General features: G+C 46.1%; 1 protein-coding gene across 4 annotated transcripts; it reads left to right on the top strand.

Moving 5' to 3' along the window:
- Window positions 1-210,641: 210,641 nt before the first annotated feature.
- On the top strand, window positions 210,642-1,137,413 carry SLC37A2 (solute carrier family 37 member 2). 4 transcript variants are annotated; one of them, XM_086957320.1, is made up of 21 exons: window positions 210,642-210,719; window positions 211,214-211,305; window positions 248,876-248,957; window positions 288,653-288,743; window positions 395,038-395,116; window positions 512,254-512,389; window positions 602,259-602,335; window positions 647,937-648,103; window positions 740,486-740,523; window positions 781,286-781,303; window positions 781,830-781,997; window positions 791,721-791,811; window positions 840,698-840,760; window positions 859,504-859,589; window positions 860,515-860,563; window positions 914,646-914,719; window positions 974,899-974,977; window positions 1,004,001-1,004,098; window positions 1,065,058-1,065,122; window positions 1,066,222-1,066,296; window positions 1,137,040-1,137,413. In XM_086957320.1, the coding sequence occupies exons 2-20, from the start codon at window positions 211,247-211,249 to the stop codon at window positions 1,066,268-1,066,270; spliced, it is 1,569 nt and encodes a 522-aa protein (XP_086813446.1). In that variant the 5' UTR covers window positions 210,642-210,719; window positions 211,214-211,246; the 3' UTR covers window positions 1,066,271-1,066,296; window positions 1,137,040-1,137,413. The 4 variants fall into 4 exon arrangements, with proteins under 4 accessions (XP_086813446.1, XP_086813449.1, XP_086813450.1 ...); XM_086957323.1 differs by lacking the exon at window positions 1,066,222-1,066,296; XM_086957324.1 differs by lacking the exons at window positions 781,286-781,303; window positions 1,066,222-1,066,296.
- Window positions 1,137,414-1,153,433: the final 16,020 nt, after the last annotated feature.

Genomic DNA, 1,153,433 nt, shown 5'->3' with positions numbered 1-1,153,433 from the left:
GTACCCCAAAACCCAAACCTTGCCCTGAAGCCTAAAAATACCCCTGTACCCCATAACCCAAGCCTGGCCCTGAACCCTAAAAATACCCCTGTACCCCATAACCCAAACCTTGCCCTGAAGCCTAAAAATACCCCTGTACCCCATAACCCAAACCTAGCCCTGAACCCTAAAAATACCCCTGTACCCCATAACCCAAACCCAGCCCTGAACCCTAAAAATACCCCTGTACCCCATAACCCAAACCTACCCCTGAACCCTAAAAATACCCCTGTACCCAATAACCCAAACCCAGCCCTGAACCCTTAAAATACCCCTGTACCCCATAACCCAAACCCAGCCCTGAACCCTAAAAATACCTCTGTACCCCATAACCCAAACCTAGCCCTGAACCCTAAAAATACCCCTGTACCCCATAACCCAAACCCAGCCCTGAACCCTAATAATACCCCTGTACCCCATAACGCAAAACTATATATATAAAATTACTTAAATTAATTTATTTAATTTATTTTGTTTAAATAAAATGATATACTTACCTATACTTATGTTGTAATGGCATGCGTTGTAATAGCATCTGCTATGTAATGTCTTGCGTTGTAAAGGCATTCGTTGTAAAGGATCCTGCGTTGTAATGGTGTGCGTTGAAAACGTATGCGTTGTAAAAGTTGCGTTGAAACGGTTGTATACCGCTGATACAGATGTGCCATTCCCAGCTCAATAAATATATTCTTATGTTACTACAGGAAGACACCCAAAATCATAACAAGAGTGTACCTACATTCAAAAAATCAGGTCAACTCTCCATTATTGATAATCCCATCATCTCAATGGAGTTGACATCCTCTTTCTACGATTATCAAGTGATTCCCAGAATAGAAAGCGACCATAATCCACAAACAATTTCCCTGGTATTATCAATTGCCCACCTGCCCGAAGCAAGATCTATGATAACCAGGTCAACAGCCTTTAGCCTGCAAAGGCTAGTGTAGAAATTGAGAAACCAAAAGGAAATATTGGAATTTCTAGAACCTGCAATTGCTAAGGCGCTAACTGAGAAAAAACAAGGGAAGTCTAAGGGTGATATTTGGCCTTGTTTGTGGACTTCACTTTTGAATCGTTTACTTCCTTCTACTACATCAAAAGGATCCATTATGAGGCCTAAAAAGTCAGGATGGTATACAAATAGGCTGCTTCATCAAAAAAGAGAACTTAATAGAGCAATAAGGGCGACTTCTAGAAAACCGAATGGAGTACTAAAAACCTCTGAACTTCAAAAACTAAAAAGGCTCAGAAGGCTCTATAAAAACGAAATGTGGAAAGCCAAACATATGTACTATGTAAGGAATATGGACTAAGCTGCATTTCTCTTGCAAAACGAAAAATTTGAAGTATTCTGGGGCAAAATAATTACAAATCTTGAAAATGGCAGCAAAAGAGCGAATAGCGCTAATATAGCCAAATCCAGCAGGGCGTTTTTTATTTTCAATCTCTATGGTTCATCCCCGGATATAATGCTTAACAATAATGCTGTTCATCAAAAGTCAAGCCCGTCGAGGAGAGAAGACGGTGGAACCCCTAGGAATGTTGTGTATCGCATTCAAGCCGAGCAACAAGTTAATGGGACATGGCAAACGGAACAAGTAAAAATGGCAATAAGCAGGATTCGACCAAATGGTACGCCAGGCCCTAACAGAATCCCAAACTCAAATTTTAAAGCAAAGCGTGACCTTTGGTCCGAGATTTTAACAACCTTGTTTAATGATGTCATTAAAGCTAAAATGGTCCCAGAGTCATGGCAGGGAAGCATAATACAGCCAATTTACAAAAGTAGTCCACAAGACAATCATGCAAATTATAGGCTACTCACCCTAACCAAAGTGGAGGCAAGAATCTTCTCAAGCTGTTTGCTGAATGACTTGGAAGAATGGGCCGCAAAAGAAGATCTAATTCCAACATTCCAAACTGGCTTTCGAAGGGGTGAGTCAATGACTACAAACTTGTCCTTATTGACTTTATTGGCCGAAAGAGAAAAGTATAGAAAGCAAACGCTATATATTTGTTTTGTCGAACTTAAGGCCACTTTTGATTCCATCCCTTGCAATTTACTATGTACTAAGCTATCTGAATGGGGCATCCCAAATCAATGCTCAACATGATTAAATTGCTATATACTAACATATGGGTCCAGGTTATGCAGACAATACCATACTGTTAAGCCACGGTGCCATAGGTTTCAGAAGACTAGTTGATTCATTCAATAAGTATATATCTGCTAATGGTTTACAAATAAGTACCAAGAAGACATAAATAATGACGATTTGTGGTACAAGATAAGACAAGAAAGTATGGAAGATTAATGGGTTACATATTGAAACTGAAATTCTATAAATATTTGGGAATCACATTCGACTATAAATTGTCTTTTAAACAGCATTTTATTAACCTCAAAGGAAAAGCTACAGCCTTGTCCTTTGCTTTCAGAAAGTTGAGAGATATGTTGGCATGTTCAAACCATGAGAATTTACTTAAGGTTATGAAAGCAAAGCTGATTCTTTCTTTGGCCTACAGTTCAATGACTTTTCGAGGGAAAGACACGAAAATCCTTGATTACCTACCAATAAAAGTTTTTAAATCTGTTTTTAGGGTTCCAAGGTATACGAGGCATTCCATTGTCAGATTGGAATTTGGTTTGAAAAGACAAACTCTGTTAATGCAATCTGCCTTTTTAAAATCGTTATATTTTTTTTTCCGGTCAGACCAGGGCACCCTCGCAAACCAATTTTGGCAGGAATAATGAGATATGAGCATGCTAGGAGCTGGAGAGCTTATCTAATGGAGCGTTTAAATAATTTTAAGTCTCCACCCTTTGAAGACGAAGTCAGGAGCAAAGCAGTGTACATTCAGACAATAAATCGATTCTCTTAGACAAGGATGAGCTCGCTAAAAAGAGTCACTCCTGGTCAGTTATCAACTCATTCACTAAATTAGAACCTCAATCATATCTCACAACCCATTTAAAATCATGTTGAAGGGACAGATTTATGTTGTTATGATTTAGGAGATATCCCACAAAGTATGGAACCCCTACATGGGAACGAAATTGGTCCTCAAAGAGCTGTAGGTTATGTGGCTTTTATAAATAATCTTTTATGCATTTTGTAACTACTTGCCCTCAGCTGTTAGAACAGAGGAAAGCTTTGTTGAAATCCATCTTCGAATTAGAAATGAGAACATGTCGACAAGCTATCTCACAACCTGTCTCACTGGGAATACTCCCGCCTGATCCCGCAATTTGTAAAGTTTGTCCTCTTCGCTGAAAAAAAGCTACTCTTTGAGTGTGATACCTAACAACAGTCACATGCCTAGATTATCAATGATTGGTTGTGCATGATAATGTTGTTAATCTAATCAATGTTAAATGAAAATTTGTAATCCCAAAAAATTGTTCCTGAAATTCTGTGTATGGCCCCAAATCCGAACTTCTAAATATTTTAATTGTGTACACTAACTGGGAAAAAAAACCTGAGGTTTTTAAAAAGATTTTAATATCCCGTAGTAACTGGTAAAATCCTAATACTAAATCAATTTTTTACATAGTGTGGGCCCGTTCTGACGAGGAGAAACTATCCATTTTAATTAACTGTTCAGAACGTTTTTAGTTGTTAGACACTGCACAATTGCACTTTAATTATCGCTGCTAAATGTAAGACTCACAAGTGCTTCTTAACCATTGCTGCTAGCTGTAAGATATTGCACAGGTACACTTTATCTATTACATATTAATGTTGGAACTCCTACGTATATATTTCAAATTTGGGGGTAGGGCAGGTGGTTTCATTGAGAAGGTTTTTATCATCCATTTGGAGAAATGTTTTTCGTGATAGGTGCGAAATATAAAACCATTTTAAAATGTACCTCGAAATTACTTGCGTTATATTGTATTATATGTGCTTTTGTTTTTTATAGTTGCGATATTAGACCGTTCAAATTGGTATATTTAAGTGCACTCTCACTATTGCTGTTAGATGCAAGACACTGCACAAGTGCACTTTACCTATTGCACCTCAACTATGGTATTTTGAAATGTGAATAAAAAAAATTGGGGGTAGTGTGGGCGTCTCAATGTGAACATTTTAGATTTAATTTGAAGGGATATCTTCTGTGACTGGTGCAAAATATGGTATAGATTACAATCTATCATGATATTTCTTAAGACAATGTAGTGTATGTGCTCTGTCGGCTAAAGATGCGAAACTAGTTAGATCTAATTGGTATAATAATGCTCTGTGGGAGGGCAGGCCGGATAAATAGACGTGGAGGATGTAAATAGTGGGCCAGTAGTATGGTTTTTATTCACCAAGAAACAATGACAGGTAAAGGTAGTGATCTTTTCAAAGTTCAGGCGGAAAATCACACTTCGTCTGGGGCCTTGGATAATCTTCGCCTTGATCCAGGGTTTTTTGCTCCAGCGGTTGGTCCTTCCAAGGTCCAGGGTTTTCTGCTCCAGTGGTTGGTCCTTCCCAGGAGGCTCAGAATAGGAGAAACAAGAGGGAGCCGTCAGTGAGTGCAGGGATAATGATAGTATTTAGTAGACCCCAAGGTCTCCGCCACCACACCCAGTTGGTGCAACTAATACTCGGGTCAAAACATGAGTGAGGGAGGTAGGTTGACACTTGTGACAATGGAGGCCTTAATATAGAGCCACTGTCAGGTGGGTCGTGCTGGGGAACAGACCTAGGAGAGGGTACACTACAAATATTCAGAGGTATCTCAAAAAAGGATAGTGCTCAGAATACACTTGGGCCCAATGTCTAGGGTTTCTTCCACAACCCCTAATTATGCGTTTGGAATCGCTTTTAGCAAAAGAGAGACTACTAACAACGGAAAAATTACTCAGGCTTCCTCGCCCTTAACGGTTTCCTTGTTCTTAAGGCCTTTGCCTCCCGCTCCCCTCCAATACTCTTTCGAACCTCCCGCCGCCCTCCTGTACACCTCCCAACCCCCTGCTTGGTTCTAGAGACTCATCGGCTCTGCCGTAACTCAGGAGAGTTACGGCCGCTCCTCAGCCACCTCCTGTGGAGTCCACCACTCCTCGTACCATTTCTCGCTCTCGTCCTGGTCTCCCGCGTAGGCTTATCCGGATTCGGTCCGTCTTCTGGCGTCTTCTTCTTTTCTTTCGTCTTCTCCTCGTACTTCCATTTGGTGTTAGGCTGTATTGCGCTCTCCGTTCGCTTCTCTGCCCCTTTTCACCTCCTGTGGGATTCTTCTTCCGGGGTTATCCCCGCCCTCTTCCGGTTGTGTGTACTGCTGTGTGGGAAGAGGACAAGGAGGGGGAGTTACGTTGTGAGCCTGTTTGATGCAGGGCTGTGGTCGTTCTGTCTTCGCTTTAACAGGTACGTGTTTGGGGGTTTGAGGCGGGTCATAGGTCACCCTCGGGCCTGTCGGATATGGTTTCTCCTCACATGCTCCTGTCACAACCCAATGTGTTTTTATTCTTATTTGTAATGATTTTTATTAATCAACAAATAAAGCATTTCTTCTTCTTCCACTGGTAAATATTAGCATTATATCACAAATGTACGTTGACATATGCCGTTATTTAAAGACATTTCATTCTGTTTTTTAACTTCCCATGCTGTCCATCTGCCCAGCTATTGGGCTATAATTCATGAAAGGCAGCGCAGAGAATCACTTAAAAGAAGAAGACTTTTCAGTATTAACCACTTTTAAAAACAAATGCAGACAGAAAACACATTGCTTTCTGTCTATATTTATTGTAAAAATCTGTAAAAATGGAAAACCGGCAGCCTTAATTGTTATCAACATTATGGTCACCATTTTCTGCACAAATCCAGTAACCTTAGGAATTATTTCACATATCACCACTGGGAACATTGCCCTACACCACCGAAAAGTAGTTCGAAAATGTTTGCACAGAAATTTCCATATTTTTCAGGGTTTAACGTTTCAGACCCTGCCTCATATTAGGTTGCATAGACACCCGCACAGAAAAATATGTTAACCAACACCAAACAGATATACTCTGCTTCATTTATTACCCAACTGTCTGAACAGGGTTTCGACTTATTGAAAGGCACTATAGACTCAAAATCAGTCTGAGGTCCTGGATATTGGCAAGTCCAGCTCCATTTAGAGCATGCCTCATTCCTCAGCAGATGATATGTGTACATAAAACTGTGCAAAAGACTTCCTGTCTCGGGATAGCCAAGAACAAGGACTTGAACACGCCTCAGATTCCAACACCATCACATACCGAGGAAAATTTGACAACAAAAGAAGGTGCTACAATAGATGACATTTTACAATACAATAGATCAGACCCCGATTGGAAGGGATGGTTGGTTTGGCTCACAGACACTAACAGACGTCAGGAAAGATTCAGGGGTACCACCGAAGGGTTCAGTATCCATAGGCCAGACCCATGTAATGTACAAAGAGAACATCCAGGGGTGGTAACATCATACAGTGTTGGGAAGTCATGCCTCGATTGGCTAAAGAACTCAACACTACCACAGATAAAACAACACTATTCTTCACTTACAGAGGATGTGGACCGACAGGATTTTTGGCAGCCGCTCTCTGCAGAGCCTCCCGGGCTGCTGAGCTGCTCCCAAGGACACAGACCCCACCAACCTAGTCGTCCTTGTCCCTCTTGGCCACGGTTGAAGACTGCCCCGGGTCTCCACAAAACTGGGGACCCCACCACAGGCCGTGTCTCCTCACGCCACCGAGTGCCAACGGGTCAGAGAAATCTGCAGTCCCCAGGCTTTCAAACCACTGGCCCTCTCAAGGTAGGATCGCCAGGGTTCCCCTACGCTGTGGTTACATGCTACCTGGGTTCTTGCACCCCAGAAGGTCTTTTATAAGTAAGATAATTCAGGATGTTGGGGTCTTTAGGGGCCCGGTTGGGGGAGAGCTCGGGTTTACTTCAAAGGCCTCTCTTTGAAGTCTCCCACACTTCAAAGGCACAACTTTGTATAAGTATTGGACCCCTGACACTGTAGTATCGGGTTCCCAAGGTCTACATGTTCCGAAGATAACCCACTTACATTGAAAGAACTGTTGGCACGGAAACTGAAAAGTACAAAGAACAAGTTTATTAAGACCCCATGGGGTGGTGGTAGATTCCTACAGCACCCTTCGGTAATGCAAGAAGTATCACACCGAACATCGGTGTGACCCGTTCTTTTATACAATATGCAGGTAATAAAAGATAGGCGGTACAGAGTTACAGAGCGTTATGTACATATATGGTCATTTTTGGAACACAGCCAGCTCATTGGAGGGGTTACAACCCCGCTGGTCAGTTTGGCGGCACATTCCTGAGGGGTGACTGGTCAGTTGGGACTGCGCATGTACAGGCTTGACCGTTACTAAAAATAGCCTGTTGCTGGGCAAACTCGAGTGGTCAGTGGTACGGACAACGGACTAAAGGACACGCTGGCCACGAGGCCGCTCATGATCTAAGATGGCCGCCGTAACAAACAAGATGGCGTTTCCAAGTATAGCCAAGTTAATCGGGAAAACGTGTAGCACAGCTAAGCGCTAACCCGGCCATTGTCAAATTACGACAGACGACCCTTTTAGCGTTTAGCTGAAGCTACCTCATAGTGAACATAGTCAGGGTGTTCATCTTCAATATCAATTAGCATTATTTGGGCTACTTCTTTATGAAGCATCATTTTGTTGTGAGCAAGAGCTCGTCTTGATGGTATGCAAGCCGATAAACACATGGAACATAAAGCTGGGCCACATTGTATACATAAACATACAAAAAACAATATCCCAACAATGATACATAAAATCGTTAGCAGTTTCCAACCCCAAGTGGTAAGCATTGACCAGAACCATCCTGAAAGAGTCCAAGTTCCATTGTCCGGGTGTATTTCGGCAGCTATCTTGTGCAATTTTGAAATAGCATCATAAACAGATGGTGAATTATCAGGTACGTATACACAGCAGCTACTTCCGATGATTCTACATGCCCCCCACGGTCAGCTAGAACCACATCTAAAACCATTCTGTTCTGGAGCGTGACAATCCTGGAAATCTGGAGTCCTTCAGTAATATTTCCTAGTGCAATAGCAGTATCATTGGCTACAGCCTCAACAACACGGGTCAATCGTCGTATTTTCCGGCTATTCAGAGCAGCCCCCACAAAGGAAAACAGTCCCAAATTAAAGTCCACATATTGTTGTAAAGCAGTATCGGTCTGATCGATGTCATCCAAAACAACAGTACGTTTAACACGATTCAACACGAAATCGTGATAAAGGACATAATCATTATGATACATTGGTGGGGCAATGAATACAGGGGGTAACACAAACGATACATAACATGAGCCTAACCATCCTAAAGGGAGCTGGTGGTAACCTTTATTGCCACAAATAAAGTATGTGTTTCGAGATGCCACAAACGATATACCGTTCGGACTGTCAAATGTAATTGTAGTATTACATTCACTCTTTCCCACCGGGATTGTGCCTTTATTACGAATGCAAAGGTCGGCTTTAGTACTGATAACATTAATAACATGTGTACTGGTCATATTAATGTTCCTTTGATTGCTGTAAACACACGGTGCAGACACATTGTCGGGGCGGTACTCTTCCCATTCAAATCGAGTACCCTCAGCTCTTGGATACCCATCCCGATCATGGTAGCATATTTTATTCAAACGAAAAAGCACCCCCCCTTTCATTGGCCATCGTAAGGTGAAGAGAAGAGTGTACCAGGTGTTACAGGAACCATTATGCGAAAATGGGAGAGGAATGAGTGGAGTGCCCCCTTTCTTCTGATGCCCAGGCAACATCCCACACACCCAACAATTAGACGTATTTGTCATGTTATGCGTATGATGCAGGATCTGAATAAAGCTATTGTTCAAATAAGTCTGTCAGTGCCGTTCTTCATGGTAGGGCAAGGTGAAGTGAAAATGTTCAGATGGAGCCGGGGTAGTCGGCAGCAAATGTTCACGTGCAGGCACCACGAGTTCAACTACCCAAGCTATCACTGCTATTACCACAATCGTCAAGACGAAAAGGATGGCACCAAGTATTCTTTTGTCTCGTGATGCTGAAGACGCCATAGTTCAAAAAGTTCTGAATGTCTCAAATAGTTCAAAAGTTCACAAAGTCTCAAATGTACATGTGTATACACCTAAAAAAGAAAAATACGGTGCTGAGCTCCGAGGTAGCCGTTGTTTTCTTCTCCGGGGTCAAGACGGGTGTCGCTACTCTTGGCAGAACTGATCCCCCCCCCCTTGAGATTCCCGGTTTCCGTTTCACAAACCCCAGAGCGGTCACCAACCAGTCTCGAAAAACACAAAAATCTTCTTTTTATCTTGGCCGCAGGTTATAGCGCTGTCGTCCAGAAACAGTGTGGTCCGGGAAGGCTCCCTCGACTTCGGCCGATGTTACAGCTGGGCTCTTTTCCTTATCCAGAATCTCCTTGTAGTCGGTCAGCACAGCAGGATTCACCAGGTCCGGAGAAACACGACGGCAGTGAGTTGAGTGCACCCACCGCTTTCTGTTGGTAACTCGTACAGCTGTTCGAGTAGCCAGGAGGACCTGCTCGGGGCCACGCCACCTCGGTTCCAAGCTGTTTGTCCTCTCGAACGACCGGACCATGACAAAATCCCCTGGACGGAGATTATGAGCCTCTCCAGTAGAATTGTCAGGGAGCGCTTCTCGAACCTGTTGATGAATAGAAAGTAAATCATTTGTTAATCGTGCCAAATAGTCATTCATCATTATACAAGGCACATCATGTATCAATCGCGGCTTAGGCACTCCCCAGATGTTCATGGGCCTTCCAAACACCACTTCATATGGTGTGAGGCCAGTCCGAGAATGGGGCACTGATCTGAGAGAGAGTAATGCTAGCGGTAAAGCATCCGGCCACTTCAATGACGTGGACGCCACAATCTTAGCCAATTTTAGTTTCAACGTGGCATTGTACCGCTCAACAAGACCTGCTGACTGAGGGTGGAACACAGCGTGAAACTTCTGCTGGATTCCCAACCCCTTCAGCACATACTCCACAATTTTCCCGACAAAATGAGGCCCATTGTCGCTCCACAAAAATTTGCAAACTCCAAATCGAGGGAAGTACTCCTTGAGCAACACCTTAGCTGTTGTCAAAGCTGTATTGTCTTTCGTGGGGAAAGCCTCAACCCATTTGCTAAAAGCACATACCACCACTAAGACATACTTCAGGTTGTTGCAACGCTCAAGCTGGATATAATCCATTTGGAGTACCTCGAACGGTGCAGAAGGTGGAACGAACCCTCCTTTCGGAGTATGGGTCCCCTTTGCAGGATTGTGCTGTAAACATATCAGGCAGGTTTGCACTACTCTCTTGGCAGTATTGGCGATCTCGGGATGCTCCCAAACTCGTGATAACAATCGAGTGATCGCAAGAGCTCCCACATGTGCTAGTCCATGAGTCATCTGAACCATTGCTTGCAAGTAAGCTGCAGGCAATTTCCATTTCTCCATGTCTTTGCTTCTCCAACAACCCTCATCATCTAGCACCCCATCTGCTGCCCATGCCGCAAGTTCTGCTTCAGTCGCTGATTTCTGGATGTCTAGTATCTCTGCTCTAGCATCATACCATCGCTCAGCTCGTGATTTTGTTACGTACATAGGGGAGTCAGTTTGGGACATAGCTGTTTGTCTCGCTATGCTATCTGCAAAGGCATTTCCTTGGCCCACTTTATCAGTGATCTTTTTATGGGCACTGCATTTAATTATCGCTACTTTCTTTGGACAAAGCAACGCGTTTAGGAGATCACGCACTAGTTCTCCATGCATAATGTGTACTCCGTGAGAAGTCAAAAACCCACGTTCTCTCCAGAGTAGCCCGAAGTCATGTGCTACTCCGAAGGCGTACCGGCTGTCTGTGTAGATGTTCACACATAGGCCAGCACTCAATTCGCAGGCTCGTGTTAACGCTATCAGTTCTGCTGCCTGAGCCGATTTCTGTGGTATTCGTGCTGTTTCTACCACCGTCTTAAGTGTCGTGATCGCGTATGCTGCGGAAGTCGTACCATCTGGCAGCCTCAAACACGATCCATCAACCCACAGTTCCCCATCCACATCTGGAAGTGGCATATCCTGTAAGTCGACACGACCCTTTGTCTGTTCCTCGGTCAGGAAAACACAATCATGATGTTTTTCTTCCTGACCCTCCTCAACCGGATAGGGCAATAAAGTGGCAGGGTTCAGGGTAGCACATCTTTTCAGGGTGATATGTGGCGCCAAAAGTGTAAGCTCATATCCTGTCAACCGTGCACTCGTGAGATACTGGGTTTTCGTTTGATTCAACAGGGCATCGACTGCATGGGGAACTAAAACCAACAATTTGTGCGATAACACTATTCCCTCACTCTGTCGTATAGCTACTGCTGTTGCTGCAACTGCTCGGAAACACCCAGGTAATCATCGTGCTACAGGATCGAGAATAGCTGAAAAGTATGCGCATGGCCTCTGCTTATCCCCGTGTACTTGCACTAACACTGAAAACGCGCACCCATCTTTCTCATGCACGTACAATGTAAAAATCTTTGAATAGTCTGGTGTACCTAACACGGGTGCAGAGCAAAGAGCCTGTCTCAATTGTTCGAAAGCATTTTGACATTCCTCTGTCCATTCAAGGGGCATTGGTGTAGTTTTGGACAGCAACGCTAACAAAGGTTTGATAATATGCAAAAACCCCATGATCCACTGTCTACAAAAGGATGTTAACCCTATAAAAGCACGTACATCTCTCTGTGTGCGGGGGACTGGTGTATCTAGAATCGCCTGAATTCGATCAGATGTTAATGCACGCCCCTCCTTAGACAAAAGATGACCGAGGTAGGTCACCTTGGGTCTACAGTATTGGAGCTTTTTCTTAGACACTTTGTGGTTGTTCTGAGCTAAAAAGGACAGTAGGGCAAGTGTACTTTCCTCACATTGTACATAAGAATCTGCAGCCAACAAAATGTCATCCACATACTGGATAAGGGCTACTCCAGGTTGCAGTTCAAAAGAATCAAGCTGTCGTTTTAAAGCCTGGCTATAAATGCTAGGACTTTCTGTGTAACCTTGGGGAACACGACAAAATCTATACGACTTATTATTTAACGTGAAACCAAATAAATATCTGCTATCAGGATGGATGGGAATGGAAAAGAACGCATTTTTCAGGTCGATGACACTAAATGTCATCGCCGTCGGGGGAACCAATGTGAGCAATGTCGTGATGTCGGACGCCACCGGATATTGGGGAATGACAATTTTGTTAATTTCTCTCAAATCAATAATAAATCGATAGACTTTGTCGTCAGTATCTTTCTTAAGGATCGGGAGAATAGGGCTATTGCAAACATTATAGGGGACTTCCTCCACTACCCCTGCAATGATCAAATCTTGAACAATGTGTGTCAGAGCAATTTCACCTTCTTTAGAGATCTTATATTGCGGGACACGTGGCAAAGAGGCTCCCTCTTTGACAGTAATCCGAATAGGTGGAATAAGTATCTGTCCCACATCCGTATCCGAGGTCGCCCATAACGTGTGAGGGAGAGAGGCTAATGCTTCAATGTCTTTAATCGTGAAAAATCTGTGCGGATCTGGGTAGTTGTCATTTAAAATAACCCGCACCCCTTCGGGAGCACAGCGTATCGTTGCTCGAAAATATTTAAGCAAATCAATGCCCAGAATATTATCTGGGGTATAAGGTGACAACAAAAATTGGCCAAAACTGAAAAATTTATCGAGACAAAGTGCAAGAGGCTTTGATAATGGGCTAGGAGTGGGTGTGCCATCAAACCCTATACATGTTATCATATCGCCAGACAGGGGAGCCCTCGGAACCAAGTTTTTAGACAAAGCGCTACGGGTAGATCCTGTGTCGACTAGAAACTGATCAGTAGAACCCAAGATGCCCGCTGATACATATGGACCACTCTGATCTACTGGCACTTCAACTGATTCCGTACCCCATCATACGCAATCCTATGCATGTACATAATCCTGATGTTCCACATTCTCACCCTCTGATATCTGATACTGGTTCCGTCTATCGAACGTATTACGTTCATCCTGGCCACGGCCCCTCTCTTCAAACCTGCTACGATCACCTCCACTACCTCTCGCCCCCGAGTAACTACCTCTCGACCTTCCACCTCCTCGACCACGCTGACTACGCTGCTCACGAAGCACCGGACAATCATCGGCCCAATGTCCAAACTCTTTACAATAGGCACATTGATCCTCCGCTATATCCGTACGCCCGTACAACGTATTACCCCCTCCTCGTCTGCCTCTATCGTTCCCTCTAGATTGCGTTCCACGAACCTGTGCCAGCATCACCTTCGTTTTCAACTCCTTCGCTTTCTTATCAACACTTTCTTTAGCCTCCAATTCCTGCCGCTCATAATACTGAGCCATAGTTAACAAAGACGCAGGGGTCGCCGTGGCCCAGGAACTTTCACTCGACTTCAATCTTTTCGCAATCTCCGGTAGGAGATTAGCCACATACTTATCTACAAACAAATGCCTGCCCGTATCGTCTGTTAACGATTGACCACTGTAATCATGAAACGCTTCCTCGAAGCGTGTAAAGAAATCTGAAACCGTTTCATCTGGCTTTTGTTTGCACGAAGCTAACATGGTCCAATCGATCTTTTTAGATGGGACGAGCGTTTTTAATTTAACCAAAATAGCCGCCGGGAGGTCCAAAATCAACTGACATGGCTTACATGCCGGTTCCCTATCTAAATCAGCTGCATTTATTTCTTTCCATGTTCCCCCAAGTATTGTTTCATCATTATTTTTACGAATTAGTCTCCACATGTCAGGCGGAAGAATTAACCCAAAAAACAGATCTATATCAACAAGAGTCATAACACAGGACGAAATAGCCCCTTCCACCCCTTCATAAAATGCGGCCGGATTTTTCCTAAGATCAGGCAAAGAATTTTTAAGCGCCATGACATCTGCTCTATTCCAAGGCGTATACACCCAATTATATATTAAGTACCCCTTCGCATCCTTCGACGTTTTATCCTCATCTGTACCATCTCCCTTAGGGGGAACATACAAAGGTGCAGCTTCACGCATAGGCATAACATGCACGCTAGAATTCTTATCTGAACCCCGTAGAGAACACTCCTTCGACTGGGCATCGGACCCCGGCACGGACTCCTTATTCTTTCTCTGGTCTTCCCGTAGCTTGGACGTATCATCCCGCAGCTGGATCAATTGCTTGAAAAAGGTATCGACATCTGCAAGGACAAATAAACCTTTATCCAAATTCTCACGATGAACCGACACAGCCTTAGGTTCTAAATTCTCTGAATATTTACGAAATGTACTAACAACTTCATCAGCCAGAGTGGTCAGAAAACACAACAATTCACGTTCTGTCCATTTACCCCTCTCGGCAACAACGTCAGACACAGTTACAAAATTCGTATTCAATTTACGGGCCCAACTACGCAAATCCGCGGATCTTTCTGCAGGTAACCTGACACTCGACTTGCTCCCTTTTCCCGACTTATCCTGTTCGTCATCATCCGAGTCCGCAGTCGGAGCCGTGGGTGGAACGTACGGAGGCGGTGATCGATCTAGTAACGAAAAATCATCAACTTCATTATTAAGGACAGGATAAAGCGGTCGACGAATAGGGAATTGACCAGTCGTTTGCAATTTACGTTCCCGTTCCTCTCTCTCTCTCTTTTCCTGAGCCTCCTTTTCCTCAAGCTGTAAAGCCTTATCCCGAGCAGCCTTGCGCTGCTCTTTATCCGCCAAGGCAACCTCACGCTTCATTCGCTCACGCACCGCTTTCTCCCACATTCGCACACAATCAAACATATTTTGTCTAGACCTTCGTTGAAACAAACATTGCTCCACAAACTGAACCTTACGCAAATCGAACGACCCATGTAGTGGCCATTGCAATTCAGGATCTGATTTGGTGTATTTATGCCATAGTTTACTGTACATAATAGGGGGGAGGCCGAATTTAATGTACATTTCACGGTTTGGTGTTCCTTCTGGGGGAGCCGGCTGTGATTCCGCTAACCTAATTGAGGTACCATTTCCAAGACAGCACATCCCTCGGAGTGTGCTTAAAACAGGCATGTTCAAAAAGTATCACGAAAGCGTGATACCGTATAAAATGGCACTTACAGTACTTCACACAAATGTGCCGCTCAGAGGAAAAAAAACAAAATTAGAGAAACATCTCTACATGCCTGCCTATGTGAAGTGCACTACACATATAAATTCAAAGTTCACAAATTCACAAATGTTAGCTAACTCAAATCAAAGTCACAAGTCATAGAACTTCGGCAAGCGTCCGAGGACTACCTTACCGATCACAAATCATAGAACTTCAGTAAGCGTCCGCAGACTACCTTACCGATCACAAATCTTACCCAAAGTCTCAAAGGTCCAGATTCCAACTGCCAAGGTCTTTTAATCGAATCAGCCAAACGGCACTTATCCAGCAACGCAGACGATCAAGAACTCAGTCGGAGACCGGCGCCACCTGAAAGGTCAGATCAGAAGGAAAGGAAGAAACACCGCGGGTGCCAATACTCGGGTCACTCGGTGGCAGCGTACGCGTCCATGGCGAGTTTCCAAACCTTCGTCACGACCTCTCCTTCGGGCATCCGAGTCGCCGATGAGTCCCTTCGTGGTCGCCAATTTGTAGTATCGGGTTCCCAAGGCCTACATGTTCCGAAGATAACCCACTTACATTGAAAGAACTGTTGGCACGGAAACTGAAAAGTACAAAGAACAAGTTTATTAAGACCCCATGGGGTGGTGGTACATTCCTACAGCACCCTTCGGTAATGCAAGAAGTATCACACCGAACATCGGTGTGACCCGTTCTTTTATACAATATGCAGGTAATAAAAGATAGGCGGTACAGAGTTACAGAGCGTTATGTACATATATGGTCATTTTTGGAACACAGCCAGCTCATTGAAGGGGTTACAACCCCGCTGGTCAGTTTGGCGGCACATTCCTGAGGGGTGACTGGTCAGTTGGGACTGCGCATGCACAGGCTTGACCGTTACTAAAAATAGCCTGTTGCTGGGCAAACTCGAGTGGTCAGTGGTACGGACAACGGACTAAGGGGCACGCTGGCCACGAGGCCACTCATGATCTAAGATGGCCGCCGTAACAAACAAGATGGCGTTTCCAAGTATAGCCAAGTTAATCGGGAAAACGTGTAGCACAGCTTAGCGCTAACCCGGCCATTGTCAAATTACGACAACACCACCAACTCAGTACATTTCTGGACCTGTGGATACTCTGCCAGTCGAGGGTAGCATTATGGAATATATCTGGGCTACAATCTAAGATTAATAATCCCATTTGGGTAGACTTTATTAGAAATGTTGACATCTTATGCCTTCAGGAGACATGGTCTTTGGAGGAAATACATCTTGATGGTTTTAAAACGTTCCATGTTTCAGCTGGTTATTCAAGTCATGGGAGCATGGGAGGCACAAAGGGGGGGATCTGTGTGTATGTTACTAATCTTTAGGGATAAAAATGGTGAAATCGTGCAGGTCCTACCAAAATATTATCATCTAGTTGTCCTCACTGGTTGAGCGAATAATCGTTAACAATAACTTGGATAAGGGCCTAGTTTGTGATATGTTATATGACCTTAATGAGGATCTTAAGACTGTAAGCGATAACTTAGGGAAGGACTCCATCCTCATATGGGCGGGCGATTTTAATCACAACCTCTGCCAACAGTTCTCGCGCGGATGTGGCAACAGTGACGTCGGTGATGATGATAGCCAGCCCCATTTCACCCACTCCAATGGGGTTGACAGTTTTAACGAAGTTATGGCAACTCACAACCTAGGTTTTGCTAACTTGCTGTGCTCGCCGATTGTTGATTTTAGCTCCACATTTGTAGGAAGAGGACATAGTACCCTGATTGACTTTATTGTTTTTTCCAATAGCCACGCAACCTGGGTAGCGGATTTTGTCACACATACAGTTGGGATTAGTGACCACCTGCAGCTTAGTATTAACATCTCATTTCCCATCAAAAAGGCAAATTCGCTGGTAGAGAGCCTAGACTGGACCCAAGGGTGAGTTCTAGAAAGACTAAATGGGTATTCCCTTCGATGGGCCAGGAACGATCCTGAGGTGACCAATAAGAAAATAATTAGGCAGGCAATAACCCCTATCTTAAAGTGCCTGCAGGAAGAGGTATCACACATAGACATATTGGGTTCCTTTGCAAACATCACAAGGATAATCCCAAAAAGTCTGCACCGTCCCAACAGAGATTTTAAACCCCACAAAAATGCCTGGTTTGACTCTAATTGTACAAAGGCCTACTCCCAATTAAAAAAGGCCCTACAAAGTGCTAGGAGGGATCCTGATGATGTCAGGAGGTACAGGAAGGAATACAATTTAGCAAGAAATAGACGCAAGCGGGAAATTAAAGATCAGGCCTGGACCAATTTATTTGAAGCCTCGCAAAAGAGGGACAGCTCACTCTTCTGGGGAGCTGTCAAGGCACCGTTTTTTAGCTCGTGGGACGGAACAAGAATTGAGGTGGCCATAACAGAAGATTCCTGGATAAACTTCTTCTCAGATGTATATAATCCTGGGGAGACAGATAAATTAGCAGATATGGGGACTGAAATCCAGGAGGGACTTGAAAAATGTGTACAAATTAAAATTAACATCAGTAACGAAGAAGTAGTCGCAGCCATAAAACAGAGTAAGGGAGGCAAAGCGCCGGGTCTCGATGGCACCCCGATCAACTTATTTAAATACTCAGTCGATCTTTGGTCCCCATTATTAACCCGAGTTCTTGAAACCAGCTGCGAGAAGGGCTTTATCAAAACTTGGTCCGAGTCGGTAATTATCCCTATATTTAAAAAAGGGGACTGGGATAACCCTTCCTGCTATCGCCCAATATCCCTGCTTGATTCTTTTATGAAAGTCACAGGCAGGGTCATCTTGAATCGCCTCCAACTATGGGCGGAAGATAACAACGTATTAAGTCAAGTACAATATGGGTTCAGGGAGGGGTGGGGCACCGTAGAGCAGGTGCTAAATTTTTCCATCTTACATGGAAAATATATTCAGGCCAAGGGAGGTAAATTATATGCCGCGTTCCTCGATTTAAGCGCAGCTATCGACTGCGTAATTCATAGCCGGATGTCAGATTTTATCAGACTTAAAGGTAGATGAGGTAATTATATCATTCCTAAGACAACTCTACGCGGGTGCCACAGCCAAGGTGAGATACGGTCTAAAAGGTGAATGCTCCAAGCCTTTTCATGTAAGGAGAGGAGTCAGACAAGGCTGCGTCCTTACACCATTTCTTTTTACTTTATACACTAATGATTTGGAAAAGGAATTGGTGGCTAGAGTAAGAGACTCACCCCAAGCCAACCACAATCAGATTGTATCGCTCCTGTATGCCGACGATGCCGTCTTAATGGCGAGAACACAAATTTATCTTCAGACGGCACTTGATACTTACCTAAATTTTATGGGGGAAACATCCTTTACAACGCAACTTTTACCACGCAGTGCTTTTACATCGCAACTTTTACAACGCAAACCATTACAACGCATTGCGCTGGGGGGCGCTCTAGGATAGGGAATAGATTTAATTTACTATCCAACACCTTCCCTACTATCCACGGGGACTGGAGTTGGAATAGTAAATTAAACTATTCACTATCCAGCACCCCTCAACACTATGCGTTGTAAAGGCATGCGTTGTAAAAGTTGCGGTGTAAAAGCATGCGATGTAAAAGCATGCGTTGTGATGTCATACATCCATTTTATGGACAAAAGGGGCCTGAAACTTAATGTTAAAAAAAACGTACGTTATGACCTGTGGGAAAGGTAAGAACAGATCTTGTCCCCTGTTTGCTGGGAATGAGAAAATTGCACCCACCAAAACAATCTCCTATTTAGGCATTGTCTTAGAAGAATCAGGATCCTGGGGACCAGCTATAAAAAGTAGGACATTAATGTTTAAAAGAGCTACGGCAGCACTAATGATATTTGCCCAATAAATGGGGAAAAGCCCGCTAGACATCATGCTAAAAATGTATCAGGCAAAGTGTATAAGTACAGCTATTTACGGAGCAGGCGTCTGGGGAGCTTATGATACTTCATCTATTCAAAAGGTAGAAAATGCTTTTTTAAGATTTATTTTAGCCAATTCTCAAAGTACTTCTGTTTCTAACTATCACTCTGAATTGGGCATTTGCTACATAAGTGATCTGATAAGCATGCAACCTTTACTGCTATGGCACAGAGTCTGGACCTCACCTGACTTAGTTTTAAATAGAGAAATAATCAAAGAATCTTTGGGACTGGATCAGGCTGCCAAGATCCCATGGCTGAGTTATATATGCAATTTTACAAAGGATTTGGGGAGACCAGAGCTTTATCATAAGCCAGACTCCCTGCATAACAGAACGAGAAAAGAATTAAAGTCACTCTGCTGGAATCATCTTGAAACACTAAGACTAGGAGTGGAACTAAACAAAACAAATGTATTACAACATCAACTTACTCTGGTCTCAGCCTCAATCCAACCTTACTTGCTCTGGTGTCGGGAGGGGTATGATAGGTACATTCTGACTTTTCAGATTTGATTACTTTTTTCGCCTAACTACCTTTCCTAAAGTAAATGACTGGTCCAGAATGCTCTGTAAATGTCCGTGCGATAATCTATAGCAGATCAATCTACACTGCATGTAATATTTTTCTGTAAATTTTATTTAGCAGAGAGAAACAGATGGATTAGACCATTTTCAAGAAAGGTTAATGGTGTCAATATCGCCCGGCTTTACTCTTCCTACAATTCTTAAATGATGTATACTGTGTTGGTATAATGACAGGCTTTTTAAAAAGTATCTTGAAGAAAAGGAAAAGTTTAATCTGTTTTTAAAAATGTTATGGACGTAGTAATTGTTCTCAAATGTAATTCACTGGATTGTATGAATTTATGAATTTATATATTTGTGAAATCGAATAAAGCTTTTCTACTACTACTACTAGTACTCTGCCAGTCAAAAGGACTGCTGGGCTGCTACAAGGACTGTCACTTTGCTGGACTGCTACTCTGCCGGAATCCTGCTGCGCTGTGCTGCCTGGTGCTTTCTTGCCTAGGAGTGAGAAGGACTGGACCAGAATCTCTCCAACTCAGAACTAGCATGACTCAAAGGGCTTCTCTGCTTGCCTCCTTTTGGAAGTCTCATGGACATCAAATACTTAATTTCACTCCTTATCATCATCACATGGGCTCTGTCTTCTGAGAACTATGCCCTGCCAAGTTATGCAAATCCAGTTCTGGGCTTTAAAGTGCTGCAACTTCTAAAATCCATGCATCACCATTGTTGCATGGTTCAGAACCGGCACATCGCTCTCAATGCTGACGCTTCGCCGCTGCTACACGTACCAAGGATATTACATTGCCGACTGCAGGGTTCTTCGTCTCCAGTTCCAGAGGCATCCTTGACCTGCAATGTTTGACAACAATACATTGCTTCCCTCCTGGGGTTTGCCGACGATGCATCTGACTTCGGTGTCCCACAACTGATGCATTGGCTATATTCAAAACGATCTACGCCAATACATCGCCTCCTCTGCGCCATTCATTGGGTCTTTGATGACGCAACAAAATACTTTTCAGCGGGACAAGGTTGGTCCCTATTTCCGACCAGTAGGCTAAACGTTTGGATTTGACCAGATAGCCCTGGTTGGTGCTTTATGCTTTTAAGCACTACATTTCAGTTTAACTCTTTTAAAATTCAAAACTTCAAGCCTACTTATTGGAGTTTTGTCGGTTTTGTTTTGTTTTATTCAATAAATTAATCTTTATTTTACTAAGCAGGTGTGGTATCTCTTTGTGTGCTGTTTTCACAGTTTTACTGTTTGAAGTGTTGCACAAATGCTTTACACATTGATTCTTAAGACCCTGCTTGCTCTGTGCCAAGCTGCCAGATGGTGAGCACAGGTTAATTTAAGGTGTGTATCTGACTTACAAAGACTAGGATTATGATTTCTGCTTGGACAGGGTGTATACCTCTGAAACCAGAAACCTAATTTCTATAATTGGTGATCAGCGGTGAGAATAGGACTTCTATTTGTGCAGTGACATATAGAAACTGGGTATACACTACCAGTCCATGCCTAAGACCAATTTGAGTCAATTCTCCCTGACTGGCATTTTTATTTATTCTATTCTCTCTGACTGGTATTTTTTTTAATACTTTTTGTTGAAACATCAGGAGTGTTAGCAGACAACATTTCCACAGAACATTCTTGACAGTACACATCATGCAGCAAATTATACATTTTGGAACATATTATCTTTTCCGATTGGACTTGACTCCAGGCAAGCTGTCCCCGCATCAATCGTGATCTCCCACCCCCTCCCACCACTGCCTCCTGACTTCCTTCACATTCCTGTACATTTCCCACTGATTCCATACCTTTTCCCATTTCTTCGGGCAACCAGAGCTCTCATATATCATTTTCTCTACAGCGCAGCACCAGTCCATGTCCGTTTTCCAAAGCGCCACTGTTGGTGGCTGGCTGGCACCCCAAGCCCCTGCAATATTTTTCTTGGCCACTATTGCAGCCACTAGTAGCCAGATTCTTTGATATATGGGCAATGGTTGCTCCCTGGCTACACATAGAACATGCCACAGTGCCTCCATAGGTATTACAGTTCAGAGTACTTCTGACATTACTCGGGTCACCCTCCCCCAAAATTGTTGTATAATCGGCAGTCACACAATATACGGAAGAAAGTGCCCTACTGTTTACAACCTCTCTGTGGGGATGCTGTACATGAGTGTGCTGGTGAAGTAGGACCTATGTAGGATCTGATTCTTGTATGTAAAAGACAGTGCTTTTTCGGGTATCGGGTCCAATAACAATCTATCTTCCAGTGGGCTGTATTCAGGGAGATGTACCTCTTCCTTGATATGTCTGTGTATCGCATGCCCCATCTGTAGGTATCTATACTGCTCTGTTTCTGTTAGTTGAAACTCCTTTTGCAGTGTAGCAAATGGGAACAGGGCCTGTCCCCGCCATACATCTCCTAAACGCATAACATCAATCATTTTCCACTTACTAAACCCCTGCAACCTACCTACTTCTTTGAGCATATCACTATCCCACAGTGGGGTCTGCTCCGTCAACGTATTATCCCACCCAAGATATCTAATGGCTTAGCCCACACGCTGATCACTGTATGTGTATGAGGTGGCATATACAGCACAGGAGTATAACGCCCTCATGTACCCTCTTGCACCCATTGCCTAATGGTCCACTCAATATGCTGGGTAATTTCTGTCCATGAACACCCAGTCGTTAATGACCATCAACTGTGAGGACCTATAGTATTTTCGGATGTCTGGTATGGCCAGACCACCATCATGTACGCCTCTCTGCAGCTTAGCTAATGCATTTCTTGCCCCCACCGCCATCCTATAGTAACGTTTGTCGTTCCCTCTCCACTTCCTTGAAGAATTTATCTGGGACTGGACACAGCGTATTCTGTAGAATATATAATAGTCTGGGAAGGGTCATCATCTTAAAAAGAACCGCTCTTCCCATAAGGGAGATTGGCAGGGTCCTCCAGTGGGCCAAGTCATGTTTTAACCTGTCTAGTTGTGGCTGTAGGTTCTCTCCGAGAAAGTCAGTGTCTGTCTTTGTAATTTGTATGCCCAAATGTTTAAAGTTATCCTTAATCTGCAGTTGGGTTCCTCCCCCTAATAGTGGTGGGGGACCATCTGACAGCATACAAAAACAATGATTTGTCCCAATTAATTTGGTATCCTGAGTAGCTACCGAATAATTTAAAGATCTGTAGGAGCCGGCTCACCTTGAATCTTGGCCGTGTTGAGTACAGGAAGACATCATCGGTGTAGAGCGAAATGTTCTCTTCCCATTGGTCCGCCCCATAAATACCGGATATCACAGGACCCACTCTCACCCAGGCTGCCAACAGCTCCAGTGCTAGTACGAATATTATTGGGGACAGAGGGCACCCTTGTCTGGTGGCCTTGTAGAGGGCAAAAGAACAAGACCCCAAACCGTTCACTCTGACCCTGGCCAAGGGGGCTGTGTATAACAACTTAACCCAAGATTGGAAATGGGGGCCAAACCTGAATCGCTTCAGAACCTGACTGGTATTTTTAATGTTTCCCCCCCAAATCATGTTTCTCTCCCAAGGTTCTACAGCTGCAGCTTTTGCACCTGTAAAAGTGGACTTTGAGCTAGCTAACCTAGAGGGTTACACTGTGTCCCAGCTCATGAATTTATGCATGGGAGTTGGGCTCCTGTAAATACTGCACCAGGAAGGTGGAGCTGCACAAAGCACAGAGAGACTGGACAGAAGCTCCTGCTGCTTTGAATGCAACCTGCTACGGGGAGTAGGGACCATGAGTAGTTCCTGGCAGTTTATTTTTTCCTAGACGTTAAGTAGATGGAGGCAATGCGGCAGATGTCGCAGTGCCTCCATCTACTTAACGTCTATCGTCCCTTGTTTTCCTGTTTATGATGAATGATGATGTATTATTATGTAACTATCTATGAAATATAAAACAAACAAAAAATATAATATCACTTGAAAAAAGAAAAAAGAAACTGAAAATGATGAATTAATGTATGAGTTTATAGCCATTTATGTTTGAATAAGGTGGTTTGTTAATTTATAGTCCATTGTGACTGCAGACTTCAGAAAGGTATTTCTTTTTTGACATATTGTCTAGCTAAACTTTCTTCCCTGATGTGGCCTTTTATGCCACCCTGAGGGATGGTGTGTCCCCAGTCATGGGAGTGGACACATTTTGGGTGGGTGACTTCAACAGCATCATGGATGGGAGGCTAGAACGCCACCTGTGCCAACGGCTCACGAAGCCAAGGATGATGACCAGCATGTCAGAAGATATGTCAAATTTGGGGACGTTTGGCAGGATACGCATCCCAGGATCCAGGAATACACCTGCCACACATGGGACATATAGTAGGTTAGACTGGGTTTTGGTGCCACACCAGACCGCTATGAAAATACAAGAGGTCACGAACCTGGCAAGATACCTGTCTGACCATGCACCAGTGGTGTGTGTTTCAGTGGGGAATGAGGCCTTAGACCCTCTATTAATGGAGGTTTCCTATAGAGATATTGCAGGACCAAGTGGGAAAGGACACTATTGCAAAAGCCCTGGGGAACTATATCAAATTCAACTGGACCACTACAGATAGCCGAGCGCTGGAGTGGGCAGTGCTCAAAACAGTCCTGAGAGGCAGGTGGGTGGGTCTCATGTGTGGAGCGAGGCGCTCCAGGTGGAACGCCTCATGAAGGAGCAGGATATAGCATCCCTGCAGGGGAGAACGAGTGGGAAGGAACAACTGCAGGAAACTGAAAAATAACTATTGCGAAAAGTTATGGACTCAAGAACAGATTAGAAAAATATACCCTGAAGTCATACTGCCAGCTACTCCTTCAGGAAGGGGAAAAATCAGGATTATTCCTGGTCTGGCTCCTCAACCGGGACTTGCCCCGCACAGAGGTGCTCCCCCTCGTGGACCCCAGGGGAGGAGAGGAGTGTAAAGATCCTCTTGAGGCCAAAGTGAGAATATATAGTTCATTATTTAAGTTGAAGGTAACACCCCAGCCTGCTAGTACAACCTTCAGAGCAGGCACCAAAATAACTGCTTCACTAAGTGAAAGAAATACATTCCATAGTGAAGCTTGGTAATTCAAGGTTCCAGAAATCTATGATATCAGAGCAGAGTCAGGGAATAAATTACGATGTCTGACAATGTAAATAACAAAGTAAATGAAAAGTACAAGGAAATACTTAGTACAGAATATCACAAGACGCATACCCAGAGTAATATAGCGGAGGTATTCAGGGGATATCTGGAGCAGGCATACACCAACCCGGGAAACCCTACCCGGGGGCATCTAGCTGAGTACTTAAGGGACCTGCTGGTCCCACAGCTGGAGGAGGAGTGGAAGCAGACTCTGGACGAATCACTTACAGAGGGGAATATACAGGCCACTATTAAATCTCTCCCATACGAGAAGACACCAGGCATCGATGGGTATACTGCAGAGTTTTATCAGGCATTCCCCACTGTGGTAGCCCCCCATGTGCATGAGGTATACGTAGAGGCATTCCAGAAGCATGCCAAACTGTACACACGATACATTGATGACCTTTTCTTTCTGTGGTCAGACACCAAGGAAACCCTACATGACCTCATGACTGAAATCAATGATAAAGATCCACGCATCAAACTGACATGGCTCATCAGCGATACAGATATCGCATTTCTGGATGTACATATCAAAAATACCTCACAAGGATTGGTCACCGACCTTTATAGGAAAAGTACTGATCGAAACAATGCCCTACACTATTCTAGTTTTCATCAAGGCTCCCTCAAAAAACACCTCCCATTCTCCCAGATGCTACGCGTCAAACGCATAGTGTCTGATGAACAGCTGGCCGAAGAACGCATCACAGAAATGGAAAACAGATTCCTCGAACGAGGATACCCTCACAACGTTCTGAAACAAGCACGCGATCGTGTCACCACCATCTCAAGAACAGAAAGTACGACCAAGTCTCAAAAGGATTCAAAACAACGTATGGTGCTTGTATCCAAGTATTCAACAGCTAGTTACAAATATAAAAAGATCATCTGCAAACATTGGCCTGTGTTAAAAAATGAACCCGATTTTATGGGAATTTTCGAGCAACCTCCAATCTTCGCTCATACCAGAAGTAACAACTTGAAAGAAATCCTGACTAAACCCATTGAGCCACTAAAACACCATCGCGGCACCCAACCATGCCGTAATTGTAGTCACTGTAACAGTGCAATCAAAGGAAATACCATACAGCATCCTATGAAAGGTCATGACGTAAAACTCAAGGTGGACGCGACATGTGATACTGCCAATGTAATCTATGCATTGAAATGCCCGTGTGGCAAACTGTACATTGGCAAGACAGAACGGAAAATGAAAGTACGCCTCAACGAACACAAGTCTAACATTAGACTAAGATCTGAAAAATCTAACCTTGCCATGCATTTCATTGAGGCTAGCCACACCATCGCTCAAATGAAATTCATCATTCTTGAAACGGTTTTGAAAAGAGAAGGAACTGATAACACCAAGCTCCTACTTAAGAGAGAACTTGAATGGATTTACATGCTACAGACTCTTAAGCCGAACGGGCTTAATGATCGTACTGAATTAAGTTGTTTTTTATAATTTTGTATACAGTGTTTATAACTCTGCCATGTATATTCTGATATCGCTCACACATTGAATGTACCTTGTTCCTATTTTCATCATAACTTCACCATTCCAATATGGCTGCCACACTTTTCCAGCTTCACTGTTATACGTTAGTCCACCTTCACTTTTTATTTTTATTTTCCTAAGCATTTATCTACCCGTTTTTTTCCTGACACGACAGACAACCGGCTGCTACTCGAATGAGCACGCGTTTATACGCCGCTATGTTTTTCATCCAGAAGTAAGTGCATGCTAACGCGCAATTTCGCAAGCCTTAAACCCACACGCAACCGTTTGTTCACGGAGCACGCCCACGCCGGCTTAAATACTTTTCTTTAGACCTGCATGTTACCTTTCAGCTTGAATCTCAGCATCTGACGCTATGAGTTAGCCGTGCCCGCATCGTTTTGTTAATATTATTTTATCCTTTCTGGTCACAACTACCTCACGCCACCCACAGTAGAATATCCGTTTAAATAGCACTATGAGCACTTTGTACATATTATTCACGTTAAACTCTAGAGCATTATCCCTTACACCCCCCCTTTTTTACTCTTCCTCCTCAGCTTATCCGTGACCAAGGGCTAAACAGCCCGAAATGCATAGGATATTACAGTTCGGATGCACAATGATGTTGTCTTTTGATATGCTTTAAATATCAGCAAATAACAAACAATTCACAAATGAAGTAACTTTAAAGAAAATAAACGTGATAAATTCAAGGAATTCACGAAGCACTTTTGTGTGATCATTTTCGGTGTGCCTCATTGGGGATGTACCTGCGGTTCCCGCAAACACAACTTTCAGTAGTATACGTAGAGGCTCCAGACAAGCAGACCCCCGTCGTTATTGTGAGGACATCATAACAAGAATGACGAAACTGGGTGCTGAGCCCTCGGACCTGGCCTCCAATCACCCAATCACAATGATCAATCAAGACATGAAAATCTTGTGTAAGACCCTGGCCCTGGGACTAGGACCTGAGATGGGGAGGCTAGTCAACCCAGACCAATGTGAGTTTATACCTGATTGAAATACCACTATGAATATCAGGCGGCTTATGCATGTCATGCACAAGGTGGAAGATAGGGACCAGGACCTTGCCTTGGTTTCTATTGACATAGCCAAGGTGTCTGACACTGTAAACTGGTGCTACCTTTAGGTGGTTGTAAAGAGGATGGGGTCTGGACCCCAATTCAGGACCTGGGTGAACTTACTCTATAACAAGCCCACCGCCAGAGTCCGGCTGGGGGGCTGACCTCCGCGCCCTTCGGGATCCATATGGGCACGCAGCAGTGATGCTCGCTTTGCCCCTCTTATTTGCGTTGGCATTGGAGCACTTGGACATCAGAATCAGGAGGGATATGGGACACTATGGGATACGGATTGGCGAGAGGGAGCATCTTATTTCGTTATATTCCGATGACACCTTATTTTACCTGGCAGCGCGGAAAGTCTTGCTTCCATGCTTGTTGGCGCATTTTGACGCTTTCAGCAACATCTCCAAACTGCGTATAAATATGGCCAAGTCCTTGATATTCCCACTGGGTGGCCTGAGATGTTGAGACCCTACCGTACCTCCCCCGTATCCTTGTGCTGGGAAACTTACCAATTCCGGTACTTAGGAATTATGGTCATCCATACCGCTCAAAAAAGGAAGCAACGTAACATAGACCGAGTGCCGGAGGTGCTTGCTAGGTCATTCACCTTTTGGAATACACTCCCCTTATTTCTTATGGGGTGTGTGGCAGCGGCAAAAATTGTGTTTCTGCCACAATGCCTTTATGCCCTCCAGCACTCCTTGGACATGCTCCCAAGATCATTTTTGAAACAACTTCACTCCCTGTGAATAAAATTGGTGTGGGCAGGAGGTAGAAACAGTGAGCCGAGAGACCCTTCAGCTGCCCATGGAGGATAGGGGGGTGAGGCTCCCCAACATGGAATTGGATTACTCGTAGAACCAGCAGGTTGCACACTGGCTCACTGAAGAGAAAAACTAGGAGAAAGATCTCCTGGCAGATGGCAGTAGAGTAAAAACCTAACCACAGCTGCTGCATGGAGGTAGACGGGGTAAAGAAGCGGTCCCCTATTTGATTCAACACTCAGCTACACTGTGGGAGAGGCCTAGTGAGGGGGGTCCTGAGACAAGCCCCCTTGGCCAGAGAGTTTGTGTTCTGGGACCTCCCGCATTCCTCCGCCTGATGACAGAGGTGAATGTTACTAGTTGGAGAGACAACGGGGTGTTTGACATTAGCAAACCTTTACTCTACTGATACATTGAAAACATTTGAGGTGGCACAAGAAAACTCCGAATTAGGGGGGGCCAGTTCCTTGTATATGCGAGCAGCGCGGACATAATCCGGCGCTTCTGGCCCACTATGACAGATGCCTCAGATTCCTCAGCTTTGTTCTGGAAGCTCTGGAATTTGGAGGGGGGAGACATTTGATATCCCACTTATACAGGGCCATGATTATGGACCCACCTAGACCGGTGTCACAAGCGAGGGCAGCATGGGGGGAGGAATTGGGTGCCCGATAGAAGATACGAGGTGGAAGGAGGCCTGCAGACTGGTTAAATCATGCTCATGTAACGCTCGGTTTAAACTGGCCCATTTTAATTACCTACTTTGTACATATGTCACTCCAGTGTTACTGCACTGCATGGACCCTACAAAATCAGACTAAGGTCCTAGATGTCAAGCCGCCCGGTGACCTTTCTCTAGTTAGTTTGGCACTGCCCAGTGGTGTATGCCTACTGGGATTGCGTGATCAGGACTCTGCGGGGTGTGGGTGGGGTGACACTTAGACTGGAATCCACCACTTGTTTGTTGGGGATGCTCAAACAGCGTATGGGTGAAAAAATGCAATGGAAGTTCATACAACTGGCCCTCTTGCTGGCAAAACGACGAGTGGCTATAGCATAGATTAGCAAACCACATGATAATATTAATGCCCTTATTGCAACCTCATTTTACATATTCATTACATTAACAGTAGTAATTTGCTTGGACAGCAATGTATGAAAAATATATGATTATTTTATTTTTCTTGTTATTTGTTTCATTTTTATGTCTTTTTTACCATTTTGAGCAATAAATGTATTTTACTTTTTCCATAAAATGTATATTCATTAAATTCATAGAACAATTATAGTTAATACAAACAACAATAAATGACATGCAATATCTATTGTAAACAAAGACACACAACAATATACATGTAAGTACAAGAACAGTGCTGTACGATATGTTCGGTCGCTGGAAAATGTTATGAAGGCAAATGCGGTAGAATAGAACACAACGCGTTTCGGCCTGAGGCCTTCATCAGGTGACCGTCATTTCGTTTTTAACAGAGACAGGTGTACAACAAATTCTGAAATTAATTATCCTGTGGGGTGGATTCCAGTTATTTCATAAACCAGAAGTTCTGTGATTTTTTATCTCATGGAGGTTTCAGCAGGAATTATGTAGCACTGATATTTGCTGTTTCCACTTCTTATTTTGAGTCAAGTTACTCGTAGGTGTATTTTTAAGTAGAATGATGATTCATAGGCATGACTTAGTTCGCTCCAAATTAGTTCCACAGAAATAATCTTCAAAAATGGCTACGGTGAAGGAAGGATAATTTCCTAATGGTTATGTCTTCATTTTGTATAGCTTCATACACACCATTTCTTGTTATAACTGGTGGGAAGGATTGGTCTCACTAAATAGCCTCTTCAAAGTTTTGGTATCTTGCGTATGTATGCGCTTCTCCGTAGTCAGGGGAGTCTGCTGGTGTGCACTGCCAAGCATGCCGGCACAAGCTATACAAAATGAAGACATAACCATTAGGAAATTATCCTTCCTTCACCGTAGCCATTTTTGAAGATTATTTCTGTGGAACTAATTTGGAGCGAACTAAGTCATGCCTATGAATCATCATTCTACTTAAAAATACACCTACGAGTAACTTGACTCAAAATAAGAAGTGGAAACAGCAAATATCAGTGCTACATAATTCCTGCTGAAACCTCCATGAGATAAAAAATCACAGAACTTCTGGTTTATGAAATAACTGGAATCCACCCCACAGGATAATTAATTTCAGAATTTGTTGTACACCTGTCTCTGTTAAAAACGAAATGACGGTCACCTGATGAAGGCCTCAGGCCGAAACGCGTTGTGTTCTATTCTACCGCATTTGCCTTCATAACATTTTCCAGCGACCGAACATATCGTACAGCACTGTTCTTGTACTTACATGTATATTGTTGTGTGTCTTTGTTTACAATAGATATTGCATGTCATTTATTGTTGTTTGTATTAACTATAATTGTTCTATGAATTTAATGAATATACATTTTATGGAAAAAGTAAAATACATTTATTGCTCAAAATGGTACAAAAGACATAAAAATGAAACAAATAACAAGAAAAATAAAATAATCATATATTTTTCATACATTGCTGTCCAAGCAAATTACTACTGTTAATGTAATGAATATGTAAAATGAGGTTGCAATAAGGGCATTAATATTATCATGTGGTTTGCTATTTTTCTTCTCAACTCATGTCTGTCGCTTTCCCTACGATTAGCAAGCCACTAGTTTGTAGGGGTCCCCTCTCTTTCCAATTTGTATAGCATAGATTAGCCCAATGAGTCCCAAAGCACAAGGATGATGTATAGATGTGAAAGAATGGCAGAGGAGGTCAGGCTGTGTAGATGTAGGGCAGATGAACATGTGAAGAAGAACTGTTGACTCGGGGGGTTACCCTTACTGAACATACAGTCCGCATTACAGTGTGCCTTTGGTATTTTGGAAGCTTGTCTGAAAAATGCATGTGTGGGGCAGGATCGTTACAATATCTGTTTTTTATGTACACTTGTTCACAACATAAAACTGTGAATACACTTGAGCAATTGTGAGATTGAAAAATAAATACATTCTTTAAAAAGACAACGATGTAATAAGGTAATCACAATGTTAACCTATGAAAAGAATAGGCATTGCAGTAGTGAAAAACAAATGTAAGCGTTTTTCAATACTAGGACATGTAAAAATTAAAATGACATGTCCTACTTTTTAAGTACACTGCACCTTGCCCTTGGGCTGTCCAGGGCCTGCCTATGGTCACTTATATGTATTAAAAAGGAAGGTTTGGGCCTGGCAAGAAGGTTAACTTGCCAGGTTTACATGGCAGTGTAAAACGGCACACACAGGCTTTGCAATGGAAACCCGAGACGTGTTTAAAGGGCTACTGGAGTGGGTGGCACAATCAGTGCTGCAGGCCCACAAGTAGCATATAATTTACAGGCCCTGAGCATCTATGGTGCACTTTACTAGGGACTCATAAATAAATATGCCAATTGTGGATAAACCAATGCTACTATGTTTTAAGTACAGAGCACATGGACTTTAGTACTGGTTAACAGTGGTAAAGTGCTCAGAGTCTTAAGCCAGCAAAAATGAAGTCGGCAAAACAGGAAGTCAGAAGGGAAAATGTCATGGGAGACCACGCCAAGGATGCCCGGTCTAACAGTTATATATTTATTTTGCATCAAGAAATTCCTATGTTCATTGATTTCAGTATTAATCTCCGCTAGTTTAGACTTATGAGCTTAAATCTGTATTCCTGTTTTTAGGGCATTTTCAGCAATATTTATTTTGATTATCAGGGCCTTGGAGAGGCATTTGACAGTATTGATTATCAAAATCAGCCAGTCTCTGCACTTCCAAGCAATCTAGGATCACGGATGTCTGAAGATCCACCTTGAATAAGGCGCCTAATAAATCTCAAGCCCTGTTCAAAATTGTCAGGGACTTGTCTCACCCAGTGTGTGTGGCCAACACGGTCGTGGCGTCGCAGGCCCTGTGCGACGCACTGGGGGGTGCCTTTGAGGAGAAGACTGCAAAGATCTTAGAGGGCTTAAAAAACCCTCTGCCCGCGGCCCTTGGTCTGGGAGCTCCGGTTAGCCCGCTCAGTCGACCCCGGTCAGTCGGGCTTTGTCCTGGCGCGGGAGCTCCGAACGGGTCACCCAGTCGACCCCAGCCGATTGGTGCAGCTCTTATACAGGGTACTCTTGGAGTGGGAGCTCCGGGTGGTCCGTCCAGTCGACCCCAGATGGCCCCATTCTGGGAGCTCCGGACGGAACACCCAGTCGACCCCAGCCGAGTGACCCAGGTCTTTGCTTGGGAGCTCCGGAGATCTTATCCAGTCGACCCCAACTAAGACGGTTTCCCTGTCCCTCTTATGAGGAATTTTGCAGCTTGGCACACACGGTCGCCTCGGGCTCTCCGCTCGACCCATTACCTCCCAAATTTTGGAAGGTCTTCCACGCAGAACTCTTTCCGCCTTTGCATGCCATCTGCCTCCAGTCTCTGGAGTTGGCCTGGGTTCCTGACTGCTGGAAGTTAGCAGTAGTGTCACCACTGCTTAAGAAGCCAACGTTAGACCCTGCCTGTCTCTCCAACTACAGGCCAATCTCCTTGCTCCCATTTCCTATTAAGATCATGGAAAAATGGGTGACCCGCTCGCTCTCAGGCTTTCTAGAGAACATCGGTTGGTTTGATGAGACACAGTTTGGCTTCCGCCCCGGGCACGGGACGGAGTCAGCACTGGTTACCGTACTGGACAACCTTCGGACGCGTGTCGACAGTGGTCGGGCAGCCTTTTTAGTGCTGCTCGACATGTCGGCCGCGTTCGATACGGTCTGCCATCAAACCCTCATCAGAAGACTGGAGGAGTGCGGGGTCACAGAGAGTGCAAGAGATTGGCTGGCTTCTTATTTGAGTAGCCGGCAACAGCTGGTTTCGCATCCTCCATTCCGCTCTGAGCCAAGGAAAGTGGGACAGGGGGTTCCACAGGGCTCGGCCATCAGCCCTATACTTTTTAACCTGTATCTTTGCCCCCTGGTCCAGCTTATAAAATCTTTTGGTGTCTCGGCTTTTAATTACGCCGACGACACCCAGCTGGTCTTTTCTCTGGAAGGAAACAACGCGGTCTCGCTGGAGACATTTCATCGCTGTATGGCAGCTACAGCGGATTGGCTACGGGCCAACTCCCTCCAATATAACAGCTCTAAGACGGAGGTGCTCCACTGCTCCAGTGATCGAATTCCGCGGGCTCTTCCAGAGAACTTCTGGCCCACCACCTTTCCTGAACCAGTAGCGGCGGCGAAATCAGCTCGCAACTTGGGGGTAATCTTCGGCCCTAATCTACAGCTTGACTTGCACGTAAATAAAACCATCTCTACGTGCATGATGCTGTTACGCATGTTGCGTAAAGTTCTGCCCCTTCTCCCCGCCCAGGCCAGGCCATAGGTAGTTCGCAGCACTATTCTAAGTCGTTTAGATTACTGCAATGCGCTACTTCTGGAGGCCCCAAAAAATCTGGTGGGGAAGCTACAACGGGTGCAGAACATGGCCGCCAGGTTGGCTCTCTCGCGTTCCAGGTCTAGCTCTTCCACTCTTGCTTTAAGAGACCTGCACTGGCTCCCGGTGCATCTGCGAGTGGTGTATAAGGCCGCGCGTCTGGTGTTTAAGGCAGTACACCAACAGGGCCCAGTGCCACTTCGTGACATGTTTGCTTGGTACTCTGCCTTGCGGCCCCTTCGCTCATCTTCGGCCAACTTGTTGGTGGTCCCGAGGTTCCAGAGAGTTAGGATGGGTGGCCGCTCATTTAGTGTTGCGGCGGCCAGACTTTGGAACTCCCTGCCTCTCTCTCTGAGAAGCCACAAGGATTACCTACCATTTAGGAAAGCGCTGAAAACGCATCTGTTTCCGAAAATTGCCTGAGCAGCGAGTAGTGTTTCCGCCCGAAGTTCAAAGCGCCAGGATGCCCTCTGGGTGACAGGCTGCGCTCTACAAGTATACAAATAAATAAATATAAATAAATAAGATGATGTCCTTTAGAAGGGGGCCCATTGGGCATTGCATAACCGGCCAATGAGGAGCTGCCCAAGGAAGAAGTATGAAACCCATTTGGTGTGTGAGGGCTCTTGCTATTGAGCAATCGGATTCCCCCAATCTGCTTGTCCAACCTGTTCTGACTTTTAACTCTGCTCTCCTTTTTTTGAGACTATATACAATCTTTATTCAGCAAAGCATACAGCCATAAAATATTCAATACATTAGAATAGCAAAGTCATAAAAGGGATAATTCATTTTTTCAACACTACTAAAATAACAACACAATATGCACTCCTCTTACAAGACCATTAAATATACATAGATCTCAGAGCTAACGGGTTTTTCTGAGAACCTATTTAAACATATCGCAATTCGTAAAAACACCCCTCTATCTTAATCATTCCTCGATTTCCTTGATCTCACCATTGCTCTTAAAAAGTGTGTGACCATGAATAATGTGCGTTAATTCTGAAAAAGGTTGAATGTGCAAAAGCGCAATTCGAGCCAGTCTAATACCCATGTTTTTTAAATATGGTTTACGATACCGTAGCCGGGGATGCGTAAAATATTTGCATAAAAAGACAAAATGTAAAATATCCTGTGGAGACCTATTGTCGGAGCCAAAGGGTCCTCTATCGTCAGTTCACAATATGCATCCAATAGGGGAGGCCACTAAGTGATGAAACATATTAGATCTAAAATGGATAATTAAAAAACGATCATAGGCACTGGTTAAAATAGTAAGATAATGTTCTATTCCCTTCAGTGATTTCACTAAGGCATGTGCTCTAACTGCCGGTTTTAATAATTACTTTTCTTCTCGTTCCGGGCTTACCCTTTTTAAAAAAAGATAATTGATTAGTATTTTATCCCCTTTCTTCACTGACCTAAAATTTGCAAACATATTTGATCTCCCAAGGCTATGGAGTGCTTCTTTAAAGTATCTTAGCCACTGTATTTTAAGGGTGTGCTCCAATGAGAGGCAATCCAAAATTATCTCTTGATTAAAGGAGGCCTCCTACTTTGATTAAATATTCAACCAACAGTGCAGAGGCTTAACTACAATTAAATCCAATACATGCCTCACCCTGTGTTCTTAGTGGACTGAGTAGGTGGAGGTACCTTGAGGGACCTTTAATAGCCCCAAATTTCACTCCCATACACGACCTTGGAAATGCAAATTGATTGATATAATTTTAAAATCACCCCTGGTGATCATGTGCCTAATCTATGTGCAAAGTTCGCTATAGTACCCATTGATTTCTTCGTGTCCATCACCTTCTCTTCTTTCAGGGTATTCCAGTTTAATTTGGCATCAAATAAAACTGCACAATATTTAAAAGCTGGAACGTTGGCTATAAGAGCCTGCCTTGTAAGATGTTTTACTCTTTCCTCGACAGCCCACTTCTATTACAAACGACTTTGCATAATTGGGAGACAAGTCCAGTCTCTTCGTTAAAATTTGCAATGCTCTTGGGGTGTGTGCTCTCTGCATGCAACAGAACTGGTACTGGTCTAGTACCTATTCTGGTGGTACCCACATGCAGAGATATCATGGCAGATTACAGCCCATTGATACACAGCGTGAATAAAAAAGGGGCTAGAATACAGCCTTGGCGCACCACTCTTGAGCATTTGAAAGTATCAGTGAGATCCCCATCTTGGGTAAAACATACTGCAGCTGAGGTACGGGCATATAAAGACATCGGGGCATTTAATATTGAGCGTCTACTCCCAAATCTTCTAAAAGGGCCCATCATTTACTACGGTTCACCCTGTCAAACACTGCAGTGAGATCCATAAAACCTAAATAAATGGATCATGCTTTAGCAATTGTATATTTAGCTATCACTAGGTAGAGGTCCAGGCACTGACCCACTGTAGATTTGCCTGCTCGTATGCCGTATTGGACCTCCAAGATAATTAGATTTTTATCTGCCCATTCCACTAGCCTCTTAAGTATGACCTGCCACATGACCTTAATGGTCAAGTCTATCAGCGAAATGTGTCTATATCAGTTGGGATTATCCCTATCCCTCTTCTTGTAGATTGAGACGATAGTGGCTGTTGAACAAGACTGAGGCATGACCGTTCACAACGCCGCATTCAGAACAGTGGTTAAAATTGGAGCCCACACCTTGATGTTACTTCTAAACAGGTCTGGAGGAATCCCATCTGGGCCCGGCGCCTTGTTATTGGTCAATTACTCTATACCTGTTATTACCTCATGGAGCTGAAATTCAATATAAGAATCACGTGGGAGAAGCTCCCAGGGATTATTACAATAAGATTCCTCCCCGTAATTATAGACTGACTGGAAGTGACTCTTCCAATGACCTTGTGTGATGTGGTGACATATGGATGGTTAGTCAGGTTCGGAGAAGCAGGGTCTATTAATAACTCTCCAAAATAAGGAACTATCTTTCAAGTCACTGGCCTCGACCAGTTCGTCCCAAGCTGTGGGGCAGAACTCTGTTCCTTTAAAACATTTTTATAAGTGCTACGACAATTAGCTACCCTAGATCTACTACGGGGAGTCTCTTTCAGAGCCGCTTTAAATAACCTCAGTGCTTTGGAGCATTCCCTGTAAAACCACCTTGGGCTATCTGATTTGAAAAAGACAACTGGGACAGTTAGGAGTGCTCTCACTGACTCTGCCATAGTGTCAAAAGATCTGAGTACATCTTTTTCTGAGGGTGAGATATCTAGACACTTCAGAATCTCCTGTTGCCTCTTTTTGAAAAGCGATAAATAAAAAACATTACTATCATGTGCCTCACCATATACTTCTAGAAAGTGGGGGGTTAGGATCTCAGAGCATTCTTTATAGAATTCTGCTGTGAGGGCATCTGACCCTGGCGTTTTTTTATTCTGTAAGGAGCGTATAGCGGCCTGAATATCCGATGCTTCAATCGGCTGACTTAAGTAGTCACGATGGCCATCCGACAGCCATGCGCATGCAACGTCGGAGAGACACTCAGCCAGAGCCATAGAGCTTGCACTCCCACGCGTCGCGTACATGATGGTATAGCCACAGCAAAACTGCTCAACTATGGCCTGTGGTGTATAGTGTTCCTCACATTTCTTATCTACAATTTTGGTGATGTGTTGGTGTTCGGTTCGAAATTTGAGTTTAGCAGCTAAATCCCCGACCTGGTCTACCACCTTCCCCATATGCCCTGGTAATGTATCTTCTTGAGAGGTATCATGCTTAAGTTTCAGCCATTTTGTCATATTCCAAGATTAGCTTGTGAATACGAGACAGTGTGGTGGTGCACTGTGTAATATTTTTTAAGCTGCCATAGTGCCTGCTCTATCCTCGTAAGCGGACCTCTGATGATATAAGAACACCCGCTGTGGTGCTAATGCCGGATCCTTATAGTGACATTAAAGGCCTCCCACAAGGTAGCAACGCTATCCACAGTGCCCACCGTCACATCAAATAGTGAACAATTTCTTTCCTGATAGTGTCCGCATAGTTGATGTTTAGTAAGGCCTCTGATCTGAATCTCCAGGTGAATGGACGATGAGTGTCAGTAGGAATAGTGGCATCAAGCCTTACAGTTTTGTGATTGGACAATGTGCGAGGAAGACCCTCTACCTTCGTGATCCAAGCATTCACCCCCTTTGCTTAGCAGCCAGTAGTCCAACCTGGACCAGCTTCCATGCCCCGGAGAGGCATGTGTGCCCTCATGCGTGTCACAGTTATGGAGTTGCCAGACATTGAGCAACCCGAACTCCAGCATAGCATCGTCCTCCCTGTTGACTGGATTTATCTCAGGTCAGATCTAAGTGTGTGTTGAGATCGCCCCCCTCATAGGATCTCAGCCTCTGGCCAATCTCATAGGACGTTAAAAATATGCACAAATACCTCAGGTTCATCCACATTAGGACCATACACATTAACAATAGTGAGAAGTGAGACCCCCAGTTTGCCTTGCACCATAGCACAGCGCCCTTCATCATCTATGTACGTTTTTATTGGTGTGAATAAGAGACCACATTTAAGCAGAATAAGAACCCCTCTGGCATAGGAGGAATACGACGAGGCAAGTTTATATCCCACCCATCGGAGAGCAATCTTGGTCTCAGCCATCTTGTGTCTCTTGTAGGAGAACAATTTGAACATCATGCATATCTAGATAGGCTAAAACCTGTCTTATTTGTTTGGGGGAGTTGTGCCCTCTGACATTCCACGTTAAGCATGTAAATTTATCGCCTGCTATCGCCATGTAGTGTGATGAGTATGAACACACCGCATACCCAGCTGTATAAAAACATGTCATGATATATCTTCCATGACCAGAGCAGCAGACCAATCACATTGAACAAACCCTCTCATTAAACAATCAAACCCCCCACCCACTTTAGCATGCCCAACTTGCCAAGGTCATCCCTTAAAAAAACAGATACCCCAACAGTATTAAACATAAAGGAAATTTTATATGGGGTATACCCATTTGGGAACGCTGTGCACAACCTTCTCCCTAGGTGAGAAGGGAGGTGGCCGACTAGTATAACGCATGCCCCCCCGATCAATCATCATAAAACATCATCTTATTTACTGCATATCAGCCACACTATTGCGGAGAGGCATTGAATACGTAGACCAATAGGTGTAAGTACGTGAGCATAAAGCTGCCAGGGCAATCTAAATCCTTACAAGAAACATGGTAACAGAGAACAAATATTTCCCAACAGAGCAAATAGTCAAAACGCAATGCAACACGTTTGGAACCTTAACTTTCATCATCAGTATCGTTGGAAGCATTCTTTTTCTTATGGCGTAGAGATTTTGCATAGTCCATAGCCTGTTTGGGTTTTTAAAAAAGTTTTGCTTTATTATCTGTTCCAATCCACAGGCGAGTGGGGTATAACATGGCGTACTGTACATTTTCTGCAATCAATATCCTTTTTACGGCCTGGTACTTCTTTCTTGCCGCCTGAACAGCAGCCGTGAAATCAGGATAGAACGCTACTGTGTTACCCTGGTAGGTGATTGTGCCCCTCTGCTGAGATATGCGTAATACCGAGTCGCGATCCCTAAAGTTCAGCAGTCTCTCAATTATTGGTCTGGGTGGAGCCCCAGGAGGCGAGCGGACCGACAAGGAGCGGTGAGCTCTTGCCACAATTAGTAGTTGAGAGAGATTCTCTGCCCCACAAATGTTGCAAAGCATGTTTTCTACATAGATCTCCAGCTTACCCACGTTGGTCGATTCAGGCAGGCCTGTGATGCCCAAGTTGCTGTGCCGGGATCACGCTTCAAGGTTCTCATTCTTGGCCTGAATTATGGCAAGAACTTTCTCCATATCCAACCCTTTAGAGGTCACCTGCTGGAGGCCATCTTCTGATCTAATATACGTTGTTCAGCTTTACCAAGTCTTGTGGGCTGTTTGTTTAGTTTAGCTGACATGTGGTCCATGCAACGCTGAGGGCCTCAATTTTCCCGTTTATAGATTGAAGACTGGCTTGTATCGCCGATAGTGTCTTTTCCAATGCAGAGAGGGATACGGTAGGAGCGTCCAGTTCTGAGTCTGATGTGGCCTCCCGCGTATATTTGCTAGGTTTTGGTTGTTTGAACGTGAGACGCGACTGCGCCGTATCAGTTTTCCCCATAATGAGATTGCCACGGTGACCCCAAGCAGGGCAAGTACAGCTCAACTTGTATATGCAGCAATTAGCAGCCGTCTAGTGAACCTCAGCATGCAGTTGTCGTTATGCCTTGCAGTCCGTGATGAGGTCCAATGGTAGAATGCAGCAATCCCCTCAACACACGTTCCTCCCACTACTATGGTGCTGACCGTCAGCCCAGGGTAGGTAGGTCGGGAATTGGCACCTGTAGTCAGAAGTGGCTCAACCACCCACTGGGTCACCCCAGCGTGGCACGACCGAACAGCCCCCCTATTTCAAAGAGTGTGGCAGCATTCCATGCCCCCTCCAACAGTCTCAGCACGGCCCTGAGTCCACACAGCGCTGGAATCCTCCAGGAGCCGGTAACGATCTGCAGGGAAGCCGTCAGCGCACTAGATCCGGGCGCGGTATCTCCCAATATCCCACAATAAGAGAGGGGGATGGACGGGTGAGGCCCAGCGTTCGATCACCGCCACCAGCTGAACAGCGCCAAGGATGAGTGTTGTGCTGCAGCAATATATGAAGTCTTAATCTTGTGTGCATTTCTTTGACCGCAGCAGCCCCTCACCTCTGTTTAGCAGCCGTGAACGTTGCCCCGCATAAAGGTACTCTCTCCTCGGTGTCTTATCCGGCCTCTAAGTCGTGGGAAAGGCCGGGATATGGCAGGGCAGCACCACCATGTCACCATAAACGTTGTCTCGGGGCCCACAGCAGTCACACAACAGCCACCAGGGCCTTAACAGATCAGGGGCGCAGGCTACACCCCAATCCCCCGCTGTGCGCACCACTCCACTTGGCAACAGGCCTCAACAGGTTTCAGCAGTTGGAGGGGATCGTGGCAGTCGTAGGATGACCCAGATTCCGGTAGCGGCAATGACGTCCGCTACGATGTCTTCCTCAGCAGGTAATTGGGTGCGTGCTGATCCCAGGGCCTCAGAGTTAGTTTGTAGGCCTCACCTTGTTTGTGCAGACAGCTGAGGTTTATGGTCGTCCACAAGTAGGCCACCATGGTCGCAGTTGTAGGCCTCACACCCCGATCCCAGCACGCTCCAGGCACAGAGAGCCGTAGCAGGCCCATGGGTAGCAGTGCCGGTCCACGTGACTCACCGCCGGGATGCACGGCCAGCCCCAGGCGCACTCCACGCCACCCGTGCTTCCCCAGCCCCAGTCACCTCTTAAAGGCCTCCAGGCAGATTCTGGATCCTGCAACAGCACGAGCGAGCCCAGTAGCCGGGTTCGGCAATGCGGTGTCTCTGCCCCAGACAGCCGCTGGATCGCAGGGGCCATGGGCCTCTACCATATCCGCCATTTTCTGTCAGCGCTGCCTGGGTATTCACAAGATCCTAGCAACGCAGGGGCAGTGATCTCCTCACAACAAGGCCGCCAATGAGTGCAGCGTAATGCAAGGACCCAGCGCCACCCGGTTTCAATCTGGGATGACGACTGGGGAGCAGGATAATGTTGGATTGAGAAAGTGGGCCAGCAGAGCAGCACTACAGTGCAACCATCTTGACGTGCATCAAGCCACGCCCCTCTCAGTGTTTGACTTTCAGACAAGATGTTGTGGAAGTTTCACCTAAACAAGATGTTATAAGGCCGCACGCGAGTAAAGGGGTCCCTAGGGAAGAAACACCGCTCTTCACACAGTAGACTGGTAGCTCCAGCTCTTCAGGTCTATGATTCAAAAGCAGTTAGCACAGCTCTGTACGGAGCAGAGTTGTGGGGATTCAATAATATTCCTGATCTCTGCAGATTTGAGCACAAATTCCTAAGGGACCTTGTGATGCTACCACAAAGCACTCTGCTTACTCCCCTAATGCTCAATATGGGTAGGCGCTCCATTGGTAATATAGTGAGGCTTTGCCCTTTGCTCTTTTGGGATCACATAGGGCGGACTCTCGAGCTCCTACTCTATGCGGAAGCCTTATCTGAGGTTATCCGGATAGACATAAGAAATAAGGTAGGCTGGAACACCAATACCAGGAAATTGATGTTTGCACTAAGGCTTCAAGCCAATTGGGCCAAGTAAGATCCACCCCGGAAAGAGGTGTGTTGTAAGGTCTTTCCTTCTCTTTCTCCTTTCCACCCTGGCTTCCCTCCTTGTTCAGTCTGGGGACATTTAGAATGTTCAAGAATCTGATGTGACTCATGTAAGTGAGTTGACTCCTGGCTGAGCTTAAGGAAACAGCTCCTGGTGGGGCCTTCATACCATCTATCATCTTGGCCTACCTAATACCCTGACCTACCTACTGTTCACCTCTGTACTTAAACCTGAATAAAGATTCTTACTTGGAACTACCACCTGGACTACCTACTTTTCACCTCTGTACTTCAACCTGAATAAAGATTCTTACTTGGAACTACCACCTGGACTCCTGAGAGGTATTTACTTTCAACATTTTGGCGACGATCTGGTCTTCCCGGCGTGATGTCAAATTTATTGGATTTACTCTTCAAAGAAATTTTTCTACTTCTATTAAAAAACCTTCAATACATCAACCAAGGATTCTACATTTTTGCAACTCCATCCATGAACCCAAGCTTGTAACATCTTCGCAATACCTTCTGGCAGCCCCAGCCCCACCAGTGACAAAAGACACCGTCAGCCTCAACTCGGGCACGCCAGTCTTCCACCTCACTTAAGCTTGGTGAGTTATGGACTTTCTTTCCTGTATACAGTTTTGCTGTGATCTCCAACCACTGCCTCAACATTTACTGATCACTTACATGGTATCTTTCTTGGTTGTCAGTTACTTCAAATCGACTCTGTCTATCAACTTGGATGTGTATTTGGCAAGTGCACATTTTTGTTTTGACTTCGCCTACAGATCCTGGTTGTGTATTTCCACACGCTCCCCTTACTGAGACAGACTCTGTGCTTATTATTTATCGCCTGTGTGCTTAATATTTATTGCCTATCCAATCTTACTTCGTCTTGGCGCTATTATATCTGTGTTGGACAACCCGTTTTGGAGGAGTCAGTGGTGGCATTTATTTCACACTGTTTACAGTGGTGAGCGTCTTTTGAGAATCGTAGCAAAGTTCGGCAAAAGAGAGCTGCAAGCTTAAGTTTCTGTACTATATTTTTCAAGGTGTACAAATGCTGGAAGGAAAAACACAGTACCTTGACCATAGATGAAATATATATCGAAGTGTAGTAATTCTGCAAACACCAAAAAATCGAGAAAAAAATTAAAGGTGGTCTGAAATACTGGTGGTATGACATTTGTACTCTGGAAGCTGAAATCTGCTTCATCCTTGGACAGAAGTACAGTAGGTGTGTTTTCTTAGGAGCGGACGAACAAACCTCTTTCTTCTGGGATGATACCTGAAGTGTTGAATATCTTTTGCCAGTCAGACGTCTCCATAACGTAAAGAACAGAGAACAGCACCACAAAATAGTGGCAGGCACGGTGACGCTACGCCGGGTGGCTCCTGGCATCATCGTGCAGTGATTGTTGACGAGCAGCAGCAATGAAGTTTCACCGAGGCTAGAAGAACAGAAGAAGATGCGCGAGGCCACTTTCAAATGGCAAGGCTCGCGAAAGTGACCGTTTTCTATGGCGCAGTAGAATAATATGGAAACAATAGAAATGTACCTCGAAAATGAATTTCCCCAGAAGAAAATAAAAGAATGATGGCAGTCCCGCAATAAATTAACAACGCTGCGGAGGTATAATACTGACTAAGGTGACTACTTTTCTTATTTTATATTTTCATGTTCATGGGACATTATTTGTTTTCGGGTGAGAAATCGCTCACCAGCGTCATTCAGACCACGGTGTCTACTTTATTTATTTTAGTCTGTTATTTTCTAGTTACATTTTCTTTTTCTCATTATTCATTTAATTTTAATGTTTGAATATTTATTCTTCATTTTAATAGGGTTAAGGTTCTTATACTCTTTATATGTAAGAATTTCATTTTGCTTTGGATATTTCCTTCAAGCATGTTCGTTATCGTTGTTGGTGTATACCAAGTATGTTTTTACTCTTAGGCGATATTTTACTTCAAGTGATATTGATATAATTTTTATGAATGTATTTAATATTACATTGCAGTTCTTGTTTTTTTGCTAGGGGAGTTTGTTCTCATTTATATTTAGTGGAGGTTACTTTTACCTGTGCTGTATTCTTTACTTACCTCCTTTTCATATTTATGCACCCCGCTATTATTCTTCGACTTCTGTTATCTTGGGGTTTACTTTCTTGAATTCATATTTGCGTTCTTTCTCCGTGTATTGTTTACACTCTTCTACTCTTCTACTAGGCCTAGTTTCTTATATTCTGATATTCAGGTTGTATTCCGTGGATTTACATGAGACGTCAGGTGTACATTTATTATATGTTTGATTCTATTTCTTCTGCGATGGGTAGGCGTACATTACAGTTGTTCTGATGTTCTTTTAGGATTGGCTACGTTCAACATTTCACATACTTACTTTTCTTCTGGTTTTGCGTTATGTTTTTTTTTGTTTGCAGCGCTGGCTCGCTGTTTTCGCCATTTCACTTTACACTGTGTTGCCTTGACGTCAGGTGGACAAGTATGGTATGTGTTTTGTTATTTCTGGTTTTCGGCACATGTTTTCTTGATTTTGCTGTTCCCTTGGAAAATGGGGGATGGTGTTCGAGCCTATTTTTGCTACATTCTCCTTGATTGTAGTAGTCCTAGCTATTGCATTTTTGCAATTATGCATTCTATGTAATATTTATGGTTATGTTTATACATTGTTTTTACCTAATACTTTGACCTTATTTCTTCTTCTTTTCTTTCCCTCTGTAAAGTAAGATGCCTTAAGCTCAGCCAGGAGTCAACTGACATACATGAGTCACATCAGATTCTATGACATCATTGAACATTCTAAATGTCCCTAGACTAAACAAGGAGGAAAGACTGGGTGGAAAGGAGAAAGAGAAGGCAAGACCTGACAACAAAGGGCCATATGTATGAAGCTAATTTTCTGTCGCAAACAATGCGAATCGGTAAAAAATAGCGTTTGCGACAGAAACATAGCAATTTCCAATGTATCAATGAAAAATGCTCGCAAAACAAGGAATCGCTATTTAGCGAGTTCCAAAAAGTGCGAGAACCCGAAATCTGCGAATTCCATTGCGATTCCCAAATTTGCGATGAAACCGCTTAGCGAAAATCACAAATCTAGAAATCGCAATTAAGGAATTCGCAATGATATGTATCAAACATTCGCAAATTGCGAATTCTGGAAAATCGCTCTTTAGGGAATCGCAATTACCACCAAGTGGGAGCAGGTGGTAACCAGGTGCAAAGTATATTAGGAATCCCAGAATGCAACACATCCTTTTCCACAATGTCTGGGCTCTACATGATAGTGAGGAGGCGAAAACTGAGAGCTGTGGCACAGAGGAGGAGGTGGCAGGAGAGGATATTCCGTGCGCGCACCACCATCTTCCAGCACACTGAGGAGGACATCTACACCCACTTCAGACTGGAGGAAGAGAGCATACTTGATTTAATAGAGGAACTCAGACCCTACCTAGAACACCCCACCCGCAGGACACAAGCCATACTCACACACATCCAGGTCCTGTGTTCACTACACCTGCTGGACTCAGGTAGTTTTCAGGGGGTTATAGCCTCAGCAGGAGGGGTGTCACAAAGTGCCCTGTCGTGCTTCTTCCATGCGTTCCTTGATGCCATGACACATAGGATACAACACCACATACACTTCCGCAGCACCCCACAGGAACTAGCACAGACCAAGCAGGAGATTTACAACATTGCCCAATTCCCCCACGTCATAGGATGCATCGATGGGACACATGTTGCAATATCCCCCCCTCAAACGTCAAGTACGTATTCAGGAACAGTAAATGCTACCACTCACTTAATATACAGGTGGTGTGTGATGCCAAAAACATCATCACAGACATAGTGGCAAAGTATCGGGAAGCACACATGACGCCTTTATCTTTCGTCACAGTGGGCTATACCGTAGACTCTCGAGGCGATTTTGGCGAGGGATACCTACTAGGTAAATGCTCACATACATAGGCCACATTTCCCCTGACTAGCATGTGCTTTACAGTGACTAACCGTTAACATTTCCAACCACAGGTGACAGTGCTTATGCAGTCCGGGATTTCACCCTGACACCCTACCTCAATCCTGCTACTGCTGGGGAGCGACGCTACAACCGGGCACACATTTCAACAAGAGGCACCATCGAGAGAACATTTGGCATATTGAAGAGCAGATTCAGGTGCATTCATAAAACTGGAGGAGCACTCCAATACAGCCCCGAAACGTGCTGCAAAATTGTTGTAGCTTGTGCCATGCTGCACAACATTGCTACCAGGAAAGGGACACCAATGGAGTTGAGTGATTCTGAATCCTCCGACGTGGAGGGACCTGGACCTGTAGGCATGGAAGCTGGCGTAGCTGGTGCTGCAGCTGGGGGAAAGAGGCGTGATGAGATCATGCGCAACTACTTCTAGGTGAGTAATAATGACACAATGACAACTTCAATCTTAGCAAATGTGTTTTAATTGCTACAGCAACAATGGCACACATTCTCATAGGCAACATCAAACACTCTCAATGTGATGCACATGTTCAAATCACAGTGCAACAATTTGACTGGAATGACTGCACAGTCAACACTGTAGTGGGCCATATTTTGCCCCTGTAAGTCATTGTCATTTGGCTGCACATCCTACTGGTGTGTAGCAGGCCTGTTACTTCTGCCACTACGGCGCCTCTCAACAGTGGGTGGTGGGGTGGTGGAGCCCCGCACGGATTGGGAGTCCTCCTCACTTGGAGTCAGCACTCCTGGTCCTGCGGTACGTAGGGCACGCAGTTCATCCAGGGCAGAAGTGGACTGCACGACAACTGTGCGAATGTCCTGAATGCCGTGAGAGAACTCACGCTGGGTTTCTATGGTACGCCTGGACAGTATATTGGTAGAAGAGGCCAGGCGGTTTATTGCCCATGTGTAGCGGTCCATGCGGGCCAGCTCTTTGCGCCTGGCTGCGCGTTCTGAAGGCAAATTGGCAGTTAGCTCTTGCACAGCACACCTAACTTCTTCACACATACCCCTGAACCCAGCCCTCATCTCACGCTGTATTGCCTTCATGTGTTTTGCCTGTAGGCGGTGTACTTGGAGCATGTGCAATTTCAGCCCAGCAAAAACCGATTCGTCCTGATGATCAATGGAGCTGTGGCCCGTGCGGGGTCTACACCTGCCTGTGACCTGTGGACCCTGGCTGTGTTGTGGCCTTGACTCCTGCTGCTGGGAACCTGGGGCATCAGACTGCACAATGTAATTGTTGTCCTTATCATCGTCCTCCATGACTGGTAATGGTCTCACGATCCTCCTCCTGTGACCCTTTGGTGGAATGCCAGGACTGTCCTCCCCATCTGTGTCCTTAGCCTGGCTAGCATCTCCAGAGGCTTGGGGTCCTGTGTCTCTTCCACTTCCTGTGGGCTTATTAGTTGCAGGTGCTGTGGATAGAACAGCACACATTAATTTTTTTTGATAAAGTATGATGTGAAAATAAATTATTTCACAGTTTTCCCTTACTTTACTTTTGTCATTCCCCTTTCCTGACCTGCACATGTGAAAATTGCATGAGATGGATGCTACTTCAAACATTACTTTCTATTGTGACTACATCTCCCACAATGCATTGCTGTGACTGCCTGTGTACTTGCTCTAGCGTGACATGTGGTTCCCCTAATCCCTAGGTTGCTGCAGAGGGGTGGGGGGGGGGGGGTTTAGGGTGGAAAGGCATGCTTCTTATCTGGTCTTGCAGCTGGTTGGTTGGAGCTGTCTAGCACGGACACGCCTGCAACACTCTCTGGAGCCAGTGTGCCCTCTACCAGTTCCTCAAGCGGTGTTGATTCAGGCACATTGGAGGTTCCCCCACCGGTGAGTTGAGACTGCTCCAGCCTGGCTGCCAGTTTTTCTTTGGAGCGCTGGCGCAGGTCATACCAGCGTTGCGCAACACTTCAACACTCCAATGTGTTACTCCAAGGGCATTGACTTTTGCCTGTATGCCTTCCCAGATGTGTCTTTTTCTTGCTTCAGGCACCTTGTGTGAACTCCTCCCAAATAACAAGTCATGGTTTGGCACCATCTCTGTGATTAGTGTTTCAAGTTCTGCTTCTAAGAACTTCTGCTTTCTCTTCCTAGATGTTTCCCCTTCTTGCTGCTCCTGCTGGGTTGCAGGCAAATCCTTGTTCCCACTCTCAGCCATGGCTCCTCAGTAGCAATCCATACTCTCACACTCTCTCACAATCAATGCTGTTGCACCATGGGTAAGCAGTCACTTCCGGGATGGTGATGTCATCAAACTGCATCAGAATTGCGATTGGATGATTCTGGATAATCGCGATTTTTCCAGCGGGAACTCGCAATTTAGCGATTTTTTTCCGGTCGGAAATTGCAATTTTGCAAAATTTTACCATTAAGGAATCGCTATTGATTTTCTCGCAATTATTTAGCGATTTTGGGCGAATCGCGAAATATTTGCGATTGTGTTGATACATTCCGATTTGCGATTCAGAATCTGCGATTCGGTAAACATCGCTGATTCCGAATCGCAAATCGACTTCTTCATACATATGGCCCAAAGTGCTTAAACGATATTACTGGGAATGGGTGGAACAGCAAGAATCCAACAAACCAAACCTGGGGAGACTCACCACAGAATTTCATCTCCACAAACAGACCAGCTATCTGGTGCCCTACCTAAACATAATTCAGGTATCCCGAGACAGGATGTTATACATCCACAGCTAACTGGCATCCTTTTAACCCAACATCAAAAGATTGCCCATGCTGCAAGGACCTACTGGAATCCGTTGCCCATGTTATGTTAGCTTGCCAGGCTTACGTCAAACCGAGGTCTGAATGGCTAAAACCGATCTGTCAGCAATTTAAGATCAGATTCTAGACCACTTTTTGCTTGTGGATTGGCCAAGTTGCTAAGTCATGCATGGCTTATAAGAAGGAAGGCCCAGATAGGAACGTCACAGTACCAAGCAGGATGAGGTTCACACACACAGCTGCTTAAGGGCTCATGGAGGGAAATTTATGTCTCATCAAAATGCTATGCACATGCACTTTATTGTTAATAATCAGTCTGCAATTTTCTCTTGAGAGGGTTGGAAAAGCCATTAAAAGGACTTGTGGGTATTACGAACTAGGTCCAACCGAAGAGGTACTAAATGTGAAAACATCTTTACGCTCCTCCTTCCTGTTCCATACTGTTTTAAGTACGTGTTAGTATTGTAATGCTGTACCAATTGTTTGTATTACTAACCTGTTGAATTTGATATTGCTCTTTTGCCGTAGCTGTGAATCGTGATGACTAATTTGTTTGTTTTTAACTGTAATAAGTTGTTGCACAAACTGTCTATTTTTACATATCTTCTTTATCATAATTGCCATTTTCTGAAGCTTTTGTGGAACGAGTTGTCAAAATAACGCTTATACAAAAAGATATATTGACACAAACATATAACCTCGCTACACATGCAAGATGAAGAGAAATCAAGCTGAAGTTACTGAATAGGTGGCACTTCACCTCCGCGAGGCTGCCGAAAATGGACCAGTGAGGGAAAGTGAGTGCCGTATTTCGAGAGGAGTGAGGAGTGTTTGTTACTAGTTGCTGCTTTGGGAGAGATCTTTTCGCCACGGCTTGCTGCACCCGCTTAGAGGGTGCCGCTTTGCCGTTCTGAGCCAGGGGAGAGCACCTACCTGGGCTTTTGTTGCTGCCTGTGACCTGGGGCGGTTCTGCAAGGAAGGAGATCACGCTCTGAACGCCAGCAGGGACTCGATGTACCAGGAGTCCCTGCTTCACTAATAACACCTGGTTCCGCGTTCTGCTGCAAGCCCCGCCCACAGGACACCACTTGCATTTAAAACTCCTTGATACAACCACTCTCTGGGTGCCGTATTTCGAGAGGAGTGAGGAGTGTTTGTTACTGGTTGCTGCTTTGGGAGAGATCTTTTCGCCACGGCTTGCCGCACCCGCATTGCGGGTGCAGCTTCCCGGGTGCTGCTGCTTCGCCTGCGGCCGTCATAGGCCGGAGTAGGCCGGGCTGGGCCACCCCTCTAACGTGTTCCACACCCAGGCAAGATTGTTTGTTTTTCTGGGTGACCAAGACTGATTACTCTGCTTGCTGCACTTCCACTGTGGACACTGGTGTTTGCCCTGCGCCTTTTGTGTAAGTTTTAACTGACGATCTTGGCCCTTTTATCTGGGAAGACGAGGAAGATGGCATCCAGCACAATAGGGGGCAGCGTTACAGGTACATTAGACAATTTCATTACTAGAGCAGCAGGTGTGCTAGAGCGGGAGATAGCCCTTACAGCGAAGAGGCTATCCCTGGAATTCTTAGACCCAAGGCGGTCTTCTTTGGGTAAAATTAAACATGCCGTAACGCCAGACCATTTTGACACCCGAGACATAATGGGACTAGCCCGAGAAATTTGAGTATAGGAGCAGATGGTTGTAATACGATTACCTCTTCGAACACCTCAGAGTGCACCTCTCACTTGAGGATAGTCAGCCCGTTATAACAAATATTAAGAAGGCCAATGTCGCCGATACCCAGAAAATAACAGCCTTGTGCCCTAAACAACCGGGGAAAAGGAAAAGGGGTGGGGGTCGACAATCAGGTAAAAGATCTAAAGTACCCAAGATCATAAATAAACCTGTTAAATTATTTCCCCCCAAAGAGCCCTCTCCAGCTACCACACATATCTTTCCTACTACAGTATTGCCACAAATTGTATCTACTGCCACTTCTCTGCCTACCATACACGTCACCCCTGTTCCTAGCGATGTCGTAGGTTTTATTGCTCAAGTGGAACCGCTGTTAAAATCATTTATGCTCCCACTTATAGAAAGGCTGAAAATAATAAATCAGAATATGGGAAAGTTACAACAGGCAACTAGTGAAAATAGCCAGATGCTGGAAAGTTTATCAGCAAGCTTCCAAGTGGGTGGTCCCCTGATACATCCCTGTAAACAGACTATAAATCTACCACCAATGCCTCGCCCAGCCCCAATCATCGTAGATGATGAGCAGCGGTGCGTCCATTGGGGCGTAGGGGCGTAGCCCCACTAAGCTGCCCTGGACGCACCTAAACATTTTTGGGGAATTGCCTGCAAACAAACAATATTATAAAGCGCTGCAGCGCAGCGCTTCAATCCGGGATACACCCGATTGAATCAGGAGACAGCGGAGAGTGCGCATGGGCAGGGGGTGGGGCTGTGAGAGTCTGCAGGCCAGCAGCAGCAGTACTGCGCATGAGGATTCCAGGCTTGCACCTAGCCTGAGCATGCGCGCTGCTAACCTGACAGTAGAGGGACCAAGGGGGTGCTGCTTTTACAGCCCCGGGGTTTCAAAGGCGGCCCAGGGCGAGCAGCAGCGTGCCCCCCTAGCCGCCAGGATTGGCTGGTCCCACCGAGGCTATCCATTATTGGATGCCGCAGGTGGGTGGTGGCACACTGCCTCACTGCACTGCATATGGCCAATCACTGTGACTTCAGCATGTGAAGTCATGCAGTGATTGGCCATTCGAGTCGGGACCTGCGCGCGCCATGACGTTTGTTTCTGTACTGTGGGCCATGGCAGTCATTCGTGTAGCGTCTCAGGAGCGGCAAGCCAAGGACTGGTCGGTGCCCGATCGTGCAGCCTGCTTCTGTTGCAGAGGTGCCAGTGCCAGTGTATTAACTTAAGGTAGGGTTCATTTAATTTCCGAAATGTCTGTAGTGTTCCCCAGACCGGGCTTCCACTTTTCCTGAGCTGCTGCTGTCAGCTGTCCCGTCTCTTCTCTTTCTGTCTCACTCGCTGAAACGGAGCTTCGTTGTGCTGTGAGTGAGGATATACTAACAGGAATGTGTGCTCTGTGCCGCACCACCCACAGCAGCACAGATGCTCACTGTGCCACAGCACCCGCAGCCCTGAGAAGCGTGGGTGGTTTCTGTGCGACTGCCTTCAGAAGCGTGGGTGCTGCCCTCAGCACCCGCAACCTTCAGCGGTTTGGAATGTCGCACTGGACCTGGTGTTCTCTTGCCATCCAAAACACAAGGTATGATGGCACCTACCTAGGCACAGACCACGCCAACAGTTCCCATCTCTCCAGAGGACAGGATCACTGGGCCTGAGTGTACCTTCCCTGTGCCAGGCATCATGGGTACGTTGGGCTGGTCATCCTGCACAGCTTGTATGGGCCTTCGCTAGATCTGTAGGGTGAAAGACAAGAAGGGCATGTTCCTGTGGGGCCCGTGCAGGTCTGGCATGGATAGGTAATAAAAACCCTTTCTCACTTGCCAAAGAGGCAGAGAGGGCTCCTTCAGTGGAGGAGCGAGGCCTAAATAGGAATCTTTCACAGGCTGCAGAGCAGAGGTGAGCATTCCCCGAGAGGGGAATATTAGGGACACAAGACCACCACATACCGGATTCCAACCCTAAAAGGAAAGGCCAGGTCACACAGTGTACGGCGGTGCAGCTAGTGCACTGCAGGAGTAGGTATCCAAGTAGGGTTTGGAGAATGAACTGAACCAGGGCTCGACTGTGTAGAGCTTCATAAATCAGACATTCCCTCAGGGCCGGGCAGGGTGTCAATGCACACTATGGAGCCCTTGAGATACGTGCTGTGGGTCAGAACCACCACTACACCTCCAATGTGGCGCGGCATGTAGAGGGTGCCTCCAGAATTCACACGTCCTCACAAGGAAGTGGTTAGCAGGTGGGAGTAAGTCTGCAGAAGTCGACATTTAACCGTGTGGGTTTGTGGAAACCTTGTGATGGTCTGTAGAGTAGGCGGCATGCAGCACTCTGCAGATCCACAGAGTAGGCGGACATGCACCCTGTAGGTGTGTGGTACATAGGCATTATGTGTCCAGATGGGTTTGTGCAGAGTAGACCGCTATGCACTCCTGTGGGTTGTGCATTCCTTGTGCTGCATCGCAGAGAAGGTGAGATGTGCCCTTTGCGGGTTTCTAGAGAGTAGCCAGACACTCTAGGGAGCTTGCACAAGCACTAAAGGCTCATCAGTGACCCGACGCACCATCCTGCTGAATAATGTGGACACGGATACTCATGCTGCGTCATTTCCTGAAGGGTAACCCCACCAGGGGAACCCTCAGTCACTTAACCGCTCGATGCAGCCTAAAAATAGAGCCCAGAAAGCAGAAGTAGCAGAGGGATCAGATGGAGAGACAGCCGCAGTGAGAAAGCAACGGAGGGATAGCAGTAAAGAGATTGAAGAGTGAAGATGGGTGGCAGAGAATGATGGTCCTGTGCGCTGCCCTTCTGGTCAATATTTTTCAAGTTTAGTGGCGCTGAAGCACATTTACTTTGTCACAGTAAACGTAATTATTTTTTATTACTGGGAATTGGGGTGTCTCCCTCCACAGGAAATTTGTGAAACCATTGCAAATATGCTGTGTTTTACAAAACAATGTTTTTATTATAGAACCGTGTCCAATCATCCAATGTCTGTGTAGAGGTTGAAGACTTGGCGGAAGGGCTCAATGAATTAATAGTTTGATGGGTGAGAAGTGGGTGGTTGATTAGTTCAACAAGTTTCAATCCATTTGTTTTTCCCCGTTTGTCAGAAGCGCTGCTGGCCAGAAACATGGTCAGCCCGGCCCCCAGCGACAAAACCGGTCCAAACAGCAGTAAAAAAAACACCGCCCACTCTGCCAGCCTGCAGGGAAAACACTCAGTGCCAGGCATGTCATTCCAGGTCTGCCTACCGAACTTCACCTCTTATGTTATATCCACTGATATAGCGCACAAATCATATCTCACTAATAGTAATGGATAAAAACGTTACATAATATATTGACTTGCGGAATGCTCTCTTTTTACCTCGGCTCATGCAGCGAAGAGTTTCCCTGATGACTACAATAGGTTCCAGCTAACTTCCAACCTCTTATGTCAAACATTTTTGAGTTTAATTAAAGTTGCAGCTCTCCTGGGTAACACGTAATGTTTGCAGGAAATAAGATGCCAGGATTTCAAACTCGTTTTTATTCCGTTTTTTTTCTTATTTACGTGACCTGTTTTTCTCCTCAACCACCAGTCATCAGGAAATAGATTCTAAATAAATGTGCCACCTTCACCCTGGTGCCTTTTGTTGTGTTGTATGCGGAGTGATCGTGTCGGATTTTAAACTCATACTCGCATTTTTCAATAGAAAAGATGAAAAATATTCACTTACCGAGTCAGACTTTTGGCCTTCCCAGAGCCGCACGAAAGAGCGCTGGGTTAGAAAATGTGCTGCGATACCTTATCCTTGGCACTATACAAACACAAAGAAACTAACACAGTTCTCCGTAAAATTACTGCAGACCAGCTCAGTGCCGATCAAAGGCAAGGGAGGATGTGATGTAAAGAAAGGAAGAGCTGGTTAAATGTGAGCTGTCTCAGCCTTACGTTCACAATCAGTTGAAGTGACCATTACCTTTAACCAGTTTCTGGTGTGGTTCTTTTGTAACAATTTTTTTGCATTTCTTTGTCTCTTTTTCCATACTTTTGCTCCTGGTAAGATGTTTTAGTGCTGTTTGACTCCTTACTGCCACAGTAACTAGTAAGTGATATGCTGTATTTAGGCCTTCCCCAGCGAAGCGATGACTTCCTCCGAGGTACTGGGAAGCTAAGTGAGTCCAGTGTTGGACCTAGAAGGTAGGCAGGGTTCTTCTTCAAAGTTGTTCTTCAATAGTTAATTATCTATAGATAACTGACCTTGTCCATCTTTGCTACTAGTTTTCAATCATTAGTCCAAGCTCAGTATTACTCTTTTCTTCCTCTCTGCAGTTTGGACTCTGGCTGTCTTGGAGTCATTATTTTCTTATTTTTGCCCCGTCTCTTCTCTTTCTGTCTCACTCGCTTAAACGGTGCTTCGTTCCCAGGTGAAATGGATCCAAAAAAGAAAGAAAAACTTTTGTTGGAAGTGTTTCTGACATTTTCCAAAGTGCAGCCTTGGGCCTCTTGCTCCTCCTGCCTTCATGAACAGTCCACCAGACCACTCTCCTGAGGGAGCACATTCCCATGGTAGACCTTAGAAGCCCCAGCTAGACCTTTGGAAGCCCAGGCCCAGCCCCACAGCACAGCCCGACGGCGGCACGTGACAGTGAGAGTCACGACGCCGCAGCCGCACTACAGTGAGTGAGTGAGCTCAGCTGACTGACTGAGTCCGAACTCCGGCGGTACCTCTCCTCGACCTCAGGTAAGTGGGTCTGGGTTACGGACGGTCCCGGGCGATATTAACTTAAAACTGCCCACAAACTTCTCCCACCCTCAGCTGCCACCTGCCAGCCTGGCCTGTAGACGTTGCTGATTTGGCCTGTCTGGTATCCTATCCGTCTCCATTCACACAATGTTTTTGCTCTTCTTGTGGTATTTGTGCTTGCTGTATGGAGTGTTTGTGGTAATATCAGGGAAATCCATAGCAAAAGTTGGCCCACCAGACCATAAAACGGGCCCGCAAAACAGAAAACACGTCTGCATACTGATTTTTCAGACCAGTCCTTCTGGCACTGCTAGATGCACTGTAGGCCAGCCTCCCTGGAAAATGGTAACGAAGAATTGATGCAATTGTATTTAGTGATAATGTTATTTTTAGGGGCAGTATTCCTTTAACAGTTTTCCCTGAATTCCGTGCATGCCTCCTGCCAATAACTGAACATGGTCTCGCGCTAAAACAGGGAGAGTGGAAATTAAAGAAATGAGGTACACTTTCTCAGAGACTCAGGAACAGCGGTCCACAATTTGACTTTGACAAGGATGTTTTTAGGTCTTGTGGTAGCCAAGACATTTTGATTTTCCTAAATTGTATACAATATACTTACCTATTGGGGCTTTCAGCCAACCGAATTGGTCTGTTGTTGACACATGTGCACCCTTGACTTGTGCCTGATTTCAAAGCCATGTACTTCAACATGGCTAATGTCCATCTCGGTGGCCATGTTCAGGTCACCAACTACTTCATAAGTACCTGAGTATGAGAGACAGTGGAGGATGTGGGGCTATTTAATACATGTCCTGGGGCCCAGTTCCACTTTTCAGGTATTGGGTGACCTGGGAACTGAGAGGTTAAATCACAGGAGGGGATGGGAAAGATTGGAAATCATTGGAAGGAAGGCACATTTATCATGTGGAGGACAAAAGAAAAGTAACTGAGACCTCGAAACAATAAGGGAGTGGAAGGATGAAAAATAATGAAACCGGAAAAAAAAAGAAAAACAAGCAGTGGCTCTGTGTTGAGTAATGTGGTCTTTTTAAACCATACTGCTCACGGTTCACAGGATATAAGCAATACACCGTGATACTGGTCCCCCCAGGGATCTGTAGTGGTGCTTAAAGTTTCAGTAAAAAACACTCTTGATTTCTGAATAATAAGTATAAAAGTGTTAAGGTAGCCATGTTGTTCTACTTACATTTCATATGCTTTACTTAATCTTGCATCCATATGAGGGTTTGCTTTTTCCAGGGAGGTACTTTTTTTCCAGGCAGCATATCACTCTAGTGCGTAATTTAAATTGAGCCGCAACCAGGTATTTGTAGCAGGGCACAACTGGGTTGTAGCTGAAGGCAGTGTGGGTGTCTCAGTGGGATAGTATGGTGTTCATTGGGGGATGTGGCACTACGCCAGAGCTGCTGAATTTCGTTCTGGGGAACCAGGTTCAGCCTTCATGAACAGTCCACCAGACCACTCTCCTGGATTCCTGGAGTGCCTCTGACTTCGTTCTGTTTCTTTACTTTTTGTGACTGTTGGTCCTGCTGGGAAACATTTTCAATTTATGTTGTCTTGTTTACTGGGAGCATTGCTTTTATTTTCCTTTAGTGTAATAGGCTGGATGGTGAAGTGCACTTCCCATAGTGTGCAGTCACTTCGATTTGCCTTTAGGTGACTACCTGGCTTGATGGTGGTTTTCTATTTGATTTCATGTAACTCCTTGTCTTGATGAGTGCATTGGTTTTAGTTTGTTTGAGGTAACTGCTTCACATGCTGGTTTCATCACACAGCTGACACCCACCCTGAGAGAGCCAGAGCTGCCCTGTTATTGGTATCAACACCAGTGCGCTTAGGTTCCTTACAGCTCCTTCACTTGAAGTGGGTTACCACCTACTCGTTTACTTTTTGTATCCTGCTCGTACCAAGTCAGATCCAGACCCAGACCAGTCATTTTTCTTTCATTAAACTGTTTGACTTGCTTGGTGCTTTTATGTTGGTGCCTGCATGCTGAGGTGTACTCTTCTTCAGTTTAAATGTATGTGACTGGCCTGTTGACTAGCACTCTGCTTTCAAAGTGAAGGTTCACAGGTTCACACTTGCTTTAGTTTACTTTTGTATGGTTGACTGCATGCACTGTTTTGCTGGATGCATTGCTTTAAGTTACTACTTGATGCATTGCTTTCAGTTTGCTTTCAAGTAATTGCCTCTCATTTTCCTAATGCTTTGTGAAGGCTGTTTCCCAACTGCTGTGCAACTTCTTCTACTCTTAGAGCTGAGATTTTCATGAAAGTTTTATAGTCTGAATTCAGCACCTGAGCGTAATAGGACGGAATGAATGAAGCTCTGTGGTTATACTGAATAAGCAGCTACCTATGTTATGCCATCTATTAATGTAATAACTGCACTTTCACAATTGCTTTATTAACCTTCCTGCTTTCTCAAATTTGCTTGAAAATGCACGATTTTTCGTCTTTTTTTTCAAAATTTTCGGGGGGGGGATTATCCCCCCAAACCCCCCTTTTGGGGTTCGGGCTCGCTCGCTCCGCTCGCTCGCTACGGTGCTGTATGCAAATTACTTGGCGCCCCACCACTTTGAAATGTCACCCACCGCCCCTGTGAGGGGATGAACACTAATGATAAGGAGCATGGGATTGAAGAAGATAAAACGAACTCACTGGGGGTCACAGACAAAATAGAAGCAGTAGGTGATAACAGTAAGCAGTATAAACCTAAAATTCCATCAATAACACAGGTTGAGGGAAATAGATTTACTGATAAGTCATCTAGAAATGTCGACAAACTCCCCGTCATTGACCTACCCTTGCAATCAACACCATTGTTGCTGGTTTTGGGTAATGTATCACTCCTCCCTGAGGGAAACAAAGAGGAATACAGTCAACTGAAAAACAAGGTTACCTATTGGCTGTCCTTAATACCGTGGAGGGTCTAACGGTAGGACATAATGTAATTATGGTCCGACGTGTGTCCTGGATAGGCAGTTTAAGAAAAACTTGAAATGGTGACTGCATTGTGGTAAATTTTGACAGTCCAACAATAGTAGAAAGAATATTCAGGGATGTGGAGTTTGGGGGGGGGGGAGTTTAAGGGTCAGGGCATCGAAATACTGCTCTTAGGCTTCTTTTACAGGTCAAAGATCCAAGCCCGATCTGATATCCCGAATGGGGGATATTATGACAGGATATCTTACCACAGAGGTCAATGGGGAGTGGGCCCAACACCCTTGAAGTCATCACTGGTATCTCTTTAGGGTGGATACAGGTTTCCCCCGACCTTTGTGGGATTTAACTGATACGCAGCTCTTTCCGGTCTTAATGACTGTGATTGACGGCATGGGAAACACTTAACCCCAACTCTCTCCATCAAGAACACTTCTCCAAAAACTAGTCTGCCCCCAGCAGTTAGCTTAGGGTCTGAACATGTAATAGTTATGGCCAAACCAAATAAATCAGGGTCTATCTTAGTTGACGGGCCCAACGAGGAAACGCCCCTGTATCAATACTGCCTGACCCCCCACGAGGGATCATCTTGGGTATTAAGGAGTATCAGCAAGTTCACAATGTACTCTCATGGAACATCGCAGGATTGGGCCCCTTATGGGTGCAGTTTGTCAGCAACTATTCGCTCATTTGTCTCCAAGAGACGTGGCTTGTCAACTGTAACACTGTGCTGGAGGGGTTTAGAGCCTTCTTTGTCCCAGCCACTAGAGCAACCAGTGGTAGAGCCATGGGAGGTTTGGCAATTTTAGTATCATTGGCCCTAAGATGCAGTATTAGGGCTATCCCCACTGATAACAGAAATATACAGGCTATCACCCTGGGCCAAAAAGAAAGCACCCTTCATGTGATTAACTTCTATAATGCTAAACGCAACGAAGAAGGTTGTGGGATTGCGGAGTTAAATAATTATGTTAAACAGAGATGTGGTCCCCTCACGAAGAATATGGTCATTGTAGGAGATTTCAATGTCCACCCATGCGGTGACCCCAAATTAAATGCCTTGGAGACATTGGGTTGCCCGTTGATATCGGGACTCCACTTTGGACACACCAAACAGGGCAACGCCCTAAACAATATGCTTGACGAGCAAGACTTAACCTCTGCACTGAGTTTCGCCCCGCCATTTAGCAAACAAAGGGAACCCACCTTTAAGGGCAGAGGCTCTAGTTCTTTTATAGATCATATATTGTTATCCAGAACCAGCCTAGCTCTTCTTCAGGGCTTTTCAATAATTCCAAGTGCACACAGCGACCATAACCCTGTCTGTGTGACTGCAGGAGGGAGTATCATGAAGAAAAAGGGCAAAGTACAGGGCAGTAATAATTTACAACCCATTAATGGAGGGCGGCGGATTAAATGGAGTCAAGTAATCCCGTCCCTCTTCCAAGATACTCTTAAAGTCGCTTGTGAGGTAGAATTTTCCTGTTGTCTTAATGAAGAATCATTAGCCACAGGAATTTTAAAATCCTTTGAAGGGATTGCTTCTAAAGTGGGGGGTTTGCTACATGCCAGAGGGAGAAGTAACACGTCCAGTGATCCCAAATGGTTCTGCTGTCTTTGCTCAAAAGCTGCAGGAGAACTCAAGGCAGGCTTGAAATTATCACCTAGGGATAGATCCTCGATCAGCAATCTTAGAAAAACTTACAAAAATGTTCTGGCTAAACGCAAGGCGAAAATGAAAGAAGCGTTATGGAGGGAACTTTTGGATCCCAAGACTTTATCCAGTAGTTCCAGATTTTGGAGCACTATCAACCGATCACCTTTTTTAACGGAAGGGGTCAGAGAAGTGGGCTCCAACATCACAGAGGAAGAATGGGTGTCCCATTTTATCAGTATATTTCAAAAGGGGTCCATTATGATAATTCTACCTGACAAGATTGTAGACAAAGAAGCAGTGGTGTTTTCTGTTAATGAAATAGAGGAGGGTATTAACAACCTTAGAAAGGGGACCTTTTTAAATCAAACCCCTCATTCTGGGCTCGCATCCTCACCGCAGTAGGGAATGCTGCGGCTAAGGAAGGTTGTCCAGTATCATGGGGAGTCTCAACTATCGTACCGGTCCACAAAAAGGGAGATCGTAACTGTACGATGAACTATAGGCCAATCTCTCTGATTGACTCTGTTGTAAAGGTTATTGGGGGAGTCATTTTAAAGAGGCTGTGTACCTGGGCGGAGGAGAATAAGATCATCTCGGACATCCAGTGTGGGTTCCGCCCAGGACACTCGACCATGGCTCAGTGCCTAAACCTTTACCTGATCTTGGGAAAGAACACCATCGCTCGCCCCGGGACTATTTATATGGCCTTCATGGACCTTTTCTCGGCTTTTGACTGTGTCAGCCTCGGAAAGTTGTGGCAGTCCATGGAGGCCATGGGAGTAGAACGATCTCTGGTGGACTTCCTGAAAGATCTCCACAGAGATACCAAGGCCAATATTAGATATACTACAGATTTGAAGGTCTCCAGGAAGTTTGACATTGAAAGGGGGGTTCAGCAGGGGTGCATATTAGCCCCCTTCCTTTTTAACCTTTATATTAACAATCTAGAAGGTTCATTGCTATACACAGGGGCCGACTTTCCATACGTGGGGCGGCGAGGACTGCCGGTCCTGCTATATGCGGACGACGCAGTCCTCTTGGCCCGAACCCCAAAAGGGTTACAAACCCTACTTAATGCATTTTATGGTTTTATGGCTAAGCGTGACCTGTCCATAAACAACACTAAATCTTACGTGCTGCAAGTAGGGCCGCGTTCGAAAAGACAGTACCCTTTTATGGTGAATGGAGTCATGGTACCAAACTGTACAACTTTTTCCTACTTGGATGTCCTATTAGATCACCGGCTCAACTGGGTTGAACTCTTAAAAAAAAAAAGGGATGAGGTCATTAGGGCAAACAGCGCGTTATTTAGTTTTGCAGCTAAAATGGGCAACCGACCTGTGGCAGCTATGTTAACAAGCATTTGCAATGCAATAGGTCTCGCATTAGGAAAGTTTGAGCTATTGATATTGTAAATGACAAATTTTGTATTTATGTGTTGGTTTTGAAAATAGCAAAATTGATAGCTTTGTCATTTACAATGCCAATAATTTTAACTTTCGCAAATGTGACACCTATAGCATTTGTAATGCAATATGTGTTGTATTTACGTGACTTAGATGTATTGATATTACAAATAACAATGGCTTTTACTTTTTTTAATAATTAATACTTAAATAAAAGTTATTTTAATTTATAATGGCAATACCTTAAACTTTTGTAAATAACTTTTGTGAAGATTATGTTCAGTTTGAACTGGTGGAGTACACGAGGGAGGAGGGAGGGGACATGAGGGAGGGAGCGGGTGGGTAAAACAATTGACAGTATGAGGTGAAAGTTAAAAGTTGCGCATGGGGTGGTGCACGGAGAGGTGCACTGTTGTGTGCACAGTGATATCCTGCTATATCCCATATCTGTGCTGAATCTGTTCCTGCTGCTGCTGCTTAGTGTGCCCCCTTCAGAGTCGACAAAGCCATGATCCAGGGGTGGGGGCGCACCCACCGGAAAAAAAGGAGGCCGTGGGGGCGAAAGCTCGCATCGTTGGGGAAAAGAGGGGTGGCTTTGAGGGGGCGGGGCGTCAGGATCCCGGTGAGGGGGGAGAGCCGGGAACAACTGGGAAGTGCTGCAGCTCTATATAACAAGTTCTATCATCGTGAACAGCAGGAGAAGGTGATTGCGAGATAGGAGAAGAACAAGCTGCTGTGGGGGTTCGGAAAAGAAATAAATTGCTTTGCGAATGTGAAAAATGAAAATAAAAGCGCTTAAAGTGAATGCTAGCTAAGCATGGCTTCTGCTTATTGTAACATTTATTAACAAAACCAAAAGCACAAAGAGCAGCTAAAGCATAGAGAGCAGTTGTCCCAATTAAGGAGAAAAATTAATGTCTATTTTACATGTTCATCCTCATAAAACATACCTTGTTGGTTTTCATAAAACCGGCAGATTGTAATGCGGCTAAATGAACACTTTTGGGGCAAATGATGAGCTGCACCAACCCCTCGGCTTTAAGGGTACTCCCCAGATTTTTGTTTTGTTTTTTAAATTGCATCAATAACAAATATAAAAGTTAAATACAGATCAGTGTTTCACTTTGAGAAGGGTTGAAGCTTCTTGCTTAGTTACGCTGTTAATGTCTGGATGCGTATGCGGCTTTAACGCATTTAAATACCGAATCCCTAGATGTACTTTAAAAACACCTAATGAAGGTTTCCAGCAAACTAACAAGCGAAAACATAGATATGGAGCTTGTTAGAAGTTGCCTGATGTGTGCCGTTTGCATACAGGATTACACAAGTATAGTGAGGCAATAGCTAGGAGTTAATTAAACCAACTAACAATTTACGGAGGGAAAGGTAAGAAAGGTAAGCAGATAGCCTGCGTGCACCGTTGATCCCAAATTCACTGCGGTGAACTTAAGAAATGCAAATGAAAGGCACGGCATGGGGCGGGAATGGCAGCAAAGCAGCTTCAGAAAGAAGGGGAGTCATGGTAAGAGAGAGCGCGAGGGTTGGTGCAGTCATGATGAGAGCCACCATTGTCCCGGCTTTGAAAGTGAAAGCGGGCATGGCATGTTGAGTCCGTGAATGGGAGAAACTACTCATAAAGCAAAGCGGTTTCACAAGAAACTAGTGGTGTGTGTGCATGCTGGAAGCGTGCACTAACAACTGGTGGTGATGGCATGTTGTGTGTGTGCCTGTTGGAAACGTGCACTGATGGCTGGTGGTGTGTATGGCTGGTTGAAGCATGCACTGACGGTTGGTGGTGTGTGCCTAATGAAAGTGTGCACTGATGGCTAGTGGTGTGTGTGTATGGTGGAAGCGTGCACTGATGGCTGTTGGTGTGTATGCCTGGTGAAAGTGTGCACTGACGGATGGTGGTGTGTATGCCTGGTGAAAGTTTGCACTGACGGCTGGTGATGTGTGTGCCTGGTGGGCGCATGCACTGACGGCTGGTGGTATGTGTGCCCGGTGAAAGCGTGCACTAACGGCTAGTGGTGTGTGTGCATTATGAAAGCATGCACTAACTGTTGATGATAGCTTGTGGTGTGTGTCTAGAGGAAACGTGCAGTAATGGCTAGTGGTGTGTGTGTCTGGTAGAAGCGTGCACTGATGGCTGGTGATGTGTGTGTGTCTGTTGGAAACGTGCACTGATGGATGTTGGTGTGTATGCCTGGTTGAAGTGTACACTGACGGTTGGTGGTGTGTGCCTGGTGAAAGTGTGCACTGATGGCTAGTGGTGTGTGTGTGTCTGGTGGAAGCGTGCACTGATGGCTGTTGGTATGTATGACTGGTGAAAGTGTACACTGACGGCTGGTGATGTGTGTGCCTGGTGGAAGCATGCACTGATGGCTGGTGGTGTGTGCTTGGTGAAAGCGTGCACTGATGGCTGGTGGTGTGTATGCCTAGTAAAAGTGGGCACTGACTTTTTTGGTGTGTGCCAGGTGGAAGCGTGCACTGACAACTGCTGGTGTTTGTGCCTAGTGGAAGCGTGCAATTATGTCTGATGGTGTCTATACCTGGTGAAAGCGTGCACTGAAGGCTAGTGGTGTGCGTGCATGATGGAAGCATGCACTGACTGGTGATAATGGCTTGTGGTATGTGTGTCTAGAGGAAGCGTGCACTAATGGCTAGTGGTGTGTGTGCCTAGTGTAAGCATGCACTGGCAACTGGTGGTGTGTATGCCTGGTGAAAGTGTGCACTGACGTCTGGAGGAGTCTGCCTGCTGAAAACGTGCACTAACAACTGTTGATGTCTGTGTGCCTGGTGAAAGCGCAGATGGCATTCATTTGGCTAGTAATGTAAACAAATCTGTGAGAGCAATTTTAATCTCCATTCAAGATACATAATGGAAAGTTATATACGTTTTGCGTAAATGTGACAGAAAAAAATACATAATCATCTACTGTACTGTGTAAACTTTAAATGTAGTACAAATATCGTGTAAGCAAAACAATACAAAAAATCCTTTACGTTGTATATGTCTAACAAATAAAGTATTTCTGAAAAGAAAAAAACCTTACATTGGCTAAAATCCCTAACATAATGCTAACAGGGGGAAATACTTAGATGAGCCGTTCCAATTTTACTACGAACACATTAGTGTTTAAGATACTATATATTTCTAAATAAAAATACAACCTTTGTATGTTAGGAGTTAAGCGTAAACTAACTCGGCTCACAGAGGAAATAATGCCAATGTCTGGATGTCTCTGTGTGGTTTGGGCTCTGCTGGCGCCTGGGGCATGTTTACTGCTTTCACGTGCAAATGCAAATCCATTAATGAAGCAGGATGGCTCTGTCTGGTTCCAGACCCATTGGCGACTCCTGTCTGTTTGAAGGGCTAGTTAAACAAGGGAGATGTTGGCAATCAAGGTCCCAGAGGCATTTGAAACTGGTAGTTAGGGGCTTCTTCAAGACAGAACCACTGTCCATATACGGTATCTAGCCCCAGGTTCTGCACTTTACTGGGTCTCCCCATTGTTATTATTTATTTTTTAAGTTTCTGTTGTTTCTGCCTTCCTGTTGGGGTTTGTGTATATGCTGGGCCCAACAGTCCATTCATATAGGAAGAGTGAGGATAGTCACTACTGCACACTTGTTACTTAAATACTGCTGCGTGCATTACCTCATACATGTATCCTGACATAACGCTAAGGGAACTTACTAATAGACTAAACATAGTTAACTATGCGCATGCGCATTGTGACTTACTCTTGCTACTTCAAACATGCATTTCTATGCTATTATGAATCAGCCCATTTGAGTGTAATGTGCGAGATAGCGCTAATTATAAAAGATCGTTTGTAGCCATTTTCATTCATGAAATAGCACATTAAATGCGATTACATTGAACCGTCGAATAAAACCTTCTGCAAGCAATGTTCTGAATTCACATGGTGGTTTGACGCGACGGAGACATTGTACACACCTTTCACTATTCTGCTGGGATGGTAGAATAAACTGCTGCCTCTGTGCCCATTTGTCATTCAGCTTATGTCTGCATTTTTTTGTTTACACTGTGAGCACAATGGGAACTATAGTCCTCCTAACATCATTTATACGTGATTTCTACCTCTGAATGTACAGAGTGAGTGGGGCTCTGGTACTTTTAACCTTTGTTTCCTTTATACTACACTGCATTCTCTGTTTCAAATGTAGCTGCTTCCATTATACTGACGCATTAAATAAACCACTCCATTCGAAAAGAGGCTTGGCAAGGCAGATCTTCCCGCCACAATGTGCACTGGGAACTTGAACTAAAATTAATGCACGCAGTCCCACGAAAGGCAGGTTTTAAGCTAACTTTATGTAATCGATGTTCAAAAAAGAACTTTGACATTTGAGTTGTTTAGTTGGCGAACGTATTATACCACCAGAAGACACTGAAGAAGGAAGAAGGTGCTTGGTGTAAGAACCTGTCGGGTAAGTGTGGTTTTTCAGAAACATAAATACTCTTCTAGGAGCTGGAATGCGGGAGTTGACAAGCAAATGGGAAACATACTTGTGACAGTCCCCACAAGGAAATAGCCTCAGAATTTACTTTTGGACGCGGGTTGTGTTTTGTCATGTGTCTAAAGCGTTTTTTTTTAAATGTGAAGTTTATCGCTTCTAGGCATGTAGAACCATTGCGTGCCTGCAATTTGTAGGGATTTGCGGCGGGATGAGTTTGATTTTTAATTCAGCTTACTGATTAGAAGGGGGTAAGACGTGCTATGATTTGAATTAATGAAAACATGGTGCCCGTAGGTCCGGGTGTGTCACGCAAAGATATATCGCAATAATTTTCAAATAAAAAACGGCTTAAAATATTTCCAGGTTCCTGCGCTCTTCTCTTTATAAGGCTTTTTCCCCCAGTAGAAATGCACACAGTAGCTGTCTTTGAGCTATACACGCTTTTCAAGCTGTAAGCAAATAAAACTCATTAACTAGTTTAGGCAGGCCAATTCAAACATGTTTATTTTGCGTGTTCGATGTAATTAATAATGTTAAATGGTGCATTTTGATTTTGAAAAGGAGACAATCGTATGAGAAGGAACTCTATGACGTTGCTAACAAACATCCGTATCATCCCGCCTGCTCTAAAGTGAAAGCGCATATGGCGCGCTCAAAGTATGTCGCTGTGCTTAAGTAGAATGAGGCGGGGGCGGGGCAGCTGAAGCCTTTGATGTGGCAAATGCTGCTGGCAGGGGGAAGCCTGTGGATAGAATAAGAAACAAGCTATCGGCATTGCTGGGGGGGGGGAGGGGGCAGACGGGGAGCAGCAACCTTTGATGTATTTTTATTGATTTATGCGATTTTATATAGCGCAGACTTTACCCCCCGAAGGTGTCAGAGCGCTTCACAATAGGACCAGTAATGATACAAGATTAAACAATTACAAATGAACAAGTTACAAAAACCAAACGTTAAGTTACATGGATCAAAAATGACAATAGTGAGCAACCAAAATACATGAGGTAGCAATCGGTACATTAATTTGTAGCGTGACTTCTGTTTCAAAAGTGGCTGTAAGCACCAGAGCAAAGAAAGAAACGCTGAAGCTGTTGCTGTGAAAATCCATGTTTGTAGAAGCGAGGCACGGCCTGCGGCCGTGAATAAATGATGGCGGGGGGGGCGGGGCAGCTGAAGCCTTTGATGTGGCAAATGCTGCTGGCAGGGGGAAGCCTGTGGGGAAATGCGCGTGCTTGTTCAGTCACTGTCGTTTATCGTGAACTGTTGGAAATCCTCATCTTAAAAAGTCAGCTTTGTGGATGGGCGGCAATAGGTCTCTCTATGAGACCTAAAAATCTATTGGGCAAAACGTTTATCAATAGCAAGCTACGGGAGTGACAGTTGGGGCTATTCTGGCCTCGATGGTCTCCAGGTGACAGAAAACAATTTCTTAAAACAATTATTGAGCGTCCCAAAGGGGACTGCAAATCTGTTAGTACATGAAGAAACTGGTATGCCTTTTTTAAGTGACACCTTGGCCTTGCGTGCCCCTACTTTTTGGTTACAATGCTGGCTTAACTAGGATTTAGGTCTCACACACAATATCTTAAAAGAGGTTCTTAGTTTAGACCACATGATCAATATCCACTGGATCAAATATTTAAAAACCTGTTTTAGCAAGCTGGGATGTCCAGACTTGTTTTTAAAACCTCAGGGGATCACCAAAAAGGATTTTGCGCTCGTAAAGCACTCTTTCGTTCTAATTAAATCAATGAAAAGAGAAGAGAAAGAGTTGCTGAAGCCTAGTGTGAGGTCACATTTGATGCTTAAAACCTCCCCAGACATGGAACCATATTTATTATGGCCTCTTCCAGTGTACGAGCGATTTTTATTAATTAGGTTTAGACTGAATCTTTTTCATATTTTAATAGCTGTGCCAAGGGGCAGTTACAAAGGGAAAGTGTTAGCACCCTGTGGTTGCGACAACATGTCTCCTCAGGATTTGCTTCACTTTATGTTCTTCTGTAAATACTATGAAATGCCCAGGATCCTCTATTTAAAACCTATTTAAAAAAAGTTAAACTTTGTGCAAGTACGTCCCGCTCTCTTATTTGCAACTACTAAACCCTGATTGTATCCCTTTTGTGGCCGGGTTTTTGAAATGTGCAATGAAATGTAGAAAATGTCTGGATTTTTAATTGGTTATTATGTTTTTATGGCATTTATTCTGTATTTTTAAATCTTTTTAGCGGCCGCCAATTCTCCCTATTTCTTATGACATCATTACTAAATATTCACTACTGTCTCTTTACCATGGTATTGTGCATGTTGTATTTTTATACTGTGATTGTGTGCATCTTGTACTGTGTAACTTTTATGGTTTCTTAATAGTAAACCGAATAAAGTATTTTGAATTTGAGTGCTGAAGGGTTTATGGTGAGGTGGGGGAACCCTGACACACAGATACTTGGTCCTTCTCATGGATTCTATCTTTCTGGGGAAAAAAATATCACAAATGATCAAGGAGGTCAAGAGTCTGATCAGCAGCTTGCCCGGAGGTGATGATCTTGGGCAGGTGGGTGACAGAGGCGTATCTCCTCTATGGGAGGAAGTGACAGCTTATTTCCCACCTGTTATTAGCAGCAAAACAAACAGCTCTATGGGGCTAACAACTCCCTTCAAAATGCCTGATTGACTAAGACATGGTGGGTGCTTGACATGGAGTCTGCTCAGGTCAACGAGAGAGACTTTAAAAACCTATGGGGTTCTCTAACCCCTTCGATGCTCATGACGAGCTCAGCTCGTCATGAGGTACACCTCTCGTACGCTCATGACGAGCTGAGCTCGTCATGATTGCATTGTTTTCTGAGTTCTTCAGCACAGCAGGGAAATTGCTGCAGCAATGATGGTGTTAATGGACTGCAAATAACTAACTTGCCTAAAGACTCAGAGCCCTTCACATTCTGGGGGAATCGTATTTGCATGACTTCTAGAAGGTGGTTAGAGACCCCATGAGCACTGGAACCAACCTCAAACTGAGAGCCTGATAAAGCAAAATACCAATCACTTACAGCACGACAGATCAAGTACTCTGTCTAGAGGGAGGCTGGGGAGGATGCATATACAATAGGATATTGTTGTAAAGGTATTCCTCTTTTCTTTAATGTATTTATTTAAATGTATTTATCTAAGGTCATAGCTTCCTTCCCAGTTGGTAATGCTCTTCCCTACCACCCCAGCACAATTAGACTTCCCTAGGGTTGATGTCAAAGTCTGACTTGGGATGTTGGTAAGATTCCATCTGGTCAGAGTAGTGAGTGCAGATGGTGGTAGATGAGACGATGAATAAAGACATCTTATATTTAATGACTGCGTTGGTCATTACTACAAATGTTGTGGGAAGGAGTGGCGGGGTTGGATGGTGGTGTGAGAACACTTATGTATTGCCTCGATCGGCACATAGTACATGGTAATAAGCACAATATAAATCTATTGGCAATAAAAAAAGAATACTTTTCTCAGCTACAGATTATTCAAAATAAAACATCTAGATTGCTACTAAAACCTACCAAATTCTGTACAGTCATACCTACCTTTGTTATGACAAACATATGTAATGCACAGCACCACTCCATTCTCTCTGAGGAAGATGCTAAAGAGGTATATATTCTCGGCCTCACTCCTCCTTGCTTGCCTTCTGCTCCTCAGAGTTGTGCGACCAGAAAAGGCAGGCTTCTCCTTCCTATCCCACCTCCAGGAGGTGGAATAAGTCCCCTTTCAATGTTCATGTTCTGCATATTTCGCAAACAGCTGAAGTCTTGGCTTTTCAAGAAAAACCTCAATGGAGATTAAGTCATCGTCACACTCCTGATTTCCCTTGAGGTCTTTTTTCAGACATCAAGGTCGGATGAAGTATATATCAACATAATGAAAATACTAAAATATAATTCATGTCGAAATTAATAATGGCTAAACCAAACACTTTCTAAACGTAACATTCTGAAAAAATTTAAGCAGAAATGGTACAGTATAAAATTGAAATATGATCCAGTACAAAAAGGTCTCTACTCCAAGGGTGATTGTTAGTCCTGGCATCCCATAGCATAACGTGTATTTGTAAAGTGCATGTTCACCCTCATCAACCTCAGATGGATGGAAGGCTAAGTGGACCAGCTTGGATTTGAACCTGTGACCATGAGGTCGAACACAGGCCCCTGCAGTGGACGCATTAGTCCACTGAGCCACAAGACCCGGCATGGTTTTCCCCCTAATTTTTTGCCTTCAGACTTTCTGTTTTGCAGACCTCGTACTCTGCACATATTACCACTGCTAACCAGAAGTAAAGTGCTCTCTTCTTAAAACAAAATTGACATATTAAATGTACTTGTAAGTCCCTAGTAAAGTAGCACTATCTGTGTGCAGGGCCTGTAAAGTAAATACTACAAGTGGGCATGCTGCACTGATTGTGCCATCCACTGATGTACCAATCTAAACATGTCTCAGGCATGTCATTTGAGCCTGTGTGTGTGCAGTTTTAAACTGTCATGACGACCTGGCAAATTAGGCTTTTGCCAGGCCCAAACTTTCCTTTTCAATATAGATTAGTAACCCATAGTTTAAACCTAGGACAGCCCAGGGGGCAGGGTGCAATGTATTTAAAAAGTAGGAACTGTACCCTTACGTTTTACATGTACTAGTAGTGAAAAACTCTTAATGTAATTTTTCAGTACTACAAGGCCTACCTCTCCAATAAGCTGTAATTCCAAAATGGGAACAGGTGACCAGTTCATGGTTGGTATCTTTGGAATTGTAATTAATAATCCTAACTTATCATGAAATAGGTTTTTGAAAATGGCACTTTAAAAAGTTGGCATTTTCTTGCCTTAGCCATTTGGTGCCTGCAGCCTGAGTCACATGACTGGGTGTGGGTGGTAGTTGGGCTTTGTGTATTCCTCCTAGACAGCTACAGAAAATAGAGAGATTAGGTGTGCCTGGATGGGCCATCCCTGGTAACATGGAAGGGAGGAGCTGGAACTATTACCACTTACACCTACATGTGCAGTGTCCTACCTCCACACAAAGGGCTGCATACCCCCTGTAGTTAGTCTGGAGCCAGGGCCATGGAGGCATGGCACCTGTGCTCTAAAAGGACTGCATCTCGAAGCTTCTACCCACTTCAACAGAAACACTGGGTATAAATACTGGACCTCAGACACCAAGGCTTCAGTACACTTCTAAAACTGTGCGTTCTCTGCCAGGAGGAAGCACTACTGTGCTGGTGAAAGGACTGCCACTATGCTGGACTGAATGACTGCTGTCCTGCTGTGCTGACGCTGCATCTCTTGAACCCAGAACCCCAGAGTGACTCCAAGGGCTAGTTCACTGGCCTCCTGATCTGAAGCCTTAAGGACACAATAGGTTTCTAACAACCTTGCACCTGCACCTGGACTCTGCTATTTGTGACTCCACCTTGCCAAATGGTGCCATCACAGTTAAGAGTCAATTCTATGCTGCACAACCCCGAGCAGAATGGACAAACCTCTTCTGCATGGATTGGAACAGTCGTGAAGACCTGCATTGCCGCCTCAGCCTGCAGCCTCTTTAGAAGCATCGCTGTGCTACACATCCTCAGCACAGGCCCTCACATCTCGCGTTGATGGTAGCCTCGATGACCATAACGGACTCTGATTGGCAGCCTCATAGCTCAGAAGAACCTAAGCATTGCCCCAGCTGCACAACGCATCCTTGACTTTGGACTGTGCAATGCAAGCCCTTGACGACCGGCTCCTCAAAGACGACACTGGACCTCGCTGCGCAGCTTCCTTGCACCTCGGAACGGATGCATCACCTCGGATGCACAACGCATCTTTGACGCAGATCCTCGCAACGCTCCGCAAACCAGGATTTAAGGTACTTTGATCAGCTGGCCTAGCTGTGTCCCTGTAGTCAGCGTGCATTCTATCGCGGTCAGCCTGAGACTTCGTTTCAGTCCAGAGCAACTAAATATCCAGTCGGCACTTTGTTCTTTTGGGGGTATTTTCACTAAAATATTTAAACTGCATGTTTCTGGTTCTACTGATTGGAATTTTCTCATTTTGGTCTGGTCTTGTTGCTGAAAGAACTCTAATTTTATAACTCGGTGTGGGATCCTTGTTGTATGGTGTTTTTACTTTATTACTGTTTGAAGTGTTGCACACATACTTTACACATTGCCTCCAAGTTAAGCCTGCCAACTCTGTACCAAGTTACCAGAGGGTTGAGCACAGGTTAATTTAGGGTTGGCTTGTGCCTCACCCTGACAAGGACTGAAACAGGATTGTACGGCCGAAGCACATACCGCGTCAAGCCTGAATTACAAAAGACTTCAAAATTTGCGAAAATAGGTGTCAAGAATTTTCAATTCTATTAAGGACACTGAGGCGAGGATTATGCTTTTTCATTTCTTTACTAGGAAATGCTCGGCAGCCAATCAGAAAACAGTAAAGAAAACCAATACTACAATACCCATGAACACTCTGGGGATCACCTGACAAACCATAAAGCAACCACTATAAAATGTCCAATAGAGAATATCATATCCTTTTTCTTTGTTAACTTAAAACAGTTCAAGTGAAGAAATTGTCAGTCCAACATGAAGAACGTGGAAGAAAGGAAAAAACAGCAATAAACAGCAGTCCACTAGGATGGAAAACGTGATGCTTGCATCTGTAGAAAAAACTGGAATCTGTAGATAGCCATCAGACAGGCCAAAAAGGCCGGAGAGGAAACTTCATTTAGGATCAGAACCTGAAAAAAGACATAGAGCCATAATATACCATTCCTCCATGGTAGAAAGATGCAGTGAAAAAGGGGGGGGGGGGTGACGACAAGGAGTAGATCTAAACAATAGACAATATGCTACCACAAGGAAAGTTCGCCGAGCAAGATGGGGTGGATGTTAATTTTCTTGGAATGCTTCCACTTTCTGGAACTCTTTGCAGCCCACTCTATGCAGCGAACCTAATCTACAGACTTTCCGCAGACTCATTTCATTTCAGTTGTGATAAATGGCAACAATGTCGACCCATCTGAAATGCAGAAATATGGGTGGGATAATCCTCGCCTCCGTGTCCTTAATAGAATTGAAAATTCTTGTCACGTATGTTCGCAAATTTTGAATTCTATGTCGGGACCGGAGGCTCCGATTATGCTTGTTTAAAGCTGTGCCACCACAACAAATGCAATATCTACAAGTGGTTTATAATAAAAAGTTTTGAACATAGAATCAGACGACCAATCTGTGGCCTTCATAATGTCAAGTAAACTCACCCCCATAGAAAAAGCTTTGGAAGCCATAGCCCCACGTGCAGAATGTGCACCAAATTTGGAAACATCAATACCAGCTTCATTCACGAGCCATCTTACCCATCTTGCCAACGTATCTGGGGTCACAGGACGAAAAAGCTTCTGCAGAGCAATCAACAATTGACCATGCATATCTTGTCGAAAAGGAGCAGTACTTACCTCATAATCCTTAATACATTGAACTACACAAAGTTTCGGATTATTGGGAAAAGATGGGTAAGCAACCAAAGACGTATTACACTTAGTACGTCTGGAGATAGCAAAAGTAACACCTTCAGGTGAAAAACTACGACCTGCAAGATCCAGAGCACTAACATCTGAAACGCGTTTGCACGAAACCAGACACAATAACATAGTTAGTTTTGCTGACAGTTGTTTGCGGATAAAGAAGTATTGTACGGCCAAGCCTCCAAGAATCGCAAAACAATGGAAACATCCCATAAACCAACATACTTTGGACAAGGCGGTTTTACCAGCCGGATACCCTTGGGTAACTTAGAAATCAAAGGATGCTCACCAGCAGGTTTGCCATCGATAGTAATATGGCCTGCAGAAATGGCAGAACGAAAAGTATTAACTGTCCTATAAGCGAAACCTAACGAAGCAATAGATGCCAGAAAATTCACAATCAAAGAGACATCCGCTGAAGCGGGATCCACCTCCCGTTGATTACACCACCCACACCATCGTTTCCAAGCTGCTGAATAACGTTTGTGTGTGTTGTGAGACCAAGTCTCGCTGATAAATCTGGTAGCGTCTCGCGAAAGGCCTGGGATTTGCCAGCTATCCTCGAAACCCGCCATGCAACTAGGAGGAGTTGACCCAACTCTATTAGGGGATGCCGGTGGTTGAGAAGGTCCAGCAATAGATTCCACCGCCAGGGAAGAAGGAGCGGCACTGCACAACTCAGTTCAAGAAGTCTTTATTCGATTAATTCATCATAAAAGACATAAATACAAAATACACAATAACATATATAAAATCAGTATTAAATCATCGACATCGAATTGACTTCATGCAGAACTATACAAGAATTTAAAAGGTGTCAAAGATAACCATATTACCACAGTATATAGAAGATTTAGCATTCTCTGCTAATTTTGTTTAATAAACCTACATTTGATCACCCAAGCCCAACCAAGGAACTTGGCAACCCCCACAACAATAAGCGGATCCAGATTGGTTTTTAACAATCTCAAGGCCTCAGCAGCCTAGCGAGTGCCTAGTTGACTACATACTGGTTTGAGCCACTTAGTTCTGGGGGCAGAGTATAAGGGGCACACAAACAAAAGGTGAGACAGACTTTCCCCTGAACCCTGACAGTTTGCACAAAACCCCAAACTATCATTTCCCCACTTATTGGTGAAGTCCCCTATAGGGAGTGAACCACATCTGAATTGAAAGAAGAGTTTGCGGTCCAGAGGTTTGGTAATGATTTCCCAGTACCTTTCTAACCTGGGTAGATCTTTGTGTACCATAAATAGACCTGAAAGACTACTTGGGCTCGTTTTTGAGAAAGTATTGTGCATCACCCAGTCCCAATAACATTTTTTAAGCTCATTTTTAGATGGAAATATGGCTGTCTCGGGCGATGACCACAACTCAGTAAGGCCCATAGATAGAAGAGAGGCCTTAAGATCTCTAAACCATCCGATTTTTGAGGCTCCAGGAGAATTTTTTACCTCCAGACATGCTTCTGCATAATGGTGTAGATCTGGCGTTGTCCACAGGCGTCGCCAGAATGAAAGCGGTCGGTATTTGGCATAATCGACCACCGAGTGGCACCCCAAGTCGAATAGTAGGGGGATTAAAGGAGTCGACTGAGGCAGACCAGTTACCATCCTTAGAAACTTGTTTTGGGCGTGTTTCAAGGATTCCAAGTTGCTTCCACCCCATAGCTCTGCGCCATATAACACCGCTGATAAAACTTTTCCACCATAGATCTTCATCAGTGGCGACATAGGCTTCGTAAATGAGCATTTATGTTCCTTGATCAAGACTCCGCCCAACTGTTGGTGTTTCAGGGTCATGAGCTCGATCTGGTGGGTCCAGCTTAATGTGTCACTGAAAGTAACTCCCAAATAGGTAAAGTGCTTGGTCTGCTCTAAGGGGGTATTCCCCATTGTAACCCAAACCTTGACCTGTTTGTGCCCCCTCATAACCATATATTTGGTCTTGGCAACGTTCACCTCCAGCTCATGCTCGCTACAGAAACTCTCAAACCTCGACAGTGCTAGCTGTAATCCCTGTCTGGTTCTCGAAATCAGGAGAGTGTCGTCAGCGAACATGAGCAGAGGGATTTTCATGCCAGCCAAACTTGGAGCATCTGTGGGATAGCCTTCAAAGTACCTGGTGACTCTATTAATGTACAGAGAAAACAGGGTTGGTGCCAAAACACATCCCTGTCTGACACCTTTCGACACAGGGAAGTTCTTAGTCACCTCTCCAGGTTTGCCCCATCTTACAAAGGCATAAGTCTCTGCGTGAAGGTTAACTATGATGCGGACCAAAGAGGGAGGCATACCCATTTCCAGGAGGCAGTTCCAGAGCCCAGCCCTCGGAACAAGGTCAAACGCAGACCGAAGGTCTACGAATGCCGCAAATAAGTTACCTTTGCCTAGGGTGACCGTCTTCCAGTGTAATAACATAAACCGGAAAGCCTGGTCCAGGGTACTTACATGGGGTCTAAACCCTGCTTGGAGAGGGGTAAGTATATTATATTCTTCAATCCAAGCCTGGACCCTGGAGAGGACAAGACGAGACACTATCTTTTGCACAGCATCAATAAGGCTGATCGGTCGGTAGTTGGATGGAACCGACCGATCACCCTTCTTGAAGATGGGCAGAATCTCGGCACCAGCCCATGAATCAGGCACCTTTGCTCCCCTGGCCAACGTGTTTGCCAAGTGCAATAGATATGGTACCCATAGGTCTTGGTCCTGTTGAAAAATGTCTGCTGGAATGCAGTCCGGGCCGGGTGCTTTGCCCCTAGGGATAGTATTCAGGACGTTTTCAACCTCTTTGGCCGAAAACACAAGGGTATCAAAGGACAGCGGCCAACCAATGGGAGCTTCCCCCTCCCTGAGACACCTAAACTGTTCCTCGAAGTGGGACACCCATTTTTGTTGATCGACTGAAGCAGGGCTAGGACGATCATCCTGGGACTTACCCCATTTGAGGAGATGCCAAAATTGCGTGAGGTTACTAGAGCCACAGGCCTCAACAAGAAGAGCCCAACGCTCTTCATCCCAGGCGGCTTTAGCCCGCCGTTTGGCTACATTGTAAGCCTTCCTGCAAGATTTAATAAGGGCTGGGTTCCTAGATTTTAATGCTTTGAACAGGTTTGAATGGGATTTATCACACTCATCATCAAACCAGTTCGCAGGCTTCCTCGGCTTTCCAGAGCCCTTTTTGGCTACTACTTTAATGAATAAAGTCTTTAGGGATACAAACAAGCTGGCATGAATGTCAGAAATTTTGGGGGATATTTGGTTCAGGTCGTCACATTTCTCAAGTACTCTTAGGGAGTCAGAAACCAGAGATCTTATTTTAATACGTGCATTCACGTCCACGGCAACCTTTGGCCAACGAACCCTCCTCATATCGTTAGTTATTACCAAGGCCTCTTGTACGACATTGGAGTGACGCACAGAGGGCCCGGCAAAACTGAAATCCTTCAGTTCTGCTATGAGAGGTTCATGATCACTTTCGGGCCGTGGTTTGATTGTCATATCCGATACTAGGGGCCACATAGTTGCATCGACTAAGATATAATCGATACAACTACTATGCCTTCCATTGAAGAATGTTGGATTGCCCAATCTGTCCGATCTAGTACGACCGTTTAGGGCACGCAGTCCCCAATTCAGACATAGGCCTTTGATGAAAGTGGCACTGTGGGACCACTTAGTAATCGGAGGTAGCTCAAGTTGTGGAATGCCCCATGTCATGTCCTCGACCTCAGTTAACATCCCATCCTCCCCGCTTAGAGGTTCGAAGCAGGTATTAAAATCGCCCATAACCACCACATGGCCCCCTTGTTGTATGGAGCCAAGAAATTCATCTAAAAGTGTTAGGGTAGATGATACACGACCACCCGATATTCCTCTGGCATAAACATTAAACAACAAAATATCCAACCCACTATTAAATTTCATGCTAACTATGAGGATATCAGGACAGTCGATATAAATTTCCATTACAGAAACCCCCACTGTTTGGCGAACCCAAACAGTGAGACCCCCCATGGCCCTGCCTCTTTGACCTCTAACTGCAGGTTTGTTAAAACTCAGAAAACCTGGAAAAAAAACCGGAAGGATTGACCATGTCTCCTGAAAGGACCAAACGTCACCTTGGCGGATGAAGTCAGCCCAGTCAGGTATACATATGCAGGATTCTATACCCGCCACATTCCAACATCCCAGAGTGGTACCCTTAAGACAAGCTTGAACACGCAGGACAATTACATCTACGGGAGGGAAATCACCGGGATCAGGGAAACATGCTTCAGAAGGGGATACCTCAACAAGCACCCCTTCCCTTGTCTTGCTAAATAACCCAACCTGAGTTGCCTGTACTGAAAATGAGCCTGTGGGAGAAGCAGCATTAGAATGCAGTGTGTCATGAAACGGTGGTGATATGACCCGCTCGCTTAGATAAACTGGGCTTCCTTCCTCACAACACTCGAGTGGAACTATGAAACTTGCAGCGTTATGTGGGAGGATACACGGGACCGCTCCCACACATGAATTAAACTGGGCGACGTTGCTTTTCTCTCTTGTTTGTCAATCATTAGAAGACAGCCCAGAGAGAGGGTCATATAAGTTTCTCAGTGGAATGTTCCACAGATCTTTAGGATGGGAGGGCCTATTAGAATAAGAATACACTGGAAATAAGCTGGAAGGCTGCTGTGACTGTGTAAAAGCTGGTGTTAAGGGAATCAAGGGATACGGGGGATTATTTGAAAAAGGCATTCCCAGAGGTGTAGGAGGACCAGGGGGCTGGATGAATGGCTTAGCCCAGCCCGGCGTTTGTACAGGACAGTTGTAAGTAGATTGGATGTACGAGCGATAAAGCGCTTCAGGGTTAAAATGGGGTACATGGAAACTTGATGTGAAGTTAGACCATTTGTTTTTTTTTTTAGATTTGTTAGTTCTACCAGGGGGACGTCTGTTTGAGTTGATCAAAGTTTCGGGATAGAAATAACTTAGATTCCTTGAGGAAATCCCTCCCTCGTTGTTCCCACATACCAGTCAGTGAGGTGGGATACAACCCTATGGTCCCTAAAATTGATGATCACAATGTCCCCCTCAATATCCTTAGGGCGCACCCCAACCCACTGACATCTTCTAACCGTGACGATATCCCCGTTAAGGTTCGGAGGAAGGGGTCTGTTTGTTTTTAGCCAGAAGATGACTTTGTTTTTTAAACTATCGTCATTTTCTCTGTCCCCTTCCTGAACTGGTGGCACACCTGTCATAACAATAACAAAATTTAATGAGTCGGGCGGCAAGTCTACATTTCTTTTTGACGGTAAGAGATTCTTCTTTTTACAGTTTACGTCAGCGGATTTACCCATCCCTTTCTTTGACGGTGGTGCTGCTCCCTTAGCCATTGATTTGCTAGCTACCACACTTGGGTTAACTGTCACGGGGGGTTGTGTTAATGAGGATTTCGCAACCACTGACGGTGCATTGTTTGAAATGGTAACTGATTTGGTGGTATTGGTGGTGAGTGCTTTAGTGGTAGTGGAGGTAGGATGGCTGGTAGCTTTGGATAATTTGCCAGCAGCAAGAGATGAGCTTACTGGGTTAGAGGAGGGGCCTTTGTTCTTATCTAGGCCTGTGGTATGTGATGATTCAATGGTCGCCACAAGGCGATCCAATTTTTCACCCATAGACCTTACACGTTCTAGCAGGGGGAGCATGTATGATTTGATAAGCTTCTCCAAAATATCAAGAGTCACTTCACTTACCCCTGTGGTAACTAACTCAGGAGTTACTAACTCAGGGGCTACATGCTCACCAGCATCTAAGGGGAGAGGCTCTACTGTAAGAGGTGGACCTGACTCACTATTTGGGTTGGGTTTCGGTGGTGGTGGAGTCTGGCAATTACGCCCTTTCCTTTTTACCCCCCCCTTTCTCCTTTTCTTCCTTGGTGGGGAGTGAACTACCCTTGTAGCTAAGTCGGACGTAGGTCCAGGCTTTAACCCACTCGCCTCTGGAATGGTCTCTCCTGGGACAATACAGACCAGAGACAAGTTGGACAGCATAGGGGATGGATCTACTTCCCTGCTGTGTGACTCAGGGATGTTTGTTTCAATTATACTTGAGTGATTGATAGGGGGACAGACCAGCTGACCTCCGCAAGTAGCACTACTACAGGGCGGGGAGATAGCAGGAAACCTGAATATACTAGGGGTAAGATTAAGATCGGTCATGTCAGCATCAATAATGCTCAAACCTTGGGCGGGGAGATCCTTAGAGATATTGAGGACTGGCAGTGGGATATTCTTTAACTGCTCAATTGAGCGTCTGCGCTCAGCTCTCCTTTCGGCAAGAAGTAAGTCCATATCAACCTCCTTTGCGGATTTCTTAAAAAATTTATCTAGGGGACCTAAAACAGAGACACTCACACCTGGTGGAGCAGAATGACTCATGTTAGCGATGGACAAATCAGGATAGTGGAGTTTGAGGTAATGGCAAGAAAACAGTGCTAGCAATCCCAAATATCAAAGAACTTAGTCACTGCTAACAGCGAGTAAAGTGAAAATATCCTGGCCCAGCCCGGCCTCCAGCGGCCCCGGACGGCCACAGACGGTCCCGCCCTTGTCCCGGGCTTCTCCCGGCGCCCTCCCGCGCGCTCCCGCGCAGCGGGAATGACCGCTCCTCTTAAAGATATACAAGGGTGACCTAGGGGGCGGGGCCGGCAGGGAGAGGAGCCCAGCTGGAAACGGGCGCGCGGGGACTCCTGGAACGTGGAGTCCACCCGCTCTACCCTCGCAGCCCTGCCGGTGTCCAGGTGAAGCCCCTTGCAATCAATCCACAGCCGCTTGAGACCGCGCAGCGGGTCCGGCGAGCAGCAGCGGCTCAGCAGGCTGGATGAGGAAAAGCTGAAGTGCGTGGCGTGGCGTGGATTCCAGGTGAGATTACCGCACAACTCATTTCCATAAGAACTGGGAACCAAGCCTGAGCCCTCCATAGAGGAGTGATCAGAATAAGTTCCGACTGATAATGGTTAGTGCGAGCCAAAACCCTGGGGAGCATCACAAACGGACGAAAGGCATAACACAGGAGAGACGGCCAGACCTGCAGAAATACATCCAGGGCTTCCGGATCCGGGCGCCAACTGAAAAACAGGGGAAGCTGAGTGTTGAGGCGAGAGGCGAACAGATCGATCTGGCACTGACCCCAAAACCGGGAAAGAGATCGGAATATTCGAGGATGAAGCCTCCAATTGCTGAAATCTCGGAGGTGACGAGAGTTCCAGTCTGCAATCAGATTGTTGTGACCCGGGAGATACTCTGCAATAACGGATATCTTCCTCTGAAGACAAAAATGCCCAAAATCCTTGGTGATTTCTGCCAAAATCTTGGACCTCGTCCCCCCTAATTTATTGACATACCGAACCGCTAACACATTGTCCATGCGGAGGAGCATGCAACAGTTCGTCATGCACGGAGATAGACAACGAATCGCAAAAGACCCTGCCAGAAGCTCTAGACAATTTATATGGAGAGACAATTCCTCCTGAGACCACCGGCCTCCCGTCGACATTTGACCCCAATGGGCTCCCCATCCCCACAGATTGGCATCAGATTCTATCACCACTTCCGGGGACACTCCGAACAGGGCTCGCCCATTCCAAGACTCCATGTGCTCCAACCACCATAACATCGTCCACCTCGGTTCCTCTGAAAGAGGAATATGATCTGAATAGTGGAGGCCTTTCTGGAGATGGCAGATTTTGAGACGCTAAAGTGCCCGGTAATGAAGAGGACCCGGGAAGATTGCTTGTATTGAGGAAGCTACAGACCTCAATGATACACTGTTTGGACAAAACCAATCTCAACTCCCTCTTGATAGATCTGATCTTCTGATTGGGCAAGAGGAGTTGGCAAGAGAGGGAATTGACGAGGAAACTGAGGAATTCTATCGACTGGGAGGGAATGAAAACAGACTTCTGAGGATTCACCAAAAACCCGAGTGACCGTAAAAGATCTATTGACCATTCCAAATGAGTCATCAACAGTCGAGGGCAATGTGCCATGATGAGAATGTCGTCCAGATATATTATCAGACGAACACCCCAAGCTCATAGAGACTCTACAACAGGTCTCAGAAGTTTTGTGAAGCACCAAGGTGCCGACAAGAGGCCGAAAGGGAGAACTTTGTACCTGAACCAAATCCCCTACCACTGGAACTGCAGGGACAGACGATGAGGACCGTAAATGGGGATCAACAAGTACGCATCCTTCAGATCGAGACGGACCATCCAGTCCCCTTGCTGTAGAAGATCTCTCAGAAGATGGATGCCCTCCATTTTGAAGTGGTGGTAAACTATCCCTCCGTTAAAATCCCTGAAATTGAGAACCAACCAATACCCGCCCCCTTTTTCTGGACCCTGAGGATGGCGAGAAGTCCAAATTATGGCCCCTTTTGTCAGAAGAGAATTGATTTCTGCAGAAATGACCTCTTGATCCAGGAGGGAAAAAAACAGATAACTGTAGAACTCTATCTTGTAACCCAGGGCAGTCTCCAACACCCATGCATCGCTCAAGATCAGATGCCAATTTGGAAGAAAAAATTGAATCCTACCCCCCAACACGACCTCTGAGGCCGGGATCCAACTCACCTGAATTCGAGGAATCGCGATGTCCTCCTTGGTTTCCATTATAGTGGCCTTTTTTTAATTGACCTCTCCCCTTGCGGGAGGGGTAGAAGGAAGACTTGTTATTGTTGTAACCAGAATCTTGACCTCCTTCTCGCTGGGACTGATATCCAGGCTGGGTATTCTGACTAAACCCACGGCCAAACAATCGTCCGGCCCTTCTAAAAACTAGGCGAAAAGCCTGCCGAAGAGAAGATTGAGCTTTATCAAGTCCACTAAAGGTAGCCACAAGTTTTGTCAAATCCTTAAGGAATGGCTGACCAATTAACAAGCCCTGAGCCAAAGGGCCAGACTCAGACGCAGACAATTCAGCCAATTTGGGTTCCAATTTCAACAGAATAGAGAGTCGAGGCTCACAGGACATTGCACAGTTGGCATTCCCTAATTGACAAATGGCCCTCTGGGACCACCCCATCAATTCGCCCGGATCAACGACAGATGAAGACTCTTTGGCCTGAAAGCCTAAGTTTAAAATCTTTATTAGAGGACCCAGTAAATCCAATATTTTATTCTGACATGTGCACCATGCCGTGTCAATACCCTTTTTAGGATCCTTGGCATATTTCTTAAGCTATGTCACCATTGTTGGATCCACCTCAGGAGTTTCAGCCAAATTGTCTGCCAAATCAGGGCGCGGACACTCCGACCGAAGACGGGTCCGCACGTCCTTCTCAAAGGGCTGGCGAATATGCATCTGGACATACTCCGCCACCTCCAGGGATGGAAGCCAAGAGGAGGAGTTAGGGTGCACAATATCAGCAGGATCAAATGTAGGATGCGACGGCGCATCAACAAAATGCTCCTTACGACCTTTCTTAGAAGGAGGAGGAACATCATGTTCAGAAGATGAGGTAGAAGATGTGTCACCATCCTCCGTCTGGTGAGCCTGAGAGGCCAGAGCCTCCTTGGACGATTTACCAGAAGAATGCTCAGTTGAAAGAGCCTTGGCCAGCTTAACAAAGTCAGACTTATGAGGATTTTTTGGAGACTTTGAAGAAGAAGAAGAACACCCTGAAAATGAAGGCAACCAGCCCTGTTGCAAGGTATAAGTGGACAGATGGCGCTTCAAGGGCTCAATAGAACGAACTAGTGCCTTATTGACGGAATGCTGAACACTTTGGACCAGAGCTCAATTAAATCCTGCTCCATGGAGCCAGAAGCACCATCCTCATAGTAGTATTCATCTACCTCATAATATTCCTCCATAATTACACCAAGTGTAAAAATAATGCCCACAAGAGGAAGGAATAAGTGAAATGCCGAAGGCAAATATAAAGGGGAGTGGCAAAAACCCCTAAAGCAAGCCAATGATAAACAGGTTGTAACCTGGTTGTAAGTGTATAAAAAGTGGATGGAGGGCTTGCTCAAAATAGGCCACTCTAGGCAAGGCCTATGCAGAATTCTACAGCCCAAAAGAATATCGTTTGCAATATGGGCCTAAACGGGGGCTGTAAATGCAGACTGTGGGCAAAGAGCCGGAAATGCGCTGCTCCGGTGCGAATTCTCCGTGGCTGACCAGAGATGAACAAACAAAATGGCCGCCGCCTGCAACAAAAGAAAGAGAGGACTATACGAGCAGCGCGCGTAGCCTCTCAGCCCCCAAAACTCCAGCTCCACCAAAAACAGGCACGGGCGCAAAGCGCCCGAACCAGGGGGGTGAACACACGCGCCCCGCAACCGAAAGGAACACAAAAACGGAACCCAAACCAGAAAAATGAGAGGAGCGCAAAGGCACACAAGCGACAATGCCGGGCTGCCAGAAACACAGCAGCGTCAAAGCGTGAATAGAGCGTAAGCACAGGCAGCACACCACAGTAAGTACAGGGCAAAACACGAGCCACAAGTAGTACGATAATACAATAAATCAAGAATAATGCCGTAATGAGGCAAAAGCACTTAACTGGCAGCGGAGCAGCAAAGAAAGACGATTTGTATTCACTATTGGACATTTCATAGTGGTTACTCTATGGTTTGTCAGGTGATACCCAGAGTGTTCATGGGTATTGTAGTATTGTTTTTCTTTGATGTTTTCTGATCGGCTGCTGAGCATTTCCTAGTAAAGAAATGAGAAAGCATGTGGACTCTTAGGTGGATCCCTCGTTGCCCTTTCTCATGGCTACTTTGTAAATAACTTGCTACATCACTACATTGTTGCCTTTCTACTCACGGTAGTTTGTGGCAGCTCACAGCTGCTTCCCTGCCTTATCAAGCGGCTTGGTGGCAGGAAATTGAATTCAATCAGCTACAACGAGAGCCGACTGAGGGAAACGCCCGTTCAGCAGGGGCTCGGTGCTCTGGGACCGGAGCTCTAACGCTCGTCATTGGATTCGTTCTGCCTGCGGTTTGTGGCATGTGAGGGAGCGAGCAAAGGGTAGGAAGTCGCTGGACAGTTTGTTTGGGCCTCAGTTGTTCTCTGGCCATCTGCTGTATTTTTTGGGAGACTTGGAACTCTGACGCAAAGTGCTGAAAACGGGGCAGAAAGATTTCTATGATGCCTCTAAAGGAGCATGTGGCAGACCTCGCGCACCTGACACTGATATGGTGAATATAGTTGGTACCAGTGCCAAATTGTAGGTGAGAGACAATATAGGAGAAGGCTCTGTCATTCTCCTAAACGCTAGTTGCTCTTACCATTTTTTAACTGGATCTGGACTCCTGGAGGCCCCGGGGATCTTGGGCAGAGCGCGGGACTGCGAGGACGAGCAGTAATAGCGCGAGACGAACGGGCGCAGCTGGGGACTCTTCCCGCCCACTCCTGCCTGTATTTAGCCCCAACCTCTTGCACGCATCGCGGGACGCGCGCGGGAGAAGCCCGGGCCGCAAGAGGCCACCCCCCTTAAATCAAGATTGTCACAGTGAGACTTTAAATGTTAACCCCATCACTGTCTTAAAGTGCATGTTTTAAACGTAGATCTGGTGATTTGCAAACTTTGTTGTACTCCCTCTTTCCCTGCTCTAATTATTTTTTTTTACATTGTCTATCCAGAGTATTTATTTACATGGCGCTACGCTCTGGGAAAGGAAGAAAGGTTACAGCCTCTACTATTGGGGGCTCAGTAACTGGAACGCTTGACCAGTTTATCACTAAGGCCGCTGTAGTACTTGAAAAAGAGATTGCCATAATCGAGAAACGACTCTCCTTTGACCTCCTACTTGCCAAACGTTCATCCTTGGGCAATATTAGGACCGCAGTCACACCTGAGTTATTACGTGAAAATGCAGTCACGGGGGACCCCAGCCTGAACAGCAGTCTGATGTTTGAAGGTTCTGGAGGATCCGCGGCTGGCTCACCACCAAACACAACTATTGGCAGTTCTCCTCCAATAGTATCTAAACAAGGGGAACTAAATTCGCTTTCTGCAAATAGCCAGCCTGGCACATATTTAACTTCTGATCCACCTGTTAGCAAAGGTACCAAGGCAAATCACCTGCCAGCCAAAAGAAAGAGAGATGGGGGTCCCCAAAAGGGAAGAAAGGCCAAAGTATCTAAAACCACTAGGCCAATCCCCGCTCAAATCTCCACTGAACATCCCCCTACCTCCCCTATTAACAACCTTCATTTAATTCACCAGCCTCTACATTGTGCTGTAAAAGATACTAATGTTTTTTTTTGGAACAAATGGAACAACTAGTAAAATCATTGATGTTGCCACTCCTGGAGAGAACTAAATTAATTAATGCTAATCTGGAGAAATTTGAAAAAATTGTGACTACAAACTCCAGATTATTGGAATAGGTAGTGACAGGCTTCGTGGGTCCCAACCCCCCCCCCCCGCTTCCTATAGCCAGGAAGCTGGAAATAGGAGTAACTCTAAACCCTCCCCTGTAGAAGTAATTAATAGTGACAAAGATCGGAATACTCTGTCCTGTACTGAGGGGCGCGCAGATCGGAGTAAAGCACCCTGTTACTTGAGGGAGGGTCGAAAAGGGGTTGGGAATGGACATAGGAAGTTGTTCGGTAACACACGACCAGGGAGGTGATAGGCCTTTACAAAGGAAAATCACACTGAGCAAAGAGGGCGATAATAAGCGGTGGCCCCGTATTGATCTTCCCCCAGAGTCAGTACCGTATACCGTAACCTTGGCGGGAGTACTCGGGATTGGTAATGAAAAATTGGAGAACCATAGAGAGCTGAAAAAAAAGGTCTCCTACTGGCTGAATAAGAACAGGACGCTCCCAGTCTGTACTCATGTAGAAATTTTAAATGTTAGAAGGGTGAGTTGGGTGGGTCACAGACAAAAAAACATTGAGGGCGATTGTATCATCGTAAATTTTAGAGATCCTAGGGTGGTCAGGTATATATGTTCAGGGATAGGAGGTGTGGGAGAAATTCAATCACTTGATCTTAATTATTTCTACGATTATGTTTTTCCACGCCCAACAATCTATCCCCGTAACGGCTTACCAAAGAGACCATATAGTCTTAATAGGGGCGAGCCACATCTAACCCTGTCAAATGGCTATGAGGTTTTCTCGGGTCTAGAGGGGGTGGATTGACTTGAGAACAATATTAGCGGTCCCGTAGTGGACGGGCTATTGGTTGAGGAAAAAGAGGGAGCTGGCAAAAGCAGGTTAGTGGAACAGGATGGTGGAGCAAAGTTTGTAGATAGTGATTCTCCTGGGATTAGATTACGTTTTAGCCATTCTCTAGGACTATATCCAGTGTACCCCGGGGTGACCAGTGAGGCGAATGTTATGGGAGGTGGGAGGAATACCCATAGTCCAGAGACATTAATAATTGGGCCCCCCGATTGTGGGACCTTGATCGAGGGTGGGACGGATTATATGACCAACTCACCGGGTTTGGCTTATAACCAGATTACTACGAAGGACGACTTCCATAAGGTGAAAATGGTCTCCAGGAATATAGCAGGGTTAAAAAGTAAAATATCTGTTGCTGAATGGTCGAATTGGGTGGACTATCAAGATATTTTGATCTTCCAGGAGACCTGGGCAGTGGATCCTATTCATTGCCCTGGGTATTTAAATTTTCACAAACCGGCGATAAGAGGTAAGAAAGGTAGCCCGTACGGTGGTCTAACATTCTGGGTTAGGCAGTCATTAAACTATAGGCCCCTTGAGGTAGAGGTAGACAGCCCGGATATACTTGTTTTGAAGTGGAAACTTCCGAATCAATTAGAGATTCTTATTGTAAATGCCCCAATGAGTTGGATTCCTTTTTTAATGCTGTGGGGTTGGATGGCTATGTGATTGTGGCTGGGGATTTCAATTGTACGTTTGAGCCCCTAACCTATGGGGGGGAAACTATCTTGGCTGAGGAGGATGCCCAATGGAATATCCCCCACCTTGACTTAAGTCCAATTAAGAAGTGGACAGAAGCAGCCCTGCAGTGGATGGGCTTCTGTCTGGAGTGGGGTTTGAGAGCAGTAAATGGGCGTTCGATGTCAGATAAAACTGGCAAGGCAACCTTTGATAATGGTATTAGTGCAAGTCGAATCGACTATATCCTGATCAAGGTTCAGTATTGGTTTATTCTGGAGGACATGATAATCCCTGATCGTCCAGAGAGCGACCACAATCCGCTCTCACTGAGTCTGTTATTAGATGGGGAAACCAAGAGAAAAGAACCTACTGAGTTTGTCACGGCGGAGGCTCTGATCACTAATGACATGCGTAGGGTTTAGTGGGCCAGGGTAATTGATGATCCCTCAACCCTAGATAAGATTCCTGTTGATGTCTCGAGCACACTATGTGCCCTGCAAGCATTTGATACCCAAGATGACATAAAGGAGAATATTATTCCACTACACGAACAGCTTTTTAGGGGGTTGAAAACAAATTTTATAAAAAGTGGTAAATCGACCAAGATGCCCCTCCAACTACCAGGGAAATCATGGTATAATAAACCTTGCCGTGAAGCCTATAGCGTGCTGGTGTCAGCACTAAAATCTCAAAATACCTTGGATATTAGGAAGGCTAGGCAAGCCTATCGTAACACCCAAAGAAAGGCTAAAAAAGACTGGGAAGACCAGCATTGGCAGGAGCTTCTTGAGCCTAGCAAGTTGAAAAACCAAACTAAGTTTTGGCACATAGTTAAATGGGGGAATTCTGCTAACTCAATAGTACCCGTAAACCATGTGTCACCTGCAGATTGGGTTGAGTATTTCCAGTTTCAATTTAAGGGACTGGAACCAGAAAAAGACATCCCTAATGATGACATTTCTCCCAGTCCATTGCCTCCCTGTCAACCCCTATTATTTGACAAGTAAGATGTGGAGGATGCATTAAGAAAGGTACAAGGTGGTTAAGCCCTAGGCATGGACTGTATCCCGGCAGATTTGTTTAGACATGACTTAACAAACTGGGTGCCGTATATTAATCTTCTAGCTAATGCCATTTCGAGAGGGGCTTGTATTCTGGATTCTTGGCATGGTGCTGAGATCTTGCCTATATATAAAAAGGGGAACCGCTCTGCCCCAGGGAACTATCGCCCTATAAGTTTGATAGACGCTATTCAAAAAATCGTTGCTGGGATGGTGCTTGCAAAGATCCAGAGTTGGATGGGATCAGAGGATGTTTTATCTCCCCTACAAGTGGGGTTTAGATCCTGTATTTGCACGATTGAACAGGTTTGTAGGTTTATACTAATTTATTGGAAGATTGTTACTTTGGGAGGTGGCACTATTTATGCCGCCTTTGTAGATCTTAAGTCGGCTTTCGACTTAGTTCCCAGAGCCAAACTTTGGGATGTTTTAAGAAACTCGGGGATGCCCCAGGATCTTTTGAAACTAGTAATTAAGTTATATGAAGCAAACTTTGCACAGGTCAGATGGGGCAAACAAGGACAGGTCACGGAGCGATTTTCAGTGTCTCGCGGTGTACGTCAAGGGTGTGTACTTACACCAACCCTGTTTTTGTTGTTCATTAACAGGGTTGTACAGCACTTTGCAGCATATCCAACTGACGCACCATCCTTGGGGGGCACCAAGTTTCCGCTACTTATGTTCGCGGACGACACCTTAATTATGTCAAAAACTCAGAAGGGTCTCCAGGCTGCTCTAACTAGATTTGAAGAATTTTGCCACCAGAATGACCTAGAGGTTAATGTAACAAAAACAAAATGTATGGTTTTAACAAAAAATAGACCTTTGGTGGCCCATGTTTCCATGAATGGCTCATAATTAGAGCAGGTAAACGTTATTACATATCTAGAGGTCATCTTGGAAAGTAGGCTATGTTGGAAACCACAGATTGATACCCTCTGCCTTAAGTTTGCGCAGTTATCAGGGTGCTTAATTAAGGAACAGAGATCCTCGCTAACTAAAAGGATAGGTCCTGCTTTGAAAATATACAAAGCCAAGATAAGTTCAGGGATCTTGTACGGCGCCGACATCTGGGCTTTTGCGGACCTTTCCCGGATAGTTGGTCTACAAAACAAAATTCATTAGAAATATATTTTCCGCCTCCCCCAGTCGAGTCCTTTGAAGCCCTTGCTACTGGACCTCGGCTGTCACGAAATAGATGATGAGACACGTTTTAAACCATTGGCCCTATGGAGGAGAATCTGGACCACGCCAGAATTGGCACTTTTTGCCAAAGAAATTTTGGATGTCAGATCCATGGTTGGCTCGGGTAACATCCCCTGGTTTAACAGAGTAAGATTGCTCTTAGAGAACATGGGTTTGAGCAATCTTTGGTCAGACCCTGCTTCCTCCAAAAAAGGCTTTCAAGGCATTATACTGGTTGACAGTACGACAGAAACACATTAACTTGACAAACACCTCCTCCCGGAGTGGAAGATTCCTGGAACATAAATTCGATCCATCCTTAGAAGATTATTGGGATAGAATTACTAAGAGCAATGACAGGAAGCTTTACCACCAATTTAGGGTAGGCTCACTACCAATGAGATCGTTTACAAGTAAACGGAAGGGGCAGGTGAATGAGTGCTGTCCCGTTTGTAAGGACCAGAAGGAGTCTCTTGGTCCTATATTGTTCGCTTGCCCGGCATATCTGGTACCCCGAACCAAATGGCTTAAACCGATTTGTAGAAATATGGGTACGAGGGTGGGGCTGGAGGCTCTTAGGATTTTGAGGACAGATACTAGGGAATCAGTGCTAATTGTAGTAGCAAAATTCCTGGTCTGGACATGGGTAATCAGGGCTAAGCTTTTATAATAAAAGCCAAATTGTAGCCATTTGATTTGTTGGTTCAGATTATGCTCTGAGTGCGTTATTATTATTATTATTTGTTTAACTAAATTATCTGCTGCTCTACGGTGGTACCTGCACCACTCGTTTGTATTTGTTAACTTTGCACTGAAAAATAGTTTTTATTATTACCTACTGCCATGCCTATTTATTCATTGTGAGGCTTAGATGTCTTTTAAAATCTTTGTGTAATAATCGAAAGGTAGTTGTTTATGTATATTTTTATGTCTGTCTTTTATGACAGGGTGGCCTTAGGCATGTGCAAGCTGTGCACCTGCACATGGCCACCAAACCCCAGGGGCCACCACGCCAATATATATCCTTAATATAATAATCCTCTGAGGATGGATTCATATTTACGTGGCGGCCCCTGGCAGGGATTTGGCGGCCTCTGGCTCTGTTCCACTTCAAACACCCTGACTACCCAACCCCCTCTTCACTGCACTGGCCTCCGCGCTCCGCCCCGCCCGGACCCCCTTTTCCGGGGCCCCCTACCTACGCTCCCTGCCCAAGGCCGCCATGAGCCTAGAGCCGCCCCTGTTTATGATGAACCAATCGATATAAAGACGTATGAACTAAACTGAGAAAGCATAATTGGAGGTTACGGTCCTGACATAAAATTAATTTCCCATGATGCAAACAGCCTGAGTGCCATGGGTATTTAAGGACATTCAAGCACGTCGGTCAACGTGCGTAATTCTCAATCAGGTTTTCGTTCTGAGACCCGTATCGGCTGATTGGGTTAGGCTTCACAAATCTTCACGTCGAGAAACAAATCGTTCCAGCGACTTCTGGGGTAATCAGTGTGTGGCAGCTGAGCTTTATTCACACGTGCAGTAAGTCGAGGAGTCTTCTTGCGCTGATTACCGGTGTCCTTGAGGGATTGGCCACAGGTATTTCAAACACTCGGATTACATAGCGCGGGAATACAGGTTTGCAACCCACTTTGTGGAGAGGTTCCGTTTCTCGTTTCAGACAGTTCGAATCACTCAACTTCCAGGCTGGGAGTCTTTCTGATGATTAACTGTAACTTGGTATTTGGAGTGGAACAGAATTAAGTTACCACTTGCATCCTGTTGTTTTTTGTGGCGATCTTTTGCTTTTATTGCGCTCTTGGCCAATTAAGGATTAACATTCCTTGTGAATGTGAATACGTGGTATTTAGCACAAAAAGGAACATATTTATGGTTTACTTTCTACATTAAATGTGAGAACCAGGGTCTACAACCATATTAGATCTACATTCATTACAGTGCCTAAAGGAGTAAAATACAGAAGGGCATGACTTTTAAAATCAAGAAAGTATCTACTCAGTATTGTTTACAACTCCTAACTACATTCTTTCTTTCTTTTAAGTGGTATGTATGTCATATGGTGATTCCACATTTATTATCTCAGTCTTATTAGGTTCATGGAGGGAGAAATATACAGATGGTTCTATCTCAGAATTTCTGTCAATTATTAGAACGTTTCTAAGGTATTTATGGATTCTTAGTGAGACACACAGACGGTAGACTTGTATTGTGTACTCTACTTATTTCTTATTTTGTTTTCCACAGGTTCAAAATCTCTGCAGTTCCTTTCCTACACCCCCATCTCTAGCTTGACAACTTCAGTACTCTGTGTATCTAATAAAGCTACAGAGTTTGGGATGTCAGGAGGTGGAGCAGTTCGCGCATCATTTCGGTTCTGAGGAGTTACATTTTGCGGGACTGACAGATTGTGGTTGCTGGTTGACAAGGGCTCATACATCAGTTAATCAACAGCTCAATTTCTTACAGTGATCAACATAGGAACCCAGCCCACTTGGCCAGATCCATGCCAGTTATCGAAATTAAGTTTTAATTTTAATTAGTTAAAGTTACCAAGGTATCATAATTAGATTTGTTTACACATAAGTGTCTCTTGTGTAAATTAAATGAAAAACACAATAATGCCCATGATAAGAAAACAAAAATAAAATGCATTGTTTGCAGTGGACCTCCTGACTAGTGCTGCTCTCCTAAACACCAAGAATATATGTGCAGGTCACTTTTCATCCCTGTTGACCCTGAAAGAATGCAAAATAGTATTTTCTGCCTTACGGAATTTGCTATCCCTGTGCATTGCTTCCATATATCACCAATCATTAAGAATTTTAAATACTGTCATGGTTTAGGAAGCAGGGACAGCTTTCAGTTGCAGGAAGTCTAGCTTACATGATGGTGCACACCTGTTAAGTTGTAAAACATAATGTTTGTACAGGCCTCCTCTCATGGGCAACCTGATGACCACTGACCGTGGAGAATTCTATATATACTGGTTGCACTGTCTCTCTCGCGAGGAGTCTGGTGGTTCTCCATCGATCAACTCACTATCTCGGCAAGTTTAAATAAACGCGTATTCTGGTATTACTTGAGTAAAGTGTTTTTTCCCTCCACAGACTTTGGTGCCATGTACTTGGAGCACCATGCACTGGCAATTTAAGGGCTGCAAAGCAGATGATTCTTCCCTGAACAACCAAATATGATCATCTTGAAAAGTTAAAAGGACCTTATTAAAAATCCCTGGTCCATCATTTCTGGAGAGACCTTAGCTGTGTCGGCTCTTTGTGCCCACGTCCTACGACTGCAGGGGACTCAGGTTGCCAGAATACACATGGGGAAGAAGGTAAGGACATGTAAGGGTAGGACGTTTTGTAAATACAAAGAGTTCCAGGTTTTACGTGCTAGATTTAAAGTGATATATTCAAAGTGCTAAGTTCAAAACACTAGGTTCAAAGTGCTAAGTGCAAAGCTCAACATTTAAAGTGCTAAGTTCAAACAACTAAGTTCAAATCGCTATGCTTAAAATGCTAGGTTCGCAATGCTAGGTTCAAAGCTCTAAGTTCAGGAGTGAATATAGATGCTAGAAGGTATGAGTATGAGCTACAGGGTGCTGGGAATTGATTCTAAGTTATGAAATTGTATGCATCTGGCACAAATTGAGCTATGACTGTGGCCAAGTGGATTAAAAGGCGAGATCATGAAGATAAAACTGCCAACTGTAAAAAAACCAGACCTGATGATAGCCATAACGAAGAATCCGAACGTAGGAGCACCTTTATATTTCAAAACGCAAACCCAAGATGGCACCTAACGTCCTACCTGTCCAAAGCCCTGCCTTGATGAAGACCTTCATTTGAAATGTTGCGCTTGGTCCTACCCACTGAAGGTCGAAACGCGTTGGCTATTTCCAAAGAGAGGTTTAGAGCAAACAAATTAAATAATTTTGCTCCAAAATAGGTGCACTTGAACCGAATGGTTGACCCTCTTAACTAGAGTTTGTAAATAATTCTCTGACCTCTCTAGGACCTGCAAAATAAACTTACTTGTGGGCAAAATAAGATAAGTTCCAATCCAACTACAAAACAGTAGGACTTTCTCATGTCGAAAATGATATGCTTGTAAAGATTTTCACAATCAGGATTGTTGTTATTTGTATGTACCAATGTCTTATGGTTTCCAGTCATATCTATGTTTGTTATGTAAATATTGTTCATGTCCTTTCTAGTTGTGTTAAAAGTCGTTGATGTACAAAAATACAAAAAGAGAGGTGTATGTCTTAAAGTGCAAAGCGATGGGTACCTCTTCTTTGCTCAATTAAAAAAAATGATGAATGAATCCATAAATAAATGAAGCCTAAGGGTAATTAAAAGAACCATTAAGGCATTAGTGAAAACGGATTGATGGCGTCAGAGGTATTTTGTTTTTGTTGATGTAAATTTGATTCCAACCTCTGAACTTCCTGAACTGAATCACTCCCCTTTTTTAATGTGGCCAAGTCTGAGCACCAAGTTCAGCTGCCCTGAGGTTCTCACGAAGTTGAGTTCCTTGATTGCAAGGGGGCTTGGTGAGATTGTGACCCAAAGGAGAATATTTGTATCTATCTCCTGTGTTCCGCTACTGTTCATTTATTTCATCTTGGCATTCCCACAATGAACCATGTCTGTACCTTAAGTCTAAAGCGATTCCTTGCTTGTGACTCGGTCCTAGAATGATACCTAATGTACTGTCCTTTAGGAAGAATCATCACAGAAAAAGTAAGATAATATAAGCACTACACCACCCTGGTCATTTTTGTGTTTATTTTGTGTGTCTGGTAGAAATAAATGAGTTATTGGGAGTTCAAGATCAAGGGAACGTTACCCCAACAAAACAGGCCCCAGCGCCTCATATATATGTGCAATTTGGGCACAGGACATGGAAGTATTTGGTTACATTGCACACAGAAACAGAACCCCTGCAAACGATTTCTGGTTGTGGGAATGTTTGATTTGGCAAAAATAGTGCATTAAAGAATGTTTTGAAGGCAAGGAAAAGTGGGACAACAGAAGTTTAATGGAATGCTTAGCTTGAATGGTATGAACAGAAGTCTAGGAGACTCCACTAGTCTCAGGTGCAGTCTTAAAGACTCCTAGAAACAAATGTAAAGGAACAAGTGAAGGAATTAAAAGAAAAATGCAACAAAGATTGACTAATAACAAGGTGACCGAGAACAATTACAAAGACTAGATGGTTAGGCCTAGTGCCCTGATGTATCCCTGGCTTTAAAAAACCCTTGCTCATAATGAAGACACTCCTGAAGACATTGCATATTTCCACACAGGGATATCTCCTCCTCCTTCATCCATTCTTTTCACCTTTACACACACTCAGGTAACCTCAGCGCCCCAAAGGAGTCCTCCTATGCCCCCTTCATCTTATAAACCTGAGTACCCCAGAAATAGTATGAGGACAGCGTCTCGCAATGAAGAGCCAGTTTATAAGTCACAAATGTCCCATGTTGTGTCTCCAGTTGCTGCTCACACTCACAGTCATGTGACCCAAGAGGGGGATAGTCTCTAGTCTCCACTAAGACTATTCCCTGGAGCCAATAGGGCCTTAGTGATGGTCCATGCTCCGTGGACATCAAGGATACACAAAATTTAGTTAAAGAAGTTTCCTATATGAGGGAAGAACCCCATAGGTTCAGAGAGGAACTAGCGATCATCTTTGATTGTGCAATAGTGTCACTTTTCTGACCTCCAAAATCCAACCTTTTCTACTGCTCAACTCACCCAATATGAGGTCCTATGGTTATCCACAGGTCACATTACTTTAAATAGATGCCCAATCCTGAACCCTGCGTCCATCTTACATAGCTCTCAGAAAAGTGAGCAGCATGATTGCCTCACCGTCATAGCTCCCTTGATGATGCCATCCCCTAGAAGAGGGTGAGCTGGCCCTCAGGCCCTGGATGTCCAAGCACCACCCTACCTACCGTTGACGGATATAGACACCAGTGTAGAATCCATAGGTAGTGACAGGTTTTGGGGTTGAGGGGGAAGGAGTGTGTTGTTGAGGAAGGTCCAGATGAGATAAGTATTCTATTAACCATAAGTGCAATGCTTTAAACTTGTGTTAGCTTATATGGGGGCGCACAGAAAAGAAGTCCAAGAAAAATGTCGAATTTAGTGTATGAAAGAGTCCTTTATTTAATATTGTTCATTCTTTTAAAAGCAGTCATAGTGCAATTAGCGGAAAAGTCAGCCAACGCGTTTCACTCCCTACCAGGGAGTTTCTTCAGGGCTGAAACCAAAATAGATAAAAAAAAACCCTCATGAGTTTTACATTTTATAAACAGATCTTATTCATAGTCACTGTTACCAGAAATAAACATTTGACATTTTTTTTAAAAAACACATTACAAAAGTACACACTACAAGAAATAATACAGAAACCAATACAAAAAGAAACACATACAACCTCAATGCAGAATTCGTTACCATAGACATTTTGCTCTCTATTTCTCAGTGTATTCCATTGAGAAACCAGTTACAAGGGGTCTCAAGTTGTAGATTTAACATTTGTCCTGGACTCATGTCACCCATGATGTACCCACATGGGTGCAGTCCTTATCTTACTCCAATCACTCAGAGCTTGTTTCCTTTCTTGTCATAAACATATAAGATCATATAACCATATTTATCCTCCTATTCCACCCTGTGATGCAGCAGAGGAGGGGAAGAAAAGAAGGGGCAACACAAGGGTGGAAAAACCGGGGGACAAATTAGCCAGAATAATCGTACATATCAATCAGACCGTGGTCGTAAGAAATCGTCAGAAGAATCACATCCTAATGTAAGCTAACACTTGTTTGTGTAGGGTATGAGATAAGGTAGACAGACCTTGGTCAATATGGTCATATATTTTCATCTTAATACTTTAACTGAAATCACCATTGTTGTAAAATTTGTGAGAGGGCGAAAGGCACCGAAGAAAAAGAAACAGAGTAGAGTCATAAGTAACAAGCATTTGAAATGCAATAGGGCTCGCATTAGGAAAGTTTGAGCTATTGGTCTTATAAATGAATTTTTTTTATTTATGTGTTTTTTTAAAATAGCTAAATTAATAGCTTTGTCATGTACAATGCTAATAGTTATAACTTTCGCAAATGTGACACCTATAGCATTTGTAATGCAACATGTTTTGTATTTACCTGACTTAGATGTATTGATATTACAAATAACAATGGCTTTTAATTTTTTTAAAATAATTAATACTTAAATAAGTTATTTAATTTGTAATGGCAATAGCTTAAACTTTTGTAAATAACTTTTGTGAAGATTATGTTCAGTGTTTTTTATTGTGACGAAAATCCAAGAACAGAAGTGAAATATTAACAACTTTTTATGATTTGTAATAAAGCGTGAAAGCTTGAAACCAGCTTGAAACATTGAAACAACATATTTGTACCAGTGATGCTGTGATTGCGCTGAGTGATGCTGTGGTTGCGCTGAGTGATGCTGTGGTTGCGCTGAGTGATGCTGTGGTTGCGCTGAGTGATGCTGTGGTTGCGCTGAGGTAATGCTGTGGTGCTGCTGAGTGATGCTGTGGTTGCACTGAGTGATGCTGTAGTTGCGCTGAGTGGTGTGTGCATCGGTGGAGCTTAGTGGGTGCATTGGTGGAGCTGTTTGGTGGGTGCATTGGTGAAGCTTAGTTGGAGCATCGGTGTATGGTGGGTGCCTCTGTGGAGCTGTGTGGTGGGTGCATCGGTGGAGCTGTGTGGTGGGTGCATAGGTGGAGCTGTGTCGGTGGAGCTGTGTGGTGGGTGCATCGGTGGAGCTGGGTGGTGGGTGCATCGGGGGAGCTGTGTCGATGGAGCTGTGTGGTGGCTGTATCGGTGGAGCTGTGTGGTGGGTGCATCGGTGGAGCTGTGTGGTGGATGCATCGGTGGAGCTGTGTGGTGGGTGCATCGGTGGAGCTGTGTGGTGGGTGCCTCGGTGGAGCTGTGTGGTGGGTGCATTGGTGGAGCTGTGTGGTGGGTGCATCAGTGGAGCTGTGTAGATGGAGCTGTGTGGTGGGTGCATTGGTGGAGCTGTGTGGTGGGTGCAGTGGTGGAGCTGTGTGGTGGGTGCATCGTTGGAGCTGTGTGGTGGGTGCCTCGGTGGAGCTCTGTGGTGGGTGCATCGGTAAAGCTGTGTGGTGGGTACATCGGTGGAGCTTAGTGGGTGCATTGATGGAGCTTAGTGGGTGCATTGGTGGAGCTGTGTGGTGGGTGCATTGGTGGAGCTTAGTTGGAGCATCGGTGGAGCTGTGTGGTGGGTGCATCGGTGGAGCTCTGTGGTGGGTGCATCAGTGGAGCTGCGTGGTTGGTGCATCGGTGGAGTTGTGTCGGTGGAGCTGTGTGGTGGGGGCATCGGTGGAGCTGGGTGGTGGGTGCATCGGTGGAGCTGTGTGGTGGGTGCATCGGTGGAGCTGGGTGGTGGGTGCATCAGTGGAGCTGCGTGGTGGGTGCATCAGTGGAGCTGTGTGGTGGGTGCATCGGTGGAGCTTAGTGGGTGCATTGGTGGAGCTGTGTGGTGGGTGCATCGGTGGAGCTTAGTTGGTGCATCAGTGGAGCTGTGTAGTGGGTGCATCGGTGGAGGTGTGTGGTGGGTGCCGCGGCAGAGCTGTGTGGTGGGTGCATCGGTGGAGCTGTGTCGGTGGAGCTGTGTGGTGGGTGCATCGGTGGAGCTGGGTGGTGGGTGCATCTGTGGAGCTGTGTGGTGGGTGCCTCGGTGGAGCTGTGTCTTGGGTGTATCAGTGGAGCTGTGTGGTGGGGTCATCTGTGGAGCTCTGTCGTGGGTGCATTGTTGGAGCTGTGTCGGTGGAGCTGTGTGGTGGTTGCATCAGTGGAGCTGTGTTGTGGGTGCATCGGTGGAGCTGTGTCGGTGAAGCTGTGTGGTGGTTGCATAAGTGGAGCTGTGTAGTGGGTGCATCGGTGGAGCTGTGTCGGTGGAGCTGTGTGGTGGGTGCATCGGTGGGGCTGGGTGCATCAGTGGAGCTGTGTGGTGGGTGCATCGGTAGAGCTGGGGGGTGGGTGCATCTGTGGAGCTGTGTGGTGGGTGCATCTGTGGAGCTGTGTGGTGGGTGCATCAGTGGAGCTGGGTGGTGGGTGCATTGATGGAGCTGGGTGGTGAGTGCATCGGTGGGGCTGTGTGGTGGGTGCATCTGTGGAGCTGTGTGGTGGGTTCCTCTGTGGAGCTGTGTGGTGGGTGCATCTGTGGAGCTGTGTGGTGGGTGCCTCGGTGGAGCTGTGTGGTGGGTGCATCAGTGGAGCTGTGTGGTGGGTGGATCGGTGGAAATGTGTGGCGGGTGCATCGGTGGAGCTGTGTGCATCGGTGTAGCTGTGTCGGTGTAGCTGTGTGGTGGCTGCGTCGCTGGAGCTGTGTGGTGGCTGCGTCGCTAGAGCTGTGTGGTGGGTGCATCGGTGGAGCTGTGTGGTGGGTGCATCGGTGGAGCTGTGTGGTGGGTGCATCGGTGGAGCTGTGTGGTGGGTGCCTCAGTGGAGCTGTGTGGTGGGTGCCTCAGTGGAGCTGTGTGGTGGGTGCATCGGTGGAGCTGTGTGGTGGGTGCATCGGTGGAGCTGTGTGGTGGGTGCATCGGTGGAGGTGTGTGGTGGGTGCATCGGTGGAGGTGTGTGGTGGGTGCATCTGTGGAGCTGTGTGGTGGGTGCATCGGTGGAGCTGTGTGGTGGGTGCCTCGGAGGAGCTGTGTGATGGGTGCCTCGGTGGAGCTGTGTGGTGGGTAGATCGGTGGAGCTGTGTGGTGGGGGCATCGGTGGAGCTGTGTTGGTGGAGCTGTGTGGTGGTTGCATCAGTGGAGCTGTGTGGTGGGTGCATCGGTGGAGCTGTGTGGTGGTTGCATCAGTGGAGCTATGTGGTGGGTGCATTGGTGGAGCTGTGTCGGTGGAGCTGTGTGGTGGGTGCATCGGTGGAGCTGGGTGGTGGGTGCCTCGGTGGAGCTGTGTGGTGGGTGCCTCGGTGGAGCTGTGTGGTGGGTGCCTCGGTGGAGCTGTGTGGTGGGTGCATCGGTGGAGCTGTGTGGTGGGTGCATCGGTGGAGCTGTGTGGTGGGTGCATCGGTGGAGCTGTGTGGTGGGGCATCTGTGGAGCTGTGTGGTGGGTGCATCTGTGGAGCTGTGCAGTGGGTGCATCAATGGAGCTGTGTGGTGGGTGCCTCGGTGAAGCTGTGTGGTGGGTGCATCGCTGGAGCTGGATGGTGGGTGCCTCGGTGGAGCTGTGTTGTGGGTGGTGAGTGCATCGGTGGAGCTGTGTGGTGGGTGCATCTGTGGAGCTGTGTGGTGGGTGCATCTGTGGAGCTGTGTGGTGGGTGCATCTGTGGAGCTGTGTGGTGGGTGCCTCGGTGGAGCTGTGTGGTGGGTGCATCAGTGGAGCTGTGTGGTGGGTGGATCGGTGGAGCTGTGTGGTGGGTGCATCGGTGGAGCTGTGTGCATCGGTGGAGCTGTGTCGGTGTAGCTGTGTGGTGGCTGCGTCGCTGGAGCTGTGTGGTGGGTGCATCAGTGGAGCTGTGTGGTGGGTGCATCGGTGGAGCTGTGTGGTGGGTGCATCGGTGGAGCTGTGTGGTGGGTGCCTCAGTGGAGCTGTGTGGTGGGTGCATCGGTGGAGCTGTGTGGTAGGTGCATCGGTGGAGCTGTGTGGTGGGTGCATCGGTGGAGGTGTGTGGTGGGTGCATCTGTGGAGCTGTGTGGTGGGTGCATCGGTGGAGCTGTGTGGTAGGTGCCTCGGAGGAGCTGTGTGGTGGGTGCCTCGGTGGAGCTGTGTGGTGGGTACATCGGTGGAGCTGTGTGGTGGGGGCATCTGTGGAGCTCTGTGGTGGGTGCATCGGTGGAGCTGTGTCGGTGGAGCTGTGTGGTGGTTGCATCAGTGGAGCTGTGTGGTGGGTGCGTCGGTGGAGCTGTGTGGTGGTTGCATCAGTGGAGCTGTGTGGTGGGTGCATTGGTGGAGCTGTGTCCGTGGAGCTGTGTGGTGGGTGCATCGGTGGAGCTGTGTGGTGGGTGCCTCGGTGGAGCTGTGTGGTGGGTGCATCGGTGGAGCTGTGTGGTGGGTGCATCGGTGGAGCTGAGTAGTGGGTGCATCGGTGGAGCTGTGTGGTGGGGGCATCTGTGGAGCTGTGTGGTGGGTGCATCTGTGGAGCTGTGCGGTGGGTGCATCAATGGAGCTGTGTGGTGGGTGCCTCGGTGGAGCTGTGTGGTGGGTGCATCGGTGGAGCTGTGTGGTGGGTGCATCGGTGGAGCTGGGTGGTGGGTGCATCAGTGGAGCTGCGTGGTGGGTGCATCAGTGGAGCTGTGTGGTGGGTGCATCGGTGGAGCTTAGTGGGTGCATTGGTGGAGCTGTGTGGTGGGTGCATCAGTGGAGCTTAGTTGGTGCATCAGTGGAGCTGTGTAGTGGGTGCATCTGTGAAGGTGTGTGGTGGGTGCCGCGGCAGAGCTGTGTGGTGGGTGCATCGGTGGAGCTGTGTCGGTGGAGCTGTGTGGTGGGTGCATCGGTGGAGCTGGGTGGTGGGTGCATCTGTGGAGCTGTGTGGTGGGTGCCTCGGTGGAGCTGTGTCTTGGGTGTATCAGTGGAGCTGTGTGGTGGGGTCATCTGTGGAGCTCTGTCGTGGGTGCATTGTTGGAGCTGTGTCGGTGGAGCTGTGTGGTAGTTGCATCAGTGGAGCTGTGTTGTGGGTGCATCGGTGGAGCTGTGTCGGTGAAGCTGTGTGGTGGTTGCATAAGTGGAGCTGTGTGGTGGGTGCATCAGTGGAGCTGTGTCGGTGGAGCTGTGTGGTGGGTGCATCGGTGGGGCTGGGTGGTGGGTGCATCAGTGGAGCTGTGTGGTGGGTGCATCGGTAGAGCTGGGGGGTGGGTGCATCTGTGGAGCTGTGTGGTGGGTGCATCTGTGGAGCTGTGTGGTGGGTGCATCAGTGGAGCTGGGTGGTGGGTGCATTGATGGAGCTGGGTGGTGAGTGCATCGGTGGGGCTGTGTGGTGGGTGCATCTGTGGAGCTGTGTGGTGGGTGCCTCTGTGGAGCTGTGTGGTGGGTGCATCTGTGGAGCTGTGTGGTGGGTGCCTCGGTGGAGCTGTGTGGTGGGTGCATCAGTGGAGGTGTGTGGTGGGTGGATCGGTGGAACTGTGTGGCGGGTGCATCGGTGGAGCTGTGTGCATCGGTGTAGCTGTGTCGGTGTAGCTGTGTGGTGGCTGCGTCGCTGGAGCTGTGTGGTGGCTGCGTCGCTGGAGCTGTGTGGTGGGTGCATCGGTGGAGCTGTGTGGTGGGTGCATCGGTGGAGCTGTGTGGTGGGTGCATCGGTGGAGCTGTGTGGTGGGTGCCTCAGTGGAGCTGTTTGGTGGGTGCCTCAGTGGAGGTGTGTGGTGGGTGCATCGGTGGAGCTGTGTGGTAGGTGCATCGGTGGAGCTGTGTGGTGGGTGCATCGGTGGAGGTGTGTGGTGGGTGCATCGGTGGAGGTGTGTGGTGGGTGCATCTGTGGAGCTGTGTGGTGGGTGCATCGGTGGAGCTGTGTGGTGGGTGCCTCGGAGGAGCTGTGTGGTGGGTGCCTCGGTGGAGCTGTGTGGTGGGTACATGGGTGGAGCTGTGTGGTGGGGCATCTGTGGAGCTCTGTGGTGGGTGCATCGGTGGAGCTGTGTCGGTGGAGCTGTGTGGTGGTTGCATCAGTGGAGCTGTGTGGTGGGTGCATCGGTGGAGCTGTGTGGTGGTTGCATCAGTGGAGCTGTGTGGTGGGTGCATTGGTGGAGCTGTGTCGGTGGAGCTGTGTGGTGGGTGCATCGGTGGAGCTGTGTGGTGGGTGCCTCGGTGGAGCTGTGTGGTGGGTGCCTCGGTGGAGCTGTGTGGTGGGTGCCTCGGTGGAGCTGTGTGGTGGGTGCATCGGTGGAGCTGTGTGGTGGGTGCATCGGTGGAGCTGTGTGGTGGGTGCATCGGTGGAGCTGTGTGGTGGGGGCATCTGTGGAGTTGTGCGGTGGGTGCATCTGTGGAGCTGTGCAGTGGGTGCATCAATGGAGCTGTGTGGTGGGTGCCTCGGTGAAGCTGTGTGGTGGGTGCATCGGTGGAGCTGTATGGTGGGTGCCTCGGTGGAGCTGTGTTGTGGGTGGTGAGTGCATCGGTGGAGCTGTGTGGTGGGTGCATCTGTGGAGCTGTGTGGTGGGTGCATCTGTGGAGCTGTGTGGTGGGTGCATCTGTGGAGCTGTGTGGTGGGGCCCTCGGTAGAGCTGTGTGGTGGGTGCATCAGTGGAGCTGTGTGGTGGGTGGATCGGTGGAGCTGTGTGGTGGGTGCATCGGTGGAGCTGTGTGCATCGGTGGAGCTGTGTCGGTGTAGCTGTCTGGTGGCTGCGTCGCTGGAGCTGTGTGGTGGGTGCATCGGTGGAGCTGTGTGGTGGGTGCATCGGTGGAGCTGTGTGGTGGGTGCATCGGTGGAGCTGTGTGGTGGGTGCCTCAGTGGAGCTGTGTGGTGGGTGCATCGGTGGAGCTGTGTGGTAGGTGCATCGGTGGAGCTGTGTGGTGGGTGCATCGGTGGAGGTGTGTGGTGGGTGCATCTGTGGAGCTGTGTGGTGGGTGCATCGGTGGAGCTGTGTGGTAGGTGCCTCGGAGGAGCTGTGTGGTGGGTGCCTCGGTGGAGCTGTGTGGTGGGTACATCGGTGGAGCTGTGTGGTGGGGGCATCTGTGGAGCTCTGTGGTGGGTGCATCGGTGGAGCTGTGTCGGTGGAGCTGTGTGGTGGGTGCCTCGGTGGAGCTGTGTGGTGGGTGCCTCGGTGGAGCTGTATGGTGGGTGCGTCGGTGGAGCTGTGTCGGTGGAGCTGTGTGGTGGTTGCATCAGTGGAGCTGTGTGGTGGGTGCATTGGTGGAGCTGTGTCCGTGGAGCTGTGTGGTGGGTGCATCGGTGGAGCTGTGTGGTGGGTGCCTCGGTGGAGCTGTGTGGTGGGTGCATCGGTGGAGCTGTGTGGTGGGTGCATCGGTGGAGCTGTGTAGTGGGTGCATCGGTGGAGCTGTGTGGTGGGGGCATCTGTGGAGCTGTGTGGTGGGTGCATCTGTGGAGCTGTGCGGTGGGTGCATCAATGGAGCTGTGTGGTGGGTGCCTCGGTGGAGCTGTGTGGTGGGTGCATCGGTGGAGCTGTATGGTGGGTGCCTCGGTGGAGCTGTGTTGTGGGTGCATCGGTGGAGCTGTGTGGTAGGTGTCTCAGTGGAGCTGTGTGGTGGGTGCATCGGTGGAGCTGTGTCGGTGGAGCTGTGTGGTGGCTGCATCGCTGGAGCTGTGTGGTGGGTGCATCGGTGGAGCTGTGTGGTGGGTGCATCGGTGGAGCTGTGTGGTGGGTGCCTCGGTGGAGCTGTGTGGTGGGTGCATCGGTGGAGCTGTGTGGTGGGTGCATCGGTGGAGCTGTGTGGTGGGTGCATCTGTGGAGCTGTGTGGTGGGTGCCTCTGTGGAGCTGTGTGGTGGGTGCCTCTGTGGAGCTGTGTGGTGGGTGCATCTGTTGAGCTGTGTGGTGGGTGCCTCGTGGAGCTGTGTGGCGGGTGCCTCAGTGGAGCTGTGTGGTGGGTGTATCAGTGGAGCTGTGTGGTAGGTGCCTCGGTGGAGCTGTGGGGTGGGTGCCTCGGTGGAGCTGTGTCTTGGGTGCATCAGTGGAGCTGTGTGGTGGGGTCATCTGTGGAGGTCTGTGGTGGGTGCATCAGTGGAGCTGTGTGGTAGGTGCCTCAGCGGAGCTGTGTGGTGGGTGCATCGGTGGAGCTTTGTGGGTGCATTGGTGGAGCTGTGTGGTGGGTGCATCGGTGGAGCCTAGTTGGTGCATCAGTGGAGCTGTGTGGTGGGTGCATCGTGGAGCTGTGTGGTGGGTGCCTCGGCGGAGCTGTGTGGTGGGTGCATCGGTGGAGCTGTGTCGGTGGAGCTGTGTGGTGGGTGCATCGGTGGAGCTGGCTGGTGGGTGCATCTGTGGAGCTGTGTGGTGGGTGCCTCGGTGGAGCTGTGTCTTGGGTGCATCAGTGGAGCTGTGTGGTGGGGTAATCTGTGGAGCTCTGTGGTGGGTGCATCGTTGGAGCTGTGTCTGTGGAGCTGTGTGGTGGTTGCATCAGTGGAGCTGTGTGGTGGGTGCATAGGTGGAGCTGTGTCGGTGGAGCTGTGTGGTGGGTGCATCGGTGGAGCTGTGTGGTGGGTGCATCAGTGGAGCTGTGTGGTGGGTGCATCAGTGGAGCTGTGTGGTGGGTGCATCAGTGGAGCTGTGTGGTGGGTGCATCGGTAGAGCTGGGTGGTGGGTGCATCGGTAGAGCTGGGTGGTGGGTGCATCGGTGGAGCTGTGTGGTGGGTGCATCGGTGGAGCTATATGGTGGGTGCATCGGTGGAGCTGTGTGGTGGGTGCATCTGTGGAGCTGTGTGGTGGGTGCATCTGTGGAGCTGTGTCGGTGTGTGCCTCTGTGGAGCTGTGTGGTGGGTGCATCTGTTGAGCTGTGTGGTGGGTGCCTCGTGGAGCTGTGTGTGGGTGCATAGGTGGAGCTGTGTGGTGGGTGCACCGGTGGAGCTGTGTGGTAGGTGCCTCAGTGGAGCTGTGTGGTGGGTGCCTCGGTGGAGCTGTGTGGTGGGTGCATCGGTGGAGGTGTATGGTGGTTGCATCAGTGGAGCTTTGTGGTGGGTGCATCGGTGGAGCTGTGTCGGCGGCGCTGTGTGGTGGTTGCATCGGTGGAGCTGGGTGGTGGGTGCCTCGGTGGAGCTGTGTGGTGGGTGCATCGGTGGAGCTGTGTGGTGGGTGCATCGGTGGAGCTGTGTCGGTGGAGCTGTGTGTTGGATGCATCGGTGGAGCTAGGTGGTGGGTGCCTCGGTGGAGCTGTGTGGTGGGTGCATCGGTGGAGCTGTGTGGTGGGTGCATCGGTGGAGCTGTGTCGGTGGAGCTGTGTGTTGGGTGCATCGGTGGAGCTAGGTGGTGGGTGCCTGGGTGGAGCTGTGTGGTGGGTGCATCGGTGGAGCTGTGTGGTGGGTGCATCGGTGGAGCTGTGTGGTGGGGGCATCTGTGGAGCTGTGTGGTGGGTGCATCTGTGGAGCTGTGTGGTGGGTGCATCTGTGGAGCTGTGTGGTGGGTGCATCTGTGGAGCTGTGTGGTGGGTGCATCGGTGGAGCTGTGTGGTGGGTGCATCGGTGGAGCTGTGTGGTGGGTGCCTCGGTGGAGCTGTGTGGTGGGTGCATCGGTGGAGCTGTGTGGTGGGTGCATCGGTGGAGCTGTATGGTGGGTGCCTCGGTGGAGCTGTGTGGTGGGTGCCTCGGTGGAGCTGTGTGGTGGGTGCCTCGGTGGAGCTGTGTGGTGGGTGCATCGGTGGAGCTGTGTGGTGGGTGCATCGGTGGAGCTGTGTGGTGGCTGCATCGCTGGAGCTGTGTGGTGGGTGCATCGGTGAAGCTGTGTGGTGGGTGCATCGGTGGAGCTGTGTGGTGGGTGCATCGGTAGAGCTGTGTGGTGGGTGCTTCGTTGGAGCTGTGTGGTGGGTGCATCTGTGGAGCTGTGTGGTGGGTGCCTCTGTGGAGCTGTGTGGTGGGTGCATCTGTTGAGCTGTGTGGTGGGTGCCTCGGTGGAGCTGTGTGGTGGGTGCATAGGTGGAGCTGTGTGGTGGGTGCATAGGTGGAGCTGTGTGGTGGGTGTATCGGTGGAGCTGTGTGGTAGGTGCCTCGGTGGAGCTCTGTGGTGGGTGCCTCGGTGGAGCTGTGTGGTGGGGTCATCTGTGGTGGGTGCATCGGTGGAGCTGTGTCGGTGGAGCTGTGTGGTAGCTGCATTAGTGGATCTGTGAGGTGGGTGCATCGGTAGAGCTGTGTCGGTGGAGCTGTGTGGTGGTTGCATCAGTGGAGCTGTGTGGTGGGTGCATCGGTGGAGCTGTGTCGGTGGAGCTGTGTGGTGGGTGCATCGGTGGAGCTGGGTGGTGGGTGCATCAGTGGAGCTGTGTGGTGGGTGCATCAGTGGAGCTGTGTGGTGGGTGCATCTGTGGAGCTGTGTGGTGGGTGCATCTGTGGAGCTGTGTCGGTGTGTGCCTCTGTGGAGCTGTGTGGTGGGTGCATCTGTTGAGCTGTGTGGTGGGTGCCTCGTGGAGCTGTGTGTGGGTGCATAGGTGGAACTGTGTGGTGGGTGCATCGGTGGAGCTGTGTGGTAGGTGCCTCGGTGGAGCTGTGTGGTGGGTGCCTTGGTGAAGCTGTGTGGTGGGTGCATCGGTGGAGCTGTGTGGTGGGGGCATCTGTGGAGCTTTGTGGTGGGTGCATCGGTGGAGCTGTGTCGGTGGAGGTGTATGGTGCTTGCATCGGTGGAGCTGTGTGGTGGGTGCATCGGTGGAGCTGTGTCGGTGGCGCTGTGTGGTGGTTGCATCGGTGGAGCTGGGTGGTGGGTGCCTCGGTGGAGCTGTGTGGTGGGTGCATCGGTGGAGCTGTGTGGTGGGTGCATCGGAGGAGCTGTGTGGTGGGTGCCTCGGTGGAGCTGTGTGGTGGGTACATCGGTGGAGCTGTGTGGTGGGGGCATCTGTGGAGCTCTGTGGTGGGTGCATCGGTGGAGCTGTGTCGGTGGAGCTGTGTGGTGGTTGCATCAGTGGAGCTGTGTGGTGGGTGCGTTGGTGGAGCTGTGTGGTGGTTGCATCAGTGGAGCTGTGTGGTGGGTGCATTGGTGGAGCTGTGTCCGTGGAGCTGTGTGGTGGGTGCATCGGTGGAGCTGTGTGGTGGGTGCCTCGGTGGACCTGTGTGGTGGGTGCATCGGTGGAGCTGTGTGGTGGGTGCATCGGTGGAGCTGAGTAGTGGGTGCATCGGTGGAGCTGTGTGGTGGGGGCATCTGTGGAGCTGTGTGGTGGGTGCATCTGTGGAGCTGTGCGGTGGGTGCATCAATGGAGCTGTGTGGTGGGTGCCTCGGTGGAGCTGTGTGGTGGGTGCATCGGTGGAGCTGTGTGGTGGGTGCATCGGTGGAGCTGGGTGGTGGGTGCATCAGTGGAGCTGCGTGGTGGGTGCATCAGTGGAGCTGTGTGGTGGGTGCATCGGTGGAGCTTAGTGGGTGCATTGGTGGAGCTGTGTGGTGGGTGCATCAGTGGAGCTTAGTTGGTGCATCAGTGGAGCTGTGTAGTGGGTGCATCTGTGGAGGTGTGTGGTGGGTGCCGCGGCAGAGCTGTGTGGTGGGTGCATCGGTGGAGCTGTGTCGGTGGAGCTGTGTGGTGGGTGCATCGGTGGAGCTGTGTCTTGGGTGTATCAGTGGAGCTGTGTGGTGGGGTCATCTGTGGAGCTCTGTCGTGGGTGCATTGTTGGAGCTGTGTCGGTGGAGCTGTGTGGTAGTTGCATCAGTGGAGCTGTGTTGTGGGTGCATCGGTGGAGCTGTGTCGGTGAAGCTGTGTGGTGGTTGCATAAGTGGAGCTGTGTGGTGGGTGCATCAGTGGAGCTGTGTCGGTGGAGCTGTGTGGTGGGTGCATCGGTGGGGCTGGGTGGTGGGTGCATCAGTGGAGCTGTGTGGTGGGTGCATCGGTAGAGCTGGGGGGTGGGTGCATCTGTGGAGCTGTGTGGTGGGTGCATCTGTGGAGCTGTGTGGTGGGTGCATCAGTGGAGCTGGGTGGTGGGTGCATTGATGGAGCTGGGTGGTGAGTGCATCGGTGGGGCTGTGTGGTGGGTGCGTCTGTGGAGCTGTGTGGTGGGTGCCTCTGTGGAGCTGTGTGGTGGGTGCATCTGTGGAGCTGTGTGGTGGGTGCCTCGGTGGAGCTGTGTGGTGGGTGCATCAGTGGAGGTGTGTGGTGGGTGGATCGGTGGAACTGTGTGGCGGGTGCATCGGTGGAGCTGTGTGCATCGGTGTAGCTGTGTCGGTGTAGCTGTGTGGTGGCTGCGTCGCTGGAGCTGTGTGGTGGCTGCGTCGCTGGAGCTGTGTGGTGGGTGCATCGGTGGAGCTGTGTGGTGGGTGCATCGGTGGAGCTGTGTGGTGGGTGCATCGGTGGAGCTGTGTGGTGGGTGCCTCAGTGGAGCTGTTTGGTGGGTGCCTCAGTGGAGCTGTGTGGTGGGTGCATCGGTGGAGCTGTGTGGTAGGTGCATCGGTGGAGCTGTGTGGTGGGTGCATCGGTGGAGGTGTGTGGTGGGTGCATCGGTGGAGGTGTGTGGTGGGTGCATCTGTGGAGCTGTGTGGTGGGTGCATCGGTGGAGCTGTGTGGTGGGTGCCTCGGAGGAGCTGTGTGGTGGGTGCCTCGGTGGAGCTGTGTGGTGGGTACATGGGTGGAGCTGTGTGGTGGGGCATCTGTGGAGCTCTGTGGTGGGTGCATCGGTGGAGCTGTGTCGGTGGAGCTGTGTGGTGGTTGCATCAGTGGAGCTGTGTGGTGGGTGCATCGGTGGAGCTGTGTGGTGGTTGCATCAGTGGAGCTGTGTGGTGGGTGCATTGGTGGAGCTGTGTCGGTGGAGCTGTGTGGTGGGTGCATCGGTGGAGCTGTGTGGTGGGTGCCTCGGTGGAGCTGTGTGGTGGGTGCCTCGGTGGAGCTGTGTGGTGGGTGCCTCGGTGGAGCTGTGTGGTGGGTGCATCGGTGGAGCTGTGTGGTGGGTGCATCGGTGGAGCTGTGTGGTGGGTGCATCGGTGGAGCTGTGTGGTGGGGGCATCTGTGGAGTTGTGTGGTGGGTGCATCTGTGGAGCTGTGCAGTGGGTGCATCAATGGAGCTGTGTGGTGGGTGCCTCGGTGAAGCTGTGTGGTGGGTGCATCGGTGGAGCTGTATGGTGGGTGCCTCGGTGGAGCTGTGTTGTGGGTGGTGAGTGCATCGGTGGAGCTGTGTGGTGGGTGCATCTGTGGAGCTGTGTGGTGGGTGCATCTGTGGAGCTGTGTGGTGGGTGCATCTGTGGAGCTGTGTGGTGGGGCCCTCGGTGGAGCTGTGTGGTGGGTGCATCAGTGGAGCTGTGTGGTGGGTGGATCGGTGGAGCTGTGTGGTGGGTGCATCGGTGGAGCTGTGTGCATCGGTGGAGCTGTGTCGGTGTAGCTGTGTGGTGGCTGCGTCGCTGGAGCTGTGTGGTGGGTGCATCGGTGGAGCTGTGTGGTGGGTGCATCGGTGGAGCTGTGTGGTGGGTGCATCGGTGGAGCTGTGTGGTGGGTGCCTCAGTGGAGCTGTGTGGTGGGTGCATCGGTGGAGCTGTGTGGTAGGTGCATCGGTGGAGCTGTGTGGTGGGTGCATCGGTGGAGGTGTGTGGTGGGTGCATCTGTGGAGCTGTGTGGTGGGTGCATCGGTGGAGCTGTGTGGTAGGTGCCTCGGAGGAGCTGTGTGGTGGGTGCCTCGGTGGAGCTGTGTGGTGGGTACATCGGTGGAGCTGTGTGGTGGGGGCATCTGTGGAGCTCTGTGGTGGGTGCATCGGTGGAGCTGTGTCGGTGGAGCTGTGTGGTGGGTGCCTCGGTGGAGCTGTGTGGTGGGTGCCTCGGTGGAACTGTATGGTGGGTGCGTCGGTGGAGCTGTGTCGGTGGAGCTGTGTGGTGGTTGCATCAGTGGAGCTGTGTGGTGGGTGCATCGGTGGAGCTGTGTGGTGGTTGCATCAGTGGAGCTGTGTGGTGGGTGCATCAGTGGAGCTGTGTCCGTGGAGCTGTGTGGTGGGTGCATCGGTGGAGCTGTGTGGTGGGTGCCTCGGTGGAGCTGTGTGGTGGGTGCATCGGTGGAGCTGTGTGGTGGGTGCATCGGTGGAGCTGTGTAGTGGGTGCATCGGTGGAGCTGTGTGGTGGGGGCATCTGTGGAGCTGTGTGGTGGGTGCATCTGTGGAGCTGTGCGGTGGGTGCATCAATGGAGCTGTGTGGTGGGTGCCTCGGTGGAGCTGTGTGGTGGGTGCATCGGTGGAGCTGTATGGTGGGTGCCTCGGTGGAGCTCTGTTGTGGGTGCATCGGTGGAGCTGTGTGGTAGGTGTCTCAGTGGAGCTGTGTGGTGGGTGCATCGGTGGAGCTGTGTCGGTGGAGCTGTGTGGTGGCTGCATCGCTGGAGCTGTGTGGTGGGTGCATCGGTGGAGCTGTGTGGTGGGTGCATCGGTGGAGCTGTGTGGTGGGTGCCTCGGTGGAGCTGTGTGGTGGGTGCATCGGTGGAGCTGTGTGGTGGGTGCATCGGTGGAGCTGTGTGGTGGGTGCATCTGTGGAGCTGTGTGGTGGGTGCCTCTGTGGAGCTGTGTGGTGGGTGCCTCTGTGGAGCTGTGTGGTGGGTGCATCTGTTGAGCTGTGTGGTGGGTGCCTCGTGGAGCTGTGTGGTGGGTGCCTCAGTGGAGCTGTGTGGTGGGTGTATCAGTGGAGCTGTGTGGTGGGTGTATCAGTGGAGCTGTGTGGTAGGTGCCTCGGTGGAGCTGTGGGGTGGGTGCCTCGGTGGAGCTGTGTCTTGGGTGCATCAGTGGAGCTGTGTGGTGGGGTCATCTGTGGAGGTCTGTGGTGGGTGCATCAGTGGAGCTGTGTGGTAGGTGCCTCAGCGGAGCTGTGTGGTGGGTGCATCGGTGGAGCTTTGTGGGTGCATTGGTGGAGCTGTGTGGTGGGTGCATCGGTGGAGCCTAGTTGGTGCATCAGTGGAGCTGTGTGGTGGGTGCATCGTGGAGCTGTGTGGTGGGTGCCTCGGCGGAGCTGTGTGGTGGGTGCATCGGTGGAGCTGTGTCGGTGGAGCTGTGTGGTGGGTGCATCGGTGGAGCTGGCTGGTGGGTGCATCTGTGGAGCTGTGTGGTGGGTGCCTCGGTGGAGCTGTGTCTTGGGTGCATCAGTGGAGCTGTGTGGTGGGGTAATCTGTGGAGCTCTGTGGTGGGTGCATCGTTGGAGCTGTGTCTGTGGAGCTGTGTGGTGGTTGCATCAGTGGAGCTGTGTGGTGGGTGCATAGGTGGAGCTGTGTCGGTGGAGCTGTGTGGTGGGTGCCTCGGTGGAGCTGTGTGGTGGGTGCATCGGTGGAGCTGTGTGGTGGGTGCATCGGTGGAGCTGTGTGGTGGGTGCATCGGTGGAGCTGTGTGGTGGGGGCATCTGTGGAGTTGTGTGGTGGGTGCATCTGTGGAGCTGTGCAGTGGGTGCATCAATGGAGCTGTGTGGTGGGTGCCTCGGTGAAGCTGTGTGGTGGGTGCATCGGTGGAGCTGTATGGTGGGTGCCTCGGTGGAGCTGTGTTGTGGGTGGTGAGTGCATCGGTGGAGCTGTGTGGTGGGTGCATCTGTGGAGCTGTGTGGTGGGTGCATCTGTGGAGCTGTGTGGTGGGTGCATCTGTGGAGCTGTGTGGTGGGGCCCTCGGTGGAGCTGTGTGGTGGGTGCATCAGTGGAGCTGTGTGGTGGGTGGATCGGTGGAGCTGTGTGGTGGGTGCATCGGTGGAGCTGTGTGCATCGGTGGAGCTGTGTCGGTGTAGCTGTGTGGTGGCTGCGTCGCTGGAGCTGTGTGGTGGGTGCATCGGTGGAGCTGTGTGGTGGGTGCATCGGTGGAGCTGTGTGGTGGGTGCATCGGTGGAGCTGTGTGGTGGGTGCCTCAGTGGAGCTGTGTGGTGGGTGCATCGGTGGAGCTGTGTGGTAGGTGCATCGGTGGAGCTGTGTGGTGGGTGCATCAGTGGAGCTGTGTGGTGGGTGCATCAGTGGAGCTGTGTGGTGGGTGCATCAGTGGAGCTGTGTGGTGGGTGCATCGGTAGAGCTGGGTGGTGGGTGCATCGGTAGAGCTGGGTGGTGGGTGCATCGGTGGAGCTGTGTGGTGGGTGCATCGGTGGAGCTATATGGTGGGTGCATCGGTGGAGCTGTGTGGTGGGTGCATCTGTGGAGCTGTGTGGTGGGTGCATCTGTGGAGCTGTGTCGGTGTGTGCCTCTGTGGAGCTGTGTGGTGGGTGCATCTGTTGAGCTGTGTGGTGGGTGCCTCGTGGAGCTGTGTGTGGGTGCATAGGTGGAGCTGTGTGGTGGGTGCACCGGTGGAGCTGTGTGGTAGGTGCCTCAGTGGAGCTGTGTGGTGGGTGCCTCGGTGGAGCTGTGTGGTGGGTGCATCGGTGGAGGTGTATGGTGGTTGCATCAGTGGAGCTTTGTGGTGGGTGCATCGGTGGAGCTGTGTCGGCGGCGCTGTGTGGTGGTTGCATCGGTGGAGCTGGGTGGTGGGTGCCTCGGTGGAGCTGTGTGGTGGGTGCATCGGTGGAGCTGTGTGGTGGGTGCATCGGTGGAGCTGTGTCGGTGGAGCTGTGTGTTGGATGCATCGGTGGAGCTAGGTGGTGGGTGCCTCGGTGGAGCTGTGTGGTGGGTGCATCGGTGGAGCTGTGTGGTGGGTGCATCGGTGGAGCTGTGTCGGTGGAGCTGTGTGTTGGGTGCATCGGTGGAGCTAGGTGGTGGGTGCCTGGGTGGAGCTGTGTGGTGGGTGCATCGGTGGAGCTGTGTGGTGGGTGCATCGGTGGAGCTGTGTGGTGGGGGCATCTGTGGAGCTGTGTGGTGGGTGCATCTGTGGAGCTGTGTGGTGGGTGCATCTGTGGAGCTGTGTGGTGGGTGCATCGGTGGAGCTGTGTGGTGGGTGCATCGGTGGAGCTGTGTGGTGGGTGCCTCGGTGGAGCTGTGTGGTGGGTGCATCGGTGGAGCTGTGTGGTGGGTGCATCGGTGGAGCTGTATGGTGGGTGCCTCGGTGGAGCTGTGTGGTGGGTGCCTCGGTGGAGCTGTGTGGTGGGTGCCTCGGTGGAGCTGTGTGGTGGGTGCATCGGTGGAGCTGTGTGGTGGGTGCATCGGTGGAGCTGTGTGGTGGCTGCATCGCTGGAGCTGTGTGGTGGGTGCATCGGTGAAGCTGTGTGGTGGGTGCATCGGTGGAGCTGTGTGGTGGGTGCATCGGTAGAGCTGTGTGGTGGGTGCTTCGTTGGAGCTGTGTGGTGGGTGCATCTGTGGAGCTGTGTGGTGGGTGCCTCTGTGGAGCTGTGTGGTGGGTGCATCTGTTGAGCTGTGTGGTGGGTGCCTCGGTGGAGCAGTGTGGTGGGTGCCTCGGTGGAGCTGTGTGGTGGGTGCATAGGTGGAGCTGTGTGGTGGGTGCATAGGTGGAGCTGTGTGGTGGGTGTATCGGTGGAGCTGTTTGGTAGGTGCCTCGGTGGAGCTCTGTGGTGGGTGCCTCGGTGGAGCTGTGTGGTGGGGTCATCTGTGGTGGGTGCATCGGTGGAGCTGTGTCGGTGGAGCTGTGTGGTAGCTGCATTAGTGGATCTGTGAGGTGGGTGCATCGGTGGAGCTGTGTCGGTGGAGCTGTATGGTGGTTGCATCAGTGGAGCTGTGTGGTGGGTGCATCGGTGGAGCTGTGTCGGTGGAGCTGTGTGGTGGGTGCATCGGTGGAGCTGGGTGGTGGGTGCATCAGTGGAGCTGTGTGGTGGGTGCATCAGTGGAGCTGTGTGGTGGGTGCATCTGTGGAGCTGTGTGGTGGGTGCATCTGTGGAGCTGTGTCGGTGTGTGCCTCTGTGGAGCTGTGTGGTGGGTGCATCTGTTGAGCTGTGTGGTGGGTGCCTCGTGGAGCTGTGTGTGGGTGCATAGGTGGAGCTGTGTGGTGGGTGCATCGGTGGAGCTGTGTGGTAGGTGCCTCGGTGGAGCTGTGTGGTGGGTGCCTTGGTGAAGCTGTGTGGTGGGTGCATCGGTGGAGCTGTGTGGTGGGGGCATCTGTGGAGCTTTGTGGTGGGTGCATCGGTGGAGCTGTGTCGGTGGAGGTGTATGGTGCTTGCATCGGTGGAGCTGTGTGGTGGGTGCATCGGTGGAGCTGTGTCGGTGGCGCTGTGTGGTGGTTGCATCGGTGGAGCTGGGTGGTGGGTGCCTCGGTGGAGCTGTGTGGTGGGTGCATCGGTGGAGCTGTGTGGTGGGTGCATCGGTGGAGCTGTGTCGTGGAGCTGTGTGTTGGGTGCATCGGTGGAGCTAGGTGGTGGGTGCCTTGGTGGAGCTGTGTGGTGGGTGCATCGGTGGAGCTGTGTGGTGGGTGCATCGGTGGAGCTGTGTCGGTGGAGCTGTGTGTTGGGTGCATCGGTGGAGCTAGGTGGTGGGTGCCTCGGTGGAGCTGTGTGGTGGGTGCATCGGTGGAGCTGTGTGGTGGGTGCATCTGCGGAGCTGTGTGGTGGGGGCATCTGTGGAGCTGTGTGGTGGGTGCATCGGTGGAGCTGTGTGGTGGGTGCATTGGTGGAGCTGTATGGTGGGTGCCTTGTTGGAGCTGTGTGGTGGGTGCATCGGTGGAGCTGTGTGGTGGGTGCATCGGTGGAGCTGTATGGTGGGTGCCTCGGTGGAGCTGTGTGGTGGGTGCATCGGTGGAGCTGTGTGGTGGGTGCCTCGGTGGAGCTGTGTGGTGGGTGCATCGGTGGAGCTGTGTGGTGGGTGCATCGGTGGAGCTGTGTGGTGGCTGCATCGCTGGAGCTGTGTGGTGGGTGCATCGGTAAAGCTGTGTGGTGGGTGCATCGGTGGAGCTGTGTGGTGGGTGCATCGGTCGAGCTGTGTGGTGGGTGCTTCGTTGGAGCTGTGTGGTGGGTGCATCTGTGGAGCTGTGTGGTGGGTGCCTCTGTGGAGCTGTGTGGTGGGTGCATCTGTTGAGCTGTGTGGTGGGTGCCTCGGTGGAGCAGTGTGGTGGGTGCCTCGGTGGAGCTGTGTGGTGGGTGCATAGGTGGAGCTGTGTGGTGGGTGTATCGGTGGAGCTGTGTGGTAGGTGCCTCGGTGGAGCTCTGTGGTGGGTGCCTCGGTGGAGCTGTGTGGTGGGGTCATCTGTGGTGGGTGCATCGGTGGAGCTGTGTCGGTGGAGCTGTGTGGTAGCTGCATTAGTGGAGCTGTGAGGTGGGTGCATTGGTGGAGCTGTGTCGGTGGAGCTGTGTGGTGGTTGCATCAGTGGAGCTGTGTGGTGGGTGCATCGGTGGAGCTGTGTGGTGGGTGCATCGGTGGAACTGTGTGGTGGGTGCATCGGTGGAGCTGTGTGGTGGGTGAATCGGTGGAGCTGTGTAGGTGGAGCTGTGTGGTGGGTGGCACTTTTTATAAATCATTAGTAAAAGAGATCAATGAAATTCAACTAAAACCCATATATAGCAGAAGAGGAGAAAGCCGTACTAAGAGGATTCAGGATGAATGCATTCCTTTGAAGCAAATCGCCAGCATGTGAAAGGTGTAAAATAGCAATCAGCATAAAACGAAAATGGCAGCAAAAGACTTTATAAAATTCTGTGTGGCCCTGATAAAATAATTAGAGCGTTTAATTATATCATGACCAACAACGGTTATTGTTTCAAGAGCAGCGTGCGAGATGGTTAGGCTGCAATATAAACAAGCCCTCTGCATTGCTGTGGTGGGAAGGGGGCGCGGGGAGAGGCAAGAAGAGAAGAATAGGGGCCGGGAGCCTGCAGCCTTTGATGTGAACAATTAGGGGAGGAGAAATGCCGGCTGGGGGAAGCTTGAGATGCCTGAGGAGGCTAGTGGCTTTGATGTGCACGCGCTCTCCGGCACTGCAAAAAATCGCCGAGATGGTTAAGCTCTGTTTAAGCCACAATATAGCTCGCCAGCTATGCGCTTGAGCGCATCAGCAGGCGAGCCCTAAAAAGGAGAAAGGAAAAGAGGAAAAAGTGAGATAGAGAGACACGTGAACCAAAAGAGAGGGGAGAGAAACCGAGAAGCAGAATACCTGCAACACAGGCACCAACTGTTCTCTTCTGTGATAATATAGAAAAAGGACACTCAGTGAAATAAAACATTTGCATAGGATCACACAGTTTGAGTATGCTTTATGGTTCAAGTTGCATTATGTTAGGTTGAGTAGATTATTCAAGTCAATAGACGTGCCGGTCTGGTAAACAATTTATGATTTTTTGAGTCCTGCTACGCACAGCTATGAAAGCAATGGACCCTCCTCAGTTCTAGCGGGGTGCAAATCAAAAATGGTCCCGATATACTCAACCTCTTAGACACCCTTCAACTCCTCTATGAACTTGCTGTAATAAAGTGTGCAGCCCACCAGTCCGCCCATGATGAAGTTATTCATGGAAATGCCCTGGCTCAGTCAACTGCAGCTCTTTCACTCCCTCAGGTTACTCGGGCTACTCAGAGTTTTCCCGCCACGCCCCATACAAGTCCTCAATTGCAAGCTTTTAAGAAGTAGCTAAGCTACAAAATCACGCATCAGAAGGGGAGAAACAGCATTGCAAGGCGGAGGGGAGGTAGGTTACATTCAGACCACTTATGGCGTTCCCAAGAATGCTACTTGGCAGCGCTAAGGATCCTAGGGGCATATGTATCAAAATCTGTTAATGCGATTCTCAAATAGCTATTTTTTGAGAATCACTATTTGAGAATCGCAAAACGGGATGTATTTAAAAATTCGCAAATATTTTGCGATTTCTTGGTATTCCTTAATTGCGATTAGCAAATGGCGAAATCACAATTAAGGAATACCTTCCCATTGAGCCCATAGGAATGAATGGGAAGTCAGTCTCAATTTGCGATTCGCAATTTGAGAATCACAAATTGAGAATAATTTCAAGGGTGCAAGGGTGTCATAAGGACACTGATGCACCCCTGAAATGAGCATGTGCGCTCATATGGCTCACATACATGCCTTAAGGGCATGTATGTGCGCTACATGGCACCTTGAAAAATGCCAAAAAGTGCATTTTTGAAAGAACTTCAAGTTGGTGGTAATTTGCGATTTCTCCTTAAGAAATCGCACAACTTGGGTGATTGTTACCTATCATTTAAGGAATCGCAATTTGCGATTCCTTAAATGCTTACACAAAATTGAGAATCGCGAAATTAGCGATTCTCTATTAATGCGATGCGAAAATGTCTCATACATCGCGTTTTGCGATTTTTTACTTGCAAAAGCTGTTTTATTTGCGATTTGCAGCGTTTGCGAATAAAAAATCGTTTATACATATGCCTCCTATGCCTCGCTCGCGCGCATCATGGCATGGCACGTCAGCAAGGGGGGCATGATTGCTGTTGTGAAAATAAGAATTATAGTGCGTTGGATTATTGCTGGGCTTTAATAGGCTGAGTAAAAACCACTGCTGCTCGATAGAAAGGGCCCTTATTGATACTACTCATCATCAATTCAGCAGTGAAGTATCAAGGCCTCCCATAATGGACGCACAGGTCCAACTGTAAAAAGACTTGTTCTCTGGCTGAAAGATTGAGGACATCTGAGGGGCACGTGCTTGAAATCTCCCCCATGAAAAGAGTATGCGTAGCACCAAATGAAAGTGCTGTGCAACACCCCCACTACCCCATACCACCTCCGATTGAAGTGTGTGAGGTAGGGCAAGCATGGGGCTGGCTAGAATGGCTGTTCTTTGCTACATCAGGAATGGCCCTGTTCATACTATGGTGATACCCTAAGGGGGGCTTGGGGGAGGGCAGCCGACCCCTGGGAGGTCTCCTCCCCGGGCTGTTTGGGAGGTCTGGGTGGGGGCGCTTCTTCGAGCAGTTTCCATTTGGGCTTCTTTTGGGCTATTTTTGGTTGTTTTTGGAGCCCAGCCTATAAATGGGCGGGGCTCCTCCTCCCGGGCACCATTTTGGGCTTAGGTGACCTGGTGGCCGGTTGTTTACTCAGCTAGTTTTTGTCCCTCCCTCCCTCCCTTATTTCTGGGTTCTTCTTTTTTCTTCTTTTCTTTTCATTTATTATTTATTTGGCGGCTGGTTGCAACAGGTGGACATAGGGTTTTTTCTGTGTTATCTTTGTCGCTTGGGACAGGTGCGTGGCGGATTATTTTGGATTGTCAGTTGTTGGGCCAGGATTGGACCCGTTAGTTGTGAAGTTGGATTTTGTTGGGGGAATTTTGTACAGGTTGAGGTGGTGTTCGGAGATATGGGTTGGGGGATCGGGATGGTTTGTAATTGGGGTTTGGAGTTATGGTTTGGGTAATGTTGATGCTATAATGTTGTTGGGGTTTTTGGTATGGTTTATTATGTGATTGGGTATGTACGGGTGGGGGCGGGTTTGATGGAGGGTGAGGGGTGGGGGCGGGGTTTGGGGATTTGAAAATATACAAACAAAATTGGTAAAGTTTTAGATTGTTAGGCTGTTGCCGAGGTTTTGTGTTTTTGTAAATGTGCACCTGTTCCATTAAAGCGGCCTTTTTCACACTCTTTTGGTTTCATGGTCTGCTCACTCTCCCCCACCCCTCCCTCCCAAATGGCTCTTTTCCGGCCTGGCCCACAGCCAAAGAGAAATACATTCACAAGTATAAAAGGCAGCTAAAATTAAAACTGAATAATAGCTACCTGTAATTTTCATCCTCGGAATTTTGGGGATTTTGTATGAAGTATCTTCAACCCCGTCCAGAATCCAAATTCGCCTGTAGCATTGAATGTTTCTGTAATAACAGCAGAATGTTGCATTGTAAACAGCTGGATAAAGACAGGTTGGGCACAGTATATATGTGCAAGTAATAATACTTCTGATAATTGCTCTCTCATTGTCTTACATGATAATATCTGTCTTCCTAAAAGTAGTGATGATGTAAGTAAGTCAAGATTGAAAGTAGATGTAAAAGATATAATAAATGCTGCAGTATTGCTATGGTGCATTCAATCCCAAAACACTTCATGCAGGGATCAAGAGGGGCGGAGAAAAGATGGTTCCCTGGACACACAATATCTGTAAAGTAACTCCTCCACCCTGGAGCAACAAGGAAAAAACATACTTGCCTGTCTGTCAGAGGGGCAAGTATGGTTTGACAGCCTACCCATCTCCAAGTGCAGAACATAGATTTACTGTGCAACAAAACAGCCATGCACCTGGTGGTCTACATTGATAAGCAAAGGTATATTTTGCATTGTGCCCATCAAGCAGATTTAATAGCCTGGGTACAAAAGAGACTAAAGGGGTCTCTAGAAGAAGTGAACACTAACTAGCACCATGGAGTGCGAAGAAGTGTAATGGAAGATGTGAGAGGATTTTTTGGCAGTGCAAATTCACTTGTTAACACCACTTCATTGGACGAGGAAGTGGATAAACGCCATAGGAACAAAGACAAGCTGGCCGAGGGAGAAATTTATGGTGGGAAGGTACTCCAGGAACAAGCTTCCTGGATCTGGAAGCCACAACAGCTTTCCTATGGGAATTAGGAAATGGCCCATTGTGTGGGAATGCACATGAGAGGTGAGGTCCCAGAAGATTTCTGCCTGGAGCCCCAGATCCCATTTATGTGGGATGCTCTTTTGTACTTAGTCAGCAGGTAAAGGCAGTGATCACATGGCAAATTCCCATAGACCACATGCTATACAATGATAGCGAAATAATAACACAAAGAACAGAGTTAGGGAAAAGGTAGAAAGGATGTGGACTAAATTAGGTACCAATATGAAATCCATGATCCTTATTCACCACTCTACGAATACCTCACTAAAGTCTGCGAAAGAGCACTTTTCAGAGCAATATAAAGAAGGGCAGATGGTCATTAATACATTTTAGAAGGAAAGGTAGTGGGATTCCTTCTTCTCCTGGTGGGACTATTGTGTTTTAGTAAACTGGAACCATTTCTAATTGCAGGAAGCCTTCTTTAAAATATGTTGAACACCTGTTAAGCTGTACAGCATTATGTTTGTAGACGTCTCCTCTTAGATGACCTCTGACCATGGAGATATCTATATATACTGTCTGTGTTTTCAGTCTAAGGAGGGGTCTGGTGGCTGATGTCCCCCATTGGTGAAGAGAATACCTCGGTGTGTCTGAATAAATGTGTATTCTGGTATTAGCTAAATTAAGTGATTTTATTCTTATAGACACTAAAATGAAGGTATCAATACTCATAAATTATCCTAATAATCTGTCATATTGGCCTTCCCGATTCACCTGCCATGCAACTAATTCAGCACCATCACATGCTGATAAGTTTTATGTTATGTGAGAGGCATGCAGCATAACAAAATGTTCCAGACAAATAGAGTATTATTGGAAATTGATAACCTTCAGGTTTCTAATAATTCCCTGCACAAAACATCGTAATCTGTTTTCTGAAAGAGGTACACATTCTGGGTCTGTCTCAGTTCAGGCAGTTTTACAAATTGCACTCTCCACGTTGCAGAACTCTAAGTTCACTAAAGAGAAATTGGGTTCCTGATTACGCAGGTGATAATCCTACTGAAGCAACAACCACAATCCTTGTCAGGGTGAATCACAAAAGTCAACTAACCTGTGCTTAACCCTCTTGTAGCTTGGCACAAAAGCAGTCAGTCAATTAACTTGGGGGCAATGTGTTAAGTATTTAAGCAGTAACCAAACAGTAATAAAGTGAAAATACAAAACACAAAAAACCCCACACCAATTTAGATAACTAGAGAAGATTTGAATAAATAAGATAATACCAGAAAAAACAGAAATCCAAGTAGTAGAACAGGATTAGGGTAAATATAGCACATAAAAGCACAAAGAACCAACTGAGGTTGTCTGTTGCACTGTACCAGGACAACGTCACAAGCTCAGGTTGACCACGATGGAGCATAGGCTGGGACCTTTTGAGAATTGTTCCATATGACCTTGGGGTGAGGTCTGCGAGGTGCTGCTGTGCGAAGCTGTGCATTATTCATCAGTTCCAATGAAGCTTTCAGCTCTGTGGCGAGGCTGTGTGCCCCCTGGCACTGGTTCCGATGAATCTTTCAGCTGTACAGCGAGGCTTTTCAGGCATTAATGTCACTTTCAGATGGAACCTTCAGTTAGGCAAGAGAAAGTTCTCTCTGATGCCAGCAATCGGGAAAGGGCCTGGGGAGGCACCTCTAGGGGATTATGGTCTCACTCTAACAGAGGTCATAATGGCTCAGGGAGTCCATTTGCAGATGCAGGCAGGCCCAGTGCAGCAGGTCAGCTAGGCATTTACAGGGAGGCTGCTGGAACTTGTTGTGTACTTGTAGCCAAGAAAAGATGGTCAGCTAACTGACACTTAGAGTGACTCAGGATAGCCTGCAATAAAGGGAACAGGTGGGGTCTTCCTTCGCACAGAGCAAGGCAGGTCTCAAGCTGCAGGGCAGTACTTTGACTAACAAGGCAGACCTCAAGCAGCAGGACATACCTCTGGGGAGCGAAGCAGGCATCAAGCAACAGGGCAGCTCTCTGGTAATATTAGGGCAATCCTCCTAGGAACAAGACATGCCTAAATCAGCAGAGCAGCCCTCAAAGGAACAAGGCAGACCTCAGACAGCAGGTCAGTCCTCTGGTAGCAACAGGGCAGCACTTATGGGAACAGGGCAGGTCTCAAGCAACAGGGCAGCCCTCTGGGGAACAATACAGTCTTTCTTCTGTTATGTCCACAGGTAATGAGTACTGAAGAGGTGGTTCAGGAGGTCCAATATTTATACCTAGTGCCAGCCTTTGAAGTGAGCGTGACATCTTGGCTACCCCCACATCTGATTATAGAAAGCTCTTTGTTTTCCCTGTCAAGGCTACAAATAGTCTGAGTGACAAAACAATGGTGTCAGGTCATTTTGTGTATTTGCTGGAGGTAGCCCTTTGAAATCTAAGTAGGGTAGGGAACAGCTCCACACCACCCATCCTGGTATGATGGCCCATCCTGCCAACACCTTATCCCCTTTTGTCTCACTGTCTAGAAATAATATACAACGGCCACCTGCCAAGCTATTCATAGTCATATGACCCAGGATACAGACAGCAGGGAACCAAGGGGTTACGACAAGAAAATGCTAACTTTCAAATAGTAAAAAGAACAACTGATGGACAGAATAGTGAGCAATGTCAAACATTCACCCCAGTACAGAGACCTGGACCTACATCCATAGTTGTTTTTGCTCCCCATGCCATTCCAGTTTAAACCCAGCCATATGCAAATCAGTCTTGATCCTGTTCCTATGGGAACAGTCCAGCCCAAACTGCAAAGCCAGGTTCTACCTGGACTGGAAAACAAGCATCCTAGGACCGGTTTCAGGGTTTCACCCTTCATCAGCCAGGCTAGCTTGACTCCAGTGGCATTGAGAGCACGGGACCACAACGGGGCATACCAGTCCCACTTGTGGTGACAAATGCAAAAAGAACAATTGATGGACAGAATGTTGAGCAATGTCAAACATTCAAGCAAAAGAACAATGGATTAAACCCAGATCTTTGTGACTGGGGGTGAATGTTTGCATTGTTCAGCATTCCGTCCATCATTTATTCCTTTTTACAACTTTCAAAAAGCGGCATTTTCAGAATTCCAACTTAAAATTCTAATTTACCATTAAAGATGTTTTAAATCACAATTCATTTGTGTCCAAACTTGACATTCCTAACTGTTCCTGAACAAACGTTAGCACTTATTAAATGTAATAAGGTAACCCAATGTTATCCAATGAGAGAGTGTGAGATATTCTGTGGTTAATTGAGGGGGTGTGAGCACTTCTCGAACAACCATCACAATCTCTTTCAGGGTGAAATACTAAAAGTCACTAAATTAACCTGTGCTCAACCTTCTGGTAGTTTGGCAGAAAAGCGGTCTGGCTTATCTTAGAGGCAATGTGTAATGTATTAATGCTGCCCTTAAACAGCAATAAAGTGGAAATGCAACACAAGAAAAATCCCACACCAATTTAGAAAAATAGAGTACAATTTAATAAAGTGACACCAAACCAACAAAAATCCAATTAGTAAAACCAGAAATATGCAATTTTAAAGATTTAGATCAAAATTGTGCCTAGAAGCATAACGCGCTAACCGTGGTTCTCTGGCCTGCTGGACCAGAAGGAAGTCACAAGTTTCGATAGAGCATGGGCCGGATACAAGAGCCAGGTTAGGCCTATTGAAAATTGTACCTAATGGCCTGGATGTGGGGTGTCGCACCGAGGATTAGCGGTTCTGAGAAACGATGCGGGATTGTGAGTCAAATTGTGTTGTGCTACATTGGTTTCGATGAGGAGCTGTGAGAGCTGCATCAGATTGTGTCAGTTCTGCAGGGACTGCAGCTGGGATGGCAAAGCACATTTACCCCCCTTTCCAAGGGTGGCACCACTTGCAGGGGTTTAGGACAGAGTCCAGGTGCAGGGTTCAAGGATGTTAGAGCCCTTGGAGTCACTCTGGTGGTCCTAGGTTCAAATTGCTAGTCCGGGTATTCTTCCCCAGGCAGGAGGGCAACAGAGCAGCCCTTCTTACAGGCAGAACAGGTGGGTAGTCCTTGAAGCTGGGCAGCCCATCTTGCAGACGTTACTGGAGTTTTCCCCCTACAGCGATGTCTGAAATGTACTGCTTTCCTGCCCTGCTCCCAGTCTGCCTAAAAGCACAATAATGGCACAATGGGTAAGGGTAAAGTCCTTTGTGGGCATGCTGGACCAGTGTCTTTGAAGTAGAAGTTTGGTAGGTGATAGTTACTTCCCCTCATTAACCAGGATGGTCCATCCTGCCAAACCCAGGCCCTCTATTGTGATACTGTCTAGGAGGAATGCACAAAGGCCAACTGCCAACTACACATAGTCATGTGTCCCAGGAACAGGCTGCAGGCACCAATTAGGACATAAAAATGCCAATTCCTCAGACATCAAACAAGACTTTCCTCCCTGCACCAAATCAAGAGATATCATGCATTAAACATAATAAGGTAACCCAAAGTTGGTAGAAGTTGCAGTAGTGAAATACGCACGTAAGAGGTTTTTTTTACAATCAGGACATATAAACCTTAAATGTACATCTCCAACTTTTTTTATTACAATGCACACTACCATATGGGCAGTTTCAGTGTAGTAATCAGGGTTCCCAAGGCCTACATGCTCCGTAGATAACCCACTTACAATAAAGAACAGTTGGCACGGAAGCTGTAAAAGGCAAAGAACAAGTTTATTAAGACCCCATGGGGTGGTGGTACACTCATACAGCACCCTTCGGTAATGCAAGAGGTATCACACCAAACACCGGTGTGACCCTGTCTTATATACAGGTTTGGGGCAATAAAAAGATAGACGGCACAAGTTACAACACATTTATGTACATATATGGTCATGTTTTGGAACACAGCCAGCTCATTGGAGGGGGCACAACCCCGCTGGTCAGTTGGGCACACATTCCTGAGGGGTAACTGGTCAGTGGGGACTGCGCATGTGCAAGCTTGACCAGTACTAAAAATAGCCTGTTGCTGGGCAGACTCAAGTGGTCAGTGGTACGGACAACGGACTAAAGGGCACGCCAGCCACGAGGCCGCTTATGGTCTAAGATGGCCGCCGCAACATTCAAAATGGCGTTTTCATATATAGCCAAGTTAAGGAGGAAAACGTGTAGGTTCAGCTAATCGCTAACGCGGCCATGCCAATTACGACAGACGACCCTTTTAGCGCTTAGCTGAATCTACCTCATAGTGAACATAATCAGAATGTTCATCCTCGATGTCTATTAACATTATTTGGGTCACTTCTTTATGAAGCATCATTCTGTCATGGGCAAGAGCTCGTCTTGATGGTATACAAGCTGAGAGGCACATAGAACACAAGGCTGGACCACATTGGATACATAGACATACAAAAAATAGTGCCCCCACAATTATACATAGGATCGTTAACAGTTTCCAGCCCCAAGCAGTAAGCATTGACCAGAACCATCCTGAAAGTGTCCAAGTTCCATTGTCTGGGTGTATCTCAGCTGCGATTTTATGGAGTTTCGATATGGCATCATAAACAGATGGAGAATTGTCCGGTATGTACACACAGCAGCTACTTCCGATAATTCTGCATGCCCCCCCACGGTCAGCTAGAACTACATCCAACACCATCCTATTTTGGAGCGTAACTATTCTAGAAATCTGGAGTTCCTCAGTGATATTTCCTAGGGCAATGGCAGTGTCATTCGCTACAGCCTCGACAACACGTGTCAGTCGTCTTATTTTCCGGCTGTTCAATGCGGCCCCCACGAAGGAAAATAGTCCCAAATTGAAGTCCACATACTGTTGTAAGGCAGTATCAGTCTGATCTATGTCATCCAGAACAACAGTCCGTTTGACTCTATTCAGGACAAAATCGTGGTACAAGATGTAGTCATTGTGATACATTGGAGGGGCAATGAATACAGGGGGTAGCACAAACGATACATAACACGTGCCCAACCATCCCAATGGAAGCTGATGATAACCCTTCGTTCCACAAATGAAATACGTGTTTCGAGATGCTACAAACGATATGCCATTCGGGCTATCAAAAGTAAGTGTGGTGTTACATTCACTTTTCCCCACCGCAATCGAACCTTTATTTCTGATACACAAATCGGCTTTAGTAGCAATGACATTAATAACATGTGAGCTGGATACATTGATATTGCGTTGATTGCTGTACACACGCGGGGCAGATACGTTGTCGGGCCTGTACTCTTCCCATTCAAATCGAGTACCCTCGGCCCGTGGAAACCCATCCTTGTCATGGGAACATATTTTATTCAAACGGAAAAGCACCCCCCCTTTTGTTGGCCATCTCAAAGTAAAGAGGAGGGTGTACCAGGCGTTGCAGGATCCATTATGCGAGAACGGGAGTGGAATGAGTGGGGTGCCCCCTCTCTTCTGGTGCCCCGGTAACATCCCACACACCCAACAATTAGAAGTATTAGTCATATTATGCGTGTGATGAAGAATCTGAATAAAGATGTTATTCAGATAAGTTTGCCGATGTCGTTCTTCATGGTAGGGTAAGGTAAAGTGAAAATGTTCAGATGGAGCCGGGGTAGTCGGCAGCAAATGTTCACGTGCAGGTACCACCAGTTCAACTACCCAGGCTATTACAGCTATCACCACAATAGTCAGGACAAAGAGAATGGCACCTAATATTCGTTTATCTCGTGATGCTGATGATGCCATAATTCAGAGAAAGTTCTTACAAAGTCTCAAATAGTTCGAATTCTCACAAAGTCTCAAATACACATGTATGTATACCTAAAAAAAAAAGAAAAATACGGTGCTGAACTCCGAGGTAGCCGTTGTTTTCTTCTCCGGGCCAAGACGGGTGTCGCTACACTGGCAGAACTGATCCCCCCCCCTTGGAATTCCCGGTCTCCGTTTCACAAACCTGGAGCGGTAACCAACCAGTCACACACAAAAAATCAAAAATTCTTCTTATCGGGGACGCAGGTTGTAGTGCTCTCGTCCAGCAACAGCGTGGTCCGGGAAGGCTCCCTCAACTTCGGCCGACGTCACAGCTGGGCTCTTTTCTTTCTCCAAAATCTCTTTGTAATCAGTCAGCACAGCAGGAGTCACCAGATCCGGAGAGACACGGCGGCAGTGTGTCGAGTGCACCCACCGCTTCCTGTTGGTCACTCGTACAGCGGTCCGGGTTGCTAGGAGGACCTGTTCGGGGCCCTTCCACCTTGGCTCTAAACTGCTCGCTCTCTCAAACGACCGGATCATCACGTGGTCACCAGGACGAAGATCATGGCCCTCTCCAGTAGAGTTGTCAGGGAGCGCTTCTCGAACCTGTTGATGAATAGAAAGCAAATCATTTGTTAATCGTGCCAAATAGTCGTTCATCATAACACAAGGCACATCATGTATTAATCGCGGCTTAGGCACCCCCCAGATATTCATGGGGCGCCCAAACACCACCTCATATGGTGTGAGGCCAGTTCGTGAATGGGGTACTGATCTAAGAGAGAGCAGTGCTAGCGGCAAAGCATCCGGCCACTTCAACGACGTGGATGCCACAATTTTGGCCAGTTTAAGTTTCAATGTAGCATTGTACCGCTCAACCAGACCTGCCGACTGAGGGTGGAATACAGCGTGGAACTTCTGCTGAATCCCTAACCCCTTCAGTACATATTCCACAATCTTCCCAACAAAATGAGGCCCATTATCGCTCCACAAAAATTTGCAAACTCCAAAGCGAGGAAAGAATTCCTTAAGCAACACCTTAGCCGTTATTAGGGCTGTATTGTCTTTCGTGGGGAAGGCCTCAACCCATTTGCTAAAGGCACATACCACCACTAAGACATACTTCAGGTTGTTGCAGCGCTCGAGTTGGATGTAATCCATTTGGAGTACCTCAAATGGTGCAGAAGGTGGAACGAACCCTCCTTTTGGAGTATGGGTCCCCTTTCCAGGATTGTGTTGCAAACATACCAGGCAGGTCTGCACTACTCTCTTGGCTGTATTAGCAATCTCGGGATGTTCCCAGACTCGTGTTAACAGTCGAGTGATTGCAAGAGCTCCGACATGCGCCAGTCCATGTGTCATCTGGACCATCGCCTGCAAGTAAGCCGCAGGCAATTTCCATTTCTTCATGTCTTTGCTTCTCCAACAACCCTCATCATCTAGTACCCCATCTGCTGCCCATGCCGCAAGTTCTGATTCAGTGGCCGATTTTTGAATATCCAATATTTCTACTCTAGCATCGCTCCATCGCTCAGCCTGCGATTGCGTCACATACATGGGGGAACTAGTCCGAGACATAGCCGTTTGTCTCGCTATGCTGTCTGCGAAAGCATTTCCTTGGCCCACTTTATCCGTAATCTTTTTATGGGCACTGCATTTTACTATCGCTACTTTCTTTGGGCAAAGCAACGCGTTTAGGAGATCACGCACTAGTTCTCCGTGCATAATGTGTTCTCCGTGAGACGTCAAAAACCCACGCTCTCTCCAGAGTAGCCCGAAGTCATGTGCTACTCCGAAGGCGTACCGGCTGTCTGTGTATATGTTCACACATAGGCCAGCACTCAATTCGCAGGCTCTTGTTACGGCTATCAGCTCTGCTGCCTGAGCCGATTTCTGTGGTATCCTAGCTGTTTCTACTACTGTCTTAAGTGTCGTGATCGCATAGGCTGCGGAAGTCGTACCATCTGGCAGCCTCAAACACGATCCATCAACCCACAGTTCCCCATCCACATCTGGAAGTGGCACATCCTGTAAGTCAACAGGACCCTTTGTCTGTTCCTCGGTCAGGAAAACACAGTTGTGATGTTTTTCTTCCTGACCCTCTTCGACCGGATAGGGCAATAAAGTGGCAGGGTTCAGGGTAGCGCATCTTTTCAGTGTAATATGTGGCGCCAAAAGTGTCAACTCATATCCTGTTAGCCGCGCACTCGTAAGGTATTGGGTCTTTGTTTGATTTAGCAGAGCATCTACTGCGTGAGGAACTAACACCAGCAGTTTATGTGATAACACTATTCCCTCACTCTGCCGTATGGCTACTGCTGTTGCTGCTACCGCTCGAAAACACCCAGGCAACCCTCGTGCTACAGGATCAAGAATGGCAGAGAAGTATGCACATGGTCTCTGCTTATCCCCGTGTACCTGCACTAATACTGACAACGCGCACCCATCATTCTCCTGCACGTACAATGTGAAAAGTTTCGTGTAGTCTGGTGTGCCTAACACGGGTGCAGAACAAAGGGCCTGTCTCAACTGTTCAAAAGCCTTCTGGCATTCATCTGTCCATTCAAGGGGCATTGGTGTAGCTTTGGACAATAACGCTAGCAAAGGTTTTATAATGTGTGAAAAACCCATGATCCACTGTCTGCAAAAGGACGTCAACCCTATGAAGGCACGTACATCTCTCTGCGTGCGGGGGACTGGTGTGTCTAAAATTGCTTGAATTCGATCAGATGTTAATGCACGCCCCTCCTTAGACAACAGATGACCGAGGTAGGTCACCTGAGGTCTACAGTATTGGAGCTTTTTCTTCGAAACCTTGTGATTGTTCTGTGCCAAAAAGGAAAGCAACGCAAACGTACTTTCTTCACATTGAGCGTAAGAGTCTGCAGCAAGCAGAAGGTCATACACATACTTGATGAGGACAACGCCAGACTGTAAGTCAAAGGAATCAAGCTGTCTTTTCAAAGCCTGGCTATAGATACTCGGGCTCTCAGTATAACCTTGGGGAACACGACAAAATCTATACGATTTATTATTTAACGTGAAGCCAAACAAATATCTGCTATCAGGATGGACAGGGATGGAAAAGAACGCGTTTTTCAAATCAATAACACTAAATGTTGTGGCCGTCGGTGGTACCAATGTAAGCAAGGTCGTAATGTCGGACACCACCGGGTATTGGGGAATGACAATTTTGTTAATCTCTCTCAAGTCAATAATAAACCGATAGACTTTGTCGTCAGTATCTCTCTTAAGGATCGGAAGAATAGGGCTGTTACAAACATTATAAGGAACCTCTTCCACTACTCCTGCGGAGATCAAATCCTGAACAATATGTGTCAATGCAATTTCACCTTCTCTCGAAATCTTATACTGTGGCACTCGTGGTAGAGGGGCCCCCTCCTTAACAGTAATGTGTATTGGTGGAATACGCATCTCTCCCACATCCGTATCTGAAGTCGCCCATAGCGTGTGCGGTAGAGAGGCCAAAACTGGAATGTCTAAGATAGTGCAAAACCTATTTGGGTCGGGGTAATTATCATTCAGGATAACCCGCACTCCCTCAGGAGCGCACCGTATCGTTGCTCGAAAATATTTAAGCAAATCAATGCCCAGAATATTATCTGGTGTGTCGGGCGATAACAAAAATTGACCAAAACTGAAAAATGTATCAAGACAGAGTGCAAGGGGTTTTGATAATGGGCTAGGGGAGGGTGTGCCATCGAACCCTATACATGTTATTATATCGCCAGACAGGGGAGCCCTCGGAACCAAGTTTTTCGACAAAGCGCTACGAGTAGCCCCTGTGTCGACTAGAAATTGATCAGTAGAACCCAGAATACCCGCTGTTACATATGGACCCTTCTGATCTACCGGCACTTCAATTGATTCCTTACCCCATCCTACGCAGTCCTATGCATGCACATAATCCTGATGCTCCACATTCTCACCCTCCGATATTTGATATTGATTCCGTCTATCAAACGTGTTTCGTTCATCCTGGCCACGGCCCCTGTCCTCAACCCTTCCACGATCACTTCCACCACCTCTCGCTCCTGTGTAACCTCCTCTCGACCTACCACCTCCTCGACCACGCTGACTACGCTGCTCACGAAGTACCGGGCAATCATCAGCCCAATGCCCAAACTCCTTACAGTAGGCACATTGATCCTCCGCTATATCCGTACGACCGTACGACCATACGACGTATTTCCTCCACCTCGTCTACCTCTATCATTCCCTCTGCCCTGTGTTCCCCGAACCTGCGCCAACATCACCTTCGTTTTCAATTCTTTCGCCTTTTTATCAACACTTTCTTTAGCCTCCAATTCCTGCCGCTCATAATACTGAGCCATAGTTAACAAAGACGCATGGGTCGCCGTGGCCCAGGAACTTTCACTCGATTTCAATCGTTTTGCAATCTCCGGTAGGAGATTAGCCACATACTTATCAACGAACAAATGCCTACCCGTATCGTCTGTTAAAGATTGACCACTGTAATCGTGAAACGCCTCCTCGAAGCATGTAAAGAAATCTGAAACCGTTTCATCAGGCTTTTGTTTGCACGAGGCTAACATAGTCCAATCAATCTTTTTAGAAGGAACAAGCGTTTTTAATTTAATCAAGATAGCCGCCGGAAGGTCTAAAATCAACTGACAAGGCTTACATGCCGGTTCCCTATCTAAATCGGCAGCATTTATTTCTTTCCATGTCCCCCCCAGTATTGTTTCATCATTATTTTTACGAATTTGCCTCCACATATCAGGTGGAAGGATTAACCCAAAAAACAAATCTATGTCAACCAGAGTCATCACACAAGACGAAATAGCCCCTTCCACCCCTTCATAAAATGCTGCCGGATTTTTCCGGAGGTCAGGTAAAGAATTTTTCAATGCCATAACATCTGCTCTATTCCAAGGCGTATACACCCAGTTATATATAAAATATCCTTTCGCATCCTTTGACAATTTGTCCTCATCTGTACCTTGCCCTTTAGGAGGGACATACAAAGGTGCGGCTTCACGCATAGGCATAACATGCAATGCAGAATTCTTATCTGAACCCCGGAGAGAACACTCCTTAATCTGTCCGTCAGGTCCCGGCTCGGACTCCTTTTGTCTCCTTTTCCGCTCCTCCCGCAATCTGGTCGTTTCATCCCGCAGCTGAATCAGTTGCTTGAAAAGGTCTTCAACATCTGCAAGATCAAATACACCTTTATCCAAATTCTCACGATGAACTGACACAACTTTAGGTTCTAACGTATCTGAAAGTTGACGATATGCGACAACAACTTCATCCACTAAAGTAGACAAAAAATACAGTAATTCCTGATCCGTCCAACCAGCCCTTTCCGCTAACACCTCATTCTGAGTAACACAGTTCTTATTCACTTTACGGGCCCAACTACGTAAATGCGCGGACCTCTCCGCAGTAAACCTGAGAGCGGATATACCCTTCTTTTCCGACTTATCCTGCCCTTCATCTCCCGAATCTTCAGCTGGAGCCGTCGGCGAAACGTACGGAGGCGGTGACCGATCTAGCAATGAAAAATCATCAATTTCATTATTAAGGACAGGATAAAGTGGCCGACGAATAGGGTATTGACCAGTCGTTTGCAATTTACGTTCCCGTTCCTCCCTCTCTTTCTTCTCCTGAGCCTCCTTTTCCTCAAGCTGTAAAGCCTTATCACGAGCAGCCTTGCGCTGCTCTTTGTCCGCCAAGGCAACTTCACGTTTCATTCGCTCACGCACCGCTTTCTCCCACATTCGCACACAATCAAACATGTTTTGTCTAGACCTGCGTTGAAACAAACATTGCTCCACAAACTGTACTTTACGTAAATCGAACGACCCATGTAGAGGCCATTGCAATTCAGGGTCCGTTTTTGTATACTTATGCCATAATTTGCTGTACATAATGGGGGGAAGGCCAAATTTAATGTACATCTCCCTGTTCGGTGTTCCTTCTGGGGGAGCCGGCTGTGCTTCTGCTAACCTAATTGTGGTACCATTTCCAAGACAGCACATCCCTCGGAGTGTGCTAAAAACAGGCATGTTCAAAAAGTATCACGAAAGCGTGACACCGTATAAAATGGCACTTACAGTACTTCACACAAACGTGCCGCTCAGAGGAAAAAAACAAAGTTAGAGAAACATCTCTACATGCCTGCCTATGTGAAGTGCACTACACATATAGATTCAAAGATCACAAATTCACAAACGTTAGCTAACTCACATCAAATCATAGATCATAGGACTTCGGCAAGCGTCCGAAGACTACCTTACCGATCACAAATCATAGAACTTCAGTAAGCGTCCGAAGACTACCTTACCGAACACAAATCATAGAACTTCAGTAAGCGTCCGAAGACTACCTTACCGAACACAAATCTTACCCAAATTCTCAAATGACCAGATTCCAACTGCCAAGGTCTTGTGATCAAATCAGCCAAACGGCACTTTCCCAGCAACGCAGACACTCGAAAACTCAGTCGGAGACCGGCGCCACCTGGAAGGTCAGATCGGAAGGAAAGGAAAAAACACCGTGGGAGCCAAGACTCGGGTCACTCAGTGGCAGCGCGCGTCCATGGCGAGTTTCCAAACCTTCGTCACGACCTCTCCTTCGGGCATCCGAGTCGCCGATGAGTCCCTGGTCATGGTCGCCAATTTGTAGTAATCAGGGTTCCCAAGGCCTACATGCTCCGTAGATAACCCACTTACAATAAAGAACAGTTGGCACGGAAGCTGTAAAAGGCAAAGAACAAGTTTATTAAGACCCCATGGGGTGGTGGTACACTCATACAGCTCCTTTCGGTAATGCAAGAGGTATCACACCGAACACCGGTGTGACCCTGTCTTATATACAGGTTTGGGGCAATAAAAAGATAGGCGGCACAAGTTACAACACATTTATGTACATATATGGTCATGTTTTGGAACACAGCCAGCTCATTGGAGGGGGCACAACCCCGCTGGTCAGTTGGGCACACATTCCTGAGGGGTAACTGGTCAGTGGGGACTGCGCATGTGCAAGCTTGACCAGTACTAAAAATAGCCTGTTGCTGGGCAGACTGAAGTGGTCAGTGGTACGGACAACGGACTAAAGGGCACGCCAGCCACGAGGCCGCTTATGGTCTAAGATGGCCGCCGCAACATTCAAAATGGCGTTTTCATATATAGCCAAGTTAAGGAGGAAAACGTGTAGGTTCAGCTAATCGCTAACGCGGCCATGCCAATTACGACATCAGGACTACCCAATGGGTGACTCATGTAATAAAAAAGGTTTAGGACTGACAAAAAGATTTGTTTTTTTATGTTGTTTTATTTTTCCAGGTTGAAATGGCAGTTAGTGCTGAATGCCCTCTAGTAGCATTTTATTTGAAGGCCCTTTGTCCACTTTACTAGAGACTTACAAGTAAATTAAATGTGTCAATGGAATGTTACGCAATTTGAACATGTTTAAAGGAGAAAGCACAAAGGAGTGGCCAAGATAGTGGGCGGCTAGGATGTGTCTGTCCTGGTCTCTGGGTCAACGCCACCCACCGTGATCACAGATGGCCCAGCGATCGCCTTGGTGAACCCCATATAGTCACAGTGGGGAAGACACCCTGACCGACTAGCCAGGATTGAGATGGATCGAGTCGGTGGGAGTGGCAGAAACACAGAGAAAGGCAAGGCCAGCCTGGAGGTAATGGCAGCCGCTGTGCAACTCTCTTGGCACCACCCAGAAGAGACCACCCAGCGAATGCGCATTCTGCAAGACCCCGGCTGGTGAAAGTGTTCCACTGGAGAAGCATGGCTGGAGACCTGCTCTTTGGCCCTAACAAGAGCACGAAGTGAAGAGAGAGTGCAGAAGGGACCTCAGAGCAGTGGCACTCCCAGGAACCGGGTGCTGCATCGAGCACAGAGGGAGCGAGAGGCTCCGATGGGGGCCGTAACTGGACCCGGTCGGACGTTGGAGAGTGGCGGTCCTCGGGACTTGACGCCCATAGGTGCCCACGTTGAATGGGAAGCTGGGACCTGGGGGAAGCCCTGAAGGGGAGAAAGGAGGAGAGACCTGAAAAGGCCTGCTTGCCCCATAATGCATGCCATAAGCCACTCACTGCCCCAACAATTCTGGGCCCAAGCGAAGACGACCCCTGGGGCAACCTAGAACACGCCTCACAACCAGACGGATCTCGACGCGGTCAATAGGGGTCTGAGTGGACTGAAGTGAGCGTGGGACTCCCCTATTCAATGTACCCTTATCTGCAGGCAGAAGAGAGCCTACCTAATAACGGATCAGTGGTCAAGGCAAGGAGGCATTTGGGTGGCTGGCGGGTGCCTGGGCCCACTGGAAGAGCAGGGGCAATCAGACACCAAAGGGGTATGAGGAGTTCAGAAATTCAGAAAATAGGTGGGTAGAGACAAAATGTTTGGAGGCCCTATGAAGAATAACAGGTCAAATAATCACGTTTAGGGGGCGAGCCTTGGTGAGCCATCATGGCGGACGTAGCCTGATCGGGCTCCGTACACCCACGCCAAAATCCACCTAATATCCTTCACTGATCCTACCCAGAGAAGACTCACCTTGTCGCAGCAGATGCCCCCAATTCCAAAGAGTGCGGGGACCCCTTCATATTGGCTGTAGCTGTGCCTTAGCGGTGGTTCGGGGCCCTACAGGCGACCAAACAGCAAATTACTGGGCACTGTAATTGTTTAAAGACTATATTTGTATTATTTTCTCTGGGCAGGCATGGGGGCTAGGTCCTGGACTGCTAGGCCACAGACTTCTTGCACCCCAAGTGTTAATTGGGTTATATGGTGGGAAGGGTACCATTGGTGTGGGAGCTAGGGGACCCCCTGTTGGGGGTCTCTTGTTCCACGCATCGCAACAGACGCTCCTTGTTTTTGGCAGTGTCGGGTGGGGGTGTTTTTTTCCCGGGGATCATAGATTTAGTGTGTTATGTGTTTCAGTTGCATTCAGACAGAGTATTTTGATGATGATTTCCTCGCTCTAATCATTTTTCACTTAATGGTACCCGGTGATGTGACCCCCTTTTGGTGACCTAACAGTGGTCTCGTGGAATGTCCGGAGTCTACTAAATAAGGTGAAACAAGGTGCAGTTTTACGTCCGGCAAAGAGGTACGGGTGGATATCCTGCTTTTACAAGAGACCCATTTATTTGGTACAAAAGTTGCTTGCCTTGTCGGATTTGACTTTCATCATGTTTATCATGCGGGGTTTACTAGGGGTTCCAGGGGAGTGACTGCTCTTATTCACCGCAGGGTTCAATTTGAACATATTGTACATAAGGCGGATGCAGGGGGCTGTTTTCTCTTTGTCACAGGGAGGCTGTATGGGGAACAGGTTACCATTGGCAGTATCTATGCTCCTCCCCTGTTAGGGACTACATTTATCGTTAAACTCTTGGGTGTCTGGGGAGCTATTCCTACGAGCCTGACCCTGTTAGGGGGCGACTGGAACAACACTATGGGGCCATTAGACCAATAACGCAGCCCAGACAGTCCACTGTTATCGGGTCCATCTAAATTACATACATTAGCATTGACCCTGGGATGGGCTGACATATGGCACGTATTTCACACCACAGAACGTAATTACACATATTTTGCAGCCGGACATGGGTCACAGTCACCCCAGATTATTTCTTTGCCCTTCTGGAGTTCCTACATAGATTCTCACTGGTGACACATAAACCCCGTGGACTCTCTGAGCATTCCCGGGTCACCATGCAACTTCATGCATGCTCCCGCAAGCCCCCTTTCTGTTGGCGAATGTCCCCATGGCACCTTCGTAGCCCTGTCTATCAAGACATGCTCACTACGACGATCACTACTTACCTAGCAGACAACTGTCCCTCTGCCCCCTCTAGGAGCATCCTTGGGGATGGCCATTAAGCTGAACATCACGGCAGCAAAATTAGCTACCGCACCAAAGAGAAACGTGCACGCCAGGAGCAGCTTGAGGCCCTAGAGGCGCGCCAGGTGACCCAGGCTTTCCAACTCAACTCAGCCCCTAGCCCCATTATTCGTCGTAACCGGATACTTGCACAGCAGGAGCTGCATCAGTACCTGCTGAGCGAAGCCAAAGAGATCTGGGAGGCGTCACAGCACGGGATCTATCAGTGGGGTGATAAATCCAACAAAATGCTCCACAGACTATGCCAAGCAGGTAACTCCCCGGCTATCACACCCACTATTCGGGGTCTAGATGGGTCATTGTATACGTGACCGGAGGGTGTTGCTGGAGAGTTTGCGAGGCACTTCACATCCCTGTATGCCCGAAAGGAGCAAATCTCAGCTGATCTCATTGTGGAGTTCCTCGTGGACATTCCGCCTCAACGGCTCCCCAACTCTCTTCGAGAACAATTAGAGACCCCAATCACGTTGGATGAACTGACTGGGGCCCTCAACACGCTCCACCCAGGCCGTGCCCCGGGCTCCCAACGAGTTCCCTATGGAATTCCTGCGGCCGAACATGCACTTCCTAGGGCCTCATATATTGGCGACCATCAAGGAAGCCACAGAACTGGCTATTCTGCCAGAGGACTGGCGATACGCAGAAATTGTGCATTTTCTCAAGCCCGGCCGTCCTCCGGATGACACCTCCTCTTATTGCCCCATATCCCTTATTAATTTCGAACCCAAACGGTTAGGGAAAGTCCTGGCAGATCGCCTTCGAAAGTGTGTCATGGACTTGATTCACCTCGACCAGTCGGGCTTTATGCCACAGAGAGCCATCCGACACAATATCCAGCGAGTCCATAACGCTATAGCTGCTGCTCCTGCGTTGGTCGGCCTGCCACCCTTCTCTTAGCTGATATTGATAAAGCATTTGACTCCTTGAGCTGGGTATATCTCTTTCAATTGCTTGAAGCAATCAATTTTGGGCCCGCTTCCTGACATATATACGCCTGCTGTATACCGACTTGACGGCATTGGTTCGTATCGGGGGGGCATCGATCATGCTCTTTCCCAATCCAGAGAGGTACCCGACAGGGCTGCCCTCTGTCCCCATTGTTGTTTGCCCTTGAGGTCGAGCCTCTGGCGGCATGGGTCACAAGCGACCCGGTGCTTAGGGGGGTTCGATTAGTCTCGGTCACGGTCAGATAGTATAGCGTTATACGCAGATGACGTTCTCTTTTTCATGACAGACCCCTGGTACTCTGGGCCCCGTATACTGGAAATTCTCAGGGTGTTTGGAGGCACCACTGGCCTCCACGCTAATCCTGCCAAATCCATTTCATTCCCAGTGTGTGGTCACCAACGCCACGATTCATGGGCCTCGCAGCTCTCCCGAGCCACAGATGGTTTCAAATATCTCGGGATATATGTTTCTCCATGCCCCAAGGTTTCCTGGGCACACAATATCACCCTACTGTTAACAGGCCTTAAGAATGAAACGGCGATATGGTCCTCTCTCCCCCTCTCCCTCTACGGGCATTCAGCCATCTTCAAGATGGTTTCCCTGCCTCGGATCTTATACCGCCTCCAAAATTTCCCATACCCTCTCCCTTGCTCATGGTTTGCACAAGTCACTGCCATACAAAACAAATTCTTCTGGAACGGCAGGGCAGTTTGTGTTGCACTCCGCACCTGTGCACAATCTAGGTACTGTGGGGGATAGCAGCAGCTGATGTATAATCCTACTATGTAGCGTTTCATATCCTCGTAGTAAACGAATGGTGGTGTAACTCCCCCACAGATCCGACCTATGCCATAGAACACCCTGCAATGGAGCAGGTCCCTTTTCTTTATTTATTATATATTTCTGTATGTTTAGAGCATTTACCGCTGGCATGCAGAGTGGCTAATACCAGACAGATGGGATGGAAGGGGAAACTTACCCAGCAAACTCCCCTATGGCAGGGTACACACCTATGATCAGTGGCCGCCTTGGGCGTGTTCAGGGGGTGAGACCTGGTGGGGATCTCGACCCTCTGGATGTGCTATGGTGCACCACACTAAAATCATTCCAGCAACTACAGGCCGACTTTGACCTACATAAGTCACAATGCTACAAATTTCTCCAGCTCCGCCATGCACTCACCCCCCAGATCCTCACTTTGGAGACTCCCCTAGTTCCAACCCTTGGAGGGCCGACTACTAATGGGTAATCTAGGTCTCCACAAGATTAGACAAATATACCAGACATTGATGACACACACACCCACCATCCTTGACAAGACCCGACTTGCCTGGCAGGCTGACATTCCAGAATTGACCGATGACATCTGGGCCGAGGTAATCGACAGCCGAAGGGGTGCGGCAGTCTTCACACGCTATCGGCTCATCCAGTTCAAATATCTACATAGGGTGTGCTATACTATGGTGCGGCTATGGCGAATGGGTGTCATCCAATCCCCTACCTGTTTGAGGTGTGGCCGAGAGGAAGGGTTGTTTATACACACAGTTTGGAGCTGCACAGCTTTGCAACCCTTTTGGTGTGGGGTTCGGTCATATCGTAATGAAGTGCTGGCATGGGCGCTTCCCCTTGACCCACGGCTTTTCTTGTTACATTCCACCGATGATATTAGGGGGAACCGGTATAAACAGCATCTGTTGCTCTTGGCCCTTACTATCGCCAAAAGGGACATTGTGCAAGGGTGGAAGGCGACATCTCCCCCAACCATAGGCAAATGGAAGACTGAGCTTGATAAATGCATGGGAGCCGAGATTGCTGTCTTCGAGGCCTGGGGTTGCCCCATGAAACATCGTAAGATCTGGACCCGGTGGGCGACATATCGAGGAATAGACCTGCCTCCTTCACCTGAGGTGGATCCATGAGTGGCACCCCTTAATCCCTGCTATGTATCACCCTATGTTATATCATTACGGACCATTGCTGCCCTGCTATGATGTATACTTTGAGTCCGGTGTGCCATGTGTCCTACTGTGGACATCAAAAACTGTCTGCATAATGTTCATATTGTTTCACCTGCATGTTTGGCAGGTGCTGTTTATCAACATAAATGTGGTTATCGGTGCAAATAATATCCTTTCATCCATACAGGCCGCTGCGGGGCTTGTGCCCCTCATAATGCAAAATAACCAAATAAAATTTCTTATTAAAAAAAAAAAAAATTCACGTTTATGCAGTGGATTGGACCAGTGAGGGAACAGGAGGTTTTTTCAAATCACCTCCGAGTGTTTCATTTGATTTGGACCGAGTCTGCCTTTGGAGAATGCCAAAAAAGACAATAATTCACAGGTATATACTTTGAGACTGCATTCCCCAATAGATTCATGATAACTTCAGTGACACTCCAAAAGACACCATTATGGGGAGAACTATAAGACCATCACCTACTAAGTGAAGCACAGTTAATGTGCCTCTCAAAGGAATCTTTACCCGTGCTCCCAAATCATTTTAATGACAAATGAGTGAAATGCCCTCAGGACTGTGCACTTGTGAAATATGTGCCTACCCAATGAGCATTACAAAAAAAGCCACAGGAGCGAGCGCGGACCTTTCTACAACAAGGGCAACAGGTGGATGTATATGCCCACAGCATCTCTGGGACACCCTGTTTTGCAGCCCCCAATCAACCGGTGATAACTGTGTGTGAAGTTCAGTGGTGCTTTGACTTGGCATTTAAAACCACTTGTCAAGCCTTAAACTCCCCTTTTATTACATATAGATCTGAAGAAGATGTACTTTGTTCCTCCTTAGCTATACTACTGGATTACAATTTCATAACTTTACCTTGTACTTAGGATTGGTTTTGTGACAGTTTCTTTCCTGCTTCTGAATGGACACTACCTCACAGAACGCTCTTCTGTACAAATGGTGAACTTTGTTCTAACACCTTATCTTATTCTTCATCACACAAAGTGAAACAAGACCTTTCCCTGATGAACATTTCTGCTGTTCAGGTTTCTGATGGAATTGTTAGGGACAGGGTAGGGTATCATATGAGATATTTAGACCACCTGAACTTTTGTAAATTCCATATGTATTCCACATTTCTTTAAATAACATTATCACCCCTAATACTGTCTCAAATGTTTAGGTCATTGATACAGTGCATGGAATGCTAGAAGATCTAGTGTATTCCACTGTTTGTCACTCCGAGGACATATTTATGATTAAATGTTCTGTTTTCAACATTATGGTCACCATTTCTTGCATAAAGCAAGTACTTCACTTGCATATTTAAGTACATACAACGGGAACACTGCCCTACACCACCACAGGGTAGCTCACAAACATTAGCACAGAAGTTTGCATATTTCTCTGGTCACAGTGCAGGTGACCCACTATCTTATTATCATAGGCTCACACTATCAACAGCAAACAAAAATATGCTCACTGATACAAAGCTGATATTTTCTGAATCTTTTCTTTTCCAGCTGTCCACACAAGGGTTTGACTTTTGGAGATACACTGTTGATCTAAAATCTATTTAGGAAACTAAAGAATGGCAGGTTCAGGGGAACAAGACATTATTTATTTAGAGTATGCCAGATACCACATCAACCCACTTTCCTTAACAAAACTGTTCAGCAAATATTGTGTCTTAGCCTGGGTAAGATAAAGGATATAAAGGATATAAATACACGAAACATTCCAGCATTTGCATGTTTTGCGAAATGGCAACGGTCCACAGATTACATGGAGCAAACATAAGACACCATGCTTTGCAACGGAACATACAATTCTTCAAGGAAAATCAAAGATGGTTAGTGTGGCTGTTAGATACTAACAGATATCATGCACGTTTCCTGGGTTATACCCAAGTGTTTAAGATCACCAGGCCCAACCTACGTTTTGCGCAGACACAAAACTCAGGGGTAGTAACAATTAACTGTGTTGGGAAGTTGTGCCTTGATTGGCTAAAAAACTCAACATTGTCCCAGGTGAAACAACACTTGTCCCTTCTTTCTGATGACATCGAACTAAAGGACTTCCTATTACGTCCTCGAAAACCACATCAAAAGTACTTCTTGTATGCAATATACAATGAAGTGTGGAAAGTTATCCAGCAGGAGGCTGCTGAGAGAGTGCGTGAAATTGACAGGGCAAATTTAGAAAGGGCTCTAGCCGTAGTTGATAATGGTATGACTACTTCGCCCACTAGGATATACACTCAAGGTAACATTGTGTCATCTGCAATAGACATCATACAGAATGACATGTCCTCTTTACAACATAGGCAGTCACAGTTTAGATGAATAATGTTAATGAGCTGGACTCTTCAGACACTTTGTGCTGGTCACATACTATGGTGACTCCTTAATGCCACTAGCTTGTTTGTACTGTACAATCTCACAAAACAGCAAAGCATCATGGCAATGAAAGGCATGACATACACTATGTTACATATAGAGAAGTTGGAAAACAACCATTTAATGTTGCAGAAATACCTTACTGGGAATGGATAATGCACAGGTTTATTCCCTTGCAAATTTTAACATTTCACTTCCAACACTGTTTACAACACCATCAATGTAGGCAGACACGAAGCGCTAGAAGGATATGTGCGTGAGACATGGGTATTACCTTATAGATATCACTGTAGGAATAGCGACATTGAAGGTTTCTTAGCAGGACTGACTGCGAAAATACCTTAGGGCATTCCTTGGTGTGCAGGGAGAGTTTGCTTCATGGTGCTTGTAATGTGTCCTTGGCAAATTTGTCCTGCTATCTGAAGGGTTACCTAGTTGCAGTGATCCGCCCGGCTTTCAGATTACTCTTGAATGGGATTTATTTGATGTTGAATGATCAGACCTGCTGCAGCATGAAATTAGCCATCTCCTATCTGGTTATGGTTTCTGCAGTCGTGACCTGTTGCACACAAGTACTGTTGCCACCGCCCTGCACACTTAGGGAGATGGCGCTTTGGCCTTCGATAAAACATTCGATTCTGCACTTTGATGCTTTGAGCAGACTGAAAGCCTTAATATTTCAGAAGGTTGTATGACGTTACAACACATGCCATTGCCCCGCATGCCGTTGCAATGCAAATCTTTATCCCGACTTGCTGTCGGAGTGTCCTGGAAGTTGGAATAGTATGATTTACTATTCCAACTCCAGTGTGTGCAACAGTAGAGAAGGTGTTGGTGCCGCACTCCAAAGGCACTCCGTATTTTAATTTCAGGTTTCGTCCTTTTTATGGCCGATTTAGGCCTGACAACTATTTTTAAAAAATCCCTGATCATGAGTTGTGGTCCTAAAAATTACAAAATCCCCGAGATCAAATCAGGGTCAAATGTCTTAAAAAGCACCAGCACTTTCCCCTACCTAGGGTTGCTATTCTCAAACAGCGGTACGTGGCATGCACATGTATCTTATGCCAGGAACAAGTTGGGTAAGGCCATTAACTGTGTAACTTCTTTGAGACAACCCAACCACGCTGATGTAATAACACCCCTGGTTAAAATCTATCAAACCCAATGTATGCCAACCGGCACTTATGGCGCCGAAGTCTGGGGTTATACTAACTGCTCCCATATCCAAATAGAAGAAAATAGATTTTGCCGGAAGGTGCTGGGTGGGGTTATTTGTTCCCCCAACTATGTATGTCACAATGAATTAAATATTCCATACATAGAAGATTTCGTGAGATCTAGACCAGCACTCTTCTGGATAAAGATATGGAACAACACGGCTGCTACTTTGACCCGTGAAATTATTTTGGATTGCCTAAAATGCGATAGGGGACACCATATACCATGGTTGAAAGCGGTAAAAGATTGCCTTGTAAGCGTGGGGCTGGGCTCTCTGTTTACTACACCAAACTCAATAAATCGCTCCCACAAGACCACTATTCTTAGGGCATTGTACGATTTGTACAGCGAAGAGCGTGAAAGAAAGAACTTGACTAAATGCACTGTTGTAAAATATTTGGCTTATTCTGAACCACACACTAAAAATCCTGGTCCACCATACAGATATTTACGTCTGCATCTCGGCAGATGGGTTAGGGGTTTACTGTTTCGCTTCCGAGATGGGAGTATAGTAAATCTACTGAACTTCCCGATGGGATACAATAAACACCTTGAAACTTTAAATTGTCCATGCAACCCTAACATGAAACAAAGCCTCATGCATTTTTTGTTCTTCTGTGGTTTCTATAAAAAGCTCTCCGGACATTATTTAATGCCTTACTGTAGAAAAAATGATTTGACTAATTTTAAATCAGCCTTGAGGTCTTTTCTATTATTGGGATCAGATGAAGTTACTTTTAGGGTGAGCTGTTTTCTCAAAGCTGCCGTCAGATTACGAACCACTCTTTACACTGAGGTATAATCATCGCACACTGCACTTTTTATTATGCACTTTAGAGAATATTTTACCTGCACGCTCTACCTTTTTGTAATAGCTTTTTATGTAGATATAATTATGATGTTGTCCCAGCCATCCTTTTTAACTATGGTCGTTAAAACTGTGTGTTTTTAAACTGTGCTTTAAAAAAAAAAAATTCTTTTAAAAACCCCTTTTGGATTATGAAGGGACAAACTGTGCTTAGATGTGAAATTGTAAATGAAATTTGATTATGCTTGATTGTTCTCTGATTCATTTTTCAGATGTCATTACTGAACAGAATGTTTTAATTGTATTTTGCCTGTACTTTTATGGATGTTTTTATTCCGAATAAAGATCTTTTGACTTGAGAAGGTGTTGGAGTTAAATCCAATACCTTCTACCCCCTGCAACAAGCCTTTTGTGTTGCAACGGCATGCGGGGTAATGGCATGCGTTGTAATTCATCCTCTGTAAAGACTGTTTCCCATTCCATAAGGATGTGGCCTGAACATCTGCAAAGGAGATATTTGATCTTTAAGTTGCAAGGTATTCTACTGGGATACAAATGAAACTTTGCACTAATTTCCTGTTACATTTTAGGGACCTTGTGCACCACATTTTTAACATCTCTAGTACTGCGGGAGTGGCGCACTTGAAGAAAATTGGCTGCGACTTGGTTAGTACCTTCCAGACAGTCTTCTGAGGTATTCCATTATTCATTCACTCCGTCCTTGGAAGCATTTTTGGAGGTTATCCGCTGGTCCTGTTCCTTATGTCTAGACTTTGCTTTTACCTTTTCTGCTCTGCAATGTATTCCCCATCAAGAGGCCGAATGGAACTGGAACTTCCACATGTGATCCTGTGTCATGGATGCATGATGCATGTTTTGGCGCACCCTTGCTTCAAGAACTAAATGAACACTGGTTCTTGTCCTTTCTGCCTGTGAGGCTACACTGTGTGCAACTTGTATTCTGCTGTCTTATGTGCACTTTTCACATATCACTTGGAACCCAACTGGTTTGGTCTCAGGATGTTGACCTACCAGTGAGCCCTAAAACGGCCCACTTGTACTGTTGTCCCTTGCACTTGCTTCTAAACACATTTCATGAGCCCTCCTGAGGTGCATCTGCTCCTAGTGATCTGGATCTTGTGTATCTTACACTGGTTGCTCCTTCTTCGGTGTCTGCAGAGGGGGATGGATGGGTATATGTTTGCTCCATAGTTCTGATCCGATGGGTGCCTGTTGGGAACATTGTGTTCGATTCACAAAGGCAATCTGACTTTTGGTATTCAGAGAAGTCTTTTACAAGTCATATTTTTACATCCCAAGTAAGGTCATACTCCTTGTACCAGGGCTGTACCCCCTGGTTCAGGCCATACTCTACGGTTTGGGCCGGATGAATTGCAATCAATGCGTCGGAATGCAATTTTTACAAAAAAAAACATTAGGAATGCGTGGTAAATGGTAGAGGAGGTCATAAAGATCAGTTTGAGCAGGGAAAAGGGTGTGGCCAGACATTGCAGCAGATCCTAGAAAGGTTTGCTCCTTTGCATCATGGTACAGTCCACAATTTGCACTCCCTGCAGTGCGTGTTTGTTTATTTATTTATATTTATTTATGTTGGAGTTTTATATAGTGCTTACAAGACCCGGAGGTATCAGAGCACTTTACAGCATACATGAATAGAAACAAACATTAGACTACAGTGAGTAGCATCTAGAGTACTGGAGGTCAAAAAGATCAAGGCCATTGGCCAGATGCACAGAGATGACGGTTGAGGAGAAATTCTTTTAGTTGTCTCTTGAAGATCGTGAAGGAGGGATTAGTCGTGATGTGGGTAGGGAGAGAGTTCCAGATTTTTGGGGCATTCCCAAAGAAAGAACGGGAGAGGGCTTTTTGTTTATTTCTTTTTGGGGGGATTAAGAGGAGCCCGTTGGAGCTTCTTAGGTTTCTTGATTGTCCAGCTTTTGTGAGTTTGGCAGCAAGGTAGTCCGGTTTGCGTGTGTGTAAGGCTTTATGGGTGAGACATGCAGTTTTGAAGGCGCAGTGTGCTTCAATGGGTGTAAGGAATTGCTTTGTACAAAGAGCTTGCCCGTTATTTTCACATTAATGCAGCTCAGTATTTTGTCAGCAATTATTTGTTAATCTGTTGTGTTTATGAAAAACGTCTGCATTTGCCAAAGCTTGTTGATTGTAATATTGTGCCACACCCTGGTTATAGGAAACAAACTCTTGCACATGTCTTTAAGCTGATGGAACATTATTCATGAAGCGCTGCACATGTTTAAACTGCTTTCGGTAAAACGTGCAGCGAATGTGAGCCCCGCCCGCAGCTTCACTATAAAAGGAAACACTGAGCACTCTCAGTTGCTTGTGCTCGTTTCAGATTTTCTGGCACCTGAGCATCTCGCGCATCTCACCTCTCCCATACTTACCTTCTCCTTCTCAGATTCATTCCATGCCCGGCCCGCTTTCATTCTTACCTTTGCCTTCAGAGTTCCACGTCCTGCATCGGTCTTGGAGTCTTGGCAGCCTTCTTCTATCTTCGGAGGCCTTCCTGATTTCCGGTCCGCTTCAGTTCTTTCTCCCCAGCGTTTCCAGTCCCTCGGCAGCTCCGAGTCCCTCATTCTTTGTGGCACCACCTGCAACAAGAAGAAAACACAAGGTTAGATCGTGAAAAGCCTTATTGAACAAAGTGCATTGTCTGTTAAATTAAGGATTAAAGGAAGCGTCAAAGCATCGAAACCAAATAGACAGTATAAACATTTCTCCTGATGGCAAAAGACTTTCATAAGTAAAGACTGAACTTTGGACACATTTCTTGTGTATATTACTATTTCTTGGCAACAATTTCACAGAGTGTATAAGGACATTATGTTAGCTGAGATTTAACAGAGTGTTGGAATTAACTTTGATTCTAAGGAATACATTTGCTTCGCATAATTCAAAGGCGATGACAGTGAGTTGAGTCAGATGTTCTCTAATATAGTTATGCTACTCTTGAGTTCCTACTTTACAAGACGTTAATTTGTGCATTTATTTCCTTAGCTTCTCAAAGAAGATCACTCCTATTATTTCTTGTACATATGCAAGGCCTTTCTCTGATAACAGATAAATACCAGATCTTGAAGAGGTATAAAGAGTTTTAAAGGCAGTAAATAATGACACTAATGTAATATATTCCTAAGAACTCTAAAGTAATGATCTGCATTGTTTATTTCTTTGATATATAAAAAGACACAAGCTGTTCATAGTGCCAAAGAACCTGAAGACGTCACTAGAAGCAGACTTGAGCAGTGCTTATCTCTCTTTTGTTATTTTATCCACTTCCCCCTTCCCTTGGGTTTCTTTTCTTTAAACACTGTTTAATTCAGTGCTTGAGGAACAGAGATTTAAGGGTGGGTTCGAACTGTCTTCACTTCTCAGAACTATCGGGGTGTTCACAGGTGAGCAAGAAAGTTAACAATGGGTAGCCATTTTAGGGCCTGTAATGCAGGGGTGATGTGGTCGTATTTCTTGGTATCTGTGACCATTCTTGCTGCTGCGTTTAGGGTGGCTCTCATGTGGGCTGTGTGTGTTTTAGCTGTCCCAATTAGTGTGGCATAACCATAGTCAAGTCTGGACAGAACTAGAGATTGGGTTGCGATTTTTAGGTCATTGGGTGGTATGACAGGTTTGATTTTATTGAGGAGTTTTAGGTTGTAGAGGGTGCCTTTTGCTGTGGAGTTGATGTGGGAGCTCATGTTGAGACTTGGGTCTAGAGAGATCCCTAGTGATTTAGCTGAGTTTGCTGGAGGATGTTTGCAGTTTAGGGAATCAAGGTTCTTCATCCATTCTTGGATCTGAGGGGGTTGTTCGTGATTAGAGAAGATAAGGATTTCGTTTTTTTCTTGGTTGAGTTTGAGGTGGTTGAGTGTTAGACAGTTTTCTACTTTTGAAAGAGTGGAGTTGAGACAGAGGATGTCATTAAGGGAGGAGATCTCGAGGTACAGCTGAGTGTCGTCAGCATAGAGGTGGTAGGCGATACTTGCTTGTTTTAGAATGGTAGTGAGCGGTTCCATGTATATGTTGAAGACTGTGCGGGAGAGGCCTGAGCCTTAAGGAGCACCTCGAGTTGAGGGGGAGGTGTCGGACATTGAGTTTTTGATTTTTATGAGTTGGGAGCAGTTATATAGAAATGAGGAGAACCATTTTAGGACATTGCCATCTGCTCCGACACGCTTTTGTAGGGCGACTAGGGGTAGGCTTGTGATCAACAGTGTCAAAAGCAGCTGATAGGTCGAGGAGGACAAGTAGGCAGCATCTGTTGGAGTCAACGGAGTTGTGAATGTTGTTGGTAATGCTCAGTATAGCGGTTTCTGTGCTGCATCCCTTCCTGACCCCGGATTGGTGTGAGTCAAGTAGGTTTTTAGATTCCAGGTGTTTGTTCAGTTGGGAGAGAACACATTTTTCCAGGATTTTGGCTAGGAAAGGAAGGTTGGTGATGGGCCTGAAGTTTTTGAGGTCATTCAGGTCAGTATCAGATTTTTTAGAAGGGGTGTGACTTGGCCTTGTTTGAGGCAGTTGGGCATCAGTCCATTGATTAGGGAGCTGTTGATAATCGTTGTCCACAGTAGGTTTAGGGTAAGGTTGAGGTTCTTTAGCTAAGGAGGCGGGTAAAGAAACTGCGTAGTGGTTGGAGGGTTTGGAGTTGGTAATCACATTGGAAATGTCCTCTTCGGAGAGAGGTTTGAAGTACTTCCACTGCTTAGGGGAAGATGGGGGACTGGGGTGAGGGCTGATTTTGGGGGTAGACAGAGGAGGGGTCTCAGCTTCCTGGAGCATGTTGTGAGCTGGGGATGGGTTGGATTTCATTAAGGGTGAGGATTTGCCGTGTTGGGATTGAGGGTGGGGGTCTAGGGAGATCTCGATATTGGCGATTTTATCATTGAAAAATTTGGCCAGTTTGTTACACTGAAGTTTGGAGGCAGGGGGGTTAGCTTTGATGGGCTAGGAGGTCTGTTTCTGGATGATGTTGAAAAGTTCTCTGGGGCGGTTTTTGGCTTTTGTCAAGTTCGCTCCAGAAGAAGGAGGCTTTCTCATTGATTATGTGTTTTTTTTAGTTAATGCATTCTCTCCAGAGTCTCTTAGCGGCTCTTACTTTTCTTCTTTCGGAGTTGAGGTCATTATTGAACCAGGCTCGGGAGGGGATGTCTATGACTCTTTTCAGTTTCAGGGGGCTAGTTGGTCAAGAACAGTTGTCATTGTCCTGTTGTACAGTGTAGTGAACTCGACCGTGTTGAGGTTGTCTGTACAGGTTGGGAGCAGTGATGTTATGGTTTTTTCAAGGGCAGGGAGGGGGATGTCCTTGAGGTTTCTGCCTTAGTGGGTAATTTGTATTTTGATTGGTGGCACTTCTGTTTGATTGATGCTGAATATAATGATGTGGTGGTCTGACCAGTCGGTTGGGAGAATGTTATTGATGGTTATAGTTTCGCTTTTGGCTATGATTGCATCTAAGGTAGAGCCCTTGTTGTGGGTTTGACCCTTGCAGTGTTGGGTGAGCTAATTTGTGAGAATGAGTTCATTTAGTGACTCTATAAAATGTGTCCTTTTATTTATTCCAGGGGAGGTTGAAGTCACCCAGGATGATGTTGTCAGAGTTGGCTAGGGTTGACTGTGGTGTTACACCACACTCAGTGTTGACTTTGGAGTAAAACTACAGTCAACACTGGGGGGAGCGCAAATTGTGTCACAAATTCTGTCACTGCATGCTGGTATTCCAGCTCAGTTGATTCAAGTTCAACGACATGAGGAATGTCCAGCTCTACACCAAGACGGACAGCCTGATGACACTTGCCCGCAGGTAATGGGGAAATTAGACCACCTGGCAGGAATTTGAGAGATCACCCAACCTAGGCAAAACTAGGTTAGGGAGCGCTAGGCAGGACTACACTATACATAGTATTTATATGCCAACATATATTTACTGCTTTAGAACAATGGTGGAATTGTTCATATTTTTCACTATTCTCATAAAGCTAATTAAGCTACTTGGTTTAGTTCTATTGATTATTGTAAAGCACACATTTCATACAAGAATCACAATGCTTCAATACATATTGACAGTGGAACCAAAGGAGGCTTCGGTCTGGTTACTACCTGGCCTAGACCACTCTAACTTGATAAACAACAAAAGTGGCCAGATCGAGTCATTTAGCAATTTAGCACCACACCTAGCCAATAATCCTAAGCGGGCAAAGTTTTTCATTTAATCATTTTTACTTATTTACATGTATTATTTTCAAAGCATTTCAATATGTCCAAAAGCAAAACACTCTTATCAAAACATTTTTACACCATCAAAACAGACAAATAATACAGACAATAAAATGGGGGGATGCATCCAATGATATATCTTTTATGCGGTCTCTTTGTAGCAATAATTGCACTGCGATAAGATGTTAGTTGCGCTCTGAACTTGTAGCTGGGGCGAGTTCAGGATGTAACGGTAAAGTATGCAGAGTCCTAAGGCCAGCAAAAACAAAGTCAGCAGAAATAGAAGATGTGAAGGGAAAAAGTTAGAGAAAGCCAAGTCTGTGATGCCAGGTCTAACAAAGGGCTAAACCCATGAGTTAGAGTTTGCTTGCAGCTCCTTAAGGTTGGTAAATAGATAACTGTGATATATTGGAAGGCTTTCAACTTAGGGACTGAAAGTACCAAAATGATCTCGCGGCCAAACGCAGTAGCCCACTTACCTAGCTAAGAAAATACAAATCTGTGATCTGCAGGTTACACAATGTACTTTGCTTTAGGCAAACTAACCCTCTATGCTACTTTATGAGTAAAAACTATGACTGGACAAAGTGCAGAACTCTCCTAGAACTGTTAGCCAGTAGAGTTATATTACCACTATTATAATCCCCTTTGATCCTCGAGCCCAAAAGAAGCTGAGCTCCCTTATGGCTTCTGCCTGCCACCTTGATTCTACCTTATGCACTAAGAAGTAAACACATGGCATTATTTTTGATGTAAAACAAGCAAGAGTCGAGCTATCCCTATATAGAGGCTAAATGCCACAATATGCTATAATATGGAACCAGAAAACATGGGATCAATTTCAGCTTCAGCACTTCACCAAATTGTGTAAACCTGGACAAATGTTTTACTTTACCAAGCCTTTTTTTCCTCTTGTATCTTAAAAAGAAAACCTTCAAATATGTGACTTAGGGATGTACAGTCTACAAAAACCTTGTGTTTGATTAAATACCCTATATTGTTGCTGCATGAGAATTAGAATCTAGGTTACATACAGGGAACAAAAGACAATTTACTTGCCTTTTAGTGTACTAGTGGCATTGTAACCAGGATAGGGATATGAATATTTTTACGTACATATTTTAAAACTATCACTTTTACTATTTTCTGTCAATGTAGTGATATAATCTTATGTGGTAAAGTGAAAATCTTCCACGTGTTGATGAAATGGAGTTGTTTGAATTGTGAAGTGACTATCATATTTGTGTACAACATTTGTTGTAGAGATACATACCAAATGAATTCAGGGCTCGGCTTGTGCACAAGCACTTAGAGCCAAGCTAGACCCTTGGCTTGGTTCTCCCTGTTAATTTATTGGCTTGATCACCTCTATATATAACATGACTTATGAAGGATAGGTAGGACAGTGTGGTTTTGGAGTGGTGGGAAGAATGTACAACCCCCTGGAATTTTCAGGCTGGCGGTATGGTTCAGGGACTCCAAAATTAGTTTGGGGGTGCGAGGTAGGGTTCTCTCAACATTTTAGTGGTAGGTAAATTTGGTTAGGGTGCCATTTTAGAGTTGGGTAAAACCCGGCTGGTTGGGACCAACCTTAGATTTTTGGGGTTTTAGGCAGTTTGTTAGGTAGGCGAGTTGTTTACTGATCATTACCATGGCTTTATCCTCGAGTGTTAAGCAAGCATTACAGGTTTTGCAGGATGCCGGTAGGGTCAACTTGTTGCCGGAGTGGGCCCTGAAAGAGGCAGGCGGCCCCACTGTGGAACACCCAAAGAGGAGATCTGCTGGTGGAGTGGCAGCGGCTGTTATGGCCTGCTTCCCTCCTCCGCTTAAGTTAACAAAAAGCGAAATAGGAGCTGGTTGGGTTTGGGACCACACGTAAGCATGGCTGTCTAGAGCCGTGATGCCCCACAAGGCTGTTGAGGGCAGGTGGGGCAAGTAAATGGGAAGGGGTTGAGAGGCAGTCGAAGCTCCTCGGGTGAGGGGATATGGGTGAATGCGGCAAGAGGCAAGTAGGCCATGAAGCCGGGGCAGCTGCGATATCTTGCACTGCAGTGGCCCGCCTGGGCAGACGGCGCATGTCGCCTCTAATTTAAAATTACCTGGGCCACTGGTGAGTGCCAAGCGGGAACAGCAGCCCGATGGCCATCTTCTCCCCTCAGCAGGAGTATCTGTGGGAGAGCGGGGGTGGCCTGAGAGTGTGGTAACGACTCTCAGCCACGTGGTGTCTCCAAACCATGTGACATCGGGTACTGGGACCGAGTTTTCCAGGGCCTGCCTCTGGACCTACTGAGTCTGCGAAAGCAGACTCTGATGTAGAGTGGAGGGAAGGATATGAAAAATGTCATGAGAGATGGTGAGGTGACCTCATTGGGGCAAGGGGCACAATGAACGAGTTTCTGAGCAGGAGAGAGGAGTGTGGCAACAGCAAGGAAATTGTTTGGTGGTAGTGATTTGAGCCCTGATGTATTTCTACCCAGGTAGCAGGAGGCACTTATGTGAACCCAGAGATACAATTTAATGTCAGTTCACAGGTGTCACAAGAGTCAGGTGGGACACAGGGTGTTATGATCAGGCAATCGGGAATGGGTACGTCCCAGGGTTATGAACTTGTGATGCCATCACAGGCGCCAATGGCGTGTTCTGTTGACTGGTTAGAGCAGCAAGCTTTTCAGGATGGAGGCCCAAGCAGGTGGGTATGGTACTATATGGGACCCAGAGTTATAAGGGGGAGGCAGTGCAGGGGCCATTTAGCGCCTGTCAGGGGTTTCAGGCAGGGTCATTGTAGGCGGCAGTATCCAGTAAGCCAGTAGAGTATGGTGGGACCTGGCAACCCTAGTCTAAAGGCAGAGTAAGTGTCTGTGTAGCCGGCTCTGGAACGGTGTTGGACCCAACATTGGAGCGGCACGGACAGGGATTTGAGCCTACCTTGCAGGACTCTGACTCTTTGCAAGATTTGAACGATGCGCGGTTTGGTGATTTGGGTGTGGGAGATGGTGAGGTCCCTGGCACAAGTGAGGATGTTGATGGAAGGTGTGAGGAGACAGAATGGGAGATGGAATAAGGAGATGATGAAATGGAGATTACCAAGATTGATGGGGGTGAAGATGAGTGGTGGGAGGTGCCCCAGGAGATGCAGCGGGCGCAGGGTACTACTTATTATTAGTAGGCAAGTGATACTTTAGCAAGAACAGTCTCCGCTCACAAAGTGACCTCGGCGTCAGGAAGGGCTTTGATGTGGGCCCCTATCTTGAGGCCAGGTAAGGTGTCTGGCGTGGCAGGCACTGGGGTGGGGGCGGTGGTGGGGGTCCAGGCCATGGAAACGGTCATTCAAAGTCCAGGAGAAACTGGGCTTCATTTTAATGAAGGGCAGGTCTGTACAGGATGAAGGCACAGATACAGAAGTAGTCAAGCATGCAGAGAAGTTAATGAGTGGGGTGACTAGCAAAGCTCAGGAGTCTGGGGTATCAATCGCTGTAGGGCTAAGCAAGGTTCTAAAGAAGAGGAGTGTGAGAGTTGTCACGCAGACCCAAGGTACCAGTCAACATAGAGAACTGGACTCCTCAGCTACGCGAGCGTTTACAGCAAAAAATACCCAGAGAGAAGTGTGGCTTTGTTTAAATACCTTGATGTGGTGCATAAGGCACAGGTTACCTTTGGGGGTTGGACCTGGGTGATTTAAGACGAGGAATTCAGGGCTCGCCTCGCTGAGTAGGATGGGTACAATTGGATAATAAGTTATACTTATAGATTATGACACATCGAAAGGCCAGCCCCATCGACTTATACAGTGAAGGGCTGGCCGGTCATATACATGCCCTTGCATGGGCACACCACCAGGGGTGGGGGCAGCAGTAATGGGCCAGTTGGGGAGCAGAGGGGCATGTTGCTCTTTCAACAGGGATCAATGTTTGTGTGAATACTGCAAATATAGGCATGAGTGCTTGACGTGCGTCAGGAAGCATGCCCTCACTCAGTGTGGTCCTCAGTGTGGAACTTTTGGACAACTGGGTAAAAATGTGTAGCAGTGGTCGGGTTCCAGCGACCAAGGTAGGCATAGGGGACAGAATCCCATGTGAAAAGGCATGTATACCAGTTAGAGCGAACAGGTTGTATTATTGGCTTGGGCTGTTGGGTATGGAAAAGAAAAGGAATTGTTATTGGCAGATTTTCAGTTTGGTTTCCGTTGTGCGACAAGTGTCCCAGGGGCTGGGGGAAACATGGCGGCAGCTAGCTGAGCGGCCACTGTACTCGGAACCGGGCTCCCATGGTGTCCTCTCGCACCTTGACTTGATGCCCAGCTTTGCCGATGCCGATTTCTGAACATTTGTTCAGTTTTCGTTGATTTGCTGGTGGTGTTTTCGGCTTGGGGATGTAGATTCCCTCCGGGCATTTGTTGCTTCTCGCGGTGTTGTGGCGGCGCTTGGTTCCTGATCGCCGTTGGAGTAGGAGTCGGAAAGTGGTGGGAAGCATCGGATTATTTTTCTGGCGTGCTGTTTTTTCTGCGCAGGAGTGTTTTTTGCCATTTATGTGTTTGCTGGTTGCTGCTCCCTCCCCCCCCCGTTGAATGGGCTGTCGCGGTGGGGCACGGCCGCGCTGGAGCACCTGAGGGAGCGCAGGATTCGGAGCCTACTCCTCCGGGGTGCTCAGGGCGGCGGCTGCACCGGTGCTTCTGGGTTCTCCAAGGGTGGTGGTGTCTGGGGTGAGACGAAGGAGGATTACACCAGCACTCGAGGAGGTAATCAGGATATAGGAGATCCTACACGATATCAGGTGAGGGGAGATTCACCCGAAAACATTGTGGCCCAGGCATCACAGGTGAGATCAGCCGCTGTAGACTCTGGTGTTTCAAAAAAGGGCAAGAAGCGAGGGACTAAGATTCAAAACTCTTGTAAGGATTACAACGGTGTATGTCCCTCGCTTGAGTCGAGTAAGGGAACAAAGTGTCAGGGTCCCCCTACTGACAATAATAAAAGTAATACTTCTACTTTCTTGTGCGGTGAAGTCAAGGCAAAACGGGCAAAAACATGTAAATCTGTTGAGGCTGCTCTGGCTCTTGGTACAAAAGTAACACCTTCACTAAGGTCATATTTTAAAGTCTTGCCACAAGTCTTAGACTTGGTAAAAGAGGGGACTTCTTGTAGAGCAGCGCCCGGGGTGGTCTCACTCCCTTCTGCCCCAGAAAAGGAAGAGGTGGCAGGGGATTCACTGGTGGCTGATAATCTAGATAATTTACATATCTATATCAATAGAGGGGCTTCAAACGCTATTTCGGAGGAAATGTGTGACATAGTGGTGTCTGCTGAGGCTGCTCCGGCATTACAACATCTGACAGAGGTAACAGCTGCGCTTCAGGAGGATACAGCTGTAGTGCCAAGTACCTCTCAGGTTGTGGCAGGGCCTGTAGCCTGTCTCCTTGGAATCCATGTTTTCAGCTCTGACCTTGGATATAAAAAGGGGGTTTATAGTCTCCACAGCAAACCAGACAGAAATTAGACACTTGTGTGAGTCACTGGAAAGAAAAACTGATGTACTTTATGCTAGAACGGTGGCCCTAGAAGATACTGTGGCGGGTCTTTCTGTCCATCTTGGGAAGGCTGAATCAGACATCATCAATCTTAAAAAGGAAGATCTTGTCCTCTCTGAGAGAATGGAAGTCTTGGAGAATAATGCACGACGCAATAATCTCCGCATTCTTAATATTCCCGAGGGGAGTGAGGGAACTGACACTAAGCAGAATGTGATTGCACTTTTAAAGGAAACCTTGGGACTTGAACAGTCAGTAGAAGATCTGGGAACAGATATTCTAAGAATACACAGGGACCCTTTTAGGAGGAACCCACAGCGATCCAAACTTAGGAAGATCTTGGATAACTTCCACACCTATTCTCTCAAGGAAATGATTCTTAATCAAGCTTTAAAACAGAAAACTGAGTGTCAGAGGCTCCACTTTCCAGATAAGATCGGACCTATCCAGGGTAACCTTGGACAGGCAGTGGGAATTGGGAAGGAGGTTGGAGGCTTTCAGGAAACTTGGGACGGTTGCACAACTTAAGTTTCCAGCTGCCTTAAAAATAATGCATAATAACAAAATGTATAATGTTAGATCTGTACAGGCAGCCGATGAATTGTTGCTGGGTTTGGGTGAGAGGAAGGTCTGTCAGGGTAGTTTTGGGACTTGGTTCCAGCTCCTGGAAGTGTTATTATTTCTTCCCTTGGGTACACTCCACTTGGGTCCATTTTGTTCTCATGCTTCGTTTACACTTAGTACAGGGGTATAATCTTAAAAATCTTTAAATTATTTCTTAAATGATTTTCCCCTGGTTCTTATTTATTAATAATTTTTTACAAAGGCTGGGGCTTACGTGTAGATACGAAATTGGCACTTAGCATATCTCAATCTCACTTAACTCTAAAGTAAAAGTCGGCATCTTCGTTTTTTCTTTTTCTTTTTTTTAAGGGAGCGAGGGGTTAGTGGGAGCCCTGCGGGGTGCAACTTTGGGGACTTGGTCCGGATAGTTAGGGCAAGGGTTTCCCGGGGTGTGGGTTAGGTTTGGGCACTGGGTACAGGGGTGGGTGTTGCAAGGTGAAAAAAAAATCATCATTCTCTCCTTTATCATTCTCTTTTTGTTTGGAGCAACCTACGGTGCAAATATGGCTAGATTAGATAGGCCTAGGGGGTTCTTGAGCCAAAAATGGTCTTGGTGCAGGGGAGGCTACCTTATTTATGAATAGTCTACAAATTCTCTCCTGGAACGTCAATGGCCTGCGCACCAGAGCTAGAAAGGATAAGATCTTGCAATATCTTTGGGATTCTGGTGTGCGGGTTATTGTGCTCCAGGAGACGCACTTAACAGAGTCAGAGATGATTCTACTTGTTCAGAAAAATAAATGGATAGATTTTCATGTTTCCACAACTCAGACTACGAATATCAGGGGGGTTTCGATACTTTTTAAGAGATCAGCTAAGGCCCACCTTATATCAAAGTTAGTAGACCTAGGTGGCAGATGGGTCACTGTAACCGTTAATATTTCAGGGGCGCAAATATTCATTGTTGGATATTATGGCCTGACCCTTCAGTTCTTAAATCTATTTTTTCTCATTTATTATTGTTTCCAGAACCAACTGTATTGGCAGGCGATTTTAATATAGTTTTAGACCCTCATCTCGATAAGTCACCAAATAGTCGTGCCTCAGTCCCCTCTAAAATTAGGACTTTCTTACTTGATGCCATGAAATAATATGCTTATTTTGATATCTGGAGGCTAAGGCCAGGGCAACATTTAGGTTTTTCATTTCGTAATTACAGATATCGGCATCAATCGAGGATCGATCTTATTTTGGTCAGTCAGGCTTTAAAGGGTGCTGTTAAAACATCTTATAGCTTCCTTCACATCTGTCTGACCACTCTGCTGTGTGGTTGGAACTGGAAGGCATTGTCTCTGTTTCCCCCAGATCGTGGTCATTTGATCGCTCACTACTCCTGGAAGATTAGGAGATTTCTTCCTTGACTACGGAGACAGAGTGGTTCATGGAAATGAACATAGGTTCGCCCTCAATAGGGTGTGTATGGGACACATATAAGGCCTTTTTAAGGGGCCAAATAACCAGCAGGGCCTCCTACAGGAGAAAAATATACAGAGAGGAGGTCTCTACTATTGAGTCCGGAATTGTAAAATTGCAAGTAGAAATAGACCCATATACTAGCATCTCTGTCGAAACTTCACAGGAGCTACAAAACAAGTTAACAAGGCTAAAGGGACAGCTGGAAATAGTATTGAATATGCGTTTGCTTCACAGGTGGGAAGTAAGCAAAATTTCCCATTTTGAGTATGGGGAAGGCGCAGGCAGGCTCCTCATCTGGAAAGCCAAGACTGACCAAGTACAAAACAACATCGGATCCATTACTCAAGGTAACGTCATAGTTACATCGGATGACGATATTCAGAGGGCTTATCAATTGTTTTTCAAGACATCTATAAAGAAGATAAATGTATTTACCCTTCCTGTATTGAGGCTTGGCTAAGTGAGGTCTCATTACCTTAATTGACAGAACAACGGTGCCACCTCGATCAAGTGATCACGCAGTAAGAGGTTAATGCAGTCATTATGAGTTGTAAAAAGGGCAAGGCGGCTGGCCCAGATGGCCTTCCCTCCGAAATGTATAGGGTCTTGGGAGGTAATTGTTTCTATTTTGACTGCCCTGTTTAATCAGATACTTCAGGAAGGGGTATCTCCTCCAGCCTCATGGGATAATGCATCCATAACCCTGATCTTAAAATCTGGCAAAGCTGCATCTAACTGCGGGTCCTATAGGCCAATATCTATCCTTAATGTTGATTATAACATTTTTACTTCTGTGATGGCCAAAAGACTGGGGCTGGTTGTAGGTGACATCTTGCATCAGGACCAGAGGGGATTTGTTAGGGGCAGACAGCTTTCTGACTTGACTTATGATCTGATTGGGGCTATTGACATCGTGTCTACTGAATCCCTTTGGCTGTTCTGACACTCGACGCTACTAAGGCCTTCAATAGGGTTCATTGGATATACCTGTCAGGGGTCTGTAACGGTAGCGGTAGGGAAGGGCAAGAGACGGGTCTTTGTTTTAGGTGGCTTTATTCGAGACAACAGATAATCTATGCAAGTTTTACGAGTGGACACACTCCATGGGGAACGGCTTCTATCCGTCTGTATTCTCCTCCTCGGGACGCCTTCTGCCTTGGGTACTCTGGTTGGATTTCTCCTGGGTCTCGTCTCCTTTGGTTCCGTGATGCAGGGTCACACCCAAGGCAGGGAAAAAGGAGAGGACAAGAATCAGTCCAAGTGCTCGTATTTACTATGTGTAGGGGGAGGGAGTGAGGGAGACACCAATCGTGAACCAGCTCATCTTCGGGTGCACGGAGGGGGGGGGGGGGGGGGGGGGGGTAGGTCAGTGAAGGGAAGGGAGCACCGGGAAAACACACAAGGGAAATGGTCACATTACGGACCCGCCCTTGCGTCCCACCCAACCCGCTATGCGACCCCGTACCTCGCGGAGCCACACACCTCCTGGCGTGCGGCTGGGCGGCTCGCGTTGCAGTTGGCCTCCTGGCTCCCGTACCTCCGACGGTTCCTCTCTCTCCATCCAGACTCCAGTGGATATTCCTTCGGTCTGCACCTCTGCTCTCAACGCTCCTCCAGTCGTTCCGTCCTCCTGCAACTCTTCACACGCCTTCGTTCCTCCTCGCCTCCAACCTCCTCCGGTGTACAAGCACACCTGATCCTGCCTCTCCTCGGCTTTTGACATCACGTCGGGCTCCGCCCACTCTCCCGACTCCAACCAGTTAAAGGGGCCGTTTTCCTCATCATCGTCCGGTACAGACCAAGGCTCGCCTGTTGGCGTCCATTCAGACTGCTGTTCAGGCTGCTGTGGAGAAAAGAGGGGTGGGTCATGGGATGAGTCCCCGATCGGGGTTCTAGAGGACCTAATCCGCTGAGGCAGCGGGCTCCCCTGGTTACAGGGTCTTAGGCAAGTTTAATATCAGGGAAGAATGTTGTCGAGCCGTGAGGTTGTTATATTAGACTCCTTCTGCATGCCTTTTGGTGAATGGAGCTCTTTCAGACCCCTTCAAGATCACAAGAGGCACGAGTCAGGGCTGCCCACTCTCCCCTCTCCAAAACGGAGATTATGGCCTGGAATATGGGGAAGACCCAGATAGGAGTGCAGCTTAGTTCAAAAATGAGATATCATGTAATTAGCATCCTTCAGGATGTTAGTAAAATAGCCGAAACCAACCTTTCAGTGGTGGCGAAGGAGAGTCGGAAACTTATGCGGGCATGGTCTTCATTACCCCGTCTATTTTTGGAAGGGTAAATTTAATAAAAATGTCAATCTTACCCAGAATTACTTTTCTTTTCAATACTATTCCTCTTTATTTTGAGGTTGCTTCTTTACTTAAGTTACAGAGTGATATCAATTCATTTAGTTGGGCCTACCATACACCTAGAATTGCTTGGAAAAAACGTAGGCGGCGTAGAGAAAAGGGAGGCCTAGCCGCGCCGGATCTTCAGTTGTATGCATGGGCATTCCAACTCTCCCATTCTCGCATGCTACTGAAAATGCCTAACAACACAGGGGTGGGTTGTATGTTTCGGGCTATGCTTAGTGGGGCCAGGTTACCATATGAGGGCTTTCTGTTCAAATTTGGTGATCCCAATTTTTTTTAAAAGATAAAGTTAAAGGTTTTACAGGGCCTAGCTAGAACATGGGCTAAGTTGAGAAGCTCGGTATCGTTAGGATATTTTTCTAGTATGGCTCCTTTGTGGGATACACCAGGGGGCCCGGGATGGCTTAAAGATAGACTGGCTTTACCCTTTTGAGAAGCAGGTGTGGAGGTTTGAGGGGGATCTGTTTGTGGAAGGGGTCCTTATCCCGTGGGAATCTCTCAGAGATAGGGTTGGTTCTGGCCTCTCTAGTTTAAATACTTACAGATGGCTAGTTGGCCCCAGTCGCAAATAGCCACCCAGAGCAAATATCAAGTTAGAGGAGGTAACCATCTAGAGTTCCAGCTAGTTAATCAAGTTCCAGTAAAAAAGGAAGTCTCCTTTTGGTACCGTTCAATATTAGATGAGGGAGATGGCAAATTTCAACTGGCCAATAAGCTTTGGGGCCGCTCCCTTTTGAACCAAGATATTGAACATCTGTGGTTAAACTCCTGTAAGACACTGTGGGAGGTAGTTAAACCAGCATGGCTTCGAAGAAATCACCTCTTCACCCTACATAGGGCTTATTATTCACCACAGAGACTTTCAAAATTCTCAAAGGGTCCTCCAGTATCATGCATGAGGTGTGGGACAGTAGCTGCTTCCGATATTCATATGTTTTTCGACTGCCCAGCCCTGTCCTCTTTTTGGGACCCTATAAGCAAATTATTGACAACATCTCTTGACTGCCCCATTATAATGAATCCTTTGTTGGTTATATTTGGTTTATCGGAGGGCGTGACAGGCCCCGCTAAACAACTTCTTTTCTATGCTATCCTGTTGGCCAGAAGAGAAATTTGCAAAAAATGGAAGGAATCTTCATCACCCTCTTTTCTCGACTGGCAGGCATTAGTATTGCAGGTTTCCAGATTGGATCTTAGGAAATCAGGCAATCAAAATAAAAGAGCTTTTTGGAATCTTTTGAAATGGGGGCAATATTGAGACGACGGATGGTTTTTTTTCCCCCGTGTCCTATGATTATGATGCCCTACTTTTCCGCAGATACATCCAGTGGCATTAGGTGGCGCCCTGAAGTGGATGGTCTGGTTAAGTTCAGTAAGGTGGCTCCCCATAGGTCTCCTCAAAAGCCTTTTGAGTATCTGACAACATTGGTAGGCGAAGGCTAAAAATTCCAGATGCCTAAATATCCAGTATGCTGATGCAGTGTGTCGATATCTCTAAGGTAGAATGGAGCTAGTTGGGTGGAGAATGAGGACAAAAAAAAAAACAACAAAAAAAGTGTCCCAGGGCGAGGCACTGGGCAGACAATTTCGAGTCAGTAAAGAGGCGGAAGGCGTTGGTTTGGAGTAAGCTTTTGAAGGAGGTGAATGAAGGGAGGATGGAAGGACCGCTTTCGGACTTTACTTTGGAGAATTTGAGGGTATCCTCAAGAGGGGTGGTTCCCAAGAAGGAAGCTGTTAGAGTTTCACTCGATTCACCATCTGTCCTGGCCAGAAGGCTCATTGTTGAACGATTACATTTCTGAGGAGTGTAGAAAAAGTGCACCAAACATCAGTGGATCCGGCGGGGCATTTGGTGACTGTCATGGGTCAGGATGCACTGATGGCGAAATGTGACGTCAAATCTGCTTTCAATTTACTGCAGGTCCAATCTGAGGATTATGAGTTGTGGGGCATACAGTTTGGGGGCATGTTTTTTGTGCAAAAGGCTCTCATTATGGGCTTTCCGTTTCTTTGATTGAGGCATTTAGTACTTTTTACAGAAGGTTTTTACACATATGGCAGGGAAAGAGCTTATGACCTACTATTTGGTTGAATTTTCATAGTAGGAGCAATGCAGACCAGTAAATGTCAGGAAAGTTTGTTGTTGTTTCAGGAGTTGATGGCGGACCTGGATGTTCCTTTAACACCAGAAAAAACTGTTGGACCAGTCCAGGTGCTTAATTTTTGGGTACTGACTTGGATTCTGTCAAGATCGAGATTAGGCTGCTGGAGGAAAATAAGCAGTGTTGTTTAGAGTTGCTGGACAAGGTGTAGGACAGAAAAAAGGGTTGGTGAAATATATTTAGGTTTTGTTGGGTCATTTGAATGTCGCTTGTACGTCAGTGATAACTGAGTAGGACCTTCTGCAGGAGATTGGGTCGGGCTTTGTTTGGCACATCCCTCCCACACCACTGTGTGTGCCTCAAAGTAGGTGGTCAAAGAGAATCTGAGCCTCTGAAGAATGTCACTCTGGGAATGCAATGGTAGTCCCATGGTGGTACTGGGGTAGCAGATGGAATTGTCAGTCAAGATGTTTTCTGACACAAAAGGCGGCCAGGATTTTGCCATTCTTTGGTAGGAACGGTGGTGTGCGGGGGAATTGGCCAGATGCATGGAAGAAAGAGCTTAGTGGCCCAGAGGCAAGTCATGCTTGGTTTCCAGCATGAGGATGATTCGCCTTTTACTGCATCACAAGTGTTGGGGGTTTTGAGAAAAGAGCTGGCAGTACTCTGGGACTGTGCTTAGGAATTTGCGACTCATTCTTTCAGGATTGGGAGGACAATGGAGGCAGAAAGCTGTGGTTGGGCTGTGGCAGACATCAGGCATGCAGGGTGCTGGCAATCAAATTGTTATCAGCGATTTAGCGACCAGGCTGGTAAAAGGGCAGGGCCCATCAGTTCTGGATCTACAGTAGAATCACAATTCAATGGTTCTTTTTAGCAGCATGTAAGATTAGAGGGGAGATACAATTGTTATTATTTCCAAACAATTCAACAAGAGTTCCTCTAGACACATAGTAACCACAGACAACTATGTACGGTTAGTTGATTTATTACAAAGCCAAAAATAACTGAACATAAAGACACCTCAAGATGAGAATGTAGAAATACTTCTAAGTCAGCATAAAGCCAAATATGTGTATTTCAACTAAGACGATGTAGCATAAGCAAAACAATCAGTTCAAGAAATAGGATGCAGAGGATCAGAAATCATGGATCCAAGTTTCCCTGCATCGTGTGATGATGAATAGAAATCATTAATCAATCCTTGCACTGACACTAAGATCACATCCCCACTTAAGCAACTTGAGGAAAAGGAATAAAAGGTGACAGAATGTGGAGACTTACCAAGACGTCTTTCTCGTATCGATGGGTCAGGTAGCATAAACCTATTGAGACAGAGCTTGTTCTAAGATGCTATCTCTGAAGGCAAAGGAAGAAGTGGGCAAGTTCCCTACTCCCACCATTGCACTATTGCAGATATCTTTCCCAAGAGTGTTTGCAGGTTATGCAATCAGCTCTGGGAAGAGTCCTAAAGGTAGTTTTCCATGGGACAATAGTGTTCTTCTTTTTGCACCTGTTTGTCCTAGGTTTCCAGGCCTTCTCCTGTGAGAAGCAAAGCGGCCTTCCATTATCGACTCCAACTGTACAATGTAACTTCTTCTCTCCTTGCCTGACTAATAAAACAAAGGCATTACTCGAACTAACAAGAAGGCTTCTTTCACCAGCAACACAAAAGGTGATAAAGAACAAACTCCAAAATACACATGAAATTCAGCTATTAATTCAATAGCAAGAATTTCCAGGGAAATGCATTTCAGGCCTACAACATCCTGCTAACATAAGAAACAAGCATATGAGCTTTCCGAATTTGCATAGAAAAATGAGACAGATTCGATTAATACATTTATCTACATGTAAAACAATATGATTAATAAGCATTTTTAATACATGAATAATTGTCAGTTTCACTACAAGAATTCTTCACATGTCTTCTGCTAGTTACATTCACTTTCTACGTTAATTCTCCATGTTACTTTTCAATGGCCATATCACGTTTCAATTTAATACATTTCACAATACTAATACTTTATTTTATGTTAAAATTTCTTTCTTGTTTTTTTAAGTTAACATAGGACATTTTGTATGCACGTACATATTTCACAGGCATTGAGGAGTACATAGCTATTACAAGAGCATTACAATCAACAATTAGTACTGTAGTTGTGGTGTATTCTAAACTGTTGCATCTCACCTGTTGCTTAGGATCTCTATGACTAATTATGGTTGCCTGTTGTGGTGATCTTTGCGTTCATGTACGGCATATGTGGGACAGGTGGGATTGGGTGGATGAGGAAGGAGGGGAGAAGAATAGGGGGCGGAAGGGATTGTGTTAAGGGTCCCCCTCGAGAGAGGAGGATGTTCGTCCACAGGAGCAAAGATGACTGTCCCACACACTTCCAGACAACAACTACCAAAGCGAGAAGGTATAACTTCGCTATAAGGCAGCTTCTACCAAAAAGTGTGGGGGGAATTTTCCCAGGGAGTATACCACTCTCCCCCAGCCAGGTGACGTAGCTGCAGTCTTGATGGCAGGAGACTGGAAAATAAATATACAACAATACTAACCTCACCAGTACTTTACAGGGCTGATATACAAGTGTTCAACATACCATTCCACTTACCTCACAGGTGAGAGACAGGGCTTTAAGCTAGAAGTCCAGACAAGAACCAGGAGATACAGCAGAGAACCTGGGGGACAACTAGCAAGGAAATCTCCAAAGTAGAATGCACCAATTCCCGTCCTACTCATAAACTGAAGACAGAGCAGGACTGGGGGCCACAAGTGCAGCTGATAACACTAGTATCACTTATAGAGCTAAAGACAAAGTGATACAGAAATTCTCACTTCCAGCGCATAAACTAAAGACAGCGTGGAGCGAGTAACAAACATATAACACAGACAATCCCCTCTTCCAGCTCATAAGCTTAAGACAGAGCGGAGGAAGGGAACAAACAACATAAAACACGGACAATAGACACACCCCGTCTGACTAGAAACTGAAGAGCAGAACGGAGTGGGCGTAGCTACAATAAGACGCGTTAGAACAGACACACTCCACTCGTAACTCAAGACGGAGTAGAGCGCAAACACAAACATACACAAAAACCCCTTCGATCACAAGAATGACCGCGGAGTCTACACACTGTGATGAATTGCCAGTTCGGAACTGACCCCAAAGATGAGAGAAAGGAAGGCGGGGAATCCTAGGCGGAAGGGGACGCTAGGCACCGGGGAAGGGCGTGCCGAGAAGAGAAAAGGTAACGGAGCAGGGCGGGAGGAAAAACAGCAGGCAGGACACAGAACAGGAACAGAAAATACCGTGACCCAAAGGCAGAAATCTCAGGAGCTGGAAAAGAGCACAAACGGGATCAATAGGAATCAGCAGGATCTCAGAACACTACGGGAACCTCACGGAGCAGGACGCTGAGTAGAGGGGGCGTGGTCACTAACCAAACAGTAAGCCAAGCAATGATTCGCGGGTGAGCTTCCCTTTTCAGCTACCTAGGGAGCGTCTCAAAATACCATGACTACTCAGTAAGAGGTTTTTAGGGAAAGGTACAAAAGTCTCACAGGGACACAAGAAGGTTTGTATAACTGAGCATTCTACACAGCCCTGTGGAATCTATATTGAACACTTATGGATGAGGTCAAATCCGGCCACCCCTAACAGATTGAAGGAGAAGCTAACAGGGTATTAACTGTGTGAACTTGCCCAACGTAAGACCCTGGTATTTCAAATCTCTGCCATCCAGCCACTGTTCTGCATTGCCAGCATTTACCCCACCAGTTTGAGTAGTTCACCTGGTCCTGTGTGAAGGGAACTAGGATTTGGAATGCAAATTTGTGAGTTGGTCTCTGTATCTTGTAAGCATGTCTACTGCGTACTGTCGCCACTGCCTCCAGAGCACTCCCAGATCCTGCGTGTGGAGTTTGGGGCCTTTGTCAGGCATTTCGGAGGTCCAGAAATATAGCATCTCATGCGCTCGCTATCAGGGGTTTCCGTAGCCCCAGGACATCTTCATGTCGCAAAGACACACACTTTGCTTGCGCCCAGTTTGCGATCGAGCGGTAGCTTGCTTCCGAAGGCGGGGTTTCAGGACATCTCCATCATCTAGTGATCAGGCGTTTAGGGGTGATGAGTCCTAGATCTATGAACTGGGATGTCACTTGGTGTTTTTTTTACATCTGCAATAGAGACCCAAGAGGCATAACTCCCATTTGTTTTCCACTGTGCGTTCGGGGCAATCCATCCGTCGGATGAGTGGTGACTGCTAGCCACTAGGCAGATAGGGCAGTGCAGCCCCAGAGCGTATGGATTAGGTCTACGTTCAGCATTTTTCAGCGAGGGCAGTGAGCGTCAGTTCATTGAAAGTATCTGTTTATTTTTTCTGGTGTGAGGTATGCTCTATGAATTATCTAAAGTTGTAAGAGGCAAAATCTGGCATTCCTAGGTATTGGTACGGGTCCCTCCAGGATGATTGCCCATTCTTTATCAGTACTAGGGCGGTGGGGACCAGCCTTTTTGTTTTGTGTGTTTGTATGAATTCAGCAAACCATCTCACGAGGTGTCTCCCTGTGCCCATAATGTAAATATATTGAATAGTGTAGTGCGTCGCAGGTTCCTGTGACACGTAGAAAAATCTGTCCTGGGGATGCTGCCTCGCCCTCTTGGCGTGACCAGTATGGGCAAAGCAGGTGCATATAGGGTGTGGTTGTTAGTAAGAGATAAGGGCTTTTCAACTATTTGTAGGCCACTGCCAGCATCAACTGTTCAGGCGCCGTGCCCCTTTTCCCAGGATGGGATAGTTGCAGGATGGATGAGCAGGTCCAGACCTGCTGGTGTGTGGCTGTGTATCACAAGTGTTGCCCGCTATCCCATTTGGCTACCCATTACAGTAGTGCTGCCAAATAGGAGTGTTCCATGTTGGGCACTGCAAGTCGTCCTGGTCCTCCGGTAGGTACAACTCAGCAGCGTGTGGCATTCCAGGTGAAATCCCTTGTTGTGCGCTCGAAGGAGCAGAAGACCGGGGGAGCAGAGCTATTCGGCCGACAGTTGTTAGTGGTAGGGTCTGCCAGAAGGCCATATGTGACTTTATGGCGCTCATTGCACGTGTAATATTACCATCCATTAAGCCGTCGGGCTGATGGTAGATCCTCAAGCCGCGAGTAGCGAAACGCAGCGGGTTGCCTCTGAACACTCTCCGTTGATAGTCAATTCTGGATCTGGGGCAGTAGGGTCAAATGGATACAGGCATGATTTTGCCCAATTAACACATAGGCTGGACAGGGATGCAAAATTAGTGCGTATTTTTGCAACATCATCTCGTGACACCCTGATGTCCCTACCATAGAGAAGGGGGTCATCCGCCTAGAGCTAGGCCGAGTGCATCTCGTCCCCTATTGGGATCCCTCATTCAGCTCCCCCTTGCAGAGACCTGCCACCAGTGATTTTATGGCAAGTGAGAACACAAGTGGGGATAGCGGGCATCCCTGTACGGTGCAGCGACCGATGACCATGGGTCCCGACAGATATGGACCCATCATCACTCTTGCTGTGGGGAGGGGGTATAAATGTCTGATCAGTTGAAGAAAGTGATCACCCACGCCACATCGAGACAGGGTCAGCTTGCACCAACATGGGGACCCAGGTGCTTTACCAGTATTTTAGCCAAGATTTTGTAGTCAGTGTTGAGGAATTCCAAAAGGCGGTAGGAGCCTAGCAGCTCAGGGTCTCTATCTGGCTTAGGTAAGGAGACAAGCAGGGATTCCCGCAACATTTTTGGGAGTGATGATGTCTCCATCAATGCCTCATATGGGGTCAGTTGGTGATGAGCTAGCTCTGAGACGTATGCTTTGTAGTACTCCGCAGGCACGCCATCTGGACTGGGTGGTTTCCCAGTGGCCAGCACTCATATGGCCTCCTGGATCTGAAAGAGTGCAATTGGTTCTTCCAGCTCTACCAGTTGTTGTGCTGTGAGTATGGGTAGTAGAGAGGGGATAGGAACCCTTCTAGAGTGAGCGGGTCAAGAGTGATGAGTGAGCCGTACAAAGCAGTGTAATGCTTAATGAACTCATTGTGGATCTCCCGCTGAGTGTGTAGCAGGAGACCTAACTCTAAGCGCAATGAGAGAACCGGCCATCACGTCTGCTCTCAACTGATCAACCATGCCAGCAGGCGACCTGCTCAATCCACGGAGGCATGGGTGCGAGCAGAATGAGCGGCATCGTTTAAGTAGCACAGCCGCTCTAGTAATTTTGCATGTTCGTGGCTCGCCTCGGTGTTCTGTGCTGTCAGGGTCCGTCACCGCAGCGGTTTCAAGTTGGAGAAGCGCCTGCTCGAGGGGTGTCACATCTCCGTCCAGATGCTTACGGATACCCTAGCTCAGGCCCAGGCACTGACCACGGATCATCGCTTTCTGTGCTTCCCACTCCGTCCCCGCATCTGTACCCAAACCTGTGTTTGTGTCGAAGAAGGTATGTATAGCAGTCCTCAGAACTGCACAAAAGGATGGATCCTCAAGCGCTGCTGGCTGGAGGCACCAGACACGAGGGATCTGGCCAGCGTCTGGCCACTTGACCCGGAGGAGATGAGGATTATGGTCTGAATGAGTCTGCCCCAGATAGTCTGTGTGGGTGCATACAGAGAGCAAATCTGTTGAACCTTTAAAAAGGTTGAGGCCCACATGGTGGTCATGCGGTGGTGAGTAAAAGGAGTAGAATGTAATCTCTGGGTGTTGCACTCACCAAAGGTCTGTTAAATGCCAGTAGTGTAACCAGTCACTCAGTGTCGGAGCATTAGATTTTGCTGCCGTGTGCGAGAGAGGAGGGAAGGATCTGTCCAATGAAGTGTCCTGCACTGCATTAAAATACCCCCCTATTAGCCAGGGAAGCGTGCTCCAGCATGCCAGTATACCTGACAGGAAGTTCCAGAAGGTTGCCATATCGGAGTTGGGGGCATATACAGTCCCAAGTAATATGTGCCTTCTGTCCAATCGGCCTCTTACGAAGACATGGGACGAGTCTGTGTCTGCCACAGATTCTTCAACAGCAAACGGGGCACCTGGCCGCACCTATATAAGCGTGCCCCTGGCATGTGAGGAGTAACCACTGGCATAGACTTGTCAGCGTTGTCGGAGTCTGTGAACTTCTGATAGTGTGCGGTGTGTATCCTGCAACAACACTATGTGTGCTTGAGATAGGCGTAAGTGTCATAGCGACGCCCAGGCGTGTGCATTCCCCTCACAAGTGATTAGTTTAATGGACAACATATTTCATTTGGGTGGGTGTACGCATGTGCACAGCTTTTGTAGGGAAAGGGACAGAGGTCTTGGCCAGGGGCTGCAGGATGGGGGCCGCACCTGCTTGTACTTGCATCGCCTAACTATTGGAGAAGTCATATTTATTTTTTTGAACAAAAGTTATAAAGAAGGAAGAAGTAAAAGAAGAGAGTAAAAATCAAAACAATTATAAACTGTATCAGAGCCTAGGGACAACAGATGTTCACCCAACACACAGCTAACGGCTGATGTTGCCAAGGTTCTAAGCAACGTGGTTCCTTTAGGGTTCAGGGAGGTTTCTTTCTGTGAGCTCAATAATGGACAGTAGTGAGCTCACAATGCCTTATGTCCAATACAAGGATAAGTCAGAGGAAGGACGACTAACTAGCCAGATATTGCTTCAACGAATATTTAACTAAGTTGGCATCTGCTGAATGCCATAGGGTGAACAGGAGTACACTGAACAAATTATTTCAGTATGCGGTAGTCAGCGGGCCCATGGCTTAAAACAGTTCATCTGCCGTTCGAAGCGTTATACTAGGAGGCAGCTGCAACTAATTGCCAGAAGGCCATATTATCAACGAGTTGTCCTCGCTGGGGGAAGTTCAGGTGAGGCGTCCAGATCTGTGTCAGTGCTGTGGCTGCCCAGCACTGCCGCAGACTGTAGAGCCTCTCTTCATTCCTGTATCACCTGCTCCTAGGTTTGGCACAGGATTGGGGGTTGTGTGCGTTTGGTACATTGTCTTTTTCCCTCACGATTACTCGTGCGCTTGAGCGTGACCTTCCTGTCTGGTGAACGCCCTTTGGTGGCTAGTAGACTCCAACCAAACCCAGGCTTCCGCCGTCTTGTCAAAGAAATGAGCAGTGCCACCGGCTGCAACTCGGAGGCGAGCCAGGAAGAGGCAAGAGCATTGAATGTTCAGTTGGTGCAACTGTCTCTTAACTCCCAGGAATCATCCTCTCTTCCTCTGCACTCCCCTGGCGTTGTTGGGGAAAAAGAGCACTGCAGTGTTGTCTACCCCACACTTCTGCTATTTTGCGAATCTCTCGGAGGACTATATCTCGATCCTTGAAATTCAAAAGGCGGAAAAGAAAGGGTCTAGGCCTCGCCCCTGGTGGCGGGCGAGTCGCTGGTAGGCGATGTGCCCTCTCAACTTCGAAGAAAGGGGATAGTGATCCGGGTGGGAGAAGGCTCTGTAGCAAATGCTCAGTATATGCTAATGCATCAGTGCCTTCTGTACCTTTGGGCAGCACCACAACGCAGGTGTTGTTCCGATGGGAGTGCTCCTCTGCCTCTTAGGCTTGTCGTTCCAGTAGGTAGACACGCTTTGACAAGTCCTGCATCATAGCGGCTGCATTTTTGGCGGCAGGACGGTCTTCTGTTAACACAAGTTCCATGTTGCATACTTTGTGAGTTTATGGAGATCGGCATGCAAAAGGGTGAAATCCACAGTAATTTTGTCTATGTGCTCTTGAGTGAGGTGCAGGTTTGCGCTAGGAAGGCTCCCTATCTTTCCAGTGCCTTGAGCAGAGTCCAGTACAAGGGACGACCCTGCACCTGGCGGCCTCCTGTCATAGTCTGGGTGAGAGACGATGATGTCTGCCTGTGAAGGGGCTGATGATGCCCCCCTCTTGCCATAGCATTTCTTGGTGACATGTCTAGGTGTGTGCAAAAGGAGGCGTTTTTATATATTGATGTCTTGACAGTTTCACCTTTCATGCCACCCCTGTCTCTGTTGTATTAATGGTTGAGGCGCCACTTATGTTTGGAGGAGCCTATTGCATGGTCTGTTACCCACAGCAGCGCTTCCTGCGGTGGTGACTCGCTCCTACTCGCTCTATTGTTGTAGGTGTTGCCGAGAACCTATAGGACTTGGTAGGATATGACCCCCATGCCTCTGGCACTGTCTGTCGCTTATAATTAGGGCTCCCGGTTTTATGGTATTTATTTTTTGGCCATTTCCATCTGTATTTATCCATATTTATTTTTTGGCCATTTTATTTGTATTTTTCCATATTTATTTTGTGTTTTGCGTATAAATGAAGTAGTAAAACTGTACATTTCCATATCTATTTAACTGATAGACGCACACTCATACTTTGATGTCTGTTGTGTTTTAGCTATTTAAGCTGCCAAATATTACATACAAATACATCCACTGGTAAATACTAGCATTATACCATGAATGTATGTTGACATATGTCTTTAGTTAAAGAAATTCCATCCTGTTTCTGAATTTCCAATGCTGTCCATCTGCTTAGCTACTGGCCTATAATTCATGAAAGATAACACGGAGAGTCGCTTAAAAGAACCACAATTATCTGTATTCATCCACTTTAAAAAAATAAATGCAGACAGAAAACACATTGTTTTCGGTCTGTATTTTTCTGTAAAAATCCGTAAAAACGGAAAACATGGAGCCTTACTCATAATTGTACCTTGTGGATGATTCAGACCTGTTTGCTGTTGGTGGTCTGGCACCATGCATATGGGGAAATTGAGAGGGGTTCAGGTGATGCTCAATCGGTATCGGAGAGATAGCTGGCGTAAGAGGGTGCCCCCCAGCTAGTTGCGCACTGTCACCACCTTATGCGGGCCAGTTTTTGTAATCATAGGGCGCTCCATCCACCCTTCAGAGTAAACAGAACAAGGTGGCTGGACAGGAAAAATTAATATCACAAGTACCAGAAATGCAGTCAATATGTACTACGTGACCGCGGGATTTATGTACCAAAACAAATTTATTTTCTTTTTTATCCAGTTTATCAAGATTTCAAAAACACAGGGGCAAACCAAAGACTGTCACGACAGTGAATTCATGAGTACAATATCTACAAATATACAAGTTTACAAATATACAATACTTACAAGGTGAATGAAGCAGAACAAATAAGAACAGATAAGAATGACACACCAATAAACAATTAAATAATTCAGTATCCAAAAATCAATTGCATTTATATACAGTGCAAGGTTCGTGCAAAAAGCAAAGGTACAACCAGTCCATAGGACTATGAAACCAAGCGATAGGCGGGGGCAGATGGAATGGGACGCCTGCCTGCCTAACAGAACCTGTGGTTCAATGTTTGTATTGGGTTGCACGGCTAGGATCCAAAGTAGTGGAAAAATTCTTATCCTAGATGCACCCTTTTGAGTAACCACAGGGTGGAGGTGTTGACGCGTTTCGAACCAGAGTGTTAGAGGTTCTTTTCAGGACGGGGACTGGGAACAGCGAGTCTGTAACAATATACAGAGTAGGTGTCAGAACTGTATAACATAGTATTGTAACAAATAGCTCTGACTCCACACAGTGAAAAGGACATTTACCTGCACAAAGGCAAGGAGTATGCAGTGGTGTCGGTAATTCACAAAGGATGATTGTTTCTGAAAAGACATATACAAAGAGGACTTAGCACGGTGGTACATTGGGAAAATGGGAAGTCTGGACTAGTGCAGGTACAGGTCAAAAGGCCATAGGGAATGATGAATCATACCTGTAGTTCGCAAAGTGTTAATGTCGTAGATGTGTTGCCCGCCACGTGGTGCACACTCGGAAGAGGGAACGGCTCACATTTTAACTGTATGTCTTTTGAAGGCTGGGGAGGACACACTAAAAAAAATGGATTTTCAAGGTTAACCGGACTTCCTTGAATGAACCGGCCATGAAAGACCCATTTAATCAGAATTACGGGACACAGTGAAAAATTCCTACCTTAGTGCGCGGCTTTTGCGAATTAGGGCGTCTGGTCACAGAGGCCAATTTTGAGCCGGCGGGCGGTTTCTGATTGAACCGGGACCTGTTTTAAACAAAACGAGTGTTTTTTCAAAAAAACATTCCCGTTGAACGGGGGCCAAGGCGCTGGAGCCCTTTGCAGGGGCGCGTTATGTGTGCGAAACACTTACTTGTATTCGAGGAGTCAATCTATCGCTTTCGAGGGAACAATCAGTCTGTCGGTGCTACGCGATGCTCAGCCCGAGTGTTTTGAAACCACCGGGTCGGTGGGCTAATGGGAGTGTCTAAAGGCGGGGTTACTAGAGCATGATGGTACATGTAGTTTGGGCCATATTCGAAACCGGTGAGCAAATCAGAATCCCAGAGCAAGTGCCACAATCTACAAGATAATTCACGACAAATACAAGGAGACAGAAGCAACTGTAATCCACTGCTTGGTCTCTACCCTGACATAACTCTTTGCATACAAGGTTGGTGTCACTGTCATCTGTACCACATCGTTACGGAGCACTGAGCATTAACACAATCATTGCATGGTACATTCAACAAACTGTGGTCCCATCCCCAAGGAAAACAACGTGCCAAGAAGGGTTGAAAAACAGCGGGGGGTAGAAGAAAGAGGGTTCAAGGCAGCAACACAGCCAAGCTCAGCCGGACAATTGGAATTCAGTTCATAGGCTAGAAATTTCAGACATTTCATTCAAACCGGTATTGGATGTGTCAAACTTCAAGATGAGGTACGCTTCTTTTTGGGACAGGCGGAGATCGGGGTCTCCACTGCCACCCCTGATGACTGCAAGAACCGTCCATCTAATGTCTTGACTGGAGTGTTTCTTTTGTAAAAAGTGAGACACAAGTGGAGCTGTCATGTTTTTGTTGTTAATTCTTAAGCGGTGTTGAATGATTCGCTGGCGGACCTCCTGCGTGGTTTTGCCAATGTACAGCATGTTGCACGGGCATTGAATGGCATACACAGCGTATTTGGTCTTGCAGTTTGTGTGTTCTTTGTGACGCCAGAATTTGTTCCCATCTGTGAAGAGTGACCCTTCTATTGTAAGTTCGCAGACGGAGCATGTCCCGCATTTGCGATGCCCTGTGACTGGATTTGCTCCAAAGATTGTGCTTTGAGGATCCCTTCTTGGGGGTGGTCTGGTGGATGTTATCATCTGCCCGATGCTCCTGTTCTTCTTAAGAGCAAAGAGAGGGGCACCTATGTCCGGGAGGATTTCTTCGACCAAATGCCAACTTCTTTTAATGATTTTTTGCAGTTGGTTGGTGTGGGGGCCAAAGGTGGAAACACATACCATCCTCTCAGTAACGGGCTTGGTTCTTTTTTCAAGGAGATGTTCCCTGGGTGTCCATCTAGCCCTCTTCATGGAGTGTTTCAAGAGTTTCTGGGGATAACCCCGTTCTTGTAGCTTCGAGGTAAGACCTTGACCATGCAGCTCAAACTGCTCGATGGTGGTGCAGTTACGTCTCACTCGGAGGTATTGGCCATAAGGGAGATTGTCCCTTAGGCTCCGCGGATGGTAGCTCTTGTAATGAAGAGCGTTGTTCTTGTCCGTCTTTTTCTGGTACAGAGAGCATGACAGCACATTGTCTTTGACTGAAATTTCAACATCCAGGAAAGGGAGAGTTCTTTCATGGTAGCTCAAACTGAATTTTATATCCGAGCTTCTATTGTTCAGCCATACGTGGAATTCTCCCAATTGTATAGATGTACCGTTCCACACGCACCACACGTCATCTATAAATCGGAGCCATTGTCCAATGAAGCCTCTGTAGGACAATGGCTCAGATTTATAGATTGACTGCGTTTCTGGTACTTGTGATATTAATTTTTCCTGTCCAGCCACCTTGTTCTGTTTACTCTGTTGTTGAGATCCGGGCTGGGCAGACGTAGGATCCAAAACCTTCACTGCTTCACACCATCCACCCTTCAGGCACCGCAGGCCTAGGCCTAACACTGCCCTCGGGCCTGACAGCTTCCTTCTCCCCTCTCTTCTCACCTGGGCCTCCGAGCGGGAGAGCTAGTCGATCATCTGGGCCATCCCAGCTCAGATTTGTGTGGCAGTAAGCGCCAACCTCTGCGGCTGCCCAAGGTCCTGTGATCCTCCTCATTCGTGTTACGTACGCTGCAGGGATGACGAGGTGAGACCGCCGCTCAATGTCGCAGGGACCGGGCGCCCTCCCAGCCGGTCTCCGCCACTTCCTTGGTGCAGCAGGTCAGTCTCGTTCCGGGGGTGTGCGCCAACAGCTCTCACTCTCTGTGTGGCGCAACCAGAAGCAGATCATCCGAGTTGTGGGGGCAGCTTGCTCTCTGCTTTGTTGCAGCTCTGTCTTCATTTCACCCTCTAACGGCGTTGTTGCCTGTAGCGTTTACAGACCTGGCCACTCAGTACTAGTAGCCGCATCATGATTCCTTCTATTTCCTGTGATGGCAGTGTGAGTATATCAATGTCATCAGATAATGGGGCCAAGACGGGGAGCTTCCTTAGAACGCATCTGCCATTTTAGCCGGCTTGCCACATCCCCACAATTCTAATACTTCATGTTAATACGACAAAAGATTATATGCGGGTGCGCTGTGCACGTATGATTATATTGCACCCCTACACACAAAATGCAATTTCTGCTACATCACTGAGTTTTTTCATGTTTCACACTAACATCAATTATTTTCTCCTACAATGCATTGTGGGCCAGGCAGAGGGCACATTCAGGTTTGGATCAGAAGGTACTCCTTTGTGAAGTGGTAAGTGAAACATGCAGACAACAGGAGAAGAGGTCGTCAATTGGGGCTGCCTGATACGGAGGTCCAATTAAAATGGTTTGGCACAGGAGGAATGAGGTGGTACGAAATATTCCCAAACTAAATTGTTTGGTAAAGGGATGTCCCTACCCCAACGTCCTTCCTGATTGTGCACCCGGGGGAAACGATTTAGTGAAGTTAAAAGGATTGGCCTTGGTGAGGTCCAAGAAACAGGATTTACTGTTTAAGGTGATCTTGGTATGGCACGACAGTGGTTTTGACGGAATAAATGCCAAGAAGAGTTTGGACAGGGGCAAAGAAACCTGGGGAAATAGACAGAGCTTGCAGGATAGGTAATACAGAGTTGATGACATTTTTGTAAAGTGAAAGGCTTCATGTTTTTGGAACATTGTGATATTAAATTTGAGATATTAGAGTTTTTCATTGATGATGGTGTACATCTGTCTATTTTAGGTATTGAGTTGTACCTGAGGCAGAGACTGGGTGTTTTGGCACAGATGCTCCATTAACTAGTAGGGATGTAAGTTTTCAATTGAATAGCAAGGGGTAGTAGAGGGAGGACAGAAAAACCTTTTCTGGTGGCGGTTCGGTACACAACTTTAAAAGTTATTGCAAGAAATGTTGGTCATGTTCAGACCAGCTGAACTTTTGGGGGGGAGAGTTTATGAATGGAACAAGATGGCAACAATCAGATTTTGTTTTAGGCGGGTGGGCAAAATGCCCTGCCCCCATGGAATTTTCAGGCGGGTGGTAGGATCCATGGGGCGAGGGGGTTCCAGGATTGGCTCTAGAGCCTTCACTTCCAGACCCATTAACATTGAACACCTAAGAGCATAGCGAACTCTTCTTCTTTATACTCGGGTATTGTTGCTATTCCTCCCACTCTCTCAGGTTGGAAGCAGAAATTACACACTTACCTAACTCCTGGACTGAATTGAGCAAAAATGTGACTCTCTAAATAATGACATCTTGCATCTAAGACAGGACCTTGCAAGCCAGGCCAAGTTAACCCACTCGTGCAATCCAGGTATTTATAAATTGTCTCCTCACACAGATTCTCCTACAGCTAAACAAAGCACCCTATGGCCCTCTACCTTGTACCGTCAGTCCCAAAGAACACGTTGAGCTCTCAGCCCCATATCAGCACTGGAAGCTGATGCGATCAGCGACTCTTAAATCACAAATAACCAGAATATGGTTCATAAACCCCCCTCCACAAGCCGGTAATAGTGGAATTTGATGCTATCAGTGACTCTTACCTCACTAACAACCAGAATATGGTTCATAAGCCTCCCTCCACAATCCCAGTAATAGTGGGCACAAAAGGAACCTCTAGAATGATCTACTCGCCCAGACCACCTGCTCAATACACTACCATTTAAACACCACATGCTACCAATGATAATCCCTGCCCTCTTTCATGCATGCTCCTTACCTGTAGATCAGCAGTTCAACATGCTACAGATATTGCTGAAACTATACTCAGTGAAGAAATAGATATCACTTTCCTCACTGAATCATGGCTTACTGGCCACTCTAACCCATTCTAGATCTGCTTACTTCACCTGCATACATCATCACTAGTCATGACAGACGTAAAGGAACAGGTGGTGGACTAACTATCAATTACAAAGAAGGAATACAACTTCCCATCTTAAAAACTTCGGAATACTCAACTTTAGAATGCCTTGGAGTTGAGCTTACAGTCAAAGGCTCCTCTTCTATCAAACTACACACCATCTATCACCATCCTGGTGATCGCGCCCTCTTTGCAGAAGAGTTTATTGAACTAGTAACACTGTTCTCCCTATGACATGAAGGACGTGTTCTTGGGCAACTTCAATATTCACTGGAATAACTCAGAAGACACCACAATCCAGAACCTCACCAACCTTCTTGAAATAAATGAACGTAAACAACTCTGCAATGAACCAACACATATTAAAGGCTTCACTTTAGATGAGATTATCACCACAAATGAGCTGGTCTCACTTAGATCCATCTCACCCATTGACTGGTCCAACCACCATCTCATACTGTTTCTTATAGATACTCACCTCAGATCCCACCCAGCCTTAATTGATAAACCTAAGCACTGCATTAGGAACATCAAACAAGTCCCAATAACTGAACTGGAATCCAGGATTTTTCCCCAACTACAACGTCACCATCTCAATCATAACTTTGATGACCTTACTGCACACTATAACACAGCGATGATTGAGGTTCTCCACCAAGTGGCTCTACTCAAACTCAAACCATTGAGAATAATTGTTGAGAATGTATTTAGTATATTAAGTCACTGTCAACCACAGTGACTTTTCCCTTTCTACTGTTGCGCGTGCTGTGCATTCCACCTTAGAATGTTATGTGTAGGTATTTATATGACGTCACAGTATCCAACCGGCACTTGCCGTTCTCCCCAGCCTTATTAGGACGTATTCCCTGTGACTCCTTGTGAGTCTTCGTTATATTGAATAAACTTAATTTCACCTACCTGCTTGTCTGGTGATCTTTCTACAACAGTTGGCGACCAGGGAAACAAAGAAGACGAGGGCTCACGGATAAAAAGGAAGAATCGGAGGAATCAGTAAGGGAACTTCAAGTGAAGGGCTGCCGAAAATCGTAATGATTTAAAAAAAGGACTTTTACGTGAACGAGTGAAAGGCGCCTGTGCAAAGTAAGTGCTAAATCGGATAAGCGCATGTTATCCGGCGAGAGAGCGGCTGTGCAGAGGAATCCAGTCAGCAAGCACGCGTAAGGCATGCTGGGAACGTCGTGAGTCTGAAAGCTAAAAAGTGATTGCCTGAGAGCTCGTAACGTCATCAGCATCGACGTGCAGGCAGCCATATTGGATATGATTTATTATGTCTGAAAAGACCGGCAGCCAGTTAAACTAAGCAAAATAGCACCTAATTGACGAAATTGACAGCGTTTTGGCAAATGACTGAAAATAAAAGCATTCATAGCAAAAGTGAAGGATTCTACTTGGAAAGGGAAGGAAAAGCATATAATATTCAAGAGTATAACAATACTAAACTGATATCAGAATAAGAATACAATAAAGTGAGGTGCATTAAGAAACTTATAAAAGAAGAGTAAAATAAAAGGAGCAATTATCATGGCACAAAGTAATAATATATGTGTGCCACCAAAGTTCAAAGTTCAAAAGACCTTTATTCGAATTCCTTAAAATTCATAAAAGTACCGAACATAATTCATCAACAAAAATAAAGTAATTAAACATACAAATAGTAATTAAAAATCAATATACATATGACGTACCCTTTTATGCAGTGACAATACAATGTGTTTTAAAAACAATATGCTAATTTCCATAGTAATGTTAACAAAGCTGATTTATCATACTCATGGGTTTTCCATCGTTTTGCGTGCTCGTATAGCCAGTCTTAAAAAAGAACTGACACGAAAAGTCAGTTCATCACTATCCAAGGCAATTAACATGTTATATGAGTCTTGAAGGGTCAGTGGTCTGGATTTTTTAAAATACGGAGTTAAAAACCATTTGATATACACAGAATAAAATTTACAGAAAAATAAAAAGTGCAAATCATCCTGAGTGCTCACGCCATCACAGGGACATGAGGTAGAATCAACACTGTGACAATGTCCTAGTGGAAATGACAACATAAATTTTACTGTTCCTGCCCTTAAACGAAACAACAATGATCTCTCCCAGCTAGTCATAGGCAGCGAGAGATAGGGCGGCAAAGTCGGTCCACACAAACCATTGCCTATATATTTCGTTACAGTTGATTTTTGTGATTCGCTTCTGAGCCTTTCATTGTTGTAAAGTGCGTATTGTGCGTTCTTAACCTGAACTTTGTCCTGCAGTTCTATAGTTGTGGGATCATTAAACAAAGTTCCTCTGCCAACTTCATTCAAAGATTTTAAAACTTCAGACAACCATGGAATTCTCATTCCATGGTCGCTACTTAGACAGTCCTTTATAATATTCTGAGTAAGAGCAGCAGCTTCATTCTGCCAGATTCTGATCCAAAAGAGTGCCGGTCTTGCTCTAATAAAATCACTAATATATGGAGTGTTTAGTTCACTATGACAGATGAAGGTTGATGAGGAGATTGGTACACCCAACACTTTCCTGCAGAAGCGATTCTCCTCACTTTGGATGCATGGACTGTTTCTTGATCCCCATACCTCCGCTCCATACGTGGCAACAGGTGCGCACTGTAATTTAAAAATCTTTAAAATAGCCCTAGTGGCACCTATTTTCTTTGGGCGCGGGAGACTTAGAACAGAGTTGTTGGCTTTCGAGAACTTGCTCGTGGCGTGGGCCATATGCCCACTCCACGAGCCGTTCGCAGCGAAAACCAACCCTAAATATGGGAATTTAGGGACAGATATCAATTTATCTGTGCCTAACTGGATGGTATTAAGTTTCTTTTTGCCAGGGCCACAGGACATAATAAAAGATTTTTTAAAATTGACCTTTAAATCCAGATCCTCCATGAACTTAACAAAACTATGTACAAGCAGACGAAGGGCATTAGGAGTGCGGGCCATTAACACCGCATCGTCTGCATATAAAAGTACTGGAAGTGGTTTCCCTGAAACAAATGGGACATCTGTGGTAACTTTTTTCAGACAGGTGGATAAGCCATTAATATAAATGATGAACAACAGGGGTGCTAAAACGCACCCCTGTCTCACCCCCCTTCCTATCTCAATGGCTCCTGATACCTCTCCGCCCATCCCGATACGTACCCGTGCTTTCAGGTCCGTATGGAGATAGGCTAGGAAATTTACCAGAGTGTCATCAAGACCATTAGTTGAGAGAATGGACCAAAGCTTTGATCTATTAACAAGATCAAAGGCGGACGAGAGGTCCATAAATGCAAGGTAAGTGGGGGAGGAGCGGGCAACACTATATTTGTCAATTATCAATTTTAAGTTTAGGCATTGCTCCACTGTTCCTACCCCACTACGGAACCCCATCTGACATGGATCTAAAAAGTCAGTGTCATTCACCCAGTCCAGTATTCTATGAAAGATTATACGACCCAATACTTTCAAAGTATTATCCAAAAGGGAGATAGGGCGATAGTTTGCTGGATCAGACCTATCTCCCTTTTTGTGGCTGTTTTTGGTAAACTGTTAAAAACATTAAGAAATATGGGTGTCCACAAATCAACATCATGTTTAATGATGTCAATAGGGAGACCATCTGGTCCGGGTGCTTTATTTCCCAGACTCTCTTTTATGGCTATTCTAATTTCATGCTCTAAAATTAATAGACCCCCTGATTGGTCAGAAATAGATGGAGAATACTCCTCTTTAGGGGCTGCATAGATGTTAGAAAAATGGGTCTCCCATGCAGCACTTGTTATGTTACAACTGATTTGGGTGAGTTTCTTTCCCATTTCCCGTGTTTTTCTAACAGATGACCAGAATGGGCCGCTACCACCCAAGTTTGCGCTGATTACCAAAGAGTCCCATTGGTCGGAAAGTAAATTAGCCTTCCGTTCTGATATTGTAGCTTTGTACTGTTTCCTAGCTAACTGAACGGTTGTTTTACACCTAGGTTTCATGGAGAGAGCCTTTCTTAGTTCTCTATTTGCCAGGGAACATGCTGAATCGAACCATCTTGGCTCTTTACCTTCTATGGGTAGTGGAACAGACAAAAGGGTTTTGATGGCTGAACACAAGGATTCAAAATCAGCAATTAATTGATCATAATTATTACTTAAAACTTTACAAGAGTCAATCAAATGTGGAAATAGCAATTGTACATTTGTTAAAATAGCCTCACAATTCACCCCCCTCCATTTTAACCGCAGGCCATCAATTGATGGGGTAATGTCCCTTGCACCATTTAAATTTTCGAAAATCGGGCTTGGGGCAAGATCCAAAATTACAACCAATGGATTGTGATCGCTAAAGGGTGTTTGTAAAACAGAAGTTTCCACTATACAATCTATTAACAGTGGTGACATAAAAACGTAATCAATAGTGGAACTACTGTTCCCACCAATATATGTAGGAGCGTGATGGGAGTCATAATTATGTCCTACACTCAAAGCATCATCTAAGTCAAATTCAGTGAGTAGTTTGGATAGTTCAAAACCCCTACGCTCTGCTGGGTCAAAATAAACGTGATTAACAGATCCAGCACTCCCTGCTAATTTTGCGTTAAAATCACCCCCTATTAATATACATGACTTTTTGTCTACTGCAAGGGAACATTCCAGATTTCTTAAAACATTAGATAATGCCAAAAGGTTCTTGTTTGGTACATAATAAAAATCATTGTTATAAAAATTTATTAAATAGATTGTGGTCTTTGACTTCAATTTATACTCAAGAATCTGGATGTTGGGGTTTGCCGGACCATCATATTGCAGGTTTCCAATTGTACCACCTGCAAGAATCTTGATCCCGATGAAAAGACCACCCACCGCTCGGCCAAAACATGGTTTCGGCGATGTTAAACTAAAGCAGTGATAGCCCTCAATATACAAGTTACCAACAGCCCATGTTTCCTGAAACATAACAATATCCGCATCATTAATTATCTTAATCCATGCAGGATCCAATAATTTGGATTCTAATCCTGCAACATTCCAACTTAAGATTGTTAGCCCATGAGTATTGCGACGGTTACTTGGCCTAACCCTAGTACAGCTACTCCCTGTTTTTTCAGAAATGATATTAACAACTGCAGGTTGATTGTCGTCAACAGGCATTAGGTCCAGGATTTCTTCAGTATCACCCATAGCCTGAGCATGTACAACCGGAACCTCTGGTATATTAACTGTAGTTAGGCTATCAGTATCTTTTGTTGGCATTATATACAGTCAGTCCTGTTCATCTAGGTTGGAAAAATAGTCAAAACGATTATAGGTAGGGATGTTAAATGTTGACCTCGCTTCGAATGATGGTTGGAATAGATGAAGGTCAGGGGCAGGATAGGATCTATCTCTATAATGGTTAGCTTGCTGCATGTTTGGGAATTGAAAGTGGTGCGGAGGGTAACTAGGGGATACTAACATTGGCATCTGGTTTGGCATTTGGTTCCGCCAATTATTATGGCCATTCAAATGACCAAAATCCTGATTTTGTAAGAAGAGCGGCGATTTGAATCTTGCACCAAAATTCAAATCTTGAAAGGTGGTGATGGGATTGCTCTCCATGACTTGGTTCTGGGGTATCAAATGTCTATAGAAATACCCTAAGGGAAGGAGTGTAGTATTGAATTCCCGAGTTGAGGGTGGTGGGGCGCTTGCTAGTGTTTTCTCTGCCCACTGTGGGTTTTTAAAATTAATTATAACACAGTCACCCTCAAACTTTTTCCTGAGTGGGCCTATCCAGCCCACCCGCTGAGTATTGATAATTTCTCTTGCACCTTCTATTGGGAAATTGCAATTTGCAATTAACCAATGTAGGGTTTTGTTTTTAAGAGATGTGGGAATTTCTTCTTGGTCCTTCCTTAGTTTGGATACATTAACTAGAACAAGGACATAGGCCCCGCATTCAGGTGGTAAATTAATGCGGGAAGGAGCATGTCTAGATGTTTTTTGTAGTGGTTGGGCCTGGATGGAACCACCTCCAGAATTTGGGGGCTGGCCCATCATAGGGACATTTACATGTTTTGTGATATTATCCTTCCTTATTACAGGGGCTGCCTTGTTACATTTCGCTGTTGGTTGGCTGACACTTATCCCCTTCGGTGGTGCTAGGGCAGGTTTGGGTGGGTTAACTGTATTTGTAAATAATACCTGAGAGACATTCGAATCGGGACCCACTGCTGGATTAGGAGTGGGTTGACTTGTGTCTTTTGCAACGGTTACTTTAGCTAAGCTCTTAGTTGGCCTGGTTAGTTCTGCTAGATGCTTTTCTATCCGGGTGAGCCTACTTTCGATAGGGGATAGATAAATACCAAGAAGTTCACCCAGTTTTGCCAATATATAGTCATTCATTAATTCAGTAGGGTCGATCAATCTACCATCCTTTACTGCTAACCCTTCCAGGTGTTCCGTTTCTTTTCCTTTCCCAGCCTCATACTCATGGCGATTGTTAGCTGTGTCCACAGTCCTGCTTATATTTGAGTTGGGGTTGGTACTAGTTTCTTCCCCTTGGTGTTTACTGACCCTAGGGGCTTTTGACGTGGGTGCGCTTTGGTTATGTTGTAATTTTTGAATAGCGCCCTCACGTCTGCCCCTTACTTCCCTAACATTCTCTGCTGATATAATTTCAGGTGAGGGAGTCATATGTAGGTCAGGGGTCTTCTCCAAGTCTAGGCTAGTGTCTGTATCGGAATCAATCAGGGGAATGGAAGCAGATAGATTTACTTCATTGGGTATGGTATGAACATCAACACACATGTTCAGTAAAGATCTATTGTTATTAACAGCTAGAACCTGAATGGGAGTAGTAGCAGAAGCAATAAGTCCCAAGGAAGAGCGTCTTGCATGAGCAAGATCTTGTGAGACCCTACGTTCCAAAAGGGATATACCTTGATTTATGGCATCATTGGCCTTGATTATAAAATTGTCAATAGGACCTGTTTTGCTAACTTTACTACTGCCCCCGGCAGCTGCAGTTCTGCTGCGACTTCCCCGTGGAGACATACTTATTTGCGGTAGGTAGGAGAAAGTAGTAACTGTAGTTGTTATCACCTCATAAATCGAAGTGTAAGAACTACATCAATCAATTTATAAGTTAGCAAGTACCTGGTACCTAAGATAAAATATACGTGGTCCCACAGTCTGTGAAGCAACAGCAACAATAGCTGATAGTAACAGTCTGGTTTTCTCCCGATCCAATAGTCTTTAGAATGGTTGGCAAAACACAAAGTCACTCGGAGAGGACTACCAAATACCTTATGTTGATGGCAACGTTAGGGGACTGGACCCGTCCCGTCCACCTCCGGCCGCTGACGGCCTAAGACGGCCCGCCCTCTGCCCGGGCTCCGCCCGGCGCCGCCCGCGCGCGTCCCGCGGGGCGGGAGGCTCTCGGTGCTTTTGTAGCGCCTTCGGGCGCGAGGAGAAGTGTCACGCCCTCTCCGGGGCTGCTGGGAGCGGTAGTCCGCAGGTCCGCAGGTAAGTTTGCCTGGAGCCGTTTCCCTCACGGCGGCGTCAAGCTGTCCAAATGCCCCCCAGGAGCTCTCGGCGCTCGGAGCTTTTGTAGCGCCTCCGGGCGCGAGGAGAAGTGTCACGCCCTCTCCGGGGCTGCTGGGAGCGGTAGTCCGCAGGTCCGCAGGTAAGTTTGCCTGGAGCCGTTTCCCTCACGGCGGCGTCAAGCTGTCCAAATGCCCCCCAGGAGCTCTCGGCGCTCGGAGCTTTTGTAGCGCCTCCGGGCGCGAGGAGAAGTGTCACGCCCTCTCCGGGGCTGCTGGGAGCGGTAGTCCGCAGGTCCGCAGGTAAGTTTGCCTGGAGCCGTTTCCCTCACGGCGGCGTCAAGCTGTCCAAATGCCCCCCAGGAGCTCTCGGCGCTCGGAGCTTTTGTAGCGCCTCCGGGCGCGAGGAGAAGTGTCACGCCCTCTCCGGGGCTGCTGGGAGCGGTAGTCCGCAGGTCCGCAGGTAAGTTTGCCTGGAGCCGTTTCCCTCACGGCGGCGTCAAGCTGTCCAAATGCCCCCCAGGAGCTCTCGGCGCTCGGAGCTTTTGTAGCGCCTCCGGGCGCGAGGAGAAGTGTCACGCCCTCTCCGGGGCTGCTGGGAGCGGTAGTCCGCAGGTCCGCAGGTAAGTTTGCCTGGAGCCGTTTCCCTCACGGCGGCGTCAAGCTGTCCAAATGCCCCCCAGGAGCTCTCGGCGCTCGGAGCTTTTGTAGCGCCTCCGGGCGCGAGGAGAAGTGTCACGCCCTCTCCGGGGCTGCTGGGAGCGGTAGTCCGCAGGTCCGCAGGTAAGTTTGCCTGGAGCCGTTTCCCTCACGGCGGCGTCAAGCTGTCCAAATGCCCCCCAGGAGCTCTCGGCGCTCGGAGCTTTTGTAGCGCCTCCGGGCGCGAGGAGAAGTGTCACGCCCTCTCCGGGGCTGCTGGGAGCGGTAGTCCGCAGGTCCGCAGGTAAGTTTGCCTGGAGCCGTTTCCCTCACGGCGGCGTCAAGCTGTCCAAATGCCCCCCAGGAGCTCTCGGCGCTCGGAGCTTTTGTAGCGCCTCCGGGCGCGAGGAGAAGTGTCACGCCCTCTCCGGGGCTGCTGGGAGCGGTAGTCCGCAGGTCCGCAGGTAAGTTTGCCTGGAGCCGTTTCCCTCACGGCGGCGTCAAGCTGTCCAAATGCCCCCCAGGAGCTCTCGGCGCTCGGAGCTTTTGTAGCGCCTCCGGGCGCGAGGAGAAGTGTCACGCCCTCTCCGGGGCTGCTGGGAGCGGTAGTCCGCAGGTCCGCAGGTAAGTTTGCCTGGAGCCGTTTCCCTCACGGCGGCGTCAAGCTGTCCAAATGCCCCCCAGGAGCTCTCGGCGCTCGGAGCTTTTGTAGCGCCTCCGGGCGCGAGGAGAAGTGTCACGCCCTCCCTGGGGCTGCTGGGAGCGGTAGTCCGCAGGTAAGTTTGCCTGGAGCCGTTTCCCTCACGGCGGCGTCAAGCTGTCCAAATGCCCCCCAGGAGCTCTCGGCGCTCGGAGCTTTTGTAGCGCCTCCGGGCGCGAGGAGAAGTGTCACGCCCTCTCCGGGGCTGCTGGGAGCGGTAGTCCGCAGGTCCGCAGGTAAGTTTGCCTGGAGCCGTTTCCCTCACGGCGGCGTCAAGCTGTCCAAATGCCCCCCAGGAGCTCTCGGCGCTCGGAGCTTTTGTAGCGCCTCCGGGCGCGAGGAGAAGTGTCACGCCCTCTCCGGGGCTGCTGGGAGCGGTAGTCCGCAGGTCCGCAGGTAAGTTTGCCTGGAGCCGTTTCCCTCACGGCGGCGTCAAGCTGTCCAAATGCCCCCCAGGAGCTCTCGGCGCTCGGAGCTTTTGTAGCGCCTCCGGGCGCGAGGAGAAGTGTCACGCCCTCTCCGGGGCTGCTGGGAGCGGTAGTCCGCAGGTCCGCAGGTAAGTTTGCCTGGAGCCGTTTCCCTCACGGCGGCGTCAAGCTGTCCAAATGCCCCCCAGGAGCTCTCGGCGCTCGGAGCTTTTGTAGCGCCTCCGGGCGCGAGGAGAAGTGTCACGCCCTCTCCGGGGCTGCTGGGAGCGGTAGTCCGCAGGTCCGCAGGTAAGTTTGCCTGGAGCCGTTTCCCTCACGGCGGCGTCAAGCTGTCCAAATGCCCCCCAGGAGCTCTCGGCGCTCGGAGCTTTTGTAGCGCCTCCGGGCGCGAGGAGAAGTGTCACGCCCTCTCCGGGGCTGCTGGGAGCGGTAGTCCGCAGGTCCGCAGGTAAGTTTGCCTGGAGCCGTTTCCCTCACGGCGGCGTCAAGCTGTCCAAATGCCCACCACATTTTCTAGAGGAGCCAGGAAAACCAAGTATGAAGTGGAAGAATTGGCTTAGGGCATTTGAGAATTATATTGTGACATGAGATGGAAAAAGATATGATGCAGAAAGAAAAAAGTCATTATTATTCGGGCTGTTAGGAAAAGTAGGGCAGGAGATCTTTGACAACCTGCCAGAATTTGAGTACCCACCCGGTGTCTTCATTCCAATGAATGAATATCAAGAAGCTTTAAAGAGACTAGAAAAACAATTTGCAGAGGAAAGCAACATTATGGTGGGAAGGCATAAATTTGCTTTAAGAAAGCAAGAAGAAGGTGAAACAATTGAAGAATATATAGCGTGCTTAAGAGTGTTAGCAAGAGACTGTGAATATGAGGTATTAACTGACACGTACATAAGAGATCAGGTGGTGTTTTATTGCTATTCCAAGAAGGTACAAGAAAGGTTACTAGCATGCAGGAAACCCACTTTGGAATAAGTAATAGATATAGCCAAAGGAATAGAAAGGTCTCTTATATCAACAAAAGAGCTAGCAAGTACTAGTAGTAATTCAAATGTATTCTATTTACAGGATAAAAGAAAAGGAGAGAACAAAGGTAGTGAAAGATAGTGGAGTGAAAAAAAAGGTAGGAGGAAAAAATATAAGTTGTTTTAGATGTGGCTCTCAAGAACATTTAGCAGACTGCAAGACATGTCCAGCACTTGGGAAAAGATGTATGAAATGTAAAAAGTATGGTCACTACACGGTTTTATGTAAGACAAAGAGATTGTCAGGGAATGTGAAAATTAATGCAGTGGGTGATTATGATGAAGAAATATGTGCTAACATTGTACTATATGTTGAAGTAGTTGATGGAAAAATAAAAGGTCCGATAGATGAAATAAAAATAGGAAATGTAGAATTACAATTTACTGCTGACTCAGGGTCCCCAATAACGATTATATCTGATAAGTTATTTGAGGAAAAATGGCAAAATATAGATTTAAATGAGACTGACGTAAACCCAAAGGCATACGGTGAACAAGATATCAAAATGGTTGGATTTTTTTGGGACACACTGACATTTAAGGGAAGAGAAATTAACACAAAAATGTATGTTGCTAAAAGAGGTAGGATTCTAGTAGGCTGGAAGGACTTAGCGAAGTTGGGTGTAATTCTCCAACCAGGATCAAAAAATCTGATAATGTTGAAAAAAGAATTCTTGAACAGCATAGAATTGAGAGAAAGTCAAGATGAAGTTGAGAAAATAATAAGTGAAAACAAGGAAGTGTTCAGAAATGAAATAGGTTGTGTGAAAGGGTTCACTTATGAAATAAAATGAAAAGGAGCAATTCCAACCAAACATAAAGTAAGATCTGTACCACCATCAGTAAAAGGTGAATTGAAAAAAGTTCTGGAAAAACTAAACAAAGAAGGGGTGATTGAAGAAACAGATGCTTCAGAGTGGGTATCGACTATAGTAGTTTCCAAAAAGAAGAAAACGAGTGAAATCAGGTTGTGTGTAGACCTCAGATCTCCTGACAAGAATATTCTAGTGAACTGCCATCCCCTTCCAAAAATACAGGAAATATTACGATCTGTAGCAGGATCAAAATATTTCACTTTAATTGATCTTAAAGCTGCCTATCATCAGGTTTGTTTGACAGAAAGTTCTAAAAAACTAACAACATTTATAACCCCGTTTGGCGCCTACAGGTATGTAAGACTAGCTTCACCGTCAGGAGTGTTCCAAAAGTTGATGGACATTTTGTTTGGTGAAATAAAAGGAGTTGAGGCGTTTCAAGACGATATTTTGATTCACTCCAAGGAAAAAGAAGAACATCTTGAGATTTTAAATAAGGTGTTAAGCATCATGAAAAAAGGGGAATGACAGTGTCTCGAGACAAGTGTAAGTTCTTGGAGAACAAGATTGAGTATCTAGGGCATGTACTAACATCTGAAGGAATAACCCCAAAAGATGATTTGGTGGAAGCCATCAGAGACGCACCACCACCAAAAGATAAAGAGACATTAAAATCCTTCCTTGGGCTAAGTGAATATTATTCGAAATTCATTCAGGCCTATGCAGACAAGGTTGGACCTCTAAGGAAGCTCTTAAGGAAAAATGTAAGTTACAAATGGACAGATGAACAGAGTAAAGCATTTAAAACGATAAAGGAGGAAATTTCTGAAGTACCGCGCTCAAACCTTACGATCCGGAACTGGAAAATGTCATCACCTTAGATGCCAGTGCAAAAGGAATAGGAGCAGTGTTTTGTCAGAAAAGAGGAAAAGAAGAAAACACGATAGCGTTCATATCTAAAAGACTAAGCGAAACAGAAGTTAACTATAGTACAATTGAACATGAAACCCTGGCATGTGTTTGGGCGGTACAGAAACTGAGAAATTATTTATGGGGGAAGAGTCTTGAGATCATCACAGATCACAAACCCTTAGTGTATATGATGGATGGAGAAGGGCGTGGAAATGGTAGAGCAAGCTTACGGTTAATAAGACTTTTGTCCAAATTACAGGAGTACACATTCAGCATAAAGCACATAAAAGGTGGAAAAAACTGCAGAGCTGATTGCCTATCATGCCTGCCTGTAAGTGAGGCAACAGAAAATTCACTAGATGATACAGAATGTGTTGTGGCTTGGATAGATGCTACAGAAATGTGAAGCGGATCTATAACTGAGGAAGAGTGGCTAAGATGTCAGAAGGAAGATATGATAATGGAAAAAGTAATGCATCATGTGAGAGGTTCATGGCCACCCATCAAGAATCTGCAAAATGAGTTGAAGAGCTATCAGCAAATTGGAGAAGAATTAACAATAGAGAGTGGATTTTTGAAACGATGAGATCAATTCATACTACCAGCAAAATTAAGATCTAAATTGATAAGTCTGGCTCACAAAGGACATCCAGGAAGCAGCGCAACAAAAAACATCCTGAGAATGTACTATTGATGGCCTGGAATAGATGGTGATGTAAATAATGTTGTGGATAAATGCAAAAAGTGTCTAAGAGCAGACAAGCACTGGAAAATCAGCAAATGTGAATTACAAAGGGTAGAGATACCGAATGGGCCATGGGCAAAAGTGGCAATAGATTTTGCAGGACCGTTCAGTGCGCTTGAAGAAGACTGCAGGTACATCATTGTAATAAAAGACTACTACTCAAAGTGGGTCCTTTACGAATTCGTCCATGCAATTACAACCAATACGGTAATTGAATTTCTCAAAAAAACCTTTGCCATGGAGGGGCAACCCAAAATTATTGTTTCCGACAATGGAACACAACTGGTATCAAAACAAATGACAGAGTTTTTAGGAAAAGTTGGTATCCGACAAGAGAAAACACCACTATATAGCCCTAAAAGTAATGATCAAGTGGAGAGGATGAATAAATTCATAAAGGAGGGCATCCAGTTAGCAACTGCATCTAATCTGAATGTAAAGGAATCTATCAGAAACAAAATAACCACGTATAACAACACGCCTAATGAGGCAACCAAACATACTCCCTTTTTCTTAATGAGAGGAAGAAGGTGCAACAACGAACTTCTAAGTTTCTCGGGTGGTACAAAAATGAAGTGGAATATGAAGCAATAAGAGAGCATATTTGCTAAACAAGAGAAAACAAAGAGGTATGCCGATTTATCAAACAAGGCCAAAGAGAAGGTAATTGGGAAAGGCGATTGGGTATTACTGAAAAAACCATTCAAAGGGTGAATCAATATTCAGTGATCCTGTGCAAATAAGCAATACGTCAAAAGGAGCTGTGTGGGTTGAAGGAAGTGGATGGCGCAGCAAGGATGACATAGTCAACTTAAAAAAAGGACAAGAAAAAAAATCATTATGAGAGGAACGAGTAGAAAGGAAGATGATCTTGATGATAGTGTGCTGGAGTGGGAAGATGTTCCTATCAGTCAGAACAATCGTAGTGGAAATGAAAGTTTAAGCACATCAGTTTTGGAAGACTCAAGCAATATGGAGGGCATGGTAGAAGGAGTCAAGGCTAAAGATGTGCACAATGACTGTAGCCAACACCAGCTCAGAAATAGAAATGTTAATTCTGAGAGTGTTGAGGTTAAAGGTGTGTAGGAGAGTAGGGTCTGCTATCCTATGGTCACCCCAATTTTCGCTTTTTGCTTCACTGGTTTTCTTACTTACTGAGACTGTGGGCCTGCTAATCAGACCCCCAGCCTGCTGTTCTCTCTCTAAATTCATAATACATGTGCTATAGGTACATACCACAATTGGAAATTGACTCCTTGTCAGCCCCTGTACCATGCACTATAGGTGCTCAGGGCATAGGTGCAACCAAGGCCTACCAGGAGCTGAAGCATAGCTTTTGCCACCCCTGGCTGGTTCTTAAATTGACACAACTGGCTGATCACTCAGCTGGGGCAAGTGGGTGTAATCACCCCTTGCTTAGATATAGTATACCTATATCTGGACACACATAAACCTGTGAGTCACTCCTATGGAAGGCCTTATCAATCCTGGAGGCAGAGTGCGTGGTTTAATGTGAGATGGAGCTGGGGGGCGTGGCTTAGCAAGCCACGATGGCGGCTGTGTCCTGCTGAGGCTCCGCGATCGGGCTAGCATCTTGCCCAGTTCCCGAGATCGCCGGGAGCCTCAACTTACCCGAAACAACACCCGGGATGCCCCTGCACACTGGGGCACCCCTCGAGTGACCAGCAACTACTGCAGACGGACAGCGCAAGCCGGACTGTCTCCTGCCGGGACCGAGGGACGCCGACCCTGGAAAATGGCGGACGCTACCTAACCCTGCGGACCTGTGAGCCACCGAAGCCCGGCTTCCTGGACGGCGGCCCCAGAAGACGCTACCAGCGATAGCTACGGGAGAGCCTGCAAGAGGGACGACATGAGCCCACGGGGGTATATGCTGCACAGCGCCTCTCTACGCTCCGGAGCCCCGACACACAAGATGGCGGCCGCCGCCCCGGGGCTCCGATACACCGAAGCTGAATCCCCACCAGAAGCCTGATCAGCTCCCAGACTTGGACAGCCTGCCGCCACAGACCGCGAGGGGCCGGCGAGCGCACCACCGGCACGGAGCTGACCACCCTGGATGCCCGACACCCTCATCGTGGGCGGTGAGTGTTGGTCTCTCCCATCCCCCCCCCGGAGATCTTAACTGCGGCGCCCCAGCCTCGGACCCTTGAGCCCCCGGACACTGGATCCCTAAACAGCGGCCCCGGTGGACACGGCCGACCGACGACTGGGAGACATCCTGCGAAGGCGGTGACACCGAGCGGCGCCCTCCTCCATCCCGGAGCCCTGGCTCACAAGATGGCGGCAGCCACCCCGGGGCTCCGGCACCTCAGAGCTACCTGATCGGCCCCCAAAACCGGACAGCTTGCCACCGCGGACTGCAAGGAGCGCGCCGCCTACACGGAGCTGGCACTTCAGAAGCCCGCCACCATTGTCGAGGGCGGTGAGTGCTGTTCTGTCCCACCCCCTCCCCGAAGATCTCACGCCGGCGCCCCGGTGGCCCCCTTCTCACGTCCGACCTCGTGGAAAGCCACTGAGCACGCCGCCACCCGGCCAGGGTGCCCGAGACGCATTCACCTCTACAAACTGTCCGGTGGACCCGAGTGCCTGACCCTAACATGGCGCCCATGAAGACCTAAAGCCGGGGACAGCCGCGAACCTCGCTCTGAGGACAGGAGCGCCCTACTTGCACTGAAGACAATACCAACGGCCCCCTGGCCCACGCCACCCGACCTTGCCCTGCCGGTCAACGCGGGTACTGGGCCCCACCCCACGGAGAAGAGAGGACCCCCACGCAGTCGGAACCGCCGGCCCTGGCAACCGCAAACCACCCCTGACACCCCTGGTAGAGGCCCCCCGAGGTGGAACGAGCCTCGCCTTGGACCCGGAGGGGACCGAAGGAGCTGACCGGCACTCAACTGCCGCTCACCCGGCGATACTGCGTGGCGACGACCTACCGCCCTCGAGACACACGACGACCAGGAGGAAACCCCCCTCTTCCTTCTAGCAGCACCCATGGGGAAACCGAGGGCCACCCAGACGACGGCAGTCCCGGAAACAGCTGTCGAGAAGATGCCACAGACAAGGGCATGGACACAGACCAATGCGTCGCAAGCCGACCCTGCGCTATCAGCAAAGCTGGACCAGGTGTTGGCGGCAATAGAAATGTCTCGCCTCTCGATGGAAGAGAGATTGGGCACCCTGACGACAGAAATTAGCCTAATTCGAGATGAACACCGTAAACTGGCGGACAGGGTGAAGGAGGGTGAGCGGATCGTGACTGAATTACAACCAGCGGTGAAATCGCAGGAAGCAGATATGCAGGAGATCCTGCGCCGCGTGACGACCCTGGAGGAACGCACAGTGGATTTGGAGGTACGCTCGAGATGCTGTAAAATTCGTGTACTGGGCCTGCCGGAGGGGATTGAAAACTCGGACCCTCTGACCTACATGGAATCCTGGACTAAATCGTTCACCCCAGACTGCGACCGGTCGCCGTACTTCTCCATCGAAAGGGCCCACAGGGTCCCGGCCCGGGCACCCAAGCCTGGTCTTCCCCCACGGCCCATGCTAGCCAAGTTCCTACACTTCCGAGACCGGGATGCGGTACTTCGCGCGGACGCCCGGACGGCGGGCCCCCTGCGGGTGGAAGACCAACACGTTATGGTGTTCCCGGACTATGCCCGAGAGGTCCAACAGCGACGATCCACGTTTCTGGAAGTCAAGCGGCGCCTCCGCGCAAACGATCTTCAATATTCCCTGCTGTTCCCTGCCCGCCTTAAGGTGATCCACAAAGGGAAAGCCCTCTTCTTCGACACGGCGGCGGACGCGCAGGATTGGACCGAATTTCATTGCCCGCTGATCCCTAAACCCGGACCCCAGAAGACACACAACAATGACTCCAGACGATCCAGGAGACGGGGCGCAAGCCATGTGCGATCTGGCCACCCCAAGAGCCAGGCGTCCTCCCCGGCGGGCTCACCCGATCTCACACAAATCATGCAGGAACGACGAGACGCCCTACGGGCGGCCACCGGACTACATTCGTCACCCCCAGCTTCAGACCTGGAAGGTCAGCCACACCTGTTCACCCCAGAGAAAGACCGGGACAGTGATGGAACTATGTCGGGATTTGGCCCAATCTCCTCCCCCCTTGTTGTGGCACACACATTGGACGCTGCCCTGGCCAGCCAGCCTGCCACCTCCTCGTGAACAGCTGAACTGTCAACTGACATATCCTTTTTTTTTATGATTGCCTGTTGTAGTGCGCGACGTCTAGAAGCCTAGACTACTCTACCGGATAACTGTAAGCGCCAGCGAGCGATAGACACTTCTCCTACTAGAGCCCGACCCGCACACAGGCCCAGCAGCGACACATGCTGCCACCCCCGCAAATTTCTGTTGATTTTCTCCCCTAGTGGGACACTAGTTTGGATATGCCACCCCCAGTGACGTATCCTCAGTATTGGGACAGTTGCCCACCCGAAGTTCTAGTTGCTGTTAACTCCCCCAGGCCCCCCCCCCCACGTTTGAGGAAGCTTGGCGCGCAGGAACACATACGACACACACACACGGGCGGCCCACGGGAACTGTAGAGGAGCCCCTTCCCCAACCACATCACCCTAGGAATGGCAGTCCCCCACTCAGACATTAATATCCTTACACTAAACGTACGGGGCCTACACACACCCAGCAAGCGCTACTCTGTGTACTCCTACATACAGCGCATGGCAGCCGGTATAGCGTTTCTACAAGAGACGCACATTAACGCTGCTGAACTCAATCGCCTACAAGCCAAATGGCGAGGGACCATCTGTGCCACACAATATTCAGCGTTCGCGCGCGGCGCATTAATCTGGGTGAGGCCAGGTACTCCCTTCCGGGCGCTCCGGCGCGTAGTAGACAGAGAGGGCAGATACGCGCTTCTGGAGGGAATTCTTGATGGGCAAGGGGTACTCCTTGGCAGCATTTACACCCCTAATACGGATCAGGACCAGTTCTGGGATCACCTTACGGGCGTACTGGCCCAGTTCACCACAGTCCCGTGGGTGTTAGGAGGCGACTTTAACTGCACACTAGACCCCTCGCTGGACCGCTCACACCCTCCCCCCACACACTCCCCGGCCCCCCGGCAGGCAGCCCTCTTCAGGACATGGACCACACACTGGGCGCTCACTGACGCATGGCGACACCTACACCCACTGGCTCGCATCAACTCCTTCCACTCGATTCCACACAACCTTCGAGTCCGCCTAGACCGTTTCCTCTGCTCTGCTCCGATCCTCCCTAAGATTACATCTACGGATTATCTGGGACGGATCCTCTCAGATCACGATGCCCACATTATACGTCTTACCTGGCGCCCCCCGCATCCACCGGTCCCCACCTGGTGCCTCCCCAGAGACTGTCTAACGGACCCGGTTTTCAGGGACGCACACAAAACCAGCATACGCGATTACTTTACGCACAACGAGAACACAGCGTCATCGGTACTAGTGGAGTGAGAAGCGTATAAGGTGGTGGCGAGGGGGGAATGCATCAAACAGATAGTGGGGGTCCGCCGCGCCTTAGAACGGACGCTCTTAACAGCGGAGCAAGCTCTAGCTGCTCTCACTAAACGGCCTGACGACTCGGAGGAACACGCCGTGCTCACGGCAGAGGCTAAAACGGAATATCAGACTGCCTGCGCTGACCTCCGAAAGTACAATTTCAGGGCATACGCCTCCAGGGTACACAAAGACAGAGACAAAACCGGGGCGCTTCTGGCCTGGATGGCGAAGCAGGACACCGAAATCAAGCCAATCACAGACATTATCAACCCGGAGGGTGTATTAGTGCAATCACAAGCCGAGATTCTCCTGGCTTTCCAACGCCATTATACGCGAGTGTACGAAGCCCCGGCCTACTGTTCCCCGCGGATCATTTTTTAGACCCTCTGACGCTGCCCACGATATCGGATGACGACAAGCGCACACTGGACGCCAGGATAATTCCCTCTGACATCACCCAAGCGATACGCGCCATGTCCCGGAATAAAGCACCGGGACTGGACGGCTTCCCACTAGAATACTACTCAACATTCTCTCCCCTGGTGGTCCCCCGTCTGTCACGGATGTTCGGGGCGTCACTCCATTCAGGGAGGTTGCCCCAGTCGCTACGGGAGTCCGTGATTGTCACCTTTCTCAAGCCTCAGAGAGATCCGCTCCTCATGGGGTCATACCGACCCATCACACTCCTGTCGGCTGATTGTAAGATTCTAGGGAAGATCCTGGCTGATCGATATGCACAGATCATACGCCCGCTGGTCCACCCCGACCAATGCGGCTTCGTCCCAGGGAGAAATACCTCCCAGAACCTCCGCCGGGTCTTCCATATCCAAGATCAAGTACGCAACAGATTTCCCCGCGCCGCCTGCCTCATTATGGACCTGGAGAAGGCGTTCGACACCCTCACCTGGCCCTACCTGTTCTCGGTCTGCGGCGCCTCAATATCGGCCCGACGCTCATGGCATATACCCGCCTCCTATACACCGATCTCACCACTCGAGTTTGTATCGGGAGACGTATCTCACCAGCGTTTGAAGTTCGACGAGGCACAAGACAAGGATGCCCCTTGTCGCCCCTCTTATTCGCGCTGGCGGTCGAGCCGCTGGCGGTTCGACTACGTCAGGAAGGTGTAGACTGGGGCGTACCACTTGCAGACGGAACCCATTGTGTGTCCATGTACGCGGATGATCTTCTCATATATGTCCGAGACATTGAAACGGACCTGACCCCTATAGGGGCCACATTGGCGGAATTTGCAGCTGCCTCGGGCCTACAAGTAAACTGGGACAAGTCCACAGTCTACCCTCTACACCCGGACCTACCCCCCCGAGACATCGAACTCGGACCGCATAAGCTCTCATGGTCCGCGGAAGCTCCCCGGTACCTCGGCGTCCGCTTGTACCATTCTCCAGCAGACATCTTTGAAGGCAATCACCGCAAGGTACTAGCTAGTCTGCGCCCGATGGTCGCCTTCTGGAATAAACTACCGCTGGCCCCGATAGGGCGGATAGCCCTTGCTAAAATGGTGATGCTCCCCCGGCTCCTTTAAAATTTCACAAACCTACCGGTGATACCGCCCAGATCCTTCTTTCGTGACGTTGATTCCCTCTTAGGAACTCTCATCTGGGGAGCGGGCCGCCACAGGGTCGCCCTGAAAACTCTTCAACTCCCCACGACGCAGGGGGGACTCGGAGCACCGTCCTTCGAGGCATATTTCCTCGCGGCACAGCTCCAGTGGCTGTCCTACTGGACGGCGGACCGTTACCCTCAGGAGACGGTTACCCCTACTGGCAGAATCGCGACTCCGGAGCTCACTCGTCTACTCCTCCAGGGCACCAAGCCACGGCGCACATACCCCCTCCATGTGGAGATAGCGCGCCGATGCATGATGCGGGTACACCGGCTGTCCCCCGATAGGCCCCCATACTCCCCGCTGCTACCATGAATAGGCAGCCCCAGGCAGGATTCCTACTTCACGGCTCCGCTGTTCGCCGACTGGTCCCACTGTGGCATCACAGACCTGGAATCGCTCTTCGAGGAGGGTCAGTTGAAGCCGCTTGACCGCTTGATCGCAGAATACGGGCTCCCCCCAGGCCAATTCCTTAGATATAGGCAACTGCTCGATGGATACCGGCCCCATTTCAATCTCCAAACTGGCGAGCCAGACACGCATCCAGTAATACATACTATCCTACATATGGGGGTGGGTCGCCACCTGGTCACATGGCTATATAAATCCATCCGGGAACTCTCATACGCTCCCCTGACGACCCTGCGAGCCACTTGGGAAGAGGACATAGGCCGCGCTCTACACGACTCGGAGTGGACTAAAGCGCTCGAGGCCCCTAAACGCGTCTCTAGGAACGCCCGCTTCAAAAACATTCAATACTATATACTACACAGGGCATATCTCACCCCAGCGCGATTACAGAAGTTCTACCCCTCCACACCATTCCTATGCCCCAGATGCTGTTCCCCTGCTGCAAATTTCCGTCATATGTTTTGGGACTGTCCCAACCTTCAGCCCTTCTGGCGGGCAGTACACAACACACTACTGGAACTCACGGGTCTCACTACACTAGCCACCTGGGACTCCAGTGCACTAGGTATCCTCCACATCTCTAAGCAGGAACCGGTGCATAGACGCTTCGTGTCCTTAGCGCTCCTGTTGTCCAATAGATGTATAACCATGCGCTGGCGATCCCCAGAGGGCCCCCCCATAGCACAATGGAAGGGGGCGGTTAGTAAATGGGCGGCAGCGGAGGAAGACGCCTTAAGGGAAGAAGAAGCCAAGGGCGCGCGTAAATTTCCCATCTCCATGGAATGGGCCATGCTCCTTCACAGCTTCCGACAGTCCACGCAGGCAGGAGACCCGCCTAACCCTTCCCCTCCTCCCCCCACCCGAGAAGACCGGTAGCCTTTACCGGATGTGAGCCACCCCAGGGTCGAATCCCGATAACCCCCAGCATCTTAAGCGGCCTCTCGTATGTCCGGCCACCCGACCCCCGCCTCGCTGGCCGAGATACAGCAACCCCCCCTGCCAATCCCCTCCCCCCCCCCCCCCACACTTTGGAACGTAGGGTGCGTGGCCCCGTGGGTTCCCCCCCCCCTCGACACCCGCCGCCAATATCTCCCTGTTTGGACCCTGCTAGCGCCTACATGCTTACCTCCCACAGTTCCGTTACCCCCCTGTTCACTGGTAACACTGTTATATGCACAGTACAGACCCAGATCCTGCGCTGTTATGGCAAGAAAGTGCCCGCCTGTTCTTATTCATCGTCCCCACGGCGATACCGTTCCATCGCTTCCCAGCCTGCAGGCGCCTTTACACGATCATACTGCACTGATTAACCGAAGTCATGTTTATGTGTACCAGTTCTATAAAATGAGAAAATGTTGCACACATAGCTGTTTGTGGCTGAATGTTGATTGTTTACTCTGTACTGATATACTTTACTGCAACAATAAAAACAAATTTAAATAAAAATAATGTGAGATGGAGCTCTGGCATGAGCTGAGCCTGTCTGCAGCTGTCGGGAACAACTCCCTAAGCTGATCCGGGATAATGCCATACCATATACTATTAAGTGCCTTATAATCCTCGCGGTTATATAGCAACTTTGGTTTGGCTTTATAAAAACATGTCATGTAAGGTGTCATACGAATTGGAATACTACCCCCTCGCCAGTTCTGGCGACGGGGGTAGCATTCCACCCTTCTAGAGGGAGAAGACATGTTACTTTACTGAAACGCGGTTGATTTTAAAAGAGCCTCAGATCCACAAAATGGATGCCTCTGCCACAGACACGGGTCTGGCCTCCTGCTGCTGACGGAAACTCAGCAGATGGTGGCCTGGAGAAAGGGTTTCCTGTCGCAGGGCGGTGTTACACCACCCCAGACAGGAGATAGTGGATTGCAGCAGGGAGGTTTCAAAGAAACCAGACACTGCCTGGGGAGCACAAGGCTGCCCCTTGCATAATCCGGCGAAACCGGTTCTGAGGCACACCAGCCCCAGTCCCAGCGCGGCCTGGATCAAATGAAAGGGGTGTATCCACCCCCTTCCTGGGTCCCACCCATAGGAGGGGACCTAGCAGGTAATCCAGCCCACCAGATTCGAATAAGAGTGGGAGCAGTGCCAATGCAACTCAGATTATCCTAAAGAAACATAAGAAACGAAACTCTGGACCCTTCGACATCCTACTCAACGTAGAAGACTGAAGAATCTCCCTTATGGCCAAGGAGTGACCACCCTGTGCAAACAGGCACCATCCAGCACCTCGACCCTTGCTTTGTTGCAGTTCCCGCTGGAACTCGAGCGACAGAGATCGATGAGATCAAGCTTGCCTGCCTTCCTCCAGCCCGATCCACAGTCCCTGCAGAGCTAAGACCCGTGGAGGCGACCGGAAGCGTGGGGCACGCCATCTTGAAACGGCCACGAGACGCTGACCGTGCAGCCCACGAGTGACCCTCGAAGCTGTACACCGGGGTTTGAGAAGCCCCAACCCTGAGCTGCTCTTGCACCGAAGCTACCCCCTCCACACTCGATGAGTGCTGCGTGGGGCCCTTCTGCTTGTGTTGGCTCGACGCGTTGGCCCGGTCACTTGCCAGCTGGCTTGTGGCCCCTGTGCCGACGAAAACCTTAAACCGACTTGCTTTTCTGGTTGCTCCAGATTTGCACCAGCTCCTGTGAAAAGGAGCCCGCGCTCTGACCCTCCTGGTCTGAGTGAGAAGCAATCTCCTGGTTCCGCGTGGATTGCTTTTGCCAAGTGCTGTTTGCTCCAATCTCGAAGCCGACAGCGCTGACGGCGAGAGCCTGCGTGGGACAGATCGTGACCTGCTCCTGGACGTCGCAGATGCCCCAGAGCCCACGTGACAGTGGAGAGAAGCTCCTCGACAACGATCTGATTGCGCCCAACATTGCCTGGTTCCGTCCTGGTTCCACCCTGGTCACTGCTGAGTGACCCAGACTCTGCCCCTATGCTTTCAGATACTTCTCGACTTCAATCCACCCTTGGATCACACCGGACACTTCTGCTTCCCATCGCCTGCAGCATCTTCAGCTCCAAGCACCAAGAGCCTGCGTGTCAAAACCCGACGCCACTTCGACCCTGTGCACCTGCTTCCTGTGGGTGAGGTAACATTGCAACGCCGGTGTTCCCACACTGGTACACACCTCTAGGGTCTGTGTCTTAAGTTTTGTTCCTCTAGGTTCAGCAGAAGTATCTTTTAACTCACTTTGTGTAACTTTTACGCACCATTGACATTGCATTGGTGCAAGCCGCACTTTACGTGCTGCACCCGAATCCCGCGGGCTTTTCCCGACTTCAGCATTGCTAGTCCTGACTGCTCCCAGCGATTCCCTAGGCCTAACCGCTGTTCGATTGGTATCTCTTATACCACTTTTTTAATATATGGTTTGAGTGGCCACCCGCCCACATCCATAATTGTGCAACTTTGTATGTTATACTGTGCTTTTGATTTAACGCTTGTGCCCCTTTGCTCATAAGAGTACTGGGGATTATTTTAGAAATAAACACATTTTTATAATATATACTTGTGTGGTGTCCTTTCATTTGATATTACAGGATTGTATGTGGTAAAACAGCTCGCTTAACACGACCTCGAGTTAAGCCTTTAAGGCTGCTTAGTCCATGCTACCCCTAGGATAGCTTGTCTAACAAGGTTGACTTACAACCAGACACCATAAGGGATTGTTTGGACTGATACAAGGTGGTTCGAGAATTGGAAACATCACATATCAGGCCAACTTCTCACAAGGTAACAGTCAAGAATGTTCCGTGTGCCAGGTCAAGATATGGGAGAGCAATACACTTACCAAAACATTTTGACAGTTATGTATTGGAATGATATTGTTTTTCTCTTTGTGTAGGAAAGGGAGATGTTGAGAATGTATTTAGTATATTAAGTCACTGTCAACCGCAGTGACTTTTCCCTTTCTACTGTTGCGCGTGCTGTGCATTCCACCTTAGAATGTTATGTGTAGGTATTTATATGACGTCACACTATCCAACCGGCACTTGCCGTTCTCCCCTGCCTTATTAGGACGTTTTCCCTGTGACTCCTTGTGAGTCTTCGTTAGATTGAATAAACTTAATTTCACCTACCTGCTTGTCTGGTGATCTTTCTACAACAATCCAATCAAAATCTTGCTTTAACTCAGATCTAGACAACGAGAGGAGACAACTCAGTACGGCAGAAAAGACATGGAGACAGAACCCCTCGACAAAGCAGCTAGCACTACTTAGAACTGTACGGCTTTCATATAAGAAGCAAATTTTTAGAGAAAAGGCCTCTTTTTTTCGCAATCAACTTGACCGGGCTAAGAATAGACCCAGGGAGCTCTTCAACATTGTTAAATGACAACCCACCCTCACATCACTACACGAAATAACAGCCACCAAAGAACGCTGTGAAGAAATTGCCAGCTTCTTCAATGACAAAGTTGCAGAAATTGATTAATCTTTTGCCGAAGTCTCAAATCTGCCACACCTCCTAACCTTCCCCATTGAGCTTACTAATGACCAAATGGATCTAAATAAAACTAATGTCAACCATGATTTCACGCAACTGAAAAATGATGCCAATTGGTCTGACTTCAAACTCATGAAAGAAAACAAAGTATTCAATATAATTGTAAACTTAAAGCTTACTTCCCACACAACCGATCCCTTCCCATCCACGATAGTACAAAATCTCAACCACATCATTGTCCCGTTCTGGACAAAAATCATCGGCACATCCCTCGCTTCTCCAGTGTATCTTACTACCTCCAACGAGGACAAATCACACCCCTACTCAAAAAACTTGAGTCTGACCCTAATGATCTCAAAACCTCAGACCTATCGCCAACATCCTGTTCCTTGCCAAAACTATGGAAAAGTGCATTCTTCAAAGACTTAATCAACATATAGGTGAATTCAGCCTCCATGACACCTTCTGATCAGGATTCAGACAAGGCTGTAGCACAGAAACTGCCATTCTCAATATACCAGATGACATCCACAGATCCTTAGATGAAGGTAACACATGCTTATTCATCCTACTTGACCTATAAGCGGCCTTTGACACTGTAAATCACCCGGCATTACTTAAGACACTTAAGAACCGCTCTGGTATTAACTGCAAAGTCCTAAATCGGTTCACTTCTTACCTTCAACACTGATTACAACAAATTAAAATCAACTCATATCTTACACATAAAAACCTTTTTTAAAGCCCTGGACACCTTGTACATTAAAGGGAAAGTTCAATCAAACTTCAACTATTTCAAACTTCAACTCCTACAGCTCCCGGGGGCTGCTTATACTTTTGCACAGCTTAAATAACCAGTCACTCGTAACCGGGACTGCTAAAGCCGCATCGTGGTGGACATCTAACGTCCAACATCTTACATCTAGCTTCTTACCTCTTACATCTCACCTCTAACCTTTATTCTCTCTTTCCTTTTTCTCCTTCTTCCTCTTTCTACTCCGTTCCTTTCCTTTCCATCTTCAATTCATTTGTATTGTAGCCCCTCAGGAACCCAGCCTTGAAAGGCTGCTTGATGGTTTCCCATATTGTCTTCAAGATCGTCCCGAATTACCACCACCATGGGTCCTAAGGCATTCCTATGCTGAATGATGTGTATTTACAAGCATCGATTGTATGTACATTGCAATTTATGATTTGTATGATGTATAACCCTGAAACGTCCAATAAAAAACTTTTGAAATAAAAAAAAAACTTCAACTATTTCCTTCAACTGCTGTGCTGTTGCCCCCACCTTGTCAACGATTGACGCCGTCCTCTGCTTCCACTTTGCTGGGGCAAGTTCCTTAGACGCTTCAGGGAAGCATCAGACTTGTGCTTCACTTACAACACAGCTCAAATTGTAGTGAGGGCAGGGAAGTTCATCAACATCATTTTAACCTCATTGCACACAGCTCAGTTCCAAGAACTCTGCTAAAGACTACATGTGGGCTCTAAATGTGTGCACTCCCATCACGTAATGATTTTAGTGATTGAATATGAACAATGTCAGCACAGCAGTAAACAGCTACAGTCTGGAGCAACACAAAGCACAGTAGCTGAAACCTATCAAAATGATACCTAGACCCCAAAAATGCATTTCAGTATCCCACCATATTATCCTTAACGTAGCCTTTTACAATTACTGTTTTATGTCACTCTTCATGTAAAGTTTTTTAAACACTGGCACATCGTGCAAATGTTTTAATTAACTGTGCACTTAATAATAACAAACCCGCACCAGTTCATCTTGGTTTACACCAAGGCTCAAATCTCTTCCTCTCCCTTTTCAATCTCTTCATGGAACCCCTTACAATCATCCTGAAGCAAGCAGGGGTCAAATATCACCTGTATGCCAGTGCCGACCAACTCTACTACAAAATCAAATCACCCAGTGACATCCGAGACCTTAACACCACTCTGATCAAGATAAAAACTTGGTTTGAATCGAACCATTTAAGTTGAACCCCAACAAAACTGAATTAATACTGTTCTCCCCTATAAGTAACCCCCTACCAATCCAAGACTGGCTCAAAGACCTGGATGCCCTCAACTGCTCTCTCACCCTGGCCAACTCCCTAAAGTCCTTAAGCATCATCCTGGATAACATGTCAATGAAGGATCACATCAAAAACTCAGCCAAAGGATCACTCTACACACTAAACACCTCAAGAACATGAAACCATTCATTCCACTGATGGTTTCAAGATGGTAGTACAGTCTCTAGTCCTCACTAAACTGGACTAGAAGAACACCATCTTCACAGGGATGCCGAAAATTCACCTCACCCCCCTAAGATCAGTTCTACACATGGTGGCCCGACTCATAACAGGTGTTAAAAACGGTTTGAACATATCACACCAGCCATCAATTCAATTCAATTCAAAAATCTTTATTCGATTGTACATTTTACAATCATAAAAGTACAATTTTTAAGTACGCATTTAAAAACATTACAAACAATTCATTTCATATGGCAAATAATGACACAGTATACAGTACGAAGAAAAGGGTGGTACATCAGACACTATGAGCATGAGCAGTATTTGGTTAAAAGTATAAATAACTGTATTCTTAAAAAGCACCTAAAACGTTTGCAGCGTAATTAACCATCCATACTTTTCCTAAAACAGATGGCTTTTTTAAAAAAGTTACAGACAAATAGTGTACAATCGCTATTCAATAGTTGTAAATAGTAAAGTGCAGGTTTAATTTGTGCAAAACTCAATTTTTTAAGGCACGGTTTAAGATATAATTTCCGTGGGATGGAATAATAGGGGCAGATAAAAAGAAAGTGTGCCAGATCTTGAGGAGACTTTCCGTCGCAGCCACAAGCTGGCAACACTTCACCCCGTTGGGGCCCACTTGGTACTGCCAGTAGAAGATGATATAGATCAAAACGGAACCTTATTAGCAGAAACCGTTCATAGCTAGTCATGGGCTATGTCAGGTAAGGTTCCATTTGTGGACATGTTTTTAATAGTAAGTGTTTCCTTACACTGACCTTCTGTATCTCAACCTCTTCTCTGTCAGTACATCTTAACAATAATATAGCGTTCTTGACAGAAATAACATCAGATTTTATAATTGAGTTTGGAGCATAAAACAGGTCCGGCCGACCGATTGCCGTAAAACAATCCTTTATGTACTTCACCCATGGTACTTTGAACCTCCCGTCTAGCTGTAACGCTTCTTTCAATAGGGCATGTGTTAGTGGAATGTCAGTGTTAAGCCAACAATTCAGCCAGCACAAAACAGGATTTACTGCTATTCTATCGCCTAAATAGGGGATCCCCAACTCCTCATGTACAGAGTAGTTCCCAATACCCCTTGGCAGCCTCAGAGTCTTTTTTAGGAAGTTATTTTCTGTGACCTCTAGGTCTTTGATCTTGCGATAGCCCCAGAGCTCGCTCCCGTAGCAGGCGACAGCAACACTTTTTGCCTGGTACAGTTTAAGCAATGCGGCCGTAGGGCAATTGCCGATTTTTTTTGCAAAGCCAAGAATGGCCGCATTAACCCTTGTTGTTTCGCCCTTCTTTTTAGAGACTGCTGGGCCCCACGATAGTTTATGATCTAGCAGGACCCCAAGGTATGAGAAGGAGTTAGTTGATGGGATTTTCTCCCCATTTATGCTAAAGGAGTCAGTTTTCCGGGTACCCTTTCCTGTTTTCATGATGTAGGACTTGGAATTATTTATACTTAGGCCACGTGACTCCATAAATTTATAAAAGGAATTTAATAATTTCTGGAGACCGATTGCTGTTCTCGATATGAGAACAGCATCGTCAGCATAGAGTAATACAGGAAGCCCTTTGCGCTCAACTAAGGGGTAATCTGCTTCTGCGTTTAAGAGAAATTCCTCCAATTCATTTATGTACAGGTTAAAGAGGAATGGGGCCAGAATACAGCATTGTCGAACACCCCGGTTTATTTTAAATTCGTCCGTTACTTTAAGATCTTGAGTGTAACGGACGTTTGCTCTTGTATCTGAGTGCAGATCGGCATGGAAGTTGACAAGATTCCTCTCTACACCCATTCTCAGCAGGGTAGCCCATAGTAAGCTTCTGTCCACACAGTCAAAAGCGGACGACAGGTCCATAAATGCCATGTAGACAGTGCCTTGTCTCGCCAGGGTATATTTGCTTAGAATCAGGTATAGGTTCAGGCACTGCGTAATAGTCGAATGGCCTGGTCTGAACCCATATTGTATAGGTGAGAGGATGTTATTATCTTTAGCCCATGTGGATAACCTATTAAGAATTACACCCCCTACCACTTTAGCTACTGAATTTATTAAGGAAATTGGCCTGTAACATAACGGGCTGCTGCGATCGCCCTTTTTAAAAACGGGGACTATAGTCGATAGACCCCATGATTTTGGGCACCCCGTTATCACCGCTGCATTTATTACAGCCGTGAGAACTGGAGCCCAAAAGGGGATGCTAGACTTGAACAGGTCCGGCGGTAATCCATCCGGGCCCGGGGCCTTGTTGCTGGTTAGACCCTGTATTCCCCTAACGATCTCATTTACTGTGAAACATAATGGAATCACAGTTGGTGTTAAAAAATCATGATCTTCCCAATGCTCATTGCTCTTAAAAATTGTGCTGAAGTGAGTCAAACACTCCCCCTCTGGGATGTTTGTACCAAGAGCTGTGTCATTTGGATTATCAAACAAAGGTTTGTTGATTATTTGCCAAAACTTGCTACTGTTCCCCAACACTGATGGGTCTAAAAGGGATTCAATAATGTTGACCTTAATTTCCTTTTTTCTAACAGCTATTGCTTTCCTATAAGCCAAGCGAAGATTTTTTATCAGGTCAGAATCTCTAGGTTTAATTTTTAGAGCATGTTTCAGATCCCTACTTGCCTTTGAACAGTTATGATCAAACCATTTGGAATTTTTCCCACTTTGCCCCTTTGTTGGCGCTGTGAGCATGGAGCCAATTTTGGTGACCAGCCCCTCAAACCTGGTCAGAATATTCGAGGGGGTTGAGTCAGAAGATAAACATGCAAACAGCTCCTCTTCACATGCACTGGTTATTTTGGAGTATAAAGTGTCTTGGTTTATCATTGTCCATTTGATGCGACGTCTGCCATTTACGCAACTCAGCGTGCCATGATCAATGCGCGACTGTCGCTTTATAAGTAAAGGCACGCCCAAATTAATGACGAGGGGATTATGATCACTGTATACACTGGTATGGATAGTAAAGTGCGAGACCCATTGTACAAGATCCGAGGATACTAATATATGATCAATAAAGGATCCCTGCCCATGTCCTTTAAAGGTTGGGGTGTCAAAAATTTTTGTGTCAGGAACCAACGACATAGCTACAGTCAAATTATTTTCATTCACTAAGTCATTTAAGTTCTTGCCACCCCTAGTGTGAGAGAAGTGAAAACCTTCAACATTATTACACCCTAAGGAGCCCATTGGGGTACTTCCTGGATTACCACATGGTTGGACATTAAAATCACCTACTATCAACAGGTGCCGTGATACAGTGTAAACATTCTTGCTCAATAATTCTGTTAAGGAAGCAATATTACATACATCATTACTGCTATTAGCATTATAAAAGTTAACCAGGGTCAACACATTCCTGCCATTTTTTAGGTCAATCATCTGAATGTTCAAATTATCGTTGTGACAGTTACTTATTTTGCAGAGCAAACCCAGGTTAATAAAGGTGGCCAGGCCACCCTTGGCTCTGCCCCTAATCGAGGCGACCGCTGGGATAATGAAACTTAGAAAACCATCAATATGAACGTTTTTATCCTCCAACCAAGTCTCTTGAAGACACACAATACTAATTTTTTTAATGAATGATAACCATACTGAATCTCGTAACTTATTGGCCAAGCCAGCTATATTCCATGAGATTAGGCTTACACAATCATCGGATACAGAGCAGGTAACAGTCTCTCTGATAATTAGAGCGGATGTTGGAGTGGGCATCACTGCGTTTGTGTCCACCAAACCCGCGGTGCTCACTGCAACCGGCTCTGGATGCTCAAAAATAAGATCAGGAGCCCCGTACCGAACAAAAGAGTTCTCGGTTTTAGGTGGAGAATCCACAGTTAACAGTGATGTACTAGGGTGGTTTTTGTGGTATCCTACCGTACTTACACCCTTATCGACACCACTTTCAGTGTCGCTATTTACTGGCCTTGTAGCGGGTAAGAGCATTGGAGTCACCTCATTTTCCCCAGAAAACACTGTGGGTAATACTGCAGGGAATCTGCTATTTTTTCCAGCATGTGTTAAAGCAGTATGTGTCTCTTTTTCATTGTAACAGCTACCCATCTTATCATGTGACCTTATGGTGCATGAGACGCTTTCACCCCCCCCCCATGACCACTACACTCCTTAAACATCAGTCGCATTCCTCCAGGCCACTGAAGGCCTCGAACCTGTTAGAGAGCTCTAGGGGGGTAAATGGTATCAAATTTGACATATTACCATTAAATCCTATTTTATGGTTAAATGGTATAGTATTCCACCCTTGTATAACTGGTGGTGGAGCTAAGTGGTGCATATATACAGGATTCAAGGCAGACTCAATGTTGAGGAATTGGGAGGTAGAAAAGGTATTATTATTTTGGTATTGTGGGGGGAAGACAGTGGATCTGGGGTAAAAGTACGTCAGGGGACGTGGTACTATGCAGTTCTTTTCATTGCCGTATGGCCAATTCAGGATATGGTGTACTGCTTTTCTGTCTCTAAAATTTATAACCACAACGTCACCACCTATGTCCTTCGCTCTGCCCCCCAACCAAGACAGGCGACGAACATGGACTATTTCGCCATTTACCGTGATGGGTTTTGGTCTATATAGAGAGAGCCAATGCATTATTTAGTTTTTTAGTTGAGAGTATCCCTCTCTTTTTCCATTTGGCAGTTCGGGGACCCGGTGAGTACAACCACGTACGGTAGTGCTTCCGGTGGGAGTTCCATAGGCGGTGTCCTAGACTGACCCCCTCTTCCCCGGGTATTCTCCTTCCCTTCGGGTCTAGGGAGTCTATCCAGGAGAATGCTAGGTTCCCTGGTTAGAATATTGGCTGAAGTAACTGTATTGCTAATTGATGTTGTGGTAGTTGATCTAACCTGGGCAGCTATTGAGACTGTTGATGAAGAATTATTACAAGTATTGCCGCCATGTATTTTCGAGGCCACATGCAAGGGATTAGGGGCAGCTAAGGTTACTACTGCTGTCTGGCTATTGCCTGTAGTGGATGTAGGTGGTGTGGGACCCACAACATTTTTTAAAAGGGATTGTGTTGTTGTGATAACTTTTTGTTGTTGCACTTTAGATTGACCTTGTGAACGTACAAAATTCCCTAGTGCAGTCAAATACCCCTCTATTTTACCTAGCCTTGACTCCATCCCCTTAAATCTTTCTGCTAGTGCAAGCATGTAACTACGTACAATCAACTCAATATTGTCCAAAAGTGACTTGGGAGTGGCCAATTGTGAGCCATCCATCAAGATCATCTACTGGCTTCCCACAGAAGGAAGATGTATTTACAAGACTGCCTGCATCACCCACAAAGCCCTTCACACATATACCCCCAACTATTTGACAACAAACATACAAAAGCGGGTAGAACGAGAACTCTGAGACGTTCCAACTCACTTCTTCTCATACCTCGCAAACTCATGGGGAAATCCACCCAGACTCGCTCTTTTTCTGGAAATACACCCAGGATATGGAACTCACTTCCTAGAGATCTCCGATACAACTCCTCCCTCCCCTGCTTCAAAGGGACCCTGAGACTCCTTCTCCCCAACAAATTAATTAACACACACAACCCAACTGATCTTTGTCCCAAAGCTCACTCCCTCTATGACTTGACCATTTGTGATGGTTGGTTTGTTTCAACTTGTTTCGATTTGTTTTTTACTCCTTTCATTTTTGCTGTTGCAATTGTTCCACATAACTGTAACCACCCTTTTAGCCTAATGATTCTCTTTCTCTCCATGTATACTTGCTCTTGAATTGTAGTGGCTAGCATCATATGTAAAGCTTTGTTATTTTATTTTCACTTTACGTGAAGCGCTCTAATACATTTGGGTCTAGCTAGCGCTATACAAAATGTATTAATAAATAATAAAATGGGGCGTGGACTAGGTTTTCTTGACTTTTTTTGCGGTAGGTAAATTAGGTTAGGGTGCCATTTTAGAGTTGGGTACACCCCGGCTGGTAGGGACCGTCCTTAAATTCTTTCCCCCTCTCTCCTTGTTTCCTTAAGTTTGTGTTGTCACTGTATGAGCAGGTGCTGGCTGTTGGTACAAATTTTTTAAAGTTATTGCAAGAAATGTTGGTCATGTTCAGACCCAGTTGAACTTTCGGAGGGGGGGTTGAGAGTGGTTTATGAATGGAATGAGATGGCGATAGTTCTGCGTGTACGAGATTTGGTTGTAAAGGAGTTAGAGTGAGGAGAATTGCGATTGGATTTTAGTAAGTTTTGTTAGGAAGGGTTGGGTGGGGCGGGGATTTTTGAATAGTCTTGAAGATGTATAGCGAGGCCGCATTAAAGTTGGCCCCCTGTTGCATTAAAGCGCCTTTTTTTTCCTTAGTCGTTCTTGGAAACGCCATCCCGCCGGATGAGATCCCAGAAGGGTTGGTTGTCGTGCACTTTCGATTATCCTACTCACGCACCTACATTACTCTGGTGTCTCGTGCCCCTTGCTCATTCGGTTCTGTGGGATCCATACGGGTCTCCAGCTCACTTAGTCAGCCCGCGTGAGTCCCCGTCGGCTGATTGATTCATGTTACTTCCCCACGCAGCTCCCGTGCCTCTATTCAGCCCCGCCCCTTACGGTGCCCCGGCCCTCCTCCCTTGAATCACATGTTTGGTCTGGGCGCTGCTCTCTTCTCCCAGGTCAGGTCCTCCTCCTCTGTGTACATCAGCCGCTTGGGGCGGACGGTATTCATGGGACGCTTTAAAAGAGACTGCCGATAACAGGCGGGTGAGACGAGAGGCAGTTGGGCAGCGTAGGCGCAAAGCAGGGCACAAAGGCAGCGTAGGAGTAGTGCTGAGTTAAGTTTAGGAAAACCCTGGGCATGCGGCGTGCAGTCCTGATCGCCGCAGGTTCCCGGGTTGAAACACAGCTGATTCACTCCAGAGCACCTCAGTTATGAATGACCGACAACTGGAGTCATTTTATCTTCTATAAATTAGAGGACAGACTGACCAGTCGGGACAGGTTCCATGCTATTGTAAAGCGTATTTAAACAGTTAGAGCTTCTATCAAGGGCATTACTCCACTAGCTGCTAGTTCAGATATTTTTAATCTTACCATTGAAGATTTGGACCACGTAGTTATTTTATACATTTTTTTAACGTTAGGTTTTACTGCCCCCCCCCCCCCATCTTTTGTTTTGTAGGCTAGATTTTTAGTAGCTATTATTTTACACATTTACCTCTTTAAGGCGTTTCGCTGATTACTTCCCATTTCTTTAGCGGCGCCCTAGGTGTTTATATCAGTCAAGAAGAATGAGGTCTTCTTTAGCCCCCGGTATCCGGCTCATCCGATCCATTTCCACAGGCGACTGGTAAGTGAACAGTGAAGTAGAAACATTCGTCTGTCATCTGTGTGTGCCGCTTGGCTGCTTCTTTGGAACCATCGTGCATGTCTGAGTTGAGCGTGCTTTTTTTTAAGTATGTGACATTCCTTCTGCTATTCAGTATTTACAAATCCCAGTTCACTTATACAGGGGACAGCCCATGCTGCTGATCAACTTGTTTTTGCTCAACTTTGTTTTATATCTTGTTTAGCTTTAATCTGTTTTTATCCTACTTGTGTGTAAAGCGCTCTGATATCTGCAAGGATCTTGTTCGCGCTCTATAAAACTTTCAAATAAATAAATATCCTTTTCGGTCAAAGCCGCTGCCCTCTGGAATTCCCTCCCATTTACTCTCAGTGACACCAGAGACCTTGGCTGCTTTAAGAAGCTCCTTAAGACACATCTTTTTAATATAGCCTATTAAAGTTGTTATGTTCTGTTGTTCAGCTCTCGACTTCTCTGTGGTTATGCTTCGCGCCAGGATACTCATGAGTAATTGTGCGTGCAATAAATATCCATATAACATAACATATATATATAATAAACAGCCAGGGCCACTGGAATCCTGCGATTCCGCGCCCGCTTCGTTTTCGCGGCCACTTCGTTTTCTGCATACGTATGAATTTACTGCATGTGCCACATAATCCATCTTCTGCTGCCTGATCTGCAGGTTTTAACAAACAAGTTTGTTTCTTGAGGTGTTGCTACACAGTGGTCGCGAAGGTAGACTGGTCACCTATTAGTTGGATGTTGCTTCATTTACTGGTACTGATGAGGTGAAACCTTTGAACGGGCAGTGTTAACATGAAAAAATGGCTAAATAATGAAGCAATACTATAACAAAATGTGCCCAGTGAGCCGCATTATTTGACTTTTCTTGCTTCGTAATTTAGTGAACCTGTCAACATAATTTGGTCCTCATTTTAAACATAATTCCAGTTACATTGCTTAAAGCCTGTTCTGCGAGTGCCATTTCATATTTTAATTCCCCGTAAAAACATAGTGGACGGACAGTAAATGTATGCGAACTTAATTTTATGTGTTTCATTGCCTACTGTAAACCTATGTCGTGTGCATTTGCAAATCTTTCCTAATAGACATTCCTCACGGCTGCTCGGTATTTGCCTTTGCACATATCTATATTTAATCTGGAAATGTTATCCTCTTTCAAATATTAATGTATATTTTACCGTCTATACGGTGCCCTTGGAAATAGTTTACCTTCCATCCTGCTGTATGGGCGGTGAGAACTTTTAAATCCACCTTTTATATAACGCATACAGTGCTACTATTCTGAGCCAACCTTTCAATAAGTTCATTTAATGTATTGGTTACAGCACAATGTTCGCTTCTCTATGTATGTGTTTCTAAATCTTTACCGGTTACCGCCACTGTTGCTGATCTGTGTGTTCTGCACTTTTATCCACAAACTATGCTTAAATGCTGTGCCATTTTTGCAGAATAAGTTTCAAGTAGCAACCGATTTGAGCAGACCACCTCAGGTCTTATATTTATTTAGAACGCATTTCTCTTTTATAGGATAGTCACTCCTTTCTTGATTATTTATGTAAGTAAGCATGTGACACTTGTGAGCCGCACACATAGTTGAAAAGAAGCAGAGTTCTGTACTGGGTCAAAGATAAAGATAAGTCGTGTGATTGAAAAGGTAGCTAGCTTTTAAGAATGAAAGTGGATTGTTAACTGCATTATTATATAGTGTTCTTTAAAGAGGCATGCCTTAAGCTCTTTCCGAGCTTGAAGCTGTATTGATGGATTGGAGGATGTTCCAGAGCCTACGTGCATGGATGGGAAGGTCAGTTTAGTTGATTTTTCTCATTTGCCCTTCTTTGTTTCCATTCTTAGTGTCTTGGCTGTAGTCATGCTGAGAACCACCAGAGATGGTGTCATTGTCAGCCAGATATGCAGGGTGCATAGTTTGAGAAGGCCTGTTTCCTTGTTTTTTTCTTTTTTGCATTTTTTTTTCTATTCTGATGGTGTCCTGGCTGTGTGTGTGTGCTGAGCACCGCCAGTGATGGTGTGCTTGTCAGCCAGATATGCAGGGTTGCTGGTGGTGATGGCTTTGTAGACGATGCTGCTGCTTTTGAGGGTGGTTAAGGTCAGCAAGAGGAACCTATGGAGTTTCATGAGGGTCAGGTTGATGTGGGCATATTTCTTCAGGCCCCTGATGGGACGTACTGCGGCATGTAGGATGCCTTTAAGGAGAGTCAGTGTGGCGTCTGAAAGGCTGTGGAGCAGGGCCCCATCCAGTTTCAAGAGTACAAGGGTTCAAACAGCTGTTTTGAATTCTAGGAGGAACAGTATCACTTACTAAAGAGGTTTCTTTTTGGTTGCAGTTTACTACAGCGCAAACTCGACCAGAAGGTATCAGAGCGCTTTACATGAGAACCAGTTGCATTACAGATGAACACATTCATTTTTTTTTTTAGGCACAGGGGGATTAAGTGATTTGCCCAGAATCCCAGGATGCCTAAGGCTTCAGCTGGACTCTAACCTGGTTCCCCAGCTTCAAGGTTGCCTGCTCTAGCCCTTAAGCCACATTGATACCCAGTCATCTTGGTTTCTTCGCAGTGTATTCTTTGTGACTGAAGTCGGTCCCCAGGGTGTATCGAGTGACTTGACATTGTAGAAAGTTTGGGTTGGAATCCATCTAGGTTCGTCTGTGAGCCAAGGTTGGACTAGTTCTTGATTTTTATTCTTGGAGAATAGCTAGAATTCTGTTTTGGTGGAGCTAAGCTTTGGGAAGTGCTGGATATCCAGCTGTGGAGGGGATCCCTTCAGTTTTTGTAGATTGGATGGCTGTAGCTGAAGAGAGATACAGCCTATACTTTTTTGTAGTAGAAAATGTTGATGGTAATGCACTTGTCTATGCAGAGTGAAGCATGAGGAAGCAACGGCTCCTTCGCTAAGGGGGAGGATCATCGCCCCACTTCTTTGCAGCAGGGAAGTACAGGAAACCTACAATGATAATCACTCGAGGTTATTATCATTTTATGTTTTCCTGCTGCTGCAGGTTTGCAAGTGGGGCTGCACCTATGACAGAGAAGCAGTGGTAGGAGTGGTTGGCCCACTCCAAGAGCGCATGAATGTTTGGTTGGCCCTCTCAGGCCGGCCAAACCGTCATGCGCAAGTCGCATGTTGTCCACGCATGCTGCATTATAACCTGCGTGGAGCACATGCCCAGGCTCCCATTCCTGACTGAGCGCCGAACCACAGCACTCAGACCAATCACAACGACACATTGCAGCATTGTGATTGGCTCAGGGGAGCCTGGGGGCTTCCTCTTCTGACCCTAGGGGAGAGGCGGTTACAGAGAGACGGAAGAGAGATTCAGTGATCAGTTAAGTTAAAAAAAAAAAAAAAATATATATATATATATATATATATATATATATATATATATATATATATATATATATATATATATATATATATATATATATATATATTTATTTATTTAAAGTTTTATTTCTTTTTAATGTAATTTTTTTTTTTAAAGCCGTCGATCTGTGCCGCCCGCCACCTGCATGAGAGATTGATGCTATACTTGATTGTCTTGGGCAGTGTTCTGCTTTTATTGATGTTGCTTTCCTACTTGGTTCATGCTAATCTGATGAGCAGTCTGTGGTAGTAGGGGGGTTTTAGTAGTTTGAGGACGTTGGTATTCATTTTTTCATCTGTTTTCTTACCTGTATGCAGATGGTGCATTTGTTGTCCGTGAAGTCTTTGTAATACCAAGGTACAGAAGGGTTCAGTTTGCATTTGCAAGTTTTGGTTGGAGCGTAGATTCAAATGATTTTCTAGAAATGTATTTGTCATTTAGAAGGATGTTTTTTTTCAGCCATGAAGGGGGAAGAGCAGGAGATGGGTTTGAGCTTTAGTTTGTTGGGGGAGAATTCTTTTAATGATCTGAGGATTTTTTTAAATCTAATTTGGGTTGATCTTGGTGTCTTGGTTGGATGTAGAGTTAGGTTGGCTTGGTGGTCAGTCAGTCCAGAGATATGGGAGTATGCATTGACCAGTAGCTCACATTGAGAAAAGTAAGTCAAGAATTTGATCACTTGAGTGTGTTAGTTGGGTGACATCCTGTACCACGGTGAGGAAGCTGTCTTCTATCTTTGTCATGCTTGCGTTGTCTGGGAGGTAGACGTAGCCAAGGATGGTGGTGTGGGAATGTCAGATATAAAAGTGGTGAGATCTGAGCATTCATTTGAGGTCCTTGTTCTGTCCTGGAGGACGCAACAAGACTGGTTGAGGTGGAACGTAGGAGACTGAGTTGCGGAGAGAGTGGAACTGACATCTGAGGAGCTCGATGGAGTTGAGTGTAGCATGCAAGCCTATGCTGCAGCACCAGGTGGATCTCAAGAGAACGTTCCATCATATTAGTTACAAACATGTCAATTTCAATACTTTTATCCGGATTATAAGTGCAGAATTGCTGGGCACGTCATATGTGGCCAGCTCCACCATCTTTCGCCAGTAATATATTTAAAGCAAGCCTGTTCTGCAAAACCATTGCATGTATAGCCTTGAGTTCTGCATTTACTGTGGTAAAAGCACCAGTCATGTTAGTAGTAAAATGTAACTACCAGGATAAGACTGCTTACTGATCGTCAGATTATTCAAAATTATACCTACAGAAAGAATCATAGCATAAATATATCACCTTCTACTTGTGAAATACTACGCTTATCTTTTTCATCAGTCACTATACCTTTATCATCTGTCATCTACATGATACACTTTAGGAAATATTAAAGCTAGGTAGCAACTACCAATCCAGTTTGTCAGAAGATGAAAATAATCATTTTTTCCTCACACAGAATAAACGCCCCTTATAATAGGATCCTCTCCTTCACAATCACTCCACACCACCATTTCCATATTTTGAACCTGATCCTTCTCTCCTATAGTACAGTCTTAATTTCCTTTTCAAATCAAAACTGAGTTTTGGATGTTATCCTTGTTCCTTTACTGCTGTTTCCTTCTCACAAGCACTTATTTCTCATTTCTTCACTCCCTTCCCAGTTCATCCTCCTCTCATTCAGTCATTTTATAAAATCTTTCTCAGGACCGCTCGACTTACATGAAGCCTTAATGTTAGCTAAATCAGTAAACTTGTTTTGTGTAATAGGTTTCATTTAATGAAGCATTTACCTTAACCTTAACCCTTGATTGTGCATTTACATTTTTAATCATGGGCACATCCTCTAAAGGCATGTCATAATTTGAGAAATAATACTGTAAATGTCTTGACGATCAAACCAATTCATGAATATACCCAGAGGCACTTGACTTATGTGATGCTGAGCGTTCTTTGCACATAATTATGGATTTGCTGCATTTGCCACATAATCCAGTGTCTGCTGCATAATCTGGGAATTTTAACAAAAAGTAATTTTGCTTCTAGCTCTAACGTTTCAAAAGCTACTAAAAACACATCAACATTTGCTGCCATGCAGTGGAAGGCCCTGTTGAAGGCTGACTGGTTACTTTCCTGTTCCTTATTGTTATATTAGTCTGTTACTCTGGTATTCATGAGGTGCAACTTGTGCCCAACAGTGTTAGGAAGTGTAGAAATAGCAAAATAGTGAAGTCATACTATCACAAAATGTGCCACACTATGCCGCATAATTTACCTTTTCTTGCCGCATAATTTAGTTAACACTGCCACATAATTTGGCTCTCCTCTGTCGCGTAATTCCTGTAGAACTGAATATACTGCAGGACAGAGTGTAAGGGAGGGGCAAGTGATAAGTAACACAACCTGCCTTAGAAGAAGGAAGGTATATACATATGCCACAGTTCTTAGCTGTGGGATACTCGTGCAGTAATTTAAAATACACATTTTCCGAAAAGTTTCCCTCAAGCCATCTCTATGCAGTATCTTCATGTTTAACCTATATTGCTCGTCTAAAGAAAATTGATCCGTTTTAGTTAAAACATGCACGACAGGAGAGTAAAGAGTCACAAGTAAGCCAATCGTTAGTATAACTGGCAAATACTGCGTCTACTACTAGAACTCTACAACTTTTCTTTGCACTTAGCACAACGGTTTCTATTAAATCCGATCGGAAAGAAAAATCAAAAATCTACTCTTTGTTTCTACCTATCTCTCTCCTCTGCCCTCTTCTGGCCGTAGTGCTTGCACTTTCTTCTAGCTCCTTTTATATACTCTTGTTTTCGGCTGCTTGGTTCACTGTGGTTTCTCTGTCTCATTTCCCACAGGCAGTGCATTTGTCTTGACTTCACTTTGAGACTCCATAGCAAAGTCCGTTGGAAATGGGCATCTTTGCTAAGTCCACCTGAATGCAGTTAAAGGGACCACCTGATCTTCCTATGTGACTCATGGTCTTTACTTTCCTCCTGCCCTCCTTTACATGCTGGAAAAAAAGCACATGTGATGCAAAGTCCCTGCAATTACACAAAAGTGGGAATTATACCAGTAATTTTTAAAGAGTCAGACCACAGCATTTCTCCCGATATGGGTAGGATCATAGAAATTCCTGGCTATAGGTGAAACCATGGCATCAGGTAAAACGGGTCTCTCATCTATTATACTGATTCTTTGCACATTAAGACCTCACCCACTTTTCCTTCATTTCTGGGGCTTTATCCTGCAGTTTTTTAAATTCCTCCCACAAGTTAATTGTGTTCAACATTGGCACACTGGTTAGTGGAGGAGGACACTTGAGAGATATTGCTTTTAAAGGACGTGGGGAGGTGCTGTTCCCTCGCTCAACTCCTGATGTTGGGGAGGTGGGATATAACCTCGGTCCCGTATCTTATTCGGCACACTGCCTCCCTGTGGAAGCGGACAGTTAGTGTGGTCCTAGCTAGGGCCCCTTTAGCCAGGGAATTCATCTTTTGGGACCTTCCAGCTTTTAGAGCGCTGAGGGAATCTGTGGACCTTTCAGCCTGGAGGGGGAGAGACTGAGATGTTGGGGGACTTGTCCCCCATTTAAGAGTTTATCACTTTTGAGGCTGCACAGGAAAGCTTCCATGTAGGGCCAATTCTTGCAGCACGCTTGTATTGCAGCCATAGTCTGGACTATATGACCCACATTCCCAGTAGCCTCTGCTACGTCACTCACCTTTTGAAGCCTGTTGGAGTTTGGTGGGGGCTACCATATGGTCTCCCTCATATACAGGGCCTTAACAGTAGATCGTAGGTGGGGTCTGTTCCCCTGCACTGGAGGCTTGAGAGGGTGACCTAGGGGTGCAGTTCGAAAATGCCCAATGGAAGAGAATATGTGCATTGGTTAAGAATGTGTCAAGCAATGCAAGATTTAAATGTATACACCATCAAGGAAGGTATCCGCTTCTTAGAGCGGCTCCATCTCCCATCCGCATTATCCCTCAATATCCACACATGATTCTGTCTTCCAGCTGCAATATAATCGCTTTGGATTGGTTGTTAGCTTGAGGGGAACCCATTGAGCCTGGTGATATGTGCGAGAAGAATCATTTGGGGAGCCAGAGACGCGGCAGCCCGGTGAAAGAAATGAAGCACTGGTCTAGATTTGGGCCGTCATTGCCGACCAGCCACCGTGATGATGTTGACAACGGATGCCGATGGCCTCTGAGTCCGAGAGCCCCTGCAATGGCTGAGGGAGGCGACCCAGGTGGAGCAGCCGCGTGGGGTGCATGCACTATGCTCATGCACAGTTGAGACCTGGAGAGTCAAACTGCAAATCCAGATTGCGGCATAGCAGCGATCTAATATGACGCTGGTCTCCTTTTGGGTAGCCTCAACAAAGCACAATCTGCAGCAAGTTTAAATAGGCCACCAGGTGAACGGAAGAGATGTGAGGACGTATCTCTGTGGGGAGACATTGTGTTCCCAGAGCGTGATATTGAAACTGTATACAGTGCTCATTTGAGACCCAAGCTAGAACTCTCCACTGGCTCTCCTTGTCTCCACCACACCGGCCATCTGTCGGCCCCACGCTGATATGGCGGCTGATCCTCACTCATCCGGGGCGGGGCTGTTCCCTTGGTGGCCCCATCTACCTGTGGCATCCAATTATCACCAGATACTATATATGGAGGTGCGCTTCTAATCATTTACGAGGAGTCATGGATGTGTGCCCTTGAGATTTATGGGAGTGGTGCCTGCTTGGTGAGAAAGCGGACAGGCCGCATGGGGTGTACTCTTTCACCCACAGGCAAGTGGCGATGAGTACCCCTGCAGCCCCAGTGTCCCTCCTTCCTAACTGTCCCCCTCCCCCACACAGTGGCAGCATGACAGGCATAACGGTATGCGAGGCGCCCATCAGACAAAGCTAGATAAATTTGTATTCTCAGAAAACTCTGGACCACAGGTTAGGCCCAAGAGCTGGCTTAGCCTGTGGTTTGAACTGCCCCATGTGGCGAACCCTTGACACTACAAGATATTATGGCGGCGATCCAAGGGATGTGATTTTATTATTATTATTTTTTTTTTATGGAGGCGCGTGATTTTTGTTGGAGGCCCGTATGATTTGGTCCCTAATGAGGGATCACTGTTGAGGGCGGATCTTCATGCCATGAGTTTACTAGTAAAAGAGATGGAAGCATCTATGACCACCCTCCACCTAGACACAAGCCCTCAAGACCCTAGTCCATAACCTTCAGACATCCAATACAATCATGGAGGCCCGACTGTAGGATTATGAAGGTAGGGCCCGTCATTAAGTGCGCATATTGGGAGGGGCCAGGAGTGGACCTCTTTGTTGAAGACCTCATACTTAAAGAATAGGATGCCCTAGTCCAGTGGCCCTTCCCAGACCTATAATTGCCTTATAGCCCTCGTCTAGTGACCTGTGAAAACACACAAATAACCACCTTCCCTGACTTTCACTCAAGGTTCAGAGACAACGCCGTCGCTTTTTGGAAGTTAAAAAGGCACTGAGAGACAGTCGACATGATCTGGTGTAGTTTATGTAGATTTAATGAAGTGCTCCTAGCTGGTATAAACCCACATTGATCCATATGGATCAACTTGTGGAGGTATGGCTGAGTTCTGTTGGGCAATACTTTGCTTAATATTTTGTATTCCGTACATAGCAAGGACAAGGGGCGATAGCCGGACATGTCTTCCGGATCCCTACCTAGCTTAGGCAATGACACCACCAGCGCCTGTGCGGCGGTGCAAGGGAGGCGCCCGTCTCGAGCAATTTTTTTTTTTTTTTTTTTTTTTTTTTTTTTTATATAACTCCTCCCAATTCGGTATTAATATCTCAGAGTATGTTGCAAAGAATTCCACTGGCAGCCCATCCGGGCCCGGGGTTTTGTTGCTTGCAAGTCCACCTATGGCTACTTTTTATCTCTGCCTTGGTAAGAGGTCCCTCCAAACACTTCTGCATACCTGTCGGGGGTTGTGGGTATAGTAAGACTGCGAGAAAGTAGTCAATGGAAGACTCCCCCAAAAAGTGTGGTGCCCTGTATAGTTCTCCATAGTAGTCACTGAAGGCATCACTAATTTCACACTGTGTGGTTGCAGTCGCTCCCCCAGGTAGCGTAATGCAGCTAATAACAGTAGTGGGAGGGTAATTTCTAATCAGTTTGGCTAAGAGGATACCTGAGTTATCGGCCTCCGAATGATGTCTTTGCATGTAGGACCTATAATCTATCAGCCTCAGCGTCTCGAAGTTCTGCATGTTGGATGCGTGTCTCTTGTAGGGGTGCCTGTTTCGTAGGGTCTTGCGTTGCCTCTTGCTCTAGTCGTGACATATCTGTCTCAGTGTCTTGTAGTTTTCTGTGTACCTCCTGTCTCGCTCCCACCGTAGCGGTAATTGCTGCGCCCCTAATGACTGCCTTCATCCTTCATAGTATCCCACTGAACCAGAATTGTGGAGGCAGTATTGTAATTTTCTGTAAAGTAGTTTTGTAGTGCAGTGGAGAGCACGCTGCGAAATGCAGAATCCTCCAGCGTTTAAGGCCATAGCCGCCATGTGGGGGGGACTGGAGAGGGTAGTCTGCCCCAGCTAAAAACCGTCTCCAGTGGGTTTTGGTCCGAAAATGTCTTTGTTAAGTGCGTGGTGTCTGTAATTTGGTCCGCTATGGACGCAAACACATAATCCTATCTATCCTGGTGTACCGGGAAAAGGAATATTCCCTGCGTGTGATTTAACAGCTTAACAATGACGGGCCCTGGGTTTTCTCCAGGAGGCGGTTGCCCCTCACATAGCTTTAACCAAATTTACACAAGACTGGTATAATAGAGGAAATGGTTCTGCCAGATATCTAAAAAAAATATTGGGTGGCACAGTTGACCATTATTACTCAAAGGGTGCATCGACCCATATATGAACCAGCGTACTGTATAAACCGGTATACCATTGAAAAGTAACAACCTAGGCAATTATACACTTTGAGTCACACATAGATCAAGAATATATAGCAGTAGACTACAGCTGGCTAAAACACAAGTATGAGACTGAATTTTCATGCCACCCACCCTCATTTTTTATTGTTTGTTTAATTGTTAATATGTGAATGTCAATTATACATTGTGATTTTTGTACTGCTATTTTTATGTCATATAAATGAACTCTTTTAATTTGTGTCAATTGATTAATAAATACTTGTGTTTTAGCCAGCTGTAGTCTACTGCTATATATTCTTGATCTATGTGTGACTCAAAGTGTATAATTGCCTAGGTTGTTACTTTTCAATTGTACTTGTTTCCCTGACCTAGGAATTACAATATTCGTTAATTCAGGGGGTCCTTGTTACATACACCTTTGTTAAACCTGTATACCATACAGCCTGGCGGTTATTCGTGAGAACTGAACACTTCTCTGAAACACTATGCCCTTACAGGACCTACAGTACTCACAATCCAGCTTTGGCATACCACACTCAAAACACTGAGTTGAGGAGGAAGGATGACCTGGGGTTCTCCGTTGTGGGACTGTAAAAGACTGGGCAGGTTGAGACAGAGGCCAGGTTTTGATAAATGGGACCTGATCGGCATCTCTAAGGTAGAGAATCTATGGTCTAATGGTGCAGTACTGCCGTTCTCTGAATTGCTGAGAAAGTATGACCTAATCGTTACAGAAACCTTTCATTACTTACAGGTCCGTCATGCTCTACAGGTTTTGTTACTGCCCAAACCACTGGCACTCGCATAAATGGGTCAGCAGGGTATTGTGTTGAGCTGTGTGGAGGCGGATGTGGCTGAGGGGGCAGTGGCTGAGGTCGTGAAGATAAGGCTGAGGAGGACCTAGGGTGTGGGCGGGACTCCTGGCCAGATGTATGGACCCTGAGGGTACTTGATCATCCTCCTCAATGGATGATGAGTGTTGTTTGCCACAGATGATGACTGACTTGGTCAGATGTTGTGATCATTGTCGAAGGTTATGGGGGCTACTCTATTATTGTTGAGGATGATTATGCAAATGTGTGTTTTGGACATGTTCTTATTGTAACAAAGAATGCTCCTACTGTATGAACCTACCTTCTCTGTGACGTGGTTGATGATGGCATTTAGTTTTGTAACAGTTGGCTTTCATTTGTACCAGTGACTATAGAGCACATCACAGTTTTCGCTGGAAATTGGAACCCGAAAAGAAACTACCTATCCTCATGCAAGGATATGGATAAGAATTCCTGACACTGATCATTGATAGCAAACCAGTGCTTCACATGGAATTTGGAAAATATCATGGTAAAATTCAGTACGACAGGACAACAATATGATTGAACTTTCCCAGGTCCTGAACTATCCTCCACTTTTTTAGGTTGAGCCTAAGCAAGAACGCATGCACTGTATGCAAGACCTGCTGTAATCAGTGCTGGGTGTGTAATCCCACCTGCCCTTTATAATTGGTTCCTTACTGCTGTCGGTCTCCTTTGGTGGCTCTTCATTGCTTAGTGCTCCCGATACATCACTTGCTTTTTTCAATCAGGAGCATCTGTAAGTACAGTTTCCTTACACTGTACATGTTCATTTGGGGACTACTTCAACAAACCAAACATGTTTGTGTTGAAGTTTTCAATTACAACTTCAGTGAATTAGAAACGCACCTCAGACCACTTGTTTTCCTGTCGGAATGGCTTTATCTCAACAATGACGCAGCTCGCCCAATTTGAACAATCAGTTTTTAGGTCTCGCACCTGCGATACAGGGCAAAGCCCTGTCGCAGCGAGACCTATAGTAAGCGGCTCTGCTTACAAGGAGACAAGAGATGGGCACGCGCAGCATGCCGGAATCGGATCAGGTCGCTGTTCCCAGTCACAATGGATCAGAACGCATAGACACACACACGCATTACCTGGCACACGTGGGGCTTCCCTCACTTATGGGAGCCCCGCACTTGCATCGACGGCCTCATCCGATGCCATTTCTGACTCGGGGCTTCTTCTGCAGCCACAGCGCGGCTCTCCCCTTAGGCATGGGAGCCCCGCAGTGCTATCCGCTGGTCTTCAGCCGGGCCCCCTCCTGTGACCCGGGACTTCAGCTTTGGCGCCAGGGCTCGCTCCTCATAACGAAAGTGGAATGGTGCGCATGCGCGGGCAGCCCCCGCCCTCCCAGGTCTCCTCACAACTGTCCCGGCGCATGTCCACTTTGAAGAGCAATCTTGGAAAACAGTGTCGGACTGGCAATGTCGCGAGCACGGCTGTGACCTGCAGTCGGCTTCAGCCTGATCCTCTCTTGCTCTGTAAACCGGGGCAGGAGCCTCATGGGTAGCTCACCCTCGTTCTTGGCTGCTCAGAGGGATTCAGACCATGGCTTTACCAGCTCCTCCTTACCGGGGCCCCCAGCTGTGGCCTGGTATAGGACAAGCACAGGTGCTCCAATTTGGCCAGGTGCCCTCATAACCCAGCAAGAGCAACACATTTATCACCGGATGCGGAGGTCAGAAGAGTGTGAAAGTGGCTGTGCACGTACGCAGACCTTGATCCCAAAGCTTTTGAGCCATTAAATTATTATGCTTGGTTTGCGTTTATACTTGCACCGTCATCTTTTAATGTAGGTGTTACCGCTAACGTCCTGCCTTGGGAAAGTTGCGTAGATTCATTCGACCATGCTCTGAGTGTTAACTTGGGTTTTGTTTGACTTCACTGCTCCTACAGTCATATGACCCCCCACTCTGTCTCCACTTGCTCCCCAGTACTCACTTTAACTGCCCTGTCCTAGCCTAGTATTCTGCTGTGATCGTGTTACTCAAAAGTCCTAGCCCCCCGGTGCCACACATTGTGTATTGGGTGGTATGCTATACAGTCACTTCTTCTTGCAAAGAATGCCCTCGAATTATAGTGAATGGTGACTATTCTGTACTCTTTGAATACACTTTCTATGTGCCCCTGTCCTGTGTTATAACACTGTGAATTAAATGGTGCTTGAAGTTCATTCAGTAGATAAGGACATCTTTGGCAATCAACGCAACTGCAGTTACATCCCCCTTAGAATACCCAAAATGTGAACAAGTTGAATGTGAGTAGAGGAATGTTGTACCTAGCCCTGCTAGTGCATTCTAAGATGATACTCATTGTATATTGATAGGTCACATGTTATACTCTTTGCATTGTGATAAATCAATCTTTATACACTCTGCACATTGATAGGTCACTTTTTTTCTGCTCCAGTCACTGCTCCTACAATACATCAAAATGATTTTCTGTACCCAAAGCTGAAGTTGGAGTAGTTTTATTTTTTACTTTAAAAAGTACGGGCTAAAATGTAATCAGTTGTTTGCACCTGCCTTTTCCATTGTATATGTTCTTTGGTAAATACAAAACATATTGCATTACAAATGCTATAGTTGTCACATTTGGCAAAGTTAAAACTATTGACATTGTAAATGATAAAGCTATTAATTTAGCTATTTTCAAAACCAACACATAAATAAAAAATATGTCCTTTACAATACCAAGAGCTCACAGTGCCCAATGCGAGACCTATTGCATTGCAAATGCTTGTTGTGTTTTTTTTTTTGCCGCGGGCAGCCGTGCCTTTTTCCCCCCTCTCTAGTGGTAGGAGCATCCGGGAGGGGGGAGGAACAAGGCATCTGACAGCGGGTGGATTGTACGGCATCCACACCGACTGCAACAACTGTGGTAACTGAGCCTTGCAGGGGGCTTGCCAAAGGGGCTGCTAAGGTTTCAGCTTCTGCAGTCCTCTCGATCCGGACATCGTGACACCCCCTTGCCATTAATCTCACCTGCCTCACTTTACTGCACAGTTTGGAAACGAACCCAGCTGCAGAGTGGATGTTGGTAGAGCGGCACTAGTAGAATCCACTGGAAGCAGCTGGCAATACAGATGATTTTTGCTACGTCTTGGAGACTTCTGTTTTTTTTTTTTTTACATTTTCAGGAATACTAAGCACCATATAAATGCATTTATGACACAATAACAAGAATATTCACTAAAATAAAATTGCTATTCTGCATTGTTGTAGAAGACTTGGCCAAGAACATTACAAGATGGCTACAAATTTGTCAGATCAACGTGCGGGTATTAACTAGCCCACACTCCCTCAGCTGACTTTAATCTAAGCTAGAGCGCTCCTGAGACACGGAGTTGCAGCTGAAAGAAGCACTGGTGACGTATGTGCTCAAAGCCACACCCTACGAAGGTGGTAGCTGCATCAGCCAGGGTTGGAGCTACGACACGGACCACAGGCGAGTCTTCGTAAAGTTCAGTCACAAGCCCAAGGTGAAGTGGTTGCTAACCATAACCTCACACAACATACTTGTGGCGACATTCCCCTAAAAAAATATGAAGGAGGCACAGTAAAATGGGCAAGACTAGGCAGTTGTAATAATTGTTTAGCTGTTTTCGGGGCTTTGTAAGGGGTTGGTGGGGGGGGCAGCTTGAGGTTAACCAGTCAGCTGCTTTCAGGTAATTGCAGAACCCATGCGGGGAGAGACAGGCAATCCCTGCTTGTAATGTGAAAAGGGCAACTACAAGGCGCATTACGTTTAGCCTTCTGTTGCTGCTGCTGATAGCTTTTGTGCTCCCAGCAATTTGGAGGGGGTTATTCTAGTGGTAAGATAACTCCAAACATTTGAACGTATACATGCCTCTTTGACCCTAAACCCTCCACCGCAAGACTGGCAAAGCCTGCATATAAGGGGAAGGAATCTACAGGATTGAACCGATTTATTGTCTACACCTGTACTTCACTGATTTTATCTGTTTTTTAATTGCTCCGTTCGGAAAAAATTATATTTGATAGTTTTAGTAAGATATGACATATCACAACTTCCTCGGTACGAACGAATTGAAATGAAGTACGTGAGATTTTATTTGAAATTTTGTAACAATTTTTATTAATTGACACAATAAACATTGACTGACTGATAACTCCAATGTTTAATACAGTTCAAGGAGAGTTCTGTTTTGTGTTCCATTACAGTTGGCTAATAAAGTAGCATAGAGTGTTAATGTTCCTGCTGTGAAGTACATTGGGTAGCATGCAGAACCCAGATGTATTTTATGTAGATAAGTAGGCCATGCTTTTGATACTGAGATCATTTTGTTACTTCCAGTTCATAAGTTGCAGTTCTTCTAAAATAGAACAATGATCAAGGAGCTGCATGCAAACCTTAAGTCACAGGTTTAGATCCTTTCTGTTTTCTCTCAATCTGTTGTTCCCCTGATTGTAAGAAATAGGCTCCTCTGAGAATTACTAGAGTTTGGCATACAGTCAACTCCAATCACTGTTTTGCATTATATTTCCTGACTGTTTGTGTTTCCTGACTATTCACACTTAACATTTAATGTCTACAACTAAGGATGGTATGTGAATCCCACACCGCTTAACCTTCATTGTCTTATGTAACATTTCCTGTATATTGATTTTCACACATGTATGATTTATTGTCTGTGTGTGATGGAAAGTGCTCCGACACCCTATACTGGGATGAGTGGCGCTATTAAAGAACTAAAAATAAATTAAATTAGGAGGTGTCATTAAAAAACCTTTTATGTAATTGCTCATGCACACAGATACATTTTGCATTCCTACAGTGCAAGCTCATCTCTTACATAGGGGGTGAATGGTTGAACAAAGTCAAAACTCTGCTCCCAAGTCATAGTTCCTCTAAAGTACTTGTGAAGTGATAAACTATCGGCTTTCATTTCATTCCACTGCATTGGCATTTAGGTGTTCGACTCCAGATGACTCCCATCCAGTATAATACTTGAATAAAATAAGGGCAAATGGCACTTTAAATCAATCAGTTGTTTGCACCTGACTGGAAGTGAAAATAAGAAAGCCCCTGCGCTGCCTTCAGGTTGCTACACTAAATGCGATGCAAGTAACATGAGAATGTGCTGAACTGAATTGTGTCGAAAAAGGATACCAGGACAAATTTAGCATATTTACTTTGGTCACCTGAATCCCAAATCAGGCCCAGATAGAGTTCCCAGAACCAGGATCCGGCGTGATTCCCCTACTTTCCAGCACAGGTCTGAGAAAATGTGAGTCCAGGTCTCCGGTTCATATGCCTGAGAAGGCCTTAGTCTTTTTAGGTCTCGCCTAGCGAAAGCAGCACATGCGATGCTCTCGCTATTGGAGTACCTTTTGGAATCGATTCTGCCGAGAGCTTCATACACGCGTCTGCATGGACAAACATGGCTGCTCTTGCCATTTGTCCGTAGCAAACAGCATGTGCGTGTCCGTAGGGATTGTGGGCAGTCCGACGCCATTTTGGTGTCATAGCAACGTAAATGTTGTTTCCTGTACGGAGCTCTTGTCGGAGTTTGATGAGTTTGTATTTATTATGTTGAAACGCACGGCGTGGAACTTGGTGCGTATTCTTGTGTGTTTTTGTTACTTATTCTTACTGTTGACGGCACGTTACACAATAATGCCGCTTTCAGTACGCAGCTTGCTTTAATAAGAATGCCGCTTTCAGTACGCAGCTTGTATTCTTGTGTGTTTTTGTTGTTACTTATTCTTGCGGTTACTGGCACATTTCACAATAATGCCGCTTTCAGTCTGCAGCTTGCTTTCACAAAATTGCTGCTTCTCTTGTTAAGAGTCTCTAGTCATAACTAACTGTACACTTCCTTGTTAAAAGCGGTTGCAGGGCTCTAGAGATTCCCTTTATTTGTCCATATGCTGCCGTAAAACAGGGACCCGCTGTGTGAGTTCTATGACAGCTGCTCTGACCTAGCAAAAGTATAGGTTACTATCTCCAGAAAAAAACATAGAACCTCTCCTTGGGAGTTTGCTCTGTCTAATCATATGAGAAGAGCCTCTGCTTTATCGTCCGAATTGGATTTCTTGTATGGGGTTGCCATTATACACTACTGATGCAAGATAAAAACCTTTTCCATTGATGTTCCTCCCTATGATGCCTAGGTCTTTTATATTGTTCCCTCTTGTGTCTAGGCCAAAGAAGTGGACTTCAAGGGTCATTAGGCTTACCTCCTGTTCAAGCTACGGGATACAACCAGCTGCAAGATTCCTTTGTTGGCAGTACCCATCTGAACAGTGGAAGCTAGATCAAGACAGGACTCTTGCCTGACATGCTGTGAAGCTCTTAGTGTCCTCTCTGTGGTTGTGGGAGGCTTTAGGGGTGAACTCCTGTGGTAGATTGGGACTTAAAAAAACAAATTCATAAGGTAGAATCTTTAACCAGGACATCCTGATGTGTGTGTCTGACCTGTACTCATTGTGGTCCGCCTCAAATTGCATACATAGCAAAACCAAAGGGGATGATGGACGGAGTGTTGAACATTGCAAGCATTCACCCCCAGTCAACTGATCTGGGTTTAATCCATCATCATTCTTTAGCTCACTCCACCACCCCAGTTCAGACATGGCCATATGCAAATCAGTTTGACCCTGTGCCTCATGGTAACAGTCCGGCCCGAACTGCCAAGCCATGTCTTCCCTGGACCGGAAACAAGCATCCTGGGACCGGTTTCTGTCCATCAATTTTGTGTCTTTTGCTTTCTCCCCCTAAGTGCGCCAGGTATACCCAGACGTGGGTCCTGGGCTCACTGTGCCACTGGAATCAAGCTATCCTGGCTGAAGAGAGGTGAAACCTCGAAACCGGTCCTAGGATGCTTGTTTCTGGTCCAGGGAGGACCTGGCTTGGCAGTTCGGGCTGGACTGTTCCCATGAGGCACAGAGTCAAGACTGATTTGCATATGGCCAGGTCTAAACTAGGGTGGCATGGTGAGCAAAAGAATGATGGATTTAACCCACATCTCTTGACTGGGGGTGAATGTTTTGATTTGTTCTGCATTCCGTCCATCAATTGTGTGTCAATTGCATACATGTCCCACTTACCGCAACCATTTCCTATCATTTGTGCTTAGTGTTTTTTTTTGTGTTATTTTTCTTATGATTTGATGTTTGTCATTTCGTTCATTGTACTCTATTTTGTTAATTTTGCGTTTTTAATTTATTACTGTTTTGGTACTGCATACATTCTTTACACATTGGCTTAAGTTAAGCCTATCTGCTCTCTACTACAGCTAGAATCTATTTGAGCACATGTTAATTTAGTGACTTGGAGGGTTCAACCTGATGAGGATTTGAATGATTGCTTGAGGTGGGCAGGTCATCTAGGCCAAATAATCCAGTTTCTTACAACAGGGAGCATCTTATTGGGTTTTGCCCTTCACTGTGCTTGTGCTGTGTGTGAGAAGTTGGCCTGGTATATGCTGTCCACTAAATAAAATGAGCACCTTGCACCAGTCCAAACAACCCTTATGGTGATTTAAGAGGTCAAAGATAACCTTAGAAAGCTATCCAAGTGGTATCTGTGGAAAGCAGCCTTCAGGCTTAGTCTTGAAGGAATGTTAAGCAGCTTGTTTTACCAGAATCCAATCTTATAATATTAGTTACATGAAAGGAGAGCCACACAGTAGTTATAAGAATATGTATTTATTAATATAACACTCTCTAGTATGACACAGTATTTCCGACACATAGATAATTACAAAGCACAGAAATGACAGTAAATAGCACTAATACACGGTGGGCTCCATGGGGGTACCAAACCATATACTAAAATAGTGGTATAAGAACCACAACTCTAGTCAGGACAGGTTGTAGAATCTCTGGGACCCCAAGAAACCACCCAAGGTGAGTAAGTAGGGAGCCCAAGGAGGACGAGTGCAGTGTGGGAACACGACCGCGTGCTCCTTACAAATCTATGGGCAAGTTGCGATTGAAGTTTTAGAGTTTAGGGACCTTTCCCAGTGAATTTCTAAGAAACTCCAGGTACTATAGGAGGTTGGAGTGCCACCCCACCCGTGGATACCGAGGTACCCAAGTTACCTATCTCAGGGAAGCCGGGTGCATAGGTCTGAAGTGGTGTCGGAAACCGCTGTAGAACCCAATGGAGGACTTTGAAGAAGAGCTGTTGCTGAAAGGAAGAAAAGTGTCCGTTTTAATCCAACAGTGGATTCTTGCCAAAGAGTACCTGAAAGCTGAGGGGACAGAGTCTGGGTCACTCAGGTGTGACCAGGAGTTCTGTTGACCAATGCCCACCGAAGTCTGGTGCTTCATGTGGGTTGATGGAGTTCTTGACTCTGCAGCTATGGGGACCAGGAGATGTCGAGGATGACCAGGAGCCCGATACGAGCTGTCCCACGAAGGATGTTGTGTACTGAAGGGTCTGTGTCCAGCGGAAGCACCTACAAGCCTTGGCAACAACAACCCATGCAGAAGGTCAAGGATGGATACGGTTCGGACTAGCAAGGTCCAGGAGACTCACCACAGCAAGAGGAGTTAGGGCAGGCCTGTAGCAACCAAAGGAGCCTAATAAAAGCAAAGGTGACCCTCAAGTGGACCCACAGGCGGGAGGCACAGGAGTCGGTTGGGAACCTCGAGCGATTTATCGAAACAGCAGCCCACAGAGCACTTGGTGCAAGGAAGCAGGAGTTCTTGGTGAAATGCTACCAGAGGTCAGGGCTACTCAGAGTCCAATGCACTTTTTCGGGAAACGCCAACAAGCATCTGCAAGTGTATTCAGTGCACAGTAGTTCGATATTGCAGCCCCCACCAGGAGTTCTGACCTCAAACTTGGTGAGAGGGCAGCTCTGACCTCGAGGGACGTAGAAAGCCACCTCTTGTGTTGCTGAAGCCTTCGGAGTCCGTAGGAGCTCCAGGTCAGCAGACCGGACAGCAGTGTTGTGATCCAGCGGGTCGGAAGAAATTCAGTCTAATATGTACAACTCTACACCACAAAACTCACCATTATTTATAAGTATAACACTAGGCCCATATTTGACTGAGACATGAATTATGACCAACTGAATCTTATGACTTAATTAAAGTGATTTGCTATGTCAGAATAATTAAGTCACATATATAGGCAATGGATTAACTAATGGTAACTCAAGGAAACAAACAAGACCAGCTTGTCATTTCAAAATCTATTTATTAACTTTATTTTTAAAGCAAATGCATTTTAAGAAAACTCTTTTATTAGCAATTTTTATTTGGCAGATTAATTCATTATAGACACAACAATATTAGCAAGTTCGAACCAAAATCAGCATGAGTAAATGCTCAAACACATTGATTATTTCTCCATAGCCTATTTCCCTATTTCCCTAACTTAGCTAAAGAAAACCTGTAAAGAAAAAGTAAAGTCTCTAAAGATCTTACGTGAAAGTAAAATCTGGCAGTGTCTCTGGAGCACAGGAACGAACGAACAGTGCTCTTAGCAAAGGGGCAATTCTTATAGTATTTTCCTATCTAAAACTAACTAAAAGAATACAAATATTCAAGCAGGACAAAACATGATTGGTCAAAGGATGTCTCCTGATGCGGTCATCCGACTCGCATAGCCAGAGTCACGTTATTTCAAGAGCGGCATTGTTCATTATTTAATGTCACTAGCAGCTTCCGAAGGTGGTTACATTTGACAAAAGTTAATATCATTTCCTTCGTCCGCTCAAGCTTTTCCGCCACTGAACGACAAATGCAGCCTTGACCATGAAGAAATCTGAACCAAATGTCCTAAGCTTCCACACAGCCTTGTTTGCAAGCCATTCTCCAAGAATTAATGTAGAAAAACATTTTTACATTCCATCGTAGCTGTGCAAGGCCCACTTTTGGTAAAGCTTTTTCGGACATCCATTTTAGAAGTAGGCCACAGGCCTTTTTAGCGTGAGTCTAGTATGCAAGGAAACACAAGACCATAATTAATTCAAGAAATGATAATTATTCTGTTACCCACCCCTTTAGTAAAAATTAACCCATTAACTATATTACCTAGTTTTGCATACGAACAAATAAACAAACAAACACATGAGACGACATTACATAAACAGAAGCACATTTTAAAGAAGGCACATGCTATTATTTTTAAACAGCCGCAGTTAATATATGACAAAACAAAGAACAAAGTAAATATATTATTCAAAGCAAAATGACAAACAAAACTGCACAAATGATTAAACCCGCATGTTGGTGTTGGTGCATACTATTCTAGGTTGAGTCAGTAAACGTGCAAATCCTGCAACACTCATTAGTCAAAATAAAAATCATGAGTTTCATTTGTCACGAACAATCATTCAGAAATAATTCTGAAAGTCCGCTCCATCAGTTGCGGTGCCTGTGAATGCAGGGGAGTGACTCCTTCACTCCAAGGGAGATATCTTCAGTTGTCCTTGATGCTTCACAAGTCCTGCATGGATCCTGTATGGTGCACCGGCACAGATGATGCTTCAGACTGAGAGGGAGACAAAGTTGGGCTCTAAAGCAGTCCAGCGAAGTTCAGAGTGTCCAGACAGTCGAAGTTCAATAGTTTCTGGTTCAGAATCTTGTCCACAGCGGATCTAAGGTCTTACAGCCAGGTAAACCCTTGTGTGTCCACAGGAGAGGGCTGGACAGATTCGGGGGACCCTCCCAGGGGAGGGTCTGGACAGTGGGGAGGTTACTCCCATGTCCTTTGTCCAGTTTTGCACCAGAACAGGAGCCAATGACTCCCAGGACCAGTTTGAACTGGACTATGCACAGGGACACCAAATGTGCCCCTCATGCAGACTTTCAGTTGCTGGCAAGTGCACCCACCAAGCCCTAATACACTAAATCCTGTCATGGAGGTGATCACACCTCCCTATGATAGGTTGCCTTTTGTTCTGTCTTCCCCTGCTCAAGCTTGGCTCATCAGCAGGTGGGCAGAAATGTTTCTCTGGTCGGCAGCAGCCATTTTGTGCTGCCCGGGACTAGAAGATTGGTGCCCTGAACACCAGGGACCCAACGAAGGTTGCTTCTGAGGGGTGGAATCATACCTCCCACACCCGCTACCAGTGTGGGGGTATGATTCCAACATATTTGTCACTAAACACGATATGGTTAGTTTCAGCCTTTTTGGAGTTGGTCATCACCCGGTCGCATAATGGCACTCTATATGTCATAAATGGCTGCCTCACTGACAACCCACGAGAATGGATTCAGTAGGCTGTAGGGGTGTTCTGCTCATGCAGTGGCATCCTCTCAATTAGAACTAAGCACCCTGCCCTCCGGATTGTAAAGGACTACTAGAGGGGTGACTTATAGGTTTTAAAGGGTTTAAAGGGAGACTTATCAGTTCCCACGACCGAAGTACTGTGTTCATGCTTTTGTGTGCAACTTTTTTCTGCGAGGCAGTCTGTGACTGCATGTTTTTCCCTCTCCTTCACCACCCCCCCCCCCCTCCTCTTGCTATTACTATGTCTGTTAGCACTGCTGTAGCTTTAAGGGGGGATACTTCTAGGTTAACTACCTACTGTGATTTAATTTCAGCTTGCATGATTATGGCAGTCTTGGGAGGACTTTATACTAGTCGCTTTCAGTTAGAGAAATCGCCTTTTCAGAAGTATAATTTACTAAGTAGGTGTTGAAAGGAGTGCTATTTTAGTTTTTGTACATAGCGCCATCTTGATTTTTTGTTTCCCATGTGATTTCAAATGTTTGTTGTTTTTTCATATGGAATGGAATTCTCACAAACTAGGCAAACGCTTCATGGAAGCCGCACTTTATCATTTAGTGTTGTGGCTGTTTTGAAGGGTGCTTTCATGTTTGGAAGACGAATTAACATATTTTACAAACACCAATAGTTTTGGGTTTGTTTCTGGGAGCCACTACAGTAGCACAGCTTTCAAAATAGGGTACATTGGTGCATGAGTACTTTAAGTTTTGTATTTTAAAGTAAGAGAACCCTTATTTCAAATTCGCCGATGCTTAATTTTAATCTACATGACTACTAGTTGTGTAACTGTGGACAAATGATGTACATTTTTCGGAAGTGTTCGTACTGGTGGGAGAATCGTTAGTTTTACACCGACCACAGTATTGTGTTTTGAGTGGAAAGGAGCGCCATTGACTTTTCAGGTTTGGAAATAGCGGCTGCTTTATTTCTTTTCTGTGTAATTACATTTGAAATTTGAACAACACTTCATCAACTATGGATATAGGGTCTCTTGGGGGATATGGGGAGCAGCACAGACCACTTGACAACGGAATAGTGTAAAAAAAAAAAAGGCTGCTTTTATTGATACAAATGCACATCACTATTAAAAGCCCTTGGTCTTATGCCTTACAAATGCACATCACTATTAAAAGCCCTTGGTCTTATGCCTTACAAAACTACAACTTCACTATACAAGATGTTACCTATGTTAAACCAGCCCCACCCCAAAAGTTCCCCCACACAACATTTTAAACCTGCAGTTCAGTACCCCCTACTGTGAACTTTAACCTGTACCTAACCTAACTTCCTAATGCACCTTGAAGATCTTACCTCATCCAGGCGTGAACTTGTCTACTCTTTTAGCCTGGATTGCCTCTGTCAACAATGAATAGATTTGGCTAAAACATGCCAACTTGTCTGCTAACCGCCACTCCGAAAACGGGATACTACCCCTTTTTCTTCCCCCTCCAATCTAAGACACCTTCAGAGCCTTCGCAAGGGAATCCTGAAACTGAAAAAATTATGACCATGCAAAAAATTAAAAAAGAAAAACTCCAAACCCCTAAAGACTCCGCAGCGTAATATTTGAAAGGCAACCCATAGACTCTTCAAAAAGACGTCCTGACTCCATTGACCCTTTCCTTGCTTTCCTATTGCCTCCATCTTCACAGCCCCATGCCACTTTTTGCTGGGAATAAACTCATTCCACCTAGCAAGCCACTTGGCCATTGGCGTAAACCGCCTGCAAGTCCTCCTACATTGCTTTGAGCAAAATTCCCCTGGTATATCATTGACATTCTGGTGTAATAGTAAATTTATGACATCTACCCTTCCCACCCCCACTAATAACCTATTACAGGAGGGTAGCAGTTGCTTCCACTCCAGGCCCCCTTTGACCGTACGATTGGATGTGAAAGCGATAAGCGGCAGATCCCAAAGGGACCCAGAGTCTGCACCTCTTTGCCTGCTGTTCATCCCATTGTACTAATAAATGCTCAGTTATCCAAACAGACACACCGGTGACCTCCAAATGTGGAGCTGAACCTGAAAAACAAAGATAAAAATTGAAAATAGGAAATATCTTAGCAAACATCTGCTTCGACCTGTGCATATCGCTAACAGCAGTTCGATGCCCCTCTCCCCAAGCCCATCATGTCTGCCATGCTCCGTCCCCATTGGCATGCCTCTGGGATCCTGTGTATACAACAGGCATGCATCCCAAGACCTTGTGTGTCAGCAGCTCCCCAGAAGTACAGGCAATATACAGATCTTCCTGGGTTTGTGCTGCTCCCTCAAATAGCCTATTGTTCACAAATCTAATCCTAGACTGCTCAACCATCAAAATGGGTGTATATATAAGGGCCCTGGAAGTGGAAGTAGTAATGGCACACTGCTCCGAGTAAAAGCTAAGGAACTGCCCCCAAAATTAGTAAGGAATGATGCCCCCGAATACAGTGATCTGCGCCCAGGCAGGGTCATTAATATGGCAGCAGTTCTCATAATTTTGCAGCTGTTCTCCTCACAATCCCCCAAGCTTTCCAAAGCAGCACACCCTACAACAGTTACCTCAGATTTTAAACTAAGTAATCACGACTCCTAGAAACCAGACTTGCCGCTATACAGTAATAGTTTGCCTCCCTTGCCAGTGTGTGAAAATAATTCAAGCAATCGGTATGAGGCATATGAGGCCTTTCACCCTCCTAATGTCCTGCCCTCCGCTTGCACCCACTCGCTAATTTCCGGTCTCTGAGGGGGGCAGCTTTTCGCACCCTGCTCCCCTCTGACTCCCAAACGAGAAAATTCCCCCTCATCCCCCCAGATCCAGTGGGGCTCCTAAACCACATTCAGACGCTTCCGCTAAAGGCCTGTGCCTGGTTCACACCCCCTCAGGATCACTCTCCGAAGTCAAGAGCGGGCAGATCCTCACCCCCCTGCCAATATACATACCGCGGGGGTCTGGAATGGCAGCGAGCACTCTAAGACTGCCCCCACGACCCCCCTGAGGTTCTCCTCAATGGGTGGACTTCTTTTGCCCCTAATCTCCCCCTGACTAGGACTGGACACCTGGCTGGAGCAGAGGCAGGGATAACAAAAGGCACGTACAGCGGGTGAGTGCCGTGACACAAGATGAGGAAAAAACGAATCCGTTACTTCCCTGTAAAAAGCTCTGCTATACCCATGACCATCCCGTGTATACCACAAAATGGTGGCTGGTCCAACAAAATGGGGGCCTAAATATTCGTTGGGCCATAACCTAGCCCAAAGGGGGAGGAGCAGTCGCCCGGGCCATTCCCATCCCCCAAATAACCTTGGGGGCAGACCTCCCTACGTTTGGCTGCCCCCCACGACTCCTTCTGCTTTTCTGCCACTTTCAGGGGGTCTTCCGGCTATGCTGCTTTTGCTTCTCCCATCTAGAGCCACGCTATTTTTAAGGTGAAACCCAGACAGCAGTTCTTTTTGGGGTGGATATGTGTGTTTGCATTATCTCTTCCTGTTATTTCTGCTGTCCTGAGCCTTTTACTGGGTTTCAAAAGTACCGTTTTCATAACATACATAACAGAGGTACTAGCTGTGGTACCAGATAGCAACCAAAGGATCCAAATTCCTTTTACGTACATGAGGAGCTCTACAAAGACATTTTTTATTTAAACTTTCTAAAATGACAAGCTTTGTATGTTGTTAGTGAGGAGGCCTTTTATTGTAAATAGATTCTCTTTTTCGGTGCCCTACTAACTATTTAACCCTCTCCTGCCACTGCTAGACACCTTGGTGTCAATGTACTGTTATTCAAAATTAAAAAAAACACTTGCAGCAAATTGCTTAAAAGCTTTAAAGTGTTCTTTTTATATGCCTTTAGGCTATCTTTACCATGGAAACCAATTGCCATGCACTCATATCTGTTTTGAAAGCCCATACCTACACTACATGCTCACACTTGCAAATGTGAATTTTGCTGTAAACATGGAATGAATTGCCCTGAATCACTGGCTGTGAACCTTCATGTAGAGGCTTTAACCAAGTTGACAACCTCCCAAATTATTTGACGTACATATTAAGCTACGTTTGCTGTGCCTTTTGTGTTTCTAGCGCTTTCGCAAAAATAATCTGTCTTAAATTAAATAGCTACCAGTCCCATGTTTAGCCGCAAAACATGGGTATTTTTAAGTCTCGCCTGAGCCAGCGCATGCGCTGACCTGGCGAGACATTTAGTAAGCGGGCTTTAAGAAGTCATACCGCACACTTTTGCTTGTGGCCTAAAGCTTGAGGTTACGGGCGCGGTTACGCGCACAGCCGCCATCCGTCTTTCCTTCATGACTCATTAAGCCCATTTCCATGCTCCTCCACCCCCTGCTCTCTGCTCTCACTACCCCCTCCCTTCTCCCCCTCCCTCCTCGTCAGTAACTGGGCTACAGCTTGTTCTCTTTACTTCTACCTTTTCTTCCTGTACTCTTTCACCAATCCCAATACTTGCACATTTGCTCTGAGTATTTCATGTTGGCCTGGACTCGCTGCCTTATTTCCGCTTATTTGTGCTCGTGAATTTGTGTTATTGTGTGCTTATTTAGGCAGAAGGTCATACGATATATTTAAGCCGTTCTATCTTTTGTGAACGTCTGCCCTGCTAAAATCAGTGTGGATCTACTGCCCCCTAGTGTTTCCTCCAGCACGTGTTCCAAAGTCACCGTTTTGAACAATTGTGCTGTCCAAAAACTCTCTATTTGTTTTAGCATCATTAAATTGTATTGCAAATTTATCTTAAACCTCTGACCGGTGACGTTTTCACATGGCCAATGCTTGTTCAAGTTGCCAGGTACGCTACCACAAGGTCATTTAGGGTAAATCCACACCTTGCCGTGGAATTTGATATTCTTCAGCGCCACCACAGCATCCCTCAACGCCACCACAGCATCCCTCAACGCCACCACAGCATCCCTCAACGCCACCACAGCATCCCTCAACGCCACCACAGCATCCCTCAACGCCACCACAGCATCCGCCACCACAGCATCCCTCAGCGCCACCACAGCATCCCTCAGCGCCACCACAGCATCCCTCGGCGCCACCACAGTATCCCTCGGTGCCACCACAGTATCCCTCGGTGCCACCACAGCATCCCTCGGCCACCACAGTATCCCTCGGCGCCACCACAGTATCCCTCGGCGCCACCACAGTATCCCTCGGTGCCACCACAGTATCCCTCGGTGCCACCACAGCATCCCTCGGCGCCACCACAGCATCCCTCGGCGCCACCACAGCATCCCTCGGCGCCACCACAGCATCCCTCGGCGCCACCACAGCATCCCTCGGCGCCACCACAGCATCCCTCGGCGCCACCACAGCATCCCTCGGCGCCACCACAGCATCCCTCGGCGCCACCACAGCATCCCTCGGCGCCACCACAGCATCCCTCAGCATCACCGAGAGCTACAGCAGCATCCCTCGGCGCCACCACAGCATCCCTCGGCGCCACCACAGCATCCCTCGGCACCACCACAGCGTCCCTTGGGGTCACCACAGCAGCATCACTCAACACCAGCACAGCATCCCTCCGCACCACCACAGCATCCATCTGCGCAAGCACAGCATCCCTCCGCACCACCCTGGCATCACTCGGCGCCACCCTGGCATCACTCGGCGCCACCCTGGCATCACTCGGCGCCACCCTGGCATCACTCGGCGCCACCCTGGCATCACTCGCCGCCACCTCAGCCTCACTCGCCGCCACCTCAGCCTCACTCGCCGCCACCTCAGCCTCACTCGCCGCCACCTCAGCCTCACTCGGGCTCACCACAGCATCACTCGGGGCCACCACAGCATCACTCGGGCCACCACATCTTTACTCAGGGCCAACTTCTCTACAGCACAGCTTGAAGACATTGGCAAAGTCAATAGCTCTGGTTAAACACTTATAAGGCCCCAAAGGCGAGACCTATTGGCTATGCCAATGCTTGTTAAACTTGCTCTCTGTTCACTTTACTCTGCCACGTTTTTTTTTCTGCATGATTTATTTTTTGGGTGGTTAGGTACGGTAAAAAAGACTTCTGCCAAAATACGGAACCGTCGTGCTCCCCAACCTTTAAAGAAGGGACAATTCCACAGTCATGTCCGGACTTCAAATGTTACTACTGTGGCTGTTTTGGAATGGGCTTTCATTGCTGGCAGCAGGAATAACATATTTTGAACAAACAACAATTCCAAGTTTGCTTACGGACAACATCACAGTAGCACAGCTTTTTTAGAGGGAATTTCTGTAATTGGTTACTATATAAAAGGGAAGTTAAAGTGAGAGAACCTGTATGAAGGTTGCCTTTGTCACTTTTTATGACTGTGAACGCATTTTTACACATTGCTTCGCTGCCACACTTATACATCACATCAGTGAAGTACACATATCTGTTGAGTGTGAAACACTCATATACATCGCTTCAATGCCATACTTAAACATCACTCCCTGCTGTACATACACACACCTCTTCGGTATGAAACACAGACACATCGCTTCACTGCCACACTTGCACATCACTCACTGCTGTACACATACACCTCTTCAGTATGAAACACAGACACATTGCTTCACTGCCACACTTACACATCACTCGCACACATTGTTTAATTGCCACACTTGCACAGGGGATGGGTGGTGCATACTGCAATGGCCTTCTGAGAGGGGGTCTGGCACTTCATTTCTTACAAATTAAGCACTGCCTAGAGGCTAAATATCTTCTGGTGGGTCAGTTAGAGAAGCTACAATGTTATGACTACCAGGAGGACATGATTCAGAAACATGCCGAATAAGACAAGTCTGGGTCTCTGCAAGATTGGCTGGCCAACCTTAATAAGAAAGGCTCCATGATTTTGGAGCTTGAGACAGAGCAGGGCAGAGGCTTTATAGAAAGGATTAAATAAATAACTGTTTTCAGAAGCATTACACCTCCCTTTATGAGTGCACGTGGCCAATCGGTGCACAGGATTGAGGTCTTTCTGGGTCCACTCGCTCTATCAGCACTCATCCTGGAGGAAGCTGCAGCGTTTGGGAGGGGAGATATTACGATGTCGGGTTTACGAGCTGCAGTAAAAAAATATGGTCCGGAAGAAAGCATCAGGGAAGGATGGGCTTGCAGTAGAATGTTATGCTACATACACAGATGTGCTGGCTCCCAAGCTAGTGAAGGTTCATTAGGCAGCTCCAGATCTTGGCCAGTTACCGGCTTCCACATGTGAGGCGTTAGTGATCCCACTGTTGAAGCCTGCCTGCATTCCCTTGATGGTAAAGCCTATAGAGCACTATTAACGCTTAACATTGACTATACGATTCTGAGCCGGGTACTGGCTATTCTGGGCTGCAACAAAGTGCTAACATTTGATGGCTATTAGCACTCATGGGCGATGATACTTGTGATCAGCAGAAAGCAGTGGTCTTAGTGGTGGATATCGAGAAGGTCTTTGGTCGCCTGGAATGGGGTTTCCCCTACACAGTGCTGGAGAAGATGGGATTGGGGAGCAGTTTCGTAAAATGGACCAGGCTTTTATACACCACCCCACTGCCCGGATTAAATTTGGTAGGGTGAAATCGGAGGAGTATGTGGGGGTATGGAGTTCCCGGCAAAGATTCCTGTTATCTCCACTGTTCTTCAAGCTTCCGGTGGACCCCCTGAGTTGCAACGTCTGGAATCCCCTATAGGGGCTTGGAGGTCCAAGGCTTGTTGCATTACATCGCTTTATACACTGAAGATTTGCTATTGTTCCTACATGATGCCACTACAGAGATGATGGGAGCAATTGACTTACTGGATTGTTTTGGGTCACTATCAGGCTTTGGTGTTAATTGGCAGAAGTCTCGGTTGCTCCCTATGTGTGTGGGACCGCGTCGGACTTTGACCCGAGGCGGTGGTGTGGAAGCCCACCTGCTTGCAATACCTGGGGGTTAAAATATACCAGGACACCCGACACCTTAGATGGAAATGTGGGTGCAGCTATCCAGATCCTCCAGTCTGGCATAGTCTAGTAGAAGTCACTGCTTGTCTTGGTGGCCAGCCGAGTTGCAATCACCAACATGATGGTACTTCCCTGTATACTATTGTTTTGCCACTACTGGTATCTGTTAGTATATTTAAGGAGCTTGATTCACTCGTAATTGCCTTCATATGGGGATCGGGCAATGGAAGGGTTGTGCTGGCTAAGTTACAAACCTCTGTCACATGGGTGGTTGGTGGTCCTGGACTTCAAGGCTTACCTTCTGGCGGCACAGATGCAGTGGTTTACGGAAATGGTGGATTGTAGGCAGGTGCGAGAAAGAGTGGTAGGACCGGTTGTTCCCACGCTTCATCATTTGTTCCAGTTTCTCCTTAGTCCCCTTCGGCTTCCCCAAAGGGGGGTTCTGGGGTGCTCAGGATTATGAGGCAGTGTTGGCTGAGATGTTGATTAAAGACTCATACGTGGCTCCCATACTCCCCTGATAAACCATTGTAGATGCTGGCCAATGGGGGCAGTGGATTGGCAAGGATTGACCGAGTGGGAGACGCTAGGGGGCCTGCGGACAAGATGGCTGCACTATAATGCGGCTCCGTCAGCCCCGGGGCCACAATCCAGCAATTATTTTATAATCCCAAGGCAATCTCACTATGTGACCCTCGCACACTGAAACGGAAGGTCATCAGAAGCGGCACGTCTGCTTGGAGGCCAGACACCGGCCACAGAAGACCATCAGAGCGCTGGGTGCAGCTCGCGGCCTATGCAACGAGGCGTGGCAGGCTGGGCCGCGTGATGTGAGGCCCAGCCACCTGCCATGCGGATCAGGCGCGTCCGTCCGCCCGCAGGGATTCTCTACCCCCCCCACCACACGACACCTGACTGCGACGGGCGTGCCTTGGGTTGAGGTGATTGCTGCGCATTGGGGAAATCAAGGGAAGCGGCCAGGGCCTGCATGTCGGGCCGCGATCACCCAGGCCGCGTAAGGAGAGGGCCCACCACTGTGAGCTCGGGCTGGGCTGATATAACTGCGAGGGCCCATCCCTCTTGCCACAAGAAACCTAAGAGCCACCAAGTGCATTCCTAAAAGGTGAGACAGCGAGGCCGGGGGAAAGTTAAGCTGCGCGACGGACACTGAGTGCAGCTGCCACGGACTGCCTCAGCGGCACCCCCCCACCCGTGACACCTGCACGCCGGGCCGGGGGTTCGGGCCTACCGCTACGTCTCCTTGCACGCGAGTTGCTGCCTCTTGTCCAGGCGCCCAAGGAGAAGCGCGCCCTGTCAGGCACCCACTGGCCCTAGCCAGAGCTGCGGGCTGTGTAGGTGCATCAAACACTACTGGCTGGCAGACTGGAGCCCGGGACTGGCACGGGGGCCACGTTCTCGGTGCGCTGTGATAACAACTAGCGCGGCGGCGGGTTGAGCCTTGTAGTGACTCCAATCACATCAGGAACAGAAGAATGAGGAAAGTAGAATTATATAAAATAGGACGTTTATTCTCAGGGTGAAGAATAACATGTAGCTCCAGTAAAGATACATCAAGAATGACACCAGAGCCCCAGTTACCGTTGCTCAGCCACTGGACATTCCTATTACATACACACAAGCCTCTAACGCCCTACACACGCCCCGGCGCGGAATCGGGAGACTGTGGCCTTGTTGTTTGTGCCCCGGCATCCCAAGCCCCTCGCAAGCTGGCCTGATCGACTCACGCTGCATGCTTCTGGCACATCGGGCCCCAGATGCTATTGGTTGGATCCCCCTGACTCCTGACACCGGTGCGGCGGGAAGGAGTGCAATTACTGAAAATTGGACCGGGGCACCGCTGCGCCCAGAACTCTAAATCAAAGGCTTGTGTGCCATGTGACTGATTTGGCAAAAATGTGCATGAGTGTGAGAGGCCCATCACATGATGGGGAAGTGAGGTGTTATGACTCATTTGTTTCTATGGGCTCATCCACCTTCTCTTAAAACTGATACCTCTGTATGTAACAAGGGTGACTCATTAGTCATTATATTCATCCTCTTTTCCAGTGTGTCAAATACAACCTTCTAGACTGTAATTTACTTATGGGCAGTCCACTTCCAGAAATGAATGCTCCGGGCTCCACTCGGTACCCCAGCTATTTCCCATTGATGGATTTTGAACTTAAGTAAAATCTACACTTTGATTAAGAGTGGAATACTTTGTGTTACTAATAGGCGAGTATAAAAAATGGATTTAATAAAAAGTGTTATGAGGCAAATCTATATCATGTCTAAAAAAAAAAAAAAAAAAAAAAAAAGCCGGAACTTCGGAGTGGCAAGTGATGCTCCTGTTTACTGCGGCACATGATGTCTAGCATTATGTGAAACAAATGGCAAATGTTTTTGTTAAATATTTCTTAAAATTCTGTAATGTAAAGTATTCAATAATCAATGGTCACGAACCATATTGTTCTCATCAGCTTTGCTGTCTGGATTCGTGTGGCGTTGCCCATCTCAGCCTTACCCAATTGTAATGTTGGTTATTGGGTTTTTAATATGTTTTCTTAACATCTAGTCGATAGTTGCCCTGGGATAGGTTTGCTAACCGGATTTAAAGCACGTGGTGTGATAGTATCAGACAGCTCAGCTTTGCTCCATGGTAAAATGGGGAAAAAAAGAAGAAACCGGGAAGTAGTGGTGAGTTAAAGATCATTTGATAGCTGTTCTGGAAAACTTCGAGGCTGGAAAATGTATACATGGCCTGGGGACTCATTTCCTTCTGTCATGAGAGGTACACTGTTCGTTTAGGACAAAGTGACTGTGCAACTGGTCTTGCCTACCATTTTGTCACTGCTTACACCAATCATGAATAATCTTAACTTTAGCCCGGCAGAAGATAAAACCTCCTGTCATGTGTGGTCATTAGAGGTCTGTGTAAGAGTGGGAGAACTTTTTGTTGCAGCAGGAATCAAGCCCTGTGGAATGTTGCATACTGGAAGCAGAAAGAAAACACTACTATCAGAGGGGGAACATCCTTTACAACGCGGATGTTACACCGCAGTTCCCTCACGACGCAACTTTTACAACGCAAGTTGTAACAACGAATTGCGCTGGGGGGCGCTCCAGGATAGTAAATAGTTTAATTTACTATCCAACTCCTTCCCTACTATCCAAGGGGACTGGAGTTGGAATAGTAAATTAAACTATTCACTATCCAGCCCCCAACAACGCAAGTCGTGGTAACGACTTGTGTTGTAAAACATGCGTCGTAAAGTACTGCGATGTAAAACATCGCGTTGTAACAACATACATCCCTATCAGAGAAGACATTGGCCTCTACTCCAGTCAATTAGAAGACACACCAATAGACACAACAACATTTGAGAAACGGCTGTGATGGAGGAACTGGACTAAACCTTTAGATACTAGTTCCCGAAATATATAAGCACCCATACAGTAGAGCTTTCAACAGGGCAAAAACATTTTGAGAATTAAATGGGACAAACTACCAGAAGAAGGTATTGAGAAGGTCTATTCATTAGGACAACTAACAGTTGCAACAGGAAGGGAAGCAAAGCCAAAAATAGTTCCATCTTAGTACTATACACTCACTTTATTACATCTTATGTCAGTACTACACATTACTAGAGTATTGGACAGTGTTCCTAGACCTAGTAAATGCATTAGTTCTTTGTCCTCCTCCCAGTCCATTATTTTGAGGTCGCAGTCCACCTCCCGATTTAGGAAAGCTGCGTAGGATGTCCCTCCCACCCATGCTGGGCGCCAGAGGTTTAGCCAGAAACCAGAGGTGGAACATGGACATGATTCAAGTGGATCCTGTTTGGCCCAGGAGGTCGTGATTCCTTCGACTGAGATACCTTGCAGTTCCGCCTCATTTGATTCTTTCTGCCACCTCCCCCTGGAGCGAGATATACACTATGTAATTTAAAATAAATAAATCAGCTACTTGCGTGGTAATGTAATGCGTTACAAAGGTACCTTTGAAAGAGGCTGCGTGATACTTACCTGAGTGGCAAACACCACGTGGTAATTGTGCTAGGTGGTGAAAGATGCGTTGCAAAGGTGACATCGCCCTCCGAAGGAGACCTGGCATTGGTTGGCTTTCGAGGGGGCTTTAACTATCTGCCTGCTACCCTTTAAGAATTCATAGTTTGCTTGTCACTTTTGATGGCCAGGTTAGAGCGAAGTGTCTGCAGGGTCACAAGATGCACACACGCTTTGGCCTATTCTTTATCAGAAGCCCCTCTCCAGGCTCGGGTTCAGGGACTCTATTCTTCGGGGATGGCACCTTCTTGGGCTCAAGGTTAATGAATTCTGTTGAGTGTAATTTGCAAAGCGGTCACTTGGGACTTCCCAAATTCCTTTATACAGCATTACAGACTGCGACGGGTTTGAGTGTTGCTGTTCTGTATTCAGTACTGTCATGAACATTTGAAGTTTGCAGTAGCATGTAAAATTACTTTGGCGTTGCATGTCATTGGCTTTCGGAAATGAATTATATTAATTAATTAACATGTTTGTGTTTTCTTTGGTATTACTCAAAAATAATAACTGGGAAGAGGATTGAAAGGGGGGGGGGGGGGGGGGAGTTTCAGTTACTTACCGGTATTGTACAAAAGTAATTATTGGAACATGGACGAAAACCGCCAGAAGTAAAGATTTTCCCTGTTTGTAACCCGATTTCATAGACATTATGTGTGTAATCCAAATTATCGCTGCCCCATAAGGCTCGAATTTGCACTGCAAGAGAAAGGCGAAATAGGTTGTTTAGTATTCTGGGAATGGGGAAATATTGCAACACTAGAAAGCCAAGCCAGGGATACTGAGAATAATACACAAATGTATCACTTTTAGACCTATGAACAGCTATCCAGTAGATACAAGCTAAGGTTGAACGATGCAAGTAATATTAACATTCGAACATTAAATTGACTGTTTTTCACTGAGGATGGTGGTTTGTGGATGTGAGGGGGACTCGTACTAAGAGAAGTTACTACTGTTTTATGTTTTTTTACGCTTATATAAAGATTTATACATGCTTATTTTTCGCTGTGCTGTAGAGGCGAAAGTAACTATCACCTAAAATACAAATAAAAAGAGTTAAGAAAAAAAAATATCCTACTTAAAAGATAATCAAAATTTCTAGCAAACAGCCTTTCCTACTGATACAGATGGGCAGTAATTAATTTAATGCCAGTGTCACGTAAAACATTTATGCAATTTCTAATGATTGCTAAATTTATTCTGAATTGTTTGCAGTAAAGTTGATTAATAGGTCCTGGGTATGGCACCAGTTGCACAGCAGAGTCTTTGAAAATAATTGTTTTAGAAAGTGAATATGGAACGAAAACTGATCATTTCTGTGATAAACTACTGCATGAACTGACTAATGCCATTCCAATCCCTTCCCTCCATCGATTTATTTAAAAAATGTGGGCTCTCTGCATCGATGACCTACATTTCTGGATGAGCTAAGTGGATCAGACTCCTTAGTTTGAAACAAGAGTGTGGGCGTTAATCCAGGAAGATTGGCGTGGTTGTTGGTTACTGCCTCGCTAGAATGACTCTAAAGAAAAATATCATGGCCAGCGAGGAGCAGCACAAAAAATAAGTTGCCTTAATTATTCCAAACTTGTATAATGGTAATACCTAGGTGAACTCGATGTTTTTCTCTTCCCCAGCAGTTGTACATGGCAGAGATGGTCTACTCTGGATCACATGTATGCATCCCAGTATAGTGATGGCATTGGCTGTGTTAACAGAGGATTTGAGCATCAAAAAGATGCTCAAGATGCCCCCACCATTACAATCTGCATGTCCCCTTTTGTACCACATTGTCTCAGACCAGAAACACGAGATTTCTTGGTGCTATAAATTATGTATTTATTCTTTTCTTCACATTTAACTTCGAGCCGATTTCTTTAAGAGGCCACATAAGATGTTGCCATACTTTTTGCAGGAGGTCACTTGAGAGGTCAAAAGCAAACCTGAATCCTACTTAGTGTTGAGAGAGTGCATGCTCTCACCATGTCAATCCGGCAATGAGTTATGCAGAAAGAAGATATAATTTGCCAATTTCTTGTCTCAACTCTTGGCCATTTTTATTGATAAATCTCCATTGTGTTTAGTTAGTAAATATTTGCGTTGAGATTTTCCACACGGTACCATACATATATCAAAATGTTTCACATTTTTACGCCCACATAGCTTGTTCCAGGACTTACTTTTTGATGGATAGGAAGAGGGAAATAACGGCATTTTGAGAGGAAGGACTGTGGTTTTGGATGTATGTAGGCGCATTAGCAGACTAAAGTGGCCGCATCAATTCTCAGTTTGGGAGTATCTCTGGAAGTTAACTATATTCAACCACTCATATGCTGACAGCAAGAAGAGTCCCTGAAACTGCTAGCATGGCAAAAAGCTAAGCTATTGGGGGTTGTTACAACACACTCGAAGTTGCTTACCCTGCAGACTGGAATTTTAGTGGCTATTGAGCCTTCCCTTTTTACATCCTCATTTTGCTAGCACTCTGCCAAAAAGATTTCTTAATTTATCACATCATTGACTGAAGTGTTGTATACCTGCTATCTTCCCCATAGCTAAATGCTATCGATTCTAAGAAGTTTGTTTTTATTGAGAGGCAAAATCACTTGTTCCTTACATGAAGAGTCTGGCACTGAAAACCTTGAGTACAGTTCAAAGGGACTCTCGGGTGAAACGCCCATTTCTTAAACCAGGCGGAATGGTTTAGTAGCTTGTTGCTCCTTCACAGTCCAAGCTCTAATATAGTTCAGCAGCTGGACCAGGCCAGACTCTGGTTCTTCAATTCATCTGTCACGATTCACATTTCAAAGAAGTGAATTAAAGGAAGCTCTTATGAGTAAAGCCTCACTGCCATGTGGGTGGTCTAACTGAAGCCTTTTGTGGCAGAAACTCTTAATTTTTAAGACTTGATCAGGATAGCAAAAGTGTGTGACTTCCTACCTTTATAATTTTGTTTCAAGGTGTTCTAAATTCTCATAGGGTAGTCTTTGGACTGCAATGTCCACTTGACGTATGCAGGTAAGTATAACAATTTAAGCAAAGAATACTTTTTAATTATATGTAAGTTGCCCAAATCAATAGCAGTAGCATGAATTTTCACAGGTGATTGTAACGTCTGAATTTCTCCTTTCTGGTATTATATGCTAATCGATGTATCTTATGTTTTCATCTCTTGTAGGTATCGTGGCCTTATCCTCGTGCTGACATTCTTGTTTTACACTGCTTTTCACCTCTCACGAAAGCCAATTAGCATTGTTAAGGTATGTGTTAAATGTTCTTGATGTGGGTCTCCAGAGACGTTCATCTAAGTTTGACTCTCATTTTATAATAAAATAAAAATGTGGCTGAGTAATCTTATTTATGCGAGAGTAATACAATAACACTAATGTATAAATATGTGCATGGGTTGTTTTTGTGTAAGCCATCTACAAAAGTGCTGGCATTTTCAATTTGTGTCCAGATTATTTCACTAAAATTGCATATAACTGGTTTCCTATGTGTACCCACTGTAGCATTTATTCAAGATCTCCTACAAAGGGCTACAGTTTTTTGTTTTTTTTTCCAATGTAGGAATTTCTATTATCAGCTTTTTAATTAAGTTCTGAGTCAACAGCACTGCTAGCAAGACCGGTTGTGTATAGTACGCACAGCGAGCTTCTGCGTCCTTGAACCACTATATCATTTTTGAAAGGCTCTTTCAGTGATTAATTTGAGGCATTCAATCATATGCTATATGAGTTAGAAAAGTGTTTTTTTTGCCTCCTATAGTGTGCTCACGTTGCTGAAGTAGTGACTTTGTAATCTTGAAGTAGTCCTCTTTGGAAAGAAAACATCCACTTGGGACTCTACCTTGTTGCCCACTAATCTCGAACCCATACCCAGCCCCACCACCAAAGCAAGAAACCAGGAGAATCATTATAGACTACAAGTTCAACATGACAGCCCAAGTTCAATTTAATACATCTTTATCAAGTTAATCAATTGTACATAATACTTAGAATCTATAAAATACATAAAAATACAATATGCATAAAAAGGAAGGAAAATGACATGTCGAATGTGCACATATATTAATTATTGCCACTCATTTATAACCATAATTTGTGGGAACATGCTAAGAATCAACCATCATTCTTCACCCATGGAAATGCATGCACAAACAGCTTCTTTCAAAAAGTAACTTACTCGGATAACCAAAGCATCTTCTTCTAATCTAAGAATTTTAGTGTAAGCTACTTTATGGTCAAATCAAATCATGTTTATTTGGTTTCCATAATTCGTAGAAAAACCATAAGTACAGATAAAACACATTTTTTTTTTTGCAAAATAAAATGCAAATACAATTTAAAATTTTCGTAGTTTGATATATACATAATACCAGCATTTATTAAGATTAAGATTGAGACGGTGATTAACACAGAATTTCAAAAAACAAGCTATGGACTTGGCATATAGTTCATTATCCAAAAATTGGAGTGCTAAAAAAGTGGGACGACAGGCGCGAAGCCCCATAGTTCTCAATATTGGGACAATCCAGCGTCTGCGTGGAGTTTCATAGAATCCCCAAAACAACAATATATGGATTGAGGATTGTAGGGAGATGGAATCACATGGACAGAGCGATAGGTTCCTTGACCAATCGTTCTGTTGAGGGAAGGAAATCAACCGATGGAAAATATATAATCTGAATCGAGTCAACAACATTTTTTCATGCTGATTCAGGTTATATATTAGGTAAGGTTGCATGGAGAAGGTAGTTTATACTGCTAGCTAGTACTGCACTGAGCTTTTCCCTAGTAAGTCGTAACTCGCCCAAATGCAAAAGACACAGTTTTTAAAACTTCTTCCTGGGCGTCTCGGAGATAGTAAGCGGATGAGTAAAATATCTCTGGAGGCCTAGGTCCTCAAAGAAGGACTTTACATAAGCTAGCCATCTTATCTTATGCATATTATCGAGTGTCATGCATTCCTGAACACGACTACGTGTTAGCTCACACTGTTCAGTGGTCCAGATGCGCCGCCATAACATAATTGGTTGAATCTTGAAAATATCTGAGATGTAATCCAGCCCTAATTCTAGATGGCATCCATATCAGCCCATATCGCTTTTAGATTCCCTCGGTAAAGTCGCTGGACGAATCCTTTTAGATCGTCTCCAGGATTGGGCAAGCGACAATAGTATAATATCAGACCTGCCATACGGGTTTCGCGAGGGTTTGGGCACAGTGGACCAGGCTCTGAACCTTTCACTCTTAATGGGGAAGTATGTTCTAGCGAAAGGAGGGTCCCTGCACATGGTCTATGTTGACCTGACAGCAGCCTTCGACTGCGTCAGTCATTCCAAATTGTGGGCAATTATATTCGCTATGGGGGTGGACCCTCCATCAGTGAATTTTCTACGGGAGCTTTATTCGGAGGCATCGGCAAGAGTTAGGCATGGAGCAGGGGGAGAACTCACTGAGCCCTTTAGGATAGAGAGGGGGGTCAGACAAGATTGTGTTCTGGCCCCTTCCTATTCACACTATATACAAATGGGCTGGAATCAGAGATGTTGAAAGGGAGCCAGGACCTACCAACAATATGTCGTCGGCCATTTCCAGCATTACTGTATGCTGACGCGCAGTGACCCTCCTTTTGCTAGAACATACTTCCCCATTAAGAGTGAAAGGTTCAGAGCCTGGACCACTGTGCCCAAACCCTCGCGAAACCCGTATGGCAGGTCTGATATTATACTATTGTCGCTTGCCCAATCCTGGAGACGATCTAAAAGGATCGTCCAGCGACTTTACCGAGGGAATCTAAATGCGATATGGGCTGATAGCAGGTGGGACTATGGCGATCGCCTTTTTTAAAAATCGGGACCAAGATTGATGTGGACCAGGAATCAACTAAACCAACCTTGGTTGCAGCTTCCAAAACTCTCGTCAAAATTGGGGACCATAGGTCTACTTTGTATTTAAAGAGGTCCACAGGAACCCTATCGGGACCTGGTGCTTTTCCTGACTTTGATGTTTTTAGGGCATTTATTACCTCCTTGTGGGCAAAGCTTAGCTGGATAGGGTAACATATTTGAGATGCAGCCTCCACTTGGTCTGGAATGATATCTTCCTCTTGTGTGAACTTTTTTGAAAAGTGTTGGACCCAAGAATGAGCATCTGACGCTACATCTAGTTTCGGAGAGTCACTTACCTCTAAAAAAAAAAAAAATGGAGTTTTAACTATTCTCCAAAAAGTGATACTGTCCTTCATGGAGCAACTTGCGTGCAATTGTGTCCATAAACTATTTTTAATCTGAGATTTACGTTTTTTTAACGCAATTTTATAAGCTTTTCTCAGTCTAACAACTTCTTCCCTGTCCCTTTCTTCCTTACTCAGTGCGATTTTTAATGTTGAATACGTTTTTCTACAGTCAGTAGTGAACCATCCTTTCCTAACAGTCCCTTTTGATTTCTTTTTACAAAGTAGTTCTTCTTTAATAGTTTTAGTGATGGTGATATAACTAAGCAGTATTTTTTCCGGGGTGGAATTAAGATCTAGACAGATATCAAATGAAGGCAAGGCTCGCTTTATAACATTGGCCAATACTAGCTCTTGGTCTACTTTACCCCATTTTAGGGAAAAGCCATTAAGTATATCCAGATTCAGGCATTGTGATCCAAGAGACTCCAATAATCTGTCTAGACCGAAACAGAGTGACTGTTTATAATTACACTATTAGGAAAGTGGTCACTTACTGCGTTCGTGATTGTCTCAAACTTATACATTATTGGTGCAAATCAATGGGAAACAAGTATGAAATCAATTATGCTTGTAAGCCCTCTCCCATTGAAAGTAGAGGAAAAAGGGACCGGGGGATTGACTAATTCATTTGCAAACCCAAGATCCATAGCAACCATTATTTCATTCATGCGGTCACCTGCATTCGTGTGTGCAAAGTGCGTTGAGTTATTCCCGCCCTCATCCTGGATACCACAAATGTTAGTACTGCTCCTTTTACACAATGACAGGTTAAAATCACGGCCCCAAATCAATGCTAACGATTTATTAATGTACTTTGAACGCAAATCTTGCAATAAAAAGAAAACCTTATTTAAAACATCAATTGGGTTCAGGTTGTTATAAAAATTTACCATAAAGTAAATTGGCGCCTTGTTTGCAAATATCAAAAGTACCTGGTAGTTGCTTTCTAGCCTCAGAACTTCTATTTTGTCAACTGATAAAACATTTGATATATACATTATTAAACCCCCTTTTGGCCTCCCAAAGGGAGACTGGATGGCCTCTGAAAAATAAGTCTTATATCCCACCAGATGGACAGGGGTACAGAGCCATGTTTCCTGCAGACCTATGATGCTGTGTTTCATTACTAATGTCAACCAATTATCATTTGTTATTTTGGAAAGCAAACTAGCAACGTTCCAAAAGACCATGTCCAACTTTAAACCTTTCGTTTTGGAATACAGGCTAGTTTCCTGCAGGGAGTGCTCTCTATGTGGTATAAGGCCTGGAATAGACCTTTCTGCTTCGCCCTTTGTGGGGGAGAAAACCTGATCTTCACATGATGTTATCAAATCCCCCCTGTTTGTACATTAGAAACTAGGAATATCTAGTAATAATGCGTCTTGTGTGAACTCGGGAGTTATTAAGTCCCGTTGAGTTGGTGGCACCATAAGACTCACTGATGTTGTTTCTGCCGCCACCAAGTCCAGTCACTCGATGTCTTCTAAGCCTGATAGGGCGCTGAATCTGTTGTGAGTTGGGATCGCCTGTGGAGGCCACTGAACCTTGTACAAATTTCGAGTGTGTGCAGGGGGAAAGTTCGTTCTTTTTGGAGGATAGAAAAAACCCAATGGCAATATGTTAATCCCTGCGGTGTTAACAACGTGATTTCTCCCTAGGCTCAAAATTTCCTTTACCAGCCGGGGGGTGCCAAATGTCATGACTACACAATCCCCCATCAGAGCCTTTTCCTACCCATTGAACTCGTCTAACCATCTTAAAGTCTTAAAATAGTTGACTATACAGCCCTATCCTATTGCTCAACCAATGTAGCGACTTGTTCTTGAGGGCTGTTCATGTTTCCTCATTTGAAGATTGGTTAGGGAGTACATTGCCTAAGATGAAAACATAGGGGGTAGCTTCTGGTGGGGGGTCCAGATGGGGATCTGCGGCCGTGTGGTCAGCAGGTAAAGGGATGGAGGGATAGCTTTGGCAGTGTTGCTGGGAACAAAGAGGCATTTGTGCTTGAGATGTTATTGCCTGTGAGATCGAATTGATGTTTGTGTTATTGTGCCTTAGCGACGTATGCGATACCCCTTTTTCTGCTTGGTTATTATGCGTCATCTCAGTCCAAACCATAGGAATATCTAGAGGAGCTATCCTCTTCGTTATAAGCCCCTCACTTCTCTGAGTTTTTTGGTTCCCTGCCTGAATATTTAAAGCCATGTTTAGACCTGAATCAGAAGTTGGGGGTAGATTTGTTGGATTGGATTTAGTCAGTAGAATATTTTCCACATAAGTCATTCTAGTTGACATCTTATCTAACCTGACTCTTATGTACGAATCCAATCTTTACACTAAAGCTATTAACTTCTGTATCTCGGTTTGAGACTGGTTAATTGTTTTACCAGGCAAACAGGCTCTTTGTTTTGATTGAATTTTAGTCTGACCTACTTGTTTCTTCTTGGGGGCGGGGGGCGCTTTTCTGTTGTTTTGACACATGAAGGGAGGGAATGGACAACGACTGGGTCCGGATCTTTATGAACATCATGGCCACCGCCGACTCTTAATCTTGTTTTTTTTGCTTTTTGTTTAGGGGGTTGTGTGGGGGACTCGCTGTCAAAAGACTGGATATTGTCAGTGCATGGTTGAATACAGCCGTCTGCTACACTGAGAACTATTCCTCCTAGATTTGAGTGGGTTGATTCTTCACTAAGGGGTAACTGTTTGCTTGACCCAGAAGATGACCCCACGATGGACTCCTCCACTGAGGGAATCTGTTTATCCAGCACGTCAACCGCCCAGGTTAAATACCTCAATAGAGTTTGCTGTTTATCAGAATTAGGCCTATTTCCCCTATGACTCACTAGTTTCCTTTTACCCATTATTCAATGTAATTGCCCACACTGTCCAAACTATTAGTCTGTTACTATCAGCAATTTAACAGATAGAAAAGTCCCAACAGTGTAATCGGGAAAAACCAAAAGCCCGGGCCCAGCCCAGCCTCTTCCGGCCGATGACGGCCAAGGACGGGCCTACCCTTGATGAGGGAGCCCGCGTTTGTATTTAAAGGTCCCGGGGGGGCGGGGCAACTGCTACGCGCCTCTCGCGAGACCGATCTCAAAGAACGCGACCAGCAGGCAGGCACCCCCTCGCACAGACAAACAATCCCCCTGGAGTGGCGAGACAAAAGGCGGCAGCCGATTAGAGCACAGGTAGGTCACAAGGTAAAGCTTCCAAGTATTCAAAGTTCCGTTGTAGGCATCCCCACTTTATGGTCAATAATGGCAGTTTCCTTAAAAAACTGAATTAAAAACAGTTTTGTGTACATTTGGTAAAAATTACAAAAGAATAAAGTGTGCCATGATTTGTTTACTATGGTTATCACATGGGCACGTCATTTGATCAAGTTTAGTACTATACCCTAACGAAAAACAGAGCATGTATTTCATAGTGTCTGCTCTTAGGCAAAACAATAATCCCCTTTCCCATCGATCAATGTTCTTCAAGAGATAACCTGATGGCAAGTTGGATGGCATATTCTCTATTGACGTATACATTGCTACTGACGATTTAGACAACTCTTCATCGTGTCTTAACGTGTTATACTTTTCATACAACATCCCCTGAAGTGATTGTTTAGTTACATTACCCAAATCACTTGGGTTTAAAAAGAGGTGTTCGAGATTTACACTAGACAGACTTTCTCGTACAGCAGAAAGCCATGGTATATCCATCCCCTTATCGCAATTGAGGCAATCAGAAATTATACTTCTTGTTAGTGTTGCTGCTGGGTTCTTCCATACTTTAAGCCAAAAAATTGCTGGCCGGGCTCTGATGAAATCCTCAAAATATGTCAAATTTAACTCCCAGTGACAGATGTACTTTGATGCAGTGATCGGGGCTCCCAGCAATTTCCTGCAGAATCTATTTTCCTCGCTTTGAATACCCTTGCAGCCTGAAAAACCCCAAACCTCTGCCCCATAAGTTGCAACCGGGATGCATTGTAGTTTAAAACATTTAGTGATGGGTAGTACTGCCTCAACTTTTTTAGGTTGGGGTAGTGACCATACTGAGTTAATAGCTTTAGCTTTAGCGAATTTACCTCTGCTGTGAGACACATGAGTCATCCACAAACCGTTAGCTGCAAATACCAAACCCAAGTATGGAAAAGTGCTGGTGCTTTGTAAACGTTCATTTCCTATAGCAAATGATTTAATAAGGTGCTTCTTTGGGCCACATGCCATTAAAAAAGATTTATTAAAATTAGTACGAAGATCTAAAACCGCCATAAAATCAACAAAGCCCTTTATTAAAGTGCGTAATGCATTTTGGGTGCGGCCCATCAGGATGGCATCATCTGCATATAATAGAGCGGGGAGAATGCTACCATTAACAATAGGGACATCATTGGTGAGCTTAGACAGTGAATTCTGCAAATCATTAATGTATAGAATAAATAACAGTGGGGTCAATACGCACCCCTGCCTGACCCCTCTGCCAATAATAATGTAATCTGACACCTCCCCGTTTTTACCAATCCGCAACCAGGGCTTTAAGTCCCTGTGTAGATACGCTAAAAAGTGAACTAAAACTTCGTCCAACCCATATTTTAAAAGAATAGACCAAAGATGTGACCTGTTTACAAAATCAAAGGTGGATGTTAAATCCATGAACGCCAAATAAATAGGAGATTTTCGTGCCACACTATATTTACCAATAATTAAATTGAGGTTTAGGCACTGTTCAACAGTGCCTAGTTTACTTCTGAAACCTAGTTGGCAGGAATTTAGGGCATGTTTGTCCTCAGCCCAGGTCCTAATCCTATTAAACAGGATTCTCCCAAGGATTTTTAGTGTATTATCAATCAGGGAGATTGGTCTGTAACAACTCGGGTTGGTACGGTCACCTTTATTAAAAATAGGGACTATAATACTAGTAGACCATGTGCAAGGAATTGAAGCAGCAGTTAGGTTAATAAAATCGTTAAGTAAAAGGGTTGCCCAGAATTTTGGTTCATGTTTTATAAGGTCTATTGGTAGCCCGTCGGGACCGGGCGCTTTATTACCCAGACTCTGCTGTATGGCTTCCTCAACTTCAGATGCAGTTATCTCAATCTTAGATGGTCTTTGGTAGTTATGTGGATCCTCATTCCCTGTTGTAGCTTGATAGATCTTGGAGAAATGGGATACCCATGCCTCACTCGAAATTGTACAGCTTATAGAAGTTAATGTGAGGCCCGCTGATCTCCTGTCCTTCGCTGCTAGCCAAAAGCTATTCCCATTGTTGAGTTTGGCATCACATGCAAGGTTATCCCATCCCTCTTTTAAGACAACATGTTTCTGTTGTTTTGTAATAAGCTTATATTGGTATCTGAATAATTTTATAAGCATCTGATCCCTTGGTTCCATCACAAGAGCCTTACGAAGATCTCTATTGGCTCTAGAACAAGTACTGTCAAACCAGCGTGGGCCCCGATTTGCGCTAGATTGTTGGTTTTGATAACATTTGCTTGATGCCCCAACACAGTTGGACAAATGAGTCCACTACCTCAGGGTTATGATCTCCTGGAGTCAGACATCTATCTATAAGTGTTTTTATCATTCTAGACTCTAGAGAATAGATCATTGCTATTAACACCTCTCCAGACCACTTTTAAATTATCAGTTGCAGGCACTAAATTACTAGCCCCACATTGTTTCTCAAAGTCTGGCCTGGAAGCAACTCTTAACGTGGTAGAAATGGGGCTATGGTCACCTAAAGACGTTTGTATAACCTCAGCTTCACCAGGCAGTCTACCAATAAAGAGAAAATAAACACACAATCGATTGTGGAGGCACAGCCTCGCCCTCTGTATGTTGGTACAATGTGATGGTCTTTATGGGGTACCGCCACGATTTCCATTATATTTGTTAAATTAAAATTACACAGGTGGGCCAGCAATTCGGTCTCCCTATTGCACGGACATTTATTTGCAGATAGTTCCTTGTCTAACATGTCATTATTTGAAATCTTTGCATTAAAATCACCACCTAAACATATACCAACTAATTGTCGGACAGCCTTTGTCTTTGTAAATTCGAGAGAAAATTAAACAAATTAATAACATTTGCATTTGGTACAGTGTGAAAATCATTATTATAAAAATTAATAAAGCAAATGGATACACCCTTAGTATAAATCAACGCCTGAAAATTGTCATTATCAGTTGGTAGCACTTTGGCACTACCGCCTGCAGAAATATTAATCCAAATCGAAAGCCCGCCTGACGGGCGACCCTGATCTGAAATATGAACAATTCTGTTAAAACATTCAAACCCCTCTTGGTATAATTCCCGTGTTGCCCAGGTTTCTTGCAACATTAAGATGTCATATCTTTGGGCTGTTGTTACCCATTTATCTGGTTCGATTTTAGAAGCCAAAGGGGGAATGTTCCAGCTAAGGATGTTTAAATTGGACTCTCTTTCGGCGGTTTTGACAATAGTTTGATGAGCCGTGCCTGGTCATATGGGCCCAACTAGAAGCAAAGTGATAGGTCAGGTAGAGGGGAAACATCCAGTCAATCCTGGTCATCAAGAGCAGACAGGGTAGAAAACCTATTAAGTGTGGTCATTTAGGCTGCCTCCCGGGATGCCCTATTTGGCATATTTAAAACAGGCTTATAGAAATACCCCAATGGGAGTAAACAAATAAGAGTGGGGTGCACTGTGTTGTTCTCTTCCATGTTTGATAACCAGCTTTTTACCAAAAAAGGTTTTTAAAAATTAATAACTATACAATCGCCCTTGATAATCTTTTGGAAGGTACCTCCTTGCCCATAGTCCTGAAGAGGTCTGAATAATTCGGACTGTCTGCAGTTTCACGGACGGTGGACTGGCTGGACGACCGTTGAGTGCATCTCTTGTTGAATGTTGATCTGGGGATCTGTAGGCGTTGAGGTTTTCCCGCGATTCAGCTGAGGGTGTGTGAAACGCCCATGTGTGTGTTTAGATACATGCCTCTGGAAATTATACTTTGTTGACCCAGAATCGTTAATTTGGAGTATTAAGGAGAGCCCGAACTGTATTTCCTTGAAGAGGAGGTTGGCTGTACCCCCAGGGTTGTGTCCCCTGCTTGGGGGGGGGGGGACCACGTGAGCCTTTAAAGTACCCTTGTCCTGATGATGCCACAAGAAACTGTTGGCGGAAACGCGACCGCGACTGCGTCGACATCTGCTTAAGGAGTCCTACCACATTGTATATTCTGTGATTAATATTAGGCGCCTTGAATAATCATTACTTCGTTTGTGATTATAAGGAATAATAACTTACGCGCTATAAGGACTACCTTGATTGTGATACTCCTCTCAAATTGAGGAGTGGGTATTTACAGAAAATTGATTGTGTTCTTCTTTTTTCTTTTTGTTTAGGGTACACACTGTTGTGTATATATAATGTATATATTGCATTTATAGGTCTTTTGTCTTTTTGTATATTGTATATATTTTGGCCACCTTGTCTTATGACTCATAACATTGTCCTTCTTAAATTATATCATTTAATGACGAAATAACTGTAAAAAACAGGATAATAAACTGTATCTTGTTCTGAAGTAGCCCATGCTTTATTGATTCCTCAGTACCACTTTTTCTACTTTTTCATCTCTATGATGCTCCTTGCCCAGGTATGGGAGGGTAATTTGGGCAGAACCCCTGTTTATTACATAGCTGAATAATTCATAGGCTAAAACGCGTCGACTGTTTTTGATTCTGAAACCACACAAAATGTTGAATTTTGGCTAAAATGATGTTGTTGTGAGCCTTGATGAAAGGAAGTATAATGTTATTTGCTGCTTCCCAGGCTCGTTTGATATAGGAAGTGGTGACCAAGAGAAAGGAATTAGGTCGCATAATTAGGGACCACATTTTCCCTGTACAAATAATAGGGCATTCGACTGAAAAACTGTCCAAGAGATAGTTTTGTTTATTTTGATATAATTAAGTGTATGTATATATTTTAAATAGTGTATATATTGACATGATAAATATAATGAATATGTGTATGAAAAAAAGAAAATAAGTCACAAAAAAAGATTTACAAATTTTGGAAATTAATTTTCTTTATGAGAAAAAAAACATGATTTACTAAAAAAGTTATGTAAACCAGTCTCTGTCTGAGTTGTTGAATTGGTTAGACAGCAATTAGATGAGCATATATGAAAACAATTGTTTGAAGATTGAGTTGTAGAAGTGTTAATTGAATAACACAGGACATATAATTGTTGGTATCTGTCCTAGTTTATTCTTGATTGAGAATATTACCATAGGCAACATTGTAAAGTGTACATTCAGTCCGGTATGAAACAACACTAATAAGTGACTTCCGGTGCAGTACCCATTACATCCCCCACCCCAACATAACCTACCCACAACAATACCCCAACCTACCCACAACAATACCCCAACGAAACCGGTAACTAAAGCGCCGCTACAGTGACCACACACCGTGTTGATGTTCCTACGTCCAGCGTGTTGTAGGTCTGAGAACCCCCGGATGGGGGTGAGTACCAAGAGGAGGGGAGGGGGAGGAGATAGGGGGGAGGGAGCAGAGGAAAGGAGCAGGGGAAAGGAGAGACCAATGAGAGGGAAGGACCAAGCAACAGAAAAGGGAGGGACAGGGAAACACCCAGACAGAGCATGGGCAGGCTGGAGTCCATCAGCGCCTAGACCACAACACCACTGTCCAGCATGCCATCCTGCGATATCCTGGGCTCAGCTTCCTCCACAGCCTTAAATTGCTCCACCAAGTGCGCCCAGTCCAGCGAAATCGGTTGCTTTCCTACCCCCCTGTACTCCTCACGGTGTAATGCCTCCCTTTCAGCAACCGCCCATGTGCCCTCTAACTCGCACCAAACGCCCACCCTTGGCGCTAGAGTAGACTTCCAACGTTATGTTATCATACGTTTTGCCAACATCAGAGCCAGCCCTGTAAATCTGCGTAGTAATTTCTCCTTCTTAGGGAGGGGGAATAATCCCAGAAGGCTGGCCTCAATGGTGCCCCACTGATTGCCCTCCGTCAACACCTCCAACCCCGGACAACCTCCGACCAAAATCCCCGCAGCATCCGACAGTACCACATCATATGAAGGAAATCTGCCTCAGGCGTCTTGCACTGCGGACACGCTGTAGACCATGTGGGAAAGATTTTTCTTATACTTGCCGGGGCAAGGTATGCTTTGTTTAATATAAATAACTGGATGGTTTTCAAACGGCAATTCCGAGAGACTCGCAGGGGATGCTCTAGCATTTGAGTCCACTCTCTACCCTCCAATTTCTGTCCCAAGATCAAGTCCCATTTCTGCCTAAGATGTAGTAGTGGAAATGTTGTCTCAAACCTCAGTAAAGCCAGCGCACCAAGTGTCGACCATGCCCCATTATGTGTAGCGATCTCAGCAATTGGAAAGTTGAGGGTTCTGCATGATACGCACACCAAAAGGTCCGAATAAAACGCACCAGAGCAGCATGAGTGAGGAACAATGTGGCAGGCACCAAGTGAGCGCGAGTGAACTCGTCATGGGGCATTAGTTGGCCCTCAAAAAAGAAATCACTGATTGTCCCTGCCCCCTCCTGAGTTCACCCCTGTATCTGGACTGTCGATAATACCCCACGTCTAGCAGGCAATCTGCCTAAAGGAATATTCAGGGCATACGGATTAGGCAATCTGGCCAACTTCTTCGCCTGTGCCCAATAATGTAATGCAACCTGCAGTAAGTAAGGAGGATCACACAACTTCTGTGCACCTGGACAGAGCTGCGATTTGAAGGAGCCCGCGCTTTAAAAAGTCCAAGGAGTACCCAATTTTGAATAAATTCTTACCTGTCAACCAATATGCCAACCACTGTAACTGGCCCACTGTACAATGTCTTAAAATAAGGCTCCCCCATGCTTCCCGCTGTACTAGGTAGCTGTAGCTTAGACAGCGCCAAACGATGCCTGCCTGTTCGCCATATCAAGGATGTTAATAGCATATCAAGCACCTTAAAAGTCCAAGGCGGCAAGAGCACTGGTAGATTTACAAAGTAATAAAGGAGGCGGGGCAGCATAACCATTTTCGACACCGCTACGCGTCCCTCAACTTCCATGGTAACGGATTCCAAAAGGCAACCTGGGAGCGCAGCGAATTAATGTTGCGAACTACATTGCCGTCTACGGAATCGGCGATGGATCTATAAATATTAGTCCCCAGGTATTTAAAAGTGACAGGCTCAACTCTGCAGTGCATTGAACCAAATTGTAGAGTGGGAGACGCATAAGTATCATAAAAAGCAACAGCAACAGATTTAGAAGCATTAAGACCTAAGCCAGATATTTCCCCAAATCTAGAAAAGGCGGCAGCTATTGTGCGTTTATCAACATTCGGGTCACGGAAATATAACATGTCATCAGCGTATAAAGACACTGAATAAACCACCCCCTGTAATGGGATGCCATAAGGAATCCTAATCTGTCGCAGGTGCTGTGCAAGAGGCTCAAGGGCTAACACAAAAAGCATGGGGACAAGGGACAGCCCTGGCATGTACCCCGGGAAATTAAATAAAAAGAAGAGATGGTCTTACCCATCTTAGCGTGCGCCGTAGGACTAGTATACAGCAAGTTAATCCATGCACAATAGGACTGGGGTAGGCTGAATTTAGAAAACACTACTGGCATAAACGGCCAGCTGAGAGTATCCAAAGACTGACACACGTCTGGTGACATGCAACCAGCAAGAGGGGAAGAGTCAGACACTGCCGGTGGATATTCAACGAGGTACTGCGTTGGGGTATGAATCCACATTGGTCCGTATGAATAAAACTGGGAAGGAGTGGAAGGAGACGCAATGCCAAGACCTTACTGAGTATCCTATATTCTTTGTTCAGAATAGAAAGTGGCCTATAAGAGAGAAGCTCAGTGGGTACCTGGTCTGGTTTCAATAGGGCAGTGACTATCGCTTCTCTGGTAGAGGGAGGTAAGATCCTGTGCTCTAGGGAAGTAGTATAGAGTTGTAACAACCTTGGAATTAACCTATCTGCGAATGTGGAATAAAACTCCATAGGGAGACCATCAGAGCCCGGCGTCTTGTTGCGGGCCAACGCCTTTATCACCATCCGGATTTCCGCTACAGTAATCGGAGCAGCCAAGTCTTTGGCCATCGAATCAAAAACTGTGGGAAGCTGAACCTCGGATGAGAAAGAAAGAGTGGGGGCTAAGATATCAACGCCTGCGGTGGCATACAAACGAGTATAATAATCTCGAAACGCAGCATTGATCTCATTCTGAGACGTAACCAGTACATTAGTGACCGTATTCACAGCCAAAACAGGAGTGGGACTCATCGCAGGCCGGATCAGTCTCACCAATAGCGTACCCGCCCTATCCCCCTCAGAGTGTGTTCGCAGCGTGTAAGCATCAAAGTCCAACAAACGTAAGCGCTCTAACAACTACGCATACTTAATTCTAGCAGACTGAAGCGGTCCTACACCGTCTACACTCTCCTGAGCCGCCACTTTCAGGGGCTGTAGTTCACCCTCTAGGTCAGTAATGTCCCTAATCATTTCCCTATGGGATCCTGCCAAAGTCCCCATGGCAACCCCACGTGCAGTCACTTTAAAGGCTTCCCACTCAATAGCCCTGGACGAGGCAGTACCCGCATTCTCCACAAAAAACGTGTCAATAGCCGTAGCCAATGCCGCCCGATAAACCTGGTCTTCTAAGTGTAAAGGCTGCATCCTCCACGTTGGGATTGGAGCAGGAGAATGGCCCCAATTCAACCGCAATTCTATGTGATTATGGTCAGTGATAGCCTTACCCAGAAACTCACAGTGGGTAACAGAAGAGGCGAGACCCGGGGAACAGAGAAAATGATCCAGACGTGTGTGCAACTTATGGGGGAAAGAATGAAAGGAATATTTCCGCATGTTCGAGGTAAGGTCACGGCCTGTGTCCTCGCTGCCGTATTAAATAAAGGAGGATGAGAACGATCCAGGTCAATGTCGAATACTGCATTTAGGTCACCCCCCCCCCCCCCCCCCCCCCCCACCGGAAGCCACAGGACATGGGACCCCGCGTAAAGAAGGCCTCTTGGTCCACATTTGGTGCATAGAGGGACCCCAGCACAACCCGTCTGCCATCCGGAGTACCCAACAAAAGGACAAACCGGCCCTGATCATCTATCTTGCACTCTGTAAGAGAGAAGGGGATGCCCGCCCAGACCCAAATAGCAGCCCCCCTGGAAAAGGCAGAATAAGCTGTCGCAAAAACCTGCCCACGCCATCTCCTCTGTAATTTCACAGTCTCAGTAGGGATCAAATGAGTCTCCTGCAAACAAATTATGTGTGCCTTACAATGATATTCTGTTTATATATACAGGCCTATCACACCAACATAAATTATCAAGCAAGACAATTTTTCTGCATATATTGAGTTACAAAACAATACAAGTCTGTTAGAAATTGGAATTCATTTAATCTTTGAGGCTTTCCCCAAGTCCAGCCAACACGTGTTTCGTCGATTGGGCAGGAACCCACGACTTCATCAGGGCTGGGAAAAGATACAATACAGGGAATATTGTAAATATGAGCAACATTGTACCATGCTCATCAAATGTACATTGAATTATTGTATTTACATGAGAGCGAGTAAGAAATATCTTTAGAAGTACAAGAACATGCGTTTGGAGAGAGAAAGAAAGGAGGTTTGGAGATTATAATTGGTCTCCTCTCGAAAGGGTGAAAATCTCTCCTTTTTGAGAGATAATAGAAATACCCCACAGTTCGTGCAAAGCTATATTGTGTATACAGTGCTATACTATGATATCATGTTTGGTCCTGTGCTCACCACAATGTTCCTTATTCCGTATTGTGCTACAATCCGTGAGTGCTGGTGCCGGGTCTAATGGAAACGTCAAATATGGTGTATATAACTTGGTGATCTATAAGACTTATTAAAATGCTGAGTACATGTAACTCAGGCTTACCTGCTATTCGAAGCTTGTCAACATATTCTACCTAGAATAGTCAAGTTATAATCGAATTTTAGATATTCTACTTTGGCGCAAATTGCATGACATTATTATCAAGTATGAGCCCACCAACAAAGTAAACATACCTTCTGGCTGGTTATATTTCCGACCCAGCCTTAAGCGGCATGGGTAAAGATTTCTTGTTTGATCTTGGTCTTAGTCTCTCAGCGCGTTCTAAAATTCAAGAATGGAACTTATATGTAATGCACTGCTACTGGGAGATGCATACATGTCTTAATATTGTCAAATGTTACTATGTAACCGAGCTTACCTTCTTCATTACGAAATATCCACTTTCTTGTAGATCTGTATATATTATTTTTCAGGTCCCAAGATTATATATCAAATTAGCCTTCCTCCAATCTTATTCTTGAAGAGAAGTAAGTCCCCGCTGTTAAATTTAGAAACACGGGCTCATTAGTAATGGCAAGTATTATTATGCATTAAGAGATCATGAACGTATTGCTAATTGTCCCTGTAGGACTCGTCTATTCCGGGGCTCTTACCTTCTATTGTGGTGAAGTCCTGAGACAGCGAACCGCCGTTCTGTATGCAGCGCGTCCTTCCGTGTTTGGGAAGTCGGCGTCTGCGACCCGGAAGTGCCTAATATACTTCCGGTTGATTATTGGTTCACGCTTAAGTTCTGATGGATATCTAGGTCATCTCCATCCGCCATTGTTGAGTGGTGTACGTCGCGTGATAGCTATGGGCATTATCTATTATTCCTAATCGTGAAAATGGTGCTCTTAATACTGCCTTAATATAAGTGCGACGAAAGTGTGATTAAGCAGTATTCCTGTCAGAATATCAGGAAAATAAAGAAAACGTGAATTTCCTGCAGTGCTCGTTGCCTCAGGATACCGAATTTTGAACTGTGGGGTCAAGATCATGTAGTCCATATAACGCAGACAATATCCATTCACATATATCATCCAAATTGTAGATTATTATAGGGGCCATTATAGCTAAAATTACAATATTGGTATTGCTGGCATTCTTCTCCAATGTCAATGTTATTACACAATATGGCCAGATTCACATTAAAGGGTACATTTGCATATATGATGGTTGTAAATCCTGTACAATACAATTACTTAATGTGCTAACATTATACAGCAACCTCAATATTAGATTCATACATTATGTGTCAATCACCTAGAAAATAGTGCAGTTCCTGATCAGAGTTCATGCCGTGCTCTACTGCACGCATGGTCAATGTCCATGACGCTTCCCTACGTCTCAAGGCCAATTCTCTATTGCCCCCTCTTGGATCATTTTTTACCTGATCTATTGCACAGAAGCTGATTGTTTTGCTCTTGCCTTGTTTAGGACATTGATTGACGTGTGTGGCAGTGTTATATCTTGTGTCATTATGTTTAATAGCTCTTATGTGTTCAAAAATCCTGTCCTTAAGAGATCTTTTTGTGCTGCCTATATAAAAACTGCCACATTTACATTGAATCATGTACACTACAAAGCAGCTATTGCAGTTGAGTAATTGTTTGATCACAAATTCTCTCCGCATGTAATTGCGAAATGTTTTGGTCTTATTCATCGCCATGGGACATAGTTTACATATTCCACATTTGTGGAAACCGATACTTTTTTGGGTCAGCCAGTCAGGAACTGTTTTAGATTTTGCCGGATAGGTAGGGCTTATCCACGATTTTATACTTCTCCCTTTTCTGTATGTAATCAGGGGATTTGTAGTGATGTGTTGCTTTAAGGATTTGTCATTAGTTAATATCTACCAATGTTTTCTCATGCTGTTTCTCAATGTGATCGCAGCATCATCATAGTTTGTGATCAATCTAATCTTGTCAGTCCCGCTATCCTCTCTCCGTGTGTTTTGGAGGGTTGCTTCTCTCGTGGTTTTGGCTATTCTCTGTTCTGCCTTTGTAATCATGTCTGTGTTGTACCCCCTAGATATGAACCCTCTTTTCATGTTATTTTTGCACTTTAAGAAGTCGTCATCCTTACTGCAATTTCTTCTTGCTCGGGTAAATTCTCCAAAGGGAATGGATTGAATCTGATGTCTTGGGTGTGAGCTCCCAGCATGTAAAAGAGAGTTACATGATGTCGGTTTTCTGAAAAGTCTACTTTGTATTTTGTTGTCCTCAATAAAAAGTGCTAAGTCTAGAAATTCTATTTGGGTAGTACTTATAGAGTGGGTGAAGTGTATGCCCATCGGATTTGAGTTTAAGTATTCACAAAATTGTGAGAGACTCGTCATGTCTCCAACCCAAATTAACAGACAGTCGTCTATATAGCGACCCCAGTAAATGATGTGATCACTCCACTTGGCGCCACGAGTACCCCAGATCCACTCCTCCTCGAACCTGCCCATAAACAAGTTCGCATACGAAGGAGAGAACCTGGAGCCCATGGCTACTCCCTGTTTTTGGCGATACCATTTGGTATCGAATAGAAAGACATTATTCTGTAGTATCAGATCCATCATGTCTATTAGCATCTCCGTATGTGCCCACTGTGATGCTGGTCTTTTTTCGAGAAATTTCCTGGCTGCCAGGAGACCCAAATCTGTTCTAATGTTGGTGTATAGTGAGGTGACATCTAGACTAGCCATGATCATGCCATCCTCCCATGTCACATCTGACAAAATACTAAGGAAATGCTTGGTATCCTTAATATAAGCTGGAAAATTCCGTACTAGTGGATGTAGGAAGTTATCTACATATTGTGAGAGTCTCTCTGTGGGACCCCCTATACTAGAGATGATCGGTCTACCGGGTGGGTGTAGGGCGTTCTTATGTATCTTGGGTAAGGTATAGATGCAGGGGAACCTTGGTTTGTCTATTTTTAGATATAATAGTTTCTTCCCTGCTGCAGCAGCAGCACAAAAAGATCTCTTAAGGACAGGATTTTTGAACACATAAGAGCTATTAAACATAATGACACAAGATATAACACTGCCACACACGTCAATCAATGTCCTAAACAAGGCAAGAGCAAAACAATCAGCTTCTGTGCAATAGATCAGGTAAAAAATGATCCAAGAGGGGGCAATAGAGAATTGGCCTTGAGACGTAGGGAAGCGTCATGGATATTGACCATGCGTGCAGTAGAGCACGGCATGAACTCTGATCAGGAACTGCACTATTTTCTAGGTGATTGACACATAATGTATGAATCTAATATTGAGGTTGCTGTATAATGTTAGCACATTAAGTAATTGTATTGTACAGGATTTACAACCATCATATATGCAAATGTACCCTTTAATGTGAATCTGGCCATATTGTGTAATAACATTGAAATTGGAGAAGAATGCCAGCAATACCAATATTGTAATTTTAGCTATAATGGCCCCTATAATAATCTACAATTTGGATGATATATGTGAATGGATATTGTCTGCGTTATATGGACTACATGATCTTGACCCCACAGTTCAAAATTCGGTATCCTGAGGCAACGAGCACTGCAGGAAATTCACGTTTTCTTTATTTTCCTGATATTCTGACAGGAATACTGCTTAATCACACTTTCGTCGCACTTATATTAAGGTAGTATTAAGAGCACCATTTTCACGATTAGGAATAATAGATAATGCCCATAGCTATCACGCGACGTACACCACTCAACAATGGCGGATGGAGATGACCTAGATATCCATCAGAACTTAAGCGCGAACCAATAATCAACCGGAAGTATATTAGGCACTTCCGGGTCTCAGACGCCGACTTCCCAAACACGGAAGGACGCGCTGCATACAGAACGGCGGTTCGCTGTCTCAGGACTTCACCACAATAGAAGGTAAGAGCCCCGTAATAGACTAGTCCTACAGGGACAATTAGCAATACGTTCATGATCTCTTAATGCATAATATTACTTGCCATTACTAATGAGCCCGTGTTTCTAAATTTAACAGCGGGGACTTACTTCTCTTCAAGAATAAGATTGGAGGAAGGCTAATTTGATATATAATCTTGGGACCTGAAAAATAATATATACAGATCTACAAGAAAGTGGATATTTCGTAATGAAGAAGGTAAGCTCGGTTACATAGTAACATTTGACAATATTAAGGCATGTATGCATCTCCCAGTAGCAGTGCATTACATATAAGTTCCATTCTTGAATTTTAGAACGCGCTGAGAGACTAAGACCAAGATCAAACAAGAAATCTTTACCCATGCCGCTTAAGGCTGGGTCGGAAATATAACCAGCCAGAAGGTATGTTTACTTTGTTGGTGGGCTCATACTTGATAATAATGTCATGCAATTTGCGCCAAAGTAGAATATCTAAAATTCGATTATAACTTGACTATTCTAGGTAGAATATGTTGACAAGCTTCGAATAGCAGGTAAGCCTGAGTTACATGTACTCAGCATTTTAATAAGTCTTATAGATCACCAAGTTATATACACCATATTTGACGTTTCCATTAGACCCGGCACCAGCACTCACGGATTGTAGCACAATACGGAATAAGGAACATTGTGGTGAGCACAAGACCAAACATGATATCATAGTATAGCACTGTATACACAATATAGCTTTGCACGAACTGTGGGGTATTTCTATTATCTCTCAAAAAGGAGAGATTTTCACCCTTTCGAGAGGAGACCAATTATAATCTCCAAACCTCCTTTCTTTCTCTCTCCAAACGCATGTTCTTGTACTTCTAAAGATATACATGACTAAACGGTATTTCTTACTCGCTCTCATGTAAATACAATAATTCAATGTACATTTGATGAGCATGGTACAATGTTGCTCATATTTACAATATTCCCTGTATTGTATCTTTTCCCAGCCCTGATGAAGTCGTGGGTTCCTGCCCAATCGACGAAACACGTGTTGGCTGGACTTGGGGAAAGCCTCAAAGATTAAATGAATTCCAATTTCTAACAGACTTGTATTGTTTTGTAACTCAATATATGCAGAAAAATTGTCTTGCTTGATAATTTATGTTGGTGTGATAGGCCTGTATATATAAACTTTAATCTGTTGATTATCAGTGGGTAAGGATGATAACCCATACCTAGGCACCCAACGACCCAAATAAACTACTGGTGTAGGTGAGGATAGTAGCCCACACTCCGTGAAGCGCCTTGCAACACCAAGATCTATCATCCTCGCATATCTGTATAAAATGATATTCTGTCGTTTGGCCCGGAACCCATACCCCGCACATTCCACAAGACAAAGGTATAAAAATTAACAGCAGGCAACTTCAAGTCGAAAGCCCCCTCCGGATCCTAACCGGGGGTATAAAAAAAACACGGAACGCTGGTCATGGAGGATTTTCAGTATAGCGGGGAACAATAAGGCAAACGTCAGGCCCGCTGCTCGAGTACATGCCTTCACCTCCATAAAAGAAAATCTCCTGCATTGGACTTGGACTACCAGTGTGTAATACGGAAAGATTTAAATCTTGACATTATCAACCTTCAGAGTGCCATTATCTCTTGCCGCCTGCAGCAGATGGTCCCGATCCCTGTAATTTAAAATCCTGGCCAGTATGGGACGCGGGTTAGCACCTGGAATTGGACGCCGTGCGGGGACCCGATGCGCCCTCTATACCGTGAAATGGGCAGACAGTTCGGTGGGAGCCACAATAGTCTTTAGCCAGTTCTCGATGTATTTCGTCGGCGTAGATCCTTCCGTCCCCTCCGGCAGCCCCACGATTTGGAGGTTGTTCCGGCGCGCCCGGCCTTCTGCATCATCTGCTTGCGCCTGGAGGGAGTCAATCTGTTGACGCATAAGTTGTAATTGCTCCTCGTGGGCCCGTACCTGTGGAACCATAGTGTCTACTTTCTGCTCAGTCGATCGGGCCTTCTCAGCCAATTTGTTATGATCGTCTTTCAACAAGTTGAGATTCACCGAAATGATTCCCAGCTGCGCCTCCAATACAGACCGGGAGTCGCGAATCTCTCGTAAAATCATGTCCAGCTTGTCCCCCGATGTATTGGCCTCCAGAGCCCCCTCGGTCTGGTGGGACAGGGTGGAAGAATGAGCCGAAGTCTGAGAGAGAGATCCTGCTCTCCCGGACCTTGTTGGTACCCTAGGCCTTCCTTTGCCCATAGCCGGCGGTGTGGTAGGGCCGGGTGTAGCAAGCACCAGCAACCGCAAGTGTCAACCACACCTCAGTCAACGGAGCGCCACACCAGGAAGCATGCGGTCACCACCACCAGACAGCAGCATTAGGCAATAAGAGAGAATCCACTCAGGTCAATCGTAAGGGGCACCCATGTATCCCAGCAGGGTATGGCAGCTGCAACACTGTGTGACCGCAGACCCCTCTCGCTCACCGGACCAAGAATAGTAGAAAGGCACCCTTAAGTTTGTCACGCAGCTCTCGTCTCGTGCCACCAAGACCAAGCTGCTCAGGTGGGCCTCTGCGTCGCCGAATGTTTCCCCAGTCCATACATGAATGCAGGGCAGCAATCGCATTCACAGCCCCAGCTCACCCCTGATCTCCACCTCGCGTCCAGCACCACCAATCCGGACAAGGCACTGTTGCAGGCCCCGTGGTTCAGCAAGGCTCACTCGGGTTTCGAGTCATTGTCCTTCCACATTACCCAGCTTATGGGGCAGGATAAGGGGGGGGGGGGCACACCGACAGACTGCACCACCGCAGCTTCACCTGTAGGAATCCCAAAGACCACCTTGCATGGGGGGTGCAGGATAGACGACCCAGTGCGACCTCCAGGGTTACACCCCAACACGCCCAGGCCGATCGCCACCCTAAGAGCCTCAGCCGCCAGACTCGGGAACGCTAATGGTACAGTTTCAGGCGGTTCCACAGATGAAGGAGTCCTGCCGCTGTGACTCAGCGCAGCTCCGTGCTCGCAAGAGCGGGCGGTCACAACAGCAGATGTTTTCTCACTGTCGCAGTTGAGGTGCAGGTCCTGGGGCAGCGTGGGCAGCGTGGAAGAGGTCCCCAGGTATTTGGAACAGATAGGGGTAGGTGTCGTACCCTAGGAGCCTCAGCAGGCAGCAGTGACGGGCAGACGGTGAAAGGATCCAGTTCAGTAAAATCCAAGTCGGGGTAACAGACGGGCCCAACGGCGTTCCACATGCTCCAGAGGGCAGGCAGGGCCACATGCAGTCAGCCCCCCACTCCACGATCCAGTCCTATGGCACATCAGGATCTCACCCCGTCCGCGGCCAGAGTCCGAAAAAGTACCAGCCAGGAATGTTCAGGCCGATGACACCCTGGGGAAAGCAGCCTTGCAGAGCAATGGGAGACGGCGCGGAGGGGGTCCACAGCACCCCCGGAGGGCAGGGAGATGCATGCGCCCCCACCGGGGTCCTCCGATCAGCCTTGTGTCTCGGGTGTCCGGAGGTAGGCCTCAGTCCGAGGGCTGGAGTCAAGGGGCCAGCCAGGTGCAAGTGCAGAATGAACAGCCGGAGAAGTAGGCAAGGCCGTGGATGTGCAGGCCCTCAGCCACAAGTAGGCCCAGCAGCGCTCCAGAATCTCCCACAGCCCACTGCTCGGATCTGTGTGCCCCCGGGAGGAACAGGATCGCGTGTAGTGCTCCGCAAGCAGGAGACGGCAGTGTCCTGCGTGGTTTGAAGTCTGCAGGTAGGACAGAACAGGTTGGATTGTGTCCGGATAAAATGCCCCGGCCCGGAGCTCGTCGCTTAAGCGACCACCATCTTGTGCTGCAGACCACACCCCCCTACAGGGTAGCAGTAACGCAGTACAGTATCGGCGTGCCTACCACAATATAACAGTGAGTCGAAGACTCAGCCTTCGTTAACAGTACTCTTCAAGCGCAGAGGAGGGCATATCTCCATCATCTCCCATATCTATGTCATAGTGTTTGAGTCAGGGACCCAACATTTTATAGAACTTCTTCGGGCATCCTTCTGCCTTATAGGTAGCACATGGAGGCACATCCATACTCTCCATTCTCTAAGGGTGGGTGGTTCTGGGGTAGTGTTTGGTCACATCAGGGGCGGCTTCCCCATTTGGGCCCTCTGAAATTCCTAAACATTTACATAAAAACATATGAAATAGATAGATTTATTTAGAGATCCGGTCGTATCTCTAAGTAAATTGATGTATTCAAGTTTGGGTTGTCTGTTTCAGGCTGCCTGCCCTATCTCGCTCTGAAGGAGGAGATGGAAGCCAGGCAATAACTCAACTTTCTGAACTGTGATGCATGAAGCAGGGCTTTCTGTTTTAAAGACCTTCATTGCCATTGTGGTCTATGGTTGTTTCTACTCTGTAGGCTAGTGACGCAATCAGTGTCATGGTTTAGGGCATTGGAGACCCCATCCCTCCATTATATCAGATATGCGTCATTCAAAGGCATCGATCCCACCCTTTCGTCATACGTGAGAGTGGATGCAAACATGTCTGATCTCATGCCTTGTTCTCGGTAATGGTAAGTGTTTGCAAGCCAATGTTGTGTTATTTATATTGTGCTGAGACCCCTCATCATGCCAAGCTCCCCCACTGTGACACTCCAGGCCTTCGCTGCAGATTGCTTGCTCCGTTAGGAGTGGAGCTGCTGTATTTGTTCCTCCACAAGATGGGTCCAGATAACAAGCAGGGTTCTTGTTCCCTTGCGAAGTTGATCAAAATATCTGAGTCCAGCAACGCAAGAAGTATGTGCTCACAGTGGACAGTTCTCTGATGTATGACATTAAAACTGGCAGTGTCTTCATGCCCCTAAGTTAACACTGATGCCAAAAACATGGATTGACTGGCAAACAATGAATGCTAAAAACGTTAAGGGAATACATTTCAGCGATTTAGTTCCTTTCTCATTTTATATGCTTTACTTAAAATTATAAAAAGCCAACTCTTGGGGAGTGCAAGATTGTTGTTTATCTGTATTGTTTTGTGTGAATACTTTGAGGCTTGTACCATGACAGGTGTTTATGAGAGGCTTTGATTAAGCGTGCAGGCGCTAAGGCTGAAGCCACACAAAGTTCATGTCAGTGGGTTGGCCTCTCTGCAGAGCACACAGAACAATGTTTATATATTCCATTTGCAATTGGAATTCTGCGGATATGTCTGTGAAGGGAGTTCGCAGGTGTTAAAATATTTATAAGGCAAAAGTAAAAGAAATTTGACAGCTTACATTTGAGGGAGTGCAGAGCATGTTTGTGAGTAGTGAAGTGACAGAGATGCAAAGAAGTGCTTTCAGGGAAGAGTGAAAAGAGGATGCTAATGAGGAAAGAGAGGTGGTTAAAGATGTGCAGATGGACAACATATGCAAAAAAAAGAACAATACATATCTAACAGAAAGAGCACATAATTGAAGGCCTAAATTCCTTCCATGGGCCTCGATGCAATTAAAGTCACATACTTAGTTTCAGAATTGAAACATTAACAATGTTAATTATTTATAACAAATCATTGTTGTTACTCATTTATCTCAAACAGGTAACACCCATTGACAAAACCAATCATACTGACAGGCTTTAGGTGTATGTCAATTGTTGTGTCATTTATCTGGATACAATTACTTCTCAGAGAAATCAAAATTCCGGTCAGGTGGCACACTATGAGAATATCAGAAATTTATTTGACATGTTCAATTTTAGAGAGACCCCACTTTTTTCATCTCACTTAAGACCTGTCTGTACATATTTCTATATGACTGGTTGCAGTCAGCAGCTGTGGGTGCTTCTTGAATTATGGTTGGAGCATATTTTCCAAGGTTAATGCAGCATGCAATGCAAGACCCTGGCCAAGCATACATTTTAAAGGGCTAAAGTTGTCATGCTGTTGAATTTACACATTACAGTAACTGTTGAACATAATGCAGGAAGATATGGGACAGTTTTTAATGTGTTTAATATTTCAGGACTATACATTCCCAGTGCTTTATGAGCCCTGCTTTATAGCTACATTAATTTGCTTTAAAATGCACCATTTGCCAATCTTCTTTTCATTTCTTTCTCTGGAGAGGACTCTCCCTGTTTTCAGGTTGGTCCATTGAACTTGTTCACATCACTCGCTACATAAAAGTTATGCTCAACGTTTACGCCTCACTACTTTCAAATGTCACCACCTGTCACTAGGCCACATCTCGCTTTGACACCACGAGACCCAGATTGCTGAAGAGAAGTTAGCTTCTTGTTACCTCCACCTCCTTGGGTATTCCCAACAGGACAAATTTGGGAGTCTGTTGGCAGGCATTCACCCAGTATCTTATGGCTCCCAAATTATTGCGACCTATAGAAGTATATACTTCAGATTGGCTGGTGCAACCTGCACGAGACACTGGCGTATAACCAAAGATGCTGCTTCATCTTTAATGTTTGGCAGAATCATTGAGAAGACCACAGGAAAGTTTCCCATTGATTTCAGCCCAAATCCAGGGCGTCAGCTGCCCCGCGTTTGTTATGTATTTGTTTTAACACCTCCCCAAAGACTGACATAGATAACATACCATACATGATGGTATAGACCGCAGAAAAGTCTGTGCCCCAAGTGTTAGTCACCTATTTAGGGAACCATTCCATGGGATAAGCACATACTCAATATTCTGTGCTCGTCTTGTAGTCCCGTATGGAGAAACACTGCTTCAATTGGATCACTATTTTGGTCTATGCAAAAAATAATTTCCTCACAGTTTGTGGGAATTTATTTAATTAATAATTGCAAGACTTATTGTTGGTACTGCAGGCAACTGAGGTTGCCCTGCCAAAGCTGCCCTTGCTGGGACAGCCATCAAGGTGTGCAAAATAAATTGGGTTTAGCATCTATATAGTCTAACTAGACCATTGTACACCTGTACTAGCTCATTAGCATTGAGATTTTATAAATTATGGAAAGGTGTGTATTGTCCTGTGCCCGAGGTAGGCCCGGAAGGAATTAGATGCCATTTCTACATGTACACAGTCCTTTCCTAAAGTTACCTTCTCTTTGCCAAATAGACCTTTTGCATTCATGACTCTTGTACTAGTTTCTTGGAAACACTGACCTTGCTGACATGGAACACTTGATGAGAACACTATCGTACTGCTTTGGCATTAGAGGCAAGGTCTCACGTGTGTGACACAAATGTGTTTTCTTATTACGTCCATATTACTATGCAGCTATCTGTAGAATGCAAACAATGGCAGCCCAATCACAATCTCGGCCCAAGGTAAGGATACCGTTTTCTATATGTAACCTTTTTGTTTCCTAACATAATCAGAAGAGACACTTCTGCAGACTTCGAGGGGTTGCTGCATGCCAAAGCTTTCACCTAGCAGCTAACCGACATCTCCGTGAGAGGTGTCTAGTTTGCCACCAAGACGGGGTCTTACACTCTAACCCATTAGGTAATGGGGTAAGATCATCCAGGTGGAAGTTTCTTGGCAAAACCTACATCTGCACCCTAAAACACGTAGGTTAGGGTTCTGTATCAAAGTAGTATGATACATATTTATAATATTCTATATGTATGCATGTATAAGTTGTCTTGATAAAATGGTGGGGCTATTTATTTAGCTCACTGTTCTGACATTTAGTATAACTGTTGTCTACTTCTATCTATCAATCATTGCAGCCAACTTTTTCTATGCAAGATTCACTATGGGTCAATAAAAATTGAAAACACGCCTCTGTGTATTCTTTGTATATTTTTCTGAGCAAAAGAAGGCACATGTGACTGAGCAACACGTTTGAAGTCTGTCACCACAGTTCCTGGAGGAACAGAGTTTTCATGTTCAGTGGTTGCCAGAACTGTTTGCTCCCTGTTTAGGTTTGGGGATTTACAGTGGCACTGCGAGCTAGCTGGTCCAAGGGACAACGTACACTGTGAGGGCACATGAAATCAGTCTGGCACCATCCCATGTTTGTCGTCCAAAATGTGCAGTTCCTACTAATTAGTGGAAACTACACAACAGTATAACCAGCTAACGCTGACTAGATGACACCTTTATTAATAAGGGGATCTGTGCGTACATGAAGAAGTACGTATAGTAGGGCACTACAGAACCAATTATGATGTTCCCAATGTGAAAGTGGAATTTCTAAGAGCTAATAAGCTCTGTATTGTTGTGGTGGTGCAACATTAGTGTATTCATGAAGTGTTCCTGTATTAGCATCCACAGCTGAAAAATTTACAGAAAAAAAAGACTTCCAAGCAATAGGCATCGTTGGCTTCAATCACGAAGAATGTCACCGCCTACAGTGCCAAGGCCATGTAAAATTAAATGTGCATGGAGAGCAGGTCTGCAATTGTCAGCAATAGGTGTAGGCTGGGGCTGCACCAATAATAAAACAGTAATGGAAACAAAGTGCAAACACTAATATGGCTAATCCTTTTAAAGTTTCAAGCTTGAACAACCCACAGAAAAATTAGGTGCTTCCTAAAATATTGTGAAGAATTGATCCCTAATGCCACAGACGGTTCTGTAGGTATGCACAATTACTACTCATGAGACCAGTTAAATAAGTAGTACTTAACCAATCATTGATGGCGCTATGTTGCAGGGATGCTGCTGGTAAGCAGAACTGGGCCTTGGGATGACAGGACGTCCAAATGTAGGGACTGAGTCTCTGTACAACAACTGTAACTGTCAGCCCAAGTTCTGGCTAGCTCACAGTGCCTCACCAGAACTCCTTATCTTCTGAGAGTAAGAAGGGATTTAGGCAAACCTAGAATATGACCCTCTAGTCTCCAAGGGAACTGTGGAAACAGAAAATCACATTTCGTTTCTCATTCATGCATGCCCTTGGTAAACAAAAGAAAGACGCAAAGGAAGTTTACAATAAATGTATGGAAACTATCGTAGTTTATTATAAAGCAAATGTGCTACAATCACTAAGCAGATTAAACTAAAAATGATTAGCATTACTATCAACCTCTATAAAATAAACATCCACTTCATGGCAAATTATCTATCTGTCTAAGCCAACCCCTACTTTGAGAATACAGGGATATAGAAATGATCTCTGGGATTGGCAATAGACCCCATACCTTATGTATATAGTTGGGTGGTCCGCATCATGAGTATAAACTCTGTTTACACAAGGCTGCATGTCAGGCTTTGCTTTCATTCGTTCCAGGGCAGGTCTCTCTGCTGGAATTTTCCTCTCTGCCCTCAAGGGGGCGAGATAAAGTTTATATGATAAAACTACTGTCTTGGAAAGCTGCAGCTGTGCTGCCGTGTTATGTCTAAAACATTAGGAGCTGTTGCTGGCTTTAACAAAGAAAACACTACATTATGTTGGTATTTTATCCAGGCAACCTAGTACAAAATGTGCAGACTGACTCACAAGAAGAATCACTGACTAACAGACACCATGTACAGCGTATTCCTAAAACAATTGGCATGAAAGCAAATGTGTTGTGTAGCTGTACAAATCAAAGGCAGTGTTAAAAATCTAATACGCTAAACTAAGGCAGAACCAAAGTAGGCCTTGAAGGGTAATCGCTACACTAGCATATTGCTCTCTTCAGTCTGAAAGCAAGTTTAACTGCATCTCCTCCCAATCAAATGAAGCGACTCTCGCATGATACCTTCTGTAAAATCTTGTGTGCCAGATAGAGCAGCGAAAGGTGTCATGCACCACACTCATACAGGTTCTGCCATGATGCCAGGAGCTAAGATCTCAGATGAGGAGCAGCAGTTTACTTGTTCAAATATACAGCTCCTCGATGAGAACTGAAAATGGATAGCAGCTCCAGGACACCAGGCAACTTTCATGGAAGGACTTAATGAAACTAGTCTCGTCAGCCCATGGATGTCTGAATCATCTCCCTACATGCTGGTCGTGAGAGGGAGTAGGTAATAACGGCCTGGGTAAGCACTTAGTCAAGGCTGCAAAATCGATATCACAGTCCCTAATCTTTCAGCCCATTGCCGCATATGTATCTTAAGACCTGGATCATACCTCTCATCAACATATCCTGGGAAATGCTGCTACACTAAACCAAAGTTGCCAACTTACTTTATGTTCCCCTCCTCTGGACCCAAATGATCAGTGAGGGAGGAGATAGATGAAGTAGCTAGCCAGAACAAGACTTTGGGCCTGTATGGGGGAATGGTTAGCCCAGACAATTTGTGTGCTACTACTGAAGTTTTATCATACCCTCTGAAAAGAACAATTCTATAAAAGACAGCAGCAGTCTTCTCTAGGAGAAGCGAATCCTCCTTTTGGGTCTGACCACTCCTCAGGCCCAGCTAACCTCAATGGACCAATTGCACCTGCCAGCCCAGCTCGAACTCCTCCAATTGAAGAAATATTGCAGCAAATACTAGGTGAAACCAGGCTGATGAAAATCTCACAGGAAAAGGCTCATAAAAAAACAAACAACCAAATTAAGTCAAATATCCAGGTACTCCGCCCACATATCACTCAAGTGGAGCAAGGAGTTTCCGACTTAGATGACTTTAAGGCCTTAAGGCATGTGAGTGACGGGAGGCGTCTATGGGCCAAGGAAATGTAAACTCTGGGGAAGAGGCTTCAAGGAGATCACCAGGTGAAACCACATGGAAATAATGTGATCTCCTGGAATATTGCCGGACTGGGCACTAAGATGTTAGATTGTAATTGGGTCAGCTACATTAAGCAGTTTCAGATCATCTGTCTCCAGGAGACCTGGCTAGTGAACTGTGACTGTTTTCTTGAGGGGTATGAAGCTTTTTATGTCCCTGTGGTAGCATCTAGCAGAGGTAGACCTAAGGGGGGCATGGTAATGTTTATTTCGGTGGCACTCTCCTGTAAAATACGTAGAGTTTTAACAGATAACTCTGGTATAATTGGTTTAGTACTAAGTAGAGATAATTGTCAGGTTGGTCTGGTGAATTTTTATAATGCAGTTAATTCTTGTCTAGCTCCTAGTTCTATATTGGCACTGAATGTATTTATTAGTACTTCGCTGAAGGAATGTCTCCATAACCTTATGATAATGGGTGATTTCAATGTTCACCCATGTGGGGATCCCTTGTTTAAAAATGTATCAGATTTGCACTGTGAACGTACAGAGGGATTGCATCTGGAACATACATCGGAGGGGGGAGCCTTCAATGACCTGTTGACCAATCTGGACTTATTACCGACAATGGCTCTAAGGGATCCTTCGAAGCCCTTTGAGATTCCCACTTTTAAGGGCCATGGGAAGGGTACCTTCATTGACTCAGTCCTGCTTTCAGTATCAATGCAGACCTTCGTGGACTCTTTTATTATTGAACACAGTGACTTCAGTGATCACAATCCATTGACTGTACTTTTGAGGGGCCCCTGGGTGGCCAAGGAGGGACGGAACTTTACCACTGGTAGGCTGAGCACTACTGACGGGAGAAGGCGCCTGAAATGGTCCATGATCTCTCCAGACAGTTTGTATAAAGATATCAAGGAACATTGTTCTGAGGAAATTGTAAAATGTACTCAAGATGGGCCGGAACCTTGTCAGGTCCTATGTGCTTTCCAAAGAATTTCTGAAAAGGTGTCTCAGTTGATGTCAGCTCCAGTAAAGCCCACAGAGACCAGGGGACCAAGATGATTTAATCAGGATTGTTCTAGGGCCTCACATAACTTAAGGGCAGCACTGACAACAAAACCCAGAATAAAAGAGAGTATCCAACAGTGCAGAAAAGAATATAAGTCCGTAATTAATAGACGTAAGGAGTCTTTAAGGGAAGAGGCATGGAATGAGATTCTCAAACCCTCTACTCTGAAGTGTAGTTCTAGATTCTGGGCGTTAGTAAAAAGACCTTTTTTGACCCAGGATCCAGGGGATGGACTAGAATGTTGTATAACAAAGGAGGAATGGGTCACACATTTTACCCAACTGTATGGTGGCACGTTGAGTGTTAATCCCAATCCTTCCTCCCCTAATAGTAGTGATCTTATTAGGTTTGACAGAGGTGAGGTTATTGAGGGAATAATGGGTCTCACAGCCGGGAAAGCTCCAGGTCCTGATGGGATTCCGCCAGACTTATATAAGTCTGACCCCAGCTTTTGGGCACCAATATTAGAATCGGTCTTTAACGCTGCGGCCAAAATGGGCTGCCCAAAGTCATGGGGGGTGTCAACGATTGTCCCAGTCTTGAAGAAGGGGGACAAGGGTAGCCCTCTTTGTTATAGACCCATCTCATTAATTGATTCTATGGTCAAAATAGTGGAAAGAATCCTACTGAGGAGGCTCTGACTGGGCGCTGGAAAACAGCATCATGTCCATCTCTCAGTATGGCTTCTGCAGTGGACGTTCTACCATTACACAGTGCCTTAACCTCTTTCTAATCTTAAGTAAGTACACGGTTGCCCAAAAGGGCACTGTCCTCCTTGCCTTCATGGATCTGTCCTCAGCTTTCGACTGTGTCAACAGGGGAAAGCTGTGGCAGTCCATGAGGGATAAGGGTGTTGACAGTGGGATTGTAAATTTACTTGTTAATTTACACAACAATACCAGTGCTGATGTTAGGTACTCTCAAGAGCTATGTGTAACTGATAATTTTAACATCGGGAAGGGTGTACGTCAAGGTTGCATCCTTGCCCCTTTTCTTTTAAATTTTTATATCAATGAACTAGACAGCATATTGCAGGATGTAAAGGCCGACTGTCCTAGAGTCGGCAGGCGTGGTATTCCCGTCCTTTTATACGCTGATGATGCAGTCTTAATCTCTAGAACAGAGAGAGGTCTCCAAGCTTTATTAAATGCTTTTAATAATTTTATGATGGATAGGGACCTCCTTGTCAACAACTCTAAATCTTTTATTATGCAAGTTGGCCAACAACCAAGAAGGAACTTCTCATTTAAAATAAATAATATAGCAATTCCTATCTCGAAGACATTCACTTATCTGGGGGTCTCTTTTGACTCAAAACTTAGCTGGGGCCCACACCTTGACAAAAAGAAAAAGGAATTGGTAAGGGTGAACGCTACTATTTTAAAATTTGCATCCAAACTAGGGAAAAAACACAACAATGCCATGCTGAAACTCTACAACGCAAAATCAGTGGCATCTGCCGTCTATGGCAGTGAAATATGTGGTTATGTGGCTGGTGAGCAAGTACAGATTGTAGAAAATTCTTTTATGAAACGTCTCTTGTGTGTCCCAGTAGGCACATCCAATTTTGTGGTGCACGAAGAGCTAGGGGCGCAATATCTCTGTGATATTTTTTCATTACGCCCGTTGACTTGCTGGCTAAAACTGTGGTTGAATCAAGATATTCCATTGACCCACCTGATTAAGAGAGCTTATTTGTCACAGGATAAGGCAATAGGTACACCCTGGTTAAAGTACTTGAAATCGAACTTTTCCAGGCTTGGCCGCCTGGATTTGTTCGAACACCCGAGTGGGATTGTGATGGGTGATGTGGATGCAGTTAAGCGAGCCTTCTTTTTGGACAAAAAGCTTAAAAGGGAAGGTGATGAGCTCCTGAAACCAAGTGTAAGAAGATTTGCTATGTTAAAAACAGGTGATATGATGGAGCCCTACTTGATGGGTTTGCTGTCTTCTCATGAGAAGTTCCTGCTAACGAGGTTTAGATTTAATATTTTCCACCATTTGCTGTTCAGACCTAAAAATGCTGCTTTTTTTAAACCTGCAGCTCCCTGTGGCTGCGACGGTGTGTCTCCACAGGATATGCTGCATTTTATATTCTTATGTAAATTTTATGAATACCCCCGCAAACGCTATTTGGTAGACCTTTTAAAGAAACTTAATTTTAATCGTATCAGACCAGCTTTATTGTATCTGCAACTTTTGCACAGTGACAGTATCCTTCAAGTAATTGAATTTTTAAAACTGTCTATCAGGATGAGAAATTGTTTGGACCAATGATGGAATCTTTGTTAATTTGATTACACCTACTAATGAATTTGTTATGTATGAAAATTTGCTGTACCCTGCACTTTGCACTTTCTGCTCAGGTTTTATAATTTTGTGTTTCAATGTTTTAAATTGTCTATAATGTTAATGCACTTTTATGGTTTGAATTAAAACCGAATAAAGTCTTTTTGACTTGACATCACTTTAAGACTAAAGTAGACCGTACAACTCTCAAGTTTCAATTGGAATTAGCTGATTGACAGTTAAAGCTTGAAGATGTTGAAAACTGATCTCGCCATTCCAATTTGCTTTTCGTTGAGATCCCAGAGGGTCTAGAGAATGGCAGATGGTCACCTAAATATTTACAGATCTAATTAATGATTATGTGACCCCGGAGCTAGCAGTTAAGGACATCTTCCAGGTACATGGGTGTGTTGTTACAATTCTACCTTCCAATTCAAAATATCCATGAATTATCTTGGTGAACTTTAGAGGCTTCTGTATAAAAAAGCAGATATTGACCAGCTCAATTAGGGATGAAACATATCAAATCTCAGAAAATGATTCTTTTAGGATGTTTTCAGATATGTCACTATCTGCTGCACAACAGACAAAAGAGTTCAAAGTAAAGATTGACAACTTCAAGTGTCATGGGGCACCAGCAGGGATTGTTCACTAGTTGAAACTGAAAGTCATTTATGTGGCAATCGCTGATCTTCCTGTGAGTGGATCAGGCTAAAAATGTCCAACAATCTTTTCAAATTTCTGATGCAGGGCGGAGTAAGTGTTCGGTGCAAGGGTACCCTAATATGATGTTCAGACTCATTTAAACTATTATGCTCTGTCCCTGAAATAGCACACTTTTATTTTGAATGAATGTTTTACACATTTTATTATTTTTAAGGGTCATCACCTGTAGAAGCTGTTGTGTGTGCATTGTCAGGGCACTCGCCTAAAGTAAGGGGGTGAGGGAAGGGGAGGGTGTGCACTTAAGGGTGAGTGGTGGGGTATCCCCCAGATTCCCTAGCTAAATCACACTGGGTCTCCCTAACTCATTGACCTACCCCCTCAGGTCATGTCAGGGGAGAGCGATCACCCTGGCACTGGGCGCCGCCAGGCAAGTGCTGCTTTCTAAATTGGGAATGGATGGGATCACGACCAAATTAGAGTGGCTGCATAGGTTGTGGGAGATGGTGGGCATAGAGAGAATTAGGTCACACACAACCTTCCCCGCTTTAACAAAACCTGGGACACTACTATAGAATTTCTATCAACAGAATTCACAGAACTCACTTGCCCGAGATATCTTTGGGTCCTTCAACTCACCAAACCAAGCCCCACCACTGGGAACCATGCACACACAAGATCACCTCACTCCCCTGAGAGTTCTGGACCGCATCAATGGAACAAGACTACCTTAACTAACCAGTCTCCTTTCTACTTTCTCTTCTCCCCTCTGTTTTCGTTCTTTTCACTCCACCAACAAATGATTCTCACCATATTATTTCCCCACCGGCCAGTAGATGTAGGTGGTAGCTATTGTTATTACTGCAACCTATAAAATGTACAATAAAAAGATTTAAACCATAAATTAATACTGTACTACACCCCCTATTGTTTTCAGAAAATGTACTCCCCTAGCTGAGCAGCATATTTTAGATCTGGCAACAGTAACAGAGACTGGTTACACATTTGCTTTGCCTATCCTGCTTTTTGCAGCTTTTGGGAAAAGATCTTTCAATTCATTAATAATAATGATAAACTGCAGGTTCGCATTAGTCCCAACCTCTTTGCTGTCCCCTTTGTTATGTGTACTTCTCATAGTCAATCAATCAAAAATCTTTATTTGGAAAATTACTTCTCCATAAAAGCAACTTTAAAATATATAGCATAGAAGAATACTCCTAAATGCATTGTAAAAAGTAATATAAAAACAGTATAGTTTATCATTTACGGTGCTCATGACGGCTCCCGGCCGTCATGAGTGACAGTAGGCATGTGCTCATGACGGCCTGGAGCCGTCAGAATGTTGCTGCTCCTCCCACACGCTGTGAATTCCCCGCTGGTGCGGGAGAATTAATCAATGGGCGGAGCTCGGACGGCCCACGGCCGTCATGAGCACACGCCCACCATGATTTATGACGGCCGAGAGCCGCCATGAGCACTGCAGCACCACCCCTCCCCCACACCGCAACAGAATTCGCGCTGCGGCGAAGGGGTTATACAATTTATACAGTCAATGTCTTAGTCGAATTTATACTCCAAATTACGCTATGCCTAAATATATACGCTAAAATACAGATAAAATCCATTAAATAAGTACCCATTTCTTAAGAACAGCTGTACCAAAATATTATCAAGAGTTCAAGGTGCTGTAGACTCTAGTCTACATATTTCAGATCATCCAGTTTTGTTAATAGTTTCCTTATTGAAATAACACATGTAATATATGTTGAAACAGTGTAACATACTAGTTAATTCTCCAGTTTATATAACAAGTTAAACACATCCTGGTACGAAAAGAGCTTCTGAAGGAGAAAAAGTGAGTGTAACAAACTAGTCCTAGTCAAATCACGGCAGCTACAATTTCTTTTCATTGCCACACTGTTTGCAAACTCTAATTCTGCAAAAATTGATATCCCCACCTTTAATCATTGGCTTTGTAAAATGAAGCGGGTCAAGCAGTTGGAAGAGCTGTATGCAAAAAGAATTGGCACTTGTAAAAAGTTCAGGGAAATTTAGGCCATGACAGATTGAGCTAGATCACAATGCTTTTGATTATTCCTTTAGAGACTGTACTGCACACCATCATCTTCTGGGTGATTTCGGTTGGGGAGGTCTGCATTTCTTTTTCAGTTGTGTTGATGTACAATCTCTTTTGTAAAGTATAAGATCAACTTTTCATGGGGTGTTACTTTCCTTTTTGAGTATGTCTGTTTAATATAATGCAAACTCTTGTTCTATATGTGTACATATTTTGAATAAGGAAATCATGTTGGAGATTCGTAACAAACTTTTTCTGCCTGATTAACAAAAAGAAAGTAAAGCAATGTTAAAAAAAGGATATTGCCAGTCACCTTGGAGTTCCACGACCTCATATAGGAATTCGGCCTTCGGTCTTGTTCCTCTATATGGTTGTGAGACTCCACGGTGACTTGCAATATCCTTATAATGTACGCAAAGGGGTACTTTATCCCATATGTATTGGTATCTGTGTCACAGTGTGCATGGATGTTGGCTGTGTGTATGCAGTATACAAATGTTTGACCGAGTAGCTTTATCAACTCTAGTTTCTCATTTTTGACACGGTCTTCTGAGTACCACAAACATTTTCCATTTTTTTCACAAAATTAGACTCCACAAAATGTAAAAATAAATGTCCAGAGAAAAATAAACATTGTCAAATTTCATGACATGCACGTTCTCCACCACAGTAAAACGACCAGGTACTAAAAATATAAAATTACTAAGCACAATATAAGGCCGTACATTATATTGTTAAAGTCCTCCTCCTAATGTGTTTCCCTTGCTTCGCTAAGCCTTTGTTTTCATGCACTCTTAATGAAATGGTCCACTATCTCAAATGTGGTCAAATTCCCTATGTCGGGTGGCAAGGCCATAGCCTCTCTTGCAGACTTCATTCGATTCTAATAAGAGCGGCTTTAGTCAACAATACTCGGGTGTTTAAGCCTTCTGAGTCTCTCCTCTAAACGGTAGAAGCTTTTCTGAAGATTTGTTGATTTGAATTCAGAAGCCATAGCTGCCATTGCAGATGTGTTCTGTCTTGCCTACAGGCTGCTTTAGACCTCATGCCTTCATTACACTCCAGCTCCTATTCTTGTCCTTGTAACATTTCTTTTTTACATTGTTGTTGATTGAATCAACTTTATTGTTCCATTGATAATGTTTTCTTGCAGCATCCAATATCAGTGCATCACATTTCTTGCTGACTTCCCCACTTTATTGATATTTATTTTTGTTAGGACCAGACAGTAGCACACTGCTATCTGGCTGCTCGGTTTAAGAGAAATCATTCAAAGTGGACCACCGCCAGTGTGTGCATGCATGGAGGCCGTTTTAAAATGATTTTTCTTAATTCATATCGAGAATCATTACAAGACGGGCACTTTGCCTGTGCGTAAGCTAGCACATTGACCATCTAAGAAAAACATAAGTACTGGCAGATATAGGTATGTTTAAAGGTTTTTCCAGATCCTCTAAGTTTACAAACACGTTTTGGAAGTGAGAGAGCGGAGTCCCCGATAAGCCCTTGTTGTATTTTTTAATATTGGGTAACTCTGAAGACAAGAATGCAGTCGTTGACATAAGAGACGGAAGTGTTGCATACTGCAAAATACCACCAAGCACTTATCTCTGAAATTAGTAATGTGCTTCAAGTATATTATACATCATTGTCCCACAACTGTCAGGACAATTTACAAAGGATGTCGCTCTGATTCAATTACATTTCTAATCTAAAATCCGTCCCATCACTATTTCTACAAACTCAGTGGCACACAGCAATATCTGGCAATATACCATCAAGAACTCGCGACAAATCACCCATTCCGGCGATCAAACATATTCACTACTTTGTTTCCACTGTAACCACACACTATTATTAGAAATGCATAAATCTCAATGCAGTCTCTACTAACTGCAACTTCTACCAGACCAGCAAGAACATCAACTGCACAGTAATTTTATACCAAGCTGCATGGAAACCTAGACCGGAAATTACACAAAACCACCCAGGAACCCGAATACAATGAAACGCATAAATTACAACAGCATACATTGGCGAAGACACTCAACCTGTGACTCTCAGAGAATATCCACCTTTCTTCTCAGATACGTTGCAGAAAGGTAAAAAAAAATACAAGATTACAAGACAAAATTATAGTAGTGCCGGGAGAACATGCAAACAGTTATTGTTGTGGAAACTTGCGAGAGTACCCTTGATACAAGCGTCACAAATTCACAGGGGTTTAGAAATCCTTCATTTGCCAATTTACCATATGGAATAATATTGAGGTGAAACTCAGACTAGACCATTAGGTGTCTATGCTCATGGATGTCTTTTTCATGTTGCCACCAACCTGTTGACATTTGAAACGGGTGGATTGAGTTAAACTAAACATTCAAGTTTTCTTTTGAGTGTTGGAATTTGCGTGTGCTTTTGCATATTGAAATAGATGTTGCCTTTTAGTAATGTGCACCTGGATGGAGTAGTTTTAGTATGGGTTGTACTGCTTGCTGTACAAAAGGTTCGATCACCTCCGGGGAATTTCTGTTTGAGTGCTCAGTTAGAGCTGTCCAACAAGTTCAAAAGAGTGGCAAGCTGTTCCTTGTTTCACGCCTTTACCTGTGGTGCTCAGTATTCCAATACATGGCGAGCGCCAGTGTGACCCCAATTGGGGTCTAGCTTTGTAGGATTGATTGAATTACAAAGTGGCAACAATGAACTGAAGGGAGCTGACAAAAATAGCTTCATTCACCCTTCAACTACTTCACACACATATGCGGCTGATCATATTTGGAAAGGTTGGTGGAAGGTCAGAAGAGTGGACACCCTCAGGAGTGTAGCCTCCGTTGGTGCAGGAGGTGCAATGGCACCAAGTCCCGCTGAAGCTGCATTATTGGTGTATTTTATCATTCTAACAGCCACTGGACACCCAATGGTGACATTAATAGTGCAACTTGGAGGTAATAGGGAGCGCACTGTGAATGAGAGCAAGAGCCTATGGTCTTCTTATGAAGATGCAATAATGGGATGTAAGGAAACTCCTTAAAATGTAACATGGGGAAACCACTGTAAAGTAACATTAAGCTAACTTCTAATTGGAGAAAGAACACAGACATAGATTGGGAAGGAATGTTGGAAGACAGCCTGCAAAATGACCTAGTTTGGAAGACCCAAATAAGGTTGCATTTTAGAAACATTATTGATGAAGACATTGAAATGTGATGATTTCTTTTATTTCTCTTTCTTTAGAGTCAGTTGCACATGAACTGTTCTAATGTCCCAGGGCCACACAGGAACACCTCTATCAATGATACGACCTGGTGTGATTGGGCTCCTTTCGGTAAGATAATGAATACTGATGATTATATTTTATTTGAACATTTTCTGTGCTGATGCTCTGCTTATCCTTTCAATGGCTAGAAGAGCTCTTAAGCTATATCATTGGAAAACAAATGCACCATTAAAAATCGGAATGGCTATGCAAAAATAGGAAGGTCCACAGAACCTGCAAACTGGAAAATCTTTCTATTTTTGTACATATTACATTGTGGCAGGATTTAATTAAAATTAATCAAGCTCTTGAGTGTCCCCATGCTGACAGTTCAGGAAACGACATTTCAAAACAATTGGTACTGATGACATTGCAAATTAGTTTTTTTTTTTTTTTTTTTTGTAAGACCTTTATTGGTAAATGCGCTCACGTACACAGCAATTTGCCTACAACCCATAAAGGGCCGGCTGCTAACACAACAACAGTGCAGATTTGTAAGCACATAGCAAGGATAACAGGTAGGGACAAGTCAAGTCTGTAGAGAGCAGCAAATGTCCATAGGCCAGATAGAGATGAGCCTCTACAAGCGTTCCCCACTTAAGTCCTGTAGGTCTTATTTTGCATTTTTTTCAAGAACAGTAACAAACCCCCCACCCCCAACTAAACCATCCCGGTCTCAGATCATGTAAAGTGCTTATTAGTGGTGCAGAAGTAGAAAATAGTGCAAAAAGGTACGCATGTGACTGCTCAGAAGCAGATAGGAGGTATCATTTCAGAGGCACGAGGAATCTCACGCCACTAGGCGGCGTGCAGGATAGGGGAGACTGGAAACTCAAACCGCCCCCCAGAAGCACATTGAATCAGATCCAGACATCCCGTTGCAACACTCATCAAACAATCAAGCATACAGGCTAACCTTCAGGCATTCCGTCCACAAGCAAGCACCCCCCATCCCCATCCTCAGAGCTGTCAGTGTCTTCCAATCCAAGCATATAGGCAGAGTACGAGGCCCAGATATCCCGAGGTCGGGACTTCTCCGGTAGCATTTCTGCATAGCACGTCAACTGGTCCCTGCAATAAGCCATATCTTTCAACCACAATTGTGCATCAGGCGCCCTCCTACCTCCCCATCCCATAGCCACTCTCCGCTTAGCGAGTTGTAAAGCCAGCACAATCAGTTTCCGGTCCTTACTCGGCACACTCGAAGCAATTCCCAGTAAACAGACGCACATCCATCAGCACCGTTGTGGCCGTCATTTTAGTGAGGGCATCTGTCACAGCCAGCCAGAAATCATACACTTTGGGACAGCCCCATGCTAAGTGTACAAAGTCCGCATCATCCGCACCGCACCGAACACATGTCGCAGCATCTCTGAGGCCGTACCGAACCAACTGTTTGGGAGTGTAATACCACTGATGGAGAAATTTATAATGAAGCAGGCGAAAATTGCCGTTAGCTACATAACTGCCGGTCATGGAGCAAGATTCGGACCACTCCTCGTCCGTCAGAGGTTCAGGTAAGTCCTGATCCCATCTGGCCTTGGCCAGCAAAGCCCCCCCCCCTTCGTCTTCCTGGGCAGCTTTGTACAGTCTGGAGAGCAACTTTACCCTGTCCGTCGTGGTGTAGAGCAGCTGTAATGCACTCAATGTTGGGGGTTCATCCGGGAATGTAGGGTATAAGGAGCGTATGGCCGCACGGAGCCGAACATAAAGGAAGGTGGCCATGGCCTCGTTGGTGGACGGGTCCGTCAGTGCACGGAGCGGCAAGAACTGGGCCCCCGGAAATAGAGTCCCCATAGTGTGGAGCCCGGCTCCCTGGAGTACTTGTAGGCCTCCGATTTCGCCCGTCACTGAGATATCGGAGTGATACAGCAGCGGCATGTCGGGAGCATAGAGCGGCAGTCTATCGGCCCTCCTGCCCAGTTCATGCCATGCCTCCGCCGTAGAGCGAACGGTGTCCACTTCCCCTTTCTCAAAGATCGAGTGGGTATTGCCCATCATGGCCCGCAAAGGAAAAGGTAGAACGGCACTGGCCTCAAGCGCTACATGAGGGGTGTACGGGGGGGCAGATATCCAATAGGCAGCGAAATGTGCTTGTGCACAGAGGTAGTACAATTTCATATCCGGGACAGCATAACCGCCAAGAGCATAAGGCTTAGTCAACACCTCCCACGCCACCCTAGGCTTCTTTCCCGCCCAGACCAGGGAGATCAGCAACGAGCGCAGTTGTGCAAAAAAGTGAGAGGTCAGCCGAAGGGGAACGTTTACAAAAAGATATAAAAATTTCGGTAGTACAACCATTTTGATTAAAGACTCGCGATCCGCTAGTGTAAGAGGGAGCCTGACCCACCGGGCCACTTGGTCCTCCAGCTTAGATACAGCTACCCCGTAGTTGGCTCTGATAACTTCCTGACTGCTTCGGTGGACCTGGATTCCAAGATACCGTACCGAGTCCTCAGCCCACTCCAGAGGAAACTCCAGAGGGAACGGCACAGTGATATCCGTGAGGGGCAGTAGGATAGATTTGTCCCAGTTAATGGTTAATCCGGAATGCCGCCCGAACCGAATAAATTCCCGCAGGATAGGTTCTAGATGTAGGGCAGGTTCACGCACATACAGCACCATATCGTCTGCATACATAGAGACAGCCAATGAGCGGAGGGGAAATTTCAGGGCAGCCGCAGCGTACCTCTGCCTCAAGACGCAAGCCAGTGGCTCCATAACAAGTGCAAATAGTAGAGGGGAGAGAGGGCAGCCCTGTCGGGTGCCCCTCCTCACCGGGAACGCGGCAGAAACATGGCCGTTAACTCTGACCCGCGCCATAGGGTCAGTGTACAGCAGAGTCACCAGCGAAGTGAAAAAAAAGGGAACACCCATGCGATGCAGGATAGCTATCATGTACCTCCATGCCACCGAGTCAAACGCTTTTGCAGCATCTAACAACACAGCCACTGCAGCCAGGTCCGGTTTGAGGAGATGTAACACAGCGAATAAGGCTCTGAGATTGTGTGTGGTCGAGCGAAGTGGTATAAACCCCGACTGGTCTGGTAAGACCATCACCGGAAGCAGCAGCCGTAGCCGAGTGGCCAGCACCTTAGCTATAATTTTAACGTCAGTATTCATGAGCGAAAGGGGACGATAGGACTCACAGCGATCCGGAGGTTTCCCAGGTTTCGGTAACGCCACCAACAAAGCCTCCCTCATTGTGGGCGGGAACCGGCCCCGTTCCACAGATCCCTCCAGCACCATCGCCAACTGCGGGAGTAGAATGTCAATATATGCTTTATAGAATTCAGCCGGTAGACCGTCAGTGCCGGCTGCCTTCCCGTTAGGTAAAGCCGCAATCTCCTCCCTCAATTCCGCCTCAGTGATATGGTGCATCAAGAATTCCTGCTGCCCCCGCGAGAGCCACACTAAAGCTATGTCAGCAAAGTAGTCAGCAATTTCAGCCTCCGACGCCGTCTCGGCATATCCGTACATGCCTTCATAATACCTGGTAAAGCATTGCAAGATGCCAGGAGTGTCCGTGACGACCTCACCGTCCTCCACAATCTCCTGGACAGAACAGTGTTTGGCCCATGGCTGTCGTATGCGGTCCGCAAGTCCCTTGCCCGGTCGACCCCCCTCGCCATAGTAGCGCGCCCTGGTATGCTTAGATAAGAATTTAACCTCTTGGTCAGCCAATTCATTATATTCAGTCACTTTTGATCGTATATCGGCCAGGAGTGAGTCCTCAGAGCATTCTTCCAAGCGCCTTTCCAACCCATTCAACTCTCTCTCCAACCGGGACATGGAGTCACGCAAAGATGTTAGCACCCCAGAGCGCAGTCCAATACACGCCCCTCGAACAGTCACCTTGAAGGCCTCCCATACTGTGCATGCATCATCAACCGAGCCGACATTTTTATCAAAAAACTCCTCGACAATCGTCCTGAGCCTTTCACAGAGCACTGGATCAGTCAGAGTGCCCGGCGACAATCGCCAAGTGAACGGAGCAGGCGTGCACAGCGGCATCTGCAACAGCAAGCGGACCGGAGCATGGTCAGACAGTGTACGCGGTAGATGCGCAACATCCAACACCCAGCCACACACATCCCGTGTCACCAGCCAGTAGTCCAGGCGCGACCAAGTGTCGTGAGCAGAAGTGTAACAAGTACCCTCCTTCCTCCCGGGGTTTTTCATACGCCACACGTCAACCAGTCCCAATTCACGCATACCCCCCACAATCTCAGTAGCCGCCCTCTTTCGCACACATGGTCTGTCCCGCTTCCTATCCAACTCCCCATCCAGGACCACATTGAAATCACCCCCGCAAATCACAGCCGACTGAGGTAAACAATGCACCTTATTCCAGAGCGTGATATAGAAATCTGGGTCATCAATATTAGGTCCATACACATTTATGAGCGTAATCGGTGAGCCACACAAAGTACCATGCACAACAATATATCTTCCTCCCACGTCCACTTCTGCATGTTGAACAAGAAAAGGCACAGATTTTTTAACCAGAATCATTACCCCGCGTGCATATGAGGAATAACTGGATGCAAGTCGAACTCCCGCCCACTTCTTACCCACAGTGTCCGCTGCTGTACCCCACAAGTGCGTTTTCTGTAGAAAGGCAACGTGCGCGCCATGTCTGTTAAGAAAGGCCAACACCTGTCGTGATTTTTGTGGGCGATTCAAGCCCCTGACATTCCACGTAACACAAACGAGTTTACCCCCCCCTGTCATTCAACCTTCCCAGGAACCTAAGCTGACAGATAGTAGTCCACCCTCCAATTGCAGAGCGAGTTCCACGTGCAAAACCTACCAGCGCAATCCAAACAGCGTACCCCTTAGGAAAACACCAGGCCTTACCCACCCCCCACCAAGGCCTATGCCACACATACCCCCCAGCACATTGAATGTAATACCATGACCGAACCCAGGACAAAAACTCCCCTTCCATTCCCCCACCACCCACTTCAGCATCCCCAACCCGCCAAAGCCGACCCCCTCCCCCGTCCCCCAACAAGCCCAACTGCGAATTCAAAACTGTGTGGGGATCTCCCATACTCGGGGACGAAGCGGCGCACTTCTCCCGCCAGAAATCTGACGAGAGAGCGGACCGTACAAGTGATAGGCGCAATCCCCGTCCCCCCCCCCCCTCCCCCAACAGCAAAGCAATAATCATTCTTGTGAAATATGTCCACCCTGTGGTTCCAGTCAAGCAATTGTTCCTCTTGGCTAGAGGTTTGCAAGGTCCCACGCAGAGCCTCCGCACTGTGCAGTACAAATATAACTAAAGAGAAATAGTGCAAACAGTTACCTAGAAGGGCCAAGTTCGCCATTCCAGCAGCAGTGTATGTCACAGATGGCCCCTCTTCCCATCAACTGCAGGGAGAAAGCAGCAGCCGTTACTGTCTCATGAACCTATTTTTCATATCGACTCCAGTCAACACAGCTAACCTCCTCGGACTGCACACAGCTATTCGACATCCTCCATGACGTCCTCCTCCGGGTCTGGTTGCACATTAGCGTCTCTCTTGCGTTTCTTTTGTTTCTTCGCGTAGTCCATGGCCGCCTTGGGAGTAGCAAAAATTTTGTTATCCATGGGTGGCCCTATCCGCAGGCGCGCCGGGTACAACATGGCGTAGGGAATGTTCTCGTCCCGCAGCAGTTGTTTCACCTGAGCGAATTCTTTGCGCGTGGTTTGGACCGCCATAGTAAAGTCGTGGAAGAACTCCAGGCGGTTGCCTTGGTAGTCAATGGTGCCCTTCTCCCTGGCGAGACGTAGCACTAGGTCCCGGTCTCTGTAGTTAAGGAGCCGAGCTATAATTGGGCGCGGGGCAGCGCCCGTTGCCGGTCGCTTAGCTAGCGATCTGTGTGAGCGCTCCACTATGAAAACTTTCGAGAACTTCTCAGCGCCAAAAATGTCCACCAGCATCCTCTCCATGAAGTCTTCCATGCGGCCCACGTTCGTGGTCTCCGGAAGGCCCGTAACGCGGATGTTGTTGCGCCTGGACCTCCCCTCCAAGTCCTCGTTCTTAGCCTGGATGACCGCTAGCACCCTCTCCATATTAAATACCTTGGTGGACATAGTGGCCAGTCCATCCTCCGTCGCCGATACCCTCTGCTCCACCTCTCCCATCCGCTCATTCTGGCGATCGAACTGCGAGGCCAGATGATCGAGTCTGTGATTGACCGCCTCCATGGTGCATTCTATGGATTGCAATGTTTTCTGCATGGCAACCAATGTATTTTCCAGGGTCGGGACCCCGCCAACGGCCCCAGAGGTCCCGGCGTCCGGTGGCGATTGCGATAGAGAGGTCGCCGTTTTCTTCGTTTCGAAGTTGATCTTGGGTTGGTACGATCCTGTCTGCCCATGTTGCGGTTCTGCAGCTATAGCAGCCCTCCGGTTGTAGGATCCACCGCCCACGTGGCCACGGGTTCCCTCAAACTGCCGTCGGATAAGCAGGGCGCGATGGAGCCGCCGCGGGGTGAGTCTGCTAGATGCGAAAATGTCGAGTGGTCAACCAGCCAACAGTCGCCGCTGCTCGCCGTACTCTCGCCTCCCGTCCGCCTCCCAGCCGAGGGCAGCTTGCCGGAGAAACCCCGCGAGGCCTAGCACCCCTTCCGCAGCCCCGGCCTCGCGTCGGTCTGCTTCCCGCTCACCACCGCTCGCCGGACAGTGGCTTCACCTCTTCAGTTCCCAGCACCAGAGAGCCGTCCAGTAGGCGTCGGCCTCGCACCCAGACTCCGAGCAGCTCCGAGGTCGATAGAGAGGCAGGAAGGCAGTGGCAGATGTAGATCGGGGGGCTCCCACCGGCGTGCAAGCAGCGCCGCCAGTCCGCGCAGCTCCGGACGGCAAACCGCCAGCCGACTATTAGACCAATATCTCCTCCGCACAGTCGTCCAGGCGGGTGAAAATTCACCAGTCGTGCCCCCGGAGTCTTAGAAGTGCCTCGCCGTCGAGTCGGGGGGAGTAGGCAACGGGAAATGCAGGATTTTAGTGCAAATTTTAGACGGTCCCGGCAGAGCCTCACATACGTGCGGCCATCTTGCTCAGCGCCCTCTAGCGCCCCCGACATTGCAAATTAGTTAATTACATTACAAACCAAATTGCCTGGTTATGAATCTTAGTATTTATAAAGAGTGCCTCTTAATCAATTTGATAGATTATTGGTAGATGCACAGCTTGATTATTCAGATTTTTTGTCTTTGATTAGTTCAACTTTGTTGTGCTCAATGAGGAGACGTCGAGGGCCCACGACGTCTAAATAACAAATTTATAAGTGAAACCAGAGGAACTCTGGTGTCATCCCTTATCGGCACACACTTTCTCGTGTCTCTTTATTGAAAGAAAACACTTTCAAACCATTTTCATCGTTTCTTTCATTTATTTCATGATTTTCATTGTTTTGTTATCAGTTTTCATCGTAATTGTGATCATTCATACATCAGGCGATATCAAAAAACGTGTCCAATGCATTTCGGGCATTTAAAGTGGCATGCCCTTCATCAGGGAATTGATAAAGCCTGTAGTGAACGTTGTCGAGATAATCTGATTTCGAAATACGAGCCCCGGACAAGACGCGAGACGTATAAACTTCAGATTATCTCGACAACGTTCACTACAGGCTTTATCAATTCCCTGATGAAGGGCATGCCACTTTAAATGCCCGAAATGCATTGGACACGTTTTTTGATATCGCCTGATGTATGAATGATCCCAATTACGATGAAAACTGATAACAAAACAATGAAAATCATGAAATAAATGAAAGAAACGATGAAAATGGTTTGAAAGTGTTTTCTTTCAATAAAGAGACACGAGAAAGTGTGTGCCGATAAGGGATGACACCAGAGTTCCTCTGGTTTCACTTATAAATTTCTTAATCAAATTGGACTTTAATCACTTAGTGTTAGCTAATACTCCTTTGTGACTTTGTTCATGTACTGTTCCTGTTAAGCTCTGCAATTCGCTGATACCTCTTGAGTCCAGGAGACGTCCTCACCCTTAAGCTTCCTACCAGACCTCCGAGAGTACGAGAAGTCCAGCCTTAAATAAATAATCTTGAATGTGGTCAGAGTTTACTACTGCCAGCTGGTTAGAGCTGTTGGCCATAACTGTGAAGTATCTCGTTTGTAGCTCTGAGTGGTAAGAAAACATTCCACTGTGTTAATCTGTTGCTCTAAAGAGGATGTTCTCTCCCCAGAAGCCAGGCCAGCGTTACCCCTGATGTATCTCCTTCCCTGGGTAGCGTCTGTCTGAGTGATGTGCACGAGTATTTATCTAGTCTGTCATACAAGCTCCATAATTTACACTTTTTATCAGCAGTATCTATTTGTATTATTTGAGAGCCTAGAGGGCCTTCCTCAACTCAGACAATTTCTGTTTTTAAGACCTTTATGTCCATCCTAGGGCCGCCGTATTAGATTAAGTGCCCTAGGGCCGCGACAGGCATTTGCGCCAGCTTTGTGCACCCCTGGGGCACTTTGGTATTACAGAATGGGGTGCAGACACTTGTGTGTCCCCTTCAGTAAAACCGATAGCACTGGTGCACTTAAAGCAACAAAGCTACCTTCAAGTGGCGTTCCCTCATTTGCTTAGGGGCATGCCTTATGCAAATGAAGAAATTATTTCACCTGTGCACCTGGACCATATTACAGACACTGGCGCCACCAAGCTCTCGGGGGGCTCACTCACAGTGTACCCCTTAAGAGCAGCCCCCAGGATGGGGGAAAATGAGTACTATGGACCCCCCAGCCTCCCCATCAGGCGAGTGCAGTCAGTCACTGACTACACCCACGTGCAAGGGAATCTCTAACCCCCTTCAAAAGTGCAGGGGAGTTGCTACCTGCACTGTGGAATTAAGGAGCGGCTGCCTTGGGGCAATGCATTCATTGTAATAGGGCGCATTTTCTTTGTTTGTGCCATCGCACCTTTTAAAAGGTGCGCCTAGCGCATACTATGAAAATGCGTAATAGGGCCCTTGATCTGTGCTGTAGTTCTCTGTTTTACACAGTCATGTTCTTAAGATAACTACCTTCATTGCATCACCATCTATACCTCTTGCTGATGAGGCGTGTCCATTATCCTCAAAGTATGTGGGATATATTAAAGTTCATTGTGCTTCTGAGTTCAGGGTTTCTGCTGTCAACCTCCAGGGGCCTTATCCTGGTAAATGCGCATTTTCATTGTTTGCGTTGGGCGCGAACAGTGGAAATGCATCCTATTACCATGAATGCACTGTCTCCAGGGCAGTTGCGAACTCATGCTGCCCTTGGGCCAGAGCATTCCTCTGAAAAACGGAGCAGCAGCTTTACAGCCGCTCTGTGTTTTCACAGTTCAGGCAGCAACCCAACTGCACTTTTAAAGGGGTTTAGAGATCCCCTTGCAGCTGGGTGCAGTCAGTGACTGCACCCACCTGCAAGATGTCTGGGGAGTCCATGAGACCCCCTTTGCCCCCTCCAGAGGGCTGCCATCAGGGGACACAGTGATCGTGCGCCACCTTCTAGATGGCACACTCTCGGTGTGCCTCCTGAGTGCTTGTTTGCCTTTGTGTCTGTAATATGACGCGGGTGCAGAGGCAAAGAGATTCCATAATTTGCATGAGGCAAGCCCCGGTGCAAATGTAGGAAGGCTCCGGTTTTGTCTTTATGGTGGTTTCACAATATATCTACCAAATGAAGCCTGTTCATTGTGTTAGAATCTGTCCTTGGTTCCTGACATTACATAATTAAGTCCCCTGTCCACTTCATGGAGATATTCAATGGGACTCTGGTCACTAATAAGCTCGGGTTAACTTATAAATCAGGACTATTGGGAGAAAATACATTCATGTGGCCTTTATCTATATCGATGCTTTAGCCTATGGTTTTTACCTATCTAATTTGCCATTCACCATTAAATACCACCGTCCCTGCCTATGGCGGTTGGTGTAAATGATTACCGCGTTTTACTAGTATAATTTTGTTTTTGATAGAGACTTCTAATTGACCATTAGGGAATTTTCAAAAGATGAAAAATGTGCAGACTGGAACTGGAAACTTTTTCAGTAATACACCTGTGTGCCGGTAGGTAGGTTTATGTGGCTCCGTGTTGACACTGTTATGCTCTGGCATGCAGGAGTGGTGCCTTTATAGGCTCGGCATGTCATCAGTTTCTGCCTTTTCACACCACCAGATGCGGATCTATAGCTATCTCTTCTCTCTTTGGGACTTGTTTAACTCATGAACTTACAGTGTACAAGGGGAATGTCCCCATTTCAAAACAACAGATTTTAAACCTTGTAATGACTGTGATGAACAAATGTTTGTGACGGATCCTCATCAGAAATGCTAGGAGTCAATATGGAGGTCGCTTGTTGTGCTCCAAGACTTTTAGTAAGACCATAAAAAAATCAATGTGGGACTTGTTCCACTCCCCTCACTTTCGTACTCCTGATAAGGTGCAAGGGCATTGACATACCTTTTGAGAGAGCTCCAGAAGCTAGTCAACTTAACCCCTTCCATGCTCATGACGAGCTCAGCTCGTCATGAGGCACAGTTGAGCTGTGCTGATGACGAGCTGAGCTCGTCATGAATAAAACCAAACAGCAATTTCCAGCACAGGGGAAAAATAACCACAGCAGCGATGTGGTTAAGAGCCAATCCTGCAACTTGTCCTGGCACAACTAGAGTTTCCAGGGCTCTTTGCGATACCAGGGTAAATCAAAGAGTTCCACAAAGCCTTACTCCGACTTGTCAGATCCCTCCCAGCTCCATCGGGTGGAAACTTCCACCAGGCCTCCCCAACTCCTGGAGCGACTCCTATAGTGAATGCAGCTCCATTATACACAATAGCTCCCTGACCACTGACGCTGACAGACCACATCGACGCTGGAGGACAAGGTGCTCATTGAGCTATCTGACTGAGTTGGCTCTCCTACTACCTCAACCCAAGCCGTGTTCAGTTTCCATTGAACTACAACCTGCATTGCTTGACATCGCATACACTGTATTTTCTTGTTTGACACAGATTTTGACAACCATTATTATGCAGGAGAAGAAATTGGCCAATCCTACCACGAAGAGAATTAGTATGATGATCCCCATGAGGCCATCATACCACCCCACCTTACAGGTAAAAATCGATGTCTTAACCAAAGCTCTCCAGCCAGGGCAAAACACTACTGTGCTCGTATTACCTTAAGAAGGCACTCTTAGTGATACTCTCCTAGGGGCCTGGGCCAAACCTTGCTGTGGCTCCCAGTCAATTGGCCTATTGCAAGACGTCATCGACCAGCCCTGGGTGACCTGCATTTGTATCTCAGTACCCATCTCCTGAAAGCTTAGTTATGCAAGCTTCTATCAGTCGGACAAACCCAAATATTTTTCTGAACCCTTACCCCAATAGAGAGTACAAAAATGTGGGAAGAGGTTATTTTTTTCCATCAGCTTGGCTCTCCGGTCCGTCAATACATACCAGTTTTATGTTTGGCAGATATTTTCACGCTCTTTGGGATTCGTTGGCTCAAGTCCTTCCAGGTGTCCCAGAAGAACTTCGACCAGTCCTGATCCAAGCTATACAAGACAGTTGTGAAGTGGCCAATTTCACAGTTTGTTGTGGCTTAGATACCACCAGTAAGTATACAAAACAGTGATGGATGGAATGCTTGAATTATTCTTAGCCACTGGTAATCACACACTTCACATCCAAATCCATTGTTATTTTGCACATCATATCACCTCCGTCTGGACCCAGCCATATGCAAATCAGGCTTGACTATGCTCCATTAGCAACAATCCAGCCTGAACTGCCAAGCCACGTCCTCTCTGAACCGGAAAACAAACAACCCAGGACTGGTTGTGCCCTAGTTGCAAGTCCACTAACCTTTGTGGAGTTGCTCCTTCCACACCGCAGCGCCGTCTGGTAGCTGCTGCTGCTGTCCCCATCTGCTGCTACTGACCCAGAGGTCAGGAGTTCAAGGCCCTCCTCCACCCACAGGCTTCTGCCTGCGCCTCATCCCTGGTGGTTCAGTGGTAGAGCCTCATTGCTCTGTTGCTTTACTGCCCTTCTTTCTGTCTCTCTTTCTGCTGTTTCTGTCCGTCTGTCTGCTTTTCTCTTTCGCTTTTCTGGCTCTGCCTTTCGGCTTTGCTTTTTTCATTTAATTTTCTTAATTTTTCCTGCCCTTTCCCTCGTTGCCCCTAAAGCTGCGATCCCTGCAAGTGTGTACATTCCCTCTCCTGCGTTTCCCAGCAGTCCAGACCCCCGCAGAACTACTTGATGGCAGCCGCTGCGGCTGTTCAGCGGGTGCGCCACTGGCGTACCGAACCCGCCTGCGCTGTCCATGCCTGGACCACGCCCAGCCCCAGCGACCCTGCTTCTTGGACATAATATCAACGCTACTACTCCAGCACCCTCCTCGCCCTCAATCCGGGATGCCACGCTGCCTGCCATCTAGCATCCTTGAGGAAGACCCTTGGACCCTTCGCCTGCTATATCTGCAAACACACCTTTAGCCACACCAACCCGCCAGCTCATCTCGCTACCCAGCCGACCAGCAGCACACCCGTCCTGCTCAACTGCATCCTCCTCAACGTGCAGTCTCTCCACAAACATGCTACAGAATTCTGGAACCTCCCCGATGCCATCTTTCCTGACATTGCCTTCTTCACGGAAACCTGAACTAACCCATGTTCTGGACTAGACATTGCCTTCACCATCCCCAACGGCTACAAAATCATCCGCAAGGACCACCTTGACCGCCCAGGGCGAGGCATTGCTATCGTCCACAAAAGCCCACTCCGACTGACCACCCACTCTAACCACAAAAACGACGACTATGGATCACCTCCACTTCCAGACCAGTACCAACCCCCAATACCACCCTCTGCGGCACCCTCTTCTACAGGCCCCCCACAGCTAAATCTGCAAACACACCTTTAGCCACACCAACCCGCCAGCTCATCTCGCTGACCAGCAGCGCACCCGTCCTGCTCAACTGCATCCTCCTCAACGTGCAGTCTCTCCACAAACATGCTACAGAATTCTGGAACCTCCTCGATGCCATCTTTCCTGACATTGCCTTCTTCACGGAAACCTGAACTAACCCATGTTCTGGACCAGACATTGCCTTCACCATCCCCAACGGCTACAAAATCATCCGCAAGGACCACCTTGACCGCCAAAGGCGAGGCATTGCTATCGTCCACAAAAGCCCACTCCGACTGACCACCCACTCTAACCACAAAAACGACGACTATCGATCACCTCCACTTCCAGATCAGTACCAACCCCCAATACCACCCTCTGCGGCACCCTCTTCTACAGGCCCCCCGCACCCAACGCCCCCCTTCACCGACTCCATCATAGACCTCGTACCCCAGGCTCTCACATCCACCGACTACATTCTACTCGGAGACCATAACTTCCACATGGACAACCCCAGTGACCAGAACAGCGCCCCTCTTCTGGATACCCTTGCTAACATCAGACTCCAGCAGCTAGTCACTGCACTGACCCACGCAGCCGGACACTAGCTCAACCGAGTGTTCTCCGCCAGCGGGAACATCAGCTACAGCCACACCACCGAACTCTCCTGGACCGACCATCGCTGCATGAATCTCGCATTTGCCACGCCCACCGTACACCACCGTCATCATCACCCCCACACCCCCACCGGCGCAGCTGGATCAAGGCCACCAAATAACTTCTCTTTAACTCCCTCAGCACAACCCCTCTGCCAAAGGATGCCAACATTGCAGCACACAACCTCCACCAATGGATCTCCAACTGTGCTGACACCCTGGCACCCCTCAAGGAAAGACCAGGTTAGCAACACTGGTTGCAAAGCTGGTTCACTACAGCCCTCCACAAGTCCAGACGCCCCTGCAGATGACTTGAGACAAGCTGAAGGACCAACAAAACCCTGGAAACTCACCTAAACTTCAAATCCGCTGTCAACATACACCACCTCCCCCTGAAAATCACAAAGATAACGTTCCTCCAAGACAGAATCAACGCCAATGCACACAACAGCAAAGAACTCTTTACCATTGTCAAGGAATTCTCCAGACCCAACAGCTAGACCACAGACGTTCCACCCTCTCAAGACCTTTGCAAGAAACTTGGCACCTTCTTCCACCATAAGATGAGTAAGATCTATGGCAGCTTCGACACCCTGGATCCGGCCAACACGCCTGCCACTATGGACCGTGCTCTGCTGGACCCCGCTCTCAATAGAGGACACACTCAAGACCATGAAGAGCATCCACTCAGAAGCCCCAACAGATCCTTGCCCGTACCACATCTTCCACAGAGCTTCCGCCACCATCGTCCTTCAGCTTTGCTGCACCATCAACTGCTCCAACGAAACCTACACCTTTTTTGATGACTGGAAACACGCTGAGATCAATCTCCTGCTGAAGAAGCAGACCTCAAGAACTTCAGACCCATCTTCCTCCTTCGCTTCCCAGCCAAAGTCATCAAGAAGGCCATCAATGCCCAACTTTCCATGTTCATCGAAGTGAAACATGTCTTGTACACCTCCCAATCCGGCTTCCGAAGCAACCACAGCACAGAGATCGCACTCCCTGCAGCTAGAGACGACATTTGCTCTCTCCTCGACGAGGATGAGACCACAGCCTTCTTCCTACTAGACCACTTGGCCACCTTTTGCAACGTCTCCCACCACACCCTAATTATGAGACTCCACGACGCTGGCGTCCGTGACAAGGCTCTGGAATGGATCCACTCCTTCCTCACCGGCCGGACCCAGGGAGTCAGACTACCACCATTCCTCAGACCCCACGGAGATCGGCTGTGGAGTGTCCCTGGGTTCCTCCCTGAGCCCCCCCCCCTTTTCAACATCTGCATGGTCCCCCACGCAGCCATCGTCAGAAGCCACAGACTCGACATTGTCTCCTACGCCGACTACACGCAGCTGATTCTCTCTCTCGCCAACAAACACTCACCACACACTCTGCTTGCTTTAAAAGACATTCAGATGGATACCCACAGAATCCAGAAAGATGGTAACCCATGCACTCAACACCAGCAGATTCAACTACAGCAACGCACTCTATGCCCATGTAACCCAGAAACCGCTCAAACTACAGAAGGTCCAAAACGCCACAGTCAGACTGGTCCTCAACCTCCCGCGCCGCAGCCACATCATGCAACACCTCCGACAACTTCACTGGCTCCCAGTCAACAGGAGAATCACTTTCAAACTCCTTAATCACCCCTACAAAGCTCTACATGACGAAGGACCAGCATACCTGAAACACTGCCTCACATTCCACGTATCCGCCAGACAACTCCGATCCTCCCAACTCGCCCGTGCCTCCGTCCCAAAGATCCATAAGACCAGAACCGAAGGAAGGTCATTCTCCGACCTCACCACCAAGACCTGGAACACCCTACCCCTCCACCTCCGGCAATCCGCATCGCTGTCTTAATTCAGGAAGGACCTCAAGATCTGGCTCTTTGAATGATCCTCCACCTAGTGCTACCAGCAGCCCCCCTCCCACAGTGCTTTGAGATCCTCACGTATGAGTAGCCACACTACACAAGACCATGAGTGATTGATTGATTGGTTGAGTTGTGGGCTCATCAGCCGGGTACATCTTGGTGTTAGTGACCTTGTGCACGCGACCCCGACAGTTCATACCCATCCCAATTAAGGCAACACAATAAGTATGGGGAGAGGAGTTGGCCTAATGGCTAGGGTGGTCGCATCTGGGGAACTGGGTTTGAGTCTCAGCATTAATGCTAAACATCCTGTGATTCTGGACAAATCACTTAATCTCCCCGTGCCTAACAAAAATGTATGTGTGTCCTCATGTAACACAACTGGTGCTATGTAAAGTGCTCTGATGCCCAATACCAGGTCATGTTTTGGCTATATAAAACTCTGTAAAAAAATAATAATAAGTATACAAAACAGTGATAGATGGAATGATAGAATTAAACCCGGCCACTGGTAACCCCTTGTTCCGCACCCCAATCCATTGTTGTTTTGCACACCATGCCACCTTAATCTGGACCTAGCCATATGCAAATCAGTCTTGACCCAGCTCCAACAGGAACAATCCAGCCCGAACTGCCAAGTCAGGTTCTTCCTTAACTGAAACACAAGCAAAACAGGAGCAGCTTGGTTTCAGTGACATTGTGCATGGGACCCACGTCTTGGCATACTTGTCCCACTTAGGGCGACAAAATAGGTGTACCGTCAGTGGCACCAGTGTTGCCATTCGTCACCACTCCTGGCTGCTGTCTTTGGGTGTTTCAGGCAGTGTTCATTCACCCTTTATGGACATGCTTTTTGATGGGACTCACCTCTTTGGGAACAAGGCAGGTTTCACTCTGGGGCAGACCTGCCTCTACAACCACATCAACCCTACCATTTCTTTCTCTGTTTCTGCAGAGGAGCCCCATATGGGCAGCCAATTCAACCACAGCAGTGTGCCCAGCAGTTTTGAAGCTGAGGACACAGTGCCCAGCCAACATGCGGTCAGGGTCAACGAGCCACTCAGCCTTCTGCCCAATGACCCTACCTGTCAAACCTCTTTAGTGTGCCCTTAGTGGAGCACCGTCACCTTTTGGGAGGCAGGATCCAACAATACATGTCACATGGCAGGCCATAACATCAAAGGAGTGGATCCTGCAGATTGTCCAGAAGAAATGCACTTTACGCTTCATAGCTACTCTGCTGCACCTTCTATTGATAACTGACGGAGTACCACTTGTCTATCTTCTAGCAGGAAGTGCAAGTCTGTTTGGCAGAAGGGTTACTGAAAAGGTGCCTGCGATGGAAGTGTGTCGTTGTTATTCCCAACACTTTCTGGTCTCAAAGGAGGTCGGAGGCCTTTGTTCTGTTTTAGACCTGCGCCTTCTAAACACCTCCCTTTGCAAGGATACATTTGCATTGCTCACCCTGGCCCAAATATCGGCTGCCCTTGACCCTGGAGACTGAATAGTGGCGTGAGATCTGCAGGGTGCATTTTTCCACATCCCCATCCTGAAAAGCCCATCTGCATTACCTGCAGTTCTTGGTGGAACAGGAGAATTTTCAGTTTGATGTGCTCCTCTTTAGTCTCAGAAGTGTCCCTGAGTGTTCACAAAAGTGATGGCGGCTGTAGCAGCAAATCTTTGGAATGCTGGAGTCCCAGTCTATCCCTACATCGAAAACTGGCTGTTGAAAGCTGGCTCTCCCAGGCAGACATTAACCACCTCCAGACTGTGGCGAATCTCCTGTTATCTTTGTGGTTCGCTTTCAACATGCCAAAGTCACACCTTACTCCTTCTCAGATGTTCCCCTTCATCAGAGCTTTCTGGAATCTGTTCAGTTTTTTTCCTTTCCCCAGAAAGAGTCCAGAAAAGTCAGGCTATGGTACCTTTCTTTCAGTCTTTGTACTAGATATTGGTATGGTTGACTCTTAAGGCTGCTGCGATTGATGGTCTCCTGCATCCTGCTGGCCAAACATACCAAATGGCTTATGTGGGCTCTGCAGTGGAACCTGATGTTTTAGTGGGCCTAACATCACAATGACATCTCTGACCACTTCCAGAATTTGGAATAGACTGCAAAACACCTGCTGTGGTGGCTACTGGACTGGGTCTGTGGTAGACCCATCTCCTTACCCCACACAGCGCTGACGGGGGTGACTAACGCTTCACTCCTGGGGTGGGATGATTACCTGGGAGGGATGGAGATTAGAGGTATTTGATCTACGGTGGAACCCCCTGATCCATGTCAACCTCCTGGACCTGCGAGCTATCCACTTGGCATTAAACTCCTTAATTCTGTCAATCAAGGGGAGGCGGATATGTGTTATGGGTAGCACCAGCAAAATATGGTATTGCAAAAAACAGGGTGTTTGGGGTCACGGAACCTGTGCTAGGAGGCCGTGCACCCCTGGAAATGGCTGGACCATCAGGGACTTTTCCTGGTAGCTAACCACAGAGTAGGATCCTTTTTGCCAGTTTAAGCTGCGAGTAAGGTGAACCAGTAACTGATGTATTTGCCACCACTTAGAATGTGCAACGTGAGCAGTTCTGAGCATTGGAGTTTCCTAGGCATCTCTCGCTTGGAGACATGCTCCATCTAACATGGAACTCTGGACTTATATGCCTTTCTGCTGATAACTCTTCTGCCCCAAGTTCTGAAGAACTGACCATGCCCAAGCCATCCTAGTGGCCCAAGATTGGGCATGGAGAGCTCTTGGGCTTTAGCATCTGCTCTCCAATTTGTCTGCCTCTCTGGGAGAATCTGCTATTGAGGGAACAGGCAGGGTTCTGCACACGGTGACAGCTGAACACCTTTGACCTTGATAAAAACTGTATATGCCTGTTGTTGGGACAATTTTGGTTTTGTATTGCACACAACAGATTTACTCCCTCCAGCCAAAGTTGTCTGACGTTTTGTTCTTTGTTGTGTCTTACTCGGCAAGACTTAGCTCTCTGCATAGTTAAAGGATATATTTTTGCTTGTTATGCCTTTTTACAGTTGCTGGACAAGCCCTCAATATTAAAATCACCTGTTGTGATTTGTTTTTTGAATGATTTGCAACATTTATTTCCTTGCTATCCTTTCTCATACCACAGTGGGAGCTTAAGTAGATCCTCACATATTTGATATGCACTCCCTTTGAGCCACTTCACAGCTGTCCTCTGCGGCTTCTCATCCTCAAGACAGTGTTCCTTGTCACAACAACATGATGGGCAGAGTGAGTGAGCTTCAGGATCTCTGTGTTAATCCTCTGAATACCACAGGCAAACTTGTTCCTGAGACTTGAACATTCTTTTTGCTGAAAGTTGTGACGCTGTTCCACGTTGGTCTCAATATCACCTTACCAGTGTTCTTTGCTCTGCATTACCCGTCTGAAGACAGACTCCATTGCTTGTACATGAAAAGAGCACTGAGCTTTTTATGTTGATCCTACCTGAGAACATCAAGTTGACGATCAGCTCAATCACAAACCCACTTTCAAATCTGGGTACTGCTTTGGTGTCAGGGCTCTGGGTTCCCTCAGCTGCCCCCGTTTATGTTATGTTATGTTACGTTACAAAAAGTTTATATAGCGCTCAGCTGCCCCAGCAAAGGGGCGTCCCGGCGCTTTGTAGCAGAAAAGTGACCGACTCCAGTGAGAAAAAGCAGAGCGTAAAACCAGACAGGCTTAATTTGGGGGGAAAAGGTGGGTTTTGACAGATTAGTGTGCATCCTGGGTTTTAATGCCATCAATAATGTTGACATTATTGCACCTGAGGCCTTCCTGCCATCGCCCTTATGTCTCATTATCTGGGGTCTTCCCTTTGGTCAGTTTTTACCTTCATCCAGTATGCCCTGGGGCCCGTTTCCTATCCTTTTGACCATTATCTCCGGGGCCATTTTAACCTTCTTGCTACTTGTCCCCTGGGATCTGTTTTTCATTCTTTTCTGTTGGCCAATATCCCCAGAGCTTCTCCAGGAGTTGATTAAACACATCTGTCACGTGCACTCAGCAGCCATCTTGTTTCTGCTCACTATAAATACCACACCCAAACCCTGAAGCCCAGCTTGACTCTGCTCAAGATGGAGAGCGCTTCCTCTCTCCATTTGCCCTCACATGGACCCAACGCATTGATCAGTGAGTTCCCACTTCAATCTTACAAGGCCGCTCAAATTCCTTTTGGTACTTACCAGATGCAAGTTTCCTCTGTGACGAGTTCTACGATGGAAGCAGATGTCCTGAAAAGTTAGTGCACTTAATGTCCCCATACTGAAGCCAGGGAAAACAGCATCTGACCCTACAGCATGTAGACCACTTTCAATGCTGAATATTGACTATAAAATTTTTTGTCGGATACTGGGGACTAGACTGCTTCCTTTTATGACTAGACTAATACATCCGGAACAGGCAAAATGTATACCTCGGTGCAACACTGCCACTAATATCAGAAGGTTCCTGGCTATACCAGGAGCTGAGGGTTATTACCGTGGGAGAGCGGAGGTCTTTGCTGTTGATATCAAAAGCGTTCAATAGCCTAGATTGGCAGTACTTGTATGAGGTGATGTCGCATTTAGTGCTGGGCGAAGGATTTCAGGTCTGGGCAAAACTGCTCTATATGAACCCATATGCTAGGTTCCGCACGGGAAAGGTCATTTCAGAGAGCTATTTAGTGGACCACAGTACTAGACAAGGTTGCCCACTTTCTCCCCTGCTCATTGAGTTGGCAGTGGGGCCCTTGGCCATCTACACAAGAGTGTGCATGCGTACCAGGAACTCTTCATTCAGGACCACCGTCACCGCATAGGGCTGTATGCGGATGATCTGTTAATCATTCTCCGTGATGCTGAGGAGAACCTAAATGGAGCAGGACCACTTTGGACTCCTGTCTGCTTTAATGTAAACTGGCGGAAAACTAGGCTCTTCCCGGCCGCATCGCAGGAGACTCCACTGGAGGGACTACAGCACCTGCAGTGGTAGCCCCATTGCCTGACCTACCTGGGGGTCAAGTTATACCACAATTGCCAGGATTCCCTAGAGGTAACGTGAGGTTGCACTATCCGATATCTTCAATCATCCATAGAGTTTTGGAGGACGTTGCTGCTTTCAGTGCCGGGCCGCGTAGCCCTTCTAAAAATGGTGGCACTACCTCGCCTCTTGTACTACTTTTGCACGCTCCCACAAGCACTATTTAAGGACTTTGAAACCTTAACAACTACCTTCATTTGGGGAACAGGCCGGAGATGCATTGCACTAGTCACAATGCAGTGCTCAACAGAAACTGGGGGCATGGCGGTCTCTGACTTCGAAGTGGTTGGCATGTAGACTGGATCCGACAAGGACCCAAAATCCGTTTGTGCTTGACCTCACTGACCTCACCCAAGTGTTGCTTGGAGTGAAGCGTGCCTCTCCTGATGCCACACAAGAGCCGCAGGTGATTTCTATAGATGCTGGAGCCGATGCTTGAAAAAAAACGTATAGCGGGGTCCCTTACTCGCCAGATATACCTACTAGGAGTACTGTCCCATGGCGGATACCTGGGGAGGGGGGCTGGACTCCTGGGTGGAGGCGGGGGCAACAAAGGTAGGAGACTTATTTCGGGACTCTGTGATGCTTCGGTTTGAGGATTTCCGAGCAGAATTCAATCTCTCTCACTGCCATTTCCTATTACACAGAGGGCTAACGTCTTCTCTGCGGAAACACTGGGGTGCTGCCACCACGGAGCTGAGGGCAATACGTACCTGCCATTACATGACTCTCTCCACTGGCATCATATAGGCGGTATCCTGTTTCTATAAGGCCATACGGGAGGACCTCCAGCAGCCGTTGGAGCACCTGCGCTTGCGATGGGAGGAGGGCCTGGGAACCCCGATTGAGACTGACTTAGACCTGTGACACCATACTAGAGAGAACTTTGAAGGTGTCCAGGAACACACATTTTTAACTTATCAACTTTGTCCTTCAAAAATCGTACTTAACCCCAGAGCGCATCATGAGATACTTCCACTTGGCTGATGTAGCCTGTTCCCAATGTGGAGAATTCGGTGCACAATTTTTACATATGTTCTGGTCGTGTCCCTCGATTGTGGCTTACTGGCGGGGGGATAGCCCCTGTTGCAGATGTTACGGGGAGGGAGATTCCTGATTCCTCAGGCCATTGCCTCCTAGGATGGCTTCTACACACAGCCAAAATCAAAGCCATGAGTACATTTCAGGATTTGCCGTTTATTTTAGCCAAACAATAAATCTCAAGGATTTGGAAGTCACAGGGAGGGCCCCAAATAGCAACATGGAGGGAAAAAAAAAGGGTGGGGTGCAAAGGGAGGTTGCTCCTATGAGAAGCCAGGCATGGAGTGAGCACTTTAGACATGGCTAAAGCTTGGGTTAACCTAGTGGACACCTTCACATCCCCTGAATCTGACGCTCTTATACCCTCCCCAATGGGACCCACTATTGCCGGTTCACACGGAGACCCTATGGTAGTAGAGCGATTTGTTGGAATGCCCAGGATACTGAGGGGACCTAGCAAGTCTGGCGCCCAGACAGGCCCTTCCTGCTTCTTAAATACCTGCCTTGTGACACCCAGACAAAGCCACACATTGGCACAATCTATATATGATTTAGTACTGACTCTGAGGGAGGGAATGTGTGGAGCTGTTTTTATTTCTTTAAGGCTTATTTCTTCTTGATGAGGAGATTGTACACAGATCAAGTGCTAACGCATTAAGATCCTTATCATAACCTTACTGTTGGTATGTAATTGTACTGAGCACTTAACAAAAACCTCAATAAAATCTGTTTGCAAAAACAAAAGTTACAGGGTACAGCAGAATTCCCCTCAGCTGGTGTTATAGGAGTATCTAGTATAGCATTCTATTTATTTGTGCAGAGCTTCTGGCCTCCAGCTGCACACGCTGAGCAGCATTGTATAACTTCATGATGAGTTCCGTGCAGGCAGCACCCGTGAGGAGGGACTGCAAGGACTCTAGGATTGCCGGTTCTTGCTAAAAGGAGGGATAAAGGGTTCTCATGGCCATCCTTAGCTGTTGATAGGTGAACATGTGTAGAGGGGTGTGGTTTTGCGAGCCCAGGAAGTCGTCAAGTATAATAAACATTCTGCCTGGAAATGCATCACTCTTTGTCTTCTGGCTTGCCTCCTTTAATATAGATAATGCTATTAGATCATGAGTACCTGACAACGCCGGATGGTGTAATAGCATCATCGCAAGGGGCGTACAGTGGGTTCTTACCAGTTCTTACCAGCCCGTGTGCCAAGGGCCTGCCAGGATCTTGTTGTGCTGCGGATTGAATGTATTTAAATTGAAAAGACGTCTGTGTAAGTGTAAGACAATATAGCTCTGAGGAGGAGAGAGTGAGCAGCATCATTTTTAATGGCTGTGTGTATCAGTGGGGATGATACCAATAGTGTGCAAAGTGCGCTTGTGCACACAGATAATATCGGTAAAAGTCAGGTGCGCCAAACCCCCCTTGTGCATCTGGGCACATGAGCGTTTGCCAGTGAATCCAAGGCTGCTTCTCAACCCAGGCACGGGTTATCATACACTAGTTAAGAGCCTTGAAGAAGGCCTGGGTCAAAGGGATGGGGATATAGATGAACCAGTACAAGAACCTGGGTAATGCGACCATCTTTGTAATGGCCAACCTGTCAGCCAGGAATAGAGATATTCGAATTTTATCCTCTAGATCAGGGGTCCCCAAACCGGTCCTGGAGGGCCGGATCTATGCCAGATTTTTTGGATATCCCCATTGAGATACATGTAGTAATTTTAAAAATCTGGCATGGATCCGGCCCTCCAGGACCGGTTTGGAGACCCCTGCGCTAGATGGCAGTACCATCGGATGACTTGAAGCTCAATATCTAATGTCTTGTTTTTAGGGTGGCAAATTTTGGGTGAAAGATTGGTCTTTACCGTGAGCTGCTTTATAACGAAAACATAACATTTTAAACTTTTTACGACTGCCAGACAGCTCCTGTCAGTCTAAAACCATACTGTGAATCCACAAGTAGCAGAGGCACTCAAGATGGTTAAGCAAGAAAATGCCTAATTCTAAAAAGTAATAAAAGAAGGGGGGGGGGGGATTTCTGTGTTTGTCCTCCTCAACACACCAAAAAGGGAACCCAGCGGGGAATTACTTCAATAGCTCTCCATAAGAAAGAAAATCTTGGTTTTTCTTATAAAACCCTCACCCACCAGGGTTACCCCTTGGTGGCATGCTTCATCATTGGGGTTTTTCACTGTGTGCTGCGGATAGGGGCGTGCTGCGAGCTACGATTACGCGGGAGCACTCAGTGATATTAAATAATGATAAAGATGTGGGGTTTGTGTGCCTCTTTTTTGCCATCACTTGTGTCTGCTTCTTGGGAAATGTACATAGTGTAATCCTTCTGCCGTCAGTAAGTTCACCTCTTTGGATACCCCATAGTCCTTTGCAGACTCTAGGCACCATTCATCGTTGGCGGATTCTACTTCTTTTGTCTTGTCTGGCGCCTGCCAGCCCCAGGTGCCGGAAGCCTTGTGCTTCTTGTCTGTGATGTGCAGGGCCCCGGTCCTCTAGCTGTGATGCTGCCCTCTGCAGCAGTGCCAGTGTACTCCCTAAAAGGTCAAATGTAATGTGAAACAGGAATTTACATCTATGCTGTGCATTGGGGTCTTAAACTCCCTTTGTGCAGCACATTTGAGTTTTAGGATTTGTAATCCACTTTTTTTTATTTTCAGCTGTTTTTTTTCGGTATTTCCCTTGCAGTGCAGTCTCTCGGGGTTTAGGGTTCCTCGGATATCTTCTGTCCACCACTGCCAGACTCATTCCTGCCCGGCCTCGCCTGGTACCTGCCGTACAGTTTCTCAGCATTCTGCACAGATGCTCCAGTTGAAGCAGTCTTCCTCCCTCTGGTGGAGTCCATGAGGCTCTGCCAATGACCCCCAATTCCCTGCATACATGAATTGTTCCTTCTCTACTGAAACAGCGCTCACCACTGTGGCAGCTGTTAGGCCTCCACATCCGGTTTTGAATGGCTGTTAATCATAGTTGAACTGGCTATGGCGCCAGCTTCCACTATGGCACCAAGGGGCTCAAACCCGCCTCTGTTTTCGACACCAGGCCACGTCCCTTTGAATTCCCCTCTTAGCAGGCCAAGTTCTCTGCATTATTTGATTGGGAATCGTGTGGAGCTCCTTAGGGAAAGTGAATGAAATTCAGGTGATGTGTAGAGGCGTATAGCACATAGTGAGGAATTCTGTGTGGAGATTTCAGGCTGCAGAATTCCTGATACCCACCAAAACCGCCTCCGAGAATATCTGCAATTACGAGTTGGACCCCTTGGAATGGGGAATAATTGTGCAGACCCAGAATTACTAGGGGGCAATTCTGCTCGTAATTAACGCTTCTTTAGAGAGAGTAGGGGATGTAGGATTGCATTCTTTACTCCACCCATTATTTGGCAGAGGTTTGAGGGGGGAGCGGAGAATGGGGCTTGGCTGTAGCCCTTTCCCAAGATTTTAGCAGATGCATTGAGGCCCGTAAATTTGGTTCTGAAGTTCATGCAACCATAGAATCCAGGTGTGGGGTCGAATCAGCCAAGTTAAAATTGTGTGGAACAGAATTTCACCCAGGAAATGTATTCCGCAGAAGTTGTAATTGGGGGCTTAATGGAGCTGACGCAGGGCCTTGTCCTTTGAACATGTTTTGTTCGTGTTATCTCATTAAATGAGAGATGATGTTTCTGCCCTTCGCTACTTGTGCCCTTCAGGAGAAAATTATATTCTTGTGCCTTCATCATAATTCTATTTTTGAACCCTGAAGTAAATTCCGGGTGTGCTGCCTTCGTGACCCTGCAGTCTATTTCTCAAATAATGGCCAGTTACTCTCAAAGACCCCGTGTGTTTCCTTGCCCGTGTTCTGTTATCTCACACTTTTCAGATCGTCTCTCCTTTCTCCTCTGCTTTGGTCCCTGCTTCAGCTTTTGTACAGTTTTTGGAGACGGTTACGTCATTGGCATGTGCGCTAAATACATTTCTCCTTTCCAATCCTCATTACACACCAAGACCCTTGCAATATATGTAAGGTTGAATTCCTACATTGTAGATCGAGTTAGACTTGCTTTGTCACACCAGTGACAGTTCCTTCTGCCCGGGGATCGTAATCTGTGGCTTAGACCTCAGCATTGAGAATCGGGCAATCCATGTCGACCAAGTGGAGCGAGGACTCGGTCACTTGTATCACGCACCCAGTTTATCTTGGGTGCTTAATTAACGAGGTATTACATTTATTCTGTACTTTTCCCCGTATGCTGAACTGATGTTATGTGCTCCTGACCGAGGGCCACAATTAACCTGAAAACGGCGCGAATATGTCGAAAGCCTTGGGCAATCCTACTGTTTTTGTTCCATCGATTGATTCTTCACACTGAATACGGCATTGCTCAGTTGGAGTTGAAACCAGGAGATATCTGTTCATGTTCGGATCAATCTCAGCCCTCTGGAGACACTCCAAGCAATAGTGCTGCAAATGTTTCACAAGTGACCCCACTTTCCAGCCAGCAGTGCCTATTGTGAAGAGAAAGCGTGCCAATCCCTTATCTCGATTTAGGACATGTGTAACCGGTGGCCTCCGGAACCTATGGGCGGCAAACAATCTTTTACAACGTGCTCCTTCCTCATTAGCTGCTGACTGCAGTGCTCAGTCAGGCTAAATATACATGCCAATTAGTTATTAATGCAACCGGCTACAATTCCCAGCATACATTTAAAATTACTAATGAGCTGATCATTTGGGGTCAAGCAGTTTCTGTGGAATCCTGAAATGAGATAAGGTGCTTGCTGACAGGCAATTCTACTGTAAATACTTGATCTGTCAGCGCTCTCTTCACCTACAAAAGTATTAATCAGGCAGGAAGGAGAAACTGACCGTCTTATTTATTAATTATTCTTCATAGAACTGTTGTTAAAACTCTGTCTCTATTTGATTCTCCGATTTAAGTCTTAACAGCAGTTTCTATTTGCACTGATTAAACATTAACATGTGTGACCATCTGCGCGCAATCTTGAAATCCCTCCTCGCCCTTGCACTGCTTATTTCGCCTCTTTTTTTTTAATCGTTTCATGCTCACCTTTGTGTTCCAAAGTCCACCTTACTTTGTACCTCTTTCATAAGATCCAGTGTCCGTTCCGCGCTCCTGTGAGAGCCACTTTACAATGTGAAGGATAGTCGCAGTGGACAGGAGGTGCTCAATGTGATGATGGGATGCACTGTGTAAGAAGGATGCAATGGGTTGAACATGGACTCTACTCACAGATCATTTGGCTGCTCATCAACTCAATGGATACTTATTCGGTCTGAAGGGAGTAGCCAGAATCCCTTGTTTTCCTATGAAGGGTAGTCTCCACTCCCTTGCACACATAGACCCCAGGCTTCCATTGTGACTTATGAGCTCAGTTCTCCCAGGAAGTTCCCTACTCTCTGCAACAGTACTCCAAATTATGCCCATCCACTTGGGCTTCTTTGTGTTCGAACCCCTCGCCCAACATCTGCTCTGTTCTCTTTTCGCTGCTTGTCCAGGGTTGTCTCACAGCCACAAATGCTCCTTTCCTACACGCAAATGCATGTTTTCAGCTTCAAACACAAATGTGTTCAAACAAATGCTTCTAAGGCTGTGTGTAGAATTTATGGGATTTTCTCAGCTTACAGGACTGAAAGAACTCATCTGATGGGAATCGTTTCCTGCTTTTCTGTCCCCACACTCCCATCTTGAGGTTCTATACCTTAGAAGTGGGCAAGCCAAACAATGTCAGTGGTCCATCTTGCCTCTAAGAGCCCTAAAAAGAGCCAAGTCCACCATTAAAAAATTAACATGCGAACCATGAAAATATTTTTTTGTAACTCACATTATGTTCTGCTGAAAATACCGATTTATAAAGAGTAGAAACAAACACAGGAACCACTCCCAGCTTAAAAACTGAACAATATAAGTGCCAACACACTGCAAGAAGCCAGGATCGTAAAAGACAAATAAATTAACTACAAAGAAAATTAACAAAAAAAGCAGGTAGCAGGTCTCGATCTACACGTGCATTATGTAGAACAGCCTAATTCCCACACCTTTTGAAAAACATTTTATTTAGTTTTGGGACAGAATAATAGCAAAGCAGAATTACATACACGCATTACACGGAGATTGAACGTTCGTCATCTGGCATGCGAAATATAGAAACAAAAAGCAATATGTTTTAAATCATTCCCACACTTTTATTCCTGTCCTGTGTTTCCTGTGTACAGTCTCTATTCCTCTACAGCTAGGTTTGTTCTAAATAAAGTATCAGCACGCCATGGACGTCGATTTACCTAAACGCCAGGGGTTGCAGAAGTGACATCACACACCCTTGACCTTAATAACATCACCGGAAGTGGCATCATCATGACCGTAGATTGTTAAAGGAAGTGAGGCTACAAACTTTAGGGTACTTATTTGGTAGTTTTAGAGAACTCTACTCATTCCTCTTGTTATTATATTAAAAAGTATGTGTTTGAAGAGAATGTAGTGCTATAGAACACTAAAAAGCACTGGTAGCCTAACTTATTCACACCACAAAGGGTCATAGCTAAATGGTTCCCCCGGTGTAAAGCACTATGGTATATCTATTAATAGATCGTAGGAAGTATTTGAGTTCAAATGCATAAATTGATATACACCTTATATTGAATATGAATATATTATTCCTGATTGCAAATACAATTTGATTACTGATCATGTGCAAGGCATTATCAGTTGTTCAACTTACAGAGGTTAAGGTTTTTTCACACGCACAATTTTTCATGTATTCACAATATTAAAACAAAGCAGTAACTTGTGCACAAATTTGTTTGCTTACTTATAAGAATATGCATTGCATTGCCGAAATTATGTATTTTACAAAACCTAAATGTAAAGCCCTGGTCCTAGGGAAAGCTGCATAAAGGAATCTGCGCTCATTAAGATGCCCCGGCCCCCATATGCAATGGGTGCCTTCTTAAACCAAAAACTCCATACAGTAGGCCAGTGACACATTTTTCAGGTCTCGAGTGTAGCATTGCAGCCCAACGTGCTGCTCACTCTGCGAGAACTCTTGTGATGAAGGAGATTTCAGAAGGGGGCTTTAATCCCCGCCCCTCATTTCCATTGGCTGGCGTCACCGTTTATGCTAAACGGTGGCCTGCCATTGGTAATGAGCTGTTTGCGTTGCCTCCCTTTCGCCTTTTGGTCTGGCACATCCAGACTGGATCGCCTGCTTCACGGCTGTCGTGAAGCAGGTTCTTATCTTTATGAGGCTGTGATATAAAAAAGCCCTGAGATCCAGTCCGGATGGGCTGTCCCAAAAGGAGGCCGGGCGCTGCATGTTTATTTTTGCATTGCGCTTTCACTATTGAAAGCACGATGCAAAAATAAACAGCTGGAATGGCGAGCGCTTGTTTTAGAAGTGACCAGTCCAAACAGGAGCAGTCCTTGCGCACCCAGAGAGGTCCCCCAAGCTCGTGCTGTGTAACTCGCATGAGCTAGCCGCTCATCTGTTTTGGGAGCCCACTGGGCGGGGTGATGCCCTATGACGACAAGCAGCTCTAACTTTAGCAGTAGTGCAGCTAAAAAAGATTTTGAGTAACTTGGGAAAGGTATTTGCATACCAGGGGCACCCTGAGTTCTTGAAGGCCCGTGCAGAGGGTGCTAGTTTGGGGGCGGCAGAGTGGGGACGCTACATCACCTCTACCCAGGAGTAAATGAATCCGCTTTCAAGATACAGACCACACAAGTGCTACAACCATATCATTAGGCGCTACAGTATATCGCAAACTAATGCGCACCGCATTTCTCCAGGTCCACAGGCTGGATGACCTTAAAGACAGTGTAGAAGGCCAGTAGTGTCAGCGGCTCAGAATTGTATGGCATGTTTCTTGCGACTGGATATAGCGCTTAAGTGTCCGTAGAGAGGCCTCTTTGCACATCTACGACAGGCCACCAAGAGGGAGGCTGGCACCCTATGTGATGGGAGAAGTGCGACCCTACCGGCGTCTAGCGCCCAATGGCTCACCATGCATGACCGCCACTCTTCAGCAAGGAGATCTGGGACAGAGCGGGGATCGGCACTAACCCTGTCCCAAGCTGGTGGGTGTCGGATCCATCCTACATGAAGGAGCTCTGGGACAGAGTGGGGATTGGCGCTGACCCTGTCCCAAGCACGTAGCCGTCGGAGCCATCCTGCATGAAGGAACTCTGGGACAGAGCGGGGATCGGACAGAGCTGGGATAGGCGCTGACCTGTCCCAAGCGCATGGCTGTCAGAGCCATCCTGCATGAAGGAACTCTGGGACAGAGCGGGGATCGACGCTGACCCTGTCCCAAGCACGTGGCCGTCGGAGCCATCCTGCATGAAGGAGCTCTGGGACAGAGTGGAGATCGGACAGAACAGGGATCGGTGCTGACCATGTCCCAAGCGCGTGGCCGTAGGAGCCATCCAGCAAGAAGGAGCTCTGGGACCGAGCGGAGATCGGCGCTAAGCATTCATTCATGCCTCTTGCCGGAGCTCCTGATATCAGGTGTGATTTAACCTGGCTACATCCTGCCCCCCCCGCACCCCCCCTGCAGTCACTGACACAGTGAGTGACTCCGCCCATTGCAGTGGGAAATCGTCACATCTTTGTGGGGTCGGCAGCTAATTTTCCTGTAGGAGAATAACACCACTGTTAAATGGACACATAGTTCCCACATTGCTTGTCATAAGAACCAACACTGCTGTCGAAACTACCATTCTAAAGTTTGCCTCCTGGAGGAATGTCATCGATTGGAGAAGGTGGGCCAGGTACACTGTGCCAACTTTAGGGGCAGCGTTGTATAATGGAATGTACCACTCCAAACACTGCCATTGCAAAAGCCACAGTGCTCCGCAACATGCAACCATTCCATCTGTTGGTGGTGTCGGCACTACTTGGTCGAGACTGCATACCTGCCAACTAAATCAAGAAGCATTAAAAATGAAATAGGTCTCGCCTTTGGCTAAGTTAAAGCCATTTGCTTTGCTATCAATACTATTAGAAAAGCAAATGGCTTTAACTTAATCAGAGAAGAGACCTATGGCATTTTCAATGCTTGTTCTATTAGTGCTGTCCACATATCATGGGTGACCCTTTTGTCGAATATTACCTCTTGTATGATAGGACCGGAATTTGGCCATGGTTGCTCTCTCATAGTATGCCACGGCTGTCCTCTAAGTCCTTAAGTAAGGAATTACCATTAGCCAGTCCTAGCATTTTACAATGTGTACCACTATGCCAAGAATTTCTTCCAGTACTCCAGTGACCGCATTTTTCCATGACTGACCCCATATGCCAGGTATAACTCTAGCATGTTAATCCCAGTATCATGATAAGAATTGTCAGTAGTATGTTAGCACAAACATTTTGCCTGGGGGTAGCTCTATAAACCAAGAATGACCTTCAAACAGCCAGGTCCAACTGCGGACTTGCAACCATAACATCACATCCTCTCTCATCCTGCCTTAAATTAGCTCACTCATTCACTCTCACTCAGATACACTCATAAATGATCACACACTCACTTGGACTCACTCATTCTTTCTCACTTAGCCCTACATATTCTCAAATTTACAAGCTTGTTCTTGTACTTATGCACTCATTCCTACTCGCATTTAGTCTTACTCATATTTTCTTACTCCCTCAAACTCACTTTCATGCAGTCTTACTTCCATTTATTTATTCAGACTTATTCCCGCCCACTATGAAGCATTCATTCTCACTGTAACTCCCTCGCATATTAATGTCCATTAACACTGCCTCACACTTGAACAGTCTGTACTCTCATTCCTATTCATTCTCACTAATTCACACTCACTTCCAGCACCCCTCTTTCACTCACTCTTTCTCACTTTAACATACACATGCTCACACATGCTCTATCCCACACAAACGCACTCTCACATACACACATGGACACTACATACATTTAAATGCATTTACCTTCCCTTAGCTATCAGTGAATGTCTTGTTCCAGCTCTTTGCGCCACATTTTTTGTTACACTAACAGAAAACAAAAGGCTATTCATTATTAGCATACTAAAAATGCACAAAAAACAGGGAGGTGGAGCCCGATACCCATGAGGAAGACAGTAGATGTGTACCCGCCCGGACAGGCGATGTGCACTTGTCTCTTCCGAAGGGGGACAAGAGATGTGCACAGGTCTCTCACGGCGACAGCTTGTTACTGGAGTTCTGGGTCTCGCAGTGAAAGGAGCAGGCACAGGCACAAAGGGGACTCGCCAGCGCCTCTCGTGGGCAATGTACGTCATGTCATTGCAGGAGGCTCAAACCTCTTGCTTTCTATATACGTGGAGGTGTAGATGAGTTTGACAGGTGCGCATCCAAAAACCGATTACTGCAGATTTACAAAAAGAAACACTAATTATAGTTCTGTTGTTTTTTCCAACTTTCTTGTGTCACGATAAAGTCCGTTGGGATGGAGGAAAGGGGGGCAAGCATCACCGACAACCATTTGTGTGTGTAAACGGTATACAACCGTTACAACAAAACTTTTACAACTACCTACCATTACAACACAACTTTTACAACGCAAACTATTACAACGCATTGCGCTGGGGGGCGCTCTAGGATAGGGAATAGGTTAATTTACTATCCAATAACCTTCCCTACTATCCACGGGGACTGGAGTTGGAATAGTAAATTAAACTATTCACTATCCAGCGCCTAAAAGCATTATGCGTTGTAATGGTATGCGTTGTAAAAACCGCGTTGTAAAGGTAGGCGTTGTAAAAGTATGCGTTGTAACGTCATACATCCGTGTAAACGGCCACTTTATTGAAACAGGTGCACATCACAGTTTATTAAAACTGTTAATTTGCCTTACAAAACTAAAACCTCTCTAAACATCGAATTACCTGACCCCTTGACATTTCCTCTCCCCACCCCTACAATCCCCACATGATAAAAAACCCCACCCTGCAACAAACAATACATAACTTGCAATACATTAAATAATACACAATCTTATCACCTAACATTAGAACTCCTACACTCCCAAGACCTACAATCCGATTTGCCTTCCTGCAACTGTAACTAACGACCCTCTAATCTAAACTTCCAAACCACTCAACCTTTCCCCACTCCTGTTCACCAACTCCCCAAACTTAACGATAAACTACCAAACTCCAGCCAAACTTGGCCAACTTCAAAAACAACCCCTTATGCACCTGTTCCAACAAAAGCCCCTATCCAAAAAACAAACCTCCTAAAACAAAATCCTCCCCCGAAAACCTAAGCCCAGGGAGGGTGGGTTGGGACAGACAAAAACCCTGTCTACAGCGCTCCCAGCCACCAGGTCACCAGAACCTAAAATGGTGGCTGGGCAAGCGCAAAACCACTACTCATAACCTTTGGGCTGCTAATTCAAATTGGGCTGCCTTTGGGCTATTCCCCAGGCAGCCCAAAAGCAGAAAAATGGCTGCTCCCTGCTTGCCCCCCTCCCAAATCTGCCCGGGGGGCAGACCTTGCGTTGCTCCGCTCCCCCCCCCCAAACCCTCCTTTTTAGTTCCTCCCAATTGTGACAGATATAGTGGGGAGGCACAGTGGTCTATAGGGGTTTCTGTCGCCCTGTGCCGCCAAAGGCTCCAACGTATGTTTGATTACCTCTGAAAGTCTCCTGTTGCACTGTTCCTTTTTCCTCTCTTGCAACAGGGCCGATGTCTGCCAACTTTGCCTCTCCACTGGCCACCGCAGGCCGGGGTCGGTGCAGGGCTGGACCATGCACCGGTTCTGAAGGCAGCTGGGGCGGATCCACAGTGTGAAGATCTGCTCTGTGCGCATCTGTTGGGAAGAAGGCTGAACGTGTTATCTACTGGTCGATGTGCCCCAGAAGAACGGGATACTGTCCAAGTTCAGTCAAGAGCTCCTGCCCTATCACCTCGATGAGTTGCATTGCCTGGTACCCCGTGCGTTATAATTACGCCATAGCAACACCAACACCACGGGACCCCCAGCAAGCGCAGTGATGTCTTCAAGCAAATAATGTGAAATTAAATCTCCCTTGTAAAGATTATCATGTCATGGACCGATGGAGGGGCTTAAGAAATGCTGAGTCCCCACGTTCTCCTGGGCATCGGACTGACCTACATTCTTAACATTTCCAATGTTTATATGCTTTCGTCATCACAACATGTGATCGCTTGGAAATGTTAGATAAGGCTTGTGCATAGCCTTCTAGGTTTATGGATGTGAGTAACACCAGTGGCATGGCAGGGGTGCCATACCCACCACCCACTGAGCTTCTGGTTGTGTAGTAACGCCCATGGGGCGTGGGGCATGCAGTGCAGTGCAACAGAACAGACAGCGTTGTTTGTGAAAACAATAGGAAGCCACAGACATTCACATGTGGCCATAACCTTCAGGCAAACACTAAATCCCTGTGGTTGTTAAGAAGATATAGTTCGGTAACCAGTTTTAAGCTTCTATGCTTCACCAAAGCAAAGAGCCTGTTTCAACAGCTATTTTAACCCATTGCCTTTTTTTTTTACTTAAGGGGAGGTAGGATATGCCCAAATATTCATATTTCATTATTGATACTGATATTTTATTATTCACACTTATTCATACTCATAATATGCATATTCAGCAGCATGTTAGTAATTTTTTTTAATATTCCTTTTTTTATTGGTCCTATAATGGCAGCCGCTAAATATGAGCGTGTTTGTATATGTACTATAGACTAAATTACTTAGCTTGCATTTTTTTTACATTCGTCAATATGTTTAAAAGGTATTTGTTCATCAAACGACTGAGCTCATGCTGAAGAAAAGAGTAGGAAGATCATTCTGCAAGATGTCCTCTTAAGCCACACGGGGTAAAGAAGATAGGCTGCATTCACTGGCCATTGGCTGCATCAAAGTTTGAATCTGGCTCAGATTCCAGAGCATATTGGGTCACAAGATGTACCTTTTGGGCTTGCAGGGATTAGATACCTTTCGTAAAGAGAAAATACTAGAAATATCACTTCAAACCAACTTGAAACAAGCCATTATATAACTATTACAAGAAACACAGGTCCTTTTATAGGTCGAGCCTGGGCAGCGCATGTGCTGATCTGCAAGGCATGCTGTATTGAGGTATGGAATAGAAGCTCCGCCCATCTTTTCAATTGGCTCCTCTTACTGTCCTTTCAAAATTGTTGCTTTTGATTGATAAATAGGCTTAGTAGTCCCTCCTTGGTACCGCCTGGTCTACAGTTGTAACCTCGCATAAGGAATGGACTTTTTACTTATGTTGTCACATGGTCTCCTTTATCTACTCTGTGAGCACTATTTTCTTTAATGACCTTCAACTATTCCACCCACGACGTGCTTTCCTGCAAAGCACCGTGCCGCCCGCTTTTATATTTTTAATAGTAATGGCTGCAGGTCCGCTTTAACTATAGAGGCCTCACTTATTTATTTATTTAATTTGCAGTGCGGTCCGTTTAAACTAGAACAGCTGCACTTATTTATTTATTTTTCAGTGCGGTCTGCTGTAACTATAGTCGAGCACTTTTTTATGTTTTTTTCCAGCGCAGTCCGCTCTAACCTTTATTTATTTTTGGGTGAAAGCACCACATACTGTGCTTTCACTTAAATGTCGGCCTCGCCCCTTTCTTTAGACGCTGCTCACTGTAACCTGAATATGGCAAGCATCGTCTAAAGAAAGAGGCGCGGCCACCATTAAAGTGGTCTCCCATTTGCGAGAGTTTGAGCTATTGGCATTATAAATAACAATTCCTTTATGTGTTTTAGTTTTAAAAACACATAAATAAAAGGCCTATTGCATTGAAAATGCTTGTTGCCTTTTGCTGTTATTTCTCATCTGTCTATTTGGAGTCTCCTCTTCCTCTCTACTAGTCTCTATACCTCCCGTAGTCTTCTATTAACTCTTTCCTTTCCCTCCCTCTCATCTCAAATGCATGAGAGAGTGAGAGTTATTTAGACTCCTTTTATGCGGCCCTCTCAGCTAGCAGCAATAAATCAATAATTTTGCAACTGCTATTTTCGGTTTAGGGTCACCCCTCCACAACAGGCTGCAAAGACAGCTCATAATAGGGCCCCCAATTCACGAATTGTGGTAACTTTTTGTTTCATTGCAGTGTCCGTTTCACTGCTGCTGAGTTCATTCCTGTCCTGTTTGAGGCAGGATATGAAAGTTTAAGAAGGGTATAGTATCTGGCTCTGCTTTAAGGACGCGTTATGCCAGGGGTCGCAAGGGAAAATATAGGGGTCGCAGTTGCTAATCCTGGTGATCCCTAAATGACGTCCATGCAGTATGCGCATTTACACTGGAGGCAGGTAGCTGAACATGTATGCTATTTTAGTATTCTAACCGAAAGGCAATCACTTAATTTGCATAAAATGTGAGAGACAGCCCATTCAGGACCCTGTTCATTTTTCTGTCAGAATGCTTGCTTCTGGAACCGTTCTTCGCTTTGTTCACCTCACCCCAAACCAAACCCACCACCCTATGTTGTCTGCCGGTCTCAGGTCAAGTCAAATGTACTGATGAACCCAAATGCGTCTTGGTCTTAGAAACCAGCTCAGATACTGATGTCTGGTTTTGTGACTACCATGCTGATGCCATTGGCCAAATTTGAGCTGCATAACATGCACTCAAAGTTCAGATATGGAAAAGAGAGAAGGCAGTACATTTTTTTGAGAACCATACCATGGTAGCTAGAATCTGCATTAATTTTGAGGAGGCTAGGCCCAGTTTCTTGGAAAGAATTAATCAATATGCTTGTACATCTTTCTAATAACCAGAAAACAGTCACAGCTTGCAGAATTGATTTGCTAGATGCAAATACTTTACCTGCTCAACCTGTATCTCCCATACACTCTCCTCCACAATCTCCTAGATTGTCTCCAAGCTCACCCTTATCACCATAGCATGAGGATGATTTAGGGGATGGGGACGAACATGGTAATTATCCCTTAAATGACCCTAATGATAACACTACCCCTCCACAGGATACATGGGATGATTATGACGATCCTGCTGATCCGCCAGACATCCCTGACCCAGATGCATACCCATCTAAACCATCACCCCCAGACGACAATGTAGGTTTTAGCCAACCTATTAACAGGGCTGCTCAATACCATGGCATGTCACTACATTCGGACCCCATGGAGGAAGAATTTTTAATGGACACTTTTGCTTAGTCATACACACATTGCCCATGCTTAAAGGGGTAATTAAACACACACCAGACCTATTTAAAGACCCCTTCAGGGCTAGGATTCTCAATCCTCGTAGTGAGAAAAAATTTAGACCTGCCCCTAAAGATCCCATCTACATCAAGCCTCCCTCCCACTAGACTCCTTGGTAGTCTCCAATGCTAGAAAACAAGCTAATTCACAAACTTCTGGCAATGAACCACCCCAGATAAGGAATCAAAACTGCTGGACGCGTCAGGCAAACGTGTTGCTTCCTAAGCAGCTAATCATTGGAGGATAGCCAATGCACAAGCTCTACTGGCCAGCTATGACAGGGCTCACTACGATGAGCTAGAACCCCTTATTCAACACTTACCTGACCAATACAAAGCCAAGGTAAATGATCTGGACCAGGAGGGCAAGTTAATTATAAATGCTTCCATTAAATGTGCCCCTGATGCAGCAGACACTGCGGCTAGATCTGTTAACTCCAGTGTCTTACTCCGTAGACATGCATGGTTATGCATTTCCTGATTTAAACAGGCAGTTCAAACAACTATTTTAAATCAATCGTTTGATCAGGAACAATGAAAAAGGACACTGACACTGCTAAATCTATGGGAGCATTACAGTTTCTGACTACACAGGGGTCCTTTTGTCGCTCCTTCTATAGGGGCGGATCCAAAAATATTACCACAGTGGCTACAACTTCCTCCTATAAAACCCCTACTCAAACATCCCCCAACAGAGGATATTTTAGGGTGGGTACAGAGGAAATAATAACAATGGGAGAGCTCTGGGTAACTACAACCGAACCTCCCCCACTACCAAACAATGACTTATCTCCGCTTACTCCAGACCATTCCACTCCGGTCGGAGGAAGACTATCACAGTTCCTAACTGTTTGGAACAACATCACCACAGACAGGTGGGTGAGACAAATTATCCAGTGTGGTTACTGCCTGGAACTCACCTCTACCCCTCCTCACATACCATCCAGACAAAGGCCAATGCCCACAGAACATCTGAACCTTCTAAAGCAGGAGGTTCTATCTCTTACAAAAATAGGCAATAGAACCAGTACCTTTTCATCCTCAAGGTACAGTGGTTTATTCCCTTTACTTTCTCATTCCAAAGAAGGACGGTACTCTCAGGCCAATACTAGACCTGAGGCCCTTCAACCTGTACATACAATCCGACCACTTCCACATGGTCACTCTGCAACAGGTTCTTCCACTGCTCCAACAAGGCGGTTTCCTTGCCACTTTAGATTTCAAGGACGCCTACTTTCACATTCCTAATCACCCTGCTCACAGGAAATATCTACGTTTGTAGTGGACGTTCAACACTACCAGCTCAAAGTCCTTCAATTCAGAGTGACAACAGCGCTCAGAGTATTCACAAAATGCCTCGCAGTGGTAGCAGCCCACTTAAAGAAGACCACATATTCATGTGTTTCCTTACCTCGACGACAGGCTTATAAAAGCAAGTCACACATAGATTGTCTACAACAAACGCACAAAACAATCCAGCTGCTGCACGACTTAGGGTTTACAATAAAGATTGCCAAGTCCCATCTTCAACCATCCCACATCCAACAGTATTTAGGAGCAACAATAAATACTTCCAAAGCACTAGCATTTCTCAATCCTGTCAGGATAGACACTATGCTAGCTCTCATAACAAAATTTCAACCGCAAAAATCCCTACCAGCTAGAGTTTTTATGCAGCTCATAGGGATGATGGCCTCTTGCATTTTAATTGTCCCTTACGCAAGACTCAAAATGCGTCCATTACAGGAATGCTTAGCACAGCAGTGGAATCAGGCCCAAGGACAACTCACATATCTGTCGTTGGTGGACAGCCGCACACATCGCTCTCTGCAGTGGTGGAACACACAAAATCTTTCCAGAGGGCGGCCGTTTCTGGATCCAGTTCCACAGATAGTGCTAACAGCAGACTCATTCCTCACCGGCTGGGGAGCTAATCTCTTAACCCATACCATTCAGGGTCTATGGACCCCTCAACAGAAACTCCTCCACATCAATCATCTGGAGTTACTGGCCATATTTCCCGCTCTCAAGTCCTTTCAGGTACACCTCGTATGCAAATCTGTCTTCAGAAGTGTGGCTCACTGGTTAGAGGAGGCAGACCTGGAAGCAGAGGTCAGCCCGGGACCAGGGTTCAATTCTTGGCTCGGCGGGGTATTGAGTCCTAAAAAAAATGTCCATGGACTCGACAATTCTCGCTCCGGTGCCTACTCGATTCACTGGTTCACACTCTGCGACTCTGGGCAATAGCTTGCTTAATCTCCACAACGCCCCTCGCGGCGGTATGCCTGGCTTTCACCTTGCGGATTCCCTGCCGGGGTTATCTCACAGGGGAATACCAGGACGGGGTTCCCTAAGCAAGCGCTTAGAAACCGCTCGGTGATTTGCGCTATATAAATTCCTGCACATTTACATCCAGACGGACAACATGACAGCAACGTACTACATACAAAAACAGGAGGGGGACACACTCCCTACATCTTTCACAGCTAGCACAAAGCAAATGGAGATAGGCCATTCCTCAAAAAATATACCTCTTAGCAGAGCATCTACCTGGGACACACAATCAGATAGCGGATCTGCTCAGTCGTCAGCTACAACAGATTCACGAGTGGGAACTTCATCCAAAAGTTCTTCATCCCTTCTTTCAAATGTTGGGCCATCCAGACATAGATCTGTTTGCCACAGACTTAAACACAAAATGCCCAAACTTTGCCTCCAGGTATCCACACCCACTATCCAAGAGCAATGCGATATGTATGAACTGGTCAGGCAGATTTGCGTATGCTTTTTAACCGCTCCCACTCATTCCGCTACTAGTCCGCAAGCTGAAACAGTCCCTCACAATGATCCTGGTTGCTCTAATCTGGGCCCGCCAATGGGCACACTGCTAGAACTCTCAGTAGTCCCACACCTAAAGTTATACCTTTCTCCAAAGCTTCTCACGCAGAACCATGGAGTAATAAGGCATCCAGATCCAGCTCAACTGAACCTAGCGATCTGGCTCCTGAAGTCTTAGAGTTTGGATATCTCAACCTCCCATCAGACAGCATGAATGTAATCAAGGAGGCTAGATGTCCTACTACTAGAGCTTGCTATGCAGCTAAATGGAAAAGATTTGTCATTTACTGCAATAACATAATCAATCAGATGCTTCCATTCAAAACATTATTTGTTATCTCCTACATCTACAAAGATGCAATCTGGCGTACACCTCCATAATATTACATCTTGCTGCCATAGCAGCTTACCTGCAAAAACAGGCAACAATTGTCATTGTTTAGGGTTCCTTCCATTAAAGCATTTATGGAAGGTCTTAAAAAAAGGATAATTGCTCCCAGAATTCTGCTCTCTCCAATCTGGAATCTAAACATTGTCCTTACAAGGCTCATGGTTCTCCCATTTGAACCTTTACATAAATGTGAGTTGCAATTTCTCACATGGAAAGTAGCTTTTCTTGTGGCCATCACATCTCTCAGGAGAGTGAGTGAACTCCAGGCATTAACCATACAAGAACCATTTTTACAAATCCATCACAACAAAGTGGTTCTTAGGACAAACCCTAAATTCCTACCTAAAGTAGTCTCTCCCTTTCACTTTAACCAGTCAGTTGATCTACCAGTCTTTTTTCCTCAGCCTGACTCAGTAGCAGAACAGGCTCTTCATTCGCTTGACGTTAAAAGAGCTATTCTTTACTACATTGACAAAACAAAAAGTTTCAGGAGAACTAAACAACTTCTTGTAGCTTTCTCACCACCACATAAAGGCAATCCTATATCAAAACCAGGAATTGCCAGATGGATTGTTAAAACCATTCAAATCTGCTATCAAAAAGCAAAACGCACTTTATCAATTCCCCTTAAGGCGCATTCTACACCCAAAATAGGGGCATCTATGGCATTCTTAGGAAATATCCCCATGGGTGACATTTGTAAAGCAGCAACATGGTCTACACCACACACTTTCAATACAAATTACTGTGTAGATGTGCAAGCAAAACCACAAGCTAGTGTGGGCCAGGCTGTACTGAAAACACTGTTTCAAACTGTTGCAACCGATACAGGTGGCCACCGCGAAGGCAACACTGCTGTATAGTCTATGCTACAGTATACAATCTACAGCTCATATACCTTGAACGGAAAATGCTACTTACCAGTATGCATCTGTTCTTGGCATGATGAGCTGTAGATGTGTATACACCCACCCGCCTCCCTGGATACCTGTATCTGTTGCTGTAATATCTTCCTTAGATACATTACACATGGACATCTTTCTATTTCTAACTAACTCCATCATCACCCTTTATGGTGAAAACAATCTGGAGATGGAGTCGATGCCAATGCGCACTACTAACCAAAGGAGGAGTCACCTATTTTGTGACTACAAAACTTCTACAATAACAAAGGGCAAACATCCAAGCCCAACACCAGATGGCGATCTATGCTATAGTATACAAATCTACAACTCTACATGCCAAGAACAGATGCATACTGGTAAGTAGCATTTTCCTTACACCACAAAAAGGCCCTATTCTGAGTTCAAGAAGCATGCCATGGTTGGTGTAATTAGGTCAAACTGCTTTGCTGTGAAAGACAGCAAAACATTCTAGGGGACTTTGAATGGTAAACTCAATCTGTTTGACCCAGCCTTCCTCAGTGGCTTCCTGATGGATCTGTATGAAAATTGGCATGACGATACTTGGATACCTATGGTAATTGTTTTTCCAGATTTTGGTACATTTGCCAGATATCCTGAAAGTGTTATTAGCAAACAAATCTTCTCAGACAACTTTTTCTTCCCACATAGTTTTCACTTCATGAATACTCCTTCCAGCAGTCCTGCCAAGTACCACGCATCAGGTGTGAGACTAACGCATTTCAGAGTAGTACTCCGCATTAACGCACTGAAATGCATTGTCACGCATTACTGTTGTATCTGTCACTGATTGACAGCCGCTCAAGTCAACAGCTGCCAGCGCACCACCCGTGGTGTGCACTGCACGCACGCACTGTGCTCCCATAGGCTTTGGGGATCCCACTGTGAATTAAGGCTATGCTGGCAGGCTAACACTCAACTGCAGACCAGTGCAACAAGTGTATCATTCATAAGTGTGATCATTCCCCGCACCGCACTCTGACTAGCAGCCTGATGGTGATGTCATCATCAGGTAGTACTGAGACAACCGGTCCAGTCAGATACCCAGCCAGCAGGGAGGGGGGCCCACCACATAGGCTGGCAATCTGTTTTTTGTTTTTCTGGTGTCCCGCCCACCCGGCAACAGTAGGCACCGGAGGAGTGTGTTGCTGGGACCTCGCATATCCTGTTAGGGCTGTGTCACACGTGGCAGAGAGACCCTTGATAGACTGATCCTCTAAACAACATCATTAATTACATGGATGGAGCCAGGGGACCCAGTACGAGTCTCCAAAGGCAAGAAGACCGGATTCTACAGGCCTGCCCAGCAACACAGATGTCCAGGCAGGTCCATGATGTTTTCCTGCCCCAGTTGGGGCCTCACACATCCTGTTTGGGCTGGGGCCCACGTTATTTTATATGTTTTCCTTGCTTCATTGCTTGATTTTGCTTATGAGAAAGGGTCACTCATAGTCGTTGAAATGTCACTCATAATTACACTGAATTATGAAAATGTCACACATAGCAATTTGAAACCTTGGCAGCTATGTTCCAGACTTCAGAATGGTCTGGAAAACATGTATCCCTATCACTGCCGATGGTGGTACATCGCTCGAGCCATGACTACCCCTCCTTTCGTGATATCACTAGTGGTGGAGTCTGGGCCTGGACACAACACTCCCACCTGTAACTTCTATGCCTCCATCCTCCCTATTGCCATCGGGGAGGGGGTGGTCAAGCTGTTTTTGGCAAAAGCCCACAGGAAGACCCCCAAGGGGACTCCCTCTTCCACAGCAAGTCATCTTCTAGGGAAGGTACTACTACGAAATCCCCCACAAAGAAACACAAAAAGCACCATATGAAGTAAAAGTCCTCTTCTTACTTGAGAAAGTGATCAAGTTTGCCAGTTCCAAACTCTAACTCGATGTTTGGTCAAACCCCTAGGCCCATGGAATTGATGGGTAAAAATAACACCCATGTGGCAAAGGAGAAAGTTGTGGTTAATTTCAACACTGAACTATTATGTGAGCACCTTCCCATGGCTCAAATGTTGACCTCCTTGGAGGACGTTTTTGGTTCTGATTCAGCTGGTTTGGCTATGGAATAAAAGAATTACAGATCCATGGAAAATGGTGACCCGGGAGCTACCTTCTTATAGTAGTAATGCAAGCCTTTATATAACAGTGACCTAGGAATTGCTCCAAAAGAGGACATTTTCAACCCTGTTGGCTGTGCCTCCAAGGAGTTATAGTTAACAATATTTGTTTCAAAGCCAGTGGCGGCCTTGGCTGTGACTTTGTCTTCTGTGTAAATTAAGTCTTACATTCTGATGGAAATCTTGCAACCCTCCACATTCTCGGCATATCTCTTGCTCCCACTGAACAAGTCTCACCTTGTTCCTATAATGGCTGCATGAGAGAAACCCTTCTTCTGCCCACAAGTGGATAGGCAGGTCACTAGACTCCATAAGCCAGACCTAGGCAACCCATACTTAACTGTCCTCCCACCTGTCCCCTGAGAGTCTGATATTTCAGACATTGTCTTCAAAACAGATCCCAAAGAGTTTCCCTATTGTGTTTCTGGACAGAAAGGCCAAGAACCTTGACACCTTGGGTCACAGAGTTTTGCCTCTAAACATGTTGTTTGTACACAAACTAATTTCACATGCCTTTTAGGTTGTTATGTCCATGTGAACTGGTGACCATCAGCCTGCCAGAGCACATGAAAAAGCGATTTGCTGTCCTAGTGAGTGATGCCCTGGATGCAATAAAATTGGGGTTGATCTCAAATCTGGGGAATCAGGTTAGAGTCTCGGCAATGACGCTCGACATCCTGTGATTCTGGGCAAATCACTTAATCTCCCCGTGCGTAACAAACAAATTTGTCCTTGTGTAACGCAACTGGTGCTCATGTAAAGTGGTCTGATACCGGATACCTTTGGGTCAAGATTGTGCTATATATAAAAAAATCTCTGAACTCTCTGGAATGTGGTTTTGACTCTGTGGAAACCTTTGCTTAGTCTATGGGTGTGATTGTAATGCTGTGGGGACATGATTGGTTGCTTTCCACTGGCTTTACAGGGATGTCTAGGCTATGTTTATTGACATGCCCATTGACAGAAAATGTTTATTCAGAGACGAAGCAGACTCTTCCTTGGAATGCTTCAAGAACAGCAGGGCTATGACCTGAGCTCTGTGAATGGTCTCCCATGCAAACCAATTTGACCAACAATCACACAAGTTACCCGGTTACTCCAGAGCTTTGCAGGCTCAGCATTTCAGACTGTCCAGACTCCTAATTAGATTTATTGTTCCTTTCGAGGCACAGGCCAATATAGGAAGAAGCAGTAAATCCAGTCCCCACTATCCTCTGAACTGCTCGGACTACACCCCCACACATTTCCATCTTCCTGTAAGAGGGATGGAGGAAGGGCCTCATATTTTATAACCAATTGGGAAGAAGTGGTGTTTCTTGAAGAGGGACAAAGGATATTATTTCCCAAGAAGGACAGACATAAATCCTGTTCTGTATTTCTGCATTGTGAACCTGCTTATCCAGCAAGGACTGTTTCAAAATGCTGTCCCTCAGCCAGGTCCTGTTAGCGTTGAATTTGAGAGAATGAATGGTGTCTCTGAATCTTCAGGACACCTATTTTCATCTTCAAGTACTTCCCGTTCATAGGTGTTACTTTGAGATCCACAATGCAGTTCAACGTTTTCAGTTTAATGTCCTCCTGTTCGGTCACATGGCAGTCCACTACCCTTTTTTATTTTTTTTTTAACATTTCTTTATTGGAAGTGGTACATCACAATCCGGCCAGTCTAGCAAGTCTGCTTACATTATGATCATTAATACAACATATGTCAACAGGCTGTCTATTAAATAATGTAAAAAAACGGGTAGGGTAACCTCGCACAATGGAGGTTAACGAATTGACACAAGCCTCACCTCATCTGGCACATATTTACACATACTCGAGGCAGGATCCAGCTAGCAGCCTGCTAGTCCAAAGCTATATCCTACGATATATTGTAAAGAAAGCAAAATGGCCTCCATTGAATCAACAATAGAAAGCAGAAGCGTCCACCCACAGCAGGAGTCTCTTTCCATGACCTTACTAACTACAGGAAGGGAACTGGTCTATTTGGTGTGATAGAAAGACCAACAAAAAAAGAGCAACTACAGTTCACCAATAATACATAACTCGCACAATCTCAGGCTTGAGTATGGTTTCCTCCAGCCCACCCATTTGGCGGAACTTCGTCATCTGGAAAACCATGAGAGCGGGGTCACCTATAGCCAAAGATGGTACTTAGGCGGAAGTGCTGGGCCTCCTGCTCTCAAACCAGTCTCAGCCTCTTTGTTTGTTCAAGGTATGTAAGGACTGATGGAGTGCAGTGCAAGTGAAAAATGCGTGTGCAATAAAAATGACTAAAAGGACAAAAAATATGTTTATTAGGAATTGTCCTGATGCCATATGTTAAAAACCACCTGATAGTAAAGGATAATTGGAACTATCTATAGGCTACAAGTGGGGTCGACATGTTTCAGCCGTAAATCTCATTGGCTCGGCTTTCTTCAGGAACTTGTGTATAAAAGTGCTAGTGCAAAAAAACCTTAAGTGAACAAAATATTGTGTTAATACATTATAACCAAAACGAAAAAGATATCAGTGGTTTATTACCACCCTTCCAGACATGTATCTCATGTGTGGGTAGTTTACGAGCTACTTCTTCATCCCTAAAAAAGAAAAGCATATTGTCAAAAATAAAGTCAAAAATAAAGTAGCTGGATGAAAAAGGTGAACAGAAACCCTTTTTAATTTTTTTTTTAACATTTCTTTATTGGAAGTGGTACATCACAATCCGGCCAGTGTAGCAAGTCTGCTTACATTATGCTCAATAATACAACATATGTCAACAGACGGTCTATTAAATAATGTAAAAAAAAGGGTAGGGTAACCTCGCACAATGGGGGTTAACGAATTGACACAAGCCTCACCTCATCTGGCACATATTTACACAAAAGCTATATCCTACGATATATTGTAAAGAAAGCAAAATGACCTCCATTGAATCAACAATAGAAAGCAGTAGCGTCCACCCACAGCAGGAGTCTCTTTCCATGACCCCACAACTGTCACAATAAAAGGGGGAGGAAGAGGTGGAAATGGGGGACTGGTGGTAGTGCACCTAGAGAGGGGGGAGAAACAGCAGTAATATATATAAAAACACCAGGGCCTTCATTCTTGGCACTCTGCTCAATCAAGCGACATCCAACCACTTGGATGGGCTCACACATTAAGACTCTGAGGTCTGGGTCCTACACCTCTGTAGCAGGCGATTGTGTCTGAACTTTGCGGGTCTCTGGGAGATGCATTTGGGGACAAGTGGTCCGCAGCATCCAGCCGCTCCAACATATCACCCCATTTTTCCAAATCTCTCTCAGCATTCTAAATGGTGCATACAAGTCCCAACCTTCACTCCTCTGCTACCCCCATTCACGCATATCCGATAACCACAGGCATTCCTCAGGCTGTGTCCAATGAATGGTGATGGGCTGCTTGGCTAATATTAATCCTAATAGGGCGAATCTGTGGCATATCGTAGCCCCCACTTTGGGATTAGGAGGGCACCCAATAGACTTTGTTTAATTTAGTCTGCCAGTCGGGCATGAGTAGCTCCCTGTAGCGTCTGCAATATCTTCTCCCAATACCTCTGCAATCTGCAGCACTCCTACGTCATGTGCAAGAAAGCCGCTGGCTCCAACCTGCATCTAGGACTTGCGGCGGACCATGCTACATTAAATTTGTTTAATCACTGGGGTGATAAATAGGTGCAGTGCTGATTGTGAAACCAGATGAGTTTAAATCATGTGTTGCTGGTCACTCCCTGGACTTATGCATAGGCTCCCCACCACTCTATCTATATGAAGGGCTCAGGCAGATCATCCTCCCATCTGGCATGGACACTAGACATATCTTTCTAGCAGTCAGCCTTCAGAGCCGTAGACAAACAGGATATCATGCACTTTGAGGAGCCCAGGTCCAACAACAGCCGCAACTTTTGCTACTCCGCCGGCTCCACAGTGACGTTGATCCAGACTCCGTGTGCCGTGCGAGACACTTTGGCGTATTGTAAAGGTCCAATCAAAGCTCATGTGCTTCTCCGAACGTGAGGAAGATGCCATTGAGGTACAAATCGCCAGCTCTGGAACAGGCCCCTCTCATACTATTTCATCAGGTCCAATGCAGTATGGATATGGTGGAAGCATAAACTGCCTCTTTAGGGGCAGCATAAAGCCCTTCTTCATACATATGCAACCGCCTGCTCCCAGACTTCTGCCACCTTCTGAACAATAAAGGGACATCCTTCTTGGACTCTAGCCCATCGCATAAGTACGCAGGGAGGCACGTGGGAGCCCCCCACACCACCAACGGCGCCCTTTCCCCATTCAGGCCTTTTGCTCACCACTGTTCAGCATACTGTAACAGTCCAGCATCGTAGTCCATCCGGAGTTCCTGTAGACCCAATCCCCCAAGCTCGCTGTCCAGTTTCTGGATCGCCAGCTTCACTCTATTACTTTTACCAGCCCACACCAGGGACACTAGGATGCTATGGAGCTTATTAAAGGTGGACTTCAGCATATGACAGTGAGTTCTGCAGTACGTAGAGGCAGCATGGTAATACCACCATCCACTCAGGGCCACCCTGCCTATCACAGACTAAGGCAGGCAGTCCCAGAAATGAATAGATGTCTCCAAGCTTCCGAGCACCCTACCTATGTCAAGACGATGGTTGGCCTCTGAAGTATGGGCCACTGGAATGCCCAAGTAATTAAAGTGATCACACTCCCTCCTGAGCCTCCTTGTAGGGTGAGCAACAGGGTCCTCCTGAACCAACCCAGCCAGGAGGAGGCATACTGATTTATGATGGTTAACCTGCATGTCGGAGGTCAGCCCAAATTCAGCCTTGATGTCCAACAACACACTCTCTGACCTCTCTGGGTGGGCGACGTAAAGCAGTGCATAGTCTGTGTACAAGGCAATGGACCATATTGTGACACAACCAAACAGCAAGTGAATTTTACCAAGCCATGCGCTCTAACTGATGGTTTTTAGCAATTCCTTATCTTCTCGTTCTATGCTAACCTATTTGAAAAAAAGATAATTACTTCGTTTTTTATCACCTTTCTTCACTGATCTAAAATTTGTAAACATATCTGGTCTTCCAAGGCTATCCAACATGTCTTTAATATATCTTAGCCATGGTATTTTGAGGGCGTGCTCCAATGTGAGGCAATCCAGAATTATCTCATGGTGAAGAGAAGCCTCCTCCTTTGCCCAAATGTTCATCCAATAGTGAAGGGGTTTAACTGCTACTGAATCCCCCACATGCCTCACCCAGAGTTCTACATGGGCTGAATAGGCAGGGGTACCTTGAGGAACCTATAATAACAGTCTTGGGTATTTATTGTTTGTTGTCTGAAGCTCCCCCATACCCTTATAGCCCCAAATTCCGCTCCCATAAACCGCTTTAGAAACACAAATTGATTGATATAATTTTAAAATCACCCCCGGAGACCATGTGCCTAGTCTATGTGAAAAGTTTGCAATTGCACCCATTGACTTCTTCATATCTATCTTCTCTTCTTTCAGTGTGTTCCAGTTTAATTTGGCATCAAACGAGACCCATAGATATTTAAAAGCTGGGACTTTGGCTATGCTATGGGAACCTGCCGGGGTAGGTGTATTACACTTCCCTCGACCAACCACTTCCATCATATACGACTTCACGTAATTGGGAACAAGTCCAGTCCCTTCATAAAGGAGACAAATCCATCAATTAACATTTGCAATGCTCTTGGTGTGCGTGCGATAAGCACGGCATCATCTGCGTAAAGCAGAAATAGTACTGATCTAGTACCTAAACTCGGAGCATCAGCATGCAGAGATATCATGGCAGACTAGCCCATTATTGTATAACAGGAATAAAAAAAAGGTCAAGAATACAGCCTTGCCGCACCCCTCTTGAGCATTTAAAACTGTGGGATCACCCCCTTGAGTAAAATGTACTGCAGCTGTGGTATGGGCATATAAAGACATCAGGGCATTTATAATCAAGCGATCTACTCCCAGATCATCTAACAGGGCCCATAATTTACTACGGTTCACCCTGTCAAATGCTGCAGTGAGGTCCATAAAACCTAAGTAAATGGATCCCTCTTTGGCATTGTTTATTTGGCTATCACTAGGTAGAGGTTCAGGCACTGGTCCACTGTGGATTTGCCTTCTCTGAAGCCATATTGGACCTCCGAGATAACTTGATGTTTGTCTGCCCATTCCACTAGTCTGTTAAGGATGATGCGCCTCATGACCTTAACGGTAGAGTCTTACAATGAAATGGATCTGTAGCAATTAGGGGTTTCCCTGTCTCCCTTCTTATAGATTGGGACAATAATGGCTGTTGACCAAGATCGGGGCATGGCCGTTGATACCGCTGCATTCAAAACCCTTGTTAAAATAGGGGCCCACACCTCGATTTTACTTCTACACAGGTCAGGGGGAACTCGTCTCGGCCTGGTGCCTTATTGTTGGTCAGTCCCCCTATGCCTGTTATTAACTTGTGTAACTGAAAAAGCATATAGGAATCACATGGGAGAGGCTCCCATGCACTATTACAATCCGCTTCCTCCCCAACATTATCAACCGATTGGAATTGACTCTCCCATTAGTCTTGTGTAATGTGATGACATATTGATGATTTGTCAGGTCAAAGAGAGCGATCTTTCAACTCACTGGCCTCGACCAGTATGTCCCAAACCTGTTTTTGTTGGATTGACCTCCTTTCCTTTAAACCTTTTTTTTATAAATAGTACGACACTTAGCAATCTTACATCTGCTATGGAGTGTCTCTTTCAGCTCCACTTTAAGAGACCCCTTCCTTGGGAACATTCCTTATCAAACCACCTTGGAATATCTGTCTGAGACGTAACTACTGGGACAGTTAGCAGAATCCTCACCAACTTTGCTATGGTGTCAAAAGATCCAAGTACATCTTCCTCTGAAGGTAGGATATCTAGGCACTTCAGAATCTCCTGTTGCCTTCTTTAAAAAGGGATGAATAAAAAGCATTGCTATTCACCAGTGACCATCTCAAACGTCTCCCCTGGTCCATTGACTTTAATGTCCTTCCCAGCCTCCATCTATTGATAAATTTCAGTCGCTGGGTCCACATCCCCATAGTCAGACGGTTATGATCACTGAAAGGACATTCTATAGTCCTAAAAGATGTTATAGTATGTATCAGGGCTGACAACACAAAGATTTAGTCAGTGGTGGATGCACAACCCCTACCTTTATAGGTAGGTGGATAAGAGTAATGGGTGGAATAACTTGTCTTTTGAAGTGTAAACATTTTATCATAATTATTTAAGAGAGCATTTATCTCCTGACCCTCCCCAGAGTGTTTCATGTGCCATTCTTCTGCTTTCATACATGTGGGAGTAACCCCAGTGTTTTGCCCAATATTGGAACATAAATGGCTATTAAAATCCCCAAGCACAATCATGTTACCAAATGAAAAATCATCTCCATGCAATTAGTCTAAGAGCCCGGCTAGTTCCTTCACACTCGGCGCACTCAAATTCTTATTTCTGGCATTATAACAATTAATTATTGTAAATCTTTTTGTTCTACCTACTACCAGTTTTAATCCTAGCGCCACAGTCGAGTTCCAGTTTGGTCGATTCATTGACCCACCCAGCTCAAGAGCAATGAAAATAATTAGACCACCCTTCGCTCTCCCATATCTCGAACCTTCCGCTGGGAGAAAGAAGGACCTTACCCTCCACAAAAAATGTTTTACACCTCTCATGTCTCTTGTAAACAAAGGATCTTATACTCGGTTATGGTTTGAATCAATTTTTCATCCTTAAATTGTGACGTAGCCAATATAATCTTGTCGCCTTGGAGTTCACTTTGATAATTCTGATTAGGGTGACTTATGTGAAGGTCATCACTCTCTCTCTGCCTTACTCCTGATGACAAAGCTAACTGATTTTGTGAGTCTGTCACTATTGACTGTGCTAGGGTATGTTCGATGCCCACTCCCTGTCAATCCAGATCATTATGGTCCGACAGAGGGGCATAAGTGTTTGACCGACCAGCCCTCCTCTCCTCAGTAAAAGTTACTTCCTCCGTCTGCCTCCCAATACTGACTCCTCTGGCAATGGAAGCTGGCCTGTAAAAGAAACCTAATGGGAGAGGTTTAATCTCTGAGGCATAAAAGGGAAACTCAGCAGAGTGTCTCAATATATTGTGGTCTAGTTCAGCGAAGCGGAAGGTGATGATCACTGCGTTACCTTTGAAAAACTTTCTTGATTTCCCTATCCAGGCAACCCTTCTAGCCATCAGAATATACGGGTGATCCTCTATATTAAATATGCTATATTTCCCTAGCCAGTGGGATACTTTGTTGATAAGAGTATCTGTGGAGTCTTCTGAGCCCACTCCCAGACTGTACACCCCTACCAGCACTGTGGTATAAGGGCAACACGCCGGGTGGAGATCAATCACCGGCAGCCCTGTACTATAAGTATTCTTGGGGCTTGCCTCTCCTTGTGCCTGCACATATTGTGGAGAATATCTGTATTTCAAACCCCTGCCTCCTCTCCCATCACCCTGTTTATGGGGAATAGGCCTATTAGTCATCTCACTCGCCTGATCCCCCTGCCCATTTCAGGACCCAACCACCCTGGGCCTGTTCGGGTTCGGTGGATTGATTCCTGACTCTCAATTCCCTTGTTTACTAGGATACACTGCCTGTGAATGTGCCCTACTCTGGGACGGAGCATTGGAGACAGTTTCCAGCCTATTTTCCACTTTCCCCGATGACTCTCTGGTGTCTGATAGCCCTTTTTCCAACTTGTCCCAGAGCTTCGATAATAGATTGGTCATCAATCTTGCAATCGTGCCCCTCAGCTGTGGCTTTACTAGACTCCCGCACTGCGGGAGCCCCAAATGCTCTTATGCGCCTCCGGGCACGGTTGCTTGCATGGGCGTAGGCGCCTCCTGGCGCTAGGGATCTTAGTGGTTGTAGTCCTCCAATATGGCAAGGATCGCAGTGGCTTTACCGGGCTTCCGCGCTGCGGTAGCCCCAAATGCTCTTATGTGCCTCCGGGCACGGTTGCTGGCGTGAGCGTAGGCACCTCCTGGTGCTAGGGTAGTGGTTTTAGTCCCCCAACGTGGCAAGGTTCGCGGTGGCTTTACCGAGCTCCACGAACAGTAGCTGAAGTCGGAATTAATGGCTCTTGATTTGTTTGTCCTGATCTCGGGTCTCTAGGGGTAGGAACAGAGGCACTCATTCCAGTAGGGATGACCAAAGTATTTGTGTTTTGTCCCCTACCCCCAGATTGGTATAACGGAACTGGAGGACCTATTGTTACAGGCATCTGGAGCATTCAGCATAGTCTGTTTATTTGTTTCAGATCTCCTTGCAATATCATTTACAGGTAAGAAATAATTATGTGGATTCGGATAAATCAGCCTGTGAGGTACGTTAGGAATTTTCCCACCATAGGAATTTGCTATATTCTGCGGTTGAACCTCACAATAGGGTGGTGGACGATTTAACAATAATTCCTTTAAGAATTCATCATCACTTTTATCCTCACAATCATCAGTCTGTGTAAGTGTCTGTAAATTCTCAGAGTGTTTTTTTTTCCTTTTCCTTTTCTTCTTCTCTCTCACTAACCAATACAAGATACATTAGAATCCCTCAGCTATATCCATTCTCCAAGCTTTCTGTTGTGCATCCTATCTATCCTCAACATATTGATTTAAAGTGTTTTATATTCTTCCCTGAAATTTTGTTATTCTTTCTGATGAGCTATGTGTTCCCATTCACTAAGGGCTTCAAATTCCATGGGTCTTGGAGGTGGTTTGTTTTTATACAAATGCCTTTAATTATTTGCAAGAATTAGAATGTTCCTTACTGTGGAAAAGCTAAAGATCCATCTTTCTCAGTATATTTAATCCAGTTCTCAAGCAATGTGCACATGTGATATCCTCTCTCCTATATAATGTATACAGTTGCCGTACCAACGGATGGTATTGGTATCCTTTCTCTAGTGGGCAAAGGCAAATCTCTCTGCATCAAACTCTTTAAGTTTTTCAAAATCTTCATGTTTCTCAAAATCTAATTTTGTCTTTCACAAATAATTCACTTGACATCGCTGGTGTACACTTTCTTGTTTAGCTTCAACCAACCAATACCAGTGCAGAGTTATACCAACAGACCAATACCAGTGCGGCACCTTGTGATGTCACCTCACTCCTTGCAGCAACTACCCCTTCTTCACAATTCCCTGTGCTCATTCTCTTCCAAGCAATACTCGCAAAATGCAAGCAGAAAAATCCCTGTCTGCTCCACTAAAATAAAGTATAGATTCCACTCACTGTAAAAATTCAATAAACACACTAATTTACCTCCTATCTAACACATTCTCTAGGAGAAATCTCGAACAGCGCGACCTCACTCTAATCGTTACAACTGTTCCCTGTGCACTGAGAACAATTGTAATGATCATGATTCTGCAACCCCACTAATATAAGTTCCTTTCACTTAGTGGTACTGCCAATGACGTCTCACTCACAGTACCTTCAAGAGCACAGCAGACAGTGTTACTCACTATAGGCCACACTGAGACCACCCGTGGCTGTATATACCAGGATCTTAGGCCACTTCAGACCCAATAACAACTTCAATTTTACCCACACAAAGCACATCAATCAAACATAAATTTTAAACACTTTGCATAACCTCACACATCGATATTACTTCAATCTAAGCTTTAAGCAATAGCAACGCACAACCCTATTAAGACTTACGCCACTGTCTTGGTGTCTTCGTTGTACTCCTCTAAAACTGGCACTTGGTCATCTTCAACTGACCATAGAAGGAGCTTTGGAAGTAGGCAAATTTTAATCGGGGTCTCAATAGGGGTCCCAGTAGCGATTCCCCCTATATACATACTTCATCAGAAAGATAACCATCCAACACACCACAAGAATAACTGCGATAGCGTTGCTGGGCCCATAATTTTGTTCTCCTTTCTTTTATAATTATTTGTGCCACTCCCTTGGACCTCCGACGGACCTTGTTTGTGCTAAGAGGGGTAGGACATAAAGGATCCTGACCGTCATCCAATAAGGACCAGGAATTTGATAACTGGACTACAAACTAGAAATCTGATTCATGTAAATTACTCTCAGGACACTGCTATAAAGGTATAGGATTATCACTGCAAGCCCAAATGTCCTGAAGAAACGTAGGCAAGCCAAAATCAATCACACCAAGCGCTCAGTTAAAGCTATTGTTGGAAATGGCCCTTTTTGCAGAGTTATCCCCAAACATTTTACTTCTTCCTGATATTTTCTCCAGACCTGTTGTTGGCTATAGAATTCTGGGCACCATACCACTGCTGATCAGTACTAAAGTGCATATGCTTTCTGTGTAAATTGGTATTGTGATTGGTTATCCATGATTGGCGTATTTGATTTACCAGTAGGTCCCCAGTAAAGTGCGCTGAGTGTGCCAGGGCTGGTAAATCAAATGCTACTAGTGGGCTTGCAGCACTAATTGTGCCACCCACGAGTAGTCAAGAAAAGATGTATCGGGCCTGCCAACGTGGTGCCTGCGGGCAGTTTAACTGGCATGTCGACTTGGCAAGTGCACCCACTTGCCAGGCCCTAACTTTCCCTTTTCTTACACATAGTTTTTATTTATTTATTTATGGTCTTGTAGCGCGCCTGAATCAGCCCCGAAGGGGTATCTCCGCGCGTAGCTTCTGCAAGAGTGGGCCAAATTGTAGTGATGGTGAGATAGAGAGAGTGGCCGGATTATTATTGTGCGAACAAGTGAGTCTTTAGTTTTTTCCTGAAGGAAAAGAGGTTAGTGATCAGCCTCAATTGAGGTGGAAGAGAGTTCCACAGCATGGGGCCTTTGAAGGAGGGTGCACGCCCCCCCTGCCTGGCTTTAGTGACTTTGGGTACTTGCAGCAGCATAGTGTTGCTGGAGCGCAGAGCACGTCCAGGGGAATAGGGAAGAAAGATCTCTTTTAGGTATTTGGGACCCGACCCATATATGCACTTGTGCATAATACAGCAGATTTTGAAGTCTATTCGTTGTTGCACCGGGAGCCAATGAAGGTGGGAGAGAAGGGGACGAGAAGGGGTGCGGGGAGGGGCATTCAGGATGAGTCTTGCTGCAGTGTTCTGCACTACCTGCAGTTTGTGTAGTTGTTCCTGGTTGGCGGAAGTGAGTAGACTATTACAATAGTCCACTCGTCCAAGAACTAATGCCTGTACCAGTGTCTTCCTATGGGTGTTGGGTAGGAAAGGGAAGATACGCCGTAGAAGACCTATTGTACGGAAGCATGTTCCCGTAACCTGACTGACATGATCTTTCATGATCAGGGCTTGGTCCAGGCGCACTCCCAGATTTTTAATGGTTAGTTTGGGCACTGGGACAGGTCCTAGCTCGAGTGGCCACCAATCTGGCGACCAGAGCCTGGTGGCCCCTCCAAACAACATGACTTCCGTCTTGGACACATTGCATTGGAGGAAGTTCCGGGCCATCCAACCCGCCACCGCTCTCATTCCATCTTGGAAGGATTTCAAGACTGCAGGTGTTATGGTCTGAAAGGGGAACAACAGCTGAGTGTCATCAGCGTAGGAGATTGGAAAGAACCCATATGATCTAATAATCTCTGCCAAAGGGGCCACATATACGTTGAATAACGTGGGGCTCAGACATGAGCCCTGTGGTACACCCTTGGTAAGCTTCCTGCAGACAGATTTATGGGAGCCCAGTTTGACCCCTTGCTGTCTGTCTGTAAGAAAGCTTTTAAGCCACGCAAGGGCGGTCCCTTTTACTCCTACTGCCTTCAGACGGTCAAGGAGAATTTTGTGCGACACCGTGTCGAAGGCAGCCGACAAATCCAATAGCACCAGAATCACTGAGCTCCCCCTGTCAAGTGACATTCTGATGTTATCTGTCACTGAGAGGAGGGCTGATTCGGTGCTATGGTTGGGCCTGAAACCAGATTGCGAGTGGTCCAGGCCGCCCGCTGCCTCGATGTAGCTAGACAGGTGTGTATTAACATGCTTCTCGGCCATCTTGCTGTAATAAGGCAGAAGGGAGATGGGACGGAGGTTGGAGAGCTCCGTCCACGGGAGCGCCGCATTCTTGCGGATGGGGTTCACTACTGCGTTTTTCCACTCAGCTGGTACATTTCCCTCTTTTAGAGACTGATTGATTACATCCTGAATGTGGGGGGCTAGCAGGGTACGGAGGGAAGTTAGAGTCTTAACAGGAATAAGGTCATGCGGTGATCCTGATTTTACTTGGGTCATTATTGTGTAAAGCTCTTCAGTATTGACAGGAGGGAATGTAATTAGTGTGGAATTGGTGTTTTTATTTGGGGAGGAGACATTCAGGATATCACTGTTTGGTTGGGATACAAGAATTTTTTCGTAGATGGCTTCTATTTTGTTCTCGAAATATGATGAAACTTCTTCACATAGACTTTGTGAGAAGTCATCTGGGCTTATACAAGCCATGGGTTTTGTAAAAGTTTCAAGGATCCTATACAATTCTTTAGGAGAATTACCGGCTTCTATGAGTTGTTGAGCGATACTGTTTTTACGGGCAGCTTTGATATGTTTGTAATAGTTGTTTTGCGCTGCACGATGTGCCTTTTTGTTCTCCTCAGAGTGTGATTTCCTCCATCTTTTCTCTATCCTCCTGCATTCTTGCTTCTCTTTCCTAAGAGCCTCGGTGTACCATTTTTCCTGTTTGGCTACGGGGTGCTGTTTGAAAGTTTTCAGAGGGGCAATTTTATCCATGGCTACGGTGAGAGATTGCTGGAGCCTAGTAAGCTTGTGTTCTACTTCTTCAGCATCACTGATCTCAGGTTTTTCCCACACCTTTTGTAGCATCTCCAGTGTAAGTTTGTGCCACTGTCTGCGTGTGGTGGGGGGTAGAAGTTTCTTATGGGGACCTACGTTAGCTTTAAAAATAGTAAATTTTAATAAAAAATGATCTGACCAGTTGACTTGGGCGGGTTTATGACACAGTATGTTATCAAAGTTGGTGTAAATCAGGTCAATACAATGTCCACCTTCATGAGTGGGGTCCTGATTTTTTTGTGTCAGACCGATGGTATTCATGTCAATAGACAGGCTTTTTGCTCCTATGGAGTCAGGTTGGTCAGTATGAATATTAAAATCTCCAAGAAGGAGAAAGTCCTCATTGGCCCGTAAATGAGGGCCTAACATCTCTAACAGAGATGTGGAAAAGGTGGGACCTGGAAGGGGTGGTCTGTATACGAGTGCGCCTTTACTGGTCTTTCTGTTTGAGGAAATAATTCGAAAAACCATTATTTCCATTTCCTTGCAGCATTGTTTGTCCAGAATGTCTAGTTTAAGGGACTCTTTATAAATTATGGCGATACCGCCACCAGTTTTATCAGGGCGGTCAGAGTGGTAAAATTTATATCCCAAAGGTATTCCCAGTGTAATGGCTGATACCGTGTGGGGCTTCAACCAAGTTTCAGTAATGAAACAGAGATCTGGGCTCAGAGAGTGTATTAAATCCCAGATTTCGATTTGGTGCTTGGGCATGGAGCGAACGTTAATAAGGATACAGTGCAAATCATGTGCTGACTTGCTGGGGTCATGAGAGTCAGTGAAAGGTATGGAGGAGTAGTGGCATTTTTTGCAAGAAAACGGTCCTTCGAAGCAAGGTCTACTATCCTCAGAGTGACATGGGGCAGTGTGTTGCTTTAAGGATTTCAAATATGAAGCCTCATACCTGAACTTTTTATCAGCACGAAGGAGCGGCATGATGAAAGTGTCGCGCCCCGTCGCCTCGTCCTGCCGCGGACGGGCGCAGACGGGCAGCTCTTTGGACACCCCTATGATGGTCCCAAGGTACCCTCCTGGGCAGGGTGCAGTGTATGGGAAAGGTAGGACATGTACTGGTATATGTAACATTTCCTGATAGTAAAATACAGCCAATTTCGTTTTTCAGTATTGAAAGGCTATCTTGCCCAGCCCCAACCCCCTTCCCCGGTCATCCTTCCCCACCAGGTGGCGCAAATACCCACTCCCCTGGTGAGACCATTCAGCCCCCGCTAGAAGCCTCTCCCACTCCTCCGTTCCTACTAACGCGACCGTCCATCTTTCAATGTAGATCTGACCCCCTCAGAACCCTCAGACTTGCCCACCCTCACACCCCATCACCATTCCACGAGCTTGGTCTATTGACCCATTTTTAAATCCTGTAGAACCACTGAGGAAGAGCTCTCGTCTCGACCCCCTACTGAGGGTCGTGGACAGTTGAAGTCTGGGCGACCCAATTAGCAATGGACCCCACAATTCGATCTTGCCCCCCACCTCAAGGGCTGTCCCTATCCACAACTGCATGCCCCCTGCCCCGGAAAACATAATTCACCGGCTGACCCTAATAGAGAGTCCGCTAGAAATAATATTCAGAGGTCTTGACGAAATCCTAATCAACCTAGACAATGCTCGAATCCAATCCCATACCAGGCCTAATCCCCAGCAATCCTATACCAGGCCCTCCTCCCACCAACTTTAACCTCCTAAAACCCCATTCCGGGCCCTCTTCCGCTCTTGAAAACCGGCTCCAGAGGCCCAGAAAAACCGACTCTGAGATCCCGTTACCAACCCTCACTAGAATCAAATCATCCATGGCCAGGGTCATGAGTCCCCCAATTAAGGATGATTTAACCCAGACGCAAAGACCTTCTAGGACCAAAGCAGCAATGTCCGCGGAAGAAGCAGCAGACTCAGCCTCTACATACGACTCGCCTCCCCTAAATCCAATATCCAAGTGATCACAGGCTTCAGAAGAGAATACCCCCCTCAAAAGCCACAAGACCCCCTCCCTCTCTTCCATACCCAGGGCCCCATCAGGAAAGTGTCCTAGCAAAAAGAAACTATCCACTAGTTGCCTGCTCATTAACTGTAGATCAGCTCCCAAACATGCACCTGAATTAGCAGAAGCCATCCTCTCTCATGATCTAGACATTACCTTCGTCACGGAGACATGGCTAAATGAGATCTCCCCTCCTTGTTTAGATATGCTTGTGCCCCCAGCTTTCACCATCGTCAACCAAGATAGAAAGGATCAACGTGGTGGGTGTGTAGCCATCATCCATAGGATCAGAGCAACAACAAGGGTTTTGGCTAAAGCACAGTAAGGCTGCGCCAGTAAATGAGTTAACAAGAAGGTTGCCAATACTGTGCGATGAATCAATATTTAAAGGGCCCCGAGCTGCAAATCGCTCATTGCCACAGACCACTCTTTCAGTCAAAATTTTTTAAACAAAGTTCAATGATTTTATTTATTATTTCTCTTTTTGAGAAAAGGTTTTTTTTCAAATATATATAAAAAATTGTTATATATAGTAAACAACAGAATGTATAGTTTTAGCTTCAGTCTAATACATTCATTGTAAACAATATAGGAGGAACAATGGCAAATATTTTGGGAAGGGAAACGGGTTTAAGAAAAAGGACAAGAATGCCAGGGAGTGAGGGAGAAAAATTGAACATTTAACACATTTCACTCTTGGACATCATTTGACGACAGACAACACAAATTGGTGGTGAAACAAGGGGAGGTTTTTTCAACCAGGGATTCATTTTCTATTATAGGCCCTGCACAAGTACTATTTATATTGGCAGGTGAAACCTATTCCCCTCATTGGAAGGATGCACGCTTACAATTATATTCACAAAATAGACCATCAATCATTGTTATATTTACACAACATATTTGAAAACGATTGGTCTAAACAAACGAAGAATATGACAAAAGGTCGACGCGTTTCGAATCCCTAACAATCGGGGGATTCTCTTCAGGACCAAACAACACAATCTGAAAGACACAAGTTCAAAACATACTGTCAGTCATCTATATGGGCAACTCTCAACTTGCCTTCGGTTCTGCATATACTCAGATCATACCTGGGCTACTATGTAATGTCTTCACATCCGTGAAGCTAAAAAAGAAAATGGAAAATGTTTGTCTAACGCTGTTTCGAATGAGGCTTCTTATGAGGAGGGCAGTTAGTAATTACACTTACTTGAAGGTTGGTCGAGTGATTCCTATTTCATCTGCTGGGTTTTAAGATCCCAAATCCATTGTATCTTTTTATGTTTTGTTTTAAATTGTTTATGTCTCTAAAAAAGAAAAAAGATGGTTTCTTGTGAAATCTGAAGTTGAAAAATGAACTGGATTGGTATAAGAGGGGACATGAATCTCTATGCGCTGTGCTCATCTTTTTAATATAATTGCTGGCGGTGCTAGTTTTCTGCTCTCATAAGGAGTAACCATTTCAGGATGTCTGAAACGTATTATCTCATATCTGATTTACGGGATTTATACATGATTGCCGGTTGTGATCCGCTTTGTTTATTAAACCTTCACTCGGCGATTCGTATTTAAATTTATTTGGGCAGCACTATGTCGTATACATCATTTATATCATTGCTGGCGGCGCTAGTGGTTACTCTCGTTTAAAGGTGTCGGCATAATGTTATCGTATGAGAGGTTTTAAGGATTTACGCACGAATGCCCATTGTTGTCCATTTATAGTAGTTACAAATTAACCAAGCGATACGCGATTAAATAATTCTTGGCGAGTCTGTCGCGTACATCGTTTATAAGATTGCCTAGCAAAGATGTTTGGTCAACGATTAGGGCTAAGTTTTGCGGATTTACCTTCAGTCTTTTTCGATATCCTCCTTAGCGCATCTCCGCCATCAATGCAGACGCCATTAACCAGTTCCGGGTCGTCTTGTTTAAAAGGAAGTCTAGCTTCCGGGTTAGCGTGGGCGCGTTGCCGGGAATTGTAGTTTAATCAGGTTGTATGTGCCGTCATTTAAAGTGTATTTATTAAAGATGAATGTATCCACAGAAAGGTCGACTGATTCTTTCAATGGTATTCTCCCTCTTGGTTAAATTAAATTATATTATAGCATGTACACTTCGCGCATCCGATAAATAAATGTAAAGGTGACTCGGTAGGGTAGTATGCCACACTGTCAAACTTGGAAATTGCGAATTCGTCGAACATTGTGTTATTTGTTTTATGGAGACTTTTTAAAAAAAAAAAGTGGAATGCTTCTAGATTATTGTGTAACATTATGTGTGAAGCAGGAGTGCTCCATCTATATTGTCTAATTATTGTGTGGTGAAGGTGGGGATCACATTGGTAATTGCTTCAATGTTTGAAGGAAAAGAACATAAGTTCTTTTCGATTTCAGTAGGATTCACTAGATGTATTACGACATTCTTCAAGGACGGCTCGTTCGAAGAAGTTTAAAGGTTGTACAGTTCAGACATCTCATTTAAGCCTCGAATGGTGGTGTTGAATTTGAGAATAAGCATTGCTTCTCGCTGTCTGTTTGGTCTCTACCTCACCACCTCTTGGGTCTGGCTCGATCTTTGATATTACTGTCCATCTTAAATCGTTTTCCCCATGGGATTCTTCAATCCAATGTTGGACCAGAGGAGCTGTGAGTGTCTTATTCTTTATCCTGGATTTGTGCTGTGACATCCTTTGTCTGGCTTCCTGATTCGTTTTCCCAATATACTGCTTATTGCATAGGCAGATTATACCGTAAACCAGGTTCCTCGTTTTACAGTTTGTAAATTGGTCATGTTTCCATGATATGCCTTCATGTTGGAACAGATTCCCTTCGATGGTGGAGGAACAGTACAAACAGGTGCCACATTTTCGGTGGCCAGTGATTGGGGGGAGATTCACGTAGTCCCGTAGTGTGGGGGCTTTTGCTTTGGGTACAGCTGCTCGGACAATTTGATTGGCAATACTTTTGTCCTTTTTAAAGGCAAAGAGCGGTACTGCTTCAAATTGGTCATCAAGATCCTGTAATAAATGCCAGTTTTGACGGATTGTTTTCTTAAAAAAATTGGATGAGGGACAGAAAGTTGAAACGCAAACTGTGCGTTTTAGTTGTTTCTTTTCTTTCTTTTTAAGCAGTTCTTCCCGTGGGGTCCACCACGCTCGTTTAATGGCTTGCTTCAATAATTTTGCTGGATACCCGCGATCCATTAGTCTTTCTTTCAAGGAGTTGGCATGGTTCATATACTCATCCTTGAAGGAACAGTTCCTCCGGATACAGAGGAACTGTCCCACAGGTAAGTTCTGTTTTAGGCTCCTCGGGTGATTACTTGTGTAGTCTAGTCACTAGTTGACCATTGGAGCAATATACTTCAACATTCAAGAAGGACAGTCGGGTCTTTGATGCTTGAAGGCTGAATTGAATGTCTCTCGTCCTATTAAGCCATTCGTGAAATTCCGAGAGCTGTGAATGGCAAAAAATCTGATCGAAACAAAGCACTAGAAAGAAAGAAAAGAAACAACTAAAAGGCACAGTTTGCGTTTCAACTTTCTGTCCATCATCCAATTTTTTAAAGAAAACAATCCGTCAAAACTGGCATTTATTACAGGATCTTGATGACCAATTTGAAGCAGTACCGCTCTTTGCCTTTAAAAAGGACAAAAGTATTGCCAATCAAATTGTCCGAGCAGCCGTACCCAAAGCAAAAGCCCCCACACTACGGGGCTACGTGAATCTCCCCCCAATTACTGGCCACCGAAAATGTGGCACCTGTTTGTACTGTTCCTCCACCATCGAAGAGAATCTGTTCCAGCATGAAGGCATATCATGGAAACATGACCAATTTACAAACTGTAAAACGAGGAACCTGGTTTACGGTATAATCTGCCCATGCAATAAGCTGTATATTGGGAAAACTAATCAGGAAGCCAGACAAAGGATGTCACAGCACAAATCCAGGATAAAGAATAAGACACTCGCAGCTCCTCTGGTCCAACATTGGATTGAAGAATCCCATGGGGAAAACGATTTAAGATGGACAGTAATATCAAAGATCGAACCAGACCCAAGAGGTGGTGATGTAGAGGCCAAACTGAGACAGCGAGAAGCAATGCTTATTCTTAAATTCAACACCATCATTCGAGGCTTAAATGAGATGTCTGAACTGTACAACCTTTAAACTTCTTCGAACGAGCCGTCCTTGAAGAATGTCGTAATACATCTAGTGAATCCTACTGAAATCGAAAAGAACTTATGTTCTTTTCCTTCAAACATTGAAGCAATTACCAATGTGATCCCCACCTTCACCACACAATAATTAGACAATATAGATGGGGCACTCCTGTTTCACACATCATGTTACACAATAATCTAGAAGCATTCCGCTTTTTAAAAAAAAGTCTCCATAAAACAAATAACACAATGTTCGACGAATTCGCAATTTCCAAGTTTGACAGTGTGGCATACTACCCTACCGAGTCACCTTTACATTTATTTATCGGATGCGCGAAGTGTACATTCTATAATATAATTTAATTTAACCAAGAGGGAGAATACCATTGAAAGAATCAGCCTACCTTTCTGTGGATATATTCATCTTTAATAAATACACTTTAAATGCCGGCACATACAACCTGATTAAACTACAATTCCCGGCAACGCGCCCACGCCTAACCCGGAAGCTAGACTTCCTTTTAAACAAGACGACCCGGAACTGGTTAATGGCATCTGCATTGATGGCGGAGATGCGCTAAGGAGGATATCGAAAAAGACTGAAGGTAAATCCGCAAAACTTAGCCCTAATCGTTGACCAAACATCTTTGCTAGGCAATCTTATAAACGATGTACGCGACAGAGACTTGCCAAGAATTATTTAATCCGTATCGCTTGGTTAATTTGTAACTACTATAAATGGACAACAATGGGCATTCGTGCGTAAATCCTTAAAACCTTTCATATGATAACATTATGCTGACACCTTTAAACAAGAGTAACCACTAGCGCCGCCAGCAATGATATAAATGATGTATACGACATAGTACTGCCCAAATAAATTTAAATACGAATCGCCGAGTGAATGTTTAATTAACAAAGGGGATCACAACCGTCAATCATGTATAAATCCCGTAAATCAGATATGAGACAATACGTTTCCGACATCCTGAAAGGGTTACTCCTTATGAGAGCAGAAAACTAGCACCGCCATCTATTATATTAAAAAGATGAGCACAGCGCATATAGAATCATGTCCCCTCTTTTACCAATCCAGTTCATTTTTCAACTTCGGATTTCACAAGAAACCATCTTTTTTCTTTTTTAGAGACATAAATATTTTAAAACAAAACATAAAAAGATACGATGGATTTGGGATCTTAAAACCCAGCAGATGAAGTAGGAATCACTCGACCGACCTTCAAGTAAGTGTAATTACTAACTGCCCTCCTCATAAGAAGCTTCATTCGAAACAACGTTAGACAAAACTTTTCCATTTTATTTTTTAGCTTCACGGATGTGAAGATATTACATAGAAGCCCAGGTATGATCTGAGTATATGCACAACCGAATGCAAGTTGAGAGTTGCCCATATAGATGACTGACAGTATGTTTTTGAACTTGTGTCTTTCAGATTGTGTTTGGTCCTGAAGAGAATCCCCCGATTGTTAGGGATTCAAAACGCGTCGACCTTTTGTCATATTCTTCGTTTGTTTAGACCAATCGTTTTCAAATATGTTGTGTAAATATAACAATGATTGATTGGTCTATTTTGTGAATATAATTGTAAGCGTGCATACTTCCATTGAGTGGAATAGGTTTCACCTGCCAATATAAATAGTACTTGTGCAGGGCCTATAATAGAAAATGAATCCCTGGTTGAAAAAACCTCCCCTTGCTTCACCACCTATTTGTGTTGTCTGTCGTCAAATGATGTCCAAGAGTGAAATGTGTTAAATATTCAATTTTTCTCCCTCACTCCCTGGCATTCTTGTCCTTTTTCTTAAACCCGTTTCCCTTCCCAAAAAATTTGCCATTGTTCCTCCTATATTGTTTACAATGAATGTATTAGACTGAAGCTAAAACTATACATTCTGTTGTTTACTATATATAACAATTTTTTATATATATTTGAAAAAAAACCTTTCCTCAAAAAGAGAAATAATAAATAAAATCATTGAACTTTGTTTAAAAAATTTTGACTGAAAGAGTGGTCTGTGGCAATGAGCGATTTGCAGCTCAGGGCCCTTTAAATATTGATTCATCGCACAGTATCATCCATAGGATGGCCTAGACATCACTGTAACTGACTCTTGCAAGTACAGCTCCTTTGAATGTCTCTCTCTCATCATTAAGACTAAGGACAACAGCCCTTTAGTCTGTCACCTTCTCTATCACCCTCCAGGCAACACCCCCACATTTGGGGAACACTTATCCAACCTGATTGCCCATTGCGCACTTAAAGACACTAACTACCTAATCCTGGGTAATCTCAACCTATGCTGGAATGAAACCAACAACTCTCTAATTCAATCTCAATAATCTTCTCTGCGACAATGTTTCCCAACACTGTTAGGAAGAAACTCACAACAAAGGAGCAGCCTTAGATGCCATCATTGCCCAACTGGAAGCAATCACGATCGACAACATTCTTCCAGTTGACTGGTCTGATCACCACATGATCTTATTCCACATCAACCAAAAAGTCTTAATCCTTCCTCCTGCTCATGACCCAACAAATGATCCAGAAATATCACCCAGATTCCCCTGGATGTCATGGAAGAGAGGCTAAATTTACTCCTTCCAAGCGACAATGAGCTCTTCACAACTGATCTCACCTCGCTTTATAACTCGAATATGGTAACTTTGCTTGACCAACTTGCACCCCTGAAACTAAAAAAAAAATCCTATTCCGTTCAGATCATGGTTCGATTCATACATCAATGATGAAAGGAGACAAATAAGAGAAACAGAAAGACGCTGGAGGACCATGCCCACTACCATTCATCGCGACCAACTTAGAACTGGCCGGAAGACATACAACAGTCATATCAAGAACAAAAAATCCATGTATATTCGCTCCGCACTGGATAGCGCAAAGAATAGACCCAATGAGCTCTTTAATATCATCAGACGCCAAACCTCCAAACCCAATACGTCCCTACGGCCGGCATCTAAAGAATGGTGCGACAACTTTGCTAACTTCTTCAATGATAAGATCTCCAAGATCGAGTGATCTCTCGAGACCAACTGCGCCCCCATTTCCGATAGCAGCCTGGATGGGGTGTTTGGTAGCGCTCTCTCTATCACTACTAAACCCTGGTCACTCTTCCAACCAATCCCTGGAGAAGAGATAGTCAAACTTATCTCCACCTCCAAACCCTCATCTCATGTCCTAGCCCCTCTACCTGCTCAACTCACTAAAAAGCTGAAACTCTCCCTAGCCCCACTCTGGTGCCGGATAATTAATAGTTCCCTAAAAATCTGAATTGTTCCAGACTGTCTGAAAGTGGGACATGTAACCCCTCTGCTGAAAAAACAAGGCCTAGACATTAATGACTTAAACAACTTCAGACCCGTCTCCAACCTTCCTCTTCTCTCCAAAATCCTAGAAAAATGTGTACTCCAACAACTAACCCAACACCTGGACAACACCAACCTTCTAGACTCCCATCAGTCGGGATTCAGGAAAGGTTGCAGCACTGAAACCGCGATACTCAACATAATATATGGCATCCTCAAATCTTTGGACTCAGACCAATGCTGCCTCCTCATTCTCCTAGACCGATCGACAGCATTCAACACAGTTGACCACAAACTTCTCCTCAAGGCTCTTGAAGATAGGGCCGGTCTAGACGAGGTGGTCCTCAAATGGTTCTCCTCATTCCTCCACAACTGCTCGCAGAGAAGCAAAATCAAAACCTTTGAGTCCGGCCCCCACCCCGTCAACAGGGGAGTCCCCCCCTCCCTCCCCCCAAGGATCAGTGCTCTCCCCTCATCTCTTCAACATTTACATGGAACCCCCTCAACACCCTACTCAGAAAAGCCAACATCCCTTTCCACCTTTATGCTGACGATACTCACATTTTTGGGGAAATCTCCTCGGCCAAAGACTCAATGAAACACTAAGAGAAGTGCAACTTTGGCTGACAAGTAACCACTTAAAACTGAAACCAGACAAAACTGAACTACTCCTCATTTCAAACAAAGAAGAGAACCCACAAATGGCAGAGTGGTTAAAAGCTATCGATGCGCTCAATGGGAACCTCACCCTGGCTGATTCTGTTAAATTTTTAGTCATTACCCTAGACTCAAAACTGGACATGACTAAACACATTAAGATCTCGGCGAAGAGCGCCTTCCTCAACTTGAAGCTACTGAACAAAATTAAACCTTTTATTCCGCCCAAAGATCTTAAACAAGCTACCCAAGCATTGGTGCTGTCAAGACTAGACTATGGAAACGCAGTCCTCTCTCGAATAGCTAAAACACATCTTGCTCCTCTGAAAACACGGCTGCCAGATGGTCACGGGAATAAAGAAATTTGAGCACATCTCTCCTGCACTCAAAGATCTCAAGTGGCTACCAATAGAATTGTGGGCGAACTTCAGAACAGCCTGCCTCACCCACAAAGCCCTTCACACAGGCAAACCTGAATATCTGGCGGCCAAACTTAAAAAAGCGGGCCTGAACAGAACCCTCAGAAGCTCTAACACCCTACTTCTCATCCTGCTAAAATCACGAAAACAAAAAACCACGGCCCGGTCCTTCGCTGGTAACGCGCCCAAAATCTGGAACTCTGTTCCCCCTTGCATCAGAACTATTCCTTCCTTCGCTAAATTAAAAAGCAGCTCAAAACCCTCTTCCTCGATCGAGCCCTAGCGAACCGATAGGAGCAGCTGGAGTCTTGAGATTGACACCTCACCCCTCTCGGATGCGGTGTCAACAAGTCCTTGAAATGGATCTCTTCATCACTGTCATTACGATTACTATTGGCTGGAGTGTCTTGCTTTATTGTATTATGTTCTGCTCTCTTTTCCTCTGCTCTGTAACTGATATGAAGTGCTCCGATACCCTCCGGTCAGGCTAGCGCTATATAAAACTTCTTAAATAAAAAAAATATATATCTTCCCATATGGATTAGATGGGGAAAATGGAGATTAGTATCCCTGAACTCAAGATTTAATAACACATCTTTTAGTAAAGATGATTTTTAAATTATGTGTTTGAAAATACCACTTTTTAGAAAGTGGCTATTTTCTTGTTCAACCATCCTGTGTGCCTCTGCCTGGTTGTGGATTGACTGGCTATAGAATGTCAGGTACTGGGGAGATGCAGTGGCTTCAGGAGTCTGGATGAGTCAGCACTAGGGTGAATAGGCCTGATGTGCATTTGAAGTGGTGGGAGGAGTAGCACCTGTATCTAAATAGGGCTGTGCCTGCCTTCCACAATGCTGGGTCTGCCCCCCTGTGGTGTGGCTGGAGCAAAGGCTCACACTGACAATGGATGTTGTTGTGCACTTGCGGAGTGCCCCCCAAAACTGGTTTGAACTGGGCTCAGAGCCCCTTACACCAAGCGAACAAAGACCTCTTGGAGTATAAATATCAGACCCAAAACCCCAGACTCTAGATCATTCCTGGAATTCAAGAAGAACCTTTGCCAAGGAGAAGAGCTAGAGAGATTGAGGAGAAGCACCCCCCTTGCTGTGTGTCTAGGGTTGGCCCGCAGTTGCTGTTTCTGCCAAGGAAAGGAGAAGGACTTTGCTGTGTGCTGTGTCCCCTGCTTGAAGGAGATCTCCAAGGGCCTGAAGTGTGCTGGTCTCCTGTTCTGGAGTCTCGGGGACTCAAAAGACTTCTTGCAAATCGGCTGGTGCTGCTGGACTCTGCCATCTGTGAGTCCTACCCTTGCCTGAGGTGCCTCCTTCCTGTTACAGGACCTCAGAGGTGGGTTTTGCAGCTAATCTCTGGAAGAACCAACATGAAGCATTGCAAAGCTGTCCAAATTCTCTCAAAACTGGCGCTGGATGACACGAAGCCTCACTGAGTCTTGTCGAATGACACGAAGTCTCGCCGGCAGCCCCCGGCACCAACGCCGGATAGCGCAAAGCAACACATCACCTCCGGTGTGCCACGCACCGTACCTGTGCACCAAGTTTTTCCACTCATCAACCGCAGACCAGAATCCTCTTGGATTTCGAAGCCTCACTTAACCTACAGTCCTGATTTGACGCATCACTTCTCCTGTGTGCAGCAGAACTGTCGCCTCGCCTTCCAAAGGACTCAGGAACTGACGCATTGCTGTGTTTTCTGAAGCTTCCTTTCCCTGCGGCTGTTTGGCCTTGTGAATTTTGACGCATCTTCAGGTACTTTGTGTAAAAGTCACGCATCCATAGTTTTCTATGGTACAAGTTCTTGAAACCTTTCTAAAGACATATTTTTAACTGTGTATGTTGGATTTTTATAGTTTTGGTTTTGTTTAGTTTAGATAAAGATACTTTGATTATCTGAACTGGTGTGGTGTCCTTTTATGGTGTTTTCACAGTGTAACTGTGAGTTGGTATAAAAACTTTACAGATTGCCTTTGGGATAAGCATGTATGCTTGTGCCATGCTACCAAGGGGGTGAGCAGGGGTTATCTAAAGTGTGTATCCCCCTTACCCTGACTAGAAGCAAGGGTCCCTATTTAGACAATGGTACCTTCTTTCTGCTAAATAGAGAACCTAATTTCTAACATTGGTAGGCCACAGTGAGGATTTGAACCTGCATGTGTACTTGACCCACAGTGATTAGTGTACACCACTAGTTTAGTGCAGACCACCACGCAACCACATACTATTTGTTTTCTGTTTCCTGCTGTTCTCCTGGAAGTATTTTTTGATACTGGGACTCTAGTTAGTGTTGCGCCTGTGAAGTCTTGGCAAAATTAAAGTCCACTTTTGTCACCTGTATATCTGCATAATGGAGGAGATAAAAGCTTTTTGCAAAGAGAAGGGGCTGCTTGTGGAGAGAGGGTCCACAAGGAGGGATCTTGAGTGCACGCCTGCATACCTATGAACACTACCAGATGATACTGAAGAAGAGGAAGTCTCTGACAGTGAAGGAGAAACAGAGAAAAGTGAGTGGCTTCTGGCTGTTCATCAGAGGCTGATTGAGTTCGACCGGGAGTTCAAGAGGGCTGAAACCAAGAGGGCCTTATCCCAAGGAAAGAAAGTGTGCAGCTCACAAAGTGAGCTTGGCTGGGTTGGAGGTGGAGTCCAGCTCAGATGGTGGCAGCAAAAATGTGTCTAGTGCTGAAAGAGAAGTACAGACGCCCAGAGATGTGGCACCTGACTTGAAGGAGGAGGTTGACATACACCAAGGGCTTCAGAGTTATGAGGTAGCTCCAGTGGTGTTCAGTGTCCCTGAGATGGATTGTGGAATTGACACAGGGGATCATATTCTTTGTTGTGGGAAGGATACTCTACTGGATACTCTACTGACTCTAGATGAGAGGTGCAGGCAGAGGGGTTCCCCCATGGTAAGAGTCCTGGGGTGTGAGTGTGGAGATCCCCAGAAGAGTGTGGGTTGAGTGACAGAGGCAGTCAGACACTGTCTTCCCAACCTCAGGAGAGTGGTGTGAGGTACTTGTGTGATGCACTGGATGGTTGGGCAAAGGGTAGCTTGGTTAACAACTGTGGGGGGCTGTGTGATTCATTTGTTGGAGAGCATATTTTACGTGCCTGTTTTCCAGAGCTATTACAACACCAGGTGGAGTGTGGGTTCTCTGATTCCAGTGAGTTTGGGCTCAAGGCAGACCTTTTGGCTGACTCCAGAGGGTCTGAAGAAGCTTTTGGGAGTGATCCTGAAGGGGGTGGCTCAGGTTTTCTTCAACCAAGTGAGTTAGGGGAGGTTTTATGGTAGCCCAGATAGGTCCTACTGTAGAGGGAGGGGTGTAGGGTCCCACGTCCTGTCTCAGAGGAGAAGGAGTGGGAGTTGGCTGTGTCCCAGGGTGCCCTAAACCCAGTCCCAGGGCCTGTTTGGTTCCATTAGTGAACACCAGGAGGAGGGCCTAGTCTGTACCGGGAGGTCATTTTCTGAGGGGGTCCCAAATTGTCTGGTAGACTAGGGGAGACTTCTGTAACAAGCATCCCACCAGTTCTGATGTCTGGTGTATGTGTCCGGAGGAAAGGGTAAGGGGCACACGCAATACCCAGTGGAAGGACCAGTGGGTCAGGTGTTGCCAGCTCTGAGGTCAGAGCACCCCAGGACTGACCCCAGTTAGGCCACTTCTGGCCTGGGGGGGTTTTCATGCTCTGTCAAGTGGACAGGAGGCTGGAGACCTGCGCCAAGCAGACTCTTGTACAACTCATGAGCAGTGTGTTTCCTTTGGGGTGGGTTGGTGTACTCCCTGGAAGTCCTGGGTTGCCAGGTACAGGTCCAGCCTAAGGGTACAGACCCTGGGTTGGAGGACCGGGTTCAGGGTGTTCCTCCTGACCTGGAGGAAAGGGCGACTGCTAACAGTGCCCCTACCAACTTGTCTTCTGGGGACAGCGCTCCAGGTGGGAGGGAGCAGAGCCCCAGGGAGCAGGACTGGGTGTGGAAGAGCCCACACCAGTCTCCTGTCCAGTCGCAGGGTACAGACCCTGAGCTGGTGGGCCAGTGTCCGATGCCATGCCTGACTTGGCAGGAGGGGAGTGTAGAAAAGGTGCCAGGCACCTGGGGCTACTGCCCCCACTCTCTGACGCCGCAGAGTTTACAGAGGCCTGAAGGGCATGAGGCCTGGCTGCCATCACTGAAAGCTGTCGGTGGCCACTGTGGCTGGCTGTCCTGGTGGAAAGAGTTGCCCCTGGGAGGGGGGCGGGAGTCACACCCCGGGGGTGGACTGGGTCACAACGCCCACAACAGCAAGGAATTATTCAACATCGTCAAGGAATTTACCAACCCCTCAGCCAACTCCAACGACATCACCCCCTCTCAAGCCCTCTGCAACTCCCTAGCTTCATTCTTCCACAACAAGATCGCAGACATCCACAACAGCTTCGACAACCGACCCGAAGACCAACCCACCCAACCCTCTGCAGGACCTCCACCCCCCTTAAACATCCTCAATGACTGGAACCCAATCTCCACTGAGGACACCATCCGCCTGATGAACTCTATCCACTCAGGATCCCCCACAGACCCATGCCCTCACCACATCTTCAACAAAGCAGACTCCATCATAGCACCGCACCTCCGAGACGTCATCAACTTCTCCCTCAACTCCGCCACCTTCCCGGAAAGTTGGAAACATGCCGAACTCAGCGCCCTTCTGAAGAAACCCACAGCTGACCCCACCGAACTCAAAAACTACCGCCCCATCTCGCTCCTTCATTCCCGGCCAAAGTCATCGAGAAAGCTGTCAACAACCAGCTCGCCGCCTTCCTCGAAACCAACAAATCCCTCGACTCCTCACAGTCCGGCTTCCGAGCCAAACACAGCACTGAGACTGCACTCATCGCAGCAACAGACGACATTCGAACTCTGCTAGACAATGGAGACACAGTCGCCCTCATCCTCCTCGACCTCTCCGCAGCCTTTGACACAGTTTGTCATAGCACCTTAATACAACGCCTCAGAAACATCGGAATCCAAGGATCAATCAATCAATCAAAGACATTTATAGAGCGCACTACCTACCCATAGGGTCTCAAGGCGCTTGGGGGGGGGGGGGGGGCGTTACTGCTCGAACAGCCAGGTCTTGAGCTTCTTCCTGAAGGAGAGGTGGTCTTGGGTAAGGCGCAGGTCGGCCGGGAGGGAGTTCCAGGTCTTGGCGGCCAGGTAGGAGAAGGACCTTCCTCCTGTTGTCGCTCTCCGGATGCGTGGGACGGCGGCGAGGGCATGGCTGGCTGATCGGAGGTGGCGTTTGGGAGTGTAGAAGTTGATACGGTTGTTGAGGTAGCTCGGGCCTTGATCGTGTAGGGCTTTGTGTGCATGGGTGAGGAGCCGGAAGGTGATTCTTTTGTTGACGGGGAGCCAGTGCAGGTCTCTCAGGTGTCCGGAGATGTGGCTGTTTCGTGGGATGTCGAGGATGAGTCTGGCTGAGGTGTTCTGGATCCACTGGAGTCTCTTCTGGAGCTTGGCGGTGGTTCCGGCGTAGAGGGCGTTGCCGTAGTCCAGTCGGCTGGTGACGAGGGCCTGGGTGACGGTCTTCCTGGTCTCCGCGGGGATCCACCAGAAGATCTTCCGAAGCATGCGCAGGATGTTGAAGCATGACGAGGAGACGGCGTTGACTTGCCTGGTCATGGAGAGGGAGGAGTCCAGGATGAAGCCCAGGTTGCGTGCGTGGTTCGTCGGTTTGGGTGCGGTGCCCAGGGCGGGGGGCCACCAGGAGTCGTCCCAGGCGGAGGGCGAGGAGCCCAGGATGAGGACCTCCGTCTTGTCTGAGTTCAGTTTCAGGCGGCTGGTCGTCATCCACTCGGCTACCTCTTTCATCCCTTCGTGCAGGTTGGCTCTGGCGGCGGCGGGGTCGTTGGTCAGGGAGAGGATCAGCTGGGTGTCGTCGGCGTAGGAGATTATGTTGAGGTTGTGTTGACGTGCGATGGCCGCGAGGGGGCACATGTAGACATTGAAGAGGGTAGGGCTCAGCGAGGATCCTTGAGGGACGCCGCAGATGACTTCGGTTGCCTCTGACTTGTACGGTGGTAGGCGGACTCTCTGCGTTCTTCCGTCGAGGAAGGAGACGATCCATTCCAGTGCCTTCTCCTGGATTCCGACGTTGCCGAGGCGCTGCACTAGGGTGCGGTGGCAGACCGTGTCGAAAGCTGCGGAGAGGTCTAGGAGGATGAGGGCCGCTGTCTCTCCGTTGTCCATCAGGGCTCGGATGTCGTCGGTGGCGGCGATGAGGGCGGTCTCGGTGCTGTGGTTGGCTCGGAAGCCGGACTGTGAGGGGTCGAGGGATCCGTTCGTCTCGAGGAAGGCGGCCAGCTGTTTGTTGACGGTATTCTCGATGACTTTGGCTGGAAACGGGAGTAGCGAGATGGGGCGGTAATTCTTGAGTTCGGTGGGGTCTGCTGTGGGTTTCTTGAGTAGAGCGCTGAGTTCGGCGTGCTTCCAGCTCTCGGGGAAGGTGGCGGTGTCAAAGGAGGTGTTGATGATGTCCCGCAGGTGGGGTGCGATGACAGCGTCGGCTTTGTTGAAGACGTGGTGAGGGCAGGGGTCGGTTGGAGATCCGGAGTGGACGGAGTTCATCATGCGGATGGTGTCTTCGGTGCTGATCGGAGTCCAGGCTCGGAGGGTGGTGGTGGGCGGCGTTGCTGTGGTCGTGGCGTGGGTCAGTTGAGTGCTGAAGCTGTTGTGTATGTCCGTGATATTGTTGTGGAAGTAGGAGGCGAGGGAGTTGCAGAGGTCTTGCGATGGGGTGATGTCGTTGTTTCCGGCGTTGGGGTTGGAGAGCTCTTTCACGATGTTGAAGAGTTCCTTGCAGTTGTGTGCATTGTTGTCCAGTCGGTTCTTGAAAGCCATTTTCTTGGCGGCGCGGATCAGTTGGTGGTGCTTCCGGGTGGCGAGCTTGAGGATGGTCCTGTTGTCCGGTGTGGGTTCCTTTCTCCAGACTTTCTCGAGGGCTCGGCAGTTCTTCTTGGAGCTCTTGAGTTCGTCGGTAAACCATGGGGCTTTCTTGCTGCCGGGTCTGCTGGGCGGGGTCCTCATAGGGGCGAGTACGTCTGCGCAGTTGCTGATCCACTTCGTGAGGTTGTCGGCGGCCTGGCTGGGGTTCGCTGAGCTGGCCGGAGAGGGTGCTGGCTCAGGGAGGCGGCGAGCTGGTCGGCGGTGATCTTGTTCCAGCTTCTACGGGCGACCTGTTGCTGGTGGTGGTGGATCGTCGTTCTTTCGAAGGTGAAGTGGACACAGCTGTGGTCCGTCCAGTGGAGTTCTGTGGCGTGGTTGAAAGCGATGTCTTTGCTGGATGAGAAGATGGCGTAGAGTGTGTGTCCGGCGAGGTGGGTGGGGGTGCTCACCAGTTGCTTGAGTCCAAGGTTGGCGAGGTTGTCGAGCAGGGTGCTGGTGTTGCGGTCATTGTTGTTCTCCAGGTGGAAGTTGAGGTCCCCCAGGAGGATGTAGTCAGCGGAGGGGAGGGCGTGCGGGCTGATGAATTCGGCGATGTCCTCGCTGAATTGAGTGCGTGGCCCCGGGGGTCTGTAGATCAGGGTGCCTCTGAGGGTGGTCTTCGGGTCGGTGTGGATCTGGAAATGCAGGTGTTCGGCGGTGGTTAGGGTGTTGTCGGTGCTGGTCGTGACACGGATGGTGTTCCTGTGGATGATGGCGATGCCTCCTCCCACCTGGTTGACGGTGCGGTCCCTCCGGGTGATCTTGTAGCCCTCTGGGATGGCGATGGAGATGTCGGGCGCTGAGGAGGCGTTCATCCAGGTCTCCGTGAGGAAGGCGACGTCAGGGGCTGTGGTGTCTAGGAGGTTCCAGAGTTTGATGGCGTGTCTGTGGACGGAGCGGGTGTTGAGCAGGATGCACTTGAGGTGGTTGCTGCTGGTGTTCGGCTTGGCGGGTGCTGGTGCAGGGCAGGTCCGGATGCAGGTGAACTTGCATGCGTGACAGCTGAAGGGTCCATGGGAGCGACGTGGGGTGGCTCTGTAGCATCCTGGGGTTCGGCCGGTGTTGAGAGCGATGAGGGTGGCGGCGGTGTACGTCAGGCGGGTCGGTCGGGGTCCTCGTGGGCCAGGGGTCCTGGCACTGGGCGCGGTCCAGCCGCGGACGGGCGTAGACGGGCTTACCTTTGGCGCGCCTTCGGCGCACAATCGGCGCTCCCGCTGCGCGTGACCGCTGCGCGTGACCGCTGCGCGTTCGCACGGTCGCCATATATGGCGAAGTGCGCGGGGGGCGGAGCAGCTGGGAGGCGGGAGCGGGGAGGGTACACAAAGAAAGGGGCGGGGCTAGCGGCGATGGCTGGAAGCGGGGAGGGATGAGACGGGGACGGCAAAAAACGAAGGCAAAACAGGCACAAATGGGGGAATAAAACAATTCAACAGAACAGCTTACAAGTCAATACAAATCGAATGACAACAACAGAGACAGGTACACAGGCCAGGAAGCTAGCACAGACCACGCCGCTCGGTGGCAGGGGGCGTGATCACGCGGCGGAGCCGGGGCAGCGAGGCAGAAGGCGGGGAGGCACACGCAGCAGCTGGTGGCCGTGCGGCGCGGGGGTGTCCTAGAACTAGGTAAGGAAAAGCACTGGAATGGATCACCTCATTCCTTGCCGGAAGAACTCAGAGAGTCCGCCTTCCACCATTCAAATCAGAAGCTACCGAAGTCATCTGCGGCGTTCCACAAGGATCTTCACTCAGCCCCACCCTCTTCAACGTATACATGAGCCCCCTCGCGGCCATCGCACGCCAACACAACCTCAACATCATCTCCTACGCTGATGACACTCAACTGATACTATCACTCACCAAAGACCCTAACACCGCTAAAAACCAACCTACATGAAGGAATGAAAGAAGTAGCCGAGTGGATGAAGCACAGCCGTCTAAAACTGAACTCAGACAAAACAGAAGTCCTTATCCTAGGTACCTCCCCCTCCGCCTGGGATGACTCTTGGTGGCCAGAGGCCCTTGGAAAAGCACCCATCCCGACGGACCACGCACGGAACTTAGGTGTCATCCTGGACTCCTCACTCTCTATGAACAGACAAGTCAACGCCGTCTCATCATCTTGCTTCAATATTCTTCGCATGCTCAAAAAAACATTTCGCTGGATCCCCACCAAAACTAGAAAAACGGTCACCCACGCACTGGTCACGAGCCGCCTGGACTACGAAAACACCCTATACGCCGGTACCACCGCAAAACTCCAGAAAAAACTCCAACGCATCCAGAACGCTTCAGCCAGACTCATACTAGACATCCCGCGTAAAGACCACATCTCTGGACACCTGAAAAACCTCCACTGGCTCCCCGTTAACAAGAGGATTACTTTCCGCCTCCTAACCCACGCACACAAAGCACTTTACGAACTTGGACCCGAATGCCTCAACTCACGACTTTCCTTCTACACTCCCTCCCGCCAGCTACGATCCTCCAACCAAGCCCTTGCAACTGTACCTCGCATCAACAAAACCACCATGGGAGGCAGATCCTTCTCCTACCTGGCAGCTAAAACTGGAACTCACTTCCCACTCACCTTCACCTCACTCAGAACCACCTAACATTCAGAAAGCAACTTAAAACCTGGATATTCGACAAGTAATTCCCCACCCTTCCTCAAGCGCCTTGAGACCCTCTGGGTATGTAGCGCGCTATATAAATCACTTGACTTGACTCACACCATTGTGTTGGCCAGGTTGGTATTGTCTGCCTGTTGGGACACATCTGTGAGCAAAGTAAGTTTAGGCGCTGCACAGATGGGGTCCCGAGGTAAGGAGAAGGGTTCCCCATGTGTCAGCTTAGTGGGCCCTGTGAGCATGGATGGAGGGATTCAACTAGGTTCAGGAAGGCGTAGAGCTGGAATAGACACCTGCTGTTGTGGGCCAGGTTCCATGTTCTGTCGCCACAGGCCTGGAAGCCCATTGAGGTACTGATTGGTCTACCCTGGCTTTAGGCTTGAAGGGGGTTATGTTGGAAATGGCCCATTTTGCAGGGTTATCCCCAAACGTTTTGCTTCTTTCTGCTATTTTGTGCTGACCTGTTGTTGTTGGCTATTTGATTCTGGGCACTATACCACTGCTGATCAGTGCTAAAGTGCATATGCTCTTTGTGTATATTGTGATTGGTTATCCATGATTGGCATATTTGATTTACCAGTAGTTCCCTAGTGAAGTGCACTGAGTGTGCCAGGGCTGATAAATCAAATGCTACTAGTTGGCTTGCAACATTGATTCTGCCACCCACGTGAGTAGTCCTGAAACTATTTCTCAGGCCTGCCACTGCGGTGCCTGCGTGCAGTTTAATGGCCATGTCGACTTGGCAAGTGCACCCACTTGCCAGGCCCTAAACTTCCCTTTTCTTACACATAGGACACCCCTATGGTAGGCCCAAGGTACCCCCCTGGGCAGGGTGCATTGTATGTGAAAGGTTGGACATGTACTGGTGTATGTCACATGTCCTGATAGTGAAATACAGCCAATTTCGTGTTTTCACTATTGAAAGGCACAGGAAGCAGTAGTTGACATGGCATAGCATTATTTATTTTGCTTACCTGTAAGTTTTTCTTTTCCAAATCAATTGCAATTTGTGACAAGACGACTCACATGGAGGCACATCATTACATTAGGAACTGCCTTGTGATCAAATCCACACTTAGGAGGATCAGACCTGGGCATTGGCTATGGTTCGCCCTCCTGAGGATTCGGGCTGCTGGAGTTTGCCTTGTGGAGCTGTTGTTGGGCACTCCCACTGAAGCTTATGTAATGCAACTGGTGCTATGTAAATCGCTCTGATACCCGATTCGGGTCAAGTTTGCGCTATATAAAGCTCTATAAACATTTTTTTTGTAAAGGCTATCTTGCCTCATAGGACAGAATGGGGAATGCTTTGTATCATTTTACAAGCATATCTTCTCATAGGGATAAGATTGAAAAATTTAATTTAGTATCCCTGAACTCGGGATTTAATAACACATCTTTTAGTAAAGATGTTTTTTAAATTATGTGTTTGAAAATACCACTTTTTAGAAAGTGGCTATTTTCTTGTTCAACCATCCTGTGTACCTCTTCCAGGTTGTGGATTGACTGTCTGGCTTTGGAGTGACTGGGGCTGGGGAGGTGCAGTGGCTCTAGGAGTCTGGATGAGTCAGCACTAGGCTGAATAGGCGTGATCTGCATTTGAAGTGGTGGGAGGAGTAGCACCTGTACCAGAATAAGGGCTGTTGCCCTTCCACAATGCTGGCTCTGCCCCCCTGTGGTGTGTCCGGAACCAAGGCTCACACTGACAATGGATGTTGTTGTGCACTTGAAGAGTGCCCCCCAGCACTGGTTTGAACTGGGCTCATAGCCCCTTGTACGAAGAGAACAAAGACATTTTGGGGTATGAATATCAGACCCAAAACCCCAGACTTTAGATCATTCCTGGACTTCAAGAGGAACCTTTGCCAAGGAGAAGAGCTGGCGAGACTAAGGAGAAGTACTGTCCTTGCTGTGTCTAGGATTGCCCCGCAGTAGCTGTTTCTGCCAAGAAAAGGAGAAGGACTTTGCTGTGTGCTGTGTCCCCTGCTTGAAGGACATCTCCAAGGGCCTGAAGTGTGCTGGCCTCTGTGTTACTGTGAGTGTTGGTACAAATACTTTACACATTGCCTTTGTGATAAGCCTGTCTGCTTGTGCCATGCTGCCAGGGGGTGAGCAGGGGTTATCTAAAGTGTGTATCCCCCTTACCCTGACTAGAAGCAAGGGTTCCTATTTGGACAAAGGTACCTACCTCTGCTAACTAGAGACCACCATTTCTAACAGCAATGCTGAATAATGGCATTAGTATTTATTACTCTGAGATCTCTCTAATATGATCTCTCCTCATCATTGGTAAACCCAAATTAAGAATGCACATTCGATTGGAAGGAAATAAATCATGACAGGTGAGTCAATATGGTCATTTTAGTCTGGCTTATCACATTTTAAAGAGAAACAAATGCATCAGCAAATTTGCATCAGGTTATAAGACAAATTGGTCAAATTCTACTAATATACTAAAGCTCAAGGGTTCAAGCAGTCTCCAAAAAAGGAAGAAACCACTGGGTGCATATACGTCAGTTTGGAAAGTAAGCCATGTAAGTCTGCATCGGGCAAGTCAAGATTGCCAAGGAAGTTCTGCAAAGTCTCCACTATGCGATATGTTTGTGTCAGCAGAACGTTGAGAGTAAGGACATGACCAGCAGCCTATCCATCAGAATTCAGACAGAGCCACTGTCTTTTAAATTGGCAACATAAAATGTCTTAAAGTTCCGGGGTGACAACTCCTGAATCACCTCATTGGATCAGAGCACTCAGTACATTGGTCATTTTGTATAGGACGAGTTTCAGGCAACATAAAGAAGACACAAATAGTAGAGAAAAAGGTGGGGCAATTATGCAGTCCTTAAGCAATCCAATATGAGAAACGTCTGAAGAATGCTCCTTTAGCAAGAGCACATAAACAAGTTCAAGAGGACAGCTTCCCAGGCAGATGGTCCGGACTGTAACGAAAAATGTAGCAAAGTATCTTGTAGAGCAGTGTTCCCCAAACTGTGGTCCGCTGACCCCCAGGGGTCTGTGACACATTCCCAGGTAGTCCGCAGGCCACAATTTTAAAAGCACTGCAAAGTTCCTTCTGTAATTAGCAGTTTTCAAGCAACAATAAACATGTCAAAATAATACCAATGATTAATGTACCTGTTGGAGAGAGATGAGTTTTGTCCAGAGGCAGCTTTGAGTTATCTAATGTATCACAGAGGGTTAATATGCCTACTGCAAAGACCGTGTACCATGCATTTTAAAAAACAGTATTTTATGTGCATAGGTGAGTGGGTTACTGCTTTTGTCACAGATATTTTTTTGTTACTGTGCAGTTCATAAGTGACACCCGTAATCTAGCACATTGGCCTATAAACTTTCATCAAAGAGCTGCTTGCAAACTGCATGGTACAAGTTAGTATCTTATGTTATCCAGTATTTGGGTGTCTTTCATAGATTCACATGCCTGAATCATTCCCCGTCGCCGAGACGGGAGCCTCCGGTACATAAAAAAGTAATGTCCTAAGGACATACATAGAGAATATAGGCCGAAGGGCCTCCCCTTTGGGGCCTTTCCACGTCCTTATGTAAAAAGGACCGAACTCTCATCGTTAGCCAATCAGCTCCGACCTCCCTCTAGAACCTTCCCGGGAGGAGCCTCAGTCCCTCAGATTTTCTACCGCACGTTGTGCTAGGGAGTCTCCAACCTGAGCTCTTCAGGTTTTTCTTGCTTCGAAGTCTCAAACTTCGCTGGAAGTACACTTTGTACAAACAGAATACTTATCCTATCTTCGACTACTGTCTCCCATGTCGGAATCCAATAAGAAGGCTTCATCCATGGCGGACTCGCAAAAGAAAGCCCTTCTCAGGGCCTGTTCCTCCTGCGGCAAGCAGCGGATTCAAGCGGAGGATAAGCACGATCTGTGCTTATATTGCCTGTACCCTGACCACGTCCCTGACAAGTGTAGGGTGTGTAGAGCCTTCCCAAAGAAGACTGTTAAGGAAAGAGAGGCTCGCCTTCTCGAATGGCTCGACAGGCTTAAGGTCCGAGACACTCTGGAATCTTCCGAGGGTAGTGTCTCCGTGATCTCCAAGAAGAGACCCAGGGTGCAGTCCCCTGGAGAGACAGACACTCCTCCTAAGAAGGCGCACAGGAAACCTTCGGAGGCACGTTCCACCACCTCCTCCGTGTCTGTTAAAGACGGCCAGAGGTTCAAGAAACCCGCTCCATCTACTAAGCGGACCACCTCGGTCTCGACCACTGTGTCGACCACTACGGCCTCATCGCCCTCCGCGACGGCCACAACGACCACCACTGCGTCTTCAGGCGCACCGGTCTCCTCTACCATTCCTCCGAAGCCTTCGTCCAAGACTAATACAGGACCATCGACGGTGTCCCCACTATCTGCGTCATCGTCACCTAAGAGGTCCAAATCTAAAGGTACGCCTTCGCCGAAGAAATCTCATACCGAAGGATCGTCACCTAAACGGTCGAGGTCAAGTTCAAAGGGTCCGCCTTCACCCAAGAAATCTCAAGTCGAAGGCTCTACCACCAGTAAGTCGGCGATTCACTTATCCCCGCAGAATTTGGTGCCATCGACACTAACGGAGGCGTTCAAGTCACCAACACACACGGCGGGCGCGCCATCTTCACGCACGTCGTCGGAAGACACCCCGGCGCCATCTTGGAAAGAATCTAGATTGGTCGAAGTCTCCATTCACTCGATTCCAACTTCCTCGGTTCCCCCAACGGTAGGGTTGGCACCCGAGCAGGAGCAGGTGACACTGCAGAGTGAGGAGTCCGACGAGGAAAACCAGGACGTTCACGAGGACCAGGACAAAGTTATGTATCAGGAACGCTCCATGAACGTCAACACGGAGAACACCCCGATGATCTGTTTGCCCCTGTCTCTGGTCAACGATTTGCGCTCCCTGGTGCAGGACTATAAACAACGGTTCCCGGATGCCGACAGCGGAACCCAGGTGCCGGTCACCCAAGCGCAACCGTCGGCCTCGCGCCCTTCCGCTCTCCAGGCCCGTCCTCGGAACCAACCCCAGCCTCGCACTCGGCCCCAGCCTCAGGTGGAGGACTCCTCGGAAGACGAGGAGGAGGAGACGGACTTGGAGGAAGGCGAAGTGCAAGACGTTGACTCGGACCACAGAGACGACGATGCCGATGCTGCGTCATCACACCATTCGTCTACCCCGGCATCCCCGCGACCGCGCCAATCTGAGACGGCGGACGTTGGGGGTTTCCACAAACTGGTGGACAGGGCAGCAAAGAGGTTTCACATGGCGGTGGAATCCACGGAAACGGAATGCTTCCTCCATGATTTCAAGGAGCACAGCCAGAAATTGGCCAAGTCTATTCCACTTATAGACTTTCTGTGGGAACAGGGCAAGAAGCTGATGCTTACGCCTGCCTCGGTGCCTGCGGTGGTTCCGTGCCTAGACAAAAAATATAAGGCCCCGATCACCGCGCCAGCCTGCCTGACCGGCCACCCCAAACCGGACTCGGTTGTGACTCAGGCGGCCCAGAAGCAATCCCGCAACCCATCCTCGCCGCTGTCCGCACCCCCAGACAAGGAAGGAAGGAAATTGGACACCATAGGCAAACGGTTCTCTACCACGTCCGCCATGACCATCAAGGTAGCGAATTCCATCGCCCTACTAGGGCGCTACAACCGCCAGCTATGGGAAGACATAACCCCCTATCTGCAAGGTCTGCCATCCACGGTCCAGGACGAAGTGAAAGCTCTCCTAGCGGAAGGACAAAACTCTGCGGCAGAAATCATCGACTGCGCCATCGACGCAGCCATGACGGGATTCCGCCAGTTGGCCGGGGCTGCCGTGCTCCGCCGCCAAGGCTGGCTCAAAGCAACGTCCTTTCGACAAGAGGTCCAATCTAAGGTGCTGGACATGCCTTTCGATGGTCAGTTTCTCTTTGGGGAGAAGATAGACGAAGCACTCCAGGCCATCAAGAAAGATACCGATACGGCGAGGGCTCTGGGCTCCCTCCAGTCCCGGAACCAGTCCTTTCGGGGGGGCCGCTCCAGAGGTCAGTACTCCTACAGAGGTTCCTACCAAAATCGGTCGTCTTACTCCTACGGCAACAGGAACCAGCCCCAGCACAAACAACAGACCCGACAGTCGTCCTATGGGAGGTCGTCCTTCAGAGGCAAATCCGCCAAGAAGGGCACTGGCGGCCGCCAGTGACCATTTACTCCAGCCAGTCCCACCACCGTCTCAATCCTTTCGAATTGGGGGAAAACTGACCCACTTCCTCCAAAATTGGCGAAAAATCACTACGGATCGGTGGGTACTACAAATAATTCAATTTGGACATTCCCTCGAAATGGTCAACACCCCTCCCAACACTCCTCCGCTGAAGCGTGCTCACAAACACCTGCACCTCCTTCTCAAAGAAGTATCCGCCATGTTGGTCAAAGGAGCCATCGAAAGAGTCCCAGAGTCCCAGAAGGGGAAGGGTTTTTATTCCCACTTCTTCCTAGTCCAACAGAAAGGGGACAAATGGAGGCCGATCTTAGACCTCCGGGCGCTCAACGCCTTCCTGCGGAGTCAATCCTTCCGGATGGTCACAATCCAGGAGATCCTGGGGGCGCTGGAAAGAGGAGACTCGATGGTCTCCCTGGACTTACAGGACGCCTACTACCATATCCCCATCCTCATACGGCACAGGAGGTACCTACGGTTCGAAATAGCAGGCAGACATTACCAGTTCAAGGTCTTGCCATTCGGCCTCAAATCTGCACCACGTATCTTCACGAAGTGCTTGGCGCCGGTGGCAGCCTTCCTGCGACAAAGGGGTCACCAGGTATTCCCCTACCTGGACGACTGGCTGGTGAAGGCGCCTTCCCCGGAGGGCGCGACTGCTTCCTCCAACGCCTGCAGCGCTCTTTTTCAACAGCTGGGTCTGACGATCAACCTCAAAAAATCCTGCACTACTCCATCAACGAGGATCACCTTCCTAGGGGCTACCTTGGACACGAAGCGCGCAAAGGCTTTCCCCTCGGAGGACAGGACCACCAAAATACTGTCTCTGGCCGCGGCTGTGGCCAAGAAGTCTCGCATCAAAGTCCGGACATTCACCTCCTTGCTAGGGATGATGTCCTCCTGCATTCTCCTCATACCACACTGCAGGCTCCGCATGCGTCCCCTGCAGGAGGCGCTGGCGAGACAATGGAAACAGAGTTCCGGCTCCTTCGAGGACATTATCACAATCACACCGGCCATCACAAAGGCCCTTCTGTGGTGGAGAAACCGGACACACCTGACGGCCGGCTTGCAGTTCCTCCTGCCGCCGGCACCTCTGGTCATCACGACAGATGCCTCACTGGAAGGCTGGGGGGCGGTTCTGTTGGACCTTCGAGTCAGCGGCAAATGGGACGCCCAAGAGAAACAACTACACATCAACCTCTTGGAACTGAGGGCAGTGTATCTGGCTCTGCAGGCATTCCTGCCACGTATCGGAACTTCCCCGGTGCTCGTCAAAACGGACAACACCACGACGATGCACTACCTGAACAAACAAGGGGGAACGCGATCTCTCTCTCTCTCAAGAGAATCGCAAAAAATCTGGAACTGGTTGGTGGCACACGGGCTCTCCCTCAAAGCGGAGTACGTTCCCGGGAAGGACAACACTATCGCGGACGCCCTCAGCAGACAGACCTCTCTCTCCCACGAATGGGAGCTGAACGGCGACACGGTGGCCCACGTCTTCTCGCAATGGGGGACCCCGAGGATCGATCTCTTCGCGACGGCGGGGAACGCCAAATGCCCAAGCTACGCAAGCTGGCATCCCCAACGGGGGTCGCTGGGAAATGCTTTTTCCATCGGCTGGTTCAGCGTGTTTGCGTACGCTTTTCCTCCGTTCCCGATGATGCCTAGGCTCCTCCGGAAGATGAAGACGGAGCCGTGCACCCTGATCCTGATTGCTCCGTACTGGCCGAGACAACACTGGTTCTCGGACCTGCTTCGCCTTTCCATCAAGCCCCCGATTCACCTGCGACAACACCCGAACCTCTTAACGATGTCCGGAGGCCAGGTACACCACCCGAACCTCCGTTCGCTCAAATTATCGGCCTGGCTCCTGAGCACCGAGAGTTCGGAGACCTAGAGATCCCGCAGGACTGCAGGGCCGTACTAGCCAAAGCGAGGGCGGGCAGCACGAACAAGACCTACTCGCTGAAGTGGAAGAGGTTCTGCTTGTGGTGTTCGGAACAAGGCTTACACCCTCTCCGGGTCACCCCAGTACAGCTGCTACCATACCTCCTCCACCTGGCTCAATCGGGGCTGGCTCACGCCTTCATTAAGGTTCATCTGGCTGCGATTTCTAGATTCACCAGGACCTCATCAGGACCTTCCCTATGGTCCAGTCGACTGATAAAGCAATTTCTGAAAGGGCTCTACAGATCGTTTCCGAGGCCTCGGAAAGTCCCTCCGACCTGGCAATTGAACTTGGTGCTCAACCAACTAATGAAACACCCTTTCGAGCCCATACACCGGGCCACTCTCAAACATCTCTCATGGAAGACGGCACTCCTGCTCGCCCTGACGTCGGCCAGACGAGTCAGCGAACTTCAGGCGCTGTCTATTCAGGAACCGTATCTCCAATTCAGGCACGACCGAGTGGTACTCGGGCCCAACCCTAAATTCATTCCTAAAGTGCCGTCAGACTTTCATCTGAACGAACCAATTGTCCTCAAGTCATTTTTTGCGAACCCTTCCACAGCGGCAGAAAGGGCGCTGCATTCCTTGGACCTTAAAAGGTGTCTCAAATTCTACTTGGACAGGACCAAAGAGGTCAGGAAGTCTTCTCAACTCTTTGTAGCCTACAGCAACCCGCGCATGGGTTTGCCCCTGACAAAACAGAGCATCTCCCGCTGGATTTCTTCAGCGATTGCTTTCTGCCATGATCAGGCCGGACGGCCTTTGACGGACCGAGTGGCTGCCCACTCTACCAGAGCGATGTCAACGTCAGCGGCGCTCTTCGCTGGAGTGACGATCCTGGACATCTGCCGAGCGGCGACCTGGAAGGCCCCGCACACCTTTTCCAGGCACTACTGCCTGGACATCGAACTGCAGAAGGACGCTGCAGTGGGACAAGCGGTGCTGCGCCATCTCTTCCAATAAGGTGAGCCTTACCTCGTCCCGCCATCCAGGTATGCACATTCTTCATGGGTTTTTTCTGCTATATGCATGACTGTATATTGCCATGTTTCTCTCACGTTGTCTGTAATTTATGCAGGCCTGCTGGTTGTGAGAATGTGCTTTACCACTATGCATGTATAACTGCTGGCTACTCTGATTCAGGCATGTGAATCTATGAAAGACACCCAAATACTGGATAAGAAATGCGTTACTTACCTGTAACAGCAGTTATCCAGTATTGGTGTCTTTCATAGATTCACATGCAACCCTCCCGCCTCCCCGGTAAGGACTCACGTACCTCTATGTCTACATTGCGACACCCTATCTGGGTGCGTACGAAAATCTGAGGGACTGAGGCTCCTCCCGGGAAGGTTCTAGAGGGAGGTCGGAGCTGATTGGCTAACGATGAGAGTTCGGTCCTTTTTACAGAAGGACGTGGAAAGGCCCCAAAGGGGAGGCCCTTCGGCCTATATTCTCTATGTATGTCCTTAGGACATTACTTTTTTATGTACCGGAGGCTCCCGTCTCGGCGACGGGGAATGATTCAGGCATGTGAATCTATGAAAGACACCAATACTGGATAACTGCTGTTACAGGTAAGTAACGCATTTCTTTTTTCCCAGTCTTTCATTATCCTAATGCTGCTAAAACGGTTTATTTGGGTGGAAATACATTTTAATTGTTAGTCAATGCTAACCACTGTGTTATGTTCTGAATTCCAAGTTTGTGCTTCTCCAGACCAAGCACTCTTTAAAAATTCCTACCAGTATGAATGGCATGTGAATCCTACACCTTGTAGTCTCCTTTGCCGTACGTAACATTTTCTATACACTGATTTACACATATGATTCATTGCCTCTATATGTGTGTGATGTAACGTGCTCTGACATCCTACAATGGTACGAGAGATGCTATAAAAAAAGGAAATACATGTGACACCCATGGCTATGGAGAAATGAGAGGCACTGTTGGAGGGTGATAATAAGGGAACCATTGAAGAACCCCAACAAAGACTGTTGTATCCTGATGCATAGTAAGGTCTTCATTTACTATTCGTCAAAAGCTAATACAATTCAATATATAATGATGAATGTGTTTTAGACTGCACCATTGTTTCCTAACTTTCTTGGGGGAGATTCACCCAAAGCCCCCTTTGTAGTAGTCCGGCTCACTCACTGCATTTGGTGTGCACTGTATGGGAACAAGTCTGAAAACATTTGCTAGGGCTGCTTTCAGTTTCCAGTCTGGCCCTGGCAAGAGCAGGAGCCTCGTATTATGAAATAAAACCCTTAGTAATTTGAGTATTTGTTTTATGTGGACATGTATGTTTATCTTTTTTTGAATTACTGTTTTAATGTTTAAAATTTAAATCCTACAAATTGCTTGGGGGTCCCCGGCTTCTAGTGGTGATTCAATGGGGGTCCTCAGGAGTCAAAGGTTTGGGAACCACTGTTGTAGAGTACATGAGAACTCAGGAAAAAAAACACTGTTTCACGTTATTGGTTACATTGGGAAATTCTCTCCCGAGTAGTGGATTCAGCAAGTCAAGAAACTTCACGTATGCAGTCAGGCCTACATTAATTTGAGGTAAAATAACGTAATACATAAAATTATTAAACATATATTCATAGGCAATGTACAGACGTCATGATTCTAGTATAACTCTGATGCACTTGAAATGATTTATTATCGTTACAAATAGCATATATCAGTATGGTCCACTACTGCTTTTTGAATGTACCAACATGTAAATATATTTCAAAACATATATTCAGAATATCGTTTGAGCTGGATAACATTAGCACACATTTGAAGTACAAACTCTTAAAGTTTCACAGATGCATCATTAATAAGGGATGTGTAACACCTACTTTTCTTTTGTCATTTCGATGCACACTTTACCCACACAAAAGATACATTTTACTTTAATTCATCATCATATTCAGGTTTAATCATAATATTGGATTCATTCTCATTAGTTATAAATACGTATAGATGATAATAAAGAATGATTTGAAGTAAACTCCATACCGTGAGAGTTTACCATTTACACATTTCTAGCACGCGTTGATGAAATAGTAATTTGCCATTTAGTAAATCACTATGTATATTATTTACACGAATTATATCATCTAGGCTACATCTTTTCTGCATGCTTTTACCATGCAGTAACAAAAAATTCTCTAGTCTTGTCATGTTTTCTTGAACATGTAGTTGGTGTGCATTGTTATTTTCCTTTCAGAAGTGTCATAATTAGTTATTCGTGTCATTAAAAGTTTAAATCTTGTGCACTCTCCAACATTAGTCTTAGAAGTTTTCGATTTAAAATCAGCAAATGCGTGCTAATTCTGAAACAGGAAGGGAGTAGATTGCACTGATGAACCTCAAGACTCCTTTAGAAAAGAGGCGCTTGGCCTTTAATGGGTCAGGGCGACCATACGTTCAGATTATAAAAGATACTAAAATGATACACTGTTGGACATGTTTTCAACTTGGGCAAACTTTGAGATCTGATTCTTCCAGTTCTTCAGTCAGTCCTATGGAAGCTGTAGTTTAGTTCGCGTTCTCGGTGGAGCCGCCCACCTATAAATTATTGTTAATGGCACCTTAGAATTCAGCATCAGCTCCTTCCTATGGTACAGTAGTACCTTACTGTTGCAGCACAGCGGCCGCACGTGCTTAGAATGAAGGTACATATCAGTTCAACAGAAGTGTCGCAGATTTCTTCATTGATAAGGTGCGTAGATTTACAAGGTGTGGCGGGGATGCTTGAGCAATACCGTATAAAAAGGTCGGTCGGTAGTGAGGCCAGGTGGAAGGATATTAGCTAGACATAGGCAGGTCATGTGAGCTCTTGTCGTATTCCTTCTTAAATAGAGTTTGATAGGACCTGCCGGTTGTGTGTTTTGTACACATGGAATTGTTCCAGGAAGCCTGAAGAAACGCTTCATTTGTAGTCAGCGGCTGTGAAAATCGCATCTGACTCTTGAAACCTGAAACTTGCATGAACAGGATTAAGGAACCGTGTAAACAAAACGAGGTTGGCCCGTAAAGTAAATGTTTGAAGATACCGATTATGCCAAGGTCTGTTTCAATCCGCTAGACGGAACTAATGTTATAATTGTCATGTGGTGTGAATAGTAACAGAAATGTTCTCTTGATGCTAGCCCCTGCTTTTTGGAAATGCGGGAGATGCCGGAAGACAGCATTTTATGCCTTACTTTTGATAGACAGTCGAGCATACATTTAAAAGCGTTACTGACGCATGGACCGAACATTTTACTGTCTTGTTTCGTTTACTGTCGCCAGCACTAGGAAGTGGTCAAAAAGGGGCTGGGAAACTGCTTAGAAAAAACATCGGCAGAGCCTATAGGTCTGACCTTGGCAAGCTAGTTTATCGGTCATGTTTTTTTTTTTTTTATTGAAAGCACATGCCATAAAATACAAAGGAAATAAAAACACATGCTCCTACTAAACGAACGTGGCAGCACTGCTTGAAATGAAAGAAAAGTAAATTAACTGCCTCGTGCATTTTTAGATTTCAATAGTATTTATTGAGACAATAAAAACGAGGAAAAGCTCAATCTGCAAATAGATCTCAGACACGTTCAATAAAGGAACGCTGCTGGTCCCTCATAGGGTCAATGGAGATTTACATAACTCGAATAGTGAAATGAAATGAAATTTGATTTGTAGAGCGCATGGCTGCCCGAAAGCGTCCCAGCGCTTGCTTAGGGAACCCGTCCTGGTATTCCCCTGCGAGATAACCCATTACTGGGCATCCCCAAGGTGAAAGCCAGGCATCCCGCTGCGAGGGGCCATTGTGGAGATTAAGCAAGCTATTGCCCAGAGTTACAGAGTGGGACTCCATGATTGGAATAGGCACCGAGGCGAGAATTGTCAGGTCCGGGGAAATTTTGAGCCCAAGACCCGCCGAGGCGGGGAATTGAACCCTGGTCCGGGCCAGACCTCTGCATCAGGGTCTGCTGCTCCAACCACTTGAGCCACACAGTATTTTTGATGTTTTGATATCCAAAGTATAAAACACACACCAGCTAATTGTACAGTACCTTTAAGGCCAACATGCCAGGGCACGAGAGAGTGGGTAAGGGGGCGTTGGGAGGGGGGTTGGGGAATGGGGAATACATGCGGGTGGACGGCGTCCGCCCACTTTTTTCACAGGGTGGACGCAGTCCACCCTGCTAAGGAGTTGAGCCCCACTGAAAAAGATGCTGATTTAGTCCCAGTGTAATTTCCAAACACCAGGACACTCAGCAGCGCCAGCACGTTCTTGTCTGCTTTCAATCCACAACAACGTGCAGGCGGGACGGGGCTTTCTTATTTCAGCCTCCTGCTGGGCCCATAACAAAGGCCGAATCTGAGGAGTCATCAGGCCTCCTTTTGTTGGAGTCTCCTGGCTAGCAGCAGTCGTGAGCCTCACACCTAGAAGCAAATGCAGTGGAGGGGAGACAAAGGCTCACGCCTTATCACTTCACACATGCTTAAGAGAGGCAGGTTTTCACTATTTTCAGGCTCTGTTTAGGAGATATGCATGCACTGTAAGAAATTTAGATGTGGTGATCTTTACCACAAAATAAATTGCAGGGGCCTTATTTATGAAGGCCTTGCGCCACCGGTGCGTCACTTTTAAAATGGGAAAAAGTGACGCACCGGTGGCGCATGGCCTTCATAAATAAGGCCCCATGTATATAGAGCTTACTACCCCTTGGGAGGCGTAGTAATAAGTTAAACATCACTATTTTTTCTTTTAAAATACTATGGCTAGAGGAAGCTTTACGTTGACAAAAGGCCCCATTGTTTTATGTGTAGCGTACAAAATTGTGAATCTTCTGCCTAAATCAGGAGGGTTTGCAAGTATACTCGAAATGTGCTCAAATGTACTCATGATAGACCTTCAAAAGTTATATGTGAGGGCTTAAGATCTGATGTCACTACTTGTGATGCAACTTCCTGTGATGTCACACGCCTCACGAGCCACGATGCCGTCACGGTCTGTGATGTTACGCGCTGTGATGCCACTTGCATACTGATTAACTAGGTTAGTCCCCCCACTTCTTTCTTTAGGGCTTGTGCCCTGTTTACACATGATGATGGAATCGTTCCATGTGCATGATATGGGTGGGTTGCTCAGTCCTGTAGTATCTGCGTGAGGTACGGTGTTCGGGTGTCTTCGGATGGGCTCGGCCGGCTTGGAGCTGTGCTTGGTGGGGAAGCAGCCTGGGCTTCGCTGGCTAGGTAGCTGGCCAGGGTTAGGGAGTTCTGCTGTGATGTGCCGCTGTCAGTGAGCCGAGGACTACCTCCAGGACGGAGCTCATGGATGGCAGGGGTGCTTACTGGTACTACCCTGACGGAGGTGGAGTTTGACATGAGGGAGGATGATGCACCAGCGGGAACTGCATATGGGTGAGTGTTATGTTATGTTATTTATTTTCTTCTATAGCGCACGGCTACTCACAAGAGCATCCCGGCGCTTTGGCGAAGAGAACTAGATACAGAGAAACACAACAGCTAAAAACTGAGGAAAAATAAGGTTACTATTGAACAAAAAGCCAAGTCTTTAATGCCTTCCTAAAAGCGAGAAGGCTGCTTGCCTGTCTCAAAGGCAGGGGTAACTCATTCCAGCCCTTAGGGGCGAGATAACGGAAGGATCGGCCCCCAATTCTGGAGCGCTTGATGGCAGGCACCGCCGCTTTGGCCAGAGAAGCAGACCGCAGAGCCCTGTTGGGCACGTAAAAAGAGAGGCGTTTCCCAATATATTTGGGACCCACGCCATGCAAGGCTTTAAAAGCTAAAGTCAGACTTTTAAATAAAATTCTCTTAGAAATGGGCAGCCAGTGCAGAGTTTTGAGCAACTCCGTGGCACTGGCCCGTCTCTGAAGCCCGAAGATGGCACGAGCCGCCGAGTTCTGCACCACCTGCAGGCGGGTCAACAGATATTTAGGTAGGCCCAAATATAGGGCATTCGCGTAATCCAAACGCGACCCTATAAGGGCCTGCACAATGGTTTTTTTGTGATGAAGCGACAACAAAGGAAGAAACTTCCTGAGCATCCTCAAAATGCCGAAGCATTTCCCTGAAAGCCCAATGATTTGGGGACGAAAGGATAAGTCGCAGTCAACCACAATTCCAAGGTTTTTAGCCTTGGAAGAGACATTGTCTGGGGGGAACATGTCAAGTGGCCACCAATCCCTCCAACTGGGGTCTGGTGTGCAGCCGAAAAAGAGCAGCTCCGATTTATCGGAGTTGCATTTTAGGCCATGCTGCCGGAACCACTCAAAGACAGCATCGAGACAGTCTCTAATCCGTATGCCATCGAAACCCCCCCCTCTGTCACACGTGAACAGAAGCTGGTTGTCGTCAGCATAGGATGTAATCTGGGCGCCAAAGGATTCCGCCACATCCGCCAGAGGGGCCATAAAGATGTTAAAGAGCGTGGGGCTAAGAATGGAACCCTGAGGGACCCCTACCTCTAGCGGCAACATATCAGCGGAAAAAGGAGGCGCCCAGATCGTTTGCCGGCGGCCGGTAAGAAAGGATTGAAACCAGTTCAGCACCGTCCCACGTAGGCCTATTTCCCAGAGTCGTAAAAGGAGGCCATCGTGGGGGACGGTGTTGAACGCCGCCGACAAATCAAGCATCACCAACATGGCCTTGCCTCCAGAGTCTAAGACTTCCCTGATGGCGTTGGTGACCTCGAGCAAGGCAGCCTCCGTGCTAAAATTAGCATGGAAGCCAGATTGAGACATGTGTAGAAGGTTGTTCTCCTCGATGAAATTGGAGAGCGACCGATGCACATGCTTCTCGGTCACCTTCGCCAGAGCAGGGAGGAGAGAGATCGGCCTATAGTTGGCATGCATAAGGGGATCCAGATTTGGTTTTTTGATCAGCGGTAGGATCAAGGCACATTTCCAGGCCTGAGGGACCACACCAGTAGATAATGAGGAGTTAAGGAGTGGGTTCAGTAAGATGTTAAGAGCAGAAGCCACTTTCCTCAGGCACTTCGCCGGACAAGGATCCAACGGCGATCCGGATTTCAGCCGTGATAAGAGGTCCAAAGAGGTGTCAAGAGACATGGGGGGAAATTCACACAGAAGCGGTCTGGTACCGTACAGGGATGGCGAGGAAGTCGAACCACTGAAATCCGGCAAAAGACAGGCAGAAGGAAAGGAATCCTGGATGGTCTTAATTTTATTGACAAAAAAGTCAGCTAGTTGGTTAATCCAGAGCTCTGAATGAGTGTGGAGAGGGGTATTTAAAGAGGGAGAGGTGAAATCCTTTACAATCCTAAAGATCTCTTTGCTGGCATTTTCAGCCTCCTCAATTCTACGTTCCAAATGAGCTTTTTTCCCTTCCCAAATCTGCCTGTGGTAGGAGCTAATCGCCGTTCTGTATTTCAGTTTCTCAACTGGAGTGCAGAAAGAAGAGGAGAGTGCAAGCTACTGATAGCCATTTGTGCGGTCCCATGGGGAGGATGAAGCAAATGGGATCCGAGTCCTCTCCATGAAAGAAGAATCAGGACGTAGAGCTAGGGAGGAGTCGAAGGTTCCAGTCCTTCTACTCCATTGTGATGGTTAGGAAGAGTTAAGAGCAGACTTTTTTCACAACTTTTGAAGAAATATGCATGATAACTGACCATGTACGTCACTGATACCAAACTCGCCTAAAAGTGATAAAATGCACCTGTCTGATATAGCTGCTGTGCTGCAAATGTATCTATCGCATACCAAGGATGCATGGTAGTGTTGATGGGAACTTGGTGACATAAAGGCCTACACAATAAAGAGCGAATTGCAGGGAAAGGTGATGAGAATTTTATAATGTAGCCCAAAGTAGCTGAGTTGGAAACATTCTCCAATGCAGCTGAATTGGAGAATTTTCCCCACTTGGTAACTTTTGCCTTAAGTTTGAAATTCCTGTCTCAATTCCCTGCAATTCTCTCTCTGTCGAGTAGACCAATAATCTGCAGTGGAGCAACGGCGGACCACTTGTTCCGCACCTCACGCCAGTTCCAGTTAGTGAGTTCGCCATGCAACCTACCCCAACGCCTTCTGTTGCGTGACATCACTGTGCTCCAGATCAAGGAATCGTTTTTATGTCCAATGGGGGTGCGCAGCTCACAAAGTCCAGTAGTCAAATGTAGGTGAAAAAATTGTTTCTTTATTTCAGATTGTGTTAAAATCATCAAACATAGACACTCCAGCCAACGCGTTTCATTCCCATACTGGGAACTTCATCAGGGCAAATGAAAAAGGTATGAAAGCTTGCATCTACCGCCTCACACTGGCAAGTTTTCGCGTACCACAATCTTAAGTGAGGTAAATTCTCCCACTGTGAATGTGCGTCTTTAGTATTAAATCTTTTTATTGAACAAAAGACTCTCATGCATTGCAGCAAGCATACAGCAAACAGTGTATATGCGACAAGTGCTTGATATGAAACCGGGTCATCAGGGTAAAGCGTATCAAAAAACATACATGGCAAAATGAGCCCCTGTGCTATACCGAAATGCGACTGAATAAGATACTGAAGTGGAAATGCCGGAAGAGAGAGCAAACCCCACCAACCCCACCCCCGTACCCCGACCCCCTCTCAACCTACCCACCCACCACCCTCGTTCCAGGTCCAGTTCCTCACCCCACACACGCATCCAGTCACTCAACCTTAGTTCCAGCATCAAGCTAAGAATGCCGCAGCAGCCGTAAGTAATGGGGGCAGGTCACCTCCCTGAATTCTGTGGCCAACAGGGACAAAAAGGGTTGCCATAACTCTGCATATTTAGCCCCTTCTCCCGCTTTCACCAGGGACAGCTTCTCCATTCCCAAGACTGACCAAAGTCTGCCTAGCCAGCCCTGCATGGTGGGCATATGTGCCGTGCGCCATAAGGCCAGAATAGTCTGAACGGCGGAGCCCAGCGCTATTGTGATCAACCGCCCTCTTTTAGCTCTCAGGGGAAAAGTAATGGCGTTGGGAAGCCCCAAGAGGACATAGGCCGGGAATCTCGGAATCTCCGTGTCAAAGTGGGCATCAATTTCATCTAGAACCACCTTCCAGTATCCCTGAATGTGTGTGCAATCCCACAAAAGGTGTGTTAGTGTGCCTGTCTCTGCACAGCCCCTCCAGCAGGTCGCGTCCCGGGAAGAATCCATCTCGTGCAACCTTTCGGGCGTGTAGTACCAGTATGACACCAGCTTGGTAAAAGTGTCAGTCAGGCCCATGTGGTAAGCAGAGTGTCGGGCCCGATAGCAAATGTCCTCCCATTCCTTATTGCTCAGGTCCCTTCCCAGCTCCCTCTCCCAGCATGCCCTCCCCGCATTATAAACTCGAGAGTATCGCTCCAGGAGCAATCGGTAGAGGTCCGATATAAGTTGTTTGTCCGTCATCCGGGAAAGCAGCCAGTACTCGTATTGGTTGAGCTTCCGGTCAGCTCCCTCTCGCACTCGGGGGTCAAGCGCCCAATGACGCACCTGGAGATAACGGATGCGCTCCAATTCCGGTAGGCCATACTCTTGACGTAGATGCTCAAAAGGTGTCACCCCTCCGTCGGAGTACATGTGAAATAAAACCCAACAGCGTGCCAGGCGCCAACGAGCGAACGCCCGCACGTCCCTACTGGGCCCAAAATCTGGATTTTCCAACAGCGGCGTCAAGGGCGACGGGAACGTCGTTAGACCATGTCGGGCATTAGTCTGGTCCCACACCTCCAGAGGCACTCTGGTGATGAAAGAGGCGTAAAGATTAGGTGGTTTGTGTTGTCTACGAAGGAAGGAGACCTCCTGCAGGGGGCGGCCGGCCACCACCTGATCCTGAAAGAGCCAATGCCGCTCCGACTCCCACCTACTCCACTCCACCAGGGTGCGGAGTTGCGTCGCCTGGTAGTATAGCGTCCGATCAGGCAGTCCCAGACCTCCCTTCTCTGGAGGGAGCATCGTCAACCGCAGTTTCATCCTCTGACGCCTTCCGTTCCATATAAACTGCGCAAGTTCCGATTGAGTTTGGCGAATCCAACCCTCAGGCTGTCGGAGCGGGATAGCCCGAAAGATTTACAAAATCTGTGGCAAGATGGTCATCTTTACCGCCGCCACCCATCCTAGACATGAGAGAGGCAAACGCCGCCAACGTCCCATCTCCGCGCGGATAGTACTGCGGAGGGTGGCATAGTTAATACGCACCGTGTCCTGCAAAGTTGCCGCCAGGGAAATCCCCAGGTAGGGGACCGCCTCCGAGGACCAGTGGAAGGGAAAGCGCTCCTCCAGAAAGGCACGGGTCTGGTGTTCCAGGGAGAGATCCAGAGCCAGCGATTTTCCCATATTTACCTTAAAGCCCGAGGCCCTTGCAAATGCGTCTAGAATCTCGACACTGGCCGCCAGGGATTCCCTCGGGGTGGCCAAAGAAAGGAGCACGTTATCAGCATAGAAACTGATTGTGTGGATGTAGGCTCCAAATTTCTTCCCTTTAGCTCTGGGATCCGTCCTCGGGGCCTGCGCCAGCGGTTCCATGTATAGTGCAAAAAGTAGGGGGGATAGTGGCACCCCTGCCGGGTCCCGCGTTCAATAGGGAAACGGGCTGATGAGCAACCATTGATGCGTACAGTCGCTGTGGGGAAGGTATGACAATTCAGCACTAAGCATGGGCGGAAAATCCGTTTCGCTCGCGGATTTTGCGGATTTTCGGTAAATTCGCAATCCGCGAGATTCGCGAATCTCCCGCAAAATCCGCGAGCAGCGGATTTTGCTCGCACTGTTCGCGTGAGTTCGCGGCTTCCCAGTACAACTTCGCGCCCCGCGAATAAGTGCAAAATTGCAGAAATACGATCTTAGCAAAACTGAAACTACTTACCAGGTTCAAAAGTTCAGGCTCATCATTAGTAGCCATTTCCTGTAGTGCTTCCTGAGGGGCCCCTCCAGAGTTCAGTTGCCAGTTGCAACTATTATGTGACCCTGCTCTGAACCTCAGAATAGTTACACATATGCCACAAAGGTCCTGAATTACAGCTAAGGGAGACAAGCAGGAGCCAGGCTGGAAGTTCAAATCCATTAATCAGCCCCTAATTCATTATTGTCAGTTGGGGCAGGGCAGGTGTTGTAACTAATTTTGCAACAAAAGTACACTAATCAGGAAGCACTAAGGAAGCAGGTGCCAGCTAAAAAAATATTCTGTGACACATTAATCAGCCCCAAATTAATTCAGGTCACTTGAGGCAGGGAAGGTGTGCTTGCGTTGCCACAATAATGTACACTGACTGGACAACCAGAGGGTGCTGTGATGAAACAGAGGGTGGCATGGGTGGGCCAGAGGGTGGCATGAGTAGTCAGAGAGTGGCAGTGGTGACAGAGAGTGGCAGTGATGAAGAAGAGTGTCCCAAACAGGCTGGACACGTAGAAACAACAAGTTCGCGAAACTTGCGACCCGACAGGTAAGTTCGCAATTTGCGAAAGTGTACAAAACCCTCGCGAACTGGCAGAAACCCGCGCAAACACACAAAAATAAAAATCCGCAAATTCGCGAGAATTCGCGGATTTTGCGGATTGCGAGTTCGCAAATCCGCAAAATTCGCGAACGCGAGATTCGCTAAATTCGCCCATGCTTATTCAGCACCCAAGTGCGGAATTTGGCACCCAATCCCGCCCTTATCAGCACCTGCTCCAAATACGGCCAATGGACCCGATCGAGCGCCTTTTCGGCGTCAATCGCCAGCATCATGAACTCGCCGGGCATTCTTGTGGCCCGTTCGATCAGGTGGAGCGCCCTCTTAGTGTTGTCGGCCGTCTGTCGTATGAGGATAAATCCCGTCTGATCCGGGTCAACCAACCCCTGCATCAGGGGCGCTAGCCGGGAAGCGAGGATGCTAGTATAGAGCTTGAGATTAACGTTGAGGAGGGAGATGGGTCTATAGGCTCCACATCGCGTGCGGTCCTTCCCAGGCTTGGGAATGACCAAGATGGTGGCCTCCATCAGATCCCTCGGAATAGCACCTGATTCTGAAAATGAGTTAAAAAGAGTGGTGAGCAGCGGAGCTAGTTGGAGGCAGAAGGTCTTGTAAAAGATGGCGGTGTAGCCATCAAGGCCCGGAGCCTTAGCTAATTTAAGGCGTGAGATCGCTGAAATCACCTCCTCCGGTCGTATCGCCCCCTCCAGTGCCTCTGACTGCTCAGGTGAAATAGTGGGCAGCGCAACATCCCGTAAGAACGCTTCACTGTCTGCGGGGTCAAGACCGGCTCCAGCATACAATGCGGAATAGAAATCGCTGAAGGTATTCGCTATTTCCCTATCCCCTGTAACACTATTCCCCGCCTGTGTGGTTAGCTCTTGCACCGCGTGGCGCTGAAACCGTTCCCTGAGTGCCCTTTCCAGCAGCCGCCCGCCGCGGTCCCCGCCTGTGTAATACATATGATGGACCCTCAAAGCCGCGTTTCGGCGCCATCTTGGTCAAGAGCTGCTAGCTGTTGACGTGCTATACGGAGCTGCCTCCAGATTCTCGGCGCCCCTGTCCGCTGATGGATCCTCTCTAGCTCGCGCGTAGTCGCCGACAGCTCCTCCCTTTTTCACGCCCGCTCTGCATTTTCCGCCGCCGATATCGCTATGAACTCGCCTCTTAGCACCGCCTTAAGCGCCGCCCAGTGTGTGGCCTGTGAGGTGTCAGAAGGCTGATTATGTGTCATGTACTCCGTTATGGCCCCTTTGATTTTGGCTATAACCTCTTTCCAATGAAGTAACGTGTCGCGCAGTCTCCAGCAACGTGGAGCGTGGGCAAGGGGCGGGAAAGAGAACACTGCCATGAGCGGCGCATGATCTGACGGCGCCATCGCCCCAATGTCAGTCTGGGATGCCAGCGCTGTAAGTGAGGTGGATGTCAATAGGTAGTCCAAACGAGCATAGGTCTTGTGAGCATTGGAGTAGTATGTGTAATCCCTGGTACCCGGGTGGAAGCTCCGCCAAAGATCAGTCAACCCCAACTCTCTCAACCTGCAATGTCCCCCCTCCGACAGAGTGCCTGTTTGTGAATAGCGCTGCCCTGATCTGTCCTGGAGGTTGTCAAAGACCAAATTAAAGTCCCCCCCCCCCCCCATCACAATATGTCTATCCGGGGATGTGGCTGTCTCACTAAGAACCTGGTGAAAAAACTTTTCTTGTCCCTCGTTAGGTGCATATACTGAACTGGCCGTGAAAGTGACCTCGCCCATAGAAAATCTGTAGGATAGCAGCCGCCCCTTTATTTCAGCACTTTTCTGCAGAACCTTCCCTCTAAAGCGGTGGGACACCAAAATAGCAACCCCTGCGTTCTTCGTGGATGCCGAAGAGAAAAACTGCGCTGGGAAATGGCGCGATTTCATCCTATAACAATCTTTGTGTAAGAGGTGCGTCTCCTGTAGGAGGCAGATATCAGCCTTCGAGTTCTCCAGGAGAGACAAGACCGCCCTACGCTTTACCGGGTTATTCAAGCCTCGGACATTTAAAGTGAGGAGGCACATATCAGTCGCCGACATAAGCAACCTTCAAGCCTTCAAGCTGCATCCCCTGAAGCGAAGCCCTAACCGAAGCCAGACCCTCTTCCATTCCTCTCTCCGTCACCTCTATCACCCCTTCCTCCGCTCCCCTGTCAACCTCCTGCACACCAGCGTCTCCACACACATCTATTCTTACTTGAACCTGGAACCCCCCCATCCTACCTTGAACCCACCACTAGTGCCGAACACCCCCCGATCTACAACCTCTCCCCCCCCCCCGCCCCCCTGGAGCCCTCCCTAACCCCAACCATAATCCCCCAAACAGTCAAAAGAGTCCCGGGCTGGTCATGTCCTTGTTCAGGACCCCGGAATGAAGCAGTAGTGGGAAACGTGGCAATGGCAACCCCAGCGGCCCCCACCCAGCCCCAATCAAGCCCACATGATATCAGTGCAAAGAGGAGAACACCCCCCCCCACTGCACATGAGGAAGAGGCTCAGTCCTGTGTTGCTGTATCCTTAGACACCTCCTCGATAGCCGCTGCCTGCTGCTGAGCCACCGTCGCTGGGTCTGGCCTACGGGCAGTCCTGGGCGCTCGCCGACGCCGCACGCTCTGCCAACCCTCCCCCGTGGAGCGGGGGGAGCCTCCCTTGCGATAGGTCGCCTGCGTAGTCTCCGGCCGTCGAGGCCTCCTCCATTTCTATACCCAACAGGGCGCACGCATCCTTCAGAGATCGGAGCTGGTGTAGGGCGCCGTTCCAATTGAAAACCAGGCAAAAGGGGTGACCCCAAGAGTAAGGGACCCCCTTCTCGTGGAGGAACGTGGTGACAACCTTGAAGGCCCTCCTTTTCTGTAATGTAATAGCGGAAAGGTCCTGATAGTGCGACCTGCTGACCTTGATAGCGTAGAGGCTGCTTTCGGCGCCCTCCTGCATTATCCTCTCCTTCAATGGAAAATCCGGCAAAAAGGCCAAAATGTCTGGCAGAGGAGCGGGCGCTCTGCGCACCAAGCCCACTCTGTGCACCCTGTCAATGCGTATCACAAAGTCTTCCCCTTCCCCCCAGGATGTCCCAAAAAAGGCCTTGCAGGAACAGGGTGACATCACCCCCCTCCGCCTTGGATGGTACACCTCGGACGCGTATATTGTTCCTCCGGGAACGATTTCCTAAATCTTCTTCATGGGCCTGTAAATCCAATTGTTGTTCCTGCAGGCACAGCACCTCCTGCTGTTGTTGCTCTACTTCCTCACTCCGCGTTTGATCAGCATCTTCGACAGCGGCCACCCTGTCTCCCAGACCGTCGACGTCGCGGCGGAGCTCCCAGTACTCTCCTGCCATATACTGCTTTAGGGTCTGGAAATCCTCCCGCAATGAATTGAACAGGGACTCCAGGAACCCTTTGGTGATCAGGGCCCCATCTTCTTCTCGCCCCGCAGAGTCTTTGGCCGCCGATGGGCTTTTCGTCCCCTTAGCCGCTCCCTTCGTTAACATGTCTGTGATGGTGCGTCCTCCTTTGCGTGACCCCCGGACATGGCGGGTCCCGCCGCGCACGTGCTGCTAGGAGCTCCCCGTCGTGGCACGAGGCCGCACTCCCTCTGTCTCCACCACCGACTCTCGGGCCCACCAGGGCCACCCGTCCAGCGGCTCCCCCAGCTGGGAGGCCAGTTAACCTAGCCGGCGGTGTCCACAAAGCTCCAGGTCCCAGGAAGGGCCCCCACAGTCCAGTCCCGGCCCGCTCACCGCTGGACCCCTGGGGAGCACGCCTCTGCAACACTCCAGGCGCCCACGTGTTCAGGGGTCCCCTCGCGTAGGCTGCTTCCCGCCAACCGACCAAGGCTTCAAAGAGGGGGCCCCCTCCCAACAAGGCTCCAGGGCCAAGTCCCACGCCACGGGCAGGCCGCACTTCCTCGATGGGCCCCCACTCTCACTCTAGGGGTGCTCCGGGGCCCTCCTAAGCCGCCATTCAACCTCGTGGCCAACACCGAGTCCCCACGTTGTGCGACGGCAGGCTCCACGACAGCAGGGGCCCCACTCCTGGTATCGCCCTCAGGCCTCAGAGTCCCGGTCTCGCCTGAAGCAAGACCTCCACACACTCCCAGCACCTCCAATCACACTTCCAGACATAGGCCTCCAAGCCTGGACCTCAATTTTTGCCGCCCCTGCCGGGCCTCAAGTTATCTGCGCCAGCCCTCGCTGCCACTCCAGTGCGCCTCGCCGTCCTCCACTGTCCGCTGCTCTCTGGGGGGGTCCGCTGGTACACTCCTCTGCCGCCCCCGGTATGTAGGCTGTTCATCCGGGAGTAGGCCTCTGAGCCCAGACCTCGATTTTCACGCTCCCAGGGCGCGCGCGCTCACAGCCCTAGGGTGCCTCACACCTCGGTCTCAGCCGTAACTGTCACTGCTGCGGGGCCTCTGATAACCGGACCGCCGCCCACCGCTCACGGCCAGCGGCCCAGTTTGCTACCTCCAGCCCCGGCTCGCCTCTGCCCGGGGGCGCACGGCTCGCGATCCGCGGCCGCACCGCTGTGGCAGGATCTCCGCTAATGAGTGCCGCCGCGACCCCAGCCGCTCCGGCGAGGGAAGCAACGCAGTCTCTGCGTCAGGGGCCTCAAAGGGAGATGCTAGGGGGGGGGGGGGGGGGGGGGGGGGGGGGTTAACGCTATGGGTCGGGCATTAATCGGGGCCGGGACCGGGAGCCTCGCTAGCACACGTCCGCTGCGGTCGCCTACTTGGCCACGCCCCCAATGTGCATCTTTAAATGTGCCTAGTTGGTCACTTATTGATAGTGATGGTCTTAGTAGACGTGATGAGTTGTAAGTTGTGACCCAACCAATAAAAAGCAAATAACCAGACTAAATCTTATAACATGTCAAATTCCTTAGGTAATATTCTTATGTTTCTATATAACTTAGTCCTGTGAATTGCACTGGGCCCCAGCACAGTGATCACAAAGCAAAGAATTAAATGAGGCTTTCTTTAACCTTTCCAGCAACTAAATAGAAAAGGCTCAGAGGGTACTTGCAGTAAATTATGCTAAGCAATCTCCCTTTCACATGGAAAGAGAAACATTGCTTTGCTTATTTCGAAGGTCAACTGAAGCTTTCGGAGCAAGACTTGCATCACGAGCTGTTTGTGTTCCTACATTTTAAAATGTGTGTTAATTCTAATAAAGTTTATATTCTACTACTGCACGCATTTAACATTTTTACAAATTAAAATCGCATTTCCATAGTGAGGACAAAAATCTAAACTAAACACATTTAAGTCAAGCTATGAATTACTTGTACATGATTTACATAATTTATTAAGGGGAAAGCGTCTGACTAAAGTCTGTGAATATCAAAGACTCATGTTTTCACTTTGCAGCACCAAATGTCTGTGTGTCACTTTTTTAAATGCAGTTTCATTTCTGAAGCTCAAGGCAGGTTTGTCATGAGTAATGCTATATTCTGAAGAAATGTTTATGCTCTATCACGGCGATTTAAAAAATGTATCAGAAAACAAAACTACAATTCCCAGAATGCCTAGCACTGTTAGTTTACATGTCAGGCTTTTCTGTAGATAAATCCATCCGCCTCACCCCTCACTTGCACCTCCCCCTCCAGAAGTGACAGCGTGTTGAAAGCAACGTTAAAGGTTTTGAGACCACCTTTCTATTTATTTTCAATTGAATAATGCCTGCTTCATGAGAACAAAAGCTCCTATTTGTTTGCATACAGCAAGCAAAGCTGCCAAATTCACCTCATGTCATGTTTCACTCTTTCTGCTTAGACGCCTTCACCACCAGCACACTGAATTCTGGGACATGTAGTGTTTCTTTAACATTGTGAGCATGAGCTCTTAATTTCCCTACATGTGCGTGGCTGATGGATAAAAAGCTTAATGGAGTTAAGCGGAGTTTGCTTGTGCATCTGTCTTAATTGAATTTGGGATCTGTAGGATACCAATGGGCACACGGGCAAAACACATTCATCCACTTCCAGATTCATGAAACTTAATTGCGCTCGCAAAGGGCCAGATTCTCAGAATCTGGCCCTTTGCGAGCGCAATTTTTGCATTTGGGATTCATCATCCCAAATGCAAAAATCGGTAAATGCGATTTCGCTAAATTGCGAGGAATTACATTTAAGGAATCTCTATTTGAGATTCCTTAAATGCAATTCATTAACCATTTATAAATTGCGAATTCGCAATTTCGGGCCGCTATTTACTGCGAGGTCAAACCTTTTGGTAAATAGCGAAAACTTAGAGAAATGCTTTTAAATGCATTTCTCTAAGTTGCATGTTGCACACACACATGTCCTTTGGACATGTGTGTGCGCAACACCAATGTAGATGACATTTCAGGGGTGCTACAGGGTCTCCTTTGGACACCCCTGGCACCCTTGAAATCGCATCCTTATTTGCGATTAGCAAATTGCTAATCGCAAATAAGGAATAACTCCCCATTCATTCCTATGGGCCTTTAGGCCCATAGGAATGAATGGGGAGTTATTCCTTATTTGCGATTAGCAATTTGCCTTTAGGCCCATAGGAATGAATGGGGAGTTATTCCTTATTTGCGAATAGCAATTTGCTAATCGCAAATAAGGAATGTGTAGGAATCTTATTTTATTTTGGGATTCCTACATGAATCCCGTTTTGCGAGTCTGTAATAGCGATTCCTTATGAATCGCTATTAAAGACTCGCAAAACGGGTCTTTGATGAATCTGGCAGTATGTCTCTAAGGCTCTGCATATTCACTCTTATGGTTAGCTACCAATGAATCAGAATGTAGTGATCCCAAGTGATTCATCAATACTTAGAAGGCTTTTCGACCTATAGTGTCTGAACGACATTATTTTCCATGACCTTTTTAAAATCGTTTTACAGACCTTTTATTTCAGCTTATGTTCTAAATACCACCAATTCATGCTTGTGGTGCCCTTTTTTTCCCAGAGGTGGATCTGTGGAAATCTCTGATTTGAATGTGTTCTTAAAATAAACATGTCATTTAAGACCGTTCTGATGCGCTGTTATTACATAGTGCAGCTACTTCTGCCTTGATGCACGTTCACTATGTATGTACAACACGCAGAAACCCTACACACCGTATTTGATATAGTTTCATTAAGAAGGTATTTATGAAGATAGCAGATTTTGTATTGATTTACTGAGCAAACTCCTTAACATGCTAAATTGTCAGAATAAATATTAATTTTGAAGGTCTAAGACTGATTGATTTAAGTGGCTTGCTTCTATGTTGTATTCTAAAAGTATATATCAACAAGCTTTGCCAAAGCCAATTGGATTTGCCAATGCGAGAGCTATTGGCTTGAGAATAACTCCTAGCCATGTGGTGCAGCACTGCGACTACAGTGCAGCATGGCTGGAAGTAAAGAAAAAAAAAGTGCTAACGCATTCATCGCCGGACGAATCATAGCATTTTTTTCCTTTCAGTTATGCTTCACAGCTTTACGATTTATATAAAGAAAAGCCGTAGTTTAGACATAAATACTCTTATTTGATTTGTTAAAATCATAAAAGGGTGGAACTTACCACCATGTGATAAACATCAACATCTCGAAACAGCGTAAAACAGCATAAAACATGTCGTGTCCTGGGCGACTTTGCACAGATATACATGATAAGTAAAAACAGGGAGAGCGTTTTTAAATATACAAAGATATACAAAGATAGAAGGAAACAGGGGTAGCACTTTTATAAGGCGGTGGCCGTAGCTTAGTGTAGGTGAGAGCTATTGGCTTTGCTAATGCTTGTTTCTTATGTAGTCTTGTATAATGGCTATTATAGCACTTTTCAGAGGGCAGGAGCACACATGTACATTTAATGCTGATATATTAGGAAAATTACAAACATTAAAATATTACAGAAAATATAAGTTCATCCAAAAGGTACCCAGATACAGTCCTGCAGGTGAACTTAAAATTCATTTTTTGGCCATGCAGTACGTTTTTTTACCACTCCAAACTATTGCATGCTCTGCTTGACCGGGCTTTTGTCTATGTTGTATATCACTTTAGGTTCTGTATGATGGCCTCAGAAGAACGGTGGGTCTCTAAAACCAGCTGATTAAAGCCAAATGTCCGTCTGGTGATTTTATTTTATTCCCATATCCATAATTTGTCTTCCTCGTGGGACTAGTTCATGCTTCCTTCTGTTTTGTGAAAATTGAGTTTTCTGGATGTTTCCTACAGAAGTGCCTCAAATAGTGAGTGTGTTGTCAAAAAGATAGGTGTAAAAGCCTGCATTTTATTGTCTTGGAAATGGTATTTATAATTTAAGTTAATGTTACTTTATAAAGATTCCCTTTTGACCTTTGACGGTTTCGTTTTTCCTTTAGCACTGACATGAGGCCAACTCTCTTCTTTCAAAACATAACTGGTCTTGGGTGTCGGAGCTAAATTGTCCTAATTGCAGTGAGTCTGAAGGACTCATTTTATTTAGCCAATCTGCCAACATCTTTATAATATGTAATTATTTAAACCCTCAAGCATGGATGTATTCATTAACTGTGTATACCAGTAAAACACTGAAATGTCGCTTTACACTTTGTTTTGAATTCAATCATATGGAAAATGGTACAGATTGGCATTACAGCTAGTGTATTGAGAAATAATGCCGACATGAACATTAGAAATGGATTATTCATGTACTCTAAATGCAGTTATCAAGTCTGTGGATGAGATATTTTAACAATGTGTCTTCCATTGGCATTTTCAGAAAATTCTAACTACAAGGAACTCTTTGGTGCCCTAGACAATGCTTTCCTTGTTGCCTACGCCATCGGCATGTTTATCAGGTAAGAGTTCAAATCGCAAGGAAAGTTGACTCCAAATGTGAATCTTTGATATAGTTAACACCAACCCACTGTTGTGGTTGTGAGATCTACAATTCACCATTTTATGCATCATGAAAGGGGTATACAACGTTTACAACGAAGTTTTTACCACGCACTACCACTACAACGCAGGCATTACCACGCATACCATTACAACGCATTGCGCTGGGGGGCGCTCTAGGATAGGGAATAAGTATAATTTTATATCCAACACCTTCCCTAGTGTCCACGGGGACTGGAGTTGGAATATAAAATTATACTTGCCACTATCCAGCACCTCTAAGCGCTATGCGTTGTAACGGTATGCGTTGTAAATACCGCGTTGTAATGGTATGCGTGGTAAAAGTATGCGTTGTAACGTCATACATCCCATGAAAGGAGGTGTAGGGATAGAAGAATGAACTGATAATGCTGTTGTCAAACTAGGTAGCGTACATTTTAGAACATTATCAGTGTCTGTTTTTATTTTAAATCACTCTATGAAAGGATTAAACAGAATTCGTTCTTTGAGGTGGGCAAGTACATGCATGTTGCCGTCACCATGTACCTAAATACTTTAATTTCTTTTGTTGCAACAAAGTGAATCATGAACCCATTGGCCCTTTGCTAGTCAGTGTTGTGAAGTTTACAGCATTTTCATTTCAGGAGCTCCTTCCCTCTTTGTTGCTGCCTGTCTTACCTTATCTTAAAAACTGTATTGATCACACATAATTTCACAACTATAGGCTGTATAGATGTAACATCTTTGCACAACTGCAAATAGGTGTCCTATAGACGCAGTTACATGAGTGAATCAACTTGTCTTCACCACATCATTATTTTATAAATTTTATTTTAACTTTAATTTATGCATGCCAGAAACCCTCTCAGAGGAAAGTGAGGCAAGCAGAAGCTACTGAGCTTCTCTTCAGGTGAAGTAGTAGATACAGCGGAGTGAACACAGGCTCACTCCTTAAAATACATTTAATAGCACCAATAACTGATTGTCCAGTCAGATACTTGCTTTTATGATAAAAGGAGTATTTATATACAATAATAAAGTGAAATACAGCATCCACAATGAAAATACTCAGATCCCTCTGGTCAGGGCTCTAGCGTTCGACAGACAGGCATGTCCCACCTCCCTTTCCCATGCTGATAGGGGTAAATCCTCAATCTCTATAGGGAAATTCAGGTTAGGCACCACAAGTAGTCTGAGTCGCTGGAGTCCCACTCCGATTCTTTTGAAAAGTCAAGTGTTTGAGTGCTTGAGGCGCTATATGGCAGGACAAGTTCCACCAGGGCGTTCCAGCCCTATGATCAATCTTCTTCAGGTATCATACAACTGGAGTCAATAAGAGCACTCCACTCATTGGGCAGCCTGGAGAGCTTCAGCGATTGTTGTTGGTAAGCGGCACTCGTGGCTCTGCAGGTTGCACAACTCTTCCTCTGGCAAGGCAGTAAGTTCCTCTGATTCTTCTGACTGGTGGGGGGGTTTTGTCTACTGCAGTTCCAATCCTCAGCTGGGGACTCGGTACTGCACTGGCCACCACAGAAGCCTCTTTTCTCAGCTATAGCTTGAGCTAGGCAACAGTACTTGTCCTTTCCTGTCTCCCCCGCTGGGATACGTAGGTCCCCGATGTTGTTCTGTACACTGCAACGACAGGACAGCATCTTCCTCTTCATGGCGGTCCCCTTTGACTTATGGATTGCAAACTTTACTCCACACACAGACTATGGCCTGGCCCGATTGGCAGAACAGTGATGCCAGCCACAGCTACTTAACCCTCTGGCAAATGGGGTCGCTGACTTGAGCCTGCACATGGGCCGTGCAGCAGTCATCTCCTCACACCTCGCCGCAGGGATCCACTCTCCAGGATCCCCCACTAGACCTCGCTATTTCCAGTGTCCTCCTCTCCCTCACAGGGTGCACCAGTTATGGTGAGTAAACAGTTAGGCGCTCTAGGGGCAGGTGGTCTTGGATTTCCCTGGGTGATGTCCCCTCACCCAGCTGGGATACTGGCAGGCCTTGGCCCCCTTCTCTGATCACATGCGGAAGTCTTGCAGATTTTCTCCTCCTTGCACATCCTGACTGGCTGTTTGGCAGTTAACAATTTTGGGGGACTCGAGATCCCCTTCTATTCAACTTCCAGACACAAAATGTGATTTATGGTCTGAGTCATTGAAGTTTGTGTTGAGGGTCTGCTACCATTTGAAGTGTACACTCCTCTACCCTGCAGTTTCTCCAGAGAGCATTCTGTCACAGCAGGAGCAACTCCAAATCCACAACACCAGCCATGGGAGTGACTAGAGGTTCACAGCTGGTTGTAAACCATAGTGAAGTGTATCAAAAGCCCTTCTCTATTTGAATCTCTTATCAGCCCCCATTATCCTTTCTGAGATGTGCATAGGCCCCTTTCCAGTGACCTCCCTATGAATCAAAGAGCACCCTTTGAAGAGTACTGAAGAGCCTGACTCTTCTTCCTCCTTTGTCTATGTCCCACCCAGCTCTCAAGAATGCAGCCATCCACAAATCTGCCTAGGGGGTTCATCTTCCTCCATATTCTCCTCCTGTGAACCCTGGGTTTCCCAAAAGGGATCCCAGAGACCTCAATGTATTGTAAATTTAACATGCACACATACATCCAGCACATCCTCAGAACTCCAAGGTTTCTCAAGCCTGTTATTTTAAATGCTGTATGTTTTTTAAAAATACTATTTAATACGATGTGAAATGAACTGTGATATTTACTGTTTCTCTTTATTGCTTTTCGGGGAACTTGGTGGAGGGAATATTTCATTTTGTTGACCACTTTTGCTCGGCCTCTATCTTGGTGCAATTAGCGCTCTAGCACGCCGCATCCTCCTTTCTGCTCCACACCAGCGTTTTTTAATTTTTTTATTGGCTTTTGTAAGCTTTACAATGACAACCGTAAATAAACATACATACCAGTGCACAACAACATCCATTGTCCAGTATTGTTCATATTACATTATACTTCATATATACATATTTTATAATATAGCTCGGACATGTACTTCGTTAATTTGTTATAGTCTTTAAGTATTCAATTAAATATTTCCAATAATCTCTTGGTCGTGAGCCCACAGGCAATTCTTCTTAGTTAATCGAGTTAGTACAGTGTTTTTACAACACGTTAGGTCTAGGAGCCATTGTTTGGTATTCGGAGCTCGTCTGCTTTTCCAGCCAATTAATATTCTTCTCTTAGCCAGAAGCAGTGCAATCACACAAAATGTATGTTTCGTGGCATGAACGTCAGGCAGCAGACCCAACAGACCTGTGTGAGCAGTACATTTAATGGGAACACCTACCATGGCGCTCAACATTTCTATCACCTGTACCCAGTATCTTGCCACCTTTGGACAATGCAATGCGAGGTGTATGAAATCTGCTGCTTTGGCATTACATCTAGTACATTTTGAATCTGCCCGTGAACCGTGTCTATGGCGCAGTGCCAGTGTATGGTAAGTCTGGTGCAGGTATTTGTAATGTAGGATACGGAGGTTCCCATTAGGTGTCAGTAATCCTGTGAGTGTGCAGGTCATGGCCCATTCCTCTGTCGTTAGTGGGGTATCTAAATTGGCATTCCATTTTTCTAGTACGCACAGCGCATTGTTTACTATGTCCTCTTGCAATTGAATATACAATCTGGATACTATGTGTTTCGTTGTGGGAGTAGTGAGCAAGAGTTTTAGGGAGGACAACTGTTGTGGTTCCGTTGGGTAGGATGGATACAACTGTTTTATTGCCCCTTGCAGCCTATGATACGTGAATCTAAAAAGCAGTGTCTGATTGTTTATGAAAGAGAGGTCATCCAGAGACTTAAACTTGCCGTCATGAAATAGGTCACCCATGGAATCTATACCAACTTGCTTGAGTAGTCCCATTCCCACCTTTTCCTGAGTGACCGATAATTTCGGATGAAGGTGTAGTGGTAGCACGGCAGCGTATAGTGGTAGTTTATGTGCCTTACGTCCCATTGTGTACCAGGCATTATTGGTCGTGTCTATGGTGTTGATATCCCGGTTATGTTGCGGAGGTCGACGATGTGTAATGATAGCTGTCAGTGGTATAGAAAGGGCATCACCTTCTTCTATGGCAACATGTGTGAGTTAAGGGACCTTATGATACCAAGTGTGCGTATTGTGCTTGTGCACATAGATAATACAGCATAAAATCTGGTACTTTAAATCTCCCTTGTGAATAGGGTAGTGTTAGAGCTCGCATTGTAATCCTTGCTTGCCTTCCTGCCCATATTAGGTTCAGCAGCATGGTAGAAATCCCTATGAAACACCACAGTCAGTGGCTTTATTGGAATGTTATTAAACAAATATAGAAACTTTGGTAGGATTACCATTTTTACTATGGCTAATCGGTCGGCCAGCGACAGCGGTAAGCAGTTCCACCTCTTAATTTTGTCCTCCATGGCACTAACCGCCCTACCATAATTTGTGCAGATTACAATTTCCGGGTCACGATGAAACCAGACCCCCAAATATTTTACTGGTTCCACCTGCCATTCTAACGGATAGTCTATAGAGTGCGGAAATGTGGTATCAGTCAATGGTATGAACACGGATTTGGACCCGTTTATTTTAAGTCCCGATTGCTGTCCAAATTTTATATATTCCCTCAATAGAGGATTCAAGTTTTGTGCAGGATCGCGGACATATAACATCATGTTGTCTGCATACAGTGAGATATGCAGTGGCTTTTGTGGAAATTGGAGTGCTGAGTAATGATGCCTCTGTCTTATTTTGCACACCAGCGGTTTAATCGCTAGTGCAAATAATAAAGGAGATAGAGGACATCCCTGTCGCGTCCCTCTTGTGATTTGTATTGTGTCAGATATAGATTTGTTGATTTTAATGCGTACTACTGGGGCAGTGTAGAGCATATTGACCCATTGTAAAAATATAGGGGGTAAACCCATTCTCTGTAGGACCGTGTGTAAGTACGACCATTCAATGGAGTCAAAAGCCTTAGCTGCATCGAATAATACAGCTGGGGCCTTGGTATTGGGGACTAAATAATGTGATAGCGCAAACAATGTCCTGGTATTTTGGGCTGTTGAGCGTGATGGAATGAACCCCGATTGGTCCGGCAGGATTAAGTTGGTCATCAATGGTTGCAGGCGTGTAGCGATCAATTTGGCAATAATTTTCATATCTACATTTATAAGGGATAAGGGCCTGTAAGATTCGCAACGCTCTGGGTCCTTGTTTGGTTTTAAAAGGGCAATTAGCATGGTTTCCCTCAACGTTGGTGGGAGTAGCTGTTTGTCGTGGGCATCTCCATACATCTCAACTAGGTGTGGGGCTAGTTGATCCGCAAACGCTTGATAAAATTCGCACATGAAGCCATCAGGGCCAGGCGCTTTACCATTTGGTAATGATTTAATAACGGTAGTGACCTCTTCAACGGTGACGGGTAATGAGAGATATTCCCTCTGCGTATCAGACAGCCATGCTATCGACACATCCGCAAGATACGCCATGATTTCCTCTGTAGTGGCAGTTGCCTGCGAAGTGTATAAGTTACCATAGGTTGACATGAATTCTCATAGTATACCCTGTGTGTCAAATCTTTATATGTCCATATTATACTTAATCGCCGGAACTATCTGTGGGGCACGACCTGTACATATTTTAGCCGCCTGACTCCTACCGGGTCTACCCCTTCCCCGTAGGATTGTGTTATTTAATGTTTCGTGATATACTTTAGTTCGTCATCAGCGTATGTTTGATATTCCGCTAAAACCTCTCTGATTTCACCTAGCAGTCTAGTATCTTGCGTACGTTCATAGTCGCGCTCCAACGTTCTCAGTTTTTCTTCCCTTGTGGCAAGCTGTTGCCTTATATCCTTAAGAATACCAGCAGTAGTGCTGATACAGATCCCTCTGATTGTTGCTTTAAAAGCCTCCCACAGTAGGCCGAGGTCATCAGTTGTAGGAGCATTCAGTTCAAAGTATTCTGTTATGGCGTTGTGAATGGTATTAGTGTTCACTGTGTTTAATAATGCTTTTGCATTAAACCTCCAGCTGAAGGGTGGCGGTGAATAGTGTGGTATGACCAATGAGAGCAGTACTGGATTCTGATCGGATAATGTCCGGGGCATGTGTTTGATCGTCGTAGTCCAGAGTGATAAGTCATCTGTGCCTAACCAGTAGTCTATACGGGACCAAATGTTGTGTGTTGCAGTAGTGTGCGTGGCCTCCTTATGTGTGGGGTTACGTACCCTCCATATGTCAGGGAAGTACATATCAGCCATTATATCCTTTAGTGTAGCTAATGCCTGTTTGTGAGGTTATGACGAGCCCCCCAGATCTATCCAGGCCGTCCTGCAGAGCAACATTAAAATCACCACCCCAAAGTATTGGAACGTCTCGCAAATCATGAAGTCTAGCCCACACTCTATAATAGAATTCAGGGTCATCTATATTCGGGCCGTACCTATTTATGATAGACAATTTTTGACCTCTGAGGACCCCTATTATCACATACTGCCCCTCGTCATTTCCTAATGACCTCCGTGACGTTGAAGTTCAGACCCTTCCTTACCAATATGAGGACCCCTCTGGAATAAGAGGAGTAGGTCGAGCTATGTATTGATTCCACCAATCTATGACCTATATTGTTGGTTGTGTGAGAGGCTATGTGCGTCTCCTAGAGGAGAGCAATGTCAATTATTAGCCTGTCAAAATATGCGAATATTTGGCGACTCTTCTTCGAGTTGTTTAAACCCCTAATGTTCTAAGTTAAGAAATTCAAATGTTTTGACTGCAGTTTCTTAGTGGACATCATTGAGCCTTATTGCCTTATACCATGTAGAATAACAGTTAAAGTGTTCATATCTCTTATGCGTTCCTGAAAAGAAGTAACAACGTCATATATGGGAATATAGGACTGGATTTCTGCGATGTCTCTTAAGTGCGTTGGTCCATGAAACAAAACCCTACTTCGTCCCCCCATCCCCCACCCATTTCAGCATCCTAATTATGCCAAAGACAAACCCTTACAATATAAAACTGTAGAAATAAACATTTGTTGGGGAATTCCCACGTGGGGGGTCCGCCCGGTGCACATATCTGCATCCAACATAGTGGATGTGGCCAGGTGTCAATTAGGTATGCGGGCTGAACATGGTTTGGACGTACTTGGTAGCAGTAAGATCGGTAACAGCACATATGTAGTATAAATGAAACACAGTCGTTCAAATGTATACATATCTCCCCGGCAAAGCACCCAGTTAACAGTAACCGTAGTTTCGTAGGTAAAAAAAAAAAAGTAGAAGATTCCCAAACCTTAGAACTGTGATCAGGTAACACCGACAGTGCTACGTCTCATTTCTATAGGCCCCGTATAATATGAGTGAATACCCTCTTGTATAGCGCATGACTACTCTCGAGCATCCCAGCTCTGTAAGACCAGAGGACATAGAAAGACACTATGAGAACAAGAGTGTCTTTAATCGCTTCCTGAAAGCAAGATGGTTAGACTCGTGCCTGATGTCATCTGGGAGTTTGTTCCATTCTTTGGCTGCGTGAACAGAGAGCCGACGGCCACCCATCCGAGCCAACTTCACCCTGGGGCTACCAGCAAGTTCCGCTGGTTAGATCTCAGAGATCTCACTGATTGATGGCGACGAAACAGGGGATCAAGAATGGACGGGCCAGCATTATGGATGGACTTATGCGCCAAGCACAGGGTTTTAAATATAATCCTTCCCTGGATGGGTAGCCAATGGAGAGATTGAAGTGCGGCCTTCGCTGAGCATCTTTTGGGGATTTTCATGAGCAGCCGAGCTGCACAATTCTGTACAGATTGCAGAATTTTTATGGTGCCGCCTGGGGCCCCCATATAGACGGCATTTGAATAATCCAGCCGCGACAAGATCAGCGACTGGACCAGCAATCGTCTAGCTTCAAATGGCAGAAGATCTAAAACTTATTTTAAGACTCTCAGCAGTCCATAGCAGGTCACGGCTACCTTCTTAGCCTGGTAGTGAAATCCTAGCGAGGAGTCTAACCAGATCCCCAGGCTTTTTATTTGGGTCTTTAGTACCGGAAGGGGTCCTAGACAGTGCGGCCACCAAGGGTCCAGGTTAATTGGGGCTTTGTAACCCAGAAGCATAATGTCCGTTTTGGCCCCATTTAGCTTTAAAAAAGAGGAGGTCATCCATTCCAGGACCTTGGTGAGACACGGGGTCAGATTATTGATCCCCTGATCTAAAGCATTGTCCCTCACCAAAGACACAACCAGCTGCGTGTCATCGGCGTAGGTAACAAGTTGGATTCCCCAGGGAAGAACCACCTCAGCCAAAGGTCTCATGTAAATATTAAACAAAGTAGGGCTGAGGGATGATCCCTGGGGAACGCCGTGATTCAGTTGCAGCTGGCTGGATGACACCTCTCCCTCAAAGACGGAGAAGCTTCTGTCTGATAGAAAAGAATAGAGCCATTTGATGGCCAATCCAGAGACCCCTGTGAGATGCAGCCGATGCAGCAAGAGAGAGTGGTTCACAGTATTGAAGGCTGCGCTGAGGTCCAACAGGACCACAGCAGCACAGCCTCCTGCATCCACAATACCCCTAGCTGCCTCCACTACCACCACCAGAGCTGTCTCTGTTCCTTGTTTTGCTCTGAACCCTGTCTGAGTGGAGTGTAATCAGTCAGTGGATTCAATAAAGGAAGAAAGAGCCTGGTTCACATGTTTTTCAGCTATTTTGCTGATGGCTGGTAGTAATGAAATAGGCCTGTAATTGGCCAGGTCTTCAGGGTCCAAGCTGGGTTTTTTCAGCAGGGCTCTGACCGTAGCCTTCTTCCAGTTGGGGGGCACTACACCCGAGGCCAGAGACGCGTTAATGACCTGCATTATCACTGGGCATACTGTCCCTGATACCTGTTTAAGGACTGCCGGGGGAGCAGCATCTAACGGGGAGCCCGATTTAAGATTGCCAAGGAGACTATCTACTCAAGCCAGATCCAATGGCGGGAAGACTTTGAGACCTCCAGATGGGTTTGGGTCTGCTTCCAGGTCCCCCTCTTTTCCACTCTCCCTATTATCTGGAGTATCTGCCACTGGCGAAAAGCTGGAATAGATGTTAGACACCTTGGACGCGAAAAAGACAGCTAACTCCTCGCAATGTTTCTGTGGGTTCAGAGCAGGACTAATAGTCCTGGGGTGGTGACCAGAGATTGAAAGATTTTAAAAATGTCCCTGGGGGCGTTAGCTGCTTCCACAATTTTACTCTGATAGTATGCGGCTTGTGTGGTTTTTAGTAACATTTTGTAGGATCTCAGGGATGATCTATATTCGTTTTTCGCAGCAGCTGCATATTATCCAGTATTTGGGTGTCTTTCATAGATTCACATGCCTGAATCATTCCCCGTCGTCGAGACGGGAGCCTCCGGTATATAAAAAAGTAATGTCCTAAGACATACATAAAGAGATTAGGTCTAAGGGTCTCACCTTAGTAACCTATCTAGGTCCTTATGCAGGAAGGACCAAACAGAGTAGGCTCCAGGGTCCCACCTTGGTAGCCTATCTGAGTCCTTTTGTAAAAAAGGACCAAAGTAAAAGAAACAACCAATCAGCTACCACCTCCCTCTAGAACCTTCCTGTGAGGAGCCTCAGTCTCTCAGATTTTCTACCGCACGTTGTGCTAGGGAGTCTCCACCTGAGTTCTCCTCAGGAATATTGGATTTTCTTCTAACTTCACAGTTTTTTCGACTTTCTTGCTATGGCTGATGTCAAGAAGAGAGCACTTTTCCGTCCCTGTGCCTCCTGTGGTAAACTGAGGCTTCACGTGGACGACGAACATGAGGAATGCCTATATTGCCTCTATCCTCACCACCAGTCCATAGACTGCAGGATTTGCCGTAAGTTCTCCGTCAAGACCCAGAAAGACCGGGAAGGGAGACTTCTAATTTGGCTAAACAGGCTTAAGGACAAACCGGAAGGCGACCTCATTTCCGAAGGTGAGAGCATGTCTGGCGCCTCACAGTTTTCCCTGAAGAGGCCTAGGGCTTCCTCGCCTGGCCACTCAGCAACCCCTCCTAAGAAGTCCAAAAGGTCTTCAGAGGGCAAGCCTACCGTGTCTAGCAAGGACCTTCCTGTCCCCAGGAAGCAACCACTGCTTACGGTGACGACGGCGCAATCGGCGACCACCTCATCGCTAAAGACCGTCTCTACATCGACAACGACGGTATCGACGACGATGGCATCGTCGGCGTCCTCCTCATCGACGACTCTAACTCACTCGTCGTCAGCAGGAAGACCGCTTTCATCCTCCGCTCCGTCGACGACGGCACCGTCGACGAGGACGTCGACGACGGCACCGTCGACGAGGACGTCGACGACGGCACCGTCGACGAAAGTCACACCGTCGACGAGGCCGTCGACGAAGGGCACTCCGTCGACGAAGGGCGCTCCGTCGACGACGGCGCCGACGACGAAGCAGTCGACAGCGGAAAAGTTACCTAAGGCACCGTCGACGAGAGCGTCGTCGACGGACGCACCGTCGACGAAGACCATATCGACGGCTGCTGGTACCTGGAAAGAATCCGAGCTCCTATCACATGCGATGGACGCTCAGACATCCGATGTCTCCATCAGAATCACCAAAATACCGATTACTCCGGAGATGACATCGCCTAGTAAGGTCCAACAGCTGACGCCATCCTGCTTCTTACAGGACCAAGAACCGGAGGAGGAGATGTTTACCCAGGCCACTAGCCCCTCAGACTTGATTGTCAAGTGCCAGAGTACGGACGAAGAGCAGGAGGTTGAAGAATCAGTTCCTCCAGTTGTGCCTACCCAAGTTCACACCCAGGTGACCCCAATGGTGTGCTTGCCAGCCTCCTTAGTTTCAGACTTGCGCTTCCTCGTTCAGGACTACAAAGAGCGGTTTCCACAGAAAGCCACCCCTGCTGTTCCGCCAACTCCGCAGCCAGCTGTGACCGTTCCTGCGCAGGTGCCAAGACATAAGCCCCCTCCACTGGTTCTTCCTAGGACACAGGACCCTGCTCAAGACCCCGTCTCGTCCGAGGAAGAGGAAAGGGAACATGAAGAAGGGGAAGTCCGAGATGATGATACGGACGTGGATGCAGACCAAGACTATGTCACTCACTCTCCAGCCTCTCCGGAGCCGCAATCCTCTGAGTCTCCACCGGCAGATATTGGAGGTTTCCATAACCTCATGGAAAGGGCAGCCAAAAGGTTCCATATGTCCATGGAATCTCAGGAAACTGAATGTTTCCTCTATGACTTTAAAGAACAATCAAAGAAAACTACAAGATCGATCCCGATCATCGATTATCTACTTAAACAGGGCAAGCAGCTCATGCAGTCTCCAGCCTCCCTGCAGGTAATCGTACCCAGGCTGGACAAAAAATACAGAGCTACGTCGTCAGCTCCAGCATGCCTTACGGGTCACCCCAAGGCGGACTCTGTGGTCACCCAGGCGGCGCAGAAGAACTCGCGTAACCCTGCATCACCTTTATCGACACCACCAGATAAAGAAGGCAGGAAGTTGGATGCAGTTGGGAAACGTTTTTCCACTACCTCTGCGACAACGGTGAAGATCGCCAATTCCATCGCCCTTCTCGGGCGTTACAACCGCCAACTCTGGGCGGACATCGCGCCCTACATTGCCGACCTGCCAGAAGATCTTAAAGCGGAGGCACACTCGCTCCTCCTCGAGGGCCAAACATCGGCTTCAGAACTGATCGACTGCGCCATTGACGTGGCCATGACTGGATTCAGGCAGCTGGCAGGCGCCGCTGTCCTAAGGCGCCAAGGCTGGCTTAAGGCCACCTCTTTCAGACAGGAGGTCCAGACCAAAATTCTAGATATGCCTTATGATGGTGATCATCTGTTTGGCGAGAAGATTGACGAAGCCCTCACCGCAATCAAAAAGGACACCGACACAGCCAGAGCCCTAGGCACTCTGCAATCTCGCAATCAGTCCTTTCGTACCAACAGGGGGAGGGGACAATCCTCCTATAGAGGCTCTTATCAAAATAAGTCCTCTTACTCATACTCACAGGGTAAGACGCAGTTTCAACAGCGCCAAAAACCAGTCGGGACGTCAGTCCTCCTTCAACAAATCATCCTACAGAGGAAAAGGACAGAAGAGACCCGCAGGCAATCACCAATGACTCTACCAATTGGCCAGCCCCTCCACCATCGCCTTCTTTGCGACTTGGAGGAAAACTTTCTTTTTACCTTCAAAATTGGCGGCAAATAACAACGGACCGGTGGGTTCTACAGCTTCTTCAATTCGGCCACTCTCTGGAATTCCTCTCAACCCCCCCACGGACACCACCCGTCAAGCGCCCTCACAGACACCTGCGGCTGCTTCTCCAGGAACTGGCTTCCATGCTCCAGAAGGGCGCAATAGAAAGAGTTCCCCACGCCCAGAAGGGGGAGGGATTTTATTCCCACTTCTTCCTCATCCACAAAAAGGGGAAGAAATGGCGTCCGATCCTCGACTTGAGGGCTCTCAATGGGTTCTTAAAGAAGCAGTCGTTCCGGATGGTCACGCTACAAGAGATCCTGGGACTCCTGGAAAAAGGCGACTATATGACATCACTAGACCTACAGGATGCCTACTACCACATCCCTATCCTCAAGGGACACAGGAAGTTCCTAAGGTTTGCAGTCGCAGGGGTACACTACCAATTCCGCGTCCTCCCCTTCGGCCTCAAATCTGCTCCAAGGATCTTTACGAAATGCCTTTCTCCTGTCGCAGCCTTTCTCCGCCAGCAAGGACACCAGGTCTTCCCTTACCTGGACGACTGGCTGGTAAAGGCTCCGTCGAGAGCAGCCGCAGCCGCATCTTCCAGCGCCTGTCTGCATCTTTTCCGCCGCCTCGGCTTGACCCTCAACAAGGAAAAGTCATCCCTAACACCAACCCAAGTCATCACCTTTCTGGGAGCGACCCTGGACACGGAATGCACCAAAGCCTTTCCATCACAGGAGAGAAAGTCGAAACTCATCTCCTTGGCCAGGTCAGTGGCATCCAAAAAGACTCTGATCGTCCGTATCTTCAAGTCGCTCCTCGGCATGATGTCGTCATGTATCCTGCTCATCCCGCATTGCCGCCTAAAAATGCGCCCCCTGCAGGAAGAACTGTCAAAACAGTGGACACAAACGGCGGGATCCTTCGAGGACCGCATTCGAGTCACACAACCTATGATCAACAGTCTCCAATGGTGGAGATCAGCCAAACACCTGTCGCAAGGACTACCGTTCCTGCTTCCGGCGCAACCACATATCATCCCCACGGACGCATCCTTGGAGGGCTGGGGTGCAGTCCTGCAAGAACTACAGACCAACGGAAAATGGACGCCACAGGAATCCAAACTCCACATCAACATTTTAGAGCTACGAGCAGTCTTCCTGGCGCTCCAATCGTTCCTCCCGCGCATCCGAAACTCCCCAGTGCTAGTCAGGACAGACAACACCACGACGATGCACTACCTGAACAAACAGGGAGGGACGCGAGAATCTCAGAGAGTTTGGAACTGGCTTCTACAACATGGCATCACCCTCAAAGCCGAATACGTTCCGGGCAAAGACAACGTCCTGGCGGACGCCCTCAGCAGAGAACAGTCCCTATCCCACAAATGGGAGTTAGACGAGAGTGCATTGGACTACATCTTCGCGAAGTGGGGGACACCACAGATAGACCTCTTCGCCACCAGGGAGAACGCCAGATGCCCAAGCTTCGCAAGCAGGCTTCCCCAACCAGGAACACTAGGGAATGCATTTTCCATAGCTTGGCAGAACGTGTTTGCTTACGCCTTTCCGCCATTCCCACTGATACCCAGGGTAATCAGGAAAATGAAATCGGAGCCCTGCACCCTGATCCTCATCGCCCCATCCTGGCCGAGGCAGCTCTGGTACACGGAGCTCCATCGTCTATCGGTCCATCCACCTCTTCCCCTACACAGTTACCCGACGCTACTCACGATGTCTCACGGACAGGTTCTCCACCCGAACCTGGGCCCTCTGAAATTGTCAGCCTGGCTCCTGAATACCGCGAGTTCAGTCATCTAAACATACCGCAAGAGTGCAAAGACGTCCTGTCCAACGCTAGAGCTGACAGCACAAAAAAGACTTATACTCTCAAGTGGAAACGCTTCTGCGTCTGGTGTGAGAAGGAAGGTCTACATCCCTTCCAGGTCACTCCCCAACAACTCCTGCCATACCTCCTACAACTGGCGCACTCAGGCCTTGCCCATGCGTCCATCAAGGTCCACCTGGCAGCAATTTCTAGGTTCACTCGAACTTCTAGGGGTCCCTCCCTGTGGGCGGACAGGCTCATCAAACAATTCCTAAAGGGCCTTTTTAGGTCCTTCCCTAGACCAAAACCAGTCCCTCCAACGTGGCAACTCAACGTAGTTCTTCACCAGTTGATGAAGCATCCCTTTGAGCCTATCCACAAATCGGATATCAAATTCCTGTCGTGGAAGACAGCCCTCCTACTGGCACTAACCTCGGCCAGAAGAGTGGGCGAATTGCAAGCCCTATCCATCCAGGACCCTTTCTTACAATTCAAAGAGGACAGAGTCATCCTGCGTACTAACCCACGATTCATACCCAAAGTCCCATCGGACTTCCATCTTAATGAGCCCGTGGTTCTTAAATCATTCTTTCCGAACCCATCTACTCCGGCTGAGAGATCACTGCACTCTTTAGACCTTCAGAGATGCCTCAAATTTTATCTTGATAGAACAAGACACTACAGGAAGTCATCCCAACTCTTCGTCGCATTCAGCAGACCTAGGAAGGGCATGCCCCTATCAAAGCAAAGTATAACAAGATGGATCTCTTCAGCTATAACTCTCTGCCACGAACAGGCAGGACGACCTCTGGACTCACGGGCCAAAGCCCACTCCACCAGAGCCATGTCTACGTCTGCGGCACTGTTTCCTGGGGTGCCACTCCTGGACATCTGTAGAGCGGCTACCTGGAAGTCCCCGCATACATTTACCAGGCATTACTGCTTGGATGCTGAGCTGACGAAAGACGCAGCAGTGGGCAGAGCGGTGCTTCGACATCTATTCCAGTGAGGTGAGCCCTCCTACTTCCCACCATCCTGGACTGGTATGCACATTTCTTTATTACTAGATTCTGCATGACATTGTATGCTGTTGTTTATACAGTCACAAATGTTCCTTATTTGCAGGTGTATATGTTCTGTATCAACACAGGATGTGCATATTGTATTGCTTGCTACTCTGATTCAGGCATGTGAATCTATGAAAGACACCCAAATACTGGATAAGAAATGCGTTACTTACCTGTAACTGCAGTTATCCAGTATTGGTGTCTTTCATAGATTCACATGCACCCTCCCGCCTCCCCTGGCAGGACTCACCTCTCTCTAACAGGTTTAGACCTAACCAACTTGGTGCGTACGAAAATCTGAGAGACTGAGGCTCCTCACAGGAAGGTTCTAGAGGGAGGTGGTAGCTGATTGGTTGTTTCTTTTACTTTGGTCCTTTTTTACAAAAGGACTCAGATAGGCTACCAAGGTGGGACCCTGGAGCCTACTCTGTTTGGTCCTTCCTGCATAAGGACCTAGATAGGTTACTAAGGTGAGACCCTTAGACCTAATCTCTTTATGTATGTCTCAGGACATTACTTTTTTATATACCGGAGGCTCCCGTCTCGACGACGGGGAATGATTCAGGCATGTGAACCTATGAAAGACACCAATACTGGATAACTGCAGTTACAGGTAAGTAACGCATTTCGTTCTTTCTATGCATATCGGAGTTAACAATGATAGTAACACATGAGATATATAACAGTTTATTCACACATCTCTGTTATTGTCTGTGTCTAGACCAGTGTCAAAACTCCGGGCCTGGCGTGAGGTGTTGGGCCTTAACAGCCAATGTGGGTGCTGACTCCTTGTATGTATGCCATCCCTCGGACCATGAAAGCACCCCCACAACAGGCCCAATGCATTTCAGTGCATACTGGCGGTTGGGTTATAACTACTAGAGTGGCATAACTGAGCACCCGAACACAATTGCGTATATATAGTTTGAGCCTGCAGTGTGAATTTAAAGTGTCAATAGTGCACTGGTCCAGCTGTGTGTTACCCATGCATCTTACCAGACTTGGATTTCAGGAATACCGTGCTTTCTGCCGTGTCTGTGATTATTCATTCCGAATCTTGGTTCTGCTCATCACGGGTCCTTTCCTTGCGCCTGCGGTGAAGTTGTTTCAGAATGTCTTGTGCTGCTTTCGGTGTTCGGAGGATTGTGGAGCGGCCGTCATGCCTCACCTTCAAACATGCTGGGTAGAACATGGCATATTCAATCCCCAGTTCGCGCAGCTTCTGCTTTGCCGGGTTGTACTCTTTGCGCACCAGTTGGACCGCTGCGGTGAAGTCCGGGTAAAATTCCAATGTGTTGCCTTGATAGCTTCTCTCTCGCCAGCCTCAAGATGGTGTTGAGATCCCTGTAATTAAGTATGCGGGCCACAATTGGTTGCGGAGTTGCTCCAGGTTTCGGCCTCGGGGCTAATGATCTGTGCGCTCTTTCTACTATGAGAACTGTGGAGAAGGGCTCAGTACCAAACACGCTGCGGATTATTTCCTCCACGTATGTTTCCTTCCTCCCGGTGGTGGTAGATTCTGGAACACCTGTAATGCGGACGTTATTGCGGCGGGATCTCGCTTTTTTTTTATTGACGTCCAATATCTTCTCGATGTCTGAGCATTTTTTGGTCGTGGTATGGGACCTCCTTTATTATCGTAGCCTGAGAATGGAATGTGAAAACAAAAAAAGACTGTAGTATTGTACTGGACTTGGCCCTTTTTGCAGGGTCATCCCTGAACTTTTTGCCTTCCTTCTAGCCTTTTTTCTGACCTGGTGTTGGTGGTTTTAGAACTCTGGGCACTTTAGCACTGCTGTCCAGTGTAGAGTGTGTGTGCTCTCTGTGGTAAACATGGTAAGATTGGCCTACAACTGTTCGGCATATTTAATTTACCTGCAGGTCCCTAGTAATGCGGTATCTCATATACCCGGGGCCGGTAAATTAAATGCTACTGGTGGGCTTGCAGCGCTGCTTGCATCACCCACCAAAGTAGCCTTTCAAACCTGTCTCAGGCCTCTGCAATTGCAGGGCCTGTGTGTGCAGTGTTAGTGCCACATCTGTGACCCCCCTTTTACTGCATGGTAGTCACCCCTAATGTAGGCCCTAGCTTACCCTATGGGCAGGGTGCATTGTAGGTAAAAGGTAGAACATGTACCTTAAGTGTGTGACATGTCCTTGTAGTAACAGCCATTTTGGTTTCTCGCTGCTGTGAGGCTGCCCTCTCATAGGAATGCATTGGGAGTTCCCTGATAAGTGTTTCAGTGGTAATTCCTCATATGAGAGGAGCAGCGTGGTCAATATTGGTATGTTTGGGATAGTGATAATGCTGCATAATGGTGTGCACAGATTTATTATCACTATTTTAGAAATGGCACTTTTAGAAGTTGACATTTCTGTGTACTATGTGTCTGCCTGCCTGATGTGTATTGCATGTCTGGCTCTTGAGTGACGGGCTGGTGAGGTGTGTGGCTCCAGGGAGGGATGGGTGAGTCAGCGCTAGGCTGAATAGGAGATCTGCATTTGGAGTAGTGGGAGTAGTAGTCCCCTGTCCCTGAATAGGCCTGTGCCTGCCTGGGTGAATGCTGGCTCCGCCACCCTGGGGCGTGTCTGATGACCGAGCCCACACCTGACAAAGGGGAGTAGAAGCACTATACACAAAGTGCTCCAGTACCCCCCAGAACCAGCGGAGACTGGTTCCCCAAGCTCTGTGCCAGGGCAGAACAAAGGGAAAATGTACAATAAATATTGGGGCTGTGACCCATGTTTTTTGTGCTGTTTTGGGTGCTTGAACTAGTGGGCTCAAGGAGGAACCGCCACAAGGTACTGCCCCTCTGCTGGAGGGCCCTGTGAGCTGGACTGCCTGGGCCCAGCTATGCTTTCTGGACTCTAGCGCCTTGTGAGCGCTATACCTTTAAAACTTTCATAGCTTAAGCCCCTGAGAGGGGGACCCCAACATTGCCTCGACAGGAGCGCTTGTGGCCTGCAGTGCTGGGCTGCGAAGTATCCTGGAGGGGATCCCTGCGTGGGGACTCCCCCGTGGTCCTTGGAAGCAGAGCGGGAGCCTACCCTGTGCTTTCAGTGCCCGGAGATAAAGCGGGAGCCCACCCCGCATTCCTGTGCCCTTAAGCCCCTGAGGTGGGCATGTGTTGTGGCAGCTCGTGACGGGCGCTGTTTGCAGTGCAGAAGTGAAGTGGGAGTCAACCCCGCACTTCTGGGTCGCAGAGAGGAGCAGCTGAGCTGCGAAAACCTGAAGTCAGGCGCACTGCTTGACCGAGGGTGGAGCATAGCCCCCAGAAAGCCTTGTGGTCGGATGCCAAACGCTGTGACAGAAGTCAGGTATTGTGGATGCCTGATTGTGGGAGGAGTCACAGAGTGGGAGCCTCCAGGGCTCCCGTGGCCATAGGAGAGACCGGGCAGATCTGGAGAGGTCCTGTGAGAAGGGCCTACCGAGGCATATTGTTGGTGCCTTCCCCTTTCCAAACAGACCGGAGGAGTCCAGAAGAGACACAGTGAGTGGGGGCTGAGTGTGGAGCAGTGTTGGTGCTCCCAAAGCACAGTTGGTGCCAAGTGAATGGTGCCGGGAGGAGCCCAGTGAACGGGGCTACCAAAGGCACTATTAGTGCCAGTGCTTGTTTAATCGTCACAACTGCACCGTGTGAGCGCGGGCAGCTGCAACTGCAGGGTGATTCCTTTTTGAGCCAGTTGGGAGGCCTCATTTGCTAAGGCAGCCGTCTGGGAGAGGAACCCCGGGAAAGAGGGGCTCCCAAGGCACTTTTGGTGCTGGTCTTACCAGCTGCACCGCGAGAGCGTGGGCAGCTGTAACGTGGGGGCAGCTGTTATTTTCATGATTAGGAAGGGGTGAGATGCACCCCTGCATTGTGCACATATTTTCTGCTGCTTTGGCAGACGGAGGGCCTGGTGGAAGGTCCAGTGATTATCGCTTCCTGACTTTTGGGACAGAGGGCATTTGGGCCCCAGAGGAAGGCCAGTTGGCCTGTGCTCATTTTTATGGTGTTGGCAGGGCGCAAGGCCCCAAGGTGATGCCTGATGCTATTGCAAAATCAGTTTATGCCAAATGTAATGCATAATGTGTTTATGCCTCTGGTGATGCATAATGTGTTTATGCATAACATGATGCTCAGTACAGTATTTCGCCAATAGTTATTGGTTGTGTTTTATATTTGCTGCTTGTGCTTTCTAATGGTTCTGACAGTGGCCCGATTGGCCCTGTCATGTATATAATCCCCTGTAAATTACTACCTGGTGCCAGTTGGCACAGTGTATATGTGTGGTTATGATCAAATGTGTTTATGATGATACAAAGGCTATTTTTTATATAACCTTGTGTGGAGTTTCTTTTGTGGTGTGACTAGTGTGCCGCTGTTGTGTGTGTGTTGGGCAAATGCTTTACATATTGCCTCTGGGATAAGCCTAACTGCTCATGCCAAGCTATTGAGGGGGTGAGCATGGGTTATCTCCAGCGTGTAACTCGCTTGCCCTGACTAGATGACTAGAGTGGTGGTTTCTACCTGGCTTAGGCGCAAGCCCTAGCCAACCAGAAATCCCATTTCTAACATATTTTCATTATTGCTAAAGAACATTTTGTGTGTAAAATGGATAAATCGTTAATCCCTGACTATGAAGCTCTTTTTTCCCCCCACTATCACTAGCCTATAACTTGCCTTTTGTACCGCTTTGTTCGCCATAGGTTAGCAGGGTATTCTCAGACGTGAGTCCCTTGCTCACTTTGACACTGGATTCAAGCAAGCCTGGCTGAAGACGGCTGTAATGCCAGAAACCGGTCCTAGGAAGCTTGTTTCCGGTCCAGGGAAGGCATGGCTTGGCAGTTCGGGCTGGACTGTTCCCATGAGGCACAGGGTCAGACTGATTTGCATATGGCCATGTCTGAACTGGGGTGGCAGAGTGGGCTGAAGAACGGTGATGGATTAAACCCAGATCTGTTGACTGGGTGTGAGTGTTTGATTGGTTCAGATGCTCCGTCCATCACCACCCCCTTTTGTACCGCTTTGTTCACCATAAGTTGGCAGGGTATGCTCAGACGTGAGTCCCTTGCTCACTTTGCCACTGGATTCAAGCAAGCCTGGCTGAAGACGGCTGTAATTCCAGAAACCGGACCTAGGAAGCTTGTTTAAGGTCCAGGGAAGGCATGGCTTGGCAGTTCGGGCTGTACTGTTCCCATGAGGTACAGGGTCAGACTGATTTGCATATGGCCATGTCTGAACTGGGGTGGCAGAGTGGGCTAAAGAACGGTGATGGATTAAACCCCGATCTGTTGACTGGGTGTGAGTGTTTGATTGGTTCTGATGATCCGTCCATCACCACCCCCTTTTGTACCACTTGTATATCTCCCAGCTGGCAATGCCGCTAACTTTTACTATCTTGGGTGACCTCAACATCCATTTTCATAATACTGCCTGTTAATGGGCTATATCTGTGATAGAGGATCTTGCTGCGCTTTAAATTCCGCTTATTTCCAAGTCTTCCACTCATTTCTACAGTCATTTGTGGATCCTATTTTCACGAATATCAGTAATATTCACACTGGCCAGCCTCTTCCCCTGCCATGGTCTGGCCACTTCGCAGTCCTGTTTCTTTCTCCTTGCCCTTACAGGTGCTTGTACTTGGGACTGCCAGATGAGTGCCACTGGCAGGAACTGGTAGAAGCTGTATCTCCCTGCCTTTAACTCATCACTTTAGGTTAATCGCCCTGACTGAGACACTCTGTTGAAGTGAACTCTTGCAGCTTAGATGCATGGATCAGATCTTCATTGGAGGTTTTAGACCCTACTACATGTAGGAAACATCATAGAATACTCCTCCCTGCCCCGTGGTACAATGACTCACTGCATCAATTGAAAAAACTACGTAAAGGCCTTGAAAAACATGCCATAAACCTTCAATATTGAGGATAAACAGTTATTCAATGGCCATAAAGGACTATCAGTAAAAATGTTGCACTATTAGAGCTAATCATTATTCAGATGAAATTGCTGTTGCAAATAACTGACTTAAATCTCTTGTTTTGGCTAAGATCCTTTCTGTATAATCGCACTTTTCAGGTGCATTCACATCACTACAGGTCCAAATCACAAAATCTAGCCTTGGGGGTGCCGCAGTGTTCTACCCTTAGCCCACTTCTGTTCAAGCTATATGTAAGGCCTTTTGCAGATATTGTGGAATTCCATTGTGCTTTCACTATTCATGTGCGCTGATGACACTCACATTGTGGTATCCTTATCACCAAAGTGTAACTGCAATGCAGAAGCCCTGAATACCTGGGTTACTCAAGTTTCAGCCTGATTGTACATCAATACGCTTAAACTTAACTGAGACAAGGCAGAGGTTCTGCTAGTGGGCAGTCAACCCCACCTTTGGGGTCCTAGTCTTTGACCATCTACTATGGGTATGACCCCTCCAAAGTTCAGTTGGTAAAACGTTTGGGAGTCTGTCTAGATGACAAGTGGTCCCATGAGTCACCAGATAAACAAAGTGGCTGCCACTTGCTTCAGCATCCTTAAATGGCTAAAGACAATTATGGCATGCTTTCCGGTCCCTGCTCAACGAACAGTGGTCCAAGCTCTGGTGATTTCCAGAGTGAGCTAAGGCAAAGTTTTGTATCTATGTGTAGCAAAATCCATGCTCCAATGTCCCCATATTGTCCAAAACGCAACAACTCCTTCACTTCACCCACGCTGGATCCCACCAGCTTGCTACATACTCTGCAGTGGTTGGTTGTTGAGCAGCAAGTCCAATTTAAGACCTCCTGCTACATGCACAAGTGCATTGCTAATATAGGGCCAGTGTATCTGAGACCATTGGTGTCTGGAAACTTCCCAAATCGTGCACTCTGATCTAGCCATAAGGATCTGGCAATGGTTCCTAGGATTAAAAAGTCCCACCTGGGTGGCCGGGTATTTGTGTATCATGACCCTAAGCTTTGGAATGATCTAACACATTCGCTTAGAGCCTGCAAATCGCTCACAGTTTATCAAAAGCAGCTCAAAACTTGGCTATTGCCACCTCTATAATTGCAAGCCTAACTCTCTGATTGTTCTAGGTTTAGTGAGGAGGCTAGCGCTGGGAAACTATTTCTAGGTAACCATGCGCTCTGCAAGTCACTAATAAGCATTCACACGTGCCCTACACAGCGCCACCTACTAACTTGATGTAGGTTAAGGGTGAGTTAAGGAAACTGCAACTGAACTTTACATGAGTAAGCCTGTAAGCCTCACTCCAGTGAAACAGGTAAAAAGACTTCTTCACTTCTACTGATCACTGCACTGTATGCTGCCACCACTGCGCCTGTACTACTTAACTCCGGGTAAAGACAGTAAGTAACCTTTCATCATCACGAGGATAGCGCTTTGTGCGTCCCTCCCGGTCCAAAAAGACCACAATCTCTAAGACAGGACTAAGTCGTATAACACATGCATGATCCATGTTCGCTCATGACACCTAAAATCAACACTAGGGATCCAGACAATATTGCAGCTGGGGCATTCACGGCAGGGTTGTATGTCCATCACCATGCAAGGGACTTTTCCTTCCCTACAATGCATTAACCAGATGGGTCGAGAGGCTTCATGGAACAGATGGCAAATCAGACCCACTTGGCATTGAATACAGTAGCCTGAAAAGAGACATTTCCTGAATAGGTGATTGTTCGGTCGCGGTTGAGATTACTCCAACTAGAATATCCACAAAGTTCAAATCGGTAATGTAACTAGCTGACAAGTAGGCACATAAGGGACGATAAAAACAAGGATGGCCCCAGCGTTTTTCTTGCCTTAGGCTAAATTGTAGGAAAGTGCCACTTTTGACATGGTCACTTCCATTTTTCGCTCACTAGTACTGATGTTGATTGGTAGTGCACTGGGTCCCTTGTATCCCGGCCCCAGCGCCAATGTTCTTTCCCTAAAATCAACACAAATACTAAATTGAAACCCAAATGGCAAGGGCTTCTGCACCCTTGTAAGTCCCTGGTAAAGGGTACCGCTGGTACCCAGGGCATGGTTACCAAAGAGGATCCCTGAGGGCTGCAGCATGTATTATGAGAGGCAAAGGGAATCACTCACAAACTGCATTCGGACTGCCATTGCAGGTTGCGTGAAATGGTGCAAGCCATTCTAAAAACACGACATTGCCCACTCCCTGTGTGCAATGCCCAAGTACACTGCATGTACTATATATATATATATATATATATATATATATATATATATATATATATATATATATATATATATATATATATATATATATATATATATATATATATATATATATATAATACACAAATGAACTTCTTATAGATGAAAGAATCCACTCGAGCCCAGTAACGGGATGCAGCGTGTTGATTTATTTAACACATGCAGCAAGTCAAATACCCGACGCGTTTCGGTGCCCGAAGCACCTAGATCACAGGTCAGCAAATGTTTGTGCAATCGGCATACAAATAGTGCAATAGTGAATAGTAAAGTAGGACTACAAGTTCCTGCAAATCCGTTTTGGCAGCCATATTGGAATGGTTTTGTAGAACTATGACATATATTAGATAGTAAAGTATGTTTAAAGTTCATTTAGTGAAATCAGAAAATTCCCTTGGCGAAATTGCTGAGAAATTAAGCCCAAATGTTAGTAATGGACACTACTACTAAACAATTATAAACAATTTTTTTATATATATAAAGTATTTGAAATGTATTTGTATGTTAAAAACAAAGACAGTAAAACATTTAAAAAGAAATTATCATTCCATAAACCTCTTATACAATATCATCACAGTCACAGTTCATCTAAAATTCCTCTGCAGTTCGCAAGTTCTCATGCTACACCTGGTGTTGCAAACACAGTCTCAACTAAATTAAAACAATAACATGAAAAAGTTTTGTAATTAGAAAGGGGAGAGAGACAAACCTAGACAATACAATTTGTCATGAAAGTTTGCACATCAAGACCATAATTCAAAACTCAATCCTAGACTCGCTTGGTTTGTGTTGTTCATAGGATGAGCTTGATTACTCGATTGTGCGGTTTTTGGCCGTCAACGCGTATTGATAAAACAGCATATCATAAATGACGCTTTTCTTTGGCGTATTTAAACTGATCACATTTTATCAATCCTATTGTACTTGATCATTTGTTATATACATATATACATGTTTACAATTCAGCCCCAGTGGGCGGGTAAAATCTCACGGAGTTAAAGACCCTAACCAATGAATAATGCCCCAGTGGGCTACATCAAAATCCATTTCTCCAAAGTTACTGAAAGAAAAAGGGAATCGATAATGGGTTTAAAGTAAACCTGAAAATAACATACAAACAACATGGTTCAAGAGAGCCTATATCTTAATACATCGTTATAACTTCCCTGATCAAGTATAATCAATCGTAGATGGTATTTAGTCCAATCATTCTAAAATCATAGTCTCGATGTAGATGTAAAGAAGGATGCCAATTCTTCCTCATAAATTGGAGATAACATAGCCTCCTACAAATGATAGAAAGTGCCATAAATGTATTAAAAATGTTAAAAACAAACAAAGCTTGAAGTTTCTATAAAATGTCATTCAACTGCCTATTTATTTATTAAGAGGATACAAAATATAAATGTAATTATCCCAGATGTACCCACATTTTCATCTTTATTCAATCCTCTCGGGAAAACTGTGTCAAATTTAATGATGAACCTTGACTCCAAGCGTCTCAGTTCTTTAACTCTATTCCCTCCTCGCTCAGATTTGGGAATTCTATCCAGCGCACAGTACTTCAAAAGACTTATGTATTTTCCATGCATTTCTTTAAAGTGCCTGGCTACTGAATAGTGCTTGTCTTCATTAGCTATCGCTCTGGTATGTTCCAATATTCTTTTATGTACAGGCTTAATAGTACTTCCTATGTATACCAATGGACATGGGCAGCTCAAAGCATAAACGCAGTAATCTGATTTACACGTTAGATGTTTCATTATTTTGAAAGGTTTATGATCAGTTGATAAAGGCATTTCTTAGCATTTAGTACTATGTTTGCAAGCTTTACATGATTGACAGGGATGAAAGCCTAGTATTGGATTCAAGATAGGTTCATCTGGTAATATATTGCATCCAAAAAATGCCACCCACACTCTAGTAATCCCTGAGGAGACAAGGCTGTCAGACAGATTGTTTGTTGGGTTTACACAGCATGCATATCTGACACACATTTTGCAAAATAAATATTCCTCCGTTTGGAATTCCAAATAGCGAACTTTTAGGTGATACTTCCTCACAAAAAATTCTTTGCACAAGCAGGGAAAGCAGCCTAAAGCGGGCACGCCTTTCAGTTGCGCTGCTTATATGCTCTTTCCTAGGGCTTAATTCGAGATTAATGATGTACTGGGGCCCTTATAACACGTAACATTATTTATAGTATCCGTTTGTTATATGTGGAAGTTCAGAACGTAGGAAGCACGCCAGTAAACATTCACATGAACTTCACATACAGATAACGATTATTACACCAACTCCATGCATTTCTAAAACACCACAGCCCACCCTCCTTTTATTGCTAGCCTTTATGGCCTGCTCCTCTACTTAAGCACACACACAAGCAAGCATTTGCAAACATTTGTTCCAAGGGAGACCCTTCAGTGAATTGGAAAGCTGAAAGCCTTGCTATATTTAGTACGTAAATATACGGTAAGGTACTTTTAATATTATAATTTAAGAACTTCCTTAACGTTTTTTAAAATATATTTGTATATTTATCAAAAGTACACTAAAAAGTATGTCTATCATTGAGATGTGGGAATTGTTACAGTACTTAGCCGCAACCCTCCAAATAGAGGTGTCCTCAAGGCAGTTAAATACTGCTTTTTTATTGTGCCCATTGAAATGGTGGCCTCTCAGCTGATGCTCCTATTCTGCGGGAGTCAAGCAGCACGGAATGTGTAAATACGCCCCTAATGCAACTTTAGAACATAGTGCTACATAAAACTGTAATAAATAATGCACCACAGACACTTTTATCGATAGATAAAAAACAATGCCATTTACAATACCAACAACTTCAAACTTTGCTAATGCAAGACCTATTGCATTGCAAATGCTTGTTTTTCATTAGGTGTGATGAGTTATCTTGAAACAAGCCAAGACTGTGTGTCCCAGACAGTGCATGTCTAGTAAATGACCGCCTAGGATTAGTAAGGTTATGTCCTTCTAATACAAACTCATATGGTATATCTAGCCACCTTCTGGATTTTGGGAACAGGGACCAGTAGAAATGACGACCTCCATGGCCTGACCAGGTTAATTTTGTTAGATTTAGAGTCAACCAAGCAAGGATCGGGTGAGGTGTCAGTATTACAAAGACGTTTATGGGAAGGGAATGCTGCTTTTACAGTGGCACCTTTGTGTTCTGCCAAGCTCTGCGGGCTACATACCTCAAATGTCAGAGTAAACTACTTTAAAACAAATTTAAAAATGAAGAAAGAGTAGATAATGGTGAAAAGTGGGTTTCACAAAGGTTTGTTAGCATGCAAATATGAAAAATTGCTTATTTAACAATAAATGTATTATTTGTGTAACATTTTTGCTTACTGATTAAAACACGAAGATAAGTAACAGGTAGGTCTTCTGATATAAGTCCCTCAAATCATTTGTTCCCCGAATGATGTCCAGAATCAACAACCATACGAACCTATCAATGCAGGCACTGAAGGAAAATGAACTGCCATCTCAAAGAAGTATGTAAATGCTCCGCAGCAGTGTTGGAGGTGACGTAGAAGAGGAGCAACAAGGAGGAGAGATGAGACACAATCAGTAAGAGTGGAAGATCTGGGTTGGGAACTGAATAAAGCACGCTAGTGAACCCTAACCTCTCTAGAAGAGCTCCTTTGTTTCCAACATCTCTCGATTCATCCTTTCACCCTTCCATCTATGTGTTTCATGTACCCATTTTATCTTTGCATTGTCATTTATACATTCTTTTATCCATCATTCAATATTTCACCAATCCATCCATCGGCCATTCTATCTAACCATCCATAGTCTCTGCATGCATCCATCCATACATCCATCCACCCATACATCAAGCATTTGACTTTCTCATCCATTAATAATGCCTTTCATCCATCAATTGGTCCTTTTGTCCATCCATTTAGTGACCCATCCTCTCAGGTTTCCATTTACTTTGCCATCCATCCACCCTTGCAGGTTTCCATTTACTCTGCCATCTTTTCACCCACACATCAATCAATCCTCTCAAATGTCTATTTACTCTGTCATCCTTTTACACGCCGATTCATCCATCCCCTCAGATTTCTATTTACTCTCAATCCACCTATCCATATTTACATTTACTAGGCCATCCTTTCACCCATCCATCTGTACAGATTTCCATGTACTCTGCCATTCATCCATCCATCCTACCATATTGCCATCTACGGTTATCCTTCCACCCATCCATCCACCCTCTCACTGACTTCTCCGCCTATCATTTTACCCACCCACCTTCTTACTCACCCATTATTTCTCCCATTCATCCACCCATCTTTTTACCCACTCATCCTTTCACCCACTCAAACTTCTATCCCTCCATCCATCCATCCTTTCATCCATCCTTTTTAACGCCAATCCATTTTAAGCATCCATCCTTTCACCCACTCCTCCATCCATCCTTTCACTCATCATCCATCCTTTCACACATCCATCCTTTCACCAACTAATTCTTCCATCCTTTATCCCTCCCATCCTTTCACCCACTCATCCCTCTATCCTTTCACCCACCATCCATCCTTTCACCCACCATCCATCCTTTCACCCACCATCCATCCTTTCACCCACCATCCATCCTTTCACCCACCATCCATCCTTTCACCCACCCATCCATCCTTTCACCCACCCATCCATCCTTTCACCCACCCATCCATCCTTTCACCCACCCATCCATCCTTTCACCCACCCATCCATCCTTTCACCCACCCATCCATCCTTTCACCCACCCATCCATCCTTTCACACACCCATCCATCCTTTCACACACCCATCCATCCTTTCACACACCCATCCATCCTTTCACCCACCCACCCATCCATCCTTTTACCCACCCACCCATCCATCCTTTCACCCACCCATCCATCCTTTCACCCACCCACCCATCCATCCTTTCACCCACCCACCCATCCATCCTTTCACCCACCCTTCCATCCTTTTCACCCACCCTTCCATCCTTTTCACCCACCCATCCATCCTTTTCACCCACCCATCCATCCTTTTCACCCACCCATCCATCCTTTTCACCCACCCATCCATCCTTTCACCCACCCACCCATCCATCCTTTCACCCACCCACCCATCCATCCTTTCCACCCACCCTTCCGTCCTTTCACCCACCCACCCATCCGTCCTTTTACCCAACCTTCCATCCTTTTACCCAACCTTCCATCCTTTTACCCAACCTTCCATCCTTTTACCCAACCTTCCATCCATTCACCCACCCTTCCATCCTTTCACCCACCTTTTCATCCTTTCACCCACCCTTTCATCCACCATTATTTCGCTCTCATCCATCTATCATTTCATCCACCCACTTATACATCCATTATTTCACCCACTCATGCATCCATTCGTTCATCCTTTTCCTTTTCTAACCAACCTATCTTCCATTTTGCATTAATTATGACATTTATCTACCAGGTTGCAGATAAAATTGGCCCATAAAGACCCAGCCCCCTGCTGTAGCTGCTAAAGCGAGGGATGGCAGTAGGGGGAACTGAGCACAGTGGCAGGACCCGTCCTTTAGTGATAAAGGGTGGACAGTTGCCAGCAGAAGACGGAATCTGGGCAAAGAGGACCTGAAAAACAAAGTCATACGGAAAGCTACATTTTAACTAGTTTACCCTCATTGTTCAATTTACCTATTTCAAATGCATCTATTTTTTTAATTTTTTGTGGAACATGTTTTGAAGTTAGGCATACAAATCCTCATTAAATCTTAGATCATTGACCACGTACAGCGCTCTGTTGCCTTTTTGCTAGGTTCGTGCTGTAGAAATACCATACACATGTATACATACATACATACATGGATCCACCTCACTCCACGAGTGGGCATACATGGACATAGTCATTTTGTGTCCCCAGCCTGTGTAACTTCATGATCATTTCTAAGTAACATCTTCAACTAATCCCCACAACAATCAGGTAACACATTTGAGTGTGAGAGGGGATTTGTTTGTTTGTGGCTCTCGTCTAGATACTTTGTGAGGTATTGTTCCACAGGATCAGATGCACCCAGTGAGAGGAAAGGGGAAGTCACGGTTAATGTGTTTTTTTCAAAACTGTTTTCCTGTGGCTCTTTTTTTTTTTTTACATGATTCAGCATGCGTCTGCATGGGAAGGTTTGCATTTATGGCAGTGCTGGATTTAGTCATCTGTTAGAGTTCAAAAAACATATTGAACTCCTTTGTAAAGCCAGCGTCAGATTAATCTGAGGTCAAAGTGTTAAATAAGTAAGGGGGACAGTTGCAGTAACTTTAAGTAATTCAGGTATCTTTAATGAAAAAAATTCAGCCTTCTTGTATTCTATAATTTGACTAAAAAGTTACTCAATAAAAGCTGTGACAGTAGCTGAGCCATTTTTGCACTGGGCAAAACTTACTATCTCTGGTACAATACCGAGCACAGTCATTCCACGTGCATCCTACATGCTACAAGCCAATGGCATCAGCATATAGGACACAGATGATGGACTAAGGGAGACCAGACACAAAACACCTAATTTGTTCCAAAACAATCTTTGAAACAGCAAAGTCAATCTGCCAAGACATTCCTGCTCAAAAACAACTGGAATGTTCATCCCACCAAAGGAACTAAACATGTTCCTCCTACGTGCACAGTATTGAATTGTGGAATAATCCTACAACTACAGAGACCAGAATATCTGGAGAGGCTCACGTCTGTGCCCAGTCCTAGAGGAGTGATGAGGGAGAGTGCTATCACAACATGGTGTATTTAAAGTTAATAGTTGCTGGAGCTCGTAGTCAACCCCTTGCTTCTATTTGCCCTATAATTGATGACAGGAGCCGCATGGTCAGTACCTTGGAACCTGAAATATTCCAAGAAGTATGACGTGTGGATGGAGAAGCTGTCCAGAAGTTTCTGAGCATTTAGACTACAAAACTTGCAAACACTCCCAAGCGAACACTTACATCTCTTCAGTCCATAGACAATGCTCCTGCATCAATTATATTTTTTGTTAGTTTGTTAGTCAGTTATTGGCAGAAATCTCTAATATGTTTTCATCTAAAATGTTCTCAGAACATGCTCCTCTTACTCTTTGTGGATGTAGTAGTGCACAAATACTACTAGCTTGAACATTTGGGTGTACTTTACGCACGTTTTGCTTTGACGTAATAAAATAATGTCACTTACTTCGTAGATTTTAATTATCGATCATTCCTCAGGTCACTTTTTAAGAAGAGTGCACCCTCTTTAGCAAATTTGGGGTTTTAAAAAAAAGACATACTCTTTTAATCCAGACCAAGAGTGCTTTACTATAGCCAATTTTAATTGAGATGATCTGTCCTTTTCCCTACTTGATTTCTGTCCTTGTGACTCCAAATTAAGCCAGTCATGCTGTATTTTATCTTTATTTGTAAATTATATTCTGTTCCCAGGAAATAATTTCTATTTCCGTTATTTAGATTTTTGAACATTTGAAGTTTGTAGACCTGCCCTATTTTACTTACAGCTTCTGCAGACAGAATATACTTGTTTGATGGTCTATACATATGTTTCAGCTGTTGTACGTATGAGCAATTTAGTGGGGAAATAGCGTTTAAAAAAATGGTTATCTGATATGTGATATCATGATGGTATTTTGTTTTACACATGTACATGACACTTTAGATGGGTGTAATGATATTTTCGTTATGGAATGCACAGTCAGTTAAATATTTATGATAGCATGCTGGTATTTTGTTTCTCATATGCACTAAACACTTTAACGGTTTAATTAATTAACGGTTTTATATTTTTTGCTCTTCAGTATATAAAGTTAGCAGGATATCTACAGTTTTAGCAAAAATATTCAATAGAATGTATACCTTCTTATTGTGGGATATTACCACAGAATACTTGTTTACATGTGTACAAGTCACTTTAGGTTTCTAACGGATGTAGTGATATGTTTGTATAAAACCACCATTATACTAAACGATTACCTGGTTGAGTTTTTTATTAATGCTCCAGAGATCTTTTTTGTAAGGAGCTCTGTTGAACAGTTCATTGGTCTGATAAATGTGAGGTCAAGCCTCTGATTCAAATCTGATAAATACATAGTCCGCATTTGAATCTGGCTTTTTATGACTTTTGTTTATAGACGGGGTGTTTGATGCGAAAGCCTTTTCTGAATGCTGTTGAGACCTCATGAACTGTGGATTTACATGAGCCAGGTTCCTTTTTGTGCCTATCTATTGTAACAGGCGGATAATATTGTGTTGCATTTCATTATTGTCAGGTGTTTTTATCTGTATTTATCTTTTGTGGTCTGTGTTTGACCGAGTAAAGATTGTTGAAGATCTCATATTTCTCCCATTCATGTGAAAGGTATTGCCAACAAATTTAATTCTCTAGATTTCATTAGTTCGAACATGGACACAAAACAGGAGCGGTGTGGCTCATCACATTCTCCGAATTTAATTTGAGAGATCCTGGACAAAGCAGATATTTCCCATTCCATCCCTCCAGGTACTACAGCAGTATTTGCAGAGTACAACCAACATGTCCATGTGCAGAGGTTATTGGATGAGTCTTTCCAAAGTAATAGCGAACATTTTAAATTACATTTTACTTCTGTCCTTGGCTGAACTTCAGATATCTACACTTTAGCTCCTGTTCCACTATTGGTGATTTCTCTGCTATAAAAATAAATTGCCCCTTTAAGCAAGATGCAGTGCAGAGTGAACAATAACCACTTATGAAGTCGATTCTTCCATATTTATTGTTGAACTTGTAACATTAATGAGGGCTGCAGCGCGAAATGCACCATCTGAATAAAGATTTATTTTTTTAATATTTCCCGAAATTAGGATCATGTAGCCCAATCTCTATTCTATGTTTAGACAATAAAATTATACCAGAAAAATGCCTGATTGACTATTAAATATAATCTTCTACTTGGTGTCTACATTGCAACACAGCCTCTTCCCTGGCAGAGACCACATTAGCCAAACAAATTTCGCTGAAGCTTTGATGGATTGGGTTGAACAAGGATCAGACAGACCTGCTTTTATAATTTTGGGTTCCAAAAAACTGTCAATCAGTTGAGTGGCCGTTTCTTTGTAATAGTTTTAATTCCCCATCAGTTCATGGGTTAGATTTATGTGCTGTGCCAGTCGCTACAGGCCACCTTAACATCATTAGCATCACAAGCTTTATTTCGACATAAAGTCATAAAAGCATCATAGAGCAAAGATAACATAGCCAATAAAATAAGTATAGGTAAAAGAAGATCCAATAAAAAATATGCACTTGATCATCCTAAATCTGGTCAAAAAACAGACAGTATTTCATCTTTTTGTTTAAACACAGTGCAATACATGGGGAGACTTTTCATTTACTTGCGCTAGTTATCAAGAATTAAAAAAAAATGAAGTGCTTGTGCAAGGTGATATTGACAGGAATGCTGTTAAGGCTTTGAGGTCTTAGCTATTGTCTGTGCAATGGAAGCTATGTCTTACTTGCAAGCGCTTTCCACCGTATCATCCAAGCTTGCCCCAGGTACTTTGCCACGCAGCAGGATAAAAAAGGGCTAGAATCTGATTTAAGAATACGGAGTGCAACATGGTGCGCCTGTGTACTATGTTGCCTGCAGAGCGGGCTCAGCCATGAGGTTTTGTACGCCGGGCAGACGAACAGTAAGTGGGCAATACTTTCCACAGGGGCTTTGCAACTAGAGCAGTGTTTTCCGTTATTTATTATTGAATTTGAATTTAAAATATTTATATAGCGCAACATTCACCGTGCGGTTTCTTGGCGCTGGAATAGACCATTTTGCTATCACTTCACCCACTGGAAGGGAGCCATACCTAAAATGCATGTAGAGCATTCTGTCTCTAGGTACTTTGATTAAATCAAGGTAAGGCTCGTAGTATCTGCTTTGTTTCTGGGAATAGAACTCAGTTGTCAACTTACCCACATTGGGTCTACTGATCCGGTCTCTCGCTGGTCCAACTATTCCCAGTACAGGCGTTTAAGAACTTCTTCACTTGGGGGCTCTTGGCTAGCCCAACAGCCACAAAGCCCAATTGCAGTTAACATTTTCTTAATGTCACGTATCCAGCCTATTTTCCCCACAGTGTCGAGGCTAATAACCTCAGTGAGGGCCTCTGCGTAGGGAGAAAGCTCAGGGGTCCTCCTAATACGGCCCAGAAGACCAGGGGACGCAACCTAGCTACATCACTTATTGATCGCCTGCCCATATCCATTATTAGTGGCGTGAGGGGGATGTATATTGGTGCTGTTATTAGATCTCTTAAAAATTTGTATTCCCATCTCTGGAGCTCGTCAAGATTATCGAATCCCCAGACTTCAGCTCCATGGAGGGAAGCGCTAGGAGCCTTGGTGTCGTATATCTGGAGGGCTGGAGCTACGGGCCTAGTATGGGAAAGACTATGTTCTCTTGCTAGTGCCCCTGCCGTACGCTTGTGGGCCATCAACATCTTACCTAGGTGGGGTTTCCATGAAATTTAATCAGAGAATCTTACACCTAGATAATCAAAATTGACAACCTTTTCAAGGGGAGTTCCACCTAGGAGAGGGCCTTTCCTACCTGTCCTATGGGGATTAAAAGCTATAAATTTGGTTTTGTTGGCATTTATAATCAAACCCTGGTTCTCACAGAAAAGATGGAATCTATCAATAAGACGCTGTAGCCCAGCTGGGGTCTTAGATATCAACAACATGTTGTCTGCAAACAACAAAGTTGGTATTCCCCCCCCCCCCCCCCCCCCCCTCCCCAAGAACAGGTGAGTCAGCCGGCTCTTCCAGAAGGAAGCCCACTACTCTGTTCACATATAGGGAAAAGAGGGTTGGAGCCTCTGTAAGTTGACCCTGCTCACCCCATCTGACCAGGGCAAAGTTCCCCTCATGCAGCCGGACTAGTACGTTAAGAACAAAAGGGGGTATGCCCATCTCGCCAAGCGTCTCCCATAGCCTGGACCTGGGAACCAGGTCAAACCAGGTCAAAGGCAGTCTTCAGATCAATTACTACTAAATAAAGACTGCCTCTGCCTAGCACCACAACCATCTAGTAAATTAGAAGTAATCTGAATACTTGGTCCAGTGTCCCTGTCTTTGTTCTGAAGCCTGCCAGGCCACCTTAACATTCCAGGCTACCCATCCTCCTATTTGACATCTTACCCAGCAGCGTTGTCTACTTTTTCTATTTCTTTCTGCCCTGTACATGGAGCAGTTTTCAGTGCTTCTGTAAAACACCTTTGCGATTCAATCAGTACTGCTGCTCTATGGGGAATTCAAAGGACAAACTACTTATCATCACTTAGGGGCTGCTACACACATTACCAAAAATAGAGGCCGCAGCTGAGCATGTTGGCTCCATTTTCGGCTTTAAACTTAAAAGAAAAAAATACATTCTTAAAATGGGATGCATAAAGCCAAGCAACAAGACCCTCAACCCCCATTTAGTTAATCAACTAATGTCTCTGGGAGAAATACAAGAATCTTGAACGTTCTATGAAGCAATGCTCAGGGATACTTCCGTCTAAAAACAAGCATTTGCAATGCAATAGGTCTCGTATTAGGAAAGTTTGAGCTATTGGTATTGTAAATGACAAATATTTTATTTATGTGTTGGTTTTTAAAATAGCGAAATTAATAGCTTTGTCATTTACAATGCCAATAGTTATAACTTTCGCAAACTTGACACCTATAGCATTTGTAAATGCAATATGTGTTGTATTTACATGACTTAGATGTATTAAATATTACAAATAAGAATGGCTTTTTAAAAAAATAATTAATACTTAAATAAGTTATTTTAATTCATAATCCAGTAAGTCCTACAGACCCTTAATTTATGGCATTATAGCATTTGTAATGCAATATGTGTTGTATATACATTAATAAGATGTATTAATATTACAAATAACAATGGCTTTTTTAAAAATAATTAATACTTAAATAAAAGTTATTTTAATGTATAATTCAAACGCGCGGCATGTGATGCAGAAGAGGGGCGTGGACAGATGGGAGAGGGTGGAGGCGGAGAGCAACAAAGAGATGAACGAAAGAGGCTTTGGGGGCAGAGACGAGGCGAGAAGGAACGAAACAGCGAAGGGGGTCACAGAGAAGGGACACGGAGGGAAGAGGGACGGAGGAAGGAATTCATAGTCTGGTGGTGAAAAACGAGGGAAGGGGAAGACCGAACAAGGACAACTGAGAGAAGGAGTGAAAGGAAACACTGGCAAATTAAGCTGAGGGGACGGAAAGAACAGTGAGCGCCAAAAGAGAACTAAAGAAAGAGAGAGGGCACACCGGTAATGGAAACTGAGGGCAAGAAAGAAACAGGGAGAGAGAATGAAGAAGATGGGGACAAAAGAGAGTATAACCTGATCGATGGAGGAAGAAGATGCGATAGAGGTTGGAGAAGCAAATGAGGAGGGAGGAGATGGGCAGGGGGGCATAACTGGAGAAGAGAACATATATGAAAACAGAAATAAAGGTATAATTAAGGGGACCTGTAAGGGCTGTCTGCCGCTGAGACACAACGACAGGGTGTGGTGTTCTTCCGCATTCAAAGCAGCAAAGGATCCGCCACTCACCTGCCTCCCAGACACCTAAACAACTTGTGTCAAATACCCACAGACACCTGTACCCCCGTGTTCACGCAACCTTAAGATGTCACAGGTCAACAGGGCCAGCTTTAATGCCAGTGCTTATATTGGGGGTCAGCTATCCACATGACATATAGATCTGTTCTTCGCAGCAGGCATATTAACCGTCTGCGCTACTATGGCTAGTCAAAACTGCCACTAGCCAAAACTCTGACCTCCCTCTCTCTGGCAAGAACATGTATCACAAGAGTTATCTCAACATTTATATTGCTGCCTGGAAGCTTGATGCACAAGGACCTCTGCAGCAGGTGCTTTTTTAAATCTTACGCGCTGACTGGTCACCTTTACGCTGCGTATTGCTATGTTTGGTTGTTAAACTGGTAGTAATGAGGTGCAAACAATGCCCAGATAGCTGTAACAAATGTACAAATGACAAAATAATAAAGTAATCTATTGGCAGGTTATTTTGCAGTCAATATGGACACCCAATAAAAAGGCCCGACAAAATCCCTGCTACCACCCTTGAGGTGAACACACGTATACAAATCCGGCACATTCCTCCCATCAGGCTTCATAGTTTGCCTGTCACCTCTCACAAAGATTCACAGACTCTGGGCCTGCTAGTGCCACCCCTAAACTAACACCCAGACACTGTCCCGTTCACATGCGTGACACTGGCGCCCCAAAGTAGCCCTGTTACGCCACTGACAGACAGACAGTCGCCGAGACTGCGCACTCCTGTCACAGACCCTCAAACAATGAGGCGGGTCGCTCTTTTGCCAGGGGGGCTTACAAACTAGGTTTGTTACTCTACGCCACCCGAATACCCTGTCCGGAGCACTGGAAGAGTAACACTCTTGCCGTGCCCTGGCCAAGGCTCCCACACCCTGGGAATGGTCACAAACCTGACCCTGCTGACCGTGACACCCAGTCACTGGGATGGAGTGCACATTTCCCGCCACTCCTAACACATGCACACAACCACCCCTGCTACAAATACCAAAAATAATGGGACAGGCCACTATAGTACCGCCCCACGCAACGCCCAGACACCTAGCCTGCCACCCAAACCCAGGGCAGTTCACACAGATGCTAATCCAGACCCCAACACCACTCCACTGGCCCCACCCACTCACGCATCCTCGGGAAAGAGACAATAGATCTGGGCGTGTTGCGTCCCTGCTCCTGGTGCGGCGCCAGCTAGTGTGTGGCGACACCTGCAACAGCCTCATTTGCATTGTTGGCAAAAAGTGCCTCGAAATGATGTCTCCTGCTGGCAGAGTGGGACATTGCCAGAATAGCACCCAGGCTGCTTAGAAGGCGAAGACTGTAATAACAGGAAGCAGTGATATTCTTAATATTGTCTTTCATGGTCAGTTTGTAATCCAATTGTATTCCTAGGCTTTTTACTGAAAAGGGAGGACTGAGGGCCACAACCAACTGGGATGTTATCACAAAAAAAGACCCAAACCACCAAGACACTTAGAAATTCATTATTTTCATGTTATACCATTTGTTACAAAGCTTTTGCAACTGACTCCTCTATTTTAATTATTGAGGTAGGAGGTATAACCATGTTGTGTCATATTAAAAAATTGCCCAAGCCCTTAATATAAAATAAAAACAGTTGTGAGACGACGAATATCACACAGCTTAGTGTCAGAATCAGACCAACATAAGAAAATGTCTGTGAATGCGAGATGGCGCCTCATGGGCGCACCACCAAACGGGAACCTGGCAGGTACTCACCAGGATTGCCCTGATCTCATCATTGGCACCATCAAGCTCAAAAGAAGAAATGTGTCCAGATAACAAACAAAACAATGTGTTTGTGAAAAGTGTGCAGTGAAAATAAACCACAGACAACACATATAGTGTCAAAACAACATATAACCCACAAACAACACAGATATATGCCTTTATTCTGTCTCTTTCATGTTGGTTGTGGAATCTAAAAAGTGGGTATGGCTACTCCTTATCCAAACATACTCTACTTGCCGACATGACTGTAGTATTGGATGTTTAAAGGGATTATTCATGTCCACAAACCTTTCTTCATACTGCGCCATGAAGAGCACCGCCATTTCTGGGGCATAAGGACATCCCATGGCGGTGCCCTTCACTTGCATCAAATACTACAGTGGTACAGGTACATAGATGACGTCTGGCTCCTGTGGCAGGGGAGCCAGACCGATCTAATAGCCTTTCACGGATGGCTTAATACTAGGCACAGAGATATAAAATTCTCGATAGAAAATAGCCCTAGCCGGATGACTTTTTTGGATATTGAAATGAGGTGTGTGGACGGTCGGTTGGTTTCATCATTGTTCAGGAAAGACACCGACAGAAACACGATTTTACACCACAGGAGTGCACATCCCCGCAGTCTAAAAGCTAACTTACCCTATGGGCAATTATTAAGAATAAGACGGAATTGCTCAGAAATACAAGACTATGAGCTGCATGCCTAAGCATTTTGCTGTGATATGCAAGAGCGTGGTTATCCGCGGAAGCTCCTAAAACATTCTCGTAAGCGTGCCAAATATACGCCTAGAGAATGTTTACTACAAACCAAACAGCGCGCACCTTTGGAGAAAGTCGTGTGCGTCACCACCTTCTGCCCGGATACACACAAACTAAGACAGGCTGTATTAAGGAATTGGCATTTGTTGGAGGGGTTGAGCTGCCCATTCCCCAAACCCATTTTTGCCTACAGAAAAAACCGCAGCATTGGCCAGGAACTCATCCGAGCTGATGTGGTTATTCCCAAGCCCAAAAGCGACTTATTGGCGCAATGGAATCTCAAGCCTATCGAGGGCCACCACAAGTGTGGCAACTGCGTCGCCTGCTCCAGCACAATAGAAGGCGACGAGTTTGTACATCATGCGATCAAGTGGAAGCACAAAGAATTTTCTAATTGCAGAACCAAGAACGTTGTGTACATGATTCTATGTCCGTGCCAATTAATTTACATTGGAAAAACCAGTCAGCAAGTCAACCAAAGAATAAGCCAGCATCGATCGCGAATTAAGAAAAAGGTGATGTCTGCTCCAATGGTGGAGCATTTCTGTGAAAAGTCCCACAATGAACAAGAATTCAAATTGTCTGTTCTGTACACTATGAATTCCAGGTCAAAATGCCACGACGTCGAGCGCGTTCTGTTACAAAAAGAAGCGTATCTGATTTTAAAATTTAACAGTGCACAGACTGGTTTGAATAACCTGTCTGAGATAGCGCATATTTAATTACATCTGTCCTGATTTGCACCGGTTAGACATCCCTGGTTTTGCCCGCTGGTCTTGGTCCTCCATCTCATGAGTATAGGCCCCTGGCCCCGAGAAGCCACCCAAAACGCTAGCACATCCTAGCAGAGTCATTCTTTGCCTTAAAACAAACAATGCATCAAATATTTGGGAGTGATGTACCCATTACTTCCAAACTACGATAAGGTGTTGACGATAATATGCCCAGCACCCACTCATGATTTTTCTGACAATAACAACATTTTTTTTAAATTAATTGTGTTTATGGGACTACATGCCCCACAATGCATCAGCACATTTTCTGCATATATAACAAACAGGAAACAGCGGCGGCCATCTTTATTGAGAGAAATTGGAATCCAGCAGTACAGAGCAGCGGCTCCGGCTACAGGTATTTGCCCCATCTGCACTAACACGCGCTCGCCTAGCGCTGAACTAGCAAGAACAAAGGTCGCGCTTTGTTTTTCCCTTTAGAACGCTGACATCAACAACCCCTTTCATGTGCAAATGAGAGATCGAATCAAGGTAGGCAACCTTTCCTCGAATTCTCCAAGCGAGTGTGAAACATCATTTGCACGCCGCTAAGCCTCTTATTGTCAATCTCTCCCATATCTCAGAATCCAAATTGATGGTTATGCCGCCCCTAATGGATCCTGCCACCACTCGGCATTACCCAAAGTAAAAGGTACGCTTTCACTTCCCCAAACTGACTCAGCCACTAGCAAAATGAATAAATCAATGATGTAATTAAAAAACATCCTTAAAATCTTTCTAGGCTTCTCTGTCCGGCCACGCTATTCATTTAAACGGACCTCCAAAAGACCTCCTCTGAAATTCCACATTGAGCAGCCTTGGTATGTAGCGCACACCGTCATTATAGCTACTTCATGGTAATAAGGAGCCCACACACTAGACCAAGGAAAACCATGCTTTTGTATCCTACAGATACAAGACACATACAGCCCTGATGACAGACCAGTGACTTCAGTCTGGTCTAGAAACGCGTCAGCAGTGTTGTTTGGGAGATACAAAGTATCATTGTTGTACAAAAGCTAGGACCGGCTGGTCCAGCATTAATATACATAGAAGTCATTTATTTACTTCTATTCTGTCCTCCCAACCCTTAGTTTCTCTCATTCAGTGTTTGCAATATTTTTGTTGTTTGTGATAAAAATGTTTGTATTATTTTTCCAATAATTGTTTTATTAAATGTCTGATGTGAGAATACTTTCTAATGTGTGACATAATGGTTTCTAAATGTGTAAATAGTCTTTGCCTTTAATGTTTGTTTAGAGTTTGTTTAGCCTTGTAAATATTTGGAATCAATGTCTTTTTCTGTCAGCAATTCTTTGAAAATATAAAAAATACAAAATGATTGACACAAAATAATGGTGTCTAGGGAAGCGACAATAAATTGGTTTCTTACCCTGTATCAAAAAAATGTATTGAGTCACTGTGGTTTGGGTACTTTGTGTTGTTCACTATTGATATTAGGTCTAGCCCTCACCACATAAAGGACCTAACCCCTTTTATTCCCAATTGATCTTCTTCAAAGGCAGCTTGTAACCCGAGCTGCCCTCTGCCTTTGCATTCTGAACTCTTTCTTGGATTTCACACAGTCCATAGAGCTTCCTTCTACCTTTCACCAGGCACACACACACACACACACCACCAGCCATCAGTGCACGCTTTCACCAGGCATACACGCCACCGGTCGTCTGTGCACGCTTTCACCAGGCACACACACACACACCACCAGCCATCAGTGCACGCTTTCACTAGGCATACACACCACCGACCGTCAGTGCATACTCTCACCAGACCCAGACACCATCAGTCATCAGTGCACGCTTTCACAGGGCACAAACACCACCAGCCATCAGTGCACGCTTCCACCAGGCACACACCAGCAAACAGCAGTGCACGCTTTCACCAGGCACACACACCACCAGCTGTCAGTGCACGCTTTCACCAGGCACACACACCACCAGCTGTCAGTGCACGCTTTCACCAGGCACACACCACCAGCTGTCAATGCACACTTTCACCAGAGACACACACTACAAGCCATCAGTGCACGCTTCCACCAGACACACACACCACCAGCCGGCCAGGCACACACACACCACCAGCCATCATTGCATGCTTTTAACAGGCACACACATCACCAGTGCACGCTTTCACCAGGCATACACACCACCGGCCATCAATGCACACTTTCACCGGGCACAGACACCATCAGTTGTCAGTGCACGCTTCCACCAGGCACACACAACACGCCGTCAAGGCACGCTTTCACAAGGCACACACACACACCGCCAGCCATCAGTGCATGCTTTCACCAGGCATACACACCACCAGCCGTCAATGCACACTTTCACCAGGCACACACACACACACACACACACACACCACCAGCCATCAGTGCACGCTTTCACCAGGCATACACACCACTGGCCGTCAGTGCACGCTTTCACCAGGCACACACACACACACACCACCAGCCATCAGTGCACGCTTTCACCAGGCATACACACCACCGGCCGTCAGTTCACGCTTTCACCAGGCACACGCACACACCACCAGGCATCAGTGCATGCTTTCACCAGTCATACACACCACCGGCCGTCAGTGCACACTCTCACCAGGCACAAACACCATCAGTCATCAGTGCACGCTTTCACCAGGCACACACACACACACCACCTGCCATCAGTGCACGCTTTCACCAGGCATACACACCACCGGCCGTCAGTGCATACTCTCACCAGACCCAGACACCATCAGTCATCAGTGCACGCTTTCACAGGGCACAAACACCACCAGCCATCAGTGCACGCTTCCACCAGGCACACACCAGCAAACGGCAGTGCACGCTTTCACCAGGCACACACACCACCAGCTGTCAGTGCACGCTTTCACCAGCCACACACCACCAGCTGTCAATGCACACTTTCACCAGAGACACACACTACAAGCCATCAGTGCACGCTTCCACCAGACACACACACACCACCAGTCGGCCAGGCACACACACACCACCAGCCATCATTGCATGCTTTCAACAGGCACACACACACCACCAGTGCACGCTTTCACCAGGCATACACACCACCGGCCATCAATGCACACTTTCACCGGGCACAGACACCATCAGTCGTCAGTGCACGCTTCCACCAGGCACACACAACCAGCCGTCAGTGCATGCTTTCACAAGGCACACACACACACACCGCCAGCCATCAGTGCATGCTTTCACCAGGCACACACACGCACCACCAGCCATCAGTGCACGCTTTCACCAGGCATACACACCACCGGCCGTCAGTTCACGCTTTCACCAGGCACACACACACACCACCAGGCATCAGTGCATGCTTTCACCAGTCATACACACCACCGGCCGTCAGTTCACACTCTCACCAGGCACAAACACCATCAGTCATCAGTGCACGCTTTCACCAGGCACACACCACCAGCCGTCAGTGCACGCTTTCACCAGGCACACACACCGCCAGCCATCAGTGCACGCTTTCACCAGGCACAAACACCACCAGCCGTCAGTGCACAATTCCTCCAGGCACACACCACCGGCCATCAGTGCATGCTTTCACCAGGCACAAACACCACCAGCCGTCAGTGCACGCTTTAAGCAGGCACACACACAACCAGCCGTCAGTGCGCGCTTTCACCAGGCACACACACCACCAGCCATCAGTGCATGCTTTCACCAGGCGCACACAGCACCAGCCGGCCAGGCACACACACAGCACCAGCCATCAGTGCATGCTTTCAAAAGGCACACACACACCACCAGCCATCAGTGCACGTTCTCACCAGGCATACACACCACCAGCCGTCAGTTCACACTTTCACCGGGCACAGACACCATCAGTCGTCCGGGCACGCTAACACCAGGCACACACCACCAGCAGTCAGTGCACACTTTCACCAGGCACACACACACACACACCGCCAGCCATCAGTGCACGCTTTTACCAGGAACACACCACCAGCCGTCAGTGCACGCTTTCACCAGGCACACGCACCACCAGCCATCAGTGCACTCTTCCACCAGGCACACACACACCACCAGCCGGCCAGGCCCACACACACCACCAGCCGTCAGTGCACGCTTTCACCAGGCACACACACCACCAGCCATCAGTGCACACATCAATTGTTAACGCATCCACAATTAATTATTGTAGCAATCGCAGTATGGCGCACTTTACTTTTAAACATGTTCATCTAAAGCGCAGCATGCCACCATTCCCTCACACTCAGCACCCTCACACACTCTGCAATGGAACATACACTCCAAATACCACTCAGTGCCACATAATTGCACACCACATAATTAAACTGCACTCAATGCAACATACACTTCAAATACCACTCAGTACCACATAATTTCACTCCACATAATTACACAGTACTCAATGCAACATACACTCCAAATACCACTCAGTACCACATAATTACACGCCACATAATTACACTCTACTGAATGCAACACACACTCCACACAATACCACTCAGTGCCACATAATTATATGCTACATAATTACACTGCACTCAATGCAACATACACTCCAAATTCCACTCAGTGCCACATAATTACACGCCACATAATTACAGTGCACTCAATGCAACACACACTCCACACAATACCACTCAGTGCCACATAATTATATGCTACATGATTACACATCACTCAATGCAACATACACTCCAAATACCTCTGTGTCCCATAGTTATATGCAACATAATTACACTGCACACAATGCAACATACACTCCAAATACCACTCAGTGCCACATAATTACACACCACATAATTGCACTCTACTGAATACAACATACACTCCACACAATACCACTCAGTGCCACATAATTATATGCTACATAATTACACTGCACTCAACTGAACATACACTCCAAATACCACTCAGTGCCACATAATTACACGCCACATAATTACACTGCACTCAATGCAACATACAGTCCAAATACCACTCAGTGCCACATAATTAAACTCCACATAATTACTCTGCACTCAATGCAACGTACATTCCAAATACCACTCAGTGCCACATAATTTCATGCCACATATTTACACTGCACTCAATGCAACATACACTCCAAATACCTCTCAGTGCCACATAATTACACGCCACATAATTACACTGCACTCAATGCAACACACACTCCACACAATACCACTCAGTGCCACATAATTATATGTTACATGATTACACAGCACTCAATGCAACATACACTCCAAATACCTCTGTGTCACATAGTTATATGCAACATAATTACACTGCACACAATGCAACATACACTCCAAATACCACTCAGTGCCACATAATTACACACCACATAATTGCACTCTACTGAATACAACATACACTCCACACAATACCACTCAGTGCCACATAATTATATGCTACATAATTACACTGCACTCAACGCAACATACACCCCAAATACCACTCAGTGCCACATAATTACACGCCACATAATTACACTGCACTCAATGTAACATACACTCCAAATACCACTCAGTGCCACATAATTAAACTCCACATAATTACTCTGCACTCAATGCAACGTACATTCCAAATACCACTCAGTGCCACATAATTCATGCCACATATTTACACTGCACTCAATGCAATATACACTCCAAATACCTCTCAGTGCCACATAATTACACGCCACATAATTACACTGCACTCAATGCAACACACACTCCACACAATACCACTCAGTGCCACATAATTATATGTTACATGATTACACAGCACTCAATGCAACATACACTCCAAATACCTCTGTGTCACATAGTTATATGCAACATAATTACACTGCACACAATGCAACATACACTCCAAATACCACTCAGTGCCACATAATTACACACCACTTAATTGTACTCTACTGAATACAACATACACTCCACACAATACCACTCAGTGCCACATAATTATATGCTACATAATTACACTGCACTCAACGCAACATACACCCCAAATACCACTCAGTGCCACATAATTACACGCCACATAATTACACTGCACTCAATGTAACATACACTCCAAATACCACTCAGTGCCACATAATTAAACTCCACATAATTACTCTGCACTCAATGCAACGTACATTCCAAATACCACTCAGTGCCACATAATTCATGCCACATATTTACACTGCACTCAATGCAACATACACTCCAAATACCACTCAGTGCCACATAATTACACGCCACATAATTACACTGCACTCAATGCAACTGACACTCCACACAATACCACTCAGTGCCACATAATTATATGCTTCATAATTACACTGCGCTCAACGCAACATACACACCAAATACCACTCAGTACCACATAATTACACGCCACATAATTACACTGCACTCAATGCAATATACACTCCAAATAACACTCAGTGCCACATAGTTACGCGCCACATAATTACACTGCACTCAATGCAACATACACTCCAAATACCACTCAGTACCACATAATTAAACACAACATAATTACACTCTACTGAATGCAACACGCACTCCACACAATACCATTCAGTGCCACATAATTACACAGCACTCAATGCAACATACACTCCAAATACCTCTCAGTGCCACATAGTTCTATGCAACATAATTACACTGCACACAATGCAACATACACTCCAAATACCACTCAGTGCCACATAATTACACTCTACTGAATACAACATACACTCCACACAATACCACTCCGTGCCACATAATTATATGCTACATAATTACACTGCGCTCAATGCAACGTACATTCCAAATACCACTTTGTGCCACATAATTACACGCCACATATTTACACTGCACTAATACTTAAATAAAAGTTATTTTAATTCATAATCCAGTAAGTCCTACAGACCCTTAATTTATGGCATTATAGCATTTGTAATGCAATATGTGTTGTATTTACATTAATAAGATGTATTAATATTACAAATAACAATGGCTTTTTTAAAAATAATTAATACTTAAATAAAAGTTATTTTAATGTATAATTCAAACGCGCGGCATGTGATGCAGAAGAGGGGCGTGGACAGATGGGAGAGGGTGGAGGCGGAGAGCAACAAAGAGATGAACGAAAGAGGCTTTGTGGGCAGAGACGAGGCGAGAAGGAACGAAACAGCGAAGGGGGTCACAGAGAAGGGACACGGAGGGAAGAGGGACGGAGGAAGGAATTCATAGTCTGGTGGTGAAAAACGAGGGAAGGGGAAGACCGAACAAGGACAACTGAGAGAAGGAGTGAAAGGAAACACTGGCAAATTAAGCTGAGGGGACGGAAAGAACAGTGAGCGCCAAAAGAGAACTAAAGAAAGAGAGAGGGCACACCGGTAATGGAAACTGAGGGCAAGAAAGAAACAGGGAGAGAGAATGAAGAAGATGGGGACAAAAGAGAGTATAACCTGATCGATGGAGGAAGAAGATGCGATAGAGGTTGGAGAAGCAAATGAGGAGGGAGGAGATGGGCAGGGGGGCATAACTGGAGAAGAGAACATATATGAAAACAGAAATAAAGGTATAATTAAGGGGACCTGTAAGGGCTGTCTGCCGCTGAGACACAACGACAGGGTGTGGTGTTCTTCCGCATTCAAAGCAGCAAAGGATCCGCCACTCACCTGCCTCCCAGACACCTAAACAACTTGTGTCAAATACCCACAGACACCTGTACCCCCGTGTTCACGCAACCTTAAGATGTCACAGGTCAACAGGGCCAGCTTTAATGCCAGTGCTTATATTGGGGGTCAGCTATCCACATGACATATAGATCTGTTCTTCGCAGCAGGCATATTAACCGTCTGCGCTACTATGGCTAGTCAAAACTGCCACTAGCCAAAACTCTGACCTCCCTCTCTCTGGCAAGAACATGTATCACAAGAGTTATCTCAACATTTATATTGCTGCCTGGAAGCTTGATGCACAAGGACCTCTGCAGCAGGTGCTTTTTTAAATCTTACGCGCTGACTGGTCACCTTTACGCTGCGTATTGCTATGTTTGGTTGTTAAACTGGTAGTAATGAGGTGCAAACAATGCCCAGATAGCTGTAACAAGTGTACAAATGACAAAATAATAAAGTAATCTATTGGCAGGTTATTTTGCAGTCAATATGGACACCCAATAAAAAGGCCCGACAAAATCCCTGCTACCACCCTTGAGGTGAACACACGTATACAAATCCGGCACATTCCTCCCATCAGGCTTCATAGTTTGCCTGTCACCTCTCACAAAGATTCACAGACTCTGGGCCTGCTAGTGCCACCCCTAAACTAACACCCAGACACTGTCCCGTTCACATGCGTGACACTGGCGCCCCAAAGTAGCCCTGTTACGCCACTGACAGACAGACAGTCGCCGAGACTGCGCACTCCTGTCACAGACCCTCAAACAATGAGGCGGGTCTCTCTTTTGCCAGGGGGGCTTACAAACTAGGTTTGTTACTCTACGCCACCCGAATACCCTGTCCGGAGCACTGGAAGAGTAACACTCTTGCCGTGCCCTGGCCAAGGCTCCCACACCCTGGGAATGGTCACAAACCTGACCCTGCTGACCGTGACACCCAGTCACTGGGATGGAGTGCACATTTCCCGCCACTCCTAACACATGCACACAACCACCCCTGCTACAAATACCAAAAATAATGGGACAGGCCACTATAGTACCGCCCCACGCAACGCCCAGACACCTAGCCTGCCACCCAAACCCAGGGCAGTTCACACAGATGCTAATCCAGACCCCAACACCACTCCACTGGCCCCACCCACTCACGCATCCTCGGGAAAGAGACAATAGATCTGGGCGTGTTGCGTCCCTGCTCCTGGTGCGGCGCCAGCTAGTGTGTGGCGACACCTGCAACAGCCTCATTTGCATTGTTGGCAAAAAGTGCCTCGAAATAATGTCTCCTGCTGGCAGAGTGGGACATTGCCAGAATAGCACCCAGGCTGCTTAGAAGGCGAAGACTGTAATAACAGGAAGCAGTGATATTCTTAATATTGTCTTTCATGGTCAGTTTGTAATCCAATTGTATTCCTAGGCTTTTTACTGAAAAGGGAGGACTGAGGGCCACAACCAACTGGGATGTTATCACAAAAAAAGACCCAAACCACCAAGACACTTAGAAATTCATTATTTTCATGTTATACCATTTGTTACAAAGCTTTTGCAACTGACTCCTCTATTTTAATTATTGAGGTAGGAGGTATAACCATGTTGTGTCATATTAAAAAATTGCCCAAGCCCTTAATATAAAAAAAAAACAGTTGTGAGACGACGAATATCACACAGCTTAGTGTCAGAATCAGACCAACATAAGAAAATGTCTGTGAATGCGAGATGGCGCCTCATGGGCGCACCACCAAACGGGAACCTGGCAGGTACTCACCAGGATTGCCCTGATCTCATCATTGGCACCATCAAGCTCAAAAGAAGAAATGTGTCCAGATAACAAACAAAACAATGTGTTTGTGAAAAGTGTGCAGTGAAAATAAACCACAGACAACACATATAGTGTCAAAACAACATATAACCCACAAACAACACAGATATATGCCTTTATTCTGTCTCTTTCATGTTGGTTGTGGAATCTAAAAAGTGGGTATGGCTACTCCTTATCCAAACATACTCTACTTGCCGACATGACTGTAGTATTGGATGTTTAAAGGGATTATTCATGTCCACAAACCTTTCTTCATACTGCGCCATGAAGAGCACCGCCATTTCTGGGGCATAAGGACATCCCATGGCGGTGCCCTTCACTTGCATCAAATACTACAGTGGTACAGGTACATAGATGACGTCTGGCTCCTGTGGCAGGGGAGCCAGACCGATCTAATAGCCTTTCACGGATGGCTTAATACTAGGCACAGAGATATAAAATTCTCGATAGAAAATAGCCCTAGCCGGATGACTTTTTTGGATATTGAAATGAGGTGTGTGGACGGTCGGTTGGTTTCATCATTGTTCAGGAAAGACACCGACAGAAACACGATTTTACACCACAGGAGTGCACATCCCCGCAGTCTAAAAGCTAACTTACCCTATGGGCAATTATTAAGAATAAGACGGAATTGCTCAGAAATACAAGACTATGAGCTGCATGCCTAAGCATTTTGCTGTGATATGCAAGAGCGTGGTTATCCGCGGAAGCTCCTAAAACATTCTCGTAAGCGTGCCAAATATACGCCTAGAGAATGTTTACTACAAACCAAACAGCGCGCACCTTTGGAGAAAGTCGTGTGCGTCACCACCTTCTGCCCGGATACACACAAACTAAGACAGGCTGTATTAAGTAATTGGCATTTGTTGGAGGGGTTGAGCTGCCCATTCCCCAAACCCATTTTTGCCTACAGAAAAAACCGCAGCATTGGCCAGGAACTCATCCGAGCTGATGTGGTTATTCCCAAGCCCAAAAGCGACTTATTGGCGCAATGGAATCTCAAGCCTATCGAGGGCCACCACAAGTGTGGCAACTGCGTCGCCTGCTCCAGCACAATAGAAGGCGACGAGTTTGTACATCATGCGATCAAGTGGAAGCACAAAGAATTTTCTAATTGCAGAACCAAGAACGTTGTGTACATGATTCTATGTCCGTGCCAATTAATTTACATTGGAAAAACCAGTCAGCAAGTCAACCAAAGAATAAGCCAGCATCGATCGCGAATTAAGAAAAAGGTGATGTCTGCTCCAATGGTGGAGCATTTCTGTGAAAAGTCCCACAATGAACAAGAATTCAAATTGTCTGTTCTGTACACTATGAATTCCAGGTCAAAATGCCACGACGTCGAGCGCGTTCTGTTACAAAAAGAAGCGTATCTGATTTTAAAATTTAACAGTGCACAGACTGGTTTGAATAACCTGTCTGAGATAGCGCATATTTAATTACATCTGTCCTGATTTGCACCGGTTAGACATCCCTGGTTTTGCCCGCTGGTCTTGGTCCTCCATCTCATGAGTATAGGTCCCTGGCCCCGAGAAGCCACCCAAAACGCTAGCACATCCTAGCAGAGTCATTCTTTGCCTTAAAACAAACAATGCATCAAATATTTGGGAGTGATGTACCCATTACTTCCAAACTACGATAAGGTGTTGACGATAATATGCCCAGCACCCACTCATGATTTTTCTGACAATAACAACATTTTTTTTAAATTAATTGTGTTTATGGGACTACATGCCCCACAATGCATCAGCACATTTTCTGCATATATAACAAACAGGAAACAGCGGCGGCCATCTTTATTGAGAGAAATTGGAATCCAGCAGTACAGAGCAGCGGCTCCGGCTACAGGTATTTGCCCCATCTGCACTAACACGCGCTCGCCTAGCGCTGAACTAGCAAGAACAAAGGTCGCGCTTTGTTTTTCCCTTTAGAACGCTGACATCAACAACCCCTTTCATGTGCAAATGAGAGATCGAATCAAGGTAGGCAACCTTTCCTCGAATTCTCCAAGCGAGTGTGAAACATCATTTGCACGCCGCTAAGCCTCTTATTGTCAATCTCTCCCATATCTCAGAATCCAAATTGATGGTTATGCCGCCCCTAATGGATCCTGCCACCACTCGGCATTACCCAAAGTAAAAGGTACGCTTTCACTTCCCCAAACTGACTCAGCCACTAGCAAAATGAATAAATCAATGATGTAATTAAAAAACATCCTTAAAATCTTTCTAGGCTTCTCTGTCCGGCCACGCTATTCATTTAAACGGACCTCCAAAAGACCTCCTCTGAAATTCCACATTGAGCAGCCTTGGTATGTAGCGCACACCGTCATTATAGCTACTTCATGGTAATAAGGAGCCCACACACTAGACCAAGGAAAACCATGCTTTTGTATCCTACAGATACAAGACACATACAGCCCTGATGACAGACCAGTGACTTCAGTCTGGTCTAGAAACGCGTCAGCAGTGTTGTTTGGGAGATACAAAGTATCATTGTTGTACAAAAGCTAGGACCGGCTGGTCCAGCATTAATATACATAGAAGTCATTTATTTACTTCTATTCTGTCCTCCCAACCCTTAGTTTCTCTCATTCAGTGTTTGCAATATTTTTGTTGTTTGTGATAAAAATGTTTGTATTATTTTTCCAATAATTGTTTTATTAAATGTCTGATGTGAGAATACTTTCTAATGTGTGACATAATGGTTTCTAAATGTGTAAATAGTCTTTGCCTTTAATGTTTGTTTAGAGTTTGTTTAGCCTTGTAAATATTTGGAATCAATGTCTTTTTCTGTCAGCAATTCTTTGAAAATATAAAAAATACAAAATGATTGACACAAAATAATGGTGTCTAGGGAAGCGACAATAAATTGGTTTCTTACCCTGTATCAAAAAAATGTATTGAATCACTGTGGTTTGGGTACTTTGTGTTGTTCACTATTGATATTAGGTCTAGCCCTCACCACATAAAGGACCTAACCCCTTTTATTCCCAATTGATCTTCTTCAAAGGCAGCTTGTAACCCGAGCTGCCCTCTGCCTTTGCATTCTGAACTCTTTCTTGGATTTCACACAGTCCATAGAGCTTCCTTCTACCTTTCACCAGGCACACACACACACACACACCACCAGCCATCAGTGCACGCTTTCACCAGGCATACACGCCACCGGTCGTCTGTGCACGCTTTCACCAGGCACACACACACACACCACCAGCCATCAGTGCACGCTTTCACTAGGCATACACACCACCGACCGTCAGTGCATACTCTCACCAGACCCAGACACCATCAGTCATCAGTGCACGCTTTCACAGGGCACAAACACCACCAGCCATCAGTGCACGCTTCCACCAGGCACACACCAGCAAACAGCAGTGCACGCTTTCACCAGGCACACACACCACCAGCTGTCAGTGCACGCTTTCACCAGGCACACACACCACCAGCTGTCAGTGCACGCTTTCACCAGGCACACACCACCAGCTGTCAATGCACACTTTCACCAGAGACACACACTACAAGCCATCAGTGCACGCTTCCACCAGACACACACACCACCAGCCGGCCAGGCACACACACACCACCAGCCATCATTGCATGCTTTTAACAGGCACACACATCACCAGTGCACGCTTTCACCAGGCATACACACCACCGGCCATCAATGCACACTTTCACCGGGCACAAACACCATCAGTTGTCAGTGCACGCTTCCACCAGGCACACACAACCAGCCGTCAGTGCACGCTTTCACAAGGCACACACACACACCGCCAGCCATCAGTGCATGCTTTCACCAGGCATACACACCACCAGCCGTCAATGCACACTTTCACCAGGCACACACACACACACACACCACCAGCCATCAGTGCACGCTTTCACCAGGCATACACACCACTGGCCGTCAGTGCACGCTTTCACCAGGCACACACACACACACACCACCAGCCATCAGTGCACGCTTTCACCAGGCATACACACCACCGGCCGTCAGTTCACGCTTTCACCAGGCACACGCACACACCACCAGGCATCAGTGCATGCTTTCACCAGTCATACACACCACCGGCCGTCAGTGCACACTCTCACCAGGCACAAACACCATCAGTCATCAGTGCACGCTTTCACCAGGCACACACACACACCACCTGCCATCAGTGCACGCTTTCACCAGGCATACACACCACCGGCCGTCAGTGCATACTCTCACCAGACCCAGACACCATCAGTCATCAGTGCACGCTTTCACAGGGCACAAACACCACCAGCCATCAGTGCACGCTTCCACCAGGCACACACCAGCAAACGGCAGTGCACGCTTTCACCAGGCACACACACCACCAGCTGTCAGTGCACGCTTTCACCAGCCACACACCACCAGCTGTCAATGCACACTTTCACCAGAGACACACACTACAAGCCATCAGTGCACGCTTCCACCAGACACACACACACCACCAGTCGGCCAGGCACACACACACCACCAGCCATCATTGCATGCTTTCAACAGGCACACACACACCACCAGTGCACGCTTTCACCAGGCATACACACCACCGGCCATCAATGCACACTTTCACCGGGCACAGACACCATCAGTCGTCAGTGCACGCTTCCACCAGGCACACACAACCAGCCGTCAGTGCATGCTTTCACAAGGCACACACACACACACCGCCAGCCATCAGTGCATGCTTTCACCAGGCACACACACGCACCACCAGCCATCAGTGCACGCTTTCACCAGGCATACACACCACCGGCCGTCAGTTCACGCTTTCACCAGGCACACACACACACCACCAGGCATCAGTGCATGCTTTCACCAGTCATACACACCACCGGCCGTCAGTTCACACTCTCACCAGGCACAAACACCATCAGTCATCAGTGCACGCTTTCACCAGGCACACACCACCAGCCGTCAGTGCACGCTTTCACCAGGCACACACACCGCCAGCCATCAGTGCACGCTTTCACCAGGCACAAACACCACCAGCCGTCAGTGCACGATTCCTCCAGGCACACACCACCGGCCATCAGTGCATGCTTTCACCAGGCACAAACACCACCAGCCGTCAGTGCACGCTTTAAGCAGGCACACACACCACCAGCCGTCAGTGCGCGCTTTCACCAGGCACACACACCACCAGCCATCAGTGCATGCTTTCACCAGGCGCACACAGCACCAGCCGGCCAGGCACACACACAGCACCAGCCATCAGTGCATGCTTTCAAAAGGCACACACACACCACCAGCCATCAGTGCACGTTCTCACCAGGCATACACACCACCAGCCGTCAGTTCACACTTTCACCGGGCACAGACACCATCAGTCGTCCGGGCACGCTAACACCAGGCACACACCACCAGCAGTCAGTGCACACTTTCACCAGGCACACACACACACACACCGCCAGCCATCAGTGCACGCTTTTACCAGGAACACACCACCAGCCGTCAGTGCACGCTTTCACCAGGCACACGCACCACCAGCCATCAGTGCACTCTTCCACCAGGCACACACACACCACCAGCCGGCCAGGCCCACACACACCACCAGCCGTCAGTGCACGCTTTCACCAGGCACACACACCACCAGCCATCAGTGCACACATCAATTGTTAACGCATCCACAATTAATTATTGTAGCAATCGCAGTATGGCGCACTTTACTTTTAAACATGTTCATCTAAAGCGCAGCATGCCACCATTCCCTCACACTCAGCACCCTCACACACTCTGCAATGGAACATACACTCCAAATACCACTCAGTGCCACATAATTGCACACCACATAATTAAACTGCACTCAATGCAACATACACTTCAAATACCACTCAGTACCACATAATTTCACTCCACATAATTACACAGTACTCAATGCAACATACACTCCAAATACCACTCAGTACCACATAATTACACGCCACATAATTACACTCTACTGAATGCAACACACACTCCACACAATACCACTCAGTGCCACATAATTATATGCTACATAATTACACTGCACTCAATGCAACATACACTCCAAATTCCACTCAGTGCCACATAATTACACGCCACATAATTACAGTGCACTCAATGCAACACACACTCCACACAATACCACTCAGTGCCACATAATTATATGCTACATGATTACACATCACTCAATGCAACATACACTCCAAATACCTCTGTGTCCCATAGTTATATGCAACATAATTACACTGCACACAATGCAACATACACTCCAAATACCACTCAGTGCCACATAGTTACACACCACATAATTGCACTCTACTGAATACAACATACACTCCACACAATACCACTCAGTGCCACATAATTATATGCTACATAATTACACTGCACTCAACTGAACATACACTCCAAATACCACTCAGTGCCACATAATTACACGCCACATAATTACACTGCACTCAATGCAACATACAGTCCAAATACCACTCAGTGCCACATAATTAAACTCCACATAATTACTCTGCACTCAATGCAACGTACATTCCAAATACCACTCAGTGCCACATAATTTCATGCCACATATTTACACTGCACTCAATGCAACATACACTCCAAATACCTCTCAGTGCCACATAATTACACGCCACATAATTACACTGCACTCAATGCAACACACACTCCACACAATACCACTCAGTGCCACATAATTATATGTTACATGATTACACAGCACTCAATGCAACATACACTCCAAATACCTCTGTGTCACATAGTTATATGCAACATAATTACACTGCACACAATGCAACATACACTCCAAATACCACTCAGTGCCACATAATTACACACCACTTAATTGTACTCTACTGAATACAACATACACTCCACACAATACCACTCAGTGCCACATAATTATATGCTACATGATTACACTGCACTCAACGCAACATACACCCCAAATACCACTCAGTGCCACATAATTACACGCCACATAATTACACTGCACTCAATGTAACATACACTCCAAATACCACTCAGTGCCACATAATTAAACTCCACATAATTACTCTGCACTCAATGCAACGTACATTCCAAATACCACTCAGTGCCACATAATTCATGCCACATATTTACACTGCACTCAATGCAACATACACTCCAAATACCACTCAGTGCCACATAATTACACGCCACATAATTACACTGCACTCAATGCAACTGACACTCCACACAATACCACTCAGTGCCACATAATTATATGCTTCATAATTACACTGCGCTCAACGCAACATACACACCAAATACCACTCAGTACCACATAATTACACGCCACATAATTACACTGCACTCAATGCAATATACACCCCAAATAACACTCAGTGCCACATAGTTACGCGCCACATAATTACACTGCACTCAATGCAACATACACTCCAAATACCACTCAGTACCACATAATTAAACACAACATAATTACACTCTACTGAATGCAACACGCACTCCACACAATACCATTCAGTGCCACATAATTACACAGCACTCAATGCAACATACACTCCAAATACCTCTCAGTGCCACATAGTTCTATGCAACATAATTACACTGCACACAATGCAACATACACTCCAAATACCACTCAGTGCCACATAATTACACTCTACTGAATACAACATACACTCCACACAATACCACTCCGTGCCACATAATTATATGCTACATAATTACACTGCGCTCAATGCAACGTACATTCCAAATACCACTTTGTGCCACATAATTACACGCCACATATTTACACTGCACTAATACTTAAATAAAAGTTATTTTAATTCATAATCCAGTAAGTCCTACAGACCCTTAATTTATGGCATTATAGCATTTGTAATGCAATATGTGTTGTATTTACATTAATAAGATGTATTAATATTACAAATAACAATGGCTTTTTTAAAAATAATTAATACTTAAATAAAAGTTATTTTAATGTATAATTCAAACGCGCGGCATGTGATGCAGAAGAGGGGCGTGGACAGATGGGAGAGGGTGGAGGCGGAGAGCAACAAAGAGATGAACGAAAGAGGCTTTGGGGGCAGAGACGAGGCGAGAAGGAACGAAACAGCGAAGGGGGTCACAGAGAAGGGACACGGAGGGAAGAGGGACGGAGGAAGGAATTCATAGTCTGGTGGTGAAAAACGAGGGAAGGGGAAGACCGAACAAGGACAACTGAGAGAAGGAGTGAAAGGAAACACTGGCAAATTAAGCTGAGGGGACGGAAAGAACAGTGAGCGCCAAAAGAGAACTAAAGAAAGAGAGAGGGCACACCGGTAATGGAAACTGAGGGCAAGAAAGAAACAGGGAGAGAGAATGAAGAAGATGGGGACAAAAGAGAGTATAACCTGATCGATGGAGGAAGAAGATGCGATAGAGGTTGGAGAAGCAAATGAGGAGGGAGGAGATGGGCAGGGGGGCATAACTGGAGAAGAGAACATATATGAAAACAGAAATAAAGGTATAATTAAGGGGACCTGTAAGGGCTGTCTGCCGCTGAGACACAACGACAGGGTGTGGTGTTCTTCCGCATTCAAAGCAGCAAAGGATCCGCCACTCACCTGCCTCCCAGACACCTAAACAACTTGTGTCAAATACCCACAGACACCTGTACCCCCGTGTTCACGCAACCTTAAGATGTCACAGGTCAACAGGGCCAGCTTTAATGCCAGTGCTTATATTGGGGGTCAGCTATCCACATGACATATAGATCTGTTCTTCGCAGCAGGCATATTAACCGTCTGCGCTACTATGGCTAGTCAAAACTGCCACTAGCCAAAACTCTGACCTCCCTCTCTCTGGCAAGAACATGTATCACAAGAGTTATCTCAACATTTATATTGCTGCCTGGAAGCTTGATGCACAAGGACCTCTGCAGCAGGTGCTTTTTTAAATCTTACGCGCTGACTGGTCACCTTTACGCTGCGTATTGCTATGTTTGGTTGTTAAACTGGTAGTAATGAGGTGCAAACAATGCCCAGATAGCTGTAACAAGTGTACAAATGACAAAATAATAAAGTAATCTATTGGCAGGTTATTTTGCAGTCAATATGGACACCCAATAAAAAGGCCCGACAAAATCCCTGCTACCACCCTTGAGGTGAACACACGTATACAAATCCGGCACATTCCTCCCATCAGGCTTCATAGTTTGCCTGTCACCTCTCACAAAGATTCACAGACTCTGGGCCTGCTAGTGCCACCCCTAAACTAACACCCAGACACTGTCCCGTTCACATGCGTGACACTGGCGCCCCAAAGTAGCCCTGTTACGCCACTGACAGACAGACAGTCGCCGAGACTGCGCACTCCTGTCACAGACCCTCAAACAATGAGGCGGGTCGCTCTTTTGCCAGGGGGGCTTACAAACTAGGTTTGTTACTCTACGCCACCCGAATACCCTGTCCGGAGCACTGGAAGAGTAACACTCTTGCCGTGCCCTGGCCAAGGCTCCCACACCCTGGGAATGGTCACAAACCTGACCCTGCTGACCGTGACACCCAGTCACTGGGATGGAGTGCACATTTCCCGCCACTCCTAACACATGCACACAACCACCCCTGCTACAAATACCAAAAATAATGGGACAGGCCACTATAGTACCGCCCCACGCAACGCCCAGACACCTAGCCTGCCACCCAAACCCAGGGCAGTTCACACAGATGCTAATCCAGACCCCAACACCACTCCACTGGCCCCACCCACTCACGCATCCTCGGGAAAGAGACAATAGATCTGGGCGTGTTGCGTCCCTGCTCCTGGTGCGGCGCCAGCTAGTGTGTGGCGACACCTGCAACAGCCTCATTTGCATTGTTGGCAAAAAGTGCCTCGAAATAATGTCTCCTGCTGGCAGAGTGGGACATTGCCAGAATAGCACCCAGGCTGCTTAGAAGGCGAAGACTGTAATAACAGGAAGCAGTGATATTCTTAATATTGTCTTTCATGGTCAGTTTGTAATCCAATTGTATTCCTAGGCTTTTTACTGAAAAGGGAGGACTGAGGGCCACAACCAACTGGGATGTTATCACAAAAAAAGACCCAAACCACCAAGACACTTAGAAATTCATTATTTTCATGTTATACCATTTGTTACAAAGCTTTTGCAACTGACTCCTCTATTTTAATTATTGAGGTAGGAGGTATAACCATGTTGTGTCATATTAAAAAATTGCCCAAGCCCTTAATATAAAAAAAAAACAGTTGTGAGACGACGAATATCACACAGCTTAGTGTCAGAATCAGACCAACATAAGAAAATGTCTGTGAATGCGAGATGGCGCCTCATGGGCGCACCACCAAACGGGAACCTGGCAGGTACTCACCAGGATTGCCCTGATCTCATCATTGGCACCATCAAGCTCAAAAGAAGAAATGTGTCCAGATAACAAACAAAACAATGTGTTTGTGAAAAGTGTGCAGTGAAAATAAACCACAGACAACACATATAGTGTCAAAACAACATATAACCCACAAACAACACAGATATATGCCTTTATTCTGTCTCTTTCATGTTGGTTGTGGAATCTAAAAAGTGGGTATGGCTACTCCTTATCCAAACATACTCTACTTGCCGACATGACTGTAGTATTGGATGTTTAAAGGGATTATTCATGTCCACAAACCTTTCTTCATACTGCGCCATGAAGAGCACCGCCATTTCTGGGGCATAAGGACATCCCATGGCGGTGCCCTTCACTTGCATCAAATACTACAGTGGTACAGGTACATAGATGACGTCTGGCTCCTGTGGCAGGGGAGCCAGACCGATCTAATAGCCTTTCACGGATGGCTTAATACTAGGCACAGAGATATAAAATTCTCGATAGAAAATAGCCCTAGCCGGATGACTTTTTTGGATATTGAAATGAGGTGTGTGGACGGTCGGTTGGTTTCATCATTGTTCAGGAAAGACACCGACAGAAACACGATTTTACACCACAGGAGTGCACATCCCCGCAGTCTAAAAGCTAACTTACCCTATGGGCAATTATTAAGAATAAGACGGAATTGCTCAGAAATACAAGACTATGAGCTGCATGCCTAAGCATTTTGCTGTGATATGCAAGAGCGTGGTTATCCGCGGAAGCTCCTAAAACATTCTCGTAAGCGTGCCAAATATACGCCTAGAGAATGTTTACTACAAACCAAACAGCGCGCACCTTTGGAGAAAGTCGTGTGCGTCACCACCTTCTGCCCGGATACACACAAACTAAGACAGGCTGTATTAAGGAATTGGCATTTGTTGGAGGGGTTGAGCTGCCCATTCCCCAAACCCATTTTTGCCTACAGAAAAAACCGCAGCATTGGCCAGGAACTCATCCGAGCTGATGTGGTTATTCCCAAGCCCAAAAGCGACTTATTGGCGCAATGGAATCTCAAGCCTATCGAGGGCCACCACAAGTGTGGCAACTGCGTCGCCTGCTCCAGCACAATAGAAGGCGACGAGTTTGTACATCATGCGATCAAGTGGAAGCACAAAGAATTTTCTAATTGCAGAACCAAGAACGTTGTGTACATGATTCTATGTCCGTGCCAATTAATTTACATTGGAAAAACCAGTCAGCAAGTCAACCAAAGAATAAGCCAGCATCGATCGCGAATTAAGAAAAAGGTGATGTCTGCTCCAATGGTGGAGCATTTCTGTGAAAAGTCCCACAATGAACAAGAATTCAAATTGTCTGTTCTGTACACTATGAATTCCAGGTCAAAATGCCACGACGTCGAGCGCGTTCTGTTACAAAAAGAAGCGTATCTGATTTTAAAATTTAACAGTGCACAGACTGGTTTGAATAACCTGTCTGAGATAGCGCATATTTAATTACATCTGTCCTGATTTGCACCGGTTAGACATCCCTGGTTTTGCCCGCTGGTCTTGGTCCTCCATCTCATGAGTATAGGTCCCTGGCCCCGAGAAGCCACCCAAAACGCTAGCACATCCTAGCAGAGTCATTCTTTGCCTTAAAACAAACAATGCATCAAATATTTGGGAGTGATGTACCCATTACTTCCAAACTACGATAAGGTGTTGACGATAATATGCCCAGCACCCACTCATGATTTTTCTGACAATAACAACATTTTTTTTAAATTAATTGTGTTTATGGGACTACATGCCCCACAATGCATCAGCACATTTTCTGCATATATAACAAACAGGAAACAGCGGCGGCCATCTTTATTGAGAGAAATTGGAATCCAGCAGTACAGAGCAGCGGCTCCGGCTACAGGTATTTGCCCCATCTGCACTAACACGCGCTCGCCTAGCGCTGAACTAGCAAGAACAAAGGTCGCGCTTTGTTTTTCCCTTTAGAACGCTGACATCAACAACCCCTTTCATGTGCAAATGAGAGATCGAATCAAGGTAGGCAACCTTTCCTCGAATTCTCCAAGCGAGTGTGAAACATCATTTGCACGCCGCTAAGCCTCTTATTGTCAATCTCTCCCATATCTCAGAATCCAAATTGATGGTTATGCCGCCCCTAATGGATCCTGCCACCACTCGGCATTACCCAAAGTAAAAGGTACGCTTTCACTTCCCCAAACTGACTCAGCCACTAGCAAAATGAATAAATCAATGATGTAATTAAAAAACATCCTTAAAATCTTTCTAGGCTTCTCTGTCCGGCCACGCTATTCATTTAAACGGACCTCCAAAAGACCTCCTCTGAAATTCCACATTGAGCAGCCTTGGTATGTAGCGCACACCGTCATTATAGCTACTTCATGGTAATAAGGAGCCCACACACTAGACCAAGGAAAACCATGCTTTTGTATCCTACAGATACAAGACACATACAGCCCTGATGACAGACCAGTGACTTCAGTCTGGTCTAGAAACGCGTCAGCAGTGTTGTTTGGGAGATACAAAGTATCATTGTTGTACAAAAGCTAGGACCGGCTGGTCCAGCATTAATATACATAGAAGTCATTTATTTACTTCTATTCTGTCCTCCCAACCCTTAGTTTCTCTCATTCAGTGTTTGCAATATTTTTGTTGTTTGTGATAAAAATGTTTGTATTATTTTTCCAATATTTGTTTTATTAAATGTCTGATGTGAGAATACTTTCTAATGTGTGACATAATGGTTTCTAAATGTGTAAATAGTCTTTGCCTTTAATGTTTGTTTAGAGTTTGTTTAGCCTTGTAAATATTTGGAATCAATGTCTTTTTCTGTCAGCAATTCTTTGAAAATATAAAAAATACAAAATGATTGACACAAAATAATGGTGTCTAGGGAAGCGACAATAAATTGGTTTCTTACCCTGTATCAAAAAAATGTATTGAATCACTGTGGTTTGGGTACTTTGTGTTGTTCACTATTGATATTAGGTCTAGCCCTCACCACATAAAGGACCTAACCCCTTTTATTCCCAATTGATCTTCTTCAAAGGCAGCTTGTAACCCGAGCTGCGTTCTGCCTTTGCATTCTGAACTCTTTCTTGGATTTCACACAGTCCATAGCGCTTCCTTCTACCTTTCACCAGGCACACACACACACACACCACCAGCCATCAGTGCACGCTTTCACCAGGCATACACGCCACCGGTCGTCTGTGCACGCTTTCACCAGGCACACACACACACACCACCAGCCATCAGTGCACGCTTTCACTAGGCATACACACACACACCACCAGCCATCAGTGCACGCTTTCACTAGGCATACACACCACCGGCCGTCAGTGCATACTCTCACCAGACCCAGACACCATCAGTCATCAGTGCACGCTTTCACAGGGCACAAACACTACCAGCCATCAGTGCACGCTTCCACCAGGCACACACCAACAAACGGCAGTGCACGCTTTCACCAGGCACACACACCACCAGCTGTCAGTGCACGCTTTCACCAGGCACACACCACCAGCTGTCAATGCACACTTTCACCAGAGACACACACTACAAGCCATCAGTGCACGCTTCCACCAGACACACACACCACCAGCCGGCCAGGCACACACACACCACCAGCCATCATTGCATGCTTTTAACAGGCACACACATCACCAGTGCACGCTTTCACCAGGCATACACACCACCGGCCATCAATGCACACTTTCACCGGGCACAGACACCATCAGTCGTCAGTGCAAGCTTCCACCAGGCACACACAACCAGCCGTCAGTGCACGCTTTCACAAGGCACACACACACACCGCCAGCCATCAGTGCATGCTTTCACCAGGCATACACACCACCAGCCGTCAATGCACACTTTCACCAGGCACACACACACACACACACACACACCACCAGCCATCAGTGCACGCTTTCACCAGGCATACACACCACTGGCCGTCAGTGCACGCTTTCACCAGGCACACACACACACACACCACCAGCCATCAGTGCACGCTTTCACCAGGCATACACACCACCGGCCATCAGTTCACGCTTTCACCAGGCACACGCACACACCACCAGGCATCAGTGCATGCTTTCACCAGTCATACACACCACCGGCCGTCAGTGCACACTCTCACCAGGCACAAACACCATCAGTCATCAGTGCACGCTTTCACCAGGCACACACACACACCACCTGCCATCAGTGCACGCTTTCACCAGGCATACACACCACCGGCCGTCAGTGCATACTCTCACCAGACCCAGACACCATCAGTCATCAGTGCACGCTTTCACAGGGCACAAACACCACCAGCCATCAGTGCACGCTTCCACCAGGCACACACCAGCAAATGGCAGTGCACGCTTTCACCAGGCACACACACCACCAGCTGTCAATGCACGCTTTCACCAGCCACACACCACCAGCTGTCAATGCACACTTTCACCAGAGACACACACTACAAGCCATCAGTGCACGCTTCCACCAGACACACACACACCACCAGTCGGCCAGGCACACAAACACCACCAGCCATCATTGCATGCTTTCAACAGGCACACACACACCACCAGTGCACGCTTTCACCAGGCATACACACCACCGGCCATCAATGCACACTTTCACCGGGCACAGACACCATCAGTCGTCAGTGCACGCTTCCACCAGGCACACACAACCAGCCGTCAGTGCATGCTTTCACAAGGCACACACACACACACCGCCAGCCATCAGTGCATGCTTTCACCAGGCACACACACACACCACCAGCCATCAGTGCACGCTTTCACCAGGCATACACACCACCGGCCGTCAGTTCACGCTTTCACCAGGCACACACACACACACACACACCACCAGGCATCAGTGCATGCTTTCACCAGTCATACACACCACCGGCTGTCAGTTCACACTCTCACCAGGCACAAACACCATCAGTCATCAGTGCACGCTTTCACCAGGCACACACCACCAGCTGTCAGTGCACGCTTTAACCAGGCACACACACCGCCAGCCATCAGTGCACGCTTTCACCAGGCACAAACACCACCAGCCGTCAGTGCACGATTCCTCCAGGCACACACCACCGGCCATCAGTGCATGCTTTCACCAGGCACAAACACCACCAGCCGTCAGTGCACGCTTTAAGCAGGCACACACACCACCAGCCGTCAGTGCGCGCTTTCACCAGGCACACACACCACCAGCCATCAGTGCATGCTTTCACCAGGCGCACACAGCACCAGCCGGCCAGGCACACACACAGCACCAGCCATCAGTGCATGCTTTCAAAAGGCACACACACACCACCAGCCATCAGTGCACGTTCTCACCAGGCATACACACCACCAGCCGTCAGTTCACACTTTCACCGGGCACAGACACCATCAGTCGTCTGGGCACGCTAACACCAGGCACACACCACCAGCAGTCAGTGCACACTTTCACCAGGCACACACACACACACACCGCCAGCCATCAGTGCACGCTTTTACCAGGAACACACCACCAGCCGTCAGTGCACGCTTTCACCAGGCACACGCACCACCAGCCATCAGTGCACTCTTCCACCAGGCACACACACACCACCAGCCGGCCAGGCCCACACACACCACCAGCCGTCAGTGCACGCTTTCACCAGGCACACACACCACCAGCCATCAGTGCACACATCAATTGTTAACGCATCCACAATTAATTATTGTAGCAATCGCAGTATGGCGCACTTTACTTTTAAACATGTTCATCTAAAGCGCAGCATGCCACCATTCCCTCACACTCAGCACCCTCACACACTCTGCAATGGAACATACACTCCAAATACCACTCAGTGCCACATAATTGCACACCACATAATTAAACTGTACTCAATGCAACATACACTTCAAATACCACTCAGTACCACATAATTTCACTCCACATAATTACACAGTACTCAATGCAACATACACTCCAAATACCACTCAGTACCACATAATTACACGCCACATAATTACACTCTACTGAATGCAACACACACTCCACACAATACCACTCAGTGCCACATAATTATATGCTACATAATTACACTGCACTCAATGCAACATACACTCCAAATTCCACTCAGTGCCACATAATTACACGCCACATAATTACAGTGCACTCAATGCAACACACACTCCACACAATACCACTCAGTGCCACATAATTATATGCTACATGATTACACAGCACTCAATGCAACATACACTCCAAATACCTCTGTGTCCCATAGTTATATGCAACATAATTACACTGCACACAATGCAACATACACTCCAAATACCACTCAGTGCCACATAATTACACACCACATAATTGCACTCTACTGAATACAACATACACTCCACACAATACCACTCAGTGCCACATAATTATATGCTACATAATTACACTGCACTCAACTGAACATACACTCCAAATACCACTCAGTGCCACATAATTACACGCCACATAATTACTCTGCACTCAATGCAACGTACAGTCCAAATACCACTCAGTGCCACATAATTAAACTCCACATAATTACTCTGCACTCAATGCAACGTACATTCCAAATACCACTCAGGGCCACATAATTTCATGCCACATATTTACACTGCACTCAATGCAACATACACTCCAAATACCACTCAGTGCCACATAATTACACGCCACATAATTACACTGCACTCAATGCAACACACACTCCACACAATACCACTCAGTGCCACATAATTATATGCTACATGATTACACAGCACTCAATGCAACATACACTCCAAATACCTCTCAGTGTCACAGTTATATGCAACATAATTACACTGCACACAATGCAACATACACTCCAAATACCACTCAGTGCCACATAATTACACACCACATAATTGCACTCTACTGAATACAACATACACTCCACACAATACCACTCAGTGCCACATAATTATATGCTACATAATTACACTGCACTCAACGCAACATACACCCCAAATACCACTCAGTGCCACATAATTACACGCCACATAATTACACTGCACTCAATGTAACATACACTCCAAATACCACTCAGTGCCACATAATTAAACTCCACATAATTACTCTGCACTCAATGCAACGTACATTCCAAATACCACTCAGTGCCACATAATTCATGCCACATATTTACACTGCACTCAATGCAACATACACTCCAAATACCACTCAGTGCCACATAATTACACGCCACATAATTACACTGCACTCAATGCAACTGACACTCCACACAATACCACTCAGTGCCACATAATTATATGCTTCATAATTACACTGCGCTCAACGCAACATACACACCAAATACCACTCAGTACCACATAATTACACACCACATAATTACACTGCACTCAATGCAATATACACTCCAAATAACACTCAGTGCCACATAGTTACGCGCCACATAATTACACTGCACTCAATGCAACATACACTCCAAATACCACTCAATACCACATAATTAAACACAACATAATTACACTCTACTGAATGCAACACGCACTCCACACAATACCATTCAGTGCCACATAATTACACAGCACTCAATGCAACATACACTCCAAATACCTCTCAGTGCCACATAGTTCTATGCAACATAATTACACTGCACACAATGCAACATACACTCCAAATACCACTCAGTGCCACATAATTACACTCTACTGAATACAACATACACTCCACACAATACCACTCCGTGCCTCATAATTATATGCTACATAATTACACTGCGCTCAATGCAACGTACATTCCAAATACCACTTTGTGCCACATAATTACACGCCACATATTTACACTGCACTCAATGCAACATACACTCCAAATACCACTCAATGCCACATAATTACACGCCACATAATTACACTCTACTGAATGCAACACACACTCCACACAATACCACTCAGTGCCACATAATTATATGCTTCATAATTACACTGCGCTCAACGCAACATACACTCAAAATACCACTTAGTGCCACATAATTACACGCCACATAATTACACTGCACTCAATGCAACATACACTCCAAATACCACTCAGTGCCACATAATTACACAGCACTAAATGCAAAATACATTCCAAATACCGCTCAGTGCCACATAATTACACGCCATATAATTACACTGCACCCAATGCAACATACACTCCAAATACCACTCAGTGCCACATAATTACACAGCACTAAATGCAAAATACATTCCAAATACCACTCAGTGCCACATAATTACACGCCACATAATTACACTGCACTCAATGCAACATACACTCCAAATACCACTCAGTGCCTCTTAATTACACAGCACTAAATGCAACATACACTCCAAATACCACTGAGTGCCACATAATTACACGCCACATAATTACAATGCACTCAATGCAACATACACTCTAAATACCACTCAGTGCCACATAGTTATATGCAGAAAGGTATAGGTGCCTTCAAGGGGATTTGTTTAACAAAATCTAATTAAACGTGATTCAACTAACTCTTTAGGACAAGTCAATGGTCCTTTCAAGAATAAGGACCATTGACCTGTCCTAAAGAGTTAGTTGAATCACGTTTAATTATATTTTGTTAAACAAATCCCCTTGAAGGCACCTATACCTTTCTACTTACTCACCCAAGCCCTCAAGGGTATTTTGGGTTGCTCACTGTTCCTTAATCACATACTTATATGCAACATACACTCCAAATACCACTCAGTGCCACATAATTATACACGACATAATTAAACTCTACTGAATGCAACACACACTCCACACAATACCACTCAGTGCCACATAATTACACTCCACATAATTACACTCTACTGAATGCAACACACACTCCCCATATTACCACTCAGTGCCACATAATTACACGCTACATAATTACACTGCACTCAATGCAACATACACTCCAAATACCACTCAGTTCCACATAATTACACAGCAAACAATTACACTCTACTGAATACAATATACACTCCCCATATTACCACTCAGTGCCATATAATTTCATGCCTCATACTTACATTCTACTCAATGCAACATAAATACACTTTATCTATCTGTCTATCTCTCTATCACACTCACTCTATCTATCTATCGCCCCCACTCTATCTATCGCCCCCACTCTACCTATCGCCCTCACTCTACCTATCGCCCTCACTCTACCTATCGCCCTCACTCTACCTATCGCCCTCACTCTACCTATCGCCCTCACTCTACCTATCGCCCTCACTCTACCTATCGCCCTCACTCTACCTATCGCCCTCACTCTACCTATCGCCCTCACTCTACCTATCGCCCTCACTCTACCTATCGCCCTCCCTCTATCTATCTAGCTATCGCATCACCACAGCATCACTCAGCACCACCAGAGCATCACTCAGGGGTACCACAACATCACTATGCGCTACCACAGCATCACTGAACGCCACAGCATCACTTGTCGCCACCACAACATCACTCCGCGCCACCACAGCATCAATCTTTGCAACCATTCAACAACTGGTTCAAATATGTTCTCTCAATGTTTCAAGCTTCATTACAAATGTCACAAAAATATGTTAATAGTTCACTTCTGTTCTTGGTTTTTCATCACAATAAAATACAATGAACATAATCTTCACAAAAGTTATTTACAAAAGCTATTGCCATTATAAATTACAATAACTTTTAAGTATTAATTATTAAAAAAATAAAAGCCATTTTTATTTGTAATATCAATACATCTAAGTCACGTAAATACAACACATATTGCATTACAAATGCTATAGGTGTCACATTTGCGAAAGTTAAAACTATTGGCATTGTAAATGACAAAGCTATTCAATTCACTATTTTCCAAACCAACACATAAATAAAAAAATGTGTCATTTACAATACCAATAGCTCAAACTTTCCTATTGCGAGACCTATTGCATTGCAAATGCTTGTTATTGTAAGGGCCGCATTGCTCTGTAGACTTTTCACCGCTTCCCAATCCAATCTGGACATATTTTTATAGTTGGTGCTCCTCTTTTGTTTCAAGTTGTTCAATGTCCTGCAGTACTTTCGATTCGAACACCGCAATCTCAGGACCCAGTTGTCCACTGGGAGGAATGAAGGTAGAGGGTCTCCTTAAGTTAGTATTGAACCCTGCTTGCTCCTCATGTGGTTGATATGCAAAGAACTTTTTAGTTTGATTTTACGGACTGTCTCGAAAAACTCAACTCTACACGTAAAAGAGTAGTGAGTGGGTGTGGGGACAAAGCCTAGTCCCTTATTTAGAACTCTTTCCTCATTTTCTGACAAAGTATAGTCTGACAAATTTACCACTATATTATTTATAGGGGTTGTCTGCCTCTGCTCCGGGTCTGTCGGAGGGAGTAGGTCTGCCATTGAGGGGGAGGGCGATTGCTCCGTCCTTTTCCTCTTCCTGTTTGTCCTGTTCCTCTGTTTGCCCCTTGGCCATGCCCTAAAAAAGGGCGTAACAGTACACCAATATCGGCGTTACTTTGTTCCTGAGGGTTGAATCTAACTCTACTAGTTTGAGGCCTTTCCTGCTCGTCCTCACTGGGTTCTATTCTTACAAGGAGACTTGCTGGTGATGCTCCCGCTGTGTAATATTCGGACATTAATGCCCCATGTAGGGCTATCCTCACTTGCTTTTTCTTGAGATTACGAAGTTTCTCCCACTTCTCTCTAGCTGTAGTATTCCCTAATAATGGGGAGTCTGACAGGAGTGAGGGTCCTGCTAGGATTGCGGCTATCTGCTCATCTGTGAAAGCTAGACGATTCTTATCCGTAATATGGATCGGTTAGATCCTAGTATTGTGTACACAAGGGTTCACTCAAAAAAACAGGTGCAAGGACAGTGTTAAGTGTGCTACAAATATTATAAAATAAAAGCAGGGACAATGAATGGGCAAACAAAATGCTCTCACGGCTGAGCCGACGTTCACACTAAATTAACCATCAAGGAGACAAGAGGGAGAAAGGGTATGACCCAAACCACCAAGACACTTAGAAATTCATTATTTTCATGTTATACCATTTGTTACAAAGCTTTTGCAACTGACTCCTCTATTTTAATTATTGAGGTAGGAGGTATAACCATGTTGTGTCATATTAAAAAATTGCCCAAGCCCTTAATATAAAACAAACAAACAGTTGGCACATGGCCACCAATCAACCAGGCAGATGTTAGTGGCTTTTCCAAGGAGCATAAGCTTGCTTTTTTTCAGGATTGAGTTGGAGGCAACATTCTGTCATCCATTTTGAAATGGCAAGCATTCCCGCAGGAAAGCGCAATCTCTCATCAGTAAGATTAGAGCCAATTGGGAATATCAACTGGGTATCATCAGCATATGATACTATCTCGAATCCAAATGGTTGGACAATCTTAGCCAAGGGAGCCATATACACATTGAAGAGAGTAGGGCTCAGGCATGAGCCCTGCGGTACTCCTTTGTCACGCAAACATTTTTGAGATCTAAACGACCCAAGGTAATCGTTTGTCCTCTGTCTGATAAGAAATTTTTGAGCCATTCCAGTGCTATACCATCGATACTGCCCTCCCATAACCTCTCCACAAGCAGTTGATGAGAAAAAGTATTGAATGCTGCTGAGAGGTCCAGGACAATAAGTATCGTAGACCCTCCTGCATCAAAGGTTTGTCTTATTGAGTCCGTGACCGCCAATAAGGCTGTCTCAGTGCTAAAACCCGGGCGAAAGCCCGACTGCGAAGGGTCAAGAATGCCATTAGATTCTAGATAATGGCTGAGTTGTTTATTTATTAGGGTATCCAGTGTTTTTCCCAGCAGAGGCAGCAACAATATCGGTCTATATTTGCTCACAACTTGAGTATCGGCCGTGAGTTTCTTAAGGATAGATCGGACATAAGCTTCTTTCCAAGCAACAGGAATTAAGCCAGTTAAGATGAAAGAATTACATTTTGTTTGAATTTTCGTAAACAGACTGGGGAAAGAAGGGCCATAATGTTGGGGGAACATACGTCACCCGGTGAACCCGCTTTAGCTGCCAATAGCAGACTGCTTATATCCTCCAACGAAATAGTTTCAAATTGTTTAAGATGACAAGCAGGAGCTATAGTAGGAGTATCCTGATCTGTAATGGATCTAATGTTGCTGGTGCTCGTAGTGGAAAAATTAGCATAGATCAGTGAAATTCTATTTTGAAAAAATTCGCTAAAGAATCACAGAGCTCCTGAGATTCTGATGGCAACTGTTTGCTTGCTTGGGGTGATGCAAAGTCCTTGACGATATTAAACAATACTTTAAAAGAGTTACTGGCTTGTTCTATTTGGCTACGAATATACATACATCTTAAATTCTTTGATGATAGTTGCATAGAGCTAATTTGTAGCTTTGTTTATCGGCAATGTTTTTGGAGCTTCTCCAACGTCTCTCCAAAACCTTACACAGTGACTTATTAGTTTTTGTCAAACAGATTTTATTGTTGTTCACATGTAAAAAAATATCACAGGGCACAACCCGCCACCATGCCCACGCAGGGGCCCATAAGTCAAGAAGCGTCTTATTCCCAGCATACCTAAGGGGAGGGGTCGTTACGTCCCCGCGACGGTAGCCGCCTCTGGCCCATGCACTGTAGGTCTATAACAATCCATGCGTGAGCCGCCAGGGCCGAGGCTCAGCAGAGTCCAGAAGGAAGAAAGTCCAGGTGCCCAGGTGCAGCACCGTACCTCTGTGCATGGCAGGTACTCACGGCCTCCAAGCCACCCCCCCACCCTGAGAGGGCCTCCGTTAGGGTCGAGTCCCCAGTGTTCCAGGACAGCTGATGGTGAACATTTTATACATATGAACAGCAACAAAGAAACTCCAACACCCCCCCTCCCCACCCCCCGAACTTCCTGTCCCCGCCCCCCAGTGGTGAAAGTGCCATTAATAGTATAGCAGTCCTCGAGGCCTACCTAGAGCTGGAATAAGTGCAGGGCTCTGACAGTAGAGGGGCATACCGCAGATGGCAGGCTCTTAGAGAGGAACAAGACCAGCGGTTCCCAGCGGAACTCAAAGTTCTTAAAGTCCTCACGGGAGATGTCGGACATGCGCTCTAGGCTGAGCAGCTGCCACAGGCGGGCGTGCCACAGTGACATCGCCGGTGCCGCCCTCTGTTTCCAAGCGTTAGCTATTGCCAGTTTAGCAGCCCCCAAGCATAACCACATGATCCTTTTATCGGCTCTGGTTTGGTGCTCCAACTGGGGGTCCCGGAGGCCTAAGAGGGCTTCAGCCATCGTAATCGGGACCGGGTATCCTAGGATGGATTTTATCTGAGCAAGAATCTCCTCCCAAAAAGGCCTAATGGAGAGGCAGTCCCACCAAATGTGTTGGAAGTCTCCTAGAAGACCACACCCACTCCAGCACCTATCCGAGGCCCCTGGGAAGATCCTAGCCAGTCTAGCTGGGTACAGGTACCAGTCTGCCATTACCTTCAAGTGTGCCTCCCTCAATTTTGTTTAACGGTTGAAGCGAAAGATGTCAGCCCATAAGTGTTTCCATTCCTCCTCCCCAATGTCCCTCTGGACCAACCCCTCCCACCAAGACATAAAGCGTGGCCGTGGTGCAGTGTCTGTGGAGAGCAGCAGCTTACACAGTGTCGAGATGGCCCCCTTCATGGATTTAGCCTTGAGCAGGAATAGCTCAAAAGCGGTAAGGGGTCTAGTGGCTCCCTCCCTGATCCGTGGGTTCAGTGCCCAGTGGAGGAGTTGTGCATGATGGTAGCGCTCCCGGTCTCCCACCCCATATTCCCTCTTGCAAGTGTCAAAAGTAAGTGGATCGTAATTGTGGAACAGGTGTTTGAGTGCGAGACATCCGCCCGCCCTCCAGGCGTCGAACGGCCCCTCTCGGAGCGCTGGAGGGAAGGAAGAGGTGAAGTGGATTGGGGTGAGAGGCGACGGGAAAGACGTCCAGCCCTTCCTCTCAGCCACAGTATCCCACACTTTAAGGGTGGTCCGTGTCAGGGTGCTGATGTATGCATTGAGGGGCCTGTCTTTCTTGGCGCGCCATATGAGGTCCCAGATAGTCCTACCTGCCACGCTGCGGTCCATGTGGAGCCAGTGCTTTTCCGACTCCATCTGTGCCCACTCGACTAGGATGCGCAATTGAGCCGCTTTATAATAGAGGCGAAGGTCCGGGAGTCCCGCCCCCCCCCTCGCGCTGTGGACGCCTTAGCATGTGGAAGGAGAAATGAGCCCTCCGCCCCTGCCACACAAACTTCAGGATCATGGTCTTGAGACGCACAAAGAAGGCTTCCTCCAGTTCGATAGGGAGCGCTTGAAATAGATAGAGGAGTTTGGGTAGGAGAGACATTTTGATGGCATGTATGCGTCCCAACCAGGAGAGGAAAAGCGGCTTCCAGCGGGAAAGTTCTCGTTGGAGGCGGGTGAGGAGATCGGGGAAATTAGCCGCATATAACTGATCGATCTTGGGAGTCAGGTGGACCCCTAGATACAGCAAGGAGGAGGGAGCCCAGTCCAGCGGGGAGAGTGCCCGGAGCTGCGAGGCCTCAGCACTGGAGAGAGTTAGGTTAAGTATGGAGGATTTGATCAGGTTAACTTTGAAGCCCGCTACACCCTCGAAGGCGGCGAGCACTTCTTGCAAGTGTGGGAGGGAGCTTATCGGATTGGACAAGGAGAGGAGGACATCATCCGCAAAGAGCGAGATTTTGTGGGACTCACCAGTGAAGGGGAGTCCCTCTATCTCTTGGTGTTCCCTAATCGCTATGGCCAGGGGTTCTATGCAAAGGGCGAAGAGTAAGGGGGATAGGGGACAACCCTGTCTCGTCCCCCTGGTGTGTTCGAAGGGGGCCGATTGCACCCCATTGACCGAGAACCTAGAGCACGGGCGCCTATAGTTGGCCTGGAGCATTGTGATGAACTGGGTGGAAAACCCAAACCTCCCTAGGCTAGCCCACAGGAAGCTCCAGTCCACCCGGTCGAACGCTTTTTCGGCGTCAAGACCGATTAGCACTGCAGGCATTTTAAATTTGTTGGCCTCATCTATTAAATGAACTATGCGCCTGGTGTTGTCGTGAGTTTTCCTCCCCTTGATAAAGCCCGACTGGTCGGGATGGATGAGAAGCGGCATAAGGTCGCCCAATCTCTTGGCCAGAATAGAGGAGTAAAGTTTGGCATCTATGTTAAGGAGGGCAATGAGTCTATATGAGGCGCAGAAGGAGGGATCCTTGCCCGGTTTGGGGATTACCGAGATCACCGCCTCGGTCATGGAGGCCGCTGCGTCGCCCTCCGTGGCCATACGATTGAAGAGGCTAACCAGGCGGGGTGCAATCTCGGAGGCAAAGGTCTTATAGAAGACAGCGGTGTATCCGTCCATCCCCGGTGCCTTATGGGCCTTGAGTGACGAGATAGCCGCCAAGACTTCTTCAATGGTGACAGGGGCCATGAGAATTTCGGTCCACTCTGCGGGCACCTGTGGGACGGGCAGGTCCCGCAGAAAGGCGCCATGGCGTCCAGCGTCATAAGAATCCGCTGTGTACAGTGATGCATAAAACCTCCCAAATATGGCAGCTTTGTCCTCGTCCCTGTGCTGAAGAGTCCCCACCCCATCACGTATGCCCCCGATGTATTCCCTCTCCTGTCCTTCAACTGCCTGGCCAAGTGCTTCCACACCTTGTCCCCTTGAGTGTATGCTAGGCTGCGCAGTTTGAGAAGGGTAAATTCCGCTCTATTGTTGTAGATGGCGCGCAATTTGCCTCGAAGGGCCGTGAGTGCTCGCATCGTTTGTCTGGTGGGCTTCTGCTTGTGGGCCTGTTCAATCACCAAGAGCTCCTGTTCTAGGTCTTGCGCACTGTTTGTTAAGGGCCGAGTTAAGCGCTATGCATTTACCCCTAAGAACCGCCTTGAACGAGTCCCAGGTGTTATATTCGGAGGTCTCCTCCGGGTTATTGAGAGAGAAAAACTCCCCAATCGCCTCCCTCAGCTGTGTGCAGGATTCCTTGTCCCGTACTAATGCTTCCGGGAAGTACCATCGCGCCACTGTCGGGGCACCCCCCAGCCAGGTTAAACAGATAGTGTACATCCCATGGTCAGAAACGGAAACGGAAATGGGGAGGATCTTTGCATCTAGTAGGGCGCCCTGTAGGGACTGACTAAAAAAAATGTAATCGAGGTGGGAGTAGGTGTGGTGCACATGGGAATAGAATGAGAAGTCCCGAGTGTCCGGGTGTGCCACTCGCCAGCTATCAAGAAGCCTCATGTCCCCGATCTGTGTCTGGATAGAGTCCGGGAAGAGGCCCATGTCAGATCTTCTAGTGTGAGTACTGTCTAGTGTCGGATGCCAAACTAGGTTAAAGTCCCCCAAAAGGAAAACAGGGCCCTCAGCAAAATCAGTCACCTTGCCCAGAAGTGTAAGGAGAAAACTCTTCTGACCTGCATTGGGGGCATAAACGGACACCAGGGTGCACACTTTACCCTTTAAGCGGCCCTTGACCATTAACCACCTTCCGTCTTTGTCACTCTGTGTGCACATCGGTTCAAATTGCGCTGCCGGGCCGAACAATAACGCAACCCCTTTTTGCTTAGTGGACGCAGAGGCTTTATATATAAGGGGGTACTTCTTGTGCTTGAGCCGGTGATCTTCCGACTTCAAGAGGTGCGTTTCCTGCAAAGCGACTACATCCAAGTGTCGATCTAGTATATACTTCCACACCTTCTGGCGCTTCTGCGGGGAGTTTAGGCCCTTAACGTTCCAGGTCCCGATAGTTATAGGCATTTAGGACCGGGATTGGACCAGCGCTTCATGCATGCCATTCCCCGTCCCACCCTCCCAAGCCGGGACCTCTCCGTACCCCTCCCGTCTTCCCTGCACACCCCACCCGGTCTGGCAAAGGCTCTAAGAAAGTTCCCTCGGGTCAACCCGTCTCCACCGCCTCGGCGAGGCCTCCTTCCCGCCCCCCTATTCTCACCCAGTGGAAGGCCCCGAGGGTCACATTGCAACAGCACATCACCACCCATCCCTCCCCCCTCCCCAACAAAGTAACAGAACAACATTCCCCAACTGGAGATCATGAGTTCGGACAATGACTGCTGTCCCCCTCCTGTCACTCTACAACAGCAGTCAAAGAGTACTTGTAGTGGGTAATTGTCAGTGGCGGCTCGACGGTTCGAGACTCTCCGTCCCATTCCCCACCCCTCGCTCTACTGGTCGCTGTGGAGAACCCCCTTACCGGACCTCAAGGAGCGACACCTGTGTCTTTGGAGACTTCTTGGATCGCCGCCGCTTTTTCTCGTTCCATTGTCTTTAGGTCAGGTTTGAGTGTCTTTCTCGATGACCTGCCGCGCCGAACTTTCTGCCAGCCGTCACTTGTCGATTGAGAGGATGAAGGCGGAGACCCCCCTGTGCCACCACCGCCTCCAAAGCTTGGTTGGGGCTCCTCGTATGGAATCCCGAGCACTGAACAGGTGTCTCTCAGGGAGCGCAGCTGGTGAAGAGTCCCGTTCCAGCGGAAGATCAGTCTAAAGGGGTGACCCCAGGAATATTGGACCCCCTCATTGCGCAGGAAAGAAGTCGCGGGTTTGAAGGATCTCCTCTTCTGCAGTGTGATCACTGAGAGGTCCTGAAAGAGTTCCAGAGCATGGCCTTGGTATTGCATGGGCTGTTTGGGTCGCGCCGCCTTCAGGATGCGTTCCTTTAGAGTGTAGTCGGGCAGAAAGGCAAGGATTTCTGGGGGAGGCCTGTGGGACCTGCGCGCCGGGCACACTCAGTGCGCTCGATCGATGCGGATCTCAAAGTAATCTCCCACCTCGAGGACCGCCCGGAACAGGCCTTGTAAATAGCTAGTAACATCGCCCCCCCTCAGCCGAGGAGGGCACGTTCCGGACCCTGATGTTGTTCCGTCTGGAACGATTTTCTAGGTCCTCCGTGTGGGATTGGAGGTCAGTCTGTTGATCATTAAGGCGGACAATTTCCTGTCGGAGAAATTCCACCTCTTCGCTCCTAGCTTGACTGGAAAGCTCGTTGGCCGCCACTCGCTCCCCTAGGTCATCAACATCGCGGCGGAGTTCTTTGTATTCCCCTGCCATGTCCTGGCGAAGGGATTGTATGTCCTCCTTAAGAGAGTTGAAGAGTGACTCCATGAAGGCTTTGGTCGCCGGGCCCTCGCCCCCATCCCGGTCAGTCCCCTTAGCCGGGGGTCCCTGGGTTTGCTTGTCTGGGCTTTTTTCGGGCTTGGGGTTCCCTTTCGCCAGCAAGTCAGTGATGGTGCGGTTCCCCTTGCGATTGGTGGTCGCCATTTCCCTGCTCTCCGGCTACTCCACCACGCTAGAGCTTCGCGTCCGGCTGCCAAGGTAGCAAACAGGTCGTCGTGGCCGGTGGTCGCACCAGGAGCCCAGTGTGGTCAGACTACACAGCGCCCCGTCAGCAGTCCAGCTCCTCCAGGCTTCGCACTGTTCCCCAGCGGCTTCCAGCCGCTCCAGGCACTTCACGCCCTTCGGTCGCTACATTACCCCCACTTTCGAGGGCTCCTCGCTCTCAGTCCGCCGCAGGGGGGCTGGCCGCCTTGAGCCGTGAGATCACCGCAGGCCCCACTCCCCAACCGATAGGCCTCCGCTCCTGTCCCGGGCTGCAGGCTCGCTTATCGGGGGACGGACCTAGCCCCCTGATCTCTCGTTACCCTGCGGGGCCCCCCTCACCTCCACCTCAGCCTCCTGGCCGCAGAATGTTCCAAGTGCTGTGCTCCCAATGCAGGGCGGTCAATGCCTCCGGTATGGACCCCACCAGAGCTCGGCGCTGACAGAGCCCCCTTCAGGACAGCCTGCGTTCCTTCTCTGGGGCGAGGGGCCCCACGTGGCCGACAGTGGGCTCCTGCCCAGAACCCCTGGCTGGGCTGCCCCCTGGTGGTTCACTGCACACCTCCAGTGGCGCTGTCCTGTCCAGCTCCCCTGTCTGTGCCTCTATTTTAGCTCGGGAGGTGTCGGCCCCTTCTCACTCCCGGCCCTTCTCACTCCCGGCCCTTCTCACTCCCGGTCGGTGTGGCCTCACTATCAGGCTCCACGCTGCTACACTGCGGCCTTTTTCCGGGCTTGTGCCTCCCAGCTGGACCCCCCGCTCACCAGCAGAATCCGTGTGGGGGGTCGGCCAGACAGTCCCGGTCCGATCTAGTCGCGCACTCTCTGGGGCCGCAGACTCCCTAGGCCGGCGGGCCGGGATCTTAACTCCCGTCCACTAGGCCGCAGCCGGGGCCTCGCGTAGCTCCTCACGCCCGGGCGCCCCGGCGGCCTCTTCTCCACGTCGTACCCGCGGACCTCGGTCACCAGGCGGGTCCAAACTGGCAGCGGGTCCCAACAAGTGCCCAAGGACGCCTCGACGGCCCCCTCAGGCAGCGTTACTCCTCCGCAGACCCCCCAGCCTCGTGTGTAGTGCGGGGGTCGGGTCGCTCTCAGCCGCGGACTGGCCGCCTCTGCTAGTCGGCAGCGAGGAGCGCTTCCCTTCGCTCGCCGGTGGCCAAGGTGTCGCCCCAGCCCCTTCTCCTCCTCTCAGCGGGGAAGCCCTGGCTCCGGCGGTAGGGTGATTAGCGGGATAAGTAGGGCTTGGGAGTCCGGTACGGGGAGCCTCCGAAAGACCCGTCCACTCAAGCCGCCATCTTGGCCACGCCCCGACTTATTAGTTTTTAACTCGCCTGAATACCAGGGGGCCGATTGCCGCTGGGAAGCAGAGTTCTTCTTACACTATCAGATGTGTCCTGGTGATTTTGCTCGAGATCCTCATTATAAAGAGGGAAAGTCTCATTAAAAGCTTCCAAAGTGAGTTTGTGCCAAGGCCTACGCCACTGTTTCTTTGTAAGAATTGAGAGACTCCTATTGGTAGTGTCAGATTGCGGCAAAAGAGTAAATACGATCATACAGTTGTGGTGGTGAGCTTTAGAAAGGCCTACCAGTGCTAGGGGTTCTCCCTTCTCTGCACAGAGTCCTCAGACCATAGAATAGAAGTTGGCACAGAAACTGGAATAGAAAATCCAAGATTTATTAAACCTCATGAGGTAGAACTACATTCACACAACACCCTTTGGTAATGTATGAAGTAGCACCCTGAATGGAAGGAGCTTGGTCCTTTTATACCCACACAGGGGCTCAAAAGAAGGCGGTACAAGTACAAAATGCTGGTTTTAGGTACATATATGGTCATACAGAAAATGCGGTCAACAAGAGGGAGGAGCTAACAGTTGCTAATTCTGGTGAACACATCCTGACAGTTACAGACTGGGGACAGCTGCAAGTTCAACTGAGCATGTGCAAAGCAGAAAAGGCTAAATATATCTCGTCTCTAGGCAGATTTCAAGAGCAGTTACCAGGAAGGTAGGACAGAGCACATGGCGAGCACATGGTAGCACATGGCAAACAAAATGGCTGACAGAAATACAAAATGGATTCCACAAAACGGACAAGATAGTCTCTAAATACAGGATGGCTTCTGCTAATGCTAGCCTAATCGCTGCCAAATTACAACAGACAACCCTTTTAGCATTAGCTGAAGATATTGGTTCAACTGGGGTAATCTAGATATGCATCCTGCACATTGATGCTCATAATCTCAATGATCTCTTTATTTAGCATTTGTTGTTCTTTTATTTCTGCAATATTTCTCTTGGCAGGTGTACAAGCAGTGATGCACATGGAGCAAAGCATAGGACCACATTGTATACATGTACAGCGTGTAAATATTATCACCAACAGTATACATAAAATAGTCAGTAGTTTCCAGCCCCAAGTAGCAAATGGTGTCCAGAACCAGGTAAAAAAGTCCATGTACCAGTCTCTGGGTGAATCTCTGCAGCAATCTTATGCAGTTTTGATATTGCGTCGTATACTGAAGGTGAGTGATCTGGTATAAATACACAGCAACTGAACACATGGAACATCATGTGTGGGGCGTGGCTTAGGAACTCCCAAAATGTTCATTGGTCTCCCAAAGACCACTTCATATGTGGTAAGGCCAGATCATAAATGTGGCACTGATCTTATGGACAAAAATGCCAAGGGTAGTGCATCTGGCCACTTCAAAGACGTGGAAGCCAGTATTTTCACCAACTTCAACTTCAAAGTAGCGTTGTACCTCTCCACTAATGGAATTTCTGCCTGATCCCTAATCCTTTAAGGACATGCTCAACAACTTGCCCAATAAAATGAGGTCCGTTGTCACTCCACAAAAGTTTACAAACACCATATCTAGGGAAAAACTCCTTTAGAAGCACCTTCGCTGTGGTGAGAGCAGTATTATCCTTTGTAGGGTATGCCTCTATCCATTTACTGAAGGCACATACCACCACTAGGACGTATTTCAGATTATTGCAGCGTTCAAGTTGGATGTAATCCATCTGCAAAACTTTAAAAGGTGTAGTTGGTGTAGCAAACTCTCCTGTAGGAGTCCGTGTCCCTTTACCAGGATTATACTGCCAACAGATCAAACAGGACTGTACTACTCTTTTAGCTGTGCTGGCAATTTCAGGATGCTTCCAAACTTGCGTAAGCAATTTAGTCATTGCTAGAGCTCCAACATGTACCAGCCCATGTGCCATTTGAACCATAGATTGTAAGTAGGCTGCAGGCAATTTCCATTTATCCATGTCTTTGTTGCACCAACAATCCTCATCGTCCAATATTCCTTCTTTAGCCCATTGCTCAAGCTCTGCTACAGAAGCAGATCTCTGTACATCTAACACTTCCTGTCTAGCATCATGCCATTGCTCAGCTTGAGACTTCACTACAAACATAGACGTAGTGCTTCGTTGCATTGCAGTCTCACGAGCTACGCGATCTGCAAAGGCATTACCTTGTCCTATCTTATCAGTCACTTTTTTGTGTGCACTACACTTCACAATCACTATCTTCTTCGGATATGTCAGTGCAGTCAAAAGGTTATGTACTAATTCTCCATGAATTATCTGCATCCCGTGGGATCTAAGAAAGCCTCTTTCCTTCCAAAGCAGGCCAAAATCATGGGCCACTCCAAAAGCATAGCGGCTATCTGTATAGATGTTCACACACAAGTCAGTGCTAAGCTCACACGCTCGTGTCAAAGCTATTAACTCAGCTGCTTGAACCAACTTCTGAGGTATGCGAGCTGTTTCCACTACTGTCTGAAGTGTCGTAATTGCGTATGCAGCTGAGGTCGTGCCATCTGGTAACTTCAAACAGGACCCATCAACCCACAGTTCCCCATCTACATCTGGAAGGGGCGTATCCTGCAAATCGATGCGACCCTTTGTTCCTCAGTAAGGAATATACAATCGTGAGGCTCATTTGACTGAGACTGAGTCGATGGATATGGAAACAAAGTGGCTGGGTTCAGTGTTGCGCATCTCTTCAAGGTAATATGAGGTGCTAACCGTGTCAATTCATATCCTGTCAGGCGAGCACTAGTTAAGTGTTGTGTCTTAGTCTGATTCAAAAGGGCATCTACTACATGGGGTACTAGCACCAACAGTTTGTGTGACAAAACTATCCCTTCTCTCTGACGTACGGACACAGCAGTTGCTGCAACTGAATGAAAATACCCAGGCAATGCACGAGCAACAGGATCAAGGACGGCTGAAAAATATGCACAGGGATGCTGCTTGTCACCGTGTGTTTGTACTAGAACTGACAATGAACATCCATATTTTTCGTGTACATAGAGTGTAAAAGACTTTGTGTAATCTGGAGTGCCTAACACTGGTGCAGAACAAAGAGCTTGATGTAACTGTTGAAAAGCTTTCTCACATTAATCTGTCCATGGAAGGGGCATTGGAGTATCTTTCGTCAAAAGTGCTAGCAAGGGTTTGACAATGTAAGAAAGCCCTAATATCCATTGCCTACAAAACGAGGTCAGACCAATGAATGCACGGACATCTTTCTGAGTGGAAGGTAATGGTGTGTCTAGAATGCGATCTGATGTAAGTGCACTGCCCTCCTTAGACAGAAGGTGACCCTAAGTTGGTTACCTTCGGTCTACAATATTGCAATTTCTTCCGTGACACTTTATGATGGTGTGTAGAAAGAAAAGAAAGCAAAGACAAAGTACACTCTTCACATAGTTCAGGCGTATCGGCTGCCAACAAGATGTCATCGACATATTGAATGAGAGCCACCCCTTTAGGTAAGACGAAAGAATCAAGTTGTCTTTTCAGTGCTTGGCTATATATACTAGGACTCTCTGTGTACCCTTGAGGAATTCTAGAAAATCTGTATGATTGATTATTTAAAGTGAAACCAAACAAATATCTGCTATCAGGATGAATAGGGATCGAGAAGAAAGCATTCTTCAAATCAATCATGCTTAATGTAGTCGCTGTCGGGGGAACCAAAGAAAGTAGTGTTGTTATATCAGAAACCACTGGGTATTGTGGTACTACAATCTTATTAACTTCACGCAAATCAATAATGAATCTCTAAATCCTAGTATCAGTATCCTTTTTCAAAATGGGCAGAACAGGACTGTTACAAACATTGTAAGGGACCTCCTCCACACCCCCCACTTTAATCAAATCATGAACAATGCGAATGAGTGCTTCTCCATCTTCCTGAGAAATTTTATATTGAGGCAAGCACGGCAATGAAGCGCCCTCCTTGACACTAATATGCACTGGTGGAATAACCATTTGACCTACATCAGCATCTGAAGTAGCCCACAAAGCACTAGGGAGTGAAGCTAATGCAGTATCTTCTTTAACCAAACAAGATCTCTCAGTCATGGGGTAGTTGTCATTCAAAATAACACGCACTCCTTCTGGAGAACTTCGCATCGTAGCCCTGAAATACTTGAGCATATCAAGACCCACAATATTGTCTGGTGTGTTCGGAGAGAGCAAAAATGGACATGGAGCAGTAAACGTATCAACATGGAATGCGAGTGGTTGTGACAATGGGCTAAGGGAAGGCGTTCCATCGAACCCTATCGATGTAATGGTTGAGCCAGACAGGGGAGCCCTTGGAACCAATTGTTTGGATAAGGTGCTACGAGTAGCTCCCGTATCAACCAGAAACTGATCAGTAGAACCCAAAACATGTGCTGTAACATAGGGCCCCCTCTGATCTACTGGAACTTAAACTGATTCTATACCCCATCCTAGGCAATCCTATGCATAAGCAGAATCTTGAAAATCAGATGGCACATAGTCTCACATGTGATATTGGTTCCTTCTATCAAAAGTGTTAAAACCATCCTGCCCATGTGTATTAACATCAAACCTAGCGCGATCATTCGTGCTTCCTCTAGGCCCTGAATATCCTGAATGACTTCTCATTTGTCCCCGACCACGTGGACACTGCTGAGCACGCAGCACTGGACAATCAGAAATCCAATGTCCAAATTTCTTGCAGTACACACACTGGTCAACAGACAAATTCGAACGAGTATAGGAAGGAAAGGACAAACCATAAGATCCACGTCCACATTTATCATTACCTCTAGAAGGTGGACCATAAGCCTGAGCCAACATAACCTTTGTTTTCAACTCTTTAGTCTTTTTATCTTCATTACCCTTCACTTCTAATCCTTGGCGTTCATATTACTGAGCCATAGTCAAAAGAGAAACCGGAGAAGAGGTAGTCCATGAACTCTCACTGGCCTTTAGGTGACTAGCTATTCCTGGCAAAAGGTTTGCGACATATTTATCGACAAACAGATGCCTACCCATGTCATCTGTCAATGACTGGCCATTAAAATCGTGGAATGCCTCCTCAAAGCGTGTAAAAAATCTGGAACTGAATTATCTGCCTTTTGCTTACACAACGCTAATACAGTCCAATCTATCTTTTTAGGGGGAATAATCGTCTTTAACTTAACTAATATAGCTGTAGGGAGATCTAAAAGCAATTTACACGGTTTCGGTGCAGGCTCCCGCTCTACATCCATTTGTTCTTACTCTTTCCATAATGCCCCAAAAGTTGCACGATCATCAACTTTACGCACAGTTCTCCACATGTCAGGCGGCAATATCAACCCGAAAAACAAATCCATATCAGACAAAGTCATGGTACAAGAGCTAATAGCACCCTCAACTTCCTCATAAAAAGCTGCTCGATTTGTGCGCGGATCAGGCAATGCATTTTAAGGGCCATAACATCCGCTCTATTCCAAAGAGTATAGACCCAATTATAAATAAAGTAACCCTTCGAATCGGCAGAACTTTTATCATCTATTCCCTCGCCTCTAGGAGGAACATACAAAGGCGCGGCTTCCAGCATAGGTTATGCATGAACTATCATAGTCTTATCTGTTCTGAAGATAGAAGCTTGTGCCACGCCGGTCTGAGATGTTTGTGCAGCTGCATCTGCTGCCTTTTTCTCCTCTCGCAAACGGACTGCCTCAACACGTAACTTAACCAAACGCCTGATAGTCAGCCACCTGAGAAAAGAGAAAAAGACCATCACGCATTTGCTTACAATCATTTGGTATATCAACAGGCTCCAATTCCTCAGAATGTTTCCTAAGCCATTCAACTACTTCTGCGGCAAACACCTCTGTAAAATATACTTGCTCCCTTTCCTGCCAATTCTTCATGTCATCTAAAAGTTCAGAGGCAGAAGCAGTATTACGGGCGGCTTTGCGAGCAGCAGATCTAAGCTCAGCAGAATGCCCAGTGGGCAACATAGAACAAGTTTCTCACGCTTTATCCTGATCTGTAGAAGATTCCTCATCGGACTTATGAGGAGCGGAAGGGAAAATATACAGAGGTGGAGAACTATCTAATAACAAGAAATCATCTTGCGGTTTATTAAGGATAGGATAAAGGGGTTGCCTAACAGCGTATTTTCCAGTTACCTGTGAATGGCGCTCCCTATTCTCTCTCTCTTTTAGTTCTTTCGTTTCCTTGTTTGTTAACTCTAATGCTTTTGCATAAATGTTCTTTCGCTGTTCTTTTTAAATCAAGGTTTGCTCATGCTTCCTTCGTTCACGCACTTCTTTCTCCCACATTCGCACACAGTCAAACATATCTTGCCTATTCTTTCACTTAAACATACATTGTTCCACATACTGAATCTTTCGCAGATCAAATGACCCATGCATAGGCCAACGCAGCTCAGGATCCTTACAAGTGTATTTATTCCATAACGTGCTGTACATTATAGAAGAAATACAATACTTAATATACATGTCCCTATTAGGCGTCCCCTCCGGGTTGGCCGGTTGTGCTTCATCGAGCCTTAAACTGGTACCTCTACAAAAGCAACAAATCCTACGAAGTGTGCTAGAAACAGGCGTGCAAAATATGCAGTATTATAATCAAAGTAGCGCTTAAGGTGCTCTCCGTACGTTGCGCCGTTCAAACAAATTCAAATAGAGAAAAATCTCCTCATTACCTGCCTATATAAATTGCAATTTATATATACCTTACAAACAAATACTAATATTGGCCAATCCTTCAAATCAAAAGCCACAGTAAGTGTTACTAAACTACCTTACCAATCCAAGGCATCAAAAACCAACAGCAAGTGCCGCAGAACGACTCTTACCAATCAAATGGTGTCCAGGTTCCAACTGCCAAGTTCTCAAATCGACCAAATGGTCACAGCACGGCGAATCAACAGAATAGATCTCAGTCGAGGACCGGCACCACCTGGGTGGTCAGATCAGAGAGAAAGGAAAAACTCCTTGGTTGCCATGACTCGGGTCTCCTCAGGCAGCGATCGTGCCCAAAGCGAGATTCCAATCCTTTGTTTCGACCAGTCCTTCGGGCATCCGAGTCGCTGATGAGCCCTGCGTTGGAGCACCAATTTGTGGTGGTGAGCCTCAGCCAGGCCTACCAGTGCTAGGGGTTCTCCTTGCTCTGCACAGAGTCCTCAGACCATAGAATAGAAGTTGCCACAGAAACTGGAATAGAAAATACAAGATTTATTAAACCTCATGAGGTGGAACTACATTCACACAACACCTTTCGGTAATGTATGAAGTAGCACCCTGAATGGAAGGAGCTTGGTCCTTTTATACCCACACAGGGGCTTAACAGAAGGCGGTACAAGTATAAAAATGCTGGTTTTAGGTACATATATGGTCATACAGAAAATGCACAGTCAACAAGTGGGAGGAGCTAACAGTTGCTAATTCTGGTGAATACATCCTGACAGTTACAGACTGTGGACAGCTGCAAGGACAGCTGCAAGCTCAACTGAGCATGTGTGAAGCAGAAAAGGCTAAATATATCTCGTCTTTAGTCAGATTTAAAGAGCAGTTAACAGGAAGATAGCACAGGGCACATGGCAAACAAAATGGCTGACAGAAATACAAAATGGATTCCACAAAACGGACAAGATAGTCTCTAAATACAGGATGGCTTTTGCTAATGCTAACCTAATCGCTGCCAAATTACCACACAGTGATCAGTCCAGGTAAGAGTGAGCAGGGGGAAGGATCTTTAACTGCTCCATATTTGTAAAAATGAGATCTAGCGTATGACCTACACAATGGGTAGGCCCAAACACCCGTTGTGATAAACCCATATCGTTCAGGCTGGAAATAAGCTTTATTACATCGGAATTCGTTGGATCCTCTCCATGAAAGTTAAAATCTCCCGGCAAAATAAATTTACTGGAAGCCAAAGCCTGCATGGCGATAAATTCCGTCACATGATTAACAATATTTGTTTTAGGTCCCGGTGGCTGATAAAGTAATGCTCTATGCCAGGTCTCCAAAGGAGACATGGTAACTTTAAAAATTCCAAATTCCATTGCGTCATTACAGATTGAAGACAGCCATTGAGCTTAAAGATGGTCCTTAAAGGCTATCCCAATGCCTCCTCCTGACTTCCTCCCTCTATCTAAATGGATACATTTATAATTGTCAGGTATTGCTAAGTTGATCGATGGACGATTGGGGGAGTTAGCCATGTTTCAGTTATGAAACATAACTCTGGGGAATATGTAGAGATCATATCCCAGATCTCAATAGAGGGTTTCACAAGAGATCTGGCATTGCATAAGATGTAATTTGGGCTCTTAGGAGCCTGAAAACATTCTTTAGTAAGCTCATTGGAACAGATCGAGCCCGATGTACTCTGAAACCTACATGTCTTGCTGGTAACAGGGCCTTCTAATGCAACAGGAAGCTTTGTGAGACACTTATTCGCCAGCTCTTCCCTGCTATATGCGGTTGATCTTATCTCATGTATGCTTCTTCCGTATATGTAAGAAGGGCAGCGGATGAATCCTCGTATGCAAATTGGACAGCATTTCCCGCCTACCGGCGCGGTCTGGCGCGGACAGGCGCAAACTGGCTTGCCTTCCGCGCGCCGGCGGCGCGCCCGCTGTGCGTCCGAGCCGGTGAGGTCATTTTATGCTGATAGTACAAGTGTGACAACAACTAGCCTGCCAACAAAGATTCCCCCCAAGATGGCGGCTTGAGTAGTGAGCCGGGAGTTCCTTCCTCAATCCCCAAGCAGCACCTAATCGGCTGCCGGGATGAGTGTGGAGTCGTGCAAGCAAAATAAGCAAAGGTACAATGAAGTTTAAAAACAGTTATAGGTAAAACACAAGTAAGCTATGATTCCCGGCTTTCCGCCTCAGGAATCTTTTTTGGTATGAGCGCAAGCGTTTTGACCCGGTTGTTATGCTTTGAGGGCAAGTGTGGCAACAACAAGTAGCCTGCCAACAGAGATTCTCCCCAAGATGGCGGCTGGAGTTGTGAGCTGGGAGTTCCTTCCTCAATCCCCAAGCAGCACCTAATTGGCTGCTGGGATGAGCGTGAAGTCGTGCAAACAAAATAAGCAAAGGTGCAATGAAGTTTAAAAACAGTTACAGGTAAAACACAAGTAAGCTATGATTCCCGGCTTTCCACCTCAGGAATCTTTTTAGGTATGAGCGCAAGCGTTTTGACCTTGTTTTTATGCTGTGAGGGCAAGTGTGGCAACAACAACTAGCCTGCCAACAGAGATTCCCCCCAAGATGGCGGCTGGAGTAGTGAGCTGGGAGTTCCTTCCTCAATCCCCGAGCAGCACCTAATTGGCTGCCGGGATGAGCGTGAAGTCGTGCAAACAAAATAAGCAAAGCTACAATGAAGTTTAAAAACAGTTACAGGTAAAACACAAGTAAGCTGTGATTCCCGGCTTTCTGCCTCAGGAATCTTTTATGGTAGGGAGTTCTTTGCACTTTTTATTTGCAAGCCTTGCTCCGAAAGGTTTCCTAAGATACACTCTGTGTAATCTGCCTGTTCATTTTTATATAAAGCATTGAAAGGACAAACCTTGTCTTTTATTCTTAGGAGAATGTTTATCACCTGCTACTGTATTTAAATTTATTTAATAGAAGTGACGGCTTCAGTCTGGGAGCACCAAAGTCTGTATTGGGACTGCTCATGGTCCTAGTAGTTGGTGCACCTCATGAGAGGATCTTAGTACAATTGTGTGTGGTGACAGGTGCACTTTTGCAACTTTCTCATTTAAACTGTTCTCTCCCTTGGCTTCACTATGAGTGACAGCATTCTGCACTTTCACAAGGAGCATATCGGCACACAAAGTAGTTTTGTTCAGTGCTAGGAACTACTGTGGCAATGTGTGGTTTTTGAGACCAAGACATAGTTTTGCTTTTTGCCAATGTTGTTATAATGGTGAGGGGCAGACAGCTCCCACAAAAATAAAGTTTAAACCATGTCAAAACAAAGACACACGTCGGGCCAATTGGCCTTGCCAATGCTTGTTTATTTTCATGTTGCCCATAATCTTGTTTTCAATTATGATTTTCGTTTTTAATACTATCATGCATTAACACAGTCTACTAAATGATGCTTCAAAGAAATGATAGCTTAAATGTTGCAGTAGTTTAGCAATGCGTTTTTCTTCTTAGTTGCATTTACTGTGTGTGTGTTTTTTCAGGAAGAAACTTTCCGTCCAACTGTGCCCTTTTACTATTGAGCATGGCGTGGAATACTACTGTTTCAATCCTACAGCAGGCTGAGCTGTTCCATCGGTATACATGATACATTCATATCGATCTGGAGGCATTATTTCATTCAGCAGAGGATGTTTTTGTTCCTACTGCAGGAATGCTTCTGGTTGCAATGTAGCATCAAATTGGAGTCCACATCTGTTGCAATGAGCAAGTTAGGCAATTGAATCCATCTTGATGTAGAGCCTTATCATTTGGAATGCTTGCTTTAGTAACGGACTCTAGAGTTGGTACTGGGGTTACAACAATTATGTGTTTTCTCTGAGCTAGCATACTCTCTCTCATTACAGTAGTCTGTACAACTGTGTGAAAAATTTCAGTTGGTGCATAACTAATTTCAGCGTTTGTGTACAAATGTGAATTGTATGCTATAGGTACCTATCACCTTATTTGAAAGTGATGTAGGTGTACCCGATTGGTCTAGTGACTATGCGGATCACCAAGTTAGTCGTGTTGACATGTGTGTGTAAATGCCTGGAAGCTAGCGTGTCCCCTTATTGGGAACGCAAAAATGTCAGTATGTTTTGTGTCAAGTGTTGCACTGAAAAATCAGGTGAAAATAAGTCGTAGAATGGTTTTACCCTTTCTGCTTCATCCAAAATGTAAGTTCTGCCAAAATCTAAAAATCTCAAAAAATGGATTGGAGTCTTTTCAGAGCAGTTGGAGGTTGGAGCAGAGCACATTTTTCTAAATAATGTGTCACCAGTCTTTTGCTTTCACTTGATAACTCGTATCCCAAAAATAGGATACTGAGGTGGGCTGTTTTAGATTATATTTTAATTAAATTTGTAGCCCAGGTAAGCAAATCCCACTTTTATTTTGTACACTCTAGCCAAATGTTCTATAAATTCATCGTCCGTCAGATAAATATCATCTAAATAGAACACAGCCTCCTCATCAATACTTTGAAGTAACTCTGTTACTCTGGTTGAAAACAGCCCACGGCGATACTTAAATCCATGTGATAAATGACAAAATTGCCGCTTAGTCCGTAGCGCAGAGAATGTGGTCAAATATCTACATCCAGACGCTATATTCTGGCAGAAAACCCATTTGAGATGTCTAGTGTTTTGTATTTCTTCTGCACAATGTTATTCATCAATGCATCACTGTGTGTATTCTGTACTGCAAATGTGCATGTGGATGAATTTAAATATCTGTAGTCTAAGACTAAACTATCTGAGTTGTCGGGTTTCATTACGGGAAACAAAGGATTATTCATAGATGAGGTGCAATTCTCTATTACTCCCTGGTATTCAAGTTGATCTAAGATCTCTTTGGCTAGTTTCTTTGCTTCAAGTTTAGTTAGGTACTGTCTCTGAGGTTGATGGATCGTTCTTAATGGAATCTCATGACGAGGAGACTCATCATCCCACCGAACATGATTGCAGTGCAGAGCAGGCGCTAAAGCTGACACCCACTCCTGCCTGTATACATTTTTAACTGATTCTGCTAGGAGGTCAAAGAAAGCAGGTAAAATTACTTCTCCATTGGGTAATTTATTACCAACTCAGGTGGCCAATTCTTTTAAGACAAAAGAATGTCTATACCATATATCAGATCCTTAACATGTCTTTGTATGTCTCCCTCTATTTGGAGCGTTCTTTTGTGTAAACAATGTGTGACAATTATTCTTGTATCAGCTGTTTACATTGTGATATACTCATTCAGCACTACTACTTCCAGAAAATCCAACCAGTTCTGGTGAGTGATTGTGACTTCTGCCATGCTGTTCAGCATTGTCAATGCCCATTCCCCATTTAGAAGCAGTGTCCTCAGCAGCATGGGCATTTCTGATCTTAATCCCTAAATAGCTTTTCATTTTTAATTGAGGTTTTGTGGATTTTTGTTTATCTTCTTGTTTGATGATGTAGGTGAAGTGCGATGTCTTCCTTTTCGGTTTGTCTCGCTCGTCTGATCTCTGCTCTGACTGTCCTCACTCCAAGCATTTCTCAGATTGATCCTGAAAGGAACGAGAGTAACGTGTATCAGTATCCTGATATCTGTCAAGTTTTCTAATATTATCATGGTTTCTGAGATTGTATCTCTTTTCAGTGCGCTCCTGTTGAGGAGACCCACTCCGTGTTTGTTGTTTATTTTGTTTATTATTTTTTTGTTTACTGTCCCATTTTGTTTTGGGAAGAATCGGGTGCTTGCGTAGAGTTATCCTTTTCAGAATTACCCTTAAACACTGGTTTGCCAGGTCTTGCTCCCATATTATCTCTTCCCATAGAAACGTATGTTTCTACGATAATCTTAGGTAACTTTCTCTCCTGTTGTGTAGGAGTGAATTCCCTCTGGCTTTGGCGTATGGCCATCGCGGCTGCTCCCATTGTAGGTTGCTTTGCAGAAATTTGGGCAAAATTGCCTATTTTCATCTTTAATTCTGGGGTGATTCTGCCCTGTATTCATTATGTATTTGTTACAATACATCTGGTATTACCGCTATTAAAGGGATACCATGAGTTCTGTTGTAAACTGCAGTGAAAACTGTACCTCAAGTGGCACAATCTTCTATCTGGGGAGCCTTTCACATTCGCAACTGTTAAAATCCTGTGTTTTTCCTGTGGGCCAATATGGGGAAAAAACGCTTCAAGCTGTGCTGTTTTTTGTGCTATTCAGAACGGCACTTGCACCCGACTGGCGGGAATCTTTCACATTACATTATTCAGCGTTTGAGGGCTGAATACCCGTGGTAGCCAATTGAGGTTGGGCAGTCTGAACAGCCCTCACAGGTTGAACTTTGTGTTCGCATTATGAACTGTGTAAGATTTCTGTAAATTCTCACTTAATCTTGGTATAGTGTGCACATTTCTGCTGCTGGTTGTGGTGTATAGGAAGCTAAGACCGGCCACGTCGCTCCTTCTTTACTGAGAGGACAGAATCTCACATTTTCTACAGTGAGGGGGAGGGCACCTTTAAATCATTTTATATGCTCTTGGCAAGGGAATGGGACTTCTATGTCCACACATGAAAAGTATTCATCTGGTGTCTCATCTTCAGTGTGAAACAATTCTGTGCGTGCATCTGCAGCTGGGCATCTAACCCAAGAAAAGAATACCTCAGTCCTAAATGCTTTGTGTGCCTCAACCACGAAGTTAACCTCTCCACCTGTTGCCGGGAGGCCATGTTATAATAATTTCATTGTAAATGCCTGTCTGCAGCAATTTTCTGAAATATTTAGAGTAGCTAATTGTTCTTTAACATCATCAGCTTGGTCTGTGCTTTTATGAAAATTAATTTATTGAGATTTTGTTTGTATAATAATCTTCCGAGCTTGATAAAACCTACATCCAATACATAGGACCTACCTACTCAGTTGAGGCAAATTCCCTTCCCCACTGCAGACGTTTCTGGTTTATTGTGAGTAGGGGTCTCTGAGAAAGCATGACTGAACTACTATTTATTGTTTTTTTATCTGAACTATTTATTTTCTTTTGTATGCTTTTTATTATTCCCTGTGTGTGATATCGAATAAAGCTCATCTTGACTTGACTGAACTACTCAGATCTTACCATTAAATAAGTGCCTAACCAACTTTGGAGGTGCCATGTTGTGTAGTTAATACTAATCAGTAGGATCTGTGCATTGTTTGGACAACATCAATTAAGGTCTTGGTGCCTAGACTGGTTCTGTACACCCCCACAGGATATGTTGGCCTATAGGCCAGCTATCTCACAGTGCAGCTTAAAGCCCCCCCAACTTACCAGGGAGGGAATAGTTTCTGGCAACCACTGAACATGATACCCTGATCACTCGGGATTGTGGAAACAGTACAGAATCTTTTGCTAAGTCACTTGTGCTTCCTGTCTCCCAGAGAAATATACAGAATAAACAGTGGGAGTTTTTCAATATGTTTATTGAACCAATGCTAACCTTGTATAAAATACATGTGCTGCAATGATTGAGGCAGAGCAAATAAAGGAGATTATAAGCACCAAGAGAGTGAACAGTAGATCCATTTCTACCTTTGTGCTGAATCAATGAATATATGTAGGCATATATGCAGTATGATAATCTAAGGTACGCCTTGTAGTTCCAGAGGCACTCCCATATATTGGGACCCCTTGATGACCTTTGACTACCATTGTTTTAATTGACTTTTGGTGTTTTACTTTACCCTAGCCTGAACGTTCAACATCCGGTTTCCTGCATGTGCACTTTTTTTCCTAGAAGATTTCTTTCATGTCTCCTTGTAGCTTCAGAGTGAGAGAGGTTTCACAGAGTAGAACAGCCTTGCCAGGAACAGAACGTGTGGGATGTGCATTTGAAAGCATGAGAGAGAGAAAGGTGTGAAATGTACTTCTATGTCTCAACTTGATATGCAGTATAGTGTTCTATGCAGTAATGCTCAAACGTGCATTATGTTGTACATTGGGAGATGAAGTGTGTAGTGTTATAGGTAGTGGTGCACAAATGTGCATTGTGTTGGACACTGGGCAGTATTATGAAGTTCTTATAATTGGCTTAGACGTGCCCTTATGCCATCTTGAATTCTGACTTTGCCTGGCTTGAGCTTTGCGCACACAGGCAGGCCCCCAGATCACTCAAGTTGTTTAGGCTATATACGTTCAAGGTTGTTTTCTGTACTTTTGGAGAATTTTTCTTTGCTAGGATAAGGGCTTGGAACATGTTGGACTGAGAAGAATACATGAGAATTCCTTTGCCTTTGTAATGCGTGCATGGAGAGTGGCCAACTCCAGTAAGTTTCCTTGGCGCAGTGGAGGTCCTCTCGGAAACTTCTAGTGCTTTGAGATTATAAAACTGGGGTTTGTGGATTTGGGAAGCAGGATTATGGATCACAATGGATGCGGACGCATCTACATCAGTGTAGGAGTTCTCAGCTTGCTGAATCTTTTGATCCCAGCTGTGAATCCCCCAGTCTGGAGTGGGCTAAGATGCAGTGTTTGCAGCCAGTGACGTTTTATTTTTTGATTATTGGCAGTTGATGTGCACGTGTGTCTGCGTGCACATTCAAGTCTCCAGTGGTTATAATCATCTGGATGTATTTAGTGTATATATCTTTCTGATTACTTGCATTTAACAGTGCTTATTTCTTGCAGTGGACATCCAGTATTATCTGCTTGTATTTTTTTCCATGCATTTAAAAGTTGTATTTGCTTACTTAGAAGTGTTATTATTGCCTGTGTGTGTGTGTGTATATATATATATATATATATATATATATATATATATATATATATATATATATATATATATATATATACACACATACATAATATATATGTCCCTCATTCTTTCTGAGAGGAGGCGAGTGTACTTGGATATGTTTTGCGAGGCCACAGCGCAATGGAGGTGATCCCCCCCCCCCCTTACGAGCCAAGCACCTTTGTGGCACAACGGCGGTTGATCGAGGTATCGATGGTGTGCTTGGAGCGCTGCGGCCACAGGAGGGCGAATTACGGCCTTGATGGACCGTAATTTCACGGTGAGGCACGGAGTATTGCCACAGCGCTTCCCGGACACCCCCGCAACGGAGGCTGCAGAAGGCGTTGGGCAGTGGGGGACATTTGTTTCAGCCCCAAGAGAAACTTTTCTGGGTCCTGGCAGCCTCTTCTGACATCGTACTTGTTGCTTCTGTTCGTCTTACGGGAGGCCCACTTGTGTCAAGATCGAACACCGATATTGCAGCCTCCTCCCTCTCCTTGATTTCTTCAGCCGACATTTTATGTGTATATTGCTTAAACTGGGAAGAAAATAACAACTTTTTTCCTTCCCGCAGAAACCGCCAGGCTTTTAACCGCGTGATGCAGCGAAAAGTTTAGATGTAACACCTGGCTTCCTCTTCTCCCCTTGACAAAGTATAAACCAATTTTCATGCGCTCACCTCGATTTTCCAGTGTTCATCCGTGGGTCCTCCGACTCGTGGAATCCTTCCTTAATCCTCGGGTTTTAGCAATGTGAGTTTTACTCGTGGAACACCTCTGCCTTCGGTATTCACTCCAACGGGGGGGGGCGGCGGTTTGTAGATATACGGCTCCAATCGCCGAGTCACCAACCACTGCAGCTCCTGAACGAAGAGTGCGTCGTCAAACAAGGACTGACTCGACCACGTCCTTAATTTATTCAACAATCCTCTACTTGAAAGCACAGGAAGACGACGCCATGTTCTGCTTTTTAAGAGATTTATTTACACAAGTCGGCTGCTGGGACACGTTTCACCTGTTCACCAGGCTTGTTCACCACAGTGGAAATAAAGTTTGCCATATTTAAAGCCCATCAACACCATGTCACATGAATGAAACTACCTAACGGTCTATATTCAGAACGGTAAACTACAAACATCACTCTACCGGAAGCCAACAGCGGGCAACACGTTGTTGTACGCGAAATGTTTCCATCCACAGAACCTGATTCGCAGTATCCCGTATGGGGAGAGTTTACGAACCATACGGAATTGCAGTAATAAAAGCACATGTGATGATGCCCTTGACAATCTGAGTAAACGCTTCAAAGCGAGAGGATACACCACAGAGTGTGTCACCTCAGCAGTTACAAAAGCGAAGAGAAAACCTAGAAAGGAAATTCTTTTTGGAAAAAGCAACAGTAAGAAAAGAGAATGAGAATAAACGTATTTGCAGAATGATAACTACTTATAATACCCAACACAATCAGGCTAGAGGTATTTTAAACAAACATTGGCACCTTATACGAAGTGACCCAATTCTGGGGAAAATTGTCACTAAAAAACCTCAATTGACATTTCATAAAGCTAGGTGCTTTAAGCAGATGATGGTAAGCAATACTTTGAAAACTCCACTTCCTAAAATACCAGCGAAGTTGTGGCTTACTAAAAAAGAGGGTTTTGTGAAGTGCCAGAAGTGCAAGGCATGCATTCATGGCAAAAACACCTCTACTTACTCGTCAAACCTCTCAAGTAGGAAATTTCAAATCAAACGGCATTTTCACTGCAAAACTGACCATGCTGTCTACGTGCTCCAATGCCCATGTGGCTTGAAGTACGTAGGCAGCACTACCCTCCCTGTACACATGAGAATCCTGCAGCATCTGGGTGCCATAAAAAATGGAGATAAGACATATCCTGTCGCAAGACACTTTGATAAAAAACATCAGAGAAATATTGCAGGATTGTCTTACTTTGTGGTAGATGCGGTCAAGCAAAATGTAAGAGGTGGGAATTATGAGAAAAAGTTGCGTAAACTGGAGTCAATGTACATAATTAAATTGAATAGTAAGTCCCCGGGAGGTCTCAACATGGAAGATCTTCACAGACATTTGTAACTATTAAGCAGTAAAAAAAAACCTCAGATGTTTGCAGTAGTTTTAAAATATTTTTATTTTTATTTTAGGGTCACATTTAGTCTATATGTTTAAAGTCCAGAGCAGAATGATAGACACGAAATGTATGTTGCTTAATGGAAATGCCCACTTGGGCTACACACGTAAAACTTAGCGGCAAAAAAAAAACCGCAGCGGAATGGTCTATTCGAGCACTTGCTCGATATTGATTTTATACGATGAATTGTAGCATGGATTTGAATTGCACAATGTCACTTTATAGAAATGTTGTTCAACCATAATACATTTTAATGCATAACATAGAAAGGGGACTTCAGCATACATGCAAAAAGGTCGCGCCATTTTGGAATGTGCAATTAAAACCAGTTTGTTTACCTACAATGCATATATCATTGACATTGTACATGGGCTTTGCACTACTGATTGAAAATAATGCCGTGTATCGGCTTGTCATCCCGATTGTTGGTATCCCATCAAACAATCTCAAATATTTACAATAAAAACATAACATGAGATACTGGTAATTCACAGTGTATCCACATATGTGGGTCTCGTTGTTTCGCCGTGGATCGGCAAGTAACCCCTAGCTACATATAAATAAATAAATATATATATATATATATATATATATATATATATATATATATATATATATATATATATATATATATATATATATATATATATATATATATATATATATATATATATATATATATATAATACATATATAATACATTTGAATTTTAACGTTCCGAGGGAAAAACTATGGGCCAAAATGCAAAGTTGGGGGGTGCCCAGAAAACGACTAGAAGCCGTAATCAACTTGTACTTGCACACGTGGGTCCAAATAAAAATAGGTGACGGGCGTACTCTAACAAAAAACATGTATACATCAAATGGATTAAAACAGGGGTGCGTTCTGGCTCCCTGCCTATTTAACATCTATACTGCAGACCTTGAGAAGTACCTCCAACTTACACAAACCGACCCCCAAAACTGGGCAAAACATCGATACCTAGTCTCCAATACGCGGATGACATAGTCCTCCTAGCCCAAACACCTGTAGGCCTACAGAGATCGATAACTCAATTAGGTGCCTACATTACTTCCACCCAACTTTCAATTAATCATCAAAAAACAAAGGTGCCATGCTTTTCAAAACACCGGAAAAATAGGAAAAAAGGTACATTTACTTGGAATTTAGATGCGAACCCAAAATCCCAGGTGGATTCGTATAAATACCTGGGGTTTCATCTTCATAATCTAAATTTTAAGCCACACCTGGAACAAGGCAAATGAAAGTGAAACCACTCCTCTTCGCCTTTAAAACTGTTCAGAAGAAGCTAACCGGCTGCTCAACAGGCCATCTCCTTAAAGTAATTGCTGCTAAATTCCTCCCCTCCATATCCTACGGGTCAGAAATTTTGAAAACAAAAGATGCCACAGTGCTAAATCTAGCACAGTCCAGTCTCTTTAAGAGACTGTTTTCAATTCCCCAACATATCTTTCAGGCTCAAATTCGATTGGAATATGGCCTCAAAAACCAGATACCAGCTAGACAAGGGGCAATGGCTAAATATTATTGGCGGATGAGGGAAGCCGATGATACCACCCTGGCCCGCTTCTGTTGGGAAGAGATTTAAAAACCAGCCAGGCTAAAGAATTCAATTGTTCCCATCTTAAAACAGTCACTTCTGGCCCTTCAACTAGAGGAAGCATGGCTCTCAATTCCCACATACTCTGGATTCAAAACAGCAGCGAATAACGCAATTAAACAGGTCTCTTTGCTAATGAACAAAACTACCTTTGCCATGAAAAGTCATGCATGGGGCGTGATACAATCATATCAGTTGCTGAAGCCCAAAGCATACCTATCTGAACACTTTTCACATCATAAAAAGCACTTTTTGACATTACTGCTGTTGGACTCTTTTCCCACAAAAGACTTAACTCCGAAGTGGATATGCAGCTGGCCGACCAAAGAATGCCGCCTCTGTGGACAAGGAGAACATTCACTGCTACACCTGCTATGTATTTGCCCCTCATTACTAGAAATGAGAAAAACATTACTCCGCGAGTTGCTGACAAAGGCACAATCAAGGACATGCAGAGGGGCAGTCATACTATGTCTCGGAGGCTTGTCAATTCAACTATCTTGCAGAGCCATAACCTTCTGGCAAATGGCGCCAAAGGAACTGGATAAAAAAGCAAATGAAATAACTGGAGCAGTGCAGAACTGAACGGCCTGCTCAATTTTTAATAAGCCTTGCCATCTTGCATTTTATTGTTTGTAAAAATGTTTAGAATAATATTTTATTTCACAATCAGATACTTTTAAAGCTATTGTTCGTCGCATCTTAAGCATGCGATTTCCTTACGTACGTACTTTGAGCACTATCAAACATTCCCCAAGTTGTATTTTCAATGTATTATAGTGGTTTGTATACCCTTATATGATTTTAATTAAATCAAATAAAAGTATTATGACTGACTGACTGACATTTGAATGTTGTTCATTTGACATCTTGGGACGCCTTTCTGCCCTGATCACAGACCATGACGCTGATCTTATGTTTCTAACAGAAACCTGGGCATCTGATACCTCTGGACCGGACTGGAATGACGCAGTTCCTGTAGGCTATCATGTAGAATTTGTTAACAGACAAGAAGCAGTGGGAGGTGGTATTGGGATTATTTATAAATCCCATTTAAAAGTTTTCTCATTACCCGAGCTTGGTCTAGAAGCAGAAGCCATGAGCTTTAAAATTAAAGAAAATAATTGCATTATATTTTCGGGCCTACTCGTGTATCGCCCCCCTGGTCTGAGAACACCTTTTATCAGAGCACTGCACACCTTTCTTGAATCTACATCTAACTCCGTCACATATACCGTTCTGGGTGATTTTAATTTTCACTTAGAAGCAAATAATGACTCTGACTCAACTACCTTAATTGACAATTTTTTAAGTTTTGACATGACTCAACTAGTCTCAAACCCCACTCATATCGCAGGACACACCCTTGACGGCATTTTCACTAGCAATAACCATATCAAAGCTGTCTCTACCAAAGCAGTCCCTTGGTCTGATCACTATGCTATCTTTTTTAATATGTCTCTGACTAAACGTACACATCATCGAAGAGGCCTTATGCTTCCCGAAAAGACACGTCCTTGGAACAAGCTTGAACCCGCCCTTCTGGCACAGTCACTTGCAAAAGATCCCCCTGCTCTCGAAACCGGCAACACCAACTTAGGAGCGGCCAAATTCCAAGATTGGATTCAGCAGACAGTTGACGAACTAGCCCCTGTAGAAATAAAAAAAGCCAGAAGACGCTATGCCACTGCACCTTGGTATTCCTTGGAGGTGAAACACATAAAACAAAAATGCCGACGACTTGAGCGGTCGTGGCGCTCGGATTATAGTGTTCAAAACAAACAAATTTACATTAAAGCCCTGCAGGAATACAAAACAGCAATAGTGCAGGCTAAATCGGCCTATTTTACAAATAAAATCCAGGCAGCCTCCAATACTTCAAAAGAACTATTTAAAACTGTCACGCATCTCACTAGGACCCCCCGCGACACTGTTTTTAGCCCTGACCAAAACTTCGTGACTAATATTGCTACCTTTTTCCAACATAAGGTTCAGACAGTTTATGACGACCTTAGCTCATCGGCATCAATCTCATCTAAAGAGAACAATGACACTGTCCCCCGGTCTGGTCCTAGTTATCCCTCCTTTCCCTTATTAGAGGAGTCACAGGTGGCAGACCTCATCACACAGATGAAGTCAGGGTCTCCATTAGATCCCTGTCCACCGCGTATATTACATATGGTTCCGCTGACAGTGGCAGCTGTTCTGACCCCCTTGATTAACAACATTATAATCTCAGGTGTCTTCCCTATCAGCTGGAAAAAAGCATGTATTCGACCAATCCTGAAAAAGGATTCATTGAACCCAGCCGAATCAAAGAATTATCGACCAATATCCTGCCTGCCGCTACCTGCCAAGATTCTCGAAAAAGCCATCAACCTAGAAATGATGCGCTATGTTGATCATAACAAACTTCTAGATCCTTCCCAACATGGATTCCGCCCTTCCCATTCAACAGAGTCGGCCCTGATTATGGCGACGGAAAATATTCGAAGAACTATGGATGAGGGCGGCAGAACTGCCCTGATTTTACTTGACCTCACAGCGGCTTTCGATACCGTGAACCATTCAATCCTGTTAAACAGACTAAAAACACTTGGCTTCACGGACGCGGCCCTAGCCCTTTTAACATCCTTTTTGGACTCTCGAATCCAACAAGTGCACTGGGAAGGTCTTACATCTGACGAATTCTCCCTTCCATGTGGGGTCCCTCAAGGATCGGCACTATCTCCCACTCTGTTTAATTTATATGTCACCCCCTTAGCTGCCTTAGTTCAATCCCATGGTCTGCAATTAGTATCCTACGCTGATGACACTCAAATAGTAGTCTCAGTGTCCCAGTCCATCCAAGCCACTGCGGAGCGCTTTAAGAACTGTCTTCTCAGTGTAAAAAACTGGATGAGCCTTAACTTTTTAAAACTAAATGCAGACAAGACCGAGATAATTGAGTTCGGTCAGAAACCATCGATCTGGAACAACCTCTGGTGGCCCCCAGAGGCGGGCTCCTGCCCAAGTCCAGCAGAAAAGGTCAGGAACCTTGGCTTTCTGGTTGATAAAGATCTATCTTGTAAGGCTCAGATTAACCAGGTACCGTCTACCTGCTTCCATACCATCAAGATCCTCAGGAAAGTTCTACCTTATATCCCCCCCACATTGCAAAAAACTGTTATGGGTGCCCTGGTAATGTCCCGAGTGGACTATTGCAACTCTCTCTACTTGGGCACAGGAGAAAAACAATTGAATAAGCTGCAGGCAATTCAAAATGCCGCAGCCAGGGTTCTGATGAATTTACCCTATCGTCACCCAACGTCTAAAGTCATTAGGAAACTTCACTGGCTACCAGTCAGGTGTAGAATTCAATTTAAAGCCCTCTGTCTGGCCCACAGATCTGTGCACGGTTCGGGATCTGACGATCTTGCCAAGCTACTTCCTCGGGTGTGTTACCGCTACAACGCATCTTTTACAACGTAATGCTGTTACAACGCAGCTATTACATCGCAAATACCATTACAATGCATGCCATTACAACGCATGGCATTACATAGCAGATGGTATTACAACGCATACCATTACATCGTAAGTATTGGTAAGTATTTTTTTTTATTTTATTTTATTTAATATGTTATTATTGATTTAATTATTATTAATTATAAAAAAATATTTATTTCGTTTTTAAATATTATAAATTAAATATATTAATTTAAGTATTTTTTTAAATAAGTATGAGTATAGGAGTATATGTTTTGGGGTACTGATGTATATGTTTTGGGGTGTTTGGGTATTTTTAGGTTTTAGGGCAGTGTTTGGGTTTTGGGGTACAGGGGTGTTTTTAGGTTTTAGGGCAGGGTTTGGGTTTTGGGGTACAGGGGTGTTTTTAGGTTTTAGGGTAGGGTTTGGGTTTTGGGGTTCAGGGGTGTTTTTAGGTTTTAGGGCAGTGTTTGGGTTTTGGGGTACAGGGGTGTTTTTAGGTTTTAGGGCAGGGTTTGGGTTTTGTGGTACAGGGGTGTTTTTAGGTTTTAGGGTAGGGTTTGGGTTTTGGGGTACAGGGGTGTTTTTAGGTTTTAGGGTAGTGTTTGGGTTTTGGGGTACAGGGGTGTTTTTAGGTTTTAGGGCAGGGTTTGGGTTTTGGGGTACAGGGGTGTTTTTAGGTTTTAGGGCAGGGTTTGGGTTTTGGGGTACAGGGGTGTTTTTAGGTTTTAGGGTAGGGTTTGGGTTTTGGGGTACAGGGGTGTTTTTAGGTTTTAGGGCAGGGTTTGGGTTTTGGGGTACAGGGGTGTTTTTAGGTTTTAGGGCAGGGTTTGGGTTTTGGGGTACAGGGGTGTTTTTAGGTTTTAGGGTAGGGTTTGGGTTTTGGGGTACAGGGGTGTTTTTAGGTTTTAGGGTAGGGTTTGTGTTTTGGGGTACAGGGGTGTTTTTAGGTTTTAGGGCAGGGTTTGGGTTTTGGGGTACAGGGGTGTTTTTAGGTTTTAGGGCAGTGTATGGGTTTTGGGGTACAGGGGTGTTTTTAGGTTTTAGGGCAGGGTTTGGGTTTTGGGGTACAGGGGTGTTTTTAGGTTTTAGGGCAGTGTATGGGTTTTGGGGTACAGGGGTATTACGACTTTATATAAATTAAATTAATTAAATTAATTTTATTTAATTTAATTAAATTAATAACAATATTTACAATTATTAATTTAATTGTATTAATAAACGATTACAATTAAATTATATTATTTAAAAATGTTTAATTAATTAAATTCTTTTAATTTTATTAAATATAATTATATTATGTATTATTTATAACTTAATTAAATTATAATTATATTTATTGTAATTAATTGCATTATATTATTTTCTTTTTATAAATGTTTTATATATCATTAATTATATTATTTTAAATATATTAAATTAATATATTATTAATTTAATTGTATTAATAAACGATTATAATTAAATTATATTATTTAAAAATGTTTAATTAATTAAATACTTTTAATTTTATTAATTATAATTATATTATGTATTATTTATAACTTAATTAAATTATAATTATATTTATTGTAATTAATTACATTATATTATTTTCTATTTATAAATTTTTTATATATCATTAATTATATTATTTTAAATTACTATAATTAAATTAATTACTGTTTTAAAAATGTTATATTATTTTTATTATTTTAAATTAATTTAATTAACTTTATTACATTTTTAAAAAAAAAGATATACTTACCAATACTTACGATGTAATGGTATGCGTTGTAATACCATCTGCTATGTAATGCCATGCGTTGTAATGGCATGCATTGTAATGGTATTTGCGATGTAAAAATCGCGTTGTAACGGAACGCGTTGTAAAACATCGCGTTGTACTGACACCAATCCCTTCCTCGATATGTGCCATCACGTGCGCTGAGATCAGCCGGTCTTGATCTTATCTGCCAACCCAAAATAAGAAGACAACGCTGGGGTGGCAGATCTTTCTCTTACCAGGCTTCCAGACTGTGGAACTCTCTACCCCCTGCACTGCGCTCACAAAAATCTAAACTTTGTTTCAGAAAAGCACTGAAAACCTGGCTTTTCTCCTCGTATTAAGACTGGCTCACACTGCTCTCTAGTCACTCAGCGCCAAGACGCCGCGGCATTCGAGCGCTTTACAAGTACTTCAGTCAGTCAGTCAGAGTGTTGCACAAATAAAACCCCATGCTTTATTCTGAAAACTGTCTTTTGATGTGCCTAATTTTATAAGAGTGAAATCCCTTTCCAGGGGTTTTTATTGCTTCTCCATGTTTGTGCCTCCAAGTAGGAGTGCAGTATCTTCTATTATTTGGGAGGGTGAAGCAATACACCCCTACAATGCGGACCCTTCTCTAAGTACCTAGAGGGTGTATGGGTGTAGAGCCAACAATCCCTGCAAGGGATGATCCAACCCCATTATCTGATCAGTTAGAATGAGGGACCCGTCTTCGTCTCGAGTTGGTCACCCCTCACGGATTGTCAGACAAGTGCGTGGTGGATTCACAGCATGCACGGACCTTCAGTGTCAGCAGAAGTGCCTCCTCTGAACATCTATCGGGATACCTATTAGTTATAATAAAAGCAGCCTTCGCCATGTGCACGCTATAGTAGTGATGTTATGTATATATAGCTAGCGCTGTTGCCCCATGGATAAAGATAGGACGACGTTTGCACCTATTACGTAGAGAGGCCTAGTACATGATGTTCAAGCCACCGTGATAATGTTGTGCGAAGCTGGATGTGTAAACATAGTAGTTTCAGAGAAACTAATCCTACATTGTCTTGCATGGAAATGTGTGCAAAGGTTCACCACTGAAATGTTAATTTCGAGGACAATGTAAGGAATAAGCTGCATTGCTACATGGGCCTAACTCGGGCATATAACACTATCACCGATTTTGTGTACCATCTTTTTAGCAGGCCTATCCATATCATTAAAAACAGCCTTTGCTCACCCTCCAAGAATTGGGATCCTTTTTATCAGCAGTCTTTGCTATGTGGACGATGTTCTATTATTGAGATATACAAGAATCGCCCCCCAACTCCTTCTGAACGCCTTATATGCATATTCGAAGAATCTCAAACTGAATCTTAAGTAAACTAAAATCTTGATTATGGGAATTAGATCAAGAAAAACAGTCCTCGTTTCTGAACGGTAACCAAATTAAGAGTAAATTGGAATACAAATACCAAGGAGTGCTTGGCAACTGAGGCTCCTTCTTTTCCCACAAGCAATATATAAAGAACAGAGCCCTCACTCTCCTCCGTGCATTTTGCTCCTTGTTGAACCAACTTAAGGGTCGGACCATGACACCTATTATATATATAAACATTCATTTGAGCAAAACTAATTCCAACTATTTCGTACGGTTCTTATGTTCTACTGGGAAGAGATGCAAAATATCTGAAAAATCTCATCTCCACCACACGTAGCATGATTTTCTAGCTACCGCGTCATACTTCCTAGCTCAAATATATCTCGAATTTGGTTTTGTGATCCAAACAATTGCCTATCAGGGGGCATTTTTGAGGATGTGCTTTGAATTCTGGCAAGCACAACCTGCCACTTTAGATCATCTGCTGTTGCAAGTAATCAAGACCGCAGGCAATAAAACTCCAGTTCGACAATTCTTGGGTAAAGTCTTGTTAGTTTTGCTATTAAGGAATCCCTGGAAAACACTGGTGGGCTTTGGGTCTTGAGACTCCTCACGAAGAACAGTTGAGCCCTTCTGGAGCACAATACTTTTTCTAAGCGGGCCAACACCTGTACTATCATCAACAGGTAATCCTTGCTTAGTGTGCAACCCTACTTGAACCTAAGTTACTATAGGGTTAAAGAAGAGACTCATGCTGTTTTGATATGGTGAGCTCCCATTATCCTATTTCTCCTCGAAATTACTTAAGTATTTTACCTAAATTGTGTATTTTTACTTCATGACACATTTTATATTGAATATACCATCATTTATATGCTTTTATGATTTGCTTGCCAAATCGAATAGAGTTTATGATTGAATGACTTAACAGTAACCTAGGAATGTGATGCAGGCTCTGTGATTACACTAGAGTCTATTCACCATATTGTATGCTCCTGTCAAGTATTGTTAAATAACAGAAGGAACTGATTAAAAAGGCTGTTTATTACACTGAGCATTCAGTCATAAAGAAATGCTGTGTTGGTATCAATGTAAGGAACCAATGCCATGCCCAGTGCCCACTTTGTGAAATTTCTGATCATCGCGGAAAAGAAATTGAAAAGGACAGGGATATATCCAGAGAGCTCTATAGCATCATCAGGCAACAAACCTCCAAGCCCGTGACCTCAATTCAGGCGTCCAATGAACTTAGTGATAACTTCGCCAAATTCTTTAACGACAAAATCACTATGGTCGAACACTCTTTGTACACCATTAACACTCAACCCTCTAAGAGCCCCACGCCCGGGACGGTCGTTGTCGCTCCTTGCCCCTTCTCCAATTCTTGGCTAAGGTTCCGCCCCCTTCAGGAACATGAGATGATCACGCTGACCTCCACCTCCAACCTCTTCCCAAGTCCTTGACCCCATTCCACCCCTACTAACCAAAAAGCTGAAGCACTCCCTAGCACCGCTTTAGTGCTTGATAATAAACAGTTACATTAGAAATGGAGGTGTTCCAGACTGCCTTAAAGTAGGTCAAGTCACACCCCTATTGAAAAAACCTGGCCTTGACATGACTGATTTGAATACCTTTATACCTGTATCTAACCTTCCCCTTCTGTCCAAAATCCTAGAAAAGTGCGTACTCCAAAAGCTAACCCAACACCTGGATAACATCAATCTCTTGGACTCCCACCAATGTGGCATCAGAAAAGGATGTAGCACAGAAACCATGATCATCAACATCATCGACGATATCCACCACTCACTAGACTCTGATCAATGCTGCCTTCTCATTCTTCTTGACCTATTGGCAGCATTCAACACAGTTGACCACAAACTCCTCATTAGGGTTCTCCAGGAAAGAGCCAGTCTTGGTGAGGCGGTCCTCCAATGGTTTTCCTCATTCCTACACAATCGCACTCCAAAAATAAAAATTAAAAACTTTGCCTCTGACTCTCACCTTCTCAACAAAGGAGTCCCTCAAGTCTCAGTGCTCTCCCCGCAACTCTTTAACATCTACATGGAACCTCTCAACAGACTACTCAGAGCAACCAACATCCGCTTCCATCTTTACGCAGACGATATTCCGATATATCTGGAAACCACCTCCCTCAGTGACATTCAAAGACTCTATGACGTACTGAGTGATGTCCAACACTGGCTGTCTACGAACCACCTTAAACTAAACCCTGACAAAACCGAGATACTTCTCATTTCGAACAAGGGGGAGAACCCTCAAATTGCTGAATGGCTAAAGTCCGTAGATGCGCTCAACTGGAATCTCACCCTAGCTGACTGTCAAATCACTAGGCATCACACTAGACCCGAAACTAAACATGACTAGACACATCAAGAATTCGGCCAACAGCGCTTTCCTTAACCTTACATTTCTGAATAAAATAAAACCCTCCATTCGGCCTGGTGATCTCAAACAGGGCACTCAAACACTGGTACTGTCAAGACTGGACTATGGGAACACAGTCCTCTCAGGAATTGCAAAGTCACACCTAGCTCCCATCAAAACAAATTTAAATGCAGCAGCCAGAATGGTCACCGGAATCAAGAAATTTGACCACGTCTCTCCTGCACTCAGTGAACTTAAGTGGCTCCCAGTTGAAATGAGGATCAGCTTCAGAACAGCATGCCTCACTCATAAAGCCCTACATACCTGCAAACCTGAGTACCTGGCGGTCAAACTCAAAGAAGCCTGTCAGGCCAGGAACCTCAGAAGCTCAAACTCCATCTTTCTCATCCCGCCAGCAACTAAAAAACTAAAAACTGTGGCTCGTTCCTTCGCCGAAAGTGCCCAAAATCTGGAACTCCATTCCCCCTCACATCAGAACCACTACCTCCTTTGTAAAATTCGAAAGCCAACTCCAAAAACCTGTTCCTTAATTGTGCCCTAGGGAGTCGTTAGGAGCACTCTGAGTGGGGTAACAGTCACCCCGCCCCCCTCCATCATCATGTCCGCGAGACTACGAAACAGATGTTCCCTTGACTATGAAGCTGACCCCTCAACAACGCCCTGCATTATTATTGTGTCGTTCTCTTGTCTAGTTTGTTGCCTCTGGAATGTATCCTCTGTAAATCGCTCCAATACTCTTGGGTCAGGCCAGCGCTATATAAAACTTCTAAAATAAATAAATATCAAGTATGAAATTACTTCTATCATTATACTCTAGATTTGTATTTTTTTTACTGTCTAATGAATTTCCTTGGTCTGGTGTGTAAGCCGGGTTTCATATGCAGAATTTTTAATTAAATAAGCCTTATTATTAAATGTGTTACCTATTTCTCCCTACAGACCTCAGCAGCGGGCCATAGTATGTGTAACTAGTTTAGTATCACTTTAAGAAGCTGGTTGGACAGTGCTAGGGGATTTAAAGGTTACAGAGAATTCAGAGCTCCTGTTATGGAAACTACAGTTGTTACCACTGGTATCTTGGGGCAGCTGCAATTTTGGACCCCAAACTGGATTCCCAGGTACTCCAATTTAGCCCCTAATTCTCTGGAAAGGAAATATATGGCTTACTCCAGGAGGTGGTGTTGGCTAGAAGCTCCACATGCAGTAAAACGTTGAACATCAAAAAGTATTTAGGGGAGTGGGAGTGAAGGAAGAGTATGGGTAACGCTTCCACACCGTTGCCACAGGACACCTTAGCCCCTTACAATAATCACATATGAAAAGGGAAAGGAAATGTATGGTGCAGTCTCTGTTGTCAGCCGAGAGTTGGGCAGCCTTGCACTAAGTCCTCCACCATTTGTGTTGCCCACAAAGAGATAGCTAAAATGGATTCCTTGGTCCACCTTATAATTCATGCGCACAGCTCCATGCTCATTCTGCACTGTGCCTTCTACATACATACACATTCTAACAATGTGCCACACAAAATATTATGAGAGTGGCAGAACCTTCTATATACAGGAGGTTACTAGGTATCCCAGCCTGAAGGAGACACAAAAGAAGGCCTGTCCCTTCAACTACAAATAAAACTTCCACCACCTTCAGTGGTGCCCCAAGCTCTGTGTGCAAGGGCAGAGTCACTCTCTTGAGTAGGAGGCACATTGGGTGTCTTCTCATTCTCAGAGCAGTGCCCTGGGGTCTCAGTCCATGTAACAGGAAGGTTACATGCTGGGTTTAAATGATTGTGAGGGTCTGAGATAAAAATCAGAAACAGCACTTCAGAAAGAGGGACACAACAAAGGGCTGTGTGAGCACATTGTCCCGAGGGATTCACAGGACATGAGGACTCAATTCTCACTTTGAATGGTTTCCAACGGGTGTAGTAGGGGCAGCAAAGTCACAGTGCCCCACAGCCTGTCCCAGCGCAGCCAAACCCCAGTGGAAAAAGCAGTAAGAGCTGGGGTTGCTCACCCAGAGCCCCGTGTATTAGAACCCATGGGGCAGAGTTTGAGGCAGAGGCTACCAATTTTAGACCTTCCCCAGGAATCCTCTCCATGCATATTGGTACTTGGCATTGTTCCTGTGCTCCCCCTGGGTGCTGTTGAGGAATTTGAGCAATTCAAGGACAAGGTCCTGCATTAGTTGGATCGTAACATGTCTCTTGGACTTAGGCTGGAGAAACATATTAATATGGTGCAAAGAGTATCCTGGGTGGGTAGGTCAACCAAATACCTGGCAGAAGACTGGTAATTGTCAACTTCAACAGACCCCATCTAGTAGAGAGAACTTCACACTTGGTGTTACAGAATAACTTGGGTGGGTCGGCTTCAACTATTATGGCCTTCTACTTAGGGTATTTCTACAGATCCTTTACCTGTGCTCCGATGAAAAATAGGGTAGGCATCTGGAGACTCCCAGTTTATCCTGGACGTCCCGAGCAGGATCGTCAGGTGGTAACCCAAGACATTCCCCTTTTTAACTCTTTTGACCACTGGAATCGTTGGACGCCTGCGGTTGACTCACGGATAAAGATGCTGTAGAGATAGCATCCTCACATGGAGAGATATAGGGTCTCCCTCTTTAGGGTCTGGTGACGGTAAAGCGTATAAATGTATTTCATGGAACATTGCTGGGCTAGCAAACAAGATAAACAACCCCAAATGGACTACTTTTATAAAAGGATTTAACGTCATCTGCCTTCAGGAGACGTGGCCTACTACCAACAGTTTCTTTCTCGAGGGCATCAAAACCTTTTTCATACCGACTATTCCTTCACTGGCAGGTAGACCTATGGGCGGTCGGTTAATTTACTTCTCCCTGGACATACAATGCCGCTTGAAATAATTACCAACTGATAATGTTTGCTAGCAGGCTATATCGTTCTCCCAGGGGCCGGTAAACTTGTTGTTGTTAAACTTTTATAATGCTAATCCCGTTCATCCAGCGGTTTGTAATATCAGCAGGATGGACACTTTTCTGAAGAATGTTGCCATTAAGGCTTCCCTGAAAGGCTATCTCATGATTGCAGGAGATTTTAATATTCATCTTTGCGGGGACCTAGATACAGGCGCTATAACCAGCATAGGACGCCCTCAGATGGTGGGCCTGCATGTTGAACACACCCTACAGGGAGATAGACTTAATGCCCTTGCCGATGAGTTTGATTTAATCATGTCAAGGACCAGGGATGCCCATGGCAGGAACCACTTACACCCGACATTCACTGGAAGGGGGAGCTCAACGCTGATTGATTTTAACCTTGTTTCCAGACCCGTCTTTCAATTTGTACTATATTTTTCTGTTGAAGACTGTATTTATAGCGACTGTAACCTGCTGTGCATCTCGTCCATCTGGCCTAAGTATCGGAATTCCCATAGGGTAGTTCCCAGACTAACACCAAGGGCAACGGATCCGGGCAGAAGGCTAAGGTGGGTTCCTATATCCCCGGATTCCTTCTATGAGTCCCTTTTGGCTAAGTGCAAGAGGGAAATTGACATCTGTACACCTAGATGTGAGGAGGCAGGGGCTGCACTGGAGGCATTCTCTGCCATTTCACGTAAAATTGGATACTTACTTGAGGCACCACCTACGTCCTCGAAGGGTCGAGCCGCAAGTTGGTTTGACCATGGCTGTTCCCGTGTGGCCAGGAACCTGAGGGGTGCATTAGACACCATCCCAAGGGACCCTGCTGTGGTAAAGATGTGCAAATGGATATATAAAGCTGAATTAGCAAGGCTTAAGGCCGAGCTAAAGGAGGATTCTTGGAACAAGCTCAGTGAGGCCTGTAGCCTGAAAAATAGTAACCAGTTCTAGAGTATTGTCAACTGTCCTTTTCTGACAGGTGAAAACTCTAAGGCCTTAGATGCACATACCACAAAGGAGGAATTGGGTTGGCCATTTCCAGGAAATGTTCAGCAGCTCAGCAGACGTATATCAAGCTGAAGTTGGAGGGAAGTCCTCCTTTACTATCACAGCTGAGTAAGTCAGCAAGGGTATAATAGGGTTGTCTATGAACAAAGCGCCTGGACCCAATGACATCCCTCTGGATTTTTATCTATCTAATCCACAGCTATGGGTGCCAATCCTTATCACAGTTATAAATGCTACAATTAGCGAGAACTTCCCTAGTACCTGGTCCCTTTCCACCATAGTCCCGTTTTAAAAAAAGGAAATAAGGACAGTACCCTTTGTTGCAGGCCCATATCCCTATTGGATTCATCTGTTAAGGTGTTGGCACGTGTCTTGTTGTACAGGCTGTCCACATGGGCGGATGATAACATCTTAACGGATATACAATATGGTTTATACCAAGTGGGGTCTACAATCGATCAATGTCTGAACCAGTATATGATCGTTAGTAAATATACTATTGCTTGACCTGATACATATATCTCGCCTTCATGGACTTGCCCTCCGCTTTTGATTGTGTAAATAGAAATAAACGATGAGAAGCTTATTGTGTTGGGGTGTGGACAACGAGATCGCCCTTTTTCTCCGTGAGCTCGATAGGGACACAAAAGCAGTGGTACAGTTCACGAAAGATGGTCAGGTTAGCCAGCATTTTCGAATCCAGAGAGGGGTGCGAAGGGCTGTATCCTGGCCCCTTTCTTATTTAACATATATATCAACAATCTGGAGAAGGTACTGGTCGATGATCAGGTGGACAACCTCCCCTCCCCCCCTCCAGGTGTATGGGGTGGTCTGTCAGTACTACTGTATGCCGACAACGTCGTCCTTATGGCTAGGACAGCAAGGGGTCTGCAAAACCTACTCCACTCCTTTGTGAATTTTATGGAGGACCGAGACTTGTTAGTCAACAACTCTAAATCATACGTGATGGAGGTGGGGCCAGGTGCAAGGAAGTCCTTCAAATTCAAGGTAGGGTCTACACTGTCCCTAAGACCTGTGCCTTCTCTTACTTGGGGGTCATGCTGGATGCTAAACTAAATTGGGGCCCCCTAAGAAGCAAAAAGAAAAGGGAATTCCAAAGGACCAATGCAGCAATTTTTAACTCTGCTTTGCGGTTGGATAGAAAACCAGTAGGTGCAATACTGGAGATTTATAGAGCTGGGGGCTAGATGTATCAAGCCATTTGCGATTCTCAAAGGCCGGGATTCGCAGAATTCTGGCGTTTGCGAATCGCAAACAGTCTTTTTGCATGTTTTGGCATGTAACAAAAATTCGCAAAATAAGGAATCGCAAAAATTTGCGATTCCTTATTTTGCTTAAGCATTTAAAGAATCGCAATTTTGCGATTCCTTAAATGGTATGAATTTAGCATTTTGGAATTGCAAACTTAGGTTAAGAAATCGCAAATTACCACCAACTTGTAGTTGGTGGTAATTTGCAAATTCTTTTAAAAATGCACAATTTGGCATTTGTGAAGGTGGCATGTGACGCACATACATGCCCATAGGGCATGTATGTGCTCCATATGCACAACCATGTACATTTCAGGGGGGCAGCAGGGTGTCCATGAGACACCCCTGCACCCTTGCAATTATTCTCAATTTGCGATTTGCAAATTGCGACTCGCAAATTGAGAATTATTTCACAAGTATTCCTATGGGCCTCCTGGCCCATAGGAATGAATGGGAAATTATTCCTTAATTGCGAATTCGCAAATTGCGAATTCGCAAATAAGGAAGATTAAGAAATCGCTAAAAAATAGCGATTTTCTACATACATCCCATTTTGCGATTTCTAAATAGCGGTTCCTTTAAAATCGCTATTTAGAAATCGCAAAAGGGTATGTTGATACATCTACCCCCAAGTGTCTAACTCGGGTAACTTACGGTAGCAAAATGTGGAATCTACCTTGGGTGATGAGTTACAAAGATTGAAAATGGGTTCCTGAGACAACTCCTGTGTGTACCACAGGGAACCCCTACCTTCTCTGTACAAGAATAATTGGGCATGCCCTAAATGTCAGACCTATAGTCGTTTCGCCCATTATCTTACTGGCTCAAAGTGTGGGGGAACAAGAGGACTGCCTTACATAAAGACATCATAAGGGATTGTATGGCCCTTAATTATGCCTACCATATCCCCTGATTAAAATATATCGAAAAAGGGTTTAGGACTCTTGGAAGGGCAGGCCTCTTTAGAGACTCCGGGGAGTAAAAAGGGAGGAGTATGAGTTAATGAAACCCAGTGTACGGAAATACATTATTTTGAAAACTGTACAATCAACGGAACCGTATCTCCTAGGTCTTTCTAACACATATGACCACTTTTTATTGACAAGTTTCCGTTTTGACTTAATTTATCTCCTCCTTGCCCACCAAGACGGAGCACCAAAGATCAGACTTTGCCTTCATGTGACTGGTACAACAAGTCCCTGCAGGACATGATACATTTTTTATGTTTTGCAGTTATTATGAGGTACCGAGGAAGACCTACATAATCGCAATTTTAAAAACATTACATTTTAATCAAGTACGTGCCGCTTTTACTTTTCTAGCTTTGCTCTCAGGGCCTACGTTATGGTATGTCCTTTGTTTAGGTCGAGCAGACCTATATTCAATGCGTAAGCATTGATTGTGTCTGCTTTATACCTATTGTTACCTGTATTTAGGAATGCAGACACGAGTCAGACGCGCGCTTTTGCAGTCTCCGTTTTGACCGCGGGAGCGCGCGTCTGAGCCGCGCTTGCGCAGACGAACTCCCAGCCCCTGCTTTCGCTTCGCTCGCATGCATTAACGGTGCACACACACAGACACAGCCAGCCCCCACCCCTCTGCATGCACCCACACACACACACAGGCGCGCGTATGCACACGCAGGCACACACATACAGGCACACAGCCCCCCCCCCCCCCCCTAAACCTCACCGGAGTCGCACTCTGGCTCGCACCATCTGCCAAGGGAGTCCCGCAGAGCACTCGAGCTCCTCTGCCACTCTACCAAGAAGCGGAGCTCTCCCCATAGGCATGGGGGCCCGCAGTTTCTCCGCTGGTCTTCACCCGGGCCCCCTCTTGGGACCCGGGACTTCATGCAGCACTTCTCTTCTCCGGGCTCACGCTCGTCAAAACGAAACTGAAGAGTGGCGCGCATGCGCAGGCAGCCCCCGCCCTCCCACTCCTCACAGGCCGGTGTTCTAACTATATTTCTACCCCCTGTCGTTTTGTACACCCCCCACATCAGAGGGGTGTCGATTCATGCAGGTTCTGCTTGTGTATTCGTACTTCCCCGTCTGGCTGCACACCCTATGAGTGTCACTCACTGTGCGCATGCGTGCTTCGGTTTATTGATTTTATTTATGCGTTTTTCTCTCGTGACATTATTCCCATTTGTGCGGGGAAAAAATAACCCAATCTGGCAACACTGGTTGCGGCGGAATTTATAATTTATTTGGGGTCAGTGACACTACTGTCACTGAGTGTCACCAAATAAATGATAAATGCCGCCGCAACAGACCTAGAGTGCAGCGCGTCCGCCCCCCCTAGCTACGCTGCTGAGAGGATTGTTGTGGTAGCAGCGGGTGTGGTGAGGCAGTGCTCCTTGTAATGTCTTCATGTTTTATGGGGCCACAGAGGGTAACACAGTCACGTTTTGGGAATAACAGGCAGAAGTCACCTGCACCAGGTGTTCACTACAATCCAATGAGTCTCAGTAACTGAGTGTTTACAAGACTGATGCAACAAGATGAGGCATTAAGTATGTTCACACAGAGAGCACGTGTGCAGAGATGTCAGGTGGTGAATGCAGCTGAGAGCCACAGTCCTGCATCCTGAGATCCCCGAGACCCCCTCTATCACTCCTGCAGACCTGGTGTGCAGGGCTCACTTAACCAATACTTCACAATAGGAAAAGAACTGAAGCATGAGGAGAAGATTACACGCCAGCATGTTACAAAAGCAAACGTTACATTACATGAGACAAAAGTGACTATTGTGAGCAAACAAAATACATGAGGAGCAAACGGTGCACAGGAGGAGAAAGTGACTTGTGCAGCGAACACAGTGCAAGCAAAGGCATAATACTGCACCGGAAACCGACGGCTCGACCGCTGTTGTCCACACATACTGAAGTGCTCGGTCAGTGACACAGGGTGGCATCTGCTCATGTATCTAAACATAGCTCACTCAATCCTGACCCTCACTCAATCCTGACCCCCACTCAGTCCTGACTCTCACCCCTTACCTGGCACTCACTCACTCCTGACCTGGCACTCACTCAATCCTGACTCTCACTCCTGACCCTCACTCAAGCCTGACCCTCACTCAATCCTGACTCTCACTCCTGACCTGGCCCTCACTCACTCCTGACCCTCACTCAATCCTGACTCTCACTCCTGACCTGGCCCTCCCTCACTCCTGACCTGGCCCTCACTCACTCCTGACCTGGCCCTCACTCACTCCTGACCTGGCCCTCACTCACTCCTGACCTGGCCCTCACTCACTCCTGACCTGGCCCTCACTCACTCCTGACCTGGCCCTCACTCACTCCTGACCTGGCCCTCACTCATTTCTGACCCTCACTCAATCCTGACTCTCACTCAATACTGACTCTCACTCCTGACCTGGCCCTCACTCACTCCTGACCCTCACTCAATCCTGACTCTCACTCTTGACCTTGCCCTCACTCACTCCTGACCTGACCTGGCCCTCACTCACTCCTGACCCTCACTCAATCCTGACCCTCACTCCTGACCTGGCCCTCACTCAATCCTGACCCTCACTCAATCCTGACTCTCGCTCCTGACCTGGCCCTCACTCACTCCTGACCCTCACTCAATCCTGACATTCACTCCTGACCTGGCCCTCACTCACTCCTGACCTGGCCCTCACTCCCTCCTGACCTGGCCCTCACTCAGTGCTGACCTGGCCCTCACTCACTCCTGACAAGTTTAAAGTATTGCCATTATAAATTACCAAAACTTTTATTTAAGTATTAATTATTAAAAAAATGAAAAGCCATTGTTATTTGTAATATCAATACATCTAAGTCACGTAAATACATCACATATCGCATTACAAATGCTATAGGTGTCACATTTGCAAAAGTTGAAACTATTGGCATTGTAAATAACAAAGCTATTCATTTAGCTATTTTCAAAACCAACACATAAATAAAAACATTGTCATTTACAATACCAAAAGCTCAAAATTGCCTAATGCGAGACCTATTGCATTGCAAATGCTTGTTTTTAAAGGCCGCCAAAAGGCTAAAATCTAGCTGTGACTACCACCCTGCGTTTATTAGGCCTTCTGATTTTTCTCACTTATTTATCTTTAAAAAAATGTGTCTGATAATTGTATAGGTTTCTTGACGACTGCTGATATTAATTGGTTGGGAGTTTTTTGTATTGTCGTATTTGTGACTTCTGTGGTGTTTATGAGAAAAGCCGAATAAAGTTTATTAATATATGGTTGATGTAATGCATTTTTAAAGTACTTTGCTGGAAATTGTGAATACAGAATTATGTTTGCGAATGCTGAAATAATTCTGTTCATTAAGTAAAATATTGCTGTAGGATGTCTGATTGAAGTTCAGCTACCCACAGCAAAACACCCAGGCCCGCATTCCCTGATGTGGGGTAATATTATATTAGGTGCAAACAGGGTTTTGAAAAATGTATTACAAATACCGTTCAAATTTACCACTCACTTGGAACATTTTCCCTGCTTCTAATATACCTGGTAAAAGGCCTGGTGAAATTTGAGACAGAAAATAAGATTTCAATTTTGTAGCTCAGAATTGGGGGAAACGTGTGCTGCATTATTTCCCATTTTGCCCCATGGAATTTGTAATGATGAGGTAATACCGCACCAGGAAAAAAGTTTCTCACAATGTCGGTCTTTCATCAAGTTGTAGTACCTTCCCATATTTCACCACAAAGAGGAATGTATGTGAGCATCAGTAGCTGCAATTCCTCCGAACTCCAGCTGTGTGTTCTAACCAACAGCAGCCAACTATACACCAGTAGGCCACCACAAACATATTACCCACCACATTCAGCATCATCATTCTTTAGTTGAGCATAACATAGGGTCACCATACGCTATAATGCATCACGCTTCTTATAGTAGTACAGGGCTCAGCACTGTTGAAAAATCCTCCACGATTAACTTCTGTTTTCTTTGTTTTCCCACAGTGGTATTTTTGGTGAGCGCCTTCCTTTGCGATACTACCTGTCCTGCGGAATGGTGCTAAGTGGACTTTTCACTTCTCTCTTTGGCTTGGGCTACTTCTGGAACATTCACTCCTTATGGTATTATGTCATTATTCAGGTGAGATGGCTCATGTTCTGTCGAGCATCTGCTGCAGTTTTTTCAATGTAGATTTTTCTTCTGTTATACCGACCATTTATTGGCTGCTTTAAACAGAAGTGTTCCACCTAAAATAAAGTTACATTTTGGATTGTCCTCTACCAAAATGTCTCTGTGTACGGCACTGCCTGAGTGAGGTTCGTTAATATATCCCCGGAAAACCTAACTACAAACACAAACATTGGAGAATGCATGTGCACACGTTAACAAAAGAAAAGAGACTGGAGAAGACCGAGACCAAAAAAGAAACTAATAGAAATGGAAGAAAAAGAGGGGCTGAGCCATATCTAAAAAAACGAATGAGAGAGATCATCATGGAGGTTGGGAGAGGGGATGCATTGAAACATATACATGAAGGGATGACCCTACCATTGGATGGAGAGAGAGAAGGAAAGAGATCAAGAAAGAGATCCACAACAAAGAGAACGATAGTGAGATTGAGCAAAAAATAAGGAGGAAAAAAGCGATAGGAGAGAGAAGCAGTGGGTGAGAACGATTGTACACACAACCACTTTTGAGAGCGTGCAGAGATGAGGATGCAGACTGCAAATGCAGAAGAGAGCTGAGGATACTACGCTAGTAGGGAAAAACCGACCGAGCGCTGGAATGTATAAATTTTGATCATTGCACCAGAACGAGATTGGGTAGAAACATCCGTTACAGAAGCGGTTGAAAGAGTGATCACGGCAGCTGAAGAAGTGAAGGAAAGGGTTCTTGGATATAAGTAGCTGCTGTTTCAGTTTGAAAGAAACTGGCTTGCACTCTTCTTATAATGGAATTAATGACAAATAATATAGGCCTCAACAAAACAGAATTGCCTCTTGCAAGTGTCTATATTCCTCAGTGTACTGAAGGAAGTGACCCCGATTAGGGCCACCCGGGTCACTAGCGACCACCTCCCAGCCTTCCAAACAAACGAAGAAACAGTCAGGCAGTAGAGAATACAAGCCAAGTATATGTATTCAGGGACACTCAAGCAGAGTTCAGTCTGACCAACCTCCTGGGATTGCTGCAGAGGGACTGACTTCAGCAAGCATGGTGATACCTTAAGTATAGTTTAGAACCAATGATGACACACCCAAACTGGACATTTCCAGCTCATACCAGCTACACAAAGAAGGTACAGAAGGATAAGTTTGGATCCTGAGACCGAGCACACATTATCTCTGTGTCAAGGTCGTTCTGCCTCCGCCTATCGCTGGACCAGTGGGAAAGGTATGCATAACAAGACAGGGTATTCATTAGTACAGCGAGGACCAACCTTGAAGAAAACAAAATTCACTGTGGCTGTTTCTAGCAGAGATGGAGAAAAGTTAGTTTTGATTATGGGTCAAAATGGCGGCTGAACATAAAATGGTGCTGTAAATGCTAACTTATCAAAGCAACATGTAGCAACACAACAACGGCATTTTATTTTATTCCAACAGTACTCATGAGGTCGACATCTGAAGGATATAATTCCTAGTTTCTTAGGCATAGGACCAAACTTGTGACTTTGTGAAACCTTCATAGCCTTGAATCTGTACACATTCAGCGACACGACCCTGAGTGCCCAACTGGCTTTGGCTGTCCCTGGGTCTAAGGCAAGGTGGAATTAGTTAACTGAACCTTAAAGACCTGGGTGTTATTGCCCGCTGTCTCCACCTTCTCGATGTCCAATAAGATGGGGGTCTCAGTCCTTTTGCCTCTATGCTCTTGATGTGGTTTGGCTCATCCAAAGAGATGGAGTGTCTGCAAAGGTTGGAGACTTAAAAAGTCCTTCTGGCCTATTCGAGTGCCCATTGGCCGGCCTGAAGTGACCTGCGCTGCCACATCATGCACTGATGATGGGATGGCGGAGTGGGAAGGGGTGGGTGTTTTAGTCAGTTGTCACTTGGTGATCCTGTAGTGAACAATACATTTCTGTTGCTCATACTAAAGAATGTCCGCCGTCATTACACAATTCTTTTCTATGGCGAGGATGAACAATTCAAGCTGAAGTTACAAAATCAATGTAAGGCACCAAAGCTGTGCTACAAATCTTTAGATGAGCAGCACAGGAGGTGACAATCACATGCCGCTGTCTCTTTCTTTGCTTTTGTAATCAATCAGGAAGTGGAGGTGCATGTATACATTCAATCAATATCCTAGCAATTTCTATGACGTAATGTAAGAGTGTACCCATTGGAGAACGATTATGATCGAGCCATATATTGCCACGTCCTTATTGAATGATTAATATTAAGGCTTGCATGAGTTTTTAAGGCGATGCGATGTTTTGAGGACAGACAAGCCACAACAAAGGTTTATGGGCCAACAGGAGAAATGTGCAATAGTTATTGTTGATAAACAAGTGAGAAAGCAAGGGAGGCGAGTAGTCGGACTGAGTTTATGGGCAGAGGAAGAGAAATTAGGGAATGTAGCTATGAGTCCCAGTTGTAGTTTTGGCAGCCTGCATTGTTCTCCTTTAAAAAAGAAAACAATTGCATACATACTATAGGTCCTGAAGGCCAAGAATATTTAATTAAATAGAAAAAAATCAGACAAAAAAACTGATGTGTAAAGAACAAAAAGAAAGCAGGAACAGTATTGGTTGATAGGGTTAGTCTCAAGTTACTTTCCATTCACCAATGTGTTCAATACAGTTCCTGTATTCTTCAAAAGAATAATTAGCGAAAGATACTTTTGGGCACATTTCTTGGATAAATTGGATGTCGAGGCATGTTGCTATTCTGTTGGATTTCTTTTCTAATTGGCATGAGATTTGGTGGTGAAGAATACTTTTTCACTGCAATCCTGGAGTCCCAAATTCCTGATGACCCCAAGTACATCCTGTTAGCAAGGCACAAGTGGGGGCGGGGGAGGTCCATGCAGGTGGACGGCGTCCACCCACTATTTTCACAAGGTGGACGCCGTCCACCCTGCCAAGAATTGGGGCTGTACTGAAAAATATGCTGAATTCGTCCAGGTGTCATTTTCAAACACCGGACACATTCAGCAGCGCCTGCATGTTGTTGTCTGCTTTCGATCGCAACAACGTGCAGGCGAGGAGGGAGCCTTCTTAATTAAGACTCCTGCTGGGCCGATTACAAAGGGCGAATTTGAGGGGTGATCAGACCTCCTTTTGTCCAAGTTTCTTGGCTGGGAGCGGTCAGGAGCTTCACATGTGATGCAAATTAAGCTGAGGGGAAAGAAAGGCTCACACCTTGTTAGCACTTAACACATACTCAAGAGTGGCAGCTTTTCTCTTTGTTCAGTCCAAGTTTAGGAGATATACATGCACTGTAAGAACATCAGATGTGTTGGTCGTTCCCTGTATTTACACAAAATAAATGTTATTTATATAGTGGGTACTACCCCTGAGGAGGCATTGAAATAATTTAAGTTCCACTATTTTTTCTTGTAAAGCACTATGGGTAGATGAAATTTACGCTGACAAAAGGCAAGATTGTTTTATGTGTAGATTTCAAAAGTGTGAATCTTCTGCCAAAATCAGGAGGGTTTCCCTGTGTACTCAAAATGTGCTCCAATGTACTCATGATAGACCTGCTAAACATATATGTGAGGCCTCAGGATCTGATGTCACTTTATATGATGCCACTTCCTGTGATGTCACTTGCTGTGATGTCACACACTGTAATATCACGCTCCGCAATGTCACACACCATGATCTCACGTGCTGTGATGCCATTGTATTAACTAGGTTAGTCCCCCCACTTCTTTTTTTAGGACTTGTGCCCTGCCTGTTGGGCATACCTAGCAATGTGACCTACCACGCATGAAACTACCATTGTGCAAGTTGGGATTGGTGGGATTTGGCCAGAAAATGGGGGTCTCCAGTGACGCCGGATGTCACAGAATAGAAGAGAGGGATGGATTTATTTATTGCTGCGGGAAGAGTGGCATAGAAGTGTCGGGGCTGCCTGCGTAAATTCTGAAAGATATGGGGGTGGTAGATAGATTACTATGGGGAAGGGAATTCGAGTTGCTCCTGGTCACAACAAGTTCGTTGGTTCCTGTTGCGGCCCTGGAGTCTGTTGCCTTCGATCCCATTGTGAGAAACTGTTGGATGCATTTTTGTTCTTATGGTGCCTGCTCCACTTCTCAAGTCCTTCGTTGTTAAGCAACTGGGCCACTTGGCCCTTGAGGCCTTTTGGGCCACTGCATTCTCCAGACCACCTTTGGAGAATGAAGATGCACTCGAGGTGTTGGAATGACTTCTGAGGATCCCCGCAGTGCTATTCTAAATTTCCCTTGGGCCAACCTCTATCCCGTCCTTAATCCCTGCTTCTAGGCGGAGCACGATAAGATCCGGTGTGACTCTTGCTGGGCGTTCCTACCAAGGAAACCCTGCTACACTGACAAGACAGATGGATGGCCCACAGCAGAATGTCCAAATCTTCTTTGGAAATACCAGACATCTTTGGCGACAGTGATCCACTCAATGCGAAAAAGAGAAATCCGGTCAGTCACCTGACCTTCTGGCATGCCAACCCAGATCCAAAATATTTGACTCTGACGTCTCGGAGTCCGAGTAATAATAACTTCTGGAAGAAGAGACAACCGAGGATGCTCCATCCTCCTCGGTCAACCCGAGTCCTCATTTGAAACCATGCCCTTTGTGAGTACTTTTTGTTGTGTGTCGATTTAGATACCGTATATAGGTTTCCCGATGTATGCCCTTATATAGGCACAATTCGCATTGCCCGTATTTAGGCATAGAAATCCAACACTTAGACATTATCCATGCTAACCAAATACAGGCATGGCCACCTACATCCATCCATCCACCTCACGAGTTCTTGGAAAACCAGACTCTTAAGCCTTTAGGACTTCCCCTTGCTTTGATTATTGATTCTCCAAGAACTCATTTATTATGCATTAACATCTATTCTCCAGGGATTCATTCATGACGTTCCTCTGCCCGACTTTTACCGCAATACTGACATTCGTAAACACCTTCGAGGTATAAATAAACCTTCACTTGCCATGGCAAACTACGGCTCGGCTACACAGCTCGACATGGCTCGCCATGGCAAGTACGGAAGGAATTAGAGTCCTCGCCTGAAGCACTGACCAGACGCTGTCATCCTCCTCGCAGAGAATCCAGTTCCAGTGTTTCAGACTCCCCTTGCGGTGGGTTAAAGATCGCGACCCGGAAAGAGATTCCAACCTCTCTCATTCTAAGGTATGGAGCATACGAGAACCTTGATGGACTTTTGGCAAATCTTGGCAACACCAATCTAAACTTCAGCCCAACTAGACTACAGAAAAACAGCACCTACTTCTTACCTCGTACGACACTTCAGTTAGGTACACTGGGGTAGAACTAGCTAGAAGCACCAGAGGAGTATTCACATTTTAGCCTGTGTTATTTATGTATGTATTTTTATAAATATTCTGAGACTGTTCCAATTCTAAGGGATACAAAGTTGTCATGTTTATGCAGTTGTCAGAAACTAATCCCTTCTTGTTTATTCGCGAAGTTTCTAGTAACCTCTGAGTTAGCAAGCACACACAACTAATTAAGTTTAATGTACTCGATAGAGGCATACTGACCTCGTTAATATGCCACAACTATAGTGTAGATTATTCCAATGTGCACCACCTATTAGGGATATATGAACTACACTGCATCTTGACAATCAGGCCTCTTTCAGAGCCCAGAAACAGCTATCCATTCTAGCTGAGCACCGCACCCTCCATGGGCCGACTGACTAGCCCTGTACCAGAGTCGCCAGCACCTTCAGGTGCGCCACTGCCTTTGGGCCTGATTGACACTGAAGCAAGGCCTCGGAGGTGAGGAAAGATCTTTCTAAGAACCTTGACCCCCAGCAAGACTCAAAAATTCACATCTTCTCTGAAATCTCAAAGCTGGCTCCTCCATCGAGGCCAAAAGCGCCATTGGCGCCGAAGCACCTGGCGTCCTAACTGAATTTGCCTTTGCCTCTGAAGCCGTCTATTTCTGAAACTGAGGAAAGGCTACTTCTCGAAAGGAGCTTGATGAGAGGAAAAGGTGGATTATCATCCATCTGCGCATAGGCAAGATGTCTGCCTCAGAAAAGACCCTGCTAGAAACCAGCAGACTTGCCTTCAAAGACGTCATGCCACTAGACACTGTGCCTCTTCTTCCTTCCAAGAGGGCTAAGAACAAAGCTTCTGCTACTCCTTCACCTTCTCCCCTCCTCCCCTTACCACCATCAACTCCTCCACTTTCCCCTCCACTACCAACACCTCCCTCACCTCCTCTAACCTTCCCTCAGGGATCACTGGGATTATACTACAATGCGGCCAGTCATAGCCCCTACTTCCCAGCTGTAGACTTTGCTCCGGTCTACACTGATCCCTCAGATGATCCTTGGGAGGATTATGACGTGGATCCTCAGGCAGACTCCGATTTTGAATATGCCCAGTCCAGACCTCCCTGCCACATGACTCCAAGATGTACCACATGCTGATACAACACACGGCCTCCTAGCATATGGTGGAGATGTAAGTCACCCCTGGATTTTTAGGTTAGACACTGAATTGTTCCTTACAATACCTCCCTATGCTCATGGGGATGATAAAATTAGCCCCTAAGATCTTTAAGGACCTGCCATATCTGGGTTATAACACCACATATTGAAAAGAAATATACACCAGTGCCCTCTGATGCTTCCTATATCAAGGGTCATGTCCCAACAGATTCTCTGGTTGTCACCACCTCCACGAAAAGTGCAGCAGCCCAGGCCACAGATGATACTCTGCTTCCTAACAGGGAGAGCAAGTGAATTGATGCTGCTGGGAAGAGAGTAGCAGTGGGTTCAACCACCCACTGATGCATCGCCAATTCAGTAGCCCCCTTTCCCAGTATGACAGAGCTCAGTAGGAGGAGATAGAGGGGCTCCTCTAGCACCTTCCTGACCAATATTAATAATGAGGGAGAGAACTTGGTGGTGTTGGAGATAGATTTCCCCTTCTCAACATCAGGTGTGCCTCTTATTTGGTGGATAGATCAGCCAGAGAGGTGAACTTTTCCTCCGACACCATTCCTGGCTTCATGTCTCCAGTTTTAAGCTGGAGGTTCAACAGCACCTTGTCAAGCTGCCATTCGACGGGGAACACCTGTTCAGATCGCAGCTTGAAACGATACTTGGAAAATTAAGGATTCAGAAATCGATAATGCCCTCCAGGTTCCTTCTGGCAGGAGCTCCTTTCCGAAGCAGCAAGCAAGAGGTGGGTCCTAAGCCACTTCCCTAGAACCAATCTAGTCCTATCATCAGCAGCATCAGGGTTCTCGACAACAGGGAGGCAGAGGTTTCGCTTGGGGTTCCTTTTGGGGGGAAATGGCTGCTGAGGCAAAATCACTCCTGGCAAGGAAGCCTCTACTTGCCGGGAGGCTGTAGCAGTGCTCAGTGATAGTTAGAACCTATTGATCTGGGGAGATTTCCTCCCAACAGGGAAGAAACCCCTAAAGTTTCCCCCCAACCGGTGTGGTGTGATTAGGGGGGATGCGAGGCTAGTCGGGTATAAATGCTTGCCAATAGTTTAACCACTGGCAATCACTCGGGGTACTATTCCAACCCATTATTGTTTTTACCCACTATGCCACTGTCGACAGAGGGCCTGATTTATGGTTTGGTAGAGAAAGTAAAGGCAGATAAGTTGTCTGATTTAGAGAAGCCTGCCTGCTTTGGCAGGAACCACCGTCATTGCGGTTCTGGTCAATGTTGGTAAAGTTTGACGAAAACATAAATGTGAAGGCTACCCATCAAAACTTGCAATGTTTATTTTTGTTTTTTTACAATAAACTTCCAAAGCTGGAGTTTTTTTAATAAAAATCCATAAAAGCAGTTTAAGGCAGCTTAAAAATCACATAACATGTCCACATACATTGGTTTAAATAAAACCAATAATACAGTGCACAGCACTACAATGCAAGTATTTACATTTAAAAGTAGTTAAAAGACAGCGACCGGATCATTCAATTCAAGGTTGTAGTACAAAAGAATAAGGTAAATATTGCAATATAATCACGGATTTGGTTTGTACTATTTGAGGGTCATTTTTTAGGTCGAAGCCTACCAGACTGAAAGACTTCTTGTATTCCGCTCATTGCTTACCATTGGTGGAACCTGCGTACCATCTCTTTCACTGGCTCCTTCTATACGTCAATGAGTGCTCTCTATCTGGGAACATTTTCTTTTTGGGAAACACTTTAGAAGAATACATATGTTTTCAGGTATCTCCTGATAGCATAAAGTAAATATTTCTCTTGATCAATTTCGTGCCTATGCTCTAGCCACTAAAAGGAGGGCATGGGACATGCTGAAACACCCCGAAAATAACCATGCTGTCGTGAATGAGCAAAGAACCAGCCTTTACATTTTATTTTTACCTTGTCACATTTGCTTTGCATTCAGACATCTGTTTTCTAGGGAGCTTACTGTTTACTTTTCTTTCTCTGACTGCAAAGTGGGAGGGGTTATGTGACTATCTTGCTGGGTATGGGAATGTAAATGTGCTTTCTAACAATAGAGGAGGGACTGCAGGCTATATTTATCCAGGTCCAGCATACAAACCCTTGAGTACAACAAAAACAGAAAGGTATAAAGGTTTGGCTCTCCTCCTTTCTGAGGGACCGCACCCAGGCAGTGCGGCTAGGCGGCTTCACTACCACCCCTCTCCCTGTCACTTGTGGTGTTCCCCAGGGATCCTCTCTCTCTCCCCTCCTTTTCAACCTTTATATCTTCCCTCTTATCTTCGCGCTCCAGCAGCTGGAGGTCACCGTGTTCAACTACGCGGACGATCTCCAGCTCATCTTCGACCTGTCCTCCTCTCCCCTCTCTGTCTCTAACTTCCAGTCTACAATGACGTTCATCAGGGACTGGATGAACCACAACCATCTTAAACTGAACCCGGATAAAACCGAATTGGTTCTCAACGGTGGTTCATCCAGCCCCTGGAACTCCCTCTTTTGGCCCCCCTCTCTTGGCCCCGCACCTTCCCCCTCCACCACGGTCAAAACACTGGGTGTCAAAATGAACAATCAGCTCACCCTCCATTCACAAATCAGCTCCGTGGTTTCCTCTGGTTTCCTCACTCTCCGTACCATCCGTTCTGTTTCCCGCTTCTTTTCCCCTCAGGCACTTAAGATTATCATGGCCGCCTTGGTGATATCAAGGCTGGATTATGCCAACACCCTTTATCATGGCATACCAGCATACAGCCTGCGAAGACTCCAGTCGATCCAGAACCAGGCGGCCCGGCTGGTCTATGGCCTCCCACGCTATCACCACTCCACCCCCCTTCTGAGGGAGCTTCACTGGCTCCCCGTGAAAGAACGCTCCCTCTTTAAGACCGGCTGCATGGTCTTCCAGGCCCGGCAAGGCACTGCCCCCGCCTTCATCTCCTCACTAATAAAACCTTATGTTCCCACAAGAGAGCTCCGGTCTTCCTCTAAGTCTCTTCTTCAGATCCCACGTTTTACACGTAAAAAGTGGGGCGGGCCAACTTTTCCACCTTGGCCCCAACATTTTGGAACTCCCTCCCTGATCATCTTCGTTCTGCTACCCAGTACCTCTCCTTTCGCAAAGATTTAAAAACTTTCCTCTTCAATCAGGCCTTCCCCGCTTAGCTCTTCATCCCTTTCCTTCTTGTTTTCTTTCCCTCAGTTGCCGATCCACCCACTAGCGCCAAGAAACCGCATGGTGTATGCTGCGCTTTATAAATATTTTAAATTAGAAATTAGAAATTATGCAGTACCTAGTGAACACTGTCGGTTGATGTGCAAATAGTGTGTTGAGAAGTATACACTAGAGGCAGGAGGAGGTTTCCTCATTTTGGAAAAGGACCCTCACATTCCCCCTCCCACCCCCAATCAGTGGGGTGTCTTGCTTCATCATCGGGTCTGTTCCTTATCGAGTCGGATGCAATACCCTATCAGCGTCCTTGCCTGGCCTTTTGCAAAGATCTTTTTTCCTTATGCCGTAAGGTGCAGTGCGTGTGAGGGCCCTAGTGAGTGTAGATGTAGTAAGTAAAGAAGTGAGGCTAAAACAGGAGGTAGTGGTCCACCCAGAACTATTTTAATGATTGTGGCCACTTTCCTGGTTAAAAACGTGAATGTTGCGCACCCCTGTTATAAGGTCACGGGGACGTGCGCTATCGGGGTCAACATGTTTCTTGCTATTGTTTCTATTTGTAGGCAATTCTTCAGGACCAATGCAAGATCTATCTACACTTTTTGGTAGTGGTCCCTAATCAATTAATTAAGTGACCACCCATATCAAATCAAAAAGTCTTTATTAAGTAGCTGTACAAGTTAACCATTAAAGCACAGAACGCAGGGTAATACAATAAAAATCACCTGTAGATGTAACAGACCACAGTTCTTAAAATTATATCAACATTGATTTGCGATATTTAAAAAAAAAAAAATTTAAAAGCTGTAATGGAGGCAATAGTAAATTCATTGTCTAGCAATTTCATAATCATAAATGCGGGCGACATTGTCTCAGACTGTATCTTTTTAAAACCGGGATAATCCATCTTCTTCTAGGGATTGAATAAAATTGACAGAAGAACAATGTATGCATCGTGGAATGTTCAGCAGCAGCGTCACACAGGCATTTACCTAAAACTCTCGACCAATCAGTTAGTACGGGAAAACTTAAAGATCTATGAAGAATATTCAATCTAAAATGTGTTAACAAGAACCTCTCATAGACTTTAATTACTAATACAATATATTGTTGTATGAGTGGAGCAGCCAAGACTATATAGTGAGCTTGAACCTTTGGGTTTCATTAATTCTATTGTCATTCTAATTTCGCCCAAATAACACATGCAGGTTGCTTTAAGGTCTTTCCTAGACACGTTACACATGGTGTCTGGATTATTATAATATTCAGAATGGCCTAGTTTAAACAGGAACATTTTAACATATGCTAACCACCTTATGTTATTGACCCTATCCATCGCCAATGCGTCTTTCAGAATGAGGCGATTAAAATCTGTTTCCTCTGAAGTCCAGACTCTTTGCCAAAGGAGGACTGGCTGAATCTTAATAACGTCCTCCAGGTAAGGCATACCTAGTTCTTGGTGGCATATATAGGTAGAAGTACTGCCTGGTACTGCCAAGAGGGTCCTGAAAAACTTGTTTTCTGCAGATTGTAGTGAGTTTACCCCTTCGTAAGGTGACAATTGCCACTCATTTTGCCCTATAACCCTGTAACAATTCTGCAGAGGGACGTCTTCCTATTTTTCTGATGAAATTTAGTAAGGCCATCAGATTTAATAAAAAGCAACCTTCTCGCTTTTATCGCTTGACACCATGTGCCAGTTTGGTCGAAATAATATCCCTAAATAAGAGAACGTTTTAGTGTGCTCTATTGCCTTTGAATAAATAAAAAGCGTATTGGGCTTCTGTAATGGCAGGGTTTTTGGCTCTATTTAGCAGTGATATAGACTTTAATCTTGCTCACATCTAGGATAGGTATTCTTAGCTTGTGTTGGCCCTTTTAAGCCCTTTCTTCCAGATCTAGAGGAGGCCATCTATTGCCTATTGGCTTTGGCCTGTCATTATTTCTTATAGTAGAGGTTGGATCCTGTGGTCCTGACTTTAGATTACACATTGGTATGGTTTATGTAGGTATTCTGACAGAGCTAAGGGGTATTTCATCCCTTTCAGGCCTACAGGCCTAGAACTAGAGGGACTCCATCTTGATGGAGCTGAGAGGCTTCAGGGGGAAAGGTAAAGTTTACAGTAAGGCTGTTTGTGTGCTAGAGGAAGACCGGTTAGGACTGCTTCTTATCCGAGGAATGTGTTTTTCTCTTGGGCCCAGACGTAACATGCAGATGCGCACTGCGGTTGCGTGGAAGCCTGGGAGCTGGCACAGGAATTCGGTAGGAGGCAGCCCTCTGGTGGAAATTTCCATGAGGGGAGAGGAATCCATATTAGCGAGCTACAGGAGAGGAGGAGGGTTCATTCCAGCTTGTGTGCAGTTCAGCCTGGAGCTCAGTTCAGCTTGGAGCTCAGTTCAGCTTGGAGAGAGAACAGGATGTCTGCTGGAGCTGCAGAATAGAGTGCAGTTCTGGAATGGAGAAAGAAGGCAGACGATTGCTGAAGATGAAGAGAGATAGAGCAGTGCAGAGAGCATCAAAGAAGGCTGTCAGCTTGAGCAATTGAACCAGAGGCGTGGTGATGTGGTGAAGGAGGGAGAGACAGAGAGAGCCCTAATCCCACCAGAGGCAGAGAGAAATCTTCCTTCTAATAGGTGAGGTAGTCTGAACTAGTCCCCTTTACACTTGCATCTTAATCTTGTCTTTATTCCCTAGGCTATTGTATTGCTAATCCTTTTCTTTGCAGCGGTGTGTTCTATCTACAGTCTTTGTCAGTTACATGTTGATGTGTCCAGTATAATACAGATCTGTGTATGTGTTTATATTGTTAAAATAAATATAACCCCAGTTCATAGTGAACTGCAATGTGCCTTGTATTCTTGTTCAATCTGGGTAAATGGAGTTCCTAGTTGATGATTGTTTATATGAACGGATGTGTAATCCCGATCAGGTAAGTGGTGATCAAATAAATAGGGAGCGAGTGGACCTTTGATGCCAGGAGCAGAAGGCACATATTATTAATTGGCTAACTCCTAATATTGTAGTAGCAAGCCCTTAGTGAATCGGGAGAGAGAGACTTCCCAACATATAACTGAAGGTGTTCATAGGAATGTGGTTGTCATTGATATACGGCGTTAATGAGAGCGTTGGGGAGGATTACCAGCGTGGAGGGCTGCCGGATTGCGGCCCGTGTGTAAATGAGAGCGTTGGGGGGGATTACCAACGTGGAGATCTGCCGGATTGTAGATCATTTGGAAAAGAGAGCATTGGGTTCTGCAGGCCCGTGTGTAGACACACCGGATTGTGTGTCATATCTGCCCTGGGGTAGATCAGTCTGGGTCTGAGTGGCCGCGAGACTAACTGATGTATGAGTGTGGTGGTGGGCATGGATATCCTTAGTAATCAGTGAGTATTCTTAGTATCCCTGGGGCAGTGAGATAAATAACGGTGATGGATCAAGCCCTGATCTTTGGACTGGGTAAGAGTGGTCTGTTTAACTCAGACACTCTGTTCATCACCACCCCCTTTTCTAAATCGTTTTTGGCCACTATAGGTGTGGCAGGGTATACTCAGACATGAGTCCCTTTCTCACTGCTCCATCAGGATTCAAGCAAGCCGGGCCGAAGAAGGCTGAAATGCCAGAAACCGGTCCCCGGTAGCTTGTCTCCTTTCTGGTGAAGAATTGGCTTGGTAGTTTAGTCTGCCCTGTTCCCATGATGCACTGGGCCAGGGACAGACTGATTTGCATATAGCCAGGTTCTGAGCTGGGATGGGGCAGTGAGATAAATAACGGTGATGGATCAAGCCCTGATCTTTGGACTGGGTAAGAGTGGTCTGTTTAACTCAGACACTCTGTTCATCACCACCCCCTTTTCTAAATCGTTTTTGGCCACTATAGGTGTGGCAGGGTATACTCAGACATGAGTCCCTTTCTCACTGCTCCATCAGGATTCAAGCAAGCCGGGCCGAAGAAGGCTGAAATGCCAGAAACCGGTCCCCGGTAGCTTGTCTCCTTTCTGGTGAAGAATTGGCTTGGTAGTTTAGTCTGCCCTGTTCCCATGATGCACTGGGCCAGGGACAGACTGATTTGCATATAGCCAGGTTCTGAGCTGGGATGGGGCAGTGAGATAAATAACGGTGATGGATCAAGCCCTGATCTTTGCACTGGGTAAGATTGGTCTGTTTAACTCAGACACTCTGTTCATTACCACCCCCTTTTCTAAATCGTTTTTGGCCACTATAGGTGTGGCAGGGTATACTCAGACATGAGTCCCTTTCTCACTGCTCCATCAGGATTCAAGCAAGCCGGGCCGAAGAAGGCTGAAATGCCAGAAACCGGTCCCCGGTAGCTTGTCTCCTTTCTGGTGAAGAATTGGCTTGGTAGTTTAGTATGCCCTGTTCCCATGATGCACTGGGCCAGGGACAGACTGATTTGCATATAGCCAGGTTCTGAGCTGAGATGGGGCAGTGAGATAAATAACGGTGATGGATCAAGCCCTGATCTTTGGACTGGGTAAGAGTGGTCTGTTTAACTCAGACACTCTGTTCATCACCACCCCCTTTTCTAAATCGTTTTTGGCCACTAAAGGTGTGGCAGGGTATACTCAGACATGAGTCCCTTTCTCACTGCTCCATCAGGATTCAAGCAAGCCGGGCCGAAGAAGGCTGAAATGCCAGAAACCGGTCCCCGGTAGCTTGTCTTCTTTCTGGTGAAGAATTGGCTTGGTAGTTTAGTCTGCCCTGTTCCCATGATGCACTGGGCCAGGGACAGACTGATTTGCATATAGCCAGGTTCTGAGCTGGGATGGGGCAGTGAGATAAATAACGGTGATGGATCAAGCCCTGATCTTTGGACTGGGTAAGAGTGGTCTGTTTAACTCAGACACTCTGTTCATCACCACCCCCTTTTCTAAATCGTTTCTGATAATATGAGCTTGTATATTGCGAGTTCCCCATCCTCAGGTAGGTACCCAGGTGCCTGGATAGATGGTCCTGAGGAGGGATGTGGTTACGTTCTGGCTGGGTTAGAGGGGCCCCTAGGGGCTGATCCCATCTAATCAGAAAATCCGGCCATAACAGCTTCTTTCTCGATCCTGCTCCACAATTCATTGCAAATGTTTTCGAGCAGTTCACAGTAAGTCCCAAGTTAGACAGAACATTTATAAAAACATTTACAACCTTTTGGAGACCGATCGGTGTGTGGGCCATCAAGAAAGCATTGTACGCATACATGAGTGCCGGGATTGGGCGTGTCACTGCGGCTGGTAAATCCTTGCACTCCGGGACCAGGACAGATTCCAGTTCATTTATATAAAATGTAAAAAGAAAGAGGGCAAGGATGCACCCTTGTCTAGCTCCTCTCATTACTTTAAAGTGGTTAGTGCATTCGCCCCCTCCCATAACGTATCCTGGCCCTTGCCCCTGAGTATAGTTTTCTTAAAAACGCCTACTCCCATCCCCTCTAAAACCGACCACAGCTTTCCATGAATCACGGAGTCAAAAGCTGCTGTTAAATCAATAAAAGTCAGGTATAGCCTCTCCCGTTTTGCACTGGTGTATTTATCTAATAAAATATGTAAATTCAAACCCTCCGTATGGCCGGCCGCCTTCAAACCCCCCCCCCCGCACCCCCCCCCCCCCCCCAGACTTTAGGTAATTGCTGTGTTGACTTCACTTAAGGTGATATTTAAAGGTAAACCTGTATGCCTTACACAGTTCTCTATTTCGGCCTCAATTGATAATGATCCTTGTCTGTGAGTTATTATATAACTTAGCAAAGTGTAGTTTCCATTCATGTTCAGGGATGGCAATCTCTACGGTTGCTTTGTGACCTTCGGCTAAAAACTGTGCGCTAACTGCCTTCCAAAAGGAGGAGGAATCGTGATTAACTGAAGCTTCATGTAAGGCCTGCCAAGCTTCCTCTTTTAGGGCCTTCTTCCTTGCTTTTATTGCCCTCTTATAATCACTTCTTGCCAATCTAATCTGTTCCCGTTTTTTTTCTGTTGCATGTAGAGAACTTTTTAAGCTTAGAATATGCTTTTGTGCAATTTTTGTCAAACCACCCTTGCTTAGGTTTAGGATTGGGAACCATAGAGCAGGGACTGAACTTGGCTTTAATCATAGACAAATACACCAAGGTAAAGAGGCGGAAACTTTTTCTTACTTTTATAGATTTGAGTTCAGCGTTCGATTGTGTTGACCATGGCATGTTATGGAACATTTTAGAAGAGCTTAAGATGGACCCGGTTTTATTATTGTTTATAAGGGAAATGTATAAGAATGCCAAATTCCCTATTGAAAAGGGTGTCAGACAGGGGTGTATACTGGCCCTTTTTCTTTTTAATCTTTATATAAACAGTTTGGGCCAACACCTCAGTAGAGATCAAAATGACTACCCGTCTGTAGGGGGTGCCCCCGTCCCTCTTCTATTATACGCTGACGATGCAGTGATCATGTCATGGGCCCAATGGGGCTTTCAAAGGGCAGTGAACAGTTTTGTCATTTACATGAAAGATAGGGGCCTAAGAGTGAATACAACTAAGACATTCACCATGGGTTATGGGGAGAATAGAGGCACAACATGTAACATCTTCATTGATAATAGTTAGGTAGAAACCACTGATCCTTTGACAAGAAAGGCACCTGGAAATCGGCAATTAAGGCCAGAAAGTTGACTTTTACTAGAGCTGTGGAAGCAGTTTTACATTTTGCTAAAAAGGTAGGAGATAGACCGGTAAAAGAGCTGCTGCAAGTTTATAAGATGAAATGCATTTCCACTGGGTCATACGGGGCAGGCCTATGGGGCATTGAAGGAGCGGACATAATGCAAGTTTGTGAAAATGGCTCTATCCGTTTCCTTCTGGGCGTCCCCACTTCTTTCTCTACTTATAGCTGCCACCAGGAACTGGGCAACCCTTATATATTAGACACCATCAAGATAGCCCTGTTGCTATTGTGGCATAAGGTCTGGGTAACGGATGAAACGGGCTTCAATAGGGATGTAATCCGGGATTGCCTTAAACTAGACGGGGTTAAAAACATGGCATGGTTCAATTATATTAAAAAGATTACTAACGCCATTGGCCATCCCGAATATTTCATGGAACCTAGTAGTCTGGAGGACATCTCCAATAAAGATTTGATAGATCGTTGCCTGAAATATTTTGAGGAACAAAGATGTTGTAAAGAGAGAGTAAAACATACAGTAATGGCAAACCAACTGATCATGAGTGGTAAGGGCACTCTACAATATTTATTGATGGTACAGAATAGCTTTAGCCGTATGATTCTGGCCCGTTTCCGACTTGGCTCTTTTTTTATAATGGTTTTATTTCCAATGGCAAATGTCTGGTCAGCTGATACACTCACCTGCCCTTGTGACGATGTTTCACTACAATCAACCCTGCACTGTACTCTGTTCTGTACATTTTTCACGGTACCCAGAAAGAAATATCTTAGACCAATTCTTAGAGTCTGGAATATTAGATACTGTAGGGCAGCATTTCTAAGATTACAACTGCTAGAAACACCAGCAACTATTCTGGCTGTAACTACATATTTAAAGGCGATTATCAGGTCCAGGGCAAAAATGCAATGTTTTTAGCTATAGTTGGATTTTTTAACTTTTCAATACTTTTTGCTAAAATTTTGTATCACCACTACATTACACTTTTTTTTAATTTCAGACTATGCTTTTAAAGAATAGACTGTGGCACCGTATAAATTAATTCTGACCTCCTCTATGAAATGCTTTTTGTGTAACCCCATGAGATCTGTCCCTCTCCCCGGTTACACATCTTGTATTTGTCTATTTTTATAACAATATATATATATTTGATCGTGCACATGTATTTATATAATCTTTTTCTGCTCTTATACTTTTATGATTTTCCATGCAATGAAATCGAATAAAGTTTTAAATTGATGTTTCGGATTGTTTCTTGCTTTCACATGCAATGTTTCCTCAATAACGCTTGTGATGGGGGCGTGGCCAAGCACCATGGCCAACAGGACGTGAGCTCCACCAGCTCCCGGCCTGAGGACCTCAAAATCCTGTATATTTATCCTGCCTGGGCTCAAACTTTGAAATCGGGGGTCGTGGACTCCCCTCACACCGGTGCCCCTGAATCGAGTGGAGGACGACGGGTCCACGTGAGTGAGGAATTGCTGGCGACGTGATACCCCGGGACTCTGTCCATGCAAGGCCGGGGTCTGCGGCCTGGTCCGGAGGGACGACGGTGCTGGGCCCCAGAGGCTACTGGGAGGCGCAGCGCTGGCCTCTGGAGGACGGAGCCCACTGTCAGCCGGGGCTCCGCTTTGAAGGACTCTCCGGCATACCGCTGCGGACATCACAGGCGAGCTGGTCCCCAGGCCTCGATGTCGGGGTCTGAGGCCTAGTCTGGAAGAGAGGCAGAGAGGAGCTGCGGACTGCTGAGGGGTTCCGTTGCTTCCTGGACTGCGTAGCCCACTGTCCATCGGGGCTCCGTGATTGAGGGACCGGGGAGACCCCGGCGGGTCCAACTGCGGAACTATCCTGGTGGGCGTCGGCCCTGCTGCAGAGGGGGTGAGTGCAGCGGCCGACTCTCCTCCCTGATGGCTCTTCACCCGAAGCGTGGGAGAGCCTGAGCCCGACAACCACCACCTGTAGAAACAGACCCTCTTTGTCCCAGGGGTCCCGACGGCGGTGTCTTTATCCTGCCCCTGAAGCCATTGCAGTGGCGGTCCCGGGAGGCCCTGAGTGTTTGGGCTATACATGATCCTGCCAGCACTGGTGCCCCGGGGTCCCCTTGAGACGGTCCCCCTCCCCGGTGTATGGCCTGAGAACTGGCCGGGGTGGGGACCCCTGCTTCACGCTGCGGAGAGGACGGGAACGATTGGACCGCCTGGTGGCTCTCCTGGGCTGTCCCCCCCACTGTATCCACGCATCGGCAGTGTTGAGGGTTCGGTGGGGGAGAGTAGACTCTACAGACCCTTATTAGAGACACGCAGCCTGGATTGGGACGCCTCATTTACTCTAGTGGCCCCCTTCTGGCGACGTCCATCTTAAGGAGGACTGGAGATTGCAGGCTGAGAGGTACTGTGCACGGTATTTCCGAGCTGGGCGGACATCTTGCGCCGCATATCAAGGCGGCGGTGGCTGTGGGGGCCCTTGTTGGTCCACTGAAGTGCTGGTTGAGGCTCTTGGAATTTGGCAATGCGTAAAGATAGGATGTCGCGCTCCACCCAGCCCAACACAATCACGCAATATACGACTCAGCGGCTGCCTTTGCAGCGGATTGCGCGACAGTCAGGTCAGGAAGAGGGGGCGGACGGGCCACTGGAGCGTTCCAGGGCGGAACTTTTGAATGCCATACAGGGCTCACACACTGCGTTGGAGCGGCAGATTGAGACGGTCTCGATGGACGTCAACCTTTTGCGGACAGATCTCCGGAAGGTTGCGGACAAGTTTTCGGACGCCGAGGGCAACATTACACAATTGCAAGGTGAGGTGGCCTCCCTCAAGAAGACGGACATGCACCTCATGGCCACGACACATGCCTTGGAGCGTAGAGAGCTGAGGACGCGGAGGGAAGAGCGCGTCGCAGCAACATACGGGTCCTGGGAGTGCCGGAACCGTTGGAGGAGGGTAATGCTGAGCGCTTTCTGGAGACTTGGATCTGAACCCAACTGTGTCCGCGGTGCCTGTCGGATGTCTTCGTCATCGAGTGGGCCCATCTGGCTTTGCTCCCACCACCGCGATCGGGAGCACCTCCGAGGGCACTAATCGCCAAGATCCTGAACTATAGAGATCGGGATTGCATCCAAAGAGCGGCGAGGGAAACGGCGAATCTCACCATTGAAAACAGTCAGGTGTCCATCTATCCCGACTACACCCAGCAAGTTCAGGAGCAACGGAAGTCCTACCTGGGGGTTAAACAAAAGCTCTGGGAGGTGAAGTTGCAATACATGCTGTTATACCCGGCCAAACTCAAGGTGATTTCACAAGGCAGGGCACACGTCTTTGAATCCCCGGCGAAGGTGTGGGAGTGGCTGGAGATCAGGGGCGATTACCTTCCCCCGAGAGAACGTGGAGGGCCCCATGAGTCATGGGGGACCCGACCTCCGAGGAGCCGCCGTGGCAGGCGGAGGCGCCGGTCTGAGTCGGCGGTCTCCGAGAAACCTAGAGTCATGGTGGGTGAAGATGGTGCTCTCCTCCTGGAACCTTTGCCGGCGGAGACTGGGCCGGGAACTCTCAGCTCGTCCTTCCCTGGGGACGTCCTGGTTCTGGACACATTGCAGGATACAGTGCAGGGCACGGTCTTCATGGCTCCGGTGATCCTGGAAACTGGAGGTGCCGTGTCCATGGTCGAGACGGTCCCGTCGTGAGGTACTCTCTGGTTTACACTTTGTTTCATTCTGCCCTGAGTGGCCTTTGACATGTTCTGAGCTCGCTGTGGATGTCTGTGGCCCGAGACGTTTGCCCTTGGGTTGATGGGTGGGGCGGAGGACTTGCATCCTGCTGAATGGGGACTGTATGGTGGGGGCAGATATGCCTGTTTGGGGCGGAGCCCGACCTAGGACTGCTCCTTTTGGTTGAGCCTATTGACCTTCCTGTAGGGCTAGGGTCCCGCGAGGAGCTGGGGGGGGGGGTTCTGGTTTTGTTGTTTTGTGAGTGAGTGTTGTGTGGGGTGAATGGGGTGGCTGTGTACGTCCTGGCACCAGCAGGGGGAGGGCAGGGTAGCATATTTGGTTGTTACTGTCATCTTGCTCGTGGGTGGGGGGATGTATTCTACGGGGTTTGAGGGGTTGTGGAATCTGGGGGGGGTGGGGGGTACTGTTGCAGGCATCAAGTGTGCTACTGTTCAGGCTCATGGGTGGCAGATCATAGAGGATTAAACTGGCGGCCCAGATGGGCGGAACCACCGATCATGGGATATAAGTTTTTGACCTGGAACGTGCGGGGGCTGGGCACTAGTACCAAGAGACACAGGGTCCTGTCCTTCCTCCGACGCCATGGAGTTTCCAATGCGTGTCTGTAGGAGACTCATTTGAATGAGGAGGCCGCTCAAAAGTTGTCCAAAAAATGGAGAGGCCAGGTGTTTCATTCCTCCTTTTCTACCTCTCGAGCCGAGTGGTCGCTCCCCTGTGATTGGTATCGTTGTGCTTTCATTGCCTGCATTCTGCCTCGCCTGCCGCTTTTCACTTTGCTGATTTTAAACGCGCCTCTTTTGCTCTGTTTAGATTTCATTGTATTGTACCTGTGTAACTTTGTCAGTGTTAGCGCGTTAGCCCCCAGCGCTCCGCTGCCATTTTGTTTGTTGTTGTGCTGCTCTTTGTAAACCCGCCCCGCCTCCCAGCTGAGCCGCCCTCGCCCCTCCCCCTCCACTATCCATATATGACAGTTGCTCCCGCGCGCAGCGTTCACGCGCAGCGTCCGCGCCCAACCCGCGCCGAAGGTGCGCCAAAGGTAAGCCCGTCTACGCCCGTCCGCGCCTGGACCGCGCCCAGCGCCAGACCCCCTGCCCCTCGCGCTGCCCAGCCCTCCCGCATCACCTACGATGCCGACACCCTCCTAGCCCTCAACCCCGGTCGCGCCCCCAACTGCGTCCAAGCCGCTCCTGGACACACCCATGGACCTTTCTCCTGCTACTCCTGCAAATTCAGCGGCACCGACAACATCTCCGCTACGACCACACCACAGATTCCCGACCCCAACCACCTACAATGCATCCTTCTCAACACCCGCTCGGTGCACAGGCACGCCATTGACCTATGGAACCTACTAGACACCATCTCTCCAGACGTCGCCTTCCTAACGGAAACATGGATGAACGCTTCCTCCGCCCCAGACATCACCATTGCCATCCCTGAAGATTATAAGATCACACTCAAGGACCGTACCAGCCACACAGGAGGAGGTATCGCGATCGTCCATAAGAAATCAATCCGCATCTCAACCAGCTCTGACACCAACCTCGCCAACTCCGAACACCTTCACTTCCAAATACACATCGACCCCAAGACCACACTCAGAGGCACCCTCCTCTACAGACCACCAGGACCCCGCGCAAAATTCAGTGAAGACATCACGGACTTCATCACTCCACACGCGCTCCCCTCCAAAGACTACATCCTTCTGGGAGACCTCAACTTTCACCTCGAAAAGATCAACGACCGCAACACCACCACCCTCTTGGACAACCTCGCCAACCTCGGACTTAAACAACTAGTCACTTCCCCCACCCACATCGCAGGTCACACACTCGACCCCATCTTCACCTCCAGCAATCATGTCTCCTTCAGCCACACTACAGATCTCCTCTGGACTGACCACAGCTGCGTTCACTTCACCTACAACAAGCCAAAACCCACTAACCACCTCCAACCAACTCTGCAAAGAAACTGGAACAAGATCACCACCGACCAGATCTCCGCATCGCTCCTTCTAAACACCCCAGCCCACTCTTCTAACCCAAACCAAGCCGCCGCCAACCTCTCCCTATGGCTATCCAACACCGCCGACACCTTAGCACCACTGAAAATACGTCAAAGCAAACCTGGCAGCAAGAAGGCCTCATGGTTCAACGATGATCTTAAGAAGTCCAAGAAACTCTGCCGCTCCCTTGAAAAGGCCTGGAAAAAAGACCCAACCACTAGCACCAAGGACGCCTTCAAAAACGCCACCCGCACTCACCACCAACTAATCCGAAAGGCCAAGAAAACAGCATTCAAGGATCGACTTGACGACAACGCCCACAACAGCAAGGAACTTTTCAACATCGTCAAGGAATTTTTCAACCCCTCAGCCAACTCCAACGACATCACCCCCTCTCAAGCCCTCTGCGACTCCCTAGCCTCATTCTTCCACAACAAGATTGCAGACATCCACAACAGCTTCGACAACCAACCCGGAGACCAACCCACCCAACCATTGCTGAACACTCTCCCCCCGTGAACACCCTCAACGACTGGAACCCAATCTCTACTGAGGACACAATCCGCCTGATGAATTCCATCCACTCAGGTTCCCCCACAGACCCATGTCCTCATCACATCTTCAACAAAGCAGACTCCGTCATAGCACCGCACCTCCGAGACGTCATCAACTGCTCCTTCAACTCCGCCACCTTCCCGGAAAGCTGGAAACACGCTGAACTCACCGCCCTTCTGAAAAAACCCACAGCGGACCCCACCGAACTCAAAAATTACCGCCCCATTTCGCTCCTTCCATTCCCGGCCAAAGTCATCGAGAAAGCCGTCAACAACCAGCTCGCCGCTTTCCTCGAAGCCAACAAATCCCTCGACTCCTCACAGTCCGGCTTCCGAGCAAAACACAGCACTGAGACCGCCCTCATCGCAGCAACAGACGACATTCGAACTCTATTGGACAATGGAGACACAGTCGCCCTCATCCTCCTCGACCTCTCGGCAGCATTCGACACAGTTTGCCACAGCACCCTGTTACAACGCCTCAATAACATCGGAATACAAGGAAAAGCACTCGAATGGATCACCTCATTCCTCACCGGAAGAACCCAGAGAGTCCGCCTCCCACCATTCAAGTCCGAGCCCACTGAAGTCATCTGTGGCGTACCTCAAGGATCCTCACTCAGCCCCACCCTCTTCAACGTTTACATGAGCCCCCTCGCGGCCATCGCCCGCCAACACAACCTCAACATCATCTCTTATGCGGATGACACTCAACTAATCCTTTCTCTCACCAATGACCCCAGCACCGCCAAAACTAACCTACACGAAGGAATGAAAGAAGTTGCCGAATGGATGAAACAAAGCCGTCTGAAACTGAACTCAGACAAAACAGAATTCCTCATCTTAGGTACATCCCCCTCTGCATGGGACGACTCTTGGTGGCCGGAATCCCTTGGAAAAGCACCCATCCCGACAGACCACGCACGGAACCTAGGCGTCATCCTGGATTCTTCACTCTCAATGAACAGACAAGTCAGCGCCGTTTCCTCATCCTGCTTCAACATTCTTCGCATGCTCAGAAAAACATTTCGCTGGATCCCCACCGAAACAAGGAAAACAGTCACCCATGCTCTAGTCACGAGCCGACTGGACTACGGAAATACCCTCTACGCAGGTACATCCGCTAAACTCCAGAAGAAACTCCAACGAATCCAAAACGCCTCAGCCAGGATCATATTAGACATCCCGCGCAACGAACACATCTCTGGTCACCTGAAAGACCTCCACTGGCTACCCGTCAATAAGAGAGTCACCTTCCGACTGCTAACCCACGCACACAAATCACTCTACGACATCGGACCGGAATGCCTCAACTCACGACTATCCTTCTACACCCCCTCCCGCAAACTTCGCTCTTCCAGCCAAGCCCTCGCCACTGTACCTCGCATCAACAAGACCACCATGGGAGGCAGATCCTTCTCATACCTGGCTGCTAAAACATGGAACTCACTCCCCGCTTACCTTCGCCTCACCCAGAACCACCTAGCATTCAGAAAGCAACTTAAAACGTGGATATTTGACAAGTAATCCTCCTCCCATTTCTAAGCGCCTTGAGACCCTCTGGGTAGGTAGTGCGCTATATAAATTATCTGACTTGACTTGACTTGACTATGCCAGGGGGGTTCTGGTCTGGGTGGCACCTGGAGTTCCCTTTGCCGTCCAGTATGCTGAGGCAGACATTGAGGGCAGATACCTGCTACTGTGGGTGAAGCTGGGTGGGAGGGATTTCTCAATATTGAATTTATATGCACCTAATGTCGATGACCCCGATTTCTTCTCCCGTCTCCAGTAGGTCCTTGTTTCGGACCTCGACGCCCCCCTCCTCTGGCTTGGAGTCTTTAATTGTGTGTTGGACCTGGATTTGGATAGACACCCCCCCCCACGTATGATGGCGAGACTCAGGGAAATGATGTACAACCTGGGGGTCGCTGATGTGTGGCGACAGGGAAATCCCCTACAGAAATTGTACACCTGTTACACCCCGACGCACAACACTCATAGTAGGTTGGATAGGGTCCCCGCCGCTAATATCGACGCGTCCTTTAACGGTCACTCATCAGGCCCGTTTCTTGCCGGACCACTCACCGGTGATGTGCGTTGCGCAATGGCTCGCCCAGCCCTCCCGTCCCCGGACCTGGAGGATGCCGATGGACCTCTTGCAGGACCAAGTGGGGAGAGACCATGTGGCGACGGCCCTGACTAACTATTTGGACTTGAATTGGGAGGGGGGTGACGTGCCCTACTCGGTTAAATGGGATGCCCTGAAAGCGGTGGTGCAAGGCGAATGTATGGGCCTGACCTATGGGGTGCGGAAGCAGTTGCTCCGTGACTTCGAGAAGCGGAGGATCGCCTTTGGCATTGTCAGACTATGTCGGATCCCGATGACTCGGATCTGGAGTCGGACCGGACGGCCCCTGTGTGCGTCCACGACATATTGACCCGACTGGATATATACACTTTGGGCCAGTACCGACAGCGCCTCCATCGAGAAGGGGACAAGTCTGGGCAATTATTGGCATGGATTCTCAAGAGGGAGTTCGCCCCGGCGTGGATAGTTGCCCTGTGGGATCCTGCGGGGGACATGGTGCACTCGGAAGCGGGTCTTCTCGGAGTCCTCCAGTCTCATTTGCAGACGTATATGCTGCGGACCCCTCGGTGGCAGAGACCTCCTATCAGCCTTATCTCCGGGGACTGCCTCTCCAGGCCCTCTCGAGGAAGGCCGCGGAGGAATTGGATGTGGCGTTGTCGCTTCGAGAGGTCATGGTGGCAATGGCCAGTCTATCGAGGGCTAAGACCCCTGGGAGTGATGGGCTTCCGCTTGAATTTTACCAGGCGTTTGAGGAGGTGCTGGCCCCCCTCCTCCTGCAGGTTTACTGTGAGGCGCTGGAGTGTGGCGCTCTCCCGCCTACCATGAATCAGGGTGAAGTTGGCATGATCCTGAAATCCGGTGGGGACAGTTGCGATTCCGCGGCATTCCGGCCCATTACTCTGATTAATACGGACGTGAAAATCCTAACCAAATTATTAGCCACTCGCTTAGCGCCGCACATGGCGCACTTGGTGCATCAGGATCAGTGCGGGTTTATCCCAGGCCGCAACACTGCAATGAATTTACGGCGCTTGAACCATATCCTGCATGAGGGGAAAGATAGGGAGGACGCCCAGGTCCTAGTGTCCATTGACCTGGCCAAAGCGTTCGACACGGTTAACTGGGGGTACTTGCTGGAGGTGCTCCGGTTGGTGGGACTGGGGCCCATCTTTTGCATCTGGATCCGGATCCTATATGGGGCGCCTCGCGCCCGAGTTAGGCTTGGATCGGCGCGTTCTGAGGATTGGCCTTTGGGCAGGGGCACTCGGCAGGGGTGTCCCCTCTCACCGCTACTTTTTGCCTTGGGGATTGAGCCTTTGGCAGTTTCTGTTCGTACGGAAATGGCACAGTGGAAGATCAGAGTGGGAGATACCGTGAATGTGATTTCCTTATATGCTGACGATGCTCTGTTTTATTTAACGTCCCCGAGTGAGTCACTGCCCATTTTGCTGCAGCTTCTGGACCGCTTTGGTGCGGCCTCGGGTCTGCGAATAAATCCCGGGAAGTCCTTGATCTTTCCCTTGGCGGGTTGTGGTACGGACCTGAGGGTGGACCTCCCGCAACTGGTATTGAGATGGGAACTGGAGGCCTTTCGGTATTTGGGAATCCAGGTGGCCTCGTCGGACGAGCAATTGCTGGCCCGTAACGCCGGGCGGGTGCTACGATCCCTCCAACAATCTGTGTCTTTCAGGAACATGCTCCCACTCCCTCATGGGACGGCTGGTGGTGGCTAAAATGGTAATGTTGCCACGGACGCTTTACGTCCTGCAGAACTCTCTGTGCCCGCTCCCCCCAAGACTGTTTCGCACGCTCAACACGTTACTCAAATCGTTACTCTGGGCGGGTGGGCGCAGCAGGGTCGCTCTACACACCGTTATCCGGAGCTGGAAGGAGGGGGGCCTGGAGGCTCCAAGATTTGATTTGTATTACTATGCGGCGCAGCTCCTACCAGCTGCGAGGTGGTTCGCGAGCACAGATAATTGGGAAATGAGACTCTTGGCGGGCAGAGCGGATGAGAGGACACTGCAGGTGCGGGAGAGGGGAGCAGATGAGACCTTGCCATATGTAGTGAGGCATGCTGCGGGGATCTGTCAGTGGTTTGTTGAGAGGATCTTGAGACTGGCCCCCTTTCACAGGGAGTTGCCGGTGTGGATTCTAGCACCTATGATACTTATGGAGGGCCATATGTCCTTCCGGACCTGGCGAGAGGGGGGTTGCGAGACCTTAGCGGACCTGTATTCGGACGACTCCTTTGTGTCCATTGAACGTGCTACGGAGGCCTTTGGACTGAGTGAGGGGAATACATCGACTACAGGGGACTCCAGGAGATGGCGAGGGCGACCTGGCCCCTGTTTCCGGAGGCGCCTCCGATGTCCCACACCCTCAACATCCTTCTTTCTTGTGGTAGAGACGATGGCTGATCCCATTGTTGTATTCGGCCATGCGGCAGGACTCTGACCCACCGGTTTCACCTGCCTGGGCGGCCTGGGAAGCAGACCTAGGTGTTGCCCTGGAGCCCGGACAGCGCAAACGCATTGGAGCTCTCACCCGTGAGGTGTCGTGCAATGTGAGGTTCAAACGAATTCACTTCAACTTTGTACATCGCACCTATATGACCCCGGTCTCCCTACGCCGTATCGCTGAAGACAGACAGGACAATTGCCCTAGGTGTGGGGTGGAGGGGGGGGGGGGGGGATTTTTGTATCTGGCCTGGGAGTGCCCTCTGGTTGAGGTCTTCTGGAGGCAGGTGGTGGAGCGCATTCGGAATGTCACGGGTCTCCGGATCACCTTGACTCCTCTTCACTGTTTGTTGGCCTTGGTCCCCAAGCCCAAGAAGAGAAACTTATCCTATAAGATGTTGCAGCTGCTCCTGGTGTTAGCGAGGCAAAGGTTGGCTATCACCTGGATGGGTCATAGGGCCCCTGAGTTGTCGTTGTGGCTTAGGGATGTCCGGGAATGGTCCTTGGCTGAGGAAACACACATGCAGCACACACGCAGGGATGAAAGGCTGCAGGAGGACCTGCTTGCAAGGAGGATGTGTGCTGTGGGGTCGTCCTGTAGTGACTCGGACGCCACCAGTACTGAACTGTTTACCCCGGAGGAGTTGGACTCCGAGGGAGCGGGTGGGGGGAGCGGGGATGGGGGGGACTGTCCTGGAGTAGTGCCCTGCTGGTAACGCACGTATAATCCCTGTTGTAATTGTGATTTGCTTTGTCTTCCAAAGGTTCTGCTTATAATTCTGTTGCCTGTGCCCGAGTGGGCCCTGATGAGATGAATACACTGTACACATATGGTTTAACAATGATGCCAAGTTTGGGGAGGGACTGTTTCAGTGTTACCATGTTACACTAAAGTTTTCAACTGATAAAAATGTTAAAATGTGATGATGCACTCTTACCTTGCTGCTGATAGCACCTACATGTTTCTTACCATGGATGCGGAGTTCCTTAGATCATTACCATATTGCCGCCCAGCCCCCGGGATGTGGGCTGAATGGCTGTGTTTTTCTCATTCATACTTAGGTCTTCCGGACCGAGTCTCAATTTAAGCTGTGGTTTACTCCGCTGTATACTTTTCATCACAATAAAAACAAATAAAAAAAATAAAAAAATAACAAACATTTTCTAGGATTTCCTGGTGGGATGACTTCTCATCTAAACAAGATAAAAGCATTTCTTGTTTGGGGAGGAGCCAAGCTCGACATCGTGATGGCCGCACAGTAGCTCTGTTCCGTGGACCTCCCTGCCCAAACTCAACTATCCTGTCGCCCATCCTGCCCAAAAAGGATAACATTTTACAGTCGAAGGTTTGCTGACACTTACCATCCGTCCTGGTGGATCCGGCGTTCAGTGGGTCCGCAGCGGCGTCCTCCCAGGAAGTGCGGCCTCCGTGGGGTGGAGACCGGGGCTTCGCCTTAAGTGAGTGGCCGGCGAGACGGTGTCGGTGGCGGCCTCGGGTGGAGTATGGAGGCCGGCCGGAAGATGCCGTTGTGCGAAATGGCCGTAGGCAACTGAACGCGCCTGGGAATACCGTCCGGTGTTCCAGAGGTGAGGTGCGGCAAGTTGTATTTGGGGGACGCCGTGTTGGTGGCTCCCCCCCTTGTTGCCTTGCCCGGCCATTCCGAACCTCATCGCCCGTTGGCGGAGAGTGATTCCAGCGGAGCGGTGGCGCTGGCGGGTCCCCCTCTTTTGGTGGTTCTCATTTCTGCACTGCGGGTGCTGCTTGTGTGCTTGAGGGGGATCCCGCGGGGGCCCTGCTGGTGGGCCCACCCCAGGAGTTGGTTTCGAGGGGACGGCGCTGTACTCGCAAAATGGCGGCTGATGCCGTATGCTGTGGAACGCCCCGGGAAGCCGATGCCGTGCCTCTGTACTGTGCTGGGGCCTGCACTGGGGAGCGAGAACCCACGATTGGCGACGTCCTACGAGCGCTGAAGATTTGGCAAGTGACCTTGGCCCGGGATCCTTGTGTAAAGACAATGTGGTGACCGCCATTGCTCCCGGGCCGTCCCTTAGAGATGCGGATGGGCCCGAGGTGGTTGCTGTTTGTTCCCTGCTTTCTGGTGGGGGTAACGATGTCCCGATACGCAAGCGGGAGGAATTGCTGGTGATCACTGACACTGGTATACATGACTGCCGTAAACAGCTTTTGCATTACCAGCGGCGGAGGAGATCACATGGGTTGCTTCTATTGGCCGTTCAGCGGCTGCTCCACGGCCTTTTCTCACCGCTTTGTTTTATACCCACTACATCGACATACATCGTGGCGATAGCTAAGAAAGGACTGGGGTGAGCCCGTTTCTTAATCCGAAGGACTGCTGTTCGGTGCACGGAGTTATGGACTACCCCAAATTGTGACAATTTGTCGAATCCTTAATACGTATGGCTACCTGAAAACTTGCCAGTTTCGTTTTGGGCCACGCTAATTGTTTGTATGGGCGGGGAGTGGGGGCCGTGCGCCCTGTTACATGGTTTCCTCTCCCCTGGCTTTCCTTTTTCTCTTTTTTCTTTCTTTTTCCCTATATTATCTCATTCTATATTTCGGGTTCATGTTTAGGGCGACATGCACGCTGCTGGGGGGGGTAGGCCATAGCCTTCTGCAGGGGTACAGGGTGGGGTGGGTGGATTAGGGTCTATTAGATAGTTACTTGTTTCTATGGCTCTTTTGTGTCCTTTTCTTGGGTCTCCATGACTGTGCGTGATTCCCGTGGGGTGAGTTACTGGGGGGGAGGATTGGGTATTTCTATATAATACGGTACTTTAGGTTCTGCTTATCCTGACTTAGCCGCCCCGCCCCTAAGCATGTTTGCTATCTGTATTGTTGATCACCATTATCGACGTGGGGCGGGTACCGTAACGTGGAGTCCCCCTTTTCCTTTTTTCTAGTATTTTTGTTCTCTTTACTCTCCGGGTTGGGCTGTATAATGATTGCCACTTTATCCGTCTCTCTGATGGTTTGACTGTTATGAGAGTGATGTTCTGTTTGTCTTTGGGCACATGAGGTTGCGAGTGGACACTACCGAAGAAGAATTGCAAGGGCATCTATGGTTTGCATGCTTTGGACCTTTCTGATCACAGATCTGTGGTTTTCCTATTATGATGTAGTTGGTTTTGTTCCCCGCCATGTGCACCAGGACGCTTATTAGACAACCGATCCTTTCTTCTTTTAATATAAAAAATTAACCTTCTCTGATCCTATGCCGAGTGGTTCCACTTAATTAGCATCATGAACTCGCAGCATGGTGTAGTATTGCGTAACCACTCCGTACTTTTAATTGATAATGATGCTTTCCAGTTTGTTTCGTGGTCGGCCTCTGGGATGTAGGCCCGTATTTGTATGCATCCATCAACACAAATAAAGGTTTTTAAATTTTTTTTTTTTTAAAAAAGCATTTCTTTACATTTCATGACCACTTTATGGGTGAAAACCTCTCGGTCCACATTAACCCATTTAAGTGCGTAACCATTTTGTCTATTTAATGTATTATTATCCACGATATGCGTGGAAGTCCCATCACGTCAATACCAATAGGAAAATGGTCGCTTAGTGCAATCTCATGTGTGGTAAAATCCTTGATACGGGTAAAATATCTTCTTGATGCTAATACAAAATCTATGGTCGAGAAAATATCTCGGCCATTAAAAGTGGGTTGAAAAGGGACAGAGGGAGAACATAAGTTGTTGACAAAACCTATGCCAAGTGAAAACATAATGTCATTTAAAAGATCCCCATACAGAGTGTGGGGAAAATGTATGTTATGCCACAAACCCCCTTATTAGCATACTGACATACAGATAAATTAAAATCCCTGCCCCATATAATACAAGTCTCTTCGGATAGACACAATTGAAAAAAAGTTAGTTATAGAAATTCACTAATGCTATAAAAAACACTTTATCTATCTGAAGAGTGATGATTTGATAAAACGGATCTGACCTATTTAAAACAATTTTTCCTATGTTCAAATAGTTAGAAATATAAGTGCAGAGACCCCCTTTGCTCTGCCATGTGATGATCGGACTGCTGGGGTGTGGAGTGTTTTTGTTTTTTATAGCCGCTAATATGGATGGGCCCTTCCGCCCAGGTTTTCTGCAGGCAGAGAATGTCAAAACTACACACAAAGCCCAACCATGTTTTGTTTGTCGCCTTGGATTTTAATCCTGACACATTCCAAAACAAGAACTGACATTTCTCTGATCTTCCTGTGCGATGGTTCCCCCCCCCCCCCCCCCACCCCTCCTGCATCCCTACTCGTTGATGTATTGCCAACAAGTAAGGTAGGGGATATGATGGAGGCAGCCGTGGTATTTAGGACTGTGTCACTAACGGTCTCTGTATTCATTAACTTGGTGTCGACTTGTGGAACAGTAATATTATTTCCAGCTGGGGTCACCAATACAGACTCTTTTGAAAGTCCCTTCATTATAACCAAAATCTCTGACTGCGTAAGAACAATCTTTTGTTATCAATCCACTGACTCGATGTTGGCAAGGGCATCAAAACAATTTTGAATTGGGAGGTCAAATCAATGCCTATTTTAAGTGGATTCATGATCCCTATATATTGGGGCAATATGAGGTGTAGGTTGATAAAAATAGCCTAAGGGGACTAAGTTAACACCCTGCCCAAGGATAGAATGATTTCCGGCTCTCCTCAGGATAAGTTGTACTAAATGGGGAGTTTTAAATGTCAACACAATGCAATCTCCTGTCATGTTCTTACGTCCCTTCCCTGCCCAACTCTGACCATTTTGAATTAATCAAATAACCTCTTGGTGATGTTAGTCCTAACCCCGAACCAATGTAGGGACTTATTCCGTAATATCTCCCACGTTTCCTCTACCCCTGTCTGTAATTTGGGAATTTTTGTCAAAACCACCACAAAAGGTGTCGCAGTGGGGGGTAAGTCCAATCGTGTTGTATGTCTCTCCTCCACTTTTCCGTTCTGCTGGCTAGAGGCGATACAACCGTTTGTCTCCACAGGATGTTTGGACATAATTGGAGCAGTCGAGGTAGTGGGTAAGAATACAGTGGGTATCCCATTGGGGATATTTGGATGGTATTTTGAGTAGCATAAGATAATTCCTCAGGACGGCTAGAAACGGGAGAAATATTATTACCTTTCTCATTGTTGTTAAGTTGAGCCTGGATACCCATTTTTGCTGTTGTTCTCTCTTTACTGGGGGACTGAAGTTTAGCTACACATTTAGATAACACTTCTTCAATCGAACTCATTTTCTGTGTTAAGCTGCCCAGGATTTCCCTGAGAAAGGAATATAAAGCATCCAATTTGAATTTTAACTTTAAAACCTCCTCCTGTGTGCGTAAGTTAGCACTGGCTGTTTGAATTCCCCCATTTACAAGGTTTTGTGTCAATAGTGATTTATCCTTCCTGGTGACCTTTTTTCGTGCCTTGGGGGTTATTACTGAGTCTGTTATAACTTGATCCCCTTGTGAATAAGCCGAAATATCGGGATTATTTGCTCTCCTGGTCGGTGGTTGACTATCATATTCTAAAGCCTGATAGGTTATCTGATGTGTACAACACAACCGTTTGTTCCTTGAAAGCTCCTCAGTACAACTATGGGTAGTGCAGGCCCTTCGCTTGATTTGCTAACCAGTTCAGTTGCCACCCTAAACCTGAATGACTAGGGTTTAAGGCCTCTTCAACAGTAATAATCTGGTGCTCAATAGCACCCACTGCTCCAGTTAGATAACTAAGCAATGTCTGGCATGGGTACGACCCTGTATTGGCTTGCTTTTTATTTGGGAGACTCGTTGTTTTTCTTTCCCATGTTTAGTGTTTCCACAAAGTGACTATACTACCTTCTACCGTCACCTCCACTACAATTGCGGTTTCTGCCTAAATTGTACTTCTTGTTCACCGTACACCTATTACTTCACACACCAAGATCGATTTCTCTCCAAGCTAAGTGGGTGTACTTCCATGCTACTCCGTTAATACAAATTAATTTTGGAGTCACAGTACCTTTCAAAACAAATGTTAGAGCCGTGGCCCAGTCCAGTCTCTGCAAGTCTATGAAGGGCTTAGATGGGCCCGTCTTGGCTTGGGCAGAACCGGGCATGCCCCGCATGCGTCTCGAGTTGCGGGACCGCCGCCGGTCTTTGAAAGCCCCTCCGGCGGTAAAGTGCTGCGTGCACTGGCTGCCCAGAGACTCTGCCAAAAGTGCTGATTCCTCAGATGTGGTCTCCCGCATCGCGGGAAAAACGCCGGTCTTTAAAAGCCCCTTCAGGGGCCAGGGTAAAGTGCTGCATGCAGTGGCTGCCCAGGGACTCTGCCAAAAGTGCTGACTCCTCCGATGCCCACCCATACAGCACCCTAAAAAGTGGTACCTGCAGATCTAGGACATCCACCTGTGGGGAAAAGGGGAAGCAAAGAGATATATCGTAGCATTGCAGAAAATTACTATACTGGTCTCGTGTTCTAATAGTAAACAAAAGTTATAAAAGGCATGCATCACTCAGGTTCGTTGTGATCATGCACAAGGCGATTTGGAGCAGTGTTTAAAAGCAGCAGCATTAAAAAGCAGCATTAAATGGCAGCCCAACTGGTACAGATGTTGCGTACGTTCAGGGAAGTCACCCCATTAGGGTCAGATTTTTGTTGTTTGTTTTTCGGCAGGTGTTAACACTGAATAGTGCAGTGTCCATGGAAAGGTGGGAGATATAAAGGAAGGTTCATATCATGATTAGTAGAGTTCTTTAGAGCTCAATGAGATGCGGTACGCTTAAGGCTGAAGCACCCCAAAAGTCAGGGTCGATGTTAATGAGGAGCGTTTGTCATATTTTACCAAGCCTACAGTAGCCAGTGAAGCCCCCTCAGTCTGACACCCAAGGCGCAACCACATAGGTAACACTGAGGGACAGACTCTGTTGACATCACTCGCCAAGTGAGCCAGAGAACAACCTCCACATTTTGTCAGCAACATCGCTAACTACGTAAGTAGAAAACTCAAAGTCCCAATGCACCCACCTAAGGCTTGTGAGTGAGCGCCCTAAAGTCCCCAGTGCAGCAGCACCCCTCTGCGGGCACCCAGTAGTGTATAAGCACATGGGTTAGATGAAAGGCGTCTCAGGGCACTAAAAGTCTGAGTGTGCAGTGTGAGCGCTTAAAGACCTAGTCTCCCGTAGTCCCTGATGCGAGTGGTGGAAGTGCCACACTTACCCACTAGCGGTTTCACCAGGGCAATAGCACTTAGTTGTGAATCCACGCGGTTGGCGGGAATACCTACACTCACTCTACCTGGCCTGGTAGGATACTGGTAGGTGCGAGCGCTATTCCGTATATCCTCTAGGTGGCCAGCGAGGAGGGCAGGTAATTCCTCCTACGTGTATGGAATGTATAGAGCATGAACCCATATACCGCTCGGTGCCATGTTGGGAATGGCCAGAGAGATGCGTGGCCGATCTCGCGCCTAGTTGGGAGTGGCAGAAAGTGCATCGCCAAACATTGGTGACGCAGAGTCAAGGCGTTCAAACTCCGGTATGTGGACGTGGTTATGTACGCGTTTGATGTGCGATGCCACTAAGTATTCAGCATCAAAGTGTGCAGACTAAGGTATCTGGAAATAGTTATGAACAGCCAGGTGCTCGGGCCACTACGTATTAGGCATCATTTTAGTAGAGGTGATTTGTGTGTTGCACATCAGTGTGATAGTGATAGCGGATGAATGTGGGTCTTGAAAGGAATGGACCTCACTGGGCTCCACCCAAGATATGGAATCATGGGGAATTGGTCTCTACGTGCCTCACATAATCATTTATTCACCAGATAGTCGTGTATTCACATGGTTAGACTGTCACCTGTGGAAAGTGTGACACGGAAGGAATGTTGCAAGTTACTCCCAACAAGATTGTATGGCAACTTTGAACATCAGTTAGTCCTCTGTTGAGTCCTATAACGGGGGGTATCACATCTGTTAAAGGCAGTCAGTGTCATTACAACCTGTTGTGCCAACATCTGATTGAATTATCATTTCGTTCGGGCCCCCCATGGTATGTCCTCGTTGGGACCCTCTCTGTCTCAGACTTATCGTAATACCCATCTCTGTTCGATTCTGAAGAGGGTATCTTTGGTTACACCAGGGTGTGCTTCTAGGACACACCACCTGATTGAGTCTGGTGGGTGGCGTAGTTGGTGAAAATGTGTTGTCATTTTGGTGTTTGTCTTGTGGCACCTGAAATTACTGCGGTGTTCTGTGATCCGTGTTCTCACTGGTCTAGTAGTCATCCCTATATAAAGGAGTTGGCATGGGCACATTAACATGTAAATACAGTTAGTCGTGTTGCAATTTGTATGCTTATTGATCTGCCACTTGAACCCATTCGCAAATGTGATCTCTTTTGCCATTTTTGTAAATGGACACACAGTGCATGAGCCGCAGGGATAGTGTCCCTTCACTGGTGGCAGGTCCCACAGGAATCTCTGAACATTAGTATTTTGAACCTTAGGTCTGGAATGTATAAGCATGTCTTTGAGGTTGATTGTCTGTTTAAAGGCAAACCTCGGGGTTGGAAGGTGCAGACTTCCTGTGTTCAGGATACCCCAATGCTTTTTAATTATATTCTTTATTCAGTTGGAATCAGGTGTGAACGTGGTCACGTATGTGTGAGAGTCAACCATTTCTTTTGGTTTGATCTCTAGTAAGCTTTCTCTGTTGTTGTTCCTTGTTCTTTTTAGAGAGAGAGATATGTTGCGTTGGGGATATTCTCTTGTGCGTAGGTGTGTGGCTAGAACTTTGGACTCCTTTTGGAAGTATGTTACTGAGCTACAGTTCCTCCGAATATGGAGGAACTGTCCAAATGGATTATTTTGTTTGAGGGCTCTTGGGTGGTGGCTACTAAAATGTAGAAGGCTATTCTTGTCCGTAGGTTTACAATAGAGGGTAGTAGTGATGTGCCCACCATGTAACTTTATCAGAGATCCAGGAACGGTATCTCACATTCAGAAATGGTGTTGGTGAACTTTAAGTACCGGATAAGAGTATTCATCCATTCCCAAAAGTCTTCGCACCTTGTCCGATCACCTTTCCAAAGGCTCAAGATGTCATCGATGAATCTCTGCCTTGGGAGCACATTCGCCTAAAAGGGGTTGTTGGAATTAAAAATCTCCCTTTCCTCGAACGCTGCCATGTACATGCATGCCAGGCTCGTCGCGAATGTGCTCCCCCATGGATATGCCCTGTGCTTGGTAATAAAATTGTTTATTGTATTCAAAGATGTTTTCCGTGAGGGCTAGCGTAGCACACTCCAGGATAAAGGCCACTAGGGTCGAGGAACTCCACTCCATCCTGGTTAAAGCATCCTCAATTGCGTCCAAGGTCGCTGGGGAATGTTGCTATAGAGGGCCTCAACATACAGGGTTACTAGTAGGTTCACCTCCTCTGGATGTTGGACCCTCGGGTAGATGCAGGACGTCCGAGGTGTCTAACAAAACAGGGAGTTGCACTGTCAGTTGATGTGCAAATAGTGTGTTGAGAAGTAAACACTAGAGGCAGGAGGAGGTTTCCTCCTTTTGGAAAGGGACCCTCATATGGGGGGGTGCCTCCTGCCTCTAGTGTGTACTTCTCAACACACTATTTGCACATCAACCAACAATGTTCACTAGGAAATGCATACCTTTCTGTTTTTGTTGTACTCAATGGCTTATATGCTGGACCTGGATAAATATAGCCCGCAGTTCCTCCTCTATTGTTAGAAAGTTCATGCACGGGTGATCCCCGCGGGACTTTTTCTTAGGTTACCAAGGAGATACCAGTGGTTCCCCTGTCCCACACAAGACACAGGAAATTACTATTTTTCACTGTTGTAATTTTTACTACTCACCTCATACCACAAGATGGACGAGTACCAGGGGCTTAGTTTTGATGATGAGGTAGCAGCTGAGATTCTCAGATCTCCATCCCTACTGGGCATTGATGGGAACTCAGCGTCTGGCAGCTAGTTGGAAGACTGGATTTCTCTCTCCACCCTGAAATGTGAGTGGCTCAAAGTAACCTTACATGGGGCCATGATGACTGAGTATTTGCGGGCTAAAATAGCTCCCAACAGATGAATGGTCAATAACTTCCTGCGCTTATTCTTAGAGGATGCAGTTTTTAAAAAAGAGTGGTCCCTAGTTGCATGGAAATGCATTAGGGACTGGCTCATCCTCATCCTCATCACTGCAAAAAGGATTTCGGACACATTACTAATAAGAATACAGACTGCGGAAGGGGCAATAAAGATGACTGTTCAATCCACAATGTACAAGACCAAACTCACAGAAATCAATGCGGAGATTGTAGACAACAGGGAGTAACTGATGAAGCAGAAAATATCTAAGCTTCAGAAAGATATCAATAAGTTTGACTAAGAAAAAGTTTACCCATATTTGAAAACAGACTATACTGCACCTGGGACAAGCTATTCATCAGATGAATGCACAAACCCATCAAGGAGAGGCTCCTCATCTAATAGCGAGTCCAGCACTGGGAGCTGGAGCAACAAAAACCTGCGACAAAACACACATCCAGCATTTCCCCCCTTTGGGCCACCACCGTACCAGGGGCCCCAGTTCTGGCAATACCCCATGTATCATCAGTGACCCCCACCCTTATTCCAACAAGGCAATGCACCTCCTTTTTTAGACAGAGGTTGGGGCAGAGGAAAAGGGCGCAGAAGAGGACACCAAAAAAGAGTACAGTGGCAGGAACAACCGACACACTCTGTAGAGACAAGGAGCCAGACAAGGGAGAAGAAAAAATAATAATCAATCTCTCCCCGAGACTTTTGACACCTACCGAAGAAGCTGTACTCCAAAAAGTGTTAGGTTTCGTCCCTACCCCCAAATATGACAAATTCCGTGACGCCTTTGATATTTTAGACTTCTTCCGGAAAATACGCCTAAAGGCATTTTTCCAAGACAAACCAATGCCAAAGGAGGATGACTCAGGACTGCGAAACCCATCAACGCTCACACCTAACAATGGATGGTACCCCATAAAGTCCTCACCTTTGAGCAAGCTGTTCTCAAGAATCTCTAGAGCACCACAGCTCCTGCCTCCTTCTACAAATTATCCTCTAATGAACTGTCAGCCGTCAGGGCTCTGGCGGATGACCCCTCTATAACCATTAACCCCTTCGAGGCTAATGACGAGCTGGGCTTGTCATGGCGCTTACCTGCCGTGCGCGGATGACAAGGCCAGCTCGTCATAAAACAATGAAAAAGAATAAAACCCAGCGCAGGACGGGAAAACGCCTAGCAGCCATGGGGTTAAACAGGCTGACAATGGCGGAGCCACTGTCATTATGCCTACTATTGACTATGACACAGAATACCTACAAAAATTGAGTAACCGGAGATACTACACCCCTATAAGAGAGTATCCCACATCCCGGCTTGCAACCACCATTTCCACCACGGTCTTTACAGCTGAAACAGTGGGTTGGGACTGCAAAAAAGAAGCTACCTTCCTCGTCATGACAAATCCCAAAATTCCGTAATTCTACAACCTGCCCAAAGTGCAGAAGAGGTCTCCCAGGACCCCGGGAGACCCATTGTCTCAGGTATCGGCTCTATCCTTGAGCCATTGCCCAAATGTTGTGACTATTTCCTTCACCCCCTGGTCAGAGCCACTCCCTCTTTTGTTAAAGACACCTCGGACGTCCTGTGTCTACTCGAGGGGTCCAACATCTAGAGGAGGTGAACCTACTAGTAACCCTGAATGTGGAGGCCCTCTATTCCAACATTCCTCAGAGGGCGCCCTTGGACATAATTGAGGATGCATTAAGCAGGATGGAGTGGAGTTCCTCGACCCGAGTTGCTTTTATTCTTGAGTGTGCTACACTAGCCCTCACGGAAAACTACTTTGAATACAACAAACAATTGTATCACCAAATACAAGGCACATCCATGGGGAGGACATTCGCGCTGAGCCTGGCATGCATGCACATGGCAGAGTTCGAGGAAGAGGAGATATTTAATTCCAACGACCCCTTTCAGGGGAATGTGCTCCAATGGAAGAGATTCATCGATGACATCTTGATCCTTTGGAAAGGTGATCGGACAAGGTGCGAAGATATTTGTGAATGGATGAATACTCTTAACCCATACGTAAAGTTCACCAGCACCATTTCTGAATGTGTGATACCGTTCCTGGATCTCTTGATAAAGATAGATGGTGGGTGCATCACTACTACACTCGATCGTAAACCTACGGACAAGAATAGCCTTCTACATCTTAGTAGCCACCATCCAAGAGCCCTCAAACAAAATCTTCAGTTTGAACAATTCCTCCACATTCGGAGGAACTGTAGGTCAGTAACAGACTTCCAAAAGGAGTCCAAAGTTCTAGCCACACACCTAGGCACTAGAGAATATCCCCACCGCAACATATCTCTCGCTCTAAAAAGAGCAAGGAATAACAACAGAGAAAGCTTACTAGAGACCAAACCCAAAGAACTGCTTGACTCTCATGTGTGTGACCACGTTCACACCTGATTCCAACTGAATAAAGAATATCATTAAAAAGCATTGGGGTATCCTGAACACAGGTAGTCTGCATCTTCCAACCCCAAGGTTTGCCTTTAAACAGACAACCAACTTCAAAGACATGCTCATACATACCAGACCTTAGGTCCAAAATACTAATGTTCAGAGAAGGGACACTACCCCTGTGGCTCATGCACTGTGTGTCTGTTTACAAAAATGACCAAAGAAATCACATTTGCGAATGGTTCAAGTGGCAAATCAATAAGCATACAAATTGCAACATGACTAACTGTATTTATGTGTTAATGTGCCCTTGCCATCTCCTTTATATAGGGATGACTACTAGACCTGTGAGAACCCGGATCACAGAACACTGCAGCAATTTCAGGTGCCACAAGACAAACATTAAAATGACAACACATTTTGACCAACTACGCCACCCACCAGACTCAATCAGGTGGTGTGTCATAGAAGCACACCCTGGTGTAACCAAAGATACCCTCTTCAGAATTGAACAGAGATGGGTGCTACGATTAGCCTCAGACAGAGAGGGTCTCAATGAGGACATACCATGGGGGGCCCTTACGAGACGATAACTCAATCAGATGTTGGCCTTATAACAACTTTGATCATTGTCGCAACAGGTTGTAATGACACTGACTGCCTTTAACAGACGTGATACCCCCCTGTTGTATGACTCAAGAGAGGACTAACTGATGTTCAAAGTTGCGTTCTGATCTTGTTGGCAGTAACTTGCTGCATTCCTTCCATGTCACACTTTCCACAGGTGACAGCCTAACCATGTGAATACACAACTATCTGGTGAATAAATGATGTTGTGAGGCACGTAGAGACCCACTCTTTGCAATTCCATATCTTAGGTGGTGCCCAGTGAGGTCCATTCCTTTCGAGACCCAAATTCGTCCGCTATGACCATCACGCTGAGTTGCAACACACAACTCACCACTACTAACATGATGCCTAATATGTAGTGGCCCTGAGCACCTGGCTGTTCATAACTATTTCCACATGCCTTAGTCTGCACACTGCGATGCTGAATACTTAGTGGTGTTGCACATCAACACGAACATCAAAGGCGTACATAACCACGTCCACATACCAGAGTTTGAACGATTTGAGTCTGCGTCACCAATGTTTGGCGATGCACTTTCTGCCTCTACCGACTAGGCGCGAGATCGGCCACACATCTCTTGCCATTCCCAACATGGCACAGACCAGTATAGTATCTAGGTTCACGCTCTATGCATTGCATACACGTAGGAAGAAGTATCCGCCCTCCTCGCTGGCCACCTAGAGGATATACTGAACAGCGCTCGCACCTACCGTGACCGGCAGAGTGAGGGTAGGTCTTTTCGCCAACCGCATGGATTCATAAGTAAGTGCTTTCGCCCTGGTGAAACCACAGGTGGGTAAGTTTGGCGCTTACACCACTCGCATCAGGGACTACGGGTGACTAGGTCTTTGAGCCCTCATATTGCTCACTCAGATTTTTTGTGTCCTGAGATGCCTTTCTTCAAACCCATGTGCTTATACACTAACAGGCGCCTATAGAGGGGTGCGGCTGCACTGCGGACTTTGGGGCGCTCACACACAAGCCTGAGGTGGGTCCATTGGGACTCTTTGTTTCCAACTTACGTAGTTAGCGATGTTGCTGACTAAATGCGTAGGGTGTTCTCTGGCTCACGTGGCGAGTGATGGCACCCAAGTCTGTCCCTCAGCGTTACCTACGTGGTTTGCCTTGGGGGTCAGACTGAGGGGGCTTCACGGGCTACTGTGGGCTTGGTAAAATATGACAAACGCTCCTCATTATCATCGACCCCCAACTCTTGGGGTGCTTCAGCCTTAAACGTACCACATCTCATTGAGCTCTCAAGAACTGTCCTAATCATGATATGAACTTTCCTTTATATCTCCCACCTTTCCAAGGACACTGCCCTATTCAGTGTTAACACCTGCCGAAAACCGACACTACAAAAATCTGACCCTCATTGGGTGAGTTCCCTTAACGTACGCAGCATCTGTACCAGTTGCACTGACGTTTCATGCTGGTTTTTAACGCTGCTGCTTTTAAACGCTGCTCTAAATCGCCTTGTGCATGATCACAACCACCCTGAGTGATGCATGCCTTTTAATCGCTTTTGTTTACTATTCGAACACAAGACCAGTATAGTATGTTTCTGCAATGCTCTGATATATCTCAATGCTTCCCCTTTTCCCTACAGATTGATGTCCTAGATCTGCAGGTACCACTTTTTAGCGTGCTGTATGGGTGGTCACTTAATTAATTGATTAGTGACCACTACCAAAAAGTGTGGATAGATCTTTCATTGGTCCTGAAGAATTACCTTCAAATAGAAACAATAGCAAGAAACATGTTGATCCCGATAGCGCACATCTCTATGGCCTTATAACAGGGGTGCGCAACATTCACGTTTTTAACCAGGAAAGTGGCCACAATCATTAAAATAGTTCTGGTTGGACCACTGTCTCCTGTGATAGCCTCACTTCTTTACTTACTACATATACACTCACTAGGGCCTTCACACGCACTGCACCTTACAGCATATGGAAAAAAGATCTCTGCTAACAGGCCCCAACAAGTTCGCCGATCGGGTATTGCAGCCCTGGCCCGATAAGGAGTAGACCAGATGATGAAGCAAAACACCCCACTGATGGGGGATGTGTGACAGTCCCTTTCCAAAAGGAGAAAACCTCCTCCTGCCTCTCGTGTGTACTTCTCAAAACACTATTTGCACATCAACCGACAGTGTTCACTAGGAACTGCATACCTTTCTGTTTTTAATGTAAGTGTGCTACTACACCATGCATACTCTACTCAGTAACACTTTACTCCACTTTATGACCCTCTACTCCACTTTACAACACTCCACTACACTCTACGACACTCTACCCCACCACACTCCACCCCACCACACTCCACTCGACGACACTCAACAATATTAGGATGCTCCACTCAACAGCAGTTTACTCTGCCACCCTGTGCCTCTCAACTCTACAACACTCTGACACTCTAATACACTCTATTCCACTCTATTCCACTCCACGATACACTGTCACTCTACTCCAAATCACTACTCGACCCCACTCAACTCCATGACACTTTACTCTGCGACACTCTGTACCCCACCATGACACTCTACACTACTCCACTGTTACACTCCACGACACTCCACTTAATGACATTCCACTCTACGACACTCTACTCTGTTGCAGTCTATGCCACTACTCTCTATGCTACTCTCCTCCATTCCACTTTCTGCACTCCACACCACTTTAATGTACGCCACTCCATGACACTCTTCTTAACTCTATGCGACTCTATTTTACTACTCTCTACGCTGCTCCGCACTAACACACCACGCTACACTACTCCACTCTGTGACCGTACACTTTACACCACTTCAATCTACACCACCATCCTCCACTTTATTCCACTCCAATCTACGACACTCCAGTCTGACATGCCGCTTTACTTCACTTTCTGAAACTCTACTTGAGTCTCTCCATGCCACTCTACTCCACTCCAGTCTGCAACACTGTACGCCTCTCCACTCTGTGCCACTGTACACCATTCCACTCTATGCCACTCCACTCTTCATCCCTTTAGTCTGACACTGTACTCCACTCTAGGCCACCCCACTCTATTCCATTGAACTCTACGACCATCAACTGCATGAGACTTCACTCTATCCACCCCACTTTACAACACTTCACTCCACTTTACACCACTCCACGACACTGCACTCCACTCCACCCCACTTTTCCTTATGTACTAACTTTTAGCCATGCTGACCAGCAGCCAGGCTGCTGTACAGCATATTGGCAAAGCTAATAGCTCATGCATAGGCGAGACCTTTTGGCTTTGTCAAAGCTTGGTGGACAGGGTAATCCGTTGCTGTTACAACAGAGTACCTGTCCGCCAAACTCTAAATCATCCCCAAAAGCCCATGTAATGCAAATCAGTAACCTTGCTGCTCATGTTTGCAGTACCTAACAACTCACACCGCATCGCAAGGAACAGTCTGCAGAGTACATTCTTCTGTGTGAACGATACAGTGCATTGACAGATGTTTAAAAAGGAAATGACTCCTAGCTGTGACTACTTTGCAATGTTTCCTATTTGAGGTCACGTCACTAAGTTCCCATTTTTGATTGTGCAATCTGTTCCAAGTGAGGATGCTGACCACAAGTTCCTGTGCTGCTTAGATATATCTCCTTAAAATGAAATTTCCTAGTCTAGTTCTAACCCGTGCCTCGGTTTTTCACCCCGCCCCAGTATGTGTGATAAATGAACATGTTTTAATAGGAACTAATGTTTCATACGGGACTGCCTAGTGCACCCATCTGCCCATGGTTGTACTTGGACAGAAAATAGACTTGAGCACCAAAATAAGTGGCTGCCACTAGCGAATGAGATAGCTTAGATAGTGGCCCAATAATTGCAAATCGGGTAATTTTGAATTTGTATTTGAGACACTGTTTAGGGGTCTTCTAAAGTATGCGGCACTGCATGCATGTGTGCTTGCCCAGGTAATGTTTGTTGGTAGTAGCAGTGACCTTAAAAAAGACTCAAACAGCCAAAAACGTCGCCACACACTAGACTGTCAAACCAGCCTTCTGGTGCTAGCAGACTACTCTAAAGGCAAGTCCGACCCCACACCCTTTTTTGGCTTCCACGTCTCATCACTTGATAAATTAGCCTTTTTCTGTCAAGTCCACTTATGCTTCATCTAACTCATTTTAAATCCAGATGGTCATTTTTACAGCCTGCAGTGGTGCTTGGCCGCTTTTCTTTCACAAATAATGGACACTATTTGTAACCAGTTGCTGCTTTGTAATAATTTCGAGCTTTAGGAATATGTACAATGCATACATTATTAGAAAAAATGAAAATAGACCTGAAGAAAATTATTCATACCGTTATTCATATTAAAAATAAGCAATACATGTGTATGTTTGTGCTTATTTGCATGTAGATAATGAGTGCATAACTAAAGTGCTTCCTAGCGGTAGAACTGAAACACATCCTAGTTGTAGTCTGGCAGAAATCTGTTTGTAGTATGATGTTTGAATGCACGCCTTGCTATTCGTTATATCAGGGTACAGTGTAGGTCCAGGAGGGATGAGACTATGTCAGCTTTACAGAATAACCATACTATTTACATTCATTGTGTCCAAATGTATAATTTGTGCTTATCCTATAATTATTGTTTGGAAAGGCCTATAACTAGAGAATGAAATCAATTGGATATATATATATATATATCTGTTAACCCACTACACACAGACTATCACCAACTACACAAGTGCATTTTTTCAGTATTTATTATTTGTGTAAATATATTTTTTGGGGTATTATAGATATGCATTTTATAGATACATTCCAATACATTTCATAGTAAATTGATATTTTGGGGGGAATTTCTCATTCAAATATAAAAAAATTACATAACACACACATAATTGAGCATAAAAAAAGAGAGAGAGACATGATACAGGCAAAGCGGTAGATAACACTACGCGCGTTTTGGCTTGGGAGCCTTCATCAGGTGACCGTCTTTGGCAATAGGTAGCTCAAGATGTGAGGAAATGCTGATTAGAAAACACGAAGTTCTTCAGAGCCTTGTATTCCAAACGTCGTTGAATGTCATAGATAAATTCAAGTATTAGGAGAAAATTGTGTCCTTCAATATCGGATAACGATGAGCCGAAAATACTTCTAAGTGATAGGGAGGATATATGTGGTGATGGTAGTTAGATAACCGAGAGAGAAATCGGCGATGTGGACAATCAATCTGAAGATAAAAGCGTCATATGATGACCGGGGGCCAGAATGTTGTTCACGGGCAATATGGCGAAAGTTCTAATTTAGAATAGCGTGCAGCAAGGTCTGGCCCTCACGGCGTCTGGTGCTCTGTAGAAACCGACATCTCGTGTCGGTTGTGGTAAACCTGTCTCAACAAAGGCGTGAGCCCTACACCATAGTGGCCTTTTTTGTTTTGTCATGCAATACTCTCTGCCCAGGTTTACTCTCGTCTAGCTGCCACTTTCTGGAGTTGTAGTTTGCCTTTTGTTTTGATTTGTAATAATCTCATGTAAAGGCCTTTCTTATAGTCAAGAAGTGGTGGCTTCAGGGCTATTGAGATTGCACTCTATGTGTCAGGCCTAGGTAAGGATAGAGAGGTAATGTTTTCATTGTGAAGAAGGCACTTCTGGTTACTTTGTTGAATTGGATTTCAAGCGAGAGGTTGGAATCCGTGGTTAAAGCAAGAGTTTTTACCTACATTGATATAGTTTTTGTCATCTCTTTTGAGTACCTGTAGATAGCTCATACATTGGCTTGAGATAATGCGAATAGCCAAAGGCTGGACTTGCCATTTATGCAGAGTAAGGTTTAAGATGAATCTTTCACATCCATTGGTCTAGTACCATGAGGTCATTGCCTAGGCCAGAGGGTTTTCAGTCTGATTTGTTGAGCTTTGAAGATGATCTGAGCGTTGTCTGTATAGTTATAGCAAGTGAGCCTGAAGATGGTGAGTTCAGGTTGTGGTGTCATGTTTATATTAAAGAGTCGAGAAGCAAAAGTTGATCCTTGTGGAACACCTACCTTAGAGGTGAATGGTGGAGCGCAGAAAAGTGAAAATGTGACCATTTGGGCCACTCTGTCTCGTATGGTTTTATACAGGGGATGACAGTACCTACATTTCCTGTATGATTTAGTCATTGTGATAGTAGTATGTGGTCCACTGTGTCAAATATGTGTTTCTTTGTCCTCCCTGATAGAGATTAATGCGGATTTGATTTATGTTTGCTTCTTCCTGGTCTAAAACCTGACTGTCAAAGAGAAGGTTGGGTTGCTTTATAAAGCTGGGTATCTGAAAGTAGAATGCCTTTTCCTTAAGCTCTAGATATTGATCTGTAGTTTGCGGAGTCTGGGTGTTCTAGCCCCTTCTGTTTAATATCGGAATAATGGTGGGGTGGTTTTAGTTCTCTTGGGAATTCTTCTATTGATAAGTATGAACTGATCTCGAATGGCTGCAGAGGTTTCTTGAAATGTGCTTTGATGTATTTGTGGAGGACAAAGGTCTGCCGGAATTCCTGCTCTGTTTATATCATATATCAGATCTTTGGTTTCTTTTAAAAGTAATATGTTAAAGCAACACATATTTGGTTTTGCTTTTGAGGAATGAGTAGCTGTCAATTGAAGGAACTTCATTATTTCCTTCAACACGACGGTGCTTTTCCAGGCTGGTGACTTTTAAATGAAGTAGTCGATCAGGGCTTTGCATAGTTACTTGTTTGTTCCACAGCCGTTAATGCACTTGCAACATTATGCAATTCAGAAATTATTTACAAATACAACTTCAGTAGTGGATTTAGCTGTAGAGATACAATGAAAATAGTTGAAACCTCTGGCTTTATTGATAGTGGATGCATGTATTGCCTTTGGGGCTAAATGTTTGTTTTTATGATTGTATGTTTTCTTTCATTGACTTTTTGAGCTTTTCCATTTTAGATGGCTTTACATCTGAAATGAACTATCCCGCTTTTTTGCAATGCTGTCCATGTAAAGTTGTTTTATTGGGTAACCCTACATCAAGTCAAGTAAATTAGGGAGTTAATTTGCTGAGATAAGTGGTTGTGTGGTAGTAGGATTTTCCTGTAATTTTTTTAGTAAGAGTTTTCCAGCGTCATTTAGGCAAGCCTGTGGTAGTTTTAGTGGAATATATATTGTTCAAGGAAGTTAAGGCTAAAGTGAATGAAATGGTGATCTCTCCAGCTTATTGATCTGTTTCCGATGAATGTGATTAGACCCTTTGGTGTTAGAAAAGCATCAAGAGCATGGTTAGCCGAATGGATATTTGATGAAAGTCCTATGATTTAAGGTTAGCGAGTAGGCTTGTGTGAAGTATTGCTCTTTTGGGCCAGGGGGAAAGTCCAACCTATCTTTCTCATCCCAGACTGAAAGGAGACTAAAAGTGCCTTATTGCAGCTTGACCATTCCAAGATGGCCGCCCCACAAAATAGCCAGTGAAGGGATCTACCTTTCTGTTCACAGACTAGAACAATAGGGCTTGATGCAGTGGAGCCTAGACTACTAGGGTAATTGCCACTTTCAAACTCCTAGATGTAGCGGTTTGCCAAGCCCACAAAAGCGTCAAAAGTTGTTACCCAACAAGTTCCAGGGGAAAAGTCCCCCTGTATAATGATAAGCACCTCCCAGAGCAAGGGTAGAAGCTCAAGTTGAGTATCCGCAGCTGGCAAAAGGCTCCCAGGCGTCGCACTGTAAATTTGTGAGGCAATCGGCCCCAGTGCAATAACATCAGGGCAGAAAGCCCAGGATCTCCGCTCCTCGTCGTTGTGCCTGCAAGGCGGTGGGCGGACCAAAACAGTCCGGGAAGTTTCTGAGATCAGTATCTGGGCCCAAGCAACAAGCGAGAGCCAGACCACCAGGGCTTCAGTGAGTAATACAGCGAATGCACGTAAGAGCAGCATACACGCGACACGCCTCTCAAAGAACAGGACAGGTTCCCCGTATGTACAATTAGGCGAGGGCTGCAACACTGCATGGGCGCACTCTGCATATGAGGTAGCACCCCACAGCCCACAAGGGGGAGCTGACCTCCAGACTCCGCTAGGTAGATTACCCCTCTCTCTTCTCTGCACCCCCACCTGCTCCCTGACCACGGGGAATGGGGTCCAAGATTCACCTATCCGATCAGCCGAACCAACTGCCAGCCTGCAGACGGTAGATGGAGCCTGCTCCTTCGAGCCAGCGACTGTGATGCAAATCTATCCATGTTACCCCACAGCTCCAAATTACGAGGGAATGGCACACCCATGTGCCGTCCAGGGACTGGGTATTTCCACTGGGCCAGCGTCAGGCCGGTTCCTGCTGCACTTCCAATCAGACTTCCACTTCCTGATGAATCGAAAGAGCCAAACCGGGTGAGTATAGCAAAACCAACTCCTCCTGTTAAGCAGATTTAGTTAATTCAAGAATTGAGGTTGGATTGCAGGGATTGTACAGGATACCTAATGGATTCAAAATCCTCAATCTGGGAGCTCCATTTTGGGGCTCCCACGTGGCGGCCATATTCCTCACTAGTAGGTGACAGCTTCTCCGCTTCATTAAATCGGAGTGGCTCATCCTGCCAGAAACTATCTTCCTTTGTCTCACTGTCTGTGAGCAGTCACAAAGACCAGCTGCAAGCTACACCTAGTCATGTGACCCAGAACCAGGCTGCAGGCACCAAATGGTTATGACAATAAAATGCCAACTTTCTAAAAGTTGCAAAAACACACAGTGCCCACACCACAATTACTCAATCAATGTTTTAAAAGGGTAAGAAACCAATTTATTGTAACCTCCCTTAAACAGCATTATTCTGTGTCCATTATTTTGTACTTTTTATATTTTCAAAAAAATCGTAACAGAACAAAGGACAATAAATTCAAATATTTTCAAGATTAATTACACTTTGTACATACATCAAAGACAAACATTATTTACACAATAGAGAACATTTCTGCATCAAGCATTACAAAAAAATTATGATTACATCACAAACAACAAGTATCACAATCAAAACATGAGAAAAACGAAGTTTGGGGGGAATATAAGCAACTTAATGACTTGTAAGCACTTGAATACTGGACCAGCCGGTCCTAGTATCTTAAAGATGACAATTTATTCCACCCAAACAAAACTGCTGACGCGTTTCAAGACCAGGCGCAAGGTCACTGGTCTTTCATCAGAGCTGTAGATTCTTTGTATCTGAAAGATGCAAAGACAATGTTTTACTTTACCGGGCATATTCGTAGTGGGTTCCTTTTCCGTTCATTGGCTAAAAGTAATGTTAAGCTACATACCAAATTTGTTTAGATGAGGACGTGGTGATAAATCTTCGAATGGTCCAAATCGTTAATTATTGTGGTGGCCAGACAGAGATGTCTAAAAAGATTAGAAAGTGTGTTTAAATTTGACCCGCTCGGGTCTTTAATTATCAAGCTCGGGTCCAAAACTCAAGGAAAATGAAGCGTACCTTAATATTTGTAAACTGCCGAGGCACGGCGGGTTCGCTCGTACGACGTCACCATCAAGGTGTAATTCTAAAACAATAATGCAAGTTGTTTTACTCGCGGCGCAGTTTAAAAACAGTCTGTGCGGGTGGATGTGGTCTACCAAATAGGGGAGTTAGCCTACCTTACTGAGGTGTCGTATTCTTAAAGATGTGAAGTGAAATGCCACAATCACCGTCCTGGAATGAAACAAAACGTTGATCTTGAAACTATTTTCTCAAGAATGTATGAGTGCAAGTTCAAAGCGCAGTGAAGCAGAATTTGTAAATACCTGCTATTATGCCACTGCACGCCGCTACTGGGGTCTGCTTTCTCTCAATAAAGATGGCCGCCGCACTTTTCTGTTTGTTTTATGCTCAAACATGTGTAAGTGCATTCTGGGACTTGTAGTCGCATAGCGTAAAGACGCCTGGTGTATGCGCCTTGAAGGCACTTCCTGATTGCTTCTCTATCTTACTGTATTGATGCGCTCAAAACTATGTATTAGATGATGGATTTCTGTGTGTACGCGCTAATCAATTAAAAAGCGCGTTGGTACTGCACCCCGTGTTTATTAAAACTGATATTGCTTTAAAACGTGATGTGACTCGAGCAGCATATAATAAATTTATCATTCTAAACACATCTCGAGGCCGTGGACCATACTTATTTTCGGTTACTGAAATAGATCAAAGATGCCACAGGACAAACCAGGGATGTCAAACCGATGCAAGCCAGCGCAAATGGGTTCCACCACAAATAGTTATATATGCGCTATCTCAGACAGGCTGTTGAGGCCAGTCTGTGCGCTATTAAACTTTAGAATAAGATAAGCCTCTTTCTGTAACAGAACACGCTCGACGGCATGGCATTTAGACTTAGAATTCACGGTGTACAGTACGGACCATTTGAATTCTTGTTCGTTGTGGCCTTTTTCGCAAAAATGTTCTACCATTGGAGCAGACATAACCTGCCTCTTAATGCGGGATCAGTGCTGACTGATTCTTTGATTCACTTGTTGGCTGGTTTTTCCTATATACATTAACTGGCACGGACATAATACCATGTAGACAACATTCTTAGTTCTACAATTAGAGAAATCTTTATGTCTCCACTTTATGCCTAGGTGAACAAACTCGTCACCTTCAATTGTGCTGGAACAGGCGACGCAATCACCACACTTGTGGTGGCCTTCAATCGGCTTAAGGTTCCATTGCGCCAGTAGATCACTTTTGGGCTTTGGAATGACAATGTCGGCCCGAATGAGTTCTTTGCTAATACTGCGATTTTTTTTCTGTAGGCAAAGATATGTTTGGGGAATGGGCAGTTCAACTTCTCCAATAAATGCCAGTTCTTTAACACAGCTTGTCGTAGTTTGTGTGTGTCAGGACCTATCCCCTTTTGTTCTCATTAACTAGAGCGGGTTTGTACCCGCGAGGGATTCCAGGACCTAAGATAGTCCTTTAATCAATACATATACATTAGGGTGGAGGGACTATCAGTCTCTCCCTAATATGGAAGAAAAGTACACATTGTCCTTCAGTGAGACTCATATCCAAAACTTAATAGCCTCATCTCCTTTTTCCTCAGTGGCATTGAGCACTAGTGCTAAAGAGATGAACGAATCTGATAAGTTGATTCGACTACGCAAAAAGCACGTGAGAACAGAGCTACACGGGCACTTTCACCTGAGGCACCTCAAGGGTGGTACCATTCCTTGGGGTCTTCAGGTCAAGAACGTCCCCGTCATCTTCACAGAAGATATAGAGTACAGAAAAGGTTTTAGCTACATTAATACAAGTTCAAGTTCAGGAATTTGTATAGCGCACTACTCACCCAGAGGGTCTCAAGGCGCTTGAGGGAGGGTGGGTGCATTACTTATCGAATAGCCAGGTTTTTAGTTGCTTTCTGAAGGAGAGGTGGTTCTGTGTAAGTCGGAGGTGAGTGGGGAGAGAATTCCAGGTTTTGGCCGCTAAGTAGGAGAAGGATCTTCCACCCATGGTGGATCTGTGGATGCGCGGAATTGCGGCGAGGGCTTGATTGAATGATCGTAGTTGGTGGGTGGGTGGGTGGGTGTGTAGAAGGACAGTCGTGTGTTGAGGCATTCGGGTCCTAGGTCGTAGAGGGCCTTGTGTGTGTGGGTGAGGAGACGGAACGTTATTCTCTTGTTGACGGGGAGCCAGTGGAGATCCTTCAGGTGACCGGAAATGTGAGCATGACGGGGAATGTCCGGTATGAGTCTGGCTGAGGCGTTTTGGATGCGTTGGAGTTTTTTCTCTAGTTTGGCTGGGGTCCCGGCGTAAAGGGTATTTCCATAATCCAGATGGCTGGTGACCAGTGCGTGGGTGACTGTCTTTCTTGTTTCGGTCAGGATCCAGCAGAAGATTTTTTTGAGCATGCGTAGGATGTTGAAGCATGAAGATGAGACGGCGTTGACTTGTCTAGTCATCGAGAGGGAGGAGTCTAGGATGAAGCCCAGGTTACGTGCGTGATCTGTAGGTATGGGTGCTGTACCCAGGGCCGGTGGCCACCATGAGTCGTCCCAGGCAAAGGGGGATGATCCTAAGAGGAGGACTTCCGTTTTGCCGGAGTTAAGTTTTAAACGGCTGTTTTTCATCCATTCGGCTACTTCTTTCATTCCTTCGTGTAGATTGGTTTTGGCGGTGTTTGGGTCTTTGGTGAGGGAGAGGATCAGCTGGGTGTCGTCTGCGTAGGAGATGATGTTGAGGTTGTGTTGGCGCGCGATGGATGCGAGGGGACTCATTTATACGTTGAAGAGGGTGGGGCTGAGTGAAGATCCTTGTGGTACACCACAGATTACTTCGGTGGCCTCTGATTTGAATGGGGGAGGCGGACTCTCTGGGTTCTGCCGGCGAGGAACGAGATGATCCAATCCAAAGCTTTTCCTTGTATTCCGACGTTGTTGAGGCGTTGTATGAGTGTGCTATGACATATTGTGTCGAAGGCGGCAGAGAGGTCGAGTAGGATGAGGGCAACTGTTTCTCCGTTGTCCAGTAGCGTTCGGATGTCGTCTGTAGCTGCGATGAGGGCGGTTTCGGTGCTGTGTTTGGCTCGGAAACCGGACTGTGAAGGGTCGAGGGAATTGCTGGATTCGAGGAAGTCGGCGAGCTGATTATTAACGGCTTTCTCAATGACTTTGGCAGGGAATGGGAGGAGTGAGATGGGGCGGTAGTTCTTGAGTTCAGAGGGGTCTGCTGTGGGTTTCTTCAGAAGGGCGCTGAGTTCGGCATGTTTCCAGCTTTCCAGGAAGGTAGCGGAGTTGAAGGAACAGTTGATGACATCGCGGAGATGGGGTGCGATGATGGAGTCTGCTTTGTTGAAGATGTAGTGGGGACATGGGTCGGTTGGTGATCCTGAGTGAATGGAGTTCAACAGGCGGATGGTGTCTTCATTGGTGATTGGGTTCCAGGCGAAAAGGTTATGAGAGTGCTGTTTTGGTTCGGAGGTGGGTGGAGTGGGCTGTTCATCGGACTGGTTTTCAAAGCTGTTATGTATGTTGGCGATTTTGTTGTGGACGAAAGAGGATAAAGAGTCGCAGAGGTCTTGGGAGGGAGTGATGTTGTTGGTGCCGGCGGTGGGGTTGGGAAATTCTTCTAAACGGCACAAAGATTTTGCAATAAGGAGGCAGAAGAAATAGAAAAACTGACTAAGACCATAGAGACCAGCCAGGTGGTCACCGATGCCAAGTCGCTTTTGGACAAAATAGAAAAAGATATTCAATCCTTTAAGGATAACACCATTACTGATAAGAACAACAGATATGAACATGACGTCAAGGCATTTAAAATAGAGCTAGTATACCCTTTTTTGCGAGAGGACTATTATTCACAATTAGACTCTCGCCAGGCCTTGTCAACCTATCAAGGTAGATCCAGAAACAGATTTACCACCTTTTCAAGCACGTCTTCTTCGGACTCCGCGGGGTCTGATAACAGAAACCAATAGAAGGGTGTGTCTTTTTTAGAGAAGGGCAAACAAACAAAACCCAGGTACAAGATACCATGGGAAATGCGAACCAGGAGCAGCAACTACAAGTCATAGGAAGGTCAACAACTGTAGTGAATTTGTTATCTAAAGTATTATCCATGGAAGAAGAAGCGGTACTGAATCTTGGGTTACAATTTGTACCCAGCAAAAACACCGATTACACCAAACTTAAAATGGAGGCAATAAAGTTCTGCGGCAAGGTTAGACTGAAGGCGTTTTTCGCCAATACTCCATTGATTGAAAGCACAGAAACAACTGGCCTTAGGAACAAATCCAAGTTTGTTCCCTATACTAATATTCCAAAACAGGTTCAAGCTTTTGAACAAGTACTACTGTCTTCTATTACCAAGATGGAGAAAGTCAAGACCTTTACTCAACAGAATGAGTAAACACCAGAGAGAGATAATTGGTTCGCTTAAGAATTACCCTTCTATTGTCACTAAGCAAGCCGACAAGGGCAGGGCTATAGTCATCTGGCCCCGCTCTATGTATCTGGCAGAGGGCGAGAAGCAAGTGAAAAATACGACCTGGTATCGTGCATTAACGGAGGACCCTTCTAAGGACATTCAGGGCCAAATTGCAAAAGTTTTGGACTTTGGCAAAGAGAGTGGCTTCTTGGGCAATAAAGAATACGACTACCTTTCTACGAAATGCCCTAGGTCCCCTGTCCTTTATCTTCTTCAGAAGATTCATAAGAGCCTGCAAGCGCCCCCCGGACGCCCCATCGTTTCCGGGTGTGATTCTTGCTTAGAGCCGATAGCACAATATGTAGATTTTTTCCTGAAACCGTTCTTGTGTCAGGTCAAATCATATTTGCGTGACAGGACCGACTTCTTGCTAAAGATGGAAGGTACCAGCTTCGACCCCCAGTCACAAATTATGGTGACGATGGACGTTACGTCCCTATACACCCAAATCCCCCAAGAGGAAGCCTTAGAAGTTATACAGCTCTACCTGGACCTAAGAGAAAGACCGCATCGGGTCCCTACTGGCTTTATTTTAGAACTGGCAGCAATAGCATTGAAGAGAAATTATTTTACCTTCAACGGCCAGTATTACATGCAAGTGAAGGGTACCGCCATGGGGTGTCCTTACGCCCCAGAAATGGCGGTGCTCTTCATGGCGCAGTATGAGGAAAAGTTTGTTGATACCAATAACCCTTTCAAGCAACAAATCATACAGTGGTACAGGTACATTGACGACGTCTGGCTCCTGTGGCAGGGGAGCCAGACCGATTTAATGGGCTTTCACGGATGGCTCAACACAAGGCACAGAGACATTAAATTTTCAATAGAGAATAACTCCAGCCGTATGACATTTTTGGACATTGAGTTAAGATGTGAGGACAGACGGTTGGTAACATCATTGTATAGGAAAGACACCAACAGAAATACTATCTTGCACCACAGGAGCTCACACCCGCGCAGTTTAAAAGCTAATCTGCCTTATGGGCAGCTACTCAGAATTTGGCGCAATTGTTCAGATGTACAAGAGTATCAGCGACATGCACAAGCGTTCTGTTGTGATATGCAAGAAAGGGGCTACCCTAGAAAGCTCCTCAAGCATTCACTTAAGCGTGCTAAGTATACGCCTAGGGAATGCCTTTTGCAAACCAAACAACGCACACTGCTGAATAAACTTGTGTGCGTTACAACCTTCTGTCCTGACACACACAAACTACGACAAGCTGTGTTAAAGTACTGGCATTTATTGGAGGGGTTGAACTGCCCATTCCCCAAACCTATCTTTGCCTACAGAAAAAATCGCAGTATTGGCGAAGAACTCATTCGGGCTGACATTGTAATTCCAAAGCCCAAAAGTGATCTACTGGTGCAATGAAACCTTAAGCCGATTGAAGGCCACCACAAGTGTGGTAATTGCGTCGCCTGTTCCAGCACAATTGAAGGTGACGAGTTTGTTCACCTAGGCATAAAGTGGAGACATAAAGATTTCTCTAATTGTAGAACTAAGAATGTTGTCTACACGGTATTATGTCCGTGCCAGTTAATGTATATAGGAAAAACCAGCCAACATGTGAATCAAAGAATCAGCCAGCACCGATCCCACATTAAGAGGCAGGTTATGTCTGCTCCAATGGTAGAACATTTTTGCGAAAAAGGCCACAACGAACAAGAATTCAAATGGTCTGTACAGTACACCGTGAATTCTAAGTCTATATGCCATGACGTCGAGCATGTTCTGTTACAGAAAGAGGCTTATCTTATTCTAAAGTTTAATAGCGCACAGACTGGCCTCAACAGCCTGTCTGAGATAGCGCATATATAACTATTTGTGGTGGAACCCATTTGCGCTGACTTACATCGGTTTGACATCCCTGGTTTGTCCTGTGGCATCTTTGATCTATTTCAGTAACCGAAAATAAGTATGGTCCACGGCCTCGAGATGTGCTTAGAATGATAAATATATTATATGCTGCTCGAGTCACATCAAGTTTTAAAGCAATATTAGTTTTAATAAACACAGGGTGTAGTACCAACGCGCTTTTGAATTGATTAGCTCGTACACACAGAAATCCATCATCTAACACATAGTTTTGAGCACATCAATACAGTAAGATAGAGAAGCAATCAGGAAGTGCCTTCAAGGCGCATAAACCAGGCGTCTTGACGCTATGCGACTACAAGTCCCAGAATGCACTTACACATGTTTGAGCATAAAACAAACAGAAAAGTGCGGCGGCCATCTTTATTGAGAGAAAGCAGACCCCAGTAGCGGCGTGCAGTGGCATAATAGCAGGTATTTACAAACACTGCTTCACTGCGCTTTGAACTTGTACTCATACATTCTTGAGAAAATAGTTTCAAAATCAACATTTTGTTTTATTCCAGGACCGTGATTGTGGCATCTCACTTCACATCTTTAAGAATACGATACCTCAGTAAGGTAGGCTAACTCCCCTATTTGGTAGACCACATCCACCCGCACAGATTGTTTTTAAACTGCCCCGTGAGTAAAAGAACTTGCATTATTGTTTTAGAATTACACCTTGATGGTGACGTCGTACGAGCGAACCCGCCGTGCCTCGGCAGTTTACAAATATTAAGGTACACTTCATTTTCCTTGAGTTTTGGACCCGAGCTTGATAATTAAAGACCCGAGCGGGTCAAATTTAAACACACTTTCTAATCTTTTTAGACATCTCTGTCTGGCCACCACAATAATTAACGATTTGGACCATTAGAAGATTTATCACCACGTCCTCATCTAAACAAATTTGGTATGTAGCTTAACATTACTTTTAGCCAATGAACGGAAAAGGAACCCATTACGAATATGCCCGGTAAAGTAGAACATTGTCTTTGCATCTTTCAGATACAAAGAATCTACAGCCCTGATGAAAGACCAGTGACCTTGCGCCTGGTCTTGAAACGCGTCAGCAGTTTTGTTTGGGTGGAATAAATTGCCATCTTTAAGATACTAGGACCAGCTGGTCCAGTATTCAAGTGCTTACAAGTCATTAAGTTGCTTATATTCCCCCCAAACGTAGTTTTTCTCATGTTTTGATTGTGATATTTGTTGTTTGTGATGTAAACATAATTTTTTTGTAATGCTTGATGCAGAAATGTTCTTTATTGTGTAAATAATGTTTGTCTTTGATGTATGTACAAAGTGTATTTAGTCAAGTCAAAGTTTTATTTGCATAATTAGTTAAAATTATTACAAAATTCGCATAATAAAATAACGATACAAAATGTATTAAAAAAATTACTAAAATTATTGTCTCTCGGCTATTATTTTGTTTAGGGGCGGGGCTTGTGAAGTCCTGGGGTTAAGCTGGCCCTGTTTGCCCACCAACTGGATTGTCCTCCTATTCTATTACGTCTAAAAGTTTTCTTGCTTCTGCCAAGAATTTGACTCCACGGCATGCTAGAATTATGTTGGAACCACCGAGCCAGCTTGTGACTGCGTGTCTGCAGGATTTAGTCTTCTAAATATTTGAATTTATTGTCCTTTGTTCTGTTATGATTTTTTTGAAAATATAAAAAGTACAAAATAATGGACACAGAATAATGCTGTCTAAGGGAGGTTACAATAAATTGGTTTCTTACCCTTTTGAAACATTGATTGAGTAATTGTGGTGTAGGCACTGTGTTTTTGCAATTCAATATAGGGTCTAGCCCCCACTACTTGCTTACGGACCTATCCCCTTTTGTTCTCACTTTCTAAAAGTAACATTTTTAGAATTGTGACTTAAAATTCGACTTTACCATTAATGTCGGCTTTTAATTACAATTCTTTAGACCTAAAACTCAACCTGCATACCTACTCCAAGTAAGAAGTTGCAGCCTATTAAATGTAATAAGGTACCGCCAATGTTTTTGTCCACCAGGACGTGTGAAACTTAAAAGTACATGTCCTACTCTATAAATATAGTGCACCTGGCCCTCTGGGCTGGTCAGGGCCTACCCTAGGGCTGACATATATGTAAAACAAGCATTGGCATAGCCAATAGGTCTGGCCTTTGGGACCTTATAAGTGTTTAGCCATGCAACAGCTGATGTTGTTGCACCAAGGATATTGTGCTGCATAACTAAATACTTATAAGGTCCCAATAGCGAGACGTATTGGCTATACCAATGCTTGTTTTCTGCAGTAATCGGATGATGCAAATAGTGTTATTTTAAAATGTTTTCTACACGAGGCAGGAAATATAGCAGTGCAGTGTTTGCAATGTGTGCATACTATACCAAGCATATAATTCAAATAGTGCAGTGTTTCCTATCGCCTTGTGTGCCATTTTACACACAATTCTTCTAAACACAACTATTCGCATTGTATGATTGGTTGCGTGAATTCTAGTCACCCAGCACTAACAGACGCTGTGTCTATATGGTGCTTGTGCTTGTCTGTACTATGAACAGCGAGAGGAAACAGTGCCGTGTTTATCATCCCTCTGTGTCTGCATACAGTGCTACCCATCAGCCTGCCTCCTCTAGGCAAAACAAGCATTTGCAATGCAATAGGTCTTGCATTTGTTAAAGTTAGAGCTGTTGACTTTGAAAATGACAATGTTTTTTACTTTTGTTTTTTTATTTGCAGTGTTGTAAATATATTCGCATAGCGGCATTGCTATTAGTATAAAAAAGCAAAAGTAAAAAAAATTGTTATTTTTAACACCAACAGCTCTAACTTTAAGAAATGCAAGAATAATTGCATTGCAAATGCTTGTAGAAAGGTACTGATAGGAAGAAGAGAAACAGTAGGGAGCTTAAGGTGTAAGGCAAAAACTGGGAGGGGAGAGGATTCTAAGAGTACAAGAGAAGGGTGGCTAGGGAAAAGAACGACGGATAAAGAAGATAGTGATGAGTAGAGACAAGGGAAAATAGAAGATAGGAGGTCAAAACAATAAAGAAATGGGAAGGAGACGGGAGTGAGAGAGAGGGAAATGGAAAGGGAAAGAAAAAATGGTATGCACGAAAAGGGGGAAATAGACAGGTGGAGGAATTAGTGGAATTTAGTACACTCTTGCAAGATCCTTCCAGCAGAGGTTGGTGATAGCAAAAGTGTCCTGTCTTGATAGAGAGCGATTAATTATGCGCAAAAATAAATTGAGTTTTTACATCTGTACTGCAGGGTTCTGATATAGTGTGATTAGATCATTTACTATTCTAACTACATTCTTTGCATAATGGGAACAAGGGGCTGGTGCCTGGCCCTACACACAGTAGCCTTCACAACAGTGTGAACAAATATTAAGTTCAAATATTAACAAGTTTAAGCTAATGGCATTGTAAATGACAATGTGTTTTATGTATGTTTTAAAACAAAAACAAAAATAAAAGGCATTGTTATTTGCAATGTCAATAGCTCAAACACTCATAAATGCGAGACCTTTTGCATTGCAAATGCTTGTTTACATAGTAATTAATTACTTTACTTTCATATACATATTTACTTGCTGGGGCAAATCTTAGAAAAGTGTGACATCATTTGAAGGCAACTCAGCTTGCGGAAAAAAAAATGTTCATACAAACTGATAAACATTTTCATACAACTTTGATGGTTGCCGATTTCCCCCAAAAGTTACCATTTGCTGTCCTGTCTACAGCCATTGGCTGCCCAGAGATTCTTTGCACGGTCCTGATGGTGCGAAAAAACAATGCAAAGGTGGTGCCTACCAGTTATGCACTCTGGAGCTCTGGTTGGCGTCTTACAGGGATCTCTTTACACATACACCCATTGATAACAAAATAAAACATTTGTAAACATCAAATTGTACTTTTCCCAGTCTACCTCTAAGGGGCAGATACATGCAAAGCAAGTGAATCTAAAAAGATTCATGCTACAAAAATAAAAAAAAATATCGGCCTTTGATACATCGCTGAATAACAGCGGGAGCATAAAATGCTAAGACTGTTATGTAATTTGAGAATTAAAAGCAATACTTCTTGCCGGCATCAGAATAGACCAGTTGGAGTAGACCTTCATGTTCATTAGCTGGTATGGTGCTCGCGTTGAAACTTTGTGTTCAGCAATGTCGTCACGTGCTCGCTTCCTTCCTCGCGCTCCGTCCTTGCCTCGCGCAGCCGCTGCATAGCGGAGGATAGGTCACCCAGACCTGTGTGTGCGCTGATGTCCACGCACTTAATCTCCTCCGCAGTAAATACTTGAAATAGTACTCCTGATTGAAGGGTGTGTTCATGAGATACAAATGGCAACAATAAGCTCGTGCTGAAGTGCCAACAAAAGGTTGCAGTGCACACACCGGCCCTGGTGCACGAGGGCAAGCTGAGACTGCCGCTCGCGCCTGCCGCCGTTCACCCCCACTAACCCTCGGGATTATCAAGAACCTGCATTTACTGAAATGTGCCTGTGGAATCCAAAAGCATTCCTGTTATTTGAGTGTAAAAACATTGATGTGGGTAAGCATTCTGAGTCTGTTGCTTTAGTGCTCGTCGTTGCATTGGGTACAGCACAGTTTAGCGTTCTGCTGGCTGCAAGAGTGAGTGACTAGCATTCCTTCAAGTAAAAAGACATTCCTCTACCTGATTTATAGGAAGATAAACACATTTCTTCCTTGGCTAGCGACCAACTCTTCTGTTGAATACTATGTTGCCTCTTTTTAGAAGCCTTGTGTATGTCAGCTGTGTGCCAAATAACAACCAGTGAGAGGAGCGTGGGCGAGGAAGCGCAGCAGTGAGGCGAACGCACGCTGCTGCGCGTAGCAGACACAAATGGGAATGGGCGGAGCAAAGGCGGGACATGTGCCCGCCTTTGCCCAATTGCCTGCTGGCTTTTTTTTAAAAAAGCACGCAAAAGCCAATTGCAGCTGTCAAAAGCAAAAGCACACGCGTGTGCTCAGCTTTCTGAACCCCCTACATGAAGTCTTGCCCTGCGCGACATTGCTGCGCACTGCAACGTTAGGCGCGAGACCTAAAAAAGGAAGGTTTCAGCCTGGCCTAATATTTATTTTGCCAGGCCGAAATGGCAGTTTAAAACTGCACACACGGAGGCTGCAATGGGAGGCCTGCGACTTGTTTAGAGAGCTACCCAATTGGATGGGGCAGATGTGCTGCAAGCCCACTAGTAGAATTTAATCTATAGGCCTTAAGCACATGTAGTGCTGCTGTACTGTTGACTTACAATTACATTAAATAGGCCAGTTGGGTGTAATGCAATTGTACCATGTCATGTTTTAAGGTGAGAGCACAAGCACTTCAGCACTGTTTAGCAGTGGTAAAGAAGATTACTACAAAGACTGCAAAAACGGGTTCAGAAGACAGGAGGTTAAAGGTAAAAAAAAATCCAACACTCTGCAAGTGGGTCAAGGTGGCAGCAGCATCAGGGCCGGACTGGGAACCGAAACCAGCCCTGGCAAAGTGCTCGGCCGGCCCACTCTTCCCCCCCCCCCCCCCCCCCCCCCCCCCCGGGGGGGCTTGGGGGTGCGACCGTGCTCTTTTGTTACAGGGCCGTTTTTGCACCTATGCTGTAAAAAACGGCCCGTTACAAAAACGGCCACCTGGGGCCCAAAACCGGCCCCCACCCATGCGGCCGACCGGGGGATTGCCCAGTGCCCACAACGGCCAGTCCGGGCCTGAGCAGCATGCCGAAATCTAGAAGAACTGTAAATGAAATAGACGCAGCATATAAAAATGGTACTACAATATACAAAAACATGATGGACGAAATGCTTGAACTAATCTCAGCCACTTGTAATTACTCGGGGCTGCACCTCAGTCCATTGTTATTTTGCAGACAATGCCACAGCAGTTTGGACCCACCCATATGCAAATCAGTCTTGAGTCTGCTGCGGTTGGAGCTGTCCAGCCCAAACTGTCAGTCTCTGTTCTCCCTGACCTGGAACACAAGCAACCTAGGACCAGTTTTCTATTAATTAGGGCTTATCAGCCAGGTATAGATTGGTTCCCGTGACAGTGTGCCCAATGGTATACCCACCCCACTTAGGAGGACACATTATTATATACAAAAAAGGTTATGGATGGGTTGCTTGAATTCATTTCAGCCACTGGTAGTTACTTGGGTACGCATCCTAGTGAATCCTTATATACTGATTTACTAAGGAATGATTCCTGTCTGACGTTGCAATATGGGCAAAATAACGATAGACTAGGATGTGGCCACGAGTAATTAGCAGTAGCTGAGATTAATTCAAGCATTTCACCCATCACTTTTTTCTATACTTCAATGAAAAAATAATGGCAGGCATTCTGAAAAGCCTAACTCGACACTCAGTTCACCTCATAAGACCAGCTTATGTGTGCAGAAGACAACAAGAAGTCCACAACAGTGGCCCCTACCTACTTATCCCACCCCAGGCAAGCACCAGAGAGTAAGTCTGATCAGCCGTTTGAGCCTTAATGTTACATAGAGAATATCCACCTTTGGAAATAGTTGCCTTGTTTGTGGCTAGGGCACTCTAGCACCTTCTCAAGCAGCAGGTAAAGTAAGGGCATATAGTATACAAGAAGCCTCATGCAACTAAGAGCGTAGTGCATGTCTGGTTGAGTTGTATTGGTTTTATTTGCTAGCTGTGGAAGAAATGCTTAGAGAGGAGCTCAGAAGTGATGTTTTCAATGTAGGTTTTCCACGTGAAAAGGGGCACTGCAAAACTCTAAAAGCATACAGTTCCACAGAATGAGAATTGTGGCAAAGAAGAGATAGTCACCTCTGTTTGCAATTCATCCTAGCTGCCACTAGAAAGTGGCTTGGTCACAGCTGAGAGTATGCGGGCAGAAACTCCTTTTCATCTATAGGGCAGGCATACTAACTGCACAGGGGCCAGTGTACATGTGTATATGGTGGGATTGGCTGTAATTTTAGTACAAATATATGGCGCTCACCAACATCCTTACCTTCTTGTAGCCTCTTCACTTGGTATACTAGCAGGATGGGCTAGAACAGGTATACTCAAAGCACGCCCGGGGGCCGAAATGCGGCTCTCCTGACCTTCAATTGTGGCCCCCTGGTGAACAGCAGCACTTGGCTGCTGTTCATTTGACAGAGCGGCAAGATTAATAAATCAATAAAAACGGGCATACATTATTTACTTGTAAACTAAAGTAATGGTCCTAGACAACTAATCTTTAGGAACACCTTTAGTTTTAAAGACATCTTGCACTAAACATTTAAAAACATTATACATTCTCTGTAAACTTGAAAAAAAGTGTATTTTTGTTTCCATGCACTAGAGTGTTACCTTAGTAGATCAGATTATTTCACTGCATTGAAAGGCCTTTATTAGCAGTGATCGTTTTCAAACATGATCTTGGAAACATTCATGCCACCCCCATTCATAGAACAATGCCATTGCCATTAGTGAACCAAGAGGCTAGTCATTGTTCAGGTGCATCTTTTGTGTAACCTTGGTTGTTCTATATTTGGAACAACATTATAGTTTATTAAATAAAACACAAGAGAAGGTTTGTTCAGCACACACCCTGACCTTGTGTATTTTAAGAAGCTCTAATATGTGGTAATGAAGAAATAGGAGGCAAAGTGAAATTAACCAATTGCCTAAGATCACACAGTTTGATCAAGTGGGGAAGCTAGAACTGATACCAGGTTTTCTGGTTTCACATTTTGCAATTCAGCCACCAGATGAGTCTCTATTTCCCTGGTGGCAGACAGAAGTCACTAGAAGGCTCGGGTTGTTGTCCACACCACGCATCTGCTTCACGTCCCCCAACATCCACCTTTTATCACCCCGACCTGCTGGCATAAGTGCAGCCCTCGGACATGCCACAGGCCGAACTTGGTGATTCCCGAGTAAATGTTTGCAAGTACCCATGACCTAGTAGATCCTGCTGTAGTTGAGGTGAGAGTTTACACTTGCACCATGTGTTATTCTCAAGTGTCCCAATTTTCTCACATGATTTTTCATGAGTACCCTTTCACTAAAGATGGTGGAGTGGCATAGTGTTCATGTTCTTGAGGCAATGGTGTTGCCTCTGATTAGTATTCAAGAGTTTGCCCTTACTAATTTCCTGGTGGTTTCCGCTCATTCAAACATCAGTTACTTTGAAACCCCTGCAGAAGGGCAACAATTGTGTTTGTTGGCTTGACATGTAAGTATTTCTGTGAACAGGACGGACGTGTAGGCAATGACAATGTGAATAGTTCCATTAGAACTTTGAAATCGATGTTGAGGTTGTATTGAGAGACACAAGGCCACTGAGGCCCACGTAATAGGGTCAGTGTGCTGAGAGGAGGACGAGCTTTGTGTTCTTTTGTGCAGGTCTTGGTCAAACCAGAAGGATTTGAATCATTTGAGCAAGCCGTCTGATAAGTTTTCTAGTTTTCTATTGACTGCAGTTGGTGAGAATGATGTTGTGGGGCCAGTCGGAAGAAACCAAGGTCCTCTTTGTGTGGTCCAGCCCCAGATAAATATTCATTGCATCTTCTAAAATCCAATTTCTCACGTATCAGAATATAGCAGTTAAGATATTTATCATCTATTCTGATTTCACCCCTGTAAAAATGGGGCATCTACACTCCGTGCAGCTGTTGATGCTTACTGCACCAAAATCCGCATGTCCCAGTATTTTTCCTGGCATTTTTCAGGCATATCCCACTAGAAAAAGTGCAGATGTGGGTGCGGTGTGGGTTGCAAACTCAGAATTCCACTATGTTCGGCCGTAATGAAGTCCTACTCATTTTAATTGAAGTCCCATTTTTTTTGTTTGATCTGTTTATTGATTTTTGCAGTGGAAAAACACATTTCACCTGTATACCACATATATAAATGTTGCATAAATCCCAGTGTCACCCCAGGGGATCTCCTTAGCTGCCCTCCACAGCATTTGCTATTTCTACAGTATACATGTATAGCCATATGTGTGCAGTGATCTCTCTTTACAAACCGACTGCACTTCTATAATCGCCAAACTTGCGATTGCATCCGTAAGCTAAATTGCATAACAGTTGTGATCATGTTTACACTAGGAGTAACTAGGTGAGTCCAAGGTTTGCTTCACTAAACATGGCAGTTCTATACAGGAGAGAAAATGCAGGATACCGTTGTCACCAGCTTCAAACATATTATGAAAGAGCATACAAGTTGTAACCATCAACAGAACGAAAATTACCAAACTTCAGGCAGTTCTGCACTCACCGCCACCCCCCTCCCCATCACCCCAGACACCCACCCATCGTCTCTAGATTGCAGAGTTTTTTTTTTCCAATTCATTGACATTCCGTTAATTATGTCTGTATATACTGAGCATCTCACCCTATTCGTCTCATCTGGGTGGGCCTTGTGGCCTCATTCAAGTTCCCACTTTGTCCGCAGTGAAGTAAGATCGGTTGCTGTGTGAAAGCGAAGTGCATCTGCGAACCAACGGGTGTGATTCCTACAATTTCCCATGACATGTATATATTGGAGTACTAAATTGGTTGGTCGTTCTTGTGTAATGTCTCCCCATCTGCGTTGCAATAGGTTCATCCTCAAGGCATGCATGAGGAAGTGTCCTGGACGTCTTCCGACTTCCTGCGTAATATCAGTGTACGATATGAGTACCCCGTCTAGGTAAAGGTCTCCTAAGGTGTATAGACCTGCCGCATGTCCTGCATCAAGATCAGCCCATACAGTTCATCTGCTACCCCTCGGTGTCCAAAGCAGCGGTATCGCTGGTGCATAAAGTCTAATGTATTTAGTGAGATATAAGGAGCAACGATAACACCTATAGGCTAAGCGCAGCAACAAATGGCGAGGACTAATCTTCTTGCCACATTGGTGAAATAATGCCAGATAGTTATGTTCAGTTTATGCTTTTATGCTAACTCCTTGCCTGTCATGTCTGTTAAATATAGACCTGCCACCCAGCATGCTACCCATTGAAGTTGGGATGCTAAGTAGTATTGCTCTGGGTTAGAAACTGTGAGCCCTCCTTGGTCTGACGGCAAATATATTTTGTGAGCGCCACCCTACATCTTGTAATGCTTCATATTAGCTCTCAGAACCCGCGTTCAATTGGCTGAAAAAAAGATGGTGGTAAATACAACTGTTAAGTTTGTAAAAAAGTATAGTAGATGCGGAAGCACCACCATTTTTATAAGTGACTCCCTTCCCACCACCGACAGAGCTAATGTCTTTCAGAACATCCTCTGTGATGATACAGAAGTAATCACCCTAGTGAGATTGCCATCAGTAGGTCTTGCTCTGGGTGCCATATCCTGATACCCAGATCTTGTTGATGGTGAACATTTGATTTGCCGTGGTAGGATCAAATAGAAACAAGCAAGTCTTATCCCAATTAACTTGCAGTCCCGAGAGATGTGCCAAACGATTACGTTTATTAGGTATAACATCCTGCACAATTCCTGAATTCTTTATGTAGATTAGTAGATCATCAACCTTTAGGGAGATTACATGCATTTCATTTCCCAGAGGGATCCCCAAGGAGCTGCAGCTGTTCGTATCGCCAATACTGAAGGCTCTATGGCTAGTAGAAAGAGAAGAGGCAGCCTTGTCCAGTGCCTGTTTTCACTGACATACGTTGGGACACATGTGTCCCGTCCTTACCCTGATGACCGGTTTATTGTATAGTAGCTGCACCAGCGTGAAAAAATATGTACCCAGTCTATATCTGGCTAGGACATTTATTTGTGATTTTGTATAGCGCTAGAATCACTCCGCCAGGAGTATCTCTGCGCTTATTGAAGATAAAGGGCCATTCCACAGTGTTGAGTGCCTTCTCCAGATCAAGCACCACACAGCCAGAACTCGGCCAGGCCTGAGGGGCATAGTGCATGACTTGGAACAGTGGGCGCAAGTTATGTGTTGTGGACCGGTGTGGGACAAACCCATTCTGGTCTTCGTGTATTAGATAGGGCATTAAAGGTGCCAGCTGTCCTGCCAGTATACTAGCCAGAACCTTATAGTCACATTCAATAGTGCCAGCGGGCGGTAAGAGCCACGTTTTGTGGGGTCTCTGTCTGGTTCAGCAGTGTGACCAGCGTGACCTCGCACATACAGGCTGGTAGGCCCTGTAGACGCAGTGTCTCATCATATATTTTCTGCAGTCTTGGTGCTAAAAGTCCTGAGTACGCCTTCAACATCTCCGCTGGGAAGCCAACTGGACACAGCACCTTACCTGATGCTAGGGAGCGAATCGCTCCCTGTATTTCAGTTAGTATTATTGGCTCATTTAGTTCTGTGCGCTGATCAGGAGTAAGCTCAGTGAACGGAAGTCCATCCAAAAACAAATTTTTTTCCAAGTCTGATGCCACCTGGGATGACTGATATACCATGGTTAAGTGTAGAACCATTTCCCTGTGTATTTCGTGCTGGGTAGATATTATCGGCCCGTTAGGGGAGTGCAGTGCAGTAATGGGATTGTGCGGTTGTTCCTGTCAGATCAGCTACACCAGTAGAGTGGCAGAGTGATCTGCCAGCGCATGTGCCTTGTCGAAGTGCGCCTCATAATTGAAGAATCTCAGCCTTTCAATTAATGTTGCATGTGTTGTCTTCGCAGTCGAGTGCTGTATAAAGCAAGTAGGCTCAGAAATCGTGTGCGTCTCGAGCGATATTAAGTTGCGCTCCAATTCTTGAAGCGCTCTCTCCACCTGTCCCCGCATTCCACCTCCCTTTCTGAGGCAGTCACCCCTGAGCCCCACTTTAAATGCGCCCCATTCCTGCAAACGGGACAACGCCATATCTGTGTTATGCATAAAGAAGTCTGTTATAGTTGTGCGAAGAGATTCCCGAAAGGGTGGAACTTCCAGTAGGGTAAACTGCAGTCGCCATAATGGGATCGGAGAGGGCTGAGTGTCCATGCTATGGACACACAGTGCGGGTTGTGGTCAGAATGTGTGCGGCAAAGATAGTCTGCCTATGTTACAAATGGCGATCCCAAAGGGGATGATGGACGGAGCGTTTGAGCAAATCAAACACTCACCCCCCAGACAACTGATCTAGGTTTAATCCATCACCTTTCTTTAGCTCACTCCACCACCCCAATTCAGACATGGCCATATGCAAATCAGTCTGACCCTCTGCCTCATGGGAACAGTCCAGCCCGAACTGCAAAGCCTTGTCTTCCCTGGACCGGAAACAAGCATCCTGGGACCGGTTTTGGATTCATAATTCTCATCAGCCAGGCTATCTTGAATCCAGTGGTAGAGTGAGCAAGGGATTGACTTCTGGGCATACCTTGCCAATTTAGGGCGAACAAAGCGATACCAAAGGGGATGATGGACGGAGCGTTTGAGCAAATCAAACACTTACCCCCAGTCAACAGATCTGGGTTTAATCCATCACCATTCTTTAGCTCACTCCACCACCCCAGTTCAGACATGGCCATATGCAAATCAGTCTGACCCACTGCCTCATGGGAACAGTCCAGCCCGAACTGCAAAGCCTTGTCTTCCCTGGACCGGAAACAAGCATCCTGGGACCCGTTTTGGTTTCATAATCCTCATCAGCCAGGCTATCTTGAATCCAGTGGTAGAGTGAGCAAAGGACCCACGTCTGGGCATCTCCTGCCAACTTAGGGTGAACAAAGCGATACCAAAGGGGATGATGGACTGAGCGTTTGAGCAAATCAAACACTCACCCCCAGTCAACTGATGTTACAAATGGCAGCATGCTGGGTGTACATAAAACTCTGTCAAGACGAACATGTAGACCACGCAGGCGGAATAGAAGGCCCCTGTGCATGCCATTGTGCCTCTGAGTGGTGGAAACTACCGATCTAGTGTCATGTCTAGCACATTATTGAAGCCCATCCCCCATTACCCACGGTAAATCACACCATTTAGAGTATTGTGGATAACCATTCCAGAAAGGCCCCTGGTCTGTGTCGTGTGCATTGATGTTGCGCTATAGGAGATATCTTCCATCCAATCTACCTTTAGGGAAAATGTATCCCCCCCTCAGCGTCTACTACCACCTCCTCAACTAGAAAGGGGTGGCTGGGCGAACCCATATTGGCACTCCTCGGGCAAATGTGGATTAGTTTGTGGTGTAGATGTGTCCCCTCCACCTGTGCTGTAGGACTCTTGTAGGAGTGCCAATTGCACACTATGCCGTTTAAGATCAGAATATACCGTGTACCTACGGAGGGAGGGCACAATCCTCGCACATTCTATGTAAATGCATTGTGATGCCATATTTTAAGCATAGCTAAGTGCATAAATAGTACGGAATGAATGTCATATGATTGATTGTGGTGTAATGTAATATCCGGAGGCAGCAGCAGCCAAGCATGGCACCACCCGATTAAACTTCTCCTAACTGAAAATGCCAATATCTCTAACACAGAATACCAAAAGAGCGGTCCTGTCAACCACGAGGGACTGCCCATACCTAGTGCCATAGAACACAAACACAATAATACCCTAGAGTGTAAGGGAGTGAGGGAGCGTGACCTAGAGTGGATTTCCAATGCAACAATCCTCATCCACTGCAATCTCTTAGCTGTGTGGCATGCAGGCGACCACCAAATCCGACCAGAACATCCAGGTCGTCCAGCATGCCTCCCACCCCCACACCAGCACCCATCCACACTCAGAGAAGGCACAGAGCAACTCAACAGAGACTCTACATCTCAAGTAATTCCATCCGTCGTCTGTGGGGTGACCACCGCCAGAGGCAAGGAAACCGCTTCGACAGACAGGACCCCAGCGAGTCCAACTCATCCGAGGAACTTACAGGCAGCCTCTCTTTACCTGACTCTTTAGCTAAGTCCCAAATCATCGCTGCCTCTCTTCCTGCCTGCCTCCTCTCCGTAATTATTTGCTCCAGAATCAGTACAGCCATCAGTTTATGGGTGCAAGCTAGTTTCCATTGGCTGCGTCGCTCGCTGTGCGTGCTGTGTCCCCTAGTGTTTCACCCCGGCCAGTCGGTCTGGGGCTAGAGAACTACCCGGTTGACTCCAACTAGTCCCAGGTGTCTTGCAGCATTTCAAAAAGTGAGTTTTACCATCATCTTTTACGCGTAGTTTCACAGGCAAGAGCAGGGAGCATTGGATATTCAGTTGTGGGAGCTGTCGCTTCACCGCCAAGAACGAGCTTCGCTGACACTGCACCCCCACGGTGTGATCCGGAAACCTCACCTTTGCATTTCCAACGTGGACTTCTTTTGGTGTCCGTGTTTCCCTTAAAATAGAGTATCTTTCCTGATAATGTAGTAACTTGAAGAGAAATGGACGAGGACCAGCGACTGGCGCAGGCCTCCGGAAGGGGACACAATGGGTTCTCCCGACCGAGAAGTGGGGGGAGAAGGATGCTGCTGGCACTAATTCTCTCAGCCATGTTTGTGATGAATGCCACTGCTTCCTGGCCCCCTGCTTCCTCCGGAAGGACTATCAGGCGGACATTATTTTGGTGGGAGCGGCCTTCCGCATCTTCTGCTGTGCACTCTAAGAGATGGAGCCTTTCTTCACAGTTCTTCATCTGTTGACCATAGTGTTCATGACCGGCTGAGCCTCAGCCAAAGTTTGTTCAACAGTAGTGACGCGCTCAGTCAATTTTCGATGATTCACATGTAGGAGCATCAGCTCTATTGTCACATTGTCAATTTTTGCCTCCATAGATAACCTGGAACGTTCAATAGCTTGAAGATTAGCCTTAGACAAGTCCTCCATTGCTGAGTTGTGTGCTGCGTTGACTCCTATCCATCTGTCTCTATCACTGAAGATGCATGCTGGGAGGTCTCAGGGCCTGTTCCCCATGTGCGTCCCATCTCCACCTCCTCCATCAGGCAGTATTATCCCCTCTGCAGTGTGCCAGCCTCTCTGTCCCTCTGCCCACCTCTTCAGCCTTGCAGGTGGCAACGAGCAGGACAGCAACTCCCACCTCTGTTCACAGACGCAGGGTCCCCGGCCACACAATGACTGTTCACTCCTGCGGATCTGCTCCTTCAAGAGCAACACGTACAACCAAAGAATGAGGGGGAAAGAGGAGAAGAAGCACGGAGGAGGGAGGGGGGGGGGGCAAAGGCCAGCACCACAAGTAGTAGATGGGCACACCAACAGGTCGTCAGGTGTGCACGTTCCCCAATAGCCAATAGGTCTCGCCTTTGGGACCTTATAAGTATTTAGTTATGCAGCAGGTCCCAAAGGCAAGACCTATTGGCTATGCCGATGCGTGTTGTTATATCTGGGCATGTTGAGAGGCTAAGGGACCGGGTCTCGATGTCGGGTTGGGAGCACAGCAATGACCTACTCAATTTGAATGCGTAGGTAATACAACCGGAAGCGTGAAATGAAAGGTTCACTACCAGGAATAACAGGAAGATAGAAAGTTAGGCTGCTTAGAAAGGTAAGGAGAGTTTGAGGCAGGCATGGTGGTGAGGGGAGAAACAGATGCATGCTAGGAGAGCGCTGTGAGGGAGGGAGGCGAAATGGGAAGAGGCACTGAAAGGTGGGTCGGGTAAAGACCGTAGTGAGGCAAACAGAAGAGTAGCGAGGGGTGAAATGTAGACAAAGAAGTGAGGTGTAGAAGAAAAAGATTCAGGATTAGAGACAGGTGAATCAAAGATGGAGAGGGGAGAATAACGCAGTCGTAGAACGTGAGTGGGCCAGGTAGAGAGAGGGTGAGGTGTGTCAGACAGGTAGAGACATCTGAGGAAGAGGGAATAATAAAGACTGAGGTAGAGGGGTGCGTTAATATAAAGGAAGTGCAGAGATGTGTCGGAGAGATGTTACTGAAGAGGAAAAGAAGTAGAGGTATTGAGAAAGGAGTAAGGTACTAAAATAATTAAGGGGTGAACAGAGGTAGAACGAGTAGAAGGGGAGAGAACACGTAGAAGATGAATGGCAGGGTAAAGTGAGCAATCAGGTAGTGAGTGTGAGGAGTGTAATACAGAGGGATATGTGGCAGTGAGCGCGAGGTGTCTGGTACAGAGGGATATGTTGTTGCAGTGAGCGCGAGGTGTGGGGTACAGAGGAATATAAGGCAGTGTGCGCAAGGTGTGGGGTACAGAGGGATATAAGGCAGTGAGCGCGAGGTGTGGGGTTCAGAGGGATCTGTTGTGGCAGTTAGCGCGAGGTGTGGGGTACAGAGGGATATGTTGTGGCAGTGAGCGCAAGGTGTGGGGTACAGAGGGATTTTAGGCAGTGAGCGCGGGGATTTGGGTACAGAGGGATATAAGGCAGTGAAACACAGGGTCGGGACGTCCTGCCAGACATGATAGGGTGCATACTGGCAGATAGATATGTTTTTGACACAAGCCTGTGTACGTTTTAGTGGGATCTGAAATCCGGGCTATGCTTCAACCTCAATTTTTGACTTGGGAGGATAATGCATCGATCATGGCACACACAACACTGCTCTGTGTCCACTGGGCTCAGCAGCGCGTACCCAACCCGCTGAGCTGCCTCATTGGTTCAAGGTGGGATGTATGCTTCAGCTGCTCAAACTGGCCATTGTCATTCTGTATGTGATAATCAGCCACAGACAGAATGACAGGACAGGAGGGGCTGCGAGGAGGCGTGCAAGGCGCCCCATCAGGGAGTTAAGGCCTCTGGCAGGGAACAGCTCTGCTCCCTGCAGGGCCCAGAATTACGGACAAAAGGCGCACGTAAAAGCATGGGTGTCCGCAGGGAGGGCAAGGAGGGGTGCTGCAGGGGGAGGCAAGCACCCCTCCTTGCCACCCCCTGCGGACACCCATGCCAGGAGCCCGTGAGTCATGTGTTCCCTCCTCTGAGCAGGGATGCCAGCCGGGGAGCGTGCGTGTTGGAGCCTGGAACCGCGTGTGGCCAAACTGGGGAACAATTTCAAGCCTGGGAGGGGGCCTGCCCTCCAATACGATGTCCCTGCTGGCCGACTCTCCATGTCTCTCTCCTCGGCTCGCAACTATAATCAGTGGTCCTGCAGCGAGCTCCGGCACTCCTGCTTCTCCTCCTAGCCTGAAGTGTCACAGCAGATCCCGGGGCCTAGGTGCCTCCCACAACTCAACCTCGTAGGCGTTGGAGCATCATGATCTGGCCTCCCTCCTCACTTGACTGCCTCCATCAGCTGCCCCGGTGCGGTCCGGTCCGGTCCGAGACACTGGGCCAGATCCTCGCTGCAGCTTCCCCTCCGTGGACTATTGGCGAGTGGCGCAGTCCTCCCACTCGAGCCTCCGCAGCTCCTGCAAAATATTTTCAGCCGTTGCCTGATTGGCAACCCGCACCTCAGCTCGTCCTTCTGAAGCCAGGCCAGGCCTGTGACCACATAGCTCTCTTTCTGCGGTGTGTCTGCATTTAGCAGGCCAATAGTGCTACCCAGGGGCCCCTTGACGGTCAGCGACCATACCCCAGTGTGTGGATGACAGATTACAGGTGGTATAATCATGGGATTAGTTGGGCGTTTTGCAGAGCGATGGTTAGGCATGTCCGCCATCTTGATCTCGCCAGCCACACCCCACTCCTCCCCCATTTAATTGAAAGTCCCATATTGTGATTATCACTGTTTTTATTCCCTTGTTTGGAGGAAGACGCGCTAGTCTCTCTTTAAGATTGTATACGACTCATTATGGCATTCAACTTGTGTAGAAAGTAGGATTTCCATGATTGTAGAATTCTAAGGGAACCCTTCAATAGAGTGGAAGATGTTGGAATACACTGTATCAAGTGAGAGCGCTTTTGAGGAGTGGTTAGTCGGAACACGATTTCAAACATTGGGAATCTCTCATGCCTACTTATTGCAAAGGAGTTTGGGGATGGCTTTGGGTAGTAGTCCAACAAATAGTTTTGTATCTCAAGCTTTTTATTTGTGGTGTGAAGGTCTACTCTGTTTGTTTGTTGCTGGCAATGTCATGTGCATCATAAAAATATGTCATTACCTCTCCGACCTCTACTTTCTTCACCCATACATTTTTACCTACACTTTCAATACCTCTACATTGTCAGTGTATTCTTAATATGTACAATTCTACTACCTCATCACCCTCACCCCGTTATGCCTTTTACCGCATTACTACAAATGTAATTTCCTTTTTAGTGCCAGGTCCCCCTACCCTGAACTTAAATGTACTCTTGCCCTTTAATATGGCATTGGTAATATAATGGTTGACAAAATGTACCTGAGGAAACAGTATGATGGGATAACTGGGGACGATCAAGCGTTGATGCCACTCAATTATAGTGAGTGGACTTAGTTGCCGCTGTTAATTATTGAAACACAATAAACTAAGCATGGGCGGAAAATCCATTCCGCTCGTGGATTTTGCAGATTTTCGGTAAGTTCGCAATCCGCGAGATTCGCGAATTTCCCGCAAAATCCGCGAGCGGAACGGATTGGGTCAAAAGTTCAAGCTTTCTTTTTGTAACTATTTTAGAATGGCGCCGGCAAGCTGCCAGAGCCTCAAATAGTTACAAAAGGTCAGCTTCAACAGGAAGCACTAATAGATAAAGTAAAGCAGGTGCTAGAGTTGAATCTCAAATTCAGTTACACAATCATTAATCACCCCAAACTTGGGGTGATTAATGACTGTGTAACTTAATTTGACCTTCAACTCAAGCACCTGCTATACTTTATCTATTAGTGCTTCCTGTTGAAGCTGACTTATGGCTGAGGGCAAAAGGGTACAAAGTGGGACAGAGGGCATGAGTTAGGCAGAGGGCCGAAGGGCACAGAAACCAGTGGGGCAGAGGTCAAAAGGGCACAAACAAGAGTGGGGCAGAGGGCAGAAAGGCACAAAAACAAGTGGTACACAGGGCAGAAGGGCATAAAAAACGAGAGGGTGGCAGTGATGAACCAGGCAAAAAAAAACCTGCGAACACGCAAAGCGCCCCGCGAATACGCAAAGTTCCCGGCGAACACGCAAAAATAAAAAATCTGCAAATTTGCGGATCGCAAATTCGCAAAATTCGCCCATGCTTACAATAAACATCAACTATGTTACAAACCCATCTATTCTAAAATACCTCAGTGACACCGTTTTAGTTTTTCCTATGGTCTGCCTGTCATGTAAAAGCGCCAAGACTGAAGGGAGACATGCAATAGCGCCAGGTACTTTTGTGATGCTCCCTGGAATGCACCATTGACAGGAAACTTTGCTAGATTCCCTAATTTTAAGATCCGGACAGCCAGAGATGAGTGAACTAATTACCAATGATTTACAGCTGGAGAAAAAGCGTTGTCTAATGTCCAGAAAACACCTCGTGAGCACGCTTCAGAGAAGGCTGTGTAGTGGAGAGAGGTAGCTGCATGTTGGTCACTTTTACTGCCTAAGAATCTGGCAATAGGCTGAACCCCCCAGGAAGAGGTGTGGCAGAGTGGTGCAGTATACTTCCCTTTGTGCGTCAGACAGGGACAAGAATATTGAAAAAGCTCTGACCTAAACCCCTAGTTCAATGCTGAAGGCTATGTTAGGAAACGGTTTCTTGTGAGATTACCTTTATTAGTCACAATCTTCTAGAAAGAGGCCTCTTGTTATGATGAACTTGAGTAGAGAGACTCTTGGAGGAGGCCCATGCCCTTTAACTCTTTTACACTGAGAAAAAAAGGATTTCTCTCAAAACTCTGCGGATACCCTCACGCGCTGAGACTACGAAGAGGACATCTTTTCTGAGTCCCCTGTAATTGTCTTAGGTAATGAGACCAGAAGAGTACGATGTTTCCTTTACACCAATATGATTTTTTGAGTAGGGAGATTCCTGAAAGGGGTTATTTCCTTGATACCAATGTGTTTTTCTCCAATTAATTAATGCCTCCAATTAATTAATGTGTTTGTTGTGTTGCACTTCAATAGATGTTGCCGGTGGCTTGTCTCTCTTAGGCTCCTGCTCCCTTCCTTGCACGTCCCCTGCCCTAGCGCTCACCCTGCTATGACATCAGCTGGCATTCTATAACGCCAGCTGATATTTTCCTTTTGACAGTTTATGTGACAGTTGGTGGCTTTCTTATCTGACTGGCTGAGACGCTTGCTCCCCGCTCCAGCCGGTGTGTTGTACCTCAATTCCAGCCGGTGTGTTGTACCCCAATTTAAGAATAAATTATATTCTGAATACTTACCGTGCCTGAGAATACTTCTTAACATTTATGGCGACGAGGTGAAGAAGACGGCACACTGGAGAATCCACGCAGAAAAGGAAAAGACATTGATTTGAAGAATACATCGACTATTGGAAGCAGAAAAACAGGGAAGAGGAATTTATAAAAGAAGTAACAAAGTAAGAAGAATGAAGATAAAGAACGAATCTTGAGAAGGTGTTTACTTTCAAAAACGACATAAATACATATAAGGTGAGGAAAGTAGAATGGAGCGCGAATGAAGGGAAAACAAGCATCGCAGAGTGAAGCAGTAAATAGCTGCAGAAAGTAATTAAATGTAAAGCAAGTTGGAACTGTGGGGAACATTAAATGAAGTGTGTCCGGGCCGGCTGAGGTGAAATGTGAGGAGATCTACAATACAGACTGTGGCGCATTTTGACTAGCGTGTTGCACTGACGTAAGCGTGCTGTGCGGAAGCCATTTTAGGAGAAGTTCAGGTCGGCAGTGCAGACTTCGACGTGTTGTGAGCCCGCATACATGCAGCCATTTTGAAATACATTAAAAGCGGAGAAAGCAGCATGTCAATTACTCGAACGAGGAAATAAGGAGGCACAGTACTGGGGCATTTGAGAGTGCATTAATCAGAGGATTCTACTGGCAAGATATTGAAATGTGAGGAATACAAGTGAGAATTGTGGGGAAAAGGAAAAAATAAAATAGTATATACTGTATGCAAAAGAAAACTTACGGAGAACTGTGTAATAAGCATATTAGGGATTGAGGACCACTCCTGAGATACTTAACTGTGCAGTGCAATCTCAATACAAAATGGCTAGTAGTAACAAATACAACTTGTCACCCTTGCAAATGTTTTTGGCAGTTTCTGGTGTGCCGCTATTGAAATGGGAAGAATGGCAGGAGTATTTTAACGACTACATTTCTACATGTGATGAGGAGGATGAAGCACTTAGGCCAGAAGAGAAAAAGAAAATATTGCTACATTGATTAGGGGCTGTTGGACTTAAAGTGTACAATAAAATTAATAAGAAGGTACGGGAAGGCGAACAGGGTAATATTTTTACAAATGCATTTGAAGATTTAGACAGTTTTTATAAGCCTACCATCTGTGTTGCAGAGAGCCGATAAAGTTTTTACCACCGCAAACAAGGGAAAGATAAAAGTATAGAAGACTATGTTTCAATACTTAAAAATTTGGCACTTGCATGCAAATTTGGGGAACTGCATCATGACCAAATTAGAGACCAAATCGTAATGTGTGCAGCTAACCCAAATATTCAGGATGTGCTATGTGCTAAAGGAGTAAAACCCCTTAATGATGTAATAGAAATAGTTGAGCGATCAGAATTGACAGGAAGGTGTTCCAAGGCAGTAATTAATGAAAGTAAAACTAAAGAGGAGGAACCTAATGTAGTGGCTAAAATAAGTGGTAGCAGGATAAGGCTTAAAGACAAAAGCAGGAGCAAAAGTGGAGAAAGTACGGTATATGATCAGAAAGGGGAAGGAAAAGATGGTCCGCGAAGAAAATGTCACTGATGCGGAAGCCTCAGACATCTGGCTAATGACTGGATATGTCCTGCACGAAATGTCAAATATAGTAAATGCGGCATAGGGGGGCATTTTCAGAAAGATTGTCACAAAATAATGAGTGCGAGAGTCAGATTGGTTGAGGGAAACGCAGAATATGATGGGGAATCCTCTGACGATTCAGATTATAACTTGCGTATACTTAATGTGAATGAGGAATCTGAGAAACAAGAGAAAGATAAGAAGAGGACACCTCTGTGTAAAGTTGCAATTGGTGGAGTGAGCATTGAAATTGTAGCGGATTCAGCTCACCCTGTACAATAGTCAACCGAAAGGTATGAAGAGAAACATTTCAGAACGCACTAGGACAAAGCATGGAATCTCCAGATATCACGCTTAAAACATTTACAGGAGAACCTATAGAGCTAGTAGGTTATAGAGAATTGAAATTTGAATTCAAGGACAGAGAAACCACCAGTAAACTATACGTGAAGCAGATCCTATTGCCCTGAAGTCTTGTGCTGCTGTGCTCTGTCCGAGCTAGTATTGGAGTCAGAGGAGCTGTTTTACACTTGTCTCGTCGTTGGAGGTGTTTAAGGACCAACTTGTGGCCGCAGCGGAGTGAGAGGCGCCGGCCCCGGGACTGCGAGGACCAGCATTCAACACCTCGCAGCTGGTCCTCTTCCCGGGTGAGCCGCGCCCCCTCCCAGAGCCACACCCCCAGCCAGCAAGATAACTTCTCGCGGCCCCCGCTTTGCGGGTGCCGCTCGTGAAGCAGATCCTATTGCCCTGAAGTCTTGTGCTGCTGTGCTCTGTCCGAGCTAGTATTGGAGTCAGAGGAGCTGTTCTACACTTGTCTCGTCGTTGGAGGTGTTTAAGGACCAACTTGTGGCCGCAGCGGAGTGAGAGGCGCCGGCCCCGGGACTGCGAGGACCAGCATTCAACACCTCGCAGCTGGTCCTCTTCCCGGGTGAGCCGCGCCCCCTCCCAGAGCCACACCCCCAGCCAGCAAGATAACTTCTCGCGGCCCCCGCTTCGCGGGTGCTGCTCGTGAAGCAGATCCTATTGCCCTGAAGTCTTGTGCTGCTGTGCTCTGTCCGAGCTAGTATTGGAGTCAGAGGAGCTGTTCTACACTTGTCTCGTCGTTGGAGGTGTTTAAGGACCAACTTGTGGCCGCAGCGGAGTGAGAGGCGCCGGCCCCGGGACTGCGAGGACCAGCATTCAACACCTCGCAGCTGGTCCTCTTCCCGGGTGAGCCGCGCCCCCTCCCAGAGCCACACCCCCAGCCAGCAAGATAACTTCTCGCGGCCCCCGCTTCGCGGGAGCCGCTCGTGAAGCAGATCCTATTGCCCTGAAGTCTTGTGCTGCTGTGCTCTGTCCGAGCTAGTATTGGAGTCAGAGGAGCTGTTCTACACTTGTCTCGTCGTTGGAGGTGTTTAAGGACCAACTTGTGGCCGCAGCGGAGTGAGAGGCGCCGGCCCCGGGACTGCGAGGACCAGCATTCAACACCTCGCAGCTGGTCCTCTTCCCGGGTGAGCCGCGCCCCCTCCCAGAGCCACACCCCCAGCCAGCAAGATAACTTCTCGCGGCCCCCGCTTCGCGGGAGCCGCTCGTGAAGCAGATCCTATTGCCCTGAAGTCTTGTGCTGCTGTGCTCTGTCCGAGCTAGTATTGGAGTCAGAGGAGCTGTTCTACACTTGTCTCGTCGTTGGAGGTGTTTAAGGACCAACTTGTGGCCGCAGCGGAGTGAGAGGCGCCGGCCCCGGGACTGCGAGGACCAGCATTCAACACCTCGCAGCTGGTCCTCTTCCCGGGTGAGCCGCGCCCCCTCCCAGAGCCACACCCCCAGCCAGCAAGATAACTTCTCGCGGCCCCCGCTTCGCGGGAGCCGCTCGTGAAGCAGATCCTATTGCCCTGAAGTCTTGTGCTGCTGTGCTCTGTCCGAGCTAGTATTGGAGTCAGAGGAGCTGTTCTACACTTGTCTCGTCGTTGGAGGTGTTTAAGGACCAACTTGTGGCCGCAGCGGAGTGAGAGGCGCCGGCCCCGGGACTGCGAGGACCAGCATTCAACACCTCGCAGCTGGTCCTCTTCCCGGGTGAGCCGCGCCCCCTCCCAGAGCCACACCCCCAGCCAGCAAGATAACTTCTCACGGCCCCCGCTTCGCGGGAGCCGCTCGTGAAGCAGATCCTATTGCCCTGAAGTCTTGTGCTGCTGTGCTCTGTCCGAGCTAGTATTGGAGTCAGAGGAGCTGTTCTACACTTGTCTCGTCGTTGGAGGTGTTTAAGGACCAACTTGTGGCCGCAGCGGAGTGAGAGGCGCCGGCCCCGGGACTGCGAGGACCAGCATTCAACACCTTGCAGCTGGTCCTCTTCCCGGGTGAGCCGCGCCCCCTCCCAGAGCCACACCCCCACCCTAATCCATAGGGTGTGTCAATATCTCTATTAAAGCAACCCCAGTTACACGCTTAGCGGGACGCGCGCGGGGCATAGCACGGGGCTAAGCCCGGGCAAAGGGCGGGCCGTCTGTGGCCGTCCGGGGACGATCGAGGACGGGACGGGCCATCCCTCTTAGATCGACTTCAGGAGACTGAGTCCACCTGTTTACTCGACCGCAATACTCCTCAATGATGGCTCTGAAAAAATTGCGCTCAAGAACAATTTACATGAAACGTATGGGTACCGATGCAGCCATTAGAAAATCTGTCGATAAATCTATGAAACCTGGTCAAATTTCAAACACACCCGCAATAACTAAATACTTTTCTACTCTTTCCGAGAAAAACCACTCATCTCTTCGATCTTCGGTAGAAGAAAATAAACATATTTTTTCAACTATTGATAGTGAACACCAGTCAAAATTATTTTCTGTACCAGGTAATTATAATCCAGGATCATCAAATCCAGAGATAAATCTGCCAAAAAATCCTCCCCCGGAAGAGTATTCTCAATTAATTCTAGAGATGTCGCAAATAACACCAATTAGACAACAGGAGAATAAATCAGCTAATGAGGTCTCCGTAAATAACATTACGAAGATCGAAGAGCAGAAATTAACGTCTCCGTTAAGAAAAAATCAACCATTCACTAGTTCCCCAGATAAATCACCTAAACTGTACTCTAACCAATCCAATCTCACAAATCTTTATTTTCCTAACTTAACCCAACCAGCTACCTTTCCACCCCTGTCCAAAGTACTCTTTTCCCTTCAAGACATTCTGGAATCAGTTCTCACACATCTCGGCCAAATCTTAGCCAACTCAGATGACACATTGGACGTCCAAATAGGCATTCTCAAATTTCTGGTGGAAGAAAAAAAGAAAAAAGAGTCATCCAAACCCTCATCCGAGGAACCAGAAACGGTCAACCAGGTACCATCCGAAGCCGGTTGTAAAAAAAGTTCAAGATCTCAAAAAATGCAAAGCGTAAGTACGCAAACATCAGATGCGAAAATAAAGGAGAGTGAATTTAAGAAATTACAATCAAAGGAAAATCCTCCCATAATCTACTCTCTGAAAAAGCTTTTCAGCGAAGAAAAGGAATATACTTCTGAAAATAGTCTTAAAAATTATCCCATTTTTTCCAACAAAGAAATTGAGAATGGTTATGGTATGATATACACCGAAAATAACATACACTTGTCGAAGGAAATCAAAGAACATGAAACCAAACAGACAGGAAAAATTGAAAAAATCACTGAAGTGAAAGAAAATATGGGTAAGAAAAAGCGAGGACGACCTCTGAGAAGAATCCACAAGAAAAAAGGGCACAAACTCAAATTTCAAAAACATATTTTTGCTAATTTGGTGATCACTCCACCGACTAAAATAACTACGCCGGCGAAGCCTTTGAATCCTAATGCAGATGAATATTGCCAGCCAATAGTAAGAAAACCATTAGAACAAAATATTGTTAATACAAAAAATCTACAAGATCATACAACTAGGCAGTGGGACAGAACACTATCAAAACACTTAACTATCGAGGAACTCTTTCCAACTGATAATATCCCGCTCAATCGAGGAAGAATAGTCCATCTATTGCAAGAAATTCCTTCCTTGATCTCTCTGACAAGTAGAGAAATAGACCTAGTACGCTTTCCAAAAATAGAAAATACTAAATTCGCACAAGTATCATTCTTCTCTCCAGTTCTCCCTGGACTAATCATGAGAGAAAAAGAAATTCTACAAAAACACGGATATGATGTAATTTCAATCTCAGAAATCAAAACCAACTCGCAAAATTCTGTAGTAACTATACAACTCCATACTGATAATACACTCAGCATAGAAAGGGATGAACATACACCAAACAACATGAGGAAAGACAAATTAAAAATACAAGTAAGGCAAGGTGAAAGGTCGGTGTGGTCAAGGAACATTAATCCAAAAGAAGAAGAGGATAACCAACAATCTTGGACGTGGTTACCAGAAGTATTAAACGGCAACAAAATGGACAATTTTCATCAACGTCAGGTTTAGCAAAGGTCTGAAAATTTCGCTATGGAATATGGCCGGGAAAACTCACAATAAAATGAAAGGTGTAACAAAAGATAATCCAGATATTCTTGCTTTGCAGGAAACATGGTCAACCACCTCCTTTACGCAAAAAGGGTACTACGTCTACGAAAACCCAGCAAAAAAATCTAAAAGGGGTCACGCGAAAGGAGGTATGGCAATCCTACTGAAAGAAGACTATTGCTGGTCACAAGAAAGTATTGATACATATTCACTCAATCTACAATGTATCAAAGTTCAACTTAGATTACAGCCAACAGACACTTATAAGAAAATATTACTTTTTAACATTTATGCTCCACCAAGTAAAAAACATGACCCTTTATTCGATCATCTCTTAGAAACTATATCCAACATCCTCGAAGATCAACATCACCTACCATATATTATGATGGGTGACCTAAACGCCAAAATATCAAATAGCGAAATAAAGAAATGGTCAACGTTATTTAAGGAGGAATCACTGGAAATAGCACTCCTGCAACTTCCAAAAGGAGTGAAGTCGGATAAAAGAGGAAGCCTGTTATTATCGTTCCTCCCAAGTATAAATGGGATAATTCTAAATGGAAATATTAATGGAGACAAGCCAGCTTCATTCACAAGACAAGGAAATGGAGTCTCCTCCATTTTAGACTACTTTATATGTGGGAATGAGCTAAGAGAACAAATTTCTGACTTGTCTGTTAAATTCAATGAGGAAAGCGATCATGCCATTCTTTGCTTAACAACACTCTGGATGCCACCAATCACTTTCCAGACCGACCCAATATTCAGTAATCCCAAAATAGAAGTAAATCTAGTCCAGCGTCGGATTTTTTGGGAGGCGGAAAACTTGGACTATTTGAAAGTATTAATTACACAATCCCAATTATTAACCAATTTTTACTCTGAAGATCCTATCAAGAACTATGAAATTGTATTAAATGAACTCAAATATGCAATACAAAACAAATTAAAACAGGACAGACCTGCACAAAGAAAGTGCGTCAGCAAGCACAAAAACTGCAATCAGCCAACGGTAAAAATGCTAAACAGGATGATTCGGGCTCAGTACCTGTGTAAAACACCATTATATAAAGCCGAAATAAACAAATTAAAGAACCAAATTCGTAGGCAACGTGCTAGACAGGAAAGTTTGAAACAGGACCGCAACTGGATTGATATCCAAATAGCAGCAAGGCAATGCAACCAACGTAAATACTGGTCCCTGATAGCTAAGATGACGGGAACTAAAAAGAAGCTCGAAGCAATCCCCGTCTCAGAAGAAGACTGGGGCACATTTTTAAATGATCTGTATAAACCCAACATGAAGGGAAAGGCGAGAAAGGCAATTGAACAGAAAAAGGAAAATAATGATATAAAACTCTCCAGGGCCTCGGCAGTGTCAATTGCCATGAATATCAAAAAGGCAAGAAGTACGGGTGCATCCGGTCCCGATCAGATCCCGATAAAGGTTTATCAAGCTGACCATAAAGCTTGGGGTCAGATGTTAGCTCCATTATTCAATTACATATTCGACTCTGGGAACATTCCAAACTCGTGGAAAGGAAGCACAATAATTCCTATTTATAAAAAAGGAAAAAGGAGTATAGCTGGCAATTATAGACAAATTGCCTTAATGGATGCTGGCGGAAAGATCTTTGCGGCTGAAATTCTTGACCGGTTGAAGCTTTGGGCTTTTTCGATTGGACTAATTCCCATGTTTCAAGCCGGGTTCCGATCGAACCATTCGGTTACGGATAATATAGCTGTCTTTCAATTTTTATTAGATAAATACGTAACCGGGAAATCGCAAACAATATATGCAGCCTTCATCGACTACTCAACAGCGTTCGACAGGGTCGATAGGCCGACATTATGGTTGAAACTGAGAAAAATGGGTATCTCAGAGCCTCTATTGCAACTAATCATGAACCTACATAGCAATACCTGGTGCCGTGTCCAAATGGGGGGCGAGAGGGGCATGTCAAAAATAATATATACATCTAACGGCCTAAAGCAAGGGTGTCTGTTGGCCCCGATCTTATTCTCCCTGTACCTGAGCGACCTACCGTCGCATTTACAACAAGGGCAAAGCACCCCACCGAAAATGGCAGCTCAACCGATACATTGTCTACTTTATGCGGACGATATTGTCTTGTTCGACCTGACACCCTTTGGTCTTCAAAATCTCTTAGATACTTTACACAATTACTCGAAAGATCATTTTCTAATTCCGAATATAAATAAAACTAAAGTAGTTGCATTTACAAAAAAGAACAAAGAAGTGAAGTACCAATGGAAACTGGGAAGAGAGATCTTGGAACAGACAAAGGAATATATTTATCTTGGAAGAATCTTTTCGCATAACTTGAGTAACAGGAAGCAAATCACCCATCTAAAAAGGAAATGTGATCTACACGCAGGTGCAATATCATGCTTGTATAGGAAGACAGGAAGCAGGCATTTCTCAGCACTAATAAAAAGTTATAGAGCCAAAATTTCCCCGGTTCTATCTTACGCCTCTGAACATATTCCCCTAAAACAATGGAGTTATATGGATACAAATGAAGGGAAAACTCTAAAAAAGCTATTGAAAGTTTCCAACTCAACACCTGTACAGGCCCTAAGGCTTGAATGTACGATCACCAGCGCATTTGTAATATCAATAGCAAGCCTCATAAGGTGGGCCTATAACCTTCTGCATTCTAATGCGGGTACCCTACGACATCTGCTAAAAATTGAGATCTTTAGAGAGGATGCCATCAACTCTACATTTGTGAAAAACTTGGGAGAGGCTTTTTGTTTAGCAAAAATTAGTGCAGAAATGTTATCTTCTTGGACACCCGCACAACTCAAATTATTTTTAAAAACATTTTCTCCAAGACTAAGTTATGAGCTAGATCATTCCCATTGTACTAAATTATCTTTGTACAAACCTTATGTTGACTCCCAAGAATATAAGTTAAAATTGCCATATCTGGAATACACCCTTACCCATGGCGTAAGGCGTACGACCATGATGTTACGTCTGGGTATTCTCCCTTTGTTATCTTTACCTCCTCCTGGAAACCAAACAGTTCCTCTCAATGTAACCTGTGTTCGGGGGGTAAACAGAACTTAGAACACATGCTCTTTGTATGTCCAAATAAAGTCGTTGTTACTGCTAGGGTAACATGCCTAGAACCAATATATCGGTCCTGCAGGATCACGAAAGCAAGGGATTTCATATCCATATGTGCTAATCCACCTAACGAATATGTTTGTAATAAGATTTATAAATTTTTTAAAATAACACTGAAAATGTATTAAATTGTATGTAAATGTAATATGTATTTTCTTTTTAATGATTTTGTGGTCCTCGAAAGAGTACCGAAACAAAATAAAAAACTTTGACTTTGACTTTGACTATACGTCTCAGCTAAGGGACCATCAGTGTTAGGGTGGAAGGACCAAGGAAAATTGGGTATAACACTAAAGCCGAACAGTGCGGAACCTGTGTTTATGGACGAAGCAGGATAAAACACTTGGTTCAGCTATAGCAAACAAGTTCCCAAAAGTCTTCAACGGCACTATTGGTAAGTTGAAAGGGTTTCAACACAAAATAAAACTAAAAGATGCTGTGCCAAGCATACATAAGGTGCAACACATACCATTCACTTTAAGAGAGGAGGTGCAGCTAGGTGTGCTACTTGAGGCGGGCATCATTGAACCAACCGAATCGTCGAAATGGGTTGCATTCTTGGTGGTAGCCTGCAAGCCCAATGGCAGGTTGAGATTATGCATAGACCTGTGCAATCTAAACAAAAGCATTCTAATAGACCAGTACCCTCTGCCTAAAATGAATGAAATGCTGTCCTTGACAAAAGATATGAAGGTATTCTCAACAATTGACTTAACAGCTGTGTACCACCAGGTTCCTTTAGATCTGCACAGCTGGTGCGTCACCACTTTCATATCGCCATTCAAGTGTTATAGGTTTAGGAGAGTACCTTTTGGGCTGGAATCAGTTACCGCATTATTTCAAAGACTCATGAAATACATTTTTAAAGGGTGTCAAAAATATTCTCATCTTCTAAAATGACATCTTAGTAATGGGAAAAAATCTAATTGACCATGAACAGAAGTTAACACAAGTACTAAATATCCTACAGAGTTGTGGTTTTACCGCAGAGTATGCAAAATGCAGGTTCGCAGAGAAGAAAGTGACATACCTGGGACACGAAATCACACTAGAGGGCATAAACCCTAAGAAGGAATTAGATAACACCATTAAGGATGCACCAGTGCCACAAACAATAGAGGAACTGAGAGCCTTCTTAGGGCTGGTTGAATTCTATTCAAAGTTTGTGAGGAATTTTTCAACAAAGACATATGAGATTAGACAATTACTGAAATCTAAAAACAAGTTTGAATGTCACTGTGCTGCAACAAAGCATTTGTGGCTCTTAAACGTGAAATTTGCGAAACACCACCCCTACAAGGGTTTGACCCGAGTCTCAATAGCGTGGTCACGATGGATGCAAGTGGCAGGGGGTTAGGAGTGGTGCTCACGCAGATCAGTATAACAGGTGAGGAAGTAACAATTGCCTTTGCATCACAGTCACTCAACCTCACTGAGGAAAGATATTCGGTGATTGAGCACGAGGCATTGGCGTGTGTGTGGGGTTTTGAGTATTTCTGCCACTATATTTGGGGTAAAAGAGTAACTTTACGGTGTGACCTAAAACCACTCACAAAAGTACTCACAGTTAAGGGGTTGTATAATGCATCTCCGAGGTTGGCACGTTTGTCTGTCAGGCTGTTAGACTACAATTACGATGTGCAGTGTCTATCTGGTGCCAGGAATGTAGTAGCAGACTTTCTCAGCCGTTTACCCCTACCTGGAAGTAGTGATGGGGAATGCAAGGAGGATGATATTTGTGTGGCAAACATCAGTGAAGAGTTCCCCAGCATACATAGAGATGTATGGGCGAGGGAATATGAACACGGTGAGGTGCTACAGGAAGTAAACAAACACATTTCAAAAGGTTGGCCCAGCATGAAGCATTTCAAGAAAAAGTTGAGACCATACTGGGAACTTAGAAATTAATTATCAGTTTAGGGGGGACTCAAATTGAGAAAAGGGAAGGTAATACCCCGGGAAACACTAAGAGGCAGTACCCTGGAAATTTGCCATGAGGGGCATATGGGCATCAACAAGACCAAACAAAGAATAAAATGTTGGTACTGGTGGCCAGGTTGTGACTTAGAAATTGAGAGGAAAGTCAGAGACTGTACCCAATGTGAAAATTCTGACAAATCACAAGTTACACTGAAACCACCCTTGCAACCATTACCTTGACCGGATATGGGAGAAAGTGGGCATAGACGTAATGGGCCCCTTACGGTACCAGGGGAAAAATGTGTATATTGTGGTTCTGGTGGACCATTTTTGTAAATGACAGGAGGTCAAAGTATTGCACAAAGTTGAAGCAAATGACATAGTCCTATTTTTTTAAGTGTTTTCACTAGAGAAGGGATCCCCAATACGTAAGTGACAATGGTAGACAATTTACCTCCGTAAACTTAAAAAAATTAATAGATAGGAATGGGATAACTCACAAAACCACTTCTGTATATCATCCAGCAGGAAACGGAGCAGTGGAAAGATTTAACAGAGTAATCAAAGGCACTATACAACTAGCCAACAACAATGGCTATGTTGGAAAATGGAAGCAAAGAAAATGATTTGGGCATACAGGATAACACCTGTGGAGATCACAAGCTTAAGCCCTTTTGAACGGATGAGAGGTAGGACACCATTATCTAAAGATAATGTGGGTTGGCTTAAGACAACTAGAAAAGCTGAGTGGTCGGCGGAGTCTGTCAGGAGGAACGTCCAAAAGGCACAAAATGAATTCAAAAGACATTTTGACGTTAAACATAGATGTAAACCACTTACTATCAAAGAAGGAGATACAGTAAGGGTAAAAAGAAGTGGACTCATTGAGAAAGATTCAGAAAAGGGGGTGGTGATGAACAGAGTGTCTGAATTAAGCAGACCACTCTTACCCAGTCCAAAGATCAGGGCTTGATCCATCACCGTTATTTATCTCACTGCCCCATCCCAGCTCAGAACCTGGCTATATGCAAATCAGTCTGTCCCTGGCCCAGTGCATCATGGGAACAGGGCAGACTAAACTACCAAGCCAATTCTTCACCAGAAAGGAGACAAGCTACCGGGGACCGGTTTCTGGCATTGCAGCCGTCTTCGGCCCGGCTTGCTTGAATCCTGATGGAGCAGTGAGAAAGGGACTCATGTCTGAGTATACCCTGCCACACCTATAGTGGCCAAAAACGATTCAGAAAAGGGGGTGGTGATGAACAGAGTGTCTGAATTAAGCAGACCACTCTTACCCAGTCCAAAGATCAGGGCTTGATCCATCACCGTTATTTATCTCACTGCCCCATCCCAGCTCAGAACCTGGCTATATGCAAATCAGTCTGTCCCTGGCCCAGTGCATCATGGGAACAGGGCAGACTAAACTACCAAGCCAATTCTTCACCAGAAAGGAGACAAGCTACAGGGGACCGGTTTCTGGCATAGAGAAAGGGCAGAACAGATTTACAGAGCCATTAGTTGTTGAGAAAGTATTTTGTAATTCTGCACTTCTCAGCGATGGGAACGCGTGGCATGCTTCTGCACTATCCACATGTGAGAGGAAGGACATTAGGGAGAGAGAAAGAGTCGAAGACTTTGGGACAGACAGACTGGACAAACAGGATGCATGTGTGGCTTACGATAAGCAGATGAACTTTGACTGGTTATTTGAAGAAGGGTCTGAGAAAGAGGGAGAAGAGAATAGTAGACATGAACTTACCCAAAGTGCAGCAGCCAATGTTCTCTCCAACCAGAATCAAATAGAATCTATAGGGGAAAACAGAGATTTCAGCAGCAGTGATTCTGTCGATTCCCTCAGTGCTGAGGAAGGTCCAGTGATAGAAGGAAACACTACCAGTAGATGTGGACGCACAGTTGTTATGCCTAACAAGTTCAAAGACTTTGTATGTGAATAATTATGCTGTTTGGTTGAACATACTTTATATTCTCTACCAACTATTCCTGTTCCTCTTCTTTCCTATTAGTAAGGAGTTGTGTTGTGTTGCACTTCAATAGATGTTGCTGGTGGCTTGTCCCTCAGGCTCCCATTCCCCTCCTCGCATGTCCCCTGCCCTCGTGCTCACCCTGCTCTGACATCAGCTGGTATTCTATAATGCCAGCTGATATTCTCGCTTTGACAGTTTGTGACAGTTGGTGGCTTTCTTATCTGACCGGCTGCAACACTTGCTCCCCGCTCCAGCCAGTGTGTTGTACCTCAATTTAAGAATACATTATATTTGGAATACTTACCATGCCTGAGAATACTTCTTAACAGTGTTACATTTTGGTATACTCCATTTTTTCCTATTCATCAGTTTACGAGTTTAGCTTTCTTAACCCTGAGCAATGTGTGTTTAGCTTCCTTAACCCTGAGCGATGTGTTCACTGTAAGAAAACGATAAAACAAAACCAAAGTTTCTTTGAAAGAACGTCGAATGTATGCTCTTAACGAAATAGATATTGTTGTGTTCCAATTGAAATCTGACCCTTTATGTTTTTCTTCCCTCCAGATTATCAATGGTTTGGCTCAGACAACAGGCTGGCCATCTGTGGTAGCATGTATCGGCAACTGGTTTGGGAAAGGAAGGTAAGGAAAGCTGCGAAGTATCACATTTTAGTATTTAAGATGGGCACATTGACGATTCTGTCATTGCACTTATGATTGTCAATGTGGCTTGATTTTTCATTTCTTTCTGCACAGTTAATCGCACCAGCTCAATGTTTAATATTCTTAATTCCTGCTATAAAAGATGGTTCAAAAACCCTAAATTGGTATCTGCTGTGTCTAAAATTCTAGACATTTTGTTGGGATAATCACCCCATTGTAAGAAGGGAAACAAAACAATATTTCAGACAATTGGATCAACAAATGCACCACTTCCACTGAAACTGTAGAGGTTCCACATTTTACATGATTGTTTTCATTATTCAGGGTTGTTTTGACAGTCGTGCCTTAGCACAGAAGGTATATCAAGAGCCTAAGAGTTCTGTCTTCAAGAAGGCAAAAATAGTGACAACACCAATGCATTGTGTTGCAGTATGTTAAAATGCACTTCAGTGAATGTAAAGTTAGTGATTTCTATGATACAAATAAATGCATTCTTATTTTGTAACCAAAGTTTATGTTTATTTGACAATTTGTGAGGGGATGCCATTTTACTGACCCCCAGCCAGCCTGTACCCTGGACCTATGTGCATTCTTGATAGCTGTATGCTGGTGCACGTAGGAAAATGCTATAGATTCTTTCTGCTGTTCTAATGCTTTGATTACTTACCAGTTATCCCATCGCTATGATTCTACTTCCTTTTCACATTCCTACTGTCAGGAAGTGTGTCCAGGCCTTGGACCCAGTCACCCTGCTGCCTGGCCACCTAAAAGAAAACATGTGAACTCCTCTACATGTATGCCTACAAAGGACCCACTCTATCCAGAAACTTCTTTTGTTGACTACCTAAGCAGCCCAGTAGACTGGGAATGAAGCAGGGCACAAAGCAGGCTTGTCAGAAGGTCATAAGAACGAGGAAATAGAATCCGCTTAATGGGATTACCAGTAAGTGATCAGAACATTATCTCCTTATTACTTCTGTCCCTCCCAGTCCTTATGTAAATTGATATGCCAAAGCATGTAGAAACAACATCAACTGCCAGCCAATGCAGCCCATTGAGAGTGAGAAGGACCAAATGCTCCAAGTTTCAATGTCAAATCAAGTCAGCAAGCACAAAAGGTATAGGGCACAACCAGTGTGCATAAAAGGAGGTGGAGACCTGCATTGGGGACACTCACAAAAGGCAACAGGAGAGCAACAAGAGAACAAAGAATCCAAAAACATAAGCTTCTCCCACAGTCAGTGATGCAGGAAAATACCAGAAGGGACCAAGGGACACCAACATGAAGACCCTCATGCAAAGCAGACTCTCACTAGCTCAAGCACTAACAAGATTGAACATAAAAGAATATCACCAAACCTCCCCACTGGGTGGGGGCAGGACAGTAGCTTCAAATGAGAAGGCCAAAGCCCGCTACTCACAAAGTCCTCCCAACACTCGTGATGCACTCCACAGAGCTCTTAGAACTGTCATCCTTAGGGTAGTCTTCCCCCAACTTTTTGTCTGCTTACCTCCACTTTTTCTGAGCACTTACCACTGCTGACCAGTGCTAAAGTGCATGTGTTTCTCCCCAAAACATGGTGACATTGGTTTATACATGGTTGGCATATTTAGTTTACTGTAAGTCCCTTGTAAAGTGGTATACCATATACTCGGGTCCTGTAATCTAAATGTTACTATTGGGCCTACAACCCTGGGTGTGCCACACACACAAGTAGCCTTTCACACCTGTCTCAGGCCTGCCATTGCAAGGCCTGTGTGTGCAGTTTACTACCATGTCTACTTATCATTTAAAACCACTTTCGAAGACTTTAGGTCCCCTTTTATTACACTTACTTGACCCCTAAGGTAGGCTCTAGGTAGTCCCAAAGGCAGGGTGCTGTGTAAGTAAAAGGTAAGACATGTACTTTTAAGTTTTACAGTTCCTGATAATGACAAACAGCTACACCTGGCCTACTCCTCTCATAGGCAATCATTGGTAATTCCTTAAAACACTTTTAAGCTGTATTTCCGGATTAGAAAGGAGTAACTAAATCACGTTTCATATCTTTGGAATGTTGTAGTTGGACTTAACATTACTGTATTGGAAATGCCACTTTTGGAAAGTGGACATTTCTCTGATCTAACTGATCTGTGTGCCGTGTAGCCTGTCTCCAATACATGTCTGGGGTGGGTGATAGCTACACTTTGTGCATTCCCTTTAGACTGCCACAAACACAGGAAGGTTGGTGTGACAGGGAAATCATCTGCATTCATCTATTTCTGATCGCTCCTGGGTAGGACGGGGAAGGGAGCAAACACTTACACCTAAAAGAGCAGTTTCCTATGTCCCACTGTTAGAAAGGGGAATTTCTGGTTGGCTGAGGCTTGCACCAAAGCCAGGATGAAACCACCATTCTAAGTCAGGGCAAGGAAGTCACCCGCCAAGATGACCCCTGCTCACCCCCTTGGTAGCTTGGCACGAGCAGTATGGCTTATCCCGGAGGCGATGTGTAAAGCATTTGCGCACGCACCATCCAGCAACAACATCCCAGGCCCCCCACAAAAGGAACTCCACACAAGGTTATATCAAAAATAGCCTTTGTATTATACCAAACACATTAGATAATAAATACCCACTTTAAGATGTGCCATAGGCACGGGTAGAATTTACAGGGGATTATATACATGGGACAGGGCGACATGGACCACTGGCAGGAATGAGAACTTTTAGAACTAGCCTTTGGTAGAATTAGCACTTTGTAGAAGTAACACTTTTAGAACATACAACATATAATAACTGGCGGCGGGTACGGGCCATGCCTTCCATTCTGGTGGCGCGGGACAATGCGGGTGACCTCCTCTGCAAACCAGAGCGGGCGGGAGGCGGACGGTACGCTACAAGCGTGTGGGCGTTTCTCACCTCCCAATGGGGGCTCTGGGCTTTTTCTGAGGCTGGATGACCCAAGGGTGTGCGGCTCAGAGGAGGGGGGGAGGCTGGGTGCGGGCGGCCCAGCGAAGCGGACGCGGCTCAGAGGAGAGCAGCGCGGATCAAGGGAGGGGCGGCCAGGCACGGGCTGCAAAGGGGGGCGAGCGAGGCACACTTCAAGCGGGCTCCAGCGGCACCTGGAGGTCAGACAAGTCCCGGCAAATTGACAGGGAAGGCACAATAGAGTCCACTGGTCCTAAGACTCTGGTCGGGGGGCGAGCTCAGTATCAAGCCCTTGGAGATAGTTTTAAGCACCAAATAGCAAATGTAGCACACAACCAGTAACCATTGGTAAAAGGTAAGTACCACCTACGCAACCCCAACCACCGTAGGAAAATATCACACAGGTAACAATGAACTCACTAGCTTAAGTATACTAGGAAAAACAACCACCTAAGCATAAAAATACATTTAGGGGTATAGGCCAGAAACTTTACACATGATGCATAAAAACACATTCAGAGGTGTCAGAACACAGGGTGCGCAAAACATACTACACACAGTACATTTCCTAACACCCAAAGCATTAGCGCATAAATCATGATATCACATAAATCACATTTAGCGCAGAAATCACATGTAGCACATAACTCACATCAAAGTCCAGGTTGTGCCACTGCGCCAAAACCTAAACGTAGCAGCTGCCCACTACTTGCTGGGCAGCTGGGGATAATAGCAAAGGGCCTACATGCTGCAGCTGGCACTAAGTGCTGCGCAGCTGGGTAAGGCCAAAGTAGGGATGAAGGAGTGCGACTCACTCCTGAGTCCAAAGTACATGTCCCTAGGATGGAAAGACCTAAACGGTGCAGCTGCCCACTACTTGCTGGGCAGCTGTGAAGCAAACTGCGACAGGGGCTCTTAATGGCCCATAGGAACTAATATATCAATGTTAGAGCCACACAGGGCTCTTTAAAATAATGGGCAAAGCGTTGAAGGGAACACGGGTCCCTCTGGTGCATTACATAACCCTGGTCATATGTTGGAGCCCTCTAAGCTCTGGAAATAATGGGGGGGTTCGTTGGAGCCCTCAGGCTCTAGTCAATAAAGCTGTGCTCCCTATGAGCCATCTGGCTCTCAAAACTACTGGGGCTTCGGAGCCACGGGGCTCTGTAAGGAAAACTTGCCCCCAAAGGCTGGATCGGCTCGCTGCCATCTGGGCCGCTCTGGAAAATGGCACTTCCATCGCGCCTGCAGAATTAGAGGGCGGGGCCAAAACGGAACTTGCCCTGATGAGCTGTGGGCCCCACGGGGGCTACTGAGAGGCTCAACAACGTTGGAGCGGCCCGCTGCCCGACGGGGCCGCTCTGACTCTGCCTCTCCACCCACCCTTCAGCCGATGTCCCTCACCGGCTCTTGAGGCTGCAGGTCTCCTCCGGCGGGACGTCTATGGAGGCTGTGGGGCTTTCCCTCAGTCATGGGTGCCCAGCCCGCGTAGGCGCCAGTCTTCACCCGGTCCCTCGTCTCGGGACTGGGACTTTTGGAATGGAGCTCGCGGGGCTCTGTGAGGCTTCTCCCCAGCTGGGGAGGAGTGGAAGTAGAGCCCGCGAGGCTCCTGCTCGCATCGTCAGCCCCGCCCACAACCAGGCGGACGGCCGGACATCTTCTTCCGGGCTGCGGCGGTGAGACTCGGGGGCATAAAATGAGGGGTGGGCACCCTCTTTGAAGAAAATAACGTAGAAGCGGGGTAGGCACCCGCGATCATATAAAATAAATAAATCAAGTAGCTGCCATACTCGGGTGGGCACCCGAACTATAAAGAATTAAAGGAGCGGGGTGGCACCCGCGATAAAAATAATGAAATAAGCGGGGCAGGAGTCACGGGGGAATCTCTCCCCAGGGGATTCCCTCGCAAAGGGGGCCACCAGGAAAAGGAGCACAGTGCTCCCAGGCGCCAGGGGCACGTAGAAATCCCAGATCACCACAGCAACTGGAGAAAAGAGGGCTCTCAAGAAGTCCTGGGCATAAAGACATGGAGCAACCAGCTCCTCAGCATAGGGAAGTCCTCCAGTCCCCCAGGCAAGGCAGAGGTGTCCCAGCACAACGTCCAACAGCAATCCAGGGGCCGGGCAGGGCCCAGGGAGGCAAGCCTTCCCCTGGGCCTCAGCAGCAGCACACCCCTGGTAGATTCTAGTCAAGAAACATTTTACAAGAGGTCACAGCCTCTTTTTATACACACAATTCCTTTGTCTAAAGGTGCAGGCAAGGGGCGAACCAGATACAACTGGTTACTGAGCACTTTGTTTTGCTCAGCCCCTCTCTCTATTCCCAGGATGGGTCAGGGACATCAGACACACCACAGGGGGTGGAGAGAGCATTGTGGGGGGAAAGCCCAGCCCTATTCAGGTCCCAGGTGCACTCCTCCCCAGCCATCCACATGTAGATCTCCCATTCACCACCGGGGCAGACCCATCCTGACTCCAGGAGCCTGGCACACCAGCCAGCCCCAGCCAATCACAAGCCAGCACATTCACTGCACAGACAGGCCAATTTCTAGAAGTGGCACTTCCACACTAGACACAATAACGCCGCACACATCATCGCGCAGCATTTAATCACACGAGTCCGTACATACCAAACTCGCACTTACACTCCCCACGCGTCCGGAATTATCACGGACACACACATTCCCCATGCATTCCTATGGGAGGGCAGGCCAATCTCACATACGCACTCAGAGAGCGCACGCACTTTACACTGCCCCACAGTGCTAAAGTGCGCAAAGACCAGAAATCATTATAATTATGTAACGTTAAAAGGCAAAAAGTTCAGGGGTGCACCTGCCAGAAGGGCCAAGTCCAACACCCACACAAAGTTCTGATTAGACCCCCCCCCCCCCCCCCACCCCCCAGATATCCTGATAGACAGAAATAGGAGGAAAGGGGACCTGTGCACTCCAAGGGCCTGCTTTGATGTCATTCCCACTTCAAAGTCACAACCTGGTATAATTACTGGGGCTCTGACACTACTGGACCTGTGAAGAACTCTGCCAGGAGTAAAAACTGCTGTGTAAGAAAGAATTGCCACTTTGCCTGACTGCTGCTTTGTAGGAACTGCTTTCTTCTTTGCTGAGCTGCCCTGCTGCATGCTGATCTCTGCCCTGCTGAGGAAAAGGACAGGGCCCATCTCGCTTGAACCCAAAGTGACTCAAAGGGCTTGCTGGATTGCCCCCTGTTCTGAAGTCTCAAGGCCATCAAAGACTTTCTTCAACAGTACTGGGACTCTGCCATCTGTGAGCCCTGTCCTGCTCCAGTGGTGCCAACCCAATGATGCTGGGCTCTTACAAGGTGATTTCTGTTGACCAGAACCATCAAAATTGGAGCAGTGACAACTTTGCTCTGATCAGAACCGAGGCAGTGCTCTTCGACGCAGGATCCAATCCCTGACATTGTCTTGCCGGACTGTATGGCTCAACTACGATGCATCAGCCTGCATAGTAAAGGGGTTTAATGCCAAAGCCTTCATTGACTGTGCGGATCGGTGCCAATGCTTCGTCTCCATCCAGTAGATCGACGACGCCCCGCCTCCTTGAATCCTCATATTGAGCCGTCGATGCATGCTCCATCCAAGGCACTTTATCAGTGGGACCTGTCTGAGTCCTGTGGCCGGCCTGCCCTCCATCAGGGTCGGCCTGAACTTTGGATTTACCCCGGTCGAGCACAAGCTCATGTAACCTTTTGGCGCTATTGACTTCTGAGCACTATTTTTGGTTTATCCTTTACAAATTCTTAAATCCGGTAATTCTTATTGGATTTTTGTAATTTTGGTCTTGTTTTATTTTTTTTTTATTTTTTTATTTTTGAAAACTTTTATTATGGAAAAAAAAGGGTACGGTACATCAGTGCAATAAGTACGTCCAATACAGTGACAGATAATCACATAGGCGAAAAGGCACCTTCCCGTACATGTTGATGATCATTTGCAAAAGAAAAGAATCCAAGTTTGGATTACAACTTCCCCCCCCTCCCCCCCCCCTCACAATAATGCGTGCATCATACCAAGGTGTCCTATGGCAACAAATATCAATTCAGATAATAACAGTACAACAGGTGTTACGATATGCAGGACTTATGTTACACAGAGCTTGCCAGGCCTGCACCACTGTGGTACCACTGTGCCTCCTCCCAGCTTGGTTATTCATTCTATCTAGTCCCATCTCCAGTGTATAAGGTGATACTTCCGGTGTAGTCAGTCCGTGTGGGCCTGTCCCAATCTGCAGCAATGTGCGTGAAGATGTAGCCTTACAAAATTAGTGAACAGCATAGGTTTCCCTGGCTGGTGTGTCCTCGTTCTCCCGTGAACCCTCCGTCTCGTCCTCTTGCTACCTTAGAAGGTAGGACGTGAGTGGCCCCCAGACATCTTTTGGACGCGGCTTCAGGGGCAGTAGCTCTGCATACTTGTGGAGATGTTCTTACCACGTGGTCATGGTCGAGATCCATGCCTTAAATTTGGGGGCTCGTCCCCTCCCCCATCTGCACGCCACTTGGCGCTTGGCCAAGAGTAGACTCAGTGCCAGAAACTTTTTGTGTATGGTCAAAGTGTTGTGCGTGAGGCCTAGCAGCGCCACCAGTGTGCACGGTGTTATCTCCACCGGCAACATTATCCGACAAGCCCACAAAAACCTCCGTCCAGTATTGGGCAACTTTGGGGCAGGTCCATGCCAGATGAAAAAAATCCGCTCCCTCCTTCCCACAACGGTTGCAGCAATCATTATCTCTGAGGCGGAACCTGTACAGTTTAGCAGGGGTATAATATAAGCGGTGGAGGAATTTCAAATAAACCAGACGTAACCTAAAATTGCCCGTGACTGCATTTGTTTCTGTGCAACTGACCTCCCACTGCTCATCAGTCAGCGGTGCATCAAGATCCCCATCCCAGTCTGTATGCGCCCGCAGTGTGGTAGTCAATGGTGCGTTCTGCACGTGTTTGTAGAGTAGTGATACAACATGTTGCGGGGCATCCTTTTGCAGGATAGCGTGGAAGGGTGCAAGGGTGTTGGGTTCATCCAGGAAGCTGGGGGTGACCGCACGGACGCTTTGTCGGAGCCGAGTGTACATGCAGGTTTCCATTATTGTGTGTGTGTGTTCCCCAAAGAATTGTTGTATTATGCGGAACTGCCCTTGGACGTACAGGTCTCCCCAGGTGCGATATGCAAGTTTGGTTAGGATCTTGCGACAGATCTCCTCACAGGTGACCTGCAATCGGGGTCATTTATCAGAGTCATCCGTGGTGAATACATGAACAGGCTCCCTATGGCGCTGGCGAGGCGTTTCCACGCCGCCGCTGTGCAGTCAACAGTGGACAGGTCTCATTCTCTCTCCCCCACGCACGTGAAGATATATCCGGATGCGTTCACAGGGCCTATGTATCCATCTTCCACCGCCTGTTGTGCCATATATGTTAGTGGGTGAAACCAATAGACTGTGAAGTGGCCTTGTGCGTAGTTGTAGTACAGCTCAAAATTGGGGACCTCAAAGCCCCCTTGACGATATGGTAACATTAATGTAGCGAGACTAATTCTCGCCTATCCCGCTGGAAAGCGTCAGCGTTTTTTAATATCTGGGATTGACCCTGAATGACAAAATGAGCTGGACCCCCCAAATTGAAAAGGCGAATCTGAGGCTTACCCAGACATTAGGGGGGATAAGTAAAGTCAATAATGGTGTCTCACTCAAGGCAATTAGCCCCCTGCTAGAGATTTACAAAGTGCAAGCTCGCTCGGCGGCTTTGTATGGGGCGGAACTTTTTGGGCACAGTAAAATTAAAACACTAACGACAACTGAAAATACATTTCTCAGAAGTATTATTGCATTGCCAATTAATACACCACTGGTTCCACTGAGGATGGACCTGGGTGTCCTCCCTTTGGCGGATCTTATCTCTGGCCAACCATTATTATACTGCCGCCGACTCTGGAGTATGGCTGAGCTAAGCGACTACAGGGAGGAGCTCAGGTCGTTCCTACAGTTACCTGGAGCAGTGGGAAAATACCTTGGTTGTCCTTTGTAAGAGATTCCTTTAAGGCAATTGGTAGAGAGGATCTTTGGGTAACCCCTGAGGAAGCATGTGTAAACACCCCGAAGAAAACCCTATCCAAATTGTTGAAAGACCATAATTTGTTGCTCCTAAATCAAGTGTATTCCCATTACAAGCTTGACTTGGGTGTTCTTGTATCACAAATCTGGCTATCTTTTCGGACAAGTTTTGGATGTAATACATCCGCCATTGGTAAGGAGGCTTTTCCTTCAATTTAGATAAGGCACTCTTCCATCATTTGCAACAACAAACAAGTGGACAGAGGAGTCCTGTTATCTCTGCCCCGGTTGCCATGTGGAGTAAGTAACCGAAGCCCATGTGGTTTTTTTTTGCCCGGCCTATAAGGAGGCTAGGAAAAAAGGGATCATACAATCCTGTAGGAACCTGGGCATAAGGGACTACTCTGCTACTCTTAGAATTCTGCAATCTGAAATGGAACCAGTATTTGTCGTTGCAATTTCTAAATTTCTCCAAGCAATGTGGATAAAAGAAGGGCGACTTCTAGAAATTGATGTCTAATATGTATCACTCTGGAGTGTTTTTAATTAGTTTTATTACAATGTTTAATAACTTTTTTAATGTATTTTATATTAATTTATTTTTTAGATATTTGGAATCCAAAAACTATACTGTCTAAGTTTAGGGAATATCATGGTCCTCACTGCTTTTATTGTAATTTGTAAAGCCACAACCACAATTAAGATATGGATGTATAAATTCAAATTGTTATATTTTAATCTCTGTACTTTATGACACAAAAAGTCAAAATAAAGTTATTAAGAATTCTCGCCTGCTTCCCACCCCATATTAGTCGTGTCAATTGGGTTCCGAAACCAATAGACTGTGAAGTGGCTTTGTGCGTAGTTGTAGTACAGCTCAAAATTGGGGACCTCAAAGCCCCCTTGACGATATGGTAACATTAATGTAGCGAGACTAATTCTCGCCTATCCCGCTGGAAAGCGTCAGCGTTTTTTAATATCTGGGATTGACCCTGAATGACAAAATGAGCTGGACCCCCCAAATTGAAAAGGCGAATCTGAGGCTTACCCAGATATTAGGGGGGATAAGGAAAGTCAATAATGGTGACTCACTCAAGGCAATTAGCCCCCTGCTAGAGATTTACAAAGTGCAAGCTCGCTCGGCGGCTTTGTATGGGGCGGAACTTTTTGGGCACAGTAAAATTAAAACACTAACGACAACTGAAAATACATTTCTCAGAAGTATTATTGCATTGCCAATTAATACACCACTGGTTCCACTGAGGATGGACCTGGGTGTCCTCCCTTTGGCGGATCTTATCTCTGGCCAACCATTATTATACTGGCGCCGACTCTGGAGTATGGCTGAGCTAAGCAACTACAGGGAGGAGCTCAGGTCGTTCCTACAGTTACCTGGAGCAGTGGGAAAAATACCTTGGTTGTCCTTTGTAAGAGATTCCTTTAAGGCAATTGGTAGAGAGGATCTTTGGGTAACCCCTGAGGCAGCATGTGTAAACACCCAGAAAAAAACCCTATCCAAATTGTTGAAAGACCATAATTTGTTGCTCCTAAATCAAGTGTATTCCCATTACAAGCTTGACTTGGGTGTTCTTGTATCACAAATCTGGCTATCTTTTCGAACAAGTTTTGGATGTAATACATCCGCCATTGGTAAGGAGGCTTTTCCTTCAATTCAGATAAGGCACTCTTCCATTATTTGCAACAACAAACAAGTGGACAGAGGAGTCCTGTTATCTCTGCCCTGGTTGCCATGTGGAGTAAGTAACCGAAGCCCATGTGGTCTTTTTTTGCCCGGCCTATAAGGAGGCTAGGAAAAAATGGATCATACAATCCTGTAGGAACCTGGGCATAAGGGACTACTCTGCTACTCTTAGAATTCTGCAATCTGAAATGGAACCAGTATTTGTCGTTGCATTTTCTAAATTTCTCCAAGCAATGTGGATAAAACAAGGGCGACTTCTAGAAATTGATGTCTAATATGTATCACTCTGGAGTGTTTTTAATTAGTTTTATTACAATGTTTAATAACTTTTTAAATGTATTTTATATTAATTTAATTTTTAGATATTTGGAATCCAAAAACTATACTGTCTAAGTTTAGGGAATATCATGGTCCTCACTGCTTTTATTGTAATTTGTAAAGCCACAACCACAATTAAGATATGGATGTATTAATTCAAATTGTTATATTTTAATCTCTGTACTTTATGACACAAAAAGTCGAAATAAAGTTATTAAGAATTCTCGCAGGCTTCCCACCCCATATTAGTCGTGTCAATTGGGTTCCGAGTGTGCGGAAAAAATGCCGTCCCGGGCTATATAGAATCTTAGTGAATAAATATAAAAGTTTGGGCAGCAACACTATCTTGATGGGAGAGATGCGACCCGCCATTGAGAGTGGGAGGCATATCCATTTGGTGATGCTATCAGTAATTTTATCCAGGGCTGTCCCGTAATTGGCTCTAATCTTGGTGTCTCTCTGCCTAGTTATTCAGATGCCTAATTATTTCAACTCCTCTGTTTCCCAGACAAGGGGGGTAATCTAATTGGTGTGGCTGCGTTTTTTCCGTCAGGGGAGCAGTCTACAGTGATCTGAAGGTCCACGAGTATCGGGGAGTGGCCCGAGAACGTGCGGGCCAAGTGTGTCGCCTGTGCCAGCCAGTGCGTCATTCCTGTCGTCAGGGAAACATAATCTAGGCGCGCCTAAGTGGAGTGGACTGCTGAGTAATGAGTGCCCTGTTTGAGTGTGGGGTGTTTGTGTCTCCAGGCGTCTAACAGGCTGTGATCTTCTACTATGTCGCTTAGCGTGCTCTGTGTGACTGTGTAGTGTGTCGGGAGGGGATGCGATCTGTCCGCTTGGAGATGTAGAGCCGTTTTAAAGTCTCCTCCTAGAATAACATATGTGATGCCTAACGTCTGTATCTTACCCCATAATAAGAGCAGGGCATTAGGGTTATCAGTGTTGGGGCCATAGTAATTCGCGAAGAGGATATTGTCTGAATGAAGTCGCCCCCACACTATGCAGAATCTACCTTCCGTGTCAGAGTCCATTCCCTGTGATGTAAATTCCACTCCCCGTTTGATTAAAAGGTCACCCCGCTGGAGTAAGTGGAGTAAGAAGCAAATCCGCGACCTGAAGCCCATCGAGATGCGAATTGAGGGGTGCCTCCAGGTGCCACGTGTGTCTCCTTCAGGAGGGCCACTGTCACCCCGTGTCTGTCTAGATAGCCCAGTAACTGCCTGCGCTTCCTGGGGTCATTAAGGCCCAGGACGTTCCACAAAGCTACTTTGATGTGTCAAAGTGCCTGTGTGTTACCTGTAGTCTCCATGTCGATGTGTAACAAACATTATACAATAATAAGCATCCAGACTATCCTCGGTACTTAGCAATGCAATAGTTAGAACAAAGTATCCCCCCCGCCCACACCGGCTTCCCCAACTTGCCGGGTACCTCCCACTCCGGCAGCCCCAACTTGCCAGTCATAGGTCACTCCATCCTCCCAATGAACACCCCATCAGGAAACGCGTATGTCCGTTGTGATTTGCGAATTCACTTACGCCCTCCATCCAGCCCTCCCACACGCCCCCTGTCCCCACCCACGCCGACATTTCCAACTTGCCAGGTATGCAATCCTCCCTTCCCAAAAAAAAATTCCCAACAGTCTACAGAGTTCTCCCTCTCTAGAGGAAAGTTCATGGGTATGCCCTCGTATGCGGAGACTCCACTGGACCACGATACGCCATCTCTCCTCCTATATTTCACCCGCCCACAGCACCGCTCAGTGAGCCGGCCGTTGCAGCGGGACGGAGGTGAGTGTTCGGGCGAACTACAGATGTGCAAGAGACAAAAAACAAAAAACAGCAGTGATACATCACCGTCTCGGAGGCAGTAAAACGGGTTTCATCTAGTCCGTCTGTCTACAAAGTGAGTGTCCGCCTCAGCGCTTAGTCCTGATTTGACGCCGGCGAGAGGGATCTGGAGCGAAGCCGTTCCTCCGCTTCTCGGGACGCAGCTCGGTGATGTCTTTTGAGGTAATCTTCTGCCTGCTGAGGGGTAGTGAAGAAATGTTGCTTCCCCAAGTGTGTGATCTTTAGTTTCGCCGGGTAGAGCATGGCGTACTGAATATTCTGCGCAAGTAGTCTTTTCTTAACTGCAGCATACTTGCGTCTTGCCTCTTGGACAGCCTGCGTAAAGTCCGGGAAAAATGCCAGTGTGGTGTTTTCATATCTTACTTGCTGCATTTCCCGGGCAAGTCTTAAAACAGTGTCTCTATCTCTGTAGTTAAGGAAGCGGACTATGATCGGCCTAGGCGGTGCTCCCGGTGGTAGACGCGTAGCCAGCGATCGGTGCGCTCTTTCTATCGTTAAGTGGGCAGAGAAAGCTTCTCTTCCGAACAGGTCCACGATCAGTTTTTCTATGAAGTCCTCCATCCTGCCCGTGTTGGTGGATTCCGCCAGACCAAGGATCCGGACATTATTCCGGCGGGAGCGCACCTCCAAATCCTCGTTATTTTCTTCTATCACCCTCAGCAGTTTATCCATTTGAAGCATTTGAGTATATGCCCGCGCCGCCCCACCTTCCAGTTCCGACACTCTAGTTTCGGCGTCCTTGAGTCTATGATCATGTTGCTCTAGTTTGTGCACCACAGAGTCCATTCTAGCATTCATCGTGTCCATCTTGGCATCGATAGAGGTGAGGCTCTGCTTCGTGCCCATCAGGATCGCCGTCCAGTCCTCATCAGGTTCCTCCGTTGGCCAGTGTCCCTGCTTTTCGCTGATTCCAATCTCTGTCCTTTCCGGGGGTCAAACGAGAGCATGGCTTGCTTGGCATCGTTGCTCCCCATTCGGCCTCTTGGTGCTGTACCGTGGCGCCACGGGGTCTCCGACCAGTCTCAATCGCTCAGCAGGGCGTTGTAGCGGAATACGTAATGCGGCGGTGACAGGTACCGTGCTGGTTATGTCTCCAACGTGCTCATATCCCTTCAGATAATTGCACTCAGGGCCCTTCATTACACCAGGGGCTAAGCCTTGATTTCCCACACCTCACGAGCGAGCCAAGGGATCCGCGCAGCGATCAGATGCACCGCCTGCCGGGTGGCCGGGCTTCGTGTATACTTTAACCGGCACTTCTCACTTGCCCCCTCCTTCAGACTCTGGCCTTGGTCCCGGTGGGGCAGATCTTGTATTGCTATGTGGCCGCGGTGGGGTGGTGTCAGCAGGGCCTGGTAGCTTCACTTGGGGCAGGGGCCATAATTTCACTCCCCGGTGCGGGAGCCGCAGCCCCGTAAAGTTCTCCCAGGCTTCCTCTAGTCTCTTACCCCCCGGAGTGTTTCGCTATTCAAAATGGCGCCCGGCAACCGTTACTGTTGTTATGGTGCAGTATTGTAAATTTCCCAGCTATGTGGGTTACGGCCTCAGTTGGTGCTCGGGGGGAGCAGCATGGTTGTAACGCGCAGGCTGTGTCCTCTCACCTTTGCGCGCCAGGCATTCAGGCACCGGTCCGGCCACGATATGGTTTAGCTGGGGAAGGCCTTTTCGCTATTGCAGGCCTCGGCCTCCGATGTATGGTCCACGTCTGGTTCCCCCCACTTGCAGTCGCGTTATAGTCCCTCATCTTCCGGTGGCAGCGGGAGCAATCTCACCGGTCCGCAAACTGAGCCGTTCCTCCGACAGGCCTCTCGATCCCCGGCTCGCCTGATGCGCCCTACTGCCCCGCAGTTCCAGCGCTCGGCTCTCAGCCCTTGGCCAAAACTTCCGCGGCTGAGAACTTCGGCTAGCGTTGTGTCCGGGCAGTCAAAGTTTGGTCCTTGCAGGCAGGACACATTCCGCTTTCCGATTCGATGTGATTTGGCAATTGGTATGTCTCAGGATGGGGATGATGTTTAGTAATGCGCCCGAACTGGCGAGAGCCTAGCTAGTGCCCGTGGTCTTGTTTTACTTATAAAAACATTCTCTGTTTTAAAATCTGTGTGGAGTATTGTGTGTGTCTCTGTCTGTCTGTCTCTGTCTGTCTGTCTGTCTGTCTGATATTTTACACAGTGGCTGTTTAGATAAACCGGACTGCTCTGTGCCAAGCTACACAAGGGTGAGCATAGGTTATCTTTTAGTGTGTATCTAGATTACCCTGATTGTGGTCTCTACTTCGACAGGGTGCATACCTCTGCCAACTAGAGACCAAATGTCTAACAAGATCCATCTATGCTCGCCAACTACAGACCTGTCTTCTTACTACCATGCCTACTGACCACCTCAGCAACCACCAACTCCTCAACACCACACAGTCCAGCTTCAGACCCAACCACAACACCAAAACAATGCTCTTTGCCACCACAGATTACACTGACGATCCTTGACAGAGAACAGCGCCTCTCATCGTCATGGACATCTCTGCTGCATTAATCACGGTCTCCCAACCGATCTTCATCTGATGCCTACAAGAGATTGTAATCTAAGGCCCAGCTCTTTGCTGGATTTGCACCTTCCTTCCTGAGTGGCAGGACTCAAGCAGTCAGCCTGGCCCCTTACTCGTTGGATGCCACCACCCTCATCTGTGGATTACTGCAAGGTTCGTTCTCTCAGCCATACCCTCTTCAACACACACATGATCCCTCTGATCATCTGCAACCATAACTTAGACACCCTATCATACGCCAACTCATACCCTTCCACCTGGTTAAGACTCCTGATACACAAACCAGTTCACTCCCTGCATGTTGGAAGTCGCCAACTGGATGAAGTCCAATTGTTTTAAACTCAACACATGTGATCTTTGGCAACAACTCCTTTCTGTAGGACTCAGTCTGATAACTGGTTGAACCAGGACAAACATCAACCCCAAGTACCCACTCCAGGAACCTCTGGTTCATCATAGATAACAAGAGGGACCTGACCGCGCAAATCCACATCATCACTGCATCCTGGTGCCACGCATTGAAGATTCTGAGGAATATCTTCAAAGGGTTCATGAAAAACACCCGCAGGAGAGTCACATATGATCTCATCACCAGGAAGCTCGACTATGGAAACACTATCTATGCCGGAATCAGCAAGCTAATCACCGATATTCTACAAACTACCCAGAACGCGAAAGCTGGACTTACCCATAACCTCCTATACAGTACTCATTCCATACCACTTCTTGAAGAGCTCCACTGGGTCCTGATACACAAACGCGCACAGTGTAAACTCCTCACCCATACCTTCAAAGCACTGTACAACATAGCCCTTCCCCCAACCACCTTAACAGTTGCATCTCCTTTCACAAAAGTTCTAGACACCTCCTTTCGGTCAGACTCCTACTTGCACACATCCCACCCAAACATAGAACCAGATTCGGAGTTAGGCCTGTGAAGGCCATGCTCTGGGAGATGCAACTCTGGGATGGCATGCTCCACCCAGCATGCTTACATGTGGATGTACAGGGTGAAAACCATGTATTCGACACCCCTGCGGAGGCCCAAGAGTTGTGTAAGAGGCATGCCAAAGATCGCCTTAACACTCCTGTGGGCTCTCTGGCCCGGTCCCCCCTGACCTGCAGGCCAGGAACAGTTCTGATCTCTTTCAGGCTTACTAACCGATATTCGCATCCTGCGCCCTGGTGTTCGGCCCTCGTCTTCTACCTCAGAGCAAGACATTAGCTTGCACCTCTCCTTTGTTCCTCTTTCATGATGGCTGAGTTGAACTGCGATGCCTTCACGAAACCACGCCAAAGTAATGGGATTAATTGACCAGCCAAGACGTCTGGTGGGACAGGCCCGCCTTAGTGTTCACCATGCCCCCTCACCATGCCCCCTCACACATGCCTCTGTACTGCTTTACCACTAGCTACTTGTGTTTTACAATGGGAACCAGATGTTGGTGTGTGTTTCCCACCCCTCACGGTGTACACCAATATGTTATTTGTACTAGTAGGGGGATTTTTTCTGTTTTGCTTCATGTTGGAATGTTTCCCAGCGCTTTTATGCATGGGATGGGTAGGGTGGGGGGGATTGTTGAGGTACCAGGTTTTTAGGGACCCGGCGGTGCCAGGGGGAACACCAAGAGACCTCTTGAGTTCTTCCTGTTTTGGACCACAGAAACACAGAGTCTTCTAGGTGATGTCAAGGATCGAGTTTATTGGCTGCAACCAAGTAACAAGCGTCCTAGATGTACAACAGCACGGTGTGTATATTCTCAGGAGACTGCTCGTTTTTACAGAACCATCCTTCTCCTTCTATACAAAAATATCAGCTTCAGGCAAGAATTCCTAGGTTTACAGTTTGGTCATATAAATATTTCTATTACAAAGAAAAAGCAAAGTCATGATGACAATCCCACATTTTCGTATGTCCAGTTTGTGATAGATTACCCAGCCAGGCCCAGAACTTTCATCAGATATCGATGAACCCCCAATAAAATCGGGCACCTCCTCCTTGTAAAACTAGCCATAAAGAAGAAACAGGGACAGGTGTGTGTATGATAAAGCGTGGTTTGTATGGGATAAACGGTTTATGACATGTTGTGCCTTGATGCTAATCTCGCTCGGCCACTGGGATGAGGGCTGCCCGAACAGGTTTGGCTTGAGGCAGTGGAGTCAGCTCGCCCAGGTCACAGAGGAGTCAGGAAGGGTGGACGTGTCCTTTCAGCTCGAATTCGGCCTTGGTCAATTGACTATGTAAGGGCAACCACAAGATGGATGCCGCTCACAAAATGGAACCCGAGGGTTCAAGACAGAAACTATGATTTAAGGGTGTTTTCGTCACTCAATCGTGACGCAAATGCACAGGTATAATATCCCAATCATTACCGGTCTGCCGATACCAAATTCGTCATGATATGATGATATTTTTAACACGAGTGTTGGGCTTCGGTACCACATCATAGCAGGGTCCAGAATTTTCAGTACCACATTGTTTCTTCTGTTTTTAAATGTGCACAATTTTCTGGAAAAGTTTGTGATATTGCAATTAATAGGTCCTAACTAAACACCTTTAGACATGCCTCTTGCTGACTCTACGTTGGCCGGGGATCTCAAGATACCCTTTATGTCCTGGAACATTAATGGCATTAATAACACATGCAAATGCAAGTTCCTGCTACAATACTTGGTCAGGCAAGGGGTTAAAATAGCTTTTTTACCAAAAACACACAAATACCAGGGCACCTCCCTGACCGATGCCTCTACATGTAGATTGCATAGGTTCTACTCCAATTACAGTTCGTACTCCTGTGGAGTCTGTATACTAATTTATCGCTCTGGCCCCTTCACTCTCGTTGATAGTTTTCAGACACTGAGGGGAGGTATGAGGTCTTGGGCGCGGTCGGCCATCTGGCGGGCCAGTCGGTGCGGCTCCTGAATGTCTACTCGCCAAATGTGGACTCTCTTGAGTTCCTTCAAACTTTGACAGCACAGACACAGACCACGTTATGATTGGGGCGATTTCACCCTATGCCTTAACCAAGGCCTGGACTCCTCTGCAGCACCTCGAGCAGTAAGCCCCATGCTACTCGCATTAAATTAGCATGATACCTGCACTTCACATTCCCTTTGAGAGAAGTGCCTTCCCTGCACGTTGTCAGATCATGCTCCAGTTTGTGTGGTTCTTAATGTCCTGCTTCTGGGCGGCGCATTTAAGGTGTGGCACTTTCCTAGTCCGTTCCTTCTGGACTTGTTTTTTTCGCGCCGAACTCCGAACTGCCATCACATATTACTTTGATCTCAGTGAGGGCATAGTGGTCACGTAGGCCAACCAATGGGAGGTCTTTAAGGCATATATCCATGGCATAGCGATCGCCAAGCACAGCCGCCTACTATATGACATACAGCGTTCTCTAGAGCGTGTGAAGACTGCCCTTTGGCGTATTGACGCAGTGACATCAGAGGGTATCATAGCAGATGGGTTACATCTTCGAGCAGAAGACATGGAGAAGGTCTGAGACCTCGCAGATCGGGAGACGCAGTTTCTGGGGAAGTACTCAAGGGCAAGTCGGGATGGCAATGGCAAGCAGCCCGGCCGCACTCTGGCGAAACTGCTCTGTTCGCAGCTGGGTAGTGTCTACATATCTTAGCACACCCTTGAGGATGGCACATGCCCCGTGGATGGAGGGGATATCCTGGCGGAGCTGCTGTGGTATTATACACAGCTTTATGCCTTCAGATATGTCGAGGAGGGTGGCAGTCTGGCAGACTACTTGAAGGAGATCGCCATGGTCTACTATCCTCTACGCAGCAGCAGTACCTCAGCGAGCCCATTGCAATGTAGGAGATTGTTTCCGCAATTGACTCCATGGAAGGGTCGGATGGCTTTACGGGGGCATTCTATAACATTTACAAACATTAGCTCACCGCAGCCAACTAGTGCTCTATGCTGAATGCCTGGAAGTGCGAGTACTCGCCCCCCCACACTACGTGAGGCAATTCTAGTCCTGGTGTTAAAGCCAGGCAAAGACCTGCAGCACTGCAAGTCAGACAGACCACTGTCCTTCCTGAATTTTGTTACTAAAATTCTTGCGCAGGTCCTAGAAACTAGACTGTCGCTCCATTTCAAAACCATCATCTCCCCACTCCAGGCTGGGTTTGTCCCCCTCAGCTCTACCTCTATAAATCTGTGCATGCTGTTCTCTGTGATCAGTAGGCACTCCACGTAGGTCCATGCTCAAAGTGGCCCTGCTCCATGCAAAGAAGATCTTTAATTCACTCGAGTGGTCTTTTCTATGGGAGACATTGCGAAAGCTTGGGCTTCGATGTGGCTTCACATCCCTAATCCAGCTCCTTTATGCCCACCCACTCAGCAGATACACGTTGCACACCACTGGAGAACTGTTCCCCGAGGATCACACTATCTCGTTTGGAGGACATTGGTTTCACTGATTCCACATTGTTGGACAGATTTATTCTGCATCGTGTACAGAGCGCCCTGAGGGCTCATGTCCCAACCTACCCTCTAGGTCCTGGCAACTTTACTCCTCTCACTGTCCTCATTGAGGGTGACACTGACGAGCACTTAGGCTCCAAATTGTATTGCATATGTCTAGAATTGTTGCCCACGGCAGATGGCCGACTGTGGGAGGTTTTTTCAGAGGACCTTCAGCACTCCATACCAAGCGGTATTTTGGTATTACTATTGCACACAGACCAACTTAGTCCCCCACCAACAGACACAAACTACTGCATTTCAAATTCCTGCGCTGCATATACAAGACACCCGAACTCCAGGCCAGGATTGATCCCGTCCGCTCCACACACCGAACTGCCCCAAATGTCATGCTGATGATACAGATTTTTTGCACCTGGCATGGCTGTGCTTTCAAGTGGGCAGTTACTGAACTGATGTTTTTGCACTCATCTCCCAGATGGTAGAAGCAACACTGATCCCTGACCCCCTGCTGGGATACGTGCGTGATATCCCAAAGGAAACCGGAATTGCAATCCACTCCTACTTGCGAAGCGCAAGGTTGCCATTCATTGGGGAGGTACATGACACCCTATTATAACAAACTGGCTCAAGAGTCTTGTCTTTTGTGATTCAACCATTGAACTATAAGCCCAGTTGCAACCGCCAACATCCCGCCCTCAAGACATTTGACAGCCCCTATATACATATCTGCTCCACTCCAGAACAACTGACCGCGACTGACCATTATGGGGCATGGGTATCTGCATGGTGTGGCAGTCGATAATGCCACTATTGCCTACTTGACACCGTAATACCCCCTCTGGGCCAACAGGGGCTGACCTCACACCCAGACGCCTCATTCCCGATACATGTAGACCCAACCCACAGGCATCCCTCCGCAGATAAGGACCCGGAATAGGTTGCATTTTATGATTTTACCGCCTGTTGTATCAATGACATGTACAGTGTGACTGTTTCATTTTTACTACTATTGCCATATGTACATATTATAAACTTACCTGATGTGCACAATTTATTGAAAATGATTAATAATGCTTTAAAAAAAAAAAAGTATAGCCAGAGGAGACACTTGTGCTGACTTCGGAGGGTCCCTGAATGCTGAAGTTTTCACCCAGCAGCTGACTGACTTATCCATGAGGGGTGCCCAGTTTGTGACCAAGATGGGTTCCTACATTCTGACCCACCAGTTAAAGGGGTTAGATCATCCAGAAGGGGGTTTCTTGACAGGCCTTACATTTACACCTTAGACACGTAGGTTAGTGTTTGAATCATAGGAGTATGATAGACTGCTATAATACAGTATATGTTTGCATATATAAGTGGTCTCAGCAAGATGGTGGTACTCTTCGTTTTATTCACTGTCTTGACACTCATTCTAACTTTCATCTGCTTATGTCTATTGATCATTGCAGCACATATTTTCCATACAAGCATCACTTAGGTTCAATAAATATTGAAAAACATCACTTCATGTGTTCTTTGTATATTTCTCTGAGTGACAGGGCACTAGTGTCTGAGAGAAAGATTCTAGGCATGTCACCGTGGTTCCTGGGGGAACAGAGTTATGTTCAGTAGTTACCAGAACTGTTCGGTCACCTGTCTAGGTTTAGGGGGGCTTATGGAGGCCCTGTGAGCTGGCTGGTCCAAGGAACGACATACCCTGCGGGGTTACATAGAATCAGTCTGGCACCATCCTAAGTGTATGTTTTCCACAAAAGTGCAGTTCCTACTGATTAGTGCAAACTACACTACAAGGGTAAAGGGAACTTTGGCAATATATCTTGCTTGCTTTCAAAATCCCTGGCCACAGATATGCTAGCAAAGGCTGCACATTTAAAGGTCTTTCAACAAATGCAGCATGTCTTCATATATGGACACCTGGATCAACTAAACAGTATTAAACCTCTCGTAGCAATGGGCTTCTTGTGCAGCCTCCTCTAGCGTAGTAACCCCAGGGATGGAAAATAAATGTTAGCGTTCACCACAATATCTTATATTTATCTGCTGCAATGTCTCTCCAGACTCCATATAGCAGGGAATAGAATACGCTCCACCACCTGACACACAGAGCAAGAAGGTTGATGCTGTGGGTACGCTCATTGCAATGAGGGAGACATTCTGCTGCCTTCCTCTCATGTTACCAGTGGGAGACGGTGTGGATATCATGCAACACCCCCTAAGGTATACAGAAAGAGGCAAAGGTGATAGTTGAGGTTGTCAAAGTTATTTCCAGTGTGAACATCAAGTGTGCCTTGGACATGGTGTAGACAGCCTCCAGGCTAGCCAACATAAGTATCCTGCTATGCTTTGCTGGGGAGTTCAAACTTTTGACAAAAGGTTCAGCAACACCTCATAGGGCTACCTTTTGATGTCTGCCACCTTTTTGAACTGCAATTCGATGAGATGCTGGAAAAGATTAAAAACAACAGACTGAGTGTGACTGATTAGCCATCAAATGAGCGAGTTCTGCTAGTTCTGATTGATATCCTGTGACAATCCTGACAGAAGTCCATTTGATGAACGCTGAAAAACCCTTCTAGTGAGTGAGGTGTTTACCTGCTTATATATTTGGCAATCTGGCATCAGCCGAGCATTTAGAAGGAATTAACCTCCTCATCTGGTTTTTCTTCAGGTCAGGACTGAGTGGGACGATGGCTGCACATTGATCAGTCTGAGGGTTCCTGGCTCAAGGAAGGTGGCTTGGGGTGGTCCTGCAGTCCAAGCGTGGTTGATCATGTACATGATGTTATCTTGAACGTTGCTGCTCTGCATGCCCGGTACATTTGGCTGGTAGAGCATGTTCTGGAGTGCTCTATAACTGGGGAAGAGTTGTGCTAGTGGGCTGTGTTCAAGGTTAGATTAAGTAATAGCTGCAAGATCGGTTAGGTTAAGTAATAGCTGCAAGATAGGTTAGATTAAATGATAGCTGCAAGATAGGTTAGATTAAATAATAGCTGCAAGATAGGTTAGATTAAGTAATAGCTGCAAGATAGGTTAGATTAAATGATAGCTGCAAGATAAATTAGATTAAGTAATAGCTGCAAGATCGGTTAGATTAAGTAATAGCTGCAAGATAGGTTAGATTAAATGATAGCTGCAAGATAGGTTAGATTAAATAATAGCTGCAAGATAGGTTAGATTAAATGATAGCTGCAAAATAGGTTAGATTAAATGATAGCTGCAAGATAGGTTAGATTAAATGATAGCTGGAAGATAGGTTAGATTAAACAATAGCTGCAAGATAGGTTAGATTAAACAATAGCTGCAAGATAGGTTAGATTAAACAATAGCTGCAAGATAGGTTAGATTAAACGATAGCTGCAAGATAGGTTAGATTAAATGATAACTGCAAGATAGGTTAGATTAAATGATAGCTGCAAGATAGGTTAGATTAAATGATAGCTGCAAGATAGGTTAGATTAAACAATAGCTGCAAGATAGGTTAGATTAAACGATAGCTGCAAGATAGGTTAGATTAAATGATAACTGCAAGATAGGTTAGATTAAATGATAGCTGCAAGATCGGTTAGATTAAATGATAGCTGCAAGATAGGTTAGAATAAATGATAGCTGCAAGATAGGTTAGATTAAATGATAGCTGCAAGATAGGTTAGATTAAATGATAGCTGCAAGATAGGTTAGAATAAATGATAGCTGCAAGATAGGTTAGATTAAATGATAGCTGCAAGATAGGTTAGATTAAATGATAGCTGGAAGATAGGTTAGATTAAACAATAGCTGCAAAATGTGCAGTGGCAAAGTGATTCTTAGGGGGTCTGGTGGAGGGCGTTCTTCCTCTTTCTGGCTTGGCATTAATTGGCACTCTGTATACCTGGAAAACTGAACCTGACAGACCCCTGGAGTGACCAGGCATAAATGTGAATGTGTTGTGGTGGGGGCTCAACTTTAGCCTCTGGAACAATAAGCAGTAGTGACAGGATTCAATGCAAGGATGTTGCTATCCGAGAGCCCCAAGGACTGGGAACTCAATATAGAAAGAAAACATCCTATCAGATTATATGTCTAGTTTATATTATGCTTCTGAATACACCACAATGGGTTAGCATTGCTGGCAGAGACTTGGCAGTTAGGCACCTCTCTGAATGTCAGGAGGTTATGCAGGACAGGCATCTAGGCTGCACAAGCCAACAAGATCATGTATGACATTACCAGTGCAGGAATACAGCAGGCATCGACTTCCCAACCAGTACATAATAAAGAGAGGGGTCGGACTCCTCCTATATTGACAGAACTCATGCAGCAATTTAGGACTCCAGAATTGGCCTTGAAATTTACAATTTATACTGTCTCGGTGGAAATTACGTTTATGAGGGTGGGCCATATTAAAAAGAGGGATCCACTGGAGACAACAAAGAGAACTTCTACAGAAACTATAGGCGAGAAACTGGGATGCACTGCTTATACATGGAAATGGTAGCCCCTTCAATGGCAAAAGAAGCTTATCTGTGAATATGTGACGTTATTCCGCATGATATGTGTCCGCATACATTGAAGATATTTGAGTAGGTGCTGTACCAAGCGGCGCAGTGCATTTGGATTGCTGAGCATGTTGTGCTGCTAACGACTGGGAGGCTACAGGAGGCCCTTGGCCTGATGGCTGCAGTGGGGCCTGCTCCACCCGGCACCACTTCTACAATACCGCCTCCCTCTCGGAGTATAGGTACGTTGAATAATTATACTAAGTGGCATAGATTCTGTCATTTCGTACTGGAGGGGCTCTAGCTCATATAGGAAACTCATTTAAATGCAGTGGAACACTCTAAGTGGGCTGCACAATTGTACTCTTCTTCATAGGCTGTGTTCTCTAGAGGGGTGGCTACCTGGACTAAGATTGATGTCCGAATTCACATTATAGAGGTCAAGTGGGTTCAGGAAGTCACTGTGTGATGGTTACCTGACTTTGGTGGTATGGAAATAAGATATGTTTCCTCAATGTATATGTCCTGAATATGATTGACATGGCTTTCTTTCCAAAACAAGATGGTGTGGTATCGCCCTGTTTGGATAGTCACATGATATGGGCAGGTGAGTTCAAATGCTTATTGTCGTATTTAATGTGGGTACAGAGCACACACGTTCGGATTGAAAGCAGTATGTGGCGGATGTTTTGAGAGGAACGTATCATAAAGCATGTGTTTCTTTTTTTACTCCCATTTCCAAGTCTCCAGCAGTAGACTTGATTTCTTTGATAGTCGTGTGCTGTGTGAGAATTGTTGAGATACAATATTTGGCGTAAGTAAATACTGGAAGATCATTCTTTAATGGCAGAATCTGTGAGCCAACTTGGAGACTGACCGGAAAGCTAACCGAATGATGAGTTCCAAGTTTGTGTAACGCAGAAACTACTTACACGTCTTTATATCAAGTGGAGTTCAACAGCTACTGCGGAGAACAAATCCCAAACAATGAAAGATGTTATGAAAGTGAAAAGAAGGAGTGAAACGTTTGCAGAGGATCTGCAGTGAAGGTAAAATGAGACCAACCTTGAAGTGGAAGTCGTTGAGATGGTCGATGGTCGAAACTATTGGAGTCTTCATTTGATACATCTTTAGAAAATATCAAAAAGAAGGGAATCGTGGGGCAACTCTATAACAGACTAAATAATATTCATACACATCATCCCAGCAGAGGCTTCACAGGGAGGGTGAAAAGCCAGTTAGGATGCTTGCCTGGTTATTATGCAGATTATCGCCCTAGAAAAACGATCTTGAATGTGATGGGTGAAGCATGCGGAACTCTGTTCTCTGAAAGTGTATGCACAACTGGTCAGGGTGCACAGAGCACATAGCAGTGCATTGGATAGCACACTGCTGCCAACACTGGCCCATGAGAAGTTGATGGACCGCTCTCTAAGGCAGAGCATTAGGATCCAAGCTGCTTGTGAGGCTGGTGGCATTGCCGGTTGAAGTTTATCTGTGTGCGCAGTGATGGAGAAATGATTGAAGGTTTGGACCGAGACCCTGGGTTTGAGGCACTGATAATCAGGGTGCATGAGCCGGATAAAGATGCAGCTGATTACAGGTCATATAGGCCATCAGTGATGAATTCTGAGATTGATTATTAGTAAGGAACCAGAAGTAATAAGCCAGCTGCATGGTGCTTAGACTGCTTTAGTGATGGTGAAGAGCAGTGTAGCCATGTGCTGGAAGGCCTTCAGAGGGCCAAGGTTGAAGGTGTGGTTGAACGATGGACTCAAGAGGTCAAAATATGGAAACCGATTGGAAAACGTTCATCACGCAACGTATGGGAGGCTTTTCTGGTGAATATGGAAGGGCGTCTGATAAATACCCCAATGAGCCAAATGTTAAAAGATCACAGAAAATGATGTCAACTGTACCTCCTTCACATTTCCATGTATATAAATGTTATTAATAGGGTGACAAGTAATATTATCTCGGAATGTGGGTAAGACTTGGTTCTAGATTAAGGTTGAGTGTATGTGTAATTTTTCCCCTCTAAAATGTTACTAATTGTTGATGTTAGGAGAATATACTGCAAATAGCCATTGGGTTGATGGAACAGTTTGACATTTCTTCATTTGTTGTAGAGCTTGTAACGTTACAACCATGTGGTATGATAAAAATTACTGAGTGCTCTCACTGGGGCATAAATATATGTTGTTGCAAACCGTTAACTTGTTCATCCGACAATTACCAAACATGATTATTTGTTGCCATGAAAACTAATAAACATATATTAATAAAAAAAGATTGTTCTTCAGTCATTAGCAAGGAGACACATGAAGGTGGTCCCATTCTTGGGGCATCGAGACCAGTCTAGTTTTATGTCATGCAGGTGCTCGATTGTCATTTTACATAGGCTAGACCGCTTGTTCTTAACCTTTTGACTTCTGTGGATTCCCACTGAAGCATTGTTGGAATCCAGGGACCCTCTCTGAAGCCATATTGGAATCTGGTGCTCTCCACTGAGTCATTATCGGAAGGCATGAATCCCGATCTAAGCATTTTCGATGATTGAACTGCAAAAAAATATACAAATAATACAGAAACAAGCATTCAGCAAACAAACACACAAATTATTAAATATGTTATTTAATTCACACCCACAGGGGTCACTGGACCACAGGTTAAGAACCACTAAACTAGACCATGGTAAGCATAGTTTGGAACATGATGTGGGACATTATGCCATTGTCTCTCTTGATATTGAAAAGGTATTTGATCAACAGGCTGGAATGTCCCTTTTTGAGCCTCTTAGGTGATGTACATGTTTGTCCTTGTTTGTTTTTGGGCAAGGATAAAAACAAATAGAGTTATTTAGGAAGAGTGGGGACTCTGCTAAGTTCCTATGCTATTTGCCTTTGCTGTGGAGCCATTTGCAGGAGTTCATAGGAGGGAAAGGCTAAAATGGGGTTTGGACTGGAGACATGACCCTTGTGGTATCTCTTTACAGATGATATGTTGGTGTATTAGGCCTATCTGAGAGATTAGTCCCAATATTATTGGAGTTAGTGGATGTTTGTCAGCATGCCAGACAGCAAACTAAGTGGTCAAAGTCTCATCTGTTTCCTCTGGGTACATTGACGGGCGTGGACAGACCGAGCTGAGCTATATGTGGCAGCCTATGGCTTTTAAATAGCTGGGGAACCAGGATGCCCACAAGAAGCTGGACAACTTCTTATAAATATTGGTAGCTCGGTGGCGGTGATTTGTGGATTATTCATCTTGGCCTAGCCTACCACGGTGTATATTGGGGCAGGTAGCATTGGTCAGGACAAGATGGTTGTGCACCCTTGCTTCATCGATGTGTTTCAGGGCATGTTGTTGCTCCTTCCAAATAGTCACTTCTGTACTGTGGACCAGCACCTAATCCCAGAAACAAATTAACTTTACGTTAGGGGTGGCACTTCTGGATTTTGAGCGTTATTTGACAATACAGTTGCAGCATATTTTTCCGTATCTGGATTAACTGCCAAACAGGAAGTACCACTTACTGGGTGGCTGATGTGGCAGAACTTACTGTCTCCAGTTGCAGTTACTGCTGCTGTCCTGCCTCTGACAAGAAATATGTCTCTGATTTGGGAATGGACAATGAAGAGAATCCTTAAAGGTGCACCTTTTTCACCAAATGCAGAGGTTTGGGGTCCTCACATGCTATAGATCGTGAATGACTTGAAAGGTATTGCACGTTGGAAGAAAAATGGCTGCAGCAGGATCGGAGAGCTGCACAGGCTTGTTACATTTTTATGAGGTAAGAACTCAATTCGATGTTTGCTCAGTCCAAAATTTGTTTTCTGCACAGTAGGCTGTGGCCCTGAGACATTCCAAGACAGACCACGCAAATTGCAGGTGCTTGCTAAGCTTTTTTTACTGCTTTACTGCTGTATTGTATGGGGTACTTTATAGGGAATTCAAACAGAACATGATCTATATCACACCGGTGAGTCCTAAGACTCGACACTTTTGAAACAATCATTAATCATGCAATCAGGAGACTATTCACATCCAGTAAACAAAACTATCTGAACGTAACCAACAAAGAACAAAGCCGTTCTAAAACCTTAGCTCAAGATTCCACCGTAATCTTCGGTATGGCGGACAAGGGGGAGCTTTGGTTGTCATGGATAATGAGTTCTATAGATGAAGTGTGAATGCACATGTTAATGATTGTGTTATTTACAAGAACTTGCATACTGATCCTACCAAAGTATGTACAGACACTTTGAATACAATTCTTAACCGGGACCTTAATGGAAGAAACCATCACGAAAACAGTAACAAGGTACCTAACTCAAGATTCATCTTAAGTTCCTCACTTTACATTTTACCTAAGATACACAACAATGACAAGAATCCTCCATTCAAGCCAATTATATCAAGTGGAGGTTCTATACACGAACCGATAGGTTAATACCTTGACTGTCATCCACAACCATTTGTACAATCGTATCTGAAGGAGACCACTGATTTCTAATGAAACTACGAGGATTGTCAAAACTAGACTTGATGGGCAAACTGTTATGTACCATAGAATTAGAATCATTTTTCAACTAGTACCCCATGAAGCGGAACTTAAAGCAGTGAAACAGGTGTTGATTCAAGCCACTTTACCAGAGGATTTGAAGAACTTCATCTTGGAACTTTTACATTTCACGTTGTATCATAACCATTTTAAATGAGGTGACAACTAATACCTACAACTAACAAGTACATCCATGGGCATTTACACAGACCCTAAGGTACACAATCTTCTATATAAGAATGTTTGAATGAGAGAAATGACTACAAAACCCTAATTAGAACTAACCTCTAGTTTCATACCTAAGGTACATTAATGATATTTTTGTACTATGGAAAGGAACCGAGGAACTACTAATATCGACAATCCAGGATCTCAACAGAGTGGATCAGTTCATCAGTTTTATCCATGAAATCTGTAATACCATCATTTCTGTAAGTCAAAGTGGCATTAAAAGATTGACAAATTCAAACTACTATTTACAGCAAGCTCACTGATGGAAACAATTTCTTGCTTTTTCAGAGTTTCTACGAACCAGCATTGAAACATTTACTATACTCCCAACTGTTGTGCATCAAACAGATAATTTCCAACACACATACAGTAGTAACCCAATACCTACGGCCATGGGTGTGGTGTGCTTTGTTAGTCTGTCTGGAGCAGAGTCCCTCTCTGATGTGCCCTGGAGGCGGACAGCAGCTTGTCCCATGCCGACACAATGGGGCACTACTGTGTTCCACAAGCCTCCCCGTGGTGAAGTGCAGTGTCTTCGGCCCTGCCCCATTTAATGGTCGCCGCCTGCCAACTTCCTTTGCTGGAGAGTTTGCTCGCCTTCCAATCCATTGTGATCATCTGTGTGCCATCAGCCCTGCCATTTCAATGAATAGGGTAGTGGCACCGCCTGCTTTATGATGGTTGTATAGGCCAAGGATGCTGCTGGCTATGCCATCTATGATCTAAGTTTGTTCAGCCTGTGACTCTGGCGAGGATGCTGGTGACCTCCGTTCAGAGGGTGTGAGTGGCAGGGCAACTCCAGAACGCATGTAACATGCGTGCCAGCTGAGGCAGTTGGGTGATGTCACTAGGTCTAGTTTGTGTAGCTTAGCTGGGGTGAGATATGCCCTGCTTTGATTGTTATGATGTATCTATTGGAAGTGGGTGTTACGGTAAATGTTTTGCAGGTGCACTAGTATCCTGTCTCCTTCCTTGGGGGTCATCTCTCAGCCAATGTCATTCTTCTTTGTCTGCAAGAGCCCTGCTAAACCACGTGATAAACCTATCGGCTGTACCCATTGTGTGCAGCGTATTTGTCAGCAGGTGCAGGTCAGGCTGTGTGCCAACTATGCTGTTGAGTTGCTCCAGTTCTCAAGCAAGCCTACCCAGAGTTCCTTCTGCTCTACTACTTGGTCAAACGTGATGAGGGCCCCATCATGGAACAGGTCTCCTAGGGTTCCCACCCCTGCTGTTTCCGATAGCTTCACCTCCTCTGACCAATTTGTGCCCATATATTGCATAAAGGGATCTGCCCGAAGCATTATGGCATGTCTGGCATGGCCCACAATACCCTTTTGTGGCTCTCATGCACCACACACAGGAGGCCACTAGTTGGTGCAGGCAGCGCCGTGATGGGGAGAAATAGCTCCTCCACGAGTTGCAGCGCCATGTCATCAGGCTCCAGTCCTATCTCCACCAAATGGCACCTGGCCTGGCAGTGGGTGGGCCACTGTAGCTGTGCTGCCAGGTAGTTGTGTTTGAACACTGGGGCACCAAACTGCCCTCGCTCGATCGGGAGCTACAGCTTGGCTAAGGCCACCCTGCGTCTCCACTAATTCCATATCAGGCCATTCAGAATGGCATTTAGTGACTTAAATTGCTGCAGGGGATGCTTACCGGCACATTGGTGAAATAATTCATGAGTTGCAGGAGCATTACCATTTTAGAGAGCGACACCAGGCCCTGCCCGGTCTGGTGAAGGGAGCACCAGAAGGTAATTTTGGGCAGAAGGGAGGAGATCGCCCTTGTGAGGTTTCCGTTAAGGAGGTCTTGAGGTAAATGTTCCAATGTAACACCCAAATATCAGAAAGTGCGAGGCTCCCAGTGGATGGTGTGGGCATCAACCTCAATGTGCTGTAGGGGACAGTCCGGGTGAAGCAGGACTAGGCAGATCTTGTCTCCGTTGACTCCCAATCCTGAGGCGGATCAAAAGGTGTCTAGTACATGCGCTATTTCATTTGTGCCCTCCCGGATATCTTTAACATAGACTACGATTTTGCCAGTGTACAGGGAGATAGCATGAACTGTGTTTTAGAGGAGCACACCCCACGCACCACCTGCCTGATGGAGTAACTGTGCAGTCGGCTCCATCACCAACTCAAAGAGCAGGGTCTGTCTATGCTCCAATAATCATGTCACTATATTCTTGCTTAGAATCTTATATGCACTACCTAGAATGCTACTTGTAACAACAAGGGAGGAAGGGAAAGGAAAAACGCTCCTATTCCCCTCTGGTTAAGATGCAATAGAACAACAGAGGCGCGTCACTACTGAGAATGACTACATAAGGAGCCAGTAAGTAGTCTAGTACATAGTCTTAAGTCACTTGCGAAGAAAACCTTTATAGGTTGAATTTAAAGCCCTCACTCACCGACCTAGTCGGTGACATACTTCATCATTGGGCCCCACCAGTAGTGGCTGAGTGCCACCCTGATGTGCTGCAACGCCAGATTACTGCGGAGCTGTTTTTTTGTGAATGTGAAGTGAAAAGAGTGTGGGATTAAAAAAGTCACAACTGAGTCAAAAGGGGAATTTATTCGTTTTGCCAATCGGACTAGGTTAAAAGTGTAGGATAAAGGACCAAATCATAAGTCCGGTATTATCCTAGTGTGAGGTCAACATGTTTCAGCCTATGTGAAATGGTATATCAGGCTTTCGTCAGGACCAGTGAATTAAAAAGTGTAAAGATTCGAGCCCCGTGGTATGGGCGCGCTAAGGCCCACCCTAGCCTGGGGTCAGTTATTTGAAAAATAGAAAAACTTTTCTAAGATTCCAACACGTTGGAGTGGAGCCGAGTTTGAGAGGCGCTAAAGTTTAAAACTCCACGGATCTCGGGAGGGGGTTGATAGCATAATGGCACACCGCCCTTTTGGCTAAGCACCCGTTTGGCACCTGCAACACCCTCATCTGCCGGACCCCGAAGAGGGTCCGGCAGATGAGTGCGTTGATAGAAGTGGGGGGTGATAGCGTAATGGCGGTGTGCCATTACGCTATCACCCCCCCTCCCGAGATCCATGGCGTTTTCAATTTTAGCGCCTCTCAATAAACTTGGTTCCACTCCAACGCGTTGGAATCTTAGAAAAGATTTTCTATTTTTCACATAAATGACCCCAGGCTAGGGTGGGCCTCAGCTCGCCTATCCCACCGTGGCTCGAATCTTTATACATTTTAATTCACTGGTCCAGACGAATGCCTGATATACCATTTCACATAGGCTGAAACATGTTGACCTCAGACTAGGCTAATACCGGACTTATAATTTGGTCCTTTATCCTACACTTTTTTACCTAGTCCGATTGGCAAAACAAATAAATTCCCCTTTTGACTCAGTTGTGACTTTTTTAATCCCACACTCTCTATTCACTTCACATTCACAAAAAACCAGCTCTGCAGTAATCTGGCGTTGCAGCACACCAGGGTGGCACTCGGCCACTCCTGGTGGGGCCCGATGATGAAGCTTGTCATCGACTAGGTCGGTGAGTGAGGCCTTTAAATTCAACCTAGAAAGGTTTTCTTCGCAAGTGACTTAAGACTAAGTACTAGACTACTTGCTGGCTCCTTATGTAGTCATTCTCAGTAGTGACGCTCCTCTGTTGTTCTATTGCACTACCAAAAATGTACAGTAGTCTGTAGGATGCAACTTCAAGGGGGTCCCGTCTTTGCTTCGGGAGTAAGACAATGAGGGGTTCTCGGAGGGTCGGGGTAGACAACCAGCAGTGAGGGCACCCTTGTATAGTTCTAGCAATTTTGGGATTATTGCTGTTTCATAAACCTTAAAGAACTCAATGGGCAGGTCATCCAGGCCCAGGGTTTTGTGCATGGGGGAGTTGTGAATGACAGGCTACATTTCTTGCTCATTGAAGGGGCTGTTCAGGGTTTATCTCTACTCCGGTGTCACTACTGGCAGTGTGACGACACAGAGAAACCTTTGAACTTGGGGCTGTTGGTCCTCAGGTTGTGGGTTGTAGATCACACAGTAATATGCTCAGAAGGCACTGTGAATCTCATAAGCCGTAACAACTAATGTCCAGGAACCCCGGATAGCGGTCACTGGTGTAGTGTCCCTCTCACTTCTCAACAGCCACACCAAGAGGTGGCTGGCTTGTTGCCTTTCCCAAGCATCTGTGCCTGACACTCCCATAATCTGTGCAACAGATCGAGTTTAGCAGGGGGGCTTGATGTTCTCTCTGTATGGTCAGAGCGTCCCTTGCCAAGGCGTCCTCCTGGTGGTTCTTTTGATGTCCCTCAAGGTGATCTCCAACTGAGTCAGTACCCAGTGCAGGATGCAGGATGCTGCATGCAGCCACACAGAGTGTATGCAGTGCCCAGGTATGACTGCCTTAAAGGCCTCCCATTTCATCACTCACCTGGTGGCTATCCTTCTGTTTTCAGTGATGTAATTCATCATGGTTTCTTGGGTCAATTTACAGAATGGCAGGTGCTCTAGCATCATGGGCTGCATGCGCCAGGTGGGTATCAGCGGAGGGGCTCTTCCCATGAAAATGCCGGAGGAGGGGGTTGTGGTCCAACAGGGTCTTCCCTAAATACAAACCCCTCAGTGACTTTCAGTTGTATAGTGCAGTTACAGAGCATGCGATCCAAGTGCATGTTAAAATCAAGTGGTGGCGAGTAGGAGGAGTACTCCTTAGTGGTAGGGTATAATGTACTCCAGAAGTTGACCAAAGACCAGTGTGTGAGCGATTGAGTGAAGTATGATGATACTTGTGTTGTGATGAAGCGGGGTTGGGGTGATGCTTCTGTCCATTTGAATGTCTAGAACACAGTTAGTCACATCCTATAATCCAGGGTAGATGGGACCATATGGTCAAAAGTGATGGCACGTAGGCCAGGAATTGTTGCTGCAACACTTTTGGTATGTAGACGCTACCCGCACCAGTACCCTGCTATCCAGCTGCTCCTTCACAAACACCTATTGCCCCTCCAGATCAGTCTTGACAAAGATGCTCTTTTTGGGCGCAATTGGTTGAATCCATATGAGTGATCCTCTGGCGTAGCCTGATTAGGTCATGCTATAACATTTGCCACTCCACCGTTTTTGGAGGTCTTCGCCTTTGGCGACAAGTTGCTTGTAAAAAAATTTTTTTAAAAAACATGTGGGCCTCTCCTCTTAATGTAATAATGGAACAAGTGATGCTTTTTTGCCGTGCCCATCCTACGGACATTCCACTTCAGAATCTATAACTTAGCCATTCAGGGTTGACAGTCGAGCAGTTGCCTGGAGGGCAGGGAGGGGTTAGGCTTTGCCCTCTCAATGCAGAATCTAGTGGGAAAACTATGCATGTGTTGTGTGCTGTGCATGATTTTTGAATCTACAGTAACAACAAATTACCGAGCTCCCAGTCCCAGGGCGGTAAAGTTGCATCTAACTGCCGAAACAAGTAACACAGGACATTGATAGCATGGGCTAACGACTTTGTGACTCGATGTCCAAAAAGTTCCTATGGGAGCAGGAGGGGAGGCAAGCATGTGCAGTTGGTCATACATGCACACCACATAGCGTGAAGGGATTTGTGCCCCTTGTTGAAACTAATAAGTCTGAGTTGAAAGATATGTTCAAGTTCGTCACCATTGACACCAAAGCTCCGAAGGGTCAGCATGATGAGTTATCTTCTCCTCTACTTCCCTCACCATTGCTTTGAATACATTCTGTGCCTTCAAATTCAGAGTCAGAATCCATACTAGATCCAGTGCTGCTATAAGATCACAAAACAGCTTTAGAGCAGCAACAGGATGCTTAGCATGATTATAGGGTAGTAGACGTGTAAGGCGATCTTTCTCTAGAGCTAAACCAAGTTAAGGCTTCCCCCACCCAAAAATACATCAGCTTGTAATGCGGTAATGGTGAGGTAGAATGCCCACCCCCATATTCAGCTGCATGTAGAGAAAGAATAGAGTAAATGGAAAATGTGTCCATAGCGGAAAAGAGTACACAAATGTTCCCAATGCTGATGACAATGATGAAGAATTCAACATAGAACTTCAAAGACCCTGTTAAGGTCAGAGTGGTAACACCAGGGGTGGAGACAAAAATATAAAGCTCCACAAGACCCTATGTACATTGGGATCCATGTGCCACATGATTCTCTGATCATCAATACTGCCAGGTAAAGGCTAGTAATGTAGGAAACACAAGGTACCCTCCAATTGTACAGAGAAAGTAAAAAGATTGACAATGATGGTAAGTGTTTCAGCATGTGGGCTTTCATTCTGGGGTGCATTGCAAATTTATTGTATTTACTCTCAAGACACAACATGTATACATGGGAATAGATCAAGGATTTAATATAGCATCTCCCAGATGTATGCAGAAAAGGGCATCCAAAGGACTCGCAAGAGAACATCCTATCCAACACCAACATTTATTATGCTTTAGATGCTGTGACTGCAGCTTCAAGACTAATGAACACCATTGTCTTGCTAAGATGCCATGCATGACCTTGAATCTCTGGCTTTAAGCCAATAGTCAAACAGCATCTCTTTGGTCTGCCTTGATGAGCAATACCTCTGTGGCCCACAAGTTGAGAACATTTTTTTTTATAACATACTTTATTTGATGACCATTCTATCAAATCCAAGGCCCACAAGTTGACAACTTATTGGAGGAAATAAAGGACACCAAAAACAACTATGAGCATCCTAAGGCATCGAAAACAACAAATAACATGATTTTGTAGGCAACAGCCATGCTTGTCTCCAAAAAACCAGGACAAGGTACTAAAAGGCAAGAGTATAAACAACAACTAGCAGCCTTACAAGAGAGCCAACAGTCTGCTAGATAGCCACAGTATTTCAGGGGAAGCTTTTGCGACAATGGAATAGGAGAGAGCAGAGGAGTACTAGGCAGAGCCACCTCTGCCAACCAAACATTGACCATCATCGTCTCCTCATCTGCTTGGGGAAGGCTGGAGTTATACTTTCCTCCATTGGAGAAAATAATCTCAGATTAGTCCGTGTTGCCCACCATCTCCAACTGGTATTGCTTGCCGTTTCACACATTACCTTCAAATCTGCCTCCACAACATCATAGAAGTCTAAATCATTAGAACCTTTTATTGGAAAAATTGCAGGCACTTTTACAAAAAGGGCCTAATTAGAAAATAAGTTTACTTCCTATTCTTTCTTGTCCACAAAACGGACAAAACATTAAGAACAATTCTGAACTTGAGTGCTCCACTGCTACTTGATTTCCAATCACTTGGAAATGCTCAGTCCGCAGAATGTCATCCTTCGCTTGACTGTGGTAAATCCCATGAAAAGACTCAACCTGAATCTTGGATACTTCCACATCCAAATTCATCAGACACATTGCTAGTAGTTGAGGTTTGTGGTAAGTGGAATTCATTCACATTTCAAAATGTTACTATTTGGACTAACCCCTTCAAAAGTATCTGGCACGTGCTTTTAACATTAATGTGTTCCCATACTTGGATGATTGTCTGGTAAAGTAGCTGAGTCAGAAACAATGCCTTGTCTCACACAAAGTTATTCAACTTCCACACAAGTTAGCCTTAACAATAAATGCAAACAGTCACAGCTAAAATCTTCAACGATTTCCTAGGAACAGCACTTAATGCTGTTCCAGGGAGAACTTATCCAAGCAATGAGAGTGTAGTGGCCTTTCAAAGGCCCCTTGTCATTTAGCAAATATCATGTCCGATGGCAATAAGAATGCTAAACTTTTGGCAACCTTTCTTCCCCTGATCTTAAACAAAAGATTAGACATGGGTCTCTTGCAGGAAGGCTTAGCCATCCAATGGTCACAAGTGACCGCAAAACTTTAGAATCTAGTATTAGCAAATCCAATGATAAGCGCAAATTGCAATGGTTGGGGAAAAAAGTTATTACTGGGCAGCTGGTTCCTCGACCTGTAGCGGCAAGTGACAATAAGCTTAAATATTTCCTTCTCGGGGGTGGCGAGCACACTTAGCCAATCTAAATGTCTGGGGTGTGGTTGTCCAAAGGGCGCATCCTACACAATGATAAAAATGAATTGACAACACCTCAGTGAGCTTTTCAAACATTCATACCCATGCAGAAACACAAGTGGTACTCATTCACACAGAAATAACCAATTTGAACTGCATTTAAAAACAAAGGAAAGCCAAAATGGAAGGTGCACTCAAATGAAGTCAATGGAGAAAAGTAATTTATAAATAACTTCTTCCGCCCTAGTTGAAATATGTTGCTAGTTCCAGTCAGTGTAGTGGATTAATTTGCAATCCAAGCGCAATTCAGATCCCCAAGTTGAAAGATGTAAAATATAAATCAAATTGCACCATTACGTCTTCGTCATAATTTCTCGTTATAGTGTGGCAATCGTGTATTCATAAACCCCCGATTCGGTTTCCCGATATTTTAGAAGCTGTAGGTCAAATGGTGACCTAAACCGAACCTAGAAAGATAGTCCCGCACCTGTAATATGGTCACGGCTTCACGAAACTTCATTGGGAAGGGCGTCCAGCCGCAATATATTTCAATTAGGGCGGTCACATTCCAAACTAAGGAGACCTTAGCTGGTCAAGCCAGAACGTCCTTACCCCGGTTCACATACTGTGTCGGTTCACGATTGTCGTTTCCAGGATATTATTAGTTTGCCCTGACGAAGTTCCCAAGGCAAAAAAAGGGAACAAAACGCGTTGGCTGTGCCTTTGCTTACAGAATACTTTGAATAAAGAAGAAGTTATTTATAAATTACTTTTCTCCATTGACTTCATTTGAGTGCACCTTTCATTTTGGCTTTCTTGTACTATGGTAACTTGTACATCCTTAAGCAGCGGATGTCAGAAGTGATTGCACCACCTAATATCAAGAACATATTGAATCCTTGTGCTTGACCTTGTCTGCTGCTTTGTGTTTTTTGGTTACATTAAAAACAAAGGATCAGCATTTTTTGCAACTATCCAACTTACCTCCAGTGGTAGTCGTTTAATGGGGTTTGGGGTGTAACACCCCTCAAATAAATTCATTATTGGCTTGGGAGTTGGGTCTGGGGACCTAGTGTCTGGTCTGCTAAGCCTGTGTTGATTTACCCATTTTATTAATTTGGAATTCACAGCCCCTGAATCTCACTGACTAATCTACGCCCCTGGTTAGAACAAAATGTTTGGCATTGAAGTATTTGTCATCAAATAAACGTACTGGCAGAACGTATCCACTGACTTTGTGATTTGCTGAGCAGAGCACACCAAGAGATCAACTACTATTCTATACAATTATTCCTGTTATAGGGGACCCCAACAGTTGACCTTCTTGCTACCCACAAAAATGTGAAATGCTTTGCCTCCAGGTACTCACATCCGCAGATACCATGGGCAATGCCCTACGGATAAGTTGGTCAGGAATATATGCCTACACTTTTTTCTCACTTCTAATGATTCTTTACATAGTATGGAAATTGAAACAATCTACGTCCATTGGAAAAATAAAACCACTCTGTGTTGCTTTTGCACAATCTGATGTATTAAATACATTTAGCTTTATTACTAAAAAGCATAATTCATACTGCATGACATACCCATAGCTTATTCAATTCACAACAAAGGTGCAACCGTGGTGTGCTTTGTTTAGATATCAAAAGCAGACATTAGTAAGGCTGTTATGCTAACTTTCACACACACATTCACTAGGTGTTACTATATGGACATTCATACTTGACGAGAAGTGCAAGGAAGGAAGTCTTCCGCTTTTGCTTGCATGCCACCACATAAGGGAAGTGCTTACTGCTTTGCGGTTTGTGCACAGCATGGGATGTCCAACTGTACTTGCTGCAAACAGAATATGTTCTCTTACTTTTAACCAGTCGCGGCTGCAGACAATATGCAGGGGGGGCGCCAGCACAGCAACAGCTGTGGCGGCAGCCGGAGGTGTGCAGGGGGGGAGGGGTGAACGCTGAATTGAAATAAATCAACTTACCTGATCCTGCGGCCACCTCGCGCTTGTCCTCCGTTCTGCTGCAGCTGCTGCTTTCAACAGTTCCCAACCTTCCAGCTGCTGCTCCTCTCATAATATGAGAGCAGCGCCGGCATTGGCCTGAGTGGCCTGCCTTGACGCCCCGCTCAGGCACAAGGAGTCTATGCCGTTTCTCCAACTGGCTGTAGAATACCGTCCCGTTGAGAAACCTAACTGCACATATCTGGCCAGCCTAAGACGGCCGGCCAAACAGATATGCGCACTTAGAAGTTACCAACCACTCCCTGTGACCCCTGCCCTACACATGCCGGCTTGGCCAGCAGCTGAGAATAAAACAATAGTAAAATATTGTTTTATTTTTCAGCTCCTGGCTCTCAGTCAGTGGGGCCGCCGCTGCTTTTAAAAGTCGGTTTGCAGCCTTTAATGCTGAGAATTCACATGTATCCTACTCGCCTCCCCGGATTTGAGCACGAGGGGATACATAGAACAATCTTATATTTTTCAACTGAATTCGTTACTGGTATGTTTGTTCTGTAGTTTAGACGTTCTAATTCTTCACACCTCTTTACATAACTTGCTCTTACGGTTAGACCAACTCAATCAGAGATGGAGCCTGTGTTCTGGTTCTTTTTGGGTTTCCAGAGAGGTCAAAAGTCTATTTGAAACTCGGAAGAAAAACCTGTAACATTTTAAAACTAACCCTGGATGGCAGGTGTGTGCAAAACACTTGAATTTAAAGCAGTACAGGCTGCAAACCGACTGATATGAGTAAGTCATATTTTAATATGTCAAGTTTAACTGACGTTCCCTTGGGCCAAAGCCTAAGTATGTGCAATCTTCCGGTGTGGCCATGCCTGCCACATGGAATTTACCTTTGTATTTAAGTCCCCTTTTTAGGTTGAAGCCTATCAGACAGTGCAGCTGTCTGGTTTGCTGTTGACATCTTGTGCAAAAGGAGGGTGGTCCGAGTTGGTTGAGTATAATTTGAAATTATTTCATATTAATACATATAAACAAACACCACAATTCTGTTTTGCTGTGGGTGAAATTAGCTTATCAAGAGTAACGTATGCAGGATTCAAAAAGTAAATTGTATTTATTCAGTGTAGCACAGTTTGCATTATACTTGTTGCTGCATATAGTTATTTAGAAACCATCAACATAATATTAATGTAATGTTAAAATCATTACAAACAAATGGTGCTTTCAGTGAGATGGGGAAAAGGGAGTGAGGAGTATGTGAGGGACGAGGTAAAGGTGGTGTGACATTAGTACATCACAGTCAAATCAAAACGCCTTTACAATCAAGGTAATAAGTGTGTTCCCAAGGTACATCACACATAGGTGAGATTGATCCATTCCTTTGTTCCTATGGTGTGTAGGGTATGGCGTAGTCTACGTTTCGACCCCGAGTACGGTAAAGGGTTAGTATCGCCTGGTCTTCATCAGGACATAGATGAGAGCCTGGAAAATATAGCATGGCCTTGTGTTGGTTGGCTATGTGCTGAAAAAGCATTTTAATGTAAGTTAAATGTAGGGTTTACCTACATGGAGGATGACGGACAACGAAACTTGCGTCACGTCTAGGGCTGGAGCGTGCTCCTTTCTGTTTCTGAAATACAATACAATAGGGGGAGGGGTTTTAACGGGAATGCTAACAGTTGATGTGTCCACCGGCATAGAGGATGTCATTGTGCGTAAACTTACTGCGGTTGAAATTCTTTGAGATGAAGTGGAAGTTTCTTTAATCCTTCTTATTGTTAATTCGTATGCACCGCGCACCTTTCTGGAGGAATAAAGAGGGATCTATGTAAAGGCTGGTCATTGAAAGGGTGGTGTAACAAGTTACATGTTTACAGTGTCAGAATTCCAAAAACGGCAATGGTGCACGGGAAATGCCGAAGTGGTATTAATTTGCGGCATGCAACATGCTGAACATTTAGACATGACCGCATATTTGTATTCCCCGCTTGCGTAACTCAATAAGTATTCAAGATAGTTAAAATAGCAGTGATGAACCGCAAATACTGAACCAGTATTGCTGGGCGGCATGTTATGGGGCGAACAGAATATGGTGCCCGCTTTTTAATTTAGTTCACATTTGAGTGGGGTTTACTAGAGACAAGTAGCCGTAGTGAGCATAGTTGGAGGCAGCTTACTGCCGGGTTTACTCATACCTTATCCAGCGCGAGGGCTGCAGTCGTCGGCTCACGTTGCTTCCTCCGTGGTTGTGAGGATGCTCGCGGTGCTGGCGCTAGATGCTTAGAGCTAGGGGGCTCGGTTAGAGTAGCCAATCAATGGCTTCCGGGCGAATGTGCAGTGACGTGGGGGCTAGGGACCGTGTGGAAAGTATTGTGGTCTTAGCAGGGATCGGATCAAAGAGTGGTATTTTTAACAGAACAATGTTCGTGTTTGTGCAATCTGTCATGTCATAAAATCCAAACAAATGTGAGTCAATACACAATTGGCAATGGTACTGAGATCAATGTCGTTATGGCATTCGGAAACATTGGATTGATTGAATCTACAGGTAAACACTTATAAAATCAACAAAGGCCAAACAATACATGTTTACATAGCAGTACTGATACCTCTGTCATCGTGGCATCTACATCGTCTATATATCTGTACCATACCGAGTTCCTCATCTGGTATGGGTTGTGTTGCGAGAAAATACAGTGTTGTTCATATTCGGACATATACAGTCTCTGCATCTAGCGCCAGCACCGCGAGCATCCTCACAACCACGGAGGAAGCAACGTGAGCTGACGACTGCAGCCCTCGCGCTGGATAAGGTATGAGTAAACCCGGCATTAAGCTGCCTCCAACTATGCTCACTACTGCTACTTGTCTCTAGTAAACCCCACTCAAGCGCGAACTAAATTAAAAAGCGGGCACCATATTCTGTTCGTCCCATAACATGCCACCCAGCAATACTGGTTCACTATTTGCGGTTCATCACTGCTATTTTAACTATCTTGAATACTGTATCGTTTATCGAGTTACGCAAGCGCGGAATACAAATATGCGGTCATGTCTAAATGTTCAGCATGTTGCATGCCGCAAATTAATACCACTTCGGCATTTCCCGTGCACCGTTGCCGTTTTTGGAATTCTGACACTGTACACATGTAACTTGTTACACCACCCTTTCAATGACCAGCCTTTACATAGATCCCTCTTTATTCCTCCAGAAAGGTGCGCGGTGCATACAAATTCACAATAAGAAGGATTAAAGAAACTTCCACTTCATCTCAAAGAATTTCAACCGCAGTAAGTTTACGCACAATGACATCCTCTATGCCGGTGGACACATCAACTGTTAGCATTCCTGTTAAAACCCCTCCCCCTATTGTATTGTATTTCAGAAACAGAAAGGAGCACGCTCCAGCCCTAGACGTGACGCAAGTTTCGCCGTCCATCATCCTCCATGTAGGTAAACCCTACATTTAACGTACATTAAAATGCTTTTTCACCACATAGCCAACTAACACTAGGCCATGCTATATTTTCCAGGCTCTCATCTATGTCCTGATGAAGCCCCAACATGAGGCGATACTAACCCTTTACCGTACTCGGGGTCGAAACGTAGACTACGCCATACCCTACACACCATAGAAACAAAGGAATGCACAATCTCACCTATGTGTGATGTACCTTGGGAACACACTTATTACCTTGATTGTAAAGGCGTTTTGATTTGACTGTGATGTACTAATGTCACACCACCTTTACTTCGTCCCTCACATACTCCTCACTCCCTTTTCCCCATCTCACTGAGAGCACCATTTGTTTGTAATGATTTTAACATTACATTAATAATATGTTGATGGTTTCTAAATAACTATATGCAGCAACAAGTATAATGCAAACTGTGCTACACTGAATAAATACAATTTACTTTTTGAATCCTGCATACGTTACTCTTGATAAGCTAATTTCACCCACAGCAAAACAGAATTGTGGTGTTTGTTTATATGTATTAATAGGAAATAATTTCAAATTATACTCCACCAACTCGGACCACCCTCCTTTTGTACTTATTTACTGACCCAGGTCCATGAGTTTTGAGGGCCCACCCCTTTATAACTCACACGTTGACATCTTGTGGGCATTCTGAAAACTTACCTGGGAATACATTCCACCCACTGCTGACCATTGGCTTTGTGGCTTATAACTCACATTTTCTCGCTTTCTCTTTGCTGGCTTTATTTGTTTTAGGCTGTCCAGCTTGGTTTGTCCGTCTGGTAAAGCATTCCTTGCTCACTGTACCATTCTGGGTGCTAATGTTCTGTAAATAGGCCTTTAAATCTTGTTCTTATCTTGTCACATTTGCTGTGCCTTCAAATACAGAGGTCAAATGCTGGGAGGGTGGGGGTTGGGGGAGAGGGACTAAGGGGGGGTGTAAAAAAAGAAGTCTGCAGTTGAGCCAATCACAATGCTGCATTGCAGTATTGCTATTGGTTCCCATAAGCCAGTCACAACGCTGCAATGCAGTGTTGTGATTGGTCTAAGTGCGGTAGTTTGGCGCTCAGACGGGGACTGGGTGGAGAACATGCAAAGTGAGCATGACTGGCTGGCCAAAGAGTCATGTGCACTTCAATGTGCCCATCACTCCTCCCCTGCTCTGTGAGCAGAGCAGCCCCAGCTCCATGCTGCTGCAGCAGGAACAAATAAAATGATAATAACATCAAGGTATTCTCATTCTATTATTATTTTCTTTCGCTGCCGCAAAGCAGTGAGTGGGGACACGCTCCTCCGCCTCAGCAGAGGAGCCACCACTGGTCAAATGTAATGCTCTGTCTTCCACAGAGCCTGGTGTTTGCTTTTCTTTCTCTTATATTCAAAGTGAAAGAATTTGTCACAATCTAGCATATGACAAATATTTGCTGGTATTTCAAAATATATCAGAATTATGAAAGTACAAATGAAGTTTATTTCTTGCATTTGTAAAGTGTAGTGGATTTTTTTTTTTTTTTAAAATATGTTCAAAACACATCAATACACTAGGTGATGGCATTTCCACACATTGTTTTTGCGCAGTAAAACTGCATGTCTGAGCAAATGTAAAAAGCATTTCAATTGAAAATGTGTTGTATGTAATGGCAGTGTGCCACCACCCAATGCATACTCCACACTACGCCACTCAGCGCCGCGCCACTTCATACTATGCCACTCCACGACAAGCCACTCCACTCTACGACATGCCACTCCACTCTGACATGCCACTCCATTCTCGGACACTCCACGTCACTCCACTCTACAACATGCCACTCCACTCTACGCCCCTCCTCTCACCCCACTCTACTTCAATCTACCTCACTCCAATCTACCTATTCCAATCTAGCCCACTCCACTCCACTCTACTCTACTCCAATCAACCCCAGTCTTCTTCAGTCCAATCTGCCTCACTCAACTTCACTACAATCTACCCCAAGCTACTGCATCTCAACTTCACTACAGTCTACCCCACTCTACTCCAATCTACCACACTCAACTCAGTCTACTCCACTCCAATCTTTACCCCATTCCATTCCAATCTACCCTACCTCACTCAAAGCTACCACAGTCTACCCACTCCAACCTACCCCAAATCAACTGCACTCTGCCCCAATCTAACCCACTCCACTCTAGTCCAGTCTACTCCACTGGTCTCTCCCCGACCCCACTCCAGTCTATCTTACTCCAATCCTATCTACCGATTTCTACCCCACTCCAATCTAGCCAACTTCACTCTAATCTACTCCACTTTACTCAATCACAAACTACACCTCTCCAATCTACCACAATTTACCCCACTCCAATCTACCCCACTCCAGTCCACCCCACTCCACTCAACCCCACTGCAATCCATCCAATCTAGTCCACTCTACCCAACTCCTCTCTAACCCATTCTACCCCACTCCACTCCCCCACAATCTAACCCACTCCACCATAGTCTACCCTAATACACCCCACTCCAGTCTACCCCACCCCTCTCTAATCTACCCACCCTACTGTAATCTCCCCCACCCTACTCTAATCTACCCCATCTCACTCCAATCTACCCCACTGCAATATACCCCACTCCACTCCAATCTATTCCACTCTACTTCAGTCTCCCCCAGCCCACCCCACCCCACCTGCCTGCTTTGGAGCCAACAGCGTTGTGGGACCAAGGCCCAGCGTCTAGTAGTCATGTTGTAGCTCAACCTTGATATCCACTTCACCGCTTGGGGCAGGCAGTTGCTCTCCTCAAATATAAAATCTCAGAACTGTGAAGTACATGAGGTGCGTTCAAGGATTGTGTACCACAAGCTCATAAATGTGTGTGTATCTGTGCTTGTAGCTCACGCCTCCTTTTTTTTTTTTACTAATGGTGAAATTTAAATTATTTCATGTTATTTCACACTGCCATCTTTTACAAGCACACGGTTATTAAAATGAATTAAAGTGCATAAATGCATTTTGTTTCTTTAACTTTATTTCTTTCCTTGTTACAGGAGAGGTGTAATAATGGGGATCTGGAACTCGCACACTTCTGTTGGAAATATTTTGGGATCCTTAATCGCAGGGGCCTTTGTTTCTACATCTTGGGGCTTGTCGTTTATTGTTCCTGGAATCATCATTGCTGCCCTGGGGGTGATATGCTTCTTTTTCCTCGTTGAGTGTAAGTACACATTATGGTTATGGTTTCTTATTTATGGGAAGGGTGAGTGTCTACTTATAAAACCATTGCACGTCTGTTGAGAGCCTGAAGATGCCTTATTTAACCAGCATTTGCAATGCAATAGGTCTCGCATTCACACAAATTTAAGCTGTTAGCATTGCAAAGGAGAAAGCCTTTTATTTATGTTTTGGGTTTTGAAACATAAATAAAAGGCATTGTCAATTACAATAATAATAGCTCAAACTCTGGTGAATGCGAGACCTATTGCATTGCAAATGCTTGTTCAGCAAAGTGCCCACGAAATCCGGCTTCTGCTCTTTGCAACTGGACAGGACAGATGCTTCTTGGTTGGGGGTTTTAACAGAACCCATTTTGAAAGCAGAAAGGCATGGCCAATTTCAGTGGCTAAGGCTGCTTCGAATTAAGCACAGTTTCATTATGGCTGCCGTTTTAAAGTGATTTTTTTTGTTATCATGAAAATACACAAAAGTGAGCACCTTATGGTTTGTACAATATTGCACTGCATAATTTACAGACTGAAACATACGAAAGCTACCAAATGTATATAAGACGTAAACACTAATATTTAAAGGACCCACTCAAAGGTGGCCGAAACTGGAAATAAGCGGTCGCTTAGTATTGTCGTCCCCTGACCTAGCACTCGCAGGGCATATGTGGAAGGTCAAAAAGAGGGTGGCCATCTCGGAATAGCGAGATGTGAATTAGAGTGGATAGTGTGTATTAATCGTTCATTTCAGAACTATTTAATTTGGAGTCGGTTGTATTGATTATTAATGGTTTTAAAATGCATACAATTAGCCTATCTGTCTCGTGCCTTTCGCTGTCCTTCATCCTTAGTGCGTTTGTCACCTAATTACCAACTTGGAGGGAGGAGGCGCTACCGTGTTAGGAGACTGCCTGAAGGTCCTGTGTTGCGCTGAAGCCGTGCGCAAGCAGAATCTCCAGGCAGGGTGGGTGGGCCTAAAGGCGACAGGGCGGACACAAACCCCGTTTCCAGAAAACCAACGACTAAAGGTCTTGCCAAGGCGAGCAGCACATGTGCTGCAACGCAGGCGAGACCTAAAAAGGGGCATGATCTGTTCCTCTTATTAATGGAGTTAAAAAGGTGGTAGGTAGGGTTGCTTTTGCTAATATGTACAGTAAATAAGGAACAGTGCCATTGGAACTGAAAATGTATGTAATACACACCACAAACTGGAGTGTCCTTGACACCCAATGCCAACAGCTTTAACCTTTAATTGCCCGACCTGCAGATATGAGCTTAAGCTGAAGGTGAGGATGCATAATGAGTGGAAATGCATTCGCCAGGTGTTGGCACCAAACAGTAAATGAAAAATTAGGCTATTGGACGATGTCCTTAATCTCAACTAGCGCCGACAAATAGAGATGCACACTATCTCAATCTATATTAATGCCCGTGCTACTGAACCTAAAATTGCACGAAAGCTACAATTCTTAGTGACAACATTCTAAGTAATCTGATTAGTTGAGCCAATCTCAGCATTACATGCAGAATATTCATAGCTGTTATTAGACTGAGCTGTACTTATTTTATCAATGTCCATTGAATGTAAGGCTGATTTGACTCTGTTATGATTTATCCACACCTTCTTAAAGTTTTATCTCTGATAGCACATTCACCTACAAAATTGATCACGAACTGCACCAACAACATCGACATCCAAGCCCTACCCGACCAAGGAGAGACTGCGGCTCTACTCCTCCTAGACCTCTCTACAGCCTTCGATATGGTCTCCCACCACAAACTCATCACAGGGTTGCACAATGTAGGCATCCAAGGAGCCGCTCTCAGATATATTGCCTCTTCCCTCTCCGAAAGGGTGCAAAAAGTCCACCTTTCCCCCTTCACCTCCGAACCCAAGAAAATAATCTGAGGAGTACCCCAAGGATATTCGCTTAACTCCACCCTCTTCAACACTTATATGGTACCTCTGGCCAGCATCGTTAAAACCCACGGAGTCGAGGGGTGTGGCTTAGACGACTGCAAGATGACTGCACTCTGAGTGGGCTCTGCCTGCCAAGCTGATAATCAATTCAAAATCCTGCGGACAATCTCGGTGCTGTCCCCCAGGGAGTACTGAGGTATCGACTGCTGCCTTCCTGGGCCCTGTTGGTGCAGGCACACCGAGATCCCCTGCTTGGGCCTGGCGCGACGTCTGGGCCTTCCTGCCAGCGCGCGGCTGACGCTCGGCCTGGGCTGTGGCGGCGCCACCAACTCCATTCATGCCTGAGAGGACTTCTGCCGCCCAAATCATCTTCCCGGACCATCTCTGCCATCCTGCTTCCTTCGCTCTGGTGAGTCTCTCCCCGCGTGGGTGCCTTGTGGTGGGGGCACGTGGGTCATACCGCTGGGCCCAGGCCTACGATCCGCGCAGGCGTTTTCTTTCACTTCCGGCGCCGCTGTTCTAGCCATTCTGCCCAGGCCCTGTGAGGCCGGCGGCGCGGCTCCCACCACTCCCCCGCTGCTCCAAGCCCCTGCGCTCTCCTAGCTGCCTCTCCTAGCTGTTGGTCGCTGGAGCCGGGCTTACATTGCTGCTGCCTGCTGGAGCTCTGCTGCCCTCCCACGCCTCAGGCTTCCGCTGCCGCCTGCATGGCCCGGCACAGCCTAGGAGCCTCATCACTTGCCTTCATACGGACTTTGCCGGTTGCCGGCTCCTGCCCTGGCTGGTCGGTCCCCCAGTGGGCTTTGCTCCGCGGCGGGCCATAGCACTCGGGATTTGGCCGCATACTCTGCCTACCCTCCACACGAATTGGCCTACACAGCTGCTGTCCAGCCGTACCTGGAACTTCCTTCTGCTACCTGGCCACCGTCTTTATCCCCGGGGTGCTTGCTCTCATCTCTGACACCTGCCACATCTGCACCTGACTCAGCCCACCTCCTATTGTCGAAACCACAGGAACTCCTCAGGATCTGGGCGATGCTCAAAGGGGTCCACCTCCTGACATCCCCAACTCTGACTAGAGCATATACAGAGTATTGAGGCGATCAAGCGAGGGATAGGGATAGGGAAGGTACAGCGTGGGAATAGGGATACCTGCAATACAAGAAACATAGGATTTCTTTGTGTTCAACAATCTAACTACTCTCAAAAGGTCTCGCTGTGCCATTTCCCCATACCTTGTAAAATGCTGCACTGACAGGACGAATGATTTCCACGGACTCTATGGAGGGTTCTTCTATATCTGCCTGCCTCCTGAGGCGGAAGCCGGGAGCACGCTGACAAGCGCGAATCTGTTAAGCTGTTTTTAAAAATACTTGTGTGATATTTTAACTGTACTACTCCTCCTGAGCACCCGCCCCCCCTCCTTACCGATCTCCCTAGTCCCGCGCAGCCGATCTGAACGCTGCCGCGGGGTGGAGATTCAACTGCCGCCATTGCGCCGAAAGCCCGCAGGCCACGCCCACAAACGTGAGGCCACGCCCCCTGCACCGCTACAAAAGGCGCGCTGACGCCAGAAATCACTCAGAGGCATTCTACTCCTGAGGCGGAAGCCGGGAGCACGCTGACAAGCGAGAATCTGTTAAGCTGTTTTTAAAAATACTTGTGTGACATTTTAACTGTACTACTCCTCCTGAGCACCCCCCCCCCTCCTTACCGATCTCCCTAGTCCCGCGCAGCCGATCTGAACGCTGCCGCGGGGTGGAGATTCAACTGCCGCCATTGCGCCGAAAGCCCGCAGGCCACGCCCACAAACGTGAGGCCACGCCCCCTCGCATCACATACAAAAAATGTGCCTTCCCAGGACGTGCAGCGGGCGCGCCGAAGGCAAGCTCGTCCGCGACCGACAAGGACCAAGGACCACCCCCCCCGGTATCCCCACTAGGACTCAATATAGCATCAGTGCCCTCCTCAAACTTAAACCCCCCAAGGAAGCCCGCTGTCATCACCTCCACCACCCTCTGGCCCTCCCCATCTCTTGCCTTCATTGTAACACTAGTCTCAAACTGCGCCGGCATACCCCGGAGCAGCAAAGCTTCACCATACTACTCCTAAACTGCAGATCTCTGCCTAAACATAGCGCAGAAATCTTTTTACTAATTGACAAGCAAAACCCCGACGCTGTCCTACTAACGGAGACCTGGTTAACACCTGACCGCGACCCAGATGTCCCAGATGACCCAGATGTGTTCCAAGCACTTCCCCCTGGCTATCAGATCGCCCGCAGAGACCGCACCCGGCGACAAAGAGGAGGCATTGCAGGAGCCGGATCCGATCCCGGACTGCGAAAGTATGTCCTTCTGCCCTAATGATAGCCTAACAGGAGTACTCCTGTACCGCCCCCCAGGACCTCTGAACAACTTTCACATGGCACTACCTTCGCAAGCGGCGGTTTCCGCCATGTCCTCCTCCAATTTCACTATACTTGGCGACTTTAACCTGCACTTTGACGACCGGTCTGACAACACTGCCAATGAGCTAGTCTCCAGCCTGGCCGCCATCCAACTGGAGCAACTAATTAAGACCCCCACCCACAACAAAGGTCATCTGCTTGACCCTGTTTTTAGTAACTGTCCCAACCTCTCAGTAGGGTCCATCACACACCTCCCGTGGACAGACCACTTTCTCATCCCCCTCACCTGGTCCACCCACAAAATCACTCCTAATATCCCCTCCTCACGTACAAAGAGGAACTGCACAAAACTCCCTCTAGAGCAGTGGGACAACCAACTAACGGCCACAAAACCCTCATTTACCCAGGACCCCCTACTGGATAGTGGGATCTTTAATGAATGGATCGAGGATTCCCTTGATGGACCGTTCTTCCCATCTGGAAAACAGTATTAAAAAGAGCTCAAGAAAAGGCCCCTTGGTACTCAGAAGAACTCAGGGAACTTAAACGTCAGTGTAGAAGAATGGAAAGGAAATGGTGCCTTGAATACACTACCACTGACAAAACCAGATACAAGGAAGCCATAAAGGCATACAAACTTGGGATCACTATAGCCCAATCCACTTACTACAGAGGAAAAATTATCTCCGCCAGATCCAAGCCCAGAGAACTTTATGAAATCGTCAAAACCCTTTCCAAAATGTCCCCCTCTGCAGTGCTAGCCGATAACCCTATCGGCCGCTGCAATGATCTAGCCGAGTTCTTCCACCAAAAAATCAATAAGATATACTCTTCCTTCACCACCTCCGCTCCCGACCCAAACATCAATGAGCCTCAGCTCTCAACTGATACAACACTTCCGCGCCTAGTAACCATGAGAAACGTCCCACCATTAGACCTGGAATCGCTTCAAACTCTCGCACTACAGATAAAGTCTGGCTCTCCCTCTGACGCAGCACCCCCCTTACGATGACCATGGCCAGCCAAACTATTCTCCCCACCCTCTTAGATCTACTGAACTGCTCCTTGGAAAAGGGAGTCGTACCTCCCATATGGAAACAGGCGATGGTGAAAGCGCTTTTGAAAAAACCCAATCTTAACGTGAACAACTCTAACAACTATCGTCCCATCTCTGTTACCCTGAGCAAGTAAAATACTGGAGAAGCATGTTAATCTACACCTAACAAAACACCTCGAAGAAAACCTCATATTGGATGTCACCCAAACAGGATTCCGCCCAAAACATGGCACGGAAACAGCTCTCCTAGCCGTGGTGGAAGAATCGAGAAAGATCTTAGATCGAGGGGGATCAGTGGCAGTGGTCCTCCTCGACCTCAGCGCCGCGTTTGACACGGTATGCCACAAAACTCTTTTGCATCGACTGCTCGATCTTGGAGTCTCTGGAAATGCTCTTGCATGGTTAAGATCTTTTTTGAGCGGAAGGACCTTCCAGGTCTTTGATGGTGACTCCTGCTCCACCAGCAAACCTCTGAGCTGCGGGGTGCCCCAGGGCTCTTCCCTAAGCCCCACGCTGTTCAATGTGTACATGAGACCGCTGGCTGGGATGGTTCGTCAATATGGTATCAAGATCATATCGTATGCGGACGATACCCAGCTCGTGGTCTCCCTGGCACAGAAGAACAGCGGGCTCCCGCAAGTCAACATGTCATCCTGCATGGAAGAGATAAAAAGCTGGATGACGGCATCTTCTCTAAAGCTGAATGGGGATAAAACCGAGATCCTGCTCCTCGGTCCCCCCTCCCCCACCACCATCACCAAGCTATGGCCCTCCAGCTTAGGCCCACCCCCATCTCCGAAGGAGGACATCAAGAGCTTAGGAGTCTGGCTTGATAAATCCCTGACTCTTAACACTCAGGCAACTAAGACATCAGCAATCTGCTTCGGGTTAATCCGGATGCTGAAAAAAATCTTCCCTATCCTACCCCTCGAAGCCAAACAAATCCTCATTCAGGGCCTCATTCAATCTCGGCTTGATTTCAACAATGCCCTCTACTTGGGAGCACCAGAATACGTATTAGAAAAGCTTCAACTGACCCAGAATTGTGCAGCCCGGACCCTACTCCAGATACCCCGCAGAGAATCAGTTAAGGCACGGATTCGATCTCTCCACTGGCTCCATGTCAGGGAAAGAATAAAATTCAAGGCCCTCTGTATCTCCCACCAAGCCTTCTATAGAGTTGGCCCCCAGATCTACCACTCCCTTCTCACCCCTTACTGCCCCGGTAAACAACTTCGTTCATCAAACGCCTGCCTTGCTACAGTTCCCCGAATCAAAAGATCCAGGGCAGGAGGCAGGTCCTTCGAGCTCAACGCTGCCAAGCTTTGGAACTCCCTTCCCCCCTCTCTAAGATCTAATCAGATCCTCTCCTCATTCCGCAAAGAACTAAAAACCTTCCTCTTCAGAAACTAAGCACCCCATCCCCCCCTCAGAGTACTACGCCCTCTATTCAGCGCTTGGACGCCCTTGGGCAGCAGCCGCGCTATACAAATCCCCTTTTCATTCATTTTCATTCTTTTTCCGTAGAACCACCTTGACTGGTATTTATAAAACCAAACACATTTTTAGACCTTCTCCTTCCTTTCGAGCCAAGTGAAACACACAAACAGTCACTCTGCCATACATACCCTATGTCAAACAAATCAATTATAACCAAGTTCCAAAAAAGAGTCCAGGTAATAAAAGGAAAAAATAATCCCAACTGTTGGAAGCACAGTATATGTTAATTGCCACAAGGGTCCCGCACAAATGAACAGAAGAATAATTGAGGAATCAAAGAACAAAAATAGAAGAATACATGGTAAGTCTTCCCTTCTTTTCAAGGAATCAAAGAATATAAGGTAACTGTACCTTCCAAGCGATGAACACTCTAACAGTAGATTTCTTGCATCCCCCAAGAGCTAGGTTCCCTTTGAAGATCCGCAGGCAAGGAAAACCTGCTAGGGAACCCAGTGCACAATGCCTCTCCCCCAAACCGGCAGGAAAAAGCCCGGCGATCAGCCTCCTCCGCCGCCGCCGTAACAGATCTCAAGAAGGGACCGTTTGTGCTCGTCCGCGCTCCACTTCCCTGAATGCCCCGAAGTCTCTCTTCCCATCGGTAGATGGAAAGTCAGTAGTAAGATGCCCCCACGAGTGTCATGCCTGAAGGCGTGTCTCCAAAACCTTGCACCTCTCGATGAACAGTGCGCTCTTCCGTCCGGCAGTGAGGCCGAGGTTCTGTGTCTCTGTCTGAGACACAACAGAAGCCTATTAAAAAATCGTCGTTGGGAAAGCCACAAGAAGCAGAGCAACCGCTCAGCTTCGGTACCATCCGAACCCAACAGGAATCACGTACGCCGCTTCCTCGTGACACGTGATTAGATGTTCCGCCTCCCTGTAGGATGGAATGTAGTTTGATCAAGAGGCGCAATCCCGTTTCAAGACCAGACACCTATACCCGGGTTGCCCGCTCCCTCCTCACTGGGCCCTCCTGCTCGTTCGGCGCAGTGTTCAGAGGCCACCCCTCCTGGCAGGTTTGGCAGGCCATAGAGCATCCCACCTGCACCGGCCTACCCTCTGCGCCTGACGTCCGCCATCGCTCCAGGCGCTCATCGTCTGCCGCAGCCACTCTTGCCAGCCCCCACCTGCTCACACACTATTTATCTACAACCCTATCCTGTGAGGTGGTGATCCGTGAGCTGCCCAGGTGATCAACAATGGGGCGGACAGACCCCAAGCAACTGAAGCTGGCGTTTGACCAGTGCAAGTCATCATGACAGGAGGGAGCAGTCATAGATGCCGCTGAGTCCGCAATCAGTCTGAAACTGACTTATCCCGCGAGGCCCATGATGGCTCAAGACCATCATGCTAGACGTGAAGTCCATGGTGACTGGCAACGCGAACCAGCTCTCCGCTTGGCTAGACACCGTCAAGGCTCGTGTGGACATGATGCAAGGATAACACAGGTCGAGACAAGGATGTCCGATGCAGAAGATGCCGCGACTCGAGATCTCCACGCACTCCTACAAATGGACAAAGTATTGAAAATCATCTAAAACAAAAAATGAGGATTTGGAGGCGCGCTCCCGCAGAACCAATCTCCGTACTACGGTTGTGCCCGAATCCTCCAACATAAACAAAATGTAAGACTTTGTTGAGAAGCCGCTCCGCGACCTATTTGGGGAGCTTCTCTTACCCGTGTTCATTGTCGAGCAGGCCCACCGCTCTTTGGGTTCTAGCCCCGCCCCTGGCCTCTATACTCAGCCCATCATTGCCAAACAACTGAACTTCAGAGACCACATTGCGGTCCTCCGAGCTGCAAGGGAAAAGGGGGAAATTCGTCATCAAGTAAATTTATCTTTCTATCCTGATTATACCACGGCGGTGCAGGCTGCCCCTCGTGAATTTCTTGCAAAAGCAATACATCTCCTACTCTTTGGCATATCTGGCTGAGCTGCATGTCAGGGACAGCTCGTTTCTTCCTGGAGCCAAAGGCTGCACTGGCTTATGCCAAAAAACTGGGCAAATCTCAACGCTCCACCGCTTCTAGCTCCCAAACGTCTGTTGCTGGTGATCTCAGTGACAATGGTTTTTGGTCTCAGTCCTGCTGTTCCGCCATGGCTCTTGTGATGGATTGCACTAACTGGTTTTTCAAACCCCTTCGTCAATGGGCTCTGCAAATCTTTCCAGTTGCTGTGTTATTCCTAAGCTCATCCCTGCAGCCCCCACTTCTTCCTCCAAAATGCTGGGTGCTCTCTTGAGTCTCTCTCTCCTTTATTCGTAGTCGGCATTCACCCACGGCTTGGCCACCCTGTCCTTGAGGCAAGGTGTTCGCTGACCTGAGCCACGCTTCTGTGAGATGATTCCCTCCTTCTCCATCTTGGTTTTTCCTGTCCCGGTTGGGGACTCACAGGGTGGAGGGGGTGGGGGGGGGGGGGGTAATGTCTCTCAACCTGATTGAGGGGTTGGTGTGGTGGTGGTGGGCGGGTCTCTGGGTTATGTTGCCTCTACTTTGAGGCTTGTTGTTGGGTTTTTGTTTTTTGATCTTTTATGTACTGTGCTGTTTGCAACACCGCTCTTCGCGCTGCACTTCCCACCCAAAGCACTCCTGACTTCCACTTCACGTCTGCCACCATCCAGCATTTCTCTCCCTGGCCTAGCCCTATGAAGTCCTGTATAGTACATACACACCTCATACGCCATAATGTTGACATCTGCTTCCTCCAGGAAACTCACCTGGTTCCTGCTACCTCCTCTAGGCTACACTCTTGGCATTGGGACAACAATAATTCCTCTTTCTACTCTTCCTACTCCCGCGGGGTGCCTATCCTTTTACTTTCAAGGGCTCCCCTGGTGCACCACTAAAGCCATTGTTTTTTTTTTTTTTTTGGAAAACCTTTATTGAAAGTTCAAAGCACACAGCTATTCAGCCTTACATCCCTAAGGCTAGGCAGCATTGTAAGAAACGGAGAAAAGGTGCGCACAAGTCAAATCAAAGGAGCACATCAGGTTTAATTTTATATTATAAATATGAAAAACCTAGAAAATACCAACACGAAAGAAACACTAAAGGAAAGGAAGTGGCAAGGAACAGCTCGGAAGCGGCAATACACAGTTCCGGGGGGAGGGCGGGGCCAAACAGCTCTCTGTATTAACCATACTGGTAAAGGCAAACAAAATGGGGGGGGGGGGAAGAAAGTCAGGATTTCGATTAGATTTGAAAGTTGGGCGGAAGGGAGGGCTAGGGAGAAAGACGAACCTTCAACGGATCAACATCGGGAGGCACACAAAGGTCACCCCTATATTCGTTCTAGGCCCCCAAACGACTCTCCACCTCCTGGGCTTTCCCCGGGCCACATATACAGTCTTCTCACGAAGCATGCACCAATCCATATTGGTCTTCCACAGTTCCACGGAGGGGGGAGTCGGGGCGCCCCATTTCTGAGCGATATCCCGCTTGGCCACCATGTTCCCCAGAGTGACCCACTGGGTTTGAGCAGTATTGTAATCAGTTGGACCCCACACATTCAACAAGCAGCGCCGGGCTTCCGCAGGCAGGTCCACTCCAGTTACCTCACGCATCACCGCATGCACACGTTCCCAATAAGAAGCAATAACCTGGCACTCCCAGATGGTATGCAAGAAAGTGGCTAGTTCTCCGCATCCACGCCTACAAAGACCGTCCACCGAGAGCCCCATATGAATCAATCTGGGGCCAGTCACATAAACTCTGTGGAGTATCTTCAATTGAACTAGACGAAATCTAGCCGAAATTGCCACTTCTTTGGGGGAAGACACCGCACACTGCCAGTCCTCATCATCCAACTCAATTCCATCACGCACCCACTGGTCTCTCACATTCAACAACAGATCCGTCCGAAAATTTATCAACTTTTTGTAGGTCAGGGAAATGGCACTGTCCGGCATATGGCCGTCCAGCACCCTATCTTCCAGCGGAGATGATTCGGGGACCTTCTCACCAACCGGCAGTGAAACCGCAAGGGCATGTCGCAATTGGGCGTATCTGAAATACTCTGTGGCACCCAGTTGAAATTCAGTTTTCAGAGCATCAAAGGACTTGATCTCCCCCCTGGCCATCACATCAGCCACTTTGGAGATTCCAATGAGGTCCCACCGGTCAAACCCCTTTGTATGCCACAACCTACCCAGCAAGTCAGAATCATAGAGTGGAGTGGCCATAGTAAGTCTACCCTTCCACCCCAGTGCTTTCGTCACGGCCCTCCAAATGTGCACAGCAGTCTTGGTGGGACCAGTCCTTTTTCCATCCAGAGATCTTGAATATAGCGCTCTGTAATACTTCCCATCGTTCAAGAGCCAACGATCCATGGCGTACCCCGGGCTCTCCGCCGGTCCATAAAAGCCATGGTTAAGAGCGGCCAGTTGAGAGGCCCAGTAGTACCGACGGATATCAGGCAGAGCAATGCCGCCATCGTACCAGGGGATAGTCAGTTTGACAACAGCAATACGCGGCCTACCCTCCCATAAGAGGGTCCGCTGCAGACCTTCAATTTCCTTGAAATATTTGGAAGGGACAGGGTCCTGTGTGTTTTGGAGCGCGTATAAGAATCTCGGCAGGGACATCATCTTGAACAATGCCGCGCGGCCCAGCAGGGACAGCAGCAACCTTTTCCAGCCCTCCACATCGCGCCGAAGGCGCGCAAGAGGGGGAAGCAAGTTATTAGTGTATCGTGCCCGGGCATCTGTTGATATATAGATACCCAGGTACTTAAATCCCTGCAGCGCAACCTGTATAGCACAGCCCCTAGGAAGTCGCGGGGATTCTCCACTAAGCACGTAAAGGTAGGATTTCGACCAGTTAATAACTAGGCCCGAATATCCTCCAAAAGTACTCAGCACGTCAAAGGCCACAATCAAAGACCGGCAAGGGGAAGTTAGATAGAGCAAGATATTGTCCGCGTACAATGACACTCGGTCCTCAAAACCCGGCGACCACTTAATCCCACAGATGTCTGGGTGGGTACGTATCCAGGCGGCGAGCGGCTCAAGCGCTAAAGCAAAAAGGAGCGGTGACAGCGGACAACCCTGTCTGGTACCCTTGCGCAAGGCAAAGGAAGCTGATACCCGGCCGTTGACCGTTACATTGGCCAGCAGGGAGGCGTAGAGAAGCCTGACCCAACTAATAAAGTCGGGGCCGAACCCAAACTTAGACAACACCGCCCACAGATAATTCCATTCGAGGGAATCAAACGCCATTGTTGCGTCCAGTGAGGCCAAGACGGTCGGCTCACAGAGTTTGTTCACCCGTGCCATGACAGCGTGAAGCCTCCTAAGGTTGAGAGCGGTGTTGTGATGAGGTATAAATCCCGATTGATCCGGGTGAACCAGATCGGCGATCACACCCACCAGCCGGTTGGCCAGTAGCTTAGCCAGGATCTTGGGTTCAGCATTTAGCAGGGAGATCGGGCGGTACGACCTACAAAGGTCCCTAGGCTTCCCCTCCTTGTGAATAACCGCAATAGTGGCCAGTCGCTGGTCCAGCGGAAGCTCACCAGCCTCACGAGCCTCCAAAATCATACGCCGCAGGGGTACAGCAATGGTATCAGCCTTAATCTTGTAAAGCTCCACCGGAAGACCGTTGGGGCCGGGGGCCTTGCCAGAGCGTAAAGAGCGTATCGCGAGCGCCACTTCGTCCGCCGTAATGCCCCTGTCCATGTCGTCACGTTCGGTATCCGACAGGCAAGGAAGCTCAATTCCATCTAGGAAAAAGGCCGAGTCCGACTCAGTCGAGGTGGAGACTGAAGTGTAGACTGTCTCAAAATAGTCGGCAAAGGCCGAAACAATAGCACTGGGGTCGGTAACAGCCACCCCGTCTTCACCCAGCACCTCGGGCACCACGCGGGAAGCCATCTCCCTCCTATCCAACCAGGCAATAAGCTTGCCCGCCTTGTCCCCTGCGTCGTAGATCCTCCCTTGTTGTTCTCTGCCCATCGCCTTGGCAGCGTCAGTGGCAGTGGCCCGGTACTCCAACTGCTTTAAGGAGAGGACATGCAGCAGGTCAGGTGTTGGATCTGTTTCCATTTGAGAATCAAGGTCCTCAATTTCCGACTCCAACCGCACCACATCCTCATCCCTGCGCCTGTGCACCTCGGCTATTAAGGAGAAAGCTTCTCCTCTCAGGACAGTTTTGAAGGCCTCCCATAAAGACAAGGCCGACGATACCGAGCCCGTATTCTCGGAGAAATACAGGTCAATGGCTTTAGCTAGGAGGTCACGAGTTTTGGGGTTGCGAAAGTACCAAGGATTGATCGGTGCTACTCTGGAGGCTGCCACGATGCCAAAATCAAACGACACCCAGACCGGGGAGTGGTCCGATATGCCTCTGGCCATCAAGTGGGCCCCGGAAACGGTCGAAGCCTGGACTGCCGGAGCCAAGATATAGTCAATCCTGGAAAGGCTTCCGTGCGCGCCTGAATGAAAGGAGTACTGCCGCTGGGCGGGATGGAGAAGTCTCCAAGAGTCAATAAGTCCCATGGTGCTCAGGAAGTCTGGGAGCCATGATTGTGCACCGCGAAGATCTCTGGATGGAAAACGGTCAAGGGTCCCCGACACCACCGCATTAAAGTCCCCGCCAACTATGAGCAATCCCTCCGGCAGGCCCAAAATGGCGCCCCGAGATCCTGAAAGGTCGTCGATTGCAAACCAGGGGGGACATAAACAGAAACCAAAACCAGGGTACGCCCCTCCCATCTACCCACGACGGCAACGTAACGGCCTCGATCGTCAATCACACTAGTCTCCACCTCCAGTGGGAGAGACGTGCGCACCATAATCCCCACCCCTCGGGACCCCGAAGAGAACCCAGAGTGAGCCACCATTTTAAACCCTTTCCTATTGAGTGCTTGGCACGTATTACCAGTGAGATGCGTCTCCTGTAACAAAATGACATCGGGCACACACCTTTTTAAATATTTGCAGTACCACCCCACGTTTTATGCGATTCCCCCAGCCCATTCACATTCCAACTCAATACATTTAGCGTCTTACCCCCCATCATCAAAGCACAGGCCCACCCGCCACCCCCAGAAACCAGCTACCGCAACATAATAAACAGGAGAATAGTCACCTTGCCTTAAGAGGAAAGAAAAAGGAGAAACACAAATAGAACATTCAAACCAACCACCCCCCACCCTGCACCCCTGCATTAGACTAAGAAGCCCCCCCAACTCGCAGTGTGCCTGTCGCCCCAGAAACTAATCTACGGAAAGCCCCCCGAGGAGAAAGGAGACATCCTATCCCCCCCCGGTATCCCCTAGTCCTGAAAAGAGCAATAATAAAAAGAAAAAGAAAAACAGTAGTCCGTGACTGATTGCGTGTGCAGGGCCATCCACCGAAGGAAGTCCGAGAAAAATTGTTCATTCCTGAAGATCAGGTCCACCCGACGCCTCCTCCGACTGATCCTCAGGGGCACTCCGTCGTTGTGGCAAGGTGTCCAACCAGTCCCCAGCAGCCTCTGGCATGTCAAAGAACACCGCCCGGGCGCCATGTTCTATCCGAAGCTTCGCCGGGAATAGCATAGAGTACTTCATCCCCATCTCCCTCAGCCTACGCTTGACGCCCATGAAGCTTTGCCGGCGTTTCCGAACCGCTTGAGTGAAGTCGGGGAAAAAGTTCACATCAGCATTCTGAAACTTCAACGGACCACCCCTCCTCGAAGCCTGCAGGATCGCGTCCCAGTCCCTGAAATTGAAGACACTAAAGCCATTGTTGATCTCGAGGGGTGCTTTGTCAAACTGCTTGGTACCCTCTTGAACCCAGCCTCTCATTCTCGCTGCAATTTACGGCCCTAACAATGATGACCCTGACTTCTTCACGCAGGTGTGGCGACACATATCCTCCTTGGGACCTGCTGCTTGGCTGCGGGGGGGAGGGGGCGATTTTAACATTACACTTTGGCCACTCTGGATTGCTCTGGGCCCGTGCCTTCCACCTCCCTCCTCTGCTCTCTTCTAACTGACAATTCCCTGCTGGACGCATGGTGCCACACTCACCCGAATGTGCGTGAGGGCACCTGCGTTACGGGCTCCTCTGGCTGCTGGTCTCGTTTGGATCTCTGGCTCACCACTTACTATGCTTTCGGATGGGTCACCTCAGTCGAACACATGGCGCGTACTCTTTCTGACCACGCCCCGTTTATCTCAATCTACTCCCTCGCACGCTCCCAAGCGTATGTTTGCTTGGCGCCTGTCTCCCAACGCGCTCCGCCATTTTGTGTTCTGTGCTGAGCTGCAGACTGCAATAGAAAATAATTTTAAACTTAACGCTGGTTCTGTGGACTCCCCTTCCAGCCTATGGGAGGGCTTCAAGGTGGTGGTCAGGGGCAAATGCATCTCTAAGCAGTCTGGTATTCTATGCTTTATTTGCGGCACCCTGGAGCATCTAGAAAGACAAATTAAGGCTCTCAACTCCTTGCAATCTCTTAGCCCCAACCTAGACACCCTTGTACAGATCCAAGGCAAACTTTCTGAATTCGAGCAGAAGCTGACGGGGAACTCTCCTTTTTTGGGTAGGGAGGCAAGGGCTCGCCAATATGGTGAGGGCAACCGCCCAGGTAAAACTCTGGCCAATCTTCTGCGGCAGCCTCATGCCGCCTCTCATATCACAGCTTTGCAGGATGGGTTCAGAGCGCACTACCTCTCCCACTGAAGTGATCTCTCGGGTTACCACTTTTTATACCGAAATCTACACTGCCGGGATCACCCCCTTGCGTGACATCCTGGACCAGTACAATGACACCCTGGAGCTCCTCTGGCTCAGTAACGGTCATCGGGAATACCTCGGTGAACCTTTCTCCAAGGAGGAGATTTTAGAGGCCATCAACAGCCTGGTCATTGACAAGGCGCCTGGCTCCCAACGGCCTACCTGCGTCCTTTTATAAAACCTTTCTCATCCCGCACCTCACCGCTCATGTATAGTGACTCCTTCAAGGCGGGCCAATTCCCTCGATCACTTGGCAAGGCCCTGCTGACTCTGCTTCTAAAGCCGGACAAGCCCCCTGATCTATTGGCCTCCTATCGCCCCTTATCCCTCATTAACACAGAGAACAAGATTTTTGCTAAGCTTCTTGCCTCCTGCCTTCTACCTCTCATGCCCACGATCGCTCGCCCGGACCAATCCGGTTTTATTCCGGGGCACGCAACGCCGCATAACCTCCGCACAATATTCACGTTACTTCACCAGATCAACCCAGCTCTGCCGGCCGTGGCAGCTCTTTTGGATGCCACCAAGGCCTTTGTCACTCCCTAGTGGCCCTTCCAATGTATCTCCTTCCCCCGTCTTGGCTTTAGCCCGGTTTTGCTGCGCAAAGTCCTCCTCCTCTAAACCCTTCCTGTTGCCTGTCTCCGTGTCAATGGCCAGATATTTGAGCCCATTCCTGTTTCCAGGGGTACTAGGCAGGGGTGCCCACTATCACCCGTGCTTTTCACGGTGGCTATGGAACCCCTCGCTGCCAGACTCTGGCAGCACCACACTCAGAGAGGTTTGGGCTTGTCTCTATGTACGCGGACACCTTCTCACTCTGTCTGCCACCCTCAAAAGAACCCTGGCCCATGGTTCACGAGGTCGTACAATTCGGAGGTCTGTCCGGCATCCAAGTTAATTGAAGTAAGTCTGTTCTTTACCCTTTGACGGATGCCACGGTCCCCTTCACCCCAGACTACCCTTTTGTAAGGGCATCAGGGCCCACCAGGGGATTTGGACATTTGGCTCAGCAGGAGTGTTGATGAACTCTGGAAGGCTATATTCGGCTGGGCGGTCGACTGCCTGGAGACCAAGCTACTCCTCTGGCGGCGATTACCCCTATCTCTGGCGGGCATATTGCTATCGCTAAGATGGTAGCGCTCCTTAAATTTTTATATTTTTTCTTGAATGCCCCCATTCCTCTTATGTCTCATTTCTTTCGCACTCCCTCATCATCTCCGTCTTTTGGGACGGTCGTCAACCTAGGGTGGAGTATAATATCCTCACCCTCCCCCTCTTGTGCGCCGGGAAGGGTGCCTGTACTACAAATTATGCGCCCTTAGTGCCCAAGCCAGCTTCCTCCACTTTAGGTTGCCCCCAACACTGTTCCAACCCCACGTACTGGTGGAGGATGATCTTGCTGCCCCCTTACCTTTACAGACCGCTATCTTTGCTCCTGCTAAACCGCCGCGCGGGGAGATTGACACGGTGGAGATCCTGTGCTGAGCCTGGGACAGTCTTAGAAAATATTCGGGTTCCCACCGGCGCCATACCTGTCGCATACCACCCGGCTTTTCCCTCGCTGCACGCGGCCAGTATGGGCAAACGCGTGGCCGGCTTGGGTCAGGCCACTTTTCAGACCTCTTGCTTCCAGCTGGGTCGGGCCCAATGGACACACTGCTCTACTATCAGCTCAGGGCGACTTGTAGGGAGCTACACTCTAGCGACTAGGCATACACGACCACTTCCCCTCGCAAACTTTCTAGGCTCTATGCCACCACACTTGCGGCGTCCTCGCTCTCTACTGATCGTGCCCACATTGCTTGGAGCAAGGACCTTGGCGTCGATCTTTCCGTGGAGGACTGGTTGTATTGTTGTAAGCAGCCCAAGCGTCTATCTCCTAATTATCGCCTGCGCCTTATACATTTTAAATATTTGCACAGGCTGTACCGCTCCCCTGCCCAGTTGTACAGAATGGGCCTCGTCCCCAGTGACACATGTCTCTGGTGCTCGTCCCCAGCGGCGGGCTTCTCTCATCTTAGTCTGGGTGTGTCCCTCGGTTTCGACATATTGGTGCGACGTGTGTGCCGTCATCACTGAGATTACCTCTTCTCCCATCTTACCAGACCCATTGACCTGCCTACTTGCTTTGGTTAAGCACTGCCCTGATGCCTACCGCCGGCTCACTGCTATGTTGCTTGTTCTCGCGCGTTGCAGAGTTGCCATACACTGGGGCCGGAGACCCGCACCTAAGGTTGGTGCATGGCTTGAGGATGCTTCACGTTGTCAGACGCTTCTGGCAGAATGCTGGGAACTAACGCCTGTTACAGGCCAGCTGCATGATAGCTAGGGGCCATTTGTTTCCTTTCTCCTTTTTCAGAACGCCTCCCCCTCTGCGACCTCTGCCGCGCTTCCTACCGGCACTCCTCCCGCGACGGCCGCAGGTGCTGGTCAATAGAACCCCACCCTCCTCTCCCTGCTCTCTGCCACTCCCTCGCGTCCTCATTGCTGGTACCTCGCCCCACCCGTTGCCCCCCTTTACCCTTCCATGCCTCGTCCACTGCCCCTCCACTTTGTTTAATGGTGTGCCGCCATTATATAACTGCTTTTCTGTGATTGATAACTGATGTGGCTTCTCTACTTCTTTTTGTTATTTGCGGAAGTGTTGCTAGAAAACCTTGAAACTTGATGTGCAAAACTTTCAATAAAAGTTTTAGAAAAATTAAATAAAAATATCTAAAAAAAACAGTCGACATCATCTCCTATGCCGACGACACACAACTTATTCTCTCCCTCTCAGAAGACACCACCAAGACCAACTTCCACAACTGCATGATGGATGTTGCCAACTGGATGAAGGACAACTGCCTGAAGCTCAACATAGACAAGACCGAGGTACTGATCTTTAGAAACAAATACTCCCCATGCAACACATCCTGGTGGCCCTCTGAACTCAGACCTACTCCTACCACCACTGACCACACCAGGAACCTAGGTGTCATTCTGGACAACTAGCTAACTAAGACAACTCAGATCAACTTGATCTCCTCCTCCTCCTTCTTCATCCTCCACATGCTTCATAAGGTATTCAAATGGCTACCGAGGAGCTCAAGATGCACCATCACCAAAGCCCTCATCCCCAGCCGACTGCACTACGTCAACGCTCTCTATGTAGGGATCGCAGCTCACCTCCTCCGACCATCACAGATCATACTATACGCCTCAGCCAGACTCGTACTGGATCTCTAGACAAACCCACACCACCCTCCACCTCAGGGAACTTCATTGGCTCCCAGTACAGAAAATACAGTTCAGGCTACAGACCCACATGTGCAACGTCATGCACAATTTTGTGCCAGCCTACTTGTACCACCGCCTGAACTTCCTTCAGCCCACCAGACTCCTCAACTTTGCTTCCCTCTCTCTCACCCTGACCCCCGCATCCGACGTAGCAGATGCGGAGGCCGCTTCTTCCCCTACCTAGCAGCAAAGACATGAAACAAGCTACCTTTTCATCTCCAGGCCTCCTCATCTCTTCCAGAATGCCGAAACGGGTTGAAGACCGTGGCTATTTGGCTAAGCAACTGGTCCCTGCCAGCGCCTGGATACCATCAACTGTGATAAGCAGTGCTCTAGAAATCTACTGATTGATTGTCCTGGGTCCTTAAGTTCCTGTAACACCTGATACAAAGCTTCCACCTACAGAGTAAGGGAGAGTGAGGTGAGAGAGACCAGAGACAGCATTCTCATTCTACTCTAACCTCTTCTGCTCCTTCAAGTGACTCCCACTTCTCCCTTCTATACTTCTTTTTGTCATTTTTTTAGGTCGTAGCTAGACCGTGTTCGCGCTGTCAGGATGATCTGTTGTATGTGTAGGAGAGTAGGATCTGCTTCTTATAGTTACCCCCCCTTTTTGCTGATGTTTCACTGTTTTCGACTTAGTCTCGCTAGGATCCTGCTATTCAGGACCCCAGCCTAGGTGCTTTCTCCTATAAATTGATTGCATGTACTTTGGGTACACTCCAGATTGGATTCTGGGGTACCCTTATAAGTCCCTAGTATATGGTATACTATATACCCAGGGCATAGGTACCCCAGAGGCCTCCCAGGGGCTGCAGCATGTTTTATGCCACCCCTGGGAGACCATTCAAAATGACACACAAGGTCTGCTACAGCAGCCTGTGTAAGGTGGTGTATGCATCCCTTACTTAGATATAGGTTCCCTATATCTACCTGATATCACTGCACATAAAAACCTGTTAGTCACCCCTATGGCAGGCCTTATCAATCCTGAAGGCAGGGTGCTGGGTTTTGTGTGAGAGGGTGCCCATGCATGAGCAGGGCCCTTCTGCAGCCTTCGGAATCTATTCTCCGGGGTTGTTCTGTGATGCAGCCAACCATATACTCTTAAGTGCATTATAACCTCGCAGTAAATGCTAACTTTGAAATGGCTGCAAGGAAACCTGTTGTGTTTGGTGTCAAACACCTTGGAATCATGCCTCCCCACCAGTACTGGTGGGTAGGTATTATTCCACCCTCCTAGAGGGAAAAATAGGACAGCACCGGTACACCCGGTACCAGCTTTCTCGACCCTGGCATCACAAGATGGATGCTGCCAGCCACAGACACGCGTCTGCCCTCCTGCTGTTGGACGAAACTCCGGCAAGGGAGGCTGGACAATAGGTTTCCTGTCACAGGGAGGTGTAACCACCTCCCAGACAGGCTTTAGTGTATTGAGGCTGGGCGGGTGCACTCCGAGAGTGCTTTGATGTCTGCACTGGGGGCACATTTGGTGTCCCTGTGCATAGTCCAGCTAAAACTGGTTGCAGGAGCTGTCCGCCACCCCTCTGTCCTGACCCTCCCATAGGTGGATCCCCAGAGTTTGTCCCACCCCTTCCTTGGGTATAATGTAGGATCCCCTGGCTACAGGACTTTAGATATTACCTGGACTAAGCTCTGCTACAGAAACCAAGTATCCTTCGACTATATACGCTTTGCTGGACAACTGAAGAATCTCCCTTGGAGTAAAGGAGTTACTCCCCTGCAAGGCAGGCACATCGACACATCTGACCGGTTTGCATCTACGCAGCTCCTGAAGGACTCCGAAGATTTTGCAACACAGGAGGTGGGTTCCTAAGCTTCCCTGAGGCTGACCAGTGCTCTCAGCCAACCTGAGACCCGCAACCCTCGTGGGGACCATGCAACCCGACCCCTGGATACCTTGCCCATTTCAAGCAGCATATGCTTTTTGGCGATCCCTGAGGCTGTGCTTTGGGCTACTAGTAGTCCACACCCCGAGCAGTGTTTCCACCGAAGATTACCAGCCTACACTCTACGAGTGTTCCTTGGGCTGGTATTTTGTGATTCCTTTTGAGACCCTTTCGCGATCCCTGGTCCGTCGACCTGTGGGTCCCTGTGAAGGTAGCTTTGACTTTCCGTGGGCTTTCCAGGTTGCTCCAGACGTACCCTGACTCTCCATAGCTTTGGGAGTCCCCAGGACCTTGCTGGTCCTCACCGAAGCATCTTTTCTCTCACCGTGTGGGTTGCAGTTGCCAAAGCTTGTTGGTCTCCAATCCGGACACCTACCCCCCAGCACTCGACATCCTTTGTGGGACAGCTCTCCTGCGGACTTTGGTCATTGTCGACATCTCCTGGACCCCGTGGCAGCAGAGTCAAGCTTCACCTCTTCGCACCTGAAACACCTTACATCGGTAGGCATTCGTCTACCGAGCCCCTGGTCACTGGCAAGTGACCCAGACTCTCTCCCCTATGCTTTCAGGCGCATCATGGGGACTGTTTCTGTCACCCTCTGTCTCCTTATATGCTTGGGGACTGCGCTCGCGGATATATCTAGGTGGCATCGATACCGAAGTCAACCGTCGACGTCGAAAAGAAAAGGAAGATCCCGGCATCCGACGCCGAAAGGGCCCACAAAGTCGAAAAGAAGACTCGAGGAGGAAATGGCTGCACTGTTGCAAAGGAAAAAGGAGTTTGACAAATCACTAAAGGAGTATCGAATCCCTAAGGATCCAGGAGCTGAACCAGAAACTGTCGACGCCGAAGAGGCAGAAGACGCAGAAGAGGAGGAAGACTATATCCTCCAGTCCGCACCGACGCCAGAACCTCGAGGTGAAGACCCAGAGGAATACGATAGCGTACCAGAGGAGGAGGAAAACGAAGAAAACTTAAAGGACGAATGGAACGATCCCACATCGAAAGTCTGGAGGAAGAGATCTGCAACTAACCCTCGAAGGCATCTCACCCAGATGACATTGTCTCCTACAATTAAATTGTTAAAAGGGCTGCAAAACAGTTTGGGGTGCCCCTAGAGGAAGAAAAGGGAGATACATGTTTTCTGCTGGAAACACTCGCTGCTGGAAACACTCGCTCCTACAACTAAGGGAACACAATATCTTACCATGTTGCCAAGTATTCTGGAACAAGGCAAGGAAGCCTTCAAGGAGCCATCATCTAACAGAGGAGTAACTCCTGGAGTGGATACAAAATATCAACCCTTCTCAAAGGACCCAAAGTATATACAGGGCAACGCTACACCGGATTCCATCATCGTAACAACAGCCAGAAGGAGAGCTAATGCAGTCTCCAATACGGGGCCTCCTCCAAAAAAGGAGAGTAAAGAAATGGACTTGGTAGGCAGAAGAATGGAAAAAGAAGCAGCAGCTAGTGCCGTATTGCCAACTCAAATGCCCTTCTGAACAGATACGGCCACTAACAGTGGGACAAAATGGAAGAGTTTATAAACAAACTCCCAGAGGAGGGCAATAAAAGAGAAAGAACGGTGGACCAAGAAGGAAAAAACTTAGCTAATACCTGCCTAAAATCGGCACTAGATGCAGCAGACACCGCAAGCAGGCAAATGTGCACAGGAACTATTCTCCGGAGACATGCCTGGCTCAGGATCTCATTATTCAAGCAAGAGGTCCAGACATCCATCATCGACAGGCCTCTTAACGGACAAGAGTTATTTGGCAAGGAAGTAGATGAATCCCTTCAGCAAATTAAGAAGAATAATGAAACAGCCAGGGAAATGGGGGCCCTACAACACAGAGGATCTTTCAAGAGAGGAGGCTTCCCGAACAGAAAGACCACAGGAAGAGGCAGCTTCGGTCAAAACCAACAGATGCCACAACAATCCCAGGGGCAAAACACAAGCCAACAAATGGGTCAACAGTCTGGGTACCAGGGCTGGCAACAACAAAAGCAGCCTTTTCGAGGGCGAGGAAATGGCAGAGGAAGAGGCCAAACCTCCAGAGGGAGGGGTAATACCTCTAAATGACTCCAACACAGAAAAGGACCCACACAAAACACCAGTGGGGGGAAGAATATCCTTCTTCCTCAAACAGTGGGAAAGGATTACAACGGACAAATGGATACTAAATTTGGTTCAACACAGATATTGGGTAGAGCTGACAAAGACACCACCTGCAAATCCACCAAAAATAAGAAAATTATCAAAAACAGAACAAAGACTGCTAAACTCAGAAATCAAGGAACTGTGTCTAAAACAAGCAATAGAAACAGTACCAAAACAAGAACGGCACAAAGGAAACTACTTCCTAGTACCAAAACAAGACTTAACCCTGAGACCAATCTTGGAATTAAGATTCATAAACAAGTTCATACAGACACAACTGTGTACCCTTCAAGAAATAATCCCACAAACTCAAAAATGAGATTTCCTAGCAACACTAGTCCTCAAAGATGCCTATTTACATATTCCAATGAAGAGGACACACAGAAAGAACCTAAGATTCCTACACAACGGAACACACCACCAATTCAAGGTACTCCGGTTCAGAATAAAATCAGCTCCACGGGTGTTCACAAAGTGTCTGGCCGAATGCCTAAGACAAGAAAAAGATCCATGTATACCCCTATCTGGACGATTGGCTAATAAGGGGACGCACAAGACAAATAAGCCACAAACAGGTTAAAAAAACAATTCAAACACTTCAAAGCCTAGGATTCTCCATAAACCACAACAAATCATCAACAAACCCACAAAGTCAAAAGATCTTTCTGGGGGCAAGACTAAATACAAGGAACGGAAGGGCATATCCCACACAAAACCGGATACAAGCTATCTTCAACTAAACAGCCCTCTACCAAAAGGGACAGTCGTTGACAGTGAGGAAGGTAATAAAACTAATTGGCATGATAGCATCAAGCATACCACTCAAATCAAATATTTCTTTATTCGGCACTTAAAAGATACCATAAAAGTACATAAAACCAGTTAAAAAAAGCATTAAACAGTTCAGTTCATAGCATTTCGTTTGTCAAGAATCTCTCTATTAAAGGGCGTTGCAATCCACTCCTCTCTCTCAAATTCCTTATCCTCACTGCCATCTTAATAAAACTCGTGATACAGGACAGGGTATATGCGTTTTTGGCCTTTTGCAAGAACAATAAAGCTACCTTGGCGTGTTTAAACTGAGCTCTTTTCAAGATTCCCACAAGGAACTTGCGCCTAAGTAATATATAAAATGAGCATAACAAAACAAAGTGAAAGGTATCCTGCGGAGACCTATTGTCGCACCCACAGGTACCCTTCTGCTATCCGTTAAAGTAAAACCAGGGGGGTCGGCCAATAAATGATGCAAAAGGTTATCCCTAAAACGGGTCAAATAAAATCTGTCCTGTGCATTATGGGTCAGTGAGAGATAAGGTTCCCTTCCACTCTCAGTTTTCAATAGTCTGTAAGCAACAACTGTGGGTTTGTGCTCTTCAGTGGCCGCCCTGCTTACAGTTGTCCATTCCTCATACATTTTCTTGACTCTCATTTTATCCTGGGGAATAACGGCTTCAGGCTTAGTGAAGGGATTCTTGCAGCCAATGTCCTCTAGAGTACACTTTACATATTTTAGCCAGGGGATAGAGCTCCCCTTGTCTCTATTCAGACAATCTGTGATAATTTGTCTACTAAGGCCTGCCTCAGGGTTAGACCAGATCTTCACTCAGGCCAAAAGCAGCCTGACCTTGATTTGATCTTCGATATAGGGTTCTCCCAGTTCTTCATGTGTAATATAGGCAGATGTACTATGTGGGACTTTCAGTATCCTTCTAAAGAATTTATTTTCCTCTGCCTGAATCTCATGTATGTTTACGAAACCCCAAACTTCTGCCCCTGTCGGCTACCTTGGCGCAGCATATTGATCTATACAAATTCATCACTTGCTCGGGGGACCATCTTCCCAGCCTACGCCCATAACTCATTATTGCCCCGGTTGAGGCGACCAATTTTGAGCAGTGTTTATCCACAAGGAGTCTAAACTTTAAAAGTCCATCAAATAATAAACCCAAATAGGGGAAGGACTGAACAAGTCCTATTTTACAAGTACCTATCTTATAGGAAAATTTCTTATCTGGTCTGGCCCCCGCGAGCATGGCATAGGATTTGTCCGGGTTTGCTGATAAATCAAGTGTGTTCATAAAACTTACAAATCCGTCAATCAGCCTCTGTAACCCCCGCGGCGTCCGGGCTAACAACACCGCGTCGTCCGTGTAAAGCAGGATGCGGACTGAGCAGGTGCCTACTTGAGGGGAGTCGACTCCAAGTTCGCCTAATTCACTATCTAGGTTATTAATGTAAAGTGAAAACAAAAAGGGAGCTAAAATACAGCCCTGCCGCACACCACTGGTGCATGGGAATGATGAAGTCCTACTTCCGTCTTGGATAAAACGGACAGACGCAGTGGTATTCCAGTACAAGGCTTTAAGGATGTTAACTAGATCCTGGTCCGCCCCTAGGACTATCATCAGGGCCCATAGCTTCTCTCTGTTCACATGATCAAAAGCCGCAGAGAGATCCATAAACCCCAAGTAGACCACCTCCTTGCTGGCTATGGTGTACTTAGCGACCAGCAAGTAGAGGTTCAGACATTGGCCTGTAGTTGACCTTCCCTCCCTGAACCCATATTGTGTGTCCATTATTAGTTGCTGGGTATCCGCCCATTCAGTCAGGCGATTTAGGACAACACGACCCAGCACCTTCGCCATGACATCAATCAAGGATATTGGGCGATAGCATTGGGGGTCGTCCCGGTTTCCTTTTTTAAATATCGGAACTATTGTTGCAGAGGACCAAGAGCGCGGCAGACCCGCCTCCACTGCCGCGTTCAGGACCCTCGTGAGAATGGGGGCCCACAACTCCACTTTACTAAGGTATAGATCGGGCGGTATGCCATCAGGGCCGGGCGCCTTGTTTTTGGTTAGTCCCAGGATGGCCCCTTCTACTTCTGCCAGGGTGATCTCTGGCTTAGCAATCAATTTTAGCCTCTGCCCTTCATCCTTATTAATTTCACCCGTGTGATTATATAAGTTTTAAAAATGGGAATACCACTGCTCTGGCAAAATAGTGTTTAAAATCTGTGGGGCATTTGGGTCCTGGAAACACGGTTTATTTATAATTTTCCAGAACTTAATCAAGTCTCTTCTGTCCGCCGCCTCCCGTAGGTCCTCCCAAGCTTGCATTTGGAGCCACGATTTACGGATTTTTAATGCCTTCTTATATGTCAGCCTGCATTGGGCGATATATAACTTCTCCCTAGGAAGCAATTTTAGGCTAGATTTAAGCTCTTTATGTACCTTTGAACAATCTTCGTCAAACCATCTAGGGGTGGGAGTTAATATCCTGGTCTTAGTGGTCTTTAATAGTCCTTCAATGAGGTGCGCCATCTCTTCAAATGCAGTAACTAAAGCAGCCCCCTCAATATTGGGGTCGAGGCATACATTAAGTGCGTCTGCCCCTGTGGTTGTTCAAGTTTTTAAAAAACTATCCCCATCTAAGTCTCCTCCCCTGGTCTGATATCTTCTCTACAGAACCTACCCCTTGTGATACATTTTTATTAGTTGGGCCTTTTAGATCTAACACCAGGGGGTTATGGTCGCTAAATATGCTCCATTCTATATCTGCCCTGTTGACCCAAGCTTTAAGTATAACGAGACCATGATATAATCAATATAGGATCGACAACCTCTGCCTTTAAAGGTGGGATTAAGCTCCCCGCCACTACCCAGTCCTATCAGATCCATGGTGTGGACCAAATTGTGGCCTTTCAGCACCCTGTCTAAGTCTACCCCTTCAGGTGAATGCAGGAAGTGTGGCCCTTTCTCCACTGTGTAACAAGACCAATCCTTATTAAGTGGCCTTAGGTTCGCGCACAGATGACAATTAAAATCACCTACAAGGACTACAGACGGTGCTGCTACTGACTTCGCAACCGACAGCTCGGCGTTTAGGCGAGAGTCCAATTCTTTTATTGTATTGCCCTTCCCATTGGCTCCCACCGCATTGTACCAGTTAATCAGGGTGATGTTTACACCTTTTGAGTGGAAGCCCAAAGCCTGCATATTGTGTGATGACCAGTTGAGGTTGGACCAAAGCCCTTCTATAAAAAGATCCACATATATGATCAACCCCCCCATGGCTCTCCCTGAAGCTGACTTTTGGGCAGGGACTGAGAAGCACTTAAACCCCTCCAGGGAGAAATGGTTACAATCAATCATCCAGGTCTCCTTAAGACATAAAACGTGAAACCCGATAATGTATTGCCTCCATTCCTGCTCCTCGTATTTGGCAGCGAGTCCTGCTACATTCCAGGATATTATTTTTAATCCTTCCTGTCTATCGGGTCTTCTTGCCCTGGCTATGAGGGGGTTAATAGTTACGTTTCCCTCAGTTACCGGGTTTCATTTGGGTCGGCTAAGCTATATGGTTTTGTTAATTGGGTGCCTAGAGCACTGCTATCCGGCCCTGTTATTTCAATTCCTACTGCAGTACTGGATTGTGAGCTCTCTGCTATAGTTACCCACTTATCGTCCCCTCTCTGCAATAACTCGCGCCGCGGAATTTGAGTCAGGGGTGCCTTATCCTGTTCAGAACTCTTATCCCTGTCTTGGCTCTGCTGGGGGTTTGTGTCTAGCTCTAGTCAGTCCAGTTCTTCTAAGGTCGATAAGGCGTCAAATCTATTCTGGAGGTCAATCCCTCCCTGGTTCCTCGTGGCTCCATAGTGGGGTCTACGACTATGCCCAACCAGGTTCCACTCCCTACAGCTCTGACCATCCATGGCTCGCCCCCAGTTATAGGCCCCCCTGGGATAGAAGAAGCTCAGGGGCATAGACCTGATATTGCTCGAGTCTGTGGTTGGGCCCCACCTTAATATCTGGTCAACAACCTGCGTATTTCGAAAATTCACCACCACACAATCCCCGGTGTTATCCTAGGGCCTGGTTCCCACCCAGTTCACCCGTCGTACCATTAGTATTTCCCCCTGTTCCTTGCCTACTAAGGGCCTACACTTGTTTAATCAGAACATGGTTTTATTTTTGAGCTCGCCATAGGGCTCCAACTGATCTGATCTCAGCACTGGAACTCCTGTGAGGATAATTACATAAGGGGCTGCGTGAGGAGATAGATTAAGGGTTACTGATGTGTTGGAATGCACCTTGGTAGCGGATTTCTCTAATTGACACTGACTCACAGGGGGGGGGGCGCTCCTGGGGAACTTCCCTGCTGATAGCGGGCACACCCGGGGGGGCCTGTATCGGGCCTGCTGATTGTGTTTTCAAAGGAATCAGGGGGTGAATGATAGTATTACTTTGTTTATTTCGAGGAGTGCATATGGATAGTATATCTGAGGTGATGTTGGTACCCTCCCCCAATAGGGTATTACCCAAGAGGGGGGATTAGACCCACAGACCGACCCCTTTGTTTTCACAAGGGTTACTACTTTATCCAACCTACTGAGGATTAGTTTGGTTTGGTTGGCGATGAGTTGCTCTAGGTGGTTATGTTGGTCAGATATTATTTGGGCTAGCCACATTGGGGGCACTTGTGTGTTTAATTCGACCCCTCCATGAGCCCTTGCTTCTGTGGTGGAGTTGTCTAACGGGACCTTATTCGGAGTGACCCTCTTTCGCCTGTTTTTTTCCCCATTAGTTTTCCTAGTCTTGCCCGTTTGGTGTGTATCCTCCCTTAATGGTGTCTCCTGCACCAGTGAGGTCCCCTCTTGGGCACAAGGGATATCGAATATCCCGTGGTCAGGAGAGGCCAGTGATGGAGATGCTTGGGCTTCTAGATCCTGCTGCTGAGTTGGTAAAACAGGCTGGGGGGTTAATGAGAGGCGTCTCTTAGTGTGCTCAATCTCAGTTGCTACTTCCCCTAATGCTTTACGTAACATTCTGTCAATTGCAGTTGGTTTATCCCGGATCGATAGCGGGATTCCTTTAGGTTGGCTACTTCTTGGTGGATCCGGGGAGGTGCCCTTAGGGTGCTTTGAAGATCTGGTTTGAACCGCGCTTGCCATGTCACTGTGCTAATCAGATTTACAAGTGGGGCAACAGGAGGTTTCCCAGGTTCCGAAACACTGTGCCCAGCTAGATGTCCAACAGTTACAGCTGCCCACTACCACTCCCAAGCGTCTCTAGTCCCAGTGGTGACTCACAGGATCGCCCGTTAATTCAATATACAAGATTGCTCCTTGTACTTACCAGATGTTTGTCCAGTAGTGTTCACAGTGACTTCCGGATGCGCGGTTGTTAAGGACAGGGCCCGTCCTGTCCTCCTCCGTCCCCGGACGGCCACAAACGGCCCGCCCTTTGCCCGGGCTTAGCCCGGCGCCGCCCGCGCGCGTCCCGCGACGCGGAGGGAGGCTCTGTTCTTTAAGCCCCTCCGGGCGCGAGATTAGGCGTCAGTGGGCGGTGTTGCAGGCAACCTGGGAGCTGTAGTCTCACCCCTCTGCGGCCGCGCGGTGATGCTGGCAGCGGCGGCAGGGGAGACCAACAGCGTCAGGACCCCAGGTGAGATGGGCTCCAGTGAAGGTAGGTGTCCGGGTCACCCACAGCGGCGTCAATATCCCCCGCTCCACCGAGGGAGGCTGAAGAACCGGGTTTTTAGAACCCAGCGGCGCCAGGGGCACGGCCAAAGTCTTCGGAGTCACCTGTCTTGGTTTACAGAGACACGGAATCCCTCTGGGTGGCGTCAGAGACCAGGTTTATTAGCTGCAGCCAGTAACAGTGATCCTAGAAACACAGCATGGAGTATTTCAGGAGACTACTCAAATTCGTAGAGCAAGACATCTCCTTTTATACACAATATTCACATTTAGAACATACTCCCACTGCGCAAAAATCTGACCAATGGGGTACATTCTCAAACAAAGTATCACATGACGAAAAACTCAGTTTGCAACATCCCAACCCAAAGTTAATCATTGGGAATGTCCCAAATCCAATCTCCACAAGCAGAACAAACCCATAATTGAAAAGCACATTGCATGTAGTAAAGAACATAGGAAAGGAAACAATGTCTGATAGTGAGCAAGATAAGGCATGTGTAAGGAGACTGAAAGTTAACGATGTCCTGAACAATGATTGGCAATCTCAGACAATGATCAAACCAGGGAAATTGACTCGGCAGGGTCAGCTTCAGGTGAAGGAATGAGATACTTGCAATTCACCTCGGAGTCAAGAAAGACCCTGTTAATGTATACCAACACATGAAGGCCAGGCCGCTTCGTTCGTTCGACCATACTCGTCGGCCTGCGTGATGGCAAGACAAAATGGAGACTCAAACAAAATGGAATCCATGTTCGAGACGAAATCTCCAAATACATGGTGAACTTGCTAGCTAACGTGACTAATTCACTCCACGTTAACCGCATTCACTAAATACAGTCCGACATCACCAAAATCGTGACGGAACCATGACCTTACGTAACGAGGCCCGTTTTGACAGAACCACAAGGCTCTGTTCTTGAAGCGCCTCCGGGCGCGAGATTAGGTGTCAGTGGGCAGTGTTGCAGGCAACCTGGGAGCTGTAGTCTCACCCCTCTGCGGCCGCGCGGTGATGCTGGCAGCGGCGGCTAGGGAGACCAACAGCGTCAGGACCCCAGATGCGATGGGCTCCAGTGAAGGTAGGTGTCCGGGTCACCCCACAGCAGCGTCAATATCCCCTGCTCCACCGAGGGAGGCTCTGTTCTTTAAGCGCCTCCGGGCGCGAGATTAGGCGTCAGTGGGCGGTGTTGCAGGCAACCTGGGAGCTGTAGTCTCACCCCTCTGCGGCAGCGCGGTGATGCTGGCAGCGGCGGCAGGGGAGACCAACACCGTCAGGACCCCAGGTGCGATGGACTCCACTGAAGGTAGGTGTCCGGATAACCCCACAGCAGCGTCAATATCCCCCGCTCCTCCGAGGAAGGCTCTGTTCTTTAAGCGCCTCCGGGCGCGAGATTAGGCGTCAGTGGGCGGTGTTGCAGGCAACCTGGGAGCTGTAGTCTCACCCCACTGCAGCCACGCGGTGATGCTGGCAGCGGCGGCGGTGGAGACCGACAGCGTCGGGACCCCAGGTGCGATGGGCTCCAGTGAAGGTAGGTGTCCGGGTCACCCCACAGCAGTGTCAATATATGCATACCACTCATCCCTCACGCTCGCCTACACATGCAATCATTCCAAGAATGGATCGCCAACAGCTGGTCACAAGCCACAGAGAGTTGGGAAGATCTAGTGGTTGTTACACAAAGGATACAGACAGAAACACAATGGTGGGCATCCAATAACATAGCACAGGGGAGAACTTTCAAAAACACAACTGCACGGATGCATCCCTCAATGGTTGGGGAGCACATCTGAACCAACTAAAGACTCACGGGCGATGGAGCGAGGAAGACTCCATAAAAGACATCAACTTCTTAGAAATGAAAACTGTCCTTCTGGCACTCAAAGCATTCCAGAAACAGATTCAGGGAAATACCATCCTGATCCAAATAAACAACAAACGACAATGTTTTACCTGAACAAACATGGTGGAACGAAATACCTCCCCCTAAGCACACGGTCGCAAGAAATCTGTCTATGGGCAATACCACAGCAAATCAATCTGCAAACAGTACATCTACCAGGGGTAGACAACATCACAGCAGACTGGTTAAGCAGACAGAACAGTTGCTCACACGAATAGGAGCTAAAGTAAACAACAGTACAATACCTGTTCAACATTTGGGGAACACCAATGTTGGATCTCTTTGCAACAATCCAGAACAAAAAATACTGGAACTTTGCATCCAGATTTCCACACCACCTGACAAAGTGAAATGCACTTTCACTCAATTGGTCTCAGACATTTGTCTACGGCTTTCCACCAATTCCCCTGATGCAAAGAGTACTACAAAAAGCAAGCAAACCAGAAACAAATATAATTCTTTTTGCCCCCCATTGGCCAAGACCGACATGGTACTCAACTCTCCGAGAACTCTCCAAAGGAGAGATGATCAGGATCAAAGCAAAAATGGACCTGCTAACAATGCAACAGGGCCTAATCTACCACCTGGAACCAGCAACACTACAATTAGCAGCCTGGCGACTTAATAGATAGAATTTGGGCACCTCAAACTGCCTTCCAGAACCATGGAGATTCTGAAGGAGGCAAGAAAGCAGTCAACAAGGAAAGGCTATACAGCTAAATGGGAGCGATATACCACATGGTGCACCGTTGATAACAAAACTACTATAATTAATACACAGGAAACAGTAGTTACGTACCTTACCTACCTTTTAGACAGCAACAAAACATTTTCAAGCCTAAAAGTACACCTCGCGCCCATAGTGGCATACACAAGAGAGAAAGCATGCAAGAGTTTCTTTACTAGACCGGTCATTAAAAGATTTCTGGAAGGAGCAAAAAGAGTGGCTCCCCCAAGAACTGCTCCTATACTTTCTTGGAGTTTAAATACAGTGCAGTCTCAGCGAATTCGAAAACTGTTCGAACCCATGCATACAGCAGACAGCAAGCATATCACATTTTTATATAAAAATTTTATTGAGAAAAGAAAAAACATAAGGCAGCAATATGACAGTGTAGAAGTCCACAGCATACGTGTGCAGTTTTCAATACATTTGACACCAGGGTGACACAGTAGAGACCCTTCCGTTCCATCAGACCAATACGTTCCGGCATATACAATATGTAGATCATACATAGCATAATAAACTCGCCAAACCAAGATGCACACCCCCGACAAACGGCCTGCAGGTGACTGCCTTATTCAGTACTGGGAGGGGGCATACCATCCACCTCAGAGATATCCATCAGTCTATCCCATTCACGTTGCAGTTCTATAGTGGGGGACAAGCAAATGGTACCCCTGTATCTGTTCCACCCCCCCATTTGGAGTCCCATTTCTCCATAGGCAGCTCCTAAGTTTGAAGACCTCTTTTTCGGCAAGCATTGCCCTGTCCATGTCAACTGCCCAGTCACGTTCGGAACCGTCCCCACACCCCACTTCTGGGCAATGTTACGTTTTGCAATGGCCCACCCAAGCGAAGCCCATATTTGCTCTATTTGTGTTAAGTCAGTAGCTTCCCAGATATTTAGGAGGCACAAATGGGGGAGGCCTTAAGGGATTTACCACCCGCCCTCTCCCTTTGTTGCGTGACCCTGATCCAGTACTGTTGCACAATCGAACGGTATCAGAGAACATGAAAGAAGGTTCCTGGTTGGTGACATTGCCGGAGGCACAGGGGGTCAGTTCTTCTTCCTATCTTGACCAAAATTCCAGCGTCTAGATATACATGATGCAGGATCTTCAGTTGGACCAGGCGCAATCTCATAGGGATCGCCACTTCCTTGGAAGAGGCTAGAGCTTCACACAAGTCCTCATCTTCTAAGTCTCCCAAATCTGCCTCCCAAAGTTGTCGTAGACGCCTTAAGGGGTCTGGGCGATTGTTAATTAGCTTTTTGTATGTGAGAGATATGGCCTTTTTGTGCATGGGGTCAAGTATCATTTGGTCCTCCAGTGGAGAGGCCTCAGGGAGAGGGGTGTCTGTGGGCAAAGCTGCTTTGATTGCATGACTGATCTGCAGGTAGCGATAGGCCTCGGTCTGTGCTAGTTGGTATTTGTTCTGTAAATTAGCAAATGTGGCTAATCTACCCCCATCCACATGTCCCCCACTGTCGAGATATCTATCATATCCCATTTGTCAAAACCAGGGCATTTTCTAAGCTTCCCCAGCAGGTCTGGTTCCCAAAGTGGTGTGGCCTTCGTGAGCATGTTATGCCACCCCCATTTTCTATTTACGCTGTGCCAGACCTACATTCTGCGTGTGGTGGACCCCGTGAGGGTGATCATTCGAGAATTTGTGTAGAGTGCTTTAGTGTAGCCCTCAGACCCAGAAGCCAACGCTCAGTGCAAAAATTCGGGTCGTCATAATTCCCCATGTACCCATTTATTGATTGGAACCAGCTGAGAGGCCTGATAATAAAGCCTCATGTTGGGTAAGGCAATACCCCCATCATACCACCCCATTGTCAACTTTGTCATAGCTATTCTTGGGGCCCGTCCGTCCCACGGTAGACCGCGCACAACACATTCGATACCGACAAAATAGTCGTCAGGAGCCTTGTTAGGGGTGATTTGCAACACCTAGAGGAACCGTGGCAGTGCTAGCATCTTAAAGAGAGCCGCACGCCCCAGCAGAGTAAGGGGAAGGGATCGGCAATGTATAGCATCGGACCGAAGGCGAGTCGGGTGCAAGCAGGTTGGACTCATAGAACAAATTTGGATCCGGTGTAATATAGATACCACAATACTTGAAGCCCTTTGCTGCCACTGGTATGTCGTATCCACTGGGGCAGCACAGCGTTGCACCCCATTGCACATAAAGCTGAGATTTCGTCCAATTGATAGTATAGCCCGAGTGGGAGCCAAAGATATGGAATATGTGGAGGACCCGGCAGAGAGACCATGAGGGCGAGGCCAAATATAAGAGGATATCATCCACGTACAGGGAGATGCGATCGTCGATGTCCTCAGTCCACTTCAGCCCCCTAATCTCCGGGTCACTCCTGAACCAGAACGCCAACGACTCCAACACAAGGGTAAATAACAAGGTTGATAGAGGGCACCCCTGTCTAGTACCCCTCCCCAGTGGGAATTGTCTTGAGACGTGGTTGTTGATTGTCACATGCGCGGTTGGGTGGGAATAGAGCAATTGGATCCACTTTATGAAACCCATCCTATCTAAAACTGCGAAGAGAAACTCCCACTTGATAAAGTCAAATGCCATGGATGCATCTAACGATAGTAAAACGGCATCCTCCCTAATCGTATCGAGTCTACCCAGGTCCCCATGGAGTTGCCGCAAATTCAAAGCTGTATTTCTCCTTGTCATAAACTCAGATTTGTCAGGGTGCACAAGCTCCGTAGTGCAGGGGATAAGCCTGTTGGCCAATAGCTTAGCAAAAATTTTCACCTCAACTTTTAGGAGTATGATTGGACGATATGCCCTACAGTCATCTAAGGATTTGCCCTGCTTGTGGATGACCACAATAGAGGCCGTTTAACCATCAGTAGGTAATGCCTCTTCGTCTAGACTTTCAGTGTACATTTGAAGCAAGGATGGGGAAAGATTGGAAGCTAGTGGCTTCAAGATTTCAATAGGGAGCCCATTGGGCCCCATAGCTTTACCCGAGCGGATGTCTTGTATCACTTTCTTAATCTCAGCATCCGAGATTTCACCCTCCAGTGACTCAATGTCCTGTGGGGACAGACATGCCACTTTAATGGTTGAAAGGACGTCCCCAGCCACGAACGACTGGGACGTAGCAGAGGCTGTGTTCACCGATGAGAAGTAGGAAGTGAACATATCGGCGATCTGTTGGGGATCGGTGATTATATCCCCATTTGTCCCATGCATTGAGTGAACCCATCTCGACGATTGCTCTTTTTCCTCTAGCCAAGCAAGGAGTTTACCCGTCCATTCAACCTGTTCATAAATCTTATGGCGCTTGGAGGTATACTGCGCTTTGGCCGCTTACATCAGGAGCGGAGTGTAATCGAGACCATTGTGAGTGAGTGCTGTATCCCTGGATCAGGTGCAAGTGCAAGGGATTTTTCCTGGGATAGAATATCCTCCTTGAGCTCTATGATTCTCTTCGTAAGTTTTCTCTTATGGCCAACCATCAAAGATAAGGCTCTGCCTTTCATAACAGCGCCAAACGCACCCCATAGGATGCGGGTTGAGGTAACCAACTCCATGTTTTTCTTGAAAATAGTAGTCAGCTTCTTTAATTAGTGCCTCCTTAATGTGGGGTACTTTTAGCACCCTTGGGTTTATAGTAAGGGTGGCACGTCTTTTGGGGTGGCCAAGCGCAAGTGTCGTGAGAATGGGGGAATGGTCAGAGATTCCACACGCAAGGCACCTGGAGTCAGTAAACATGCAAATATCTTGAGCGTGGGTGAACCTGTTGTCGATGCCTATTGACTGTTATGGGAAATGTAAACTGCACGGTGGTCGGGTTTAGTCGCCACCAGACATCAACCAGGCCTACGGCGGACAAAAATTCTGCCAGTGGGGACCCCCTGGGGGCTCCCTGCGGGTTGGAAGGCGATCAAGCAAAGCTTCCAGAGGTCTCGCAACAGAGGATGTTGCATCCCAGGTGGGGCATACACGGATAAAACACTGATGGCCTGTCCCTCCCATGTGCTGGAGAGCACCACATCTCAACCCTGCTCATGCGACCAGACCCTGTTTATTAGGTAAGGACATTCCCTACGCAGGAGTACCCCCCAACCCTCGAGAGCCCGATGTAAACCCTGAGTGGCAGCCAGACAGTATCCCCATCTATTCAGTGTGCTGCATGAGTTACCAATTAAGTGTGTCACTTGAAGAAGAACAATGTCTGGCGCCTGCCGTTTCAAGTATTGAAGGACCACTCCTCGCTTAATTTTATCTCCTAAACTATTAACGTTCCATGTGAGGAACGTAAGTGTTTAGTGTGGCCCCATGTAGAGATAGAGGGATGGACAGTATATAGCCGAGAGACAGAGGATATGTCAGTGTTCATGCATTGAGGGTGGGACACACAAGACAGCCCTTCGTTTGTCCATGTGTTGAGCCGTATGTTTCAAAATGTTGCAGGTGGTCTAGTGTTTGCAACCCTGTGGGCACCCTGTGCTCCCCATGGTGTCGCATGAAGAGCCTGAATGTGGACATACAGTACTGTGGGTGCTGAAAATTGCTGCAATAAAAAACAAGACCCCCCCAACAAGATGGGAAATAAGAAAGAGCATCATAAAAACACAAATGTCAAAACCAAATAAACATACCCCCTGCTCCCCCAACATCCAACACCCGCCCCCCAACCTGCCTCCCTTGCAGAGTGCCTGTAGCCCACCCTCAACAGAATTAGGGATATGATCCAACCCCACTCCCTGGAGCATCACCTGGTGAGAGCATATGCATTCCCAGCATACGACCCCCTTCCAGGCCTGTGATTTGAATATGATAAACTGTAACCAAAGGATAACACAAGGAACACCACTGAGACAAACCATAGCGGCAAGCTGGACAATTGTAGTATGCAATCTGTTAGAGAACAAGTGGAGGGCTGTTGACACCAGATCAGTCTGCTCCCCTCAGGTCATTGCTCAAAAAGTCAAGTAGGCCACGGAACAGCTTGTGACACCCTCCGCCAATCCCGTCCGTGGGAACAAGGGCAGAAAGGTGTGTCATCAGAAGACAAATACAAGCAGTTCACACCTCTCAGAGGCCGGCAGAAATGCAAAAGTGAACAATGTGAGTCCTTGTACAGCCCTGGAAAGCTATAACATGGTGGAATGTCAACAAGGCAACGTGTGTCTGTCGAGACTCAGCTCATCAGAGCCCAGCGATCAAAGGCCAATCAAACCAATGTCAAGCTACCAAACCTTACCCAGTTGGCCTCTGCATTGTCGAAGCATCACCCGGTGGAGACCCTGCCCACGAGCTTGACCTGTCACCGTTGGACCTATCACCAGCAGGCCTGCAATGGCGTTTTTCAACTGTTCTACAACCTCAAGCCAGTCCCAGGTGTCCTCCCGTCTAATAAAGAACCACACCTTCCCCTCAGATTCCACACGCAGCTTGGCAGGGAAGAGCATGGCATATTTAATGCTTTGGTCCCGCAGTGCCCGCTTCAGGTCCAGGAAGTTGCAACGTTGTTTCTGGACCCGCAGGGTGAAGTCAGGAAAATAGTGACCTTGCTGTTGTCTATGGACAGTGGCGGAGCCGTTCGTGCCGCGTGCAGGAGAACGTCTCTGTCGCGAAAGTTGAAGACCCTTGCCAAAAGTGGTTGAGGCAGTACACCAGGCCTGGCTCTTCCCCTCGGCACCCGATGTGCACGCTCGATGGAGAAGTGTTGGGATAGTCCCTTTGGCTGCAGACGTTTAAGGATCAGATATTCGACAAAGGGATCCGCTGCAGGCCCTTCGGCCTGTTCCGGCACTCCCAAGATGCGGATGTTGTTTAGCCGCATACGGCCTTCATAGTCATCCAGTTGCAGAGTCATGGCTTCCTGGGTAGTCTGGAGGTCGGCTACCTGTTGTTTGAGGATGTCAGTGTCTGCTGACAGGTCCTTGGTCACACTTTCCACTTCACGCACCAGTTCCGTCATCTTCTTCATGTCCACTCTAATCAATGAGACCTCCCAGGCGACGGAATCTATGCGGCCTTCCAGGGAGGTGCGTACCGACGTGATAGCAGCAAGGATGTCCTGTAACGTGGGATCTGGTTGCTTCCCGCTGGATTCAGGCTTGGGTTGCTTCTTATCTTGGCCCTTCTGCCACGCATACTTCGTGAGCGTGGCATGAAGTGTCCCATGTCCGCTACGGCCCCTTGCCATGATGGTGTAGTAGGATGTAGTGAGTCAAAGACGGGGTCTGGGACCAGACCAGTAATTCACCGGTGCCTGCATATGAGACCAGCTCACAACGGCCTGTCGGTTTCCGCCGGTCAGCCCCAGACCCAAGTGTGCTTCAGTTCCAAAGAATACCACACCAGCAAGGGATGGGCTACACCTGTCGGGCAGGCCCCTGACTCCCCGTCCGCACTGTACTGTCCGACAAATGATGGGCCCAGTATAGGAGCAAGGCAGTCTTATTCCCAGTCACGCACCAAAAGGTGGTGGGTCCGCAGCCCAAGTAGCCAGCCCACTGCGAACCCCGTGCCCTGTGGCGCGGGCTCTTTAGGAGGCTTCAACACTGGGTGGGGAATGTGTGCCACGATTTGCTCCATGCCACAGCAATTCTACTCACAAGGACTGGAGCCCCCAGCCATGGCAGCAAAGACTACAAACAGGGCCCAGGGGGATCCTCTGCCCTGGCCCTAAATATGGAAGCGTCTTCAGTCCCCTTCGCAGCCACGGTGTACAGCGTCTCAGTAACAGGGCCCAAGGGAGGCCCGAGGATCAGGGCCCGCCCCCACCATGTGGTTTGCCCAGGTCTTATTGGGGGGTGCACCGGAAGTCTATGTGGCCTTCACAGGAGGCGCAAGGCTGCGTTTCAGAGTAGGTCTGCTGATGGGGCTTCCGGGGGCCCGTGAAACACAGCAGCAATGAGGCCGGATGTCGCTTGGGAGGCGGGGGCAGGGCACTCACCAGGAGGCTCACAGGTAGTGCTAGTTGCCGTCCCGGCCTCCAGCCAGGCCTCGGATATCCGCCGCAGCCCCGGTGTGAAGTAGCGGCGTACAGCCGATTCAGCGCTCGGCACGGCCAGATCCAATTAGCCACACAGCAACGCCCCTAGCCCCTGCAGCCGCCCAGGTGCCGCAGATCGGCCCAATCTTCAGCGTGATGGTGGAGAGGAGCCTCGGGGTCAAACGCGCTCCGCAGCAGGTGATTATGACTGGGGCATGTCTAAATAAAACGGATTTGTCGGGAGTGGTGGGACGGAGCGAAGCTACAGTGCAGCCATTTCCCAGTGCAGTTGTCCACACCCCCACCCAAACATATCACTCTTAAGACAGCATTTCTCATTGCAATAACATTACTACGGAGAGTAAGTGAACTACAAGCATAAACGGTACAAGAGCCATATTTACAAATCCACAAGGATAGGGTAATCTTAAAAACTAAACTACAGTTTTTTCCCAAGATGGAAACGAAGTATCACCTGAACCAAAACATCATCTTACCAGTTTTCTTCAAGGACCCAAAAACTACGGCAGAAAGAAGCCTCCATACCCTGGATGTGAGAAGGGCTCTACTATACTATCTGCAAAAAACTGAACAAGTAAGGAAAACAAAACAGATGTTTGTGGCTTACTCACATACCAATACAGGATCAGCTGTCACTAATGCAACCATTGCAAGATGGATCCTACAAGCAATACATTAAAGCTATGCCATTGCCAAAAAGGAACTACCAATACAACCAACAGCTCACTCCACTAAGAAGAAAGGAACAACGCTGGCTTTCATGGCAAATGTACCCATCGAAGCCATCTGTGCAGCAGCAACATGGTCATCACCACACAAATTTACAAAGCATTATTGCGTGGACATACAAATAATAAGGAAGCTCAAATTGTACTACGGGTGCTTCAACACTTGTTTGCGAAGTCTTTCTCTTACCACAGTGTAAGCGTGGGAGGGGTACTAAGAGCAGTTTCCGGTATCGGAACAGGGGTTACAGCAGTAAGAGGCTGACCAGTGTACTTCTTTAGACTGGGTTTTATTTTTATGGTACGACGTGTTCTATACGTAAGTCTCTCCCTCGCAAACACTGAGTTATCCGTGTTGTTGGTCTTCTTGGTCTTTCTAGTGTCCCGGGTTACTGGTCTCCCTCCTGGATCGTCTCTCACCGCCGTGAGGGCTCAGGACTCCGGTCATGGAAAGAGAAGAAGGAGAGAGGGACGCCGTTAGCTACTACTGTCCTTCTCGCGTTTGCCCAAAAGGAACCCGGTGTTTGTGCAGGGACACCCGTACTAACTAACGTGCTCTGAGGATGGAGGATACGTGTGAGGTACAGGGGTACGGGAAACAGGGTAGCAGGTACGGGTAGCGGAAAGAGGGGGGGGAAAGTTGTGGTCGGACGCGCACAGACTTAAGAATCTTTTACGCTAGCAACAGGGGGACCCTTCCCCAACCAGCCCGCCAAACGCCGGCGTACCTGGCTAAGCCATACTCCTCCCTCGGGAGTATGGCACGGCGGAGCGTGAAAACGTTGGCCTCCTGGCTTTCCTCCACAGTCGGTCCCTTCGGTTTCTCTGTCCTCCGCTCGCGTCTCCGTTCTCCTCGCCTCGCCTGCGCCGGTCCTTCCTGTCCCGGTGTCGTCACACACCGTGTAGAGGACTTCCCCCGAATTCATCCATCCGGGAGAGGCGACGTCATCAGGAGGCGGGGATTCCTCTTCGTTGCAATACGCCCATTTAAAGGAGCCCGAGGACGCTTCTTCGCTCTCCTCCTCCTGAAGCTCCCACGCATCCCTCGTTCTTCCAGTCTGTAGAGTAGAAGGGGAAATACCATCAGGTGTCCACCAGTCCTCCCGGCCACCCTTCCCGACCTTGTTACACTCCTCCCCCCCTGGATTCTCCCGATCGGGGAGAATGGGTGTCCTTGACAAATAGTCAGCGTTTCCATTGTCAACTCCTTTTCTGTGCACAATCTTGAATGAAAAGGGTTGGAGGAACAAAAACCATCTTAACACCCTGGAATTCTGAGTCATGTTTCTCTGCATCCACTGCAAGGGCGCGTGATCTGAGAATAGAGTGAATGGTTTACCCTCCAAGTAATATCTCAACTTGTCCACCGCCCAGCGGATAGCCAGACACTCTTTCTCGACTGTTGGGTACTTGCATTCCCTGGGATGGAGTTTCCGGATTATGAAGAGGATGGGATGTTCCAATCCATCCTCGCCCTTCTGAGATAGAACTGCCCCTATGCCTACATCGGAGGCGTCTGTAGATAGGGAGAAAGTGTTCTCAAAGTTTGGTGGAATCAGCACAGGGCTTGAGGTAATAGCCTTCTTTAACACTTCAAAGGCTGCTTTGGCTTCCTGGGATGGACACTTCCCTATGCTGTTCTTGGCGTTGCTTTTTAGGAGATCGGTCAAGGGGGCAGCGATCACAGCAAAATTCATGATGAACCGCCGGTAGTATCCGATCAGCCCAAGAAAAGCCCGAAGTTCCTTCTTCGAGGATGGGAAAGGTGTACTCGTGATAGCTCTTATCTTTTCCTCCTGAGGTGCGATGACCCCTTCTCCCAACATAAACCCCAGGTATTTTACCTTGGGGAAAGCCGCCCTAGATTTCTTTGAGTTAACATGTAACCCTGCTGTTTGTAAGTCCAGTAGTATGCGTTCTAAGTGTTCTAGGTGATCCTCCCAGGTCTTGCTGAAGATGACAATATCATCTAGATACACCGAACTGTACTCAGTGTGTGGAGCCAACACCTTGTTCATTAGTCTCTGAAAAGTTGCTGGGGCTCCATGGAGTCCAAAGGGTAGTACTGTGAACTCGAATAACCCATCGTCGGTGGCAAAGGCAGTTTTGTGTCTATCCTTCTCTCTTAGTGGAACCTGCCAATAACCCTTGGTTAAATCTAGCGTAGTGATGTACTTTGCTTCTCCTATCCTCTCTATCAACTCATCCACCCTGGGAATAGGAAACGCATCGAAAGAGGATATAGCGTTTAGCGCGCGGAAGTCCATACAAAACCGGGTGGACCCATCCGGTTTTGGTACCATCACTATGGGGGAGCTCCAGTGACTTCTTGAAGGTCTAATGACTCCTAGTTGAAGCATATCCCTGACTTCTTTTTTCACATCAATTCTACGTGCCGCCGGTATACGGTAGGCCCTCTGTTTGACTATCTTGCCTGGTTCAGTGTCTATGCAGTGTTCTGCGAGATGTGTTCGGCCTGGTACATCCGAAAACATGGGGGAGAACTTTTGTAGTTTAAGTAATAGCTCTTTTTTTTTCACCTGATGATAATTCGGGATTAAGGGGGAGCATCTCCAGAGTACTGCTTTTATCTGCTATTGGCAACGTTAGGTTTGCTGATTTGGGGGGAGACCCTATCCATTTCTTCAGGATATTGATATGAAAAGTTTGTTGTCTTCCTGGTGAAACCTGTAGGCGGTATGTTGTTTTCCCTATAGTCTCTACCACTTCATATGGCCCTTTCCACTCACTCCTGAATTTTTGAGTGGACGATGGAAGAAGTACCAATGCCCAATCACCCTTGTTCAGGATTCTCCATTTCTTGCCTTTGTCATATTGGTACCTCTGACTTTCTTGGGATTTCTCCAGGTTGGAGTAAGCTAGGTCCCTAAGCTTTCCCAGTCTGGATTTCAACTGGCTCGTGTACTCCAGCAGAGATCTTTGTTCTGCCATCTCCTCCTTCTCCCAGGCTTCCTTTGTTATTTCCAGGAGGGATCTTGGCTGACGCCCGTATAACAACTCAAATGGGGAATACCCTAGACTGCTCTGTACTTGAGCTCTTAGGACATAGAGAGCCAGAGGCAATAACTTGTCCCAATCCCTATTCTCTGCTGTTAACATTTTTTTGAGGGTTGTCTTAAGTGTACGATTGTACCTTTCAACTAACCCATCTGTCTGGGGATGGTAAGCTGAAGTACGTATATGTCTGAGCTCTAGGGTCTTGCATACCTCAGCCATCATTTTAGAAACGAAGGGGGTACCTTGATCTGTAAGAATTTCCCTGGGGAATCCTACTCTTGAAAACAGTTCGATTAATTTATCTGCCACATTTCTGGTGGTAGGAGCACTGAGGGCAAAAGCTTCAGGGAACCTGGTATTGTAGTCTACAACAACCAAAGCATAGGTATGTCCCCTAGTTGTACGAGGGAGGGGGCCTATGAGATCCATCCCTACCCTCTCAAAAGGGTGACCAATGATGGGAAGGGGTTGAAGGGGGACTGCTGGTGGTCGGTACATATTTTTCTTTTGGCATACTTCGCATTGTCGGCAATATACCTCTGCTGCTTTGTAAATACCGGGCCAAAAGAAAAGTCTGGTGATATTCTGAAGTGTTTTCTCAGCTCCACTATGTCCTGCAGTTAAATGCGTGTGGGCATAGAACAGTATCTGTTCTCTAAAGTCTTTTGGAACAACCAGTTGAGGTGGTTCGTCTGCTTTTCCTTCTCTGTATAACAGATCGTTAATAATTCTGAACCTGGGGTATCCTTGTCTCTGGGTAGTCTCCCCTATGTGTGCTGCCTCCCATGCATTCAGAAGGGTGGGGTCATTGCTTTGAGCAAATTTGAAACCCCGATCTAATTCCCAAGGCTCTGTAGTTAGGTATATCCCTCTGGTCTGTTCTATCTTCTTTTTGAAGAGACTCAAAAAATCCGGATTATCTACCCCTAAGATGAGGTCTTCAGGTAACGTATCCACTACTCCCACCTTTACAGTACAGGGGTTCCCTCCCAGGGGTTTTATGGACAGTTGTGCTACAGGGTAGGGCTTCACGTCGCCGTGTACACATCTAATGTGTACTACCATGTTGGGACCTATCTGGGAAGGTCGCACTAACTGCTTCTTGACAACTGATTGTTTACAGCCAGAATCTAAAAGGGCTTTTACACATTTGCTGTTCAGTTGTACCCTTACATAAAACGACGGTCCCATCTCCGCAGTGTACATCACGGCCTTCGGGATGTACCCGACCTCCATCGGTTCTTCTGTTGACCTTTTCCGTGGACACATTCTGGCTATATGCCCCCATTCCCCACACTCAAAACACTGAGGTCCTCTTGTGGGTGGGGTCTCGAATCTCATAGGGCGGACCTTCAATGTCTCTGATCCGGGTTTCGTTTTTTTTTCTTGTTTTGCTGTTCCTGGGACACCTTTGAGCCCTTTATCCGTTTCCCATGGAAAAGTACGGGGCATAGCTCTGTTATAGTTTGAAGCCATCTCAATGGCTTGTTCAGCAGTTAGGCCTGAATGTTGTCTGAGCCAACGCTGTGTACCATAAGGCAGCGCCTCCATGAATTGTTCCAGATATATGCTGGACATCACTTCCTCCTTACTCCTAGTCTCGGGCTTTAGCCACTTATCGGCGGCCATCTTTAGCCGCAGATATAAAGTCTTAGGGTGTTCGCCAGCAATCCCTTTCTCTTTTCTGAACCTCAGTCTGTAGGCTTCGGCATCAAGTCCTAAATGGTCTAAGATCACCGCCTTAATTGTCACATATGGTGTTACCCCCGCATGGTTGGCCACTTGGTAGGCTGCTTGCGCCTCACCAGACAACAAGGGTGCTAGAAAGAAAGGCCACTTCTCCTCAGGCCACCCACAGGCTCTGGCTGCCCGCTCAAAATTGAGAAGAAAGGCGTCAGGGTCTTCTCCTGGCACGTATTTTTGTAGCTGCATTCCTGATGGATGTGGACCGAAACTCCGTCTTTCCACTGGAATAGGCACTCCGGGGTTCTGTACCACTTTCTGGAGCCCCTCAATTTGGGCTGCTATGGTGTTTTTAAACATGTCTCGGTCAGCATCGGCTGCCGACATCTGTTGACCGATGGCCCATTCTAATTTCTGTTGTCCTTCTATAAGCTGCTGCACCACCTGTTCCATGGCCGCCTCTGCGACTGAGGGGCAAGATCCCACTTCTGACACCACTGTAAGCGTGGGAGGGGTACTAAGAGCAGTTTCCGGTATCGGAACAGGGGTTACAGCAGTAAGAGGCTGACCAGTGTACTTCTTTAGAGTGGGTTTTATTTTTATGGTACGACGTGTTCTATACGTAAGTCTCTCCCTCGCAAACACTGAGTTATCCGTGTTGTTGGTCTTCTTGGTCTTTCTAGTGTCCCGGGTTACTGGTCTCCCTCCTGGATCGTCTCTCACCGCCGTGAGGTCTCAGGACTCCGGTCATGGAAAGAGAAGAAGGAGAGAGGGACGCCGTTAGCTACTACTGTCCTTCTCGCGTTTGCCCAAAAGGAACCCGGTGTTTGTGCAGGGACACCCGTACTAACTAACGTGCTCTGAGGATGGAGGATACGTGTGAGGTACAGGGGTACGGGAAACAGGGTAGCAGGTACGGGTAGCGGAAAGAGGGGGGGGAAAGTTGTGGTCGGACGCGCACAGACTTAAGAATCTTTTACGCTAGCAACAGGGGGACCCTTCCCCAACCAGCCCGCCAAACGCCGGCGTACCTGGCTAAGCCATACTCCTCCCTCGGGAGTATGGCACGGCGGAGCGTGAAAACGTTGGCCTCCTGGCTTTCCTCCACAGTCGGTCCCTTCGGTTTCTCTGTCCTCCGCTCGCGTCTCCGTTCTCCTCGCCTCGCCTGCGCCGGTCCTTCCTGTCCCGGTGTCGTCACACACCGTGTAGAGGACTTCCCCCGAATTCATCCATCCGGGAGAGGCGACGTCATCAGGAGGCGGGGATTCCTCTTCGTTGCAATACGCCCATTTAAAGGAGCCCGAGGACGCTTCTTCGCTCTCCTCCTCCTGAAGCTCCCACGCATCCCTCGTTCTTCCAGTCTGTAGAGTAGAAGGGGAAATACCATCAGGTGTCCACCAGTCCTCCCGGCCACCCTTCCCGACCTTGTTACACACAGCCTCCCAAACACGGGAGAAACCGCTACATGATCTGATGCACAGCATGTGAATCCAGAAAAGGATTCACGCTACAAAACAAAATGGTTACTTTTCAGTAGGAGTAGTTTTGCAGCTTGAAGAGTTTTGTGGATTCACATGCAACCCACCCAGCCTTTCCCTAAGAAGGAGCACAAACCGGTGCGGAAGCAAGGTACAACGTTAAGGACTATAAATAAGGACCATCATAAGGATTAAACAACATAAAGACGGAAAAAAGAATCCGAAGATGACCACCACACACGTTGACATCCAGGATGCCATCTGACGTCATACAGGGGATGTACCTGACACCAAATGGTGGTCGACGGCGATGAAAACAAGCATTGAAAATGCAATAGGTCGCGCCTTTTATTTAGTTAAAGCCATTTGCTTTGCTATACAATACCATTAGCAAAGCAAATGGCTTTAACGTAATCAAAGGCGAGACATATCAGGCAGTCAGTCAAAATACTTTATTCGATTTTAAATAAAATCATTAAAAGACATACATTCCATACATGTTACAAATTTTAAAATACATTTACAAAGATTGTTACAACACAGTATATTCAGTAAAAAAAAAAACTATTAAAAAGAGTTTGTGCAAAAAGGCAAGGTTCCACGTACTAAATAACATTATAGATTGCAAGGGGTTCAGTAAAAAACTATTAGAAGAAAGTTTGTGCAAAAAGGCAAAGAACCACATACTAAATAACGATATGGACTGCAGGGGATGGACAGAAATTAGGGAGTGGCTATTGTTGTAATACTTGATTTGATTGGTGATGCTGCAACCAAATAATTTCCCATACAAAATATAGTGCGAATATTGTTCATAGACTGGAGGTAAAGAAGAGCTGGTCTAGCTTGTATGAAACCAGCCTCCCTCAAAATTGGTAACAAATATTTTTTGCGATGAACTGAAAATAAAGAGCAAAACATGACAAAATGCATGGTATCCTGGGTTGAAAAGTTGTCACAAGAGCAGGGAGGGGCTGACTCTGGTCTGGCCCAGGACTGGTAATTGCCCAAATGATAATGGATCAGGTTAAATCTAAACTTAATTAAAAGGAATCTGTGGAAAGGCCTAGTAACAATGCTGAGGTAGGGTTCCAGTAAGGTCGAGCTTTTTGATATGTAATGAGACCTCACCGATGGCTTCTGCAGTTCCCTTTCCTCGCGGGCTAATCTCGCCAAGATCATAAACTGCCTCTTAACTGAGACCACATCCACGTTCCTAATACAGGAAGGGGATTCAAAAAGTTCCGGTCTCCCCACCTGGGCAAATGACTTCCTCAGATATTCCAACCAGGGGATCTTTTTAGAGTAGTCTAGCGACATGTCGTCCTCCGTGATTGAGTGATTCAGTGTTAACTCCTTATTGAGCCATGTCTTTAACCAAAAGATCAGTGGTGCCAAGTTGAGCCTGTCTGTGACATAATCCATGCCCACCTCAAGTTTCAAGTTTATTTTATTTGATTCTGAACTCCAAAGAGATCCACAAAAAAGCAATGAATACAACAATACAAAACCATTTTTACAAGAAAAAGAAAGAAGCACATTACAAAGTCACAATTTCTGTACAAAAGGCCAATACGGGTTACAAGAATCAATAATACATACTATGCAAGAAGAAAAAGCCCCTCAATAAATATCTAAAAAACATTTTAAAAAGTTAAAAACATTAAAACAAAACATCTCGTTAGGAGGGTTATTTAGAGCATGTACGAAAGCATTAGCAGTAAGAATACTCAATTTCAAGCAGATGTGGCGTAACCATTTGTGACGGAAAAGGAGCAGGGAGGGACATATAAATATGACATGTGTCAGATCTTGTTTAGGGGAGTTGCAAAAATTGCAAGCTGCGGAAGTACCATACCACTTGGCCAAAAGTATATTTAAAGGCAAGAGATCTTGTCTTAACAGAAACCAGAATCGTCGGACACCATGGGATAGGTTCCAAGATATGTAGGGTTGCCTATATTTGATTACACAAGATGAGATAAATGGGGTGACTCCCTTCCTAGTTACAATATACTCCCTATCTAATTTGAAACTAAGTGCCCATGAGGCCCGTTTCAAAACTAGTTTTAATTGGCCCTGGGAGAGTGAGAAAAGGGAGGACTCATCTAATTTCAGAAGTGTCACTGCCCTTCTGAAATTTTTTACAAGAAGGGAGAATTCATTAAAAGACCCCAATAGTTCGTCTTTCATTAGGTGTCTTAATGTCCCCACTTCCCCCTTGGCCAAACAGGCAACCCAACGCACCAGCCCCGCTAGGCCCTGGGCCCAACTACTGCGAGCTCCAAACTCCAGTCTGAAAGCGGCAGCTGAACATGAATTATTGGTAGTGGTCAGATTCCAGAAAATCTTCCCCTCTGCCAACTGCAAAAAACCCCATTGCCCCAAATCCACTATTTCATCAGGCAGCCAGAGTCATAGGGAGATTCGAGATATATAAAGAAAAGAGAATAGGGGCTAACAAACAACCCTGCTTGAGACCATTAACGGAGTAAATGACCCTAGATAGCCCTCTTTCTCCCCCCAAAAGGACCTTACACCAAGTATCTGTGTGAAGTGCGCGCACCAGCTCTAACAAAATAAAAGGCATACCCAGCGCAGACAGCTTCCTCCATAGCAGCGGACGGTCTACCTTATCGAACGCTGTTGAGAAATCAATGAACGCTGCGTACACTTTCCCGCCACGGACCCTCACATATTTATCTGTAATTATCTGTAACGCCGTAAGATTATCAAGAGTACCATGACTCTTACGAAAGCCTGTCTGTTCAAGGGGCAGTATATTACTATTAACTACCCACTCATTTATTGAGTACAGCAGGCATTTGGAAAAGACCTTACCAATTGCATCAAGAAGGGCGATTAGGCGATAGTTTTGAGGAACATTCCTATCGCCCTTCTTGAACAGCGGCACCAAAATGCTACCCTTCCAAGATGGCAGAACTGTTTTGCTCATGAAGCAGTACCTAAATATCGGAAACAAAATCTTGCTCCAAGAACTGGGATCCTGTTTTAGGACCAAAACAGGGAGCTCATCTGGGCCCATTGCACCAGAGGAGCGTAATTCTATTATAGCCTGTTCGATAACCCTCTCAGAGGGAGGATCTATAATGGAGCTATCTTCTTTACAGTCCCCAGAGGCATTTAAACAGCCATTGCTCGCGTAAAGGTTAGAAATAAAACTAATCCAAATGGCTTCAGCAATGGGAATTGGAGAAGGAAAAGACCTTGTTCCGCAGCCCTCACTAATTAAGGACCAGAACAACCTTGCTTGCCCGCGCACTGCGGCCTCACGCAAGCTAACCCATATTGTGTCCTCTTTGTCCTTTTTTATTTTCATTTTGACCCTATGCCTCCTTCTTCTCAGAAGGGTTATTTTATTGTTTCTATCAAAGGATCTGCATAGATATTGTTCCCTAACTAGTTTATTTATTTCCCTATTGAGACACAAAATAGAACAAGGAGTTATTTTCCTCCTTTTTTGTCGAGAGGGTTTTCTAGCAACAGACGTTACCACCTTCAAAAAATCTTCAAAGAGGGGTAAAGACGAGCTATCCTCATTTTGTAAAGCATTTCGTTTATTCTCTATAATAGGTTCTAGGCCCATAATGGCCGTGGAGTTCCAAAAGCAACGTCCAGTCTTGTTGGCAAAATTAACAGAATCACCGCTAAGGGGTCCAAGAATCCGTGATAGGCGGATTTATCAACACAGATACCGATAACACATTATGATAACTCAGTGTAGTCTGCAAGATAGATAGGTCGTTTAGAATATAAAAACTATTCATATCTATAACCCCGTAATCTAAAATAGACCCACCATGAATGGATCTATGCGTACAATTAGCTGGAAAATCAGAGGAAAATCTTCCGTTTACTATAATCCCCTCCATCTCAACAAGTTCGTTTAAAAACTGTTTCCCTCTCTTGTTTGTTTTAATCTTATCCGGAAAAACGGCCCGGGGAATATGGAGAGATTCCTCTTTCAACTTGTTTCGGAAAAGTTCCAAACTTAGGTTTGAGACATAACAGTTGAAATCTCCCACTAATATTACATGGGGAACAGGAATTTTATCCATAATTTTCTTTGTATAGTCAAAAACCTGTTTTAGGATGATATCGAAACTAGCTTCCGGGGGGATATAGGAGTTAATAATTACTAAGGGTTTCAAGTTCTCAACATTGTCCGCACTAAACAATGTTACTGATTGAAACAGCTTACTTGAATCCAGGTGGTGAGAGAAATTCCACCTTATTTGATTTGAAAGTAAGCAAGCAATACCACCCTTAGCATGACCTCTCTTTGATGGTGATGCTCCCCCCTCTAGGCAAAAGTAATCTTTTACTACTGGCATTTTATCTACACACCATGTTTCTTGTAAACAAATTACAGGGGCCTTCAATGAAGAAAGATACTGCAGTTTTTCCGGGTCATTTTTTAAACCAGCAGCGTTCCATGAGATTATCTTCAATCCACTGCTAAAGGTGTGAAAATAATTTGGGATGACAAGTGGATTGACTGGTCAGGACACCGGGCAACCAAATCCATTGGCAGTTTTTCTCACCCATGATCCTATTAGTGACCACAGAGATAGGAATTCTATATGTCACTTGGCGGGTACTTTTAGTTAAACTTATCTTTAAATCCTCGAAGCCCTGGGCAAGCCCACTTGATCCAGATGAGAACGGGAAGGAATTTTTGACTACATTATCCTCTTTCCTATTTAATACAAATGGCATAACATCGATCCCTCTACATTGAAAGTTCTCAGCCTAATGGAGGATAAGGTTTACAATTAATTTAGAATAGAATTTTGCCCTAATATACATCCTATCCTCACCTTTCAAGATCATTACCAGATCAATATCATTAGATTGTAATAATTTTAATCCCTCAAGCTCCCCGAAACATTTGAGTAACATAGATCTATTTAATATTAGACCAGAATCAAATAAGGGGAAAAAAATCCAATATGAGAGTATCGACCCCTTCTTTATTAGGGATTACGTTCGAGTTTCTTAACTCTCCGTCATCAACCAAGAAAGGTAGGGCCTCTGGGTTAAGAGGGGTTAGTGTAGAGGGTATAGCTATCTTCCTATCTTCCACTGGTGCAGGAACCAACACCCTACCAGGAAATCCAATACAACTTCCAGGTGCAGATACCCCTCCCTCAGGGACAGGGTTCACACCCTCCAAGGAAATAACTTCCTTTACTGGACAATTTTGTCCCAGAGCTATAGGATCAACCAAGTCAGCAGACAATTTTATAGGAGAATTATTTCCAAAATCTTTTAAGGGAGAGTTCTCCAAACAGCCAAAGGCAACTCTTCTCGGTCTTTTTTGCTTGTGTCTACGGGCAGGTTTCCTCTTTTTCCCTCTGGTAATTTTAGACTTTCCTTTTTTGTTTTCCTCCATTTTAATTTTTTCCTCGGGCAGGAAGATGGGAAAAAGTTTGTTATTTGTATTAGTACCATTCAATCCCTCAATTACCTCAAGCTCTTCAATTTTTAAATCTTCATCAATGGCATTGTTGTTAGCTGATGGTAATGGAGTGGGGGACAGATCTACCTTTGCCCCAGATAAAACATTAACATCAGCAACCACTGATAATATATTTCCAACGTAGGGTTGAGGTTTAGGCGAATTCGCTACAACTAAAGGGGCCTTAGGAGAAGAAAGCGTAATAGGGCCTACTTGCGGAGCCAAACTACAACCCTTTTCAACATTTTTATTCACCAGGGCCGTCAAAATCTGTGTAACTGCCTCCAGTACACAATCCGAACTACCAACAAATCTACCCAGTAATGACAGAATGGAGGACAACAAATGTTCAAGAGCAATCATTGACTCAGAAATTGGTCTATCCTGCCGATCAGGTTTAATAAGCTCAATGCCGGATAGCTCCAACTCGGGACTCTTAGAAAGATTAGACAAAGAATGCATATCAGAAGACTTCATAGAGGGCGTACTGCTATATAACAACAACCCAGATGGACCTGAAACTAGTGGTGTTTTAGTGGAACCCACAGATTCAGAGAGGATGTCAGGAAGATACCTCTTACAGAGCTCCATATCAATATCTGGAAATGAAGGGTTTCCATCAGGAGTCGCCAAAACACCCACTACAGAATTAGAAGTCAAAATGTGCCCCGTCGAAGCCATAGGGATAGGTTGAAGCGGGCTTACTACTAATAAAGAAGCCCCTGGGGGAGAAGGTGGGTTAGGAATATTCTCTGTAGGAGGATGTATATCAATGGAGTTAGAGTCGAGATGATCATCAACCACCGACAGGGGAGCAATTACACCTAGTGTATTTACCACACAGACATCTGGACATACAATTTTAATAGGAGAAGCGACCCCATTTGGCACCGGTATGTTTAAGGGTTTTTCCCAGAAGTCAAATAATTGACATTGTCCCTTAACAAGGGGTAGCTGTGCATTCTTATTTCGTAAAGGATTAGATTTAGTCTTACTACACGCTCTTCCCATGAGAATTCTCCCATATTTATATTCTCACTACACAAAAAATGGAAAGGTAAACAGTAAATATAAATACAAAACACGTTAAAATTTAAAACACAAGGCTAAGGCAAAGTAATGCACCACAAAATTCAAAACCACGTATAATGGCTACAGAAAATAAATACTATCTAAGGTCACGCATTACGTGTGTTAACAATGCAAAGTGCCACAATATTTAAAATAAAATAATTATAGTAAAATGAAAAGGAGTGGGCCCAGCCCGGCCTACTTCGGTCTCTGCAGCGCAATTTGGGCCAGGTGAGGGAGGCGAGGCGGGGAGGTGCTCCAGGCCCAGGTGGCTTGTGGGCGAAGATGTTTCCTAGCCTCCCTGTCAGCCAACAAGCCCACAGTAAAGCGAAGCGGGAAACACGAGCAGTTAAGCACAAGCGCTGCCAAATAGCCCTATGAAATAAACAGGAGCCTTATTCTTGCAGTTACGGCTGCACAACGAGAGTTCACCTCCTCAGCAAAACGACAGCCAGCCTCAGATCAGCAACAAAGTTCTCCCTTAATCCCCTCTTAATCTCAAAAAAAAAAGAAGGAAGGCTGTATTAGGATTCATACAGTGTTTTCCATGCGTGGTAACTCACAGTGCACACAATGTTAATTGAAGAACAGCGCTGCCATGTGCTTTCTTCAAGTATGATAGGCTCCCTCTGGATGCGCCTTCAAGAGCTGTAGAAAACAAATAGTGTTCCAAACACTACAGTGCAATGCGTCTCCCAGCCGTTACACAACTTGGCATCCAGCGCGGTAATGCGCTTTAATGTTAAGGCGTTTCCTCGCCGAAAATAGAACGCGGATCCCAGCGCGGCAATGCACTTTAGCTCCAAGGCGTCTCCTCGTCGCACACAACTCGGCAGGACGGTTTTACAAAAAAGGTGGTGTTGACTTCACAGAAAGGCTCGTATCTTTGGATAGTCTCGGTAAAGCAGGTAACCAAGCCGCTCAAACTACTGAATGAAAACGAGGAACAAAAATCCCTCTGCAGCACTCCAAACGTTTAGCAAGGTGAAAACCGGAAGTCAGGCACCATGCCCACCTCCACATGGATTGAGTATGTTGGGGTAGATGTTGGGACTGACAATAAGGAACGCAAAAATCTATTTTCTGCCCTGTGTATAGGCTCAAGCCGTACATATCCCCAAATTGAAGCACCATACATGGCAATTGGAATACATTTTTGCTACTATATACCTTCAATAAGGCCTCCATCCGTCTAGCCCCCAGTCTCTTTGAGAAGCCCATGACAGCCGCCGATGACCTGGCCAGTGATAGGCTTTTTGCCCTAACCTGTGGGCCCCACGATCCCCTCTCATCGAAGAGCACCCCCAGGTAGAGGAAGGCCGCCGTTCTTGAGACTACTTTGCCCTTACACCTAAAGATTTTTGGTTTCCCTTTGCGACTATGGGCTCCAACCACCATCGTGTGAGATTTGCCTGCATTGACCTTCATGTCCAAGTCGTCCATAAAGGCACCAAATGCATGCAACAAGCGCTGGAGGCCAATGCCTGTGCGGGCTATGAGGACTGGGTCATCCGCGTATAGGAGAGCAGGAATCTTAGCTTCTCCTACATGTGGGACGTCTCCCCCCACCTCCTCCAGGTGGCTACCCAGGCAGTTGATATATATGGTGAACAGTAGGGGGGCTAATATACAGCCCTGCCTTACCCCACGCATGGACTTAAACTGGGGGCTGCATCTACCCTCCCTGGTGAACCTGACCATAGCGAACAAATCCTGATGAAGGGAAGCCATGAACCTAACTAAAGCCCCGTCTATCCCAATCCTCAACAGGGTGGCCCACAACTTGGACCTATTCACCAGGTCGAAGGCTGAGGAGAGGTCCATAAACGCCTGGAATAAGGACCCCTCCTTAGCCAGGCGAGACATATTGCATTTTCAATGCTTGTTTTTACAGTCCTGTGGAAAATTCTCCTGCATGTCACCCTATACACGCCCAGTGTGTATAGTACAAAGAGTCCATGCTACAAACTGCCCTTTGATAGCTGAGCTACAACTCTGCCGGTAAACAGTGCTGATAATGGCCAGCACATGCACCAGCCCTGCTGAAAGCGTCAGAAAGTGCAAGCAGCCGCCAGTGGGCGGATGCCGGAGCTCCCGGCTCCTGGCTACATTATTTAATGATTTCTCTGGTGTTAGTCTGTTCTCCATTGGCATCTGTGAAACCCAACCCCTGCGAAAGAACCAGAGAACCTAAAAATACAGACACAGCATGCAAGAAGGAGCTGACTTTGCAGAAATACACCAAGGTGTTGAATTCCACATATAACACACCGTACACACAAAATACAAAGATGATTGTAACACCCGTCCCTGCATATTGACAAAAACGCACCAATGGTATGCCAGCATGTAACACTCATGTAAAACTTCTGAAAGTTCACAGTTCTGAAATGATGAGACGGTGAAAGAACTATAACGAGCCTCTGAAGTTACATCAAAGGCAGTGAAGGGTGGTACTGCTGCAGAATTAAGATGTATTTGTTTCATCCGGAGGGCGAGGGCAAAAATGGAGAGCCTGATAGGGATCCGTCTCTGCACCTGCATTTTAGAACTGTTGGTTCTGAGCACCGGCAAGACCCAGCCCACTTAAAGCCCTGCCCTCAACTGAATGAATTACTTTATATAGCACACACACTGACACACTAATTAGATTTTTGAGAGTTTCTCTCTTTGCGATAGCGATAGACAAGGCTCTAAACAAAACCACCAAAGATCAGCTGGCTAAGCAGTCACCTGCAATCAGCAGTCGTAGCTCCAAATGAGCCGCTCCGCAGGTGGGAGCGGACAGTCCTCATGTACATAAAGAATAATGGTGAGTGTGCCCTGTCCCGCCACTGCTGCTCTTGGGACACCAAACCACAGATGACTCGGATCACACCCGTCAGTACGGAGTATGCAGCAGGCAGGGCACGGGAAGCGCTTCCTGCTTGCAGGCTGACAGCAGCTATAGCTAACACCTGGTAGGTGCTCTTCTCACCCGTCAACACACACCTGTGGCTTCAGAGGGGTTCGGCATGGGGGCTCCATGCATGTCCCGCCCCCGGGGGGTGCTGTCACCTTTTCCAGTCCCCTGGACACGCGCTTTCTCCTTGACCCCGGGGCTGGAGGCTCAGCGCACATTGCACTCTGTCCCAGGCTGTCCAAACTCCACCTTGCCGAGCCCAGGCAGCCGGAAGGGGCAGGGCCAATCAAGAGCCAGGTGTGCTCGACACTTCCAAGGGGGCCCGCCCTACACAGGGCCTGCTGATACCTCACTGCTGAGCTGTCAGCTCGCGCTAGCAACCGCGAGGTGCCTGGTCTCGTTGAGAGTCAGACTGGGGTCTCTGAGGCAGCGAGACGACTACTTTCTGGCAGCAGCCTCCCGTGGTCTGTCTGCGCTCCCACAGAGTGCCCTCATGCACACCTTTGGGTCTCTGTTGCACTGACAGCGTGTCAGCTCACTCATAATCTGTCATAAATTCTCCATTCAGGTGTTACAGCTGCCTGTTGTGTGATAGCTTGTCCGCCCCTCATCTTTCTGATGGTAGGTCAGCGGGTCTGTCCTATGTATGAGTGTTAGCCTAACTATCCTTGTATCAGCCTGTATGCTCGCTGTTGGTGTTTTCACACAATTCTATAAAACACTAACTATAGAAAACAAGCATTTGCAATGTAATCGGTCCGATTGCATTGCAAATGCTTAAGTTTAAAATTAATTCAGACACTCTGTTCATCACCACCCCCTTTTCTGAATCATTTTTGGCCACTATAGGTGTGGCAGGGTATACTCAGACATGAGTCCCTTGCTCACTGCCCCATCAGGATTCAAGCAAGCCGGGCTGACGACGGCTGAAATGCCAGAAACCGGTCCCCGGAAGCTTGTCTCCTTTCCGGTGAAGAATTGGCTTGGTAGTTTGGTCTGCCCTGTTCCCATGATGCACTGGGCCAGGGACAGACTAATTTGCATATAGCCAGGTTCTGAGCTGGGATGGTGCAGTGAGCTAAATAACGGTGATGGATCAAGCCCTGATCTTTGGACTGGGTAAGAGTGGTCTGCTTAATTCAGACACTCTGTTCATCACCACCCCCTTTTCTGAATCATTTTTGGCCACTATAGGTGTGGCAGGGTATACTCAGACATGAGTCCCTTGCTCACTGCACCATCAGGATTCAGACAAGCCGGGCCGACGACGGCTGAAATGCCAGAAACCGGTCCCCGGAAGCTTGTCTCCTTTCCGGTGAAGAATTGGCTTGGTAGTTTGGTCTGCCCTGTTCCCATGATGCACTGGGCCAGGGACAGACTAATTTGCATATAGCCAGGTTCTGAGCTGGGATGGTGCAGTGAGCTAAATAACGGTGATGGATCAAGCCCTGATCTTTGGACTGGGTGAGAGTGGTCTGCTTAATTCAGACATTCTGTTCATCACCACCCCCTTTTCTGAATAAGTTTAAAATTGAGCACGGCGCCGCTTCACTGACACCGCTCTCGGTTTATTTTTATATTTCTTAACTTTAACACTGAGCATGGTGTCCTTGAAGTGGGCACTGCGCTCAGAGCTAAAGTTAAGAAATATATAAATAAACCAAGCTCGGTGTCCGTGAAGCGGCGCCGCGCTCAGTTTCAAAGTTAAAAACAGCAGCTGTGTCTGAGGGAAGGGTCTGATCGGGAAAAGAGACAGAGGGAAGGAGAAAACAAATAGTGCTCACCCAGTAATTAACGGCCATAGTCTAACGCCGCCAGTAAAATATCCAATCCCTGTGGGCGGGGCTAAAAGGAGACAAGGCGGCAACAAGGAGGGACTAAGAAACCTCCTTTACAATGAGAAGCCTGCGTTTAGCCTAAGCTATGACGCGAGCCAATGGGAAGAGGCGGCGGGGCTTCAAGTCCCCTTCTTCAACCGCATTGATTTCAAGATGCTCTCGGATGCTGAGAGCTGCGCATGCCCACTGCTATCGACAGTCGAGGCCTAAATAAGAAAGAAAAAAAGACAATCCCGGACCCGACCACTAGATGGCGCAATGATGCACAGCATGTGAATCTAGAAAACTCTTCAAGATGCACAACTACTCCTACTGGTAAGTAGCCATTTCATTATAAATGTACACTTCAACAAAGGAAGACACTTACTATGCAAAGTGTTCCTTACTGAAAACAAAACAATGCTGACAAATGTAAATACTCACTCAATAATTTCATGACAAGCATGATATTGTTCCTTGTAAAAACAAAGAAATGCTTGTTCCACAGCCTCAGTTTTGGTTATAAAATGAATTGAACAAGGAGCCTTTAATTCTCATGGTGCACTGTGCAACTGCTCCTGCCACACCGATTATGAGACCCATTTGCCCACTTTACCTACTCTCTCAATCATTTTCTTGGCAGGCCTAATATTGATCCTTGTGGAGAATGGAAATGCGGTCTCCAAATTATCTGCGCTGTAGCGTAAACGTGTTGGGCCTCAAACTTAATTGTAATTGGTCAAATATATATATCAGAATAAAATCACCTACCACACTAATCTCATTAGGTCCTCTGATGGATCTTGTTCTTTGCTGAAAGGGACCAGAATACTTAGGGGATGAAGAATTATCATATGAGGACCTGGAATAAGATAATTGTTAACATTCATTCAATTCATTCATTTCTGATGGAATTTCTCAGATTAAATCTACCTTTAGGTCCTTACATGTGTGAAGCAGTAAATTGGCCACAACAAATAATGAAACCGAATCAGCAAAGTAATTTATCTCACATTGCATCTTTATAAAATTTCAAATAATAGCATACCAATCTAATTTTAGAATTGAAAGATTTAATAAGCATTACCAAACTGTGAAATTCAATCTGAAGGGAGTTATCTTCCTCAGACGAGGGAGATTATAAAGTGAGTCTATAGAAAGCAATTATCTCTCACACAAACCCTATGGATGAAAGTTCAGTAAATCACCTATTGACCAGTTCTAGTTCATGGACAGGATTGTCTGCCCCTGTCCGCACTGCAGCGTCAATGCCACAACTGTTGTCAGAAACCTTCCAGCCCGAAAAGATTCCACTACGCAAGCATACCAGCAAAAGTAGTGTTTTGTCACAGTTAACGTTGTTTCAGGAAGTCCAAATTGTCAGTCTCTGTACCGCAAGATGGAAAGAGGAGGGATGGATAAGAATTGGAACCACCCCTATCCAGAGTTTGGGCAATTATACTTCATCTATTTCTAGTTCACACCCCTAGACATCACCAAATTTGCCAGACCACTCTGTCCCATTGGTCAGTTTCATTAGGATGAGATTATGTAGTAGGCAAAAATATAAATCCGGAAGAATTAAGTAATACATTTCTTTGCAGTTTTCTTAGGACCACTGTACTTTGTCATATGATTGGTTGTTAAGACATAGGCAAGTTCATTTTCACATCCTTTGTTGGTTCTTTCCCAAACATGTGCTCTAGGAAGTAACAATTTTGTTGCAAGTCTAGTCAAGTCAGCTACAAACGTGAATGGTATCACTGAGTTTTAGAGCATACGTAGAAATGTTACCAAAGGTTCTCATAGGCATCAGACTATTCAGTTTACAAGTTCATGCTAGGAAAGAAAAGGAAGTTTTGAGGCCTTCACAAAACACAGCCTGTGCACGATGAATGTGTGCTAAAATATGAATCTCACATTATTGTATACAATGCATTAGTTCTCCAATTAGGCAGATTAATTATTTTCATCTACATCATGTAAGTTTAAAGTACCCCTAACTTTCACCACTCCATTATTATTTTGCATGTTAATTTGCAAGTCATTTACAAGTTATTGGTGAATGCATCATTCGGGTATCGAATGCAAATTTAAAATAAACCTTTACATAGCACAAATTACTATAGCATCTGTTTTCTCATCATTGTCAGTGCTTACATTACACATTCCCGCAAATTTAAAGACCCACCATCAAAAGTAGAGGAGTTTCTACAGTTCATTGAATTCAAAAATCAACGGCTACTACATCATGAAGTCCACCATACTTTTCAGCTGGCGTGCAAACACAAAGATTTAGCAGCTATTTAATTCCATTCCAGAGGAAGACTTATTCAAAATTATCAGAAAAACTAAACCCTCAAACCACTTTGTAGACCCAATTTTTTGTGAAAGACCTTTATGCTCACATACTTCCTCACTGGGCAAAAGAGGTGAATCTCTTTCAGCCAAGGAACATTTCCTGACTGCCTCAGAAATGGACAAGTCACCCTTTGCTTAAAAACACCCTCTGCACACACCAACGACCTCAAAAAATCAATTGCCAGGTCTCCAACCTACTTTTATACAGCCTATAGATCAAGCCTCTTGGAGTCATTAAAAAGCCAGGGATCTTCTATCACCATTATACAGACAACACACAGCTTTATCTAAAGGTTTCCTCACAAAACAATATCTTGCAGCTCGCCACCACCCTATTCTCTGTTCATGCATAAAAGACCTATCATAACCCACAGCTAAACCCTTCTAAATGTGAATTCCTCCTTATCACCTCTTCAAAATCAGCACTTCTGCTGCAATTATGGAGTACCAAAACTCCTAGACAAAGGATTCAACCTACATTCTGGATTGGCACCATGGGGAAAAATGCTTGCTATCAACTACATCTTCTGTGGAGAATCCACTGTTATACCCCAGAACAAGATCTTTATTCTCTTGCTAAAACACTGGTGCCCCCTAGAAAATGTTTTGTGTTGTTGCTATGTGCGCCCTAAGTGGCTCGGGGTATGCCCAAACGTGGATCCTTTGCTTGCTCCACCACTGGATTCAAGCTAGCCTGGCAGATGTGGGGTGATACCCAAAACCAGTCTCAGGGTGCTTGTTTCCGGTCTAGGGATGACCTGACCTGGCAGTTCGGGCTGAACTGTTCTCATGGGAAGCAGGGTCAAGGCTGATTTTCATATGCCTGGGTCCAAATTGGGGTGACGTGGTGAGCAAATTAACAATAAATTAAACCCAGGTCTTTGACTGGGGGTGAGTGTTTGAAAAGTTTCAACACTCCATCCAACACTTTATTTTATTTTGTGTTGTTGCTCTCTAAAAAAGACTCCTGTAACTATTCTGACTGGTCTCTCCAAAACCCATCTCACACCCCTGAAAACTAATCTACACTCTGGAGCTCAGTTGACTACGGGGACAACAGAAATGACCACATTACCCCCATGCTGATCACCCTCCAATGGTTGCCAAATGAAGCAAAGGCTACAAGACTGCCTGCTTCACCCATAAAGCCCTCCCTGTAAATGCTCACCCCTATAAATTCTCATCCATAAATGCTCCTCGTTAGCTGGTAGATAAACTCAAGCTACCAGGTGGTTCCAGACCATTGCAGAGTCCCGAGGCAGTGATCCTCGAACTGGGCCCTTTAAAGGGAATGACTGATGGCACACTTGTTCTCAGGAAGCGCAACCAGAGTCTGGAATTCCATACATTACATCTGCGCACTACTACCTTGCTGAACTAAAACCCCTTCTATTTCAATTGTACTTTTGCTAAAACACTGTGACCAACTTTGGCACAGACCTCCTATACTACCTGAACCCTTTTACGGCTGTATACTACCTCAACCTTTTTATGGCCATATGCACCTTTGTACACTCTGTATACTACCTCAACCTTTTACCGCTTTTGTATGCTCTGTTTCATGTAATGCTTTACCTTGTTATATTTTCAACCCTTTGTAATTATTGATAGCCTTATTGCCGATCTTAAACCATATGTAACTTCCATGTAATTAAATTAAATATTTCTCCTGTTAAGTATACTGACACCTTTGGGTAATGTATGGGGCTATATAAATATGTTTAGTTATATAACTAAACATTAACGCCAATTGAGCTTTTCTGATTTACGATGTCCCAAAAGCCCTTAGAGCCATTATCTTTACAGATTCTGTTCACCTTTCCTATACTTCCTCCTACAGGGTCTGCTTTCTTATTTGATGGTGCTTGTATAGTCATGCCTTGCTATGGCTTTAGCAGCTCCATTCCTGGGTTTGCAACTAAGAGCAGATCACAGGCATGGGTTGGCAATCCTTCATTCCTTGTCAAACCAACCTTGGCTTGGCAGATTGTTTTTTTTTTCTTTTCATAGGGCCAATTAAGAAAGTTTAAATGAAGAGATGTAAATATTCAAACACCCTAATCATGGCAGATGCAGAGTGATGAACAGTTAGATGTTCAGTGATCAGACAAATATGGCTCTTTCCCCTTGTTATCCACAGGGTGGTGATATTCGGTGATTGCAATCTAAGTCTAAGGCTATTATCCTTGGTGGGGAGGTCATTTACCCCTTTAGGTGTGGCAGGTAGGGAACTAATCAGTAGACCAAGTACTAAACCATTAGGTTTGTCGTCACTGAATCCACTTTCCACCGTCCCCCCTGCATTAACATATTCAGTCAAGCCATAGGGGATTAAAATATAATCAATGATAGTTCCTTGGCCCCTAGCAACAAAGGTAGGTATCTGTGCCTGGAGATGTCGCATAGTTCCTAAAAATACTTAAGATCTGCATGTTTATAGGTAGCCTAAACTAAGGGATTGGTGTCTAGACTGATTCTGGCACCCGAAGGATATGTCTGCCTATAGACCAGGTAGCTCACAGTGCCACCATAAGCTCCCTAACCTTACTGAGGAGATAATAGTTTCAGGCAGCCATCGAACATGACAACCCTTGATCCTTCAAGGATCATGGAAGCAGTACAGTACCTTTCGCTCAGTCAATGGTGCTCATTTGGTCTCGGAGAGATACTCAGAATAAACGTGGGAGTGTTTTCAATATTTCAATAAGCATTTATTGAACCAGCATCATTCTAGTATGAAACATATTTGCTGTGACAATCATTAGACAGAAGCAAATGTAAAAGATTTCAAGCACCAACAGAGTAAATAGAAGGTAGAATTCTACCATGGTGATTCCAACAGTGAATATATGCAGGCACATAAGCATGACTGTAATCAAGCGTACTCCTACTATGTGAACCCTACCTTAGCCTATCTAAGTGTAACACGTATGTATGTGGGTGTAGAGTCAAGAATCCCTTAGGAAAGAGCCAACCCCTTTACCTGATGGGAGAAGATGAAGGACCCTGTCTCGGTCACGAGTTGCACACCCCGCAAGGAATGTCAGACCGCTGCTTGTCTTGAAGCTTCAGCAGGCTGGGACCTCAGTGTCTTGTGTCAGATAGAGGAGATGCTTCAACACTATCTAGTGAAGGTATGGTTCTTTTATACCATAAAGATAGCCTTAAGGTTCCTACCACAATCAATATGTTGTGAGTATGATTATTTAAATGAGCCTAAATCGATACCTGCAATTATGCAAAGTAGTTCTATCGCCCTAGGATGAAGATGATCATGACTTTTATACAAAGTATGTTAATTCTGTTTTGTACGTCGTGTGCAGGGGACTTTTCTAAGAATCCTCATGCATAATAAATGAGACTACTTTCAAGGAAACCGATCGACATTTATTCAGCACATAACAAAGGTCAGTGCTAGAACTGTTATGCAGAGCAAGGTTGGACAAATGTAGGGGAAAGTTCATTTGCTTCTTAGGCCTAGTTTGGGGTACATAACTGAGGTCACCCACGAGTCTGACCAGGTTATAAAGGTCAAATAACAGTAAATTACGTATCAACACCAAGCCTCTCTGATGTGCCTTCTGGCCAGATGGCTTGGTAGCTGTTACCCAGAAAGGATCGCCACCAGTTCCGGTATTGCCTAGCTTTTCATTAAAATCACCTCCAATACCCACATGGAATTTGTTCAAAATATAACCATCCAGATTTCTTAGAATTTCTATGCCATAAAACAGTCTGAATTTGAAAGTCTAGTTCCACAACCAAATTATAAAAATTGCCTAGCAAATTAAACCTATTCTGTAGCACAAGCCTGAACAGTTGGATGCCAGGATGACTGCAAAAACTTGGTATTACCTTAAACTGCTTAGAAATGCGAACCATATTAACCAAACCGCACCTTGCTCTGCCTCCAATAGAGCACATAGTAGGTTTGACAAAAGTGTCTGACTCATCTCATACAATGTCCCTCTGTGCCAGGTTTCCTGTATCAACACAATATCAAAATGTGAAATGTAATTTGAGCAGATTGGATCAGGCCATTTTTCTGCATTTCACAGCTTGGCTTTCTGTTTCAGAGGGTGGTGGACGATCACTTTAGAGTTTTCAATGTCCTTTAAACCCCATAAAAGGGCTGTATTTGTTCAAAGTGGGGATACTGGTGTGAGCTGTTACCTCAATTTGTCAAGAAAAATGTGCAGGTCTGACAATTTGGTTGCAAGAAAGTATCTAGAAAAATAAACAAGAGGCAAGATGGTGATGCATTTGTTCTGGAGATTCTGATGAGCATGTTAAGCATTGTACGAGACCAGCTAGGTAGCTGGTTTAGAATATCTGAAGTTAAGTAATACACAGTCCCCCCTAAAATGCCCTATTGAACCACTTAACTGCCCTGGCAAGAAGAATATTGTCGTACTTCTAAAGTCAGAGTTACTAGTTAACTAGTTTCAGACCTTATTTTTCATGTCACTGTGAATTTCAATATTGTCTTCAGGAAAACATTGGACGTGTGTCAGTACTGCTACTTAGCAGCAGCAGTCCAGTGGGAGGTTCAGATAGAGGCATACCATGGCGATGGCTGTCCCCGGGTCATGGTTCCATGGACAAACCTCCTGAACTTCTTAGCCCATTGCTATATTTTGCCACCCCCAGTGGATAGAGCACTACCATTAAAGGTAATAGAATCAACAGATGGAATGACAATTGGGTATGAGCAGGCCCATGTGCACGCGCCTTGGTATTTTCTGATGGTACTGGATCAGGGTTTGCTACCCCAACCTCCACCTCCCTGTGGAGCTTTGATTATGAATTATTGTGTTTGGTTAATTTTATAATCTCTCCCTCCAAACTTGATATTTTCTCCCCTCTGTAGTGGTTTGGGGGGGGGGGGGGGGGGGGGGGGGGGGGGGTTGACACAAGTGTCATTCAGGGTTTTAGTCTTTTCAAGCTTCAGGGTCCATGATTGTACATGTTTCTGGTTTGTTAAGGCTGCATGCACCAACAATTTTATCTTTAATTGGATTCTTAGAGGCCTCTGAATTATTATGAAAGACCCTTGCTATGTCGCTTCTTTGTAATGGAAGCCCCCCCACTGAAGTGTGAGGAATCAGTATTGATAACTTCATGCTCCGAGGTTGAAACCCTCCTAGTATGTTTACGAGACACTTTAGCATTGATGGCTCCACCTACTGGTGCTACAAATAGCCAATCTGTGGCCCCATTATGTGGAGAGGCTGAGGTGGAAGGAAAGATAGTCAGTAAATCATCTTGAACCATGGACAACCAGAGAAAATGCTTTAATTTTGTCCTCAGCTCCCAGCATCTTCTGTTTCCCCATTTGTCCGAATATAGCTAACAGGAAAAACATATGTGATGGCCACCAAATATTACTACAGAATTGTTAAGCTTTAGTAACTGCTTAGAATGATCCTCCCTGCATCTGTAGAGGTCTCTACAGATTTCCTGCGCTAGTGATACATGCAGGAAACAGTGACATAGCGCTTTTAGAAGCCTAATATGAACATTCTCTCACCGGTACAAGTACAGTGGTTAATGGAGGATTGATTTCCACACACGGACGTTTTCATTTCAGCCTTGGTTTTTGGGACTAATTAATGTCCATGGCACACCACTAAAGGGTTGCCCACCGTTTTGCTGGGGGCTCTCCATACTTCAACTTAGGTTCCCACCCCTCGCCCGTCCTGAGGAAGAACCATAGCTGAGGAGTACAACTACCCCTGTTGCGTCAGGGTCGAAACGTCGACGACACGCCCCCTATTCTGGTGCCTGCACCATCTTCACAGTTGAAGACATCACTGTGTTGTGATGAAGTAGTAACTATGTCCTAAATGACGTCCGAGGCAGGCTCTTTTCATGGCTAACGATTATCAACATTGGCACGACAAATGATTTTAAATGATCTATCTCGAGTTCATTCTTTCTACCCCCTTTTTGCCTCTCTGCACGAGCACCACCCTTTGCAATTTTTCAAATCACCACTTGGTAGTAACCAGAAACACTCCTCCTGCAATTAAACTGGGAGTTATATTTTGTTTATTGTAATACCCAAGAATAAACTGCCATTAAGCTAATATTGTGCTCTTTTGGCTTGAAACTTACCTGTGGGTACTGCTTTATGTTTATGAATGCATTTGGCCTGGTCTCTCTCACTTTACCTTGCAGGTCATAACCGCATATGATGATTGAATGTAATGTTTTAATTTATTGATGATTGAAAATATTTGTCTAGGACCACTTGTTTCCTGTACCAATTGCTACCCAGGTCCTATTGACTATTAGGTCACCCCATTCTTATTAATGCCTTCTCCTCCTCCAGCAGTGTGGCTTAGTGGGCTATGGAGTCCTGAATACCCATACACCAAACAACCAAGCATAGCACTCTGCACCTTGGGAGTAGATAATATGGTATATAGTGCTCAGGGGCACTCCTCCTGCTGCGTGGCTTTGTGGGCTATGGAGTACTGAATGCGGAGCAACCAAATAACCAAGCACAGCTGTGTTAGTAGCCAATCTCCCAAAGTAGACAACTTTCTCATCTTCAGATCATTTAAAACTATACCTACAGAAGGTATCCTAGCACCAAATAAATCTCCTACTATTTGTGAAGCACTGTACTTAGCTCTCGCAGGAGCCACTCCTCCTTTATCATCTGTATTATCTACTTGATAACGTTTAGGAAACACTTAAGCTAAATAACTCCTTACCCCATTTTGGGGAAGCTGAAAATTAGCATTTTTCCGCACAAACATAATGCTCTAACAGGTCCTTTCTAAAATGGACTGGCTATAGCGGACACCGGGCGTTTCTCAAGCGGGGCCTCTGGGTGGGCGCCGTTTTTTTTGTTACCAAAGGCTGGCAATAGCACTCACACCGGTGGGCTGGACGAGCAGTTTGCCAGGGCCAGTTTCGGTTCATGTTGAAGCCTTAAAAGTTATCCAGTTAGTAACGTTTGTTTGTATGATAGCCCTTACCAAATGGACCATTCTTTCTACTGATTTCGCTCCTCCATTCGAATTTATAGATTTGATAGGCACATCTAAAGGCATGTCAAAATTCTACAGATAATAGTCAAAATGCTCCCGACGATAAAACAGATTCACGATTATGCCACAGGGTAATGAGTATGTGAGGGCAAGTGATGAGAAGAATCACCAGAAACCGTTTCGGGCACTCATAACTGTGGTATACACATTTAATAATCTAAAAAAAAAATTGTCTAAAAAATAATTGTCAAACATCTTTTTATATTTTTTTTTATAATTAATCTCCGTTGCTCATTTTATAGGTCTGGTTAGATCTAATCTTGGTTGTAGTATGCTCAACTGAAAAGTTAAGACTTGCTAATAAGCCAATCATTATTATGACTATGGCAAATACCATGACTACTAAATAAATTCTTCCACCTTTCGGTGTAGTTGACACATGATGGTATCTATCAAGTCAGATCAAAAATAAAAATCAACTTGTTGATGCTACTGTGCAATTCAGCAAAACTTCCAGTTCTTTTCATTGTAAATCTGTTCTGGTTAACTATAGATTAAGAACCTACTGTCTTCGATCGGATCTCTAAATGGAAATTGTACTCGATGTGGGATTGTGAGCGGTCTAGTAGTTGGGTGGGCGGAGTTAGTGGGCTGGGGGGGAAGAGGAGGATCCAGGGGATGGGCTAGTCAGTCAGAGTAGGGACGGGGACCTTAGAGCACATGTTTAATAAAGCTCTTAGATACATAAAGAAGTAGTCTGTCGTTATTACGAGGAAGACACAACACTCTTCTACATGTATGCCTATGGAAACCTAATATCTTTAACTGGATACATGAGATGCAAAACTTGAATTGTCAGTTTCTGGATGTATATCACTTAATTTTGTTAATAAGATCATTCAATCTTTATCGGTGATGGCATCTTTCATGCGGGTTTTTGAAAAACACTTTGATTCTCAGTTTCATGAGGTCTTAGATCAGGCTCCCTTCTAACAAAGTATGTCTACGCAGGGGCTGACTACCTTCGATTTGGCACTCTTTGTCTGTGTTCTTCGGACTTTAAGTTGCTCACTGTCACTAGCAGTCTGTTCGATTGGCTATGGTTCTTCCCTGATCATTTTTGAAATACATTCTTCTGACACACGATCTCAGTCTCTCACAAATTTTCGGCAACTTCGCTTCCCTCTACCATCTAAATTGCTTGCTCTTTCTTCCAGTTCTTTGTGCACACTCTGGTTTTCAGCTCCTTAATTTATGGTGGTTATTCTCTGCTCATCCACCACAGTTTGTGCACTTATCGTGACTTAACTTTATGACCCTTGCATGCTGTTTCCTGTCCCTCTGAATGTTCGTTCAGTGCTTGAGTTTGACTCTGTGAATCAGTTAGTTGTTGTTGTCACCACTTCTTTACCAGCTTGGCTCACTCTCCTGGTATAGGAGACATACATCCAGTATGTTAACCTGCCACACTTTACAGCAGTGCTCGTGACTGGGATAACCTGAAAAGGGTGCAAACTTAGTGCATATTCAAAAGGCACTTCACAGGGATATAAACTATACCGTCCTTGACGCAAATATTCCCTGTGTGCCAGTGTGCCTTTCCCAATGCTCTCCAAGTTTACTAGAGCTGTCAACGTAGTTCGAACCAAAAGCGATTGAAAGGATTGTTCTCAGGACACTTAACTACTGGACACTACATTATAAATTGAAAAGAGACACATGGAAAATCATTTATAGTATTATAGCTTATTTACATTGTGGGCTATCACAGCACCCACGTCACAATTTAAACTTTCAATCACTTCATTCGTGTGGGTTCCGATTGGTCCATCTCCACACCAATATCTGTGTAATTGATGGAGCTGGAAGGAAAAATAAATAGTATGCCATTTTCTGGTTAGGACATCAGTTAGGTAGAGCAGGGGAAGCACAAGGGGCCAACCATGTTGGCTAAACTAAACTCACTTGATTAATGGAACAGTAGCAGTCAACTTGTTAATAAGAGACCAATGCTTTTCTTAATCTTTTGAAAAGCTCTGTTCGACCTGCAAAGTGTAGAAAAGCTTGTATAAATCCCAAGTCCTACATAACAACTTGCCCATACTTGAAGGTACAGAGCAGTCATTGATGCATACTGCGGCCACGTTTTGGGGCGGCAGGAAAAGTGCACACAAGTTAATGCTGTAAATCTGCAGTGCTTGTCCACTACTTGCAACATAAGCGGATGTTTGTGGCATGCATTCCCGTAACACTGAATGGCTTGTATCTTTGGCAACAAAGTTTCTTTTCACGTGCACGATAATGAAGATTGATGGCTAATGAAGCATATCTTTTACAGCAAAGTCTCCTCTTGCTTTTATGATAATAGATATGAGCGAGTATTAGCACCACCAAATCTACGGGTTTTTAGCAATAGCTACTTTATAACCTTTGCAGTGGTTCATCTCAAAAGTCTGTCTATTGTGTTGCCCATCAAGCTGCTCAGCGGCGAATGGAGAGCATCTAGTCAAACGAAACCTAAACGGCGGTAATTGTCAGGGCACGAGTCCTAAAAAGAGACGTTTGGGGGATGCTGTTACTGGAAGTGACGTCACGACAGGAAGTGACGTCACGAAAGTTGCGCTCTGATCTCGTCCCAGAGAGGCCAAAGAGTTAAGTCCAGCTGTTTGGCAGGGGGGACGGCGTCCACCACGTGGTAAAATAAGTGGGCGGGGGGAAGCCGTCCACCTGCGTGGTACCTCGACTTGAGCCCTGGTTATTGTAATTCAATGAGAACACCTCCTATCTGCTCGTGCTAAATTTGGTTCCAATCAGCTGTAGTGTTGCAGGCAGGGCACGCAGTAACACTAACTCATCAAATGTACTCGGTCGGAACTCTTTTAGTGACTTCGGTTGGCTTCGCCATTCCGTGAGCTCATAGTCTAGTGCGCTGTTAGGCTTGTCTTTAAAAACCTTCACATGTTAGGCTCATTCTGGAGTGGGTCTTCCGACGTCCACCCAACCAGAGCGCTGATTTGCTGAGGATTCTGGATGCAGAAGCCAAAACCATTCTAGGACCAATAGCTTCGAACACAGGCCCGTCCGTAGTCTATGGTTTTGATGGTATACAACTGTGACTGCGCAAGGCATGGCAGCGCCTGCGATCATAGGCTTTAACCTTAATCAAAGCAAGAGTAACTTCTCCAGGAGACCACCTATTTTTCATATGCATCTACAGTGGGCCATCTTTTTATGTTTCTCATTGTCTGGCAGCCACTCTCTTGTGTTTCTGGGTGGGTGCTTCGCCCTTGCTCATAGGAGAGCATTGGCCCAATATTTTAAAGGAACTGGTATTATCAACTTGTGAATATCTAATAGTAGACATGTCATTCCAAACAAGAGCTCACATTTCCTCTTTTGACAAATTCTGAATTTTTCTCATCTCGTTACGGCCATCACTAACTGTATTGAATTGTATTATCAAATGAGCCTCTCTTTGCATCAGCATTCTGTCCATGTTTCCTCCTCTGGGTTCAGGTTGGACCACTGTGAGCACTGTCCATTGAAAATCATTTTCTGGTTGTTTTTCTGTACAATGATTCATTAACAGGGCTGTGCTGACTTTCCGAAATATTCTTGATTTATGTTATACAATTCTATGCCTAATCTCAAGTTTTCCCTATATAAAGTTTGTTGTATGGGCAAATGATTGGGTAGACCACGTTCTTAGTTTTGCAGTTCGAAAATGCTGTTTGTTTCCATTTGATGATTTTGTATATAAAATATGTGCCTTAAATATGGCATGTGCTACATTTATGATACCATTCAGCTGGTGCCAAATTCCAGAGCTATCTCGAATTGCAATTTGCTTTTCAGTGTCATCAGCGGAGTATAAGTTCGTACTATTTGTCTGCCTACAAATTTGTCCTACTTGAGTGGAAACAGCGGTCCCTCAAAATACTTGTCCAATTTAGAAAGTAAATGGCAATTCTGTAAAATGATTTTTTTAAAATAGTTACTTTGTGGGCAAAAAGTTGAAACGCAAACCAAACGTGCAGACGTTGTTTTGGCTTTTTTGACCAACAGTGATTCTTGTGGAATGAACCATGTTCTCTGCATTACATTTTTTTGAAGCTTTTTCAGGTGACCTCGTAATAACAGCTTCTCAACCAAATTTTGTGCATGATGAAAGTAATCCATTTTGTCTGAGCAGTTATGCCCGATTCTTAAAAAGCGCCATATGCTAAGTTGTCTTGGATACTGCGGGGTTGATGACTTGAATAACAAAGGGCTTTGTTGCAGTTAGTTGGTTTAGTATTTAATCTTGTCGTCAACTTGCCTTCTTTTTCAAAAACATCCACATCTAAAAATGTAATATTTCTGCTACTACTGTTCAGACAAACGTAATGTCCTGAATGTCTGTTATTCCAGTGCACACCTGATCTAAGGAATCATCCTGTCCTGTCCAAATGCAAAAAAATCCTCAATATATCTTAACCAATTTGATATTTGATGAGAGAATGGATTCGTTTGATATATGAAGCATTCCTCAAATTGTGCAATGTACAGAACAGCCAGCTCTGTAGTGAAGTGACAACCCTTGGCAGTCTGTTTCATTAGGAAGAAAAAGTCTTCACCAAATTTAAAATATTTCCTCTTGAGAGCATTAAATACAAAGAAATCGGAAGTAAAAAATGAGGAATCGTTTAGCTCAATAATAATTTGGCCACAGTGAGGCTATTGCACCTTCTAGTTGGGCACACTTCAAATCGATGGGTGAAGACAAGCTACCACCAGAATGAAATGGAGTTCATTGTATATGGTCATCTTCCCAAATTGAATTGCATGTGGTTAAAGGGGTCATCAGACCTCTCTATATGACTCATGGTAACAGCTGTAGTCAGTCAGTCAAATATCCTTATTTCGGTTAATAAAAACCATAAAAGCAATGCAAAATTCATTATTATACATGTTAAAACTATACAGATGTACACATGATTGCAGTTCATTATTGACAATCTAAAACAATTAAAATCTTTGATACAAAGAGAAAATGGAATGAAATCAGTATCATGAAACAATAAACCCACCATAATTCAAACCATCCTCAGTACATTATAAGCTAAATGTTTTTGGGGGAATCTCATTGTGCTAATAAATTCGTCTGGGTAAATCTTGTTTAATTTATGCGCGCTGCTGCTACCAAAAAACTGGCTACACTGTAGGTAACCTGAACGGAATCAAGCATTTGTAAATGTAGGAGGGCAGGCCTCACCTGGACAAATTTTAATTCCTTCAGGATTGGGTTTAAAAAATGTTTGCGCGCCAACAGGTAGTGCTCACAAAACATCACTAAGTGGAGCGTGTCCTGTGTGGAAAAACTGTCTATCTTCTGGGGTCCCCCACTTCGGATAAGTTCCCAACGTAAGGTGAATGAGGTTCAACCTAAACCTGACCAGAAGGAAACGATGGTAAGGTTTAGTCACGTACTTCAGGTACGGTTCCCATGACTGGGGAGATTGTCAGCTGATAAAGTGATCTCACCATAGGTTTCCTAAGTTCAACCTCCTCCCTTTCTGACTCTGAGGCCCTGTGGAGATAGATACATTTCCGGACACCCTAGCCTTGCGCATGCCGCTCTAACATACGCAAGCCAGGGTATTCTATCAGCTCTGTCCAGGGCCATACAGTCCTTGAGTATCAGGTGGTTCAGCGTGATTTCGTCATTCAGCCATGTTTTAACCCATCGTAACAAAGGGGCCATTTTCAAGTGGTCAGAAATATACCCCAAACCAACTTCACAGTGAATTGAATATGTGGGGGATGATTGTGGGAGTGACAAGAGGGATCAAATAAACTTGTTTTCTATGATTTGGATCCCTGGTGTTGGGACATAGCCCCAAAGGTAACAGATGTAGTTTTGCCCACATTTAACTGCTTGCAAGTAATGTACCTCTGACACAGACTTTCAGCAATGTCAAAGAAATGGGTATTATACCAGTAGTTTCTAAAGATGGAGATCAGGTTGTTTCTTTCTGTATGGGTAGAACCACGGTTTATTCCTTGCCATAGGAGAGAGCATGGCATCAGGTAAAACAGGTATCCCATTTCTCAAAACCCAAATCTCACTCAGATACTGTACAAATGCCGACCTCACCCACTTTTCCTTTTCTGTCTCGGAGTTTCCTCCTTGAATTCTTTCAATTCTTTCCAAGTATTTACTTTACTCAGTAGCATGTTTGAAACATGGTCATTGTCAGACTTGCATGGTTCTTCGTGATTGAAAGTGCAGTACTCAGGAGCACAATTCCCTGCTATTTTGTCTGCATAGCTGTTTCCATCAGTAATAAAAATCCTATCCACTGTTGTGTAATGCACATATTACAAGTGATACCTCTCTAGGTGGCTGCAGCGCTTTTAGCAACGCCATGACATATTTTTTATCCTGATCAGAAAACCAGACCAGACCACACTTCCGCCCGAAGTCATGAATCACGCCAAAACCATATTTACTGTCAGTATAAGTGTTGACACTGAAACTTTTGGAAAAACAGCATGCTCTAGTTAATGCGATCAGTTCAGCCACCTGTGTGGAAGTTACATTGCGCAAACAGGAAGCTTCCACAATACCATCTGTGGTACACACAGCATACGCCTGTCTCAAAATTCCTCATCCATCTCTTAAATAAAAGCCATTCATCATCAAGGTGAAATCAGGCACTTCAAAGGGAAGATCTCAAATGCCAGGTCTCTTCTTGGTGCACAACTCCGTAACATCAAGGGAATCTAGTCAACCTCATCATTGTCTCACTCTCTGGAAGGAGCAAAGAGTCAAAGGGTTTGGAACATTACACCACCTAAGGGAAACATTTTTTTGCTGCCAAAATCACCTGTTCATATTGAGTGTGCCTTTGTTTATCATATGTTGTGTTCAAGATTGAGCCAGTAAGATCTCAGTTAAAGCAAATCTGTCACAATAAGTGAGTATCAACGAATATTGAGGGTAGAACACACTATCCACGAGGCTGAGCACTCTTTTTTACAAAGAAAACAAGTTTCTACTACAAGTTTTTCTTTTCCAAGTTCATCTGTTTTATTTTCATGATTCAAACTATGGTCGTTGATACATTGTATACTTTAAAGCAAAAATTCATTGCAAACATAATTCCATTCTTATGTTGTCAGCAGCGTCTTCACGGTTGGGATTCAAAACACGCGGAATTTGAATTCCAACCGTGAAGACGCTGCTGCGTCCCGTTACTCACCCCTGACGAAGGGTCATGTTGTTGTGGACCCGAAATGCATTGGGTGAATGGAAACATCTTTGAAAATCAGATTATGACAACATAAGAATGGAATTATGTTTGCAATGAATTTTTGCTTTAAAGTATACAATGTATCAACGACCATAATTTGAATCATGAAAATAAAACAGATGAACTTTGAAAAGAAAAACTTGGAGTAGAAACTTGTTTTCTTTGTAAAAAGAGTGCTCAGCCTCGTGGATAGTGTGTTCTACCCTCAATATTCGTTGACATTTGAAAGGCACGTTCAGACTACGTGTGACATCATTAAAAAACGAGTGCACCGGGATAATACTCTCTTTGAATACAATAAGTGAGTATCCCATAACTATGCCCTTGCACTGTTCGATAATAGCAGTTATTGCAGGTACTGCAGTAAGGCGTCCAGGAAGCACTACTGCCACTGGATTAAGTGTTAAAGAGAAATAAGCCACTGGCCATTTTGCTTCCCATTGGGTCTGTGTCAACACAGACAGTGCATGCCTTTCTCTCTCATGATCATAAAATGTACACTTTTTGTTGTAATCCAGCATTCCTAGTGCTGGTCGGTGGCAGAGTTTCTCTTTGAGTTCTTGGAAGCTACTCATGGATTTGTTATCCCTGGGTAGTGGATCAAACACATGATTGTGTATAAGGCTCTGAAACGATGGAAGAACAGACAGCCCCCTACCTATAGCAATTGGAAACGCTCCCTTGGGGTTTGGGCACAGGCAGAAAGCACTGCTTTACACAGGGAGGAAATAGCTGTATTGTGCAAATACACAATTGCACAGTGTTGGGACACAATGCTGAGGGAGTTGCTCCATGCGGACCAAAAATCTGAGGGAAACTCTCAAAACGCAGTCGGAGTCAGTCAAAATATAGACTCTTAAACCGGTTGCAGCTCCAGTTCCCATATGTAACGTTATTGGCACAACCCTATATGAGAGAACCAAATAAGTACATTCAGTGAAATGTACACAACAGAATCTCAATATAGAATGTATTGAGGAGAGGGGGGGCATGGGGGTTGTGGCCACTGGGGCGCCTTCACGACAAAGGCGCTGATAATGGAGTCGAGTGATTTAAGTGTGGTGGATTTTAGCAACATGTTTAACTTCAATGTTAAATATGCATTGTGATAATCTGAGTGATATGGACCACAAAGGACGGGAGAAGGTAGCAGTGTTCATGCTGTCAAACATGTTTGCCCGGATATAGCTAAGCTCTATAGCAATTGACTCTCCTAATGACTGCCTTCAGGCGCAAGGAACTATTGTAGTAGTTTGAGATATATCAGGCATTATGACACACATTTAGCATGACCAATGTATCCAAGTTGTCATGACCTATGCTCATATGTGTAAAGCAATGACTGCCAGCTTGAAGGCCCCATGTATCATGTAACGCATATTATGTGGACAATGTATTAGTAAATTTCAGAAATGCTAATGAAGAAATGAAAAACAAAATGATTGTGTATAAGGCTCTGTAGAGGTTTGGCCACTAGGGAAAATTTGGAAATCCACTGACCACAGTAGCACATCATTCCCAGGAACATCCTGAATAATGACTGTGATCGTGAGAGGCTTCATTCTCCGCATTGTAGATGCACGTTCTCGAGACACTTTCTTAGCTCATTTCTCAATGTGATGTCCAAAAAAGGGAAACTTCCTTTGAAAATACTGTAATTTTGTAAGGGACACCTTGGGTCTATTCTCTGCCAGGTGATTCAACAAGGCATTTGTGTCTTGCTTGCAAGCTTCTTGCATTATTGACAACATCAGAAGGTCTTCAATGTAGTGGACTAAAGCGAGTTTCAAGGCAACTGTACAGTCTCTATATTTTCGTCACCCTCTGATTAAAGTTTGAAGGGCTCTCTGTAGGTAGTTATAGTTAGGACCTCGTTTCTATTCAAAAAGCGTTTTTTGTTTTCCCAATAACTTTCGCGTCGTTTCACAAATCTTTGCGAAATGTTCAAAACTAGTGGCCGGTGCTGGTCAGCTTCTGTCTTTTAAGTGTTGGGGTGATTTGTCAAGTGGGGGCTGAGAAAAAAAGGGCGTCCCTAAACGCATTTTCTCCATGCTAATTTCCATAGGAAACTTTAAACAAAGCTACAGCCCGAACTACTGAACGGAATTACACCAAATTTGGCAAAAAGGTAGGTCTTGGTTAAAAAAGAGCCCTTCTCGGTAAATGGTGTAAATCCGTTCAGTAGTTCCTGAGAAATTAAAAAAAGAAAAATATCAATATCTGAGCACCGAGGAGGAGTCATGACTCCTCCCGGGTAGGAGCTTCACTGTGATTGGCTGCCAACACTCCAAACCAGTGTTGGCAGCCATCTTGTGGCTCGGTAGAACCGAGTCACAAGAAAACAGTGAAATAATGGTTAAAAAACAAGAAAAGGGGGCAGGGCACAAACATCCTAGCCTCTAGGACCCCCAAGGCCAAAAACAGAATATTTCAAAATAATCAGCCAAATTTCCTTAGGTCACGAATCCAGGTGAGGAAGAAAAAAAATGGAGCGCGGCCTCCCACGCTTTGTTTTAGAAAGCCCCCCGGCGGGCCAGGTCCCCAGGGGCACTCACTAATTAATTTGCGGGGACCACGGGGGCTCCCAAGGACCGCCACCTCTCCGGGCCCTATTTAATAGTATGAGGGGGCCTCTGCGGCCCCCACAGCCCTCGGGGCCGCCACCTCACTAGAGATTTGAAAAAAAATTATTTGGGGGGTCCCAATCCCCCCATGCTGCCCCAGGGGCTGCCACCTCCCCGGGGATTGATAAACCATGGGGGGGGGGGGGGGGGCGGGCACCAGGCAGCCCCATAGACTGCCACCTCCCCGGGGCTTTGTTTTTTATTTTTAAATATGTGTGGGGGTTGCTTGAGCCCTCCCACACGCCCCGGAGACCACCCACCTCCCCGGGTACTCTATATTTAAATTTGGGTGTCCGTTATGATGCCCCGGGAACCACCACCTCCCGCACTCCAGGAGTGCTTGATGGCCCTGGGGACCGCCACCCCCCAGGGCCGGCTCCTTCAGTGTCCTGGGGGGCCCACCCCCGGGACATTGCGGTTTGCTATGGCGTGCTCCCGCCCTGCCATAGCAACTCTGCTTTGCTTTATTGAAGCGAGAGCAGCGAAACCTGCTCTCGCTTCAATGAAGCAAAACAGAATTGCTTTTGAGCAAGGGGAGCTGCATGTCAGCAGCTCCCCTTTCTTAAAAGCAATGCCGGCTCCCGCAGGAGGCAGGGAGCCAGAGGGACCATGGGGGCTCATCCCACAGTCCTCAACAGAGAGGCCAGGCCCCGAGGGATGGGGTTCCTGGGGTCCGATGTGGCCTGGGACGGGGGCCACAAAGCCCCCTTTCCAATAATAAATACATTTTAAAAAAATGGAAAGGCCTGCCCCGGTGGATGGGGTCCCCGGGGCCATAATTGGGCTTAGGAGATGGGGCCACACGGCCCTCTTCCAAATAATTTTTTTTTTAAAACAGTTATGATCATGCCCCGGGGGATGCTGTCCTCTGGGCCTAAATTGGCTTTGGGTGGGGGGCCATGCGACCCCCTTCCATATTTATATAAAAAAAATGGGATCAGGCCCTTTGGGATGGGGTCCCAGGGCCCAAACAATAGTAAGAGGGGCCACACAGCCTCCCTTCGAAAAAAAAAAGCTGCATCTCGCCGGAGGCCCCGCACCCTACCTGCACCACTCTGCCTGCGTGCCCGTGGCTCGTTCTGAGTTTGGGAATTGATCCCCTTGAATACTGGGGGTCCCTGGGGGCCAATTAGCCCACCAGGTACCTTCAGTATACTTCACAGAACTGCGTTGCAGAGAGGTGGTCCGAGGCCACGCCCCTTTTTACACCACTCTGCAGACGCGCCTCTTGGCGCACTGGTGGTGGGGCGATGAGGTCCTCATGTGTCCTGAGGACCTCAGGACACAAGTGGCCTTCATCCACCTGGCAGCAGTGCGCCAAGAGGCGCGTTTGCAGAGTGGTGTAAAAAAGGTGCATAGCCTCAGAACACCTCTCTGCAATCCAGCTGTGTGGGGTTTACTGGAGGTACTTGTCGGCTAGTTGGCCCCCAGGAACCCTCAGTGTTCAAGGGGACTTTATTACCCAACTTAGAAAGCACCAGGGGGCACATTTCCAGAGTGGTGGAGAAAGGGGGTGTGGCCTTTGTCCAGCTATCAGCAATCCCACTGTGTGGGGATTACTGGAGGTATGAGGTAGGCTAGTTGGCCCCTAAAGGACCCCCAGCAGCGAAGGGGACTTCAGTCCCCATCCAAGAGCACGCCAGGGAGTGCGTTTGTAGTGTGTTGGGCAAAGGGGGCGTGGCCTGCTCTTCTAACTTAGCAATGCTTCTGTGTGGGACTTATTGGGGGTAATAAGAGGGGTAGTTGGCCCCCAAGGATGTCCTTGGAGGCCAACTACCTCTCTTGTTACCTCCAGTAAGTCCAGCTCAGTGGGATTGCTAAGACGTCATCGGATGACCCCCTTTCTCCACCATTCTGCAAACGCACCTCCTGGCAGACTATGGGATAAAGTCCAGTTTACTCCGAGGGACTCTGGGGGCCAAGAAGCCCTACTTGCTTCTTTCTGCACCCCTGTTGTCTCTTTATGTACGTCTTTTGCTTCTTTCTGCACTTTTCTTGTCTTTTTCTGCACCTCTCGTCCCTCTATCTGCACATCTGATGCCTCTTTCTGCACCTCATTTGCTTCTTTCCGCACCCCTGTTGTCTTTGTCTGCATTCGTTTTCCCTCTTTCTCTACCCTTCCTGCCTGTTTTTGCATCTCTGTTGGTTCTTTCTGCACTGCTCTTGCTTCTTTCTGCCCCTCACTTGCCTCTTCCTGAACTTCACTTGCTTTTTTCTGCACCTTTCCTGCCTCTTTTGTCACCTCTGTTGCTTCTTTCTGTACTTCTCTTGCCTCCTTCTGCACCTCTTAGTTACAGGTAGTTTTAATCCCCTGTCCTAATATGTACCAGGGCCATACAGGGGAGGTCATGCCAATGACAGGGGTACCTAAACCCATAGTGTACCCTAGTGTATGTAGGTGTTTTCACTGTATTCTAAGTGTCGTTCAGCATAGCACTGGCTCCGTGCCTGGTTAGTCAGTCAGTTACCACCAAAACCTGTCAGCAAAAAGTTTGGGGCACAGGATGAATTTGTAACACGGCCACTTTCTGCTTCTCTGTTGGTTCTTTCTGCACATCTCTTGCTTCTTTCTGTTCCTTTCTTACTCATTCAAAAAGAACAACCGATTGACAGAATGCAGAACAATGTCATACATTCTCCCCAGTACAGAGATCTGGGCTGAAATCCATCGTTTTTTGCCCACCATGCCTTTCCAGTTAGAAACCAGCCATATGCAAATCAGTCTTGACCCTGTGCCCAATGGGAACAATCCAGCCCGAACTGCCAGGCCAGGTCCTCTCTGGAATGGAAACAAGCATCCTAGGACCAGTTTCGGGCTGGGTCTTAAACTAGGGTGGCAAAGTGAGCAAAAGAACAATGGATTTAACCCAGATCTCTTGACTGGGGGTGAATGCATGATTTATTCAGCATTCCGTCCATCATTTGTTTGCGTAGCACTTTTCACCATAAGAGGGAAGGGTATGCCCAGGTGTGGGTCCCTTGCTCTCTGTGCCACTGGATTCAAGCTAGCCTGGCTAATGAAGGGTATTGCCCAGAAACCGGTTCCAGGATGCTTGTTTCCGGTCCAGGGAGGACCTGGTTTGGACGTTCGGTCTGGACTGTTCCCATGAGGCACAGGGTCAAGGCTGATTTGCATATGGCTGGGTCTAAACTAGGATGGCATGGTGAGCAAAAGAACAATGAATTTAACCCAGATCTCTTGACTGGTGGTGAATGTATGATTTATTCAGCATTCCGTCCATAATTTGTTTGCGTAGCACTTTTCTTCTTCTTTCTGCACATGTCCTACCTCTGTAGGCATAGTTAGAAATTAGCATTTAAAAAACCTATGAACTTCACTGAAAAAAACACAGGTTTCAGGGATGCTATAGTTGGAAATCAGCATTTACAAAACCTTAGAAATTCACTGAAAAAAAATACAGATTTCAGGGACGTTATAGTTAGTTGGACATTTCACTCATACAAAATCAGAGGAATTCAGGCTTTATAGTTAGATCAGCTAATTATAACTCGTGCCCCCGCAATGTACTGCTGATGACGTAACAAATTACATCATTCATGACATGGTCAGTGACATCACTGATGACATCTCAAATCACATCACTGATGACATCATCCATGTGATAATCTAATGCACCTCCTCACAACGTAATAAAACCTTTTAAACACCCACTCTAAAATACAGACTACCAATATCGAAACCATAGACAAACCAATAGCAGTAAGTACATTCCTGCTCAGTGATTCCTAAGTCTACACACACACATCCACTCATTCACCCATAAAGTAACTCATACATGCAGTCACTCATCAATAAAGCACTATCATATGCACTCATACACCTATACATACTCACACACCGCCACTCATCCATAGACTTACTCAATCACTTACTCAGTCATGCAGAGAATCAATCACATCAATTTATTTGCCTATACAGTTATACAGAGACCACCGTACATATTCATATAAATACTAACACATACTCACTGATACAAGCGCACACTCATCCATATAGCCACTCACAATCACTCACTCTCATGTATAGTCATTTATAAACTCCAACACTCACATATACCACCTTTCACACATGCAGTTACTCGCACATATATCACTGAGACATCCATTCACTCACGAACACACCCATATACACACTCACCCACCCATACAGCCCTTCACAGATGCACTCTTAAACCCATACACCCAGTCAATCACCCACTCACACTTCTATGCACAGTCACCCTCCCCACCCACTCACACAGATTCTCAGGTACCAATATAGATACTCAGACAACCAATCAATAATCCATATAGACAGTCATGCAGCTACTCACCAACCCATGCAGCCACTTATACACCAATTGACCAACGTATACAGACATTTACACAGTTTGCTCACTAACCCATGCATTCAGTAAGATAAGCTTTATCAGTCACTTACACAATCAGTCACGCACCTACTAAGTAATCCATTCAGACATTTATACACCCACTCATTCTTCAATACACCTTGGCATATATATATATATATATATATATATATATCTGAAACATTTTTTAAACTTTACAGAAACACACATTTAAGATGTCATCAGTGATGTCATCAGTGATGTCACTGACCCTGTCGTGAGTGATGTAATATGTGACATCAGCAGTGCATTGCAGGGCGCGAGTTATAGTTAGCTGAACTAACTATAACGGCTGAATTTCTCTGGATTTTGTATGAGTGAAATGTCCAACCCTCCATATACCCTCTACAGACTCACATAGAGATAAATGTGTAAACATGCGAGTGTCTAAACCCATAAATATATTAATACATTGATGTAACAACTTGTAAATAAGTAAATAAATAAATACTACTATATATTTATATAGTGGAGTTTTCAATTCATCTCCCCATAAAACCAGGTAAAAACCAAACTGTCTAAAACCCATAATTACAGCTAAAAACCGAAAGGCTAAAAACTGCAAAATCAGGATGAAAGACTGTGGTTTAAAATACTGGAATAAAAGGAGTGCTTAGAAAAACAACACTTTAAAGGACTAGGTAACCATCAATGTCAGGGAACATGTTTAGACAATCATGTGAGGAGAGAACCACTATGTAAGTATAAAGAATGCCCATAGTTCAAAACTATTTACAGATAATTGTGCAAATCTTCACCTGTGTTCATTCCATTGGGCATCTTAGTGTTGAGCGTCAGAATATAGTTAGATTCTAACTGACGTAGCTCTCTCTCTGTTTCCCCCTCTCGGTGACTTGCGAACCACATCAATAACATAGTACGCCAAGTCCTTTAGATTGTTGTTATGTACTAAGTTAAAGTGACGGGCCACACTTAAACCTTTATGCTTCCACGTACCTGAGATGACAGGTGCACTCTAGCACGTAGACCCCACATTCTGGGCGACATGTATCTCGGCCCTTGATTTGAATGGGTTGGGATTGAAATGCATCAATATATTCAGTTTTATTGATACCGAATTTGCAGGCCCTGCAAGCATTGCATTTGTAAAAACCATTCTTCAGGGATAGCCAGGTTGTAGGGGCCTCAACAACTTCAGGGCTAGTTCTTACCAGAATGTCACGTATAAAGGGTGCCCTTCTAAATGTGATAGAGGGTGTATCTTGAAGTATTTGTGAGAAATTCAAGTCAGTTTTAATGATATGCCAGTTGTTAAGTATTATCTTTCTGACTTGATGACACATTGTGGAGGCAGTTCCCGGGCTAAGCCGATGAGTAAGGTATGGTGTTCTCGGAGGTTACCATCGTATCGGTTACGTGACTACATGCCGAAAGCATATTAAGAGTAGGTATAGTTACCTTACTCATCTGCTTAGCCGGGGAACCACCCCCACTATGTGAGGCGTTGCCGATATACGGCTATAATTGCTGCTTGTATGTTACTGGATAATTTCATTAATTGGTGATGAACAATGCGAGATTGCAATATAATTGCAAGTGTAATGTTTGCTGGGTCTTATGAAAACATTACAGTTAGCATTTGGGTTGATGGTAATGAATTGTACTCATAACCATGCCAAGATGGCTGCCACTAGAATTGCTTTCGTTTTTGATCTGAGATGTCGTCATCATTGTTGTTGCATTGCTGATGGAAATGTTTTTAAAATGCCTCCTTGCAGTGATTATACTTAACACTGATGTAGGATTACTCCGAAACGCATTTGCTTTGCCGTGGTGTTTGCCGAATAAAACAACGTTTATGGCTCCCCCTTGAGTGCTCTATTTTCTGTTAAAAGGACAACGGAATCTTGCAGCGTGGATATATATATATATATATATATATATATATATATATATATATATATATATATATATATATATATATATATATATATATATATATATATATATATATCTATACTACTATTATAAAGGAAGAACTTTCAGGCTTTGAGGCGGGTAAACTCGGGAACCACAGCGCCAATCCACACACCCGATACATCGTTGGAATCCTCAGGGTGTGCAGATGGACATAGGCTATATAAATTAAAAAAATACGCTATATTTAAAAAATTTACATTTAAAAAAAAGTAGTCCCCTCGAAGTAGCGCCGGCCGCGACCTGCGTGCTGACGTCATCCAGGAGCATGAGGAACGTGAGGAGGAGCGGTGGACATGGCGCGGGGGAGGAGCACTGACGAGCGGCACACAGGCGGTGAGCAGCCGCAGACTGGGGTAGCATCGAGGAACACTGAACTGAGGAGCGGCAGCTGAGCGGCGGATATGGCGCGGGGGAGGAGCACTGACGAGCGGCACACAGGCGGTGAGCAGCAGCGGAGCGGCGGAGCTGCGAGGAGCACTGAACTGAGGAGCGGCCTCTGAGGTAAGGCTCCGGGGGACAATGTCGGGGCAGGCGGGGGTCAGGGCACGCGGGGGACGGGGAGTTACAATAAAAAGGCTCCGGGGGACAATGTCAGGGCAGGCGGGGGTCGGGACAGGCGGGGGACCCTCTGTCATACTTGTGCTCAAGCTCCCGACTCCCGCCGGCCGCTCCATACTCTGTGAACTCCTACTCTTATCCCTGCAACCTCTGCTCATCCTCGCCTCCCTGCAAACAGAGCGCCAGAGCCCCACTTACGCAGAAAGCTCCCCAGTGCCTCAGGCGCTGCTGCTGGCCACCACTGCAACACTGGGCCTCTGGCATAATTGTGTGAGGTAAGCCTCCAGAGGACAATGTCAGGGCAGGCAGGGGTCGGGGCAGCCGGGGGACGGGGAGGTCGGGGCCCGGGCTGATGGCCAATGTCGGGGCAGGCGGGGGCGGGGAAGCCTGATTGCTCCCGGACAAGGTCGGGACGGGCTGCTAGTATATATATAATTCAAAGTGCCCTGAAGCGATAGAAGGTCACGCGACAGCGCCTCGCCATGCAGCTCCTTAATGCAGCCTGCCTTTTCTGCTTTCTTAATTACAATTGCCAACGCGTTTCGAGGAACAACCTCTTCTTCTCGGGCTGCCGGTAATGAAAGCACTTGAGCCTCGCACTCTTTTCACTTTGCAGCTTTATTTAATTAACATCCCTGCCCCCAGTGGGCGTGTGCTCGATGGAAGTCTTTGGTGTATGCTGGGACACAGAGTCCTGAGTGCGAGCATTAATGTTCTGTTTTAGTAAATTCAAATCTTCATTACTTTTTCATGGCACATTTTAGTCCTATAGTAGATTGGAAGCATATTCGGCAGACAATTTCAGCATATTCAGGCACTGTGCTGATACAGTTTTGATTCGTGCAAAACCACAGCCTCACCCTGCTGGTATTCGGACTTCTCCTCCAGTTTTCGCGGTGATGGTGCTCCTCCTCACGGCCAGGCTGCTGTGTCAATGTTTATAATTCAAAGTGCCCTGAAGCGATAGAAGGTCACGCGACAGCGCCTCGCCATGCAGCTCCTTAATGCAGCCTGCCTTTTCTGGTTTCTTAATTACAATTGCCAACGCGTTTCGAGGAACAACCTCTTCTTCTCGGGCTGCCGGTAATGAAAGCACTTGAGCCTCGCACTCTCTTCACTTTGCAGCTTTATTTAATTAACATCCCTGCCCCCAGTGGGCGTGTGCTCGATGGAAGTCTTTGGTGTATGCTGGGACACAGAGTATATATATATATTTAGTCCAAACACTTCAACATCCATTTCGGTGTTGCAAAAAAGGAAAGCACGCAGGTCTCTGATTTTCCAATATATATATATATATATATATATATAGTGATATTTTTTTTATTGCCATTTATCAATATAAGCAATGCTGTCTATATGGAATCCCCAAACATAACATAATTCAACAAGAGATCTGAATAACCAAAAAGGAAGACAACAAGTAAAACAAAAATGAAAGATAAAGAGGGGTATTGAGGGTACATGCATAGTCATTAACACACATACACAATCCAGTGTAAATAACATGCATTGACAAATGCAATTTTGATAATATATTTTATTGTTGACATATCATTATGCAAAACAATATTGGGCTGCTGAGGACATTTCAACACTCCACAGTGGCATGCTTATCTGGGTAGTTTAAGAGATCTAATTTGGGATCATAGGGCCAAAAGGGTGAGAGCTGGATTTCCTGTGTACATGGCCGCTATTGCGATGACGCTAATGCTGGTGTGTTGGAATCCTGTTGACTAAGGCAGACCACAAACGATTCCCAAATGTCTTTAGATCTGGATCTGAGCTGCATGTGTTCCCAAAAAGTAGATACTTGCTAATATGTGACGTCTTGTAGCCATGTCGTGATCGTGGGAGCTGGTTGTCTGCCCCAGTGCACATCTACTCTGTGTTTTGCCAGCAGGAGCAGCATGGCGGTCAGGCTACAAAATGTTGGTGAAGTATCTTTAACATAGCCAAAAGGCACACCAGAGGAGAACTTGATATCTCTTTACCGGTAATCATGTGTATGTGTGGAAACACCTACCTCCAAAATAATGCAATCTTTGGACACTGCCAAGCAAGTTGGAGAAAGGTAGCTTGTGGAGACCTATAGAGTGAGCACACATTAGAAAAATTAGCAATAGCAAACATACATTTGGCTACTCTACTTTAATGGTGCAAAAGAATAGAAAGACATATAGCGTGAGCAACAGAAGTCATGGGCCAATCCCATTTTGAACAATTATAACGGTGTGTGATATATATGTGATGTAATAATTTGAAATGGATTAATCTGCTCCAATAATATAGGGACAGGAGCTCTAGCTGTCCACAGCAATAGAGCCATAGCGCGTCCGTAATGACAAGGTCAGTATCCACTTCCCATTGCTCCAGAGCTTTAGGGACAATTACCGGGAAGATCTATGCCCAGTGTTATAGAGGTGTATTATTAATTTGCGGGAGGGGGATTTGTAAGTATATGTTTCAGTGCCAGGAGGGTAGGAGGTGGCTCTGGGAATGTGTTGCGTAGTGCACTGCATGATGCTCGCAGCTCTTGATATAATAGGATATCAAGGGGATTACTGATAGGACCCCCCACCACCTCTAAGGATTAAATCAACTGTTTTACTGGGTATCGGTCTAAGAAAAGTTTTACCTTATGTTTATGTGAACGCATAATTGCTCCTCTTTCTGAGAGGGGTGGCACCTGAGGGTTGTTAACTAGTGGGATGAAGGAAGCATAGAGATATTTGAGTTTCACCCTTTCCTCAGACCATTGCATGCCCATCATAGAGTTTCCACTGTATCGGCATCTCTCCCGGGGTTTTTGTAAGGCCAGTAGAGTGCTGTATTCAAGGGGCATGGAGCGGCCTGGTGACTTCAATTGCTACATGTTGATAATGGTTCTGGTATATCTAATAATGGAGGTATTGGGCTTGAGCACAGTAAGCATATAATGTGAGGTCTGAAGCACCCATTCCATACTGTGCCAGTGGGAGATTGAGAATTTCCCAAGATGTTCTAGGATGTGTACACGCCCATATCAAATTAGCCATACAGGATTTTAAATGTTTAATGAAGTGAGATGTGAGTGGGATATTGACATAGAGATAAAGGAGTTTAGGACGGCCTACCATTTTTTGTTATTGCTATTCTGGCTACCAGAGACCAGGACAGTCTGGACCAATAGAGTATCCTCTTTGCCAACCACGTCACAACTCAACCATAGTTTGCACTCAGTATCCTGACTAAGCCTTATTGCCAAATATTTAACGGGACTGTCTACCAATTTCAATGGGTATTTAGCTGGAAATTGTCTCAGTGTTTGGTAAGGGGGAATAATATGGACTTGGCCCATTTTGTGTATTCCTAACAACCCACCAAAGCGTATCACCTCACGCTTTAATGGAACTAAATTTGTCTCTGCATCACAAGCATAACGTGTAATGTCATCTGCGTACATGGATATCAAACCCTTAGTGGAGTCTAACAGGGCAGCTACCGCAAAAACTTGGGGGTCGAGGTGGTGCATCACCGAGAATAGTGCACGTAAATTATAGGAAGTTGAGTGACCTGGAACAAAATCAGACTTATCTGGTTGCATGATCATGGATAGGAGTGGTTACAGCCTATTTGCCAGGATTTTAGCATCATTTTATTAATGACGTTATTTAATGATAAAGGGTGATATGAATCACAGAGGTTGGCACGTTACCCAGGTTTGAGAAGTATGTTCCCATGCATTCAGCGCTTCAAAGCAGGTCTTGCTTGTGGGGTCATTTCATAAATCACTTGTCAGATTTTCATTGTTTGACCCAAACACATTGGTCAAGCCCGATATTAGTAGCCATACTGCATGCGGACGTTCCCTCTGGAGGAGCCTCCTCATTAAAGAATCTAGGGGCAGATGTATCAAGATTCCAATTGCGATTTCTAAATCGTGATTTTTAAGGAATCGCTATTTAGAAATCGCAAAATGGAATGTATGTAGAAAGTCGCTATATTTTAGCGATTTCTTAGTCTTCCTTATTTGCGAATTCGCATTTTGCGAATTCGCAAATAAGGAATAATTTCCCATGCATTCCTATGGGCCAGGAGGCTCCAGTGGAACGGGCATCCTGGTGCGGAAAAATTCTCCCTTCATAGTCCTCCAAACTAAGAAAGATGACCAGAGAAAATTTGCAGCACTGCAATGTCAATGGGAAGGAAGGCTTATTAATGTAATATCGGTATACATTCCCCCAGCGCTTCACGCAGTGGCGCTCTCAGCGACTTTCTCCTTACACTGCCGGAGAGGGACCTTATCATCGGGGGGGACTTCAATGCCACAATGGACGCCACCATAGACAAATATCCGGTTAAGACACCGGCGCCTGGAATTTCTCGCTTACAGAGCTTCCCAGATGCAATATGGCTTGTTGATGTCTGGAGGCGCTCCCATCCCATAGTGCGCCAATGCACGTTCCACTCCAATGCGCATAACAGTCTGTCCAGAATAGACTATTTCATGATGCTAGACGCCAGCCTGCAAAACGTTGAGGATATAGCGATCAAACCCAGGGGCATTTCTGATCACTCACCAGTGGTATTGACTTTTTCCTACCACCAAAAGTGGTATTCATCCCGGGTACCTCCAAATTCCAAATATCAGAAAAGACCTCCGTAAAGCCACAAAAAACTTCTTTGCGGAAAACACTGCATCAGTTAGTTCCCCGTCAATGGTATGGGAAGCTTATAAGACTGCAATTAGAGGGCAAGCAATAGCATCTATCACGGGGCATAAGTGAGAAAAGCAGGAAGAACTACTGAACTTAGAGATAGATTTACACGCAGCCGAAACAGACCACTCAGCAGATCCCACACCTGACACGACACACACTCTGCACCTCAGACAACAACGATACAGAGACTACTTACGAAATAAAACAGTGACTAACCTCGCAGCAACAAGGCATAAGATATATGACGTAGGGGACAAGGCAGGGAAACTGCGGGCTTGGCTGGATAGGCGCGAAAATAGTACTAGGGGAATACGGCAAATACGGACAGCAGAGGGACGACTCACGACAGACCCCAGGAACATAGTGGACACATTAGCAGAGTATTTTCGAGAGGTTTATACACCGGCATCGGAAATATCAGAGGCTGGGGCAGCAGCGTCCTTAATAAATATAGAAATGCCCAAGCTGTCACAGGAGGCTTCCCTGGAAGGCAGAGACTTATGGATGATGAGTTGCAAGTAGCAATCCATTTGCTGCAGTCAGGCAAAGCACTGGGACCCAACGGGATCCCAATAGAATAGTATAAACAGATGGCAGAGACTGTTTGCCCGCATTTACTGGCGATGTACAATGACAGCCTTGAGAAAGGCAAACTACTGCTAGACCAACGAATAGCCACAATAGTGGCAATCCCAAAACCCTGTAGGACCCGTCCGAGTGCACCTCCTACCGCCCAATATCGCTGCTAAATGCGGAGGCTAAAATTTTGGCTAAACTACTAGCCAACAGATTGATGACACACCTACCACATTTAATTCACCCGGACCAATCTGGCTTCACGCCAAATAGAAACACCACACTAATCCTCAGACGCTTACATGGGGCGCTTGCCAAGGCGCCGTTCCTGTCCGAGCCGGCAGTCATCATGTCCCTAAATGCGAGGATGGGCTTTGATATGGTGGAATGGCAGTACCTCTTTGCGGTCCTTCCACATCTGGGATTTGGTCCTAAATTTTGTGCATGGATCTGCCTCCTATATACGGGGCCTCTAGCTTGTGTAACGGCTAACGGACACCTATCAGGCGCGATACTATTGGCGAGAGGGACGCACCAGGGATGTCCCCTGTCACCGCTCTTATTCGCATTAGTGTTAGAACCCCTAGCGACATTGATTGGAGGTGCTCCATTATTAAAAGGAATCCAATGGAGGGAGGGATGGGAAGACCGTCTCTCCTTATATGCTGATGACATACTGGTGTACCTCACAGATCCGGAACACTCTACACCGGTGCTCCTTGACATATGTGATAACTTCGGAAAGGTGTCAGGGTACACAATAAACTGGTCCAAATTGGTCTTATATATACTGAAGGGACCCGCACCACAGCTTTCTGCTGATTGCCCACTTGTGGTCTCTTGGGATTCATTTAAATACTTGGGTATACACATCACAACAGATGTAGCGGATTTCTTCTCCAAAAACCTGGCGCCCCCTATGGAGCGTTTAAAGAGAGACGTGATACATTGGGCATCCCTACCCCTGACACTACTGGGAAAAGCGGCTTTATACAAGATGATGGCCCTGCCCCGGTTTCTATATGCACTTGATAACACGCCCTTTCCAGTCCCGCTCAAATACTTTAAACAAATAGCTGCACAGGTGTCCACACTTCTCTGGGGTAGCAGGCCAGCACCAGGAGTGCAAGCAAAATTACACAGAAGTTGGTATGCTGGTGGAATAGCGCTCCCAACATACAGTTGTATTACTGGGCGGCACACCTCAAGGTAATTAACCAATGGATACACGCACCACAGGATGACCCAACATACAGGGCAGATAGGGCCCAACTAGCAACAGGTAATATGCTTGCAGTCCTATATAACAAAGGGCAAGCAGTGAAACTGGAGGGTCCCACAAAGCATACGTCCATGCAATGGCACACAGCACAGACACGGTTGGGATGGAAGGGGGTCATCATCAAACTTAGCCCCCTCTGGTACACTAGACAATTAAGACAGCTGTGAAATAGCAAGGGATTTGAACAGTGGGACAATATAGGTATCTCCACGGTGGGGGATTTGTGGGACTGGGGGAATGTATTGCCATTTGACCAGCTCCAGCAACAATACGAATTGGGCCCGACTGAGGCTTTCAGGTACACACAAATACGTCCTGCATTGCTCGCGGTGCTGCCACAAGACACTGAAGTCTCTGAAGCTTCCCCACTGGTGGACCGACTGCTAACTGACCACATGCCGAAACGCGGCACATCCTTCACGTACCGCAAACTGATCAACAATCTGCCAGACCCAAAAGTTTCTTTACGGGGCAAATGGGTGACCGGCATGGGAGACATAGATGACACAGAATGGCAAGAAGCCCAGGCTCCGCAAGGCTTCGACTAGTGCAGCTTAAGATCCTGCACCGAGTATATTTTACCAGGACCACACTACATAAAATGGGGAGGGTGCAGCATCCATATTTCCTCAGAGGATGCGGGGAAGAGGGTTCTTTTATCCATACAATTTGGGACTGTTCAGCAATAGCGGATTACTGGCGGAAGGTACTGCGAACAATATCACAGACAGTGGAAGTGTCAATTTTACCGGAACTGCGCAGATGCTTACTCCACATATGGGAACCTAACGATCTCACACGTCATGGGCAAACATGGGTCACACTGGGACTCATGGTAGCGAAATGAAACATAGTACAGAAGTGGGGTGCAGTGGAACTGTCTTCGCTGGCGACCTGGTGCAGAGATAGGGACCTTACTATGGTGAACGAAAAGACAGTGTATATAAATCGGAGATGCCCCGGAAATGGACCAAAATATGGGCGGCTTGGAATGTGTACCAGGGAGACATTTGTGATCCGATACCCGAATCTGATGAAGATAGCTCGGATGATGAATAAAGGGGTGGATAGGGGATCAGTGTTCATTGAACTACCGAATTAATTATACGGGGATATTCAGATTAGTATTGATTTCATCAAAGAAATGTATCAAGAATTATGTAACCTAACTGCAATATGTGATTATCTGCATTCTGTCATCACTGCCTATGTGTTGAATGAAAACAATAAAAATAGTTTTAAAAAAAATCGCAAATACTGTGACTCTCAACCAAAACTGCATAATGATATTTACCTACTAGAATACTGCAACCACTTTCAGGAATGCTGGAACACCATCAAAATGGGATCTCGGAAGATCAGGAACGCCGATTAAATTGGGGCAATATTTTAAGTTTGGGGTGAATTTAAATCATCCAAGTCTCATTTGGAAACCATCCTCTGCACCAGATTTGTTAGGGCTTTTCTTTGTGCAAATTGAGGGGACCATAAAGCACTAGCTTATGGATCGAAGTCCACGACTGAGCTTGGTTAACAAAATAATGCATCCAATACATGAGAAGCACATAAGGTTTCTGAAGAAAGACCGAGAATGATTACATTTTCAAACTCGAAAGGTTTATTAAAGGTTAAAATCTAACAGAAGGCAAAAATAAGATTAGTATCAAATTATCAAAATGCGTATGCTTCGATTAATATGCAAATCAAAATAAAATTATAAACTAATATATCAGAGGATAAACTGGCATGGAGATACTTTGAGTGGAGAGCTAAAGGAAAGTCCGTTCTCTCATTTGGGAGAACACTGTAAAATCTCTTGGTCTGTATTAAGTCTGAATCCGATTCTAAGCCTGCTCTATTCAAATCTGCACTGTATTAAAAGCACATCTCTAACGGTTTTCACACCTACACATAGATTAAAGCGACATGATACAATTATATACTTGTTAGGTTCTTGGGACTCCTTCTAATACAGCTTCTCTTGTGTCCTTTAAGCTTACATTATCTGTAACAGGATGAGATACATGGACCAGCCTGTACTCTGCAGATGTCTTTGTGAATGCACTACTCAATAAAATATTCAATGGTCATACAAAAAATAAAACCTTTTATTCACATGAGAAAGAAAGCAAACTGATATTACATTCGATAATTAGAACTTCAGCTTCACCTAGAAATAAAAATTGTCCTAATTTAAAATGCAGGCCTACATAAGCTATGGTCAATCGAAACATAATTAAACATGCTTTCTTTTCCATAAATAGCAATTGCACATTGATGCATTAATATCATGTTGATGCAAAACACTTGTAATAAAACTTATCACCAGCATGAATTATATCTATATCTGATTTATGAGACTTCTTATTTTACTTCCAGACCCTGATGATGTTGGATGCTCTCTTCCTCAGCAACATGTGAGTATTTGCTTTTTAGTAGTGAACTTCCATTTTTGAGAGTATGATATTGTAGGATAGGAATATCTTTGGTAAATTGTTCTGTCGTGGTAGTGACTATCCTGCTCTCAAGCAGAAATGTGTGCAATATGTGTCATAGTTATTAAAAGCTCTTCAGTGATGTCTCTAAAACATTTGTTATGCGGAGAGCGGAAAGGGTGTACCAAAGCCTGTGTATGTATGAAGATGCACTGATCAGTTAAGTGGACCAATTTGGGATATAACGCAGTAAAGTAATGAGGCTATTATTAAACTCTGAACATGACAAGTGTGCTGACAATGGGTGAGCTGTTAAATTTTATTGCGACCCAGCTGCACTTTTTGTGCCTCATGTGGCAACCTCAATCTACTCCTTTCCTCATGATTAAGCATGTAAGTTGTTGCTTCCTGCGCCACATGTTGCGATGAGTTTTGATCTAGTTTTTTAGTTGTCATTTGCCACTCACCAGTAAGAAGCTCTACTCAATCTTTCTTTTGATCATTTCATAGAAGAAAATCATTATGGATAATAGATATTTCAAGATAATTTGTCATGGAAGTAGAACTTTAATCAGAAATCATGCTTTTATTGGTTTGGTGCGTTCAGTAATTTCTGAGAGTTTATTGTATCAAAAAAATTGCTGAGCTGGTTTTAAAGGGTTAACACTTTCAGATGTGTCTGCTATTTGGGACCCACAAATAATTCACAAGTCTGAGATAAAAACATTGTTTTTGAAAAGTCTGATTAGACGAGGTAGCCTTTTCTCTTATCCATGTAACATCTGCAGTACCAGAGTTGGTACCGCCGATCCGAGGGATTTGATTGACTACCTCAAGAGAAAGATTTCTCTTGTGTAAGTAAGTAAAAATGTTATTGTATGAGTAATAAAATTCTTACATGTAAAACAATTTTTAATACACACCCTGTTAAAACATAGCAAATAAGTCTAAAATTCGTAATAATCTTATTCTGACAATTTACTCAGATAATACCAAAAAATACATTCTAAACATTAATTCAGTTCGTAATTATTTTTAAGGGAATTGTTGACCCTTTGGGTCATCCCACATGTGTCGAACACCCATAAAAATAAGCGTTGTTTTAAAATTTTGCAACCACTTAATTTTACATGAGGTGTCAGCCGCCCATACATCTTTTAAGGCGGAGGTGTAATTCAATATCTCGGGGTAGTCCATATTCTGCGCCAGTAGGCAATTGGATGAAATTTGGCGACCTCAACCAGTTTACTGCAACCTAGGTCATAGAAGATCGGCTGCAAAGGGGTACTTGATGGTAAACCAATTACATTTAGCACAACTTTGTTCAGCACCAAAGATAATGGCCTCAGATCATCGAAACCCCATAGCTCAGCGCTATAGGGTACAGAGGTGATAACCTTAGTATTGTAAATCTTGAGTAGTGGATAAATGGGTTGTGTCAATGACGACTTGTGTTCCTTCAACAATGCACCAGCAAGGTGACCGTGCTTTAAGGCCATGGTTTCTATCTGGCGCTTCCAACTAAGTTTATTCCCTATTGTAATCCCAGATAATTAAAAACATCTGTTTGATCTAGGTGTACTCCATTTAACAACACCCTTTCTTTAATGGCTGATGCTTGTGGAGGACTATACATTTGGTTTTACTAGCATTTATCTCCAGCCCACTTTCCTGGCAAAATCCCTCAAACCTATTCAAGGCCCTCTGCAAACCACTCTGGGTTTTAGAAATAATGAGAGTTTCGTCTGCAAACATAAGTATAGGTGTTCTTACACCTGCAAGTTATGGTGCATCGGTCGTTAACATAGAGAAATAAGCTACAACTCTGTTAATAAACAATGAAAATAATGTTGGTGCCAAAACATACCCTTGCCGAACCCCTTTAGATGCAGGGAATTGGTTGGTCACATTGACCTGAGTACTCAAAGGTACATGTGCATAATTCTCTGTGTACAGGTGTATCACAACAGATAGTAATTGTGCAGGCATACCTAGATCCTTACAAACCCTCCAGAATTTATTTCGAGACACCACATCAAAGGCGGATTTTAGATCCACAAAGGTGGCATAAATGGCACCACCAGCTAGCACAACAACACACCAATATATTAGAACAAACCTAAAAACCTCATCTACGGTGCTTACATTGGTACGAAATCCTGCCTGCAATGGAGACAATATATCCTTATCCACAATCCAGTCTAATATTCTATTGAGTACCATTCTTGCTATAATATATAGGATGGCATCTATGAGACTGATTGGTCGATAATTGCCTGGGCAGGAACGATCGCCTTTTTTATGTATCTGTAAAATCTCAGCTCCCTTCCAGGAAGTGGGAATCGGTTCACCACTAGAATTTGCATTCGCTAGTATCCGTATATACTCTAGCCAGAGTACCCTATCATTTTGAAACAAGTAGGCCGGTACGCCATCAGGGCCAGGAGCTCTACCACTGGCGACCGAACCCAGCGCTGTTTCTACTTCTCCCATTGCAAATTGTAATACAGTGGCACAGGTTGGTGCAGTGTAGACATCCTCGTTCTCACCCTCTGCCCCTAGGGCACATTGTGATGCATAATGACAGACCCACGCCTCTGGAGCTATATGGTTGTGGGGCACTGGTGCTTGTCCTCCTCTCCCCCATTTTACCTGTTGCCAAAAGGACTGTTGGTTCCTCTCTTTGCTTGCCTCATAAAGGTCCGCCCATTTCTGCTCATCCCAGTCCTTTTTTGCTTGGTGCATTACTGATTTATATTTGTTCTGGGCAAGCTTAGCTAGACCACAATCGTTTTGTTTGATAGCAACTGCCAATGATTTATAGGCTGCCCTACAGTTCTTATTATACCAGTTGGCATCTTTGCTCTTCTGTTTATTCATGCCACTAACTGATTTTAGGAAAAAAGTTCAAATATTACAAAATAGTTATTCATGCAGATCCGTAATTCTATCGTTTAGCTCAGGATTTGTGGTAATAGCTCGTAGCTCTCCCAGTATTTTTGAAACAGCAGTTATTATACCCATGAGTGCTTGCTCATTACTCACTATCTTATCCCATTTTAGACTTCTCATGTTAATGCACAACTAAACCTCTCTGGTAGAGCATAGCTGGACCGGGATTGGTGGTTGGGCTATACCCATGGTTTCCATCTTTAGTAAAAGGGGATTATGGTCACTTTCATCTCTCTCCAGAATCAACATATCATTAATTAGGTACCATTATTCCAAATTGAAGAGTATATAGTCGATTCGGCTTGAGCTTACACCATTGTTAAATGCGTTGGCTCCCTGTTTGTCAGAGGGTGGCAACCATTTACAGCTCTAAGCCCCCTCTCCATACACAATGCTTTCATTTGAAGAGCTGCCTCCATCCATCGTTTTACTGGGGGTAGCTCTAAAATGGGAACTCTCCATAACATGTTTTCCTCCTTGGTCAATTTCAAATCTTCATTATCAAGGGGTTCAAAGTTAGTATTCAAATCCTGTGCAATAATTAGATTTGGGACACCGGTCAATCCCCCCACGTAGTCCTCTAAAATGTCAACTGTGTTAGACTGTCGGGGGCACTAGGTGGCGCTTGACCGTAATGGCCGCGCTGCAGTAAGGCTCCCGCCGAACCGGGCGGCTTTTTACACATAATCCCCATCCTTGGCATAATAATTGGTTGATTTCGCCACTACCGGACAGCGGGACATATGCGGCTGCCAGGCAACTGACTTTGAGGCCTCTACGACGCTGTGGTGCGGAGCGGTGAGCCGCGGAAAATGGAGGCATGCGAGGAGGCGCTGCCTGAAGATCTGTGCGGCGGCTGGGCGCTGGGCAACGTGAGGAGGAACCGCACGGGTAGGACGGACCCCCGTTGCTGATCCGCCCTGGCGAGTGTGAGTGCCGACGAGGGAACCTGGTGCTTCGCTGCAGGAGGTGCCAGAGCTCCGGGAGTGACGCAAGGGGAGCTGCGGGCGGCCCGCGACCAGATTTCAGAAGCTGAGCACTGGGTAAACAAGCACCTGGAGGCGTCTGAGGAGACATTTTTATGAAATAGGACCCAGAGACCGGACTCGCGGCAGGAAGCAACTGCGGGAGGAGAGCATTGATCAAGGCAACAACATGGAGGACACCAGCGCTGCCAGGTGGGCCGCGGAGTGCCATTTTGAGTGAAAGTTGTTGCTGCGCACCCGCGAATGGCGGACAGTTGAAAAAGCATCTCCTTATCCTGATGTAGATACAGCTTGCCTTTATGCTTGGGGGACTGCACTGAGTCATAGCGGATCAGAAGCTGACCTCTGGCCCAGGATGGGGAGGAGGGAACTGCGGACCTGGGGCGCTGATACTAATCGTGGAGTGGGGGGGTGGGCAAGAACGGAGAAGTATCCCTACTACAGCATTCCTGCGCGAGGTGCGCGCCAACCGTACCGGTAGCACATCATGGGGCGTACTGACCCTAAACAGGCGAAGCTGTCCTTTGATGCCAGAAAGACAATTGGCTCCAGCTCTAAAGACCGGACTGACCCGGATCCTCCAGAAACACGAGATGAAGAAAGGAAGGCACTCCTGGTAGGAATGCAAAAGAGCCTCACCTCCATTGACTCCAAAATGGATGCAATCAATAGTCGGCTGGAAAAGGTGGTGGAGAAATTGGATTAGCACGAGGAGGGACTTAAGGAGGCGGATCACAGAGTGCGACATTGGATGATGGGACAGGCATCACTAAGCAACACATGCTGCAGATGGATAAACTATTGAAGGTCATCGTGGATAAAAATGAGGAGTTGAAGGCCCGTTCCCGAAGGAACAACGTGAAGATACTGGGCCTTGCTGAATCGACAAACACTGGCAGACTGGAGTACTTTATGGAACGTCTGCTGGGGGAGCTATCCCGCCCATATGTCTATCGAGAGGGCACACAGATCTTTGGCGGCGCGACCTCCACCAAGGTCCCCACCTCGGCCTGTGATAGTGCGATTTCTAAATTATCGTGACCGAGATACTGTTCTACACCTGGCCCGAGAGAAAGGGGAAGTCTGTTATGACAACACCATCTTAGCTTTCTACCCCGACTTTACCCATGCAGTGCAGGAAGCCCGCCGAAAGTTCACAGCCATGAAGAAAAAACTGCAGGCCAAAGAGATCACATATGCTGTGCTATACCCTGCGAGATTGAAGATCAACCACCGGGGAAACCAGCACCTCTTCAATTCTCCCCAGCAAGTTGAAGAGTATTTGAAGCAAGACCGCAGCGCTGAGCTGAGGGAAGAAGCCACCCGAAGATGATCCAGATCCCACTCGCCTCTGTCGGACCCTGGCTGATGGAATACTCCTGTGGCAGTGGGCAATAGTAGCCCTGAACTGTAGACTCCTAACTGCTGCTCCGAGTTGGTGATGTATCATTACTGTTTGTTGAATGTTGAGACAGATACTGCCGCCTGGGCACTCGCCGACGCCCCGACATTAAGTACCCCAAGCTCATTGGGGAACCGGATGGGTGAAATAGAGCAGTGGAGTGAAAGTGCGGGAGCCCCTAGCGGTCCCCTTTGGAGGGCATTCCCCTGATTAGGAGTTTGGGTTCAGACTACATGGGGCGGATGAAAGTTGTTTTGTTGGATGAATGGGGGGGGGGACATTCCTGGCAAGTTGGGGGTGCCAGTGTGGGTGGGGGCGGGGGGGGGGGGGAAGGAGGGCACAGGAACACTATGGGATTGAGCATGACGGGTGTGATTATTGCAACAGGCTGATTGAGTTGCGTACGAATCATGGCCAATAGCAACTGTACTCATAATGATCTGAATGTAATGTCCTAGAATGTTAGCGGACTGAATGACCCAAGAAAGCGGAGGCAGGTACTGGGATACTTAGAGTGCCATCAAATCCATATCGGCCTGTTGCAGGAGACACACTTCCCACATGGCGGGTCATCTCCATTCGCCGCACGCTGGGCCTCTCACCGATGCTTTGCTTCCTACTCCAATTACTCTAGGGGGGTTGCCATCCTCATTAAGAGGGGGGTGTGATTTGTGCTGGGAGGAATGGATCTTGACCCTGAAGGGAGATACTGTTTACTTTGGGGGAGGCTGAACTCTCATGAAGTTGCGATTGCGAGTTACTACGGTCCTAATATAGATAACGTTCACTCCCTTCTTGTGCTTAGAGGCAAGCTTAATACGCTGGGATTCACCTTTGTCATATGGGGAGGGGATTTTAACACTGTTATGGATCCCAAATGTGACCGTTCCCATGCTGTAGCAGCGCATTACACGACTGCACAACGTACACTGCAGGAATTTTAGAGTCCGATTACTTATTGGATGCATGGCGTCATCTGCACCCCTCCAAGAAAGAAGGGTTGCACCACTCAGCAGTGAATAACACATTGGCCAGATTAGATTATGGATTGGTAGCATTGGGAATGGCGCACTGGATAGGCAAAGCAATACATCTGGCCCGCTCATACTCAGACCACTCCCCTGTAATGGTGACGATGAACCCTCTGGTAGATCTTTCCCCCTTTCCGGGTTGGCGATTGAATCAGGATACAGTGTTCAAAACGGAGACGGAACAAGACATTCAGGATTTTTTTGCTAGGAACACTGACTCAGTGGCTAGCCTAACGACGGTATGGGAGGCCTTTAAAGTGACAGTACGTGGATGGTGCATGGCTAAGGGAGGCAGCATACTTCGGGACCTCAGGCGTGAGCTACAAAAACTAGAAGGGGAACTGAAAACACTGGAAGGGGAAATAAGTGCTGGAGGAGATTCCGGGGAGCTGCACGCTAAACTGAGAAAGAAAATATCAGAATATGAGGATGCAGCGGACAGGGAGTGTAAATTCTGAGGGAAACACTATGTGGCCCCTGTGTATGGTGAGGCGGATTGACTGGGTAAAGCACTTGCCGACTCGATACGAGCCCCTAGGTTTCAGAACTACGTCACGGAATTGCAAGATGAACAGGGATGTGCGCGGCAGAATCTCCCAGATCAAATGGATATCTTGGTGGGGTTTTACACAAAGCTTTATATGTCACCGAGGGGCACTCCGCTAGAACTTAATAGCTATCTGGAAATCATAGCGCTGGTGTGGCTTGGGGACAAGCAGCGCAAGTTCCTAGCACTTGGCTTGGAGGTCGACGAGATCAGGGAGGCTATTATGACCATGTTGTCCGGGAAAGCGCCGGGATCCGACGGTCTTCCTATAGACTTTTACAAAGCCTTCATGACTACCCTGGCACCCAAACTTAAAGCAGTGTTCTATGCAGCTCTTGAGGAAGGTCGCTCATCTGCCAACATGAGGGAGGCACAATTGATGTCACTGTTAAAGCCCGGTAAGACACCACTGCTTAGTGACACGTATCGGCCTCTATCGCTCCTCAATAGCAATACAAAAATCCTAGCTAAAGTACTGGCGACTCAGCTTAATTTACTTCTAGAAAAACTTGTTTTACCTGACCAGGCGGGCTTTGTGCCCCATCGGGCTACGTGCCCCATCGGGCTACAGCTCATAATCTACGAACGCTCTTAGCGGTCCTACAAGAGATTGACCCAAATAGTGCGGCAGTGGCTGTCTTTTTAGACGCCACCAAAGCGTTTGACTGTGTCGAATGGGACTACTTGATAGGGATACTGCACCATATGGGGATGCCCTTTTCCTTTGTTAATTGGATTCCATTACTAGATACTCAGCCGGATGCCAGAGTTATTCTTTAACGGCTCTCGATCTGCGAGCTTTCCGGTCGCCAGGGGAACAAGGCATACTCTGCCACATCCGTTGGACTATCCTCTGATGTGGGAGACAGATGACTTTAAGTATCTGGGCATCCAAGTCACCAGGGATCGGGACACTCTCATGAGGCTTAATTATGGGCAGGCCATGGACAAAGTGACAGATAATATCTCCAAATGGATTAAACTACCCCTTTCAATGGCAGGGAGGATATCGTTGATTAAAATGAACATACTTCCGAAATTCTTATATTTATTCATAAACATTCCGTACTACCCTGGAGGCTTCTTTTTTCATACGCTTAATTCACAGCTAGTGTGCCTTATTTGGGGGGTAAGCAAGCACGGCTGAAATTAACTACATTTATGCTGCCGTACCGCTTGGGCGGGTTTGACGTCCCTAATTTCGAGCAATACTATTATAGCGCGCAGGCACATTTTGTGGTATACTGGTTTCACCCACTCCCGTGTATGCCTCGCCGTGTAGTAGAGGACGGCTACATGGCCCCTGTTCCGACATCCGAGTATGTGTATACGCCCTCTAAGGAGCGATACGAAGACCCCTCCATAGTGGACTGCACAGTCCGAGCGTGGAATTGGTTAGCGAAAGCTGAGGGTATACAACTGATGTACTCCCCTAGAGTGCCCTTGCGCCACTGCCCGTTATTGCCTGTCTCGAGTGAAAAGATTTGCCAACGTGTGCTAGAAAGACTAAAGTTGGGAACATGGGGAGATCTATATATTGGAGGTAAATTCAGCACGAAAGAGCAGTTTTTTGGAGACCGTGCGCATTCCTTCATGGATGTGTTCCTATACACGCGCCTTAGGCAGAGCATTAGGGCTCAAACCCAGAAGTTCCCGCAGGAACCGGAGACATTTCCATCATTACACTTAATGTTGCAACCTGAGGCCCCCACACATTTCATTTCTATGTTGTATAAACGGGTACGCAGCGCACCCCCCATTCATCCCGTTCATGCCTGTCGGGAGTGGGATGCGGATTTAGACAGCCCCCTGACGGATGGGCAGTGGGAAGCGGCCTGCCTCCAAACGGAAGCCATATCCAATAGCTGTTGGCTTCAGTTAGTGCACTACAACTTATTGCACCAACTTTATCATACCCCGGCGCGATTACATAAGATTGACCTTAGGGAAGATGACAAATGTCTACGATGTGGTCAAGGGGACGCAGACTTTATGCATTGCGCTTGGAGATGCCCCCGAGTAGCTTCTTTCTGGGAGGAAGTATTTACGGGGTTAACTAGCATGGTGGACAAACTGCTGATGCGGACTCCTCTCGGTGCCCTGTTGGGATTGATGGGTGACATACAAACACCACACAAACAGTTCCTTGCCATAGGAATTCTCCTGGCACGACAACAGGTGGCCTGCAGATGGGGTAGAGGGAGAGCCCCTAAGTTTAAGGATTGGCTCCACCATATGTCCACTTGGCAGGAATACCTCCATGTGTATGCTGAGCAACTACCGGTGAGGTCGCGGCCCCGGGACATATGGGGTCCCTTGACAACTTATTTAGGGCCCGATGTAGGTAATCTCAGATTACCAATTCTTAAATACCGAATCATACCGATTTGGTATTTAAGAACTGGCAATCGGGATGTAGGTAATTTTACCGATTTAATTACCGAATCGGTATGATTAGGTAATTACCGAATCGCCATTCATTCCTATGGGCCTGCAGGCCCATAGGAATGAATGTCAATTACCGAATCGGTAAATATCGTGGGGGAAACATAGAAGGGTGGCAGGGTGTCACTTTGACACCCTGTTGCACCCCTCAATTGTGCATGGGCATGTATGTCTGAAACATGGCACTGTTTTAAAAGCAAAAAAATGCTTTTGAAAGGGTTTTCATTATTTACCACCAACTTCTAGTTGGTGGTAAATAACGACTTCTTAAACCCCTGTAGCACTGATTTAAGTGCTACCTACATGTCAAAATACAGATTCGGTAATTTTACAGAGTCGGTATTTTACCGAATCGGTAAAATTACAGAATCTGTATTTTAACATGCCACTTCATCCCAAAATCAAAATACCGGTCGGTAACGGCCGAAATCGGCCGTTACCTACCGGTATTTGCCTTCCTACATCTGGCCCTGAATGAAGCAGGGGAGCAGCGAGGAAGGAGCCGAGGGAAGTGCGCAGGGGGAGTGACTGAGATGCGTTGTGAGGCTGGAAAGGTTGTAGTAGAGCGGGTGAGTGTGGATTTGCAACGGGGGAGGGTGGGAGGGAGGAGGTGCCGCAGATCCTACTGAACTAATGGCCGAGGACCCAGAGACATTTTCTCGCTTGGCGAGTGGACTTGAATCTATACACAGCCGAATTGATGGACTTTGCTCTCTCGAGTGTGCAGGGTGGGGTGGGGGGATGCTGGGGTAGGAGGGGGGGGGGGGGGGGGGAGGGTCGGAGTTTGGGGGAGGGGGGGGAGAATGTATTTGATACACGTTTGTAAGTTTAAGTGCTCCGGATGGGCAGACTGCTGTTTGAGATTGTATGTCATCATCCTTTACGCAATAGGCTTTTGAAATTAAAAAAAAACGGTGTTAGACTGTTTACCACCACTAAGACCCCGTGCATAAACATTAACAACAATTATGCGTGTGTTGGGATTAGCCTTTAGACAGATGGCCATAATATCTGGGCTGTCAATTGAGGTCGTACATATACTAAAGGGCAAATTCTGCTTGACCCATATGGTTAGACCGGGAAACATCCTAAACAATGAAGTATTAATAACGACTCACCTTAACAACGAAGTCCAAACAACGATTAATCATGATCAACGAAGTCCAGAACAACCAAGTCCTGAACCACGACTCTCTGCATTGCACGTCACTTCCCCCTCACCCCCCACTGCTGCTATGGCTCAGCCCCCCGGACTGCTCATGTCACTCTTCTCTGCCCCAACACCTTTATTACAATTAGAAGCGGAAGTGAGGCGAACTTACGGGCAACAACATCTGAAATGGAATGACATTTTGAACTCTGCCCCCTGGCACAATGTGTGGCATATTTCTTGTCGTGTTGCCTCCTGTCTCGCAGACTCCGAGCAGCGCAGGGATGATGCCAGCCCACATCCTGTACTGTAGCACGACCCCCACCCCCAAATTGACACTTGAATAGAGATAGCTGGATGACGGGGTCTGAAGAACATGGGGAAGCAGCCAGCCATCATCCTGTCAGCATGGTAATCGAGATCATTAAATAGATATTGTTGATGTTTCGTATTTAAATACATTTTAATATTTTAGAATAATATCATTTACAAAAATATAGAATAATTTGGAGTTCGTCAGGTTTTAAAAAAAATGAGGATATATTAAAATATACGTAGAATAAATTAAGAAATGGGTACCGAGCAATTTAAAAATATTTAAAGGAAGTCTTGGTATTACAATACTGCCATCTATTGGCCAGTCACGAGGGGATTCTTTTCGTGGTTTAGGAAGTATTTGTAAAACAAAGTTGTGGTTTAGCATAGCTCATTGTAAAGCTTTCGTGGTTCTGGAAGTCGTGGTTTAGGGAGTAGTTGTTTAGACATAGGAATATTGCTGGGCTACAGTCCAAGATAGAGTCCAGGGACTGGCAGGAACTAATTGAGCAGAATGAGATTTGTGTACTTAAGGAGACGTGGCCTACCAAAGCAATACATCAGTTAGGATACCTACATCATTGTAAAGCTTTCGTGGTTCTGGAAGTCGTGGTTTAGGGAGTAGTTGTTTAGACATACATTCGGTTAGACCCCCTGACGGTCTGCCCTTTTGCCCTTGCTTTGCTGGTTTATAAAAATGTAGGTATCCTAACTGATGTATTGCTTTGGTAGGCCACGTCTCCTTAAGTACACAAATCTCATTCTGCTCAATTAGTTCCTGCCAGTCCCTGGACTCTATCTTAGACTGTAGCCCAGCAATATTCCGAATGTATGTCTAAACAACTACTCCCTAAACCACGACTTCCAGGACAGATAGGATAATAATGCAGATGTAGTTGGTTTCATCTATGGCACCAGTCTGCTCACAGAGCTGGTCGTTCCTTTTTTCCTTATTCGATTTTGCAATATGGGACACGACTATCCCATTTTTACTCGCGGGAGTAGAATGTTCAGGGAGAATTAGTCAATCACAATGGTCTAAGCTGCTAAGGGGAGCAAACTTTTTCTCTATTGGTACTCCCATGTATCTAAAATTACCCAATGTGTCCTGCTTTGCTGCACCACCCATCCCGTGTGCACCCATTCCGCCAACTTCGGCATTCAATACATGGTTAAAAAAAGAATGCATAAGGCAGTGCTATCATTTTGGTGCCACCCCCTGTAGTCCAACCCAGGTGATCTACGAGAAATCTAGGTATAAAGCGGTTATTGAAGTTTAAGACCACGCAATCTCCCACCAGTGTTTTTTGACCTGATCCCAACCACTCTACTCTTCTAGCCATTATAAGTTGGCTAGCGAGCGAGTCCCCCCCCCAAATATGTCCTGTATTTACTTGATGGGTCAGCCAGTGCAAAGACTTATTCAGCAATTGTGCAGTGGATTCTGTCTGATCCTCTCTCAATGGAGGGATATTTCCTAATATTAATACAAGCGGGATGATGCCTCAGGGAGGATTAACTGATGATTCGCATTCTGGTGTTGCATTGGAACTTCCCCACTATGCGTAGCATCGGCCCTCCTCTGCCCCACCTGCGGTGGTAGTCCAGTACTTGAAACCTCTCCTGTTGTATTAGCTGTTGGATTTGTCTGAGAATTGGGTTTTGGGTTTACATTCCCACCTTGTTTCCCCTTATTAACACCTGCAACAGAATGATATGCCCCTGGACTAGAAACAGCTATAATTGGTTGCACCCGCGAGAGTCCACTTGTCGCGGATATCACTAGGATATCAGAATCTTCAGTTTCTACAGGGTCTACACGTTTACAGCAACATTTCCTAGAATTAGGCGATAATCTATTGTAATTGTGTTTATTACAACAGTAGGGAAAGTGTTAGATAGTGTAGGGGTAAAAAACTCTTACAAATAATTAAAGTATTTTTTTCAAATAAATAATTTAATTATTAAATAACAAAAATGTAATTAACAATACCAATTAATAATTAATAAAACATATTTACCAATTAATAACTAACAATTACATTAATGATAAATACCAATAAGTAATAATTATTCTAAATTAATTACTAAATAATTAAATAACAAATAATAATTTTCAATACCAAAAAACAATAATTATTAAAATATTTAGCAATTAATAATTAACAATAAATTATTGATACATATCAATAAATAATAGTTAATCAAATGAATTACCAATTCATTAATGAACAGTAAATTACTTTATAAAACAAAAGTCCCAATTATTAAAAATGTATTATCAATTAATAATTAACAATAAATAATCAATACCCAAAATACGATAAATAATTACTTAATTAGAATTAAAGTAGTTCCCACCCTATTCCCCTATAAACGCACAACACGCTTCAATGACAAATTAATACACTCAATACAATTACCAACTAATCAATTAATAAAAATTAATTACCAATGAATACAAATTAATTACCAATTAAGTATTTAACATAAAATTATCAATACCAATAAATAAAAATAAATATTTACTTAATTAATTACAATTAAATTACTTCCCACCCTATTCCCCTATAAACCCACAACCTGCTACAGAACTAAAACGCAACATTTACTTAAAATAATTACTAATTCCTAATTTTTTAAAATCTATATACTATAATTAAATTATTTCCCACCCTATTCCCCTATAGACCCACAACCCGCTACGGTACTAGAATGCCTAATTTACTTTAAGAAAAATGACTAACTTCTAAAAATGTTATACATATATTCTAAAACTAGTACAATAATTAACAAGAAATATAAACACAAACATATAAAATACATAATAACATACATAACACTAATAAAAATATCGATATTGTAACATCAATATTTTTGCTATCGATATTACTAACTTCGATATTAACAAAAACAATATTTCATACCTTAAGGTCGATATTCTTGATTTTGATATTCTGTCGCTACTATATTTACAACTCGATATTACTGTAGATCAAAATAAAAAACTGGATATTTAGACTGTGCACCGTTTGGTACCACTAATGAGATTGAGCAAACTAAAAAGAGGAACTTTGGAAGTGTAATCATTTTGACAGTGTTATATCGCCAAATTGGTCTGATGTGGAGTTGGTGGAAATTGCATTTAGAAGTAGCACAACTCTGAGGAGCGTATTATAGCTTCTATTCACCATTAGCCCACCATTGTTAGTAATCTTTACTCCCAAATAAGTAGCATCCTGAACAATTTGCGCATCTTCTAAACCAAAATAATGGCTCATTATTAATTGAGTTTTGATGGCCATATACTTCACAAAAATTTGCCTCAACCAAAATAGCTAATTAAGCCTCTGTGACAGCTGTAGTATAAATAGCATTTTTTCTGCCTAAGCAGACAATGTAAGTGTATACCCATTGAACACTATAGATCTTACATATCCATATACAGAGTAAGGTGCTAGGGAGATAATAAATAACACAGGGAAGACAGGGTACCGTTGGAGAGTACCGTATTTTCCGGCGTATAAGACGACCTTTTAACCCCTTAAAATTTTCTGGGAAGTCGGGGGTCGTCTTATACGCCGGATACAAAAATTGGCGGTTTATTTCACATAGCGCGGACTTCACCCGAAGGTGTCAGACCGCGTCTCAATTGAAATGGGTGCCGCTTAGGGAACTCCAGCACAGAACAAAGAATGTAGGCGGTCTTGAAAATAAATTGATCGCACTGTGCAACACGATATCAGCCCCTCGCCAGCCAGAGGCAACTCAAACACTGCGCAAGCTTTAAAAGAAAACAAATGGCGCGGGAACTCCAGCACAGAACAAAGAACGTAGGCGGTCTTGAAAATAAATTGATCGCACTGTGCAACACGATATCAGCCCCTCGCCAGCCAGAGGCAACTCAAACACTGCGCAAGCTTTAAAAGAAAACAAATGGCGCCGTGAACCCTACCTGGACTGCAGCTGCACATCCCCCAGGCAGACGAGGCGCTCCTCCACGTGTGCTGATCTCTCTCTCCTTCCGCAATTCTTACGCTCATCGGAAGGAGAGGAGCGTCAGTACCACATGATCTCCTCAGTCCATGGAGATAGAAAGGGGACTGTAGGACGTTAGGAAGTGGGGGTCGTCTTATACGGCGAATATATCATGAAACCTACATTTTGTCCATGAAAGTAGGGGGTCGTCTTATACGCCGGGTCGTCTTATACGCCGGAAAATACGGTACCTCTGGAAATACATACTGGTTTCAAAGCCATGCCTGTGAGTGACCACAGTGCTTTTTCATGCACCACCACATAGTGTTTGTATCCACTTAATGATTAGGTCAAAACCCATATGCTGTGTGATCACCCAGAGGTATTGTCAGGAGACACCAACATCTTTTCTGCATCTAATAGAATAATGCCAACATCACTGCCTATTATTTTGGTGGCAATACAGAAAGAGTTAGCACAGTATTGACATGATCCGTCCAGGCTACTGTGGGTAAACAGTGCTCCTGCTAACCACGGTAAGAGGCATAGCCAAAACTTTAGAATATATCTTAGCATCTGCATTTATCAGGGAAATAAAGCTAGATATACACTCTGAGCTTCCCTTTTAAAGAAATACTACTATGTTGACACGGTCCAATGATTGCGTTTTCTTTCGCAAGTTATCCATGGTAGAAGTGCTGGCACAAATTGTCAGAGCTAAACTAAAACTGATGCGAATGTTTTAGGAAGCTCATTAGGAGTAAAATCTTGTCCCATAACTTCTACTCTGAGAAACGTTTTCATTGCCCCAATATCTTGTATAGAATGAAAGGGATGTCTAGTTTTGCATATATTTTAGAGGGAAAATTCTTTGTCCGAACTTTTGTCAATATATCTCCATCTCAGAGATTGTGCGCCAAATTGTATCAGTATACTGATTACAACAGAATAGTGAGAACTGGTCCTGTATTCTCACTGGATCAGAAACAAAGTGTCTATTTTCATCTTTAATGAACCTGATCCTATTAAAAGTGACCATATCCTGAATTTTATAAGCCGGTGTATGCCCTGCAGTCGCACTATATTCATAGACCATCTGTAGCTTAGTAAGTTATGTGGCAGCAGCCCTCTCTCCAGTATGTCATAATAGTCATGTCTTAGAAGATGTAACTTGGGAATCTATACTTTCCGCCGCAATCATCCTCAAATGTAATACATTGACATGTTAAATTTCCAGACACAGAAGTTGCTTTCTGATGGCAGTGTCCTCCTTCCTTATAATTGTGTTCTTAAACATCATATATCTTAATGTTACCCCTCGACCCTTTGGAGACTTTCAGTGCGTCCCAGGCTGTACTTATGGATGTAGATCCTAAATGTTAACGTATAAGTATTACTTTGTCTTGCTGCATGTACTTATGCTTAATAGCTTTTAATCCCTCTCGACTGTGGTTGGCGTAAATCCTGTAAAAGATATGTTTTGAAGTCTTTGCCATGGCTCCTGATGATATAAGAAGCCTAATCAATTCAAGAGTATTGTTTCTGAAGGTAATAATAAATTAATCCTGACCTCTGGATCCTATATATTGTCGAGATTTCCACCAAATGAAGATTCTCCATAAGCGTGACAAGAGCCTTGTGGACATTCGGCATTCTGTTAGGATCTAGAAAGGTTTTTATCTGTTTTAGGATCAAAAATACAGTTGACATCCCTGCAGAGAATAATTTGTCAGGCTCATGCTGAAAGCTCCAAGGGGACCTCCTCAAATATAGCTTTGTTATCTGCATGACTGTAGATAAACAAATCATTTACTGCTGAGTATCAACTTTAAACATCATCCTCGTAATTCTGCAGCAGTTTTAATGATTTTGCCTCTACAGGGCCTAATCAAGGTTGCAATCCTTCGAAAGGAAATTAAGTAGAATGAAAAAAAATCCTAGCTATAATAAAAAAAGTTTCAATTCTTTTAAGGACTTTATACAGCAGCCATCATATTAAATACAACACAAACTAAGTTTCCCATGAACACTTGGGAAAATGTAGTAAAAAAAATGGCATCCAATCAGGAAACAGTCCTGAACATCGAATCAGGAGGCCCGTCGATCCATAGTCCTTCTTCACTGGCCCTTCACCCTCTTTCGTCACGGGAAGTCAGCGGTTGGATCACCTTTATGAATCCTGCTTCTTTGCATCAGATCCTACTAAGATAAAGGGGCATTGTCACCAGCTGAGCATGTAACCACTAAAGCCTGTGGAACAAATTGCAGAAAAAGCATTTATTGTGCAATCGAGCCAAGTGCATCAAACAAGACAATTTCAAACTCAAGCAGCATTACTTACTCTTATACAGGGAGGGCAATCCTCTTAGGTATCTCTAGGGGGTATAATCCTCGCCTCCAAATCCTTAATAGAATTGAACCTTTCCGTTACGATAGACAGGACATTTTTCATTCTATGTCAAGACTGGAGGCGAGGATTATGCTGGTGTAAAGCTTGCTCACCACAATATAACCCATGTACAGCACCTGCTTTTAGTAAAACCTCTTAAAGATAGAGTCCGAAGACCAATCTGCCGCATTGAGGATTTTCTCCAAACGGGCACCCAAGCCAAATGCTTTGGAGGCCATGGCACCTCGTGCTGAGTGGGCCCCAAAAACCCAAAGGATAATACAAGGTTCTTGCATTACCCATCTAATCCACCTAGCTATGGTGGGGGAAGAAACTGCCTTAAACAGATTACAAAAAGCAATGAGGAGCTGTTGCTCCCCTGGAAGATGAAACTCTAAAGACATTTCCTCATTTGCCTTCAGGCATCGGATAACACGCAGCTTAGGAGAGTCTGGGAATTGGAGAATCCCAGGAAAGTTCCAATAGACCCGGAAACCAAACTTGCGATCTCCAAAGGGGGATGATAAGAACCACCTCCGCCCGCTGTCTCCTGACCTGCGCCGTCACCCTTGCGATCATTGCGAAGGGGGGAAAGCATACCCTTTCTCCCGACTCCAGCCTTGGAGGCAGGCATCTGTGCCCACTGCTAGTGGTCCGGCCACCAGCCGTAGAAGCTGGTGGTCTAGTCTCGAGGCAAAAAGGTCCACTGAGAATGGACCCCAAAGGCCTCTCAATATTGTAAAAATCTCCGGGTTGAGGTTCCAAAGACTGGAATCCCTGAAGTTGCAGGACTGGAAGTATGCCACCTATTTCTCCCAGGCAGGCAAGTACTCCGCCATGACCGATACTGAATGGTTGATATATCGGACCGCAAAGATGTTGTCCATTTTCAGAGGGACACATGACTGGATAGAATCTCTCATCCAACAGCAGACTACAAAACAGCCTGCAAGCAGTTCTAAGCAGTTGATATGTAAACTTTGTTCGCCTGGAGACCACAAGCTACCCGTAGAAAAAGCGCTGCATCTGGCCCCCAGCCTACCCTGCTGGCATTGGAGTCTATGACGAAGTCTGGGGCCTATCCGAAGATTGCTTGGCCGTTCCAGGCCTCCATCTGTTCTAACCACCACTGGATTTCTTCTTGAGCCTCCTCAGAAAGAAATACTTTGTGAGAGTAGGTGATCAGCCTTCAGACGCTGCAGTGCCCAGTAGTTGAGAGGTCTAGAAAAGATGGCCTGAAACAATGCAGAGAGAAGGCCCACTACCCTAGCTAGCTTTCTAAGAGGCACTTGATGTTGGTGAGGGTAAGCCTTAGCTCATGCCGAATCTTCGACACCTATCTGGAGGGAAGGCTTAGAGTGGAAGAGGTGGAATCTATAATGAATCCCAGAAATGTCAAACTCTGAGTAGGCGTTAGGAGCGACATCTTCTCATTGACCACAAAGCCTAGGCTCTGACGCAGATCCACCACCATTCGGAGGTGGGACAGCAGCTGACGTGGACATGGGTCGATAAGGAGCAGATCGTAAGTACACAATCGTTCGTATAACCTTAGGTATTCCACCACCAACTTGAGACCCTTGATGAAGCACCAAGGGGCTGAAGATAGGCAGAAGGGAAGGGCAGAAAACTTGTACTTCTGATGCCGCCAAATGAACTGGAGGAACCGGCAGTGAGGTGGGAAAATCGGAAGGACCAGGTAGGCATCTTTTGAGTTCCAGCCGTATCATCCAATCCAATAGCCGTAGAACATCCCTGAGGAGGTGAATACCCTCCATTTTGAAGTGGCGGTAAACCAGACACTCATTGAACTCACTGAAGTATGTCACTGGTCTTTGGCCCCCATCAGTCTTCTCTACCATAAAAATATTGCTGGGGGGAAGGGAAATAGCTCCTTGGTGAGGAGGGATGCGACTTCCTCATTCACCAGGGTGGACTCTTGCTGTGAGAACTGGATGGGGCGGGTCTGTCTCTTTGGGAGGGTTCTCCAAGATATTCTATGTGGAATCCTTGAATTTTCTAAGGGACCCACGCATCCACTATGATGGAAATCCAAGTCTGGAAAAAAATTCACCAGTCTCCCCCCTACCTTTAAGTGGGAAGAAGGGAGAACACTCCCTTGGGCTTGAGGAGGTTGCTGCTCCTCTGTATCCTCTGCCTTTTCCACATCAGCTTCTCGTGGGATTGAAATTCCCGGACCGGGATTGGTCCTGGTACTGTCCTTGCCTAGAGCATTGCCCCTTTGGAGGGTACTGATTGGAAGGCAGCCGGTCGAGCGGCCCCTACCTCGACCGTCCCCATGGAAGACCCAAGGGAACATCTTTCTAACAGATGTCTGCCCTTTTTCAAGGGAGGTAAAGGTGTTCACAAATGTTCACAGCTCCTTGACAAATGGTTTGCCAAAGAGTCATTCCTGCTCAATGCCCCTGCCTCTGAATCTTCCAGGTCTCCCAGCTTGGGGTACACCTTAATAAGAAGGGAGTGGTGATGCTCAGTGGACAGGGTGCAATTTGCATTGCCCAAAAAAAAGGCTCCTTGTGCCCACCCTGAAAGTGTGTCTGGGGAAATCAGGGAGCTTGTTAGCTTGGCCTCTTCGACCATGTCCAGGATCTTTGTGAAGGGGCCCAGAGTATCTAGGAGCTTTTCCTGGCATGCCCACCAGGACCTATCCATTGCTTTCTTGGGATCTTTTTTGAATTTCTGTATGAAGCTGGCCACGCATGTGTCAATTTCCGGGGTGTGAGCCACTTTGGCCCAGAGGCAGTTACCGGCCTTTCTCTAGCGACCTGCAAATGCACCCTGTCACATAACTTGTGACTTATCCAGCTGGGGCCCATTTGGAAGACCAAGGGTGAATGATGTCGTCCGGGTAGAGCATGTCTGAAGTGCCCTGGGAGGTCTGAGAGGGGCGGGAGGGGAACCACTGCCTGCACAGCCCGGGTTCATTATCTGTATTTCCTCTCTCATTAGTAGGGGCAGAATTAACAGGAGTCTGTAAACGCTAGTCTCCTACCGGTAACGAAGGCTGGCTGGCCAGGAAAGCTTTTTTGAGCCTATGAAAGATGTTCAGGTCCACCCCTGCGGACCGATTCTCCTGGGGGTTGCGCTGTGTCTGCCGAAGGGGGAACCCCTGAGGCCTCTGAGTGGGGGAGGGGAACTGTGGGAGTGTGGGGGTCAGGTTATGCCAATGCCTGGGCAATCTGGTGGGAGAGTCTCTCCTCCAAAGGGTTCATGGCCTCCGCTACCACCCAGTAAATAAAGGTTTCCACAGCATCGTAAAGGTCATCGTCCCAAGGGAAGTTGGCCAGAGGGTCTTTAATCCCTTGGGAGTCATCCTCATAGTCCATAATGAGAGTCACAAAGGGCTAGAGAGGTGCCAGACCAAGCGGCCTTCTTAATAGGCGTCAAACTTTTTTTGGGGGGGCTGGGTGGCAGCCTGAAATGTTTTATGCGAGGAACTCTCAACATTAGAGGGATTCTCAGCCCTAGGACACCATATTGTGGTGCACAAGCCTCAGGGAGCCGCCCTGGGTTGGTGTCCCCACTGGCCCCTGGGGCCTGAAGGTTACTGACCCTTAAGGGTGTAAGTAAAAAGGGCAATACAGACTCTGCAGCCAATTTTGTCTCCCCACAGGGAGCAGAGCGTTAAGTTGAGCGCGATTGGCATTGAAATCTATAGGAAAGAGCCCAATCAGCTTACTGACCCCACTGGGGCATCTACCTCAGGCCGGCAGCTCGGGGGATCACAGCGTGCTGAGTGAATTCCTCTGTGAGAAAATTCAAATGTGCGTGCAGTGGTCATGCGCCTCCTCCAGCGCCCTCTAGCAGCAGGAGGTCAGTGACTGCCGCCGCACCAGAACGGGCCGAGTAGGAGCGGAAAGCACTCCCGCAGCCATGAACTGCTATTAAAATAGAAGACAAGCAGCGGTAGCAGACACGGCAGCGCCGCATGAACAATTTAATTAGACATCCAAAGAAAAAAAAACACAAAGCGCATAAGACGTGGCAGCGCCGCGCGACAAACTCAGTGGATAAGTAATGAATAAATACAATAACAATCAATAAGTAAATACAACAAACAACGAAATGGGAATAAAAACACAATAAATACAAGCAAAGTGTCTGAGGTACTTATCTTGGCTGCGCAGCAGCGAAGAAAGAGGGGAAGGGGCATTAAAAAAGGACCATGTTGGGCCGATGGGCCTCCTGATTGGTTTTCAGGACTGTTTTCTGATTGAATGCTGTTTTTTCTACTACATTTTCCCAAATGTTCATGGGAAACCTAGTTTGTGTTGTCTTTATTATGATGGCTGCTGTATAAATAAAGTAAAGAAAAGAGGTTTAATCCCCGCCTCCAGTCCTGACATAGAATGTGCCCTATGGACTGCTTCCCTTATAGACTATATTGGTCACTTTTAAGCACTCCGGCCTTATGTGCCAGAATTTCCACTCTGATCAACTGCCAAACAATTTTGACCATTGATATTCCAAATAAGGATGCATACATTAGCCATAGTAACAAAGAGAATAGAAATAATTACACATACCCCATATACCAGATAATCATACTGTTACTTTTGTTTTTACTTTCTCAAATTCTTTTTGAATTTTAACTGTTGCCCCCACCACGAATGGCCCACACTCCACTGCCTTCTTTAACCCCTCCGAAACAGCTACAAGAATGCTTTTGTGGGGCTCCCACACAAAGATGTTCAGTTCATGCGGAAGGGTATGCGACACTGATTGCTTACCCCTCCATCAGCTTTATGCCTGAGCATACCCCATCTTGGATCACATCGAATATAATTATCTTGGACAGATAAAAAATATTCTGATAGTCAAACTTTATAGTTCAAGTTTCAAGTTTTATTTTATTTGTTTTGGTACTCTACTGAGGACCACAAATTTTATACGATAACATTCAGTTACATATACTTTTAGAATTTCATATTAATACAAAGCTAAAAAGGGTTTTAAAAATTTATAAAAGTTATAACAAACTAGTTCATTAGGAGGAAATTTGGATACTGTGATCAAGTCCTTTACGGTGGTGATACGGCAGTTAATGTATATAGGATACAGATGTTTTGTCCTAGCTGCCACTACGTTTGGGTTAGGGCATATAAATAAAAGATGTTCTACATCCTGCTCCCCTCCGTGGTTGTTTCTGTATATCTGGAACAAGGTAATAGCAAAGTTATTTCTCAGTTTTAATTATTTTCACCAAAGAGGTTGTCTGTTCTACTTGGTACAAGAATGTGAATGCTTTTTCCACAGTAGTTTGTTACAAGATCATTAATTGATGTGGGTTTGAGCTCCGTTTTTTTAATGAGCAATTAAGGAGCATATCTGTTTGTATTATAATTCAGTATCATAACATTTACTTTACTTAAGTTTGAATAATTTTTACTATCGTTCTTTGTTTGGAATTTCCTCTTCAATTGGATAATCAAGGAATCAAACTCTAGATTGTGTGACAGAGGATGACACTTTGTTTGGGGTTATGAAAGTGAACTCTGTGTGCACTAGTGATTGTTGGATCCTGAATTGGATTGCCCTGTTTCATTCCAGAATAGATATCTCTATCCATGTGCTCAAAGGGTAGCATGACAGCGGAATCCTCCAAACACTCCACTATGCTAGCAAAACGATTATTTGATCATCTAGTATGCTTGCCTAGTTCTTCATTTTTATGCACAACCTTCTCCAAAGGAATTGCAGGCTCACCATTACACGAAGAGAAGTACTGGCTAGTTCATTCACTTTTTTTCCTCCATCCCTTAAAATGGTTAGTCAAGTTCTCCATTCAGACTCCAACTGTATCCAATTAAAAAAAAATAGATCTCCTCCAATGTTATTTTCTGAAGAACGTTTATTTGCTGTACTGCCATCAGGATTTGTTGCAAAATACTGGGAATGTCACCCCCCGCCCCATTATTTTGTCTCTCATTTTCCCTCCCATCCTCCTTCGTCTACCCGTTCATCTTGCTCATAGTTCTATCAGTCTGCAAACCACCTATTCTCTTTGACTTCCCAAGGTGGTTAACAGTGAAGATGTCAAAGTTAGTCCTCTTTTGAATTCACTTCCAATAAATGGTGGTGTGCAACTTCGTGGACGAGGGCATTTTGGAACCCACCCCCTTACTACACTGCCATTGAGAAGCAGCAGGTGATTCACTGTCTGAGCAGTTTATGACACTAGTTTTCTGTAGATTTGTTTGCAATTTGCTGCTTGTGATGGTGTGCACTTGTTGGGTCCAGCAGTGCAGACTGATTTGCAAGTGGTATTTTTAGGCAGTTCCACCATTCTGGGATGTTGCCTCTACACCTAGCAAGTAATACCTCTCTGACCGTTTGTACTTCCTGGAGTAAATCTACCAACTATTGTGTTGGGTGTTTTCCCCTTAAGGTTTACAATGGGGTACCTTAAGGGGAAAACACCCAACACAATAGTTGGTAGATTTCCCATCACATACCTTTTAACTAATACCCAGCCAACCACGGAATAAAGTTTTTGTTTGGTATGTGCTGCCGGTATTTTTTAACACTTTTTCACATTCTGTCACAAATAAACCCCGCTCCGCAGTAACCTGGCGTTGCAGCACACCGGGGAGACATTCGGTTTGCCCCGGTGGGCCCAATGATGAAGCATGTCACCACCCAGGGTGGTGAGTGAGGGCTTAAAAAGAATCCCTGGGAAATTCCTACGAAGGTAGATTCTAACTTTCCCTGTCTCTGTGCTCGACACCATGTCTCCTCATACCAACAGGTACACTTGGCGTATCATGCTCAGCAGAGTACATATGTGTAAGACAAAATAGTCTTTTGTCCTTTATTAGAATTGGGCTATTAGCAATCTTGAGCATGCATGATTAGCGGATGCATTTAGAAAGCACAAAGATGTACAGTTGAGACCATGTTTGGGGGTCCTGTATTTATTTGCTAAGCCTGGTCACTTATTCCATTTTGTATGCAGGTTTATAGTCATGTTTTCGATTCTGAACTTTTCATCAATAGAGTTCTTGGGGTTAGGCAGTATTTCATCTGTAACTGGTCAACTGTGTCCACAGTGTTTCTGGCTCATCCATAGATCTCTAAACCATCAATACTTTTCCCAGGCAATCCTATCTAATCTAGAGCAGTAGCCCCCTTTCCTCCTGCCAAGTTCTGATATACATAATGTCAAGTGGGGGTTTGCTACGGTATATATATATTTATATTTAAAAATGCACTTTCACTTCATCTGCCCACTGCATTTAATTTAAACCCTGGCTCGCTTAATTAAATAATTACTTAATTTAATTTAAACCCTATCTCTCTTAATGAGTGTCAGGAGAAGGTTCATGGCCAGTACAAATCTCAGAATATTACTTACCAGGGTTAAAGGCTTACCATGTATTAAATATCATTCCCACCAACATGAAGTAAAAAGGTATCAAATAGAAATGTACAGTCTTTAGATCGGAGTGGCTGTTGCTCATCAACCCACTGTTGCACCTTCCCTCTTCCTAGCTGCAGGTTCCAACTTTATAACACCCTAGCCTTTATCCACCTATTTGTCACTGTAACTAACCTGCACTCCAATGCCAACCCCCCACAACCATTGTGTAGTTCTAATAAAAAACCTCTTCTTGCACATTCTTCAACTCATGAATACTAATTCCCTACTTCAGACTGATCTGAAAACACTTTTCCCTAGCAGTGACTCACTAGCACTGTCAGCCACTACTCCCAACTCCGAATGTGACATCATCAAAATATATTAGGAGGCAACCAGTGTGCTGACTTCAGTTCTTCTTTTTCTGCACTTCATCAATGTGGTCCTGGTGCCTTACCAACAAATTTATCAGTGGCTAGGACAAAAATCTCTCCATAGAACCTCCAGCTTCAAGCGTTGCCGATAATTCTGCATATAGATGTTCCTTTTCAACTCCACAACAACTGAATGTAGTGTCTGGGGATCAAAATATGATGCACCAGCCTAGGTCTCTGGTGCTTTAATACATCCAGGGCACATCAGGGGTGAGGGGTCTAGTGATGGCATGAAGACTTATAGTGGGAATTCCTATCCCACAGATCATTCACCTTCCAAGAAACAAATTCCTCAGTGGCTAGGACAAATGCCCCCTCATAGGGCCTCTGGCTCCAAGCCTTGCAGATGATTGTGTGAAAATGTTTCCTTTCGAGCCCACAGTGACTGTATGTGGACTATGGGATCAATAGTGATTTGTGAAACTAGTGAACCTCTAGTTTCATCCCTTTTGGGCACACGTTTTTGTTGTCTTTCCAATAGAAAAAGACTTCCACTCAGTTTTTTACATTATTCATGAGTATCTTTTTAATTCTTTTGAAACATCAACTCGTTGTTATACAGGTTTTAGTTTTAACCTCATTAGTATCAGGCAATGTCGTTTCAAAACATCCAATCCATTTCGGGCATTGTTGGTATGCCCTTCATCAGGGAACAGACACTGAAAAAATAGTATGATATCAATTAGGGTACTAGTTTCTAAATAGTATAAATCACAGATAATGCAAAGCAAGTATTAAATGTTACATGCACATAGTTAAAAAATCTTTTACGTGTACACGTGTGTATACTCATAGTCATGGAGAATTGCTATATATGTGCATATTAGCCCAACGCAGTAATGTAAAAATAACGAAAATGGTGTTTCACTTACAAGCCTTTCCTCCCGGGTGTATGAATGAGTCTGTAAGAAAAACGTGAGAAGCACGGTCAGCGATGCTGTGTGCGTGTGTTACAGAGAAAATAATAAGAATTCGCTCGTCTGTGTCGGCTTTAAAAACTAACCTGTTGTGTCAGTTTGGCGTGCTTCGGTCGGTTGGTATCCTTCTGAACGACGGCACAGGGCGAGTCTGGCCGCGTTTTACTATGTTCAAAAAGGAGTTCCGGTCATGTGACCATAGAGACAGACGATAGACTATCATGGTTGGGATTGAAAAAATTTGTATATATATGTTAAACTGAGCTTAGTGTAAGCTAATAAATTTATCGGGTAGGTCAGACCTAAAGTTAAGCTGTTAAAATGATAGTAAAATTGTCGAAAAAAAATATAAATATGGTGAAGCTCGAATCAAAAAAACTAGAACGGGACAAGAGTACCCCATAGTGTTCGAACTGTTGGTTCGAGTGCCAAAGATGATTAATGGCTGTGTTAGTATGAGCTAATCCATGCTCCAGAATGTATGGAGATAAATCTGTATGGTATTGAATATGTTTTCTGGTGTTTGCGGTGTGTCCGTATGAGCAATCACAGAATTAACACAGAATTGACAAGGTATGGTCATAAGAGCAATTATTACAGGTAACATGACAGTTCAATTCTATCGTTTAAGCCAGTGGGCTTTTGGGTAGAAAGTCTTTGTATCCAAAAGTTCTCTCTTCTTAGAAGATGTTTTGTGTTGTCTCTTCCCTCAATTTTCTGTACTGTTTCAAGAATGACAAACTTTATCTGTGAGATGTTGTGTTGTTCTTCCACAAAATGTGCTGACAAGGCTGACTTAGTATTTTTCAATTGTATGTTAGATTTGTGTTCTGTTAGGCGAACTTTGATACGCCTTTCTGTCTTGCCTACGTACATTTTTCCACATGGGTATCTTATTGCGTAAATCAAGTTGCTAGTGACGCATGTTGCGTTAACTTTGAGTTTAATAGGGTAACCCTTCATTGGGTGGTTGATTGAGTTTCCCCTGATTATACTGTTGCAATTGCCACAGTTCAGACATGGTTTGGTTCCAGAGAACTCTGTGATATTCTGTGGTTTGTACTGAAGAATTTCACCTAAGTTGTTTGCACGTGTAAATGCGAATATTGGTGGGAGGTTGAAAGACTGTTTGAAATCAGGTTCAATGTTTAACAGTGACCAGTGTTTCAGAATGATGCTTTTAAATTTTCTGCTTGCTGTTGAAAATTTAGAGACCACAACTGTCCGTGTTTGTTCTGTTTTGGCTCTGGGTGTTAGAAGTTTCATTCTTGTGAGCTTTTCAATCCTTCCTTTTGATTCATCGATCAATTTTTGAGGGTACCCTCTGTTGATGAATTTGTTTGCAGTTTCGTTAATTTTTGTCTTGAGGGTGTTCTCGTCAGAGGTAATCCTTTTTACTCTGGCCATCTGTGAGAAAGGTAAATTCCTTAACAAGTTTGGCTCATGGAAGCTCGAGTGGTGTAGCATATTGTTTCTGTCCGTTGGTTTGACATAAAGGTCTGTGGAGAATCCATCTGGGGTTATTGAGATTCTAACATCCAAAAAGTTGACCATAGTGTCTGATATGTCCCATGTTAGTTGAATCCGTTGGTCAATTTTATTTTATTTAATTTTTATTTTATTTTATTTTATTTATTGTGGAGAGGTGTGGCTCACTGGTTAGAGGCGGCAGACCCGAGTGCAGAGAACGGCCCGGGACCAGGGTTCGATTCCCGACGCGGCAGGGTCTTGGACCAGGATCAGCGGACTGATAATTCTCGCATCGGTGCCTACTCCGACCAGGGAGCACACTCGGCAACTCTGGGCATTAGCTTGCCTCATCTCCACAACGGCCCCACACAAACGCCGGGGATGCCTGGTTTCACCTTGGAGACCCCCAGGAGGGACTATCTCACAGGGAAAGCCAGGACGGGTTCCCCAGCGGTCTATAGCGCTACGAGGCCTCCGGGTAGCAGTGCGCTTTATAAGACACAACAATTTACAATTTACAATTTATTGAATTCTGTCAGTTCATTTTTTAACATCTCTTCAGAGTTTGTCCAAATAATGAATAGATCATCGATGTATCTAATGATCATTTTTGTATTGTCTGTCCATTCTTTTTTGGAAAAAATGTGTTTATTTTCATACCACTGCATGAAAATGTTGGCATAGACGGGTGCCGCCGAATTGCCCATAGCCATTCCGGTGAGCTGTTGGTACCATTTCTCATTGTATTTGAAATAGCTTTGGTACAATGTAAAGTACATGAGTTCCATTAGAAAAATCTGAAATTCAAGATCTACTGGCAGATGCATCAAAGTAATGTTTTGCGAGTCCTTAATAGCGAATTTTAAGGAATCGCTATTAAAGACTCGCAAAACCGGATGCATGTAGGAATCGCAATGTTATTAGCGATTCCTTAAGATTCCTTATTAGCGATTCGGTAATAGCTAATCGCTAATAAGGAATGGCTTCCCCATTCATTCCTATGGGCCTAAAGGCCCATAGGAATGAATGGGAAAGCCATTCCTTATTAGCGATTAGCTATTACCGAATCGCTAATGTTCCGCTATTTCAAGGGTGCCAGGGTGTCCAATGGACACCCTGTTGCACCCCTGAAATGGACCTGTGCACAAATGTTACACACACACACATGCCCTAAGGGCATGTGTGCGCGCAACATGTAACTTTGAAAAAGGCACAAAAGTGCATTTTTCAAAGTTTTAGCAAATTACCACAAAGTTCTACTTCATGGTAATTTGCTCCCCCTATTAGCGAAATCGCTATTTTTTTGGGTTTCATGCATTGCATTTAAGGAATCTCATTTTGGGATTCCTTAAATGCAAGAGCAATTTAAGGAATCTCTATTTAGAGATTCCTTAAATTGCGATTTCTGCATTTGGGATGATGCATCCCAAATGCAAAAATACCAGGAGCAAACGGGCAGATTCTGAGAATCTGCCCGTTTGCTCCCGGTATTTTCTTTGATGCATCTGAATGTTAGTTGGGTGTTCATAAGTGCTTCCTCCATGGCTTCTATCCCCATATTATGGGGTATACTGGTGTATAGGGAACGAACATCTGCTGTGCACAGTATGATTTTTTCTTGTGCGTCCCATGGCATCTGTTGTAGTTTCAACAAGAATTGTGTATTGTCCTTTACATAAGTTTTCATGGCTTGCACTGTTGGATCGCTAGCCTGCTGACCGCAACGCGCCATCGGCTTATCGACAGCTTCAGGTACCTCTAGCGGACCTTTAATTCCCTGGCCCTAACGAAGGTTACCAGCGCCATTCACCGAACCGCAGTACGAACCGCAACCACTGCAGCTAAATTCAGACTGAAACTCCATACCTAAAAACGGAGACCCAGTTTCCCGAGCGGGCACATTAGAAATCACCGACTGTACATCAACTCAGACCAATCTATAGAAATAATCTCGGTGTCGAAAATTTCACAAAAGCGCATCTCAATGGGACAACAATTATAAATCCCGAGGGCTAAATTCAAAGTCCAATCAGATCCAAATACGGTACTGCGCTACAACCGACCCTGAACCTCATCCTCGCTGCATAAATTTGAAGCCCTGCTCAGATTTGAATCTCCAACATGGATGTCGGGCTATTACCCTAATCAGTGAAGACATCCTACAGGATTATACCTCATTCACAGACAAAAGTCTGGCGGTTTTATGTTAAAAGGTTAGATTCAGGCAAAAGTTATGATTGTGAAAGTCCTGAAGATGATTCCGCTATAACTGAGCTTGGGATCGAAACGTCCGTCGACTCCTTTTAGAGTGTCCCATACTTAGGAATCTATTGTATTAGTGTATGGGTGATTCACTCCAGGACACACTGTTAATTTGAATTCGTGTCAGCGGCCTGTTAGCTCACTCTGTTTGTCTGATATTGTTTGCACTCACTGTCTTCTTTACTTCCTCTTCACGTACGGCACAGGACTGTGCCCTACTGTAACCTTTTATGTTTTTGGTTACTTGTCTTATTCCTGCATTGAGAAAACCTATTACATGAATAAATATTCCCTGCCCGGCTGGACAAGGGATTTCTGTACTATATAGCAGCCCATTGTGGTCTATATATTATCTTTGCTCAATTCTATTCGTTTATGCTAAGGACCACTTGTTTCCTTCAAAATACTAGATACCCATGGTCCTAGGCCAATTATTGGGTTCCCCTTGTTTTCCCTAAAAGACCAGCCAAGGAGTCATCAGGGGAAGGTATCATTTGTAATTTGTAATTTTATAAATTTGTAAAGCACATGGCTGCTTCAATCAGCGTGTCTCAGCGTTCGGATCCTGTCTGGAGAAGCACTAGCAGATGAACAAATAGAATTTGGAAAACCAGGTTATAAGGAGTTTTTTAACATTTTGTTTAGTAGGGCTCCTTCAGAGGTGAATAGGAAGGCTCTCGAAGAGTTTGGAGGCTAAGGTAGTCATTAGTATGGTGGGCTGACCTACCCCCGGGAAACGGGACCGCCCGCTGAGGGTGCGGCGGTCCCGCACTCCCAATTGGGATGCGCCCGCCACACTGGCGGGCGCATAGCACATTTGTAACATTGCGGCGGATCCAAAATAGACAAGCTGCGGAGTTCATCTATCATTATGCATCTTGTCTTGTTTCTCTCAGCATCTCGGACAGATCTAGGTAAAGAACGTTGCTGTAGTCCAGTCTGACCTTAGCCTGAACCATGGTTTTCTGAGCAGAAAGGGAAAGAACGAGAGAACTTTCTTCAAACATCTCAAAATCCTGAAGCAGCTAGATGGCAGGATTTTAATCTGGTGGCCAGAAGTACGTTTTTGATCTAGCCAGACACCTACGTTTATCACTTTGGCCTTCAGAGTGGCAGAAGAGCCCAGGGAATCAGGCCACCAGACAGTGGACCATACTTTAAATTGAATGCCGTCACCTTGGTCTTTTTTTCCATCTTTGCCTGTGTCAGTTATGGCCTTCCACTTAGCATCCACAGAGAGGCAGATTTTCAGCTGAGATGCACAATGACCCGAGTCTTGAGAGAGTGATCTATCCAGCTGCGTTTAATCAGCATATGTAAGGTGAAACTGAATGATACTATGATATCTGCTTGGGGGCATCTATAAATATTGAAAAAGTATAATACTTGAAGGAACCTTGTATGGACTCCCCTATGATAATGTTAGTGACTTATAGCAAAAAGGTTTCATCACAACTTGAAGAGAGCAATTTTTAAAGAAGGAAGCAAGCCAGATAAGTGCAGTGGAAACTGTGTAAAACGCTTAGATCAAGCAGGATGACTGGAGCAGAACCCCTATGGTCTAGTGTTAACTGTAGATTCTCTGTAACTGAGAGAAGTGCGCATTTAATACTATGCAGGTGTCTAAAGCCTATTTGCGACTAATGAATTAACTGGTGGTTTTTCAAGATAGCTTAAAAATTGCTTATTTTCCTGTTTTTCCACCATCCTGGCATATAAGGGAGCAAGGAGATGAGAGAGTAATTTTCTATTCTAGAGGGTTCCAAAGTTTGTTTCTTCAAAATTGGGCTGATAACAGCTTGCTTCTATGATTGGGGGACTGACGCAGAGGAGATCTAAAGTTTTAAATACTCACACAACATAGGGTAGATGTTTGAAGACCCTTTGTTGATAATGTGAGAAGAAGCTGGGTCTAATGGGGAGCCTGACTTAGGGAGACATCGCTTATTTTGCATGTGATACATTGCATGCCATTACACCGTGGTTGTTTTAATGACCGTGTTGTTACATCGCATACTATTACATCGCAAGTTGTTACAACGACATGCTGTAAGAGGCCGAAGGTGTTTGATTTACAATCCAACATCTTCCTTGCTGTTGCACAAACTGGAGTAGGAATAGTAAATTATACTATTCTTAATCCAACGCGCTGCTTACAGCAAGATGTTGTACCGACTTGCGATGTAATCGTATGCGAAGTAACAACGCAGTTGTTGTAACAACCGCGTTGTAATGGCATGCGATGTATCACATGCGTTCTAACAACATATATTCCCTGACTCAATGGAGTTGAAAGATTATGAAGATCTTCCATTTGTATCAGGTTAACATCTGAAAGTGTCTGGTATATCGGATTAAAGGAGCTGTTCTTTGTCTTTGTATGAAAAGTAGAATAAATATTTACATTTTGGAAAAAGAAAACAGTGAGTTTGTTACGCCTGTTAATCAAGCAAGGTGCTGATAGATAGGTGTTTGAGGGCTTCATAAATTAATATTGATATAATATCTTCTTAATGGAGTTGGATGCTCTCTTGATTCTTTCTGCATTGGCCGTTCAGAACATTGGCCGTTCAGAACACCTTGAGGTCTAACGCTGACAAAAATTTACACCAAGCTTTGGTGCTTCTTGATCTGTCCGCAGCATTCGACACGGTTGACTATTCCATTCTGGTCAACCGTGTCGAACAGGCCGGCCTCAGAGATTCTGCCTTGGCCTGGCTGAAATCGTTCATATCTGAACGCACCCAGTCTGTCCGTCTAGGGTCTTTTTCAGCTCCTAAAATCAATTCTTTTTGTGGGGTCCCTCAAGGCTCTTCTTTGTCTCCTTTACTATTTAATTTGTATATGCGGCCCCTTTTGTTTTCTTTAAGAGAGCACAAAGTCACTGTATATAATTATGCAGATGACTTGCAGTTAGTTTTTGTACTCCACTCACCTAATGCTGTGGAGGACTTTCAGGCAACTATGACCTTAATTCAGAACTGGATGTCTTTAAATCACCTCAAATTAAACCCGGGGAAAACCGAATTGATTTTACCCGGGAAGAGTGAAATTAGTTGGAGCCCTCACTTCTGGCCTTCTGATATGGGTCTCCCCCCAAAAAAATCTCAAACAGTAAAAAGTCTGGGAGTGACCATCAATGAGGACCTTTCTTTAAAATCCCAGATTGGAACTGTAGTTTCTTCTGGTTTTTTTCAATTAAGAAAAATAAGAAAAATTGCACACCTCCTTACTCACTCTGCCCTAATTCAGGTAGTCATGGCTCTAGTCCTTTCCCACATTGATTTTTCAAACAGTCTCTACCTTGGCCTACCTGTAGGTCAACTTAGAAGACTGCAACACCTGCAGAATCAAGCTGCTAGATTGATCTGTAAAGTACCTAAGTGGGAATCGATTAAACCAGGACTAGAGAATTTGCACTGGCTACCTGTGGCTCAGAGAGCCGCATTCAAAGCCGGGTGTATCATCTTCAAGGCTTTGCAAGGTAAGGGCCCCCTGTTCATCAGGCAATTGATTGGGAGATACATCCCCTCACGTAGCTTGAGATCAGCCCACAAAGATTTACTTGTGGTACCCCGGTTCAAGAAAAAGCGACAGGGAGGCAGCTGTTTTCACTTTTTAGCAGCCTCCTTGTGGAATTCTTTACCTTTGACCCTTAGACAGAGCAAGGATCTCCTTGCTTTTAGAAAGGCATTCAAGACCTACATTTTTACACAGGCCTATTTGACATAGTGACTCTTGCTGGTATATCCTTTGTTATGTTTTTTTATCTCTCTTCAGCGCCAAGAAGCCCCTGGGCGTATGTGCGCTTTACAAATTTTAAATAACATAACATAGATTTCCATACATGTTTGTCAAATGACTTTATGCTAAGTGTTGGTGACTTTGTTAGTGATTTACATTCTACATCACAAGCTTTGCACCAGAAGTATTGCAAGACCTTGCAGCTTTTCTTTAGAGCATATAATCTGCCGTTAAACAAGGGTGCAGAGGGTTTAGATCTAGAAGTGGATGATATTGTTAGGGGACAATATTATCACGTGTAGAGGTAAGCCATCCCTTAACCGCTAAGTAAGCTTCTGCCAAATGGGTGGAAAGATTTGGTTTGGCAGCAACCAAGGTCTTGCAGAAATTAATGGACAGGAGCTTGGGCTATATTCTAGTCAGCAAAGCTGGCACAAATGTGGGGGCGCAGTTTTCTAGCAGAACTGTAGAGTGGAATGGCATAATGATCCAAACTTGGTGAAGGAATGGGGGTCTACGTCAGTAGGTTATGAAGATTTGAAAACACTAGGTCTAAGATGTAGGCAGCGGAGATTGTGATTCTTTTCACAAATTCAGTTCTTTCTATGTCATTTAGGAAGTTCAGCACAGAGAGGCATGTTCTATTATCGAAGTGCAATTTGTGAACACCTAGTACATTGAAATGAGTGAATTTTAATGCTTTTGTGGCAGCTATCTCCAAAAGGGTGTTACCAAAATTAAGCACAGTACACAGGAGGTGGTAAGTACACCCGGAAAGAAGTTGAAAGAGTTTTAATGTAAAAATTAATTATTCACTTTCCTGGATAGTTAGTTCTGAAATGGAGCAAAGAATATTGGATTTGAATACAATGGCAAGTCCTCTGCTAGATTTACCCTTAAGAATACCTGCCAGCCCTCCTTATTTAGTTGGGAGATTGATTTCAAAGCTAGTCTCCCGATCCAGGATGCAAAAGCCTGATTCCTCAGTGGCTTTCTGACTACATGCACTGGTCTAGTGGGACTTGCAGTTTGCACTGCTCCTGCAGGCAGTGCACATTTTGTCACGCTCTCTCAGCCTGCCTTAGCACTTTCTCCTGCTCCTGACAGGTATGGGAAAAAAATGTATACTTGTATTTCTGATATCCGATCGTCCAGCAACAAACTTGCAAGATCCTTACATGACAATAGACCAGATTCAGGTCAATTGGAGAAATATATTCTTCTGATTATTTTTTTTAAATCTCTAACTTTCCTCTACTAAAATGATGGCATGTATGCTTATGGTCTTCTCTGACAATGGAGTAGCCCTGAAGGAGGACTTGGGCTACATCTGGCATCGATGTTTCACGTATCCATGTTTCTATTAAGAATAAATCAACAAGGTTGAGTACATCCAGATGGTGTTTAGCCATGGACCTGCAGTTACAAAAAAGCCTCAAGTCGGTTTTACCTGGCATAGTATAAATAGTCAAGTGGCCCTGTGTTTAAGGAGAAAATGCAGTGCTTACAGTTGAGATCTCTGTTAGAGAGAGATTCATATGTGGTGGCCAGGTTTTACAGTAACCGGGACTAAAGCATGCACTGCCTTAGTGGTAAACAGTCATTATCTCTAACTAAACCATATGCAAATTGCTATTTAACATAATCCTCGCCCAATGCATTTCGGGACAAATTGTCCCTTCGTCAGGGGCACAAACCTGTTGGCAAAGAAATAGCATCAGCAAATCATACTCATTTGTGGTTCGATGTACAGCATTAACAATGAATTTATATTTCTGAAATATCACAGCAGAAAAATAGAGGGATTTCTAGGTGTTGTTTAGCCCCAACGTGTCTGTCAACCCGAAAATGAATCAGTAAAAACCATTCATATTGTTTGAACCACCACCGTGATGATAGCCCAATATATGCTTATGGTCTTCTCTGACAATGGAGTAGCCCTGAAGGAGGACTTGGGCTATATCTGGCATCGATGTTTCACTTATCCATGTTTCTATTAAGAATAAAGCAACAAGGTTGAGTATATCCAGTTGGGGTTTAGCCATGGACCTGCAGCTACAAAAAAGCCTTAAGTTGGTTTTACCTGACATAGTATAAATAGTCAAGTGACCCTGTGTTTAAGGAGAAAATGCAGCGCTTACAGTTGAGATCTCTGTTAGAGATTCACAGAATGTTCTCTAGGGGTGAAAGAAACTGATCATCTGCAGAGGAGCTCCATTGCAGAGTATGCTTTATAGACTGAAGTTCCTAGTAGTACCATGCAGGGCCTGCGCGTTTGGATACCATAAACTGTGGAATTGTTGGCAGACTGGTTCCGTACACCCCCACGAGAAATGTTAGCCTATTTGCTTTTAGCTAGCTCACAGTCCCACTAGTGTCTCCTCTTATCGGGAGAGATTAGTTTCTGGCAACCTTAGAACATGACAACCCTTATCCCTCAAGATCGTGGAAACAATGTACTACTTTTTCCTCAGTCACTCGTGCTCTTTTTAGTTTATCTCCGAGATACACAGAATAACAGTTTGGGAGTTTCAATAAGGGTTTATTCAACAGTTGTTGTTCTCGTGTAAAATATATGAGTTGCAACATCCATTAGACAGTAGCATAGATATATGATTAGCAGTAGATTGAATATAAAAGGATAGCACAGGTCTACTATCTTGCAGTAAGCATGAATAAATACATGAATATAACATGCATGATGAAAGTGTGTGCAATCCTACAATGCCTATCTAGATGTAGCTAAGTGTACCTATCATATGAGTAGTTGTGAAGCCAAGAATCCCTCTAGGATTTTAGTCAAACCCCATTACTTGAAGTATGAGAATGTAGAAGCCCTTCTTGGTCTTGAGTTGGACACCCTGCGAGGGATGTTCAGACCACTGTCAGCTGGAGCATCTGCATACAGGAGCCTCAGCATCTCTGTTCAGTGTGTCGGCCTGAAAGTCTCTGTTCCCTCTAACTGTAGCAAGAGCTGCTATATGGATACAGAAAGTATCTAGGGCTCCTTTGTCCCTTGTTGCTTATATTAGCCATTGTTGGATTTTGAGGATGACGTATGGGATGAACGTGTACGCAGATATGGGGAGGAAGGTGTTGTAGCCCCAGCCTCGTTTCTAAGAACCCTTATGAATATTCATTCATGGATGCAGGAGGCAGGAGAAGAAATGGCGGAAAACTTGGAACCCTACTGATAGAGAAACACATACATTTCTGCTTGGAGAATACAAGACTAGGGTCATTAAAGAAAAGCAGGACTATTTCTCCAGGCTCACGTCGTCCCTTACTTCCTCTAGGGAACTATTCAAGATCGTTGATTCTCTGTGTTCTCTTCAAATTCCTGACCCCATTATAGGTTCCCAAGAACTGTGCGACAAGATCGCACAGTTCTTTCATTCCAAAATCGCTGACATCTCTCTCACTCTGGAAGCACAGAGAGACCTAATTTGTTTCCATCCTTCCCCGACTTAACCTGCTTTAGAATGCTGGACCAAAGATCCCTCCAAGATCCTGACCAACTTCCCGCTCCTCACCCTCGATCAATTAGACTCTCTTTTAAATAGGACTAAATCAGGTTCACCACTGGAACCCTGCCCTCTGAAGGTCCTGAAGGATTGTAGGGAAACTCTGTTGCCCCCTCTTTTGGAGGTGATGAATCGGGCTTTGACTCAGGGCCTATTCCCAGCGCCTTGGAAAAAGGCCATAGTCAAGCCTTTACTTAAAAAGCCTACTCTGGATCCGGAGACCCTTAAAAACGTCCGACCGATTTCTTTATTACCTGGTCCTGCTAAAATGCTAGAATCACATCTCAATCAGCATCTGACTGCTTTCCTTGATGCCTCTGGGTTCCTGGACCAGTCCCAGCATGGCTTCCGAAAATTCCACAGCACCGAGTCGGCGCTCACTGTAGTGATAGATAATATTCGTTCAAAGGTCGACCGAGGCCAGACCACCCTTCTGGTCCTCCTTGACCTGACCGCAGCCTTTGACACCCTGTCTCCCTCAACTTTAACAGCTCGTCTGAGGGAGATAGGGGTGGAGGGCCCAGCACTGAGTTTTTTGTCCTCTTTCCTCGATCAGAGAGAGCAGAGGGTCAAGCTGGGAGAGTTCCTCTCCCCTGCTAAGCCTGTGCAATGTGGGGTTCCACAGGGGTCGGCCTTGAGTCCGACCCTCTTTAACATTTACGTGGCCCCACTTGCCAGGCTAGTAAGATCACAGGGGGATGGAGGTGGTGTCATACGCCGATGACACCCAGATCATGGTGTCCCTCTACCACTCGGTGAGTACCTCCGCGCTCAGCTTCAGGAACTGCATGCAGGCAGTCTCCGAATGGATGATCTCAAATGCTCTGAAGCTGAACGGAGAGAAAACCGAGGTCCTGATTTTCGGTAAAGATCAAGGCATATGGTCCAATGACTGGTGGCCTCCATCTCTTGGAGCCTGTCCCGTGCCATCAATCTCCGCCCGGAATCTTGGTGTGATCATTGACACGTCGTTGGCCATGACACAACAGGTCAATATGACCGTGTCCACCTGTTGGGGAGTTATCAGGGTTCTTAGGAAAATCTCCCACTATCTCTCCCCTCAAGCTCGCAAACAGACCGTGGTCGCCCTAGTTACATCACGGTTAGATTATTGCAACGCACTATATGCAGACACCAATAAAGGCCTTATCCAACGCCTCCAGACCATCCAGAACGCGGCTGCCAGATTTGTACTTGATGTCCTTAACACCGCCTCTGCCACTCTTGCTAGGAAGAGTCTTCACTGGCTTCCGATCCAGTCAAGGATTTCTTTCAAAATCCTATGCCTGGTTTTCAGTGCTTTATCCGCTGGTTGCTCTGATGCCATAAGCTCTCTACTGAGTCCCTATTCCCCCAGTAGATGCCTACGCTCTGGCAGTAAGAATCTTCTATTCGTCCCTCGGACAAACATGGTCAGATGGGGCGGAAGGGCCTTTTCATCTGTGGCCCCTAAACTGTGGAACGCCCTTCCTCTTGAGATTAAATCCCAACCCTCTATGGCCCTCTTCAAGAAAGCCCTTAAGACGTGGTGTTTTACTAAGGCCTACCAGTAAGCATGCTCTCTGACCGTACACCCTATTTGGTTAGGCGCCTTGACGCCCGTTGGGCTAAGTAGCGCTATATAAATCTGGCTTCATTCATACTGTGTGAGTCTATTGATGGAGTTATAGGACTCTATTGTTTAGGGGATACCCTCATCCTGCACCTAGGACTAGAAATAGGTAAAGGTTCAATCCTAAATGGCTCGTTACAGTGTAGTGTAGGAGAGTTAATGTAGGTGAAGGGGTATGATGTTACCCGGGCCTTTATTAGGGTACCTATATGAAACATAACAGAGGATGAACTAATGATCCTACCCCTGGCATTATCTGGGTGCGGACAAGCTCACTAAATTCAAGTAGGCCACCTTGAGAAAGAGGGCGTGGTACTGGCGTGACTATAGTGTCTAAGGGTGGGGCAAATAAAGTTTGCCCCACTCTGCAACCCTGTGTGAAACAAGAGTGTGGTGAAGCCTAATTTTGAAATTGTGAGTACTTCTCAGGGCCCAGAGATTCATCCATTTGGAGGTTTTTGGTTCAGATTCCATTGCCTTGGCAATGGAGGATAGGGACTATGGCTGCAAAAGACTATAGCTGCACAGTTGTGCAGGTGGCTATATACTTAACTTGAAGACCACATTTCCTACCCCGCCCCTCGTCCCCCCCCCCCCCAACCTTCCCGGCCCTAATTTGTTGGAAGTGGCATCTTTCACAACAGTTGTTCAAAAGGCAGCGGCACCTCAGAATGGACTTTGCCATCTGCTATAATGAAATCTAACATTCTGATTCACCTTTTACGGAATCCCAGCTTCTGTTTAAGGAGGCTCCACTAGATCTTCTCAAACTGCATGAGAAAAATTTATGTTTGCCCCTGCAGTACATATGTAGTTTTCAACTTGCTCCTGTTGGTCCACCGTTCTAGCCCTCTCATCCATCGATGAAGTTTGGTTGTTCTAACGTCTTCAAAGCAGAATTCAAAAGCCTTTCCTATATGTTTTCTGGGCAGGAGTCCAAGAAACTTAATGCTCTGAGCTGCAGAGTTTTTGTCTCCACCAGCTTGACTCTCTGAACAACTAAAGCCACCTGCCTTTTACTCCAATAAATCTATGCCTTCTGGGTACATGCAAAATGTATAATTTTAAGTCTGCTAGGCCACATGAAGCATTTGGCATTGCGTCAGCGGACAAAACTGGGTTGTCCTGCTGATCAGCTGAGGCTATTCTATTCCCTCGCCAACCCTTATCTCTTGTAGATGGAAGGCCTTGCCCTGCTGAACAAAGGTTACATAGGAGAGGTGCCACTTGAACAGGCAGACATGGATTTTACTTCCTTTACCTCCTCACAGATGAGTCCTGAGGCCTGTACTGGATCTTCGCTTTCAAACCTGTATATCTGGCAAGACCTGTTTGAGATGCTATCCCTGAGCCAGATGTTGTTGAACTGGGACTTGCCTAACCTCTGTGTAATTAACTGCTTTTCCTTGGCCAAGAAAGACCTCCCAGTAGGTATTTTTGCTCATTCCAACTGGGGCTTGGCTGTTTGCACTGCTCTTTGAAGAGTTGTGTTGGTTGCAGACTTCTCCCTAACCACTACCTGGTAGTCTTTGCATAGTTTTGCCAAGCACTGCTCCCTCACCTCTCAGGCACTGTATGATTTCCTTGATTATCCAGCACAACATAATCCCATCTCCAACCTAGGTACTGCATTCCACTGGAAGAAAGTTACTTGCCTTTGGTAACAATATTTCCAGCAGATTGCTCAGCACCTTCCTCCTTTCCCATGGTCTAATGCTGTGAATATTAAGATCCCCAAGCTGTGTGATATTTTTGTTGCTGTCATGATTCTCCCAAGTTCCTCTTTGCACACCTCGATGTGGAGCTGAAAAAATACCTGGCGCTCATGTCTGTGTGCTAGATGGTTACGGATATCCTCCAGTGATGTCACATCCAGACATCCACTGGGGGTTGTTGACATTTTTGCTTGTGCACTCCTGCTTCTTCTGCTGTAGTGGCTCCCTCCATAGGCTGATGGATGCCAGCTCGAATACACAATTGTCATATTGAAAATGAGAACACAGAATTGATGCTCTCAGAGCAGGGCAGAACACGCCATACCATCTTGGTGCCCACTGCGAACACTTTAATTTTCATGAGGTTTCTTTTATCATAAGAACTGAAGATATAAATAATGTATCCGTAAATGTATATGCATGTAGACAGACTTGATTCTTTTAGCAAATGTTCAATTGACTTCTAGAATGTTATCTTGTTTGACCCTTCTAGGAAACCGAGGGCTTGCAGGTAAGGAACAAAATGAGCATTATCTGTTTTTTCGCTTTCGTACTACTTTTACAGCAATTTTTACTTTGTGTTCTAATATTGGGGTACCAGATAGCAAGGAAAAGTATCTCACTGTGTAGTTTACTTTATCCTAGAATGATGGTCAAGGATAGAATATTAATTAAAATATCCTGAGACTTGGTTCTTCAGCTTACACCGTTGCCTTTAGCCCTTGAGCAACATAACTAAGCAAGGGTTCTCATAGAAACATGCTTGTTTGCAGTGTGCATATGCACAGAGTAGGTTGACTGGTAAACATTAGTATTTTATATATACAACAGGAACCTCATGAATGTCCTATCTATTTATGAAAATTGAAAATTGGGGCCAGTGAGATGGTGTTGTGTTTAAGGAGAAGCATACTTTTATCTGGCTGGATTTTGCTAATAAGTTTAAAGTAGTAGCAAGCATAGATGGTTCAAAGTGACCACATTGGTTAACTTGTTCAGTTTTAAAATGTTTGTATTTTATATATTGTGTATTTAAGAATAACTCCGAAGAAGACCTGCAGAATCCACAACTGCCAAACAGCAGCACTGAGGAGATTTTCCCCAATGACAACCGCATAGAGAGTAGAGTTGAGGTGTCTATTAACGAATCGCGTCCAGTTGAACATCCAGAGGCTATCAGCTTTCTCGGAGCCCTCAGAATACCGGTTAGTAAAAAACCCATTTATTGACATCTTTGCACAATTACTAGACACATTTAAAGATTGGACCAGTGATGAAGCTTCTGCCCTCATTTCTGAGGCAAGATTCCAATGAAAAGGATTCTGAAAAATTCTCAGCTGGGAAATTTCAAAGCCTTCTGTACTCTTTTACTTTAGTGGCAAGCAGTACCTGTAGCTTATTTATTAAAATATTTTTGTAAAGGAGTTTCACAACTATGGCTCACCGTATTCTCTATAATGATTCTCAGTAAGTAGTGGTGTTTCCAAGTAGCAGATAGTCTGATGCGTGAGGACATAAATAGTTTAAAAGCAGGATACATTTTTTTAATAGTTACAGTGGATGAAGAAAGTGGTTCTGAAATGCAGTGATGTAGTGTACTGGGGAGGACCCAAGATGGCTGCCTGGACAGATGTGCCACCCGTAGCTCTGACAAAACAAATGCATTAGGAACCCCCTCGGTCCCATCAACTGTCAATCAATCATTACATTTGTAAAGTGCGCTACATGCCCGTGAGGGTCTCAAGGCGCTGGGGGGGGGGGGGGGGGGGAAGACTTCTGAAGGCCAGCAGCTCCTGGGTCTGTCGTAGGCTGGTAGGGAGAGTGTTCCAGGTTTTGGCGGCGAGGTAGGAGAAGAATCTACCACCGGCGGTGGTTTTTTGGAAGTGTGGAACTGTGGCGAGGGCGGGGTTGGCAGAGCGGAGGCTGCGGGTGAGGGTGTAGAAGCTGAGTCGGTTGTTGAAGTATGCTGGTCCGGCGTTGTGTGTGGCTTTGTGTGCGTGGATGAGGAGTTTGAAGGTGATCCTGTTGTTGACGGGGAGCCAGTGCAGGCTTCTCAGGTGGGGTGTGATGTGGCTGCGTCGGGGGACGTCGAGGTTCAGTCGTGCCGAGGCGGTCTGGATGCGTTGCAGCCGTCTCAGGTGCTTGGTTGTTGTTCCGTAGAGGGCGTTCCCGTAGTCCAGCCTGCTGGTGACGAGGGCCTGGGTGGCGGTTTTTCTCGTGTCGGAGAGATCCATTTAAAGATCCTGCTGAGCATTCGGAGGGTGTTGAAGCAGGAAGCGGAGATGGGGTTGACCTGCTTGGTCATGGAGAGGGCGGAGTCGAGGATGATCCCCCAGGTTGCGTGCATGGTCGGTGGGTTCTGGGGCTGTTCCTAGCGATGTTGGCCACCAGGAGTCGTCCCAGGCAGCGGGGGTGGGGCCGAGGATGAGGACCTCCGTTTTGTCTGAATTCAGCTTCCGCCTGCTGTCCTTCATCCATTCGGCGACGGCCTTCATTCCTCTGTGGAGGTTGACTTTGGCGGGTTGGGGGTCTTCGGTGAGGGATATGATCAGCTGGGTGTCGTCAGCGTAGGAGATGATGTTAAGGTTGTGTTGTCGTGCGACGTGGGCGAATGGTGCCATGTAGATATTGAACAGAGTCGGGCTGAGGGATGATCCCTGAGGAACGCTGCAGATGATCTCGGTGGTCTTGGAGCGGAAGGGTGGGAGGCGGACGCTCTGGGTTCTGCCGGAGATGAAGGATGTGGTCCAGGCCGGGGCCTTTTCTTCAATTCTGGCGCCGGGAAGGCGTGCTGTTAGGGTGCAGTGGCAGACCCTGTTGAAGGCTGCTGATAGGTCCAGCAGGATGAGGGCGGACGTTTCTCCATTGTCCATAAGGATTCTGATGTCGTAGGTGGCGGCGATGAGGGCGGTCTTGGTGCTGTGGTTGCTGCGGAAGCCGGACTGGGATGGGTCTAGGATGTTGTTGTCTTTAGGTAGCGGGTCAGCTGTCTGTTGACGATCTTCTCCGTGACTTTCGCCGAAAAAGGGAGGAGGGAGATGGGCCGGAACTCCTTGAGGTAGTTAGGATCCGCTTTGGGTTTCTTCAGTTGGGCACTGATCTCGCTGTGTTTCCAGCTCTCTGGGAAGGTTGCTGTCTCGAAGGAGATGTTGATTGTTTTCCGGAGATGGGATGCGATGGCTGTATTATCTTTGTTGAAAACGTGGTGAGGGCATGGGTCAGATGGGGATCCGGAGTGGATGGAGTTCATGGTCTTGATGGTGTCTTCGTCGCTGATGTTGGACCAGGCGGTCAGGCGACTGGTGCGGGTGGTGGTCGCAGGTGTGGTGGTCTCGGCGATGGATGTGGGGGTGGCGGTGTTGAAGCTGTCGTGGATGTTGGTGATCTTGCGGTGAAAGAAGGATGCCAGTGAGTTGTACAGGTCTTGTTATGGTAGTATGTCGTTGGTGATGGAGCTGGGGTTGGAGAGTTCTTTCACAATGTTGAAGAGCTCTTTGCTGTTGTGTGCGTTGTGTAATCTGGGAGTGACTGGTGCTAGGGTATGTAGCCCCCACCTTGGGGGACAGATTGAGTAGAAACTGTGATTGGATGGCAAAGTGTGCCAGCAGCGGGCGGTCGTACTTGCATTGGACCAACTCTGGAGCTTGGGACCGGGGCACATGGAGTGAGAAGCTCAGGGCGCTGCATGTCTACGACTGGCTTGGTGCCTGCACCAAAGCCAAAATAACGCTCCGGGGCCGGTTGACCAGCGTGACCTCTTCAGGAGGGGTGCTGGGCCGGACCGGTGCAGAGAGAGAGACCCGGCGAGGACTAGAGGTGAGCAGTGCGTACTAGTGACCCCGGGGGAGGTATCAGTGATACCATATGCTGGACCTGGAGACTGGCAGCCCAATGATATGCAATGGAGAAAGAAGCAATACTCTTCCCCCCCCACGTTTTAATAGCGTATACCCCAGTATCTTTTCACAGCCTGGAGCGCACCCGACACAGAGAGGATTCCTGGCTGGAGGCTAATGGTGATGGTTGCTGCCTTGCGGCCCGAGGAAGATAATCTGAAACCCCTAGGGGAGTCCGAGTGATATTCACAGAGGCTGAAGCACTTGTGCCCTCCCCGCATGTGCCGACTTGCCCCGGGTGATGCTCCGACGGTGCCCTCCTATTCCATACACAATATGCAATGAATCCTTGATCCTGCTATATAATCTGAGAAACTCTGATTGCCTGACCAAGGGGTGCAGAGTGTGAAATGGCGATCCTGGGGTGCTCAGATGGGGGGACTAACGGAGCTGCATTACTGGGCAAGGATGCCACCTAAACCCAAGGGAGGCCCAGGAAAGGCCCTTAAAGCTGGCCATCCGATTGAAAAGGGACTGGCCATGATGACCCAGAGTTGGACTCCTAATAAATAATCTGGCATGGGGGAGGCTGTACCTCTCTCTAAACAAGGAATAAAGAACCTAAACTTGGAGGTAACAAACTCATCACGGAAAAGATAGTTGGGGGAGGGGGGGGGGCTATTATAGTGGTGCTGTTGCCCCAAGACATGGACAAGATGAGAGAATGTTTAAAAGACCTAGGCACCAGGGCTGAGGACACAGATGAGATACTAGGAACGTACACTAGCCAAGCAGCCAACCAAGAAAAACGTCTAGAGATACAGGAAGCCAAGTTAGTAGATTTAGAAGATGGATCTCAATGCAACAATGTGCGCACCCTAGGCCTCCCGGAAGGAACAGAGTCCGCACCAGTGGAACAATTCCTGGAAACATGGTTGCCCACTGTCCTACCGAGGCTGGAGGGCAAGGGGGGTATGGTCAGTGGACAGAGCATGCAGAACCCCTGGTGGTAGGCCAAAAACTGGTGCACTACTAAGGATGTTGAAATACAAGGACACGCTGGGTGCACTGATGGTGGCTATCCAGCAAGGCAATGTAGAATTCAATGGGAACAGGATCTCCCTTTATCCTGACTATGGCATATCAACTCAGAAAAGACAGTGACTGTGCATGGAAGTAAAAAGGAAGCTCAGAGAGAACATGGATTGCCTTGTGCACTGTTGCCTCCGGCGCGCCTCCGTGTGGGTGTGCAGAGGAAGCGACACTTCTTCGATAATGCTGGAGACACTATACAGTTTATAGGGAATGATTTGTTGGCATGATAACAGAAAGGGTTCACTCCTACACACATGGGCGGGATAACACTTTCTTAGAATGTTAAAGGGATACAACACACCATTAAGCAGCAGAGAATATGGTCATACTTGTGAAAGCATCAGATGCGGCTAATGATCCTGCAGCAGATGCATCTGCTGCTGCAGGAACACCAAAATATAAATGCTATGTAGGGGGATGATTGTGGTATTACAGCTTCACTTCTGCAGCACTTGAGGTGCTGCTGTGGGTGGATGCTGGTGTCCCGCTTAAAGTGGAGGCTGAACTGAAGGCAGCGGCTATATATAGTTGGGGAGATCTGTGGTAAACGTAAAGTACTACTAAACACATGGATTTTTTTGATGGAGTGCTGAACATGCTGTCGCTAAACACACATAATGATATTATATGGATGGGTAATTGTAACTGTGTACTAGATAGAATTTTGGGCAGCTATATGACCACTGCCAGGACATTAGGTAGGTCATCTAAAGCACTGTTGATTTATTAGAGCTATGGAGGGCCCAGCATGGGCAAACAAAGGGTTATTCCTTCTACTCCCTACCGCATGGGAATTTTTAGGGAATTGATTATATGTTCATTCACTCTGAACAGGTTTGCACAGATTTTTGGAAGGCCCAGTACCTGGACCATTCACTATCGGACCATACCCCACTAGTGGTGGAGCTGCAGTGCTGGGCCTATCTAGCACCGGTGCGCCAGTGGCACTTCCAGCTCAAAGCACTCCTTGATCAGGTGTTCCTCTAAGAAATTAGGGAAGCAAGAATGCTTTACCATAATAAAGAAATGGTGTCATCTGCTGGAGTACCTTGGGAAGCCTTTAAGGTGACTATACTGGGGAAGTGATTGGCCACAACATAATGGGGTCAGGAAGTCCTTGGCTTACACAGCCATGAGACTGGAACAACAGATGGCGGACATTTTCAGACAGGCTCCACACACCAATGTCATCTGGGAACACAACACTGTTTACTAGAGGAGTTGGATGAAGCTCACCCCATTCTGGGAAAGCATGATTATAAAAAATACACAGAAACACAACACGAACAGGGAGATCAGACTGCCCGATTACTAACGTTGTTAGTTAACTTGGAGAGTGGAGAGAACGCTGAAGTATCTCTTAAGGACGGGCACAGAGCGAAAGTGGCGGCCCGGGAAGATATCTTGAACTGGTTTGTGGAATTCTGTGCGGTGTGTTATGTGCAACAGGGCCACCATGAAGAGGCGGGTATGACTGCCTTATTGGATGAGGAGCTGCTACCCAGGGTGGACGAGGATACCAGGGATTTACTGAATACACCTCTGGAAGAAGCAGATGAATTCGGGAAATCGTCTGGTAGTGATGGGCTCTGTGTTGAGTTTTTTCAGACTCATGGCGATCTATTGTGGGCACCTTCACTAGCCATGTACCTGAAAGCATTTTTGTCGGAGAGATTGCGGTATTAGGTAGGCCAATATTGTAGGCCTACCTAAACTATGTAGAGATGCCAACAATTGTGAATCCTACGGTCCCCTCTCAATGATCAAAGTAGATGCTAAAATCCTGGAGAAAATACCTTCTCAAAGACTGGTGAAAGCGTGAGGAGGATTATACAAACCGATCAGGTGGGATGTGTGGGGGCTGTACCACCACCACAAATATACGTAAGGCGTTTCATTTTATGGAACATGTCACTAAAGCGGAGGAACCCTGCACTACTGCCAGCTTGGCTGTCCATAAGGCCTTCGATACGGTTGACTGGAGGTTTATGCTCTGTACAGTTCAACGCTACAATCTGGGGCTGGACTACCTGAGGTGGGTGAAGCGCCTTAACACCACCAGCAGAGCGAGAGTGTAAGTGGCACACAGAGTTTCAGACAGCTGCTCTGTGGAGAGGGGGACCCATCTCACCACTGTTATTTGCTTTAGTCATCAAACTGCTGGCTCAAATTATATGTGCCAGACATCAGGACGCTGTGTAACAAAAAGGAGTTTGGCCCATGCGGACAGAAGTGGGGTAAGGGCCCAATATACTTTACAACAAAGAGGTAACCCACACTTCAAATTGTATTACACCATTCTGTTTTGGGTGAACAGATAAACAAAACTTAATATGTTTATCAAGACGATAATTTGCGCCGTTTTTATTTTTCAAATTTTGTAGAAAAAATGTTTGTGTGTACAGAGAAATCACACTGCCATTTACGTAGTAACCAACCAAGTTTAGCTACACAAATCATAAATTTACAAACATAAACAATATGAAAACAGTGCGTGAAAAGTTTTTTGTATACAACAAAGTGAACATATATCATGAACGTGGGGAGGGAAAGATGTCAAATTGTTTTTTCAATAACATCACCAAACGCAATTAAGCAAACATTTTTCAAACCATGAAGCAATTATTGCCCAAGGAGCAGCCTTTCAATGAATCTGCATGAAAACAAAATAACCTCTCGGAAACAATGTTTGTAAGGTTATAGATTCCCAAGTATTTTAACGTATTTCCAAACTTAGGACGTAATCCTGTTCGCCTACGCGTTTCGAGTTTTCAGGGTATCTTCACAAACTCTCTTCAGGGCCAAATGAATTCTTTCCCCTGTTTCTCAACCTATTAGTGAAAACACAAATAATTGCGTACACTCATTATAAATTGCTCTCCTCAGCCCACTCATACCTTCTCCTATGTACAACTTAAAAGTAGGGAAACGTACCTCAGGGGACTTGAGGTAAGATCGGTTAGTCCAGAGTATAAAAACAGGATTTTTCGAGTCTGTGCGTTTTCTAAAAAGACACAAGTGGTTGTGTCAGAAACTGTGCTATTTGAGATTATTAGCCAGCTCATTATGCCAGTAGAAGTAACCAAACAATTCCTACCTGGATACGTGACTCAGGAGGAATCAAGTGGATTCTTCAATTCTGTGGTCAGTGTTTGGCGTAAATTCACTTCTCAAACTGAGAAGAAGCTGGCTAATAATCTCAAATAGCACAGTTTCTGACACAACCACTTGTGTCTTTTTAGAAAACGCACAGACTCGAAAAATCCTGTTTTTATACTCTGGACTAACCGATCTTACCTCAAGTCCCCTGAGGTACGTTTCCCTACTTTTAAGTTGTACATAGGAGAAGGTATGAGTGGGCTGAGGAGAGCAATTTATAATGAGTGTCCGCAATTATTTGTGTTTTTACTAATAGGTTGAGAAACAGGGGAAAGAATTCATTTGGCCCTGAAGAGAGTTTGTGAAGATACCCTGCAAACTCGAAACGCGTAGGCGAACAGGATTACGTCCTAAGTTTGGAAATACGTTAAAATACTTGGGAATCTATAACCTTACAAACATTGTTTCCGAGAGGTTATTTTGTTTTCATGCAGATTCATTTAAAGGCTGCTCCTTGGGCAATAATTGCTTCATGGTTTGAAAAATGTTTGCTTAATTGCGTTTGTTGATGTTATTGAAAAAACAATTTGACATCTTTCCCTCCCCACGTTCATGATATATGTTCACTTTGTTGTATACAAAAAACTTTTCACGCACTGTTTTCATATTGTTTATGTTTGTAAATTTATGATTTGTGTAGCTAAACTTGGTTGGTTACTACGTAAATGGCAGTGTGATTTCTCTGTACACACAAACATTTTTTCTACAAAATTTGAAAAATAAAAACGGCGCAAATAATCGTCTTGATAAACATATTAAGTTTTGTTTATCTGTTCACCCAAAACAGAATGGTGTAATACAATTTGAAGTGTGGGTTACCTTCTTTGTTGTAAAGACATCAGGACGCTGGCATTCTATTGGGGGGCAAATGGGAAGTCCTCTCCTTATATGCTGACGACATTCCATTGACCCAGAGGAACCCGTTAATTTCATGGCAAGAGTTATATGGTACACTAGATGAGGTGGGGGTACATTCTGGGTTCTGACTGATTGCTGACAAATCTGTACTCTACCCCATCCAGGTGAATTTGGTTTCAGACGCAAACCTACTTAATATTAAGTTTCAGGCGACTCTGGTTGAGTACGTGTATCTGAGCTCTGATATGACTGAGATCTATGACTCTAATGTGGGAGCCTTGTTGGAGGGCCTAGAGTGGAGTGTACGTAAATGGTTATGATTCCCAATGTCCCTTATGGGGCGCATAGCTGTCAGTATGATGATTATGCCACCACAAGTACTATATTTGTTACAACACATGACAATGTACATTCTGTAGCCCTGCTTCTGCCGGTTGGATGAGCTACTTAAATTACTTTATTGGGAGCATGGAAGGGCACAAATCATCTTGAAGTACTGAGCCATCCCAAGGGACTGTGGAGAGCTGCAAGCATTAAACTTCAGGACTTGTTATTGGGCAGCTCATCTCCAACATACCGTGCCATGGTTTAAGAAGGGGGCACTGACCCAGTAGCTGTAGTACTGATGCGTTTGGTCCGACCTCGAGATCTTCTGGCGCTACCCTTAGTTCCCTGTAAGGAAAGGGCAGCTCTGATGATGCAAGTTAAAACTTTGTTAAAATTATGGGGGCAGATGTTGAGGAGAGAAGGGGAAGAGTACATATATATGCAACAGTTAGTCCCCAGGTATACTGGGCTTAGCCCTTAACTGCACCTATTCTTCAGGCGCAGAGGTGAAGGAGGTGCCCTTTTACTGTGGGTTACCTATACAAGGATGGCCGGATGATGGGGTATGCAGACTTTTGCACTAGATGGGGTATTGCAGGTGGATGCTTTCTAGTATACACAGGTCTAGAAGCGGCTTTCTGTAAAGCTTGGGTGGGGTTTCCACAAGAGCCGGAAACGCACATCTTAAAAAGACGCTGCAAGATATGGGAGGGAGAGCTTAATTTATCACACAGATATACCCCCTTTTATTGCCACCTACAGATACCCACATCACAACCCTGAAATTAGAATGGGAAAATGATTTAAGGGTGGAGATTAGTGAGAGGGACTGGGCATCCATATTAGGTAACTGTAGAAAAGTAACATGCAAGGGAAGCTTGAAACTGATACATTACACGTGTGTCCACAGGGACTCTGTTACACTACAATGGTTGCACAGACTAGACTTAAGACAGAGCACTGCCCCAAGTGCAGAGCATCTATAGGAACATACTTACATATGTGCTGGGCATACCCTGGTGTTGGAACTTTTAGTGGTGAAGTTGTTGAGGGGCTGGGGTAACTAACTGAACTAGCTCTATCCCCCCCTATTCATTTATGCTTATTGGGCCTGGTGACTCAGGCTAATCATATTAAATATATGGAAAAGCTGCTATAGCTGGGAGTGCCCATATCCTAAAATGCATAGCATTGAGGTGGATGACCAATCAGCTTTCCACCCAGAAACAAAGGTTGTGGGAATTTGAGAGTTGTGTGTGAGCTGAGTGTGAGGTGCGACATTGATTGGTGTAAAATGAGGTAGGTCAAGGGGTTAGAATAGAGTGGGATTTGGTGGAAGTCCCCGTGAAACAGGAAATGGAGGATCCGGTTATGGAACATGAGTGAACATGGTACTAAGAAGGTGTTACATGGCTCAATATTGATCTGCTATGTTCCCTACAATGTCTGGATGACATATCTGTACCTTTGACAAAACACATTATTGTAGCATGTTTTTCTCTTTCTCTGTTTGGGGAGTTGGCACTGGACCTGTTGCTGAATTGTGATGTTCATTGACTGTTAAAATCAATAAAAGAAATATAAAAAGAAAAAAAGAAATTCAGCGTACCATATGACATAATTGATTTCACACTCTGTGTTTCTCATTTTTAGGGAGTGGTGGAATTTGCTTTGTGTTTGCTGTTTGCCAAACTGGTCAGTTATACCTTCCTCTACTGGCTACCACTCTATATTGCAAATGTTGGTAAGTTCACTTGAGTGAAGGGTTCTGTCTTTCTTTGTTGGAGGTAAATTCTGTTGAAGTAGAGTTTTAATATCTGATGTGATGAATCACCGGTGCACCGTAATTAAGCTCTTCTGAGAAGAAATATTTAGGTTGCACAGCTATCTTAGCTAGTGCATTCCATTTATTTAGATCTCAGTCAGTGTTATCAATCTGGAGTTTAACATCGAGTTCACTAAATGGTCAATTGAAAAGTTAATATATGAAACTTTGTCTTTGAGTCTGTGAGAACTCTGTTCTGGCACTATGCAATGTACTATTTCTTTAGACTTACCGAGGAGGTGGCTGGTAGTGACAGCATTGGACATTGGAGCGCCGAATAGTCCTGGAGCTGGGTGCTGCACTCAGTTGTGCTGTCTCTCTCAATTACAAATGCAACAGCATGCAAAGCATGACAAACATGATCACTTAGCCATAAAGCTGGATCTCAAATCATCCTTGTAGGAAGTGTGACCATGGTGCTTCCCAGTATAAAAGCCAGTGAGAAGGATAATAAATCTCTGTTTGAGGCATATGAGCTGCAGATTGTACACTATGCATAGATTGCCATCTAGTGTTGGGCTTGGATGCTTGCACTTTGTTGTTGTCTTGGAAGAGTCTTTTGTAGTCACAAGATAGGTGACTCCTCCCTTGGACGATAGTGCGCATGGGCATCGACTCCATCTTTAGATTGTTTTTTTCCACCGTCGGGTTCGGATGCAACTTTTGCGTTCCGGTGTCGTATTTCCAAACCATTTCGACGCCAAAAACAATCTACAACTCAACGGTATTATTTTCGATCGCGTAATCTTCGACCTACATCTCAACTACTCGATTCGGGTCGTCGACAAGGGCCGCTGGACCTATCGACGCCATTCGGGCACTTCACATATAAGACCCTCTTCTCCTGTTCTTCCTCCTCAGCCTGTTCTTCCTCCTAAGCCTGTCTCTCCTCCACAGTCTCCAAACCTCCCACCTCATTCACTACCACCACAACATGATGATGATGATGATGATGATGATGATTTAGGGGATGGGAAGCAAACAATGACCCTTTCACTCACCTTGATGATCACACAGACACACCACAGGATGATTGGGACGATTATGATGACCCAATAGATTTCCCAGACCTCCTCGATCCCCAGCCATATCCAACAAAACCATCTCCCCCAGATGACAATATTGGTTTAGGTCAGCTTTTAAATAGAGCTGCTGTCTACCATGGTGTTCACATGCATTCAGACCCTGCAGATGAGGACTTCCTTCTAGACACCTCCGAACAGTCACAAAAAACTGGAAAGGACTCCATTCAAAAACTGCCCCCAGTGTGGAGCGAAATTCCCACACAGTGACCATCACAAGGTCTGTAACATATGTCTCTCTTCCAAGCACAACGAGAACAATTGTTAGGCCTGTGCCCTTTTTCGATCCAAGAAAACCATCCGTGATTGTCGGGCCCGACAACACATCATGGTGCACTCCGGCACAGGTAGACCTCTTTGACGAAGGCCCTGATGTCCCAGAGGAGGATTCTGAGGACCTGGAAATCGTGTCCGAAGCAGACGACTCAGGCTCAGACGACCACATCACTCCTGGTCAACGAGTGAGTACAACTGCCCCTACCTCATGACCACGCATAAAAAAGATGGCCCTGGTCTAGACTTTACCTGCTGGCCCATTGGCGACCGAAAACCACCTTCAGAAGCTCCACCCTGGGGCCCGGTCCGAAGATAAAGGACAAACCTTCCTGTAGCTCGAAACCGAGCAAACCACTTATCAGTATCCCGCAGGTGCCTAAGGCACCGTAGACGGGAGAGCAACCTACTCCCAAAAAGAAGTCAGTACCGACCACCTCCACGCTGAAGCACTTGGATCCGAAACCAAAATCTTCGGAACCGAAAAAGATTTCCAGCTCCATAGTCAAGCTAAAGGACCCCAAACCACCTCCTAAGGCCTCGGAGAAGAAATCCAAACCCCGCTCTGATCCGAAAAAGTCTGTACCGAAAGCGGTCACTGAAGGAGAAGAACTTTTTTGACGGATCCTGTCAATCCCAAGCAGAAAAAACTCCATATAGACCCCAAAACAGGACATGTGGCTACTATTCCACACAACAAGAGGAAGCTGGACACAACAGACACTCCTGCAGTGCCTGTAAAAAAACACTCTGCCACTTCACCTATAAGACCCTCTTCTCCTGTTCTTCCTCCTAAGCCTGTTCTTCCTCCTAAGCCTGTCTCTCCTCCACAGTCTCCAAACCTCCCACCTCATTCACTACCACCACAACATGATGATGATGATGATGATGATGATGATTTAGGGGATGGGAAGCAAACAATTACCCTTTCACTCACCTTGATGATCACACAGACACACCACAGGATGATTGGGATGATTATGATGACCCAATAGATTTCCCAGACCTCCTCGATCCCCAGCCATATCGAACAAAACCATCTCCCCCAGATGACAATATTGGTTTAGGTCAGCTTTTAAATAGAGCTGCTGTCTACCATGGTGTTCACATGCATTCAGACCCTGCAGACGAGGACTTCCTTCTAGACACCTCCGAACAGTCACAAAAAACTGTCCAAACCCTGCCAATGCCAAAAGGGGTCATTAAACATGCCCCCGACATATTCAAAGACCTGGTGAGGGCTAGAATACTCAATCTCAGGATTGACAAAAAATATAAACCTGCCCCAGATGATACCACCTACATCAAAGGGCAGCTACCCTTAAACTCACGAGTGGTAACTAACTCTAGGAAGCGTGCCAACTCTCAAACCTCGGTGATGCACCACCTCCAGATAAGGAATATAAGTTGTTAGATGCCTTTGGCAAGAGAGTTGCTGCCCAAGCAGCTAATCACTAGCGCATAGCCAACACCCAAGCATTACTTGCTAGGTATGATAGGGCTCATTGTGACCGACTAGAAACACTATTACAACATTTACCTGATCAATACAAAACACAGGCAAATGATTTAATTCAAGAGGGCAAATTAATAACCAACGCATCAATCAAGTGTGCCCTTGATGCAGCAGGCACAGCCTCTAGGTCCATTAACACTAGAGTGCTACTCAGACTACATACCTGGTTACGCATTTCAGGCTTTAAACAGGAGGTACAACAACTATCCGCAGCCAGATGTTCAATCAGGAACAACTTTTTGAACCAGCTGTAGACACCACTCTGGAGAAGATGAAAAGGGACACAGAGACTGCTAAATCCATGGGAGCATTACAGTCTCCATCCACACATGGGTCCTTTAGTCATTCCTTCTATGGAGGAGAATCTAAAAACATTGCAACAGACACCACCTCCTCTTCCTACAAAAATACCACACAAACATACCCCAACAGAGGATATTTTAGAGGAGGATATAGGGAACATAACAACAAAGGGAGAGGCCATGGCAACAACAACACTTGCGCCTCCGCCACTAATAAACATTGACTTCCCTCAACTCCCCCCAGACCATTCCGCTCTGGTCGGGGGAAGGCTTGCACAGTTCCTACCTGTCTGGAATCCCATCACAACAGACAAGTGGGTAAGACAAATTATCCAGTATGGTTACTGCCTGGAACTTACAACAACCCTGCCCACCATACCACCCAAAATGCGAGCAATGTCCACAGAACACCTCATGCTCTTAAAACAAGAGGTTCTCTCACTGCTTCAAAATCATGCAATAGAAACAGTTCCCTTACAGCATCAAGGAACAGGGGTTTATTTGTTGTATTTCCTAATACCCAAAAAGGACGGCACCCTAAGGCTAATACTTGACCTCAGACCGCTTAATCTCTATATACTGTCAGATCATATTCATATGATCACTCTCCAACAGGGCCTCCCACTCCTGCAACAAGGCGACTTCCTTGCCACACTAGATCTCAAGGATGCCTACTTCCACATACCCACACGTCCTGCTCACAGGAAGTATCAAAGGTTCATAGTGGATGGACTATCAGTTCAAAGTTCTTCCATTCGGGTGACCACAGCACCCAGAGTGTTCACAAAGTGCCTTGCGGTGGTAGCAGCACACTTGAGAAGACAACACATCCATGTCTTTCCATATCTCGACAACTGGATAATAAAAGCCAAATCACTCTCCCAGTGTGTTCATCACATTCATCAAACCATCCAGCTGCTACACAACTTGGGATACACATGATAGCCAGTACGCAAACACTAATCGGCAGATTTCAGCTGCAGCATTCCCTCCCAGCAAGAGTATTCATGCAGCTCATAGGAATGATAGCCTCTTGCATCTTTATCGTACCTCATGCTAGACTTCAGATGCGCCCCTAACAGGAATGCCTAGCACGTCAGTGGAACCAAGCTCAAGGACAACTTACAGATCTGGTGTTGGTGGACAGTCGCATATATCGCTCTCTGCTGGGGTGGGACACACAAAACCTGTCCAAAGGGTGGCCGTTCCTAGAGCCGGTTCCACAAATAGTGCTAACAGCAGACGCATCAGTCACCGGCTGGGGAGCCCATCTCTTCAACCACACGATTCAAGGCAAATGGACCACTCAACAGAAAGTGCTCCACATCAATCACCTAGAATTACTAGCAATATTTCTAGCATTAAAGTAATTCCAAGTTCATCTACAGCACAAGACTGTCGTAGTCCGGACGAGCAACATGACAGCCATGTATTACATTTAAAAACAAGGAGGCACACATTCTTTGCAGCTGTCCCAGCACGCACAAAACATTTGGAGATGGGTCATTCCACAAAACATATACCTTCTAGCAGAACATCTTCCAGAAGTTCAGAATCAGATTGCGGATCTGCTAAGTCGACTGACAGCAGATACACAAATGGGAACTTCATCCCCAAGTTCTTCAGCCATTTTTCCAAAGGTAGGGTCAACCAGACATAGATCTGTTCGCCACACAAGCAAATGCAAAATGACTAACCTTCGCCGCCAGGTTTCCACACCCGTTATCCAAAGGCAATGTGATATGGATGAACTGGTCAGGCAGATTTGCGTACGCTTTTCCGCCACTCCCACTGATTCCCCTAGTAGTACGCAAGCTCAAACAGTCTCTTAAAATGATCTTGGTGGCTCCCACATGGGCACGCCAACCATGGTTCATAACACTGCTGGAACTCTCACTAGTTCCACATCAAAAACGATACCTCCCCCCAACATTGCTAACGCAGAACCATGGAGGGATAAGGCACCACGATCCAGGTCAACTGAATCTAGCGATCTGGCTCCTGAAGTCCTAGAGTTCGGTTATCTTAACTTCCGCCAGACTGTATGAACATCATTAAGGAAGCCAGACGACCTACTACTAGAGCTTGCTATGCATCAAAATGGAAAAGATTTGTCATCTACTGCAATAACAATAACATTGATCCGCTGAATGCTTCAATTCATGACATTATTCGCTATTTACTACACTTATAAAGATGTAATCTAGCATATTCAGCCATACGATTACATCTAGTGGCACTTGCTGCTTATTTACAAAACAGACACTTGTCATTATTTAGAGTACCTGCAATTAAAGCCTTTATCGAGGGCCTTAAACAAATAATTCCTCCCAGACTGCCACCCTCTCCGGCGTGGAATTTAAACATTGATCTTACAAGACTCATGGGTCCCCCATTTGAACCTCTACATAAATGTGAACTTCAATTCCTCACATGAAAAGTAGCTTTCCTTGTCGCAATTACCTCTCTCAGAAGGGTAGGTGAGATCTAGGCTTTAACCATACAAGAACCATTCTTACAAATACATCGTAACAAAGTGGTTCTCAGAACAAATCCAAAATTCCTTCCCAAAGTAATCTCTGCTTTTCATCTTAACTAATCAGTTGAATTACCGGTGGTAGTAGAACTTTATTGTTTGATTAATTAAAATCATTACAATATAAAGCGTAAAAACACACCAAGAACAAAACACTTATCAATTCTCTAAAAAAGTATTGTTTTCCCTTTAAAAAAACATTCCTGTGAGTACCTATTTTTCCATCCGTTTGTATTACCACAGTAAGATAAAAAAGTGACATTCATCTAAAAAAAATTTAAAAGTAAAAGAATTAGTTCGCATGATTGAGCAACTTCTTAGTCATATTAAAAGGACGCTTGGGAGCCATTGTTGTCCCTTATGATTTAACATGTGCTAAAAAAAGACCAGAGTTACCAGTGTTTTTCCAAAACCCAGACTCTGTGGCAGGAAGAGCTCTTCACACACTTGATGGAAAAAAAGCCCTACTGTATTACATTGACAGGACTAAGCCCTTTCGAAAGACAAAACAACAGTTTGTAGCCTTCTCCCCACCTCATAAGGGTAACCCCATCTCCAAAGATGGGATTGCTGGGTGGATAGTACAATGTATTCAAATATGCTACCAAAAGGCTAAACACACATTACCAATTCCCCCTAGGGCGCATTCAACACGCAAACTAGGGGCTACCATGGCATTCTTAGGAAACATTCCCTTAGATGACATGTAAAGCAGCAACATGGTCTACACCACACACCTTCACCAAACACTATTGTTTCGACATGCAGACTAAGCAACACGCTTCTGTAGGCCAGGCTGTACTTGAAACACTTTTTCAAAGTACTGCAACAGATACAGGTGACCACCGCTAGGGAAGATAGTGCTGTACAGTCTATGCATAGTGTACAATATGCAGCTCATATGCCTTGAACAGAAAATGCTACTTACAGAATGCATCTGTTCTTGGCATGTAGAGCTGCAGAGTTGTACACACCCTCCCGCCTCCCCCGGGAATCTGTACCTGTTCCAGTATTATCTTAATTAGATACATTCACATGGACATCTCTTATTTCTTACTGACTCCATCATTTCCCATCATGGCAAAAAACAATCTAAGGATGGAGTCGATGCCCATGCGCACTATCGTCCAAGGGAGGAGTCCCCTATCTCGTGACTACAAAAGACTCTTCCTAGACGACAACAAAGTGCAAGCATTCGAGCCCAACACCAGATGGCAATCTATGCATAGTGTACAACTCTGCAGCTCTACATGCCAAGAACAGATGCATACTGGTATATAGCATTTTCCTTCTGTAAATACGAAATCGTTAGTTCAGAACAAAGCTCCGAATTTGCAATATTTCAATAAACCAGAAAATTACTTATTTTTATCATCCAAGGAGATCTCTTTGGACTGTGTAGTTGAAACTTTGGCTGAGATTAGAACCAACTAATACCATTAATTAAAATGTATTGGAGTCCCTGCTAGGGTTGTGCATTGAATCTAGAACCCATGTGTTACCTTAACCGGAACAGATTCTGTGAAGGTAAATAAAGTATGCCAGTTTCTCTTTGTACAGAGAGTAATCTGATTGGCCCAAACACGTCTAGGGTAATAGCAAGTTCAATTAACACTGAAACAGCCCATTTGGGAGCTAAAGACATTTCTCAAAGTTCTATTGTAAAGGTTACACACAGTTACAAATATAGTATACTGGTGACATAACTCTATTTACATTAATTGCTACTCTATCAGACACTATACAATAGAGCCTGTTTTAATAGCACTAGTCTGTCACTCTGGCGAAATGGGCTCGAGTATATTTCACAACATGTTAAAACAATCAAAGATATTCCTCTCATAGTAGCAGCCAGTAAAGACGATAGTTAACTATTAAGTTAAGTCGTCCTTGACTACTACTTTGTTACCCAACTCTCCCTTTCAACAGGACTATAACTCCTCACATAGCAATCCTGTATTCTCCTCCTATGACACAGTAATATTGCAGTAGGAACAGGTAGTGAAGGGTCTCTTACCCTCATCAACTACATTATTGACAAATTATGCAACAAAGACAATTCCTTTGGAACCCATAATACAAATTAGTAATGTCCACTCTACACAGGAGGTCCCACATTCTCTCATGAAAACAGCTAAAAAAAATGTAAGCATACTCAAAAGAAAACGAGTACAGTCATTCAACCTAAAAAGAAAAACCAATTTGTCTCCCTGAAAATGAGAGATTAAAATTTTGCTTTTGAAACGATAAATGCTTGTCAGGTTGAAATTGACCAATCACATCTTGAAGTAATATTTTCTTTGAACCAAATGAATTAACATTGAGCATTAAATTAAAAACCTGATGGACATTAGACTGGTGAGTAGTAAGCCCACTACGCTGAGCCAGGCGGGGCACATTTGACTTCCCCACAGGAAATTGTCAGGGCAGTTGGCAAGCCCATGGAGTCACTCTGGAGGTAGTCTTGAATTTCTTGCTTGCAGGTAAAGGAAAGCGGGTGGCCCAACAAAGCAGGCAGTGGTACTGGGAACTGTCAGTTCCAGCAAAGTGGCAATCCTTTTGGCACAGCAGCCTTTACACTGGCAGAGTCTCTTGCAGGCCCATTAGTGTTCTACCAATGCTGACGTTGCACCCAGTGCCCGGAGGCATCTACTTACAGATGCGGGGTCCCGGCCAGACGAGGCTGGGCTCTCCCTCTTGGATCTAGGATCCAGAAATCCTTCACCAGAAATCAGCAGAGCTTCGCAGGAAAGTAGCACACCTCTAAAATATTAGCACACCTCTACAATATTATGATAGGAAAACGTAAGAACAAAGGTAGTCTGTTACCTCATGCCCCACTGTTAACATTGACTCTTTTAGAAAGACTTGTGCGGATAGTCTCCAAACAATCAATCATTTGTAGAGCGCGCTGTCTCAAGGCGCAGAGGGAGGGGGAGCAGCTACAGGTTAAACAGCCAGGTCTTGAGATGTCTCCTGAAAGTCAGCAGGTCCTGGGTCTGACGCAGGTGGATTAGGAGGGTGTTCCATGTTTTGGCAGTGAGGTGGGAGAATCATCTTCCGCCGGTGGTTGATCGGCGAATCCGTGGGACGGTGGCGAGTGCGAGGTCGGCGGAACGGAGCTGGCGGTTTGGGATGTAGAAGGATAGTCGTTCGTTGAGGTATGCTGGTCCGGTGTTGTGGAGCGATTTGTGAGCGTGGGTGAGGAGCTTGAAGGGGATCCTCTTGTTGACCGGGTGCCAGTGCAGACCTCTCAGGTGGGTGGTGATGTGGCTATGGCGAGGGAGTCCAAGGATGAGGCGTGCGGGGCATTTTGTATGCGTTGGAGTCTCTTCTGGAGTGTGGTCGTGGTTCCTGCGTAGAGGGCATTGCCGTAGTCCAGCCTGCCGGTGACGAGTGCTTTGGTGACTGTTCTTCTGGTTTCAGCGGGGATCCATCTGTAGATCTTGCGGAGCATGTGGAGGGTGTTGAAGCAGGAGGGGAGACCGTGTTGACTTTCTGGGTCATAGAGAGCGTTGAGTCTAGGATGACTCCCAGGTTGCGTGCGTGGTTGGTAGGTGTTGGGCCCGCTACCAGGAGTCGTCCCATGCGGAGGGGGTGGAGCCAAGGATGAGGACCTCCGTTTTGTCTGAGTTCAGTTTCAGCTGGCTAGTCTTCATCCACTCTGCAATGGCTTTCATTCCCTTGTGGAGGTTGAATTTGGGGGTGGCAGGTCCTTGGTGAGGGAAAGAATCAGCTGGGTGTCGTCGGCGTATGAGACGATGTTGAGGTGGTGGGCTCGGACGATGTTAGCGAGCGGTGCCATGTAGATGTTAAAAAAGGTCGGGCTGAGGGATGAACCTTGGGGTACGCCGCAGGTGATTTTGGTGGCTTCGGACCTGAAGGGGGAGGCGGACTCTCTGCGTTCTGCCGGTGAGGAAAGAGGTGATCCGGTCCAGGGCTTTGTTTTGGATCCCTGCGTCATGGAGGCATCTGCGCAGGGTGTTGTGGTAGACCGTGTCGAAGGTGGCAGAGACTTCCAGGAGGATGAAGGCCGCAGTTTCGCCATTGTCCAGTTCTGATGTCGCCGGTGGCTGCAATGAGGGTGGTTTCAGTGCTGTGATTGCTGCGGAAGCTGGATTGAGAGGAGTCCAGAACGTTGTTCTCTTTCAGGAAGTGAGTCAGTTGTCTGTTGGCAGCCTTCTCAATGACTTTCGCCAATGAGATTAACCTAGTAGAGCGTAGATTATCACCGGGGCCTGAGAGGTTGCCAATGTCCCAAGCCAAAGGTGGAACGTTGTCTTGTACAACCAAATCTAAGGAAATTACCTCCTCACCACAGAGGACACTTGAATTAAGTGAAAGCATAGAACATGCTCATAATTTGGTCCCTCTTAAGTCTACAACATTGGTGATGGACCACTGCCCCTTCTGCTGCTCCAGCTGTAAAGAGGAATAGAACAACTGGTGAAAAGATGCCCACAAAAAGGAAGCAGCCTAGCTGAGTCGCCAGCACCAATAGCCGCCTTCTTACCTGGATACACTCATTACAGTCCGCATTAGCCCCTAATGCACAACACTCACCCATACACAGATCCCGGACACTGAGAGAACTGCTGGCCTACTCGCAGCTCCCCTGTTTTTTGAACAGTACAGTTCTGAACTTAATACTATACTAGATGATAAACTTAAGCCATTGTTGGAATGTCTGGTCAACCTCGAGAACAGCCTGGACACAGTTCAGACCTGCGTACTGGCAGGCAATGAGGTTGAAGAATGTGGCTGTGTACCCCATGTCTACTCCGCGAAACATAGGTCCTCTACACCCAAGACTAAATTTACCCTCATGGGATGGATTAACTAATGTAGCCCCAACCAAGCAGTTCCAGATTAATCCAGCCTTCTAAACAAACCATTGTAGGCGATATAGTTACAGCAACTAAAAAAGCACTACACAAATGGAACCAGCATTCCCCATTTATTGAGGGGCAGGGTCGGAATTGTCTACCACCTGCAATCGTACACAAAACCGCCCGCATGTTGTAAGGCCCTTTCCCAGCAAGGATCAACTAGACTTATCACCTACAGTATGGCCATATGTAATGGTCCAAGGCGGTATGCCCCCACTGAGGGAATCCCAAAGTGAAACATGGGGGAACTGAGGAACACATGTAGGGACTATTAACTAAACATTTTAATTCAGCAAGATTTAAGGACATTTGTATGGTACTGAGGGTTGGGTGGCTTGATCACCAGAACAAAGATATTGAGGGTGACTGTATTGTTATTAATTTTGAGAAACCCCAGAGCGTGCGTAATATGTTAAAACGGCAGGAGGATTGTGGTGGTCCTAATTCCAAACTCTGTTGCCTCCCTCTGGGTTACTTCTGCAGACCAGTAGTATTAGGAAGCCTTTATTCCACACCGTAAAAGGTTCTCTATTTTAGAAGGCCTTGATGGACTAGACTGACTGAGATCTAACCCAAAATAAGAGGGCGGGCCCACATTTACCACTATGGCAACTGAGTCATTCCCTATAGTTGCACCAACCAAGAGCACATGCAATGATAACCAAATATTACAAATCCTGACTTGGAATGTTGCGGTACTCCACTCTAAACTACTGAGCTCGGAATGACTTACCTTTATTAGCCAGTTCGATGTTTTAATGTTTCAAGAGACCTGGACTACCCACAATATATTTGTTGATGGTTTTGCTTGCTATTATAATTTAGCAATCCCCTCTAAATCAGGCAGTGCAGTAGGAGGGCTAGCTATCTGGGTGAATATCAAAGCAGGAGGCTGTGTGAAGGCCTTAGAGCCGTTCAATAACAACGCCCAGGCAGTGAGGTGCCAGAGAGGCCACACTATATATTTAATTCAACTTTTATAATAATGATTTTACAAATGTACCAAATACTAATTTTCCAATTTTGTTTGAATACATTTTGTTCTTACAGAGTGCAGTAGTAGATAGCAGCCAATTGACTGTTTTTTGTTTCAACTGTGATTTTAATGCTAGTTTGAGTTCAGCATGCACCCATTCCTATTCCCGATTACTACTGTCTGTATCAGTACTCCTTGTGTACAGACCAGATTCGACATTAAGGAACTTGAGCTGGCATAATTTCTGGCCACTTGTGAACTAAAAACGTTATGGATTTGATAGGTAACTGCTCAGAAGGACTACCTATCTGCTGCTAACAGTAAAAGTTGTTGCATCTGGTTTTGGAGATCACAGCCCCCCAGACCACACTGTTTGATGGTACTTGTCGCAAGTGGCCTTGAACCCTCATCGGATGCCTGCCACTCTATTCCAGAAAGTTACTAAAGAGAATTTCCCAGTGATTATGGCATGCCTTAGCGAAGAGCATACGGCCCGTCCAGTTATTACAGCCTTTGAACAACTCTGCTCCCTCATTTAGAAAGAGCTTATGAAACCTATAAAAACCCACAGCAGTAAACCAAAATAGTGTAGCCAGGAATGCTCTATTGCCAACTGCCAATTACGTCATGCTCCTAAGGCCTACCCAAGGAATATGCAGGAGTAACCTCTGCCAGAAAAAAGGAAGTTCTAGACCAGCAATGGGATTCCTTGGCCTTGACTGCCAAGAATAAGAATAGCATACATTTTTGGGCAGCAGTAAAAGAAATTAAACAATATAAGTAGGCAGAGGGAAAAATTAACTGTAACATAACGGGTGAGGCCTCGGAATAGCACTTCTCAAACATCTACGTGCTAGTCTCCACAGATTTGGAATATATGCCACCCACAAATATTACCCCAATAGAATTAATTCTGTGGGTAGTCGAGGAGGCTATAAATCAGAGTATCGGGGAAAGGCCCAAGGTCCCAATGGAGTACTGATTGGTCTTTTTAAACATAACCCAGGCTTTTGGACCCGCTGCTATTGAATGTTTTTAATGGTTTAGGATACTCTACTGTTCCAAGTACATGGTCAACCTCAATAATAGTACCAAACTTTAAAAAAGGAAATCACTCAGAGCCAAGCTGTTACAAGCCAATCTCAATAATTGACACTACACTAAATGTTCTGGGAACAGCCCTTTGCAATTAGATTAAAGAATGGGCAACTGAGAAAGCAATGTTTTACCAATGTCAGTAAGGCTTCAGATCAAAGATTGGTACGGTAGAGCAATGTTTCAATCTTAACCTATTGATTGGCAAATATACAATAGCACAGAACTCCCCTATATATTTGGCATTCATGGACCTTAGCATAGCATTCGATAGTATAAACTGTTCGGAGCTGTGGTCTACTCTTTTAACCCTTGGTTTGGAAAGCCCAAATAAGAATAAATACTGAAGGTGCAGTGTCCTGGTTGACTGACATTTTTTGGGGAGTAAGACAGGGATGTGTTTTAGCTACACTTTTATTCATTCTAAACATAAATGATCTTCACCCAATTTTACTTACTTCTACTCCTGATGTGCCCAAAGTTCAGGCCTCCTTCCTACCCTTGCTGCTGTATCCGATGCAGTTTTAATGGAACATAACCCAAGGGCCTTATGACAGTGTACGGACTTGTATATTTGATAAAATCCCTGGATTTACACACCCATTTAAAATAAATCATACATAATGACCTGTGGACTGAAGAAATTAAACCTGGAAACACTTAAGGTGGGTGAGGCCTCTCTAAAATGCACTCACACTTTCTCATATCTGGGAATAACGTTTGCAGGTAATGGTTTATGAACTGAAAATGTTACACAGAACTGCTATGAATTATCAAGAGCAGTTAACCCGCTGCTTCGCTTGCCACAGCTAAGGAAGGGAGGAGCCCTTCTCCCTCTTCTTTAGATTTTTAAAATACAGTGTAAAACCGGCTCATATGGGGCAAAGGTTTGGAGCATTAATAAGTGTAATTATATTCAAGTGGAAGAAAACAGGTTTTGCAGAAGAGTATTAAGGGTTCCCATTTCCTCATCTAAATTTATTCCCCATACTGCATTGAATATCCCGTATATTAGGGATTAAATATACACCCGATCTGTACTATTATGGCTCGCACTTTGGAGGAATATGTAGGCAAATCTCACCAAGGATAATATTCGAGACTGTCTCTCATAAGGAAAAAAGGCAAGAGTATTTCATGGCTGGCAACCGTGGAATCTCGTCTACCGAAAATAGGTTACCAACACTTATGTGAAAACCCAGAAGAATCGCCAACCGTTAGTAAATAGGACCTTCAAATGGCCCTGTATAAATCTCTCACTGCGGACAGGTTGGCAACAGAGGTTTTAAAGTCAAGCATAGCAGCATGTACAAATTTAAGAGCAGATAGATTACTGGCGATGTATTTAAAAAAATCTTAGAGGCGATGGGAGAGATGTTTGTTTTGATTCAGGGCTGACACTGTGAAATTTATGCTATGCTGCAACTTTTTTGGACAATTTTCTACCTCACCCACCCTCCCTGCCCCCTCTCCGCACCGCTGTGGAGCCCCGTCACCGACTGACCGTGCTGGGCCTTCTCCCGGGCCCTTGCCTGTGTCAGGCCATGCCACCACACCTTTGCTCGGACCTTGCTTGTTTCATCCAGGTTGGCACTGACTTTGATAGGGGTTTATGTTTTGGATACGATTCAAACACTGTGTCTGGTCAAACACTGGAGATTAACAAAGCTCAACCCTTGAAATGGAAGACTTCCCCACAAAGCCATTTTTCTTGATCTCAATACTAACATGACTAGAGGGCATCATTGGTTTGGTTTGGATTCCTACTCTATACAGGGAATTACATGATGAAGATGACAAGGAGCCGCACAATTTGCTCACCCTCAGTACACAGTAGCTGAGGTGTATTTGGACCTACAGAATGCTAGTGGCCTTGACACATCACATGAGACTGTGTTGGAGGTCTAGGAGTCTGGTTTAGCAGCCAAGTATACAAAGGGGGACGCAAGAGACACAAGTATCTCTCTTCTAACATGTTGGGTTCATCCTCTAATGGAAGTAGAGGCAGATGTGCTGACTCCTGCACGCTGCAGCAACACGACTGAGAGCATGTTAGCGGTTCCACAAGCAGAAATAGTCGCAAGCGAGGACTGTGCACTGCTTCCATAAGGCATACGTTTGACCCTGGAATTCACTTGGTGATAGACGAGTAGCACTCTCCTTATTGATCAAAGAGAAAGTAGAGTGAAAAAGAATTCATACAGGAGCTAAAAATAACCAGGCTAAGTGCACACAGTGATTAAATGCATACAAGTGATGTGAGACATGTTCAAGAGGTAACCCATATTGGAAACCACATTCAGGGTGGTCTTGCCAGTCATCAGATGATGCGTAGTATACAGGCACTCTGGTAGATTCACATACTTATCGATACCTAAACAGGATGTATTGCTCTCCACGGAGTCTTTGTTATTCTAACTGGATTCATGATGGCAGGCAGCCTCTTAGAAACACATGATTGACATCACCTAATGAGTGGTAACCCAGAACTCACCATTGCTCTTGGGCGTTCATTGTAGTTGTTCCTAAATCACATCCTCTATTTTGGGGGCGAATGGGGGGGGGGGTGGCTGGATTATATGACAATGGGTATCTCCTGGATTATTGTACACCATGATTTGATGTGGATACACTTTCTGAATTGTTTTTTATTGATTTATTCTAGTCTGGATCAGATACCCCAGCATGTGAACAAGGTGTAATGCTTGGAGGTAGCATTCTGGTTTGTTAAAATATTCCTGCATTGCATCAGATTAGTCTGTTGTCAACAGTAATATTGGCCTCTGGTTATACTCTTGCCCTGATAGGTGAAGTGCCAGATGGCATTTCTTATCCTGAGTAGACCCTTAAACATTGGTTACAGAGTCAAAATGTCAACAATTTTATATGGGATTGTCTATTACACAATTACATTTGAACCAAGAATCTGGGAATTGAGAATAGACTGTAGTTGAATTTACAAATTGTAATGGACATCCTGATTTTATATATGTATCATTGTAAACATTGCACAATGTCACACATGTGAGCACTGCATCGTCAGCCCTTTTTAGATTCAATTAATTTGTGAAACTGTACTTGTTGTTGAAGGACAAATGATCAGTGATCAATATAAAGAATTTGAGCCACAATAAACCATAAACTAAAGAGTCCAACAGAGCCATTTTGGCTTTCTACAGAAGATAGCGAGAATAATCAGTATAATGTTGTTAGTTTGTATTTGGACCTACAGAATGCTAGTGGCCATGACTCCTTGCATAAGACTGTGTTGGAACTCCTAGAGAGCCCTCCTACTAAAAGCACCTCTTTCTTTATTGTAGTAACCTGTAGGGCCAAAGGGGGTACTTGAATCACAACTGTCCACTGTAGAAACTATGGCTAGTTTGCTCCTGCCTGCCTACTTCCACTTTTTCCATCTATCAAGGCCCTAATGGTGGCTTTAATGTTGTGTGGTCCAAGCCATGTCCAACACTGGCAGTGAGTCGGGCTATTGCTAGGGACCACGGATCTGTCCTGGCAGATCTAGCCTTCCTGATGCAGCATCCAATGCCAGAATGTTTGGGTGTACAGGCATCTGCCAGCAATGTACACCCTAAACCCTACCTCCACCGGACAGTGAGTGAGAGCATATTAACTCAGTGTTAAAAAGAATCCTCTCATTTGCTAGTTGTCTCCAAGGTCACTCAGTGCTGCGTGCCTTCTGGGGTGGTACACATGCGCCTTTTTAGGCACGATGATTGAGTTCTTGTCTGCTCTTCCTGAGGAATTTAAAAATTCCTTTGCCCAGACTGTTTGTGATTGACACAATGCAGCTAAGCACCTATGAGCTGGCTTGGACACCATGGATTGTGTTGGATGCAGCCTATTACCATTTCTGGATTTGCACCATAGGCTTTTCTAGAGCCCTGCAGTCGTCCCTAAAGGATATGAAGTTTGAGGGTTCTTTTTATCTTTGAAGAAAAGGCAGGCTTGGCCTTGGAGCTTTTCAAGCATAGCCGTGGCTCAGCACACGTGGCTCAGCACACTTAATAGGTTTACTATCTCCAGCCAGTCAGTTTTACAACAGTACTAATAATTCAGAGGCTATTGTTCGGGTGTTACCTATCACCAGAGGTCGCCTCCTTTTCCTCTTCATCTGCCCGTCCATGACTCTTGAGAGTATAGGATGTGTACTTCCATGTGCCCATCCAGCAGTCCCACAGGAATGTCCTCCATTTAGTTGTAGGGTTGAAACACTTCCAGTTCACTTTCCTGCCCTTCAGCCTCACCTCAGACCCCCAGGTGTTCACAAAGGTTATGGCAATGTTCGTGGTTCAACTTCGAAAGTCTAAAATTCACGTATTCCCATACCTTGATAATTGGCTGTCAAATGCAGGCTCACCACCGTTCTCAAAGATCACCTGCTGACAACAATCTCACTGCTGTGTTTCCTGGATTCTCCATCACTGAACCACAATCTGACCTTTAGTCGTGCAAGTGATTACCTGTTTTGTGCCATTGTGGACACTGTGGCTTTCAAAGCCTTTCCACCCCCCACAGTAAATCTGGAACATTTAGAGTAGGATTCAGATGTTTCGGGCTCCTTCTTGGTCCAGACGGTTCTGAGACTTCTTGGTCTCCAAGCTTCCTAAATTCTTTTGTTGCCTCATGCACATTGGCACATGCAGGCTCTAGAGTGGATCCTCTGCCTACAATGGTTCAATCCTGGGGCTGCCTCTTTGCCAAATCCTAGTGTCAGACGAGGCTTCCTGGAATATTCAATAGAGTGTGAAGGATACCTGCTTGACTTGGAGGAGGACCTGCTGCATTAGCAACAGGGCGGGGTCTGCAAAGTGGAGAAGTGTGGCTCAATGATTAGAGCGGCAGACCCTGATGCAGAGGTCTAGCCCAGGACCAGGGTTCAATTCCCCGCCTCAGCGGGTCTTGGGCTCAAAATTTCCACGGGCCTGACAATTCTCGCCTCGGTGCCTATTCCAATCATGGAGTCCCACTCTGCAACTCTGGGCAATAGCTTGCTTAATCTCCACAACGGCCCCCATATCGCTAAGGATGCCTGGCCTCCACCTTGGGAGTGCCCAGGAGTGGACGCCTCACAGGGAAAGCCAGGATGGGTTCCACAGCGGTATTCGTACAAGTGCCTTGAGACCCTTGCGGTGAGTGTTGCCCCTTCTATTAGTTGATGAATTTAGGTCAGCCAGGAACAGGTGCTGGAAAGAAAACAATTATAACACACTATTTTTATATATACTCTATATCCTGTTATACATTGATATGCGTTCAGTGCCTTTTCACACTTACCCCAAGTCTTTCTGATGCCAGAATATATAGGAGTCTCAGCAGCAGATCCAGAGCTGTATCTTTCATTGGACAATGGGATATCAGGGGTCTAGCATAATATCACGTACTAAATGTGTTTGATTTGGACACTCACACATCATTGGTACCAGGAGAACTGTGGTGGAAGTGAACTAAAAAAATAAGTACCACCAAAAAGGAGGAAATATTAGTGGACCTCCTAATAGGACTAAATTATATCTGAGGACAGGGAATAATGGCAGCCAATAGACCAGGGGAAGGAATTGAGGTGCTCCGACCGGCTCTTCCGACGGGATAGAGCGGAGCAGGCACACACTCAAGAGGTGTGCCGTCCGGCTCCGGAAGGGAAAACGGAGCGGGACACCAACACACTCAGGTAAGGGTTTTGAGGAGAGTGGTCCGATTTAGAGGGAAGGATAGAGCAGAACAACCCAACTCTCGAATCAACGTAGGCAGCCACAGTAAAAGGTGCTCGAGCAAGTAGTGGCAATCCCCGATATAAACAAGAAAGGCAGCACTATCAGGGAAATATTGCAGCGAGGGAGGATCACTGCCAAAAACAAACACCAATCACCAGGACAGGAAAGCTTCAGAGCTCAGCGTAAGTTGAATCATGATCGAGCAAGAGGCACAGGAGAGGAGACGCTGAACGCCACTCAGGAAACGCGGAAGCAAGGAAAGGTGTGGTCATGGACGAGGTCAGTAAGCCAAGCGTCGGCGTCTCTTTACAGGGATTAGGGAGTGTCTGCAAAGTGCATACACCTTGTGTGCGATCCGGCCCTGAACACAGATCAATGTCTCCCGCTTTGCCCCTGAGCCCTAACAGCAGCCGCCTTTAAGTGCTGTTATAAAGCCCTGTACACCTCACATAGGACACAACCCATCCACTTCACCCCCTTCTTTGAAGACACAGCGATTTCTTGGTAGGAGGACGTTCAAAGGGAATTTCTCTTCGCACATCAAAAGGACGAAGAGATCATAACCTCTATAATGCAAATACAATCTGGCAAGGCCCCTGGCCCAGATTGCCTCCTGGCCGAATTTTATAAAACGTACCGCCATATACTCATCCCTGTACTGCGGCATGTCTTTGACGAGGCTCGTGAACCTGCAATCCTGCCCCAGACAATGCAACAGGCGCTAATAATATGCTTACCGAAGCCAGGGAAACCAGCTACACAATGCGATTCATATAGGCCCATCTACTTCATAAACATAGATGCTAAAATCTTATCAAAGCTGATTGCGAACCGTATTAGCCCCCTCATGACTGCCCTGGTCCCCCCTTACCAGTCGGAGTTTGTGCCAAGCAGAGGCACATCTCATAACCTGCACACCCTGTTTGCTGTCCTGCCGGACATCAACCCTAACACAAACGTGGTGGCTGTTTTCCTTGACTCCACCAAAGCATTTGATTTCCTAGAATGGGATTTGTTCTTCAGTGTATGGGATTTCCTGCTCCCTTTTTCAGCATAGATTAGCCTGTTATATACAGGCCTGCAGGCTAGCATTTTGGTTAATGGCGCTAGATCCTCCCCCTTCGCAATAGCCAGAGGTACCAGACAGGGATGCCCCCTCTCGCCCCTCCTCTTTGCCCTGGCTATGAGCCCCTGGCTGCCAAAGTCCGCCAGCATTTCTGCGACCATGCCCTCATATACCCCAAAAGTCAAATACTTATGTTTGAGGCATGTGGGCTGCTGAATTCTTATCTGTGCATAGATCGCCGCCTAGTGTTGGGTCCGGATGATTGCACTTTGTTGTCCTGGAAGAGTCTTCGAAGTATCACGAGATCGGTGACTCCTCCCCTGGACTACAGTGCGCATGGGTATCTTCTCCATCCTCAGATTGTTTTTTTCCACCATTGGGTTTGGATGTTATTCCTACACTCCAACTTCGGAATCGAAACAAAACTTTTATAGAGGCCAAAAGGCCTTCGACTTCGATGGAATTGATCTCGCTCGGTACCTCTTGACTCGATAAAGCTTTCCATCTTGAATCGGTCATCGACGCGGGCCGTTGGGCCTTTTCGACGCCCCGTGGGCCTGCTGTCGATGGAAAGGAGCCTGTTTAAAAGGTGCCCACAATGCCACTCCAGGTTCCAGCATACTGACAAGCATTCAGTATGCAACAAGTGCTTTTATCCAGACCATAAGGAAGAAACCTGCCCGGCCTGCGCCCAGTTTCGATTGAAGAAAACCATACGGAATCGACGGGCCGCTAGGCAAGAGATGCAGCAACAGGCACCGGAACCGGACAACATCTTCGATGATGACCAGGAACTTCCAGAAGCTCCAGATTCGGACCTAGAGAAAGTCACCTTTTAGGACTACTCAGACTCCGATGACGAGATCCCACCGGGGCAAATCGTGAGTACACTGCCCCGACACCGATTACCCCGTTACCGAAGGCTCCGGTCGAGGCAATGCCAAAAGGCCTTAGCCAAGATCAAAAGAAACATTCGACAGCCCGCCATCCGGCTTGGCTCCGAAACCGAAACCTTCAGAGACCCCAGGGCAAAGTACCGCAATCCCAAAGAAGGTTCCAGAACCTAAAAAGGTTGTCGACCCGAAAGCCGTCAACCCGAACAAAAGCATACAGCCCAAAAGGGTCAACCCAAATAAAAACGTCGACCCAAAGAAGGCCGTGCTTCCTAAAGGCGTCGACCCCAAGAAAACAGTCGACCCGAAAAAGGCAGTCGAGCTGAAGGGCGTCGACCCCAAACAGGTCGTCGAGCCCAGAAAGGACGCAAAGCCGAAGGGCGCCAACACCAAAAAAGACGTCGAGCCAAAAAAGCCAGCTGTGCCAAAGGTCGCCGAACCAAAGAAGGTTGCCGACGGAAAGGGTGCCGTATCGAAGCCTATAATCCGCCCGGAAAAGGCTATTGACCCGAAGACAAGTGCTCCGAAAACACCAGTCGATCCGAAAAAGACCATCGACTCGGCAAAGGACAGTCAACCAAAGAAGCCTGTCGAGCACAATAAACGTGTCGAAGCGAAAGACACGGTCGACCCAAAAACACGCGCCGACCCGAAAAAAGGGCCCGAGCCGAAGAAAAGCTCTAAGGCACCAAAAGTCGTCGAGACTGAAGGTGGTTTTGACCCAAAAGAGTCACAACCAAGAACAGTGGAGGAAGAACTCTTCCATCCTGATCCAGCAGACGACCAGGCAAAAATATACATTAATGCTGAGACTGGTAAAGTCACAATCCTACACAGAAAGAAGAGGCCACTGGACACTGACTCTCATTCCCCTATTCCATTGAAAAAGAAGGACTTTGGTACTTCTCCATCTAGACCCTTCATTCCCTTCTATCCTATTATGCCTACTGCGTCTTTTGCTCCTTACTCTCCTTCTCACCATGGGGACGATGAGGGGAACACAGGGGAGGATCCTCAGGCTGATTATGATTATCCACAGGATCCTGAGCCACAAAATGTACCATGGGAGGAGCCAACTGACCCTTATGACACCCATCCCATCCCTGATGTCTCCTCCTATCCAACTAAGCCTTCACCCACTGATGACACCATTGTCTTCAACCAATTAATAGACAGGGCAACGCAATACCACAATGTAGATATGCATAATGACCCTGTCGAGGAAGACTTCTTATTTGACACCTTCCCAACATCAGAAAAGAGTGTCAGAACACTTCCTATGCTGAAGGGAGTGTTAAAAAACGCACCTGACATTTTTAAAGATACAGCCAGGGCACGGGTAATCAATCCCATGATTGAGAAAAAGTATAGGGCAGCCCCAACAGCCCCTACCTACATCCGAGGGCAGTTACCATTAGACTCACTAGTGGTAGCTAACTCACGCAGGAGTATACTCCCTATACTTCCTTATTCCCAAGAAGGACGGTCCCTCAGGCCAATATTGGACCTCAGACCTCTAAATCAATACATACTATCAGAGCACTTCCATATGATCACACTACAGCAAGTGCTCCCATTACTACAGCAAGGAGACTTCCTAGCAACATTGGACCTCAAGGACGCGTATTTTCACATACCCATCCATCCAGCTCACAGAAAATGTCTCAGGTTCACAATAGAAGGACAACACTACCCATTCAAGGTCTTGCCCTTCGGGGTAACCACAACTCCGAGAGTGTTTACAAAATGCTTAGCGACAGTAGCGGCACATCTCAGGAGGCAACACACCCATGTGTTCCTGTATCTGGACAATTGGCTAATACAAGCGAAATCGTACCAACAGTGTGCAGAAGACACGTCCCAAACCCTTCAGCTGCTACACAGCCTAGGTTTCTCGATAAACTACCCAAAATCACATCTGCAACCGTCCCACATACAACAATATCTGGGAGCCACTATAGATACCTCAGTGGCAAAGGCATACCCAAACTCAGCGAGGATAGCCAGCATCTATATGCTCATTCGGAAATTTCTGCCACAACACTCTCTGCCAGCTCAAGTCTTAATGCAACTCATAGGCATGATGGCATCCTGCATATTCATAGTCCCCATGCCAGACTTCAAATGCATCCATTGCAAGAATGCCTAGCACTGCAATGGAACCAGGCTCAAGGGCAACTAAAAGACCTAGTGTTGGTGGATAGTCACGTTCACTACTCTCTGCAATGGTGGAACCCACAAAACCTTTCCAAGGGGCGACGGTTTCAAGAGCCAGTTCCACAACTAGTACTAACAGCGGACACATCACTGACAGGCTGGGGAGCCCACCTCCTTGACTACACAGTACAAGGGCTCTGGACAAACAAACAAAAGAAACTGCATATCAACCAACTAGAGTTGCTGGCGATTTTCCTAGCCCTAAAAGCATTCCAAAAATACTTGTGCTGCAAGACCATGTTGATCCGGACGGACAACATGACCGCAATGTACTATATCCAGAAACAGGGAGGTACACACTCTCCACAGCTGTCCCACTTGGCACAGAGCATACGGAAGTGGGCAATTCCAAAAGACATCTTTCTCCTAGCAGAACACCTTCCAGGGAAAGACAATCAGATAGCAGACCTGCTCAGCAGGCACAGCCAACAACTGCTCGAATGGGAGATTCACCCCAAAGTTCTCCAGCCATTCTTCCAAAAGTGGGGTCACCCAGAAAGAGACCTGTTTGCCACAAAAGAAAACTCAAAATGCCAGTACTTTGCTGCCAGGTTCCCACATCCGTTGTCACAGGGCAATGCGATATGGATGAACTGGTCAGGCAGATTTGCGTACGCTTTTCCCCCAGCACCGCTGATTCCGCTGGTGGCGCGCAAACTGCGGCAACAGTCACTCACGCTAATCCTAGTTGCTCCCACATGGGCGAGACAACCATGGTACACAACGTTCCTGGAACTTTCAGTAGTTCCTCATCAAAGGCTGTGCCTCGCACCCCATCTTCTAACTCATAACCACAGAGAAATCAGGCACCCAGATCCCAATCAGATGAACCAATCGATCTGGCTCCTGAAGTCTTAGAGTTCGGATACCTTAACTTACCTCCTGATTGCATAAACATTATCAAGGAGGCTAGACGACCAACTACTAGAGCATGCTATGCAGCAAAATGGAAAAGATTAGTTATTTACTGCAACAATAACCAAATCAACCCATTAGATGCTTCCATACAAAACATTATATGTTACCTACTGCATCTTCAGAGATGCAACTTAGCATACTCTTCAATAAGACTACACCTAGCTGCCATAGCAGCATACCTTCAAAACAGGCAACACCTTTCACTGTTTAGAGTACCAGCAATCAAGGCTTTTATGGAAGGTCTTAAAAGGGTGATCCCTCCAAGACACCCTCCTACTCCAGTCTGGAATCTAAATATAGTACTTACCAGACTTATGGGGCCTCCTTTTAAACCTCCACACTCATGCGAACTGCAATTCTTAACGTGAAAGGTGGCTTTCTTTTTTTTTTTGTGAAAACCTCTATTGTAGCATTCAATAAAATACAAGCCTGGGCCTACAACTGCGGGGGCCGGCTGCTAGATAACTTAAAACCATCGATATTACAGTACTACACAGCTCATCAGCCGACAACCCAGAGGTTCGGCAGCGATTCAGGTCAAAACTGGTATGAGAATGCACAACTAAGTTCCAGAATGAGTCAGAGGTTTCGTTTTATATTATATGAGAGAGGATCAGGTGCTATACAATCAAACCAGATAATGCGGGGGACAGGGTAAGGAACAGGATAGATATATAATAACCACTGTGATATAGAATCGGCGCCAAAGCAGACAGATCGATGCAAATGAACACACAATATACATTCCACGCTGCGCCAATTCTCGGAGCCTGCCCACCCGGAAATCGGATATCATAAAAGCATGAGCACTAGATACAAGCATACGATAAAAGTCTGAATGATTCGTAGCTATACTGATCCTTAAGAAAGAAGAAAAGGAAAAGAAAGGCCATAGAAAACAAAATAGGCACACAAAAAAAAAACGTCCAGCCCCCCACCCTGCACCCCTGCAGATGGCTACAGCCTAACCCCACTAGCAGCGTGCCTGTCGCCCCTAATAACTAAAACCCTAAAGGAAGGAAAAAGAATGGAGGAAAGCATATACATTTGGGCTCCCAGCCCCTTTAGACCCCCCGACAGATACAGCCAACCCCTATCACTGAAGGAACACTTATGACAACACTACAGAAGAAAGTAGAGGGTACCGGAAAACACCGCCCAGCCTCTTAGAGCAAACAGTTACAGGTCGAACACTTGTGAAAGCCACTCCAACCCTTCCCGACCTAGTCAATCTTAACCTTGGCTCTTCTGAGCAAGAACACGGACCACCCCCATCGAGACCCAAAGGCACACAAAGAGGTAATAAAGGAGAAAAGAGTCATCAAAAATCAACCCATGGCGACTCGCAGGCAGTGGGTCTACGGTAACTTTAGACGCTAAAGAACTCTCCCTCCTGGATGAACAGTCCCAATGTATCCTGCACAGGAGTCGTAGAGTCACCAAGAAAGGAGAAGACGACCACAAAGTGAAAGGTAAGTCACAAACAGAAGTCTCCGGGAGGGGAACGCCTTTCGATATCTCCAGAGCCGATAGTGGTGGAAGGTCCGGTGATACCATGACATCCTCGGGAACACCGTCTCCCAGGGCACCATCCAATGGTTCCAATGCTTGTTTCCTCTCGAGGCTCTCGCACAGAGTCAAAATGGCCACGGTTTGAATGGCTGCAGATATCTGTTTCAACCGTAAGGCCGGGTCCGGTTCTACCAGGAGCATCTCAGATAGGCGCGAGTCCAATTTGCTCAATAAGATATCCACCTGTGAGCGAAACGCCCAAATTTCCGCCAGTACTGACCTCCGCGATGACTCATGTATGTGTCGATCCATGGTCTCATGCCCGATATCAATCCCAATCACCTCCCCGGGTGAATCCGGCATCCTCGGGGGGGACAAACAGGATCACGAATGTGCAGATGCGGAGGGTGACCGGTCTTTGTCCGCAGCCACGGTTCACACCGTTAAGGCCGCAGGCCAGAGGCCCCGAACCACGAACCTCGGCGGCCCCAATACCGGGTCCGCGGGACGGGGACCCCCACTCACATCCAGCAATAAGCAGAATCACTCCTCCATCGATAATGAGCAATAGAGACGATCGCCGCCAAATTCGGACTTAAACAAAGCCTCCACTCGGTTGACCGGACCCAGCCTGGTTCTTCTGGACGATGTTGTTGCACTGCAGCCCGGCTGTGAAAGTACTCGAGGCCCCGGCTTCACCACTGGAGCAGGCCGCAAACTTCAACACGACAGAACTTCATCCAACAAGCCGATAAAAGTTTCCGGACTTCACCATCGGAGTGCGGAACAGTTCATGCACACAGAGAGCAGGCGTAAAGTCAGGATAATGTACAGGATATCGCAGCGGGTTACGGAGGTCGGCGGAGCCGGGAGCCTAAGCAGCCATCTTGTTTGCTGAAGTCGCTCCTCCTTCAAAGGTGGCTTTCTTGATTGCTATTACCTCACTCAGACGAGTTAGCAAATTACAAACACTAACAATTCAAGAACCTTTCATGCAAGTACATGCTAACAGGGTAGTTCTTAGAACAAACCCTAAGTTATGCCAAAAGTCGTATCAAATTTCCACATTAACCAATCTATAGAACTGCCAGTGTTCTTCCAAAATCCACAGTCAGTAGCCGAGAGAGCCCTACACACACTAGATGTAAAGAGAGCTCTGCTTTACTATGTGGACAGAACAAAATCATTTAGAAAAACAAAGCAACTATTTGTTGCTTTTTCACCACAACATAACGGGAATCCAATATCAAAGTCAGGAATAGCCAGATGGATAGTTAAATGCATTCAAATATGCTATCAAAAAGCCAAACGAACTTTAACCGTCCCCCCCAAGAGCACACTCTACAAGGAAAACATCCATGGCTTTCCTAGGGAATATTCCTCTTGAAGACATATGTAAGGCAGCCACATGGACTACCATACACACTTTCACAAAGCACTACTGTATAGACGTGCAAGCTGCTGTAGGCCAGGCTGTCCTCAAAACTCTTTTTCAAACTGCTGCAGCTGACACAGGTAGCCACCGCTAGAGGAGATACTGCTATACCGTCTATGCACAGATATGAATTCAGCAGCCCACATGCCTCGAACGAATATGCTACTTACCAGTATGCATCTGTTCTTGGCATTTAGGGCTGCTGACATTCATATCGCCCACCCTCCTCCCCGGTGCCTGTTGCAGCTGCAGCTTTATCTTTTGCATGGCCATCTCTTACTTTACTATCTCCATCTCTGCCACAATGGCGAAAAACAATCTGAGGATGGAGAAGATGCCCATGCGCACTGTAGTACAGGGGAGGAGTCACCTATCTCGTGATACTTCGAAGACTCTTCCAGTGCAATCATCCTGACCCAACACTAGGTGGCGATCTATGCACAGATATGAATGTCAGCAGCCCTACATGCCAAGAACAGATGCATACTGGTAAGTAGCATATTCCTTCCTTATATGCTGATGACTTCACTCTCTACCTCCGCAATCCGGAAGACAGTCTCAACCCCATTCTAAGACTGCTCATTCTGTTTGGGCACCTCTCCAGGGTCAACATAAACTAGGGGAAATCCCAGGTTTTCCCCTAAACTGATGCCACTACACGGCTCATACCAGACTACCCCCTCATGTGGTGTGAAGATACAATCACATACCTCAGAATAATCATGATTCGTAATCAGAATGACTTGATGGTAGCCAACTATGGGCGAGCACTGGACCTCCTTACTGATAAAATCACCAGATGGATTGCCATGCCAATCTCCCTGCCTAGGAGAGAGCCTCACTCAAGATGGTAATCTTACCCAAATTGCTTTATCTTTTCATTGACCATTCAGACAGCATTAAAGTACTATTAGCACTGTGAATAGATCGTGTAATTGTGACTATGGTTGTTTTATTCACAGTGCTAATAGTACTTTAATGCTGTCTGAATGGTCAACTTGCAATGTCAACAACACTGGTGGTAATGTGCATCTCTTAAGGTTTGTCTTTTATGCTCGAAACCCAATAAAAAATGGTTCCTATTGTTTTGTACTCACTCCCAGGGCCAACCGAGTACAACACTACAAAAGCGCAAGTTAACAACAGATTGGAAGGAGCACTTCATAATAAAGAAAAGATCATTTCAATGTCATCACTTTAAATTACAAAACCTGTAGCATGTCAACATTCTAATCAAGAGAAGCAACAAACGCCATATATATTTTCTTTGTATTCTTTCTTTTATTTATTTGTTTCCACAATTATGACGGACATGGACACAACCAACGCGGTTTGTCCCCAACATAGGGACTTCTGCAACCGGTTGCATGCGGTGTCAGGCTTGCGGTTTGTGATGAAGGAATTATAGAGACTACCGTATGGGAGATGTAGACTGAAATGTCTAAACGATAAAGATATCTTTGTCAAAAGGTTTTGGAGCACACTGAAGCTTGCCACATATGACAGGTCTTCACCAATTACTGCATATTTACAATAACATTTAGTACAAATATTGGTTCTAAGTGATTGATAGCAAGGACCGCAGTTCAGTTTTGAACAATGGGTTGGGCTATTGCTAGCCAAACGTATGCCCTGAAGAAGTCAAATAACATATATTGCGTTTGGTGCATCTCTAGATTTGACCTAAATCTCTCTCCCATTTGTCCCTTTGCTGCTGCAGCATGTTGTGGGTGTTTCTGTGTGTCGGGGACACAGCGTGTTCCGTTATTGGGAAGACTAGGACTCTGAATTCCATGCAGGTTTCCTCCTGACCATTAGACTCTATCTTTCAGGAGACCATGCTTAACTTGCTTAATAATAAAATTGTGCAAGTATGAGGCATAATTCGTCCTTCATTTGTGTGCACTACTGGATGCACTTTGATCCCTATATGTTTACCAGTTTTTCTATTCCAATAGACCCATTTTTCCTGAACCCTGCCAGAGCATGTAGATCAGATTTCCCACGATGGCATTTTGAACGTTGGGGTATCCTTCCATCATATACTTTTAGTTGCTGAGACCCACGGTTTTACAGCTGCTCCTGTACTTTTGGGCTGGGTTCTTAAGGTCCTTCTCCTTCAGTGGGCCCTTGGTTACTCCTTTGGTCCCATTGTTCTCCTTCCTGCCGTCAGGAAGGGCTCCCGCTTAAGGGCAAAGGTCCAGTCATTAATCGTGAGTAATTTGGTCACCTAATACTATTTCCTTATATCCAGTAGAGCACCTTACCCGTCAATCACTCTCAGGCAGAGTGTGTCAAGCTAGATCCTGGCTGCAGCGCGTCCCATAATAAAAATAGCACTAGTTTACCAAAATAGGTGTTCAGTTCCCAAAACGGTGTGCGTTTTGCAGTACATACAAGATTGGGGGGAAAGCCGATCCTTATAGATTTCTGCCCTGCCCAGGAGTGAGAGTGGGAGTTTCCTCCACTGTATCACATCCTTCTTGAATCGTGCCAAGAGTCTAGACTGGTTTCTTAGCAAGGTGTATGTCTTGGTCCCTAGTTATGATGATGTCTTAATATTGGAAGCGTTTCCAGGCAGCCTGAAGGGTAGAGGGCCAGTCAGTCAGGGTGTGTCCACTCCTTGAGTAGGAAGTGCTAAAACGCGTCGTAGCCCAGTTCACACAGCAGCTTGAATAGTTGCCGTGAGTGCAAATATTCTGCAGAGATCTATTAATCCCGTTTACTGTGTCTACGAGATAGAGGATTATGCCATCTATCTAAAATGTAATAACATCACTCCCATTGAGTCTGGCTGTGTACGCAGTAAGATCTGAGTGTGTATGTATTACCCACCGGTAACTTAAACAGTGATTATCCATTAAGTGGATTTGTTGCTGCAATATCACCTCAGGTTTATGCTATTTGTGTATTTAGGAAGTATAGCACCACTGCACTATTCAGCTTGTGGCCTTGTCCTCTCATCCTCCCGTTCACTGATGTACAAAGGGTATAATGGAGACCCAGCCACAACCAATGGGCTGTTTAGAATGCCACTGCATCTAACTAATACCAATTCCCAGACGTCTAAACATCCCACCCTTACACAACCTTCTTGTGGGGTGGGCTCCTAACTACATCAGTCAATTAAATCATCTTAATTCGATTCAAATGGAGAATCATAAAAGTATACATAACAGTATGTTAAACATTGAAACCGAATTTAAAAACGAGTGCAGTAAAAAAAAATACAATTCATCATACATCAGTTAGCAGCCTCCTTCTGGTAATAACAGCCCTCAAGAATTTTGCTGATACCACACCTATATATAGATTTAGAAGAAATTGTGAAAAATAAATACGTCCCTCTGCATTGTCTAAAATGTAAGGATTTTAATAGGGGCTTAATAAAAATGATCCTCAAATCTGTATAAAATTTACAGAAAAACAGTACTCGAATGGTCGATTGATTAGACATCGTATCACAAGGACAACTTTTTAATTGAGGTGACCAGGTATTGGTGTTAGGGAAGCTCGTCAGACAGTGAAAGATATTTAGCCTGAAGCGCGTAGAAAACAAACCTCTATTGGGCATTAATAACACTGGTTAAATATGGTTGCATCGTGAAACTGGTCATAACCATTTGGTTATGCTGTACAGTTGGCTTGACCAGTTCCACCGACAATCTCACTTTCTCTAGTGTATTTAGACATTCTCTCTTTAATGTTTTCCTCTTAACCCGTTGCGTGCTAATGACGAGCTCAGCTCGCCATGAGGCATGGTTGAGCTGCACTCATGACGAGCTAAGCTCGTCACGGCCATTGGAACGTTCGCACGTGGGGATAATTTCCCCGCTGTGCTGAACGTTCGAAAAACAGGTGTGGCCGTGATGAGCTCATCTTGTCATGAGTGCAGCTCCGCTGTGCCTCATGACGAGCTGAGCTCGTCACCAGCACGGTGGCGCCGCGCGCGGCCCCTCTCTCCCCCGCACAGGAGGTGAAAAAACCCCGCAGGGATGGAGTTAATGTACTTCAGGGTTTCAGGATTATCATAGTATTCGGGGTGGCTGATATCAGACATAAAATGCTTAATATAATTTAGCCATGGAATTTTCAGGGCTTACTCGGAGCCACAACAGTCCTGTACAATTGTACGATTAAAATCCATACAATCCGATGTCCAGAGCTTGTGCCAGAGAAGAACTGGCTGTACCTTAATCTCATCTGCTAGATAAGTTGCTCCCAATTCCACGTGACACACGAAATTAAAACAGCTGATTGGGAGCGCAAGAAGATAATAAAAAACACAAAACGTTTATTAACAGCTAGAATGAGTCCACATTTTCATGTCCTCACAGCTCAGAGCTATACATAACAATCGACCGACATTTGGCATTGTACATGTTCAACAATTCTTTAGGGTGTTTATGGCCTAATTTCCTTGAGAAGTTGCACAGACCCGTAATTGATCTACGGAACTGCATCCTTCTCGAGTTTACTGCACTTCTCCGATTCCCATCACCATCAAATATAATTCCTAAGTACGAAAAGGTGGATGTGTGAGGTAAAATCTAATTTCCTATTAAAATTTTAAAACCCTTTAATAACTTTCTGCCTGCTTATATTTATTAGTAACCTCAAATTCTCCATAAAATTTACAAATTTATCTGAAAGGTGCTGCACAGCCATGGGAGTGTGGGCTATAAGCATCTTATCGTCCACATATAGCAGAACTGGTATGGGCCGATTGCCGATTTGGGGCAGATCTGTACATGTGTCCGCAAGGGTGCTACCAAGGCTGTTAATGTATAAATGAAATATAAATGGGGCGTGTCTGTATTGTGCGCGACAGTTATGATTGCCCTTTTTGAATATTGGCTTTATATGGGATTCAGACCAGGAACTTGGGAATCCGGGATTCCGACAGGACCTAAAAATCAAAGTCAAAAGAGGGCCCCAAAGATCAGTATTATTTTTAAAAATATCAATCTGGATCCCATCCGGGCCTGGTGCTTTTCCTCCCTTACTTGATCCCAGGGCCTGATTCACCTTCACCAATGTAAAGTTAAAATCCAAGTAATTTGACAGAAATGTAGACCTAAAAGGGACATCTGTTAGCACAGATGCTAAGCTATTTTGACCGTTTTCGGTTGAACCTGTATGTAGTTTGGCAAAGTGAGCTACCCAGTCTTCTTTCGTTATTGCAACCTCAGTTCTATGGCTTATCATTGCTGAAGAAAGGGGAATTTATGACACGCCAGAATGTTGTGGTGTCTTTAATTAGACTTGCGTCATACAGGTTTTCCCACGCCTCCTCTTTCAGGCCTTTTTTGCGAATTATTAGTCCTAGCCTATAGGCCTGCCTGCAATTCTGTACTTCTATGGAGTTCCTAGGTCTCTCTTTAAAGGGCCTGTTTTATTTGTTGTGGGCCTGGGTACAGGCATGGTCAAACCACCCTTGGGTTATCCTAACCCCTCTCTTCTGGTTGGTGGTCAGCCCAGCCTTAGTTCCCTTGCTAATTTGGTTAAATGTCTCAATGACCATACTAGCTTGTGCTGACTCATCCAGACAAACCTCAAAAGCCCTTCTCCGCTGGCTAATTAATTGTTCTAAAAAAACTAGACAGGTCAACCATAGACCAGCACAGTGTAAAGCCATTCAAACTGGAGAGTTCTACATTCTCCACAGCTAAAGTATGGTGCCCAACCCCTTGCTTCATTAGGAAGCAAGTATCCAGCATTGGACTCTGAGGGAAATGATCGCTCATTGCAAAATGATATAATGGAAAGATGGTAACTAAGGCCGAGCAGGAAATCAATAACGCCTTTCCCCATGCTGCAGTCAAATGTACAAGATACTTCATTTGGGCTATCTCCAAATGTGTTACTAATGCCTAGGTCATATTTAAAAAGTAACTCATTGAGTTTCTCTCCATACCCTGAATGAGAAAAGTGAGTAACATCGTCCCCAGTAGGGGAGATCATGCCACAGACTTTGTTAGCTAGCAATTGACAAAGTTGGGTGTTGAAATCACTCCTCATATCAACATGTTATCATTTAATCCCTTATCTATTATTGATTCCAGCTCCTCATCAAGTCGACATAAGATATCCAATATATCTGGTTTGCATGCATTATCATAAAAATTAACTAGAACCAAGGAAAGGGAAAGTGAGAAGTCCACCTGAACGATTTTATAAAAAGGATTAAAGGAATTTACAGTTACATTAGTGGAGACTAATTTGTTGGATATGTATATACAGAGGCCACCCTTCGTTCTTCTGTGTCTAGTTAGAATGGCTGGTGAGCGAAAAGTCTTAAGGCCGTTAAGATGAATGGGTACAATGGCCCATGTTTGTTGTGGCAACATGATGTTAAAGCCTGCCGTAAAATCTAACCATTCTGGTATATTTTGCTTACTACGGAATCCTGCTACGTTCCAGCATTAAACCATAATATTCTTTCTACCAGAGATTTCTAGTGGAATCCTTACTATTCTCATTTCTCAGGGTAGTCTGCACCACAGATAGTTGCGGATTTAGTAGGTCCTCGTCTATCAAATGGTATCTATTGTGTACAATTGGTGTTATGGTATGCATCTTTATCTTGTTTCCTAATGGAATATATCCCGCCACTCAAAATGAATTAACTGAATTTTCTGCTATTTCTAGACAATTGTCAGGGGTCAAGGTTGAGGTTGTGGGGGAAGATATATCGTGATTAACTCAGTTTGATACATCTACCCTCAGTCAGTCCACCCCACTGAGGTCAGAAAGACAGTCAAACCTATTAGACAAGCCGATCGGATGCACAGATTGGCAAGCAAGCTCAACATTACAAATTGACGGTTGAGGTAGGGATTGTGGATGAAAGAAGGATTGTATATATTCGTTTGGATGGTTCAAGGATCGTAGGGTGGTTGGTAAAGAAATCCCAATGGTAAGACTGAAATTTGATTTGGGTTCAACAATGCTGATTGAGTTTACTAATTAAATCTTTTACCAGGTCCTGCTAGGGTATGCAGTGTACCAAAGTAGTAGCAGCTGCCGTTGTCCGGGTAGAATGGGCAAGCAGCCCCACAGGAAGCTCCTCCTTAGCCAACGAGTAACATGCTTTAATGCACAGAACGACCCACCGAGAAATGGTCCATTTGTGCACGGCCAGACCTTTTTTGGCGCTCACGCAGCCAACAAAAAGTTGGTCATCCATCCGGAACTGTTGTGTGCGCTTCATATAAAACAAGAGCGCACATTTTGGGTCCAGACAGTGGAGCCGCTTTTCCTCTTTTGAAGGATACGGAGGCAGAAAGAAGGTGGGCAAAGTTATGATCTGCTCGATATGGAAGGGCGTGACAACCTTTGGCAGGAAAGAAGAACAAGACCTTACAACCACCTTGTCCGGATGAACAGAGAGAAAAGGAAGTTTAGAAGAAAGATGTTAATTTTTCCAAAGTTTTTGTATTTATTTCGGTCTCTACCATTTATTATCTCCTCTAGCTACTTCTCTCGAATAAATAGAATGTGCTCCAGATATCTCTGGGGATATCATCGGGCTCGGACAGCGTTAGCAAAATGTGTGCTACCCCGAGAAAGAGGAGGCTGGGGAATTCCGAACTTTCAATTTTATCATTGGGTTGTGATTTTGCAACACATGGGTGTATTAATTCTCCCGGATGATCCGGTCGAGGATTTCGCCTCGCCCTCTATTTGCGAGATGCTTTTGGGGGCCGAGGCTAAACAATGTTTAAACCGGATTATTGAGCCTAGTTACTACAAAAAAACTGATTTCAAGACTATTTATTCCGCTTATATTATATGGAGGACAATAAAAAAGAGATTTAGAAGGGGCCCAAATATAAACATTTATACTCCTTTGCAGAAAATCCCTTTTCTCCCAGAATTATTTCGAGACGGGGTAATGCAAAGGTGGTATAATCTAGGGATTCGGAATTTTGGTGATTTGTATCAGGGGAATGATTTTGTTTCATTTGATTATTTAAGGAAGGAATATCATGTGTACCACGGTGATTTTTTCAAGTATCTTCAGATACGAAGTTTTTGTGGCCAGAAACTGGCAAAACAGATGATACTGTTGGGGAAAATAGCGATAGTTGAAGCCATAAAGGAACGGCATAAAATAGGACCTTTGTACCAGCTGCTTCTGGAGAAGGTGGAAGATGATTTTGAGGATAGAGCACTTAAATGGCAAAGCAAGCTGAATGTTGAACATGTCAATTTAGATAGAAGTATGGAGATTGCGGGAATACGCTACTTAATGGGTCAATGATTAGTCAACACTTTGTCAGTATTTGATTTATACTATACACCCGGTAAACTGACTAAATAGAACTCAACGAGTGGGACGAATTGCAGTCGCTGCAATTTACAAGCAGCAGACGCCGCCCATATGTTTTATAGATGCCCTAAACCAGTGGTTCCCAAACTTTTGACTCCTAAGGATCCCCATTGAGTCACCACTGGAAGCCGGGGACCCCCAAGCAATTTGTATAAGTTAAATTTCAAATATTGAAACATTAATTCGAATAAAATACACACGTGTGCACACAAAACAAATACTCAAAAGTAGTAAGGATTTTGGGGCTAGATGTACGACCATTTTATTTAGCGCCTCACAATTGGCGACACATTGCGAGTGGCAAATTGCAAGTCGCTAAATGAAATGTACAACAATGTGTTTAACCCTGTTTGGGATTCCCAATGGGGCTGCAAATTGCAAGGTTCATTAATATTAATGAGCCTCTCGCAATTTGCCAGCCCATTGGGAATACCAGCCCTCTCAGGTACGGTGGCCTGCTGGGCTCTGCAGGACACCATGTCTGGGACAGCTTTTAAATCAAGCAGTTTAAAAAAAAAAAGCAGCCCGTTACCATTCATTTAAGTAAAAAGAAAATGAAATGTTTTCGTTTCATTTTCTAAGAGCAGGCAGAGGTCCCTGGACCACTGCCTGCCCTTAAAAAATTATTTTGCATGCATTTACAAAGGGGAAGGGATCCCCTGGGGAACCCTTCCCATTTGCAAATGCATTACCATCTACTTGAAGTAGGTGGTAATTGAGAGTATTTTGCGACCACAATACATTTGTACATTGTTTTGAGACTCTCTATTTGGAAGGGAATGCCCCTTCCAAATAGCAAGTTGCGAACCTATTTAGCGAGTCGCAAACAAATTGCGACTCGCGAAATAGGCAATGTACACGGCCCAATAGGTTTTTGCATGCGCAAACGGGTTCACAAACCCGTTCGTGCATATAAAAACGTATCGTACATCTGGCCCTTAGAATTTTATATTGAATAGCCCCTCTGTCACGTGTATTTCATTTGTTTTGTAGCATCTCTCATACCATTGTAGGATGTCAGAGCACTTTACATCAAACACATATAGAGACATTGAATCATACATGTAAATCAGTGTATATAAAATGTTACATAAGGTAAAGGGGACTACAAGGTTCACATGTCATAAATACTGGCAGGCATTTTTAAAGAGTGCTTGGTCTGGAAAAGCACTAACTCAGGATTCAGAACATAACATAGTGGCTAGCACTGACTTTAACATTAAAAATGTGTTTCCACCCAAATAAATCTTTTTAGCAGCATCAGGAGAATGAATAGCTGGTACCATGCAGTTTGCAAGCAGCTCTTTGATGACCATTTACAGGTCCGTCTGCTACATTACGATTGTCACTTATGAAGTGCACATTAACGAAAGAATCTCTGTGACAAAAGCAGGAACCACGAACCTATGGACATAAAATACTGCTTTTTAAAATGCATGTTACATGTTCTTTGCAGTAGGCACATTAACCCTCTGTGCTACATTAGTAAAGTCAAAGCTGACACTGAACAAAACTCTCCTCATGCTCCAGCAGGTACATTAATCACTGGCATTATCTTGATACTTTTATTGTTGTTGGAAAGCTGCTAATTATACAAGAAACTTTTCTGTGCTTTTAAAACTGTTGCCTACGGACCCCCTGGAATTGTGTCACGGACCCCTGGGGGTCCGCGGACCCCAGTTTGGGAAACACTGCCCTAGACTATCGCAATTTATCGCGGATATTGAGCTTTATTTAAGGAGTAGCTTGAGTATCTCTGTCAAACTAACAGCTCCTTTGGTTATTTTTGGATGTGACGAAAGTACGACATATCAGGGATCTGAATCTGAGGAAGGATTCATCTTTATTTGCATGTCGGCATATCGTTCTTACATCACATCTCAATGGCTGGACGAAGATCCACCAAATTTTATTACATGGCAAACTAAACTACTGTCTATGTACCATCTTGAGATAGCATTATATAAAATTAAGGGCATTAAGAAGAAAACGTATGGGCTCAAAATATGGTCTCCGCTAGCTAATTGGTTGGACTTGTAAGGAAAATTGTTGGTGAAAGTAATGTATATGGTATTTCTTTTTTTATTTACTCTTTCTTCTTTCTTTTTTGCTGTTACTTTATGAATCTATGATTTGAAGTAATGGATAAGATACTGTTTAATTTTTAATGGAATTATGGCAAAAAATGTGCTTTTGTTCTTTACTGTCTGTAAGCTGTCATAAAATTCTATAAATAAAAAAAATAAAAAAGAAGAAAGAGCCTGGAGCTCACTCACTCTTCTGGCAGAGGTGGTAGCTACCAGGAAAGCTGTCTTTAGAGTGAGAAGACGTAAGGGCAGTTATGAAGAGGCTCAAAGGGAGCATCCATCAGATAGGTCAAGACAAGATTTAAGTCCCATTGAGGCATTATGAAAGGCACAGGAGGAAAAGTGTCTGTAATGCCCTTCAGGAAGCGATTAACAACTGGGGTCTTAAAAAGAGAAGGCAGATCTGGAAACCTTAGAAATGCGGAAATGGCCGAAAGATAACCCTTGATAGTGCCCAGAGCAGTGCCCTGCTGGGCCAAAGAGAGAAGGAACAGAAGGACCGCAGCAGGAGGGGCATAAATGGGATCCACAGCCTTTACTGTGTACCATGCCACAAATTTGTTTCACCTGCAGGCGTATACCGTCTAAGTGGAGGAATGCCTGGCTGCCAGAATGACATCACAGACTTCGGGAGGAAGGTCGAAAGCTGTCAACTGTCGCCGCTCAATCTCCACGCAGGGAGGTGGGGGCTGGACAGGTCCGGGTGGAGGACCATCCCCTGCTGCTGCGACAGAAGATCTTCCAGAAGAGGCAGTCGGATAGGGGGATCGATTGCCATGCTGAGTAGCTTGGGATACCAGTATCTTTGTGCCCAATCCGGAGCCACAAGGATGACTTGGGCCCGTCGTGCCAAATCTTCTTCAGCACTCTGGGCAGAAGTGGTATAGGCGGAGAGGTGTACAACAGACCGCAGCTCCACTCGTGACGAAAAGCGCCGCAGAGCGAGTGCTGCCTTGGAAATTCCAACGCGCAGAACTGATGACATTGCGCATTCTCTTCGGTGGCGAATAGATCTAACCAAGGCTCTCCCCACTGCAGAAAGAGACTGTGAGAAGTTGGCCTGATATGTGGTGTCCACTATTCTAGTGGGCACTCTGTATCAGTCCAAACCACCCTTATGGTGATGGTTGTAAAGTCAACCTTATAGACCAGCTATCCTAGTGGTAGCATGGACAAAGCAGTCTTAGGCTAAACTCAAGAGGGAATGTGAAGCCAGCTGTTTTACCATATGTAACCCCTTTAATACCAAATGAAAGGACACCACAGAGGTTATATATAAAATATATATGTATTAATTACTAACACAACCCCTCTGAACTCTTTATGAGGTCAGAGGCACAAGCACATAACAAGATACTCAATTATCATACAATAAGTTGCACAATATACAGTAGAGCCCTAGGGGCACGTAAAACCATGTACTAAAATAGTGGTATAAGAACCACGTCACGAACAAGGAATAGGCCTAAGGCCTACGGAATCGCTGGGGCTATGCTGTACTACCAAAGGATAGGAAGCAGGAGGCCCACGGGAGGCGTGTGCAGTGTCTTAACACACACGCGAGTTACCATAGAGTTCTAATGGGAACGAAAGAAATGGAAACTAGTTCTTTTAGGACACTTCCAGATGGACTAGGAGAAAGCTACTGAAAACTAGGACACTAGGATAGTTAATACCTGCAGGAGCACCAGAGTACTCGCGTTACCTCACCCACAGGAAGCGGGTGCATAGGTGTCCAAGTGTGTCTGGTTTCGTCGCTGAATCCTCTGGAGCCTTGGAGAAAGATGCTGCAGGCGACCACGAGAGAAGTGTCTGGTTGGATCAAAGGGCGGATCGAGGATGAAGAGTACCTGAAAGCAGAGGGGACAGAGTCTGGGTCACTAGCCAGTGACCAGGAAGGAACCAGGCGATTTCGTAAAGCAATCAGGTGATGCCGTGAAGCTTGTCTTTGCAGCCACGTGTACCAGGAGGTGTCGACGATGACCAGGAGCTGGGCATGGACTTTCCCACGAAGGATCTCGCTGTCGGCGGTGTTGGCTTCCGGATAGGAGTCAACAAGCCTTGGCAAAGGCAACCCACGCAGGAATCGAAGATGGCTTCTAGTGCAGACCAGCAAGGTCTGCAGGGCTTCTCCTTTTCAGGGAAGCAAGGGCCAGCCTGGAGCAACCAGACCAGGGGTGTAGATTCGTAGGTTCATCATCACAGAGGCCACTAACCAACGGGCAAGTGACTGGACAGACGCGTCGAGCACAAAAACACTAGAAGACCCCAAGCGGCACTCGTGGAGTGCGGAGGGCTGTGCGTCGGTGTAGAGGGTGCTCGGGGCTGGGGCTTCTCAATCCCCAATGCACAGCTTCAAGGGTGCCTCGGGAGCTGCACAAGTAGCAAGGTGCAGGTTTTTCAAGATGGCCGGTCCCACGTCTCTCAGCTTTGCTGTAGCTGTGGATCGGGCTCAAGGAAGTCTGGAAGTCTGGTCTTGTCAGGCTCTGTGATCTGGCTCCGGCAGGAGCATCGACAAAGCAAACCGCAGATAGCTGGATGGTGCCTGTTTGCACAGGGTGGTCACTCCTTGACCACAAGAGAGATTCTTCAGTCTTCTAGTTGCAATAGAATGTCGAAGGTCCAGAGTTTCGTTTCAAGTTTCAGTTCAGGATAAATCTAAAGTCTCTTGACTCAGGTCCTACCTATATACCAATCTGAGGGGCTGGATTACCTGCTAGGTCCCTCCTATGGGTGGGACCAGGGAAGGGGGTGGTTACACCCCTTTCCCTTTGTACAGTTTCGCGCCAGAGCTGGGTCTGAAGTGCCCCAGCAACTGGTTTCTGCCGGACTATGCATGGGACACCTTGTGTGCCCCAGGCAGTGTCTCATTTCATTCAGCCCTCCCTGCCCCAATACACTATGGCCTGTCTGGGGTGGTGCTAGCACCTCCCAAGACAGGAAACCTATTGTCCAAGCCTCCCTCGCTGGAAGGACTCCCAGCAGCAGGAGGTCAGACTTGTGTCTGTGGCAGCAGCATCCATTTTGTGATGCTGAGGCTCTGGTTAACTTTAACCGGGTTTACTAGGAACAACATGTCTTCTCCCTCTAAAAGGGTGGAACACTACCCCCGTCGCCAGAACTGGCGAAGGGTAGTATTCCAAAGCGCATGACACCTTACACATGTTTTGATAAAGCCAAACCAAAGTTAGCATTCAACCGCGAGGATGTTAATGAACTTAAGAGTATATGGTATGGCTATATCATAGAACAGCTATAAGGACATGGTTCCGAAAGATGCCGACAGGCTCAGCTCATGCTAGAACCTCATCTCACATACAACCAAGCACTCTGCCTCTAGGATTGTTAAGGCCTGCCATAGGAGTGACTTATACGTATATATGTGTCTATATGTAAAGGTAGGTATAGGGATACTACACCTAAGCAAGGGGTAATTACACGACCTTGCCCCAGCTGAGTGATCAGCCAGTTGTGTCGATGCGAATGGCCAGCCCGGGGTGGCATAATACATGCTGCAGCCCCTGGTAGGCCTTGGATGCACCTATGCCCTGGGTACCTAAGGTACACTATACAGGGGCTCATAAGGTGACCCAATATTCAATTGGAGATGTACCTAAAGTACATGGAGTCCATTTTACAGAGAGAGCAGATAGCCTGGGGCCCTGATTAGCAGGATCCCGGGCCAACTAAGTCGAAAACCAGCTAAACACTAGGCAAAAAATCTGGGGTAACCATAGTCCGGTATCCACCTTCCTATAGAGACCTTGCTCCACGTCTGAGTTCAGACGCCATTCGTGATCCATCTTGCAACTGCGGCTAAGTTTGTCCTCCCTGGCATTCAGAGAACCTGCCATGTGTTGAACCACCAAGGTAATGCCTTGATGTTCCAGCCATGTTCAGAGGTGGAGAGATTCCTGACATAGGGTCCACAATCCCACTCCGCCCTGTTTGTTGCAGTACCACATGGCGGTGGTGTGTTCCCTGAACACCTGCGCTACACTTCCCCGGACAGAGGGAAGGAATGCCTTCAGTGCAAGTCGGATCACCCGAAGCTCCAGAAGGTTGATGTGTAGCCGGGACTCCGCCAGAGACCAGAGGCCTCTGATCTCCGCCATTGACCCAATCGCGAATCCTGAGCCAACTCTGCAATTGTTGTGCAGTGCGCTCTGAGATCTAGACGTGATCGGACAGGTTGTCCTGATGCTGTGCCCACTGGAACTTCAGGTCCCACTGCAGAGCCGGAATATGCCATCTAGCATCTTGCACTAGCAGGATGCAGGAGGCCCAGGAGCCAGAGGGTCATCCTGACGGAAACCCGTGATAGAGGCCGAAAGATCGGAATCATAGCCTGAATATCTCTGACTCGCTGCTCAGAGGATAAACCCAAAACTGCATTGAATCCAGAACCGTTCTGATGAAGGGGAGCTTCTGATAGGGGCTCAAGTGCGACTTTGGCACGTTGATGGAGAACCTCAGCAAATGCTGGCAGTCGGCCACAGTCTGGGGGTTGGGGACGACTGCCTGGGGTGAGCCCATCTTCAACAACCAGTCTTCGTGATAGGGGAAGACTGGAACCCCTGATCTGCGCAGATGAGCTGCGACCACTGCCATCACTTTCGTGAACACCCGAGGAGCACTGGTAAGGCAGCATGGGAGCAAGCAAACAAAGTGCTCTTGGCCTACCGTGAACTGCAGGTAATGCCGCTGGGCCGGCAGGACAGGGATATGAAAATATGCGTCCTGCAAGTCCAGCCCTACCATCCAGTCTCCAGGGTAGAGGGCAGCTAAGACCTGAGCTAACGTCAACCTCTTGAACTTCTCCTTCCGGAGGAAGCGGTTGAAATTCCTGAGGTCTAAGATGGGACACAGGCCCTTTTCTCCTTCTTGGGTACCAGAAAGTAGTGGGAATAACAACCACGTCCTACTTCTGGCCCAGGAATGCGCTTGATAGCCCCCTTGGCCATGAGGGCCCTGACTTCCTGCTGGAGAAGCGCAAAATGATCCCCCGATATGCGGTGGAACTGAGGTGGCATGGCTGGAGGGGCAGACTCGAAGGGGAGGGAGTAGCCACTTCAGACGATTTGCAGCACCCACCTGTCCGAGGTAACGGAATGCCAGTGAGGGAGGTGATGGCAAATCCTTCCTCCCACCGACGTGGGGTGTGCCCCAAAGCTCAGACTAGGAAGGCGGGTGCTGCAGGAGCGGAGGTGGACTGACCTGCACGCTGGCCCTGTCCCGCCACGGCAGGAACTACGTCGGCGCAGAGGTTGGTTCTGCGCAGTTTCTGGCTGAACTAATGTGTCAGGGGCGCCCCTTCCGTGGCCATGAAAGGAACGAACAGCAGACGTGGTTGAGCACGTGGTGGAGAGACCTTAGGACTTGGCCGTACCCGGGAGTCCTTAAAACGCTCCAGCGCACTTTCTGCCTTATCACCAAACAGGCGAGTACCCTCGAGGGGAATGTCCATAAGAGAATTTTGTACATCCCCTGAAAAACCAGTGGACCGCAACCAGGCGTGGCGACGCAGGGCCACTGTAATGGAAATCACCCTACACAGTGAGTCTGCGGTGTCCAGTCCACACCTGATGGCGAACTTTGCTGCAACTTTTCCCTCCGCAATAGCTTGGGAAAAGCCCTGTCCGACCCTCCTCCGATCACTGAGGCAGCACCTGCGCAACCGTGTCCCACACACCGTGGGGATAGCGGGCCAAGAGGCATGCGGTGTTCACCGACCGCAGCCCTAAGCTGGCAGATGAAAACAGCTTCTTGTCGAACTGTTCCAGCTTTTTGGATTCTTTATCCGGAAGAGCGGTAGGGAATGCGCTTTGGGAAGTGGAGGCCTGGATGACCAGGCTGTCCGGGGTGGGGTGGGTGGACAGAAAAGCAGGGTCACCCGGGGTCGGGCGATGGCGCCTGGCCACATTCTTATCCACGGGGACCCCTGTGGCTGGTATAGACCAGGTGCCCATCAAGACATCAGTTAGGGCCTCATTGAACTGCAGCAGGGGCTCTAAAGATCTTGCTGCGGGCTGAAGCACCTCAGTGAGGAGATTGGTCTTGAGGGTCACTGTAGGCAGATCAAGGTCAAGTGCCCCAGCTGCTCTACGGAGCACTACAGTGTATGTAGCACCCTCCTCTGTGGCCACAGCAGGAGGAGAAAGAAACCCAGGGTCAGAGGAGAGGTCAAGGCCACCAGCATCCTCTAGCTCTTCTGTCCATTCCTGTTGCGACACGCACTGCCGTGCGAGAGGGTCCGCAGACCCCTCCCAGTCGTTCCCTTCCTCCCCTGCCCATAGAACAGGCTGCGGAGGTGGAGGAGGGACAGAGGAATACAAATTGTCGAACGGCACTGGGTGGTGCCTGTCCGGCTCCGTGTCCCAATTAGGGTCCCAACCGGGGGCAACATTTTCCAGAAAACTGGGCAAAGGCAGTGGGGGATCGAACGGAACTCACTGCGGTTTTGGGATCGGAGCTGCCGGCGCCGCCGGCAGCGCCGGCAGGGGAGCCGGCAGTAAGGGAGGGCCCTCAACGGGGACCACGGGGCCCGAAGGCGTGCCGGCGAGAGCCCGTGGCCTAAAAAGGCAGTCCATGGCTGCAAGAAAATCTTGCACCTGAGCAGGAGTCTCTGACGGACCCGAATAAGGTGGGTAGGCCGCTGGACTCACAAGCTCCAAAGGAGCCGCTGGGGTGGGACCCTCGGACCCCTCGTCCGCATCCGGAGCCGGACGGGGGGATGTCAGAGAGTGGAAACGCTTCATCAACTTCTTCTTATGACATGTCTTACCCGATTCCAAGTGTGAAGACTTCGACCCCAAGAGGCTGTGATGATGGCTCTGCGATCGGGCCCTCAATCGACCCCTCGACCTCGAACGGTGCAGAGACAACTGCCAGGCCTCCAGCAGCTTACGGGACCGCTCCGGTAAGACCTTCGGAGCCATAGCCAGACAGTCGGAACATGACCGGGAGTCATGGTCGCGATCCAGACAGTAGAGACAGACGCTATCGGGGTCGCCCATCAACATCGTACGGTGACAGGCCCCGCAGGATTTAAACCCAGTCATCCCTACGTAGCACCAGAAGTCAAAGACTCAAAAAAGGGGGAGACGAAGTCTCCAAAGTAAAGTCAGAAAGTGACTAGGGTATGTCCTCTAAACAATCTGCGCTTGCTGGCGCGGAAAAAGAAAGAACTGACGTCAGCGCGCATGGGTGGCGCCTAAGTAGTCTCCTTGATGTCATCTCGGCGCCTACGAAGTTAGTGATGGACACGGACCCGCACAACGCCACCTTCCGACACGCAGGGGTACTGCTGACGAAAACTTTCCAGATCCAGTCGGATGCCTGGGGATATTCTAAGGTAAGGAATCTATCACTAACGTGTCTCTTTCAGATACTAGAAACAGTACTCCAAGGCATCTTCGATGAAAGATCCCACACGTTTAAATGCTCTATAAGAGGGCACATCATTAAATTAATGTCCAGAAAAAGGACAAATTAAGAGAACACTACAATTGCTAGGCGCTGAAATAAAAAATAAAGAGGAGGTGTTTAGACATTCTGACAACAAATCCATACTTAAAGATATCAAGCAGTTAAAATGCACCTTTAACTCCATAGTGAGTAACAATGCCATAATCCTAGACAACTCTTACTCAGCAACAGACCCAGCAAAATGCTTGCCACCACTCTCAAATTTGACAACCTCGGCAATCAAATTACTCATATTAAGGCCCAAGGCGGTTATCGAAAATTTGAATTCAAAGAAATTCTTGAGGTCGTTAAAGAATTTTATAGGAAACTTAACATTCCACAAATGTCATGCAATAAAACAAAGTGCCTATAGTTCCTCAATTCCCTCCCTATTCCCTCAGTTTCGAAGATGATAGAGTATGCTTGAATTAGCTAAGGGAAATGGAGGAGATTATTATAGCAATAAAATCTATTTGTTCAGGGAAGGCATCAGGACTTGACGGCTGCCCAATTGTTTTTTATAAAACTATCACTTTCGCAGTCATCAGGCACCTCAAAAATACCCTTGATCACTTTGCTCTACTTAGCAAGGTCTCTGGCATGGCCTCCCAAGCCACAATAGTGGTTATTTACAAAGCGGGCAAAGATCACTTTGACCCCAATAATTTTCTTCCCATTTCTCTTCTAAATATGGAAGCTAAATTTTTGCCAAAATCTTTGCCAGCAGGCTTATTCATAACTCCCAAATGGGGTTTGTCAAAGGATGTCTTGCCAGAGACAACATTAGTATATTCTGCCATATAATATCAAAGGCCCGCTTGTCCTCACTCCTGACAACGCCACTCACATTCACTGCTGAAAAGGCTTTCGATAAAGTGTCCTGGCCTTTTCTCCACGCTGTGCTTGAATACCATAAACTTGGCAACTCATTTATTAGTAGGGTGTTGGCACGCTGCACGAATCCCATAGCAAATACTAGGATTAACTGCACCACCTCCACATATTTTGATTTACACCAATGTAGAAGACAGGGCTGTCCTCTCCCCCCCCCCCATTTTTCTATTTACTTACTAGTGACTCCTTACTCATCAACGGTGCACCTGATATCAAAGGTCTCCAGTTTGTCACTTATGTATTTAAAGCATACGTGAATGACATCCTTACCTTCTTATAGGACATTGAAAATGCTATCCAGAGTATCATCAAAAAGTCATAAGTTCTTAGGAGTCTCTGGCTATACCAAAATAAGGACAAAACTGAGGTATGTCCCTTCAGCACTCTATACCCCTATCACATTTAGGCGACTCGGGACTTGAGTGGCAGTCCAAATGTCTTAAATATCTGGGGATTTAGTTGTGCAAAACCTAATGACCACACTACTTTATAATAAATCCCAGTCAATCGCCAAAGTTAGAGATCTCCTGACTACATGATTGCCCAAATTTATCTTGTGGTGGTCAAGGCTTCAAGCGCTCAAAATATGGATCATTCCAATAGTAGATTTTCTGTCATCCATGCTACCCTAGAAACTCTTCCCCCTCCTTTTTCCAGGAAACAGATAATATCACCTCAAAGTTCCTTTGGAATGATAAAAGGATCTCATGCAAGTCCCTTAGGATGAGCTTCCCTCGAGGAGGTTGTAACCAACCGAATTGGAACCTCTACTAATCAGCTTTCCTGGTGGTTTAAGGCACTGCCTGAATAATCCCAGAAACACCAAATACCCCATTTAGGTTGAAGATTGAGCGTGACATATGTTCCTCTTTTAGTTCGCCCTCTTTTATTACAATGTCAAAATGTTTGCCAGCTCAGTCCCATTGCATACATCCGGACACTGCAAATGCGCTAAAGCCACCAGACAAACGTTTGCCGGAATCTGTTTATAATTCCAGATGGGCATCATTATGGCTCAATCCAAAAGTCTGTGCTGAAGTCACAACTGCAATTGCCCTTTTTTGAGCCTCCAAAGGTATCAGGCTAATCAAGGACCTTTACGACAAAAACAATAATCCACTCCCCCTTTTAGCACTGGCCAAAACATACAACCTCTTCAACTTAGACTCCTACAGTTTCCTAAAGAATAAAGTTAAACTCTTCAAGCTCAACCTTTCTAAACACTTGATTCTAGTGACCCGACTCCCCTTCTGGCAACACTAAAGACATATTGCCTCTAAAATTTGCACGTTTTTGCCCGACCCACAACTGTCACAGAATTCGATTTTACGCACCAAATGGTGCAAGCATTTCGACACACAGGTATTTGGCCACATCACTGTCGATAACTGGCAAAAGATTGTTAAACTCTCTATAGGCAATACAATCGCTCCCTCTCTTATACAGTCCAAATTCCTTGCAGTGAATCTCCTGCAATGGACTCCATCCAGATTGCATTAATTAAACTCATGAGAGGACAATACATTCTGAAATTGCAACTAAGAGCCGGGGTCACACCAACACGTTTCTTGACTCATTCTGGCTACCGATACAAAACCAGTTGTCAGCAATATTTAACATACCTATAGCTTTAACCTTTCCCATAGTAGTACGTGGTCCCTGAACCTCTGCAACCACTTAGACCCTAGAAGCCAACCATATGGCAGTGCTAGATCTTTGCAGTAAAAGTCATACTTTACGAATGGAAATCATTCAACCATCTATCCCATCACACAAGGTGAGCATAGGTCTCACATCTTCGAGGGGTACATTGCTTACAGTCATAAAACCAGTCTGGCCCCCAATCTCCAGTGCAGTATGGTGATCCTTCGATAACTGCAGAGAACTAAAATGTGTAAGGCCTTTCAGTGCAACCTATAACAGGTTCTCAAACCGGAATACTCACTCCTAGATACAGATATCCCTCCATGCCCTTCTCCCCAGTACTATTTCACATTTGGTTTCCCCTGACTATTAAGAGACAGTACACCATTATGATCTACATCTCGGGACAATATACACTTGCTAGATATTAAACATACAAGTCACGAAAGCCCTGGTCCCATTTGAATATGTAATCTTCGTGGCTTACTGCAAAGGTTGTTTGTAATGTGGGTACCTAGACCTGCAGCGTTCTCATACTTAAGACTTGTATATCGTATCTCCAGCTTGATTGATTTGTTTACCTAACTGTCATTGATATAGTTGTTATACGTGTATGCAGATCAACAGCACTTCACATGTAACCTGTATATCATATGCCTGGCCTTGCAAAGTCAGTTGCCCATGATATCTGACTGTATGCTCTTTTCTTTTCATAAAACAAAAAAATACTTTGGAATTGAAAAAGTCCGGGTTATTTGACAGTTGTCCTGCTATTAATGCTGACTTGTCAGAAAAAGGGTCGATGTACCAAAAGCTTTTTACCTATTCTGTTTCTTAGTGTAAATGTGAGACTACACATTGGCCAAGATTGTTATGAGCTAGCCATTTTACCAGTCAGTGAAAGATTTAGATACTGCCAAAAGATCAAATACTGTTTGATCTAACGTGTTAAGATCAAATCTAAAACATGCTTTTAAACCATGCACCCTAATCCACAAAACTGGAGGAAACAAAAGGAAGCTGAAAACATGTTTAAGTAACATCCCTAAACAGCAAAACTCAAGCATAATAAGCTTAGAACAGTCTTTCTTGCTGCTACCTTGTACAACAAAGTTGCATTTTGTTGGCCCCTTCATTAAAAAAATGAAAATTACTTATTCTATCTAACTTTGCTTTCTTCTAATAGCCTTTTAGTTTGTGGTTGTGAAGGTGTTTCAGTCGTTATATATATTGCTGTGATGAGGACGGTTTCACTTTTAGTGATATTTTGTCTGTTACGATAGGTTTAAACGTAAAGCCGTACCCTAACCATAATCAGTGATCAGATCAAAACCTGTTCCGTACAGTCTCATCGGTGCAAAGCCTTTTACTCTATACCATTTAATGCAGGAACACAGTAGTGAGGGAAAGAGACTGGATGCCAGAAGTTGGAAACCACTTGTATTTTTAGTGTAGGCTGGCAGAAGTGCAGGCAAGCTTCAGTGAATCTAGTGACCAGTATGTTCTACTTCGTCTAAAACACGAAAACCAAAGCAGTAGAAGTGAAAAAATATTGGAAGGGAGTGTGCTATACAAATTGGAAGCCATCCCTAGATTTAATGAGTCACTGGGATGGAAAAAGAGGAAGGGGTGGTAGGGGACAAATCTGCTTGTGCAAAAATGGGAGGAAATTTAGAATATGAATGTCACTGTCAGAAAAAAATGATTGTGACATCCCTGCACCGAATTTATCCAGAAGCACATTAGGTCAACATGATGCTAATGCACAGTTGGATACAAACACTGTTAGACTTTACTGAATTTGATGAGGCCAAAGATATTGGGCATTCGCAAACACAATGTATGCTAGAAGTTACCCTTATACCAGTGAATAAGGTTTGAAATGTCCTACTGTGTCACATTGTTTTCACCTCTACTTTTTTTTTTTTTACAGGACATTTTGATGCACGACAGGCTGGTGACATGTCCACTCTATTTGATGCAGGAGGAATTGCTGGTTAGTTGTTGTCTTACACATAAATGTACAATGATGAATCTTTAATTCGAAAGTCAGATAAAAAATGATAAATGTGAAGTTGGTTCTCATTGTCTATATATCGAGGGCCAGCTTTAGAGTTTGGCAGATGGGGGCCTCTGTAACAAGCGTGACGCAGTACCCTGTCTAGCAAACCAAGCGTCCATCTGTCCTATTTAGGGTCGGGGGGACTGCCAGCTTTCTGACAATGGATCCCCAGTTTGCTTCGTTGACAGAAATCTCAGACAGACTGCCCAACGGAATGGGGGTTGTTGGAGGAAAGGTAATTACACCGCCTGTCAGAATTAAGATGAATGGTGTGATGCCTTGAAACCAAACTGATGAATGGTGTGATGCCTTGAAACCAAACTGATGAATGGTGTGATGCCTTGAAACCAAACTCTCTCCCTCTTATACCTCCAAAGCTGAAGAAGGAATCCTCTCCGGTGCGCTGTTTCTCGGGTAATGCTCCTAATATTTGGAACTAGCTCCCCAAAGATTTCCTCTGCAACCCCTACTTTCCCTTTTTCAAACGCTACCTCACATCTTCTCTACTACTCAAGAACTACTTCAGTACAAATACAACCTGTTCTATGACTCGAAGAGCCTACCCTCGTATGCTAAATCCTCTGAAACAGTCATCTGACCAACTTCAGTCTCTCATCTCTCCTATCGTCATTACCATAAGGCTTTATTGTTATATTTGATTGGTGTTAATTTTCTAATATATGATTGGTGTTCATTTTCTAAAACTTTAATTATGTATGGTTTCTTCACTTTTATGTATTTTTTTACCCTCATGAATCTCCACATGTTATTCACTGTTAAACTTCGTCTCATAATATGTAAAATGCTCTGAAACCCTCTGGTCTAGTTAGCACTATATAACCCTAAAATCATAATAAATAATAATGGACCGACACCAATATATTGCCTATGGTGCATATTGTGTAGATTTACATGTATTTTGTGTTTATTTCAATTTATGAAGTCCTGTTACTGTGTTCTGAACATAGTTAGCAGAACATTTTATAAAGCTTTGTCTAAATAAACAAAATAATGAAAGTTCTATAAGTGAGGATACTTGGATTGTGTGTGTGGTGCATTTTGTATAACTTGAACATAGATATGATAGAACGGCCCCAATTAAATGGGAGCAAATATTTACTTGTAGTTTTAGTTAATATTAAAAGCAATGAATTATAAATTGTTTAACCTCTTCTAGACTGTAGTTGTCAAATGTTTATCCATGAGGACCAGAGCCTTGTAAGATTTAAGGTTTTTGTGCAGCAACAACTTATTTTGAAATTGAAACCTAATTAAACTTCATTTTAATTTTAAATAACAAAGTAAACATTATGCTGTTTATAAAGGGTCAACTTGTTCCCATTTGCAAGACGCTTTTTGGGGGTGCCATGTTACATTCTGTGGTGCACTCGTATGTGTTCCTACACTTTGTAAACAGACTGCTTCCTGCCTAGTTGAGATTATTGCTTTAAACTCCCATCTCAAACAGCCAAATATTCTCTGTCTCCATCATGGTTGTATGCACTGTGTGTGTATCTAGGGTACCTATGTTCCTATGACAATATTGGTTAGTGTTTGATTTGTGAGTGGATATGTGCGTGTCATGTTTTTAGCTAGGTACCATCTGAGAGGTTCCAAGAAATCCTGTGGCGTGGTGATCAACTGTATCTTTCTTATACATTAATCTACCAGTTCATTGCAGAAGGCCATGTCCAAAAGTCGGTCTTTATATGGGGCAATTTATTGCTTATCTAATGGTTAACGAAACTTATTTTGGCTACTAACAGCACCATAGACACAAACGTCCTGTTGCCGTTTAGGATATCTGCGTGTAACATCAGAGAGTCTGATATTATATTTGTATAACATATGTGACTAGTTCTACTATTGCTGTTCTGAAGTGTCTGACTCCAGCACAGTTTCAAGCCAGACGCAATAAATTAGTGTTTGGCATGTGGCAGCTCTTCAATTCAGGGGTTCATTTTGGACAGATCCTCGCTATTTGCTTGGCTGTGTAGTAATACTGATATATAAATTGAAATTGAATTAATCTATCAGCCTTGAAACATCAAAAAATGTTACTAGATCTGCAGGTCTAGTGACTTAAATAATCTACTTGACCTAATTGTAATGCTTTTGACCCATAAACTGGTTTCATATGATGTGATCATTGGCAATCTGTTTTATTGTTGCATAGTTAAATAAAAGCAAGTGGATACACTTCGAGAGTGCATCTCTCTAAATTGCGTTATAAGAATACAATTTTTAAAGACTAATAGAAAATCACAAAGAAAAATTGAGCAAACACCCTTCCATCGCTCAGGGCGTCCCCCGCCCTACCCAGCACCATCAGCTAAGTGAACTGTAATGTCAGGGAAGTAATATGATTCACTTAAATGAGATGCAATTTAAGTTGTCAGGTTCAGCTAAACAAAGTAGCCGCAGGTAGCGGGGAAAGGTCAATTCTTTAAATTCCTTGGTCAACAAGGTTAAGAAGGGCATCCTGATTTTTTTAAATGTATTGTCTTGTGAAGTCAGAGATAGGTTGAGTTTTTTCATCCCTAATCTGTCCTATAGGCATCTAAGCCATGCCTGGTAGGTTGGGGCAGTAGGAGACCCCCAAAGCCCCAATATGGTCTGATGTGCAGCCCCCAGGGCAATGCTGATCTAACTTCCTCTACGGGAAGTGAGTGGGAAATTGATTGGATTAGACAACCTCAATAGTGTGTACAATGGAAATCTAGGGTGTTGAGTAGAGAAGTGGTGTCACTATCGTCCAAGACTGTAGTCTGGAATGTTGTTAGTTCTGGGCAGTCCCAAAGAAGGTGTGTTAGCATTTCCTTAGCCCCGCACTGCCGCCAGCATGCTTCGCTGTGGGCCGTGTTCCCCCTGTGTAAATGCACTGGGGTTAAGTACCATTAGATGGCGATTTTTACCTCTGTTTCAGTGCTAGCTATGTTGTATGTGGTGTGTCGCGCCCAGTGGTAGGTGTCATGCCACTTCTTTAGGGAGATAAAGCAGCAAAGCTCAGGCTCCCTTGTGAAGGGGATTTATCGGCAGTCTAGGGGTCTGAAGCAGGACATATAGCTAAAAAATTAGACACTTATCTTTGTTTTTAACCAGGAGCCACCTCTTGTACGGTGTCAACAGCCTCGCCCCCAGGGAGAACAGACTAATGTGTCGCCCAGTGTCGGATCTGGAGATATCTGGACCGTTCTGCTTCAGTGATGGAATGATTTGATCTCAGGAAAGTAAAGGGAACTAGTCCCTCCAGATCAGAGCAGTGACCTATCGCTCTGCAGGGTGACTTCCACCAGACTTGAAATGAGGCCCCCAGGCGCGGGGTAAAGTCTGAATTAGCCGTAATTGGAGTCGGGGGAGGGTAAAGAGGTCAGTTTTCTGTTGCGAAAACACCCATCCCATACTAGCAACAAAGAGCTTGTTATGGGAGAGATATATAACATGGGGGCTCTGTGTTTTTTAAGGAAAAAACTGTATTTTTGCTAGCAACATGCCAGCCAGAGCCGTCCATGATCAGCCACCTCTTTTCGGATGTGGGTCTAGACCATTCCACCTAGTAGCATAGCTGGGCTGCCTGGTAGTATCTGGTGAAACAAGGAACCCCCAGCCCTCCTTCTGCTGGGGGGAGCCGACTCCGCTCCTTGCTCATTCTTGGTCGTTCGCCGGCCCAAATGAAATGGCTTAGTGCCGCCTGGAGGGCCGTGATAGTACCAGCAGGTGGTGACAGCAGCAGTGCCTGAAAATAGAAGAGGACCCTTGACAAAATGGTCATCTTTGTAGCTGCGACATGGCCCAGAAGAGAGAGCTGGCAATGCTGCCATCTATTTAGCTCAGTACAGACCTGGGTCAGTAATGCCCCAAAGTTTAGGGTGTTCGTTTTCCCCAATTGTCCTGCAAAGCTGAACTCCCAGATAAGGGACAGAGTTTGTAGCCCAACACATTGGATGTGTTCGCTGCAGCTCCTCTAGCTCAAGAGAAAGAGCGGTGAAATTAAGAGCATCAGATTTGTGGAGTTTCATGCGGAATCCAAATACCGTCCGATCCCTTCCGCCTCAGCCAGAGAGGGGGGGGGCAAGCTCCTGACCGGGTAATCCAGCATTACCATGACGTCTTCTGCATACAGACTGATGGAGTGCTCTTCCCTCCCAGAGGGATCCCCCTAATGAGCTGATGATCGTGGACCTGCTGTGCAAAGGGCTCCATGTACAGGGCGAATAGTAGGGGGGAAAGCAGGCAGCCCTGTCTTGTGCCTCTGCAAATTGGGAAATTCTCTGAGTTTACCCCATTGACTCTCACAGACACCCGTGGTGTGTGGTATCTACTAAAGACCAAGGATCAGAATCGCTCTCCAAACACAAAGTGCTCCATTGTCGCACTGAGAAAAGGCCAATGGACCTGATTGAAAGCCTTTTCGGCCTCTACTGAGAATAATCTGCAGGAGCCCTGCCTTCGGTGTGCCTTATCTATAATGTGTAGTAGTCTCTAAGTGTTGTCTGCACAGAGCCTCTGCGGGACAAATCCTGCTTGGTCGGGTGGATAAGTCTTTGCATCAAGGGGTTAAGACGCGCCACCAGAAAGCCTGTAAAAAGTTTTGAGTCTGAATTAAGAAGTGATAAAGGGCGGTAATTGGCTCAGAATTTTGGGTCTTTCCTAGACTTGGGGATACCTGTGATAGTTCCTTCTAGCATGGAAGTCGGGAGTGTGCCCGAATCTGCTATTGAGTTGAAAAGTCGGGTGAGGATCAGGGCGAATTCCGGGCAGAAAAGTCTTGTAGAATCCATCAGCGAAGCCGTCCGGGCCAGGAGACTTCCGTGTTTTCTGCCTCTAGATGGCCAAGAGATAACCTCATCCAGCCGAATAGGTTTTTCTAGAGAAGACGCCTGAGAGTCATTCAGTTAGGTCACGGGGAAGTCACAAAGGTAGTCTGCTATGTCCTCTGGGGAGACGGTTTGCCTCGAGTAGAGTGTTACGTACAAGTCCCTAAACTGGTCCGCTATAGAGGTGTGGCTCGACAATTCCTTCCCATTCTCCATCTTGAGAGATCGAACAGTATTAGCTTGGCATTGGGCTCTTAGCTTTGCGGCCAAGAGTCTATCACTGTTGTTGCTGTTGGGATAATACAGGTGCTTAAGATGCAGCAGGGCTAATTCCGCCCTGTGTAGGTCCAGTCCAGCGAGTTGTTTTTGGGCAGCCTCTATTTGGCGCCACACCCTGGGGGCACCGGTGCGATGGTGGATTCCCTCTAGCTCCCTGACCCTCTTCTGAAGCTCAACTCTTTTAAGTCTCCTCTGGCTGTTTTCAGCAGCTGAGAGGGATATAGGCTCCCCCTCACTACTGCCTTCAGCACATCCCAGACCACGGGCAGGGACACCTCCTCATTGTCGATAGCTTCCAGGTAATCGATGATGACTTTCTTAATATTTGCTTGTGTTTGGGTTTCTGCAATAGGGTCTCCCTTAGGCGCCATTGCCGCGGTGCCTGGTGTTGTAGGGGAGAATGTATCTCTAAAACTGAACGGACCCTACCTCCCTGAGGGGAGATGGATGTAAGGGTCTATCTATGGCTGTGTTAAAATATCCCCCTATCAGAACCAGTCCGTCCTGCAGTGTGAGTGTCTCGTCTAGTGCCTTCCGAATAAAGCACTCCTGCCCCTCATTTGGCACATACATGGTGCCCAGAGTTTTTGTTTGCATACCCAGCTGTATTTAGTAAACCAGGAGATGACCTTTCAGTTCGGCTAATTTAGGGCCAATAGTGCCTTTGAAGGTGCATGAAAATAAGATAGCCACCCCTCCCTTCATGCGTCCCATTGAAGAGAACTGCTGCCGAAGCAAGGATCTGGATTTAAGCCGCTGGGAATCTCCGGCCAAGAGATGTCTCCTGGAGGCAAATATCCGCTCTGGTGTGTTGAAGGTAGGAGAGGATTGCCTTATTCTTGACAGGGTTGTTCAACCCTTTAACGCTCAGCGAGATAATTTTAAGTGTGTCATCCTTAGTCACAGTGGATATGTGGGGGCTTGCTTTATTAGAGTGGCTTGTCCCGTCGTCTTCCCCCACCAGGGTGGCCAGCAAAGTGGAGACCTGAATCGTTGCAAGGGATTTCTTAACTACCCCTCAATGCATTGCACATTAGTACTTAATGAACAAACATTCAAATAGAAAACACTCCAAAACAGAACTTATAGCAGTCTTGAACAATGTCTCCAGGAGGTCTAGCCCCCAAAGGCGGTCTCTGCCCTCTGCCTGTTCCGGCCACTGCCTTTTTCCGTGCTCCCAACCTGAGTCCCTTTAGCCCGATCTGGAGCAGGTCGCATGCTGCACTGAGGGAGCGTATCTGGCGGGTCTTCCCCTCTCATTCAAATATCAGGCTAAAGGGATGGCCCCAGGCACACAAGACATCGTGTTTTTTGAGAAACGAGGTCACTGGACAAAATTCTCGCCGCTTCTGGAGTTTTATTGCTGACAGGTCTTGGTACAGTTGCAACGATTGTTCCCTAAAGAATGTTGCATCTGTTCCTCTTACGGTTCTTAGTATACGTTCTTTCAAGGGAAAGCTGTGAACACAGGTGAATATGTACAGGGTGGCATGTTAGGGGTGTTCTTGGGAGCCCCACGTGGTGAACTCGGTTTAGACGGATATCTTAACCGGACATGTCACCTAGGATCTGAGAAAACAGGGCCTGAACAAATTCCTCCAAGTTGCCTGCTTCCACCAAGGAGGGTGCTTTCCGTATGCTGATGTTATTTCGTCTCGGCCTGTTTTCTAGATCCTCAGCGTGAGCTTGGAGCTTGATTTGTCTGTCTGAGAGGCATATTATTTTTTGATGTAGTTGCTCAAGCTCCTCTTCTCTAGTTGTTTCCTCGTATGTTTCTAACATGTCAACTCTGTCGCCCATGTCCTAGATGTCTAGCCTAACTCCTTCCAAGTCCCGGGCTAGGCCCCATTTAATCGGGGTGCGCAGTCTAATGGCGGTTCCAGGTGGTCCTGGGGCGGGAGCCTAACTAACATATCTGAAAGAAACCGTTAGTTATAGATTCCTTACCTTAGAACTACCCCCAGGCATCAGACTGGACCCAGAAAGTTTTTAGTTAGCAGTACCCCTGTGCGTCGGAAGGTAGCGTGAGTCGACTCTGCATTTGTTGTTGGCGTCGTGGTCTCCAGGATGATGTTGCGGTAGCTACATAGACGCCACCCTCATACACTGACGTCAGTTCTGTTCTTTCTTTTCTGTGCCAGCCAGCACAGATCTGGAGAGAGCGGTACCTGCTTTCACTTTTTGACTGACTTTTTGTCAACTTTTGTCGACATTGTTCTTGAGTCTTCAACTCCTGGTGCACTTCAGGGATGCCCGGCTTCAAGGCTTGCGGTTCCTGTTGCCGACTGATGTCGGTAACGGATACGCACCGCGTGTGCCTCTTCTGCCTTTGGGTGCGACCACCACCCCGAGTGGTGCTCCTACTGCCGGACCATGAATCCGAAATGTTTGCGGGAGGTGTTCCGCAAGCTTCTCGAGGCCCGGCAGTCGGCTCATCCCCGATCGAGGTCCCGGTAGCGTAGGAGGTCGAGGGACCAGTCGCGGAGCCACCATCATTCTTCATCTAAGTCTTTGCACTCTGGGTCAGGTAAGTCAAAGCACAAGAAGAAGTTGAAGAAGCATCATCGCTCTTAGACTTCTCCCCGTCCGTTGGCCGAAACGATGAGGGATGCAGGTGGTGCACCTTCCGTAGCTCTGCATGTGGAGCCCGAAGGGTCAACTCCGGGTTTTCCTCCCTTTCAGGGACCTGGAGCGACCCCTACTCAGCTTCGTCAATTTTACGAAGCGATGTACGCCATCTTTGGGCAGCCGGGCTCTGCGGCTTTGGCCTCGGCACCGCAGGGCTCCCTTCGATCCAGGCCTGGATCCGGATCAGTGCCGGTCAACCTAGTTACACCTCCCCGGGACCGCTTACACCTGCACCACCTCTGCAGCCGATGCTGGTTGTATCCCCAGCCCATCTGCTGTGGGCTGGATCCCACCTATTCACTAGGCAGCACGATTTCTGTGTTTGTAGCCCTTCGAAGCTACAACTGGTTGAGGTCGACTGGTTTTTCAGGGGATGTCCAATCCACCCTTATGGACATGCCCTTTGATGCCGTCGCCTATTCAGTGACAAAGCGGAGAATGCGCTGGAGCGCTTTAAGTACTCTCGGGCTACGGCCAGGTCCTTGGGCCTCTCCACCACCTGCCCTGCGCAGTCTGCTTTTTTACCCTTTCGTGGCTACGGAAGGGGTGCCCAGCCACGTCCTGCCCAGAGCCACTGGCCACCGCAAGCTATTCAGTCCAAGCGCTGCCGGGGACGTGGGAACCACCGCGTGGTTCCGGGGGCCAGCGGGTCAGTCTACCAGAGCCCCCTCTGCAGCAGGCTCCAAACCCTCCTAGTTCGACCTTTCAGGTCCACCAATTGCCAGTGGGTGGCAGGATTCGCCATCACCTCTCGCACTGGCGCACCATCACTTTGGACAGGTGGGTTTTGCAAATATTCCAAAGGGGCTACTCCCTCCCCTTTGAGACTACCCCCTCCATCCATGCCACCTCAGTACCATCGCATGTCGGAGGATCATCTGGCCCTTCTCCAACAGGGAGTTTCTGCACTCTGGGCCAAGTGGAACATTGAGGGAGTTCCTGTCCCAGAAGTAGGTTGTGGTTTCTATTCCCACTACTTTCTGGTGCTTAAGAAGGACAAAGGCCTGTGTCCTATCTTGGACCTCAAGAACGACAACTGCTTCCTCCGGAAGGAGAAGTTCAAAATGTTGACGCTTGCTCAGGTCTTGTCTGCCCTGGACCCGGGAGACTGGATGGTAGCCTTGGACTTGCAGGACACTTATTTTCACATACCCGTCCTGCCGGGCCACCGGCGTTACCTACAGTTCACTGTAGGCCACGAACACTTTCAGTTTACCGTGCTCCCCTTTGGCCTTACCAGCCCCCTCAGGTGTTCACGAAAGTGATGGCGGTGGTCGCAGCTTATCTGCGCAGATCAGGGGTTCCAGTCTTTCCCTATCTTGTTGACTGGATGCTAAAGGCGGGCTCGCCCCAGGCAGTTGCTTTCCACCTCCAGACTATGGCCGACCTCCTGCACTTGCTGGGGTTCTCTATCAACATGCCGAAGTCACACCTGACTCCCTCTCAGAATCTCCTCTTTATCGGAGCCGTTCTGTGCACGACGCAGTTTCGGGTCCATCATCCCGAACAGCGAGTCAGGGATATTTAGGCTATGATTACGATCTTTCAGCCTCTATCCCGGGTTTCGGTCAGAATGACCCTGAGGCTGCTGAGCCTCATGGCCTCCTGCATCCTGCTGGTGGGTCATGCCAGGTGTCATATGCAGGCTCTGCTGTGGGACCTGAAGTTCCAGTGGGCACAACATCAGGGGAATCTGTCTGATTGTGTTCAGATCCTGGAGGTCACTGCACTACAATTGCAGTGGTGGCTAACGAACCAGGATTGGATCAACTGCAGATCCCTCTCCCTTCCCCAACCAGAGTTCACAGTAGTGACCGATGCATCACTTTTGGGATGGGGTGGCCACATGGGCGAGGCGGAGATCAGAGGCCTCTGGTCTCCGGTGGAGTCTTGGCCCCACATCAACCTTTTGGAGCTTCGGGCGATTCATCTTGCACTCAAAGTATTCTTTCCCTCTGTCCGGGGAAGAGTAGTGCAGGTGTTCATGGACAACACCACCGTCATGTGGTACTGCAACAAACAAGGCCGGGTTGGGTCGTGGACCCTATGTCAGGAGGCTCTCTGCCTCTGGACATGGCTGGAACATCAGGGCATATACTTGGTGGTTCAACACCTGGCAGGTTCCCTGAATGCCAGGGCGGACGAACTCAGCTGCAGGTGCCTGATGATCACTAATGGCGTCTTCACTCTGAGGCGGTACAAGGTCTCTCTCGACAATGGGGAGAGCCTGGCTTAGATCTATTAGCCACCGAAGAGAACGCGCAATTCTGTACGTTGGGATATCCAAGGCAGCACTCGCTAGGCGACGTTTTTCATTGCGAGTGGAGTTGCGGTCTTCTATATGCCTTTCCTTCTATACCACTTCTGCCCAGAGTGCTGAAGATCAAGGTCGGCCAAACCCAAGTCGTTCTTGGGGCACCTGATTGGGCACGAAGAGTCTGGTAGCCTGAGCTGCTCAACATGGCCATAGATTCTCCGATCAGACTTCCTCTACGGCAGGATCTTATGTCGTAGCAGCAGGGGACCATCCTCCACCTGAACCTGTCTAGCCTCCACCTCCTTGCGTGGAGATTGAGCGGCAGCAGTTGACGTCGTTTGACCTGCCTCCTGAAGTCTGTGATGTTATCTTGGCAGCCAGGCGTCCCTCCACTAAGATGGTATACACCTGCAGATGGAACAAATTTGTGGCATGGTGCACAGCAAAGGCTGTGGATCCCCTTTCCGCCCCTCTTTCTGAAGTTCTCCATTCTTTGGCCTGCTCTGAGCACTCTTAAGGGCTACCTCTCAGCCATTTCAGCCTTCCTTAGCCTTCTTTAGTCTTCCTGACCAGCCTTCTCTTTTCAAGTCCCCTGTTGTAAATCATTTCCTTAAGGGCATTACTCATCTTTTCCTCCCTGTTCCCTTCGTAATGCCTCAGTGGGACTTAAACTTGGTTCTTACATATCTTATGTGCGCTCCCTTTGAGCCGCTACATAACTGTCCTCTCATGCTTCTGGCTTCTAAAAATGCCTTTCTGGTGGCCATCACCTCTGCGCACAGGGTGAGTGAGCTCCAAGCTCTTTCTACCAAGCCTTCCTTTCTGGCTGTTCATACAAACATGGTCGTCCTTAGAACTAGACCATTCTTTCTTCCCAAGGTGGTTACTTCTTTCCATATTGGCCAACCATCCCTTTACCCACCATCTTTCAGTCTCTGCATCCTTCAAAAGAGGAAGAGAGGCTCCACCGTCTGGATCCGAAACGTGAGCTTTCCTTCTATTTGGATCGCACCAAACAATTCTGGGTCGATGACAAACTCTTTGTTGGTTACATAGGAGCCAAGAAAGGTCGGGCCGTGCACAAACAGACCATCTCCAGGTGGATCATTTTTTGCATCAAAGCTTGCTGTTCTTTGGCAAAGAAGGAACCTCCAGTGAGACTGCGCCCATTCCACCAGGGTGACGGCAGCTACCACTGCTTTGGGATGGGGAGTCCCCCTTAATGACATCTGTCAGGCAGCTACGTGGGCATCGCTGCGTACATTCACCAAACACTACTGCCTGGACAGCCAAGTCCGGAGAGATGGCTTCTTTGGCTGTTCTGTTCTCCGGCACTTTCTGGTGTCAACTTAGTTTGCAGACCGACCTCCCAGGTTGGAATTGCTGGGGTATCTATTCTAAGGTAATGAATCTATAACTAACTGTTTCTTTCAGATGAAAGAGTTACTTACATTCAGTAATGATATATCTGTAGAAACATAGGTTAGTTATAGATTCCTTACAGCCCCACCCATCCTTCCCGTTCTGCAAACTGACTTCAAGGGTTAAGGACTTCCTTTCAGGGCCCTAGTTTTGTTCACCAGTGGTCAGTGTCTTGCATGTCTCTGCGCTTCTGGCGTGTGAGGGCGGCGTCTATGTAGCTACTGCGATGTCATCCCGGCGACCACTACTCCAACGACGAACGCAGAGACGACCAACGCCACCTTCCTAGGCGCAGGGGTTCTGCAAACGAAAAACTTTGCGGATCCAGTCTAACACCTGGGGGTAATGCTAAGGTAAGGAATCTGTAAATAACCCAGGTTTCTTACAGATATATTGTTACCAAAGGTAAGTAACTTGTTCGTCTTTCTTCGTGCAGGCTTTTTTAACCTGGGCTGTCACCATCTCTGTTCACCGGTTCTAGGTGGTGGGATAGCACTAGAAGCGGGGGAGATGTTTGATTTTCTCTGCCCCAGAGCTCCTGAGCTGCTGGCCAGGAGGGTATGCCTCTTTTTAGGTGGAGTCCTAGGTAAGCCTCTCAAGGCTGTAGCCAAGGCGGGGGGGGATCAAGCCCTGTGTGTCAGTAGGTAGCTCTCCGTGCACCCCATCCTGCTCTGTTTTTCCACCGCTCCAGTACTTTCTCTGGAAGATCCTCTGGACCCAAGCACATCCCCCTGTCGGACCCTCTTATGAACCTTTCCACCAGGGCTACGTCGCTGCTCCGCCCAGACCCCAGAAAGGTGCTCCTGACCCCAGGGCTGAACCCGCTTCAAAACCTTGTGTGTCGTTCCTCCCACCCTGAATTCAGTTAATACTTCTGCCTCCCACCCTTGAAGGCTGACCAGAGGGCCTCTTACCTCCTCTTTTCAGACCAGATGCGGGGGGAGCGCCAAGGTTCAATGGGGACATTGAGGGGGAGGGGTGCTCAGATGAGTTGTGTGCTGTGTGTGGAGGGTGGTTGGCACTGTCACCTCCAGTAGCTCCCAACGCTGCCGGGGTCGCTCGCCCTGCCTCCCGCCGGGATGACAATAGGCCTGTGTCCACTCTGAGAGGGCCCGCGCTGCTTCGCCAACTGGGGGGCCACCGATAGTACCCTTCTAGCTTTTCTTGCTGCCTCGCTATGCCTCACCTTCTAGCCAGGTCTTGTAAGCCTCACAGGCCTACCCTTCTTTTTAATGGCTGCTTGGGGCGGGCTGCCCTCACAGGATCCACGGCCATCCCTCCCTCCGCCCGCCTTGTCTATGCTCTGCCCTCCCGAGCCGTGCGCAGCCCGAAAGAGCAGAGCTGCTGGCTGAAGCCATCCTTAACGGGGGTGCAGGCACCAACCTCTTTGTGCGGCTCAGGCTTCCGCCTCTTGCATCTCTGCCAGAGCCTCGGAGTTTCCGCCTATGGCCTTCTCTTCCTGCTCCCGGTGAGGTTCCGTGACAATTGTAAGTGGTGTTTTCGACTCGCACGAATATGGTCGAGTCTGGTATCTATGAACCGCAAATGACGAGTTTAGTAAGTGTGCGCAGTTTCGCTGTGCTAACTTAAACCGTTCGTTTGTTATGTGGGTTTTTTCATCTGTACCCACGGGTTCCATCTTAGATACGGCATCCATTTTGTCTCTTGCCCTCAAGTAGCCAGCGAACGGACGCTGTCCGCTTCGCGACCCTGGGACTCCCAAGATATTTGCGGAAGACACATGTCCTTTGTAAGTGTCTTTATGACGAGGGGGATGATACTGTAAGGCAGATGGCCCCGCTCGAGGCTCATCTCGCCGTGCCGGTTTATTGTCTCAGTCGTGCATCTCATTAGGCACGTCCCTTTGATGCCTGTATCTCGTGTTTCCCGATACCTCCCCTTTTACACCCTTTCCGATCTCCCCACCGTCTCCGTCTTCCTCTGCACCTGTCTTTGTTCCTATTTTCGATCTGTTTTACTGCCGATTGGAATGCACTAATGTTGGGAAGATGGGTTTTTACAGTTGGAAACCGCCAAATGTTTCCGCACTTATGTTCCGGACCTTATGTGTATCAAAGTGACCAAAGCGACCCCTCTGGGGGATAATGGTGGGAACCGGGTTGTAAACCTTTGTGTACCATGTTGTCCTATGGGTAAAAACTGTATAAAAGGAGCGATCCACAGAACCAATTTGAAGCAGTCTCCCCAAGTTGCACGAGTTGTACTTGTCGTGATATCTGTGTTCCCTGCAGCAAATAAACCTTGAATCTTTGACGCCGAAGGAAGTGTCCCGTGTCTCTGTCATTCGTACGCCGGAGCAGGTTACCCACGAAGGTTTCAGGTGTTGTGCCCTGGCACCGCTGGGTCTTAAAGAACCCAGTCCTTCACCGGACTGGCAGAGGTCTCGTCGACAGGGCGGCCGCTTTTCTGTGTTTCGGTTCGGTACAGGCCCAATGCAAGGCCTCGGGGCATCGCTGTAGAAAGCTTTAGATTGGGCCCTGAGCGGAGTGGTTGGAAAATACGTCTGCTGACTCCGCCACCTTGGCCATGCCCCATAGTACGGCAAATATTTCAGTTCACATATGAGAGCACCTTTAAATATGCGAGTTCAACATGGCTGCTGTACAAAAAACTCTTTGTTTGATTCAATAACCTTTGCTCCTTATATTACACATATCTAGCCACATACAGCATACACATGACCCCTGACTTACCTCTTAGTTGATTACTAGCATTGTAATCAGGGTGGGGGCACCAATGTTTCTCAAATCATATTTAAAAACAATAACTTTTAATAAATACATACCTATAGCATGATGTGGTAGCCCGCTGGCATATGCAATCAGCAGATTTTAAATTGAAATGGCAACAAAATGTCCCACTGACATGCAGTTTTACTGATAAAACTGTATAGTGTAGAAAAAATATTGTTTGGAAAACGAGTTTCTGCAAATATTTGTAATTTGCGTATCACCAAGTAAAGTGTTCTGTTTTGTTTTACTCCTATTTAAATCTTTTTTTGCATCATGCTTCTTAATTACAAAAGGAAATGCACGTTTGTTATCCGGATATAGTTTGAAAAATGTCTATTATTCATTTACAGGCTATTTAAATGTTATGTGTTAGAAAATAGCTAATATTTTATTATACATGTTTATTAATGGTAGAGGCCTATATGATGTACTCAGTTCAAGCTCTTTACTCCGTTTTAATAATGTTATGGCTGCTATTTCCCTTACCGGGTTGGGAGTTGCCCCTCTTCGATAGCTTTTTCCTGCATTTGCAGTGAAGGGTGGCTAATTTGTGGGCGTATTCTTTATAAATAGAAGCTGCTACTCTGGATATTCTGTGTTGCAAATCTGTATGGGCCATCACAAGGCGGATACAGTATTGCAGACACAATATTATTGTTCAGTAGTTTTACTATTATTGGTTGTGAGTGCTGTCCAGGTCTCCGACGGCTGCCAATGATCTATGGGCTGTTAAATTACAATTGTTTGTGTCAAGGCCTCTCTGATGAACACTTCTGTTTAAAGGGAATCGACGAAAAGCACTAGCTTGCCTGTGTCTGTTCCTTCCGCTAAGCAAACCAAGGAGATGATGAACTGAGCGCTGAAACGTTTCAGACACTCACCCCCAGTCACAGATCTGGGTTGAATCCATCATCATTCTTTTGCTCACTTCGCCACCTCAGTTCAGACCCAGCTATATGCAAATCAGCCTTGACCCTGTCCCTCATGGGAACAATCCAGCCCAAACTGCCAAGCCAGGTCTTCCCTGTACCGGAAACTAGCATCCTGAGACCAGTTTCGGGGTAACACCCTTCAACAGCCAGGATAGTTTGAATTCGTGGCAATGTGAGCAAGGGACCCACGTCTGGGCATACCCTGTCAACTTAGGGCGAACAAAGCAAACACAAAGAGATGATGGACAGAGCGCTGAAACATTTCAGACATTCACCCAAAGTCACAGATCTGGGTTGAATATATCATCATTCTTTAGCTCACTTCGCCACCTCAGTTCAGACCCAGCATCAGTTCATACCCAGCTATATGCAAATCAGCCTTGACCCTGTGCCTCATGGGAACAATCCAGCCCCAACTGCCAAGCTAGGGCTTCCGTGAACAGGAAACCAGCATTGTGGCGGATGAGGGGTGAAACCCCGAAACCGGTCCTAGGGTGCCTGTTCCCATTCCAGGGAGGACCGCGCCTAGCAGTTCGGGCTGGACTGTTCCCATTGGGCACAGGGTTAAGACTGATTTGCATATGGCTGTGTTCAAACTGGAATGACATGGTGAGCAAAAAAACAATGAATTTAGGCCCAGATCTCTGTACTGGGGTGAATGTATGACATTGTTCTGCTTTCTGTCCATCAACTGTTGCTGTAGCATTTGTTCCTTCCGCTGTGCCCACAATACTAGTGTTATTGTGATAGGAATTCTTTATATTAACTGACTGTAAAGTTTTTGTCATTTTGACTAGTTTTTAGGTCTCGGCTAGTAACGCGCTGAAAGCGCGTTCTCGCCAGAGAACTATTGTCGGCGTCTCAGCAGTCTGAGAACACCGAAGTGAGACAAGACCTGGCCGCGTGCAGCGCTTCCCCATAGGATAACGGTGTGCGCGCGGCCAGGTCTTGTCTCCACAGCATTGCAGGGCAGACAGGATCGCGTCGCGTGCCTCTCTGGAATGCAGGGGGAGTCTGCAGAGGGGCGCACGGCGCTGATAAAAGCTTTGCTTCTATGGTGGGCATGCTGCGCACGTGTGAGTCAGAGGCTCTTCTCCCGTGTACAGAGACGTGTTAAGGCATTTTTTAAATTTTTATTGTAGTTCATCGTGTCTTACAAAGAAACCGGTGATGCTCACTAAGAGAACGATGCTTCATTCGTTTTCATATCAGAGCTGGGATTGGATGTGGCAACATGCGTGTAAGAATGGTAGATGAAATGGCGTCGCTGCTGACTTGTTCTGTGGGTTCATTACCATATGATCTGTTTTAAGATGGCAGAAGGCATGTTGACATCTCTGCAGGCCATAGAGTAAAATCCAGGACTGACGGGGAAACAGAGTTTTTTTTTCCAGGGATGGTTTAGCGGTGTCACTTTAGATTACTGCATTCATTGAATACTTTAGAACCAACGGGAAATCTTTGGTCACTTTTTTGTGGGGAAAACTGACTCCTGACCACTTCGGCACAGCCGCAGAACAGGAACGTGGCATAGATTTTGGGTTGGACATTTATTTTTCCAACTTAATATCCATTGATTTAATCTTTCGGTGGCAACCGTCATTGTAACATTTAAACATACTGATTATTCGTTAAGATACAGTAAAACGTTGAAGATGGCAGTAGTCGAGAGCATAGCTTATACATTTATGAAGCCCTATTTCTCCAGAAGCTTGTCTCTTTCGTAGACGAATTTGTGCTTCATCGCATTTCAGCCCGTGCGCTCGACCCTGCAACGCCTGTGTGTACTACGAGTGTATCTTTCCAGCTTAAAAAGGAAATGACATTTCGCAGACTATTTTTAGAGCCTTGGAAGAGGTTTGTTTTTGTTGGCACAGAACATACAGTGAAATGTGCAAACCAGATGTTGTCTTACTTTCCAGAGCCAACGGCCTTGTGTGTTTTATAGCTCAAGTTTAGCCAAGCTGCCTGTTATTGCATGTAAAGCTAGGAATTGCAGAGGTTAGCGGCCTCTGAGTGCAAGAAATATTCTCCCAAGGCATATGTCTCCTGGCTCCCTCTCACTCAATGCGTGTGCCCTTTTTTCACACGCACAGCCTGTATTGTTTTATCTGTGTGCATTCTTGCTTCTGTGGAACTGTTGACATGTTGGCCACAAAACCCAAAAAGAGATGGTATTTTAGGGATCTGTTATAGTGGTTTTTATAGTGATGCATTTAATTTGCGGTTTCTGTTTGTACCATTATAAGAAACGCCGCATCCCCATTTCCTGCACCCAGGACCCACCACCACACAGCTCTGATGATGCACCTCGGGCCGGTGCTCACAGCTGTTATTATTCACACAACTTTGATGATGCACCTCAGGCACGGGGCTGACGCAGTTATTATTCACACAGCTCTGATCATGCACCTCAGGCACGGGCTCACAGCTGTTATTATTCACACAGCTCTGATGATGCACCTCAGGCACGAGCTCACAGCTGTTATTATTCACACAGCTCTGATGATACACCTCAGGCACGGGCTCACAGCTGTTATTATTCACACAGCTCAGATGATGCATCTCAGGCAATGTAAATGACAATGCCATTTATTTATGATTTAAAAAAAAAATAATCAGCAATGCCAATAGCTCTACCTTTAATGCTGCCGAGACCATTGCATTGTAAATGCTTGTTTATTTACTTTCATGCTCAAGATCAGATATTTTCTTTTGGGCCTCATCCAGTCTTGGGGACTGTTTATCCAGTCTTTCTTTCATTTGGTTGATTCTCTCTGTGAAAGTGTCTATTTTCACATTTGTAGTTGCTGGGTTACTCTCTATCTCCTTTAGTAGCATTTTCATCTTGCATCTGATTGTATCTCTCGGGTGAGGTCTCGGCTCTCTGACCCTTGCTTTTTTTTTCAACTTGAATTTTCTCAGCTTTGCGTCATTCTTGCCCATCTTCACTGATGGTGGGTTGGCTGAAGGCTTTGTTCTACTATGCTGGTTACTTGGGAGGGGGACTCTTGACTGCATTTTTGGTGGTGCCGCAATTGGGGCCTACTGCATGGAATAGGTTTAATGTGAGTGCCCTCCTACTTGTGCAAGTGTTTCCAATGTCCAGTTTCTCAATAATGTCCCCGCTGCAGGCAAATCTCTTAGGTTAGTTTTAGTATGGTAGGGAGATGAACTTGAGTCCATTTGTCTCAATGAACTGCAATAATAAGCTGGTGTTCTTTATTGTATTCCCCCCATCCGTTTCCACTCTGAAAGCAGTTTTTTTTTTATCTGCTGGTTCTTGTGCACACCTCCTCCAGACCCTGGTGCCCCTCCTCATTTTGCATGAGGCTCCGTTCTCAGGTCCACAGGAGGGCAACTCACATTCACTTCTCCTTGTATACCCGCATCTGGTCCTGGCTGCCTGCACATATGGGGCACCCCAGCAGAAGAAGTAAGAGGTTATTTTTGTTACCATTGAACGCCATCTTCTCCCCCATTTTTCGAACCAGATCAAGCTCTCTGCAAGGCCACCATAAGAACTATCATTATGTTCGTTCATCATTTTTGCCAAGTGAGTGCCTAAGATGTTTTTCTTTCTTTGCAGGAGGCATTCTGGCTGGGATAGTGTCGGACTACGCTGGTGGTAGAGCCACAACTTGCGCAGTGATGCTGATTCTTGCTGCTCCGATGGTGAGCATGTAATTCAACCTCATGGCCCCATCACAGAATCATTGCCTTTGTTGATGACAGTCTTTAGAATTCTATTTAAATGACTAAAGACTGCATCCAAATTGGCATTAAGAAATTACCCATGTATAAGTATTATAATGCTTTGCTAAAAATCAACTACACACCCAGTAGGGCTAACCCTCTAGTCTATTCATTTTGCTTTTCCCCATTGGTATCGATCCACTTACCGAGGGGATACTTAAATAAAAGGTTCTGACTGGGCACCAGAAATAACACATAATGTGGTGCAGTATTCTGACAATCTACTGATTTTTTGGGGGGACCCAAAGTAGTCTTCTCCAAGGGGTTGCACATTTTGCAATTCTTTGGCAGGTTTTCATTCTTGGCATGTTGACAGAACCGGGTTGTCTATGTTCCCAGTGAATGGACCCCCTCAAGAATTTGGTTGGTCACTGATGAGTTCAGATATCTGGACATGTATGTGATGCTGGATGCTTAGAGGCATGGGATAGAAATATCCAAACACAGATTCCCCAGTTGATCAGTGATATCACATTTTTGACTGCACTCCAATTGTAACTATAGGGGTGCTCTGCAATATTTAAGGTAATTAAGAGGGGTGCAGGGTTACAGGTGTGGGCTCTCTACCTGCCTTAAAAATGCCAAAAGGAAACACCTCTTTCACCAAAACAAAGTAAAAATATTGGACGTATGTTTTTATATTGAAAAAAAAGGATGGAACCATTGAGGTTATTGCTGGCGAAAATTTCGTTGGGAAAATCTGCCTGTTTTTTTCCTGTGTTCTTTAGCTAAACATGCTGATGTGCCCACACAACAATCAGAATAACATTGCTACCTAAAATGGGCATCATGTGTCTTAAACAACACTGCATGCTAACAAAAATGCCTTTTTGTTTTCTTTTAGCTGTTTTTGTACAATCATTTTGGGTCAACAGGCGTTTCTACGACAATAGGTAAGAACAATGCATTTACTTTTACAATGCTATACACAGACCCCCACTTTTGTCAATTTCTTCACGTGTTCCTAGATGTTTGAATAAACTTTCTGATTGTACCTGATTTAGAAAAGATTAAATAGCTCTCCCTCACTTTAGCTATCGCCTCTTGACTGCAGCCTGGTCCTTTTCTGGCTGTGACATCATGGAGCCATATATAGTGCTTTGCATTGGAAGTTTGCTCAATATTGTATTTGCAGTGCTAATAGTAAAAATGTCACTGCCAAATGCATCAGGTTTTAAAAGATGTCACTCCAGCTACAATTGGAGGTCTATTTTGGAACACCTTAAAGCCCATCTATGGAACCTGGAAACCCAAGCATGGCACTTGGTTTTGTAAAAGTCAATAAAGGAACAGGAGGCAATTTCTTGAATGGCTAGAGCATGTGATGAACAAAAGGCTGTCCTCTCTCCAGGTCCTGACCTAGATTTTGTTCTCTGATTAAGTCTAGGAAGAAGGCTTCCTCTTTGGAAAAATCCTCCCACAAAAAAGGAAGCACTAAATGAAGAACTCAACTTCCTTTCACTGTCCCTCCCATTCACTGGGCAAGTTGCTTGGTCGAAGGGTCCGTTCCACACCTCCAGCCTTCATGATGTCTTCGATTCCTGTCCTAGAGGACATATGCATGTTGCTGGAGCCCTGCTCCATTCTAGCACCATGCCCAGTGCTACAGGAATCTCTTCTGGCTTTCTCACCCTCTGGTGCTGACCCTGTTCAAAAGACAGCATTCAACAAGGCTATCATCCGACCTCCTTTGAATTCCTCAGGTGCACCTTCTGACTCCACAGTGCTTTACAGGATGTTTGACTTTGCTTCTGCTGGTGGCCCAACCCATTCACTAGTCAACCCCTGTAGATGCTCCTGATGCCGTTCCAGACCAGGGGCCAGTCATGCCAGCTTCAGATCCACTATCAGAGCTGACAGAGCACTTTGTCCGAAGCTCAACGAACAGTAAAAGTCAGATTTAATGACAAGCCTCTTTGTGAGCCACTACCTCATGATGGTTCTTTTTAGACCTCAAATCTACCCGTTTTTTTTTGTTTTTTTTCAGTGGTTGACCCAGACTGTGCATTGGGGCCCCACATTCATTCTTCTGGTGTGGTCTTGGAAAGGCAACTGAAATCCTTGGATTACCTTTGCCAGATGAAGAGGTTAAAGCTTACTTTTTGTCAAAAGTCTTCAAACACAGCTTCTCCACTTCAGAACTGTTGTTGTTTTGCAGTAAAGCTCTCTATAATCCTATGTAATGTCTTGGGATAAGCTGGCCTCCTTTCCGACTGTCACCTGCCAGGTTGCTCACTGTCACTGAATAGATGCAAACATTTTCTCTTCTCACCCTTTGCCTGAGGGTCTTGTATTAATGTCTTCCATTTACTCAAAATGTTGCCTCAATTATTTTCCTTCCACTCCACCGCCAGGTCCGTTAATCTGATTGAAGCAGTGAAACAAAGTATTCTCATTTGGGAGTCTGGCTCTTGGTTCATGCATTGGCACCTGCCTTTTGGCCTTATTTGGATGACAGAGAGAGCAGTCCCGCTTGTGCTGGACTGTTTAAGGGGCCACTTTGCTTACGTAGGCCCCTCAATTGTATCTGAGCCTGCCAATCAAATTCTTTGATCTGTCTCTTGATGACATAGGCTCCTCTGTGACTATAAATAAACATGCTTGCATGCCTCCCACTGGCCTTTCAGGAGATATCCAGGCAAAGCCGATGGATATGCATATGAGGATCAACCTTCTGAAATATGTGAACCAACACCTCGCTTTCCACACACCCACCAGACTACTCCCCTCTGCCCAACTACCCCTGACCTCTCTCCCACAGATCTACAAGACCAGACCCAGAGGAAGATCCTTCACCTACCTCACAGCCAGGGCCTGGAACTCTCTACCCCTCCACCTCAGACAATCCGCAATTTAAAAATTATCGCACCAGCGCTCGCTCTCAGTGTTGGTTTATCCTTCTGGCCAGTTCGGCAGCAGTATAAAGAATTCAGAAGCTACTTTCCAGCAATGCCAGCCTTTTCAGCCTGACTACTAGCCAGATAGATTATTTTTTTAATGTAAATTGTGTTTATTGAATATAAGACATAACAACACAAGCCAAACAATTTGAGACTTATGTCCCTGTAAAGAAAGCATTATTTACGCCCGCATTCCATGGTACATGCTGCAACAACCTTATAAAAGCATACATATCGGCAGCTAACCCACGCAAAATTCTATAAGGTCCTACATTATGAACCATACCATAATAGAGGAGAACAATACTCGCTTGAACCCCATCTCCATTTATCTTGACAATAGACCCATTGCAAAGAGAGACAAACCTAGAAGCGTAGAAAAGAAAAGGAAAAAAAGGAGGTTCCCAGTAATCCTAGTGTTGAACATGAGCCTATCATTGAAAATGCGGTGGAGGCATTGGGGAGACTCTATGCATAGCATCGCTATATACAATTCCTCCCTTTATCTATGTGGGCCCTCGAGTTAGGAAAACAACAGGGAACTGTCATCAATTATATATAGAGAATAAAATGAAAAAAAGGACCAAGAGTGAAATTCTCTCAAGATAGGGGAGGGAAAAATGTGGATGCGCTGAGAAGAATTAGGTCCGTGGATGGAAGCTGGGGAGCATCAGGGCGTAAAAGGCCAGGTCATCTGACTTAGGTAAGTCGTTCCGTAGAATCCAGTTTCTGGCCCCGGGAGTATGGTTCAAGGGAATCCTCAAACAACTGCAAGGCCTGAAGATTGGGGGGTACCTATCGGGATTACCTGGTCTTAGTGAAATATTATATAAGAGGCTTCCAGGTTCTGGTGAATCATGTATCTGTATGATTGATGCAGGCGGTAATCAGTTCAAGGGCTAAATCATTCCACAGTTGACGAAACCAGGTGGAAATAGGGGGGGATGCGGTGTCTTCCAAAATAGGGCTATTGACTTCCTAGCCGCTCCTAGCAAATGGAGAATCAAGCGCCAGTCTGCATAAGTCATAGCATTTAGTGTTGAGGGTTTAATGCCTAAAAGCGTGACTGACGGGAAGGAAGGAATAGGAAATCCACCACCTCTTTGATGTGGCAGAGGACCTCCTTCCAAAACATTGTGATATTCAGGCATGACCACATATGTGATTAAAGTCTCCTCTATTTCTCTGGCACCTCCAACAGGTCGGGGGGGAGTTTGGGAACATTTGGGGCAAACAGGCTGGGGTGTAATACCACTGCATCATTAACTTGTATGCTGGTTCACTCTGTGGTGTTCTCTGGTATATCTTTGTGACATCCCACCATAGACGAGCCCACCCTTCAGGAGGTACATCCTCTTCCAGGTCTGAAGCCCACAACGTCTGATATCCATGGGTTGTGGGCCACTGAGAATGCTGTAAGACAGAATATGTATTAGAAATCAGGCCCTTCGAACCCTCAAATTTACGGACCGGGGATTCAAAGGCAGTAAGTTGTCTAGTGGCTCCCTGGATGTAGGTCTGAGAGCTGAACCAGTGGTGTATCTGCTAATATGGCACACGTGCCCCCCCGGGAGATGAAACTTTTGCCTACATTGATCAAACGTGAGAAAGTCATTGCCCTGATAGAGATCCTGAATAACCCGCCATTCACCCTCTGTCCATGTACTAAATGCCTGAGTGAACATAGGATTACCGGCTGTAGGTGTGTTAGGGGATGGGAAATGTTGTCAGGCCTTGGGGTATTGCCAACTTGTCCCAGATCTCTAGTACTGTCTTCATAGGGGTGGCTATGTAGGCGCTAGGGGGCACGTCCCTCGTGGAAGCCATGCCAGGTCCCATAAAGGTCTACAGGATACCGCTCGGTCCAAGTGGAACCAATGTTTTTTGCTTTTGCAAACCACCCACTCTGAGATATATCGAAGCTGACAAGCCCAATAGTATTCCAGAAGTTTGGGACACGCTAGTCCACCCCTGTCAGGAAGCAGCATTAAAATCTTGTTGGAAAAGCGTGGGTGGGATTTCCCCCTATATAAATTTAGTACAGTCATGTTGTAGGGCAAGAATATCAGCCTGTGGTATGGGAGTGGGCAGGGTTTGGAAGAGGTATAACATTTTATGGAGAAGACACATTTTAATGGTGTTGATACGTCCTAACCAAGCAAGTGGAAGGCCCTTCCATCTGTGCCTCTCCTCCCGGATAGCGCTCCTATATCTAGGCCAGTTGGACAAAGTCCATGTCGAGAGTGTAGGAGTCAAGTCTGGGCCCAAATACTGAATCAATACGTCTGTCCACTGTACCAGCATCAGGTCTTGCAAGTCCTGGACCTCCGAGGCCGGGAGAGTAAGGTTAAGGGCATGAGATTTATTAAGATTGATCCAGTATCCTGAATCCTCTTCAAAGGCCCCCAGGAGAGTAGTCACAGCAGGGAGGGACGTAGATGGAGTGGATAGTGAGAGAAGGAGTCGTCAGCGAAGATGGAGGCTTTATGTTCATACCCACCCACCCATAGGAATACCCGGATGTTCAGATCGTGACGTATGGCGATGGCCAGGGGCTGCAACACCAAGGCAAACAACAGAGGGGAAAGTGGGCACCCCTGTCTGGTGCCCCGGTAGATGGGAATAGGGGCAGTGAGACTACCATTAAAATGTATGCAGGTTGAGAGTTCCGCATAAGGTGACATCAATTTGGAGATCATGCCCGTTCCCAGCCCCCTGTAATACTTCTTTAAGGAATCCCCAGTCCACTCGATCGAAAGCTTGCTCCACGTCGAGGGAGACCAGACAGGCAGGGATATCTTTAAAGCGTGCCTTTTCCACGAGATGGGCTACCCGACGGATATTGTCCGCCCCCTGGCGATGGCAAATAAACCCCACTTGATCGTGGTCAATGAGACCCGGAAGATGGGGTTCCAGGCGGTTGGCTAGGATTTTCGTATAGATCTTTGCGTTGGTGTTTAACAGAGCCATAGGGTGGTATGGGAATGGTCTTTACCTGGTTTGGGGATAACTACCACCTCCGCTTCATTCATTGTTGGGCTGAGACCCGAGAGGTCTGTGATACTATTAAAAAGGTGAAGCAAATGATCTCGAAGCTGCGGGTAAAAAACCCAGTAAAAAGTGCCTGGCAGTCCATCAGGCCAAGTGGGAGTTGCTTCAAAGCCTTAGCAATTTCATCATTGGTTAATGGGGTTTTCCAGCAGTTTCGTAAAGTGGGCATCAATAGAGTCACAGGGGCAAGAATTGAGAAAGGCAGTAACAGCCTCAGGAGGACAAGGAGCATTTACAATCCATAGAACTTCTCCAGTTTAAAGCCTTCATCTGCCTCTGAAATGGCCCATGAGCCACCCGGATGCCTGAGTTTGGCGATGTGTGCTCTGGCAGTCTGCGCTCGAATGAGCTGTGCCAGGCATGCCCCAACCTTGTCCCCCCGTGTAAAACTTCTGCTTGGGTTGAGTAGAAGTCTCTCCGCCTTGTTGGTACGGTGTAAATGCAATTGCCCTCGCAGTTCAGCTAGACGTCACTTATTGTGGACGGATGGAGATGATACCTGCGTTTTAGGGTTTTGATATCCCTAGAGAGAGTAGTTTCAATAAACCGAGCCTCCTGGGTCCGGGCAATCCATATAGACGTGATGACTCCCCAAATAGTAGATTTAAAAGAATCAAAGTCAAAGAATCTTGTATAGCGCACACTCTGGGTCCCATACCAAATTAAAATCTCCTCCGAGGATAATTGGAGTTGTGACTGACTGTAGGAGCTCCCTAAGGGTAGGCATAGGAAAACCTCCTCGTTTTGATTAGGGGCATATATGTTAACAAAGGTGAAAGACCACCACCCCAAGCCATATGTGCCTTAATAAACCTCCTGCCCTTGTCGGTCATGTCTGTGGGTTTTATCTCAGGCCAGTCTGATTTAAAGAAAATTGATACCTCACAGTTTTAGAAGATGCACAGGCCCAATATTGGGTGGGATATTTGGGATGGGACAAAAGGCGAGTGTCATTCGGAAGCAAGTGAGTCTTCTGAATAAAAATGATGTTGGGATTGTGGTGAAGAAGATATCGCCAGACCAGACGCCCCTTGTTAGGGGAGTTCAGTCCCTTTACATTTAAAGAGAGAAACTTAATGGGGCTAGTCATAATACTACCGATAGAAAACTACAACCTCCGAAACCCACTCAGTGACACTATGAGCCCACGTCCCTTCTCCCCAAGCCCCACGCCCATCCAGAAAGATGAAAGGGCCATTGTAAAGCATTGACGTGGCAGTACATGCCCAAGCCATTCGCAACAAGGCACCCTTAGTTACTCAATGACAGCGCATCCGACGAGAAAAAACAAGCCATTAAAACTGAAGAGAATAAAAAAGGTACAACAACAAATGGCCCACTGGGTCAGGCAATGTCCGAATCTATCGAAAACAGCAAAATGTCATTCAGACGGGCCGTTCCAGAAAAGTCACTCTCCTGCGGGAGTCCGAAGAGAGTGGGTGGCAGTCGTACAGAAAATTTGTGGGCCTCCACCACCACCATCCCGTGATAATGTTAGGGGAGAGCGATACTTGCTTTAACCACCGGGCCAATCCCAAGAAGATCAGCTGCAAACTTGGTGCTGATGTCCTCTGAGGGCATATGCGGTGTTTTAGCCTTCAACCGTCCCCTAACAGGATCCAGGACGTCCGTTCCAGAACCGAAGCAGCACCTAATCAAAGTCAAGGCACAAGTGACCCCTTAGCAGGTCAAAGAGCTAACCCAGCCAGGAAACGTTTAGTCCTTATTGTCTGGTGACCTAGCTGGAGAGGAAGAGCCAATCAGGGAGCGAATGTGGCTAATGATGTCCTGTTTAACTTGGGAAAAATCAAGTTCCTGTAAGCGGCGTTTGGATCTAGGAGGCATTACTGTGGACCATTTTGGGCGAAGAGGCCCATCTCAACGCTCTCTGGTGAAGACAGGTCGCCTCCCTTAGGCTCCAGAGGGAGCTTCAGGAGCTGTTTTGCGTCTCTTAGTGAATGGAGGACTTGCCTTTTGCCCTCCCATGTAAACATCAGGGTGAAGAAATGGCCCCACTAATACTTGATGTTGAGGTCCCTCAGCTTATCCGTGACTGTCTTGAAGTCTTTTGTGTAGCCGGTGCCAGGTCCTGGAAAATTTGAATAGATAGGCCATTGTATGAAACTGCTTAAATCCCTTGAACCTTTTTCAACATAGCTTCCTTGTCAGCAAAGTAATAGACTGTAGTAAGGATATCCGGGAAAAAGTCAGGCCGAATTGCGTGGGGCAAAGACCCAGTGAGCCCTGTCGAGCATAGGCGGTGACGCCTCTTCATTCTCTCTGGCATTTAAGAGTTCTGCTGTGTACGCCAGGATGTCTTTGCCTCCCGCTCCCAACGGAACCCCCTTGATGTGCAAATTGTTTCGCCGACTGTGATTTTCCAGGACTCCTTGATTCAACTGTAGGGTAATATTTTGCTCTTCTATTTCCATCATTCTCTCCCACAGATATTCTTGATCCTCTGCTCTAGTGTCCATAGTGCGTTCAGGATCTTCGACCCTTCCACCTATCTCCGTGACCTTGCCATGTATATCCTGCAGACCAGCCTTAAAGTCCTGTCTCAGAGAGCCTATCTCATCCTTGATTTCCTGATGGAAAGACGCCAAGAATGCCTGGGTGATCGGCACCTCTGAGCTGGGCTTCCCTGATGCCAGTATTGAAGAGTTAGAATCCTCCTTTGACTGAGAATTAGTTTTAGTCCAGAGGGAGGTGACTGGATTGTCACAAACTGTGGCAGACTCAGTGTCTTTATTTGTTTTACTTTTAGGAGGCATAGAAAGGTGCTCTATGGGGACCGGGAGTCCTGCGATGGAGATAGGCCAGTCCCTAAAGACGGAGTGGAAGAGTGGCGAGGGAAAAGGCTTTGCAGGTCAGCCTGAGAGTCGTTCTTGGGGAGCATCAAATGACACACAAGGGCTTCACAGTCTTTCCACCTATTTGGCAGAGATAGATCCGAGCTACACAGGTTTAAAGCACAGCGCCCCGCAGTCAGGGAGAACCACAACAGATGGCATGGGGTCTCGCCCCCACAACAGTCCACAGTGCAGGACTAGAGGTTAAAAGAAGGGCACTTGCCCAGCAAGGGTGCCGCCACAACATAATTTTGCCAATCACTTGTGACTTCTTCACCCAGAGGTGGATCAGTCCGTATTTGCTCTGCATGGCACATATCCAGTGTATCTGTTGGCCTCACTAAAATGCCTACCAACTACTGTACTGCCCTTGTAGTTCCCACTGCACGGGCTTCTGAGAGACACAGTCCTTGTGAGCTAGGACTTTCAACCTCTGTACTTGTTATGTGCCATTCTCTGTGTTCTGAAGTAGCTTTTTTAGGATTGAGTGTAGGTAATTTTATATTGCGCCAGTTTAGCCAGCAAGGATGTGGGACACATGCCCACTATGCTTTTCTCTGGGTCCTTCCCTTCCACTCTCTGTGGATCTCCTCTCAAGGTAAGAGGGGCAGATCCTTCATCTGCACCTTTAGAGCTTGCATCTTTGTCTGTAGGTGGAACTGGGCAAACTGAGTTCCTTTGATCTACCTCCTAAGGTGGAGGACGTTATCTTGGCTATGCGCTGTTCTGTCAACTGTGCATGGCAGTCGCTGAAAATGTTTAGTTTTTGATGCGCCAAAGAGAAGCTGGATCACCTTCAGGCAAGGTGATTAGATGTGTTGCAATTCACAATAACTTCCACCTGGCAAGGCTTACCTCTGGATTTTTCATAGATCATCCTTGTATTATTTGAATGGTTTGACTTGTATGTTTTCTTCTTCTTTGTTTGTCTTATCTCTTTGGGGCCTTAATTTGGTGCTTACATTTCCTAGGAGCTCACCTTTCAAGCCCATGCACAGTTGTCTCTTGACATAGTTTCCTTTTTGCAGGCATTTTGGTGTTCATTACTTCTTTCTGACATGTTAGGAAATGGCAGCCTTTGCCTGTGCATCTGCCCTTCACACATTAGTTTCTGATAAGTTGGTGTCTTGGTCATATTCTTCATTTCCCTCAGTGATTTTCTCCCCTTTTCACATTGGTCAATCAACTATCTTATGATTGTTATATCTACCTCTGTACATGTCAGGTCCAATGGTCCTCGGAATCTCACGATGCTCTATGGGGTCCACCTCTCGACAGCCCCTGGGTCTGAATGTGAACAGACATGCAGGAATGATCGAGCGAGGGATAATCAGGAAGGTAAGGGAGGGAGCAGCGGGGAAGGGAAGCTGAAACGAGAACAAGGCACCATGAGACAAGCACAGACTTATATGCAATGTACTTCGTAGAAACCTGTAGCCCCACCCTTGTGTAAAGCGAATGATGTATACCTGAAGGAATAAGTGGAAGGCTTTGCCTGGCAATCAAAAAGGTTGAACTTGATGATAATTCTAGAATACAAGAACCCTATGGTCAGTTTCTTCACTCGGCAAGGTTTCTAGAACATTAATCACAACAGTATAAGTACATACCAACATGAATGTCAAATTGGGCTTCAACAGGGGTCAGTGTGGAAGATAGCCTGCCAGGCGAAGCTCATAAGCCCCTGTTGTCAGAAGTAAAGAAAAGGAGACAATATTATTGTCTTAAATCCCGTATTTGCATTGCCCGGTTACTTCACCTGACCACACACAATACTGCACACAAGGAGCACAATAAAAGTCCTGGATCCTGAAGCAATAGATACACAGAAGCCAAGCCAGATCAATAATGTCTTCAGGATGTCAATATTCCCCAAAGATAAATAGCACCTTAGGAATCCAAAGTCTCCAAGCAGGTAAGTCCGTTATTCCCCCTTTTGAACAAGGCATAGGCAAGGAGGATAGAGTACAGAACAATCACACTGGGCGTCTGGAAGCCAGGTAAACCCCAGAGCAAGGAATGGCAGTTCACGGAGTCAGTGTTCACTCGAAAATCCCAACAACAGCAAACACTGTCAAAGCTGCCAGTAAACCGACAACTCACTTGAAGGAAAAGCAAGAGCCTCAGCCGAGGACTCCACAGATATGGGAAGCGCCAGCCGACGCCCCCCACCTAGACAGAAGCGGAACGCTTCTAAAGTACTCACCAGCCGGCTCAGGGGAATCTCAAAAAGGATACGCTGGAACACTCGTGGTCTTACCGCAATCAGCATCAGAACCAGAATCAACGGCGGGCGCTTCTGTTCCTTCGCCGGGAATGAACTTTGCGCGTGTGACGTCATCACACGGGCGTCGCGCGCGCAGCACCTGGAAACATGGGAAATGTAGTTTTTTAGGTTCAGATCGCGTCTCAAGGCAGGGTTCGCGCCTAGCCTCCGCCGTGAGACCTGACAGTACATCCCTCTCCCGAAGAACACTGACAGAGACAAGGCTTGGTCGGGAAGCGTTGATGGAACAACTTCACATACTTGGGTGCATGGACATTGGATGCAGGTTCCCAGGAATTTTCCTCATTACCATAACCCTTCCAAGCCACCAAATACCACAATCTGGTGCGGTATATCTTAGAGTCCACAATTCCTCTCACCTCATAATCTTCTTCGTTATCCACGACAACCTCAGCAGGCACCAGTTTTCTGTGCATTCGCGTGGGTTTCACCAAAGACACATGAAAGGCAGGATGAATGCGTAAGGAAGATGGCAGAGCCAGTTTAACCACCACAGGATTAATGAGCTTGACAATCTTGTACGGGCCTATATATTTAGGGTTGAACACACTAGAACGCTTAAAGCGTATGTTTTTGGTGGACAACCAGACGTAATCACCCACCTTGTATACGGGCCCTGCTTGTCTGTGCTTGTCCTCATAGGCCTTGTACCTCACCTTGGCCTGTCTTAACTGGCTCTTGACATGCTGCCATGTCTTATGAATAATCTGTAGTCTTTCTTGCACTTCAGGGACAGGGGTGGCTGATGCAGGATGGTGAAACGGCAAGAAATTAGGATGGAAACCATAGGTGCAATAAAACGGAGCGGTCTTGGTGGAACCATGTACTGCACTGTTATAGGCTATTTCAGCTAGCCATAATCTATCTACCCAATCTTCCTTAGTGACCTCAACATAGCATCTCAGGTACTGCTTCAGCGTTTGATTGACTCTTTCAGTCTGCCCATCGGTCTGGGGATGGAAACTTGTGGAGGTACTAGATGTTATTCCTAAAGCCTTACACCATGTCTTCCAAAACCTTGCAGTGAACTGGCTGCCTCTATCTGATATTATCACTCGAGGTAACCCATGTAGCCGTACTATGTTGGTGAGAATAAGTCTGGCTAACACGCTAGCAGAAGGTACCTGTTTACAGGCGATGAAATGAGCCATTTTGGTTAAGTAGTCAACCACCACCAGTATTGCAGTGCACCCCTGATCTTTCGGCATGCCCACCACAAAATCCATGGAAATGTTTTCCCAAGGCAACTCAGGAGTGGGAAGAGGTTGTAGCAATCCCGCCTTTCTAGAGTGTTGTACCTTCATTTGACTACAGATAGGACACTCAGCCACCCACTCAGTCACGTCCTTCCTAATGTTAGGCCACCAAAACTGTCTTAGAATTCTCTCCAGGGTTTTACTGAATCCATTATGGCCCGCACACGGCGCACTGTGGCACTACTGGAACACTTGCTTTCTTAAGGTTTGGAGGGGCAACAACAGCTGTTTCTGTCTCATCGGAAGACCCTGAACCATTTTCCACTCGTTGTGTTCACTCAACCATTTCTTCCATGCATCATTCTGGATGTTTCTAATTACACTTCTGAGGAACATCTGGGTACAGGTGACGCCGATTACCTTCTTTGGGTCGATTATGGACTCCTCCCTTGCGTCGATCTGCTCTGCCTTGGTGAATTGCCTTGATAAAGCGTCCGCCTTTCTGTTATCCTTTCCTGGTCGGAATGTGACAATCAAATCGAAGTCTGCAAAATGCATCATCCAACGCATTTGTCTAGGTGTTAAGTGGCGTGCAGCAGTCATGTATTGCAGATTACGGTGGTCTGTAAACACTGTTACTACATGTCTAGCTCCCATTAAGTGATGTCTCCATTCCAGAAAAGCGGTTCTTATTGCCAACAGCTCCTTTTCAGCAATCACGTAATTCTGCTCCGCCGAATTCAGGGTGCGAGAGAGGTAAGCTACAGGATGCAACTGGCCGGTATCGGAGTGACGTTGGGACAGTACTGCTCCTATCGCAGAGTCAGAAGCATCCGCTTCTACGATAAAAGGTTTGCTGGGATCCGCGTGCACCAGCACCGGAGCAGAAACAAAAGCCTTCTTGAGGTCATCGAAACCTTTCTGAGCATCATCCGTCCATTCGAAGGGCACCTTCTTTCTCAATAACCTTGTCATTGGGGAGGCCATTGCTGAGAAGTTTTCAATGAACCGACGATAGAAGTTCGCAAACCCGATAAAACATTGAATGTCCCTTACGGACTTGGGTCTGGGCCAGTTCCTTACTGCTAGGACTTTTCTTTCAGACATTTCCTGACCATGAGGAGTGAGCACCACCCCTAGAAACTCCACCGATGTAGAATTAAATTCACACTTGCTGAGTTTGCAGTAGAGATGGTGTTCCAGTAATGTTCTCAATACAGTCTTCACATGTTCCACATGTTGTTCTGAGCTGGTGGAATAAATCAGGATGTCGTCAATGTAAACAACAACGAAACGATCTAAATATCTTTTGAGTACATCATCTAGGAAAAACTGGAAAGCGGCTGGCGCATTACAGAGCCCGAAGGGCATCACCAGGTACTCGTAAAGTCCAAAACGGGTCTTGATGGCCGTCTTCCATTCATCACCTGAACGCATCCGAACCAGGTGATATGCCCCCTTGAGATCCAGTCTCGTAAAAACAACGGCATCTTTAACTTGTTCCAACAACACGTTGATGAGCGGAAGTGGATATTTATTCTTGACTGTAATGGCGTTTAGAGCCCTATAGTCCGCACAAGCGCTGAGTTCTCCATTAGCTTTCGGGATGAAGAACAACGGGGAGGCTGCTGGGGATTTGGATTCTCTGATAAAACCAATCTTCAAGAGCTTGTCTAAGTAGTCACGGAGGTGTAGGGTTTCCGGCTCAGTAAGAGCATATACTCGCCCCGCTGGGATCTTAGCACCTGGAATCAGATCTATTTGACAGTCGTACGACCGGTGTGGTGGTAATGTTTCCGCCTTCCTTTCGCTGAATACCTCCGCCAATTCACGATACTCAAACGGAAGTTCTACATCATGTTCAGCCGCGGTAGCGATGTGATGTATACTAGCTAGACCAGACGCAGGTCCTGACTTCACAGGGTAACAGTTTTGCTGACAGTAATCCGACGTGAAGTGTAAGGTTTGGTTTCCCCAATCTATGGTGGGGTTGTGTCTACGCAACCATGGAAGACCCAGAATCATCCCATACTGAGGTGCATGAATGATATTAAAATACAATCTTTCCTGATGTTCAGCCACCATTGTCATACCAAGCTCTCTGGTTTGCAGCCGAATGGGACCTGAATCCAACTTTCTGCCATCTACTGCATACACTGCTTCGGGAATCTCTTTTTCTACTAGAGCTAGACCTAACCCGATGGCCTTGGCATGATCCATGAAACACCCGGTTGCTCCCGAATCCAACATGGCTTTTATCGTTAGTATTTTCTTTTGTACTTCCAGCCTAACCTCCACAAAAAAATGTAGACCGTCTCGTCTCTCAACTCCGTCCAGTGAAGGGATGATGAACGTACTTGAAGGACTCCCTTCCTCCACCTTCAAGCTTTCTCGTTTCCCGACTCCTGTTCAGCTGCCACCACCGACACCTTTTTGTAAACAGTTCTTGTTTTGTTCCTGTTAGGGCATTCCCGTATGAAGTGTCCCTTCCGACCACAATACAGACACAAGCCTTTCTTCCGTCTATACTCCCTTTCTTCCGTAGTTAACGGAGACCTCACGGCTCCAATTTCCATGGGTTCAGGTGTAGATTGGCTTGCCCCCTCTGACCCCCTGGGATTCTCGTATCTTGGGGGTAATCGGTCCTTTCTTCGATTGTCACCCTTACGATCACTCAGGCGATGATCTAATCTCAGGACTAGGCTGATCATGTCCTCACAGGTACTGGGCTGAGGATCGATCTGGGCAAGTACATCCTTCATTTCCTCGGTGAGGCCATTATAGAAAATGGCATGTCTTTTTTCTTCCGGCCAATCTGTTTCCGCGATAAGCCTTCTAAAATCGTTGAGATAGGTTATCAAATCTCTATTACCCTGTTTCAGTCCTAGCAACTCCCTGTCTGCTGTTAGTGTAGCTGACCTGCGATTGAAGGTTTTCTCAAAATCAGCCCTAAAAGCCTCCCAATCCCTTAATAAAGGATCATCTCTTTTCACTAATGGTACTGCCCATTGTGCAGCATCTCCTGCTAGGTACGAGATGAGAAAAGCCACCCTGGCGTGATTGGTATTAAATACCTTGGGCTTGCAGGAAAAATGCAATAACACCTGTGTAAGAAACACCTGCACTTTGCCGCTGTCCCCATGGAAACGTTCTGGAGGGGCTAGGGGAATCGGGGCGGGAACTTCCACTACGACAGAGGAGGCCTGCTGAGTACCAGCACTGAAAGGGTTACGACTCAACCTATCCACTTGAGCCTGCAGCGCAGCAGTCTCTGTCCTAGATGCCTGTAACTCTGTTTGGACCAGCGCCAGGGCTGCTAAAATATCATCCATAGTGGACATTGTATCGTGAAATCGGGAGGACTAAATATCTTGGGCCGTTGATTCTGTCAGGTCCAATGGTCCTCGGAATCTCACGATGCTCTATGGGGTCCACCTCTCGACAGCCCCTGGGTCTGAATGTGAACAGACACGCAGGAATGATCGAGCGAGGGATAATCAGGAAGGTAAGGGAGGGAGCAGCGGGGAAGGGAAGCTGAAACGAGAACAAGGCACCATGAGACAAGCACAGACTTATATGCAATGTACTTCGTAGAAACCTGTAGCCCACCCTTGTGTAAAGCGAATGATGTATACCTGAAGGAATAAGTGTAAGGCTTTGCCTGGCAATCAAAAAGGTTGAACTTGATGATAATTCTAGAATACAAGAACCCTATGGTCAGTTTCTTCACTCGGCAAGGTTTCTAGAACATTAATCACAACAGTATAAGTACATACCAACATGAATGTCAAATTGGGCTTCAACAGGGGTCAGTATGGAAGATAGCCTGCCAGGCGAAGCTCATAAGCCCCTGTTGTCAGAAGTAAAGAAAAGGAGACAATATTATTGTCTTAAATCCCGTATTTGCATTGCCCGGTTACTTCACCTGACCACACACAATACTGCACACAAGGAGCACAATAAAAGTCCTGGATCCTGAAGCAATAGATACACAGAAGCCAAGCCAGATCAATAATGTCTTCAGGATGTCAATATTCCCCAAAGATAAATAGCACCTTAGGAATCCAAAGTCTCCAAGCAGGTAAGTCCGTTATTCCCCCTTTTGAACAAGGCATAGGCAAGGAGGATAGAGTACAGAACAATCACACTGGGCGTCTGGAAGCCAGGTAAACCCCAGAGCAAGGAATGGCAGTTCACGGAGTCAGTGTTCACTCGAAAATCCCAACAACAGCAAACACTGTCAAAGCTGCCAGTAAACCGACAACTCACTTGAAGGAAAAGCAAGAGCCTCAGCCGAGGACTCCACAGATATGGGAAGCGCCAGCCGACGCCCCCCACCTAGACAGAAGCGGAACGCTTCTAAAGTACTCACCAGCCGGCTCAGGGGAATCTCAAAAAGGATACGCTGGAACACTCGTGGTCTTACCGCAATCAGCATCAGAACCAGAATCAACGGCGGGCGCTTCTGTTCCTTCGCCGGTAATGAACTTTGCGCGTGTGACGTCATCACACGGGCGTCGCGCGCGCAGCACCTGGAAACATGGGAAATTTAGTTTTTTAGGTTCAGATCGCGTCTCAAGGCAGGGTTCGCGCCTAGCCTCCGCCGTGAGACCTGACAGTACACTGCCACAGGGGAAGGAAGACTGTTCTGTCTGGACCCTTACCCTCAGTTTTACATTGATTACATTTGACAACATTGCCCGACTGGCTAGTTCTTATTGACTACTCGGAGGGCAAGGAGATCCTGTAACTGACTACTACCTGCTAGCGTATTCTCATCATTCAAAGTAAAGGGCCCCTAAGGAAGTGGGGTCGTGAAGGCTGCGCTGCTGCATTATTCTGGGGTGTTGCAGTCCTGGACATTGCTTAGGCTGTGATATGGACTTCTGTCCACACCTTCACCAGGAATGACTGCCTTAACTCTGAGGTCCACATGGTTAGATTTGTACAAGGCTTCTTGGCTCAGTTGTGTGCTCAGTAGCACCCTTTAGAGAGTACTCCTTAGGTTTCGATTCAAGAGGTGAAGAATCTGCAGTAGAAGTATCCATCAGTAGAACATGTTATCTTTTGTAACGATCTTTCGAACTGCAGGTTCCATACCAAACCATCTAGCTCCCCTTTCTCAGTTTCTCAGAAGCCTTGCAGTGATAACATCCTAAATTAGTTTCATACACTCCCTTACTTTTGATGCTGTCCAGTTCATCTGCCCCGCTAGGGGCATGGAAATCAGAGTGAGGACTGACCTCAGAGTGTCCGGTAGAAGCATGTACTGTGCTGTAACATCTGGTACAGAGTAGGCTTCAGAGTGGTGTCTGGGTCGTGGGACCATGCACCGGCACAGGACAGTCAGTTGAACTTTCCTGTATCCAGTCTTGTGCCTGAAGGAGATTCAAGAGTTGAAGGATCTGCAGGTAGATGGAGTACTCACCATAAAAATCATTACTGAAGGTAAGTGACTTGCTCTTTAAAGTTAAGCATGTCTTCTCCCACCCATCACACCCTACCTTTACAAACGTGATATTTTGTCAGATATAGCCAGGTTTATGTAAGTGAAAGTCGCTAAATTGCCACCGGATTTTTCCTGGTGACTAAAACACAATCCAAAATGAAAGTGCAAACAAGGAACTAAGGGGCACATGCATCAAGCCTGCATTTTGCGATTTCTAAAAAACGAATTTTACCTATTCGCTATTTAGAAATCGCAAAATGCAATGTATGAAGGATCTGCAAAAAAAATGTGATTTCTTAAAATTCCTTAATTGCGAGTCGCAAATTGCAAGTCGCAATTAAGGAATTGATTGCTAGTCATTCCTATGGGCCTAGAGGCCCATAGGAATCAATGGGAATTGACTGTGCAATTTGCTAGTACCCAATAGGTACTCGCAAATTGCACATGCAATTTCAAGGGTGCAAGGGGGCTAAAAGGACACCCTGTTGCACCCCTTAAATTGTTATGTACACCCATATTGCGCACACACATGCCCCAAGGGCATGTTGAGCACACACATGCCCCAAGGGCATGTGTGTGTATAACTTGTAACTTTGAAAGTTTGCGATTACTTAAATAGTGATTTTTACATTTGGGATCATGCATCCCAAATGCAAAAATTGCGGTCGCAAAGGGGCAGATTCTGCAAATCTGTTTCTTTGCAATTGCAAAATGCAATGATGCATGTGCCCCGAAGAGTCCATTCAACTGAGTTTATTCTTTTTATTGAACTCCATATACCAACACTAATTGAATAACTGAACACAAGGCACTGACCTTTTTTGTTAAATGAAGGAGAAATGGATGTAACCATAGAGTCTTTGAACTGCATAATAAGCATCCTGGACTCTGGCGTGGGAATCGTGGCAAAGATGGTGGGCTCGCATTGATCCAACTTTGTGGCCTCGGCTCCCTTAAGTTATCGATAGTGATCTGCTGCAGTAGGACTTCAGCTGATCTGGAGCAAGGGATGGCAAAATAACCCTTATAAGGCATATTGGGGCCCATCTACGATTTTGGAAGTGCCACAGAGGAAAGGCTTGCTACGAAGTTGACATGAGGCTGTCCCTAGAACCTTAAGCTAAGAGAGGAGACCTATCTGAGAGGTGCTGGAGGAGCGGGTATTTTTAATTTTTTTTTATTTATTTGAGTTTTATATAGCGCTTGCTAGACCCAGAGGTATCAGAGCGCTTTACATAAGGTTCCACAAAATTGCAAAGTTACATCAGTTACAAGTTGCATCAGTTACTACGAAAAGTTTCAAGAGCTTAGAAGACTAAATAAATGGAGTTTAGAAGGGTAACGGGATAGGAGGTACATAGGATGGAGAGACGAAGGAGAGTCTGCCCAAAGTTTGGCTGAGTAGGTGACAGCCGAGGGGGAAGTCCACAGCCCATCTACTCTATAGCCATCGGGTAGCTCCACCGGGCATCAGCCAAACAGCTAAGTCTCAACGGGAAACAATTAAAGATTAAAGAGGAGGGATAAATGGAGCGTAAAGATGGTGGATTATAGGGGTAGGAGGGAGAATACAACGGAGAGACGCAGTCATTTCTGCCCAAAGTCTGGATGGGTAGGTGATGGCCGAGGGGGTAGTCCATCGCCATCTCCTCTTTAGCTATCAAGTAGCTCCATCGGGCATCGGCCAAAAAACTAGGTCTCCACGGTCAGAGGTAGGTTCACTTATTCAGTATCCTGATGGGTAGGCCGGAAGGGGGATGCGTTTGAGGTCTGGTTGATGTCCACTGTCGTGTTCGACCACTGTGGAAGCCATCATGAGGTCAGGCAAGGGATTCTGACCTTGGAGTTAAAATCAGCTGGTTCCCATTTTAATCTTTCGCTGGCGGAGTGGGGGTGGAGGAGGGGGGGGTGTTTGTTGTGCAATGCAGATGTGAGGAGCTCTCTGGCCCCACTGCTTGCTCGGGCATCCAGGCCAGGTATCTATGACTAATGGTGCTTCCTCGCTGTGTTCTTTGCTGTGCACAATCGGGCTTCTCTTCATCTAATCTTGCACTCCTGTCCTCAAGGCATGTATTGTGACCCTTTGGAGGCCACTTCCGCTCGCCAGTACTAATCTGTGCCACTCACCAGGGGAAGCCTGTCTGTGACCGCTTTATCACGCTGGTTTTCATGCCACTGTTGTCCTCTCCGCTCTGGAGGACGGGGGGAGGGAGCGAGCCAGCCAGTGTGCTTGCTTCTTGAGGGCTCCACCCTCGCATCACCGCCCCCACTTCGTCTGGCCTTTACTCAAAGCAAGGGGGGCTGAGGCGCTGTTATTGGGTCCCTTTCTCTCAATGTTGAGGCACCAGTTGAGCTCTGCAATCCAATTCACGTTGAGGACGGCTGCCATCGTGACTTAAGGCGTACCTGTCCTCTATCACTTCCTGGGCGCACTGGCATACTATAAATGCCTTTATCTGGCCCCTCACTAGGAGCTGGGGGAAGTCAAGAAGCTGCTATTGGGGCCACCACTCAACCAGTGCTGTGGCACTCGCTGATCACGGAGCTTGTGTGAGGTCGAGGGCGGCCGCCATCTTGACTCCAGGCGTACCGGACCTTTACACTTTTCTCGACGCTCCGGTTTCTCTACCGCTTATCTTATTTACCGGGCAGCAGCTGGAATTCTTCAATACCGCTACTTTTCTTGCTGGGTGGATATGCAGCACATTACTCGACCGCACTTGTTGATCCCATTGTGGGGCGGGAGGGGGGCGCCAGGGGTCTGCTCCGATTCTCGCTCACCTCAAGTTTCGTCTGACCTCCGTGGGCTACAAGCGGTTCTGCCTGCACCTTATCTTCTGGCTCTGTCCAACTCGATTCCGGGCGCAGAACCCCAATCTTGTTCGCCACACTCGCCCTGCCGGTTATCAGCCTCGGGTTCCGACTGCTGCTATCTTGCCGTCAGTGTCAGATTCACTTAGGCTTGTTTTCTTCAGGAGATCACTGTGGAATAATGTTGGGGAACCCAGCAATGGGCTCCCATGACATTCCGCCAGCAACCGGCTCGTTTTGCATGAGCTAGGTACGGTGGGACTGGCGAGATATGTGCCCTGAGGTGGGAGCCTCAGCTCAGCACGTCCACCATTTTGCTAGGAGAGGCAACGGGTAGGTGGGAGCGCTCCCACTGAGGTAGACTGCACTCTGTGATGGCAAATCCGGAAGGTGGCAGATATCTCTCTCTGCTCACTCTCTCTGGGACCAGATGGTGCTTGGTGCTGATACCGGGCCTAGGAAACAGACTAAATTATCTTTGATGGAAATGAGGCAGACCCAGCCTGCGTGAATGCCTGAGGCACTGAGATGAGTAACTAGGCCGCTCAGAATGTATATGTGGGTTCTTTTGGAGCGGTTAAAGTGTAATAAAGTGGTGGTCATTCAAGCTCTATAGGGAGTGTTGGGGTCTCCAAATTCATATTAGAGATTCTGGCCTTCCTACCTAAACACACCACAAGGTGAAATTACTCCATGGTAGGAAATTAATGTGACCATGATGACGAACCTGGCTGCTCGCCCGCCCACTGGGTGAGCCCTTGCGTGACTGCTTGGAGCTAGTGCATTCAGAGCAGCCGGTAACAGGTTAGTGTGCCCAACTCAAATTAAAAACATTTATTAAAACTGGACATATAGTAGAGGCGCTGGCCTACCTTCTCAATTGTGCCAGAAGATGAAATGACCCTATGATAGAAGTAGAAGTGAACATATTGACAAGCCTCCTTACAGATACCGACTCCTGTATATATTGAGTGCACTGGTTGCTTGTGCACCTGCTGAGTGAGCCCCTGGATGCGGCCACAGAGTTGGCACATCCTAAGTGATTGGTAGCAGGCTAGTGCATCTAACTCAACATTGAAGCTACATTGGGAAGTAGCCCAGCACTGTTACGCAGGAACAAACCAGTGAATAGTGCAACAAATTAGCTCCTATATTTGTGAGCCCCATCGATGCAACAAGGGTAGACATGAAAAGCAGAAGCCCCTCAGGCAAATGGTAGAGACAGATGAAGTTGGGGAGACTGAGCTTTGGCTGTAGGTTGGTGTAGGAGGCGGTTTTCTTGTTTTGAATGTCACTAATGCAAAAACAGACTCGGGTGCCACTGCATCATCACAGTGGACACCGCAACCTTTTTGGATGTGGAAAATCACTTTTTGGGTAGCTCTTTTCACCAATACTACTACCGATTATACTGGTGCTTGCTCACAGAACAAAATTCTTAGTAATATCACATTGTTGTGGAGGGTCTTTTTTTTGCACACCAACACGTTATTGTGTTTTCATGAGGTATCCATGTAAAGCAGAGGTCTTCAAACTTTGTGATGCCGATACCCCCTTGTAAAACCTTTTTAGGCGTAAGGAACCCCTTCCAACAAAAGTTTCTAGAAACTGGTACTCCTTATCATCAACTTTAGACAACCATAAATGCGCCTGTTAGACCTCATCACATCCGTCCATCATTCATCCACCCACACTTTCACACATCCATCCATCCACCCTTTCATCCTTCCTTCCATCCATACATCCATCCTTCATCCATCCACCCTTTCATCCTTCCATCCATACATCCATCCTTTACCCATCCACCCATCCACCCTTCCATCCATCCATCCACCCATCATTCATCCAGCCACCTTTTCACACATCCATCCATCATTCATCCATGCAACCTTGTATCCATCCATACATCCATCCACCCTTTCATCCTCCCATCCATACATCCATCCATCCACCCACCCTTTCATCCATACATCCATCCGCCCACCCTTTCATCCATCCATCCACCCATCATTCATCCCCCACCTTTTCACACATCCATCCATGCATCATTCATCCATGCAACCTTTTATCCATCCATCCATCCACCCACCCTTTCCTCCATCCATCCACCCTTTCCTCCATCCATCCTTCATCTGTCCACCCTTTCATCCTCCCATTCATACATCTATCCTTCATCCATCTATCCTTCATCCATCCACCTTTTCATCCTTCCATCCATACATCCATACATCCATCCACCCACCTTTTCACACATCCATCCATCCTTCATCCTTACATCCATCCATCCACCCATCATTCATCCACCTACCTTTTCTGTGCCTCTCTCATGGGGGGGTCAGTATCTCTCTGCGTCTTCTTCCTTCTTCTTTCCCGCTCATGGGAGGGCATCTCTGTGCCTCCCTGCTTGGCGGGTGTCACGTGTCACGGGACCCGCAGCTCCAGGCGCGCAACAACCATTGAACTCAAAGGGCTACATTACAGCCTGCTCCCCCAGGCCCCCCCCTCTCAATTTGTAGTCCATTCATTTTTTCTATGAAATTACGTACTATTGCTATTATCTACCAGACGTGATGCAAAATGGACTTACTTAGAATATCCGTGTTCCTTTTCAGATCCAACATTCATTGTTTTTTTTTAGTTACCCTTTGACATTACTCTAACTTTAAATATGCTACAATACAAGAATTTTCAGCAATCGAGGAAAAATTCTGTTTTGCCACTGAAAACCTTTTAATACATGGAAAATGTGTTCGTATTTTTTTAGGGACTTTTGCTGTTACTTGGCACCACCACTAGATAGCGCCTGTAGTCTGCTGCCTTACCCTGCTATATTGAGGCACCAACCCTGGTTATGTGGAGGAAGAGTGACTAATTAAACAATTCAGTAATTCACCACAAAAGAATAAAGATTATCCCAAACTGTTAAAGCTTACCTTTAATATCAGGGTAATGCTTTGCATGATGCACACTACAGCCTGTCTTGTTTGCTTCTAGGATGAGACAGCATAGTTGCAGATGGCAGCTAAGTCGCAGCCATGAGTCCTTCTGTGAATGAAGGTAATGGGAGCTCATGGCAGTCATCAGACCCATTTCTGAGTCACTGGGTGCAGATGGACTGCCACTTACACAGGTTTCACAGCAGCATGCTGGCAGTCTTGGGATGCACTTTGTAGATACTGCAGTGGTGACATCCATGTATACCAGTCTTGGCTTCTAGGGCGAAGTCCACAACGTACACAATTCTTGACTTCTGCGGTGACATCAGCCAAAGAAACAGCTCTGTATTTCGGTAGCGGTATTCACTATGGGCACCGCTCTCGATTTGAGCAGTGAGGGCAACTGGGATTGTTCCTATTGTATAGAGGCAAGGTGGCTGTTCGCCCGTGATTCCATCTGGAACTGCACTTCTGGAGAGACTGAAACCACCTTCTTTGGACTTGTAGATCGCTCTCTGCTGTCTTCTTTCTCCTGGTAGACCCTCCACACTGGAGTCTGGTGGTTTGTGGCATTCCCTGGGCAGTTGCACCTCCCACGACTTGACGAGCTCTTTCACTTTCTAAGCAGGCAGGCTGTCTTCCGGGTGCTTGGGGTCAGGGGTACAACTCGGGGGCAGCTCTAGGCTCATGGTGGCCCTGGGCAGGGAGCGTAGGTAGGTGGCCCCAGAAGAGGGGGCCCGGACGGGGCGGAGCGCAGGGACCAGTGAAGGGGGGGGGGGGGGCGGTTAGGGTGTTTGGAAGTGGAACAGAGCCGGAGGTCGCCAAATCCCTGCCAAGGGCCGCCACGCAAATATGTATGCATCCTCAGAGGATTATTATATTAAGGATATATATTGGCGTGGTGGCCCCTGGGTTTGGTGGCCCTGTGCAGGTGCACAGCTTGCACATGCCTAAGGCTGCCCCTGTACAACTCTTCCAGCAAGTAAAGACTCTAGGTGATGTACCCTTTCCTCTTGGAAGCTGGTTGTCACACAGACACCAGTACTGGTTGTACAACAGTTCCCAGAGTATGCTCAGAATACTACCTTCCTTGGTGAATAGACTTGGAACTGGAGCGACAAGGATTTAAGTAGTTCCCACTTTCATGCAATCAATACAGATATGGACTGTGGATTCTCTGTATGCAATCTCAAAACAGGTTTGCTGCGGTCCTTTTGTCAAGTGTCCTCTCAAGGCTGTTCACCAGGCACAGCCTTTGTGTAAAGTGATGCTCACCACAGAAGTGTAGTCTCCAGCCTGGAGTACCTACAATAGAGACTGAAAGAGGCGTGGTCTTTTCACCAGCCACGCTGAAAGTGATCAGGATGAAGACAAAAGACTGGCCTCACCTAAAAGATCTCTCTCACCCGGAATAATAGAAAGCAGAGTCCCACCTCGACCACCTACCAAATGGCAGTACCGTGAGAAAACAAATACACAGTCTACTCAGCAGGAGCCACTTAAGTGAATTTCTAAAGAAACAGTGTCTCCTCCCTCTATTTTCAGGACTGACAATAATACTCTTGCACTGTCTGTGAAAGCAATCTCACCTACAGGTTTTGCACAAGAGCAGACTAGGAGCTTCCAAAATGGGACCCTCAGGCCTTCATTACTCTGGCTCGCTCATGCACATACTGCATGCACTAGACAAGTCACAAACCCACAAGATCTACTTGGGATGTTAGTACTTGGATGTAGGTTACACATTGAAGCAGAACTTTACATAAATGATAGACGGTCTGGTCACAACTGTGCATTCACAAAACACAGAATGTTGCCATCACCACTGTACATGCTAAACCCATGTCAGGGGTGTTAGTCCACTGTCAGCAAAATGAGGGCATGCTTGGTGCACTTCTCCAGGTCACAGGATGTTCCAGGACTTTGTGTCAGTGACAGGTATAAGCCTCTGCACCTGTTATATTAGCGTGAGCCTGGAGCCAAAGCCGGGACAAAAAATTGTCTCAGTTGGGCACTCAGAACATGGCTGCATGATTGAAAACCTGGCAGGGAACATTCCCAGTCTAACAGCATGTTCAGGCAATATTATGTATTCCTAAATTAAATGGCTTATCTTATGGTATACATATATGTTTAGTAGACTCCAGAAAATATGCTATTTTGTGGATACTAAACAAGTAAATATTTGTGTCTCAATGTATAATTATTGGTGTAAATATAATTTTTTCCCAATCATTGCTCGTCCCTACATTGTGCACACATTTAGGAGTAGCAGCTCCTCATCCTCTAAATGGTGAGTAGCTTTGATGTTTTGTTTTTTTGTCTTCACAAGAATAATGAGGTGGTAGCATGGAAAGCTGACAGGAGCAAGTAAAGTGAACGATCACTGCGACTTGATGTCTGCCTTGTCATGGGTGATCTGCCCTATGTACTGGATAACCTACCTACTCTGTGAGGAGCTGTGAGTTGCTAAAACCCTTAACATGGGCCAGATGATTTGAATAGAGAATGCTGGTGTGGGTCCTGCAGACCTGATCAGATGCCTTGAGGTTAAAAACAACAGCCTTGCTAGAGTATTTCAGAGGAAAAAGGATCCACCAGCCATAATATGTGAAGTGATAGTACCTTAGAACATTCAGATTCCTTGGCCGTACAGCTGAAGGCCTCCTTACCACTGGCCTTTGCTGTTTGAAGGTCACACCTGCATTAAATCCTACCCACCAAATTCACTCTTATTGCATCCCTTCCCACTGCTCAACAAGAAGCTCAGTACAGTTCACCATATAACAAAACACAAAAACTTCTATATTCACTCACCTTTACTCTCATCAAGGCTTCCTTAATCTTTCCTCAATTTTGCAGCCTGTGGGCCAGCAGAATCACCTGCAGACCGGCTCTGCAGCTAATCCAACCATAACAGCCAACAATTTATTGAATATAGGTATTTTCCCAAAGGAACTCTAAATGCCTTACATAAAACCCTCCCTAAGGTAGACGTGGCTACGGCGCGTAGCGAAATGACTGCCTGCTGAGGGAGCTCCGCACACCGGGCTGGTTTACTCGGCAAATCCCAGTGTTTATCCCCACCTATATGGCCTGAAACTAAGCGCAGCAATGGAGAATCACCTATAGCACGGTCGGGGCAATTTGTAGAGTTCCTGGAGCCCTGGAAGGTGTGTTTGGCCGAGCGGGGTTCTGGACTGGACTCTGGAGAAGATGGCGGCTGCCCGCATTTGAACTTGAGGAGGCGGCGTAGTGGGACGGTGCGAGTGAGGGGAGCCACCGGGACACTGGAATGCCGGAGCGGTCGTATCTGAACCCCCCCCCGCGGGCTGCATCGATTCAACACCCGACTGCGGGAGGCGAGGCGGCGAGATCTGTGGGCAATGTGCTGCGTCACTGTGCGGGGACCTCTGGAGGCTGGAAGCCGATAGCTGGTGTGGTGAGGTCTGCGAGGCGACACAGCGAGACGCTGGGCGGAGGAGTGCTGGATACCTGTACGCCCGGAGAGATGTGGTAGGTGGAGTAGCGTCTTTGACTGCGTTGCGTGCGGGCTGGGGGTGCTCGGCTGAGCCTGGACACCCCGGTAAACTGGTGCGGGTGGGGTACCGGGCGCGGCCTGGTGGGGCGCTGTATGGGGGTCAGGTCCGCTGCTACATAGCGGAGCACTTGTCCAGTCCGCGTGTATGTGGGGCAGCGGCGCTTAACTGGCCATCACAGCAGTAGTCTTGGCTGCCTGGACAGCCGGACTCGACTGTGGTGCTGTTGGTGCTCTGAGCGCGCAGATTGCGGCTTGCCTGGGCTCTGCGTGTGGGCTGTGGCACTGCAGGTCCCTAAGAGAGCTACATTTCACAGGAGGATCTGTCAAGGGCGAAGATATTGGTAGGGCCTTTGGAACCTGACTTTCCCTACCATATATCGCAGTGGGTAGTGTGGTACTACCTGATAGGGGCTGGTGTCACATAGCGTTGGTGCAGGAGTCACATACACTGCGGTCAGTGCCGCCGGAGCTCTGGGCGTGGTGCACTGGCATCTTGAACTGCGTATACCTAGGGATCAATATTTGCACTGTCACCCTGCTGGCTACTTGAAGTGGCTCTATCTAACTCTGTCATTGGCGATCTGTGGGCTTTGATAGAATACAAGACATCTGATTGCCGTCACTGTTATACAGTTGGGTGCGATAGTTCTGTGCTGGATGACTTGCAGTGTCTGCTTGGCTATACTTTGGTGGTGCACTCATTCTTTATGGGCAAGCCTGACACCAAGCAACCGAAATTGCAATTTGAATCCAAACGTACAACTCGTGCAGCCTGAGGCCATGGGGGATCAGACTCCGGCACTAGGTGCCCCGGAAAATGTGGAAAATCAGGACGACGATACCAGATCCATCTTTCTAGAATTGCGCTCAGGGCTAAAGACTATCAATAGCAAGGTTGATGCGCTCACTTCTAGCCTAGATGCGGTGAAAAAGAAAGTGGACACAAACGAACATCGCCTGGATGTCCTAGAGAATAGGCTATCAGACACCCAGGACTCCCAGGTAGATTCGCGCACCCAGATGTTGCAGATGGAAAAAATCTTAGAGATAATCAAAGCAAAGAATGACGATTTAGAAGCCTGATGTAGGCATAATAACCCCCGCATAATTGGTCTGCCGGAATCCGCGGCTATTTAAAAATGGAAACATACATAGACACTCTTCTGCGCGAGTTGTTTGGTCCAGTGCTGTCGTCCGTAATGATTGTGGAGAGGGTGCATCGCTCTCTAGGCCCTAGACCTAAACCGGGTGCACCATCCCGCCCGCTAATAGCGCTATTGCTGAATTATGAGGACAGAGACACCATATTGCGGGAGGGCAGAGCCAAGAGCCCGTAATACACGGTGGGAACACATCTTTTTCCCAGAGTACACCCCTGCAGTGCAAGCAGTGCGCAGGGAGCTTGTGCCAGTGAAAAAAGTCCTTCAATCTGCATCTGTGCCATATACCATGCTATACCCGCTAAATTGAAAATATCACACGACGGCCTGGCGCATTTTTTTACGGACTCAGTCTGCTCTAAAATTCTCAAAACACATCTGCAAGTCCAGACCAAACTGAAACGGACACAACAGTCCGGCGGCCCGCTCAAATCCAGAAGACTCTGACTAGATATAATGACTTTATAATGTCACATGCTTGATTCACAGTTCGATGTAATTGTTGTTCATAGAGGGTTTTTGTTTGAGGGCATTGTTAAATGATGACATGAATAGTTTTCTTGTTTCGCATTGCTCTGCTGCATACTATTAGTTTCTCTAAATCGGCATACGTGGTATGTCAGATTTCACCATAATCAATGAAGGCTGTTGTATGGGTGGGTTACATAATGTCAGCCTGGCACCCTCACTGCGTGGTGAGTGTACGCTGCTGTTCCCTCCCCCCTGAACGGGTGTTCCCCTTGTGTAGACTGAATGGGAGTTTGGAACAGAGAAGGGGAAGGGGGTGGGAATTGTTCTCGACCTATTGGGAGGTTTGAGTGGGTGGGGGTACAGGGAGGGGGGGCGTAATGTTGAATTGTTTTTTGTTTGTTCGATTTGTATTTCATTGACATTTACAGCAAGAGTCAAGATCTATTACTGTCCTGTTTTTTGGTACACTGTTGTTGCTTTGCTGTGCTGTGCTGGGCTGTGCCAGTCGCTCTATGGACTGCATATGCTGAGACAGTGGATGGGTGATCGGTACAGACTGTTGACTTGGAATGTGCAGGGCCTAAATACTCCCAAGAAGACTAGACAGATCCTAGCCTACTTGTCCCGACACGATATCCATGTCGCTCTGCTGCAGGAAACACATTTAACAAAACATACGGAGTAGGGGGTTTCTAGCAGATGGGCGGGCTATAGACTTGCTTCTTCCAACTCGTCCGTTGCCAGAGGAGTATTGATTATGATTAAGACAGGAGTTGTGTTTACTCCGCTCCAGACGCATATAGATGCAGAGGGACGCTGTGCCATGGTACAGGGAAAATTGGGAGGCACCTTGGTGACTATTGTGAACATGTAACATCCAATCGTGGATAATCCTGAATGTTTCTTGAGGATGTGTGGTAAGCTGAGAGAATGGTCAGATGCGGTCATACTTTGGGGAGGAGACCTTAACACAAATCTAGACCCAGAGTTGGATAAATCCAATCCAAAGTCGAACCGGACCCCCAGGATGGCTCAGACTGTGCTTAATGCCATGCTAAAGTTTGTACTACGAGATGTGTGGAGAATTCGCAACTCGTTGGTGAGAGAGGGTACCCATGCTACACCTTTATATAATAGCTGGTCTAGGTTGGACTATTGGTTGCTAGGGGAGGAGGGGTCTGATTGGGTGTTAGAGATCACTAATCTACCGCGCACTTTCTCGGACCATAACCCGGTACTCCTCGACATACACATCCCAACTGCGATACACCGCCCCTTCACTTGGCGACTGCGATCGGAGGCATTACTGGATCCAGTATTTGAGACCACGATAAGGGAGGTGATAACGCATTATTTTGAGCTTAATAGAGGAACTGTGGATAGTGCCTCTACATTGTGGGAAGCCTTTAAGGTGACTATCCGGGGAGTGTGTATCAGTACCATGGCGGGCATTCTGAAAGATCTTAGGACACAATTAGCTAGAATAGAAACTGCCCTGTGTGATCTGAAACATGCTTAAAACACCACCCCTTATGCTGATATTCTGTGCCGTATGCATGAGCTACTACGGGTATATAATACCACTGCTGACAATGAAGTGAGATATACGTCACACAGACATACTGCTCGTAGATATGGTGCGGGAGGGAGACCAGGCCGCGCGTTGGCGAATAAAATAAGAGACCGTCTGGAGCAGCCTCATATCGACAAGATTACTGACTCAAGGGGTACGGACCATTACCATCCGCTTACTATCACTGAACAGTTTCGGGATTTTTATGCAGAGCTTTGCACATCTGGGGGGGGGGGGAAGCTGCGAAGTCAGAAATGGAGGAATACCTAGAGGATGTGGCGTGTGCCTGGCTGTCGGACGTTCACAGGAAATACTTGAGTTTACCGATTGATGCGGAAGACATTCAGACAGCAATATTAGCTATGTCTAACGGGAAGGCGCCGGGCCCAGATGGGCTTACGGTGGAATTTTATAAAACGTACGCGGATCCGGTGGTCCCCTACCTACTGGAGATGTTTGCAGAGGCCCACGAGTCTGGAAGTCTGCCGCCGTCGCTTTGATAGGCGATGATAATAACACTGCTTAAAAAAGATAAGGCTCCGGACAGATGGAAGCCGTACAGACCCCTTTCGCTGATTAATATTGATGCCAAAATTCTTGCAAAAATTCTAGCCATTAAATTACAACCGCTGATGCCGTGCTTGGTGTTTCCGGACCAATCGGGTTTCATACCTGACCGTTCTACCTCTCACAATTTGCTAACTATTTTTTCTATGCTACATGTACTGAAGCCGAGCTTGCCCGCTGCGGCAGTCCTACTAGACGCAGCCAAAGCCTTTCACTCCATAGCATGGAAATATATGTTTTTGTGTTACGGTGCATGAGCTTTCCACCAGTGTTCATACAATGGGTTAAGTTGCTGTACACTGAACCCTCGGCTAGAGTGCGAATTGGAGGCGTTACTTTAGACCCATTCCCTATGCAGAGGGGCACTTGTAAGGGCTGCCCCATGTCACCACTGCTCTTTGCTATAGCGCTTGAGCCGTTGGCGTGTGTCGTCAGACAGACATTGAGAGACAGCTTTGAATTTTAATGTTCAGCCGGTAGCCATCTCATTATATGCGGACGACATGGTACTGTTCGTTCGAGAGCCATTGCGCTATCTAGCACAGTTGCTGCGAGAATATGTTCCATTCGGCAGGATGTCTGGACTGGCGGTGAATTGGGAAAAGTCCATTGTCATACCTCTGACGGAGATTACACATCCGCCCAACATGGACTATCCACTTGCATGGTCTGTCGATCAGGTTAAATTTCTTGGGGTCTGGGTTCATCGTGATCCGGACGTAGTCATATGTGAAAACTATGGCCGGGTCTGCGCTAAATTGGATCAGCAGGTGGATACCTGGGTGGCCCTAATAATGTAGATAACAAGGACCCCCTGTTAGGAAAATCAATTCGTGGTACAGGGAAATAAACAGTGTAAACAATATGGCATATTATTAACATGTATCAAGGGAGAAATCGTAAGAAAGACACCAAGCTAAGTAATTAAAAAATTTGATTTCATTTAATATACTAATAAATCATAACGGTTAAAAACAATTCATAAAAATACATAATCTAAATCTGTTATGCAAACAACAAAATTACTCAATTAATGTACAATACATAAAAAGTGCATCCAACATAGCTTCTACTAGTGGCAAACAATATTATACTATTCGACGCGCGTTTCGGCGTTTTTCGGAACGCCTTCTTCAGGAGCCACAGTAATATCTGAAAAACATATTTAATACATAAATAAAAAATGCAACATTTTCCTTTAAAAAAAGAATAATCACAATCCTAATTTACAAACAACAAATGACAAAAGCAATACAGTGTCTAAATCACAATAACTCCCTACTTGTATAGCAGATAGAATGTTGCTATATAAGGAACAGACTAACATAGTTATATTTTGAGCAGTGGTAACTATCAGTGAAGAGGACTTTAAATATCTAAAGTCGTTTAATGGCAACACTTGTATATGAGAAACAGATTTCCACAGATAATCAGTATGGGGAAACCGTTCTGATTCCAGCATAATATGATTTTTATTCCAGGGTAGACCATGTGTACATATTCCACATAGAGCGGAAGTCTGTATTGAGGACTCTGATGTTTAAAAGGCATCTAGATAGTTGGTGCCACTGTTGGTCATTCTCACATTAGCTGTTCCGACTAAATCTTCCAGGTCTAGATGGTCAAAAAACGGTTTCAAGGATATACAGATACAGGGGCCCAGGTTCATGGTATTAAAGCTCACTTACCAATACCACAAGACGTTGAGTTTGAAGAGCATATGTTTATCTTCCTTTATGAGTCAATGTCCGTGGTGTACCATCTAAAATATGGATTTCTAATGGAAAGAGATGGTAGGGAAAGCTGTCAGTGATGATTTTTATAAAGTAACCATACAGACAGGGATTTACTAAAGATGTTATCCTGTTTTTATTAGATTCACTATCTGTATAGTGGACGTATATGCATCTCCTAAAGTCTTAAATGAGGGTGATCCCTGATACCCTGAAGCAGAATACCCCTCTGTATACATTCTAGCATAATTAATAGCTAAAGGCTTACCAAAATAAGTCTTTACTGGCCTTTCATATTAGAAGAACCTCTTTAATTGTGGTCATGGTAGTAACTTTTCTATCCGGCCAATTGGTCTTCAAGCGTATATATCTGTGAATTTAGAAGCAATGAAATTTAAAAAAATAAATAAAATATGATGATTGCATCGGAATGAGCTTATAAATGCTGCAACTAACTAGATATTGTCGGTTATTCCAAGGTCCCACTACTAATAATAGTATTAGAAAAAATGGGGGAGCGTAATAGGGTTAGTCCTGGTTAGTTTATGGCTCCCGTTTTGTGATAATCTTTATGTTGCAAGAAAAAACGGCTGGGATTCGACAGGTTTAGGCTGTACCATTCTACAAAAGACTAGTCCTTAATTGAACCCAAGATAAAGTACTAATCGAGACTTCACAATCTACAGGTGCGCAGAAATAGTTGTACAAGTAACGGTTCTTACCAAAGAAACCCAGTAAAGATGGACGTTTTACGTTCTGGCATCAACAAACGAGGGACGTAGATATTGTCCAATCTTGTTTGTGTCAGCTTCCAAACAATGGGGAATGAATAAAATCCCTTGTGGTACTGAAAAATTAAAAATACAACATGTGTCCTATTTAGGATCGATGTATTTTGCGGCAAAAACGATCATCTACAAATGTTAGAGGTTATAAGGGCAAAATAGTCTCAAGTGCAGTGTCTTACCAGAAAAGTAAAATACGTGTGGATGCCGTCTGCATATAGATGAAATATATAGAAGCGGTTCTTTTAGTTTGCCGTCATTAGTCGGCAAATGGAAAATATATAGCCGTGCTGCTATCTGGTATCTAGCTAGGTACCAGATACCAGATATATGCAGACATATGCAGACGGCATCCACACGTATTTTACTTTTCTGGTAAGACACTGCACTTGAGACTATTTTGCCCTTACAAACTTATTAAACACCATCAACGTTGCATAGGTATGGCTAACGTGACTCGGATCGCTGTGAGAGATGTGGGCAATGTGGCGCAGACTTCATCCGTCTCGCTTGGGGGTGTCGCAAAGTGGCTGAATATTGGTTCCTAGTGGTACGAGATCTTGGGGAAATGACTGGGCTGGACCTGCAGTGTATCCCGACTGTCTGTTTGCTATGTTGTGTTCTGCAGTTAAAGGGGGGGGGGGGTCAGATTTGTAGGGCTGGCACTGCTTCTAGCGAAACGCAGGGTGGCTATTACGTGGGGCGGCATACGACCGCCGAAGGTTGATCACTGGCTCAAAGATCTTATATACTGCAAAGATAATATTGAAACTTATGCAGAGGAACTGCCGGCAGCTTCACGTCCAAAAGATCTGTGGGAGCCTTTACGACAGTTCCTCCAGAGAAGGGCTGCTGAGACTAGTCGGTGGGTTAAGCACCAGCTGGCCTACGAGTACCTCTCTTAGTTCAGCTCTAGCGAATAAATGCACCATTCAAAGGAAAGAATTGCAACAGACCTGATTCAAAAAACTAGAAACAATTTAATTCATTGCATCTAGATTGAACGCAGTAATTCACAGTTATAAGTTCATATAAACGAGTAGGTTGCCCAAAGGAAGGCGTGCAAAAGAAGGCTAAGTGATTTAGGATGTGCAAAGTGAATGGCAGATCGAAGAAATTCCAAGGGATAGTGACATAAAATATTTACAGTAATTATATACAAGGAAATGGTTCAATGAATGACCGTCCTCGTTGACCTGGCCACAAGAGTTAATAAAGCACACGTTTTTTACAACAATTCAACAGAAAGCACATTTAGTTCACTGATATTTGCACAAAAAAGTTGGCAGGACAGTGTCCAGGTTAAGGAACAACAAGGGCGTCGACGTTTCGACTCGTCCTAGGGCCTGTGAGTTAGTTGGACCTGGGCCATGCGAGTCTTCCTCAGGACTAGAAGGGGACAACCAAGGGTTATAGATGACCCTGAGGGGGAGGAGAATAGAAATTGAGGCTGTTGCAATAGATTAGGGGCTAGAATCAATCTCACTAAGGGACGAAAAAAGCTTACCCTAGGGGAGGGACCGTAAGGTGTATATTCACTGTGTATCCCAATTTAAGACATTATGAATGTCTTAAATTGGGATACACAGTGAATTGATTTCAGTGTATCTGTGCCCGTCTAACATATCTTGGTGTCTCTACCTCCCCCACTATCGCCGGAAATGTTGTGTTCCCAACGCCCTTATAGCCATATCATGATGGGCCGAGTGCTTACTGCTTGTGTGTTTTGTGACCGTGATGTTCAAAGTTATAACATACCTCGGTTTCCTAAGAGAGCCGCCGTTCTATTTTAGTTTAGAATAATAGGTAAAGTCAACTCGTGCAACTTAGTGAATGAAATCCGGTAGTGTTCGTGTTCCGACTAGAATGCACAGATGAATCTCAAATGGGTAGTATGAGAGGTGTTATGTGATCACATCTCTCCCTCTGCTGGTCATTTGTGGTATGCAAGATATTGTTAATCTAATCGCCGAATAAATTGAGAGGGATGGGTTTGCAATAAAAGGTTACATTTCAGGATTGCAAATTATTGCAGTGCATTTGAGGTAACGTAATGGTCATTAATGCAAAACACATTAATCGGGTTAGACTTTTCCCCCAATTATTACTTATTAAATCCCCTAGCAGAAGCAGGAGTCTAACGTTTCAAATATGTAACTCAGATTGTCTCCGAGTATGGATTGTAGACAGAACACGTAGGAATAAGAAAGATGCAGACCCTGCTCGCTGTTTCAGACGTATTCTGCTTAAAGTGCATGTATTCGGACTAAGGAGTTGGGACGTCGACGTGGCCTGAAGTGCACGCTTGGAGCGCAATCAATCTCAACTGAGGGAACCAAGTGACATTCGAGGGATGGGGGGAGGTGGCGATGTAGGGTCTAGACGAGGTTACATGGGGAGGGGAGGGTCTAGTTAGGGGTGTGGTGGGGGCCTAGGTACTGTATGTGGGATCTGTAGAAGCTTAATCCGTGGCCATGGGCCGCATTTGTTACTGCTGAGGGGGTTTTAACTCATTGTATTGTACATGCTGCCAATGATCTTCCGACGTAAACTGATGTGCTTTGTAATGGAGTGTTTCTTGTAATAAAAAGATTCTCTAAAAAAAAGTTCATGTTTTCACTCCGAGAAATTCCTACTTATATGTTTAAACTTTACACACCTCGCACGAAAAAAACAGCTCGGTTCGTCATGATAGGTCTTATGTTGTATGCGGTTGAATTTCGTTGAACCTGATATTTCTCTAACGTGGTGCTTTATTTTTGAGATAACATAGCTCAGAAACAGAGGCAAACCTTGCTCAGTATTTCCGTGCTGTTCCATCAGAAAATAAATGTTTCCTATCGTATATGGATATAAAGTGGGATCCTTTTTAATTGTAACTGAAGCTGTACGCTTGTATCCCCAGGTCAATAACTCTTGGCACTGTCGAGGCGGAGAAATTTGTTTTTATGCTCTAATAATTTCAAGTGTTGATATCTAATAATTGCTAAAAACTATGAAAAACTGCTGCTTATTCTTTTTGCTAAGGCTGCTGCTTGTGTTGGGGGAACGTATTCTATTTTGTTGGGTCGAGCATTCGAGACCTCTTGGATATACTTTAGTATATACTTATATGTGTATGTACTTTTGGGCTCTGGAGATCAGCCCTAGGGCTTGTCTGCTTCCTCTTAGGGACTTTGTCTTCTGTTTAACTGTCTCTATTTTAACTGTCTTGATAGAAAATGACCAGCAAAGATCAGTAAAATACCAGAATTGCTTTCTGCTGAGGGACTTTCTTGTTTTTTTTTTCTGGCAACTGCCTCTATTTACCTTTCTTTATAGAAAACAACCAGCAGAGGTTAGTAAAATACCAGAAGCACTTTAGCATTCATTCTCTTGATTCCAGTCCATAGAAATGATCTTCCACGAGCACCTGTAGACTAATATATTTTTCAAATCTTGCATTTTCAGTGATATGACTACAGAAGGCCTTGCTTTTATATTAAAAACACAGCTTTGGACTATACCATTTCCCTCTGAAAGGCAATATTCCTCTCCATGTGTTCCCATACCCAGTTTGGTGCTTACTTTCCCTCCATGTTCAAGAACAGTAGATCTTTCAGCACCCAGGCTAATGTGCTGCATAGCTAAATACATATAAGGTCCCAAAAGCGAGACCGAATGTATTGCAAATGCTTGTTTTTTAACGAAGTCCAGAACCATAGAGAGGCACTTTTTACCCTCTCTACCATAGAGTTGTCGATAGGTTGGTGCTCTAGTAGTGGGCCATCCACATCTTTTTATGGCGGCTCGGGTGCGGGAGTACAGATGAGAGCGCTGCTCTGAGGGGACATATGTTTTTAAGCTCTAATTATTTCAAGTGTTGGGATTTTTTAAATTGCAAAAAACTGTGTTAAACTGCTGCTAATTCTTTTTCTTAAAACTGGTGCTACTGTTGGGGGAACGTAATACATTTTTCTTTTTAAATATTTTAGAACCATATAGAGGCCATTATTACCCACTCTACCATAGAGTTGTGGGAAGGTTGCAGCTCTAGTAGTCAGCCATTAACATCTTCTTATGGCAGCTGGGTGCTGGTGCGCTGCTTGCGCACCGAAGGCGCCCCAAAGACAAGCCCATCTACGCCCGACGGGTCCAAGAGCTAGGAATCCTGCCCAAATCTCCCCTACCCCCACACATACAAAATTACATGACAGAACGGTACTGTCGCTCAGGCCACTTCCTGGGTCACAGTGTGGTTCTACGCTTAGGACGGACAACCTGGAAAAAAGTGTAGTGGTATGTGCTCATTGCAATTGTGTATTAAATGGGCACACAGGGTGGGGTAAGACAACACAAGCAAACAGGGAACTGTGGAAGACAGGTTTACTTCACAGTAGAACACTTATAAGTCATAAAACACAGACCAGATTACTGTTAGAGGAGGAACATCTAGATGTCCTGTTTGTTATGGAAACTTGGCTCAGCAAGAGTTCTGCCCAGATGTATTAATTGTGCTGTGGCAAAAAATGATGGCCAGAATGCTGAATGAATCCATCATTCACCCCCAGCCAAGAGATCTGGGTTAAATCCATCGTTCTTTTGCTCACTACACCAGCCCAGTTTTAACCCAGCCATATGCAAATCAGTCTTGTCCCTGCTGCTCACTGGAACAGTCCAGCCCAAACTGCTAAGCTGGGTCCTTGCTGGACCGGAAACAAGCATCCTGGGACTGGTTTTGGGGTAACACCCCTCATGAGCCAGGCTAGCTTGAATCCAGTGGAACAGCGAGCAAGGAACCCATGAATCAAACATTCACCCAGTCAAGAGATCTGGGTTAAATCCATTGTTCTTTTACTCACTAAGCCACCCCAGTTTGGTCCTAGCCATCTGCAAAGAAGTTTTTACCCTACTCCTCATGGGAACAGTCAAGCCCAAATTACCAAGCCGGGTCCTCACTGGACCAGAAACAAGCATGCTGGGACCACTTTCAAGGTAGCAGCCCTCATCAGTGAGGCTTGAATCCAGTGGCGCAGTGAGCATGGGACCCACGTCTTGGTATACCCTTCCCACTCAGGGCAACAAAAGCAAAATGAAAAAATGATGGACATAATGCTGAACAATATAAACATATGCTCCAAGTCAAAAAGATCTGGGTTTAATCCATCATTCTTTTGCTCACCACGCCACTCCAGTTTGACCCGGACATATACAAATCATTCATGACCCTGTTCCCCATGGGAACAGTCCAGCCTGAGCTGCCAAGCCAGATCCTCACTGGACTGGAAACAAGCATCCTGATACCGGTTTCGGGGTCACACCCCTCATCAGCCAGGCTAGCTTGAATCCTTTGGCACACAGAGCAAGGGACTCACTTCTGGGAATACCCATCCCACTTAGGGCGAAAAGTGCTGTGGCAACAAAAGATGGACGTAATGCTGAATGAATCAAACTTCACCCCAGTCAGATATCTGGGTTACATCTATTTGTTCTTTTGCTTCCTACACCACCCATAATTGGACCCCGCCATATGCAAATCAGTCTTGACCCTGCTCCTAATAGGAACAGTCCAGCTAAACTGCTAAGCCAGGTATACTCCCTGGAATGGAAACAAGCATTCTGGAATGGATGTTTGACATTGTTACATTTTCTGTCCATAATTTGCTCTTTTTGCATTTGTCTCTCAAGTGGGTCAGCGTTTCCCAGATGTGAGGCCCGTGCTCTCCTCACCACTGGAGTCAAGCTAGCCTGGCTGATGAGGGGTGAAACCCCGAAACGGGGCTAAGGATGCTTGTTTTAGGTCCAGGGAGGACCTTGCCTGGCAGTTCAGGCTGGACTGTTCCCGTGGGTAGCAGGGTCAAGACTGCTTTGCATAGGGCTGGGTTTAAACTGGAATGGCATGGGGAGGAAAACAACTATGGATTTAGGCCCAGATCTCTGTACTGGTGTGAATGTTTGACATTGTTCAACATTCCGTTTATCAATTTTTCTTTTTGCACCTGATATATTAATGGCCCTTCCTCCGGGATTTCAAATATGCAAACAGGATCGTGTAGGCAAAATAGGGGGTGGTATTGCCATCATATTGAAAGTTGGCTTAAGATGTGTCACCACACTTCTCCCAATATCGGATTGTGAAACTTTCCAATTTGTTATTACATTCTCTCCAACGTGCACATTTTCGGTAGCCCTAATCTACAGACCTCCGGTTTTGAGTATGAAATTCACTGATGTCCAACCAGACATTTTAGCGAGTCTAGCTGTGAGGAAAGGTCACATTACTATACTAGGTGATTTTAAGATTAACCTAGACAAAGCGAATACTCCTTCCACTAGAGACTGTCACATGGCTTGGATGCAGTGCAGTTAATCTAAAAAGTAGGTGCCCCCACTCATGAGAGAGTACACATATTTGACCAAATTATTTTCTAATGATCTAAAGATTGAGGTCAACTCACCGATCCCTGTACCGTGATCCGATCATCATTTTATACCATTCACGTTGACAAAGCTACCAACATGAATGCTATCTAATTTCTCCTCTGGCCCTGTGTAGAGCTGGTCTAAGCTTGTAAGCAAAACTTGGGTTAAGACCTTGAAGGCTTCCAGCCCACACTAAAAGGGAACTTTGGAGGAGGCTTATACTCAATGGGAACATTGGATGGAACATATGTTAGATGAATGTATCCCAACGTCTAGGAAAAAGCTTAAATTGAATACTAAAAGAGCCCCTGGTTTAATACTCACTTAGTCTCCCTGAGGAAAATTTTTAAGAAACTTGAGGGGAAATAGAGGAAGTCCTATGATCAATCTCTAAAAAGTGAATATAAAATTACCATTAGACTTTATCATAATGAAATTAAAAAAGCTCAGGCTAATTACCATGAGGAGATGATCATCCAGGCTTCAAATTCCCCATAGGAACTATTTAAGATCTTTAAAACACTTATAACAATAGAACAGGGTAACACTTTTACGCAATCTGCTAAGAAAAGATGCAATGAGCATGCGTTTTTCCCCCAGAAAAGTTGTAGAGATTTAGGGCTCACTTTGGTGTAATATAGTATAGACCTGAGTCAGACAGAGGGCGTCATTGTGATTCCGACCTCCCAGCCTTTACACTTTCCCCAGTATTGAATGCGCTCATGAGTAAAATCCAATCAGGATCCAGTTTAGACCCAGCGCCGCCTCATATTTTATCTAAGGGTTTGGAGGTTATTCTCTCATCGATAGACAAGCTACTCAATCGATCACTAGATACAGGGCTAGTTCCAAAGAATTGGAAACATGCAATCATCAGGCCTTTGTTGAATGAATCCCATTTCGACACGGCGATGCTGGTCAACTACCGTCCTATTTCGTTGTTACCTTTCTTAGAAAAAGTGCTAGAGAAACCTGTTAACTATGCGTTGTCATGTTTGTTGGAAGACAACCATTATCTGCATCCTACACAGATGGGCTTTTATGCACAGCATAGCACTGAGTCTGCTCAACTAGTGGTCACTAAGGAGATTAAAAGCATACTTGATCAGGGTGGTTCTGCCGCAATTTTGCTTCTAGACTTAAGTGCGGTGTTCATTGCCGTAGAGCACACAATTCTGATAGAAGGGCTCAGGGAAGTTCGGACCCAAGACAAACCCTTGAATTGGCTCACTAATTTTCTAAATATGTGGGGGGCCTCAGGGCTCATCACTCTGTCCTACTTTGTTTAAAGTCTGTATGCATACGCTGGCGGAAATTGTACAGGAGTTTCATATGTCCATAGTTTCCTATGCTGAAGACACCCTGCTGGTGGTTTTCTCTTCAAATGGTCGAAATTTGGCCGTGGATGGAGCCTAGCGACCCAGCCGCCTCCCCGCATTCTTCCTCTGGGACCCCACTACCAGGCCTAGGGGGTCAGAGTATTCCTGCCTAGTCCCCTTATGTCTTTCTTGTTGTGTGTTTTTAGAGCTCCGCACTGAGTCGCGAGTCTTAATATGGTTGCCACAACTTCCTGGTTGAGGTGGTGACAGCCAATCAGATCCCAGTTTAAGATTTTTGGCTTGGCGATTCCTCTGCTGTATCAAATCAAATCAAATCCGGTACTTGTTAAGCACGATTACTCACCCGTAAAGATCTCAAGGCGCTGGGGAGGAGGGCGAGGTGCAGGTTCCCGTCCAAATAGGAGGTCTATCGAAGAGCCAAGTTTTGAGGTTTCTCATGAAGATGGGGAGTGATGTAGTTTGTCTGAGGTGGAGCAGTAGGGCGTTCCAGGGTCTGACTGTGAGGAAGGAGAAGGAGAGGCCTCCCGATCTGATCTTTCTGGCACGGAGGACCACGGCATAGGAGAGCTGGGCTGATCATAGGGTCATTTGGGGTGCGTGGAAAGCGAGTTGGCTTATCAGGTATGCTGGTCCTGCATTGTGGAGGGCTTTGTGTGCGTGGGTGAGGATCTTGAAGGTGATTCTAGTCTCGATGGGGAGCCAGTGGAGTGTGCGGAGGTGCTGGGAGATATGGCAGTATCTTGGCAGGTTGAGGACAAGTCTTGCAGCTCCATTTTGGATGTTCTGTAGCTTGCGGGTGAGGTTTTTGTTTATTACCGCGTAGAGTGCATTGCCGTAGTCGAGTCTGCTGATGATGAGGGCATGAGTGACGGTCTTTCTGTGGTCGAGGGGGATTCATTTAAAGGTCTTACGTAGGAGGCGGAGGGTGTGGAAGCAGGAGGATGCTACAGAGTTGATCTGGCGGTCCATTTTGAGCTCGGAGTCCAGGATGATTCCGAGTTTTTGAGAAAGGTCCTTGGGGGTGGGCGCGCTTCAGAGGGCGGGGGGCCACCAGGTGTCGTTCCAGGGGTCGGGTGTGGGCCCATGATGAGTACCTCTGTTTTGTGTTGTTGTAGGCAGCTGTTTTTCATCCATTTGGTGACTGCTTCCATGCCTTCTTGAAAGTTGTGTTTGGCTGCATTGGGTTCGTTGGCTAGGGAGAGGATGAGTTGGGTGCTGTCTGTGTAGGAAACAATGTTGTGTCCGCCGTGGGTTCTGACGATGGAGGTGAGCAGAGCCATGTAGACGTTGAAGAGCGTGGGGCTGTGGGAAGATCCCTGGAGGACTCCGCAGGTGGTTGGTGTGGGGTCCGAGAGGAAAGGAGGGACTCTGACCCGCTGCTTTCTGCCAGAGAGGAATGAGCGGATCCAGTCAAGGGCCTTGTCCAGGATCCCTGCTTCAGGAAGTCTGCATGTTAGGGTGCGGTGTGTCGAAGGTTGCTGAAAGGTCGAAAAGGATGAGGGCTATCATCTCTCCTCTGTCCAGGAGGGAGCGGATGTCGTCCGTTGTGGCGAGGAGGGCGGTTTCTATACTGTGTTTTTTTCTGAAGCCAGTTTTGGAGGAATCGAGGATGTTGTGCTCTTCGAAGAAGGTGGCGAGTTGGCTGTTGATGGCTTTCTCGATGACTTTCGCTCGGAACTAGAGCAGGGAGATGGGTCTGTAATTTTTGAGGTCGGTAGGGGCTGCCGAGGGCTTCTTTAGGAGGGGGTTGATCTCAGTGTGTTTCCAGACGTCAGGGAAGGAGGCGTTCACAAGGGAGCAGTTGATGGTGTGTCGAAGCATGGGTGCGATGGTGTCAGCGGCTCTGTTGAAAATGTGGTGAGGGCAGGAGACCCTGGGAGCCCCAGAGTGGATTTACTTCATCGTCTTCAGTGTGGTTCAGTGTGTCTTCGGTGGTGAGGGCTGTCCAGCTGTCAATCGTTGGCTTCAGGGTGTCTGGACAGCTGGTGAGGGTTCAGTGTGTTGGCTTTCTTTGTCGAAGTTGTAAATGTTCTTGATTTTGTGGTGGAAGAAGGTGCTGAGTTTGTTGCAGAGGTCTTGTGAGGGGGGTGTCAGTAGATTTGCTGGTGGGTTGGGGGAACTCTTTGATGATGTTGAAGAGCTCTTTGCTGTTGTGCGCGTGTGGAGATTCTGTCTTTGATAGTTGTTTTTCTCATATTTCTGAGGAGTTGGTGGTAAGCATTGGTGGCGGCTCTGAAGTTGTTGTGGGCTTCTGTGAATTTGGAGTTTCTCCAGGTCTTTTCTAGGCAGCGGTATGTGCCTCTGGACTCTCGAAGTTCGGCAGTAAACCATCTGGCTTTCTTGGCGTGTGTAGTTCTTCTGGAGGGGGGCTATGGTGTTTTTACTGTCGAAGATCCATCTGTTCAGAGTTCGGGCTGCGGTGTTGGAGCCGTCGTCTTCCGCAGTGGTTGAAGTGGAGTTGCCTAGTGCGGAGGTGAGCTAGTCGTCAATGATTTTGGTCCAGTTTCTCCATGGGAGCAGGTGCTGGTGTCTGTGGATGGTGGGTGTTCTGAAGGTGAAGTGGATGATTTGATGGTCTGTCCACAGGAGTTCGGTGGTGTGACTGAAAGTGATGGAGTTTCCTGTTCTGAAGAGGGGGTCATGGGTGTGTCCTGCTGAGTGCGTGGGTTTGGTTTGATCTGGCGGAGTCCTATGTTTTGGAGGTTGTTCAATAGGGATGTGGTGTTGGGGTCTTGTTGATTGTCGAGGTGGAAGTTAAGCTCTCCCCAGCAGGGTGTAGTTGGTGGACGCAATGACTTGCAAGGTGATGATATCCTCAATGGAGTTGGTGAATGGTCTGCGGGGTTGAGGGGTGTCGGTAGATGAGAGTTCCCTGGAGGGTGGTGGTAGGGCTGGCCTGTATCATGAAGTGTAGGTGTTCTATCAGGTCTGTGGGCTCATTGGGGAGTGTGCTCAGCCGGAGGGTAGATTCGTGGACGATGGAGATTCCTCCTCCAAGGCGGGTGGGGCGGTCCTTCCGAGAGATCTTGTATTCTTGGGGAATGGCTATGGCTATGGTGATGTCCGGTCCCGAGGTGGTGTTGGTCCAGGTTTCGGTAAAGAAAGCGATGTCTGAGGTGGTGCTGTCGGGGAGGTCCCAGATTTTGGTGGTGTGTTTGTGGAGGGATCAGACTTTGAGGAGGATGCATTGCAGGGTTTTTGGTTCTGTTGTGTTCTTGCAGGCGGGTTGTGCTGGATTCTTGGTCTTGGCGGTGCTGCAGGAGTGGCAGCAGCGGTGACAGTTGAAGGGTCCGTGGATGTCGGCTGGTGATGCTAGCTTTCAGTTGTTTTTGTGGTCTGGGTGAGTGTGTGGAGTTCCGCTGGGTTATAGCGTTGGCGGTCCGGGGATCCAGGGTTCCTGGAGCTGGTCGCGGTCGGGTCATGGACGGGCGCAGACGGATTTGGCTTTGGCACGCCAGCAGCGAGGCAGCCATTAAGTAGGGGTCGTGGAGGGCTGAACAGCTGGGAGGCGGTAGCGGGGAGGGGAACTGGAACGGGCTGGTCGCGCTGGGGGGGGTGGGGCCGTGGGGGTTGCAGTGGCAGGAAAATCAGGGGAAAGGATGCCAAAAGAGTGAGGAAAAGTGAAATAAAGAGAAAAAGTGCAAAGAGAATAAAGAGTGAAACGGAGCAGAAAGCAGAAAAAAAGTGATGAAAAGACTAAAGGGTGAAGAAGCTAGAGGGTGACACGGAGCAGAAGGAGAGGATGAAAGGGGCAGAAAGCGGAGTGGAGCGAGAAAAGGAGTCGGAGGTCCCCTGGACTACCATGGATGAGGCACAGGTATAACCTGCGGGTGGAGGAGGGCCTCGAACACCAGCACTACGGGCGTGCAGGGGCTCACAGAGGGCCTCACTTAATGGTGGAGCTGCGAGGGTTGGAGAGCAGTTTCACTGACAGTGAGTCAGTGTCTTGCTCACCTATCCCCGCAGCGGCCGCCATTAAGTAGGGGTCGGGGAGGACTGGACAGCTGGGAGGCGGGAGCAGAAGTTGGCCTGGTATATGATGTCCACTATTCTAGTGGGCACCTTGCACCAGTCCAAACGACCCTTATTGATGGTGATTGTAAAGTCAACCTTATAGAAAGCTATTCTAGTGGTAGCTGTGGAGAGCAGCTTTCAGGCTAAGACTTAGAGGTGAGTTAAGCTAGTTGTTTTACCAATTATAATCTCTTGAATGATCAAATGAAAGCACACAGCACAAGGTATATATCAAATATATATGTATTTATTCTAAACATAACCCTTTTGGACTCTTTATGGGCTGCAGCGATTTCTAAAGTTATGATGGAAAAATAAATGGGGAAAACATGTTTTGAGACCCCTCCCTTTTCTCGACCCCCTGCTTCACAGATCACTCTGACAAACTTTCAATGCACAAAACTAGTCAAAAAGTGGCACTTTTTTGGAAAGTTTCATGGAAATCGTTAAATCGAGCCAAGTTATTTGCAACACAATAAATGCATTCCCAATGGAAACACGATTCTAACTACTGGGTAATGTCTGTGTGTGTGTGTGTGTGAGGGTGTGTGTGTGTGTGTATATATATATATATATATATATATATATATATATATATATATATATATATATATATATATATATATATATATACGCACATTTTTTATATATGTATGTATATGTATATATAAATATGTGTGTGTGTGTGTGTGTGTGTATATATATATATGTACTTTTAAACTTTTTAAGCAGACTGTGAATTAAACATCACTGGTACTGGTGTGTGTGGAAGTGGTCAAGGTCTTCAGAGTGTCTTAGTCCATTCCATTCTCCACACAAACCTCTTCAGCTTTCCTTTTGTTATACTTTTATGTGATTTGTTTCTTCATATCTTTCTGAAACACTCAATCTACATATCTCATTCCTCGCCACTTTCTTCCTGAGCACCCTTTTTCACTCTGTCCTGCACGTACCTCCTATGCAATGCATCACTCATCTGTACACTCTGCATTTTCTTTAACTTTTGCTCTGTGAATATTTTGACAGCTGTATATCTTCTTCACACATGTTTGCATTGAGTTAGAAATGCACTTGGCACACCTGACCAATGCTCTGTATGCTCTGCAGAGAGGTTAAGAATGGAATCCAAGTGTATCCCGAAGCCTTTTTTATGACCCACTGTTAAGCGCTGTAAGACATTTGGAATGGATTCAGAGTGAACTCCACAGCTGTCAATTGTGGCTGAACTCACAGCTACATAAGAGTAAATCTTTTCACACTAACTCCTATAAATGAGTAATATGTCTCATGGAACACACCATCTTAGAAAAAACTAAAAACTGATATGGAATGCAAGAATAAGTAAAATATGAAAGGTGAAACAATGCTGAGTGGGTAGTGTCTGGCAGCAGCTGTTGCTGGTGCTGAGAGTCAAGAACATTTACAGACGAGGAACCGACCTGGCCTGTCCCTCCAGCGATTCCACTGCCTACAATCCAAACCTTCTGCATTAGTACCTGAGCATCTCTGCCACTTGTCCAAACAGCAGCAAAGGTAACTCTGCCTCAACCTGAAATCAGCAAACTCCCAAAAAAGCAGGCACTGAACACTCTAAACAAGGACTAGCAAAACCCTTAATAACCAAATAAATAATGAGGATTGTGCGATAGGATAACACCAGGGACCTAACTAGTTTCCTGCAGGGCCAGCGCATGCAGAGGAATGTATCACCCGGTCTCCTCCCCTGTCCAAAACCACCTTTCCCTAGTCCCATTCCAATAACACATACAACCCCCCCTCAACCGCACCCAGGCATCCCGAGGATCATCGGCCACTATCTTTGGTGATTGTGCTAACCGTAGTTGACCTCTGGAGAAAGCAAACAATTCATTGGAATATAAACCTACACAATACGTCATCCCAGAAAGTGGTGTCAACCTAGTTCAACTCACTGGTAGGTGCAGATGAGATTCAAACTGATTTGACCACTCTCAGTGAGAAATTGTCCCCAAGTTGGTGGAAGGGAGCTTGAGGGTATGGAGTAGAAATTAATACTAGATTACATCCCTAGGATGTCTAGAAATATTAGATTAAGACTCTAGCAGTTCACCGTTTTTAAAAGGACATACTTTATCCTCTCTGGAGTTAATGTCATGTATAACCTGTTGATGACCAAGTGCCCTTTATGTGGAGCCAGATTACTGGTGTAGACTACTATAATATTTAGTGAAGCTGCCCACAAATAGCAACATTCTGGACTGCAGTAACAGATAAATTGGGCAGAAACCACAGGCAGGGCACAACTGTTTAAAACTGAAATATGTTTGCTAGGATTGATGCCCCAAATTGTAAAATTAAACTCAGCACTGCATATGAGACCTAGAATTAGTTATAGGTAAACTCATCATAGCCGTGCGTTGGAAGACCCCAGCTCCCTAACTTTTGAAAAACAAGCATTTGCAATGCAATAGGTCTTGCATTTGCGAGAGTTTGAGCTAATGGCATTGTAAAGGACAATGCCTTTTATTTATGTGCTTTGAAAACCTGCAAGCGGTGCCTAAACACCCACTTTGCACGTATAGGCATTGCTAACGAGAAGTAAGGCTGACAGTAACTGCGCCTCTTTTACTGCTAGCCGTGCTTCTAGTAAGCAAAGACTATAAGTACAAAGCACATGTTTACGCACCACTTGCAGGTTTTTAAAACACATAAATAAAGGGCATTGTCATTTACAATGCCAATAGCTCAAACTCTCGCAAATGCGAGACCTATTGCATTGCAAATGCTTGTTTAATGTGACAGCCAAGTTGTTGCTTGAGTGTTTTTTTATCTTCTTTCATTTTGACTCGTACAACTTGTTTTGATGACTCGCCACTGGAAATGGTGGAGTGGAAGATAACAGTCAAAATTGAAACACCGTCCATCAGGATCCCTAGAGCAAAGGATTTGGCTTGGCCAGTAACTTATGGTGGTGCAAATTATTTGTGATCCACAAAGAAAGAAATACGGAGGCTGATCACTGGGAGTCTGGGTCCCAGACCTTAGAATGACTTGAACCATAGTGGGAAAGCAGGGCTTAGCTACCTTCAGATCAGAGAACTTTCTACCACTGAACTCTATAGACTTAGGGGGTGGGGTCTGTGCACAGAGTTTGAGTCAAACAACATAAGGGCACATGCTCCATTTCGGGTTGTGCTATACCGTTCATCCTAGTTGCCTAAAGCGGCTAGGAGGCAATGTTGCACCACTATGAAGTACTGAAATAAATGCATTCTCTTCTGCCTGATCTACCTTTTGCTGAGGATCTTGCCAGAGAGATGGGCAGAAACAGAAGTCATGAGGCTGTATGTGAGAAAGAACGAGACAGTATTTATTATAACACTAAGGGATTTTCTAGGTGTTACTCTGGTATGTTTTCTAGAGTTCAGTTCACTCATAGATACAGTCCTTCACACCGACTCTGTTTCGTTTAAAGGGGTTGACACCTAGGATAGAAGTGATTCTTCCTTTCCTCCTGTGTAGTTTGGCTGGGTTTCCCAGGTTCACCTCTCGTTGGGACTCGCAAACATAGACAATAAGGAAAAAAAAAAGGAAAGAAAGGAACAATGAGCCTATGTACTCTACTGACACTGTTTATCTACCACCACATCACTGTGCAAGAGTGTCGCTGGATGGACCGTGAATCGGAGGGGACTTTGTTGCATCAAAGCAAAAAGGGCAAGGAGTGATCCAATAGACAACCATTTAAATGTCACCCCGTTCCATGGTCTCAGGATGCTCAAAAACAAAAATCCCACACCCGATGTGCCCCACCTCCCCCCCCTCCTAATCGCGTACCTCTCGCTGCCGCAACTCTCCTGAGTTGCGGCGGCTCGTGCATGTCTTCGGAGACTCACCAGTCCTTGCACCTCTCTTCCGGAGGTTCCGATTCTCTCACGTCTCTTTCCACAGTGACTTCTCTTTTGGCGTCTGTTCCTTGGGCGTATGCTTCTTCGGTGTCTGGATCTTCCTCTTGTAGTTCTCTCTGCGCTTCCCCTTCTCCGCTCCCAAACACATGAATGGAACACCGGTGAAGGTACGGAGGTGGGATTGGGACGATGGGTGGGCTTGCTGTGTACTCCCTCACATCTCCCTTTGCTAACTTTCTTGTGTACAAGATAAGGGTCTACCGGGCATCTAGATAGGTAGTCAACGTTGGCTCTTTCCTTTCCTGTGGGTGACAGTAAAACGAAAAGGTTGTATGGATAAAAACCATCTCAGAATTCTCTGGTATGCCCCTTGTTTCTGGACAACCATCCAGGGGGTGCATGATCAGTGTATAAGAAAAACTCTCTTCTGTCTAGGTAGTATCACAGGGCCTCAATAGCTCATTTGATTGCTAGGGCTTCCTTTTCTTTAATGGCATACTGTGTTTCCTGTGGAAACTGTTTGCGGCTGATGTACAATATTGGTCTTTCCTGATTAGCCTCATCTGTCTGGGACAGTATGGCCCTAAGGCCGCTGTCGGAGGCGTCTGTTTCTAAAAGAAAGGGGTTGTCATAGTTATGACTTAACAAGAATGGTTTTGAAGTGATGAGTTGCTTAAAGCGCTGAAAGGCATAGAGTTCCGGGTGAGTGGGGTATTGAAGGTGTTTCTCTGTGTGTATATTCTTTTTCAGCAAGTCAGTCAAGGGAGTAGCTATTTGTGAAAAGCAAGAGACAAACCTCCTATAATATCCCATCAGACAAAGGAAGGCCCTGAGGTCCTTTCAAGATTTAGGAAAAGGTACCTGGGCCCTTGCTGCCACTTTCTCTTCTTGTGGTTTTATATAGCCTTCCCCCCGAAGGTACCCCAGGTATTTCACAGACCTTGCGGCCAGGTGGCTTTTAACCGGATTGATCGTCCATCCGTTTGTTCCTAAGGTTTAAACGACCTTGGTCAGACGCTCTAGATGTTCTTCCCAGGTTGCACTATAGATGACAATATTGTCTATGTAAGCGGCTGCGTAATTGCTGTGGAGTTGGAGTACAATATTCATCAGTCTCTGGCAGGTTGCAGGGCCCCCATGTAACCCGAAGGATAACACCTTGAATTGGAACAGACCCCTGGGTTGTAAAAGGCTGTTTATTCTCTGTCCTGTTCTTTTAGGGGTGCTTGCCAATACCCTTTACAGAGATCTAATGTGCTAATGTATCGAGCCCTCCCCAACCTCTCTATCATTTCTTCTACCCAGGGAACGGGATAAGCATCAAACTTGCATAGTTTTGTTTACTTCCCTAAAGTTGATGCAAAAGCGTATGGATCCATCCGGTTTGGGAACTATCACTAAGGGGGAGTTCCATTAGCTTTTGGAGGGTTCTATGACCCCGAGTTTCGTCATCTGACAGACTTCGTTGTCTATCGCTTTTTTCCTCACTTAAGGAATGCGGTACGGACGTAGTCTAACTATCTTCCCTTGGGTAGTAGGGATTTCATGCTCCAGGATAGTGGTTTTCCTGGAACCAAAGAGAAAACAGACTGGACGGGACGTAAAGCGGCCCTAAGTTCTTGTTTTCTGTCTTTGGCTAACTCCCCATCTATGCACTGTTCTGCCAAAGGGTGGGGTTCATCCCATCCTAAGACAGGGAGGGAAGCCTCCCATTTCTTTAGGAGGTTGATGTGGTAAATCTGAGTATGGATCCCTTTTGAGTCCATCTCTAGTTTATACGTGACGGGAGTCACTTTCTCTAGGATTATATAGGGTTTATAGGGTCCTTGCCACTGGCTTAATAGTTTATGTTCTGAAGTGGGTCTTAACGCCAAAACCATCTCTCCTATACGTAGCTTTCTTTATTTCCTCATTTTGTCATACTGAGTTTTTTGGTTGCCTTAGGCTTGTTCTAGATTTGTTCTAACTATGTCTCGTATTTGGTTAAGCTGGGTCTTTAAACTGGCTACATACTCTAAGAGAGGTTTTGCAGTGTCTTTTTCTTCCTCCCATTCCTCCTGCGCCATGTCCATAATGGTACGGGGTTATCTCCCATATAGCAGTTCAAAGGGGGAGTACCCCAAACTTTTATGTTGCCCACATCTGATGGCGAACAAGGCCAAGGGGAGCATATCTTCCCATTTCCGGGGTTCTAAATTCAGCATCTTTTTTAAGGTGATTTTTAAGGTGGCGTTATACCGTTCCACCAAACCATCTGTTTGGGGATGGTAGGCTGAGGTCCGGATCTGTTTAATATTTAGCTGTTGACAGGCCTGGCGCATCAGTCTGGAGGTAAAAGGTATTCCCTGATTGGTGATGATTTCTTTGGGGAGTCCTACCTGTGAAAAAATGGAAATCATGGCTTTGACTGCGTGTGTTATATTGGGATGCCTAAGGGCTACCTCCTCGGGTATACGGGTAGCAAAATCCACCAGGACCAATACGTAGTGATTAACCGTTGCGCGAGGGAAGGAGGGGGCCTAGGATATTCATGCCTACCCTAGTGAATGGTTCATCAATGACCGGCAGGGGTTTTAGTGGGGCTCGTGGTGGTATGTACCGACTATTTTTCTGACATACAGGACACGGTTTGCAATAGTTCCTTACTTCTTGGTATATTCCTGGCCAATAAAATCTATCTAATATGGCTTTTTCTGTTTTTTCTGCTCCAAAAGGACCCCCTAATAGATGACTGTAGGCTAAATATTGGACCTGTTCTCTGAATGGACGGGGTACCAACAACTGGATGGGCATGGTCTTTCCACCCTTCCTGTATAATAATCCCTTTTTTTTAAGAATTGGGGACCTACTTGGAGGGGGTCTTCCTGTTGGGTGGCTTGTCTCCAGGCCTCCTGAAGGGTGCAGTCTTCCTGTTGAGCTGACCTAAATGGTCTATCATGGTCCCACAGTTCATTTCCTGTGTTGGTTAGGAGGATGGGAGCCCAATTCTTTTTTCTCTTTTTAGCTGTTTGAGGCTTTTCAGGTGCTTTCCTATGGTCCACTCTGGATCAGGGATTTGAGAAAGGTGCCTCCTTTCTCCATTCGGCTCCTTCCTTCCAGGGGTCTCCAAGCAGATCGTGAATATGGTGGTAGTCTGTTCCCAGAACCATTGATCCAGGTAATTCTGGGATCAGACCCACCTTCATAGACACAGGTGGATGAGGTGGGAGGTGTTGAATGTCAACATTCGTTATGGGATATGTCTTACTGTTTCCATGGACGCATTGAATAGTGACAGCTCCGTTGGTGGACGGGGCCCCTCTTAAAATGGGCTGGGGACTCATAACGCTCTGTAAGCACCCTGTATCAATTAGGGCCTCTCTACGCTCTCCATTGACTGTGACATTTCTGTCGAAAGGAGGTGTACCCTCCCCTGTGGAGCAATACAGGGCCCTGGCATATCCTACCTCCATTGGTTCCTCCTACTGGGGGCATGAGCGGGCTATAGTGCCAAATCCCCCACAATGGAAGCATTGGGGTCCTGAAGGGGAAGGAGGTCGGGGAAGGGCTGCAGGCAAAGTACCGGGGACTAGAGTCACTGTTTCTGGTTTCTAGGAGTATGATGAAGTCTTGGGGCCCTAATGGATGCGCTTCCAGGTTGTTTCCATGTGGTCTCGTCTCTGCCTTTTTGTAACTACTGTGCTCTGGAAATATGCTGTGGCTACATCTACTGCTTTTTCCAGGGTGAGGTCTGCATGTTGTGGCACCCTAAATTGTATGGGAGGGTGTAAGGACATAAGGAACTGTTCTAAGTAGATCTTTTCTAATATAATTTCCTTTGACAACGTCAGAAGCTGTAACCATCGATCTGCTAATAAATAATAATAATAATAATAATAAGCACATTTGTGAAGCGCATGGTTACACTAGGCCAGAGTGTCCCTGCGCTGCGTGTAAAACTACCCTCAACCACTACCACCTATCCTAATCAGGCGAGACTATCCAGATGGAAAAAAATGGGTTTTCAATTTTTTCCGGAAGGTGCCCTCCGAGACCTCCAACTGGAGGCTCAAGGGAAGTTTGTTCCATTGCTGTGCGGCCACAAAGCGGAAGGAAAGGCCACCCATCCTTGCTCTTTTAATGGCCGGGACACACACCTGGCCAGTCCCACATGATCTAAGTTGGCGGATTGGAGAGTAAAGAGTAAGTAACTCAAACAAATATGTTGAGCCCGTCCTTTGAATGATACGGTGGCAGACACACAGTGCCTTGAACAAGACTCTCTCCCTTATCGGCAGCCAGTGGAGGGAAACCAATGCCCTCTTAGCAGAGGCGCACCTTGGGAGCATAAGAACCAGACGAGCTGCTGCGTTCTGAATACCTTGGAGTCTTTGCATGCATGGGGATAATACCGTGACCGGAGGACTCGCGGAGTTGGAGGGCCAGGCTACCCCATCCCGTAGTCATTTGTCAGAATGGAATTCACCCAGCGGCCAGTTCTTTCTAAGAGAACCGTTGAACGGGGTTAGTACTGGAAACCAAACTTTCACAATTAAATGCGTTCCTGCTATGGGCACCAAGGCGGTCATGGAACGGCTGCCACAGGTCACTCAAAGAAGGTGAGACCACAAAAAATAAAGGATCGTGGTTTAACACAAAGTAAACAAATAGGAAAAAAACATGGCAGCCGATTACCTTTTTCCCCCTATTTATTTACTTTTGTTACAACAGTGGCACCGCACTTTAGCGTTAAATGTCTTAAGCTAAATCGCAGGTGAGATAGCTCCAAAAGTGAAGAAATAAAAAAAAAGGTGCATTTTTTGCTTTTTCTTTACTTTTGAAGCAATCGCAGCACCTGCACTTTAGCGTACGATGTTGAAAGCTAAAGCGCAGGTGCTGGCACTATAACCAAAGTTAATAAATAGGGGGAAAAAACCCATGAAGCCACGTTGGGTACTGCAAATAAGAAATGAAAAGTGCGCCCAGCGTTCCTGTGCAGGTTCTCCCCATTAGTCAATAAAGAATATAGTGCTCACCAACTTATAACGCAGACTGTGTAATAACCCAAGTAAAAGATCCAGCCATTATGGGAGGTAACATATGCAGACAAGGTGGTACCGAAAAGGACTAACATGCCTATTTACGAATCAGAACTATTTACGAATCGGAAGCCAGCATTTACAACGGACAATGGCACAAGCCAATGACAAATGTGGGTGGAGAGTGGGAGGGGCTTCCAGTGCATACTCCAATACAGCATGCCTAGCAGATCGAGCAGTGCATGCACGCTGCCCTTAGGCTCGACCTAATGAAGATCAGAAGGGATAAGTTAGCAAAGATCGAGGCAGGATCACTATACCTAGATATAATGAAGGGTATTGTGAATGGAGAAGTAAAACAGGCAGTGGAAGAGTTGCTCCTCAATTTTACGAATGTGGGCGACGAAGGAAGGTGATGGCAATGTTGTTTAACCCTACAGGTATAAGAAACCAAATAGATATTAGCGTTTGCAATATATCAATTCTCCAGCTGGAACACAGAACTCTAGAATGTTTTAAGTTCACTTTGTTTCTTACCTCCCTTCTCTCCAATTATATTCCCATTTATTTCTGTCCTACCCCATAATTAATCCTTTGTTCACCCCAATGGATTTCATTGTGTTCTAAACCAAGATGTATTTCTTGAATATGTGAATTAGAGTGCAAATGCAAATAATAGAAGAGATAACTGACATTCACGGATAGATTTTGTATAATTGTAAAACTTAAACACTGGTTCGATGTATGTAACTTTTGAACTAAATTGTTTTATTCTTTTTGAAAATGCAAAAAATTATTTAAGAAAGGTATTGTCATCTGCATGGAAAAAGTGATGAGCGCAGATTTTTAAAGACAATTAAATGTGCCTTTTAAAAATAGCCTGATCTACTTGCTTTGCCACTGCTTTCTATTCTTATGTATTTTCTCTATTAAAATGGCTGCATACTCGGGGATTGTCATGTATTGTTTTAATCTCTAACATGGTGTTCTTTCCTCTTGCAGCATTTCTTGTGATTTGTGGAGCATTGGTAAATGGTCCTTATGCACTCATCACGACTGCTGTGTCCGCCGATCTAGTAAGATTCCTCTAAGTATTGTATTTCAATCGTTCTTTCTTGAATATTAACTGTTCAAAGCAATATGATCAGTATGTATTTATGTATTCGGAGCTGTTTGCTTTCAATTATTGGTGGACTATTCATTTCTGATCTCCCTTTACAATATAATGTAATATTGTTAGAACCGGCTGTCTCTAGTTGGCAGAGGTATACACTTCTGACAAATAGGGACACTCCTTTTCTAGTCAGGGCAAGGGGATCACACCCTTCGATAACCCCTGCTCACCCCCTTGGTAGCTTGGCAGAGCAGAACAGGCTTATCTCAGAGGCTGTGCGTTAAGCAATTATGACCACATACAGTAATACAGTGAATACACTACAAATGGACACGACACCGTAGTATTATAAAAATAAGTATTTTTATATAAGGCTTAGCACAAGACCAAATAACGACAAAACTGTACACAATCGGAATAAATATGTTGGGAAGGGAAAAAGGATAGTTCAAAGGTAGTTTCTTCTTTAGCACAAAGTTTAGTATCAAGCAAATCTTCTTCTTGGAAACACAGTTCTTAGCAACAGGGTAACTCACACGGGAGCTACACGACGTTGAGGCAAAGTTAATCCACAGGTTCGGCGTCGACCGCGAGGAGCACTACGTCGAGCCTGGAGTCACACGGACTCTCAACAACACAGTACCTTTAGGAAAATGAAGCACACGATGATCAGCGGCGTCGAGCAATCCGGCGTCGCGTCTTCGGTGTCGATCAGGCCTCAGCAGGCGTCGTCGATGATGCGGTTGCACAGAGTGAGCAGCGCTCACGGTGTCGAAGGGGCACACAGGTGATGCGATCAGCAGCGGTGCAGACACGAGGTCCTCTGGAGCTAGAGCCGTACTCCCACTCACTGGCGTTGCTGCTGGAGTCGGTCGGGCCCAGCGTCCGGTCGTCGTGATTGCTAGTTCTTTCAGAGGTGCTGGATTCACGCTTCCAGCAAAATAGCACTTGAGCAGATGAAGTCCTTTAGCCCTGTGACTTCAGCAGGAGACTGGCACTCTTCCAGCCCTTGGAGATTTTCTTAGCAAGCGTGAGAGTACACACAAAGTTCCTCTCTCCTGGTTCCTTGGCAAAAATAAAGAAGCACTGCAGGATTCCCCCAACAACAGCACACTTGGCAGAAGGGGTAGGCAGTCCTTAGATCAGCAGGCCTCTTGTCCTTGGTTACAGGGTTCCTTGTCAGAAGTGATCTGATTTCCTAGTTCAGGGGTCCTACTCTTATACCCCTTTTCGTCTTTGATCCCTTTGTCCATGTCGGGGGTTTCCCAACATCCTGGGTCCGTTGTGGGTGGAGCCAGGCAGAAGCACCTGGCCTATTCACTGAGCAGGGCTGGGTCCTCAGACGCCCAGCAGGAGGTGGAGCCAGCATTGACACTGGCAGGAGCAGAGCTATCGGCCTCCTGGCAGGAGGTGGAGCCGGCATTGTATCAGGCAAGGCAGGCTATCAACAACTACTCTCCCCCTACTCTAAACGTAAATGTCCCACTCATCCCACACTGACTCATCCAGACCTGTGGAGCCACCCAGCTCCTGTCACACACACGCAAAACCAGCAGAAACCAGATATGGTTAGACAAGCAAATAGACACCTTCTAAAAGTGCTATTTTCGAACCCAGAGTCCAAAAACCATCCACACCAACGGATGCGTAATTAAACCCCGAGTTCAGGGATACCAAACTCGACATTGCACCATGCTCTCCGAGCCAGCGAGGATCATAGTACTAATAATCCCGGCGGCCCATTCTAATCAATAGAGAGCAGGCTACCTCGCAATAGTGAAGGACCAAGATGGCGGTAATTCACTATCAGGACATGCCAACTTGGTCAGGCGTGTCCTACCTCAGACTTACAATGCACCCTGCCCGAAGGCCTACCATAGGGGCGACTAACATGAAGCCAAGGGAAGGTTTGGAGAGCTGGCAAGTAGGTATACTTGCGCGGCCGGCGTGACAGCACGAGGCTGCACGTGGGTCTCGCAATGACCGACCCGTAGACATTCTTTTACGAGGCCGCTCCTGTGGGTGGCACAACACGTGCTGCAAGCCCACGAGCGGCATTTGTATTTACAAGCCCCGGCACTCTGGGTGCACTAGACGAGGGACTGACAGTAAACCAAATAAGCCAAACATGGATACAATGGATACATCAATTTAACATAGGGAGCACTTGCGCTATGGCACTGATCAGCAGTGACACGGCGCCCAAAGCATATACCAGCAAAAACATCGTAAAACAGTAGAGGCAAAACAGAACGAATGGAGGAGAGACTCAAGCCAATGATGTCAGGTCTAACACGTGTCCCCTCCAGCTGAAATGTGGGGAGAACTACCCTTGACCTAGGGAGTTCTTTTCACTAAGGCGGAAAAATCTGGACAGACCATCAGCATTGGCGTGATCTGTACCAGGGCGGTGTTCCACCGTAAAGTCCATCCCCTGGAGAGAAATGGACCACCTCAACAGTTTCGGATTCTCACCCCTCATCTGCATCAACCACCCGAGGGGCCTGTGGTCTGTCTGAACCCGGAAGTGAGTCCCAAACAGGTAGGGTCTTAGCTTCTTCAGCGCCCAGACCACAGCAAATGCTTCTCTCTCTATCGCACTCCACCTCGTTTCCCTGGGAAGTAACCTCCTACTGATGAAGGCTACAGGCAAGTCTCGGCCCTCTTCATTCACCTGAGCTAGAACAGCCCCCACGCCATGCTCTGAAGCGTCCGTCTGAACAATGAATTCTTTCGAAAAGTCGGGTGCCTGGAGTATAGGTGCTGTGCACATTGCAGTTTTCAGGGTGTCAAAGGCCGTTTGACAGGCATCAGTCCAGATCACGTTTCGTGGCTGCTTCCTGGAAGTCAGCGAAGTCAAGGGGTGCACAATGTTACCGTAATCCTTGACACACCTCCTGTAGTAACCCGTGAGTCCTAAGAAGGCTCTCACCTGAGTTTGGGTTTTGGGCGGCGCCCAAGCCAGGATGGTATCCATCTTGGGTTGCAGGGGGGCAACCTTACCGCTCCCTACTTGGTGTCCCAAGTACACCACCGAACCCTGCCCAATCTGGCACTTACTGGCTTTGATTGTGAGGCCTGCTCCGCGCAGGGCCAACAACACTTCCTGGAGGTGGCGCAAGTGTTCCTCCCAGCTGGCGCTGAACACTGCGATGTCGTCCAGGTAGGCGGCACTGAAATCCTCCAGTCCAGCCAAGACCTGGTTGACCAACCTCTGGAAGGTGGCAGGGGCATTCCTCATCCCAAAGGGCATCACCCGGAACTGGTATAGCCCATCTGGTGTGGAGAATGCTGACCTCTCCTTTGCCCCATCAGTCAAGGCGATCTGCCAGTACCCAGACGTTAAATCAAACGTACTAAGGTATCGGGCAGCCCCCAACCGATCGATAAGCTCATCAGCTCTGGGGATGGGGTGCGCGTCAGTCTTCGTGACCGAATTGAGCCCTCGGTAGTCCACGCAGAACCGGAGTTCCGGTGAAGCACCAGGCGCTGCAGCCTTCGGGACCAAGACCACTGGGCTGGCCCAAGGACTGCTAGAGGACTCAATCACCCCTAACGCGAACATCTTGGAGACCTCCTCCTTAATGTACGCTCTGACCTTGTCAGTCACCCTGTAAGCCTTGTGCTTCACAGGAGGGCTGTCTCCGGTGTCAACGTCATGGACACACCAATGCGTGACACCCGGAACCAAGGAAAACAGATCCGGGAATTGTCCCAACAGTTGGCGACAATCCTGTTTCTGCTCAAGGGTCAGTGTGTCAGAGAGGACCACACCATCCACCGACCCATCTTGCTCTTTAGCACACAGGAGGTCAGGAAGAGGCTCACTCTCCTCCTCCGTTCCATCATCTGTAGCTAGGAGCATGCCCACTTCGGACCTTTCTAAGTGGGGCTTCAAGCGGTTGATATGCAGGACCCGCAAGGGGTTCCTGGGAGATTTCAAGTCCACCAGGTAGGTGACATCACTCTTCTTCTCCACAACCTTAAACGGTCCAGTCCACCTGTCCTTGAGCGCACAAGGTTCCACAGGGGACATGACCCACACTTCCTGACCAGGCTGAAGCTCTACCAAAGTGGCATTCCGGTCGTACCAACGCTTCATCTCCTCCTGGCTGGCCTCCAGATTTGCCTGAGCAAGTTCTCTGAAGCGCCGAGTCTGGTTCCGAAAGGCCAGCATGTAGCTGTATACATCCTGGGGAGGTTTCCTGGGAGATTGCTCCCAGCCTTCCTTGACCAGACTCAAAGGCCCTCTTACCGGGTGACCGTATAAGAGCTCAAAGGGGCTGAACCCTAGAGACTTCTGCGGTACCTCACGGTAAGCAAACAACAGGCATGGCAAGAGGACGTCCCATTTCCGCCTCATTGGTTCTTCCAGACCCATAATCATGCCTTTCAGGGTCCGGTTGAATCTCTCAACCAGCCCATTTCCTTGAGGGTGGTAAGGAGTGGTGAACTTGTAGGTTACCCCACACTCCTTCCACAGAGACTTCATATAGTTCGAAATGAAGTTGGTGCCTCGGTCCGACACCACCTCTCTGGGGAACCCCATCCGGGAGAAAACACCCATCAGTGCCCGTCCCACCACGGGGGCCGTCACTGTTCTGAGAGGGATGGCTTCCGGGTACCTTGTGGCATGGTCCACCAAGACCAGGATGAACCTGTTGCCCAGGGCTGTCTTGGGGTCCAGGGGCCCAACAATGTCAATACCCACCCGGTCAAAGGGGGTACTGACCACTGGAAAAGGTTGGAGGGGAGCCTTCTGCTTCCTTCCGCTTTTCCCACTTGCCTGGCAAGTGTGACAAGTCTTGCAGTGGATGTCTACATCCCTTCGCATCTGAGGCCAATAAAAATGGGTGACAAGCCTGTCATAGGTCTTGTCCTGCCCCAGATGTCCAGCTAACGGAACGTCATGAGCCAAACCCAGTAGGAAGGCTCTGAAGCGCTGGGGTACCACCAGCACACGGGCTGACCCAGGCTTAGGCTCGCTATACAGGAGGTCGTTCTCCCAGTACACAAAATGTGACCCTGACTGATCACCTGAGGTTTGGGCTGAGGCCTGCTGCCTCATGCCCACAAGAGAAGGGCACACTTTCTGTTCCGCACAGAATTCCTCCCTGGAGGGACCACCATCCTGCTGCCAATGGGTCAGCTCGGGCAGATCTCCCAGTTCGGCAATTTGTTCCCCTGTGGGCTCCAGGGCATCCTCCTCGGAGTCTACCTCCTCCTGGACCACGGGAACTACGGGGGCCGGTTTCCCGCGCCTCCTGCCTCTTCTCTTCACAGCTGGGTCCTGGGCCGTACTTTCAGGCTCCGGGACCCCATCAACACCCTTACTCGCTGTCATGGATCGAGTGGTTGCACACACCCACTCTGGCACGCCCAACATTTTCAAGTGCGCCTCCCTCTCCACCTTAGCCCAAGGGGAGTCTTCCAAATCATTGCCCAGGAGACAATCGACAGGCATGGCGGGCCTCACAGCAACCTGAAGAGTACCTGAAACTCCCCCCTATTCAAAGGAAACCTGAGCCACCTCACACTCTCTCTGGGAGTTGTCGGCAGCTATCACGGGGTAGAATGCGTGGGGAACCACCTGCTCTCTGGACACCAAGTGACACTTGACAGCTGTCACACTCGCTCCGGTGTCTCTGAGAGCTTCCACTCTATGGCCATTAATGGTCACCCACTGCCTATATTTACTAGTGTTACTAGGCAGAGGGGGCGGAGGGACCATTTGCATGTCTCCTAGCGAGACCAGGGACATTTCTGCGGGACCCCTCCCACCATGGACAACCATCTTCTCCCCTCCCAGGGCTACACTCGCCAACTGACGGGGGGGTGCACGCGGCGGTGCATTCGAATCCTTTTTGGGACACTGGGGGTCATAAAACCGGTGTCCCACCTGCCCACAACCGTAGCAGGTTAGGGGGCCCCTATGAACAGGTTTACCCGTCGGGGCCCCTGGCTTCTTCTCAGGGGGAGGCTGGGAACCTTTCCCTTGGTTCCCTTGGGGATTACTTTGGGGCCCTTTCTGAGACTCCTTCTGTTTTCCCTTGTCCCCCCCACTCTTCTGCTGGGGACCCTGCCCACCTTTGGCTGAGTCTCCCACTGGACCCTTGTGGACCCTGGTACTGACCCAGCGGTCCGCCTCCTCAGCAAGTTTTCTAGAGTTAGATATCTTGCTATCAATCAGGTGCTGGTGCAGTTCTGGAAAACAGTTATTAGACAAGTGCTCCCAAGCAAACAAATCATAAAGAGCTTCATAACTTTCCACTTTGCTGCCCTTTACCCAACCATCCATGGCTCTGCAAAAATAAGACACATATTCAACCCACGTCGTACCAGGCAACTTCTTACATTCTCTAAAAGCTTGTCTGTACTTCTCGGGGGTTAGGCCATACCGTAACATTAAAGCATCTTTCATATGAGCATACGACATCCTATCTGCAACAGGCATGTCTAACAGGGTATCTCTCCCCTCATTCACAAAGCGACCCCACAACCCCGCTCCCCAATCCTTCTCAGGGACCCGGTGGGCCAACAATGCCAACTCATATGCTTTAAACCATTGACCAATATCTTCATTCCTATTGTAATCTTTTATCACATCTTTCGGAAAGTAAAACTTACTTTCTGCATGCTCAGACGGAATGCTGCCACCAGAGGGATTCAATTCTAACTTTTTAGCTTGGATATCCAGCTCCCTCAACCTGGCTTCACGCTCCAAAGCTAACTTCTCTCGTTCAAACTCTAACTTTTTGATCTCCAAATCAGCTTCTCTTCTACCTCTTGCATTTTCTAACTCCAACTGCCCATTTATCTTTAGCCTTGCCATTTCCATGTTGTAAGCTCGCTCTTTCGCCCTTTCTTCTCTTTCTTCGGGGGAAAGACCTTTGGAGGAAACACTGCTACCGGGAGAGGCCACAGGTCCATTCACTGGCACCTCCTCATCCCCTTCCTCTGTGGGTACCACCACCACATCAGAGGGATTTCTGGACTCCCACCAGGCCTGTAATGCTTTACGAAAATCATCTTTTCTCGAGAGGCCGGTGGTAGGAACTTTAAACTGGTCGCAAAAGTGTTTCAGCTCATCTTTCTTGTATCTCTTTAACTTATTCCTCTCAAACTCCTCCACAACAACAACAGGGGTAGTGACTCCGTTGTCACTCATGGTCAAAACTGGCAGTGTTCAAAAAATCAAGTTTTCAGAAAAGCGGAGAACAAAAATAGGATCCTTCCCAAATCAGATTGTTACTGCGTTATGGTCTGCTTCCACTATGTAGCGCACACTAATCACTGTACATGGGTCATAAATGCAAGTCCAAATCCTCACCGCTGACCCACCAATGTTAGAACCGGCTGTCTCTAGTTGGCAGAGGTATACACTTCTGACAAATAGGGACACTCCTTTTCTAGTCAGGGCAAGGGGATCACACCCTTCGATAACCCCTGCTCACCCGCTTGGCAGAGCAGAACAGGCTTATCTCAGAGGCTGTGCGTTAAGCAATTATGACCACATAAGTAATACAGTGAATACACTACAAATGGACACGACACCGTAGTATTATAAAAATAAGTATTTTTATATAAGGCTTAGCACAAGACCAAATAACGACAAAACTGTACACGATCGGAATAAATACGTTGGGAAGGGAAAAAGGATAGTTCAAAGGTAGTTTCTTCTTTAGCACAAAGTTTAGTATCAAGCAAATCTTCTTCTTGGAAACACAGTTCTTAGCAACAGGGTAACTCACACGGGAGCTACACGACGTTGAGGCAAAGTTAATCCACAGGTTCGGCGTCGACCGCGAGGAGCGCTACGTCGAGCCTGGAGTCACACGGACTCTCAACAACACAGTACCTTTAGGAAAATGAAGCACACGATGATCAGCGGCGTCGAGCAATCCGGTGTCGCGTCTTCGGTGTCGATCAGGCCTCAGCAGGCGTCGTCGATGATGCGGTTGCACAGAGTGAGCAGCGCTCACGGCGTCGAAGGGGCACACAGGTGATGCGATCAGCAGCGGTGCAGACACGAGGTCCTCTGGAGCTAGAGCCGTACTCCCACTCACTGGCGTTGCTGCTGGCGTCGGTCGGGCCCAGCGTCCGGTCGTCGTGATTGCTAGTTCTTTCAGAGGTGCTGGATTCACGCTTCCAGCAAAATAGCACTTGAGCAGATGAAGTCCTTTAGCCCTGTGACTTCAGCAGGAGACTGGCACTCTTCCAGCCCTTGGAGATTTTCTTAGCAAGCGTGAGAGTACACACAAAGTTCCTCTCTCCTGGTTCCTTGGCAAAAATAAAGAAGCACTGCAGGATTCCCCCAACAACAGCACACTTGGCAGAAGGGGTAGGCAGTCCTTAGATCAGCAGGCCTCTTGTCCTTGGTTACAGGGTTCCTTGTCAGAAGTGATCTGATTTCCTAGTTCAGGGGTCCTACTCTTATACCCCTTTTCGTCTTTGATCCCTTTGTCCATGTCGGGGGTTTCCCAGCATCCTGGGTCCGTTGTGGGTGGAGCCAGGCAGAAGCACCTGGCCTATTCACTGAGCAGGGCTGGGTCCTCAGACGCCCAGCAGGAGGTGGAGCCAGCATTGACACTGGCAGGAGCAGAGCTATCGGCCTCCTGGCAGGAGGTGGAGCCGGCATTGTATCAGCAAGGCAGGCTATCAACAACTACTCTCCCCCTACTCTCAACGGAAATGTCCCACTCATCCCACACTGACTCATCCAGACCTGTGGAGCCACCCAGCTCCTGTCACACACACGCAAAACCAGCAGAAACCAGATATGGTTAGACAAGAAAATAGACACCTTCTAAAAGTGCTATTTTCGAACCCAGAGTCCAAAAACCATCCACACCAACGGATGCGTAATTAAACCCAGAGTTCAGGGATACCAAACTCGACATTGCACCATGCTCTCCGAGCCAGCGAGGATCATAGTACTAATAATCCCGGCGGCCCATTCTAATCAATGGAGAGCAGGCTACCTCACAATAGTGAAGGACCAAGATGGCGGTAATTCACTATCAGGACATGCCAACTTGGTCAGGCGTGTCCTACCTCAGACTTACAATGCACCCTGCCCGAAGGCCTACCATAGGGGCGACTAACATGAAGCCAAGGGAAGGTTTGGAGGGCTGGCAAGTAGGTATACTTGCGCGGCCGGCGTGACAGCACGAGGCTGCACGTGGGTCTCGCAATGACCGACCCGTAGACATTCTTTTACGAGGCCGCTCCTGTGGGTGGCACAACACGTGCTGCAAGCCCACGAGTGGCATTTGTATTTACAAGCCCCGGCACTCTGGGTGCACTAGACGAGGGACTGACAGTAAACCAAATAAGCCAAACATGGATACAATGGATACATCAATTTAACATAGGGAGCACTTGCGCTATGGCACTGATCAGCAGTGACACGGCGCCCAAAGCATATACCAGCAAAAACATCGTAAAACAGTAGAGGCAAAACAGAACGAATGGAGGAGAGACTCAAGCCAATGATGTCAGGTCTAACAAATATGGTGTGATGGAAATTGTTCTTTTTTTCCAGTGGATTGCTGGCCACATGAAGAGTTATTTAATTGAATTAATAATAGTAAATAAGCCTTTATTCGGAAGTAATCGCAACCATAAAAGATAAAAAGAAACATTCTATAAAAAGCACATCATTACATTTATGGTTCATTAAAATAAAAAGTACAAAATCGTAGAGTCCAACAGGCTGTCAGTTGTTTCTTGAACTTCTTGAGCTAAAAGCAGCCAACGAAAAGGAAGCTGTAAGTACATAAGTGCAACACGGGCTTGTCTAAATTTCATAGCTTCTAAAAGGGGCTTAAGGAACAATCTCCTGGGATATCTAAAATATTTTTCATAAAAGGACAAAATGTAAGGTGTCCTGTGGGGAACAAGTGTCTCAGCCACAGGGCCCTCTCCCTTTTGAGTGTAAGAAACCAGGCAAGAACGCCAGGAGATGATGGAGCTGATTACATCTCAATTGAGTTACCAAAAATCTATTGGAAGGCTGGTTATTGGGAGAGATGCGGTCTATTCATTGGCCGCCAAGAATAGGAATAAAGCGCTTCAACAGAAAATACAGGATCTGATTATACGTATGCAACATAACTCAGATAGATTGCTATATGACCAACTAATTGCGGCCAAAAGAGAGTTCTCTCAGGAGCTCTATACCCAGAGTGAGGAGATTTTTCGTAAGAGCTCTCAAAAAATCTATGAAGAGAGTAATTTTACAGGCAAACTCTTGGCGTGGCAGGCCAGAGAACAAGCCTCGTCGAATTTAATACATTCTTTGAACTCTCCTGAGACTCTTAGAGACACTTCGGATCCACTCGAAATTGGTGATATTATGGTCGCACATTATAAGAAAATCTATGATACTCGAGCGATGATAGACCATCAAAATTTATTGAAGTATTTGGAAAAACAATCTCTTCCTACTCTTTCTCCATGTGATCAAGCGAGTATGGTGATCCCCTTCTCGCGAGAGGAAGTAGAGAAAGTAGTTCAACAGCTCCCACTTGGGAAAGCTGCTGGCCCTGATGGGTTCCCCTCAGAATTATTTTAAGTTTTTTTCAGCGCCTTTTCGGATTTGTTTATACAACTATTAAATTTTATGTTGATGGCCGGACATGTTCCGGATTCATTTTGGGAAGGAACAGTAGTAAACTTTCTTAAAAAGGGTAAACCCCCGACAGACCCGAACTCTTATAGACCCATTACGTTATTGAACACAGATTATACAATTACCACTAAACTATTATCCACTCGTTTTAATTCTTTTGCCGCAGATTTGATTCATGGAGATCAGAATGGTTTTGTTGCCGGAAGGCAATTGTTGACCAATACTCATTTTCTAACGGAGGCTCTTGATTTCTTTGAAGCACGAAAGATTCCAGCATTAATTTTAATATTTGATGCTGAAAAAGCTTTTGATTTGGTGGTATGGGAGACACTTTTTGTTATTTTACAGCACTTCGGCATTCCAGATGTAATAATAGATCTAATACGGAATCTTTATTCAGGGGCTCGGGCCAATATCATTATCAATACAGAATCAGTGGGACTAGTTTCGGTGAAACGCGGCACTAGACAAGGCTGCCCACTGTCTCCAATATTATTTGCTTTTTTCATAGAACCGTTAGCTACGGCAATGGTAAAGCTCCACTGTTAATTCCCCCTATTAACTTGATGCCTAAAATTAAACTTTACGCAGACGATATAATCCTGCTAATTAGGCCAGAAATACAATGTCAAGTTCAGGCCCTACAAATATTCGAAGAGTTTGAGGTTCTGGGGGGATATCAGATAAATAAAAAAAAAAAACGAAATTATAGTGTGCAGGGGTATTAAGCCCGTAATACATCCCGATTTAAAGTCATGTATTAATAATAAACCGAAAAGATATTTGGGGGTATGGTTTTCATCCTCAGTTGCTGATCTTTATAGTTTGAATTTTGTACCTATGTTGCAGAAAATCCGAGTAATGTTTGAAAGATAGAATTCCCTACCATTAACTATTATGGGACGTATTGCTCTAATTAAGATGTCTGTTCTTCCTTTATTCAATTTTCTATTTTCAACTATCTCTTGTGCTCTGCCTGTCTCATTTTTCTCTAAAGCTGAATCTTTGTTTTCTTCCTTTATATCGGCTAAAAAGACGCCACGTATTGCTTTGCACACTTTATTTGAGGATAAGGAACAAGGAGGGCTTGCTCTTCCCAATCTGAAAGACTATTATAATGCTTATTTGGCTCAATTCATGACTAGATTCAAGGACAATACCCAACAACTTTTTATAATTTTTTTTTTATTTGATTTGTAAAGAAGCTCCGATTCCCTCACCGCTTCAAGTTTTCAAATCACCAAAAACAGCTAGGTACAAGGTTTTGCACTGGTTTTTTAAAAGACGTACAGCACTCCTAAAGAGGCACTCTCTCTCATTTCTTAATATATTCTCTCCCATTAGCTCAGTTTTTTCATTCTTTGGGGTGGATATTAATTTGGAGTTAGTAGAAAAATGGCAGAAAATAGGGTTCAGGAAACTGAATGATTTTTTAAAAAATGACACCTGGATTAGGATATCAGATTTGACAGCCCGGGTTCAGGGTAATTTTATATTACTGGGCTCTTATAAGCTGATTCATGGTGTTTTGCTTCAATTAGATCCCACACATCTTCCCCCCCCTGATCCACTATTCAATGAACTTTTTCTGTCAATACAAGAAAGAAAGCCAGGGGAGTGGAAACGACGTTTAACCATGAACAGGGATCCGAATCTATGTGGCAAAGCAAGTAATAAATGGCTAGACCAGGAAAACATGGTATTAACACCCGCCGTATGGAAGAGAATTAATGTGTTGAATTTCTCTGCATTGAGAGGGGCCAATTGGCGCAGAATGCTGTTTTTCAGTAAATGGCTTCTGTATTTAACTCCGGTCAAAATTAATAAGATGTATCCTGAGTGTTCTTCGAATTGTTATAGGTGTTTGCAGCATGACTCTGCTAATTGGTCGCATGTGGTTGCTAAATGTCCTAAAATTGCTCCTTTCTGGGAAGATATATTCACGTTTCTACAAAACCAGTGCGAAATCTTAATCTCTGTTAATTATAAAATGATTTTGTATGGACTCGATCCTGAAATGATGCTAGAAGGGCAACTAGTTAAATTTACATATATCGCTATGGCTGTGGCGAGGTCATTAATTCTTGAAAATTTGCGATCGCAATACTGCCCCAACGTACATGAATGGCGTTATAAAATGCAAAAAGTTAGAAACAGCGAACAAGTGTATGCTCAAAGAGTGGGGTCGATTCGGAAGTTTGAGAAAATCTGGGGTACTTTCTATTTTGATGTTAATTGAGCCTGAGTATATATATGGTGGTCTTTTTTTTTCTTTTTCCAGCATTTATCTTCATTGTTCAAATTGACTGTCATGGTGATATGTGTGTTTACTGATTTTTGATGTTCTGTGTACATTTGGTTTAATTAACGTTATGCTTTTCTGTGTCCAAGACTTCAATAAAAACTTTCAACAAAAAAAAAAAGGAAGCGCTCATAAGTGTCGATAGGTATTTCTCTAATTCCCTGCACTGTTTCACCGTTGGTTATGTGAGCTCAACCCTGGAGACCAAGAACCCAAACTATGGGCAAAGTTGGTTATAGCTCCCATGGATTTATTCATTTCTTCCAACTTTCCGTCCATCAGTTGTTTCTAGTTAAGTTTACAGCCAAATAAAATTCCCAGGTAGGGGAAAACCAGGACCTTCGCTGAAGTATGAGCTTCTGCCTGAAACGTTTTCGACCTTGTCGCCCAAGGGCCAATGACCCACGGCGGTTTTGTGGTAGTAAGGCCCTCCCAGACACAGGTGCAGGCCGGAGAACCGAGTCCCACCCCAGCAGAAGGCAAACAATAGAGCTGGCGTTGCTGGCTTCTCACAGCCTGTTCTCAGTCTTCCGTTAAAATACGATTTTATTAAATAACAGCAATCGCATAAAACACAGATAAAGTGGTAACATATATATTCCATAGCAACATATACACACATATACATATTCACAGAAAAAAAGTTTGATATTATTACTGCAACATTTGCAATTAAACTATTAATGATGTCATAGAAGATGTCATGACTGATATGAATATGTGGGGTAATCAGCAGTGCATGGCGAGGGCGCGAATTAAAGTTTCCTTAGGACACGAATTATAGACACTTGAGATAACTATAACTGGTTAATTTCTGTGGTTTATAGAGTTTAAAACGGTACGCTGTTACTGAACATTTCACCGAACTATAAAATTACTTTAACCTTTGATTTTTCAATGAATTTCTAGTTGTTTTAATGTAAAGTAATAATTTATTACCATACGAACAACTGATCATGTACAGCATGAGGTTTGGTGCAGGGCATGGTATGCAGTCAGTCCCATGCTGCCCACAGCCTTAGGCCTTGCACGGAGGGGGTTTGGCAACAAGGCCTGGCCTGCAACCAGTCCCTATGTCCAACACCCCAAAGGCAACCAATTCCACACTGCGCACGGCCTTCGGTTGTGTGCGGTGGGGGTTGCCCACTGTGTCTAGGTCCTGCCGCCAATCCCCTGCGTGCAGCCAACCCCACGCTGTGGCCAGGCCTTGTAGCCAACCTCCCACCGTGCACTGCTGAAGGCTGTGTGTGGTGGGGTGTTGGTTTCATGTGGGAAGTTGGTTGCATGCCTGGCCCTATAGTCAACCCACTGAAGGCCACCCTCCCACAAAGGCAGCCAACTCCACACTGCACAGGGCCTTTGGCTGTGCATGGCAGGGGTTGGCCAGACCCTGTAGCCAACCCCACACTGTTCAGGGCTGCCGTTGTGCATGTCGGGGTTTGGCCACAAGGCTTGGCCCCGAGCAAACCCATTCCATTCAAGGGCTAGTCCATCTGCAGCAGGGGGTTGAGCCTTTGCCACACTGAGTAGGACTGGCCTTTGGCCTCTGAGAATATCATCCCTCGGGGCTAAATACAATTCAACAGTCGATGAGGAGCATGTGGCCCCACTCCCCTTGCTTTCTTTGGATCCAGGACCACATTACCAAGGGATAAATATAATTTAAACAAGCATTTGCAATGCAATAGGTCTCACATTAATTAAGTTTGAGCTATTGGCATTGGTAAATATTGCAACACCAATTGCAACAAAAGTCTATAAATGGTAGGCCAACAAAAATGTGTTCTTATTTTTGTAGCAATGGTGGCATGCTGCGCTTTAGATAAATATGTTTAAAAGTAAAGTGTCAGAACAACAACAAAAATTGCCTCCACCACACTTATTTACTAGAAAAACTTGATTCAAAGACCAAACTCCAACTAGTTAAGTTTGACCTGCTATTTTTATTTATAGCTTTCTACTTAAGTATTCTTTCAGGTCTATTTTTCATGTTTCGAGCAAAAAAAGGGAAAGAACTGTACATTCAAATAATTACATTAATATACAATGCTATTTACAAACATATATTACATTCCAAAAAATGAATTACATAAACATCATACATCTCAAAAACAATACATCAAACAAACATCATACATTTATGTTTTTATATTTGTGTGAAATAAACCTATATCCAAAAAAGGAAAGGACAAAGTCATAAATGGGAACACAATCGCCAAAACGACGATTACTTCTTGCACTAGCATATGCTAGACTCCACTGTTAATGTTATTATTTGCTCCCACAGGTCAAACTTAACTAGTTGGAGTTTGGTCTTTTAATCAAGTTTTTCTAGTAAATAAGTGTGTTGGAGTCAATTTTTGTTGTTGTTCTGATACAGTACGGTCCAGCCTTCCCCATGCCCCATAAGGACCTAGGGCCCGATGTAGGTAAATCCCATTTACCGAATTTGAAATACCGAATTTTACCGATTCGGTATTTCAAAATCGGTAAATGGGATGTAGGTCCCAACATCTGGAATCGTTACCGATTCCTTACAAATTCGGTATTTACCGATTCGGTAAATACCGAATCGGTATTTGCTATTGAATCCTATGGGTCTTTGAAGCCCATAGGATTAAAGTCAAATACCGAATCGGTATTTACCGAATCGGTAAATACTGAATTTGGCAAGGGTGCAGGGGGTGTCACTTTGACACCCTCTAGCACCCCCAAAACGGGCATGTGTGCAATGTGGCACACAGACATGCCCTAAGGGCACGTCTGTCTGTCACATGGCACATGTGTATATGCACAGATGTGCATGTACACAGGAATCGGTATTTTACCATGGATTTGTATTCCATGGTAAAATACCGATTCTGTAAGCCATGTGCTGATGGAACATTGGCTACTTACTTTGCATTTTCGGTAATTTTACCGAATCGTTATCATTACCGAATCGGTAAATATTACCGATTCGGTAAATTTACCGATTCGGGAATGATAACGATTCGGTAAAATTACCGAAAATGTGCCCCTACATCTCGATAGCCCTTTACCGATCGGAAACGGCCGAAAATTGGTATTTTCGGCCGATTCCGATCGGTAAAGGGCTACCTACATCGGGCCCCTAACTCCTTAGTTTTAAAAGTAAAGTGTGCCATACTGCGATTGCTACAATAGTTAATTGTGGATGCATTAACAATTGATGTGTGCACTGATGGCTGCTGGTGTGTGTGCCTGTAGAAATTGTGCACTGATGGCTGTTGGTGTGTGTGCCTGGTGGAAGTGTGCACTGCCGGCTGGTGGTGTGTGTGCTTGGTGGAAGCGTGCACTGACGGCTGGTGGTGTTTGTGCCCGGTGAAAGCGTGCACTGACGACTGAGGGTGTCTGTGCCTGGTGAAAGTGTGCACTGACGGGGCACACTGTGTGTGTGCTTGTGTGTGTGGTTTTATGTGTGGTTGTGTGTGGGTGTGGTTGTGTGTATATGTGTGGTTGTGTGGGTGTGTGTGTGTGTGTGTGTGTGTGTGTAGATGTGTGTGGTTGTGGTTGTGTGTGTGGTTGTGGTTGTGTGTGTGGTTGTGTGTGTGGTTGTGTAGTTTTGTGTGTGTGTGTGCGTGTGGTTGTGTGTGTGGTTGTATGTGTGGTTGTATGTGTGGTTGTGTGTGTGGTTGTGTGTTGCTATTTGGTAATCGTAAAGCCAAACATATGTTCATCTGGCCTCATATTCCTTCTACTTATGTATCCACAATCCTTTCTTATTTCTATCCTATGAGAGTCATCTTTGAGGTTCTCTTTCCCTGAAGACTTCTGTACACTAGTGCCCAGTCCCTCAAGAAGATTTTAGTTGATGATCGGTTCTCTCTGCCCCCGGGATAGGTATGTGGATTTAAAACAGCAGAACAGATAATTAGACTGCTAGACGCTACTAGCGATGGATAGCTAACAGTGCAAGGGATAGCTTTGTTCCTCGCAATCAATGTTGACAATAATGTCAAAACAAAGGAAAACCGAGAGAATTAACAGCAAAATATCCAGAGAGGGAATCAAGACAGAACTGGGCTTCTTGACAAGTCTTCCATGTACCAGTGCACTGAATCAAACAACAAAGCAGCCTAGAGTACAATACTTTACATGACCAATTAACATCTAGCAAGATAAGATCCAGATTATTTCTCTCACAGCCACCCAAGAAACCATTCCCAAGATGTCAGCACCCATGCACAAAGGGCACGCTGCTGCCACAGTCATGGGGTGCATACTCCCTCCATGAACATGCATGTCCCCTTTCACATACAGGAAGTCACTCACAGCACCCGCAGGCCATAACCTGCTGACCTCTGGATGGCCCATATGTAAGAACGGCTCACTCAAATCCTAGATGTCCATGCACTGACCCCTGATGCCTCCTTTTGGGGAAACCAAATAACTCTAAATAGACTCCAAAATGTTCGATGGGGTTTTGCACATCCCACGAGAAGGAGGCCGCTGCCCATGTTAGCAAGGGGAGGGGAACTGAATGCCCCCTCCCCAAGCCTCATTGGGCCCTGGGGATCCCGTAGGGCTTTATGTACTTTAGAGGAGAGGGGGACACGTGACACCCCTCCTCAAGCCTTGTTGGACCCTCTGGACCTCATCCAGGGCAAATGCTTTTAAAAGGAGAGAGGGATGCATGTCCCCTCCCTCTCTGAGACTCATATGGGCTGTATTTTGAAGGGGAGGGGGTCCGTGTGCCCCCCTTCTCTGTGCCACTCCACTGTACAATATTCCACTCTACGGCACTCCACTCTATGAAACACTACTCCACTCCAGTCTATGCCATTCCATTCTACAAAACTCTACTCTATGAAATGTCACTCCACTCTCCGCCATTCCACTGTACACGTCGCCACTCTAGCCAACCACTCCACTCTGTGCCACTCCACTGTACTTTTCTCCACTCTATGAACTTCACTGTATGCTATTCCACTGAATGCCACTCCACTCCACGACACTCCACGCTCCTCCACTGTATGACACTCCACTGTACACCACTACATTCTATTCTAATTTACGCTACTCCAGTCTACGAAACACTACTCCACGCAAGTCTATGCCACTCCACCTCACTCTACTCTACAACATGCCACTCCACTCTACACCATTCTGCTGTATGCAACTCCTCTCTATGCCACTCAACACCACGTCACTGTACTCTATTCCATTGTACGCCACTCTGCTGTATGCCACTAAACTCTGCCATACTAGTCTCCACAGTATAGCACTCCACTGTACAACAGTCTACTCCACTCTGTCAGTGTATACACTCTTTTTCACTCTGACACTATATGCAACACCCGCATTGCCACTCCACCTCACTTTACTGCACTCTACTCTGTGACACACTACTTCAGTGTATTCCACTATTCTTAGTCGTTCAGCTCTACAATACACTGTGCCACTCCACTCTAATCCACTCTGCCACACTCTACTCTACTCCACAGTACTACACTCTAAACCACTCTTTGGCACACTACTCTACAACACTTTTTAACTCTTTTTGACATGCCACTTCAGTCCACTGTATGGCACGCCACTCCACTCTGACATCTTTGTCCGCTGTATCATATGCCACTTCACTGTAACCCACTCCATGCCCTCCACATCACTCTATGCAATGCCACTCCACTCAGTGAAACTTTACTCCACTCTGTGTTACACCACCCCACGACAACTTACCTGACTCTACGCTATTGTACGATACATACTCTATGCTGCTCCATTGTACAACACTCTACTCCACTTTATGGAGCTCTACTATACTCCACTCTATGCCCATCCACCCTACATCAGTGCACTACTCTGTGTGGCACTCTGACACGCCACTCCACTAGTCTCTAGAATATGCTACTCCACAATATGAAACAGCACTCCATTGTTATACACTCTCCTCCACTGTACTCTGCAACACTTCACTGAAAAACACTCTGCTCCACTCTACTACACTCTATGCCATTCCACTGTACAACACCCTACTTCACTCTATGCCAGTCTATGACACTTCACTCAACAACACTTCACTCAATGACACTCCACGGCGCTCCTCTAAAAGACAAACCACTGTATGATACTACACTGTACGACACTCCACTCTGCTCTGATACTCGAGTGTACTCTGACACACCACTTCACTCTGCGGCACTCCCCTCTAGAAAACTCTACTCCACTCTATGCATCTCTCTTTTATGCTACTCCGCTTCACTGTGTGACGCAACACACCATTGACACACTATTGTACTCTACAACACTCCACTCTGCTCTATGCCACCCCACTTTATAACTACTCCCCTGAATGCCCCTCCACTCCACTGTATGTCCCTCCACTCCACTGTATGTAACTATACTACACTCCACTGTACGACTCTCCACAACACTCTGACACTGTATGCCCCTGTCCTCCAATCCATGCCTCTCCACAACACTATACTCTACTTTACGACACTGTACTCAACGACTCTCCACAACACCTCACTGTATGACACTCACCTCTACTGTATTCAAGTAAGGCCTGCACTACTATACCTTCAAATGCTTTCTTCTATTATGGTTTGCTTTAGGGTTGCAAGCTTTTTAACGGCGGCAATAAGACATAGGAAGAGGTTGTTTTTGCAGTAGTTAGGCTGTATTTGTAAACTGTGCTATGGGACTTCTATGTCTTACCTTGTGACCGTTATATTAACTCCCAAGTCTATCTACTTTGTCAATGTTTCATTCGTTATCCACTTTAATTGTCGCACTTTATACCTAACAGCCTACTGACCTGCATCTTTGTTTTTTTAATTCCAAATTTGGGATCTTTTAACTATTGTAACTTTTATCAAATGTTTTCTTTTCTGGCCTTTATTGGCTTAATAAAGTATTTTTCTCTCCCACTCTCCTTCTCTACTGTACTACACACCACTACACTCTACAATACTCCACTCCTCTGTATGAGAGACCATGCCACTACACTATATAATGCTTTTCTTTCGTATACTCTACACCACTCCACTTTAGTCCACTCCACTGCAATGAACGACACAACACTCTGTTCCACTGCACTCTGACACTTCACTTGACACTCAACTGTACGATTTGCAACTTATTTTTATTAAAAAATAAAAAATTATGAAGTTAAGTGGAAAAAGTTATAGTTAGGAAAACTTTTTTTTTTTCCTATGCAAACCCAACTTAAACTACACAAACATTCGAACTTCTAAATTTATAGTTATAACGTAAATGTATAATTTACGCATCACCTTAAAATTACTATAACTTTATTTATTCTTTCTATCCAAACCAAACATAATCTGTCCAATCATTACAAATCTAAAGTTATCGATCGGCAATAGGGCGGCCGAGAGTTCGGTCGACTGAGCTGGTGTGTCTTGCCTGGATAAATCACCCCTCTGACTGTTGCTAGCTAGCTTTCGGGCCCCCCTGCGACGTTGGATATCTGCAAAACGAGCACATCTCGCACTAAATGTTTAGACTGTCATTATTCTCCACGAGCGCTGTGTGTAATAGCGCGATTAAGGTCTGGGGTGTGCCGGCTCTTTACCTGCTGACGCCTCAGTGTTGCGCTGACTCTGCATCGGTCCAGCGTTCTCGAAGCTCCCGCCGTGACGTTATGGCACCCAAACTCTTGGCAAAGACCGCGGCTGCAAGGGCTCGAACAGCACAGCCAGCGCGAGTTGGAGATGTCTCTGGGGAGGCGGCCACTGGTACCATCCGAACAGTGAATGGTAAGAAAAAGCAGACATTACCGGCACTGTTTAAAATTTTTATCACCAAAGTAAAAATTCCTGCAATCAACGAGGGCAGCAAGCAGCCTTTCCAGAGTCCTTTACAAGCTCCTGACGGTTCTGATATCTTGCAGGACATGTCACTCTTTTCACAAAATACTGATGCTTGTCAGGCACCTTACCCTAGTGGTGTACCAGTCCACACACAACCAGGGGCCGCTGCTGAATGTCCGTTGGTGGTCTCCCAAGCAGTGGATTCAGTAGTTATTTCCAGCTTACCGTCGAATGGAATTATGGGAGGTTTAGTCCAACCCGCGGAGGCTAAGCTAATCCCGCCATATCCACCCCCCGCTGATGCTATCACATTGCATAGGATTGCTGCAGGTATTACTGAGGGCAGTACCGACGGCCCGGAATACCTTAAAGAGTCTGAAGGGGGCGACACATTTTTTTTTACTTTCAGAACACACTGGATCTTCAATGGATGAAGAGGATGGGGAGTGGACTGATGACGGTAGCGATGTCGGCGACTGGCGATTAACTGAAGTTTCCATTGATGAGATCACGCCCCCTGGAACTTGTACAGTCCGTAAAGTCAATGGCTTAAAAAATGGAGTAAAAACTCAGGCTGCTTTAAGAGAGGTCCCCGGGACACCTGGATTGGCTCTTGAGGATAGTCCCTACTCAGTTCTTACTGTTTCAGTGGGACTGGCATCAACAAAGAACTTGCCCTCACTACCTAACCAGGTTGACTTGCCATCAGGAGATATTACACTTGATGTTATCTATCAAACAATCATGCCGCGCATCGAGAGGAGTCCTGTCAGGAGAGTGTCCGCACACAGGGGGTTTGTCGCAGAGTCCAAAACTCTATCCATAGTCACTAAAACTTGCACCGATATTGTAGGTAGAATTAGCAAGGCTGAAGAGCGGATCTCCAATCTGAAGGATGCCCTAGCAACGCCAGAGGTCGCAACTGATATCAGCGCACAAAAAGAGGACATGGTCTGGAAATTGACCGATTTAGAAAATAGGGCAAGAAGGAACAATTTGAGGATCTTAGGGATTCCGGAAGGCCTGGAAGGAGGAGACACTAGAAAATTTGTTGCTGATCTCTTTACTGAAGCATCCCCGGTGGAAAGCAGTGGGACTGAGAGCTGGAGGTGCAGCGTGCGTACCGATTTCCCTTCAAGCGGAGACAGAAACCGGGTGTGTCGGGGGCCAAACCCCGGGCAATTTTGATATTTCTTAATAATTTTCTTGCAAGGGAGAAGATTTACGATTTAGCCAGACCCGACAGAAAAAGATTAGGGAAAGAGTGTTTTTTGTCTGTCCAGACTTTTGTTCAGCTACAGTTGAGCGAAGGTGGCAGCTTCGCCAGCTGATTACATCATTCCAGTCTAAGGGCGCTCAAGCTTTTCTACTTTTTCCCTCAAAACTTAAAATCGCCTTTCAGGGTCAGACTAGATTATTTCTCTCTGAGGTCCAGGCTAAGGAATTCCTTGCTTATATGTAGCTAAGAAGCTAAAAAAAGAATGTTATTTCTCTGTCTTGGTATCTCCTTTCAAATAACCTTCTTTCTGGGGGGCCTTGGGGGGGGGGGGTAGTGGGTCAAGATGATTGCTTAGGGTAGTCACCTCTATTTATTCTTTTTCTATTTTTCCCAAAAACATTTTTTTAGGTTTATAATGAAAGCAATCGTCCCTAGGCCCCTAGGGTTTAGTTTCTGAGGGGTAGAGGGGATCCAGGTGAGAATTGACCATTGGCTCATCCCATCACAAGGACCTAGGTCCTGTTGCCACTTAAGGGGTTTGTAGGGGTGGGTTGGGTGGCCAGCTAGGCAGGGGTGGTCGGGTGTTTGGGGATGGGGGTTTGGGGTGATGCTCACATAGATGTTGGTTTTGGACATTCATTTCATTTGTGGCTTTAAAAGGGTGTTATTGTTTTGCTGTGCAGAGTATTTTGGTAAAAATTCTGGAAATGATACAGCGGGTTGTAAGTTTTCTTTTAGGTGTTGATGGGGCAGGGTAAACTTCTTTTAAGGTCATGGAACATTTGTGGTCTTAATGATGCAAAAAAACAAGTATTATTTTCTAAGATTGTTCACACTATGAAGCTAGACGTATTATGCATACAGTAGACCCATCTGCCTTGGGAGAGGCGTGAGTCTTTGAAGCTGCCTGGATATGATTTAATTGCTTGTTCCAAACAGACGTCTATGATTAGGGGTGTTGCCATATTATTGAAGCGAGGAGTTGGGGTTTGTACAAGGGTTCGAGAGGACTGAATGGGTAGGTGGGCTATTACTGAAATTTTAGTTGATAATAGACCCCTAACTCTGTGCACAATTTACGGTCCAAATCTGGATGATCTGGAACTGTTCAAATATTTGAATGTAGAATTAGCTACTTGGCCATCTCCCTTGTTTGTTTGTGTAGATATGAATATCAATTTGCCAGCCAACTTTAACCTGGCAGGCAACGATAAGTATATTGGTAGAAAACCCAGAGTGTTTAAGGCCCTCCAGGCCTTAGTACAAGAACATGGTGTAACTGATCTCTGGTTTTGACGTAATAAAATGGTTGATGGGTTTACATATTTCACTGCTCCTCATCATAAAATGGTCAGATTAGATAATTTTTTTCTGTCCGACCAAACCGCTTCTATTTCTATCCCCTCCAGAATTTTATCGGATCATAACCCTTTGATTATGGAATGCCCTTGGTCCCGCTTAGTTAGAGCTCCTCGGACTTGGTCTTTTGAGAGGAAACTTTTGATGGACGAGGCCTATCAGGTGTATATGAAAAAATGGTTAGTGGAATTTCTTGATATTAACAGTGGTTAATATGAATATGTGGTTTGGGATGCACTTAAGGCTGCAATTCGCGGGGAGACCAAGACCTTTTCTTCTTTCCGGTGGAGGTCAGGCCAAGAGCTGATTAAGAGACGTATGGATGAGCTTAGGCTTGCTGAGTTAGAGTTAACGTCTAAAATCAAGAATGGTTTTCCTATAGAAGAATGTCAGCAGGCAGTAGCTATATCAAAATCCAAACTTCTGGAGTCTTTCGGGCAGGACCTCGCCGCTAAGTACCTTCAATATCATACCCAGATGTTTGAATTTGGAGAAAATTCCGATAGGGTACTTGCCAAGAGGCTCCAGCAGAAAGGCCTGCAGAACTGTATCAATAAAATCCAGGATGAAAATGAGGTGGTGCAGGATACTCAGGAGGGAGTGGCTGATGTGTTTAAAAAATGTTATGCTGAGCTCTATACAGAAGATATTGGGAGCTTCTGGCCGGAGTCTCAGACTGAGATCTTTCTTTCCGGATTGGATACTTCTAAGATTTCCCATGAGCAGAATGAACGATTATCTGCCCCTATTTCTTTGGAGGAGATTGAGATAGCAATAAAAACCTTAGCAAATGGGAAGGCCTCCGTCCCAGACACCTTGCCTTTGGAGTTTTATAAGACCTTCCTTAAGGAGCTTCAACTTGATTTGTTGACTATTTTTAGGTTAGCACATAGAGGTATGGTGCCTAAATCATGGTGCCCGATTACAATAGTTCTGTTTAAAAAAAAAAGGGAAATTCTGAGTTGAATCAATCTTCTTTCCGGCCTATCTCTCTTATTATTAGTGATAGTAAAATCTATTCCAAAATTTAAGCATCTAGGCTTGCAGAGGTAATAGCTCCTTTGGTCTCCCTGCGTCAACATGGGTTTATCCCAGGCAGAGATACTGCAGATCATGTCCGACGTGTTATTGCCTTACTGGACTGGGCCCAGGTCACAGCCTCCCCTCGGGGTGATCCTGTTGGATGCCGAGAAGGCTTTCGACAGGGTCTCCTGGGGGTTCTTGTGGGCCGTGCTTCGGTGGAAGGGCTTTAGCAGTGGAATTATCCAGTCAATACGGGCCCTATACACCTCCCCAACAGCCGCATTACGTAGTTCCAGTCAGGAGCAATGGTATTTTAACATCAGTAGAGGCACAAGACAAGGGTTTCCTTGTTCACCTTTGCTCTTCGCTTTATATATCGATCAATTCCTTAGTAGGATCGAAGGAAATTTAGATATACCACCTAATAGGATTAGGTGACAGAGTATCATGCTCTGGCTTATGCGGACGATATTGTCGTCTTAACCTTAGATGTATCTTCCGCATTTTCGGTTCTCAAGGAATCTTCTGAACAGTTTGGCTCAATGTCGGGTTATAAATTAAATGTGGCAAAGACCCAGGTGGTTCAAACATCTGATATGCCTTATTCTGATGACCCAGTGGTCAGTGTAGCAACCTATTTAGGAGTTAAGATATCGGCTGCAGTCAAAACCATTCCGGACTTGAATATTCTCCAGATGGTGGATGCTGTAAATACTAAGCTGGAACAACTTGATCATTTACATCTTTCCTTATATGGCCGTTGCAGTGTTCTTAAAATGCTGGTACTCCCAAAGCTTTTGTATCTTTTTAGGACGATTCCCTTAGAACTTTCTCATAGTAGTTTGGTTATAGGTTCCTTTGGGGATACCGACGTTCCTGCAGAGCAGCAAAGTGGATGTGCCTCTCTCGTGATCGGGGTGGTTGGGCAGTACCCAATCTATTAATATATTACTGGGCTGCACTGGTCCAGTCCCTGGGAGTGCAGCTCTTTGGGTCAAGTTTCGAGGTTCATCCATGCAATAGGCCCACTATTTTTGAGATTGGGCTTCGCACGGCTGCCAACGGTATTCTGACCCAAGTTTTGGAGCCCAGTTACTTTAAGAAGACCAGGTTCAAGGTCATCAGTGCTATGTTCCATACTTGGCAGAAAATTGCATATTCCCAATGTTAATATTTATACTCCACTCAAAGCAGCTCGCCCCCCCCCCCCCCCCCCCCCCTCCCCATCCTCCATGATCACACTATTATTAGATGGCAGGCCTTAGGTATTCAGACCATTGGGGATTTAGTATGTGCTGGGCAAATACTTTCTTTCTCGTCCTTAAAGGGTAAGTTCAAGTTGAATACGCATGACTTTTTAAAATACTTGCTGATTAGAAGCTTTATTCAAGTTCAAGTTTCAAAGCTTTATTCGATTATTAAAAAAACAATTATAAAAGCATACAATACATGTACATACATATTATTAAACTCTAATGGGATTGCCCCATAAAAAGAAAAAATTCATAGAACAAGTCATTAAGAGTTTAAAAAATTACAAGTTTGATGCAGCTCGGAAATACAATAAAACAAATTGGTTAAAAGATCATACTTTTCCTTGCGGCCACAGATTTCAGGATAAACATGGCTGTATAAAAACAAATATCTGGATCATCTAAGGAAAACAGCAACCTCATTGCCGAATTTACCGTTGTAATTGCCCGTTTTATAAATAATGGTTTTAAATAAGCAACGCGAAGATGTTTATAAAGGTCACACAAAAATAAAACACATCAACAGCGATATATGTGTAGCATGTCATATATACGGCGGTCACCAAGCTTATTTGCAAATTTAAAAACTCCATGAGCACTTTTGGACATCTTGGCTTTTACATTAGATATATCCTGTGACCACATGCCGTTACTACTGAAAGTTATGCCCAAATAACAACATTTATTTACAATTTCTATTTTTTGTCCCTCTTTATGGAAAGATTTCAGCTTCCTCAGTTTCTTTCCACATGGCATAATGAATGTTTTGGTATTATTAATTTTAAATTTTTTTCCTTGATAAAACCTGCAAACTTGTCCATCAATTTCTGTAAACCTCGGGGGGTCTGGATAAGAGCACTGAGTCATCGGCATAAAGCAAAATGGGAACAGCCTGACCATCTACTAACGGAGCATCAGAGTTAACCTGCTTAAGCTTGGTGTCTATTGCAAGAGGGAGAAAAGAAGGGGCGCAAGGACACAACCTTGTCTTATACCTAACTTAACACTGATACAATCGGTGCATTCCCCCCTTGACCATATCTAATGCGGGCAGAAAGTTTAGAGTATAATCTGGCCAAAAAGTAAATAATCTCTGCTGGAGCACCTTGTTCTAATAGAGTTGACCATAGCAGCGCGTGATCAACAAGATCAAATGCGCTGCTTAGGTCAACAAAGCAGAGGAAAAGCGAGCCTTGCTTGGCACAGGTATACTTCCCTATTAGGAGGTCTAGATTTATGCATTGTTCTATGGTACCCAGGCCCTTTCGGAATCCGAATTGGGACCGCGCAAGGATACCACTACCCTCGGCCCACTCTTCTAACCTGGCCAACAACACCCGGCTCATGGTTTTAAGTGATGAATCTAAAAGAGAGATAGGGCGGTAGTTTTTGGCATCCGACCTATCCCCTTTTTTATATATCGGAATGATTACAGATTCACCCCAAGTGGGCGGAGTGCTCTCCATGACTGCTGCATTAAAGACCTTAGTCAAGACGGGGCACCACAATGATGTATCTGCCTTATACAGGTCTATGGGCACCCTGTCAGGACCAGGGGCCTTAGCTCCCTTACTAATTCTAATGGCAAGATCTACCTCCGGTACTGTAATACTTAGGGGGACAATTGGCCATGAATCAGCCTCTGCCAAGGGTAAGTCCACCGCCCTCTGTGGATCAAAGATACTAACAAAGTGAGTAACCCAGCAATCCTCACTAACTTGAGCAGCAAGGACTGGTGTGTTATCACTCTTGAGAAAGGGACAATTGACCGTATCCCAAAATAGTTTGCTGTCCGATAATTCAACAGCCTTGGTCAAATTATCCCATGCTTCCTCCTGCAATTCCAACTTCCGACATTTTAAATGCCCCTTGTAAGCGGCCCTGAGAATTATGATACTCGACCTATCTCTGAGCCTACTAGAAGCCTTCTTAAGCTTCTGCAGTGACTCAGTGCACAGGGAATCAAACCAACCTATCCTTGGTTTACCATTAGTATGCTTGGTAGAGGTCAGGGTATTGTCAACTGTATTATTAATCCTGTTAAAACTAGTTAATATGCCACATGAATCTGTACTTTCATCCAAACAGAAATACAAATCGGGCAGACAGGCCGCTACAATTTTGACCAACAACTTTTCGGAGTTATCACCTTTCCATTTAATCCTATGACTATTTGGTCTGCATGGGACGATATCAGTTCCAACAGTTTGGGCTGCTGCTACTTTATCACCCCAAACAAGCAATATTACAGTGACACAATTATGATCGCTGATAGCGAGATCCAGTACGACCGGAGTGTCACAATGCATACAAATATCCTCTGAGACCAGCAAATGATCAATGACTGTAGCTATATTCCTCCCTGTAAAGGTGGGGGCAGGATTTCCATCACCATCTCCTGCAGGTTGTAACACAACCAGGTCGAATTTTGCGAGGATGGAGTTCAAGGACTCTCCGTAAATACTATGCTTAAAATGAGTGTACCCTTCTCCTCTATCATCAAATATTCCGCACACCGTAGTTAACGATAAGGGGCCCAACGGAATGTTAAAATCCCCACCCCAAACGAGTACAAAGTTAACATGATTAGCCCGATCAATCCCATACAGGGCCTTATCGACCTCGCTTACCACGGTCGATCGCATAGAATCGGGCAAATTATTATAAAAATTAATCAGTAGAACGTTACGACCATTCTTATGTCTCAGCCACAACAGTTGGGAGTGACTTCCAATCGTCACATATCTTATAACCTGCACAGGGAAACTAACAGAAAGCAAAATGAGTAAGCCCCCTTTAGTTCTGCCCATATTCGAACCTCGTGCTGGAAGGTTATAGGCCACATAACCGTCATAGCTGATCTACGCTCCAAGTCTCTTGTAGGCACAAGATGTCGTATGATTCAACAATTTCTCTCCAACCCAGAACACCCAATTTGCTATTCCAGCCCACAATGTTCCAACTTGCTAGATTGTACCCTCGTCTTTCTTTTTATGTCCCTGCCTCGGGGATACCACCGCTGTCCCGGTATATAACGGCCTCTGTATTTACTAGGTTGGGGATCGAGCTACTACATCCTTGCTTATAGAATGGACCTGTGCTATTTGTGGTACCCTGGTCAACAATCTTGTGCAATTCTCGGTCTTTATCTCCATTAGCTCCACAGTCCTCTATGTTATTAGATTGTACACAATCTAGCGACTTTAAAGTGTCCAGTGATACTTCTTCTGCTCCCTCCTTGTCCTTGGGGATTCCTGGTTCATAAATGGCAAAAGAAAGTCAATCTACTGCTTCAAGACAGCTAAAACGGTTATAGTTAAGGAAGTGATCAGTGATGTGCATAGGGATTGGTCTACCCCATGTTCCCCCTATTCCCACCCCGCCTTTCCACTCTCATCCATTCATTGATCCTCCCCTTAGCTTCCCCTACTTTAGGTGGCGGATAAAAATAGGTTAATGGTAATGACTGGATAGTGACGTCCAATTCTTGGTTAGGCCAAGCGCATATATGGGAGACAGTATAGGGTCTCTAAAAGTGACCACTATGCAATCTCCATCAATATTTTTGATCGTTCTAATTATCTACAGAACTCTCCTTACCATTACAATCTCGCTCGAACTTTGGGGGGGCAGGGGTCTATTTAAATTAAGCCAGCTGGTTACCTTATTTTTCAGAGCAGCAAAAGGTTCCTTCGCATGCTCTCTCAAAACTGGGACTCCCGCTAATTTAACCACTAAAGGGTTAGCTTTTGGGGGCAGATCCGGTGTCAGTAATCTACCCTTCATTTTGTTATCCACTTGTGTCTTTACCTTATGTGGAACACCTGTCTTCGTGGGGTTAACCTGAGCTGCCGATGGGGGCCCAGCAACTATATCCACACAAAGCTGGGGTACGGCAGCGGCTGGGGTTACTTTTACAGGTTGATCGTGTGAGACAGGTAAAGCTACGAGTACTTCATTATGAGTACTCTGGGGCTGGCTGACAATTGCTGGTACATCAGTAAGCTTCTTGGTTGTCACCAACCTGTCCAGTGTACTGGAGTTGGCTTTCACCAGAATTTCCAACTGATCTAATTTGTTGTTAATCATTCTAGTTCGTTCTAATAAAGGGAGCATTAAAGATTTCAATAAGAAGCTTTATTCATCAACGGCTTAGTATAACTCCCTCAATGCTAGATAAGTTTGATATATTTCAAATGATACAACAAAAAGCCAGACTAGGTACAGTCTACCAATATCTATTGGTCAGTTTTCCGGATGATTTAGAGTTTCAAAACTCAAAGTGGGAGGCAAAACTTGGTAAGACTGGGATTGATTAAAGGCCTGCCCTGGAGCTAGCTAGCGAGGTCCTGGTTTCCGGTAGTCTACGGACTCAAAGCTACATGGCCTCTTTTGACCTCTACTATATGCCGGCAAAAATAGCGAAATGGAGCAGTAGGAAGGGGGATCATTGTGCTAGATGTGGGTGTATGCAGCAGATGCGATCCACATGTTTTATTCATGTCCGAGCCTTCGGGACTTTATGTTTGATGTAGAGCGTTTTATTACTGTTATGCTCAATATTCCTTGCATTGTGTCTCCAGAGATGGTTATAATGGGTTTCAAAGGTTCATCACTGGCAAGGAATTCTTGGTATGTCATTGCTTTTTTGTTTATAGTAATGTCTATGATTCGGTTGTGTATCACCTCACAATGGTTATCCCCTGATCCACCTGTATTTCCTAATTTGAGAGCTAGGTTGCTCGCTTTCTATAATTTGGAGTCTTCTGTATTTACATTGAAGGGTAGGAGGAAGGGGAAGCAGGCTTGCAAGATCTGGGCTGGAATGGTTAAAAAAATAGGCTTGTGTGCCGAATATATATTAATAAGCCTCTTATTGATGAGTTGCTGTTTATCCATGAACTCACATTTGGTTCGTAACTATTTCTCTTTGTTTTTTTCTCTTTTATCTGCCCTGATCTCTTCGATTAACCTATTTGTATAACTGGTTTGTTAGCCCTTGCAGTTTATCAAATTTGATATATGTACATGTCTGTTTCGTTTAGCCACTACTGTATTGTCTGATTTAAAAAAAAAATATCAATAAAAAAAGTTTTTAAAAAAAACAAATCTAAAGTTATCATTATACCTTAAATTTAAAATGAATCCACCCCCTTCAAATTACCAGAAGTTGTGCACCTCTGTACACACCACACTCCTGTAACTGTAACTATGCACTCTATCATGCACAGTGCTCTCACAAATTGTCATTTGAGCTGTCATAAGTGTTGTAATGAATGTTATGATTTCACATGGTATAAATGATGTTATAGTTATTATAATGTGGCGAGCGAGTTGACAGTGTGTATGGAGGTGTACAAGTTATAGTTACTTTAGGACTCGTTACAGTTTTTACAATTTTTTTAATGTCTTTATTGTTATTTGTTATGTTATGTTATGTTATGTTATTCGTCTTTTGTAGAGTGCATGACTCACCCAGAGGCATCTCAGCGCTTACTTAGGCAAAAGAAACCGGAGGAAAAATGGAGGAAAAATGGTGTATCACAGCTGTAGAGAGTTACAATAGGAAAGCCTTGAGTTGTTTCCTGAAGACCAGATAGGAAGAGCATTTACGTAAAGCCTCCGGTAATGAATTCCAATATTTAGGGGCGCTATATGAAAACGCTTTGCCCCCCATACGGGTGCGTCGGATACGAGGGATCTTCAACAGTGCCATGTCGTTTGATCTCAGGTTACGCAGGAGGACTGCTTACCAAGTTTCTTTTGCAACTAACCAGGGCCTGTACCATTAATGGCTTTAAAAGTAAAACAGCAGACTTTGAAGAATGATCTCTTTTTCACTGAGAGCCAGTGAAGCTCTCTAAGAAGTGGAAGGGATGGAGATCTTGGTGGGTGATTTAAGACCATCCTAGCCGCAGTATTTTGGATGACTTGAAGTTTAGCTACCAGAGTTTCACCTACTTCTGCCAGTAGAGCGTTCCCGTAGTCCAAGCGACTCACTACCATCGCCTGGACCACCGTTCTGCGATGTTTCACTGGGAAGTAAGGAATGATTCTACGAAGGAGACGAAGACAATAGTAGCAAGAGCTTGTGATGTTCTTGACATTATCTTGACATTATCCTTCATAGTCAGCTTGTCATACAAAATAATTCCCAAACTCTTCACTGAGGGTGAAGGGTTGGGCGCCCTCCCCAACTGGGCAGGCCACCAACCAGCCATATTGAGATTAATAATTCTTCCCAGCAGCATAAGCTCAGTTTTTTCTGGATTGAGTTGGAGATAACATTCTGACATCCAGTTTGATATGGCCAACATTCCAGCCGAGAATCGCAGTCTCTCCTTCTCATTAGGATTTGATCCTATAGGGAAGATCAGCTGCGTATCGTCTGCATACGATACAATCTTGAACCCGAAAGGTCTAACAATCTTGGCCAGAGGGGCCATATATATGTTGAAGAGAGTAGGGCTCAAGCAGGAGCCCTGTGGTACTCCCTTATCTAACCAAAATTTTTTTGCCCTGAAGGGGCCCAGCATGACCGTTTGCCCTGTGTCCATCAAAAAGCTTTTTAGCCAATTCAAGGCCATGTCCTCAATATCACATTCTTGTAGCCTCTCCAACAGCAATCGATGGGAGACAGTATCAAAAGCTGCGGAGAGGTCCAAGAGGATGAGTATTGCAGAGCTGCCCTCGTCCAGGGAAAGTCTTATTGAGTCTGTGACTACCAATAGGGCGGTCTCGTACTAAAGCCTGGCCGAAAGCCAGATTGTGAGGGATCCAGAAGGTTATTCGTCTCTAAATAATGACTCAATTGTTTGTTTATATGTGTTTCCAGTATCTTCCCTAACAACGGTAACAAGGATATTGGTCTGTAATTATTCAAAACTTGTGGATCTGCTGTCGGTTTTTTAAGGATTGGTCTGACATATGCTTCCTTCCAGACTGTTGGGATACAGCCTGTTACAATGGAGGAATTAAGAATTTCCTGAATTGATGGAGCACAAGTAGAGGAGAGAAGAGCCATCGTAGTAGGGGAGCATATGTCACTCGGGGATCCCGATTTTGCTGTCTGCAGTTGATGTTTTATATCTTCCAATGACATAGTTTCGAAGTGCTTAAGATGGCAACCATGCACTATAGTGGCGCCATCAGCATCCCCGGTAGATCTAATATAGTTAGAGCTGCTGGTAGAGAAGCTGTCATATATTAGTGAGATTTTGTTTTGAAAAAAAGTTGCTAAGGCATCACAGTGCTCCTGCGTTTCTAAAGAAGATTGTTTACAAGCAGGAGGGGAAGCAAAATCTTTCACAATATCGAATAAAACCTTAGATGAGTTTCTGGCTTGTTCTATTTGAACCTGTATGAATAAGCATCTAGCCGTTTTAATTTTATGATGATAGCGGGACAAAGCTACTTTATACCTTTGTTTATCCGCCTCATCTTTATTTTTTCTCCATCGCCTCTCTAAGATTTTAAACGCAGATTTATCCGTTTTTAGATCTCCTGAATAATATGGGGCCGATTTCCGTCTGGTCGAGGATTTCTTATTACACTCAGGGATGACTACATCCAGAATCTGTGTCACAGCCAAATTGAAACTCGCCAACTTGGCCGAGGTGTCCTGAAGGTGATGTCCGGCGTCCTTATTAAAGAGAGGAAAAGTTTCCCTGAACGCTTCCATGGTGAGCTTCTGCCAGGGTCTACCCCTTTGTGTATTTAAAGGGTTGCAGTGCTTTTGGTTAGAACAACCATTGTCAGGAGGACATGAAAAAAGAATCAAATAATGATCCGTCCATGTCAGAGGGCGCACAGAGTGAAGCTTCAAATGTTCCATATTCGTGAAGATCATATCCAATGTATGGCCTGCGCTATGGGTGGGACCGCAGACCTGTTGTGATAGACCCATGTCATGTAGACTCGAGAATAACTGAGTTACATCTGGATTAGACAGATCCCTTCCATGAAAATTGAAATTCAAAGTATAGTCAATATTCGCATACAACCATGTATCCCACAGGTAACAATGTACATATTTAAAATTTCAATACAAACTTATAGATAATTTCGTTATATACTCTCCCTCAAAGATTCTTTTCATATCTGACGTTTTCAAACTATTAACTAGCCAATCCTGAAAACTCCCCTCCCTCCCTCTACCGGGTCTAACCATCTCGTAGTACATCTATCCTGAAATTAGTCTTGGGTTTCCTCTTGTACTCCCTCCTGACTCCGGGATGTAGCCCTTTTATGATGTTCAACGTCTTGTGATGTACGTGTGGAATTTGGGGTATGTTCCTCTATCTCTTGTACCATCATCCCCCATGCCATCAGCACTTTGAGGAGCTTATCATCTTTTCTAGTGTTTCGCATATGCCCCTCCTCTGACAGTGCCCATTCCTTTAAATCTGTTTTCCATTTTGCCAGATGTGCCCCTCGGTTGAGGTAACCAGTGGAACGCTATGCGTCTCTTAGCTATTATAAGCCCCAGAATCAGGAACCGCCTGCTCGTCTTGCGCTTAGGGTCATGAAGAATTAAACCAAGTAGACAAGTACGCATGTCCAAGGCAATCTTCCACCCCGTTACTCTATTCAATTCCTCTAGGACCGCCGTCTAGTAAAACTGTATTATCGGATAAGTCCACACCATATGTGGAAAATCTGCCTGTACATATTGACATCTGGGGCACTTTGGATCTCTAGATCCATCAATGGCATGCAGCCGCCTGGGTGAAATGTAGGTCATATGAACTATATTATATTGTATCTGTTTGAATCTATTACATACCGACACCCTGCATACGCTTTCGTTAAATATTTTCCCAATCTCTTGGTGTAATCTCATGTGGACATACCAGCTGCCATTTCTCCTCTATTTTTAGAGGTCTATACTTTTTATCATCTCTTAATGCCCTATATAGGTGGGTGACAAGTTTTTGTGCCATGGCAATCATAGTGACAATGGGAAGAGTGTGCCCCGGGTTGTCTGGAAATGTTTTCCATAGTTGCTGAGCCGTTGCCGCTATTTGGCGTATTGCAAAAATTGCCCCGTTCCCAACTCAAATGTATCCACTGCTTCCTGATATGTAATAAACCTATTCTCTGGGTAGAGGTCAGACAACATTAGGCAGCCCCCTACCTTCAATTTTTCAATTGACATAACTCGCTCTATTTGGGCGAAGGGGGCATAATCCAGAAATCTGCCTCTGGTGCATATGGCCGTTCCTGAACAAGCCTCCTGACCACTCTGCTCCGTATATTAGCTAGTAATCCTACCAGAGGAGGGCATTGGTCTCGCTGCCTACCCACAGTCCAAAAGAGTGCTCCCAACTGCCGGCCTCCATATGTGTCTGCAAGCAATGACCGCTCCCAGGAGGGGTCTGTGTCCAACCAGGCTATAACATGTTGCAATCTTGACGCCAAATATTGTAGCTCTAAATCTGGGATTTCCAAACCTCCCTTGTCCCACTTTCATTTCATGACCTCTAGACTGACCCTGTAGCGTTTCCCATTCCATAATAATTGTATAAGTAGTACTTCCAATTCACTAAATATCTTATGTGGAATTTCAAAAAAGGAGCCCTGCATGGTAAAGAGACATCTAGGTAGGACCACAATTTTTATTAAGGCGATCTTCCCAATCAATGCCAGTTTGAGTGTGTTCCAGAAGGTTATGCTGGCATGAAGGCCCTTGAGTATCCTCCCCATATTGCGCTTGTGAAAAGAATCTTTATCTCTAGCTATCAATATCCTGAGATAACGTAGTGAGTCCGGTACCCATGGGAGCCCCAGCCTCCGCCTCTCTTGGCCTCCGACCCTATCTCATATAATTGTGATTTTAATTTATTAATGCGGAGTCCAGAGGCCTAGGCAAACTGTTCTAAAGCTGTAGGCAGTATCAGAATTGATTAGGTAGGTTGGCGTAAATACACCAATGGGTCATTGGCATATAATGACACAATATGCTCTGTACAACACACCACAATGCCTTGCACCTGGAGCTCCACACAAAGATAACACGCCAATCAATGGCTCCATTGCCAGGGCAAACAACAAGGGGGAGAGCGGACACCCCTGCCGTGTTCCCCTCTCTATTGCCTTTGCATCTGAGACGTATCGACCAATACGAACCCTCGCCACAAGCGGAGCATAGAGCAGTTTCACCCAGTTTACTAACCCCGCTCCTAGCCCCATTTTTTGAAGCATCTGCCATAAGTATTCCCACCAGATAGATTCGAACGCTTGTTCGATATCCAGGAATGTTAAGGTATGTGTGTGAGACGGCAGATATTTCTTAATGTATTCCACCCTGGTATAAATCCTGACTGGTCTTCGTGCACCAGCTGTGGGAGATATGGAAGCAGTCTACTTGCCAGAACTTGGCTAATCATTTTAAGATCTACGTTCAACATAGAAATGGGTCTATACGAATTGGAGATCAGGGGGTCTTTCCCCGGTTTAGGGATCATCACTATCAATGCTTCGCGCATTGAGCCTGGCAATATGCTGTTCTTGCCGGCTTCTGTAATAATTTTCAAGATCCCAGGGAGCAGGACCCCCCCCCCCCCCACCCCCCCCCCCCCCCCTTATTCCTTGTAGAATTCTGCAGCTAGGCTATCCATACCAGGGGATTTAGTGGTTTTCAAATGGGTTATCGCTGCCTTTATCTCATCTCCTATGAAAGGGGCCCCAGAGATTCCTGACTCTCTGGGTCGAGGCTGGGTTATTCTACAGCGACAAGGTAAGTTTCCATAGCTTGGGTGTGGGTAGGGATTTGGGATTCCAAATATATCTTTTGCAAATCAGTTGTTAATGCCCTATTGATCTTGTGTTGTGTGTAGACTATTTTGCCTTGGTCTGTTCTGATCGCCATAATCGGTTGAGGCTGTGTCTCCATCTTAATTAGACATGCCAGTAGGCGTCCCGCTTTGTCGCCCTAGGTGTAACATTGGCTTCTACTTTGGTTTCTATTATATTTGCCCAATGTATCCCAGATGTCCCCTATTTTATGTCATTGTGCCGTCCATTTAGGAGGACCCTCCATGTCTGTGGGAAGCGCATTTTCCAGGACTGCCAAGTGTTGCTCCTGGCGTTTGAAATCCTAAACCAGCACTTTCCTAACCCCCACCTCAGCGGACATACACACCCCCCTCATTACCACTTTATTGCAACCCACTCTAAAGCTTTAGTGCTGGCCGTATTCCAGTTCATGTCAAAATAATCATCTAGCCCTTTTTTTATTGTGGCTTTATATACTGGATCCATTAAAGCCTCAGTGTAAGTTATCAGCAAGGGGGAGTGGTCTGACAGATATTGTGCCAGGTATTCTGCCTCCTCTATCCGATTACCTGCCCCTTTCTGGGTGAATAAATAGTCCAATCTGCTATATGTGTTAGTTGCAGTTGTGTGACAAGAGTACACTCTTTGATAGGGGTTACGGTGCCCCCATATATCCATCAAGTGGTAGTTGTGGAGCATCTGGAACATAACATCTCTTGTTTTAGGACTGGCCTCTAATTTGGGAGGCTGTCTGTCTAATGCCCCATCGAGGGCGCAATTATAATCTCCTGCAATAATCAACTCTACGTGAGGAGCCAGATCAAATTGTTCCAGGACCCTCCCTAGAAACTCCACATCATCACTATTGGGCGGGTATATGTTTATCAAGCACAAGTATCGTCCATCGAGTGTCCCCTCCACCACCACATATCCCCCTTCTGAATCTAAGCTAGATTTCACTGCCTTATAGGGGACTCTCTGTGCCACCCAGATTAGTGCACCCCTGGCAAACCCTTGAATAAGATGTCACAAAAACCGGCCTCTCCACCTGCGTTGGACATATTTAAGACAATCTCCCTATAGACGCGTTTCTTGATGAAAGGCTATGCTCACTGCATATCGTTTGAGATATGCCTCCACCCGGATCCGTTTGACCACATTATTAAGCCCCCTGACATTTCGCATTATGAGTTTATAATTCTGTCCATCGCCTGGCATGAGCATATCATACTATGGTGCGGTGTCTCCCGTCTTATGTGGGGGAGAAATTCAAAAGTGTTGTTTCTTGAAACCCCTTTCTGGAATCTTCCAGGACCTCTGGTAACTCAGCTTTGTATATTCCCGGTATTGAACTGAATAATATAACTCTGTGAACTCTCAATTCCACCTCCCCCTCCCTCATGCAATAGTACCTCATTCTCATAACCCAACCCTGGTCCGAGGACTTGGGACTCCACCGCACAACCGCCACCCCCCTCCCTAGATCCCTTCTCACAACTTGATAATCAACAAATGTAATCAAAAAAACTTCAACAACAAACCCCCAATCTCTGGTATACAGCCAAACTGTCTGGCACCTCGCGAACCTGCCCAACTGGCAGTCTAGAAAAGGCTGCCTCAGCGCACTACAGTTGGAGTGTCTGAACTTCAGGTTGGCGGATTAGTATCTCACCTCATCAGTGACATCCCATTCCTGCCATAGTCCTAGGGGTTGGGAGCCCCCTCTCAAGTATTCTGTACGACAGTCAAATCTCTTTATGATCGTGTCCCGTACTTGCAGTTCCAATGATCGTACCACCCAACGGTTCAGTCTCCTTACTTGCCCTCAAGTATCTTAAGAACCGCCATCGGCTTGGCTGAAGGTGCCCTCTTGTTCTGATTGAGTTTCTTGGACAAGACACAATGGGGAAAACTAGTTTTGCATCGGAATCCCTTCCAGCTCCGTTCGTAGCGTGCCGTCTGCCCCCCCATGATTCCACCCCTGTCCGACGAGTCCTGTGGTATGGATCGTTGTTCTCCAATGTTGCGATGTTGATTCCATTGCCGACCACTCCTTCTCCTCTGTTCTCGCCAACCTTGGTTTTGGTTCTGCCCAGCCAGGCCCAACGAGTCCATCCAGTCCATTGCCTCTTGCAGAGTATTATAAAAGTGGACTCTGTCCGCATGTTGTACGCGGAGCTGGGCTGGTAACATTAAACTGCACTTAATATTGAGGTTTCTCAATCTTAGTTTGACTCCTAGGAAGTGATTCCGCAAGTCTTGCACTTTTTTAGTGTAGTCCGGGTAGATGTGAATGTCTCTATCTTCAAACCTAGGAGGACCATTTGTACGAATAAATTGTAAGATCATATCCCTATCTCTAAAGTTGAACAAACGAGCAATCAGAGCTCTGGGCCCCGGTGGGGAACCGAGGGAGCGATGGGCCCTTTCCACTGCAAACATTTTGGAGAGCTTGAAACTCGAGTAAGCGGATCCAATCCAGTCTTCCAGAAACAGATCCGCCGCCGGACCCTCCGCCTTCTCTGGAAATCCCAAAATCAGAGATTGTTCCTCCTCGACCGTCCCTCCCCGTTTTCTGCTCTAGCTTTGAGAAATGGGTAGTTTGTTCCTGAAGTGAGGACACTGTCGTGCGGAGTTGCTGGACTTCCTTCCTCAGCGTGCTTAGGTCCCCTTCGGTGGTAGTAACACGGTCCGGCACCTTCCTTAAATCCAGGCGCAAATGGTTGTTGTCCATGGCCATAGTATCCATTTTTTACTCCAGCGACACTCGAGAATCCCTTATGGCCTCCAAAATGTCTGTTTTATATCGTGCCGCCGATCCCTGATGCAATAACTGTTCAGGATCTGGTCTAGTGTGTTCAGAATAAGTTGGGCCCGGCACCGTATACTGCATTATCTTATTAGTTTGTGCTCCTCTGGTTGGGTTATCTTTCCCCATGATTGTTTTAAAATTGGTAGGGTTATCGCAGTGTCTGCCCGTTTCCTATGCCAGTAGCTCATGGTCCAGCTGGGAGCTTGGTAGGGACTTAGGGACATTTACCATGCCAACTTACGTTATCCCAAGTCCGGGCCAATATGCATCACCATCCCATTTGCTATATCAGGGCCCGTACACGCCCCATTAAGCATACACCTTTATTTATCTCCTTTGTTTACCTCTAATCGTGTCCCAGAGTTGATCGCCTCCCAGGCCTCCACTCTCTCAGCACGAGATATGCCTTTGTTCTCCTCCAGTCTCTGGTATGGGTCGCCTGCAATCTCTCTGAAGGCTTCTGGCTGGACATCACCTCCTCTGAACTCCTGTGTAGTGAGTGCCCTGGCCCCCTGTTTCCGCCGCAAAAGTTACGGCCCAGGTCGCCACATCTGCTGGGTGCTCACGGGGGCATTAGGCTCACCACCAAACCAGAAGCCCCAGTCTTACGGCCCAAACTCTGCCTTTCAGCGCAGGCGTCGTTACCCTGCCACCACCATCAGCAACTCCAGGCTTGTGTGACAGGATATCGGGTGGGCCGGGCGTGGCGCACTTCCAGCACCGGGCTCGCGTAGAGTGTATGTCTGGGTCTCCGGCCTCATTTTTGCCGGGTGATCTTCAACAGCTACACGCCTCCGGCTCTACCTCCTCAAGGCCCCCCCCCCCTCATTGCGGCGAGGATAGTGGCTCCAGCTGTTCCTCGACTCAGGTCTCCACATTGGATCCTGTCAGAATCGGCTAATGCAAAGGCCTCAGATACCCGGGTAAGGGCCGGCGCCGCCATCTTGCTGTCAGGCAAGCAGTTGCATCTCCGGGTTTCTAGAGACGATTTCCCCAACCCTTGTTGTATGGCATTTTAGATTTCGAATTAATTTTCCCGATTCATGCCCTTATATAGGTAAAATCCTTGTTGCCCTTATATAGGCATAGAAATCAAGCCCTTATTTAGGCATAGCCCATGCTACCCAAATACAGGAATGGCTACTTCCATCCGTTCATCAACGTCACAACGATTCTTATGCTGTAAGGGACTTCCCCTAGCCTGGATTTTTTTTTGGAGAGTCGATTATGTTTAAAGGCACTTTTTATGAAAGTGTAGGAAACTGGCTCTTTATTTGATGTATCGAAATTAGATATATTTTGTAAGGATTCCAGGGGTTCCCTTATGAGTGAACGTGGCAATCCTAAGGTGCTCTGCTAGGGGGTAGTCTGGTTGAGCAGTCTTAGGCATATTACAGACGAGTGCAAGACATCTGAAAATACACAGAATGGTCAATAAATGAGACCCACAACTCAAGAAGGAGATCCACGCCAATTTAGAAAAATAGCATGTATCTTTATATATGTTTAGGCATCAAAAGAAAATCGTTCAGGTAAGTACGTCTATAAATATGAATTCTTGTTCAGTTAAAAAAAAGTCAACACTGTGCCATTTCTAGAAGTTGTAATGTTATGTTATGGGAGGAACAGTCAATGCGGCATTCAGGTATAGTACAGCCACTCATTGGACCCTTCTCCGGGGGTTAAGGTGAGTGAAGAGCAAGGCCTAAGGCAGCACCAGCAGAACACCACCAGCGGTACTAGGGCATCCAAGTGCAGAGGTGCAAAACAGCATCTGGTACTGAATGTTATTCCATGGAGAATGGTAAAAAGAGGCTGCAGGCTTCGACTGGGGAACCGGTCTTGCTGAACCACCGGAGAGGCTCAGGTCTCATTATGCTCAGGGATGTAGGGACACCTTTGGTCCTCTTCTCTACGTCCCAAGGACTACGGTGCAGAGGTGTCTATAGCGTCAGGTTTTCTTACCAGGAGCAGTCACTTAATAGGGGGCCTGTGTGCAAAGGATGCAGACGAGATTGGAGAGTCCACAAGAGGTGACACAGTGGGCCCTCTTTGGCTTGGACTTGGAGCAACGGGTGAATTGGTGGCTCAGGCGTCTAGTTTTGGCAGTCCTTTCTTTGGAGTTTCTGCCAGATGCAGGGAACAGTTTTGCTGTTCTACTGGAGGGCTTATTTCTTTATTGGAGGCAGGCAGTCCTTCCAGGGTTTGGATGCCCAACAGCTGCAGGACGAGATGTCTTTGGCGGAGTTTCAACAGGGAGACAGGCCGGCAGGACTGGTGCCAACTCAGTTGATCTCTTCAGTCTTCTGCTTTTGCGGCTCTTCGGTGTTCTCCGTAGGTCATCAGAATCTGTTTCTCTGGTGCCAGGGGCACCCCTAAATACTGAATTCAGGGGCATTACCTGGGTGTAGGTTAGTAGCCAATGGGCTACGGACCCTTTGGGTACTATGCGCCGATATGACCACTTCCTGTGGGAAGTGGGCATAACCCTGTCCCAGAATTCCTAAGTATGCCATCACAAAGATGGCTAATTCTGAAAAGTCGTGTCCACCTCAGTTTAGCTCATTTTAGGGGTGGTACTAACTTGAAGGTTTCACGTCTACCTAACTAGATATTTTTCACACCTGTCTAGGTGCTAAAAGGGCTATGGACAGGGCCAGTCAGCTTCCTCTCCTGTAAGGGGAGCTAGATTTGTATTTCAAAGGCGGCAGCTCTTTGAAGCTTGCCGACCTAGGAAGGCTAATCAGACGGTCATCCTGTGGGATGGGGCCTGACACCCTCTTACCGGACAGGCTTTTGTTCAGGGTTTCCTGAGAGCAGAGGCTTTCACCCTAGGAAGTTAGAATAGTGACTCGTGTGGCAGGCTGGCAGAAACCATTCAACGAGCACACCAGAGGCTGGTAGGTTTTCAGGGGGCACCTCTAAGGTGCCCTCTGAGTGCATGTATTGGTAAATCCAACACTGGAATCAGTGTGGGTTTATCAATACGATATGTTTGATGCCAGACATCCCTATATAATTTAGGTGGGGAACTCATTTTCACTAGTGTCCAGCACGTTTTAAAATGGCTTCCATGGTCACCTGTGCAGGCAGTGTTAGAACTGACCAGCACAAGGGCATAGCTGCTCATGCAGGTATGCCTCACATGTAATATTCAGTACCCAACTTTAGGGTTGTCTGACCTATTTTAGGGTTGACTTACAAATATTACATGCTGTGTTAGGAGACATGACACACAGGGATGCGTGGCATGTCGTAGTTTCTCTTTTGTCTGCACCAAGACGCAAAGCCTGCAGTAGCAGTCCTGAAATTGTTTGGTGAGGGATCCCTTAGGGTAGTATAATTGGTGCTGCAGCACTTGGGGAGGGGGGGGTGGGCTCTTTAGTACCTCAGGCCCTAGGTACCAGGGGTACCATTTACTGGGGACTTAGAGAGTGATAAAGGTATTGCCAATTGTGGGAAACAAGTGCATAGTTTTGATAAAGAGCTCTGGCACTTGGGATCCGGTTAACAGGAACCCAGTGCACTTCCAGTCGAAATTGCATCATGTACCAGGCAAAACATGGGGGTGACCATGTCACAAAGGGTTACTGTCCTACACATCTTAGGTTGTAGCTATTGAACTTGTCCTCCACCTACAAGGTGACCCACGTATACGACTGAGCTCTGCCCTATCTGGCATTGCATGCCTTGATATAGTGAGGCCTGCACTTCTCAGAGCCTCAAGGACCCTGCCAGGTGTATCTATAGACAGCTCCACTAAGAAACTCCAACCCAGCAAGGACTTTATTCACCAACCTCTGGAAGGTGGCAGGGGCATTCTTTAAAGGGCATAATATTAAACTGATAATGCCCATCTGTGATCAAGAATGCTGACTCTTCTTTTTCTTCAGGGGTCAGACCTAAATGCCAGTACCCTGAAGTCCAATCAAACGTACTGAGATATTGGACTGCCCCTAAGCTGTCAATTAATGTGTTAGCCATAGAAATTGAGTGTGCATCACTTTTAGTTACAGTATTGAGGCCTCTATAGTCCACACAAATGCTCAGCTCCTTTTTACCATCCGGAGTGTGAGGTTTAGGGTCTAAGACAACTGGGCTGGCCCACGGGCTCTCAGAGGGTTTAATGATTTCCAAATGCAGCATCTTGCTTACTTCAGGTTTGGTGCTCTCTTTGATATGATCAGACTGCCTGTATATTTTATTTGACAGGTAGGCTGGCCCCAGTGTCCACATCATGTGTACACCAGGGGACAAAGAGAGGAGCTCAGCATACTGGTACAGGTCCAGCCTGCTGTTGGGCTGAGAGGTTGTCTGAAAGGACAACACCTTCCACTGACCCATCTTTAGGGTTGTTAGAGAGGAGGTCAGAGAGAGGTTCGCTCTCTTCTTCCTGATTCTCATCTGTGATCATCACCTGGTCATCTCAGCCTTGTCATGGTAGGGTTTAAGGCGGTTTACATGGATGACCCTTTTGAGTTCCTGCAACTGCCAAGGTCCAATAGATAGGTGACTTCCACTTTTCTTTCTAGGATTGGGTAGGGTCCACTCCATTTGTCCTGGGGCCCTAGGGACCACAGGCTCCAAAACCCATACCTTCTGCCCTGGTTGGAACTCCACCAGTGCAGCCTTTTGGTCATAGCAAAGCTTCTGGACCTCTTGGCTGGCCACAAGATTTGTGGATGCTTTTTCTATGTACTCAGCCAAGCATATAATCCACAATGTCCTGTGTGGGCACTTTGAGAGGTCACAAGACACAATCCTCCCCTTACAGGATGACTAAACTGTAGTTTAAAGGGGCAAATCCCTACTCCCGTCTGTGCTACTAACTTGTAGGTGAAAAGCAGGCTTCGTAGTAAGACATTCTATCTCCTTCTGAGTTTTTCAGGGAGTCCACCAATCATTTGCTTCATGATCGTTTTGAATCTCTCACCATGATCTTTTGCTTGTCGGTGATATAGGGTAGTGAACTTTTAGGTCACTCAACGTTCTGCCCACATGTGTTTTAGTTAGCCAGGAATTAAGTTTGAACCTCTGCCTGATACCACCTCCTTTGGAAAACCCATTCTGGTAAAGATACCAATGAGGGCTGTATGTACTTCAGGAGCAATGGTAGTCCTCAGGGAAATAGCTTCAGGATACCTGGTAGCATGATCCACTTCTACCAGTATAAATCTTTTCCCTGATGCAGTTGGAGGGCCAAGGGGACCGACAATAAAAATCCCTTCCTTTTCAAAGGGAACCCCAACCCCTGTAAGTGGAATTTAAGGGGCCCTTGCGTGGCCAGCTGTCTTGCCACTTACTTGACAGTAGGCAAAGGAGTTACAAAACTCCTTCACCTTCTGGGACATACCTGGCCTGTAGAAGTGGGTGACAAACCTACTCGAAGTTTTGGCCTGGCCAAGATGCCCAGCTAGGGGTATGTCATGAGCCAATGTGAGGAGAAACTACACTGCTGAGGCGCGACCATGCTCCTCATGGCTCGAGGTTTGGGTTTCTGGCCTCAGTGTAAAGAAGTTCCCTCCTTCCAATAGGTTCTGTAGGACCCACTGACATCTCCCTTTAACTGATCAGAAACTTGCTGTCTCAGGCTTTCAATTGGACAGGTCCTCTATCCCTGACACAGATCTTTCCTAGAGAGTCCCTCTGAGCCCAAGAGCTCTGCCATGTTAGGCACATGCTCAAGGGGCTCAGTGCCCTCTAAGGCTGACTGGTCTTCTCCCTGAGAATAGGGGACCTCTAGCTAGTGTCTGATCAGAAGATGGTTTCCCAGACTTCTTACATTTTCTCTTGGAAACCTGGGCCATTATTCCATGCTCCAACTTTTCTTTTTCATCCTGGGCTTTGCACTGTGCTCTTGTTTTTACACACACCTTTTCAGGTATACCTAGCATAGCTGCATGGGTCTTTCTTTTGACCTCAGCCTATGCTAAAGAATCCAGATTATTGCCTAGCAGACATTGTACAGGTATGGCAGAGGCTATAACCACCTTTTTTGCCAGTATCCCCTCCCTATTCTAAGGATACCTTCACCATGGGATGTACCTTAGCCTGATTATCAGCAGTATTAAGGGGGCAGCCGGTGAGGAGAGTTGCTGGCGAGTGAATGACCGTGGTCGAAGCTGCCGTGCGGCAAGTGAACCTGTGGGGCAGACCGCCGCTGACCTCTCACAAAAAGAGACAAAAGAGGTGAGAAAAATGCCTGCAGTCGCTGCCGCAATGCCGCGTGCTGTTGACTCACTGTAGCTGTGCTTGTGGTGTAGACTTGCGAGAAAGAAATCAGCAAGTGTATAATTGAGGGCGGCGTAAGCAAACTCGGATTGGCACCCAATACTGGTGCTTCGGATTGTGGGGGGAAAGAGGAAAAAAGCTGAGGATACCATAGTGCTGCTGTTGTGCCACCGGAGCCGTATCTAGGCCTGTGAAGTTTGGAGTGAATCGAATGGCCTGATGGAAAGTATAAGCCTGCGGCATGGAAGTGTGCGTTGGCGGGGTCTGGGCATGCCGCGAGGAATGGAGAAGTGAAGTGGAGGCCCAATAAGGTGTGTCTCTGTGAGGTCTGGGGAATAAACTGCGGCCCAAGTACGATTGAAACAAAGAGTAAAGAAGGTGATTTTGGTGGTAGGTGGGAGTGAGACTGGAGTCCTACACAAGCGGTTCCAATCTGGCAGCTGTACATTTGCGTGAAAGTTGAGTGCTAGTATACGATATTAGACTGTGGGCCACATTGCGCAACAAGTGGTGTTAAACTGAGCACAGCTTCATCAAGTTGCAACAACACAGATGTTGGCGGAGTGTGACCGCTGTAGGTGGATCACGACAGTGAGTCAGAAAGGTCAGAGCATCAGCAGACTGTGCGCAATGGGCAAGCCAGATAAGTCGCAGCCCGCCTCACATTCAAAGCTAATAGGACACAGCAAAAAGCAGCTTCAGATTTGGAGGCAGAGGCCCCAGTGGAGTCTGCCTCCACGCTGGACAATACACTACTTGCAATGCAGAGCAGTTTACAGTCCATTGATGGGAAAATCGATGCATGCATGCCTGTGTATGGACGGTATCGCTGCAAAATTGGATAAACAGGAAGCCAGATTGGGTTAGGTGAAACAATGAGTCTCTGTGGTAGAGGATGGTATGTAAACGGTCTGGGATAAAACTCTGAATATAGAAAAGGTGCTCATAGTTATTCAGGCCAAGAAAGAGGACCTAGAGCGAGGTCCAGGAGAAACAATGTAAGAATAGTTGGGCTGCCGGAGTCAACAAACGTGGGCAAAATGAAACTGTTTATAGAAGGACTAATCAAAGAGATCTTTGGTTCTGATAACTTTTCCCAAATGCTGGTAGTGGAACGCGCACATCGTTCCCTAGCGGTGGGCCCAAGTCTGGGAGCTGCACGGCGCCCTATTATTGTGAAGCAGCTAAATTACAGAGATCGGGACACCATCCTTCGATTAGCACTAGAGAAGGGGCAGATTACACACCAAGGCAACAACTTGCCGTTTTTCCTGGATTTCCCAGCTACAGTGCAAACTGCCAGGAGAGAATTTATCAAGACTAATGCTTTGCGCAGAAAGATTGAAGATCGGACTGGAAGGTGCTTCTAAAATGTTCACGAACCCGCCAGCGGCCATGGAACATGCAAAAAACTTAGAGACGCTGACTGGAATCATCTGCCGGACCAGATGAAGAGGAACAATGAGGAATGAATTGTGAGCAAGGTCGCAAGTGTAGCGACAAGGTTGATGTGTGATGGCTGCAGTGCCCTAGAACGTATGAGCTATGGTCAGTATAAAGGCAAGTTGGTCTAGCTGAAACACTGTTGAGTTATGGTATGTAATGTCAAAGGGACACTTTGGAGATCATTATGCTGATGGACATTACCCATATGGTTACTGTTGTTGCCTTGTCAGGTATTAGATTAGCTCGTCCACCTCCCAGATCTAACAGGCGGCAGATAGCACTCTTCTGTCCCCTAATGGGTGAACCCCAAATGTGTTTTTGGGTTAAGTGGTTAATAGGTTTTTTAGTTTCCACGAATTGGGATGCATTTAGCAAGTTGGGGGTGCTGAAGTGGGTGGGGGAGTTTGAGGGGGTGAGAGAATACGTGGCAGAATTTGGGAGGGAGGGATTGAGATGACGTTTCTTCTTTCAGTGAGCTGGCTGCATCAGAACTTCACACGGAGGGTGCTGTGTATAGGATGGTACATGGCTTAACGATTGTCTTAAGTTAGTTACATGGAATATACGTGGGTTAAATAACCCCAAGAAAGTCCAAAATGTTTTGGCAGTTTTAGACAGACATGATGTTCAGATTGAATGACCACAGGAGACACATCTTACCAAACACAACACATTAAAGGTTAGTGCTCGCTGAGCCACGGTTAGGATTGCATCATCCTTTTCCTCATAGTCAAGGGGTACACTGTTCTTAGTTAAGAAAGGGACTCCATCCAAAGTTATTGAGTCTGAGGTGGTTGAACTGGGTAGGGTACTATATAAGTGTTGGGTAAGATTTGAGATACGTCAGTGCTCTTTGTCTATACGTATGGGCCCAATAGACGTTCCTGCATTTTTTAATAATGTTTGGAGACGGATAGCATCCTACCCGCCATCGGTCGTAATTTGGGGTGGGGACATGAATGTGAGCTTAGACTCTAGACTGGATCGCTCTGATAATGCAGAAGGGCCGATAAAGCAGGCTGCTAAGGCATTAGGGGAATTGATTGAGACTGAAGGATTAGTAGGCATATGGAGGGTCCGTAGCCCAGGTGTGAAGGAGGGCACATTTATATTAACAGGGCACAGCTCGTGGTCCAGGTTGGACTACTGGCTGATGTCTAGGGAGGCGGCCTCCATTTCAGTGGCGTCTGCAGCCATCGTCCCTAACAGACAGTGTTTAGGGCCAAGATAGGGGAGACAATGTGCAACTACTTCGCAGAAAATGATGGATCAGTGGAGAATGTAGGTAAGCTCTGAGAGGCATTTAAGGTAAAAATAAGGGGGGTTGTGCATGGGTGCCCAGGCAGGAGTATTAAAAGACTTGATGAATAGGATGCGTGTGCTAGTGGATAGGATTAGTAAGCTAGAACGTGAATACGAACAGTGCCCTAAGACTGACATCATACGGGAACTGGCCACAGAACACAATCAAATGGCGGACCAGGAGATCCAGGGCGCTATATTATGTTGAGGGAGGGAGGCCAAGTACACTCCTTTGCACACATACTATCATTACCCAAAGGACAGGAGTTCATCACAGAAATGCTAGATGAAAATGAGATGGCCTGGCACACTACTCCTGAGATAGGCAAAATACTTGCAGATTTTTACTCAAAACTGTATGGAACCAGACAGTCCACTCCTGGTACTGAAGTTAATAACTACCTAGAAGATATTGCATTGGGGTGGTTATCAAATGGACAAGAGTATTTTACCCAACCGTTTGATATAGAGGATGTCTTTGCCTACATGTAAGGCAGAAGGAATTGATGGGCTACCCAGTGAATTCTATAAAGCTCATATTAACGAGTTGGCGCCACATTTATTAAAGGCATTTGCTAAGGCTTATGAGAAAGGAGTGTTCCACCCTCCTCCCCCCCTTCCCTAAGAGAAGCTTTTCTGGTCACGCTGTTAAAACCAGATATGGTTGCTAATAAATGTTATTCGTATAGGCCGTTATCACTTATAAATATAGACACTAAAATGTTGGCAAAAATGACCGCATGCAGGCCGCAACCATTGATCTCCAAATTGTTTTTCCTGGATCAGTCGGGATTTGTCCTTAAGCAATCGACAGTTCATAATCTCCGTATAATTATTGCAGCGATGCACCAAATAGACCCGGACACCTAAGCAATGGCAGTACTACTAGATGCTGCAAAGGCTTTCGACTCGCTGCAGTGGCGATATATGTTTGTAGTGCTACAAAGATTGGATATCTCTCTTTATTTTTTTTTTTTTGGATAACTCTATTGTACACCAATCTCTGTGCTAGGCTGCGCATCAATGTGTGTGTGACTGATCTATTCCCATTTCAAAGAGGCATGCAGCAGGGATGTTCACGGTCACCGATGCTATTCACACTCGCACTAGAGCCTCTGGCATGGAAATTCCACCAAAAACATGCGTACACCGCACTACGGTTCAGGCAAAGACCATTAGTGATCGCCCTCTCTGCGGACGATATGTTATTGTATGTGCAGGACCCGGCAATCCACTCACCCCCTGTGTTACGAGAGTATGTCCTTTTTGAGCTGCAATCTGGGTTGGGGATAATTTGGCCGAAATCCACTATTCTTCCATTAACTGATAGTACGCAACAATTCCTGTTGGAGTATCGGCTATCCTGATCGGTAGACCCAGTAAAGTATCTGGGATTGTGGATGCACAGAGATCACGAGACAGTATTAACAATGACTTGCGGGCGGTAACTGGGATTAGAGAGCAAATAACACTATAGGCGCGTTTGCCACTGTCATTGGCAGACAGAATTGCTGTGATAAAAATAGCTACACTCCCTGAGCTTCTCTACTTGTTTGTTAATGTCCCAATAAAACTCAATGCAGTCCTGCCTGCTGTCGCTGGTATGGGCTGGTAAGCAGCCAAGATGAAGCTTGAACACACTGTCCCTACCATTGGAACGTGCGGGGGTCGAGGCCCCACATCTGTGTCTCTATTACTTCTGTGGTCAGGCGCAATTTGTGCTCTATTGGTTTTTCCCACAAAAATTCATGCCACACCTGGCGGTGGAGGTGGATAGGGTGCACCCAACTCCACTGTTGGTCAGAATATTATATAATTGTGAGGAAAGCAACAGGAAAGATATTAACCCAGTCAACTGCACTGTGTGGGCGTGGAATGTACTGGCTGCTCACGCAGGGAGAGATATTATATATGCGCCTGGCATGCCAGTTGCTGCCCACCCTGCAATCTCAGTGACGAGGGAGTGCGGAGCCTTGGAGGTACTGCAGACAGTGGGGATTACCAAGCTAGGTGACATGTACAAGAATGGTACCTTTCCATCTCTAAAGGATTTTTCAAGTAGGATGACCATACCGAGCAATGCGAAGTTTTGTATATGCTTGACTGTGAGCGGGGTTGCGCTCGTTAAACCCGAGCTTCCCGCAGGAACCAATTTGACTGAAAGAGCTACAGACGGTGCTGGGAAGTGGGGAAAGTGGGGGGATAATCACTAAACTATATAGTGCTTCTCGACGCGAGAATGAGTGCGAGGCCTCCACTGCAGTAGATAACTGGAACTCAGTACTGGCGCTTCCCATATCCAGGGAGGACTGGGAGGTTTGTTGTAAGTTGACAGGACATTTCACAGCTAATTGCAATCTTCGTATCATTCACTTTAAATATCTACACCAAGTTTACTATACCCCAATGCAATAAAAAATCTATGGGTTGCGAAAGGAAGTTAGATGTCCAAGATGTAATGTAATGCAATGGTGTATTTGTATAGTGTGACTATCACTCCGAGGAGCATCTTTGCACTGAGACGGAAATCCAAGATGGAAAAAAGAGCTGGTTTACTGCTAATGGTAATGATGGGAGATCAGATCAGTGTTTTGCAGAGAGTGTCCGGTGCACCGAAGATCCAGGTTTTCAGTGCCTTCCTGAACAGGGACTCTGATGTAATCTGGCGAAGTTGTGGGGGAAATTTATTCCAAGCCTTTAAACCTAAGACTGTGAGCGATTTTCCTCCCTTTGACACCAATCTGAAGGCAGGTATTTTCAACAGACTGGCATTTGCTGATCTTAATCTTCGGGAGGGAAAATAGCGCTTAAAACCAGTTTGAAGGTATTCGGGCCCAAAAAATGGAAGGCCCTAAAAGTGATAAGGACCTTAAATAAGACATGTTTGTGAATTGGTAGCCAGTGTAGGATATCCAGCGCTGCTATTGCGGACCATCTCCTGGGCCATTTCAGTACTAGCCGTGCCGCCACATGTTGGAACATCTGGAGCATTAGTTCCTGCATAGAGACTATTACAATAATCTAGCCTGGAGGTGATGAGGGCAACAGCAAAAGTTTGCCTTGCTGAAATGGGAATCAGATCGAATAATTGTTTAAGGCATTTTATAATGTGGAAATAGGTACGAGAAAGTGCCAGAGATTTCTGTTTAAACGATAGGGTGATGTCAAATTTATTTCCAAGATTTCTAACCATGTTCACTGTGTTTGGGGGGTAGTATTTGGGCGAGAAAACCTTTTGTTGACCTAATGGTACAATCTCGGTTTTTTCAGAGTTACACCTCAGGTGGTTATTATTCATCCAACTGAAAGTCGCTGTAAGACAATTGCAGAGATTTTCTTCCACCTGAGTAGAATCATTGTCCAAGACCAAGATTAGCTGCGTATCGTCCCCATATATGAGATAGTGTTTATGTTAAAGGACGATATTAGCTTAATCAGTGGGGCCATATAGGCATTAAAGAGGGTCAGGCTAAGACTCTAACCCTGGGGAACCCATGATAGAAGTGCCTTTTCTTGAGTTATATTAGCCTAGTGTGATCACTTGACGGCGATCTTGCAAGAAGTTCTTTATCCATTCTAGGAAAGTGCCAGCTATGCCAGAAGATGCAAGGCGGTCTAGGAGAATGACATGCGAGACCGTGTCGAAAGCAGCCGACCGGTCCAATAGCACCAGGACTGCTCTCTTTCCTTGGTCAAGGGCTGCTCTTAGGGTTTCAGTTGTATACAATAGTGCAGATTCTGTATAGTGTTGCGCTCTGAAACCTGATTGATTAGAGTGCAGCGAATTTGTTTTCTCTAAAAATGTTGTAAGTTCCTATTGACACATTTTTCAGTCAGCTTACACAGACTAGGGAGGAGCAAGATGGGGCGTAGGTTAGAAAGAGTAGTCGGATCCCCACTATACTGGAATCTTTGCTGTGGAGAGGGAGGACTTTATTATGTTTTTTATATTGGGGTTCACAATGTCTATGATAGCCTGTAATAGACTAGGGGGACAAGGCTCAAAGGGAGATCCTGATTTAATGGACAAGATGCGGGCAGGATGGTGCGGATTTTATACACCTGGCATGGGAATGTGCTGAGATAGCGAAATTCTGGCAGTGAGTGGTGCAGATATTAACTGAAATTATATCAGAAAATATCAGCTGTACACCAGAGATATGTTTAATGGGTTTGCTAAAAGGATTGAAGCAGCAAAACCGATGAATAGTAGCTATTACCACCCTGTATGCTAAGTGGGCTGTGGCTATGCATTGGAATGCTAGAGATATCCAAACATTAGTTAACTGGATTAGGGGTCTTGTGTTTTTTTTTTTATAATCAACTTTATTAGTTTTAGAAGAACAAAGAAATTCATTGGTTGCAGTTCAATAAGCATTAAAGGGAACATGACAGGGTTGATTGACGACAACAATCGGGTCAGTCCAGCAGCATCTAACACAGCAGTCCCTACGATGGTTACAGTATGTCAGAGATTAGAAGGAAGACAGATCATCATGGTGGCAGCATGTTAAACCATTTACCCCACACTTTGTTGAATAAGTCAGTACATCCCCGAGCTTCAAATAGGGCCTCCTCCTGGATCCCACACCAGTCCACTCCCCTCCTCCATCTCTGCACAGTGGGTGCCTTAGCCTGTGACCAATGCGCTGCTATGTCCCTCTTGGCCACTGCCACAGCCATCCCTATGAGGCGCTTGTCCACTCTCGAGCCATCCAGGCCCTCAAAGACCCCCAGCAACATACGAAATGGGTCGTGTGGAACCTCCCATCCCAAGGCCTGCGTAAGCTCAAGCTCCACCCCCCTCCAAAACGGTGCCAGCACCGGACAACACCACACCATGTGATAGAAATCGGCAGGGGCTGAGGTACACAGCGGGCATGCTGGAGAGGGCCTCAACCGGGCCTGGAATAGATGTGCTGGGGTGAGGTATGCCGCATGTAGGTAGTATAGTTGGACCATGCGCAGCTTGGATGACGTGGTCAAGGTTCTGGGCGCCATGAGGGCATCCCTCCAGTCTGCCTCTAGGGGGCCCAGCCAAATCTCCCAGCGGGCCCTGAGCCGATCTAGGGACGCGGGACCATTATTCACCAGGGAGCGATATATGCGGGACACTCCCCCTCTAACAAGGTTCCCCATCATCACCTGGGCCTCCAGTGGGCTGAACTCTGGAAGGGAGACAGGAGGCGAGACATACGTGTAAAGGGCGTGTCTTAGTTGCAAGTAACAATAGAGTTGGGAGTGAGGAAGAGCGTGGCGCTGCTGCAGGTCTGCAAAGGGACGGATGTGGTCCCCCACCCAGACATCTCCGAGCACTACTGAAACTCCAATGAGGTCCCACCTGCGGATCCCCTGCAGGGACGAGACCTCCCGCATCCAGGACCCATGCCATTTTGGCGTCTGTCGAGTGAGTTTCCGGTCCCATCCCACGTGCCGTAAGGCCATGCGCCAGGCAGGAAACACCGTCCTGGTGACCGGGGCCATCGCCTGTGGCACTGGACTACCATACAGAAGCGCCTGGACCTGCGCAAAGTCTAACGCAGTGAGTTCCACACGATAGGCAGGGTCGAACCAGCCGCCCGCATACCAATCGTGGATGACAATACGTTTTGTGGCGAAGATTGGTCACCCCCATACCCCAGTCAAAAGGGGAATGCGACAGTGTGCCAGGGATATGTGTGGTCTCCCGCCTCCCCAGAGAAACCAGGTGTCAAGCTCAAGCTCGCGAAACCAACTACCCGGAAGGTGGACCGTGATGTTCTGCAGTACGTAGAGGAAACTGGGGAGGACCATCATTTTGAAGAGCGCACTTCTGCCCAAGGGGTTCAGGGGAAGGGTTTGCAACTTCTTGAGGTCCGCCTTCATCCTGACGACCAAGGGCATGACGTTCAGGGCCAACTCAAGCTCCGGTAGAAGAGCTACCCAGACGTCAAGGTATTTGACCGAGTGCCTCCGAAGGGGGATGACTGACTGCCAGTCGTAGCAATCTCTGGAGGGATGCAGTGGGGCCAGAGTGGACTTCGCCGCGTTTAGACGAAGTCCAGAGACCCTCTCGAAATCCGAGAGGACCTTCAAGCACCTGGGGCCAGAACTTTCGGGTCCGCCAGATAGAGCAGCACGTCGTCCGCATATAGGGCTATCTTGTCCACTTAACTCGAGTCCCAGGCCCACCCCCGAATAAGTGGTACCTGTCGGATGAGTGCCGCCAGGGGCTCCATTGCCAACGCGAACAGCAGTGGTGAGAGAGGGCACCCCTGACGCGTGCCCCTTTGGATCGGGAAGGCCTCGGAGAGCTCTCCGTTAATAAGTACACAGGCTCAGGGGTTGGTGTAGAGCACTTTGATGAGATGGCGGAACGATGGACCGAACCCCATCCTGTCCAGCACATCTCGCAGGTAGTCCCAATTCACTGTGTCGAAGGCCTTTTCAAAGTCTATGAAAAGGAGGGCTAGATCAGGGGTTAGCCGATCATGGTGGGTTATGAAGGAGCTTGCCGTTCTTATCCCCCCCACCCATAAAGGCGAGCCACTGACGAGCGCCAGAGCATTTTGGCTGATTCCAGCGAGATTCGGCGAATCTCTTTGCGAACCGCTGCTAGTTGCCGGGAAGAATCCTCCCGCCCGCCAGAGAGTTGGGCAGCTTCCAGCTGTGTTGCCTGGGATTCCAGCTGCGCGAGCTGGGCCGTCTGTTCCGATCGCTTCGTGTGGACCAAACCTCTGGTCATTCTTCTTGCCTGCCTCCCACAACGTCCCCGGTGAGGGAACCGAGCCCGCATTGATGGAGAAATAGTGACTGAGTTCTTGACCAAGTGACTCCACTGAGTCCTGCAAGAACAGGTCTGAGTCCTGCAAGAACCAGGCGTTCAACCGCCAAACCGCTTGTGGACCCGTTGGAGAAAACCCCTGCCGGAGGGAGACGGGAGAATGATCTGATATCCCTCTGGGCAGGATCGCGGCGCCAGAGACCAGCCAGCAGTCAGTGGCCGGCATCAGGAGGAGGTCAATGCGGGAGTGAGTATGGTGGGACGCCGACATATGGGTGTACTGATCTGCGCAGGGGTTCCAAACGCCCCACACGTCACAGAGACCCAGGGCCAAGGCCCAGCTTGACAGGGGTTTGGCCGAGATGACACGGGCCTCGGACGGGGTCCCCGTCATATCACGCAGGGGCTGCATAACGGCATTAAAGTCTCCCCCAAACACTGTAAGACCCTGCGGGAGGGTGGAAATCACTTGTGTGAGATGGCGGAGTGTTGGAGGCAGGAGGGCAGCGGAAATGTAGAGGCTCAGGAGGTTTAGGGGGCGTCCTTCCATAGAACCAGAGACCACCACATAACGGCCCTGTACATCTGTCTCTGTGGCAGCTAGGGTAAAGGGAAGGCCTTTCCTATGTAAGATAGCCACTCCCCTGGAGCCCCTTGTGAAGCCGGAGTGCCAGACCCTGTCAAAGCCATAACGGGCTAGGAAGTTACATTGTGTACGCAGGAGGTGTCTCTTGAAGGAAGAGGATGTCTGGTGTGTGGCGGTGGGCAGCGCGGAGGACAGCCGTGCGTTTGATGCGGTCTAAGAGGCTATTGACATTCCAGGAAAGGATGTGGATGGGCCTAGTGAGAGTGTATGTCATCGGAAGGGATAGGACGGGGAGGGACGGATAACCACAGGGGGCCGCACCCAGTCGGAGGAGGGTATCCACCCAAATGTAGGCTCAGAGAGGGGGCTATGGAAATGGTGATCTGTTCGTCAATGGTGAAGGCCCGAAGAGAGGAGGGGGAACGACTGCCAGCAGCCGTTCCCGATGGCGGCCCGTAGGCAGACAAAAATAACAAACTGGTGGAGGCAATGAACTGCGTGTCAGCTGTGGACCTGCCTGTGAGAGAAGGCTACTAAGGAGAACTGCAACCAGCGGCCGGTAGGCACCGCAAACAGTGGCCTGTAGGTGTCTAAAAATAAACTGTTGGGAGACAACGGTCTCCCCCCCCAACCCTCGCCCCCCCAACTCCCCCCACCCTACACTTCTGAAGTGGAAGCATATGTCGCCCCATAAAGCCCCCAACTGCCAACAACCCCTCTAAGAGGCGATGCACTAATCTAAAACGGTTAGCAAGAGGAACCAAACAAACAGGAGCGAGGCTAAAGTGGACCCGCCTCCATGTATACGGATGAATGCCCACAACTGAATAGACAAAATGCAAAAGGCGTTAAGCATAAGATGAACATGATGAAGTAGCTCGGCACTGTATTGGAAAGGTGGACCTCCAATAGGGCCATCCAGTGGAGCCAGGCAGGACCCCGCTCATAAAGTCAAGAGCGGACCCGCTGTGGAAAGTCGTGACAAGTGAAATGCAAATTGACCAGTCTGCAACATCGGTTACATTTCCTCCTCACCACCAAACCCCGGATCACGGGGCTCCCAGACAGATCTGAGTCCAATAAGGCCTTTCGCAGGTTCACATCCGACCCGGGGATACTTCCCATATCAATCAGAGAGGAGGCCAAGGTGGAGAAAGAAGCTCTCTGATTCGTGGGCTGAGTCTGGGACCATCGGGACTACACCCCTGGCGAGTGGGAACCTCCTCCCAGGCGGCTGCCCCGTCTTCGAGATCTAGTTCGACTCCTCTGAGCCTTAGGCGCCACGTGTGCCGGGTGCACTGATGATCTTCGGGCAGGGGAGGGGGCCGCACCAGGCAGGAGGGGACGTTCCTCCGTGAGCCAGGTCCACGCTGCTTTGGGGGTGTCAAAGAAGAATGTCTTGTCCTGGAAGATCACCTTGAGACGTGCTGGGAAGAGCAGGCCGTAACAAAGTCCCATAGCCCTGAGTTTTTGCTTGACCTCGTCGTAGGATTGGCGCTGAGTCTGTACCTCTCTGGAATAATCCGTGAATACCTTGATTTTGGAGTTCTGGAATAGCAAGGGACCCAGTTCCCTGGCCATCCCCAGAATTGCGTCCCTGTCCCGGAAGTTGAAGATTCGAAGGATGATGGGACGAGCCGGGGCTCCAGGAGGGGGTTTAGGAGCGAGAGAGCGGTGAGCTCGTTCCACCGCGAACCAGGGGGCGAGTTTCTCTTTGGGCATCCAGGAGCGGACCCAGGCCTCAATGAAGGTGTTGGTGCGGCCCTTCTCTACCCCCTCCAGAAATCCCAGGAGGCGGAGGTTGTTTCTCCGGGCCCTGTTTTCGGCATCCTCTGCTTTGCAGTGCAACTCCGAAGTCTGCGTCTGTAGGCGGGCAACCTGGGTCTTGAGGGCGCCCACGTCGTCCTGCACCGTGGAGGTATGGGATTCCGTTTCCGCAATACGTGCAGTGGCGTTCCGGAGGTCTTGCCGAATCAGGGCTACATCCACCCTCACTTCCCCGATCTTGCTTTCCACCGAGGCCTGGGAGGCGCTTATCGCCTGCAGGATAGTGGGGAGGTCTCCCTCGGCGGCTCCAGGGACAGGCGGAGGTCCAGCCCCAGGATCTCGGCCGGACGTGGTGAATTGGTCCATCTTTGTTTGGGTGGGGGGGAATTGGGGTCTGCGTATTGCGGTTCCTACCCATGGCCCGACGAAGAGAGGGGGGGGGGGCAGCACCCGTACGCCACCCGACACGGTGGCTGATACGCCCCACACACCAACCACAGCTTAGCCCCTGGTCCACCGACAGCGGGGAGGTGCAGGCCCTCACGGCAGCGAGACCGGGGCAGGGCGACGAGCCTCCATGGTTGTAGGAGTCGATGTGCCTCGCAGCTCAGGTAACAGTGCAGGTAATGAGGGGGCCACACTGCGCAGAGGTTCCCGCGACTCACCCCCAGGAACAGCAAGACAGCCACGGGCCAGCTGCCCCGCGTAGCTCAATGATAGCAGCTCCGCACACCTCTAGCCCCACGTGTCTCGAGGCACAAAGCAGCAGGCAAGAGGGCACACAGCAAGGGGTCCACACAAGTGCAGGGCGGGGAGCGCAGGCTGCACCCCAGTCCGCGCTGGGCCTCCAATCTCAGGGGAGCAGGGCGACAACAGCCGTCCGGGAAAGGCGCGGGATCCACCAGGCGCAGGACAAATCGAGGAGCCAGGCCACCCACTATCCCCCAAGCAGAGGGACAGGCATCACAGCACGAGAAGGAAGGGCCAACTCTGTCACCTCAGTCGCCCTCTCCGCCATACCAGCAGCCTCCACACTGGCAAGCACAGGGGAGGGGGCCCAACGCGGCACAGCCCGCCACTCGACGTGGTGGCCCACCCCCCCCTCATACCGCAGTTAGCACACCACCTCTGTGATTAGGGCCCCACTCACCGAGCCGCCGTCAGGAGTCCGGGCCGCTACGCGCTCCGGAGATCGCCCCCAGCGCCGGGCTGCAGTGTAGTAAGCTCTCCAGTAATGGCAGCGCCCGCAGGTCACCTAGGCCGTGCCCGTCCCTTGATATCTCTCGGGTGCCGCCTCCAGGAGTGGGGCCGTTTTCCACCGCTTCGGGCCACAGACGTCCCTTGTCTCATCGTCATAGGGCGGGCCCACAAAGCTGGGACAGTCCGCGCTTCAGAGCCCCCAGGCGGTATCTGCAGGCCCGGGAACGAGGGCCGCCATCTTAGGCCCGCCAGGCCTCAGGAAAGGAGGGCCGTCCGCCGGAGCACATAGAGACCGGGCAGTCCCCCAGGAAGAACCGGAGCAGGGCAGGACAGCCAGGGAGCCGCAGCAGGTGTGTGAGGGGTCCGATGGCGGCTGTAGTTGGGATGATGGAAGGCGGATGACGGAGGGAGTCCGGAGCACTCGTAGAGTGCGACCGCGATCTTGATGCCTCAAGCCACGCCCCCAGGGATCTTGTGTTTTGTAAGGAACAACTAAATGTGTATGCTGAGGGGCTTCCAGAGGCATCTAGACATAAAGATTTTTGGGCACCACTTACCATGTATCTGTTAGGCCACCCGGATATGATATAAGCGATAGTATGTAAATTGTCTTTCAAGTACAAAAAAATGATGTTGTGAACTGATATTGCAGTGTGTAAAATATTGAACATGTCTTGCAGTGTATCGACGTTAAATCTATCTGCCATGTAAGAGTTGAGGTGGGGAGGAGGGCTGAAGTTCAATATAAAAAAAACTTCAAAAAAATGTAGTTATATTACAAGATCGTTGTATACTGAGGTTTCAATATGTGTGTATCAATGTCATTGATTGGAATTGTGACTCAAATAAATAATAAAAAAAAATAATATATATAATATATATATATATATATATATATATATATATATATATATATATATATATATATATATATATATATATACTTCTACACCACCCACCACTCTCTCTGCTTTCCCTTCCCTCCCGTCCAGAAGTTGTGCAGGCTATTCTTTTCTAAGAGAGCCCAGCCACAGCAGCCTAGAATTACTTTATGACTTAACAGTGGATAACAATGTTTTTCCACAGTTGCTACATCATAGCAGTGGTTTACTGGATTTCGAACATATTCTTAATCCAGCAAATCAATGCTATGATGTAGCAGCAGCGGCTAATGAGTATGTTTCTGACAGGCTTTGGGATTTACTGTTCTATTTACTACTCTACACGATAACTGATCACCTTAGCACGTAGATTGTGACACCCAACGTTCATGGTAAATTCCATTTGATTGACCACCTTACTTATCCAGCAGTGGGACATCCTGGCCAAAAATCGTCCGCCACATGCAAAGATACTCACTCAATGGAAAAGCGGTTAGGGCTTTAAGAGGATATTTAATCAAAATACCGCAATTCTTGCACAAATACTCTACTATGGACTCTGACTGCTTAAACAAAAGCTGATCAAATTTTCTGGGGGTACACAGAGCTCACTACATTGCACATTATGGACCAATAGCTTATGTGCATTGATCTGTTTTTATTCTTGCTTAACGTGCAATATCGTTATTTAAGGCTGTTATGTTCCCCCATCGAGAAGCAATTCCTTTATTTGCCACATTTACAGAGTGTTCTACTTTGGGTTTTATTTTGAAATGTTTTCTCCCACAGGGCACGCACGAGTCTCTTCACGGCAATGCAAAAGCACTTTCAACTGTGGCAGCTATTATTGATGGAACGGGCTCCATAGGTGAGTGGAGTGAAACCAAATTATGTATGGAGTTTGCTTTGTAGGATTCATTGTGAGCTTCACAGATCAGTTCTTAGGTGATTTGAAAGGGGACTAGTAGTCATTTGAAGAAAATATCATGCATAGCAACTCACTGCTGACATTCGTTCTTAAAATTGGTTATGCTATCCCCTTTCTCGATTTGAAAAGATGTAACTCTGAACTAAGTATATACCAAGGAGGAGGGCTGTAAGCCAGCAGCACTAAATATGGTGGGGCTTCTAGGTCCATAGCTACAGTGGGAGAGGTGAAACAACAAATCCAAACACTAAGTTATTTATTTACTTATATCGCTCCAAGACACGTTCACCGAAGGCATTATGAAGCTAGGAGAACTAAAAGACCCAAAACAACAAAGTAACAGAAAATGACAAAAGAGATAGGGTTTCAAACCATTTTTGAACTGTTTGTCAACAGCAGCACGGCACGTGAGTTGCATTCCAGAACTGGGGAAACAAAACCTTTGCATTGTTTCATGTTGATTGCAAAATCAACACTTCCGCACGCCACTCATCAGATGTGGCTACATGAGCAAGGAAAGTCATTATCTGATGATGGGTATGAGTACCAATGCGTTATTGGGCTTTTTTTTGGGTCAAAATTCTAGTTTGTTTATGCATATATCAACTCCCATCATCCTACCGCAAAAGAACCATTATAATGCAGAGTTTCTCTTGTGGAGGGAAATTTTCTAATAACCATTACAGATTCTTATATTGCTGTCAAGCTAATCACATCATTGAACAAAAATTTCACCAAAACCTTCCCCTACCCTCAAACAAAAACCCTTGAAACTGAGGTTCATCGTTGAGTCACATTTTGACTTATAGGAGACGGCGCGCGACAAGAATGGTCATCTGGAGAGCGTTGCTCAGAGAAGGAGGGAACAGTCCCTGTCTGATGAAGCAGCTGTCAACGCTCTTAGAAATGGAAGAGGTGAAGCGCCCTCGTACGTGTAGGGCAGGCATATAGTGGCAGACCTCTGGAGCGATATGTCACCAAGGGGCCCCAAGTGTACTCAAAGTTTTTATAGTTTTCCAAAAAGATGTCTGGCATTTTTTCCATCTTGATGGCCTGCCAGAGTTTGGTGTGCCACTGAGACATCGACAGCGCCTCTTTTTTCTTTCAAGCAAAGGTTAGCTCCAACTTTGCTGCACCCAGACACAGCCATATTATTGCCCTATCACCCACAGGTTGGTGCTTAAGGGTGTCATCCTATAATCCTAATAGTGCAAAGCCCGGGTTGTCCGGAATTGGGTATCCCAGGATGTTTCTGATTTGTGGACCATAATGGGCGAATGGTCGGGCAATCCCACCATATGTGATGAAAGTTGCCCAGCAACCCACATCCCTTCCAGCATAGTTTGGAAGTTTTTAGGAAGATTGTTTTCAGATTGCTATGGTATAGGTACCAGTCGGAAAGTAGTTTATAATGTGCCTCCCTCATACCTATGGAATGTCTCACCAGAGTTTGCGCCACTTTCCTTAATGGAATGTCTCCTAAAGTATTTGCTCCCTAAAGGTGATATGACGAGGCTGTGGGCTAAGAATGGTGACGAGCAATAAGGAGTAGAGTAAGGAGATGCAACCTCTGTAATTTTCTGCCCGTCTGGTAAATTGTTCAGTAGGGGGTAAGGTCTGTAGTGGCGGCTGCTCTGATATCTGGGTGGAGTACCCAGTATTTCAATTGTGCATAGTGGTAGTGTTCTTAGTCCGGAAGCTGGAAGTCCTGCTAACAGTGCTCGAAAGTGAGGATGTTCCAGTTGTGAAAGAGGTCAGAAATGGTAAGACTTCCCCCCCTCCCTCCAGGTGTCGAAAGTCCGGGTTGAAAAGCCAGCAGAAATGCTGGGTTATAATGAATTGGCATGAAGGGGGAAGGAAAAGTGGACCATTATGCACCTCATTCCAAACTTTGAGTCAGTTTTTGTGGGGGTACGCAAGTATGTATTGAGGAAAACGATCCGCAGCCCTTAAAAAATTAGTGATGCAAAAAAGTGTAAAAGCATCTGGGGCCAATTTTAAAAATAAGAGTGCCACCTGTGCTTGTTTAAATCTGGCTTTTTTTAAAATGCCCTTCAGTAAAATCTTCTGGGATGTAGATAAAATGGGTAAAGTAAAACAAAGTGAAGGGTGTCCTGTGGAGACCTATGGTCGCAGCCACAGGGCCCCTTCATCTCCGAGGGTGGTGTAAACCCTGCCGGCTCTACTAAAATATGTTGCAAAAGATTTAACCTGAACCAAGTCATTAAAAACCTATCATGAGCGCTGCTTATACAGGGCAGGTATGGTTCAATGCCCTCGGTGGACCTGGCTACTAAGTATTCTCTTACCGACTGTTTGGTCAGCTCTCTCTCTCCCCGGAGCATCGAAGCATACTTAAAGAACTGGTCCTTGACCAGGGCCTCATCCTGCATGCTTATTTTCAAGGGGTTAGCAAATAAATCTGCACATCCAATTTTCTCAAAGGACTCCTTCACATATTTTAGAAAGGGAATTTTGAGTCCATGGTCCAAGGAAAGACAATCTTCTATAACCTGCCTGCTTAATGCCGCCTCCTCATTTGACCAGGTCTTTACCCAACAAACTAGGGGATTGACAGCCCACCTATCCATAATGTAACAGGCACCAGTTCTTTATGTGCAATGTGGGATGGCGTGCTCTGGGGGGAATTTTAACAGCTGCCTGAAATACTTATTCTCCTCTATTCGTAATTGATTCGCCGCGATGAATCCCCACACTTCACTGCCTTACAGTACTTCAGCACAACACATGGAGCTATACAGTTTCAGGATCTGCTCTGGGGACCACGTCCTAGCCTTTGTGTAAAGTTCATTATTGATCTGGTACATTTAGCCATGGTTCAGCACTTATCTTAATAAATATTTAAAATGTCATCGCCCATCAAATAAAATCCCCAGATACGAGTAGGACTGTACCTTTCCTAGACAATAAGATCCAGTTGTATAATAATAGGATTTACCTGGCTTTTGCCCACTTCCATGACATAAGATTTTGTCAAGTTGGGGACAAATCCAGATTCTACATGAAAGATACAAACCCATCTATTAAGATCTGCAGACCTTTGGGGGTGCGTGCAAGGAGTACTGCGTCATCTGCGTAAAGCAGAACTGGGATTCCACGGGTACCTATCCTTGACATAAGATTTTGCCAAGTTGGGGGACAAATCCAGATTCTCCATGAAATATACAAACCCATCTATTAAGATCTGCAGACCTTTGGGGGTGCATGCAAGTAGTACTGTGTCATCTGCGTAAAGCAGAACTGGGATTCCACAGGTTCCTATCCTTGGGGTGTCTACCTGTAAAGTGCTTAATGCGCGATCAAGACCATTTATGTATAACGTAAACAGAAAGGGAGCTAATATGCAACCCTGTCTGACACCCCTCACGTAAAAGGTTCTGTTTTATTTCCAGCCTGACTGTATCTGACCGCAGCAGTGGTATTTAAGTGCAAGGTTTTAAAGATGTGAATAAGCCCGGGGTCCATGCCAAGCCCACCAATTATTGCCCACAATTTCCTTCTATTGACTCTGTAAAGCTGCAGTTAGGTCCATGAATGCCAAATACATCGTCCCTGGGCTGACTACTGTGTATATGGCTGAAATAAGATCTAGATTAAGGCATTGGTCAGTGGTAGATTTCCCTGGCCTAAAACCAAATTGAACATCAGTTATAACGTGGTGCTCATCAGCCCAGTCCGTCAGCCTATTTAAAACCGCCCACCCTAGTACCTTTGCTGACACATCAATGAGAGAAATTGGGCGGTAACATTGTGGGTTATCCTTATTACTCAATTCTCAATAAGAATCTCAGTGGGGGTGTCCCCACTCCCCATTAAACTCCTGCAGCTGATCCGTACTTGGATTGTAATTATAGAGCCCATGAAAGAGCTCATACCAATGCTCCTGCAGGATGTTGTTACTCAGCCCAGGTTTATTCAAGTCTTTAAAGCATGGATTATTTATGACTCTCCAAAAAGCGTTGGAGTCTTTCAATGTTAGTGCCTCTGTCAAGTCGTCCCAAGCTTGCTTATGTAATTGACATTTACGTCCCTTAACAGCTCACTTGTAATTTTTTCGGCAAACGGACACCCAATCTCTATCTTTTGGGGAGGTCTTTAGAACATCTTTCATCTCTCTAAGAGCACGGGAACACTGTGGGTCAAACCATCTCGGGGTATCTCTTTTGACACTAAGCACTGGGGCTCTCAGCAAGGTATAAACTTTTTGAGCAACCTGTTTGAAAGCCTCAACTAGTTCTGCTCTTCCACTTCTAGGTCTAGACACCTTAAAATCACCTGTTCACCTTCTATTAAAAGGGATTTATAAAAGACCTCTCTGTTGACCTGTGTCCACTGCAGCTCCTGCCCTGGTCCGTGGCCCTGGCTCCGCACCCCGCCCCCTCTCATTCCAGGCGGTTCATAGTGGTGGAAAACAGCCCCCAAGGATAAGGCGAGGGGGTTATGATCACTAAAAGCACTGCCTTTAAATGTAGGGTTAACAATTTATTCTGTTGGACGTCAATCATGTCCATAGTATTAGTTAGCGCGTGCATGTTTAATAAGCCACATAGCTCCCTGCCCTCCTTTGTATGTTCCATGTGTGAGCCATCCTCAAACATACAAGTTGACCAATCCCCACAAGATGCTCTTAGTTTTGGGCACAGGTGGCAGTTAAAATCACCTGCTAAAACTAACTGAAGCTCTGTCAACCCTCGCTCCTGCGTCTGTGTGAGTCTAGCATCCAAATCGCTCAGGCTTGCGAGACCCTGTCCATGTGACGTTGCATTATAAAAATTTATGAAAAGTAACCTGTAACCTTTAGTAAAAAAGGTGAGCCCCTGCGCAACCTCAGAGTCCCAGGCCAGTCTGTCCATCTAGCCTGTAAGGTAAGATCAACATATATAACCAGCCCTCCCATTGTTCTCACTGACGTTGCCTTCCTTGCTGGGCAAAAGAAGGTTTTATATCACTCCAAAAAAAGCTATTATTTACAGGTTCCCATGTTTCTTGTAAACAAATAATCTGGAAATCACGAATATAAAGTAACCTTTCTGCATTCTTAAATTTAGTGGATAGGCCTGCTATGTTCCATGAAAAAAATTTGATTTCTCTCCGGTTTGGCCTTGCTACATTATCGATTGCCTGGATACTTTTTGACATGGGAACATTTGTGTGTGAACCACTACCTGTGTGGGCATTTACAACCTGTTGAACACAAATAGTATGGCCTTCCACTGTCCCTGAGATGATATTTTCTCCCCGCCTCCTGCGATGTAGATTAATTGCGGGAGTACCACCAATTCTATCAACTTCCTTCAATGGACCTAGTCAATTAATATCATTTAGGTCTCTGAGTGGTGCAATGACGTTATTTTGCAATGGTGCATTGGCCCACCTGAGTGCACCCTCTTGTTGACGCACCTCTCTATAATGTTGATTCGGTAAGGGCGAAGGTCTATAGAAAAACCCAACGGGAGCAATGTAACGCATGAGTCCATCTCAACTAGACCTATTACTCTAAAAAAAGATCTTGCACACAAGATCAGGATGCCTAAGTGTCACTATCAAACAGGCCCCTGGGAAGGCTTTCCTGGTTCTGCCGATCCAGGACACCAACCTTGTTGATCAGTTGTGTCAAGGGTTCCTCTTTTTGGCTTTTGTGTGCTGGGACACCAGATAAAACTACTGTAAACGGGAAAGATTCTGGTGGTAGGTCTAAAACTGGTAGGCCTGGTGTACTCTGCATGTTTAGAGAAGAGATAACATCTCTGTTGATTGTGGCCGTGCATTGTCTCCCCTTACTCCCCTTTCTGGCCTTGCAGTGTCTGTTAGGCATGTTGAGGGATTGCCTATGGGCCCCGTCATTGAGTTCCTCACCCCCCTAGCAACAGTAGTAACATTAGGTATGGATACTTCCGAGTGTACATGTGGGACTCTAGTGCACATAACATTTCTCCCGGTAGCTTGTTCAATAACCCCATTTTTCCTCCCCTCATTCCCATTTACGGGTAATGGGGCTAGAGCCACAGGTTCCCCCTGAGCGACACATGCACACCTACATGCCCCTTGGTTTCCTGCAGAGCTCCCAAAGTTCACAAATGATAGCAATTTTTCTTCAATTGAACTTAGTCTACCTAAAATGGGCCCCAGAAGAGCATTCATCAGAGTCTCCAATCGCTTCCATTGGTCAGGGTAATCCCCAAATTTCACACTAGTGTGATCACCATTGTTACCACTGTTATGAGTCTGAATCAAGGCCAATCCTTTATTAAGTTCTGTAGCGGGTTTATCATGAGGCCTGATTGCTTGGAGCTTTAATCTGGGTTTTTGTTTTTGCTATTGTGTATCTCCTCCCCTAGTGCGTTTCGCAGGTGGCTCTCCTCTACCAGCAGTCAAAGACGTTGAGAAATTTATCGTACTTTCCCTGATGACCCTTTTGGATCGAGTGATGACCTCACCATGGCACACGCCGGATGTAATTGCGTTGTGTCCCGTGATAAGAGACAGTGGATCCCCTGTGCTGTTTATGCATTAATAATAGAATCGACCTGCACAACCGTGGTCGCCTCTGGTGCCAATAACGAGGAGTCGGGGAGGACGACTAAATTCCCATTTTTGCTACAGTCAGGGGTGGTAAGACACAGATGATCCACAGAATTCTGCACACCCTTGGGGGATTTAGCCATAACTATGCCTCCCATTGAGGAACGTTTATGGGTCGCAAAGGTGTCAAGTGAAATTCTTTTTTCAGTAAGCTGGATCTGATGAGTCAGAACTGACTCTGCTCTCCTGCTCTCATCAAAAAAGCATCTAATGTCCCCACACCCCCACCCCACGCCAGTAGGCCCATGACCTTACATTATTGTTAGGGTATATCTCTCTGTACTCTTAAAAAGTTGTGCCAAGTTTCTGCTCAGTCTATCCCCTTCACCATAGTGTAAGTCTACTCATGTTTTCCCAAATAGATCTCCTCTCTCTCGTCCCGGTCTTGAAACTCCAACTGTAATATTTTTATTTTGGTTTATTGGCATTTCAATGTAACCGTCATACAAAAAACAACACGACAACTTAGTCAGTTGAGCATAGCAGCAACACAGGTAGTACACATATAGTATCCAGTGTTTAAAGACTAAATGGATAGATCGCATGAAACATCTTGCCAAGTACAATGCAGTATAATCAGCGATAACATTTGATACAGAGGGATTTAGGAATTGGGGTAGCTCCTGCATGGGGGAACAACAAGCAGTTTGACAAATAATTGGCTGCGGATTTCTGGCTTGCTTAGGTATCACTAGTACGGTTTCTGCCCTGTGCGATCCCTGACTCTTGGGTGTAGAATTAGACTACTGGGGGACTGACCCTCTCGGCTCACTGCAAGCTTGCCCATTCCAGAAACGGGTCCCAAATGTCTTTTGGCCTAGTAGCGGGTGGCATTAGTTCCCAGAATGCTGTTAATTGTGTATGACTGAAAGTGTCATACCGCAACCAAGCTGCCTTCGTAGGGATCCTCCTCCTTCCCCAGTGTATAGCTACCCTATGCTTCAACAAGAGCAATAGCATGGCATGTAGTTTCCGGGTCTGAACAGGCGTGTCTCTTACCTAGCCCCGTAAGCCAAAAAGCGGCTCTGGAGCAGCTGGAGTGCCAATCATCTCATGGATTGTATTAAAAATCCTGGCCCAGTATGATGCCAGAGCGGGACAGCTCAAGGCCATGTGTATGAACGTGGCCGGGGCATAACCCTGTCTCCAGCATAGGTTGTCTGCCTTGATTCCCATTGGGTGTAGCTGAGAAGGGGTTCTGTAAAAGCGATGGATGAACTTAAAATGGATCAAACGCAAATTGTAGTTGGGCAAAAGTACCGTAAGTTGACCACAACAGTAAGCCCATTGGTCCTCCGTTACATGTGTTTGTAAGTCTGAGTTCCAACCCTGAAAGGCTTTTGGCCGAGTTATGGGAGCGGTGTTCTGCATGTTACTGTATAAGCATTTTATGAGTTTCCAGGGGGAAACTGTCTGAATAAAATGTTCAAGTGCCATTAATGTGGGTGGGGGGAGGGAAGGTTGTGTGTATTTGCCTGCAAGTTGCCCCAAGTTTGTAATAAAGGAAAAGCTCTGAGAATGTCCCATCCCTCCCCTCTGTGATCTCCGGTGGTGCTCTGAATACTTCCTGGGGATACAGATCCGCAAAGAGACGCAGTCCTAGATTCTTGGCTTGGCGCATCTAAAAAGGCAGCAATCGCTAGCGTGTTGGGATGTAGATAGTTCAGTACAGTGAAAAATGTGTGAATATTGTGTGCTGTAGACCTCTCTGTTATAAAATCTGACTGGTCTGGACATGCAGTTAGTGGAAACAATGGCTGTAGTCTGTTGGGGAGTAATTTCGCAAGAATTTTGACCTCAACATTAATAAGTGATAGGAGTCTGTACGAGCCTACCTCATCACTGGGTTTCCCAGGCTTTAGCAATGTAATAATGGTGGCTAGTTCTGTTGCATAGGTTTATAGAACGTAGTGGTCAGAACATCCGAGCCAGGGGCTTTATCTGAAGGGAGACCTCGAACCACTTGGATGACATCCTCAGCTGAGAATGGAACATCCAGAAAATCCAGAAAAAGCCCAACTTGAGCATGGAACATCTCGAGAACCTACGACCTATCTCACTCCTGCCGTATTTCGCTGAGATTGAGGAAATGGTTGTGAATAACCAGTTGTCAGCCCATATTGAGGCAAACTAATTAGTCCACCCCACACAATCGGGTTTTTGCACCCTCCACTCGACAGAGTCAGCACTTCTGTTATCTACAGAGATTTTACGGAAATATGCTGACGAGGGTCAAACGGCGGCACTGATTTTGCTCGACCTCAGTGCTGCCTTCGACACTGTAGCCCACCACACATTGCTACAGTGTCTGAAGAGTGGAGGAGTGGTGGGTAAAGCATGGGATTGGATGAAATCCTTTTTGTCCGACCGGAGTTTCCAAGTAGCACAGGGGTCATTTCGCTCTAAGAGAGCATTAGCCTAAGGGAGGGAGTGCCGCAAGGGTCTAGTTTGAGCCCAACCCTTTTTAATTTGTATGTGGCTCCCGTAGCAAAAATCACTGACTCCTTTGGAGTAAAAGCCGTGTCCTATGCTGACGACACGCAACTGGTCGTGACCCTGACACAATCAAAAGAACTGGCTGTCACTAACCTTATCTCCTGTCTGCAACAGCTTGCTGCATGGATGGCAAGTAACTGCCTTAAGTTCAATGGCAACAAGACGGAGGTTCTGATAGTGGGGAAGGCTCCATCAGTATGGACCTCGGCATGGTGGCCCCCTGCCATGGGTCCCCCACCTACCCCCAGCAACCCAGTGAGCAATCTGGGGGTATGGCTCGATAATAAAATATCATTCGAGCACCAGACTAAACAGCTGGCATGGACTTGCTTTGGAATTTTGAGGGTCTTCAGGAAGACACTGGACATACTCCCTCTACCTGCCAGAAAAACCATGGTCCATGCCTTAATTGCGTCCAGATTAGACTATGGAAATGTCCTGTATTTAGGGGCTAGTGCTAAATGCATTCTAAGGCTGCAGCGCGTGCAGAATGCGGCGGCTCGCCTGATTCTCCTGCTGGCCAGGATGGCCTCTTCTAAGAAAGCACTCAAATCCCGGCATTGGCTACCTATTAGGGAGCGAGTGACATTCAAAGCCCTCTGTGTAGGACATTGCATTCTACAGGGGAAAGGACCCACTTATCTCCGTAATCTGCTAAGCCCTTACCATCCAACCAGTCAGTTGAGATCTAGCGGGACTGGACAGGTATCAGTCCCTAAGTTTAGCAGAATGAGAATGGGCGGACACTCCTATAGAGTCATGTCAGCTCAACAATGGAACAAGCTCCCACAGAAGCTTCGCCTAGAAACATCAGAGCAGGCATTCCGCAAAGAGTTAAAAACCTTCCTGTTCCCAAAAGATTAGGACAGAGATGACACCGGACCAGCCGTTGAAGATCTTCGGAACAAGTTAATTTGGGCCAGACATAGAGCGGGGACACACTAGTTAGTGTAACCAGGCGCTCTATAAATGTAATAATAAATAAATAAATAAATATATTCCCTATGTCCCCCACTCAGTCAGAGTAGCTCTAGGGACTCCAAGAAAAGCTGCAAGCCTTCCGGGACTGCTTGATGCATGGTTGTGTATAAATTGACGTAGAATTGTGAGAGTCTATCTGGATTGCTTGCAGGCCTCTGATTAGTGTCTGGTTATCACCCGAACCTCAGTAATATACTCAGTGCTGTGCGGTGCCCGCAGCATGTTCGCAAGGGTTTTTCCTGGCCTGTCACCTTCTCCTTATCTTTTAGCCGGCGTGTATTTGCCCATAAGCTTCACCTCTCGCTGTGCCTCTTCCTCAAACTCCAGCAGCTTTTCTTTTAGTTGAGCTAGATAGACTGGATCATCAGTAGTACAAAATTGTGTCTCAAGCTCCCTGATATGTGCCTCAAGGGATGCAAATTTGCCCCTGATTGCCTTCCGCATCCCAGCGTGTTGTGGAATACATTTGCCCCTTATTACCACCTTAAACGCTTCGGAGAGGGATGCCCATGACGTGACCAAGCCCATGTTAAAAGTAAAGTATTCAACAGTGTGTCCCCATATTTCCTCTTTGAAAAGCCTCACTGAGCAAGGCGTTGGGGGAAGCCTCCAGCTAAACATTCTGTTGGGTGTGTTTGGCATGGCCAATCGCAGGAGGCAAGGAGCGTGGTCTGACAGAGACCTGAGAAGGTGACAGACCTCCTGTGTCCACGTCGCCGCATCTCCCGACAACAGGCAATAGTCCAAACTAGACCAGGCTCTTTGGTGTTCAGAGATGCAAGTCCCTTCCATTTATGTTTCAGTTATGGCTTCTCCACTTATCAGATAAATTACCATCCAAGAAGATGGCTATCAGTGTGGAGCTAGAATTAGGATGAAGGGAGCGGGACAGACCCTTTCTATCTACTGCGTCGTTGAGCACAGCATTAAAAATCTCCCCCCCAAACTACAGTGTCACAGCCCTTGGATTTGATTTTTGCCCATATGGTTTGAAAGAACTCAGGCTTGTCAGTATTGGGATGTTAAATTGCTGGCAGAGTAATCAACTCTCCTTCAATCGAACCCAGCAATATAACATATCTCCCTTCTCGATCGAGATGTGGTTCACATAGCTTCCAATCCAGACCATGTCGCACGAGCACAGCCACGCCCCACGTGTAGGTTGGGTATGTAGAAGAATAGATGGACCCTCAACGTTTTTGTCTGCGCCTAGCAGAGGGATTACTGTTCATGTGGGTCTCTTGCAGAAAGCAAAGGTCAATGTGGTGTCTGATTAGGTATGTGTGCACTAATATGGTCTGTCTATGGTCATTGAGCCCACAAATGTTCCAAGTTAGTAGATTCAGTGTTGACATGTCTTGCCTGTTGGTGCCTGGTATTATGTTGCAAGCCAAATCTATGATGCCTTGCTCTACCCAAACCCAGTCCATTGTTTAGTGGTAGTGTTTGTATGTCCCCATCTACTTCCACGGTGTGCGTGTGTCTCATGTTTGCCATGTGTCGATGCTTCCTGATGCTGTGATTGTGTAGCATAGCACTGGCTAAAACCATACCAATAAACATTCCCTCCCTCCCCCCTCCCACACCAACCCCCCATCAGGTTGTGTGTTACCTTCGCAACCTAGCAACAGAAACAACATTATGCTCCCGAATCAGAACAGAAGCAGCATCCGGGAGCTCTCCCTGTGGGGTGTGGGTTCTCCGGCATACTACCCTGCCAGTGGCGGGGTGGGCGAGCTATTGGCGGAGAACCACTAATTTATGAACAAATGTTGGGGTTGTTTTTGCACCGCGGCTGCATCCAAAGTACAGTTTACTTTCCCAGCACCCTGCGCATCTGTGCAAAACCTCCACAAGTTTACGTGCATGGCAGACCAAAGTTCGAACCATTGTTGCAGGAAAAGAAAAGTTAGTTAGTCATTATCACTTAATCCAGTTTCTGTTGTGTGCTCATCAGATGATCTGTTTGCATTCTTTATCGTCCCACCTACGTGCTTGGTAAACTTCATTGCAGGCTTGGCATCTTTGAACATATGAGCAGAACCTTCATAGGTCACCTTAAGCTTTGCAGGGTATTTTAAGGCGTAGGGGATCTTGGCTTGCAATAGGATGCACTCCGCAGGTAGGAACTCCCTGTGGGCCGCCTGCACTGCTGGGGTGAAATCCAGCTAGAACTAAGGGCTAGATGTAGGTAATTGAAATTTACCGATTCGCAAATACCGAATTTTACCGATTCGGTATTTTCGAATCAGTAAATGCTATATAGCTAAAAAATCGGTAAAAATTACCGATTCGGTAATTGCCATTCATTCCTATGGGCTTGGAGGCCCATAGGAATGAATTAGAATTAGGCAATAGCTAATAGGTAGTGAGGATTAAGAACAAGAGAACTTTGAGGATGAGTCCATCCAAAGGTACTACCTATTAGCTATTGCCTAATTTTAGTTTAAGGGATCTGAATTTGTGTTAGGTTCCATTTTGAATTTTAATATCGCCTATGTATTTTTAATGTTCTGTTTCAAGATTTGTAGTATTGTCTATGTTTGTCTTGTTTTTTGTACTTTTATGATTTTAAGTAATCGAATAAAGTGGATTGACTGACTGACTGATGTGAACCAGTCAAAATGAAAGTGAGGCTTGGACCGCGCAAACGTTCCAGCAATCGCAAAGGACCCAAAAATTACAAAGACTCCCACTCCTAAATAGGGGCCAGGAATGGTCCAAACAATTCTATGCCTAATATTGAACTGAAGGATGGAACTAGGCCTGAACAATGGCCTGGAGTAGTACAGTAAAAATTCTATACCAAACATAAAATGGAAATGGAAAAAGATAAAGATAAAAAGCAGCTCCGGGGTGCGGTTAAAGGGGAACAAAAAGGTCTCATTCCAATCTACTGAAGCAGTCACAAAGTGGGACAATACCTGAGTCCTTATTCCCACAAATTGATGTTTATGTAACCCTATAAAAGACCACACAGAGAGCAAGGATTACATCAGGAAACGCAAACATGATCAACTACATGATAATCACATGAGTTCATAGATCAATCCTGGAGTAAGGAAACAAATCCCCGCCACTCTTTGTTTGAGTTCAGACCATTGTCAAGTGAATCACAATGGATAATCTATTGGCATTCTAGTTCCCGTACAATGAGGGCAACATTCTGTCTTCTGTGCAATGCTTGCGGGACTTCCAGTAACTGCCATCTGATATCATTAGATGAATTACGAGAATCAATGTAATGTGGCACCAACGGTTCTGAGGTGACGCCCCATCAAATCGTACTGTCTTGAGGTTATTTTAGGGCCCACTTTAATCCTCCGTTTTGGTTTCACAATTTAGCTTGGCTATATTATAATAATTGACTTTTTACATGCTTTACACTTACGCGATAATATACTGTGAAGTAGTTGCACATGCAGTTCATTTCTTAGTAGGTTTTAATGTCATGTTATTCATACACTCTTGCAAGGTTAGGCATATAGTACGTGATGCCCCTGCATTTACGTTGTCTGGTTGGAGACAGCTCTAGGCCTCTAGACACACCATTGTATCAGCTGTGCACATTTGGCACAGTGCTATTGGAACAGCTCTTTCATTATATAAACAGCCTCTGAGCTAATGCAGGGAAAAGGGTGCCTATAGATAATGCCAGCTTTTGGTGCATTTTTAAACAAGACAAGGGGACCCAATGTGATATACAAGGGCCTTGGGTATCGATAATTTGTAAGAACAGTGGCCCTTGGTAGAGGTCTAATATAAACAAACAATACATATAGACTAGAATTAATACTATATTCCTGCTGTCCAGCCGGACAGTGAGATGTAATGAATAGCAAGTAAAGGATCTTAAGAGAACAGATAAAGTGGGACAAAATACTGCGTCCTACACATTACAGTAAACAAAAAATAACGAAAACAAACCTACAGACAGGGCAAAAAGGCTTGTTTGCAATGTGAATGATTTAAACAAGCAAAACGAAAACAACACCTTTAAACTTGACAATTAAATTAGTTTGTGTGACGACGTTTCGATCCCTTTGCGAAGATATTGGGATCATCATCAGGACAAAATTAATGCATGCCTGAGGAACAAAAGGCCACAAGTGAAGTGGCGGGTGAACTCAGGCAGCCAGGTGTCTGGGGAGAGTGCAGACAGTGCGCGATGGCCTCCGAACGTCTGGTTGCAGCAGTCCGGTGCTGGCAAGGGAGGACTCCGGATCGAGTTATGAGCCGTGGGTAGGGCACGGACAAGGAATTCGCTGCAAGGGTTAGACTCCTGGTTGGGTAAGGGACCGTTACACGGAGTGGGCCGGTCGGATGTCCGTGAACAATTTGATGGGCCTGTGGTTAGGCGGGACAAGGGAAAAATGGTTCGCGATGGCGTGGCCAGTGTTAGGCTCGAGTCCCTATGAGGCAATGTCGCAATTGGGCACAATGGGATGAATTGGCAGGTGCCCTCCAGCACCTCCCAGATGAATATAGGAATAAAGGGCAAGAATTGCTAGCAGAAGGGAAAAAGTTAGATGTGCATTTGATGCGGCTGACACTTAAGCAAGAGGCATCAATTCTGCTATCCGAATACACACACTGATGGTGAACATCCCTTTGCCCACCAAGTTCAATGAGATGTTAGGAAATATTAAAAAGGACACACATACAGCAAAAGCAATGGGTGCGCTGCAAAAACCTGCATCAAGAAAATCCTTTCAGAGGCACCGGGTAAAGGGTGGGGGCAAAGTATCCATCACAGACCAGGGACAATCTTACCAGAGACAGCAGCAGGCCTACCACCAACAGGAAGGAAAAGCGTTTGGTAGGTGTTCATACAGAGAAAATGGGACCGGGGAAAGGTAAAGGCACGCCAACTAGAGCACAGTTCCAACACCAAGCAATTACTCTCCGTGTGTCTCCCCCGACCATCTAATACCCATCAGGAATAGATTTCTGAGGCTCCAGGCGCAGAGGGCAGACATCACGTCCAACCAATGGCTACTGTCAATTACTTTCTGGACCTTATATCATCACCACCAAACATTCTTCCATGTAGACACTTCCTCAGCCCTCAACAGTTATATCTTCCGAGGGCTTCTTACCAAAGAGGCCATTGAACCAGTTCTAAGAAAATATCAGGGCAGTGGGGTATATTCACATTACTTCCTTATTCCTAAGGATGGATGGTTGCAGCCTGTTCTAGTCCTGACACTGCTTAACCGATATATCTGATCGGAACATTATAAAATGGTGACACTTCAGGATTTAATCCCACTTTTGCTGGAAGGCGAGTTCATAATAGCCCTTAACCTCAAAGCTGCCTATTTCCACATTCACATCCACCCAGCATGCCACAGTAGGTGAGATTTGTGGTAAGTGGCCACCATTCTCAATTCATAGTATTATACTTTGGATTTACAACAGCACTGAGCATTTTTATAAAAATGTCTGGCAGTAGTAGCAGCACACTTGAGAAGGCAGGGTATTCATGTCTTCCCTTATTTAGATTATTGGCTAATAAAAAGTGCAAACCGAGTCAAATGTGTACAGTATATACAAGCCACCATCTCCCTGCACCACAGATTGAGCTTCATATTAAATGTGATGATGTCCCACCTGGACCCACTCCAAATCCTACCCTACTTGGGTGCAATTCTGAACACTGTGCCAGCCAAAGCTCACCCCAATCCCAGAGAGTTCTCAATGTCCAGAACCGACAAACTTTTTCAGCCACATCATCGCCTGCCAGTCAGGATGGTAATGCACCTCCTATGCATGATGGGTTCTTTCATAGCTGTTGTACCCCATGCAAAACTATGCATGCTCCCCTTACAGAAGTGTTTAGCGTCACAATGGTCACAGACAGAGGGCAGTCTGGAGCATCTAGTGTTAATCCAACCCACAGTTCACCATTTTCCACGGTGGTGAAATAGCAACAATCTACTGCATTGAAGGACTTTCAAGGATCGGTTTCCACAAGTGACCATTACCACTGAAGCTTCACTTACAGGCTGTGTGACGCACATTTCGGAAATGACAGTGCAAGGACTGTGAACTGTTCAAAAAGGAGCTCATCACATCAATAATATAGAGCTCTTTGCAATTCCACTGATGTTGAAGGCCTTCCTATTGTACTTTCATCTCAAGGTTGTCAAACAGAAAATATGACACTGATGTATATTACATCAAAAAACAGGGAGGCTCTTATTCTCCAATGTTGTCTAAGTTAGCGCAGAACATATGTAAATGGGCATTACAACATAATATTCACCTTCTGCAGAACATCTGCCAGGGGTAAACAACATTTCTGTGGACCTCCTAAGCAGGACACAGCTACAAGTCCATGATTGGGGACTCCACCCACAAGTCCTCCATCAATACTTTCAACTGTAGCACAACAAAGTTAGATCTGTTTGCAATAGTGGAGAATGCAAAATGCCAACACTTCACCTCCAGGTATCATCACACACAGTCACTAGTCAATGCACTGTAAAATAATTGGTCAGGGATCATTGACTGCACTTTTCCGCCTCTCCCACTAATTACAAATTTGGTTAGAACGCTCAGGCAAACCTCTATCATTCTAATTCTGGTGGCTCCAACATGGGCACGGCTACCATGGTACACCACATTGCTCGGATTGTTGGTCGTCCCTCAGCCGACGGTCCCCCAAGCGGCAGGCGCGTCTCCCACAAAAGCATGGCACAAACAGGTACCCCGGATTCAAAGCAGTTCCATCTACCCATATGGCTCTTGAAGTCCTAGAGTTTGTGTACCTAAAATTGCCATCAGAATGTATGCCAGAAAACTACAAAGGGGTGGCTCTAATCAGTATGGCTGAGCCAGTATCTATAACAACAAGAAGGGGATGCCAGTACTGATACAAGTAACCATTTAGCAATTTAAGACACTCAACCTGAAGTAAAATTCAAGGCTTGGAGCTGATCAGTAGCTTTTATTATTTTGCTTAATGTTATCAAAGAACAATTGGTTCAAAATTAAACAGTATTACATGCTAGGTACAAAAAATGTGGGAAGGAAAAATCTATCATTCTATCAGGCATGTCACAAGCTTACAACAATCAATCATACAGGGACAGTGGGGGACATGGAAACTCATATATTACAGTGGACAGTATTTACAGTGAACAGACAAGCACAAGAATAGTGCAATAGGCCACAGTCTGCTAAATTTCTAAAAAGTTTAGTTATAGAATTATTTACATAAACTGTACATTCCTAACGCAAGTTTTAAATAATCACAATTTTTGATGCAGTCAACCAAAAAGATGAATAAGGTAATGTACAACTAAGGGTGAAAAAGTGGCAAAACAATTCAGGTCAACTTGTCACCCAGGCAGACTTAAAGGTGGTGGAAGGCCTACGCGTTTCGAATCCTACAGGTGTACGAGGATTCTCATCAGGGCCTTTGGTTCTGGGGAAAGAAAAGAAAAAGAGTGATAGTAAGATCAAAGGGTTTGACCTCAAGTGTATTTAAAACGGATCATCATTAGAATCTACACTCAGTCCACACCCTCTCCTATACAGCTTACCAAAACACGGTGTTATAACATCCGAATGTAGTTTTTCACAGCATATATACTGAAGGGGGTATTTTGTACCTGAAAAGTCCGAAGCAGACTTGAATTACATAACGGACTTGGATGCGGTGGCAAAAAAAGGGATTAAGGGCTTTTAATATTACCTGCTACCGTGTTTACAGATGATGCTTTACCAGGTGCGGGGTCACTTTGGAAAGGCTGAAGGGTTCCTAAAAGATGGTGAACATGCGAGATTTTAGGGAGGGTTTGCTACAATTGTCACACCAACAGGTTATCTACAGGTGGCACTTCGCCTTACCTAATATTTTAAAATCTCTATTCTTATTTATAACCGATGTCCCTGTCCTTAGGGTAGCTGTCGCTTTATTTGAGACACTGTCGCCGTGGGAGTAGAAGTGAAGTTGAATCAGAGGCCTGCGAAACAGGAGAGGCAATGTTTCATTATTATAAGCAATTGCTTCAGGGATTAAACAGGGTCGACAGCGGCGCTGAAGCCTAATTCGGCAATTTGGGTTTGTCAACTCAGAAGTTTAATGGACCTGTAAGAAAGCACACGCGGCGCTTAACATTGCAGTTATGAAGTAGAGACAGCCACTAGTTGCGTGCAGGAGGAAAAAAGGAGGACTCAGCGGCTTACCGTGTTTTAAATTACGGCGGGCGTGGTCCGCTAACCGTGGTTGCAAACGTTCAAACCATTCTACGATCCTGCAAAGATATAATATAACAGCGTATCAGCGGGCTATTTCGCCCGGATTACAACACGCGGTTTATATGGGGAAAGCGGAAAAAAGAATTTACCGTCAACATTACACAGCACGCTGCAGAAAGGTGATTTATTCCTGCCAAGAAAGCAGAAGTTTCTAGATTAGTTAAGCAACATAGGGCTTTAACTGGCTCCTAACGTGAAGAGAGTTACTTCAAATACTCACTTTCAAAGGTTCAGGCTGGCGACCTTAGCGACGGCGAACGCGAACAAAGTGGTAACCTTCAGGCAAGGGCGCCTAAGCAGACTGAGCTGCTGGGGAACACCCTTAAATGCAGGTGATTATCAAGGCCACACCCACCAGGTGTGCTGGCCGGTTTAGAAAAAAGAGTGGGGGCAAGAATGAAAACCCGGACCGGAGTGGCCAATCCTTAGTCACTTTCAGACCTTAGTAATATGCATTATAGAAAGAGGCAGGAGGAGAGAGTTAAAGCTTGAATATCTCACTTAATTCATTTAAACCAGACACCGCAGTGTCGAATTTCAGTATCAAAAGGGCTTCCCGTTTTGACAAGGCAAGGTTCTGGTCACCACCTCGCGGATTTTTTTCCACTTTGGAAATTACAGTCCACTTCAAGTCACTAACAGTATGTTGCATACGTGTCCAGTGGAGCACCAGGGGTGCATTCTCAACCCGCTTTTTGACTCTTGATTTGTGCTGCGAGATCCTTTGCCGGATCTCTTGGTTGGTTTTGCCTATATAAAGTAGGCGGCATGGGCATATGATACCGTAGACAACAAACTTGCTCTTGCAGTTACTGAATGATTCATGTTTCCAAAAAATTCCGTTGTGCTGGAACAATGAGCCCTCAATCGAGGATTCACAACAGAGGCAAGTGCCACACTTATGGTGTCCAAGAATCGGGGGCATCCCCATCATTTGGCGCAATGTAGCTGGTTTGGATGTAGGCATATCGGCCCGAACTACATAGTTGGCAATGTTGTTTTCCTTTTTAAAGGCAAATAAAGGGGTGTCTACTAAGCTGTTATCCAAGTCTTTCACTAAATGCCAGTTTTGTTTTATGACTTTCTTCAATTGGTTGGCATTCGGGCAGTATGTCGTAACACAACATGTGCAATGTGCAATTCCTACGAACTCGCAGGAAAAGAGGATTTTCAAAAACATTCAGAGAAATTAACATCTAAATTATGCGAAAGAGGTTACCCCAAAAAACTCGTGAAGAGCTGTATGAGGCGAGCACAATGGACACCGCGTGAGACCACTCTAGTACGCAAGACCAAACCTGAATTAAAAAGACAGGTTTGTGTTACGACATACTGCCCGAATGCCAACCAATTGAAGAAAGTCATAAAACAAAACTGGCATTTAGTGAAAGACTTGGATAACAGCTTAGTAGACACCCCTTTATTTGCCTTTAAAAAGGAAAACAACATTGCCAACTATGTAGTTCGGGCCGATATGCCTACATCCAAACCAGCTACATTGCGCCAAATGATGGGGATGCCCCCGATTCTTGGACACCATAAGTGTGGCACTTGCCTCTGTTGTGAATCCTCGATTGAGGGCTCATTGTTCCAGCACAACGGAATTTTTTGGAAACATGAATCATTCAGTAACTGCAAGAGCAAGTTTGTTGTCTACGGTATCATATGCCCATGCCGCCTACTTTATATAGGCAAAACCAACCAAGAGATCCGGCAAAGGATCTCGCAGCACAAATCAAGAGTCAAAAAGCGGGTTGAGAATGCACCCCTGGTGCTCCACTGGACACGTATGCAACATACTGTTAGTGACTTGAAGTGGACTGTAATTTCCAAAGTGGAAAAAAATCCGCGAGGTGGTGACCAGAACCTTGCCTTGTCAAAACGGGAAGCCCTTTTGATACTGAAATTCGACACTGCGGTGTCTGGTTTAAATGAATTAAGTGAGATATTCAAGCTTTAACTCTCTCCTCCTGCCTCTTTCTATAATGCATATTACTAAGGTCTGAAAGTGACTAAGGATTGGCCACTCCGGTCCGGGTTTTCATTCTTGCCCCCACTCTTTTTTCTAAACCGGCCAGCACACCTGGTGGGTGTGGCCTTGATAATCACCTGCATTTAAGGGTGTTCCCCAGCAGCTCAGTCTGCTTAGGCGCCCTTGCCTGAAGGTTACCACTTTGTTCGCGTTCGCCGTCGCTAAGGTCGCCAGCCTGAACCTTTGAAAGTGAGTATTTGAAGTAACTCTCTTCACGTTAGGAGCCAGTTAAAGCCCTATGTTGCTTAACTAATCTAGAAACTTCTGCTTTCTTGGCAGGAATAAATCACCTTTCTGCAGCGTGCTGTGTAATGTTGACGGTAAATTCTTTTTTCCGCTTTCCCCATATAAACCGCGTGTTGTAATCCGGGCGAAATAGCCCGCTGATACGCTGTTATATTATATCTTTGCAGGATCGTAGAATGGTTTGAACGTTTGCAACCACGGTTAGCGGACCACGCCCGCCGTAATTTAAAACACGGTAAGCCGCTGAGTCCTCCTTTTTTCCTCCTGCACGCAACTAGTGGCTGTCTCTACTTCATAACTGCAATGTTAAGCGCCGCGTGTGCTTTCTTACAGGTCCATTAAACTTCTGAGTTGACAAACCCAAATTGCCGAATTAGGCTTCAGCGCCGCTGTCGACCCTGTTTAATCCCTGAAGCAATTGCTTATAATAATGAAACATTGCCTCTCCTGTTTCGCAGGCCTCTGATTCAACTTCACTTCTACTCCCACGGCGACAGTGTCTCAAATAAAGCGACAGCTACCCTAAGGACAGGGACATCGGTTATAAATAAGAATAGAGATTTTAAAATATTAGGTAAGGCGAAGTGCCACCTGTAGATAACCTGTTGGTGTGACAATTGTAGCAAACCCTCCCTAAAATCTCGCATGTTCACCATCTTTTAGGAACCCTTCAGCCTTTCCAAAGTGACCCCGCACCTGGTAAAGCATCATCTGTAAACACGGTAGCAGGTAATATTAAAAGCCCTTAATCCCTTTTTTTGCCACCGCATCCAAGTCCGTTATGTAATTCAAGTCTGCTTCGGACTTTTCAGGTACAAAATACCCCCTTCAGTATATATGCTGTGAAAAACTACATTCGGATGTTATAACACCGTGTTTTGGTAAGCTGTATAGGAGAGGGTGTGGACTAAGCATGAGCGAATTTTGCGGATCTCGCGTTCGCGAATTTTGCGGATTTGCGGATTCGCAATCCGCAAAATCCGCGAATTCCCGCGAATTTGCGGATTTTTTTTTTTTTGTGTTCGCCCGTGTTTCTGCCAGTTCGCGAGGGTTTTGTACACTTTCGCAAATTGCGAACTTACCTGTCGGGTCGCAAGTTTCGCGAACTTGTTGTTTCTACGTGTCCAGCCTGTTTGGGACACTCTTCTTCATCACTGCCACTCTCTGTCACCACTGCCACTCTCTGACTACTCATGCCACCCTCTGGCCCACCCATGCCACCCTCTGTTTCATCACCACACCCTCTGGTTGTCCAGTGTACATTATTTTCGGCAAAGCAAAGCACACCTTCCCTGCCTCAAGTGACCTGAATTAATTTGGGGCTGATTCATGTGTCACAGAATATTTTTTTAGCTGGCACCTGCTTCCTTAGTGCGCCCTGATTAGTGATCTTTTGCACTTGCTAAGTGCTTTCATTGTTGCAAAATTAGTTACAACACCTGCCCTGCCCCAACTGACAATAATGAATTAGGGGCTGATTAATGGATTTTAACTTCCAGCCTGGCTCCTGCTTGTCTCCCTTAGCTGTAATTCAGGACCTTTGTGGCATATGTGTAACTATTCTGAGGTTCAGAGCAGGGTCACATACTAGTTTCAACTGGCAACTGAACTCTGGAGGGGCCCCTCAGGAAGCACTCCAGGAAATGGCTACTAATGATGAGCCTGAACTTTTGAACCTGGTAAGTAGTTACTTTCAGTTTTGCTAAAATCGTATTTCTGCAATTTTGCACTTATTCGCGGGGCGCGAACTCACGCGAACAGTGCGAGCAGTGCGAGCAAAATCCGCTGCTCGCGGATTTGCGGATTTTGCGGGAAATTCGCAAATCTCGCGGATTGCGGATTTCCCGAAAATCCGCAAAATCCGCGAGCGGAACGGATTTTCCGCCCACGCCTAGTGTGGACTGAGTGTAGATTCTAATGATGATCCGTTTTAAATACACTTGAGGTCAAACCCTTTGATCTTACTATCACTCTTTTTCTTTTCTTTCCCCAGAACCAAAGGCCCTGATGAGAATCCTCGTACACCTGTAGGATTCGAAACGCGTAGGCCTTCCACCACCTTTAAGTCTGCCTGGGTGACAAGTTGACCTGAATTGTTTTGCCACTTTTTCACCCTTAGTTGTACATTACCTTATTCATCTTTTTGGTTGACTGCATCAAAAATTGTGATTATTTAAAACTTGCGTTAGGAATGTACAGTTTATGTAAATAATTCTATAACTAAACTTTTTAGAAATTTAGCAGACTGTGGCCTATTGCACTATTCTTGTGCTTGTCTGTTCACTGTAAATACTGTCCACTGTAATATATGAGTTTCCATGTCCCCCACTGTCCCTGTATGATTGATTGTTGTAAGCTTGTGACATGCCTGATAGAATGATAGATTTTTCCTTCCCACATTTTTTGTACCTAGCATGTAATACTGTTTAATTTTGAACCAATTGTTCTTTGATAACATTAAGCAAAATAATAAAAGCTACTGATCAGCTCCAAGCCTTGAATTTTACTTCAGGTTGAGTGTCTTAAATTGCTAAATGGTTACTTGTATCAGTATCAGAATGTATGGACATTCTTCAAAGATGACCTTCCAGTAGAACATGCTATGCAGCCAAGTGGAAAAGGTTTTCCTGTTACTGTATGACTCAACACATTGATCCTATGACCCCCCTACAGTTCAAAACCTGTTATGCTGCCTACTACATATGGAATGTTCAGGTACAGCTTACACATTCACATGTCTTCATCTTGCAGCCAATGCTGCTTACCGGCAAAAACAGGAAACACCATTCACTGTGTAAATGGATTCAGCTACTTTACACAGACCCCACTGCTCGCCGCCAAATCGGGACTGATCATATCACCTGCCTATCGGATCTATAGGGGGATGCGTCCGGGTTGCCCCCTATCGCCCCTGTTGTTTGTGTTGGCATTGGAACTAATGGCGCAACTTTTGTCCTTTGTCATGGCCCCATATAGTATGCCTGTGCAGACAATAACCCATTTGGTCTCAATCTACACAGACAATATTTTGTTATATTTTAAGGACCTTGGCGAGGGACATGCAGGTCGTTGCCGGCGTATTCTCGCAGTTTGGTGACGTCTCTGGGCTGCGCCTTAATGCCGCCAAATCGGTAGCATATTCCTTCTCTGGCACATACGAGGAGACCCACCTACCATTTGGGTGAGAACAGTTCAGAGTAGAACCCGTAACGTTTAAATATTTGGGGATACAAATTTATAGGTCCTCCACCGACACTATAGACAGGAATTTGGTACGGACTATCAACTCGCTCTGATCGCAAGTCGCCTTCTGGAGCACCCTGTCGTTATCCCTGGCAGGCTGGTTAGCAGTGTCCAAAATGGTCATGCTACCTCGACTCTTATATAATTTTATAAATATTCCTGTGATCTTACGGGCCTGGATTTTAAGATCACTGAACACTTTGAGCACGTCCTTTCTATGGGGACGAGAGAGGCACAGGATGGCATTATACAAGATGCAGCTGCCTAGCTTGGCAGGTGGCATGGGAGCACCCAATTTTAAAACCTACTGTATAGTGGGACAGTTGCAATGGTTGGCCTATTAGCTGGCGGGCCATAATCTGTTTGAAATTGGTTACACCCTGGCGCATTTACGGAGTGGAAAGCTGCAGGCACTACAGTGCCTTGGAGCTAACAGAATAGGTGACCCTCTCTTCCTGTTGTCCATTGCCCTCCACTACTGGAAGCAGGCACAGAAATCTGCTAAAATTCCACACTCATATGCACCGAATATCCCTCTTTGTGGTCTCCCTACCCCACACGGTGTGTTGTCAGCTGGCAAGGTACGGGACTGGATACAAGCGGGCTCAACCACAGTTGGCGATCTTTTCCTCGACGGTGCGCTGATGACTCATGGCGAATTTGCCCGCACAAGAGCAGTACCGGAGACTCTTTTCATCACGCATGCATTGGTTGTACAATATGTCCGGCGATATTGGTTGGTGGCGCAGACGGAACCCCCTACATTTCAATCGTTGCGGTCCATGCACATCATGGGCCATGGTCGCCACCTGGTATGCTGGCTATATCATGGGTTGCGTGAACACTTGCAGGTACCACTGTTGCCGCTCCGTCATAAGTGGGATTTCGCACTGGCAAGGTAACTGGAGGACAGGGAGTGGGATGCTGCCCTGGAACATCCCCGTTGGGTGTCCTGTAATTTCCGGCTGAAGTCCATTCAACTACTAATACTGCACAAGGCCTATCTTACTCCGCAGGCTATTCATTGAATGTACCCCTTGGCTGCTTCGCGCTGCCCCAGATGTCCTCATGATCCTGCTGATTTTACACATATGTTATGGTCATGTCCTGTCCTGGGGGGATTTTGGTCTGAAGTTGTCGGTGGATTGTCCGCATTGACTGAGCGCAATGGTTGGGATGCCATGGAAGTGTGTTTATTGGGTCTCCTCCCTCTCCCGAAGAAAGCGAAACTGCTGCGTCGCTTTGCTGGGTTGGCTCTGATGCTCGTAAACGACTAATAACACAGTGGTGGAAATCGTGCAGGGCACCACGAGAGGGCATCTGGAGAGAGGAGGTCATTAGATGGGCGGTGGCAGAGGGGGAGGCACTGGCCCATGAGGAATATAGAGGATTGAGAAAAAAAACAATAGCACTTGATTGGGCATTCGTGTTAGAACAATTTAAAGCAGTGACAGGGGATGATGTGGATGCAGCCCTAGATCTACCAGTTGAGTTGGGTGCATCGGCCTAAGTCTAGGTTATGGGCAGCAACCCGAACTAGATGGGGAATTGCATTTTTGCCGGAAGGGGGGTCTTTCCACCTCCTCCCCCTCGCTGTCTTGGGTCTTCCTCCCTTCTTCTCCCCCCCTCCGACTGTCCAGCCACCTTCCTGAGTGCCGGTTGTCCTCCTACGGGGGCCCCCCGCCTGCTCCCCGCCCCTCCTCTTGGCCCCCCCATATGCCTAGGGACACACTGACGCACCACTATTTCGGCAACTCCTTGAGACCTAGTCCCAGCGGCATAAATAGGAATGTAGCAGCCAAGTTCATTCTTAACAGTTGGTAGGGAGGAATAGTTGTGGGTGGGATGATAAGGAAGGGTATGTATGGGTAGCAAAGATGTGATTAACTATTAGCAGAATGCAGTATATTGTTTACTTCGGAATTACACTTGGCCCCTACATGGTCAAAGACTGGATGTGCGGTACTACAGATTTTGACATGTTACAATGGGTATATGAACAACTAACGGAGGTATTTATCTCTGCATATGTCACTGCATATTGTATTGTAAAGCCTAATTGGAAAAAAAACGGATAAAAAAGTGTTAAAAAAATAATCATTCACTGTTTAAAATACCTGATGTCAAAACATTCATGGAAGGTCTGAAAAGCATAATACCTCCAAGAACACCACAAGCCGGCGAAACTCTGGTATCAAGTAAGAAGCTCATTAAATATCCCTTACTACAGCTCCCTGGCCCCTATATGGGATTCTCCTGGCACCCCTGAGTGCTTAAAAGATGCCCTAGCAACCCCTTTAAGAATGGCGGGAATTGACAAATGGGGCCAACTGATGACAGAGAACCTTATAGTGCCCTGGGAACAACTTACAGAAATAACTAACGGAACTTTGTCAAAATTTAAATATTACCAACTCACAAGCTGGGCAGGTTCTCTGACGGAGAAAAAAACAGGAAATACGGAAATAGAGAAAGAGATTATCAAAATCTCCCCAATAAAAAAGGAAATTTCAAAATGGTACTGGGCTATAATCACTGCAGGAGACGATAATATCTCAATATCGGAATCAATTTGGAGTAAAAACATCACAGAGCCGGAACTTGAAAACTTATGGCAGAAATCATGGGAAAAATGTTGGACTGTTATTAAACCAGCACGTCTAAAGAGAAATCACTTGTTTACACTGCATAGGGCATACTGGACACCTAAAAAATTGTCTAAATTCAAAGGAGCAAGCACAAAATCCTGCCCTAAGTGTGGACTTGAAAGTGCAGACGATATACACATGTTTCATAGATGCCCGCAACTGGATCTCTTCTGGCAGGAAGTAGGTAACACGCTATGTCGGATATTGGGAACAAACCTAAAAGTGAGTACAACTTTAATTATTTTTGGGATATGTACCGAATTTAATGTAAGTAACGTGAGGTTAACTAGAAAACAAGAAAACTTGTTATTGGTTTTGATACTTCTTGCTAGAAGAGAGATATGCCTGAATTGGATTAAACCAGTACCACCTTTACCTGAGGACTGGCTAAACTCCATTATAACAACTCATAAACTTGATAGGAAGGGAAAACCCTCCAAAAAGTTTAACTTCTGGGAAATTTGGGAAAATTACTGTACTAGCAATATGTAAGGGAAATCTGACAACACATTAATAAGTCCAATGATTAATGCGATGACAATAATTCAGACGGGAATAATTCCCCGCCGAGTAGCCATGATGGCTAGCTCTCACCCCCTTCGCTATGAATTATTGAATATGGTAAAGGATAAGGAGGACTAAACACGACAGATCCACCAAAGGGGTACTCTATGTAATCGGTAAAGTAAAGAATAAGAGTGAAGGAACAAAAGTGGAAGTCCTAAAGTTCTCCGCTGCACTCCTTATACATTCATGCTCAAATAAGGACAAAAAAAAAAAAAAAAAAAAAAAGAACACCACAAGCCCCAGTATAGAATCTAAATGTGATACTTACTAGACTCATGGGACCCCCTTTTGAACCCTGACATTCCTGCTTGCTTCAATACCTTTCATGAAAAGTGGTGTTCTTAGTTACAATCACTTATTTGCGAAGAGTTAGTGAAATACAAGCGTTCACCTTAGAAGAGCCATTCTTCCAAATGCATACAGACACGGTTGTCTTAAGACCCAGTCCAGAATGTTTACCAAATGTTCTGTTGTTTTTCCATCTCAGTAAACTATTGAGCTGCCAGTTTTCTTTTCCAATCCAGGATCAGTAGCTGAAAGGGGCTACACACCTTAGATGTTAAAAGAGCATTACTATACTTTATTGACAGACCCAAAAAATTCAGGAGATACAACTATTCAGAGTATCTCTTAACCCAGACTGGATTATGATAGGCAGGTGTTGTTAGATGGATAGTCAGATTCACTCATATTTGCTATGCCAAACAAAGAGTCTGCTACCAGTTTCTCCACAAGCACATTCTACTAGGAAGAAGCCTGCTTCCATGGCATTCTTTGGGAGCATTCCGGTAGCCAACATGTGTAAAGCAGTTACTTCGGCATCTCCACACACATTTACCAAACACTACTGAGTGGATGTCAACAGAAATGTGTTGGACAATGTACTAAAAACATTCTTCCAAAATTCAATTGCTTAACAGTCTGTGCACCGCATGTATATCTACAGCCACACATGCAACAAATGTATTATGTTACTTAACTTGTAAGCATCTATTTGTTGCATGTATTGTTAATTCACATGGACCCACCCTCCTCTCCTGATGTCATTGGCTGTTCCAGATAATATACACATATATACTGGATAGTTTATTTATTTTTCTCTAACACTGCATGGTCATCAGTATGAACACTATATGACTCCACTACAACCTGAAGATGGTGCTCATGACATACCACTGGATCTCATGACTCAAAAAATTCTTAGACGAAAAGCAAGTTGTAAACATCCAAGCCCAACACTAGGCGGCAGGAGTATGCACAACATGTAAATTTACAGCACTATATGCATGAATGGATGTTTACAAAGTAAATAAAACAATAATTTTGTTGGATACTCTAACCCCAGAATACCTCACCACCTGTATTTCTCCCCATTCTGTGGAGTGGAGTTTTAGGAGTTAGTAGGGTACCCAGTTGGAGTCTGCATATTGGCAATGTTTCCAATCTCATTGTCATGCTCTGCATCTGAGGGTGTGGAAAAGAGAAATGAATGCACTGATGCAAGCACGCAGAGGTGTCCCTATATATGGCTCAGTGTGATGTTCGAAGTTGTGATGGAGGCAGATGGCACCGCCTGCCTTCATGCATGAGCTTTTGCAAGAGTTGCTAGATCCAGTCTCAAACCTGGGGAGATTCATAAGGTGAGGAATATGTGGTTAGATTGAGTATCCATCGAAAAGAGCATTAGCAAGGGTAAGTGACTTTTTTTCTAGAATTTCATATTATATTAAATTTGAATAGCATTGTTGGGTGAATGTGGAAGGGGCTCAAAGCTCATATATGTCTGAAAGCCACATGAAATAAGACTGTGTTGGAAACCAGCAACTTGATTTTTGCGCATCCTTTTGAGATGACCGTAGGTGCTCTTCTCTGTTTCCAGGTGCTGCTTTGGGACCCCTGCTGGCAGGGGTAATCTCCCCATATGGATGGAGCAGTGTTTTCTACATGTTAATTACAGCTGACATATGTGCTTGTCTGGTAAGTCGCATACTATCGTTATGTGTTTCCTGTCTTGTATCGTACTCCAGACTGGGGAATACTATGGGCTCCAGCCTTATAGTGGGGACAACCTTTCGGATGTCGCTGCTGTGTCGATGACTTTAGACATTTTTTAAATGGGCAGCATAAAATTAGATTTAGACTTACCTAGCTTAGTATCGCATTGGGGCACATCATCTTGCATTTCACTAGGCCAAGTAAAATATTTGTTGATGCATGTATGTGTGTGTTTGATGTTCTCAGCTAAACAGGTGTAGGACTATTTTTTTTCTCATGGATCTCCTTGCCATATCAGGAGGCAAGAGCTATGTTAAAGGTTAATGAAGTGATGTCCACGGCCTTCGATCTGCAGAGAGGGAAGGCTGAACCCTCCCATTCATCAGTCCTCCCCTACCTCATCCCCAGTCTTTTCACTGCAAGGCTCCAACCAGTAGCTGCTGGTTCAGAAGTCATGCTAATGAGCCTCAGTTTGGGACAGTAGGATATTGCTATATGCACATCGCCTACTTTATATAGATGACCCCACTGCCACAGTAGCCACACGCCTAGATATATTTAGGCTTTGTGGAAGAAACTCTGGTTTTAATTTAAACTGGCACAAATATATGCTTTTCCCCTTAACAAGGGTGTGTGGATACAGTGGCATATGTCTCACATGTCATGTTTACTCTGAGAAGTCATTCAGGGATTTTGTTATTTGGGTATTTTTCATGACTGCTAATAAGGGATTTGTTTCAGTCAAACTTACTGCACATTTTGTACCTGTTCTGGAAGGATGTCTTGGGCTGGATGATATTTTACTGCTGCTTTCTGGGAACAACTGCCCTCTTAAAATTGATGGACACACTATGTATATTTATGTCCTGCAGAAGAATCTATTCTGGGATCATGGTGATATTTATTTGGAACTAGGAGTGATTTACACCCCATTGTGCACTGGAGGTGCTTCTGGAATATCACTGGCCTGCCTCTATTGATGTGTAGATGATGGGGGGATTGCTCTTCCGTATATGATGAGATGCTATTGGGCATCTCAGTTAGTGATTCTGAGTGATTTACTGTTTTCTTCCTAGCAGAATCCCCTATTGACCATTGATAGACTTGCCACAAGCATAAGAGGATATCCTAGAGCCATCTATACTACAAGACTTCCAACTTTTCTTCCAGCCCCATGCTTTACCTTTATGCAAGCCTGCTGCAGGTGCTGCTAGAAAGAAGGGGATTGCCGCTCTGGAAAACCACACGGAAATGCAACTTTGTCAGGGAAACTCAAAGATTTAAAGGGATTCCATGGCTGGGGCCTGATTGAGATCTCCTAAGCGGTAGATGGGTGGGGTGCGAGTGGCTTAAAACCCTTGTATTTTTGCATAAGAAGTTTCCTTAAAGTCCTCCCAAAAATATAGATATATTTAATTAAAGTATGACCCCCATAAGTATGATGACATTCTCCGAGATCTGCAACATAGTACTCCATTGGAATATAAGGTGTTGCCAGACCGATTCTAAGGAAACCATGGCATACATGAAACTTTGATTAATAATGTTCATGAAATGCTTGCCAAATGATTGCATAAATGGGAAAGGGGTTGTGAGCATATTGAATGTAGAAGACTGTAATGAGACAAAATTATAGTCCAGGAAGGAGGCATTCCATTCGGGTTTAGGCTGGTGCAACTGAAGATCCTACAAAAGGTATACTGCACAAGAACACAGTAAGCGGTGATTGGGAGCATTGCTGATGATGACTACCTGAGAGAGTATGTAAATGAGGGAACATATTACCCTCCTCTATCGCAGTGTCCGTGGTTGGAAGGTTTTGGAAGGGTGTCATATGTCTGATTACTGGTCTGGGATCCCAACTCCGATGGTATTCCTGGGGAGGGGTGGGGGGCATGGCCGGGATGCTCAACATGGCGGCTGCGTAGAGACGGAGTTCCGAGCTTGTTTCCCGTACTCTGCCGGAACCCCTGACCGGCAGCTCTAGCATAGAGATATTCCCAACGAAGAGCCCAGAGACTACCTCTGTCGTCCTCCACAGGGAGGGATGGGAGAGTGTGGGCAGTGGAGGACTCCTTTGGTGCGCCCAGGAGGCAACTGTGATGAGGGCTGACACTGGGCCATCGCAATTACTTTAGTCCATGACTGCTGCACGTCAGTGTCCCCCGAGATGAGCCAAAGGTGGCGAGGTTTCCACCGTACCTACCCTGGTGACTGTTGAGGGCAGAGGCCTAACTGAGGGGCAGGTGCCCATCAGTATGACATGTGGTGAGGGGCCACTCCTACCGAGTCAACCTATCCCAGTTGCAGCCTGGACTGCTCCTGCTGTTCTTCTTTCAGGAAGAACATGCCTCCCATTTGCTGGGCGGATTGGGCCTTGGCCCTCCTATTTCTTTTTAGTAGCGTGAGGCCCCCAATAACTGGAGAGGGGAGACCATTCCGTCCTGCCAGGCCATACCTGGCTGGCATGCACTAAAGGCGGGGTAAGCGGGTCCACGCTTGTGTGTTACTCCATCAGCAACAGATTTAACCGGCTGGAGTGTATCGGGCTGCCTGTGCTTCCTCCCCATTCACCATGGGACCGCAGTGGGGCAATCTGGCCAGAGGATAGCACTATCGCAAGCCCGTACAGGGAATTATAGGACACACAATACCTATTAGGACACAGTAGAGCTCTTTGCAGACAATCAACCAGGACCCTGAGGCGATAGCAGGCCCTCCAACACCCAGATAAACCTGATACCATCTCCTCAAATTCGAGGTTTATCCACAAATCGAAAGTAGACACGATGAGGGAGGAAATTAATCTATCGCGACATGATCACAGGTAGTTGGTTGAAAAGGTCGCCCTTGCAGAACGCTCCCTTGCTGACCTCCAGACCCAAGCCTTGGACATTCAAAAGAATTATGGGGCCTGAAGGAGTAGGTACACCACCTAGAGACGCTGAATAAAGAACCAGTAATATACGTATTGTCGGCCTTCCTGAGGGCAGCGAGGGCCGTAACATGGTCGGTTATCTGGAGCAGTGGTTTAAAGACTTGGTACCAATGGAGGACCTTAACCCCATTCTTCTCCATCGAAAGGGCCCACCACGTTTCCACGATGGCCCCCCAGTGACCAATAGTTGCCCATCTCCCTCACTTCAAGTGTTGCACCTCAATTTTTAATGCTGCTCACCAGACACATCCACTTTTCTGTAATAACCACTGCATGTTTTTCTTCCTGGACAATACCCTGACTGTCCAGGGCCAAGGGGCTTTTTTCCTTGAGGTCAAACACAAATTAAGATAATTAGGCCTTAAGTATATATTTCTTTTTTCTTCCAAACTGAAAGTGATTTAGTTTTCAAACCAAACAGAGGCATGAGACGGGTTGAAGCTCATAACACCTACCCCAAATGCTCCGCATAAGAGCCAAGAGCCACCAAACTGTGGGCTAGGTACCATCTCTTCTCCGGGTGCAGCTGACCCAGACAGTTCCCGGTTCTGGGTCTGCCTTCCCCTGAACAGGTCCATGATATCTGCTTATTGATCATGGAGTGGCTGCGATGCTTCGTGACCTACAGGAGGATCACTCCAACTCCGTCACAGCCATCTCAGAGTCTGGAAGTTCTACAGCCACCTCCTTTGTCAGATGCCTGTTTGCTTCAGCAGGTGACCCTCTGCCCTCAAAGGTGTATGGCATTGCATAAACTGATAGAACTCCCCCCCTTCACCGTCATCCTGTATCTCAGCTTTGGTCATATTGCCCTACTGCAGGAATCACACATAATGCAGGCAAAAGGGGCTAAGTTTCAAAACCAGTGGAGAGGCAAATTTACACGACTAAGTTCTCCTCCTACTCAAGAGGTACACCTATTTGGGTTCGGGTGGGGACTCCCCTCGAAGTCTTGTCCCTAGAAGTGGATGTGGACAGTCGATACATTCTCCTTGAGACATGTCTAAATGGTAATCATATACTGATATGCAGCATATATGCTCCCATTACACAACAACCCACATTTCTACAGGAACTTTTCCTGAGTCTGACAAAATAGGCCAATGTTTCCTGGCTCCTAGGGGGAGGCTTCAACTCTGTCCTGAACCCCCGTGGAATACTTATCGAGGAGAGATCTGTGCACCTCCTCGATGCAATGAACAAGATGGCCTGTCCTCCCCGTGACGTTCCTCTCTCATGTAAAGATTGTATACCTTTCCCTCTGTACATACTGCAATGTATAAGTTGTCTGATCCTCTGTATTGTCTTATCTAAACCGATGTTTGTTTAATAAGAAGATTTATATAAAAAAAAAAAACTCTGTCCTGAACCCAACCTTGGTCAGTCCCCATGGCCACTGCCACTAAGTGCCTCCAACTCTGGTTAAAGCTCTGGGCCTCATTGGATGAATGGCAACACTATACTGGTCAACAGACTCTTTTCTTTCTATTCTCAGGTGCACAGGGTCAATGCTCACTTAAACTATTCGAGCTCCCTCCTTCTCGGGGCGAATAAGGCAGAAATAATGAGAATGCAGCGCATTCAAAATGCTGCTGCTAGAGCTTTGGTGGGCAAGCCACGTTTTTGCTCGGCCTCCAGCACCATTCGTAAGCTGCATTGGCTTCCTATTGACAGACACATCCACTTCAAGACACTTTGTCTTTCTTTTAAAATTCTGAAATGCTCTAGTCCGCCCTTGTTGAGCAACCTTATCTCCCATTACGTTCCATCGCGCCCTCTCCGCTCGGCAGAACTACATCTGGCGACGGTGCCCGGAATTAGCCTCTCCTGGACCGGTGGTTGGGCTTTCCGGTACCTCGCGCCTCAGCTCTGGAACTCCCTCCCCGTACATATCTGCGCCATTAACTGTCTGTCTTCTTTCAGGAAGGCCATCAAAACTCTTTTGTTTCCTTCACCCTAGCTTATATCCTGGCTGCTCTTTCTGTCTCTTGTTTAGGCTGGTCTTCATAGTTGTTGTTTCCTCCTGTGGCAGTGCCGGGACGCCCCTTTGCTGGGGCAGCAGTGCGCTTTACAAACGGATAACATAACATAACATAACACATAGCTTGCCCACACTCCATCTGCTCCTTCATATCAATGCAGGACTACCTTGGTAGGGAAATCACCAATCGTAATCCCTTACTGTTAGACCTGCAGTGGAGTAGGAATCCATCCCTAATGCCCACCTGGTGGCTACAACCCTCCACCCTTGAGGATCCTCCATTCGGGGCCACATTGGCTAATAAGATCCAGGACTTTTTTTTAACTCAATGAGGGTTCAGTCTCTTCCCCAGTGACGGAGCGGGAGGCCTTTAAGGCAGTCGTCTTAGGGCAGAGCATACAAACAATGGTAGGGATTTGACACAGAAACTTGTGCGATCTTGAGGCAGCTGAGCGAGAGTATATAGACATAGAGAGGCGGGCCACCCAGTACCCCCCAATTTCCCCAGCTACTTGAGTGTGTAGACTATGCCGACAGGATACATTTGGAGATTGACAAGTCGGTCCTCTTACTGGCCCGGCTGGCCAATAGAAATACTAATTAGCTTCCAGTGACGAACACCAGAGGAACACACAGGAGACTCATTTACCCCCAACGGGAGATACACAAAGGATTCACCTCATACTATGCTGACCTCTATCGACCTCCAGCAGAGAGTGCTCCCCCAGACCTCTGTGCTTTTCTGGGGCCAGTAGATTTCTCTAGGGTGACTCCGGAGGATCGAGGGGCTCTGGAGACTCCGCTCACAGTCCAAGAGATAAAGAGAGCAATCGTAGCCCTGACTACTGGTAACTCACCAGGTACTGATGGCCTACCGGAAGACTTCTATAAAACATTTCATGGAGAGTTAGCTCCCAAACTCCTCCAACTTTGAGGCAGAACCTTCGAATGGGACCCTTCCTGTCGCTCTTCGAGAAGTCTCCATTTTATTGCTATTGAACCTGGGCAAGGATCCAAGGGACATAGCCTCATATTTTCCCATGAGATACTCCGCATTGACTATAAAATCCTCAGCATAGTATTGAAGATTACAACAGGTACTGCTACCGTCTGATCCATAGAGGCCAGAATGGATTCATACCAGGTAGGAATACCTTACTGTGCTTTCCATCTCATGGAGGCAGGTTCAGGACAGATGGCCCAAGTGACATCATTTATACTTGAGATCCATAAAGTGTTAGACTCCTTCAGATGGGACTACTTTTTTTGCGGTCTTGGCAAGGTTTGGATTTGATCCCTATATCACCAGACTGAGCCAACTCCTACAAACTACCCCCGCAACCTGAATCCGCTTTGGAAGGACTCTCTCTGACTCCATTCTGGTCAGACGTGGCATTAGACCGGCGATAGAGCCATTGGCTTCCAGGTCCAGGATGGGTGGCATGATCTGGGGAATCCCCTTATTGGAGAGTCCCCATGCCATCCACGGATATGCGCATGATGTCCCGCTCTGTTTACGTGACACCACCGCCGAACTTGCCCTATTGCATCTCTTCTCACCAAATTCAAACAAGTGATGGGCTTGAAGGTCAGTTGGGATGAGTCCTGCTTATTTCCAATTGTACCAAAGGCCACAGCTCTGGTCGCAGACTTTGCGGAAGGCCCCATTTGATAGGAACACCCCTCAGTTCACTATTTGGGCATCCGGGTCTTTCAAACGACTGCTTACCTGCTTTACGGTAATTTGTCAACATAGGATGCCTCTATCAGAGCACTGATTTCCCTTTTGGACATCTCTTCCGTTATCAGTGGCAGGCCGAGTGGCGATTTCCAAAATTATGATCCACCCAGTCTTCATTACTTTTCAAATCTTCTGATGATTCTTCCTTGCTCATTTTTTCCGGAGCCCCTTAGGTCTCTTAGGCGATCTCTGCTGGAATAAGTTGTGCAGACGGGTAACCTTACCTAAACTTCAGCTTCCCCCGAAGCAGGGAGGCCTACGAGCCCCCAATTTTAAACACTATGTTCGAGGCATATGAGCTGCAGATATGAGCTGCAGATCGTACACTTAGCAATAGATCGCCACCTGGTGTTGGGTTCGGATGATTGCAGGTTGTTGTCTTCTTTGAAGAAGTCTTTGTAGTCACGAGATAGGTGACTCCTCCCTTGGACAATACTGCGCATGGTCATCGACTCCATCCTCCGATTGTTTTTTTCCGCCACTGGGTTCGGATGAAAGTTATCCGCTCCGGCTACAAAAGACTTTTTCAGCAACTTCGAAGCGTGAAACTTTATATAAACATTTTCGACATCGAATAGACTTTTCGACATCACCAGCTACATTCCGGTGCGTCGACGCGGGCCGTTGGGCCTATCGGCGCCGTACGGCCTACGCCTCATGAACAGAACTCCATTCAAGAGATGCCCGGTATTTCGAGCAAAATTCCCTCATAGCCACCATCACGAGGTCTGCAACCTCTGTCTATCGCCGGAACACGACGAGTCGACCTGCACAGCCTGTGCCTCCTTCTGATCGAAGAAGACCATTCGGGATCGGAGGGCCCGTCGACATGAGATGAGGAGATCAGCGTCAGCACCGGAGGCCATCTTTGAGGAGGAGATCGTCGGAGAGGACATCTCCGGGGACGAGGATCCACTCAAAGATATCTCTGAGGACGAGGCTCCACTCGTCGCCGAGGAAGACTCGCCTGATCTCCAGATCATATCGGGGGCAGAGGACTCAGACGACTCGATTCCATCTCGGCAGACTGTGAGTACCCCTGCCCCTGCACAACATACACTACCCAAGCCAAAGGCAGCAGTCGGCACTCCGCCCATGGGGCCCAGTCGAGACCGAAATCTACCCTCAGACGGCTCCGAGGAAAAAGACTACGCCTTCCGGTCGGCACTGAAAAAAACACATGTGCCAATTTCACCTCCTCCATTGGCACCAAAACATCCTTCGACACCGAAGGACTCTTCGACACTGAAGCCAAACGCCCTTCGGGGCCCAAAGACAAAGACCCTTCGGCACCCAAACCAAAAGACACATCGGTGCCGAAGCCAAAAACTGTACCGGATCCGAAAGCTTCGACTCCGAAACCTTCCGGTTCCAAAAATAAAGATCGAAAGCCAGAGTCCGGCGCCGCAGGCCCAACGAAACCTGTCTCTACGCCAAAATTTCCAACATCGGTACCAAAGACTCCAAGGCCTGATATAGAGACGCCTAAACCCTCTAACAAGCCTACCAAGCCGAAACCACCTTCTGCACCGAAAAATTTGCCACAGGACTCGATAACTCCTCCTAAAGCAAAGAACACTAAACAACCCCTATCGGCACCGAAAAAATCGACGCCGAAGAAGATTGTAGAGGAGGAAGAACTGTTTAGACCAGATCCTAAACAGAAAAAGGTCTATATCAATCCAAAAACTGGACATGTGGAAGCAATTCCTTACAAGAAAAGACCAGCAGACACACCACTTCCACCTGTGGTTCCTGCCAAAAAGAAGGATTGGGCAACTTCTCCAATGCACCCTTCCTCTCCTTCACCTTATTCCTCTCCTATCCCTCCTTATATTGAACCTATAGCTTCTCCTGTTCAATCTCCTGCATCATCACACCACACTGACGAGGAGTATGATCTAGTTGGGGAGAATGACGTACCAGAGCCACATGCATACCCTTTAGATGAGGATGTCAATCCAGAATATCATAAGGATGACAACATATATGGTGTTCCACCACACAATGTGCCAGACATTCCCGATCCTCAGTACTACCCAACGAAACCTCCCCCTCCAGAAGATAGTATTGGGTTTATTCATCTATTAAATAGAGCTGCCCTTTACCATGGAGTTCCAATGCACTCTGATGCCATTGATGAGGATTTTTTACTGGACACATTTGAGCAGTCACAAAGGTCTACACAAATACTACACATGATCAAAGGAGTCATTAAACATGCTCCAGACATATTTAAAGACCCGGTACGATGTAGGGTGTTAAATCCCAGAATAGAAAAGAAGTATAGACCAGCACCATCTGATCCAGTCTATATTAAGGGACATCTGCCACTAGACTCTTTGGTAGTGTCTAATGCACGTAAAAGAGCCAATTCCCAGACCTCTGGTGATACGCCTCCGCCTGACAAAGAATCTAAAGTTATTGATGCGTCAGGGAAACAGATTGCTGCGCCGGCAACAAACATATGGAGCATAGCAAACACACAAGCCTTACTCTCACGCTATGACAGGGCGCACTACGACCAACTAGAAAAACTAATGGAGCACCTCCCAGATCAATACAAAGATCAAGCAGCAGAGCTCTTACAAGAAGGCAAATTAATATCCAATGCCTCAATTAAATGTGCACTAGATGTAGCTGACACAGCATCCAGAGCAGTCAATACTAGTGTTATACTCAGACGTCATGCCTGGTTACGCATTTCAGGTTTCAAACCAGAGGTACAGACTACCATCTTGAACCAGCCCTTCAAACAGAACCAGTTGTTCGGGCCGGAAGTAGACAACACACTAGAAAAGATTAAGAAAGGCATGGACACAGCTAAGTCTATGGGTGCATTACAATCCACACAGACTAGAAGTTCTTTTCGCCGCTCCTTTATAGAGGAGGCTCCAAGCAGACCGGTACAACATCATCTTTTAAGACGCACACACAGACCACCTCTAACAAAGGCTACTTTAGAGGAGGATACCGAGGCAACAATAATAAGGGAAGAGGTAGAGGTAATGACAACAACCGCTCCTCTTCCACTCCCAAACAGTGACTTCCCTCTGCCTACCCTACAGCATTCCACTCCTGTGAGGGGCAGATTACCACAGTTCCTACCTGTCTGGAATTCCATCACAACAGACAGGTGGTTAAGACAGATTATCCAACCTGGCTATTGCCTAGAACTCACAGCAACCCCCCCAACATACCACCCAGACAGCATCCAATGTCCACAGAACACATGACTCTGCTTCAACAGGAAGTTCTAGCACTTCTACAAAAGGATGCTATTCAAGTAGTTCCTTTAGAGGAACGGGGAACAGGAGTTTACTCCCTGTACTTCCTAATTCCCAAGAAGGACGGGACATTAAGACCAATTCTCAACCTCCGGCCCCTCAACCATTACATACAATCAGATAATTTTCACATGATCACTTTACAACATGTACTCCCACTACTACAACAGGGAGACTTTCTTTCAAAACTAGACCTAAAGGACGCCTATGTTCATGTTCCTATACATCCTGCACACAGGAAGTATCTAAAGTTTGTCATACAAAGACAGCACTATCAGTTCAAAGTCCTTCCATTCGGGGTCACAACAGCACCACAAGTGTTTACAAAGTGCTTAGCAGTAGTAGCAGCACATCTCAGAAGACAACAGATTCTTGTCTTCCCTTACCTCGACGATTAGCTCATAAAAGCAAAATCAGTCAACCAGTGTGTACAACACACAAAACAAACAATTCAGACATTGCACGACTTAGGGGTTACAATAAACTACACCAAGTCGCACCTAGAGCCTTCGCACGTTCATCAATATCTGGGAGCTACCATAGACACATCTACAGCTCTAGCGTATCCCAGTCAAGCCAGGATACTGAGCATTCAGACCTTAGTCTCCCTTTTTCAACACCAGCAGTCTCTCCAAGCCAGAGTGTTCAAGAGACTAATAGGCATGATGGCGTCTTGCATCTTCATAGTTCCTCAATTAAGACAGCAAATGCGCCCATTACAAGAATGTCTAGCACAACAGTGGAATCAGGCTCAAGGTCAGCTCACAGACCTGGTGTTGGTAGACAGCCGTACATTTTGCTCCCTGCAATGGTGGACCACCAAAAACTTGACAAAGGGACGGCCGTTCCTAGACCCTGTTCCACAGATAGTGCTCACGACAGATGCATCCCACACAGGATGGGGAGCCAATTTCTTGAATTATACCACACAAGGCCAATGGAACAACCAACATAGACAGTTCCATATCAACCATCTAGAGCTGCTAGCAATTTTCCTAGCACTCAAAACTTTTCAGGTACAAGTACGAAACAAAGCTGTCCTAATCCGGACGGACAATATGACAGCCATGTATTATATACAAAAACAGGGGGGGGACACTCTCTGCAACTGTCCCAGCTTGCACAGAAAATTTGGAGATGGGCCATTCCTCAAAACATGCACCTTACAGTTGAACACCTTCCAGGAATTCACAATCAGATAGCAGATCTGTTGAGTCGTCAGTCACAACAGATTCACGAATGGAAGGTACACCCACAAGTTCTTCAACCATTCTTCCAAATGTGGGGGCATCCACCGATAGATCTGTTTGCCACCCACGAAAATGCAAAATGCCCAATCTTCGCCGCCAGGTTTCCGCACCCACTGTCGGAAGGGAATGCGATATGGATGAACTGGTCAGGCAGATTTGCGTACGCTTTTCCGCCTCTCCCACTCATTCCACTAGTAGTACGCAAGCTCGGACAACAGTCTCTCAAACTAATACTAGTGGCTCCCACATGGGCACATCAGCCGTGGTTCACCACACTACTAGATCTCTCACTGGTTCCACATTAGAAATTACGGCTCACGCCATCCCTGTTAACACAGAACCATGGAGAAATAAGAGACCCAGAACCAAGCCAACTGAATTTGGCGATCTAGCTCCTGAAGTATTAGAGTTCGGTTACTTAAACCTACCACCAGACTGTATGAACATAATTAAAGAAGCTAGGAGACCCACTACCAAAGCATGTTATGCAGCTAAGTGGAAAAGATTTGCAATATATTGTAACAATAATCACATTGATCCACTGGATGTTTCCATCCAAAAATATTATTTGCTACCTTCTACACCTACAAAGGTCCACATTGGCTTATTCTTCCATACGCCTGCATCTGGCAGCAATTGCAGCCTATTGACAGAATAGGCAACATCTATCTCTCTTTAGAGTACCTGCAATAAAAGCATTTATGGAAGGATTAAAACGAATACTCCCACCTAAGTTACAACCTGCTCCCGTATGGAACCTAAATGTCGTCCTTACAAGACTTATGGGACCCCCTTTTGAGCCTTTACATAAGTGTGAATTGCAATTCCTAACATGGAAAACTGCTTTCCTTGTTGCCATCACCTCTCTCAGAAGAGTTAGTGAAGTACAAGCATTCACAATACAAGAACCATTTTTTCAGATACATCCTAACAAAGTGGTTCTTAGGCCCAATCCTAAATTCCTGCCAAAAGTTATTACTCCTTTTCACCCTAACCAATCAGTAGAGCTACCAGTGTATTTTCAAAAAACGGACTCTGTTGCAGAAAGGGCTTTACACATCTTAGATGTTAGAAGAGGTCTGTTATACTACACAGACAGGACGAAATCCTTCAGAAAGACAAAACAACTATTTGTATCTTTCTCTCCCCCACACAAGGGCAATCCCATCCCTAAACGTACACTAACGGTTCCTCCTAGAGCGCACTCCACTCGCAAACTAGGAGCCTCTATGGCTTTCTTAGGAAATATACCACTAGAGGACATATGCAAGGCAGCAACATGGTCTACAATACACCTCTTCACTAAACACTATTGTGTTAATGTGCAAGCCAAGCAGCAAGCTGCAGTAGGCCAAGCTGTCCTTTGAACACTATTTCAGTATGCTGCAACGGATACAAGCGACCACTGCTAGGGGAGACACTGCTGCACAGTTGATGCTAAGTGTACGATCTGCAGCTCATATGCCTCGAACGGAAAATGCTACTTACCAGTATGCATCTGTTCTTGGCATGTAGAGCTGCAGAGTCGTACACGCCCTGCCGCCTCCCAGGGACTTGTATCTATTCCAGTACTCATCTTACTTAGATGAACACGCATGGACATCCTTTCTCTTTACTTCTACTAACTCCATCATTTCCCATCATGGCGAAAAACAACCTGAGGATGGAGTCGATGACCATGCGCAGTATTGTGCAAGGGAGGAGTCACCTATCTTGTGACTACAAAGACTTCTTCCAAGAAGACAACAACCTGCAATCATCCGAGCCCAACACCAGGTGGCGATCTATTGCTAAGTGTACGACTCTGCAGCTCTACATGCCAAGAACAGATGCATACTGGTAAGTATCATTTTCCTTTCTGGCCGCTCAGCTGCAGTGGCTGTCTTACAGGCTGATGGACCGCAACCTAGAGGACTCAGGTCCAGCTGACCCCTACTAACTATGAGGGCCCTGCTCTGACTTCTGCACTCAAACATTTGTCTGCCTCACAATTTGCGCCTACTCCTGCGGGTAGCCCTCTCATGCTTATTGAAGGTAATCTGATACACTGGCCACCTCCCTTCTTATGCCTTTGTGCCTCTGATACTCCGATTCCTGACTCGGATAGGCCACCTCACTGGCTGGTGCCAATGGGGGTAATGGGAGGCAGGGTTGTATAGCATGGGGGATCTCTCCAACAGTGGACAGCTGTTGATATTCAAAGCATTGACTGAACAATGTATGGTCCAGAGGGAGCCAGTTCCTCCTGTGTGCTTCCTTGAAGAGAGCAACTGATGATGCCTGGGCGACTCAGTGGGCTGAACCAACCACACATCAATTGATGCAAACATTACACACCATGGGTACTGGTTGCAAGTGCTCTATGCCTCGGCGTCGGCCAGGGTGAGAGCAGGCCCGCTGATCTCCCAACAATACCCGGTAGAACGGGGCACGAGGCAGGGATGCTCGTTATCCCCACTGCTTTTCGCGTTAGCGGTAGAGCCATTAGCGTTGTCAATTCGGTCCGGGGCTGCTTTCGGCGGGCTGCAGACCTCGTCGGGACGGCACTATATCTCTCTGTATGCTGATGACCTGCTGCTCTTCCTCGAGAATTCTGATACTGCTCTAGACGGGGCTGCAGAGGCCCTGACAACCTTCGGGGAGGTCTCGGGCCTTAAGGTGAATTGGGCCAAGACCTGTCTGTTCCCGGTTCGTAAGGGGGAACCCAGACCCGAAATCCGCAGAGAGATTAGGTGGGAACCTAGCTGCCTCAAGTATCTGGGGGTGCATGTGTACCATGACCCCGCCGACCTTCTAGACGGCAATATAGCCCGCTGTATTCGCGCCTTGCGAGGCAACATGGATTTCTGGGCTACCCTGCCGCTTTCAGTGGCGGGGCGCATAGCACTGTTGAAAATGGTGGCACTGCCCCGGCTGATGTACTATTTTAGAGCGCTTCCAATTTGGGTCCCGCCGGCCACCTTCCGACTCCTGAGATCTATGGTGGTGGGGTTCCTGTGGGGATCGGGCCGCCGGAGAGTGGCACTCAGGACCCTGATGAGACCAAAATCGGAAGGCGGCCTAGCGGTGCCTGACTTTGAAAAGTACTATCTGGCAGCTCAACTGCAGACCTTCACCCAGGAGATAGCGAGAGAGTTTCGCGGCCCGGAGGAGGGGAGGGGCAAGGGAATGCCCAGACATGTTATTTCCTTCATCGCACTACGTCAGCGCTTAGCCCTGTCAGGCCTAACGGTTGAAGAAAGGACTATCAGGCTGTGCTGGAATCGCGCCCACGCCCGGGGGCAGCTAAAACTCCCTTACGCACCGGAAATGCCACTGGGGATGTTAACAGCTTTACCGCACGGGGGAGACTGGTCGCGCCTGGGGCATTGGGAAGATGCAGGACTGCAATTAGTGGGGGATCTATATGAGGACAGGGTGTTACTGCCCTTTCAGGAGATCCTGGACTGTTTCGACGTTCCCCGAGGCGACTTCCTCCTGCACACAGCTCTGGTTAGAGCAATTCAGTCGCACTGGAAAAGTGGGATGGAGGAACCGCCTACGTCGCCGGTGTGCCAATATGTTATGATGTCCGCGGGGACTGTCAAGGCAGTCACGTGCCTATATAATAGATTGGTTCACGAGGGTTTGCCCCCGCTCACCACACTACGGAACCGCTGGGAGGCTGACATAGGGAAAGAGATACCGGAGACGACGTGGACACAACTAATGCGCCGAGCCTGGAAGGGAGCGCGCCACGCCCGGTTTCAACTGGTCCATTTTTATATACTACACAGGGCCTACCTGACCCCGGCGAAAATCCAGCAGTACTTCGCCATGGACACGGCGGATTGCCCCAGATGCAGAGCACCCGAGGCAGATCTCATTCACATGTTGTGGGCCTGCCCGGCGCTATCTTCATACTGGTTGTTGATAGAGGACACTCTTAATAGGGTTACTGGGAGAACCTTGACGGTCGACGCAGCGGTGGGGATCCTACATTGGTTCCCTCACACCCCTAAAAATAAAATATCAAGTAAATTTATAGACTTAAGGCTCCTTCTCGCTAAAAGGGAGATAACCAGGAATTGGAAGGCAAGAGCTGGTCCAACAGGTGCTAAATGGCACTCCGAACTTCTGAAGTGGGCTACGGGGGAGAGCACTCTACGATACCAACTAGCGAGGCGGCAGCAAAATGAGAGAGCGCAAGAAACAGCGTTAGAATGGGAGACATTAGTGCAGGCCCTGCATGATTACTGCGCTTCCAGCGATTCTGAGGATGATGACGCAGCACAACTTGAGTCCCGTTAGAAGTCTACAACACTGATCTCTACCTAGTCACCTAGGGTTTATTCCCACAAGCTCTTTCTGCACATACCACACACACTGATGGCGGGGCTGGGTGGGGGGAGGGAGCTACACTGAGCGACTGTTGGGGGGGGGGGGTTTATTTTGTTAGGTTGATTTAGAAAAGCAGACGAAGGCCGCTGGATTATCCGGATCAGCTTCGACTTTACACCAGATCCCCACCTGTGGTTTTGCAAGCAGACGCCGCCCGACCCTCGGGTTGTGGGCTGAATGGCTGTGTAATCAAGATGTTTCCTCGCGGGGGATCGAATGTTTCGTTTTTATTTCCTCTGCAGATATGTTGCTGATCTCACAGGTAACTTTGGCTAATTCCTGCAATAAAAATATATAAAAAAATAAATAAAAAAATGGGTACTGGTTGCAAGTTGATTAGCTGGCTCACCAAGGCCCTCACAGTCCATACACGGACATCCTTCCAATCCCTAAGGGACAAGTGGGAAGTAGAATTTGGCAGTTAGCTCCATGACAAGGAATACGAAAGGCTCCTGTCCTACCCGCATAAGGTGACCTGCAATGACTGTCTCAACTCATTCAATTCTGTATACCCCACCAAGCATACTGGTCCCCAAAACATCTAGCACGCATCTTCCCAGGTGCCTCGGAATGCAATGCCCCTGGGGCGTGGCGTATTTAAGGACTATATTATGGGATTTCCCACAGATACGTATGTATAGCCCACTATATATTGCCAACTGGAAGGAGTGACTGGCATCCAGGGCATCTCATCCTGGGAAGCACAAACTCTGGGTATATACGACAGGCAGCATAAACGCAAAATACCAACACGCTTTCTTAATTTAGAGCTCATCGAGGCCCAAAAATATATCCTAGCACGTTAGATATTTTCCGCTCCCCCAAGCCCAGAACACTTGCTAAGCACTTTAATCCACTGGGTCAGAGTCAAGGCAGCTATACTATATAGGAAGGATGCCAGGGGATACATCGTCACCTGATGGCCCACAGGTGGGAGACATTGCTTTCCCAACTGACCAACCCACCTCAGAGTTTTCCTTGGAAAACCAGGCCACAGATGATTCTGACTCTTCACCCCTTCGAGTAAGTACCCAGCCCAACTCTCACTAAGATGTCCCTTTGAGGTTGCGAGACAGATCAGCAATTTTATATGTTGTGCGGTATTGGAGCTGTATTGATTTACAACTGAGACAATAGTTGTAATATGGGGATGTATTGTACATCTAATAGCTTGTAATATGTAGAATCTCTGTTTGGATTCTTCCTTTTAGAAAAACCGAATAAATAAACAAGATAAAAAAAATGGTAATGGAGCAGACAGTCATTATGGTAATATAGGGAGTTTGCTACCCATAAATACAATCTTCTATGACCTGGGTTTGTTGGTGGCAGAATGAAATCTCGCTCAAATTCGACATGACTTGGTGTGCGATGATTAAGAATGTAAGCTATGGCAATTGAGGTTGCCCAAAACAGTTCAAATAAAATTGATAACCTTAGTAAAATTATTCAGTTTTGTGTAGATAATACTGCCTCCCCTCTTTTCACGATGGTTATAACATACTACTACGTATAATACTCATACTTGAACTTGATATAGTTCAACCACTGGACCTGTAGGCTCTGTTTTTGTTTTCCTCTGTCCAGTGCCCTAAATGCAATGGGTGTGCCCTAATGTGAGCCCCATGCCCACTGCTCCATAGGAGTTAAGCTATGTATACAGTATTAGTGCAATCTTCGCCAAAAGACAGCAGAACTCTGTACATGGTTAAAGACTAGCATAAAGTCCACTAGTAAGGAAAGAGGAAGCTGTAATGTGGTTAGTTAATGCATTGTGATGTAGTGTTATTTAAAGAGGTTAAGTCTTCAGTTCTTTCCTTAACTGGAGCAGCATTTGACGAATCTTAGTTGATATGGGGATTGTGTTCCAGATTTGAATTTAAATCATTTCTAAAGCGCACGTACACCTGACGGTTTCATGGCGCTATGGTTCACTGAACCTCAATTAGCGGGGGGACCAGGGGACAGAAAGAGGAGTTATTGAGGGAAAGCCTGTGAAAAAAGAAAGGTTTTTAATGCCTTTCGAAACAGAGAGTATTGGATGAGGGATCTGAGGTGGGGAGGAAGCGAATTAAAAAAGGTGGGGGCGAGAGTGGAGAATTTAGAGCCTCCCCATTTTTTTTCGCCGAAACCGGGGAACAGTCAACAGGTGTTGAGAAGAGGAACGCAGTTCCCTTGCGGGGGCATAGGTTTTAATCTCAGAAGAGATAAAGGCAGGAGCAGATCCTGACAGAGCCTGAAAAATAATGCAACCCATTTTAAACTGAGAGCGTTCACGAATGGGGAGCCAGTGTAAGTATTTTAAAAGCGAAGTGACATGATGGGATTTTGCTAAATTGTAGACTAAGCGAGCGGCCTGGTTCTGCACCAGCTGAATCAGTCGAATATTGTAGGCGGGCATACCACAGTATAGGGCGTTGCCATAGTCTAATCGAGATATAACCATAGCCAGTACAATAGGTTTTAGGGCGGGGAGAGAGAAAAAGCGGGATACCTTGCGAATGGTGCGGAGAGATAGGAAAGAAGAGGACACCACTGAGCTCACCTGGGAGTGCAGAGTGAGTTGATCATTGATCTTGAAACCAAGGGTTTTAACGGAGGGAGAGGGAGATGGCGGGGCACCAAGGGAAGGGGGCCAAAAGAGAGGAGACCAGGGACTGGGTGCATGGATGAAAATGGTCTGCTGTCTAATTTTTTGTTTTTTAGCTCGAAGCCTGCATTGCAGGGCATGGCCCTGCTGCACGCAAAGAGATATTGTGAGCAGGGGATTCCAGTATGGCATGAAGCCACGCCCCTTTTTTCCATTGGCAGGCCTCTTGAAAGGGAGGCCTGCCATTGGAAAAGCTCCTGGTTAGCAGATTTGTCTGCTCTGGATCCCACCTCTCGAGGACTCCATGACCTGCCTTATGGTAGCACGGCAATATTTTCAGAAATATTGCCTTGGCAACCATGAGGCAGGTCAGGGAGTCCTGGAGGGGCGGGAATCAGTATCGTGCGCCGCAAGTAACAATTATCACAGCATGAGACCCCACTTATCACAGAATGTCAACAGGCGCCCCAGGCTGCTGGAGCACTCAACTATAATTAATGTGCAGTTGAGTGCTCCAGCATTGTGGGGCGCCTCTCTGCATGCTGTGATAATTATCACTTTGGGGCCTCATGCTGTGATAATTAGGGCGGCATGCTCTATTTGCAGCACTGAACATTTTCAAAGAAGGCGAAGCAGCGACATTCATTGGAGACACTCACCCTCACGCCCTCACACCCCCTGACCCCTCACACACCTCCTCACCCTCACACACCCTCACCCTCACCCTCACCCTCTCACCCTCACACACCCTCTCACCCTGACACACCCTCTCACCCTCACACCCCCTCACCTTCACACAGCCTCTCACCCTCACACCCCCTCACACCGCCTCACCCTCACATGCCCTCACCCTCACACTGCCACACCCTCACACCCCCTCACCCTCACACACTCTCACCCTCACACCCCTCACACACCCTCACTCACCCTCACTCACCCTCACGCCCCCTCACTCACCCTCACTCACCCTCACACCCCCTCACCCTCACTCACCCTCACACCCCCTCACCCTCACACCCCCTCACTCTCACACCTCCTCACTCTCACACCCCCTCACCCCCCTCACCCTCACACTCCCTCACCCCCTCTCACCCTCACACACCCTCACTCACTCTCACACCCTCCCCCTCACACCCCCTCACCCTCCCTCACCCTCCCTCACCCTCACACACCATCACCCTCACACCCCCTCACCCTCACACACCATCACCCTCAAAAACCCTCACCCTCACACACCCTCACTCACCCTCACTCACCCTCACTCACCCTCACTCACCCTCACTCACCCTCACACACCCTCACACACCCTCACACGCATAGCATAACAAAACATAGCATAGCATAACGAAACACAGCATAGCATAGCATAACAAACAAAAGCATAGGATAGCAAAAGCACAGCATAACAAAACAAAGCATAGGATAGCATAAGAAAACACAACAAAACATAGCATAGCATAACAAATCATAGCATAACAAAACAAAGCATAACATAAAGCATAGCAAAACAAAACATATCATAGTAAAACAAAACATAGCATAACATACCACAACAAAACATAGCAGAACAAAACATAGCATAACATAAAACAAAGCATAGCATAACAAAACATAGCAAAACACAGCAAAACATAGCATAGCATAACAAAACAAACAATAGCACAACATAACAGAGAATAGCAAAACAAAACATAGCATAGTAAAACAAAACATAGCATAGCATAACATAACACAACAAAACAGCAGAACAAAATAGCATAACATAACAAAACATAGCATAACATAACATAAAACAAAGCATAGCATAACAAAACATAGCATAACAAAACATAGCAAAACACAACAAAACATAGCATACATAACAAAACACAGCATTGCAAAGCATAGCAAAACATAGCATAGCATAAGAAAACACAACAAAACATAGCATAGCATAACCAAACACAACATAGCATAGCATAACACAACAAAGCTTAGCATAACAAAACATAGTATAATAAAGCATAGCATAGCATAACAAATCATAGCAAAACACAACAAAACATAGCATAGCATAACAAAGCATAGGATAGCACAACTAAACATAGCATAAAATAACGTAACAAAACAAAGCATAGGATAGCAAAACAAAACATAGCATAACATAACAAAGCATAGCATTACAAAACAAAGCATAGCCTAACAAAACAACAAAACACAACAAAACATAGCATAGCATAACAACACACAACAAAACATAGCATACCTAACAAAACATAGCATTGCAAAGCATAGCAAAACCTAGCATAGCATAACAAAACACAACAAAACATAGCATAGCATAACAAAATTCAACATAGCATAGCATAACAAAACACAACATAGCTTAGCCTAACAAAACAACGCTTGGCATAGCATAACAAAGCATAGCATAACAAAGCATAGCATAACAAAGCATAGCATAACAAAGCATAGCATAACAAAACATAGCATAGCCAAACAAAGCATATCATAATAAAACAAAACATAGCATAGCATAACACAAAACAGCATAACAAAGCATAGCATATCAAAACACAACAAAGCTTAGCATAACAAAACACAACAAACCATAGCATAGCATTGTGGAGAAGTGTGGCTCAGGGGTTAGAGGCGGCAGACCCGGAAGCTGAGATCGGCCCTGGACCAGGGTTCAATTCCCCGCCTCGGCGGGTCTTGGGCTCAAAAAATTCCACGGACTCGATAATTCTCGCTCTGGTGCCTTCTCAACTCACGGGTTCACACTCTGCGACTCTGGGCAATAGCTTGCTTAATCTCCACAACGGCCCCTCGCGGCGGGATGCCTGCTTTCACCTTGTGGATACCCTGCCGGGGTTATCTCACAGGGGAATACCAGGACGGGTTCCCTAAGCAAGCGCCGGGAAACCCTTTGTGGGTAGCTGTGCGCTATATAAGCTCAAATACATTTACATTTATAACAAAACAAAACATAGGATAGCAAAACTAAATGGAGCATAGCATAACAAAACAAAGCATAGGATAGCAAAACAAACATAGCATAGCGTAACAAAACATTGCATAACATGACAAAACATAGCATAACAAAACACAACACAACACATAGCATAACAAAACAGCAAAACACAACAAAACATAGCATAGCTTAACAAAACATATAATAGCATAGCAAAACATAGCATATCAAACACAACAAAACATAGCATAGAATAGCATAACAAAACGTAGAATAGCAAAACAAAGCATAGCATAATAAAACACAACATATAGCATAGCATAACAAAACATAGCATAGCATAACAAAGCATAGCATAGCAAAACATAGCATAGCATAACAAAGCATAGCATAACAAAGCATAGCATAACAAAACATAGCATAGCAAAACAAAGCATAGCATAACAAAACACAACATAGCATAGCATAACAAAGCATAGCATAACAACAAAACATAGCATAGCTTAACAAAACATATAATAGCATAGCAAAACATAGCATATCAAACACAACAAAACATAGCATAGAATAGCATAACAAAATGTAGAATAGCAAAACAAAGCATAGCATAATAAAACACAACATATAGCATAGCATAACAAAACATAGCATAGCATAACAAAGCATAGTATAGCAAAACATAGCATAGCATAACAAAGCATAGCGTAACATAGCATAGCATAACAAAACATAGCATAACAAAACATAGCATAGCAAAACAAAGCATAGCATAGCAAAACACAACAAAACATAGCATAGCATAACAAAGCATAGCATAGCACAACAAAACACAACATAGCATAGCCTAACAAAACAACGCTTGGCATAGCATAACAAAACAAAGCATAGCATAAAAAAGCATAGCATAACAAAGCAGAGCATAACAAAACATAGCATAGCAAAACAAAGCATAGCATAATAAAACAAAACCTAGCATAGCATAACACAAAATAGCATAACAAAGCATAGCATATCAAAACACAACAAAGCATAGCATAGCATAACAAAACACAACAAACCATAGCATAGCATAACAAAACAAAGTATAGGATAGCACAACTAAACGGAGCATAGCATAACAAAACAAAGCATAGGATAGCAAAACAAACATAGCATAGCATAACAAAACATTGCATACAATGACAAAACATAGCATAACAAAACAGCAAAGCATAGCTTAACAAAACACAACAAAACATAGCACAGCAAAACAAAACATATAATAGCATAGCAAAACATAGCATATCAAACATAACAAAACATAGCATAGCATAGCATAACAAAACATAGCATAGCAAAACAAAGCATAGCATAATAAAACACAACATATAGCATAGCATAACAAAGAATAGCATAGCAAAACAAAGCATAGCACAAAACATAGCATAATAAAACATAGCATAGCAAAACAAAGCATAGCATAACATAACATAGCATAGCAAAACACAACAAAACATAGAATAGCATAACAAAACAAAGCATAGAATAGCAAAACATAGCATAGCATAATAAAACAAAGCGTAACAAAACATTGCATAGCATAACAAAACATAGCATAACAAAACACAACACATAGCATAACAAAACATAGCAAAACACAACAAAACATAGCATAACATAACAAATCATAGCAAAACACAACAAAGCATTGCATAGCATAACAAAGCATAGGATAGCAAAAAAACATAGAATAGCATAACAAAACAAAGCATAGAATAGCAAAACAAAGCATAGAATAGCAAAACAAAACATTGCATAGCATAACAAAACATAGCATAACATAACAAAGCATAGCATAACAAAACACAACAATACATAGCATAACAAAACATAGCAAAACACAACAAAACATAGCATAGCTTAACAAAACACAACAAAACATAGCATAACAAAACAAAACATATCATAGCCTAGCAAACCATAGCATAGCATACCAAACACAACAAAACATAGCATAGCATAACAAAATATAGCATAGCAAAACAAAGCATAACACACACAACCACACACACACAACCATGCACACACAACCACAACCACACACACAACCGCACACACAACTATCTATCTATCTATCTATCTATCTATCTATCTATCTATCTATCTATCTATCTATCTATCTATCTATCTATCTATCACCCTCACTCCTATCTATCTATCTATCTATCTATCTATCTATCTATCTATCTATCTATCTATCTATCTATCTATCTATCTCCCTCACTTTCTGTCTATCGATCTATCACCCTCACTCTATCTGTCTATCGATCTATCGCCCTCACTCTATCTGTCTATCTATCGCCCTCACTCTATCTATCTAATTGCCCTCACTCTATCTGTCTATCTATCTATCGCCCTCACTCTATCTTGCTATTGCCCTCACTCTATCTATCTATTGCCCTCACTATCTATCTATCGCCCTCACTCTATCTTTCTATCTATCTATCACCTTCACTCTATCTATCGCCGTCACTCTATCTATCGCCCTCACTCTACCTATCTATCTGCCTCACTCTATCTATCAATCTATCTATCTTTTGCGCTCACTCTATCTATCGCCCTCACTCAATCTATCTATCGCCCTCACTCTATCTATCGCCCTCACTCTATCTTGCTATCGCCCTCACTCTATCTATCTATCTATTGCCCTCACTATCTATCGCCCTCACTCTATCTATCATTCTATCTATTTATCTAGATACTGATCGCCATCACTCTATCTATCTGTCTAGCTATCTATCGCCCTCACTCTATCGCCCTCCCTCTATCTATCGCCCTCCCTCTATCTATCTATTGCCCTCCCTCTATCTATCTATCGCCCTCCCTCTATCTATCTATCGCCCTCCCTCTATCTATCTATCGCCCTCCCTCTATCTATCTATCACCCTCACTCTATCTATCTATCACCCTCACTCTATCTATCGCCCTCACTCTATCTATTGCCCTCACTTTATCTATCTATCGCCTTCCCTCTATCTATCGCCCTCCCTCTATCTATCTATCACCCTCACTCTATCTATCTATCACCCTCACTCTATCTATCCCACTCACTCTATCTATCGCATCACCAAAGCATTACTCAGCACCACCACAGCATCACTAAGGGGCACAACAACATCACTATGCTCTACCACAGGATCATTGAATGCCACAGCATCACTAGTCGCCACCACAACATCACTCAGCGCCACCACAGCATCAATCTGTGCAACCATTCAACAACAACTGGGTCAAATATGTTCTCTCAATGTTTCAAGCTTTATTACAAATGTCATAAAAAGAGGTTAGTATTTCACTTCTGTTCTTGGATTTTCGTCACAATAAAATACACTGAACATATTCTTCACTAAAGTTATTTACAAAAGTTTAAGCTATTGCCATTATAAATTATAATAACTTTTATTTAAGTATTAATTATTACAAAAATTAAAAGCCATTGTTATTTGTAATATCAATACATCTAAGTCACGTGAATACAACACATATTGCATTACAAATGCTATAGGTGTCACAAGTTATAACTATTGGCACTGTAAATAACAAAGCTATAATTTTTGCTATTTTCAAAACCAACACATAAAAAAAAAATGTGTCATTTACAATACCAATAGCTCAAACTTTCCTAATGCGAGACCTTATGCGTTGCAAATGCTTGTTAAAATTATTAGTCTGCAGTCTGATGGTGTCCTGGCTGCTGGTGTGCTGAGATCTACCACAGATCGTGAGCGTGCCTGCAAGATACATAGGGGTGCTGGTCATGATCGCTTTGTAAATTATACTACTGACTTTGAAGATGGTGTGGTTCTACCAAAGACTGCCAACAGAGTTCCACCTGGAAGGGGGTAATGTGATCATATTTTTTCAGATGAGACATGCTGTGGTGGGTACGGTGCCCTGTGGCATTTGGGAAGCTATTGAGTAGGGCATTATCACCATCCAGATTTGAAAGTACGAGGGCTTGAACAGCACTTTTGAAACCACTTTCTGGGAGAAATAGGTTGACTTTCTTTAGAGGAATGAGCGGGTAGTAGACAGTCTTTGTTTTTTGGTAGTGTGTGCATTGAGGGTGAGATTGATGTCTACGTTGAATAAAAGTGACTTGTATGGTGAAAGTTTGGGTTAAAAGTTGTCATGGTTCATGTCATTACATCAGGTTTGTACCGTATCTTGTTCTTGGCAAATAACGGGTCTGGATGATGTGCAAGCAGGGTTTGGAGCATTGGATGCTATTGCAGAAGAGACTCTAAAGTAGAGTTGTGTATCATCAGTATATTGGTGAATCTTGTTAATGTTATCTGTGTGTAGAGTTTCAAGTGACTCCATGTGAAGTGTAAAGTTAACAGTATGGAGCCCTGGGGATTCCACATGTGATGAGCATCTTTTGTGATCTTGAAGTGCCAATGTGTACAAACTGGTACTGGTTGGAAAGGTAGGAGGAAAACCAGTGAAGGACACTGCATATTAATCCCATTCAAGATTCCAGAGTGCGTAAAAGGGTGTAATGATCTTTTGTAACGAAGGCTGCTGAGAGGCCCAGCTGTATCAGGAGCCAGGGTTTCTCTTCATCTGTGAGTGACAGGGCATCATCTATGATGTGTAGGGTTGTGGTCTCCATGCTGTAGTATGATCTGAATACATACTGGTAGTTGTGCATGAGATGGTTAGCATTGATGTGATTCTGGAGTTGAACATAGGCTGCTTTTTTAGGCAAGGCCATCCAGATCTTGTTAAGGTTTCTTTAGGAGTGGGAGGATCTGGCTTTCTTTGGAGCGTTTAGGAAAATGCCTTGCATGAGACACATAGAGACTCTGGTAAGTAGTAGTAAGACAGCATACCCAGAGAGGGTGTTGATGAAGGTTGATGGTAAAATATCAAAGAAAGAGTTTGAGAGAATTTAGTATGTCAACAAGATCTGGGAGAGATAGGGCTTTGAAGTTTGACCATTGCGGGTTTCTACGGTAACGTATGGGTTTAGGAATTGAAGCAGGTTTGGTTTGGTTGATGTGCTTTTGTATCTTCTATATTTGGTTTCCGCAGAAGAGATTAATGGCATTGAACTTTTCAGTGAATTGGGGAATAAGTGGGTCCATTAGGCTGTTGATGCATTGCTCGATTGCCTTAAACAGCGTTCTGCTTCTGTATGTGGTTTCAGTAATGATCCCCTAACCTTTCAGTGGACTTGCTCCTTTCACAGTGCAGCTCCATCTGGTAGCTTCTTTTGACCCGGAGGTCAGGAGGTAGAGGCCCTCCCCCACATGCAGGCTCCTGCGGTCCAGTGGTAGAGCGTCACTGCTCTGCTGCTTGACTGCCCTTCTGTCTCTGTTTGCTTTTCTCTCCTTCCTTTATTTTTCCTTCCTCTTCCTTTTGGCTTTTTGCTTGTCTTTTCCCTTTCATTGTTTTCCTTTTCTCTCTCTTTTCTTTTTTTCTGCCCCTTCCTTTTCGGCTGTTTTCTTTTCTTTTCCCTTCATTGTCTGCTTTTCACCTTTGTCGGCCCTGCTGCTGCATTCCCCTGGGCCCACCCCGCTCCAGTGTCCCTTACTGCATTTTCCTGAATCCCAGCTGTCCGCCCTCACCCCCCTCAGCACTATTTAGTGGCGCCCACTGCATGGTGAAAGTGCAGTCCACTAACCTTTTAGTGGACTTGCTCCTTTCACGTCACAGCTCTGTTTGGTAGCTGCTGCTGTCCATGCTGCTGCTTCCGACCCAGAGGAAAGGATTTTGAGGCCCTCCTCCACCTGCAGGCTCCTGCCTGCGCCTCATTCCTGGTGGTCCAGTGTTAGAGCGTCACTGCTGTGCTGCTTGACTGCTCTTCTGTCTCCGTCTGATTTTCTCTCCCTCCTTCATTTTTCCTGCCTCTGCCTTTTCAGCTTCTTGCCCTCCTCTAGTCTCCCTTCCTTCATTTTTCCGCCTCCTAACTGCCCAGCCCCCCCTTCAGCATCACTTATTGGCAGCGGATGCACAGCGGGCGCATCACTGTGGCGCTGAAGGCGAGCCAAAGGCAAGCCTGTCTGCGCCAGTCTGCACCTGGACTGTGCCCAGTGCCAGGGACGTTGGTCCCCTGACCTTCCACCGCTACGATGGTAGCACCCTCCTAACCCTCATCTCTGGACACCACACCTCTTGTCACCTAGCGTCACCGAAGGAGACCCACCGACCTGCCTGCCGTAACTGCAACCACACCTCCACCCATACCAACTCCCCTCACTGCCCTGCTGACCCACAGCGCAACCGACCGAATCAACTCCATCCTCCTCAATGTGCAATCCCTCCACAAACATGCCACAAAAACGTGGGACCTCCTGGACGCCACCTTTCCCGACATTGTAATCTTCACTTAAACCTGGACCAATCCCAGTTCTGGACCGGACATTGCAATCACCCGACGGCTACAAAAGCACCCATAAGGACCGCACCGACAGACCAGGAGGTGACATCACCCTCGTCCACAAGAAAACCCTTCGACTGACCATGCACTGAAACAACCCAATGACAACCATGGAACATCTCCACTTCCAAATTAGCCTCAAGACCTACTTCCACTGCACCATCCTCTACAGAACCCGAGGCCCCCTCCCACCATTCACCAATACAATTGTAGACCTCTTTGAACCCCAGGCTCTTGCAACTAACGAGTACACCCTACTCAGAGACCCCAACTTCCACCTTGACAACTTCAGTAACCCTAACACCGCCTCTCTACTGGAGAACCTCGACAACATCGGACTCAAGCAGCTAGTAACCCTACCGACCCACCCAGCCATACACACGGTCGACCCCGTTTTCTCCGCTAGCGGGTACATCACCTACAGCCACACCACCAAGCTCCTCCGAACCAACCACCACTGCATGCATCTTGCCTTTGCCGCGCCCACCGTACACCACCACAATTATCATCTCCCTCGTCGCTCCTGAAACAAGGCCACCGTAGAACGTCTCGTTGACCTCCTCGTCACGACCACCCCACCAACAGATGCCAACACAGCTGCTCGCAAACTTCACCAATGGATCTCCAACTGGGCCGACACCCTGGCACTCCTCAAGATAACACCAAGCAAGCAACACTTCAAGAAAGCCAACTGGTTCACTCCTGCCCCCTATGAGTCCAAATGCACCCGCCAACGACTTTGATAAGAGATAGAGGAACAACAAAACCCCGGAAACCCAGGCAACCTTCATATCCGCTGTCCACACACACCACCTTCTCTTCAAATCCACAAATCAAACGGCCTTCCAAGACAGAATAAATGCCAACAAACACAACAGCACGGAACTCTTCGCCATAGTCAAGGAGTTTGCCAGGCCCAACAGCGAGACCACAGATATACCACCCTCCCAAGACCTCTGCAACAAACTCAGTACCTTCATCCACCAGAAGATCAGACATATCTACGATGGTCTCGACACCCAAGACCCCGCCACCCCACCCACCACTGCACACTACCACGGCGCAACCCAACAGATTGTGCTCAACTGGACTCTTCATCATATTGAGCGTGTCGTCAGAGGTGAGCAGAGCATCCACTCAGGTGGCTCATTGGATCCTTGCCTCTTCCACATCTTCCACAGAGCAGCCGCCTCAATCGCCCCCGAGCTTTGCCGCACCTTCAGCTGCTCTATCGAAACCGCTGCCTACCCAGATGACTGGAGATCAACCCCTGCTGAAGAAACCGACCGCCAATCTGACCGACCTCAAGAACTTCGGACCCATCTCCCTTGTCCCCTTCCCAGCCAAGGTCGTCGAGACGGCCATCAACGCCCAACTCTCCAAGTTTCTCAAATAGAACCGTGTCCTTGACACCTCCCACTCGGGCTTCCGAAGCAACCACAGCACCAAGACTGAACTCCTCGCCGCCACCAACGACATCCGCTCCCTCATCGACTGGGGAGAAATGACAGCCCCCATCCTACTGGACCCCTCTGCCACGTTCCACACCATGTCCCACTGCACCCTAATCACAAGACTCTACGACGCCGGCATCCGTGACTAAGCACTGGACTGGATCCACTCCTTCCTGACCTCCCAAATGAACGCAGTATCCTCCTCCTGTTTCCACACGCTATGCCTACTTCGTGACCTTCAGATGGCTCCCAACAGAATCCAGGAAGACGGTCACCCATGCACTCATCAGCAGTAGACTTGAACACGCCAATACACTCTAAGCTTGTGTCTCCCAGAAACACCTCAGGAAACTACAGAATGTCCAAAACGCAGCAGCCAGACTTGTCCTCGACATCCCCTGCCTAATCTTATGTTATGTTAGGAAATGTTTAAAGTGCGTGATTACCAGAGGTGTCTAGGCGTGCTCGGAAAGTGAAGACTTAGATGTTAAATAGCCAGGTTTTTATCTCCTTTCTGAATGATGTCGGTGGGGGGGATAGCTCTGAGGTGGGTTGGGAGGCTGTTCCAAAGTTTGTGGTATTGCGGACTATACTTCTGCCGCCCAGTGCTTTTTTTTTAATGTCGGCACCACTAGCAGGTTGGCCTTGGTGGACCTGAGCTCTCTATTAGGCTGATATCTCTTAAAAGCCAACCTGAGGAGATCAGGGCCTGCATTTTTCCTGCCTCTGTGGGCCAGGCATAAGGCTCTAAACTTAGCCCTGCTGCGCATGGGAAGCCAGTGCAGCTTGCGAAGACCCTGCTTAATGGAATGGTATTTAGGGACAGTAAGAACAAGTCTAGCTGCAGTATATTGCACTAGTTGTAGTCAATTCATATATTTTTCTAAAACAGATAAATAATATTACAATAGTCCAACCTAGGAAGTACAAGCAAGGTAATTAACGTTTTTCTGTGGCTGTCTGGGATACATAGGATAATTTTTCTGATCATTTTAATGATATAGTAAGCTGAGGAAGTGACTGATGATATTTGAGCACTGATGTTCAGGTTGCCATCAATGAGGATTCCCAAGTTCTTAGCTTTAGGCACAGGGCGCGGTGGTTGTGGCAAATCAGCATGCCACCAACTGGTGGACCAAGCTGGAGAGGGATTGCCAAGGACCATAATCTCTGTTTTTCCTGTATTAAGCTTCAGGCAGTGCCCTCTTATCCCCCGGTCGATTGCCTTGATGCAGTTACAACATTGTAGGGGGCCAGATGAGTCATTATGAGCTGCAGAAATTATTACCTGAGTATCAACTGCGTAAGAAGTTACCTCCTAATTGAAACTTCTTATGAAAGGTGCTAATTTTGCTACGTGAATACTAAAAATTATGGGTCTAAGGGAAGACCCTTGTGGAACTCCACAAGGTAGAGTGTGGGGTAAGGAGTTAACATTTTCTAGCATTACTGATTGAGATCTGTCACAGAGAAATGAGGAAAGAAGCTCAAGAGCAACTCCTTAACTCCTATTTCCTTTAGGCATCCAGTGAGAGTGGTATGATCAACAGTATTGATAGCAGCCGATAAATCTAGTAAAATCATCACGGCTGAGCCTCCACCATCGACTGCCTTCCTTACTTCCTCCGTTGCCTTGATCAGAGCAGTTTCTGTGCCGTGACCTGGTTGGAACCATACTGGGAAGAGTCCAATAACTGATTGTCGAAGAATGTATTTAGACCGTTCCAGATTCATTATTTTCTCGCACATTTTAGCAGGGAGAGGTAGTCGAGCAATAGGACGATAATTGGCTTTGTCGTCTGCTCTTAGGTTGGGCTTTTTTAAGAGAGGAAGGATGGAAGCTTGTTTCCAGACTGTAGGGAATGTCCCAGTAGCAAACATGGCATTGAAGATCTGAGATAGATTCACGGCAATAGTGTCAGGGACCAGTTTCAAGATCTTTACCGGGCAAGGGTCTTGGAGGGAGCCCGATTTAGCTTGCATGAGTAGGGAACTAACTTGTTGAGGTGAAGTGGCAGAGAAGTGTGTAAATGAACAAGTCACCTAATATATTATCAAAAGAAGTTCTGGTAGGACAGGGATCCCCCTTATCAAATTCCTGGAAAGTAACATTTACTTTCTCCTTCAAGGCGGCAGCGAGAGCATCCCAAAAAGATTTGTTATTAGAAGACTTAGTTTTATTAGATATGGTTGTAAGTCTCTGGACAGCTTGAAAGAGTTATTTCGAAGACTTAGATGCCTTTTCAATTGCCTGGGTGAAGTAGCTACTCTTTATCTTTTTTTATGAGATCCTTGTATGAAGTTAAGGCCTTCTGGTATAGAAGTTTTGTATGGTTATTTCAGTTTTTACTCCAAATACTTTCTTGCCTTCTACAGGCTTGTTTTTCAAGCCCCAGGGCTTCAGAGAACCAGGAAGCCGTAGGCTCCTTCCTGAAGGAGCGCCTATTTTTAGTTGGAACGAGCTCCCTGAAGGTGTCAGACAACCAATTTCTTTTAGCATGCAGCAGCTACCTCGGCGTCCCCTGGTGAAGGATAGTAGTACTCAGCTAAGCATTGTTCCAGAATAGCAGAATGTATTTTGCTCCAGTCTATATAGCTGACGGTGGTTGGATCATTCTGCCTAAATGGCTGATTGCTTACATTTTCAGTAGAAAACATGATAACCGAATGATCGGACCAAATCACTGGAAGAATACTGCTAATTTTTAAAAGTGGATCATTAGAGAAAAGGCCGTCTAGAGTGTGACCAGCTAAATGTGTAAGCTCCTTAACTAACTGTTTAGTCCTAGAGAATTTGCAATATCATGGAGATTGGCTGTGTGTTTATCATCTGGGGCTTCAAGATGGAAGTTAAAGTCTCCAAGAACAGTAAAGAATTGAAAAAGGAGACTACTCTCTGCCAAAACTTGAAAGATCTGGCAGAATGTGTGTTTATTGCCTCCAGGGGTCTATAGAGAAGGATTCCGGACAGAAGAACTTGGCAGCCTCTAGTAATTTTGAACTGAAGTGCCTCGTTGTCTAATCACATGACACAACACCTCAGAGAACTCCACTGGCTCCCTATCAACAACAGCATCACCTTCAAGCTCCTCACACATGCCTACAAAGCTCTCTAAAACGCAGGACCTGAATAACTGAACCACCACCTTGCATTCCACACACCCCCCTTTACAACTCCGCTCCACTCAACCCACCCTGGCCTCTGTCCCACGGAGCCACAAGACCAGAGCCGGAGGATGATCCTTCTACCTCACCGCCAAGACCTGGAACACCCTATCCCCTCCACCTCAGGCAATCTGCGTCGTTGACACAGTTCAGGAAGGACCTCAAGACCTGGCTCTTCGACTGAACCAGCACACCTAGAAGGATCAGCAGCCCCCCCGCACCTTGAGACCCTCACGGGTGAGTAGCTGCACTTTTAAAACCACTAATGGATTGATTGGTTGATTTGTTGATTGATTGATGGTGTTAGTATACTATTTTGCTATGGTTGAGGTGATAACCTGTCTGCATGTTGAGCAGAGGGACTTCAGTATAAATAGTACCTCAGGAGTTCTATTTTTCTTTTCATTTCTATCCTGTGTGTGGATGAATAGTTTATTGTCAGCATGGTCTTTAGAGTACCATGGTGTTGAAGGCTTTGGCTTGTACTTGCATGTTGTAATTGGAGCATAGATGTTATTAATGTCCCCAAAAATTATTCAAGTTGTTTAGAAGGGTGTTGGGAACAGACGAGGAGTTCGTAGGGTGAGAGCTAAGTCCAAGCATTAGGTTGTCCATGGAGAAGTCTTTAAAGTGTGTGAAGTTTTGGTGTTTTTCTTTGGTGTTGATCTTGGTTTGTGGGTAGGACGCTGAGCACGAAAATACGAATGTTAAAGTGGTCAGTCCAGTCCAGGGGTATGAGTGACTTGCATTGGAGTGTTAGTGATAATGAGAAGACAAGGTCAAGGATGTGGCCTTTGGAGTGGTTTGTTGTATGACATGCTGTACCATGTTGAGTGTATTGATGAGGTTGAAGAGGAAGTTTCTTGTTTTTTCTGGGCTTGTGTTGCCTGGGAGTTTAAAGTCACACAAGACATGGCATGCCAGATGGATGAGGAGGGAAGGAGATCCAAGAATTTATCAATGAAGTCCTTGTTCTGCCCGGAAGGCCGGTAGATAAGATGGACAGTGGCTTTCTGAGCTGGAGAGAGGGAGAGTGAGAATGGCATGTCAGCAGCTCCATGGAGTTGTTACTTTCTTGCCTAAGGAGCAGGACCAGTAGGAGTGCTTATGGATGAAAGCAAGGGCTCCTCCCTTTTTATCCACTCAGTCCACATGATGAATGCTGTAGACATCTAGGATGTGCGCAGATGTGAACATGAACCATGTTTTTTTGATTAAGAGGGCATCAAGCTTGTGATAAGTGATGATGTCTGGTGAGAGTAGTACTTCAAAGCAAGTGTTTGGGGACAGAGAGCTCCACAGCCACACCAATAGAAGCCTATTTTATCTCCCACCCTGTCCTGTGTAGGTGCTGTCTCTAACACATGCGCATAAAATTATCAAAGGCAATTGTGTGTTCTCTAAATGTCTTTTGGTTTCCACTATTTGAGCTAATATCGCCTGATCAGTTATAACTTACAATTCTAGCTGTTTCAAGATTATCTCCCACTATGTCATTGTGTGCTTTTAGACTCAATGTAATGCTGTACGTTTTAGCCATGCACTCTCCTTGCAAAACTGCTTTGAAAGTTTCCTCCTCATTAGTCCTGCTCCCCATTTAATTCCACTTCAAGTTAAAATAGTGTTGGGTCATGCCCCTCATCTCTTCAGCAAACCTTCAATATCTGTTCCAAGGGGGCGTACCATATACACACTTTGGACCTGTGGTATGTCTCACCCTGCACATTTTTGTTGGTACTCCTGCTGTTACCCGCCTTAGCCTCTGATGCATAAACCTAGTAGGCAGCCACAAGAAGCTGCAATGTCATATTTTACACACTTTAATATCCTTATCCAGTGCCAAGTGTTTCTCCTGAAGCATCACTACTGCAACACTGTTCCTGTTTTAGTGAGAGTGTATTCTTTACTGCTTGGGGGAAGTGATGAGGCCTCTAACATTCAAGTTAGCAGTTTCATTGCTCCTCCCATCCCAGTGTCTTCAGTCAGTCATTCCTCCCATACCTGGGAACGGCATAATCTGCATTCTTGAGACTCCAAATTGCCAGTCCTCCATTCTGTCCATTCATCTTCCATATTTGTCAAGTTTACCTGTAGCTACCACATATTCATATCAGCTACCTTCCCCTCTTGCAAACAGATTTCCATACTAATGACTCACATTTCTAACAGAACATCTGCACACAACTTTTTGCTACATAGACTCGGACTGTGACCAGATTATTTTCTCAATTCTACCCCTTGCACCCCTCTCTCTGTATCCCCTAGCGCACTATATATTTCAAGATCGACAACAACCAAGTGTAAAAAACAAATTGTCCTCCAACATTCGAGAGGTTTAGATGACCCTCCTTGCTCACCTTAGCTACTTGTTCGAATGAGCCCTTTTAAACCCTAAGTATATTAAATTCATTGGGGCTGGTATTAATGTAGAGCCGCAGCCCAAATCGGGCATTGTAACTTTCAGCTGTGAAACTGACCACCCAGCTGTCTAATGTGTGTCTCATGTCGCAGGGTCTACACCTTTTCATTCTGTTATTTAATCCCATCTATTTTATGTCTTGTGTTTAAGATTTGTGAATGGGCTGAAATACCCTGGCCGTATTTTAAATCCTCTTCTTTGCTCAATTTATCTAACCACTCTTACACTTCTAGGCATCTGTTGCAGCCACTTACCTCCTGACACATCTCAGTTACCAGTGTCCGCGTCCGCGATGCTATTGTATTCCTTATAATCGGTTTCCTCTATGGCTGTAGTATGTAGCTCAGGGGAAATCATTAATGTTTCATTCATTTGGACAGCTATCCTGCTTGCTCTTCTAGCAGTGTTCTGTGCCTCAAATGCCACCTTGATTCTTATTGTTCTTTCTAATCTCGTATTCAATATCTCTCATTTGTAACTTCTATTTTGGTTCTTCCCTGGGGGATCCTTGTCCCATTTACCGAGACATTCCCAGGCACTCTCAACCGTCATGGACAAGAGTGTCTTCCCACCCAGGAATCTAAGCTTCACTGGATAGATTACTCTACTGAAGTTCTAGTGCCCTCACTTTCTCCTCTACTTCAAGGGAGACTTTTGCATATCTTGTACTTTTCTTGTGTAGTCGGGAATATGACAGAGGGTTGATTATCATGGTGAGGTGTTCCCTCCCTCTTCGCAGCTGCAAAATGGTGTCCCTATCTTGACAGTTGAACAGCCAAGCAGTAAGTGCCGTAGGTGGTGTTCTTGGTCGCAGTGGTGGCCCAATCACTCTGTGACCTCTTTCAGTAGTGAAGAAAGCAGAAAGCCCCTTGGCTTTGAGAACATTCGGCATCTAGTTCTCCTGGAATAATTCAGCCGATCATCCCTCAGCTTTGTCAAGGAGATCAACGATTCAGAGATCCTTTTGCCTGGAGCGACCTGCTGCGTGTTCAACTCTTCCCTCCAACTTTTCAGTACAGTCAAGTAGCACGATACCATGTTCCTGAGGGTTTTTAAATTGTGTTGTAGTAACTCTTTACCGTTCCTGCATAGTTTCACCCTATCCGCCATTACTCTCATATCAGTGTGCATCAAATAGACCTTAGTAGTGATGGCGTCAATTTTAGTATCCAGTGCTGCTTTGGGTTGTCCCCATGATTTCCTTTATTTGTTGTTCCACTTCTACTGGGCCAGGCTCCCCCCCCCCCCATGTCTATGTGGTCCACTGTTTGCCCTTCCACCTACTGAAATATAGATTAGTCTGCATAGGTTTCCTTGTTTTATCCTTCCCCGTGATGGTGCAGTGCTCACCTTCACAGATAATCCTCCAGAGCTCTCATAACTCTTGCCGATTGGTTCACTCTCCTGCTAGTGTTTGCCCCACTGTTGCCAGAGTTAATGACTCCTCCTTATCACCTTGTTAGGGTCCCAAGTATCACACCTTACCAGTGCAGTGCTATGTTTGTATTTTGGCTTTCACTGGCTTTTCGCCAGCCTTTCCTCCTTGCTTGGATCAGAAGGTCTAATTTCCTGTGCTCAGTTTATGTCCTGGTACCTTCAGTGGTTGGACGTGGTCTCCTCTCTTACAGCACCTCCATGCCAGGGGTCTCTGATCGGTGCGTTCAGATAAGCACTGGAGCAGGCATCCCTCTCTTTCTTCTAGCTGCTGTATTCAGAATCATTAGGTCATATCTACTTTCCTTTAATGTGGCTCCCGCCTCTGCACACTTCATTGATATAGTGATGACCCAAGCTTCTGCATCAGACACCCTGCCCTGACTCCCAGATTTAATGGGCGTCACTGCTTTCTTTCACATTTCCTGCAGTGGTTCTATCAGACCATGTGACACATTCTTTCAGGTATCTGCTGTATTTGCCAGAGCTTGCTGGCTACTTGCGAGTTGCTACATCTCTCACCTCACACTGCTCATCTCCTACGTCTATGGAACCCACAGTAGCCCCAACACTTATCCTCCCGACACCTCTGTGTACCTCTCAATGCTCACTTTAATTGGCTTAACCCAAGGTTTTAGGCTCCTTTGCCTTACAATTTGTCTCCTTTAGTCTACAGGCCACTCAGCAGTTTCAGCACTTCTCTGATAGTCTTCGCTTGCTGGCAGGTGGTTTGCTTCAGTCCGGGTTCCAGGCGTCTGTCGTTCCTCTCCTGTCACCATAGTCACTCCACAGATGCTCCACCCCCGCTTTCCTTACAGGTGTTCAGGTCCATGAGCGAGTTTGAACTGCTCTGTTTGCTCTCCCCATCTACTCCACTGTCAGTCACACAGGGGCGTTCACTACATGTGATGCACTCTCTGTCAAGGGGGTGCCCGCATGTGTTCATCCTCTGCAGATGTCACTAGCATTTCTCACCACAGTTCTACATCAGTTTAGGAGCCATGATTGTGTGTTTTAGTCATCTTTGACTGCAAAATTCTGCTGGAGGTTGTAGGATTATAGAAGTGCCCTAAAAGCCACTGTCTAAGACCTGATTTAGTCACCCATCTTGCTGGCCATCCTCTTTTTCTCAAGTTTGAACCCCTTCAGGGGATGTATGACGTTACAACGCATACTTTTACAACGCATACCATTACAACGCATTCCATTACTACGCATTCCATTACTACGCATGCCATTACAACAAATTTTTTTTAACTACCTTTACAACGCATTCCATTACAACGCATATTACCTTTACAACGCATACCATTACAACGCATACCATTACATTGCATGTATGGTAAGTATTGGATAGTGTAGGGGTAAAAATTACTATTCTAACTCCAGGGGGGGTGCAACAGTAGGTTAAGTGTTGGATAGTGTAGGGGTAAAAATTACTATTCTAACTCCAGGGGGTGCAACAGTAGGGTAAGTGTTGGATAGTGTAGGGGTAACAATTACTATTCTAACTCCAGGAGGTGCAACAGTAGGGTAAGTGTTGGATAGTGTAAGAGTACTATGCGTTGTAATGGTATGCGTTGTAATGGTATGCCTTGTAATGGTATGCTTTGTAATGGTATGCGTTGTAATGGTATGCGTTGTAATGGTATGCGTTGTAATGGTATGCGTTGTAATGGTATGCGTTGTAATGGTATGCGTTGTAATGGTATGCGTTGTAATGACTGCGTTGTAATGACATGCGTTGTAGTGGTATGCGTTGTAGTGTCATGCGTTATAATGGTTGTGTTGTAATGGCATGCGTTGTAATGGATGTTGCGTTGTAAAAGTTTCGTTGTAATGGTAGTGCGTTGTAAAAGTTGCGTTGTAAAGGTTGTTTCCCCCTTCAGGCATCCCAGCTATTTTTAAACAGCTCTGATAGTAGAACCGCCCAAATACATACTGTTTAGATGAAGTATAATGTTCTAACTCATTTGCTTTACCATTTCCATGCCTGACTGTTCTTTCACTGTTGTGTCACTCTATACCCTTCAACACTCGTACCTTGAACCTCCTCGTTCTAATAAAAAGTTGCCTTTTAAACAGGATGGCTCCTTGGTAGATGTTGAAACCAGGAAGAAAACATGAGTGTGTGGAAAAACGGTTTCACTATTTTAAAGGAGACAATAGAAGTTCTGAGTTTGAATACATGTAGCTTAGCACACAAAATAACTCATGATGGCGTGAGGTGCCAGACCACAATCTAGGGGCACTACTTTCTGACAGAAGTGGATAATTATGTGGCACCAATCCTATTGTTTTAGCTTATTTATTCGGTAACGACAGCCACTTCTATATGTACCACCTATTCAAAAGCGCTACTGAAGTTATGCAAGGGATTTAGTAGCTTTTTACATAAACCCCAGATAAAATTAATGAAATTAAAAAGTTTCAAGTGTTGCAACATTTGCTGGCAGGAACTATTTTTGATTTACCTGGGGAAGCCCATATTATGTTTATGTTCTATCTACTGTAAACTGCATTGGCTCCCCGTAGAGGCTATGGTGGATTCAACTTAAGATACTTTACCTCATAATTCTACTTTGGGATGACTCCAGAATATCTAAGATGTTCAAGATGTTGATTTAAACCCTGTTGGCCCAATAGGGTGCTGAGAATAGTTGGCAAAAATATATTAGGCTCTCCAAAATTCATCACGATAAAAGCTGAGGTACATCTTTTCCAGTAATTGTGAGCAACCCGTGGAATGCTGTGCTCAAGTTGAGGAACTTATACCCACTTCTAGCTTTTTCGAAAAGCATTAAAGATTCTGCTTAGCTAAGTTTGTGTTCCCATCTGATACAATGCCTAGTTTAGTGGTGGGCCTTATGGTGCTACATTCACATGGGATGATTTTACCTCCAATCCTTTTTTACCCTCCAAAAATGTAGTAATGATCATATGACTCTTTTTACATTACTCCTACTGTTGGTAACCTGCTATATGCAGAAGAGACTATGATGATAATCAGTTAGAGATGCTTCATGCATGATCACCAGGCAGGAAATGCCAAGTTCAAAATGGCAAAGCCTCCTTCCAGCTGCTGCATTGAGCAGAGGCTCTAGGCTTTCATTTTTAGGGTTGAATCTGCGACAACATGCGCTAGCGCCTGCGTCTCGCTTGCGAGACACTATTGTTTACAAAAAGGACTTGGAACCTGCAAATTGCTTATCATTGGTCTGCTTCAGCCACACTCTACTTTGCGGCTGTCTTAATCGGGCAATGGTGCCGAAACATCACTTCCGATGCTTGCTGTAGAGCAAGGATCAAGCACAGATTGATTCAACTTAATCAGTGGCTGTCCGCTGCTCACGACGTGATTCAGGGTACTGTTTTTCATCCCTCCTCCTGTCTGCAGCTCCCTCCATATCCCATTTTTAGGTCTTGGCCTACCAGACACCGCAGCTGCCTGGAAACAAGCATCCTGGGACTGGTTTCTGTTTCCGGTTCAGGAAAGACCAGGCTTGGCAGTTCAGGCTGGACTGTTCCCATGAGACACAGGGTCAAGACTGATTTGCATATAGCTTGGTCTCCACTGAGGTGGCGAAGTAAGCTAAAGAATGATGAAGCATTCAACCCAGATCTGAGATTGGGGGTAAGTGTCTGAAAAGTTTCAGCTCTCCGTCCATCATCTCCTTGTGTTTGCCTTGTTTGCCCTAAGTTGGCAAGGTATGCCCAGACGTGGGTCCCTGGCACACTTTGCCACTGGATTCAAGCTAGCATGGCTGATGAAGGGTGTTACCCAGACACCGGTCCCAGGATGCTTGCTTCCGGTTCAGGAAAGACCAGACTTGGCAGTTCGGGCTGGACTGTTCCAATGAGGCACAGGGTCAAAACTGATTTGCATATAGCTTGCTCTGAACTAAGGTGGCGAAGTGAGCTAAAGAATGATGATGGATTCAACCCAGATCTGTGACTGGGGTGAGTGTCTGAAAACTTTCAGTGCTCCGGCCATCATCTCCTTGTGTTTGCTTTATTTTTCCATCTTCACAGTTAGTTGTAAATCACTTCTGGAGTTTTCAGAATAAGCTTCAATCACAATTCGTAGCCAGTAACAATTCTTAGCCAACACCTGTTTAGTAATAGGTGCATGAACCAAACTGACTTAATCAGGGCTACACAAAGAAATAAACCAAATTGTTGTCTTCCATGGCGCATATAAAAAGCATTGTGTTTTTACACTTCCTTTTAAAAGGCATCACCACATGACATGCTCCATGCAATTTAGGATTAGTTGACCATACCTGAGCAAAGATGGGTTTCAGGAAAGTGGTTTGAAATACATAGTTGCCACCAAGGGAATCTGGACCCTTCAAAGTCAAGATAAGTGTCCAGTGTTACCTGCGCAAGGAACCAGCACTCCTCCCATTTAGGAAACAGCTTAAGATCCTTCTGTTTAAGGAGGCCCTAGACGCGGCCTAACTGGCCTACTATAAGGCCATGCACCCATGAGGACCTCTGGTAACGCTCTCTCAAACGCTTAGAGACCTGCTGGTGATTAGCGCTATATAAAAATCAGTTAACATTAACTCTACATGTATCCAAACTCCTGCCCTCCAGTCGATATTCATTACTGCGCAGTACCTCAGAATACAAATCCCAGTGCTATGACATCCATCCCGTCCGGGAGTGTATATCGTAAATTACTCAAAAGTCGTCCAAAGCCTGGTACCGAAAACCACATATTATCCAATTTCATGTATCGTGAGTAGTATATCTAGCCAACCGCATACTAACCAATATCCTTACATTACAGATGATGTCATCATTAAATGTTATCTTATTTTGAATTTCTCATGGGCTCTGACAGTACTCCCATTATACATGTCAGCCGGCGTGTATGCCCGGTGACATCTTGTGTAAGATATTTATACTCCTTACGATTACCATCTCACTGTGCTTTCATCCGCATAGAGAGATGTAAAAATTATCTAACTTTTATGTGTATCATTATTCCCCATAAAGTCATAACTTGTACTGAGTCTGAATCTATAGAATGTCCAAGGAACCCTCGTCCATATCCAAATCGAAAAGGCCAATACTACACCAATAAGGTGACAAAATAGAAATTCAACATACCACTGCATATATCTAAAACAGCGGCCATTTTGTAGTGTCACAGTAATTTCACACAGTTGTAACCAGACCTGATATCAGGCTGTGGACATCGTCCACTCAACACTAAAGGATATAGGTGGCTACTCTTTACCCTTGGAACACCATAGGATTTGTTATAAATTACATGGGGATATGATTTGATTCGCACAATTGATACCTTTGCCCCTGATAATTCTTTAAATCTACTCTGCTACTCTACTCACTCTGCTTCACTCCACTCTGTGCCACTGCACTCTATGCCACTTTACTCTTACACATTGCACTCTACGCCAGTACACTCCATGTAGCTGCACTCTGTCACTGCCTGCTACGTCATTGCACTCTACTCTTCATCACTGCACTCGATGCCACTCCACTGCACTCTGCCATTACCCTGCAACATTGCACCCTCTGCCACTGAACTCTACACCACTCCACTCTGCACTATTACACTCCGCCCTGCTCCACTGTACGCTAGTCCACTCTATGCCACTGCACCCTCTGCCACTGCACTTCCGCTGTCCGCTGCATCACTCCACTCTGCATCACTCTATGCCACTCTTTGCCCCTGAACTTTTCACCACTTTAATCTATGCATCTATGACGCTGCATTGTACGCCACTGAATTCAATGTCTGTACTCTATGCCACTATACTCTGTAACCCTCTTTGCCAATTAACTCTACACCAGTTCTCTCTACTCTGTGCTACTCCAGTGTATGCCACTCTGCATGACTCCACACTGTGCCACTCACAACACCTTCTGCCACTCCACTCTACAACATTTTACTCCAATCTCCGCCATTCAACTCTGACACTCCATGCCTCTCTCCTCTACACCACCAACTTTTAGCCATGCTGAACAGCAGCCACAGTGTTGTAAAACATGGCTAAAACACATTGGCAAAGCCAATAGCTCATGCATAGGCGAGATCTATTGGCTTTGAAAATGCTTGTTATTCTAGTTTTTCCTGGAGGTAGCAAACATTAGCACTAGCTAAGTTGGTAACAGAGCAAGTCTTGACAAAAAAAGCCCTTTAATGCCTTATTTTTTTCTAGAAATTATTCGCCGTCCCTTCCCCAGCCCTCCTGTGTTGTATCGATTCACCCTTCACACTCGCATTGCTTGCTCCTTACCTTCTTCCACCCGCTCTCCGTCTTGGCCTGCCCCCACCAGTCATAACAAAATAAGCATAGACAAAGCCAATATATCTCGCATAGACGATACCGATTTGCTTTGCCCATGCTTGTGTTTTTAAAGGTTCCCTGAACTGTCCATTCCTGACATATGTTAATGGACACTCATGTTGCGGGCACAGTTGGAGACAGACGATGCTCTGCCCTCATGCTGTGAAGTGCTGTTGAGTTCATGAACATGAGCCCCAGCCTGCCTTCAAGTTCAGGGAAAGTTTTACAAGTTTAAGATTCACCTCTGTATAATGGCTGCAAAGAAAGCAGTTTGTGCGAAAGTGAAAATGTATGTATACTTCTTGCGGGCTTTTTATTGCTGTTACATTTTTTAACTCTTTAAATCTGGAGCGATAAAAGGCGGCTTCTCCATCTACATCCAACAGGCAAACTCCCTGTAAAAATGAGCTGCTTTTAAACAAAAACAGTGAAGAGGCCAGTTCGCGACTCAGATTAATGCTGCGGCCTCCCAGGTTGAGTGCTTTGGGATTCTGGACTACATTTGAAGAGTTTCTTGTGGGAGGGAGTGGGTCACCGATCATTATGCTACTAATGCAAGTTCTTAAAACACAGTGTTTGTACCCAGACATATTTTAATGATGAGTAGTACCTTAGTTATACCTCTGAAGCGCCCAGTGCTGCCACATCAGTACTCAGGTGCTGCACGCAGCACCTAGACGCATTTTGGATCGCTTCTAGGCCCCTGTGGGACAAGTTTTTCTTTTTTTTTCTACATTTCAAAATTAATTATGCTAACTTTACTGTGGTCACCTTCACCCGCAGAGTAATCCTGCGCAGCACTAAAAATGAATGAAAGAAATGTACAATTTTCTAAACACATTAATGTCTTCATTCAGTCGGATTTGTAGAGCGTTATTTCGTTTTTGCCTGGTAGCACCTAGAGGAAGACAGCATATTGAAATATCCTGCATAGCCATGCCTCACTTACCCTGGCTCTTTCTGTTCTTGTTCTCTTTGGTTTATAGTTTGCCTCTTTCTTGATCAATTTGGGAGTGGAAGGGGTGAACCACCTTCCTTCCCAATCTGCCTCTCCCACTCCTTTTTTAGGTCGAGCTTAGACAGCTCCTGCACTGGCGGGATGATCTGTTGTATGTACTTTGTGGGGTTGAACTCCACCGATCGCTTTTCATTTGTCTAACTGCTTGTCTTTTACAGTTGCTTGCCTGCCAGTGGGTAATTTGTCTTCCTGGTACCTCGTTTTCATAGCTTGTTCAATCCCCTGAAGCAGTGCCCCATTTCTTGTAGACTTCCGTTTTTCGATTTTACTTTTGCTAAGGAACTATTTTTATTAATCCTGAACAGCTCTTCACACATGCGATCATTTTTTGAGTGGCTACATGACTAAGGATAAATGTTAAAGGCTATTTATTTTCGTACTGTTGTTTACTCTGTTGACAGATGTGATAGTGAGAGCACCTTTTTTTTTCTTTTGTTTAATGTAAGGTTTGCGTTTGTGCTTCTTGTCTTTTCAAATATATTCTTTGAAGGACTCACTCTTCTTTATGCTCTGTGCATTTTTGTTGTACGCACTGTTTTGCTTGTGCATGGTTTGTTGGCAATAAAATATTTGCCAAAATCACTTTTATATATTCTGTGCGTTCCTGTTGCTCACTTTTGTTAAAAATACTTGTTTCTAGCAGACACGGCCGAGGCCGCAACTCGAACCCGGTTCCCCAGTTCCTAAGTCAACAGTTCTGGATGTTACAGTACATCCTCTCTATTGAGGACTCAAGGAGAATGCATTTGTTATTGGGCTGTGTTTGTTCCTCATGCACGTCTCTCCCCCTGCGTTACTCTCTGTTACCTGCCCCTTCCCTGTTGCCCTCATATCTTTCTTTATTATTTGAAACTGTGGGTAGCGTGCTACCTGTGGAATATGCAGGGGGAGCTTTAGGGTAGTGTTTGAGTTATGTGCTTTGTTATTTAGATTCAGCTCTTAGCAGTATTTTTAATCAACTCACCCAGCTATCTCTCTAGCTTATGTGTATTTTAAAATCTTTTTAAACATGTTTTTGGATTCAAGAACATGGGTGTTTTAGAATGCCCTCTTTTTAGTAAAGAGTCCCAGCCCATTTAGCGCATGGGTTATCAGTATTACTAATTGTACGGTAATGCCGTTTAGTTTTTATCTTTGTGAAAGATGTTTTAGAAAATGGTTTTGAGTACTGTTAAAAACTGGGCTACAGTTTGAAACACAGTTTTTCACATTTGATTTTTGTTCCTGCTACATTTACTCTTATGAACATATGTGCGCTCTATCATTGTTGTTCCCTTTACGATCTGTAATTTTTCTAGTGAGGGCGTTTGTGCTATATTTTGTATCTAATTTGATACTGCGCAATCTCAGTACAAGGGCATTGTAGAGCTTTATATATGCATCACTTATTTTACATATGTTTACATTCCTTTTTATTTGGTAAACGCAAAGGGCTTAACTGATTTCTAGGCAGTGTGTAATCAGCTTATTGAATGTATTCAATATTTCCCCTTAAGGGGTTTGCACTGCTATGCACCTTAATAATTAACACACCTTTATAATTTGTAAAACTACGGGTAGCTAACTTGAAGGCTCAGTCTGATAAACAGTTTGAGAACTTCCTGCCAGTACTGAAAAAAAGCACGACTCCAACGTTATCAGTGCCAAAATGTGGTGCTTTTGAACATATTATTTTCTATTGTTCTTAATTCATGTTACTGCAACTTTTTAATCTAAATTAAAATTCTACGCGGAACATTTTCTGTTCCCTTCAGTATTTGTGATTTACCTGTGAGGGCATTTGAATTTTAATAGAAATATATAGTTTAGTTTTATATATCGAAATTTTGTACTAAGGGGATTTCAGCTCTTTAAATAGGCTCCTGTTACTTTATAGAACAATTTTAAGCTTTTTTAACTTGCCACTATTTTATTCTTTGACTGTTTGTAATTAATCAATCGATCAAATAAGACTATATTCGGCCAGAGGCCGTAAAAGCAAGTAAAAACATAGTAGAAAAAACAAAAAGACATGCAATCCTCTATAAAAAATATTTACATAAGCCAACAGTATTAAAAGCGCCATGTGAATATTTTAGAAGACATGAAAAACCATGATTTGAACTCCGTGAATAATACATTATGATGCATGTCTTTTTCGAATTGAAAAAAGCTGTTTTTTATAAAAGTTTTTTTTTACAGACTTTATTGCACACCATATAACAGTAGACTGGTATTAGAACATATATCATGGCACGTACATTTTTGTTTTTTGCTGAGACATTTCCATTACATAAATTCTCACAAATATAGTCATACGATATAGCTCGAGTCATGTAACCACAGGAAATAGATTAATCTTATGTCCGGGCAATATCACTTGCCTGAATATCCGTAGGTATTGTCAATGACAGTTTGACATTACATGCAATTAACACTAGTACCTTCCCAAATCAATCCTGAGCCCACCCCCACCCTCCCTCCTGGTCCCCATCTCAACATTGTAATCTGTGTCTAAGTATTACATCTTTACCTAGGATCTCTAAAATCCTGTCGTTGGTGCCACAGTATCTGGGTGGCAAGAAACCTCAATCAGTTTATGAAGTAGTTCGTGTTGCGTCTGTTTGGGCCAGATGGATGCACTATGGTGTAGGTGTGGCAGGCCCCGGTGTAAGATCTAAATGTCAAAACTCTTCGAGCATGCAGTACCAATTCAGTGAGATTTGGTGTTTTCTGAGCCCTCTAGCCTCCTAGCGTCGAATAGCCGCACTCTGCTCCACACCAGCGTACCACCTCATCCTGCCATAACGTTAATGGAGGGCAGCGGGGAGATTTCCATCTCATGGTTATTCCACTTATAGCTAAAATGAGAGCTAGATCAAGTGTGTTTGCGCAGCCCTTGTAAGCATTCTATAGGATTATCATGGACCGTCAACTGTGTAACCTCCTCTCGTGCCCCTCTGATGTTGCCCCAGTAAGCGCCGAGGCGGGGGTAGACCCACAACATGTGAAGGAGGCCTTCCTCCTCAGTTCCATATCGAGGGCAACTATTCTGGGCCTCCGGGAACATACACTGTATCCTCCTCGGGGTTAAATATGATATTTGTAACACCATAGTTTGTATGAATTTAAGGCGGGCATTCCGGGAAACTCTTTTGGGTTGCTACAGAGTACTCGTCCATGCCTTATCAGTTATGGCCATGCCTGTGTCTTCCGTCCATTTAGCCCTGAGAGTAGTGAGTGCTATAGATACCTGTGCCCTGATACCCGAATACAGCCATTTCACTAAATGTCCCTCCCTTCCCATGTAATAGAGTAGGTGAACTAGTTTGTGTTGAGGCGGTTCAGTGCGCTGTGGTGCCCACGTCTCCCAGATGTAATGTGCTACAGCAGCATATAATAAATAATGACGATCTGTTGCACCTGTGGTCTGCACAAACATATCATGGGTCATAAGGGTGCTGTACCCAAAGAGCGATCCCACCTCTTCCACACCCACCTCCCCAAATCGTGTAATCTCGCCTGAGTCAGTCTCCCATCTGGCAACGGTATACTTAATAGTGGGACATTGCTTGCATATGGGACTGCTCCTGGTGTGTATTGGAGAGCCTTCTTTCAACATTGAAGGGCAGTCTTTAATAAAGGGGGACCCCGAAATGGGGGTTAAACTTTAGGGAGGAGTAGTCTGTGGAGTGTCCCACCTTCCAAGTCCCTGGGGCTATATACAATTTCCAATTTCCTGCAGGTTCCTACCCGCCGCCCAAAAGGATAACCATTGCAGTTGGCATGCGTAATAGTAGGCCTTGAAATCTGGGACTCCGAGTCCTCCCCTGCGGGGTTCTAATTGTAATTTCTGGAGGCTAAACCTACGTCGACCCTTCCCTCATATTAACTCAAGTATAAGCCCATCCAGCGTTCGAAAGACCGCCTGTGGGACGATCAGGGGTAAGTTAGACGGGGAATGTAAATGTAAATGTTGTATACTTGTAAAGCGCACAGCTGCCCGCACCGCGGGCGTCCCGGCGCTGTATACCGCTGGGGAACCCATCCTGGCTTTCCCTGTGAGATGGTCCCTTACTGGGCACCCCCAAGGTGAGACCAGGCATCCCCTGCGTTGAAGGGGCGGTTGTGAAGATTAAGCAAGCTATTGCCCAGATTTGCATTTTGGAAATGGCAATCCAACCCATCTCTGATAAAGGGAGAGAGTTCCAAAAGGTTATACTTGATCATTTGGCAGCTACTGCTCTCATCAAGTTGCCATCCAGTTGATCAGCCTGTGCCCTATATACTCGGATCCCTAGGTATTCAAATTTGTTGTTCGCAACAGGTAATCTATAGGTGCCAAAGGAGAATGTAGCAGGACGTTGTCCCGCTATGAAGCAGAAGGCATTTGACTTACTTTCGTTTATGGCGAGCCCCGAGACCCGCTCGAAGGCAGAGAATATGCTGGGAAGGGGTTCCGCACTGGCAGACCGATTGTGTAAGTAAATAAGGACGTCATCCGCACAAATCGAAATTAAGTGGCCAGTACCATCCAATAGGATCCCTAGTCTGTTAGCTGACTGCCGCAGCACAATCGCTAGGGGTTCAAGCGCCAAGACGAATAGAATGGGGGAGAGCAGGCATCCCTGACGCGGACCCCTATATATACTATATTCGCAGGAGATGTGTTTCCCGGTACAAACTCTGGCGGTGGGACCCGTGTAGAGCAGATGTATCCAGCAAAGGTACTCCGGAGGAAGCCCAAAACTACCCAAGGCGGTAAACATATAGTCCCACGTTATTGAGTCGAAGACCTGCCGGAGATCTAACGCTATGCAACCTGCATCAGCGTAATCTGGCGGTGTAGCTGCCATAATATGATGTAGTCGTCTGGTGTTCAGGGAATTACTACGGGCTGGTAGGAATCCACATTGGTCCCTGTGTATAAGGGCATTTAGGGCAGGTATAATGCGGTTGGCGAGGGCCTTACTAAGAATGTTGTCACGGAGCACCACCGGAGGCCGCAGCGGCACTCTCCCAGCTTCACAGACCGTGTTAGATGCCCCCAGGCGGTAAGGTACAGGATATATCCCCCCCGAGGTCCAGAGCTTCACCAGATCGTGTCCGCCATCTTAGGCGGTTAGCCACGCCCCCCCCTCCCATTTTTTTAAAATAAAAGTTAACAAAGCATAGCTTAGTTCCCCCACAAGCCAAGGCATTGCAAGTGAGTTTGCCCTTCTTAATGAAGTCTCACAGTCAATTTACGGGAAAGTGGGACCAGGAAGGAGCGTCTCGTCTAAAGATTGGTAACCAATACCGATGGGTTGGATTCTCGATCCACCCTAAGTATGGCTCCATGCTATGTGTTGTGGAAACAGAGGCCTACCTAATGATCGAAGCTTTAGCCTGGGCAGTGTCAAGACGTGCATTTTGGCAGTAGTCCATATAGCACTGTTTTACACAAAGTTGTGTTCGGGTCTGATCATAGAAGGATTATCATACAGGTCAATGAGACCTAATGTATTTAAGGCGTTTTTTTGCATAGGATAACCATGGAATCTGATTGGTTTTGACTAGTGACAGTCAGCTATGCAGGTGGAGCTTTAAGTGTGAGATTATTTGAGATGGACCTTCAGACTTTATTGTAAGCATATTGAATCTTGTTGGGCCCCAAGCCATCAGTTAGGCAAGTTATGATGGGCTCTATGGAGTCAAAAACGATGGTTTGGCTGAATAAGAGTGAGTCTACTTTATTCCACTTTAGATTTAAGACCTTATTCCACGATATTGCCAAATTATCTGCTGATTTGGGTTTTATTTTTTGGATGAGGGCCTCCAGAGTGATGTAAAAAGGTTTATGGTCGTGAATACAGGACCCAAGGACCTCCAAGCCTGTCAGGTGGGGCAGTTAAGCACAAGATAGCACAATGTGGTCAATAGTACTGCCAGTATGATTGCCTGTAAAGGTGGGGACCAAGGGATTACTGGGGTTTCGGCCATCACATGAAAAAATAAGATCATGCTTCATTAATACCTCATTAAGAGCCTCACTGCAGACAGAATGGGAAAAATGTGAACATTTTTTTTTAAAAAACCTTTATTGTAACATCCAATAACAATACAAGCATGGGCCTACAACCGCAAGGGCCGGCCGCTAAACAAATTTAAGACCCATTATATCATGGTATGACACCGCTCCTCAGCCGACAACCCTGAGGTCCGGCAGCGATTCAGGATAGAACTTGTATTAGAATGCACAACTAAGTCACAGGATGAGACAGAGGTTTCTTTTTGTTATCTAAATAAACGGATCAGGTGCCATACAATCAAACAAAAGTATATGGGGGACAGGTCAAGAGACAGGATATGCACGTAGGAACAGCTATAATTGGAACGCTGGCGCCAAAGTATATGAACAGGTGTAAACAACAATACAATATACGTTCTACCTAAGCGCCAGTTCTCAGGGCCTGCCCAACCGAAAATAGGATAATGTAAGAAGCATGGGCACTAAATACGAGTACACAATAAAAATCAGGATGATTCGCAGCTATACTGATCCTAAAGGAAAGAGAAAAAAAAAGGAGGAAGAAAAAGGCCATAGAAATAAATAAAGGCAAAATAAAAAACCTCCAACCCCCCTCCCTGCACCCCTGCAGATGGCTACAGCCTAACCCCACTAGCAGCATGCCTGTCGCCCCAAATAACTAAAACCCTAAAAGTAGGAAAAACAATGGAGGAGGGCATATCCATATGGGCTCCCTGTCCCCTTAGTCCCCCCGCCAGAAACAGACACCCCCTATCGCAAAAAGACCAATGTATGACAACCCTTATTGAAGAAATTAGGGGGCACCGTGATACACCACCCAGCCTCGTAAATCAAACAGTTACAGGTCGAACACCCATAACCGTCCCGATCTAATTGATCTTAACCTTGACCCTTCCGAACCGGTACACGAACCCCCCCAGAGAGACCCAAATGCACACAAAAGAGTCATAGAGGAGAAGGAAGTCATCAAGAATCAATCCGTTACAACTCGTAGACGGTGAGTCCACAAGAACTTCAGACGCAGAAAAATTCTCTCTCCTAGATGGACAGTCCCAATGTATCTTGCCACGGAGTCGTAAAGTCACCAAAAAGGGAGAAGACGACCACAAGATAGAAGAAAAGTCAACAATAAAAGTCTCCGGGAGGAGAACGCCTTTCGATACCTCCAAAGTCACTAATGATGGAAGGTTCGGCGGTACACTCACGACCTCGGGAACACCGTCCTCCAGGGCCCCATCCGATGATTCCAATTCCTGCTTCCTCACGGGGTCCTCGCACGGAGTCAAAATGGCCGCGGCTTGAATGGCTGCAGATTGCTGTTCCAACAGTGAGGCAGGGTCCGGTTCCACAAGCAGAATCTCAGATAGGCTTGTATCCAATTTGTTCAATAAGACATCCATGTGTGAATGAAACGCCCAAAGCTCTGCTAATATTGACCTCCGCGATGGCTCAAGCACCGTTCGATCCTTAGTCTCATGCCCGACACCAATCTCAATCACCTCCCCGGGTGAATCTGGCATCTCCGGGGGGGGGGACGAACAGGATCATGAATGTGCAGATGCGGAGGGTGACCAGTCTTTATCTGCGGCCGCGGTCACCCCGTTTGACGCCGCAGGCCAGGACCCCGATCCGCCGAACCCCGGCGGGGACCAATACCGGGTCTGCGGGACAGGGACCCCCACCAACAGTCAACAGCAAGCAAAGTCACTCCTCCATCAATGCTGAGCAATGGAAACGATCGCCGCCAGATTCGGGCATGAAAGAAGCCTCCACTCAGATTGAGCGGACCCTGCCTGGGTATCCCGGCCGATGTTGTTGCACTGCAGCCCGGCCGTGCAAGTACTCAAGGCCCCGGCTTCCCCGCTGGAGTAGGCCACAATCTTCAACTAGATGTAAGTTTGTCAAAACAGCCGATAAAAGTTTCAGGATTTCACCATCGGAGTTCATTCACACAGAGGCCAGGCATAAAATCAGGATAATGTACAGGATCTTGTGGCGGGATACGAAGGTCGGCGGAGCCGGGAGCCTAAGCAGCCATCTTGTTTGCCAGAGTAGCTCCTCCTTCAATGGGTAACATTTTATGTTATTGGTGGCACCGATCACACACTTATGAATCAGACAATATGCATATATTAACATAAACATTTACAGCCCAAATCATGAAGACAGGATGTTTGGATTTTTGGCAAAAATACAGGAGGAAATAGTCCAGTTAGTTGATAATAGCCCTATTGGATTGATTAAATATATTATAAGAAAATGTTATGAATAATATATCCAAGCCAACGGGGAGTGATAAAAAGGAAACTAAAAAGTGATGGGAGGACCAACATTTCTGTGCTTTTAAGCCTGCAGCGTTCACTGAGAGCAAGCTGGCAAGTCCTCTGCGCGCTATACCTGCCTTGGATGGAATTGCAGGGTCAGAAAATGACCAGGTTTCTTGGAAGCATACAATGTATGTTGATTTATGAGCCTTATCCAGTCTGGGTTTGAGATTTTGGTACATGCCCCACTATATTCCAAGACACAATGCTGAGTATGTTATCTGTGAGAAAATGGGGCTGGGTTGCCTGTGGGCCTGCTTCAGGCTGAGAGTGGCCAGCAACACAGGGCTCAAAGCTAAGGTCATGTCGTGAAGAAGGTAATAAAGGTTCCAGGGGCGGACACAAGTGCTCCGTTACCTCAGATGTAGATGTTTTAGTGGCATCAGTCAATGTCTTCTAGGGTGTCTAATGGATTAAAAGCATTGGTCGTGGGAATGTTATACTGTGGGGTTTTTATAGGAGGTTAGATGGTAAGTTCGCCTCTAATGGCCTGGGACAGGATTCAGTGGTTTATAAAAATAGTCCACGCTTCGACCTGAATACATCTTGGGGGCTGGATTCGGTTTTTAAAAAAGAATAGAAGTGACTGTGCCACCCTGGGAGATCTAAAGGTTACTATCCGGCAATCTCCCTTAGACTCCTTAATTCAGGGCCCAACCAAAAGGTTCTTCTGATCATCAGTATTTCTGGGAACACATTTCGACCCAAGCATGCCTTACTTTGTTGCCAGAGGATTACTTTATTCTTTAAGGTGAAGTCCATATGGCTCGAGCCAGTAATAGTCAAAATATTTTTCAGTACCAGAATGTAAAAACATTCTAGGGGAGTTGAGAAGAGACTGGGAGTAGTGGGCTTTGACTGATCGTTAATCAGTACATTTAGGCCATGGTCCAAACGGCTGCATCCTTCTTGCTGGTTTGCTTCCTGGTGGTTTCCCCTTGAAGTGCTAGAGGGAGGATTTGAAGTAAATAGTTTTTCAGGATTTTAGCCTGGTTGTTTCAGAATATTACCAGGAGCATCCACACAAAGAGGGGCCCTGATGTGTGCCCCTGCTAATAGGCAGGGAAAACAGGGAGGACAGGCGGCACAAGAGGCACGGGGGGCTCTTAGCCCCAGGGGTTGAGGATCGCAAGAGAGGGACACCCACATGTTTTGAGAAGGGGGAGGCGTCAGGAAGATAGTGAGCTATGTTTCGCTTTTTATTCCCCCAAGTCGCGGGTAGATGGGATTGAGCTTGCTGGATATAAGATCTTTCATAAAAATGTTGAGGTCGCCAAAGATGGTATTTAGACTCCTTGTGTCAAAATTCAATGCTGATTGTTCAGTTCCCAGCGCAAGTGGCAGAGTTACTGTGCATGCTCTTTTAGACTTCGCGCTAGCAGCCAGGCCTTTTCTTTTCACTGACTTCCCCCTGTTGAATTGGAGGTCTTTCTTAGGGGTGAGGCAGATAGAGGCTTGAGCGAAGTAACATCTTTTATCTGAATGGGCGTATGAGGGTCCATGGATGCCATGCCATTGTCTATTGTATTGGGCATGTACAGCTATTGGAGTTGGGGGATGGCTGGGATGGGTGTGTTGCAGAGTACAACTGCTGGGCGGCCTTCGACCAAATCAATTACTTTAGCAATAACCCCAAAAGACAGTTTTAAGAACTTATTCAAGGTGGTTGCTGTGCTTGTTGAGAGAGCTATAGTGGTTTTACACTTTCCCATAATGTCCAGGGCAGCTGTATCACCTCTGAGCAAGCGCCCTCCCTTAAGTGTGATAGAGTGGAAACCACATTTTACTTGTAGTGGTGCATCATAATCATGTGTAGATCGCACCTGCATATAATCCTTTATTGTATTAACGTGAAGTGTTAGAACTGTGAAATGTATTAACATGGAAATGTCACATATTTTATGCCTTTGACAAGTTACATGGAGAACCAACGTAGAAAATGAATGTAACTAGAAGAAAAACTTTAACATGGAGAACTTGTGTTGTGCAACTGACTACTGTTTATGAATTAAATGTACCTATTAATTGTGCCAATTTATATGTAGGTAAATATATTAGTTGAAAGTGCTTTATGTTATGCTAATTCTTAAAGCTTCTATTATGGTTTCTTATGTTAGCTGAACTTCGTAGGCCTGAAATGCATGTCCCTGAAAACATTCACTTTAGAATTAACAGTTTGAATTTCTTGTATACTGAGGAATTTGTTCTTCATGTATACTGAGGACTTTGTGTTACAGGTGAAGAAGCGCTCTCAGACAGAATAATGTCTGTTTTATTAGTCAGGCAAGGAGAAAAGAAGGTACAATCGTATGGCTTGAGTCGATAAAGGAAGATTGTTGTGCTTCGCCAAGGGAGAAGGCCTGTGAACCAAGGACAAATTGTAACAAGGGAAGCACTCTATCGTCACCATGAAAAATCACTTTCAGGACTGTACCCAGAGCAGATTGCATGACTCCCACTGCCCCCTGGGAATACTACCTAAGGATAACCTATTGTTGGGGATAGGGATAGTGCCCAGCTACAGAGAGAGCATCTTAGAACAAGCTCTGTCTTGGTAGCTTTATGCTACATGACCCATTGATCGCGGAGAGTCTTCTTAGGAAGACTCTACATACTAAGACCTTTATTCCTTCCGCTGAAAATGCTCGAGTAGGGATGTCATCTTAGGGTTAGAGTAGGGATAGATGTAATGTTTTTACTCACCAACCAAGTCGGCGTATATTGATTAGGGCATATTTTGACGTCAGTCTATCTTCACATCAGCATATTTTGACATCAACCTATCTTAACATCTGCATACCTTAATGTTGGTGTAGCTTGATGTCGGCATATCTTGAAATCAGTAAATATTAGGGACTACACATCCTGATATCAGCTATCTATTCTGTGCATCTCTCACCCCTGTCTAACCATCAGACCACATAATTCCACTACACAAATCCAGTCCACACCACACACAATTCCACAACTAACAATTCTAATCTAACCCACATAATTCCACTCCACACCACGTATATCCACTCCAAATCATAAATATGGGTAAAAGACAATGTCATTTACAATGCCAATAGTTCTAACCCTCGCAAATGCGGGACCTATTGGCTTGATGATTTTTCTCAGAACAGGGGAGACATTCCCTTAACCCTGAGTATAGTTTATTTCCCATTCTTCATTATATCAGTGCTGGTAAGATAGTTCAGTGGGTTAATGCTGTTGCTACACATGTATCTCTGCAGCTTGAGGTGTTCATTTTTAGTCTTGGCGTAGCCAATACCTTTTGTTCTCAAAAAATATGTTTATACTATATATTCTTACTTTATTGTGGCTTTGAATCAGCCTGCTTTATCCATTGGTGCGCTACAGAACCCTTCACATTTTGCTTCCGGCCACTCCAGCATCAATATGGAGCACAGAGTCTATCTACTTCAGCCATTGGCTTAATTTGCTATGAGTGACAGCATTCTTCTCTTGCACAATGTGCACTTCTGCTCAATTAGTAGTGGCCTTCAGTGTTGAGTAACACTGGTGCTTATAAATATATATATTTTGGCTTTTAGGAAATGCTAATCTTCATATAATGTGTGTCTTCAAAGAGAAAACATTCCCAACGAAAAAAAGCACTACCAAAACCAAAAGGTCACCAGTCAACGCAGAATCTTGCCATACTCAAAAGGTCCCAAAGGTGAGGCTTATTGGCTAAAAACATTAACAAAACCAATAGATCTTGCATAGGCGAGACGTGTTGGCGTTGCCAATGCTTGTTTATATTCTGCCATAAATGCCATAATATCGTTTTTCCTTGTTGTCCATTATGCCCTAGTACAGACTATAGAGAAGGACTTCAATCTCTCGGGGTTTAACTAAAGAAATCCTCAACACACACTTATCCTTAAGTTGAAACAAGGCCTACTTCGAACTTGAGTTTCTTCCCTGTTGGTATAGGGTTGAGCATCCACTGCACGTGTCAGTGTGCAGTCTGCAGGTCACACGTTTGCTGTTAACTATTAAACATCTGCATCATTCCTGAGTTGGTGGCAGGCATCCCTGCAAGAATGTTCAATATTAGTGCTTCCCATACAGGAAATAAACACAGTTTGTGGGAACTTTCTAGCTGCTTTAGTCTGGCATATAGAACTAGAGAAAAAGAATATATGACATCAAGGGTCACTTCTACCCTCTCTGATGTACCTGCACCGTCTGTTGCAATCTTCACTCTCATATCCCCACCCTCCCGCTTCTGTTCCTGTTCAGCGCTCTGAAGCACTTTAAAGGTGTTGGGGCCCGATGTAGGTAAAAGTCATTTACCGATTTTTAAATGCCGATTTTTACCGAATCGGTATTCTGGAATCGGTAAATGAGATGTAGGGAAAAAAAATCGGTAAAATACCGAATCGGTAAAAATCGGTATCGGGTTTCGATACTTACCGAATCGGTATTTCCCGAATCGGTAAATACCGAATCGGTAATGGCAATACAAGCCTATGGCCCATAGGAATGCATTGGAAATACCGAATCGGTATTTACCGAATCGGTAAATACCGATTTAGTAAATAAGGATTCGCCAAGCAAGTAAAAGTGAAACTAATGAAAACAGACAATGAGGTGGAACCACCCTCCCTCACCCTACCAGGGAGTGGCTACCCAGGCAGGTGCAACTCATTAGAACTTTCTGGAGAGGCAGCCAGAGCTGAGCAGTGAGAGAGAGCAGCAGGGAGAGTGTTAGCTGATTTTGCAGATTGTGGAAATGGCAAGCAGCACAGAGAGCCAGAAGGCTGAAAGGAAGCGCAAAGTGAAGTTTAGCAGCATGGAGCTGCAAGTACTGGTGGAGGAGGTGGTGAGGGTCCACAGACAGCTCTTTGGGAGGCAGTCCCTCACAGTCCCAGAGTCTGCCAAGAGGAAACTGTGGAGTGCCATAAGTGAGAGGGTCAATGCTGTTGGTGTGACCCCCAGGAGACTAGAGGACTTAAAAAGAGGTTCTATGACATCCTGAGCCTCACCAAGAGAAAATTGTCAGAGCTCCCCAAGCAGGCAGGTGTGACCGGTGGAGGCAGGAACTTCACGCCCCCCCTGACTGACCTGGAGGCACTGGTGGCCACAACCATCGAGACGGAGAGTGTCGTGGGAGTAGGGGACATAGACAGCTCAGCCAGAGCTACAGCAAAAGGTAAGAAGCATCGCAGCATGACACACCCAACCAGACACCTCCCCTTTAGCCTTAGTGTACAGCCAAACCCCAGTCCAGTACTGCTAGCACCATACATGAGCAATGCATTATGGGAAATGTAGTCAGCTAATGTAGGACCATTTGTCAGTGCACATTAATCAGCAAGGCACTTCCAAAAAGTTCAGAGTAATGAAAGTGATATGTGCAATACTTTTATTGTAGTGACTGTAAGACATTTGCACTCAGTTCTCAAACGCTTCTCTATACCTAGGGGCAACATCAGGCAGTGGCGCATCAGCTGCACAGGGGACAGCTCCAGCGACGGCGAAGTGTGTGGTGGCAGGGCCAAGCACCATGGATGCCTCGCAGGAGGAGCAAGACAGCAGTGCCATGGTCCTTGAGGACGACCCTGTACATGCCCTCTTATTTCCCCACTCCCCCCAACTATCACAATCCCCCCATTGCAGTTCTCACCTGAGAACTCCCCCTCACGGTCCCAGCCAGCACCAGCGACATCACCAGCCAGGAGGAGTATTGTGGCCCCAATGACAATCATGGCGGGAGCTGAGGGTCAGGCACCAGCACCCACACCAGCGACTCCTCTAGCACAGCAGTCCACTCAGCAGGCCAGCACCAATCGCCGCCGCCCACGCACTCCCAGCAGTGCAGGTCCATCAGCAGAGGGCACAGTGTTCCATGGCCTTGAGGGCAGCATGGTGCGCATCCAGCGTATGCAGGCAAAATCCATTCTGGCATGCCACCGCCAATTGCGGGCACACAACCTGCAAATGGGAGAAATGGGCAAGGGCATTGGTGAGTTGGTGGCAAGCAACAAGGAGATAGCTCAAACAAACAGAGACATTGCTACTGGAATGGCACGCATGACCACCGCCATCACACAGCTTTGTGCCAAGATGGAAACAACTGAGCACACAAGGCGCAGGGATGCCCGTGTCCAAAACAGGGCAATTAACCGGCTTGCCACCGCTACGTCCCAGCTATGCCGCCGATGGGTAAACATGCAAGAGAGCCTGACACAAAACACTGCGGAGGTGACCAGGGGCATGGCCAGGATCACCAGTGCCATGGAGGCCCTGATCATATCAAATACAGTAGTCAATCCTGCCCTGGATGTGGCGGAGGCTGAGGACAGCAGCAGCCGCAGCAGCCCAGCTAGCGCTGTATTAGAGCCGCGCAGGAGCACTAGGCGCTCCGCAGAGGCAGCAGGCCAGGCTGAAGGGGGTGAGCAGCATCCCAGTGGCACTGTGAAGCGCAGCAGAAAATGACTCTGCCAGTGTGGGTGAGGCAACCCGGGGCAGTTCCAGTCCCCACCTTTGATTTCATATTTTCATTTGTTGCACATCAGGGCTTGAACGTTGTGCCAACATTACAATAATTGTTTTCACATCCATAACCTGTCTGTTCATCTGTACTCACTCAGAAATAGCTTTCAGTTATCTCCTCACGTCTGTATCTGCCATCACTTGGTGTAGACACTCCAGCAGGTTGTGTTTGTGGTTCACAGCAATGTCGTCGTCATGGTCCTCGTAGTCTGACCACTCCACCTCAGTGCCCTTTTTCACCGCAAGGTTGTGCAACATTGCACAGACAGCAATTATCTTACAGCAGGTTATGGGGGAATACTGCCTTGCACCTCCACTCTTGTGCAAGCATCTAAACCTGCTTTTCCAGATGCCAAAGGTCCGTTCTACTACATTCCTTGTGCTTTTGTGGGCCCGGTTATACCTCCTTTGGCTGGGTGTAGAGGGGTTGAGGTGGAGGGTGAGTATGAATGAGCGGAGGGCATATGCACTGTCGCCTAGAAGGAAAAGGGGTAGAATTACAGACATGCATACATGTACTTCTCAGTGCTATTTATGTTATGGGGATCTGACGATGTGTCTCACCTAGGAGGTATCCTTCGCCAAATTCCCCTGCCGTCAGCCGTGCATAGATGCCACTGTTTTGAAATATGTAGGAGTCGTGGGTACTCCAAGGGAATTTTGCCACCAGGTCAGTGATGGCGCGCTTTGCATTGCAAATCACCTGCACATTGATGGTGTGCGTAGACTTCCTATTGCGGTATATGTATTCTGTGTCAGCAGGGGGGCAAATTGGAATGTACGTGCCATCAATGCAGCCAATGATGTGGGGGAATCGTGCCATCTGGTAAAAGTCTGCTTTTTTTGTACCAGTTCCGCATGTGTTGCAGGGAAAGAAATGTACTGTTCCATGCTCTGTATCATGGCGTCAAGGAATTTGTGGAAAAATCTTGACAGGCTGCTCTGGGTCACCCCTCCTACCGCAGCAACTACACTTTGATAGCTGCCAGACGCAAGCAGGTGTAGGCTGCATAGCACCTGCATGTGCGGTGGGATGGCGTGTGCCCTTGGGGTGGTGTGCTCCAACAGTGGTTGTAGGTCCCTGATGAGCTCCAAAATGGTGTCTGAGTCCAGCCTGAACCTCTGTAGGATCTCTGCCTCTGTGAGCATGAACAGGGTGATCCTCTGTCTGTAGACCTGCTCCTTTCTCTGCCATTCCCTCTCTCCTTCCTTCTGTAGCCCTAGCCGTCTTGCAATGACATAAAATGCCGCCATCCTGCAAGTTGCATTGCATTTTGGGTCTAATTTTATAGGTTGCAGTTGGTTACCACCTGATTCCAATCCATGGTAAATACCGATTTTTTTAAATACCGAATTTGAGCCTAAATCGGTATTTCTGTGCTTCCCTACATCTCTTTCAGAGTTTTGGCCTCATCTTATTGTCCGAATCGGTATTTTACCGATCCGGTAACTCTACCGAATCGGTAAATGGTCCGATTCGGTATATTTACCGAATCGTTAACTCGTCCGAATCGGTATATTTACCGATTCAGTATGTTAGCGATTAGGTAATTTACCGATGCGTTTTTTTTTTCGATTCGGTATCTTTACCGATTCGTCCGGATTTCGGGTTCCTACATCCCGAAGGCTCGATACCGCTCGGTAATGGCCAAAAATCGGTATTTTCGGCCGTTACCGATCGGTATTGGGCCACCTACATCGGGCCCTTAGTCCTTAAAAGTATCCAACTGGCGTAACCCCTGTTATTTAAGCGCGAAGAAAATCAACTTTGTAATGTGTATATATAAACATTTCTTGGGTGAAAAGGCAGGTGACGTCCAAGACGGATTAGTGCGGAAGGATGGGACATGTGGTTGCAGGTTCTTCCCTTTCCTCCCAGTGGTCTGCCCCTGGTTGGAGTCTCACGTGGGCGAATGAACTGATTGATTGCAGAGCTGCACATTCTCTGGTTCCTCCGAATGGGCTGATCATCCTGGGCCTAGAGGGGGAAGATAAACTGACTATCAGAATGAGTTTTTTCCTCTGGCTCGAAAAGTGGCATTTCTGTGTTTAGAATTCTTTGCTGCGTACAGTGAGTAGAGCCGTATGAAGACTGGCTGTAGCCACGATTATGACAGTCTAGTGGAAGCTAAATTAATGGATGAATTGCGCCTTTGAAAAAGGTTTGGGAACAAAAGAATGCATGAAATTAAAACTTCAGTTTGCTATAACAATCGCCACCAATTAGCCCACTTCTAAGCGCTTCCAGTGTTGGCTGGTATGGCGACGGTAGCTCAGTGGGGTAAAGTGATGTTCCAACAATTAGAATGGTACAAGTGTGGAAGTAAGTGAGATACTCCAGAGATCCCGGAACTGTACTTGACAACTTAACTCTGTACGTTGGTATTGTGTTTACCTGCACAGCGCAGTGCTTTTCTGAAGACGACCTGATGCAGGTCCGATTATACCTTTGATTAATGCCCGATTGATAGAACGTGACTCTGTCAGCTAAAATGCAGTCGTTTTAAGGAGATGCAACGAATGGATGTAATTCTTATTACACAGTCAAAGTCGTAGAACTCATTGTGACGTGGTATGATTATAACCAGACTAGTATCATTTATGTTCCATTCACTGTAATTAGTGGTGCGTCATTTTTCCTGCCCTGTGATCTCATGAGAGTAACATCCATCTTCCTCCCTCATTCCTTTGTCTTTTTTGCTTTTATGAGATTATAATAACATTCTTTTTCACTCTATTGCAGCTTCTGTCCCGATTGGTGTACAAGGAGACTTGTGGATGGTGCACAGCTCTAACAAAACGGAGAGGGTATGCATGATTTAACACTGAGGTTGATAAATGAAGAGAGACTCAAATATAGAAATATTAGATTTATCTGATACGGACAGGGTGAAGGGAAAACCATTTGCTTTAAAGGTATTTTTTGGCCACGTGCTATGAATTAATTGCTGCCCCTTTGAGGTTCAGACGCATCTGCCCAAATTCATAGAATTAGAGTCTCTGCTCCTGTCATATGGCTGCATAGCTGTTGACAAGTCATCTTTAATCCAAAATACCCGCGAAGACCCGAGACTTTTTCCCAAATACCAATATGATGACTAAAAGCATAGCAACACTCATTTAGTATATTTATCCAGCCAGACTGGTGGCCAATGTGTCCACTTGACCTTAATGCAGGAGATGAGAAATTACAGAAAGTAAACACAATTGCCCCAGACATGTAAAATGGAAGAATTCCTCTTGGCAGATCATTGACTAGCCTGTCGCAAATGTCTCTGCTGGGGTGGTGGGGGAGAGGCTGTCCACCTCACACAGCTGGCCTATGTTGTTCTATCCCAGAGGATGGTTGAGCCCCCTCCACTCGATCTGGTTTCATGGAATTTTCCTGTTGCTCCAACATTCACTGTTGAACAATATTCCAGCAAATAACTGGTCCCATCAGAGAGGCGTGTCGTGTGCCTGCTCGGCACTGGCTTCATGATACTAACCCAGGATTAGTAGCAGGCAACAGCAGAGGGCAGGACGTAATGTGCACGGGTGCGTACACAGGGGCTATACATTAGGCCTCTCTTGGCCACTGCCGATTTAATGACTGGGAGTCCACATATGTGATAGTCCTGGATTGCATACTGGGCCAGTAGGGCCCCACCTGGCAGTGACCCATCAGCCACTAGGATGGAGTGACCGCTCCTTACTCTGATAGATGGGTTTACCTAATAGTGCCTTTCTTCAGTGGAAATCCCGCCAGTAGCTATCAAGTGGCAAGGTTTAGTAATTATAATCTTCCCTGGGAAGACTAAATTGTTTGTATACGATCGTCAAGATCAGGCTAATGTAAGTAATTCTTTTGAAAACATGAAGTGCCTTCGTATGTAGCTAAAAGGCTGTCCTTGATGTGTCTTCATAGCTCGGCTCTGGTTTTAAAGTCCAAATTAGCATTGGATGACACGAAGTAATTGACAAAACCTTTGTGTTGTAAATTGTAAGTATTTTCAGTATTTATTCGTTTGTGTTCGCAGCTATGGTGTGACAAATCTATGGATCGGTTCCTTTAAAATTATTCATTGATTTTTATTTTTATTTTGGGGTTGATTTCGGTGAAGAAGTGCAAATTATTTTACTGAATCACATATTGTTTCTGTACTAAATCGTGGTGCATTATAAAATGCATGCCAATGCTTTGTTTCTCTTTCACTTTTTCTTTCAATGTATAATATACATCAGTGTTAAATTAATTAAAGTTGGGTGCCTTATGAAATCAATTTCAACAATGAAGTACAAAGCTTGATTGATCTTAATGGCAATATCAATATCAACCAGAAGATGTGCCTGGTAAATAGATTGGTGACTGGCATGCTGATAGGCCCGGAAAGTATTACTCACATCTCATGTCTAAATATTCTTTCCCCACATTATGAGTTACTTTGAGACAAAAATACAATGGGGATTTAAATGTGACAGTTGCCTATCTTTTTAACCACAAAGTAATTTTCGATAGGCACCAGCTTCAGTCTACTTTGCATTCTAAAGAGGTTTCTGCACTTCCGCTGTAAGAATTTCACAACTCTGATAGATGAGTAGATTTTGAACATAAACAGTCGCAAAATTTTACTAACTGAGGAGGAGCTTTACATTTTGAGTTTAAGAAGTTCTTGCATTCCAGCATATGCAACTGTCTTCTATACATGCGTGAAAACATTCTAGAAAGTGCTAATAGGGAGACTTAAACAAAATATAGCCATCCTACAATGGTTGTGGTTGTGTTCGCTGCACCTTGTTTAACTTAGTTTATCATGTATAGGTGTAGATGGGTGGCATCCTTGACTGGCTTTACTTTGTAAATGAGCCCCATTTAGATTTTTTATATGGAAAATGATGGCATGCGGACACGCTTAGGTCTCAGCACAGAGGATGGTTGAGCCCCCTCCACTCGATCCGGTTTCATGGAATTTTCCTGTTGCTACAACATTCACTGTTGAACAATATTCCAGCAAATAACTGGTCCCATCAGAGAGGCATGTCGTGCGCCTGCTCGGCACTGGCATCATGATACTAACCCAGCACAGTTCAAAGCACTAGCATTAAAAGAAAGTTGTTGACGTTGTTTCCAATGAAAAGTAGATCACTGGTTGAAGTAGAAGGCAAGTATAGATTTGTTTATTAAGATCAAGGGTAGAGCTGTATGTAGAATTTTGATTCTTAACCCTTACTTGTTTCCAAAGAGTAGGTATATTGATAGTCAAATTTGATACATACCAAAATGTATTTATGCATACCACACGACCAGCATAGGCCAATATTACATTTTTGGTTTTACCTCAGCATGTGTAATAAAAAATATGTTGTTTACGAAAACAGTGGGTGTAACATTTCCCTTTGTAAGGGGTTCATGGATTCGTACCCTGATGGAGCTTCTGTTAAAGCAGCACCGGTAGTAGAAGCGTCTTCTACATTATCACCCCATTGGTACTCAAACTTATCTGGGGAGATAAAAGTATAGTTTGTTGTTTGACAAAGGTCCAGTTCGACCACTGTCAAATGCTCAATTGCCCAACTGTCCCATCAGCTGAACATCTGCTGAGAGTTCTTAAATATGAATGAATATTCATATTGCAAGTAAGGTTTCCAAAGAATGGAAGGGTTATTTGGTGGTTATGCCCCATACATTTTTTTTAAAGTACTGTGCCCGAAAGTGTTTGTTTTACTTACTAGAAATTCTATCAACAAAAGGTTTGCTGTGCTATGATCACCATCTTACCAAATTTTAGAAACAGACTTGTAATAAACATTCCTTTTTAGATTTCATTAACTGACAAATTTAGCTATCTGTTGTAAAAAAAAAAAAACATTGTTGTACAATACCAGTAATTACAGTGTGCATTGCATGGGCCCATTGTTTCTCCTTGTTTGGGTTTCTTGTCAATCTCATTTGCTTGCTTCCTAATTGTTGCCTTCCCTTCATCTTCTTCGGGCTGTTCCTCCTGTGGAGCATAGCTTCTTTACCATCCTTTTGAATGGATAACTTGTATCCTTCCACTGCCTACATTCAGGGAACTACTTTTTTCTTTTGCTTTAAGTGCTCTGTGGGATTGTTTTCATGCTCTCTCCCCTATGTGCTGCTTCCAAATTCCCCACACTGTGTTGCTCTCTAAACCTCCAAGCATGTTTGCTACTACCCCACCTACCCTTTCTGCTTTTACTTTATTTTAATGCTTGCTCCTCTGTTGCTCCTCCATCCTCTTCACTGCCGCTTGTCAGTGGTGTTGACTTGCTCCCAAGCCCCTACCCCTCCTGTTTGTTTCTAAATTTCAGTAAAAAAATAATAATCTTTGGGAGGCCTGCTAGCTACAATTTGCTACCACTAAATCCGCTTTTTAAGTTTCCCCTGCACAGCTCTCGCGCTGTGCTTATGAAACCTCTTGTATTTAATATACCTTAAAATGGGGTTCTTATCAGTTTCCATTGTCTAACTAATGTGTTCATTCACTTTTGTGAGGAACTTTTTTTGTTAACCTCCCCTGGCTGTATGCATTTACAATACTTCCACTAAAGCTGTTCACACTGTTTAATCCCCATTCACTGTCAAGATAGGATATCTTCCACAGCTAAGGCAGACAGCTTTGAACAGTTAGCTGGAATGTTTGTTTTCTGTTACTTAGTTGTGTAAAGCAGATGCTTTAGCCTTAGAACGTTAGTGGCATTTCCTTGCACTTTGCGGGCATTATCAGATCGATTTTTTTTTAACTTACTCTATTTGGTCATTATGATCAAATTCTAAATGTTGTAATAGACATTGTGCCGTAAAAATAAAGTTAATATAGTGCTATGCTACATTTTACCGCTAAATAGGAAGCCACAATGGCAGTTACCTTGCAGACAACATTCATGATTTGAGTGATGCAACAGGTGCAGTAGCACCAGGCCCGGAAGTTGTCAGAACTCCTCTAAACACAAAACATTGTTATATTTGACTACTAAACAGCCAGTCACAATTACAGTTACCTAGAAATTGAAAGGGACTTGATTTAAACGGTGCAGCAGGTGCAGTAGCACCGGGCCAACATTTGTCAGAACTCCTCTAAACACATAATATTGTTATATCTGACTACTAAACAGGCGGTCACAATTACATTTACCTTGCAGGTAAAAGGGACTTGACTTGAATGGTGCAGCAGATGTAGTGGCAACAGGGCGAAAAGCTCTAGGGATCCCACTAAACCCAGATTATTGCTAAAATTTAAAACTAAACAGACAACCACAAGTGCTGTTACCTTGTAGACAACAGGGTCATGATTTCAAAGGTTCAGCAGGTGCAGTGACACCAGAACCAAAAGCTCCAGGCGCCCCTCTAAACACCTAAAATGGCAATATTTTACTACTAAGAAGGCAGTCACAAGTGTAGTTACCTTGCAGACAACAGCATTAGTCCCTTATGCTTCCAACATACCATTGCTGGGCCTTCCTCTACCGCTAGGTACAGTAACATCGCAACATATAACTAATTGGGTGAACGAGGGCGTAAATACAGGTGGAATGTTATTCCTGGATAATACCTTAATGACTCGTGACACATTTGTAAGGGAACAAGGTGTGCCTAACACATCATTCCTACTCTATGCAAATATAAGCAGATATGTTCGGACCATATGGGCACCAACTGGGGCGGAACCCCGACACACAAACTAGTACACAAGCAGTATCTCATTGGGAATGGTAGTCACCTGACCCGATGGTTGAACTAGGGAATCCGAACACATGCTGCCACCTCATTACAAGTACAACAAGATAAATAGAATGCTGATATAGGCCAAGAGTTGACAGACAAAGAGTGGGGATATAGATTGGAATATCTGAAAAAGGTGTCACGTAATCCAAAGTTGAAATGTATACAACTCATGATAAAGCACAGAGCATACCTTACTCCCTGTAAGCTAAGTTTTGATGTTTCCAGATACAGTGGACACATGTTCTAGATGTCATGCCCCAAATGCTGATTTGCTTCATATTTTATGGTCTTGTCCAAAAACAGCACACTATTGGGCAGCAGTACGTACCATATTAAATACGGTCACCCCTAGGGGCAGAGGAGACGCACTAGAATGTTGTATATTGGGATTGAACCCCAGATGTAAGAAAAACGGTCCTACAAATAAATTTGCCAATAAGGCATTGTTGTTGGCTAAACGTACGATAACAATGCACTGGAAGGCAGTGAAACCGCCCACAGTATTAGACTGGTATAATAAGGTGGTACAGTGGGGTAGAGCCGAAAGTGCAAAACTCAAACGTGAGGAACAGAGATGATTACGAAAAAACCTATCTCATTAGAATGGAATATAATGCTAGAAGAATTTATAGCGACCAAGTCACAGATACCGTAGGGATGACATTATTATAAAATTACTGAGAACGGGTTATCAGCCTAAGTGATGTGATCGGGTTGATACCTCATTGTGTTATATTGTAGGAGCTTGCTCATGTATATGTACTTCATGCCTATAATTGTGCTGTATTGTGCGCCCACCCCTCCCCCCGCATGGCACCAGTGTTGTGCTTGCCCCCCTGCCGGCCCGCCGCCGATTCCAGGGTGGATGAATCCACCGGCTGCCGTGCCAGCACCACACGGCCAACGCGCGACCGCACCAACAGCGTCAACACGGCCTTCACCACCTTGTGCACCCTCATCCTAACCGAGCCCGCCGACCGCAAGCTCTCCAAGATCGAGACGCACCTACGGCTGGCCTCCAGCTTCATCTCCCACCTAGGCAACATGCTGCTGGTGGGTGACTGGCAGCCGTACCACACCACCACCGTCTCTCCTGGACTTCTTTACTTTTTGTTTTGTCCTGGTCGCCATTTTGCTGCTGATTTCAGACACTTTTCTCTGGACTCTGACCCTCCATCCATTCCCTCGTTCTTTAACCCTTTTCCCCGTTGATGATCCTCAAATGTTTCTTCCCTTTTCTGCTTTGCCTTTTCTCCATACCCTTGCATCTCTCCCACCCTCCCTTTGTGCTGTGTCTACACCCCCCCAACCCCACTTATGGAACTCTGCTTTTCTGTATATAGAGATAACTCTAATCACTAGTATATGCAGTAGACCTTTGTACCATCTACCATTCCTATGTGACTCTTAGAGTATATCCATGTGTATCCCTTCCCTATGTATATAGAGATAACTCGAATCACTAGTATATGCAGTAGACCATTGTGCTCTCTACCATTCCTATGTGACTCTTAGAGTATATCCATGTGTATCCCTTCCCTATGTATATAGAGATAACTCTAATCACTAGTATATGCAGTAGACCTTTGTACCATTTACCATTCCTATGTGACTCTTAGAGTATATCCATTTTTTCTCCTTGTGTGACTTTACATCTTGTACATTTGCATTTTTTTCTCTGTTTGTATCCTTTATGTAACGCATGTAATCCTAAGTCCTTATGTTTTTCAACTGGTCCTTATGTAAAGCGCTCTTACACCTTCGGGTAAAGTTCGCGCTATATAAAATTGCATAAATAAAAACTGTAACGCTGACTGAATTAATGAAATGCAAAAAAAGCTGTGCATGGGAAAGGGGTGGGGTGGGGTTGGACTTAGTTGGTTTGTTAATGGTAAAGGGGAGAGAGAAATGTTCAGTTTATTATAATCAATATGCTATACTGTGTGGACTGAACAGCTGGAAATCTCACAGACAATGTACGCCAGTAAAAAAAAAGGTAGACCATGAAACCATTGGATATTATCGCTATCGAAACGTGCTTTTTAGGTTCCCCCATGCGCTGCATAGGAAAAAGACCTTTACTAATCTATTCACTTTTGCACGCGTTGCATTGCTTTGAATGGCAACGCATGCACGTTTGGCGATTCCCTTGCGGGAGCGAGCTTTGAAACCATCTGTTTGTAATTAACAGATGGGTCCAAAGCTTGCTCCCGCAAGGTAAACAGGCGCAGGCCCCCTCCTCTCTCCTCTCCCCCTGCTGCCTCTCATCAAACTTGTTTTTATTTCCTTCGAATTAGCTGCAGTCCAGTATCGGGTTACGTCGCTTTCACTTTCGCATCCGCAGTAAAGTGTTCTAGTTCCTCGGTAAATACTCAGTTGATAAGAAAATGATCGACTCCCAAAATAATAAATAATCAATGATAGCTAACTTGAGCCTGCACCAGCCTTATTCAAGAAGTATTGCACGTGTGTGCGACTCTGTACAAAGTATAACTTGCTTGAATGAGGGCTTATTTATTTAGCATTTTAGTAACGTGCTAACATGAGCAGATACATGGTGTTTTCAATTGCAGTTGTTTCTGTATTTTTGTTTTATTTTTAATGAGTTGCATGAGTATGTACGTTGCTAATATATTTCTTCTTGTACCTTTTACAAAAGAAAGCACAAACTAGCACCACCTTGTCTCCTGTTGCCCAGAATACATATCAGAGCCTAATGAAGTGTCACTGTGAGCGCGAGAGGGAATTGATAAACGCTCTTCCATCGCGGGCGGCTCTTTATCCTTCTCACGCGCTTCTCAAGACATCATCATTGTTGGGTTCTGAAACTCACGTGAGCAATGAACCAGATCTAAACAATGTTTGTTCTCACGACGACAATTGGCTCCCAGGTATCTTCTGCAATGTGGAAGTGGGAAACTATGACTAACGAAACAATAATTGTGAAGCTAGTTTCAGCCTCCAATATGCATGGTAAATAGAACATTACTGGCTTTTGGATAATTGGGGTAAAGGCATTTGCAGTATTAACCTGCAACTCCATAAAACCCAGCTTTCGTACGCCCTTATCTTTAGAGTTAACCAACAGAGATTTATTTTTACTTGAAATAAACTGGTGTATGGCAAAATAAAATGCTTAATACAGCACAGGCGTTCACCAAATAAAAATAGAGTTTACAACGTTACTCACTGGCGTGTTCGTTGAAACGCTTAATGGGAGCCTTGGGGAATGACTTGCCTGCTTCGGAACTCCCTGAAAACGCAGACGCCTGGCTCCAAAAACCGGGAACAAACTACTGACACAAATGCCAAAATACGAGCGCTATCCAAAGTTACAACGATCAACTCAAAATCAACGCTAAAATAGCAAGAACTTTCATTCGCTGACAACTGAATCAATAAAAATGCGCATAAACCCGGAAGTACAACCGTAAAGCCTATTGGGTAGTCTTGCAGAACTTGAAAGAACAAGCATTGGCATAGCCAATAGGTCTCGCCTTTGGGACCTTATAAGTATTTAGTTATGCAGCACAATATCCTTACTGCAACAATATTAACTGTTGCATGGCTATTGCATGGCTAAACACTTAGAAGGTCCCAAAGACGAGACCTATTGGCTATGCCAATGCTTGGTCTATATGTGTCTGTGATTACTTAATTGGCCTTCAAATACTGAACGGATATAATATATGTTGTAAAGAAGCTGCAACTGATAATTTAAAAAAAATCAATAATGTGTTATAAAAAGTTTTAAAAACCTTGCAGACAACAGGGTCATGATATGAATGGTGCTTCAGGTGCAGTGGTATTGGGCCTAAAATTTATCAGAACACCTCGAAACACCTAATATTGCTATATTTTACTAACATACAGGCAGTCACAATTGCAGTTAGCTTGTAGTTAAAAGGAGCTTGATTTAAATGGTGCAGCAGGTGCAGTGGATTTAGAGCGAAACTTTGTCATAACTCCACTAAACACCAAATATTGCTATTTTGTACTACCAAATAGGCACGGACACGAGCTGTTATCTTTCAGGTTCAAGAGACATGATTTGAATGGTGCACTAGGCCCAAAATGTGTCAGAACTCATCTAAACAGCTAATATTGCTATACTTTACAAATAAACCGGCAGTCATAAATTAAATTTTCTAGTAGGCAGGGTCATGATTTCAATAGTGTAGCAGGTGCAGTGGCACCGGGTTCAAATGCTCCAGGCACCCTGCTAAACACCTAATATTGATATATTTATTTCTAAATGGGCAGCCACAAGTGCAGTTACCTAGCAGACAACAGGGTCATGATTTGAATGGTGCAGCAGTTTCATTAGCACTAGGCCCAAAAGTTGTCAGAACTCCTGTAAACACATAATATTGCTATATTTGACTACTAAACAGGCAGTAACAATTGCAGTTACAAGGGACTTGATTTGAATGGTGCAGCAGGTGCAGTGGCCCTGGGGCAAAAAACTCGAAGGACCCCACTAAGCTCAGAATATTGCCAAATGTTACTACTAAACAAGATAGTCACAATTGCGTTTATCTGGCAGTCAATAGGGTCATGATTTGAAGGATGCAGCAGGTGGAGTAACACCAGGACCAAAAGCACTAGGTACCCCACTAAACACCTAATATTGCTATATTTTACTACTAAACAGACAGTCACAATTGCAGTTAAAAGGGATTTGATTTTCCTTATCCTCCTCCTTTTTTATGATTGCTATTTTTTTTGAAAATCTCAATAAAAATGACTTGAAATACAAAAAAGGGATTAGATTTGAATGCTGTAGCAGGTGCAGTGGCACCGGGGCAGAAAAGGTCCAGGGACCCCACAAACCCCAGATTTTTGCTCAAATTTAAAACTAGACTGTCAGTCACAAGTGCAGTTACCTTGCAGATAGCAGGGTTACGATTTCAATGGTGCAGCAGGTGCAGTGACACTAGGACCAAAAGCTCTTGGCACTCCACTAAACACCTAATATTGCTATATTTTACTACTAAACAGTCAGTCACAAGTGCAGCTCTCTTTCAGGCACTAGGGTCATCATTTGAATGGTGCTGCAGGTGACGACACTAGGCCAAACAGTTGTTGAAACTTTTCTAAACACCTAATATTGCTATAGTTTATTACTAAACAGGAAGTCACAATTGCAGTTACCTTGCAATTGAAAGGGCCTTAATTTTTTTTGTTTAATAACAAATTGTATTGGGTTTCTCAAACCACATCATTCCATGTGATAACATGCATATGCAATATCAGTGAGTACTTTGGGTCATATATAGTAACAACGTATTGTGGAATGAGTGAGAGTCCGCGTCTGATACAGCAGCAAATACATAGTGACGGGTACCATTTCGGTTCAGTCATGGTTACATGTAATAGTTCAACCCAGACTTAGGAACATACCAATTAACTGGGCCTAATACTACATAACCCCCCTCCTCCTCCACCCTAGCGACAGGCACGACCAGTAGACTCCGAATTAATGAAAGACCTGCTTAGGAGATAGTGTTTAGTAGTGGGGGGTGGCTTAGGTATCTATCTGTTCGAGTTCATGGTATGGCGGACATCATGAAGACGTTATTGGAATCCATTGTGTTTGCTACTTTGTTTGTAGTAGTGATGAGGGCAAGGTGGGCAGGCCAGCAAGAACTATCCAATACATAACTATCTTGGTCCTGTGCCATGCAAGTGTAATAATGGTATGTCACTAGGTGTTAAAGGTGTCTGAAGCTTTAAAGCACTCTAGTGAAAGGCCCCGGGTCATTGCTATGGGTCTTTTCCGTAGGCCCTGGTGCTCTTCCCTGCGAAGAGCACCACTCTCTGCTAGTCCCCAGTGCTCTACGTCTTCTTTCCATGCCAATACCCTGGGTGGGGTGGCAGATTTCCACCACCTGGTGATGTTGCATTTTGCCAAAATAAGCGCTAGATCTGCAAATTTGGCCTGGACACTATAACCCTTTCTCTATTGGTAGAGACCTAAGAGGCAACTTCCCACTGTGTGCCATGATGTGCCCCCCACTACCTCCTCCAGGTCCGACGTGCCCTGGCACTAATATTGGAACAGGACAGGGCAGGCCCAGAGCATGTGAATCAAATCGGCATCTTGTTCGGGGAACCTGGTACATGCCGCTGTAGTGATGGGGAAAATGGAGTGTAACCTATGCGGTGTGAAGTATGCGCGCTGTGTTATCATATATTGTATTTATTTGAGTCATGAGTTACGGATTACCGCTTGGAGTATCTGTGATATAGTCTTCCACTCTTTGTCTAGGAATGTTCGATTGATATCTCTCTCCCACTTGTGCAGTACGGGTAAACGTGGTGAGGGTTGTTGTGAGCGAATACTAAGATACAACCAGCGAATCAAGTGTCTGTTAGTCCCCATCAAGTGTAGTGAATTAACTAGTTCATTTGTGTCCAGTTCAGTCCCATCTGGTGCCCAATGGCTCTTGATGTATTGCACCAGGCTGGCATTTACCATAAAGAGCGCCCCCGTGAGCCCTTGCTTGTGTATGAAGTCTGTGTGGATGAGTAATGTTCTATCTCTGAACAGTGCCCCCATTCCTCACATGCCCGCCCGTGCCCATGGAGAAAGCCTGCTTCTCGTTACTGTGATTGTGTGGGTGGGGAGCAAAGGAGTTGTGTATTATAAGCATATGTTGTGGTGTGTGCAGTGTATTTCAGGGCTTGTTTCCAGAAAGTGAGTGCAGTCTTGAGTACCACCAGGGCCGACGTTGGGACTAGTATCCCTGGACATAACAGTATGTGAAGCTTCCTCTGGGCTATCATCCAGGGTGGGTAAGCTATTTCTTGCAGGTTTTGTACTGCCAATCACTATGAGAGCCATTATAAGTGCCTCACCAAGCAGTAATCATAAAAGTCAGGTGCCCCCATCCCTCGAGCATCAGATGGGAGTTGCAGCTTTGCTAAGCTAATACGACGATGACCTGCGTCCCATATATATTCAACCAGAAGTGTGTTTGGTGCGCAGAAAGTTGAGCTAGGAATCACTACTGGTAGATTTGCAAAGAAGGAGAGGATTCGCAGAAGCATCCCCATCTTGGAGGTTGGCAGTTGGCCTGCAATCATAAGAGGGATGTCCAGAAAACAACCCAAGAACGCAGTGAGACAATTGCCTTCTGTAGATTCCCGTCCAATAGTTTATGGGAATCTTTATATATCTGTATCCCCAGATACCGGAAAGTAGTAGGGGCCACAGCTATCATGTTCACTAAAGGGAATGGCTTGTAGGTGGAGATCTTCCCTAAAGAGGAATGCATGTGATATCCAGAAATTTATAGAAAGCCCCGTGAGAGATTCAGACTGGGCAAAGGTGCGAGCAACCGTATACAAGTTTTCTCTCAAATCTTTAGAGCAGATAATTATGTCGTACATATGCAGTGGACTGGGTAGATTAGGCACGGCGCACAGCGATGAGTATCAAGAGAGGGTTGAGTGTGGGTTGAAAAAGGTAATCAGTTTAAGGTGCTCCTGCAGGTGACGTAACTGTTCAGGTGCGTCCTAGAGGATTGAGGGGTTGAGTGCGCTACTGGGGTGCAGGCGCATCCCTGCGATGGGCACACTTGTGTGGTGCTGTGTGTGGAACACAGCAAATTCCAAATATAGTTCAAATAAAGTTCAAATGAATTTGGAGTTTCAAGATTTATTTAACGTTTTCTATAGAAATGTACTTCATATTTCTTTCATATGCGTCGTCAGACAATTGATTTTAGCAACATCAAAGATTGAGATAGCTCCAATGCATTTCGGACGGAAAGTCCTTTTTCAAGGAGCACTGCAACAAAGAATATACAAAAAATGCAAATCAGTACAAATGGCTGTGCACAGCAAAGTAATAGAGGTTACGCTGGTGTCTGAGTGAGTGGATCTCATGCATCCCTAGAGAAGGATATGAATAGTGAGAAGCGAGGAAAGTCACACCGGGGTTTGAAAGGTAAATCGGGATGTGGTCGGCTCGAAAAAGGCATGTGTACGGATCGGTGAAGTGGGGAATAACGGAGTATATATACCTTAGTGCACACCCGGGTAGTAGGGGAAGTGTACTACAGTTTAATCCACTGAATGAACTTGGGGGGGATCTCAAACCTCCGAAGAGTGGCCAACATGTAATCCCAGCCCAGTGTGTCGATGACCTGACGAAGGTCAAGTGATTATCACCCCACGCCCGGTAGGGTCTCGGGCAGGCAGACTTGACATGGTAGAGCTTGCGTATATTTAGTGAGGTACTGGGCATGGGAACTTAACCACATTGATCAAAGTGTATTAATCTTGGTAATAGTGGGAGGAGGCGACTGGCAAGTATTTTGCTGAGTATCTTGTATTCCGAATTAAGCAATGAGAGTGGTCTATATGCGGAAATGTCAGTGTGGTCTCTGCAAGGTTTTGGCAGCGAGGTCACCAGGGCTTGCACTGTGGCGTGAGGTAGTGACCCTCCCCGTAGAAATTCCCGGTGTTGCCACTCCAGACGAGGAGCTAGCTGTGAGGTGAAAGTGGCATAAAAGTCTAGCAGGAGGCCATCTGGGTCTGGGGTCCTGTTATTAGGGAGTTCACTAATGGCATTGCGGATTTCAGCAACTATTATAGGTGCTGCTAGCGACACCTTGCCTTCCGCTGTTGCGTGGGGCAAGCGCACTGTATTTAGGAAGCCTTCAATTGCCTGCAAGTTCACCTGGTGTGGAGCAGAGAAAAAAGACTTCTAATAATCTTAGAAGGCCTCATTAATTTCGTTCTGGGTGGGTACACCGGTTTGCATCTGGGTGGCCATCTCAAGGATCGGTGTAGGTCGGGAAGCATTCCTAATCAAAGGTGCTAACAGAGTGCCCGGTCTGTCCGCCTCAGTCTGTACTGTCTGTGTATATGCACAAAAATCCATGACCCACAGCTGCTCAAGAAGTTCTGCATACTCTGTATGGGAATCCTGGAGTACTTTTGCCCTGTCTGCAGTCTAAGCCACCTCCACCGAACCAGGATGAATCTACCATTAGTATCTATATGCATATCTTGTGCGATAAAAGAGACCCCTGCCCTGATTCAGATCGCAGCTCCCCATGCAAATGCTTAGTTAGCTGTACAAAATAGCTGTCCACTCCATTTGCATATGCAGAAGATGGGTCTCCTGTAAAAAGACTATATGTGCCTTACCCCTGGCCAATTGTGCTTGTATTCTGTGTCACTATGTTTTTATTATTAATTTCTTTATTGCTTTCACTAAACAGTCATTTTCTTACAGTCAGAGACAAGATAGCAAATGTATTGCAACACTTAGTACAGTTTAACTAACTTTTGCTGCATTGTCAAGCCAACTTTTCATGCATTGCTCCATCGCTGCAGGTATCAAGATTTCAAACTCCCAACTCCCCCCTTCCCCCCAAACCAGTTTCCTCTATCCAGTGCTATGGTAGGTACATTAGGTGTCTTTTCTGATAGTCCTCATTCTCATACCGCTCAGACTCCAGCGCCTTCATTCAGCTACTTTCTGATTGTCTCTAGCTTGTTCGTTATGTCTTTGGGTATCCTCCGTTTCCTGTCGCTCCCCCATCTACATCTTGTTGTGTGTGTGGGGTTAGTCCTACTACCTCTTGTATCATCATTCTGCAAGCCTGCAGCACCGCTGGTAGTTTCTCGTCCCGCCTAGTTTTTCTCATGTGTTCCTCCTCTGCCGTTGCCCATTCCTTAAGGTTAGCCCTCCATATGTTTATGGCTGGGCTCTGAGGGGATAGCCAGAGTATTTCTATTCGTCTCTTGGCTTCCGCAAGTCCTAGTATTAAGAAATGTCTGATGATTTTACGTTTTGTGTTTCTGGGTATAATTCCCAAGAGGCAGCTCCTTATTTCTAATGCTACCTTCCACCCCGTCACTGTGCTAAGTTGCTTTATTACTTTTGTCCAGTATTCTTGTATTATGGAGCAGTGCCAGACCATATGAATGAAAAAGGGCTCTGCGTATCAGCACCTGGGGTATCTTAGGTCTCGCATTGTGTGTATGGTGTGTAGTCGCCTAGGGGAGAGATAGGTCATGTGTATGATATTGTATTGTATCTGCTTAAACCTGGCACATATCGAGATTGTACGGACTTCCTCATGTATTTTTGTCCAATCTGCCTGCGTCAGTGGCTCTAAGCTGGTCGTTTGCCTCCTCTCTTCTACCCTAAATAGTTTACTTTGTTTATCCGTCCATAATACTTTATATAAGTGGGTTACAAATTCACCCCCTGCCATTGTGATCATAGTGGTTAGCGTTTGCGAGTGTTCTGGAGCTTCTGGGAATGCCAGAGCTGTTGGGCCGTGGCTGCCATTTTTGCGTACTGCATAAATTGCCTATCACCCAGCGCAAAGGTTTCCATCGCCTCTAGGTATGTTCATTGTTTATTTATTTAAAGGTTTTATATAGCACTGGCTCGACCTGGGGGTATCCGAGCGCTTTCCAGGAGTATATAGTACAGGAGTAAACAATTGTTAAAGAACGTACACTTCAAAACAGGATGGAAAACAAAGGACAAATAGCTTAGTACCATTAACAAATGTCAAAAGGGTGAACAATCTAGATAAATAATAAGGGTGCAGGTAATCAATTATTAAAACAGTAGCAGGAGATGGAGGAAGGCTAGAAGGGAGAGAGAATGGAAGGAGCAGGGAACGAAAAAGGGGAGGGACAGGGAGGGGAAAGGGGGGCAGGAAGAGAGTGCAAAAGAAGAAATGAGAAGGGTTATGAACCCCAATATTTGTTGAGCAGGTGCAGTTTGAGGTCTTTTTTAAAGCTGATATAAGAAGGGCTACAACGCAAGTCTTTAGGCATGGCATTCCAGATGTTAGGTGTGTTTCCGGAGAAAGGACGAGATTGTGTGGTTTTCTTTTTTAACAGAGGTGGAACAAGGAGGAGAGCGTTGGTACTTCTCAACAGTCAAGAGCAGCCTGCTTTATTGAGTTTGTTAGTGAGATACAGTGGGGCTTTTGATGAAGGGCTTTGTGCATAATGCATGCAATCTTGTAGGAGGCTCTGCCTTCGATGGGTAACCATTTAAGGGTTTTGAGGGCTGGGGTGATGTGGTCAAAGCGTTTGCAGTTAGTGAGTAGTCTGGCAGCGAAGTGGAGCACAGATTTGAGTGGTGCAAGGTGAACTTTAGGAGTTCCAGCAAGGATAGCGTTGCCATAGTCAATTCTTGAAAGGACAAGAGATTGGACAACTGATTTAAAGTCGTCAGCTGGAATAAACGGTTTAATTTTCTTGAGGTGACGGAGAGAGAAGAGAGCTCCTTTACCCAAGATTTTTATTTGGTTTTAAAGAGTTAGGTTATTGTCAATGGTGATGCCAAGTGATTTGACTGAGTTGGAAAGGGGGAGCAGACAGTTGACTGCATTAAGGTCAGAGATCCATGTTTGGATAGTTAGAGGGTTATTTTTGGAAGAGAAGAGAATGATTTCAGTTTTTTAGGGTTAAGTTTGAGATGATTGGAGTGGAACCAAGTTTGTATTTTAGTCAAGGTGTTGTTAAGGTGCAGAACATCAGAGTGGGATCTAATCTTATAGTAAAGTTGGGTGTTGTCAGCGTAGAGGTGGTAGTTGATTCCAGATTGTTTTAGAATGAGTGTAAGGGGTCCCAGAAAGAGGTTAAAGAGAGGGAGAGAGGATAGATCCTCGAGGGACCCTAAGGGAGACAGGTGTGGGGTTTGAGAGGCAGTTGTCGAGTTTAATTTGTTGGATTCGATGTTGGAGAAAGGAGGAGAACCATTTGAGGACAGGACCATTGAGGCCAAAGCGAACTTTGAGTGTGTTAAGTAAGGCAGGGTGATTAACAGTACCAAATGCTGCAGAGAGGTCGAGGAGAATAAGTAGGCAGGTCTCGCCATTTTCTAAGGGATAGGTGGATGTTGTCAACAATATTAGGCATGGCAGTTTCAGTGCTGCAGCCTTTTCAGAAGCCGGATTGTAATTAATCCAATAGGTTAAAAGTGTCAATGTATTTGTCCAATTAAAGCAGGGTACATTTTTCAAGAGCTCTGGAGAGCTGGGGAAGGTTGGAGATCGGGCGGAGATTATTAAGGTAGTTGGGATCGGCATTGGGATTTTTAAGAATGGGAGTGATTTGTCCAAGTTGGAGGGAGGCAGGGACACATCCTGTGGTGAGAGAGAAGGTAATGATAGTGGTCCAGTAAAGGGGAAATGATGTGCCTAAGCTCCTGGACAAGGTTGGAAGGGATAGGGTCTTTGGTGTATGAGGACGGTTTGAGTTTAGAGATGATGTTAGCGACTTCAAGCTCAGATACGGGGTGGAAGTTGTGCCAATAGGCGTTGTTTTTTTGCTGTGGGTTGGAAAGATTGTTATCCGGGGGGAAGTGGCAAGAAGGTTGGCGGAGGAATACGGGGGGAGAGTAAGTAGGTAGGGAGGTTTAGTAGTAGGGTCGGCGGTAAATAGGGGAATAGGAGGGATCGGAGATACAAGGAAGGATTGGTCTATTTTGGCAATTTTGTTCAGCTAAGAAGTTGGCAATTTCTTTGCATCTATTAGTTGTGGCCATCAGTTTTGGAGGTGCAGTGGATGTTTGATTTCGAACTATGTTGAACAGCTCTCTGTGTATGTTTTAGGCACGATCAAGCTGTGTGCGGAAAAAGGAAGCCTTATCAGAGAAAATGTTTCTTGTACTTAGTTCTGGCTGATCTGAGGAGGGCAAGATGGGCGGGAGAAGGATGTTGTCTCCATTTTCTTTCAGTTAGTCTAAGAGAACGTCTTTCATTGTTGAGATTAGAATTGAACCGAGATTAGAAGTGAACCAAGATTTGGATGGAATGTTTCTTTGAATTTTAGGTTTGGACGGGGCAATTTGGTCTAGGCGATCGATGACAGTTTTGCTAAAATGCTCGGTGAGAACATTGGCATTAAGGGAGAGAGGAGTAAGCAGTAGATGTGCTTGGAGTTTAGACTCCAGTTCACCAGGGGGGATACAGTTAAGATTTCTGGTCCATTTCATGGATTTGACATTATTGGAGGGGTGGGGGGAGGGGGCGCGGTGGTTATTGAGAACAGAATGAGGTGATGATCAGACCAGTCATTGGGGATGATGTTGGAGAGGGAAGCTAAGTCCTTGCTGGCAATGATGGCGTCAAGAGTGGCTCCTTTGGTGTGGGTTGGCGAATAGCAGAGTTGATTGAGGTAATTAATCTCTAGAAGATTAGAGAGGAGGTTGACTGCAAGGTCATCGGTCTCATTCGGTCTCATTCCAGTGGAGGTTAAAATCGCCTAGGAAGAGATTTTTAGAGTTAGAGAGTGAGGCTTGAGTCACAAGTTCAGATAATTCCTCAGCAAAGGGAAGAGGATCACCAGGTTGGTGGTAGATATTATGTAGTCGAATCGGGGGAGAACCTTGAAACTTAAGTTCGGCTTCAAGGTATTCAAAGGTATTGCGGTCAGGGTTCTTGACGAGGGAAAGTTTGAGTTCATTTTTAAAGATAATCGCTAATCCACCCCCTCTTCTCTCGGCTCTATCTTTTTTGATGAAAGAGTAGCCTGGGGGAGAAAGTAAGTCAAGGCTGGAAGTTGAGTGGTCATTGAGCTAAGGATAGTTTCAGATATTTCGATAGAATGTCGGACGGCCAAACAGCAGTTCACAAGCATGCAGGAGATGGGTTTAGGGTTGTCTTTAGGGGAAGAGTCTGAATGAATGGTGGTAAGTTGGGGAGGTGGTCTGGGGGAGACTGGGGATGAGGGGATTCTGCTTGTTCCCAAAATAACAGGAATGTTGGAGTGAGGTGGAGTAGAAGGAGCATAAATTGAGGGGTTTGGAAGGTATGACTTGCAGAGATCAAGGAGGTCGGAAGAGTAGAGCTGGCTCGAAGCGCGGAGGGGCCTATGGCAACGGGGTCTGAGGTGTGTAGTGCTCCATGGATTAGGATTAGAGATGCATTATAAGCAAGCACCGTGGTAGTTGGAACAATTAATGGGGCACCTGGAGTAGAGGGAATTGAAGGCTTCTCTCAGTTGTGCAAGTTCATTCATCAGGATTGCTAGATTGCGTTCAATGTTGTAGAGAGTCTGGACTCCTTAGTTAAATTATATGTTAAACTTAACGTCGCTCAGACTCGGGTCCCGTGTCCTACGACGGAATATCTATGCAGAGATTGGAAGGCTCTCACACGGCTGAGGACCTATGACTCTGTGTTCAAGGTTGGAGATTGCTTCTCCTTGGACAAGCAAGTCGAGGAGAACTATGCCTCGCTGTGCCGAAAGATTACCTTGGCTTTGGATTCTTATGCCCCCCTCAAAAAACATAGCTGCAAGGGCAGAGTCTTTGCCCCTTTGTTTAACGACACTCTGAAAAACCTGAAAGTAGCATGTAAACAGACTGAGAGAAGATGGAGGCGTGGCTACAAGGAGACAGACAAGGTGCTTTGGAACCTCAAAATGGTGGACTACAAGAATTTGATTAGAAGATCTAAAGCTGACTATTTTTCTTCCTTGATCTGTAATTCCTCTAACAGCTCCAGAAGTATTTTTACCATACTGAATAGTCTCACCAGTCCTGACTGTTCTAAAAACTCAATATCTCCTCTCAGGAACTCTGTGAGAACCTGGCTAAGCTCTTCAGAGAAAAGATCAAGTTAATCATCAAGGACCTGGAGGGTTCCTCTGAGGCTAGTAGTTCCCCTGCTTCTGGGGGAAGGGTCTCAGAGGTTGTGGATAATGGCCCCACCTGGCAGCTCACTGATCAGCTATCTGAGTTTCTGCCTCTAACGGAGGAGGTTTTTAGCAGGCTCGCATGGGGTATTTCCTCTGGCTCACCCATGGACCCTGTCCCACACAGGAGTATGAGGAAGAATTGTTCCCTACTCTTCGCCTGATCTGTAACCAGTCGCTAGCTAGTGGTTTAGTCCCCTCCCATTGGAAGCCAGCTCTGGTATCCCCTTTGTTGAAAAAGCCATCCCTGGATCCTGAGTGCTCAAAAAACTACAGGCCTATTTCCTTGCTACCTTTTCCTGCTAAAATTGTTGAACGCACAGTTAATATAACCCTCTCTAAACATCTGGAACATCATCAACTGCTGGAGGAGGTTTAATATGAATTTTAGTAGGCCCATGGAAACGAGACGGCCCTGGTGACCGCTATGGATGAGCTTCAAAGGCGGGCAGACAGGGGACAGGCAGCAGCATTGATCCTGCTTGACCTGTCTGCCTCCTTTGATATGTGAACCACGAAATCTTACTGAGAAGATTGAGTGAGGCTGGGGTGAGAGGTTGCGCTTTGCGCTGGTTTCGATCTTTTCTGCAGGATAGACAGCAGGCGGTGTCCCTCCTTCCTTTTCAATCCGCTTTCTCTTATGTGCCGCACAGGGTTCCTCAGGGATCGGCAATTAGCCCGATTTTATTTGATATATACTTACAACCCCTGATCGTGGTCATTAGATCTTATAAGATCAATACTATAAATTACGCGGATGATACACAGCTGATCCTCTCCTTTGAGGGAGAGGATTCGACACCGGTGGAGGTGTTTCACAACTGTTTGCGGGACACGGCCTGTTGGCTACAGAACAACTCCCTTCAATTTAATGCAGGAAAGACTGAGATGCTCTTCTGTGCAGGGAATAGGATCCCTCATCACTTTCCTGGTAATTTTTGGCCTCATGAAACTTCGAATAAAGTTCGGCCAGTGGAAACAGTCCGCAATTTGGGCATCATGCTTGACGATAAGCTTACCATGGAAACTCAGGTTGTGAAAGCGTCAATCCGCTGCTTTGCAATCATCATGTCCCTTCGGAAGATCTTGCCGTTATTACCCTCCGAGGCGCGTGCTCAAGTGGCAAGATGTACGATCCTTAGTAGGCTTGACTATTGCAATGCCCTCTTGCTTGAATCCCCCATCTTTTTGCTGGATAGGTTACAAAGAATTCAATCAGCTGCAGCTAGGTTAGTCTTAGGGCTGCCCAGAAGATCGTCCACTTCAGCAGCTCTGGCAGAACTCCATTGGCTCCCTCTGAGACAGGGAGTACAATTTAGGTCCCTCTGCCTCGTTTTTAAAGCTCTTCCTTGGATAGGACCATTAGCAATGCAATCAAAATTTGATTGGTACACTCCAACAAGACTGCTCCGCTCCTCATCGGCAAGACTGGTGAGAGTACCAAGGTTTATGAAAGCTAGTTCAGGGAGAAGATCCTTTGTGGTGGCAGCGGCCAAACTGTGGAATAGACTCCCATGGGAGATTAGGCAAATCTGGGAGCTTCTCCAATTCAGAAAAAGTGTGAAAACGTGACTGTTTCCCAAGTCCTAAACCTGACATATCCTCCTACCTCTCATGAGATACCAGCGCCAGGATGCCTACAAGGCGATGGTGCGCTTTATAAGTTGAATAAATAAATAAATAAAGGAATGGGGGAGAGCGCTGTTGGGAAAGAGGTGGGGGATTGGATGTGTTCCGTGTTAATCAGGGGAGAAAGTCTAGTGTGAGGAGGTGAAGAGAAGCCGGAAGGGGGGGGATAAGAGGGGTGCTCAGGCTGATGGACGCAGAGAGGGCCACTGAGAAGGACGGGGCATTCAAAGATTCGGGTGAAGTTGTTTGCGATGATACGAGGGAGTGAAGTGAGAGGTGAAAAACGACAGTGGGTTTAAGGGGTGGAATGCAGTTTTGAGTAGGTGAAATTGGGTCCAGGGCCGGGTGGGGTGGGTTAGGGGGGATCAGGTAGGGGTTCCGGGGGCAAGGTGGTGAGTGTGGGTCAGACCAGCATTAGGAGTTGGAGGGAGTAGGTCATTTGAGAGCGAGTGAATGAGGGAGAAGGAGAGTGTAGTTGGAAAGCCGTGAGGAGAGAGGGTCGCGGAAGAGAATGAGTCATTGGATGGTGAAATTGCAGAAACAGTATTAACAGTTGAGACATCTGGGGAGGGTGGGGGAGAGACGGGGGAGCGGTGAGAGCAAGTGGGAGTCGAGAGGTTGGGTAGATGGGAGGTTAGGAGAAGTTCTGGAAAGAAGGAAAGACAAAGTATTGAAATGGCGCTCAAAGATGAAGAGGTGGTGTTCAGAGGCTTGTATGAGAATATTACCAGTTTTAAAGATGGAGATATCAATTTCGTCGAGAAAGATTGGGGAAGGGGTAGTAGATAGTTTAAATCCATAAGGAATTTTGCTTGATTTAGATACTGGAAGGTGGTGAAGGAAGATGCTTTTCCATTTGGAAGGGCGTTTCGAGTAGATGTAATTTGTATTATAGGGGCTGATGGGCAAAGGTAGATATCGACAATTAAAGTTTCAGGATGTCGAATCAGTAATTTGTTTGCAATTTTTCTTGGCGTTTTTGCAGAGATTAGGAGGGTAGAGAATGACCCATGAGCTGAGGCCATGTATGGTGAGGGTTGAGCCTTGGGGGATGATGGTTTGGTTGAAGGGGGACATGATTGGTCACAAGTTAGATGATATACAGGAGGATAGGGTACCATGCGAGGAAAAGGCAACAATAGTAAAACCAAGACCCGCTTAAATGTCGGTAGTTGTGGAGTGATAAGAAGTCAAGGGGCCTTGAGGATCCAAGAAATGAAAGATGAACGAAATGAAGTAGAGGATTAAGAAGAGAGTGAGAGAAAAAACACCAGTTCCAGTACCGGTGAGGATTGAGATCAAACTAGTGTAAAATGGACATGGATAAAAAGAACAGCATAAGAGCAGCATAAGAGCATCGAGAAGCTAAGGCGAAAAGGAACGGAAGCATTAGGAAGGAGGGAAGGTGAGAGGGGATGCCAAAAGGCCAAAGATCGCGGGGCGTAAAAAGAACCGAATAAGAGCATAGATCAGTAAAAACGAGGAGCAGCATAAGAGCATAGAGAAGCTAAGGCGTAAAGGGATGGAAGCATTAGGAAGGAATGAAGGTGAGAGGGAAATGCCTGAAGGCCAAAGATCGCGGTGCGTAAAAAGAACCAAATAAGAGCATAGAGGAGTAAAAATGAAGGGGAGGGAAGCACTTGAAAGGTGAGAGGGGAGGTCATTCAAAAACATTCAAAGAGAGGTTACCGACTAGTGTAGACACAAGAGGACAGGTACAATGAGAGAAAGTAACACAAGTTGAGGAATTGAAAGACACCAGACTGGTTCATCTTGAGCAATATGCTAGAACACTTGGGTATCCATGGAGGTAGAGGGTTATTGAAAACCTTGGGTAATTACACAAATCAGAGATCTGAATCAAGAGGAAATAAGTTCAAGATAAGAGAGAGAGGTTACCATTTAAACACCAAAACATAATTATTTTGTGAAGGAGGTCATGCAGTTCGGCAGCGGGAGTCTTCGGCGGTGAGTCAAAGTGTCAGTGGCTGCTCAGGAGGAGATGGGGACATCATTGAAAACTGACTGCTTGCTGCTAAGGATCGAGGGCTTTCCTGGACCCCTAATTTGCATTACAGCTTGCGGAACCCGCTTTGCGGGTCCCGCTGCGCTCCTGTGTCACTGAGAAGCCTGACTGTGCTGCGTGGGCTGGACTAGGGCTGCGAGCGTGCGGAGCAGGACTTCCAAGACCAGAAGCCTCTGCATACCGCGCCTATCGACACCTGGCCGCTCTCCCTGTCCACCACGCCCCGCCTGCAATCCTACAAAGGGTTTGAGTGGAGAAACCGACGTGGGACATCATTGAAAACTGACTGCTTGCTGCTAAGGATCGAGGGCTTTCCTGGACCCCTAATTTGCATTACAACTTGCGGAACCCTCTTCGCGGGTCCCGCTGCGCTCCTGTGTCACTGAGAAGCCTGACTGTGCTGCGTGGGCTGGACTAGGGCTGCGAGCGTGCGGAGCTGGACTTCTAAGACCAGAAGCCTCTGCATACCGCGCCTATCGACACCTGGCCGCTCTCCCTGTCCACCATGCCCCGCCTGCAATCCTACAAAGGGTTTGAGTGGAGAAACCGACGTGGGACATCATTGAAAACTGACTGCTTGCTGCTAAGGATCGAGGGCTTTCCTGGACCCCTAATTTGCATTACAACTTGCGGGTCCCGCTGCGCTCCTGTGTCACTGAGAAGCCTGACTGTGCTGAGTGGGCTGGACTAGAGAAACAAAAGAGGACAATGGAGACTTAGCAGCATTTGCCTGGCTGCGGAGATTCCCTGAAATCTGTCAGGCATGAGATACATTGGGGAGAAGTGGCAACAGGACTGAACAATATTGGCAGATTGATTCCCCAGTAGGGAGCTAAAGAAGGGGGTTTAAAGTAAGCTCCACGATGCAGAAATTAGAAACAACTATAATGCAGGAAAGTTTGCAGATAGATTAAAGCAGGGGCACCATCTTAGGGACAGGCCAAGCTCCGGGGGAGTGCGTCAAGCTGAGGGAAGAAGATTGGTGCAAAAAAGTTGTTCTTTACATTATTTGCACCATTCTTTATGAAATGGAGGAGCCCTTCCCGTCAACTTCGGCCGCCATTTAGGGTCAGACAACTTTAATAGACGAATGCCGATCGGCTTAGGAGACACTGGGCATAGTGAAGAAAGTAATTGAGCCTTATTGTCAGAAAAACTGGGTAAAGCCTAATGAAGCGGGCGCTTAGGAGGGTAATGCAGTGGTTATTCAGTACCTTGTGTGTTTGAATAATTGAAGAATCTTATAATCGGCCATTTTGATTAGCAGTGACGAGGATCCAGAGGTGCCTCTGCTGAAGCCAGCGTCAAAAAACACCAAGCCTCGAGACAGACCCCGTGGAAGAACTCAGCAGAAGTGAGGCGGCGCAGCTGCGGGTCGGCGCAACTGTTTGTAGGTGCAGCTGCAGGTCGATGGAGGCTCAAGACGCTGCAACCTTAGTCGACAAAAACGCTGGTATCTCACTTTCGGATCACAGCTATGCGAGGAGAAGGTGAGAGGCAATTCAGGCTCGCGGAGATAGTCACCACAGGCACATCACTGCACCTCATTATTAGAGGCGGTGGAGGGTGCAATACGAAAGGCGAGTGAACAAGCTGGCGGTTCCGGTGAGCGAACAAGATGGCGAGTGGTTCGTCTAGTTCCGGTTGACAGATCAGGCAGGGGCGACCACAGCACCGATTCGACAGAGGTGGTGGGGATGCTGCGTAATCCGCTAAAGTCCCGGAGCTCTCAAACCAGGCATGTCCAGAGAAATCACACTGAGCAGGGAGCGGCGAGGCCGATGAGGAGAAGGGGCATCAAGAGTCGTGGAGTCACGGAGCCACGGAGCCACGGAGATAGTCTTCGTAGGTAAGAAAAATTGGGTCCAGACGATCCGGTATCTTCTAGGAGTAGATGTAGGATAACGCGGATGGCGGGGTTAACAGGGGATTTAAACTGATATGGTGATCCCCAACCCGGGAGCTCCAGCAGAGAGCTCCTACTTGGCGGCCATCTTTGTTACTAAAGATGCATGTTGTGAACCTGCCCCCTGGATATAGGTCTGTCAGCATTAGACAGCCCCATTCTTTCCATTTCTCAACTGACTTTGTCTGTACTACTTGGGCAAACTGTGAGATGTGTACTCTTTTAATAACTATTCTTACTGTCCTGTCCCATATCCTGGCTAGTAGCCATATCAGGTGGGGAAACATTTCCTGTATATGCCGTCCATTCATAAGTAGGGCCCCCAGGTGCTATTTGCCATAGGTGCCTGTGAGCAAGGTTCTCTCCCAGGAGGGATCTATGTCTACCCTTTGTATTGCATTCTGTATCTTCTTTGCTACATAATATAGCTCCAGGTCCGGGATCTCCAATTCTCTCTATCCCCCTGACGTTTTATCACCTCTAGTCCTACTCTGAAATGCTTCCCATTCCACAACAGCAGTGTTAACAGTGCCTCCAGTTCCTTAAACACTTTACGCTGTATTTTGAAGAAGGACCCCTGCATGATGTAGAGGCATCTAGGCAAGACCACGATTTTGATCAGGACTACTTTGCCCATCCGGGACAATATCAGTGTGTTCCAAAACTGTACACTCCAGTGTAATCCTTTTACTATCCTTCCCTTATTCAATTTGTAGAAACTGTCTTCCTCTCTAGTGATATATATGCCAAGATATCGAACACTTTCCATTGCCCAAGGGAGCTCTAGTTGTGGGAGCTGGGATACTGCAAGTCCCTCCGTTCGTCCTATCCGGTATATCTGGGATTTGGACTTACTAATTCGAAGACCCGAAGGCTCCCCAAATGTTCCCAGTGCTCCTATTAACACTGGGGTAGAGCACATTGGATGGCTCAGGTACCCTAGGGCATCATCCGCGTAGAGTGATACTACATGTTCCAGCTCGTCAATTTTTATGCCCTGTCCCCTCAGTGCTGATCTCAAATGGCATGCCAGTGGCTCTATTGCTATAGCAAGGATCAGTGGAGAGAGCGGACAGCCCTGTCTCATCCCTCTTTGGAGCGTCATACTTTCTGACACATATCTCCCTGTACGGACCCTAGCTGTTGGTTTTGTGTACAATAGTTTTACCCACTCGATAGGTTGAGGGCCCAGGTCCATTTTATGCAGTGCTTACCAGATATATTCCCACAAAATCGAATGCTTGTTCAATGTCCAAAAAGGCCAGTGCGCATTCTTCTGAGCTTGTGTCTAAGGCCTGCATAACATGTGTGAGTCTGCGGATGTTCCTAAGGATATTCCTGGGGGATATGAACCCTGATTGGTCTTTGTTTATGAGCTGGGGAAGATATGGCAGTAGTCTACTCGCCAACACTTGGCTTATGAGTTTAAGGTCCACATTTAGCATAGATAATGGCCTATACGAGTTCAGTGATTTTTTGTCCTTCCCAGGTTTAGGGACTACCACTGTAAGTGCTTCCCACGTTGTGCTCGGTAGCTTTCTTCTCCCATGCCTCTGCTGGTACCTCTGTCAGTCTGTCCTCCACCAACCCTGGGTACTGCTTATAGATTTCAGCAGTGAGTGCCTGTTGACTTTGCTGTTTTCATGTGTGTGATCACAGCTTTTAATTCAGCTTTGGTCATTGGTGGACTGAGGGCTTTCTGGGCATCTAGATCCATCTGGGCATGTCTATCCCTTCCAAGTATGTCTGTATGTTCAGGGTGTGTGTGGCATTTAGAGGTTCCATGTATATCTTGTCCAGGTGCACAGCGAATACTGCGCTAATTTTGTGTTGCATATAGACCAATTTATCCTGTCTTGCATCGCCATTATTGGTTTAGGTTGTGTTTACATTTTAATCAGGTGCGCCACTAGACGGACAGATTTGGCTCCCTCTGTGTACCACCGTCTTCTAGTGTTATTTCTATTGTACTTATCCAGTCTATCCCACAGCTCTCCACCCCTCTGATGCTGCTCTGTCCAGCTCTGGGGGCTCTCTTTGTCTGTGGGGAGTGCTGCTTTTAGTTTGGCTAGTTCTCGCTTTTGCCTATTTAGGTCTTGTTCAATTGTTTTCTTCACTCCCACCTCTAATGACATGCATACTCCCCTAAGTACCATTTTTTATCGCATCCCATTCTGCTGCTCTACTACCAGCTGTCTTCCAGTTTGTGTCAAAATACCCTTTCAGCTAAGTTTCTACTGCAATCCTGGACACCTGATCTGTGAATGCTTCTGCATTTATACTCCATAATGGTATCTTTGACAAGGGTCTGTACAGTGCGTACACTATTTGTAGTGAGGTATGATCTGGTAGATATCGGGCCCGATATTGCACTTCTATTACTCTGTGTATGGCCGTTGTCGGTATGAAGAAGTAGTCTAATCGACTATATGTGTTTGTTGCCGGGGTGTGGCAAGAGTAGGCTTTTTGGTGTGGGTTTCGGTGTTGCCAGATGTCTATAAGGTCTAGATTGGTTTGCATCTGCCACATAGCTTCTCTCACCTTTGGTTTTGCATCAGGTTTTGGTGGGAACCTATCCAGTGTTCCGTTAAATGCACAATTATAGGCCCCAGCAACTATGAGTTACATGTCAGGCGTAATATGGGACTGTCTAAGGTCTGACCCTAGGAATTCCCTGTCGTCACTATTTGGGGAATATACATTAAGTTGGCACATACTATGCCCATCTGGGCTACCCTTCACCATTACATACCTCCCATTTGCTTCCAAGCAGGTCCTCTCCATTTTGGAACGGACTCCCGGCGCCACCCATATTAACACGCCTCTAGCATGTCCTAAATAGGGCGTCTCGAAGATCTTACCTCACCACCGTCTTTGACCGAATTTAAGACTATCACCCCACAAGTGTGTTTCCTGAAGGAATACTATAGAGACCCCATAACTTCTCAGGTAGGCTAATATTCGGTTACATTTGACAAAGTTATTAAGTCCTCGGACATTCCATGTTCAAACTTGTTTTTTTGTTAATTTCCCTTCATGTCACTGAATCATCACAATGTTTTCCTCCAGTTTCCAAGGGAGGTTCTTGTCTAGAGCTGTATCTAACGCTGACATCACTGTCCCCTTCCACTGCATGTCATAACACACCTTCTTTCGGCTGGTTTGTAACTTTTTACCACAACTAAAACATCCCCAACTCCCCACGCCCACAGACTATAGTTCCAAATTCCCATAGCTCAACAAAAATGTCCTAAAGACATGTGAATCTGCTCCAACCCTATATTGTGCCACCCCCTCCCTAATACCTCTTTTATCTTTTCAAAAAAAAGTTTGTCTATTCTAGCCCAAGTAAATGGACTCTGTTGTGTGGCCAGTCCACCAGACACCGTGCTGTCTCGCAAGACCAATTGGGCTCAGCAAGACCATCCATATGCGTGGTAGTGTCATATTGGATCAATTTAGCAGCACTCCGCTTTTCCCACTCCTCCTTGTTTTCCCCTTTTCTACCCTCCCCAGCACCCACTCATCACCAGCAGAGGTTTCAACCGTCTGTGCTGTATCTGCATATTATGTTCCCCATTGTACTTGTCTATTCACAGGTCATTGGTGCAATATCTCATGATTCCGAGACCCATCCTGCATTGGGTGTTCACTTCCATTTCCCCCATTACTTTTCTGGGGTTCCATCAGTCTGGGTCTCTTGCACAAAGCAGAGTGGTTTAAGGACAGGACCTTATATAGGCTGATGCCAACTGACACATGACAGACACATATGACGAGATGTCTTCTAACTCCAAATATCAGTCTTATTGCAGCGTGTAACATGGGACGATATAAGGTCCTGTCCATACAACAACGCCCTGAGGAAGCTCCAGGCCGGACGGCCGCTTAAAGGGGGCAAAATACATGTTGGCTGTAACCTTTACTCTTTGATTCATGGAACATTGCTTCTGTATACACCTTTGCACCCGACTCTGAGTTCTGGAAAAGAGTCAAACCTCATAAATACCTCATAATATAGCCTTGTATTGGATTTTTTTCTCCGAAAAAAGTGACAATCCTAACCTGTCCTGACAAACCTTGAAGCATATTGTCTCTAATGGGGAACGGGTCAACCATTGTTGAAGATGAGTAAAATATCAAGATTTTGCTCCATGATTACGGTCTGCAAGGGATCGGGACCCAATAACCCCTTGTTCCTGACAAACAAAGCATAGTGGGGAGTATTGGTTTTGTAGTGATATTGTTGCCAATTTGGTGCGTAATGTTCCATCCGCGCCAACCAAAATGCACTCTGTGTTCTGTACTTCTTGTGAAGTTGGTCTTCTCCCTTCTGCGTCTCTGCGCTGACCACGCTGTCGTCTGTGTCTCTTCCGCTGCGAACGCTATTGTTTTAATCTGGTCCGGCCAGTCCTAGAGTCCATCCAGTCTATTGCATCTTGAGGTGTTTCATAAACGTGGACTCTACCATCATATTAATGTACTCAGAGTCTCGCAGGGAATATTAGGCTGTATTTGATATTGTGTTCCCGCAGGTGCCGTTTAACTCCTAAGAATCTGTTTCTGAGATCTTACACTTTCCCTGTATAATCTAGGTATATTTGGATTGTGTGGTCTTCGTATTGAGGTGGGCCGTTAGCACAGATATGTTGAAGTGCCTTCCGAAGGTGTGAATGACGCTACTCAGCTGGCCTGACAAGTTAGATGTTCCCAAGGGCCAAGATTCAACATGGCAGAATCGAGTGACCACCTGGAAGAGCTCAGGGCACTTCCCTAGGGATGATCTCATCAGGGGGGTGAACACTCTCCTGTCCTTTGCGTAGTTTCATGCCAGAGTGGGAGCAAAGGGCTCCTGATCTGGGCAAAACTGGTTTATGCAAGGAGGGCACCAAATGTTCCCTTCAATGCAGTATGGTGGCGCACTGAAGCGCCCCCACCCTACCAAATTCTAAAGCAGATGTGTGTCACATCTCCTTCATAGGAAATCCTTTATTCAGCTCCCCCTGCCCGAGTTAAGATCATCAGCATGGGGCAGAACACTATCTAGGGTCAGCAGCTGCACAGGTAGGTAGTCAGACCCTGTAAGCCCACACAGGTAGGTATTGGGGGTCCTGTAAGGAGCCTAAATTACATTACATATTACTAACACTAGAATCAGTGTTGTTGCATGGGTCCAACTCGGTTGGGGGCAGCCATTATATAGTTGGACATCTTGACTAGCCAGTGTCCACTACATTATAATGGCTGCCCGCACGTACAAAGCCCAACAAAGGAAGTCCGGGTTTGTAGGACTACCTCTGCTCATGCAGGGGTACCCACACATTTAGAGCCATGCACCCTGCCCTAGGACTGAAGAGCCAACCTTAGGGGTTACTTATAGGTTATAAGTGCAGTGACCGGGATATAAGGGAAACTCTATATCCAAATTTAAAGATGCATGCACCTTTTCACACAGACTGCAATGGCAGCTCTGCAGACACAGTTTGCATGGGCTCCCTTGGCTGGCATACTCCATGCTGCAGCCCATGGGATACCCCTGATGTAGCAATGCCCTGTGTATGATTCCTCCGTATCAAATACTAGGGACTTGGGGCCAGATGTAGGTATCCAAATACCGGTCGGTAACGGCCGAAAATATCGATTTTCGGCCGTTACCGACCGGTATTTGGATACTGAGATGTAGGGCCGCCTAAAATACAGATTCAGTAATTTTACCGAATCAGTAATTTTACAGATTCTGTAAAATTACCGAATCGGTAAAATTACCGAATCTGTATTTTTAGATGTAGGTAGCACTGTAATCAGTGCTACAGGGCTTTAAGAATTCGTAATTTACCACCAACTAGAAGTTGGTGGTAAATAATGAAAAGCCTTGAAAAAGCATTTTTTTTGCTTTTCAAACGCTGCCATGTTGCAGACATACATGCACCCATACACGATTGAGGGGTGCAACAGGGTGTCAAAGTGACACCCTGCCACCCTTCAACGTTTCCCCCAATTACTGAATCAATATTTACTGATTCGGTAATTGACATTCATTCCTATGGGCCTCCAGGCCCATAGGAATGAATGGCAATTACCAAATCGGTAAATACTGATTCTTACCGATTCGGTAATTTCAAAAGAGAAATGACCTACATCCCATTTACCCACTCCTAAATACCGAATCGGTATGATTCGGTATTTAAGAGTAGGTAAATCGAGATTACCTACATCTGGCCCTTAGAATGTTGCCCCAGTATGCCAATTGTGTGGTGTACAAAGTAGTTACCATGGAACTTAGAGGAGAAGGAACTGCCACCGGGATCATGGTTAGCAGGATCCTACTTTCCTACAGTAGTATCTAGAGCATGTGTACTCACAAACTTTCTCTCGGGGGCCAAATTTACAGTGTGGTTTGTGGCCGATGGCCACACTGGTGGGGGCAGGGTCAGTAGGGGAGGAGGGCCAGGCTAGAGCAACAAAAAAAAACTGTGACCATGAGGTTGAACACAGGCCCCTGCAGCGGACGCCTTCGTCTACTGAGCCACCAGACCCGGCATACACACCCCTATCTCTCTCTCTCTCTCTCTCTCTCTCTCTCTCTCTCTCTCTCTCTCTCTCTCTCTCTCTCTCTCTCTCTCTCTCTCTCTCTCTCTCTCCCTCTGTCTGTCTCCCTCCCTCTGTCACCCTCCCCCCTCTGTCACCCTCTCCCCTCTGTCTGTCTCCCTCCCTCTGTCACCCTCCTCCCTCTGTCTGTCTCCTTCCCTCTGTCACCCTCCTCCCTCTGTCTGTCTCCCTCTGTCGCCCTCCTCCCTCTGTCGCCCTCCTCCCTCTGTCGCCCTCCTCCCTCTGTCGCCCTTCTCCCTCTGTCGCCCTCCTCCCTCTGTCTGTCTCCCTCCCTCTGTCTGTCTCCCTCCCTCTCTCTCCCTCCCTCTCTCTCTCTATCTCCCTCTGTCTCCCCTGCAGCGTACGCCTTCGTCTACTGAGCCACCAGACCCTGCATACACACCCCCCTCTCTCTCTCTCTCTCTCTCTCTCTCTCTCTCTCTCTCTCTCTCTCTGTCTCTGTCTCTGTCTGTCTCGCTCTCTCTCTGTCTCTCTCTGTCTCGCTCGCTCTCTCGCTCTCTCTGTCTATCTCCCTCCCTCTGTCTGTCCCCCTCCCTCTGTCCGCCTCGCTCCCTCTGTCTGTCCCCCTCCCTCTGTCACCCTCCTCCCTCTGTCTGCCTCCTTCCCTCTGTTGCCCTCCTCCCTCTGTCTGTCGCCCTCCTCCCACTGTCTGTCGCCCTCCCTCTGTCGCCCTCCCTCTGTCGCCCTCCCTCTGTCGCCCTCCCTCTGTCGCCCTCCCTCTGTCGCCCTCCTCCCTCTGTCGCCCTCCTCCCTCTGTCTGTCTCCCTCCCTCCCTCTGTCTGTCTCCCTCCCTCTGTCTGTCTGTCTCCCTCCCTCTATCTGTCTCCCTCCGTCTCACTCCCTCTGTCTCCCTCCCTCCCTCTCTCTATCTCCCTCTGTCTCCCTCCCTCCCTCTCTCTATCTCCCTCTGTCTCCCTCCCTCTCTCTGTCTCCCTCCCTCTCTCTATCTCCCTCCCTCTCTCTGTTTCCCTCTCTCTGTCTCCCCTCCCCATTTCTCTCTCCCTCTTTCTCCCTCCCTCCGTCTCCCTCCCTCCCTCTGTCTCTCTCCCTCCCTCTCTCCCTCCCTCTGTCTCCCTCCCACCCTCTGTCTCCCTCCCTCTCTCTCCCTCCCTCCCTCTCTATATCTTCCTCCCTCCCTCTCTCTATCTGCCTCCCTTTCTCTGTGTCCCCTGATCTGAGCATTCGTTGTGTGCTCGGAGCTTTGAAGCATGGGTTGTATAGCACGTGCCGCAAACACTGTTCATGGTGCTGTGCCATTGCTGTGAGGCAGGCTTGTTATGAATCCCACACTGCGGCATGTGTTTCATTGTCTGGGCCTTCGATTCTGAATGTGCCTCTGTGTGTCATGTTCTTCGTGTGTTGTCATCTGTACATCTGGCTGCGCAGTATGTGTTGGCTGTCCCTTGTTCTCAGCATGTGCTGTGTACAATGCGATTGTATTTTGAGATTCGTATACAGCTTTTGATGTGCAGTGCTTATGCATCATGTGTATAACGTAATGATTACTGCGTACTGGTCAGGATATGCTGAACACTTTACATTATGCTATCCATACCTTGCGCAGAGTATTTTATGCTCTGCATTCAAAGGCGTGTATTATGTGGTATATATTCAGTAATGTATATTAAATGTCATTTAGGCTATCCTATGAGTGAAAATCATCTGATGTGCACCTTACATAGCACTATGTACTCAAAGCTGTATATAATGCACTTTGCATATTACCAAGAGCAGCCTGTGCATTCAGCACAGTACAGTGGGTAAATATCTCGTGCTGCACATTGTTCACTGAATATGTACCCTGTGCTATACATTGCATGTTGTGTACTCGGCATACATATGGATTTTCTCTATTAGCCACATAATCGAACATGCTGCATAATTTACAGGTTTCAACATAAATTGAACATTGACAACGTCTATAGGCCTGGCCTTGGCGAATTGACTATTTTTATTTGCAAACGTATCTAGTATGTTGCCATGAAACTCTACTCTATGGGGGTCGGGCGATTCCCTTATCCTTCTGTCTCCCTCCTTGCTGTCCTCTGTCTCCTCACCCTGAGCGTGTCTCAGCCCGGGCTGAGACAGCTTCCAGGCACACACAGCCGCACCCGAGTACTTCACAGTTCTTTAAAAGACCATTTACATGTTAATGAGGCTTTTTTTGTATTTCACCTCTACTAAGCGCCCCTGCATCTCCACTATGACTATCGCTAGAATCGCCCTGGAATCGCCCGACCCCCATAGAGCAGAGTTTCTCTGCAACCGGCGGTGTTCGCTGACACTAAAAAAAAAAACACAGGTACAATGTCTGCAAGGTCCGCGGACCGCCAAGAAAGGCTTTCCGGGCCATACTATGAGTACCCGTGATCTAGAGACTACTATTGTGTATCTTTAGGCATATGACGCTCGGATAAAGGCAGAGCAGGTCGAAGCTTAAGATAAATTAAGGAAACAAATTAGAGCAGTGGCCATAATTATAATTGGAAACATACACTATTCCTATTTACACCTAAAAAATCGAACTAAGCTTTGTGATCCAACTGTACATATAAATGTGTTGATTGATGTTAACCACATGTAAGTCTCATTTACTTGATATGGTGAAAGTGTTATAATTCAGAGTGCTGAAACAGCAATCAAGAAATGATCTACCCAACTAGCAAATTAATCAGATTGATTGTGAATCAATTATTATAATCACACTGAATTAATAAACTATGGAAATTGTGTATTTAAATCAGATTAATTTACAAATTTCCCTATTGAGTCCTCTGATTTTGATTTGTTTGATGTGCAATACACTCTCTAACTACTACTAAAATGCAAATGATTACAGAGCAAGTCACGCTCTGACGAAATTCCTCACCAGGTAACCTCTCCTTTCTGTTATCCAGGTAACGTATGGCGTGTATTTGTCTTACCTCTTCCTTTAACAAAAAAAAATTCGAACCACAAGTTTTTGTTTTTTTTAAAACTGATTTATGTGATACACAAGAACTGGATTGTGGGAGTGAAATAAAACATTGCGATTATGCAACATAAAACTAATAGGCAGTTTTTCCAACGACAACTTGTTGGGGTTGAGTGTGCCCCACCACTATGATTTTTTTTATTGCGGATCTCCCATAAGTATAAGCCTGCTGCCTGAAATATGGAAACGACAACTATGCTCCTATTGAGTACTTTTGCATCTATCCTTACATAAAAGTTGGTTTGTTTACATTCTGTTAATTACTTCTCATATTCTTAGACGTGGAATTCTAAATTCCTGCTATGTGATTTCCTCAAGAACTGGCCTGTGTACTGTAAATCAGCATCTTACTGTTGTATTTCCTTTAAGACGGTTTTGTGAAACCTTTGAGGTGGCCGGTATTAGTGCACTTTTCGTATTACACAACCTGGTAAGGGCATATATTATTTTATTGAGGTTTTCATCGTCCCCATGCTTTCCTAGCATGATCCTAAATAATCAAAAAGTTTGACAGTTCAGGGGATTGTAATGTGCGGAATTGTGTAAAGGTGGTCATTATGCAAAGGTTTACTGAAACAAGTAGATGAAAAAAGTGCATACATGCAAAACTAAACTAAAGGTTTGTAGTGATGTATGAAAATTCCATGCAGAAACAAAGTGATTAGCATATGTCTGTAAACATTTGCTGTCCTATGGGCCATGTTCGGACATATTTGCACGTGTATTTACAGCACAGCATATGTCTTCATCCTTAACACCTTGACACTGCTTTTTTAGGTCAAGCCTAGAGGCTGTATGAATGCTCTGCTCTGGGAGGCATGCTATATTTCGTCCGTGTATTTTGAACACGCCCCCCCCACTTTTCATTAGTTGCTTGGTCTGTCTTTACAAATGCCATAGTTTTCATTGGTGAATAGTGTACATTTGGCCCACCTTGCTGCTGTTTTGTTTCCGCCCTGCCTTATGTTTTGTTGGAGTGCATTACTTTTACTTTCCACCCTCTCCTTGCACTCACTATCCCACAGCACTACTGCAGGTACCTCTATTACCAGTTTTCTGTTTTGAAAGCCCTACCCATGTGTGAACTTCCAGTTTCTGTCCATTCGCCATCATTTCTACCTAGACTTCCTCTACCACTTTCCCACTTTACTCTTTGTCTTTCTCCTGCTCCTCTTTTTTTTTTGTCGTCCACTGCCCAATAAATCCCATTCATCACTCATTCACCAGTTCTTTTTCCCTCAAACTGTTTTCCATACTTGTCGTCTTATGCCTGTCCACCGTACCTAATATTTTAAGGGCTGGCGTTAGCCAAGACCTTTTGATTTTACTAAAACGTGTATGATGTACTTACTTTCAGCCACCTATCTTCATCCACTGTTTTTGTTTTTACTTTATAACTATTACTTGAGTTTTGCATTTGTGTTTTGAGCCTGATGTGATAGCAAGACACTTATGATGCACATTCTGTCTTTTATCAGATCCCATCTTTAGCCAGTGCAGTTGTAAATTCCTTTTGGAGTGTTTTGCTTTTTTGACTGCTGCTATTTCACATCATACCAGATTTTGTCCATTTGAAATTGTTCTGTATTAAGATATTTTCTTTTTACATTGTATTTTTCCTTTCTTCTTTCTTTTCTCATTTTTCTCATTCCTTCTTTCTTTCTCTGACCCTTTCTTACTCCTCTTTCACTCTTTTTCGCATGTTCTTTTCTTTCTGTTCCTCATTTCTTTCTGCCTCTTCTTTGATTCCTGCTCTTTTTTTATCCTCTTTCCTTTCTTGCTCTTTCTTCTCTTTCTTACTATTCTAACCCTTTCTTTTTTTTCTTTTTCTTTTTACTTTCCTTCCTTTTTTTTTCACGTTCACTTTCCTTCTTTGTTTGTTTCTTTAGGTTTCTTTCTTGATATCTCGCTTTCCTTTCTTCTTGCCTGCTTTATTGCCTTCTGTCTTGCTTTCTTTTTCTCTCAGGCTGTACTGAGCATCATGCAACAACACAACTTGTTGAATATTGCAAAATAGGAATCACAAGAGAAACACACACCTGCACTATTTATCAATCCACAAAGCAGAATGCCTTATTGACTGTTGGCTTTTTACACATAATGTTTACCTGAGTCTCGGAGGCTGCAATTAAGCCTCATACATTGAAACCTGCCTCTCCTCCTGCCCTGCTGCTGTTGGTAATACATATATCAAAAAATCAAGTGGGGAACGGATCACTTGTCCTGCGTAACCAGGTTTTTAATATTTTGTTTAGTATACCGATAAAAAAAACCTCATTCACGTACAGAGGATGGTGGGGGCGGTATATCTTGATTCTCCGCCTTACTCTTTTGAACGTGATAGCATCATCATAGGGTTAGTTCTCATGCTTCCTCCACCTGGAGACGTACCCCTGGTTAATGCAGTAGTGATCTGTGATAAAGGGGTCTCAAAAATTTTTTAAAATCCTCGTACAGCCAGGTTTGAGTTTTATCGGGTCTGGATTCGAGGTATGTTAAAAGTTTCTCAAATAACTAGCCATATGCTTCAAGGTTTTCCTCTCTTGCACTGACCCTTTTCAACAACTACATAGCATTCCTTGCACCAATCATCAACAGTTACATTGTTAGCTAAAACATGTACACCAGCAATTTCCAGATACAAACATTTTTTATTAACAAACTGATAAGGAAGACATGTCAATGTTTATATAATAAGAAAAAACATAATTTACAATGTAGATGTAGCACACTCCCTAACAGAAGCTAGTTTCAGTTTCCACTTGGAACACATTACAACGTAATTCATTTTATACATACATAAATAAAACCGGAGCAACAAGAAAAGTATAAGCATATTCAACAGCAAAGTATCTATCTATCCTTTTATCACCCGAAATTGCAGCTTTGGGGCAACCCGGTTCTCCCGGGAATTTTCAACGATGGAATGACCCTCAGATGGTCTGCCCATGGTATTAACATTTTGGGGGACCTATACGGCGCACAAGGGTTTTTAGATTTTCACACTCTCCGAACTCTTCATAATATGACGGAAACAATGTGATTTAAATACTTACAAATACACGATTTCTTAATTAGAAAGAATCAGTTACACAATATTCTAGATTCTGATATTTGGAACTGTTTATACTCTACTAAAAACAAATCAGTGATAAGCGAGGCTTACAAATACTTTTGCGCTGTTAAAACTGACGACTGCTCAAAATTAGCTCAAAAATGGAGCAGTAAACTAAACATAACTTCTAAACAAATTACATGCTCTTTATCCAATATTAACAACGCTGTACGATCATCTAGCCTAAGATTACAACAGTTTCGTACAACATGTATGTTATACTATACACCAGAAAAGATTTCAAAGTGGTCCCTTAATAACATCCAAGGGGACCGTACTTACGCAGCAGACTTGGAACACATGTTAGTTTCTTGTCCAACTCTAAAGGATTTTTGGGGGGAAATACTTAAAGTTCTGGAAATCAAAAAGATTTTTCTACCCGCCCTTACTGCATCGATTGTACTACTTGATTTATATCCTATTTCCCTCCCCCAATCCGCTCTTATAACGATTCTCATATCTTGTGCTAAACTTACACTGGCCAGAGCGTGGATCTGTCCCAAACCTCCTAACATTTGGGAATGGTGGTCATTAGTTAATGAAATTCGTTCTATGGAGCTTGGGTTAGCTAAACTTAGAGGAGCTCGCTCACTAAAAAAATTTGAGAAAATATGGGGCAATTTTATCGATGGCCCTGTGTTTGCTTAAACTTTTTTCTGTTAGGCAATTTCCAGATACTATGGTCAAGAAGACAGTTGCTTGGCTTACATCTGCCTCTCTTACACATACAAGAGGGGAGATTCATAATTGGCTTTGATTGAAAAGTGAAGAAAAACAGCCTAACTAGACTAATCTTTTTTTTTAAGAAACTAATCGGATCCCCACATTCTTTCCACACTTTCCAACAATGTAGAGTCAGTCAGTCTACTCACTACTGAAGGCTGCAGTTTTCCCTTATGAAGAGGCCATTTCATAATGAAGACAGTAGCTTTCACCGAAAGCTTTTGCTACTTCCTCTTATTGTGTCTGTATGTCTCAATAGTCATTTTGAACTTTAACAAGGACCCGGGTGGGGGGGCGTGGCCGGGCACTGACGAGAATGACCGCCTAGCTCGGAGCTCCTCTGGGCCGATTCCCCTATTCCCAATAAAATCCGGCAAAATCCGTGCCAACCTAACCCTGCTCATAGCGGGGACACGCTGCTGCGCTCCACTGCCCGCGGTGATAACAATGGCACTCTACTGGATCCGGTGCCCGAGTCGCGGGCGGTCTGCTGTTCACCGGCTTCTGGGGGTGATGCCGGAGCTCTGCTGACGGTCTGATCTGCAGACGGGGACCCGGCTTTGAGGCCTGCTCGGGTCTTCGGCCACCGGAGCTCTTGTGGCCCCGATGGACTTACTGTGTGGAGAGGCGCACCGGTGTGGCTGGTGAGGTCGCAACCTTGGCTGTACAAGTCTGGGAGCGGAGGGCGTTGTGGTGAGGCTCTGCCCCTTCTCTGTCCGTGCACCGAAGCAGCGGGTACGGCGGACAGCCCTGGTGAGGGCCTCTGTGGCAGGTGCGGTCCCGGCTTTGGGGCCTACCCGGACGCATCGTCGCTGGAGCTCCTTGATCGTATGAGTGGCTCCAGGTGAAGAGTGCATCCGGGAGGGGCGCACAGGACTGTGGGACCGCGCCATGCCAATCCGAGGGAGGCGGATTCTCCGGAGGCCTCCGTCATCTCTCCTATCTCTATGCCCGAGTTTGTGGAACCGTGGGCGGGACGGGTCTCAGGCGGGACCCTGGCTTCGTGGCCTTGGCGGCCCGCCGCGGTGAAAGGCCTGCTTCCCGTTGTGGAGGTAAATTAGAGGGGGAACGAGCGCACATGGTTTGGCACCAACAAGGACTGCTTTGGACCCCAGGGACGGCTGTATTACCCCCGGCCTGCCAGTGGCTGGCCCCTGGGCGGTGGCGGGGAGCGTGGACTGCTTAGGGCCGGCCCGCCTACAGGACTCGGGCCCGCTGTGGAGTGCCTTGGTGAGCAGGGTGACCCCTCCTGTTGTATCTGGTGTCAGTGGGTTGGAGTCCGGGAGCTCTGGGCTGCTGCGGCATTGACCTGCGTCACGAACGACACAATTGCTTGCAGGCTACTGCACACAGCACAGTGACTCCTTTGTGGGATATGCGTGTTTGAGGACTTACGCTCACTCGGGAGTGGTGGGCCCTCTGACCCCCCGAGGTGGCGATCTCAGCTCACGGTCTGCTGCGAATTGCCCTGGGACTGGAGGCTTTGTTGTCGGGGTGCCGCTCCTGGGGCTGCAGCCGGGCCCTGGCGCCACCATCAAACTCCAGTAGTATAAGGGGCACATTCCGGAGTGGTGAAGTGGCCGAAGCAGACCACCACCACGCAGACCAACAAGCTAGATAAGTATACTGTCCCCGCGGTAATGCAACAAGGCGGAGGGGCGACTATAGACCCGGCTGGATACCAGGGGGACCAAGGAGCCGTCGCTGGTATCGATAATGGCGGCCATCCAGTCCCTGGGCACGAACTTAGAGGCGAAAATTGATAAAGTCTCGAGAGAGGTCAACTTGCTCCGGTCTGATCTTGGTAAGACCTCTGAAAAGGCTAAAGCCAACGAAACTGCGGTCAGGGAGCTCCAGGCTACTACTAAGCATATGGAACAGCGTATTAATGACCTAGTTCATCAGCACCGGTTGATGACAGTGCGGCTTGACGACCAGGAGGGGAGGGCCCGAAGGAGCAATATCCGCCTAGTTGGCGTACCGGAGGATTTGGTGGGGCCAAGTGTGGAGCTCTTTGTCGAGGACCTGATCCTTAACCACCTCAAGCCGCGGAGGCTCTCAAAACTCTTTACAGTGGAACGTGCCCACCGTGCGCCTGTCCCTAGGCCTAAACCGGGGCCCCACCAAGAACCATCATTGCTAAAATCCTTAACTTTAGGGATAGGGATGCAATCCTGCAGACAGCCCGGCAGGCCAGGGACCTACAGTACGAAAATGCCACGATCCGGTTCTTCCCGGACTTCACCCTCCAAGTCCAGAGGGAAAGGGGCTCCTTCATGGGCGTAAAGGCGGCCTTGAGGGGAAAAGGCGTGAAGTACATGATGTTTTACCCGGCTAAACTCAAGATCATTGCGGGAGGCAAGTCTTTTATTTTTCACCTCGCCATCTGACGTGCAGGAGTGGCTGGACCGAAACTCGCCCACTGACAGCAAAGGAGCTGGCTGGGATAACTGGAGAGACGGCCAGGTCGCCTCGCCGGCATCATCGGTTGGATAAGCGGGCAATGATGGGCAAAGCCAACAATCACGGAGGTCGAGATCAGCCAGCCCTCGATGGGGAACGCAACGCGGAGCGATGGACCAGTGACGACTTCGACCGTAATGTACACTGGGGTCAAAGACTGTGATGGGCCATGTTTATATGTTTTTTCTTCCTAGCGGACAAAGTTCTCGCCTCACCCATACAGGCTCGAGGATGGTAATTGCGCAGGGCACGGGACTGATGGTGTGAGAGAGACATTGCGTTGTTCAGGGGTTTTAGGTCACTGGCCTACTTGGCGACAATTTAAAGTTTCTAGGGGGGGGGGGGCGGAGGGGGGAGCTGGGGCCTGTGCACACTTTCCGCAGAAAAGGCGCCACAGGGAAGGAGGGTAGAGGGGGGGTCTGTTTAAGGTTTTTTTTCTTTCTTCCTTCTAGTTTGGGTCGATAGGCGCCCTGCTAATTGGGGATGTGGGTAGTTTGGAACCTACGGAGCAGGGAAGCAGGGAGGGGGGTGGTAGGGGACAGGGGGGATGGACAGGGTTTGTGGGATGGGAGGGGGAGGGGGGAGTTGGGAGGGGGTTGGAACCTGTTTGGTGGAATGCGTGCAAGATGAAGTTTATGCTGATGTGTACCGTACCGCTACTCTCCTTAATGTCACTGTGTCTGTAAAGTTTTTCCATTATGCGGTGGGAAAAAAGTCTTAAGCTATTGAGTTGGAACGTCAACGGGTTGAGGGACAAGTTAAAGCGCACCATTGCGTTACAATTCATTAAACGACAACAGCCTGATGTGGTTCTCCTTCAGGAGACTCACCTGTTGGGAAATACGTGTCAGGCGCTAAACAGGTGGGGATACACTCTCGTACACCACGCGGGATTCACGTCAGGCTCACGTGGGGTGGGAGTTCTAACACGAAGGGGGTTCCTACTGGTGGTGACCCGCACTTACTCTGACCCCCGGAACCTGGGAGGGCCGTAAGATTAACGTGGTCTCGTGCTATGTCCTGCCAGGCCTGCAGTCGCAATCCTATCACGACCTGGGCAAGTTGCTCCTTTCCCTTCCGGAGGGACAATGGAGGAACAATTGTTGCTAGGAGGAGACTTTAACGCAATGCTCTCTAGCCACCTTGATAGACATCCGCCCAGGGATTTGCTGGCGACCCAGAGGTGGCTGGCCGACTTTGTGGAGGCGTTCGGGCTCACAGATCTTTGGCGCCTACGGCACCCACAGGATAGTCAATTTACCTTTTTCTCGGGCCCCCATCACTCATTTTCGAGAATAGATTATATTTTTGCACCCCTACACTGTGATATTACTATTCCGGAAGCTACGCACTTACCGAGAGGCATTTCGGATCATTCCCCGTTGCTGATCCACCTCTGGATCGGGGAGAGGCACGAGGGGTGTGTGGCGCCAATTAGCGCCTGGCATCTCCGCAATGAGGACATTAGGAAAACACTAGTAAAGTCTATAGGCAGTTATTTTGAGGACAATGAGGGCACAGTTGACTCCCCGGGAATACTCTGGGAGGCTTTTAAGACGGTGATCAGGGGTGAGGCTCTCTCTGTAATCACGGGGCGGCGCAAGGAACGTGAAGCTCAAATCGTCCAATTAGAGGAAGACCTCCGGACGCTTGAGACTATGGCACACACTGACGGTAGTCAGGAGACCACCCACCGCAGGCAAATTAAAGCGGCAGAATATAAAGCGGTGGCTTCCGACGCAGCCAAAAATGTGTTGCGAGATAAAGAGGGGAGGGTTTATGACCAGGGCGACAAGGCGGGTAAGCTCATAGCGTGGCTAGACAACAAGCAGAGGAAACAAAGGGTAGTTGCCGAGATTAGAGCCGAGTCGGGGACTATACTCACGGAACCTCGTGAGATAGTTGTGGAATTTGCCCGTCACTACCAGAGGGTATACAGCAGAGTCTCCGACAGAGCAGAGGAGGACTCCGATGATCTGTTGACCGATATCCGTATACCCACGCTCTCTCAGGAAGAACGTGAGACTCTAGAGGCCCCGGTTATGGTGGAGGAACTCAACCTAGCCATCGGGTATCTCCGCCCGGGCAAAGCCTTAGGTCCTAATGGATTGTCGATAGAAATATACAAGCTACAGCCGGAAGGACTCAACCCTTACCTCAAATTATGTTTGAAGAGAGTAGGGAGAGGGGCATTTTGCTGCGCGACCAGCGAATTGCTACGATCGTGACCATTCTCAAAGACGGGAAGTCCGGAGACTCGTGCGCCTCCTATAGGCCCATCTCTTTGTTAAATGCGGAGCCGAAGATACTGGCTAAGGTTCTGGCCAATAGGCTCAAACCCGTCCTCCCCACGCTGGTCCACCTGGACCAGTCAGGGTTCATGCCCCATCGCAATACGGCGCTCAATCTTCGCCGTCTTCATGGAGTGCTGGGACGCTGCCATACTATCCAGCAGGATGCGGCTGTGGTGTCCCTCGACGGTGCGATGGCCTTCGATACCCTTGAGTGGCCCTATATGATGGCGGTGCTTCAAAAATTGGGCTTCGGGCCCGAATTCATGGCCTGGGTGCGTCTCCTGTATACGGAACCCCTGGCACAGGTGACGGTCAACAATAAGGTCTCGGAGGTTTTCGCTTTGGAGCGGGGAACGAGACAGGGTTGTCCCTTGCCTCCCCTACTCTTTGCCATCTCGCTAGAACCGCTGACAGCCTGGATCAGGCAGGATATCTCGGTACGAGGGCTGAGATGTACTGATGGATGGGAGGACAAGATATCGCTTTACGTGGACGATATCCTTCTCTATCTTACTAGGCCTCGTCAGTCCCTAATGGGGGCAATGGATGTCTTTGCTAGTTTTGGACGTAACTCCGGCTATAGGATCAACTGGGATAAGTCGCTGGTCTATGTCCTACATGGAGACCCTCCGAGGGTGCCGGCTAATTGCCCGATCACAATTGCCACCTACGGGTTTCGATACCTAGGGATATTTGTCTAAGAACAGGGCCCTAAGATACGAGAGAAACCTTTTGCCGCCCCTACATGGCTCAGGAGAGACTCCTCTTCCTGGCGTAAGCTCCAGCTGTCTTTGCTTGGCAGAGCGTCACTCTTTAAGATGATGGCGCTGTCCAGATTCCTTTACGCCCTGCAGAACTGCCTTGATCTCGTGCCCAACTCCTACTTCGCGCGTATTGACACTTTGCTAAGGGACTACTATGGCAGGGCGCCCCTCGTATCTCTCTGGGAAAGCTTACCAGGGGTTGGTATGATGGCGGTATTGCGCTCCCGGACATCCGCACATATTATTGGGATGCGCAGCTCGCTGCGGTCAACCACGGCACTTACTGTGACGGCAACGATGCAGGGTATGCAATGGACCACTGGCTCCTCCCGGGAGGGAACTTTGAGGCGGCACTATACTCCAGACCTGGTAGATATTCACTCACTGGACCCACCATTCACACGGTGCAGATATGGCACCTGGTCCAACGCAAGCTGGGTTGGACAAATACACTCACTGGAGCCACCCTACTATGGGTGTCGCAGAGATTGGGTAACCTGGGCAACACCAAAGGGTTCCGTAATTGGGACCTAATAGGAATATCCCATATACGGGATTTATGGGGTCCGAAGGGAGTAGTTTCATTTGCCACTCTCCAACAATCGTACAAACTTGCGAAGACAGAATATTTTCGCTACCTGCAGGTTCTTCATTCCCTCCAGGCTAATATCCCTCCTGAGACTCAGCCCCCCTGACTCCTCTCCGCTTGAGGACAGATTTCTGGATGGCCACCACCCGGAACACGCCATCTCCCTAACATACAAAAAAATTATATGCAATTCCCCTGACCTTCTGTTGGGTCTCAAAGAAAAATGGGAGAAAGATGGGTTACTAATCGACGAAGAGGAATGGAGTTCTGCGCTCGCCTCGCCCAAGGAGGTTGCCATTTCCTCACGACTAAGGTTGATTCAACTCAAAATACTGCATTGGATATATATCTCGGGGACCAGGCTACAGCTTATGGGACGTAGTGGTGACAGGCTCTGTAGGAGGCGGTGCGGGGACTCGTTTTTTCACATCCTATGGAATTGCCCACTGATTCAGCCATACTGGCGCCGCATACACCAATGTATGCGCGAAGTGTGGGAGGTGGAGCTCCGGGTTGAGCCAAAGAGAAGCTTGCCTAATATCTGGGAGGCGACTGACCGCTCTTCCCGCGGGAGACTGTGGGCAACGTTGGGATTCACCATAGCAAAGTGAAACATTGCCAGATTATGGGGGGCGGTGTTGCCGCCGAAGCTTTCCTCGTGGAAGACTGTTATGGATTGGTGCATGCTGCAGGAGATAACTGTGTATTCAGCAAGGGGGTGTCCCCGCAAGTGGTGTGAGGTGTGGTCCAATTGGAATGAGTACAGGGGGTACATTTGTGAGCCCCCAAGAACAACCCCTGTTGACGACCCACTTTGAGAGGCGATGAAATAACCAATGTACTGTAGAAACGCACTGACATGTGAAACTGATGTTTGTCATATTTCTTCACTGGTACGGCTACATATTGTTATGTATCATGCTTGTGCTCTCCACCAATATTTTGTTGGGATTTTACTTTAATAAAAATCTTTAAAAAAAAAATAACATGGACCCGGGGCTTTGCAGTCTTCAGTAACCTCTCTTTTAATCTGGGAGACCAAAGTTCCCCGGGCTCTGGCGAATGGGGTTATTTCAAGATTTGCCTTATAGCCATCGTGAAGAGAGGGGACAGCTGTAATCTTACACCTGCTCTCTTGAATAATCTTTTACATTAAACTTATGTTTAATTTCAAGTTTCAATGTCCACAGTCTCATCAATCAGAAATATTAGGGCAGCAGGCCTTGTCATTTACAGGTCCAAAACAAGTTCTGGTAACAGTTGCCACTACAATGAAAAAATAATTTGAGGATATTGCACCACTCTAGCTATTAGCTAACACATCTCCCACAGTGCTACATTAAAACTGATGCTTCCTAATGCATTTGTGTACATCATCACCACTGCTCTGGTTTTCCCTAATCTTCTCTACAGTTGGCCCAAATAGAAATTAATTCTGAACCAATCCCAGTCCTGCAAACCTTGGTGAGCAGTGGCGGTTTTACCATTAGGGCGTTTGGGCGTTGCCCCACCTATAATTATCAGGCAATTTATTCGAGCGGCGCGTTAATAAAAGTTTTATAAATTAACGCGCCGCTCGAATAAATTGCCCGATAATTATTGCCCTGCGGCCGTAGTGGGTGTCATGGACATGGACAGTATGCACTGTCTGACACTGGGTGGCGCTGGACTGACTCTGTGCCGGCACAGTGCGCACTCACTGCGCATGTGGTGTTTGCCCGGCAGGGCTTCTCCAACTAGTAAACTATGTGGCTTTAAAAAAAACGACAGATTAGGGGTTTGCCTGCCTAATGTAACGTACCCCAGTGCTGAAAAAACGAACAACGTTTTTTTAAGGCTCAGACCAATCCTGATGCTACTCTCTTTAGAGAGCAGCTCTCCTCTAAAGAGAGCAGCATCAGGATTGGCTACTACTGTGTCTCGGCAAGTTGGCAGCCATCAGTCTAGGCGCCAACGGGACCCCAGAGCAGAGATGGTGCGGACCCGGTCAAGTGAAGACAAGGTAAGTTTTTTATTTTATTTATCCCCACCCCCCTGGCCCCCACTGTGAGCGAGCCGTGACTGCTTCCCACATTAGTTTCTTTGTGGCTATAACGAGATCCTTCGTGGCTATAGGGCCTCAGCAGCACTCCATGGCTTAACACACACAAAGAGCAGCGTGACGTGTAACAGAGCTATGTTACGCAATCATTTGTGCTCGTGGTGAGGGAGGACAGGCGTGTACACACAACAAAGTGAAAGTGTCCTGTTACCCGATACTTGCCTTGAGTGCTAACTCGTGACCAACCTGTTGTCGGGAAGCACTGCTTAACTCGTGGCCTGGGAGAGGTGGCAAGGATTATCTGTCATGATATATTACACCTCTTGCAGCAGGGGTGTACTACAATCCGGGTCCCACAGACCTGGGTAGTGCGTAGCTGTGGTGCTGGATTCGGTACCATTTGTTTATGAACTGGAATTAACATGCATGTCTGGCAGATGCTGTTAAATAGGTAATCAGTGGGAGGTGGTGACTGAACAGCAGTTTGATGCTCCTTTTCAATTTGTTCCTTTGGCCCCCCTGTCCTGCATCCCTCAATCAAGAAAGGGACAAACTGTGTTGTTTTTTAAGGGAAATGTTCACAGAAAGAAATCGGTAAAGCAGCCACTTGTAGGGAGGGATGTGACTTTATTGCATGGAATGCACTTGATGATTATTATTGTTAGGTCTGTGAGGGGCTGTCTTTGGTTCTAAAGTGGAATGGTGGACTGAGCTGTGTTTATTCCCAATTATTATGAGACAAATTGGTTTGAATCAAAATTCATATTTTTGTGTTAGGGCATGGTGCTGGCAGAAGTTCTTGAGGTTGGTTATTTGGCTGCCTACAGACAAAACAAAAGCAGCAGCTAAAAATGTGTAATCCCAGTGTTTGAAGAAGCCGGGTGTATGAGGGTAGTGAAACAGGCTTTCCAATCATGAGGGTTGCTAAGAAAGCTGCAAGCATGACTAGCGACTGCACACCAAGCTTTGTCACCCAAATATCGTTGTTTCGGTTTCCTTTTTTAAATTCAGAAAATATTTTTCACACAATTGTACTACATTTGCAGTTTGCAATTCTGTTTTGGGCATTCACTAATTGTATACCATTTGTCAACTCTTTTTCAAAATGTTCTCGGTTATTCGGGCTCCCTCGTTACGCTTGCTCATTGCAGTGCAGAATAATAATTTTTTACGCCTTACCACTTTCAAATCTCACCAGCCGCCACTGTTGGTGAGGAATTAATTTAACATAGCTAAGACAGCAAAATCCCATTGTAGCTCTGAGCAAGTAGCTTTGTACCTCGGCCTTCGTGCTTGACACTGTAATCCTTCATGCTCTGTACCCTCCTCTACGTCACTGCGCTGCAGGTTACTCTTCTAAGCATTGATATACTCAGTGACTCCTAGAGTAAATCTATCCTCTCTGTGGTAGTTCCTTTCAGCCCTCTTCCAAGCAGTATTTTAGCAGGACTTTAATATCTATTCCTGACATGGGGAGGAGACAGAAAAACCGAGATCCCAGCCCTTGATTCTTAAGAGCAGCAGTGTGGGCTGCCAATCTGGTCTTGAGATTTTTTTGGCACACTGACTAAGAAATCTACCCTGTCCTTAAACTGGGCTATCAGACTTGAATGTGTATTTTCAGAGGAGTTTCTCCGTCATCACACTATATGTTCTTTATTAGGCCTTTGTTCTACAGACGTGGCAAACAAGATGATGGAGCTAGATATTTCCTGAAAAGTACTAGTGATACAATATTTGAAAAGAGTACGGCCTTTCCCTCCTAGCTACTTCACAGAACTATCAATAGCACACAACGGGAAAAGAACAAAGCAGGAAAGGGTCAGGACCTGTTCCTTCCCTTGTAAGGGGCATCATGCGTCATCCTTCCTTTTTATTGGTTCCTGGTCCATTTCAAATAACTTTAGCAATGTTCTGGGGATTCCTACAGTTCACATCCCTGGCAGGCAGTCGCTCCTCAATTTCCATTTTGTGTTGGTACAAAATCTCCACCAGACATAAATCCAGAGCTCCCTCTTGTCTCTAAGACCCCTCAATATTTTCCAAATTTTTTTCAGTGTACAAGGGATTTAACCCCCAAAAACAACAGGTTTCAAGCCCTGTAGGGACCGTTGCAATGAAATGCCTGTGACAGATTCCCATCAGGTGTGTCTGTAGGGCCTGGGGTCAAGCCTAGACTCAAAGGCCTGTGGTGACTGCATTTGAATGAACCTGAAGACCTATAAATTTGAGGCAAAGCTTGGCATCACCAAGCATAAGAAGACTTAACAATGGGACTGTTCCTTGGACGCTAGAGGGCACACGAGCAAGATGGCCGCACTTGCGTGAGGCTCTTGCTGCCTGGGAACAATATACATCAATATCCTGTGACAAACGCCCAAACTTGGGAGCTGAAAGGCGCAATGAGGAAGCGGGTGACCTGCTGCGAGCTCAGAGAGATAAACTGCCCAAAAAAACATAGAGAAGAGACCAAGCATGAAAGTGGGTCTGACAACAGACGCAGAGTGTCTAAGATGGGGGCTGATCTGAGACAGGGACAGCACTGAAAAGGGATTGCCTGACGGAGGGGAAAAAAGCTCACGAGACGAGCAGCCAGGCGACCACACTATAGCCAACAAAGTCATCGCCAGCCTGAGACGATACGGGAAGATGTGGAGGCGGACAGAAATCAATGTACCTGTGGTGGGAGACGGTGCTGTGCCAGCGGCTATGCTTGGTCCAGGTGCAGGCGCTTGCGGCCTATAGCTCGAAAAAGAGCACTGAGAAAAGTGAGTGCTTCTACTGCCCCCGCAGACGTTCAAGAGACACTCAAGACACTACCTCGCGACCCCTGTCCCCTAAGGACTAGAGCATCGAGCAGGGGAATGCAGAGCGAGATACAAATGTGGGGGGAGAACCGTGCAACCCCTAGTGGGGACACTACGCTGATTATTGCTTGCCTGCCTAGCGTGACCCACCAAAGTGGGCCACAACCCATGCAACTACGATCAGAGGGCGTAGCAGGATGCTGCAGAATGGAAAAGCCCTGATAGACGTGCAAGGAGCTAATTGCTGGGGGGGGGGGGGGCATGGTAATACAGAGAGGTGGGTAGAAAATGGAAAAGCATACATCATTCAGCACACCAGAAATGCAACATCGCTGCCTCCTGCATTCAGAAACGACACTGGGCCTAGTGAAGGACCCCCCCCTCATTTCTCTGCTCACGATCTAGCCACAACAATAAAACTGAGACCAGCAAGAATACACCAATAAGAGGCAGGTACCTTTAGGTTAGGGTGGTGACGAAATTGAAGAATGGGAAAGGCTGATGGCAAGCAAACCAAGTTGCAATTTGAGTTCCGAAAGTCTACTCGCATGCAAAATAGCGAACCGGAGGACAATATGGCAGAAAGCTTACCTGCAGAGGGCCAAACTTCAGTGAATGACCTAAAAGAGCTACTCCTCATGATGAAAAATAGTCTCACCTCTATGGAGTCAAAAATTGATGAAATGAGTGCTCGGATGGACACGATCACTCATAATCTGGAGCAGCATGATGAACGCATCAAAGAAATAGAACACCATATCTCTGATTTAGAGGACGCAGATGCCGGAAATAAGAGCAACTGTTAAACATGGACCGTTTGCCGAAGGTGGTAGCTGCAAAAAATGAAGATTCAGAATCACGATTGTGCCGTAATAACATCAGAATCCTAAGCCTGAGCCCCCCACAAGGCCCATCAATGCCAGTTTATTAAATTATCGCGACCGTGATACGGCCCTAGAGCTTGCTAAGGAGCACCGACAGATCTCCTTTGAAGGCTTAGCTATCGCTATATACCCAGATTTTACCATGGCGGTACAGGAGGCCCGAAATACATTTTTGGAGGTTAAAAAGAAACTTCAGTAAGCAAACATTACATATGCTATGCTCTATCCGGCGCGCATCCAAATAGTTAAATAGCAAAAATCTTGAGAGAGCCTGGCGCCAGAATTTCTGTGCAGAAACTAAAATGAAGTATAAAAACTCTCAAAGAGTGTATTACAAATCTGTACGTTCGGCTAAGGCAGAGCACTATCATTCCCGTATCATGGAAGCAGGCAATTCCTCGAAGGAATTATTCCAGATTTATAAAGAAATATCAGTAGTGGATACTAACTCCTCCACTCAAAATGATTCTGTGGAATCATGTAATGAAGTTGCACAGTACTTCTCAGGGAAAATTAACAAAATATATAACAGCTTCGCCAATCATGTAGAGTCGGCTTCTGACTTCATAGAAAATGACAGTCTTATTAAGACTCTAAAGTGCCTCAAATCTTTTGAAGTTCCCTTGTACGAAGTCCTGTCTAAATTATGTAATAAAATCAAATCGGGTTCTCCCCGAGACCCGGCGCCTCCAAAAATCTTAGCTGAAGCCTTCCCTGCTCTTGAACCTCATTATAGACATCTACTTCAGATCTCATTCTCCACAGCCTGCCTGCCGGCAGACTGGAAACAGGCAGTTGTACTACCGATCAAGAAAAAGCTGAATGTCAGCCAAGACATTTTGGACAACCTCCGGCCAATCTCCCTGCTACCATACTTAGCTAAGCTAGCCGAGAAAATTGCCAACATCCAACTCATGGAACATCTAGAAGAACACGATGTTTTCCATAAATCCCAATCGGGCTTCAGATCCAACTTCTCAACGGAAACGGCTCTCCTCAGGGCCACTGAAACCCTACGAGAGGGAGCAGACAAGGGCAAGATCATGGCCCTCATCATGCTCGACCTCAGTGCCGCGTTTGACACTGTAGCACACTCCATCTTGCTACAGTGTCTAAACAAAGCCGGAGTAACCAACAGGGCACTGGGATGGCTGAAAGCCTTTCTGATCGATAGGAGCTTCCAAGTCCAAAGAGGGACTTCCCTCTCAGACAGTGTACGGCTTGAACAGGGGGTGCCTCAGGGCTCGGCCCTGAGTCCCACCCTGTTTAATCTATACATGGCCCCCTTGGCTGAGGTGGTGCAATCGTTCGGCGTGGAGCTTGTCTCTTACGCCGACGATACGCAACTTTTAATATCTTTGACGCAAGCCCCATCCACGGAAGCTGCGAACTTCAACAACTGTATGAGCAAGCTGGCCTCTTGGATGACAGAGCACGGTTTAAAACTGAACGGAACCAAAACAGAGGTCATCATCATTGGAGGTAATGAGACCAACTGGACTAAAGAATGGTGGCCCACCTGTTTGGGTCCTTTGCCCCCTCCCAGTCGGGAGGCGAAGAACTTAGGAGTCTGGGTCGATAATAAGCTATCTTTTGATAGCCATATAAAGAGAACTGTAGGCAAGTGCTTCGGAGTGATGAAGACTCTGAACCGTACCCTTGACTTGTTGCCTCTCAACTCCAGACGGACTATGACGCAGGCACTAATAACTTCCCGGATTGATTACGGGAATGTTTTACTCTTAGGCACTTCAGAAAAAAATATAAAGAAATTACAGGTCCTACAAAATTCGGCAGCACGCCTAGTATTAAGACTGCCCCGCAGAGCCCCTTCACGACCCTCTCTGGCAACTCTCCATTGGTTGCCTATCAAGAAGAGGATCATTTTCAAAGCTCTGCTATGGTGTCACAAGATCCTCCATAACAAGGCACCTGCCTATATGTCAGATCTGGCTTCGCCATATGAACCCAACAGAACCCTTAGATCCAAAGGTAAAGGTCTGCTCAGAACTGCCCGTCCAAAAAAGGCCAGAATGGGAGGCAGATCCTTCCGCACAATGGCAGCGAAGCACTGGAACCTCCTGCCTATGGACATCCGAGTAGAGGTGAATGAGACCTCCTTTAGGAAGAAATTGAAAACTTGCCTCTTCAATCCGTGATAGTTTCCCCTTCTCCTCAAAACTCACTCTCTCCACAGCGCGGGGACACGCCGGGAGGCGTCACCAGGCGCTCTACAAGCTCCTTTAAACTAAACTAAACTAAACTATTTGGAGGCACGCCGGATAGAGCATAGCATATGTCAAGGGAAACAGCTCTCCTTCAAAAATCCCTAGCAGGGTGCAGACTTCCTGAAAGCCATCAACAGACAATCTCCCCAAACAGGAACACCTGGGAGTCATTCCCGCTCACCCTTGTTGATGTTGGAGCAGGATTAACTGAGGAAGGTGAAACTGGCGCTGAACCGCGCAGCTGAGGACCTAAATGGAACCTGGATAAGACGCTTTGGACTGAGTATGATACCACTGGCCAGGCTGCAGCTCGCAAGAAGGAATGCACAAAACTGATCCACCAAGGCACCTGCAAAGATTGAACATGCTTAAGTAAAGTATCGGACACATGGGACAACAGAATGAGCTCCGGGCACCCTCATACTTACCTTTGAGGTAGACCCGATGTGCCCTCCTGCGACACCCCGAAAGGACATCCCTAAATTAACCAGGTTTCTTTTTTACTGTTCGTATTATTCCCTGTTCTCAGTACTCTCAGATGAGCTAAGTCACAACATTTTCTAAGTTTCACACTGCACAGTACCTGGCCCAGCCTGCGCTGCGCACAGAGACCCCGTTCCACTGGTTCCCATTTAAGGGCTGCTGGGAGCCCGGAATTGATGGTGATTCACCAGCAGTGTGGTAACTCTGCCCAAAGCTTAATTGTTCAATTTTATATCAGTCACTGATGGTTGTAACACTGTGGTTGGGGTTTTCTGGTGTGGTGGGAAGGGTGAGTATGTGTATTACGGCAGGTTTGGGCTGCTGTTGTAAGATGGGGGAAAAGATGGGAAAATGGTCTTGATAATTGCAATAGTCATGAAAATAGTCACTGAAGCATAGAAATTTGACAGCTTGGTGGAACATAACAGGAACCCCCACATTAATTATTCCAAATTGCAAAATAATGGCAGAGCATCCCAACCTACCTAGATATAACTTTATAACATGGAATGTCTGGGACTTCGGTAACCCGCACAAACAAAGACATATTCTAGCCTACCTAGACAGACACAATATCTACTGCGCTCTGCTCCAAGAGACACAACTGAGCCCCTCAGCCCGACCGCATTTGTCTCTCCCTGGGCAGCTCACCAGAGTTTTACCACTTCCCCGAGAAACGGCAATCCTGGTAAAGAAGGGTGTTATGTACGTGGCCTTAGGTTCCATGCAAGACTCACAGGGTTGAATCTGCCTCATGTGGGGCAAACTAGCGTCACAATCCATTATAATGGCGTGCTGCTACGGACCCAGTAGGGATGATTGCGACTTCTTTAGAAAACTATGGGGGGAAATAATTGACATAGGATCCACTCATGTTATATAGGGGGGACCTTAATATAGCGAAGGACCCAGTTATGGACAGATCACAGACCCAGACCCCTCACTACACCAGTGCCCAACGACAGATGTGAGAGATAGTCAAAGAACACTGATAGATGCCTAGCACACCCTACATCTACCTAGCAGAGAAGGCACATGTCACTCTACAGCACACTCCTCATGGTCGTGGATAGACTACTGGCTGATCTCTATAGGAGTGAGGCCTTGGCTGACACAAGTGAGCCACCTAGCTCGCACGTATTTCGACCACTCTCAAGTGGTAATGACGCTGACCCCTCCATGCATGACGGCGCCTTATCAGTCCTGGAGGGTTCCCCCTCACGCCCTCTTGGACCCCTTATTTAGACTAGAACTGCAACAGGAAATCACAGACTTTTTCCAGCAAAATATAGGTACAGTTTCCTTGCTAGCCACGGTATGGGAATCCTTTAAAGTTACTATCCGAGGGATGTGAATAGCAAACGGAGGGGGAATACTAACAGACATCCGCACCATACTCTGAAAATTAGAAACCGACATCCGACAAATCAAGACCCAACTGGAGAATGTCTCTAGCGAGGAGTAGCGGGGGAAGGAAAATCAGAGACACATTGTCTGACTATCAAAGTACTGCAAAGAGAGAATGCTTGTTTTGAAGGAAATACCATCAGGCCCGACGATGGAGAGGGAGAGACCAGGAAAGGCCCTTGTGGAGCTAATCCGAACACCTATATTCTTTAATACAATACTAGAGATAACAGAACCAGATGGGAGGGTGTGTAGGGACACTCCAGACATTATGAGGGCTTTTCATATGTTTTATACTTCCCTGTAAACCACACACATGTTATGTTATGTTACAGTGCATTTTTATAGCGCACGGCTACTCTAAAAGAGTGTCCCGGCGCTTTCCACAGGCAACTTACAGTGTCAAATCAACATAACAAATAAGACAGAACCCCAGAGAAAAAAAAGACGGAAAGAAAACCCACCTAAACAGAATGATTAAAAAGCCAAGTCTTCAAATTCTTCCTGAATTGAAGCAGGTTGGGAGTGCTGCGGAGTGCCAATGGAAGCGCATTCCACAGCTGGGAGGCCTTAAGGCTAAAAGAACGCCCCCCAATACGGGCCTTCCTCACGCGTGGGACCACCGCAGTGAACAGGGATTCTGAACGCAATGAACGAGCTGGGCTATTCTTTTCTTCAGGTATCCTGCGCCTGAGCCAAACAGAGCCTTGTGCACCAGCGTCAAGGATTTAAAGACAATCCGCTTCCGGATAGGAAGCCAATGGAGCGTCTGCAGCAACACCGAAGCCCGTGCTCGTCTATGCAGACCAAAGATTGCCCGGGCTGCCGAGTTCTGTGCCCCCTGCAGACGCTGAACCAAATAATCCGGGAGGCCTAAGAAAAGGGCGTTAGCGTAGTCTAGCCTGGATCCGATGAGCGCCTGCACCGTAATCCGTCTGTGCTCCTCAGACAGAAGGGGTAGAAACTTGCGGAGCATTCTGAGGATGCCGAAACAGGTGCCGGACAGGCCAAGGATGTGCGTTTTCAGAGAGAGTTTATTGTCAAGCTTAACACCCAAGTTCTTGGCAACCAAGGATGATTGTGCCGGAGGACACATGGCGGCCGGCCACCACTGCCGCCACTCGGGATCGAAGGCACAGCCGAAAAACAAAACCTCCGACTTGCTGGAGTTGGCCTTCAGACAGTTTTGCTGAAACCAGCTGAAGACCCTGTCCAGGCAGTCCCGGATTCTCTCCCCGTCAAATGTCTGATCTTTTTCACATGTGAAGAGGAGTTGTGTGTCATCGGCATAGGACACGATCTGGGCTCCGTAAGCCTCCACCTCGGCCGCCAGAGGGGACATAAAGATGTTAAATAATGTCGGGCTCAAGACCGAGCCCTGTGGAACCCCAACACCCAATGGCGGCATCTCGGCGGAGCTCTGGGAAACCCAGACCGTCTGGCGGCGGCCCTCCAGGAAAGATGTAAACCATCTGAGCACCGTCCCCCTTAGGCCGATGTCATAGAGCCTGGCAAGCAGCGCCTTATGGGGAACGGTGTCGAAGGCCGCCGACAGGTCCAACATGACTAGCATGACCTTGCCACCCCCATCCAAGGTCTCCCTGATGATCTCAGAGACCTCCACCAACGCTGTTTTCGTGCTAAAGTTCGGACGGAAACCGGATTGGGATGGATGGAGCAGATTGTTAGCCTCCAGGAAGTTCGACAAGACGCCATGAACATGTTTTTCGGTGATCTTGGCCAAAGCCGGGAGAAGAGAAATTGGCCTGTAATTGGCCAGGGCCTCTGCATCAAGACCAGGCTTTTTCAGGAGGGGGATCACCATTGCCCTTTTCCAGGCGCATGGGACACTCCCCGCACTCAAGGAAGCATTGAGGATCGGGTTGACCAGGGGATTCACCACTGCCGCCATTCCAGCCAAGAATTTGGCGGGGCAGGGGTCCAGTGGGGAGCCAGATTTAAGACTGGCCAACAAGGTCCGGGACATGTCACTGGAGACAGGTGGAAAGTCCTCCAGGATAGCCATAGGCATGGCCGATGTCCCAGGTCCTACCCCGAGATCACCGCAACCCTCCTCCGTGCTTTCCGAGAAGGAGGCCTGAATAGCCTTAATCTTGTCAGTAAAGAAAGTGGCAAGATCACGCGCCCACACATCAGGTAATACCGGCGGAGATGAATGGGACGTAGGAGACGTGAACTCCTTCACATGACACAACCCACAACATTTGAATCTTACTTTGAAGACACAGCACTGGCTATGTTGGGTGATGCTCAAGGAGAGTTCCTCTCTGCTGAGCTCGAAGAAGAGGAGACCCTAGTAGCGATAGTGCAGCTGCGCCCTGACTGGGCTCCTGGCAGATGGCCTCACTGCAGAATTTTACTAAACATACAGCAATTGCTTAGTCCCAATACTGAAAAAGTATACGAGGAGGCCGGAGAGCTGCGAGTCCTTCCACAGACACTGCAAGAAGCACTCATTATCTCTCTACTAAAGCTTGGGAAGCTGGAAGATAGATGCGACTCACACAGGCCCATATCGCTGATAAATTGTGATGCAAAAACACTAGCAAAAGTGCTTGCAAACCGGCTGAGCTTGCTCATGAATGTTTTAGTAATACCTGACCAGTCGGGCGTTGTCCCGGGCGAACGACCTTTCACAACCTCTGCACCCTCTTTGCCCTTATGCAAGATATAGACCCTGGCTTCGAGGCAGTGGCGGGTTTTTTAGATGCCGCTAAGGCATTCGATTCCCTCGAGTGGGATAATCTCGCAAGATTGCTTGGCCAAATCGGCTTCCTGCTTACCTTTTTATCCTGGGTCCAAGTGCTCTATAATTAACTGTAGGCCAAGGTATTGGTTAATGGAATGTGCTCCCCCCATTTTCAAATCACAAGGGGGAACAAGGCAGGGATGCCCACTATCGCCCCAGCTTTTTGCACTGGCCATAGTGGCACTAGCGGCCAAACTCTTTCAGCACCATAGGGAATAGTGCTGCAGTACCCCTCCAACACATTCTAGTGTCTCTCTATGCTGTTGACATTACATTATATTTGCAGGACCCTAATATCAGTCTCAACCCGCTACTCAGGGAATTTATAAATTACAGACTGCTCTCTGGAATAAACATCAATTATGAAAAATCCCAAATCTTCCCCCTTACCCAAGCAGTCCAACAATTTACTCCTGATTACCCGCTAAATTGGCGCGAGACTGATGTAAACTATTTGGGAATCACGATAACAACTGACAAGACAGAACTAATGTGGAATAACTATGGACGAGCGCTGGAGACCCTGACAGAATCCATAACGAGATGGGTCTCTATGCCCCTCTCATTAGCGGGACAAATCTCTTTGATCAAAATATAATCTTTCCGAAACTACTCTACCTCTACATTAATATTCCCAATGCAACCAGCAAGCACTTTTTCAAAGCTCTCAGACAACAACTGAGTCGCCTAACGTGGAGGGGAACAACCCAAACTGAAATGGGAAGTCCTGACCCAGCCTTTTACCAGTGGGGGTTCGAGACACCCTATATGTAACTCTTTCAGTGCGCACAAGCACACTTTGCAGCGCATTGGGTACGACCCCCACCGTATATGCCACACTTAGCTGTGGACAGGGATACATGTCTCCCACCCGACCACGTCATTTCTGGGTTCCTCCACGAAGCCTAGGGGTAAATACCCAACTACAGTTGATTTCACAATCATAGCCTGGCAGAACATCGCTAAGCGATTACAAACACCTACGCAGCATCATCCGGACCTCACAGTTACACATGAGGTGAGCTGCTGACAAATGCTTCAAGAAACCAGGAAGCTGACATGGGGAGACCTATACGAAAGCGGAACTTTTCATACCCATGAAGCATTTTTCTGAGATCATCAGCCAACCCCAATGGACTTATTCCTGTATGTCGGCTATGGCAGGACGTCAGAGCTGTCACCCCTGACTTTCCCACTGAGCCTACAATCCTGGCCCCATTACCCGCTCTGCTACAAAGCTCTCCACCCACACACGTGGTCTCCATGCTTTACCGCACCACTCAGACAACAAGCCCTGATGAGAGACTAAGCTCATGAGCTCATTGCGATGAGGATTTGAGGATCCCTCTTAGTGATGAACAATGGAGATATTGCTGCTAGCAAACTGGGAAGATATTGGCTAGTAGTAGATCATGTATTATACATTTTAAATACTTGCATCAATTATGTTATACCCCGGTTTGGCTTCACCTATTCCAGCTCTGAGATAATGACCGCTGTCATAGATGCGACAAAACAGGAGCTGGATTCCCACACCTGGCATGGGAGTGTGAGCCTATTCAGGGAAACTACCAGAACGTTTTGGAGGGCCTTGGAATAGATGATTGACTCTCCAATCCTGGACACCCTACTGACGGTGCTGCTGGGGTACACAGAAGAGATAAAACCCTCAGTCAGAAAATAAGTTTTGCTGGGATTATTACTAACCAAACGCAGAATAGCCTGCAGATGGGGCGAAGGGAAGAACCCCTAAGTTTAAGGAATGGAGGCACAACCTAGTATTCTGCCAAGAGCAACTACTTGCATATGCCGAAATGATGCTGATTACCTCCCGACCACACGAGATATAGGATCCACTGCAGGCACATCTAGCTGAGCACCCAGCCAAACTGGACGTCCCTGGGAAGGAAACATGGGGGAGTCCATACATGCGGTGCTGGCCGAAGGGAAGGGTGAGGTGAGCGCAGGTCATCGGGAAAGAGAACCCCTAGATCACAAACACCACAAAGGATGACACACAAGAGGACACAGGAAGACTGGGGGAAGGGAAACGATGGAGATAGAATTACTGATTGTTATAATGTGGAACCGTATTTGCTTGCCGAGCCATAAAAGCAAATGGATTGAGAAGCCACCTACTGTATGTGGCCTCAATGTTATACATGACTGTACTATCCATCGGAAAAGTAATGAGATGTTATCTGTGCTTATTTGTTTTCTGGGTTTTGTGCTGAATTAAAAAAAAACGAATAAAAAGATATTATTTAAAAAACCGATGGGGACTGTTCCAAGTCCAGCTCTGGATTTTCTTGGTGAGCTTGATGTCCAGGATGATCCCGAGGTTGCTTGCATGGTCTGTTGGGGTGGGTGAAGGTCCTAGTTCGGAGGGCCACCAAGAGTAGTTCCAAGGGAAGGAGTTGGACCCAAAGAGCAGTACTTGCGTTTAGTCTGTATTGAGTTTGAGCCAGGCATCCAGTCGGCGATGCTGGTCATGCAACAGTGGAAGTTGGCCATAGTGTGGAGCGGTTCTCAGAAAGAGAGAGAATGAGCTAGGTGTGTACGTAGGATACGATGTTTAATCCAGGGAATAGGACGATGTTAGCCAAGGAGGTCATATAGGTGTTGAACAGTGTACGACTGAGGGACAAACCTTGAGGGAACCCCAGGTGATGTTCTTGGGTTTCAAGGTGAATGGTTGTAGTTGGATTCCATGGGTTCTTCCAGTGAAGGAGGTGATGCATTTGAGGGCATCTCCTTGGACTTCGATGTGATGAAGCCTCTTTATCTGGGTATGGTGGGATACGGTGTTGAATGCTGCTAAGAGGTTAATGAGGATCAGGGCCACCATTATTCCTCAGTCTAGGAAGGTTCTGATGTCTCCAGAGGTGATCAGGGCAGTTTCGGTTCTGTGGTTGCAACGGAATTTGGGATGGATGTGTCCAGAAGATTGTTCTTCTTCAGATGTTCCGTGAGTTGACGATTGATGGCTTTCATAAGGAATTTGGTGGTAAAGGGAAGTAGAGAGATGAGACAGTAGTTCTCGGATTCGCTGGAGTCAGAGGATAGTTTCTTGAGAAGGGGTTTGGCTTCTGCATGTTCACATTCTTCGAGGAAGGTGGCTGTGAAGATGGATACGTTGAAGATGCTGGGGAGTTGGTTGCTGATCGTCTTGCTCTCAAGGTTGAGCATCTGGTGGGGATGGTGATCCGTTGTTGTCCTGAGTGGTCAAGAGTGCATGATGGCTGAAGTGCTCGAAGTTGTGGGCAGGTCCCAGACAATGATCCGATGGTCAACGTTTGCGTCTGAGTGAGCAAGGAGGCTGAGGGTGTCAGAAGCAGTGGGTTGGGGTTCGAAGTGTTTCTAGATGGTGGAGATCTTGTCGTGGAAGAAGCCTGCCAACATGTTGCAGACTTCTTAGGAAGGGGTGATTATGTTTTCAGTGGCTGAGGTGTTGAAAAATTCTCTGACAATGTTGAAGAGTTATTTGCTGTGGTTCAAGCTGGCCTGGATGCAGTTGGCTAGGGCATTCCTTTTCGTCTCTTTAAGGAGTTGAAGGTAGTGGTTGATGGATGTGGGAGATCCAGGGTTCCTGGTGCTGGGCGCAGTCCAGGGGCGGATGGTTACAGACTCGTTTGCCTTTGGCATGCCGGTGGTATGCCTGCTACACGCGGCGGCTCCGCGGTCTCGATTAAGTAGGTCCTGGGAGGAGGAATAGGCAGTGGGTGGGGCAAGCAGGAGGCAGAAAGTGGATGGCAAATGGGAGGGAAAGAGCAGCTCGGGCAAGAAAACAAAAGAAACAGTGGGAATTTTTTAAATTGCAAACAGGCACAGTTACTGTGAGGCATCGCGTTGAACATACCACTTCGTAAGTCTAAGAAACATATATACAATCAAATCTTTAAAAAAAAATTTGAGTCCTCATTTAACAAAGAAAGCTTGTAGCTTTGGAGAATATAGCCAGTTCAATCAAAAGACTGCAAACCACTATAAAAAGTGGAGAGGAAGGAAAAATACCCATTCTCTTCTCAGAGATCTATACAATCAATTTCACCGATTGTTGAATAACAGCAACTTGTTTGCTAATTTCTTCAAACCTGTGTTAAACACAATGCCTTTAAGATACTTTGGTATGAATTGTGACTTTTGACCCTAGGATATATGTCCCTGGTGAACAATTTGTTGAAATAACACTGGGGGTTCAGATCCAAAAAGATCTAGCTATTGTGCCATTTGATTCAGATTATAGATGGAGCCCAATGTTTTCAATAATCTTTGGTAAAAATTAGAGATTTGACCCTATGATGTATGCTCACAGTGTAAACTCAACTTGCAATAGTATTGATTGCTCCAAAACCAAACTGCATTCAGATCTAAGAGACACAGTTGTTTGTCCTTAGATTCCTGCTTGGTGCGAGATGGCCTTCACTTTCAAAACAAGAATTGGAAATGCAATAGGGCTCACAATGAGCTATTTGTGTTGTAAAATTATTGTTTTTTTTAAAACAAATAATTAAAGTATTAATTTTGTTCTTTGAAATGGCAATAGTTCTAAAATTAGCAAATGTGATACCTATAGCATTAGTCAAGCTACATGTTTATTTTTTCCCTGTCTTACATTTATTGATGTGACAATTACTAATGGCTCATAAATTTTGTAAATAAATAATACTTGCATACGATTATTTTTAGTATTTTTTATTGGTACTATATTAAAAGTTTGTAATTCAATTTATGTAAGTTTATTTTTAGCCTTTAGTAGTAACATGGAGCTGCCAAATATACTCGATAATCGCTAACCAGGGATGAGAACTTTTATGTCTACACCTGGTGAATAACACTCTCGCCCTATTAAAGCTCGTAACAAATAAAACATTAAGAATAACAAACCACTACCGTAGAGTACAGAAAGAATCATTAAGCTCTTACACGGGTCACTGCATTTAAGCGACTGAAATACACGACAGTCCTATCAAACAAACGTGAACGTAAAAGATGGGTCAGTAAATAATTGCTGCTAATTAGATTTGTAGATAAGTGTCAAGCTACATGAAGGAACAGCAAATGCGACCAGTGCTTGTTACCTAGAGATGAGTATGCTTAGACACGGCTGAGGTATATTGCAGTAGGCTTTTCACAGATCTGGAGCCTTGCTAAAAACACACGTGGGCCTACATATACTAAATACAAACACTGTAAATAAGCTGAGGAGTGTTCATGGGAGAAACGCGAGACACGGCCTAGCGGCCGTGAAAGTGAAAGTACGGCCGGCCTGCCGTGAATAATTAGGGGAGGAGAAATGCGTGGCTTTCACTATTGTATGGTAGGTGCTCTGCTGACAAATCCCGGCATGCAAAGTTAGAGGGGTCTAAGGGTGTCCGTTGTGCAAAGGAAGCTACACTTTGGCCCCCTGCAGTCAAACTCTACACACAGTCTTTGCTTTTTACCTCAAACACGCCCTACAAACTGTGTTCAAAGAGATGGCTGCCAGGGGTTCCCTTTCTCCCAAAGCATGCCACCAAGTATCAGCACAGTGGGCCAATGCAATCTTGCTAACCTGCACACAACTCACCATCGGCTACATAATGAGAAGGTCAGGCATTAAGCAAAAATAGGCCCCAAACTACAAATATAAAATATAATGTGCTAAGGCAACAGGGAGGACGTTACATAAGCAAAAGCTGCCATGTTAAAATAAACGCGAGACACAGCCTGGCGGCCGTGTAAAGTGAGAGTAAGGCCGGTTTGGGCAATGAAAGGGGAGGAGGGAGGAGAAATGTGAGTCCCGGCCTGGCGGCCATGAAAAGTGAAGTAAATAATTACAAGGGAGGAAGGGTGACGAGACGCACGGGGAGCAGCAGCCTTTGATGTGCCGGCCGGCCGTGCAGTGAATAATTAGGGGAGGAGAAATGCCGGCCTGAGGCCGAGCACACGCTGGGGGAAGCTTGAGATGCCTGTGGGAGGGAGGCTGGTGGCTTTGATGTGCCCGTGCTTTTTGCCAATGCGCTTGAGCATTGAGCTTGCTTTTCTCGGGCACAGCATCAAATCGCCGAGATGGTTAAGCTCTCGTTAAGCCCCAATATAGCTCGCCAGCAATGCGCAAGCGCATTAGCAGGCGAGCCCTAAAAATGGGTCAAACAATTATATTTGAATATTACTACACGACCAGTGGGGGCGGTGCTGTAGGGCTACCAAAGAAGTTTCCCTAAATAGTAGACACAAACTCCTTCATTTCAAATTTCTCTGCAGACTATATCATACTCCTGCACGTTCTCAGAGAATTGACCCAGGTTGTCCCCACCACTGTCCAAAATGTAAGGCCCCCTTTGCCGACTTTGCTCACCTCTCTTGGACATGCCCCCTTCCTCATGAATACTGGTCTCAGATACACAAAACTCTAAGCGATATATTGGGCATGCACCTGGTGCCTATCCCCGAGATTGCGTTGGTAGGTTATGTATCCAACTTCCCTCGTGTCGTTAGGAAACTTGCGGCCTCGAGCTTCTTGTTAGCCAAGAGGGAAATCGCTTTGCTGTGGGCTAGTAGACGACCCCCACAGCTGAAGGCATGGCTTGGAAGCATGGCTTTTTGTAACACTAACTGTGAAGAATACTCCACTCAGGTCCCTAGTACATCCAGACCGGTGGACATTTGGGGCCCATACCGAACCTACATCACCAAGGTTAACGCTGCACACCAGTCGCATTCGGAGAGTGGAATTGTACCCGACGGAATTGGCTGATTAGACTTTGGGGTATAAATAAGATGCAGATGTTTGACTTTGATTGATGGTTAGTTCGCTGATATATGGAAATGTCAGCTGAGTGTCTTTGATAGTTAGCCCTGCTGCATTTATGTTATAGTGTCAACGATGGAACCTTTTTTTTGATATTGCACTCACATCTCCATATGTACACACTTTTGCTTTATTAACGTTCCTGTAATGTAACACGTTTTGAGAAATATTTTGTATGCACGCTCACCTTATTGCCATCATCTACAGTATATGTTATGTAGCACGCATTCTGACATTGTAACTCTATGCGAAAATGGAAAATAAAGTTTAAAAAAATATATATATTTGAATATTACTACTGATGTCACAGAGTTGGCCTTGCCCCCATAGCTGTTTTGAACATTTCCCATTCGGTTACAACATTCCATTTCTCAGTTGTGCACAACTGTAGCACTGACACATGGTGGTATTCCAGAACATTATGCATTTTTGACACATCATTTCTGAATTTTTGACTTGTACCTATATCTCTATAACAAGGATTATTGGCTCCAGTGTAGCATGGACCACTGACCCTCCAGCGGCCATCTTGGAGTTAGCGATTTCCAAGCAGGAAACGTGCATGCCCACCTTGGCATGCCACTTCTCCCTTGTCCAAGGAGGCCTGTTGAACTGAGACCTCCAGCACCCTTCATTCGTGCTGTTTTTTAATTGCTCCCATTTAGTTAATTTCCTTTTCATTTTACATATCTTATTTTGAATGTCCGATTGAGAAGAGATGCATGTAATTAATTAACCGGCATCTTTTACTCTAATTGGTAACTGGAATCCTTTGTTGCATATATTTTTGCCGTCACGTTACTGTCTTACATTTAGGTTTTATACTTGATTTGTAAACGTCTTCCTTATATATGGCCCCTCTACATGAGGAGCAACTAAAGCCACCACTTTTGATACCGAGAGGAACACATCTTCCGATAGAGTAGGTGAGTTTAACACATGTTATCAGACCACCTAGTGCTTACATTATTGTTTTTTCATTTTTTAACTAAGCTCGTTATGTTATCAGTACAGGGAAACACGCTCTTCTAGAGCGCCCAAAGAAGGTTGTACATGCCTTTCTTCAGCTCCAGGTGAAATGCATATTTGTTTTAGAGGCACTCACTGATCAATTGGGCCTAACAGTGTATATTTTAATACACAGGTTGTTCCATACCCTTGTCCTGGTGATGACCTTGAAAGATGCATAGAAGGCACACGCTTCCTAAGAAGGTCGAAACGTTGACAGTTCATATAATGCCCGTACCGAAACTTTGATTTATGTGTTTTTAAAGGCAGATGAAATGTATCTTATCTATGAGAAACTGAAAATGTGGATATAGCGGACAGGGCCATCAAAGAATCTGAATGGTTTTGTGTTCTTGTTTTTGTATATGTTCAATCACTTCTTTTTCGTGGAGAAGTGTGGCTCAATGGTTAGAGCGGCAGACCCTGATGCAGAGGTCTAGCCCGGGACCAGGGTTCAATTCCCCGCCTCGGCGGGTCTTGGGCTCAAAATTCCACGGACCTGATAATTCTCGCCTCTGTGCCTATTCCAATCATGGAGTCCCACTCTGCAACTCTGGGCAATAGCTTGCTTTATCTCCACAATGGCCCCCACAACGCTAAGGATGCCTGGCCTCCACCTTGGGGGTGCCCAGGAGTGGACGCCTCACAGGGAAAGCCAGGATGAGTTCCACAGCGGTATTCGTACAAGCGCCTTGAGAACCTTGCGGGTGAGTAGTGCGCTATACAAGTATCAATTTACAATTTACATTTTTCTTTGATACACCTTTTCACTTAGCACAAATGGTGCACCATATTGTTGATCATATGATGTATTGAGAGCCCGGCACTCTTCAATCTGTACATGAGACCACTAGCTGATGTCGTCCGTCCGTTCGGGATCAAGATCATTTCCTACGCGGACGACACGCAGCTGGTGGTCTCCCTAACACAGGAGACCAATCTACCTGTACAGAGCAGACTCAGAGAGTGTCTAGAGGAGGTAAAATCCTGGATGTCCCAATCATCCTTAAAATTAAACGGAGATAAAACCGAGCTTATGGTCCTCGGCAATTCGGTCCCTAGCCTCCCGCCCACCCTTTGGCCACCCAGCATGGGCCCTCCACCTACCCCCAAAAACAGTATTAAAAGTCTGGGAATATGGATGGACAGATCTCTCTCCTTCGATGTACAAGCCACCAAACTCTCGGCCACCTGCTTCGGCATCATGAAGATGCTTGAGGAAAATTTTCCCCCTCCTTCCTATGGAAGCCAAACAAGCAGCGGTACAAGGCCTGATCCAATCCTGTCTCGACTTTAATAACGTCCTCTACCTTGGAGCCCCAGAATCCACTTTGAGGAGGTTGCAGATAGTGCAAAACTGTGCTGCACGTCTGCTACTTGACATCCCTCGCAGACAGTCAGTCAGGTCCAGGCTAGTCTCTCTCCACTGGCTACCTGTGCGCCAAAGGGTTTTGTTCAAAGCCATGTGCATAGCCCACCAATCCTTCTGGAACTCTGGCCCCAGGATTACACAGGACCTAAGAGACTGTAGGTAACAAGGACCCCCTGATAAGGATAGATATCCTGGGACAGGGTAAACAATGTATGAAACGTAACAATCCCAGGCATACACTAAGGAAAATACACAATAGATTCAACAAACAAACTAGTACAGTTAGGAAAAATATAATTTTTTAATTTGATAAAAAGGAATATTAAAAGTAAGTGCATTAGTCACAATTGATAAAAATAGCAATATAATGATACATATGTATTCACAAAACAAGTTAAAAAGAGGTTAGATGGCATCCAGTCGACGCGTTTCGACATATACAATATGCCTTCATCAGGACTTTAACCATCAAAATTCTAATACTCGTGTCAGTATCAGTAGGCAGCGGTCGTGGGCGATGCTGCAATTCTCTTCTACTTAGGCTATGTTATAAAAACACACAGTGAAGTCCAGGGCGTGAACACAAACCCTGAAAACGGACTTTATATGTTTAAAGTTCGGGGTCCAGTCAATTAGTTGAACAGCACCTTAAAACATTAGCGTATGATATAGGAATCCTAAAAGGAGAAGTGAACGTTGCTTGTCGATAAAAATAATCCTTTCTTTTGATGAGTTAAAATTCTATGGCGTGGGCGTTTGTATGAAGCCGCCGATCACGTGATAGCTCCTTTATGATGTGGAGCAATTGTTGCGGTGACAACGTGCACGCCTCGCTCGCCAGGCGTTCAAGCTTTAAAAACCCGAGTCTTGGAGCCGACTTGATGTCGAATGGGGTTGGAAGCCGAGCGCATCTAATTCCTGTTATGCGCATGTAATTCCGGAAGCGCTACTGATGAAAAGCTGCATCCGGGTATTCTGCCAATGGGTCAGGTTGCGGGAAAAAACGATCACTATAGGCCCAACAGGAACCTAAGATCAGACCAGTCCTTTCTAGCAGTCACTCCGAGAGTAAGGAGATCCAGATCTGGAGGTAGGTCTTTCTCCTACAATGCGGCGAGGTCCTGGAACGCCCTCCCACTGCACTTAAGATCCAACTCTAACCTCACGACCTTCCGAAAACAATTAAAAACCTTCCTATTTCATCCAGTCTAACTTCCCTCCCTCCCTCTGTGTTTTTTTCCTCTGGTCGGACCTGGTATTCTCAGCGCTTGGACGCCTCCGGGCAACAATTCGCGCTATACAAATCCACATCCTATCCTATCCTATTGCTACTTAATGACTATGAATACATTTCATTCATCCAATAACTGTTATTTGGGACTACATGTTTTGTGGTTAATTTCCACAGTAAGAATTCAATTCATAAGCATTTGTGCTACTATTGCTTTAGGTAATTGATGACGAATCTTATCCAACAGAACCATCTTTGTTTTTGCACGCTTTGGCCAAAAAGCAGCCTCTGGAAGGACTGTTTGCTAATTCTTCTGGGGCCAAAGCTTCTACCACTGCGTTGGCATAAAGAGACCCTGTTGTAGATATTTGCCAGGTGGCTACACGGCCATATTTAAAAACATTCAGGAACCATTATTGCCTGGGCACTCAGGTTTGCCATTTCGGGCATTTTTCCCACATGGTCCTGCATGACTTTCTGGTTTGAGTCCATTCTCAGCTCCTACCTCCGAATAGGTATCGCTTTGGTATCTATTCAAAAGGTCGGGAATCTGCAGCTTGAAGTCTCTATCAGAAGAGTAAGTTACGTATCTTTGGTAATGCTCTTTCTGGTAGAGACTCTATCTAGATTTCTCACTGACCCTCCCATTCTCCCAGTTCTGTGATTGGACTGTGTCCATTAATAAGATCCCAAGTCTAGGGTTCTGCACACCAATTTACCTTATGGCTCTGAATCTGGAGGTGTAGACCGTCTCAAAAGCAAAGGTCTTCAGCATGTGGGAGTGGCACCTATGTAAGCCTGCATGTCATTGCCAAAGAACAGCCTCGGTGCAGAGCCACAAGCCTCCACTGCCCGCCGTGGGATTCAGTCGGTTACCTGGGGAATATTGAAAAGGTGAGGAATCTGCATCTAGATAGTTTCTTTTTTTTAAAAGGAGCGTTACTGAAGGCATGTAACTTGTTCTTAAAGAGGATAGGCCAGTAGGCCACTCCTCCAGCAGATAGAAAAGCCAGCTCCTAAATCTATAATAATTTGCTGCCACCGCATTCAGTATTTTCCAGTCCGTTTGGTGTGCTCCTCCAGACCACACCACAGAGCTTTGCTATGGATCTCAATCCATTTTCTACAGGTCCAGAGTGTACGCACTTTTCTTGTGCACAGAGGCAAAAAATCTAAATTGCATAGACGCCTATTATACTGGGAGTGCAGAGAAGGGGTGGAAGCTCCATTAAGCCATTCAGGGAACATTCAGCCAAAATAATGTTGCATCACCTGCAACTCACAAGTGTTGTCTTGTATTGTTACAACAAAAATGATCTGAAACATTTGAACATAACACATAATATTTCTATGAGATATCCTGCGCCAGTCTGAAGTTGTTGACTTGCCGCAGAAGGGCTTCGTTCCTTTTTTACTTTCACTAACCAACTTTTTGCTTCCTCAACTGGTGTCTAAAACGCAACTCAGTCCTCTTTTTCTGGCGATTTTGAGAGTCCCCTTCTTGGTGTTAAATTCTGCAATACTAAGAATAAGCATACAGTTCTCACATTCCTTTCTGTCTTCATGCTAGGATTGTCTTCAGCTGACTACAGATAGTTTATCAAATCTGACTAAATGGCAAGTGCATACGATTCCAATCCCTCTGAGAAGGCTTCCCTGCATTAATGTACAATGTAATAATATGACTCTCCATTTGTGTGCTCCAGCCACCCACCCACCTCAACTTGAGTTCCTTTTCTTGAGCCACTCCCTGATTTCCCTTGAACTATATGACTTTTTAGGAACTAGGCTTCTCTAACTGAAGTGCCTGCTGGGTGACTGACTAATGCAGTGCAACATAGTGTGACCCTAATCACACTTGCTTAATTGATGGATGTACCTACATTCTGCCCCACACTGGGATTATGTAGCATTAACTTGTTAGCACCAAGTTTCTTTATTTTCTGGGTGCCCCGCACCCATTGTTCGGAGGGATTGGGGGCGGTGGTTCCTTCCCCATAGAGTAGGCATGTCTGTCAGTTGTGACCATCCCAACTTCCTATTAACTTTTTGCCCGCGGACTGTTAGATTCTCAGTTTTATGCTTTCTAAACCTCTAGTCATATACATGCCACCTGTAAAAGGCATAGTTACATAAAATACAGCTTCTTAAACACAGAGACTAGGTATTGCATCTCTTCTTGGAGAATTGACGACATTAGAGATAGCCCTCACATCCAATTCAAAAAGCTTTGCTGCACCTATTTCTTTGGATGATTTTTCTTATGGTATCTCTACCTCGTTTTCTGTGTTGAAGTATTGTTATTTTAGCATTTTGTTCCTCGATTCCTGTCACACATGCTCTGCTATATCCTCATTGTTGTCATCTGTTCCCAGACATGATGTCACCGGCTTTTACTGAAGTGGCAACTTTAATACCTAAATCATGTCCTAAACAAGTTGCCCAACTCTGGTTTCTTCTTTCTTCTCTTCTTAACTGTCTCTTTTGTCTGCCCTTCTATTCTTTTCCTTGTTCTCCCTCGCTTACCTGTTGCAATCCTGTCCCTTCCTGCCCTGCTGCTTACCATTTCCTTTAGTTGGTTGATGGTCAAACATTCCCAGTGATCGCTCCTTTTATTCATTTTTGCTCCGAGGAGTGACTGAATCTCAGCTTTTGAAAGCTCAAGCGCTCGCGGCAATAGAAAACAAATTTCAGCTACAGTGTTTATTTGATGAGGAAGAGTAACAGATCCATTCAACAGGTCTTCGCATGGTCGGACTGGGACAAAAAACATAGGTCTAGTCACAAAATAGAAAGTGGTCCCCATTTGTAATCGACATAGCTAACAAAGTCGCCCACGTTGGCAAACATGGGCTGTTATATGTTTATTGAGTTGGTATTATGTTCGGCAGAACTGCCATTATCTCAATTAAAAGTGACTCAGCGTCTCAACATTTCAGTGCAGTATCTCAATGAGTCACTAGTACTTGAGAACAAGGGTGACGTCAGAAGTGTGGGTGGTGCACCTCTCAAGGTTCAACAACCGTGTTGAGGAACATAAATCTGTATATTTACAGCGGCAGCGCAGAGTTGATGTGCTCTGTAAAGATACAGGGGCCATGCAGTACTGCAGTGCGTTTAGTTGGGCTGCCCCTCCCTTGTCAGCAGAACTGCTGCACTGTGAAAGGGACAGCACTGGCAGCGCTTCCCACCGGACTTTGATGTAATCAAAAAGATGCCGGTACTTCCATGTAGATTAAGTAAGTTATTTTATTTAAGTTAAGATGTTAGATAATAAGATAAAGCGATAACCCCATCAGGAGCAGCTGTCCTGCTACTCAGACCTCACCCAACTGACATTCACAAACCTCTAACATTCCATTCATCCAACATTCCACATTACATGCATTCTAGCTGAGCAGCAGGAAGACATAAGATACAACAGACTTCTACACTGCCTGGTAGGAAAACAACAAAACATCGGGTTTCAGAGACCCACGCTTGACATTTTATATTTCTTGAAAGTTCCTGCATAGTTTGTTCCTACTTTTGATTCCATTTCTATGCATTTCTTAGCCTAAATATATGTTGTGTTCTACATTTCTGCTCCTATTAGTAATCATGGCAGATAGTTTGGACACCTTTCATTCAATCATTACTTGCTCATTTGGAAAAAATGCCTCATCTTCTCGTGGTGTATTTGTTTGGATGTTTCAGTGACCTGTTTACCGACGTATTTGTAATATCAATACATCTAAGTCACATAAATACAACACATATTGCATTACAAATGCTATAGGTGTCACATTTGCGAAAGTTATAACTATTGGCATTGTAAATGATAAAGCTATTAATGTATCTATTTTCAAAACCAACACATAAATAAAAAAATTGTCATTTGCAATACCAATAGCTCAAACTTTTCTAACGCGAGACCTATTGCATTGCAAATGCTTGTTTTTCTTTACATATGGATGAGGCTTATGGCAGAAAACAAAGCCTGAATGCCTTGTACAGCTGCACCTGAATTTATTTATGATTTAATAGCAGGATGACAGGACATATAATGTTTCCTTACAATGCACTTACGGATGTGAAAATAAATGACTCCTTCCCAGTCGTAATGAAGCCTTCCTGAATAGCTCAGCACTGGCGTATATTTTTGTTTAACAAGCCCCTCTGAAAACACACTGTCGTTTTTGTTTTCATCTTTTAGGTTTAAAGAAATCTGAGCAGCTAATTAATAACATGGATTTCTCGAACAACGTGGATGTCTTGGAGTTCAGTGAAATTGTGCTGACTGTTTGTCTTTGATGCTGCTGCTTCAAAGGTGGGCAGAAGAAAGCAAGTCGCACAGACCCTCAAATTCAAACATGAAAAAATAAAATACGCTGACGTGTGTTAATCATCTGCACATCTTTCTGTACGGGTAGCATTGAAAATCCAGAGAATATTGGAAATCCTCGTTTTTATCGTATGCATGTACTGTACTTTAACGGGTAATTATTGATTGTCAAAACTTGACTGCTGTCTGGTAATTATTGGTCTTAGTTGATTGTCATTTTCTCTATTAAAAAGTTTCCAAACTTATCCCGCCTGTTTCATATTTTGGGTTGAAAGCCGGAGGGTGACGTAATACTATTATTGCCAAGCAAAACCCCATTTATATGCTTCTCTGCCCTTCGTAATTTTATTAGTCACCAAGACGAAGAGTGCATCCTTTTTGTTCCATTTGTTTTTAAATGGCACCACACACGTTACACAGCAGCCACTTTCAAGTGTCTAGTACAAGCACAAAGTGGGTGGATGTTGAGTACCAAACGAAGGTCTACGATAGCGATTTCTTTCTTGTTCAGCGTTCAGTAGTCAGTGGCGCAGGTGTCTCTAACCTTTTCTGTAGTGAGCGCTACATCTGATCCGTGAAAGTCATGGTGAGCTACTGAAGGCTAAACAACTGGCACATTGTTACTAGACACCCACATTCCCAGCTCCATTGACTTTCGATGCGCCCGTCGGCCAACGGCCGTCTCAAGCACTACCTCCCACTCAATAAAAACCGCCGCTCTGCGGCGTAATTGCCGCCTCGGTTAAGTGGTTAAGGCTAGTGTCATTTGAGCCAGATACTTTGGCTAGGGGCACAGTGACCGTGCTTCCATGTGTGTCAATGGGAGTGTGGGATTTGGGCATGTATAAAAGTGTGTTTGTATGAATGGGATACATGTATATTGGTGACTGAGAGCCTGTGACATATGTTCTTGTGGCACAGGACATACCTTTCACCATATGTGGCTACGTTACATGTATAACACAAACATACAGCCATTTTTTTAAGTGGAGAAAACTGTTCTGCAAAAATATTCAAAGTATGCATTATTTTTCTGAACTTTAATTTCCCTCTTTAAAAAATTACTGTATTTTCAGTTATATATATATATATATGATACAGTGCTACTGGCCACTGGGAGAAGAAGCCCTGCTGTTTGTAAGTATAACACTTTGAAATTGTAGAAATATAAAATGCAGGGTTAACTTAATCATTAGGGAACCTTTCATTTAAATTTTCTCCCATTTAAATCATTCAGAAACATCATTTTGTTCTCATGCTCTAATATATAATTTTTTTGTTTGTTTTATATAGCACAAACTAGACCTGAAGGTATCGGAGCGCTTTACATGAATACCAGTTGTGTTACAGACACATTCATATTTTGTTAGGCATGGGGAGATCAAGTGATTTACCCAGAATCACAGGATGTTGAGCGTCCCTGCCACGACTTGAATATTGAGTTGACAAGGACATTTGTATAAGAGTTAAATAAGTCAGTGCTTCAGTTCTTCGCCTCTGTGCCCAAGCCTGAGCTGGGTCATAAAGCTGATTGAGCACTGATCATTATCAGGCTCTGCTATCTTCAGCCTGATGATGATAATGTAAAATAAACACAGCCTTCCATAACTTTAAAAAGAAAATGTGACCCTGCACTTATTTAACAAGCATTGGTAATGCATCGGTTTCGCATATCTGATAAATAATGAGTTGTTATCAATCACTGTCGGGATGAGGGAAAGAACTCCCAGACAAGTATCACAAGAGGGACGAGGATGTGGAGCAGCAGCCTGAGCTGCTGATTCAAGAGCTGATGATACCCGATTTGAATCTTGTGGCGCAACATTCTTTGATTGGGCAAATCACTTCATCTCTCTGTGTGATAAATTGCGCTAGCAAAACTTTATGGAAAAAATAGTTTCACCAAAGCAGATGTTAACAGTATTTTGGCTTCAGAAAACAGTTCAGAGAAGCAGGGGACTAACAAGCACTGGTAAATGCAGGAATATATGCACAGCCAATAGAAATGGAGGAAAAGTAAGTGGCAAGCACAGGAACCAAGGTTAAGCCAGGAAAGTGAGGGGGTGGGATGTAAGCCCCTTTTAAGATTCATATTAAAAACAATAGATTTCACAAGCACAGCGCAAGCTCTGTGCAGGTGAAACCTAAAAAGCAGTGAGGAGTGTGCAGAATCTAGAATACATAACAGGGACCTGGACACTCCCCCAAGTGGCCAGTGTCTTGTGCATGGCACCTAAAGTGCCTCATGTATCAGTGACGTGCACAAGCGATTCTCACTCTGAGTGTGAGGGCCATAAATGTTCAAAGCAGCATTTAAGAGCATGAGAGCACGATTGGTGTCCGAGACACCATGGGAACGGGAGGGCGCCCATCTCGTTTAGGATGGAAATAAGTGGGTGCGCAATTTGCACCCGCATTGAGTGGTCCCATCAGAAGGAGGCCTCTGCACAGGCACGGATGCAGCGGTCAAGAGTGGAAGTGCAGACAGCCACTCCAAGAGAGCAAACTCCACCTGCAACATCCACGCCTAAACTCATACAAATGTCGAAGTGTCAGAGGCGGGATTAAACCAGGAGTGTAAAGACAAGAGAGCCGAAGAGAGCGAGGCAGAAGGAGCAATGCTGTTTGATATAATACCCAAGTAAGGGAAGTTTTATAGGCTCCTCAGCTGCGCAGTCGATGAGTCACCCTGTCAGACCTCAACCTCAATCATATAAGATGTTTTATTACACTGCCTACTTATGCATGATTAATAATGCTAGATTCTTGGACACCAGTTCAACATAATTCCATTGGGTGGATATATTTTCAATAAGGTGGCAAGCATGGTGCAGTATGCATTGCTTCCAGGTTGCTCCGTGTTGTCTATGGAACCTATAACAGTATTGTTTGCAATAAGCATGCTGCATTCTCACACTTGAATTTGTGCTGGTAATTTTTTGCAAGCTAAAAGCTAAGACTGGCTGCAGGTGTGCTTACTTCAGCAAAGAAGAAAGTGATGGAAAGGATAGGTGATTTAATGTCAGCCAGCAGCGGAAACTCTGGAAAGCATTCCAGTTCATAGTTTTCCCACACACTGTGCCATTCTAGACCAAGACCAGCGCTATGCAAATAAGTTTTGGCATTGTCCCAATCCTGAAATGCCAGGCCAGTCACCTTCGAACACTTTGTGCTTCCTCTTCTGTTTGGGAGGAAGGCGGGCGGGAGGGGATTGTAATGACCTGTATGCAGTCTAGTCTTTGGTGGGTGGAGTTAGGGGAGTTAAAGGAAGAGGAGGAGCGGGGACAGGAAAGGGGCAGTTAGAGTAGGGACGTGGTCATGAGCAGCAGCAAGAATAAATGCTCTCCAAATAGTACATAGCGTGTCTGTCGTTATTTACAGCACGACGCTACAGGGGGGAGTGACAAAAACGAAATGCAGTGTGTTGGCATGAAGTAGTTTTTTTTAATCCAGGTATACACTTTGCAAATCTATGTACACCGTGTACACAACAGGCCTAAATACCAGTGAGTGACCCTGCCTTTTCTGACTAATCCCGTTGCACTGCCCGGTTTGGTATCACCGCTTTCCCTACATGCCTATTGTCGCGTCTTTTTTATAGGCCGTAAGCCCTTTTCAATACCAAATGTGTGAAATAGCCCTGGGCTTCTTTCCTCTGTGCAGCACATGTCAATTACACATGAACTTTCCTCTGTGCAGCACATGTCAATTACACATGAACTTTTCTCTGTGCAGCACATGTTCTATTACACAAGTGCTAAAATATGGGTATTCAAGTAGCAAACACCCAAGTACACCACAATGCCGCGACCTTGAGGTCCAGGATTGTCAGAATGTTTTTTAAATAGTCAGCCAGTCATAAGTGAGTCATTGCTTGCATTTTGACCCATGAATCCTTTACTGCATCACTGCAACTAACGCGATAAAGAAGAGTGCTAACCACCGTAATTCATCACTGGTTCTAAAAACACTACTGGATTTAGATTTACATCCCTGTGCATGCCAGCATCTTTTTACTGATGCTTTATGGTGCTAAAATTGAATTTCCAAATGTTTATACGCAATTGATAAAGATGCCATTCTCGCCAGGCTGTTTGTTTTTAAGGCTTTTATTCAAGATCTGTTTCATCTAGCTAAAACGGTAGCCCCTTTCTGCAACCATGTTCAGTCTTCAGTATACACAGTGCAAACGTAAGAAATCCTATTTTCGGAAGTACGAAAGATTGAGACAATAGACCGAGATTCATCCTTGCCACAGCCCACGTACCCGTGCAGCTAGTGCATTAGCACAGAGTTCTCCCCACCGCTGGCGATTCTAAATGTATTCATGCAGTAAACCAGAATTTGGTAATCTCTGAAAGAGAAGACGTGATCAGCACACACGTTTTGATTGTTTCTAAGAGCCATTTTTTAAATCCCTCTCAGCTTCGCTTTTAAAACATTGTAAATAAATCTTCTGTATTGATTGTGATCAAGTTGTGAAAAACCTTGCTGGGCTTCTCCGAACTGAATTTACAACAAGCATTGGCATAGCCAACAGGTCTCGCCTTTGGGACCTTATAAGTATTTCGCCATGCAACAGTTGATGTTGTTGTACCAAGGATATTGTGCTGCATAAGTAAATACTTATAAGGTCCGAAAAGTGAACCTATTGGCTATGCCAATGCTTTTTCACATTATTCCCCACTTTCAAATTAGGACTGGAAACAGTGGCATACATGATATGGAGCGAGGGTGCACAAAGTGACCCAGTGCTTTGAAAAATTGTATCTCCCCAAGCAGCAGTTCAGAAAGAAGAGTGGCTGACTGAAACGTCAGGACTGACTGAAAGTCACCCGAATGACATGGGGCCGGTACACACCATTATCAGTTCGAGATTGAAAACAAGCATTGGCATAGCCAATAGGTCTCGCCTTTGGGACTTTATAAGTGTTTAGCCATGCAGCACATTTTCCTGGGTGTTCTGCGGTCAGAAATTGAAGAGCTATACAACTGCTAAACACTAGTTCAAGTAGTCTGATTTAGAAATAATATATGCTTGCAAACGGGAGGATGAACCAGGAGGCAGGACAAACTAGTTTCTAAAAACAGAGAGCGTCACAAAATGGAAGCTCTCAGATCTGGAGGGGCCTGCTGGCATAGCAGCTCGGCCCGCTAAAGGGATCTGGAACAGGGATGACAGAAGGGGTAACAAAGAGCAGCAGCTGCCATACCTAGCTTCTCCTTTGCTACCCCGTTACCACCAGTGTCTCATCAGCCATTAAGGAGCACCAGCAATTGAAAAAAATCTGGAAACATATCCTGGATTAGGAGTGCGGGGGTTAATTGTGAAACATGAAAACGTTTACTGTTGGTACGAATTGTCTGCACCCTCTGAGTTTTTACTAAATATATTAGCAGGTCAATCCTGCTGATGTTTACCAGGTGAAAAGATCAGTTAACTAGCAGGTGTAGATTTTTGGTGTGGAAAGCAACAAAATGCTCATTATTTCCCAATGCAATGAGGAAATCTGGTATTAGGTGCTCGCTAGAGTACCCATTAAATTCCCACCCCGGGGAATCCTTATTTAATGGGTGTGATAAATAGCACCTGTTACCTAGCTAGCCAGCTCATAACTAAGGCCTCAGACCACAGTTTACTTGCTATAGTTTGCACTTTTTGCCCTTTCACTCTGCAGAAAACTGTTGAGGGGCTAGCAGTGGGGCAGGATGTGATATCATCAGGAGGACAATGGTGCGAATAGTGGGACCTGCTGGTTGCAGGTTTAGCCCTGCGTCATCTCATCTAGTCCACTAACATGATGTTGGAGGAGAGAGCATGAAGAACCATATATTCATCCTCACCCAGCCTTCTGACATATTCATATACCAGCACCATCTTACAGTGAGACAGAGGAGAAAGGAAATAGCATAGAAGGAGACGAGAAAGGATGAGAAAGAAAAGAGGGGAATAGGAAGACAGAAGGAAGAAAAAGGAACTCGAGGACAGATTTACAAGACCTAAAAGTGAAAGAAGAAAAAAAAAACAGAGAGAAAGGCGCACTTAAAGCAGGGGTCCAGCAGGGGCTAAGGGAGGGAGAGCTCTTGAAGGCAAGAAGGGGAAAAGGAGACATTGAGAGTGAAAATGACATCATGGAAAAGAGTGCATTAGACAGGAAGAGGGGCTAAAAGAAGATGCAAAGAAAAAATCAAAATGAAGAAAAGAGAAAAGTAATGACAGTTGCAAGCGTGAGACACTGGGTGAGCAGAGCAGGGGAAGAGAGGGTGTGAGACGTTGGCCTGATATATGATATCTCCAATTCTGGGGGCACCTTGTATCAGTCCAAACAATCCCTTATGGTGTCTGGTTGTAAGTCAACCTTATAGACAAGCTATCCTAAGGGTAGCATGGACTAAGCAGCCTTAAAGGCTTAACTCAAGAGTTCGTGTTAAGCAAGCTGTTTTACCAATCACAATCCTGTAATATCAAATGAAAGGACACCACACAAGTTATATATTACAAAAATATATGTATTTATTACTAGAATAATCCTCTATACTCTTTATGAGTCTAGAAGCACAAGCATTTAAACAAAAGCACAGTTAAACATATAAAAGTTGCACAATTATGGATGAAGCCCAGGGGCCACTCAAACCATATATCAAAAAAGTGGTATAAGTATCACTAATCGAACAGTGGTCAGGCCTAGGGCCTGGGGAATCGCTGGGAGCAATCGGGACTAGCAATGCTGAAGTCGGGAAAAGCCAGCGGGATTCGGGTGCAGCGCTTAAAGCACACACATGCACCAATGCAAAGTCAATGGTGCGTAAAAGTTATCGAGTTACTGTTTTAAGAGTCTTCCGACTGACCTAGAAGGACAAAACTTTAGACATAGACACTAGAGCTGTATGCCAGTACAGGAGCACCGGCGTTCATGAGTTACCTCACCCACAGGAAGCGGGTGCACAGGGCAAAGTAGTGTCGGCTTTCTTCGTGTAGATCTATGGAGCCTGGAGATGAAGATGCTGCAGGCGGCCAGAAGAGAAGTGTCCGATGCGATCCAAGGGTGGATTGAAGGTGAAGAGTACCTGAAAGCAGAGGGGACAGAGTCTGGGTCACTCAGCAGTGACCAGGGTGGAACCAGGAAGGAACCAGGCAATGTCGGGCGCAATCAGGTGGTTGTCGAGAAGCTTGTCTCCGCTGCCACGTGGACTCTGGGGCACCGAGGATCTCCAGGAGTGGATCACAAGCTGTCCCACGCAGGCTCTCGCTGTCAGCGGTGTCGGCTTCCGGATTGGAGCAAACAACCCTTGGCAAGCGCAACCCACGCAGGATTCGAAGATCGCTTCTTACTCGGAAAAGGAGGGTCAGAGCAGGTGCTCCTTTTCAGGGGAGCGAGGGCCAGTCCAGAGCAACCGGACTGGCAGGTCAAATTCAAAGGTTCGTTGGTACTGGGGCCGCTAGCCAATGGGCAAGCGACCGGACCAACTCGTTGAGTCAAAAGATGCAGAAGGGCCCCATGCAGCACTCAATGAGTGTAGAGGGGTGAGCTTCGGTGCAAGAGTGGCTCAGAGCTGGGGCTTCTCAAACCCCAATGCACAGCTTCGAGGGAGCCTCGGAAGCAGCACGGTCAGCGCCTCGTGGTCTTTCCAAGATGGCAAGCCCCCCGCTTCAGGTCGCCTCCACGGGTCTCAGCTCTGCAGGGACTGTGGATCGGGCTGTTAGAAGGCAGGCACACTGGGTCTTGTTGATCTCTGTCGCCCGAGTTCCGGCGGGAACTGCAACAAAGCAAACGTCGAGGTGCTGGATGGTGCCTGTTTGCACAGGGTGGTCACTCCTTGACCACAAGGGAGATTCTTCAGTCTTCTACGTCGAGTAGGATGTCGAAGGGTCCAGAGTTTTGTTTCATAAGTTTCAGTCAGGATAATCTGAGTGCGTTGGCACTGCTCCCATTCTTATACCAATCTAGGGGGCTGGATTACCTGCTAGGCCCCTCCTATGGGTGGGAACCAGGAAGGGGGTGGTTACACCCCTTTCCCTTTGTCCAGGGTCACGCTGGGACTGGGGCTGGTGAGCCCCAGAACCGGTTTGACCGGATTATGCAAGGGGAAGCCTTGTGCGCCCCAGGCACTGTCTAGTTTCTTTCAGCCCTCCCTGCCCCAATACACTATCTCTTGTCTCGGGTGGTGTAGCACCTCCCCGCGACAGGAAACCCTTTGTCCAGGACTCCTCTGCCAAGTTTCGGTCAGCAGCAGGAGGTCAGACTTGTGTCAGTGGCAGCAGCATCCATTTTGTGATGCTGAGGCTCTGGTTAGGATTAACCGCGTTTTAGTAAAGTAACATGTCTTCTCCCTCTAGAAGGGTGGGATGCTATCCCCATCGACAGGACTGTCGAGGGAATAGTATTCCAAATCGTATGACACCTTACACGACATGTTTTGATAAAGCCAAACCAAAGTTAGCACATAACCGCGATGGATTATAATGCACTTAAGAGTGTATGGTATGGCATTATCCCGGAACAGCTAAGGGAGTTGTTCCAGACAGCTGCAGACAGGCTCAGCTCATGCTCGAGCACCATCTCACGTAAAACCAAGCACTCTGCCTCCAGGATTGATAAGGCCTGCCATAGGAGTGACTTATAGGTTTATGTGTCCAGATATAGGTTTAGATATAGGTATACTATATCTAAGCAAGGGATGATTACACCACCTTGCCCCAGCTGAGTGATCAGCCAGTTGTGTCAATTTAAGAACCAGCCAGGGGTGGCAAAAGCTATGCTGTAGCCCCTGGTAGGCCTTGGATGCACCTATGGCCTTGGCAACTATGGTGCACTGTATAGGGGCTGACAAGGTGTCCAGTACCAAATTGGCTATGTACCTATCTGTAAATTTAGAGAGAGAACAGCAGGCTGTGGGTCTGATTAGCAGGCCCACAGCCACATTAAGTCGAAAACCAGTGAAGCAAAAAGCAAAAATTGGGGTGACCATAGGATAGCAGACGCTACTCTCCTACAGAGGGGGAGAAACATAATAGTGGAGATCAATAATGTCAGTTTAAATGAGATGCCCGTGAAAAAAGGGTAAGCAGGCAGGAAAGCGATAGGAGTCATGTTGTGATGGAGACAATAAGTTAAAGGAAGGGAGAACGGACATAAGGAAAATGAGAAAGGTGTTGGGCGATGGATTGAAGAGAAGAGAGGAGAGGGCGACAGAGGTAGAAGGCACGAGGGATTGAAGCAAATTGAATATACAAAGAAAGAAGCTGGAGGAGAGAGGGGGTAGGAGGAGGAGAGAGGGGGTAGATGGAGGAGGGAAATGAGTAGGTGGGTGCGAGCTGTGAGAAGACTAAGGCAGGCGAAGAGAGGATGGGTAGATCATGGAATTATTAGACAAGGAGGCACAGCAGAGAATGAAAGGGAGAGCAGGTGACAAAGAAAGAGAGGAAGGACGAGAAAGAGACCTTTGATGTGTAGTGATCGTGTAATGGTATAGTGCCCTTTATTGCAAGGTGTCTCATTACTGCAGTAAAGTGCAGGAGTGTGTTTACTTCTTGAGTGATCGGACGGTAAGGCATTCATTTCCACCTTTACCTGTAAGGGTACATCTTATCATCCGCCAAAAGGTTTAGGGGGCGCCTACATGCACAGGACTGACGCTAGTCCCTTTCCTGGCCACGGGTTGGTCCACACTATGCATGGAGTTAACACAGGGGAAAAAACATGTTGACCCACAAGTCGGTGCTTATGCTTTTAGAAAATGTTCAAGCAAGAGAACTACCACATGGAAAGAGAACGGCAAAAATACAAGTATTTATTTATTTATTTATTTATTTCAAAGGTTTTATATAGCGCTACTGGACCCGAGAGTATCAGAGCGCTTTACAAGGCATGAGAACACAAAAACAATTAAGTAGATTAAAAGAGATTTAAGCGAGAACGAGTTACAAAATGTTACTGATTGCCGGCGTGTCTAAAAGGGGCCGGGAGAATAGAGATAAAGGTTGGGATGGGAATGGAAAATGAAGGTTAGTAGGGAGAGGGGAGAGAGGAGAGGGGGAGTAAGAGTACGAGGGTAAAGAGAGGGGGAGTTAGGAGGGGTGCATAGAGAGGAGAGGGGAGTGAGCAGGTAGGGAGTCAATTTACATAAGATATCCTAATACTTGGTTCATGTAAAGGGGCATAGAACGAAATTAAATTAGGCAGGAAAGGAGAAAATCATGCGTAAACCCCTCTCCTAAGGCCTGAAAGACTCTGGCACTGAGGTGCCAACAACCAGCCCCCAGCGGGCCCCTTCACTTATTCCTTCCCCTCCCCAGCCAAGTATAGCCTCAGGGCGATGGCCTGGCAAAGGGAGGGGTGAAGTAAAGCACAGAGCTGCTGCTGCTGCCCCAGGGGAGCTGAGGTGATAATGGTCCAAGGGCCATAACCTGCTCCCAGCCAGATGTCTCAGTTTAACAGCACAATAGGGAAGTGAGACACTGCCGAGCGTCTGCCCCAGCCCCACAGGGGACCAAGCTCAAGTCTGCGGGGCCAGAATACTGTCTGAGCGGTGTTGCTGCAAGTTACCCCCTTTGAGCCTGCCTGCCCATGATGTTGACTTCAATTACAATGGCCGGGCGAGATGGAGACAGTAAGGCTCTGTGGGCCGGTTAACAGTGCTAACAAAAACCGGCCCACAGGTGACCTTTAGGTGCCAGCCCATCGGGCAATGCCCGACTGCCCGCCTTCCCAATCTGATGCTGCATTATCAGTAAAGCTAAGTAATGACGTGCCATGTGTCACGGGCAAAGGTGAATCTTAATGCTTGCGTAAATATTTCCCGAATTCCAGTTTGGCACGTTGGCCTTGGACTGTAAATAAATCCCACCTTGGTATTTATTTTAATGCTGCCTCCTTGCTGCGCCTTCCAGAAAAACTGGGACACTGAATGGTTGCTTGGAGTTTATCGGGCAGGGTTGCGCTCTGAGATGCAATAGAAATAAACTGTTTATGTCTTCAGCTCCTAGGAACCCACTATGTCCGCAGACCAGACTGCAGCTCGGCAGTAGCTTTTTATAGAGAACGCACCGAAACATCAAAACCGAACTAAAGACAATAGAAAAACCCATGTTTACACAAATCCGTGGCCTTTTGTATTTGAAGACGTGATGAGATTTGAGACATAACTGTTTGCGTTACGCTGGTGCCTTTTTAACCGATTTATAGAAACAAGATTAAAGTAAAAGTAACAAGCATTGGCTGCCCGGCCAGGCCGCGAAATGAAATAATAAAAAATAAATCCGAGTTGTGCGCGCGTGCCGAAAAAAAGTGCTGTGCACGTCCCGCTTGTGCTTGTACGCATGAAGGTAAGCTGGTCGCCGCTTTGGAAGCACTTCCAAAAGCGGCTTACTAAAAATCTCGCTAGACCAGCGCATGCACTGGGCTGTTGCGAGACCTAAAAAGCATTCCTCTTTAGTCTTGAAAGGCGTGCAAGTGAACTCCCCCACAGGAAGGCTTTACTTGTCCTCTCAGCACCACAGTGGGCGGTGGGAGTGCGAGACACTCCTTTCATCCGAAAGCTGACTGCACCAGGGGCTGGTGCTCGTGTGCTCAGTGTTATGGCCACACCCTGCTGAGCTTTGAGGCAGTACCTGCTGGTACCCCCGAAGAGATGGTTATCCACACGGCACACAATAAAATGACGTACCACAGGATTTTACCTATCTCTCTCTGGTTTGTTGAGCATAATAAATTAATTTTACAGAGCCGCTGCTGCCAATTTGCCGCCCTAGAGGCATTTTACTGGCCAAGCAATGATACTTACTTGAGCAGTGTCAGAAGGGTGGGATGCTGAGTTGGCCAGAAAATATGAGATCTTTTATTTGACCTGCAGGCACACACAAATCACAACTGAATTTACTCACAAAAAGATATTAAGAAATGGTTTAGGAAGGCTTCCCCATCAGAGAAATAATAGTGCAGTGGGTTAATGCTTTTGTCATAGAAATATGCATTTGTGCACAGATTTCGTGGGGGCGGAGGAAAAGAAATTATAAATAAACGACTTGTCCAATAATTAACAAAAAGCTGGCAATAAGATCACCTTTTATTACAGCGGCAAGATTGTGCATCAAACACTACTTAATGCACGCAATCAGGCCACCCAAGGACCCTCTGGTACTACATTTGAAGTCGAGGCATATACTCTGACGCTAACTGAGCTAGATGTAGCAGAGGCTATAAACCAAATGACCAGTAACAAAGCACCCAGACCAGATGGTGTTCCAGACGATCTTTTTAAATCTGATTTAATGGTTTGGTCTAAAATATTGGCCAATGTTTTTAATAAGGCTTGTAAAATAGGCCTACTTAGTTCTTGATCTGAGTCAGTTATTATCCATATCTTCAAAAAAGGCAATAGAGGGGACCCAAGCTGCTACAGACCTATTTCACTTATTGACTCTGCCGTAAAGGTGCTTGGAAGGGTGGTACTCAGCAAACTCACTGTTTGGCTATCTGAAACTAAAACCCTATCAGACCTGCAATACGGATTTAGGAAATAAAGAGGCACTACTGATCAATGCCTCAATCTGCACCTATTAATTGGGAAGTATGCCATTGCCAAGAAGGGAACACTTTATCTGGCGTTTATGGACCTTTCCTCTGCCTTTGACCAAATAAATCGGTCCAAACTATGGGTTATGCTTTTCAAGCTAGGTGTAGATAGGAATATCATCCATTCCCTTGCCGATCTGCACAGGGATCTGACAGCCACTGTGAAATATGGTCAAAGGGGTAACTGCACCCAGAGAATACGCATTGCCAATGGTGTTAGGCAGGGGTGCATTTTGGCCCCCCTACTTTTTACCCTTTATATTAGTAATTTGGATCAAATTCTAGGGGAAGCAAGTAAAGACATTCCGCGTGTGGGGGAACGATTGATCCCGGCACTCCTTTACGTGGACGACGCTGCCCTTTTTCCAAGAACGGCGGTCGGGTTACAACTCCTTTAAATTCTTTTGCTGCTTTTATGAAATCCCTGGACTTAAGTGTCAATTTCTCAAAATCTCATATTATGATAATTGGCCCAAAGCCTCAAAGGGTTAAAACTCTCCATTGTGAAGGTAACGTGATCACCAGGCTCACTATTTTTCCATTTTTAAGCATCATATTTGATGATCGAGGTACATGGATCCCACAAATACATGCTAAGAGTAATGTCTTGGCTAGATCCACATCTGCAGTTTTAGGCTCCGCACGCAGGTTAGGGGCCAGGCCAATGTAAGCTTTGCTAAAAGTATATGGAGCAAAATGTATCTCTCTTGCAACATATGGCGCTGATATTTGGGGTTTTAGAGACGCAAGGGAAAATCAAAGTAGCTGAGAATAAGTTCTTAAGAAACATGTTATCGGTCCCACAATCTACGCCAGCCTATATAATTCATCAGGAGACTGGTACTGGTTTTGTGGAAGACTTAATTGCTATGTGTAAATGTAAATGTATAGGCATTTATATAGCGCACTACTTACCCGGAGGGTCCCAAGGCGCTTCGACCTTGCGAAACCCTTCCTGGCTTCCCTGAGAGATGGTCCCTTAATGGGTATCTCCAGGGTGAGACAAGGCATCCCCGGCGGTCTGGTGGGGCCGTTAGTGAAGATGAGGCAAGCTAATGCCCAGAGTTGCCGAGTGTGATCGCTGATCAGAGTGGGCACCGAGGCGAGAGAATTATCGAGTCCGCTGACCCTGGTCCAGAAACCTGCCGCGCCGGGAATCGAACCCTGGTCCCGGGCCGTCCTCTGCTCTCGGGTCTGCCGCCTCTAACCAGTGAGCCACACTACTTCACTATAGCACCTCTCCTGAAATGTATTTCCACCTGGTTAAATCCTGATTTAGAATTGAACTGTGAAGTCATGACAGATTGTCTGGCTCTGGATCATGTGAATCGTATCCCCTGGCTGAGTTACGTCCACCTGCTGGGAGTAAATTTGGGACGGCAAGAATTATTTAACTCACCAGATAAGCTAGTAAAAGGTGATATGAAATGGGCGAAGGAATCTTATTTATTCATGGCTTCTATGGAAAGAGAAGAATGGGAGCTGGCGAAACCAACTGTACGTGCTCATCAATTGTTAAAAAAATCCTGTGCAACTGAACCCTATCTGAATGTAGTATCCAATCCTAACTACCGCTTTCTTCTGGTAAGATTTAGGTTGAATCAGCTACATTTTTTTCTTGCTGATCCCCTGGGATGGAGGAGGGTGGAGGATTTGGGTTGATGATCATGTGATGACTTTTCCACCCAGGATACATTGCACTTTATCTTCTTTTGTGAGCATTTTTTGCACATTCGGAAGCGTTTTATCCTCCCAATCCTAAAAGATAAAGGTTTTTTACAAGTTAAACCAGCACTTTTGTATTTACAGCTGTTATCCAATGTTTGGGAGATTTTTAGTATAGCCAGCTTTCTTACTTCAGCAGTTTGAATAAGTAGGAACAAATGTAAATGATTTTTATGATCTAGTTTTTATTAGTACATTTTAAAAGAACTTGAGATTTTTATAATGTCATTGATCGTTTCTGATCATTATTTAAGGTTTGATATTTTTGCTGCTAATTATTGTCTCATTAATTCAAATTTGTGTATAGAATGCTTTTATGGTTTTTAAATTAACCGAATAAAGTACTTTTAACTGACTGACTGCACGCAAGTGGCAAATTTCTCATCCCTGCATTTTTCAAATCAAGTGTGGTCACTATTATTTACCTTATTTCTGAATATGCTGTAGTGGATTTGATTTTTGAAGCACACTGATAAAATTAAACTTTTACCGAAAAGCAAGTTTAAAAAGCAAGGCACAAATATGCATACCCCTATGTACGAGAAAGCAGTCAGGGACAGCTGGAGGTTCTCTTAGAAAGCAACATAAAATATACATCTGTGATCTGGCACGGAAATAAAATCAGGCATTGGACTGGGATAAAAAAATGTAAACATTGACATTGAACTGTCTTTTTACTAATGAGCAGTAAAAAGAGGACTTGCTAAATCTGTTGCGAGAGTTAGGAAAGAAAGAAGACTATGTAGAAAAGAGAGAGAAACCCAAATAGAACAAGCATCACAGGAGTGGAGAGGATGTGGTGCAGTGGGAAGAGCTGCTGTTTCTGGAGCTGGGAATCCCCGTTCGAGCCTCAGTGGCCCGCATTCTGTTATTCTAGGCAAATCACTTAAAATCTGTGGGTGATAAATTGCACTATATAAAACTGCAGCAAGACGAAAAAGCAGGAAGAGGCAAAACTTCATAAATAAATAGTTCCATCAAAGTGGATGTTAACAGTATTTCGGCCAATGGAAATAAAGAAGACGAGGAACACACTGTAGTAACTAAGTCCAGACTATGGTAGTAGTATTTCAGGTAGATTTATTCTGGTTTGTTACAGCTTACTAGTACAGTAGATATAAGCTAGTACAAAGCAGTCTAAAGCAGATGAAAGCCCCACCAGGAGCACCCAGCTAGGTGCTCAGCCCTACTCCAACTGTGAGTTCCCACTCCCAACATTCCATCTTGCATCATTCAGGCAGGGTTCCACTGGCACAGGATAAATCATCACAACCAAGGATAGATACTACACACACATTGGTAAATGTAGGGGATATGCTGCAGCCAATAGAAATGGAGTGAACCAATGAAAAGATAGGAAAAAGGGGAGGCGGGATGTGAGCACCTTTTGAGTTGATATTAATAACAATAGATTTCACAAGCACAGCACAAGCAAAGGGGAGTCAGGGAGAACATGGCGGCTGGCTAGCGGCGGGTCACAGGCGCTCCTGAAGTCGGGAGTAAAATCAGGCACAGGGGACTATTTAGTGCCGAATAATTCAACCTACCGGCTGTGGTAGGGAACAAGGGTGAGTTGTGGTTCGCTGATGGAGGGGTCCTTACAGCCACCTTCAGTAACGTTGATCACAGCATACACCGAGCCGCCAGGCGCCAAGTTGCGCTGGATCAAAGCCGCGCAAGAGCTCCATAGGGGCAGCAGGGCTGTGGTGTGGATTCCCGCCAGGTAAGGAGGAGCCGAGACCGTACAGGCAGCCTAGATTGTTGGGAGGACTTTGGTGAGAAGGAGGTAGAAGCCGAGGGGCTGAAGACCGATTCAGAGGCAGTTTTAAGAAAGAAGGTCAAGGGAAGAGGAGGCAGCCAACACTCTTTAAACCGAAATACTCGGCAGCCAAGTGCAAAGAGTAGTGGGGGGGTATACCACTGGCTAACCTGGAGGAGGGAAATATAGTAACAGCACAAGCACCA

This window comes from Lissotriton vulgaris, chromosome 2_1, assembly GCF_964263255.1.
Source record: "Lissotriton vulgaris chromosome 2_1, aLisVul1.2, whole genome shotgun sequence".
Lineage (NCBI taxonomy): Eukaryota > Metazoa > Chordata > Amphibia > Caudata > Salamandridae > Lissotriton > Lissotriton vulgaris.
This window is presented reverse-complemented; position numbering and strand designations above follow the sequence as displayed.

Coding starts and splice junctions, on each gene's coding strand:
- SLC37A2 (XM_086957320.1), top strand. CDS start 211,247: ATGAGGTCTTCTTTAGCCCCCGGTATCCGGCTCATCCGATCCATTTCC. Junction 395,117..512,253: donor GCCATCGGCATGTTTATCAG/GTAAGAGTTCAA, acceptor GTTTTCCCACAG/TGGTATTTTTGGTGAGCGCC. Junction 859,590..860,514: donor TGATTCTTGCTGCTCCGATG/GTGAGCATGTAA, acceptor GTTTTCTTTTAG/CTGTTTTTGTACAATCATTT.